This window comes from Cnephaeus nilssonii, assembly GCF_951640355.1.
Source record: "Cnephaeus nilssonii genome assembly, chromosome: 6".
Classification (NCBI taxonomy): Eukaryota; Metazoa; Chordata; class Mammalia; order Chiroptera; family Vespertilionidae; genus Cnephaeus; species Cnephaeus nilssonii.
In genome coordinates, this window is record NC_137077.1 from 15,529,824 (window position 1) to 16,564,788 (window position 1,034,965).

Below are 1,034,965 nucleotides of genomic sequence, written 5' to 3' on the forward strand. Positions count from 1 at the left end.
AACTTGCAACCTAGGTATGTGCCTCTGACTGTGAATCAAACCCACAACCTTTAGGTGCATAGGATGATGGTCCAACTAACTGAGGCACACCGGCCAGGGCTGAAGCATTATTTTTATTTAAGGCTTGTTAGTATGGCAGTGTATGATTGCAGGCAAGTATATGTGGGTTTTTATTATAGTTATTATTATTCGATACTTGCCAATACAGGAGTTATAATTTCCTCTTTAACAAGTTTTTATTAACCTCCAGTTTATTCAAAGCATCATCCTATTTCAGTAAATGGCAACACCATCACCCTGGTTCCCAAACTACTAGTAACCTAGAATTCATCTTAGACACTGTCTTTAATTCATTCATTTCTCTCCCTCCCTCTCTCTCTCTTTCTCTCCCTTCCTCCCTCCCTCAATTTATTGCCTGTCATTTTACCTTACAAACATCTCTCAAACTTGTCCACTTGTCTTCACTTCTCACCACGTTTTAAATCTAAGCTACCATCAGCATGTTTGGCCTGCATTACTTGAATTGCCTCCTAACGGGTCTTCCTACAGCTACTCTGAACCTACTGTGATTCATTCTCTATATCCAGGCAGAGTTCTCGTTTTTGAAATCACACAGGATATAAGGCAACCTACTCATTCTTACCCCCAGCTTAAGCCACTTCAATGACTTTTCATTGCTCTTAAGATGAAAATAAAAATATTTTGTGACCTATGAGGTCACATATATTAGGTCTGTCATTTACTTTATAGAGTAACTCTGAGTATTAAAAGAGGTAACGTCTCATAAAATTAAAACAGTGGCTGACACATCACCTAAAAAAGCACTCAGTAGGAGCTAGTTATTGTTACTACTGCTTAGTTAGCCTCATTGTGTACCATGTTTCAGTTACTTTGTGTTCTACTTAACCTTTTGCACTCGGATGTCGAGTGTGACTCGACACGGTTAACATCAAGATTAAAATTACTCTTTGAATGTATCAATCATTTGAAATATAAAAAAATCCAAATAAATAAGTTTGTATGAAAAGAAACTCCAGTTTTTTATTCTACTGCCGCGCTTTGTAAAATCTGGGGTATTTAAAAAATTAAATCCCGAGTAGAATAAAGGAATCGAGAAAAAAGCAAGCGAGTGCAAAGGGTTAAGTATCTGGAATAAGTGAGAATAGAGTACTTCTTCCACATTGGAAACTTTGCTCATGCTATTTCTTTGGCTTGAAATACCTTTCCCTACTCATTGCCTGGTTAATTCATATTTGTCTTTCATACCTCAGCTCATTCCCTAATTTCTATCACAAAGCAAAACTGCTTGGACACATTGTCACATGAACACATACCTCCAGTTAGCATTGAACAGCTTTGTAATTTCACATGTATTTGATTAATGTAGCTCCTCTAGATTGTAAACGCAGTGAGGTCAGGAATTTTTTTGTTGTTGTCATTGTTGAACTTTGTATTCCTTATGCCTCATACAGTGCCTGGCACATCGCAGGTGCTCAATAAATTTATTGAATAAAATGGATGAGGTATCAAGGATGTTTTCAGGTATTGAGTTCTTCCTCTCAGTTGGACTGAGGGGAGATGGAACGTAGGCAGAAAAGTAGGTGGTGGTTATTAAAAGGAACAGTCTCCTTGTGTCCTTGGGGAAAAGGGTGGGCAATGGAGAAATTTGCCATATTGTGTTCTTCAGAATTTTGAATAGCTGAACTTCTAGTTAATTTATCACAAGCCATCACAACGCAAAATTAGCATATCACTTGATAACACTACTACAGAGCCAGAATGTCAGCTGGCTTTGATTGTGGCATATGGTGTTTTGGCTGTCAAGATGTGCCTGTCCCATCAGCTAAACAGAATGGAAAAGAGGCCCAAAGAGTAATGGCTGAAAGTTTTTGATTTTGAGAAATTGACTAATACACAGGATCTGTTGTGTCTAATTCCTTAAAGTGCAAACAATCTCATTTTAGCGTATGCCTAGAGATGCTAAGGAAAGTAGATTTTGAACTTGTTTTAGTTTCCTTTTAGAATATATAAGATATTGAAAGTTGAAATCACACAGGATATAAAAACACTAATATACTAATGCTTTTAAAACACTAATTCATTGAATTATAAATCCTCATAAATGTTTTGCAGTTTTTATTGAGAAATACAAAAATTACGGTAACATGAAGCAAATAAAGTAAGCATGATGGTTTTTATAAACCATTATACATTAACCTAATGGATTATCATAAAGTTGAAGGAAATTCATGTTAATGTTACCATATTGAAATTCAGCATATCTGTTACCAATACTTCCGTGTAGTCTTGGCAGGTTTGAGAATTTGAAACTCTTTTAATAGAAAAATTTTAAGAAAAATATGAAATCAACTTAATGTCTTTTTTTCTATTTATATAATAAATCATGTATGATAATTTTTTGATCTAGAATAAAAAAGGTATCTAAATCACCAAGAAGAGCAATCTGGTTTTAAAACATTTGTGAAAAAATATTTGGACAAAAAAGCAACACTTATAAATTAGATTTTATTTTCAATTTGCATCACTAATCAAAAGTCAATTCATTCTTTACATGTTATACTTAACTGGTTGAATGGTAAGTAAAATTTCTCATTCTTCATTTTATTAATTTTTATGTGAAGAAGTTGATTAGGTGAAGAAATACTTGGTGTATGGTGGTTAGGAGAGTACAATGAGGTGATTAAACTTTTTCTTGTGATCATTGAGCAGAATTGTTTTTGTTGGTATGATAAAAAAGAACTCAAATACTGCATCATTAATGTCATCAAGAATAAATGAGAATATTTTTAAAGACATAGGCATGTGAATAAAGGTCTAAATAAGTAGAGATTAAAATAATCCCTGTAGGATATGGGTGAAATAAATTTATAGGGTATGATCAAAGTCCATCTTTCACAATATTTAAAATCACTCCAATTAAAATAGATGTACAGTAAAATCAGAGCAGGAACATTAAAAAGTAACCACTGAACAGATCTTGTGCAAGGAAATATGTTGAACAAAATTATAATTAAGCACTTGAGAAAGATCTATGATAAAGAATTCACTTCGTGTACCATATGAATTAAAGCCTTAAGCAAAAAATATATACAGACAGAAATTCTCCAATTTAATATGCAAAAAATTGGCACATTCAGAATTTTTATAAATAATGATATGCCCAAAAAGTATATCTGTTGAGTTCTGCCCTTGTGGCTCAATTGGTAGGAGCATGGTCCCAAACACTGCAGAAGTTTTGGGGACAGGACATGTACTAGAGGCAACGAGTCAATGTTTATCAGTCTGTCTCTCTAACTGTCTCCCTTCCCCTCTCTAAAAATCAATGAAAAAGTCCTCTGGTGAAGATTTAAATTTTTTTATTGAAATCTTGATTCCAATTTTGATATTAATAGGACACTCATTGCTATTGGAGACATTTTATTTGTATAAAACTAATGGGCATCTTAGCACTTGTCTGAATTCAGTATACCAGTATTTACTTCATAATTCTTATTAGCATAATTAGCATAGATATGATAATGATTTGGTGCTTTTCTGGTTTACTTTTTACTTTCTCCATTCCTTGCAGTCAAACAAGATTTTTCTTTAGTAAATATTAGAGCTCTGAAGGCAAAAGAGTTTTAAAGAGGGATAAAAAATGAGCAAATAAAGCAACTTTTTAATATCCTATTTCTAAAAATTTCCAGAACTTAAGACATTCCCATATTATTATATCAATATAAAAACATGCAAAAGCCAAGTATATTAAAAATGATAGGGTCTTGCGTTAGCATACATATTTGAGAATTACTGTAATGTATTTAAGCCTTATCTATAATCTTAGTGGGAGTCTAGTTAACACTTTGCCATTTCCCCCTGTATCTATAATAATAAAAGTGTAATATGCTAATTAGACCGGATGACCTTCTGGACAAAGCCAGGGCTGCGAGGGAAGCCTGGGTCCCGGGTGCCAGATGGAAACCCGTGCCGGCAGCTGGGGGAAGGAAGGCCTACTCTCGCACGAATTTTGTGCATCCAGCCTCTAGTCTTTAATAAGTCCCCTTCCTCCCTTTTGCCTTCAGAATTCAGTTTCTTGTTAATATATTGGCTGAATAGGCTTCATCTTTGACTTCCTTTTGATCCACGTTTTTGTGTAGTTCCATTATGTCTGGTGGCCATTATAATGTCACCAATTTTAGAAACTGAAGCACAAATAATATAAAAAGATACACTGCAAAAGTTCCTTTTGTCCTGTAAAACAACATATAACGTGCTGGCAATGGAGGTGGGTACCATTATTCCACTTACCACAACCTTCTTATACTCTTGTTTCCATTTTTATTTCCTTAGTATAATCATTTACATGTTGGATTATTAGGATAGATTCCCAAAAGTAGAATAACTACATCAGAGGCCATGAATTTCTTATGACCGGAACTGCTTTCCAACAGGCTTCAACAAAGTTTGTATCCTCAGAAGCACTGTCACCAGGAGTGAATATCGTAAGAACAAAGTAAACCAAGGTTGAAATGCAAGGACATTAGACAATAACTCAGTCATATGAAGAAGTAAAAATGTCAGATGCATAAGCAGTTACAAAAGGTAATAATGGTTGTATAACCACTTTTTCTACAAGATTTGAGACATTTAAAAAAAAACACTGCTAGCCTGAAAGCTAGTATTGTAACTTTTGTAACGATATATTTTCTATATAATTTAAGAGATTAAGGCATTAAAAATTATGTTTTTGGACAAAACGTATACTAGTAAAGGAGTACTTTGTGTGACATTAACAACTGAAAAGAGTGGGGATGGAGCTATTAAAGGAGGAGAATTGAGAAGTGGTTGGTGCCTAATAAATTTTGAAGGTGCATCTGTTGAGGAATTGGATTGGTTGTGTAAAAGATAAGACTAGGATTGATGTATGTTTCTGACCTGAACAACTGCTGTGATCGCACACCACCTTCAGCAAACATAATCCCTGCAGATAACTTCTTAGACAAAGTTGGGAACCATCTATTGTTACTTGAGCACATCTCTTTTGTGTAACTATGTGTAAGTATGATGGATTCTAGCTCCTTCCCTAAGTAGAATTAGATAAAAAGCAGAAAAGGTTTAGACACACCTCTTTGCCACACCAGTGTTCATAGGTCAGACAGGTGAGGAAGAACCACACCTCTTTGCCACACCAGTGTTCATAGGTCAGACAGGTGAGGAAGAACCAGGATAGGATACCCAGAAGCAGTGACGAGGACAATCAGGACAGTGTGCCCTGAAAGGGAGGTGGGAAAATTGTTTAAAAAGGGGGAATTGATTGGCTATGTTAAATGTTGCTCAAAGGTAAAAAAGATGAGGAGTGAAAGTTGACAATTAGATTTAACAACATGGACATGTTTGGTGAACTTGAAAACAGTTTCAATGCAAATAGGATCAAGACCTGTTTGCAGTGGGGCACAGGAGAGAATAAAAGATGAAAAATTGGAGAGAACGAACATAGACACCACTTTCAAGGAGTTTTATATTAAAAGGTAAGCTAACCACATAATTTACAATCCAAACGAACATGTTTGCAAAGGCCACCATTCATAATTAAGCCAAAATTTAATAATCAAGTATAAATGAACTCACAACAAACAAATGTCATTTTATGAAGGAGAGAGGACTGGCTGGATGTATTGTTTTTTTCTTTTGTTTTTAAGAAGGGAGAAATAATGGGCAATAGGGATGACCTGGAAAAAAGGGAAAGGTTTATGATGGAGGAGAAACATTTCTGTAGCAGTGTCTTTGAGTAACTAAGATGGGATAGTATATGGTGCACAAGTGGAATGGCTGGTTAGCCATGGGCACAGATAGAAGGCAAAAAATATGGGGACAAATGCAGGTAGGGAAAGTGATGTCATGGGAGCTCCTGGAAATTTTCTTAGGGATTTTCTCATTGAAATAGGTAGGTCATTAGCTGAGAGTGAGGATTAGGGAGGAGTTATTGGAGGTTTTAGAAGAGAAGATACGAAATAGTTTTATAGAAGTGAATGGAGTAGAGAAATTCAATATGGCTGCCAAGCACCTTTAGAGTCCAATTTCATTTAGTCATGTGTTCAAGTAAGACCAATGTGGTTGTGTGTTTCTCAAGCCAGGTTTCACTGCAGGTGTAGTCAGAGCTGAACACTGAATTTAATCAGGGTTTACTTAGTACAATGAAGAGAAAGCAAGGGAATTCAGAGTGTATGCAAGGGAATGATTTTATAATTTCACTAATTTTTATATTTGGCCATATGTAATTTAACCTGGTGTATTAGTTTCTTAGGGCTGCTGTAGCAAAGTGCCACAAACTGAGTAGTTTAAAACAATAGAAATTTATTTCACAGTTCTGGAGGCTAGATGTCAGCCATCAAGGTGTTGGCAGGGTCATGCTCCCTCTGAAGCTTAAGGGAAGGATCATTCCTTGCCTCTTCCAGCTTCTAGTAACCCCAAGCATTCGTTCCTTGGCTGTGGTAGCAGAATTCAAATCTCTACCTGTCTATATGGTTGTCCAAATTTTCCTCTTTTTATAAGGATGCCAGTCATATCAAATTAAGGCCCACCCTCATCCTGACTACATCTGCAAAGCTCCTACATTCAAAGAAGGTCGCATTCATAGGTACTAAGGAATACTGGATGCAGGTACAAGGACTTCAACATATATTTTGGGAGGACACAACTCATGACACTTGAATAAAAAGAAGTAAGGATGCCCTGGCCAGTTGTGACTCGGTTGAGCGTCATCCCGTGCACCGAAGGGTTGCTGGTTCGATTCCTGGTCAGGGCACGTACCCAAGTTGTGGGCTCAATCCCCGGTAGGAGTTGTGCAGGAGGCAGCTGATTGATGTTTCTCTCTTCCCTTCTTCTCTCTCTAAAAATGCAATAAAAAGATTTTTTTTAAAGAAGTAAGGACTAGATGGGGATAAGAGATAATGAAATAGTGGTAGAATCAATAGATTATAGACCCTAGTGGTATTGAAGGGTGCTTGGAGTTGGGAATCTAGAAATAAGGTAGAGATTGAAGGATAGGATGTTTGAAATTGAGATTATGTAAGGGTTAATTAATGGTAATTAAAGATCTAGAATGACTTTAGGAGTGAGTAGCTAACAGAGTCCAGGGTGTCGATGGCTTCCACAGTGAGGATCTTGAAGTCCCCAAGAATAATGACAAAAGGAGTATTAGAGTGAAGTGATCCAGAAAGTGAAATGTTCAAGGACCAAAAAGGAGTAAGCTGTGGTGTTGGAAGATAACTTCAACAAGAATGAATAATGGGTGCTGTGATCTGATGGTACAAGATTCAAAGATGACTGTTTTTGAAGAGACCAGGGAGGGAAAATGTTCTTGAAACAATAAAGTGCAAGAAAAACACCTATCCCACCTCAGGCCCTGTGGTATGAATGATGTGGGAGGAAACACTGTCACTCCTTGAGAGAGCTGCAGGAGAAGCAAGGCCCTTAGTGGAGAGACAGGCTTCAGTTAGATAAAGTAGGTAAAAGGAATAAGGGAGACGTTAAGGAAGTTGATTTTGCTGATGACTTGAGTTCTGGAGGGCCTCACAGTGGAAAGGTTTTGAGTATTGGAGAGGGATGAAAGATGGGGTCAGGAAAGGTGATGTGCAATCTTCATCTCCCTCCTATCTTCAACCTATCAGATCATTTATCCGCATTCAAATATATATAATATTTCCCATCTTTTAAAACAAATTTGCCTAGCCAACGTGGCTCTGTGGTTTGAGCATCAACCTATGAACCAGGAGGTCACAGTTCGATTCCCAGTCAGGGCACATGCCCAGGTTTGGGGCTCCATCCCCAGTGTGGGGCATGCAGGAGGCCGCCGATCAATGATTCTCTCTCATCATTGATGTTTCTCTTTTTCTCATATCTCTGAAATCAATTAAAATATAAATTAAAAAAATTTTACTTGAGTTTTCATTTCTATCCAGATATTTCTCCAATCTTCATGGCCAAACTCAGAAGAGTTATCCAAAACAAAGTCTCCATATCTTCACACACTCTTTATTCTCAACTAGAGTCCCAGTGCATGAAATTCGTGCATGGGTAGGATCCCTAGCGGCTGCCAGCTGCTGGCCAGGGTCTCCCTTCCCTTGCTTGCCTGCTGCAGCCAGCAGGCTGGCCCCATCCCCTGGTTGAACTCCCGGTTGAGGGGACAATTTGCATATTAGACTTTTATTATATAGGATTCCACTGCAACCTGAAGTTTCACCTCACCACCACCATTCAACTGAAACTGCTTTTGTACCATCACCCTTTATGTTGCCATATCTAATGAAAATGCTCATGTCCTCACCTTACTAGACTTTTTGGAGTTTTTTTGACACAAATACTCCTTATTCTTGGCTTCCAACACTCTTGGTTTTCCTCTTAATTCATGCCTATTCCTTTTCCATCCCCTTTATTTTCTTCTTCTCTATCCAACCGTTGTATGCTGGGATTCCCTGTCTTCTTTTTTTTTTTAAGTTTAATCTCATTCATTTCCTGTGGTTTCTAAGTATCTTCTATGTGCCAAGACTTCCAAAAATATATTTCCAGCTCAGACCACTGTCAACTCAAACTGCCTCCTTAACATCTTCACTCAGATGTGTTACAGTCTCATACTTAAAATGTTCAAAATAGAGCTCTGATCCCACTTTCCCTTCTCCTCTTCCCATGTTAATATTCAAGATGAGAATTTTTGGGTATTTCTCATTTTAGTAAATGGCACTACCATTCACACAGCCAAAAGCTTGGATCTTTGTTCCTATGATTTCTCTCAACTTTTCCTCATATACATGCAATCCATCAGCTTGTCCTGTTGAGTCTCTACACATATATCAATTGCTCGCCGTTTTCACACTCCTTTCCAGTCCAAGTAACATAATTTCTTACCTTCAATATTGTCTCAACTTCCATCCTTGTTCACCTCCCATCTATCTTTTTAAAGAGAAACCAGAATGATCTTGAAATATAATACAGATACATCACTCCTCTATTCAAAATACAGCATTGATTTTCAATATACTTAAAATAGAACTCCAAATCCCTAACATGTCTCACAAGGCTCAGCAGGATCTGACTTCTGACTAATCTATCTTGTGCTTATCTCCACTCCAGCCTTCAGGAAATGCTCACATGTTGTTCCTTCTGTCTGTAATGCTCTTTTCCCATTTCTTCACCAGTTTACTTCTCAGTTTTCAAGTCCCTACTTAAATGCCATTTAAGTGTTTGGCTTTTAATATAACATGCAGATACACTTATTAAAAACAAGTACCTTTACTTGGTTTTACTGGATTCATTGATTGCTACCAGCTCTTTTATAACATGACTTCCCCTTTTGGAGTTGTTTTGCTTCTCCTTTCAGTCATCTGTAATATTTTCAAGAAAAATTTTCAGGAAGGATAAATGGGTGATATATGTTCATGACTAGCTCTTTTTAAAATACACACACACACACACATATACATATCCTATATAATAAAGAGGTAATATGAAAATTGACCATCACTCCAACACACAAGATGGCTGCCCCATGTGGTCAAAGATGGCCGCCCCCATGTGGACACAAGATGGCCAGCAGGAGAGGGCAGTTGGGAGGGACCAGGCCTGCAAGGGAGGGCAGTTGGGGGCAATCAGGCCAGCAGGGGAGGGCAGTTAGGGGCAATCGGGCCAGCAGGGGAGCAGTTAGGCGTCGATCAGGCTGGCAGGGGAGTGGTTAGGGGTGATCAGGCTGGCAGCAGAAGTGGTTAGGTGCTATCAGGCAGGCAGGCAGGCGAGTGGTTGGGAGCCAGCAGTCCTGGATTGTGAGAGGGCAGTTGGACATCCCTCGAGGGGTCCCAGATTGGAGAGGGTGCAGGCTGGGCTGAGGGACACCCCCGTTCCCATGCACGAATTTCATGCACTGGGCCTCTAGTGTGTGTGTGTGTGTTGATTCCAGAGAGGAAGGGAGAGAAACATCAATGATGAGAATCTTTGATCACATGTCCCACACTGGGGATTGAACCTGCAACCCAGGCATGTGCCCTAACTGGGAATTGAACTGTGGCCTCCTGGTTCATAGATCAATGCTCAAACACTGAGCCACACTGGCCCAGCAGTGATATATTTTTTCTAAACATTTTATGTCCAAGAATGTGTCCTCATTAAAACAACAACAACAAAACAAAACAACAGTTTAGTGGGTTTTTGTTTTCAGGTTATGATATTTATGTCCTGTCATGAAAGCAACACTGTTGGTTGCCTACCCAACAGCCATTTCCCATTCTTATTATGAGAACTCTGGTTTTGTTTGGATAATCCATCCTTCTTTACCCAGCCATGCACTATACTGAGCCAGTTGAAGTGATTGGTTTAAGAATGGGAATGTGACACAAGTCTAGCCAGTGAGATCTTTCTTCTGCTTGATTTTATAATGTCTAGTTGTAATGTCTGGAACTGTGGTACCATCTTATGAATAAAACTGGTGGCCCTGCGCATGAATCCGTGTGCCAGTAGCTCTCCAGTAGCTCGCTGCTGCCCTCCTGTAGCTCCCTCCGCCCCCCCACCCCCTCCCCCATAGCTTGCTGTCCTGCCCTCTCCTGTAGCTCTCCACCTCCCGCTTGTAGCTTGCTGCCCCACCCTCCTGCTGATCCGTGATCCGGTCACTTCATGGCATAACGACCATTTCCATATTATATGTTTATTGTATAGGATAATGAGTAGCTCAGGACAAGACTGGTCCCTGAGCTTGGCAAAGCTGAAGCCCTGGGCTTCTTGAAAGGCCCCCAGACAATGACAGAGCAAGGATATATCCATTTTCATTCAAGATGGGGCTGCTATAATGCAGTCTTGACCCTGGACGTGGGCTGGCATAGATTGTTAGGACAGCATTGCAGAAGTCTACATTGTAATTTGATGGCTCCCCTGACCCAGGTCTTTCCCTTTCACAGGCGTCATTTCCCAGTCATCATTTTAGGCTCCTCACTCCGCCTCAGTGTCTGCTTCTTGGAAAACTTACACACCCTCTGAACCTGAAACACTCTCTAAATTTATTGGCCTAACAATGTCTGTGCCTTGCATAAGTGAAATGTGTGGACTGCTAACTCAGGCCAAATCCTCAATTTGCATGAATACTATTGTTTCTAAATCATTCGAGGCTTTTTCTTCTCTGTTTTCCTCTCCCTCCTACATCAAAAATCTTTTCCTATAGTATTATTTTTACCAGTATACAAACGTGTTGTAAATCTTTCAACCTAAAAATTCAAACAAAAAACTTCCCTTGACCATACATACATTCCCCTTCAGCTATTTTTTTTCCTGCTTCTCTGTAGAGAAAAGCTCTTCAGAGTATTGTGTGCCTCCCTGCCCCTCTCTCTCTTTTGTCCCATTTTATCTTGAACCAACTGCAATCAGGTTTTGTCCCTACTATTCCACTGAAACTGTTCTATCTCCACTTTGCTTCAGGTCTCAGTCCTCATCAATCTGATCTCTCAGAACCAATCAACACAGTTGATCATTTCCTGCTTTTGAAACACTTGCTTCATTTGGTTTTCAGGACTCACTAGCCTGTGTTTTTCCCCTACCTCACTGGTTGCCCTTCTCAATCTTTTTATTGAGTCCTCCTTATATTCCTAAGTGTCCCAAGACTCAGTTTTGGCTCTTCTCTGTCCATACTTATTTCCTAGGAGATCTCTTCCAGTCTTATAGCTTTAAATACCACAGATACATTGACTATTCCCATATTCATATTTTCAGCTCTGACTCATTGCTTGGACTCAAACTCATATACTTGACTTCCACCTGGGTATTTCTCAGTTTATACTCGGTGTCACTAGACTGGCCAAGCACAGAGGAGGGGCATCGATTTTAATCATTTGAGATGAGTCTATTTTATAAATTTTCGATGTTTTATGTGCAGATTATACATGATATTTAAAAAATAATTTTGTTTAGTTTCCTTTGTTTTTTTTACTTCATTTTCTTTATTTATTTCTATTATATTATGTTTCTCAGAGAAAGGTTTGAGGTTGCTTTATTTTAAAAATATTATTCACAGTAAATCAGGATCTATGTTAGTAATTTTCAGGTGTATAATTTAAGTAATTTAGTTTGGTGAAAAAAATCTATCCTCTAGTGATCACCTGAAAATATATTGATAAACTATGTGCTTCATCTGTTCTATAATTTTGCCAGCTTTCAATGTCATGCTTATTAGTATTTAGTTTCTGGAATCTGTTTTTTTATGTTTTGAAAATGTAAACATCTGTGCATCTTCAGTCTTCTGGAACTCTTGTGTTCTTCTCGATTTCTCAAAATTTAGTGACAATTTTTCTATCATTACATCACCTAGTATTACTATATTTTATACTCATGGATGCAAGTCATCTGTGGCTGAAGACTTAACCAGTTTAACAGAACTATGTGTATTCTTACTGTGCTTTAATTGTCTAATAATTATGTTTCTTTAACCCTCTTATTTATTTATTTATTTATTTATTTATTTATTTATTTATTTATTTTTGGTTAATCCTCACCTGCAACCCAGGTATGTGCCTTTGTCAGGGAATTGAACCTGTGACCCTTCAGTGCAAGAGCTGATGTTCTAATCACTGAGCACACTGGCCAGGGCTAACCCTCTTAAATTTGAATGTAATGAGTATAAGCAACACAGTATTTAATAATAGTTTACTATGTCAAGCAATAGGCTTTTCCTTCTAATTTTTTTCAGAACCAGTTAAAAAATGTCTGAAATGATCTAATTATGACTTTTGCTTTAAACTGTGTAGTAAAGAATAAATTTTAAGAAATATTAACCATCCTTGTTTGCCTATTACTGTATTTAAATTTTGATAAATTGTCTGGAAGGCATTGAACATGGTTGTTTTTCTCTAAGTATTATCCTGGGATGCAAGATTAAAATGAAAGGATTTATAAGAATAGACATATAGATCAATGAAACAGAATTAAGAATCCAGAAATGGATCCACACTTATTCGGTGAATTGATTTTCAGTAAAGGTGTCACAGAAATTTAATAGAAAAAGAATTTTTAAAAAAGAACATAGTCTTTACAAGAAATGTTTTTGGGACACCATATATCCACATAGAAAAAAATAAACTTTGATCTTTCTTTATACTATACACTAAAATTAATTCAAAACAATCATAGACCTAAATGTAAGAGCAAAAACACATACCTTCTATGGAACAAAGCATAGAAGAAAAATCCTTGTAACCCTGGGATACGATACGAAAAAGCATGGACCATGAACGGAAAAACTGATAAGAGTTTCAAAAAAATAAAATCTTTTGTTTGTTGAAACCATTAAGAAAATGAAAAGACAAACTTCAGCTTGGGAAAAAAATATTTGCAAAACATATATCTGACAAAAGACATATCCAGATGTGATTAAGAACTTTTGCAACAGCTCTAGCCAGTTTGGCTCAGTGAATAGAGCGTCAGCCCGAGGACTGAAGGGTCCCGGGTTCGATGCCAGTCAAAGGCATGTACCTCAGTTGCAAGCTTGATCCCTGGCCCTGGTTGGGGCATGTGCAGGAGGCAACCAATCGATGTGATGTGTATCTCTCATGCCGATGTTTCTGTCTGTATTCCCCTCCCTTCCACTCTTTCTAAAATCAATGGAAAAATAACTTCGGGTGAGGATTTACAACAACAACAAAAAAAAAAAAACCCTTTTGCAACCTAATAATAAGTCAAAAGGAAGAAACGGAAAAAATATCTGTATTCGTTGGTATTTAACAAAAAAAGCTCAACATCATTGGTTATTAGGAAAATGCATATTAAAACTGCAATGAGATACATACCTATTAGAATAGCTTAGAAAGACTGAAATGCCAAGTGTTGGTAAAGATGTGGCAACCAGCACACTGGCCAGGGCTAACCCTCTTAAATTTGAATGTAATGGTATAAGCAACACAGTATTTAATAATAGTTTACTACCTCAAGCAATAGGCTTTTCCTTCTAATATTTTTCAGAACCAGTTAAAAAAATATCTGAAATGATCTAATTATGACTTTTGCTTTAAACTGTGTAGTAAAGAATAAATTTTAAGAAATATTAATCATCCTTGTTTGCCTATTACTGTATTTAAATTTTGATAAATTGTATGCTTCAATGGAAGGCATTGAACATGGTTGTTTTTCTCTAAGTATTATCCTTAGAGGTAACAATTTGTCAGTGCCTTAAAAATGGAAACAAATCCCTTCTACATGACCCAGCAATGCCACTCCTAGGTGTTTACCCATCAATGAAAACACACGTCCACACAAAGATTTGTACACAAATATCCATAGCAGCAGAAGGGAGGGAAGTTGAGGGGCTGGGTGAAAAAGGTGAAGGGAATAAAAAGTACTAATTGGTAGTTACAAAATAGTCATGGTGATATAAAGCAAAGCATAGGGAATATAGTCAATAATATTGTAATTACTATGTATGTGGTACTTGTAATATTGGAGGGAACACTTTGTCAAGTATATGATTATCTAAAATTTAGTAAATCAAATGCCTTCACTTATTTTTTTTCAATTGTTGACACTATTACAGATGTCCCCATTTCCCCCACCTTTGCCCACCTCCACCCAGCTCCCACCCGCCGCCCCTGGCCTTCACCACACTGTTGTCTGTGTCCGTGGGCTATGCATATATGTTCTTTGGCTAACCTCTTCATGCCTTCACTTCTTTAGTCTCATTTATTGTGATTCTCAAAACATCAATCAACCCTGTTGTTATGAACTGAATTGTATCCTCCCCAAATACATATGTTGAAGTTTATTACCTTTTATTACTAACCCCCAATAGCTAAGAATGTGATTGTATTTGGAGAGTCTTTAAAGAGGCAATTAAGTTAAAACGAGGTCATTAGAATGGGCCTTAATCCAATGTAACCGGTGTCCTAATAAGAAGAGAAAATTAGGACATACACACATAAAGCAAATACTCGGTGAGGGCATCGGGAGAAGATGGCCATCGACAAGCCGAGGAGAGAGGCCTTAACAAACACAACCCTGCGGACACCTTGATGTCAGACTTACAGCCTCCAGAACTGTGAGGAGATACATTTCTGTTGTTTAAGCCACCCAGTCTGTGGTACTGGGTTGCTAATATACTTATAAAGGTGTGTGTGACACTTCCGTGTTGAACCTGATGGCTTCTGGTTTTCTAAGCTAAAACGAGGTCACACCAGGATTGCAAACCAGGTCTTCTGAACACAACGCTAGTGCCTTTCCTTTTACAAAACCGTAATTTATGGCATAATGGAACGAGTGCGTTGGAAAGCATTTAGGTACCAATGTAGAAGATGACACATCCATTTAGACAGATGATGTTAGCTACTGAGTCCAGGAAAAAATATCTCACAATTACTCCCCTTCTGTTCTTGGCTGCAAACCCAGCCCAGCTTGGTCCCCCAGTTGGCAGGCTTGGACCTCAGCTGGGTGACAGGAAGAAGCTGGCCCATGAATATGGAAGGTGGGAGGACTTTGGATTGTGGCAAATAAATAATTAGTTGCACATGTTTCTTTGTTAGCGTAAGAGAATTAAGAAGCATATGTATGCTGGACAGTTATAGTTAGAATTAACGATTTAATTTTTCATATTCAGCTTAGCTTTGTTTTCATGTTGTTTCATGCAACTAATTCCCATTCCTATTCATTGATCCATAAAGTATACCTAGACATGAAAAAAAGGGTGCAGGCCATGGTTTACTTATTTGGGTTTTCTTCATATGAAGAAAGAGGGGAACCTCTTTGAAGGGGGCTAATTCTATTTAAAAATGAATCAGAGGCCATATACAAGTAAAAAAGCAACTTTATCTTTAGAAAAAGCATTTAGATAATACTTTAAAATTTTTGAAATTAAGAACATGCAATAACAACAATAAACTTAAATTCCATAAAAATATAAATGTGAATGGGAGAGGTGAGTGAATTAGACAAAGTAAGAGCAAAGGTAAAGAAAGAGATGGCAGGAGGTGACTTGGGAATTTAGTTCTGAGAGTATAATTCCCGACTGTTCTCTAAAGAGCAAGGTGTAGTGATTCCCAAACAGCTCTCTGCATGGAACATTCTATCTCCACCACCTGCTTCTCTTTGCCATTTATTGCTCAGGTCTCAGGCCTTGTGCTCACCTCTAAGACTTAGATGCCCCTGTTATTCACACCCATCTTCTTTGTAGCACGTGGTGCATTTGTGAATACTTGTTCCTTGTCTCTGCTCTTAAATAGAATGTGAGCTCCATGGCAGTTGTGACTATATTTGCCTTGTTCACTGATGAATCACTAGCACCTAGTGAGCTTCCTGGCATATCACAGACAATGAGTGAATGAAAAGATGAGAAATGTATACTTTATGTATATCCTTAAGGCCAAAATAAACTTGTTTCTTATAAAGTTTTTGAAGGAGAAGCAATCTCTAAGATATTCCCTATTGCCTGCTTTCATGTGAGAATAAGTGAAAGAATTACCAAAAAAAGAAAAAGAAAAAAGAAAGAGAACAGGGTACTTTTCCTTAATTTCTGGCATTTTTTATTACTTTCAATGGAATCTTCATGAGGAATGAGAGTATGTTTGTTTTTACTCATTATTCTATTACTTAGACTGGTAGATGGCATATAGCAAATTCAATAATACAGATGCAAGTTCAATAATACAGATGCATACATATCTCATAACAAAAACATATTGAATAAAATACAACTGAATATTAATAAAAACCAAGGCAAAAATAGGTAAAGAGTAATGACTAAGATGCAAAAAGATCACAAATATGTCAAACTTTAAATTTGGCTTAGTTACCTGAGAGCTAATGTGGAAAGTGATAGTCAATTTATTAGTTAAGATGATCAGAAAATTAATTCCTTAGGGGGAGCAAACATTCCTGTATAGTTTAATGTAAGTGTGGGGTTCAGTATAGAATTCACTAAATAAGTGATGGACAAAACTTCCAAGAACATTCCTACACCCCATGGATAACAGATGCCATATAACTGCTAATAATAGTCAAGGACTTTGCCTTACACTTCAATTCAATGAAAAATTGTGCAAGGGACAGAACTGGCCAAATGTATAGCCAACTGGTTGCCCAAGGTTACCTAATGCAAACCTCCTAAAGTTCTTTCCTGGCAGAACTATGTGGGTAGGGTTACCTTGCTTTCTAGACAAGATTCTGGTTCAACTCTGGCTTTCTTTCTGTCTTGATGTGCCGGTGTTATGAATCACTAAGAAGGGCAATGAGCTTTCTTCCACTTCCTACCCCATGATGGTGGGCATACGTGGGTCAGGACCTGTCTCAGCATGCTTTCCAAAGGCAGCCTTGAAAACACATCATTCTCTTCAGTCCTCTGACAGCCCCTTCTGAGACAGGCTTTAGACTGGTTGGGTGTATCTATATATATAAAAGCCAAGCGACCAGAATGACGGAACAACCGGAACGACTGGTCGCTATGATGGGCACTGCGGCGGCCAACCAGCCCAATCGGCGCCCTGATCGGCCCCTCTCAACTTCCTGCGGCCCTTCCCTCTGGCCAGCCCTCCTCCCAATTGGCCCCCCCCACACCTCCTGTGTCCCCTCCCCCCTGCCAGCCCAGCCCTGATCTGCCTCCATCAGGGCAGGTGGCTGGACCCCACCCATGCACGAATTCGTGCACTGGGCCTCTAGTAAAGTCATATTTGTAGATCCAACTTTCTCCATTGGTAGGTCTCAGGGTGCACATTTACAGAGAGGTAGGCCCCAGTCTCATTTTCAGTCTCATTTTAGGGATCTAGGGATCCCTACATTGTGTGGGATATTAGATACTTACCTGACCTGGTAATAAAAATGATGCTCTAATGAGATGCTCATTTGGTTCCTTGTGTCTATTCTCAGTTGGTTAGAACCTAGAGAACATGGGTGATTGACATTCTATGGCCTTCAACACTCATGACCATAAATTCAGAAAGACTGCAAACATCATGATATGCTTGCTGCCTGGGTTTCCTCAGGAAGACGATGAGAGGCAGAGTTTGTGCCAAGCAGGTATAAGGAGACAAACAAATGAAATGCAGAAGGTGAAAACTTGGTCTTCTTTTTAGATATCTAGTATCTTCATATTCTGTAACCTGAAGCTGTTGACTTCTATCCCACAGCCTATCAGCCCCAGTAACTGCAGAGCTCGACATAAAGAAAGTAGGTATTTTCCAAACCCACTCCCTAAATCACAGGGTTATCCTCTCTTAGCTCAGCTGATAACTTGATGCTGTAAAACATCATCATTTCCTCTTCCTCACTGAAAACAGACTTTGGTATATAATTCTAAGATTGATCAAGATCCATGTTCCTCCCATTTATGTTTCCAAAGGCTTTTTTTTTTAATGGGTGTGAAAACACTTCTATACTTGTTTTGTCTTTTGCTTTATCTCCTTTTTCTAGCCTCAATCCCTAGTACCTCTTTTTATTAATCCAAGAGGAGTGACTAGCAATATGTGTATATTGGAGTAATAATTCTCAAATTGCCAAAAATATACACAATTAAATCTGTACTAGTATATATCAGCTTTAGAATAAGGGATTCAGAGGTTCTTCAGGAATTATAATATCTACCTCATAGAGTAGATATCATATGGTTATATATAATATACATTATGTGTACATAAATATAGTAAAACTTGAGGCCTGGTACATGAAATTCGTTCCTAAGTTCCTAGGCCTGGCTGGTGATCAGGGCCGATCTGTGGGGCAACCGGTGGGGCAATCGGGGGGACCCTGCTCACACCCGCCTTGACTGGACTAGGGCCTGCGGGCTGGGGGCAGCTCCTGCATTGAGTGTCTGCCCCCGATGGTCAGTGCGTGTCATAGTGACTGGTCATTCTGCCGTTTGGTCAATTTTCATACTAGGCTTTTATTATATAGGATTGTGTTATTATGTACTAGGAATGATACTAGATTGTTTACTTTGTCTCATTTAATCCTGACAGGTACAGGTGTGTGTGTGTGTGTGTGTGTGTGTGTGTGTGTGTAATACAATAATATCCTATATAATAAAAGGCTAATATGCAAATAGACCAAATAGCGGAACAACCGGAACTGAACAACCAAACAACTGGTCATTATGATGTGTGCTGACCACCAGGGGGCGTGTGTGGAACATGGCGGGTGTCGGCTGCGGTGGGATGGTGGAGCAGGTGAGTGGGGGTGCCAGACCAAGGCGGGGCACTGGTTGCTGTCATTGGGGCGATCCTCGGGTGGCTACTGAAAATTCTTTGCTCCTGCGCACTGCGGTCCCTCCCAGTGCTCGCACCTGCTGCCGGTGCCAGCCCTGCTTGCTCCCACAGCTGGTGCCAGAGTTGGCACTTGCACCCACTGCTGGTGCCCAGCCCTGGTCCTGATCGCTCGGCGCCATTGGTGGGTGCGAGTGGCGGCTGCCAATCCTGATCACCCCTGAGGGCTTCTCTACCTCCCCCTGCTCCTGAGGGGCAATCGGGGCAATAGCTGCTGCTTGCAGCTGCTGCTGGCGCTGGCCTCAATTGCTCTGTGCTGTCAGCAGGTGCAAGCGAGGCCGGCACCGTCAGTGCGTGGGAGTGGCGGCAGGAGCAGGGCTGCCGGCAGACAGAGGCGGGGGGCGGGGGCCATGGTGGGAGGGGCTGGGTGGGGGCATGGAGGATGGGCCAAGACCAGCCCCTGTGCCTACCGCAGCCTCGTGGCCCACTGTTCCTTTCAAGGTGTATGAATTCGTGCACTGGGCCCCTAGTATACTATGTATACAATTATATATACGGTATATAATGAGAAAAAGAATCTAGTATCATTCCTGGTATATAATATGCATTTACAACTGTTATTAATATTGAGAATAAGGAACATAGATTTTGATAAAAATATTCGATTACAAAAACCTGGAGAATAGATAATATATTTTATTTCTTGTAACTAAAAACAGAATAGAAATTGATTGCAAATCTATCCTATGCTTGATTTACAGCTTCAATTGTGCGTATGACTTAAAGGACTTACACCATATGTCATCATAGGCATAGAATATTAGGGCTGGAAAGGCCAGTGAAGACCATCAGACACAACTTCTTCATTTCACATATTTCACATGCATGCAAACTGAGATCTAATTGGTCCCCAAGACTTTCTGGCTATTTCCACCATATACAGATGCAAAATATCTTAATGAAATCTGATGTTTAAAAAAATCTGAAGGTGTTTTTTGTTTGTTTTTTTGCCTCTTCAGATTTTTGGAAGTATGTTTTCACTTTTAATTTGCATGTTAGTTCCCATGCAGCCACGCCTTTCTCCTTTTCAACAAGAAGCTATGATGTAATTAAAAACAAAGCGTTTGGAGTTGGAAAACTGCTTTGAGTATCAGATACTGCCTGGAACTGTGGAACTGATCCTTAGAGTAAGTCATTACTAATGGTTCCCCATTGGGAGTTGATTCTGATAAGACGACTCAGGAGCCTCCCGATCACTAACTCAGCTGTGATTAAATGTTGCATGTGAAAACTGGGGGTGATTTTTAGCTCTGAGCAGTTGAATACTTATAGTATATTTTGGAAAAAGTGTGATTTGCTTAGGTGACAACATTAGGAAAATGGCAACTTTCAAAATGAATTCAATGGCTTTCTTCTTTAACTGGTCTGGTGGTCCCATGATGTCAAGGATCATGTTATTATCACATATAATATCTTATCATTAAAACAGGTTCTAAAACATAAGGAAACAAGCAAAAAAAAAAAACAACACAAAAAACCACAACTAGTTCAAAATCTACTTCCTTCAGGAAACCTCCCATGAGAAATCATAATTTACCTAATACTTCGAACCTTTCTATTGAAATCACAGAATACTGAATTCCATAAAAAATTTTAAAAATATACTTGTGCTGTTATTTATTACTAAACATCTTTTTTTTAAAAAAATATTTTTATTGATTTCAGAGAGGAAGGAAGAGGGAGAGAGATAGAAACATCAATGATGAGAGAGAATCATTGATCCGCTGCCTCCTGCATGCCCCCCACTGGGGACCAAGCCGGCAACCCAGGCATGTGCCCCTGACCGGAATCGAACCCAGGACCCTTCAGTCCGCAGGCCAACGCTCCATCCACTGAGCCAAACCAGCCAGGGCACAAAACATCTTTTAAGTCTTCCCCAGTTTTTTATTTAAAATCTCCGCCTATAGCAGGCAGCCCTGGGTTTGCACCTTGGCTAACTTTCTAGCTGCATGATCTTGGAATAGTAAGTTTCCTCATCTGTAAAATAGGGGTAAAAATGGTACTCATCTCACGGGATGGCTATGAGGGTTGCGATAACATACGGAAAGCACTTAGCATAGTGTGCGGTACATAGTAACTGCTTATCAAGTGCCTGGGATCATTACTGCCTGTCCATTGTAATTTTTCCTGGAGGCAGGAAGGTGTATTAGGAGGAGCCTGGGCTGTGCAGCGAGTCAGTTCTGGGGTTGCCACCACTTACTGAGAAATCGAATTAACCCCTTGTGCCGCCACTTTCTCATTTCCCAAATGGACATGCTGGTAATACTATCCAGTTCACTGGGTTGCTGAATGCCTATTATGTCCCTTGACTCCCCAGTACACTTGTGAAGTGTATCCCAAGGGCAAGGCACAGCAAGGCAAGGTGTCACCAGAAGTTTCCAAAAGAAAATAAACGCATGTTCTCCGCTACGGGCACGGGGAGCATCTCACACATCCAGGCCAGCCACTCGCAGTGCATTGCGGATGACACATGCAAATGGCAGTGGGTCTCCACCCCAGGCCCCTTCCTATTGCGCCGGGGGTTCAGCGAGAGCCCCTTCTCCCGGTATTTTTCCGAGTCAGCAGCTCCTCCCAGCCCTAGGCAGCTGGAGCCGCCACAAACTGCCCGGTGCCACAGCCGTGGGGGAACGCAAACCTCTCCCTCCTAACCCAGGGCAGCTCTCCGCCGGCTCGGGGAGCTGAGCCTTCGGGCGAGCCCAGCTGCCTGGAGGAGGGTAGGAGCGCGGCCGAGGGCCCCTTTCCAGCATCCCCGGCCTCCCGGGCCCGTCATGGAGGCTTTTCCGCGAGCGTGGCGACCCACCCGAGGCGTGGCGGCGGCCGGGAGACCTCCAGTCCTCACACGGTTAACCTTCTCCCGAGGCGACCGGGGGAGGGAGGGAGGGTCCCCCCGCCCACGAAAAAAAAAACAACAAAAAAACGAGGATCACCTCGGCCCGGGGCCCCGCCCCCATTCCGGGCCCGGCCTCCTCCGGCCCCGGCCCCGCCCCCCTCCCTCCTGGGGACCGACCCGCGGCCGCACCTGCCGCGCGCACACGCCCCCCGCGCGCCGGCCGCCCCGCGCGCCAGGCCTCAGCGCCGCCGCGGCGCCCCCCGCCCGCGCCCCAGCCCGCGCCCCAGTCCGCTCTGTCCTCGGCTCCGCCCGGCCTCGGCGCGGGCCCCGGCCGCCCGAGCCGCAGCCGCCGCGCCCCTCCCCGCCGCCCCACCGCCCAGCCGGCCCGCGCGAGGCTCCGGCGAGGACCAGCCGGGGCGCGAGGCCGCCGCCGCCGCCGCCGCCGCCGCGGCCGTGCACTGCGCTCCGGCTCCTCCTGCTCCGACCTCCTCGGTCCTCACCCTCCGACGCCCGCTCCTCCGAAGCACCCGGGTGGCATTCTCTCCGGGTGGGGCGGCGGGGAGGGCCCTGCATTTTTTTTTGGAGGGGGGGAGTGGGGTGGGCGGGGAGAAGGAGCCGGAGGGGGAAAGGACTCCGCGAGGGAGTCGTGGGGAGAGACTATGGGGAAGGACCAGGAGCTGCTGGAAGCGGCTCGCACGGGCAACGTGGCTCTGGTGGAGAAACTCCTGTCTGGCAGGAAAGGAGGGATCCTGGGCGGTGGATCCGGACCCCTGCCCCTGTCCAATCTGCTCAGGTAAGGACGGGGGGCGACCGCCCCGGGATTGCATCCCTCCGGAGGCATGGTGATGGATACGTGCAGCTCCTGGGGGGGGGGGGGGGGACTGCACCTGCTGGCGGCCAGCGGCTCATTCTTAAATTAGACAGGGAGACAGGGTGTGTGGAGAGGAGGCTGGAGCCTTGGGTTCTTGGAGTAATTTTAAAATAGCCTTCCATCACGGCGTCAGTCGCTACTTTTCCTCAGAGCCGCGGTGCAGAACTTGGACCTGGACTCGTGTGTTGCTGGAAAGGAAATCGGCGTTCCGCCTGCTTCCCATCAGTGTTGATTCTGTCGCTTCAGCCTCGAACCCAGCCTTTTTGTGTGTGTGTGTGCGTGTGTATCTATTTAAATGAGATTGTCAGGGAAGCTCTAGCGTGCATGCCTTTACCCTGCACAAGCCGCAGCCTTTGCTTGCTGCTGCCTTCCCTCGCAGAAGGCATTCGCTCTGTGGTGGGTGAGGAACCCACAGAATGAGAGAGGGAACCTTCGATGCGATGGCATCAGGACAGGGTGTGGGTGAAACTTGAGGAGGCGGCCCAGCAGCACTTTGTTACCTGGAGATAGCCGAGTGGAAACTTGGTTATTTTGTATCTCAGGATTGGGATCCTGTATTTGGAACAGGGTAGAGGCCTTTGAATGTGGAGATGTTTCAGGTGAGGCTGATACTGCTTGGAGAATCTTTCTAGGATGACATTTTTTTTTAAAAAAAATGTCAAGGTCTTTATTCAGCAAGCAGTGCTTTAGAAATAGCAGGGATCATTTACACATTTAAAAAAACTATTAACTTAAAAGTTGAATTGATGGACAAATGAGACCTGTTGGGAGGAAGGACGCCTGAAGAATAGTCACCGGATAAAATTCAAGGAAAGCGCTTTAGTTCCTAAAATCATGGCTTTTCCACGTATCCTGGGTATTTTGGGAGGCATTATTCATATCTTTACCCCATCTCTTAGGCAACTCAGCTGTACTTGTAAAAAAAATTTTTTTTAAAGCCCAAGTGATTTTTATGGTTTTAAAAAGGTGTTCTGTGCTACTCCGAACATGTGCTTAATACAAAACTTTTGGACGATAACAGTGCGTTCTTTACACAGTTCTCATATGTTGTAGTGGTCAGACAATGCAATTAGTTGCAGTCCTGGCTAATAGGGTAAATGAAAACATTTGTGCTGCAGTGAAATGAATTTGGTTGGAAAATAGTTGCTGGGATTCAAAAAAGCTCCATAAGTGATCATCTATACTTGTTGACACTGACATTTTATTGAAATGACAGTTCACTTCAGAACAATGAATGTTTTGGAACATTTTTTTTTCAGTAGGTCTTAGAAGTGATGACTCTTGTGTATACTCCCTTGTTAAATAATTTTCACTTCCATACACGAGTAGATAATGTGTACATATTTTAGATTATAGCTCCAGTAATTGACCCTAGTCACAGATAATTTATACAAAAGCAGTTATCTGGTTACAGTTTTAAGTTGCGGGTAAAATAAATTTATGCCAGGGTGACGTATCAGTTATAAAATATAGCCACATTGATGGCTAGAAACCTATGTGGTTAAAATAGGTTTCTAAAAATAATCAATTCCTTTGGAATAACATTAAAGAGTTCTTTGAGAACAGGAAGAACTCCAGTTAATTTCATTGAGATAGTTAAAAAAGCCTATTTGTGTGATCAGCAGATATCTATGAAATGCTTTCTCAGTTGTGCCATTTTTAAAAAGAATAGATGTCAAGTTTTAGGAATAAAATACCAACTATTTAATGTTAGTAAACATTAAATCTCAAAATTGTGACCCACAATGTACCTCTTGAATGAGAGGTTTTCTATTTTGCTGTTTTTCAGAGGTAGTAGCAGTAACTCTACAACAAGAATGCACGTAGAAAACAATGAAACTAAAAGACATGTTCATTAGAGCAGTGTGAACCAAGTTGTAAAAATCAGAATCAAACCCAGTAACTTTAAAACTTGCATTTTTCTACCTCAGACTGAATAAACGACTAAAACTGTGTCTTCGAAGAAAATGGGAGTTGAAATTGTATTCTTCGGATGATCATTTGAATAAAATGAAATTCCTAAGAGAAGGCACAGTTTATTTAGTTGTCACTTTATTTCATAAATGATTGTCATCAGAAATTTATTTATAGGATAATGGAAAACGTGAACCTTCCTACTTCAAACATGATGACACTTCAAAATTTTAAAATATTTTGGAATTAATTGTGGAATAGGGTTGTCTTCCCCCCCCCATTTATTACTTGTGTTGTGTAATAGTAGTGTGAGATCCTATGTGAAATGCTTACATGTGTTATCTCATTCAATTCTATGTCAACCTTAAGTGGTCGATCCTCATTTCACAGATGAAGGACCAAAGAGAGAGGAAGACCAAGAACTTGCCCAAGGTCCCATAATTAGTACTGGCAAAGATGTGAAGTTATGTGATTCAGATCTGCTCTACTACATCTTATGTGTTATTCATTGAATGTTTTATTTTCAAAAGTTTAAGGTGTATCTGAATATTTTTTGCTATGCATAATTTAATTTAAAAATCCTTAAATTTTTTTCTAATTAAGAAAATCTCATCACTGCCCTTTGAGGGATCACTAGTTAAGAAATTTTGTGAAGATGCTTTTGATTACATATTGCCTACTAAGTGAGCAGTGGCCATTATGATGGGGAATCAGGTATTCTTGGGTGACAACTGAACTTTTCAGCAACAGTAAGAATGACCTTGAATAAATATATAATTGCTCCAAGCCTTACTGTCGTCTTCTATAAAATGGGAATAGCAATAGCACCTACCATACAGGGTTGTTTAAGGGTTAAATGAGATGTTAGGCAATGAATGCAAATCATTTAGCACATTGGTGTTCACCATCAGTGTTATTGTAATTTCTCATGCATCTCTAAAGCACTGGGCTCTATTTCTTAAGACCTTAATGACGATGGATTTGCTTCATATTGGACTGGGAGTAAATTTCTGTAGTAGGTTTTCCATTAGAATCACAGAATCTTCAAATAGAATGGGGCCTTTTAACTCAACCTCTCACTTAGAGGAATTACCTCTAACATCCTTTACCAGTGAGTTACTCCAGCCCTGTGAAGCCCTCCAGTGACTAGATCTGTTCCAATTTTGAAAGCTCTAATTATTTAAAAAATTAATTTTGTTGAGTTGAAATCCACCTCCCTTTAATTTCCAGCGGTTCGTATTAGTTTAATTCATCTGCCAGTACAGTTCTTAAGTTGCATGCATTTAGGTATATTGTTTTCTTATAAAACTTATATATTTTTTCATGGAAGGACCATATTTCCAGCAACCTTTTGTCATGTGGCATTATAGATTAGGTGATCTTAGATTTTCATACTTTTTACTGCTCTATTTTCTTTCTTTGTATATTCTTAAAGTTTGCAATGACTCTCTTGAAGTATAGCGAGCAGAAGTGGAAAAAATGCACTCCCTGTCATTAGACCAGTGTAAAATACATTGGGACTCAATGTACTGTTGAATTAAAAAAGCAAAACCAAAGAAACAGGTGACAAAATAGTATGTGTAGTATGATCCTACTTTTTTAAAAGAAAAAAATAAGCGTGTGTGAACATTTAGAATGTGCATTAAGAAGTCTGGAATGATAAACACCACAATGTAAACTATATTCATTTTTGAGTGGTGGAATTGTGGGTGATTGTTATTTTCTTCTTGCTTACGTGCATTTTCCAGAATTCCACAATGGACACATATTATAAAAATGAAAATAAAACAGCAGCTATGTAAAACATGATACAATGAAATTATCACATTATTATTATTGTTGATTTAAAGCCCACCTTAATACAGGTCAAGTTTTTCTAGGCTGTCTAATGGCATTGGTTCACATTGAGCAGATACTCAAAACTTCTAGGTATTCTTTTTTCCATGACATTTGGAACCATGCTTTCCCTATGTGGTACTTGTAAATGTGTTGCTTGAATTTAAATTATTCCTATTACATCTCATCTTATTTGCTTTAGCCTATATTTATAATCTATCTAGATCTTCATGACTCTTAAGTCTGTCTTCCAACATAGTCACTTCTCTGCATCATCTGTAGATTTAGTAAGCATGTTTTCTATAACTGGAATTCAACACACCATGATGTATCTCTAAAGAACCTCTCTTTGGCTTAGCACAAATGTAAAAGTAGCAGTCTTTGTGGGTGGTATTTCTACCACCATTGAAGCCACTTAACAGAACTGTCAGCTACTTCTTTCCAATATACCTGTGAGAATAATATAGAGGAGTACTTTATCCACTGCCTTTTTAAATTTACACTATATTTGGTTATGGCTTTCCTTTGATCTATCCCTTTAGTGGTAAGTCAACAAATTCCATCCAAATCCGGCTACTTTATTATAGCTTGTTTCCAGTAGTAAACTATTTTTTTTTAAATATATATTTTATTGATTTTTTACAGAGAGGAAGAGAGAGGGATAGAGAGCTAGAAACATCGATGAGAGAGAAACATCGATCAGCTGCCTCCTGCACACTCCCTACTGGGGATGTGCCCGCAACCAAGGTACATGCCCTTGACCGGAATCGAACCTGGGACCTTTCAGTCCGCAGGCCGACGCTCTATCCACTGAGCCAAACTGGTTTCGGCGAGTAAACTATTTTTTTAAAAAAATATTTTTATTGATTTCATAGAGCAGTGATGGGCAACCTTATGAGCTTGGTGTGTCAGATTTCGCCAAAAAACTGAGCATAACTCGGGTAGTGTGTCACTTTGAGGAAAAAACATTATTTTGCAAATATTTCATCCTCAGGAGCAGCAAATGTTTCATCCTCGGTATGCGGCCGCCTCAGTGGCCACGCGTGTCATAGGTTCGCCATCACTGTCATAGAGGAAGGGAGAGAGAGAGAGAGAGAGAGAGAGAAGGGGAGAGAGAGAGAGAGAAAAACATCAATGATGAGAATGATTGATTGGCTGCCTCTCGCACGCCCCCTCCTGGGGATCGAGCCTGCAACCCGGGCATGTGCCCTTGACTGGAATAGAACCCAGGACCCTTCAGTCCACAGGCCGATGCTCTATCCACTGCCCGGGTTGCCAATGAGCCAAACCAGTGAGGGCATTCCATAGTAAACTATTGATGATGCTTAATACTGATGCGTCTCATTCTTCTGGGTCTGGGTACTTACACTCATTTGAAGCAGCTAAGTGTCTCTTAGGATCTCTGTCTATTTGGAACTTCAATAATCTCCTAACATTATTTGTTTATCCTTTCTAGTTTGAAAATTATTTTCACTAGGGAAGATAGAAGCAAACTAGAAGTTGGGAAGAATCGGATTCTTGGCATTGTTCAATGTCATAGGAAATTCTCTTGTGGTCTAAAACCATCCATGATTTTTTTACTGTTCCTCTGTCAGAGCTCAAGGTTACATTACTGCCATAGCAGTGAACTTTTATACCTCCCTTCTGTTTGTCAAACTTAGCTGCAAGAGACATTAGCATTTCCCCAGGACAAGTATATACGTCTGGTTTTGTGTTTGTTTTCAGTTATACTCCTCATCACCCCCTTTCATCCTTGAAGAAACCCGAGCTCATCAGAGCTCATCACAGAAATGAAATTGAGTTGCCTCCCTCCTTTTTCCTCGTCCATAATATATGTGAAATTTCATTGTATTTAACATATCTTTCATGAGACAGCTGCAACGCCTTTTGAAGTCTCTTCCTTTGGTACAACTGCCTTTTAGTCCAAATAGGAATAATTGCCTTTGAAAATATATCTTAAATTATTTCTTTTTTAGTGTGTCTAGATTGAGTTGTATTTTAATAGAGCAATAAAAAGTTTGTGAATGCCTCAGACTTACTTGATTTTATTAATGCCTCAAGGAGCCATTAGTAAAAAGTGTATCTTACTAATATGTGTTCAGTAAATTCTTGTTGAACATAAAGAATCCTGTCCTCAAGATCCCTCTGGGAAAAAATAGCTCAGTAAGTGGAGGGAAAAAAATCTTCTGGCCACCAAACACATACAACCCAGATAGCTTATACATTTTTTTTTTTTTTAGATTCAGGATCCAGTTCATGAAGTTTTTGTTGATGAGTACAAGGAGATAAGAGGCAACTCGGAAGCATTATAATTTCCACAACCATTTGAACAACTGTGGTTATGGGGGCTCTGATACAAGATACTTCCAGGGAAACTGCACCGGTTAAGTGGAATAAATCACAAATAGAGCAGTGGAACGGCATGAAAATGTTGTATCTATAAAAATAGTCAACTTGCAAGTGGGTTATCTATTTTAGATAGTAATGATGTTTGAAGCGGTGATTGCACCATTATGTTCAGGGAGCTGTGTCTGCCAGCGCGAACAGTGCCAGCTGCATGGTGAGGACTGAGAGGAGAGAGAGGGAATTTTGGTATTGACCTCTTTCCCTCCTAAGCAGGGTTTTCAGCTCCCTCTTCAAAACGGCGAGGCCGATGTGTAGCAGGGAATTAGGACAACCAGCCGGTGACTACTACGCACCTTGTCCATTCTTACCTCGCCCAGTACCTCGTGTGGCTCAGTGGTTCCTTACAGTTGACAGAGGGTGGAGCAGGTGTTCACTGAGGTTAATGCAGAAGCTTACAATATTCAGTAGTGCGTCTACCAACTTTAGCCACTTAACCTCTCACGTGACGGTAAACACAATATGATTAGATCAGTTGTAGAATGAAATAGTTTCCTTAATTATGCATTTGGGGTCGTTTTGGAAAATTCTTTCAAGGAGCCTGTTATAGAACATTCTTCCTAAGTATTTAACTAGAAATGGAAGCTGACTATAATTCAAGTCAAAGATTAGAAAAGACTAATTTCAACCTTCAGAACTCGAAGGTATTTAACATTTAATGCTTATTTCATCTGCCTTTGGTTTCCATTTTGAACATATTGCAGCATGGTTTTATTAAAATACAATGAGTTGGTGATTCATCATAGGTTGATATGAGAGAATATTTTGTATCTGAAAAAGCAGGAATTTGCACAGAAGATTCATCTGTGTTCCACTTCGTTCTTATGTACGTGATGACACGGTCATGTGAACCATATGGCGGGCAGAGGCACAATGCCAGGTGAAAACCCAGGGAACTTCCTTGTGTAACACAGACCCCAGGACTCTCTGTAGAGTCCAGTTTTCGTCTTTCGTATGAACAGGACAGCAAGTGATCTGTACATTTGTGTTCAACCTGGGTGAGGATTGAAATTGTGTGATTTATTTATTTTATGTTTTAAAATACATTTTTATTGCTTTTAGAGAGAGGAAGGGAGAAGGATAGAGAGATAGTAACATTGATGAGAGAGAAACATCGATTGGCTGCCTCCTACACACTTCCCACCAGGGACTGAGTCCACAACCCCAGCATGTGCCCTGACCGGGAATGGATCTGTAACCTCCTAGTTCATGTCTGATGCCCCACCACTGAGCAACACCAGCCGGGCGAAATTGTGTGATTTATTTAACAGGATGTCTTCATGAATCTGTCTGAAAATTGAACTTTGCTTCAGTTGTGCTACGGAGTTACTATTTGGGTTCCAGTATGTTGTGAGGGCAGCTTTATTTAAAGTGGTTAATTACTTGTAGTTAAGTGAGCTGAAACAATCGGCCTAGACTTGTCCCCATTCTTTGATCAAATCTTTAGTGATGGATGTGAGCATAAACAGCCAACTGCATTTCTTTCTGCCTGCTTGATATTTCTGTTCCTCGCCCCATATTTCCTGACTCTTCCTGCCCAAATAGTTGTCTAGAAAGAAAGCCCCATCTCCATTCTAATTACTACAGGTTCACCCTGGCTCTAGTTTTTGTGCCAACTGTTCCTCTCCTAAGGGAAAGCAGGTTTTTGTGTGAGGAGTAGAGCAGGAATGGGCTGCATAGTGAGAAGTAAAGAAGAATGGATGTTGAACCCTCAAAATTGAATTTACAGAGTTTGCTTTCATCATCTCTAGCTTCCTGCCTCGCTCAGTGTTAATTTCTAACCTGATGGACTCACTTCCGTGTCCTCACTTCTTTCCAGCTTTACACAACCACCATAATCTATTTGTGGGAGCTGACAGTTAATTCATACTGAAGTGTGATTGATTGATATATGCATTTAGGAAGAGGAAGCTCTTTTAACATTTTCATTTATAGAGGAAACTTAACTTTAGGCTAAACTAGTTAACCTTTGGAGCTCTTGTAGTAAAGTTGAGGGAGTAGATTTTGCCAGATTTTCGAGAAGGGGGTTGGATAAAGGTGGTCATTTATCCTTCCTTCTCATTGGAGACATGAGAAAGGGGATAACATAGGGGCTGGTGCTGGAAAAGCCTTTTTGCTACTTATTTAGTCTTTTTATTGGATATTTGTTATGCTATATACACATCTTGGATATCAGCGAATGGCATGTTGTTTGCCTGTTTGCAGAAGTTATTCCTTAAGTGTATATGTTTATTATATGATCACAGGTGACAAAGATATGGAGTGCAGTTGCACAAGAGCTTTAACACCTAATGTGGTTTGAGATTCAAATTATTTTAAATGCACTTTCTTGCTTTTTAAAAAAAAATTTCATGTTGCAGGTTGACTTCAGTATCTAGGTTATTCCACAAACCTATGTTTCACTTTACAAGGAGGGCATTGGAAGTTCTGACCCCTGGATCCCAGTTACCATTCTTCCACATTAAAGTCTTCTTTCTTCTTTTGTTTGTGCCTTAGTTACTATTTAGCCACTTGGCGTCTCTGTTTAATACCTGTAGTTACTAATCTGCATTTGAAATGTTTATGTATCACAAGTAGGCTAAATATAGGATCTTGTGTTTTGAATATACTGAAACACTGCTATATTTACTTACAGAATTCTCCCTGTGTTGTATAGCTATTTTACTGCTCGTGTGGAGACAGGGGAGTGAGTGGGAGTGTATTGGAGGCGAGCAGCAGGAATGATGCAGACGTTCTTTGGCATGGTAAACGCCAGCAGGGGGCAGTCCAGGACAGAGTTGTTTCCCGGGGGCTTGCTTTGGCTAGTGAACGGAGTGGTCTCTCACTCTGAAGGATGATAGAAACTTTGAGGACCTATCAGAGAACATGAAGAATTAGGAACAATGCTAAAATGATCTCCTGCAAGTTTTTCCAGTGCTGTTTTATGCTGTGTAGTAAGACCAAAATTTATTACTCAATGAACCAACTACTATCCAACTAATCAACGTCAGCCAGGATTTTATAGGAAACTGACCTAAAAACAGTGATAACAAAGAATGATTACTATTTATTTTAACTTGTATTTATTGAGCACCATGTGGATTCTAAAATTGAATCAGATCATCTCTCTCTCCCCTCTAGTACTTGTAGAATAATTGGACAGATATGTCAACAAAGAGTTAAAATACATTGTGATACAGGAAGGAGACTTGACTGGGGGTGGTGATCACACAATTCAATATGCAGATGATCTATTATAGAATTGTACACCTGAAACCTATATAATTTTATTAACTGATGTCATCCCAATAAATTCAATAAAAATAAAAGAATTAAAAAAATATACGTGGTATTTGCTGTAATGCAAGTACCAAACAATGCTACAGGAACATGAGGAGCAAGGAGATACCCTTATTTCTATCTGAGAGGAATAATCAGGGGGAACTTCAGAGAGGAGCTGATTCTTGAATCTTGTTAGATGAATAGGAGTTTACCAGACTGACAGTTTGCGGGAAGGGCATTTCAGCCTAGCTTGGTGGCAAAGCCTGATTGGCGGGTGGAGAGGATTGGTTACCTGTGGCAGGACGTATCAAATAAGTATCTGTACTAACGAGAACAGAACCCAAGTTTCTCACCATTGGAGAAGGAAATTACAAATATAAGAAGGGAGAAACAAAAATAAATCCTGCCTGTGGAGTTGGACAGATCATTGCTTTCAATAAATGTAGATATAAACGTGTATTTGTGTGTGCGAATATATTGTTTTCACTAATAAGCATAACTAGCACCCAAATCTTAGCCTTTAATGACCATTTTTTGGTCAAAGGAACTCTGGTTTCTTGGTGAAATGATTGATCTAGGACTGCAGCAGAGAAAGATGCCAAAAGCATTAAAAAAAAAATGCTCAAAGAATGACTCTATGAAGCCAGCCTGAAGGGGCTTGAACTGGCAAAGTCTGGGACAGTTTAAGTACCAAAATTAATAATGAAGAATGGGATATTCACATAGTTTAAATGTACCTCTCCACAAAATAGCCAGTGCAAAGGGAAAAGAGCAATTGAATATGAAGCCTGATGGACATTATCGTAAACAAGTGATTAAAGTGAACATTATGAGCAGCAAGGACAAGTCTCCTACACAGATACCCTCGCCCTTTTCTGTCTCTGACTCCTTATGCCAGATTATCTCCAGAGGGGCACCCTTTTTATCTTGCTAGGGGTCTAACCCCCTGCACGGGGCCACCTTTGCATGTGGTGCCCTCTTCCCCCTGTTGGGACTCTGACACCCCATGTCTGGATGTTCCCTTCCGCCACCACCACATGGATACTCTTGCCACCCTACGTGAGCTCTGACCCTCTCATATCATGCACACCTCTAAAGGGTGCCCTCTCTACTGTGCTTAAGCTCTGATACCCCCCGCTCAGTTCTCCCAATATGGACATTCTCCGCCCCTGGCTTGGGCTCTGTCACTTCACTCTTGCCTCTAGTATAGACGCCTATCTTTCTCTGCCCTACTTAATGGACTTAGGGATGGAATTGTTCAGGAAGAGGAGGGAAATGAAGAAGGAAAAGAGGAAAAGAGTAGAAGAGGAAGTAGAAGAGGAGAGTAACATAATGCTCTTATTTTTATCTAATGGTGACAATGATGGTGATGGTGATGATGATAAATTTCTCCAAGTCAGCTAAGCCTATACCCTTGTGTTGGGCAATTAAGAATTCTAAATTTGCCCTAACCAGTTTGGCTCAGTGGATAGAGTGTTATGTCGGCCTGTGGACTGAAAGGTCCCAGGTTCGATTCCGGTCAAGGGCATGTACCTTGGTTGCGGGCACATCCCCAGAAGGAGTTTCTCTCTCATTGATGTTTCTAACTCTCTATCCCTTTCTCTTCCTCTCTGTAAAAAAATAAAAATAAAAAATAAAAAAAAATCAATAAAATATGTTAAAAAATTCTAATTTTTTTTAAAAAGTATTTTTTATTGAGTTCAGAGAGTAAGAGAGAGGGAGAGAGAGATAGAAACATTAATATGAGAGAATCATTGATTGGCTGCCTCTTGCACGCCCCCTACTGGGGATCGAGCCCACAACTAGGGCATGTGCCCTTGATTGGAATCGAACCTGGGACCCTTCAGTCCGCAGGCAGACACTCAATCCACTGAGCCAAGTCAGCTAGGGCAAGAATTCTGGATGACAGCCTGCCCTGTGTGGATCAGTGGTTGAGCATCGAACCTATGAACCAGGAGGTCATAGTTCCATTCCCAGTCAGGGTACATGCCCGGGTTACTGACCCAATCCCCAGCAGGGGATGTGCAGGAAGCAGCTGATCAATGATTCTCTCTCATCACTGATGTTTCTATCTCTCTCTCCCTCTCCCTTTCTCTCTGAAATTAATAAAAAATATGTTAAAAAAAATTCTATGTGACATGGAGATTATGACCAAAACTTGGGTCTTATGTGGCAGTTTTTCTGGACACTATTTCTCCTTGCACTTCGGAGGAAAGATGAGATAATTCTTTTTTTTTGTGTGTGTGTGTGTTCTAGTTTATTTTATTTTATTTTAATAAATCTTTATTGTTCAGATTATTACAATTGCTACTCTTTTTTCCCCCCATAGCTCCCCTCCACCCGGTTCCCACCCTACCCTCTGCCCTTACCCCCTGTCCCCACTGTCCTCATCCATAGGTGTACGATTTTTGTCCAGTCTCTTCCCGCATCCCCCACACCCCTTTCCCCCTGAGAGTTGTCAGTCCATTCCCTTTCTATGCCCCTGATCCTATTATATTCATCAGTTTATTCGGTTCATCAGATTTTTTATTCACTTGATTTTTAGATTCACTTGTTGATAGATATGTATTTGTTGTTCATAATTTTTATCTTTACCTTTTTCTTCTTCCTCTTCTTAATGAATACCTTTCAGCATTTCATATAATACTGGTTTGGTGGTGATGAACTCCTTTAGCTTTTTCTTATCTGTGAAGCTCTTTATCTGCCCTTCAATTCTGAGTGATAGCTTTGCTGGGTAGAGTAATCTTGGTTGTAGGTTCTTGCTATTCATCACTTTGAATATTTCTTGCCACTCCCATCTGGCCTGCATACTTTCTGTTGAGAAATCAGCTGACAATCGTATGGGTGCTCCCTTGTAGGTAACTAACTGTTTTTCTCTTGCTGCTTTTAATATTCTCTGTCTTTTGCTCTTGGCATTTTAATTATGATGTGTCTTGGTGTGGTCCTCTTTGGATTCCTTTTGTTTGGAGTTCTGTGCGCCTCCTGGACTTGTAAGTCTATTTCTTTCACCAGGTGGGGGAAGTTTTCTGTCATTATTTCTTCAAATAGGTTCTCTCTTCTTCTGGCATCCCCATAATTTGGATGTTGGTATGCTTGAAGTTGTCCCAGAGGCTCCTTACACTATCTTCATATTTTTGGATTCTTTTTTCTTTTTTCTTTTCCGGTTGGGTGTTTTTTACTTCTTTGTATTTCAAATCTTTGACTTGATTCTTGCGATCCTGTAGTCTGCTGTTGGATCTCTGTATATTATTTTTTTATTTCAGTCAGTATATGCTTAATTTCTGGTTGGTCCTTTTTTATATCCTTGAGGGTCTCACTAAATTTATTGGCCTTTTCTAGAAAATTCTTGAAAAACCTTATAACCTTGGTTTTGAACTCTATATCCAGTCATTTGCTTTCCTCAATTTCTTTCATTTGTGACCTGTTTCTTTGTCTCCGCATTTTGGCTGCTTCCCTGAGTTGACAGAGTGGCTTTGTGTGCTAGGTGTCCTATAGGGCCCAGTGGCTCAGCCTCCCCAGTTACCTGAGGTGGACACTCTTGGTGTACCCCTTTGTAGGATGTGTGCACAGTCTTGTTGTAGTTAAGCCTTGATTGTTGTTAGTATCACTGGGAGGAATTGACCTCCAGGCCATTTGGCTGTGAGGATCAGCTATGTCTACATTGGGAGAACTTCTGTGCTGGAGACCAAGATGTGATCATTTGATAGGCTGGTCAGTATGTTGCATTTTTTATGACCTTTCTCCTCCCGTTACCCCCCCCCCCCCCATGTATATTGTGGATATGTAGTAGGCCTCTAGATTGACTGAGAGACAGAAAATCTTTATGTAATTTTTGCTGTTTAGCTGGAAGTCTTTATCATAATTGTCAGTGAAGTGCCTTCTCAAGAATTTTAGTAAGATGATGATAATGCAAAAGAAGAGTTATAAAAGCACCAAGATAGTAACTGTCATTTACCAAGGAAGTTGAGTTTGCAGAATTTGATAGAGATAAAGATTTCAGCAAGTAGGTATTTCTTGTTATGTGATATTCCCACTATGATTTTTAAAATGTCACAGAAACATTATGTCAGGAAATTGACCAAGTATATTTTAAAGTATGGTCAATCTGCACAGGTCTTATAAAAATCATTATTGGTCTAAAGGAACCAGGGCAATACATAATTTATACCGGGGATTTTCTAGACTTTAAATTATGACCAGGAATCCATAATTTCTAGAAACAAATCTAAGCAAAGTAACTTCCTTGAAGCTCTTTAGTAAGCATTTTGATATAGCTGAAAAATACCCTTCTTATTTGAAAAAACTGGGAAACAGTAGTTTGGGAGCTTTGCAACAGTAATTCATTGCAGTTGTATTCTGTACTTTAAAAGACCATTCGGCGTTTCATGCCAAGTTTAAGAAAAAATAAGCAGCAGGCAGTATTATCAGTTGTGCTGTCCTTTTCTAGGTCTGGGAAAACAAGCTCAATGGAAAGATGACAACATTTTTGGTTTTACTACCTACGAAGGAATGAAACAGGCCTGGATTTAAACAACATACTTAATGGACAAGGTACCATCTAGGGATCTAAAGAGATTATGGTTCCTACTCTTTTCTTACCTTCTTACCTTTTCTTATCATCATCAGCACCTTTAAGAACATATGACCTTTTCATAGTATTTCTTTTTGTATCTTGGCTTTGCAGTTATGGTACTATTTATTCATTAGCAGAACAAGAGACCACACAGAATCTGTCCAATACATTACCTAATCCATTCATTATCTTAACGACACTCTTGAATGTGGAACTGGCAGATACTGTTTTCTCAGAAATGTAATTCAAATGTTGTTTCTCTGATAGAAAGGAGTTGAGGAAAAGAGTACAAGATCCATGTCTACTGTGACCTTCCTTGGAAGTCTTGCTTGCTTGCTCTTTACAAGGAAATGGGTTGTTGTTTTTGAATAATCCTCACCTGATATGTTTTTATTGATTTCAGAGAGAGAGGAAGGGAGAAGAAGAGGGAGGGAGGGAGGGAGGGAGGGAGGGAGAGAGAGAGAGAGAGAGAGAGAGAGAGACATCCATCGATCTGTTGCCTCCTGTACTCACCCCCACTAGAGATAGAACCCGCAATCTGGGTATGTGCCCTCACTGGGACTTGAACCCTCAGCCTTTTGGTGTATGGGACAGTGTGCCAACCAACTGAGCCACAGGGGCCAGGGTGAGAAATATCCCCCCCCCCTCTTTTTCCACCCCATTGCCCCACTCCCTCCGGTTCCTGCCCCAGTCCCAAGCCTTCGCCACCCTATTGTCTTTGTCCACAGGTAATGCATATATGCATATAAGATCTTTGTTTAATCTCTTCCCACCCTCCTTCCCTCTGAGAATCATCAATCTGTTCTATTTTCATGCCTCTGATTCTATTTTATTCACCAGTTTATTCTGTTCATTAAATTTCTTATTCATTTATTTTTGGATTCAATTGTTGATAGGTATATATTTGTTGCCATTCTGTTGTTCATATTTTTGATCTTTTTCCTTTTCTTCTTATTCCTCTTCTTAAAGAATACCTTTCAGCATTTCATATAATACTGGTTTGGTGGTGATGAACTCCTTTAGCTTTTTCTTATCTGTGAAGCTCTTTATCTGCCCTTCAATTCTGAGTGATAGCTTTGCTGGGTAGAGTAATCTTGGTTGTAGGTTCTTGCTATTCATCACTTTGAATATTTCTTGCCACTCTCTTCTGGCCTGCATAGTTTCTGTTGAGAAATCAGCTGACAGTCGTATGGGCATTCCTTTGTAGATAACTAACTGCTTTTCTCTTGCTGCTTTGAAGATTCTTTCTTTGTCTTTTGCCCTTGGCATTTTAATTATGATGTGTCTTGGTGTGGTCCTTTTTTGGTTCCTCTTGTTTGGGACTCTCTGTGCTTCCTGGACTTGTAAGTCTATTTCTTTCACCAGGTGGGGGAAGTTTTCTGTCTTTATTTCTTCAAATAGGTTTTCAATATCTTGCTCTCTCTTCTTCTGATACCCCCATAATTCGGATGTTGGTACGCTTGAAGTTGTCCCAGATGCTTCTTACACTATCTTCATATATTTGGATTCTTTTTTCTTTTTGCTCTTTTGGTTGGGTGTTTTTTGCTTCCTCATATTTCAAATTGTTGATTTGATTCTAAGAATCCTCTACTCTATTGTTGAATCCCTGTATGTTATTCTTTATTTCAGTCAGTGTATGCTTAATTTCTAACTGGTCCTTTTCCATTTTTTTTGGAGGTTTCTATCAAATTCTTGAGTAACCTTATATCCATGGTTTTGAACTCTATATCCAGTAGTTTGTTTTTTTCCATTTCTTTCATTGTGACACATTTCTTTGTCTGCATTTTGGCTGCTTCCCCATGTTTGTTCCTATATTTTGGATAGAGCTGTTATGTCTCCTTGAGTTGGTAGAGTGGCCTTGTGTAATAGGTATTCTATAGGGCCCAGTAGCTCAGCTTCCCCAGTCACCTGAGCTGGGAGCTCTAGGTGCACCCTATTGTGGGCTGTGAGCACAGTCTTATTGTAGTTGAGATTTGATTGCTATTGGTGTCACTGGGAGGAATTGACCTCCAGGCCAATTGGCTGTGAGGACCAGCTCTGACTACAGTGGGAGAGCTGCTGTGCAGTAGACACCCCTAGGGAGCAAGACTTGCTTCAGTGGGGCTTTGATGCTCACTGAGTCTGCCCCTTGAGTGTGTTGCTATGGATGTGTAGAGTTGTAATCTGGTATGGTCTGACACTGACCACTGGGTACACTGGCTCTTGGGTCTCCAGAGAGGTTCAAAGTCAGTGACTGCCTGGGGCCACCCAGCAGGAGCTACAGAGAGATCTGCAGATTCCTACTCTTTGTATTGCGATTGGAAGTGCCCAGATGATGCCCAGCTGTGAAGCAAGGCAGGCTGGTGCTGATGCTAGGTCTTGGGCCTTTTATTGATAGGTTTGGGGCTCCCTGACCCAGCTGCAGCTTGTTTGAGAGATTGTAGCCTGAGCAAGGTCAAATCATTCATATGCAAAAGCTGCTGCAGGCAGCTTGGGTGGGTTTATAAATTGGATGAGGCATAGTCTCAGAGAATCACCAGGGTGGAGCAAACAGAAATGGCTACCAGTTAGCCCTGAGACCAGGGAGGTCCCAGCATAGGAACAATGATTCCTGCAAGCACCTCCATCTGGAAGAAAGCCATCCCTGAGTTCCTGCCCTGATGCCAGACAATCCAGTTCCTCCTCATATGTGTCTGTGTTCCCCAGAGCCTCACCCTGTTGCTGGAGCTCAGAGGAAGCGGGATCTTGTAAGTTCAGTTTGTGGTGCCAGCCTTTTAAGAGAAACAGCTGGGTCTCCAGCAACCTCTGTGTCACTGAGCCCCAATCTGCACTGGTTTTTAGAGCCCATAGTTTTTATTGCTGGTAGGGACTTCTTTTCCCAGTTCTGGGAGCCTGGCCTGGGGGTCTGTGTGTAAGGCTGGGACGCCTTGCTCCTCCAGGTGGCCTCTGCAGAGACGATCTCCCTCCTGATTAAAAAAGCAGCATACGTGGGTGCTGGACCAGCCTATTCTGTGCCTCTGTACCTCCTACCAGTCTAGTGTGCTTTCTTCTTTACTTCTCTAGTTATAGGGCTTCCATTCAGCCAGCTGTCCAAGAGTTCTGGACGATGGTTGTTCTGTATTTTAGTTGTAATTTTGATGTGGTTGTGGGAGGTGGCGAGTACAGGCGTTTACCTACGCCACCATCTTAAAATCTCTGGGGAAATGGGGTTTTATAGGAATATATAGACCTCATAGAATCAAGGAGAAATTGAACTGCCAGGAGTTGGAAAGACCGGGAATAAAGGTAGCAAGGATCAGGGTGACAAAATCATGGAGCATATTAGGGGCTGCTGGTTGCTTTGGGCCCAACCTGATTGTTCAGAGGGGAAAAGGGACAAAATCTCAGAAAAGGGGTATGTGGAAAAATATTTATTACCTTGACGATTTTGTGAACTTCATGAGAAAGCGCCCAAATCATGTCTTTCTTCCCTTTACACTTCCTCTTTGTTATGCTTTCCTTACTTCTTTAAAGAGCCGAAATATTGTGTGATACAACTGAGCGCCTTACTGAGGTGACAGTGGTGTTAGTAGCAATGCTATCATTGTCAGGCGTTTTCAATAGTAAAATCACTCAAAATGAATGCCTGTCCTTGTCTTTTCCCTGGTTATTGGTTGTAAACATTATCCAGACTACTACCATTCTGTGTGTGTGTGTGTGTGTGTGTGTGTGTGTGTTTTAAAGAAATGTGTATTTATTTTAGATCAGTGAGAAACCCATTTAGAAAACCATTCGTGATCCTTACTTGACTATGGGCCCTGATCTGCATTGAGAACATTAATCTAGGGTTACAAGTTTATAAAGATGCAGACGAAGTTCAAGGTTTTTCTGTTTCTTCTCTAGTTAACATTGCTAGGTTCCCTTCCTCTTTCCTCTCTGATGAAAAGTTCAGCTCTTTTCCTTCAGCAACTCAGCTGTGTCAGCTTTTGGTGGTAAACCTTGTGGCCAGGAAACTAGAAAATGCCCTACGGTGAAAGAGGAATAGCATGGTTGGGAAACACAACCAAAAGAAAGTTAAGAGAAAGAGACATGGGTTGACAATGGTTTCCTTAAGGTAATTTATTTGGCTAATTCGGGTAAATATCTATGAGGTCCACCATCGGTCTTCGGAGTGTGAAAGGGAACCTTACCCTGGAGAGATGGTCCCAGCCTTGAAAGAAGAGGGTCAAGTTTATCCCCAGGGATTCCAGGGGCTCTACCTTTGCTTTTAGAGCCTGTTACATGGATGGACTTGTGCTTTTAATCTATGTCTTAGAAAGATTATTTCCAAACATCTGTAAATATTAATCTTAAAAGAATTCTTCACATTCCACAGTTATGCATCACATTTTGCTAATACTTTGAATCTTCTGTTCCTTTTTGCAAATAAAGTGCTCATTTTGGCTGTTTTCCAGATATGACAGTTGGTGGACATGCTTCAGTAGAGAAAAGGAAATTTTCCCTGCTTATCTACTCTCTCCCGTCTGCCCAAGATAGCGTGTCTGTCAATTGTGACCTGATTTTGAAATAATTTATTAAATAGAGGGATGCATGATGTTATTTAAAATTTTGGTATGACATTGACTTTTAGTCCTTTATAATAAGCTCTTGACTAAATTCTCTGAGTGAGGTTTATTGCTCCTGGGATTTTAGAAATTTCTTAACTCCTTCAGTGACTTTGGACTCTGTTCAATGTCAAGTATGAGTAATGTTTACTCAGGAAATTAAACATGCTGTTTATTCAGAAGATGAAGCATACTGTATTTTTTTTTTGGTCATGAAACAGTATTTTGGAAATGTATTATTAGTTAGTAGACTGCTTAAGAAAACTGATAAATAAATGAATATAAAATACTTACCTTTGGTAAAAGTTTATATTTTTTCATTAAACATATTGACATATTTTCTTTCTTATGTTAAAATTTAACAGATATGCAATGAACAATAAATTAAGGTTTTTAATTTGTAATTTTTTCAATTGAAGTTGGGAGAGAAGTCTAAACAAATTACATTTCTTTTTTAAAAAGTATGTTCCTGGGTTTTAAGAAAAGTTATTACTCTTAATATATATCCTAAATATAGATTTCTAATTTAGTCCTCTCTCCTGTACTCTAGACATGCTACTCCCAGTGGCCTATCGAACGTCACCCCCTCAATGGAGATATTAAAGTCGAAACGTTCATTATTTTACACAGTTTGCTCTGATTCTTGTCTGGCTCCTTTGCATTAGTGGGACTACAGTGTGCCGTTCATCAAAGCTAGAAACCCTAGAGCATCCTTCCTTCCCACTTACATCCATTCAGTATCACCACTCCCAATATCAGCCCTCCCAACTCATTCCTTCCTCTGCCGTTAAGGAATTGTTCTAAAACATGTTACTTTCTGACTTAGAAATTTGTGGCTCTCTAGTGCTTAAAGAATAAAGTCCAAAGTCATTGGAGTGTTCTTTGAGGTCTTTTGTGATTTGGCTCCTTCCTTCCTGCCTCATTTCCTGCTAGTCCTCTACAGCGGTGTCCTCCAACCGTAGAACGACTTGGTGTTGTCGGCAGGCATCACAGACTTCCTACTATGGCTCCCCTTGGAATGCCCCTCTTTCCCTCGTGTGCTCAGTGATGCCCTGTTCATCCTTGTAGTCTCATTCCAGCATAGTCATCTCTTTGGGAGGCATTGCCTGCTCTCTGTCTTCTGTGCATTCCTGTATCTTGTACACACCTGTCTTCAGCACTTCAAATACTGCATTGTAATGATTTGTTCGCATGTTTGCCTTCCTACTAGTCCCCGAACTCCTCCAGGCCCGAAACCTTGGCTTAGTTAAATTTTAAAGTCCTGTACAGTGTTATTATTTTATGCCTAGAGCATGTACAGCATTCCAAAAATTATTTGTTGAGTAACTAAATCAATAACCATGGAACAGGGCAGACTTTGGACTTTGTATATCTTTTTGGTACATAGTTTTGGTACATATGTTTTTTGGACTATAGCTTTGAGAGCAATTGTTAGCTGAGAACAGGGGTTTGGTTAGCAACCTTAGTGCTGAGAAATATTAAATCATTTTAGAGCATCTATTATGTGCTAGGCCACTGTGCTCATTGCCATACATGTATTGGTTTACAGGACACTGGGACCCAGAGAAATTTAGTAACTACACCAAGTTAGTAACTTGACTAAGCCGGTAAGGAACATAGGTGGATTTGGAAGCCATGATGCCTGGATCACAAGCCCTTGTTCTTTCCTCAGTGCCAGAAAATGATCAGAAATGGGGGTAGGGGAGAACAATTTAAATCAAAGGCAGATCAGTGTTTTCAGAGTGAAGGCCAATTTGGAACCATGACCTTTACTTTTCACTATGGATTCCAGAGATGTTTGGGTGATGTTGTGGGAGAGGCAGTGGCTTGTGCTCTTTGTAACTGTGAATAAATGAAAGAATGAAGTGTTGGTAGAGTGGAGGGAGTTAAAGAAAATGAAGCAAAAAGAGAGAACAGAGTTAGATAATTTTGCTCAGTAAATTTATTATTATTATTATTTTATTTTTTATTTTTAAAAAATATATTTTATTGATTTTTTACAGAGAGGGATAGAGAGTTAGAAACATCGATGAGGGAGAAACATCGATCAGCTGCCTCCTGCACACCACCTACTGGGGATGTGCCCGCAACCAAGGTACATGCCCTTGACCGGAATCAAACCTGGGACCCTTTAGTCCACAGGCCGACACTCTGTCCACTGAGCCAAACTGGTTAGGGCTCAGTAAATTTATATTAGAACTAGGGGCCCAGTGCACAAATTCGTGCATCTTGAAAAATGGTGGGCTGCGAGGCTGCTGTGGGCACAGAGGCAGGTTTCGGCCCATCCTCTGCACCCCCGCCCGGCCCCTCCAGCCGAGGCCCCTGGTCCCCTGTCTGCCGGCAGCCCCACTCCCGCTGCTGCTCCCACGTGCTGATGGCACTGGCCCCGCTCGCACCTGCTGATGGTGCAGAGCGATTGAGGCCAGCGCCAGCAGTGGGTGTGAGCGGGGCCGCTGCTGGCAGCGGGTGAGAGAGGTGGCTGCTGGCCCCAATCGCGCCTCAGGAGCAGGGGGAGGTGGAGAAGCACTGAGGGGCGATCAGGGCCGGTAGCCGCTGCTTGCAGCCATTGATGACACTGAGTGATTGGGGCCAGCGCTGTGTGCCGGCAGTGGGTGCGAGCGGGGCCGGCACCAGCAGCAGGTACAGGTGCTGGGCGGGACCACGGTGCATGGGAGTTTTCAGTAACTACTAGAGGCTCGCCCTGATAACAGCGACCAGCGCCCCGCCTTGGTCTGGTACCCCCACTCACCTGCTCCACCATCCCACCGTGGCCGATGCCCACCATGTTTCATGCTCTGCCACCTGCTGCCAATGCCCACCATGTTCTGCACGCACCCCTTGCTGGTCAGCACACATCATAGTGACCAGTTGTTCGGTTGTTTGGCTGTTCGGTTGTTCCGCCATTTGGTCTATTTGTATATTAGCCTTTTATTATCTACATATATAAAAGCCAAAGTGACTGTGCGTCCATTCGACCGTTCAACCGGTACCTATGACGTGCACTGACTACCAGGGGGCAGACGCTCAATGCATAGGCATGGAAACATGGAACAGACTGATGAATCTCAGATGGAAGGGGGGAGAGAGAAGGTGGGAAGAGATTAACCAAAGATCTTATGTGCATACTAGAAGCCCAGTGCACGGATTCATGTACTGGTGGAGTCCCTTGGCCTGGCATGCGGAGATTGGGCTGAAACTGGCAGTCCGACATCCCCTGAGGGGTCCTGGATTGTGAGAGGGCACAGGCCAGGCCGAGGGACTCCACTGGTGCACGAATCAGTGCACTGGGCCTCTAGTATAGGATAAAGGGAATGCTAGTATTCATTGAGCACCTAGAATATGCTAGTCTCATAGATTTATCATCTCCTTATCAATTCTCACAGCAAACCTATGAGATGTTATTTTCCATATTTGCATGTGGTTAAAGTCCCATATGCTCTTTGGCCTTAAAATAGCATAAACATCTTAAGGCCATGTAGATAGAACCCAATAGAGCTTGGGTTCCAATCCAGCTCTGTGTCACTCATGTCATGAGGAATGGAGATCATCTCAGTTGCAGCATCAGATATCTCAGTGCAGCTGCAGTATAAATTGTCATGAGTTAAGGTGTTATACAGAGACAAAATCAGTCCAACCGGTGGATTCTTTGTGCTGGCCCAATTGGTAACTGGTATTTTCATACTTTTAGAAGAGGAGGAATGAATATAGTTACGATCTTTTTGCTTCTTTTTTATGTTAATCCTCACCTGACGGTATTTTTTCCCATTGCTCTTTTAGACAGAGTGTAAGGGAGGAACAGAGGGAAGGGAAGAGAGAGAAACATTGATGTGAGAGAGACACATTGGCTTCATCCTGCACACGCCCCGATCAGAGCTGGGGATCAAACCTGCAACCCAGGTTCATGCCCTTGACTGGGAATCGAACCCGTGACCCTTCCTGGCCTGGGCTGATGTTTTTTCTTGAAAACCCTGCCTGTTGCTCTAAAATTGAGAGAATTGCCAATCAAAGATGGCATTAAAACTGTTTAACAACCAATAAGGCACAAACACTGACCAATTTTGTATGCTGGCTGTAAACATAGGGAGGGGCTATACCGGGCATTTTGGGCCAGTATCAGTCTCATCTGTGCAGACTAGTGGGCTAGATCAATTCAGAAGTTCCATTATCTATAAAGCTGAGATACAAAGATTTTAAGCATGGATTGTGTTATAGGATTATTCTACCACCAGATTAATCTGTTATAGATGCTAAACCAATTAGCATTTATAGTGAGAATGACATTTAAGGAAAATGAGAGGAGATGTAGTAGAATAATGAAATTCTCATTTACATGATATACCACCTTGCCTGAGACCCAAAAAAAAGCTTTCCTAGTTTGGTATTTAGTTTCTTATTTCTCCATCTGCTTGTTCATTTGCTCACTCATTCATTCTGTATACTTTATTTTGAGACTGTTATTTCTGTCATTTCTGAGAAAGGATTTTTTCTCTTTTTAAGCTACAGAATAGGGATTATCTGATTATAATTAGTCGAGCTATGAATTATTTATTTACATATCTGACATATATTAAGCTTTAAGCTATTTAAGGGTAGGGATCATGAATTAGTTTTTATTCCTTCACTCTCCAATGCCTAACACAGTACTTTAATAAATATTTTAGTGACTGAATGGAAGAACTCAGAATTCATTCAATCTAGATGTATGTTCTTTATAACTCAAGCCTATGGGTTATTGGCTCATGTATTCCTTCAGTGACCATGTAATGAGCTCTTAAAACCTATAAGTGGCTGTTCTAGGGACAGGCAGCAGCCCCTCAGGTGACTACAGAAAGAAGAGATTAAATGCCAGGACTCCAGAGTTAGACAGGAGAAGACCTTTTAAAGGCTGCTGTGATGTGCAGTGTCAAATCAATATTGTCACCTGGGATGTAGGGAGGTGATTTATTTTAGTTAGGTAGGGTTGGAGACCAGACTGTAGAGATCCAAGTGCAGAAAACCAGGGATTAAAGTCTCTCCATTTTCCATGATGAGAAACAAGTCATTAAGTTTTGGAACTGGACGGGAGGCAACCGTGTCTTATGTGTTAGAAGTTAGGAGGAACACTATACCATAGCATTGCTGGCAAAAAGGCAGTCTCAATGGTCAAGGGAGACACAGGGCCTGGGAACACAGTAGGTCAGGGAGCGATCTAGAGCCTAAAGCACATTTTGCTTGATTGTTGAGCTATTTGTAGGTCTTAGGATAAGGGTGGAGTAGCTTTTAAAAACAATTATATATATTGATATCAGAGAGGAAGGGGGAGGGAGAGAGAGGTAGAAACATCAATGATGACAGAGAATCATTGATCATCTGCCTCCTGCACGCCCCACCCTGGGGACCCAGCCTACAACCTGGGCATGTGCCCTGACCAGGAATTGAACCATGACTTCAAGATTCACCTACTGAGCCATGCCAGCCGGGCAAGAGTGAAGTAGCTTTTGAGCAGGATTTCTCAACTTTGGGACAATTGACATTTGGGGCCAGATAATTCTTTGCTGGGGGTGGGGAAGGGTTGTCCTTTGCACTGTAGGATTGCTATACACACTTGGCTCTGTGATGAAGAATATTTATGTAGTTATAATGATGTTTTAAACACTGACTACTGATTTAAATAGGTATTTATATATTGGGAGAGAAAAGTATGTGTGTGTGTGGCGGGGGAGCAGGGGACTGGGAAGGAAGGCTGATGGTGTAAGAGAGCCAAATTCTCAATTACTATAATAGAAATTAAAATGATAATCTTGGAAACTGATCAATCAATAAATATTCATATAAGCTTCATATTTATTTTTTAGTGTTATGCTATAATTTCTTTTATTTTACTGTTTACATCCAATATTATTTTGTATTAGTTTCAGGTGTACAGCATAGTGGTTAGACAATCATATACTTTGCAAAGTGTTTCTCATGATATTTCTAGTACCCAACTGGCACCATACATAGTTATTACAATATTATTGTCGATATTAGAGGCCTGGTGCACGAAAATTCGTGCACTCGGGGGCATCCCTCAGCCCAGCCTGCACCCTCTCGCAGTCCAGGACACCTCGGGGGATGTCCGCCTGCCAGCTTAGGCCTGCTTTCCACAGGGAGTGGTCCTAAATCAGCAGTCAGACATCCCTGTCACAGTCTGGGAGCCCTTGCTCCTTACTGCCTGCCTGCTCGCTGCTCCTTACCGCTCTACTTGCTGCTCCTTAGCGCTGCCACAGAGGCGGGAGGGGCTCTTGCCACCACCGCTGTGCTCGCCTGGCTTCTGGCTGAGCGATGCTCCCCCTGTGGGAGTGCACTGACCACCAGGGGGCAGCTCCTGCATTGAGCATCTGCCTCCTAGTGGTCAGTGCACGTCATAGCGACCGGTCGTTCCGCTGTTCGGACGATTTGCATATTACCCTTTTATTATATAGGATTCCCTATGCTGTACTTTACATCCCTATGACTATTTTGTAACTGCCAATCTGTACTTCTCAATCCCTTCACATTTTTTACCCAGTACTCCAACCTCTCAGCCCTCTAGCATCCATTAGTTTGTTTTCTGTATCTTAAGCTTTATATTTAGACCGGAGCAAACTACTCAAAGAATTGGAACAGTGGTTTACAAGGTGTGGGACTAGATCAAATGTCCACAATTTTTTTTTCTGTTAAGGTTTAGAAAGTAAATATTTTAGGTTTCATGGGCCATATGTTATTTTACTGTTATAGGGTAAAAGTGGTCATTGACAATTCATGAATGACTGGACATGGCTGTGTTCCAATAGAAATTTACCAACAAAAACAGATGGAGTGCTGAGTTTGGCCTGTGGGCCATAGTTTGCTAACCTTTTGACTATAAGGCAAAGGGAGGTGGGACAAGGATAATTTTCCCTTCCTAACTCAAGCTCATTTTTTGGACACCACTTCCTTTCTTCCTTAAATATAGAGTAAATATAGAGTAATTTCACATTGTCCCTCACATCATTCCCTCTTCTTCTTTATATCTGCTGAGATCCTAGTTTAGACTCTTGCCTCGACTAATGCACTAATCTCTTACCCCCGATATTGGCCCCTAAAATGTGAGTCCAATTTAATATTTATTTGTAAAGAGTTTGTGCTGTAGATGATCTGAACTACTTACTATTCTGCAAATGTTGACGGGAATTTCTTCTTGCTTTATGCTGTTTCCCCTGAAATTGTTCCCCTTCCTTAACATCTCAGCTTTTCAAAATTGTATATATCTTTCCAAATTCTACCTGAAATAACTGCCTCTAAGGTTTCTGTCCACTAGCCTCTAAACTCTTATTCAACTAGCCAACCTGAAATGATTATTTCTCCTTTGGGGGAGATTGAGTTTTGGGTCAGTCAGTCCTAAATTTGAATCTATATCCAAGCACATTCTTGCTAACATGACCTGAAAAAAAAAATGTTTTTAACCCATCTGAGCCTTTTGTTTTTCTTGTCTGTAAATACTTCATGTGGTTCTTATAGAGTTAAAAGTAATTTAATATTGAATTCTTTCCTTCACTTTTCACTAACGTCATTCAGCCTCACACAACCTCACATTATAATCATTTGTGTATTTTACTTATCCCCTAACCCTTAATGATCTGAGCTCAGCTTTTGTCTTTCTCACCTTAGATATCCTGAAGCCGTGTCCAGTAAGCATTGATTTGATTGACGTGAATAAAAAAAAGAACTATCTCAGTGTTGATCTTCAGCTGAAGAATTCTGATTTTATCACAAAATTACAGAAATTTTGTATTCTACACTTTGTCTATTCCCTAATCTTTGTTACATGGTCTATTTTTCTTCGTTCACTTATGTTTTCTCCCATATTGCAAAGGAGGTGCGATGTTGGAGAGGGGAATACAGTGACTTGGTTTTTCCTTTGATGGGAAACTAAGCCATATGTTTGTCTTGAGTCAGCTACTCCAGACTCTGAATTCTCAGTCAGATGGTCAGCAGTGTTTAATTGAATTCCCAATATGCGCAAGGCTACACTGGGTGTTGTCACTCTATGGAGGCGTAACCACCTGGAAGAACTTTTTCAAAGGACCCAGAATATGAGAATATGTCTCCTTGTATCTAAATTAAAATGATACTGATTTTGATGAAATAAATAGCTGGCATAAATGCTGTCTTTTGCTTCCCCTCTCTTCCCTTTTATCATTTTTTTCTTCCAGTCTTCAAGAAAAGGCATCCTTCTTGTTTGCTATGGCTAAGACGGTGTACTTTTTCCTTGATTTCTTTCCTTCCTAATTATTGGTAATTTGTGTGATATAAGATTCTGATGCTGAAAATCTTCTTCAAGGTCTTCTAGCTTTTGGATCCTTTTTCTAACTTTAGATATGTATATGTGAAAGGCAGAATCCTAAAATGCCCCCAAAGATTTCCTGCCATAATCCCTAGGACTGTGAATATGATGATATTACCCCCTTGATTATGTTAGGTTACATAGCAAAAGGGGGTTTGAGATACAATTAAAGTTACTCATCAATTGACTTTAATATAGGAAGATTATCTAGATAGGCCTAATATAGTCACACGGGCCCTTTTATTTTTAAAAATATATTTTATTGATTTTTTACAGAGAGGAAGGGAGAGGGATAGAGAGTTAGAAACATCGATCAGCTGCCTCTTGCACACCTCCTACTGGGGATGTGCCCGCAACCAAGGTACATGCCCTTGACCGGAATTGAACCTGGGACCCGTGAGTCTGCAGGCTGACACTCTATCCACTGAGCCAAACCAGTCAGGGCCTCATGGGCCCTTTAGAAGCAGAGTTTTCTCCAGCCGGTAGTAGAAGGGGAAGCCACAGAGCCAAAACATGAGAAGGATCCACCGCAGTGTGGCTGGCATGAGGACACAGGGGAATACCTGGGAGAATGGGAGAGCAGCCACTAGGACTTGAGAGCAACCTCCAGCCAATAGCCAACATGGACATGGGACCTCACTTCTGTAGCTGCAGGGAACTGAATTCTGCCTGCAACTCAAATTAGCAAGAAAGTGGATCCTTCCCCAGCGCCTCCAGATAGGAGCCCAGCCTGCTGGGCTCCTGGATTTTGTCCTTGTGAGACTCTAAGCAGAGAACTCAGCTAAACCCACGAGGACCTCTGACCTACAAAATGGAGATAATAGGTTTGTGGTAATTTGTTACATAGCAATAGAAAACTACTACAACATAGGTCTTTCTTGTTAAGAAATGAGTCCCACTTCCTGCCTCACTAGTTGTTGCCCTATTTCTCCTTTCCATTGTTAAGCTTTTAAACAAAATGATCTAAACTCACTATCTGTTTACATGCAACTTACTCTTTTCTGAATTCCGTGCTTCTGTCTCTCTAGTGTCCAAAAATGACTCTGATGAACTAGCAACCTCTTCTTTACCAAACCAAGTATTTCTCCATTCTCATTTTCTCTGATGTTTTGTATTGCACTTCATTTTGATTTTCTCTATTGAAATTATTTTATTTTTTATAACACTGTATGATACCCGCCCCCCCCCCCCCCCCCCCAATTTCTTCTGTCTCCTCTGTTTTCTTCACAAATCTTGCTGACCAGTATTGGAATTGAATTCAATAGCTATTGCCAGGAACCAAAGAGGTGAATAAAGAAACAGGGATTTGAAGAAAACAGTTGGGGCAGCCCAACTTAATTTTCCTAGACATCTTTGTTAGCATACAGCTCTTTCTAAAGAGCTAGATATGTTCTTTGGCCTGTAGATATTGTATGGGTGTCACATCGTTTACCTATTTTCCACAATAATGCTTTCTGACAAATTGCTTCTAAACTCAGTGACAAAAAGATAATCATCTATTGTCACTCATGCATCTGCTGGGTTCCACAGGGTGGTTTAAGCTTGGTGGCTAGGTGGCTGTGCTTCTCATTGCAGGTGGTTACAGCATGGGTTGGCTGGCTGGTAGTACACCGTGTATTTCTGCCCTCCTTGGTGGAGAGGTCTAGCCATAGCATGCTCTTCTCATGGCCATGACAGAGACACAGGAGTGCAAGTGGAAACATCAGGGCTTTTTAAGGCCCGGCCTTGGAACTGGCATACACTGTCACCTCCATCTCATTTATTAGCCAGAGCATGTCACCTGGCCAAACCACAAATGGAAGGGTGGGAGGATGTACACTGCTATGGACTCAATTGTGTCTCTCCCCAATCCCCCTGTTCAAATGTTGAAGTTTTACCCCCACCCCCCTCCATGTGATGGTATTTGGATGTGGGATCCTTTGGGAGATAATTAGGTTTAGACGAGGCCATGAAGGTAGGGCCCTCATGATGGGATTAGTGATTAGTGCTCTTAGAAGAAGAGGTATCAGAGGACCCTCTCCCATCCCTCTCTTTCTGTCTGCTATGTGAGGATACAATGCGAAGGTGGACATCTGCAAGCCAGAAAGAGAGCTCCCACCAGGACCCAACAATGCTGGCACCCTGATCTTGGACTTTCAGCCTCTGGAACTGGGAAAATAATTTTTTTGTTTTGTTTAAGCCACCCAGTCTGTGGTGTTTTGTTATGGTAGCTCAAGTTGACTAACATATACTCAATCCTATTAGGAGGAGGAACGACAAAGTTACATCCTATATAATAAAAGCCTAATATGCTAAGTGTCCAGTTGTCCATTCAACCAATCAAAGCATAATATGCTAATGATATGCTAAGGCCACTCACTATGATATGCACTGACCACCAGGGGCCAGATGCTCAATGCAGGAGCTGCCCCCTGGGGGTCAGTGCGCTCCCACAGGGGGAGTGCCGTTCAGCCAGAAGCCAGGCTCACTGCTGGCGAGTGCAGTGGCGGTGGCGGGAGCCTCTCCTGCCTTTGTGGCAGTGCTAAGGATGTCCGACTGATGGCAGTCAGACATCCCCCAAGGGCTCCCGGACTGCAAGAGGGCCCAGGCCCAGCTGAGGGACCACCCGAGTGCACGAATTTCGTGCACCAGGCCTCTGGTATCTGATAAAGTCATTGATGTAGGGAAAGATAGAGAATTGGGGCAAAAAATGCAGTCCATCCCATTTAGAAAATGTTCCCTTTTCCATTAAACCAAAGCCCCAGGTTTTATTCTGATAGGACCAAGTTGGGTTCTGTGCCCATTCCTGAATCAGACTAATGCTGTTGGTGCTCCATGCCTCTGGAAACAATTCTTTGCTTTGATCCTTCTGCCTCTCTACTCTCTTCTGTATTGTTTCTCTTTGGTGATTTGCTGATCAATCTTTGTCTCCCCCCCCCCCTCTATCTCTTTAAATGTGGATAGTCTCCAAGGTTATACCTATACCATTCTTTCTTATCTTTTATTTTATTTTATAATTCTTTATTGTTGAAAGTATTACATATATCTCCCCCCTCCCCCCCATTGATCCCCTCTAGACTGCGCCCGCCCCAGGCCCTCTCCACCCCATTTGTCTGTCTCCATGGGCCATGCATATATGCATACAAGGTCCTTGGTTGATTACCTCCCACCCACCCACCCTCCCCTGCCTTCCCTCCTAGATTCCGCACTCTGTTCCATACTTCCAGTCTTTGGATCCATTCTGTTCATCACTTTATTCTGTTACTTAGATTCCACATATGAGTGAGATCATGTGATACTTGTCTTTCTTGGACCAACTTACTTCACTTAACATGATACTCTCCAGGTCCCTCCATGCTGTCTCAAAGGGTAAAAGATTCTTCTTTTTTACTGCTGCATAGTATTCCAGGATATAAATGTACCACAACATTTTTATCCACTCATCTATTGATGGGCACTTGGGCTGTTTCCAGATCTTAGCTATTGTAAATAGTGCTTCTATGAACATAGGGGTGCATACATTATTTCTGATTTGTATTTCTGGTTTCTTAGGATATATTCCTAGAAGTGGGATCTCTGGGTCAAATGGCAGTTACATATTTAACTTTTTGAGGAAACTCCATACTGTTTTCCAAAATGGCTACAGCAGTCTGCATTCCCAGTAGCAGTGTACTAGGGTTCCCTTTTCTCCACATCCTCGCCAGCACTTGTCATTTGTTGATTTTTTTTTTCATTTGTTGATTTGTTGATGGTAGCCATTCTGACAGGTGTGAGGTATTACTTCATTGTCGTTTTAATTTGCATCTCTCTGATTATCAGTGTCTTTGAATATTTTTTTCATATGTCTCTTGGCCATCTGTATGTCCTCTTTGGAGAAGTGTCTATTTAGATCCTTTGCCCATTTTTTAATTGGATTGTTTATCTTCCTTCTGTTAAGTTGTATGAGTTCCTTATATATTTTGGATATTAACCATTTATCAGATGTATCATTGCCAAATATGTTCTCCTATATAGTGGGCTCTCTTTTCATTTTGTTGATAGTTTCTTTTGCTGTGCAGAAGATTTTTATTTTGATGTTGTCCCATTTCTTTATTTTCTCCTTAGTTTTCTTTGCCCTAGGAGATGTATCCGTAAAGATATTGCTATGAGAGATGTCTGAGATTTTTCTGCCTATGGTTTCTACTAGGATTTTTATGGTTTCATGACTTACATTTAAGTCTTTTATTCATTTTGAGTTTATTCTTGTATATGGTTTAAGTTGATGGTCTAGTTTCATTTTTTTTGCATGTATCTGTCCAATTTTCCCAACACCAGTTATTGAAGAGACAGTCTTGATTCCATTGTATGCTCTTGCCTTCTTTATCAAATATAAATTGAGCATAATGTCTTGGGTCGATTTCTGGGTTCTCTGTTCTGTTCCATTGATCTATATGCCTGTTCTTGTGCCAGTACCAGGATGTTTTGATTACGGTGGCTTTGTAGTGTAACTTGAAATCTGGTATTGTGATTCCTCTAACTTTGTTCTTCTTTCTCAAAATTGCTGTGGCTATTCAGTGTCTCTTGTGGTTCCATATAAATTTTTGGAGTATTTGTTCTAGATCTGTGAAATATGCTGTTGGTATTTTAATAGGGATTGCACTGAATCTATAGATTGCCTTGGGTAGTATGAACATTTTATTTTATTTTATTTTTTTAAAAATTTCTTTATTGATTAAGGTGTCACATATTTGTCCTCATCCCCCCATTCCCATCCCACACCCCTCCCCACGGATGCCCCAACCCCCTGTTGAACTTAACCATTGGTTAGGCTCATATGCATGCACACAAGTCCTTTGGTTGATCTCTCCCCCCTCCCCCCACCATCCCCTATCCTCCCTCTGAGGCCTGATAGTCCGATCGATGCCTCCTTGTTTCTGGTTCTGTTCTTGTTCATCAGTCTATGTTGTTCATCATTTCCCCTAGATGAGCGAGATCATGTGTCACTAGAGATATACTTATATGAACTGAATGTGAGATGAGCAATAATAGTTATGCTGACAGGCAAATGAATCAGTCTGTAGTGAGTTTCTTTCTGGACCAACAGTTCTTTTGAGACCCAATATCAATGTCCACCAGTTCCTTATGTGTACATGTCGGCATCGACCCCTCAGCTCTGGATGGTGGACAAATGGTGGTAATGCAGGTTCGATTCCCTCTGGTTGGGTCTCAGCCGGACCCAGGGGCACGGCTTCATCCGGACCCAGGGGGTGCGTGGCCTCACCCGGACCCAGGTGCACGCGGCTTCCCCCGGACCCGGGATCCAGCCTCACCCGGACCCAGGGGCACATGGCCTCAACTGGACCCGGGATCTAGCTTCCCCCGGACCCAGGGGCGTGTGGCCTCACCCGGACCCAGGGGCGCGTGGCCTCTCCCAGACTTAGGGTCGCGTGGCCTCACCCGGATCCAGGGGCCCACGGCCTCACCCGGACCCGGGACCCAGCCTCACCCAGATCCAGGGGCACACGGCCTCGCCCAGACCCAGGATTCAGCTTCACCCGGACCCAGGGGCACATGGCCTCACCCGGACCCAGGGGCGCGTGGCCTCTCCCGGAGTATGAACATTTTAATGATGTTGATTCTACCAATCCATGAACACGGAAGAACATATTCTTCCACTTGTTTATATCTTCTTCAATTTCTTTTTTCAACATCCTGTAGTTTTCCGAATATAGGTCTTTTGCCTCCTTGGTCACATTTATTCCTAAGTATTTTACTTTTTTTGTTGTAATGGTAAATGGGATTGCTTGTTTAGTTTCTTTTTCTGAGTATTCATTATTGGTGTCTAAAAAAAAGCATTGATTTTTGGGTGTTGATATTGTATCCTGATACATTGCCAAATTAATTTATTAAATCTAGAAGTTTTTTGGTGGAGTCTTTAGGATTTTCTATGTACAATATCATGTCATCTGTGAATAATGAGAGTTTTACTTCCTCCTTTCCAATTTGGATGCCTTTTATTTCTTCTTCTTGTCTGATCACTGTGGCTAGGACTTCCAGTACTATGTTGAATAAGAGTGGTGAAAATGCACATCCCTGTCTTGAGTCTGTTCTTAGGGGAAATGGTTTTAGTTTTTGACCATTGAGAATGATGTTCGCTATAAGTTTGTCATATATGGCCTTTATCATATTGAGATATGCTCCCTCTATTCCCACTTTGCTGAGAGAGTTTTTTATAAAAAATGTGTGTTGGATTTTGTCGAATGCTTTTTCTGTGTCTATTGATATGATCATGTAATTTTTGTCTTTCAACTTGTTTATGTGATGTATCATGTTTATTGATTTGCCAATATTGTACCAGCCTTGAATCTCTGGAATAAATCCCACTTGGTCATGGTGTATGGTCTTTTTAATATATTGCTGGATGCAATTTGCTAACATTTTGTTGAGGATTTTAGCATCTATGTTCATCAGGGATATTGGCCTATATTTCTCTTTCTTTGTAGTGTCTTTATCTGGTTTTGGAATTAGGGTAATGCTGGCTTGGAAGTGCTCCTAAAAAGAACTTGGAAGTGCTCCTTCCTCTTGGATTTTTTGGAATAGTCTGAGGAGTATAGGTATTAGTTCTTCTTTGAACGTTTGGTAAAACTCCCCTGGGAAGCTGTCTGGATCCAGGCTTTTGTTTGCCAGGAGTTTTTTGATTACTGCTTCAATTTCCGCAGTTGTTATTGGCCTATTCACGTTTTCTGATTGTTCCTGATTCAGTTTTGGGAGATTGTATTTTTTTAGGAATTTGTCCATTTCATCCACATTGTCTAGCTTATTGGCATATAGTTCTTAATAGTATTTCCTTACAATCCTTCATATTTCTGTGGTGTCAGTGGTTACTTCTCTGCTTTTGTTTCTGTTTTTATTTATTTGGGTCCTCTCTCTTTGTTTCTTGATGAGTCTGGCTCATCATTTTTGTTTATCATTTCAAAGAACCAGCTTTTGGTTTCATTGATTTTTTTTTTGTATTTATTTATTTATTTTGTCTCTGTCATTTAGTTCTGCTCTAATCTTTATTATTTCATATTTTTACTTACTCTGGGCTTGTTGTTCTCTTTCTAGCTCTTTAAGTTGTAGGGTTAAATAGTTTATTGTTGATTTTTCTTGTTTTTTTGAGGTATGCCTGTACTGCTATGAACTTCCCTCTCAGGACTGCTTTTGCTGTGTCTCAGAGATTTTGGGTTGTTGTGTGTTCATTTTCATTTGTTTCCAGGAAGTTTTTGATTTCTTTCTTGATCTCATTGGTAACTCATTCATTGTTTAATAACATGCTATTTAGCCTCCAGGTGTTTGAATGTTTTTTGTTGTTTTTACTGTGGTTGATTTCTAATTTCATTCCACTGTGATCTGAGAAGATGCTTGATATGGTTTCAATCTTCTTGAATTTGTAGAGACTTGTTTTCTGTCCTAAAATGTGGTCTATCTTTGTGAATGATCCATGTGCACTTGAGGAGAATGTATATTCTGCAGTTTTGGGGTGAAATGTTCTGTAAATGTCATTTAAATCCATATGATCCAGTGTGTCCTTTAGAGACACTGTTTCCTGGTTAAGTTATTGTCTGGAAGATCTATCCAGTGAAGTCAGGGGGGTGTTCAAGTCCCCTACTATGACTGTATGTTGTCTATCTCTCCCTTAAAGTCCTCTAGAAGTTTTTTTAAAAAATATATTTAGGTGCTCCTATATTGGGTGCATATATCTTTACCAGGGTTATATCCTCTTGTTGTATTGATCCTGTTAGTATTATGTAATGACTTTTTTGTCTTTGTGATGCCCTTCATTTTGAAGTCTATTTTGTCCAATATGAATATTGGTACTTCAGCTGTTTTTCTTTTCCATTGGCATGGAAAATTTTTTTCCCATTCCTTCACTTTCATCCTGTTTGTGTCTTTTGGTCTGAGGTCATCACTTGTAGACAACATATAGTTGGGTCATGTCTTCATATTCATTCAGCTACCCTATGCCTTTTTGATTGGAGCATTTAATCCATTTACATTTAAGGTTATTATCAATAGGTACTTATTTTTGCCATTTTAAATCTGTATGGCTAGGTTTCTCTCTCTATTTCTTCTTCTCATTACAGCAGTCCCTTTAGCATTTCTTGTAATGCTGGCTTGGTGGTGATGTACTCCTTTAGCCTTTTTTTGTCTGGGAAGCTCTTCATTTGACTGTCTATTTTGAATGATAGTCTTGCTGGATATAGTAATCTTGGTTTCAGATCCTTGCTTTCCATTACCGTGAGTACTTCATGCCATTCCCTTATGGCCTGTAGAGTTTCTGATGAGAAATCAGGTGTCAGCCTTATGGGAACTCCTTTGTAGGTAACAATTTGCTTTTGTCTTTCTGCCTTTATGATTCTCTCTTTGTCTTTAATTTTTTAGCATTTTATTTATGATGTGTCTGATAATGGGCCTATTTGGGTTCTTCTTGTTTGGGGTTCTCTGTGCCTCCTGTACTGGTGTGACTTTTTCCTTTACCCAGTTAGGGAAATTTTCTGCTATTATTTCTTCAAACACTTCCTCTATCCCTTCCTCCCTTTCTGCCTCTTCTGGCACACCTCCTATTCGAATATTGTTACGTTTCACATTGTCCCACAGCTCCTTAAGCTGTCCTCCTGTTTTTAATTTTTTTTTTCTTTTTGGTTCTCTGATTGAGTGATATTTTCAACTGTCTTCTAATTCATTGATTTAATCTTCAGTTTTTTAAAAATCTGCTATGTATTCCTTCCAATGTGTTCTTTATTTGTGCTATGTCATTCTTTATTTCTGTTTTCATAGTTACTATATCATTTTTCATGCTATTGAGCATCTTTACCATCATTATTCTGAACTCTTTATCAATCTCTAGTCCAGGACAGTGTCAAACGCTGTTTCTGACTAGTTAGAACAGGTAAAGATTCAAAGCCTCCAGAGACTGCCTCTGGATACAAACTGATAGGATTTTGCCTTGAATTTCTCTCAGGCAATCATCCACAGGTGTGGCAAGAGTTCTTTTCAACAGGTTGGGGCTATTGCTTCTGCCTGGAGACTTATTGTTATTCTCAGCCTCTTAATGGGCTTGAACAACTCCGCTAGTGAGCAAGGTGTTTTCCAATAGAGTGGATCAGCTGTCTTCCCTGCCAGGCAAAGCTGCCTTTTCAGCTAACGCTTGCGTGATGAAGATGGCCTCTCAGCATGAAGAAATGTCTCAGCACAGGAAACCAGGGTGTCTGCCTTCTGAATTCTACCCCCAGAGCTCTTGATCCTGGCTTCTGCTCACTCAGCTCCAGTTCACTCTGCCCTCCCTCTGCAGGAGCACAAGGTGGGTGGCTTGACAGGGAATTTTGTGCATTAGCCCTTTAAGAGGGTGCCTGAATTTCCAGCTTTCTCTCCCTGGCTGACAGCAACATTGCTGCTTTTCAAAGCTAGATGTTATGGGGGTACCCTTCTCAGTTCTGGTGCCCTCTGCTGGGGGGCCCAGCTTGGGGATTAGACTCCCAAGTTCTCAGTGGGAACCCCTCACAGCTACTGTGGGTGGTGCCCGGAACTTCAGCTGCTGTCTGTGGGTGCCCAGCCAGCCCTTTCGCACCTCCACCCCTCCTACCAGTCTCTATGCAGTCTCCACTTTCAGTGCTCAGTTATCAGGGTTCTTTCCAGCGAGTCTTCTGTTGATTATGCAGGAAGTTTTTCTGTATTTTAGTTGTAATTCCAGTTTGGCCCTGGAAGCATGTCCCTGCAGCATCCACTTACTCCGCAGCCATTTTAAATCCTTTCTTTCTTATTTTTTCCAGCTCTCATATGTATGCCAGGCTTTCTTAATCATAAGACCTTACTTCTGTTCTGTTCTCTAGTCTGGAATTTGCAACTGCCATCTGAATGGGTTCCCTTGGTTATTTTACAGAAAGCCAACATGTCAAACTATCAGATCCTCTTCCCTTTCCACTTTCTTCTGATATTGTTTATTCTGAATGGTATTGTCCTTTGCTTAGTCATCTAGACTCAAAACTTAAGAGTCTTTGACTTCTCTCTTTCTTTAGTCATCCTGCCTTCAACCAGTTTTCCCTACTGGGATGACTCAGAGAGATTGTCAGCTTTTCGAGGTAAAGGACTATAGCTTATTTATTTTTTCTGTCTCCAGCCCCTAGCACAGTGTCTGGTAGACACATAGTAGATGCTTAAAAGATGCTGTTTGAATGGATGACTGATTGCCCTATTGATATTATCTGTGTAATATTCCCATGGTTATTTTTTAAAAACTTTTCATTCCACTGTTTTTATTCTAGCTCAGGTTCTTGTCTTTGATCTGGACTCCTATAATGATCTCCTGATTGTCTTCATTGTCTCTCTTTTGGTAATCTACTGTCTGTATTGCTTTGAGATATGTTTTCTAAACACAGTCCCATTTATGTCACTGCACTCCTGAAAAAATTCAGTGACTTCTTGTTACCACCCAAATAAAGTAAAAATTCCTGTTTGATTTTCAAGATCTTCTGTGATTTGGTCCTAAATAATCTTAATGTCCCCTTCTTTATTTTCTAGGCAAATTGTTACTTTCCTGCCTCTGTTTGTTATTCATTTTTTAAACAAATATTTACTGAATGTTTACTATGTAACAGATATCCTGCTAGGTACTGGAGAGACAGTTGAAAAAGTGACAGTCTCAGCTCTCTCAGAAGTCTAGTCAGGAAGAGAGATGTTAAATAAATAATTGCACATAATTCATTGCAGCGATGAAGGCATATGCTGTTGCCTTCTTTGAAATGACGCCTACTGTAACACTACATATTCTAAGGCGTCTTTAAAGCCCTAACCCAAATGCTCCTTCCTGGATGATGTCTTTCCTTATCTCAGCTGGAAGTTATTCTTCAGGCTCTGGTTCCACTTTATCTGTATTTTCTCATGATTCACCTCAGTATTTGCTTTGTATTATGTGTGAATATTCTTTCTCTTATAAGCTTTTTCAATTGTTAGTGTGGAATTTGAACCATTTGCAAGTCAATCTTGAATTTCTCGTTATATTTTTCATTGCAAGTTGATTGCATTAAGTAAGTTGTATTGTGGATCAGTCTTCTCAATTTTTATTCTAAATAGTCCCCGCTCCCCCCCTCTTTTTTGTTGTTGTTGGTCCTTACCCAACGATATTTTCCCATTGATTCTTAGAGAGAGTGGAAGGGAGGGGGAGAGACAGAGAAAGAGTGATATGAGAGAGGCATTGATTGGTTGCCTCCTGCATGTGCTACAACCAAAATTGAACCCAGGAGGATCCCTTCAGTCTGAGGGCCAAACCAGCTAGGACTAAGTAGTCCCCTTTTCAAGGAATTATTAAACTTTTTGGGACAAATCTAATAGTATTAGAACATTTAGATTTCAATTAAGTTTGTCACTAATCATATTATAACTTTAGGGTAATTACTGAATTTTAAGTGAATAATTTTTTTTTAGTTTCTTTTATTTTATTACATGATCTCATTTAATCTCCACAAGAGGCCTCTCAGGTAGATTTGGGAATCTCTATTAATGCAGATTGCTGGAGTGTGGGAAGGCAGAAGAATATGATCTAAATATAAAATATAAAAAGAAAATATGAGTAGTCTTTATTGAGACAAAGTTCTTGAGTTTATCAAGTTGGCCAATTTCTCTGCTAGCTTTTTCCTTCTACATTTTATTGATTGATTTTAGAGAGAGAGAGAGAGAGAGAGAGAGAGAGAGAGAGAGAGAGAGAAACATTGTTTTATTGTTTCACTAATTCATGCATTCATTGGTTGATTCTTGTATGTGTCCTGACTTGGGATCAAACTCTCAATCGTGACGTATCAGGACGATGCAATGAGCTACTTGCCCAGGGCTCCTTCTGTTAGTGTTGTAATTAACTAGTCCTATATAATAATCCTATATAATAAAGAGGTAATATGAAAATTGACCATCACTCCAACAACAAGATGGCCGCCCCCATGTGGATACAAGATGACCACCACAAGATGGCCAGCAGGGGAGGGCAATTGTGGGCGATTAGGCCAGCAGTGAGGGCAGTTGGGGGCAACCAGGCCTGCAGGGGAGGACAGTTCGGGGGACGAGGCCTTCAGAGGAGGACAGTTCAGGGGACCAGGCTTGCAGGGGAGGACAGTTTGGGGGACCAGGCCTGCAGTGGAGGGCAGTTAGGGGTGACCAGGTCTAGATATTTTGCATATCCAATTAAAGTTGGCATGAAAGCACTCATTATCTGGTGCTGATCCCTGCACACCTGGATTTCAGCTGTCATGGCATTTAATATACCCAGAGGTGATAGGAGGGTCAATGGCAATGTTTTCTTGCTCTTATGTAGGTTGTGGTACTTTTGCTCTCTGTATTATATATGTGCCATTAGAATAGTAAACTTTTGCAGGACATTTAAACAATTTTTAATGAGGCATAGCATATTGAAGTATCTAAATCTTATATACAGTTCAGTGAGTCCAGATCAAGATAGAGAACATTTCTAACACCTAAGAAAGCTGCCTTATGCCCTTTCTTAGTTACTGGGCAATCCTCAAAAGGTAACTATTGTTGTGACTTCTATCTTTATATTAGTTTGACTTAGTTTGTTTTTGAAATTCATATATGTGGGATGGAATCACTGTGGGTCAGTTAGTTGCAATCAGTGGTCATTTGAAAACTCAACTGAGTTGGTTGACCAAGATGGCTTACCGACATGGCCCTCAGCAGATGTTGGCAGCTGTGCTCAGCTACTCGTAAGCTGTTGACTGGAATGCGTACATGTGGTCTCTCCAACATGACAATGTTAGAGTACTAGGATTTCCTACGTGGCCCAAGAATGAGCATCTCAAGAGACTCAGAAGTTGAATGGACTCTTCTGATTTGGTCTCAAATCAAACACCGTCACCTCTGCTTTATTCTCATGATTACAAGCTAATCCAGAATCAAGGCGGGGGCACATAGATTCTACCTCTCAATAGGAGGAGTGTCGCAGAATTTGCAGATGTGTTTTAAAACCCCAACAGTCACCATAATTATAATGTACATTTATTGAATGATAGTAATGTAGCAGGTATTTTGATAAGCACTTTATATGAATTCCCTTATTTACTCCTTACCACAACTGATTTTTTTTTCTTTACTATTTTATAAACATTTTGTAGATAAAGAAGTAACACTTGGAGAGATTAAGTAACTTGCCCAGGTTCACACAGCTAATAAGTGGTGGAGTCTAGACTCCCACTGAGTTCTCTTTGACCCTAGAGTCCACAGGCTTAACCATTACTGAACTGGCAACTTATTTTAAGCAGAACAGAATTGTGTTTTTGGTAACTCATTCCTGGAAGCAGGGAGACTAATTAGGAAGCTATTACCACTCTCAGGTGCTGTTTAAAATATATTTTTTACACAAGGTAAGCAATAGAAGGAGTAAAAAAGTAGGAGAGAGAAGGCGTACATATTATGAACTAGTTGCAGAAAAAGTATCACATTTTTAGGTCAGATAGAATTTCTTTGGGTCTAATGATTTTCAATAACTGTTTTTGGTTAAAATTACTGGCCATCTTCACTTTTCACTCTTCATCTACCATAATGTCTTTGTTCATTCAGGGAGTCACACAGATCCCTGGGTCCGCTGTGTAGCTAGTTTGTGCTTTTGGCAATTTTAAGGAAGAATACAAATTATTAGGTTTATTTTCTTCTTTACCAAAGGCATCTTTTTCAACTACTTATTAGAGTTGAAAAGATTTGAGGTATAGGATCCTCTGAGATTCCCTGTTGGGGGTTGGCAAACTATGGGCTGTGGTCCAAATCTAGCCTGTAGCTTGCTCTGTAAATAAAGTTTTGCTGAACCACAGCCATGTCCATTAATTTACACATTCTCTAAGGCTGCTTTCATGCCATGGTGTTGGGCAGTTATAGAGGAGATTATGTGGTCCTCAAAGCCTACAATATTTACCATGTGACACTTTATATAGAAATTCGTGCACTTGGGGGGGGGGTCCCTCAGCCCAGCCTGCACCCTCTAGCAGTCCGGGAGCCCTTGGGAATGTCCGACTGACGGCTTAGGCCCGCTCCCAAGGAGTCCTTAGCACTGCTGCAGAGGTGGGAGAGGCTCCTGCCACCACCGCTCTGCTTGCCAGCCATGAGCCTGGCTTCTGGCTGAGTGGCGCTCCCCCTGTGGGAGCGCACTGACCACCAGTGGCCACTCCTGCACTGAGCGTCTGCCCCCTGGTGGTCAGTGCACATCGACCTGTTGTACCACGGTTCGGTTGATTTGCATACTAGCCTTCTTTCTATAGGATGTGAGACCTATGGCTAGGTGTGTAGTGTATGCCTTAGTGGCAGAAACCAATGATTAAGTCAATCATCAGTGCATATCACAGGTTTAAAAAACCCAGAGGTTCAGAGGCCTCTTAAAGGGATTCCAGCAAATATGGTAGAACAACCATTTTAGGATGAGGTCAGATACTCTACTTGTTTTGTACTGTGGACTGGATGTTCATGGGTTTGGTTTACCAGGTTATTACTAATAACTAGAAATAGCAGGTGAGACACCAGTATGTGATTTTTGCCCTTCACTGAGGCAAGAATAGATATCTATGGGTTATCCTTCATTTACTCTGCCTGTTTTTTTTTTTTTTTTTTTTGTTGGTTATTTTGTTTTTCTTTTCTGAAAAGCCTTAGAAATATTTTTGTTTTGTTTTGTCTTTGGCCTCTGTATGCTGGTTTTTAACATTGTTACCTTTAGTGCCTCATTGTATCTGGGAGACATATTGGTTTACATTACTGTGCATTTCATTTACTCTCATGCCCTATTTAGGGCATTGTTGTTTCAGCCATAGGACTGACCCAGATGTTCACAAACAGGGCATTCAGAGAGATACCTTGAGGCACAGTGGGAGTGTAGATCAAGTTATGCTTTGCACACTCATTTCTGTTAATGTCCTCAAGCTTTATTTAGGGTAAATGTGCATTCTTTCCAATTATGTTGCTTTTATCCCCTGCAATTTTGAAACTGTGATTATGCTTTTAGTAATGCATTTTCTCAGACAACCATAAATTTTGTCAACGAAAGTACTTCTTAACTATTAATGATTTGCAAAAAGGCCTTTTTATTGTGTGTAATTAAAGGAAATTAAAATAACTGTTAAATATGTAATGAAAGTTAATTTTATTAGCTGTCCATTTGGAACTAAGTTATTGATTCACTTTTCCTATGCATAGAAAAATGACATGAAATAATGTAGTGAATCTCCTTTTACAAAGAAGAAAAGTACATTATGTTAGCATATATTTTGTCACAAATTTTGTGTTTGACAAGTAACTGACTTTATTTTTTTAAAATAAAGTGAGCATTAAATAAATACAGTGACAGATGAGTTCTTTTTCTACATCCCACTGTTGAAAAATAAAAAAATCTTGCTAGTTGTTTGTTTTTAGTTAAATTTATGATCTGGATAAAATTATGCTAATATATCACGTCCACTCCTTGTGAAATACAGGGTGTCCCCCCAAAAATGTAATCACACTTTAACAGCTGATAGCTCAGTTTTGAAAAGGAAATGTATTTTAATAAACACTGCCTTTATAATTATTCAAAGTGTGTGTATCATTTTTGGGGACACCCTGTATTGTGAATTATACCTCAATAAAGCTGAAACAAAAAAGGGCTTTTAGATCTGAAAGAAAACAGCTGTATTTTATGAGGAGGTACTCATTTTTACTTTCTTGGAGTTAGTGGGAATGAGATTTCTTCTACACCTTAAGCTTGTCCTCTCTACCAGCCTCTGTGGTGCCCCTTGACCCTTGGGATTTTCTATTTGTACTTAATAGGCCTTATGGCTCATTCTGAGACTTTAGTCAGGAAATGGAAGCTGCTTCCTCTCCAAGAATAAGCAGCTGATCTTAATGTTTGATATGTTAGTCAGTCAACAAGCATGGCCCTTCTGACAATATTGGCAACAAACTGAGCTTACATCTTACAAAAGAGTGTGGAGTGTGTGACTGATTCTGGTATGTTTCATATTGCCAATAGTGTTCTGGTGTTTGGAATACTTAAGTTCACCTCTTATGCTATGTGAGCAACCTGAATGGTATAAGAAGGAAGGTGTATTAGTTACCCTTTTCTCTGTAACAATATTAACATAAACTTAGTGGTTAAAAAGTCATTTATGGTCTCACAGTTACTGTGAGCCATAAGTCTGGGAACAGCCATCTGAGTCCTCTGCTGAAGATCCCCAAAAACTTTAGTCAGGGTGTTTGCTGGGACATAGTCCTCAGCTCAGGCTTGACTGGGAAAGGAGCTGTTTCCAAACTTACTCAGGTTGTTGGCAGAATTTAGTTCCTTGTGGTTGCAGGACTGAAGGTTTTGGTTTCTTGCTGACTGTCAGCTGGGGCCAGCTTCAGCTCCTAGAAGCCTCTTGCAGTTCCTGGTCATGTGGCATTTCCCACTGTGGCCACTTGTTTCCTCAAAGCCAGCAAAGGAGAGAGTCTCCACCAAGATGGGTGCTACAGTCTTGTGTAACATAATCGCATCATTACATATAGGTCAACATGTACTAGTATATCCTATCATCTTTGCTGAGTTCTTCTGGTTAGAAATGCCACAGGCCCTGCCTACACAAGAGGGTCACACAAGGGCAGGAACACTGGAAGTTGGGGATCATGAGTGCCACCTGAAGAATCTGTTTGCCACAGAAGGAAAAGAAAAATTGAGTTGATCCTGCCCTTAGGGTTGTTTTTTTCACTTATAAATAACTTGAGGGCAGGATTCATGTTTGATTCATGAATCTTTTCCTCTCCATTATTACCCACCTACTATACAGTATTTTACACCTAATAGGGACTCAGTTGGTATTTGTTGACTTAATTAACTATTATGCTATAAAACTATCAAGCAAAGCTGAAAATTTTGTTTTGTGCCAGACAGTCAGTTTGCAAATTGAACGCCATTGTTTATAAATCAACTAGAGGCCTGGTGCATGAAATTCGTGCATGGAGGGTGTGTGTCTCTCAGCCCAGCCTGCACCCTCTCCAATCTAGGACCCCTCGAGGGATGTCTGACTGCCCGTTTAGGCCCGATCCCAGTGGGCAGTCAGACATCCCTCTCACAACCCAGGACTGCTGGCTCCCAACCCCTAACTGCCCTCCCCTGCAGGCCTTGTCCCCCCAACTGCCCTCCCCTGCAGGCCTGGCTGCCCTCAACTGCCCTCCCCTGCAGGCCTGGTTGCCCCTAACTGCCCTCCCCTGCTGGCCTGGTCACCCATAACTGCTCTCCCCTGCTGGCCTGATTGCCCCAAACTGCCCTCCCCTGCAGGCCTGGTCTCCCCCAACTGCCTTCCTCTGCAGACCTGGTTGCCCCCAACTGCCCTCCCCTGCTGGCCTGATCGCTCACAACTGCCCTCCCCTGCTGGCCATCTTGTGACGGCCATCTTGTGTCCACATGGGGGTGGACATCTTTAACCACTGGGGGCAGCCATCTTGTGTGTTGGAGTGATGGTGAATTTGCATATTACCTCTTCATTATATAGAATTATTCATAGCAATGCCTATTTTATCTTCTCTACCATCAAACAGTACCTTTTAATGAATATGCCTTTTCTCAGAAGAAGCTATGCTGGTACTCTATTTAAAATTGGAGAATACAGAGCACCTTGTTAAATATGTGTACCCATATGAGGTTATAAATCTTCAAAAATACATCCACTGAGTTAAAGAAGCAGTTGAAAATCTACTCAAATGTTAGATATAATGGGAATATTTTAGTATCTGAAAAATTAAAGCTTGGCTTAAAGCCAGCTCTACCATGGGAGGAAAAGAGTGCCTGATAGGTGACAATTTTATGATTTAACTTTTATAAGGCTTTCAGAAACAAATCTTTTATGTTTTATTGTACTTAATAAGTAAAATCATTTGAAATCATTGATCTTTTTCCTCAATGGGCTGATCAGCCTTACCCTTTCAGGACACTCTTTTGCAAACTTAACCTTGATCCATTAGGCACAAGGGAAATGTTTATAGGGTCCAGCTCTAATATCACAATGTAGGATGAAGAAGGGTAGCTTTAGACCCCAGAACCAGTATTTATTTCAGTTTTTTTGTTTGTTTGAGATTCCTAGACCATATAAGTGGTATACATTTAAAGCCAAAAGATTTGAAGGGAGGTCATAGAGACTTTTTCATATTTTTCAGAGCTGAGGCAAGTTTCTTTTCCATCTTGTTGTATGTCAGTGATACCCAAGCAGATAGCCTTTCAAAGGTTCCAGCTTTCTATAGATACTTGGATCTCATCTGGTCAAAGGCTATAAACACCCAAGCCCACTGGTTACCTAACTACAAAACCTCCCAAGGTGACTACAGGTAAGCTCCCAAGGTGATTGCTTTGGTTAGCAATTACATTTTGTGTTTGGCCTCCCGGGGTTTCAAAGATATTCTTGTGAGCTCCTAGCTCCAGTTTGCTATCCACACAGGGCATCATTTATTTTCTTTGTCCTCTTTCTGTACCAGTATGAGTCTTCCTACAGCCACCTCTCACCCTTTGTCACGACTTTCAGTGGTATTTATTCTAGGTGCTGAGGATACCACCAGGGAAAACAAAACAAAACGGATGAATCCCATTTCTCATGGAGCTCCTGTTTTTCAAAGGGAAAAGAAAAATAATAAACATATACTATACAGGTGATATAAATTCTATGAAGAAGAGTCAGCAGGAATAAAGAAATAATGAGAGTGTGTTTCACATACAGTGGTCAGATTAGGCCTCATTGATAGAGTATTTGGTAGGATAATGTCAAAGATTGCAGGTAGTAATGATACATCTGTGCAATGAGCCGCTCATCTTGATGTCCTAAGTAGTGTGAACTCATAAGCTGAGCCAAGAAGTTGGATATTGCTTCAATATCTCAAATATTAATGAAAGGTTAAAAAGCTAATGAGGACAACTTATTGAGTACTGTCAGTCTTACTATTTCCTATTATAAATGCTGCCAGTATTGAATAATAAATGAATCTATAAGATAATGCACCAAGCAGCACCTCTGACATGCATTATAAACTCATCTTTTTCCAAAGTATGTTGCTGCTGTCTCTGTGAATGGCCCACCACTTTCCATCATGTTGGTTATACCATTTGTTTGCTCTTCCTTCATTCAGTGTACACATAAGTACCTGCTTATGTTAGGCACTGAGAATCAGGGCAGGGACCAGGCTGAGGTAAATGAGGTATGTGCCTTTGGTAAGAGGTGGCAAAACTCAGTAATTGAGGTGAATAATATTTTAAGGCAATATTTTTAAAAATCAGGATATATACAAAAATGTCTATGCTGAATGAAGTATCAAACTTTTAAGTCAAGAAGGGATTCAAATCTGCACTGGCATGAACACCATAAACCCATTGTGGGTGCCTCATTTCCCTCACCTTAGTTCTGGTCCTGATGAAGATAGATGGGGGAAAAGCCAGAATGTCTGCCCATAATGAGTTTTACCAATAGGGGGGAGAGAGACATGTGAATAAATAAGCACAAAAACAAAAGTCCACCAACAAATAAAATAGGGGTTCAAAGGAAATGTTTCTACTAAGGGGACATAAGAAGGAACCTGAGTCATTCTAAATGTCTCTTTCTTTCTTACTTGACCAAGTGTTGACCTCCTTTCAAAATCCCTCTTGGATGTCCCTTCCTAGTCTCTGTCCCCATAATTAATGCTATTTCATTAACTTTGTCTCTCCTGGATTACTCTTAGCTGGCCTAATGTCAGAAAGGCTTTGTTAAGACACAGATATGACCATGACACTCACCTATTTTAAATCCTTACATAATTACCAGTCGCCTTCATTTTAAGTCTTGCATCTAAAGCATTTAATGATCCCACCTTTGCCTTGATCTTGGCATTCTCCCATGGATTTGGACTTATCAAACTCTGCATGGTTCTCCAAATGCTTTTGATATGTCATCTTCTCTTCTTCCCCCCGCTAACTTTTATACATACATTAGCATTCAGAACAGACATTACCTCCCAGGGCGATGGCTTATATGTCTATATCTTTGGTGCCTAATACATACAGGCAATTATTATTTGTAAAATAGCTATATCAGCCTGGCTGGAGTGGCTCAGTGGTTGAGTGTTGACCTTTGAATCAGGAGGTCACAGTTCAATTCCTGGTCAGGGCACATGCCTGGGTTGCAGGCTCAATACCTTGTGTGGGGTGTGCAAGAGGCAGCCAGTCAATGATTCTCTCTCATCATTGATGTTTCTATTTCTCCCTGCCTCTCTGAAATCAATCAAATATATTTAAAAAATAGAGTAGCTAGCCTTGGTGAGAGAGAGTACATGCTTTTGTGCCCATGCATAGTGTCCATCCTTGCCACCACGGCTATTCTGTTCACAAGTTCATTGTAAGCATTGACATGGCCAAGGATAGAGACTGGCTGGCATTCACTGGGTGAGGCACCTTTTCTACCTGGGTGTTGAGTGCTGCTGCTGCTGTAGATGCTCTCTTGGGTATTTACACATTGTGTCCACTTCTATAGTCACCCATATGCCTTTTACTTCAGGTCTCTTTGTGTCTGATCATCCATTATTGTTCCTTACAGCCGCTGATCAGTTAGCAGAGCCATTAGCCATGGCCCAAGAATTCATATATATCCTTACCTCAAACTACTTCTCTCATACAAATTTGATGAAGCTCTGCTTGAGGTAGAATTTCCTTTCACCACTGTCCTTCAGAACAAGACGACTCAAACGGACCACGTGAAGGACCTTTCGTTTGGGTTTTGTGTTCGGTTCATCATGATTGATCCTTTTGTAAAATACAAAACCACACACTCCATTATTTCATCAATGTCAAGTTGCTGTAAATGTTTCCAAATGTGTCCTCTCACTTCTTATATTTGCTTTTATGTCTTGTTGTGGAATGATAGAACACAGTTTGTGAACTGGCTCTAGTCTGTGGACCACCTTTTGGGTAACACTGTGGTAGTTCTCTCCTGCATGGGGCTACCGTGCGATAACAGTGTGCCCTTAAGTACCTGCAGCGGTCGGTGCATCTTGCACCAACATACGGAGCTGACCCATCCATGAGCTCTATGGTTTTTGCAGGAGCCATTCTTTGATAGGTGTACAAATGTTTGTTATTTCAGCTGGTTGTGATGTTCCCTCTGATTTATTATCTGGGCCAGAGGCAAGGAGAAGCTATATCAGGGGCTTCTATTGTCTTTTTCTATCAGAATGACCCTTCTTTCATAGTGTTTGTGTCCTGACTGCTGCTAAGTATATCCACCCCAATTATGTACTCAGAGACAAGGTGCATGACCAGATGGTGAGTCTGCAGACACATTGGGCCAGGCCTCCATTTATTTTCTGCCCTTCATATGCTTATGCTCTAACTGGGAGGCCATAAAGGTATTTTGGGTATTAATGTCAGCTTAGATTCCATATTCAATAGTCCCTGGAAGGGTTAGGTGTTATTCTTTCACCAGTGTTGATTTACTGGAGTGAATGGCTGCACATGCCCTTGGAGGATTGGAGAAATACTGATTTTTTTTGTTTTGCTCGAGGGGACTCAGTCTGCCCTTACATTGGTGGATTCTATGTCTCTTAATTGGCTTACGTCTGGAAACTGCGCATAAATCTTACGTGTTTCAGTTATTGGCCTTTTTTTGGCCATATAAGTCAAGAAATAGCCTCATTCACTACTTGTTATGGGTTGAATTTTGTCCCCCTCCCCAAATTCACATCTTGAAGTACTAAAACCTAGTGCTTCAGAATGTGACCTAATCAGGAAATGAGGTCATCCTATATAATAAAAGGCTAATATGCAAATCGACCAAAAGGCTGAATGGCTGGTTGCTATGACACACACTGACCACCAGGGGGCAGACGCTCAATGCAGGAGCTGCCCCCTGGTGGTCAGTGTGCTCCTATAGGGGGACTACCACTCAGCCAGAAGTGGGCCTAAGCCATTAGTCGGACATCCCCTGAGGGCTCCCGGACTGCAAGAAGGTGCAAGCCGGGCTGAGGGACTTCGCCCCCCCCCCCCCGCCCCCCAATGCACGAATGTTGTGCACTGGGCCTCCAGTTACTGATATAATTAGTTAAGATGAGGCCATATTGGAGTAGGTTGGAACCCTAATCCAGTATGACTGTTGTTCTTAGAAAAAGGAGAAATTTGGACATAAAAAATAGAGGGAGAATGCTATGTGCAGATGAAGACATTGATCAGAATGATGCTTCTATAAGCCAATGACTGCCAAAGCTTGCCAGCAAACCACCAGAAGACAAGGGAGAATCACAGAGCAGCTTCTCGCAGCCCTCAGAGGGAACCAGCCCGGCTGACACCTTGATCTTAGAATTCTAGCCTCCCAAAGTGTGAGACAGTATCTTTTGTCTCTCAGTTTGTGGTACTTCGTTATAGCAGCCCTAGCAAATGAATATACTGTCTGCCTCTTCGCTCCTACAAAACACAATGGCCAATGATTTAGTAGCCATAGCTGCAGATCCTTGCAGATCAAGTTGCTCTGGTCCCTTCTTTGACCTTACTCCATGTTACAGCAGATATACTCACCTCATTTCTAATAGCTAAGTGCTACCTCTGGGGCCTGCTCATTTGAAACACTGTCACTCCCGTTGTCCTCCCATTAGTGTTTTAGGACTTCCTTAACGGTTTCATGCTAGAGGCATAGGAGAGTGGCTCCATACTGATGCACTTTCCTCTCTCTAGCCTTCTTCCGCCTGCCTCAGCGTCACACCCTCAGATCCACTTTCATATGTGTGCCCCCAGTTCTTGATGACACAGCAGATATGCTCAAGCAGCTTTTTTTGGTGCATAAGTTGTTTCTTCTCAGAGCAGAGACTGTACTTCACGATTGGAGAGATTATGAGTAGAATTTGACCCTATTTTTTTTTAATTAAATGTATTTTTGTTGATTTCAGAGAGGAAGAGAAAGATAGAAACATCAGTGATGAAAACTGTGACCTCCTGGTTCCTAGGTTGACGCTCAACCACTGAGCCATGCCGGCGGGGTCCGACCCTAGTTTTTAGTCTGGAGGCCACGAGGGGAGGCAGAGCAGACCTTGAGGAGGACTTCGTCCTCAAGTACGGCCTTTGCTGTCTCCAGGCAACTGGAAGCTGCTTTTATTTATAAGAGGGAAGGGAGTGGATCCTTCCATCCCAGAGGGTCAGCAGAATCTGAGAGGTCAGGTTCTCAAGTGCACCCACCCAAATATCACCTCTCACTTTCCTACTCTTTCCCTGTTAGAACCCTAATTGCCTGGGAGGCCTGCTGGGGCTGTGCTTTCAGTTTTCTTTTGGATTCAGCTACTCAGTTGAATCAGAGACCTGATTTTAACTATTGTCTGCTCTCTGGGGACAGGACATAAGGTTCACTTAAATGCTGACATGGGGTTTCTCTGGTGTCTAGAGTATGACCTGAATGAACACCTGGCTTACCCAAGCCTGCCAGTCCCATACTTCAAAACTTTGAGAGTGGTTAACCAATAGTAACTCCAAAATCTTTATAGCTATGACAAACGTCTGTCTTTCAAGTGTTCGGGCTATTGCATAAGCTTGTGCTTCCTCCTTCCTCCTGCACCACATTCCAGTGCCCCTCGGGTAAAAGTTTGAGTCTTATACTGCTATTAGGTGTTGTGGGGTTTTACTACTCATTATCACTAGAAATGGAATCCTCAGCTGCCCCCTAACCAGCAAGCAACAACATGCCGGAATCCCATGCTGAGGGTCTGTTTTCTGACACCACTTCTATTACAGTCTTAATTAGAGTTTTTCTCCAAAAGCAGGCCCTGAAATAAGGATTTAGATGCAAGTAGTGTATTTGTGATGTAATTGCAGGAAGCCTCAGGAGGAAGTGGGGAAAGAGCTATGGGTCCTTCAGCTGGGAATCTGTCAGCATCAGCATGACTGTCCACAACTGTGGCAAGAGAACTCGGAGGAGTCAAGGGCATCTGGGGTGGACGTTACCAGTCTTCTACGTGGCCCTAATAAGGTTGCTGTAAAGAGTTGTAATGCAAGAACATAGAAACGCGCACACAAAAAGCACTCAGTAAATGTAGCTATTACTTTTTTTTGGTGCTTAAAATTATAATACAAATTGTTTTTCATTTGATTTATTTGCTTTTGCAGTATGAAAGGATTAATTTCAGGATACATTTAATTAGTGGTCTCCTAATGTTTTTGAAATGTGACTTAATTTGTGAATATTTCCAACTTTCCAAAATACTTCTGTTTTGTTAAGTTGAGGTACTCCCATGATCCCTGACTTGTGATTGAACTATAACCGTGGAGTGATGACTAGCCTTTATTTAGTCCAGAATTTTGGTCCTGCAGTGCAGTTATTTTGAAGCTAATCTCTTCACCCCAGCTTTTGCAATCTCTTTCACTTCTTGTTAACTTGATGAAAGACAATGAAAATTTCTATTCTTCTCTATTTCAGGAGAAACTGTTATTTATAGGTCTCGTAGGCCTGGGGAAAATCCTTACTTAAGGTGCAAATGGTAATTACAACTCTTTCTCAGGGGAAATGTATGTTGTATTAGTGAGACAATGGTATAAATTTAGAACACGAAATATAATGTTCCCTATTTTTGAATTTTCGTGCTTCTACTTCTGTTTGATATCACCATTATTTTATCATCCGTTAGATTGAGGAAATGAAATTAATTATTTAAAAAAAAATTTTCAAAGGAACACTTTAAGGTAAAACGTGTAACGTAAAGTACCAACAATTTTATAGTTGAAACTTTGGAAGGAGAGGCCAGTTAAGAAAAGAACGAGAAAGAGTGAGTGTGGCAGGAACAAAATGCTTCTAGAGAGTTATAAAAAATAAGGGTCACAGAATAAAAAAGGTTTATATTAATGCTTCAGTTGGATACTATATGTAATTGGAGAGTAATAATAGCTGGCAAGTTGCTGGGACAATTAATAAGTAGTCATTTGGTGTCACCAAGAGGGAAGTAAATTGAAATGTGGAAGACAGCAAAGGTTAATCACAAACAACTCATGCCAAATGAATTTAATGCCTTTGTGATATCCAGGGAAGCTCACTGAGTACAGAAAGTCTAATCTGCTTAGTGCATATAGAATGTTTAACACTCTTTATGGGATACATTAGAGATAGTGCCATAGGACATTTTATGAATAGAGTAGAGGAAGGTTAATTATAGGAATGACAAATCATCTATAGAAGTAATGGGTTAAAAGAGAAATAATAGTCATAGAAAATTTGAATATACTGATAACTTTAACATTCAAAATAAAATTGTTGAATTAAAATACTTTATTTACTGTCATTTACGTTATAAATTGATGTCCCCAGTTTATTTAAGTCATTATATTAAGATACTATTGTTAATATTGTTAGCGGTGATAATGGTGTTTTAGTTATACTTCATGAAGAAAGAGTCCTGTCTTTTAAACATGCATACTGAAATATTTACAAAAATGTTTCGATATCAGGGATTTCCTTCAAAGTGGGAGGGTATATAGATTAAACAAAATTGCCATGAGTTGGTGATTTTTGAATATGGGTGATGGGCACATGCTATACTATTCTGTTTACTTTCCAATGTTTAACATTTTTTTCATAATAAAAGTTAATAAGTCATGTGGTATGTTGCTAATTTTTAGTACCCAACTTCATAAATAGATTTTAATCATGCTTTCTTTTTCCAGTTAGAGTTAATATGTTCACAACCTAGTAACAGTAATAGTCACAAAGACAGTGAAGGACATAAACAAGTTTTTTTGTCAAGGTTGTGGGCAGAAGACTGAATTTTAAATATTTCATAAACTAAATGGATTTTTAAGCGAATAGTTACCTTGAAAGCTCTCTGGTCCAATTTCTAAATTTGTATTTAAAGGGACTGGAATTTGGCTGGCCTGATTGGTTGGTATCATGGACTCAGACTGGGGTTTGGGTGTCAGCTATTGGCTCTGGGATTTTTCCCTAGATGCCTGTCCACAACAGAAATGTAAGATTCTTTTAGCTCACTGAGACTCAGTTGCCAAAACGGGAATAGCTGAAGTGGCAGCCATCTGCAGTGATCAAAGTTCAAGTCATAGCTCTGCAACTTTCTAGCTGTGAAAACGCATGATTTATTCTCTGACCCCAAATCTCAGTTTTCTCATATGAAACTTGGGAAGAATAATAATTCCTATTGTGAGGATTAAAATAAATAATGTATGTTAACATGAATAGTAATAGAATCTACATTCCAGAGACTTGGTGAGAATTAAATTAAATTTTGTATCATTTAAAAAAAAATATTTTTTATTGATTTCAGAGAGGAAGGGGGAAGAGAGAGAGAGAGAGAGAGAGAGAGAGAGAGAGAGAGAGAGAGAGAGAGAGAGAGATGCATCAATGATGAGAATCATTGATCAGCTGCCTCCTGCACACCCGCTACTGGGGATTGAGCCTGCAACCCAGGCATGTGCCCTTGACCGGAATCGAACCCAGGACCCTTCAATCCACAGGCTGATGTTCTATCCACTGAGCCAAACCAGCTACGACACAAATTTTGTATCTTTAGGAAATAGTTGGCACTCAGTAAATACTTCATAATATTATCATTGTAGTCATTATTATTGCTGCTGTTATTACCATCTTCATACTATACTAGAGGCCCAGTTCATGAATTCATGCACAGGTGGGGGTCCTTTGGGGTAGCCTGCAGAGATCGGGCCCCAGTTTACACCCCCATCTTCACAGCCCCGTAGCCCCCCTGGCACCCTGCCTTGGCCTGGCGCCGCCCCCTCATCTGCTCCACCATCCCACCTGTGGTGCGATCGATTGGGGCTGGGGCCCCCCCACCCGGCTCCCTCAGTGCCTGGGAGCCAGGCGGTAGCCCCACCACCCTGCTGCTGCCTCTGGTCGCCATCTGCAGGGTGATCCATGGGGTGATTGGGCCCTGCTCACACTGCCTTGGCCTGGCACCTCCTGCTCACCTGCTCTACCATCCCGCTGTGGTCCCGCTCTCGCTGGGGCCCATCGGGACTGACAGCACTTCCACTGCCGCCCGCTGCGAGTGCTGCATCACCAATGCCCACCATGTTCTGCGCTGCCCCCTGGTGGTCAGCACATGTCATAGTGAGCAGTTGAACTCCCAGTCCCCTGGTCAAACTCCCAGTCGAATGACCTCCGAGGGGACAATTTGCATATTAGGCTTTTCTTATATAAGATAGGCAGTGAGATGTATCATTGGAGAATACGTCCTTTCATTCAGTTGGTTATCTTCTCATTTTATTGATGGTTTCCTATGCTGTGCAAAAACTTTTCAGTTTGATGTAGTCCTATTTGTTTATTTTTCTCGTTTCCCTTGTCTGAGATTTTACTGCCTAAATTTTCTTCCAGGAGGTTTATGGTTTTGAGCCTTACATTTAAATCTTTAATTTAGTTGGTTTAGTTTCATTTTTTTAGGTATGTGTCCAATTTTCCAAACACCATTTATTGAATCAGCTGTCTTTACCCTATTGTATGTTCTTGCTTCCTTTGTCAAATATTAATTGACCATAAAGGTATAGGTTTTTTTTTTGGCTCTCTATTATTTTCCATTGATCTGTATGTCTGTTTTTAGCCAGTGCCATGCTGTTTTGATTACTATAGCTTTGTAGTATAGTTTTATATCAGGTAGTATGATACCTCCAACTTTGTTCTTTTTCTTTTTTTTTAATCATCATCTGAGGATATTTTTCCATTGATTTTTAGAGAGAGTGGAAGAGAGAGGGAAAGACAGAAAGAAATATTGATGTGAGAGAAACACATTGACTAGTTGCCTCCTGCATGAGCCCCTAACCAGGGCCTGGGCTAGGGAGGAGCCTGCAACTGAGTTACCATTGACCGGAATCAAACCCAGACCCTTCGGTCCGCAGGCCAATCCTCTGTCCACTGAACCAAACTAGCTAGAGCCAACTTTGTTCTTTTTCCTCAAGATTGGCTATTCATGGTCTTCTGTGGTTCCATATATACTTTTTGGGTTATTAGTTCTAGTTCTGTGAAATATGCCAATGGTATTTTGATAGAAATTGCACTGAATCTGTAGATTGCTTTGGGTAGTATGGACATTTTAACAATGTTAATTCTTCCTATCTATGAGCCCAGTATATGCTTCCATTTGTTTGTGTCTTCTTCAATTTCTTTCTTCAGTGTCTTATAATTTTCTGAGTATAGGTCTTTTACCTCCTTGGTTAAATTTATTCCTAGGTATTTCTTTTGGCACAATTGTAAGTGCGATTGTTTTCTTATTTTCTCTTTTTGACAGTTCATTATTGGTGTATAAAAACGCAATGGATTTCTGGATAATTATTTTGTATCCTGCACTTTACTGAATTTATTGATCAGTTTTAATATTTGTTTTTTTTTGTTTTTTTTTGGTGATACCTTTCACCAAAATACAGTATCATGTCATCTGCAAATAATGACAGTTTTACTTCTTCCTTTCCAATTTGGATGCATTTTATTTCTTCTTTTTGTCTGATTGCCGTGTCCAGGACTTCCAGTTCTATGTTGAATAAGAGTGGTGAAAGTGGACATCCTGTCTTATGCCTGATCTTAAGGGAAGTGATTTTAGTTCCCCCCTTTGAGTATGATGTTAGCTGTGGGCTTGTCATGTATAGCCTTTATTATGTAAGAGATAAACCCTCTATTCCCACTTTGCTGATACTTTTTACCATAAGTGGGTGCTGGATTTTGTTGAATGTGTTTTCAGCATTTATTGATAAAATCGTATGACTTTTATCCTTCATTGTGTATATGTGGTGTATCACATTTATTGATTTGTGAATATTGTACCAACCTTGCATCCCCGAAATAAATCCCACTTGCTCATGAGGTATGATCTTTATTATTATTATTGTTATTATTTTTTAATCCTCAACTGAGGATATGTTTTTCATTGATTCTAGAGAGAGGGGAAGGGAGGGAAGAGAGAAAGAGACAGAGAGAAATATCAATGTGAGAGAGAAACATTGATCAGTTGCTTCCTGTATGTGCCCTGACCTGGGATTGAACCCACAACCTGGGTATATGCCCTGACCAGGAATCGGACCCGTGATCTTTTGATGTATGGGAGGATACTCCAACCAACTGAGCCAACTGACCAGGGCTGGAATGATAACTTTAAACAGAATTACCTTTTGAGTCCTTTCAGGTCTAAAATTCTGTGATTTTATTTTATTTTATTATGTTGCTTAACTTGTTACTCTTTTGGGTGAGCTTTCAGGCTAACACCCTATTAACTAAACACCCTACACACACACACACACACACACACACACACACACACACACAAACACATATATACAGTCAGGTTTTTAAAGTTTGATTTTTTTTAAAGAATGTTTATAGAGAAAAGAAAAATTATTTCCAAGGGGCACCAGAAGCAAAAAGGAATGTTTCATTTACCCCCTTGTTGAAAGTAAAGCCTCATTTTAAAAGGAGAGAATCAAAATAAAACAAAAATGGCATTTTAAATGTTATCACTTTCCACCCAAATTCTGCTGGGAAGAGCAAGGGTCCCTCCCTGCAGGTGGTTATGAGGATGTACTAAATGTACAAAGAACAAGTTGAGCTTTTCTTTGAGGCATCTGGAACAGTACGTGAAAAAAATTTAGAGAACAAGAATGGTTCTGTATTTCTTCTCTTTAATGGTTGAAAATTCCACCATAGGGCTGCTCTCACTGGTCTTGCCACACCTTTAGACGTTCAATTCATGCTTTTGACATTAGCAGTCACTGAGAACAAACATGGCATATTTACAGATCAGTAAGCACCTCTGATTACTACAGCACAGGCAGCTTGGGGCTGGGGAGGCAGGGATAGGGGCTTTGGGGAGAGGAATTAGCTGCCCGGGGAGGTGGGAGCAGAAGCAAGCCTAGGGAAACTTTATACCTTGGGGAAGTGACACACAGTACTGATGGTGCTTAAAAACTGTCAGTGACTTCCTGAGAGGTTCAAGTGCTTGTTATGTAGCATAACATTGAAAGCTCACCATAATTCCCACCCTTACGAGCCTTTTGTTACAGCCATTATTGTATGTTCTGTTCCCTAAACATTGCCTTGCATTTTCTTGATTTTGTGCCTGTGTTTACGGTGTATCCTCCCCAGATACTTGACTGTACCCTCCATTCTATATTTGGAAGCTCTGCCTCAGGCAACGTTAGCTTCCTTCTCTGTGCTCCCTAGCACCTTGTGACTATCTTGTTATAATATGGCATAGTCCCTTGTGGTTATTGTTTACACATATATTTTTTATAGACTTTACTTTTTTGAAGGGCAGGGATTATGTCTTATTCATTGCTATATTTTATACTCCTGGCACTGTTTGTGGCCTACAAAAAATATTTGTTGGATGGAAGGCAGTGATAGAATATTCAGTTGCACAAAGGATAAAATGCGAAAATGAAGTCTGTTTTTAAAAACAATTATATCTGATGTTTTGCTGGTTTTTACTTTGAATCCAGTACTGTTTAATAATGAAAAGAAATATAATTCTGCAGGTATCATTAGTGAGCTATAAGACTAGAAATTTATGAAAATGTATATCAGGCTGATTTAAGTAGAGGGAAAGTAGAATATGGTCTTTGAATCCATTGGCAAAAATAAATAAATAAATAAATAAATAAATAAATATCCATCCAGTAGATAATGAGTTATATTAGGTATGAAGCAAATCATCACCATTTGTGATTCAAGCCAACCCTCCCCATTAAAATATATTAACCACAAATTTTTGCTCATTATGCATTACTACTCTGGAAAGGCTTTGTTTGGACAGAAGTCACAAAGAGAGTAATGTGGTAGTAGAGTGAATTTTTTAAATTGATTTTAGGAAAAAGAAGGGAGAGGGAGCGAGTGAGAGAGAAACCTCTATGTGAGAGAAACATGGATCAGTTGTTTCCCTTATATACCCCAGTCAGGAATCGAACCTGCATCCTGGTGTGTGCCCTGACCGGGATCGAATCCATGACCTTTTGGTGTGCAGGCCTATGCTCCAACAGAGTGAGCCACACTGGCCAGGACAGAGTGAATTTTTAATAACAGAAGGATAATGATAAAGAGAATATAGTGACACACGTATCTAGACTATTTGAGTTCTTTCCCCATTCTTTGCCAGTTTTGGTTCTGCCTCATTTCTGGCTCTCTGGGTTGCTGTGCCCTTCAGGATTGAGGCCAGACTCGGTTCATCCCAGGCTGCAACAACTTTAGGGAACTGTTCATTCCAGGTTTCAGTCAATGGTCATTAAACGAGGGTGTATGCCATAATCCCTAAGAAGCCTGATAAAAAAATATGGATGTATGGACTACTCTTAAGAATTTCTGAGTATGGCCAGAACACCCACAAGTTTTAACATACCCCATAATTTGAAACGACTGTTGTGGGTCTTTCATTTTTAGTATATCCCTGAGATCAAATAACTCTATATCACCTCTTCAAGAGTCAGCTAGTCCTGGATTCTAACACCCATCGAAAGGCGGATGGATACCTAGATATTACTTGTTATGAGCAGAATTGTGTTTTCCCCTTAATTTATATGTTGAAGTCCTAATCCTCAGTATCTCAGGATGTGACTAGATTTGGAGATAGACTCTTTTAAAGAGACAATTACATTATAATTTGGTTATTAGGATGGGCCCTAATCTACTATGACTGGACTGGTGTCCTTATAAGAACAGGAAATTAAGACATCAACATACACAGAAGGAAGACCATGTGAAGACACAGAAAGAAGTCAGCCATCTGAAAGCCAAAGATTGAGAGGCCTCAGAAGAAAACCAACTGGCTGCTACCTTGATTTCAGACCTCCAGCCTCCTGAATTGCGAGAAAATAAATTTCTGTTGTTTAAACCACCCAGTGTTTGCCCAGCTGGCATGGCTCAGTGGTTGAGTGTTGACCTATGAACCAGGAGGTCATGGTTCAATTCCTGGTCAGGGCATATGGCTGGGTTGCGGGCTTGATCCCCATTGTGGGGCATGCAGGAGGCAGCTGACCAATGGTTCGCTCTCATCATTGATGTTTTTATCTCTTTCTCCCTCTCCCTTCCTCTCTAAAATCAAGAAAAATATAAAAAAAATAATATTAATAAACCACCCAGTGTTTGATACTAGCAAACTAATACAGTACTAATCATTGTGTGTCTCTTATGTACAAGGCACTGTACAAACACTTTATTGAACCCCCAGAATATTGCCAGCTTTTGTGTGTGTGGAGGAAAAGAAGGAAAGAAGATGTAGGTGAGGAGCCATTCTTGAATGCTATGATATATCCTCCTTCCTATTGCCTGCAGACTTTAGAATGGCTTTTCTTATAGCTTTCATTCAGCAGGAATCAGTTGATATTCTTAATGCTTTATTTTTAACTAGAGACCCGGTGCTTGGATTCATGCACTGGTGGGGTCCCTTGGCCTGGCCTGCGCCCTCTCGCAGTCCAGGACCCCTCGGGGGATGTTAGATAGCTGGTTTCAGCCCAATCCCCGCAGGCCTGATCCAGACAGGAGGGAGCCCGATCCTGTGTGCTGAGTGTCTGTCCCCTGGTGGTCAGTGCGCGTCATAGCCACCGGTTGACCAGTCGTTGGTTTGTTCAGTTGCTTAGGCTTTTATATATATAGATTGTCCAAACTTCTACTTGCTTCTATGGACCCTGGATATGAGTGAAGTCAACACACCAGAATTGTCTAACTATATATTGAAATTCTGGTACCACATGGCATTTAATGTAGTTACAGGGCACTTTCTATGTGACTGTAGTCAAAGGAATTCCAACAATTATTATTTTTTTCAATTCAACTTAGCTGTGTGTTAATTGGAAGTAGGGAGAACAGAAATATCTTATTATCTCCCACCTCTATGGGTGACTATTTTAGATGCCATATTGGAAATATAGTTGTCACATTAAAAGTCTACTTTAAGTTTTTATTGTAAATTAACAAATATTTATTGTATACCTAAAATACACCTATTACTAGGCTGGAAATTAAGTAGACAGAGGTGAATACAGTATGGTTTCTGTTCTAAAGGAGCATACACTTCAATAAGTACAAAATAGGAAATAAGTGTATCAATAGAATAGAGGATAAGTAAGGGGGGATGATATTTCGATTAAGTAAGTAATCCAATTTAGTCGTTCTGAAGCTGGATGGTTGTTAGAATTACTAGGAGAGCATTTTAGTAATAGAGTCCCAGATTCCACCTCAGATCAACTGCTTTAGAGTTTTCTTGCATACATAGGACCATTGATTCTGTGTTTAAAAAGGGTTCCTTCTGGTTGTAGTTTATATTTCTCATGCTCACCATGGCTGGAATACAGAGGTCTAATGGATCTTAACTGTAGTGTGTGTGCAAAGTACAAGTTGACACTCAAGTAGGAAGATGGGTGATAGTCCATGTGCTGAGGATTGCCGAATCAGTTTTCAGAGTACAATGAATTCTGTTACTTAAAAAATATTATTAAGTGTCTCAGGATGTAAATGAAGGAAATGAAATAATGTTTTTAATCAAACTAAGGACTCTTTGAAGTTAGTGATAGAAACCCAACTTAAGTTAGCATAATCCTAGAAGGACATGCATTGGCTCATGGCATGAAAAGTACTCGGGTAGTGCCTTAAAGCAGTGCTATCCAATATGGTAGCCACTAGTCATATATAGCTATTGGTCACTGGATTTTAAAGACTTAAATTTACAAAAAATACACTCTATCTCATTAATTTTTATACTGAATACTTGTTGACATGATACTATTGGGGGTATATGGGGTTAAATTAAAATAATTTTACTTATCTTTAATATGACCACATATGTGGCTCATATTTTGTTTTTGTTGGATAGCACTGCTCTAGGATCTTTGGAAAAAGGGGCTCTATGCCTCTAGGACTCTGTCTTTCATCTTTCTTCACTCTCGGTATCAGCCTCATTCCCTCCAATTACAGAATAGAAAACTGTGTTCCTACTGAAGAGGAAGGGGTACTTCTCTTCCAGATCCCATTTTGAAAATCCTGGGGAAGAATTTCAGTTGGTGCAGCTGAAGTCATGAACCATCACTACGGCTAAAAGAATGGGCTACTATATTTGCCTGCATCTAGGCCAGGGGCCAAGATAAAGTTGTCAATTATTACAAGAACCACACGGGTAAATGACCTGGAGAGTAGTATGCTAAGCGATATAAGCCAGTCAGAGAAAGATAAGTATCATATGATCTCATTTATATGTGGAATCTAATGAACAAAATAAATTGATGAACAAAAAAGATCCAGAGATATTGAAGCATGCAACAGACTGACATAGATCAGAAGGAATGGGGGTTGGGGGGTTGGGAAGAGATTAACCAATGAACTTATATGCATATATGCATAGCCCATGGACAGATAATAGTGCAGTGAAGGCCTGGGGAGGGGACAGGACTGAGATGGAGAGGGTTAATGGGGGGTGGGAGGGGACATCTCAATAATAAAGAAAATTAAAAAAAATTTACCACATGGGTAGTCTAGGAGAAGAAATTCCCTCTACTTTCCCAAATAATAATATTAGCTAACATTTATTGAGTGCTTACTATGTGATACATTGTGTTAAGCTTCTTTACATAGATTATCTCATTTAACCTTTTGCACTCGGATGTCGAGTGTGACTTGACACGGTTAGCATCGGTAGCAGGAATCGAGAAAAAGCAAGCGAGTGCAAAGGGTTAATATATATAACAGCTGTTTTGAGATAGTCTGATAGGCATCTCAGATATAATAAACCTGATCCCCAATCTTCTGATCTTTCCAATCATGATAAATAGATGAACAGTCATTCACATAGTTACTTAAGCACAATAACCCAGGAATCATGCTTGATTCACTACCTTTTCCCCCCTTCCTTTCATTATTTATCTTTCTTAGTTAACTTCTTTTTCATATCCATTCTTACACATAAGCCAGAATAATATTTTAAAAATATAAAGCACAGCCCAGCCAGCATGGCTCAGTGGTTAAGTATTGACCTATGAACCAGAAGGTCACAGTCTGATTCCGGTCAGGGCACATGCCCAGGTTGTGGGCTCAATCTCCAGTAGGGGGTGTGCAGGAGGCAGCTGATCAATGATTCTCATCATTGATGTTTCCATCTCTCTCTCTCTCCTCCTTTCTCTCTAAAATCAATAAAAATCTATTAAAAAACACACAACATAAAGCATAAATGAAGCATTTCAATGAATGAAATCTAAACTTCTTCCCAAACCTGTAAGGCCAGCATGGTGTGTTTAGTTTTCCAACTTCATCTTGTGCTATACCCCTTCTCACTCACTGTGCTTCTCCTTTCATGCCAAGCTCTTTCCTCTCTCTGGCCTTCTCTCTTCCTGGAATGATTTTCTTGTTTTCTGAGTAGCTAGCTCATTATGTCTCAGTTTAAATGTCACCTCCTCAGAGTGGCTTTATCTGAACATCTAGAGAAAGTGGATCTTCAGTTTCTCTTTTACTACTTCACCACACTGTTAGTTTTATAACACTTTTCATGATTTGTACTTCTCTTGTTTATGTATCATCTGATTCCCTTAATGCAATGTATAAACCCCATGATCATATCAGCCTTTTATATCTAACTAGAGACCCGGTGCACAAAACTTGTGCAGTGTTGGGGGGGCGCGGTTGTCCCTCAGCCCAGCCTGCGCCCTCTCCAATCTGGGACTGCTTGGGGGATGTTTGACTGCCGGTTTAAACCAGCAGTCGGACATCCCTCTCACAATCCAGGACTGCTGGCTCCTATTCGCTCACCTGCCTGCCTGCCTGATTGCCCCTAACCGCTTTTGCCTGCCAGCCTGATCGCCCCCTAACTGCTCCCCTGCTGGCCTGATTGACGCCTAACTGTTCCCCTGCCAGCCTGATCGCCTCCAACTGCCCCCCCCCACCCCCCTGCCGGCCTGGTCACCCCACGCAGCCTGCTGTTCAGTCATTTGGTCATCCCTCACTAACCCCCTGCCGGCCTGGTTGCCCCACACAGCCTGCTGTTCAGTCATTTGGTCATCCCTCACTAACCCCCCTGCCGGCCTGATCGCCCCACGCAGCCTGCTGTTCAGTCGTTTGGTCGTCCCTCACTAACCCCCCTGCCGGCCTGATCGCCCCACGCAGCCTGCTGTTCAGTCGTTTGGTCGTCCCTCACTAACCCCCCTGCCGGCCTGGTCGCCCCACGCAGCCTGCTGTTCAGTCGTTTGGTCGTCCCTCACTAACCCCCCTGCCGGCCTGGTCACCCCACGCAGCCTGCTGTTCAGTCGTTTGGTCGTCCCTCACTAACCCCCCTGCTGGCCTTGTCGCCCCAAGCAGCCTGCTGTTTGGTTGTTACTGTTACTGTGACAGCGTCCTGGGCAATTTGCATATTCCTCTATTATTAGTATAGATTTACACTGTTCTAACTCAAGCACCTGTATAGGATCTGGGAACATAGTAAACGTTCAATAAATAGTTGTTGAATATGTGAATGAATCTTTATTTTACAGATGAAGGAACTGAGGCTGAGAGAAGGCAAGTAACTGACTCAAGTTATATAGTATGAAATGATGGGAACAAGTTTCAAACCCACTATTAATTGCCACGTCATAAGAAGGGAATGTGTAATGGGCTGACAAAACAAGAATCGTCTGGTAAACAGCACCATGTACTACAAAGCGCTGGCCTTGGTATCAGAAGTCTTGTATTCATTTCAGGTTCTGTTGACTGGGGTGAGAAGACCCCCTCCAGTCCACATGACTGAGAGTGGAGGAGGGATGTTATCCAAACAGTGCCTGGGCGCTGTACCAGGAGAACTGGAATAAAGCAGGGGAGGGGTGGGGGTAAATAACCAATGTCCACCACAGTATTCTGGTGTGTTCCCACAGGGCATGGAGAGGATGCTTGTACCCCTCCTTTAGAGGCCATTTCCTTTGTCACTGTCTTTTGCAAGTCGCTGGAAGCTATAAAATGTAATAATTTCGAAGGGGTATTAAATTTGGAATGAAATTGTGGGGACAGCTGGCATCAAGATAATTCCTAAATATGAAGTCTGACAGCACAGACTGACAGTTGTGAGAATATGATAATATTTTCTACTTTAATAGATGCAAAATCATGGCTGGACTGGATGTTGGGATTTTTTTTTTCTCCCTTAGTATAATTGAAACTTTTCATTCATTTCCAAAAGTGTATCTAGGATATATAGAAATTGTTCTCTAGCTATACCATAAACTATGGTTACAGATCATAGCATTTGGTTTTCCTGCTATTAAAATGTTTTTAAGAACATACATTTATTTTTTAAATTGTGATTTTTAAAAAATCCTCACCCGAGGGTATGTTTTTATTTATTTGTTGGTTTTAGAGAGAGGGAAAGGAAGATAAAGAGACAGGGAAACATCAGTGTGAGAGAGAGACATTGATTGGTTACCTCCCGTTTGCTCCAAGACTGGGGGATGGAATCCACAACCTTTTGGTGTACAGATGATGCTCCAACTAACTGAGCCACCTGGCCAGGGCTTAACTTGTGATTTATAAAAATAGTTTTTTATTGATCTCAGAGAGGAAGGGAGAGGGAGAGAGAGAGAGATAAAACATCAGTGATGAAAGAGAATCATTGATCAGCTGCATCCTGCATGCCTCACACCGGAGATTGAGCCTGCAACCAGGCATGTGCCCTGACCCGGGAATCAAACCACGACCTCCTGGTTCATAGGTTGACGCTCAACCACTGAGCCATGCCGGCCAGGCACTCTAGCAGTTCTTAATTCAGTTCTGGGGCAATATCTAAGAATTTGCATTTTCATCCTCCTGTTTCTCTTTCATTTATCCCAAAGGCAGTTAGTTATCTCCCAAAAAGGGTGTTATTTACTTTTCCAATTCTCTCTGCCAAATAAAGGACTCAGAAGCATTGTGGACTTCCAAGAAGCTAGGTGAGGCTCCTCTTTTCTCCTGAAAGAAAACAAACAAACAAACAAAAAAGGATTAGACTCACAGTATGATCTTAATTAAATTTTAATTAAATTTTAGATTTCCGTATACTAGATGTTTCCTGCTCGGTTTGTCTCTTTATTCATTGTCCCTAAGACTCTTGAGAAGCTATAGAAATTTGCAGGTGCTACAAAGACAAGTCTCATATCTCCCTTCCCAACCTGCACCTTTTACTTACTTTTCTTGTCCTATTGCATCAGCCAGAGCTTCTAGTACAATGTTGGCAAGGAGTGGTGAGAACGGACACCCTTTCCTTGTACCTGATCTTAGAGGCAAAGCTGAGTTACTGGCCATTAAGTATGATGTTAAGCTGTAGGTTTTTGTTTTTTTTAAATGTATTTTATTGATTTTCCACAGAGAGGAAGGGAGAGGGACAGAGAGTCAGAAACATAGATGAGAGAGAAACATTGATCAGCTGCCTCCTGCACAGCCCTTACTGGGGATGTGCCCACAACCAAGGTACATGCCCTTGGCCGGAATCAAACCTGGGACCCTTCAGTCCGCAGGCCGATGCTCTATCCACTGAGCCAAACCGGTTAGGGCTAAGCTGTAGGTTTTTGGGTAGATTTTTTCCCCCCATCAAGTTGAGAAAATTTCCCTCTATTCCTAGTATACAGAGCATTTTCATCATGCATGGGTGTTGGCTTTTGTCCCAGCAGCTTCTAGGCTCAGCCCAGAGTGCACATTAGAATCATTGGGGGAGATTTTTAAATTATAGAAGATTGGGCGCTATGGTGTGCCAGTTGAGACAGGTGATTCTAATTGGGTTGGGCTAGATAGTCCCTTGCTACTCATGCATCACCTGGAAGCTTGTTATAATGCATTCTCAGTCCCACTGTTATTGGTGGGGTATCCTCTGTGTCCCCAGCTGTTGCTGGTGGAAGTGGAGCTCTTGGGGTGCCGGGGGAACAAGAATTCCCTGAGGCCTCCACAGGAGGATGAGGTATCATGGAAAACTCATTTGATGATGTAACATTAAGGGGGTTCCCCTTCAAGGTCCCATCTCCCTCTGTTCTGCCATGGAACAAGGTCCATTTTGTCTTCAGCAGGGCCAAGATTAAAGCCACTGCTCAGAGTCTTTGCTCCATATCAGCACAGTCCAGTCCAGCATCTGGCTCGCTTTGCGGGGTTCCCAGCTGCCGTCCACTGGGCCTTGCGGCTCCTAGTGTCATATGGCAGGCTGGTGCAGGCCACAGAGCACATGAGTGCAAGGAAGCAGGAGCCCACAAGAGAAACAAGAGAGAGAAAGTTTCTTTGTTTGGGGATTTTAACTAGGAGCTTAACCAATGAATCCTTCAGGATTTCACGTTCTTGCAGAGGCTCCACCCCTCTAGCCAATGATCTTTGTTCCCACGTTAGACTGACAAGCAAGCACCTTCCCTATGTTACCATGACTTCACTGCACATGTGCCCAGCTTTTCTTTGTTTTGACCCCTACCCCAGTGATTAGCAGGGAATGGACTGGTGGTTTCCTGGGGAGTATAAAGTTGCATTGTTGCATCTTCCTGGTGAAGCTGCCCAAATGACCATGCTTATAATATCTGGCCTCCCCTTTGCTCTCTTCCTTTTCTTTTTCATTATTCTTCACCCAAGGATAATTTTCCATTGATTTTTTTTTTTTTTTTAGAGAGAGTGAAAGGGAAGGAGTGAGACAGAGAGAGAAACATCGATGTGAGAGAGACACATCAATTGGTTGCCTCTTGTGTGCACTCTGACTGGGCTGGGGATTGAGCCTGCAACGAAGGTACATACCCTTGACTGGAATCAAACCCATGATCCTTCAGTCTGTGGGCCAACACTATAACCACTGAGCAAAACTGGCTAGGGCTACTCTCTTCCTATTTTAGTATTAGCATGCTAGTTACAATGGTAACACCACCAGAGTAAGATTCTGGAAGAGTTAAAGGTGTGCCACAATTTTGTTCTGATATTTGGGTTCCAGTTTAAATAGGTTTGGCAAGATACTAAAACCTTGTAAAAGGACTGAACTTTGCTTCATTGTAGACTTTTTTTTTTTTTGGCTGCAAAAAGCTTTATTGTTTCATTTGGTCCAATGCATTGGAGAGGGCTTCAGGTTGGTTAAAAGAATGGCTAGTAGTTTCAGAGAGCGGCTCAAGTAAAAGCCAGACCCAGGGGAATGCAGAGGGGCCTCTCAAAGGCCTCTGGGCTCCTAGTCATGCTTGAGGGTGAGCCTTTCGAAGAGATACTCACCCAGCCAGGCTGGGGCCAGCCAGCCTGTGGGTGTTAGTCAGGTAGTCGCCCATCTCCTTGAGTTTCACCTCCTCATCCAGGAAGTGGTTCTCCCGGAAGCCACAGAGATGAGGGTCTGCGCAGGTAGAACCCAGGGCCTGCAGCTCCAAAAGGGCCTGGTTCAGGTTCCTCTCCAAGGCCAGGGCGGCTTCCATGGCCCCGAGTTTTGCCCACTCATCCTGGGAGGCTTCAGCACGTCCTGGAAGAGAATGCGGCCACCACGCTTGTTTTGCATCTTTAAGAGACGCTCAGCGCCCTGGTGCTTCTTCTCCGCCAACTCGCAGAAGAAGTGGCCCACGCCCCCAGAGCCACATCGTCATGGTCGAACTAGAAGCCCAGAGAGAGGTAGGTGTAGGAGGCCCGCAGAGGCAGGTTGGCTAGGCGGTTGACCGCAGCCTGCACCTCGGTGGAATAATTCTGATGAATTTGGGAGCTCATGGTTGTTTGGCAATAAGGAGTTATGGTAGAAAAAAAATCCGGTGTGTTGGCTGGTCCCGGAGGTGGTTCTGAAGGTGGTGACTGGGTAAGATGCAGGAGAGTGGCTGGAGGCTGGGAAAAGGGGTGTCCCCGTGTCTGTTCCATCCAGACACTGTTGAAGCAAGAGACAGATCTGGGACCGCCGAGGGCACTGCCTGATGGCAGACAATAAGTGATTTTATCAATAGGGTTTCCTCTTTTAATATGCCATGACAATATGAAGCAGTGAAAACCAACTTATATTGTCTTGGATTACTTCTGAAAGGGAATATTGTTAGTGTTTTGTTAGTGTTTTGGTAAGCAGTCTGCCTTTAGTGTGCACTTTCTCAGCAAGCAGAGTCATCGTATGGATTTGGGGGAAATGAGCGTTTAAAAAGTTCTTAGACCTTCCTTAGTTGACAGACAATTGTGTTTAGAATTTATAGTGTTAGAAAAAAAATGACTACTGGTTGCTTTGGGATCTTTAAGCAAAGGTCTTTCTTGAAAAAAGAAATATCCCAAGTCAGTGAGACATAGGCAGGAAAGACTCATTTTTCTAAACTTTATTCTCAGAGACATTCATAGTCCTGGAGAGGTAGTGCTCTGGGTCATGATGGATAAAAGTAAGGCTGCCCAAGTCAGATCACATACTTGGACATTTACTTGCCTGGGAATCTCTTGAACAAATAAATTACCTTTCAGATGTTCAGTTTCCTCATTTTAAAGTAGGATCACACAAGCTACCTCACATGATTTTTCATAGGAATGAAAATAATAACCTATGTAAAATGTGTGGTACAGAGAAAGTGCTTACCAATGCCTCTTCTCTAGAATGAACATGGTATGGGGCCAGTGGGAATGTCCATTGGCAGTGATTAAAACCAGCACTGCGTTCTTAGCATAGTGATTCTTGCACATAATTATAAAGCAGATTTACTTTTTAATAAGTAAATACATTTTGGTTTACAAATCAGTCTCTAGAGTATTTTGCCAAGGGGAACCATTTTGCAAGGGCTGGAACTTTAGAGCTAAGAGACCAGATCCTAAACTCCTGCTGAAATCACTGAGATATTTTATCAAAAAAGGTGCAATTTAAAACAAGTAGTTGTGCCCTACTGGGTTTGGCTCAGTGGATGGAGCGTTGACCCTCAGACTGAAGGGTCTTGGGTTTGATTTTGGTCCAGGACATGTACCTCAGTTGCATTGATATTTCTCTTCTCTGTGTCTCTCCCCCTCCCTTCCACTCTCTATAAAAAAAATCAATGGAAAAATATTCTCTGGTGAGGGTCAATAAAAATAAATATTAAATAAGTAAATAAATAATAAAACAAGTAGTTCTTTTTGTCCATTACATAACTACACTTCTGGCCTTTTCAAGCCTGTTTAGTAATACATTACAGTGAGGAACTACCTCCTTCCTTGCCTGAGAATCCCAAGTTATTTTAGTGAGGTCCATAGACTCCCCTGCAGAAAATGGTCTGGAGACTCTGATGCAGTGAATTACATTTGTGTTAGTGAAAAAGTCTTTTGTAAGAACTTATAATCTGTATTTGTAGTTGGCAGACATTTTTTCTTTTTGCCTACATATTTCTATGCAATGGAGGTCAAACACTTAAAAGCATGTTTCTGGTGGTGATTGTTATATAAAAGAATATTTAGGGTCAGTGCCCCTTCCTATTTCCACTTGTCATTTTCTGTTTTGTCTTTACCCGTTTTTGGAAAAGTACTGTACACTTTTAGGAGGAACCTTTTTTCACTTGAGTTATTACCTAAGGCAAGACTTTTATCTTAAAAAAACACACACCCACTATCAGAAAGCCACATTTCTGTGCCTTCCCTTGTGAAATTGTGTTAGCTAAATCATTTTGGTTTCAAGGAACAGGGCCTTAACCCATCCTTCTTAAGGGGAAAAAAGGATTGTGAAGAGAAATGTGCACTGAAACTAGATGCTGCCTGGATCTCATAAAGCTCTGGGAGTTCATTCCTCTCTTAGTGCCTCTCAAAAATAGACATTTTTTGGAATGAATGAATGGTTTTTCTCTTGTTACCTCTGCTCTCTCACCATGTCTGCTTCATTATCCTCTTGTTATTAACTTTGGTCTGTGTCTATTTCTAGGATGAATTCCTTATGGAACAGATATGGTTGATGGAGCAAATTATCATTGATCCACTGTTTGGGCCCATTGTATCATACTATGCATTGGCCAGACTTCAGAGGGGTCATACTGGAGTCAAGTGTCCAACTTGGATTTATCAGTAATCACCAGCCAATATCTGCTCTTCTGGTCATGAGGGTTGTGTTAACCTAGACCAGTGGTCGGCAAACTGCGGCTCACGAGCCACACGCGGCTCGTGAGCCGCGGTTTGCCGCTCTGTTAACTAATGAGTTTGCGGACCACTGCCTTAGGGAAGAACACTTAAAAAACATTTTAATAATGTACTAATGTCTTTAACCTGAAGTCAAAACTTCTGGGTAAGGGTAATGCCTTACGCAGTGGTTGGCAAACTCATTAGTCAACAGAGCTGCAGTTTGCCGACCACTGACCTAGACCAACACATTGGGGGTGATAGGTACCAGGACTTACATGTATGTCTACTACAGAATTTTAACTCCAGTTTAAATTAATAGAGCAGTGGGCTGGGAAAGAGGAGGAGAAGAGACATTTACATTGAGTAGCTGTTAATTGTAGGACACGTTGTTAGACCCTTCATGTGTCATTTAACTTCTTAATAATACTGTATTATCAATTTAGTACTTTAATTTTAAATGCAAGTAAGTTCATTTCAGTAATGTTAAATAATCTTCTGCAGTCACTCTGTAAGTATGTGGTGGAATCTGGATGTATCTCATCTTCTTAAACCATACTGCCCGGGAGTGCTTTGTCCAATGCCAATAGAGATAGAAAGCAAACCATAGAAATAATTTTCAATTTCCAAGTAACTACATTAAAAAAGTGAAAAGAAACAGGTGGAATTAATTTTAATATATTTAAAATATTTCCTTTTTATTGAATTTATTGGGGTGATAATGGTTAATAAAATTATATAAGTTTCAGGGGTACAATTCTATAATACATCACCCAAGTCAAGTTTCCTTCTATCACCATATATCCCCCATTTACCCTCTCTTACCTTCCCCCACCCCCCTTTACCTCAGATAATCACCATAAAACATTTCAACATGGAGTAACTATAAATAATTACTAATGATCTATTGTAATTCTTTATCTTGTATCAAATGTTTGATATCTGCTATGTATTTTACACCTACAGCACCACTTGATTTGGATTAGTCATATTCTAGGTGCTCAGTGGCCATGTGTGGCTAGTGGCTACCATATAGGACAGCATGGCAGTAGAGTATGAATGCCTATCGAACCATTTATTAGTGTTGTGATCTTCATTGAGCCTTTCAGGGTATCAGCTACCAATTTATTAAATGGGGCTATTAATATCTTACATACCTGGAATGTAAGGTTGCTGCATGAGATCATTTATATAGGGCTAAGTTTAAAGATCTAAAATGGCTCTCTGGGGATATATTTTGGGAAACATCCATAATTGAGTTCCAGCTAATTATTAATACTGCTGGCCATTTTAGAATGATTTATCACCATAGTGTATGTAAAGTAATCTACTTTGACTTGAAAGTCTCACTTTTAATATTTTTGACAGCTTCTATAATGAAGAAACAGGTTTGGTTTCCGAGTGCTTGTCTGTGTGTATGTTTGGATGTGTGCCCAGCAATGATGCAAATTAGTATGTGCACCCAGCAATGTGTGCCTGACAATGATCAGATATATACATATCATATACATATGTATCCTTCAAGTACCAACTAATTTGTTAATTTAGCTTATGGATATATAGTAGGTCTATCACATTGTCATTTTTGTCAGTTTCAGTTAATATTAATGATTACAAATGAGGAAAAATGAGTGAAAATGTCAGCCTATGCATAATCAGTGTTATCTTTTGATGGAAATTTACCAAACAAGGAAAATTAGCCAAGCAAGGAACTTTGTTGATGGTGTGTAATACATACCATTATATTTTGGTGTATATATAAATATGTATACACACACATATACACATATGCTTACATACAGATGCACATATATGTATGTATATAGAGTGAGAAAGATAAAACTAAGATATGTGTATATGTAAATATATACATATATAATGAGAAAGATAAAATAGAATAAGAATATAGTAGAAAATGCTGTATGTATTGGTCTTTGCACAGTGGTCTAAAAGTACTTATGGACTCTGGTTGCTTGGATTCTGATAAAAACAATTTAAACAGTACCCTTTCTTATGGAGCTTACCATTTTATGAAAGAGGCATTGACTATGATTATTTAAATATAGATCTGCGGTGTACTTTTATAAGGAAACTAGAGGCCCGGTGCACGAATTCGTGCACAGGTGGGGTCCTGCTGGCCCAGCCCTGATGGAGACCATCAGGGCTGGGCCGGCTGGGGGGAGGGGCCGCAGGAGGTTGAGTGTACAGTTACATGAGTTTGGACAAATGCATGATCATGTAACCATTACCCCAGTCAAAATACAGAAGAGTTCCATCACCCCCCAAAATGCCCTCATTTTGCTCTATTGTTAGACAACCCTGTCCCCAGCCCTAACCCTGGTAACCAGCGATCTTTCTTTGTCCCTGTATTTTTTTCAGAATGCCATATAAATGGAATAATAGAGTATATAATGTTTTGTGTCTGGCATCTTTGATTTCTCATAAGCATTTGTAATTCATTCATGTTGTATCAATAGTTCATTCATTTTTATTGGCAAATGATATTCTTTTGTATAGATGTTACACAATTTGTTTATTTATCAGTTTAAAGACATTTGCCTTTTTGCTTCTGTTCTTGGTGTTTATGAATAAAACTACTATAAATATTCATGCACAGGCTTGTGTGAAAATAATAAATATTTATTTCTTTTGGGTAAATACCTAAAAGTGGTATTACTGGGTCATATGATAAGTATCTGTTTATCATATGGTATGTTTAACTTTATTAGAAACTTCCAAACTGTTTTTTTTTTGTTTTTCTTTATTTATTTTCCTTTTTATTGAGTTTATTTGGGTGCTGGTTAAAAAATTACACAGGTTTCAGGTGCACAATTCAGGTTTCAGGTGCACAATACATCATCTGTATACTGTATTGTGTGTTTACCAACCCAAGTCAAGTCTCCCTCCATCAACATTTATCCCCCCTACACCCTTCTCCATCTCTCCCCTCCAAACCCCACCAAGGGAAAAAAAAGAAAAAATAAAGAAATGGGGCTACATCAAACTAAAAAGTTTTTGCACAGCAAATAAAATTATCAACAAAATGAAAAGACAACTTACTGAATGGGAGACCAACCATATTTGCCGATACATCTGATAAGGGGTTAATATACAAAATCTATACAGATCTTGTAAAAATCCAAACTGTTTTTTAAAGTGGCTGCACTAGTTTGCATTCCCACCAGCACTGTCTGAGAGTTTCAGTTGCTCTGCATCCCTGTTAGCACTCTGAAATGTCAGGTTTTTCCCTCATTCTAATAGATGTGTAATGGCATCTAATTGTGAATTTATTTTCCAAAATGCAAATGCATTTTTTCAATGGTTAATGATGTTGAGCATCTTTTCATGTGCTTATTTAACATCTGTGTATCTTCTTTGGTGAAGTTATTTATCTCTTCAAATCTTTTGTCCATTTTTAAATTAAAGATTTTAGTTTTCTTGTTAAGTTTTGGGAGTTCTTTGTATTCTGGATACAAGTCCTTTGGCTAATATGTGATTTGCAGATTCTTCCCCCCAGTCTATCTATGGCTTATCTCTTCATTGCCTTAATAGTATCTTGGCAGAACAAAAGGTTTTCATTTTGATAAAGTTCAATTTATCAAAAAATATTTATGGACCATGCTTTTGATGTTTTATCTCTAGCAAAACCAATGTTACAAAGATTTTTTTCCAATGTTTTCTCTAAAAACTGTATTTAACAGTTTTATGTTTTACATTCAGGTCAATGGTATATTTTTAGTTATGTTTGGTTTGCTTAGAAATGCCCTTTTTTTTTTTTGTTCCAGCACCTCTTATGAAAAAGACTGTCATTTTTCTATTGATTTACCTTTGCACCTTTGTCAAAAATCAATTGACCATACTGATGTGGATCTATTTTTGGATTCTATTTATGCATTGAAAACTCTATCAGACAATACTATGCATTTTTGCTCTTAACTCTCAAACATTATTTTAAAGAGCTGAAGATGGAAGAAGAGTCTATTATATTTACCCAGAAATTTGCCATTTCTGTTCTTTATTCCTGATGTTCCAAGTTTTCTTTGGATATCATCTCCTCCATCTGAAGAACTTCCTTTTAGCAATTCTTCTAGAGAAGTCCATTTTTAATAGATCATTTTAGTTTCTCTTCTTTAAGAATGTGTATTTTATCTTTATTCCTAAAGAGTATTTTCACTAGGTACAGAATCCTGGTTTAAGTGTTCTTTTCTTTCAGTGCTTTAAAAATGTGTGCCATTTCCTCTGGCCTCTAATAATTCTGATGAAGGATCCTCAGTCTTTGATATCATTTAAATCCTATAAATAACACATCATTTTTCTTTGGGTACTTTTGATATATTTTGCCCTTAATTTTCAGGAGTTTAATGATCACTGTCTAGGCATGGATAATTTGGAGTTTATTTGTGTGTGTTGGGTTCACTGAGCTTGTTGAATCTCTGGGTTTATGTCTTTTGCTAACTTTGATAAATTTTGAGCCATTATTTTTTCACATATTTTTTATGCACTATACTCTTTTTCCTCTCCTTCTGGGGCTAAGATGATATGAATACTAGACATTGTGGTAATGTCCCACAGGTCCTGAAACTGCTTATATACTTAAAATTTTCCTCTCTGTTTAGATTGGATAATTTATATTGATCTGTCTTCAAATTTGCTGACACTTTCCTATGTCATCAGTAGTCTGTTACAGATCCCATCCAGTGAGTTTTAAAATTTTGGTGATTGTATTTTTTAGTTCTGAATTTTACATTTGTTTCCTCTTATGTCTTATGTTTCCTTGCTGAAACTCCCATCTTTATATTCATTTAAAGAGTGTTTTTAATACCTACTTGAATGTTTTGCCCGGTAATTCTAATGTATGTGTTGCCTTGATGTTGATATCTGTAAATTTTCTTTTCCGAGGTAAGCTGGGATGTTCCTGGTTCTTTGTAATGCTGAGTAATTATGTATTGTATTCTGGCCATTTTGAATATGTATTATGAGACCCAGGGTCTTATTTATATCCTTTGGAGAATGTTGATATTTTTATTTTAGCAGGCAATCAACCCAGAGAGTTCAGGTTGCAGGTTCTGGCTAACCCTCCTGTGGTTTGTGGTTTCAATGTCACTTCCATTTTTAAAGCCTTTGTAGTTCTATTTTGATCTGTCCCATGTGTTTGCAACCAAGTGTTGAGCCAGAGAGCTGGACAGTGGTCTATGATTCAGCTCAATTCTCAAATCTTTGTTGTGGTGTTTAGGGTCATCTCCATGCAGCTCAGGATGAGCTCATGTCCCAAGCTTCTCCTTCTCTATAGTAGATACCAAGTGCTTTTTGCCTCCCCCCGCCCCCAAATACATGGGGCTTTAGTTACTCTGTTGTGCCACACACGTGTCATGGCTGTACCTACTTTCAGGGCCAAGAGGTACATAGACAAAGAAAAACAAAGAAAAAAACAGCCGTCTACTCCTCCCTCTTGGACCACAGCTCCTCTGATAGGAAGGGGTTTTTTCTTTTTAATCCTCACCTGAGGATATTTTTGCCATTGCTTTTCAGAGATAGTAGAAGGGAGGAAAGGGGGAAATGGGAGGGGGGAGAGAGAGAGAGAGAGAGAGAGAGAGAGAGAGAGAGAGAGAGAGAGAGAGAGAGAAACATCAATGTGAGACACAATGACTAGTTGCCCCTTGCATGCGCCCATCAGGGGCGGGGAGCAAACCTTCAACTGAGGTACTTGACCAGGAATTGAACCCATTACCCTTTGGGTGCACAGGCTGACACTTTAACCACTGAGCAACACCAGCCAGGGCAGGAAGGGAATTTTTAAAATTCAAGTTTTAGACACCTATGGGTTCCTTCCTGTCACTGTTGCTGCTGCCACTGCCACAGGATTACCTGGAGACTAAGGCATGAGAAAAGAGGGGGAAAACAGTAAAGGAAAAATGGGGATTTCCTCTACACTCTGAGTGTTAGGAATCCTTTTTCTTACAAGTTGAGCCAGACTAGAGGGCTTTTCTGGAACTCTCTCTGTTCACATCTCGCTGTCTACTTTTGGTTTTGGTGAACCTGGAGTCCAGGCTGGGGGTTGCCAAAGGAAAAAGAGGAAACTACTTGTTATTTTGAATTCTGGCCTTTATTATGAATCCACTTGTTATTATTTACTCTTTGGAGCTCCCAAATAGCTGCTCTATGCAATCTGTTCAGGTTTTACAGTTCTGCATTGAGTAGGAGAGATAGGGTGGAATACGCTTTTTCCATCTGACTCAGAACCAGAACCCAAAGGACACATACTATTAAAGTCTAGCTAATGGCTTTAGTGGAAGAAAAACAATCAGAAAATTATGTATGTGTGCTCCATTTTAGCTTTCACTTGTCCTGACTAATTGCTTAGTTAATTAAGAACTTCTGTTTTGATGGGGCTCTTGGTAGAGGAAGGTGAGTTTTCACTTTTATAAATCGTTCAATTCACACAAAGACGATAGACTTAGAAAACACATTTTCATATGATAAGAGAGATAATCACAGTGAGTGATTTGGGAACAATAGGCTTAAAAACTGGATGGTATTTTTATGTTTTGTGTTCTTTACTCATTATGGAAATGAGTATCACATGTGTGCAACCATTCTGGAACACTGCCATTACTTAGAAGGTAGTTTAATGGAGAAATAATTTGGTTTAGATTTTGCAGTGTCATTTTGGAATGTGTCTTTAATTTTGTTTGTTTATGGTACCAAATATAACTTAATTGGCATTCCATAAGAGAACTAAGGAGAACCTGGGGACTCAGATTTGAATGATGCTGTCCTTGGACTGTACAATGTAAGTTGTTAAGATCAAAGTCTCTAGAACCAGTTTACTTGGAATTAAAGTCCAATTATCTAGCTGTGGCTGTATGACCTTTAACAAGTTATTTAACCTATCTGTGCATCATTTTCAACCTTTGTAAAATTGGCCTGGTAATATTACCTATCTTATAGTATTGTTTCCAACATTTGTTCATTTAATACCTATAAAGCACTTTGAAGAGTGCTTGTCACTCTCACCACTTTGGAAAATTGGATCTATTGAAGTTAATAATAACAACTAGTATTCATTGATTATTCATGTGCTGAGTACTTTGTTCATTTAATTCTCACACCACTCCACACTTTTCAGATTAAGAGATTGATGTAAAGAGAATTTGTCCAAGACCATATGGTTAGTAAAATGAAGACAGAATTTAAAGCTAGGCAATTTGACTTCAGAATTCATGCTATTATGTCATATTTCTGAAAAGAAAAATCAACAATGTACTAACCTTTCTAAACTGATGATGTATGATCACCAGTACTATCTGTTAGCAGGTAGAGTTTTGCTGTGGAGCATGTTCTGTTTATATCTACGAATATTTTAAAGTTTTAAATTAATAATTAGAAACTTACCTGTTTAAAAATGGCAGGATAGGCCCTAGCTGGTTTGACTCAGTGGATAGAGCATCGGCCTGCGAACTGAAGGGTCCCGGGTTCGATTCTGGTCAAGGGCACATGCTTGGGTTATGGGCTCGATCTCCAGTAGTGGGGTGGGTGCAGGAGGCAGCCGATCAATGATTCTCTTTCACCATTGATGTTTCTCTCTCTCTCTCTCCCTCTCCCTTCCTCTATGAAATTAATAAAAATATATTACAAAAATAAATAAATAAATAAATAAATAAATAAATAAATAAATAAAAAAAATGGCAGGATAAACTAGACTAAAACGATTGAACCAAAAAAAAAAAAGGGGGGGGGGCAGGAAAAATAATTCTGTCCCTTAGAGAAATGCTTAAAAACAATCAGTAACAATAGATATATACATTTCATCTTTAATAAAACTGGGAAGTATCTCTAATCCCCATTTACAGGATAAGAAGATGGAAAGCAGAATTTGAAAATTATAATTGTTTTTTTATTAATGGTCCTAAACATTGCAACTTAAAAATCTATGTATAAACACTACTTCTGACATTTTTGTCCTTCCTAGCTCTTACTACATATACAGTTTGTAATTATTTTGTGATTTATTTTCTGAATAGACTGTCAGCTTTCAGAAGACAAGGATGTGCCTGTCCTGCCCAGAATTGTTTCCCTGTGGAGAAGCATTTGTTGAATAAATATATCCTGACAGTAATTTTGTGGATATTTCAAAGATCCAGTGGTTTTTCCAGACATTGTTAGAAACAACAACAACAACAACAAACAAAAAAGCACCTTTAAGTCCAATAACTGAGATTTGCATGTGGTCCTTGTCAGCTATTATGTAACATCACTTCGGTCTGTACACTTGGAATGGTTTTCCATTTCCTGTGCATTTGGTGCCATTTTACTCCTTTAATGACCTCTTCAATATTTCTTTCTTTCATGAGGCCTTTCTGAGTTAATCTTCCAAGTCTCAGCAACTTACTGTATGAGAGCTGTGGTTTACATAAGACTTTCTTTTTTTTTCTGAGTTGAACTGTGAATGATTTGGGGCAGAGTTTTTGTGGCTTGATAAAATGCGCTATACATTTTAATGAGTCAAATCTAAATGATTTAAATCTAAAAGCTGGCTTTCTATTCAATACATACAAGTAAAAAAGTCAAGGACTTGGCAAAATTTATTTTAGAATTTGCCAAATCCAACATTTTGAAATGCATTTTAAATATTTAACCAAATTCTAAATGTCACTGCGTTTATTCCTCTCTGGCTAGAAGGTGTAATTAGACAAGAGACTAAATGAAAGCATTTTTCTAAACTATTGGATATCTTCTAAAGAACTTGAAGTCTTTAACAGTAGTCACTGATTCCCCTGGTTGTATGTCTAAATTCCCAAGTATTCATTGTCATTATCCCAAACTTTGTGCAGCAACTTCATATCATTCATCAGCATCTCCTCCTTCCTCCCTCTCTTCCTCCTTCAGTGCCCAGAGTGGCTAAGTGATTTAAGCCAGCAGTCACCGTGGACCACCGGTGGTCCACGAGGTCCGAAAGGTTAGTGACGGCTGAGGCTATCGGCTGATCCAAGGGAATGTGAAGTTGGAAAGTATCTGACTCTTTCTGAGTACTTACTATGTGTTTAAAAGGAGACACATGTCAAATACTTGCTGTGTACTAGGCATTATGACAAGTGCTTTATGTGTATTTTAAACCTCACTGCAATCCTGTGATCTGAGTTTCATTTTCCCCCTTTTACTGAAACGGAAATGGACACTCTTTGAGGAATAAGCAATTTGTCCAGTTAGAGTTTGGAGGTGGTACCTGAAGCCAGGTCTGTCTGGAACAGTGTGCATTCTGCTATCCTGGTATATCCAATGCTCTCTGAGAACTTCAACAGCAGCATATTTATGCCAAAACTATTTGAATTAAGGTTTTGTTTAAGGTTGATGATGTTAGAAATTTCTCTTGATCTCAGCTATGTCTTTTTTAGTTTGATAAAGACTAGTATTTCATTAATCTATCTATCTATCTATCTATCTATCTATCTATCTATCTATCTATCTATCTATGGCCTAAGTGACTGAATGACCGAACGACCAGTTGACCGGTTGCTATGATGCACACTGGCCACCAAGGGGAAGACTCTCAATTCAGCCAACCTCCCGTGGCCAGCCAACCTCCTGTGGTCCCTCCCCCCGGCCAGCTGGCCAGCCTTCTGCAGTCCCTCCCCCGCAGCTGGCCAGCCCTGATCTGCCTCGATCACTGGCCAGGCCGAGGGACCCCACTCATGCATGAATTCGTGCACCGGGCCTCTAGTATAAAGATAAGTGTTTATAAATATATTTAATGAGAGAATAAGGATTCCCAAAGATTTTGACAGCATTCAATGAAAATCTAAACTTCAAAGGATAAAATTTAGTAGGAACAAATGTTAGGTATTGTGTGTAGGCCCCCCAAAATGATTGCACAAATGCAGAATTTGTGAGGTGTGGCTGGCAACAGTTCTATGGAAAGCTTGTGGCATTTTATCTTGGTAAGCTCACTATGAGTAGTGATGCAACTAGGCTGTTCTTTGGCTGCATGAAAGAAACAATAGCAGCTAGAATTAGGGAGGTGAAAAAAATCGCAGTTTTTTCTAGACCGATTGCATTTGAAATAGTGTGGTTTAGGCAGAGTTTAAAGAATTATGCAGACATAATGAAGTGAATTTAGATTGGGAGGTTCACAAAGGTGGGTAGAGTGTCCTACTTATGTTCCTGGAACATAACTGTATAAGTCAACGTTCTCTGGAAAAACAGAACCAACAGGATGTATGTATATATATGGAGAAGTTATTTTAAGGAATTGGTGACTGTGGAGACTTGGCAAGACCAAAATCTTCAGGATAGAGCAGCATGCTGGAGACTCAGAGAAGAGTTGAAGTTCAAGTTCAAAGTTGATTTACTGGAAGAATTCCCACTTCTTCCTGGGAGGTCAGTCTTTTTCTATTTAAGGTCTTCAGTTGATTGGATGAGGCCTTCTCACATTCCAAAGGATAATCTTTATTAAAAGACTCCTGATTTAAATGCTAATCTTATTTAAAAAAATACCTTCACAGAAGCATCTAGAATAATCTTTGACAAAATATTTGAATACCATGGCTTAGTCAAGTTAACATATAGTATTAACTGTCACAACAAATATCACTAAATATTTCTTAAGTGAACAAATTAATTTAAAAAATGAATGAAGGGTATGTAGACAGTTAAAGAAGATAGATATGTCTAGCTGGAGAAGTTAAGATTCACAAAGAGCCCAGTCGGTGTGGCTCAGTGGTTGAGCATCAAGCCACGAACCAGAAAGTCACAGTTCGATTCCTAGTCAGGGCAAATGCCCAGGTTTCGGGCTCGATCCCGTGTGGGTGTCAGCTGATCAATGATTCTCTCTCATCATTGATATTTCTCTCTCTCTCTCTCTTTCTCCCTTCTTCTCTCTGAAATCAATAAAAACATATTTTTTTTAAAAAAAGACTCATAAAGAAAATAATGGCTATTTTTATTTGAAGGGTTGGAGATAGATACCAGATATAGCTGAGGTGAGGGGATAAGACTTGAGGCAGAAAACAAGAGGATAGTTTATCTACAGAACAATTGAACCCCTCTTTTTTCTTCTTTTTTTTTAAATTCCTCACCCAAGGATTTTTTTCCATTGATCTTTTTTCTTTTCTTTTTTTATGAAGAATGAAAGAGAGAAGGAAAGACAAAGAGAAACATCAATCATCAATGTGAGAGAAACACATTGATTGGTTGCCTCCTGCACTGGTTGCCTCCTGCACTGGTTGCCTCCTGCACCTGCCCTGAACAGGGCCCGGGCCAGGGAGGAGCCTGTAACCGAGTTATGTGCCTTTGACCGGAATCCAGCCTGAGACCCTTCGGTACACAGGCCGACACTCTATCCACTGAGCCATACCATCTAGGGCTGAATCCCTCTTTTTTTTTGAACCCCTCTTTTTTTTTTTTGCATAACACCATCAACTAGGCAGCTACTTTTCAGGTAGGAGATTAATATATTCTTATTTGAAAGAATTGAAAACTAAAGAAAAGGCTTTTAGATACTGATATCTGGAAGTCCTTTAATGCAAGATTACCTCTCAACCCAGTCACTCCAAAGAGAAGCCCTTGTGTCATCAGTTTCAGTATGCTCACAAAGCATCTAATCAGCTTTATAGTGTTTCATTTTTAAAAATAAGTAGGTGGACAAAGATAATTTATCTAAGATTTAGACACAACGATAAGTGAGATTTACTTATGTATTGTAATGCTAATGTATTATTGCATTTAATCCTCACAGTAGCCCTATGAAATAGGTGGACCTTTCTTTTCCCAAGTTAGAGGAAAATGAGTTTGTTTTTTGTGAATGTTGAGTTGGATGTGTCAAGGAGATCATGGACAGTGCCTGGAAATGCATGATTAAAGTTTGGAGAGAGGTCAAGGATTGATATATAAATTTGAGAGGCATCCACATAGAAAACCAGCAAAAAGAAAAAAAGAAAAGAAAAAAATGACACCCTAGCCGGTTATGCACAGTGGTTAGAGCGTCATCCCTTGGACTGAAGGGTCCCGGGTGCGATTCCAGTCAAGGTCATTATTTCGGTTGCAGGATCAATCCCTGGCCCTAGTCAGGGTGTGTGTAGAAGGCAACCAATTGAGGCGTTTCTCTCACATCAGTGTTTCTCTTTCTCTGTCTCTCCCCCCTCCCTTCCACTCTCATTAAAAATCAATGGAAAAAATATCCTTCGGTGAGAATTACAAGAAAAAAAGAAAAAAGAAAAAAAAATCACTGCCTAAAGGTCAGCTGATATATGAATGGATGACACAGGCCACATGAAATATGACAATGAATGGATGACACAGGCCAAATGACAATGAAAACACAACAATCCAAAATCTATGGGACACAGCGAAAGCAGTCTTGAGAGGGAAGTTCATAGCTCTACAGGCCTATTGCAAAAAACAAGAAACAATGGTAATAAATTACTTAACCCTACAACTCAAAGAGCTAGAAAAAGAGCAGCAAGAAAAGCCCAGTGTAACCAGAAGGAAGGAAATAACAAAGATCAGAGCGGAGATAAATGACATAGAGACCAAAGAAACAATACACAAGATCAACAAAACCAAGAGCTGGTTCTTTGAAAGGATAAACAAGATTGATGGACCTCTAGCCAGGCTCACCAAGAAGCAAAGAGAGAGGACCCAAATAAACAAAATCAGAAATGAAAGAGGTGAAATAACAACAGACCCCGCTGAGATACAAAGGATTGTTACAAAATACTACGAACAACTCTATTCCAACAAACTGGACAACCTGGAGGAAATGGACATATTCCTAGAAAAATATAACCTTCCAAAAATCAATCAAGAAGAATCTAAACAGCTCAATAGGCCAATAACTATGGACGAAATTGAAGCAGTCATCAAAAAGCTTCCGGCAAACAAAAGCCCAGGGCCTGATGGCTTCACAGGAGAGTTTTACCAAACATTCAAGGAAGAACTAAAACCTATCCTCCTCAGACTATTCCAAAAAATTCAAGTGGAAGGAACACTTCCAAGCTCCTTCTATGAAGCCAGCATCACCCTAATACCAAAACCAGATAAAGACAACACAATGAAAGAGAATTACAGACCAATATCCCTCATGAACATAGATGCCAAAATTCTCAACAAAATTCTAGCAAATCGGCTCCAGCAGTACATCAGAAAGATCATACACCATGACCAAGTAGGATTTATCCCAGGAATGCAAGGATGGTACAATATCCGCAAATCAATAAACGTGATACATCACATAAACAAATTGAAAGATAAAAATCACATAGTCATATCAATTGATGCAGAAAAAGCATTTGACAAAATCCAACACCCTTTCTTGATAAAAGCTCTCAACAAGGTGGGAATAGATGGCTCATACCTCAACATAATAAAAGCTATATATGATAAACCCACAGCAAACATCATACTCAATGGACAAAAACTAAAGACATTTCCCCTAAGAACAGGAACAAGACAGGGATGCCCACTCTCACCACTCCTGTTTGACATAGTACTGGAAGTATTAGCCATTGCAATTAGACAAGAAGAAGAAATAAAAGGCATCCAGATTGGAAAAGAACAAGTAAAGCTGTCTTTATTTGCAGACGACATGATATTGTACATAAAAAATCCGAAAGACTCCGTCAAAAAACTCATAGACTTAATAAATGAATTCGGCAATGTAGCAGGATACAAAATTAACGCCAAGAAATCTATGGCCTTTCTATACACCAATAGTGAACTTACAGACAGAGAGACTAAAAAGGCAATCCCATTTACCATCGCACCAAAAAAATTAAGATACCTAGGAATAAACTTAACTAAGGAGGTAAAAGACCTATACCTACAGGACACTGAAAAAAGAGATAGAGGAAGACGTAAACAGATGGAAGAACATACCATGTTCATGGATTGGTAGAATCAACATCATTAAAATGTCCATACTACCCAAAGCAATCTATAGATTCAATGCACTCCCCATTAAAATACCAACGGCATATTTCACAGACCTTGAAAGAACTCTCCAAAAATTCATCTGGAATAAAAAAAGACCCCGAATAGCCACAGCAATCCTGAGAAAGAAGAATAAAGTAGGAGGGATCTCAATACCAGATTTCAAGCTGTATTACAAAGCCACTGTTCTCAAAACAGCCTGGTACTGGCACAAGAACAGACATATAGATCAATGGAACAGAATAGAGAATCCAGATATTGACCCAAACCACTATGCTCAATTAATATTTGACAAAGGAGGCATGAACATACAATGGAATAAAGACAGTCTCTTCAATAAATGGTGTTGGGAAAATTGGACAGATACATGCAAAAAAATGAAGCTTGATCACCAACTTACGCCATACACAAAAATAAACTCAAAATGGATACAGGACTTAAACATAAGACGGGAAACCATAAAAATACTAGAGCAATCCACAGGCAGCAAAATGTCAGACATATGCCAAAAGAAATTCTTCACTGACACTGCCCCTAGGGCAATGGAAGCTAAAGAGAAAATTAACAAATGGGACTACATCAAAATAAAAAGCTTTTTCACAGTAAAAGAAACCATCAACAAAACAACAAGAAGGCCCACTGCATGGGAGAACATATTTGCAAATGGCATCACTGATAAAGGTTTAATCTCCAACATCTACAGGCAGCTTATACAACTTAATAAAAGGAAGATAAATGATCCAATAAAAAAATGGGCAACAGACCTAAATAGAATATTTTCAAAAGAAGACAGAAGGAAGGCCAAGAGACACGTGAAAACATGCTCAACGTCACTAATTATCCGAGAGATGCAAATCAAAACAACAATGCGGTACCATCTCACACCTGTCAGAATGGCTATCATCAACAAATCAACAAACGACAAGTGTTGGCGAGGATGCGGAGAAAAAGGAACCCTCGTGCACTGCTGGTGGGATTGCAGACTGGTGCAGCCACTGTGGAGAACAGTATGGAGTTTCCTCAAAAAACTGAAAATGGAACTCCCATTTGACCCAGTAATCCCACTCCTGGGAATATATCCGAAGAAACTAGAAACACCAATTAGAAAGGATATATGCACCCCTATGTTCATAGCAGCACAATTCACCATAGCTAAGATTTGGAAACAGCCTAGGTGCCCGTCAGCAGATGACTGGATCAGAAAACTGTGGTACATCTACACAATGGAATACTATGCTGCCATAAAAAAGAAGGAATTCTCATCATTTGCAGCAACCTGGGAGGAATTGGAGAACATTATGTTAAGTGAAATAAGTCAGTCAATGAAAGAAAAATACCACATGATCTCACTCATTTATGGATAATAAAGAACATTATAATCTTGAACAAAAAGATAGATACAGAGACAGTAAAGCATCAAACAGACTGTCAAATTACAAGGGGAAGGTTAGGGACAGGTGGGGGAGATAAGAGATCAATCAAAGGACTTGTATGCATGCATATAAGCATAACCAATGGATGCAAAACTCTGGGGGGTGGGGGCATATATGGGAGTGGGGTGTGGGGAGGGCAATGGTAAGATATGTACACATATAATACCTTAATAAAAAAATTGAAAAAAAAATCACTGCCTAAAGGTCAGCTGATATATGAATGGATGACACAGGCCACATGAAATATGGTGTTAAGTATTAGTTCCTAACAAGAATTGCCTCTCCTTTCCTCGTGACAGCTTCGTCCTAGGGTAGAGAATATTGTGCTACGCTGTCCTTTGCATCTGGTCTAGGAATAGTGGGTGAGCTTTCTGAAGACATTTATTTAGAATTGAAAACTGATGCCAAGGGAGATGAATTCTATTTTTTCTTCTCCACATAGCTTTTCCACCATTACATTGTCTCTCACTCCTTTCCTCCCCTACTGGATTCTGTATTCTCACACTTATTGCTGCAATAAAAATTTTTGGTGCTCTGGCATAAACATAAAATAGAATGGATTGTAGTATTTGGACGTTGAGTGGGAAGATGAAAGAAGTGCATGAAAAGAATGTGTTATTCTGAATGAAAGATTTTAACATTTCCCTCTACTTGAATGGTACTATATATCTTTGGTAACCGAATAGCATTCATTTAGCTGCATTAAGCAAGACATATGAACAACTAGACCAGTCAGCATCACAGAAAACATGAGATGATTTTAAGGACATATTTGCCTAGACATAACAATAGTACCCTTGTTCAGGTGACTGATAGAAATACAAAAATAAAATTATTGTATAGCTTGGTTCTTTAGCTGTATTAAATATACCTTTGTGCTTTTTCTTATTGTTGATATTATGTAAATAACACAGGTGTCTTGCTTTAAATGCTGCCTTTGAAAAAAAACAAAACAAAAAACCCCAGTGCTGATTTTGACTATTGGAGAGCCTGCCATGATTTTCCATTCTGAAACTTGCTCTGTGCTTTCTTTCTTTTTTTATTTTTTAATAATCCCTTTATAAATAAAAGTCTAAACTGCTTTTGTTTCTTTTTTTAAGCACAAGAGCATGCTTGTTGGAAGCATATTGTATGAGAAGATTGTCACTTGTTCAGTTTTTTGCGCTGATGGTGAGCAGAAAATCTTTTTAGCTTCCTTCTTTGTAAAAAAATGATTTATACAACCCCACTCTAAAAATTCAGTGTTAACAGTGAAATTACTTCTTGAGCTATTACAATGAAGAATCAGAGAAAACTTACTATGTTAAAAATGAATAATGCATTTATTTTAATCTTTGGCTTCACTCCCCCACCAGCTTCCTATTTGGCTACTAAAAAGGATGCAGTAAAAATCCCCAAAAGTGTTAATTTTATTTTTTTCTGGAGCTGCTCCAGTAGCACGTCAAAAGAATTTTGAAAAGAACACTCACTTATGTGTAACAGCTTTGGAATACATAATAGGATATATTAGTATGTTTTTAGAAGGAGCAGGGGTAGGTCATGAAGAACATAGAAGAAGTGTGTGAACTCCTTTATTTTTGGTCATGATTAGCCAAAATTGTTTGCATGTGAACAGATTTAATTGTTTACAGAATCTGCATAATACTCTCAACAGAAAGGGATGACGGGGGAGGGAGATGTAGAGGGGTTAGCCTGGTGATGATTCATAGATGTTCCTCTAATAAATAGCTTTCCCTAAGTATAATCTGAAGGACGCATAGCAATAGACTCTATGGAGTCTATATTTTTAATTGCAGGTTAATGGGCTAGGAGGATAACAAGACTTTAGAAGACATGTAAGGTATCTGTAGATTCCTTAGGCGCGTCAGTGGCAGGATAACTAGATTCTCTCTCTCTCTCTCTCTCTCTCTCTCTCTCTCTCTCTCTCTCTCTCTTTTGGTAGGAAATTGCCCTTCTTACCAAGATGAGTTACTAGTCAAAGGATTTATTTTAAACAATGATTTTCTTCTTTTATTTTAAGTGATTATATAGAAGAATAGAAAAGAGTTTTCTTTTTGTGTGTGTATCATGGTACCTCAGCTGCAGAGTTGAGTTTATCATACTTCTCAGTTTAAGTACAATCAACATCATCATTCTCTCTCTCTTTTAAAAAATTTATTTCTTGCCCTGGCCAGTGTGGCTCAGTTGAGCATCGTCCCATGCACCAAAAGGTTGCCTGTTTGATTCCCTGGTCAGGGCACATGCCCAGGTTGTGGGCTCAATCCTGGCTGGGGTGTGTGCAGGAGGGCAACTGATTGATGTTTCTCTCTCCCCTTCCTTTCCTTTCTAAAAATCAATAAAAAATCTTTAAAAAAATTTATTTATTGTTACTCTATCACTTATAACTTAATATCCACTTCTGTCCCCAATTCCTCGTATAGGTTTTCACTTTACAATGTTGGATATGTATGGGTCTTCAACAATATATGGAGTTGTATTGTTTGGGGCTTTGCCTAACCGTTGTGGTAGTCTGATGGCTGTACTAATCTCTAGTCTCACACACTTTGAAACCATTCTCCATGTGTCCTCCAGAGGGATTTTTTCTAAGATAGAAATCTGATCATGTCAGTCAACTGCTTAAGATTCTTAGGCTTTCTCATTCATTAGGAGACTTTCCATAAGTTAAATCCCTTTCTCACTGAATTTTTACTGAACAACCCATGTTTTTTCATGAACCCAGCCTTTGCACAAAGACTTCTCACTGTTTGTGTTGCCTGTTAGCAACTTTATACCTCCCTCTACTGTACCTGGAAAGACAATTCAAGCACTCATCTCCTTTTTTATGAAGTCTCCTCCAGATTTCTTCGGGCTGTCTTTTATGCCTTTGTGTCTTCACTGTACCTTGAATAGAATTTTATCATAACACCTATGATACTTTTTTTTGTTTCCATGTTTTTGTCCCTCTTCTAAGCTCTGAACTCCAAAGAAGAGGGGAAAGTCTCTTAGTCAACTTTTTAACCCCAGTAGTATTTCCAAATCCTCAATAAACATTAATCTTTGGGATTCAGCAATAAGGAATCATAATTCCTAGGAGTTTTTGGGAATTCCTGAAATCATGTTATTCTTAAAAAATACTTCTGACATTTTATATGCCATATTAATTATTGTGAATATCTAAAATTCTGTTTAATACATGAGAAATATTAAGGTTAGTAGTATTTATAAAGAACTGTGGCCTATATGCAAAGATATTTGAATTATATAACCTCCTTGAAAAGCTAACAGCAGCACACAGAATCATGTGTCAGAAATGCCAATGTAAGCAAATATTTTGCTGCCAAAACCTCTTATTTCTTGAAACATCACTCATAGGATTTATGTAAAGTATATTATACATATAATCATATTAATATTTATTTTATTTGCAAGAGTGATTCCCTCTTAGCAGCAGACAGGCCCTGAACACATTTATAACTTGACAACAGCTACAGACAAGAGTGACTGATTAAATTGTGGCCACTTTGCTCCTATGTTCGCCTTCCCTGGTTGCCGGAAATGTTGACCTTCACCTTCCACTCTGCGTTGTGTCAGCACTTCCTGCTCTTGCTTGACATCAGTATATTCCTTTGACCCAGTGATGTCTCCATGTTGTTAAGCTTTAATTCTCACAGAAGAGTTACAATATTTTTCCTATTTCTGACTTTTAAAAAAGTTATTTACTTATTTATTGTCTAAAGTTTTACACATGTCTCCTTTTCCCCCGATTGCTGACTTTCTTTATTGCTTAACTAAGTTTTCTGAGGACTTGGCATTTAGAAAAACAAATTTTCTGAGAAAGGCTGGAAACTAATTCTTGTAGGGAAACAATCCCCAATGCCTAGCATATTAGACATTCAATAAAATATTTTGAAATATATCTTAAGTGAATGTTTCTTTGTAGTCGCAAAGCATCTAAAATAGTGTCTGGTACATAGAGATACTTAAGATACTTTAATTATTGAATCTATGTTTTTTTGTTTTGAACCAGTGTCATGATAAAGTAGGGCATCATAGTTTAGATTTTTGTCATCAACACCACAAATGCCAGGTTAGCTTACATTATTTTGGTGGCTTGGGAGCAGGCAACCTTTATTTAGCTAAAATCTATGAGAATACCCATAAAATGGCTAACACACATGAAAGACTCTATGTTATGTGCTTTCATAGCACTCTGTATCTTTTATAGTGTTTATACCTGTGGACATTAACTAATTACTTGTACGATGTTTTTACTCTTGAGTAAGCTTCCTGAGGGCAAGAATTATTTCTGTTTTCAGAGGTGTGATCCCAGAAGGTGCTAACCACAGTACAAGCATGTAATGGGCAGCTTGCAAAGTATTTATAGTATATATAAGTGAATGAAGGAGATAGCAACCATGGAATGCGAGCCTGCTTTACCTGAGATCTCTGAGAGGTTCTGAAGAACATAGTTTGAAACCACTGCTGGATTCCTTGACACAGACTACATGTTAATTATGTCACATGGTCTTGCAAAAGATTTTCTATCTATATGATTGGTAGTTAAATGTTATTACCCAAACTTTATGCCTGTTAGCCTGCCTGGGTTAGCACCATCATCTTCCATTATAAAAGATTGTACATTATTAATATTGTTATTATTTCTCCCATTATTTACTTCCTTGTGACCTCTTTAGAAGGACATTCCACCCCTTCCAACTTACTAAATATTTTTGCTTGAGTAACTCCCAGGATATCACATGTTCTAAATTCTAAAGATTAAAAAATGTTCCTCAAATATTTAATATCTCCTCCTTGATTAATATGGCTAGATTTTGGATGTTCTACTCATGTCCTAGTTTCATCATGGTGACCAGGTATGGGTAGGGTGAGTGCAGAAGGAAGAGTTGAACTAGAAAGGATGGTGGCTTGGGGCAAAGAGGGCATCTAGTCTTCTGAATAAATATTTTAGGTAAGGATTCCCTGAACATGTTCTGGTTAGGACTTTTCTCAAATCGTTTTCAATATTTCTGCCATAGAAGACCAAGCCAACATAGTAGTTTTCTGTATTTTGATGATTTCCAGGGTTTCAAATGGTCAGGGTCAAATCACCCCAGTGTAGTTCTACACAGAACTGCTTTCTGGAGCTGGAAAATGTGTAGCTGGAGAGTGGCTACCAAGTTAGAATGTTGGTCATTGTCACGTTATAGGGAACTAAAACTTACACTCAGCGTCAAAACACAGATGTTTCCCATTAGTGTAGGCTTTTATGGAAAGTCAAACAAAAAGGAAACAGAAAGGAGGAACATATTATTGAATTTCTCTTGTGCCCTTTATTTCCATTATACTGACTCTTGTACTTTTATCAGGTGTTTTTTTTTAGTTGTGGGAACTTAGACTAGTTTTTATATTTGTGGTTGATTTAGAGTGTATTGAACTAGCTGAGAAAAATTTACCCCATATGTCTTTGTCAAAAGCAAATAAAGCTATCTGTTTTAAACTTGATATTAACAGTCTTCACTGAAGCAATCAAGCAAATTTAATCTGTTCATACAAAATTAACTCTCTCCCTTGAGTCACTTCACATAATTGCGGTATTTCTGCTTGGGATTGTAAAATGCTTCCAACTATTTTGTAGGGATATAAAAGGAAGACAAAAATAGCTATCATATTTATAAAAACCTGGAATTATAGGTGTGTTTTGTGGATTGAAAATTTTAGTTAGATGAATTTAGTTTACTTTGAAGTTAGACAAATGTAATAAAGGCTACAGCGAGGATGGAACTTTCAAATGTCTAGGTAATTTAGCATGTTACAGCAAAGAGTTTATAAAAATAAATAATTCAGAGACCCTGAGTTGAGTGGAAATTTTTGAAAAATAAACTAGTGATTAAAATACAATTAAAACAATGATTTCAGAAGACAGGGAAAAAACTACAGAGAGAGAAAAATGAGAGAGAATAAAAGATGTATATCCAGGGGACTCTAATCTTCTAGTCGTAGATGTTCTAGAAAGAGAAATTAAGTAGATAGAGGAAACGATAACAAAAACAAAATAACATTTCACTGAGATGAAGACAAATTTAAATCTTTCAATTGAAAATGCAGAAAGAAGTAGTAAACACAACTATTGAGGGAATAAAGATCTGCAATTAGATATATCTCAGTGGAATTTCTGAATTCTATGGACAAAGACCATTTTAGAAGACTGTAGACTGAAAAAGCAGGTGCTGTCCCAAAGGAGAGAGAACCAAATTGACATTGGTCGTCTTGTCTTTCGGGATTTTAGGTGATAGTCGGGGAGTGTATTCAGAGTTTCAAAGAGGAAAAATGTCCACTCTGTTCTATGCCTTCAGTTTATAGATGGGTAGCTATTTCTTGTGGTACCAAGATAGGTATTTCCTCAAGGAAGTTCTCTGGCCAAATGAAGTTGAATCATAATATTACAAGTAGAGGAAAGATTAATATAACTGAAATGACTGAAAATTCTTATGTCATGAGGTGTAAACACAAAGCAATTGTTTTCCCAACTTCTACTACCACTATGTTCTATAGAAATTCCCTTTCTTACTGAATAGTGCACTCTGTAATGACATTTAAATCTAATTCCATAACTTTAATTTTCTGTTATTAAGACAGTTATATTTTAGCTATTAAGACTTATTCTTGATAATTTTGTTTTAATAAACCCACATAAATAAGTGTAAAGCACTATGAATTTTCAGTTATTACATCTATTTAGCCAGAATTCAAATTAAGAAATAGAGTATTACTAACACTCCAAAAAACCCAGTTGTGCCCTGTATGTTAGCTTTTTTTCAGAATTTGATGATGAAGTAGATAAACTAAGATGGTATTGTTGGGTAGGAACAAACTTTTCTCTACCCTCAAGGTTCTTTTTCTCCCCTTTATTTTATTTTTTCATCACCATTTATCCCCCCTATACCCTCTTTCAAACCTTAAGGTTCTTATGAAATGGTTTGATAATCACATAGACATGAGTAGATTAGCAAGAGAAAATAACCAAGTTTAATACATACATGTGTCTGGGAACCCCTCATACATGAGAGAGTTGGAGACCCCACATGCACCAGAGATTCAGAGATAGGAAACATAGGAAAAACTAGTGAGAGGTAAGGTGCCTCTTGAAATGGTTATTGCAGGATAAGAACAAATCCTATCTAATAAAAGAGTAATATGCAAATGGACCGCACCTCTGCTATACCCACAAGCCATGCTCACCAGCCAATCAAGAGCGAGTATGCAAATTAACCCAACCAAGATGGCTGCGGCCATGGAGCTGCAGCAAGCAGGAGGCTTTGGTTTCCCCGGTAATGGAGGAAGCAAAGCTTCCATGCTGCCTTGGCCAGCCCAGGCCTACACTCAAGGCTACAAAGTTTCATTTATAGAAGATAAATAAATCCCCAAAAAATGGTGGCAGTCACAGAGCTGGAGAGAGCAGGAGGCTTGAGTTGCCCTCGGCAATGGAGGAAGCCAAGCTTTCCGTAGCCCTGGCCTGCCTTGACCTCCGCTTAAGGCTACAAAGTTTCAATTATAGAAGATAAATAAATCCCAACAAAAATGGCTGCGGCCACGGAGTGAGCAGGAGGCTTGGCTCCGCTCAAGGCTACAAAGTTTCAATTATAGGAGATAAATAAACCCCAGATACCAGGGCCTCTGCTTGGGTTGCCAGGGGGCGTGGCCGGCCTGCAAACCACCACAGGCCCCTCGCCCAGGCTGCCCCACACCCAAAGGGAACCCCCACCCTGATCTGGGACACCCTTCAGGGCAAACCAGCTGGCCCCCACGCCTGCACCAGGCCTCTATCCTATCCAATAAAAGAGTAATATGCAAATTGACCATCACTCCAACACACAAGATGGCTGCCCCCATGTGGACACAAGATGGCCACCACAAGATGGCCAGCAGGGGAGGGCAGTAGGGAGGGACCAGGCCTGCAAGGGAGGGCAGTTGGGGGCGATAAAACCTGCAGGGGAGGGCAGTTAGGGGTGACCAGGCCAGCAGAGGAGGGAATTTGGGGGTGACTGGGCCTGCAGGGAAGGGCAATTGGGGGGGACTCAGGCCTGCAGGGGAGGGCAGTTAGGGGTGACCAGGCCTTCAGGGGAGGGCAGTTAAGGGTGACCAGGCCTGCAGGGGAGGGCAGTTAGGGGCAAACAGGCTGGCAGGGGAGCAGTTAGGCATCAATCAGGCTGGCAGTGGAGTGGTTAGGGGGTGATCAGGCTGGCAGGCAGAAGCGGTTAGGGGCAATCAGGAAGGCAAGCAGGCAAGCATTTGGGAGCCAGCAGTCCTGGATTGTGAGAGGGGTGTCCGACTGCCCATTCAGGCCCGATCCCATCAGGATCGGGCCTAAACGGGCAGTCGGACATCCCTTGAGGTGTCCCAGATTGGAGAGGGTGCAGGCTGAGCTGAGGGACACACCCCCTGTGCACAAATTTTGTGCACCGGGCCTCTAGTCTAGTGTTTAATAAATAGCAGTTTGTCCTGCCTTATAGACAGATCAAAAGAGGGTATCTCTGATCATTGCTTTTTTGAGGCAAGGCCCCTAATTCATGTTCTTCTAGGTAGTTAAGGAAGGGGCAGAAGTTTCTCTTGACCCTGAAGCTAAAATTGACTTGAGCTCAAAACAATCTGCATACCACCGAAGCACGTCTTGGGGAGGCTTGTTCTGAACCCCCACAGTATGAATTATACACTTAATAAACTTGAAAAATATACAGCTCGCCTATAAAAACAGAGGATACACTTTCCATGTTATGAAATATAAGAAAACTATATACTAGTTTTCAAAGAAAATCTAAATAAATCATTTGACGTTGAATAATTATTCTCTGATTATAATGTGGTAAAACTAAAAATGTATTTGTAAGAGACAACGAATGTAATAAGCACTTACAAATTTAAAAATAAGCCTACTATTTAGGGTAAAAAGGAAATAAAAACCGAATAGCAGACTGTATAACAATTGAAATGAAAATATGACTGGCCAATACCTGAGTGATGTGGACAAAATCATACTCAGTAGAGATGTCATATAACCTGTAATGCTCTTACTTTTAAATAAGAAAGAATAGAATTAGTTAAGCATTGAACTCAAAGAGCTAGAAAAAATAATATAATATAAAAAATAGAAACATGATTGAATTTTCATAGTTAAGAACAGAAAGCAGTAAATTAGAAATTAAACAAATAGATGAATAAATGACACATCCAATAAATGTTTGATTATTAAAGTTAAATGAATCTTTGAATATGACAATAAAATAGAACCACTTAGGCAAGCCAAGAAAAGAAAAATCATATGAAACATTATGAATGAAAATGGTGATAGAACTGCAAATACAGAAGGTAATAATAAAACATGTACATTTTTATTCACTAAATTAGAAAATGTAAATGGAAATAATTGACTTCCTAGAAAAACACAAATTACAGAATTGGTGCAAGACAAAGTTGACTGTAGTGATAGATCAGCAACCATAATATAAAATCAAAAAGGAAGTTTTAAGAACTTAACTCCACATAAGTGCTAGTCCTAGATAATTTTACATGTTTGCTTTTTAAAATATTCAAGTAATAGACACTTTATGTGTTAGTTGATTTATTCTGGAGATTAGAAAAAGGCTTAAACTCTTCAGTTTACATAACTCTGATACTAAAAGTGAAATAAAAGAAAACAAAACTGGAGACCAATTTTACATATGAATATGGATGCAAAACTCCAACATAAAATAGTAATTCAGGATTATGTTAAAAAATATACACCATAGATAGACAAATTTACTCCCAGGAGTGTAAAGATGGTTCTCATTGGGAATTAAGTATACTAATGTATAAAAAGGGAAAACCCATATGATCATCCTGAATGGTATCCTCAATAAATTTGTAATAAATTAACAAACCATAAGAGCATTCTGGATTATTCTTCCTATAGAAATAATGACGATACTATATGTCAGGTTCTGTGCTAGCACTTCACATGGACTATCAGATCTTCATAACAATCCTACAAAGTAGCTGTTACTGGTATGTTCCTTTTATAGATGAGGAAAATGAGGTACAATGTAATTTTCCTTCCCAAGGTCATGCAGTTAGAGATGGAACCAGCATTTGAACTTAGGCAGTTTCAATGTGCTTATTCATTCTGCCATTCTGCCTATTTTTGTTGATTACTGAACGAATAAAAGCTTACTTAATATGGTGAAAAGGTAAGATATCTATGAGAATACAACAGCAAACATCATTTGTTCATGCTGGTAGGGTGAACAAACTCTACCAGGTATGTCATAAAATTCATCAAGACAAGAATTGTCCTCTCATTATTTTAGTGGTTCTAGCCAATGCAGGTGTGTAAGAAAAAAAATCCAGGATGAGGTCAGATGATTAGCAATTTAATTCCATCTGCAGCCTTAATACTGCCTTGCTGTGCAACATAACATATCACAGATTCCAGGAATTAGAATGTGACTATCTTTGGGATACCATTATTCTGCCTACCATAGTACCCTTGGAAATGCTATTACCTAAGAAAAGAATATGAGGATTAGAAGAAGGATTGCCACCAAAATCAGTGCTTGCATAATAATGAGAGATTAATCTGCCTTGCATTTTGGTATATTTTCAGGAATTATATCCAGACAGAAAAGATGAGGGCTGGGAGGAATATGTTTTACACTTCTAGCACTAGTGACAAAGTTGAAACTGGGTTGAAATTAGATGCTCTAGATTTCCTCTAACATTTTCTTAACTCCGGGTTCTCTGCACAGTTACAAATTCCTTCTCATATTCTGAAATTCTATCTTGGGGCATATACTACATATATAGTAGAGAGATCATAAATTGTGTGATTTTTAATTCAAGGAGTCTTTTCACAGTTAGCCAATTCTGGTTTGCTGTGTGAATGCATGTTACTGAGGGTTGCATCAAGCAATTCAAGGTGCATATTTGTCATTAGTTAGTATAATTTGGTTAGTATAATTAGTTAGTATAACTGGTTAGTATAATTTTGGCTGTGGTGCTCCGTAACGTGCTCACTTATGTCAAATTGTGCATTTACAGTCTCTGATGTGACTATAATATTAAATCTATTATATATTTTTTTCTCACAATGTAAAAAATTTGTTAAATTTTCTGTGACTCAATCAAATGGGCATTTATTTACTAACGGCCAATGTTTTCAGTTATTTTTAGAAAGCATTTAAAATGATCAGAGTTAAGCTTAAGTGTTCTCTTTTTCCCTGGAATTAATTATCTAGGGCCTTCCCTGTGGAGTAGCCACTGTCCACATGAGGCCTAAAGCCCTTGAAATACGGCTAGTCCTAATTGCGACGTGTAAAATAAAGTGTAAAATTAACACTGGTTTTGAAAACAGTACATAAAGAAATGTAAAAATACCTCAATAATTTTTATATTGATTATGTGTTGAAGTGGTATTTTAGATATACTAGGTTAAATAAAATATATTAAAACGAATTTCCCTCTTTTATCTTTTTAATGTGGCCAATAGAAAATTTAACTTTATATCAATAGCTCACATTATACAGGACCCATTTGACCCATATGAGACATGTTTAGCCCATGATAATAAAATTATATCATCACTATAGAAGATGAGGACTTATGTTATAGAAGAGAAAGAGTTTGTCCACCGGTGCCAGCAGTGACACTAGACACCGAGAATTGTAGTGGAGAAATATTGGCTGTTTTATTATGAATGGCACCATCCAGGACAGTGGGAAGCTAATGCTCAAAAGCTCAACTGCCCAATGGCCTATAGGTTATAGGTTATATAGGGCAAAATCACAAGACACTGTGGGTTTGGGGTTTGGGTCGTTCTGGGAGCTGATTGGTCGGAGATGAGATAAGGGTAATGAATCATTTCTTAAGGTGTTGAGGACAGTTCTGAGATCTGTTCCGAGGTCCCTCTGTCTGGTTTCATGGGAAAGTAGACAGGGGGTCATTCCACCTTAGAGCAGCTGAAACATAACGTAGGTTAAGATGTCTTTAGCCTGCCAGAGGTCTGGATCCTGTGACCATTAGTCAGGTCCAGCTTCTGTCTTCTGCTGCCTCAGGGGCTGCTGATTATGGGGGAAAAGGCTAGATCTCTGATGGACAGACACATATGTGTGTGTGTGTGTGTGAGAGAGAGAGAGAGAGAGAGAGAGAGAGAGAGAGAGAGAGAGAGAGAGATGATTTTTAGAGCTAGGATTTAAAACTAAATTTAATCAAACTCATAAGGATCATCGGTATCACTTACAGTACTCAATAGCTTGTGCACATCTGTCCAATTCTTGCAAACATGGGAGCGGAATATTAAGATACAAGTTGAAAAAAATAAGGACTTGGTTTTGCATGCTTGAAATGATCTGATTTGTCAGAAGACCATTCCTACATACTCTGACCTGGCCTGCGGCACTCCATGCACCTTCTGTATGAGTTTCCGTGTCTGAAGCCCTGGAGTGACCTCAAGTGTCATGAGTCAGATGAGAATTAAGAAGTGCTGAACACTCTAATGTTGCTCCTGATGAATATTTCCCATAGGTTGGTAGAAGGCATAATGACGATCAATTTGTGGAGTAGCTGTGCCTAAATCTTATTTGCTATACATATGAATATTGACCCAACAAACTCAGGTTTTTTATTTATTTAGGAATAATCTTATTTAATATGTGAAAACTCTGATTAATGAATGTATGGTCATTTGAAAGTTCTGTGGAAAACCCATTTTGTTTACATTTGTTTTAAAACATACTAATCCAATATGTTATATTAGTGCAAACAGTATAACAAAGGAAATTGAATCTTTGGTCATTGGGGATTTCTGATGATCTCAAAGCATTCATTCTGGGCAAGATTTCTCACATAAAAAATTTAAAAATATTGACAAGTAGGTATAGGAGATGAGATTGTGTGTATGTTACAATAAGACCGAGGATGCCCGGTAGGTGTGGCTCAGTGGTTGAGCATCTACCTATGAGCCAGGAGGTCATGGTACAATTCCCCAGTCAGGACACATGCTTGGGTTGCAGGCTCGATCCCTGGGGACGGGGTGCGGGGGGGGGGGGCGGGTAGGAGGGGTGCGCAGAAGGCAGCCAGTCAATGATTCCCTATCATCATTGATGTTTCGATCTCTCTCTCCCTCTCCCTTCCTCTCCTGAAATCAAAATTAATAAAAATATATTAAAGACCAAGGATGTATAAATTGCCTTTTTAAAATAAAATGTAATTAATTATTTAAAACTTTTTGAGACATCCCTTAAAGATACTTAGAACTCTTGCATTTTATAGAACAGCCTTAAGTTAACACAGGCCCTCTTTTTAAGTTCGAGGATTATCAAAGAGAAATGAGAGGAGGGCAGTGCAAAAAGCTGGAATGGTATTAGCTCACCGATTGAGCTTTTAAGCATCAAGGTTTATTTAAAGTAAGCCTGTAATTGGAAGTTTTGGGTCTGGCCTATTTATAGTGTTTAAAATGTGTGTGTATGTTCTATGAATATATGGATATGTGCCTAGAGGCTCTGGTAATAGGTGCAGTCAAATATATTTATATACAAATGCTAAATTTCTATTCTAAACCTCCTTGTTGAGAAAAAAAAAGTATATCCACTTCCATTCTGTTTAGGAAATGAGAAATACATTGGAGATATTTTTTCATGCTATTATAATGAATTCCTTGTTTTTCTGGTAATGGGGAACTGAGATGGTATAGGTAAATGAAATCTATCGACCCTGAATCTATTTTAGTTATGAATATCAATATCTTTCCTTCCTAAATATTTATGAGGTCTCATAACATACAGGAAATTTAAAAAATAATTTGAGTTAATTACAGTATTTTCTCATTTTTTTTTTTTCTATCCTGTGCCAGAGGTATTCCTGAGCAACCTAGTGTTCAAGTCCGCTTTAAAGGAAACCTCCCTTTCCCCACAAGACACCGCTGCTCTCACGGAGATATATCGTCATCCATGCATTTCACTTATGGTGGGAGCCTTTGACTCTTAGCCTATCATTTGGATGCCATTCCCCATAGGTTTTATTTTAGACATACCTATTTGAATTTCCCCCTCTTCTTTATCCACCACTGTATCTCCATTCGTCCAAATTTCTTTGTTTCTTCCTGAGACTGTAAAAACAGCCAATGAACCTGACTCCCTGACACCAGTTTGTCCACTGTTTCCCTTCCTGCTGTCACTAGAGCCCTCATGACCTGGTCATGGCAGAAACATGCTTAATATCTCTGTGATAATCCTCTAGCTCCAAGTTGCCTATAGAATCAAGACTAAGCTTCTTGACATGTTATAAGGCTCTTCACAACCTAGAGCAAACCTATGCTTTTCTCCCCTGGTATTTTATTGTCATTTTTGTTTTTCCTTGAAGAGTTACATGATACTTTTGACTGTTCAAACAATTTAGAGGTGATAATGTATTTTTGCATGCATTTTTCTATGTTAATGCAAATCTTTCTCATTTGTACAGTGAGAATAAGAATAGTATCTGTTAAACCTGTAAGTTCATACTGACCAATGTCAACCCAATCAATTTAACTAAAAAAAAAAAAAAGAATAGCATCTGTTTTATAGTTGTACTAGAGGCCTGGTGCACAAAATTGGTGCACGGGGGCGGGGGCGGTGTCTCTTAGCCCAGCCTGCACCCTCTCCAATCTGGGACCCCTTGAGGGATGTCCAGCTGCCCAGTTAGGCCCAACTGGGATTGGGCCTAAACGGGCAGTTGGACATCCCTCTCACAATCCAGGACTGCTGGCTCCCAACTGCTCACTTGCCTCTGCCTGATTGCCCCTAACTGCTTCTGCCTGCCAGCCTGATCACCCCCTAACCTCTCCCCTGCCAGCCTGATAGAACCTAACTGCCCCCCTGCTGGCCTGATTGCCCCTAACTGTCTTCCCCTGCAGGCCTGGTCACCCCCAACTGCCCTCCTCTGCTGGCCTGGACCCCCCCAACTGCCCTTCCCTGCTGTCCTGGTCCCCCCTAACTGCCCTCCCCTGCAGGCCTGGTCCCCCACAACTTCCCTCCTCTGCTGACCTGGTCTCCCCTAACTGCCCTCCTCTGCTGGCCTGATCCCCTAACTGCCCACAACTGCCCTCCCCTGCAGGCCATCTTGTGACAGCCATCTTGTTACCACATGGGGGCAGCCATCTTTGACCACATCGGGAGGCCATCTTGTGTCTTGGAGTGACGGTCAATTTGCATATTACTCTTTTATTAGATAGGATGGATATAAATGAATTCATACATGTATGTAAAACATTTAGGATATTAACATACACAATATTCTGCAATTTGCTTTTTTGGTTTGTTTGTTTTAATCCTTAACTGAGAATATGTTTTAGAGAGAGAGAGGAGAGGAAAACATCGATTGGTTGCCTCCTGTATACACCTCGATTAGGGATCAAATCCTCAACCTACGTATGTACTCAGTGTACCCAGCTACCTGGCCAGGGCTCTGATTCATTTTAAAGTTAATTTTTGTATGTGGCAAGGTATGGATCAAAACTCTTTTTATTTATTTTGGCCTAAGGATATTCATTTGTTCCAGAACAATTTTTTGCTAATTCATTTCTTTAATGAATTGCCATTGTACCTTTGTAAAAAATCAATTGCATATGTGTGTGAAAGTCTAAATTGACTTTCTGTTCCTTCATTCTGTTTTGTTGATCTGTCTTTCCTCCAATACCAAGCTATCTGCCTTGTTTACTAGAGCTTTATTATAGCCTTAAAATCAGGTAGTGTTCATTTGCAACAACATGGATGGACCTAGGGGGTATTATGCTAAGAAAATAAGTCAGACAGAGAAAGGAAAATATCATATATTTTCACTTGTATGTGGGATGTAAAGAACAAAATAAATGAACAAACAAAACAGAAACAGACTCATAGATACAGAGAACAAACTGAGAGTTGCTGGATGGGAGCAGGGGTTGGAGTGCAGTGCCACATGAAAAAGGTGGAGGGATTACGAAGCTGTGAAACAGTCATGGAGCTGTAAAGTACAGCATAGGGAATATGCTCAGTAATATTGTAATAACTACATATGGTGCCAGGTGGGTACTAGACCTTTCAGGAGGATCACTCCGTAAATTATGTAATTGTCTAACCACTCTGCTGTACATCTGAAACAAATACAAAATAATATGGCATGTCAGCTGTAATTGAAAATGAAAAAAATTATCCTTTTAATTAAATTTCGAGTAAGTACATTCTATTCATTTTTATCGTCCCGCCTTAGTTTAACTCAGTTATGATCTCTCATTGGGAACAGCTATTTATTCAGAGAAGCCTGCGTGCTCTCTGGTACTTCAGGTATCTTACTACTTTGTAATTGTGAGTTTATATGTCTAGACCCTGTTCTTGTAAAGAAGGACCTTGAATGATGATTTTCTACTCAGTGCCTAGTTTAATATGTAACGTGCAGTTGGGGTACAACCAATATTTTGCAAGTACATGAATTAACTTGTTATTAGATGTTAGTTAGGATGGCTTTAATATCATCGTGAACATTAGATAAAGTAATTTTTTGGTTTGCTTTTGGAAAAGTGTCTTTCAATGCCTTATTTACTCAATAGCTAAAAATAGTTTCTGTAATTTTAGTGATCAAGGTTACAATGGACTCTTTTATATAGCTACATGTTATCTCTAGGATATTCTTCCCATAATGCAAAAATAATCCTAAAAGTGACATAAATCAGTGCCATCTCAGAATAGTGTGTTAAACGGGAAGAGGCAGGTGTCATAAATCTTTAGTCTTTAGTTTATAATATGGTAGCTGAATGTAAATTGCTTCCAATAGTTGAGTAATGGTATCAAGTAATAGGGAAATGTTGGATCCAGATTTTTAAAAAATATATATTTTTATTGATTTCAGAGAGGAAGGGAGTGGGAGAGAGAGATAGAAACATCAATAATGAGAGAGAATCACTGATCTGCTGCCTCCTGCACGCCCCTAACTGGGGATTGAGCCTGAAACCTGGGCATGTGCCCTTGACCTGAATCGAACCTGGGACCTTTCAGTCCGCAGGCTGACGCTCTGTCCACTGAGCCAAACCGGCTAGGGACGACCCAGATTTTAATATATGGCAGAGGCCTGCATGTGCTAATAATTTCTGGAGGTAGTTATATTCCCTAATAATTTCCTTGAATCAAATAAATGAAGTTATTGCTCGGAGGGGGGTGGGTGTATGAAAGACGGCAGTCATTTTTCACATGACTAGACTTTTCATATGCCACAGGCCGCTGGCTGTGGGACCACCTCTCTGTTTTCTAAAGCACGATTCTGCTTCACCGCTAACTCTGCGCTTGTGCTCTATTTGCAGCATCTGGCGAGGCCCCAATGTGAACTGCACAGACAGTTCGGGTTACACTGCTTTACACCATGCGGCCTTAAATGGACATAAGTAAGTGCCACTTATTTGGACCGGAATCCTTGTGTATTTCGTTACGTGTGATGGAGTTAATGATGTCTGACGATCGCTGTCTCATGTTGCCATGAGCCCCCTGGGCTTACAGAAACGTGGAGAGGCATCAGGTAGCAACACCTACACGTTGAACTTGGTAGGAATGTTGCTGAGGATGATTATGTGCAGAGTGTAAACTTAGAGACCTGCTCTAACCTAGTCAGATGTCACACAGGGAGAATGACAGGACATGCTAGTCATGTGTAGCTTTGGGGAGGGATTGGGATCAAACCCCTTCCACCCTACCTTTTTTGGTGTCTTCCTCTAGCATGGAATTATTCACTAGGAGCAAAATCTCAATAGATTCTTGCTGTTATGAGCCACGGACACTTACACAAACCACTTCAAAATCCTTCAAATTTAGCTAACGTGCCTTTTCTTTGTCATTCATGATGGTCTTTCTGGATTTAAACTTGTGTAACCTATGGAATTATGCTTCAAAGAATGTGATAGTGTACAGTATGAAGAGCAAAAGAATGTGTAACCATAGCAACCATTTCGTTCCCAGTGTTTTAGCTAGGTAACCTCCTGGGTTAGAGACAGTCAGAGTGTGAGGCGTTCTCCGAAAGATTCAGATGAAAAGTGGCACTTTTCACGTGTCTCTTCCTCCTGTCTGTTTTTCCTTTGTTCTGATGATCCAATTTGGTCTTCCCAAGTCTGGATAATTTCATTTCACTTTAGTTTTTTTTAAATATATATACATATATATATATATTTTAAATTGATTTCAGAGAGGAAAGGAGAAGCAGAGAGAGAGATAGAAATATCCATGATGAGAGAATATCATTGATCAGCTGCCTTCTGCACACCCCACGCTGGGGATCGAGCTCACAACCCAGACATGTGCCCTGACCGGGCCATAGGTCAACACTAAACCGCTGAGCCGCGCCAGCCGGGCTCACTTTAGTTTTTTAAAGTTGATAATTACTGCCTTAAAATTCTACTCACTTTTTGTTTTCCCACTTTTTTTTTTTAACTTTGAATTGAGACACAAGGGACTTAGTCATATTTGATCATATTTTATGGCCTTAAAAGTTCTCACACAGGAAACTTACAATTTTTTTAAAAATTATTTTTCACTATACCTTTTATTTATCTTAAAAATTATTGCATAAATCTAACATTATTCTCTTTGGAGAGACATCTGAATTACATAAAATATCACAAACAATGTGTCATCACTTGGATTCTTAGTATTTCCAAATTATATATCTTTTCATCCACTCCCCATTTTATATCAACTTATGTCATCTAACTTAGAATTGTTTTATTTTGCCAGGTCTTTCTCAACTATATTGCTGTCCTTCTGTAGAGTGGAATATGTGTCCAGATCCTTACAATCTGAATCTTTTAAAGGAATTACTATTTATTTTTCTTTGTGCCATATACAATATGGCTCATCAGGAATGAAGCCAGATTTAATCAGCCCAAAGTGCACAATGCCGACGGCCTCTCTGGCCATCTTAGGTTTGGATTTCGAGAAGTTCCAGTTGGGAACACCAGATGACAAATAACTGACCTAAGATCTGAGGCCTGACCATGTGACCTATTCTACTTTTTTTTTTTTTAATCTCAGCTTGCCAGTATAAGCACTTCTCAAAAGAATGTTGTCCCCAAATGGATTAGCATTCACATCCCTCCTTGATTTTCAATGTTTAGTAAATGTTAATGATGTATCCATAATGGCCTATGAAATTCTAATTACTGAGATATATTGCATTGTGGTTCAATGCATAATTTTTAGTTTCTGTTGGCAATGTACAAAGTGAAGCTAATTTAAGTGCATTGAATAACATTTATTAAGATCATCATAAAGAGGTATCTAGATATCTTTTAAGACCTCTCTAATTGCAGATATTATCTGAGAATTATATCTTTGCTTTGCTTATCTGAAGATCTCATTGACCTTTTTAGCATTTTCTAGAAGGATTTTACTCAGTGTCATTCTATAGGCATTGGAAAAAAAGCAGGACATTTCTAATCCTGTCTTCCCATCTCTGTTAGTTATGTGACCTTGAGCCATTTACTTAACCTCTCTAGGCCTCAGTTTAATATACTGGGTATTTTTCCTTGTTTCTCCCAATTATAATATTTTGTGGTATATTGTTTTGGTATTATTTGTGGATCAGTTATGATGCTACAACTCTAAAATTTGGATTTTCATCTAAAGCAGTGGTTCTCAGCCTTTCTAATGCCACGACCCTTTAATACAGTTCGTCATGTTGTGGTGACCCCCAACCACAAAATTATTTTCGTTGCTACTTCATAACTGTAAGTTTGCTACTGTTATGAATCATAATGTAAATATCTGTGTTTTCCGATGATCGCCCCACAGGTTGAGAACCGCTGCTGTAGAGCATAAGACCATCGGAAAACACAGATATTTACATTACGATTCATAACAGTAGCAAACTTACAGTTATGAAGTAGCAACGAAAATAATTTTATGGTTGGGGGTCACCACAACATGAGGAACTGTATTAAAGAGTCGCGGCATTAGAAAGGCTGAGAACCACTGATCTAAAGTATAAGATTGCCCTATTTTAAATTATTTAAATTACCCATGGACTTTTAAAATTGGAGATCATTTATTTCACCTTACCCTCCTCACGTCCCTCATTTATAGATGGAGAAATAAGGCCATTCTGGATAAGTGACTGAGTGGCCACTTAAGATATTAAGGTGGGGTTGTGTTTAGAGTCTAAGCGTTGTAGTTTAAAGTGTATGATTTTACCAACACTCTATATTATCTCCTTTTTTTTTTGTCTACACGCACAATCAGTTTCCTAAACTCTCGCTGGCTTTTCTCTGTCCCATTGTGCATTTCTGGGCTGCCTCCCATTATCATCAACTAGGGTGTTCACATGGAATGCTAATTTTACTATTGTCTTAAGACATTTGAAGGAGAAAAAAATGTCATAGAATATATCTCAGAGCCAGAGAAGAAGGGTTTTCTTTTCTTTGCCTTTGCTATTCTCACTTAGCATAGGTAATGGAATTGTGTTGTATTCTTTCCAAGCAAGCCTTAGCAGTCAGCATGGAAACACATCATTTCCACGTGGGTTGCTATTGTTGTTGTAGCCATCAGCTCTAGATTGTTTCCATAAACACTGTGATTTTTAGGCTGAAGTTTATGAAATCATAGAGCTAGAAATAATGTTACAGGGTCCTGTAGTTATCTTATTTTTGCTTTGAATGCAGGCTTTTTCCTACTCCCAACATATAATCTAAGGACTTCTTACTGCATATTAAGCCCGTTTCCTCTTATTTTGTATGCTTTATTGGTAGCACTTGTTTATCAACAGTAGTTAATCCACAAGTGGAGCAGCATTTTGTACCTGAAGTACATTATTTTATAATGGACAATTCATCTCCACTTAGCCAGATTAGGACACAATAGAAATATACTCTGTTGATGATTTCTTAGGTATTTGTAATTGAAGATTAGAAAATTGTTGCCTTCAAATGATAGAAAAACCATGGTCAGTAAAACAAAATCCAGTAGCAACAATTATAGATAAATTATTTCAATAGATAGGCTATAGACCTATTTATTGCTCTCTCTCTTTAAATATGGAAAATTCATCGTCTCTCTCATGTATTTCTACTACAAATTTGGTTATTTTAATTTAAATAGTAATTAGCCAGTGTGGGGTGGAAGGCATTTTACTCTATCATTCCATATTCTTCTGACTCATCTAGCAATCAAATCAACATAAGACAAATTATTAACAAGAGAAAATATCCAAATGTATTGTACACATATGTATGGGAACCCCATATATGTGGGAGATTCAAAGACAGAAAGTTAAAATGAGGTATATGTGACGTTTGAGCTAAGGATGAGGTAAGGTTCCTGGGCCTGCAGAGGGGAGAAAGGTCACTCACTGTTAGGATGATAGGAAGAGCAGATGTTCAGTAAATAGAAGTTTGTCCTGCCCTATATATAGATAGGTCCTAAGTTATTTCTGGTAATAATTCTTATTACAGGAAAGGTCCCTAATTTTAATTCTTTAAATTTGCCACTTTATTTCCATCAAGGAGAAGTAAAATCTTCAAGAAAGTCTGAAATTAACCGAACCTTCATGAATTTAAGAATTTCATTAGTTTTGTTAATACCATATCCATATGAAGATGATTTGCATTTATTTCAAAGTTCTTTTGACTGCCAATAAGCAAAGGGAGATGGAACAAAATAAATATTTTTGGTTAGCCCTAGCTGGTGTGGCTCAGTTGGTTGGGCATCGTCCCATGCACCAAAAGGTTGCTGGTTCTATTCCTGGTCAGGGTACATGCCCAGGTTGCAGGCTAGATCCCCAGTAGGTGGCATGCAGGAGGCAGCCGATCCATGTTCCGCTCTCATATCGATGTTTCTCGCTCTTTGTCCTTCTCCCTTCCTCTCTCTCTAAAAATCAATAAAAAGAATCCTAAAAGAAAAAAAATCTTTGGTTATGACTTAATTATAGGAAAACTTGCTGTTGAGGTAAAAAAATTTGAATTTTGAACCTTCCCAATTAGTTTAATTTTACTCAGAGCCTAAACTGAAACTTTAAAAAAAAAATTCATATTAATTGGCAGTATATTTATACCTATCAGAAAATGATATAGTAGTGAAAATCAACACTTTTAGATATATTAGCCTCAAGCTGCAAAATGTTGCATTGCATTGCTTTGAATTGGATTATTATTAATTTTATTTGATATGTTGTTTAGCTCCTGGGAAATGGGGTTATTTTTTCTATGATCCCATCAGTCACATTTACTTTAGAATTTTAAATCATTTCTTATTTATTAGATGCTGCATATGAGAAAAAGTGCCATTTTATGTTGAAGTTAAATAGGAATTACTTCTCTGCTTGCTATTCTATAGACTTGTTCATCAATATAACTTTATATTTCATACTAGGTAACCAAGCAGAGTCAACCTATTTATTTGTTGATACCTCTAGAAGTTATAAGGTATAACTGAAAGAGATATTAAGAAAATACTGATTTGATGGGATCCTAGTTTTAACTACTTTTTAAATTTAGGTATTATAGAAAGTACCTGAAATTTAATTTGAATGAGTTTGGATGAAATAGCCTGTGTAGTACATATTACATGTGACATACATGGATACATCAGAAAAAAGATTAATGACAATTTGTTGATTAATATTTTATGATTCAGTAAGGCACTTATTTGATTAGAGATATAACTTTATATTTCACAAACATATTTTCACATTAGAAATCTAAGCCGAGCCAGTTCATTAGCTGATATCTCTGAATAAGATGAAAAGATCAACTTAAATAAAAATTAAAAGTAAATGTAAATTAAAAAATAAACAAATTCAATAAAGTGAATAAAATTTTAAAAACATAAATAAAAATAACAGTATTTAATTAGATCTTATTGTTCACCAAAGGCCGTTGCATAAACATGCATATTACTCTTTTCTGATTTAGATATTGGAAAGTGGTGCAGGGGTGAAAAGCGTTTTCCTTCTTCCCTTTTATAGGTTATTTGGCTGGTCTGATAATTAAGTTGATGTAAGAAAGATTAACAGGCCTTGGTCAGTTTGGCTCAGTGGAAGAGCATTGGCCCACAGACTGAAGGGTTGCAGGTTCAATTCCAGTCAAGGGCACATACCTCGGTTTCAGACTCGATCCCTGGCCCTAGTCGAGGCACATGGGGGAGGCAACCAATCTATGTGTCTCTCTCGCATTGATGTTTCTTTCTCTATCTCCCCCTCCTTTCCACTCTCTCTAAGAATCAATGGAAAAATATCATTGGGTGAGGATTAACAAAAAACAAACAAAAAAAAAAGAGTAACAGGAGGAAAGAAAACAGAAATGTAATAACATGCATACTTCCTATATATATGGTAGGGACCCAGGGAAACTGAGTAACTCCCCCAAAAGCCACCACCTTAAATACCATTTCTAGCTAAAGGCAAAAGATGTTGGGGCAGGGAGTGAGGGAGGAAGCCAGTTATGGGAGAAAAAGCACAGTAAACAAGAGTATGGGGTTGTCTGCAGATTTAAGTTACTGTCTTCTCCATTGATAAGAGTTTATAGAGATTGAGTCAGCTTTTTCCTGCGGGTACACAGAGGGAGATACCCTTACAAATCGAGATTTCCCTGATCAATGTAACCATCTCTTACAACAGAGTAACTTCTCAGCTTTTAGCACTCCCCCATCTTAAAAGTAATCAGCCTAAAATTATCCTTGTGTCAAATAGGCATATTTTGGGGTGGTATATTCTGCTCTCCTCAAGTTCAGGCCACATTCTGGGCAATGTTTTTTTGTTTTGTTTTTTTTTAATGATTTACTGTCATTTTGCATTGTGTCATGTTTATTTATTTATTTTTTTGTGATGTGGGGGAAGAAGAAATTTTTATCTATCCTTATAGGTTCTTTCAGCTGGTCTAATCAAATTGACATGAGGCAGACTATTAACAAGAGAAAAACAACCAAATTTAATTATATACGTATGTACGGGAACCTCACATACATGAGAGTCAGAGACCCCACATACATGAGTTGTTCAGAGGGAGACAGGCAAAATGAGGTACAGAAGGCAGTTAGACACCTGAGCTAAGGAAGGCAGTTAGACACCTGAGGCTTCAGAAGAAGAGAAGGACATTCACAGATCCAATAAAAAACCAGATGTTCAGTAATTAGATGTTTGTCTCACCATACAGATAGGTCAAAAGAGGTTATCTCTGATAATAACTCTTATTATGGGCAAGGCCCCTAATTTCAGTTCTTCTAGGTAGTTGGGGTATGGGGGGCAGACGTTTCTTTTAAAGCCCACAAGATCTCAATTGCCTTTAGTTCAAAAAAAATCCACATACCACAAAGGCACATCTTGGATGACTCATTCTAAACCCCTACAGTGGGCTATCAGAGTTCTAACTCCTATTCAAATTTCCTCCAACTTTTCTCATTTATTTAAAGCCTGGCTTTATGAAATATTTAAATGTAGGTCTTTATATTACATTCATCCTCACAACTGGTGATTTGTTATATATGAGAAACAACTTTAGAATATGTTATAATTGTCTGTCTGCATGTATTTGTTTATCTAGCTAGGATTTCATTTAGCGAATTAATATAATTTGCTTTTTAAATGCATCCAAATTGAAAATATAGTTGGTCAGTTGTTTTTGATTTTTTTGTTGCCAAGTTCAGTGTAATTACACTAATAATTATGAATTAATTCCTCCTGAGGTTGAGTATTGCAATTCAGAAATTTTGCTTTCAAAACCTGGTGGGATTTAGTACAAAATCCTATAGGTAGGATATATTGAGTATGTACTGAAATTGCATCAATGATCGAACTTGTCTCATAAATGAATTTACCTCTTAAAATTATTTCTTAGGTTTGAGAGGACAAAGGTGAATGAGTGCAGAAGTATGAACAATACACATTCAAAGTATATTGTGTGCTATGGCTGAAAATGAATGAAACTTTTTCACCCCAACCTTGGGCTTGTACTGCAGCTAGACCTTAAAAGTCCCTTTCTTATTGTGCTGTCTGCTTTCTCTTGTATATGCATCTTCAGTTACATATTGCAGTTCTCAATAGGAATGATACATAAACTCCCTAAATGTCTGTTGGTAGTATAATAAACTTTTTTAAAAAAGTAAGCAAGGAGTTTGCTTGTACTTAAAGTTTTTCTTTAGGCTAAATCTCAGGTATGGGCTATCTGGAAGGAACTACATTTTTTTTAAAAAATGGGAAGAGGTATGCTTTTAAATTATTTTACTTAATTCATTCGGTTAATAATATTAGATAAATTTTTCCCAAATGACTTCTATTAAGTCGTTTCATTGGTTAGTCAACGCTCTGTGTGAGTATGTGTGGCAGTGGTGGTTTTTCAGGTAAGTACAACAGCCAGATGTTCAATAAGCAGATTCCTAAACCCAATTTTATACTTCAGTACCTTGAATTATTATTCTAAATTGCCACCCAACATCCAGTATACTTTAATAATGATCTATTTAATAAAATCTGTGTTGTTCAGCATATTTTCTTTTCTGTTGTGTGCTTTTCTTCTTCTTCTTCTTTTTCTTCTTAGGGAAATAGTTCTCAAACTACTTCAATATGAGGCATCAACAAATGTAGCAGACAACAAGGGTTATTTTCCTATTCACCTGGCTGCCTGGAAAGGAGATGAGGAAATTGTGAAGATTCTTATTCATCACGGGCCATCGCATTCCCGAGTCAATGAACAGGTGCACTTGTCCAATGTTTGCTCATGCTATACCTTTTCTAGAGTTTTGAGAAGGCAAAGCCACAAGTGAAAATTTAAATTATTTTAAAATGAGATTAAAAAGTGAATGTGAAAAGATTTGATTACTTCTGTCTTTACCCTGCCAAAGACTTTTCCACTACTGAATTTTCTGAAGGGAAATTTGAAAATTTCTTTGGCATTTGTATACAGTACATAGGCACTAATTTGGGCATTTGTTAAGATATTTGTTAACAAGAAAACTCCATTTAAAGGAAGTAGTGGTGATATTTTTGCCTGCCTTATATAAGCATAGATTTTATAGTTCTTGAATATGTAAAGATAGAATGGAATTCACATTTATAATATGAATTAGAGCTTTTCTTAGTACAATTTTAAATGCTAGTGAAATAATGATAGCTATCATTTGTATAGTGCTTTACCATTTACATAGCACTTTCACAATAAATGCCTTTTGCGAATCAAAATACAATGTATAGAGTTGCTAGTCACAAATTAAGTTAAAAATTTTCTGTATATGTAAATATATACATATGCCTAGAGTAAGCTGAGTAAAACACCAATAGCAGTTGATACCACAGGTGAAGTCATAATATTTGCAAGTGCATAATATTCATATTACTCAAAATAGACATATTAAAAGAGGAAGGGCATTGTCAATATTCTAAATAAATAAGACCACAGATTCCAGAAAGCAGAATAAAGGCCCCTAAAACAGTATGATAACAAACATCTTAGCTCTGCATGCCCCCTACTGTTCCCATTTTGTAAAACAATATTTGAAAAACAGCATGCAGTCCAACAATTGAATTTCAGCCATGGCATTAAGCTGCAGGTTGGCAGCTGTCCAATATCAATGCAAGTAGGTTACTCTAGGGCAAGCACATCTAATAAAGTATAATTAGCATATTGTTCAAATAGATACAGACTTTGCAGGCCCTTGGATGAAATTCAGACTGAAGAGTAAAAAGTAACACTAGCACTAGCTATAAACAGCAAAAGGAAGAAAAAAAAATGTTTTTCCAAAATGCAATAGGAAGAACTAATCAAGAAAAATGTTTTATTAATTGGAAATGTCTTAGTAATACTTATCACAATAAAAATGTCTGTGTTTACAGGTTAAAGATGCAGGATATTTTTTATGAGAGTACACACAAAAATCTGATCTTAAAAAAAGGCAGATATGGCTCAGTGTATCATGCTAAAAGGAAATGTCTGAGAATGCTGTTCTGTTCTTCAGAAAACCAGAAGTTAAAAGATCATTTGTGGTATGAGCCATCTGGTGGTTATTCTGAATAACTGTCTGAATGTCCCAAAGCAAAACCTGAAATAAGATGGAAAAATAAACAAGAGGATATTAGTTTTTACAAACAAAATATTTTTTAAATGACATGAAAATAAGAAAAAAACACACACCTAGAATTCATTTATATTTGAAACTTGACAATTTTAAATGGGGTATGACTGCAGTGGTATATTTTAAAGAGAAACACTGGTTTTGTGTGATGTTGAACAGTTCAATTAAAATATATAAAAAAGTCTTTCCCAAGGAGATTCTTTTGTCACTTCTATACTTTGTGTTTTGGCTTCTATTTGGCTTCATATTAGGGCACCCGTATGTCTTCATTCTCTTATAAGGAAAATGAAATGAAACTTAATTTGGGAGACCTCTCTGTAAATCTTTCATTATCAAGAATTTACTGATTAGTGGGGGACGCCAGTCAAGATAGCAGACCAGGTGGCTACTGTGCTCCCCTCCTCCCATGACCACATCCGATTTACAGCTAAATTACAGAACAGTCAACCTGGAGAACCATCTGAGGACTAGCTGAACAGAAGTCCTAAACTAAGCATATAAAGAAGAAGCCACACCTGGCCGGTGTGGCTCAGGAGTTGAGCTTTGACCCATGAACCAGGAGGTCAGGGTTTGATTCCCAGTCAGGGCACATGCCTGGCTTGCAGGCTCCATCCCCAATAGGGGGAATGCAGGAGGCAGCCGATCAATGATTCTCTCTCATCATTGACGTTTCTATCTCGCTCTCCCTCTCCCTTCCTCTCGGAAATCAATAAAAAATAAATAAATATATATATATTTAAAAGAAGTCCCGTTGAGACAGCAACAGTGTACTTAAAAAAAAAATTGATGAACTCATTTGTCTTTTGGAAAGCCAGGCTATTGAAAGTGTGTTATAATTGTTATTAATCTCTCTCATTAACAAATATCATGGAGGCGCGGTGCACAGTGCAGATCACACTGGAACACCGACCATCTGGGCCCAGCAGGGCCACTGACTAACATGGCTAAATCATTTATCACTCTTGGAAATTGGAATAAATAATGTAGGGAAAAGTTAGATTTTTTCCCTATTGAAGTGACAAAAATCAAATGTGATATTTTTGATGCAATCAATGATGCATACTTTTATCAGATATAAAATTCTATTAGGAATACTTACCAAAATAGATAAATCTTAAACGTATTTTCAAAGCATCTGAGGTTTTAGATGATGGAGTTTACCTTTTGATAAGGAATTGAATTTCTGAAAACGTGCGTCTTCTGTGTTGGTGTTAACAGAACAATGAGAATGAAACTGCCCTGCACTGTGCAGCTCAGTACGGACACTCGGAAGTCGTGGCTGTTCTCCTGGATGAGCTCACGGATCCCACCATCAGGAACAGCAAGCTGGAAACACCTTTGGACCTGGCGGCGCTTTACGGACGGCTGAGAGTCGTCAAAATGATCATCAGTGCGCACCCGAACTTAATGAGCTGCAACACTCGCAAGCACACTCCGCTACACCTCGCCGCACGCAATGGCCACAAAGCGGTTGTTCAGGTGCTGTTGGAAGCAGGAATGGATGTGAGCTGTCAGGTGAGTCTTCTGTTCGCTAGGCTTTAAAAGTGATGTTGCTCTTGCGTTGCTTTGAGATGCAGTTGTTAACCCTTTGCACTCGCTTGCTTTTTTCTCGATTCCTTTATTCTAATGCTAACCATGTCGAGTCACACTCGACATCCGAGTGCAAATTAAAAGTTATACATAGAGCGCGGCCAGCGTGGCTCAGTGGTTGAGCATCCACCTATGAACCAGGTGGTCACAGTTCGATTCTGGTCAGGGCACATACCTGGGTTGCTGACTGTATCCCCATTAGGGGGCATGCAGGAGTCAGCCATCAATGGTTCTCTCTCATCATTGATGTTTCTATCTCTCCCTCTCCTTCCTTTATGAAAAAAAAATATACATACACATATAAATATATATATTTAAAAAAGAAAAAAAAACATATGTAGAGATCGTACCATTGTTTGATTAGTCAAATTGTCTGCAAGTATTTTTGTAACTACTAAGTTCAAGGCACCCTGTCACACACTTTTGGGAAATAGTTAGAGATATAAGGCATGATCTCTAACCTCATTCTAATTTGAGGGCTATATAATGAAAAATTATTCTTAGGTGGCAGTTGTGTGCGGTATCCTTAGTAACTGTTTCCTTTATTCTAGTAATTAGCACACACTAGGAATCCATCAAAGTTGAACAAATGAATGAATGAAATGAAATTCACTTGAACATTTTGAGTACGTACTTTGTGTTTAATATGTCAACACATTTAGAATCCGGTTCTCCACAACTGTCCTGAGGGAAATGAGAGCTGTTAAGTTCCAGTTAAGATATGAGCAATCAGATTCAAAGATTTAAGAAATTTGCCAAAGGACACATAGCTGATACACCCAGAATGTGAATTTAGACTTCCTGATTAAAGTCCAGGCCTCTTTCCACAACAATGTGCTGTATGTACATAACTAATGAAGGAAAGACCATTGTACCTAAAGCTATCAGAAAAACAGTTTATTGGAGACGTGGTTTGAGTTGAGCTTTGAAGGATGGATAACATTAGGATAGATTTTGTTTCTCCACAAGGAAACGGTAACCTGCTTTTATTATCTGTTCCAAGTTACCAAAACTTTTAAAAAACAATTTTATTATTTTCTGACTGTTTTTTGGCTCCCAAGTCAGTGGTAGCATTCTTATCTTCCAGAGACTCTTCTGGTTCCTGTCAGGTTGTGATCTTCTCCCCTGTGTATTAGTGAGCTATTGCTGCATAACAAAATATGCCCAAACTGAATGGCTTCACACAATAACTGTATTTAGCTCATAGTTCTGGGGTTGGTAGTTTAGTCTGAACTTACCTGGGTAGTTCTTCCATCTTGGCTGGGTTCTCTCATTTGTCTGCGGTCAGTTGTAAGTCAGTTAAGTGGTTCTGTGTCAGGGACTGACTGGATGTTGCCTGGGATAATAGGTGAGATTGGAATGTCTTCTTTACACTATCTTTCTCTCAAAAAGTGCTGAGCCCAGCCAGCTTGGCTCAGTAGTTGAGTATCAACCAGAAGGTCACAGGTTCGATTCCCCGTCAGGGCACATGCCCGGGTTGTAGGCTCGATCCCCAATACCCCTATTCTATCTCTCTCACCCTCTCCCTTCCTTTCTGAAATCAATAATATATATATAATAAAAGAAAAAAGAGAAGTGCTGATATTACAGAGAATATGTATGAATATATAAAATGATACAATGTTTTTAAAACCTGTAATCATTCTAATGCAACTGTGTTTCTTTTTCTTATTTTTTTTTTTTCCAGACAGAAAAGGGGAGTGCACTTCATGAAGCAGCTTTGTTTGGAAAGGTGGATGTTGTGAGAGTTCTATTAGAAACAGGTAACTATCATGAGACCCCATGGAGCTTATTCTACCAAATACTATTTTTATTTCAGGAGTAAAAGAAAACAATTTATTTATTTTTTTACATAATCACCCTTCTTATCTTCCCTCCAAATTGCAGTTTTATATTCATATCATGCAGAATTGAGCCTCAGTGTTTAGATAAAATTTATATAAATGTGTACCTTTTTTCACTTAGTAGATGTTTTAGTAAAAAGCTCTTGGAAATTAGAATGATGTACATTTAAATCACAGTAAAATGTCCTAGAGCAACTTCCAAAAGGAAAAGGAAATCTCTGCCTTCCACAAGAGGAGCATCCTGTGAAGTTATGACAATTGCTTTGTTTATTAAAGAACAGAACATTTTCCTCACTTTTCATATTGCGAACTGTGGTAAACAGCAGTTAGAGTTCTCTATCCATAAGGCAAATTCTCCTTCTGGTTTTTTCATCAACTGAGTTGCTGTTGTTTGTCAGCTGCAGTGATTTAAAGGGGACCTTAGAGGGAATGCTTTGAAAGAAAAAGTAGGTTTATTTGTCTTCGTGGGCATAGTGCGATTAAAATGAAATAAAATTGGAACAGAGGAGGGATTATTTTTTTCAGGATCAAAAGGCATGAATACCAATTCATACTAGGAAACAATTGATGAGTCTTTTGTGTTATGGGTATATTTTATGCTTTTATTTTCCTCTGTAAAAAAAAATAAAGTGTAAAACATTGGCAGACTATGGAATTTTGATTGTGTTTTTACAAAGTTAAAATTTCATGTATATTGAACTTGACATGTAACACAGTGATATATTAAATGAGTTGAGGCACATTTAGTTAAATGTGTGCTAGTCACACATCCCTATACAACTGAAAAAATAATAAAAACAATACAGACTCTTACTATGATGAACATTTGAGGCCAGATACTGAAAAGTGGCTCTGTTTGTCTTCAGATGTTTGGAAATTTATAAACTTTTTTTAGGGTGGCGAAAGCTATTTGCTACATTAATTTCTTCAGTGCAATATGTATTTTCAGAATTAAAATAATTCCAACCGTTTTTAATTATGCACTTCAGTAAGTTTGCTCACCATGCAGATGATGAGTGTTGCTAACATTGATTATAATGTATGAAATATTTGACTTTGGTATTTGGACAAGAGTTCTAAATAATCATACTCTTTCAACTTTCTTGAATATTCAAGTATTTTAAGACTGTTCTTATATTACCCAATGGTACATTAGTATAATTTAAAAATATTTTTATGACACACAGACTATATAAATCACATGACCATTATACTTTAGGAATTCACATTCTAAATTAATATTTTCAGCTTGTACCATTTAGTTTACAACTTAAAATAGCTATAATCCTAAAAAAAATTAAGAGTTAATTCATTATTAAGATTATTCCTAATATTTGATAGCAGTAGACGCCCACCTTCTGTTGGATGTGTAGGTGTGCACATGTAACTTAATTAAAAAATGACTTTTTAAACATGCTTAGTGTGTATAAGTTTGAAATTAGAGCAGTTATATATTAACAGTATCTTCTGGTCACTCCAATGTTGTATATCTAGTGGATTTTTCTTTTTCTTTCAGGAATTGATGCCAATATAAAGGATAGCTTAGGGAGAACTGTCTTAGACATTCTGAAAGAACATCCATCTCAGAAATCTCTCCAGATTGCAACACTCTTACAAGGTAAACAGTATTGAATGATGGATGAGTGTGCCTTAAAGTTAAGATTCAATTAAAACCCGTCCTAGTTTTCCCTTGGGGTTTGAGGTAATGTTTTCCTTTGAATGAACTTTTTCTTTGCGTTTTTTTCTAGTAGACATTTAAACTAAATAAAATTCTTTGTAATGCTTTATTTTGGTATTTCAACTACTCAGTATTTTAAGAAAAGCTAAGATATGTTTTCATGCACTTGATATTAGTCTCTTTTAAACACAGATATTAAATATGTAGTTATGAACTGGAAGGTATAAGGTTATACAGTGATGATAATTAAGTATTATATTACATTTGAGTAATCCTTAAAGAGTTTTCAGGGATTTCTGTTATTTTGTCTTATTTCTTTAATCTGTGAGGGTAAGTCAGATGTCATTGTTGTGAAGTTCTGAGAGTCTAAGGGACTTGCTCAAACTCGTGTATTCTATTCGGAGTGGTGGAGTTGGTACATAAATGCTGGGTTAACAACAGTAAAATAGTATGTAGATTATTTTCTCCCTAATCCAGTAGTGCCAATAGTTCCATCTTGCCAGCTCTGTTTTTGATAAAGGCCATTTAAATACTTTTGTAGTTAGTTGCAGTCATTAGGTATACTGAAGGTTTGACAACCGTTTAGGTACTGCTTTTTTGTTTGCAGGATTACACACGTCCCCATTTGATTGAAAACTTTTATGAAAAATTTAGACTTAGACCAGCCGGTGTGGCTCGGTGGTTGAGCATCAACTCGTGAACCAGGAGGGCACATGCTAGATCCCCAGTGAGGGGTGTGCAGGAGGCAGGGGATCAATGATGCTCTCTCTGAAGTCAATAAAAAACAACAACATTAAAAGAATTTAGATTTAAATGCTCTCCCTTTCTGCTTGGTGCTAGGCCTGGCATGTAGCATGTTCCCTTAAAAACCCAGAGGTTTGTTCTCTCCATTCCAGTCAGCTCAGACACTATTCAGCTGCGATTAGCCCCTATAATTGTTACGGATTGGCTGCAAATATAATTGAGGCGGGAGGCTGACCGGGTTTCATTTGATTATCAGTTGGGAGGCTGAAAACAGCTTTGTCCTGCAGGGAGATAAGTGAATTACAACCAAGTGAGCAGGAGAAATGTCGGGTCAACAAGGGCCAAAGAGGGGTAAGGAGAATAGATACACTACAGGAGGTCATTATGCTCTCTTCTCTCCAAATTTCCAAAACCTCTCAGGGAAGTTCAGGCCCCTACAATTTTCTTGTCAATAAAGAAGTTAATTTTAAGTCAAGTGCTTATAGAGATAAATCAGAGAAGAGTACAAGAGTGGCACTTCATATCAATTCAAATTAAAATCGAGTCGAATCAAAGCTGAAACATAAAAGTAGTACGCAGCATTTTTATAAGTCTTTCTCCTCTAGGTGATTTGTATTTCATGTTGGATTTTTGACTCTAACTGAGATTTAAAAACAACAACAACAACTTAGGCTTGTGCATAGTGTGTTTTTGGAAAAAGCAAAATAAATATACACTAAAAAGGGAGCATGACAGAATTACAGACATTTTTTATAAGATGCTGCATTAGTTCAACTTAAATAAAATATTATTATAGAGGAATAACTGTGTTCTTTTAAATGATCATGATTTATTAGGTATGCCAATTTGTGATAGGGTACATGGGACACCTTTGAATTTTTAAAATTATTGGAAAACTTTAGAATGTGAACACATTCTATATTCTTTGTATTCCTGGATTTCAAGTCACTGGTGCATCTTTTTTTTTTTTTCCAGAGAGGAAAGGAGAGGGAGAGAGATAGAAACATCAACGATGAGAGAGAATCATTGATCAGCTGCCTTCTGCACACCCCACACTGGGGATTGAGCCCACAACCCAGGCATATGCCCTGACTGAGAATTGAACCGTGACCTCCTGGTTCATAGGTCGACACTCAACCACTGAGCCACACCGGCTGGGCTCACTGGTGCATCTTAAATCTTATGAAAAAGTTTATTATAGCAATAAAGCCAATTGATAGTAGGTAAAATTAATATTTGTGTCCCCAGGAGAAATTCAATTTTCACAATTACTGCATGAGTCAAAACTTTTAAGCATAGAAGCCTATAGGTTGCTTTCTTTTCCTAGTACCGTGGTAGGCAAACTGCGGCTCGTGAGCCACATGCGGCTCTTTGGCCCCTTGAGTGTGGCTCTTCCACAAAATACCATGGCCTGGGTGAGTCTATTTTGAAGAAGTGGCGTTAGAAGAAGTTTAAGTTTAAAGAATTTGCCTCTCAAAAGAAATTTCAATCGTTGTACTGTTGATATTTGGCTCTGTTGACTAATGAGTTTGCCGACCACTGTCCTAGTAGAATGTGCCTAGTAGAATTGCCCTTAGGTAAAAACTATTTGGATGATATGAGGACATAAGTGGCTGGCAGGAGAGCACAAACTTTCTTAACTGGATTTTTTAAAAAAGGTTGCTTCTGAATAAAGAAATGCAAGTAAAAGATCCCCATAATCTATTCATTTAATCCTAACCACAAACTGGAAGCTTCATGCTTGGGAGAGATAGCAGATACATTTTGTTTAGATCACATATTTTTAGCTCACACTGTTGCCATTAAAAAAAAATTGAATTAGCTTTCAACATTTAAAAATCTAGGATTTTAGTTAAAACTCCAGAGTTTTTTTAAAAAAAATTGCAGGTTTTCTTTTTCCTTCATTGCCTAACTTTAGGTGGTGCACCTGCTCTCTAGCTACTCATGGTCCGTATGCTCTCTGCTCTTTCATGACACTGGTGCTGACTATTTGTGGACACTTTCCCTACATTGAGGTGCTGCTTTCTTTATGTTCAAAAGTGAGATGTTTTCTTGTCCTATGTCTTTTTGGCTCTGCCACTTAGCTGTATGAATGAGGCCAAGTTAAAGTCCTTTTCCTTTAGTTGTCATCTTTAAAACTGACATTGTAATTGTGCCCGTGTCGTAGTTTTGTGAGGATTGAGTTAATTTATATTAAATACTTAGAACATTGCTGGGTACATAGTAAGCAAAATTTTCATTTTAGCTGCTGTTACTAACTTCATCAAAGTTAGAAAAATGAGAGAGAGACTGAGTGTGGGACATTGCTCCAAGAATAATGAGAAAGAACATTATTTCTTTGTAGGAATAAAGTTTAATATGCAATTATGCTTATCTTACTATGTGACAACACCATTTTATCATAAACTTATCCCACTTCATTCATTTATGTTACTTGACTGGTTGTTGTATCCAAATGAATTTGACATTCCTGCTTAGGAATCAAGTCTATTCAAAGCATCTTTCAGAATTTTAAATTTTTTGGTAGAATACATTTAAGGAAACCATGGATGTTATTGTGTTTTCAACAGGTGAAGTTATTTCTTTTAAAAAAAAATTATTATTGTTTTCAGAGAGGAAGGGAGAGGGGGAGAGAGAGAGAGAAACATCAATGATGATAGAGAATCATTGATTGGCTGCCTCCTGCATGCCCCCTACTGGGGATCAAGCCCACAACTTGGGCATGTGCCCTTGACTGGAATCGAACCTGGGACCTTTCAGTTCAAAGGCTGATGCTCTATCTATTGAGCCACACTGGCTAGGGAAGGTGAAGTTATTTTTAAGGAAAGAATGGATTAAGTTTAGTTTTCAGAAAAAGGGTTCATAAGTCTCTACCAAAATATCTTTTTTGTTTTCATCAAGAGCTTTAAGTTAATAGCTCACCGTGAAGTTCTTTGGGTTTTTTGGCTTTATGAAGTTCTTATAAAAACTTAGGATGTATTTAGGATATGAGGAAAGACATGGAAAATGATCACCAGAAGTAAAGCATAAAGTTTAGTTAAAGATTTTAAAATAAATGAATTCAAATATGTAATTTTAAAACTTATACACAGATTATTTAGAAGGCACAGGAAGACCAGCAGTCCTGGAAGCACATGTACAAGAATGTACAACACAGGAAACACACCTTTCGTCTCCTCTTGAGTCTCCTTCCCAAAAGACCAAAAGTGAGTAGCTAATTATAAATCCTTGAAATGATACTGGACTTTTAGCTACAACTTTGTCCTATCTATACAAAATTGCTAAGCCTTGTGAAAATTTCATGTTTAGTAAGTTCTACCTTATCTTCCATATTTTATCCATTTATTCAGCCAGCATTTATTGAGCTCCTCCTATTTGTCAGGCCCTACTCGTTGCCCTGAGATACAGAGGTGAGCAAGGTAGAGAGCAATCCCTGCTGCTATGAAGTTTACATGAAGAGGATATTTCATAGTAGGTTATTTTTTCCTAAAATGCATTTTTAATGCAGAATAAAAAATACTGATCTCTGGCTTGCAACTACTGGATATTTTTCCAGAATAAATTATCAGTATAAAGTGCCATTCTTAGAATGATTAGAAAAATGAATATTTGCATGTAACCTACAAATATGCATGTTTTGACAGGTGCTGCATATTATTTACCTGTTTCTTCTGAGTCTTCCCATAATGCCACATATCATAATTCTAATTTATTAATTACTTGTTTTAATACATTTTACTATTTATTTTTTTTATTAAACTTAGGAAGTAGGCTCCTAGTATAATTTTAAATTTGCTAATGAATTGTTGAATGAATTCTGTCAGTGAAGTGTAATGCTGATAAAAGAGTGTGGAAAGTTAAATGCTGTAGTAAATGAAGCTTTAGGAATCATAATTCCAGATATTTTATGTACCATGTATATGTGAACCTTCAATACTTATTTCCATTTTGAAAAATAATTATAGGCAAAATTGGAATTTCTCATTGTCTTCAAATATTCTTGTACTATTTATAGTTTAGTATCTTGTTTTTAGCAGAATAGTTTCTGAGTATTTGATCTTGTTTGCCATATTTTGAGTTCTATTACTATAACAAGTCATATTTCTATTATTTAACATTAAGTTTTATCAGTGGCCTTTCTTGAAACTTTGAAAAAATTTACTGTCCCCTTAACAGGTGAAACTGTGACTGGAGAATTATCAAAACTCTTGGATGAAATAAAACTCTGTCAAGAAAAGGATTATTCTTTTGAAGACTTGTGCCACACAATATCAGACCACTACTTAGATAATTTGAGCAAGATTTCAGAGGAAGAACTTGGGAAAAATGGAAGCCAGAGTGTAGTAAGTAATGGGGGGGACGGGCAAGAAGACAACTCGTCTGTCTTTACCAGTGCAGTGTGTACCGAAGAGGCATGGGCTTTGTGCACTATCCTATCTGCTGACTCGGCCAGTGTCAAATGTCAGGCTACCTATTACTTTTCCCCTCGTGTTCGTTGGTGTTTTATTCTCACTGCATGTGGAGGGGAAGGGATGCTTAGATAAATCACTTGTAGTTTGTGATGATCTCGTTACTGTTAGCCGTTCGTAGTTGCATAGTTCCTTTGGTTATGTTCTTCTAGTTTTATTGGGTGTGATGATACTGGTTTCCTTTTGTCTTTCTTCCCCATGTTGTCTGTGAACTGAGGCTAACTCCATCTTGAAGAAGAGAGACAGAGCCCTGTGTGTAGGGTCACTCCGCATGTCATTGTAGGACAGAGACGTGGTGGGAAGTTCGACCTCCATGTTTTTTATAATCCCAAGGGCTTTGCCTATAACCTACAAGCTCAGAATCTGAATCATGAGTTACAGATGCTTGCTTGTTTGGATTTTTGTATTGGCACAATAGCAAGAAAAACTGTAGAGAATCAAGCAGTTTAAAATTAAGATTTGGATATCTATTTTGTGTCCTATAGAGGAAGGATTTATAGGATGCACTGGTATTAAAGGAAATGTATTATGATGATTCTTTTATAACTCAATTTGTTTTAGAAACATTTTCTTCTAAAGTCAATAGAGTGGATTGTGTTAAAGGGATGCCGTATGATTTATGAAAACAAAAATAAATAGCCAAGTATCGTGACTGGTATGAGGCTATTTATTTCATTTAGTTAGTCAATGTGAGCTGTGACACTTTCCCAGGTAGTAGCTCTTAGTCTGGAAGGTCCACAGCTGGTCTTACCACATAGGCCTGCTTCTGTTTTTGTTTGTTTGTTTGCTGCACTATCTTTTGTAAAACATCACACTGTTGGCTCCAATAGAAGGTCTTTATGAGTGATGATGATTAATTATATAGTATATGCGCAGAAGTAAATACTTGGTTTTACCAAAAGAAAAGAATTTATATTAATGAAATATTTATGATAGTAACCTTAATGTCAGGAGAAAATTCCCTGTTTAAAAATATAAAAAGGTATATATTGTCTCCAAATTACAAAGCAATTACATTTCAATATTTCCTTGAAATTGGTTAGAAATGAGACCACATTTTTTTTCTGCATAAACAATCCATGGTGTTTAGGTTTTTATATCTGTCCCTAAAGATTTCTATAAATTTGCTGTTTCTGACCCTCTATATTTAAACCCACAGACTTTTGGAAAGCCCTTATTTTTTAGACCAGTTCATTTATTAAACTTTTCTTATTGTATGTACCATAGTCGTAAACAGATTTTGAGCAAACATCCCAAATGCATTTATTTATCCTATCTAATAAAGAGGGAATATGCTAATTGACCCTCACACTGTCGCAAAGATGGAGGCACCCACAGCCAATAAGGAGGGAATATGCTAATTGACTGCCCCACCCTCAAAGATGGCGGTGCCCACAGCCACAAGATGGCTGCACCCAGTCCCCTCAGCCCTGCCGGGGTGGCAGGCGCGGCAAGGCCGGGCCTGCCCCCAGGTGGGCCTGGCCACTCCATGCGCCTGCCTCTGGAGTCCCCCAATCCCCTCAGCCCCCCAGCAGCCCAGGGCCAGCCCAAGGCACAGGCTAGCTGCCGATGGTGGCTGCATAGCCGCCCATGGCCGCCCGAGGCTCAGGTAACCAGGGCTGGCTGAGGCTTGCACTGCCGGCAGTGGTAGCAGCAGAGGTGTGATGGGGGCGTCGCCTTCCTCTGATCGCCGGGTCGCCTCCCGCCCCTGAGGGCTTCCGGACTGTGAGAGGGGGCAGGCTGGGCTGAGGGACGCCCCCCTCCAGTGCATGAATTTTTATGCACTGGGCCTCTAGTAAATTATATATATCTATTAGTATTCTAAGAATATATGATATAAATTATGAGTAATATACTACAAAAGAAACTCAAGGGAGGAGGATAAACAATAAGTGTCAATAGAAGCTCTAAATTTTATTCTTTTACTCGGCAGGTAATCTGTGCCCCCTGGGGTCTGTACACTCTCTTTGGAGACTGTGCTCATTCAGATTTGTAACTTTCAGATAGTGATGGAAGGGACATCTGGCATTGCTGGGGTGACATAATTTGAGGAAATGATGGCCAGTTCCCCCCCCCCCCTTGTAAGCCAAAGATTGTATTGTGATAGTAGCATGAGAGAAATTAATGCTCATAAATTGAAATTAAGTTTTTCAAATTCAAGTTCATTCTTTCACATAAGCAATCGCTCTTTGTTTCTGTGACAAACCTTTATATTTTGTTCCTTGAAAATATTGCCATTTTAAATATTAAACTTTACATGAGGCACAAAAGCAGAAGGAACAGATGAGTAAGAGCAAGGAATTCTGTTTATTTGGGATAATAGAGTTTATAAAGGGGGAAGATGGGGAGAAATGGGGGATAAGTATAGAAGGATAGGTAGAGGTCAGGCCATGGATGATTTTGAATGTCATGCTGAGAATTTTGGTATTTATTTCTTAGGGAATGAGGAAAATCTAAAGGATTTTGGGCTGGTAAGACATCAATGGAAGTGGCCTTTCAGAAGATACATGTGATAGAACTTGTTATTGAATGTTGAAAATGTAATCAAATTATTTTTACCCTTGTCTGCAGCCTGTGTTTTATTTGGGTTCATTTCCTGTTTTGTTGAATATTTGTTTCCATTCATCAAAAATGTTTTTACCGAGTGTTGTTGTCAAATTATGCATCAATTTAACCAATTACTTATAGATCACCTATAGGTCATCTACATGTTGTGAGTTATAGAATTTATAACAGCAATAATGAGAGACAGTTCCTGACTTCAAGGAATTAAAAATACTTTTTGCAAGGAGTCTCTAGTCACAGTGTGCAGGCAATGCTAACATATAAAACAACAGCTATATAAGAGCTACATTTGTTAGGTGCTTGCTGTTTGCTATTCTAATGCTTTCTATGATTTACGTCACTTTGATCCTCATAGTAGTCCTAATAAGTGAATGATAGACTTGGGAAATGACTCAGCAAGTGGCAGATTCAGGATTCAAACTCAGAGCCAATGTCTTATATTTCTCATAATAAACTATACTGTGGCCAAAGGATTTTTTTAAGAAGGAAGAGGTTAGTGACGATTTATTGGCATTCATTGAAGACTTCATGGAGGTAGGGAGAAACTAAACTGGGTCCTGGTGGAAGAGGAGATGTGCCATGTACTTATATTAGAATGAATGAATGAATGGGAGAGGATTCCAGCCTGCAAAGGCAGTAGGGAGTGAGACGTAGCATCTAATTTAAGGAGAGTGGTTTACCATGAGCGTTGATTTGAGAAAGTAATGGGAAACAAATTTGCATGAGTTATTTTAATACCTTACACTTAGGGAGCAGTTTATTTATATTAACTGGTTTAATCCTCACAATAATCCTATGAAATAGGTAGACTTATTTCTCCCATTTCACAGATGAGAAAACAGAGGCACAGAGAACTTTTATGATTTTCCCAAGCATACATGGTAAGTACCAGAGCCAGGATTTGAACACACACAGTCTGGGCTGGAGCCATACCCCTTACCAGACAACATTTTGCTAGGGACAGATAATTGTATTGGGAAAGCTAGTCAGAAGTTTAATATTGATGCTGAGGAGAATAAACACTTGAAAAGGAGAGTTCTCTCCTGAAAGTGAGATTTTGGGAAGATGGAAATGGTAACTGAATGTCAGATGTTCTGGGGAGAAGCTCAAACAAGGAATGTCAGCAGTGGTTATACAGTAGGCTTATCTGTTGAAGCTTCAAGAAATACGGAAGCCCTCAGATACCATGTCAGACCAACTAAAGCAGAATATTTGGGGTGGCTCTAAGCATTGTTCTTTTAAGAAGTTTTTTCTAACATGCACACTGTTGGTCTAGAGGACTCAAAATCTGCCAGGTCCCTGCTGAGGTAATTGAGGCCTGAGGTGCTGAGTTTGAGCTGAGGTCTTGGTAACAGCACACAATTATAGACTCTTAGAAGTGGACTAAATCATATAGATTTTCTAGAATCCAGCCCACTTCTACTTCCTAGGGTAAGAGCTCTAAAAATCTCTTGAATTAGGCACATTTTAAAGTTCTCACCAAGCAAATTCCAACTACCGTTCAGTCATAGTCCTAAATTAAAATTATTTCTATTATGTCAGAATGTTAAATGTGGACATTTTTGTTGGTTTATTACTCACATTACTGGCTGAAGGACAGGCATTTAGGTTCAGTTAAAATTTAATTTTAGATGATATGAAACATACTACTTTTCATTGTAATATGACAAATCCAAAAGTAACTTAGAAGGAATTTAAATGTAAGGAAATGTGTTGTGTAGCATTCATATTATTAATAAATGTATTTATCTATTAATGATGTGGCTTGAATTTTGGGACTATTTTAGCTATTCATAGTTCTGTTTAGCTTTTATTGCCTTTTTCTTCCAATAGAGGGCACTCTAATTCAGTAATTTAAAATACAAAATCAGTCATCTTATGTAAGAACTTTATTTTTGAATTGGAGGTTTTTGGTTTTATTAAAATATAAAATTAGCCTTAAGGTTGTAGTTTGAACAGTTTTACTAATATAAGTGAATTAAAATTAAATTCTTATTGTGGTTGAATGTGTTTGATTAAAAATTTTGCATTTAATTTGAAAACCAGCGCAAGTTATAATTACATTTTCTCTTGCATAAATTTTAATTCAAAAGTTAGTCTCTTTTAAAAGCTTTTATAATATGCATGTGGAGCCATTTTCTAAATTGAATTAGGACGTTATATAATCTAGAATGTAAATTTCAAAGAAATATAAATATCTTCACGTTTTTCCCCCCAACATATGAAATTTAGGTTTTGGAAAGAATATAAAATAATCAAAAAAATTTATATTCTCTTCACTTATTTTCCCAACTCATATATTCAGTTTTCCCCTCTGTGTGTATAAATGCTGTGCACAACTCTTAAACGTGAACACACCCTGACATAGATAAATTTGATGATAACATAAAGATTATTAGAGCAGGTTTCAGAATCTAGATTTTAGGAAAACATATTTTTAAGATTTAAAATAGAAACAATAGTGTGGTGAAAACCTGGGAGGGGCAGGTGCCGGGTGGAGGGCATCAATGGGAAAAACCCCCCCACAAAAACAAAGGGGACATCTGTAATTCAATAAAGGTAAATTTTAAAAAAGATTTAAAATAGAAAAAGCATTATTGTCTCATTAGCCTATGTCTCTAAGAAATAAACAGGAAGCTTCAGGGATGAAATGCATTATATATATTTTTTTCTCCTGAGGGGAAAAAAACCTAGAAACAAGCAGCATCTAAGACTTGTTGTTTGAAAGTGGTTGTGCAATTGCAGGTTTTGTGCAATTTTACTCAGCCAGCACACCTCTTTTCTGTTATTTCACTTCCTTTTTCAATGCAGAAATCTTAAATTACATGTAAACCTTCAGAAGTGTGAGGTCTTTTACTTGAGTATTTCAAGATTTCATGGTCTCAGTTTTTATACCAAGCTTCGATAAACTGCTTGAGAATACTCTTGGGAGTTGGGGGGCTGGGAGTGGGAAGTCTCTATAGGAAAATATACTTAATTTGGTACCAGAATTCAAGTCTTAAAGATCAGTAGAATCAAACACCTAAAATTCAAATGGTGTCTCTGAAACAAAGTTTACTTTTAAACCTATTCAACACAATTTCTAGAGCTTAAAATTAAGAGTGCATCAATTTCAGAATTGTGAGAGACTGCTATAGCTTTCCCATCCAATTCCCATAAGATTCAGAACACTTTAGGAATTGGATTTTCTGTAACATAAGCAGAAGGTTCTTCTTACAGGGTTATAACTGAGTCTTCAGTATATATGAGTTTGTTGGTTTTTAAATAGTGGAGCCAAGTCTTAAGCCATGGTAACTATTGTCTTATTGGAAAGATAGTGTTCAGAGAATATTCTAACTTCAGTAATTCATGTCTTATATAGTTGCACACATTTTTTGGAAGTGGTGATTCAAGGCTGCAGTGTACTAAGCCCACTTTTGGATTGTCCTGACAGATTTTTCCACAATTTAGAGAATGTGTAGATTCTGATGACCTGTGTTAATATTTTAGAACAAATACCTTTAACCCTATCTATGTACATGCAAGGAAAAATCCAGAATCTGAATGGTAAAATTCTTGTCCCTTCTCTCACCTGAGAAAAAAACTTTTTGTATCTGTAGTGACTCTAAGAGGATCATTGAGATAAAAAAGAAGTCATTCTTCTGAACTTATAATACAATTGATTTTACTTTCATGACACATGTCTTTGTTCTGCTTTCCCTTGTAGTTATATACATTTTTATATTACTTCTTACAGACTCCTTGATGGTAGAATCTATATTTGATTGATCTCTGTAATCACATCTGCCTACACAGTGCCTTGCATGTAGTGGTCTCTCATGGAAATTCATTGAATGAATAAATGCATAAAAAGACAAACACTGCATGTAAAGGTGCATATAAACCATTGCTGTAAGTACACCATTTTCATGGAAACACACGTTTAATTATTTGGAGATGAATTACAGAGTCCAAGGACAGGTTTTTCTCATTAAGCCTGGAGTCTCAACCATTTTTCTTAGGGAAGAATTTAGTCTAGCAGTTAAGAGTATGAGATTGGAAGTTACACAGGTGGACTTTCAGTAATCACTCAGTGTCTACATGGAAGGGATTTCTCGAGTGAAATGCTAAATACTCTGTTCTTGGATTGGTCTTAATAAATATTTTACTTTGTAAAAGACAATCATATATTCTAATCACGTTTGCCGGATGTTAGGGAGGAATTGCAAACATGGCAAATAACTGAACTTACATGAAAAATATCTCAATAAACTGAGATTCTTGGCTCAAAGTAAAAACACAGAATTCAGTGGGAGTTATAACAAAATCCTGTATTTGGGTTCCTAAAAATTCAGTGGTATAAATATAAGATGGGAGAGATTTAATAGGGGGAGTTGTTCATGCAGAAAGGTCTTCTGAGTGTGGACGTTTTGGACAGGATTAAATATCAAGGACCTTTTGTCATGGACCAGATGTCTCTGTGGACATTGTAGACAGGACCAAATGTCCTGCAATGGTTCACAGAGTTTAATCTATATGTAATTCTTTTCCCTATTGTCTCTACTCTTGAAAACCATTCTTTACAAAACCCTTTTTGATTCATATATATATATATATATATATATATATATATATATATATATATATATATATATAATTGCTTTTAGAGAGGAAGGGAGAGGGAGAGAGAGAAATATCAATAATGAGAGAGAATCATTGATCAGCTGCCTCCTGCACCCCCACTACTGGGGATTGAGCCAGCAAGTTGGGCATGTGCCCTGACTGGGAATCAAATGTGACCTCCTGGTTATAGGTTTATATTCAGCCATGAGCAACACTGGTCAGGCTGGTCTTGCTATTTATTTTATTTATTTTTAAACATATTTTATTGATTTTTTTACAGAGAGGAAGGGAGAGGGATAGAGTCAGAAACATCGATGAGAGAGAAACATCGATCAGCTGCCTCCTGCACACTCCTTACTGGGTATGTGCCCACAACTAAGGTACATGCCCTTGACTGGACTCAAACCTGGGACCCTTGAATCCGCAGGCTGACGCTCTATCCACTGAGCCAAACCGGTTAGGGCTGATCTTCCTATTTAGATCCAACGATTGGGATCAAATATTATCACATTTTACTTAAAAATCATTGCATATTTTCATAGTCTGTCCTGTATTTTTTATGCATGAATTTTTGTTTTTGGTTTTATGGTAAGCTCCTTGATGTCAGGGGATATATTGATTGATCTCTCTGTGTATCCTTAGCATAGTTCCTCACTCGCAAGTTTAATAAACATTTGTTGAATAGGTATGCTAGGCCATGGACATCAAAAGTCTGTTTGGTACCTGAATTTCGATGCAGACCTATTAGATCATTCTAATCTCAGGAGAACAGGTCAAGTTATATCTTTCTTAGGTAGCAATATAGTTCTTTCAGTAATAACAAGGAAATCTTATATTACAAACACTATGTTTGATTCCTGATAACATATATAATGGGAATCTACTGTGAGGATATAGGAACATATGTCTCACATTATTAATTTTCAAATTCTTCAATATTTTGTGATAAATATTTTTAAAATTTATCTGTTATTCTTTCAGTATAAGTTGAGGTTGGCTATCTTGAACCAGGTGTTTTTTCCCCCCAGTTAATCCTAAGAAATGGTCTTAAGCCAGAACCTTATTTTCCCTGATTATTAGTGATTCTTGCTGATTATGATGTGTCCAGCTGATGTACAGTATCATTGTTTGCATGTTCTTAAACTGTGTTTTACACTAAAATGCCTCTCAATATTATGAGCATTCTGTAAGTTATCCAAAGGCAGTAAATTCCCTTTCTAAAAGTGTTTAAACTTTTAAGTATTTGAATTATTTTTGAAGTTTGGGAAGTTATTATTTTATCTACTTTGCAGATATAATGTCACCAGTTTTTGTTTTGATATTTCCCTTCTCTCTGATCTCTCTAAAATCTCTGATTTGAAAATAATCTTCCTAACAGAAGAGCTCAGCTATTATGATGTCCCTGACAAGCTATACTTTATGCTCAGGAGCTAATTAAAAAAAAATACATTTTTATTGATTTCAGAGAGGAAGGGAGAGGGAGAGAGAGAGAGACAGAAACATCAATGATGACAGTCATTGATCGGCTGCCTCCTGCTCACACTCTATTGGGGATCGAGAGCCCACATTCCAGGCATGCGCCCTGACCAGGAATCGAACCATGACCTCTGATTCATAGGTTGGCCCTCAACCACTGAGCCACACTGGCTTGGCAAGAGCTAATTATAATGTTTTTTTTGAAAGTTTAATTATAATTCAACATTATTCTCACCTCACTTTCCAGATAATGATGAAGTTAAATTTTGAAAACACTCAGCTGCATTGTTCATTTGCCAGAAAGCACCTAATTTGTAATTCTGTTTCAAGGTACACATTTGAGAATTCTTGATTCTCTTTTGGAGTAAAGGCCTTGGACAGCCTGCTCTTATAAAAGAATCCCATTTTGCTGCCTAATGCCAAAGGGAATCAGTCTAGGGCCTGAGCTTAGAGGAGCATGTCAGTGGCAATAATCACTTATCTCTGAGTTCAGGGAAATGTTTTTCACCTTGAAGAGCAAATTGATTCTAATGGTAACCCCAAAAAAATTACTGAAATCGCTCATGCTTCCAACACATTTCATCGCGAGATCATTTGGGACTTGACTACTGAATATTGGAATTCATTTAGCCTCTAACAGCTGGAGAATTAGGGCTCTCTGTGATACAAAGTCCATAACAGTAGATGGAAAAGGTATTATGTAGCTTGCTTCAGTTTCAGGCTTAGATTTTTAAATTTTTCTGTTTTTTAAAAATCTATTTTTATTGATTTAAGAGTGGAAGAGAGAGGGAGAGAGAGATAGAAACATCAATGCTGAGAGAGAATCATTTATCGGCTGCCTTCTGCATGCCCTCCAATAGGGATGGAGCCCATAACCCTGGCATGTGCCCTGATTAGGAATCAAACTGTGACCTTCTGGTTCATAGATTGACACTCAACCATTGAGCAACACCGGCCAGGCAATTATTTCTGGTTTTATTTTCATGTTCCTTTGCCAGAATTTTTATTTCAACTATCTATGCTTTTTAAAGGTCAGATATTTGGTGGCTTACAGTTTCACAACAGTTCCATTTAGTTGCTAGCTGTCAGTCTCTGCTAGCAAATAATTAATAATGAGAAACAAAGTCTTAATTTGGAGAAAGAATGAGGTAGTCAAGAATATGAATTTGATGGGGAATGAAAAGCTCTGAAATGAAAAAAGATAATGAACCGGTAAAGTGGAAATAGCTTGTCCCAAAATAAATGAGACAAACATTGCCATGTTACACTTTTTACTATAATCATCCATTCTATGTTGCAGAAATAAATCTATTCCTGCCTTGAAGATGTTTTTTAGCCGTATAATTCTACTCTTTCTTAGCTTTGAGCCTCTTTTCTAAACATTTAAAGTATCTTTATTGTCATAGTCACTATTATCATCCTTACCAACTTACTGATACTCCACCCATTAAAGAATTGCACTAATTTTTTCAAAACATATAGTTGTAACTCGGAGTGACATTATAGAGAATAGGAATTTTAAAGTCAAACAGACTTGTTTGGATCCCAGTTCTCCTTAGATAAATACTACCTTGATCTTTATATTTCTCATCTGAAAAATAGAGTGCCTAAAAAGCCTCACCTTCACCTACGGAACCAGACTAATAAACTCCCTAGGTCATGCTTATGCTTCATAGTTTGTGCACACTGCACTAGACTATTTTAAAAATGTTGATTTCATAGATAGTCAACTACTCAGATCCATTTTCATTTTGCCCGCACAGACCTATTGATCTCAGATTCCAGTGATTTGACCCTAATTTGCCTTTGCCTTTCTTTTGCGGTCCTCTGGATACAAATTTGATGATTCATTAAGGCAAAATAATTTATTTTCTATTTCTGTGAAAATGCTATTGGGATTTGGCTAGGGATTGCATTGAATCTATAGATGGCATTAGGTAGTATGCAACTTTTATTAATTCTTATAATCCATGAACACAAATTGTCCCATTTGTTTGTGCCTTCAATATCTTTCACCAAAGTCTTGTAGTTTTCACTGTACAGATGTTTCACCTCCTTGGTTAAATTTATTCCTAACTATATATTTATTTTTTTATGCTATTGTGAATACGATTATTATCTTTTTCAGGTATTTCATTGTTAATGTATAGAAACACAACTGATTTATGTTGTTGGTTTTGTATCCTGCAACTTTACTGACTTTGTTGATTAGTTCTAACACTTTTTTGGTGGAGTCTTTAGGATTTTCTATATACAGGGATGCAAAAGTAGGTTTACAGTTGTTCATATGAGAAAAGACAAGTTAAATTACCAGCCATCATTACCTAAGAGATAAATCATAAATAAGGATAGGTACAAAATAATAACAATAAGAAGAAAAAGAAAAAGGAGACAATTCCAATAAATAATACAATAATTAATAAGTAAATAATAATATAGGAATAAACTTTTGCATACTCACAACTGTAAACCTACCTTTGCCTATGCCTGTATGAGATCATATCATCTGCAAACAAAGACAATTCTACTTCTTGGATGCATTTCTGATTTGGATACATTTATTTCTTTCTCTTGCCTACTTGTTCTGGCTAGGCCTTCCAGTACTATGTTGACTAGAAGTGGTGAAGGTGGACATCCTTGTCATATTCCTGTTCTTAGAGGAAAAGTTTTCAACCTTTCACTATTGAATATGATGTCAGATGTGGGTTTTTCATATGTGACCTTTATTATATTGAGGTATGTTTCTTCTCTAACCAAGTTGTTGAACATTTTTATCCTGAAAGGATGTATTTGGTCAAATGCTTTTTGTGTATCTATTAAAATGATCATGTGATTTTTATCTGACATTGTATATAATGTACCTTTTAGTAATCTTTATACTTGAAATTAAGTGACAATGATGTTAAAGTACCAAATAAAGTATAAAGTGGTATTCAAAAGAATATATTATCATCCTTATCATTTAATTTTCTGTTCTTCAAACTCATAGTTACATTCACTGCTGCTTGTTTCTTAAAGTTCTACCTTCTTTACAACTCTTCCCTCCTATCCCTGCCTATTTCTCTTTGCTCTCCTCCTCATTTAAATAAAACTCTAATGAAATTGTGAACCCAGGAACAATGCTGTACTTTTAATTGTCTATACTGAGTGCCTATTATCATTCCTAGCATATAATAATGTGCTCAATAAATGTTTGTCACTTAATTAGTCTTTTTAAAATTTTATTTTATTTTAAAATCTTTATTGTTGAGATTATTATGGATGTCCCTCTTTTTTCTCCCCTTTACCCCTCGCCACTGGGCTCCCACCCCAGGCCTTTGCCACCCTATTGTCTATGTCCATAGGTAATGCATATATGCATATAAGATCTTTATTTAATCTCTTCCCACCCTCCCAACCCCCTTCCCTCTGAGAATCATCAGTCTGTTCCATTTCCATGCCTCTGATTCTATTTTATTCACCAGTTTGTTCTGTTCTTCAGATTTTTTTATTCGTTTATTTTGATTTTTAGATTCAGTTGTTGATAGGTATGTATCTGTTGCCATTTTGTTGTTCATATTTTTTATCTTTTTCTTTTTCTTCTTCTTCCTCTTCTTAAAGAATACCCTTCAACGTTTCATATAATACTGGTTTGGTGGTGATGAACTCCTTTAGCTTTTTCTTGTCTGTGATGCTCTTTATCTGACCTTCAATTCTAAATGATAGCTTTGCTGGGTAGAGTAATCTTGGTTGTAGGTCCTTGCTGTTCATCACTTTGAATATTTCTTGCCACTCCCTTCTGGCCTGCATAGTTTCTGTTGAGAAATCAGCTGACAGTCTTATGGGCATCCCCTTGTAGGTAACTAACTGCTTTTCTCTTGCTGCTTGTAAGATTCTCTCTTCGTCTTTAGCCCCTGGCATTTTAATGATGATGTGTCTCGGTGTGATCCTCTGTAAGTTCCTCTTGTTTGGGACTCTCTGTGCTTCCTGGACTTGTAAGTCTATTTCTTACACAGATAGGGGAAGTTTTCTGTCATTATTTCTTCAACTAGGTTTTCATTATCTTGCTTTCTCTCTTCTTCTGGCACTCCTGCAATTTGGATATTGGCACGCTTGAAGTTGTCTCAGAGGTTCCTTACACTGTCTTCATATTTTTGGATTATTTTTTTCTTTTTGCTCTTCTGGTTGGGTGTTTTTTGCTTCCTCATGTTTCAAATTGTTGATTTGATTCTCAGAATCCTCTACTCTACTGTTGAATCCCTGTATATTATTATTTATTTCAGTCAGTGTATGCTTAATTTCTTACCAGTCCTTTTCCATTTTTTGGAGGTTTCTAGAAGATTCTTGAGTAATCTTATAACCATGGTTTTGAACTCTGTATCCAGTAGTTTGCTTTCTTACATTCCTTTCATTTGTGACATGTTTCTTTGTCTGCATTTTGGCTGCTTCCCTATGTTTGTTTATATGTATTGGGTAGAGCTTCTTTGTCTCATTGAGTTGGTAGAATGGCCTTGTGTGTAGGTGTTCTATAGGGCCCAGTGGCTCAGCCTCCCCAGTCACCTGAGCTGGGAGCTCTAGGTGCACCCTATTGTGGGCTGTGAGCACAGTCTTGTTGTAGTTGAGACTTGATTGCTGTTAGTGTCACTGGGAGGAATTGATCTCCAGGCTAATTGGCTGTGAGGACCAGCTCTGACTACAGTGGGAGAGCTGCTGTTCAGGAGACATCCCTGTGGATCAGGCCTTGCTTCAGTGGGGCTTTGGTGCTCACTGAGTCTGCCCCTTGAGTGTGTCATTTATGGATGTGTAGAGTTGACACTGACCACTGGGTACACTGACACTGACCACTGGGTACACTGGTTCCTGGTTCTCCAGGGAGGTACAAAGTCAGCGACTGCCTGGGGCCACCCAGCGGGAGCTACAGAGAGACCTGCGGATTCCTCCTCTTTGTATTGGGTTTGGAAATGCCCAGATGAGGCCAGCTGTGAAGCAAGGCAGGCTGGTGCTGGTGCCAGGTCTTGGGCCTTTTATTGATAGGTTTGGGGCTCCCTGACCCAGCTGCAGCTTGTTTGAGAGATTGGAGCCTGAGCAAGAACAGGCCATTTATAAGCAAAAGCCATTGCACACAGCTTGGGTGAGGTTGTAAATTGAATGAGGCAGGGTCTTAGGGAATCACGAGGGCGGAGCAAACAGAAATGGCTGCCAGTCAGCCCTGCATCCTGGGAGGTCCCAGCATAGGAACAATGATCCTTTAGAGAACCTCTGTCTGGGAGAAAGCCTCCCCTGAATTCCTGCCCCAATGCCAGACAGTCCAATTTCTCCTCCTGTGTGTCTGTGTTCACTGGGGCTTTGCCCTGGTGCTGGAGCTCACAGGAAGTGGGACCTTGTATGATCAGTTCACGGTGCTGGCCTTTTAAGAGGAACAGCTGGGTCTCCAGCAGCCTCTGTGTCACTCTGCCCCAATCTGCACTGGTTTTTACAGCCCACAGTTACGGGGACTTCTTTTCCCAGCTCTGGGACTCTGGTATGAGGCTGGGACCTTGCTCTTCATGGGCAGCCTCTGCAGAGACAGTCTCCCTACCAATTAAAAAAGCGGCACACGGGGGTGCCAGACTGCCAGCCCGTTCTACGCCTCTGTACCTCCTACCAGTCTCATTGTGCTTTCTTCTTTACTTCTCTAGGTGTAGGACTTTCATTCAGCCAGCTTTCCAGTGGTGCTGGATGATGGTTATTCGGTATTTTAGTAGTAATTTTGATGTGGTTGTGGGAGGTGGCGAGTATAGGCATTTACCTACTACACCATCTTCAAATCTAGTCTTTTAAAATTCAACATTACCAGTGTCTTTCTTCTCATTCATCCTATTATATCTAATCAAAAGCTCATTCCATCCCCTCGTAGCTATGACACACCCCTTTACCCCCAAGTTCTGGACAACATAAATAGATGAGGTCATTTTACCAGGATAATCTTAAAAGATTGTACTGACTCAGTAGCATTCCTTATGAGAGTTAAGTGAAGTTCTAGATAAGGCCTCAGGAATGGAGACATTCACAGAGATTGTGTTTCATGTTTATAATTGCTTATTAATTGTCCTACTGCTGTAATTCCCTTTCAAATAGAATGCATAACCAGCATAGCACACAAGACAAAAGTGTGTGTGTGTGTGTGTGAAAGAGTGGCAGAGACAGATCAGTATTAGCAGTAGGAACTTGTATATTTGCCCTTTGATTTAAAAGTTCTATAATTTTATCTTATCCTTTGGAACAAGTGGCATACCAAAGAGTGTCCCTGCTTTAAATACCTAGTTGCAAATAGCAAGTGCTCAATAAATATTTTTTTTGTATGGATGAAAACATGAATTACTCATATCTTTAATAACATTGAGTAAGATTCAAATATAAATTTTTAGAAATTATCTAAATTATGAATATAAAGGTATATTGGGAAAGAGCACTATAGTAGGAAAGTGCTATTTACCAATAAGTTAGTGTAAATATTCTGCAAAAAATAAAAAATACATTTTAATATTTTATATTCTTGAAAAGCCTCATTATACCTTGAAAAAACTAAAATGAGAGCCCCCCCCCTCGCTTTTTTACAGGTGATCCATTTTTCTGCAATACTTCAGTCATCCACTCAGCAAACATTCATTATACCTCTACTATGCACCAGCCACTGTTTTAGGGCAGATAAAACATGAATGAGGCATTTGTCTTGTTCTCAGGAGCTTGGAGTTTGGCAGAGAAAGCAGATACATTGCTAAATAATAGAAATGCAGAGTGATAAATTAGTTTACCAAACAATCCAGTAAATGTTAGTATGAGGTGCTGTGGAAAAAAGAGAAATAATTTAGTATCTTGTCTGACACATGTTAGCTATTCAATAAAAGTATGTTGATCCCTGGCCAGTGTTCTCAGTGGTTAGAGCGTTGTCCCGGGTACCAAAAAGTCTCAGGTTCAATTCCTGGTCAAGGGTACGTACCTGGGTTGTGGGTTTGCTTCCTGTCCCCAGTCTGGGCACATGCAGGAGGCAACCAGTTGATGTGTCTCTCTCACATTGATGTTTCTCTCTCCCCCTCCCTACCTCCCTTCCACTTTCTCTGAAAAGCAATGGATAAAAATATCTTCAGGTGGGGATTAACAAAAACAAACAAACAAGAAACAAAATAAGTATGTTGAAAAAAAGAAAGCTCTGTTTTCATCAGTGAAAATGAAAAGGTGATTCTGTCCCGTTTGAATAGAGTATGGGAGGGATATTAAAAAGTGAGATGACACCGACTATTTGATTATGAAATAAGGATGGCATGTCATGAACTGACTCTAGTATAGTTCTGTTTTCATCTCTCATTACTTTCTTTTCTTTTTTTTTTTTTTTTAAGCATGCTGGAACTCTGGGCACAGCTAAGCCTGAAGTTTCAGCTCTGTTCTTTTTTTTTTTTTTTAATATACTTTATTGATTTTTTTACAGAGAGAAAGGGAGAGGGATAGAGAGCTAGAAACATCGATGAGAGAGACATCGATCAGCCGCCTCCTGCACACCCCCACTGGGGATGTGCCTGAAACCAAGGTACATGCCCTTGACCGGAATCGAACCTGGGACCCTTCAGTCTGCAGGCCGACGCTCTATCCACTGAGCCAAACCGGTTTCGGCTCATCTCTCATTACTTTCCCTACTAACCAGTACTTCTATGAATTTTCCATACTCTTTTTTACCTGTCTTTACATACCTAAAGTTCTGACCCTCTCTTTCACTTCACATCAACTTTATTATTTTTAATTCTCCTCATCCATTGAAGCTTGACTCAGATGTGACTTTCTTCCAATCTTAGCCCATCCTTGAACCCTCTCCTTGGTCTGAAATAGGTGCTGCTCCAGTGCTTCCCCGTGCTCTGTAATAGTACTGATTGTGATTATAGTGAGTAATTACAAATTTCGTTGGTTTCTTATTCTTGAAATTACAAGGCTATGAACTCCTCAAGGGCATTATGTGTATATTTCATCTCTATATGAGCAGATTCTAATATAATGCCTGTAAATAAAAGGAGACCAATTGTCCAGGATGGGTGGCTCAGTTGCTGGAGCATTGTTTTGTACACAAAGGTTTTGCATTCCATGCCTGATCAGGGTATGTATGGGAGCAACCGACCAATGTTTCTCTTTCTTTCTCTCTCTTCTCCTTACACTTTATTTAAAATCAATAGGCATATCCTTGGGTGAGGACTAAAAAAAAAAAAAAAAGGATCAATATACTTTTCATTGATTCAATGAAGAAAAGAATACATGGATGGATGGGTGAATGGATGGATGGATAACTGTGAGGAAGGTGAGAACTAATGCTTGACTGGACATTGAGAAAAACTTCCCTTACTTCAAAATCTTGTCAAGTGGTGTGTGCTTTTCCCCCTCATCTGTTTGTTTTGAATGATTTCACCCTTCTTCTTACTTAATGAGAGCTAGTCTGGTGGGACCATTTTTACTTCTTTTAAAGTTAATCTAAATTTATTTTCTGGTAGTTTTCTATTTTGTTACGTTTTATATGCTTCATGGGAATTTGATAAAATTGGTAAGACTGGTTCTTATTTTTAGTTTTAGTAAAAAAGAGTTTACATTATTTTACTTTTTATAAAAAAGACAAATCTTTAGGTTAAAGATTTAATTGATCACTAAAGCCATTAATATGGTTGATATCTTAATTAAGTGTTAAACGAGTTTAGCATCTACTGGGATTAACCCTTTGCACTTGCTTGCTTTTTTCTCGATTCCTTTATTCTACTCGGTATTTAATTTTTTAAATTCCCCAGATTTTACAAAGCGCGGCAGTAGAATAAAAAACTGGAGTTTCTTTTCATACAAACTTATTTATTTGGATTTTTTTATATTTCAAATTATTGATACATTCAAAGAGTATAAAAAGAGCTGCTACCGATGCTAACCGTGTCGAGTCACACTCGACATCCGAGTGCAAAAGGTTAAGCAAAGAATAAACTTTGAAAAATAATTTTATCTGAAATGTAGACTAAATATGAACATTAAAATATTTCTCAACTGAAGTTAATGTATTTGTATTGAGTTTTGGGGATATTAAAATTTTAAATTAGTAGAGTAATAAATGAATGTTAATGATTATATGTTGACATAATAAGCTATATTTATTAAGGCAATGCTAGCTGTTTTAGAAAAAATTAAGACAAATAATATCCTATAGAATAAAAGCCTAATATGCAAGTTGACCCTCACACCCTTGCACAAGATGGCCACCCCATGTGGTCAAAGATGGCCGCCACAAGATGGCCAGCAGGGGAGGACGGTGGGAGGTGACCGGGACTGCTTGGGAAGGGGGGCAGTTGGGAGGGACCAGGCCTGCAGGGGAGGGCAGTTGGGGGGGGGGGACCAGGCCTGCAGGGGAGGGAAGTTAGGGGCAACCATGCCAGCAGGGGAGGGAAGTTGGGGACGACCAGGCTGGCAGGGGAGGGCAGTTGGGGGCAACTGGGCTGGCAGGGGAGGGCAGTTGGGGGTGACCAGGCCGGCAGGGGAGGGCCGTTGGGGTGATCGGGCCAGCAGGGGAGGGCAGTTGGGGGCAATCGGGCCAGCAGGGGAGCAGCTAGGCATTTATCAGGCTGGCAGGGGAGTGGTTAGGTGGTGATCAGGCTGGTGGGAAGAAGCAGTTAGGGGCAATCAGGCAGGCAGGCAGGCAGGCAGGCAGGCAGGCGGGCGGTTGGGAGCCAGCAGTCCTGGATTGTGAGAGGGATGTCCGAGGGGTCCCAGATTGGAGAGGGTGCAGGCTGGGCTGAGAGACACCCCCCCCCCCGCCCCAGTGCACGAATTTCATGCACTGGGTCTCTAGTAGTAAATAATAGCTCAGATATAATGGAAATTAATTTGTCACTCCTTACAAGTCTATAACAGTTATTCCTGATCAGCAGTTGGCTCTCCTCCAAGTAGGAATTCAGGAACATAGATTCCTTACATCTGGTGGCTCTGCCATCTTGGGCACAGGATCCAAGATCACCTGACTCATCTGTAAAAGGTGGCAAAGGGTAAAGATGATGGGGATACAGGTAGGATGTTAGGGGATGGGTCTGGAAACACCAAAAATCACTTCTACTCATATTTCATTGACTAGTACTCAGTCATATAGTCACATAGCATTTCAGTCTGCACGGGAAGTTAAGAAGTATAGTCTAGCTATGTGCTCAGGAAGTAGAGGAAACAGGCTGGTAATCACCTAACCAGAATTGGCTGCAAAATATGTTTTATAATTTAAATAGTTTTTCTCTATATACATACTTATTTTTATAGTTCTCATTCATCAAAACTTTTTCTATAGTTATTGGTAGTTCCACATTTAAAAATGCATTTATTAATTAAAGTCTTCTCTGTTAAAATTATGGAATATTTTTCTATAACAAGGCCTTTATGCAAGACAATTTTAAGCTTTAATTTCTTCCGAAAGAAAATTATAGTTATCTCTATTCATTGGCTTATTATATATATGAAAGGTCCATTATATATTTATGAACACTTACACATAATTTTTGATGCATTTACTTACATGTATCAAGTTATAAATAACTGCTTCATTCACTAATTCACACATTTAAATAAATAAAATCAGCGATTTTAATATGCTTGAGTGAAAAAGAATCCCAGATCTTGTTTTCCAAAATGCAAATGGAAATGACTTGTTTCTTTTTTACATTAAGAATTTCCTCATTAAAATAGAATGTTAATGATTTTTGAGATGTCTGGTAGGTAAGTCAGTAATTACTTCTAAATACCATAGTTAAAATTTGGATTATATACACCTGGATATGCTATCTTTGGTTACTTTCCTTATAGTGAACTATATTTGCTTTCATTTGATTTGTTTTAGAATTGTTTTTATTCTATATACTGATTCCTCCCCAAAGTAACATTTTTCATCTATGATCTTTCAATCACCAAAGACTCTTTCTGCAACCCTAGTTTCTGATAATCACATATATAGCCTTGGACTTCATTTTGTTTATAGTTGGTAACAAATACTTCATTTTGTTTATTCTTCCTTAAGGAGAATTAGGTATTGTTCCTTTGAAACAGTCCTATGATCACACTCTAGGTTCTGTGGTGAAGCTTGGTCTACTTTTGTCAAAGACGTGTGTCAAGCAGAACACTGTGCATAGGTTTCCAATGCCAGGGGAGGACTCCATGGAGGATAGCAGAGATCATCACTATGACAACCATCAAGAATAGATGTTGGCCCTAGCCAGTCTTGCTCAGTGGATAGAGCATCAGCCTATAGACTGAAGGGTCCCAGGTTCGATTCTGGTCAGCACATCCCCCAAGGGGTCCCAGGTTCTGGGCTCGATCCCCAATGAAGGGCCTGCAGGCGGCAGCCAATCAGTGATTCTCATCATTGATGTTTCTCTCTCTCTCTCCCTCTCCCTTCCTCTCTGAAATCAATTTAAAAAATATATATATATTTAAAAAAAGAATAGATGTCAAACACTTCTGCCCAGTCACCCCGAGTAAACAAATGCACAAGGCTGAGATATGAATTAACACACATGGGAACATTGCCGGCAGTGTTGAAACTGCTGCAGAAAGTCCCACCAGGTGACAACAGAACCAATTACCACTCATGATGTGGTGTGGCTCTTGCATTTAAATACGTAGACTATAGTTGTAGATATGTAATATTTATTTATGTTGGTGAAGTTACTATGGTGTTTTTTTCCAACATATGGCCTATTTGCCAAAATTTGTTAAAAATAACAGTGAATTAATAGCAAAGAAAAAAAATAATAACCTGTCAATTTGATTATAAGAAAATCTTGGCTAAAAGCATTTTATAATTAACAGGGTGTTAATTTTCACATATGGCACATGGACCGGAAATTTTGTCTGTTAAATCTGAAGTCTGTTAAATTGAGGTCTGCAAAATGAAAGGTTCATTATATAACGGGCTTTAGGCTTTAAGGGACACCCCCTTGCCTGAATTAGTCTATTTTATCGATGTCTTACTGTACTGAACACAGAGGACCTGAGCCCAGTAAGAAAGGAACCCTGCAGCTGTAGGTTCTATGTATGATTTCAGAAGGTAATGAGGTTGTAGAGGGATTGGGGAACATAGAGACATAATGAGAACAGTGAGTAGAGTTTGTGCTGTGTCTTGAGGTTGCAGTTGTTAGTGAAACTTTTAATAATGGTCTTTTTTCCCCCCTTAAGTTAGAAACTTCTGTTGATCAAGTCCAGAGTAGTTTTGCCTCATATCAAAGTATATACTATTTACTAGTAGTGTATGTTGAGAAATCTTACACTAAAGATATCATATGATTGACTCTTAGGAGAAATTAATTTATTTATATGAATTTTTAAATGTAAAAATCCATTTAAAACTCTTCACCCCACTCTCTTTCTTCCTTCTTTTTCACCTCCACTGTCTCATTTTACTTTTTCAGATGTTTTAATATTTTCCCGGTATCATCTTTGTCTCATTAGGATTGTTAATGCCATGTCTTGCAGAATCCACACAATGAAAGCTAGGGAAACTATCAAGATTCATGAAGCTTTTCCAAAACTCATTACTTAGAGACCCATCAGTGCCCAGACATAGTTCTTTCTAAGACATAGTTCACTGTGGAGAATTTTAGCTGACATTGACACTGCTTTATTTTCTAACTAGAGGCCCAGTGCACGAAAATTCATGCACTCAGGGTGGGGGTGGGGGGGTCCCTCAGCCTGGCCTGCGCCCTCTTGCAGTCTGGCACCCCTTGGGGGATGTCCACCTGCCAGCTTAGGCCCGCTTCCTGTGGGATCAGGCAGAAGTTTGCAGTCAGACATCCCTCTGGCAGCCTGGGAGCCCTCAGGGGATGTCCACCTGCCAGCTTAGGCCCACTCCCTGGGGAATTGGGCCTAAGCTGGTAGTAAGACATCCCTCTGGCAGCCCAGGAGCCCTTGGGGGATGTCCGACTGTGGCTTAGGCCTGCTCCCCACGCCACAGTCGGACATGCTTAGTGCTGCTGAGGAGGTGGGAGAGGCTCCCACCACTGCCAGTGTGCTCGCAGCCATCAGCCCGGCTTGTGGCTGAGCGGAGTTTCCCCTGCGGGAGGGCACTGACCACCAAGGGGCAGCTCCTGCATTGAGTGTCTGCCCCTTGGTGGTCAGTGTGCATCATAGCGACCAGTCGTTCCACCATAAGGTCAATTTGCATATTACCCTTTTATTATATAGGATGGCTGCCATCTTTGGAAATGGCTACTAAATATGATGCCAGTTTAGTTTTTGTGGTGTTACTATTTTAACCACTTTTTATAGTTGGTGACAAATACTTCAACTGCTGTCACAGTCTCATGGGATAGAAAATTGCAAAATCCTAATATATAAAAACCCTGGGTCTGTCACATCCACAACAACCAGGAGGCTTGACCAACCAGAAGTCAGTCCTGCAGTCAGTGCTGGGTTGCTGTGGCGACCCAGTACTGACTGCTACAGCTGCAGGCATGGTGACCCAGCACTGACTACTGAGGGGGTGGCAGATCAGGCCCAGAGAGAGGCCTGAAGACAGAAGCAGGGTCTGATCCATAGCCTCTGTGGCAGCTGTTGATCAGCACTTGCCTCTCTCTTTCTTTCTGGGCCTGGTCAACAGCCGCGCCTCCCGTTCTCTCCAGACCTCCACTGGGGCTGCTGATCAGCCCCGCCTTTCTGATCAGGTCCTGTTGATAGGCCCAGAGACGCTGACTGGCATAGAAACCGACCAATCAGAACCAAATCTGGGTCAACTGTGAGGAGCCAATGGCTGCTAGGAGGTGGAGCTTTTGACGTGACTGGCATAGAAACCAACCAATCAGAACCAAATTGGCTGGCAGAGGAGGTCAGTTGGGGGCGAGATCAGGCCTGCAGGGGAGGGCAGTTGGGGGTGATCAGGAAGGCAGAGGCAGTTAGGGGCGATCAGGTTGGCAGGGAAGGGCAGTTGGGGGTGAGATCAAGCCGGCAGAGGAGGGCAGTTGGGGGTGATCAGGCCAGCAGGGGAGGGCAGTTGGGGGCGAGATCAGGCTGGCAGGGGAGGGCATTTGGGGATGAGATCAGGCTGGCAGGGGAGGGCAGATGGGGGCGAGATCAGGCCGGCAGGGGAGGGCAGTTGGGAGCGACCAGGCTGGCAGGGGAGGGCAGTCGGGGCTATTGGGCTGGCAGGGGAGCAGTTAGGTATTAATCAGGCCAGCAGGAGAGCAGTTAGGAGGTGATCAGGTTGGCAGGCAGAAGTGGTTAGGGGCAATCAGGCAGGCAGGCAGGCGAGCAGTAAGGAGCCAGCAGTCCCTGATTATGAGAGGGATGTCCGACTGCCAGTTTAGGCTCGATCCCTGTGGGATCGGGCCTAAACCGGCAGTTGAACATCCTGCAAGGAGTCCCAGGTTGGAGAGGGTGCAGGCCAGGCTGAGGGACACCCCCCAACCCCAGTGCATGAATTTCATGCACTGGGCCTCTAGTAAGTTATATAAAACTTTAAAATTATTTAGCACAAATGTACCACTACAGTCACATACAGGTTCCCATTTGTGCCAGAATAAGATTTACTTTATTAATCCTCTTTTCCTCTTTATCAAATAAAAGGTTAAAGTTGTGTTTTGAATTGTATTCTGAGACAAAAGATCACTTGCCTTTCCAAAAAAGGTGATTTTAGAAGTAGACTTATAAAAATATATTCACGGGAGTGTGTGTGTCGCTCAGCCCAGCCTGCACCCTCTCCAAACTGGGATCCCTCTCACAATCCAGGAGTGCTGGCTCCCAACCGCTCGCTTGCCTGCCTGCCTGATTGCCCATAACCACTTCTGCCTGCCAGCCTGATCACCCCTTAACCATTGCCCTGCCAGCCTGATTGACGCCTAACTGCTTCCCTGCCGATCCGATTGTCCCTAACTGCCCTCCCCTGCCAGCCTGGTCGCCCCTAACTGTCCTCCCCTGCAGGCCTGGTCACCCCCAACTGCCCTCCCCTGCCCAGCCCGGTAACCCTTAACTGCCCTCCTTGCCAGCCTGGTTGCCCCTAACTGCCCTCCCCTGCTGGCCTGGTCACCCCAACTGCCCTCCCCTGCAGGCCTGGTTGCCTCTAACTGTCCTTCCCTGCAGGCCTGGTCGCCTCTAACTGTCCTCCCCTGCAGGCCTGGTCCCCCCCAACTGCCCTCCCCTGCTGGCCCGGTCACCCCTAACTGCCCTCCCCTGCCGGCCTGGTCATCCCTAACTGCTCTCCTCTGCTGGCCTGGTTCTCCCCAACTGCCCTCCCCTGCAGGCCTGGTCCCCCCCAACTGCCCTCCCCTGCTGGCCTTATCACCCACAACTGTCCTCCCCTGCTGGCCATCTTGTGGCGACCATTTGTGTCCACATGGGGGCAGCCATCTTTGACCACATGGGGGCGGCCATCCTGTGCATTGGAGTGATGGTCAATTTGCATATTACTCTTTTATTAGCCATCCTGTGCATTTATCCCCCCGAGGACATTTATCCGGCTCGCCGGGTGTTTTTGCTGCTGCTGCCTATCCTGCTTAACAGCCGACTTAGCAGTGTGCATAGGAATTTGTTCATAGTTTTTTTTTAAACTATAGTCTGGCCCTCTAACGGTCTGAGGGACAGTGAACTGGCCCCCTGTTTAAAAAGTTTGAAGAACCCTGCTCTAGTCTATTATTTTAAGTGTACCTCTATATCCTACCTAATAAAATAGTAATATGCAAATTTACCGCACCTTCCTACGCCCAAACCACGCCCACCAGCCAATCAGGGTGAGTATGCAAATTAACCCAACCAAGATGGTGGTTAATTTGCATACGCTGAGGGAGGGAGGAGTTTAGACTGAAGAAAGCGGAAAGCAAGGCGGCTGTGCAGGCGGGGTGGGCAGCGGTGGTGGCTGGTGGGGCGGACGGCTTATGGGGTGGGCGGCTTATGGGGTGGACGGCTGTGGCTGTGGGCGGGCGGCGGCAGCAGGCAGGGTGCACAGCAGCGGCTGAGGCGCGCGTGGCCTTGGCAACCTCGGCAGCGGCGGCAGGTGGGGCAGGGCTGCAGCGGGCGCTGTGCGCAACGGTGGCTGCGCGTGGCAGCAGCGGGCGGGGCGCACAGCAGAGGCTGAGGCGTGCTCGGGTTTGGCAGCCTCGGAGGCAGTGGGCGGCGGTGTCCCCGCCCACCCAGCCTGCCCCGCCCCGCCCACCACCCCCGCTGCCTCCGTGGCTGCCACGGCCCTGCGCGCCACTGCGCACAGCACCCGCTGCCAGCCCTGCGGAAGCCCTGTACTTGCAGGAATCTTCCTGCAATGGGCTCCTTGTTTCATTATAATTGTGACAAAAGTCTTTTCCCATATCTGTAGGCTTACAGTAAGTCCATTTTCTAGAGAGGCTCTGATAATCATCACTTATTATAATTAAGGACCTGCTTAGAAGAGGATGCTTAAGTCAGATACTATCTGAATAATTAAGGTAGCATTTCTACCAGTGAGGCTATAAATTAGGGGGAGCACTTAGAAGATACTGACAGTCTCATGAGGTCAAAGATTTGCTACCAAGGCTTGGCCAGTTTAGACCAAGGAAGACATTCTTTCATACAGTTTCATTGTGATGATTAAATGGGTAGTATATGTAAAGTTTCTAGCTCAGTGCTTATTGTAAATTCTCCACAAATGTTAGCTTTTATGTTAGTCAACTATTGCCACAGTGATGTTGTGTAACAAACCTCCTCCAAGTTCATCCTCATACCAAGGCAAACTGAATTTTTTCTCAAGTGGCTCTGATTTAAGTTGTGGTTCAGTTCCAGGTTTTGAGGCAAGTTCAGATTTATTCCTCATGCCTCATTCTGAAGCCCAATTGAAAGGGATACCTGGGTTGTATTCATATGTTGATGTATGAGTTCAAGAGCAATCCAAATTCTGCAGGCACATTTAAACTATGCAAACATCCTGCTTTATATTCCAGTGTCCAAATGAAATCTGTGGCCAAGCATAAAGGTATGGAGGGTGGGAATTATACTCTATAACTCATGGGGGAGAGGAAGTAAGTGAATATCTGCTGAATAAAACTCAGCTTTGTTAGTTATGACATCTCAATACTTTTTCTTGTAATTAGCAAGGAAAAATAACACCCAGCTGAAATAATCTGATTATTTTTAAACCTAATTTTCACAAATCTTGTTTAAGAGAAATGTTGGTTTATAACTGAAGAAAATGACTGATGAAAGAAAATGTACTTATTTGCTAACATAATTTCAGAATCTCTAGTATGTTAGCTTATTCAGTGTATGGGGACTGAGCATCTCAATCTCGCCGATCTTTTCCTACTAATGAGCTTTTTAACCATTTCTTTCTATTGCTCTTTAAAAAATTCTTTATTGAGATATAGTTTACATACAATAAAATTCATCCACTTTAAGGGTACAGTTAGATGAGTTTGACAGGTAAATAGTAATGTAACCAGAACTACAATAATGATATAGAATATTTCTTTCTTCCTACCAAAGATCCTTTATTCCCTTTTGCTGCCCAAACAGTCCCACCCATTTGCTTTCTATCGTTATAACATTGTCTTTTCTAGAATTTCATATAAATAGAATTGTATACTCCTTTGTGTCTGGCTTCTTTCACTTATACATATTTATTCCTTTTTATTGCTGAGTAGTATTCCATTGTATAGATATACCACAATATGTTTATCCATTCACCTGTTGGTGGACATTTAGCTATAATAGCTATAATAAATAAAGCTATGAACAGTTGCATGCAAGTCTTCCTGTTTTTATTTCTCTTGTAGGAGTGGTAAACATGTAAGAGTTGGATTATTGCATCATATATTACATGTATTTTAACTTTTAAATAACTTTCCAAACTGCTTTCCAAAATGGCTGTGACTTATTAACTTCCTACCAGTAATGTATAAATATTCCAGTTGCTCCCTGTTTTTTCATGAATAATATCACTAATTTTTTTTTACTTGTAGCCATTCTAATTAGTGTATAGAGGTATCTCATTGGGGTGTTAATTTGCATTTTCTGAAGACAATTGATATTTAAGCATCACTTCATTTTCGTGTTTGCCATTTACATATCTTCATTATTGAAATATCTGTTCAAAGTTTGGCCCATTTAAATTATTTATGTTTTTTTATATTGAGTTGAAATAGTTCTTTATATATCTTGAAAACAAGTTGCTGTCTGATTTATGGTTTACAAAGTTATTTCCACAGTGTTTAGCTTGCCTTTTCTTTTTTTCTAACAGTATCTTTTGAAGGACAAACTTTAATAAATTTTGATGAAGGCCAATTTAACAATTTTTTGGTGTATGATTCATGCTTTTTGTGTCCTAGTTAAGAAATCTTTGCTTATCCAAAAGTCACTGTCACAAAGAGTTTTTTTCTATGTTTTATTCTAGAAGTTCTATAGTTTTACATTTTAAGATACAATTTATTTAAAATTATTTTGTATATGGAGTGAGGAAGCATTGAATTTGTCTGGCAGCACTTTTTGAAAAAGACTCTAGTTTTGTAATTACCTCACCACTCTTTTATTTATTTAAAATATATTTTATTGATTTTTTTACAGAGAGGAAGAGAGAGGGATAGAGAGTTAGAAACATCGATGAGAGAGAAACATCGATCAGCTGCCTCCTGCACACCCCCTACTGGGGATGTGCCCACAACCAAGGTACATGCCCTTGACCGGAATCGAACCTGGGACCTTTCAGTCCACAGACCGATGCTCTATCCACTGAGCCAAACCGGTTTTGGCTACCTCACCACTCTTGTTAATCAATTGACCAGAGGCACTTCTGGCATGACTGCCTGAGGAGCTCAGTGGACCTACTCCCCAGAAAAGCTGGTGTAAATCATTTATTTAAAAAACCATCTAATGTCTCTGTAAATGATCCTAAGTATATACAATAAAGGAAGAAACATTTATTTAAGAAAAAAATCTGTAGTTTGGTAAGAACAGTGAGACTCTATGGTATCTGAACTGAGACCCACTTTCTTTCTCCCCCATCCCAACTTGGCAAGATGGAAACTCAACACTGGTGACACCAAAACCAGTGGGCTCCCTCACCCTCTAGCTCCCACTCAGAGGGCTATCTTCTGGCACAGGCAGGACATCACCATTTCTCATCCTTCCCCAGCGACTATTTCTGAGGCTAAATTTGGAGAGTGTGGCCAAGAAGTGTGGCTCTCTTCTTCAACCCAAATCCCACTCATGGGATGAGCTCTCGTCTTGGATATGGCACTACAGTGAATACTGGGGTCCTGGTAACCCTTGCCATGGCCTGTAAGGTGATGAGGCTGCAGTCCACCCTATCCTCTCCCTGTCCCCTCAGAGTGATCAGCTCCTACAGGGAAGTGCCAGTCAGACATGTGTCATTGTCTATATCCCTAGCTTCAGAGGACAGGCTCTGAGATTTTTGCCTGGGAGGAGAAGCATATAATCTGGGAAACAAATAGTTTGGAGGAGCCTTATCATTGTGTCCTCTAATTTAGTCTTTTAAACAAGAGCTTTTTCTATAAAAAGTCTTTATAAAACACATATACTATTGATTTTTTTATTTTATCTGTACCTCTAAGTCTTATATCTTATATTGAGGAAATCAATGAATACTTTTCAAGTAAAGATAAGAATAACATTAGCACAGTACATTCCAGTTTTTAAGATTCTTTCAGTATAATGATGTTAGCTCTTTTCTTGACTTTATTATAGATACAACTTCATCAAGACCTGAGAAACTAGCGTAAGGAAGCTGTATATTCCGTTGACCTCGTCGTTGGTTGTGGGACTTGAAGGAGAGGGACTTTGTTGATGTCTGGATTTTTCAGCCTGGGTGGTTTGAGCAGTGGTAATTTCATTCAAAGAGGAGTTGGGAGGGTATAAAGATAGTAATTAACATAAAGCAAACTGAATTATAATTAAAGGACACAGGAGAAAGATGGTGATTAATCAGTAAATCTCAAATGTATGGGCTTTTGTTGATCCTGATGCACACCTGAGGGATACAGATATGAGTGACATTTCTCTCAGATTACTTTAGGTCTATATGGGTCTAAAGGTGCACATGCAAATAAAGTGAAATACAAAAGGGACTTGGGAAGCAATTCTTCCTCACATTGTGCTTTCAGCTCTATTGAGATGTTGACCGAAAGGGCCAGAGTTGTATTCTTCCTTATGACTATGCAGAATTTTGCTATTGGGGCATTAAAAAGGGAGAAACATTGGTTCCGAGTTCTTGTTTTCATGACATGCTTTACCTAATCCGTTCATAATAACACACACACACACACGCACACACACACACACACAGATCCCTACACTTGAGATCTCAGTCAAGGCTTGACCTGGATTTGCCCCCTGTGTCTGTCTCTTCTACCCGATGAAGTTTAGGTTAGTCAAGCAGGATAAAAATTCAGTCACTTCTTTAATTGTTCTTTGAGGGATTGTCCCTAAAGCTTTGTTTGCACCAAGAAATTAATTATCTGTAGATTGATGGCTTTATCTTCATTTTTTCTTCCAGTAAACAAGTTGCAAATGTCCCATCAAAGAATGCTGGTCTAAAGTCAAAAGGCAGTCTGATCAACTGACAATTATGATGAGGCCTTCTCTTCTTTATGGTGCAATGTCAGCATCCTGAGTAAAATGCTCTCTCATTGTGGTAATGACTCAGATTCCTATAGGATCAAGTTTTTAGCAGTCATCTCTTTAGCAGCCCGTTTTGGAATATTAGATCTCAGTGAAATCAGCTTTAGAAAGTAGATACTACAATAGGGAAAAATGCACAAACCCCACTGTGGAAAATCCATGCAGTTAATCTCAGTTTTGTGCCTAGGTAGGAGAGGGAGGGTCAGAACAGTGAAACTGGAACCCAGAAGTGGGAAACATGCTTTAGAGTTGTATATTGTGATGTCATCAGTACATAGGGTCCAACACATGGATATACAGTCATGAGCTACTGCTACTGTCAAATCATGCAGTGTGTGATAATATTTCTGAAGTTCCCCTTATCTCATCCTTTTTTTGGGGGTAGTGGAGCTCTTTTGAAAGAATCATTATTGTTTTTTTGACTCTTGACTTCTTCTGTATGTTAAAGTATGTGGGAAAAGTCCAGTATGGATTTTTAGATTTCAACAAATGTAGGTTTGAATTTAGGTGTATCATTAGCCAGCTTGACACCTTGAGAAAGTTATCTTATTATTTCTGGGTATTTCTCTTTTTTGAATTCCTACATCATCTGGTATTGTGGGCCTTAATTGATTTAACATTAAAATTTGTAAAGCCTTTAGCTTTGTGCCCGAGACCTAGTGGCCATGTAATAAAAGTTGGTTCCTTCTCCTCTCCACGTCCCACTCACCTTTACACATAGTTCCATCCTTAGGTATCAGAGCAACTGCTTCAAAATCTGTATTTTGGATTAAAATTGCCTGATGCTTTTCAGCACCAACAGTGGTTATTATAGTGTGAATCATTCCAGGCATATAGCCTGCAAGTATCATTGGAATCCTTCAGGGATTCACCTCTAAGATAACACTCACCCATTACATTTGTTCTTGTTTAGTTCTCCACACTGGGCTTACCAAGAGGAATGAATCATAAAAATTTCAGACCAATTTATTAAATAGTTTGGGAGCCTACATAATATTGACTCACAACTTCCAATCAGTTTTCATTTATTGTATTTTGTATATGAGCAATGAGTTACTTTATCATAGACAAGTAACTTCTGATTCAGACATTTATGAGACCAGAACCTTTGGTGGTCTGAATAGTGGCTCTCAAAAGTACCCAGGTCCTAATTCCTAGGAACTGCGAATGTTCCTTTATATGGCAAAAGGGGTTTGCAGATGTGACTTAAATTGAGGGTATTAATAAGTGGCAATTATGCTGGATTTTCTGGCTAGCCCAACATGTAGTCACAATTGTCTTTATAAGACAGAGGCAGAGGGAGAGTAGACCACAGAAGGTAGAACTCTGCGATGATGGGAGAAGATGAAGGATGGAAACATGAGCCATGGACAGATTCTTCCCTGAGTCTCCAGGGGAAGCAGCCCTGCCCGCACCCTGACGTTAGCCCAGGGAAATCCATTTCCGATTTCTGGCCTATAAGAAGAATAAATTTTCTGTTTTAAGCCACCACATTTGTGGTAATTGATTACAGCAGCAAAGTAAAATAATGCAGAATCTAACCAGTACCTGTTGAGAATAATGCAAAATAATGTATTTTTGCCCTCACTACAGAGCTAGATAAGAACAATATGTTTACCTACTTGCTCTTCATGCTTACGACATGAAGTCATCTAAGAGAGACATCCGCACGGATGTAGTCTGTCATTTCCAGCCCCTTGTCACCAACTTGATTATGAAACCATCTAGATAGCAAGGGTGCTGCTGTCGCATTTCAGGTTTCCCTTACGAGTCTCACTCAATTGAATCTGGCTCGCAAGCCTCAGGATGGAGACAGCTTGTGCAACTGTGACAGCTGCCAGAACCTGGGTGCTGACGCATCCGACCCCCACGTTAACCTGTGCGTCCCTTGCAGGAGTTTTGACAAGTGACAGTCTGTCGTGATTGCCCATGCAGCTCATTGTTCCTCAGGCGAGTGATTCACAGCTGTATATGGATTCTCTTCGGAACATTTCCCCACTTACACACATACCTTCTGAGTCAGTGTGCTAAAGGACATTGAAACAGCAGATAACTACAGTTTTTCCCTAACCATGTGGTTACGATAACGCTAAAGCGAGGAAGCCTAGGAGAGCTAGTAGGTGGAGTCAAATGGCTCCTGCTGCCCACCTGGTTGGCACAGCATTTTCTCCTGCTTCTGTAGTTCTGGTTCCCTGCTGCCACTTCTTTCTGTGCAATAATGTACGCTCGGTAAGCTGCACCATTTGCCACCCACACATCACTTTTTATTCTATATTAAAAGCAAAGGAAATTTCATTTCCATTTACCCAGAGACCGGAGCTTGATAAATATTCAATGCGTTAGAATTACAGTGTATAGTTTTGGGGAAGTAAAAAACTTGATTTTTTTTAAATGTTAAATTTTTTAAAATTGATTTTAGAGTGAGGAATGGAGGAAGAAAGAGAGAGAGAGAGAGAGAGAGAGAGAGAGAGAGAGAGAGAGAGAGACAGACATCCTAGGTATGTGCCCTGACTAGGAATCGAACCCATCACCTTTTTATGTACAGGATGACACGCCAGGACACATTTTATTAAATTGAAGATTTCTATTGGTGTGTCACCTCTTAGGGCTTTTTCCTCTAAAATCTTGAAATGACTATTACTTTACCTTTTGGGTGACATTTGACTGACACTGCTAAACAAAGTAATTTGTCTCAGTTCTTTAGTATTTGGGAGATAACTTTATGACTTCGGATGATTAGATGATGTGACCCGAGTGCAGTCAGCTGGGGTGGCCCCGCTGCTCCTTGGCTGCCACAGTGTGAGCTCCTGAGACTGGACGGGGCAGGTGGGTGGAGGTTGGGCCTGCGCAGTCAGGTTCCACACCTCTGTGATGAGCAGAAGTCAGCAACCTCTTTTCTAACATGACAAGCCGATGAGGTGCTGCAGTCACAGTCTCTTCACGTGAGGTCCTTTACTAATCTACCGTTGACAATGTTACCACAAGTTAAGTGGTATCACAGTTTTCGTGTCTCAGGAATCCAACTGGAGGGTCTCTCACAGGCTATAATGAAGGTCCAGCTGGGGCAAGCGTCTCCTCTGTGGTCCAGCAGGGAAGGGTCCAGCTGGGGCATGCATCTCCTCTGTGGTCCAGCTCACAACGCTTATTGGCAGGATTCAGTTTCTGTGGTTTGTCAGCCAAGGTTTGTCTGAGTTCTAGACAAACTCAGGCTGCCCTCTGTTTTTGACTGAAGGGCTCAGTTTATAGCAACGTATGAAATGGAATAATGATGTTAACCATGCCTGATATATCCTAGGGATTCAATGAATATTTGAGCAATAAAACTTATGTTATCCTTGCAAGTCTGTTGATACATTAAGAGCTTTCACTGACATTTTTTTATTTCTTCCTCTGTGAAGGAGGTAAAGCAGGCATTTCTATGTTAGAGAGGTAAACAATCATGGTGACAAAACTAGAACCTGTTACGTAAAGCTGGGATCCAAATGTAGGGCCCTTTCTACCATAATTTTCTGCTTGGATTCTTTGGAGGTGTGACAGGCTGGCATGAATTTCCAGTGGACCTGAGGTAGGCTGGGCTTCTCACGCCCTTTCTGCCACGGCAGCTATAGAGTACTTTTGTCTTTTAGTTTTAGTCGAAATGATGTTTTAAAGGGTATAATTTAAAGTGTCAGATATTTCTATAAAATTTATAATTATTAAAAACAGCAGTCTCCTGTGCATCTTCCTCTCATCTACCTGTCACATTCATCTCTTTTACCTGAATTATCTCAGTATTTATCTTTTATGGTCTAACCGGTTTGTTTTGTTATTAACTTTTTCAGTTTTAGGTATTATCTATTGCCCTCCCACTATAGATTAATCTACCTCCCTACACACCACACAGGCACACATATGTGTGTGCACGCGACCAGTGTTCATTGTATAATTTCATTTCGATCACTTCTCCATTAACTTTCTTATGTTTGTTGACAACATAATAAAATTTACTGATCCATATACTACACTGATTGCTTTTTCTTTACAATGTTTTTGTTTTCCCCAGTTAATAATTGTCTTTATTTTTTTCATTATGTTAAGTTTTACATGCATATACATATAGTCAATATGATTCTGAGCTCATATTGTCTCAAGATATTCTGATCCATCAGGTATTCTGTACATTGGTTATCTTTGAGGAATGTCACCCAAGTCTTTCTATTTGCTCAGACCTGGACTGGTCACCTCCGCTCCTGCACAGGTATCAGACTTGGCGCTCTCTTCAACATCACCTGGGGATTCCTGTTGCCTCGCTCCTATGTTGGATCCCGCTCTCTACATCTTGTGCCTCTTCTTGCTTTGAGGGAGCACATCTCCCAGTAATTTCCTGAAAATACCTCTATTCTATCCTAACCCTTGATTGATAGACTGGATATACAACTTTAGAGTTGGAAATAAGTTTCCTTGAGAAATTTAAGGTGACTACAATACTATCTTCTTGATACTCTTGTCTCTGTGAGCTTTGCTTTAGGTTGGTCCAACGGAGCTGTTTTGTTAGGGAAACTTTGATGTCAATGTCATTAGATGTCTACTCTCGAGCTAGACATATATCCTAGAATTACTCTTTCAAGGTTCTAATGGGATGTTATTGGGGTCAATTAGGGAAAGGGGGGTCGGGGATGTCAGGATTCAGTGTGCCTGTGTTTTCTCAACCACCCTGTCTTCAGTACCCTAAACTTTACCTTACCCTAAACTTTGACTGTTTGAGACAGTTATTTTACTCTTTCCGGAGAATGAACTTTTAGTCTTTTGAAAGATTGAAGAAGAAACAATCATCAGGCAATGAAAGAGTGGGAAAAACATATGGGAATTAGCTGCTGTTTAAATACCCTTTCAAATAGTTCTTCAGTTCTTTGCCCTTCACTTTTGCTTTTAGACAAATCTTCTAGAAATGTCTGTATGAAATTTGTGGGACTTTTGTGCTATCATCAGGTTGATTTTTAGTTTTTCCCATAGCCTCCTTTGAATGTTTCTCATATCAGCTTCAGAATGTCATTACTTCAGATTCCTCTCATTCTGCTTGTCTTTATCTGTTTGTGCCTTTACAAATATGTTTGTGCTATTTTAATGGCATTTGGGGAGCCAGGGAAGGTAGGTGTGTGTGTGTGTGTGTGTGTGTGTGTGTGTGTGTGTGTGTGTGTCTGTCATCCCCCCCCCCCCCCCATCAAGTCCTGGAAGCATCCTCTAATTTGAAGGGCTATCACACATGTATTACGCTTCTAGGGATTTAATTGGAGAACCACCAACAACTTCTTAGCTTCCAGTTTCTTGCCCTGGCTTAGGAATGCCAGTACTAAGCTGGAGAACCTAATTTCCTTATGAGAGGAGGCAAAATTGAGACCCAATTAAGCTTTATTTAGAAATTGGCACAGTTTCCATTGGAAAAATGTATGTGTACATGCACTTAATATTTATATTTACATATTATATATTAGTACCTGTTGTATGCACAGTAACAGGGAAATGGAGTTTAGCAATGTTGGAATGTCTTGTCTTGGGTTAGTTCTCCCTGGGGATACTCATTTCACTCTATTTTTTAATCTAAGCGATAATCTAAGGGAACGGTACTATGCTTGTTCCCCTGGAGCATCCCCATCATCTCTCCTCATTGCATTCTCAGGAGCTATGCAGGGGAAACATGCCTCCATCTGCCTATGGAGAGAGGAAGCCAAATGAACCCTCCCCCGTTAGCCCATAGGGAACTTTCCTTACTGTTTCATGTACCCCTGTCAGAGAATTGGGCTGATTATGTTCAGACTTTCTGTTCTTATTTACACATCTATATTGCTATTATTTAACTCCGATTTGGGAACAAAAACGTTACTTTGGGTTGGCCTACAGTAAAGTAAAGCTTGAAATGAACTGCCTAAAAGGCCCAAATTGCGCTACTGATTTTAGCAATTATTTTTCTTAATTCATTATCCTTTGTAATTTAAATGCTAATACAATTTGCCAAATGTAATGGCTGTTCTACAGAGACTAATCACAGAAACAATCATACACAATAACTTATGCCCAAAATCAAGTTAAAAATATTTCTACTTTAGATTTATTATTCAATTTATCAAACTTTTATGGTGCACTTGTACTGTGCCAGACTCTGTTAGTTACTGGGAATAGAGACGCGGCTTCATGGGCCATACGGGATAGCAAGGTGACACATTTGTAAAGAAATTATTATAAGACAGGATTAATGAGATAAAGATAGAAACATATCCTGGGAATAGAGTACCACACAGGGAATCTCCTAGGAGAGAGCAGGGTTCAGAATGACTGAGCTGAGTTTGTTTGTTTATTTTTCTTTTTTATTGAATTTATTAGGGGCCCAGTGCACAAATTCATGCACCTTGAAAGAAACTGTGGGCCCCGAGGCTGCGGTGGGCACAGGCGTGGCTCTTGGCCCATCCTCCGTACCCCTGCTGGTCCCTCCTGCCCTGGCCCCTGGTCCCCTCTCTTCTGGCAGCCCTGCTCCCGTGTGCTGACAGCATGGAGTGATTGGGGCCAGCATCAGCAGCGGGTGTGAGTGGCGGCTGCTACCGTGATCGCCCCTCAGGAGCAGGGGGAGGTGGAGAAGCCCTGAGGGGCGATCGGGCCCAATAGCCACCACTCAGGGCTGGTGCTGGGTGCCGGCAGTGGGTGCAAGCAGCAGCTCTGGCACCAGCAGTGGGTGCGAGCGCCAGGCGGGACCGCAGCACACGGGAGCAAAGAATTTTCAGTAACCATCAGAGGCTCGCCCCGATGACAGCGACTGGCACGCCGCCTTGGTCTGGCAACCCCTCTCACCTGCTCCACCATCCCACCACAGCCGACGCCCGCCATGTTCTGCACTCTGCCACCTGCTGCCAATGCCTGCCATGTTCCCCTGATGGTCAGCACACATCATAGCGACTGGTTGTTCGGTTGTTCCACCGTACAGTCTATTTGCATATTAGGGTTTTATATATAGGGATTGGGGTGACACTAGTTGACAAAATTCTACAGGCTTCAGGTGCACAGTTCTACAACACATCATATGTACACTGTACTGTGTTCATCACCCCAAGTCAAGTCTCCTTCCATCACTATTTATCCCCCCATGCTCTCCTCCACCTCCCCCCAATCCCCAGCTCCCCTCCCCGAGCTGGGTTTAAATGAAGAGGAGGAATGTAATGTGAGCAAGGGGAGAGGGGTGGGGATAGCATATGTAAAGACATGAAGCATAAACAGGATAATATATTTTGAGCATGCTGAAGCTAAAAGGAAGTAGATAGTAGTCAAAATAGAGAAACATTTTGAGAAGAGCAATGGAGGCCAGTTAGTTAATTGTTCCTTTTTAAAAGATTTTAAGCATTCTGAAAACATTAGACATTATGTTACATTTACTATTGCGAATAATCAACTGCAATCTTACAGCTCAAAGTGTTTGTTAGCTTTTGTTGTGTAGCATACCAACCTAAACTTTGTAGCTTAAAACAACAGCCATTTGCAAACTTACTTTCTTTTTTTTTTATTGTCTAAAGTTTTGCATATGTCTCCTTTTCCCCCAATTGACCCTACCCCTTACCCCCAACCATTGCAAACTTGCTTTCTGCAGTTTGTCCATCTAAACTAAAATAAGCTGGGTGGTTCTGGTGTGGGCTGGCTGAGCAGATCTTGGCTGGCCCCATCTATGTGACTTTAGCCAACTGGTGCATCAGCTGGGGCTGCCAAATCAATGATAGCCTCCGCTGAGTAGGGATGCCCAGGATCACTTTCCTGTGGCTTTGTGCCCGCCAGTAGGCTAACTGGGGGTGGCTAATAGTGCAGTCTTGAAAGAGTGAGGATGTGCCAAAGCTGTCAAGAGGACTGGCTCAGAACTAACACAACCTTGCTTTTGGCCAAAATATGTCCCAAGGCTAACCCACCCTTAAGGGGCAGAGAAATAACTCTACCTCTTAATTATAGTAGATTCAAAGAACCGTGGCCACTTTTGTAATCTACCACAACCCATCAGTATAGCTGCAAATTAGTGGATATCTATGGGCTTGTCTGAACTTCTCACTAGCCTACCTCCCATTCCTTTATAAACAGAAACATCAACCCGAATTTCGATGACAGGATGACCACCCATGTGCCCACCCAAGTTCATCTTTATATCGAGTACTCAGACGAGTAAAGGTTGTAGGTCTCTTGCATTACTCAACATGATGCAAATGAGTGATTCGCACCAGTTGAGCAGATAGAGAATGGAAGAGTGCTCCATTGTCATTAAGGAAATCTCTTTCTGCTTCAAGCCAGTGATCCAAGACTGTCATGGTTAGGTTTTGCTGAACTATAGAAGATAAATTCTCTGGTATACCCTGGAGTTAGTTTCTGATTTAGGAACTGTGGCTCCTAGCAATTAGAACGGAACTATCTTGGAAATACCAGGATTATCAGGGCTTTGGGATCTCCTAAATTCACTCCAAGCACTTTGTTGATGATACCCTGCCTAAGGGTTGCTTCCTTTTGTGAAATGTCCTTCTCAGAGGAGGGATAACACATTAGAAAAATTACAGCACTAAAGACTCAAATGTTACAATATTTTAACACTTTAAAAATTATCATCTGTACAAACTTTGGTAAACTCACAATACATTAAAAATTAAACATGAATTACCTAGTCAGGAGGTGGTGTAGCCCTCTAAGCAGAAAATAATTCTATGACATTAATTTCTTATTTACTAAAGACTTGGGGGGAAAAACTCTTTTAGTTTCATTTTAAGGCAGCTGGATTTATAATTCATATTTAAAAGGTGCTTTCAGGGTTAGAATAATCATATGCAGGAAAATGCAAACAGCTCCTTTTAAATATGCCTGAAGGAGAAGATTTCACTGAATTAAATCTCCAGGTTACATTTATCAGTGCCAGCACCTGTGCGTTGAAATTAAAATGGAATAACTGTATCAAAATTCTTCCATTTTACTGTATTATGTTTTGGTTGCCTGCGTTGATGAATATACATTCTCTCCCCCAAAGTATAAAATCTTGAGCAAGCCTTTTCAATTATTTATTTTGCATCTTATAGCAAGTAAAGGGTTTTGACCAGAAGTTATAGGGTATTTAAAACTACAATACAAGAAGGCCTCCTCCTTCAACATTTGTCAAGGGTATTATTTCCATTCTGTCAGTCAACATCTATTGTGCCACCACTGTGCATAGTGCTGCAATGTTGTCACCAAGTATTGCTGGAAGTCTTCGCAGTGGCTGGACTCAGGCATATTTTTTACTCTCAAGGATTTTATTGTTCAAGAAAGGCAATACTGAGGAGGCAGTGATGAACAATACTAGATGAATGCATGAATTAATTAAGTAATTACAATATTGATCAAAAGAATTGTTCAAGAGTAAGATTCAAGGGTGCTGCAGTTTTAGATAGGAAAAAGCGCATAGGAAAGATGTGCTTTCATTAATTAGAGAAGAATTTATGGAAGGAGTGGAATTTTAAAATGTGTGTATGCATATATTCCATTTATTTGTGTATGTATGTGTAAGCATGTGTGTGTCCATGGTGAATGGGGAATATTGGTGCATTTCCAAGTATAGAATGAAACTTGGGAGAATCACCAGCCCATTGAATGAATTTGAATGAACAAATGAGTGAAAAATAAACTTTGAGGTTGTTAATGTTCTTAATACTATCTTACTTTGATATGAGCACTCAATTTGTGATGCCTCACAACCATCCATTGAGAGGGACATCTAGAATGAAGTTTGACCTCTTACTCTGGCTTTTGTGTTTTTCTGGTTAGCCTAGGGAATCAAATACAGTTTTCTGTCCTTTGAAAAATGTTGTATCTTAAGGAATATATCCCTTGGTGTGAAACACTCTAGCTATTCAGTCTGCATTTCAGTCACTGACCACCCTTTCTAGGGTCAAGCACCATTCATTGCTTTCTACTTCCAGCCATGGCGCATTCTTGGCTCTGTCCTTACTAAAGGTATTGTTTCAGTCTGGATCAGGTAGAAGACAGATGCCACATAGAAATTCAAAAAGGCAAAGCTTAAAATAAGAGATTTAAAAACCATGATAGGAAAGTAATTATAAAGATGTAAAACAAAATATGAAAGTATTCAATGACTGAGGGAGAGCACCCGAGGAAGGTCAAGGCTGTGATTCAGGCCTCGTTGGAGAAGGTATTCATTGCTGCCCACTCTATGGTCCCTCTCTGCTTGGCCTTTCAGTTGTCCTGAGTTGGAAGGAGATGGCTCGACCTCCCTGACCAGTTATTCCATGCAGGCTGCCCCATGAAGAGGCTGTGCCTTGGCAATGACAGGATGGTACTTTCTGGTGATAGAAGAGGCAGATGGAACGGTATGGGGTCAGACCTGTTTAAAGTAGTTTTGTTTGGTTGGAGTTGCGTGTACTTGAAAGGGGTTTTCAGATGATAGAACTCCATAGTTAGGGAGCAAAACAATTCATTTCTTCTAGATGAAATTAGTTTTCCTGTAGGATGATCAAGGTGGAGCTTTGGGGAATGAGTCAGCAGTAGCATCTGGTAAATCAGAGATTGCTGATGCTTTTGATACCTCCCAATTGAGTATCTCAGACAGATGACTAATCCAGCATGGGTTTTATGTCTCGGCGAGACAGGATTGTGGCCCAGGCATTTCAAGTCAGGCATTTGATGTTGGATTTGGGAGAGCTCATTAAATACTGGCAGATGGCAAGAATGTTGCACAGGCTGAGGGGTATGGCCATACTTTTCAACTTGTCTTGGTGTATCTGTTCCTTTCTACTTAAAAAAATTATAAAAGAGAAACCTTTTTAAAAACACCCAGCATTGTTAAGCTGGTTATTAATTAAAGGTAGTTGTTTTTTGGAGAAAACATGATCAATTTTTATTTCCTTTGCTAGTGTAAATTAGCAAAGTATTTCAATCAAAAAGCACTTATTGGTGCTGTTAAGCATATAAAGGAAGCATGTTAAACTTACCTTTGCATACTTACTCTGTGCCACATACTGTGAATATTAGGAATACAGACATAAAAGTCAGATATAGACTTCCTTTACCAGTTCTTACCCCTGAGAAAGAATGCTATTTTAGATAGTATCGTTTATTTACTTTAACTCAGTTCAAAACTGGACCTTGAAGTGAGAAATTAACCTCAAAGACTTGCTTCTGAAGCTTTTATTTAGACCCTTTCTTCTCTTCAGTATGCACACCATCATGTTCACTGCGACAGATAAAACTGATGAAGGATTAGAAATGAACCTAAATCTAAACTTACCTTGCATATAAGTCAAGGATAAACCAAGACCAAAGACCTGAAACATTTCTATCAGGACAAGAACTTCTCTTCACTGGAAAACAAACTCAGCCGGTTTATTTTACACACACAAACAGACAGATACACAAAACAAGCATTAAAAATACCTTCTGTGGAGACATAATTTCTTATATTGCAATGTTGTATGCACTCTAAAAGAAACTTCACATCTTTTCACAAAAGGAGTTCAATTATTTTTAAGTGTTTAAAAATTCCTGAATATGTTTTTGTTGCTAATTTTTGCCTCTTGAGTCATGGTTACCAAAATGTAATCTAGATTCCTGTTCTGTTCACCTCTATGACCTTCATATACCATATTCATACTTCACTCTGTGGACTAGTGTGATCTGGCTTTGTGCATAAACTGGGAGGAATGGAAATCATAGCTATTCTTGAGGAGGCTGTGAGATTTATTTTGTTAATGCTTATAAAACCATTAAGATTCTGTAAATTGTGTGCTGTAAATGGTAAGGGTTTATTTAGACATATGGTTGTTGCGATTCCATTGTGTACAAAGAAAATTTGACTTTTTCTTTCGTAATTTTAATTTTATTAGTTCTTTATGCAAATTGACACATTCATTCTAAAGTTATGTAAGTGAAAGCAATGTTTTTAAAAAAAATCAAAAGTACCATATGAAAGGGCCCCTGCAAAAAAAAAAAAGTGCCATATGAGAGTAACATATCAATATATAGCAGTTAGTAGCACACACATCTCATCAGGGATATTATGATTGTGTTTCATTAGGTTAAAAAATATATTTAGTAATTGTTCATGAAAGTGCTCGTGAATAACAAGCATTTTAAAATTTCTGTTTTAAATTTTATTTTTCAATTACAGTTGACAGTCAATATTATTTTGTATTAGTTTCAGATGTATAACATAGTGGTTAGACCATCATATACTTTACAAGTGTTTCCCTGATATTCCCAGTACCCAGTAGGCACCTTATGTAGTTATTACAATATTATTGACTATATTCTCTATGCTGAATTTTACACCTCCATGACTATTTTGTAGCTACCAACTTGTATTTGTTAATCTGTTCACCTTTTTCACCCAGCCCTCCAAATCCTCTCCCCTCTGGAAGCCATCAGTCTGTTCTTTGTATCTATGAGTTTATTTCTATTTTGTTTGTTATTTATTTTGTTCTTTAGATTCCACATATAAGTGAAGTCATATGGCATTTGTCTTTTGCTGTCTGACTTATTTGACTTAGCACAATACCTTCTAGGTCCTTCCATGCTGTTGTAAATGGTAAGATTTCATTCTTTTTTATGGCCGAGTAATAGTCCATCATATATATATATGCCACTACTTTTTTATCCTCTTGTCTATTGATAGGCACTTGGGTTGCTTCTATATGTTGAATATAGTAAATAACACTGCAATGAACATAGGAGTGCATATAGGGTGGGGCAAAACTATGTTTGGGAAATAATACAATAATTAATAAATAAGAATCCTACCTAATAAAAGAGTAATATGCAATTTAACCATCACTCCGCTACACCCACCAGCCATGCCCACCAGCCAATCAGAGAGAGTATGCAAATAAACCTAACCAAGATGGCTACAGCCACAGAGAGCAGGAAGGAGGCTTGGGTTTCCCAGGCAATGGAGGAAGCCAAGCTTTCCGCCTACCCTTGCCAGCCTAAGCCTCCACTCAAGGCTACAAAGTTTCAATTATAGAAGGTAAACAAATCCAAACAGAAATGGTGGCAGCTATGGAGCTGGAAAGAGCGGGAGGCTAGGGTTGCCCCGGCAATGGAAGAAGCAAAGCTTTCTGCACACCCTGGCCGGCCCAGGCCTCCGCTTAAGGCTACAAAGTTTCAATTATAGAAGATACACAAACCCCAACAGAAATGGCTGCCAGCCACAGAGCGAGCAGGAGGCTTGGCTCTGCTCCAGGCTACAAAGTTTCAATTGTAGAAGGTAAATAAATTCCAGATACTAGGGCCTCTACTTGGGTCACCAGGGGGCGTGGCTGGCCTGCAAATCACCACAGGCCTCTCACTCAGGCCACTCCATGCCCCACGCCCCAAGGGAACCCCCACCCTGATCCTGGACACCCTTCAGGGCAAACCAGCTTGCCCCCACCCATGCACCAGGCCTCTGTCCTATCTAATAAAAGAGTAATATGCAGATTTACCATCACTCCAACACACAATATGGATGCCCCCATGTGGTCAAAGATCCTGCCCCCATATGGACATAAGATGGCCACCACAAGATGGCCAGCAGGGGAGGGCAGTTGTGAGGGACCAGGCCTGCAAGGGAGGGCAGTTGAGAGGGACCAGGCCTGCAAGGGAGGGCAGTTGGAGGCAATCAACCCTGCAGGGGAGGGCAGTTAGGGGTGACCAGGCCGGCAGAGGAGGGAAGTTGAGGGCAAACAGGCTGGCAGGGGAGCAGTTAGGCATCAATCAGGCTGGCAGTGGAGTGGTTAGGGGGTGATCAGGCTGGCAGGCAGAAGTGGTTAGGGGCGATCAGGAAGGCAGGCAGGTGAGCAGTTGGGAGCCAGCAGTCCTGGATTGTGAGAGGGATGTCCGACTGCCCGTTTAGGTCCGACCCCACTGGGATCGGGCCTAAATGGGCAGTCGGACATCCCTCGAGGGGTCCCAGATTGGAGAGGGTGCTGGCTGGGCTGAGGGACACCCCCCGCCCCCATACTCTAATTTCGTGCACCGGGCCTCTAGTATAAGAATAAACTCTGTGTTTTACATACTCACAGTTATAGATCTACTTTTGCCCCACCTTATATATTCTTTCAAAATAGTGTTTTGCATTTCTCTAGATATATACCCAGAAGTGGAATTGCTGGATCATAAAGCAGTTCATTTTTACAATTTTTGAGGTAACTCTATACTGTTTTCATAGTGGTTGCACCAATCTGCATTCCCACCAACAGTGCATGAGGGTTCCCTTTTCTCCACATCCTCACCAGCACTTGTTTGTTGATTTATTGATGATAGCCATTCTGACAGATGTGAGGTGATATCTCCTTATGATTTTAGTTTGCATTTCTCTGATGATTAGTGACATTGAGCATCTTTTCATATGTCTGTTGGCCATCTATATATCCTCTTTGGAGAATTGTCTGTTCAGGTCCTCTGCCCATTTTAAAATTGGATTATTTGTTTTTCTTGTCTGTTGAGTTGTGTGAGTTCTTTATAAATTTTGGATATTAACTCCATATCAGCTGTATCATTGTTGAATATCTTCTTCCATTTAGTAGGGTGTCTTTATGTTTTGTTGATGGTTTCCTTTGCTGTGCAAAATACTTTTTAGTTTGATGTAGTACAATTTATTTATTTTTTTTCTCTTGCCTGAGGAGAAACAGCAGAAATATATTGCTAAGATATTTTGCTGCCTATGTTTTCTTCTAGGTGTCTTTAATCCATTTTGAGTTTATTCTTGCTATGGTATACATTTTTTAATTGGATACATTTAAAAGATTCTGTGTCCATTGTTTTTTTGACCATTTATAGTTTTCCATTGTTATGTTCTCCATGCATTTTTTAACTTACTAGATTTCTTTTCTCAACTTTATCTATGTTAAGAGAATGTTTTGATCTTGGAATAGAATTTGCAAATACTAACCTAACATCTACTGTATTTTAGTCTTACTCTCTGTGGCTTTGTTGTTGTTGTTGTTTTGGTGAACTGAAGCTGATTATATTAGTTCTTTATTTCTATTATCCTTTGAGATTACAAAGTTAAGAATTTATATCCTCCTTCAAACTTGTAATAGAATATATTTTCTCTTTTTTTAAAAAAAATTGAGGACCATTGCTTATTGTGTAGTTTTCTCCATCAAATAATGTGAATCATGGAAGTCACCACAAAGTATCAAATCATTAGTCTGAACCATGTCTTACATCTCTTAGAAGTGTATGTCCTTAACATATACTTGGCTACATTAATATTAATAAGAGTGTGCAAAATCCCCAAGTTCTATTCCCATTTTATTTATTCTACTTTGATTTCATGTCAGTATGACCTAGAGTTAATCAGTTTTCTGCTGATCTAACAGACTTAATGTCTAATTTGTATTCATTTAATTTTTAATATAAAATGCTTCAGTTAAGTTTTGTTACTTTTTGATGGTTTAATTAATATATGTTTCAATCACATTCTTTGCTATTCCAATTTTTTTCATATAACTGAATAATTGCTTCCTCTGGAAATGGAAGAAACTATAATAGAATAGAAATAACCTTGTATATAATATAAATTTGGGCAATGCAAGTAATATGCTGTTATATATTGAAAATGGTAAAATATCATTTAAGAATATAATTTTAATTTTTTGATTGTGGAGTTATTGAAAGTCTTTTTTCACATGTCCTCCTAATCAAACATACCTTTTATTATCTGTTTTTCAGTCCAGTACACACACACACACACACACGCGCGCGCGCGCGCACACACACACACGCACACACACGCGCACACACACACATGTAAGCATATATTTACATACACACTAGCACTGAGGGCCTCTCTGTTTTATAATTGTTGAAGGAGAATATAGAGAATGAGAATGGGCCAGAGTAGTCTAGTCAAAAGTCTATGCATATAATGTGCCTAGAACAGTGCTGGTCATTTTGCAGGTCACACAAATAGAAAATATTGCCCCTAAATCATAAAGATAAAATATACTACAGTGAAAAGTAGCAAATAGTTAAAAATAATAGATTTGAGTTGCCAAGTCCATCTGTATGTACTATCGAAATTCAGAGAAGAGAAATAGTCTCTGAATTCTTTGTACCCAGCTACATACAGGTTTTTAAAAAATTTATAATCATCATAGAATTAACAGTAGAAAGTTAGGCTTTGGCAAATGTGGAACTGGTTTCAAATCAAACATTTTCCACAATAAAGCCCTGATGTATTTCCCTTCCTCACTATGTCCTTCCTGATTTGCCAGATGTGGTAAGCACATTCACATACCAGGATCATACGATGCCTTCACCTCTTTCCATCCCCCTCTTCTCCTCAGAACTTTTATCTCAGGAGGTGCTGTTGCTTAAATGCAGGTGCTTCTCTGCGTTCTCTCCTCTTCACACTCATTTGGAAATAATTGTTCCTTCTTTATGTTCTCCTAACACCTTATTTCTGTATCTCTGTAATGCTCATCATTTGGCCTAGTTTTACTGTCTAATTACTTATCTACACATCTCTTTATGTCTTGAGTTCAGAGTTCATGACATACTTATCATTCCTTTCCCCCACCCTCAAGTTTAGTCTTGTAGACAACAGTTGTTGATCAATAGATAATTAAAACTGTAATGAATTTGTTTGAAATAGTGGACATAAACAATATAATTTTAATTAAATTAATGTAAGAGGTAATTAATTTTCTATTAACTAAAATCTTTCCCACAAAGAAACTTCAAGCCCAGGTGGTTTACTGTTGAAAACCCTTTCTTAAAATAAAGGATGAGGATTGTTCCCAAGTTATTGTATAGGGTCAACATTACTGTAAAAATAAAGACATTAAAAAAATAAACGTTTTTATTGATTTTTAGAGAGTGAAGAAGGCGGGGGGTGGGGGGGAGGGAGAGAACATAGATGTGAGAGAGAAAAACATTCTGCGCACACCATACCAAATGGGTCAAAGACTTTAACAGACACTTCCCCAAAGAAGACATACAGATGGCAAATACCATCTGCAAAGATGCTCCACATCATGTGTCTTGATTGCGGTGGTGATTACATAGGTGTATACATTTATCAAAAAATGCTTAACTGTACATTTAAAGTGGGTGCATATTATGTATTTAAATAAAACCTTTATAATTTTGATCCTAAAGAAGAAACTATTTGAAAAATAGTATTTATTTATATAAAATGACCTGCCATGAAGGATAGTTTAGTTTTCCAAAAGTTAACACATTTTGCCTTTCATACTCAATCTTGCTGAAATTGCAAACTAAACTTGAATAAACTTTATAGAGTAACCTTTAACTTTTTTGAAATTAGCTCCTGTCTCTTGTGCATAAACCTGACATTAGTTTAGACTTTTCTCTAATTTTGGAAGAATAAATAGTATCATTAAGCTAGAGTCTGATAAATGCACAAAAGTTTTAAGAGATAAAAGAATATACAGATGATGTATTTTAAAATTGTACATTTGAAACCTGTATAATTTTATTAGCCAATGTCACCCAAATAAATTTAATAAAAATTTTTAAAAAGAACATGCAAATTGATCGTATTAAAGTAGAGTAGCAAATCAAATGCATTCTTCTTTAAAGTTTCCCAGATGGCTATGAAAGGATATCAACTATATAAACAGGTAGCAGGTGGAGACAAAATGTGTTGGAACTGAGTATCTTAGAGGAATTGTAAGGAATACTCCACGTACTATTAAAAAGAGAACAGCTCTGGCCTGGCCAGTGTGGCTCAGTGGTTGAGCATCAACCTATGAACCAGGAGGTCAGGGCACTTGCTCATGATCAGGTTGTGGGCTAGATACTTAGTGCGTCGTGAAGAAGGCAGCCAATCAATGATTCCCTCTCATCATTGATGTTACTATCTTTCCCTCTTCCCTTCCTGTCTGAAATCAATAAAAATATGTTTAAAAAAAGAGAGAACAGTTCTTCTTAATCTATCTTTCAATATTCCTTGCAACTAAAATATTGCTCTAATAGCAATTCTACCTTTCAATAAATATGAAATACTTTTGATAGTGGCACACCCCAAGTTTAGAATGTCACCATGCACAGTAACATCATTTTGGTGTGTGGATGCTAGGAGGTGGACTTAGTGTACTCATTGCATAAAGATTTGTTTTTTCCCACGCAGCTATAAATGCAATTTAGAATTGATAGCTAATTCCAAATGATTCCAAGCGAAATTTTGTTTTTCAGAAAACTTACACGTTGTAGGGTTGGTGAATTCCAGTAACCTGGAGGAAATGGCTGTGGTGAAAAGATAGCATAGGGTAGCATTGCAGAGCTATTTTCAGAAAATTTTGAACATATGTTTAGTGTGTATAAGCTGATAAAAATATCACATTTGACACTAAGTTGTTTGAGCATGGCTAATGCATTAAACTGTGATCTCTTTCTCAGGACTGAATGTAAGATAAGTGAGTCTGTTCCTCCGGAGTAATAACCATTACTGACCTGTATCTGCTTGATCATTGGCACTGTTATAGTTTTGATATAAATAAACCACCTTAACATCTTTACAATTTTCCTCCTCTCTCAGTGGCCCGGTAGGCTCTTAGAACTCCAGTTTTAAAAAGTATTATAAAAAACAACACGGGTATATCTTCTTTTGGTGTTGCCTTTCAAATTGACAAAAATGAATAATCCTTATGTAAGGTCATCTGTGTAATGGGATTGGCTATGCAAGTTTGGAGATAAGGTGTACACTAGAGTTAACCTGCTCTGCATAATAAAGGTTAGAGGAATTTGAAGAGCAAGTGGAAAAAAACCTGTGGGAGAAAGTAGATACCAAGGAACCTGGGCACTTCTTGGTGGAAGGGGATGTGAAAGCACCCTTCTACCCAACCATCATTCCAAGGAGAAGAATATTTGTTGGGGAGGGGTTCAGTTGTGCAATTTAAAGCCCACTCTCCTTCTCCACTGTAGAGGTTTTGGTAAAATCTAAGTAGCTCACTAATGATTGGTGTGAGTGCTCTCGTTATGAAATAAAGCAGGTGCTGAATTCAACACTAGTTTGAATATGAGATGAACACAGTGAGAGGAAGTGAAATATATATACTATTATAATATGTTAAACTAATTAAATAAAATATTATATATATTCACATAATAACATTTTTATATTACATTCAGATATCACCTCATAAGGAAATCCCATATCTTCAATGTTAGACTAAGGTAGCTATTCTAGAAGTATTTTTCTTTGATTGAGCTTAAATTTGTTTCCCCATAGTATTTATGTATTATGATATTTATTCTTTGAAACAGTATAGAACTGGTCCAATATTTCTTCTGCATAATCTCTATGCATTAACCAATAAATCTAATAGGTTCAAATTTTAGGTAAATTTAGGTTCATATTCTATGGAAGAATTTCCTGACATCTAGAACTTTAGGAACACAGTTGGATGTCCAGTAAAAAGTTTTAGTCATTTGAAATGAAATAAACTTGTGAGTTTATATGTTCATGGGGCATTTCCTCCCACATATAATTGAAGATTGTTTAGTTTGATAAAACCTTTCTTAGCCATCTTTAATTGTAAAGCAGTGAAGTGGAAAATTATGGTTTTAAACAGCTAATTTATATACTGTCTTTAGGGGGCAGTACTAAACCACTGATAAATTTTGTTATTTTTGCTAATGCTATTGGTAATGACCACCATTAAATGAAATTAAAATAACAATAATGAGATTTGGGATGCAATTATGTACACCTCTTAATATTTGAAAAAATTTCTAGGTAGTCAAATGAGAATGATTGTTTGAAATTCAGTCATTTAATAATTCATCCAACAATTATTAAAATCCATTATGTATAACACATGGCAAGAGATACAAGTGTGAATAAGGCAATGTTTGCTTTTAGATAACTTACAATTGAGTAGGATAAGCAAGCCATACTTGTATGTGTCTGCTATGTGTATGTACATAAGATAAAGATAATAATAATATAAATAACAATATTTATTGATAATTGTTTATTTGCCAGTCACTGTCAAGCAATTAATTTTATCCTCATAAACCCCTGTTGAGTAGGAATTATTATAATGCCTACTTTGAAGATAAGAAGTTGAAGATTAATAAGATTATGTGATATAATTGGTGATGTATGAACAGGGTAGATACATAAAGAGTTTTTCTTTGGGAAGGAGAAAGAGACACCGGAAGAAAAGAACTGATGAGCCTATGAAATATTGATAATTCTTATATTTTTAAAAAGAGAGAACAGTTATTCTTAATCTATCTTTAGATTAAGAATGGAATAACTTATAGTGCCATGCCATCTCAACCTTGATGGTCAAACCAATCGTGAGTTGGTGAAGGAGATGCCTATTTGACCATTCTATTCATTTTTGTAGACAGCATTGATCATATTGATGCTCTTGCGATATTAAGGTTTTGGACATCCCCCACTATTTTCACCCAGATGATCTGTAGGACCAAAAATCCCTGTTATAATCATCTTATATTACTAATTTGAGAAATGTGTACTTATGAAAGTATGGGGCTATGTACCAGACTGCAGAAATTTTCACTGCCTGTCACAGATAACAAAATGCTTTGGGGAATATCATTATACAGTAGAAATATATTAGCAAATATGCTTCTTCACTTTAAACTGCTATTGTATCAACTTGGTTGTTCAGTATACTGCCTTTTACAGGTCATTGTGCTGAATGAGAGGCCATGCAACACAAGGTTAAGGGATAAGCTCTAGAGTCAGGCAGTTGGATAGGAATCCTTTTTCTGCCACTTTCCAGCTCTGTGACCTTGGGTTTTACCTGACCTCTCTGTGCCTTAGTTTAGTATTTACCTCAAGGGGTAGTTGTGTAAATTAAAATAATGAATAATATTGCTCAAAAGATTGTAGTTATTTTTATTGCATCTTATAGACAGTAACTTACGATTAGGAGACTAATTTTTCAGTTATTGAAAATTGATAAAGGGAAACTTAAGATGTGAATGCCAAAAATAGTCGTATAAAGCTTTATATCAGATTTTTAAAAGCAACAATGTTTGGAAGGCATGAGGGTGCTATTTGCAAGTCAATATATAAAATATTTTTACTAATTTCAGTAGTCATGATCTATCAGTATTGTGCTGAATGATACTTTCCAAAGATTTTTAGGCAAACTTACTATCTTTCTTTTTTTTCTAAAAAGAAATTCCCCTTGCTGAGCATTTAGCAGGTTCTTTGAATATGGAATTTTTCTTCAGTTCTGACAAAATTTCTTGCCTTACTTCTTTGATAAATTCCTACTGACTCGACATGGATCTCTCAGTTTGACCCCCTAGTTATCTTAGCTTTTAACTTATTTCCTCTTTTGTTCTATCTTCTGGGAAATGTCCTCACACTTATTTTCCAACTTTCCTGTTGGATTTTATGTACCGTATTTTCCGGCGTATAAGATGACTTTTTAACCCAGGAAAATCTTCTATACGCCCAGTTGTCTTATACGCCGGAAAATACGGTATTTGTTTGATAGCATTCTGTTCTTGTTCAGGGATGCAAATATCTTCTATTTCTATAACTTTGTTTCTGTATATTTATTTTGTTCTCTATTAAAGACTTCTTTTAAATTTGCAGTGAGCTTTTGGTTCTTGGTCAAATTTAACTAAAAACTTAGAAACTGTTTATCTGGGTGGAGTTTGTCCAGATGTGGCCTTCATAGCAGGCATTATGGCACAGATCCCCACCATACACTGAGTGGCCAGATTATTATGATTTCTGAATGCATAATAATCGGGCCACTCAGTATATAAGTATATATATTTTAGAGGCCTGGTGCATGAATTTGTGCATGGGTGTGGTCCGGCCAGCCTGGCCAGGGGGAGGGGACATGGGCGGTTGGCTGGCCTGCCTGCTGGTTGAACTCCTGGTCGAGGGGACAATTTGCATATTAACCTTTTATTATATAGGATATACACTGAGTGGCCAGATTATTATGCATTCAGAGATCATAATAATCTGGCCATTCAGTGTATTCCTAGGTACTGATAGGTCTTTTTTCTTAGGAGGTTAATTTTTGTAGAGAGAAATATACTCTACTCTCCTGTCTGGAGGGATATAACCCTAGCTGCCATATTCTCTAAGGTAAATATGGTAGGCACTGGGGTTGGGTGGGATTCCTCATCTATTACATAGATATTCTCTTAATTCCTTTGTTTTTTTGAGAGAGGCCCCTCTGCTCACTGTGCATGGATTCTTAGAATTCATAATCCCTTTGCTTCAACCCCACCAGAAAGTAAATCTCCAATTTCTTGTCAGGTGATAAAGATTTAGTTTCTTGGCTAGGTGAGGGGGTGGGTCTAGGTGGTCTAACTTTTTCTAATATACTAGAGGCCCTATTCATGAAGATTTGTGCAAGAATGGGCCTTCCTTCCCCTGGCTGCCAGCACTGCCTTTGCTCTGGTTGGAGCCACCTTTTCCTTCTGGCCCAGAGCCGCCTTTCCACCTTCCCATGCTGCCCAGAGGCCCGGAGCGGCTGGGGTGTGCTGAACACCTGTGTCGTTGCCATGGCAAGCGTCCCGCCCCACCCCCAGCCACTCGGTGCCAGCCTATGAAAATTAACCTGCCATCTTTCTTGGGTTAATTTGCATACTCACTCCTGATTGGCTGGTGGGCGTCGTGAAGGTACAGTCAATTAGCATGTTACTCTTTTATTAGTGTAGATAGTGTCCATTCTGTTTTAGCCCCATCTGTATCTACACCAGGGGTCCTCAAACTTTTTAAACAGGGGGCCAGTTCACTGTCCCTCAGACCATTGGAGGGCCGGACTATAGTTTTAAAAAACACACAACTATGAACAAATTCCTGTGCACACTGCTAAGTTGGCTGCTAAGCAGGACAGGCAGCGGCAGCAAAAACACCCGGCGGGCCGGATAAATGTCCTCGGCGGGCCGCATGTGGCCCGTGGGCCGTAGTTTGAGGACCCCTGATCTACACCTTCAGAAGTAGTGAATCTCTCCATTCGTTAAGCCCTTTGGAGGGTGCTGAGGCATGAACAGGCCTGCTTCTTATTTTCACCTCTTGCAGGCAATTGGCTTTCAATTTTCTAAATCTCTAATATCTACTCATCTGTTTATTATTATCCAAAACTTTTCTTGATATTGATCATCAGCTTTTAACAGACTCCTTTTGTCCTTGTCCTTATGGTTTAGACCATGTTCAAAATGGAAGTCCTATGATTCGTTTAAAAAGTACTACCCTTCTTTATATGATAATATAACATGTTATGAATAAATTTTTTCAAAAAGGAGACTGTTTTTGGTGACATTGTGAAAAAATGGGATTTTTAAGTAATTTCTCTTTTTAAAAAGTATTTGCATACTATTCTTCTGATTGCATTTAGAAATCATAAGATTTTTCTCATTTGTTGATATTTAGCTATTACTTGGGTCATTTTCGTGTCCTGTTCTTTGTTACAAATTTTGTATCTTATCAGTCTTTCCCACCCAATTTTTTCACTTTCAGCTTAAAATTGAATTAAACATGTTTTTTTTTTGGCTGAGTCAGATGGTGCAGTCACATAACTATGGCTAGAATTAAGCTGACTTGCTTGCTACAATACACCATAAAAATTTAAATTTAATTGATGTTAAGATATCTAAATAACATTGACATAATACATTGGTCTAATATAAATTTAATTTCAGAGAACTTCATCTACAATAAATTTGTCACCAGGAGAAGTGGAAGAAGAAGATGATGATGAAAACACTTGTGGGCCCTCAGGACTCTGGGAAGCGTTGACTCCTTGCAATGGATGTAGAAACCTTGGCTTCCCTATTCTTGCACAGGTAATAGTTTGCTTTTCTTAAGGTATAATTAGACATAAAAACGGTTGCCTATGCTTTTAAGTAAGTCCTTTTTCCCTCTGGAAATCCAGTTAGTATCTTGTTCGCTTTGTAATTTTTCTTCAGTTAAGGTCAGTAATATATTTATATAACTTGCTATACATATATGCATATGCAAACACATATTTTACATAATTTTATGTAGTTGTTTTATTTTGGTCATGATGCTAGTTCCAAAAAAATGGAGTTACTCATGAGATTTTAATATTTATGATCCATAAATATTTATTAAAATGCTATTTGAAATTAAATCATAATTTGTATTAAAATAATAATAAAAATGATTTACAAAGAAACATACTAGGGCTCTATAAGAGCATAGTGATTTTTTTCTTAGCACAATGGAACATTGTAGAATAATGTGTGGCATTATTAGTACAACCCCAAAATGAGAGGTGAACACTAAAACATTGACTACAATTTTGAACCCATTTTGCTCTTCATTAAGTCAATTTTAATTCGATTGTATCACCTTCAAATTCCTATTGTATGCTATGGACTACAAGCCCTTAGGGGAATTTCAGAAAAAGTAAAATAAGCCAAACACAGTTAAGAAATTTGAAACCACAAATGAAATATTTCTACACAAAAATGAAAAAGCATGTTATAAAAAAACAAAACAAAACAACAACAGTGTAATAGCAAAGGTACATCTGTGTACTTACATAAAGCATGGGGAGAAAAATAGTCCAGGACAGGAAATAATTCACAGTAATTGTCCAGAATAGTGTTATATCTCAAAACTATTCTTTCCTATTTTGCAACAAATATGAAGCAATTGTATCTAAGAAACCATAACATTTTTCATGTCTATGTTATGGACAATTTGATGATATCCACTCAAATTCCAATATTAATTTATTGTGGAAAACTAAATAGGATAAGCAAATCAACATATAGTACTTAAAGAATCTCTTCAACTTAATATGAGCTGTTTAGAGGATTTTAAGACAATTTATCCTAACCATTACATAATTATTACCAATATGTGCTGGGCTATGAGTTCCATAAAAGTAAGGAGTATGTATTGCTCACCATCCAAGGTCTAATGCCATCATAGTCCCTGAAATATTGTCAGAATTAAGTAACAAATGTGTATATTATAGGGTTTCATTTCTTCACTTACGGTGTTTACATCCAGATGTCCACCATCACCATTTGGTTGTGCACATTGATCACTTCTCCTCTTTTGTATGAAGTCACTCTCAAACATCGGTGCAGACTTGAATATGGTATACTCCTCTTTGTCCAACTGCCGCTGTGGTTTCCCCACGGGGGTATTCAACATGCCCAACTGCGGGCCTCGTTTGGCTGTGTGATACCGAAACATGGTTGGCTGACCATGGCTCTCTCTTGAGATGGCTTCTCCACACCTTCCTATTGCAGCTCGCAGAGCGTCCCGTTGCCCACTACTCTAGCAGGTGGTCTTCAGCAGGTTTTTTTTTTTTTTTTTGTCTCTGAGTGACCGAGCGGTGGGGGAGCTGATTACTGACTTGGCAGGGTTAGAGATGATTGATCTTGCACCAGACTGCGCCCTGAGGCCATCTGCAGATCTCCAGTCCTCCCACATGTCAGGTTGCGCGGAAGTCCAGGTGTGAGGAATTGGTGTTCACTCGGGGAGGTCTTCCTTTTAAGCCAGACACACTGGTTCGAAAAAAGCTCTGCTCTTTGATTTAGCAACCTCAGCTGCCAATCCCTCTGTTCCTCTTTTCTGGAACCAAATTCTCCACCTACGCTCAAACTACCCCGAGGGTGTGCTTTTAACTCTCCTGCCCCTTGTGACCTGTGCGCATCACATACTACCCTTTTCTCTCTGTTGCCCTGCAGCCCCTCCCTCATCACAGGGACACTGTCCTTTGGACCTCACTGTGCCACCCTGCCCACCACAGCTCAGCAGACCACCTCCTCACACCAGGGTCCCTCGAAGAATCTGAATAAATACTGGCAAATTGCTCTCCACAAGAGTTAGGCAAATTTCTGTTAGGTCTGAGTTTAAAATATCCATAGTCTCTCAGCCAGCACTTCTAATTGTAGACAATTTAATTGTGGAATTTACCTTAAGGAGGGAATTGGGCAAGTTGGTAAACAGGTTAGTACAGGATGTTTTTCAAGGTGTATTGTATCAAAAAAGACAATAACCAAGAATAATATCTTACAGTAGGGATTTGTTAAATAAATTATGGAGCATTCTATGATATAATATTCTATATCCATAAAAATGATTATATAGTTTTGCACTTATTGAAATGAAAAGATGCCCCGGACTTTTAAAGGAGCAGAGTGAATGTATTTCAAACTAGCATTATGTGCATGGTCCAATTTATGTAAAATCATCTGTGTGTGTGTGTGTGTGTTTGGGTTTGAAAGTATTTCAGTAAAATGTTTAAGTGCTTATCTGGATGTTGTGGTTTTGATTTTCTTTTTTCTACTTTCTATTTTTATTAGGATAATTATTTCTGTTAAGAGGGAAAATAAAGCTGTTTTTATAAGCAATGTCTAATTTTTACAGCCATGATAATTTTTATATTTTGACACACCCTCAAATTGCTGATGAGATTTTTTTAACCTTTTCCCTAAACATCTACACTCTGACTATACAGTGAAAAGAGCCTCAAACATTAAGCTATGTTCTAGTCTTCACCAATTGTCAGATTGTATATAAAAATGGTCTGAGGAATTTTGCCAACTATTTTAAATACTGTCAATTTAATAAGATTAAAATATCTTTATTGGCACAACAGTATACCCAACACATACATATATAAAGCAATGGTTTTTAAATTAAATCTATTGGGATAATATTGATTAATAAAATTATCATCTGTTTATTGCATTGTGTGTTTACCATCCAAAATAAATTCTTCCATCACCATGTATTTGACCTGCTTTACCATTTACTACCTCTCTCCCACCCCATTGCCCTCTGGTAACCACCATAATGGTGTCTGTGTTTATGAGTTTTTATTTGTTTGTCTTGCTTGCTCATTTGTTGTTTTCAGTTATATACCCCACATATAAGTGAAATCATATGGGTCTTGACTTTTTCTGTCGGACTCCCGTTGCTTAGCGCAATATTCTCAAGATCTATCCATGTTGTCACAAATGAAAGTATTTCATTTTTTCTTATGGCTGAGTAGTATTCCATTGTGTACATGTACCACATATTCTTATCTAACCATCTATTAAAGGACACTTTGGTGGTTTCCACATCTTGGCTACCATGAATAATGATGCAATGAACATAGGGATATATAGTATACTAGAGGCCCATTGCACGAAGAGATTCGTGCAATAGGCCTTCTTTCCCTTGGCTTCCAGCACCGGTTTTCCTCCAGCACCCAGGAGCCAGGCCTTCGCTCTGGCCAGTCTGCCGTCTTCATCTTCGCTGCTTCGCTGCAGACTCCAGCTGGAGTCTGCCATCTTCATCTTCGCTGCAGACTCCAGCCAGAGTCTGCCATCTTTGCTACAGACTCCGGCCGGAGTCTGCCATCTTTGTCTTCATTGCAGACTCCGCAGTCTGAAGTCTTGTCTTCGCTGCGGCACTCTGCTCCTGTAGATCCCTTCGCCCCCTGCCCTCCCTCTCATAGCAGGCGTCCTGCCCCACTTGGCCACTCTGCGCCTGGAGCAGCTGGGCGGCCGCCATCTTTGGCCTTCTAATTTACATAATCACTCTGATTGGCTGTGGGCGTAGCGAAGGTACAGTCAATTTACATGTTTGTCTATTATTAGGTAAGATTTTTTTTAGTTTTTTTTTTAAAGAGCAGCATTTCTCTATTTAGAAGGTCAAGAGGTCTTTCTTTTGTTTCTCAGTAGGTGGTGCTAAAGCATAACTCTTTTTTGTTTCTCTTGCATTGATCTGGCTTCTCAGATCTCTGCAGGGGCAGTGGAAAATGCTCTGTATTCCCTGGGGAGGTGAGTGTCTCTTCAGTAACCAAGTCACTTCAGGGCACCAACCCCATGGGGAGATGTGGTGGGTGATGAGATGCTAAGCCCAAGAAATCCTAGTCCTACCCCACCAGACACTGCTGGCCCTGCAGCGCCATGGGTGGGGACAGGGTGAGCTGGGAGAGGCCAGCTGGTGCCTTTGTGGCTTTGTTCTCCTCTCAGTAATGGCGACTGCCAGACCTCAGCTGCCTCACCACTGTATCTCCACCCTTGTCGCTGGGATTAGCTGCAGCACGCTTCTGCCTCCCCAGCTCTCCAGGCTACAGATCCTCGGTGTTACGGCTTCTTCTGGGGCCCTCTGCAAGCCAGGAGAGGGCCAGGCCCCATGGCTTTGTTTTTCTGCCTGACCATTGGCAGCCACCAGACAACCGCAGCCACACCTCTGTACTCCATCTCCCAGTTCTCCCCCAGCCTCTCCATCCCCACCCTGTCAGTGGCCTCACCCAAGCACATATAGACCACTCAAGGCAGGATTGCTCCCTGTACCTGTCTGCTCCTCAGGGATTCGTCCCCTCTCTAAAGACTCACAGTGAGCTCTGGGCCGTGTCTGTGACACCCATCTCTGTTCCTCTCCCTTCCCCTCCCCAGTTCATTCTGATTTGCCCACCTTCAGATGTTTCGATGTCCACAGCTCAGCCATGTTGGTGTGTCGAGCAGAGAATCCTTTCTTGAGTTATAGCTGTTCAATTTGTTGCAACTTCGAGGGGGAGAGACCAGGGAAACTCATGCTGCCTTCTTCTGATAGCCCAAAGTTATAGTTTTTGAGTCTTTAGTTTGTTCTATATGTCAAAAAGGACATTTTTCTTCCTTTCAGATTAAAATATCTGGTATTTATGGTAATGTATTTTTCCTTTATTTATTGAAAGGCCTATTCACATATCAGTATCAGTTCTCACTGGCTTGTTCAAAGTCCTTATATCAAGTGGTTCTGGTGTGTGTTGTTTTGAAAGAAATAGGTAGCATTGGGCACAGTATAATTTGGGTGCTATTTAAAAATTAAAATGAAGATATATCAGTTTGCTTAAAAGCACTTATATGCCATGCACTTTTATTACCAGGTATTTATCTTAGGTTTCCATTAAAGCACTGAGTTAATTGCCTTGTATCCAGAGAAACCAGAAACTATTCTGCTTGTAGGGTCCACAGACTTTCAGAATTTTTTCCAATCTAGTCATTAGACCGACAATAGTAGAACCTCTGTTATTTGGCCTGATAACCATCGTGGGTAGCATTCTGGCAAGTATGTCTCTATTTTCATGAATCTGATGAAGTTTTTCTGAAATTCCTCTTGCTATTTAGAAAACTATCTTTTTTTGTATTTGCCTCAATACTTAAGAAGCTCAGGTGGCTAAATAAAAATCGACCTGAGATTAAGAAATTTTTTTTATGTAAATGCAGCAGCTTTCTATATGCTTGCTCTTAGAACAGATTTCCATACAGCTACTCATTGGCTATTCGTAAACTAAATTTGTGTTCCCTCTTCTCTGTGTTAGAGTTTGTCATTGGGTAGATTATTTAACCTCCTTAGGCCTTATTTTCATCATCCTTGAAATGGAGATGATCCTTTAGGTATCTTTCAACTCCAGAATAGTTATGGTTTTGTGACAGGGGTTCCAATACTCCAAACAATAATTATGAGTCAAGGAATTACTCAGCTATCGACAGCTTTGGGAATTGTGATTCAACACATAGTCTTATTTTGTTGCTGATTTTCTTCTTGCTGAAACTTTTAAAAGAACCAACATTTGAAATGTGGAAATGACACAAATGGTAGCTTAGTAAGCTGGCAGTCAGTGGGGGTAGTGCTTGAAACTGTGTAATTGAAAATATGAGTTACATATTTTATTTTATTTATTTTTAAATAAAATTTTAAAATATTTTTATTGATTTCAGAGAGGAAGGAAGCAGGAGACAAAGATAGAAACAGCAATGATGAGACAGAATCATTGATTGGCTGCCTTCTGCCAATCAATTGATTGGCTGCCTTCTGCTGATCCCACACTGGGGATCGGGGCCACAACCTGGGCATGTGCCCTGACCAGGAATTGAACCATGATTCATAGGTCGATGTTCAACCACTGAGCCACACCAGCAGGGCATGGGTTACATATTTTAAACAGAATTTAGTTGATTATGAACATGGCTGTGATAGGCAGATTAATCCTCCCAAAACATGTCCACATCTTCATGTTTACAACCTGTGAATAGGTGACCTTTCACGGCAAAGGGATTTTACAGATGTGATGAAGGTAAGGATCCTGTGAAGGAGAGACATCCTGGATTATCCAGATGGACCCAATGTGGTCATTATGGCCCGCCTGAGAGACAAGCAGGAGGGTCGGAATCAGAGAAGGAGATGTGATGATGAAGCAGAGTTGGAAGTGACATGGTCACGAACCAAGGACTGGGGATGGAGTTGGCTGAAAAACAGGAAATGGCTCCTTCCCTGCGACCTCCTGAAGGAACCAGCCCTGCCAATACCTTGATTTTAGCCCCGTGAGAATAATTTTGAGCTTTCAACATGCAGAACTGTAAAGGAATAAATTTGTGTTGTTTAAAGCGATTAAGTATGTGGTCGTTTGTTACAGCAGCTCTGGGAAACGAATGCAGATTTTGGTACCAGGAAGTGAGATGCTGCTGTAACAAATACATTCAAATGTGCAAGTGGCTTTGTAATTGTGTAGTGGGGAGAGGCCGGAAGAGTTCTGAGTAGCATGGGAGAATAAGACTAGACTGCTTGGGGCAGAAATATGAATCTTAAAGGTCCTGCCAGTGAGGGCTCAGAAGGAAGGGCTAGGTAGAGAAAACCTATGTTGTCTTAGAGAATACCTAAATTGTCATAAATAGAATGTTTTTAAAAACATGGATATTAAAGGCACTACTGGTAAGGCTTAAAAAGTGAGGAGAATGGTAGAGAACCTGTATTATCTTAGAGTAGCAATTTTCAACCCCCCGCCCCCTTTTTTGAAATTTCATGGCACGCATAAACTAATTAGTAAAATTCTGTGACACACGAAAAGAGATATTTTTTTTTGCCAATCTGACAAAAAACACACACACCACAACAACACAGTATAATTTTGATTCATTCACACTGGATGGCTATTGTTGTGTTGGCTGTTGTCATTTTTTTACTTGAAAAGGAATAAAAGAAAAAAGAGGTCAGTGCCCCTGACTAAATAGTCAGGTACTGAAAGTTTTAAAAGTTCTTGCACTCTTAATCGCTGTCTTAAAGAATAGCTAAATCATCATAGAGAGAATGTTGGTAGACATGAATGTTAAAGATAGTTCTGGTAAGGGCTGAAAATTAAATGAGGAACATGTTATTGAAAACTGGAGGAAAGGAGATACTTGTTATATGGTAGCAGAAAGCCTAGCAGAATTGTGTTCCGTAGTTATGTGGAAAGCAGAACTAGTAAGTGATGAACTTGGATATTTGGCTCAGGAGATTTCCAAGCAAAATATTGAAGGTGCGGCCTTATTCTTCTTGTTGGCTATAGCAAAACGTGAGAGGAAAGAGATAAATTGAATGAAGAATTTTTGAGCTAAAAGGGACCAGGACTTGATGGCTTGGGACTTTCTCAGCCTATCCAGATTGAAAAAAGATGCTAAAATTTGTAGATTCACTGTCAAGAAAGTGTGTTCTGGAGAAGAAGAGAAAAGGGTGGCTGGATAACTATTTTTTAGTTCCTCAGTAGCATCAAAATATCAGATTATTCACTCAACACAGAAAGCTCTTTAAAGAGATTAGGTGTGTGCCTCATAGATCTCTTAATTCATTTTAGCACAATTTAGGGATGGGATTAACCAGGCAAGATCTATGGAAGAGTCTCTAGTTTACTGGAATACGTTCCTGTGACATATGTGGGAGACCCACAAGGTTTTTGAATTTAGTGTATCAGCAGAGATACTGCCTGCTTGGACTGAAAGGAACAGGGAAAAACACAAAATAAAAGAGGCTGTTAGATTCCTAAAGGAATGGATTGTTGCAGAAAAGAAATAGTCTTATAAAAACTATTCAACTGCAAATATATATTAACCTTTCTAAAACAGGAAGTAAGACTCAGAGGACAGAGCCAAGGATGTAGAAGACGGAGCTGAGAATTACAAAGGATTATTCCTAGGCCTGAAACCTAATGGGATTTTCCCAGTTCGTTTTCTAAATTTCTTGTGGTTGTTGAGTCCTCTTTTCTCTTTTATTTCTCTGTCTTATAATTGTTATCCTAAGCTTACTTTTGTGTTTAGGGAGCAAATAATTTGTTTTCTAATTTCAAAGATTCACAGATGAAGAAGACTTTTATCTCAGGCTATCTTAGAGTGTCACCCATACCTGATTTAGCTGATGAGACTTTGGACTTTTGAGCTGATGAAATCTAGATGAGAATTTGAGTTTAAGTTGATGTTGTAATCTCAATATGCTCAACACCGGGGGATGTTGACATAGGGTGAATGGATTTTACATGTGGATGGATGTGAATCTTTGGGGAACAGAGAATGGACCATGAGGGACAGAATAAGCGCTCCCTTCCTCCCTCCCTCTTTCCCGTCCTCCTTCCTTCTCTCCCTCCCTCCATAAATCTCTAGTGTTTTAGTATCTAGAACCTGTGAATATGTTGGTAAAAGGGACTTTGCAGATGTGATCAAGATATGGATATTGAAATAGGGAGATCTTCTTGGATTTTGTAGGTGAACACAATATAATCATCAGGGTCCTTAGAATAATGGAACGTGCTATGATGAGGAAAGCAGAGAGGAATATAAAAATGTTATGATGCTAGCTTTGAAGATGGAGGGAGGAGCTATGCACCAAGGAATGCAGGAGGTGTCCTGAAAATGGAAAAGGCAGGACACAGTTTCTCTCCTAGAGCCTCAGGAAGTAACCAGACCTGCTGACACCTTGATTTTAGCCCGAAACTTCTTTTGGACTTCTGATCTCAGTAACTGTCAGAGGATAAATTAATTGTTGTGTTAACTACTGAGTTAATGGTGATTCGTTACAGTGGCTAAAGGAAACTAATTAATGCAATGGCTATGGAAATTAGGCCAGTAGACATTTCATCTATTGCATACTTGTTCAAGGAGCAGATGCCTGTTGCTGTATCTAGGCAGATGCAGACATGTATAAGAGAATGTATTTTTGCTTTACTGTCAAGCATTCATTTTGATCTAGGTTTTTATGCAGTCATTTTTATAACTTTTAAAACAGCAACTAAAACTATCATTGGAAAGGCCGGCAGGGGAGGGGTTAGGCGTCAATCAGGCCAGCAGGGGAGTGGTTAGGGGGCTATCAGGCTGGAAGGCAGAAGAGGTTAGGGGTAATAAGCCAGGCAGGCAGGCAAGTTGTTAGGAGCCAGTCCCGGATTGTGAGAGGGATGTCCGACTGCCGGTTTAAGCCCAATCCCCGGGATCAGGCCTAAACCGGAAGTCGGAAATCCCCTGAGGGGTCCCAGATTGGAGAGGGTGCAGACTGGGCTGAGGGACAACCCCCCCCCCCCCACAAGTGCACGAATTTCATGCACTGGGCCTCTAGTAATAATAATAATGTTAATAGTAATATCTAGCATTTTTTGAGTCCCCAGCATATGCCAGGTACTGTGATAAGCAATTTGCAGTTCTTATCTTCCTTTAATTTCACCACAATCCTATGAAATATTTTCACTTGACCTTGAAAAATTGAGTTTCAAAAGATTAATTTGCTCAGGTTTTCTTATTATTTTGATCCAAAACTCATGTGAATACTTTTCTATGAAATAAAAAATAATTTTTTTTAAGAAGGCCTTCTTTCTCACAGTAAAAAAACTTATGTACTGTCTATTGCCCAGTATTTTTCACTGTAGCATTTCTCTGTTAAAGAGGATATCAGCAATTATTAAAATCACTTTTTAAAAGTATATTTTTACTGATTTCAGAGAGGAAGGGAGAGAGAGATAGAAACATCAATGATGAGAGAGAATCATTGATTGGCCGCCTCCCAAACTCCCCCCACTGGGGATCGAGTCCACAACCTGGGCATGTGCCCTTGACTGGAATCAAACCTGGGACCCTTTAGTCTGCGGGCCAATGCTCTATCCACTGAGCCAAACCAGCTAGGGCTGAAATCACTTTTGTCAAGTGTGCATTCCGTTTGATTTTGCACTTCCAGGGCAGTTGAGCTGCTGAATATATATCTTACAGGTTAAAAAAAAAAAAAAAGGATGGTTTGATAAGAATCTTAGTTCATTTAGAATCCCTCCACATTTCCCTATTTTAAGCATTTACCCACTCAGCTGTACCACAAGTATTTATTGACTATTTGTTATGTGTAGGATATAGCACAGGAAACAATATAAACATTCATCATACCCTCATTTTTCTTATACTATTGTGCCAGGTATTGTGAATGATATAAAATAAGAATTCTACTATATGATGAGCATTACAATTTATTTGAAGTAATTGTCCCAACTAGTATTCATTTTCTGTACAACCTTGGAAGAGAAATTTATCGTCTGCTTCCTATTTTTTAAAAAGAGGAGTCTAGTTACTATTTATAGGATTGTTATGAAGATCTTACAATATAAATGCAAGTTCCTATATAAATTCCTTGTTATACCAATGCAAATTGATCTTTTTTTTAATGTTAGAGTTTGTTGGACTCTGCAAATTTTGGTAGTATTCATATGTTAAAGAATACTATGTATAGTACAAACCAACATCATATAGGTGCATTAAATTACATGTCATGTTTATTTGTGTGTGCTTAGAAGGTCTGCAAATGTATATACTACACTGTTAATAATTGTTGTACCTAAGGCATAATTTTCCAGGGAATTAACTTCCTACTTCACTTATTTTCACATTGTTTGAATTGTATAAACCAAGATTTTATTTTGTAATAAATATTTTATATTGTGTGAAAACAATAAATGTCATGAGTTGTAAAAAATCATGATGACTCATTATGTAGCTATGAGTTTAATTAGTTCCTTATCAGATATATGATTTGTGAATATATTATCCCCATCTATAGGTTGTCTTTTCATGCTGTTGATCGTGTTCCTTGATGCACAGAAACTTTTTATTTTGATTCAGCACAATTTATCTATTTTTATACTTATGCTTGTGTTTTTGGCAAGAAATCATTATCAAATCAAATGCCATGAAGATTTCCCCATATGTTTTCTTCTAAGATTTTTTTTTTATAGGGTTAGACCTTACTTATTGAGCTTTAATAGAACAATGTCAAATTTACAAATCAATTAGGAGAAAATTGTCATTTTTACAATATTGAATCTTCACAGTCAGGAGCATAATATAAATTTCTATGTTTTCAAGTCTCTTTTTATGTTGTTAAGTAGTTATATAGTAATTTAAAATACACAAATATCTACATTTGTTGGTTTTTTTCTGATTATTTCACAATATTTGTTTCTATTGTGTATAGATACTTTTCCCATTGTATTATCTTACTGGTTGTTGCTGGTAGATAGGAAAATTGTTGACTTTTGGATAGGTTCCTTATACTTGGTTACCTTATGAATTACATCGTGGTTTATAAAAATGCTCCAGTTGAATTTTTAGTTAGGCAATTATATCATCTGGAGAGGCTAGTAATCATGTCTCTGACTTTTCAATGTTCATAATCATTTGATTTTTATCTCTTAACCAATTGGTTGGATCTGACATTACAGTGGAATATTGGTAGTGTGGACTCAGCAATCTTAAAACTGGAGACCTCCATACATATATAAATAGTGTCTCTAATATTGCTCTTAAGGTTTCTTCTATCTCTGTTCTTATACATGGGTTTTTGTTTTTAGAACCTAAGTTTTGGAATCCCAATATTTATTCTGTATATGCTCTATATTTCATTTCTATGATAACAAAACCATTTAACATTATTAGTAATTTATCACTTAAATTATGTTAGTTTTCTGGTTATATGACTAAGCATTTTTACATTAAAGCAATGCATTATAGTTGTCTACAAATCTTTGATACCTGTCACAGCACCTGCTTTATAGCAAGCAATCAATAAGTATTGAATGTGTCACACCCCAGAGTGAATCTCAAGTTTATCACATCTCTAAATAACACGTCTCTGAGATTCTTGGTTCATCAACTTTATTTATTTAAAAATTATTTTTTGATTACACTTTACATTCAGTATTATTTTGTGTTAGTTTCAGGTGTACATCACAATGGTTAGACAATCCTATACTTTACAAAGTGGTCCCTCCTGTATTTCAAATACCCACCTGGCATTGTACATAGGTGTATCTTATTTCTCTGAGAATAAGTATTTAATTTACTCACAGTATATTTATCTCCCTTCTCTCCTCCTCTAAACGGGGTTATTTTTTTAAATTGATTTTTAGAGAAAGAGGAAGGGAGAGGGAGAGAGAGAGAAACATTGATGTGCGAGCACAACATCCGTTGGCTGCCTCCTGCACGCCCCCTACTGGGGATGGATCCATGTGGCCTCACTGAGAATAGAACCAGCAACCTTTCAGTGCATGGACTACGCCTAACCAACTGAGCCACACTGGCCAGGGCAAAATGTGGCTATTTTTTATGATAAATTTTACTGGTTAGCTTGGTGGCTTTAAATAATATTATAATTAACTTTAAATCATATTTTTCTGTTATGTTTCATTGATTTAGACAGTATCTCTTGACTTCCTATTTTTAAAAATGAAGATATTATCTCCTGTGCTCTTTCTTTCATTTTTTCAACACCTCTTTATCTGTTATCTTCTTATTTTTTGTTTGTTTGTTTGTTTTTACCTACTGTCTTTTTTTAGCTACACTTCTATTTACATGCTGCCAAGCTAGTAGACATCTATGTTCTATCCTGAGACATTGGCCAAGTTTCCCATGTTTTGTTCATAGGCTGACACTACAAAATATGATCAGTGAGTCACATTTACATGTTTATGTTTATAGATGACATGCTGATATTATTATTTTTTCTATCAAGACCCTAAGCTATTTTGAAGGAGAATGTATCTAAAATTAAAATGAAATAGCTTCTATATTTTTTGCACTCCATTAATTGCTTAATATCTTACCCGCATGTAATTTTCTTTCTATTTGGCTTGTGATATTGGTTAGATTAACCTCATAGGCTCTGTAGCTGTCCTGTTAATCATTTTTTGGCTCTCTACTCTTCTCTGAAGCCTCATGGTTTAGATTTCCCATGCCATGAAGGCAAAGTCGTGTAACTCATATTCTAGAGATACTCTGTAGAAGAGTTTCTTAGATCCTAATTTTCTTTTTTTCCCAGCTTATATTATATTTTATCCTAGAATCTTTTTTTAATTGTTTACATTATTACATATGTCTCCTTTTTCCCTGATTGACCCCCCCGCCACTCCCACCCCTCAAGATAAGACCCCACCACCCCAATGTCCTTGTCCATTGGTTTTGCTACTATGCATGCATACAAGTCCTTTGGTTGATCTCTTACCGCTCTTCCCCTACCTTCTCTCTGAGGTTGGACGGTCTGTTCAGTGTTTCTTTGTCTCTGGATCTATATTTGTTCATCAGTATGTGTTGTTCATTATATCCCACATATGAGTGAGATCATGTGATATTTATCTATCTCCAACTGGCTTATTTTGCTTAGCATAATGCTCTCCAGGCCCATCCATGCTGTTGCAAATGGTAAGAATTCATTCTTTTTTACAGCAACATAGTATTCCATTGTGTAGATGTACCACAATTTTTTAATCCATTTGTCTGCTGATGGGCACTTAGGCTGTTTCTGAATCTTAGCTATTGTAAGTTGTGCTGCTATGAACATAGGGGTGCATATATCCTTTCTGATTGATGTTTCTGTTTTCTTGGGATATATTCCTAGAAGTGGGATAACTGGGTCAAATGGGAGTTCCATTTTCTCTTTTTAATTTCAGCAGCCCTGCACACTGAGATGCATAAGCCACCATTTGTGGTACTAGACATGTGAGCTGAGAGCAGAGCAGGGATGACCTAATGGTTGCCATCAATGGGAGGGGTACTCAGATTATAATAATAATAATATCATTTTATAGAATTTGTTAAAACCCTAAAGATTCTTTGTTTAATACTAATACTCAGATCCCAAGTCCTTCCCTTTTCCTCTAGATTATATACATACATTTTATTATGCCCTTATATGGATACTAGAGGCCTGGTGCACGAATTAGTGCACTGGGGGGGGGAGGGTCCCTCGGCCTGGCCGGCGATAGGGGCTGTCTCTCCCAGTCCCAATTGGGGCCAATGGGAATCGGCTGGCCAGGGAGGGACCATGGAAAGGCTCCAGGGCATGTCCAGGCCCATCTCGCCCAGTCCCCATTGGCCGGAACCCAGCAGCAAGCTAACCTACTGGTCGGAGCATCCACCCTCTGGTGGTCAGTGTGTGTCACAGCAATTGGTCGAGCAGTTGACCAAACAGTCGACCAATCAGTCGGACACTTAACATATTAGGCTTTTATATATATAGATGCCATATGTACTAGATACTTAGGTGGGATATGTTTCCAGGATACTGCTAAAAGATAAGCGTGTGGGAACACACCACCATAATATTTATGTAGTATAAAAACCAGGAAAGTGTGTTGACATGAGGGAGACTGTAATCCTGGTTATGAATTCTACCATATCTTTTCCTAATGTAGCTGTTTTATGTTTAAAGAATGTGTAATGGAGATAATACATTTAAAAGTACATGGGTGGATTGATATCCTTGTTTTGTTTCTTTCATTCTAATCAAACTGCTGGTTTAACATTTTAATGAAGATTTTCAACCTAACAACTTTCTAGTCAGATTTTTTTTTGAGTTTTTCATTGCCTTTCTTTTCCTTGTACAATTTTCCTTTATCATATCCTCATTAAGTTTCTAAATTCTTCCTTACCATCTATTGAGTCTCTCTTTTTTTTCCTGGATATCTCAATACTAAAATTGTCTATTTCTCTGCTTCAGTCTCTACCCTTTGCTTTCTGGGCTTGCTGGAAAAATCTTTCATTATTGTTCTCATGATAGGATCCTTGTTCCTGGCTTCATATCTTGTTCTCACTTTATTTCTTGCCTGTACTTGAGTATCATTAAGTAGCCTCTCAAGGCAGAGCTTTTTAGTCCATGAGTGATGGAAACTTTTATTTTTCTCTCATATTTGATCGTCAGTTTGATTTCTAGGTTAAAATTTATTTTTGCCTCAAAATTGGAACGTTTTGAACAACTTCCTTTTAGTGTCTATTGCTATTATGCCTGTGCTTATGGCTTGTTTTTTTTTTTTCTTCTTCTCTCTTGATGCTTATAAGGTCTGATTTTTACATTTTTGGTGTTCTAGAATTTTATGTCTAGTTGTGGGGTTTTAAAAATGTATCAGTGCATGTGAGTTCTCCCTTTTAATATTAAAATTGTATCTTTCAGCTCTGGGAAAATACTTTTCTACTTTAAAAAGATATTTCTTCCTTTCATTCTCATTCTTTTCTTTTTAGAGTATCTATTAATTAGATGTTAAAGCCCCTACATGCATCTTTTTCATATTTTAATTTCCCCCATATCTTTGTGTTTTTTCCTCTCCAATTTATTTTTCAATACTTTCTTGATTTGTATGTTTTAGCAATCAGCTTTACTTTCTAAGAGTTGTTTTTTGTTTTTTTTTGGTATTCTCTAATAATGTCTTTCTCAAAGCATCCTGTTCTGTACTTTCTGAGTGGATAGCTACTTGTAAGAAGTATTATAAGATTTCTCACCTTCTCCCCCCTCTCTGAAATAAATAAAAGTATATATTAAAAAAAGAAGTATTGTAAGACTCTATTTCAAATCTCATAAAATGAGCCACAGTGCAGAAAGAGATGCTTTCATGTCTACCAGAGAAGGGGAAGACATAAGTGAAGTCAGGAGGATGCTGGTCAATTAGCCTGTAAAGGAAGTAATTCTTTGGCTGTGTTAGAGGTGACAGGTGCATGACCATAGAATATGGGTAGGATACATACTGCAAGTTATGAGTTCTTAGTGATATGCAGGATGTGCTCATCCTATTAGGATCCTAATTCATGAACGTGGTGTTTGAGAGCTGTCTGCAGTCTGACTCCTGTTACTCTCCCCTCTGTCATACTTAAACTAGTGGGATTGCCAAGAAGGGAACACACTTCAACTTTCCAGGTTTTGAGTGTTACCACGAGTCCTTTCCAGTACCCGAAATGCCCTACCTTATTTCAGCATCTATGAACCCACCCATTCATAGCAGGTACATAACAAATATTTCTTCTCAAACCTTTCAAACCAAGGAGACATATGGAGTCTATTTACATAGTGGTAAAGGGAATAAGTGAGAAAATAATATTTTCTCTTGAAGTTCTTTTTTTAGGAAAAATGATTATAACTGAAAGAATAATAATTCTCTGCATTGGATCTGTTCTAGGAAGGCATGCTTGATGCCGCTGTGCCATCTGTCACCAGGAACCTATTAGATGAGGAAACTGAGGTGCAAAGAGGTCTGTTAACTTGTTTATGGTGACAGTTTGAAGTAGCATGGGGGGCTCTAGGCATTAGGTCCAAATAGACCTGTGTTGGAATATTCATTTGAGGTGAATATTCCAACACAGGTCTATTTGGACCTAATGCCTAGAGCCCCTCATGTTTTTCTCTTTATCATTCAACCATGCCTCCTAAAAGAAGAATGTTGTTCACATTTACATCTTCTAAATGTTAATGGATCATTATTTCTATTAGAGAATTAATGAAGGTTTCCAATTATTTTAGTGTCTCCAACAAATTCCATTGTGGCTTATTCTGAGTTTAATCTTAGCTACAATTTGGAATAGACTCTATATTTACATTTAGAAATACATTTGATATTTACCTATTTTTCTTTTTGATATTTTAATTGAATAGTTTATTCTGCCCTGACTGATATTTCATTGTTTAGCTGTTGAATATCTGCTGCTTTCATTTTAAAATGTGGTTCCTTTTCATACACTACAGAAGTACAGCTAAGATTTTTTTTTTTAAAAAAATGAATATAGCTTGATATACTTGAAAGTTAGGTAGACCTAATTTTAATCGTAGCTTTGCAACTTACTAGATATATGCCTTTGGTCAATCAAATAACCTGTCTATACTATTTCACCATTTGTAAAAGAGGGAACTTATACCTACCTTGTAGGGAGATATAAAAATTAGAGAATGTATTTAAAGCCCATAGAACAATGCCAAACCCATAGTCGCTTCTCAATAAATGGTAGCCTTTATTTATTTTTTTGCTTCTTTTTAAAAAATATATTTCATTGATTTTTCACAGAGAGGAAGGGAGAGGGACAGAGAGTTAGAAACATCGATGAGAGAGAAACATCCATCAGCTGCCTCCTGCACACCCCCTACTGGGGATGTGTCCACAACCAAGGTACATGCCCTTGACCAGAATCGTACCTGGGACCCTTCAGTCCGCAGGCCGACGCTCTATCCACTGAGCCAAACCGGTCAGGGCTTTTTTGCTTCTTTTTAAAAGCAGACACCATTATCCAGTTAAGAAGTCATCCAGTCTCTGCTTACATATCACCAGGGGTGAAAGCATGTTCTGTAAAGCCCCAGCTCTAACAAATACAAGTGGTGGGACCTCAGAAATAAATCACTTTGACTCTTTGGAAAATGAGGATGATAACAGTACTTACTCCTTAGAGTTGTAGAGAGGAATAAATGACATATACTGCTTATATTGTGCTTATAATAGTGTCTAACACTCAGTAAATGCTCAATAAATGTTCACTAGCAGTAGAATACTTCCTAAAAATACTACATTTTGTCACCTGTTGTATTTTCACATCAAAAGTTGTTCCAGTTTTTCCTTATGTGTGTTGATTAATTATAATGAAGCATACAGTGCATGGTGAATTAATTCTTAACTTGGTTTAATGAGGCTACTGTCTTTAGCTAGCAACCCACTTTAGCTGCCCACCAGCCACCTACCCTCATAAGCCTTTAAATAAATATTTGCTGAATGAATTGGCTATGGCAGGGGTCTGCAAACTCTCTCTTATAAAATGTCAGATAGTAAATATTTTAGGTTTGATGCCATATGGTCTCTGTCGCAATTACTCAGCGTAGCACAAATGCAGCCATAGACAATATGAGAATGAGTGGGCATGGCTGTGTTCTTATAAATCCGTATTTATGAAAATGGTCATCAGCTTGAATTATTGCTGAAGTTTATTGACCTCAGGTCTACGGAGTAAGAAAATTAGATCCCCAGTACTTAGAATGAAAGCCACATCAATGTGGGTTTAATTGAAAATATTTTGAAATAAGAAAATGTTTTATCCTGTACAGAAAAATAGGAGATTGGAGAAAAGGCAAAAATGCATTCTTCATATATAGCAAGACTCCAAAGTGCCAGTTTTTAAACTTTTAAGCTCAAAGCACAATTTCACAGAAATCATTTTGGATGTTCAGCTCAAACACATTTCTAAGCAACCGAAACCAGATTAGAGTTCATACAGAGCCACTCGGGATTTTGAAAAACTAAATTCTAAATGAGATGAATACGCTCTGTGGTATGTGAGATGGGTACTTCTTATGTGAGATGAGTACTTCTTCCAAATGTTAGTGTGCAACTACTTGGTGCAAAACTATTAACTCTGTAGGATTGAAGGCCCAACTCAAATGCCACTTTCTTCCCAAAATCTTATTCAGTCCTCCCCTGTCAGAAACAATCTCTTTTCTCTTAATAGTCAAATAACTTATTTTTGACATCTGTGGATTTTCCCTTATGTTATAGTTGTGCAGTTATGTAACATCTTTTCTTTGTGCTTGTAAGGTACCTGAGGGCAGTGTCTGTGTCTGACAAATGTTTATGTTCCCTAACACACCCTGTTTTTATGCCTTGTACGCAGGAGGCACTCTGGCTAGGCTTGTTGATTTATGAATTTTTCTTTCACTCTTACCATAGGAAGCAAGCTGGAATGGTGTGAAAAGCCTTTTCTTTGGCAATCTGAGTTCAAATTCTGACTTGATCACTTGCTTACAAACTACTCAACCTATGAATCAGCCTCAGTTTCTTCATCTATAGAATGAGGATTATTCCAACATTGAATTGTTTTCTGAGGATTAAATGAGTTGATATATGTCAAGTGCCTAACAGAAAACCTAACACATAAAACAGTAGCCTTTATTATACCTAAAGGATGTATTCAACTTCTCTGTTTAACCCACTATATGATGGGATTGTTTTAAAAATGACTAATTAGCATGGCCATTGTGGCTCAGTTGGTTGAGCATCGTCCCATATACCAGGAGGTGGCTGGTTTGATTCCTGGTCTGGGCACAGGCCCAGGTTGCAGGCTTGATCCCCAGTAGGGGGCGTGCAGCTGGCAGCTAATTAATGTTTCTATCTCTCCCTCGCCCTTCCTTTCTCTCCCCCCCACAAAAAAAAAATCAATAAAAATTTAAATTAAAAAAATAAAATGACTAATTAGTAGCCCATTCATATGTAAATGTCAACAATATGAAAAAGGCCACTAACATCTCCTTGAGTATGAATTAGTGAAATGTTTTATATATATATATATATATATATATATATATATATATATATATATATATACCAGTATATATTACATTTTTTGTTTAAAGATGAGGTGATCAACCCTGCAGGAGAGGGCAGTTAGGGGTGACCAGGCGGGCAGAGGAGGGAAGTTGGGGGCAAACAGGCTGGCAGGGGAGCAGTTAAGCATCAACCAGGCTGGCAGCGGAGTGGTTAGGGGGTGATCAGGCTGGCAGGCAGAAGCGGTTAAGGGCAATCAGGAAGGCAGGCAGGCAAGCAGTTGGGAGCCAGCAGTGCTGGATTGTGAGAGGGCAGTCGGACATCCCTCCAGGAGTCCCAGATTGGAGAGGGTACAGGCTGGGCTGAGGGACAACCCCCCGCCGTGCACGAATTTCGTGCACCGGGCCTCTAGTTACATATAGTGTTACATATGTTTCCTTTTTCCCCCATTGACCTCTCCCTGGCCATCCCTAACCCCCAGTACATGCCCTCATCCTCCTAGTGTCTATGTCCATTGGCTATGCTTACATGCATGCATACAGGTCCTTTGGTTGATCTCTTACCCCGCACCCCCTTCCCCTGCCGTCCCTCTGAGGTTTGACAGTCTGTTTGATGCTTCTCTGTCTCTGGATCTACTTTTGTTCATCACTTCATGTTGTTCATTATATTCCACAAATGAATGAGATCATGTGATATTTATCTTTCTCTGACTGGCTTATTTCACTTAAGATAATGTTCTCCATGTCCATCCATGCTGTTGCGAATAGTAAGAATTCTTTCTTTTTTTTACAGCAGTGTAGTATTCCATTGTGTAGATGTACCACAGCTTTTTTATCCACTCCTCTGCAGATGGGCACTTAGGCTGCTTCCAAATCTTAGCTATGGTGAATTGTGCTGCTATGAACTAGTGGTGTATATATCCTTTCTGATTGGTTTTTCTAGTTTCTTGGATATATTCCTAGAAGTGGGATCATTGGGTCAAATGGGAGTTCCACTTTTATTTTTTTGAGGAAACTCCATATTGTTCTCCACAGTGGCTGCACCAGTCTGCATTCCCACCAGCAGTGCACAAGGGTTCCTTTTTTTCCGCATCCTCGCCAGCACTTGTCATTTTTTGATTTGTTGATGATAGCCCTTCTGACAGGTGTGAGATGGTACCTCATTGTCATTTTGATTTGCTTCTCTCGGATGATTAGTGACTTTGAGCATGTTTTCATATGTCTCTTGACCTTCTTTATGCCCTCTTTCAAAAAGTATCTATTTAGGTCTGTTGCCCATTTTTTGATTGGATTGTTTATCTTCCTTTTGTTAAGTTGTATGAGTTCCCAGCAAATGTTGGGAGATTAAACCCTTTTTGGTGATAACATTGGCAAATATGTTCTCCCATGCAGTGGGCTTTATTGTTGTTTTGTTGATGGTTTCTTTTGCTGTACAGAAGCTTTTTATTTTGATGTAGTCCCATTTGTTTATTTTCTCTAGTTTTCATTGCCCTAGGAGCTATATCGGTGAAGATATTGCTTCGGCATATGTCTGAGATTTTGCTGCCTGTGGATTCCTCTAATATTTTTATGGTTTCCCATCTTATGTTTAAGCCCTTTATCCATTTTGAGTTTATTTTTGTGTATGGTATAAATAGGTGGCCTAGTTTCATTTTTTTTGCATGTATCTGTCCAATTTTCCCAACACCATTTATTGAAGAGACTGTCTTGACTCCATTGTATGTTCTTGCCTCATTTGTCAAATACTAATTGAGCATAGTGGTTTGGGTCGATTTCTGGGTTCTCCATTCTATTCCATTGATCTAGATATCTGTTCTTGTGCCAGTACCAGTAGTTTTGAAAACAGTGGCTTTGTAATATAGCTTGATATCTGGTATTGTGATCCCTCCAACTTTGTTCTTTTTTAAAAAATATATATTTTTATTGATTTCAGAGAGTAAGGGAGAGGGAAAGAGAGACAGAAGCATCAGTGATAAGAGAGAATCATTGATCGGCTGCCTCCTGCATGTCCCGCACTGGGGATCGAGCCTGCAACCCTGGCATGTGCCCTTGACCAGAATTGAACCTGGGACCCTTCAGTCTGCAGGCTGATGCTCTATCCACTGAGCCAAACCGGCTAGGGCCCAACTTTCTTCTTTCTCAAGATTGCTGTGGTTATTCGGGGTCTTTTTTTATTTCATGTGAATTTTTGTAGAGTTTGTTCTAGGTCTGTGAAATATGCCATTGGTATTTTCACGGGGATTGCATTAAAGATGTACATTGCTTTGGGTAGTATGGACATTTTAATGATGTTGATTATACCAATCCATAAACACGGTTTATTCTTCCATTTGTTTATGTCTTCCTCTATCTCTGAAATGTTATATTGTTTTCTGCATCTGTCAACAAATACTTTATCCATTGTGCTTTTAAAAGTTACTGTAGCAACGAAAATAAAGCTAAATTTAATTTGAATGAACTTCTAGAAGGAGTTCTATTTCTTGCTTTCATTCTCTGGTTCTACTGATTAGGCTCTTCCATTCTGAAAACAGGTAAAATTAACAGGAATTATAACGGAACTTGTTGGAGAAAAGAGAGAATGGTATCTGTGTACTTTTTGCAAACTAATAATGGCCAGTACAAATTTTGTACTGGAAGTAGGAAACGACCATAAAGAGATGAAAGGTATCGCCAACCTTGTTCTTTTTTTTTGTTTCTGCCACGTGTATGTGCCTAGCTATGATAATGCCCCACGACTCTTCTGTGAGCCTCTGCTCTCCAGCACTGCTTGGGCTCGGCCACTGACCTTCCCTCCTCATGTGCCCCTTCCCCCTGTTATCCTGCTCCTCACCAAACCCAGCTTCCTGGGATGGCTTTTCATTCACCTTGGTATGTAGCAGTCAGTCCCTAGGCCTCCTAGCTAGTAGCTTAAGTTCTTAGAAAAGTGAGTTAAAAAATTGCTTCTTGTTGGATATGAGGATAAGGATTTGGGGGTGGTCATAAAAGTGACATGTATAGCTTTCGGGAAAGAACAAATGAAAAGGAAGATGAAAAATAGATGGATAATAATGACAGAGAAATGGTAGGCTAGATGGAGAAGAAAAATAAGAAATGAAAAGGAAGAATGTGGGTTGCATTTGTAATCCTTGGCCACAAGTTGAGATATCAATTTTTCAAACATGTAGTGATGATGGGAATAAAAGGTGGAAACTTGAGCAATTTGTCATTGTCACCTGAATGTAGAGAAGAAATTACAGAATGTTATATACCTTTGGTGAGCCATTTTTCATTGCAACAGTGAATAGCTGGCTACCTAAATTACATAGGAAAAGTACCGATCATTTTATAATAAGTAAGTTTATAATTTACTTGTATATTGTTTTGTACTTTAGCAACATATATTTAGCTTAGAGATAAAATATATATTTCAGTTCTTAATGTAACCTGATTTTCTCAGGTCAGAATATTTGAAAGACAGCTATTTATATAGCTTCTCAGACACAGTAAGGCTGATTTATTTTAATGCCCCAGTTTCTTCATCTATGTACAATAAGATTTATACTTACTCAGTTCTTGTGTATTTAAATTAGCCTCCAAAAGGGCTTGGCATATTAGAGGTGTTTCTGTTGAGGATCATTGTGTTTTGTGTTTCAAAAGAACAGACAGGATATCAAATGACTTGCCAATTTTACCTGTCTTTTAATATAATTCTTTTATTTTATATTAATGTGTAAATATGAATGTTAAAATTTCCTATTTCTAACTTTTTTGTGGTTCCTTTTCCATATTTATAGTTCTTTAAAATATATTCTTATATATTTCATTTTCACTGGATTTTAAAAATGATTTTGTTGTTACTAATTTTAAATACCTCCATGATATCTTGATTTGGGGGCACATGACAAGATTAATTCTGGGGACATTGATCATTGTCCAACTCTTGGGAGGATCCAAGTCTTGTGGACTGTAAGAAATAAGTTACATCATTTTCCATGTTGTTAAATTTAATGACATGTTGTATAGAAGAAAGCAGATCATAATATAATTAATAAAACAGTCTAATAGAATTTAAAGAAGAAGTCCTTTACTTGAGCATCATACATGTCCCAATGTCAGCCATTCCCTGGGAGGTGTCTGAGTAAGCAGCTGCCTCGAGGGTGGCCGTGTGGCCGGCTAGAGCATGGATCCCTCCGCGAGGAGACTCCGGATGAATCTCACTGTGCCTAAACTGCCACTTAGCCAATTATCTCAGGTTACAAGCCTTTGTCCAACTGACATCTCTGATATAAAAAGGTTTAATCTTATAAACTAACTATAGGCCATGTGCATAAAATTTGTGCACTGGGGTGGGGGGGCCCTCAGCCCAGCCTGCACCCTTTTTCAGTCAGGGAGCCCTCAGGGAATGTCCAACTGACGGCTTAGGCCCGCTCTCCTCTGGGGAGCGGGCCTAAGCCGTCAGTGGGTCATCCTTAGTGCTGCCGTGGAAGCAGGAGAGGCTCTCACAACCACCGCTGCACTCACCAGCCATGAGCCCGGCTTCTGGCTGAGTAGAGCTCCCTCTGTGGGAGTGCACTGACCACTGGGGGCAGCTCCTGCATTGAGCGTCTTCCCCCTGGTGGTCAGCGCGTGTTATAGCATCTGGTCGTTCTGCCGTGAGGTTGAAACCGGCTCTCTGATATCCCTGGAGGGGTCCCAGATTGCAAGAGGGTACAGACCAGGCTGAGGGACCCCAATGGTGCACAATCGGGGCCTGGGAGGGACATGGGAGGTTGGCCAGCTGGAGAGGGACTGTGGGAGGGCTCCAGGGCATGTCCGGCCCATCTCACTTAGTCCTGATTGGCCGGACCCCAGCAGCAAGCTAACCTACCGGTCGGAGCATCTACTCCCTGGTGGTCAGTGCATGTCATAAAATTTGACAGATGGAGTAGAGCTATTAAAGGAAATATAGCAAGTAAATCTCATTTATGAAAATAAAACTGTATTTGTAAGAAGGAGGTGGAAATTTGAATTGGAAAAGTTTATACAGAATAAACAATTTGGTAAAAAAATTAAAAGATCGTATTCATAGGCTAGACTAGAAGTCTGTCCTATATTTTGAAATCTGCTTTTAGGTGACCTTTATCATTATCATCTATTGAGACGTACTGGATACTGGTACCACAATATGATCTTATATTCTGACTATCCAAAGGAGTTTTTCATCTAATTAGGCATAGAACAAATCCATAAATGCAGGGCAACATTTGCTAAATTTTAAATTTTACAATTATGGCAAAAATATTGAAGAGGTATTAGAGTTCCAGCAAATTTCCATAAATTAAGTAGAACCCAACCTGCAGACTAAACTTAGAAAGCAGTGAGAAGGGAAGACACTCCAGGTAGAAGTGATTTGAGGAGGTAAGCAGGAATTCTCATGTCTTATAAGAAATGGTTCATAAATTATTGACATTGACACAAAGGATTTGTACCTGAAAAATAAAAGTGATAAAAGTAAGGCCGGAGAATGAGGTAGGGAGTTTGGAAAAATCTTGCTCCTAGTAATAAAGCCACTGTTATATTAGTATGAATAGAGGGCCAGTCTTAATGTATTGTGACATGCTCTACTTATTTACAGAGGCTCTTTGGAAATGTGAACTCATTTTCGGTCCAGTTGAGTGTTAGTTTAAGTAAGTGTACACATTATTTTCTCTATAAAATGTCATAGATACGAGGGTCTATATGCCACTTGAGTGTGGGGAGCAAGACTCACTGGCTGTGACTAGGACTGCCCTGTGTCTCTTTCTCCCTGAAAATCCTAACGTTTGTGCCACCTTTCCCATCTGGGCCTGGAATGGGAAGGCTGAGAATCATTCCTCACCCTTGAGAATGGAGAGAACGATCTTAAAAAGGGATTTATGATCTTACTATTGACCGAAGTGACAGTCCTGAATGTTTTGGAGGCAGGGTACTTCTACTCTCTTAAGAGTTCTCCAGTGTGGAAAAATAATTACTTGTAGGAGCTACTTGTTGTTGGATTGATGAACAATTTTAAGTACTTTGGTGTACTGTGAAAGGAAGGTTTATGTAGAAGAATAGGTTATTATTTTAACCAACACATAACAAGTGTTATTATTATTTTAATAATAACACTTGTTATGTACCGAACATTATAGTCATGGTCATTTTGACCATCTGAATTTCTTTTCATCCTCCATCCTGGAAAGAAATCATCTGTTTCTGAGATTTTAGGACAAACAATAGTATTACTTTTTGTTCCAAGTCAAGTATAAAGTATTTATATCAAGTGAGATGATTTCTTCAACAAAGGTATCTAAAAGGAAATTTAATAATTCTTATTCCTCTGGGACTAGTTCTGCAAAGTCATTGGAACAACAGCCATCGTATAATAAGATCAGAATGATAGGTTTCATGGGTTCAATTCCTATTTATATCCATATGTGCAAATTATTTAACTGACTGCAAGTACATATTTGGTATAGAGCATAGTGCGAGTGCTATGGAAGACACAAAGTAAAGGAAATAAAAAATTATAGTTGACCTGAAAGGACTTAAACTCTGGGAGGAAATACTTAAACTCTAGGAGGAAATTTCTAGAGAAGAACATTAAATTTAGAACAATTTGTTCAGTATTATATGTTTAGTGCAGATACCATTCAAGGTAAGAAAATGAACATAGAATCAAGGTGATCTCCAAGAAGTCAGAGTTTTTTAAAAATACATATATTTTATTGATTTTTTACAGAGAGGAAGGGAGAGGGATAGAGAGTTAGAAACATCGATCAGCTGCCGCCTGCAACCAAGGTACATGCCCTTTACCGGAATCGAACCTGGGATCTTTCAGTACGCAGGCTGTCACTCTATCCACTGAGCCAAACCGGTTAGGGCAGAAGTCAGAGGTTTTAAATCTATTTTGTTCAGAATATTGTTTCTCTGATTACCACAAAAATACATATTCATTGAAGAAAATTTGAAAAGAAAATTGCTTATATGTCTTTACCATGAAATAAGCATTGTTTGCTTCTTAAATTTAGCTTTTCCTTTTACCTGTAGCAATTTTCTATGTGGAACAGTCTTCCCAACCTTTTTTGCTTGGCTAATTCTTATTCATCCTTCAGGGCCTTATTTTATTTTTTTAAAATATATTTTATTGATTTTTTACAGAGAGGAAGGGAGAGGGATAGAAAGCTAGAAACATCGATGAGAGAGAAACATCGATCAGCTGCCTCCTGCACACCCCCTACTGGGGATGTGCCCGCAACCAAGGTACATGCCCTTGACCGGAATCGAACCTGGGACCTTTCAGTCCGCAGGCCGACGCTCTATCCACTGAGCCAAACCAGTTTTGGCATTCAGGGCCTTATTTTAAATGGCACTTGCCTCAAAAAAGTTTTTAAACTTCCTGAATATTTCAGGCCCTCCTGCTAATATGTTCCCGTGTAGTCTGTGGGTTTCCACATGTTTAGCAAATATTTATACTCCTGGACTTGGTGAATGCTGAGAATACAGTGACAAACATGATAAACAGGATCGCTACCATCATGGAGTCAGCAGTTATAGTGGACACATAGGAAACAAACAAATAAAAGAAATGTGTACACACAATTTTGTTGTAATTACTTGTAAGAGTATCTTCCTCCCTAGATAATCATCTCCAAAGGGTAAGGACCATTTCTGTTTTGTTTAGAGAAGTTAGATAGTAAATAAATGTGTACATGTTTTAAATGAAAGAACACTGAAGGAGTGAACAAATAACATTGTACATTTTTTTCATGTTAATTCATGTAGCTAAACATACAATTTTCATATACTATACCTAAAATTGGAATCTTTCTCTATACTTAGTATATTTGTCTCATTTAACATGTCTTGAACGCCTTCCTGTGTGACTAAATATTTTTTAAAATCTTTATTGTTGAAAGTATAACATATGTCCCCTTCCCCCCCCCTCCATTGACCTCTTAAATATTTTAATGGTTGCATAATATTCCATTATAAGAATGTACTGGGGGTAATTATTTAATCATTCCTTATTGCGATTCTTATTTTTACTGACTCAGAACTACACATTCATTTAGATTGTTTCTAGTAGTTTACTGTAATGAATTATGTTCTGGTGAACATCTTTATGCATAATTCCTTATATCTTTGATTACATTTATTCAGAAAAATTGAATCACTGAGCAGAGGTTATTATCTTTTTTAAGGCTTTTGGGTAGATTGCCAAATTGAATTCCAATAAGATAAGTTATATTTCATTAAGGGGCAATTTAGGCAATTTCATTAGGTTTTGAGAAATGCATATGACCTCATCAAAAGAAGGATGGCAGGACCTCGGGCACTGAAGTCAGAAGTTTCAATGATTAAGGAAACAAGCAGTGCATGTTATGTTGTGGAGTGAAGCATTCTCTGATTTGTTTGCTTTTACTATAGTTTTGCATTTTCTAGATTTCCATATTAATAGAATTATATATGCATTCTTTTGTGTCTTGGGTGTATTCGGTTAGCATAATGTTTTGGAAGTCCATCCATATATCCATTGTTTGTTCTTTTTATTGCTCAGTAGCATTGCTTTTTATGGATCTAGTGCAATGTGTTTTTGTGTGGTCAGACATTTCCAACTCCCTTCAGAAATACTAAGGAGCACACTTGCTTGATAATATGGTAAAAATATGTTTAATTTTGAAATAAACTACCAAACTGTCTTCCAAAGTGGCTGTACCATTTTGCATTCCCACCAGCAATGAATGAGAGTTCCTGTTTGTTCCACATCCTCCCCTTCACTTGGTGTTGTCGGTCTTCTGAATTCTAGTAGCTGTGTAGTGGCATCTCATTGTTCATCTTAATGAAGTCAGCTTATCAATTCTTTCTTTGATGGATTCTGCTTTTCATGTTATTTTTTAAAAAGTCGCCACCAAACCCACAGTCATCTGGATGTTATCCTGTTACCTTCTAGGAGTTTTATAGTTTAGTGTTCCATATTTAGGTCTATTATCCATTTTGACTTAATTTTTTTGTGAAGGGTGTTAAGTCTGTGTCTAGATTAACTTTTTTTTTTCATATTGATGTCCAGTTGTTCCAGCACCATTTGTTGAAGAGATTATTTTTGCTCCATTGTATTGCCTTTGCTCCTTTGTCAAGGATCAGTTGACTATATTTATGTGGATTTATTTCTGGATTTTCTCTTCTATTCAGTGATCTATTTGCCTATTTTTAATTATTATTACCATACTGTCTTGATTACTGTAAATTTGTAGTAAATTCTTAAAGCTGGGTAGTGTCAGTCCTCTGGTTTAGTTCTTATCTCAATACTATGTTGAGTATTCTGGGTCTTTTGATTTTCCATATAAACTTACAATCAGCTTATCAACATCCAAAAAATAACTTGCTGGAATTTTGAGTTGGATAGCATTAAATCTATAGATCAAGTTAGGAAGAATTGACATCTTGACAGTATGAAGTCCTTCTATCCATGAACATAATCTCCATTTATTTATTTCTTCTTGATTTCTTTCATCAGTTTTGTATTTTCCCCTATGTAAATCATATATATTTTGTTAGATTTATACCTAAGTATAGTCCTTGCTAATGCAATTAGGCAAAGAAGAATTAAAACTGTCTTTATTTGCAGATGACATATTTGCCATATATACACATACTGTATATATATATATCTTGGATTTTTAGGCTCACCACCTGAATTTTCCAAATTGATGTTGCTTCAAAATTATATGAGTATGAAATTGTATTATTATTTTACTAGCCTGAAGTAGTTGCTTCCCTGTGAATAAGCCCACAAGTACCTAGAATGCAACACTTCAAAACTGTGATTAAAGCTGAAATTTCCAAGTATTAGAGACTGGAACTATAGAATTTAACTTATGATTATACATTACAACTATAAAATTGATTTGAATTATAAAATTGCTGGCTTAGATTTGAATGGTCAAGCTTCTGTAGAGCCAGGTTTGCAGAGCACCGGAATTCCTGGAAGAAGGTCCATCTCATGTTATTTTAGAAAACTTTAGGAAAATGTAGTAAGGGAGACAGAACACATAATATTTGGAAATCTAAACTCTTATATAATTGGTAACATTTATTTTCAACTTTTAGAAAAATTTGATTTTTTATTCTTGTTTAATTTCCATTCAAGATGCTTTTAATACCATTGCTCAACATGTTTATGATTGCTTATTAATATTGAAAGTATAATACTTGATTTGTAAACCTTGGAATATAATAACTGTAAGGGGCCTTCATCTTACAGATAGAGAAATTGAGATACAGTGGGGACAGGGCCCAGGGTCATAGAGCTAGTCAGTGGGAAATCTACTGCAAGAACCTAGTTTCCTGACTGTTTTTCCATCTCATTATATTTTATGACACCAAATTCTTCTCAAATCTGGCATGTTTCTTATAGGACTTGGCTCAGCAGGCATACACTTTATACATATTTAGGCTTTATTTCCTCGTTTGTTTATTTGAGGTAGTCCAGTGAGCCAGGCTAAAATGCTTTGAAGCTCAGCTGGCGTGGCTCAGTGGTTGAGCATTGACCTATGAACCAGGAGGTCACGGTTCGATTCCAGTCAGGGCCCATGCCCGGGTTGTAGGCTTGATCCCCAGGTTGTGGACTAGCTCTTAATTCACAGCATTTATGTATTTGTTTTTAGAATGCTTCATTCCTTCTTTTTATTTCAGGTTCACCAAGCCTTATTTATATAAAGAATACCTGTAAACAACAACAACAACAACAACTTTGGAGCAGAGTAGGGCAGTGGGGCAGACCATGGGTGGAGGCGGTGGGGGGGGGGGGGCGCGGAGTGCAAAGACCAGTGAACCACAAAGCACAGAGCAGACCGTGGAGGAGCAGAGCTCTCTGGCTGGAGAGGGCTGCCTGGCCCCCCATAGTGCTCCATAGCTGTACTGTTTCACAGCCAGGCTGTAGCACTGCACCGAGTAGCTTCCTTCTTATCTGCACCCCAAACTGGGGATTCTTATTGGCATTGACTTGGCACCAACAACCATCGGTTGGCACCATGTTTAGGGAATTATCAGCTCAGGTAGAATCAGTCTGTGTCAGAAAACAAATTTGAAAAGGCAAACATGTTTGATATTTTAAAAGGGAAAAGAGGGCAGAAAGAGAATACAGCATGCTAATAAAAAATGAACACATTTTCAAAGAAGATTTAATTAGGGAATGTAAGCACAGCCAAATTTAAAATATTTCATAAACCTTCTGAATTAGAGGCAGGAAAGGGAGTAGGAGGAGGACCACAAAAATAAAAAGAACATTTTAAAAGGAAATGTAATATGAAAGTAAAATGTAGTTGTAATGATAATAAATGCGGTTGGATTAAAACAGAAGAAAAAAAGCCTGGCCAGTGTGCCCAGTAATTGAGCGTCGACCCATGAACCAGGAGGTCACGGTTCGATTTCCAGTCAGGACACAGGCCCAGCTTGCAGGCTCAATCCCCAGTAGGGGGTGTGCAGGAGGCAGCCGATCAATGATTCTCTCTCATCATTAATGTCTCTCTCCCTCTTTCTTCCTCTCTGAAATCAATGAAAATATATTTAGAAAAAAAAGAAAAGTTCAAACACATGAAGAAGAGAATAGTATAATGAACTTCCATGCATCAGTCACCCTACTTCATTAGTGATCAACATTTTGCCAATCTTGTTTCATTTGTCCTCCCTTTCATTTTCTGGGTTATTTTAAAGCAATATTATTAGTTATTAGTATCAATCACTGCATAAATAATATTAACCTTTTGCACTCGGATGTCGAGTGTGACTCGACACGGTTAGCATTAGAATAAAGGAATTGAGAAAAAAGCAAGCGAGTGCAAAGGGTTAAAATTTTCTCAGTTGTGAGATTAGCAACATTTCTAATGTAACAGGCTGAATCTGTACACAAATTGGTGAGTGAAACATATTCAGAGGAGTAAAGTAGAGCTAGGACAAAGGGTTCATACTTATTCTAGCTTCTTGGTAAACTACAGCAGAAATGATGTTCAAGACTTAAGAAACCTTATTCTGCAATTCCTGTGAGAGCACCCCAGCAGTGCTTGGGTGTGCCATGTGCCCTCGTGCCCTTATGGAGAATGATGATGGTAAGGTCCACATGAGAGGCTGGGCAACAAACCCTGCAAACTTGAACCTGGATGGGGTTCCCTGGGAAACTAACTTCCCACTCTGACTAGGGTATAGGATGCTTATGAGGAGTGCTGTTCAGATCAACACCTATGGAAGGGAAGCAAAAAGAAGGAAGTGAGATGGGACAGAGGGAGGAGTTGAGCTGGTAAGTAGTCTCAGCAGAGATCTCAACCAACTCTTTGGCAAATTCTGATCAGATATGACAGCCCTGTGATCAGTCACTGGGGCCGGTCACCCTGGAAGGGGGTGGACATTGGATGAGGAGTCTCTCTTCAGGTAAGGCGACCCCTACAGGGGCTGACACAGAAGCTTTCCATCAGGACCACTCCTAGCAGTTTGGAGCATAGATCCTTCCTCCCTGAAGTGGAACAGGGGCAGCACATCAGAGCATCCACTCCAAATATTTTTAAGCAGGAAGATCTGTTCCTACATTTTTTGGTTTTTCCTAAGTTGGAAACTTATTAAATGCTTTTGTGTACCAGGTACTTTCCGTACATGATCTTTAATCTTCACAGCAACTCTGTAAAAGAGGTTTATTATTTTCAAGATGAGGAATCTGAGAGGGCAGGCAGCTTGTCCAAGGTTACAGCTGGTATACATGGGAGAATTGAGATTTCAATCAAATTCTGTCCGACTCTCCAGCTCTTTCCACCAGCACAGACTCTCTACACTCAGTGCACCAGTAATTAAAGCTCTCAGACAAGCACAATCATATTCCTTTACTTTTTGTTTTTGTTTACCAGTTAGGTAAGCAATGTCTGTTTTACAAAGTTAAAGCCTTGTGAATTTAAGGCCTTACAAACCTACTTAAAATTCAAGGGAGATGACAGGTTCGAACATGAATTTTCTACATCTTTAGAGCTTTATTGAAACCATGAGGTAAGAAAAACTAACTAAAGGCATATTAATGTATCTGGGGTGATTTTTCTTTTAGATTTGCTGTGCTTTGGAGAAGAGACACTAGATAATCAGTATGAATCAGTGTAACATTATTCCTAACCTTTTAAGCTACTGAATGGGAACAGGGAAAGCTGAGTTCTATTCATAACTCCTCCAGTGTTCCTCCCTAAGTGATCTAAGGAAAGCCACTTAACTCACTGTATGCATTCATTTTCTTACTTGAAAATTACTGTAATGATACCCACCTTTCTCTTACTTTAAATGACAATTATAAGAATAGATGAGCTGCTTTGTGAATGCTTTGAAACAACTACTTGAAAACATCGTGTGTGTTTAACTTTCTTCTAGCTAATCAAATTTGTTGATTATAGTTCCTCTATTAATTTTCTTAGAGAATGTAAAAATTCTATAGAAATATATTGCAAAAACTTAAACAAACTCATTAATACATCACTGGGCACTTTTATGAGCAGCCAAATGAGCTGATTGAATTTGAGTATTAGAAAGGCATTTGATAGGTATGGTACGCAGAATAAATAGCCCTCAAAGATGCCCACATTTTAATTTCCCAAATCTGTGGAATGTGACCTTACATGAACAAAGGGACTTTGAAGATGTGAATAAGCTAAGGATTTTGAGGTGGGAATATTATCCTGGACAATCTAGGTGAACCCAATGTTTTCGCAGATGTTCTTGTAAAATGGTGGTAGGAATATCAGACTAGGAGAGAGATTTTAAGATGGTCTGCTGCGGGCTTTGTAGGCAGAGGAAGGCACCATGAGCCAAAGAGTACAGTTCGCCTCTGGAAGCTGGAAAAATAAAAAAAATAGATCCTCCTAGAGCCCCCAGAAGAAATGGAGTCCTGAGGACACAGTTTTAGTCCAGAGAGAGTTCTGACTTACAAAACTATAAAATAATAAATTTGTGTTTTTAAGCCAATAAATTGTGGTAATTTGTATAGCAGCAATAGGAAACTAATGCTGTCATTTTATTTAACTACCAGATCTTGAAATAATAGATTGTCCTGTTGTCAAGTCTAAGAACCATACCTGGAAGGAGGTGCGAATGTGTCTTAGGATGCTTCTGTGCATCTCCAGATTAAGTGCAATCTTAGTTGACAAACTCTCCCCTAGGTTTGTCTTATTACCACTTCTTGGCTACCAGGTCAGTGTAGGATATGGGCAAATTATGCTCCTCTAAGAATTTCTTAGGAAAGCCTTCCCATTGAGTTTTCAGTTCCACTTAAACTGCAGGATGAGGGGCTGGCCCTGAGTGTCATTGTCTTGGTCCTGATGTTTTTATCTACTCTGAGTGTCTGATAGAGACCTCTCTTCCTCCTTTAAATATCTCTTGCTGCTGCATATTGAAAATCCTATAGGGACTTCTTTATCCTTTTTCTCTAGACTAGTTCTACTACCAACATCTTCTGTTGCTAAACCAAGGCTATTTAGTACCATTGAAGAAAATCATACAACCAAATGGGTGTATTTTAGGAAAACTTTTATGATCTACAGCTAGGTGTGTGTGTATATGTATATATGTGTCATGTTGGGGGAATGAGGAGATAGCAATTTTTTCCTAATGCAAATGGATATATACATTTAAAAAGATTATCAGATGTAATTAAGTTGTCTTTGAGTTAATCAAAGGAGAGGTTTTACAGGATGAACTTGACCTAATCAGGAAGCCCTTTAAAGAGAAATTGTCTCCTTCTGATCTAGAAGAAAGAAATGAGCCAGATTGTAAATTGCCTATGACTAGGAGAAAGGCAGCCTTTAGAAACTAAGAGCCTCAGTCCTACAGCCAAAAGGAACTGAATTCTTCCAATGATCCTAACGAGCTTCAAAGAGAACCCTAATCTCTAGATGAGAATCATAGACCAGTAAGCCCACACTTTGCATGGAGCCTTGGAGTCCCTGAGCCCAGGACTGCTTTAAGTTATGCCCAGACTCCTGAGGCACAAAAACTAGGAGAAAATAACTGGGTATTGTTTTAAGCTGCTAAGTTTATGATAATTTGTTATGCAGTAATAACAAAGTAATACAAAAATAAAGGTAGATAGAAAAGAAAGAAGAAAGGGAGGGACGGAGAAGAGGAGGAGGGGAATGAGTTATGTTCTGCTAACATAATTTGATTGAGCAAATTCTATTGGTTTTCATGAATACCTGTTCATTTACTAAGACCTCAAAATCTATCTGCTTAACCCCAAAATTTTGGCAGGGACTGATCTCAAACTTCCTACTTCTTTTGCCTCAATTTCTATTTTAAAAACTGGAGTGAAAATATGTGCATATCTGGTCTTCTGTCATCCATTACATTCACTGTGATTTTTGAAGAATTACAGAAAATATTCACAACAATCAGTATCTGTAAGTTCTTTTAGTGCCTTGAAGTATGATATACATAAGCCTTGGTCTTGGACTTCATTCACATGGATGGACACTCTCTAATTATTGTATGACCATCTCGAGTTTCAGTTTCTTCTTTATATTAAATGATAGTCTATTTCCAGTTTGAAGATTATTCTTCTTAGAACAGGTAGAAGCAGAATTGAATATGGTTGATTCTGCCTGCTGGCTGTCATTTGTTAAAATCATTTTTTTCTATTTAGTTTGTGTGATGAATATCTGGGAGTAAGAAATTCTGAGTAGATATATGCTAAATTCTTTCTTACTTTAAAGCGTTTTTTTTGAAATATAACATACTGTCATAAATTCACTCATTTAAATATACATTTTATTGAGTTTTCTGAAAACGTGCAGTCGTGTAACCATCACAGCCCCATTGTAGAACAATTCCATCACTGCACAAGATCCCTCACCATTTACTGGATTGGCTGCATTTGACAAAGTCGGTCCCTCCTCTTTGACATGCTTTCATCACTTAGTTTCCAGTTCAATCAACTCTATTCTTTTTATGATTGTTTTGTTGTTATTTTGTGTATTTTTATGACCTCAGTGGCATTTTCTTTTCTGTCTCTATTGCTGATTTCTATTTTTTCCCCCTCAAACTTTTCAGCATTAGTTTTGACCCAGGATATAGTACTTGGACCGCTTTTGTCCTCAGCAAATGAAAACACAATTCTTTTGTTCAAGCAGTTGGCATGGTTAGTGTAAGTCTTTCCTATTCCTGTGGATATAGCCAGGATAACAGTGGCTTTTGTCATTCTTAATATTTTTGCATCCATTATATAAATGACATAGAGGGTTCAAATGCTTGAGGAAAATAATCTAGCTTGGAAGGCAGAGCACAACGATAAACTATGCTTTCAGAACATTTGACTAAACAACCTTAAATTACTTCTATTTCACTTCCTAATAGCTGTTCTATAGTATTTATTAACATATGATTATTGCGCTGTATAAATTGCTGAAAATTTACATGTGGTTTTTCTTAAAGTCATATTTACTATGTAATGATATTTTTTATTTGAACGATTTTTCTAAATAAAAATGTTCCCCTAATATAGCTAGTAAACTGGATTTTTATGTATTTTAAGTTTATTTAAAATTTTATATATTATATCACTTAGTTTGGAAATGGACCTCTTATAACCTATTGTTTGAACTAAAAAATTTAGGTACTATGGGGCAGAAGGAAAAAGAAATAATCGGTTGGTGCTGGAGGGCATTTTAAGCAAGGATTGAAAGGATAATTTGATAGATGTGACACAGCTATGAACAATAACTGGTAAAAAAGACATGGGTGAATTGTTACCTATGAATGGTCTCTAAGCTCCACCTCACCTCCGCTTTCCCACTATTACATCTCTTCATTACATGTTCCCATGGCGGTCCCTATTATGCATAGCACACTTGGAATTATTTATGTAGTGTTCACAATTCTGACTAGACAATATTGTTCCCTACACTGTTGCACCTGGCATATAATGGGAACCCAATGATATTTGTAGAATGAATGTTTTTCCAACTTCTAATAATCAGATATCTATGTTCCTCATATGTATAGGAGCTACTTGTTGAATGACCTGTCAAAGGAATGAATGTGTTTAGCAAGAACAAAGGCAAAGATTACTGTCTTTCCCAGAGTACTCCTCTTCTGTATTACTTTTTCTTTTCACACGTCTGCATCCCATCTCTTGTTCTGGCTCCTAAATTTCCTTTCTGGAGAGTACTGACGAGTGAAGTGCTTTACTAATGTTGACCCTCCAAGAATAATTATGTCTTTAAAGTAATTATTGCCAGAAAGATGGTATATCTATATTATAAAAACCCAGTGGCCCTAACACCATAACGACCAAAGACCGGCATGGGTGGGCAGGGCGCACGCGGGTGGGCGGGGCCGTGCAATTTCATGCACTGGGCTTCTAGTCATTGGATAAAATTCCATATACTTATCAGGGATGGAAAAGGTATTTTGTGGAATGGAGGGGGGATTCCTACATTACCTGAAAAACACATTTGTAGTTCTGCCTCTCCCTCTCTTCCTTCTTTATTTACACAGATGTTTTTCTGAGCATTTAATGTGCTGAACTGTTGGGGGTTAGAAAGCAAAAGGCCTTGAAGGAAAGGGCCACCTCGTGGAGGACCTTCCAAGACAGGGCAGAGGAGTTTGGATTGGGTATTCCATGCCAAGGAGCTACTGCCCTCTTCACTGCTGGAGTGTGATAGCAACATTAACAGAAGTTATTTAGGCCAAATCAGCAGAACAAGTTCTGACAATTCGCTTTTATATATTTGGTGCTTACCTTTTAGAAGATAAAACAAAAGTTAGAGAAAGATAGACCAATTATTTTAGCTAAGCAACAGAAAATTCAGTATTGTTCTGCACTATCAGTCTGATATTTTTATTTGATTATTGAAGGCATTTTTGTTGCTGTTACAGATTCATAGTTCATATAATTTAACTATAATTTTTGTTTTAACTCTTTGGAGTATAGGAAAACATCACACAAGAGATTAAGATTATAAATAAAAAACAAAACAAAACTCTCCTACAAACATTTTTGCAATTTTTAATTCCGTATTTATTTTGGATGAACATATCCACTGTAATAAATGTAGAAGAACCTCCTCTGCCTCCTACTTTGAAGGCCTGCTTCTGGAATGTGATTCTGAGAGACAGAAATGTTAGGGTAATGAGAAAGTACTGATCTTTCAGAATATTTGAACAATGTATTTCTAGTAGATTTTTTTTTTATGTACATAGAACTTGAGGATTATTCATTTACTCAACACTTGGTTCAGTTCCACTTAAGACTGAAGTGTTGGAATGTCGAACACGAAAGGCTCTCTCCCAGGGAAACGCTTTCACAGTCACCCAGTAGCCCATGTAGAGTCTCTGAGGAAATTAGAAGATGGCACTCCACTTTGCATGGAGTCAGCCTCTGGCCAGATCCTTACTTGGCTGTGGAGTTAGGGCTACAATTTCAGCTCCCAATTGCCTTTTAGGCCTGGTGCCTCACAATCATACACAGCCCCTTGGCATGTTTAAGTTCCCACGTTCTCCGTTTCTTTTTTTATGAACTGGGAGTTGGGTTATCTCCACTGGGCAGAAAGATAAGCTTTGTAAAGGGAAGACCTTGCATTTTATCCTATACTAATGGCCCAGCACGCGATACCGTGCGCAGTAGGCCGCCTGCTGCTTCACCAACGTGAGCCGTGCTGCTTCCGCGGGAGCTGGCGGGAGGGAGCCACGCTGCTTCAGGAGGGAGGCTGGAGGGAGCCGCCATCCGTGGGAGTGGGGGTGGGTGGGGGGACCTAGAGATGTTCCATGTGCACACAGCCTGTTGAATGGTCATTACTGTGATGCTGTAACGGGCAATTTCCATATTACCTCTTTATATATCTTACCTAATAATAGACAAATATGTAAATTGACCATACCTCCACTATGCCACCAGCAAATCAGGAGTGATATGCAAATGCACCCAACAAAGATGGCGGTTAATTTGCATACACAGGCGCTGAGTGACAAGGGGCAGGCGGGACGCTTATGTTGTCGCCATGATGATGATGCAGGTGTTCCGCCCCACCCCCCGGTCTCTCAGGGCCTCTGTGCAGTGTGGGAAGGCGGGGCGATCGGAAAGAGGTGGCTTTGGGGCTGGGCCAGAGTGGAAAGGCGGTGCTGGCAGCCAGGGAAAGGAAGGCCCATTCTAGCACGAATCTTCGTGCATTGGGCTTCTAGTATAGATAATAAAAGGCTAATATGCAAATTGACAGCAGAATGTTGGTCACTGTGATGCGCACTGACCACCAGGGGGCAGATGCTCAATGCAGGAGCTGCCCCTTGGTGGTCAGCGCACTCCCACAGGGGGAGCGCCGCTCAGCCAGAAGCCAGGCTCACAGCTGGTGAGTGCAGCAGCGGTGGTGGGAGCCTCTCCTGCCTCTGCAGCAGCACTAAGGATGTCCAACTGATGGCTTAGGCCTGCTCCCCTAAGCCTTCAGTCAGACATCCCCTGAGGGCTCCCAGAATGCAAGAGGGCACAGGCTGGGCTGAGGGACTCCCCTGAGTGCAAGAATTTTGTGCACCGGATCTCTATTATAAAAATAAAAGAAAAGGAAAAGTAGAATGAACGATTGAACAGTGCCAGGCATTTTTCATGTGTTAGCTTATATAACCTCACAAGAGTCCTTTGATGTAAATGTTATTTATTATACAAGGGTAATGATTAAGAAAATGATGTTCACATGCAGCTTGCATGGCTCAGTGGTTGAGCATGGAAATATGAACCAGGAGGTCATGGTTTGATTCCCAGTCAGGGGGGCACATGCCTGGGTTGTGGGCTTGATCCCCAGTATGGGGTGTGCAAGAGGCAGCCGATCAATGATTTGCTCTCATCATTGATGTTTCTTTCTCTCCCTTTCCCTTCCTCTCTGAAATAAAATCCTATCTAATAAAAGAGTAATATGCAAATTAACCATCACTCCACTACAAATATGGCGGCTGCAGAGGGAGGAAAGGCTGCCAACAGAACACTGGGCTGCTGGGCCGGGCATGCCCCTGGCCCAGCGGACAGAAGCCCAGTGGAGGGAAGCCCAGCGGAGGGAAGCCAAGTGGACAGAAGCCCAGCTGACAGAAAGCGGGTGCTGGGCTGGGGGTGAGCTCAGAGCTGCCGCCTCGCGGCTCCGGGTATGCCCCCGGCCCAGCGGACCAAAGCTCAGCTGACAGAAAGCAGGTGCTGGGCCAGGGGTGAGCTCAGAGCTGCCGCTGCGCGGCTCTGGGCACCCCCCCCCCCCCCCCGGTCCAGCGGACACAGAAAGTGAGCTCTGAGCTGGGGGGTGAGCTCAGAGCTGCTGCTGCACGGCTCCAGGCACGCCCCCGGCCCAGCAGACAGAAGCCCAGCTGACTGAAAGTGGGCCGGGGGCGTGCTCAGAGCCGCCGCAGGGAGGCTCAGGCAGGCTCCCGGCCCAGTGGATAGAAGCCCTGCGGACACAATGCAGGGGGTCCTCTGTGCATGAGCTGCAGAGGAAACACCTTTTCTGAAGGCTCATTGGCTAAGCTCCCTGTAAGCTGCCTCTCACAGTGTTCTTGGTAACTTGAGTTATAAGAATCCAAGAAGGTGATCTAGGGTTTTTCCACTACACTCCTGGAGGAAAAACTAAGGTCTGCTGCTGGAGAGCTAAGAAATGTCATATCCTGCCCTAGCCAGTTTGGCTCAGTGGATAGAGCCTCAGCCTGCCGATCGCAGGGTCTGGGTTCGATTCTGATCAAGGGCATGTACCTAGGTTGCAGGCTCCTCCCTGGCTGGGGCCCAGGTCAGGGCTCATGCAGGAGGCAACCAATCGAAGTGTCCCTCTCACATTTATGTTTCTCTCTGTCTTTCCCTCTCTTCCAAGCTCTCTAAAAATCAATGGAATCATATCCTCAGGTGAGGATAAAAAAGAAAGAAAAGTAAAGTCATATCCTATGAAAGACACATCTTGAAAATGCCTAAAGAAAGCTGTCATTTTTTCATGGTGAAGGGACTGGAGTCCGTGTTGGTGAAAACACCTTGGCGGCTGTGACAGTGGCAGCAGCAGCGGGGTGATGGGGCTGGTGCCTTCCCCTGATCAGCCCAGTCACCTCCCACAGAGGAAGGCCAGACTGTGGCTTAGGCCCGCTCCCCATCAGTAGGACATCTCCTGAGGGCTCCCAGTCTGTGAGAGGGGGCAGGCTTGGCTGAGGGACTCCCCCCACCCAGTGCACGAATTTTGTGCACAGGGCCTTTTGTCCTATATAATAAAAGCCTAATATGCAAATAGACCGAACAGCCAAAAGATCAGTGGAATGACTAGTGGAACGACAGTTTGCTATGACATGCACTGACCACCAGAGGGCAGATGCTTAATTTAGGAGCTGCCCCTTGCCCGCAGGTCCTAGGCCAGCCAAGGCAGGTGCCAGTGGGGGCCCCCCTGATCAGCCCACCGGTCAACCCGCAGAGGGAGGTGACAGGCGGCTGCAGCAGGGGGCAGGGCCGGCTGGCAAGTGGGCGGTGCTGGGGGGCTGGGCTGGCGGATGAGTGGGCCAGCGTTGCCCCCAATCACCCTGCTGGTCGTCTCCCAGCAGTGGCGGCAGGGGGCAGGGCCGGCGCCAGGCTGGCCAATGGGGGGGCCCTCCGATTGCCCCAACCGGCCACCCCACAGATCGGCCTTGATCGCCGGCCAGGCCTAGGGACTCTACATATGCACGAATTTCGTGCATCGGGCCTCTAGTATATATATAATGATGTTCAGTGTTTAGGTGACTTGCTTCAAGTAAAAAAGCTAGAAAGCAAATGGACAAATGCAGATGCAAGAGTGCCTGCCTGAGGTTTAGTTCTGTTATCAAACAGCCAACAAGCTTTCACAGCCCACTTATCCCTCTGCCTGAGAATAGCACATCACACAAAAAGAACGCAAACCCATCCAGCCTCACAAGGTGCCCACCGAGGAGCATGGTGAGGGAAAGGCTGGAGGTTGGTTTTTTTGAATAATTTAAGGGAATGTTTTCTGTGTTTTGTTTCCCTTTCTGTTGTTTATCTCCTGAGGGGAAACATTCAAGAAATAAAAGACAGGGAACGTTCTGGGCTTCCTTTAGCCCCTCATGGAATGAAGAAATCAATCAATGTTGGTTGAATGTTGAATACATTTGCTGTACTCCATCAGGACCAAGCGTGTGATATTAACACCTTTACTGGGAAAGAGCACAGAAAAGCAAGTCCAGTGGCTTTTTCAGATGTGGAAATGAGGCCGGCCCACGGTGCCTAGAGTGACCTGTTTCTGTCCTTTCAAGAACACAGGATCCAATAATTAAAATGTCCTGTGCATTAACAGTATCGTCGGAGAACATCAATAACTCTAACGACTACAGTAACCTTCTCTCTCACTTCCAGTAAGTTCACCCGATGATAAATGGAGCCACTTATCCGCAGAGACAGTCAGATAATTTAGCTAAGGCTCAAAGGGGAGCTACAGGAATAAACACACGGAACGTGTTTTGCAGAGGAAGGGTTAACATAGCAGGGCTTTTTTCAGCCCCAGGAAGAGAAGAAAACACAGAGGACTTTGTAAAGAGTATTTTTGAAAACTAGAGAAGACTTTTATGCAGGAGAAAGGGTAGCAGCACGGGCCCAGAGTGCATCAAAATCAGATGTGCAGCTTTCCAAAAATACAGATGCTCAGGTCCCACCTCCCCCCAGAGCTCCCAAATTAGAACTTCAGTGGGGGCAGAAGGTGGGTGCGGCTCAGACTAGATAGGCTTTTTTTAAAAACGTCCCTGATGTTCCAGACTCACAGCTAGGGTGGGGAACAATTGCTCTTGTCACTTAGCCTCCCATCACGACCGACTGAATAGGTGGGTGTTTCTGACTCCTTATATTCCTGGGTCGCTTGTCATGATGCGTGCAGCTCCTCGGCAGTGGTAATGAAGCTCGCCTAAAGGCAGGCTCATACGGTGTTCCAGGACGGGAGTTAGAGCTTTCACACGGGATAGTTCACGCCGTCCTCAAAGCAGCCTTTTGAGAACGATCTGATCACCTCCACGCTACACATGAGGCAGAGGCGCTCGCAGGGCTTCAGTGCCTTGCCACACATAACAAAGCACAGTCATGAGCATTTTAGATCCGGGACGGCTGGACTTTGAAACCTGCTCCAGAAAATGAATGTGAAAAAAAATCTAAGGCAGATTGGAATTTTCAAAAAATCTACCAGATTGAGTGTGACTGATATTAGAATTGAGAGGGGAGGATGGAAAGAATTGATAACCGGCGAAATGGACCGATTTCAGTACCTTTTCCATGGCCACAAGCTATACGCTCATTTACATATCATCCACATTTATTTGGATGTTGCTATGCAGTAGGTGGCACAATCCAAATACGAAGCAGTTTAGGGGAAGAATTTGCTTTCTTTTCTGTTTTTCACTAACACTTTAAATTTCATAGTCACTGTGCACACACAACACACACACTCACACACACACACACACACACACACACACACACACACAGAGTGACAGCATCTTCCATTTCAACTGCCAATCTTCATCCCCAGAGAAGTTCTGATTTTACTTTTTTTTAAATGTCATTTGACCTTGGTCTTACTAATGCTACAGGTTCCTACTGTGCTTACTAACTGATAATTTAATTTTACTATTGCTTGTTAGCTTGGGTGGCCCATAAGTGGTCTTTTTTTTTTTTCCCACCAAAAGGTTAGCCTAGGCCTTTAGATTGTTGGGGAAAAAAGTGAGTTCATGTCCAGAGACTTTTTTTTTTAAACCTGATTTCTATGTCTTCTGCAGTTCCCACCAACCATTGTGTTTTTTTTATTACTCACATATACGTCTACAGAAATATACTGAGGAATAATCACTTTATATATAATGCTTTTGATGAACTAACTCTATCTTTTGAAATTTTCCTGGGACTGAGACCTAAATGATCAATTTGTCCTATCAGTGCCATGTTTTGTTAAAAAAGGGTATGCTGGCATTATTGCCTTTTATATTCTTATCTGTTAGTGAATTATTGAGGACTGTGCTGTTTAGGTGGGGGTATTTGACAATAAGTTTAGTTCTTGTTACCAATGACAGAATTTAACTTTGTGACTATTGCACTGTAGGTTTATATCCTACTCCTATGTTCTTTTAGTTTTTGACAGTTTTACCACTTTAATTTTTAATATTCAGCCTTCAGCAACATAATATAGATTTTTGGAGAAATCCATCTATAAAACCTGGGCTATGCCTAAGGAGTTATTTTACACAGATTCTTTACTGACATTTTAAGTATCTTTTTTTTCCCTCATAAGTCAAAACTGAGGTCAGTAATCACTTGCACAGCTCAATTGTCCAAGAGTAGCTTTGAAAATGAATGTCTCTGTGTTCACAAATCTTGGATGGAAGAGTTGTAAGTTGCTGGAAAAAATGTCTGTTATAGACTTTAACAGAGGTAGCTGTTGATTTTTTTCCCCTGACTGAAATATACCTTCAGAAAGGAAAATGTATATTTCAGGATAGTATAATCCTGGTGATTCTGTGCATACATGAGTGAGACTCAGGTCACTATTCTACAGACAATAAAAACAACTCAGGGACTCCAGATATTGTGAGAGAAAAGTTAATTCTTTCACAAAACTGCATGGGAGTTCCAAAAGTATTCTCTTTAATAAATTATATGATTTTTATAGGAAGATTCTGTTTTCTGATATGAATACAGAATAATTCTTAAGGTCTAAAGCTTAATAGTTTCTTGTTTCATAATTTGGGCAAGAAAAGCACACTTTGCTTGTATCAAACATATATTGCCCTGGCCAGTGTGGCTCAGTTGGTTGGAGCCTTGTCCAGAACACCAAAAGGTGGCAGGTTTGATTTCTGGTCAGGGCACATAGCCAGGTTGTAGTTTCGATCCATGTTGGGGCATGTGAAGGAGGTAACTGATTAATATTTCTCTCTCACATCAATGTTTCTGTTCTTTCCTTCTCCCTCTCATCAATTAAAAAAATATGTGTAATACATTAGATTTCAAGTTATGCCAATCTATTCTATTAGTTTTTTTCTTTTTTACATCCCATATATAAGTGCGATCATATAGTATTGATCTTTCTCTAACTTACTTCATTTAGCATAAGGTTCCATGTTGTTGCAAATGGTGATATTTCATTTTTTTTTTATGGCGGCGGTAATATACAGGGTAGGGCAAAAATAGGTTTATAATAATTTGTATGGAAAAGAATACAATAACAAATAATACAAGAATAAACTCTGCTTTGCATACTCACAACTGTAAACCTACTTTTGTTCCATCTTGTATATATATGTATATAATTTAAATTAAGCAAGGAGGTTATTAGACTGGCAGCCTACATAAGAAAACCAAAATCTAAGCCTGTAAATGCCTCAAGGTTATGAAGTTGAAAACTAAGGACAACTAATAGCAAAAAGCCAACAAGGCTTGTTGCTATAGCCAATTAATAATTTCATTATTCCTGTAGGTCTTTTTTTCTTTAGTGTTTCTTTTAGGACAAGTCTAGTAGCAATAAATTCTCTCAATTTTTGTTTATCTGGGAATGCCTTAATTTATTCTTTATTTCTGAAGAATAGTTTTGCTGAATATAGAATTCTTGGTTCACATTATTTTTCTTTTAGCATTTTGAATATTTCAACCAACTGCCTTCTGGACTCCATGAGTGCTGAAAAGTTAACTATTATTAATATTTCTCTTGCTGCTGTCTTTATCTTTGTTATTTAACAGTCTGCGTGTGGATTTCTTTGAATTTATCCTACATTGAGTTTGTTGAGCTTTTTTTGGTGTGTGGAGTAATGGTTTTTTTCATCAAATTTGGGGAGTTTCTGGCCATTATTTCTACAGATACTACTTTTCTCTTTTTCTGTCTTCCCTTCTGAGACTCCCAGAATGCAGGTTGGTGTACTTGTAGATGCAGAACAGTTTGCTAATACTCTGTTATTTGTATTTTTTTCTTTCTGTTTATTAGATTGGAAAATTTCAATTGACCTATCTTCAGGTTTGCTGATTCATTTTTCTCACAGTTCAAATCTACCTTTGAGTCCTTCTAGCAAATGTTATAATTAACATTTAATAATTATATAATTAACATAATTTACAATGCAGAATTATTTTGTTCCATTTTAAAAAAATATATTTTATTGATTTTTTACAGAGAGGAAGGGAGAGGGATAGAGAGTTAGAAACATCGATGAGAGAGCAACATCGATCAGCTGCCTCCTACACACCCCCCACTGGGGATGTGACCGCAACCAAGGTACATGCCCTTAACCGGAATCGAACCAGGGACCCTTCCACAGTGGATAGTCCGCAGGCCGACGCTCTATCCACTGAGCTAAACCGGTTTCGGCTATTTTGTTCCATTTTTATAATTTATATCTTTATTTATATTGGTATTCTCTATTTCACTTTAATATCCACTCTCTTACTTTTAATTTTTACACATGGCTCAACTAGGTATTTGAACATACTTATAACATATGACTTAAAGGCTTTATCTAGTAAGTACAAAATCTTTATTTCTTGAGGGAAAGTTTCTATTGACTGTATTTTCCCCCCTGCCCCCCCCTATATGGGTCATAGTTTTCTGTTTCTTTGTATGTCTTGTAATTTTTGTTGAAAATTGGGCTTTTGAAATAATATAAAAAGTCAACTCTGGAAATCAGATTCTACTCTTCCCAGGGTGTGTGTGTGTGTGTGTTGTTGCTGTTTGTTTGGTTAGTGACTCTCCTGGCAAGTCTGAATTGTGGCTACTTAAGTATCTGCTTGGTTATCTTAGTGGTTACCTTATGACTTGACAGAGATTTCCTTAAATATCTTGAAACAATAAGTCTCCCTGTGCCATGGACTCTGTGTGTTGAGACATGTCTTCAAGTTTTGACAGTTTACATATTTGCCTTAGCCTTCATTTCTTACAGAGCTTCAAGTTCACCCACAAACGAGAGATTAGAATCTTTCCTGGGTATGCACACATGCATGTGGTCTTTTTGGTCCATAGAAATATGTTGAAACTTTTCAGAGACCAATATGGATATATCATTTCCCAGATTTTTTTTGAAAGCTTCTTGAACAGCCTTTTGTTTGCTGCTGCTATTATCACTGACTTGGGCTGCTGTGGTGTTAAACAGCCACCACATTAAGCAGTTACTACTGATTCATTTTAACAAACATCCAGAGGATGAGGCCTTTCCCACTGAGTGAGCTCTGCATCAGGTAAAATAAAAACAAGCCCTGTAAATGAGCCTTTTCCAGGGGGCTGCTGACCATGTTAATTCATGAGAATTCTCTGTGGGTGTGAAGATGTTTTTAGTGCTCCAAACCCACTCCCCCCGACCCCCACCCACCCCAGTGGCTTCTAGGCTGCTATCTTTAAGATTCACTCTTATTGTGAGACCGTTAAGTTTTCTCCCTGTGGAATTGGAGAGTGGGAATGGGAGATGGGAGAAGTTAAAGTGCCACAATGCTTACTGTTTGAACAAAGATTCTGCTGACTTTTCTGGAATAAATTCTACACAGATTGTTGCAAACCACTGGTTAATTTTTAGAGTTCTGAAAAAGTTGACTTTGATCCTTTTTTGTGAATGTTCTTGTTGCTCTTATGGAGGAGTGGATTTTCAGTGATACAATTTTCAGAAGTACTTCTTCACCATCCTCTAAAGAGGTGGAGAGTATGTCATGTTCAAATTCAGTGTTAAGTTGAACCAATAAGCAGATGAATTCAGATGAAGCAGGTTACTGGCATAGAGTTGACTGAAAAGTAACACGAAGTAGTTTTGAATGAGAAGTATTTAGAAGGTACTTGAGTTCTTGGACCATGGATAATGGGAGGATAATGTTTGAAGATTATTCAGATGGTTGTGATAGGATGAAATAAAGCTGTATGAGAAGGGAGATGAGTTCAGAGGCAGTGGCAAAAATATATATATATGTGATGCTGAGGTCTAGCTTTTAACATGGCAGCTGTGGATATAGAAATGTAAGGGGGAATCAATCATGGGATTTGGTGATAGACTGGATCTGGGGAATAAGGGAATAGAGGAGTTTCAAAAGATAAAAATGTTGCTGTTCTGCTTTGCAAAAATGATGGTAGAGTAATGATAATGAAGACAATGGAAGGCATGTGGCAAATTTTTATTTTGATATCTTAGAGATTCCTTTATTTAACTAAGTCTCTTCTTAAGCTCTTCGCAGACATGTCAATAAGATTCATAAAGATCAAATGAATAGGTGTTGGTTATTAAAACGAGGGTTTTATGCTATCAAAAGCTAAATATCATCAAGCGGCCTCTTAAATTACATTAATTTAGAAAAAGAAAAAGAAAAGGCAAGGTTTCTTTAAAATCTAAAGATATTATAAAATGTTAATCATGTTAACTTTCTAACATGCAATTCTCTGGAAAGGCAGACGTCAGAATGTTAAAATTTTATATTAATGGGATTTAATTAATGTGTATAGTAGTGGTAGGTTCACAGCTTTGAATGTGCATTAATAGAATGTATATTAATAATGATTCTGTTATAAATAAGAGTCCTGTGTTCAAGCACTGCTTGTTGCTTAGAACACAATGTTCTGTCAGCATGCGGATTCATCATTATTTTTCAAATCATTTCCCTCCTTTTTTTTTCATAGTCCTCAAGGAGAGAAAGCAATAAATGAAAAATGTGGTGATTATCAATGAGATGACCACTTTAATCCATATAATTAAGAAATGTTCATTCTTATGTGGGATCAGAGTCATATTTCTGGACTCTTCTTAACCTGTGAACATTTCTCATTCAATTTTTTACTTCTGTGTGTAAGTCTAACAAGGCTGAAACTGGAGATAACAGTGCGTATTTCCATATTACCATTGCATCATCATCTTCAATATTTTAATTATATTATTTATCAATGTTTGTGTTCTTCCCGATTTGTTTAAAGCATTAAATCACAGATTTGTATCCTTTACTTTTATTTAGAAGCTGAAAGAGCAACGCTCAATTCTGGTATTGATATCAGATGAAGTGGGGGTTCCTCTTCCCCACTGGGTGTTGCTGGGGGTGGACTTCTTAGGCTATTCCGAGGAAAGGAATTTTCTGAGACTTGCATGGGAGAATGAGTGATCTTTATTTTTGAGGAATTAAATCCCTGTGTTTCTCAAGTCCCATTTCCTTGAGTCCAGTCATAGAAAAAGTATAACTGGAGTTTCAGCAAAGCTAGAAGCAAAGCTAGTGTCCAGAGTTTCCTTTCCATGTTGGAGCCTGTTCCAGGTCAGCATGAGGCTGGTTACAGTCCATTAGTCCATTGTGTGTGGGGTCTGCATGGTGTGGGCCACACGGGAGAATGCCAGGAGCCAAGCATGCCAAGAGGAATGATGAGCACAAGAGCATAAGAGCACCAAGAGAGCAAGTTTCTTCGTTCAGGGAATTAAGTATCCCAAATCCTCATGGGCTTGCAGTGGCCACACACATTCTGGCCAACTATCTCTGTCCCCAAGTGTGACTGACAGAAGGCACCTTTGCTAGCCCCCCCCCCCCCAACTTTACTGGGCATGCACCTATCTCCCCTTTGACCAGTCTCCTTCCCCCAGTGTTTTGCAGGGAACTTGCTTATAATGTCTGGCCTTCCCTTTGCTTTTTTCCCCCAATTTATTAGCTAATTACAACAGTATCATTATTATCTTACTTGTTTTAATCTTGGTTATTTATTTAGTCATCCTTTTAACTAATTAATTCAACCCGTTAATACTATATTGAGTTCTATGACACATACAAAGAGGTACTATATGGAGCACTTGTTTTCTGAGAAGACAGAATTTAGAAGTAGCTAACAATAAAAATATTAAGCATTAATATAGGATCTGAAAAATCTAGTGTGTCATGAGATACTGAATTATCAATACAGAATATTACTGTTGTTTTTAGATTCAGAGAAGAAAGCAAGCCATGCAGGCAAGAGTGCTCATTAAATGCTTCATCGATTATGCAGAATTTATGATTGGTTGTGAAAGAAAAGGAGAATTTTGATAGGCCTAGAAGAGCCCCCTGATGCTCAGAGGGATGGAGACAGCATAAGCAAAAGGACATTCAGGAATGGGCCTACTGGGTGCATCAGCCTATGGGAGCAGAGTGTTAAAGGGTATTCTTGGGGCAGCATCAGAAGTTTGAAAAAATAGGATAATTATAAAAAGTTCATATTTTCATTGAACAAATATTTATTGAATGATTATTATTGTCCTCTGATAATGCTATAATCCAAGGCTATAATACATACTTTTTGGGAATGGTAGGAAGCTGTAGCTCTGAAACTGGACCACTCTGTGGAGGGGAGGGACTGTAAAGGGCAGGCAGTTTCATATGGGCACCACACCTAGTCAGTAGATTACATAAATAATATCCTTATCCATACCCATATTTATTATTTTCAAATGTGCATACGTTTTGCTATGATTAATAAAATAGAATTTTGTTGTTGCTTTTTTTGCTCACGTATTTTTTTCAAGCAACAATTCCAAAAACTGTAACTTACCTATCGGAGTTTGGTAGAGAATGAGGGTTCTTTCTCTCTGTGTCATATTTTCATGTGGAGCGACATTTGATTAGTTTAACTGAGCTTCTCTGCTCCTACTCACTCTTCAGGGGAGTTAATTGATTTGTAAATTTGGAAGCAGGAATTGAGCATGTGTCACTAATACTCTGTTATCTTCTCACCTGCAGAGAGAATGATCCGTTAAATTTAGCAGGGAAGAACCTGCTCAGGCTTGCGAGACCTGATGCTAGAATTCTCTAATCCTGGAATATAGTAGCAGGAAGCCTATGTGACCTTGCACCTAAACTACATTCTCTAGGATCTGCTCTATCACTAACCTAATTGGCATTTTAATTTATTTGCCTAAACCTTTTGTTTTATTCATGGGTTGGCTAACATCTGTCTCTGGGCCAAATCTGACTTATTGCAGGCCAAATCTGGCCACACTTTTCCATTTACATGTTGTGTGTATCTTTATTGCTATAATAGCAGATTGAGTAGTTGCAACAGAGATCTGAAAAGCCTAAAATATTTACTATCTGGCCATTTACAGAAAAGATCCATCAACCCCTGGACTCTCATTTATAATTTGGGCAGGGAAGTCATTTATTGTACTCCCTGAATTCCTAAACTAATCTCAGCATTATCCTGTAGGGATATGTGAAAATTTTTACTTTGAAAACATGTTTTATTATTCAAAATAGTATAAATCCTTGGTGTAAAAATGAAGTGGAGTCAGGGATGGGAGCTCAGAGGCTATTCAAGTAATGTAGGTATGAGCCAGTGAGGTTTGAACTAGTTTGGTGATTATGGAAATAGAAAAGTAATACAAGGTTTAGGAGTTATTATGAAGTGCAAATTTTATGAAAATTGATGCCTACTTCTTCACAGTAGCAGTAAGCAAGGTGGATAGGAAAAAAGCAAATGTCTCCAAGAATTCAAGCCTAGGTGACTGGGTTAATATCCTGGGAGCTCTTATAATGTATTTGTTACTCTACCTATCTGGCTTGCCTCTGGCCCTTTAAGTCCCACATTCACCAACATCAGATATAAAGGCTCCAAGCCTAGTAACATCAGTCACGCAGGACCCCTCACTATTATTAGACCTACCAACACTGAGCATTTGTGTGTGGAACTTCAGCATCTATTCAGCATTTTGTTCTAATGAACTTGCCAATGCCTTTTGTCTTCCCAATACTTAAATTAAATCTCAGTATTTTTCTAATAGACACCTGGTTTATCTCCTGGCTCCCTTATTTGTTCAGTATTAATCAATTTTTTTTCATAATTTGTTCTCTGTCTCTTTCCAGTAAAGAGTGTGAGGTGTTGGACTACTCACCTTGTAAAGAAATCCTTTAATATAAACAATCTTGGCTTCTTCTGATTTCTTTTCTTCTCTTTTTCACTATCACGAATGCTTTCCAGACAATACACTTCTTAGTCTTTTAGTCTCAAGGTTGTTTTACATGATGCAGTTTTCCTTTTTGTCATCTTGTTATTGGTGAATTACATTTTATTTCTTTTGACTTCTTATGGAGATTACCTTGGTCTTTTCTTGTGGATTTTGTACTGAGCTGATTCCTATTTAGCTTCACTTGGCGTTTGGCATATTTTCAGTTGCATTTGTGTGACTTATTAAGGAGATTATTTCTGGGATTTCACCATCTTCAGTTTCACCTGGGGTATGCACATATCTACACAATAGTATCAGAAATAAAAATCAAAGTTCATTTATATTTGAAATGGTATCATCACCTTCCTCAGGTGGTATTTAGACTTGTGGGTATATTTTTTTCTGAAAATAATGTGTATATATAGTTTAAAAAAACACACACAGATATGATAAGCCAGGCTGGCTTGGCTCAGTGGTTGAGTATCGACCGATCAACCAGGAGGTCACAGTTTAATTCTTGGTCTGGGCACATGCCTAGGTTGCGGGCTCGATCCCCAGAAGGGGGTGTGCAGGAGGCAGCCGATCAATGATTCTCTCTCATCCTTCATGTTTCTATCTCTCTCTCCCTCTCCCTTCCTCTCTGAAATCAATAAAAATAAATTAAAAAAAAGACCAAATAAAACAAAACAGAATATTGTCTCATTCCCCAATGTTGATCACCAAATTTTTCATCATTCCTTCCAGAAATAGTCCATGCATATATTATACATGTACATATTTGATATTTACACAGACATGGACATACATTACATATTGTTCTTGCCTTTATTTGTTTTATCTTACCATATCAGTACCTACACATGTATCTCATTTTGAAGAATGACTGAATAGTAATAATGGCTACGTTTATTGAGTATTTAGAAACTAAGCACTACATTATACTCTTTATAAATTTCATTTCACTTTATTTCAGATTTATTTCATTGATTTTGTTATGTCATTCACACCAACAACAACCCTATGAAATAGATAGTATTAGTATTCTATTTTGGCAAATGAGGATACTGAGACTTTGCCAAGGTAACTTTGCCAAAAATGGCTGAGCTGGGGTTTTAAATCCACACTCTTTAACTATTATATTCTTTAAGTGTATTTTACTAACCATTTCCATCAATATGACTTGGGATACTAGTAAAACATAGATCTCTAGGTTTGCTCTCAGAGATTCTGATTTAGTAAATATTTGGGGGAAAGTCAAAAATTTTAATTATTAACAAGTGATCCAAGTAGATTTTGTGTAGTGTAAAAATCTGTGCACCTCTACATTATGTTACATTACCTCCTTGTATGAATTATAGTTATTTATTACACAGTCTCCTAATAAGAAATCTAAAAAAATAATTTATAGTCCTTTACTATTATAATCAATGTCCAATACACATTCTTACATGTACATTTTTATTTTTATTTGTGGGTAATTGCAGGAAAGATTTCTGGAAGTAGTATTCCTGGGTAAAAGAGTATGTGCACTTAAAATTTTGATACACTTCTGGGAATTTTATCAAGAACAGAGATAGCCCTCTTTTCCTTGCTAGCTCCTGGTTAATTACTAGTTATTTTCTAAGGAGTAAAGATTTTGAACATTAGAAAGAGATTAGTCAAAAGAACTTTTCAGCCAGTTCCTTTGATTTATTAGTATTATTTTATTAAGCTGCTTTAATAAAGTACCACCAACTGGGTGGCTTAAACAACACAAATTTATTGTCTCAACATTGCTGGAGGCTTGAAGTCCAAAATCAAAGTATGTGTAGAGTTGATTCTTTCTAAAGACTGTGAGAGAGAATTTGTTCTATGCCTTTATCTCAACTTCTCCTGGTTTGCTGGCAATCTTTGGCATTCCTTAGTTTGTGGTGGCATAACTCTGATCTTCACTATCCTAATATATAAAAACCCAGGGTCTGTAACAACTGACCGAAGGCTCAACCGAATGTCAGAAGTCAGTCCTGTAGTCAGTGCTGGGTTGCCATGGCGACCCAGCACTGACTGCCGCCGCTGCGGGTGCAGCTACCTAGCACTGACTGCCGAGGGGGCTGCGGATCAGGCCCGGAGAGAGGCCTGGACAGAGAAGCAGGGTCTGATCCGTAGCCTCCGTGGCAGCTGTTGATCAGCCCTTGCCTCTCTCTTTCTCTCCAGGCCTGGCCAGCAGCCGCATCTCTCTTTCTCTCCGGGCCTCCACGGGGGCTGCTGATGAGCACCACCTCTCTGATCAGGCCCAGAGATAGGCCTGGAGATGCTGACTGGCATAGAAACTGACCAATTAGAACCAAATATGGGTGAACTGTGAGGAGCCAATGGCTGCCTAGGAGGTGGAGCTTTTGATGCTGACTGGCTTAGAAACTGATCAATCAGGACCAAATCTGGGTGAACTGCAAAGGCAAAACCTAAGGTGGGGGCTGAGGAGGAGTTTTAAGGGCAATAGCTGTTTGGTATAAGGTGTAAGAAAGTGGTTCAATTTTTTAATGACTTGTTTGGCAGCATAGTACATATGGCTGGCTATCAGTCCAGATATAGGGATTATGTATTTTTGTCTGCCAGAGCAACTCCTCCTGCTGAAAAAGGCTTCTCCCACCCCATTTAAGCAATTCTATCCTATATAATCTATCTATACTAATAAAAGGGTAATATGCTAATTAGACCGGGTTGATTGGCCATCTTCCAGACGTTCGACTTCCTTCCAAAGTTATGGTGGTGGGGGCCGAGGCAGAGAGGGCAGTTGGGGACGAGATCAGGCCGGCAGGGGAGGGCCATTGGGGGTGAGATCAGGCTGGCAGGAGAGGGCAGTTGGGGGCGAGATCAGGCCTGCAGGGAAAGGCAGTTGGTGGTGAGATCAGGCCAGCAGGGGAGGGCAGTTAGGGGTGATCAGGCAGGCAAAGGCAGTTAGGGGCCTATCAGGTCGGCAGAGGAGAGCAGTTTGGGGTGAGATCAGGCTGGCAGGGGAGGGCTGTTGGGGGTGAGATCAGGCCAGCAGGGGAGGGCAGTTGGGGGCGAGATCAGGCCAGCAGGGGAGGGCAGTTAGGGGTGATCAGGCAGGCAGAGGCAGTTAGGGGCGATCAGGCCGGCAGGGGAGAGCAGTTGGGGGCAACATCAGGCCAGCAGGGGAGGGCAGTTAGGGGCGATCAGGCAGGCAGGCAGAGGCAGTTAGGGATGATTAGGCCTGCAGGCAGGCAGGCAGAGAGGTTAGGGGAGATCAGGCAGGCAGGCAGAGGGGTTAGGGGCAATCAGGCAGGCAGGCAGAGGCAGTTAGGGGCAATCAGGCAGGCAGGCAGGTGAGCGGTTAGGAGCCAGTGGTCCCAGATTGCGAGAGGGATGTCCAACTGTCGGTGTGGGATCAGGCCTAAACTGGCAGTCAGACATCCCCCAAGGGGTCCCTGATTGGAGAGGGGAGTGTGCAGGCTGGGCTGAGGGAACCCCACCCCCATGCATGAATATCATGCACCAGGCCACTAGTATATACGTATCTGTGTATATTTTAAATTTTAAATTTCCCCTCTTTATCGACTTCATCTTAATTTAGCTAATTATATATGCAACAACAATATTTCCAAGTAAGATCACATTCTGAGGTAATGAGGATAGGACTCTGACACATGAATTTTGGGAGACACAACTCAATCCATAACACACTCAAAGTAATGTTTGTTAGTAGTACTTACATTCGTTTCTCACCGCTTTGCTGGTGAGATTTCTGTTGTGATTTCAAATGTTTAATTGACACCTCCAAATTTGAAGTGGCTGATCAAGAGCGGTTTAACTAATAATCAAGCTCCACAGACATTAATTGGTAATATTTTCTGGAGGGGAAAATATCCTGACACTCATTTAGAACTCAGATGATTGGTATTGGTAAGACCTGGTTACAACTTTTCTCATTCATGACACTAAGAGGCAAGCTTCCCTTCTCTTACCCTCCCTCCATTTCATTATTTAATAGAAGATTTAAAAGATCTTAGAATATTATGCTAAGCAAAATAAATCAGATGGAAAACGTCAAGAACCATACGCTTTCACTCATATGTGGGATAGAAAACTGAAAGCAACAAATGAACAAACAAAGCAAATAAACAAGTGAAAACTCATAGAAACAGATAATATTATGTGATTACCAGAGGGGAAGGGGGGTATAAGGAGGTAGTAAAGGGTAAAGGGGGTCAAATATATGGTGACAGATGGAAATTTATGTGGGTGATAAACACATAATGCAATATGCAAATGATGTATTATAGAACTGTACCCTTGAGACCTATATAATTTTATTAACCAATGTCACTCCAGTAAATTTAATAAAAATATTTTAAAAGTAGCAAGTGCACATAATTTTCTAGGAAGTAAGAGTGATAATTATGGAGTGCATATAAATAGTGCCTTGCAGTACCATGTTCTAGGAATAATGATGGCGCTTTATCCATACCATCTGTTTCCAGGTGAAGGAAGAACATTTCCATCATGGCAAAGCTCTAAAAGTTGTTGCTATCTAAAGATCTGCTTCCTAAAGGTCTCCTGTAACAATTGACAAGTTAGCCTAATGGTACCCATTTTTCCAACTTCTCATTAACACCATCTGTTATCTACAGCAACTTGGTCAAGAATGGTGTATCATGTGTTACTTTAATTTATTTACATCTCTCTATATAAAAGCCTAAGTGACCGTCCTACCATCTGACCGGTAGCTATGATGATGTACAATGACCATCAGGGGGCAGCTGCTCTGACTGGTAGTTAGGACGTGCACTGACCACCAGGGGGCAGATGGTCAACGCAGGAGCTGCCGAGCTGCAGTGATGTGGCAGCTGCAGTTCTCGGGTGACGCACCCGGAACCAGAGAGGAGGGAGCCCGATTCCAGGGTGCGTCACCCGAGAACTTCCCTCTCGCAATCCGGGACCCCTCGGGGATGTCGGAGAGCCGATTTCAGCCCAATCCCCACAGGCCAGGCTGAGGGACCCCACCAGTGCACGAATGTGTGTACCGGGCCTCTAGTCCTCTATAATAAAATGGTAATATGCAAATTAACCATCACTCTGCTACATAAGCCATGCCCACCAGCCAAGCCACGCCCATCAGCCAATCAGGGCGACTATGCAAATTAACCCCAATCCAAGATGGCTACAGCCACAGAGAGCAAGGTTTCCCAGGTAACAGAGCAAGCCAAGCTTTCCATAGCCATTGCAGGCCTAAGCCTCCACTCAAGCTACAAAGTTTCAATTATAGAAGGTAAACAAATTCAAACAAATGGCGGCAGAATGGAGCTTGAGAGAGCAGACCAGGGTTGCCGGCGGCAACAGGGGAAGCAAAGCTTTCTGCACACCCTGGCTGGGCTCACCCGCTTAAGGCTACAAAGTTTCAATTGTAGAAGGTGAATTAACTGCCACAGAAATGGCTGCCGCCCCAGGCTACAAAGTTTCAATTGTAGAAGGAAAATAAATTCCAGATACCAGGGCCTCCCCTTGGGTTGCCAGGAGGTGTGGCCGGCCTGCAAACTACCACAGGCCCCTCGCTCAGGCCGCCCCACACCCCAAGGGAACCCCCACCCTTATCTGTGACACCCTTCAGGGCAAACCAGCTGGCCCCCACCCGTGCACCAGGCCTCTATCCTATCTAATAAAAGAGTAATATACAGATTGATCATCACTGCAACACACAATATAGATGCCCCCATGTGGTCAAAGATCCTGCCCCCATGTGGACACAAGATGGCCGCCACAAGATGGCCAGCAGGAGAGGGCAGTTGGGAGGCACCCGGCCTGCAAGGGAGGGCAGTTGTGAGGGATCAGGCCTGCAAGGGAGGGTAGTTGAGAGGGACCAGGCTTGCAAGGGAGGGCAGTTGGAGGTGATCAACCCTGCAGGAGAGGGCAGTTAGGGGTGACCAGGCTGGCAGAGGAGGGAAGTTGGGGGCAAACAGGCTGGCAGGGGAGCAGTTAAGCATCAACCAGGCTGGCAGTGGAGTGGTTAGGGGGTGATCAGGCTGGCAGGCAGAAGCGGTTAGGGGCAATCAGGAAGGCAGGCAGGCAAGCAGTTGGGAGCCAGCAGTCCTGAATTGTGAGAGGGATGTCCGACTGCCCGTTTAGGCCCGATCCCCTGGTGGGATCGGGCCTAAACGGGCAGTCGGACATCCCTTGAGGGGTCCCAGATTGGAGAGGGTACAGGCTGGGCTGAGGGACAACCCCCCGCCGTGCACGAATTTCGTGCACCGGGCTTCTAGTTTAATTATAAATGAGATCAAGCATCTGTTCATATAAGAAAATGAATTGCTCCTATCCTTTGCCCACCTTTTCCCTTAAGTTAATGGTCTCTTTCATCTCAATTGTTAATTCTCTTGATATAATACAGATATTTATCCTTTGTCAGAATTTCCCCAAATCTGTCAGTTGTCTCAATATTTGGTATCTTAGTGGCTTTATAGAAATATTTACATGTACTCAAATCCATCAATTTTTTTTTCTTTACAGTTCTGGTTATGCATCTGGTTATCCCTTCTGGTCAAAGGTCATTCCTATTTTGAGATTATTATTACAAGTTTATTTATTTGTTATTTAAATAATTTCTGGAATTTATTTTCATATAAGAAATGAAGTATTAATCCAGCTTTATTCTTTCTTTCCAAATGACTACTCAGTTATCTATCTCACTGGCAACTATTACATAATCTATTGTTTCTCTACTGATTTGAAATAGCACCTTCATAATATAATAAATTTCCACAAACATTGAGCTTTGCTTTTTTAAATTCTCTCTTCTATTCTATTGCTGTTTGATTGTTATACCATAGCCATTTATAATTTATTTAAGTGTCTGGTAAAGGCTGATCTATATCCCCCCCCCATTAATTTTCTCTCTTCAGATTGATAACCTGGCTCTTTTGCACATTTATTTTTCCAAATTCACTTCAGAATTACTTGTCAAGATCCAAGATAGAGTGGGAGGGAAACTCTGTTACAGTAGTACTGAATTACATTTAAGACTAAGTGAAAGTGAAAAAAATCACTATCTTTAAAAAATATTGAATCATATCATAATATAACAAATTTTCCATTGGACTTCAATTTTCATGTCCCCCACTCAGCCTTTAGTAGTTTCTGTTGCCTCCCTATGTGGTACCTTCTGCTGGTATTACCCTGTCAGTTTTCTATTGCTGCAGTAACTAATTATCACACACTTAGTGGCTTAAAAAAACATAACTTTATATTTTAACTTAAGTACAGGATGGGTCCCACTAAGCTAAATTCATGGTGTGTATAGGGCTGTTTGTGGGGCTGCATTTTTTTCTGGAGACTCTAGGGAAGAATTTATTTTCTTGCCTTTTCTAGCTTCTATGAGCTGTACTCCTTCCATCCTCAAAGCCAGCCACGGCCAGTCAAATCTCTCATGTCTTATCACTCTGACACTGACTCTCCTTTTCTCATTCACTTATAAGTGGATAATCCAGGATGATCTCTTCCCACCCACTTAAAGACTCTCCTTATAATTTCCTTATTTTTCTTAGTATTTCACATTTATGGTATAGTCTTCCTATTTTAATGTCATTGTAAGTCTTCAGGGTATAATTTCTTGATATTGAAGGACATGTCAGAGCATTAAGACCACTTCCAAAAGCTTTCACCTGTTTTGAGTCATTTGAAATTGTGAGTCATCACTAACTTCGAGAGAGTCATAAACCCATACTTCCTTGTGTTCGTATTACTTTTCTCATTATCAGAAAAAGAATTCAGGAAGCAGCAAAAGTATACAGGTAGCTTTTAGCTTATGCTGACACATACTTCTACTTCCATCTTCTTATTTAATTACCATCTTAAAGCTCATTTCAGTCAAACCACCATCTTCTGTTCTCAGGAGATGTCTTGTGTTGATCACATTGGGCTTGAAGACTTCCAGTGGCAGGGAACTTGCTATCTGCTAAGCAGCCAGTTTCGCACCTGGAAGCTCTAATTTTTAGAAAGCTCATCTTGAGCTGAAATCTGTCTCCTTGTTACCATCTCTCCATCTGCACATTTATACCCCCTTAGAGATCAATTGGCATCACCCTTCTGCTTTCCAAGTACTTGTGATACATGTATTTGTGCACCCTTTCTTCAATCTTTTCTCACATGACATGGGTTTGACACTCAACACTTTCCTTATCCATGTCCAGTGAAAATAGTCCACTTGGTCTTTGCACCTCCTGAAATGTGGGCCCCAGTACCTGCCAGTTGAGTGCCCAGGTCTGGTCTCCCTGCTGTGTAGGTTTAGCGGCTTCGGTTTCCTCCGTGTGGTTAAGAATAGAGCTGCGTTAGAGACAAGTTCTTGGAGATGCCTTGTCAAAGTCGTCTAGAAAAGCCTCCACATCACCTTATTTCTGACAAAAAGCTGCACCATTGGTACTTTTGAGAAACTGCATCCATACCTGGGACCCTGGTTGTTGCCAAGGTTTTTCATAAGTCAGAGGGCCAATATAATACTGCTAATCTATCTTTTATGAAGTTACTAAATCAGATCATTCCCAATTCGAATTAGCACAGAGGAAGGGAGGGCTGTTACTTTCTCTAGTCCAAATATCATACTTGTATTAAATCAGCCAATGTCACATTATGTCTTTAACTGGTGTATTACACTCTGACTCATTCTGTGAGCTGTAACTACTAAATTTTTTCATAGTATTGCTAATCTATATTTATACCCCCTTAGAGAACAATTGAATTTTTATAACTCATTTCTGAATTTTTGTAACTCTTTTCTGTACCGGATGATATGACCTTATTTTAGTCACTAAGAAACTTTGATTTGTTAGATTTGGTCTACCACTGATGATTTTAAACTTTTATAGGAACACAGTTTAAACAACCTATGAAAATATACTTTGTAGACTTTTAAATGCTAATTGTTTATTTTTTTCTTGGGGGAACATAATGTTCTTTTAGTTCACTTCGTGTTTTCAGAATGTGTCTTTTTGAAGAAGTACTATTTGATCCACACATTGTGCAATCAACTGTAGCAGGTAGGATAAAGCCAGCTAAGTAAGTCTAGGCATTATAGATTCACACTCAGTCAGGAGCTGTGAAGTAAGGAATTCAGTGCCTTAGGGACCTGGTTAGGATTCAGGGAAAGGATTCTTTGTCCCTCAGAAGAGAGCTGGCAAACACCAGACAGAGAACACAGTCTTAGGCATGCTGCTATTAAAACAAAGCAAGCACAGAAACACATTTGGGATCTTGGAACTGGGCATTAGAATAAAGATGGAGTCTAACTACCAAGGAGAAAGCAAACTGCTCTCTAGATTAGAGCCCACTTTTGCTAGATGAGGTACCATGGACCCTTGAAGGTAAGTCATAAATTGTTGAGCCAGTTATTTTAATTCTTCTGGTCTGTTACCAGGATTTACCATCAAGAGTACCTGGGCACTTAACCTGTAAATAAAAATCCAAGTTTAAATTTTAACAACAATCCAGGACATTACAAACAAGTTCAGAACAGGATTTAGCGTTGGTTGGGGAGGGTTGGGTGGGGTGGAAAGGGGGATGGGGGAAGGGGGAGAGTTCCGATGGTAATATTCTCTCTCTTAAACGGAGTAGTGGCCACATGCGATTTTAATCATCTCACATATCCATCCTCTGTTGGGAGATACTTGTCAGGTATTTTGTTGAATGCCCTTCTTTCCTGACAATATGATTACAAAAGCATAAGTTTCCCTATTTTTGTTTTACCATCTCCTTCCTTAGGGCTCTCACTTTCCACAAGGAAATCGTGTACTTCAGACGTTTATTCCACTGAGAAATGATGGTCCTTCCTTAGGAAGCACTTTGTTATTGTTTAAAATATTTGTTCCCTCTTTTGCACACACCCGCATGCTTACACACACATTTACAGAGGGAAGCAGTCAGAATGCATCACCACCAAAATGTTACTGTTAATTATCTGAGCATGCTGGGTACAATGTAATTTTTTTCCCTCTTCTTTATGGTTTTTAATATTTCTCTAATAAGTGTATATCCTTTCTCTTTGAGAGGAAAGCAAATGAACTCATTCCATTGGGTTAGATTTCAGAGTATTTTTCAAGGCTTTTAAAATGCTCATAATTCTTTATACTAGTAAACACAGCATTCCAACTTAACCAAAAGATAAGCAATATTATCAACTCATAGAAAATTCCTTTTTGTCTTGACCCAAATTTGCCCTCCTTGACTTGTAAATATCCATCTTTGTTCTGCCTTTAAAAATATTGGTTTTATTCAGAGAGAGGAGGGGGAGGGAGAGAGAGATAGAGACATCAATGATGAGAGAGAATCATCTCGTGGCTGCCTGCCCCCTACTGGGGATCGAGCCTATAACCCAGGTGTATGCCCTGATCTGGAATCGAACTCTGACCTCCTGGTTCATTGGTCGACTCTCAACCACTGAGCCACACCGGCCAGGCTATTCTGCCTTTAAGAATGTTAGAATAAGTCTACCACAGCAACCTGTCCCCTTCCCCACTTTGTGGGATAGTTCTTGAGGGGCAGCCTTTCAGACATGCTGAGAGCACTGTCGCCCTGCTGTCAGGCTCCTCTGGCTTGGAACGCTGCAGCCCTTTCATCATATCTTCTGTGACATGGTTTTTAAATCATATGCCATCCTGATTGCTTTCCTCTGGACGCTTTCTGTTTTGTCACCCTTTGTTGTTAAAAATAAATTACTCCCAATTTCCTGCTTTCAATAGAGTAGAGTGAACATAATTGACTCTTTGATGTGTGAGGGTCTGGTATGGTCCGAAAGCAATTGCACTGACCTTGACAACTTACTCTCTGTACTGTAAATATTAGAGGGGAAAAATAGGAGCTGGTGCTACATCTTTACCAACCCTTGGATATGCCTTGGAAATTTTTTTTGAAATTAGTTTATTTATTTTTTTCTTATATGTCTTTTTCTTTTGGTAGTGAATTATACTATATAAAGGTAACAGATATCAAAAACAAAACATGGTTAATTGTTAAATTCACAATGCAGATAATCTGGTTTTATTTTCCTCTAGTAAACTTTGACCTTTCTGAGGGCAAGGATTATTTCTTATTAGTATTAAAAAATCTTCAGTGAATAGCATAGTCCTAGCTATATGTGATGATGCCCAATAAATATTTGTTGCTCAGTTAATGCCTATACAAGAAACTAAGATCTTGTAAAATGAAATAAATTCTAATTTTTAGAATATAGTGAAGAATCAATAATATAGAATTGGACCTTAATTTCATTCTAACTTGCAAGGAGTGACCTTAGCATATTAGTTAACATTATTCACAAAGAAAAATACTAGTGTGTTATGTGGGAATACTTTTACCTCGATATGGCAGAAAACCCAAATTGCAATGGCTCAAGTATTAGGAACTTCAGAAGCCTGGGGAACCTGGCCCTGGGGCTACCTGAGTAGCTCTATGAGGTCATTAAGGTCCCAAACTCTTTTTATCCTTCTGTTGCTGTTCTTGACCTGTTACCTTTTGACTTTAGGCTTATTGCTTTATGGTTACAATGTCCCTGCCCTAGCACCAGGCATCAAAACTGCATCCAGAAGGAGGAACCTGAGGGCCGAGGCTCTGAAGCAGCCTCCTTGCATTTCTTTTCTCTGGGGAAGATAGTTTTTCAGAACCCTTCCAGCAAACTTCCCCTTATATCCAACTGACCAAAACAGAGTCTCATGCCTATCTCGAGGAAGCAGGCAAAGGAGCAGAGTCTTGGGAATGACTGTTCATTAAACAACAGTTTAGGCCACAGCTAGAAAATAGACATCCTTCATAATAAAAAGGCAATATGCAAATAACCATCACTCCGCTACGCCCACGATTGGGCGGTGGGAGGCTGGGGGGCGGGACTCGGGGTGGCATATCCGGCCATTGAGAGGCGCGGGACTCCCGCCCCCCCCCCCCCCCCCCCCCCCCGCCTCTCAACGGCTGGATTGGCGGCCGCTGAGGGGGGCTGCCTCGGACACCCTGGACACCCAGCTCCGCTGCCATCGGAGGCGGGGAGCCGGTTGTCCACACCCGGATCCCCTGCCGTGCTCCCCTTCGTCAGCGCCTCAAGCCCCAGCAGCAGCGGCAGCGGCTGGGGATGAGCTGGTGATCCCAACAGCCTGGTAGCTCAGTGGCGGCGGCGGAGGCAGCGTTGGGCCTGGGGACTGGCGAACAGGCAGAAGATGGCCCTGATCGCAGGAGGCTAGGCCTAGGGACCCTACCCGCACGATTGAATCGTGCGCTGGGCCTCTAGTATATTATAAAGAGAGATCATGACAAGAGATTCTGAACTCGACTAGTTCAGTGATAAATTCAGGGGAACCAAATTGCAAAGACCCTTCTAAAAAGATGGCTGATAATACTGGAGTAACATGATTGCATAACTGATTCAAACAGGTGAATCATCCCCTGTCAATCACTTTTGGGAGAACTGATGAGCCCGATTATCTTCCCTAGCTTTGTACATTAAACAGGCTGTGTCTTTATCACAAAGCTATTTTTATTTTTTCTCCTTCCTTTCAGGAATCCTATCCAAAGAAGAGGAATTACACTATGGAAACTGTACCATCTGCTTCTCTGGATACGTTTCCTTCAGAAAACGAAAACTTTCTCTGTGATCTCACGGACACAGCAGTTACCAAGAAACCCTGCTCCTTAGAAATTGCAAGAGCCCCTTCCCCAAGAACTGGTAACGTGTCTTACTCACAGTTCGATCTGCGTGCTTGTGTATGTGAAGATAATGTCATTCATATTTTGATTTCCCACAATATTTTCAACATGGAAATTCCCCAATAGAATCATGATAATCTGTTTCTTTTTTGTTTTGTTTTGTTTTGTTTGCATTTTGAAGTAAGTTCTGGTAAGTCAGAGGGATTTGACGTGAAGTCTCTTAACTTCCTGTCAAGAGGTCTCATAGGAATGACACTGCCTAGGTGCATGACTCTCCGTGGTACTGTTCTTACGGTGCAGGTCCTTGATTACTTTTGCTCTTGGCAGTGATGACCTGTGAACTAGAGACAATTTATCAGTCTCCTCTCCTACACACCCCACTTATAATAGTGGAGTAAGCGCACGAAGGCCTCAATTGACATTCCTATTCAGACACAGGGAAAACAGGGCCCACAGCAGTCACAGTCTGCGGCTATTATGAAGCTAATCAGACACAGTTCCTTGATTAAGGGTCAATCCTATGCATAGGAATTGTTCTCTGGGGCTCTAGGTTCCAGCCTCTGAGTCATTCTTCCTTTTCCATAAAAAGCAACCCATATTTACAGCTGAGTGTCTTTCTCACCTGTTTCTTGCCTTTAAAATTTGAGCAGTCAAAAGACCTCTTTTCATTGTGTACTATCTCTGTTCCTTCCAGGTCAAGCTGATATAATTTCTTTCAAAACTTTGTAGACTTTTTGTGTTTCAATTTATATTACACCCCATTAGACAAAAGCTTATATTCCAGATAAGCTCTTCTGAATATTGGGTGACTTCTGTGAGACAATGTCCTTGAGAGTCTTAGAAGTCCTATTGGTGAACCGAGAGGATCTATGAAGTATGCCCTTAAAAATCCTTAAAGGGCCTTTCTGTTTGGCTTAAAGTTTCTATGTGGCTCTTCCTGAGATCTTGCTTAGATGTTAAGGAATGATTATTTTGTAGTCCCATGCAGATTTGATCATTGGCCTTCTTAATTTGAGATACTATTATTATTAATTATTATTTTGCCATGTGGAGCTGCTGGAAATCAGAAACCAATTTTGTTTTTATACCCAGAAATTCCTGGCTCCTTTGACTTTAGCAGGCCACTCTGCAGTTCTCTGAATTTTATCACAGGCAGCCAGAAGAAGCTAAGTTCTACTTTAAATATTCTGCCTGGAAATCTCCTTAGCTAGATCATAGAGTTCATGCGGTTCAGTTGCTATTTTCCATGCTACCGCAGATGTCAATGTTGCCAAACTTTCTACTATGACATGACACATGAATCCTTGCCTTGAGCTTCCAATTGCATTTTCTGTCCTTTGAGCTTTACCAACAGCTTCCTCAGAGTGCTTTGGGCTTCCAGGAATCCTCTCCCAAAGGCCATTTAGCCTTTCACAGTCACTCACTGGGAGGCCCTTCCAGCTTGTCCTGCTGCCCCATCACCAAGTGAATGCCACTCAAATTTTTTGATACAGAACCACCCCATTTCCAAATACCGCAATATGTTCTTATTATTGATTGCTGCATAATAAGCCACCTCAACACTTAGTTAAAACAACAGTCATTTATTTTTCTTATAAATCTGCAATTTGGATAGGGCCCGTCAGGGGTAACTTATTTCTGCTCCAAGTGATATCAACTGGGGCAACGTTGCTAGGGTCAGGAGCTTCCAGTCGCAAGGTCAATCCTTATTCATACAGCTGACATGGCCAGCTTGGACTTCCTCCTGGTATGTGATGGGATTCTAAGAGCAAGCATCCTTAGAGAATGAGGCAGAGCTCTAGGTACTACATTTTATGACTTAGCCTCAGAAGACAACATCAATTTCATTGTAGTTAAGAGGCTGCCTTTATTTAAGTGGTGAGAATTTAATCTTCCCCAACCCTTTAAGGAAATGTGTTACTAAAGTTACATTATAAGAGCATGGCCAGTGTAGCTCAGTGGTTGAACGTCGACCTATGAACCAGGAGGTCACAGTTCGATTCCCAGTCAGGGCACATGCCTTGGTTGCGGGCTCGATCCCCAGTAGAGGGATTGCAGGAGGCAGTTGATCAATGATTCTCTCTCATTGATGTTTCTCGCTCTCTCCCTCTCCCTTCATCTCTGAAATCAATAAAATAATATATTAAAAAATAAAGTTGTATTATAAGAATATGTTCTTGTAGCCACATTTGGAGAATACAAATCTCACAGTAACTGAGTGGGATAAGAATTAATTTGCATGAATATGATTTTCCTCAATTGTGTTCAATCATCTGGATTCAGGATAAAAGAAGTCAGTTTGCTCATCTGACCCAGGCTTAATTCATAATTATTGGTCACAGTCCAGTGGCTTTTTCAGATGTTGAAATGAGGCTGGCCCACGGTGCCTAGAGTGACCTTTGGGTTGTGACTATGAATTCTAGGGGTGAGGGAATCCAGTATTAGAATGGAAGAAATTTTCTTTTTAATGTTAGGAATAGGGATGAATACGAGTCAGAGCAGTTTCTGTTCCAATTATAGATGGAACCTTATCTGGAAATCTACAGAATTTGCCTCCATGAGCACCATAGCAGGGTGAAGAGAGCATTGGCATAACTGTCTTCTGGCTGGGTGGGAAAACAGGTTGTGTCACCTTCCTCTTTGATTCCATTAACCTGTAGCTTAGGTTTTGCATGGATCCAGTTACTTCCAAGTCTCTCACTCTGCTCTGCCTCTTCCTTAGTTTTTCCTTGTACCCTCAGGGCCAACTAACCAAGCTGATGAACTCAGGGAAGTTCGGACCTATTAGGGAATTACTGACTTCTCAAAGAGTTATGAAAGTTATTCCTTTGTTACTAAGTCCTTTATTGACTGAAAGTAGGACTTTTGGATGTGGAGACACCTCTTGATGCACCTGAGTCTTTCAAAGGCACGCAAATTGAACTGGGTGGGCAACTACCAGTTCAGGTAACTACCCTGCAGTTCCTCATCCACTCAACATGCATTTATCGAGTGCCTCTCGTGTTCTAGACATTGCGCTACATGTTGCAGAGGAAACAGAGTGAAAGGTACAAATCTTGATCTTTAGGACTTAGAATGTGTTAAAATTATGGGTAAGAAGTGCAATGAGAGAGGCGGACATGAGGTTTTCATAGGAGGGTAGGAGAGCGTGAGTGAGTGGAAGCTTATTGAGGGGGCTGCTGCCTGATCTGAGCCTCAAAGAAGAGTTGGGTGGATGAGCGGGACTTGTACAGCCCCCAGGCTAGGGAATGCTCTTTGGGAAAATGCATAACAACAAGGGTGGCATGCAGAAGTTTGGGTTTTACCTCACAGCAGGAGCAAATCACTGACAGACTGTAAGTGGGGATGTGACCTGATAGGTTTTTGTTTTAAAATGACTCTCTGGAAGCAATGTGGAGAATAGATTGGACAGAGTTGAGGCTAGAGGCAAGAGGATTAATGAGGAGACCAACGTGCAGTCTCAGCAAGAAATGATGGAGTCCAGGACAGACGCAGTGGCAGCCCTGAGGGAAGGGGGACAACGCTGAGAGTGAAGCTCATCCCTTCCTGCCTTAGGGATTCCGACATCTGTGAAATAAGTAGCCAAGGGAACTAAAATGTTACATGTTAGGGAATGTGTTTTATAGTTCTTGGTTAGTTGTGTTGGATAAAATGGCATAGGCTTACAGAGAAAATGGGGATTTCTACATACACAGGAACTGGATTCTGAAGGAGAGACAGAGAGAGAGAAAGAGAGAGAGGGAGGGAGGGAGGGAGGAGGAAGGGAGGGGAGAGATTTCAGGCACCTAGCCTCCAGAACTGTGAGATAATACATTTCTGTTAAGATACCTAGTTGGGAGTACTCTGTTACAGGAGCTCAAGGGAACAAATATGCGGACCAAAACTGAGCACACAACACAGAAGGAAGGGGTGAATGAGGATGCCTGGGATGTGAGGGCAGACTCTGCCTGGCCTGCTTATCTCAGAGGCTAAGCAGCTTGAGGGTATTGGCTGTGACTGGCAGGGTCATTCATAGATATAGAATATGTAGTTTCTTAGAAAATCACAGTTAAGTGTGCATGTTAGTTACCTTTCTGAGGGCTGTCCCATGTATTAACTAGGATGAGCTAGTACAAAATATATCTCATCCTGACCACAAGGAAAAAAATTCAGCATTTCCACTGGTTTAATTTAAATATGAAGCACCTTATTAGTGAGGCTATAGTCAACAAAATTTTGCAGTCCAACTAGAAAATGAGGGATGCTCTTCCCAAGGAGCATCTTAACTAATGCCTCAATGACTACAGAGTTTACACAGAGTAAGGCATGCTATTGCTCTAGTACTAGGCTCATTAAAATAAAGAATAAAAGAAGTCCAGTACCTCCTTGGTAATTTACTGTCTGAGACTCATGTTTATGCAGTCAATATTGAATCATATTTTTCCCTTATTGTATCAGGAAAAAAGAACCGCATATAATCACAGCGGTGACTCAGTTGCACAAATAAATGAATAATCAAATGAGTGAATGAATGAATGACCATTATCTTTAAAAGAAAATGGCTGTAATGGCAGAAAAAGCCCTTATGAAATAGTCAGATGCCATCAAAGATAATGTTTTCTTATCTGCTTTTCATTTAATTTTAACCTTCACAGGGGAATATTTCTATTTTATGGTAACTAGGCAACCTGTTATTTTGAATCACTTAGTACAGGCTTTGCACACTATGGATGCTCAATAAATCCATTTTGATTAATGAGCAATTTGCAGCAACACTGTTTCCAGTCTTGTTGGAAGAGAATAGATGATCTCTGATAAAAAAAGAACACAATCATAGGTGCATGCCAGGATAATGTGCGTCTTGGTCACCTCTATGCAATTTGCTAATGTGCTTACTGGCTGTGGTCACCCTGAAATGCAAAGGTCATCTGGTGAACAATCCTCCCCTCCCCCACTACACTTCCACCGGTACCCTGAAATCGATCATTTCGATGGTGATTCTGTAACTTTTGTATACCAAAATATTTTTTTTTAAATGAATGGTGAAGCTTTTTGAATTTTAGTGCCAAAATTTTGAAACTAAAAGAATTCCAACTGGACCAGGACTAATGTTTATCTCTGCTTAGCAAGTGAGTAATGTCAACATAATTTCTGTGGGTATGTTTAACTCATTTAAGAGAGCAAATGTTTTTAAGCCCCTTGGAATCATTCTTTTACATATAAATACTGGCCTTGCTGATAAGAGCCATTTTTATCAAACAGCAATTATTTATTTGGCATTTGTAACGCTGTCTTAGCCATTTAGTAAAGCAGACTGGTACTCGCTACATTTTTAACCCAATGTTAGTTTACAGAGGGGTGAAGAGAGGAGACTAGGGCCGCAGTACCTGCAGGGAAATCCCGGTAAGTTTATTCTTTCACCCATAGGAACAGTTGACCAATTTGAAAATGTAATCATCTCAGTTTGCTTAAATTGGTGGAATTTGGCTATATGTGGAAAATAATACCTTAAACAAAAAGCAAATTATACTCCTTTCCCCTCAGATTAATTTTACTTATACAATATATGAATAACATGAATTGCAGAATAATATTTCTAAAAATACAACAAATTCTTTAAAGTGATTATGTTAGGAAAATAAGCTTTTTATCATGTCACTTATGGTACCCTCTGAAACAGAGTTTCTCCTACAATGTCAGACTGTGTATAATTATGAAATTAATATTCATTAATTCATAAATTCATGCTCACCAAATTCAAGCTGGACCTCCACTCTTTCTCTCCTTTACTCTTCTCAACCCTCTGATACTTTTTCCTACCTTGTCTCTCACTCACAGCATATATTCTCATATTTTAATAATAAAGAAAATTGAAGCCATCAGATGAAACTTTGTTAACATCCTCCATGACAGCTGACATTTTTCTGAAAGTTCTAAAAGCTGGAAGTTCCTTAAGGCTCAGACAAAGTCCTCCCTATTCATTTTACTTTTCTCTCTTCTTAAGTGATCTCATCCACAGTGTGGCTTCTGTTATAATCAACTTGCTAAGGACTGCCAAATACTGCTCCCCAGGCCACCCCACTTCTGTCAACTCCAGGGTAATCTAGTCTTCTTCTTATCCATCTATCTATTCACTTATCCATCCATCCATCCATCCATCCATCCATCCATCCATCCATCCATCCCCTGTCTACTGAATATCTTCACCAGCATCAATCCTAACATATCTAAAACTAAGCTCATATCTTTCCCCTCAAACTTATTCTTCATGCATGGTTTCTTTATCTCAATAAATGATTTATTTAATCACTCATCTGACTTCAGAAACCTGGGTGTCCTTGCCATCACCATCTCCATGAACTCTGGTATCAAATCAATCACCAGTTCTTAACTGTCATAAGTAGGAGGTGAGGGTAATTCTATAACTTATTATATATCCCCAACTATCCCTCAAATCTATCTTCTCTTAATCTTTACCTTCACTAACCACTCTTCTGGATTATTTTAATAATAAAATATTAATTGTCCTATTTTCCTTCCTTGAATTTATGGTTTATGTTACAGCCAAAGTCATCTTAAAAATCACAAATCTGAATGCATCACTCCTCTGATTAAAAACTTTTAGTGACTTATTATTTTGTCATTGTTCTTAGAAAAATGACCCAAATCTGTAATAAGGTTCAAAAAGCCCTGAATGATGTGCTGGTTTTTCTTTTTCTTTTTTTTCCTTTTTTTTTAAAAAAAATATTTAGTCTCATCTCTTATCAGTCCCCACCTTCCCAACTGGGTAGATAAAGAAGAAATGAGGACAATGATGTGAACACAGAATTTATCTCTAGAATAGGGAAAAAATGGAAATCTTTGCTCCCAGTTAAGTATTATTCCTGCTGTGAGTATAAAAGAGGAGAGATGAGTTAGGATTAAATAATACTTGGGAGGGGGGGTTCCCATTTACTTTCTGGGAATCCTGAGACATTTCAATCTGATTTATGAAAGCATATGGAATGCAATCTAACTTTTCCCAAAGTTCCTCTAAACAAATAGCAATTGGATACAATATATTTTTCTTACAGTATGTGAAGTCTGTCATCATGAGTATTCACATAACTTGAAGAGTATAATAGCATATCAAAGGAAATATAAATTTAGATGTTAATAATAGAGTAAGACTAATCTGTGGCTGCATTTTATGCCCAAATACCAGATCACCAAAGTAAATATGGGTTCCTGACTAGTGTAGATTTCAAACAAAACTCTATATAGGTGGTGATTTCCATCCAGTTTTCCTAGAATTTATTGACAGTTTGAGTAAAAACCACTAATTTTATGAAATACACAAATCTATTTTCAGAACTATATTGTATGTGTGCACACAGGGCAAATTACTCTAAAACATGTGTCCAAAACCAACAAATATTTATTATTCCAGAGTTTTTGTGGGTCAGGAATCCAGGAGGGCTTAGAGGGCAGTGGTTCTGGTTTCAGACTCTCTGTGAAATGGTCATTTCTAGGCCTGACTGGGCAGCAAGGATCCAATTCCAAGCTGACTCATGTGGTTGTTGACAAATTGTGGATCCAAATGGGCTATCGAACTGAGGGTTTCAGTTCCTTGCCATGCGATGGGGGCCTCTCCAAGTGGCTGTTGATAGTGTGGTTACTTGCTTTTCTCAGTGTAAGATATCTAGAGAGGGGGACCACTAGATGACACACCCAAGCCTGTTTGTAACTTAACCCTAGAAGTGACATCTCATCACTTCTGTATTTGTTTGTTGGAAGTTCATCAACAAGTTCAACTCGCACGCTAGGGGTGTGAAATGAACGAAAGCATGAATGCCATGAGGCAGGGAGAATCAATCAGGCCCATCTTAGAAGCTGCCCACCATGCATTTTATCTGGTCAAGTAAGTGCTTGGTCAAGACTATGGAATATGTACAGCTGTTGTTGGGGATAATAATGAAGGTTCAAGTGTTTCAGTTTTCAATAGATTTTAAAGAATTGTTAATTCTTAAAAAACCATCGCTAGGAGAAAGTAAAAATGTAATAACTATTTGGAATATTAAATAATGCTCTAAAACAATTATTAAATATTAACTTCCTCAACTAGTACATAGCGGGCTCTTCTCACTGGAAATATTGAAACAGAAGATATTTGGACTACTTTACTTACGATTTTTATACAGCCTGTCTCAGAAATGATGGTCATGTCCCATTACTAAAACAAAGTTACTTCATTTTTATTTTAATCCCCACCCGAGGATATTTTTCCATTGATTTTTTGAGAGAGTGAAAGAGAAAGAGAAAGATAGAGATAAATATTGATGTGAGAAAAAATTGGTTGCCTCCTGCACAAGCCCTGACCAGGGCCTGGGCCAGGGAGGAGCTTGCAACTGAGGTATGTACCCTTTTCCGGAATCGATCCCGGGACCCTTCAGTCCACAGGTCAACGCTCTGTCCACTGAGCCAAACCAGCTAGGGCAAAACAAAGTTACTTTAAAATACAAAGATTCAATTGGTTATTCACTTTTTATTTATCCATCCAATGAGCATGTATTGAACACTTATTGTGGACAAGGCATAGCCCTTGTGTTAGATATAGTTATTTTTTGTTTAAATAATAAGTACATTTCTACTTTTATAATGAAAATCTTAGTTTTAAATTAAATAGTGAGGAGAATATTCATATTTAATATGAATATGGAAAAGTAAATGTATAATATACCATTCTTCTAGGTTTGTCCATAAGAGGAAAAACATTTCCGTGGGAAGTACTATGACAGGGGTCTACAAACTATCTGGTCCACACTTGTTTTTATAAATAAAGCTTTCTTGGAACATAGCCACATCCATTTGCTTACATATTGTCTGTGGCTGCTTTTGTGCTACAACAGCAGGTGAGTAGTTATGAAAGAGACCATAAAACCTACAGAGCTTAAAATACTATCTGCCCTTGCAAAATAAGTTTGCTAATTCCTGACTTAAGGCCAACAATTAAAACTTGTACTTCATGAATTGCTAGACTAATAATTATTAAATACTTTCATGATGATTACTTAGTGTTACATTCAAGACTTCCCACCTGTCTACTTATATTTATTATAAGCATCCCAACATACATTCTAATACCATATGCTGATAATAATAGCTATTGCTATTATTATCATATATATGTATATATATGATAATAATAGCAATAGCTACATTTATTTGAGCACCTACTATGTGCCAGGTAATATGTTAAACACACATACATACACAGATACCCCATTTATACTTACAAAACTATGAGAAAACACTGTTTCATAGGAAACTGAGATTAAATATGCCAGGATTGCAGCTTAGGTTTGTCCGGTTCCAAAGCCCAAATTTGTACTATATGGCTCCTCCATTTCTTAGTATTACTTTCCATGAATATTATATTTTATTCAAAATGAACTCTCTCTTATTCTACCAATGTGTGTAGCTCTTTCCAATCACTCTGCTTTTTTCTCATCCTACTTCCAACCTTACCACATTTGTTTATATCTAAATTGTACTAATCGGTCAGAGACCTCCTTTATCACCACCTGTTCCATGACACCTTTCCCGAATCTCCAGCTAGAAGCCATCTCAGTCCTATTTGTCAGCTACACAGCAGCTAACAAGGTCTCTGGTGTCCTCTAACTGCTCCACACATACTAAAGAATGATGTTAAAATTCTGTAACACTGCCCATGCGTTATTTTGTATTCACAGAATGCTTTCCTCTAAAAGCTCAAGTAAACTAGAAGGTTCCTGCTAAGCTTATTATTGTAGAGGAAACTGACAATCATAATGCATAATCTAATGCATAGTAAGGGAATCTGACTAAAAGATGTTTCTTATTTCAATCTAAGATTGCAGTACATTCAATAATTTTCTCTAAGCAGTTTTTATACACCTCATTTCATTTTCATCAGCAATGTTTTGTAGCTGCAGGTGTGAGATGTGGGTTGATGATGTATATCTTTGACATAGGCTGCCATTTTATAAAGTCCACTGGATAATTGGTATTTTTTTTTATAAGTAGTATAATAAAGGCTATTTTAAGGCATAAATCTGTTTCCGAACACTCTTATGTATGTTCTATGCTTTTCATTTGAATTTTCTCTAAAAGGAATTATAAAAGCCAGATCACCTTTCCTCATGTCACCATGGGCATTGTGATGGTTGCCAGTGACACACAAGTTTTGCTTTATTTGATTTATTTCACTTAGTACTTTTAAAGGATTGCATTGAGCTAAGAGCTATGGAGGGTATAATGGAAATATAAGTCTCTGAGATAATATAGTCGAGTCTAGAAGAGATAATGAATAGTGCACGGTAGTATAAAATCAAATTATCGGTATAATGGCAGAGATCATGGATTCAGGAGATAGAGACACTTATAGTCTTTTCTACAGAATTTAGTACTTCATTACCCACTGTCTTGTGCTGTGTGTTAAATTACTTGTAAGAAACATTCATAAGCTTTTGCTTTATAGTCTGCTTAGAGTACCCAGCAGTTTTTCTGTCTTTGATCCAAAGGCACTCAACAGGGCCAGTCCTTGCAGTAAATCATTCCTCAATGGGTCATCCCTTATTCCTGGAATTCAATTCTGTTCCTACCAATTTGTATTAATAGCTTAAAGGTACTGGCCTCAAATCCTACCCAATTACTCACAGTCGTTACTCTAGATGTAATAGTATTAGCTAAAACACATTAGTAATTTTCTTGCTTCTCCCTCTGGATTTTCTTTCCACTTCCATATTTTATTTTAATTCTGATGATATTTGGTTTGATAGGGGAAAACAAAACTCAAATTTATTAAACCTATACGATACTCAAATTTATTAAACCTCATAACATGCTAGTTATTTTTCATGTGTGTTCTCTCATTTTATATGCACACATAAACCCAAGAAGATACTTATTAATCATTTTCATTTTTAAAGTTCAGGAAACTGACATCCTGAGAGGTTAAATAAATTATCTAACACTGAACAGGTAAGTTTTCTACAGACTTCAGCATATGGTATTAGAATGTATGTTGGGATGCTTCTTTGAATTAACATTTACTAAAAGACAAAATCATTATATTTAATGTTGGATATCTTATTCTATAAAAAAGTTGAGTGACACATAATAAAGAGTTAAAGATGAGATAGATAATAGAACAGTGTATAGAGAAACAGGTCTACGGAGAATTCAGATATTGGAATTATTGGACTCAGATGCTACAAAAAAACACAGCAAAAGCAAATGTTCTTGGCATTTCCTAATAAATAAAGGGAAGCATGAAAAAGTTAGGGAACTGAAAAATGTCAAATGGTGACAGTATATTTGAAAAAGAAACAAGTAGAAATTTTAGAATTGAAAAATAGAATTGAAATTAAGAAAATGGTTTGATAGCAGAGCTGAAGAAAGAACCAATAAACTGGAAAATAAATATAAGCTAGGCAGATGATGTTTTGTTGATTTGTACAATTGAAACCTGTATGGCTTTGGGAACCAATGTCACCCCAATAAATTCAATAAAAAAGAAACTATTCAGAATACAATACAGAGAGACAACAATGAAAAGTACAAAAGAGAGAATCAATGATAAATGATAAGGAAAATAAACTCTAACATCATTTCATTGTAGTCCAATAAACTTTAGCTATTATTACTAGTAGGTCACTCACTCCCTACTTAAATATCTTCAATATTTCTTATTGCCTACAGAATTAAGTGTAAACTTTTATACTAAAAAACTTCCTCTAACTCATTTAAACTCATCTCCAACTTCTCTCTAACATAAAATAGCTTATCTATGCTCGTTTTACCTTTGTGCTGTTATGATTTATGTTCTACTCCAGCTTTCTTGCCTGAAAACTGAAGTATTTTACAACCACCTTCTTCTCCAGCAACAGTCCTCCCCTGCTTTTTCATCGTGCTTCATTGATCTGTTATCAATTTTCAAGTTATATTGCATTATAAATTGCATCTCTGATGCCACATGTGATTGTATACTTGTCAAGGGCAGATATATATATATTTTTAATCCTCACCCGAGGATATTTTTCCATTTATTTTTAGAGAGTGGAAGAGAGAGGGAAAGACAGAGAGAAATATCAATGTGAGAGAAACACATCGATTGGTTGCCTCCTGCATGAGCCCCAAGCAGGTCCCCAGCTGGGGAGGAGCCTACAACCGAGGTCAAACCTGGGACCCTTCAGTCCGCAGGCCAATGTTCTATCCACTGATACAAATCTGCTATGGCAAGGGCAGAGATTTTTTTAAAAAATATTTTAAGGCATTATTTTTAGAGCAGTTTTAGATTCACAGCAAAATTTAGTAGAAATACAGAGTTCTCATTTACACTCTGCCTCTACATGGACACAGCCTCCCCCACCAATCAACCCCCCCCACCAGAGAGGGGGTACATTTGCTACAATCAACAACCCTACATGGAAACATCATTATCACCAAAATCCATAGTTTACATTGGGGTTCACTCTTCGTGGTGTATAGTCTAATGGGTTTAGACAAAATGTCAGGCACCCACCATTATAGAATCATACAGAGCAGTTTTACTGTCCTAAAAATCCTCTCTGCTCCACCTGTTTATCCCTCCCTACCTACTACCCCTGACTAGAGATTTATCCTTAGAAGGAACATAATAACTGATATTCTTGCCCCCAAATAAATGTTTTTGGATGTATGGTTGAATGAATGAAAGAAGGAAGGACAAATTGGAGAGAAGCAGGGCATCTTTGTCATCCTCTTGCTGATTGATGTTTTGTCTCTTTCAATATTGACTCATACTATTCTGTTCTACTCAGAAGACCACCCACACAAACCTGCCTGTTCTTGAGATGCTAATTCCCACCTGATCCATTAAACTGAAGTCAAGAGAGAGAGCTCTGGACATTTTAAAGGCATAATTAGTGATGGATCTGTTTAATTCAATTTGCCACACTTGTATTTTTCATAAACCTATGTCTAGATTCACCAGAAGACTGAATTACATTTTTATGTGGGGGGTAGAGTTTTTATAATCTCACTTATTATGAGCAAGAGATGCCTTCATAAATTATTGCTTTTCAGTTGGGATTGCAGACAGTAGCTGTGGAACAGAGAGATTTGCTGGTCTATAAACAATTCACAGTCTCAGTCTCTTTTGCATCAATTCAGCTAGCTGTCTAGGACAGAACATTATTGGAAACTAATTAAAATTATAACAGGGAAGTATTTTTTTTTTGCAGATTTGAACTTGCAATCGTTTCCATAAAAAGCCATAGAGGATTGCCAAATTGTTGTTAAAATAATATAACTTCTCTTTGTGCTAGCAGAAGTTATTTATAAAACATTTGTCATCCTTTCCCAAGTATTTTAAACATTCCAAATGGCATCGTTGATGTTATTTTGTTTTTATATAAACTTAAGAAGAAAATGTTTCATGTGCTGCTGATTTTGAAGACATTACTTTCTTTATCCTTCCACCCCACCCCCCAAACAGTTACCATAAGGGAAGACTTATTTAGATGTTTGATATTTCATTCATTTAGTTTTGACCATATAGGAGGATATATTTATCTGTGGGATAATAGTTTTTATTATAAAACTGTTTTGTACAAATGTTAGTTTCTTATCCAGGTTAATTCACTGGGGCATTTTTCTATAGCTTGAAGGATTTCTGAGAGAAATGCTTTGGGGAGGTTTGAATTGGGGTTTTATGAATTGGAGCTATGAAACATCTACTTTAATAAAGATCAATACCCCTTTGAAAGATTATGAAGAAAACTTAGGCCCATCATATATTAAAAAGATCATGTTCTTTTTTTAAAGTTAAGGTACAGTTTTAGTCATTCATATAATCGTGGTAGTCTTCACAGCTATGCTGGGTAATCTATCATTATTAACTGAATAATAATACTCTTCTTTCTTGGGATAATACCACAGGGGGTGATATTATTCTAAAAGAGAACAACGCATTCAACAAACATTATCTTTAAAACGTGCTGCTGAGCATATTCCTCAGTATGATCCTGTAATTGATAGTTTTAAGTTGAAATCTCAATTCCTGTTCATTAAACTAATTTGCAGTCTCAAAAGGTAAACTGAGTGATTAGGTTCATGGAAGTTCTATTTTTATTCACAGATAATGCCTCTGAGGTAGCAATTACTGCTCCAGGAACTAGTAACCATAGAAACAGCTCTACAGGCCCAACACCTGACTGCTCACCTCCATCCCCCGACACTGCCCTCAAAAATATTGTAAAAGTTATTCGACCCCAGGTAAGTGCCCAGAATGACATTATCTGCACCATAATGTATGTTGTTTCTGAATCAGTGCATGCAAAACTGACATTGCAATGCCTGGCCTATGTTATGATATATGCATTGATTTTTAGATTAAAAGAAGGGACTTGGAATAGGATGTTTTCTTCCCTTGGAGTTGATGGTAGACAGCTTTTAGAAAAAAGAATTTGTATATTTGAGAGAAAAAAAACCAACAACTGAAGCTTAGGAAACATGCCATTTCACATCATCTTCCTTTCATAGCATTTTAATAATTATCGTCCAATTATTAAGTTGTTACTTTTTTTCCCCCTTGGGTGTCTCCTGCTCGTTTTGTCTTCATTTCTCTGAACATGCTGCTTTACTTGCAATCACTTCCCTATCCGCCAGCCCCGGTTGTTTCTATATATTTTCTTTACATTCTCTATTCCGTATGGTCTCTAATTTTGCCTGTGTTTCATATTGTACATCTCATTGCTCCTTACTTCCCTTCAGTGTTCGCTTTCGCCGAGCTGGTCTCCCTTTACCCTTTGTTCTTTTCCCTCACGCCTGCCATTTGTCTGTGCGGCTTTCTTTCGCTTCCCTCTTTCTTCTCTTTCAGTTGGGTTTCCCAGTAGGCGGTTTGCAGGCAAGCTTTAGAAATATCACTGGGACAAGCTGTTCTGTGATATTTCATTGAAAATAGCACTTATAAAGCTGTTAGCATTATATTTTTGCCAACAGAAGAACTCAGAACGTGGACTTGGTCTTGTTCTCAACCTGGCTCGTTCTGAATGGGCCTCATAAAATCCAAGGGAGGGGGACTGTGGATCCAATCAATGCCATTCACCATCTACTTAAGTACATAGTATGAACAAGTCCTTTGAGCTAATTTGTAAGACAGATGTGCCTTTTAAGACTGTTTTGCTGTGAATGAGCCATGATTTCCTTAATATCTTATCTTCTTTCATATAATTTGTTTAGGATGATTCTTATCATAATCATCATCCTCATTAATAAAATGGAATTATTTATTTACCTGGAATTAGCCTTTTACTCTCAATATTATGTTATGAATATTCACCCACATTTATGTGCAGTTTAGTTCATTAATTTTCTTTGTAAAATTTTTAAAATTTTATTTTTCCCATCACCTTTTATCCCCTCTATGCCCTTTACCACCTCCATTTATTTCCCCTCCACCCCCGCAATCCCCACACTGTAGTCCATGTCCATGAGTTCTCTCTCTTTTATTTTTTGCTCATTCCCCCCTCCTCACACTCCCATCCTTGAGCTGTCTGCCTGCTCTCTATCTATGAGTCTATCTCTATTTTGCTTGGTAGTTCAGTTTGTTCATTAAATTCCATATGTAAGTGAAACCATATGGTACTTGTCTTTCTCTGACTGGCTTATTTCACTTAGCATAATGTTCTCCAGGTCATCCATACTGTCGCAAAGGCTAAAATTTTCTTAAAATGGCATTTAAACCTTACATATCCACCTCATTGTATAGAACATTTATTTTTTCTTACTTTTTTTTGTGACACTTTCATATAAATTGTTTCCTTTAACCTTCATTAACTCCAAGAGAATGGATATTATGGTGTTTTGGGTAAGGATGTTGGCACTCCAAAGGGACTAAGTTGTGCAACTAATTTGTAGTTCTTTTCCTTTCTTTCATATAATAGTTGTCTCTTATGGGCCTGTTCAGAGGTTAGAAAAATCCTCACGAGGTTGTACAACATGACATCTCTATGAGGAACTTACAGGTTCGGGGTCAGTTAGGCACAGTCACATTTTACACAGAGTCCCAATATGCAGAGGAGAAAAATGTCTTCAAAAACCCTTTCTTCCTCTTCAGGGAAATGTCATCTAGTTCATTTGCTTCAAGAAATAACCTCATTAACCCCTATTTAGATGCTAAATGCCACATTAACTATCATCGGTTCTCTCATTATATGAAGCTGTTTCTGGTGTTACTGTGAAGCCATAACATTTCCAGAATTTTTACAGTTACTTAGGTAGGAGATTGTCCTATATGTAAGTTAATAAGATCCATTAATAAACATATTTACTTTTATACCAACGTAAATTCTCTAATGTAAATGCATGTGGTCATTCAATGAATGAAAAACAGATTTCTTTCTACATATCTGAAGTCAATGCAACCCTAAGGAAACTTAATCCATAAATCCTTCCTTACATATTCTATTTTATTTTAGCTGTGTTTATTTTGGTAAACTTTGAAGAAAATGAGAGGTAGTGTTAAAGCCAGAAATTCCAACTTGACTCTATTCCTCGGTTCATTATTACTAGTAAATGTCTATGAAGCTAACTAACTCCAGCTTCCTTTCTTAGCTGTCATAGTGATGATTTAAGGAGGAAAGAAATGAAGTAAGAAAGTCAGGAAACTAAGGATTATGCTATTTAACTTAGAACCAATGCAGCCTAGAAGTATGTATGTAATAGAACAAGATTGCTAAGGTGTGTAATTGGGAAAGAATATAACATCAATGTTCTTTCTACCGCAGAGACTTTGGGGATTGCTTATTTCTCCTCATGATGTCTGATCTCCTGGGGCTCCTCATTCACTGTAGAGAGCAGGGAATAGAAAATTTTAGTGGAAATAATTATGAGGGAGAACCAGGGTAGGACACATGATTTCAGGAAAGGGTTTGGAGGCTAGGGAGTGTGGGTGGGGGACTCCCGGATGTGTTCTGACAAGTCACAGGTGTGTGAGGGATGGAGAATGGTTGAGATCTAACTGTTCTAAAGAAAAGATAATTGTTGTTAGATTATATAAGAGCCTATATTTTGATCACAAGTTTAATCCTCTAAAATGTTTGCTAATTCTGGCTTTCTGGCTGGAAATGCAAGAAATGTGAAGTTAGATTGACTTGTGGGTATTAAAACACTTTTAAAATTTACTAATTAGAAATTAATAACATGGTTGAAAAGATCATTTCACTCTTAAAACTACCTGTGTTCATGAATTTGCATTTCTTTGACTGGGCATTGGCACATGTGTTCATTTTTATTGTGAGAATGATATAGAATTGATGAGTGATAAAAACAATTTTCATTGCATTTGCTGCAAATATATACTACTTAGATAGAGCAAGTTTAGTTACTTCCCCTTCTCTTTTTGTATGCCTTTATCTAGTCTACTTTCCTTAACTTTACCTATACATGAGAAGATCCATCCTACCTAATAAAACAGTAATATGCTAATTGACCGTACCTTTGCTATGCCCACAGCCAATCAGGGTGCTATGCAAATTAACCCAGTAAAGATGGCGGCCCCCACGTGCTGCCCCGCCCCCCATCGCTGTGGGAACCGGGGCCTGTGGGAGGCGCTGGGGACTCCCGCCGCTCCGATTGCTGAGCGGCTGAGGGAACTGGGGCCGGCGGGAGGCGCCGGGGCCTCCCCCCGCTCCCATCGCCACTGCCACCCGGGGCCAAGCCCTGACCCTGAAAGAAGGCAGAAGGCGGTGGCCAGAGCCAAGGTCTGGGTCCCCGGTGCCGGCGGAAAACTGGTGCAGGCAGCCAGGTGAATGAAGGTCTATTGCATGAATGTTCGTGCAACGGGCTTCTAGTTGTAAATAAGGACTCATTGCATTCAATTTGTGGTAGGGCTGATTATACATTGCATGTTTGGATAATTATTTAGAAGCCACAGATTTTGCAGTGTTTTGTTGTTTGATTTTATTTGGAATACTTATTTATTTTTTAAATGTGTTTTTATTGATTTCAGAGAGGAAGGAAGGGAGATATATAAACATCAATGATGAGAATCATTGACTGGATGCCTCATGCACTCCCCCTACTGGGGATCAAGCCTGCAACCCAGCCATGTACCCTGACTGGGAATCAAACCATGACCACCTGGTTCATGGGTCGACCTCAACCACTGAGTCACACTGGCCAGGCGTGGCATATTTACTAGCTCACTAAGTCACAGCTGTTAGTTCTGAATCCCATGTTTGACCTTTTTACCTTTGCTTCTTTGGACTCGTTCATGTCATAAAATTTTTCAGATTGTGAAACATTCTATTTTCAACTCATAGAGACGGAAATATTTATATACTACTGGTTTCTCTTTGTTTTCTTCCAGTGTATTAACCTACTAGGCTGAGCTTCTCTATCAGGATGATTTACCCACATTTTTAAAATGATGACTTTTGATGAATAGAATATTTTAATATTGGTGAGATCCAGTTTATCAATTTTTTCTTTCATGGTTAGTGCGTTTTGTTTAGGTTGTGAATATATGCTCTCATATTTTTTCTAGATGCTTTCTGGTTCTGGCTTTTATATTTAGTTTTATGATCTATCTCAAATTGTTTTTGTAGGTTGCGAGGTAAGAGTTGAGATTCATTTTTTTTTTTTCCTACATGGAAAAAGAGTTTTCTCATTGAGTTGACTTAGTGCTTTAGTATTGTTTATTACTTTCACTTTCCAATTGTTCATTGTTGGTATATAGAAATGCTGTTGAGTTTTCCATTATCCTGTGTCCTGCCACCTGGATAAACTTACGGGAACGTTATAGTAGTTCCTTTTAAAAATAATTTTTATTGGTTTATTTCTGTCCTCTGAGAATAATGATGGTTTTATTTCTTCTTTTTCTAGTCTTTATGTCTATTATTATTATTAATAATATAATACTACTCTGGCTGCAGGCAATTGTGCATGGAACTGATAAAATCAAAAATCCTTTCCTTGTTTGTTATCTTTAAGGGAAAGCATTCAGTATTTAAGCATTAAATATAATACAACCTATGTTTATTATATATACTCTTCTACTAATTTGCTGGGTGTTTTTAGAATAAAAGGGTGTTGACATTTCTCATTTTTTTCTATATATATTTAGATGATCATATAATTTTTTCTCCTTTGTTCTGTTGATGTGATAAATTATATTGTTTTATTTTTGATATTTTAATTGTTTTTTAATCCTCTCCTGAGGATATGTTTCCATTGATTTTTAGAAAAAGAGGGAGAGAGAGAGAGAGAGAGAGAGAGAGAGAGAGAGAGAGAGAGAGAAAGAGAAAGAGAAAGAGAGCACGCGCGCAAGAGAGAAACATTGATTGGTTACCTTCTGTGCACACCTCGACTGGGGATAGAACCCTTGACCTAGGTATGTGCCCTGACTGGGAATCGAACCCTCAGCCTTTTGGTGTATGGGACGACACTCAACTAACTGAGCCATCGGGTTAGGGCTACATTGTTTTATTTTTTAATGTTAATCCAACTTTGCATTTCTGGGATAAGTTGACTTGGTTATGATGTTCAAGAGACACTTTAGATAAAGCATTAGTATGTAAAGAGATGGATTAAATCTAAGGGAGTCAAAGATGACTAATGATCTGGTCCTGGTTGGCTGGGATTTTGAAATGATCTTAATAAAAATAGGAAAGACCTGAGCAGAATTTATTTTGATGAGGAAGATGGTGGCATGATAAATTTTGTTTTGTAAACTTATTGAGTGTGTGGCATGATATTACAAATTAGAAATATTGATGTGGAGCTCTGGTGAGAGGTAAAAGCTTAAGGAAAAGATTTTACAGTCATTTATAGAATTAGATGGTGAAGGGAGATAGTATCAAAGACAGAATGCTGGAAATGTTCACTCTTAAGAGTATAATTAATATTTGTTAAATATAAAATACAATTTAATTTTCCTGGTTGTTTTTGGAATGGATATTATCTTCATTTTATAGATGAGGAAATTGGAAATCAGTATATTTAAGTAATTTCTTTACATATACTTTAGAAAGAAGGCCTTAGCAAATGGAGAGAGAGAAGGAGCATTGAGAGATAAAAAGCAAGAAAGATAAAATAATATCCTAAATATGAACAGAGAAAAAAATTGAAGAAGAGATTAGTTAACGTTATCAAAACTTGTTGGGATGCAAAGCAGAAGGAAGCTCAAAATGTCACCTTGTTTGGTGATTATGAGGACAAACACCTTCAAGAAAGCAATTTAATTAAAGTGGAGAAGATAGAAACTAAATTGCAGAGTTGAAGAGTTGAAGAATAGCAATGCACTGGTTGTAGATTAAGCTTTTGAATAATTTGGTGGTAAAAGGAAAGTATGACGGGTGTTGAAGGAATTTAAGAAACCATTTTTTGTGTGTGTGTTAATGTCAGGATGCACGAAATTAAATCTGGTTGTAAAGAATGGGAAAGAGGAGATTAAAAGTTGATGGGAGAGACATGAATGATGAGGACTGAAATGTTAAATTTATAATAGGAGGAGTGACTAAATCTAATTAGCTCCAAAGTTCAAACACTGGCATTACTGGAGTGTTTGGATAAGGAATTGGCTATTGAAGCATTGGATTTTGGGGCTGCACACTTGGTGGTTGTTTTAACTGGATGGATTGTTCTACTCTTCCTTTTTCACGACATGGGGATGTTTGAGAAGTGACCCAAGGTGGAGGCAGAAAAAAAAAAAGACAATTTTGGCACAATATCACAGATGAATCATCCTATTAGGTGCTTAATATTGAACTTTATAATAACATTTTAATGAACATAGGTGGATATTAACAGAAAGTCAACCTGGAAAATTTGGAAATTCTGATTATCTTGAGGCTGTTCCTGGTACAGATCCCACCACATACTTTAAACCCCATCCATAGTAGAATCTGACACAATGAAGTGAGAAGGCTATACTTTTTCACACCTATGGAGGGATCTTACAAAAAGAAGCACACAGAGGCCATAGGGGTAAGGAAAGAAAGAAAAGTCAAGGGCCCAGGTCTCTCAAGAGACTAAGGCAGATAATTTGAAGAAAGATGAGCTGCTCCTGAATTCCTACCCACGATGGATTCTGTTTAAATCAGGTGGCAACCTGAAGGAAATCAATATTTTAGATATTCTTCTCGACTTTTTTGGGTGCTTAATGAGCTAATAATAAGGTAATCCTCTCTAATAAAATGGTAATTTGCAAATTAACCATCACTCCGCTACATAAGCCACGCCCACCAGCCAAGCCACGCCCACCAGCCAATCAGGGCGAGTATGCAAATTAACCCCAATCCAAGATGGCTACAGCCACAGAGAGCAAGGTTTCCCAGGTAACAGAGGAAGCCAAGCTTTCCATAGCCGTTGCAGGCCTAAGCCTCCACACTTAAGCTACAAAGTTTCAATTATAGAAGGTAAACAAATTCAAACAAATGGCGGCAGAATGGAGCTTGAGAGAGCAGGCCAGGGTTGCCGGCGGCAACAGGGGAAGCAAAGCTTTCCGCACACCCTGGCCGGGCTCACCCGCTTAAGGCTACAAAGTTTCAATTGTAGAAGGTGAATTAACTGCCACAGAGATGGCTGCCGCCCCGGAGGGAGCAGCAGGCTTGGCTCCGCTCCAGGCTACAAAGTTTCAATTGTAGAAGGAAAATAAATCCCAGATACCAGGGCCTCTGCTTGGGTTGCCAGGGGGCGTGGCCGGCCTGCAAACCACCACAGGCCCCTCGCTCAGGCCGCCCCACGCCCCAAGGGAACCCCCACCTGATCCGGGACACCCTTCAGGGCAAACCAGCTGGCCCCCACCCCTGTACCAGGCCTCTATCCTATCTAATAAAAGAGTAATATGCAGATTGATCATCACTGCAACACACAATATAGCTGCCCCCATGTGGTCAAAGATCCTGCCCCCATGTGGACACAAGATGGCCACCACAAGATGGCCAGCAGGGGAGGGCAGTTGGGAGGCACCTGGCCTGCAAGGGAGGGCAGTTGAGAGGGACCAGGCTTGCAAGGGAGGGCAGTTGGAGGTGATCAACCCTGCAGGAGAGGGCAGTTAGGGGTGACCAGGCCGGCAGAGGAGGGCAGTTGGAGGTGATCAACCCTGCAGGAGAGGGCAGTTAGGGGTGACCAGGCTGGCAGAGGAGGGAAGTTGGGGGCAAACAGGCTGGCAGGGGAGCAGTTAAGCATCACCCAGGCTGGCAGCGGAGTGGTTAGGGGGTGATCAGGCTGGCAGGCAGAAGCGGTTAGGGGCAATCAGGAAGGCAGGCAGGCAAGCAGTTGGGAGCCAGCAGTCCTGGATTGTGAGATGGATGTCCGACTGCCCGTTTAGGCCCGATCCCACCAGTATCGGGCCTAAACGGGCAGTCGGACATCCCTCCAGGAGTCCCAGATTGGAGAGGGTACAGGCTGGGCTGAGGGACAACCCCCCGCCGTGCACGAATTTCATGCACCGGGCTTCTAGTTTAATAATAATCCATACCATCTCTCCCTTCCATTATTAAGAGTTTAGAACTTGTGGTATATAAAATTCTTGCCAAACCTAGAATACTATTTTACTGGGCACTGTGGGGTTATAGAATATATACGCTAAATTTTAAAATTAGAAATGAATGTGGGTAAAAAACAGAGTCATATAACTCAGAGTACAGAATATTGTATTGGGTTGAAGCAAAAAATAGGTAAGAAATAAAAAGACCTTTTAAAAGATAATCTTTAAAAAATATTTTTCTTTTAGTGTATTGAGCCATTTATTTCTATTATTGAGCATGTGTTTCATTTATTTCTTTTTTGCTTTTATTTATCTTTATTGTTGAAAGTATTACAGTTGTCCCCCCCTGCCCCGCTTTTCCCCCATTGACCCCTTCCACTCCACTCCTGCCCTTTAAAAAACCCTACAAGGTATTTATTTTTTCTTTATTTTAATGATTGGGTTTGAGACTTAAAGAGGTTGAATAATTTTCCCAGTCTTACAGAGCCACTGACTGGAAGAACTCTGGTCTCCTAACTCCAGTAATCTGTTCATGTTAATTAGCTCCTCGGGGAGAAAATCATTAAGATGGAACATTGTATTCCAAAGGGATGATGAAGTTTGAGAGGAGAATAATAAGTTGGAAAAAGGAAAAAGAGCAGAAACTTAGATGGCTATAGTTTGTAACCTAACGGAGGAAACCAAAGAAGACTCTGTTCCGTAATGTGGAATCCTCCAACCAAAGCCAAGTGAGAAGTGAAAGCTAAAAACAGAAAGATAATAAAATAATAGAAAATAATCTTAGGTGAAACAAAGAACAATTGGAAAAGAAAAAAGATATTAAGAAGTCAGTGGTCCCAACAATTAATCAGTAGTCCTCAACAAATTAGAATTTCCTGGGAAGATTAAAAAAAAAAATGCCTGGGCCCTACCCCAGACTAATTAAATCAGTATCTCTGAAGACAAGTATTTTTTTTTTAAATCCTTATAGCTGCTTTTTCTAGGAATTCATCTCTAATCATGCTTGTCATCCTCTGTGTAACCTTCCTGACCCTTCAACTTGTCAGCAACGTGAGGATGGTATTTGCCTTGCCTCCTTCTTAGGGATGCAGTAAAGCTCGGATCAGATAAAATGTGCGTGGTGCTGTGTAAATTGTAAGGCCCTGTAGCAGCCCTACTTGCTGTTACAGTGATTTAAAAGTGGTGTTTGCCCACATTTGAAATAAGACCTTTGAGAGACACTCCTCTCACTCTTGCTGTCTCATCCACAGTGGCTCTGATGATACCAACTTCAGCTTTTAGGAAATGTGTTTGGGAGCCTTTTAAGTTCCTTAAGTCATTCAAATCTACCCAGAATGCTTCTGGCTAACTAGGAGGTAATCCCAACCTCCAGCATTTCATCCCATAGAGGTGTCTGCATACGAGAGCCGTGGAGATATGAACTGAAATTTGGGATGTGAGAGAAGCCAATAAAGATGAAGGACACAGAATTGAGTCAGGCTGAAGGGAAAATCCAGAATCTAAAAAGCACCCACTACAAGCTGTATATTCCATTAATGAATAAAATCACCATCATTCTTTATAGATGCCATGTCAATCATATGCCAGTAGAATATTATTCATCCTCTTTTTTTTTTATGAAACTTTGGCTGGATTTATCCACGATGAAAATGGTGAATGATTTATTACTGACCCTCTCTACATGTAAAAAAAATTCATCTCCTTTTCTAAGCATAAAATCTGATTCTCTGAATTTTGTTCCCACATTGCTATTAACAGCAGCAGACTTTATTAAATGGGTGTTTTTTCTTTTGTGTGGTTACTCAGGTTTTTTTCTTCCGCATTCATAAAAATCTCAGCGGGTGCCATTCTTTGGCATGTCTTTCTCCCAAGAGCATTTCTAGGCAATCTGAATAAGAATGCATAGATGGAAATTTCTCTGGGAAAAATTTCCTTAAAAAATAAAATGTCTAGAAAGTAGAGTTGGCATTATTGTTTTAAATGTCTTCAGTGGGAACTAGAATTTGAAACCTAATCTCATCCCTTGTTATTGACTTGCCCTGGGTAAAGTTAAAGGCCTGCAGTACCTCTGCCTCTCAATTCATGGGAACCTGTTTGACCGAGTGATGAATAGTAGACCTAATGTATGAATCTGAAGTTGATCACTTCAACTTCCTACTCTTGCCTGTTCTAAAATGATGGAATGTAGCTATGAATGCACCACAGAGCACATTGTTACTTTATTTATTTATTCATTCAGTAAACAGAGTTGAGTGCTTATTGGATGCTGGGCATCATAAAAGAATATTTACATATAAAAATGATCTCAAAGAACCTTTAATCGGCTGAGGGAGACTGTGTTCTAAAGAGATAACATTTAGATTTTCACTGATGGAATTCATTGATTGAATGAATAATCCCAGGGATTATCCTCAGATTTCTCTCAATCTACATTCATTCCCTGTGTATTCGCATCCAGTTCCAGGGCTTTAAATGCTATCTATATGCTGATGACTCCTAAACTTTTATGTCCAGCCCTTTCTTCCTTCAGATCATATTTAGATGCCACTTCCCTGAACTCAGACTCAGATCCAGCCAGCTACCCTAAATCTCAAATAAATGTCTAAAAAGCATTTTAAGCTTAACATGTGTGGCACTAAACTTTGCATTTCAGTTCATGGCAGCACAGGGTAAAGAATTTGATCCCATTCTTGATTCTTTTCTTTTTCTCACACGGTCACATCCGACCCATCAGAAAACCTTCTAGGCCAACAATTCTTAACTATGGTTCAGGACCCCTTGGCAGTCTCAAAGACCCTTTCAGGAGGTCTGTGAGGTCAAAACTGTTCATAATTATACAAACACTAGAGACCCAGTGCACGAAATTCGTGCACTGGGGAGGGTGTCCCTCAGCCCAGCCTGCACCCTCTCCAATATGGGACCCCTCGGGGGATGTCCAACTGCAGGTTTAGGCCTGATCCCTGTGGAATCGGGCCTAAACCTGCAGTTGGACATCCCTCTCACAATCCAGGACCGCTGGCTCCTAACCGCTCACCTGCCTGCCTGATTGCCCCCTAACTGCTCCCTTGCTGGCCTGATTGACACCTAACTGCTCCTCTGCAGGCCTGATTGCCCCCAAATACCCTCCCCTGCTGGCCTGATCACCCCCAAGGCTTTTATTAGTATAGATATTTTTCCCTTCCCACTCTTATTTGTAAAAGCGCTTGATGGAGTTTTCCATTGTTGTACGATGATGTGCAGTGACATCATAGCTCTGATGGCTAATGAAATGTGCATTTGAATTCCTATGTTTTAAAAGTATCTCAGTTTTAATATACTAAATAGTTATAGATATTACCCCCCTGTACGAAAACTCTTTAGGGTTTCCAGTAATTTTTAAGGGTATGAAATGGTCCTGAGATTTTAAAAAAAAAGTTTAAAAATTGTTCCTCTAGTTTTCTTTTCAAAATATATCTTGAATCTGCCACTATTGTATAAACCATTAATACGTTTGCCTGGACTTTTGAAAAAGCTTTTCACTCTGTTTCCTGGCAATGACTGTTGTGCCCTTATTATTCTTTTACCAATTGGCAGGTGGACTTACATAAATCAGATCATGTTATTCATCTGCTAAACTTCCAATGTCTTTCCATCTCACTCAGACTAAAATCATCCATCACCTTATATAATTTGACTCTCTCTTTAACCTCTTAATCGATCTCCTGTCAGTCTCCACCTAGCTCACTTTACTCCAGCCATGCTGTCTTTTCTACACTGCCTCAGATAAGCCAAACAGTTCCTGCCTTATGTTTTTTTATACTCGTCATGGACTTGTCTGGAATGCCCTTCTCCCACTGACTTATGTGGCTCATTATCTTTCTTCCTTCAGATCATATTTAGATGCCACTATGAGGAGGCCTTCTCTGACCACTGAATATAAAGTAGCCTCAACTTCATGTTCTAGCTCCTTTATGCTAGTTTTTCCTTTGTAACATATTTTAAACCTGACTTAGCATTTATGTGTTGGTCAGCGTCTTTCCCACTCGAATGGATTTTTCCATAAGAATAAGAACAATGTACTATTATGATTATTATATGCTCAATCCTAGCACCTATAACAGCACCTAGTACATAATAGGTGCTCAATAAGTATAATTTTAATTAACAGAGTATGGTTGGGTAAAAGCCAGGGAAAGCTATTCTAGGAAGAGGGTACACAAATGTACACAAATGGAGCTTTATATTTGAATAGAAATTAGGTAGATAAAGTGGTATATACACTTCCCAGGGAGCACAATAGAATGAGCAAGGTTTTTATAGTTTTTTCACTTAATGCTGTGCCAAATTCACCATAGGGTATTCTAATAAATCAAGAAGTCCTAACCACATATTCTACCCTCTTCCCCTCAATCAGAATGTCTCAATATCTGTGAAGTACTCATTCTGAGTGATGTTTCTGGAGTAAAAAAATGTTCCAGTGGTCAAATGTATTAGGGAATTACAGGGTTAAACACTTTTCTGCACTGAAGGATTTTTCATAGCCTTTCTCCACTTCCACTCTTGGAAACCCATTATTATTTTTCACAACTAGTGATCCACAACACACAATCTAGGAAACATGATATAGGTCACTTGATATGCTTCTTTATAGATGACCCTAGCAATTCCATTCTGGTTCGGTTTTCCCACTCATTCTGCACTAATTTACACTGTTGAGAAAGGGGACATGATGACTAAGCAATAAATCTGTGTCATTCATTTAGTCTGTTACAGAATGGTATCTATATATTACTTACTTAATTCTCTGAGCAATCATTATCAGATAACAGGGCCATTATAATTTCTGTTTTATGTATGAAGAAAAGTAAAATAAGTATACTGTACCCTGTTGAAAAACAAGTTTTGAATCAATGGTGTTAAATTCCTAAAACTGAAAAACAAGTAATTAGAAGGGCCTATATTTTTCACTATAATACAGTATTATTTAGCATCATTATATTTTACATTGATTGAATTCAATTCAAAGTTTGTTTCAAGCACTATATTAGTCCCTATGAACAATAAAAAAGTTTACATAATTGTTTGAGTTTGTTATACAAATTAGCTACATTGTTTTCTTTCTCTCCTAGATTCAGAACCAGTTGAGAGATATGATATAGAAGTTAGACAAATTAAAATAAAATGTCATAATTTTTATTGTTACTGTAGAACTGATTGGACAATATGATTCTGGATATGTGGCTAAATGTGCTTGCTGTAACTTTGCCCCTGAATTAAACATACATCACAGCCATCTACAAGGTGGTTTTGATACAGAAGATCAGGAATGTGTAGATTATGCTGACATGTTGGCTCTGAAGAGGAGAAACCCAGAAGGAGCAGAGCCTGGAATGCTTAGTTCTTTCCCCAAAGACATTTTGCAGCTGAACAATTCTCACTCCATGGGGAGATATGAGTGAAGCGAGAATAGGCCAAGAATGTTACTCTAATGGAATTACCTTTCTTGTGGAAACATGAGTTCAGAGAGTACAAATTCAGCTTAACATGATAATAAAATACCTCGTATACTTTATTTGGTCAAGTAGCCTAGAGTGTTTGGATAATAAGGCTCATTATACTTATTTGCCATTACATCAGCTTACTTACTCCAAAAACATCTCTGTTTTCCTTATATTAATGGTACTATCATCTAATCGGTTTGCCAAACCAGAAATTTGAGTTGCCCTAGAGCCTTCCCTTTTCTTCTCTCCCTATCTAAATAGCAAACCAAACCATCTCAATTCCGTTTCCTTAATATCTGCCAAAGCTTTCCTCTTTTCTTTGTTCCCACTGCAAATGTCTTAGTTCACCTGCTCTTGACTTGATTATTGAAATAGCTTCCATAATGGCTCCCTTGCTGGCACTCTCATCTGCTTCTAACTTATCTTCTACATTTCTCACAGTAATTTTCAAGTTTTAATATTATTATTTTGAAACAATCAAAAAGTTACAGCAAAATTAGAAAACAATATAAAGACCTTTTTGCCTGGAATTATTTGTAAGTTGCTGATACCATCAGCTCCAAATACTTTGGCATGTTATTTCTTACGAACGTGGACATTTATCCTTAACCAGAAAACAACTATCAACATCAGATATTGAACTTTGACATGTTACTAGCATTGAATCCTATAACCCGATTCAAGTATCACCAGTTGTCATAATGATATGTTTTATGGTAATATGATCCCGTCCAGAACCATATATTGTGTCTAGTTCTCATCTCATTTGACCTGGAACAATTCCTCAGTCTTTTCTAGACTTTAAAACCATGACACATTTGAAGATAACAGGTCAGTTACTTTACAGAATGTCCCTCCATTTGGGTTTGTCTGATATTTCCTCATAATTGGATTCAGGCTATTTTCATCTTTTTCAGAAAGATGTAGAAGATTTTTTTTTTATTGTATCCTTTTTGATTTGTCTTATTCCTGATGATATTCACCTTGATCACTTGATTAAGTTTGTGTCTCCCAGGCTTATCCACTGTAAAGTTACTCTTTCCTTCTGTAAGTTATAAGCACTTGTGGTATGTACTTTGAAACTATATTAACATCCCATTTCTCATAAAACATTACATTTATTTTATTTATTTATATATGTGTATTTGTGCAGACTCATGTTTTCCTATTTTATTCAGTGCGTTATATGCTCCATTACTATCATTTGTTTTGATGCTCAAATGAGTCCTAATGTTGCCAAAGGGAGCCCATCTGTGTCCTTTGACATATCCTCATCATTCTTCAAGTACTTCATCATTCTGGAAGAATAAGATATTCTAGGCTTAGCTCATATACACATTTCCAGTCCCAGATGTGGAACCAGCCATTTCTCCAAGAAGCTCTACTTCCTTTTAGTGGAAAATGGTAGTTAGATGCCAAGATTTGGTCACTACAGTAGTTCCTCAGGTTATGTCAGAGATCCGTTCCTATGGTGCGACGTAACGTGATTTTCGCCGTAAGTGGGAACCCACCTACATAAGCACCTACGTCACTCACATGGAGCACACACACAGCAGTAATGAAGTGAAACAGTAAAAAAAAAATTAGAAGAAAGATAACAATTCCTGACCTTTACTTGTGGTAAATAAATAATAAAAAACATAAAGCACATATGTACACATGTCGAAATGACGGAACTTTTTTTAAAAAATAAATAAATGGGAGAAGGCGACGTAACCACGAAACGATGTATGTCGAGTCCGACGTAACCCGAGGACTGCCTGTAAGTACATTTATTGCCATTGGATGTCACTGTTCCAAGGTCCCCTTAGTGGGCAGAGCTGGGGAGTATTCCTATGTTCCACCTTCCCTTCTTCCTCCCCAGCTTCACAGTCCATTGCCTTGAGCCCTCACTTCTTAAATCAGGATGGGTGGCTGCTTAGGGAGGTTCTACCAGGGTCTTTGGCCCTTATTTCCCACCAGGGCCCCATTGACAGCTTTCTGCTTAATGCAGTCACTACAATTTCCAGGGCAGATGCTTTAAATACTGGAAAAATAAGTCTATGTGCTGTATATTCTTCTAAACCTACTGATTCTCCCTGTTCTTTCAACTCTCACCTTCGCAGATTAGCAGTGGGGCCCTGTCACTGTCTTCTCCATTTAATTTGATGATTCTGCCAGCCAATCGGAGTGCCTTGTTGTGATTTAACGCTTCAGTGTCTGCTTTCAGGCAGGTTACATCTATGCTACATCTTGTACTAAGGGAAGAAAAAACCATCTGTCCTTTACTTGGAAGTAGGCATTATCCTAAGTGATCCATTTACATTATCTCAGTTAATCCAGACAATGATTTTACACAGCAGGTTATATTATTATATTTCAAAACTAAACTGTAAATATGGGCACTGGTATTTGAATCCAATTCTGTCTCACTCCAAATCTCATTCTGTCTTGAATATAGGTGTCAATAACTTTTACCTATGGGACCGAGAAGGAAACATATAGGTGCTTTTGAATTTAGGACACTAATGAATTGAGTGTTCAACCTGCTCATTTTTTAAAAACATGTGTTTTTTTTTTAATTGATTTCAGAGAGAGGAAGGGAGAGAGATGGAAACATCAGTGATGAGAGATAATCATTGATTGGCTGTCTCCTACACGCCTCCCACTGGGGATTGAGACTGCAACCTGGGCATGTGCCCTGACCGGAAATCTAACCATAACTTCCTGGTCCATAGGTTGACACTCAACCATTGAGCCACACCAGCTGTGCTCAGCTTGCTCATTGATGTAAAGATAAAGCAAGGGATTTTAGGCTTATAGACTGTTTCAGCATTTAATGATTTTTTTTCTTTAAGGGCACTCTAAGCAAAGTTTACATATAAGTCGTGCCAATTTTTGATTATCTGGAAACTGATTACTCAATTTATAGGTTTAAAAATACAGATTTGCTTTATATCCCTTCCTATCAATCTTTTGAGTATTCCATCACCAAAGATGGGACAGGGAGAAAATAAAAACTTTTATTAATGTGCATTTTGATATGTGTTTTAGAATAATACTTAGCAGAAGAAAGAGTTGAAAGTGTTTGCTAAAATTATTTTGAATACATATCTTCATTTAAAAAACTCTATCATCATACTATATAATAAAAGCCTAATATGCAAATCGACCGAACAGCAGAACCACCAGTTGCTATGATGTCTACTGACCACCAGGGGGCAGATGCTCAATGCAGGAGCTGCCCCCTGGTGGTCAGTGCGCTCCCACAGGGGGAGTGCCACTCAGCCAGAAACCAGGCTCACAGCTGGTGAGCGCAGCGGCAGTGGCGGGAGCCTCTCCCGCCTCCACTGCAGGCAAGCGATAAGGAGCAAGGAGTCCCAGACTGCAAGAGCCCTGGACATACCCTCGAGGGGTCCTGGACTGCGAGAGGGCGCAGGCCAGGCTGAGGGACCCCTCCCTCCCCGTGCATGAATATCATGCACCGGGCCTCGAGTATGACATAAACTTCCATGACACTGATAGTGTTTTATTACAAAGGAAGTCCTGTGTATTGAACTTATTCTTAAAACTTTATATCATCTTAAATTCATCTATGTAAGTACTTGTACTGTAACATCTTTCTGGTTTGAACCTTAACCTCTTTCTTCTACCTACTATTTATTTACTTCTTGGTGATAACCCTCATCGCAATTGCTTTTACATATACAGGGGTGGCCAAACATAGGTTTACAGTTGTCAATACATGAAACAGAGTTTATTCTTGTATCATTACATATTAATTATTGTATTATTTTCCATATGAACAACTGTAAAACTACTTTTGTCCACCCTGTACTTCGGATAAAATGTTCTTTTAAACTGTAATTTTCTTACTAACCAAACCAAAAAAAGGGGGTGCCATTATTTTATTATATAGGAAGACATTTGGGGTAATTGTAGAGAAAAATAAATATAGCATGGTGCAATGGAAAGTGTATGCATTGCTTTGAAGTGTTGAGAGAGCTGAATTGTAAAACTGTCTTTGAAAGTTACTGAGTATCCTTTGAGAAGTCTCAATTTCCCAATCTGTAAAATGTGATAAATAACATTCACTTTTCACTGGTTGTATTTGCATGAAAAGTATATTGTAGGATGCCCGACACAGCACGTATTTAATGAGAGGTATTATTAGTAATGATGTAAAGTAAGAATTGGAAAGCAGAATGACTTTTGGTGGGTTAAAAAGCAATGCATACTGCACATTTATTTGTAAAAAAATTCTTTGCTCTCATGCACACAGTAGCATATGCTTCCTGTTTTGGCTGCTCAAAACATATCTTCTATAAATCATTATACAATTACCTCCTGCTGTTCTTAAACAGAAATTGAAAAAAGAAACAAAGACACAAATTGCCTATATCAGAAATGAAACAGGAAATATTACTACAGACCTACAGACACTAAAAGGTCAATGAAGGAATATTGCAAACCACTCTACCCACATGCATTTGACAATTTAGCGTAAATGAATAACAAACTAGCACAATTCACCCAATATGAAAAAGGTAACAGGAATAGTCCTGTAGCTATTAAGGAAATTGAATTCATAATTTATAAATCTTACAAGAAAAACATGTTGGTTTTGCTGGAGAATTGTAACGGATAAAGAAGATTTTTTTTTTAATCCTCACCCTAGGAGTGAAGATATTTTTTTTGTTGATTTTTAGGAAGTGGAAGGGATGGGAAAGAGGGGAAGAGAGAAAGAGAGAGAGAGGAGAGAGAGAGACATTGATGTGATTGATTGCCTCCCTGACGCACCTCGATCTATGGTGGTCATTGAACCTGCAACCTTCAAGTGCACAGACCTATGCTCTAACCACTTAGCAACACTGGTCAGGGCTTAAGGATGATTAAGTTCAATTCTAAATATTTTTTTTTCCTGAAACAAGAGAGGAACTTTGCAATTCATTTATGAAGGTAGTATTTCCCTAATACCAAAACCAAACATTACAAAACAAAACAAAAACACTAAAAACGCCCAATAACACAAAAAGTAAATACCACAGAGCAGTATCCCTCATGAATATAGACACAACATTTCTTAACCATCTATTAGTAAGTAGAATTCAGCAAGATATAAAAAGCATTATACTCCATGACCAAGTGGAGTTTATTCCAGGGATATAAGACTGGTTGAAAATTAATGAAGAAGAAAAACCACATGATCGTTGAAGCAGAAAAAGACATCAACAAAATTCAAGATCCATTCATGATTTTTAAATATATTTTTATTGATTTCAGAGATGAAGGAAGAGGGAGAGAGAATCATTGATCAGCTGCCTCCTGCACGCCCCTTACTGGAATCGAACCTGGGACCCTTCAGTCCACAGGCCGATGCTCTATCCACTGAGCAAGACCAGCTAGGGCCATTCATGATTTTTAAAAAAATCTCAGAAAAATAGAAACAACAGAGAACTTCCTCAACTTGATCAAGATCATCTATAAAAATTCTATAGCTAATATTTAAATATTTAATAGTGAAAATTTGAATGCTTCTCCTCAGAATGTGAACAAAATGAATATGTTCACTCACACATCACTGTTATTCAACATAGCACTGAAAGTTCTGGCTGTGCAATTAAAAAAAAAAGGCATAAGGCATGTGGATTGGAAAGGAATAAATAAAACTCTTCCATTTGCAAATGACATAATTGTCTAGGTAGGAAATCCCAATGAATCTACAAAAAAACCCTCCTACTAATAAGTTAATTCAACATGGTTACAGGATGAAAAAAAAATTTAAAAAATCAATTGCGTTTCTATAAACTCTCAAAAATCACATGGACACTGGAATTAAAAATACAATATTATTTATAATCACACAAAGCAAAGAGAAATCTAACAAAACATATATAGGACTTGTGTACAAAATAGTGGTAAAAGATATAAAAAATGCAAATAAGAGTAGAGAGAGTGTTTATGGATTAGAAGACTCAATAGTAAAGATGTAAATTCTCCCCCAATTGATATACAAGTTTAATGTAATTTCTCTCAAAATCCCAGCAAGATTGTTTAAAGATATATACAAGATTATTTTAGAATTTACATAGAAATATAAAGGAATTGGGATAACTAAAACAAATTTGAAATAAACTGGGAGGAACTAGTCTGCCCAATGTTAAGATTTATTTTATAGTTACAGTATTCAAGACTATATTAGCAAAGGGATGGGCACAATGGAACAGAAGCGAGAACCCAGAAATAGACCTACACAAATATGCCCAACTGGTATTTGACAGAGGTGTCAGAGCAATTCAATGGAGAAAAGATAGCCTTTTCAACAAATGGTGTTGGAGCAATTGGGCATCCATAGGCAAACATCTGTCCTAAGTCTCATACCTTAAACAAAAATTAACTTAAATGGATAACAGTCCTAAATGTGAAATGTAGAATTAGAAAACTTTTAGAAAAAAAATTATAGGAGTTACTTTTTTGAATCTAGAGCTAGGTAAAGTGCATTATCCATCAAAGGGAAAATTGACAAATTGTGCTTTCTCAAAATTAAAAATGTTTGCTTCATGAAAAACTGTTAAGTGATGAAAAGACAAGTGGAGACTGGAGGAAACATTTGTACACCACACACCTGCTAAGTAAGAGTTTCTAAAATATATAAAGAATACTCAAAACTAAACAGTCATATAAAAACAAGCAATCCAATTAGAAAATGGGCCAAAGACATGAAGAGACATTTCCCTGTAGAGTATATACAAATGGCAAAGAAGCACATGAAAAGATGTTCAACATCACTAACAATTAGAGAAATGCAAATTAAAACCCCAATGAGCTATCACTACATCTATCAAAATGACTAAAATAAAAAGTAGTGACAACACCAAATGATGGCAAGTATATGGAGAAACACATACATTGCTTGTGGAAAGTAAAATGGTACAGTGACCCTGGAAAAACAGATATTTGAATATTTGAATACCTAGTTCAAAAATATTTTTTGCAAGAAAGTCATGACTATTTTAATGCTGGGAGAAGCTTCTTTGAGAATCAACTTCATGATTTGGAGGTAAAAAACATTCTCCAGGTTTTTAATATCTATATTCAGTCCAGAGCAACAACACTTTTATTGAATAAAACTAGAATAAAACCCAAAACTTCTAATACCCTTTCATGTCTCTCTCTCTCTCTCTCTCTCTCTCTCTCTCTCTCTCTCTCTCTATATATATATATATATATATATATATATATATATAGTATTTCCAATTCAGGTTTGAATAACTTGTATGAAGAAACTCATATGAAGAAACATATATTACATATTTTTCATTTAAAAATTTTACACTCATGTTTATATATGTTAAATACTATGGATGTATTAACAGTTTTATAATTTGTTTCTTTCAATAAAAGATGAGAATATATGTTAATCCATAGCCAAATATCTCTATATAAAATGAAATGAATTAATGGAGAAAAGCATAAAATATAAAGATTTTAAAAATTTGTGCCTTTCAACACTGAATAACTGTAGGGCTTAATACATAGTTGAATTAGATTCCATTTGTTCCTGTGTTGCACCCACTTGTATTTTCTCCAACACCCTTTAAATCAATGATTTAAAAAAATCAATGCTGTCAGTAGACTGGAGAGTAGGAAAATTGCTCGTTGATGTAAATATAGAAACTCAAGAGCTATTAGGCTCTTGCTCTACCTGTACTTTATGTTGCTTCTTTTTGCTTTATCTATAGTGTGGTGTCCTGGCGGGGGGCTGGGGGGAGAAGCAATTTAAAATTCCATATAACTGTGTTTTAATTTCAGCTCTCCCATTTGTTAACTGTGAGACTATCTCTCAATCTCAAGTTCACTGCCAAATAGAACGAGGAATAGCTACTTTCAATACCAATCTTATAGGCTTAAACGAGATAACAAATTTTAAGTTCCTAGAAGCTTGTTACCTCCCCTTGGGTACTTGATATTTGCTCACACCCACTTTTGCCTGTCTATGTTTGTCCATAATATATATAGCAGAGGAATGGTATTTTGCTTACCTGAAGATAAGAAGTTCTATATCTTCAGAATAAGCCTTAATCATATCAACTATTATATTCGTGACCAAAATAAAAACAAACACAAAAAAAACTGTACTCCATATTAAGGCTTTTTTTCCCTTTTACTGAAAAGAAGAAAATATTATTTTCCATTTGTATGACATCTGAATAAAAGTTTAATAATATTTACCCCTACCGAGTTGTTGTCTAGACTCCCTCTCCATACAGGTTTAAAAGTGATCAAGACTGAGACACAGGAGAATTCTAACTCAAGATGGTGAACTGATCCCAACTGTTTACATCTTCTCTCTCCTGAAATGCAATTAGAATGGTAAAATAAGTATACAAATAAGAATAACTCCATAGCAGCAATGAAAAGCAGATAGTGGTATAATCAGAGGCATTTGGGAGCTTCTGAAAGAAGTTCAACTGAAAAGAGAGGAACCAAGCTCAATGAACAAAGTAAATAACCTCTGAGAAGACAGAGTTAATGCAAGAAAAATATTATAATCAGTATCCTCAGGAAGATTTGAGAAGTTCTTGAATTCATAAAATTAAGACAAAGCTATTTTAAAATGGATTTCTTTGAAAATTAAAAATAGGATCATTAGACTAATGATATATTGTCATGGGGATGTAAAGTACAGCATAGGGAATATAATCAATAATGTTGTAATAACTATGTATGAAGTCAGGTGGAGGCTAGACTTATTGGGGGATCACTTTGTAAGTTACACAAAAAAATAAGATTGTTACACCTAAAGTCATAAAAAAATGCCTCAAAATGTCATGCCTTATCTTATTTGTTAACTGAGGTAGCCCCAGAGCCTAGAATAATGTCTGAAACATGGCTGATGGTCACTAGTACTTTTTTGAATAAATTAAGGGGAGTGCTTTAGAACACCAAATTATAGAATACTCCCAAAATATAAAAAAGAGGAAGAATCAAAGAAATCCAGAAGCCATTTACTAAAATTTCTAGAAGTAGGAGAAGTCAAACAGTAATTGAGAGAGTGTGATATTAGCACGGGAATAGACAAGTAGATCAGTGGGAATGTAGTCCAGTCCAGCAATGTAAAGCCAGTCATATTTGGAAATTTAGTGTAATAAAGGTAGCATTTCAAATCAGCAAAGATGTGATGGTATTGGCTAGTAGGCTATCATTTTGGGGGAAAATATTTAGAATTAAATTTTTTGCCATATACCAGATACAAAAAATATTCTAGGTTGATTAAAATTCTAAAAGAAAATACTACTGGTCTAGCTTCCCATTTTTTTACCATGCCACCTCCATCTCAGGTTTGGAAAAAATTTAAGAAAGCATCTAATTTATTACCATTGACTTGACATAATTTATCAATGGTTCGGTGTTTGAATGGAGAGTCTGTCATTTCCACATATGTTTATGGATGTCACTTGCTAATTTTCTGTCTTTCAGCCATCTTCCCTTGGAAGTCATTCTGAACTTGAGATTTGCTTGAATAATTTAATACCACCATTGACTTTTTCTAGCACCACTTTGTCTTTGTACTGACACCAGAATGTCCCTCTAGTCCTACTTGACATTTTATTAGGAGGTTGATGAGGTCCCTTTATAATGAAATTAAGTGAATTCAAATGATTTTAAATCCAAGTAAGTGGATTTTAAAAATGTCCATTAGTTTAAGTAATGTGAAAACAACAGAGGAGGAAACGTAAAGTGCATATTTGAAAGTTACATTCCAATCCAGAAAACACTTGAAAGTAAATGCACACATTGCCTAGCTCTCACCCTAATCAGGAGTTGCGTGTTCTTATTTTACTCAAAAATGAATCGTATCTGTCTGGGTTGCAGAAATGCCATGAAATTATTAAGGTTGTATCAGAATATATTAGTTCATTTACATCTTTACCGAATGTAAAGAGATTCTTATGGTAATTGGTTCTGATTAAGAGAATCCAAAGTAAGGGTAGGAAATGCATGCCATTCTGTATGTGACACCAGTAAATTCGCACATTACTCTTTTTTTAAGGTAATAACCTAAGATGGCACTGGCTTCATGGATGTGGGACCAGTGCAGTCCCAATGGGCGTCACTCTCAGAAGGGCCTCATGCTTGGGGCTTAATGCTCTTGGTCAACTGTCTACATTTCTTAATGATTTTTATCTCTGAACTAGAGGCACGGTGCACAGGATTTGTGCACTGGTAGGGGGGGCGTGGCCTGTGGGGATCGGCCTGTTGTGGGAGCAGCCACTCATCCAGGTCAGCCGAGCAGTGCTCCCACTGTGGGAGTGCACTGACCACCAGGGGGCAGCTCCTGTGTTGAGCACCTGCCTCCTGGTGGTCAGTATGTGTCATATCAACTGGTCGTTCTGATCATTCCGTCGTTCGGTCGCTGGACTTTTATTATATAGGATTTGTTTTCTAAGTGAAGTCTGTGTGAACATGGAGCCTGTGCTGGGACTTGGAGCCTTGGCTCATCTGTGGTTCACCTCCCACCATCTCCCCACCTTATCGGGGGTGTTCTTAGCAGTGAGACCCTGAACATGGGGAGGATAGAGATGAGGTGCACACGCCAAGTGGCAGGACAGAACCTCTGGGTGCCTGTGAGAATCTGCTCTCATCCTGTGAGTGTCCCAGTGCCCAAGGGAATGAGACATTAAGTAGCAACTAACACTACATGACAGACCTAGAAAGAGACCATGGAAGAAAGGAAAGCTTGGTTTCATATCTGCTTTTGGAACAAGGGGCCCCACATCTTCACGTTGCACTGGTTCCAACAACTCTATGGAGCTGGTCCTGAATCACAGTCATTCGTGTATCTGTTCAATTTCAGCTCCTCAGAGACATTTCCTAATCACTCTATCACAGGGGTGACCCACTTTTTCTGTAAAGGACCAGAGAATAAAGTAATTCAGGCTTTGTGGGTCTTAGAGCCTCTGCTGTAACTGCTCAGCTCTGCTGTGATAGTATGAAAGCAGCCATAGGTCATATATAATGAATGGGCATGTATATGTTCCAATAAAATGTTATTTATGGACACTGAAATGTGAATCTCGTGTAATTTTTACCTGCCATTAATATTATTTTTCCTTTGCCCCCCTTCACCCCCCTGTCATTAAAAAATAGTCAGAAGCCTGGATTTGGCCCAAGATCTGTAGTTTGCTGATTCTGAGGTAAATATGTGTGGGAGCAAGTCCTTGGGAAAGTAGGGAGAGACGAGTGCTGGACCACAGGTGAGGGAGGGAGATGTTTTCAAGGAGGAATCACAGTGAACACAAGTGCAACTCATTTTACAAATTGAAACTTGGAAAATTCCATTTGTAATTTCAACATTTTTGTGAAAACACTTTTCTTTCTTACACTGAATGGCTTGGCAGGATTCCATCAGGATAGTGTTTTGTTTTGTTTTTAAGTGGATGTATTAAAGGGAATATTTCAGGCCTATCTCCATTTTTAATAATGCTACTATCTCTTTGTTCTTTCTCTTATTATTATTATTTCATTTCTCCATACAGATATTTCTTTAATCCTGCCCTTGTGCTTTGTGTTTTGAGGCACCATTTGCTTGTGTCTAGATGTGAACACATGGACTTTCCTTCTCTTTGAAGCCCTTCTGCTTGCTACTTATGTGATCTTGAGTAAATAATTTAATCGCTCTGATCCACTGATTCTGTGTTAGTTAGGCTAGGTCAGTGGTCGGCAAACTCATTAGTCAACAGAGCCAGATATCAACAGTACAACGATTGAAATTTCTTTTGAGAGCCAAATTTTTTAAACTTAAACTTCTTCTAACGCCACTTCTTCAAAACAGACTCGCCCAGGCGTGGTATTTTGTGGAAGAGCCACACTCAAGGGGCCAAAGAGCTGCATGTGGCTTGTGAGCCGCAGTTTGCCGACCACGGGGCTAGGTAGTCCTAGCTGACACGACAGACCAACCTAGAATCTCAGTGGTTTAACATAAAGGAGGTTTTACCTCAACTTCTTATAAGGTCCAATGTGGATTGAATGACCCTCCTTCATCTTGGAACTACATCATCTGCAGAGTAAGAGAGAGTTGGAGAAGGCTCACTTCTATAGACAGTCGATTAGTCAGAATTAGTTACCTGTCACCAACCTAAATGCACACAAGGCTTGGAAATAACAGGGAACCTATGCTTATGGTTTTGTTGAGCACTAAAATGATCTCTTAGAACAGGGGTTGACCAATGTTTTCTCTATAGGACCAGGCAGTAAATATTTCAGGTGCTGTGGATAATATGGCTTCTGTCTAAACTTCACTCTGCCATTTAGACACAAAGTAAATGAATGGGCATAGATGTGTTCCAGTAAAACTTTATTTTCAGCAACATGAGGCAGGCCAGATGTGGGCCAGAGGCTGTAGTTTGCTGATCCATAATGATTCTTCCTTTTTATTACCTCAGATGCTCAAAGAGCTTTGGGCAATTACCTCCACTCATTGATCCTCACACTGGGTAATAGCAGATGGACAGTTCTGAAGAGGCAAAAAAGAATGGGGTCAGGTGATCACTGATCAATGGTTCCTTCCCTTCAAATTTCTATTAGCCTAGCTCCCTTTCTCCAGATATCTTACTTGAAGTTATGCTACAGTGAGATCATAGCACTCTGCTCAAAGAAAGAAAGGGAAAATAAAATGTAGATTTGCATGACCATGCATTAGACAGTCTATACTTAGTCCTGAGAGCAAACAAGCATACATCTTTCAAGCTTCTGTGTATACATTTGTATTTCCCATTAAAGAACTTATCTTCTGGTATTTACCCAAGCAAGAAATATGTGAGTCACCCTAGACTCCTCCCTTAAAAATCAACCTTCCCATCCAATAAGATGTCAAGACTAAAAAGCTAACCTCATTAGCATCTCCTAAAACCATCTGCTATCTCTAACCCTGTTGCCATTGCTTTACTTAGGATCTCATTATGTCATGGCTGGAATTCTATAACATCCTCCTAATTAGTTTTCCTTCCTCAAGTCCAACCCTGACCAATCTATTCTCTAAATTGCTAAAGTAAGTTTATTAAAATGCAAACTCAGCTATGAAAACCTTGCTTGAAAATCATTCAGTGGTTTTTTTAAAATGTTCATGTTAAAGACCAAACTCATTGGCATAGCATTTAGAGCCCTTTATGATTTGGCTCCTGCAACTTACAATATCCCACATCTTGAACCCGCCACTCCCTTCACGTACTCTGCACTATAGCCACCCCCACTATTTACAGTTTGTATTCCCTTCTCCCCATCCTCTTTTGTCTGCCTACCACATGCTTCCCACCTCTGCTTCATCAGGATTCAACTCAGCCACCAATCACCTGCTCATGGAGGCATTTCCTGATTCCCTCCCTAAGGTAGAGACCCATCTTTGGGCTCCCTTTATATTCTGTCCCTCCACTTATCATAGTCCTTTTCACTGTACTATATTATACTGAAGCATAATTCTTGGGTGGCTTATCTCTTTCTTCATGCACCATTCTTTTTCCAACAAAAGTTTATCATCACCTGGACCGTAGAGACAATGTCCTATTTATCTGTTCCTACCACAGTGCTTACCTTGGTATCTGCAATTTAGTCACTCAGAAGATATCTGTATAATGAATTCATGTAGCAAAAAAAATATATATATAGCCTGATTGCTTTTATTCTTTTATGCATAACAAATTGTGTTTGTATATAAATAGAACTTTGGGTGGTCCGGGTTCAGAAACATTTATTTAAGAAACATTTACATGTAAAGAAGTCCTATACATCAGTTAACTTGAACTTTATAAAGTTTATGACAAGGAAAATTATAAAAATTTGGTTTATGGCCTGTTTATAAAGTGAAACGAAAACACAACACAGCACAATAAAACAAGACCAAGATAATGGACATGCCTGTATTTTTATTGCAGCTAGTGTCATAGTTCATGACTTTGTTTTCTGTAAGAGAAAGTTTATTTAGAAAGTCACAGAGGCAGAAAAATGAGCTGTAGAGGAAATGGGCCCAGAGCTTAGGAGAAAGAGAAAGGCAGGAAAATGCACCTTGGGGGAAAGGTGTGGGCTGCTCTATTGGGAGAGCCGCCCATAGTTCATGCCATTTAATTGCTGTTATACAGTCTGGAGGAAAGAACATTGAATGTGAAACTGAGATTCAGCAGCTTCAAGGACAGACATTTCATGAGAAAACAAGGCTGACATTGAACCCTGGTCTTTCATACTTCAAAAGCATCTGAGTCCTGTGGGTACTCATTTGAATTCTATTACTGAGTTGATGTGGCATAATAGTAAATGACTTGCAGTTTCTTGTATAACAATATTTATGCCTCTCAGCCTTTTTCATTAAAATATTGCAATGGTGAAAGAATAAAGCATATTGTGATAATTTGTACCCTTTATATAAAAAAATAACCTGTAAAATAAAGATACTGTCGGTATAATTTAGTGTAGATTATAGACTAGATGATATCTACTTTAAAAACCATGATCTGGAAGAGACAGGGCAGCTGAGATATTATGCAGGAAAACAATCTGTGAAGTACAGATTAAATTAACAGATATTTGAGGCCAATGGAAACATTAGTAAACCAAAAGTAATTGTACTTTGGGGAAAGAAACTTATTGTAAAGAGATTGCAGTTAACCTCTTGTTAATTATTGTGAGATTGTTACTATTTCAGTAATATGAATGAGAAGAATAAAAAGTAAAAATACTTGAATTGATTCTTGGGAAATGCACACAATTCTGATAGCCAAAAGGACTGCAATCTTTCTATTTTTTTATTTTTTTGAAGGACTATGTGAGAAGCTCTTGTAGGCAGGGAAAAAGAGTGAACATATTTAAAACTATGTGGAAAAAATAGAAAACTGCTATTGGGAATAATCCATTACTGACGGTGTAGATTATAGGTGTCATTACTCCATGATTTTAACTTTTATTTTTAAGTTGACTTTTCTTGCTATTTGGGGACTAATTAAAACCCTTAAAAAATAAAATCAAAGTTTACCTCAAATACCAAGCAGATCCTGGAAAATGCCCTATATAACTTTAATTAATTCTGATAATAGAATTTCTTGGATCCTGGAAAATGCCCTATATAACTTTAATTAATTCTGATGATAGAATTTCAACATATGGTACTTGGGGACAATATCTAATGCCACCGTTCCTTGGGCTATATAAAGAATAAAAAAAATAGAATTGCCCTAATAATGCTCCAATGTCATGAGATCCCTTTTATTGTTAGATTCTATATCCTCAGGGTCTGGCAAATGCCAGATGTTTCATAAATGTTAGTTGATTGAAAGGTGACTTATAATTGCAACTTTCCAAATTGATCATTAAAAGAAATTCTGCGCACTACATTTTTACATACTTTTGGAGAAACCTAACAAAGAGTCTAAATTATTTAATCAACTATGCCATCATAGTTTTTCATTAAATATTTTTTTCATTATTTAATTTATTAAGGGATTATTTAGTGTCCCTCTGTAAAGCACGGTTATATTTTAAGTATAAATCCAGATAGTTTAACTGGGAAAAAAAATCATCACTTAGATTAAACTGATGTGGAGATGGGGCTAAAGATGAACATGATCATATTAATACTGTCATCATGCTCATTTATTTTAGCCTAAACAACGAACCTCTATTGTGTCTTCTCTGGATTTTCATCGGATGAATCATAACCAAGAATATTTTGAAATCAACACGTCTACAGGGTGTACGAGCTTCCCTTCCAGCCCTCCTGTTAGTCCACCCACCTCTTCTGTGGGAACCGCAGAGGTCAAGACAGAGGGAACTGGCCATCCAGGTAAAGCAGTTCACTTTATGCAGCTATATTTCTCAACTTTTAAAACTAAAGCCTTTATGAGTTGGATTCATTAAGAGGAATCCTTTGTACAAATTGTGCTGGGTTCTTTGATCACCTACATGTGAGGCAATGTAGGGCTTTATGATTTTTGTCAGAGTGTGGGTATAATATTCTTTCTGAATACATTAATGGCCTTGTAGGCATTAGATATTAAAGATGATGATATAATGCTATTATGGTAGTGGGAAAAAACCAGAGACCTAGAAATGTTCTTCTACCACTACTATTTACCCTCTCCACATAGTGGTAGCAACTCATCAATATATGCCATCTAGCTCTGAGGCTAGAGACTTTGGCTCAAGGTTATCGGGGAAGATTAAGTAGGACAGTGTGGTCTAAGTGGGCTATCAATCTACTCAAACCAAAGTGAACTTAGTGAAGATAAGCCAGGAGGTAAAGGGGAGATTAGGAAAGGAACCACACCCAGTAGTCAAACATACCTGGTTCCATCCAATCAGATTTCCAATGCTTCCCTTCTTTGGGGGCTAGGAGCTAATGACTGGTGGACAGAAATATGAGAAGTGGGGCCTAAAGGATATCTTCTGTTTATGTCTAATTTAAAGTAAGTAAACTATTCAACCACTTTTCTTCAAAGAGATATTATTTGAAAACCCTGTATATATAATTAGTATGACTTTTAGAATCATAAATTATTGTTCATGTGTGTATTCCATGTGATTATTGTTCAAAATGAGTGTGTGTATAACTATATGAAAGAATACACATATACTTATTTAAGTCCTTTACAGTGGCTGCACTTTTATGAACATGTTAAAGACTAAAATTATTTCAAAAATTTCGCCAGAGAATTATTTTCCCCTAGGAAAACAACTAAGATTTTTAAAAATAATGATTAATGGAAGTGGTGAGATCGATATTCTGTGGAAGCTATACTTCAATCTTTCCATGGCAACCAGATTGATATTTACAAAATATAAATCAAAGCATGTCATCATCATGCTTAAGATGCTAGATTGCTTCTCACTGAACTTAGAATGAAGTTCAACTCCTTACTGTGGCCACTGAAGTTCATTGTAACCTCGCTCCTAACTAGCTCTTTAACCTAACCTTTTGCAAACTTATTCTGGCCCACACGGGCTGTCTTTGCTAGGCGTTCTGGCTCTGGGGCTTTTGTACTTTGGTTCCTGCTGCCTAAAATCTCTGTCTTCAAATTTTCATGTGACTGAGTGTCACTTGAGTTTTGACTCAAATGTACTTCCTCATAGACGCTGTCCCAGGTTCCTTCAATATAATGATAATTATAGTAACAATGATGCAAAAAGAACGATAGCAATAATATTAATAAGCAATAGTATTTAAGCAAATGTTTAAATATTTTTCATAATGTTTTCAATATTAACTTTAATTTATAATTATTATAAATATTTAATGTCTTGAATTTAATATCTTTAATATTAAGAAGCAATAAGTATTTAAGCAAATACTTAACACTATGCTTCATACACTGTTTTAGGCATTTTATGCATATTAACTCATTTAAACCTCATAACTGTTACATGAATTAGATGTTATTTTTTATAGACAAGGAAACACAGAAAGAAGCTAAATAACTAAATAACAGCCCATAATAACAGAGCTGGGATTCAAACTTGGTGGTAGAGTCCACGTTCTTAAACATTTTTCAACATTGCCTAGTTACTTTGGTCAAATCATCCTGTGTTTTTTTTTCCAGAACATATTTACTAACTAAAATTATATTGTTCACTTGTGTACTTATTTATTGTCTTCTCTCCTCTTTCTAGACTTGTGATTTAGAATGGATGGGTCCCTGATACATGTAGGCTGCCTAAGTTTGTTTACTAACTATGAGACTGAACTTCTTACCTAGCTATGAAACTTAACCTCTTTATGCTATAGATTTTATCTATAGGCTTAAATTAACAATTAATTAATTAGATTAGCTTGCCCTGTAGTGCAGTCATGCATGTAAAGTGATTAGTGCTGTGTCGGGTACATAGTGTTAAATAAATGTTAGTAACTATTAGTAGTAGTCATTATGTTAGTGAAACCTAGTATTAGTCAGTGAGCATGGGCATTTAGTGTATGTCTGCCTTGCACCAGATACAAGTTTCCAGGAGAGGAGAGATGGGACATAATTTGTAAATTAAAGTGGTATGTGAATCCCAGGACGGGTTGTAGGCATATAACTCATACTTAATTAATACTGAGTTGAATTACTCATTCCAGATTTAAAAAGTTAAAATGGGAAAAATGACATTGATACTTGCCTTTTGGAAAATCTCTCTTAGTTTTACTTTTGTGTACTAATTGGTGTGTTTTTTTAATGATTAATTTTGAAAAATTTCAACAATGCTCTGAGATAGATAATATTTATTTATTTATTTATAAATTAAGAGTAAGAGAAGTTATGGGGCTAGTGCCCTCTCTCCACTCTGACCACCAGTGGGAGAGGATAAGAACACATCCTATTGCTGTCTGGATTTCAGTGGCACCATCCAAAATATGTGGAGAAATTATCATTTTCCACACATTTCAAAATTGGTATTTTCAGGCCTGACCTTTGAACAGAACTAAAATCTAACCTTTAACAGTTGAAATAATTTCAAATAGCATGCATGTTACTATGGTTTCCTAATGTAATATGTCACCTCCATGTTACATCAAAAGTTTTAGAGTGGACTGATATTTAGTAATAATGAGTAAGGAAAGATAGTGCTGATGGTTTTACATCAAAAAGTAAAGTTTTTAGGTAGGTATTTATCTACTGGGAAAACTAGCATTTTATTATCTTACACTAGCATTTTATTATCGATGTTTTGCTATCCTTTGCATTTAAGAACCTGCACATGCAGGTGCTACCACATAGGATTTATGGAAAGAGAATGAGTCCCAGTGTCAATTCTGTCACTGATTTCCTAGGTATTTTCCATCAAATCACTTAATTCCCTGAGAGGGGTGTTCCATACAGGATCACTCCCTCATGGTTCTCTTTCTGATCTTGACCACCATGGATCTCCTTCACCATGAACTTCTGAGTGATCTGAGGGTGTAGGTGATAAAGTATTTCAGTCTAGTAGGTACCCCTAATGGTTGCCAATGTGTTCCTTTTCCTTAGGTAACAGTTTTTTAAAATAGAGGTGGTGGAATTCTGGATCTATTTGAAAGGTAGAAGTAACATTTTTTGGATGGGTTGGGTGGTAGGGTATGAGAAAATGAAAGAAACCAAAGATGTGACTCAAGGATTTTTGGCCCTTTTGACTTCTGTAAGGATGGACTTGATATGAGTTGAGATGAAGAAGCTCCGTTTTGGACATTTTAATTTGAAACATTATTGAATAATCAAGTAGATAAGCTGAGTAGATAGTTGAGAGGGATTTTTTTTTTAGTGGGATAAGGAAGGGTGGGATGAAGCTATGTGGTAATTTTATATTTATCAAATTAAAGGGTATCAGTTTTAAAAGACTGAGAATCAGTGCTTTCGCCCACAAGGAGTGACCTGTGAGTTCCGAGTTCCTCAATGAAAATGTCCTGGACAGGTGTGCTGTGAATTGCTGAGGGAAAAGAAGCTGAGAACCACCAGTAATAAAAGATGCTTCCTCCTGATGTAAAGTTGTTTCCAGAAAGCTCTATGAAGAATTTTGTTGACTAGCACTTTTGGACACCTGCTTAGGAATTTAACTACCCTGGATAAATAATTATCTCCAATTTCATTAGTAGTTTCCAATCATCACCTCCTGCTGGAGAAAACTTCTTTCCAAATGATAGAAATAACAAAAACAAAAGCTTTTAAGTGCTTAGCAGCTTCGGATGCTTTTCTGCAAGGGAGAAGAAACATTAGAAAAGAACTAAAATTAGAATGGAGAAGGTGGCGTGGACCTTTCACGCTGCTTGGGGATTGCCAGAAAGCAAATGAAGGCCTCCTTTTTAATTAGTTCACACGGCCTGGAAATAGGCCTCCTGAAGCTGGGGCAGTGTTATTCCGGCAGCCGTTGGACGCAGGCAGCGGAGGGGCTCTCTGGCCTCCAGCCAGCACAAAGGCCAGAGCCGGGTAGCTGAGATGATGTGGAAGCTCCACGCTGAGATTCGGGGTGAGCTGATATGGAGGAAGTGAAGGGTTAGTGGGAATTTTGTGTTAATTATATCTTTGCGGTTTATTTTATTTTAAAAAATGCATTAAATAAATTATCTGGATTATTTATTGTTAAATTGGGTACTTTAAGTTGACTAAGTTTTAGGTAGCCAAAAGGAAGTAATTTTTATATCAAATGTCAAATTTTTATATCAAATACACACACACACACACACACACACACACACCCTATTTCAATTACTTAAAAATATGAAAATATGTTCCATGTTAGATGTTGGAATGATGCGATTTAGTTAGTGCATGCAATTGGGTGGGAACTTGTGATTCCGACTGTAATTAGTTGAAATAAGACTGTTGGTTTATTTGGGCAGCATAAAATAAACATGTTTACTCAGTGTGTGGCATTCTGAGAAAGTCCAGTGGGCTGTGAGAGGACCTAAGAGTGTGATTGACCTCATGTGGGGTCTGCAATGCTTCCAGAGAAGAGACACATTGATTTGTCCAGATATGGCCATTGTGAGGCCACCGAGGGAGTGAGAGTTGTGCAGGGTCTTGGAAGCTGTGTTCAGGATGCTGGTGTGTATCCTAAGATAAAGTCTTAAGAGCAGTGAGAAGTCAATGGCAGGTTTGTAAGCAGAGAGAAATGATATAATTTTTTTTTTCTGTGTGATGTCTCCTATTTTTTTTTTTTTTCTGTGAACTAAAGCAAAGTCTTTCTTGGAGAGTGATCAATGAGGGCAGAGATCAGACAATTAAGGAGAGTGGAGAAAGTTTGAGTTAGCTTTTTGTTTAAACTCCTAGCAAATGGCTAGTATATGGGCCTAAGGTTAGCATGGAAGAAAGGATAGTAGGTAGAGGTGGGTGTGGCTAAGGCCAGCTTTTTGGCTCGTTCACTTAAGGTTATCCCTCAGTGGGAAGGTGGGCCCTCTAAGTCTGCCACTCTGACCTCTGTCCATGCTAGCCTCTCCGGCAGTCACCATAGCAACCTTGCCAAGCTGGCCCTATAGCAGCCTAGGTGACTTTCTGCCCAGATACTTCAGAGGCCCTTCCTGGAGGCCACAGAGACTTCTGGGTCTCATTCGTAATTAAGGTAAATACAAGGAGCTCAGATTTATCCTCAAGACCCCGCTAGTCTATACCGCGTGATACTACCAAGTTTACTCAGAAGTGGCCATGCCCGGAATCTGGATGGGATTGGGAGCCTGGGCCCCTCTCTCCGCATGTTCTCGCATTACCTACTTATTACACTGTAACCTCTCCAGGCCAAAGCCCAGAAGGAAACGTTCAGGACACACATGTGGATCTACTTCCCTACCTTCCCTATTCAATTTTCTCAAAGGCTTGTATCCTTCCTCTTCTGGGAATTAAGTCTCTAGTGTAGACCTGGGGGAAGAGAGGTTTCCAAAGGAATTCAATTTAAGCATGGAAATGTATTAATATCTTCTTTGAAAAATACTATCCCTATGAAATTGATTGAGTGGGTGCCACTAAATTAAAAAAACAACACCTGAACATAACACATGCTTAATTAACGTAGCTTCATAAAGGCTTAATAACTGTGACCATTTTTATTATCAGTATTGGTGTTATTACTGGGCCGCGAGCAGAGCCTAGATGCTAAGAATTCAGTGCGAACACAGAGCGGCCAGGTGCTCGGAGTCCAGCCAGGCAGTCACAATCTTAAATCCACAACAAGCAGGTCAACCCGCAGAGGAGCAGAGCTGGAATTCCCATCTGCTCTTGCCCCAGTTTTTGTGTCCTGGGGTGGAAGGGCCGCAAAACCTGGAAGTTGTGTCCCTGCAGGGAGAGCCAGTTACAGCAAAGGCAAGAGAGAAATGGTCTCAGAGTTTTTGTGTTGAAAATCTTCCCATCCCCACCCCCCATTTAATCTTTTATTAACTCAATTTTCTCCTGCTTTTACCTTCTGTTAATTTGTGTGAAAATATAACTGCTTTGTTAGCTGGAATTTTCTTTGCAACTCAAATTCAGTGCTGCGTAGATCTTCTCTCTAATTATCTTGTCTGCTTGTTTGCTCGATAGTTTTTCTCTCCTGATTTTCTCTATCAGGCCACTTACAGCCCTGGGAAAAGCTCCCTGTTATCACTTATATCTGTATGAAAAATCTGTGATCATTAGAGCGAAATGTAAAACGGTAAAAGGAAAGCTGACTATAAACATAAATGGTGGGAGAAAAAAGCTTGTTATTTCCCGGTCTACGCCACCCTCATTGCAAACAGTTTCTACACTGCCAGACCCTTTTCTCTATTGACATCTTCTATCTCTACAGTCTTCTTTTGGAAGAACATTGCCCCCTGTTTTTACACCTGTCTGTGTTGGGCTGGTGCACTGTGTGCTGTTTACCTGGGCCCTAGCACTTCAATATATATTTTTTAATTGATTTCAGAGAGGAAGGGAGAAGGAGTGAGAGATAGAAACATCAATGATGAAAGGGAATCATTGATTGGCTACCTCCTGCACGCCCCCTACTGGGGATTGAGCCTGCAACCCGGGAATGTGCCCTAGATTGGAATCGAACCCAGGACCCTTCAGTCCGCAGGCCAATGCTCTGTCCACTGAGCTAAACCAGCTAGGGCCCTAGCACTTTAAATACAGGCTTCTCTGTTATGCACCATGCCACAGTGAGCCAACCCAGGACAGAACTGGTTCCAGACATTCCCCCGGTCAACTTCCTACCTACCTGATAAACCACTAGCTCCCTGCCTACCTGGCTCTGGGCTGTAGTGATTTCAACTTTTCTACTTGACTCTTGACATCTGTGATAGGCAGAATTCTAAGATGGATTCATGATTCACGCTCATGTATCCACACCTTTGTGTGATGCCCACCTCCCACCCGCTTTGGGGGCGTGGGGGATCTGTAACTTGCTTCTAGCCAATGGCAAAGGTGATGGGGTATCATTTCCATAGTTATGATACGTTTTATGGCAAAGATGATGGAATTTGGAAGATATAATTAAGGTCTCTAATTACTTTAAGTTACTCAAAATAGAGATTATTTCTGGTAGCTTGAAATAAACAAGTGTTTCCTTTAAATGGGGTCTTGAAGTTAGCAACTTGAAGCAGCCGACTGTCTCCATTGCTGGCTTTGGAGAAGTAATTTATCTATGATTATTAGAGCTAAATGTAATAGTTCTAATAATCATAGATTATTAGAGTGCTAGAGCTGTACCCCAAGGCTCATTGAGGTCACAGCGCTGCCTGATACCTGAATTGCAGCACGTGAGACCCCTCGTGGAGGAGCCAGTGAAGACATGCCCAGACTCCCAACTGTGAGATAATAGAGCATGTTGCTGGAAGCTACTGAGTTTATGGCGATTTGCTATGCAGAGAGAAAGCGAACACAGTGTCTAATGTTCACTTGCTTTGGCAGAAAGGGAGACTGTCTCTCCACCTGCCTTGGCCTGAGACCCTCCCTGATCAGCACAAGTCCTCACTGAGATGATAGACATGATTGAGAGTGAAGAATTTGAAAACGTCTCCTTCACCCCACATCCCCAAGCCCCACTCAGTTAATGCCCTTACACACATCTGTCACACCATTTCCCCCCAAAAGATTAGTTTTTATTTTAATAGGTACCAAGTTGTGAAGCTAAAGCTCTAATAGCAAAATCTGAAGACATAAACCAGGTAGTAGGAAATTGTATTAGGACATACAGACCTGAAATCCTTAAATTATTAATTCTTCCCAACTGCGCCTCCCTCCTCCAGCACTTGGCTTTTATTCAACACTGGGGTTACGTAATTTTTTCAGGCAGATATCTGATCATGCCACTCCACTGTTTAACAACCTCTTGTCTTGTCATTATCTGTATGAGAATGTCCAAATGCCTTAGCATGCCCAATAAGATCCTTGATAATCTGGCTGTAGGTTTCTATTTACTTCTATCCATGTACATTACGTGCTCCTAAGAACACTGTCCTTAGAGTTCATTGTTCTTCTTTTAGAGTATACTCCCATCAGTTTGGACTGCCTTTCCATCTAATTTACCTGGTAAACCTCAGTTATTGTATGGAATTTGGCTAATGATAATCTCATTTGTGAAGTCTTCTGTAGCTCCAAAAATTCTTTCATCCATGTGCCCCCCTTAGCACTCTTAACACACCTTTACTATTAGTTATTTTATATAAATTTTTTTGTGGAGGTTTTTTGTTAATCCTCACTGGAGGATATATTTCCCATTGATTTTTTAGAGGGAGTGGAAGGTAGGGAAGAAGAGAGGGGGAAAAAGGGAGAGTGAAAAAGACATTGCTATGAGAGAGACACATCAATTGGTTGCCTCCTGCACTTGCCCCAACCAGGGCCGGGGATCGAACCTGTAACCCAAGTACATGCTCTTGACTGGGAATTGAACCCATGACCTTTAGGTGCGCGGACTGACGCTCTAACCGTTTAGCACACCTGGGCAGAAAATATTTGTTTCTTTGTCTGTGAGTTCCTTAAATGCAGGGACCATTTCTCAATTAAGATGTACTCCCAGGACATAGCATAATGACTGACTTATAATAGTGGCAATAAGCGGTAAATGATTGAATAACTGAGCATTTGCTTTGTTGGACTTCTGTCCCCTACTATGAGCCTATTTCTATCTATACAGTAAGGCCAGGGCAATTTTCTCTTAACTATGTTGCTTTCTTATGAGCCATAAAGCCTACTTTTCATTGGTTATTTCTTAAAATGCTTCAGAGAGAAATGTCATTTTTAATGTAAATTTTTATTATATATTTGATCTGATTTAACAGATGAAAAGATAGCAGTTATTTAACATTGGGAGGCTATTCAGTTTTCTTAGTTAATTATAATGTAGTTGACCCAACATTGCCAAGATCATTTATATCACTCTAGAAAGCATTATATCTGCAGTGTGCACTAATTTCCAATTTCCTTCCTGTGTTTCTTTTAGTGGACCAATATCCAAAGCTTAATTTTAAAATGAAGGGAAAACTTTAATGATGTCTGTTCTTACACAAGGTCAAAACAAGGAATATTATGACTTTTTTTTCTTTCCCAGAACTGACTTTTTTTCTACCATTGCTTTTGCTAGTTTCTGTATTAGCCATGTGTGAGCTTGAAAATATTGTATTAGGGCCAGGAACCTTGAGGATGAGAAATTATAACATATTAGTAATGATCAAAAAACAATGTGCAGCCCTGGCCAGGTGACCCTATCAGTTGGAGCATCTTCCTGTACACCAAGAGGTTACAGGTTTGATTCCCATTCAGGGCACAAAGCTAGGTTTCAGGTTCGATCCTTGGTCAGGGAGCATACAGGAGGCAACCAATTAATGTTTGTCTCTCACACAGATATCTCTCTCTCTCTCTCTCTCTCTCTCTCTCCCCCTCCCCCTCCCTTTCTTTCTCTCTCTAAAATCAATAAACATATCCTCAGGTGAGGATAAAAATAAAATAAAATAAAATAAAATCCAATGTGCAGAATGAATACTACTCACAGAATTCTAATCTCTGGCCAGCAGTTCACAGGATCTAGAGTGACCTCTTACTTGCATGATATATGAGTTTTCCATGGCATTGTTCTCCTTCCTTAGAAAAACTAATGACATATAGTAGGAAGACAAATATGCTATAAAGAATCAACATTTATTCCAGAGTCAAAGATGTAATTTTTGTATTATCCACCATTTTAGATCTGAAACAAGCCTGTTTTATGTCTATACTCTATTAGCACAGATGCCTGTGTTCTCTTTATTAACACAGATAATCAGAAGTTGACTATGGAAGCTAATAATAGATTTCAGATTTCCTTCTGGAAAGCACATGTGAAAGGAAGCGTTATTAGCTAAACAAATCTCTCAGTTCCTAATAATTAGCATTTTGACAAGCTGTTGTCTTAGATGGAGGATTTAGACCATATATTACATAAGTTCGAAGTATTTCTTTTCTTGATTTGAGTATCAAGTAAATAGTTCTCATTTTCCTTTAAATGTAAAGGAAACTTTTGACTTTATTTTAGTTTTCTAGTCTATTGATGTGCTGTAGGCCATTAATGTGCAACTGGGTTTTCTTTCTACTATTAATTATAAATAATATGTCAAGTTCTCTAGGCTAAGTAGTTTGCTATTTACTAACTATATATTAATTCCTTGAAGTTTCCATATAGAAAATTTAAACTAGTATATCAAATTCAAAATGAGCCAGAACCATTTCCCCATTCCTCATATTTGATATATTCTCTTTTAGGCAATTATTAGATGTTCTTTAAAATTATCTTTAATATATTTATCTAAAACCAGATGTTTATTATTTGACAAATGCTGGTGTCATATGTTCATTATACTATCTTAGCAACCCAATCATATAAACCATTGTGGTTGAGACCCTAATTGTTGGTTGGTTAAAAGTAAATATAGCCATGGTTGGTGTGGCTCATTTCGTTGAGCATCGTCCTGTGTACCTAAAAGTTGCCGGTTCAATTCCTGGTCAGAGCACATGCTCAGGTTATAGGTTTGGTCCCTGGTGGGGGGCATTCAGGAAACAGCCGATTGATGTTTCACTCTCATATCAATGTTTCTCTTTCTCCCGCTCTCTCTAAAAATAAAAAAAATTAAATGTAAAACTATATATCAGTGCTAAACAAAATTAGTTATATTACCAAATTTATTAATAATACTAGGTAAAGTTCATTTATTTATTTAGCAAATACTCAGTGCTTACAAAGTACTAAAACCCAGGCAAGATACTGGGCATATAATAATGAAAAAGACACCGTCCCTTCTCTGAAAAATCTGTGGTAAGCCAATAATTAAAGTCTGCTGCTATTACATTAGTATAATGTGAGCTTAGAGATAAGAGTGTATAAATCTGCCTCGGAGAGTCAGAGATGGTTTCACAGAACAAGTCGTGCTTGTCCTATGACTTGAATAATTAATCAAATGGATATTGACACAATATGGTGAGAAAGGAAAGAAAACGAGAAAAGAAAAGAAAGCAGAGACTTTGGAACCAGAAAAATTTGGACTTAAGTCATTTTTTTGTCACTTACTGTAATATTTAGGTGAATGAAAACCTTTCCGAGACACTTTATTTGTTTTGAAAGAACGTAGATGGCCAAACCTAGCATAAGACTTTGCACATGGTAGGCAATCAATAAATATTGTCCCTTCTCACCTACTTTCAGCCTCAAGACAACCTTGTAGGTAAATAGGACAGATAGCATTATCACCACTTTGAAGATGAGGAAAGTAAGTTCATAGTAGTTAAGGTCACACAACTAGTAAGTTAGTGGTAGAGCTAGGACTAGAACCTACATCTTCTGACAAAACTTTTCCCACTATGCTGCTATAAGGATTCCAGGCTATTTTATGCACTTAGTTATTTATTCAGCCAACACATACTTTTTGAGCACCTACTATGTGTCACACATGTTACTGTACACAGATGATACAGTAGGGAACAAATAAAGTCTGCCCTTATTGAGCTGAGAGTTCATCAGAGAAGGCAGATTTTACACCAGCAATTTCATAATGTCCTAATTAGTGTTAGGCAAGGGCACAGTTCAATGCTCTGAGGTGGGTGTGGCAAGAAAACTTACTCTAATCGAGGAGGTGTGGGAAGTCCTATGAGGCGAAGTGATATTTCTGTCAAGACCTAAAAAGTGAGCAGGAGTTGTCTGGACAGAGAAAAGATTTTCCCAACAGCAGGAGGTTTGGCAAAGATGTGAGTGAGAACACGATATGTTCAAGGAACTGAAACTGATCCAGGACAGCAGGATCAGAAAGTATGAGTGAAAGATTGGCAAGAGGTGACTCTACAGAGACTGGCAGAGACAAGGCTGTAGAGGGTTTACAAGCCGTCTTCAAGAGACTGGGTTTTCTTCTAAGTTTCTGCACTGCATACAAAGCCTGACCAGGGGGGAAATCAGGTCGGAAATCTGACTCATTCATTACTTATCGCAGAGAGGGGATGGTTACTTTTTTCAAATCCCTCACAAAGGCTCAAACAGGCTTGCTGTAGCCCTGGTGGGAAGCCACCTAAGGTTCTAAACAGCGGAATGATATCTGGTTTGCATTTTTCCAAGTTCATTCTAGCCATGCTGTGGCTTCTCTTAGAGACGAGACAGTAGAAGTAAGACTTGGCACAGGGGAGTCAGTGGCAGCTTAGATCAGGGCTGTAGCTCTGGGGAAGAAGAGAAATGAGATATTTGAGATGTAGGATTCACAGGATTTGTGATGACATGGAAGCTGAAGGGAGAGAGGGGATGAGCGGAGACAGGGATGTTCCTCACTTTCCTGGCTTGAGCAGAAAACCATAGGAGCCTTGGGCATAATATCTAAGACTTCAATGTTGAGGAAAAGCTACTGGAGTTATTCCATAGTGGGAAGGTGCCAAAATCAGCTGGAATAGAGGACACAATAAAAGTATTTAAAAGTCCTTGGGGCCAGCAGGCATGACATTAACACTTAAAGTAATGGTTCTGTTTTCTTTTTTCTTCCTTTTTCCTTACTGGAAAAACTGCATCCCTTTGTTGTTTTTTGTTTTACTTCTTAGGCCACTGTATATTTCCATTTAGCTAAATTTGTTCTACAGAGACATTAGTTGTTACCAGACTTTGGTTTTAATTTAAAAGAGGATAAAAACTGAAGTTATAAAGAAGATTGGGCATGTGGGTTCCTGATTCATTTCCCTGAGTGGCACCATGACTCACCTTCATTAAAGTAATTTTGCTTTGACATGACTGATGCCTTATGGGCTTTGAATGTTCTCTGCCCTGTATGTAAACAGTAAGATAAGTTTCCTTCATGGGTCATTCACTGCTCTTCATCTCCACTATGAGTCAGATGTTTGGCATTTCAAGACGTTATCCTACCTACAACTTCCCTCTTTATAAATTATGAAGAAAACTTCTACCAACAACAGATTCTCATTTACTGACTTTTCAGATTTGTATCTGTAAAACATGTTCTAGTTGTCTTGCTATATATACTACTGTTTTATAGCCAACAATAAGGAACTGTTTTATTTATTTTATCTTCATTGCCTACACATCAAGATAAAAAACATAATCATGTGTAAGGGAATTCAAATACTGATGATTAAGTCATACAAAAAGCCCTTCCTGTTAATCCTTTATCTACCTCCAGTTTCAGTAGCTTTCCTCCCTTTCACATTCAACCTCCTAGATTCACTTTTTCATCTGTCGGTCACTCCCCCAAAACGATGCCACTAAATGCCCTGGATTGTCTCTTCCTGGATGTAATGGACAAGGTCTTTATCTTACTTGCTCAAACTGTTTCACTTCAGCCCAAACTAGAGTTTGATATCTCCAAATTAATCTTCCTGTTTTACCTCTCCACTTAGATGTCCCACAGGGGCTTCAAAGTCCACATATCTGTGTTAGTTCCCAAGGGCTGGTGCAAACATGTCCTACAAACTAGGTGTCCTAAAACAACAGAAATCCCACAGTTCTGGATGCTAGGCGTTTGAAATCCAGGTGTGAGCAGGGAGGGCCATTCCACCTCTGGAGGCTTTCAGGAAGAAACCATCCTTGTCTCTTTAGCTTCCAGGTGTTCCTTGGCTTGTGGCAGCATAACTGCAGTGTCTGTTTCCATCTTCTCGTGGCCTTCTCCTCTGTGTCCTTTCCGCTTCTGATAAGAATACCAGTCACTGGACTAGGGGCCTACCCTAACTACCTTTGTTTATTTATTTTGTTTTTTATTGTATCATGAGCTTCATGGTTATAGAGATTATGCCTTTCTACTGGAATCTCTGGCACTAAGTACAGTGTCAGTAAACGAATTGTTGCCTAATATTTATTGAAAAGGAGGATGAAGAAAAGAAGTAAAGCAATTATTCAACAAGAATTAATCTGAAAAAAAAAAAAAAAAACCACACACAAAAAAAACACAAACCAAAATAAGTTGCAGTGTGAATTTGTAAACTTTGGCTAAATGGATTTTTTTCTAGTCAATATATTAACAAAATACATTAAGAATCAGTCAAACCTTATTTTAAGCTCATTCAAAACCTTCTTTTCTATTGTAACAGAAATCCATGGTTCCATAGATGCTGTTATTCACTGGCTATTTCATAATTGGCTCTCTCTACCCCTTTATTAATGAAAAAGTTCCTGCTTCTTTTGATGTTACAGGAGGTGACATTGTTTCCTAATATTTCTTGAACATATCTCAAAAAGGATAAGGTTAAGCAATTAGTTACTAGCATTCTAATTACAAAAAGAAAGAAAGAAAATGAAAAGAAAGGAAACAAACAACACACTATATCCTAAAAAAAATATGTCTTCAGATAGCCTGAAAGAAAGCATCTTTAGTAATTATATCTGCCTACTTTTAAAAAAAATTTTTTATTTCTTGATTTTAGAGAGAGAGACAGAAATATTGGTTTGTTGTTGCACTTATTTATGCATTCATTGGTTGATTTTTGTATGTACACTAACTGGGGATCAAACCCACAACCTTGGTGCATTGGGATGCTGCTCTAACCTACTGAGCTACCCAACCAAGGCTAAATCTGCTTAGTTTTACAAAACATTTAAGCCTTTCTAAGCTGGTGAAAGCTCTGAATGAATATTAAGGCAACCAAGAACTTAAAAAGGATCAGACCTGCTGTATTGTATCTACTTTGCCTACATTAATAAATTTTCTCTTTTCTCCCATGAAAGGATCTGTGGGAGACCCCTGTGCTTGTAATTATTGGAAATGCTCTTGGTTTAGCTAAATCAGACTAGTTCCTATAGATGTCGATGAGAAGAAAAGTAGAACTGCCTCACTTTCTCACAGCATTCATTATGTAGGCTAATAAGGGCTACTCTAGGGAGTTCGTTGAATTCTTTAGAGGAGGGCAAGTCCTCAAAAGAAATTCTAAGTATTAGTATTTTGCTCTACTTTGCTTTAGTGCTACTTTATGGTATTAAATTCACAGAACTTTTAGAACACATAACTTTAATACTCACTAATTAAACAGAAAAAGTCAAGCACATTAGATATAGTTAGGAAAATGTCTTGGCATAACCCAGTGAGTCTGCTTAGAATTATTGTCTCTAAATTATCCTAAGTAGATGCTGGCATTCACAGCTCAGTATTTATTATTCTTCATCTATTTTTAGTTACTTTTGATAAATTCAAGGCAGAAGATTCTAGCTTTACCGTATTGTGTTGTGTGGGGGCCTCTTGGTACTTATGTAACCACTTAAAAAGCTTTGTGTAGCAATTTTCTTCACTCAACAAGATGCACTTCTGAATTTTGAGTAATTTTAGAGTCTTTAAATGCTTTCCTTTATTTCAGCCACGAAAGCTGTCATTTTTAATTAGGCGCATATAGGTAAACCATCTCTATTATTCTTAAGAAATGTTCTACATGTTTTGCATTTATTAACTCTTTAATCCTTACAATAGTACCTAGGTAGGGACAACTCTTACCTATGATTTACAAATGGGGAAGTAAAGTACAGAGTCTTTAACTGACTTGCCCACATACCTATGGTTAGAAGAGAATGGAAATAGGACTTTTTTCTATACATTCTGACTTTGGGTCTGTGCTCTTAACCATCATGTTATTCTGCATCTCAATAATCTTAATATATATATATATATATATATATATATATATATATATATATATATATATATAAAACATGTACCACTTTCACTTATAATTGTTATTAATTCATCTAAACCTGATCCCTTATCTCAGAATTCTTAAGAGTGTAAGTGGATCTAGAGAAGCAGACCTTTTTCTTTCTCAGATTTTCCCCAAATGCTGGCAGTATATTTAGGAAGTATGTTACAGAACTACTTTTTCCTTTATTCAGCCTGGATTTATGGAGCACTTCTTTTCCTTTAGTCACTATTAGTTACTGAGATACAGATGTAAAAGTCTCAGCCCTTACCTAAAAGAAATTCCATGTCCAATAAGTTTTGCTTAAGGCGGGGAGAAGTAAAATAGTGTCTCCAGCTTGGTTGATGTTTTATTTGTTTGTTTTGTTTTTTATAGATGAGTTCAGGTTCATATGTTACTCCATTCGTTCATTCCACAGTGTTTGCTGTGCCTGGCACTGTGCTAGGGGCTGGGCACAGCAGAGAACCAGAGTCTCTAGCCTGTTGCTGACACAGAGAAGGGAAGAAATGTCTGATGGTTTAACAAAAGTGATAAGGTCATAGGCCAGTTCTCTGTTGAAATGCCGTTGCTTCTGTCCATCTTCTCCACTGCATATACCAAACTGATGGCTTGGGATTTTTGCTTGGAAGTATCCCTAATTCAACTTAATCCATGTGCTAATTCTTTCATAGATATTATCACCAATTAAAAGATGGGAAACCAAAAGGATTGAGTAACTTTCAATGGTCCATGGTAATAAGGGATAATAATTTTAAAAAAGATTCAACCCTCTTTTGACCCCATTGCTAGTGTTCCAGATGGAAGGTGGAAGTAGCATTGCCTTTCTGTCTCAGCCTCAGAAATTATACAGCATTACTTCTCACCAAATTCTATTGGTTATAAGTGAGCCACTTATCTATCCAGATTCAATAGAAGAGAAATTAGACTCTACTTCATGATGGGGGAATGGCAAGACTCAGTATGGACATGTGGGTAGGAGATATAGTTGTGGCCATCACTGTAAAATACAGTCTTCCTTTAGCCCAGGGGGTGGCGAACCATTTTTCTGCCAAGGGCCATTTGGACATTTGCAACATCACTAGAGGCCCAGTGCATGGATTCATGCACCGGTGGGGTCCCTTGGCCTGGCCTGCGGGGATCGGGCTGAAACCGGCTCTCCGACATACCCCAAGGGGTCCTGGATTGCGAGAGAGTGGTTCTCGGGTGACACACTGCGGAATTGGGCTCCCTTCTCTCTGGTTCCAGGTATGTCTACCTGAGAACCACAGCTGCCCAGTCACCACAGCTCTGCAGCTCCTGTGTTGACTACCTGCCCCCTGGTGGTCAGTGTGCATCATAGCTACCGGTGGGAGCACCTGCCCCCTGATGGTCATTGTGTCATAGCCTGGCCTGTGTCCTCTTGCAATCCAGGACTTCTCAGGGGATGTCGGAGAGCCAGTTTCAGCCCAATCCCTGCAGGCCAGGACGAGGATTTGTGCACTGGGCCTCTAGTATGCATATAAGATCTTTGGTTAATCTCTTCCTGCCCTCTTCCCTCCCCCCTTTCCTCTGAGATTCATCAGTTTGTTCCATGTTTCCATGCCTGTGGTTTCCACTCCTGTGGTGAGCATTTGCCCCCTGGTGGTCAGTGAGTGTCATAGCTACTGGCCGGTTGGCCGGTCGCTTAGGCTTATATATATATATAGATTCTCAGGCCATACAAAATTATCAATTTAAAAATTAGCCTGCTACTTACCATTTACAGCAGCATGGATGGACCTGGAAAGTATTATGTTAAGTGAAATAAGCCAATCAGAGAAAGACAAGTATCACATAATTTCATTCATATGTGGAATCTAATGAACAAAATAAACTGATGAACAAAATAGATCCAGAGGCATGGAACAGACTGTTGAACCTCAGAAAAAAGGCAAGGGTGAAGGGATGGGGGATGGAGGGAGGGTGGGGAGTAAGAAACCAACCAGAGAACTTGTATGCATTATAGCATGACCCATGGACACAGACAATAGAGTGGTGAGAGCCTGCTACATTTGGTCAAACATTTAATTAACTCACCCCTAATGCCTTGGCAGCGCGGGCCAGATGTCCCCCACCCTTGCTTTAGCCCAACTATTCACATTCCTCCCACAAGTAAAATATGCTCACCTCAGCCCAAGATTCTTTAAAATTTTCATTCCAGTTGTTTTATCATTTAATTAGGTCCAGGTGCAGTTGAGTTTCCTAAGGCAAGGTGCCTTCAGCAAAGCATTTGAGTATCATTCCTCTTGGTTGGAAGTCCTGTGAAAGAGACAGATTATCTGCTACCCACATATTCACCATATAATGATCAGACAAGCATAGATTAGCCAAAATAAAAACTTCCATTAAAAATAGATGGAAAAGTAAAGTCTGGAAATTCTGAATTCTAGCCAGGTATATGTTGTCAGTTCTGTGAGCAGGGCTCCGTTCTGCTCTCTGAGAATTATTCTTCAGGGTTTCTTGGCTCTGCCTTCTGGGGCCTTATCCCCATCTGAGTCATATTCCTTTTTATAATAAGTGACCTATGCTTAAAGCTAAATAATCTCAGTTTGATTCTTGCCCATACTAGTTCTAGCATCCAAAGGCTTCCTCTTATTTTGTACTATTTCTGTTCCTTTTATTTTTAATCTGGCAGTGTTTTTAAAATATATATATACTTTTATTGATTTCAGGGAGAGGGAGAGAGAGATAGAAACATCAGTGATGAGAGAGAATCATTGATCAGCTGCCTCCTGCACACCCCTCACTGGGGATTGAGCCCACAACCTGGGCATGTGCGTTGACTGGGAATCGAATCATGACCTCCTGGTTCATAGGTCAATGCTCAACCACTGAGCCATGCCAGCCAGGCTGGCAGTGTTTTTTTTTTTTTTTGTGTGTGTGTGTGTGTTTACCAATATAATTCTTAGAAACATTGGGGGTTTTCTATGAATCTTATTGGCTGTTATTCTACTAGACAAGACTTATAGTCACAAATCTCTTCAAGATAACCCTTCAGGAACCAAGTGACAGTTATCAGAGAGGAGGGCAGTAGTGGGGCTGGGTGAAAAAGGTGAAGGGATTAAGCAAACAAACAAACAAACAAACAAACCAAAGCCTCGTAGACACAGACAATAGTGTAGTGAAAGAGGGTTGGGGGAGGCAGAAGAGGGTGTAGTGGGGATAAATGGTGGTAGAAGGAGACTTAACTTGAGGTGGTAAACGTACAATACAATATACAGATGATGTATTATAGAATTGTACACCAGAAACCTTTCTAATTGTATTAACTAATGTCACCCCAATAAATTCAATAAAATATTTTTAAAAATGACAATCCTTCTCTACTTTAGGTTCCCTGTGAGTCTGCTGAGGGACTACATCCTTAAGATGCTTAAAAGCTCTATAAAATGTTTAACAGAGAGGACCGATGAGGCATGCCTTTAAGATCCTCAAGAGCCTTTTTTATTTCTTAAATATCCTATGAGGTACAGCCTTAGATCTTTTTGAAATCTTACCAAGCGATCTTACAGTCTTACAGGATTTGATCTTTGGCTTGAGGCTCTCTTAATTAGGGAATTTTTGGACATCTGGAGGGGCTGAGGATGTTCAACTGTACAAATGGAATTTGCACTGCATTTCAGACCTAGCTAGGGAAGTTATAGGTCATTACAAGCAAGCCACAAACTTGTCCAAATTTAAGGGATAGGAAATAGGCTGTATTTCTTAATGGGAAATTTGCAAGATTCTAGAAGAATATGTAGAATGGGTGATATTGTTGGAACCATCTTTGTAAAAATGCAATCTACCTCAAAGAATCGCTACAATATGATGAAGCATTTTAAAACAAGTGGACTATTGCCTAAACATGCAAATGCCTTAAAAGTAGTTACCTTAGGAAGATTTGTGCTTTTTCTTAAAAGTTTGCTTTTTTGTAAATCAGTTTTAGAATTTAGTTTTTGGAGTTACTTTAAAAAAAAACTTGAAAAGGCTTATTATGGCTGAATACTATATACTACTAGCACAATTTGTTGACAAAGAACATTTTTATGATAGTTTCATTTTCCTTGCCCTTGTGTAAGTTTCCAGCCTTTAGAAGTTTCACTGATGATCTTTTTGGACCCCAGGAAATAAAGTCTACAGTGTTTTCCTCAAGTGTTTCTTCAGATACCGCCAGCCATGCAGAAGCCGGAGTATAACAGAAAGCTTATTTTGTTCAAAAATGATATCCTAACCCTAGTCAGTTTGGCTCAGTGGATAGATGGTTGGCCTGCAGACTAAAGGGTCCAGGGTTTGATTCCAGTCAAGGGCATGTATCTTGGTTGCAAGCTCCTCCTCGGCTTGGCCCTAGTCAGGGCACGTACAGAAGGCAACCAATCAATGTGTTTCTCTCATCGATGTTTCTCTGTGTCTTTCCCTCTCTCTTCCACTCTCCCTAAAAATCAATGGAAAAATATCCTCCGATGAGGATTTAAAAATAAATAAATAAACAAACAAACAAATCCTATATAATAAAAGGCTAATATGCAGATTGTCTCCTTGAGAGTTCGACTGACCGGGAGTTCAACCACCCGCTATGACATGCACTGACCACCAGGGAGTGGCATGGAATGAAGGAAGGACCCAGCTGACAGCTGGGGGAGGAATGCCCGGCCAGCAGCCGGCAGCCAGGGGAAGGAAGGCCCTGGCTGGCAGCCGGCAGCTGGGGGAAGGAAGGCCCCAATTGGCCCTGATCAACGGCCAGGCCTAGGGACCCTACCCGTGCACGAATTTCGTGCACCAGGCCTCTAGTAAATAAATAAACAAATAAGAATTATATCCTAAAGAACAATGGCCAGGTGCTTTAACCATGCAACGCTTCAGCTCATTCAAAAGTTAAATAAAGATATGTGTGTGGGTAGCGTATGTTAAGTGAAGGATATCTTAGGTTAAATGAACATGTAAACTTCTCTCATCAAAACAATCAATGTATCCATGATTTAATCATCCAACCCACAACTGGAGTGGGATTCAGGAATGTGTGTCCTGAACAAACTCTGTAATCAACTAGCTGTGGGACTTTTTAAAAGCCTTTGAACTTCATTTTAATTTGCTGAAATAGGGGGAGATGGGACCATCATCAAGAATTATTTGTTGCATATCTTTTATTTAAAAGGCATTCTTATGCAAGTTAGTGATAAAGCAATTTTAGTCATGGCAATGGCTCATTGTAGGAGAGTAGTACTCTGCTTGGACCATGCAATTTACTTTCATAGAGAAGATTTCTAAGATGATTCACTGCAATCTGAACACAGGTGACTGGCTTCTGAGAGGCCCTGTTACTGATATTCTTGCAAGTACAAAGCAATAATCAGAATTCCTCTTCTCAGCAGAATCTCCTTACAAAATAATTTGAGTTTTTCATATCTTACCCCTTCCTCAAACCTCCTCCCCAAATGAAAGCACTATCTGAACATCCCCAGACAAAGTGAACCTGGAATTAAAACAATTATAACTGCCTCCTCAGAACTACCATTTGTTTATGGTTAACAGCTGTCCTCACCTGTGTGTGCACCAGAGTCCAGGGGAAAAGCACATAAAATTCTCAAATGGCTGGGTTTTATGCTAAGGGATTTAAATGAGTATTTTTAAATGTCATTCTACCCATGCAATTTTTTAACAGCTTCAAAGTTTGGCATGAAATTGCTTGTTCATATGCATTAAGTTCTGATGAATGTCTGAGGTCATAATTGAGTCAAGAAAGAAAAGATTTTCTATTAAGCAAAATACTAAAGTTCAGAACATTATTTTTATATAGCAGGTAGTTTTACAATTCATGTATTCATCTGTCATTTCTCTAATTTTGGGGTTGAGAGGATTTTAAATGCACATGTACAATATTCCTTCATTTAAATGTTGTCTTTGGTTGTACTTCTTATGTTACTTTCAAGTGACAATATTCCACATTATAGTTCTTTATTTTCTTGGTGTCTTTCACTGCTAACAACCTGAGGATTTAGAGGAAGAAGGAGGAGGTCAAGTTCTCTTCTTAGGTCTAGAGCTTTCGATATATAACTCTTATTTAGTCTTCTGTCTCCTATCTATACTTTCTGCAGCAGTCATGTGTGAAAAGCAACATTACTCCAGTCATTTATCTGAAAATAGACTGGGTAAAAGAAGGTGAAGAGATTAGCCAAAGAACATGTATGCATAGCCCATGGACAAAATAACAGTGTGGTGAAGCCCAGGGTGGAGTAGGGGCTGGGTAGAGAGGAACAAAGTGGGGAAATGGGGAACATCTGTAATACTGGCAACAATTTTAGAAATTAAAAAAAATTAGTTTCAAGTTCATCTCTGTCCCATTTAGGAGTTACTTGACTTATATTAGAGTTTGTATTTGTTATACCTTTGTTGGAATTGTGATTAGTCATAATTTTGCAGATTTGAGTCAGAGAATTTGCGTGTAGGATTTAGAAACTATGATACTATTGCTATTAATGACAATGACTGCCTTTATTGCATTTTTACTGTGGGTGAATCATCAAGCTAAATGCATTGTCCTATGTCATTCTCATCCAATGATCTAGAAGACAGATGATCCTAAAAGCAATATTTCACAGGTAAGGAAAATGAGTCATTTCCCAGGTCAACTCTGTGAAAGTGATAGACCTGAGAGTTGAACTCAGATGTGTCAGGCCCTAACGTCAGTGCCTTCACCACAATGATATGTACTAGGGGTTCTCAACTGGGAGTGATTTTTCCCTCTCCCCCCAGGGAAACTTTGACAACTGAAGGGGTTGCTACTGGTATTGTATGAGTGCACATCAAGGACGCTGAAAATATATCCTAAAATGCACAGGACAGCCACCAACAGCAAAGAATTATCCAGCTGCAAACGTCCATAGTGCCAAGGCAGAGAAACTCTGATATACCCAAATACTTTCCCTAGTTAATTAATGGATTATCCTGAAACTTTGACTTTGTTTACCATGTAGCCTTCAAGATTAAGCCTACCAAATTTATAGACTCCAGCTGAACTTAAATTCACTGACTCTGGAAATCAGAGTATGTTCCATTTTAAAGTAGCCATCTTTATTGTTTGGCAACATAAAAAATATATTTTTAAAAATTTACAAACACTTGTGAGATGCAATTTAATCAAGGTCAAGAATCCAAGTTAAATTTGTATTAAATTTATATTCATAACCCGTAAGCAACAAAATAGCACATAAAAAAGACAAAAAAAGGTATATGAATTTATCTCTTTTAAGATGCAGTTAAGAAAGTGTCCATTGCTGTAATTTTTTTCAGCTAGGAAAATGACTATATTTGTCATTGATTTATATATTTCACAAGATCCTCTACACTTATGTAGATCATTTGATTAGTTCTACATATTCCAACAAATGTTCTCAATCAACACTATCTTTAGATTAAAACAACCTAGGTTAGATCAGAGTTTCTCTAACAGAACTGGCAGCAGAATGTAAATCCAAACACCTCACTAAGCATACTGGTTAGTGCAGCCTACATTTTCATTGTACGGATTGTATGACTTTATCAACTAAGGAAGCAGTACATTGATTTATATTCTGGCTTAGTGTTCGTATCTCAAGGTAGACCAGAGGCCCAGTCTATTTTGGATCAAAGTCCTTCTCTACTATTTTGCAGAAAGTCTCCATTCTTTAATGCAGTCCACACTTTATCAAAGTCAGAGTTTTCTTTCTTTCTTCTCCAGATCACTAAAGAGACATAACTCCTTGGTCTGGATGTATCAATTAGGGTTGTACTATTACAGGCAATGACATCAGCAGGATCAAAAAACAAGGCTCAAAAGGAAGAGTAACTAGAGCAACTAGGGATATCTAGGGAGCACAGACTGATTAAGAGAGAATCTTCAAAACTAAACTCCATTGTTGAGATAAATCAACTTTAAAAATCTTCTATCTTTGTATCGCTCAATTCACATACCATGGGGTATCTGATTTTCCTTGATTGGGCCAAATCTGTGCTCTTGGCCAGGAAAGGACAGAGAACCATGATTGACACACTCTCCCATCTCATAGGGAAGGGGATGTTTCTCAGAGAAAAATCTTGATGTTGGTAAAGGAGGCTTCTAGTCAAGCAGAAATAGTAGCTTAGCATTGCATTGGCATTCCTTATTTTCTCTCCCAATTATTTTAAAACCTTGAGAAATATATTTTTGCATCTTCCAGTTTTCATACTATGTCTATTGATGCTTCTACTGATTCTTTACTATCACATGCACATAATGGCCTATTCCTGCTCTCTCCTTATGTTACCCCATAACCAACTCCATGAAATCGAAGGATAGGCATTGGGTATAGGTAAAACTTGTATAATGAAGGTAAACCATAGCTGAAATTTAGTAATTGTTTTCCTGGATATTTGAGAAGGTGTTTTTCACACTTCATGATGCTTCAGAATTCCATGCTGTATCTGTAAGGATTATGTTTGTTTGTAACATAGACCCTCGCTGTTATATCCATGACTGATTCCAATATCACTCAAAAATTAGGGAATAGAAACAGGAAAAGAGCGCAGCCCAGCACAATATAGAAGGCGCTCACCATGGGAATGCAGACATTCAAATATTCTAATGAGACATGATTCTTGATTTCAAAATAACCACCAACATGAAACAAATGGAAGGAAATAATTATGCATTGGAACCTCTGGCCATGGTACTAGAGTAGAAATGTAAAAAGCGGAGAAAACCTGGCACACTACTTTTCCAGGAACATCTTATGCGGAACAGAAGCTGTCGCATATAAAAATAATGTGAGTGCTGTGTGTGCATGTTTAGAACTAGGGAAGGATGTGGGGAAGGAAACTAATATGCAGCAGTTTTTCCATGTCTGATAAAAACCTATTTAGCAACCTTGTTTAGAATTTGAAATTTGAAAACATGTCATAAAATACCATTTGCAAAGAAAGGAATTTTCAAAAGCAGAGATAATGAAACATTTTCTTCCTATAAACATCTTATTCTTCCTTGAAATCACAAACAGCTGCAGTATATTCTGACTAATTACAACTGAATCATAAGAAACACAGCATGATAAGAATCCTAAGCGGTATCAGTATGGTGCAAGTTGATTTTAAATGCTCAAGTTCTATATTATTCAGGTGTTACTCACACTTGGGTTATCAATTTTAAAGAAATAAAACTAGCTTTCATTGGGGTTATTTGTTCATGTAGCTGAATGTCTTTATCACGGCAGAATATTTTAATAACTGTAAAAGCCTTATTAGTTCATATGCTGCTTACTAAGAGTTTATGCTTCTTATATACTGGTGGAGTTTACCTTTGCATTATCGGTGCAAAGGGAAAATATATTTTCAGAGAAATGTTTGTTTCCTTAATGATTAGGGCTGACTATTTTCAGACACCAATCTAGCAGCAGAGATCTGTTCTTTGCATATGAAATTACAACACTGAAGTAATCGGGAGGTCCTTATAAATGAAGAAGTATAACCAGAGTATAAATTTACTTATCTGATCAATAGACTAGCAACTAGTTCATCTGATCCTTATGCTTGCATTTGTGAAACATATAATAAGTATTTTAAAATCTCTTCTCATGAATCTTTTTAAAAAATATATTTTTATTGATTCCATAGAGGAAGGAAGAGGGAGAGATAGAAGCATCAATGAGGAGAGAGAATCATTGATCCGCTGCCTCTTTGCATGCCCTCTACTGGGGATCAAGCCTGAAACCCGGGCACGTGTCCTGACCAGGAATAGAACCATGACCTCCTGGTTCATAGGTCAACACTCAACCACTGAGCAACACTGGCTGGGTTCTTCTCATGAATCTTCTCTTTTGCATTGTTCATTGAACAAGCTCGGGGCTAGGAAACATTTCATTCTATTCTCCCTTGTTCATCAAGCTATCACGAAGGGTCCATGAACCCATTCTTGTGATAAATAGGTAGAAAACACACAGTTCCATATGTTACCCTGAGTACCTGTGCTGCTTAGACAAGGACACTAGAGTTAAACCTAGAAAACAATGCAAAACCAACTATAACGAAGAGGTAGATTAGGACAGACAGGGTCTAAATTAGAGTTGGCTAACTTTGAAAAGGAGCAAGGCTAATTTCACAAAGAACAACTTCAGCCACCTTCAGATTTTCCCTGGGATCCAAAACCAGAAACTGGATTGCAAAACATGAAGACAACAGAGAGCTCTTAAGCACAGTTTATCCTTGTCACTTCAACAGAATTCTTCCTTCCCCCCCTAAACTTCAACACATCTAAGTATTTTTAAGTCTCTTATTCAACCTTAGAATTAGTTATATTCCAGTACTTATCTTATTTCAATATACAGTTTCTCCCCAAGATTCTGATAAATTATGGTCATTTTAAGAGGCACTAAAATGCTATGAGACTGTGGTAATTAAATTCCATACCTGGGAACTTTTCAACTAGTCCATTAAAGTAATATTTCCTTTTCACCCTGAAACTAGTGTGCGGTGAGGCCAGCTACTCATTAACAGACCATTATCTTTCACCCAGAGGGCAAATTCACTGTCTGGGCCTGGGAAAGTGAACCACGACTACATAATTTTAAATGATTCCTCCGCTATCTGTTGCCTGTCTTTTAAAGAGATGTTTAAATCTCATCGGGATTCATTGGCCTTCCTAGGTTCCTATCTAGTTCCTTTATACCATTTTGCTTGGATCTCAGCATGAATCCTTCTTGGGAATAGGTTTTCTCAGTGACATTTGCTTCTCCTCTGGATTTCTCCGTATTGTCCCTTTCACCATGTTCCATAAGCCTTAACAATAGTAGCTGAGGTAGATTCTCCCCTGCCAACATCATCTACTACTGCCTGTTTTTGTAAGTCACGACCAAATGCTCCAGATCCATAGGCTTAGTCTAATCAGCTTTATTGTCAGCACCTACATCCGAAACAGCTCACCAGCGCCTTCTGGCTCTAGAAAGTGACTCTGGAAGAGCCATCCTCGCATCTCCATACCATCAGACTGAGCAATTTTTTTGTGCCTCTTTAAATAGTCTAAGGATAGAATATCATGTTCCACTAACCCCCTACACATTCGAGTCTTCTTTATATTCAGTCATATCTCATCCTACATTTGTACAATGTTTTAAACCATGTTTTTATTACAAAAAATTTCAAACATAAAAGTAAAAAAATAGTGTAATGAACATATGCCCACCATCCAATAACCTATAGTTAACAGTTAACATTTGCCATATTTCCTCTATCTATCTATCTATCTTGCTGAATCATTTGAAAATAAATTTCAGAAATAACATTATTCCTAAGTATTTCAGCATACATAGAAAAGGCATTCTTTTGCATAACTATAATACTCTTTAACACATAAGATAATTAGTAACAATTTTTTAATCAACTGGTATCTATCAATTTATCTAATCTACCAATCCATCTAACTTATGCAATTTTCCCCCAAATACTCTTACAGCTGCTTTTTCAAACCAGGGTTCAATCAAAATTCATATATTTCATTGTGTTGCTATATCACTTTTATTTCTTTTACTCTAGAACAATCCCCCTGTGTTATTTTTTTTTCATGATACTGATGTTTTTATGAGATTAAGCCAATTGCCTTGTAAAATATCTGACATTTTATATTTGTATGATTATTTTCTTGCTGGCTTTTGATAATATGTTCCTTTATACCCTGTATTTCTTATACCCTGGAAGTTGGGACTAAAATCTTGGTTATATTCAGGTGAAGGTTTTTGCAAGAAAACTTCATAGGTGATTCTGAGCATCTTACATTGCATCACATCTGGAGGCATATAAATGTCAGGTTTCCCTTCTATTGGCTTTGCAAATGTGATCATTTTAGTAGTTACTGCTAAGTCTCTTCATTATCAAGGTCTGCTTTTCCCTTTGAAATTTGCAAGTAAACTGTGGGATGAATGAACTATTGGGAATGGCACCATGCATTTTCCAATGGCATCTCATATAAGAGTTTATTATTCTTTGGTGATCCTTTGTGGACACTATTGTTTCATTGAGATTGCAAAATTATGATTCTCTCATAATCTCATTTCTGCCACAATTATTGGCAATTAATCTTCTCTAAAGAGTTTTCCACAGTATAGAGGGCATTGGGCAACAGTTTCTTCCAAAAAGGCAGAGAAATTCTGAATTATTTTCTTTTAATTATCAACCTTTAAAGTAAAAAGTTGGAATATTAGTTACCACCACTAATGACAAACAGATTTCCCCTCTACCTTCTCCCAATTGCTGTGCTCTCCCAAGCTTGCTCTCTCTCTCTCTGAGAATCACTGTGGACTTGTGAAGTTTTATATATTTAGTATTTTACAATCAATGATAGTGGATAGTACCAGTAAAATTATTTCTTACTAATTAAAATTAATATTATGGATTTTTTATTTTATATTTGTATCTTTTATAATGAGAATTTTGGTTCCTAAGGTATTTACTTATTTGTTTTATTCTATTATGTAAAATAGGTTCTAAGTTATAATACTGAAAATTACTAATAACAATAAAACTATTGAGTGAAATTTAAGTTACCGGTACTTGAAGTGCTTTCGAGGTTAGGAAATATTTTAAGATGATAGTCTTAAAAATATAATCAGAATGCTATGTCAAAAGTCACTTGAAATTATTTTCTTTCTGAGTTGTATTACTAATTTAAAAGAATTAGGTTTAATTATTTTTGTTTCTTTTTAATGTCATAGTTTAATATTTACCCATTTTTAAAATATTTAATATATATGGTATTTATATAATTTCAAAAGTCAAAATTATCTAAAAAAAGAAAGATATACTCAGGAAATTCTTGCTTCCTTTCATCTACTCTCTACTTTATTCTTCCTATTCATTTACTATAAGTCACCATTTTCTAAAGTTTTCTTTTTGCCACACACACACACACACACACACACACACACACATACATATGCACACACATACACACACACACACACTGTTTTGCACCTTGCATTTTTCACCTATCAATACATTCTGAATATTATTCCATATTGATACATAGAGATATTCTTCATTTCCTTTAAGGTCTGCAGAGTACTTTATTGGGTATGTGTGTCCTAGTTTATTCCACTATCCATAATGATGGACATCTTAATTACTTTAGCCTTCTGCTATTACTCCCCTTCCCTCCAAAGAGCATCAGTAGAATACCTTGTACATATGTCGTTTTATATTTGTGGAACTACCAGTATGTCTCTTTGGAAAGATTCCCGGAAGTAAGGTTTTAGGTCAAAGGAAAACATGAAGATAATTTTGTTAGCTGTTGTTAAATCCGCCTTCAGGATTATGCCATTTTGCACTCCCATCAGTAATGTATTGCCTGGCCGAGTTAATTTAAATGTTTGGATATGTTCCAGTCTTTTAGGTGAGAAATATTTGTGTCATTTTAATTTGGATTTTCCTTATAATGAGTGAGGTTAAGCATCCTTTCGCGTATTCAAGAGCCATTGTCTCTTTTATCAATTGTCCATGTATTTTACCCAATTTTCTATTTGGGTCTTGAACTTTCCCTTCACTATTTTAAGGTCCTCATATATTAGAACAGAGCAATGGTTCTCAACTAGGAATGATTTATAACCTTCCTGCTCCCCTGCCTGGACATTTGGCAATGTCCGGAAGCATTTCTGGTTGTCACACCTGGGGAGGGGGAGCTACCGGTTAGTGCTTAAAGGTCAAAGTTGCTTCTAAACATTCCACAGTGCACAGGACAGCCACCACAACAAAGAATTATCTGGCCTCAGATGTTAATAGTGCTGGGGTTGAGAAACATTGGGTTAGGCCCTTGACTGCAATATAAATTGCAAATATTTTCTCCTGTGTTAATGTACGAAACATTCAAACCTATAAAGAATTTGTGTGAGTTTATTTGAGCCAAACTGTCAACAATTGCCAGGAAGCAGAATATCAAGGGATTGAGATAATGCTCCAGAAAATGTCAGTTTTTCACCTTGTTTTTAATTTTTAACATTACAATCAAAAGAGGGGATGTAAGTGGGTTACATGAACTCCATTGTTGATAGATTAGGGAGGCGGGAGAAAGCAAAACTGGGAAACCTCTGAGATTGGATAAAAAGTAAAATGATAGACACATACTTCTTTTACTTAAATGGGTGCAGGATAGTTAACAGTCAACAATGAACCCAATAACAATGAGGGGATTTGTGGTCTCTGCAGAGCGGTGCCTGTGCTTTGAGGGGTCCGGGAAAGGGGAAAATTATCGTAGATACAAAAAGACAATAGGCTCAATTAAGGTAAAGATTGACCTTTGTCAGGGAAGATACCAGCCTAGGACATGACTACTCACCATAAACTGCTTTTTAATTTAAAAACTTTTAATTTCAGACTACCCTTTGTGGTTACTTTAGGTCTCTGAGTTTGCAAGGCCACAACGCAGGCCTTCCCTGAATCAGGTTAGCCTGTGGCCCCTTTTCGTCCACATCTGATTTGTCCTCTGGTCTTGCTTATAATAGAATACTTTTTCTTTTTTTAAGTAATTTTTAAGTGTGATTTCTCACTCTTTCCTTTTATTGCTACTGTATTTTAAGTCATACTTAGGCTCTGCCAACTCTCAGGTTATAATAGAATTCACTGTGTTTTCTTTTAGAACTTGTGTGGTTTTATGCTTTACATTTATGCAAAATTGATCTTAGAATTAATCTGGAGGTAATGAGCGAGGAAGGATTCCACATTTTGTGTTGTTTTTTTTCTAAATGATTATCAAGCTGTACCAGTACCACTTGTTCTAAAGGTTATCTTCCCCCCCCCCCCAGTGATTTGAGATGCCAACTTTATCATGGACCCAGTTTCCATATATACCTGAGTCTATTTCTAGACGTTCTGATTTTCATTGTCCTTCTGTCTATTCATGGGCCAATACCATACTTTTATTTATAGAAGGTTTACAACAGAGGGAATAGGAAGCAGAGGATTGGTTATGTAGATGATGGAATAGTAGAAAAGCCAAATAGGGAGCAGTGAGGTGACCTAAGGACTAGCAGCGGTAGGAAGCCATTAGCATTGCTGGGCTGAGAGACAAAAGGAGATGGTGGTGTTATGAGAGCCCAGGGACCAATAAAACCCAGGATTTAATAATGGAACCATAGAAAAGACACAGTCACGAATGGAGATAACTCCCAAGGCAGAAAGAGAGGGAGGGAAATACCCCTGGCATCCCCCTACCTAACACTTTCCAGTCTTTCTTAAGAGCTTCTTATTAGCTAATCAAGTCTACCCAGAAACCAGCTGACTTAGAATTTTGGGGAAACAGCCCACGTATTCTCACACACGTCAGACACTAAGTTTCAATGCACCCTTGGGCACGAGCTGTGGGCCTCTGCATCAGCTCTCACTGGTATGTGTTGACCACTGTGCTGCCTCCAGTCTATAGCCCTTGGGAACAGCAGGTACTGCAGGAAGCATCCTTGGCCTTATGCACTCTCAGCCACTTGTACCCAGAATGCCCACCTCAGTCCCGCTGCAGGCTCCATGCCACATGTCAGGGAGTCCTCTGGGGATAGCCATGCTGCTGTCCTCCAAGAACTATGAAGATTCTTGCTCAGCATTGACAATGGGCCCTCTGGGCAATGTTCTCCAGTTGACATGTGATATTGTGCTCCTCAGAGGCAAGTCTAAGCCACACTGAAGGAAAGATAAACATTTCTTTTGCACAAACAGAACTTCTCTTCTCACATTGCCCTTAGGCCCCTTGTGTGTCTTCCCCACAGGTGGCAATTTATGGAAGGTAGGAGCATAGACAGCATCCAAAGCTATCCCATTTTTAAGAATGCAGTGATTTTGGCCTAAATAGTTCAGGGGAAATATAGTTGGAAGCTACGTTGAGTTTGTGCTATCAAATTGAAATCAGTAAATGTAACGTGACCAGAAAACAATCATTCTCATTTTCTGGAATACTTGGGAATGACTTGCATTGGTGGTCATCATTAACAAAGCCTGGGAACAACTCTGAGAGAGTCGTTGCAGTCAGAATCCAGGGATGGCCTAATGAGTGATGCAGTGACATGAGCAACAATGTAACCAGCAATCAGTAAATGGTCTTAGGACTGCAAGTGCAAAAGATATGTGTTGTATAATTATACATAGGTTCCAAAGAGCCATGACAATAACAATAACCATGTTGGCACCTTTTTATCATCCTGGGAGATATGAAATGACTAGGAATGGCACATTTGACAATAAGGAGCATGAAGATATGAATCTGAACAGGTAGAAGTAGTGAGCAGACACTATAAAGAATCTTCATGTGTACTGATTGTACAATAAACAAAAATGTAAGCACCGTTTCTCTACCCATTATTTGATAAGTTACCATCTTTCACATGGGTCCATACTGTTTGTAATACATTTAAATCAAATTCTTTATATACACAGGAGTCCCACAAAAACAAAATAATTTGCCTGGGGCTTTGCCTACCTTATGGTCGGACCTTCTTCTTTTTGGGGAAAATGCTTGTTAATTCCTTGTGTTTTCCTACTATGGGAAACTTGCCTCACTTTCCTCTCGTATCTGCAATTCCCTGTCTCCCACCTTTTTGATTTTAGATTATTATTTTTTCCCCACTTAGAGGTAAGTTGACTCTGTCCAAATTATGCTCTGGCATGAGTCATGAGGATTTTATTTGCTGTCCTTGATTTGATCTAAAAATATTTCTTGAATAAAGATGGAGGGATTCAGTTAGGAAGCTTACATTACCCTATGGGAACTGAAACCTCAGGGTAAATTCAGATTTTGTGGCACTTGGTGTTTATATAATTTTGGAGGCCCTCTTTAAGAAGAAGATTAGGTACAGGGCTCTGGAAGGTTTTGGTAAAGCAGAATTCCTGAAGCTTAAGCAGCATGAGCTTCATGGTAAATCTGCCATTGTTGGAATGACTATTTAAAAAGAGAATTCTCAATGCAAAATATTATCTATCTCTTCTAAATTTTACCTCATTAAATTTCTACCTCAGAGATCCTGTGTTTGTTATATACTAACTATATTATTCATTCCTCTTGCTTTCATGTCATTTGTAAATTAGGAGTTAATTTATGATTTTATTTAAGTCACTGTGAGCAATAATGAATAAGTCAGTTGAAGATTTTACTAAATAGGTTTTATTAAAATATTTGTTACTAAGGGAAATAATCTCTTCTCTCCTTTCCTACCCCACTTCAATTTCTCCTTTAAAGTCAAACATCTTACCATAATACACTCCTCTTTTTTACTAAAAGTGGAAATTGGGAAGTTTGCTAAAGACTTGTTTATAAACTAGGGAAAGGAACTTGTCCTTTACTTCATAGGCCATAAAGAGGTGAGAGGAAAATTCACTTAATCTTTGTAAAATATGTAATGATTTCAGAGAAGATTTAACAGTATCTAATAATTCTTTCAGTTTCTAATAATTCTCAGACATCTTTGAGATGTACAATTTGTCTTTAAGTAGAATACATAATTATTTAATCTAAGATCAACTTACTTTGGGTATGTATCTCACAATTCCCTTAATTTAGTAATCAAATATGAATAAGCCATGGCTGGTGTGGCTCAGTTGGTTGGGTGTTGTCCTGTGCACCAAAAGGTTGCTCATTAGATTTCTGGTCAGTCCACATGCCCAGGTTGCCAGCTCAATCTCCAGTAGAGGGTGTGCAGGAGATAGCCAACTAATGTTTCACTCAAATGGATGTTTCTTTCCCTCCCTCTCTTTTCCTCTCACACTCTAAAAAAAATCAATTAAAAATTAGAAAAAATATGAATAATATAACAAAGATATCTTAGGAATTAATTATTTTCATCCTCCTAGACCCCTACTGGGATAAAATGTATCTTTTAGAGGTTATTGAACTCTTCAGGGGAGAAAATGTAGAAATTAGCAGATTAATTGATTCTATTAAGGTATGTGACTATAAAAATTATACTGAGGCTTGGTAGAAAAAATACATATTTAGAAATAAACCTTCAAGAACTTAATAGAAATTGTTTTTTTAAATATGTGGTATAGCCCTGGCCAGTATATTCAATGGTTAGAACATCATCTCATGTACTGAAGGGTTGTGGGTTCAATTCCCGGTCAAGGGCACATACCTGGGTTGCAGGTGCGATTCCCAGCCCAGATTGGGGCAACCAATCAATGTGTCTCTCTTACATTGATGTTTCTCTCCCTCTCTCCCCCTTCTTCCCACCTTCTTTCTCTTCCTTCCACCCTATCTAAAATCAATGGAAAAAATATCCTTGGGTGGGGAATAACAAAAATAAAATATGTGATATAATATATTAGAAGACCATGCTAAAGAAAAACTCATGTTCTTGTTTAACTTCTGCTTCTAATTAGCTGTGTAACTTTGGATATGATAGTTAGTATTTTTAAATCTTAGACTATGACCCAAAAGGACATTTCAATTTCTTTCATTCATTAGAAAATGCTTTAACATGAAGAGTTTGAATTCTGAAATCATATTTCCTGACCTTCAGCCACTACCTTGGGCAAAGAATTTTATGTCTCCAAGCCTCAGTTGTCTTTGATTTTTTTTTTTTTTTTTATAGAGAGGAAGGGAGAGGGATAGAGAGTTAGAAACGCCTCAGTTGTCTTATCTGTAAAGACTGTCATGTTATTGAAGCTTACCCATTGTTGGTGGTTATAAGGTTTTATCGTGCCAAGTTATTTCTAGGCATAGATAAAATTTCTAAGGATGCAGCTGCCATACCTTCTTTTGAACATGCCAGTAGATTTCAGCAATGGGCCATTTTATTTCACTGAGTTACACAGCCAATATTCTTGTGATGCTTTAGGATATTGTCTACAGTGATGCTGGGTCTTAGGATTTCTTCATAAATATTCCAGATTTATAACGTTCTTAGAAAATGCCTAATTATTAGATTTATTAGATAATATATGTTTTGCTTTGACTTTTTCCCTGGCATTTGGAATTTACATAGAAGCTTTTATGTACTGACATAGATACTTAGATAATCATCTTCTTGATTTCATAAGTTGCTATACAGGAAATGTGATGATTAAATTTAAAAGGCAGAATTTAAAATTAAATTTTCTTTTGAAATTAGAGTCAAATGCTTAACATTTCCTCCACTTCCAATGTTGTTATAAAGTATAAATCACCAGTTATCCCAAAGATTATGTAATTTAGAGGTTTTTAAATAATGAAATTAATTGGAAAATACCATACAGATATTCAAATTTGACCATTCAACAAACACAGTTCACTATATCCTATTAAAGCTCATTTATTGACCAAGACATATTGACCATATATTGACAAGTGCTAGATGAATGACCCCCAAATTTTAATTTGTTTGGACCATTCACATTTACATTCTTTAACATTTAATTCTGTGAAATAGCTTCAGATGATCTATTAACTCCCTACAGACATACCTTTCCTCCCCCTTTCCCCCGTGTTTTATTTAAGCTGATCCAGAACAATACCAAGCCTACAGAGGGAACAAAGGCCCTGGCAATAAGGAGTTAGTTGCTTAATAAAGTGTTTGGAATGAGGCTTTCAAAATCTTTTTGTTACATTAACAGAAACTATACCTAGTACTTGATTAGTCAGTTATTGCTGTGACATCAAACCAAAAAATTTTAACAACTTACAACAATGAAGATTTATTTCTTGCTCACAGGGTTGCAGGTTGGCTGGACTGTACTGGGCAAGAATGGCTCAGCTGGGTTTAGGATAGTCGTTCTACTCCATGTGTCCTTTCACTCAGGGACCTGAACTCAAGAAGCAACTGCTATTTGGGGCACGCTGTGCTTACAGCAGAGAGATCATCTTAAGAGAGTGAGAAGAGGCATGTAGTGCCTCCTAAAGCCTCTCCTTGAATCACCACAGAGGCCCTTTCATTATATTTCAAGGTCAAAGCATGTCACATAGCCAAACTCAAGGTCAATGGGACAGGGATTATACTACATCCACAGGGAAGCTATCCTGAAGGAGGAGGTGAATAATAGTGAAGAAATAATGCAACCTTTTATAGTGCTTGTGTTATTTAGTATAAGAAATTTGACCTTCAGAAACCCCTACATTCATACATGAATCATTAAGTCTTTTTATGTACAAGGTAGAGTCGGAGAATTTTAGCATTTTAGAGGTGACGGAATTTTGAAGAGTCGGTAATCCCATTGCTTCATTATAGAGATAAAACAGTGTAATGTTAAGTGACTCTTGCCCATGATTAGATTCTGTAGGTGGTGAAGATGGATGTGAAATCTAACTTATCATTTTTCACTATCAAAGCACTATGCTGCCAGTTGGCTAATTATTTCATCTAGACTAGGCACTCTCTGAGAAGTGGAAAAGAAAGAAAATTCCAATTCAGAGTAGACAAACTAAAAGTTCACCATAGCTCTGTTCTCTGCATGGAGAAATTTAATAATTTAATTTCAGTTCTACTAAAATTAGTTGACATCTTATAGTGAAGAGTTCATAGAATTAGTAGGAAAAAACACCTATGTGTCACTAGAAAATTGGGTCAATAAAATAGACTATTTGAAGAATATATTCAATTGGATGAACGTGTTACACCTCATTAATAATTAAATACAAATTAAAACAACAATAGAGTATAACATATTATTAAAAATTAGAAAAAAAATAAAAATTATAATACTTGATAAGAGTTGGCTAGAAAGGCATTCTTACCATGTACTATGCTTAGAGTAGGAATCTCTACTTTTCTGGAATAATGTAATTTAGTAAGTATCAAGATTCTTAAAAAATGTTCATACTCTAAACTAGCAAATCCACTTACAGGAATTCATCCTATCTTAACCACAGATCTTGTTTATAAATGAGGGTTTTTTCATGTAATTTATTAAATAAATATTTATTAAATTCCAACTATGAATGAGACAGTGTGTCAGATGTAAGGGATATAATGGTAAGCCAAACAAGGTACTTGCATCTCTAGGGAACATACAGACACATAAACAGATGAAAAGTATCATAGCCAATATTTAAATGGGTTACATTTTCAAGCACTTTTCTGGGTGCTTTCCATATATTAACTCTTTTATCCTCCCAACAACCTAAGAAAGTATCATTGCAGTCTTACTGAAGACAGATTAAGTGATTTTTCTCAAGGTCACACAAGCCCATGCTGGAGATGGGATTTAAACTCAGGAACATAGTTACATTCACATGGTTAACCACTATGTAGGGGTGGATATAAGGCAGAGTACATTACTTATAATGCTAAAAAGTTGTCCACCATTAGAAAAAATGTTATAGAAATTAAACTACATTTAAATGATAGAATTTTATTCAGCCATGAAAAAAAAATGACACATTTCAAAAACTTATAGGGACATTGGAAATATTTATAATATAATATCAAATAAAGATAAATACAAAAAAATAAAGAAGAATACAAATCAGCATACATATAATGAATCAAATTTTATTATTAAAAAGTGTTACACATATGCACATATACTATACATATCTACACTAATAAAAGAGAAAGATGCAAATTGACCATACCTTGCGACGCCCTTCAGCCAGTCAGGAATGAGTATGCAAATTAACCCAACAAAGATGGCAGGTTATATTGCATACACAGGCGCCGAGCGGCCAGAGGTGGGATGCTTGCCCCAGCCGCTCCGGGCCCCTGGGCAGTGTGGGAAGGCAGAAAGGCAGCTCTGGGCCGGAGCCAAGGCAGAAAGGCAGCTCTGGCCGAAGCGAAGGTGGTGCTGGCAGCCAGGGGAAGGAAGGCCCATTCTTGCACGAATCTTCGTGCATCGGGCCTCTAGTTTATGTATATAGAAATACATTTATATACACATATTCATTTAACATTTGTTTCATTCATTAGATTCTGATGAGGTAGTGCTTGGTTGGTTTGACAGCTGTATACCTAACAATTACCTGTGCCTGGACCTAATAAATACTAAATAAGTTTAATTAAATGATTGGCCAAAAAAAGTCTAGAATAATATGCACCAAAATGCTAGCAGTAGTTTTCCCTTAATTCTGGAATGGTGGGTTATTTTACTTTTCTTTGTTATACTTTTAGTTATTTCCAAAGTTCTCTCTAGTGAACATGTGTAGACTTACCAGACTTAGTTTTTTAGAGTGGAGCAGGTTGTAAAGGGAACTTGTGTTTGGCAGAATTAACAACCCCTGTCTTAGATGGCTTAGATATCCATCTGCTGGAAGACAGGAAGTTGAACTAGATGGTCCCCAGGGATTCCTGTGAGATACAGGTTAGCTGGCCTGTTAGAAGTTACCTGGTGTGCCAGGCATTGATTTGCTGTCTCTCAGCTGCAAATTTATACTCCGTTGCCTGTTCTGCAATAATAGAGGTGAGCCCTCGACATATTTTCCCTTTGCTAGCCTGCACCACGTTAAGCTTTGTCAGTTCAGGGCACTGGAGACACATAATAGGAGAAAGGGGGTTCTCTTTCCTGGTTCTGGTGAGGGTACTCAGCAGGCTTTGCCATGCATAGTGGTCAGCAGCACCCACCAGCCTGCAGTTTACCCAAGCACCCACCTTGGGCAGGTGCGTAATGGAGTGACTCCAGCAGGACACCTCCCAGTGAACAGTTTGCGCCAGCATTCTAGAGAGCAAGTTTCCTGCAAGTCCTGGAGGCCAGATCCTCATCAACTTACTCTGGCATGGCACCTTCCTCAGCGCCGGCAATGCAGTGAGCCATGGCTGTGCCCTCCAGAGAGGTCTGGATCAGCCGTGGGGGACAGGTTAATTTCCTCAGAACACCATCTACCTCAGCGTAGGGGAGTGGCTGCTCCTTGGGTCCGTGATTCCTCTACTCTGTGGAGTTCCTTTCACTGCTTACCAGCCAGTCCCTCACTATGCCAACCCCCTGTAAATAGTTCTTTATATATTAAACTCTTCCTGTTCAGTTTACTCTGTGGTTTCTGTCTCCCAGGTGGACCCTGATTGATACACCTGGGTTTGTGAGTTTCAATAATTTTATTATAATTTCCATCCTCCTCTCTTCACTAAAAAAGGTAAAGGATATAACTAAAATATGGCAAGGGTTATGTTTATTATTGAAGTCAAGAACCATACTTGCTCAAATATGAAAAAGGAGATATAAAGAAAGTTTCCTCAAAGCATATAAAACTCCAAATGAGCAGGTGCGTGGTGTAAACTGGGTAAATAGCTCTTAAGCAGAAAAGGAGGAAACGTAAGGTGTTAAAAAGAAATATCCTGCCCTGGCCTGTATGACTCAGTTGGTTGGAGTGTTGTCTCATATAGCAAAAGGGTGCAGGTTTGATTCCCAGTCAGAGCACATGCCCAGGTGAAGGGTTCAATCTCCGGCCCTGGTCAGGGTACATGTGGGAAGCAACAGATCGATGTTGCTCACATTGATGTTTCTCTCTCTCTCCCCCTCTCTCTCCCTCTATTTTCCTCCTACTCCCTCTCCCTCCCTACCCCCCCCTTCTAAAAATCAATGAAAATGTCCTTGGATTATAAAATAGAATAAAGAGAAATATCCCCTTCTGCAAATGGTAAACAGCATGAAAGCAGAGCTATTAGCAAAAAGGAATTATAGGAGGAAAACTATCAGAAGACAAAATTATATATGCAAATAAGAAATTAATTTGAATCTCCATATAGAGGCCACCAAGCCAGAAAGCCAGGCAAACAGAAGTGAGCTCCTTTATTTCAGGGCACTGGTGCTTGTCTAATTCTGAAAATTGTGATTCTTTCAAATTAGCATTACTCACCTTTTATTCAAAGGACAATGAAAAAAAGCTATAAAAGGGATAGAATGAGAACCCAAACTTGTGTTAAGGAATAAATTTGTCACAGAAAAAAATAAGTAGGATTTTGCAAATGCAGATCTGAAGTAATTATTAAAATGAGTTACACAAAGAAATTTGCATTGAAACTAAGGAAATAATTCTAGCACATTTTAATCTGTTTGTTTGTTTTTACCAACTATGAAAACTGAAAAGCACATTTACCTTATTTCATGGGAATTATTGAGAGGATGTAGAAATTCCACTGGCTTAAGTCTTGAATGACCTGGGTTTAAAATTGGGAAGTCAAAGAAATGGTTATTTACAAAGATATTGAGGTGAAAACTTTATCAGTTAAAATATTAAATGTAAAACATTTAGCATATTATATTGCATGTGATAAGCACATGATAATATTAGATATTACACCATTATTGATGTTAATACAGCCAAAGATCATATTGCCCTTTTATTGGCATCACATATTATTATTTATTTGTTCAAAATGCCTTTGAGATGTGTTTTTTCTATGAAGAAATTACTCTACTAGGAATGGTGGAAGATATATAAGATGGTTGGATTTGCTAGTACCCCCCCTAACTTCCTAAGTCCCTGTTCCTAAGATTGTTTAAATCAGACACTTGTCTTTTACTCAACTTGAAGTCAACAAAAATTTGAGTGTTTTTTTGTCTGTCAACTGTTCTTATCTCATAGGACCCCTACTCTTTACTTAAGCCATTGATTTTGCAACCTACGTCCACTGTCTAATCTTAGCTGTGTTAACATTGTGGGTGTCTGGCCCAATGATCCAGGACTCAAGGTCGTTTTGACATTTGTTGTATTAGCTCTCTTTCCCAATGTGTGGCAACCACAGATTTCATAAGCATTTCTTTTGGGGAGTCATCCAAATTAGAGATAAGTGGCCCCTATTTAATGAGTGCCTGTTATATGCCAGACACTATACATACATATGTCACCTTGCTTAATGTTCACCATGAAGAAATATTGAGTCTCAGAGAGGTCCAAGATCACACACAAAGAAAGAAATAGAGACAAACTTTGAATCTAGATCTTTGATTTTGAAGTACATGCTTTTGCCATTATTCTTATGGTGCATGAGAAATCACATGAGAAACAATTATGTATTTCCTAGGCTTTTTCCAGGAGTGTCTCATTCTTTAGGTCTGGAGTAGAAGCCAGGAATCTGTATTCAAGAATAGCTACACTACACCACGGTGTCCCTAATGAACAGGACAGGGTCTATGGCTCATATCAGATTCCTGTGGCATATTACTAAAGATCTCCTTCCTGGTTAATAGACCCATTCATTAATATGCTCTGGAAAAAAATACATCACACTGTGCTATTATTTAATTTATATGTGCTATTTAGTTCATAAGATTTTTGTGATACTTCTTTTATCTTGCATGAAGCAGAAGAGAACCCAGTGTGCCAGTAAGAAACTTAGCTGAAATCAAGATAATCTGCACAAACATAAATTCATCTTTTCTTGTGACTTCAAAGGAAAAGAAAATTAGTTTAGTATTTAATAGTGTTCTCCATTACAGTATAAAGTGTATGCCTGAAGTGGTAGAGCTATACAGAAAGAAGAGTAGGCTCGGATAGAGAAAAGGGAGTACATTACAAGCAAATTCCATCCTTTTCCCAGTTCCTCTGAGAGCTGGCATTAGGATCTAGAGAAGAAAGCAAAAGGCTAGATTCTTCAAGGGAATCTTTTGAAGAGAAAATGGATGGGGCATGAGCTGAAACCTTAAGGAATGGGCAGGCCCTGGCATAAGGATAGAGGACATAGCAAGCAAAAGAAAAGAACAAGGACAACATCCAGGAATTGGCATGTTGAGTGAAAGAGGTCAAAAGGAAATTAGACTGACCTGAGTTACGGTTTATAACCTGGGATCCTGGGAGAGGATTTGAAATTGGACCAGAATAGAGAAAGCATTAAAAGCACAATGGGAAAATATTACATTTAGCTTGATATGGCCAGAGGGACTCATTCTAGGTTTTTTAGAATGGGAATATGGGAAGTAATATGTTAGAAGATGATTATAGTTAACAGTTAGTACTATTTATTTTGTGCCTACTGCATGCCAGGATTTTTATAGACAATATGTGCATTTACTCTCCTCCATAAATTATGAGATCAATATTCTCAGTTTTTCAGATAAGGAAACTAAGACTTAAGAGAGAGAAAAGACTCACCCAAGAGTTCATAATAGAATGGAGTGAAGCCCACATTTCACCCATATACAGGGTATACCAAAAACGTCTACACATACACTGAATAATTATAAAGACAGTGTTTATTAAAATACATTTCATTTTCAGAATTGAGCTATCAGCTGTTAAAGTGTGTATACATTTTTGGGAGACACCCTGTATATCTGAATCTAAAGATCACATTATCCTGTGCCTCCTTGTGTAAGATGGGTCTGGAGTCCTTGTAAGACTTTATTGGCAATAATCCAAGATTCCACTTAGGAGAAAGGTAACCTGGGCTTGAGTACCGTGGTTCAGTTGTGTTTGCATTGGACCTCAGGGGTTATATTAGATCCATGTTTGGGAGTGGGAGTTGATTTACAATTTGAATTACAATACGAAGAAATTACGAAGTCACACCTACCCTTCATTTGAATGTATTATGAAGTAATATTTAAGAATTATGGAGGATCTTTAGCTATAGCTATAATAAACTCTGTAACTGGAATATTTAGAAAAAAAGTCTAGATTCTTAAGAAAACTAGCTTTCATTTGCCTCAGGAAACATTTAGGGAACCAATATCCAAAAAAATAAAATTTCCAGTGGGGGTTGAGGAACTCAAATAATCTCTGGATGCTTATTCTTTTGAGTGAATAATTAATGGACTTGTGAGATCTCTTTAAGGTTTTTATAAGTGGTGTGATTTTTATCTAAAGATGAATCTTTTGCCTAATGGGAGTGGCCTCTCAAGATATCTTGATTTCTTGATAACCTCTCCTTTTATTTTTTTAAAATATATTTTTATTTCAGTGAGGCAGGGAAAGGGAAAGAGAGATAGAAATATCAATGATGAGAGAGAATCATTGATCGGTTGCCTCCTACACACCCCCCATTGGGGACTGAGCCTGCAAACTGGGCATGTACCCTAACCGGGACTTGAACTGTGACTTCCTGGTTCATAGGTCGATGCTCAACCGCTGAGTCACATGGGCCGGGTGATAATCTCTCCTTTTAGATTACATGTAACACAAATGACAAGAGATAATGGAAATAAGAAAGCAGGTTATAGTATAACTATAGGCCCGGTGCACGAATTCATGCACGGGTGGGGTCTGGCTGGCTCACCTGGGCCAGCCAGGGGGAGAGGATGCAGGAGGTTGGCTGGCTGGCCTCGCCCCCTGGTTGAACTCCCAGTTGAACTCCTGGTTGCGGGGACAATTTGCACATTAGCCTTTTATTATATAGGATTCCATCATTTTCATTAAAGACGAAGCAGGATTTTTGGTGGCTGCAGGAAGGTATTTATGGCAGGACTCAAGTCTGCTTCTGAAGTGTTTCCGTGTTTCTCTGTCTGAGTAAGCGGCTCTGGAGCTCAGGTTCTCTCCTTCCAGATATTCACCAGAATGCTTACGCCTTTCTTATTTATGCTTTTGTTTTAAGCACTACTTCTCAATAACATGATGAGTCCATACACATTCATTGAAATGAAATTATATACCACGAGGCAACAAAATCAGTAGCAGTAAAATGTTTTCCAAGCCAAGTCAGGTAGAATGATCCCAAAAATAATGACCAGTTCTACAAACCCTGTGTAGCTCTTAGGCCATTCCCACCCAGGTGCGATGGAGACGGGCGTGAAGTAATTTAAAAGCGAGCGTGAACTAATTTTATAAAGGTTATCCATACACAGAAAAGAAAATTTACAAAGCACAGTTTTCTGGCCTATCCTGGGCATCAACCATAGCATTTGGCTCCGCTCTGCAGGTGTTTTTCTTAAAAGGTCTGCATACCATTTTAAAGGATTTGCGTTTCTGGATCAGAATGAAAAGAGACCCATTTCCTTTCTTCCCTTCTGTATTCGTCCCCATCCCCACCATAGGAACTCACAGACACTATTTTCACTAACTCTCTGTGCAACCTGGGTCAAGTGATTTAACCTTTTTAAAGGTCGGTTTCCTTCCCTTTAAAATGAAAGGGTTGAGTTATAACGGTGCCTCTCTAAAGTCCTTTATACTCTTCAAGTTCCATGATTCCTTCTGACACAATTTAGAATCTTTATATTCTTCTGTCCTCTTTATATATATTTAACATTTGAGCCTCTACCTCATAAACTATATTAACATCACTTTCCATTGCTCCTCTAAACTATCTCTTGAGTTATGACCCACTTTCTAAACTATTTTGTCTTTCTTCCAATTAATATGACCTTGCCTAAAAGAAGTGTCCTACATTCCCTCCTGTTTAAATCAAGTGCCCAACTTAGGGCTGGAGAGAAAGAAAGGAGTTATTCCTCAGGGTCATGGATCTTGCCTATCTGACTCTTCAGATTATTTTATTGAGCCATTGGCACAGTAACAATTTGACTATACCCCAACCAATGTCACTGGCCAATATCTTTGAGAAAAGATGAATTAGGATCATCTTATATGATATCTAAAAGTGGTTCTATTTTTAAATCACTCCTAAAGTTATTAAAATTGTTTGTTCTAAACACAGACATTTCCAGGTTGTCTTTTGGAATTGAAAAGGACATGGTCCATAGCCGACAAATGTCAAAATAAGCAGTTTCATCTGTTCTAAGAATTAGCTTAAATGCTTTGCTTCTTTTTAATCCATTGGAAAACAGTAGTGATCACGATGAGAAAAATGCTGCCTGTTTAAGAGGTGATTATAAGGATATGAAATTGACAACAAAATTAGTGTTCCTAGTTGTTGTTTTTAAAATCATATTAGCACTTCCACAGCAGACTGGATAAATCTCTTTCCTATTGCTTATAGCTAATTAAAATATACATTTGGAATACAAAGAAGGTGACTGATCTCATACAGATATTCTTTGCAAGAGCCAAATTTATTGTGCATAGAAAAGCACCTCTAAGAAAATTAGATACAGGGATTTGTTTAATTCATGTAGTTGTTGCCCAAAGTAATCTTTAAAACCAGTGGTAGGTAAGAGTTTATTTTTTAGAAAGTTATAAATTTTTAATAGCTAGGATTTAACTACAGGAAAACAAAATATAAAACCATGAATCTGTTCTTTTTTTGCCAGAATCTAATGTTCTTATAGATTTTCATTTAAGGGACCAGTGTTTATCATTTCAACCTGATTTCACACAGCATACATGCAGTTCTTAAAATTCATGTATTCCGTGAACCTAAGATCTTGTCATGCGGCAGATATAATGCTAGGCATTGGCACTGCTACTGCAAATACACGGTGTTTACCCCAAAACACTCAGCTGGGGACAAAAAAATACCCGATACAATATCATGAGTACTGCAATAGAGGGGTGTCTTAGTCAGCTCAGACTCAGGCTGGTATGAAAACACCATAAACTGGAGGACTTATAAACAGATTTATTTCTCACAACTCTGGAGGCTGGGAAGTACAGGATCAAGGTGCCTGCAGATTCAGTATCTGGTGAGAGCCCACTTCCTAGTTCGTAGACAGACATCTTTCACAGTGTTCTCCTATGGCAGAACGGCCAGGAGCTCTCTGGGGTCTCTATTATAAGGGCACAAATTCCACTCATGAGGACTTTGCCCTCTTTACCTAATCACCCCCCAATGACCTCATCTCCACATACCATCATATTGGGGTAATGGTTTCCAACATAAGAATTTGGGGGATACAAACATTCAGTCCATAGCCGGGGATATATGGGGTGCAATGGGAGTAACTATGCTTGTCAGTAACAGGGAAACTTTCTCAGAGGCGGTGAGGCTAAAAAAATGAATGTGTCAACAAATAATAGGAAGAAAGGAATTAAGAATGGCAAGGGCAATAGCACACACAGTTACATACACACACACACAATTTGCAAAATATTTTGTATAGCTAGGCTATACAGTTCACATGGATAAAGAGGATGTTGAGGCTAATCAAGGAGACCAGGTAAGGAATGACTAATTAGCCAAGGTAAAAATGCTGGGTGCTATAACACTCCATAAGCCCCAGTGGCTTAATGCAAATAGCACACTTTCATTTCTTGCACACGTAATAGTTCAGTTAAGTGCAAGGCAGATATTTTCCATGTGGTGATTCTGGGAAACTGGCTTATTTCTCCTCGTGATGCCAGGAGATTCAAGAAGTATCTGGTTAATATCAAATGCTGCTGAGAGGTCAACCCAAAATGACCTGAAAAGTGCCCATTGAGTATGGCATTGAAGAGGTCGCTCGCGGGTGCGGCTCTCAGAAGCAGTTTCCTTGGAGTGTAGCTGCCGAAGCCAGACCACAGTTGAAAGGTGAAAGAAGGGTGAAAAAGAGGAGGCGATGAATACCAACTTACTCTTTAAAAATATTGGATGTGAAGAAAACGAGAAAACAAGGGTTATAGATCAAGGGAGACATATTTGAGGGCTTGTTGTGTTATTTGTTTTTGTGTCTTTTTACCACAAAGGAGAATTGAGCATGATGATCTGCTGAGGGGAAAGAACTAGTTTAGAGGAAAAGGTGGTTCTTGCTGAGAAGAAAGTGGAGTCCCAGCATAGGCAGGAGGCAATGAGATTCAGAGGACAGATAAAGGGAATAGCCTTACACTGGAGTCCCTGTGCTTGTCCATGAACCTGGGAGAGAAGCAGATAAGAAAAAGAAAAGAAACTCTAAGGCTGTTTTATGAATGTCTAAGGAGAGTGTTGGAGGCTCAAATATATGCCTATGATAACATACTTCAAATAATAGAGAAATAAACCATCTATTTTAGAACAATTGCAGATTCGTGGGATATTGGATCTATTCTTGAGCCCATAAAACTACTAAATTTTCTTCATTGAACATGAATTCTGCTCATTGAATGTGTTTGAACAGCCAGATGTTTCTTTTATAGACTTAAAAGATATACATGTCAATGAATATATGATTTTAACCATTACTTTGGGTTACATAATAATGTAAATCTTTGAGAAGTTTGAAAATTGTATTAGATATTGATGGAGTAGTTTCTCGAGGATTCTTCTTACATACAGAAATGAAATATAATTGCATTTTTCATTTGACAGATATAGGGCAATTTGATTTTTATTTGATTCAAAATATGTTGAGGAACAAATCATAGTATTCTGAATGTAAGGATTGTGTGCATTTTCACTGTTTGCAAAGGAGCTTTAGGAAAAGTTCTAAAGATTGGTGTTTATTCATCAAGACAAAATGTTATCTCAATGGCAATTTAAATGTTATCTCAAAGGCTAAATTAACCATCTGCTTAATTTTAAACTATACTAAGTGATTCTTTTAGTTTACTTTCAGGTGTTAGATAATTGTGTCCATTCTACTTTTCTCCTTGTAGAATCCACAGCATCCACAAAATTTAAAGTGTTAAGGTAGACTGTCAAGATATTCTAATAAGTTAGGGCAGTTTATCATTCTGGCCTCACTTTTTCTTTTAAAAATATGCATCAATTTACTGGCTTTTTTTTTGTAATCATAGGACCGCAGTGTAAAAGGAAGCTTAGAAGGCTTCATGGCTGCCCCTCACTGGTGCGCACATTGATTCAGTGACCATTGATGAGGTCCCACTCTTTGGTCTTATCCCTAGTCATTTTCTTCCTGGTTGCCTGTACTCCAGCCACACTAGCCTTCTTTGTATTCCCTAACTTCCTTTCATCCTCTAGGCCTTCTCACACTCTATGTTTTACAGGTGTCTACAATACTCCCTGCTCAGAACCTATCCCTTACTCATTTTACAAGTCTAATTCAAGTTACTAACCCAGGGAAAACTTGCCCGTCCTCCAAAATTAGCTGAAAGCCTCCATTTATATGCTGTCTTATTTTTCATGTATATTTCTGTCATGTCACATGTAATAAAAGTTGAGTTTAATTAATGTGCAATTTTTTAAAATCTAATGACAGCCACTAAACACTAAGCCTCACATGATTAAGAACTATACCTATTTTGTTCACCTCCATATTCCTAGGTCCCTGGAAGAGCACCTGGCACATAGTAAATATTCAATAAGAAGTTGTTGAGTGAAGGAATAATGGCACCCAGTGTTTTATAGTGAAATATACTTACCGAATCAGAAAGATTCTTGTTCCTCAGAAATTCATACTCTATTAGGAGAGAAGTAATGTAAACAAGCAACTATTAATATTACAATGGCTAAGAAGGTAACAGTTGGATTGGAATGCCGGGGTTGAAATCCTGGCTTCCTCCTATACTAACTGTTTACCATTTAGCAAAGAACATAATTTACCTGAGACTCAGTTTCCTCATCTATGAAATGGGAAAAATTATAGTACCAACCTGTAGCAGATAATACAGATTGCCTTACTCATGTCCATCCCAGTTCCTTGTATCTCCCCTTTTTACCACAGAGTCTCAAACAAACAAACACTTTATTTCTAGATTCCCTTGAAGCTAAGTTTCTACTTAGAACTTGTTTCTACTGAGCAAACAGAAAGCTGAGAAGACAGCAGCCACATGTGACAATCATGGTGGTAGTGATGTCCAGTGGAATGTCTTAAATCTAGGCTTGGGTGCTGATTCTCATGGGTGATACCAATGAATAGATCTTCTAGAATGGTCAGAAAGTGTGAGTTGTGGGTATTTCTTTTGTTGCTTTATTTCTGGATGCTTTGTTTCTGATTGTGAAACTTTAAGTTTGGTTCTCTAGCCTCCCAAAGATTCTGTGAGCTACTTAATACCTTGTATAAATTCATTTTTGTTCCAGACAGCTAAAGGGGATTCTGTAGTCTACAACAATTAAATCTGGATAATCTATTCACTAATAGTTTGTTGAAAAAGTTAAATCTAAATGGAAGCTTTGTCCTTGAGATCTGAACACAAAGACTGTAGCAAATCAGATTAAGACAACCAATACTACATTTGTGAAACAACCTAATATTACTTTCTCTGATTTTAAATCAATATCCTTTCACAAAATTCCTTGAAGAGTCCATTTTTTTATTGATTACATGTATAGGTAGGTTTTGGTAAAGTTTTAACAAGTGTTCAATTAAGTTGCTGAGAGAGAGGGGGTGGGAAGGGAGAGAGAAGGGGAGATCTTGAAAAATACACTGCTTAATTATATTACAAGTTATTTTTTTCTTTCTACTTATCTGTAATTTATTATTTCTCAGAAATAAACACATTACTTATATATATTTTAAAAGACAAGTCTTTTAGATAAAAAACACTCCACATTTGTATTGTCCTTTTATTTTTTTTTAAGTTTTCAGATGCACTAATCTCATGACAACCCTGAAAGCTATTTAGTAATATTGCCATTATACAATATGCAAACTCAAGTCAAGAGAGAGTAGGTGACAGGGTCAAAACATGAATGCAAGTCTTTGGACTCTAAGTCATGGGCTTTCTTGCTTTACCACAGTTGATTAGCAGTTCATTGAGAGCAGCTCTCTGTAAAATGAAATAAATTTTTATTATCAGAAAAATTTTTATTATATGAAAGAGGTAGGAATCTTGGGCTTCTAGGTTTTCAAATGTGAAGAATCCATGTTCCCTAGCAACACTATATGGATCCATATAAAGGAACTTTCTAATACTATTTATAGTAATTCCTCCCCCCCCACCCCGTGCCCCACTACATTGCCACTTCACTATGAAGTCATGATTACTAGAGAGAAAATGAGCTTTAAAGATTTTAAGTAATGTTTCTAAGAGGACACCATGGTGTTCAGCCAAATGAATGTTGTTCATAACATGCTTAGGCTTATTTAAAATTCTGTAGAGCCTCACTTTATTTTTTTCTCACTGCTACACTGATTATAAAATATGGTTATTATAAATGGTTATTAGAATTCAGTGTTACTAGCAATGAGAAGTTTAGCAATTGTCCTGAAAGAAAATAGACACCATATTTTTATATTCTCTTCTACATGTGTGTATAAATATGTATGTATATATTTGTTTATTTGTGAGTAGCTCTATGTGTAAATTTGTGTGTATACCTTTGCACACACACCTATATATTGTGATGTACCACTTGATCCCTAGTGGCAAGATATTGTGCATTCTACTTTGAAAATTCTTTTCCCAAACAAGACTTTCAGCTGATAATATCAGAATTCATAGGGCTATAAAAATTAACTGGTCATTATCATAGGAATACAAGAATGTTTCAACATATGGAAAATTATTAATGTCAACAGATTAAAGCAGAAAAACATATAATTATTCCCAGTAAGGATGATAAGATGCATTTGATAAAATTCCATACTCATAAAATTAAAAAATAGGTTTAACAAGCTATGAATAGAAGGTAATATCTTTAAACTGATAAAAATTATCTATCTAGAACATACAGAAAAATATATTACTGCTTATATTCAAATATACTGGAGTCATGACCAATGCAATAAGAAGAGCAATATGAAACATAACAATTGTAAAGGAATACTCATACTGAAATTACATGTGGTTTATATAGTTGTATCCATAGAATGTTCAAAGAAAACTACAAACTATTATGGAGTTCAGCAAAATTGCTAGATGTAAGATTGATATACAAAAACCAATGGCTTTCCTATATACCATCTCATTATATGAAATACCCTCCCCTTGCAATAACGACAAATCTAAAAATACCTAGGCATAAAAGTTGTACAAGATCTTTGTGAAAAAGTCTATGGAACATTTGTGAAAGATATGAAAGATGTGAACAAATGAAGCAATGGACCATATTCAAAATGGGCTAACTCAATAGGATAGAAATAGAATTAAATTTAAACTTTTTAAAAAAATTAAGCTTTAAAGCCATCATAATATTTTCACAGAATCTTTTGTGGGAGTTGACAAGCATATACTAAATTTAATGAGAAAAATAAAAGAGCCAAAATAAGTCAAAATTATTTTGAAATATATACTGAGGATTTGTCTTACCAGATACCAAATCTTATCATGAAACTATAGTAATAAATATCATGTGAAATTGATACAAAAATAGACAAAGTGATGATTACCTAAAAAAGGGAGCTTAGGAATAAAACCTGGGCATAAATGGAAATTTAAGATCAAACACTTGTGTAGCTCCTACTTGGAATAGTCAAACCTATCTATAATAATAAAGGTATAATATGCTAATTAGACTGGACAGCCGAATGACCTTCTGGATGTCATTCTGGATGTCCTTCTGGATGAAGCCACAGCAGCAGGGGACAAGGCAGAGTGGTTAGGGGCAATCAGGCAGGCAGGTGAGCAGTTAGGGGCAATCAGGCAGGCAGGCGAGTGGTTAGGGGAGATCAGGCAGGCAGAGGTGTTAGGGGCGATCAGGCAGGCAGGCAGAGTGGTTAGGGGTGATCAGGCTGGCAGACAGGTGAGCAGTTAGGAGCCAGCAGTCCCGGATTGTGAGAGGGGTGTCTGTCTGCCAGTTTAGGTCTAAACTGGCAGGCGGACATCCCCTGAGGGGTCTGGGATTGTGAGAGGATGCAGGCTGGGCTGAGGGACCCTCTCCTCCCATGTCCCCCCCCCCCCTCGCCCCTGTGGACGAATTTTGTGCACTGAGCCTCTAGTTTTATAATATTTGCTTAATTAAAAAAATAAAACTCTTTGCCAATTCAGTCCATGGAAAATGATTGACAAGAAATTTAGGGATGGAGATAGGGAAAATAGATTAGAAAGTGATGCACAGGAAGCTATAAAAGTGTGTCTAACATATTATGTCTTAATAATCATAAATCTCTCTACTTTTCTATAGAATTATAATATTTAAATATTTTTGTCAAATGTTAATGGAAAAACAAATTAAATAGTTAACTTTAGGTCCAGATATAGTAAAACAAGCCAGAAATGATTCATTTGGTCATTCAATCATTGGTTTAACAAGCTGCCAGCAAAAGGTGAGCTAGGTTGATGGAGGGCAAGGCTTAGTTGATGCTAAGCTGTTTGAACTGCTGGTCTTGTGATTCCTCCATAGGAACGGATGCTGAACCGGTGATTGAGAAACATGGATTCTCTCGTCTCACCTCTGACATAAATGGGCTATATGACTGCCTTTTGGCATGAATTAGCCTCTTGAGAACTCACCTTCCGCTAGAGTTAAATAAAAAGGTCAGGCTAGATCACCTTTGAGGCAGTAACCCCCGTGTGCACCTCATGAGGCTGTTGAGGGCACAGTACACAAGAAACAATAACAGGATGGAAATAACCACTTGTTTAACAGCTCCACATGAATACCCAATAACTGTGGGTGAAGAATTTCAAGAAATTCTGGATTAGAGCACAAACTAAAGCCTCTTGCTCTCCATACCTTGCCCTCACAACACCCTCCAAATGTCTAAATTACAGGTCTAAAATCTAAATTATGAATCCAGCAAATGCTTGTTTGTAGTTAAAATGTAACATGAAAGTAAAAAGAGTCCCTCAAAGTGTGGTTCAATTTCTGTTATGGAAATAGAAGTTAAAGAGAAGTAGATTTCCACTCAACATGGGAGGATATCTCACCAGTTATATAGGCTTCCATTAAAAGAATTCACTGCTTCAGGAAGAAATGAGTTCTCCATCACCGGAGTCTGAATGTTATGGCAGGGAAGTGGTTCCAATCTTAAATGGAGAGTTGGACTAGTTGATTTTTAAGTTCCTTCCCCACACCAGGCTTCTTTGAATCTAGGAAAATTTATTGATTTTTCAAGCTTTCTTGAGTACTGATGCATGTAGAGAGAATGTTCTAAGAGAGAGAATTGGACTTTATTTATCTTATCTAATAAAGAGGGAATATGCTAATTGACTCTCACGCCATTGCAAAGATGGTGGCGCCCACAGCCAGTAAGGAGGGAATATGCTAATTGACTGCCCCACCCTCAAAGATGGTGGTGCCCACAGCCAATAGGAGGGAATATGCTAATTAACCGCCCGGCCCTCAAAGATGGCGGCGCCCACAGCAACAAGATGGTGTCGCCCAGTCCCCTCAGCCCCCCAGGTGCCCAGGGCTGGCCCGAGGTACAGGCAAGTCTCGGATGGCGGCTGCCCAGCACCCAGGGCTGGCCGAGGCTCAGGTGACCAGGGCTGGCCAAGGCTTGTGCTGCTGGCAGGGGCAGCAGCAGAGGTGTGATGGGGGCATTGCCTTCCCCTGATCACCGGGTTGCTTCCCACCCCTGAGGACTCCTGGACTGTGAGAGGGGGCAGGCCGGGCTGAGGAACCCCCCTCCAGTGCATCAATTTTCAACCAGGCCTCTAGTTTATTTATAAAATTGAATTTATTAGGGTGACATTGGTTAATAAAACTCTATAGGTTTCAGGTGTACAATTCTATAATACTGTACATCATCCATATATTGTATTGTGTATTCACCACCCCAAGTCAAATATCCTTCCATCACCATTTATCCCCCCTTTACCCTTTTCCATCTCCCCCCACCTCTTCCCCTCTGGTAATCACCATGCTGTTATCTGTGTCTATGAGGTTTTTGTGGGTTCCTTCCCCCCGTTAATCCCTTCACCTTTTTCACCCAGCCCCACAACCTCGCTCCCCTCTGATAGCTGTCATATAGAGAACTGAATTCTGATTTTAGCTGTAGAATATTACTTTACTTCCCAAGAAGAATTTCAATGAAATAAGAATTCCTGTTGTGTCTATATTTTCAAGGACTAAGAATCTAAATTGCCATATTCCTTCTCTTTCTCTTTAGAAATATTGAGAGTTTTTTTCTACCCTTGTAACTTCAATGAACTGCTTCTTTCTGATATAAAATATTCCCAGACCTTCATCCTATTTCTAGTAGGCATCATAATTCCTGGTAAACAGTGCTTTGCAACCGTTACAGTGTCCAAAGCTTTTGCCATCAATTTAGTGATAGTCCTTGGTACAAGTCAAAGAAATTAGGGCACAATTTAATTTTATTAAATTGAAAATATACAAACAATATTTACAGAAAGACATACTCAGAAAATGTACAAAATGTAAAATTCATTAACCTTTTTTATGAATTCAAGGGAATCTCAAAGTACAAATTCATTGCTAAAGATTCAAGATTACTTCCTAGCAAATTTAGAAATGAACAAATTAAAACAATCTACTAAACTATAATATTTAATGTATTATAAATGACCAGTGCCAGGCATATTCCCAGAATCTAGATAGGCTGAGGTCGTTCAGAAAACCAGGCAACTCTCAATTATCCATTGATATATGAGCCCAGGGTGTCATAAAAGAAGTATTGTTAGAATCCAAGAATATCTCATTTTATCCATTATTGTCAGCATCCTTTGAACCAAATTTCTCTGTAGAACTATCAGCAAGAACAACATTGTCACATATTATTTCCACCTCCTAACTCACTCTTCCTGAGAGGCAAAAACTAGGTAAAATTAAATAGTGGGAGGGAGAGAGCAGAGCCAAGAATCAGCACTGCACAGGAAGTGCTCAGTCTACAGAAAAAAATTACAGCTTTAGGAGAGCAAAAAAGAACCCTCTGCTCAAGAAGGCCTTCCCTGACCCCTTAATTTAAAATAGTCTTTGCTCCTCCTACTCTGCATTATTTCTCAACATACAACTTATCAATATTGAAATTGTTTGCTTAATGTTTCATTGTCTTTTTTTTTTCTGTGGAATGAGTATAGGCACCTTGTGTAGTCACTACTGAAACTGCAGGGTTTAGAACAACACCAGTATGTACTATATCCTCAATTAATATTTGTTTTAGATGGATAGATGCAGATATAGAAATGATGGATGGATGGATGGGTGGATGGATGGATGGATGGATGGATGGATGGATGGATGGATGGATGGATGGATGGGTGACTAGAGCCCCAAATAGGAGTTGATTAAGAAAATAGAGTAGATTTCTTCCTTTTTAAAATATGCTTTTACTGATTTCATAGAGGAAAGCAGAGGGAGAGAGAAATAGAAACATCAATGATGAGAGGGAATCATTGATTGGCTGCCTCCTGCATGTCCCACACTGAGAAAGGACCCTGCAATCCAGGCATGTGCCTTGAGCGGGAATTGAACCGTGACCTCCTGGTTCATAGGTTGACACGCAACCACTGAGTCATGCTGGTCGGGTGAATAGATTTCTTCTTGAAACAGAATTCTAATCAAGGATAAATGGCCAAGTGACTGACAGAACCCACATTTCATCTATGATGGGTTTTCTAAATTTTCTGTGTAAAATGTTTTAGATCAGAAATAACTGAAGCATACATTTCCTATGATATGACTCTCTCAGAGGCTGCTTTATTGCTACATAAAAATATTATGCGAATTTTATTCAAACATGACCATTCATACCAGCATGTGCATTTGCTAAGATTACTTAATAATCAGGTGGCCCTTCTGTATATTTCACAGAGGCAAATATTTGAATCTAGTTAGCCTGAAGAACATGAAAACTAATCTCTAGGCCTCTTGAGGCACAAGATTTTTGAGCCCTTATGAAATTTAGAATTATAGGTAGCTTTTAATGTCATCTCCACTTTTAGCATGCTTTGTATTCTATGAAATGTATTCTATTAATTAGATGAGTGACAAGAAGCAAGTCTAAACTAAATTAGTTTGTACTCATAATTTTCTGTTTCATTATGTAAGCGGAGAAAAGCCAAATCTATATTGCCAAATTTGATTCTTTGGGTTACTTAACAATTGGTGTTTTTTTGTTTGAAATATTTGATAGGTGACACCGGAGAAGTGACATTGAATGAAAGAAAATTGGAAAGATGTTTAGATGAAATTTTCTCCCAAGCCATGATAATAATTTATATACCCGGCACATCATTGAAAAACAGTGTTATGCTTGCCATGCATTCATTCCCTCTCTAAAATTCTATATAACATACCCTGCAATGACCTCTGAAAAGTGTTTTCAAGGGGAATCATGAAAACATACTTTAATAGAGCCGTCTTGATGTTAATAGCCAAATAAAATGAAATGGTAGAGCTGCTGTTTTTTTATGGAAAGGCAGATGGATACATTCTTTTGTACAATACATGTGTTCCCAGGAGGAGAAGATATAAAGCACATTTTATAAAATAGCTTTATGTTTTTAATATGTAAAGGAATTTTGCTATTTAAATAACAATGCTGTGGCAAAAAAATTCTTTGTAAATAAAATAATTCTTTTGTCATGCAAATAGCCAACACCTCATTTGTTCTGAAAAATCTGATGAAATCTCCTCCCAGTGGAATAAATCTTCACTGTTGTCCCATTGGCACCAGAACCTCTACATTGATGAACACCATGTGACTCTCTTCTTTGTTTGGAAACTGATACAGAGTGAAGAACTCAGTGCATTCTCCACACCCTTGCTCTGCATGTCAGCTAAGGAAACTTTCACTTAAATGTGTTTCTCCTACCTGTTTGGCCTGTCTGATGTGCCCTTCCCACTCCACTTGAACAAATTCTGCCTTTTTCCTCTTTATAAATGCAAGTTCCTACTTGGCTTCCTCAACTAACTTTTTTTGACCCTGGTCACATTCACACCTTTTTTTTTTTTTTTTACACAACATTGAACACTTCTTTATACAGGTATTATTGAACAGTTTTCGTGAATTTTGTTGTTTCCTTTTTACTGTAATGGTTATGTTTTCTTTTTGTGTTTGTTTGTTTTTTAATCCTCACCCACGGGGGAAGAGAGAGAGAGAGAGAGAGAGAGAGAGAGAGAGAGAGAGAGAGAGAGAGAGAGAGAGAGAAGGAATAGAGAAACATTGATCAGTTGCCTTCTATATGTGCCCTGACCGGTGATTGAACCCTCAACCCAGTTATGTGCCCTGACAGGATCGAACCCAGAACCTTTCCATGCACAGGATGATGGTCAACTGAGCCACTACGACCAAGCTTGTGTTTATTTTTCCCAAGAGTTTTTCTTCTTCTCTATCTGACTTGAAAACTTCATCAGGGTGAAACCAAGTCTATTTGGATCACCCACAGTGCCTGGTTCATAGTATATACTCAATGTTTTTGAGCAATACAATGAGTAAGTATATTATGTACATTTATAATACATGCAGTTTATTATAATACATGGTAGCATCCTTTTTATCACAGGCTTTCCCATCATTTCCTTTCCATAATCCTAAAATAGTATGCCAAATGCATTGTAATACATAATTCCTATTAAGTATTCCTTTGTTTCCTTATTAAGAGAGCTCATTTTTTCACAGATTTTTTTGAGCCTTTATATCCATATCAAACTCTCAACAAAACTATACAACCAAACTATGCTTTTAAATTTTCACATTGCACACCAAACCAGACCTGGACTCACTCACAGACAGAAGAAGCATAAGTGAAGTTATGTACATTTTATCTCCCACTTACACCTACTGGGTTTTGAACACAATGTTTTACTTCCTAAAATTCTCCAGAACAGGTGGACATGAGCCTTTTTACTTCTCTCTAGCTTTCTTTTATTAGGAAAGTAATTTCTAAATATGTAAATAAAACAAAATAAAAATGTAGATGTTCCATGGAGTTTTATATAATAGGCTTTGATCTGTGTTTTGTGTTTTTTGTGTTTGGTTTTTTTTTTTTGAAAGACTGAACTTCAGTGATGGTCTACTGTCAGTAGATGTTCAATAAATGGGAGAAATCAAAAGCCCACTATAATGTGTCATCCACATTACATTTTGTGTTGGAATGATAGTTTATTTATCTTTAATTCATGTCCTAAAATTAAAATAAGCTGCATTTGTCATTGTGAGCAACCACTCATTAGATGGATCATAGGTCTGTATGAGAAATCATTTAGTCATCTTTTGGGAACCCTTTCCATAGGCCTAGTTCTTTTGTGATTTTACCACTCTTGATTAGATTTTTAATTTTACTCTTTCAATGGAGAGTTTTTCCCTTCTAGTAAATTAATTAAGACATTTTTATTTTCCTAACACATACCAATTGTCAGGCTGTTGCATAGTTTCCATCATCTGTTAGGCTGAACCATTTACATCAAACTTTTAGCATTCAGTGTGACTTGTCTCAGAATTGATTTGATTACAGCCATCCCTATTGACCATAAAGGCAAACTCAATAAACAGATGGAAGGAACTATGATTTTCCCACCAAGAACTGAACAGCAGTAGATTCAGATCATTTATTGCCCCTTCCTAGGAGAAGCAAGAAATCAATAAAGCAAGTGCTCAACACTGTAACTGCATAGCTGGCAGGATGTCAGCCTCTAATATCAAAAAGGAAACACAATGTGCCTAACCAAAAAAAGCAAAAATATATTTTTTAAAACTACTTATTAGAAAAACTTGTTTGTTTGTTTTTTTTAGTTGATTAACCTTCCCCCCCCCCCCCCCCGAATATGGGCTTGCATACAGATATGTCCTAAATCCATTGTCAGAATATGATCTTTGGAAAATTGGGCAACTGCTAATTCTGAAAGGTAGATAACTTAAAGATAAGTTTATACAGTAATAATAATGGTCACATACAAACAAACATTCAAAAGTAATAGAATAGAAGCTTAAGACCAAGAAAAAGTGAAAAGTAATTATAGTTTTCATTTTTATTAGAGTTTGAAAAAAAAAGAGTGAAATAATTTATAGAAAGGTTTGCTATGAAAATTATACATTTATTCATAGGATATTGACATTTTTATGTTTTATATGAACTCACTAGAGCCCCGATGCATGAAATTCATGCATGGGTAGGGTCCCTAGGCCTGGCCAGCAATCAGGGCTGATCTGTAGGGTGACCAGCGGGGCAACCAGGGGCCCCTGCTGGCACCCACTTTGGTCAGCCTGGCGCCGCCCGCTCACTGGCCCTGCTCCCTAGTGAGGCCACTGGGGAGTGGCACCAGCCTGCTTGCCGGCTGGCCCCGCCCCTTGATAGCTCTGCAGCTGCCGCCGGTCACCTCCCTCTGTGGGGTGACCAGCTGCTGACACCCGCTATGGCTGGCCTGGGGCCTGCGGGCTGGGGGTAGCTTCTGCGTTGAGTGTCTGCCTCCTGGTGGTCAGTGCCCATCATAGCAACCAGTTGTTCCATTGGTCATTCTGCCATTTGGTTGATTTGCATATTAGGCTTTTATTATATAGGACTAGAGGCCCAGTGCATGACTGAATCATGCACTTGTAGGGTCCCCTACATGCTTTCGCTTTGATCACGGGGGAGCTGGGTACCTGTCCGCTGGTGCACCAGGCCTTTCAGAAGCCTCCGGCGTGGCGGAGGCTTCTGAAAGGCCTGGTGCCTGAGCGGACAGGCACCCAGCTCCCCCGCTTTTGATGGTCCGTGGTGGGACGTGAGCTCGCTGCCCCAGAGGCCCCTTCTGTGCAGCAGCACAGCCATGGTGCAGACGCTGAGCTCGAGCCGCTCAATCGGCCACCCCGGCCACCCCGAGTCCTGCCCCCCCGTGCCTCCTGGCCAATCACGGGCATAGTGAAGGTACGGTCAATTTGCATATTTGTCTATTATTAGGTAGGATAAGTTCTCCCTCTCACTCTGCAGAAGCTGTAAACATGAAATAGAATAAGTGGCCTATGGTCAGAACGTCACTGAAAGGTCAGCTGGAGCCCTGGGTTTCCAGATCCACTGAGGCAGAAATGTTACACTAACAGCTTGTTTTTTTTTTTAAAAAAAAAAAAAACCAGAATGTCTATAAAGGCATTAAATGGATGGGTTCAGTTTCATTGCCCTGGTTACTAAAAGCCTGGAAAATGGAGTTGCAAAGGGTTTAGAAACCATTCTTATTTTTAATATTAGGTGTTTTCTAACTTTAAAGTATATGTTTCATGCTAAAATAGTGACTCAGGAAGTAGCCTAAAGACTAGACAGGCAGGGTTAAGTTAAAATCCTATTCTCGTCACTTGCTAATGTACTGTAGGTCAAATTATTCATCCTATCTGAGCATGTTTGATAAAATTTAGGAATAAGACTCCCCATGTCAGAGGATTAATGCAAAGATAAAATGAGAGCAGGCCTGTCGCCCAGTGCCTGGTCCATAAGAAACATTCAATAAATGTTAGCTGCTATAATTATACAAATCGTGAGTTAGGAGTTGTTATACAAGCATCCTATTAGCTCTCATCCTGACATCTTTCATTCTAGAGCCTCTGGACAGTGCAGGGGAAGGAGGAAGGCTGCCTACAGGAGCCTAAGGCCTTTATTCAGAGTCTCTATTTAGTACTGAAACATAAAAGGACACGCACACCTTACATGGTGAAGTCGCCAAAGATCATAGAAATGTGGATTAATTAAAAAAGAAAAGCAGAGTCTCTAAGCCACAGGGAAACTTGGTGAAAAAATCTGGAGATTTAGATTGATCATGGGGAGCTATATTTAAACTTGATTACCATGTTGCCAGTGGGAATCGCTTCTTAGAATAATCAGATTTGAGAAGGCTAATAATAGAGCACTAGATCGTACTTGCCTCTCAGTCACTTGGCTGAGGAAGGGGAAAGCTAAGCCCACCACCAGGCATAAGTATTCAATGAAAGCCACCTAAAAACCATGTTGGGAAGAAATCACCAGTTTCATGATGTCAGTTCTTTCAATTGTGGTTTTTCCTTCAGTCAATGAAATGATGAAATCTGTGACTTCTTCAAGGAACGGGGCTATGTTTCATTCATTTCTTATCCCTATTGCCTAGCATGGATCCCAGCACATGGTGGGTGCTCAGGACACGTTTAGTGGGTTAAATGAATGAAGGTTCTGAGAGAGGAAACTAGCACAATGAGGAAAATTCTATGTTTTTGCTACCGGAAGAGATCTTGAGCCAGCCTTAGGTTTTATACTTGTGTGGCATGAGATCCTTAAGGATAGAATTCTGTTCATACATTTGAAACATGGATAGGGCTCAGTAAATTGATTTTGTTCTCATTTGTTACTTCAAACCACTGAGCACCTTAATAAAATTCTTTCTAAATGTTGCCCCCATTGTGTAAAAATTATGGTTCATTTCTTTTCTTTTAAAAATCAAATACTATTTTGAAAATGCCTATAATTTCTCAAGGACCTGAAACTTTCTACTTTTATCTGTAACATTTTGGAAAGATTTTATTTTGTCCAGTTTATTCATTTTCCTAAAGTCATATGCATTTTATCTCCCTCTTACGTGAGATCTCTTTTAAACTCTAATAACAAAGCGAATGAGCCAAATTGAAGATGTGTGGGTTTAAAAAACAAAACAAAACTATACTTTGGAAATGCCATCATCTAGCCCAACAAACACAATTGGCAACCTTAGGGAATGGCAGCTTTACGTGACATGCACATCCCACAGTATGCCCAGAGAAATATTTCATACTAAGTTATATGTGCTAGTTAATATTATGATATTTCCATTCCAGTTGAATATTTCTTAGAGGCACAGTTGTCAAATAGTCATTCATTTGACAAATAGTGTCTGCCTGTCAAAGGCACCTTTGGGTTTTAGGGATACAAACTAAATAAGACCAGCAGGGTCTCACTGACATTCTAAAGTTGGATAGTCAGCTAATAAGCAACTAAATAAACAAATGGACAAGATTAATTTCAGATGCTAATTAATGTTGGGAAGTCAGTGAAACAGACTGTTTTGATAGAGAGAAAATGAGGGGTGTTAATTTAAATTGGGTAGTCATGGAGTTATTTTGAGGCTATTATATTTGAGCTGAAATCTGAATGGTGCAAAGGACCCAGTCATGGGGAAATCTGTGGAAAGAGAAAACAGCCAAAGAAGTAAAGGTCTTAAAATGATAATAAACTTTTAATTTTCTTAAAATAAAATAAAAAACAAAACAGAAAACTGTCACCCTAATCAAAACCCAAAACCCCAGCAGGTTCCCCTCCCGTCCTCCCCCCCCCCGCCCCGCCCCACTTGGCTAAATGGGCAGATCTTCAAATTCATATGTAAGAATAAAGGATACAGAATAGTCCAAAACAACTTAAAGTCAAACTTACCAACTTACACTAACCAACTTCAAGGCTTATTATTAAGTCACAATGTCTAATATTGGTCAGTATAAAGATAAATAGATTCATGGAACAGAATACAGAGTCCAGAAATAGATTCATATTTACATGGCCAACTGATATTTAGCAAAGATGCAATTCAGTGAAGAAAGGAAAGTCTTTTCTTTTTTTAAATCTTTTTTTATTGTTTAAAGTATTACATATAGAAGTACATATATCTCCTTTCTTTTTCCCCATTGACCTTCCCCCAGCCTCCCCCATCCTCTATCGCATGCCCTCATCCCCCCCACCCCCAGTGTCTTGTGTCCTTGGCCATGCTTATATGCATACATACAAGTCCTTTGGTTGATCTCTTTCCCCCCCTCCCTAACGCTCCCCAGCCTTCCTGCTGTAATTTGACAGTCTGTTTGGTGCTTTACTGCCTCTCTATCTATCTTTTTGTTCATCAGGTTATTAAGGAAAGTCTTTTCAACAGATGTTCTTGTTAACATTGGATATCATTTTTAAAAAACACACACAGGCCTGGCCTGCGTGGCTCAATGGTTGAGCATCAACCTATGAACCGGGAGGTCACTGTCCAGGTCAGGGTACATTCCCGTTTTTCAGGCTCCATCCCCAGTGCAGAGTGTGCAAAAGGCAGCCAATCAATGATTCCCTCTCATCATTGATGTTTCTATCTCCCTCTCTCTCTCCCTTCCTCTCTGAAATCAATAAAAATATATTTTTTAAAAACCACACAGTATTGATCCATCCACATCTCACACCATATAAAAATTAACTCAAATGGGTTATAGACATAAATGCAAAACCAATAACTATATTTCTAGAAGAAAACATAGGAGAAAATTTTTATGACCTTGTATTAGGCAAAGATGTGTCCAAAAAGGAGACCAAAAGTATAATCCAAAAAAGAAAAGTTGATAAATTTGGACTTGATACAATTTAAGAATTTCTGCATTCAGAAAGACATTGTTAAGAGAATGATAAGACAAACCATAGACTGGGAGAATACATTTTCAAATATCATGTATGAGAAAGGACTTATCCAGAATATATAAAGAATTCTCAAGTCCAATTTAATAAAATGAGCAGAAGATTTTTGCCCAGTTGGTGTGGCTCAGTGGTTGAGCATTGACACATGAACCAGGAGATCATGGTCCAATTCCTGGTCAGGGCATATGGCGGGGTTGTGGGCTTGAGACCCTGGTGTTTATCTCTTTTAATGAAAGGTATCTCTACTTGCTGGGGCTGACCAGCAGACCCTGAGCGATGGATGAATGATTACTCTGACACAATGTTTGCTGTGAAAGAGAGGGCTAAGGGACTGCCTGGCTAAAGGAACCAGACAGCCTGATCACCTGCCTCATTAGGCTTTTATTGTAACAGCAGTTTGAGATAAAGTTTATCTTTTAGATATAATCAGTAGGATAAGTAATCTTGGGAAGATAGGTGTTTGCAGTGTCATTTAAGCAGGGACACCTAAAGATTAAGCATAAGGATTTCAGTAAACACCCAGGGGTCTGCATGTGCACAGACTTATTTGAAAAGGTCAAGGAATAATTAGGGGCAGCTGCATTCAGCACTCCCCTAAGTTGGAATTCCAATAAACAGGGCTGGCCACCTTCAGCACACTTCCTTTTTCTCAGAATGTCCCTCTTACAAACTTTCCAACCAAGTCTCGTGTGCTCCCCAATATCTACTTAGTGCAGTGATGGCGAACCTATGACACGCGTGTCAGCACTGACACGCGTAGCCATTTCTGATGACACGCGGCCGCATGCCGAGGATGAAACATTTGCTGCTCCTGAGGATGAAACATTTGCGACTAGAGTCTTGGAGTTAGTTTTTTCCTTAAAGTGACACAGTACTACCCGAGTTATGCTCAGTTTTTTGGCGAAGTTTGACACACCAAGCTCAAAAGGTTGCCCATCACTGACTTAGTGATTCTTATGGTAAAGGACAGACCCCAGCCTAATCCAGAACTTATCCAAAATTATTTTGGAGGATTCTGACTAAGGAAAAACAGAAAATCGTTTCATATATGAATTAATTCATTCACTTAATTTTTCCATTCATTCTTTCAATAAGCATTTCATGGTATATGTTGAAAACAGAGAAATGAAATAAAAGCAAGTGATTGTGGCTGAGTATTATTTCAGGTACTCCTCATTTATTCAGTAAACACTTTCTCTATCAGTCCTAAGTAAAGCTGCTTTTTTTTCATAGCTAAAGGAACCCACATTTGCATCAAAAAAAGCATAGACTTTCTCCAAGGACAGATGATCTTGAATCACTACAAGGTGTCTAGCTACAACAATAGGTTTCAACAGCTGCAGTGAAAGGTCTACTTAACTCAGCTATTTATATACAGATAGCTCTTCCGCAGCACTGAAAAAAGCTTCTGAAATTCAGTTATTTGGTGAGCAGTGAAATGTTGAAGTAATGGCACCCTAATACCAGCTGATAAATAACCCATCACCAAGCCCCATCCCCCCAAACCCACTTCATCCCCAGTCTAGTGATTACTCCACCTCTAACCCTGAGTCCACTTCAAAACAAAGGAAGAGAGGGAGGAGCAAAGACAAGTACCTAATAATAGTGAGCTTTGAAATTGAAAGTGTATAACTAATAAGCAAGAAAAATAGAGGCTCTTGTTTCCACAGCCAACACTGTGAAACTGTCCTATATAATAAAAGCCTAATATGCTAAGTGTCTGGTCATCTGGTCATCCGGTCAACCAATCAAAGCCCAATATGCTAATGATATGCTAAGACCGCTCAACCACTCACTATGATGTGCACTGACCACTAGGGGGCAGACAGTCGACCAGTCAATATGATGTGCACTGACCACTAGGGGGCAGATGCTCAATGCAGGAGCCAAGCTCATGGCTGGCAAGCGCTAAGGATGTCCAACTGACAGCTTAGGCCCGCTCCCCTGGGACTCCTGGACTGCAAGAGGGCGCAGGCTGGGCTGAGGGACACCCCCTCCCCCGCCCCAGTGCAAGAATTTTGTGCACCGGGCCTCTAGTAGGATTCATATTTGAGAATCTTACTGAGAGACAAAAAGTGAAGGGAAGCATAAGAAATCTGACATTTATCCAGAATTTTACCAATTCTATTCAATTAATAGGTTCTTAATAAATGCTTATTTAATCAGTGAATAAATTAAACCTAGGATGGCCTAATTCCAAAGCTCATGTTCTGCTTAGCATATAATTCTGCTTCTCTGTTAAGGAAGTTGCTTTCTGACAAGACATTTCCTACTTTTCAGAAGCTCTTTCTTGTGTTCAAGGTCATGAAGTTTGGTACATTAGTTACTGGCATTTGTATAGCTAGAAAAAAATAATAATAAAAGTATTTTTGTGCTTGCTAAAGTGCTATGACATTACCTACCAACAGATAGGGCCTGTTCTTTGTCTCTTAAGAAAAGCCAGACTGGATGAGTCAGATCTGAACTCTAAACTCACTCAGCTACCTGAGCTATACCCACAGCCTCCATGTGACCTAGGAGCTGGCTGTGTAAGAGCACTCCTCCACTAGCAGCTTATGACTCATTTTTCTCTTGGGGTAAGTTTTAAAATTCACAAGCGAAAGGATATCATTTGACTGAGATAGTTAATTTTTAGCTACATTTTGACTTGGAATGGGTTTGCCTTCAGTTCCACGAAAATCCAGCATACAGTATGTGTAAATAACGCTCCTAGAACAGGTAAACCCCCCAATCTCAGGGGTCAACACGACAGATGTTTATTTCTCATTCATGGTGCAATACAAGGAAAGCAGACTGGCTGGCTCTCTTCTCATTCTTTATTCAGGGACCCAGATACCTTCCCTTTGTTCCTTAGAATCCTTTCCATTCATTCAGGAGATGAGGGAAGAGAGCAAGATCCTCTGTGGAAGGGTTTATGTTCTGGGCCCATGCATTAGTCAGTTTTCAGAGAAACAGAACCATTACACCAGTGGTATGTACTTCTAGTCTGAAAGCTGGTGGGCTCAAGATCTGGCATTTGTATAGCTGATCTTTTCTGTTCTTGTATGAAGGCCATGTTTCAGTTTAAGCCTGAAGGCAGGAAAAACCCCAGTGTTACAGCTCAAGGCAGTCAGTAAGGAGGAGTTCCCTCTTACTCAGCCTTTTTGCTCTATTAGGGCCTTCAACTGATTGGATGAGGACCACCCACATTAGGAAGGACAACCTGTTTTACTCAGTCTGCTGATTAAAATGTTCATCTTATTCAGAAACAGCCTCACAGACACACCCAAAATAATGCTTGACCAAAGATCTGGGCACTCCATGACCCAGTCAAATTGATATGCAAAATTAACCAAATCACTATAAGAGGCCCAGGAAAGAGTCCAACTGTGTGTCCAGAAGGACAAAGAGAGGACATATACTGGCGAGTACTAGCAGACTCTGCCAAAGAGCATCGCTGGTTATTTACTTGCTAGTGTTCCTCAATGTTAGTGCTTGTTATAACATTTTGCAAGATTGGTCTGCAAAAAAATGAAGGGAATTTAGTAGCATTTGGAGAAAATATCAATTTTAGAATTATTGGTAATAAAATTTCAACTGCTGGCTCCTTTCACTGTTATTTCTAAGCAATTTAGCCAGTTATAGGAAACCCCATCCTGTTTCTTTTTTGTGTGAATCTTAAGAACATATTTTATATATTCAACTGCATGTTAAAATGGTATCAACAGTTTTCAAGAGAAAACTTAATTTTAAAAACCACCACAGATTGCCTGATTCTGTTTATAGGAGATGTCCAGAAAAGGCAAATATATAGAAAGTAGATTAGTGGTTGCTTAGGGGTAGAGGTGGGAAGAAGTGAATGAGGAGTAATTGCTACAAGGTTTCATTTTTGGATGGTGGACATGTTCTAAAATTAGTTGACTGGAATGGTTGCACAATTCTTTAAACATACTAAACATCATTGATTTGCACACTTTAAACATGAATTTTATGGTATGTAGATTATATCTTAGTAGCTTTTTCTTATAATGGAGCTAGTTTAACTTTTCTTATTGATGAAAGCTTTTCGATGACCTCTTAAACTATAGCAGTCAGCCAGTCACCAAGTCATCACGCCAGTCAATAGACATCTGTGGGGGCTACACTACTAGTATCTCAGGCACCGTGCCAGGATCTGGAAACAGAGACATAAATAAAACCATGGCCTCTGTGCTCAAGGTCACACTCTAGTGAAGGAGTTGAACTGTGTGGAGTACAATGTGCTATACTTTTGGTGCTATAATTTAAGTGCTATAATTTAGGTTGATATTAGGTAATATAGGGCCAGATAAATGATTTATAATATATAGGTAATATTTAGGGCATTGCTGGGAAAAAAGTAATTCCTGGATGGGCAGCTCCTTCCTAGCAACACAACCACTCTATTCCACGGAAGAACACATAAATCTTTGGTGGACAGCTCACTGGAATAGTTTATCTTTTATGTCACAAAGTGTAGAATACATTTACAGATTATTATCACTGTCACAACTACGCTTGGGAATCACATGACTCTGTTGAGAATGATCACAGAGCATGTTCAGGTTATCTATGGAGAAGGAAAGACAAATGTCCATTGTGCAGGCTACCAGAGGAGATGTGTTTAGGAATAGTTTGTAGAGCAAAATTTCATAATGATCTGTTCCATCCTATGAAATGTGTATTCAGTCTCACTGTGAGCTATAATTCACTTCTTTGTTCATCTGAGTTCAAACAAGACCTAACACTAATGAATTACACATACCAATTTGAAGGCACTTAGCACCCTGAACAAGACCCTGAGTGCCTTGGGTCAAATTTTGCATCTGAAAGTTTTGAACAATACTGAGAACTCGGGTATCTTCTGTATAACCTGGTGCCCTCAAAGTAAAGGGAAGAACTCTTTACTGAGCCATAGGCGCATCTTTGGTTCCATCTCCCAAGTTCCATGTATATATGTAGCCAAAGACCCTCCCTACCATTTATTACCTTAGATTTCTCTTAGAAAAACAATTCCTACTGCTTGTAAAATTAATATTTCCTTGGCTTCTCAGCTGCCATTTTTCTCTGTGGCATCAAAATTGCTTTGATAATGTGATTCTTATGTGGTCTCTGAAGGAATCCAATGATTCCATTTTCATTTTTGCTTTCGCTTTTAATTCGGGTCATAGTAAGGATAAGTAGGAATGAGCTTTCTTTCATTGGGTGCTCTTGTAGGAACTAAACAGACTTAAACTGTAAGATAAGACTTTGCCAGTTACTGAGAACTGCATGGCAGACAGGAATGAAGGAGGAGGAATGCTCGAAGCATGGAGACCATCACACCTAGTTTCTTAACACATCAGAATTATAGGTTCGCTTTTATGTGTGAATACATCACATGACCCTTCTCAAGAACTGCCTTGTGGTCATCAAGGGAGGGAGGCATGGCAGGTGAGGGAGAAGGGATCTAGTAATATTCATCAAGGAACAGAAACATAAGGAGACAACTTCAAAAAGATATCAGGGTTATACTCTGGTTTTTCTTCAGATCGCATAAATCTTTTGCCTTTTACTAAAAATATGTTAGTGTTTATTCATAAATATTAAGGAACTATAGTGAGATCTCATAAATTATCCAAAGAAGCAAAACATTGAAAAACTATAAAAGGATCTCAGTATTTGTTGATATTTCAACTTTATTTCTCTGATTACAGATATAAAGTATGATCTTATCTCAGAGGGGATGATTTCTTCATCTGGTCGCTATAGAATGCCAAGCACTGTTTGATGTTTTATAAATGTCTGATTCAATAGTCCGATCATCCCGATGAAGGAAATAGGTGTTATCTTCTATTATCCTCACTAGAAGATGTATTGGTTTGCTAGGGCTGTCATAACAAAATGCCACAGACTGGGTGCTTTACTGGTAAGCTTAACCAGAAATTAAGAAGCAGGAATTCCCAGATCAACGTGTTGGCAGAGTTGCTTTCTTCTAAGGCCCCTGTCCTTGGCTTGCAGACAGCCACCCTCCAGCTGCCTCTTCACCTGGTCATCCCTCCATACATGTGCACCCCTGGTGTCACTTAGTGTGTCTCAGTTTACTTTTCTTGTAAGAACAGCAATCATATCGAATTAATGGAGTGATACGATTAGACTGCATTATAGAAAACAACCCAGCATTAGTGAAGGAAATGGATTTCAGAAAGAGGAGTCTGATATCAAGGAGACCAGTTAGGGAACTCTTATAGTTACCTAGGCAAGATCTTATAAGGGTCTGAATTAGGACAGTGGATTATTCAGGTATTATTTCAAGTTCTTACCAGATACCCTCCCTCCCATTTATTACCTTAGAGTTGATGTACTAGGGACTCAGTAGTTATCACTGCTGACCACGTTGCTTCCCCCATTAAGCTACATTCTATTTGGGGCACAGGGAGGAAACAGACAATAAGCAAGAAAACAAAGGTTACTAATCTTGAGTAAGTAAGAAGAGCATGCATTAGAGAGTAACTGACCAGAGAAGTAGGAGGCAGTAAGGGGTAGGTGGGGTGAGAGCTGGCTGGAGAGTTTGATTACTACAGACTAGGGATCAGAGTAGGCCTTGCTGAACAGGTAACATTTAAGCTGAGACCTCAATAATAAGGAACTAATCATGAGTAGGAGAGTGGGATCATTGGAGTTTAGAAATATTTAGTAGGTAAGATACTGACTAAGTAAGAGAGAAGGAGAAGTTAAAAATTACCTAATTTTAAAGTTATATTTTAAATTGAAATTGATCAACATAACTGGGCTTTTTTCAAGTTCTATCTAGCTTTATCTCGCTTTTACTGCAATTCTCTATTAATTGGAGAACTTGATTATCTGTTACACATTTGAATATTGAAGCTATGTCTTCTGAAAATTTTACTATGTATTACCCTTTGATTTAATGCCACAAAGTTCTCATCTGAAATGTCTCCCTATTTCTCTTTCAAATGAAACAATGGCCTATCAGGTTATCAAGTCCACCCTGGTATAGACCATGTAAAATATGATTTTAAAAGTCATGACCAAAGCTTTTGAATTGGTGAATTTAAAAGAAAACTTTTGACAAGATAATATCTGCTGATTTCATCCCAAATAAGTTAATAAAATCCCTAAGGGTTTGTTGAATGCAATTTTATGCTAAATATATTAAATATTTTGTTGGAGTGATAGATTTCTTTAGCAGTGTTGGAGACTGCATACCAAAAGCATTTAATTATGAATGCCATAATTTGCTCAATTGATGCTTCTCTTTTATCTCCAAACCGTAGATAATTTCCCCTAAATGAATTCAGCCATGAAAATAATATTTAAAACAGGAAAATGAATTTGCTTGATATCAACCAAACACTGCATAGTCATAATTAACTGCCCCAGTGGCAAATAAACATCTCATAAATTCAAATTACGAAGGTATTATCTGTACATTGGAAGTTATTTTTCAGACAAGAACTATAGGATTTGTTTTTATAAACAACTGGGGGATTTTATTTTTAATCTGAAGCTGATTTTAAAGTAATATTAAAATTCTACTCATTTGTGTATTTTTAATACTTTTCAGCAAGCCATTACATAACAACCAACGACACCTGATTTTATGCACAATGAATTCGTAATGTGTACAAATTTCATTCTCCTCCCCAAGCTAGATTTTATTCCTAAAACAGAGCTTATTGTTTCAAAAGAAGTTTCCCAATGGAGAAGATAATTAAAATACAAAATATTTGGATATTTCAGCATCCTTTCTTTTTGTCTTGAATGAATCCATGCATGCCCTTGACTCTCATAATTGTTGAAGTTTGCACTTCTAAACCAAGTCAAGTTTTTTTTTTAACATATCACCATACCTATTGTTCAGTTTTATTGAGCTATACTAGGTTAGTAAGTTTGAAAGAGAATACCAGGGAGGTGCTGGATGCTGATAGAAAGAGCTCCAACCTCAGAGTAAGAGAACCTGGGTTTGCATTCTACACCCACTGATTACTTTAGTTAGATTACTTAAACCCCTAAACATTATAACTTACCTTTGTAGCTACTCAGTTTTCCAGTGACATCTGGACTTTCCTTTCTCTATGTCTTTGCTTATATTTTCTCTGCTTGCAACATCTGTCACTCATTTCTACATATCTAAGTCCTGCCCATCCTCCAAGGCTCAATCTTTTTTCAGAGTTTATTCTTCCTCTGAAGCCCACTAAACTTTTTTAGTGGTGCACATGTTACAATATATTGCATGTTTCCTGGCTATAATCTCCTCAATAGGGTGGACCTTATTTGATTAATTTTTGTTACTGCAGTGCCTTGGTATGATACATGTATTTGTTGAAAGATTGGATGGATGGATGGATGGATGGATGGATGGATGGATGGATGGATGAATGAACAGCCAAAATAATCTTCATTTTCATTTTGATAAATGGGTGAAAGAGTATCTACAGCACAGATTGTACTGAATATTACATTTAATTAGATGTTATAAATTAATACCCTATTTTTTCTATTCTGTAGAAAAAATTTCTACAAAAATGTAAGGTATTTGAATACTATCTTATGAGAGGAATTAAAGTAGAACTGACTGATCCTGACAGAGTCAAGGGAGAAAATAAATATTGGGGATAAACGTGTTCCTCTGTGTAATGAGGCGGGCTTCAGTGAGTATCCCTTTGATGGTGACTGTGGAAAAGTGCACCATATGGGAAATTCATAGTTTGGTCAGTTGTAAGCAGTTATTTTACCTCTGAATCATTCCTGTCAAACTGGTGTGGACAGTAAGGGTTGACACTTGTCCTCCATAGATGTACATGTCTGAATGTCAGCAATTTGAAGATGGAGTTTTCTGTTTTAAATTTGCAGCTTCGTAGCCACAGAGTTCTTCATAGGTGACCTCAAACTGCCTATTTGTTGCAAATACTTTTTGATGATACTTTCTTTAAAGTGCTAGTGACATTTTGAATGAGTCCGTCAATAGTAATGGTGACATAGGCAGATGAGCAGGAGAGTTTAGCATTAGTCAGACCACTCCCAAGCCTCTTGTCAGGGTTATTACTCTGCAATCTAGCAAACATTGGGAATACAGCACCCAGCGTAGTGGCTAACATGCAACCAATTATGCAATACATAATTAGAACGAATGGAAGGTGGAAGTCAGGACTTGCATTGTTTTAAGGATTCTAGACAGAATAACAGAAAATAAGCAAAAGATTACGACAGATTAATGTGTTTCTCTAAATTAGTAACCACATAACTCTGAACTTGGTTGTCATATAGAAAATAAATAATAAAATAGCCCACTGTGTGACAAATGATGAGATATGAAGAAACCCTCTGATTACTCTCCAGGATAAGAAACGAGTATAGTATAGTCAGTAAGAGCACAAGCTGTAAAGTCAGATGGACCAGGCCTGAAAGTTGGCAGTTTTACTGACTGGTTGTATAAGTTGAACAAGTTATTCAACCTCTCCAGGTTTGCCTATCATCTATAGAGAGAAATAATGATAGCACAGATCTCATAAGGTTGTCATAAGGTTGAACAATATAATAGATATGAAGCACTTAATATAATGCAGGGCCCATAATAAAAATCCAGTAAGTATTAACCATCACTTTCTGCATATGAGGAACCCTTGCAAAGCAGAGATTCTATTCATTTCTATTGTCTAGATAATTTAAACCATCAAAGCCTCTGTCTCCTTATCTGTAAAATGGGAATAATAAAACCACATCAGAGGAACATTTGGGAGATTAAATGAGATGGTACATTTGAAAGAGCACTATAGAATTATATGAAAAAGTAAGATAATACGAGGGATACAAAGGATTTTGGGGGGGGGGCAGGGGAAGCAAGAATGCATTTCTCTGGTTCATCTCATTCTGTGTCATTTCAGAAATGACCAACAGATTTAAAATAAGGAAGAATAGACCTATATCAGCATGGCAAATTAATCATGTGTGACACCTAAATGCCAGTAATTCAAGAGTTTGTGCAAAATAAAAAGGAAAGTGAATAAGATAGAAGACATATGAGATACATGATTTCCCATATGAGAAGCAACAACTCACTAAGGTAGTAAAATGAAGAAGATTTAGAAAGTCCAGGGCAAGAATCAAAAACATCCATGGATGCAGTGAGGAGGTATTTTTGGATTCTACCAAGTGCCACAGAGAAGCAAGGATCAGGTAGGTAACAGGCTCACTCCTGACTTACGCTTAGGGGACACATTGTCACAGTTAGTTCCTAATGAGGACAACTGTGACAGGTAAAGAATGAGGACACTGTCCTAGTTAACTCCTGGCTGCTAACCTCAGATACAGGAAAGAAACATTGGGACAGAGAGAAAACTCCCTCTTGCGACTGCTGTTAGTTCTGATCCTCTCCTAACTTGTGATCAATAGGTCATTGGTTTCCAGTTCTTATCCCAGAATCACATGGTGGGTTTGTTCAAACATAGATGGTAGGCCTCACCCCCAGATGCTCTAGGGCAGAGCCTGGGAATGTGCATTTCTAACAAGCTGCCTGGAGATGCTGATGCTGCTGGTCTAGGAACCACACTTTGAAAACCACTGCTCTAGAGTTGTTCTGCCCTACCCAATAGCCACCATCTCATGAGATGATTTAAAATTAATAAAATCAAATGAAATTGGAAATTTAATTCTTGATTTGCACCAGCTACACCTCAAATGCATAATAGCCGTACGTGGCTACTAGCAGCTACCATATCGGATGGGGCACAGATAGAGAACATTTCTGTCATCACAGGAAATTCTATCAGACAGCCCTGCTCTAGATTAAAAAATAAAACTTCAGTGCACAGGGCACCATGCACAACTGCAGGAGGCACGTTTGTGCTATGGGAATGAAGGCCCCTGGAACTGTGCAGGATGGCAGACCCGGCAGTTCACCTAAGCTTTCCCACCCTCCCTCTCCGTTTACCTATCCATCTCTCTCTCCCTCTCCTTCTGGCTAGCAGCTACCATATTGGACAGCATAGATATAAAACACTTTTTAGAACCTAAAGCTAGAAAGAAGGACTCCCTCAATCTCTGATAGAACTCATCTCAATTCTCCAAAGTAAACAAGCCAAATCTTCCTCTGCAAGAGTGAGCAAGTAGCAAAATAATGAGATATATTAAATGACACCTCAAAATAAGAAGCTTATTTTGGCCTAGCCAGTGTGGCTCAGTGGTTGAGCATCGACCTATGAACCAGGAGATCATGGTTCAATTCCAGGTCGGGGCACATGCCCGGGTTGCGGCCTTAATCCCCAGAAGGGGGCATGCAGGAGGCAGCTGATCATGATTCTTTTTGACCATTGCCATTGATGTTTCTATCTCTCTCGCTCCCTTCCTCTCTGAAATCAATAAAAATATATTTTAAAAAGAAGCTTCCTCTGAAGAATCAAAACAGTGCCATCTTATGAAATAAAATTACTCTTAAGAAAAAGGAGTTTTTTAAACTACTAACATCAAAATAGATCTCAACAGTATTCAGCAGACTAATGCTGTGTGAAGGCAGAAGAAGCAGTTATTAAGAGTCAAAGTTATAGAATCATAAAGGCTTCAGCTGAATAATATTCACGTCAAATTCAAAACTATAATGGAGGTAAAAATGCATGGGTCATGAGAATCCCAAGTTAATGAAGTAAAAGATAACTCAACACATTCAGTAGACAGAAGACATGTATAGAAGAAGAAAAATTATTATATAAAACATAGAGGAAAACTCTAAGAAATCCAATATGCATAGGGTATAGGAATGTCAGAAGTAAGAGCATAACAATTTTTAAAAGGCATCAATAAAAGAGAAAATTGAAGAAAAATTTCCTGAGCTAGAGTCTTGAATAATAAATCACAGACGATTTGCTGAATATAGGTAAAATTTCTAAAATAAGCAAAGTTATACTTGAAAATGTGAAATTTCATTAATTTCAAGGATAAGAAAAAATCCTGTAAGGATCTAGATAGACATGACCAAACCAAAACAAGTTACCTACAAAGGAATAAAACTTAATCTAATGTCAGACACTCCTCAACTCAAAGCACCCGGAAAACAGTGGAGAAGAGTCTAAGCATTTTTAGAGAAATGGGTTAGGACTCCAGATTCAAGAATTATATGCCCAGCCAAGGTATGCAAGATCATAGGAAGTAAGTCATTATCAGATATGTCCAGTAGAAAACAACCAACCCTTTTGAAAGAATTGCTCAAAGATACACTTCAATTGATTAAGGGATGAATAATAAAAATCTCAAGAATGGGCAAGGAAAATACCAGTATAAATGATTATGGAGTGTAAAATGAAACTTGTAATAAGTAGAACATATTTTCAAATAGTTATTCTCAATATGGTTTTAAATGAATGTAAATGTTAACATTTTTGAAAAGAAAAATACAGTATAGACTTTATCTAAAACCCCAGATTATTTTAATATAAATTGGGAAGGGCGGGAGAGTTTGGGGAAGTGAGATGAGTATGCTAATTTTCTCATTTTAGGAATGCAAAATAGTTTAGCAGTCAAGAGCATCATTGCCTGGTTCATATGCTGCCCCACCAATTAGTGGCTGTGTAACCTTGGGGAGTCACTTAACATTTTCAGGATTCGCTATGAAATGGGAATACCATAATACCCCAGAGTTGTGTGGGAGTGAAACCAGATACTGCATGTAAATACTTAGCACCTATAAGCACTCAGTAAATATAAACTATTAACTTATAAAGAGAGAAATCAAAGATACTCTTAATAAAAGGAGGAAATTGATCTTAGGGTGAGTTTTGTAACATAAAAGTAATGAATAATAGGACACATACATACACCCTCCAAATCATGTAAAAGACCAAAATTACCCTAAAAAAAGAAATAAGATAAAATATATTAGTAATTTGAATATGTCAAAGATTAATACTCTAGAGCCATTAAAATAAACATGTTCTCATTGTTTAGGTGATATTTAATTTTAAAATTTTCAAAAAATACATACAGCAATTACATTTTTGTTGGGGGAATTTATATGTGCAAAGAAAAAAGACAATAGCCCAGCCAGCATGGCTCAGTGGTTGAGCGTTGACCTATGAACCAGGAGGTCATGGTTCGATTCCCGGTCAGGGCATATGCTCGGGTTGCAGTCTTGATCTGCTGTGTGGGGCATGCAGGAGGTAGCCAATCAATGATTGTCTCTCATCATCGGTGTTTCTATCACTCTTTCTTCCTCTCCCTTCCTCTCTGAAATCAATAAAAATGTATTTTTTAAAAAGAAAAAAGATATATATACACATATACATACATGTTAATCATCATTGCTAGGTTGGAATTATGGGTATCTTTCTCTTCTCTATTTTCACTAATATCTATAATGAATATACATCATTTTTACAGAGTAAGTATTATTTTCTTTCTAAATAGCTTTACTGTTAACCACTGTTAACATTTAAGTGAATATTACTCTAGAATTTTTCTTTATGTGCCAATGTTTATTTCATTCAGAGAATACTTATTGATTGCCTATTATGTTCCAGGCTTTGTTCTAATCTCTGGATATAGCAGTAAAAAAAAAAAAATCTCCACTTTCCTGGAATGTAGTTGGGGGAGAGAGAACAGCATTAATAGGTGAAATATACATTTTTAATATTTCTAGGTAGATGCAGAAAATATAAAGCAGGGGAGGGGGATAAGACTAGTGGTTGCCATTTTAAATCGGGTGATCTGTGGAGGCCTCATTGAGAAGACAATGAAATAAGGTCTCACTAGTGACAGATAGTTAAAGGGGGTACCAGAGGGGGCAGCCATGTGACTTCTTAGGGGAAGACAGTCCCAGGAGAGGGAACTACAAGTACAGAGGTAGCCATGCAGAAGAATGCCTGATGCGCTGGAGAAATAGCCCGGAAGCAAGGTGGCTTGCTGTAAGTAAAAAGGAGAGGTCTGGGAGCTTAGGTTACAGAACTGGGGGAGAGCGTGCATAGCGCCCAGATCATGTATGGGCTCATAGACAATTGTAAGGATATTAGATTCAACTCAGCGTGAATTGAGGTTCCAGTGGAGAGTTATGAGCAGAGGGGTGATACCATTTGACTCAGTTTTACTAGGATTGCTCTGGCTTCCGCATTGAGAATCATATGAGGAGGTGCAAGGGTAGAATCTGGGAGACCATTGTAGTGACCCAGGGGAAAGACAGTGGGAGAGAAACAGACAGGTTGTAGGTATATTTTAAAGATAAAGCCACCAGAAGTCACTGCATGATTGGATATGAGGTGTGAGATGACTCTAAGGCATCTGGATATGCAAGTCTGGAGTTCAGGGGAGAAGTCAGATTGAAAACAGAAATGTGGGTTCTGTCATTGTTTAGGTGATATGGTGAGCCCTGAGACTGAAGGAACCCAGCCTTCAGTCTGGAGGGGAGAGGTCCCACTGTGCCACACCTGGGGCACTTAAAAATGAGGCAGTGGGAGGTGAGAGGAAGGGGGAGATGAGAGGAAGAAGCCAAGGAGAGTGAGAGGTAGGATGAGTGAGCACCTGAAGAGTGTGGTATCTTGGGAGCTCAAAGAAAGTGTTTCATACAGGGGGGGATGATAACCCGTATTAATTGTATAGCTGGAAGAGATCAAGTAGGATAGGGATTAAGGAATGTTTATTTCAGCCATGTGGAGATTTTGCTGACATTGATAAGGGACATTTCAGTGGAGGAATATGGAACAAGAAGCCCATTCGGAGTGGATTGAAGAGCCTAGGAGGAGAGAAATGAGCACTAGCTCCTCTTCTGCAGAGGCAGAAGGAACACTGTTGTCCACTTACCTTTAAGTTACATTTTCTTTTTCTGCGTTAGAGTGGTAGAAATCGCACTTTGATTGCATTTCATTTTTTTCCTATCCATGGAAAATGACACGGTGCCCCCCTGACCTGAAAAATGCTGGGAGGCATTTCGTTCAGTGAACATGCCATTTCCCCAACATGTAGCTAAAGCGGTTTTCTCCTGCTGCCATAGCCTGGAGAAACCCAGACACACAGACCCTTTGCTTAGGCTACCTGGCTTCTATTTCTGCAGTGTCTTCTTTAACCAGTCCAGGGATTGTGTGAAAGATAGCAATAAGTGATGGATTTTCTAGGTCATTTTACATACATTAAAAGCACATCTTGTTCCTCTGTCTGGATCCGATGGAAACACTAGCAGAGTTGAGCAGTACTAGAATCATCACCTCATCGTTGCCATGGCTATAGCACTAAACCCTTATAGGGGATTTTTATTTTACATGACATATTTCTTACCATAGCAACAGCATGTTGATTTGAAACATAACTCACCAGATATAATATATCTTTTACATTTCTGTATATTTTCTTGTTAATAGGATCATGCTTTTGATGACTCTCCTGTTCTTTTGAAATGAAACATCTCTTGGGATGCATGTGACAAAAATCTGGGCGGCTTGTTACTTAGAGGAATAGAAAATTTACAGGATACATCTGAATGCATTACATTCCCAGAGCTTTTATTGAGGATGTTTGGGTGACTTTGAGCTCACATTTAGAATAGATCTTTTCAAAATTGAATCACGGTGATTATTCATATTAAAGTAATTAAACATAATTTTCATCCTTTTTATATTGTAAAATTACTTTTTTTTGAAGAGTATAGATTACATATACTATTCAAATAAAACCACCCAGTGTATGTGTGTGTGTGTGTGTGTGTGTGTGTGTGTGTGTGTGTGTGTTTTCAAGTACCAGCAGTGACCTTGGGGTATTTTGTGTTTGTTTGTTCCATTTCTCCAGAGCAGTTCTTCATTTCACTTTCCTAATCAGTTGGGAGAATATAAAAACAGAAGGTGTTTTAAAAATGTTAAAAACCAAAAGACCAACACACTTGAAAACAATAGACTTGAGTTAAAGGGGATCTTTCCTCTCTTCCCCCAATACAGAATCTTCTGTTTGGGAAAATACATGGATACAGTGACCACACTATTACAAAGAAATACATTTTGGGAAGAGAGAAACAAAACCTCTTGGTTCCCAATGTAGTTATTCACTATAGGCCATTTATTCGTCTGGCTCTAGGCTATGGGAATTACTCCTAGCACAGAACTCTCTTTGAAATCCCTAGCTCCCTAGGGGTTCAGAGATAGATGAGAAACTGCCCCTATGAACTTGGCTTCTACACGGGAAACAAAGAAGCTAGTGGTTGAGGGTAACAGAGGAAAGGCGTGTGGGAAGAGTGAATGTCGCTTAGCTTCCTTTGCTTGCAACAGGAGCCCCTTTCAATACGAAGCCCATGCCAAGACAGATCAGGCACTCGACCAAAAAGATACAATAATTTAGTAATACAGTCTGCCCAGGCAGTTCAGCAGCTGGAAACGAGGGAGCTTTGGGATTTGCTATAAATGGTGGGGAAATTGGCCCATAGCCCCTCTCCCATGTTGAGTAAAGGGAGCAAGAGAAAAGATTATAAATGTGTGAAATCAGAGCCAAACAGCATGGTCTGTTCTGGTCCCGGAGCTGCCAGAACTCCAGCATCCTCTGGCTTCGGCATTAAATGCTGAGCTTGGCAGAGTATAGGGCTAATAGGGCAGAAAACAACAGACTTCACCTGGATGCATTTTCTGAAAGACAGCTGCTGATCTTAAATTGTTTAGGGGAGGGAATTTTATTACTTGCTGCATCCAATGTCATACAGCATCCAAGCATAGCAACGACCTTTGGGCTAATTGTACAATAAGAAAAATTACCCCAAGGTCACTGCTGGTACCTGAAAAAGAACACACTGGGTGATTTTCAAACTCCGGTAATACTCAGATAGCACAGCTCAGGGTACAGCATGTTGGGCTGATGCCATAGAAAATTCTGTAGTAAGCCATAAGCACAAAGCCTTGAATGGAACAGAAAAAAGCAGGCTTTGGACTGGCCACATTTGTGTCCCATAGTGGCTCCTGTATCTACTAGTATTAGCTATGTGATTCCTTTTCCTTTTAAAGGTCATAATACAGTAGTCCCCGATGATTCATAGGGGACGTGTTGCAAGACCGCCAATGGAAACCTAAAACCACACATAGTGCCAATACTATGTTTTCTTCTATACAAACATACCTATGATAGAGTTTAATTTATAAATTATGCAATTTCGCAGATAAATGATTCATTCTTACTCTAGATCTTAGCAATCTCAGCTTACGTTTTTTTTCCTTTCCTTATTAAGTCAAGAACGTATACCTTTTCACTTAAAGGAAGCACTTTATGGCTTGTCTTTGGCATATGTCCAGCATCACTACTCTTGTGCTTTGGGGTCATCATTAAGTAATATAAGAGTAACTTCAGTACAAGCACTGAGGTCCCTGATAGTTAATCTGATAACCAAGATGGTGTCTAAGAGATTAAAGGGTGGGTAGTTTATACAATATTGATAGACTGGACAGTGGGGTGATCCACAACCTGGGTGGGATGGAATAGGGTGGCCCAAAATTTCATCAAGCCGCTCAGAGCAGTACACAACTTAAAATTAAGAATTGTTTATTTCTGGAATTCTCCAGATCATGGAAAGTGAACCCACAGATAAGGGAGAGACTTATATAAGGATTAAATGTGATAGAATGACATGGAACATAGAAGGCACACAATAAATGTTCCTTCTCTTTCTTCACCTAGTATGGAATCTTAGCCTTTGTAATTTTTGAAGTAAAAATCTTTTCCAGGGAGTTTGCATTTACTTGAATTCACTTTATGTGTTTTTAGAAACTTTCATTAATTTTTTACCTTGGGGAAATAAGGTAATATAAATTCTATATAGTTGCCTCTGTGACTAACATTATCTGTTTGACTCTCACTTCTATATCAATGTGTAGGTGAGCTGGAAAGACATTCTTAATATTTGGATGTAAATGGACATACTATCCAGAGCTCATGAGCTCCATGACTATGAAAACAAGGCAGATAAGTAGACTACAATAAGTTCATATAATTTACATTATAAGTGAAAAAAGTAGCATTTCTCCCAAATTTTTCTGATAATACTCAGCACTTCTTTAAAAGCCTGTTGAAACATGTTGACAGTATATGTTCTGAAAATTTAGCTCCTTCTTCTCTTTAGTTGATCTAGAATTAAATACAAAATATACTTTATGATTAATTTGCATATTACCTTTTTCCTGAATCCTATCTGATAAAAGAGTAATATGCAAATTGACTGTACCTTTGCCACACCCACAAGCCACACCCACAAGCTAATCAGGAGCAAATATGCAAATAAACCCAACCAAGATGGCTGTGGCCACAGAGAGCAAGAGGGAGGCTTGGGTTTCCCCGGCAATGGAGGAAGCCAAGCTTTTCGCCTGCCCTTGCCAGCCTAGGCCTCCACTCAATGCTACAAAGTTTCAATTATAGAAGGTAAATAAATCCAAACAGAAATGGTGGCAGCCACGGAGCTGGAAAGAACAGGAGACTAGGGTTGCCCCTGGCAATGGAGGAAGCCAAGCTTCTGAAGCCCTGGCCGGCCTAGGACTCCACTCCAGGCTACAAAGTTTCAATTATAGAAGATACATAAATCCCAACAGAAATGGCTGCCACCAACGGAGCAAGCAGAAGGCTTAGCTCCACTCCAGGCTACAAAGTTTCAATTGTAGAAAATAAATAAACCCCAGATACCAGGGCCTCCGCTTGGGTCCATGTTGCACCGAGTACAGATGTCAGTAATAGCAGTGCTATTGAGACACTGTACCTTGGTTAAGTGGAAAGGTTGGAAGGCTGCATCAAGACTCTTCAGGGAATATAAATATAAATCTTCTGTGGAAGAAACCTTCTCTGCTCAGACTGACAAGCTTCCATACATTAAGATCAACTAATGGGGTGACAATGAATCATTCCTAATCACCTTGGAAAGCAAACCACTATAAGTATCAGCAAAACTAACAAAGGCATATATAGTCCCCAGTGACTATAGATATTGTTAGTGGAAATAGAAAATAAAGTGTTTAAGGAGATAAAGAGATGAGTAAAAACAAGGACTGTCAGTAATAGGCACGTTTGAAAAATAAATGTCATTTCTAGTTGTGAAAGATATAATGCTTGAAATTATTTTTGAAGTTCTAAATAAACAGATAAACAGCAGATTGGGCAGAGTTGAAAAGAGAATTGGGGAACTGAAAAATTAATTTGAAAAAATTATCTAACATATAGCCCACAGGGCCAACGAAGCAAAAACTATGGAAGACATGAAGAGGTCTGAAGGATGGAATAAGAAGGTTAATCCACATCTAATCAGAGACTCAGGATGAAATCATAAGGAATATATAGAAGAAATTCCCCATTCCTAATGGGCTCATGTTTTCCTATTTTATTCAATGAGTTATAGTCTACTACAGTTATTTATTTTGTTCCTACAGTTGTCCTCAATTTAACCAGTGGAGCCAATTCAAGCTGGCTACTCTACTGGCTACTCTATTCTCCTGACGTGCCTCATCATTCTTTGAGCTCTGCCTTGTTTTCTGGCACAAGGTGTTCCAGGCTCACCTTGCACTTGCCCCACCCTGGCCCTGATATTAGTCATTTCCCAATGGATCTCTGTTTCTTTTAGTGAAAATTATATTTAGAAACCAAAATCTGGGCTTTACTTATTGCTATTGGGGTGTCAATTTCCCAGGTCCTTCTTAGGAGACAGAGTTAGGTAATACACACACATACACACATACACATATTAACACACGTAAATACATATTCACATCTATATATGTCTACCTCTATCTCTATCTTGATATCTCCCATTCCAATCTAATATCACAAAGTTCACTCTATAATGCTGATGTGTGTTTCTCGGCATCTTGAAGGGTTCAGAAATCTGGAGAAGGCGCTGTGTGTAAATTAAGAGTCCAGAGACGAAACATAATTTTGAAAGACATTTGGGGGCCCAAAAGAGCTTGGCTAAAGAAACCAAGTTCTCCCTTGTCTCAGGACCCCTTGCTTTTAACACAAATTGTCCTAAGGCAAGGTAGATATACACATCAAAGGGCAGGGTTTAGTATACAGAATCCATTGTCAGATTGGAGGAATTGCTTTCGGCTGTTCAAGTGTTTGGCCAGTAGGAGGCAAAAACATGTAGACTGAAATGCCCTCAAGCTGTCTGGCAGCAAGCAATCATTTATACATCCTTTTCAGGTTTGGGGAAATGCCCTCAGCCATCTCCAGATGATTCAGCCCTGCTGACGTGCTGGAATTGGCTTCTGGCAACTCTAGTTTTCTCCCTCCTCATATTTATAAAAATTCCTCTTCAGCAGTGAGAAATCTGGCTCCTCTGAACCTTAATGTAATTGCTTATTTGATCAACCCTTGTGTAAGTAACATATTTCCCATATCCACGGCCACCTCCTTCCCACTCAGACATCTTTCTCACCCTGAGATTTGATGCCTCAGGCCAGTTTATCTCTCTGTGCCAACATCCTACTCATCTCCTGAGACTCTGCACCTTCTGGGAGGCCATCCCCACACATGGTCACCCTCCTTTCTCCTATTGGGCTCTGACAGCTCATGTCAAGCTACCCAAGGCAAGAACACTTTCCTGCTGGATATGAACACCTTCCTCACCCTGTTTGGGTTTTGACATCCCTGACTAGGCTGCGCCTCTGCAGGGATACCCTCTCGCTTTGCTTAGTTTCTGACTCCTTTTTCACTAGGCCACTCCCTGTTCTTGGATTCCTCTTCAACCTTCCTAGGCCCTGACTCACCACACTGGGCTACTGCCCCCTTCATCCTGCTTGGGTTCAAACATGAGTACTACCATTACCCTGCTTGGGTGCCAGTACCCTACTCTGGGCCACTGCATACCCCCCTCTCCACGGAAGATGCCGTTGTCATCTCACTCTTCTCTCTCTAATGATGTTAAGACTGAGCTGCTCATGGAGTGAAAGGGGAAGAGCAAAGAGAACGACCAGCCGCTTCTCTTTTTTTTTAATTTAAATTCTTTATTGTTTAAAATATTACATAAGTCTCCTTTTTTCCCCATTGACCTCTCCCTGGCTGCACTCCCCCTCCAAGCCCCCCATTTGTGTCCATTGGTTATGCTCATGTGCATGCATACAAGTCCTTTGGTTGATCTCTTACCCCCTCACCCCCTGCCTTCCCTCATAGGTTGGACAGTGTGTTCAATGCTTCTATGACTCTGGTTCTATTTTTGTTCATCAGTTTATGTTGTTCATTATATTCCACAAATGAGTGAGATCATGTGATATTTATCTTTCTCTGACTGGCTTATTTCACTTAGCATAATGCTCTCCAGTTCCATTCATGCTGCTGCAAATGGTAAGAATTCCTTCTTTTTTATAGCAGCGTAGTATTCCATTGTGTAGATGTACCATAGTTTTCTAATCCACTCATCTGCTGGTGGGCACTTAGGCTGTTTCCAAATCTTAGCTATTGTAAATTGTGCTGCTATGAATATAGGGGTGCATATATCCTTTCTGATTGGTGTTTCTGATTTACTGGGATATATTCCTAGAAGTGGGATTACTGGGTCAAATGGAAGTTCCATTTTTAATTTTTTGAGGAAACTCCATACTGTTTTCCACAGTAGCTGCACCAGTCTGCATTCCCACCAGCAGTGCAAGAGGATTCCTTTTTCTCCACATCCTTTCCAGCGCTTGTCCTTTGTCGATTTGTTGATGATAGCCATTCTGACAGGTGTGAGATGGTACCTCATTGTTGTTTTGGTTTGCATCTCTCAGATGATTAGTGACTTTGAGCATGTTTTCATATGTCTCTCGGCCTTCTGTATGTCTTCTTTCGAAAAGTGTCTATTTAGGTATTTTGCCCATTTTTTGATTGGATTGTTTATCTTCCTTTTGTTAAGTTGTATGAGTTCCCTATAAATTTTGGAGATTAAGCCCTTATCGGAGATAACATTGGCAAATATGTTCTCACAAAGCCACTGTTCTCAAAACTGCCTGGTACTGGCACAAGAACAGACATATAGATCAATGGAACAGAACAGAGAACCCAGAGATCGACCCAAGCCATTATGCTCAATTAATGTTTGACAAAGGAGGCAAGAGCATACAATGGAGTCAAGACAGTCTCTTCAATAAATGGTGTTGGGGAAATTGGACGGATACATGCAAAAAAATGAAACTAGACCACCAACTTACACCATACACGAAAATAAACTCAAAATGGCTAAAGGGCTTACACGTAAGACAGGAAATCATAAAAATCCTAGAAGAAGCCTCAGGCAGCAAAATAGCAGATATTTGTCGTAGCAATATCTTACCGATACAGCTCCTAGGGCAATGGAAACTAAGGAGAAAATAAACAAATGGGACTACATAAAAATAAAAAGCTTCTGCACAGGAAAAGAAACCATCAACAAAACAACAAGAAAGACCAGCTGCCTCTTTTCTGAGCTCTTCTACTTATAGTTTAGACTGTTCTTCCAGAACTTTGGCCATTTTAAAAATTTCTTTTATATAATTTTGAATTTTAGGTTACAGCTTTTGGTTGCTCTGGGGCTACATTTTTTGTTTGTTTCATTAGCTGTTAGACATTCATTTCATTTCTTTCTCTTGCAATGTCTTTAAATAGGATTCCATAAAAAAAATTATTTTTCTCCATATTTCATGAGAAGAGATGTCGTGGACTATTCAGAAGAGGTTTCCGTGGGAGAGCAGGCATGCACCTCAGCAGCTGTCCCCAACTTCACAGCTCAAGGACTTTCTCCTTTGTTATTACCGTGAAGTGTTAAGAAGTATGGGTACTTCTCTGCTTAATTCAGAAAGGCTTCCTGTCATTAACCTCAGCATTCTCCAGAGTTCCATGAACCTTGCCTTCCAAAGCAGTGCTCTCACAAGTGAACACTGTATTTTGCTATTATTACATTCAAGGTCCCCCACCTCTGGACCTCTGCCTTCCCTTCCACTCCCGCCTCCTCATTATAGGAAACATTTTACTCCCTGAGAGCTCTGGTGGTTTGCACCCTGTTCAATTTGGATTCTGCTCCTGAAAGTTTTTCTTCGGCGTGAGTCTCTAGCCTACCAAAAGCATGGATTTATTGGATATTTCTGAGATCTTCCATAGCTTATGCTTTCCATTGTCCTTTTGCAGGATTTTTTCAAGTGTTGCTGGTTGTTCTCTGGTATCCTGCTGAGTGCCAGGCCCTCTCCTTTTTGGAATCAATCTAATCGCAATTTCTGGGTCCTATGGTTTGCAGGCTCCATAAAATTTTTTTTACTATTGCAGCTCACAACTGCTCGTCCAGTTCTGGACCCAACCATCATCACGTGATTTGGCTATACCCACCCATTGTCCAGGACCATGGGGATTCCTTGATCCCGGCCTTATTGAGGATATACTCGCACTTGGCTTGTGGGGTTGTGTTGTTGCTGTGTGCTACCATGTGCTGACATTTTATTCTTCTACTTTCATATATATTGTTTTTATGAGGGGACAAGGGAAGATTCATTTCTTAGAATACTACATTATTGCCATATTCTGGCCATCAGAAATAGCAAGTGATCTTTTAAAAGTGTAAATCAGACCATGTAAATCCTACTCCTACCTTTATCTCTGACCTTATCTTCAACCCTTCTACCCATCTGTGGTGGTTTATTTTATGTGTCAACTTCACTGGGCCATGAAGTGCCAAGATGTTTGGTCAGACATTATTCTAGGTATTTCTATGAGAGTGTTTTTGGATGAGATTTAAATGGGTAAACTGAGTAAATCCAGGTGACCTCCCTAATATGGGTGGGCCTCATCCAATCAGTTGAAGGCCTGAATACAACGAAAAGGCTGGCCCCCAGTCTGAACAAGGGAGAACTCTTACTGCCTGACACTCTTTTTAAGTAGTGCATCAACTTTTTTCCTGCCTGGACTCAGCCTGAAACATGGCTCTTCAGAATAGAACTACAAACACCACCAATTCTGGTTCTCAGGCCATTGGCTCCAGACTGCAACTATTCTCTCTCTCCCTTTCTCTGAAGACTGCTGGCTCATACACCACCTTCTCACCACTTTTTGTGTGGCTATACTGGCCTTCAGAATAGCCTCGGACGATTTCCATACCTTCTTTCTTGGGCTGGCAATAAAATTCCTATCTCATTAGTTTGCTTTATTCTCTGTATAGAACCTACCATCATCAGAAATTTGATTCTTTTGATTTGCCTGCAATTGTTTCCTTCATTGAAATGTCATCACCTTGAGGGCACGGCATTGTTCTGCCACTGCTGAAAAGTTGACACACAGGACAGTGCCTGGTACACAGAAGGCATTTATGCATATTTGTTAAATGAATTTAGAATTTCTATAATATCAACATCAGCACTAGAATCTGAAAATGAAGACATTTTTATTTTCTAAAGAGGAATGCAATGACCCAATACTCGGAAGGTATGGTCTCTAATAGAAGAAGAAATCACTTGTTTTCTATAATTTGTTTTTATCTTAACATGACATTTTTGGTTTTATTGTTATTCACATATTTGTATGGGTGATAAAGATCAAGGGCAAAGATGGATAAAGGGAGACTGAACTGCTTACTACTGGATACTTGCTCTGACTTTTCTTTGAAATGCTAATGGTGCTTTGAATAACTTTCAGATTGGAATTCACACATATTTAGTTCTGTACCTTGGCATGAAATACCCACTTATCAAAAGAGAAGTGTGAAATTAAATGAGACAAGTTATAAAAACAGTTTAATCTGTACACTTTTCCTCAGTTTCATCTAAAGAAATAGTAAGAAAATGTAAATATTATTTCCAAAATACAGTATACTTTTTAAAACTAGACAAGCAGAAACAAAGGAGTAAATCCCATGTTTACCATGTCAAAATACCAATCTGTACTGAGTGCCTGATACAGTTAATTACTACTGCATTTCTTTGTAAAAATGAAACCCTGTAGGTTAAAAAATTATTGTTATAATAACAGGAACATATGCTTAATGTGTTCTGTGCCACAGGCTTGTTCTTAACTACTTTACTTCTATTCTTTCACTCGGTCTTCACAACACTGATAGGTTTTTGGAAAATGTATTAATTCTTCTTTAAAAGTTGGCATACAGGCGGAATCAGTTATGTACTGCTATATATCAAACTGACCCAAAACTTAATGGCTTAAAATGATAGCCATTTGTTTAGGTCATGATTCTGGTGGGTGTTCTGGTTTGGGTCAGCTTCAACTGATCTTGGCTGGGCTCATGCATGCCATTTGTGGTTCATAGGCTGGCTGGCCTGGGGCTGGTCAGTTTTGGATGGCCTCACTCGCATATTTGGAAGCATGTCCTATAGTTTTGCGGTAAACATCTTTGCTGTAAGACAATTCGTGGTAAAAGATAAAAGAACAAAAAATGAAAGAGGAATATTAAAGGACATAATGAAACATTTAAAAATTAATAACAAAATTTAAAACTGCTTGCTGAGAAAAATGAAAATACATTGTTTTTGAAAGTTTTTGTTCATTATATTATGTTTTTCTTTCTTCCTTTTTTTTTTTTGCTTATGGATTTGTCTTCTCTTTTGGCATTGCACTTTTTTCTTTATTAAAAGCCGTATCAGCCTTGGCCAGGTAACTCAGTTGTTTAGAGAGTTGTCCCAATAGGCCAAGGTTGCGGTTTGATTCCCAGTCAGGGCACATACAAGAATCAACCCATGAATGCATAAATAAGTGGAACAACAACATTGATGTTTCTCTCTCTCCTCCTCTCCTTCCTCTCTTTCAAAGTCAATAAATAAATAAAAAATGTAAAGTGGTATGTTTCCAACTAAAGAATTGGTAATTAATGCTCTGGAAGACTTGTGAATTAGCTGCCTGTTTTATATTTGCATACATAGCTCGGTAAACTTTTGACAGGTGCGAGGGATGACTGTGCTCACCAAAGGCTTTACAAAAACTGATATACTATCATTTTCTACTATGGTATGTTATCTAGCTGTACACATAGCTTTGCAATCTGGCTTTATACGTAGTTATTGTCAGCCAGTATTTTAAGACTACCATGTCTACTCGTCACCGTATAGACCGTTATGAGGGCTAAAATTTATATAAAATACAAATGGGAGTACTGAGAGAACGTCATCAATGGAGAATGAAACCGAACTGACAAAGTACATGAAGTCTGCCAAATGTAAACCAAACTGTCAGCCAGTTATTTTACCTTTTATGGCAAAATTGCCTTATGGCCAATGTTTGCAACAAAAAATGTTTGCAGCAAACATACTTGTTGGCAAAAATGTTTATGGCGAAACTACCTAGACCCAACGGGAATTTCGCTGACTATGGACCGAGGTAAGGGAGGGTGGCTGGGATATTAAGGTGCCTTTTTATTTGTCTTGTTTTGTTTGATGCGTTGACATCTTTGGACCTAGTTGACTCTGGAGGGGTGGCCCCTCCCAGGGCTAGCAAATTCTCAGGGATAGAAAACTCACCTACATACATGCCTTTCATATGCAAACCAGCCAATCCAGAGCCATATCCCAAAGGCACCCTTTCTCAGGTTCTCACAGGGAGCCACCATCCACCTGCCCTAATCACACCAACACCACACACCAGACCACTAGGGACAGTGCCTATGCCCGGGGGTCAAAATAGCCAATCCTAAAACTGCTTATGGTTTCCCATAGGCACCACAATAAAGGCTCTTCCCACCTTTTCCTTCACTCATTCTGCCTCGTGCCCAATCCTGGTGCCTCCCTGTTCACCCCCTGGTGGCAATGGCATGCTCCCTCCTCTTGGGATCTGAGTATAACAATCTGTCCTTTCCAAGTGGCAACTCCTAGTCTGTAAGCCTCTTTATAACTTGAAAAAGTAATAACACCTACAACTTTAAACAGCTGGGTCACGTATCCTTTCCTCATCCAGCAGGCCAGCCTGGCCTTGCTCACATGCTGCAAGGTTCCAAGAGCAGCAAGAGAACAAGGCCCACCGCACAAGTGCTTTTCAAGGCTCTCTGTTCCTATCACATTTGCTTGCTATTGTCTCATTGACCAAAGCAAGGTGCCTGGCCACACCCAGAGCCATGTGGGAGGAATGGCTGCAGGGAGCCAGGGCAGATGGGGGTCATGGCTGTAATCAGTCTACCAAACAGGTGTTTCAGAAGGTTTCAGATCAACTTCTCTTTGCCTTTGACAGTCATCCTTAGAGTTTGGCCACTGAAATAAACACATAATATTTGTAAAAATGTTACCAACTGTCATGATGCTAAGAACTGTGATTCAAAAGCCTGATCTTCTAAGCTGACTAAATTCTCTTTTACTTGGGGAAGTGACTGCTGGTGACCTGAGGACTTGGACAATATAAAGCATTTTGGGATGGTGATTGGAGTCATTTTTGTCAAACCGCAGAGGGGATTGTTACATAACAATAATTACCACAGGAAACTTGAGTATTGTGCCCCTAACACTCTCTTTGCCATGAACATGGAAACCTTTTGACTGAGATTTACAGAATCTTTTTCTTGCAGCAGGCTGATTCTTTTCAGGTTTCCTTTCAAACTCTAACTATTGGGCCTTCTTCAGCAACTTTCAAACATTCTGAACTTTTCAAATTCCTCCTCCCCTTTACAATTACTCACCCATTATTGTCATCCCACACCAACCTGCTTATGTTGTAAAGCGCTATGGGGAGCCAAGTAGCCAAGGAAGAAAAAGAGAAAATAAATTGGAACAGAATGTCAAGTTGTATTTCCTCTGAGCAACAGTTACTTCCATGAAGCAGGAAATGTCTATTGTGGTTGCTGATTTGTGTGAATTCAGTATTCTGGCCATATCTCTTTCTATCAGAAAGTCATGATATTTATTAATCATTTCACAGGATTAATTTGAGTTTAAATGAGATGATGTCAATATAATCCCTCATTCAGTACCTACTAAATAGATATACCTACTCAATGTTACTTGTTAATTTCTAAAAAATGTAGGTATTTGGGGTTTGTAATAATAACTAACTTCTTTAAAGTGCAAGTCAGCACGTGAGCTTTGGATTTGTGGTTATTATCTACCACATTGGCTATATAGTGTTTTATTCACAAGATTGGGTTATGGGCTTATTGGATAATTTTGTAGCAAATATTTAGCTAAATGAATTAAAATGACCAGTCAAAAAAGTAAACTGACGTTCTTTGTTAAGTTCTTTGGTCAAGATTTTGATGCAGTATCTTTAAAACACAAATTAGGTCATAAAAAAAGCATGCTAATTTTTAAATTTCAGAGGACATTTATGATTTATCTTAGAAAAAATATAAAGTGATAAAAATTAGCATTTTTTCTTTGGTCTCTTGAATTCATTACATTTTCAAAGACCTGAAGAAATTCAAAGGTAACTAATGTTATTTCAGAGAAGAAAGGAAAAGAGAGTTTTGTGTTAATAGCTCGACATCAATTTCTTGTAAAAGAGTCTCTCACTTTTTTAGTGATATAGATCACATTGTTGGCCTATGTTAAGCTTGTACAAATCCTTTTTATCTAAATTATATAATTTATATAGAATCATTCTTAATTTTATATTTAAAGTAACAATAAAACAATAAAAAATAAAGTAATAATATTAGGATTATTAACTTTAAATTATGTTTAATAATACTTCTTTTCAAGATTTTGTTTCTGGATTTATTTGCTGGGAGAAGGGCAGAGGGATGTCATTGTGCATGACCTTGATTTACATGCCTAATGTCCACCTGAACAGTGAATCATTTATTGCTGGGTTAGGATGTGGGTGTTTCATGTTAAGAAAACCCAATTTTGTTATTTAATATAAAACATACACCCTGGGGATAAGAGAGAGGGATATGCAATTACTCAGTTAATACCCAATTCATACCTTTGAAATGCTCCCTAAGGTATATCAGGAAGATTTGGTACACACACACACACACACACACACACACACACACACATTTTATAGGCAGCACAGTATAGTCATGATTGTTTCATGAAGTGGGATATCATTGTGTAGCAATAAATCAAATGCCTGGATATAGCACAAGTTCAAAAGGGCACTGCTATTGTATCAGGGCTTTCAGGTTCTTTTATAAACAAATATCCTGACCTCTTTATTTTCTTTTGCAGATGAACTCTCTCAACAGGAGGACAATGATCCCCCAAAGGAATATGATCCTGGGCAATTTGCAGGCCTTCTCCATGGATCCTCTCCAGCTTGTGAGTCCCCTGAAAACCCATTTCATCTCTACAGGAAAAGAGATGAACATGAAGAAGGACAAGATGAAATCATTTTGGCCAAGAGTCCTCTGTCTTTCAAGCAGTCTCCAATAGAAAATAACTCAGAACCTTTGGTAAAGAAAATTAAACCCAAGGTGGTCAGTAGAACAATTTTTCACAAAAAACCCAACCAAGTTGAAAACCATACTATTGTTGGTACAAGAACAACTAGGAGTGGATCCCGGAATGGGGACCAATGGATTGTGAACACGGGGGGATTTGTGGAGAGAGCCTGCACCCTGGGGAGAATCAGGTCATTGCCAAAAGCCCTGATTGACATGCATTTATCCAAAAATGTGTCTAAGTCGGATTCTGATCTCATTGCCTACCCTTCAACTGAGAAACCATCGAGAGTTAACTGGAGTGAATCTTCCACTACTGAACAGAGCTCGAAAGGGAATTCTGAAAGAACACCATCCTTCACCTCAGAATGGGAAGAAGTAAGCATTGTTCTTCTTTATATGAGTGCTTTGGAATCGAGGAAGGTTTGCGGGGGAGGATTTTCAGCTTTAAGTCTTTCAGAGGCAAATAGAAAAAAAATTAACAACGCATACAGCTACGAGTGGAAGGGAAAATTCTAGAGGCAGCACATGATAATTTAAAAACAAATAGAGTTCCACACATGCAGGGAAATCTATTGTTTCCATAGAAATTGATATCAAGCAGAAGTAATAACTAGCTATGAGGTGCAAGAGAATGTTCACCTTATGTCTTCCCAAGCACTGCAGCTGACAAATTGAGAAAAATCTTCTTGTTTTTGCTGCCCTATATCATTTTGTTTACTTACTAAACTCTTTGTTAGCTCGTCTCCCTTCTTTAAAGAATCTTAGATATTCAGAGGGTCTCCATATAATCTTACAAATTACTTAATATTTCCCTTTTACAATGATCAGAGTGACTTTAAAGAAAAAATGTGTTGAGGTCACGTTTCAGCAATTTAAGCTCTCCCTAAAGAAAAATTATTTAATTTCATAGAATTACTCAGAATGCAAGGGCCCTTGTAGGATTATGAAATATCATCCTTTGTCCCTAAAGAGGACTACATCATGAAATAATAACATTTCTTGCTTTTTTCTTGAATTTCTTCAAAGATTGGACCACACTCTCCTTTGACATTTTATTCAAACATGACACATTTTATCTCTCAAAAGACTGTGCCAGTTGGATTGGGCTTTGAAACACTGTAGGTCACTATAGTATTCTGAGAACTAGAAATTGAAATGGTTCAGATATTGACATTCTGAATTGAGCTGTTTGGGAAAAATCACTCAATCTCCCTGCATCTCTTTCAGGGTGAACAAAATGAGACATTGAAGTAATGCTTCTTGTCCCTTCTGGAACCTGCTGCCTTACTAGGGAGGCTAGAATGACAAGGAGGGAGATTCAGCCATTAAAGGGCTAAAGCTTTTTATAAAGTCACTTCTTCCTATATATTTCATACTACTAGATAGATAGTTTGTTTGAGTCTACCCATTACTTATATTTATTAACTCTGTAACATCTGAAATTCTTTTTGGAACGAGGCAGGATTAATTAACATTTAACTTACCTCTTAGAATTAAGTTGTTTCCATGCCTTGATTCTTGTGATTACATGCCACAAGTCAGCTTGTGGCTGGTCAGACCATTTAGTGAGACCTTGGTTCCGATGGCCATGCCTACAAACTGAAACCCACCCATCAGCAGTCAGAGGAGACACGTGCCCCAGAGGATAGACATCCTCACATGACTTATTCTCAGCCCTTGCCCTTCTGACTCTAAAGAATGCACAATTCCTAATGTACTGACCCAAGTAGTTCCAAACAAAGTTCATTTTAGGAGATACAAAGAAAAGTCAAGTTGATTTTGAAAGCTTAAGAAAGGGAAACATAATTTATATTTTTAAAAGCAATTCACAAGATGTCTGTTTCCCTTTAAGCCTTTGTCTCTTAATTGTGATATTGCAGTGGTAATAACATCAGGAATACATGGTGGAGCAAAAGTGGGTTTATAGTTATGCTTATGGACAGTGATACAAAAATTAATAAATAATAATACAAGAATAAACTCTGTGTTTTACCGTACTCACCACTGTAAACCTACTTTTGCCCCATCCTGTGTATGCTTGTGGCATTTGAACATTATTTTAAAATGCAATGCTAAAGGTGAATATAATCATTCACTTATATGCTTTTTGTTTCTTGCAGATTGACAAAATAATGAATTCCATAGATGTTGGAATTAACAGTGAACTTGAAGAAATGAATGGTGAGGCCACAAGTAAGGAAATCTCTCCTATATAAGTGAATAAATGTGCACAGTACCTAGCTAGAAAATGATAGGCGTCTTTAGATAATTTTGGTTTATCATGACAACAGCAGCTATAAGTTATTTCCTTTTATTCATATCAAACAACCATGACCTCTAAACAGTATCAATTATAAGTATATTGATTTAGCACACTGAGATATTTTTTCCCATATACTGTTTTACTATGCCAGTTAACAGTAATGGAGTTTCAACTTTAGGAACAGTCAATTATGAAGCACTTCAAGGTGTTGTAGAATCTGATGACTTACTATACTACTGTTGCTCATTCATTGAAATGTCCCATTTTTCCTGGCCAAAATGATTAGCAACATCTAAGTTGTCAACTCCAGTATGGCAAGAACTGTGTTTTACTCATCTTCATGTATTCCAGAATATCTACCAGGGTGTCTCACAAATAATCAGTTTTGCAATCTCTATTTAACCTATTACCCGTATGAAATATTGTTTCCTTCCCTACAATTAAGGCTCAGAGTAAAAGGCAATTTGAAACTTCCTTTGAAGATTTTTTGCTTAATACTGAAGGATGGTGTCAATTACCAGATAGCTACACCTAAAAATGGCTGTAATAGGCCTACTAAAGAAACTACTGTTCTGGAAAGAGTCAAAGGATCTGGCTCCAGCTCTGCCCTGCCACTAAGTAGAGGTGTAACTGTAGATTAAATAGATCTATAGAATTTGGAGTTAAGACGGGTGATATCTAAGCTCCCGGAACAACTCGTGTTAAGTTAGTGGTAACGGTTGATGTTTCTACAGAGATAATGCAATCAAGACTTGTGTAAGAGAAGCCTAAATATATATCATTGGGAAAACAATTACGGGATTTTGTGGCCCTTTAACTAGTTACGAGGGCCCTTTAAACAGCATTCCAAGTGATTCTTAAGCACAGGTAAGTTGGAAAATGGTTCTGTTGTGAGGCACTGGGCCTGGGGGGATAAGCAGTGACATTGAAATCAGGTTGCCCTCACTGGAGACCCTTGTAGGAGTATCTCACTCATGTCTCCAGTGTGGGATAAGTAAGAACTTAAATTATTCTAACATGATTGGTCTCCATGTTAATTAAGTGATAATTTTTAAAAATATATTTCTTTATTGATTTCAGAGAGGAAGGGAGAAGGAGAGAGAGAGAGATAGAAACATCAATGATGTGAGAGAATCATTGATTGGCTGCCTCCTGCACGCCCCCTACTGGGGATCAAGCCCGCAACCCAGGCATGTGCCCTTGGCCAGAATTGAACCTGGGACCCTTTGGTCCACAGGCTGACGCTCTGTCCACTGAGCCAAGCCGGCTAGGGCATTAAGTGATAATTTTTAGAAAGCTTAAACAATTTTTTATGAAATGCATATTCGTTTTAGATTTTGAAAACGGAAACATTATGGAAAAGCACCAAAATTGTGTATATATGTTTAGTGACACAAGTATATTAGCTCAGTGACAGCATGTGTGGCCAGGTCTCCCATCCAGAAATGCTGACAGACCTTAAAGACTTTTCTAAGTGTCCACAGAACTGGTCTAGGAATGTATGTTGCCACACAGTTCTTTCGGACGTGCTTATAGAATAATTTCAAGTTAGCTGTAGGAATACAGAGTCTTGGTTGAGATAAAGGTAAGGCTTTATTTTCTTATACATAGTGAATTCCCTGACACTGAGAATTCCAATCAGAGCCCTGGTACTTTTCTGGTGGAAGACTTAGGTGCTATTGAACATTCATGTTCTAAAATTCTTCAAACACACAGTACCATAAAATTGTAAAAGAATGTTACAAACATGATTATAATGAAAATAAGGGTAAATGTTAAAAATGCCACTCAGGCAAAGCTGCCTCTGCAGGGCGTTCTAGCCGTGAACAAATCCATTTTCCCTTAGGTCTCCTCCTCCCACCTCTCATGCTCCATCCTACCTGCTGCCCTTCTTTACTATTTACTACAATGGGAATGAAAATGAAAGTAGACACTCAGTCCCCAAGACTGAGTACTGTATGCATCTTAATTGTCACTTCTTAATTACACACTAATTATGTGACTGACCATAACAATTGGCATTCCAACTGGCCATGAGGCCATTTGTGGGTTACAGCCTTACTGGGCTGCAGGCTTTTGCCTTTGGAGGCTGGATAGCACTAGAGAGGCGATAACCCCATGAAGGTGACCTTCCACAAGTATTGTATCAGGCGTGAGTATGGTGGGAGAATCACATGGTGAAATTAAGAAGTCAGACTGACATGAATTCAAATCTCAGCGCTGCTGTTTACTAGCTCATGATTGTAGGCAACTCACTCAGTTTCCCCAATGACAGAAATATGGATATTGATATCGAATAATGCTAGAGAGGTGCAATGGAATATTTGTAGAGTCTGACACCTGTAGATATGTATTCTATTTCATCTCCCCCCTTGCCCTACCAGGAGGGAGATGTTGGCTTTGATACTGTGGACACATCAAGATAAACACATATCAGCCCTTTCTTGAAGAGCTAATGATGGCAGCTAGTCTCATGGTCTTCACGTTAAATTTGCTGTATTTCCCGAAATTGTAGTATGTCGATTGTAATACAGCTGGAAGCCCAGAGTCAAGTGGTACCAAAGAAGAGTCCTTACTAAAAGAGAGCATAAAACTAAAGGGGACCCTCGAAAAGAAAAGAGAAAACTTTAGAATGTAGTGATTTAAATGGTCTAAAGTATTTTTTCTGAAGTCTGAGTATCCTCTTTTTGCCTGACAATGGGGAGGAGCTGTGCAATGAAATTAACAACAGGTAAATTTGGAATGAGCTAGAGGAAATACCACTGTTGTCAGTGTCTAGAATTTTGTGTTGGAAGGCCACTGAGCCAAGAACTGTGCCTGGCTTTAACAGAGCTGCATAATTTTATGAGCATGTATGGTGTTTGTTGCTACAAACCTCAGAAGATGATAGAATAAAATCTTAAGCAGTGGAAATACATGAAGAATCAAGGATCACCATTTAATTGTCCATGCCCTTACCCATTTTGTTTCAGTATTTTTGTTATCCCTATCCTATCCCTCAACCTGCACATTTGCAATTCAGGTATTTTGTAAACAGAATACTCATTGGACCAGGAAGGGATTTGAAACACTCTCATTTTCACTCTTGTTAACCAGTCTCTATGAATCATATAACTAATTCCACTCATAAAAACCTCTTTCTTCTTTAAAAAAAACTCCTCAGCAATTAATAGTTTGAAACTTACCCAGTAACCTCAACTGTCCAGTACTAAGATAGAAATAAAAGTAAATAAAATTTACTGAATTTATTTTTGGCCAGTCCCTTAGGGTTCTGACTCAGAGTAATACTAATTCAAAATTTCCACAAATATAATTTCTGGTTTCCCACTTGAAATCAGATTTAAGTGCCCAACCAACCAGCATTGGCAGCAGGATTCAATTATATTGAATATCTCATATGATGTAGGACATCCTATTTTGAGATGATGCTGTGACAAGTTAGTACATTCTGCAGAATCATGAAATCCCATGTATAGGATTTTTTTCAGAGAACAAGTCTTTAAGTTATATGGACTTGGATTGAGACCCTAGCTTTGCTTTGTGATCTTTGTTATCAACTTCATCACCTATAAATTCAGATTTTTTTTTACAATCATATCATCAGAATGCTGCAAGATGAAATCACACAGTTGTACTACTGTAGCCTAAAATGTACCAGGTGATCAATAAATATAAATTCTCTTGCTTCTGATCCCAGTATGCTTGGCTAAATTTTCCAATTACAGTGTACACCAGAAAGGAAGATACTTGGGAAATTTTGCTTATCTTTTTGATCAGTGAGGATTATAGTTAAGAGAGAACTACTTATATTCTAAGTTGCTTTCATGTGGAGTCTTTTCTGAATTTTTATTTCTTTTTTAAAATATATTTTTATTGATTTCAGAAAGGAAGGGAGAGGGAGAGAGAAATAGAAACATCAATGATGAGAGAGCATCATTGATTGGCTGCCTCCTGCATGCCCCCCACTGGGGATCAAGCCCACAATCCAGGCATGTGCCCTGACCAGGAATGGAACTGTGACCTCCTGGTTCATAGGTTGACATTCAACCACTGAGCCACGCCAGCCGGGTTGAAGTTTGATTTCTTAACCATTGTCCTTGTATCACAAGGAAGCACTTTCAAGGTAGAAAATCTATTGAAAGTACTACTTCAAATTGTCACACTTTCTAAGAGTCAGTTTGATGATCTTCTTGATGAGATTGAAGATCACTTAAGTAAAGAGGAGCTATAATTGGCTCCAGAGCAAGCAAGTGCCCAGACTTTCTAATACAGGGGTGGCAGGTAACCTTAGAAACACCGTCCTTGAATAATGGGCTTGAATAATATCCTGTTACACTAAACAGACTTCAGGTCTCTGGACTGTATTAGATTGAACTCAAATACATGAATGTGAAAGATAGTATTTAGTTCACAGGTACTTTTTTTTAAGACTGGGATTTTTTTCTTATATTTAAGGTTAAATTGTATTCAAAGAGAAGTATTCCCCAGTCTTACTTTAAAAAAACCTACTTTTGCCAATACATGAATTCCATCTAAATTTCAATTATCAATGAAAGCTATTAAAATGAATTTATAAAGGATTTTATCATAGGCTACACTGTCTATATCGGGTAAAACATAATCCTTAAGCTGGAAAACACATAGCTCTAAAAACAGTAGCTAACATTAGTCCCACAACCTGACTTTCTAAGCTTTTGCTGCTCTTCCTCCAAGAGTCTGAGGGCCAGGTTAGAGTCCCTCATCCTCCATGAAGAGTTTCTAGGAACTGAGGAATGCTCTAAAGCATAGGCCATGTTCTGTCTTCTCATGGTCTAAGTCTCACCTTCTCCTTGGTCTGCAGGAATAGAGGGAGTTCACATGGCTCTTTCCCCAAAGAAGGGCTGGTAAGGGCTGGAAGCTGCTCCTCCCTCACATCTTGGCTGCCTCCAGGCCTCTGAGTTTTGCCCATGGAGCTCTAGATCTGCCTCAGGAGGTACCTTGCCACCAGGGCAGCTGATAGCCGTCCTCCCCCTGGGACTGCTGATGGGAATATCATTTCTCAAACTCTAGGAGAATGCTTTTAAAGATGCATTTACAGTTTTCCAGAGTTGCTCTATTAGAGAAATGACAGAGGAAAGAAGCTAAAATGGATTCTATTCTTACTGTGTGTCAGATGCTGTGCAGTTTACTCCTGTGGCCGTTTTTTGCATTTAATTCTCAAAACAACTCAGTGGGATGTTATTATACCCACTTTATAGATGAAGAAAGGCTCACAAATGTAAGTAACTTATCAAGTCAGCTGCTTCAAATGTAGTTTTTCTTCTTCCTGAAGTCCATACACCTTTTGATAAAATATGCTGCCTACTCGGGATAACAGAAGCCAGCTCTTTGCCGCTTTCTCTTTAGTTCAAACCATACTCAGGAACTAAGGGGAGCCATCTGAGGGTGTTTAGATGTAGAACCAATCACTTCCTTTTAGCAAAGCTACTGGCATGGAAGGCTTTAGCTCAGACCCCAAAGTACAGGCCACCTGGTCATATATTTAAATGGATCACAGCCCTGAATATCTTCTACCTCCCAAAGTGAATGCATAAATCCTAAGAAAGACCCAAGTTTCACTTATTTTTCAGAGGAAGAATGTTCCTTGCCTTCAGTAATATTCTTTTTTTCATGAACTGTTAAATTACACATAAAAGCCTTTCTGTGAAATGCTTTGCAGCGGGCATAATTTATTTTGATTTTTACTTCTTTTTACAGCACTATTTTTAATAGAACCAACTGGGGGAGGTGGATAGTAGAATATGTTAGCATGCAAGCATACTATTTTGTCTAAATCACCCTATTTTGTTATCAAATTATATAATACTACACTGAGTGACTTAGTTATATTTTAGATAGATTAAATCTAAGAAATCCCTTAATAATAGAATAGAGATATAGAAATGTGAACTATAGTAATCATTAGGCTGGCGTGAGTTAACTAATCTTTATTAAGAGATAATGTTTAATCAACCAAACAATTGTGCTTTTAGCACAAGAGACACTAAAATTTATTTAACACCATCATTCCAAATACATCACCATTAAAAACTAAAATAACCTATGTAATATAGATTTTTTTTATTAGAATATGGCTTAGATTCTCTGGTTTTGAATGTACAAGTAATATTCATATGTGAAATTAGGTTTCACTTAAGTTTGAAGAAGTAGAGTATCATTCTGTGGCCTACTATTAATACTTACAACTTGGTACATTGTTTTCAGTTTAACAAAATATTTAACCTTCTAGATGAGGCCTAGAGAAATGATCAAGTACAGTCTTCCCATAACATCTTTCATGTATGATCCACCAACATCAACAACACCTGCTTCCATATTTTCCATGATGATACACTTACTACTTTCACAGACAAAATATCTTATCACTGGGAAGCTCAAATTGTTAAGACACTTATTTTTTGAGGCAAAATATGTTACCTACATAGACAAAGTTTTGAATACCCACTCTTAACAATTACTAACAATGGGACCTTGGGGAATTTATTTCATCAACTCGCACCTTACTTCTTCATACAAAAAGCAGCTATAACAAATAATACCTACTTCTCCCCAATATCAATGGGTAGATCTAGTGAATTACTATATGAAAAAGTAGTTAGCTACATTCTTAGTACATAGTAGACCATAAGAGTTGACATCTCCCTTCTTTGATTTCTTTTTTCTTTTTTTTTTTGCTTTTAAAGTAACATTTATTTTTTTAAAGTTAACATGTGCATATATAGGAAACTGAAAAACACAAGCAAAGAACAAAGCCATCCCTAATCACAAGCAGTTTACAGTCTGATGTGTTCTTCTAAGTCCTGTGTATCTACACAACTAAGCTTTCATTTTTATGTAATTAAGATGGTACAGTTATGTATCATGCTTTCTCACACATCATGAATATTTACCATTTCAACGTCCCAAAGCTATGAGTATTTTGATAACCAAGAATACCCTACATCAACTCAATCTGGAAGAAAATGTAATCCTGCCTTACTTGGTGACAAAAATTTCATAAAGGACAAAAATAGCAACAGACCTCTAGATAAGATATTCACAAAGTTACAATTAAAATACTGCATTCCCTTAATGTTCCATTAAAAATGAGACCCAAAGCAAGTGTACACAAAGTATAATGCTTCTGAGAGAATTATGATTTATACTTTAAAATATTAGCAAGGTGGCAAGTTTTGACTGAAGTAATTAACAACATATTCCTACAGCACAGTCTAAAGAGATGCATGCACATCAGTGGTTATCACCACAATGTGAATATGAACACATCCACACACATCCCTCGCATGAACAAGTCCTGATGTCCATTTCTCAGATGGTTCAACAACTCCATGTCCAAGATGCCTCTTTTCTAACAATTATAACAAAAAGATATTTACAAATTGGTTAATTCACTAGCTCTGCTTTTTATCAGACATTGTCACCTCAGGACGTCTAAAAAGCTCCAATGTTGTAAAACAAAGAACCTTGTCCACAATAAACATAGGAACTTTACAAAAATGCATATAGACTTATAGTTATAACCTAAAACTTTCTTCTAGGTATGGAGATATTAGCAAAGAGTCCTTCCCTTCACCCTTCCTCTTCTCCCTCCTCCACCATGTCAGTGACTAAATACAGAACACCTGGCTCCAAGAGGTGGATTAACAAAGACATTCCCAGAGACAGTCCTTCCTAAAAACTAACAAGAGGGCTTTTATAAAGGGATTATTTTACTACCTCTACTTTTAATATACTTCGGGCATTATCCTTGAATACACAGCAATATTAACTAATATGCACATATTTAACAATGGTTAGATAATTTTAATTTCTCTAAAGACTCATGGGCACAGAACCCTTTTTTCTGTACTTCCTTCCCTCCCCCTTCCCTTGTGAACCGTAAGCATACTCTCCAAGACATCAAATTTAACAATTCCATTCCTCAAATACTACCATTCCTATAAATTAACAACAAAAAAATACTTAATGGGTGTCATTTTAACTCTTTTAACATATGTTGTGCACTTTCAAACATCTAGAAAGACTAGCCATCTCAAATAAGGATTTGTTTGATTAAACTGCACATAGAGGCTATAATCTGAAAGTGTCTTCTGAATAAGAAGGAACTTTCTGGCCTAAAACCCTTCCCCTTTTCATCTCTATCAACACAGTGGACAGTACAATAAGCATCTGTAATGCTTAGAGAGGATTTTAACAATTTTACTTCTCATGTTTTCCGAACAGTTCTTCTTAGGAATCTAACACAAACTGTACACCATGTATTTGTTTACTAACTATTTCTGTCATACACTGGCAACCTCTGTAACATCTAGAAAGGCTAGATGTTGTAAATTAGAACAGTTTGTCCTTCACATATGTTAAAGAGGTTGCCAGAATATGACAAAGTAGTTAGTAAAATGATCATATTTTGTACACTTTGTGTTGAAATTCATAGGAAAGCTTGTCTTGTGTAAATGACTTTTGGATATGAATTTGTTCCACCATCTTTAAATATTACACACACCTGTACTTGTCCACTGGATTGGTGGTGAAGAGAAGGGAGTGAGAGGGAATGGTTCAGGCCAACATGATCATATTTAGTAGATGTGTCGGATTATAACCATTGTTAGTATGTGCAATTTTAATAGTGTTGTGCACATATTGGGCAAGTAAGTTCTTATATGAAATATCTAGTCTTTCTAGACATTTAGAAGTGCTTGATGTACTTAAAAGAAGTAGTAGAATAATGCTTCATGTAAACAGCTTTTAAAACCTGATAGAAAATATTGTCTTTAGAAATGGAATTGTTAAACCACCTCTCCGAGTAGTGTACTCTGTGTACTTGTTCACTACGAGGTTGAGGGAAGTGGGAGGGAAGAAATTGCAAAATGATGTTTTGCTAGTGTGTGATAGAAAATTTTAGCGTATCCTTTGCCGCCCTATATGTTACATGCATTTCATTTAACTTTACTGTATATATTGTGAATATACTGGACAAATAGGTCCTAATTTTATAATATATAGTCTCTAGATATTAAAGAGGTTGCCAATGTGTGACAAAAGTAGAGTTAGTAAACTAACACATTCTGTACACTTTGTGTTAAAATTCATCAAAAGGCTGTCTTCTGAAAAGGACTTTGGAAATCAAATTGTGAAATCTACCTATAAATGATATATGTGCCTGCTCAACCCATTGAGTTGATGGTGGTGAAGAGGAAATGAAGGGTTCCAGACTAGAATGTTCTTATATGGAAGACACTTTCAGATATAACCATTGTTACATGTGTGTAGTTTATTCAACACTACTGTGTATATAGTGGACAAACTTTAAGTCCTTATTTGAAATATCTAGTCTTTCTAGATGTTTAGAAGTGCACAAACTATGTTAAAAGTAGAGGTAGTAAAATAACACATTTTGTATATATCCTTTTGTTAAAATTCATTTCAAATACTATGTTTTGGAAATGGGATGATCAAACCACGCCTCTGAGCAGTACACATTATTATATTTGTACTGGTTCAGGGAGGAAGGAGAAGAAATTGCAAAGGGCTTTATACCAATATGTTTATAGTTAGGCACGATTAACTATCTTCCCTTGTGCTTGTGCATTGTGTTTTACTTAGCTGTGTATATATTGTATGATTTATTTTTTCTTATCTATTCATTTTTCTCTTTAAAAAATGTCCTAAGAAACAAAAAAATGGATAGTAGCTCATTATTTCAAATATATGGATATATTTATATATGCCTAAGCGACCGTTATGACCAGTTGACTGAACAACTGGTCGACTGGTCACTATGATGTGCATTGATCACCAGGGGGCAGATCCTCAACACAGTTGAATGCACCCCCCTGATGGTCAGTGCACTCCTACAGCCAACCTCCCACAGCTGGCCAACCTTCCACGGTCCCTCCCCACAGCCAGCCAACCTCCTGCAGTCCCTCCCCCCACACTCCTGTCTAGCAGATCCCGATCGGCCCCAATTGGGGCCAGCCAGCCAACCTCTTGCTGTCCCTTCCCCCTGCCGGCTGGCCCCGATTGGCCCCAATCAGGACTGAGTGATATGGCCCTGATCAGCCCCGATTGCTGGCCATGCCAGGGACCCCACCCAAGCACGAATCCGTGCACTGGGCCTCTACTAGTATATAAGTATCTTCAGTATATGGGGGATATTTTTGATAGAGAATACCCCTTGCACATTCAACATAAAGTTAAAAACAGTTGCAAAGAGTGTTCTTTATAGACACTTTAAAAATAGTTGAATAACTACTATATAAATGTCAGTGCATTTTTACAAGGGCCACCGTTAATGATCTCATACCCGTAAGAGAGTAGGACCTAAAAATAATTGGGAATAACTTGAAATATAGATAATAGAACTTCATTAGTAATGGATAATCACAGTGATTGCTTTTAGATACAATTTTGTTTTCCCCAAATATAATGAAGAATTAAGTGATAAATATGGGTCACTTATCCATGAGAAAAACTATAGCTTGTACTGGTTGTACCTATGATACACTGTCCTGGTAACAAAAGGCTTCTCATCTACTAATATTTTTGATACTCAAGTATAAACTTCTAGAGTTAGGAAGTACCCAACAATATTGCTCATAGGAATGTTTCTTAAGGAAGCAATAGGACCAGAGCAAAAAATGTGTATGTAAAGATGGCCATTTCAGCATTATGATCATTTAAAAAATAAAATCAAACCAAATGGCCATTAATAGAAAATTTGTAAAATGAATTACTATGATTTCCTATGATGAAATGCCAACTATCTAATGTAAAGTTATGCATTTATTATCCTGGAAATATAGCCATGATATATTAACTAAGTGAAAAAGTAGATAAAGTAAATTATAATCCCATTTTTGAGTACACATGCATAAAAAGATCTGAAAAGACAGATGCAAAAAGATTAACTGTGGATATCTCTAGATAAGATTATCATTGATTTTTACTTTATGCTCTCCTAAATTTTCTGTAATTTTATAGTGAGTATATGCATTACTTTTATTTTCATTGTCCACAGCATTCAATAAAAAAGTATATGCCCATTTAATAAACAAATACATATTTATATAGAGACCTATATACAAACACATATATGTAAACATTTGTATGTGAAACATAAAATGTTATAGCTATCAATGCTGATAATGAAAGGTTTTCCCAATGAATACTGTGAATGAATACATGATTAAGTCTTTTTTTTTTATCAGATTTGAGTTAAAATAAGTGTGTTTCAGAGGTTTTGGGAAAGGGATTTATTTGACTTGTATTGCTTATATTTTTATTTCTCTGCAAACACTATTTAAAAATAACTACACAATTTAAAGAATATCCATAACCCAATTCCTGATCAAAATGACACTTTCCTTTGTCCATGTACTGGTCTGCATGCATATTCTAGTGACTTTATAGTCATTGTCTTTGTTCACATTTAATTTCTATGCATTAATAGTAATCTTATAGATAGAATTTCACAATCTTTATTTTCACATGCCACTTCAAAAACTGCTATTTTATTACATTTTTCTTACCCTATTGCTTTATCCCTCCTGTGAATAGCCATTGTTAGCCTGGTATAGATACTTCTACTCTTTTCTCCAGTTTCATATGAACACAGATAGGAGGTAGATGATATATGGATAGATAGATAAATGATGATAGATAGATAGATAGATAGATAGATAGATAGATGTTATGTTTTAAAAACATGAAATCACACTATATACATTTCTCTCCAATTTGTTCTTCCCATTTAACGGTGTGTCAAAGCTTCGCCTGCTTTTATAATCAGTAAAGTAAATAACCTATGAAACAAAATTTCACTCGTGAAGTTCACCCTCCGAGAGGAAAAGAACACTGACCTGATTGCTCCTCTGACCTCTGTACTAACTTGCTGTGTGACTTGGAAAATAACAGCTCACAATGAGCCTCAGTTTCTTTATTTGAAGATGAAATGGTGATGCTAGATCCTCCCCAACTCTATAATTCTATGATTCATACTTTTATCTTTCATTTCATGGGTTACACTTTGGCAGGAGGTCCTTCTTTAAAGCTTTCCACTTCTTAATTTCTTAAGGACAAATGACTAATAAATCTCAAGGACGCTTAATTCAACCAGGTTCTTCTAGGAATGTTGCCAGTTTCTCATTTTAAAATGCTTTTTAGATATGTTAATACAATAAGTGCATAATTTAGTGGATATATGAATGTAAGATAAGTTTTTTTGTTTTTATATGCAAACTATCTCCTAAGATGTCTTAATAAATCTTATCTTATGCTGATTTGTCAAAGACTTAAATGATTAACTGAAATCATGTGCATTTTAGTGATGTGAATGGAAATAAATGCAGAATTTCTGACATAGTAGTCCCTTCCCTTATCCACAGGAGATACCTTCCAAGACCCCCCAGTGAATGCCTGAAACCTTGGATAGTACAGAATATAAATATACTGTTATATTCTATACAAACCTATGATAAATAATTATAGTAATATACTGCAATAAAAGTTATGAGAAGGTGGTCACTCATTTCAGAGGGCCCCTTGCTGAAGTCTTTGTATAGGCTCAGTGCTTTCTGGTGCAGCACGTTCGATCAATTGGAACACATTTTCTGTTCATGTCTTCCACCCACAAATTTAATGTATTTTCCAGATTAACTAAGCACTTACCACACACTGTGACCATAACTTTTGCAGCTTGAGGGGCAGTAGCAAAATTAGCAAGAATTTCTTTTTTCCTTCTTTACAATTTTGCAGACAGAATATTTGTTCTTATTTGATCTTGCAACCTCAGCATACAGTTATTTTTCTTTCCTTATTAAGTAGAGAACTTTTACCTTTTCATAAAGGAAGCACTTTATTGTTTGGGATATCCAAATTGCCAACATCACTACTCTTGTGCTTTGAGGCCATTATTAATTAAGATAAAGGTGACTTGAACTCAATAGTCAATCTGATAACTGACGGTTACTGAGTGAGTAACAGCTTATACAGCATGGAGACACTGGATAAAGGGATGATTCACATCCTGGGTGGGATGAAGCAGGAGGACATGAGATTTCATCATGCTACTCAGAACAGTGTGCAATTTAAAATGTATGAACTGTTTATTTCTGGAATTTTCCATTTAATATTTTTGGATCACAGGTAATTGAACTGGAGAAAGCAAAATCGTGGATAAGGCAGGACTACTGTAGTATACTTTGCCTGCTTCTTGAATCCACTAGACTCTTTATGAGAATTTTTATGGCAGAGAAATGTGATTAAGGGCGATCAGGCAGGCAGGCAAGTGGTAAGGGGCTATCAGACAGGCAGGCAAGTGATTAGGGGCAATCAGGCAGGCAGGCAGAGTGGTTGGGGTGATCAGGCAGGCAGGTGAGTGGTAAGAGGTGATCAGGCAGGCAGGCAAGTGATTAGGGGTGATCAGGCAGGCAGGCAAGTGTTTAGGGGTGATCAGGCAGGCAGGTAGAGGTGGTTAGGGGAAATCAGGCAGGCAGGCAGAGTGGTTGAGGTGATCAGGCAAGCAGGCGAGTGGTTAGGGGTGATCAGGCAGGCAGGCGAGTGGTAAGGGGCAGTCAGGCAGACAGGCAAGTGATTAGGGGCAATCAGGCAGGCAGGCGAGTATTTAGGGGTGATCAGGCAGTCAGGTAGAGGCGGTTAGGGGCGATGAGGCAGGCAGGCAGGCAGAGTGGTTATGGGTGAACAGGCAGGCAGGCAGTCCAGCAGTTAGGATCCAGTAGTCCCAGATTGTGAGAGGGATGTCCAATCGGGCCTAAACTGGCAGTTGGACATCCCCCGAGGGGTGCCAGGTTGGGAGAGGGTGCAGGCTGGGCTGAGGGACACCCACTCTGTGCACGAATTTTGTGCACCAGGCCTCTAGTTTTTAAATAAAAGTGTATTATGCAATACCAAATACTTCATTACCTGCTGTTGCTGACACATAAATGCTTCATAAGAGACACTGAGCCTTTAGTATAAAAATAAAGGAACAATTTTCTCTTTAAAGCTGAATAATATTCCATTATATGGGTATAGCATATTTTCTTTATTCATTGATCCATCGATGGACATTTGTTTCTATATCTTGGCTATTGTGAATAATGTGGCATTGAACATAGGAGTGCAGGTATCTCTTCAAGATCCCAATTTTAGTTCTTTTGCATAAATATCCATATATGAGATTACTAGATCATATAGTAGTTCTGTTTTTAATTTTTTGAGGAACCTTTGTACTGTTTTCCATAGCAGCTGCATCATTGTATATTCCCACCAACAGTATGTATGCAAGAAATTGGTTCTAATTTCTCTACATACTTGTCAACATTTGTTATCTTTTTTAATATGTGTAAGAGCCGTCCTAACTGGTGTGAGGTAATAAAGCTATTGTGGTTTCAATTTGCATTTCCCTGATGATAGATTACATGGAGCATCTTTTCATGTACCTGTTGGCCTGGAGGGCATTATGCTTAGTGAAATAAGTAATCACAGAAGGACAAAAACTTCATAATTCCATTTAAGGCTTAGTCTATTCAGGCTTCTCTAACAGAATGCCACAGAATGTATATTAATAAAAAGCAGTTATGTATTTATCACAGTTCTACAGGCTGAGCAGTCCAAAATCAAGGCACCAGCAGATTTGGTGTCTGATAAGGACTCACTTCCTAGTTCATGGTCTTCCACTGTGTCCTCTCATGGCAGAAGGGGACAAGGAACCTCTCTGTTTTTGTTTTTGTTTTTAATTAGGGCACTAATCCCATTCGTGAGGGTTTGCCCTCATGAGCTAATCGTCTCCCAAAAGTTCCACCTCCAAAACCCATTATACTGGTGGATTAGATTTCAACAGATAAATATTGGAGGGTCACTAACATTCAGCCTATAGCATATGAGGCATCTAAAATAGTCACAATTATAGAAACAGAGAGTAGAATGGTGGTTGCCAAGGGCTGGGAGGAGGGAGAAAAGAAGAGTTGCTATTCAAGAGTACAAAATTTTGGTTATACCAGATGAATAAATTCCAGAGATCTGTAGTTACAATACTGTATTGTGCACTTAAAAAATTCAATAAAAAGGGAGTATCTCATGTCAAGTGTTCTTACAACAATAAAAACAAAAACAAAGACACAGAAACAAGGAATAAAGAAAACAAAATGGAACTCCATTACCCTGTGCATTCACAACAAAAATTTCTTCCAGTGAGCTTTTCAAGTATTTAAATAAACTATTTGCATATGGTATATTCTTACTATTTTTTCAGAGGAGTAAGTGCTCATATTCTTACTAGAGTTACTTAGAGTGGGACTCTGTATATTTATACTCTGCCTATCTTCAAAAAAGGATTTAGAAGGCTTGTAATAAAAGATATAATTACAGTAAAATAAAACCCCATTAAAATGGTAGTAAAAGATCTTGTCACTCACTTGAGGCAGACCCTAAATGGGGCCCCTAAGCACTCCAGGATCTGTACGTTCTTGACTTTGCACAGGAAAGAATTCAAGAGCAAGTTCCAGTAAAACCAAAAGCAAGATTTATTTAGGTTGAGAGAAAGAAAGAGGTGAGGCCACAGGTTCCTGGAAATAGGATCAGGGGTTTAGCCACCTGCTATTCCCCTGGTTGTAAATCTCACAGGGCACCGCTGTGAAAGAAGCAAAAGTACAGTAAAATCTTGATAGAATGGATTAATTCAGGCAAGGGGGGGGGGGGGTCCGTTAAAGCTGCAAGTCCATCCTATATAATAAAAGAGTAATATGCTAATTGACTGTCACTCCAAGACACAAGATGGCCGCCCCCATGTGGTCAAAGATGGCTGCCCCTATGTGGACACAAGATGGCCACCATAAGATGGCTGGCAGGGGAGGGCAGTTGTGGGCAGTTGGGGGTGACCAGGCTGGCAGAGGAGGGCAGTTGGGGGAGACCAGGCCAGCAAGGGAGGGCAGTTGGGGGGGTCCCCAGTCCTGCAGGGGAGGACAGTTGGGGGGAACCCAGGCCTGCAGGGGAGGGCAGTTGGGGGGACCAGGTCAGCAGGGGAGGGCAGTTGGGGGGGGGAACAGGACTGCAGGGGAGGGCAGTTGGGGGGGCCAGGCCTGCAGAGGGGAGCAGTAGGGGGTGATCAGGCAAGCAGAGAGGGTAGTTAGGGGTGACCGGGCCAGCAGGGCAGGACAGTAGGGGGGGACCCAGGCCTGCAGGGGAAGGCAGTTGCGGGGGAACAGGACTGCAGGGGAGAGTAGTAGGGTGCGATCAGGCAAGCAGGGAAGGCAGTTAGGGGTGACCGGGCCAGCAGAGGAGGGCAGTTGGGGGGGACCCAGGCCTGCAGGGGAGGACAGTAGGGGGGGACCCAGGCCTGCAGGGGAGGACAGTTGGGGGTGACCAGGCCTTCAGGGGAAGACAGTTGGGGAGGGGACCCAGGCCTGCAGGGGAGGGCAGTTGGGGGGGGGGGGCAGGCCTGCAGGGGAGGGCAGTTAGGGTGACCAGGCCAACAGAGGAGGGTAGTTGGGGGCGACCAGGCCTGCAGGGGAGGACAGTTAGGGGTGACCAGAATGGCAGGGGAGAGCAGTTAGGGGCAATCGGGCTGGCCGAGGAGCAGTTAGGCGTCGATCAGGCAGGCAGTGGAGTGGTTAGGGAGTGATCAGGCTGGCAGACAGAAGTGGTTAGGGGCAATCAGGCAGAGGCAGGCGAGCGGTTGGGAGCCAGCAGTTCTGAATTGTGAGAGGGATGTCAGACTGCCCGTTTAGGCCTGATCCCAGTGGGATTGGGCCTAAATAGGCGGTTGGACATCCCTCAAGGGGTCCCAGGTTGGAGAGGGTGCAGGCCTGGCTGAGGGACATCCTCCCCACCCCCACCCCCATGCACGAATTTCATGCACTGGGCCTCTAGTTGTATAATAATGTAGATTTTCCAAACGTGTAAGTTAAAAAATTGACAAATTAGTTAGTTTACCTATTTTTACTTATGTAGACACATTTGTGTAATTAAAATTGTGTATGAAAAGTTTAATTTCATAGAAAAGTGTTCTATATGTATTACTGTCATTTTAAATTTATACTGAATTGGTCTAGTAAATGCGTCCATTCACCAGTCACCCCAGTTAACAAATGCGTGCGGCTGGAGCATGGCTTAGAGCACATTGGGACATTGGCCAGCAAGTGTTAAAACTGCTGCAGAAAGTCATGCCACTTGACAATAGGACCAGTTACCGCTCATGATTCAGTATGATCATGTGCTAGTCTTATGCTGAACACATTGTTTAGGAGTAGTGTCTCTTGCATTTAAATATGTAGACTATAGTTGTAGATATATAATATTTATTTATGTCAATAAAATTACTAGTGTTGTTTTTAACATATGGCCTATTTGCTAAAATTTGTTAAAAATAACAGTGAATTTGCCCTAACCGGTTTGGCTCAGTGGATAGAGCATCAGCCTGCGGACTCAAGGGTCCTGGGTTCGATTCCGGTCAAGGGCATGTACCTTGGTTGCAGGCACATAACCAGTAGGGAGTGTGCAGGAGGCAGCTGATTGATGTTTCTCGCTCATCGATGTTTCTAACTCTCTATCCCTCTCCCTTCCTCTCTGTAAAAAATCAATAAAATATATTTTAGAGAAAAAAAATAAACAGTGAATTAATTTAAAAAAAGGACCGTTAATGTAATTATAAGCAAATCTTGGTTAAAAGCATTTAAAAATGAACAGGATCTTAATTTTCACATATGACGTACAGACCAGAAATTTTGTCCATTAAATCTGAAGTCCATTAAATCGAGGTCCACAAAATCGAGGGTTTACTGTACACATCAGAGTGGGTGTGGGCGAAATCGCAACTGAGTTGCTTTCCATGCTGCAGTCAGTTTGGGGATTTTATGTGTTTCCAAGGGTGAGTTGTTCCTAAACTTTGTGGCGCCAGATTCTGTCTCTGCCTTCTGGTTGGGAGGGGGTCTTGTTCCTAATATGGTCTGTTCCCGAGTGTTATGGAGTTTATACCCCTTGGCGCCCCTTCTACTTATGGCATCTATTTTCGCTACAATGATGGTGTATGAGCTTTGGGGTCATTTTTCAGTCAATTTTTCCTCTATCTTGGGTTGATCTGGTTTTAGTCAATTCTTGTTGTTGACCTCTGTGACCACTATAGGGGTTTCCTGCCATAAATTATTTCCCTTTGATCATGCGTGGAGGTGCAGCTCTGGTGAGAGGACCTCATGGTGTATCCTTCTGTGGTTTCTGTTCCTACTTCCTCATCCCACTTTCCGGGAGCTTTCCCTAATTTTTCTCTATCCTGCCTCCATATGAAACAGATTGTTTAAAAGAGAAAATAATTAAAAGGGACAAAAAGGAAAAGATTCCAGAAAGACCTGAACTAAGGGAAATGACTGCAACTGAGCAAATGACTTGGCTCTGAGCTTCCTGGCAACCAGGTCAGAAGTGCACTACAGATCTGTCTCAGGGAACTATTATGGAGGCAGGCAGAGAAAGGAACTCTGCCCAGGCTTGAAATGCTAGAAGGACTTTTCCTCATGGGCTATCTTATACAAGATATATAACTAGACTAAGAGCAGCGCTTTCATTAGAATGCAGGAGAAAGGGGGAGTATTCTCCCTATACGTATACCGAGCCAGGTGTACAGTGATAAGGTAGTGCCTCTCTAAGGACCTTCAAACTGTGACTTCTAGCTTTCTCCATGACATAAACAACACTGCCTCTAAAGGATCAATTTTTGTTCCTTATGCTTTCAAAAAAAAAAAAAAAAAAGGCGCTCTTTACTTAACCTGTTTTGTGTGTCAGTGATTTGAGTACCATCATTTCAGGGGTACTTAATGGAATTTTACATGACAGTGAGATTGGGGTGCTATACCGCATCAGAAAATGTAAATAGTGTCCCAGTTCCATCTCTTACTTGCTGAGCAACCTTGGATGAGTTACTTCATCATTCTGAGCTTTCATTTCCTTATTCTTTAAAATGAGAATAATAATACATTTCTTCTTATTATAATTAAATGAGATAATTTATATGAAAGCACTTGTAACCGGGAAGGGTCTGTCAGTGATCATGATGTTGCCTTCCCAGAAAGCTCTTTACTTTTAAATTAGAGGTCATTGTGTTCATTTTTCTCTCAGGCAATTGAATGCAGTTTATAAGCACTCAGTGATGTAGCTGCTTTATATGCACACATAGACCCTCTGGAAATTCTCTAAAAATAATTTTGGTTTAAATTAGACTTTTCTCCTTGAAGTAGTGATCAGTGAATCAGGTTTTCTACTTCATTTCTATATATTAAAGAAAAGTTTGTTTACTTTATGAATATAATAAATAAGGCAATTTTCCATACTAATAAAAATAGGAACATGTGTGAGTACAGTATAATTGTTATTCAATGTACAATCAAACTCTCTTCAAAAATTTTGATAAAGTAGGTGGTAAATTATTTAAAAAATGATGATGCCAACAACTGAGTACATACTATGGAGCTTAGAGACCTGAAGGCAGATGTGCTGCTGCCTCAGTCATCTGGACCCCCAAAAAACTTCACAACCCAGACTTTAGTAGCCATATAAAAAAGGGAAAGCAGTACCTGTGAGAGATAATGACTATTATCTATTGAAAAATGCTGGTAGACAAAGAAAATGTAAGCATTAATGAAGAATTAGCAATTTTAAGATTTCCTAAACTCCTGAGAGTACTCCAGATTTTGGATTTCCGGAATTGAATGTCTTCATACCCACAATCACTGCTACACACATCACTCAAGTCTTCAGAGAAAGCTATAGAGCCTGTGTTCCATTTGGGAAGATCTTATTTTTCCAGATGACTACTCAATTGCCCCCACATCCTTTAATTCATTAATAGTCCATATCGTCCTCACTGATCTGAGATACACATTTATTATATACTTGATGACCAATGATATTTTGTTTTTACTCACTTCCTATGTGTTCCCCTTATGTGTCTGTATCTTTCCACATGTCAACACCACATTGTTTTAATTACTTATACTTTATAATATGTCTTAATATCCATCTTCAGAGTTCATGTTTTCTTACACAGTAAGTTACTACTTTAATACTTTAGAAAATGTTTGACCACCACCCACTATCACTCTGGTTCATCAAGGTTCAGAGACACCTAATTTATTATTGTAGGGCATGTGAATGACCCCAGTCCTACAGACTCAGCCATCAGCCAGAATCTTCTTCCTAGTTGATAGCTGTGCTCAAAGACTGGCTTCTTAGAGAGAGGCTTTCTAAGTGGATGGTCCTTGCACATTCCTGGAGCCTTTAGTGACTGAATTGCTGGTCTTCACATGGAACTGTATGGAACTGAGGCAACCCCTGGAGAGCTGAGTTCACTGTCATTGTGGGAGCAATCTATTTGCCCATTTTTTCACAAGGTCTGTAACTTTGAGCCTTTTTCCAGTCTTCTCAAAGCCCAGCCAACTTCTAAGAAATGAACATATATTGTAACTTCTTGGTAATGGCTATAATTGATCTTCTGCTTGAATCTGAGCTACTCACAGCACACCTTACAGTTCCCTTCCTTCCTTCCTACTCTGCTCCAAAGCATAGTCTTGTTTGTTGGTTTTGTTTGTTTGTTGGCAGATAGCTGGGGGAGGGAGAAGAAGGGGCTTCTTTTACTCTTCATTTCCATTTTTATATCATCATCATTCCTTCTTCCTAGAAACATTTGTTTCACAGTTGTATTGTACCTGTCGATTGTAGTGTCAAAGAAAAATTGCACTAGATGCAGCTAAAGAGTCAAGAGAGACTTACGCAAGACTATTGCACTAGAGAGAGATTGAAGGTGGGAGAGATTTTAAGTGCTTGTCGTGAGCTAGTGGAAAAGTACTGAAGGACAGTTATGTGGGAAGATTGGTCAATGGAATTAGACCATCTGTGTGGACTAATTGATACTTATTGAAATTAGACTCCTACCTTCCCACAGAGCCTTGAGAGATTGGGGAAATAGCTCCTTTGATTGCTACATTTCAAAAGGATGGCTTCCAGGTCCTTGGAAAAGACATTCCTGGATTGTAAAACCAGCAAGAGACCAGGAGATTTCCATGTCTGAAAGGCAGAGAAAGAATTTACAATTGTAAGTTTTCTAAAGCAAATGCTCTAACAAAAGAAAAGTGAGGAAGAAAACAATCTAAATTTCAGTCAAACTAAGGGGAACATTAGCCCACAGTGAATCTATTCACTGGTAACTCTTTCTGTAACTCATCCATGAACTCATTCTGCCTTAACTACCAAATCTCTAATGGGGATTCTCTTCCTTGAGAGAATCGTCTGATCTCTCAGGACATTGCCACGTGGTGTGCTATATTCCTCAACCAAGCTGAGTTAGAGGAGTCACACTACCAAGTACAATGGTTTCATGTGATTTTATGTTTCTGAGTGTTTGCATACATAGGTGAGAAAATGCCTGTGAGGTGCAGGCACCTACAGAAACTTTCACATACCATGGTCTTTTGTACCAGGTTTCACAGGACTCTCACTAACTCTTAATTATAAGAGAAATAATTGTTAACTTTTCAAGAAGGCACTTATTATGAGCCAGGCACTGTTCTAAGCACCTTACTTATATTAATTCGTGTATTCCTCACAAATACTCTGTGAGATCATTATTCTCCCACTTTACAGACTATAAAACAAAGGAATAGAGAGAATAAGGTCATTTACACAGAAGCAATGGAATATAAACCCAGTCTGATTCCAGAACCCAAGATCTTAACTTCTATGTTAAAATGTCTTGCCAGAGGGCTGGGACAGTATTTTATTAGGAATTGTCAGGGGCTGATAGAATAGGGTAAACTGCATAAGTCTGGAGTTCAGCTGGCCTCCTTAGTGCTGAGCCTGTGGGCAGCGGCTCAGAACCAGGGACTCCAGAGGCTCACTGGCCTGAATACTACTGAGGCAGCCACTTAGCAGAGAATCTCATAGTAGTCTGTTCTATGAATTAGCAATCAGATATTTTCCATAAAATACTATGAAAGGACTCAATAAAGACACCCAGGGAAATTAGAATAAGCCATATTACTCCATAATAATTCAGAGGACATTGATTTGTCATGGTCAAGGATAAATAGAAGACTCCTGGGGGAGGAAAGGTGAGAAAAATCATTTTTGAAAAAAATCCCAAAAAGCAAGTTAGAAGGAAAGCATCCTTTTTTTCTGAGTAGCTTTGAAATGCTAAATTTAGCATCCTTAGCATTCTAGAGCAGGATGCTAAGTAGTCCTTTTACCTCTTTGGAGTCTGTACCCATGCCAGGATATGATCACTAAAGATTCTTTCTTCTTTCCAATTGAGTCCTCATCTTTGGACCCTTGTCTTGCCACTGGGCTTGGGTGATAATATGGATAGAGGGCCCTGGCCTGTGTAGTTCAGTGATTAGAGCGTCAGCCCATGCACCGAAGGAACACAAGTTCGATTAACGGTCAAGAGCATGTACCTGGGTTGCAGGTTCAATCTCCAGCATTGGTCAGGGCTCATGTGGGAGGCAACCAATTGATGTGTCTCTTTCACATCAATGTTTATCTCTTTCCCTCTTCTTCCTTCCCTCCCTCCCACTCTCTCTAAAAAAGCAATGGAAAAAATATCCTCCAGGGAGGATTGAAAAAAAAAATATGGATAGAGGGAAAATTATAGATTGTTTTAAATTGAAGATTCATTACTTATTAGATGAGGCATCTTGGGCAAGGCATTTACCCACTCTGAACCTCAGTGTTCTCATCTGTGTAGTAGGGGTAACTTTTTTTTGAGTTGTTATGAAGATTAGAGATAATGTAGAAAAAAATTCTCACTTACACAATAGTCCCTCAACATTATGAGTATTGTTATGCTTTCACAAGCTTCTTTCTTTCATGTTCAGCTGAAGAGCTCAGAGCAAAGCAAGGAAGACATTTGAACCACAGACCAGTTCTATTTTGGGAGCTAGAGAAACAGCTGTCTGTGGACTCCATGGTGGTAGGTGATGAACAAAAGGATCACATAGGCAAGGCAAGGAAAAGACAACCTAAGGTTACAGTCAGTATCCAGTCCAACCTAAGGAAGTTGAGGATCTTAAGCAGAGACAGGCAACATAACAGGATTCAGGTAGTCCAATGAATATGAACCAGAAACAATTTCCGTAAGTATTGGGGCCCAGCTTAAGGGTAGGCCTCCATTCATCAGGGAGGAGGTCTAGTAGTAACCAGATTTCAAGAAAATTGAGCAGGATCTCAGATTTAGAGCTCAGAGAAGCCCTTTCTGAGACTGGTACACATGAGTAGACTGAGTCATGGAGAGGAGAGAGAAAAGGAGAGGGAGAGAGGGACAGGACCTCGAAAGTGGAGCAGCTAACATAATGCTTTTGTAACAGAAAGATTCAAAATAATAGTGGCTTTTATAAGATAAAAATGTACTTATCTCGCACATTGTTCTGGGTCAGTGGTCAAAGGTGATATAGCAAAAATCATCATGGCTTGTGTTCCGTCTTATTGTTCTGCCACTTTGACCCAAGATCATGTCTCCAGCTTTCCCCATGTCATCCAAATCCCAAACAATGGCAGGGAAGGAGGATGCATCTTCATTTAAAGGGCATATCCCAAAGTTGCATACCTCTCATCTCTTCGTATACCATTTGCCAGAACTTAGTTACATGGCCACACCAAGCTGCAAAGGAAGCTAGATGTAGTCCTTGGCTGGGCAGCCATAAGTCCACCAAAAATTCCGTTGCTATTAATTAAAATTATTAAAATAGTAGTCTATACCATGGCTACCAAAAAAGGCCAGTCATGAAATCCCAGCACCATGATGCTGTATCAAGCAATGCCTTCTTAAAGGGAATAAGTCAGGGCCTTGTCAGATACTATATTTCCACTAGTGTTTAGAGGAAACCTACCAATCTCCTCAAAGATATTGGACTCCACCCAATCTCCTGGACTATTGTTTTATTTCTACTCTTTTAAGTGACAGCAAAGCTTATTTGTAAAATAAGTGATACTTTATTGAAACTACAAAATCAACCAGCAAAGAAAGCTATAGATTTTTTTAAAGAAATGTATATTTTAACTTTCTAGTAAAGAAAACAGTAAAACTGTTTACAAAGCCGTATCAAAAGCAATGATTTAATAAATCATTAAATACTTGCATAATACCAGTTATTAGCCACATTTTATACATTTTACTCTGTCAGTGACATTTAGTAACATGCCCAGAGTCCCAGCACTAGTTAGGGGTAAAACCAGAATTTAAACTCAAGCTTATCTGAGGCAAAAGTACTAGTTACTTTCCATGTATACTTAAATATTTTTATAAACTATATCAGAGAAAAATATCAATTTGGCTATGACATACTGTTTTATCACTTAAAATTTTTATTTCATATTTATTAAAAGTGCTCTAAAATACTTAGACATTTTAAAAAATCATATACTATTCTTGGGCATACATTAAAAGAAAAATATAAGCAAAATAAATTGGTTCAGATTGGTTCAGCGATTTCTAAAACTTTCTCAGGGTCTAAATATGACTCTTTTGAGTAGATTCAGGTTTGTTTGTTTATGTGTATTTTTTTAGTAGAGTCAGTTTTGACTTAGTCATTGAGGTCCAAGTTCTTCTACACAATATTATCCTCTTGGCCACCAAGAGTACTGGTGATAAAACATTTCCTAAAGAAAACTGTAAAAGAACTAAAATCTTGGGCTTTTAAGTTGGTTTTGCAATTATGTAGAGCTAGTCTACTTTTTCAATCTGTTCTGCTAATTTTGATGCTGGTAAATCTGATGATTACACATCTAAAAGCAATAAATGACAACTATGATGACTACTGTTTGGCCAACAATGGTTATGCAACTATCAATTAATTGTAAACTGCATTCTAATTACAGGGATGTTCACATGTTTAAAAAAATACATTTTAGAATTGATGAAATAATATTTCTACTTGGTTCATTAACTGTATTTAAGGAGACGTTTTGATGCTTGCAAATTGATCTGCTCTCACAATTTAGAATTCCTCTCCCACTCTCTTCACACACATCTCTATCGTTAGTCTCCTCAAGGCTCAGTAAACTATTTCTTCATAGTTGTTCAGATGTAATCTCCATTAGATGAGTCTCGGTGGAATTTTCCCCACATCCCAATTAGTAAGTCTGACACTTAAGGTTTCTGCTCTTCCCTGATGCTGCCTTGAGTTGCCACAGTGTGACTTGCAGACCTCTGAGATGGATTGAAGGGCAGGCGAAAGTGGGAGTCAGGGCAGGTGAGTGATGTATCACAGCTAGGTCTGAAATGAGCAGTTTGGGCTGACAGGACGTCAGAAACAAGTGGCTGAGATGACCCGCTGCCAGGCTACCAGTGCCTCCTGGGAGCCTGTTCTGGGGAGAGAGAAGCAGACCATGCAAAGGCTGCAATGGTGCCACGGCCGTCGGAAATCCTATTAGAGGAAGCAGGTCACTGGCGGGCTTAATTGCCTTTTGTGAAGCTGCGGGAGTGGGAAGTGAACCTCAGAAAAGTGACAGAGAAATAGCAGAAATGTCCATAGAACCTGCTGTGAAGTTCAAAGAGGGCACATAGGATGGTAGGGTGGAAAGCTGGATTTGAAGCCAAACAGACCAAAGTGTGAATCCCGGCTCAGACACGCACTCTCAGTGAGACTGGGAGCAAGGACATTGATCTTTCAGCATTCATTTGTCTTCTCTAAAAATCAGATAAGGCATCATCAATCGGTATGTCACCAGGAGCACTCGGGAGTCTGAATGTGCTGTGAATTAGCACACAGTAGGCACTCAGGACACCTTGCACATTAACATTATTCAGTGTCATCACCTGTAATAGGGAAGTCTCAGGTGCCCTAGTACAGACTTAGGTCCTGAAAGCTTGGAGGAGATCCAGAGCCCTCAGTTCTTGAAAAGTTGAATTACCTTTGACAATGATGAGTTTATGTAAATTTATATTTGGTTTCCAAAGAGACCATCAATACAAAAGCCACTTAAGTAAAAATCAATATTTGCTCAACAAACATTTATTGAATGCCTCTTACACAAGCATGAGCCAGACAAGAAAAAAATATAAATGCCACAAGAAAACCATTGTTAGCAGAGGAGGTGACATTTCTGCCAACAGGCACAGTCAGAGTTGGTTTGTATAGGAGGGCAAGTTAGCTGCTGGAATTTGAAGCATAGCCAGGCTTTTGACTTCCAAGTGAAGAAAACCCACACATAGAAAGTATAGGATAAATATAGGAGATTGTTGGTTAGAATTCGAAAGAATAGGAACAAAAGATGAAAATGTGATAGACAGTTAGACAGACATGAGCAAAGCAAAGACTATAGGCCAGGTATAGATGTCACCAGGGCAGAACGCCCCACGTGCCTAGCAATAGGCAACCTTGGAGAAACAAGGACCTTACCCCCAAGGTGACCTTTCCTCCCTTAGCATAGCAATGGTCATGCAGTTTAAACCTCCTGACCTTTCCTTTCTAGAGATAACGTCTAGGCCTCCTGCAAGAAAGAGACAAAAACCCTTAAGACAAAGGACCCAGAGCATGCTTTCCCTCTGGGAAGAATACTTGTGCCATTCCCTTCCCCATCTTCTTCCCCTACTTCTTTCTCCTTAGGCACACATCTCCTAAACACTAAGGGACCCCATGAGACTTGCAACCGGAGGAGCGATGGGCAGTGACAGCTCATCCCAAACTAACTGCTGAGTCTGTCTCTAAGGTATCCTTTTCTCTGACTTCCAGTGAGCTTAAGTAGCCCAGATGAGCTCTCCTGTTGTTTCTTTTATGCTAAGCCGTTCCTTTTTTCACTATCTCCAGCTTTAATAAACGTACCTCATAGTCACCTGGACTCATGTTGTGAAACAAGAACCCCCATGCTACCGGCAGGCCCTAGGCAGATCTGCTCATGGCCAGGTCCTCTGTCTGGTAACAAACATGTACGTTGGAGGCAAACTGGCCAGCCTTTCATCAGGCTGCCTTTTTCAGGAGGTGGAGCTAATGCAGGTTCCATCCTCAGAGCAGTGTTTGCGAGGAATAAATCTGGCAGCAGCATGGAAGAACTGTGGCCGCCCTTGTACAAATGCCACATCAGACAAAATCAGTATGCAGAATGGACTTTGTTCTTTTCTGTTCACTTGTTCTTCCCTTGATTGTATGATGCCCTGAATTGTACTTTATGGCAGATTGGATTGCCTGGGAATGATGAAGAAAGCCAGCACTCCGCTGTAGGCCTCCTTGGGAAGATGCACACAGGGTGAATGTTTCTTGTCCCTTCACCAAGAGGATTGGGTTTGCCTCGCAGAAAGAAACTATCTGCCTGGGTCACTAATCCTCCAGGAAACAAGGAATAACAAGGCAGAAGAGTCTGGTCTGCTCTGACTCAAGGCAGTAATTCTGCCTCATTACCACTTCAATGGGCCAGCCAACAGAAATTAGCATGGCTTGCCCTCCCCTGCATGTCATCTGTTCTGTTTGTTCTTGGTTTCACACTCCTAGACAATCTGAAAGTGAGAATGATCAACCAACAGGCAGACTAAGGAGTCCTTCCTGGTTACAATAAGATAATGTCTTTCCTTTGAGGTGAATTTAATCCAGAAGGGGCCTCAAATATAAGTACTCACTGTATGCAGAGAATCTTGAAGGGTGGAAGGAATCTAAGAGAACTTTTTAATCCTTAGGAAGATTAAGGCTCAATTTAGGGAAATGACGTGTACTCACATAACACTGAGACAAGACAGAGTTTGACAAATTCCCATGGGTTACACTGGTAAAAAAATTAATATAATCAGAGCCACTTCAAAATATAGTCAGAGTTGCCATCCCAGAGGAACTGCCTGAAGCCTTGGGAATATTAAAACTGGGCAAAATAACCTTTGGACTGGGCTGATAGCAGCACTGTATATTAAACAACTTTGCAAAGCTAACATGAAACAGACATAATGACTACAGGATTGAAAATTGAAGACATTCTTTAGAATTAACATCTCTCTATTAGCTTATCTGCACCTATAGAAATTCCTTCCTTAGCTTATTAACACCTATAGAAATTCCTTACTTCTATTTGAGACTGGAGTGTGAGCTGTTGAGTTCCTTGTCTTGATGGACAAGGGAGTGGTAAGCAAAAGGGAAGCGAAGTTTATTACTGCAAAAGTAACAAAGCCAAAGCTCTCTGCACAGGAGAGGGGTCCTAAAAAAGGGTTGTAGAAGCTCACTGGCCTAGGAGTTTATATTTATTGCTCTTGCCCTCTATTGGCTCTTTCAAAAAACACCAGCTCATCTCCTTTTGCCCTCATCTTCCCACTTTTAGTTCCTGCCCTTGGGTTCAGGGGGAAGGGCCCCTCTGCAGTTGACCAGTACATTCTGCCTATCTTGCTCACATCCTAACCATCTGGTTCATCTCCTCTTTATCTACCATTTTACCTCCCTGCAGCTCTTACGCTAAACTGCCTGATCCCATCTAACTCCTCATATTCAAGTAATTATTCTCTTTCCCTTTTTTCATAAATACTCCTTGCCTTCACTTCCTAATCAGAACACATTATTTATATTTCTGCCTGAATCAGTGCTTCCCAAAGAGCTATTCTTCTGAAATCTCAAATAAATACTTGTTGTCTCTTACTTTGGCCTGTTATTTTTAGATTAGCACTCAAAATGGGACTTTAGGAGCTCAGAGGAGGAAGACTTCACTTATTGATGATGCTCAGTAAAGAAGGAGGAAGTTTTATCAGAGAAACGCATGGATGGTCTTTCTCTGTTGCTAGTAAGAGTGGGGTCCTTAGGATATCTTGAGAAAAAGAATTTTCTGAGACTCACATAGGATGATGAGTGATTTTTACTTGTGTGGAATTACGTCTTTGGGTTTGCAAAGTCCTATTTCTCTGAACGGGAATTCACTAGAGCTAAAAGCAAAGCCAGTGTCCAAAGTTTCCATTCCATTCCGGAGCTGGCTTTGGTTTAGCATTAGGTTAATTGCAGTCCATTAGTCCATTGTGTGTGGGATCCACATGGCCCTGAGCCATGTGAGCAAATGCAGGAGCATGAGAGTCCCACAAGCCAGGAACCCAAGAGGCAAAAGCGTAAGCTGGTAACAGAGAGCAAGAGAGTAAACTCCTTTGTTTAGGAACTTAAATATCTCAGATCTTCCCATGTTTGCAGAGTGGCCATGCCTACTCGGGCCAATGACCTGTTCCTAGGTGTGACTGATGGACAAGTACCTTCCCTATTTCACCCAGACTTTACCAGGCTTACGTCTAAATTGCAGCTTCCTGGCTAAGCTACACAAATGAATGCTCATAATATTTGGCCTCCCCCTTGCTCCTTTCCAGTTATTAATAACTAGGTTAAATTACAATGGTATCAGAAGAATATGGAAGAGGTAGAATTTTAGACTGAATGCAGTCAGAATGACCCAGATACAGCTTTGCTGTTAACATTGCTACTAGCATTTAATTTCTCTGGCCTTCTATAAAATGGGGATAGCACCCACCAACTTCATAGGATCCATGTGAGGATTCAAAGAAATGTGCTTACTTAATAAAGTGCTTGGCCCATAGTAAATTTAAGTTAACATTAATGGCTGTGGTTTTATATTGTTGTTAGATAAAATTTCACAAGAGCAATTTATTCTAGAAACTGGAAATCTTGGACATGATGTTGCTAGTAGAAATGGGGTCCTTTCACAGAGTCACAAGAAAAGCACTTCTGGGAATCCACGCATGGGAGGTTGAGGTGTTGTGGTAAGATTTATCAGGATAGAAATGGAAGGCTGTCCCCAGGTTCCCACTGTCTCATCGCAGTCTGTCCCACTGTGAAAAAAGTCCAGGCTTGTCTTCATCAAGCCCAGAAGACAGGCCAAGGTCCGGAGATTCTCTGCCATTGGTTCAGTCCATATTAAAGTTTAGTCCAGTTCAGCCTTTGTCCCTGTCTGGCTAGCGTAGTCTCTGTTCCTGGATGTGCTCTGACTGGTGCTTCCCTACTGTCTCCAGGCTTACGCTGGGAGCTTGCATTTGGAGCCCATGTGACTGCCGGACCCCATGCTGCTGCTAGGCCCCGCTAGGGGGATTGAATGCAGAAATGCATGGGGTGAGCACGAGTTACTAGAGAGAGTGAGAGAACCCTTTGTTAAGCTTGGATTATATTACCTCAGGTTTAGGAAGGACCAAGGATTTTTCCAAACTAACTGATCAATTTCCTAATCCTCCACAGGCTTGTGGTTGGGTCCTTCCCATAACCAATTCATTCCCTAGATCTTCCATGGTTCTTTGTCCCTTACCCAAACCGATTCTTTTCCTAGGCTAGGCTCCACCCCTTATGGTTACCATCTTAGTTCTTACTGTGCATGTGCTTACCTCCCTTGCACCATCTGAGCTTCTATTGGGCATGGGCCTAGCAGAGGAATGTCCCCTTTATTGCTTTATCTTTCCCTCTGTAATCTGGGATAGTGGCCGATAGAGGGAAGGAGGTGTGTTAATCCCTTTGCGGGGACAATGATGTGATCCCCTGGGGAGTATGTGAAGCTATAGCTTCCTAGTGAAGCAGGCTTATTACCCAATTCAGCTTCCTAGCAGATTAGGCTTCTTAATGTCTGATTCTCTTTGCTCTATTACTTTATTAATAGCTAGCTGTCTACATTAACAATATCAAGTACTTAAGTGGCCCTTGGGAGTCTTGGGGGACCCAGATGGTCATGGGGGACCCAGATGCTGATGGATCCCTGAGACAAACAGGATCTAAAGTTTTGATGTTATCCTCTGCCTTTTAGAAGGTTCCACCACTAAACAGCTGTGTAGTCTCCGACATCTCTCTCTCTCTCTCTCTCTCTCTCTCTCTCTCTCTCTCTCTCTCTGGACTTCATCTCAAAAGGAGGGGGAATAGGCACTAAGACTTATTGGGAAGATTGTTTTAGCTGAAAGAACTTCTAATTATCACACCAAACCCTTTTATTTGATAGATGAGGAAACTAAAAAGCAGATAATTTAAACAATCAGTCTATGCCCTCCTGACCCCTAATCAGTTTTGTGTACAATAGCATCAGGTGCCCAGATTGAGGGGCTGGGCCTCATAGACAAAGTTGTTACCAAAGTGAAGTCTGTGTGCTCCATGCTTCAAAATACCAAAGTTCAAAATGTCAGGATTTGGAGTAAGAAACCGTTTATTGATTGAGAAGGTGCCAACTGAGAAGATGGGAGACTTAGTGGTGCCTCATATTCATCTTGCTCACTGGACCAGGCCAAGGGCTTTTAAGGGGATGAGGGAACAGGTATGCAGACGTGCTGGTGGGGCAAGTTTTTATTGGAGGACCTTGGAACGGGGCCATTTATGGTAAAGAGCTGTCTACACAGGATCTTCTTAGACAACAGATCCTTGGCTTCTGAAAGGGTTCTGGTGTTAAATTCATTTATGTCCTCATCTTTTGGTTCTGTGTGGGGAGAGCTGGGGAGATGAGAATTTGGTTCCAAGTGCAGCTGGAAGCCAAAGTTCTCTCCTCTGTGCATGCTGTGGATGTATGATTTGTGGTCTTTTATCTCTGAAAAACAACTCAGTACTTTACCAAACAGGATAGAACCAGTTTAAGCTGGTTCTGCAGCTACAAAGGTAGCAGCAAGAAACTCTTAGTAGCCCAGGTTGTGAACATTATTTTAAACTAGAGGCCTGGTGCACAACATTCGTGCACTGGATGGAGGGAGGTCCCTCAGCCCAGCCTGCACCCTCTCTCAGACCGGGACCCCTCGGGGGATGTCCAACTGCTGGCTTAGGCCCGCTCCCTGCAGTCAAACATCCCCAAAAGGTCCTTAGCACTGCTGCGGAGGCAGGAGAGGCCACCACCGCTGCGCTCGCCAGCTGTGAACCTGGCTTCTGGCTGAGCAGCGCTCCCCCTGTGGGAGCACACTGACCACCAGGGGGCATCTCCTGCATTGGGCGTCTGCCCCCTGGTGGTCAATGTGTGTCATAGCAACCAGTCATTCGGCCGTTTGGTTGATTTGCATATTAGGGTTTTATTATATAGGATAATAAAGGTTAACAATCGATCCAAATTTCTAAAAGGTACTAGGGCCTTAGATCATAGAAAGTCAAATATCCTTAGAGGAAAAAACAGCAGACATCTATGAGATTTTTCCCCCCCTCTCTGGGAAGGAATCTTATAAACCCATAGAAGTCAGATGCCTAGTTTAGAATCATAGGACTAAGGAGTTGCAGAGCCATACTTAGAACCCAACTTTTCTGCCTCCTAATCAAGAGTTTTTGATACTATATCCCTTTCTCTTAGAACAATAGATTCTGAAAACAGGAAAAAATGGTAGCTGGAGAATATGTTTATGATGTTTCATTGCCTTGGCAACGGTATATCAAATCCAAGCACTGTGAGTCACCTGGTAACCCAAACCCCTGCAGCATCTCTGCTTTTAGGTTTTACAGGGGGAATTGTCAAGTACAGGCACACAGCTCACCACAGAGTACTCAAAAGGAAGAGAGGCCAGTAAATATAGGCATGTGCTTGAATGGTACCCTGCTGCTGTCGCATTTATTTGGGGCTTTCAGGTGGCTGAATTCATTGTGTAGAACTCATTTCCCAGATAGCATAAAACTTGATCCATGCGAATGCGGTATAGTACTAGGAAGAAGACTGGATTTCACTCACCTCAAAATAACTCCCGGTGTCCACTTCGGAGACCCATTGATTTATGTTACCTCTTGCTCTGGAGCAGTCACACTTAGCAACGTAATTTGGTTTCCTACAGGTTTTATTCTGTTTTGTAAAAGCAGGAGAACAGTTTTGTGCTTAGTGGCACGAATACGTGCCCTCAGAACTTTAGCTCGCATCTTCAGAAGGATATGGATTTATTTTTAGCCCTATGCTCCCACCTGAAAGGTTTATGCTGTTAAACATTGCTATTTCTTGAAAAGTTATGCCTAAGGCATATTGCTTCTTCCTTCCAAGCTAAGAATTGAAATTTTTATGAAGCTTACTGAAAATTTACCAGGTCACTGAAATCAGAGTTTATGTCTCTTACATAGCAACTAAGAGAAAGAGATTTATCAATTAGCCATTCATATTTATTAAACCACTAATATGCACATTGTAGGATTCTGTATAATTTGGTGATGTTGGTACACAAGATGCACTCCTGTGGTTCCAATCCTGTTTTAACATATGGTTAAAATCAGTAATCACAGTAAGACTCAGCCCCTGCCTTTAGGTTATTTATAGTCTATCTGGGGAAACAAGCTCATGAAACAAATTCCCAGACATTTAATACAATATGGCAAGTTCTGCAGAAGCGAGGCTAGAAACTCAGAAGCAAGGACCTAACAGAACCAGAGAGCATCAGTCAAGGTGCCCTGAAGAAGGTAATGCCTGAACTGGAATTTGCAGTAGAGACTTTGCCAGATGTCAATAGGGAGGGGAGAACTCTCCCAGGCAAAGGGACCAGGATGATTAGCGGAAATATGACTTCCAGAAGTTGTGTTGTTGGAACCATGAAGTGCAAAACAGGTAGTACGAGGACTAGTACCCCTTTGCCTTCCTAAGTAGCTCACTCCTACCATCCTATAGTTCTCTTTGAACCTGAGTATGTAGCACAGGGTTACAGACACTTCAGTTCAAGGTAGTTGAAAAGGTTACATTAGAGGTATCCAATAAACCATGCCTCTGAGTATTTGTACCCCTGTGTGGTCCCCTACTTAGAATCTTGTTGGCCCCATGACTCTCTTTCACTCATAATAGAATGTAGTGGAAGTGATGTGTTTTAGCTCTAAGGCTAAGCCTTCATAAGCCATGGGACTCTTGAGGGCTCTGAACTGCTGTGTGAAGAAAGCCATCCAACCTGCAGTGAGACAGTGCAGAGAGGATACAGCATGCATGGAGAGAAAGAAGCCTGAGGCTACATGAAGACAGAGGGGAGCACAGCTGTCTCAGAGTCCCACAGCAGCAGCACCAGCTGAATACATCCATACTAGTCACCTCCAGTAGGAGAACTGCTTGGCAAAGCCCAGCCCATATTGCAATATCATGATAAAATAAAATGTCTGTTGTTTTAATTCTCTAATATTTGGGGTTGTTACATAGCAATAGATAACTGAAACCTAAATATAAAAAAATTCATATGAATACTAGAGACAGTGGTATGAGAGACGTCTGTGAGCCAGAGAAATTATTGTGCTCTCATTCCCATCTTAATCTTTCAGTGTGCTAACAAGATAAGAACTTTGTGCAGTTGGGGGATTGGGATGGAGTGGAATGCTTCCAAATTGCAAAGCACGAGTAAACTAATTGCCTGATGTCTAAGTACTGAAGTGAGAACCAATCATTATTTCAGTCACATACACTTTCTCTATTAACAGAGATAAGGCTTTCCATGAAGTAGACCACCTGTGCACACATCCAAGGAACCAAAGAGGGATTATGGATGGTAAATCACTGAAGGAGGTCTACAGCACCTCAGAGGGCGAGGACCAGGGGACAAGGCGGAAATCTAAACTGACCATGAGAATTAGGCATTTGTCCAGTTGCATTCTCATCTGTGGGTCCAGTCATGCTGATAGTCCTGTTTATTATAAACAAAGTCAGGGCAGAGAGGGAGGAAGTCAATCCAAAGAGATTAACAACCCATTGCCAGTTGTCATAACTATGAACAAATATGCTAACCCTATTTTCATTTAGAATGAGAAGAAGCCACTGTTACTCTGTTGAGTTCTTACTAGACGAGTGGCTCTGTTGACTAATGAGTTTGCCGACCACTGTACTAGACTATTAATTATTTTTAGTTAAAATTAAAACTTTTTCTTCCATTTTTGGCCCCTAGCTTCATACCTAGTACTTGGTACATGGTACATGCATGATAGATATTAGTTGATTTGAATATATGAGTGAAAAATGAATGAATGAATAAATGAGGTTCCAAATTTTCAACCTTCCTATGCCACTTGGCAATGTTCATTTTACCTAATAACCCTTCATAAGTATCTGTTTATTACGTAATTGGAAATAGCTAGCCAAGTTATTTCCTCCAGATAAAAAATTTTGGCGTAAACTGTAGATAAAGTCTTTCTATCATCCTCTCCTTATCAATGATCTCATGTGATTTGGCTATTGTAAATATTTGTGTTCCTTTGTTAAGCCTTTTATTGAGGAAGAATACTTATTACTTGGCTTCTTTTTACAGCAAAGGAAAGAGGAAATATATACATGCAAAATTTATTAGGCAAATTCCCTGCATACCTAAAAGATCAAATAAGTGAAAATCCCTAAGTATTGGCATAACACTAACTCTCTTTCTAAGGACTATGTCTCTGTAAAATGTAATAAATTTATTCAACTTCTCAAAAATAGGAAGCTTTCTTTAAAGAACTAAATCAGTACCCATTATGCTAGCTTAAATAATAACACAGTATGTTCCTTACTAATCATTTCAAACACATTTACCTACTAGTGAATTAAGAGCATTTATTCAGTGCTCATGGGATACTTGACTGTATCTTCAGAATTCCAAGTATTTTTCTACCCAGAAAATAACATATTTCAAAGACAGCCTGTCACTCTCATGGATTGTGAATGCTTATTCTGGTTCCCTGACCATGTTCTTTAATAAATAACATCTTAGCATGTTCAGAAAATGGTAAAATTCATATAATGACCTAGAAGACCCTACATGATCTGACTCCCAGCTATTTCTCTGACCCATTTCCTACCACTCACCCTTTCTTTACTCTGCCTCACAACACGCCAAGTTCACCACCTCACCAGGCCCTTAAGATGCTGTTCCACTGCCTACACCACTCTTCCTCCAGGCAACCCCATAGCTCACCTGCCTTTCAGATGTCTTCTCAAATGTCATGTCCAGAGAGACTGTCCCCTTACATATTTCTCTGTTGAGCAATAACTCTTAACTTCTTAAAATATATATAATTTCAGAGAGGAAGGGAGAGGAAGAGATAGAAACATCAATGATAAGAGAAAATCATTGATCAGCTTCCTCCTGCAAGCCCCTCTCCCCCTCCCCCCCCCCCAATGGAGATCGAGCCTGTAACCTGGGCATGTGCCCTGACTGGGACTTAAACCGTGACTTTCTGGTTCATAGGTGAGGCTCAACCACTGAGCAACACCATCCAAGCAGCTCTTTACTTTTTATAAGTCACAGATTCTTTTGAGAATCTGACGAAGCTCAGAAAATGTGTGATTGCACACAAAGTTTTACATATCATTTTGGGGTCTTTACTGACCCCCTGAAGCCTTTCCATCTACCTCTTTGGAGTCTATAGATCCAAAAATAAAACCCAAATCTAGAGGTGATACGCATTAAGTGTTTTGTTGCTACACCGTTCAGAACCCAGCCCAGGACAGGAGCCACGGAACAATTCCCCGATCTGTTGAGAGTCCCTGACTTCCATAGGTGCCACTTCTTCATGTGACTATTTTCTTCTGAGCATTCCCTAGCACCTTCCAACCTTCAAGAAATGCTTATCCAAGGCACACGTGCTTGTGTTTGATCAGGAAAGAAAAAGAGCAAAGGTGTCTGCCCTTGTGAAACTTACATTTAGTCCCTGATCCTAAGAACTGCCTAGGATCTTCACTCTATTGTAGTAAGATTGTACCTTTTTATTCTCCAGTGACTTCCTTGAAATTAGATAAGCTAAGAAGATGACACCAGGTCTTGGCTATACCCCATTAACTCCTGCTATCATGCTGCCAAGGTCACTAGCTTTCCCACAGTGCACAGAACAAGGGGGGGGGAATGACTTCTGCAGTCTGATAAATAGATACTTATAAAACTGAAATACTAATGACATGCTAGCAGTCATATAATGACAAAAATAATCATTTGAAACCACTTTGCCGTTCCTGCTTAGAAAGTCTGAAATCTGCTACACAGCTCTCCTAGTAAATTTCAGGATACTAAAGACAACCATCTAGCTATTCTATCTAAATTGAAGCAATTTTCTAGCAAGGCTGCAAAGATGCTCTAATTTCCTTGTGAACAATGGTGACAGTAAACCTAAGGCTTGATATTTATAGATTCATGTGAAAAAGTTTATCAGAGTCATAAATATTTATCTGATTCAAAATTGACCATATGAATAGGAAGCATTTCGACTGTAATGTGTTACTTTCTCAGGATTGAATAAGTTAAACTAGAATGCAAGCTTTTTTTTCTATTTGTGCCCCATCTTGCCCTTTTACAGAAACCACATTCTTTAGAACCAAACTGTTTCATTTAATTCATCTTTTCTTAGGGCATTAACTAGAGTGTCTCTGTATTAACTCAATAGCCAAGGAGTAATTCTGGTCTGTGCCTGAACCAGTTCATTGCTTTCTGTTTCCACACAGTTCAGCTAGAGCTGTTCTTCCTTTGCCCTTCATCAATCTCTTCCTCTTACCCATCCCCGTCTCTGTGCCTAAAACACCCTCTCTGCTTTTGATGTGATTACATTAAGGCATTGCTCTGTTCTGTGATGGTCACACATGGAACAGCCATCATAGAAGCACACTGAGTATGTGTCCATTCACAGGCTCCCTAAAATGGGAAAAATACAACAAGCCACAAGAATATCAGACCTGAAAGATGGCAAGTAGTTTTTATACCTTCTCAGTTTCTTTCTTTAAGGAAAATAGAGAAGCTTAAAGGTTCTATTTTTCCCCCTGAGCTCTGCCAAGTGGAAGACTTACAATGTGTCATATCTTTCTGATTGCATGAAGTCACATTGAGAATCATACCAGAGTTATCCAGAAAAATAGAAACAATTATAATAAAAGAGAAACATGTAAATTAACCATCACTCCGCTACACCCACAGCCAATCAGGAGCGAGTATGCAAATTAGCCCAACCAAGATGGTGGTGGCCATGGAGCTGGAGCAAGCAGGAGGCTTGAGTTGCCCTTGGCAATGGAGGAAGCCAAGCTTCCCGCCTGACCTGGCTGGCCCTGGCCTCCACTCAAGGCTACAAAGTTTAAATTGTAGAAGATAAATAAATCCCAGTTACCTGCTTCCAGCCGACCCTGGCCTCCGCTCAAGGAGGCACTGAAAAAAAAGAAAGAAAAGAAAAAAAGGAGGGGCTGGGAGCCTGGATCACCGGGGGGCGTGGCCAGCCTGAAAACAGCCCTCAGCTCCTCACCCAGGCTGGCCACACTGCCATGAGGTGAGGGTCCCTGCTGGGGGGCTTGGCCAGCCTGAAAACAGCCATCAGCCCCTCACCCAGGCTGACCAGGCATCCCAGTGGGGACCCCCACCCTGAAGGCAGTGTGGCCAGTCTGAAAACAGCCCTCAGTCCCTCACCCCATCAGTGGGGGTCAGTTGGAGGTGATCAGGACAGCAGGGGGGGTGGCAGTTTGGGGTGAGCAGGCCAGCAGAGGGGCAGTTGGGGGGTGAGCAGGCTGGCAGGGGAGGCAGTTGGGGGTGAGCACACTGGCACGGGGGGCAGTTGGGGGTGATCAGGCTGGCGGGGGGGCATTTGGGGACGAGCAGGCCAGTGGCAGGAGGGCAGTTGGGGGCGAGCAGGCCAGCAGGCAGAGTGTTTAGGGGCAATCAGGCAGGCAGGCAGGTGAGCGGTTAGGAGCCAGCAGTCCCAGATTGTGAGAGGGATGTCCGACTGCCAGTTTAGGCTTAATCCCTACTGCTGTAAACCAGCAGTAGGATATCCTTCGAGGGGTCCCAGATTGGAGAGGGTGCAGGCCGGGCTGAGGGACACGCCCCCCCATGTACAAATTTCATGCACTGGGCCTCTAGTGTGTGTGTGTGTGTGTGTGTGTGTGTGTGTGTGTGTGTGTATGTATATATATAATGATCTATCTATGTATGAAGAGATTTATTATAAAGAATTGGCTCACATAATTATGGAGGCTTGAGAAGTTCCAGAATCTTCAGTGGGCCAGCTGGAGACCCAGGAGAGCTGAGTGGAGTTCCAGTCCAAGTCTGCAAGTCAGAGGCTCAAGACCCCAGTAGAGCTGATGCTTCAGTGCCTGAAGGTCAGGAAAGATTAATGTTCCAGTACAAACTGTCAGGCAGGAGAAGTTCCTTCTTACTTAGCCTCTTTATTCTATTCAGGTCTTCAATTAATTGGATGATGCCCACCCACACTAGGAAGGGAAATGTGCCTTATTTTATCTATTGATTCAAATATTAATCTCACCCACAATACCCTCAGAGACATACCCACAGAATAATGTTTTGTCTGGACAATGTCTGGGTACCTCATAGATAAGTCAAGTTGACACATAAAATTAACCATCATATCATCCAATTTACCATCCTCAAATGGCAGAAAAGAATCTAGAGACAAGGGAGGAGCTGACCAGGCTTCATCACTAATCACTGATTACTGAGGACTGGCAGTGGTGTATCAAGAATGGCACTTCTCCTCCTCCTCCTCTTCTTCCTCCTCCCCTTCCTCCTCCTCCTCCTCCCCCTCCCCCTCCCCCTTCCCCTTATTCTTCTGTTTAGTATGAAATTTAAAAGAAATAGAGGTGCCCTGAGATTATCTTCCTTCTGTGCTAAGACTGGTAAATACCTTTTTTTATTTTTCAATCCATAGCTAACAACACAAGGAAGTGCTTTATGGTGACTTTTGTCTATGTGTTCTAGTGTACAGGTTATAGTTCACATAGATAGTAGTTATCTATTGCTGTATAACAAACTACCCCAAACATAATGGCTTAAAACAATAGACTTTTATTATCTCTCACAGCTACTGTAGGTGAGGAATTTGAGAGCGGCTCAGCTGAGTAATTATTGTTCAGAATCTCTCATGAGGTTGCAGTCAAGAAATTGGCCAGGGATGTGGTCATCAGAGAGTTTAACCAGGCTTAGAGGATCTGCTTCCAAAGTGGCCTCACTAAACAGCTGGCAGATGATAGACCTCAGTTCTTCTCAAATTGGCTCTTCTAAAGACTGCATGAATGGTCTTACAACATGGGGCCATTTCCCCCCAGAATGAGCAAGTCAAGAGGATGAGGTAGAAGCAGCCATGGTATTTATGATCTAGTCTCAGAATTTATATATTGCCACTTTTTAAAAGTCTCATTCGTCATATAGGTTAGCTCTATTCAACATGGGAGGGAACTACCCAAGAGAGTGAATTTTAGGAGTCAAGAATCATTTGGAGGCCATCTTGCAGGCTGGCTCAACATAAATGTATTGGCCCAATGCTACATGATAACATCAGATATTATTAACTAACTAGAGGCCCTTGTAGCCGCGGCAGCTTGACTTGTCTGGTAGGTCATCCAGAAGGATGTCCGGAAGATCGTTTGGCTGTCTGGTCTAATTAGCATATTATGCTTTTATTACTACAGATGTCATTAGAGAAATGATTACATGTTCCAACACATTGATGTACAGGATTCAATCCAAAAACTATGACATCAAGAAAGATTGATTATAACCCATTCCTACTCCCAAATTTATCAGTTCAGGTATGACATAGAGGAAGATTCGATTAAATAATTAAGACAAGATTTTCTTATAATAAATATGTGCCTGCTATCCTCAAGGTATTTGAAAATTGACCTACCATTGATTGATTTCCAGCATTCATATGGCAGTAAAAGTTGAATTGATAATGCTATGTTTATTTTATCTTTTTACAATATGGACATTTTTCAGTTTCCAACTCTTTCTCATTCCTGTGTAAATTTCCCAGTGTGTGATCAGTGCAATGACTTTTTATGCATTCACCAGCAGTCATTAAAATTTACTATGAGCCCAGCCTTGCTTGACCTGTGCTATACATTGGGGAATAGGATATAATCTCTGGCCTAAAAGGCATTTGCAATACCATGGGAGAGATATACCTGTTCTGAGACTATTTGAATACTTTATGTTAAATACTAGAGCAGAAGTATGCATTGAGTGCCTTGTGGCCACAGGTCAGAAGTCCTAGGACAGTGATGGGCAACCTTTTGAGCTTGGTGTGTCAAACTTAGCCAAAAAACTGAGCATAACTCGGGTAGTGTGTCACTTTGAGGAAAAAACATTATTTCGCAAATGTTTTATCCTCAGGAGCAGCAAATGTTTCATCCTCGGCATGCAGCCGCCTCAGCGGCCGCGTGTCATCAGAAATGGCTATGCGTGTCAGTGCTGACACGCGTGTCATAGGTTCGCCATCGCTGTCCTAGGGGATGATACTAAGGAAGGAAGGCTTCAGAGAGGGGATAACACCTGAGTATATTTGAACAATAGTAGGAGTTCAACAAATGGACTGGGATTGAGTGGGGCGGGTCAGTATGGAAGGCATTTTACATGAAATGACAAAACTGTGCAAAAACAAGAAAATGATGAGGTTCAGAACATGCTACCCCAAAATATGGCACTTGGCACATTGAATATGTTAAGCTGAAGAAATTTGAGAAAACAGCAGAAAAAGGCAGGTTACTCTAACCTCCTCCCTCCTCCCTCTTTTTCTCTGAAGCAGGTCATAGAACCCTTCTGTGAGAGGTGTCCTCCCTATACCCAAAGACAAAGCGCCTCCTAGAAGAATCCAAGCAAATAGGCCTTCCTAAGTTTCTCCCAGCTTACTGCAGTAACCTCATACTTCTTCACCTGTCATATTTCTCCATAACTGTGCATAATATAGACAAGTCATAATATATGACGTGTCTTTGGGTCTTCACTTCCTTGTGAAGGCTTCTGTATCATGTTAAGTAAATGTGTATGCTTTCCTCCTGTTCATTTGTCTTTGCCAGTTTAATTTTCAGATCCAGCCACAGACCGTAAGAGGGTCAAGGAACATTTTTCCTCCCCTACAGAAGCATGAAATAGCATGGCCTATGCATTACTTTCCTATTACTGCTGTAACAGATCACCGCAGAGGTGGTGGCTTAAACAATACAAGTCTGTTATCTTTCAGTTCTGTAACAGTTGCGAAGTCTTACACAGATTTCACTGGATAAAATCAAAAATCGCAGCAGGGCTGTAGGAGGCTCTAGAGGAGAACCCATTCCCTTGCCTTTTCTAGCTTCTAGAGGCCGCACACACTTCCGGTTTGGGCCCCAAGTCAGCACTGGTGGGACCAGTCCTTCTCAAATTGCCAGCTGTCTGGTTCTCTGAATCCGGGAAATGTTCTTTAGTCTTTGGGGCTCATATGATTAGATTGGGTCAACAGGGATAATTCAGGATAATGTCCCCATTTCAAGGTCCTTAACCTTAATCACGTCCATGGTTTTGGTCAGCTAATCATGGTACAGTTATTACTCCCCATCCACAGGATTGGACCTGTGACTCAGGCCTGCCCTCTTGGCCTTTGTAATTAGTCCAAAGGATGGATATATTATTTAACCAGAGTCTCTGCCTTGGATTTAATACACACATACTGGCAGAGAAAGTGTCTCTTGGCTTTGAGATTGCTAGCTGGGATGATATAAGCCTCGAATTATCTGTGGTTCTGCTCTCAAATCCCAATTGCTGCAAGGAAGCTTCTTAGAGATGCAACTTCCTAAGAGAGAGGAGAAACAAGAAATAGAGATCTGAGGGAGGATTTAAATCCCTGGACCTGAAACTCTCCTTTTCTTTTTAGAGGGTGACTGGCAACTGAAAGAGTCCTAAATAACGTACCTTATGTGCTATGAGAAGTCTTTCAAGGATGAAAGCAATGGAGTGATGTGGTCAGGTTTGCCCTGGTGGCAATGTGCTGAATGGCTTTTAGTAAAGACAGATAGCCATTGCGGTCTTCCAGGTGACAGCTGATGTGTGATTCAATTAAAATAGCCAAGCCAAGGGAACACCGAATTTTAGCATAGAGTGGCCAACAATGTCAAAGTTTGCAGAGAACCAGAGAATAAAAGCAAAAAGCATCCATCTGATTTGTTGGTAACCTTAACAACAGTTATTTAAATGGGCTAGTAGGAGTTGAACTATAGGAGATTGAGGAGTTGGTACTTTAAACAATAGTTTTATTGTTATGTCTGGTTATAAAAGTAATTCTCATTGCAGTTTATCGAACAAAAGTATAAATAGATGAAGAAAATTAAAATCACCAATAACCTCCTCAGTATTAACTACTCTTGATGATTTACTCTTTCCCTTCCAGACAATAATATTATTCCGCATTTGTCACTTAATATAATATTACTAACAATTCCTCTTATCATAAAGTATCCTTAAAAATGTGACTTTTATTGGCTGCATAATATTTCATCATATGTTAATTATTTAGATAGCTTTGGACATCAATTATAAGATCATATTAGAATAACTTTAAAAATAATTTTCCTTTTTGTGGCTTAAATTGGAACCTCTCAATCAACAACACTAGTAATTCTGCTCCGAGTTCATCTTTATTTTAAGGAGAATTTTAACAAATTACCAATTGCATATGCATTTTTACTATGAACCATTGGCTTTCCCCTCCTCTCTATAGAAGGAGCAAAATGTGTCATTTAGCTTTCTTTTGTTCCTGAAATAGTAAAAGAATTCTTTTTTTCTCTTTTCTTTTATGTCTCTTAGATGTGGTCTCCTGTTTCCTACTGAGCTTTTCTGACCCTACTCCTACAAACTTCTGCTATTTCTCTGTGATCTCCTCAGGAATTTGCCCTACATTCCACTTTATGTGGCATTTCCATTTGTGCTTCATCTCCTTGTGAAGTTCTTTCTTAAGTAACTTTTATATTCCTTGCCAATTTTTTCTTATTGCAAATATAACAGATTGTGCTGCTGCTACTGCACTTTGGAAAGTGTTTTGCTTGAACCAGTCAAAAGCAGCATTTTTGACCAAATCAACATCTGACACTATGACATTCAGTTACTAGCAGTTCATATCCAAAATCACCAATAAGGTAGATACTCAGAAGAGATTTATCTATACAAGGGAACTAACATTTTTATTATGTTATTGGAGTTCTAGAACTTGTCAAACTAAGTACTGTATCTGTGAGGAATATATAATCAATAAAGGTATTAAAATCTTGTCAAGATCATGGTTCTGTTATCTGTGTCCCTACCTATTGTTGCTGGTGGAAGTGGAATTCTTGTAATGTCTTGAGGAAAGAAATTTCCCGAGACTCGCACAGGAGGGTGAGTGATATTTATTTCCGTGGAATTAAACCTGTGGGTTTCCAAGGTCCCATTTCCCTCGATCTTGCCATGGAAAATATCCAGTCTTGTCTTCAGCTGCTGCTCCATATTCAAGTCCAGTTCAGTCCAGTAACTGGCTAGGTTAGCTCGTGTTCCCAGCTGCAGTCCATTGTGTGAGGGGTACACATGGCCATGGACCATGTGGCTGCTTAAGGCCACATGGCAGGTGAGTGTGGGCCACAGAGCAAGAGCATGCAAGAGGAACAAGGGCAAGCAAGAGAACCAGAGACAGAGCATTCTTTGTCTGGGGATTACAACTAGGAGCTTAGCCAATTAGCTCTTCAGATTTCATAGGTTTGCCGTGGCTCCAGCCCCCTAGCCAATCCTCTTTTTCCCAGGTTAGACTGACAGGCAAGCAACATCCCTACATCACTCCGACTTCACTGTACATGTGCCCATCACCCCTGTTGTTGGACCCCTTCCCCCAATGATTTGCAGGAAATGGACCTATGGTTCCCTGGGTAGCATGAAGTGTAGCTTCCTGGTGAATCTACCCAGAGGACCATGTGTATAAAATCTGGCCTTCCCTCTGCTCTCTTTCAGTTATTAATATGAGCTAGCTAATTATGACAGTGATAATCCCACCATTTAATACGTTGACTTAGCCAACTGGGAATTCAGTAACTTATATAGTAAAACTATTTAAATAAAATTCATCAATTAAAGCACTTAGGGAGCAAAGTATGACAGCATTTTATTTTGTGCCACTTTTTTCTTGAAAGGTCAAAAATGGAATGTGTTCAGCATTTCTCCTATAGTTTTACCAACATGACCTTAAAAAAACCCCGTTCCATTGAGGAAAAATTTAACATATACAAAAATAAAGAGAATAGTATTAGAAACACTCAGACCTGTCATCTAGCTTCAAAACCTATCAACACATGACCAATATTGTCTTATGCTATACCAACTATTCATTCCCTATACACACCCAGGGTCATTTTGAAGAAAATCTCAGACATTACATCATGTCATCTGTTAATATTTTGTGTAAAACTCTAAAAGATACAGACTTAAGAATATAACCCAAATGCCACTACCACATCTAAAGAAAAATCAAACTGTAATTTCTTAATGTCACTCAAGGTCCACTTGGTTTTTAAATGTCCCAATTGTCTCATAATTTATTTTTGAACCTTTGGTTTGTTTGAATCAGGTTGCTATTAAGTATATTATGGTTGGTTGATAGGTCTCTTAAGACTCTTATATAAGTTCACACTCTTTTTTATCTTATTCCTTAAAACTTATTTATTGATGAAGTCATGCCAAAATGTTTTAAAGCTTTCTTTTATGAATTCAGTAATCTGTTATTTAAAACTTGGCTTCTCTCAAAATATGAAAATCTATTTTAAAAGTAATTAGATCCCTTTTTAAATTAAAGGCAGTACCATAGCAGTAAGACACTGAAATCCTAGCACCTAGTACATAGCACACTGATGATGAGCCCCTTGAAGTCATCAGGAAATGGTCTAAACTCATTTATGTTGATTATAATGTTCACTTATTCCTTCATTAAATAAATACTTATTGAGAACTTGCTTTATGTTTATGCAATATAGACATCAATTTCAAATGTAGCTGTCTTCAAATAGGCATAAATAAGAAATATTTCCATGAACAGATGTATTCTAATTAAACTTATGTTTTATTATTCTATCACATATAGAGCCCGACATAAATAATAAATGGGAAATCTGTCTTCTTACACTGGTTCCCCAGAGAATCAATGGTTGAAAGAGAGACCAAGAAGAAAGTTGAATGAGTAATTAATTCACCTACCATGTATTGAGCATCTACAACTACTATGTACAAGGGTTAATCATATTAAGATACTTATAATTTATTACAGGTATAATGAAAATGAGAACCAAAGGAAAAATCAAATCTGAGGAACTAGGAAGCCATGTCAGAATTTGGTGACAGACTTGCTAAGACATGAAAATAGGAAAGAGTAAGGGTTAATTCCAAATATTTTAGTTTTCAATATCAGAAGAGTGGAGTAGTACTATATGCAATTATTTTGTAAAGTAGCATATAAAAACTTCCAAAATATCACACCCAAATTCTATTATTACATTACATTTGAAAAACAAGGACAACAAATGTTTTAATGATTTAAAAATTTATTTATTAGAATAATTTGGTAATTTTTTGCATAATAGTCACTATAATATGTAGCCACAGAATTTAAGCAGATACAATTTTATATTATACACAGATGGTTTATGTCACACTTTACTTTGGGTAAAATATATTTAAATACATTTCCCAATTATTTAAAATGTGATATTATGAGTACTTCTTTCTAGCATGCCTTATGCAGTGGTTAATCTTTTGTTATTGGAAATGAGCCCATTTATATTTGTAAAATGCTAAAGAAAAAAATAATTTTGCACCCAACTAAGGGTTTTAGGAGCAGATAACATAATTTTAATAACATATTGAATAGGACTGAACATATCTTTTAGATCGGGGTTGAGGAACATCCAGCCCATGGGCCTCTAAGGCCTGTGAAATCATTTGGTCGGGCCCTGCCAAGGCATTAAGGATGAGGTAATTAAATGTTTGACCAAATATAGCAAGCTAATTTTAAAGTTGATAATTTTGTATGTCCTGCAAATGATGTTATAAATATACAAATGGCAATTGGCAGAAAAAAGGTTCCCCACCCCTGTTTAGATAATACAAATTTGGTCATCTGAACAAGTCATAAACAACTCAATTAGCTGCTAACATCTAATGGTCTGAAGAAACAAATAGATTCTCAATAGATAATCTACTTATCTTATTGACTTATTGAGGCCCCCTCAAAATACTTCAAAAATAATAGAGAGAACATAGAAAGAAATTTCTTTTTATTTAAACATTTTTTTCATTGTTTTAGAGAGAGAGAGGAAGAGAGAGAAGGGGGGAAAGAAACAAGGATTTGTTGTTCCACTTATTTATGCATTCATTGGTTGATTCTTGCATGTGCACTGACCTTGGCATATTGGGACAACATTCTAACCAACTGAGTTAACCCACCAAGGCATAGAAGGAAAATTTCAAACCAAGTTAGCATTTTAACCATAAAATTTCTATTAAAGTCAATGGATGTTCCTTAGAATCACTGAGTACCACCTCAAACATCTTTTGTTATGATCTTATAGCATTCTCTTTGGCTCCCAATAGAAGTCAAACCAATTTACAAATGTGTAAAACAATTAACATTATCACCACTGAGCTATATTATCACCACTAAGCTATACCACCATCTTTGTCAAAGTTTCAGTTTATTATATTCATTTATTTGAGGCTTAGCATACACCAGAGAGCCTTATATATATTATTTTTGAACTCTGATTGTATTTCACATATTTTTAAATGGCATAATAATCTAGGGCCCTCATGAAAAATTAAAGTCAAAGACATGATTCTTTCTAAACTCACAGTCTTAGTAATGCTATTGGATGCATTGTGTGTCACTCATCCATTCTGCATAGCTGTTGGCCCAAAAGCAGCAGATCACAACTACATGTTAGACACTGTATTACAACTTCTCTTCCATTAGATGGTTTTTATATAAACACAATCACTGTACTTCATATTTGCTGAGTACTCATCAGTTGTCCAATTTGTAAAATGTATGTTTTGAAAAGTAAGTACCAACTGCTATGCTAAGCACTTTCTATGAGTTCTTTTTTTTTTAAATTATGGTTGGGATTTTGTTTTTAAATGTGTTTTTATTGATTTCAGAAAGAGGAAGGGAGAAGGAGAGAGAGAGAAATGTCAGTGATGAGAAAGAAACATCCATCAGTGCCTCCTGCACACCTCCTACTGGGGATAGAGCCCACAACTTGGGCATGTGCTCTGCCTGGGAATCCAACTGTGACCTTCTGGTTCATAGGTCGACGCCCAACTACTGAGCCACACAGGCTGGGCTATGAGTAATTTCCATTTACTCACAGAACAATACTGTGATAAGGCATAATTTACTCACAGAACAATACTGTGATAAAGCATAATTTTTAACCCTCATTTTAAAGAACTTAAGATTCAGCATGGCTCAGTAATTTGGCTAAGATCACTCAGCTACTACCTGGCAAAAGAGATTCAAGTCTGTCTAACTTCATTCTTCCAGTCACTCTTTCATGAAAAAAAAAATGTTTATTGTATGGCAATGCTTTGCACTAGATCTTGATAGAATTAGAAATATGAATAGCTTGGAACCCTGAATCTTAACACCATTGCTGTGCAGTGTACTGGTGTTCCTCCTAACAATATTTTAAGGTAGACATAACAGGCATTATTCTCCATCATCTGTAGAAAGAAAGCTGAAACATGTCACATAGCAAGTGACTTTCAGAACTCAGTTTAGAATCCAAATCTCTAACTCTGGGTTCAGGAAACTTTTCTACCATGAAGTTGGGGTATAGAAGCTCTTCTTTATTCTGGACATATTCTATGCTTGAGCCCAAATTAGAGCTAAATTATAAATATTATCTAGTCTGGGCTAACTGAAGACTTATATCCTCCATAAAACATTCTCCTCTCTCCCATATTGACCTTCCACTTCTTTAATCAATGATGGTTTGATAAAGTATTGGTAAATTCTTGACATATTTTTGACTGTTTTGCAATCTAAATGTGAAGATATACTGTCTTTTATTTATCATGATATTAAAAACAGTGTTTTTCTTAAATAAGGTGAAAACAGAATACTTGTTTAATGAATGACCACACTTTAATCAACAGATGAATATATACCCATCTGTTGATCTAGAACTATTTCCTATTCTTTAGAAACCCCATTTAAGATGGTAAGGCCCAATTTATTTCAGGACTATGCCTTTTGGATTTGATATTATAAATAAAATGTGTTTATAGGCACTGCATTTGACATATTCGATTTCCCATTGAATGTTGCCATTAACTTTCTTTAGGTAATATTAGGGATAAATTTTCCAAAGTGTGCTTTATAGATTATTAGTCCCTCAAGGTGTTCCGATAAAAATGTGGAGAGGTACCTGTGGACATATAAAGTCAGGAACCATCAATACTATATGCCCCTTCCTGTGGATTCATGAAACAAATCAGTATTTCAAAGTTTTTTAGAAAATCTATATAAAAGAAGCCTGCTTTACTTATTTTATCCTTGTATTTCCCAAACTTACTTGACCACTAGATCCTTATTTTACATTATTCCTTTTATTGTTGCATAGAATTTTTAAAACTTTGGAAAATCTTGTGTTAGCCCCAATCCAGTTGTTGAATATTACCTACAATGGTTTCTTTTATGCATCCAACAATATCTAGATCACCTGTAGCAACAGTAGTAAATGAAGTTCATCATGCCATCATTGTCCCTAAATCCTTCAATTTTCGATTCAACTATTTTTTATTCTTTTCAAATATTCATGAAATTAATAACTAAAACTTTCTCTTGAGAAAGTCTCTTTCTTTTCCTCGGTAGAAAAATTAATTTTGTTTGGATTTCCAACTTTCAAATATATAAATATTATTTTGAAAAGTAATATTTCCTTTTGTGAAGTCACCTTGATTTTTTAGTACATATAAGGTAAAATCCAAGGAAAATACCCTTTTTCATTAACCTGCTGTTTATAATCTTTCCCTTTGAGGCTGTAAAGCCAGTTTCCTTTTATCATTGTGCAAATGAAAGCTAACATTTCCTAGAACAATAAGCCTGCAGAAACAAATCATACATTTCAAGTTCAGTGGGTGGTTGGAGTTGTGGTAGGATGACATACCAGCCTGAAAAATGATAAAGTTTTGCTCCAAGAGCAGGGCATTGGGAAGCAAAAAATACAAGGTTTCTTTCAACTCAGAAATTCCTATTCTACATTTTTTAAAACTCCATTCAAATAAAGAAGCATTCACTGTTCCTAAGGGATAGAAAGATGGGTTGAAAATTCCCTTGCCCTCAAGGAACTTCCCTTAGTTTCAGATTACAGGCCCAAGCTTGAGAAAATCAAAGGAATCCAGTGACCAGCTTTGGATATCTAAGAAATAAACCTCCAGCAATCAGTCCCTACTCAGCTATTTAGAAAAGTAAGTGCTGCATAGGCCTGTTGCTTAGAAAGTTTTTCTAATGAAGCTGAAGTTTATATCTGATTCCTATAAACACTTTTTCATCCATTCAAAAATGTTTGAGTAAAACAATGAGAAAAATATAGCTTTGTGCAAGACATTCTACTAGGTACTGTTTGAACAAGAGGTGATTAAGACATGGCTTCCTTCATTTAGGTGTTTAAAGTCTGGTGAAAGATAGAAGATATATACCTAAATATTACACAGTATCAAAAGTGAAAAGTGCCAAGTAAGAGGCACAAATATAATGTGTTGTGGGGGTTTATAGGAAGAAGAAATTATTCCTCTGGGAGTATTCTGCAGTCTTATGGAAGACATGGAAGGACCTTAAAGAACCAATAGAATAAAGCCATTAGGAAATTGGAAATGAGGGTGGGAGTGACCACAGGTATGAAAGGTAGAGAGGGTAGCATGAACAAAAACCAGGGGGCAAGAAGGCATGATGCAGGTAATGAGTACAAAAAGGCATTTACTTAAACATGTAGGGAAGGGCATATGAATGAATTTGGGGTAGAGTAAACCCAAATAATGGAGACCCTTGAAAGCTATGTAATGATGATGATGCTAATAATAAATAACAATAGTCATAGTAGTAATGTAGTAGTATAATGGAAGTTAACACTTATTGTGGATTTATCATATGCCAAGTATTGTTCTAAGGAGTATCTCATTTAATTTCCCAACAACCCTATAAGGTAAAAACTCTCATTATACAGATTCTCCTAATTTTATAGATAAAAACATGGCTTCAGAGAGAAGTTTGTAAAGTCCATGATTACATAGGACTTTACTCTTTGCTTCTTTAACTTAGAAAAGTTGCTAGAACTCATAGCTAGGTCAGCTGTTACATGGTCCTAAACCACCCCCTAATCACAAAATGCTATTGAAATCTAGGATAGGAGGAAAGAGATTGCAGGATTCTATTCTAGAGTATGTGTCAAGTTAAAATAGACAACCCTACCGAGAGTAAGCATATATTTGCACTAAACCTATTTCTTATGATCATAGTTAGTTAATCCATAATGTGTATTTGACTTAGAGGATCGCCGTGGTTCTACAACCTAAGGTTATGGTATTATTACTAACCTTTTTTGCTACATTGTCTTTAAGTTCAGTATTCCTTTGTAATGCGAAAGCATTATTTTTATTATCCTGGTATGAGGTTAGTCATTGATAGTTCAAAGGATTGAGAATGAGTTGAAGAGCTGGTTTTGGATCTACAATTGAACCAGCTCTTGACCTTGACAGAATAAATTGTTTGTTTCTTCCATCTAAAACTATAAAAATGTTATTGTTGTTCTGTTACTTGATTACATAGATGGTCCTAAATTACTTACCTGTCACCCAATAGATGAACTGTGGGTACAAAGTTATTTTCCATTAAACCATGTTTGATATAACCCACAGCAGAAGCCCACTTTTGTCAAAACCAAAAGAAAGTCAAGATAAAATACTATAGTATATTCATGAAAGAAACGAAAATCCATTAACAACACATACTTATTAATATTGAAAACATAGGTACAATTTATGTAAAAATTTTAGGATCTAATCATATATATAGGATGGATATTTTTACATATTCAACTACAGTAGAACCTGGGCAAACTTTGCTAAATGTCCACGGGAACTTAAAGATGTTATTTGACTGCTGGAAGAATTCAACATAGAACAAAATGTTTTGTGGACACAGTAGAAAGCAAGATATTAGAAATGTAATTGTGGGCACACAAAAAAAGAAATTTAATTGTTATATTTGAAAACAAAAGTACATACTGATTATAGAATTCAAAGCAAGATCAGTCTTGTTCTTTCTAATATCAGCTAGTTACATACATGCTACTGAGTTGGTCTTCAGTATTTTATTTTTTTAAATTTATCTTAGAACTAGAAGTACTGAAGAAGAGATTTCCTTTATTCACCACCAATTTTCTTAGATATATCAACAATGAATCACTGTTTTATACAGAGAGTAAAATATTGTTTACAAAGCCAAAAACAAGGAAAGAAATGAAATTATTTTATGAAGTATCTTGGGTCTTAGCAATCAAATTGAATCAAGCAAAATGGTATTTTTCTAAAACATGAAACATATTTTTAATATTTGCAAAATATAAAATGAATATGTCAAAAAATCCAAGGAAATTTTAAGTTTCAAGTACTGCTTGATCCTGAGTTCTCAAAAGAGGCCATTAAGACACAGACTCTTTCCATTTCTCTCCTGTATTCTCTATGTTGGTTTTATTCTCAGGTTCCAAAGTGGTGTGAGTAAGACTGACAATACTCCCAAGCCTATGTCTTCACAATATTGTGCCCTGTGTGTATGGCAGGGGGAAGGGTGATTAACAGAATTCTTTTGCTTTGAGTCTAATTTTTATTGACTTGAATTTGGTCAGATGCTCAATCATGAGAGAAATACTCTGGCCAGAGGAACATAAATAGCCAGGTGTATTAGTAATAATAGTATTAGGTATTTATTAATACATAGCAAATTACCACCAAATTTAGCAACTTAATAGACACTTAAAAAAAATCTCAGTTTCTGTGGTCAGGAATCTGGGCATGGTTTAACTGGGTCCTTGCTTCAGGCTTTCCCACCAAGCTGCAGTCTATGTGTTGGCCAAGGCCTGGGCTCACTCATATGATCCTTAGCAGTATTCATTTCCTTTGGGCTGTTGGACTGAGGGCCTCTTTTCCTCTCTGGCCAGTTGTTTTCCTTAGTTCCTTAACATGGGACTATACATAGCAACTTGCTTCGTCAAAGCCAAGCAGGGAAAGAGTCTCCTAGTAAGAAGAAGTCTGAACTTTTGTAATCTGATCTGGGACGTGACATAGTCACAATGGTGAGGTATTCTGTTGGTTAGAATCAGGATACTCAAGGATTTGTATAACAGATTTGAGTTATATGTCCATCCCTGAAGATGGGGTGCAAGACACTCTTTCCAAAGCACAGGAACTGTGAGTGAGTGAAGGGTTCACACCCCCTAAGGAAAATAGAAAATTGGATCATTATCAGAAGAGAAGAATGGATGTTGCGTGGTGAAACAACTGTTCATGATGTATTACCAGGTTTGGGTCTTTAGAAAATAAGAGAAAACTCTTTTTCTATCCCCATGATTTTGAATCATTATGAACCTCAATGCTTATTTTAAATTACCTAATTATATGTTTATATTATGGGATGAAGCTGTTTTGGTCTGTTTATTCAACATTTCTAAGCCAGCTCTATTTCTTTTGTATTTTGGGTTTCTATTCTAATTTTCAGCCAACACCTCTTTCTGAAATAGATTAAAATTTCTATTTGTTAAGTTGTTGAGTTTGTCTTGCGTGGAGGATTACATGCAAGCTTGAGGTTCAAATTCTCTCAAAACTCATCCTACTTTATCAAAAGAAACATTTTATGGTAACAGAAAATCAAGCAAAACCAAGTCTTTAGCACTGACTTTTCAAGCTTTAGTAGAAAATGGAAATAAGCATTAACCTTGAGGTTAAAATATTCTGAAGGAGCTTCTGTTTTATAGAAATCATAGATTTTACTAGTTGACTTTCTCAAGAAAGTAAACATGTCTCCATCACAGTGGGTATATATTGTACCCATGAGATTTCATAACAGTTAAAGTTGTCAGGCTAAGATGATGAAATGAATTCAGTGTCTTATCTGCTTTCATACTTAATCACAATGCATCTGTTAGAGTGATGGGTGATAAATCTGACCCAGAGTTTCTCGGTGAGTTCTTTCAAAATCATAAATTTCATGGATTTTAAACAGTGCTTGACTGACTCAGCAAGTTGATCTTTTGAAATTTGCTTATGGCTCATGAGCCAATTAATATTAATAACGTTATTATATGTATTGCTTGTTATAAATAAGTACCATTATAGCTAATCATAACTAATATGTATTATTATAATAAATGTTTTTATTTTTTCACTAATATTTGCTCAGTGCATGATTTATGCCAAGTACTAATCTAAGCACTTTTCAGAGTAATCAATTCTTTTGATTTTCACAGCAATCATCTTTTTGGAAAATATCGTGTAATCATTTCCTTTTTACCACTTAGTATTACATGCACAGAACACTTGGAATTTTGGTGCCCTTCAGTCCACAGTGTTCATTTACCATGACTATCAAGCTAAGTTTGAGCCAATTACATGAGGTCTCCATGGGGAGAATCAACGCCATGTCTGACTTCTGTAGTTGAGGCACAGCTAGCTAAGTTCCTTTCATGGGAAATTCAGTCAGCCATTGAATCAGGGCTTACTTTGGAAGGTTCTAAGAGACAGAGAATATTTGGAATTTCCTCTCCTGAGAGACTATCTCCTAAAATATTTAGTTGTGTCATTTAGTCTGTTTGCTTTACAAGAGAGAGAACCTTGCAGGCTTCCCATATCTCCCTACTCCCAGTTTCTTCCCTGCATTATTCTCTCTCACGTCCTCCCAGCTATTGTTTGTGCCACAAGACTGTGATTGTATCTTTCTGTTCTTGAGAAAGAAAATACTGACTTACTTGGCATACAAGTGTCTTGATTATCTGTCTCCTGCCTACATATCTTGCCCCATTCCCTGTGGCACTCCCCTCCTTAGACATGCACATATAATTGAATTCTGGCAGTAATCATTTGAATCATTTTTTACTCAAATATACCCTTCCCTCATGTTACTCCCTCTGCCTGGAACACCATTGTATTAGGATTCTCCAGAGACATGTAACCAATAGGATATAGATAGATAACATAAGAGGAGATTTATTAGAGGAATTGGCCCACAGGATTGTGGAGACTGAGAAGGTTTACACTCTGCCATCTGCAAGCCAGAGGACCAGGGAAGCTGGTGGTGTAATTCAGTCCAAGCCCAAAGGACTGAGAGTCTCAGATGCTGATTGTGGAAGTCCGGGTCCTAGTGTGAAGGCCAAGAACCAGGAGTGCCAATGTCGGAGTGCAGGAGACAGTGAATGGCTCTTCCTGTGACTTTTCGTTCTAATAGGCCCTCAGCAGATTGGATGATGCCCACCCACATTGTGAGGGCGATCTTTACTCAGTCTACAGGTTCAAATGTGAGTCTCCTCTGGAAACAACCTCACAGACACACCAGAAATCATCCTGGTACCAGCCCTCTGAGCATCCCTTAACCCAGTCAAGTTGACACATAAAATTAACCATTATAACCATCTTCCTTTTATTTGCCCCACAAACTCTTCCTGAATCTTTAAGCCACAGATCAAATGAACTCTTCTGTAAACTCTCTTAAGCGCTCTACCTAAGCCAAAGTAAAGGTGCTTTCCTTTTCTCTACATTTTGCGTATTTTGTATACATCTCCATTACAGCATTCATCATCCTCCTGGTAGTTTTCTCTCCACGAGACTATAAGACCCTTGAGGGCAGGACAAGCTCCCTCCCCCCCTGGGCCTCATAGGATGACTGGCACACAGGAGGCCTCAGAGACTTGTAATCAGCTTCTTCTCAAAGAAGATTCAGACATTTGCCAAAAAGCCTAAAGAGAAGGAGAAATAAGAATTAAATAAGTGGAATTACTATTTTTTAAAAATCAGGTATGCCCTGATTAAATAAATATATTGTATATAAATAAATATAAATATAGGGGCCCAGTGCACGAATTTGTGCACCTTGAAAGGAACTGTGGGCCAAAAGGCTGCAATGGGCACAGGGGCAGATCTCAGCCCATCTTCCGCGCCCCTGCCCGGCCCCTCCCACTGTGGCCCCTAGTCCACTGTCTGCGAGCAGTCCCACTCCTGCCGCCGCCACTCCCATGCACTGATGGCACCGGCCCCACTCGCACCCACTGACAGTGTGGAGCGATTGGGGCAGGTGCCAACAGCGGGTGCAAGCTGCAGCTGCTGTCCCAATCGCCTCTCAGGAGCAGGGGGAGGTGGAGAAGCCCTCAGGGGCAATCGGCGCCAGCAGCTGCTGCTCACACCTGCTGACAGCGCCCAGCAGTCTTGGCTGGCACCGGGTGCTGGCAGTAGTTGCGAGCGCTGGGCAGGACCGCAGCATGTGGGAGCAAAGAATTTTCAGTAACCACCAGAGGCTCGCCCCGATGACAGCGACTGGCACCTCACCTTGGTCTGGCGCCCCCATCCCACCGCGGCCGATGTCCGCCATGTTCCATGCGCCCCCTGGTGGTCAGTGCACATCATAGTGACTGGTTGTTCGGTTGTTCTCTCATTTTGTCTATTTGCATATTAGCTTTTATTATATAGGATATATATAGTTGGTTGTCTGCCAGTAGATTTTAGCATTTTAAACTTAAATTCCATTTTCTATTTTAGACCATATCCCAGTGCATAAGTTGTCAGATCTGGTTTGTAAAGGCTGGTATTTCTTAAGTGTTTCATAGAGTATTTAGTTCAAAATAAAATTCAAGGCCTTAGGGAAAATTGAATCTGAGCTCCTGACTTGCCTTAGCATTTAAACACCAAAGCATAATCTTGGAACATTTTCCTCCTTAAATCTTGGCTTGGTGATCCAGGTCTCTGTTGACCCACAACATTCCACAGTTCCTGGAATGACTCATCTCTTTCCCTTGTCCTTGTCTTTCACCCGAGCTTTGCATTTCTGTCTGTATTTCCGAATGGCTGTCCTTTCATCGGGGGAAGAAGCATGTTCTTCATTGCATTGTCTCTCTCTTCTTGCTCATTTTCATGGTCAGATTTTTCTCCATAAGGAAAACAGATAGGTTGTTTGTGTTTCTCAGCTCAGAGGACTTGTAGGGTTGGAAAAATGAGATACCGGTACTTTCTAGTTAAAAATAGAATTGTAAGGATCTTTCTTACACTACTCTACAGAAACGAACACTGTTCACTCCTAGCTCCTACACCTGTATTTCAGGCTTGAAAAGAGAGGAAAGGAGGCTCACAGAGAGGCCATCCCTATTGTTACTTATTGAATGTTCAATTTCTCTCCAAATATATGGGCCTACCTTTTAATTTCAGTGGGCTCTTCTACCAGTCTCTTCAAAAATGACCAGTCTTTATTTGAAATGTCTTGGACCAAGTAACCAACAGTCCCTTTTTTCCATTTTGAAGCTGGGAATAGGGACCATTCTTTCCTGCCATTGGTGCCCCTTTCTTCTCTTTCCACCCTCAGATGGATGGGGAGACCAGGCTGCTTTGTGCTGAGACCTGGTTATTGGTGCATCAGATAAGACAAAGCCCCCAATGACATCACTGGCTTTGGGATTCTGATCACTTCACAGCACAATTAGCTCTCCTCTGTTATTTGGCCAGACTGCTCACCCCATTCATTTTTGTCTGTTTGAAACAAAGAAAACTGGGCAAGGAAAAGCACTGGTGGCTCAGGGCCAATCCCTTCGATCCAGGGACTGAATGAACAACACGAGTATATACTTTACTGACAGTAAAGATAATGAGTGTCTCTAGCATTTGGACAGCGCTTTGTAAGTTATAGCGATACTTCCACACGTGTTATTTCAGTTTAGCTTCACACAGAACCATAAGGTAGGTGGGGCTAGGTGTCACCCTCACTTTACTGACAAAGAATGAAGCCACGGAAACTTGCCCAAGCAGAAAGGTACTCCTTCTATCCCTCCATGCAATAGAATCAAAACAGCAAATATAGAGAGAGAGTGGAGAACAGCCAAAATTCAGACCCATTGCCGACTGACTCTAGGGTCTGGGCTCTTTACCATCAGGCGATGCTAGGCCAGCTCTCGCTGAGTCACGCAGCCCAGGCATCCGTGCATTGCAGACCTGAGAGGCTGAGCACCTGTGGAAATGGAAGGTGCTATCTTTTAGAATCACAGAAAAGCCCTTTGCTGGGTGGAATCAAAATATCCGAGTGATAGGTTTTAACCTTCTCCCACCTCTCATGACTCCCCCTGCTTTTTCCCGTTGCTTTGCTCTTTAGAAGCCAAGAATAATGAATGTAAGATGAAGGGTGGGAAGAAGATTACACAGAAAAACTGGGAAGTGCTTTGAAAGCAAGCCTGTAGGCAGATGGATGGGTGCACATTCTCCCTCCTGCGAAAGGGCCCGTTTCCCACCCTATGCACCGGGAACAGAGGCGCAGTACAGAGTCCTGGCTGAAAGCTTTGCTCCAGAACCAGGCTACTAGGGCTCTTGTCTAACTGGGTGGCTTCATGGGTTCCACAGATCTTATTTTCCTCCCCTGTGAAAGGAGAGGATAACAGTAATACTTCACAAGGCTGTCATGAAAGTAATATGAGCTAATGCCTGCAGAGCCTTTGGAACCTGACCAGAGTAAATGCATGTTTTCTGTTATCTATAATAATAAAAGCATAATATGCTAATTAGACTGGATGTCCTTCCGGACGTCCTTCCAGACAAAGCCGGGGCTGTAGCCGCGGTATGGAGGCAGCTGCCGAGGCTGCGAGGGACGGATCCAGGCGGCCGCCGCAGCTGCGAAGGCCTACTCTTGCACAAATTTCATGCATCAGGCCTCTAGTTTTACATAATGAGGTAACATTTAAAAGGCCAGACGCATAGTAGATGCTCAATAAATACAAGCTCCCTTTCTTCAGATAGGGTTTAGATCACTGGGAAGACCCACATTCATTGAAGAGTATGTGTCTTTTATCAGTTACCTTGGAGCTACAATAAACAAGTATTTATTACATTCTTTAGGAGTTAGCCAGTTTCTTGTTCTTTAAAACTCTTTTTCAGAGGCTTGTCTTTATCCCTTCCCTAATGCCATTTTCCCACCTAACCAATTTGATAACTGCCATGTCTGCCACATCAGTTTACCCATGTTAACCGTTTCATCTAGTAGCACCTGTTGAAACAGTATATTAGGTTTCTCTTCTGCTCATGGAACCTGGAGTCACTTAAGCAGTTTTCTCTAACTCACTTCTCCTCTCTGTATGGTCGCAATAAAAATTCATTATTTTAAGTTTTAATTCCTCTAATCTCAAATGACATTTTCTAAGTGGTAAACCAGTTTTCTCCACTAGCCTATAAATTACATATGTGCAAGGATGTTCAAAGCTATATCCCCACCTCCTAGCGAAATGAGCGGAACAAGAGGTACTTTATACGTATTTGCTGAAAATATCAGTCAATGCTAAAGGAATGAATCCTATATAATAAAAGCGTAATATGCTAAGTGTCTGACCGACCGCTTGACCAGTCACTATGACGTGCACTGACCACCAGGGGGCAGATACTCTGACCGGTAGGTTAGCTTGCTGCTGGGGTCTAGCTGATCGGGACTGAGTGAGAGGGCCAGACACACCCTGGAGCCCTTCTGCAGTCCCTCCCCGGCCAGCCGGCCCCCATCTGCCCCAATCAAGATTGGACAAGAAAGCCCCAATCAGCCTGATCACTGGCCAGGCAGAGGTACCCCACCTGTGCACAAAATCGTGCACCGGGTCTCTAGTAAAATATAAAAAGAAGTATCCTCCCCCCATTAACTAGAATTTTTAAACCTCACATGCATGACAAACATTGGTCTATAGTTTTCTTTTCTGATAATGTCTTTATCTGATTTTGGTATCAGAGTAATGCTGACTTCATGTCTTGAATTAGAAAGTTATTCTTTTTAATTTTCTGGAAGAATTTATGTAACATTGGTATTATTTCTTCCTTATATGTTTGCTAGAATTCAACACTGAAGTCATTAATGAGGTCTAAAGTTTTCATTGTGAAAATTTTTAAGTAGGAATGCAATTACTTTAATAGATACTCAATTAGGAAATTCTTCATGAGTGAGCTTTGATAGTTGTATATTTCAATAAATTTGTCCATTTTACTTAAGTTGTTGAATTTAATGGTATAAAATTACTCATAATATTCTTAACTTTCCTTCTTAATATCTGTAGTCTGTAGGCTACCACTTCTCCCATTCTTGATACTGGTAAATCATTTATTCTCCTTTTTTTTTTTTTTCAATCCTGCTTAGCCTGACTAGTGCTTAATCAATTTTATAGATTCTCTCAAATAACAGCCATTGATTTTTTTTCCTATTGATTTTTCTTTTTCCTATTTCACTTATTTATCTTTAATTTTTCTTTTCTTATTTCTGCTTATTTTTAGGCCTTTTTGTTTTTCTCATTTCTTAAGCTGGATGATAAAATTATTGATTTTAAATTTTCTGTATTTCTAATATATATACTTAATGCTGTAAATTTCTCTTTAAGTACTACTTTAGCTACATTCACAAATTTTTATATGCTGTGCTTTTATTTTCACTCAGTTCAAAATAGTTTTTTAGTCTAAGATAAAGTTTTTAACAAAACCACAGATGAAAGCAGAAATATCAAGATGGAGAAGGTTATGAAGAAAAAAACAACAGTGATCAAATAATCTTTATAATAATTAAATACAAATAGATGATAAGCATATTGGGAGACTTCAACATAAATATTAAGTAAGAGTTCATTAAATAGAAGGAATATACTATAAGTAAAATTCTAATAATAGACTAGAATAAAAATTTTTAAATGATTATCAGCAAAACCTAAGAATAGGTTTGGAAAAGGGCAGAATGGTAAAGAAAAAGCATTTTGGAAATTATAGCACATGGTTGTAGGAAAGGGAGAATAGAGAAGAAAAAAATATTCTGAAGGTCTAATTGTACTGGAATAGGAGGGAAACAGAGTGTCTTGAAGGGGGGAAGAATTGGTATCTTATTTTCAAATAATTTTAGAAAAGTATATCTGCTTTGCAGAGCAGGGAAAGTAAAGTAATCGTGAATGGAGTGGAGAAGTATCACAAAATCTCAAAGTTCAAAAGGGAAAAAATGTAATGAGTAGGAATGTCACCAGAACAACAAAACTGGAGAAAAGGAAAATAAGGAAACAAACTTTTAAATAAATATAAACATAAAATAAGATGAAATGTTAAAATCAAGCATGACTGTCATCACCCTAAACTGTATTTGTCCATTAAAATGTAAACCACCAGACTATAGTTTTTTTTTTTACTTTCCATATTAAAAAATAATTAGTTATAGGCTATTTAATACAGGTATCATTTTTTTAAATGATCATTTTTAAAAGTTAAAAATAACAGGGAAAACACCGAAAACATGATCATCAAAGAAAAAAAATTGATCAATTGACTTCATCAAAATATAAAACTAGCTCTGCAGGGAATTATGAAGAGGATCAGGACTGACTACAGACTGGGAGCAAATATTTGCAAATTAAAAATCCACAAATACCATGTATCTAGAATCTATAAAGAATCCTCAAAATTCAACAATGCAAAAACCAAACAATCCAATTAGAAAATAGGCAAAAGACATGAACAGACATTTTACCAAAAAGCATATGCAGATGGCAAATAAATACACAAAAATATGTTCAACATCATTAGCCATGAGGGAAATGCAAATTAAAACCACAATGAAAAATTACCACACACCTATCAGAATAGCTAAAAAAAAAAAAAAAAAATCTTTTAAATAGTGGTTACACCAAAGTCTGGTGAAGATGCAAAGAAACTTTATCTCTCATGCATTTCTGGATGGAATGTAAAATGTTACAACCAATCTGGAAATAATATGACAATTTATTATAAAATGAAATGTGTACTTACTGTATGACCCAGGAATTGCACTCTTGGACATTTATCCTACAGAATGGAAACATACTAGTATGTTCACAGGAAAACATGTATACCAATGATCATAATAGCTTTATTCATAATAGCTAAAATCTGGAAACAACCCAAATGTCTTTCAATGGGTGAATAATTAATCAAACTGTGGTACATCCATACCGTGGAATACTACTCAGCAATAAAAAGAAATGAGCTGTTGATACATGGAATAAGTTACATGGATTTCAAGAGAATTGTGCTGAATGAGAAAAGCCCATCCCAAAGCTTACATACTGTATAATTCCATGCAGCTAACATTCTTGAAATGACAAAATGATAGAGGTGGAGAACAGATTAGTAGTTGCTAGTTAGAGAAAGGGGGAGATGGCCATGTCTATAAAAGAATACCAAGAGGATTCTTGTGATGGTACTATCTTTATCTTGACCATGGTGATGGTTACACAGTCCACATGTGATAAAATTGCAAAGGACTAAACACATACGTGCACACACACACAAATGAGCACATGTAAAACTGGTGAAATCTGAATAAGATCAATGGATTTTTATCTACACCAATTACCTGACTGTGATAGCATACTATAGGTAGATGTTTACCATTGGGGAAAACTGGGTAAAGTCTATACAGAATTTCTCTCCTATTATCCTATACTAGGGGCCCGTTGCAGGAAGATTTCCTGCAAGACTTCCTGTGGGCTTCCCTCCTGCCACCGCCACCTCTCCCACCCGCCACCTCTCCCACTGTGGCGGGTGGGGTGGGGCGGGGTGGGTGGGGCATGCAGCGCACCCCACCCCACCCACCCACCCTGCCGCGCCCGATCCCGTGGCCACTGCCACCGCCACATCCGCAGCTGCACGCACCGTTGCCGCTGCTGCGTACCCTGCCGCCCCGCCCGCTGTTGCCCACCGCTGCGGCCGCACGTGCTTTCCCTCCAGCAGCCGCCTTGCTTTCCACTTTCCCTTCTATACTGTCTTCAGTCTTCACTCCTCCCTCCCTCAGTGTATGCAAATTAACCGCCATCTTTGTTGGGTTAATTTGCATACACGCTCTGATTGGCTGTGGGCGTAGCAAAGGTACAGTCAATTAGCATTTTTGTCTTTTATTAGTGTAGCTAATAAAAGGCTAATATGCAAATGACCAAATGGTGGAATGACTGGTCACTATGATGCGCACTGACCATCAGAAGGCAGACACTCAATGCAAGAACTGCCCTCCGGTGGTCAGTGTGCTCCCACAGGGGGAGCGCCGCTCAGCCAGAAGCCAGGCTCACGGCTGGCAAGCGCAGCAGCAGTGGTGGGAGCCTCTCCTGCCTCCATGGCAGTGCTAAGGATGTCCGACTGACGGCTTAGGCCCACTAAGCTGTCAGTCGGACATCCCCCGAGGGCTCCCGTACTGCAAGAGGGCCCAGGCCAGGCTGAGGGACGCCCCCTCCACCCCCAAGTGCACGAATTTCGTGCACTGGGCCTCTAGTTTCTTATAACTGCATAGGAATTTACAATTAACTCAAAATAAAAAGTTTTTAAAAAGAAAATGAAGGGGTGGACCTGGAGATAGAATAATGAATAGCATATAGTCAATAAAAATAATAGTCAATATTGCGGACTATTATACAGTTATTTCAAAGAATAAATCATAGTTTGTCATTTAATTGGTTGAATTTCCATAAGGCTTTGTTGAATTAGAAAAGTAAGGTTCAGAAAAGTGAGTGTGATATGATTCTATTTTTTAAGAACAACTTCCAAAAGTACCCCCATTTATACATATCATACACACATGCATATATATTTATACATATCTGTGTGTGTTTGAGGAAGAGATTTGGCAATGGGTAAATGTGCATGGAAGATACTAGTTTGTTAACCTGAACCACCTTGAAGAGAGGATGGATGATATAGGTAGTATGGAAGAAGAAGTAAACCAAAAGAAGAAAAAAAGGAAAATGAAAATAAACAGAGAGCACTAAAAACAACGATATACATATAAACAAAACAATGTACACATATGTAGTTGTATTTTTTCATATAAGTTTAAAGAAACTTTAAGAATTATTATTTTATTACTATTTAATCATTGTAATTTTGAGATATAATTTATATACCATTCAATTCATCCATTTGAGGCATATAAATTCAGTGGTTTTTAGTATATGCACAGAGTTGTGCAACTGTCACCACAATTTTAAAACATTTTTGTCACCCTAAAAAAGAAACCCCATGTCTATTAACAATCACTCACTATTTACCCCCAAGACTCTCTCCCTCCCCCTAAGCAACCACTAATCTACATTCTGTTCCTATAGATTGGCCTATTCCGGATATTTCATATAAATGGCCTACCACTTAGCTTGTCCTAATGGAGCTACTAGCCTCCTTTTATTTGCTTATCATAAAAAAAAAAAAATCTCCATTGTTTTCCATATCCCACTTAGGCTTGAACTTCCTCAGACACTATTTCAAATAAAATCAATTTCTTGGGGTAGAGCTTTAGAGCTCTCTGTACGTAAGAACTGACTCTCCCTTTTGGCAAGGACTTTGAACCATTGGGCAAGGATGGTAGCCTCATCCCTGGTCTTATCATCTCAGCTTGCTTTCTGGGCACAGACCCTCAGCCCTATAGTTAAGTTGGATGAGGGCAGCCAGGGCCTCGCTGTTGCTAGCCGGCCACAGTGGGATAGAGCCTCCACTTTATGAATGGGGGCTGGATGGACAAAGGGAACCCCTGACATCTCAGCCACACACCCACCAGAAATTTAACCGCTGCACCTTAGCGTTAGAAGGAATCAGAAATCTTACTGGCCCGCCCCTTTAGGTAAGTTACTATATCCCATGACGGGAGCTGGGAGCTGGGAGAGACGGAGTTCCATCCTCTGGGGCACACCCACCTAGAGTGCAGTTTCTTTCCAGCTGAGCTGGGGAGGAAAGGGAGGGAGGAACATGTCATGGCTCCAGGGCCCTAGATTCTCTCTGTTGTTACATGTTTTCATACATTTTCTTTAATAAATATTTCTTCATCTTCTTGTGTGTTTTTGAAACAATTTCCAGAGACTCTAAATGGTTGTCATATGTGTGTGTGTGTGTGTGTGTGTGTGTGTGTGTGTGTGTGTGTGTGTGTGTGTTTGGCTTGGGATAGGGTCCATGGAGCATCTTTACATTGTCATTCTGGAAGTGGATCCCCAAGGATTATTTTTTAAAAGACTGTGTCAAAGAAAACTCCCAGCTTCATCACACACCCTGAGCTTCAATTCCCTTATCTATAAATGGGGATCATAATCCACGCCATGCTGCTCAGGACAGAGTAACACAGAATAACTGTTAGTTTTTCTCCTTTCCCTCCTCTTATATCACTTTTGGGACTTGGAGAAGTTCTAGTTGAATAAAGGTGTCTGCCCAATAATGCGTTGATATGCTTTAATAATTTTAAGACTCCAAGAAAGTGTTTCAAGTGAAGTGAGAAATATACTTAGACACTATTTTAAAAAATGATCTTTAGACCCAGACCAGGGTTCTTTAGAGGTTTGGCTCAAGGTCCTTTCTTCTTCTTTCCCTCCCTCTTTTCCTCATTCTCTCCTAACTCACTTCCCTCCTGCATTATAATCTTTTAGCAACATGAGAATCACTGAGTAGAAAATGAATGATTAAACAGAATAAAATTCAATCGGTGTGTATAATGATTTTCAAAGACTGGGCAGTATTCTCTCTGAACTATGTGTTTATACAACAGTCTGGCCCATGAAAAAAAAAAACCCCACCTAGATAGATAGATAGATAGATAGATAGATAGATAGATAGATAGATAGATAGATAGATAATAGATAGATAAATAGACTCTATTTTCTTTTCATGAAAGTCATTTCCACTGTCACTCATTCATTCATTTAACAAAGATGATTTAATGCCTATAATGTATGTGGCATTCTTCCCTGTATTTTAGCCCTGGCACACATCTTAAGAGATGAGAGCCCTAGCTGGTTTGGCTCAGTGGATAGAGCGTTGGCCTGCAGACTGAAGGGTCCCAGATTTGATTCCCGTCAAGGGCACATGCCTGGGTTGTAAGCTCAATCCCCAGTAGGCAGCAGATCGGAGGCAGCCAATTAATGATTCTCTCTCATCATTGATGTTTCTGCCTCTCTCTCCCTTTCCCTTCCTCTCTGAAATCAATAAAAATATTTTTTTAAAAAGAGAGATGAGATAGGATTTGAGGACCTGGTCAGTCAGCATATGTCTTACCAAACTAAAACAATATTTCAGTGTTTTCTCACTCTTTGTGTAGCTTATTGACCTACTAATAGTTTAAATAATCAGGAGGAACAATAGGGATGTGACCCTAGGAAAAATGGCAATTAATACCCAATTTTACTCTACCTCATACCAGCTTTAGAGCTGTCCAAGGACAAAGAGTATTTTGTTTTTAAGTTCTCATACAATTAATGTTGAGCAACCAGAATCTCTTATAATTCATTTCTAGACTGCTACAAACTTTTTGACCTTCTTAAAAGGTCTAGAACCAATCAGAGATAAATTCTAATAGAGTAAAAGAGAGGATGAGGATGATAAATATTCACCTGAAAATTCTATTTAGAAACCCAACTATCTTCTTTTATAAAGAATTCAGACACTTGGAAAAGATTTCAAAATGAAAATACAATTTTAAATCAAAACTAGGAGGATTTTATGTGACATGAGAGTTACATTATTTGGTTTAGTAGATGCATACTGATTTCTTACCATGTGCAATACTAGGAAGAACATTCCTACATTCAAGAAACAAGTCTTGTATGCTAATAACTATACTGTTAGACAGACAGAAAATATTTGTTATAATAGAGAGCCTAAAAAATGCCACTTAAGACAGATAAGGAAGAGATTCATTCCTGTTAGGGGGATTAGAAAAGATTTCACAAGGGAAGTGCCATCTGATTCAAAACCACGAAGGGACAGAAATGTGGGGACAGAATAAAACCAACCGGAGTATGTTGCAGGCTGCCTTCAGAGACCAGCCAGTAATCTCACCTGACTGGAACCCCAGGGAAAAGGAAATCAAGGTGGGTTATTTGTAATCAATCATAAAGATGCCCCAAAATGTTATCAAAGAAGTTGAGAGTATATTTTGAAGCCAACTGAAAACCAGGGAAGAGTTTTGGGAAAGGAAGTAATCATCAAACCAGTATCTTAGAGAACTTATTCTGACACCCACACATAAAATAGATTTTTAAAATATTAGAGGTAGGAAGACCCCTGTAGAAGCCACTGTTGCATGGGACAGGTGGCCTGAACTAAGATCACAGAATTAAAGTCAATCAAAGTTCCATACACATGGGACAGGAAATAGAATCAATGGAGCAGAGGCCAGAGACACTGTGGTGAGGGACGGTGGGAACTTGGGGACTGGTGTCCGCAGTGAAAGAGAAAGTGTGCTAGGTGCTTTGAGGTTTAATGTCTGTGTGTCAGGGAGGTTGACAATGTTCTTAAAAAGGGAAAGGAAACAGAGAAAGATAAAGTTTGGGGAAAGAAGGAAAATGATATTTCATTTATTCAGTAAATATTTATTGAGCACCTACTATGTGCCGGGCACTGTCCTGGGTCGGGGGAGGGGAGGGGAGAGTTACCTTTAATTTTTAAAACACACTGTTCCCAATCTGTGGGGACTCCAAAGGCAGAGCTGGAGCCAGTGGGTAGAGTCAGGTAGGAAGTAAAATAGCTTTCTAATAAATGGAGTCTTCTTGATAAGTAGTGAGGGCTCCGTTACAGGCAGTATTCAAGCATAAATTAGATGATGGTCTCCCAGGAAGATTGTGACAAGGGGTTCCTGTGGTAAGGGGGAGGTGAGACTAGCCTTTCTGCAAGTCCTTTCCCAGTCTTAAGTAAGAGTCTGTTCTTTCTGATGACCTAGTCCTCTGGGTTCTATTATTAATCTCTCATTTCTCTCAGTTATTAAATAAATTACTCAATCTGTCTGCCATTCAGTAAAACTCACACATTTACATCTGTTATTCTTGAATTATTTTTGGTGAGGGCTCCTCTTCTTTATTAAACATTTCTACCCAGTAATATTACCTTTACAGCACATTTAGGATGGTAACCCTGGTTGGCTGGCTTATAAATATCAGAGGGGAAAGGGATTTCTTATGCCTAATAATATTTTTGTTTAGAAGGAGCCATGCAAATGAGAAAGGAATTATCTTGACTTGTAGATTGCGATGCAGTTTCTGTATGTTCCAGTAATTCAAAATGAAAAAGGAATCTCAGAGAGGTTCCTTTATATATATATATAGCCTGCGAAAGAAAGAGAATAATTATTCTCCAAACATTGTAAAGCTTTAGATCAGAAACATTTATCTCTGCTGCATTTTTAAAAAGAAGAAGAAAGGGAAGGGAAGAAAAGGAGAAAGGGAACCTGTAGTGAGCTCTGCTAAAAGCTATGGTTAGAGCTTTGCATTTCCTGGTGTCTTTTGAAACGTAAAATTCCACAACAAATAGCTCTGTAATGTATAACCGGTATGAAGATTCAATTCAGATTTAAGCACTTTGGTTTGCTTTTGAATCTTGCTATTTTCTGCATTTGTTTTGACTGCTCTCATCATTCAAGATTGACGCTTGGATGGGTGTGTAGGAGGAAGCAGCTTACAGCTTGCAGACAAAAAAAAAAAAAAATCTGCCTTATCTGATGGCTATTATTGAAAATGCGAGGTGTAGCCTGGGCTGGGTAATGAAGGGGAGCGAGCGAGGGGGAGCAGGGAGCATGGAGCTGCATACTGATGAGTGTAGGAGTACTTGATAAAGAGAATTCTGGCTGCTGGCCGTGCACTGCTCATTGTGGAGTACTCCAACAATCACATAGCACGCAGACCAGCCTCGGCCGACAGCTTGCTATGCCTTCTCCTGCTGCCTGGTTCTGGGGGCTGTATGACGTCCTGGCCGGTAGTAAAGATTAATATGTGAGAAATGTGGAGCTAGGATCAAGTCAGACTCCACAGCCTGCCTGGCAAACTATGTGTTACTTCTGACTCTGCTCTCTCGCGCCGGGAACGCTAATCTGTCAAGCTGGCGGGCTCCTTTGATAGCAACTTTCCCAGGAGCATGATGTGGCAATGCCACCTCTCAGCCCAGGACTACCGCTATTACCCCGTGGACGGCTACTCCCTGCTTAAACGCTTCCCTCTTCATCCTCTTACAGGACCCAGATGCCCTGTGCAAACAGTGGGACAATGGTTGGAAAGCATTGGGCTACCTCAGTACGAGAACCACCTGATGGCTAATGGATTTGACAATGTGCAGTTTATGGTAAGACGCTCTCTGTGTCCACAGAGCTGCCTTTTGTCTGTCTTTGCTTCTCATGTGTCTGACATGGCTCAGAAGCAGCCCGATTCGCACCAAAACCGGTCAGTTTTATGTCTGTAACGGCATCGGGAAAGGGGATGCCCTCAGGGCTGAACTTACTGTGTACATAGAGACACTTGCTGAGAAATGAGATCTAGAGGCGTCCATGTGCGTGCGTCTGATGTGAATGAACCGGTGAGAGGACTATTTATAGGCAGTGAGAGGAGATGAACATTTGTGTCCTCCCTTCCATTCTTTGTGTGATTTTTATAAATTTGCAGCCTCTGAATTCCCTGGGTCGATCAGTGCCCTCTTCAGTGGATTCTGGGTGCCTAAAAACATAGGATTTCATGTGAGCATCAGCAGTTAGGGGTTCAGTAGACAACGTGTTATGTTGACAGTGTGAAGATCATTTGTTTCCTGATCATTGTTCCACAGGCAGTTTAAGTTGTGTTATCGAACGACCTTTAGTTCCTTAGCAAACTGTTTCAGACGGTCCATTAAGGAGAGCATTCACTTACTTACACATGCTGATGGAGGAGCATGGAAGTATTGTATGTTACTTTAGGGAAAAACAAACACTTCCATCAGTTAGCTGTCAATATTCAGAAGGAGAGGCTAATGGACTGAGCACATTCATGTACGTCTGAATACTGGTCTGCATGCAGTCTAAACCCGGTGTGGTGTGTGCGAACTTCTCACAGCGGTGAATATAGGTGAGGAAGGAGGACTGGGAGAGGTGCAGACAGGCGATCCAGCTTTCTAATCATTTACACGCCTCCCTCGGTGCTCATCACTCTCCCTTGTTAAGCTACGTCACCGTCCTTATTACCTTACCTTGCTTTTAAGGTCCCATCACACTCATTGCCTATCCCTAAATTCAGAGAGAGCGCTTCATAACATAGGCATGTAGCACGCAAATGTAGAACTAATGAATAGCTATTTCTAAATAAATTGCCGGAGCCGACACCTGAGGCTTATTAACACCAGAATTGATAACAAAACACGGAGAGCTAGTTATGTCTTTTTATCTCCATTGGAGATTCTTTTTCTCCAAGCCTGACTTGACTGTTATTACAGATTTGAAAATCATTCAAATTGTCCAACTTCTGCCTCTTCTCCAAAAAAGGTGTATGCCCCGTGAGCTTTTTAAAAAAGCTATTAAATGCATCAAGACATATGAGCTCTAAGTAATTGTATACATTGAACTCTTTATGAACCTTTTTTTTTTTTGCAATGAGATGTGCAGCTACTGTATTTTTTCTCATGTTTAAGAATCCCATCACTAATTAGACAGGAACGATATTGTGGGTATTGAAATATGAAAAAAAAATTTCTTCAATTGCTGTGAGAGTCTTAGGATACTGAGCAGATTTAGGATACTACACAGATGACACCAGGAATTAGAGGAACTATCAAACAGAATGAAAATCTTTGCGTCGATACTTATGTTTACTGCACATTTTGATAAGTATGCTTTCTCCCTGTCTCTACTTGAGATAAGACTTTCTCATTCCTACTCCTCAAACTCTCGTCCAAATTTATTCTGGTCCCATGAAAAGTGAGGTAGGTTTTTGGGTTCTCTGGAATATTTGGCTGCTTTGAAAGATTTTAATTCAGCATAATTTTCCCCTGAATTTTAAACACTTTTCAGTAAATATAATCCCCCTTTGAAAGCCTGGAACTGAAAGGTTAATCAAACAGGTTTCAAATAAGCATTTGGAGATCGTAAAAACATTCATGAATGGAATATGTATGAGCACTCCAAAATGCATCTGGGAGGCAAAAATCCTGTACCTACATAACAAAACCAAGGTCTGATCTCCTCCATAGATTATTGTCTTTATTTTTTCAATTCGAAGTATTCCCAGGATTGTGTATAATTTTCCAGAAATCAAGAAAACATGGTTAATTCAGATAAGTCAGTCAAATACTTTCTTCATGGGACAGGATCAATTTTAAAAGCTTTGAATTGTCATTTAGAGGAATTAGTTATGAAAAGGAAGCAAATCATAAAATGGTTGTCATCAATTATTGCTTAGTATGCTGCTATCATTTATTTGCTACCACTATCATAAAAAATCAATTTCTGCCTTTATAAAAATTATTTCTTGATCTCCATAATCTAATTTATTTCATTATGAACTTAGTTAAAGTACACTGATATGCTCAGGCCATTTTAAGAAACAGATTTCATTAATGTGGGGGAAAATCTGTTAGATCTGCTCAGTCTCTACTCGGTATCATAGTCTAGCTTTTGTTTTTCTTGAAGCACATTCTGACCTGCATTTATTCATCCTGTTGCCTAAGCAACAAGCACCACACTTCTATTAACTATGATGTAGTGCAGGTCTTATTAGCTTTTTAGAGCCACACAGTGCAGACATCAAAAGGATATAATTAACATTCGTTAAAGCATCATAGTTATAGATCCATGCATAGAGATATACTTTACTTAGGAAACATTCTCAAGAGTTAAATTTTTTATTTAATTAGTATCCCATTAATGAATGGGAGTTTTAAAGAATCCATGTAACTTTCAAAGTATTTCTTGAAAGCTTTAACAAAATGTTTTGCTCATTCTTTTCTACATACTCTCACACATAAACACATAGTTTCTCTACATTGCTATAATTAACTTTAACAAAGATTTCTTACATCCATTCCTAGACATGGTTAGAAAAGAAGGATCCCCATTTATTTTTAAATATCTGTCAATTATGGCTTCTCCTGTGGTCTCTTGTCCTTGTCCTTGATTTTATTGATGTGTGAATCTGAAAGGCAAAATTCTAAAGTTTGTCTTTAAGTATCTGGTTCTGGTTTGCAGAACAGGTGTGCACGCAGCCTTGACCCTTCTGTATCCTTAAATATATAAGATAAATGAAAATTGATGTAATCAATGAATAGCTACAAAAGTGCATCAGGTCACGTAAGACTTTGGGAAAGTCAAATCTGTGTTGCAATCATAAACCCCTTCCACACAGCATCCTTCATCGAAAGACTTATGCAGGCCCCCACTCTGCCTGTGCATCCCCTTTGAATGGTACATCAGCTCCCTTCCAGTTAGGCATGTGTGCCTGCTACTTGCTAGCCTCTGGGACTGCAGCCTCCTGGTCCTCTGACATCCCACCTATTTTGCCCACGTTTGCAACATATAGAATGTATCTAAGTTTCAAAGTTACTTTTTTTTTTTCACCAAGGAGTTTAGGTATGAAATGATTATCATACAAAATGCACATACTTAGCTACTTCCTTATTCTATATGTTTCTGTCATCATCTCTATTTTTTCAAGTCTGATGACTGCTTCCTTAATTTTAAGTCTCAAACTATCTATTCTTATCTTGATGAGTGTTCATTTGTCCTCTCCAGCCTTCCCCCTCCAGACTGCAATTTCCTTCCCTTCCCCTCTTTTATCCCCAAAGGTCTAACTCAATCCCTGCCTTATTTATATAGTTTTTCCATAATGGCTCCAGTCCTCAGCAGCCCCCCTCTTCTCTGAAATCATGTAGTGGTTGTATTTGGTATGAAAAATTACCTTTGGCATGCCATTATTCACTCTAGGATTAGGAGTTAACTTTTCACTTGTATATATCTTGTCTCCTCAACTAGACCGGACGCTTCAAGTCCACGTTCTGTGTATTCAATTTTCTGTATTATTTTTTTCTGAAAGATTTGTCAGTCTTATTTTTTTCCTTTTAATTTTATTTTGCATTGGTTTCAGGTGTACAGCTTAGTGGTTAGACAATCATATACTTTACATAGTGTTCCCTCGATATTTCTAGTACCCCAACTGGCACCCTACAGAGTTATTGCAATTTTATGAACTATATTCCCTATTCTTTACTTTACATCCTTGGGACTGTTTTGTAGCTACCAATTTGTACTTCTTAATCCCTTCACCTCTTTCATCCAGGCCTCCAGCCCCGCTCCCTGTATTCAATTTCCTTGCCTCTCTCACAACTCCTAGCATGATGCTGTGTACATAGAAATCTCGCATACACACTGAATGCATAGCAGATTGTTGTAGATGGACCTTCCAACCTCATTTTTAATCCGGAAGCCTTGTTTTGACAGTGGGAACATGGAGCACTAGTATTCTTCATTTATTAATGCAGCAAATGCTGCTTAAATATTTTCTATGTTCTAGGGACAGTGTTAAATACTAGTGGTGTAACAATGAACATACACGATCCTTGACCTCCAGCAGGTTACAGGATTGCCCTCAGACCTGTCATATTATTTGCACACACATTCTTTTATTTGCTCATACACACACTACATCATGGGGATCTTACCCCCATCCTTTCAGATAATCACCATCTTTCAGCATATTACTTACTAGCAACTGCTTTTCCAGCAACAAATTACAGTAGGCAATGAAAAGATAAAATCTATGATAGTGTATAGCAAAGGAAGATAAAGATACTGATAACGTCAAAACACTGGTAGTGTTACTGTAGATTTATAGACCAAAGACTGAATTAGGAAGTTTATATTACTTGGAGGAGGACTGACTCATAGCCTCACCAGAGTAACTAGCTGACAGTTATATTTGTAAACTCTAATCAAAAGGGGGAAAGCCTTGGTCAGGTGGCTCAGTTGGTTGGAGTGCCATCCTGTACATCAAAAGGCTGCGGGTTCAATTCCCTGTCAGGGCACATACCTAGGTTGTGGGTTTGATCCCCAGTTGGGGCATGTGTGGATATCTCTCTCTCTCTCTCTCTCTCTCTCTCTCTCTCTCTCTCTCTCTCTCTCTCCCTATCTCTCTCTCTCTATCTCCTTAAAATCCTTGGGTGAGGATAAAAAGGGGGAAGGGTGAAATTATACCAAATTATCTTTTTTAGCATCTACTGTGTTCCTACTAATTGCCCTCTAGGTTGACTAGGAATGCTTTGACCATTATTAAAATGTTCAAAATGCAGCCTTTACAGAGTAAGAAATAAAAGTAACACCAGGAGCCTTATGTGAATTGGCATTTTTGTACACTTGGTGGGTAGCATTCATACAAAAAAATATGCCAAAGGTTAGAGAGGGTACTGCATATTAGGCTCTGAAGTGGTGCCACAGAGCTCTTAGAAAAGTCATCCATTTTAACAAAAGATTTGAGCAAGATTCATCTGACCAGTATGTAACTGAAAAATTTTACCATTTTTATGGTGCATTTTACATGCTAATGGACTCACTTCTCTTTTCATCTTTCACATAACTTTTATGTAATAAGAGCACCATTTATGGTTGACCTGATAAAATGACCTTTTAAGTATCTTAGCATCAAATCATGATCCAAGGAAGAAGTTAAACTTGTGAAGCAGAAAAATTAATTATCCCCTACAGGGTAAGACTAATAGTCCCCATGATGATTTCTTGTTTCAAATATTGTTTAAGAAAATGTTATAAAGTTACTGTGTTTTAAAGGCACAAGAGGAAATAAATACCTTCCACGCTCTCCACATCTTCCTGTTTCTGATATAGGTGAGGCTCTGGGTTGAGTGGGTTGCTTTATATTGAAAGTTCAGCTATAATTCTTCAAACTCATTTAGGCCAGTAGTTACACACCCACTTTTGCAAAACATAAAAGACATTGTGTTTTTCAACTGCAGGCATTTAATGTCTCTTGGTATCCAAAGGGGAGTATAAGTGGTGATGGAAGGAGACTTGACTGTGAGTGGTGAACACACAATACAATATACAGATGACGTATTATAGAATTGTACACCTAAAACCTATCTAATTTTATTAACCAGTGTCACCCCAGTAACAATTTTCAAAAAGTCTGTTGGTATCCAAGAGTCAAAGCCAGGAGGGAGTTATTCTTTTTCCGGACAACAGCTTAATCACAAATGTGATAGGCAACAGCCTTGTCGTGGTGTGAGAGAGAACTAAGGACTTCTCATTTCCTCTGTCTTGCTTCTCTATGATTCGGTTTACTCATCTGTAAAATCAATCTAATGAGGATCTGGGAGCAAGGTTCTTTGGGCTTGTTATTTAATATTTTGAGCTCTTTAAAGATGCAGGGTACAACTCTGGTGCTGGCAGAGCGATTAGTTCTTCGTGTAGATCTCATTAGCCCGAGAAAGACGCTGATTGCTTGTGCAGTAGAAAGTCAGACAGGAGGGCATGTTCAGGGATGACCACCTTCGGAGAGTAGCTTTCGGAAATGACATTGGCCACAATCATCTCTGGTGATACCACGGAGAGCCTTTTCGTCCACGTGGAAGTTCCTCCGATCACACGTTTAAGCACTACAATGCGCTGCCCCATTTTCTGATAATGCAGTACCACAACTCCCATGACTAAGGCTGACATGCATTGTCTTTTAATTTAGTCATCCGGCATGGCTGCATAATTGGATCTTCACTGTTGCTTCCAATGACCAGGTATTTGGGATGAGTAATTTACTTGATGAATCAGAAAATGTATTAAAACTGCTGAATTACAGCCTCGTTAAGAAATCCAGCCACAGTCACATTTCTTTGCTTCTTTAAAAGGACAGTCTCTCAAACAAGCGTTCAGTGGCAGCGATCTTCACTGTCTCACTTCTGGTCAGCTCCGAAACCCTTATAATCCTGCCTCCTTCCCAACGCTTCTGCTGAAATTGTCCTCTTTTAAGTCAGCTGTGACCTGCTTTTCGTCAAACCCCAACCCTCTTCCCCCCCTCACTTCATTTCTCTTTGCCTTCTTTACAATGTCTGGTTTTTACTATCCACTCCTTATTAACATGTACTCCCTTACTCATTTTTATTGGGGTTCTGTGACATTTTACTGCCTTTCCCAATCATTTCTATTCTCCTCCTCCTCCTCCTGCCTCTACATGTGTGTGATGCTCTGCCTGTCCATCCGGTAGGGAGATCATTGGTTCTCATAGATCCAAAGCTGTCCCTCCTCTTCACCTCTTTCTGCCTGGCTTCCAGTTGCTGTCCAAGCTACTTAGTAAGCATTTCCATATACATGTGTGCATTTAGCACAGAGCTGTCAGAGAATAAATTCCCAACAAATGTTAAGTATTATACAGCCAGAGTGATCTTTCTTAAGCACACATTTGCTTTAGCACTGCCCTGTTTACAGTAATTCATTGATTCTCGGCTCCGTATGGGACATTATATTTCCAAAAATCCTTCAGATGACTCACATGCAGATACCTTATGACCTGCCTGAGCCCAACGTATTTTCCAGCCTCATCTGCTACCATTTCCTCTCCCAACTGCACATTTTTCTTGCTTGGCCTTTGCATGTGCTGCTCTCTCTGCCGGGAACGACCTTGCTTCCCCTCTTCACTCCTTGTTATCTTTTAGTTCTTAGCCTAGTTGTCCCTTCTTCTAGCTGTCACTTCTCCCCAACCCTCCTTCTGTCGTTCCCTGTCTTGCCACTGATCTCACTATAGTATCTATTTCCTTGTCCACCACCTCGGCCACACACAAACACTGGAACCGGGGTTGGCAGACTTGTTCGGTAAAAAGCCAGGTAGTAAACATTTTAGGCTTTTGAAGCCACGTGGTCCCTGTTGCAACTATTCAGCTCTGCTCTTGTAGCATGAAAGCTGCCGTAGACGATCCGTAAGCGATGGGCATGGCTGTGTTCCAACACTTTATTTACAAAAACAGGCAGATTTGGTCAATGGGTCACAGTTCACTGCCCTCCTCTCCCCCTACTGATGTTTAACTCCTTGAGAATTAGAAATTATGCTTTGATCCTCTATATCCCCATGGCTTACGTATGTAGACACGGTAACCACTTGATGAAAGGAGGAAGGAAGAACAAATAAGGATGGGGGAAAGGAAAGAAAGAAATTGGAAGGAGAAAGGGAGTGAGGGAATCAGGCAGGTGGCCACAGCAAGGTTCCTGCAGGCCTGTTAGTTTAAGGAGAATGCAGATAATAGCTGAGGATATTTAGACTTGAAGTCCAGCTTTCGGGAGTCTGACAAGAGTGAGAGAGCGTGTTTTTGTTCTAACCAATCAGCCTGGAGTATATTTTCAGCAAAGGAACTGCATGGGCATAGGAACTAGGAAAACACAGCTGCAGAGGAAGCCCGCTGGTCCCTCTGGTTGGAATTCCTTTCTCTTCCTCTTCACCTAATTGTGTGGTATTGTTCAGGATTCAGCTTAAACATCACTTCCTCTAGGAAGCATTTCCTAATACCATCCTGTTATCTGGCTGGCAAAACTGACCCATTCCCATGCACTCCTGTCCCTATACTGGTCCTTCTTATACTGCATTGCAATTTCATGATCTGTTCAGATGTCTGCCTCCCACCCTATAAAGTGTCCTTAGAGGCAGAGATAGGGGTCTTGTTTATCTTTGTATTTCTATGCCGTGGTACCTGGCATATAGTAGCATCTCAATAAATATTGATTGGATGGAATTCTTAAGTTCCATTTAAATTAGCCCCTGAAATTCTTATTATATCCTCATCACTAAGTATTGCTATCTTCATATTTATAAACTAGTGGCCCAGTGCACAAAATTTGTGCACATTAAAAGGGAATTAATTAGAGGAAATATTTTAATATTGCTATTTGTCCTTTCTCTATAATAGAAGTGTCAGAGATGAAAGAAAATTAGTAAAATGTATATGAAAATCTTCCTCCTGTCAGAGTCTGGGGCGTGCCGTGGGACCCAGAGTCAAGTCCCCGCCCACCTGCATGTTCCTCAAAATCGTGCAAGATCAGACCCGGCCGGCCCCACCCCCACTGGGCGAGATCCAGACCTGGCCTGCCCCACCCCCATCAAGCCCTGCCAGGTGGGGGTGCAGCCTCAGGTCCCCAGCCCGGTGCAGGGCGGGGGGGTGGGAGCGCAGCCTCAGGTCCCCCGTCCAACCCCGCTGGGTGGAGGGCACACCCTCAGGTCCCCCAGCCTGGCACCAGGGCGGGGGCCATGGCCTGAGGTCCCTAGTCAAACCCCGCTGGGTGGGGGGTTCGGCCTGAGGTCCCCTGACCCGGTGCCAAGGTGGGGGGGCGTGGCCTGAGGTTCTCCAGCCCAGGCTGGGGCAGGGGGTGCGCCTTGAGGTCCCCCATCAAGCCCTGCCCAGTGGGGAACACTGTCTGAGATTCCCTATCAAGCCCCGCTGGGTGGGAGGGTGCGGTATGAGATCCTCTGTCAAGCCCTGCTGGGTGGGGGGTGCAGGCTCAGGTCCCCCGGCCTGGTGCCAGGAGGGGGACGCAGCCTCATGTCCCCCAGTGCCGGGGCTGGGGGAGCAGCCTGAGGTCCCCTGCCCTGGCCCAGCACCACGCAGCCTCAGGTCCCTGCTGATTGCTCGTTAAGGCTCATTACGGGAACACAGCCTCTGCTGTGGGTGCAGCCATCTTGTGTTACAGAAACCCTGCCTCCGCTCTGGCTGCCGCCATCTTTGTGATGGTGTGACGGTCAATTTTCATATTCCCTCTTTATTAGATAAGATGAAGAAATCCTCATATTTATAAATGAAGAAAGGGTGACACAAAAAGTTTAGAAAAGCCCTGCACACCCAAATTTTGAAACCAAACCAAAAAAGGACTTAAAAGTCCCTGCTCAATTCACTAAGACCACATTGTGTCATCCTTCCACCCCTTCATTCATTCAGCAAATGTTTGTAGAGCACCTGCTAGATTGTAGACACTGAACAGGACACTGGTCCTGCCCTTGAAGCACTCCTGGTTTCTCATACTTCCTGTCCTTTAAGCGACTTATTTATCTTACATCTCCTTACCTTTTCACCTCATCCCCACTGCTTCTCGAGAGAGCCTCTACTTTAACCAGATCAGAACCCTCACTGCCAAACAAATATAAACCTTCACTTTTGTTCATGGTTTCCCTCCGACCTAACATAGCCTATATTATATCCTCCAAATTGCTTATTCAAGAAAGACCCATTCCTCAAGGCCTTGGTCCCTCCTCCTGCTCTGTGGAGCCTTTCACTGCTGACCTGGACCCTGCCCCCCTCTCCAGCTTCACCTCTTACCCTGGTAAGCTCTGGCCATGTTGAATGTATGCCACACTTGCTTACGGATCCATGTCTCTGCACACATTGTATCTGGTGTATGCTGTTCTCTGTCCAGGACACTGCCTTCCTATACTCATTCTGACCCTGGGAAACTCTTACTTAAAAATCCCAGCTCAGAGGTTCCTTCTGGGGAGGCTTGTAGTGAATTATTTGGTATTGCTCAACTATCCTTCAGTGGCCTCCCATGACACCCTGTACCATGTACCTGCTCCTACCTAACATAGCCTATAGCCTACAAATATATGTCTATTGGAGCAGGCTTCTCATACAGGGCTGAATTATCTGCTTCTTTACTCAACTCCTTCTTGGCTTGTGTTATTTTCCCAGTCAGTAGCACACAATATGTCCTTGTATAGTTTGCTAGGGCTGCCATAACAAAGTGCAACAAACTGGGTGGCATGAACTACAGATCCTCTTTTTATAAGGTAGCAGTCATATTGGATTAGAGTTCACCCTAGTGACCTTATTTTAACTTGATTACCTCTGTAATGACCTTATCTCCAAATATGGTCACATTCTGGGGTATTGAGCATTAGGACTTCAACATAAAAATGTGGGGGGAACACAGTTCAGCCCATAACAGTCCTCCATAAATGAGTATGTACATGCATCCTTTGTCTATTATCTCTCACGTTGCCAAGTACAGTCTGTATGGTCATGCAATAAACACTTGACCTAATTAGGATTTACATGAGATTTAAAATGTTCAAAAAATCTTATGCTGCTCTTTCATTAATGATAAATGCAATCTTCCTGATAACTTATAGTTTTGTATGTATGGGTAATCATACTGTTAATATTAACTAGTTAATTAACTGCTAGTTAATATGAGAACCAGCAAGGCCAGAACTGAGAACTTCTTACCTCTCTAGCCCAATGCTCTTTTCAATTTACTTTGCAGCCCTGCTGGTTTCTAAATAAATCACATTTACAAGAACTATTAATTTGTTTGCCATCCTTATGATTGGTAACTATCTGATAGAAGACTCCCAAGGGAATAGGTGATTAGATCAGTAGTGTGTTATAGGAAAGAAAGGAAATGTAACCAACTTAATAAGATAACTACTATTTATCAAAACTTGTCTAATACTTTTTTACATACATTATATTTACCTCTCCCACACATGTTACAAAGTATGTGATGTTATTCCAGTTTTTCAAATGACAAAACTTAGAGACTAAATGACTGGCCCAAAGCACTCAAGCTTCAAACCCAAGTCAGTCTGAGTCCAAAGGGAAACACTATTTTATTGACTACTAGAGGCCCAGTGCATGATTGAATCATGCACGTGTAGGGTCCCCTACACGCTTTTGCTTTCGATCATGGGGGAGCTGGGTGCCTGTCCGCTGGTGCACCAGGCCTTTCAGAAGCCTCCGGCGCGGCGGAGGCTTCTGAAAGGCCTGGTGCCTGAGCGGACAGGCACCCAGCTCCCCCGCTTTTGATGGTCCACGGTGGGACGTGAGCTCGCTGCCCCAGAGGCCCCTTCTGTGCCGCAGCACAGCCATGGCGCAGACGCTGAGCTCGAGCCACCGCTGGCGATGCAAGCTCAGCATCCCACAGGCCCAATCGGCCACCCCGGCCACTCCGAGTCCCGTCCCCCGCCCCCCGCGCCTCCTGGCCAATCACGGGCATAGCAAAGGTAGGGTCAATTTGCATATTTGTCTATTATTAGGTAGGATGTTGCTGGGGCAACATAATTTAGGTGAGCTGAGAAAGGCATGTGTTCCGGAAGAACAAAAGTTTCATTTCTTTTCCTTGGAGGGATGATGATTCAGAGGAGAACCAAAAGGAGAGGTGAGAGAGAAGAACCTTGTGTCATACAGAGATTAGGCAGATCAGACTAAGAAAACTTCCATCCACACCCAGGGTTATAAACATACAGCTGCACCTCAATGTCAGGTCTGTCTTCAGACATGAGACCTCTGAGTAGTAGTCATTCTGTTATACAGGAGACACTGCATCAAACAGGACAGATGTTCAAGGAAGACATGCTTTGCCTTCTTCAGTCTAATCCTTTCTAAGGTATAACGAGTAGTCATTATGAATTGCTACAAATTTTTATCCATGAAAAAACTCAAGCTAGAGAGACATGCAAACAATATCCTACAGCTCATTGCATACATCCCTGACGTCACCCCAGGCTTCCTAAACTGGTCTGTGTGTACCATGCACATCATAAACATTGGGAGTGAACATTCATTTAAGAGCATATGAGCTAAAAGAGTATTGAGAAAGAAGAGCCCTGATGTCTGTACTTATAAATCATAGAGGTATATTAGGAGAAGAAACTACAGTGAATAGTTAATAGAGGTTTCTTAATATCAGGTCATGGATTTCTGCCCCTTGAGTCCACAAAATTACATTTCAGATGGCTAAACTTTTACCTTCTGTCAAATTGAGCAAAGATGATTAGGATTCATATCCAAAGCCTTGTGGAACATCTTGGTTGTATAAGCCAGTGTCTGTTTAGATGGCTGGCAAGAAGAATTAGGTTTGTCCTTCCAGAGTTTTGAAGGAGATCTTGGAATAAGAGGCCTAGAATCTAAAGTATCTCAAGTTTATTTGACAGGATTTATACATCCTTTTATCAGAAAGGAGTAATGCTGTAAAGAAGGAGCTGAGCACTTAGTATTCATCAGGTCTATGTAATTATATAGCCTGTCTAGCTGTCTGCCAGCTCAGAACAACTGAACAGAAACAGACAGGCTGGCCAACATCTACTCCGGAAATCCCTCACTCTTTCCAAAGAAGCAAGCAAAACATCATTCATAACAATTTAATCATCTACAAACTGCAAAATAGATAACAATGAGGTTCTTTGCTGGGGGGAGGAGGGGATTGGATGAAGGCTATATTCTACAGACAAAAAAAATGTAATTTTCCCTGGTACATAATTATTCTTTGTGGAAAGAATATCATATTAAAATCCCATTGCACTTTATAATCTTTAAAACTCTTACACATATATTATCTCAATTACTTCAGGTCACAAAATAAATGAGTTCTATTTTCAGTTCTAATATAAGTGCTATGACATTAGGTAAACAAACCTTCTTCTTTGCAATCTCTGAACAAGCCAGATATAACCTGATTTTTTTATTTTTTTTTGCAACTCTCTGCCACAATCCTGTGTCGGCACTAGATGCTACCTGGTCATTCTTCTTCCCTTCACAACCGAGCGTCTCAAATGTCTACACTTGCTGGTTTGCCCTTCAATTCAATACAGCCAGGCCTCAGTACAATTAGCCTATGTCAGCATCCTGAAATTACTTATAAATGGTGACTAATGAACTCCTAATTCCCAAATACAATATACCCTTTCTAGTCCTTACATGTTTCATCTTTCTGAGGTCTGGTTTCTATTGACCCCTCTCTTCTGCCTCAGCTTCTCTGTCCTTAGCATCTCCTGCCCCAGTAGCCACCACTTCCCTGCCTCTGCCTGTCCCCTAGGATTCAGCCCTTTCCCTCTTCTCACTCCACACATTCACCCTAGGTGACTTCATTTACACTCAACAAAGGCAACAGTCCTTTACTTCCTAGATTGTACAGACTCCTCAAACTTCAAGGGTCTAAAAGTGGAAAGATCTTTCCCCCAAAACTTGTTTTGTGAGAAAGCGATCGAGAGGGTAAAATGATTATGAGAGGTCAAGTGCGCTGAGACTGGAGCATCTGGATTTGGCAACTTAGAGGCTACTAGAGAATTTGACAAGAGCACATTCAGTGGAGTGAGAGGTACAGAAACCATATTGCATTGGGTTGAAGATGTAGTAGAGTAGACAACCCTTGAAAGAAGTTTTGCTGAGAATAGGAACACAGAAATAAACAAGTAGCTAAAGGGTGATTTGAAGGTCAGAGTGAAGATTTTTGAAACAGGAGGGATTGAGGCATGTTTGGCTCTGAAAAGGAATAATCAGAAAGGGAAGTATTGATATTGGAAAAGAAAGAGGTACTGGCTGAATAAATAGAGTTTGGGATCCAAAGACAAGTAACAGGAGGGAATACAGAAGGAATGAGTACCATATGATTTTTATATAGGGTGATGAGAATATGGAGGTACGTTTCCTCTAATAGTTTCTATTTTCTAGCAAATTAGAAGACAAGGGTGTGGAAGATTTGAAGATATAGAAGATATTAAACAGACATTTCAAAAGTGGGAGACAGAATTTTCTAGGAAAAGGGAGTAGAATGACATGGCCCTGTTGAGAGCTTATTTGCGATTTGTAACCATTACCATCCATAGGAATTGAAAAGATGATTGCACTCTGAACTGCTTTCATAGTCTTGCTCCTTCTCCTACTTGGGCTGGTCACTTAACCTCCATGTACATTAGTTTCCCAAGTGCAAACAGGACATAACACCACGTGGTTCACAGAGTTCTGGTGAGAATTAGATTAAGGCTAGCTGTGTGCTTTCAGTGGGCAATGAATCATGACGGTGACAAGATTGCTTGTGCCATTTAGCTGGCAAAGCCACTTTGCAATTACTGACAGCACAATGATACACAGAAATTGCTACAAGGCGTCACTGCTCTTGCCCTCACAATACATTTAATACAAGGAAAATGCTTACATGATGTATGCTATGAACACTGAAATACCCCAAACCCACCTATCTCAGTGACCTTCTATCAAATAAATAAAGGATGCTGCCAAGTTATGTCACTTCATTTACTCTTCTCACCACAGACCTTGATTAATTGACTGCGTGCACACTACAAGTGCTGGACCGTTCAGGCTTAGTGGCCATGCAGTAGTGCAATGCTGTTGGCAGGACACTGTGGGACTTCCAAGGAACTGGATGGCATTTAGTGCTTCCCCTAAGAAACACCCAAGGACACCCACCTGCTCCAGCAATAAAATGCTCCCTTAGCTATGGTTGATAAAATTGCGATAATTAATTTTATGAGAATATTTTAATACCCAAGGATCTAGTAGTTTTGTCCCCAAGTATAACTAGTAAACTTGCATCCATACTGTAAAGTATATTAACAAACACAGATGGCAAAAACTGCAGCATTTTAAAACATAAATCTGTATGTTTCAAATCTGCATCTTTTATTCTTTAATATGTATGGACAATCTAAAGTAGAAAATAGACAGGCATTTGTGAAGGGGCTCCCAGAAAAAGCTTTTTGAATGGGTTCCTGGGAGAGTCATCCATTCTTTTCTAAGGAAACAACCTATTGAGTACCTACTATACTCATCAAACTGCACCAGTTGTGGTGGAGACTAGAGAGAGATAATACAGGCTCCTATTAAAGACCCTGCAGTCCACTCAGGGAGCTAAGACTAGCATACCTAACAGCGAAAGAGCAAATCACGTTCACATTGCAATCAAGGACAATAGTGTAAATGTTTTCATGGCGTAGAATATAACTGTGGGAAAAATCAGTGTTAGGATTCATGAATCCTGAAAAGGAAGAGATGTTTGTGAGCTGGATTGATTATGGAGGCCTCTCTGAAGGAAGTGGGCTTGTGTGGGTTTTGTGTAAACGGTGAAGAACAGGAACAATGATATAAGATTAAATGGAATCATGAACAAAGATGGAGAGATTGAAAAGTGCATGTGATGTTTGAAGAACAAAAGAGATACTGGCCTGACAACCATCCTAGCAATCATGCGATGCCTCTGTGAATGAAAGTGTTGCCTACATGTGAAATCACGGTTCAGACGCTATGCATGCACCATATGGAAAGACAGATTCATGATCCATCACTGTGCCCAGATAGGCTCACCCAAATGGCAGCACGCACATGCACATCACACATACAGACAGCAAGGGAGGATAGGCATGGAAACATCTGTCTCACTGAGTGGCCTTCTTTTTCTAGATAATCTTGAAGAAAATGAAGTTACTTGAATGACACTAGGTGTTTCTCCAAACAAGCCCATCTTTCTGAGGGCTAGTGTATTGTCTCAAAGCCAACAACAAATCTGCTTTCAATACTTTCATATTATCTAAACTTCCCTCCTACCCTCACGAACTAAATTTATCCACCTGTTAGATTCTTTGCTTCTTCAAAGATACTCACTGCTCTCAATTACCAATATCTAAAGACACTGTTGTCACTTTCACCTTGGAACCGTGACTACTGTCAACCTCCTCATCTTTAAAACTCAGCTTGTTTGAAATGTTCAAAAAAATACAAAATGAAGAAAGATTTGCTTAGCTGCCACTTGCATGTGCCAGACATCATGTGAGGTATCTAAATACAAAGATTTGCCAGCTGGTGTGGCTCAATGGTTTAACATCAACCTAGGAACCAAGAGATCATGGTTTGATTCCCATTCAGGGCACATGCCTGGATTGCAGGCTTGATCCCCAGTAGGGGACATGCAGGAGGCAGCCGATCAGTGATTCTCATCATTGATGTTTCTATCTCTCTATCCCTCTCCCTTCCTCTGTCTCTCTAAAAATCAATAAGAACATATTTAAAAAATGCAAAGATGGATGATGATGATGATGATGATGATGATAAAACTTGTATAGTGCTTATATTCCAGGTGCTGGTCTAAGTGTTTTATATATATTAACTTTTTTAATTATTTTGGAATGAATAATATACTCAGTCCTTCCTCTCATGAAGCTTACAATGTACTGGAGAAATAACCATGAGAACAGTCAAATTCCTTCAGCACTGTAACTGATCGGAACTATAATTTAGTGTAGAGTGGAGGCATCCAAAACTAGCAACTCAGGCAAAGTTCCCTAGAAGAGGTCAGGTTTACGCTAACTCTTGATGGATTGGGGAAATTCACAGCCTCACAAGGGCTGAGTGACAGGGCAGCTTTTCAGGCAAATGGAACAGCGTGTAATTATCATAGAGAGATCTCATAGAGTGTCTGGGTCCAGTTGGGGGACAGAGGGCAAAAACAAGAAGAGGCAATACCTAAAACCAGGGAAGCCATCATGGGCCATCAGAGAGAGTCCATGTTTATTCTAATCCAACTTGGATCTCCAGGGCCCTCTCTATTGCAACTGAGAATGATCTGTTTATTATTTGTCTTAGGATCGGTGTGAATCTCTGTGGTTCTTCCCCTTCTGCACCCTCAGCCCCTTTTAATTGGAAGTGCCTTGAGGAAAGGTCATTCCAAGGTCTTCTCTTCCCTTGCTACCCCCACGGCACTTCATAGTGAGTACTCAGTGTCAGCTGACTGACTAATCATCAGCCTGTGGTCCTAGGTGATTATCTGTGCTGCCTGGCAAAGCCAAGTCCAGAGGTGGTAATTACATTGGCGTCAATGGTGACTTCCGGTGTCAGAGAATCCATTAGAGAGCATTTTATTGATATGAGTTCAGAAGACCCTTATCAGCTCAGGGAAACGGGTGCACTTTAAAAAGCTGTAATCAGAGCTTGCCATTTCAATGGCAGTCTTCAGGGCCAGAGTCTAGCTGCTAACAATTAAGGCTCTTCTGCTTCCTGCTACCCCGCACGCAACCAAGACAATGATGGCACTGGTGCTCCACGCCTGGAAATGAGAAGGAGGAAGAGGTTCCGCCAGTGGAGGAGTGGATGCCCATGACTGCTTAATTATTCAATTTATGAACTCACCCTCTTCTAAGGTGGTTTATTGCAAACACGAGGACAATTTAAACCACTACACTAGATAGAGCAAAGGAATTTGGACAGTAGGATTGACAGGAGGATTTTGGACAGTAGGATTGACAAATATATATATATATATATTTGAAACATCAAAACAAATGTACAAATAAAACTTAAATGCAAACAATTTTTTCACTATTCTCCCCATCCCCAGCCCCATTCTCCAAAAGCAAATACTTTAAACAGTTCCATAATGAGTGCTTCTAGAGGTTATGCCCATATGATATGCATATATCCTTAGTTCTCACTCTGTCAACTTTATATATCATTTACTGACATCTTGATGGGAGCGATGAAGATTTACCTTATTTATATCATCTTTTCTCTCTCCTACCTGTCTCCATCCCCAATGGGCTAAGATTCAGTCTGCAACTGAAATATCACTTCTTAGTGTCTTAAATCAGCTTAGTTTTGACTCTATACCAGAGCTAGCATGAAATTCCACTGCAACCAGTATTGGCTTCTATTGCCACCCCATAAGACCAGAAACCCGAAAGTTGCCAGGCAAAAAGGGGAGCCCTTGCTTTGTGGTGGTCCCTGCTGACATCCTCATTGTCCAACCTTGCAGTGGTACCTTGATATCCAGTGTTTCTCTGCCTCCGTGCCACTCATGGGGTGTGGGAGCATTTATCAAGGGTGAAAACCCTATTCCTGGGCTGCTGCTCCCACCCTGATGAGGCTGAGCCTCAACGATGATGGCCATACACCATTCACGCAGTTACTAAGCTACAAGCGTGAGAGTTATCCTACTCATTTTTACTAATTGTTTTCTTTTTCCTGTCATTTCCAATTATTTTCCTTTCTCTGACATTTCTGCCTTTTTTTTTGTCCTTAGGTTTTCTACAGTCTCCATCATACTATTTTTCTGCCCACTTTTTCCCAGAGACCCCTGCCAAGGCACGCTTGTTCTTTGGGACTGCCTCACACTAGTCATTCTGAGACTCTGCTTTGCATTCCTGGCTGAATCCACTGTTTCTTGGATGTTTTCCTCTCTCTTGATTTGATTTCTCATATTGTTGGAGCACACACTCAACTAGCTCTTTTAAAAAGAAAAGGCTAAGAAATACATGAGAGGTGAATTTCTAAGTCCTTGTGAATCTAAAAATGCCTGTATTCTGCCCCCACAGCTGATTAATCTTGTATTTTAGGATGTAGTTCTAGGCTGAATCTAAATTTTCTCAGAGCTTGGCACATATTACTCCATTGTTTTTATAGCATCGGACGTGGTTGTTGAGAAGTCTGGCCTTGGTTTCCTTACAGTTGGCCTTCCCCTCTACCCCTCTCTGGAAGTTTTCAGGATCTCCTCTTTATTCTTGGTGTCCTGATGTGTCACTAACAAGTGACTACGTGAGCATCTTGTTCATCCTGTTTCATTCTTGTTAAGCATTTTAAATATAAAGATACATTCTGGGACAGTCTCTTTTATTATTTATTTGATCATTTCCATCCCTTCATGTTTTTCTGTTGCCTTTTTGTAAACTCCTATTAGACAGACATTGGAGTTGGACTTTCTCAATCATTCCTTAATATCACTTGTCCTTTCATATTTACTATCTCTTTCTATTTTTATTTTATACTCTAAGAAGTTGAGTTCAATCTTTAAATTGATTGTTTTTAATTTGGGCAATGATATGTTTAATTTCACAAAGCCCTTTCTTCTTTTCTGTTTCCTTTTCATGACACTCTTTTCTTTTTCCTTCTATGTGACATTCCTCTGGCTTTGTCAGGGGATACTACTTGTTTTTATTTTGAAATTCTCTTTGTGGAATTATCTCTAGAGTTAATTTTTCTCTGTGCTTTGTTTTCACTTGATCCTTCTCGGCCATACCACAGGCTGAAATAACTGGCAGCTTGTGGTTTTCTGTCCAGATTTCAGGAAGAGACCATAGAAGGCTGACTGGAAGCTCTGTGTACATGGGCACATTGATTTTTACTTTCAGGCTTTCTTTACTTTGTAGTGAACAGTGTGTCCCTATAATGAGCAAGGTGTCCCAAATACCACCATACTAACTGATCTAATTATCCCCAGGAAGGATTTTATAAATGTCTTTAGAGAATAAGCATCTATTTTCTTTTTGGCCTATGGAGAGAGAGAAATGCATGGTGTGTGTGTGTGTGTGTGTGTGTGTGTGTGTGAGAGAGAGAGAGAGAGAGAGAGAGAGAATGCTTGGGCAAGGAGGCAACAGTTCCATACATAATAGACCTTCAATTTGTCCCCATTTTCTGTCCACTTCTCAATCTCTTCCTTCTCTCAGGCTGAAACCTCTGGGGTTTATTCCAATGGGCAACTTGGCTTCTTAATTTGATCAGGAAACACCCCAAACTAACGCTACCTCCACCTCACTGCACCATTCAATGCTTTTCCATGCTCTTTCCAACTTCTGGAGACTTATTGAAACCTCTCATACTCATGAAGTTATCTCCAGTTATCTTTGTTACTGTGATATCATGAGATTTTATTCCTTTTCCAAATATTTACTGGGATCTAAGAGGGAAACGCATCAAGCAGGAGACTCAGTGCACATCTTGAAATAGAAGCCAAGAGCACAGCCACACATTCCTGCTATATACATGCAGTGATACCAAGTGAGGAAAAAATAGTTCTCTCTAAAAATCACTGAGCCACAATTCCTAAAAGAGCCCAGATATTCCTTCCATAGAGAAGCAGATCGCCTCTGCCTAGATCCAAACCGCAGACCTGGGAGTTACAAGCTCTATCACCGTGGGGAAATTTCTTAATGTCTCTGCACTTCGGTTTCCACATGTGGAAGCAGGTACAGTGATAACTGTGTCCTCATCCCATTGGGCTCAGGTGAGGGTTATGAGTCCATTCACGTGAAGCACTGGAACAGCAAAGTCAATGCTAGCCATCATCATTGCTGTTATTGTCCCAATGCCAGGACAGGGAGGCCTGGAGAAGAAGGGTCCGCAGTAATTTCATGTCATTCTTCTAAGACAGCAAGGACAGCCCAGAGTAAATGGACTTTTAGGCAACTCTGGTTAAGCCACTACTTTTCTAGCTTCTTGCCCTGGAGTCCTGAAGGAAGTGATAGCAAAGACCTTCATGTGAAAAATACTGATGGGGTCCTATCGACATGCCTGTGAACAGGGAGTGTTGTTTTTGCAGCAACCTCTTGAGCTAAGAGGAGAGAAGAGAAATGAGAGGTGATGAGATCAATAGCATTCTGACTCTATAAGAGAGGAAATGAGCAAATATTATAGGAGATTTTTGGAAAGCACAGATAGAAAGCTATTTGAAAGAAAAGAATGGCTCCCTTCCTGTGATGACAGGGCTAGACCTAAATATTGGCACCATTTAGTCAGGTACATATGATGCGGATGCCATCTACTCAGGACATATGGAACATTGAAATCAATACAAATAACAATGCACAGTTTCCAGTGAATTTTAACTTAAATGTCTGGCCCACGCCCCTTTGAAATACTATTCTTCAACCTCAAACACTGATTTTTAAAAAAATAGCTACTTTACCTGCTATTATAAGTGGCCACTTCATGTGCTTTTAGTTCACTTGATTCACAACAGCTCTTTGAGGTAGGTATTAATCACTCTATTTTAGTGGATGAGCAAACAAAGGAGCAACCAAAGACTCACAGAAGATGAGTAACATATGACTATTAAGTAGAGCTGCCAATTACAAGCCCAGTTACATTAACCTTACTTTTATTTCTTAGATATTATCATTAAGCTCTCAAGCCCTTATTTTTTTTTTGCCACCACACTATTGCCTTCCACTACTCACCTTTGAAATAAAAACCACCTATTCCCAGCTTAACGCCTAACATGACCCTTCCATCAAGCACTATATATAGGATTCTCCGTTACTTTGAGTCCTTCCTCCTATTTCTTCCTCCTATCTTACTTTTCTAACCAAAGTGATTTCCGCTTGCCAATGCACCTTTCCCCAGAGCCTCCCTGCCCTTCTCTCTTCGGAGGGCCCCTCACCTGGCCTCATCCTCCCCTGCTTTCACCCGAGTGCTCCCCTCACCTCATTCTGCAGCCTCCAGAGAGGCCCACATTTCACCTCCTCCTCCCAGCCCCAACACGAGTTGCAGTTCAGCATTTTTGCTTCCCACCAACATTTTCTGTTGCTATGGAAACCGAGAGGCAGTTCTGGAAGGAGGGGGAGTCTTGGAGCACAGTCACTGCTGGCCTTGGTGTAGGAGGGAGATGGTAGGCAGCTGGGGTAGGGGGAGGAGGAGGAGAGTCTGGAGAACTCTGATCGGAACCCAAGCAGTTCCCAGGGGAGCAAGGGACTTCTCCACGCCCCCTGTGAGGCAGAGAGGCAGAGGGAGAGCAGCCCAGTGCCGGGCTGGCTTAGCAGCTGCATCTTTCGGATGGCTGAACAGAAGGAGGCTGAGTGGGCGGCCCCCTGTGGTAACGGAGCCTGATTCCCAGGCTGCTTGTAATCTGTCCTTAATTTGCCACCGAGGAAGTTAACTTTATGTAGCTAAGAAAAAGGAAGGCTCCTGGGAGCCATCATCACACAAAATAAGCATGTTCCCATTATAAATAAAGTAGCAGGATAATTTACAGCCTCAGAAGATGATGAGACAGGAAGAAATGGCCTGTGTCTAATGAAAAGTTGAAGCTAAAAATTAGGAAAAGGACCTTTACAGGAATGGTTGTTCTACAAACACAACTAAGACAGAGTACACAGCATTTTCACTGGCAGATAACGTAGTCCGTGCCTTCAATAAATGAATTGTTTGTGCTGGGCAAAGGAGCTGGGACCCTCAAACTTTCTCATCTAATCTGAAGAGGAAGACTTCAGCAAATACTGCACAATCGGTTTTGTGTCAAGAGGAAGAAATGACTGAGAACTGGAATCAAAAGAGTTGGTAAGGTAGACCTGGCAGTGAATTTACCTTAATAAGCACTAAGCAAGTAAAGAAAGCAGAGCTGAAGGGACTCATGAAATCCCATTCACTCTAATCATTCATTCTTTAACCAACAAGTGTTGTGTGTCCTAGACGATACTATACCCTGGAGGCCAGGAGAGCAGGTGGGGAGGCAGGAGGAAGAAAAAAGCAAAGAGAAGAGAGCAATAACAGCCCCCAGTTTTCTGGAGCTCTCAGCCGAATGGAAGAGATAGATGAATAAACGCAATGTAGCTAGTTCTCAGCACAGATGCGCTCCACATGCTGTGAGCATCACAGAGGTCTTACTTCACTCTGACTGTGGGAATTAGGGGCCATTTCACAGCCTCGGGTTTTGAATCAGCCCTTAAAGGATGAGTTGAAGGGGTCAATAGGTACAGAAACCCAAGAAGAATTTCTGGGCAGAGGAAACAGCAAGAGGCACAAGGATGTGACAGTGCAGAGGGTGTTCAGAAAATAGAGGGATGTTGTTGGAGGCTCCATGTGTGCATCAGGAATAGGAGAGACAGGAATCGAGGTTAAAAAGGTAAATTAGGACCAGATCACCAACCCCTCAGGTTTGGACTAGCACAGAGTCATGATAAGATTTGTGTATTTGACTTTGGAGGCAATATGAAAGATGGAGGGAGGGAGAAGAAGAAGGGTCTGTTAGATGATGTGAGGAAATCACTGGCTATAGTCAGGGGCAGAAGGAGGCAAATTCAGAGAGATATTGTGGCAGAAAAATGGATGGGACAAGGTAAGATTTGGCTTTAGGAGTGAGCAAAACAGTGATTGAGGCTTACAAGTATGAATTGAGCCTAAACAAGTAAAGGTTCCTTTCACAAAAATATGAAGGTTGGCACCGAATCTGGGTTCACGTCCTATTTCTTCAAGAGCTTCGGGGGGGGGGGGGGGGGGAGGGAAATCAATTAAGTTTTATTCTATCGGCTTCCCTACCAAACAGCTCATAGATATAATATCAATCTTTTGTATTTCACAAATAAAACCACATGTTAAGATCTGAAAGAGGAACAAATGGCTGAAGATCGTTTTTAAAGTTAACAAGCAAGTGGCAACCCCTGTGTATCTTGCACTGAAACACATCATGCTGTGTCATGTGGCAGAGGTCATACAATCTCGAGGTAAAACTAGAAAATGAGTTGGCAAGATTGATGTCACTGGCCAGAAGATAAAGATAAGGGTTATCACGCCCCTCTAAAATGAACCATGCCTAAAATTTCAAATTAGATCAGAGGCTATTATTGTTATTTACTCAAAGAGTAAACACAGGAGTAAATCCTGGACAAGCCTTCATCCTGTTCGTGTGCATTTGTAAGTATAAGAGTTTTCACATTTTTCATTTTCGTTGCAGTCATCATTTAAAACCCAAATGTTATACTGAACATCTTTTTAGGTGTTGAGGGGTTGAATGATGATGGATAGTCTTCGGGGGGGGACGATCAATACCATTTTGATAGCTTCTTCCCCTGTTTAACCAGGCAGTGGTACCTTGTTTATCTCTATATCCAAGTTGGGCAGATTCACTTAAAAGTTTTAAACCAGTTTTTGAGTCTCCATCCAGATTGACAGCAAGGTGGAGCATGAGGAGGTGAGAGAACCACCTTCCAGCATCTCTGCTCCCCATTTGAATTCTGAATTTGAGCACACCTCCTCCTTGCCACAGTGGGATCACCCCCTCTCCACCTCAAGACTGAGCCTTGCTCCCACACTCTCAAGGTCAAGACGTCCCTAAAGTGGCAGATATTTGAATTCTAACCTACTTTCTGTGACTGCACGTCAAACAGGTCTTGCTGCCCTGTTGCCCAGTCCCGGTTCTGATCACTCTAGTGGGCCCTGTTTCATTCCCGAGGCTCACTCCACCCCCCTGTCACATGGCCCATTTCTTCTTACCAAAGGCTTTAGCCAATGGTTTGCTCTGGGATAAGTAACTGAGGCCCTGCTACCCACTCACAGACTTGTTCCCTTCTGCTTGGAACTGTGAGTGTGACCCAACCCAGAATCTCCCATGCCACTGGGAAGGAAGCACCACCCGCACACATGTACTTGAATGCTCCTTTGTCTGGGACCATCTATCAGAACAACCTTCTGGAACTGTGCTCTGCTACTGTTGTGCCCTCCCTGCACACCATGCTCTACCCTCAGCCTGGACCTCCTCTAGCCACAGCTACAACCAAATCAGTTCCTGAGCCCTTGTTCTGTCGCCGTAGGAGGAAGGCCCCCTTTCCTGGCCCTGAAACAGCCCCATCTGCCGCACCCTGCTGCACTACCTGATCATGTCCAGAGGAATCCAGACACGGGGCATTCTACTCTTTCACCATCCTCCACGCTCCAGCCTAAGAGCAGCTCTGTTCTCTGGGACAATTCGATCTTTTTACTTTTTCTGTCACCTCCAACTCTATTTCTCCAGATTGCTACTACATGATGCCGCTTCTCCTGAGCCTCCAAACTTACCTTGTTCTCTTGGATCCTGTCTCTATACTATCTCTTCCTTCTACCAAAAACAGTGGCAGGATTGGATTACTTTCACCCAACAGACTGGAACATTTTTCATAAAGCCAGACTGCATGCTGGTGCTGAGTGGCTGAGAATCAGGTCATAAAACCAAGTGTTGAGGATTTATTTCCACCAATTTGAATGTCAGGCCAGTTCCTGTTTATTGACTGGAATCCCTGCAGTTAGTCTAACAGGTTCAAATTAGCCATCAGTGTGGCTAAGGGCTCTACCCCAATTCTAAGCATACACAACAGCATTCCAGTAAAAAAATAATGAGCACTCAGATAAAGACTTCCTTCCCTGTTGCTTGGTCATCTGAATCAGAGGCCTGGCCAATCCATTCATGGTCTGTGTCCTAATTTCACCAAGAATTGCAGCTGAGACAGGACACTAATGATGCATCTCTTCAAATGGCAAACCACGGTGCTATTTATAGTGTTAGCGTTTGAACAAGGCTTTTTTGGAATCCAGTACAGTATGCAGCGACTGCGTGGTTTTTAACTAATTAGTACCATGAAGCAAGAAAGTATTATGCACACTTTATAGGTGAAGAAATAGACTCAGAGAGGTTAAACTATTTGCCCAAGGTCATTCAACCAACTGGTAGATGTTAATGATGTTAGTTTTTAGTTTTCAATGTGTGGTTTACATTTATCATTTTTTATTATACATTTTATGTGTCTTTTTAAATAAATCATGTTCATCCTTGTCTTGGGAAAAGAGGATTAAGTTTTATAGAAGCATGTTCTGTGGAGGGGAATGGCCGTCGTAGTCAAAAGAGAAAGCCTTCTCAACCCTCTGCTGACACAAATATGGCATAGCCCAGGAGACCTAGGAGGCACACAAACATCCATGTAAAGGATCATCGGGCCTTCAAAGTTTCTAGAGAGAATGGAATAGTTCTAAGATCACATGACCCTTTGTATAGTGAGGTTTATCCACTGGGCATTGCTGATGAATTCCCTTCAAAGACAAGAGCAATTCCTTGTGGGAGGCAACCCCTCCTGCATGATGTGATGTTACATTTATACTATACTAGTGGCCTGGTGCACGCATTCGTGCACCAGTGGGGTCCCTCAGCCTGGCCTGCTGGATCGGGCCATAACTGGCTCTCTGACATCCCCCGAGGGGTCCTGGATTGCGAGAGGGCGCAGGCCAGGCTGAGGGACCCCACCAGTGCACTATCAGGGCTGGGAAGGGACGTGGGAGGTTGGCCAACCAGGGAGGGCTCCAGGGTGTGCCCGGCCCATCTTGCTCAGTTCCAATCGGCCGGACCCCAGCAGCAAGCTAACCCACTGATTGCAGTTCTGCCCCTGGTGGTCAGTGCACATCATAGTGAGCAGTTGAGCGGCCTTATCATATCATTAGTATATTATGCTTTGATTGGCTGAACGGACGACCAGATGACCGGACACTTAGCATATTAGGCTTGTAATTAGATAGGATTATACCATACTATCATAAGCCTTTGCTGGATCAAGCAGCAGGTACCTTTTGCTTGTCTGGTTCTAGGATTTTGCCCCCTAGACATTCATAGATAATTGTTTTCTCCTTTGTGAATGATGAAAATGTAATTGGATCATTGTTATTATCCCAGAATATGGAAGCATCAGCATTATTGGTGTCAGACTTAAAAAAAAAAAAAAAGGTAAATAAGAAAAGTACTTGAGAATGGGATGGTGCTAGGTAGAGGTCTATACTAAGATTTCAGATTGCCTCTGCCATTTCCATGCCATCTAAGTGCAGGCCCTCTCCTCCATGAACCTTTCTCTAGCATATTCCGCATGCAGATTTCAATGTGATATTTTACAGGCAAATTATTCAGTCTTCTGAGGTGGGAGTTTGCCTGTGGGCTTGCTGAAAGTGCCTTGGAGGATTGATATCTTTTCAGCAGAAAGTTGCAATTCTACTTCTTGAGAAATAACCTCTTTTTATAACACATGTCAAGTATATGGATTCTGTGCTATAATCATCTCCCAAGGTTAGGGTTGTTTTGGGTTTTTGTTTTCAAAGTTTTCATTATGACTCAAGCCTTAGCTGAATGTTCATTTTTTCCTAAAATGTTCACTGGATCTACTAATATATATTTGATGCCACCATACACTAACCCCGTCTATATTTTGTTTGGACCACGAGGGACTAGATTCTAGTCTGTTAGAAGGAAATTTATAGATCACATAAAATGATCCCCTTATTTCTTTATATAAGTAAACCACAGTACAGAGTATTTGTGATTTTCCAAAAGCTACTCCAAACTCCTGTTGGAAATAAATAGGGTAGAAATAAAATTTAAAATAAATGTAGACCTAGGATAGAAGAGCCCAGGTCTCCTGAAACTTGGTGTTCTTTCCCTTTCCCCTGGGCTTCTCAACATGTCCAGGGGAGAGTGGCAGGACACAGGGATGTGATCAGAATCATTAGCTAAATCATGACAAATCTTTCCAATGCATCTGTTTTACCCAGTGATTTGAGGCAGGTTAAGGTGGCAAAAGGAGTAGAATCTATTATTTTTTTATGAAAGAAAATGGATATTTTATGGAACTGAATATAAAATGTTAAAATTAAAATGCCACACTTCAAACAAATGTCATGTATGCAACTGGTTGCTTCAGGTTATACCCTCAGACACCCCCTTTCCTCATCCACCATCCAAAGATACAAGTTCTCATTCCCCTGGCAGTGAGAGGGCTTGAGTGGGCACTGAGGTATAAAAAGCAGTGTAGCCCTAGCCAGTTTGGCTCAGTGGATAGAGCGTCGGCCCTCAGACTGAAGGGTCCCAGGTTCGATTCTGGTCAAGGGCATATGCCTGGGTTGTGGGCTCTATCCCTGGTAGGGGGCGTACAGGAGGCAGCCAATCAATGATTTTCTCTCATCATTGATGTTTCTATAATCTCTCTCCCTCTCGCTTCCTCTCTGAAATCAAATTTTTTTTTTAAAAAAAAGCAGTGTATGGCACCATGAGATTTCCTACTTGGAGGAGTTCAGCTGAGAGAAGGCCCCTGGGTCAGTAATGTTCTCTTCTCCCCAAACTCTAGGACTACTCACAATTTTCATAGGGCCCATCCAGTCTGGGGTCACTGTGAACTGCAACTATATGTTTCAATTAACTTTCATTGAATTTCTCAAGCTATTCTATGGGGGTGGGGGAAGACAGCAATCCAGGAACTCTGGGTTTGGGTTTGTTGATTTTTTTGAGTCTCTTATGTAGTGTTAAAAAGTACTTTAGAATCTCTCCTGTCTTACTTTCCTTTTGTGTTTGTGACATTGCAGAAAGAGCATGTCTATTTTTTTCTCTTTTTGTAGACAGAAATATCTAGCTCCTTTTGAAGCTCTTTGCAAATGTCAAGTAGATTTTAATTTTTGTTTAAATGAAAGGTCTTCTCATCCATCCATGCTGCCTGACTGTTAGCAATTGGTTTCTCAGCTGCCACACCCCCAGGATCCTGGCTGTGAGAAACCTGGCAGGTATCCTAGACCCTCCCTCTAGTTTATCTTACCCCAGATCAGCCAGTCACCAAGTATTATTGATTTTCTTCCTAAACATTTCTTAAATCTGTCACCTCAAATTGATGTGTGCAACACAGCATTCATTCGCACTCAGATCTCTTGCCTCAATTAGTCCAATCAGTAGTGGAATCCTGAGCATGCCCATGCATTACAGAAACAAAGACCTTGACTTTTGGCTTACTAGGTGTACCAGTTAATAATGCAGATATTTTTCAATACATATGTTGATATATATGCGATTTGATATGTTGTATTGACAGCAAGCTCAAAACTTCATATGTCAAATTTGCTGAAGTTGTTAACATCATAGATATTTTTACGCTTAAAAATGTCGAATTTCATGCCAAGATATAGAGCATTTGCGGGAAGTTTTAATTCATTACTTTATTTTGAAGAAAAAGTTATCGTATACTTCGGGAAGCTTATGATGAACATGCTCCACCTAGAGATACTTGTGAATGCTGGTTTAAATGCTTTAAAAGTGATTATTTTTATGTGAAAGACAAAGAACATCCAGGTCAACCTGAAAAAGTTTGAAGACCAACAATTACAAGCATTATTGGATGAAGATGCCTGTCAAACTCAAAAACAACTTGCAGAAAGAGTAACGTTGCTCAACAAACAATTTCCAATCGTTTAAAAGCAATGGGAAAGATTTTAAAGGAAGGAAAATGGGTGCCACATTAACTGAATGAAAGACAAATGGAAAACCGAAAAGTCATCAGTAAAATGTTGCTTCAACGGCATGAAAGAAAGTCAAGAAAGTCTTTTTTGCATCGAATTGTGACTGGCGATGAAAAGTGGATTTATTTTGGGAATCCCAAATGCACAAAATTATGAGTTGATACAGGTCAACCATCAACATCGACTGCAAGGCCAAATTGCTTCGGAAAGAAGACAATGCTCTGCGTTTGGTGGGATCAGGAAGGTGTGCTGTGTTATGAGCTTCTAAAACAAGGTGAAACTGTTAATACTGATTGCTACCGATAACAAATACTCAATTTGAACCATGCTTTGTTCGTGAAATGACCAGAATGTGCCAGAAGACACAGCAAAGTAATTTTGCTTCATGATAACGCACCATCACACACTTCAAAACCAGTTAAAAACATGTTAAAAGATCTTGCCTGGGCAGTATTAACCCACCCACTATATTCACCAGACATTGCTCCTTCAGATTACCACTTGTTCCGATCAATGGCACATGCACTTTCTGAGCAGCACTTCAAAACATACGAAGAAGTGGAAAATTGGGTCTCTGAATGGTTTGCCTCAAAACAAGAAAAGTTCTATTGGGACAGTATCCACAAATTATTTGAAAGATGGGGGAAATGTGTAGCTAGCAATGGACATTACTTTGAATAAAGCACTTTTGATGTTTCTCTTGAAATTATCATGCTTCCTTTAATTACAAAATCCCCCATTATTAACCGGTACACCTAGTATAGTGACATGATAGATCAAGAATCGACAGGCCAAGATGAAAAGCACCCAGACAGAGCCCTGGGTACATTTCTCGGACATTACCATTGCTACATTGAATAAGAATTATTGCTTTATAAAAATCCTTCTTCCCCCTTTCCAGAAAATGTGCTCTTTGATAACAGGAACCACATTTTATTCATTTCTGTGTCCCAGTACTTAGCTGTATATCTGGTACATGATAGATGCCTATTTAATTTTTTTAAACTGATGAATGAAACCCATCACATATAAATGATGTGGTCCCTCTTGGCCACTATCCCCTCTCTGCTCCACCTCATCAATTTCCCCCTCTTTGTTGATTATCCCTATCAGTATGGAAACATGTCATAATAGATCCTAACTTGAATTTAACAACTCTCTTTACCCTACATTGCCTCAGTTAGTGCTCCATGCTTCAGCTCCCTTTTTAGCAAAATCCCTCAAAAGATCTGTCAGGAAACATTATCTCCCCTTCTGTTTTCTCTTGAAAAATAGTTGTTTCTCCCCATCACTATCAAAACTGCTCTAAAACATTACCCAATGACTTCTTCATTGCCAAGTCTAATGGTCAATTCTCAGTTCTTATTTTATATGGGAAGCATTGACTCAGCTAATGAGTTCCTTCGTCTTAAAATAACTTTCTTCCAATAGTCCATTATCTCTTGGTTCTTCTACTTTGCTGGGCATTTCTCCCCTTTCTCTCTTGCTGGACACTCCTCATCCTTCCCACCTCTAGCATTGGAGTGGTCTTGGTCTGAGTCTCAGTCTCTTGTCTTCTTTCCTCTATCCATGTTCATTCACTCCCTCGGTGATCTCTTTCAGCCACATGGCTCTACTAGTATATTCCATCTATACAGCAATAACTGTCAAAATTATACTTTCAGCCCAGTCCTCTCTTCTGAACTCTGAAATCTATAAAGGAATTTTATTTTTTATATTGTATTGCCTACTTGATGGATTTAATTCGATGTCTCACAGAAATCTTAAAATTAACATGCCCAGAACTAGGTTTTATTTCACACACACACACACACACTTTTATCTGTCTTCCCCTGAAGAAAAATACTATCTTCAGTTTTCCACTGCTCAAGATATAAATATTGGAGTCATCTTTGAATTCACTCTTTCTCTCCTACTTCATAAGTGTTCCATCAGCAATTCCCAGTGGCTCTACCTCCAAAGTACATCAAAAGCCTGATGACTTTTCACCATTTGCCACCTGCTTTAAGCCATCATCACCTCTCCCCTGTATTACTGCAATGGCTTCCTAATTGGTCTCCCTCCTATTTTGACCCCCTGCAGTCTCTTCTTCCCACAGAAGCTAAAGTGACCTTTCCCAAAACCTAGATCAGATCATGTTACTCCTCTACTCATAATCTTACATTGATTCCCCATTTCACTCATAATAGAATCTAAGATTTTTACAGTGGCTTCCAAGACCCTGGGTGAACAGATTCTGTCTTCATCTCTCAGTTCACCACTTACCTTATCTACTATCTTCCCCAGAGCACTCTGCTGCCATCCCCCAGGCCCCTTGCTGGTCTGGATACAACCAAGCACACTCCCAATGGAGGGTCTGTGCACTTGCTCTCCTTCTATTGAAATGGTCTTCTACAAGTTATCTACAACTTTTCTTACTCTATCCAAATCTGCTCAGATATCGCCACATCAAGAGGCCTAACGTAGCACTTCTCCCTTTCTCTGCCTTCTTTGCTTGCACTGTACACATGACTCTATGTATATCCCTCTACATATATTTATTGTTGCTTATTTAGTGTGGGTCTCCCTGTTACTCACACCTGACTGTAAGCATCACACAAGCACTTTTCATTGTTTTTTTGTTTTTTTGGTTTATTGTGTTTTACTGTTTTGTTCCTAACACTTAGAACAGTCTGGCCTATGGCAGGCATTTGATAAATATTTTGATTGAATGAATTGAATGAATTAACAAGTTTGCCTTGGAAGAGGGTCTATAAATAGAATTTTGTTGCTAATGTATACGTTTAAATCCCCAACCTTGGCTTTATTAGTACCAGGCCTTAAAAGATTGACCTAATGGGCCCAGAAATGATAATAATATTTCTTAGTTAAAAAAATCTAAGAATTCAGAGTGCCAAGACTGCTGAGAGGATTGATGGTTGTTATAGCAACTCTTCAAGTCAGGCAAGTTGGCAGGCAGTATGCATTTATGAAAACATGTTTATGGAGCCTCCTAAACATTTTTATAAATTAATTAGACAGACACTTTGTTTGTTGTCTCATATTAGGAGTTATTTACCTAGCATACACAGTAAGTCAAAGTACCCTGCAATATTCCCTAGGAAAGTATTTCATTAGTTATTCTAAATACCTACATCTCTGCATCACCCAACCAAAAATTGAATGGAAGTTAGGAGAAAGACTGCTGATTAGAAATCTTTCATAATTCATGTAAATAAGAAAATGTCTCCAGAGTTGTAACAAACCAAATTGAATAACCCTCCACAAAATCTTAGATTTTGTTTCTAAAGGAATTTCCTTCCATTATCCCTGGATTGATTTCCTTCTCCAAAGTGTTCAATTCAATGTATTCTCAATGAATATTTTGATGTGACCTCAAATATGTAAGGGAGCTAACATTTATTATATATATATTAATTTTTTAATAGATTATATCTATTAAATTAATTTTCTTAAATTTAAAGATATATATTATTAAATTTTAGTACTTTTTAAAATTTCACATAATTTGTTATTATCCCCTTTGTCTAAGATTTAAGGAGACTCAATAATTTTCTCCTGATCACAAAATAATAGGAATGGAACTCAAACCCTGGGTTGTCTCACTCCAAATAGTATTATTTCCACTGTTTCACAATGCCTCACAATTTTTTTAAATATTTCAGAAATCATCCCAGTTACCTACAGAACTACTTGGAGTGCCTTTCCTAGGATATTCCTAAGACCCCACGAACTCTTGGCCACGTCTGAAAATGATATTAAGAACTCCAAGATCAAAGGAGCCATGCCCATCACTCACATCAGCTCAGCAATGACCCCAGGGAGCAAAACATCAAGTAAAGCTGTTGCCCTCAGACTTTGCACTTCATTTGTCAGCATCTCCAAAAGGGGAATGAAGGGATAACTCTTTTCATTCACTTCTTGTGGCCCTTAGCAACACGCTCAGTGAGTGGCCACCGTCTATCCTGTGGAAATGGTTATTTTTAACTTTCAACTGCCAAGAGACAGCACTGCATGTCCCACTGATCCTGCTTCCACAAAGTTCTCAGTAAATAAACTGGGTCAGGCCATGCACCGAATTTTCCTCATGACATACGACTTTCCTCTCTTTCTACTTTTTAATACAAAATGCAATACCTTTAACACAGACATAACTACTCAGAGGTGTGCCTTTGAGACCAAGTTTCTTTAGTATATTTGGAACTTCTTCCAGGACCTTGCCACCTGTTATCCTAGATTTCCACATTAACCTTTCAACTAAGCTCCTCACCCTCAGCCTTTTCTTTGCGATGTCCATCCTCACTCTCCCCCGGGTTCACCTTATGAAGCACAGCTGTAATCAGATCAGGCCCCTAAACAAAACATTTAACTATTACTTATGGGGGGAAAAAATCTAAATGTTGACCTGGCATTTAAAGCCACCCTCATTGGATAGACTTTTTCAGTTGATGTCCTATCAGACCCCTTTAAATCTCAGATTGATTTAGTCATCATTCTCTTGACATGCCATGTGCTTTATGAGCCCTGAACTTTTTCCTCAGGTCTCTCTTCTCCCTGAGACAATAATATAATACATAATATCCAGAGACAATCACTTCCATTCCTAGGACTTTAATTACCACCAATGTCCAGATAATTCCCAAACCTACACCTTCATCCTAGATCTGTCTTTGTAAAGCCAGACCCATTTTTCCATGTGGATGCTCCACATGTACCTGAAACTCATAACCCTTCCCAGATCCACTTCTTCTCCCACAGTTTTCATGTCAGTTTCCATACTGCTATTTTTTCAGTCATACAAGCAAGAAACCCGGATGTCAACCTCGTCTCCATTCTCTCCTTACTGTATTTCCATACCTTGCTTTTCACAATTTGTGAGTTGATATTGTGGTTGTTGTTGTGTGTTTTTTTATCTCAATAAGAATTTAAGTGAGGTCAGAAAATACGTCATATATATCATTAAATCTCTACTGCCAAAATCAATGCCCTACACAGTTTCTTAACATTTGTTGGCAAAAAAGAAAAAAAAAAGGTAAATCTATTTCTTATGCATTATAGTCACAGATATTGTTCTTTTTCATTATTAATAGACTCAACTGTTTAAATAAATGAGGTTAAATAGGAAACATTGAAATAATAGCATTTGTAGTGCTTGTTTAAGAAAACCCATTTAGGGAAAAACAAGGCATGTACTGACTCACTGTACCTATGTGTCAATTTCAACTGATAAGTGGGTGGGGCTGACAATGGAAGAGATTTTACCGAAATGTCAGCAAGTGATGTTTAACGTTGGAAGAATGCTCTAATAGCTCTCTTCTTACCACCAGCAGCCCCCACAGAACCAGGAAATCAAGAATTTTGGAGTCTGTGAAAGAATATCAGCACTATTCTGATATTTGTTCTATGATTAGATGATTAAAGTTTCTATTAAGTTCTTGTGGCTGCTGTGGCAAATTACCACAAATTGGGCGGCTTAAAACAGAAACAATGTATTCGCTCACAGTGCTGTAGTCAGGAGTCTGAAATCAGTATCACTGGGCCAAAATCAAGGTGTGGACAGGGCCTCTCTATTTCCAGAGGCTCCAGATGAAAACCTGCTCCTCACCCCCTCTAGCTTCTGGCGCCTGCCGGCATTCCTTGACTTGTGGCTGCATCACTCTGTTTTCTGTCTCCAGGGTCATATTGCTTTCCTGTCTGTCAAATATCCCTTGGCCTCTATTTTATAAGGATACAGGAGATTGTATTTAGGGCCCACCCAGATTATCCAGGGTAATCTCCCCATGGGAAGATCCTTAATTTGATCTCATCTGCAAAAAAACTTTTTTCAAATAAAGTAATATTTCCAGGTTCCAGGGATTCAAACCTGATACCTTTGAGGGCCATATTCAACCTATTGGAGAAGCTGAAGTCTTATAAGTGAATGCTCAGTAAATGGTGGTTGCTGGTTTTGTTTTGTGGTGGCTACTGTTGTTAACCTGAGACCAAAAACTTTGATCCAGGACTTCTGAAAAGCCCCAGAAATTCTTCACTCCTGCCAGCCCTTGAGGCTAATAGTAAAAGATGAGTGAATTCCAAATTAAATATTTGTCAAAAATGTCTGATCTGGTATTGTATTGTTAAAGTTGCCTACAATCATTTTGAGCTGCTCATTCATTTTTTCCCATCCTTTCTTTGTGTGTATGTGCGGTTGCTTTTGATAGTGAACCAGAACTATGCAGAGTACTTAATTCGAGCATGTGAATAGCAGCTCATCTGCCATCTGATGGGTGGGTGGGCACACAACATCGCAACACATAATGTTATATTTTAATTTGCTAAGTAGAATATTAACTTCATTCCTAAAACCTCTTTATGAAAGTGAAAATATCTGAGTTAGCTACTGAATTTAGCACTAGACACTGTATAGACACTTTCAGGGAAGGGTGCTATATAAAGCTGCATAATAAAAAAAATTTACTGCATTAAATTGTTCTCATATGCAGCATGACCAACTCCATTCCTTACTGAGATATTCCAGCTTACAGAAGAAAATTCTCAAACCTTTTAGTGTTACAAAGTTATTATATATATATATATATATATATATATATATATATATATATATTCAAACCTTTTAGTGTTACAAAGTTATTATATATATACCTATAGGTGATATATGTGTGTGTATACACACACATATATCACCTATAGGTATATATACTTGCTTTCTTTTCAGACAAGAAAATAGAGTTTTTTAAATCTGAACTAATTTATCATATGTTGCATTTGTATTTCCAGACAACCACTAAGTCTATATTACATAATAATTAGAATAGATATTTTAAAAGATAGATTTCTCTGGAATGTGAAGCTTTTGTACTAGTATTTGAAATCTAGTATGTATCAACATAGAATTTGGGATTTTCTTTATAAAGCTTAAGTTACATCTTTCCACTTAAATCATGTTTATTTAAAAATCCCTTGCATCTAAAAGTTTCTTTTTTTAAAAAAAAATCTGTGTAGGAAGAATAAGGATAAGAGTAAAGATAACAAAAAAGACAGACTCCAACCATAAGAAATTCAAAATAGCCCTAACCAGTTTGGTTCAACAGATAGAGCGTCGGCCTGCACACTGAAGGGTCCTGTGTTCACTTCCAGTCAAGGGCACATGCCTGGGTTGTGGACTCGATCCCCAACAGGGGATATGCAGGAGCCAGCCGATCAAAATGATTCTCTCTCATCATTGATGTTTCTATCTCTCTCTCCCTCTCCTTTTCTCTCTGAAATCAATAAAAATATATTTTTAAAAAGAAATTCAAAATACCATGGGTGAAACATTTCTATGAGCAATAGTAATAGTAGTAAGAGTAGTGTTTACTCTGTGCCAAGCACTAAGTACTTATGTGTTCTACAATAAACAATATAATCACCACAACCCTATAACATAAATACTATTTTTATCCTGGTGTTCCCAGATGTTAAACCAAGGCTCAGAAAAATTGAGTGACCAGTCCTAATAAGGATTAGATGTAAATGTTCTGAGTCTATCCTGAGCCAACACCTTAAAGCAGCTATAGTGTCCACTATATAGAAGATAGAAACAAAGTGTTACAGGGGCACCTGTGGGGAGGCAATTAATTCTGCTGCTTGAGATCAGGGAGTACTACAAAGAAGAAATGTTTATGATATATTGTTGAGGCTCCCAACAACAACATTTGGGAGCATTTAGAAGTATTTACTTATGTGTCAGATAATATTCTAAAACTTTATTTGTACATAATAAACTCACTCTACTCTTAGAGTAATCCTGTGCGGTAGAGACTACTGGCATCCCACTGTAATGATGAGGACATTGAGATCAAATAACGTATGAAGACCACACAGCTAGGAAAGAGTAGCGCCAGGGTTCCTACCAAGGCAGTATGGCTTCAGGGCCATTATTTTTGGCTTCTGTGCTGAAGAGCTGAGCAGATGTTGAGCATTAATATTTTGAAGTCACTGTTGTTATTATTTTAAAAATATATATATATGTGTATTTTAAATATATTTTATTGATTTTTGACAGAGGAAGGGAGAGGGATAGAGGGCTAGAAACATCGATGAGAGAGAAACATCAACCAGCTGCCTCCTGCACACCCCCCACCGGGGATGTGCCCGCAACCAATGTACATGCCCTTGACCGGAATCGAACCTGGGACCTTTCAGTCCGCAGACCGACGCTCTATCCACTGAGCCAAACTGGTTTTGGCTAAAAATATATTTTATTGATTTTTTTACAGAGAGGAGGGGAGAGGGATAGAGAGTTAGAAACATCGATGAGAGAGAAACATTGATCAGCTGCCTCCAGCACAGTCCCTACTGGGGAAGTGCCCGCAACCAAGGTACATGCCCTTGACCGGAATTGAACCCGGGACCCTTCAGTCCGCAGGCTGCCGGTCTATCCACTGAGCCAAACCGGTTCGGGCTTTTAAATATTTTGATTTATTCTATGGTTCCACAATCATCCCAGCCAGAATTTTGCAGCATCATTCTCAGAAAGGTTATGATGAACAGAATCATTCAACCTCTCTGATTTTCAATTTCCTAATCAGTGAATGAAATGCTATCTTGTCTGCCTGCCACAGAGTTTTTGTGAAGTTTCAATATATATGCATGTGAATTCTTTATAAATTGCAAAGTGTGTGTGAGGTATTACAGAGCTGTTATCATTCCACTAACTAGGCATAGACAAAAACTTTAAAGTTCAAAAGCGTATTTAGGGAATTGGAAAGCTAAGACTTAGATTGAGTGGAGAGGTGTTGATTATAAATGGAATCGAAGGTTTCCATTTGAAGGATTGCAATTACCATGCTAAAAATTTTCTTAATTAGAATATGAGAATAAACACAACATTTTTTTACCAGAACAGACATATGATCTTATTTATGCTTTAAAAATAACAGTTTGGGCAATAATTTGGAATGGGAAAGCATGGAAGAGAGGAACTTCAGACTAGAACCTCCTATAACAGTCTAGTTGAGAAATGGTGGGGGCTGGGCAGAGGCATAGCATTGGATGGGAAGAAAGCAACCAATCCAAGGCTTTGCAGAGGTAAAATAAACTGGACTGCATGGTGTGGAGATTAGGGAAGAGACATAAAGATACTTAAAAATTTTTTCTTGGCAATCCAGTATGTTTCAGGAAATGGATCTAATCATAATTTATTTAGGACATTCATTTAGTTAACGCATGTTTATTGAGTATCTCCTAATGCTAGCCCTGTTCCAGGTATCACTATTAAGTGTTACCATTTTAATCCTCATTGAAAAATTTTTCATTAATCCAGCAAGTATTTTGAGCACTGTGTTTTGAGCTGGGTGGAAATTAGAAATGAAGAAACACCGATAGAGTCTAAGTAACAGACCCAAGGTAACAATCAAATGGAGTCAGGACAGTACGGAGTCTAAACTTACTCATGTGCCTCTTTCTACTACATCCCATTTGTGTGGGGCAGGTACTCAGCTTTATTTCAGACATGTTAAGTTTGGGGATTCTGTGAGAAGTTGGGAATGCTGATTTCACATCAAGAAAAAAAAGTCAAGTCATAGGATTAGTATTTGGTTTTGTATTGGTGATGGTTCAAGGTTTGTCTTGTTCTAAAATCTTGCATTAAAGGGTGGAATTGAAATATATTCTGAAGATACTGTCTTAAACAGCGAACTAAATTGTGAAATAATCTGATGCATACTTAGGGTTCCATATAAGCTTTTATCTTACCTACTTGTCAAGGTAGACATGATCTGCAATATCTGTGAGTCCTGTGATGGTGAGGACAGTGTCTTACTCATCTTTGTATCTCAGCACCTATAATAGTGCTTGGTATATAAGGTGCAACCAACAAATGTTTAATGAGTGAGTGAGTGAATGAATGAATGAATGAAGAAATAAATGAAGGAATAAAGCAAACTGGATGATGAGGAAAGAGCATGGCTGGGTTGGGAGAATTGAATTCCCTATGATTATGTACTCGATCCCTATTTACTCTTCTTAAAGTGGTGGATCATAATGCCCACTGTACCTACCTCTTGAAGTTGTGTGAGACTCAGACGAGTCAATTTTAACAAGCAACAAGCATTTATGGTGTATCTACTATGTACCAGGTACTGTGCCAGGAATGGAGATCTAAGATGAGTAATATGATTCCTGCCTTCAAGAAACTCACAGTGGAAAAATAAATGCAACTAATAATAATTTTTTAAAAGCAAGGCAACAGTCGATAGGCAGAGGGAAGGAGAGGCATATCTATTTATTATATGGAAAAGGAAAGCCTTAAGAGAGGAGGTTGCATGGGATATGTAAAAAGTAGGAAGCATCACCCAAATGTAAAGTAGTTGTATTTTCTTTTCTTTGTGTGTTTTTTTTTTTGTACTTTCAATCTACTAGTTGTTAGCATTGCATACATTTTAATTCGTTTCATTTAAACATTTCACCTCTGATCTGTGCACCTAAGAACATTTTACTAATACCCAGCAATTCTCAACCCAGGCAAAAGGAAAGGGTTGTGATACTAATTGACAGAAGCCCCAAGTTGAAGTTTCAGATGCAGCGTGGCTTTGCTGCTTTACACAAGCATGCTGCATGAGCCTTTATTTCTTCTCCTATAAAAAGGGGTTAATAATGTCTTTCCTGCCTAATGAACATTAAAGTCTATACATTATATAAAAGTCCTTTAGATATTTTAGAATACCATATAAGATGTCATGCAGGGAAGAACGCTAACCTTTGTGAACATGCTTTCTATGAGCAGGTTAGGGCTATAATTGTTCAATGTTTCCAGTAAATCAATCAGATGCCAATAAATCCAAATCTATAACTGGAACTTATTGTCAAAATTATCCTCAAGAATGATGATCTATGCTGTTGACACAAGGCACATGAGATCATATTACTGCCACCATCATCTTGTTGCCATGGTAACCATAGCAGGCTGGCAAGAAAGCTGCCTGACAGTTGAATTGGAAAGAACAAGAAAAGTCAGCCCACTTCCTGCATTAAATGAATTACAAGTATGTGAAAGAAAGAAAAGAAAATTGCTAACCCTTAATCAACTGCTTTTATTTTTTTAAATATACTTACAAGGAACACAGAGCAAGTAGGGGACCTCATTTTCCCACACACTGGGTCTCAGCACTTTCATAAGATTGAAAGGTAACACGTAGGTAATAGCTATGAAAAAAAAAACCGCCTTAAAATACACATTAGCTTATATAATAGTCTTCTCTCTCAGGCTTGTGCAGTATTAAGCTGAGTCAAACCTCTTTCATGTCTCTGGATTCAGAGCCAAAATAGAAAGCTATAAGGGCACTAGCAAAAGTATCCTTCCGGCCTGAGAAATAGAAATGATGCTGTAAAGAAATACCTTTTAATATTACATAAGCCAATTAGTGCAGACCTGGAAAATAAGACTCACTTTTTCTTTCATTTGCAAGTTTTGATATCATTAGAAAATCATGTTTTTAATACACTTGATACCCTCGAAATAGTGACCTTCATGTGATCGGCGGGAGCATTTCCACAGTCGGATTATTTTAAAACTTAGTGCTGTTCCTTAAACATTTTCCGAGCCCGGGCTCTAAGCCGGGTGCTGAGGACACCAGGTGAGTCTGAAACGTGGTCCTTGCCCTGATCATCTTCCGAGGGCACAGATGTGCAGGCAGGGAGCTCCCACACAGTGTGCTGAGGGCAGTGATGGGTGGTGGTTTGTGCAGAGTGCTCCTGGAGCCCAGAGGAAGGGTGTCTGCATTCAGATGAAGAGTCACAAAAGGCCTCCTGCAGAAGGAGGTGCCTGGATCAAGTCTAAAGGCAAGCATAGCCCGACTGGCATGGCTCAGTTGTTGAGCCTTGACCTATGAGCTAAAAGGTAACGGTTCAATTCCCAGTCAGGGCACATGCCTGGGTTGTGGGCTCAATTCCCAGTGGGTGCGTGCAAGAGGCAGTCAATCAGTGATTCTCTCTCATCATTGATGTTTCTATGTCTCTCCCTCTCTTTTCCTCTCTGAAATAAATAAAAATATATTTTTAAAAAAGCATAATGGGTTATCATCAATGCAGTGAAACAATGGCAATTTTCATTGTTTTTCTCATTTCCCCCCTTTTGAAATATTTAAATTGCAGGAAGCTGCCCCCCCACAAAAGTAAAAATTCATAGCCTACTGAGATAAATCCAGCATCCCCAATAAACACCAAAAGTCATATTTCTGAAAGAACATTTTAGTGTTTAATATTTCTTGAAATGCGATTATTTTTCAAACCCAAGAACAGAGAAGCTTTCTGCTGTATATTAATGTATAAAAATAAAAATGAAATTCTATTCTTTGCTTTTAAGCTCAGCCCAGTGGCACAAAAGAAATGAGCTTAGATTAAGGGGTAAGTGAAGAAATGACCTGGAATGACAATAAATATTTTAGAACTCTCCGTAAGATAAATCGCCAATCAGGGCTTCTACTTCTGTCTGTACAAGCAGAAAAGTCAGTCTTCATCCAAGAAACTCCTGGCATGGTTTCTTGGCTGCCTTTGATACCAGGCAGGATGTATTTCTATGATAGAATTTATTCCCAACTGCAGGAGGCTTATCTGATTTTATAGTGGCAATTTTGCACCTTCTTAAAAATCTAAATTGTTTTACCCTGAGCTGATAGCACCACTCAGTAGGAGATAATTAACCAGTACCCCTGCGGTAAGGAGTTCAAATCTACTCATAAACTCATGCCTTCACTTTCTATTCCTCATCTGTCTGATGATGTCTAGCCAGATCTCAGCTTTGCTAGCAGAGAACTTTAAAAGCAGTGCAAACAGATCACCTAGATAAATAGTAATGATGTGGGCACCTTCCCTGGACCCAGGGCTGGCTCTCTGTCTTATATTATTTATGGTTATAAATCTTGCATGCGATTTCAAGTTATGCTGCTAATTAGTTATTTGAGTTTGGGCCAGTGAGGTACCTGCTCTGGGCTTTAGTTTCCTCACCTTCAAGTAGGGATAATAGTGCTGTTCAAGGTTGCTGTGAGGGTTAAATGAGATCGGTGAGCATCAAAGTGTCCCACCAATGTAAGGGGCTAACCCAGTAGTCATGGTGATGGTAGATAGAGGCATCTGTTCACCTAGATGATTTTGTGTATTTGTTAGGGATATGGAAACACCTGCCTGGACTTAAATGTTGGCTCTGGGACTTTCCAATTGTGTGGCCTTAGTCATGCCACCTTGCCTCTCTGTGCCTCAGCTTTCCCTTTTTCAAAGGGGGTAAATTCACAAATAAATGAATAAATAGTAAATAGCATTATTATCATTTATACCTGTTTGGAATCCTAAAGACAACCCTGCAGCATAGGTAACATTATGTCTGTTTCATAGAGGAGGAAATGAAGGATGAAGAATCATTTCCTTACAGATAAAGAATTGGATAAAGAGCCGAAACCGGTTTGGCTCAGTGGATAGAGCGTCGGCCTGCGGACTCAAGGGTCCCAGGTTCGATTCCGGTCAAGGGCATGTACCTTAGTTGCGGGCACATCCCCAGTAGGGGGTGTGCAGGAGGCAGCTGATTGATGTTTCTCTCTCATTGATGTTTCTAACTCTCTATCCCTCTCTCTTCCTCTCTGTAAAAAATCAATAAAATATATTTTAAAAAAAAAGAATTGGATAAAGAATCCAAAGAAGACACCTTCCCCAGGTCCATAGGTAGGAAATGGTGGGATGCATCTCTGCCTTTGTTTGCTGTCTCCAAAGCCCATAAGCTTCCCCACTGTACTCTGCTTTATCTAGCTCAGGGCTTGACACACGGAATTCCATCCATTCATTATCTTGATGTTAATTGCATTGCCTTTAAATGTGATAGGCAAGGTAACCATTAGCTAGCTAAGCCTGCAATAGGAATTACTTTACTTGAACCAGTTAGCTTTCTTTGGTTTTTGTTTGTTTGGTAGAAACATGTGTCCTGAGAGAATAAAGTAGAGTCTGGGCAAGTGCTGATGGTTGAAAAACTGTAGGGATAGACCCACAGCTTGGGAAAGTATTACAGCCCAGTCTGTCCCCTGGCCAGCCAAGGAGCAGCCCTAAGAGCAGGTATCAAAGTGGGAGGAGGAAGAAGCTGAAGACAGACCACCAGTTCACAGCTGGGTCTTGATTTCTACCTGCATGTAAGGAGGAATGTCCTGCTTGATGACAGAAATGACCCATTTTCTTCCCTTCCTCTTTCTCTAAGAGTGAGCAGTGCCTCTATATCACACCCACTTCTCTTTTGTCTGTTCCATGACTCCAGTTTCTCCCCTTTGCTCTCAGCTTCTGAAAGTCTGTAGGAAAGAACCATATTATGCCCACAGAATGTCCTATGGAAAGGTTAGTCTTTTCTCTTTTCTCCTTTCCCTGTTGAATGCCTTTCCAGTTCCCTCTTTCTCCTCCTGTGTTCCAAATCTGCTTTCTGTTTTTCTCACCAACCATTTCTACAGTCACCTCCCTTCTTATCTGTTCTATTTATAGCTCAAATTCTACTACAGTATTCATAATGGGTCCATTTTAAAAGCAAAAGCAAACAAAACAAACACTACCTTCTTTTTCTAATTATAATCTCTCTACTGTTTCCAATCTGTTTTCCCCTGTATCAGTACCCAACTCAAAGATTATGACCACTCTACATTATTCTATATTCTTTTGCATACACCCACTCTCTCTCTCAGAGTTCCAATTCTTGAAGGTAATTTTTCCAGATTATATCATGTTTTCAGTCATGGATTTATTCATTCTTCAAATGTTTATTGAGTTTCTACTATGTTAGTTACTGTGCTGGGATATTAGATAGACGCCAACAGTTTTTATCCTCAAGGCACACAGCCTGCTTGGAGAGATGGAGACCTGGACCTTTGGCTAAAATCCACTGTGATCAGTGCATGTAATTTTGCACAGAGAGCATTTTCTGTCATAATGGGTTATCTTCACGAACTGAAGCTACTGTAGCTATTCCAGAATTATCATACCATGATGGTGCAATGGCAAAAATGTCAGTGTATAAGTTAGGGGTTATAACTGCTGCTCTTGCAGTTATTTGCTTTATTATCAGGATAAGGTCGTTTGACCTTGCTGAACCTCACATCTCATTTATAAGGGACTGGACTTACTCTTCTTTTCTTTATATTCTTCCTGGAAGGCCTGGGGAAAGTTTTAATGAGAAAGGAGAGAGGTGTTCTTGATCTTAAAGGATGAGTTCAGTTAATGTCTCTACAGTTTTAAAATATTTTTTAATCATTGTGTGTTTTTAGTTCTTTCTTCCTCTAGCTCCTATTCTCTGGCAATCTGTGTTGTTTATCTACTCAGACATCCCTGTGCCTTTCTGGGAGTACTTTCTTGCAGGAATTCATCTTTTCATTGTAGCTTCAAATGGGAAGAAACTGAGTCCCAAGAAGATTGTGGCTAACTTACAAGTGAGCCTGTGTTCAAACTCACTCAAGTGTTCCAGTGTGCAACCTGGGCCTGGCAATTCCTGGCAGGCTCAGTCTTGATGCAAGGCTAATCTTATTTAGTTACTAGCTTCCACTAAGCCCTCTGTGTATAAAAATTATTAATATTACATAAGGCATTTTTGTTGTCGTTATTCCATACTTTGGTCTAATGTTACAAAAAGAAATGCCAGATGTTCTATCTATAGAAATAAATATCTCCCAAGACAGTCCTTGGGAAGTTATGGGATGTCAGGTACATCTAGCTAAACATTTTAATTTGTGCTTTGTTTATAAGTCTGGAGCAACATGGTCAAGCTTCCTGATTTATCACCTGGTATTCCATCTGTCTCCTCTGTGCAGGTTTGTGCCAGTTGCCCATCTCATCATTTTCCAGGGTATCATTGTTCAAACAGGGTATAACTGGTCCCCTTCAAAAAGAAGAAATGGCTCCTGAGAAATAAGTGTAAAAGTGGGCTGATGAGCTTACTGTCCATATTTTTCAATTTGTTAATTTGTTTTAATATCCTGAGTTTATTGTAATTTTTTGGCACTGGCATCCTTCACTATCATGTAGTGGAGGTAGAGGAGAAACTACAGTAAGAGCAGATATCTGGATTCTTGTTCTTTGTTATTATCAAGATAGTCAGAGCCAAGCCAGCTAACCTATCAGCCCTTGCTATCCAATGAAATAATATAACTGAAAGCTGAATTGACAAATGCTCTACAGAATACACATTATGATTCTGTTATTACCAATGAGCCATTAAATTTTAACAATCAAAAACACCTTTGGAAACAGGCAACAACTTTAAAGGCACTCCTTGCCCAGCCCTACCACCCATACTGTTTCTGTTGTTTCATTGCATTGGATCCGCACTTTAAAAGTATTATCTGTTAAGGTGTCATCCAAAATGTGATTTAGAAGCTTATATTGCGTTAGGCCACTCAAATGTAGGAGATGAGTCTCCTCTGAACCTTGTCTTAATCTTAGACTTTAACAATGAACTCTAGCCTCTCAGTCACTTTCCAACTTAGCTTTTGGAGCACATAGTGGCATCAAAGCTGTGAGTATTTCTAATCCAGGCCTTTTGGGCTATTCCAGGATTTTCTTTTCCATTACACCATGATGGTGGCTGGTGATGTTAAAGAAAACACACTAGACTTCGGCTCTGGAGATACTAGAATAATGGGATAACTTCTTTATCTTGAAAATAAAAGCTGCCAGTAGTAATTGATCCTCATGTAGTGCCTGTTGGGAAAATCACCCACAGATGGTAACATGGAGCATCTGTACTGGAGAAGAGACCGGAGCCCCTGCAGAGACACCTAGCAAAAGGTCTGTTGGGGATAATTCCTCACCCCAAGTCACAGCCTATCTCAGGGATATGAATTGGTTTGTGCAGAGCTATATCCCAAGAAACCACTTATCTTCTTGGGGACCAATTCCAAAACTGGGTCTTGATCTGAATCAACCTCCTAAAAATCAGTACACCCACCCCCCAAGCCTTTTATCCCTTGACACTGAGTTCCATCAGAACAAGGTTCATGCCTGATTTTCTTAACACCTCTGTTTCTAAGACCTGACATGGTACCAGGCAGTAGTAAGTAAAAGTGTGTTGTTCGACTGAATAAACTAAATGCGCAGAGCAGAGGACCATGCTGACTATGATCTTGTATTATCTACAGAACACTAAAGCTAGATTTCCGAAGACTTTCTACTGGTAAAATGGAATCTGGCTTTCTGATTTCTTTGCATTTTTGCTGTCACATTTGTTTTCTAATTCTGAGATGCTTACTGTTCCGACCTTACAGAAACTTACACACTGAACATGATAGTGAGTACACCTGAGAAAATGGCAACCAAGCAGATACTTGCATGCTCCTGGGGATGGGTAGAGTGGTGGTGCTTGAGCCATCTCAGTGTTTCTCAGAATTTTAATTGCATATAAGTCCTCAAAAGTATAACAGCTACTTCAGTTTCCACTAACTTAATTAGTAGCTTTTTTAGATGGTCTCCCATCACTGTTTTGCACTGGATGAATCTAGGGCTCTGTGTCCAGCCATTTGGAGATTCAAATTTAAAAATGTTCAGATTTACAAATAAAACCATGTTCGTTTAATAAATATTTACTGAGCAACCACTGTATGGCAGGCGCTGTGCTCAGAATGGGGATAAAACAGTGAGCAAATTACCAAAAAGCTCTCTGCCTTTGGGGCAAACAGAGAAACAAATACTAAGTAGCAAAAATACTATTTAGCAAACATATTTAACCCAGTGTAGGCAAATCAATCAAGAAATCTTGGAGGAAGTGAAGAAAAAACAAGCTAGGCAAAGCTAGGTATAAAGATAGTAGAGGGAGAGAGGAGAGAGAGGAAAGTATTCCAGGTATAGAGAACAGCATTGCAGAGGCCAAGGGCATACAACGTTCAGGAAACCCCAAGTAATACCATTCAATTCAAAATAAAGATATTTTTTTGGTATCCAGTACGTGGCTAACCCTCTGCCAAGTATCATGAAAAGTATAAAAGATGCATACTAATGTATATGCAGGAGCTCATAGGGTGCTCAAAACTTAAGACCTGAATAAATAAGAAAAGAACGTTTGATCATTTAGGACAAAGTGCCAAAATCAGGCCCAGAAGGTAATTAAGTGGTAAAGAAAAAGAGGTGCCAATATTGCCTGGGGCTGATTCTAGAGAAATGTGTTATAGTGTATATAATAAACTAGAGGCTCGATGCATGAAATTCATGCATGGGCATTTAGTTTATTCAGTCGAACAACACACTTTTACTTACTACTGCCTGGTACCATGTCAGGTCTTAGAAACAGAGGTGTTAAGAAAATCAGGCACGAACCTTGTTCTGATGGAACTCAGTGTCAAGGGATAAAAGGCTTGAGGGGTGAGTGAAATTCAAGCCGGTGATCAGGGCCAATCTGTGGGGTGACCAGCAGGACAATGGGGCGGGGGGGTCCCTGCTGGCACCTGCCTTGGCCGGCCTGGCGCCACCTGCTCACTGCCCCCCCCCCCCCCCCGCCACCACAGGTCGCCTCCCTCTGCCGGGCAATCAGTGGGGTGATCGGGGGCCCCCACTGGCACCCACCTTGGCTGGCCTGGGGCCTGCAGGCTGGAGGCAGCTCCTGCATTGAGTGTTTGCCCCCTGGTGGTCAGTGCATATCATAGCAAACGGTCGTTCCACCGGTTGTTCTGCCATTTGGTCAATTTGCATATTAGGCTTTTATTATATAGGATTATAGTCATTATTGTATTTGTCATTTAATATCTTAAAAAGTAAGATCAATATATAACTTCTGGGCACTTAGTTAACCTTGTATACCATCTCCCCCGTGTTCTCTCTCTCTCTCTCTCTCTCTCTCTCTCTCTCTCTCTCTCTCTCTCTCTCTCTCTCTCTTTCTCCTGTCTGTCTCATATCTAATCTGTAACCAAGTTGCTCTTGCTTGACTTGGATCATCTCTCACCTAAACTATAACAAACCTCCAGTTATACAATAAGGAAGTCATAGGGACGTAATGTACAGCATGGTGACAACAGTTAGCAATACTGCATTGCATATTTGAAGTTAGCTAAGAGAGTTGATCTTAAAAGTTCTTATCACAGAAACCATGTGTGGTGACTGATATTACCTAGAATTATTTTGGTGATCATTTTGCAATATATACAAATACCAAATCATTAAGTTGTGTACCTGAAACTATATTATATCTCAATTATATCTCAAGAAAAAAAAAGAAGAAGCCCTCTCATAGATCTGCCTACTTTGAATCTAATTCTTTTCCAATTCTCCATCCATTCTGCTGTCAGTTATCTTTTAAAAACACATGTTTGATCATGTTCTCTGCCTAAGACCTTTGAGGGCACCCAGATTCCTGACCTATGAAGTGCAGCTTCACCGGCATGCCTGTTCAGTTCTCTCAGCCTCTGGTTCCAAATTGTATGTCCAGCTCCTTCCTCTCACCCTGCCCTCCAGCCATGGGCTTTCACAGATTTGGCTTTTCCTCACTGTGCCTGTGAAAGTCCTATTCACACTAAATGCTCATAATATTTATGCACTGGTGTTACATACAGATTAGAATACCCTACTGGATTTTGCACCCTTAAGAAACAGACACTGTGTTTTGTTTTGTTTTATCCAGGTATACCCCTAATTGCTAACAAGTGTGTAATAAGTATTGTATTAAATTGATGTACTTTACAGAATATGCATATGCATACGTGCATCTATTGATATGTCTGTCTGTCTCATCCATCTATCTTCTGGGAACTTACAATCCATTAACTGTAGTAGGTGGCTATTATTTACAATGCATTGTTACTGCTAGAATGGGTAAAAAAATAATTTACCTGCCTTTAAGGGACTTGATAGTTTAGTAGAGAAATGATATGTAAGAGTGAGTCAAAGAGATAAAGGAGATGAAGGCAAGATTATTTGAAAGGCATCAGGGCAATTGGTTGGTTTATTGAATCCCTTTTTTGTTCTACAAGTATTTAAAATAGCTTATCTATACATGTAAAAGGCTAAGCGACCATCCAACCATCCGACCAGCCGGTAGGAATGACATGCACTGACCACTAGGGGGCAGACACTCAATGCAGGAGCTGCACACCCTGGAACCAGAAAGGAGGGAGCCCCATTCCTCGTGGGGCCGCACAATTCCACCTTCGGCCGTGGGTTATGTTGTTGCTGGGGCACTGTCGGCCCCTAATCTGGTTTACTGCACACTTGCATTTGTGTTCCACACCCTGTACAACAGCAACTTTGCAGAGAGCCCTCTCACACTCTGGAACCCCTCGGGGGATGTCGGAGAGCTGGTTTGGGCCAATCCCCACAGGCCAGGCCAAGGGACCCCACCTGCTGGAGGAACCCTGCTTGCTCTGCAGACACCCTTCGAGCCATGGTGCCGCCCCAGGTGCAGCTGTCCCAGGAGGGATCATGGGAGGTTGGCTCCAGGGTGTGTCTGGCCCATCTCGCCCAGTCCCACCCCGTCGGCCACCTTCTAATTAATTTCCTTTCAATGTGCATGAATCCGTGCACCGGGCCACTAGTAAAATATAAAAGACATCAAATAACTTGAAATGTATATGTAAGATGAAAGCAAAACAGAGATAAGGGACATCATTTGAGATGGACTCTGAAAGATCAATAGAATTTTAAATATTTCAAGAAATAAGACTGAGATGAAGGTGAGGACATAAGAAGTTGAAATAGAAAGGAGAGATGCTGAAGGGGTTCATGATGGATAACCTCGAATCACTCAAAATAGGAGGGGAGCTTGTAAGATTGAGGGATCTAAAGATAAGATTAGAGACTTGGAGAATTGTTATCTGGGACTTTTCTAGGAATCCCCCCACAAAAGACTTGCCATGATGTGCAGTCTATTAGCAGTTTAGTAATGTGAATCTGTAGAGAACTCACTCAGCACAGTTGCCTGGCGTTTTCCAGCAGTTTGCCAGCTCAGTTTCAGAACTAGAGACAGTCTGAAGACTTGGCATGTGCCAGTGGTGTTAGAAGTGACAGCAGGAAGGACCCAGGATTACAGGGTCTGCATCCTCAGCCATCCTCACGTCTGCTCCTCCTAGCCCACAGGAGGCGCTGTCTTCTTCCAAGCCTGCCCCACCTACCTCCACCAATTTTCTTCCTCTCTCCTGCATCTCAGACTCTCCCTCTGTGGTATTTTCCTTTCTTCTGCCTATAAACTAGCTTAAGTGTCTCCTATTCTAAAGAGAGAAAAAGAAAGAAGAAAATAAAGCACCTCTCCCTTGACCCTGTTCCTTCTCCAGCTGTGCTCCAAATTTTCTCCCCTCTTACTCTTTCTAATGTCTCAAAAAGTCATCTGTATTCACAATCCCCACTCCTTTTACTTCACAATCCTCCTAGATCTGGCTTTTGTCCCCACAGTTCTCCTAAAAAGACTCCCCTGTGATCCCTCATGAACTGCTCTGTATTACCAAATCAAAGAACCTCTTCCACTTTTAGGATCTCTCTGCCAGGCTTAACAGCTGGTTCCTGTCCTCAGGTAGAAACTCTTTACCCTCTCAGCTTCTGTGACAACATACTCACTCTTTTCCTCATGACCTTGCTCTTTTCCTTCCCTCTTTTGTGATGCCCCTGTGGGTGCTTTCATCTATCTCACACTTACATCTACCACTCAGATCCTGATCACCCCCAAATGGACACCTCCAGCCCAAACCTCTCCCCAAATGTCAGCCTCCTCTGCCTGCCGACATGTCCACCTGCCCTTTCCATAGGCCCCTGACCACATCCAAAACAGCCCACACCGTTCTTCCCCTCTGCACCTCCCAAATCCCTACCTCCTCCTGAGTCTATTTCTCCCCTGACCCCTTCACCCTCAGTCACCCAAACAAGGCACATGGCAGTCATTCCCTTCCTCTCACTCCATTTATTCAATAATAAGTCCAGCCAGTTTTAACTCTTTAGCATTTTTTAATACAGAACCTCCCTTGCTACAACTTCCCTAGTTCAGAGAGTCACTGTCTTGTATTAAATGCTATCAGAGCTTCTGAAACAGGCTCCCGCTTCTAGCCTCCAGTTTTATCCCTTCAAATCCACACTTCAAGTAGCCACTAGAGTGGGCTCTCTAAATAATAACTCCAACTATCTCCCTTCCGGGCACAAAACCATTCATTCACCTGCTGCCCAGAGCGACAGGATGAAGCCCCTTAGGAACTCAGTGATGTGAGGTTTGCAAGGCTCGCTCCTGGATGTTTCCCTCCCTAGTTCTCCTGCCTGATTAACAGGGAACTGCCTACTGGTTTTCACTCTCACTGCACTGGTTCTCGTCTCCGTGCCTTTGTTTATGCTATAAGCAACCCATGCAATGCCCTTTCCTCCCTGCTCTGCCATTTTCCATGCCCTGGCTAACTTTTACTCATCACTCAACACACGTCACCCTCCCCCAAATGTCTTTCCTGATCCATGCCTATGTACTTTGGGAACCTTTTCTCTGTATAGCCAAAAGTATTGCACTTACTGTCATGAAAAATGATTACCTATTTATGTGCCTTCTTCCTTTCCGCCTCCACCCTCACTGGCTTTGAGCTCCTTCAGGTCAGAGAATGTCTTCAGCACTTTTGAATTCTTGATGTTTAACAAAATGTGTGCAGCATGGTCCATATTGCAAAGTGACAGTGAAAGTGAATGAGAGAATGAGTGACAGGCTGAATGAATAAATAAATAACGGAGCCCCGGAAAACCAGGCAAGTTTCAGTATCTCTCTTTATCCTCACGATTTTAAGCCAACCCCCAGGCCTGCAAATGGAAATTATATCTAGTTGACGTCTAGGGAAGCACCACTCTTCTTGGGTTAAATGACCTGAAGCGTTTCCAAGGGAATGGCCCTCATTTCTCCTCTTGGAAAGGTGCAGATAGAACTAGAGATAATTGGATAGGGATGAGCTGTTCATGGGTCAGTCCAGCCGTGCTTCTCACTGAGCTCCCGGACCTGGTGCAGGTTCACCTGTGGAGTGAGGCAGGGACCAGGTGATTGTGCAAAGCTGCCATGCTAGGAGCATGCCCAGCTACTAAACTTGTGGCACCCAGTTTGAAATAAAAATACGGTGCCCTTTATTCAAAAAGCAAGGGTCGAAGTACCACGAACATTATATATAAAGCTTTTCCTTTTCTTCATCCATCTTTCTCTGGACTTGCCATGGTGTTTTTTAATTTACTATTACTCTTCTGAGTAAAAGGAAAAAGTATTTTATTAGCATAAATGTTGCCATTTTTTATATTGTGCATTGCTAGTTTTTAATGCAAATATTACAGCATCTTACTCATATACAGAATCACCAAAATGACACAATTCCTATTTCATGGCATCCAAAGGGTGCCGTGAGCAGGCCAAAAGAGACAAAGGAAAGCCAAACTGAAAAAGGTTAAAGGTTGGAAGGAGAAGGGAGGAAGCCCTCAGGCATAGCAGCAGCCACGGGAGCACTCCCAGGCTCAGACACCTGCAGGGAGAGCGCAGACCCTCACAGACACCTGGGACCATGCCTCCTAAGGCAGACACAGGTGCCTCACTGCAGATCCTGACCCCTGCTGAGCCTCCCTCCCACCAGCCCCTGACCAATGAGCAGCCCTTGACCTGTGCAGGGTCTGGGGAAGCCTTTCCCAAGGCCCTGTCACTCCAACCCATGGGAGACTTTTGAAATCTCTGTGTCTGTGTCAGGACATGCTTGGTGCCCAGATCAAGGGTAAACGTGGACCCACTTCCCAAGGGATGTGCCAGAGTCCTGCCCATGCCCACAAAGCTAAGTAAATGGCAGAGCTAGGACTGAAACCTACATTTCTTTCCACCACACATGCTGCCACTTTCAGAATAGACTATTTCTCTCAAAAACAACATGAAACTAGAAGATTTACCGCTCAGTGTTCTTAATGGGAAAAAAAGAAGTAGTTCCTAGCAGGCATGCTTCATTTTTAGCAATTTTACTTTTTAGTTCATAAAGCAATTTCATAAGCATTATGCACCACATCCCCAAGGCTAAGTGTCATTGTTATCCCCGTTTTACAGATGAAGACAGGAAGCTTAGTTCCCAGAGTCACTCTGCTATTAAAGAACAAGACAGGAGCTACAATTTCCATCTTCTTTTTCCTAATCTCCATGCCTTCGGAGAGACTGTAGGGAAGGGGTTAATGCAGACCACTGGACTAGTAGGGAGAGACTCCATCCATCTACATCCACTTCCATGTGGAAGACAGTTGTCTAGATGATGGGATGCAGGGGCATCCGACTCTCTGCTTTCATTTTCTTCTTTGTTGTTGCCACAGCAGCTCTACCACTTACTGTGTGATCTCCGTCAAGTTCCTAGTTATCGCTAAGCTTCAGTTTTCTCATGTGTAGAGGGGAGATATTAATAGTAATATTTATGTCATAGAATGTTTAAAGCAGTGCCCAGCCCACAGTCAACACTCAATAAATATTAACAGCTGTTATTATTATTGTTATTATTAATTCAGTTGGTGCAGTTGTCTGAGCCTAAATCCTTGTCCTCTCTCATCATTATACAAACTAGTGACCCGGTGCATGAAATTCGTGCACATTAAAAGGGGATTAATTAGAGGAAATAATTTAATATTTCTATTTGCCCTTTCTCTATAATACAAGTGTCAGAGATGAAAGAAAATTAGTAAAATGTATATGAAAACCTTCCTCCTGTCAGAGTCTGGGGCTCACCATGGGACCCAGAGTCAAGTCCCCACCCACCCACATGCACCTCAAAATCACGTGAGACCCAGACCCGGCCACCCCCCCCCCCCCCATTGGGCTAGATCCAGACCCGGCCAGTCACACCCTTGTCAAGCCCTGCCAGGCAGGGGTGTAGCCTCAGGTCCCCTGGCCTGGCACCAGGATGGGAGGCATGGCCTGAGGTCCCCCAGCCCAGACCGGGTTGGGGGGTGTGCCTTGAGTCCTCCGTCAAGCCCCACCAGGTGGGGGACATGGCCTGAGATCCCCTGTCAAGCCCTACTGGGTGGGGGGCATGACCTGAGGTCCCCCATCAAGCCCTGCCAGGCAGGGGGGCACAGCCTCAGGTCCCCTGTCAAGCCCCGCTGGGCAGGGGCTTGGCCTGAGTTCCCCTGACCCAGCACTGGGGGTGCACTTTGAGGTCCCCCGTCAAGCCCCGCTGGGTGGGGGGCATGGCCTGAGGTCTCCTGTTAAGCCCAGCCAGGCAGGGTGGCACAACCTCAGGTCCCCTGGCCCGGTGCTGGGGCCGGGGTGCGGTCTAAGGTCCCCCAGCCTGGTGCCAGGGTGGGAGCATGGCATGAAGTCCCCTGTCAAGCCCCACCTTGTGGGGGGTGCGGCCTGAGGTCCCCCGGCCTGGTGCTGGGGCGGGGGGAGCAGCCTGAGGTCCCCTAGCCCAGCACTAGGACATGAAGCGCACCTTGAAGTCCCCTGTCAAGCCCTGCCGGGTTGGGGGGTGAGGCCTGAGGTCCCTTGTCAAGCCCTGCCGGGTGGGGGGGGGGTGAGGCCTGAGGTCCCTTGTCAAGCCCTGCCGGGTGGGGGGGTGAGGCCTGAGGTCCCCTGTCAAGCCCCAAGGGGGCAGGGAAGGGAGTAGCCTCAGGTCCCTGCTGATTGCTCTTTAAGGCTCCTTATGGGAACTTGGCCTCAGCTGTGAGTGCATCCATCTTTGTGATGGTCAATTAGCATATTCCCTTTTTATTAGATAGGATGTGTCTCTGAGCACTCATTTAAAGAAAATACTTTCCCCCAAACAAGGAGACTTATTCTTCAGACAATATGAGTAGATGAGTAGAGTTACTTTGTGCTAGAACCTCCAGAACAAATGCTATGTTACAAGGGAACATCCAGTCCAACTTTATCATTGTTCAGTTGAGAAAATTAAGTTCCAAGGAAGTTAAATGACTCTTCCAGGTTTGCACAATTAGTGATAAGCCAGGACTTCTAAATTCCAATGAGTGTTGCTTCTGTAAGAGAAAATGTAGCTGCACTGGTATCGTGGCTTTGAAATAGACCTCATATTTCATTACGTAGCATGATTATGAGAACTGTATATTCTTATTTTGTTCATTGTAATTGATCTTTATGGTCATTATAATGATTATGATGCCATAAATAATGATTTAAATTCATTCGTGCTTCTTGTGCTCATAAATTGAAGGCTATACCAGTATTATTTTCACAGTAAGTTCTCTTTCTCACTGCCGGATAGGAAATATTTTTGAGCCATATGGGATCCTAATTCTCTGAATGCTTTTAGATGATCAGATGTCTCAACTGACAGTCCTGGATGAAACTCAAATCATAAGAATTTGCAAAACTGAAAAAAATTAAGAACATTTTGGTGTTATTGTGTACCGGAAATTCCATCTTTATATTTCCTTCAATTAAGGGGGAGAAATTTGACTTTCTAAATATTAGAATTTTCAGCTCAAATTTTTAAATTCATTTTCCACAAACTTGCTTAGTGATCTCTGGACTGATGTTTTTATAAATCTATGCTTCACATTTTTACTTATGTATTCATTCTTTCAAGTTTTTAATTTAGTCAAAGTTTAGCAAATGGGTGATAAGGCAGATGCAAAAATGCTTAAGGCATGATCACTTCTCCCAAAAAGTTTGCTATTCAATGAAGAATACAGGACATATAACACCAAATAGAAAGAAATAAGAGACTCTGCGGCCTATTTAGCATCAGCTTTAACCTAGAGAAGATGTGTTCACCTTTAATAATGCTTAACTTAATTTGAAAGACTTCATGTTGCTTTTGGTACCAGTTGAATATTTTATAAGTAAAAGCCAAGAACTTCTCTCTTTAATTAGCAAAATTAGGCAAGCAAACATTTAGTATTCATTAGAAGAAAGTATTCTTTCTCTCATCTCTTGTTCTGGTTGGGTAGTATTATTTAGTGAAGAAAACCATGGGAGAAAATGAGGTGAGTATCCTTCATGGTATAGATGCTATACAATGGAAAGGGTATTTGTGTGTCTTGCACAAATTTTCCCTTTGTATTCAACCCAAGGCCAAATGGTGGAGCCAGACAGCTCCACAAAGGTTCAAAGGACTCTTCTTAGTTGTAATTTTGCTCAGCTTTCCATTTAACCCCTTGGTTAGATTTGCTTCCTGCCTGTCTAACCCACAGTGACCATGTCCTCACAATTAATTCCAGTGCTGTTCTATGTCTTAATCCATTTGGGGTTGCTATAACAAAATACTGTAGGTGGGGCGGCTTATAAACAGAAATCTGTCACTGTTCTGGAGACTAGAAGTCCAAGATCAAGGCACTGGCAGATTAGGCAAATGATGACAGCCCACTTCCTAGTTCATAGATGGCCATCTTTTCTCCATGTCCTCACATGGTGGAAGGGGCTAAGGGACTCTCTGGAACCTCTTTTATAAGTCTCTAATACCATTCAACAGAACTTGGCCCTCAAGACCTAAGTACCTCCCAAAGGCTCCACCTCCAAATACTGTCACATTGGGGATTAGGTTTTAACACCTGAATTGGGGCGGGGGTGGGAGGGTGGTGGGGGGAACAGTTAGGGGAGAAGGAGGACACAAACATTCAATCTATACTATGGTGCAAGTGAGTTTCCCCACCACCAAACTTTAACAATGAAGCAAACCAAAGCAAAGTGTTCATGGGGGAAAATATGTTTTTCTACTGAAAATATTTCAAGAAAAATATCTTCAAAACCAAAATTAAATGTGGAGAAAAGTCAGGAATCTTCTGGTCCCCTGTTTCAATAGGCATTCTGAGTGACCAAGGACCTGGTCACAAACTGGACATTTCAAGAGTTCAGCCACACGCTGAGGCCAACCTAACATCCCCCGAAGTTCTCATTGTTTCTGCTCTGTTAAGATTATGTGTTCACGTTTCAAGTGTAAAATTATTTCCTATAAAAAAAAAATCAAACTTATGTAGAAAAAAAAAATCCTTCCCATAGGACTATAAGGACTCTAATCAATCTCTGGATTGCTGTCATCTTCAGTCAGAAGCGGAAAGCCACTCCCAGACTTAAAATCTTTCAATCCCATGAACACTTTAGTGATTCCACATCCAGTTCCACATCCAGTGAGTGAATCAAACAGAAACCAAAATCCATAGGAAATAAATTCCTTCAAGTAATAATTTTGTGAGATTTCATAATTTTAAGTCAAAACGAGAAGACACAATTTTATAGATTGACACACCCTGCTGCCCAAATTGGTTCTGATACGTTTTATTCTTTCTAATATCCCTTCTCTGTTCTTGGTGGTTATGACACCCAGGTCTGTCTAAGGTAAATTTTAAATACACCGCCGCCTCCATTATGACTCTATTATGTGCCATAGTTCACATCCTCATCAATATTTTCACCGACAGGTCAACACTGGTCAGAGCAACTTGGATGCAAAAGATGGAGAGAGCTTTAAATGAGCTTTCTTATTCAGGGACTAACTCTCTTATAGCCAATGCTTCCCTGCTTACAGGTATCCAATGGGGTTATTTATTTCTGATGGTCAACTGACTGTGAACCCATCTCTGTTACTTTGTATAAACAATTGGACCCACTCAACGTGAGAGAAGTCCACTGCCACTTTCTTATGGACACGGGAGGGTACCAGGTGAATTTTTCTCTTTTAATCAGAAAAAAACACAAAACTTTTCCAGATGTTTTCCAGTGGGCAAATGCTGCCACGTGTTCAATCATAGCCTCAAGGCAGGCCGGGGCCATTTAGTTGTTCAGCCTCCATAGTAGGGGTAGCTAGGGAGAAGGGCGTCAGCCTGCCAACAGTGTCTGCCACAACCTAGAAATAGAATTGCTGAGTCCCTGGAGTATGGATGTTTGCTTTTTCAAAGGTGTTACTCTACTCAATCTCTGTCTATAGTGGTATCCATTTAGACACTATATCAAAGACCACCTGACTTTTATCTTTGCCATCTGCCTTTCTTTTTAATTCAAATGAAAAATTATATTTGGCTTGGAAACTTGACTCCCCATTCTCATGGTTCTCCAGTAGGTCATCTTTCATCACATTTCCCTCAGATTTTGATGTTTCTGCACTGTCATTTCAATTTTGGTTGTTGAACTCAATATCACTCAATTCCTCCATCCATTCTTCACACCATAGCCAGGTATAAGTGTAAGTCAGTTTATGTCCCCCAGTGTTTTTCATTGCACTTAGAATAAAATCAAAGTCCTTATCAGGATATTCAAGGCACTGCATTATCTATGCTTTGTTTTCCCCTCCAAGGTTCTCGTGCCCCTTAGTCACCAAATTCAAGTCTTAAGAGCTTTCTGTCTGTTCCTAGACTATGCCTGGCTCTTTTCTCACCTCACTGCTTTTGCACAAGCTGTTCCTTCTGCCCTGAATCTTCTTCTAATGGCTCTTCTCATGGTTGGGTTGTTCCTTCTGATTCCTCACATCTCAACTTACATGTCACTTTCTCAGAGAGGCTTTTCTGACTAGTCTTTCTAACATAGATCTCCCTTGTAATTTTTTTCTTTTTACTACAGCACTGCTAGAGCAGTTTTTTCTAGCTATGTGACCTTGGGCAAATTATTAGCTTCTCTATGTCTTTAATTCTTCATTTGTAAATAAGGGTAATAACTGTACCAACCTTGGGGGTTGTTGTGAAATGTAAACAATGTAAAACACTTCATAGTACCTGGCATATATAAAACTTTGCTAAATGATCATTGTTTGTATATTATTTTCTATTTGGTTATTTTCCTGTTTTCTCCACTAGACTGTAAACTCTAAAAGTAAGGGACCTTTTCTGTCCTGTTATCAGCGTGTCCTGTGACCTAGCCCAGAGCCTGCACATAGTAAGTGATCACAAACTGTTATTTGTAACAAATAACAAATATATTTGTTAGTTGAACAAATATATTTAAATAAATGAAGCAAGGCAGCTCATTTCCAGCATTCAATGGCCTCTTCTCTAAGGCTCTAGATTAAGCAAATAAAAATACACAATCCCAGATAAATTGAAATTTCTGTCTTTTGTCTGGCAGCCCTACTTCCCTCATAACCACCTTCATCCTTAATAAGCAACAGTTTCTCTCTCTCCTTCCCTACCTCCTTCCTCTTCCTCTTTGCTCCTCTCCTGTTACGTTTATTTGGTTATCGCTGAATCTAGTTCTTGGTGTCAGGACACCCCGTCATCCTTAAATCTCAGGGTGTCTGCTTCTCAAGGACAACCATTTTTTTGATGGACTAATGAGTCAACTTTATCATGGTCTACCAGTTCCCAGAGGACTAACCGATCCACCTGCACCATCACAGGCTCCTTCAGCTTCCATAGCCTTCTCAGAGACTGCAATTGACTGTCTTTTCTTTGGATTCAGAACATGTTAAGTTAGGGACACAAATGTCCTTATTTTATTTCCAGACATCTTCTATCTTATTTATTCATTTTCACAAATCCCCCATCCTAAATCCTGGCTTTGAAAAAGACCTAAAGGAAAGACACCCAAACATGGCTCTGACCCTGAGAACTCCCCTTTCCCAGTTGGTCCTCCAAATAGTTGGACAAGGCTCTACAGAAGAGCTGAGAAGTGCCAGCTCAATGCCATGCTGTCATTCCCTACCTCCCAACATAATCCTGGCTCAGAACATGGCCAATTGCTTGATGCTGTAGCCAGAAATGTCCTGGGTCACTTATCCTTACAGGTTTGGCTCTAGATGACACTAATGTCATTGGAAGAACTAACTGCTGAATGTTTTCAGAAGGTAATTTATCCTATCTAATAAAAGAGTAATATACAAATTGACCGTACCTCTGCTACATCCACAAGCCACACCCACCAGTCAATCAGGAGCGAGTATGCAAATTGACTCAACCAAGATGGCTGTGGCCACAGAGAGAGCAGGAGGCTTGGATTTCCCTGGCAATGGAGGAAGCCAAGCTTTCCGCACACCCTGGTGGGCCCAGGCCTCCACTCAAGGCTACAAAGTTTCAATTATAGAAGATAAATAAATCCCAACAAAAATGGCGGCAGCCACGGAGCTGGAGAGAGCAGGAGGCTTGGGTTGCCCCTGGCAATGGAGGAAGCCAAGTTTCCACAGCCCTGGCCTACTTTGGCCTCCGTTTAAGGCTACAAAGTTTTGATTATAGAAGATAAATAAATCCCAACAAAAATGGCTGCAGCCAGGGAGCAAGCAGGAGGCTTGGCTCCACTCAAGGCTACAAAGTTTCAATTATAGAAGATAAATAAATCCCAGATACCAGGGCCTCCACTTGGGTCGCCGGGGGGCGTGGCTGGCCTGCAAACCACCACAGGCCCCTCACCCAGGCCGCCCCCCTGCCCCAAGGGAACCCCCACCCTGATCCAGTACACCCTTCAGGGCAAACCAGCTGGCCCCCACCCATGCACCAGGCCTCTATCCTATCTAATCCTATCTAATAAAAAAGTAATATGCAAATTGACTATCACTCCAACACACAAGATGGCTGCCCCCATTGGTCAAAGATGACTGCCCCCATGTGGACACAAGATGACCACCACAAGATGTCCAGCAGGGGAGGGCAGTTGGGAGGGACTAGGCCTGCAAGGGAGGGCAGGTGGGGGCAATCAAGCCTGCAGGGTAGGGCAGTTAGGGGTGACCAGGCCGGCAGAGGAGGGAAGTTGGGGGCAACCAGGCCTTCAGAGAAGGGCAGTTGGGGGGACTCAGGCCTGCAGGGGAGAGCAGTTGGGGGGGACCAGGCCTGCAGGGGAGGGCAGTTAGGGGTAACCAGGCCTGCAGGGGTGGGCAGTTAGGGGTGACCAGGCCTGCAGGGGAGGGCACTTAGGGGCAAACAGGCTGGCAGGAGAGCAGTTAGGCATTAATCAGGCTGGCAGGGGAGTGGTTAGGGGGTGATCAGGCTGGCAGGCAGAAGTGGTTAGGGGCAATCAGGAAGGCAGGCAGGCGAGAAGTTGGGAGCCAGCAGTCCTGGATTGTAAGAGGGATGTCCGACTGCCCAGTAGGATCAGGCCTAAACGGGCAGTCGGACATCCCTTGAGGGGTCCCAGATTGGAGAGGGTGCAGGCTGGGCTGAGGGACACCCCCCCCCCGTGCACGAATTTCGTGCACCAGGCCTCTAGTTTGAAATAAACTGTGTTAGAGAAACTGTGGCCTGTTACCCTCAATGGTTTGTCAATCCATATGCCAGGCTGTGTGTGAAAATAGGATCATAGGAGTTACTTCTTGGCAGTGTTACACATCTATTGACTCCATCCAGAAAGTGCCTGCCCTGAACACTGGTTCTCCTTCTGTAGTGAAGGAGGCATAAGCATCAGCGTCTGACAGGAGAAGACACTGACCACAGGTCCATCATTTCTCAGCTCAGAGACTTGGTTTCCTTGTCTACAAAATGAAGATGCCATTACTTATCTTACGAGATCATAGTAAGGCTTATGAATAAGATGAACAAAGTGCCTGGTACTCAGTACAGGCCTAATGGCTGGTAGTTCATCATGGTAGGCTCTCTTTCCCACTTCATGGTATGTGTTGGTCATACCCAGGAGCGAGTTCTTTCGGCTTCTCCCAAGAGGAGCCCTTCCTTTTGGAGATCTGTATCACCTGTGAGAGGTCACGTGCAAGAGGAGCCTGTTGAAAACACAAAGATGCCATGCTCCTCTTCCATTAAGAGCAGGTGTCACATAAACATGGACAACACTGTGGTGATAGCCAGAGGGAAAGGTGTGGGGGGTTGGAAGTGGGAAAAGGGGAGATAAATAGGGATGGAAAGAGACTTAACGATGCAGTGTGCAGATGATGTTTTATTGAGTTGTGCACTCGAAATATGTGTTTTTATTAACCAATACCACCCCAATCAATGTCATTTTTATTTTAAAAAATATTTTTATTTATTTCAGAGAGAAAGGGAGAGGGAGAGAGACAGAAACATCAATGATGAGAGAGAATCATTAATCGGCTGACTCTTGCACACTCCACATTGGGATAGAGCCCACAATCCTCGCATGTGCCCTGACTGGGAATAGAACCATGACCTCCTGGTTCATAGGTCAATGCTCAACCACTGAGCCATGCTGGCTGGGTAAATTTCATTTTTTAAAAAGAGCAGGGTGTCCAAACTAACCTAATCGCTGCTCACTTCTCTCTTGTGAGACCTGAGCCATGTGCAGTATATTAGATGGAAGAACAAGATCGGACACCTGCCAAGATTACGGACAGCCTACCCAAGGAAAATTCCTTTTCAGAACTTCACAGCTTGTGATTGGAAAAGGACACAGGACAGCTGCTCACTGTTTTTCTTTCATCTCCACTTTTGGCATATTCTTCTAATAGCTCTCCTGTCCCACTCAGTATGTAGCACAGTGGGAGCTAAAAGAGTGGGACTGAGGTGTCCCCATCCTGTCCCCACCCCCTGCTCAGACTCAGTTGCTGGGAAAGACCATGTCAAGCATTTCCTATCCATCCTACCCCTTTGGGAATAGTGCAACCCAGGCTAGACAGCATGCTTCAAAGGAGAGGGAAGTTAAAGCTTTGTGGTTAGTTAGGGACCGTTTAGACTAGAAAAGCCCCACAGGTTCCTGCCAGCCCCGATTCCATGATTCAGTGAACAGAAAGGACTGTTGCAGAGAAGGGAAGAATGGGTCTGACAGCTTTCCAAATTCTCTTCTATACAGAGGGAGTCATTGTTGCTTCAACGCTGTGAAATCAAACGTAAAAGAAGTGGGAAAACTATCTTTCAAATGTGGATTTCATATGGCTCTAAAGTAAAATGCAGATGATGTAGGTCTAGCCACATTTTCTTACTCAAACTTTTCTCTCCTGCACTAACTACACTAGATGCTATATCAGTTAAGAGTTATGAGAAAGACTCTATGGTAGCAAGTTACTTAAGTACCTAGCTCATGGAGTTGTTATAAGAATTAAAAAAACTTGTATTTCTGATGCACCTAGAACAGTGCCTGGCACAGAATGAGAACTCACTAAGTGTGCAAATCACTTTATGCTAACTTACACCAACTGCTCTAAGTGTGAAAATTGAAAGAAGACAATAGGTGTTCTTAAGCTTTATACTTTCATATGCATGCATCTGGAGAAAAATAAGATCATACAAGTAAGTTTTGTTGCCATCTGCTTTTCTTCTTGTAGGACTTGTGGGTTAGCATCCTTAATTAAAAGTGAACAGGTTTCCTCTCTTGCAGCTATGAAATTTTTAACCAAGACAGTACGAGTTAGTGTATAAATGACTTTGCAGTCTTTTATAAGTATACATCTATTAAAATCTGCATGAATACATGTCTCAAGGGAATCATAGTTGTAACTTATTATATCACCAAACCTTGCTTAATACTTTTCAACAAATAAGTACCTGATTACTTAAACCACCAATCCCCCCAACCCCAGCTTTAGAACAGATAGTTCAAAGGGGAAAAAGACTTGAAAAATAATGAGGGGAATAAATGAAAGTATAACATTGTAATCATGTTAGCTGTTAAATGCTAATCTTTTTTTTAAAGGCTAGGCAAGCCCTAGTAAGTTTGGGTTCAATGGATAGAGTGTCAGCCTGCAGACTGAAAGATCCTGGGTCCAATTCTGGTCAAGGGCACGTACCTCTGTTGAAGGCTCGGTGCCTGGCGTGTCAGGAGGCAACCAGTTGATGTGATGTTTCTGTTTCTCCCCTTCCCTTCCACTCTCTCTAAACATCAATAGGAAAATATCCTCAGGCGAGAAGTAACAACACAAAAGTCTAAGATAAACTCATTCATTAAGATATATAACTTACATATATAAGATTTCTCTAACTTCTTGTTTAAATGTGACATTTCCTTGAAGCAATATTCTGTGTAGTCCAAAGAAACTGAAAAGCTTTCTTCTTAAGCTAAAATCATGAAAATTTAGTTATGAATAAGAAATTCCATTGCAGTAGACAGAATATGTTCAATTAGAGGGCAAAGGTAGAGAGGTGAAATATATATGTGATGAATTTTCTTCCACTGCCATTTCATTAGTGTGACAGAAGGAGTCAAAATTAGAAGAAGCACATTATCTAATACCTGATTACTTGTGGTAATCCATGTTGCTGTGTGATAAACTAAGTAAAGCTTTGTTCCAACTGGCAAAGGCATTATAAATCTGTTTTTTACACAATAACAGTTATCATAATCATGCAATAAAGACATGCATTGGGTACTTGTAAGTTGATGGCAAATTGACTCAAAGCCTTAAAGAAGCTAAGAAGTAGCATTGTTACTGCAAGAAAATTGTATATGTGGGATTCCATATACAATTGTAACTGCTATCCAAAAGGAGAGTGTGCCTATAAAACATTTAGCAATTATCGTTAATTTATATGGGAAATTTTTTTAGCATTCCCTGACCCAGAATTCAATGCATGCATAATGTCTTTATTTTGTTTGCCATGATTGAAATGCTTTATTATGTCCAGTTTTACACTAAGTATAACACCCTTATGAGCTCTCTTCAGCTTTCTGATACCGACAAATCTTGCCAACAGATGCATAAAATACTTGAGATAAAGCCCTGGCTGGATGGCTCAGCTGGTTGGGGCATCATCCGATACACCAAAACGTTGCAGGTTCGATTCCGGTAAGGGTACATGCCTAGGTTGTGGCTAGATCCCCAGTTGGGGCACTTACAAGAAGCAACTGATCAATGTTTCTCTCTCACATCAATGTTTCTCTCTCACATCAATGTTTCTCTCTCTCTCTCTCTCTCTCTCTCTCTCTCTCTCTCTCTCTCTCTCTTTCTCTCAAATAAATAAAAACAGATATTCAGTTAGGATTAAAAAGACAAATATCCCTAGCCAGTGTAGCTCAGTTGGTTGAGTGTTGTCCTGTGCATGGAAAGGTCACCGGTTTGATTCTCGGTCAAGGCACATAACCAGGTTGCGGGTTTGGTCCCTGGTCAGGGTGTGTGCAGGAGACAACCAATCAATGTTTCTCTCTCACATTCATGTTTCTCTCTCTCTCTTCCTCTCCCTCCCTTCCCCCTCCTTTCCTTTCTCTCTAAAAAAATAAAATAAAAAATAAAATTTGTTTAAAAGACAAATAAGATCCGTGAGATAAAGTCCAGATGTGCAGATTTCAAAACTGTGGTGCATTGATGCTGAGATGCTGAGTGTGGTTCTAGGGGAAGAAGCTTGGGGGGCCATGCTTGGATGCTGGGGCGCAGCTGCCTCTATAATGGTTCCGTGCAAAACCAACACTGAATGCTATTTTCACTTTTCGCCCTTTTTCTTAAAAGCAAAAGTCCTCTTCAGATTTTTTTCCTTTGGTTAGTGAAAACAGGTACTAATGTACGTCTTTTATAAAATTAAAGTGGTATAAAGTGAACTTTCGAAAGGCAAGGGATGCCTGTAGTTTTATGCAACCATATCATTTATGCTGTGAAAACTTGTATTAAAAATAAATGAAAATATGCATTTTTCCAGGTGTGAGTTTGAAAGATCTTGGTGTCATTTGATTATACAAATATTCTATTTTAAATATTTAAGGTCACACAAACTGTGGAGAAGAATCTAATTTAGTTCATTATAGAGCAAAAGAATTTTCTCCAGTAACAGCATCCTATTGACTTTTTTTCATTCTTGGCCTAAAAAGAGAGAATAAATAACATCCTACTCCAGCTTATATTAAGAAGAAAACAGTTCTCCATGGTCCTTAAATATGTTTCCCTAGCATTTTATGTAATACTAGAGGCCTGGTGCACAGATTAGTGCACCAGTGGGGTCCCTCAGCCTGGCCTGCAGGGATCGGGCTGAAACCAGCCCAGTGCATGGATTCGTCCAGGGCATGTCTGGCCTGTCTTGCCCAGTCCTGATCAGGGCCGACTGCCAGAGGTTGGCCGGCTGGGGAGAGACTGCAAGAGGGCTCCAGGGAATATCTGGCCCCTCTCATCCAGTCCCGCTCAGCTGGACCCCAGCAGCAAGCTAACCTACTGGTTGGAGCATCTGCCCCCTGGTGGTCAGTGCACGTCATAGCGACTGGTCGAACAGTCGAACAAATGGTTGGAAACTTAGCATATTAGGCTTTTATTATATAGGATGCAATGTGAAGGGAAGGTTTCTAAATGAGTATGATATGTATGTACTAAAGTTGTTGAAATAGGAGAAGTGTTCAAGCTGGAGTTCTATGAGACAGAAGAAATCAGCACAGATATTATTGAGAGATGATTTCAGTAAATAGCTGTTCTATTTCTAATGGATCACTAAGATCAAAGCATTCCTTTTCATTTTATTTGGTCATCTTGTTAGTTTATCATGGCTGAAAAAAAAATAATACATAAGTACTCTCCCCATGATCAGAGAAGAAACTTTCAGCTCTCAGTACACATATATTAGATTATGTTTATTTACTCCATAATTTAAGAAAGCAATATAGGTCCCCTGGATTAGATCTTTCTTGTCAGTAAAGGAACACCTGTTCTAAAAACACTGCCTTAGGCCCTTGATGCTTCTAGTAAGTCATTAACTAAACAACTTAACCTACTGGTTATTATTCCCTAAACACCCTGTGCAATGTGCCAGGTAGTGTACTAAGAAAATAAATCATTTCTCAATTGGACTTGTCATTTCAATAGCATAGATTTCTAACCCCATAATAAAACAACACTAATGAAAGTAGAATCAGTTTCTAATTTGTTTTAATGACTGAAAAGTTAGAAGAGCATCTGCTGGAGATCCTAAATTTAATGTCCATGAACTTTGACTGAGAGGCACATCAATTATACCCTGGGAACAATGACTGAGTGTTTTTGACTTCCTGTGTCTGATTCCCTGTAACATCACCACCTTTGCTCTATCTGTGGGATTCAGCCAGTTTCAATGTCTTCAACTGTAGAGAAGCACAGCTGGATAGAAATTGTTGTGATGATGGAAATGTCCTCTATGTGCATGTCCAATATAGTTGCCAGCAACCACATATGGCCAATGAATCCCTGAAATCAGAATGGAAAAGAATGAACTAGACATGGCAATTGAGAGGTCATTCTTAACATTGGGCAGGGAAATTCTATGGAGTTAATGGGGGGTAAATGCTTATTATAGTGGGTTAAGGAGCAAATGGGAGATGAGGAAGTAGAGCCAGCACGTGTACTGGCGAGATGAGGTAGAGAGTGCAGTGGAGTAGAAGATGGACATACCGGAGCTCTATTCCAAAAACCATTGTTCTGGCAGCCATGTGAAAAATGGATGGAGGAGGGGGAAACTAGGGTTTATGTTTAGTTTTTCTTGAGGAAAAAAAAATGAGTTAAGCTGAGGTTTTCTAACATTTAGTGAAGGCATGTGGTACTATAAGAATAAATTCCAGGATCCTAGGAAAAAATGGAAACATTTTATTGTCTTTGATGGTGTGACTATTACCCAAGAATAAACAAAATAGTTAGTTGTAAGACTTGAAACATTTCATTTTCCTCTGAAATTCTGTAAGAATCCATGACATTACAAAAATAAGGTATTCTAGCATTTCTTTTCATAAGAAACTTTGTAAGTTCCTAGTACTAAGATGAATTTATCAAAAAAAAAACACACACACATGCATTCTTGCACTTTTCTATAATTCTTAAAGGTAACTGTAAGTTATAAACTCTGAAACAATAAAAATGTAATTTCAAATTATACAATCTATACTTATATATAATGATACTAATCAAAAGTTGGACTTGACTGAAATCATAGCATTTTAGAAATGAATGGATGTTTGTTAAAGTGCTTCATTTAAATGGGTAAGGACCAGAGACCTGGAAATAATATATGACTTAGTCAAGTTTACCCAGACAAGACTCAAACCCACATCTTTATACTCCAACCCTGGTGCTGTTTTGAAAAAAAAAAAAAGATTGGCTAGATGATGCACCAAGATATTTTTGTACTCTGTGTATTACAATAAGAGAGAAAATAGAAAATTCCTAACTGTATGCGTCACTGGGGACAATGAATCTTTTTCTTCACCTTTCTACAATTAGTACCATTTCCCCCTGGACACATTCTTACCATTTGCACTGTGCTCCCCATAATTTTCACTCATTTTTCAAAAATACTTAGTCATTATCCTGCATGCTAGGAAATTTGGCCCAATGAGAAGTCTAACTTTCTTTCAATTCTCCCGAAAGTTTCTTTCCTTACTGAAAATAGGAAGATGAACCCTAGCCGGTTTGGCTCAGTGGATATAGTGTTGTTTCATGGACTAAAGCAGTGGTTCTCAACCATTCTAATGCCGCGACCCTTTAATACAGTTCCTCATGTTGTGGTGACCCCCAACCATAAAATTATTTTCGTTGCTACTTCATAACTGTAATTTTGCTACTATTATGAATCGTAATGTAAATATCTGTGTTTTCCGATGGTCTTAGGTGACCCTGCTAGCAGTTCTCAACCTGTGGGTCGCGACCCATAAGTTGAGAACCGCTGCTGGAGAGCCTAAGACCATCGGAAAACACAGATATTTACATTACGATTCATAATAGTAGCAAAATTACAGTTATGAAGTAGCAACGAAAATAATTTTATGGTTGGGGGTCACCACAACATGAGGAACTGTATTAAAGGGTTGCGGCATTAGAAAGGTTGAGAACCACTGGACTAAAGGGTCTCCAGTAGATTCCCAGTCAAGGGTATGTACCTTGTGGTTGCAGGCTCAATCTTCAGGGCACATGTGGGAGGCAACCAATCGATGTGTCTCTTTTATGTTGATGTTTCTCTCTCTGTCTCTGCCCCCTCCCTATCACTCTCTCTAAAAATCAATGGAAAAATATCCTCGGGTGAGGATTAACAAAAAAAAAGAAAATAGGGAAGATGGTATATTGGTAGGTTAGAGGAAGAAAAGTGGTCTTTCAAGTTTCAATTCTTCAAAGCATTTCAGTATTCAAACACTGAAATCAAGTTTTCAGGATTACATATAGATAGTAGCTAATTCAGATTATGAGATCCTAGTGTGTTCCGTGTTTGTACAAAGAAACTAGGTTCTATATTTTCTGAGCTGAAGTTGTAGGCTGGTAATTTAGTCCATGAAAAACCTGGTAATGGTCTAAAACATAGAAGGCCAACTGTGTGTGTGTGTGTGTGTGTGTGTGTCTGTGTGTGTGTGTGTCTGTGTGTGTGTGTGTGTGTGTGTGTTTAAGGGCTAAGGAACTCCTTTTGGAAAATCCCTCAAAGAGTAAAAGTCAAATGTGAATGGTATCATACATCCAGCTTGTGACACACTAGTCCATTTCTAAAAATAATAACACTTTTTCAAAATGAAGTCATTTATATTCTTAGCCATCCTCTGTTGTGTGCACTGAGTAATTTCTTGAGAGCAATGTTTCCTATGGCACATTGCCAAGACTGGCTTTATTTGTTTTTCATTAGGCTTTTCATTATCAGACCTGGATCATTCTGCCTCATCCAAGAGCATCAGAGTAGCTCAAGCATAGGGATGGTACTAAGAGTAGGTAGAATGTTTTTGTCCATTGAATGCCGGTTTTAAATCCCTAGCTATGGCACCATTCTAATGGCTTTCATCTTTCTAAGACCAGTCATTTCTCCATTTATAATGTAGTCTGATATGAAATGGTTTACATCAATCTATGCTGTCCCTGTCCAGGGAAAGACATTAGTCTCACTTTGCACACACTGGACTGGCCCCTTCTCCTTTATTATCTCGAGGAAAGGCATCATGAATCATGCCTCTTGCCCAAGCCTGGAACCAGTGTGTATTCTGCATTTCTCCATCATTCCATGCATTCACTTGCCAAGTCAAATTTCTTGATAGTTTTCAAGTCCCCTTCCTTCTTTCTATGTCCCATGACCACTACCATAGTCTAATCCCAATCTCTAGAACAACTGCAGTGGCCTCCTTCTGGGTTGCCCTTTCCAATTCATCCTCTTTTGCTTTCATTGTTCATCAATACCCATGGCTCTCCATAAATGGGTATTCTGTAACTTCTATTCATAGGTTTTGTGTTACACATGAAGAGGACAGAGTTTGATTTGTCCAGAAATGTAGCAATCTGAATTCTTGAACTCTCCTATAGACTCCTCAATTTTGCTTACAAACCCCCAAAAAACAAATGTGTATATATTAATTAGAGGTTTAAAACATAATTGAAATCAAAGAACTTCAGGACTGGATCGGCCCTTGAAGGCCGTGGAACTCAACTTCATCATTTTATAGGAAAGGAAACAGAGGCCCAGCCACAAAAAACCAAATTGATCTTTCTAAGTTTGGGATCACATCATGTAACTCCTTAAAATTTTGCCCAGGGATCCCCGTTATGGGCAAGATGAAGTCTGAATTCCACCGCGTGCCATGCTGTGTCTGTACGTCTGGCCTCTGCTTGCCTTTGCAGTCTTACCTTTTGCTCCTCTCTTCAACTTACCCCAGAACTCAGTGCTTCCAAGGACATTATTCTTTTTAGCCACAGGACATTGCTCATTATTCTTTTAGCCATTAGACAGCATTTCCTCTGAAAACATACCCCTGATCCCCTCTGGGCTCCCCAGAACATGTCACCATCAGCACATTTACATCACTCTGACTGCCTTTGAACAGTCTGTTTCCATCACTGCACTAGAAGGAATAATGACAATTGTGGGCAGGGACCTGCGTCTTACTCATTGTTCTAGCCCCACATCTTGACCAGGTGGCTGGTAGTCACTATTTTAAGATTAACTCTCACTTTTAACCTCATCTATGCAATTTTGCCATCAGCCCTCCTCACAAAATCTGTTTTCCTGGGGGGAAAAAAACAAAACTGATTCATTCACATCAAGGTATAAGTCATGGATGGTTCTAAATGGCACTGCTCCCTAGAAGCATTTACATTGTAGGGGGGGGGGGCAAAGTTTTAAGTCACAGGAATGAATCCTCAGTGCAGATAATCCAACCAGAAATAGTAAATCATGAGAGTATTGGTGAGGGGAAGGAAGTTTTCCCAGAACTTTCAACGTGGGTGACCCCCTCTAATCCTACCCTCACAGAAACATGACGTTTTTGTCTATAAAATTCAGGTCATATGTTGGTTATTTGTCTCTGTATTAAATAAATCATTATTTACCCATAATAAAAATTCCTGACTTAAATTACAACACTTCTGGTTTTGTTTCAGGGAAGCAATGTTATGGAAGATCAGGATTTATTGGAAATTGGGATCCTTAATTCTGGGCACAGACAGAGAATTCTACAGGCAATCCAGCTCCTCCCAAAGGTAAGCCATGCTTTGTTCCCCTCACTCTAAGTACAGTCCCAGTGGTTTAAGTCCAGATGTGCAAGGGGTGTCAGTAATTAGGACATTTCCACAGATTGATGCAACTCCCCAAAGCAGGTCTTTAGACTTACCTACAAGGATGCAATACAGGAAACACCACTGGCTAACAGGTAGCATCAGAGTTTCTCTTCAGTGAGAGTCCTTATATCAGTACAAACATCCGCCCAGGCCCCTCAAGTACAAGAAGATAAGATCAATATTGGATGGATACAGGGATGTTCCTGGATTAGAAGCCTCATGCCCCAGAAGAGGCAGTATCTCCTATAATAGCTCCAGAGGCTTAGCCTCCAGGGATAAGGGACCTGCCTAATTACAAGAGTCATCACTTGGCAAAGTCCAAAGCATCGCATCCCCATCAGGTATGTATAATTCATGTATAAATCTTCCCAGTCCAGATGCATTTTGTAAGTAGTATGTTACCTAGCAACAGAGTTGACCTTCTGTGTCCAGATAAGGTTTCATAGGAGCCTAAAGGAAGAGGTAGGATCTGAGCGTTGGTCTTCAAGATAGATAGTATGTTCATTGCTAATGAAAGGAAAAGGCATTTCAGGAGCCAAAGGAACCCAGGTATGGTCCAGGCAACAAACTTCCGGAGTGTTAGGGGAATAGTGATACTGTATGACTTAAAATCCAATGGGATTTGCACAGCAATGTGAATGTACTTAATGCCCCTAAACTATACACTAAAAAAAATTCGTTAAGGTGGTTAATTTTGTTATTTGAACAAAGTTTTGTTATTTCTTTTCAGCACAAGTAGAACAATATTTTTTTTAAAAAAAGAAAAAATTCAATGTGATTAAAACAATAGGAGAGTGGAGTAGAGATAAAGCAGAAAACGTAGTTGGGTCAGTTGGTGCAGGCTAAGAAATTTGGAATTTATTCTGTAAGCTCTGGGGAACAGACATGACTAGAATGCTCTAGGTCAGCTCATTCTGGAGGAGTACACGGTAGGAACTAGAAGGAGGGGAAGTTGAAGTTGAGTCATCCAGCTGGGAAAAAATTGTGGGTGGGATGGGGGAATTTGAGGCAGGGTAGCAGGATGGGAAAGATATATATTAACCATTGTTTCTAAGGAAGGGATCTGATAATATTTGCCAACTGATAATAAACTGAGTTGCTACTGATAGAAACTTAACACTTTTGCAAATTCAAGGAGAGTCAAGTATACAAAGAAGGTTAATCACACAATTTTCTCCACTAAAAGGAAAAAATAAAATAAAGCATCCTTAGAACTAATTCTAGAAGTAATTATTTGCGTGTATTGTTCACCTCACTACTTTTAAATCTTAAAATATTACTCAGCAAGTTTTCTCCTTATTGTCAGCAAGAGCTTCTGCACTGCTATGCCCACAACACCTAGACCAGTGCCCAGCCCATGGTAGGCACTCAGTAAATTAGTGAATGACTCTCCCCTTGTCATAGTGCTGCCCATCATTTGAAGTTCAGCTCACATTGTTCCATATCACTTCCTTTGTGAAACTTCCCCTAAAGTGGAGTCACTTATCTCCACCTTGGTAATTGTCACCCTAGTTCAGTGGTCAGCAAACTCATTAGTCAACAGAGCGGCAAACCGCGGCTCAAGAGCTGCATGTGGCTCGCGTGCTGCAGTTTGCCGACCACTGCCCTAGTTCAAACCAATCACCTCTGACTGGACTATACTAGATTCTAATCTGTCATCTCTAGGTTAGACTAGTTGAGTCCATTTCTCCTTGGTCCTCTCTCTAGACTGGGCAATTCATATATGCCGAATCTCTGCCCTAGATACTTTTTTACCAATTTACAATTAAATTTACACACAGCATTAAGAACAACCCTTCTAAAACGTATATCATACCATGCCACATGCCATGACCTGCTTAAAATCTCCAACGGCCAGCCCTGGCTTGTGTGGTTCAGTTGGTTGAGCATCATGCCATGCACCAAGAGATCACTGGTTGGATTCACAGTCAGGGCACATGCCCAGTTGTAGGCTTGATCCCCAGTGAGGATGTATAGGAGGCAGCTAATCAATATTTCAGTCTCTCATCAATGCTTCTCTCTCTCTCCATCTCCATTCCTCTCTCTAAAGTCAATAAAAACATATTTTAAAAATCTCCAATGGCCTACAAAAGTCAATAGAGTCTGGCCCCTTCTCACATCTCTGACCTCAACCCTCACTCTCCCCTTCTCCTGTACTCTCATCAAATGATTTATTTTTGTTCAAAAACTTGCCAAGCTCATTTTTGCCTCAAGGTCTTTCCATATTGGATTCTGCCTAGAAAGTCTTTTCTTCAGATCTTTAGTCACTTGCTTCTATACATTATCGAATCTCTACTCAGCCATCACCTCCTCTCAGGGGCCTTCATGATCTCAAAGTCACACTCCTCGCTCATTTACACTGCCCTTTGTATTGTCCTACTTTAGTTTTTTCTTCATAGTACTTATGGCTACCCCAAGTTATATTATTAGTTCATTTTTCTTTCTTATTTTCCACTTCTCCCTGAGGATGCAGGTTCCCAAGATCAGGGACCATGACTGCCTTATTCCCTTCTATGTATACATTCCCTAGAACAGTGCCTGACACATAGTAGGTGGCCAAAATATTTGTGGAATGAAGGAATATACTGCTCTCTTTTTCCTCTGAGATTTGATAGTTCTATGCTTGTTCTCCTTGAAGGCACTGATAATACTATTACAAACATCCTTAAGGCACAAACAATGTCACATCCATCCTTGAATTTTCCACTGTTCTTACACATCCTATATAATAAAGAGCTAATATGCTAATTAGACTGAACAGCAGAACAACTGTCCAGACGACCTTCCGGATGAAGCCAGGGCTGCGAGGGCTGGCCAAGCCCCTTGCATAAATTTTGTGCATTGGGCCTCTAGTTAAAATAATAAAAGAATAGCCAGTTGGTATGGATCAGTCAATATATGAACCAGGAGGTCACAGTTCGATTCCTAGTCAGGGCACATGCTGGGATTGTGGTCTTGATCACCAATAGGGGATATGCAGGAGGCAGCCCATCAATGATTCTTGCTCACCATTGATATTTATATCTCTCTTCCTCTCTGAAATCAATAAAAATATTTTTAAAAGAATCAGTGATTGAATGAATGAATATTTTCCTCACATGTTATTCAAATATAATTTTTTAAATCTAAGAGTACCTCAGTTTTAAAATATATCTGTAAGCTTATCCATGACATTTAATAATGAGAAACAAAACCACTTGAACTCAAAATTATTTGGAGAATAAATGAAGTGTTTACTTTTAAGACAGAATATCATTCCCATTAGACAAAACAATATAATAGAAACAATACAAAATTAAACTTCTATCAAGAGACTGATGCAAAGTGCTTACTAGGCACCCAAATGAACAGATAATATATAAAAACATCCAAACATGTGTTCAGCAGCACAAACAGAATGTTATAATGCTACAAATTGATGCTTTGCTTTCTTAGGTAATGAGCCCAATCTTCAGATGGTTAATAGTGTAATTTTACTGCCAGCACATTCATTTGCATTCACTCTAGCTTTGCACTGCCAGAAAATGGACAAAATGTCTCTTCGTTGTGTTTATGCAATTTGGGTCTTCAGAATATTTGTGTTCTTCATCTGTCAGGAAAAATATTCCGTGATTGCTACCTGAGATCCTTTAATTAACATACTGTGTTTTGGAACAAGCGAGATTGTTCCTAAACAGAGAAAAGGTGGTTTTCTAAGTGTGATCTTGACCTGTTAGCACACTTCAAGCCATGTTCTTCATGCTTTACTTGTGGTTGATGTTTCAAGTTTCAAAGACAAAAGCTTATTCCCTTGGTAAGATTGGTTTTTCTAGAATATGCCCTTTTTGTATTGAAATGTTCACCACCACATGTTCTCAAGTACACTTGATACATTGGGCACAAAGAATACATTCGATAGATTCTAAGCACAGACATATTTAGAACAGTAATCACATTAATTCTCCCTCCACCCATTCTTTCACTCAGTCTTTTGCAATGCTTAACCTCTCATAGCAGCGCTTAATATCAATGTTCATCCAGCATCCACTTCCTTCACCAACCCCAACCCAGTATTTAGGTCTACACGTTTCCCTGAACTTTTGAAGATCAAATTTCACCCTTCTCACTTTTAAGAAAAGAAACATACCAAAAGTTCTATGAGAAGATGACCTTTGTTACTCTCTTAGAAACTGTAAGCATAACGGGCTTTTTCTGTTCCTTTGACACAGAGAAATTATCTGATTACTTATTTGCAATGTAGAATTTATCTTTTACCAGATAAGAATTCTCTGTGTCAAGGTCTTTGGATAATCCTCTAATATCCTTTTAAAATGACATAATCTCTTTTGTCCTTTGACAATATAACAACTGGAAGTCAGGAATTCAAAGGATATTTATTTTAAAGGTTTGTAGGACTTCATGTCAAGGCCCAGATGTATTTGTTCTCTTAAGATTTCTCATCCTGAATTGAGAATATATTTCAGCATACTAGCAACTTTGAGATCACATGCTCACTTTACTTTTCAATATTTCCTTTTCTAATATTCTCCTGTTTCATGATATCTTTTGGAATTATTTAGTAGTTATCTGAATACTTCTTAGCAAGTGGTTGTCTCCTTGCTATCCCCCTTTCCCTTGTTTCCACTCGTCTTTCCTTCCACTTAGATCTACTAGTTCCTTTGCTGCCACAGCACACAACCAGCACTAAGGTCACCAGTGGCCAGCAGAGCAGACAGTCATAAGCCCCTTTTCACCTTCACTTGACTCTGGCTTTCGTAGATTCTGATACTCTTAATTGTCTTCTTTTGGCTTCCCCGATACCTGATTACCGTTCTTTCCGGCGTATAAGACGACTGGGTATATAAGGTTTTCCTGGGTTAAAAAGTCATCTTATACACCGGAAAATACGGTATACACACACACACACACACACACACACACACACACACACACACACACATTTATATATATATATATATATATATATATATATATATATATATATATATACACACACACACATACATACATACCATATTTTCCGGCGTATAAGACGACTTTTTAACCCAGGAAAATCTTATATGCCCAGTCGTCTTATACGCCGGAAAATACGGTATCTTCCTGCTTCTCTGATAGCCTCTCTCCTTGCCTGTTCATTCTCCTCAGTGAAATGTTGCTCAAACTCAAAAATATCTGATGGCTACTGAATGTTGTTATCACAGGATTCTTGATCATTGTACAGTTTCTGGTATTCATTGATTTGTTCATTGCTACTCTACTTCTACTTTATTGCATAATGAACACCTGCATTTTAGCTGCCTTTATTTCTAAGTTCAGTTCAATTTAACCAACTTATGTTGAGCTACGTAGTTCTTTGTTCTTTAATATATTTTTATTGAGGAAGGGAGAAGAATCGAGAGATAGAAACATCAATGATTACAGAGAATCATTGATCAGCTGCCTCCTGCACAGCCCACACTAGGGAACAAGCCCACAACCTGGGCATGTGCCCTGACAGGGAATCGAACTGTGACCTCCTGGTTCATAGGTCAATGCTCAACCACTAAGCCATGCTGGTCGGGCTGCGCTACATTGTCCTAATTATTTTTTTCACTGAATGGCACTGAATATCTCTGATTGTATTAAAGTATCCCCATTCCCATCCTCAATTTGAGATTGGTTAAAAATAATAATAAAGGAATTATCAGTTAATCCAAAAGAAAAACAAAATTCTGTGTTAGTTGTCTAAAGCTATATAACAAATTACCCCCAAATCTTTTTTTTCCCCACGTTGCAGTGAGAATAACATTTATTGAGAATGGCTCATTATAGACAAAATATATTTATGTATAAAATCTCTGCAATGTAAAAGATCCTTTTTGTCCCCATGTGGCTGGAGTAGACAGAGCCAACTGTCCACATGGCTCTGGGGGCTGTGCTGGACCCCAGCTAGTGGACAGGGGGTCAGTCTGTAGGCAGACGGGCCTTTTCTCGGCCCCATCTTCATGATTTCTCATTGCACAATGACGCTTGGTTCTCATCCTCCCCCCTGACCCTCCCTGGAAGACAGCGCCTCAGGGGCAGACAGCTCTCCTGTCAATCTCCCAGACAGGTGACTCCTACCTTGTGGAGCCCAGGGACAGAGCACTTTTAAGTGTCACATGATAGACGGAGGCACTGTGCCCACTCTCACGGAGGCTGCTCTCCATGCCGGCCCCACCAGCACATGTCAGCCTCCCTCCCTCAGCCACCCTGAGAGCTGCACTTCCCATTTTCCATGATACATCTGTCCTCACCAGTTTACCCAGACCTTCCTGAGGATGCCCACCCCACGCTGTCACACGTGGTGCTCCTGGGCATGGAGTCAGGCTCCCGGGATCCCGGGCCATGCAGCGTTAAGGCAACAGAGATGAGACCAGTCTGAAGACCACACTAGCCATACCCCAGGGTGGCACCTCTCTCTCGGCCAAGGCTACGACTAGTGCTGAGGAGCACAGCTGGGTGAGGTCTGCCAGCTCTTCTTATAGCAGAGCCCACCCAACCCCACCAAGCAGCCAGTGGGGAGGGGACAGCTGGCGGGTGGGAGCAGATGCTGAGCATGGTTTGCCGTCCAGGGAAGGGGAGCAGCCTTGGGCACTGGAAGACATAGGCGCAGGGGTGCATAGTGGGTCTGTAGGCACCCCTGCCCCTTCACCAGAGGCAGCCCCTGAGGGGTGGGTGTATCCCCAGCCTCTGTGGGAAGGATCCACTTCCCTTATTTCTTAGGTGCAGACCTGGGTTCAAGACCCAGCTCACCAGTCAATGTCTTGGGCAAACTCCCCAGGCCAAGCCGGGTTCTGTCTGCCGGCTAGGGACCCTGGCATCACCCCCCAGTTGGGGGTCTCTTCTCTGAGAGAGAGGGAACCTGAACTGGCTCATCTGCCCATGAAGAGGTATCCGTGGTTCCAAAGCACCCCCAAATCTTAGTGGTATATAACAACTACATTTGTTATCTCTGATTGTCTGTGCGTCAAGACTCCAGATGCAACTTAGCTGGGTTCTCAAGCTCTGGGTCAAGACTCCAGGTGCAGCTTAGCTGGGTTCTCAAGCTCTGAGCTACAGTCATCTCAAGACTCAACTGGGAAGGAACCACTTACTAGGTCACATGTGGATGTAGGCAGGATTCTGTTCCTTGGGCGACTTTGGACTGAGGCCTCAATATTTCAGAAGCTGTTAGCTGAAGGCCTCCCTTAGTTCATTGTCACATGGGCCTTCATAAAGCATCTCACAGCAGGCATCTGGCTTCAACAGCAGGAGCATGTGAGAGGACAAGAAAGTGCCAGCTTTTACAATGCCCCAGCCTTTCTTTTATTATTTTTTCCAGTTTTATTGAAAAATAATGTACATACATCACTATATAAGTTTAAGGTGTACAGCATGATGATTTCATTTACATATGTTGTGAAATGATTACCACAGTAGGTTCGGCTAACATCCATCTTCTCATGTAGATACAATTCAAAAGAAGAAAGAAAAAAGGAAGACCATTTTCTCCCTGTGATGAGAACGTCCCATCCTTTGTCATATTCTGTTTATTAGACTCAAGTCACTAGACCCAGCCCCCACCCAATAGGAGGGGTTTGCACAGGGATATGAATCCCAGGAGATAGGGTCATTGGGGACAACTCAGAGGTTTACCACTATACAATCTACTTCCCATGTCAACATTTGTGATTAAAATGGAATATCCCATTAACAACAGCAACAACAAAAGCATCTTTTATTTCTATGGGCCATCTTCATGAGACTATGGTATTCGCACTTAGATAAATTAGGAGCCACATTTTACATCACTCAGAAAAGAGGTACATGCATCTGATCTGTAGAGTGATATGCAGGGTGTCCCAATAAGAAGAATACACATTTTGGATAATTATTAATTCCAATGGGTTAAATCTGAAAAGAAAAAACATCCATTGAGCTCTCAGCTTCAAAGTGTGTATACATGTTTTGGGACACCTTATATAATGTAGCTTGATATAATACAATCATACAGAATTTAGACATATTAGAGATTTGTCAATTGCACAAAAAGTCTTCATGCTCTGAACACCACTAGTCTAAGTAATTCACACAAGTAATCCCATAAAACACTACAAATTTTAAAAGCATGTTTATTCTTTCTTGGTGACTCATTGCTAAAAATAGAGTATTTACATCTATAATAGGGAAGTAAATTAGTCAAAGTATATTGGATAAGGCTTTAAGGATATTAGCAAAGAAAACACATTTTAAAAAGCTAATAAAGTGAGACAGTTAAAGGGACTATTTAACTTTAGGTCTGATCAAAGCAAATAAATAAAGACAACAGTTGACCAAAAAAAAAAGTTTGTGAGCAAGGATATAGAGATGCATTGGCAGGGATTGAAAACTCGAATATTAATAAAGGCATGACAACATGGAGTGGTGGGAACTGGTAAGCTGGAGAGCACAAACCCCATCCTCAAAAAAAATATCGGCTTTATTTCCAAACTTTATTAGTAAAGCAAAGTATTGGGGACCAGATTTGGCAATAGGTGTGTCACAGGGCAAGATAATATCTCCAGAAATGAAAGTCTTAATACAATGGGATCACAAATTATTTCAGAGTATAAAAGGAGTATTATGAAAGTGACATTATCTCAATCTGCTTCCTGTTCAGGACTATGTTCTTAAAGATTCTAGTTCTTCCAAGGTCCTTAAAATTCAGATGTTAATTCTAGTCTTGATGGTTGGTGAAGAAGTGTGCAAGCTTTAGGGCAGTGGTTGGCAAACTCATTAGTCAACAGAGCCAAATATCAACAGTACAACGATTGAAATTTCTTTTGAGAGCCAAATTTTTTAAACTTAAACTTCTTCTAATGCCACTTTTTCAAAATAGACTGCCCAGGCCATGGTATTTTATAGAAGAGCCACACTCAAGGGGCCAAAGAGCTGCATGTGGCTCACAAGCCGCGGTTTGCCAACCACTGCTTTAGGGGATAGGAGTACAACCAACGTAATTTCCTTAAGAGTCTAGAAAGGAAGGTTCAATCTTATCTCCCTGTCACTTAGAAAAATGATAGAAACTTATTCCTATTTCTTCTGCTATTTCTCAAAAGGGCAATGACAAAATGTTGGCTACAGGCACAGATGCTCTCAGGGTAGTTTCTGACAGGGTAACTTTGCATTCTCCCATGCCATCACTCACTCTCCACCTACCCTCATTGCTTCTGCTTGCATTTCTTTCTTTTCAACACCTGGTATCTTCAACTTCGTGCCACCCAATGTAGACCTACTACCCTGTGGACATCTAGTTAAAGATATACTCACAAACAAAAATCTCACACACATACGTGCACCATGAACATGGGGAATCTAACCTAAAGTTAATACATGATTGGACCTATAGTCTAACTGAAGGCATAGGATGTTCTACTTCCTTTAGGTCTAGTTTTGGTGAGAGAGTCTGCAGTGTTCCTAGAATCCTCTCAAGCTCCGTTCTGTTCTGTAAGTATCTCATGGTTCTGGGACAAGTAGATATCCTCACTTACATCACTGTAAAAGATGACTAATTTTTTTCAGGAGAAACGGTGCCATTAGAGAATAGGGAAGGGCAAAAGAGTAATTGACCTTAAGGTGAAAAACTTAAGTAATTTGGAGTATATAAATTCTGAAGTGACAAGTTATTCAGATCTTATCAATTGTCCTCAGTCTCACACACCCTACAGGAAATGAACTCTAGCTGCTATAACAAACAACTACAAAATTTCAGTGTCTTAACACTATTAAATTTTGTTCTCACTCACATTGAGTCCAGTGGGGGTCAGGAAACTCTTCTCCAACCAGTGACTCAGGGATCCAGGCTTCTTCGTTAATGTGGCTCTCCCATCTCAGAGTTCTCTGAGGGCTGCCATAGGGCAGGATAAAGAGGAGCTGAGAACACAGGATGTTGTATTGCCAAGCTTGGAAGTGCATCACTTACCTTAGACTACATTTGATTCACTAGGACTCAGTTATATGATCCTCACTAAACTGCAAGGTAAGCCAAGACATATAGTCTCCCTTCCCAGGAAGAGGTAACAGAATTCCTGAGAATTTAGCCATTCTGTGCCAGAAACACTTTCTCCTTTCTGTGCCTCAACTGCTGCCTTTCTTCAGATCGGTAACTCCAAAAAACTGCTAAGTGTGAGAGTGACGCAGTCCCCTTGTACTTACTGTATTTTCCGGTGTATAAAACGACTGGGCGTATAAGATTTTCCTGGGTTAAAAAGTCATCTTATATGCCGGAAAATATGGTAATAGTAAATAGGCTTTTTGCCCAAGTCTCTCTCATGAATAGAGTGTCAGGTACCATATTTTCCGGCATATAAGACAACTTTTTAACCCAGGAAAATCTTATAGCCCAGTCGTCTTATACGCCAGAAAATATGGTATCAATCCTCTGGTCCAAGGTTTTATGCAGCTTCTGAAAGCAAGATGACTGCTGCATTCTTCCTAAATGAAAGAGGGATGATTTTTAGTGTTTTATTTTAAATGAATTTATTTTGTATTATTATTAGTAGTAGTTTATTATGAAGACAAAGAGCTGAAATACTAGATTTACTCATTGTCTCCCCTGAATATTTACAGGGAAGTAGGGGAGAAATCCTACCAGTAACTAGGTTCTGACCTATGGCCAACCCCAACATCTATCATCCTTCAACTTTGAGAAGCTCACCCTCATTTAGTAAAGATCAGTGGCTCCCTTGGAGTGGCACTGCGATCAGTAGGAATAGTAAAGAAATCTAGAAATCTTTTTCTCTTCTTTATGTAATTTAAGAACATCACAATTTAGAGCTGGAAAGGGCCTTGAAATACCGGCTCAGCCTCTGACTTGAGTCATTTCACGGATGAGGAAACCAAGTCCTGATCATATTGCATGACTTGCCCCCAGGCAGATTGTTCCTTAGTGACAGAGCTGGGATGAAATCTCAGGTGTCTGTGCTCATGACAGTTGCCTCCTGGGTAGATACTGTGCTATATCGGAGATACAAGGCTCTGAGGATGCTTGTGTTTTTGTGAGAAAAACTGTAAATGGGCAGAAAAGCGCCAAATGACTAAATGCAAGAAAGGGAATTGCTTATAAAATTGGATTTCCTTTTAAATTTCAGGCTTTAAAGGCAGATGTTGCAACTTCCATAGACCACTAAACTCTCTTTTCAAGGCTGGAAGGGAAGGGCTGTGGCAGGGATCCCAAAGCCCTAGAGAAGCAGGAAGGAGACAAATATGAGAAAGAAAAAAGGTAGACATAGACCATGTCTATTATCCAGTGACCCATGGGGATCAAACCATTTGTTTATCCTTGAAGGTGGCCTAAAAAAAAACTTCACTAACAGTAGGCATTGCTGTTCCAAAGAAGGAAAGGCATAATGGAATGAAATAAAACAACTTTCTTTTCTTTTTAACTCCTCACCAAAGGATATGTTTTCATTGATTTTAGAGAGAGAAGAAGGTAGAGGGAGAGAGAGAGAAACATCAGTCAGTTGCCTCCCATATGCTCCCTGTTGAAGAATCAAACCCACAACCTGGGTATGTGCCCTGACCAGGAATCAAACCTGTGACTTTTTGATGTACGGGACAACGCTCCAGCGAACTGAGCCACAACATCCAAGGTTTATTTCCTTATTTAATCTGGGTAGAGAGGAAGGAAAAATGGGGAAGATGGAAGGGCATTCTATAGGAGAGAATGAAGACACAACTTTTGAGAATTAAACTCCATGGAGATGACATTTTTTATGGAATTTAACCAGGAAGCAGCATGGTGTAATGGTTGGGAACATGACCAGACTCCCTGAGCTTGATTTTACCTACCCCATAGGTAGTTGTAAGAATGAATAAGTCAATAGATGTAAAGGACTTAAAACAGAGCTCAGAACATTGTGTGTTCTATTGTAGTGTGACTTACATAAAAATTTTACAGAAGACTGAAGGTGAACCAAGAAAAAAGTGAAGCTCCTTCAGTCCATTAAGTATACCTAAAGATTATTACTTTGGGCCCTAGCCGGTTTGGCTCAGTGGATAGAGCGTCAGCCTGAAGACTGAAGGGTCCCAGGTTTGATTCTGGTCAAGGGCACATGCCTCAGTTGCAGGATCCCAGGACTGAGGGCATGCGGGATGCAACCAATCAATGTGTCTCTCTCACATCAGTGTTTCTCTCTTTCTCCCTTTTCCTTCCACTCTCTAAAAATAAATGGAAAAAATATCCTCAGGTGAGGATTAAATGTGAAAATTACTACTTCAGGCATAAACAATAAGCAAAATGCATCTTTTTTTATTCACTCACTCAACAGATATTTTATGAAATACCTACTGTATAACAGTTACTGTTCTAGATGCTGAGGATTCTTTGTTAAAAAACAAGATATACATAGTCACTGTCCTCAGGCAGTGGATTCCTGTGGGGGATGCAGACAAAAAGAAGTAAAAATATGTAATGTCAGGTAAATAAGTGCTATGGAGAAAGAGGAAGCAAGGGAATAGACGAAGTATCAAGGATGGATGACTGCTGTTGTAGATGAAGACACTAGGATTCACACAGGCAGGTTAACTGAGGTTCTCAGCCACCTCTCTGTGTTGTCTAAACACTGTACTTGGAACCTGAGAAGGATAGTAAGGAGATCTTCAGATGAGTGAGCTGAATAATCCACTTCAGGCACCTTTAAGGAATTTGCAGGGGCTCAAAAAATGAATTCTTAAGAGCTTTTAGTTAATTTAATTAATCTTAGGTTAGCCACCTACTACTTGTATTACTGTGGGCAAGTCATTGGAATTCTCTATTCCTGTTTCCTCATATGTAAAATGGAAATAATAGTGGAATTTACCACATTAGATTATTGTAAACTATAAATTTATAATGCATATCAAGTGACTGGCACTTAGGACTAAATTAATATTAATTATAACCAGTTGCTTTTGTTCAATAAATGCTCACTAAATTAACAAAGCTCCATGAATTTTTAAATATATTTTTATTGATTTCAGAGAGGAAGGGAGAGGGAGAGAGATAGAAACATCAATGATGAGAGAGAATTATTTATTAACTGACTCCTGCATACCCCACACTGGGGATCGAGCCCGCAACCTGGGCATGTGCCCTGACCGGGAATCGAACTGTGACTTCCTGGTTCATAGGCCCATGCTAAACCACTGAGCCACACTGGCCAGGCGAATCAATGAATTTTTGACATTTCTCTTGCCTGGGCCAGAAAATAACAAAAAGAGCCTCGGTGACTGATATAAAAGCCTATAACTAAAAGTACCCGTGACCGCATTGCCCAGTGAGCTTTCCATTCTCTACAAGTGGATTACTCACAGAGTATTCCTTTTCCAGATTAAAAAAGGGGCAAAATTTTAAAATCTGATCATCAGCCACTAAATTATTTTTAAAATATTTGGGATTATAGTTATCCCACTAGACATTAGAAGAGAAGTTGTATGAAATCATAACTAGGGTCTTCTTATGTAAGAGATTAAATGAATAAGCATAATGCTGAGAGGGCTTCCTGTCTGTATCTCTTGGAAGAAACCTAATTAATTCCCAACCCAAAGTGGAAGTGAGAGAAGAGTGGAAATGAAGAGAGTACTTAAAGTACAAGGGCTCAATAAATGTTTGTGGGATAGAATGCAATGGAAGTGAGCTGAGAAGTTGAGGGGTCAGATCTTGACCACGCAGTTCCATTAAATTCCTAAAGGCATTGTGTTTCCATAGAAAAGCAGAATATGTAGACTTACACAAGAGTGCTAAAACATCTCCACCATTTTGAATGAGCCAATGTTCCCTCCCCTTGCAATACAGTTGAATTAGGTTATAATTTAATAGTTGAATCTAAGTTGGCTATATTTCTTTTTTTTATTGATTTTTTACAGAGAGGAAGAGAGAGGGATAGAGAGTTAGAAACATCGATGATAAACATCGATCAGCTGCCTCTTGCACAACCCCTACTGGAGATGTGCCCACAACCAAGGTACATGCCCTTGACCGGAATCGAACCTGGGACCTTTCAGTCCGCAGGCCGACGCTCTATCCACTGAGCCAAACCGGTTTCGGCTATATTTCTTATTTTTTATAGAAAGCACTCAAGTTAGAAGCCTGTTCAGTTTGTTTACAAATGCATTGAACATCTACTTACGTCTCAGACATCATGAAAGGAGAAAAAGGGTAAAAGTACACAGTATCTGCCTTCAAAGAGATTACAGTCTAGCAAAGAAAGTTGGACCAATATTCCAGTGATTTTAATACAAAGCAAAGCATAAAAGAACTATAATAGAGGTAAAAATATAAGCTTTGCAAGTTAAATGGAAAGGAAGGTCTCTTTCGTTCAGGGAAGGGTTTCTGGAGGAGGAGGCAGGTAAATCAAAAGCCATGCTTATGCACCTTCAAAACTCCTTTTTGTGGGGAGTTTTAAGGTAGCTCATGACGCTCCAAGCAAAAAAATGACCCAGAGCATTTGCTTAGCTTATTCAGGCACATGGACATGCTGCTTTTCTCCTTTGTAATACCCATCCTCTGAAATACAGCTACGGATTTCAGCCATCAATCCAGCTACGAATTTCATCCATCACTTTGCCCTTCAAGCTATAATGAGTCAAATACTTCAAGTCCAAGCAGATACCTGTAGTCAGCTTCAATGGGACAGGCTAAATAAGGGGCTGAGTTAATGAATTCATGACAGTGTAAGTGCTAACTAGATACATTTTAAATGATTTTTAGGTTATGATTTATGAATCATAGAATCCCAACTGGTTAAAGCTTTTTCTTCAATGCATCATTAGTTTTAACCCTCAATTCTGTCTCTACTTAGTGTCCACTGCTTGATGGGAAAGGGTTATATTTACAATTTTCTAATACTATGAAATATAGATGCTTTCAAATGTGAAATTTTATATACAAATGTACAAGAGATTATTACTGTAAGTGTAGAGAAGATTGATTTCCCTGCCTCTCACCTCTGGGACTCAATTACATCCTCCTGTATTAATATTTCTGGTGTTCACTTTCGACAGAACACTTTTCTAAGTGCTACTGATGTAGACACGGAATAACATCTGACCTTACATCCCGAGACCTTAGCATCCCTGGTAGGATTGGAGCCAGGAGAAAGAGAGCTAGCACAACTCCAGATGCATAATGTCTGCAACACCCACGTGCCACATATTCACCGGTGAATCTCTGGTTCATTTATCCATTCAGTCAGTCCATTCACTTTGGCCCTATGCTAGGTTCAGAGATGGGGATGCAAAAATGTACAAGACTTGGTCCCTGAATCAAGGAGTTCTACCTACATTTTAGACAGAGACAGATAATGTCAAAAACTAAACCACTGTGAAAAAAAAGCTACAAAAGTAGGAAGAGCATGGGGGTCAGGGAAGGTTTTCTGAATAGGTAGATGATGCTTGAACTGAATCTCAAAGAATTAATACATATTTTTAGCCAAACAGGGCATTTAGGAAGTGACTTCAGACAGAAGGTACTGCCCATGTTCCTACAGATCTAGAGATAGTAAGAAGTGGATGCCTTTTCATTCATTCTCTCTCTCTCTCTCTCTCTCTCTCTCTCTCTCTCTCTCTCTCTCTCTCATGCATGCTTATTTCCCAATATATTAACCCCAAGAGAAACTGTAAAAGAAACTTTTCTCAAATTTCTCCAACCCACTCAGTTTCTTTTCTTTTGTAGGACTTATAAAAACATTGGCACTTAATAACTTTCTTATATGTGTATGTATTTCAAATGTATGCTCAAGGAAATTACATATTCCTGGAAGGAAGGGACCTTAGACCCTTTTACATTTTACAATACAAGAGGCTGATGTTTAATATACTAGTATCATTTGTGCTTAAAAATACTTGTTGAATTAAATTAGTAATAACTACCAAAATGATTGTTAGAGCTGACTCTCTACTGGGGATTCACATAAGTAGAGATAAAAATGCTAATTACTTTGCTCTAGCCTGTTTGTCTCAATAATTGGAACGTCGGCCTGCGGACTGAAAAGTCTCTAGTTCAATTCTGATCAAGGGCATGTACCTCAGTTACATGCAGGCTTGATCCCGAGCTCTGGTCAGGGCACATCCAGTTGATGTGTCTCTCTCACATTGATGTTTCCCTCTCTCTGTCTCTTTCCCTCCCTTCCATTCTCTCTAAAAAAATCAATGGAAACAATTTCCTCAAGTGAGGACTAAATAAATAAATAAAAATTCTTAGTCACTTTGATGTTTAAGGTAATTAAAAAATCTGAACTGGAAAAAAAATACAGAAATAAACAAACATAAAAAACCACCACCAAACTATGAGGCTAGAAACATTTACCTAAAGGCAAACCTATTATTTATTGTGACTGCTGTTCTCTCCCCCTCACCCCCCAATGTTGGTGAAATAGTTCGTGGATCATTCCCTTACTGTATATATAAAAGGGGTTCTGTAGAATTCTAGCAGAGCTTCAAAATGGGGTTACACTTACCTGTGTATTCCAGACCTTATGGAAATGCCTTCTAAAGTTTTCCTGGGTGTCCCAGGTCACACATGTGCTGTTAACCAGACCATTCGCTGACCGTGTGACATCTGCCCTTTCCTGCCTCTCTTGCTTGAGTTTATGTGGTTGATGGCTCCTGTCACCAAAGCTTGAAACAATGTCACCAGAACTGACCCAACGTGTTCTCAGTCCTGCTAACACACACCGAGGGAACCAAGTCTGTTACTGAGGATCGCCAAAGGCCGCTTCAGAGCAAGGGCACTGATGCCTGTGCTACTTGCTCCTGGCTGCTGGCTGCAATGCCCAGTATCTTCCCATCAGGGGCAGCTTAGCCAGTGCCAAGTGAGTGTTCTGCCATTGTCACTGAAGCCTGCCAACGTGTGCACCACCGCCAACTGCAGGTGCCCAATGTCGGGAGCACCCATGTCTGCAATATGGCACCATCTCCGCTCGCTGATGAAGTTGCTGGTGCCAATTCTGCTGACTCCTTTGTTTCCAATGGCCCAGAAATGCTTCATGATACGGCTCTTTTACTAAAGCTTTTTCTTCTTCGGCCATGGCTCCTTGGAGCTGGGCCAAAGGCCAGTCAAAGCGCCAGATCCTAAAATCCGTTCACAATCATCCTTCCCCTCTCACCCTTGTCTATTGTTCCTTGAATCAAATACCTATGCCTTGACCACCTTCTTTGAGCAGAAGAAGAGTCTCCTGTGGCCCAGGATTCCTCACTGAATACAGACCCATGCAAGCCCAATCCTGCCAGTCATCCAAATATTCCCGCACAGGACAGCTGAGCACAGTTCTGTTCGAACTGAGATCCATGCCACACAGCTGCAGCTGTCAGCTCACGATTCCCACTCTGTGTTAGAGAGCAGGAACATTCTATTTAATTTTTTTAAATATATATTTTTTCAGTGATTTCAGAGAGGAAGGGAGAGAGATAGAAACATCAATGATGAGAGATAATCATTAATTGGCTGCCTCCTGCATGCCCCCTACTGGGGATCGAGCCCAAAACCCAGGCATGTGCCCTGACCAGGAATTGAACTGTGACCTCCTGGTTCATAGGTCAACACTCAACCACTGAACCATGCCGGCCGACCGGGAGAGAACAGGAACATTTTATTTCGTGTCTCAAGAAAGCATGCAAAATCTGATCGCTCCTCACCACCTCTGCGCTCGCACCCTGTGCAAGCCGTGTCCTCTTTCTCCAGGATTACTTCCACAGTCTCTGAACTGGCCTTCCTGCTCCTACCCTTACCTCCCTGTGAACTGTTCTCAACACAGCAGCTGGAGTGATTTTGCTAAAATGTAAGCCAGATCATGTCACACCTCTACTCAAATTCTTGCATTGACTCCCATTTCCCTCAAAGTCAAAATCTTTACAAGGCTTTCAGAACTTTACCTTATCTGACCCCCCGATTACGTCTCTGACCTGCTGCCCACTCCTCTCTGCCTGCACAAGCTGCTCCAACCACATTGATGTCCTTGTTATTCCTTGAACTTACAACAGGCTCACTCCATCCCGAGATCCTTTGCTCTACACGGTTCCTCCACTTGGAATTGTCTCCCCTTAGTTGCCAACAGAGCCAATTCACCATCTTCATATTTTTGTTCAAATCTTGCCTTCTGGATGAAGCTTCTCCTAAGCCCCTATGAATACTGCACCTTCCTGCCTCCATACACACTCTCCAGCACCTCCAACCCTCCTGCTGGATTCTTGACCCACTTATCACCTTTGGACGTAATTTCCTTATTTATGATGCGTGTTAATTATCTGTCTCCCCCACTAGAATGTAAGCTCCACAAGGACTGGCACCTGTATATGTTTTGTTCACTGATGCATCCAGGACAGCATTATAATATAGTAGACATGCTATAAGTATTTGTTGAATGGGATGAGTGGATGAATGAATTCATGAATGAATGAACAGATGAACAGATTAAGTGGATGGAAGAATGGAAAGGGGTGGCGGTTTCTCATTTTTGTACCTCCTTTACTAATTTTAGGCCATCATGTAAATATCTTTTATACTGCCCTCCCCATTCAGGACATAAGTTATTCATCTGTAACCTGCTTACATTGGCTTTATGGCAGATTTATCTGTTTGAAGTGCTTCAGTGGGTGATGTTATTATGCACATGCCTGGAGGCTCTGAGAAAGGACATGGTTTTTAAATATCAAATAAATAGAATTGACATTCAGAGCATTCATTACTTCTGAAGACTCAGGAGTGAGGAGATTTTTTTTTCAGTTGTGACTAAAAACTGGCAAACAATTTTCCTGATTGATAATAGCATTTAAAGTTTCTGTGTTAAGAGCAAAGCAGTGTGCTGCTCAGCCCCTGAAGAGCTACATGAATATCAGAAAACATGTACTGTCGGAGGGAAAACGAGACCCTGTGTCATTTTCTAAATATAGTTCACATCACCAGTGAAGCTTGAGAAATGGGGATGATGGGGAGCAACTTATTCAGTTGCAAAAAGTCCTCTTCATCTTCAGTCTGAGCCCTCATTTCATAGAAGAGCTTTACAACAAGGAAATGAATCAAAACAAACAGTGGTATTTAACAAAGGGCTTTCAGGTCGACATTATCTCAATAAGGATTTTAGAAATAAAAATTAAAAGGCACCCCAAGTCGATTGAGGCTCAGTTGGTGATGGTAAAAACAACAACAAAACAAAACACATGTCCTTTTAAAAGTACCCCTTTACCAAAAGCTTCAGGGGAAAGTACAGTAAAATCCTTTAATAAAATCATTTAAGCCCAAGAGCCATGCGTATGTGTCTTTTCATCCACATCTCACTTGACAGATAACTGCCAGGTTCTCAGGTGATGCTGTGGGCCGCAGTTACTGCCAGGTTCTCAGGTGATGCTGTGGGCCGCAGTTAGCCTCTGTGCACAGGTGAAGCTGCAAAGACCAGTGCCTGGCTAGCCGTCTGCTCACCGAGCTTGCAAAGCCATAAAGAGATTGTTTTGGAGTTGCTGTTGTTGATGTCATTTTTTTTTTCTACCATGATTTATAGAACGTGTTTGTTTGGGAAGCTTCACTCCTTTAACTTGTGGTGAGCCTGGAGCCTTTGCTCGAAGAGGGCCCCCCTTCCCTGATGACGGGAGGCCAGGTTAGTCTGGCCAGCGTCTGTTTTGCTCACTACCTGACTATCCTGTGCTGCTGGAAGCTGATCGCCATGTCTCTTGAGAACATTTCTTATCTATGCATTGTTGGTTGTTCGCTGCTTCCTTTCAGTTTACTCCGTGATATAAGACTTGCAAAAATGAAGAAAGGCTCAGGTACTCTCTGAGATAGACCTTCATTTGTTTCCTTTATTTCTAAAATAGAAATCATGGGGTATTAAGAGACAGTGCCCAGTCCAAAGCGCTTTACTTTCCCTTTATTCCCCAAAATGTAGTGCCAAGTAATATCCAGGTACTACCTCTTCACTGTTCCTGCCCTGTGCCTAAAGCTGGGAGTTTTCTTTTTGTATTTGTTTAAAATACGTTTTTATTGATTTCAGAGAGAGAAAGGGAGAGGGAGAGAGAGAGATAGAAACATCAATAATGAGAGAGAATCATTGATCAGTACAGGGGATCGACCCCACAACCACGATTTCTGACCTGGAATCGAACCGTGACCTCCTGTTCATAGATTGACGCTCAACCACTGAACCACACTGGCCAGGCATGAAAGTTTTCAATTGTCTGGACCTGTAGGCACCCTAAGTGAGGCTCAGTTCATGGTGGGGAAGAACAGAGAGGTTACTTCTCTCTGCAATTATAAGTCCATAGCAACACCCAAACACAATTAACTTACCTCGGACGGTTTAGGTTTCCTCCCTATTCTTTCATAGAAATCGTATCCATGACAGAGTCTGATTCTAAACAAAGGGGCTTCAAGAAGCAGATTTGTAAATGTTACTTGTCTCCCTCCCTTGCTGCAGAGACCCAACACAGAGACCTTATCACACCTTGCTTGTCAACAATAGTCACGTTGTACTAATCCATTCAATTCCCTCAGAAAGGATATCATTACATGGACTAGCCAGGGTCTCAGACTTCATAAAGGACATTTTCCCCAAGATCACCTGAAACCCCTCACAAGTGAGATGATGTATGCGAAAACGCTTTGGGGTCTTTAAAGTCTCCTATGGTTATTAAGTGATGTTCTTATCACTAATAGTCCTATCCCTTTTGCAGACACGTCTCTCCCAGCAAAGTTGCACGGCACTAACACTTAGCTGGTGATGGATAGACTTCTTTCTGGGGCCCCGTGGTCAGTGGATTTGCCTTCCCTTTTATGTTCAATCCGTCTTTTAAGAGCCACTGCTGAAATAGCACAGCGATGTCTAAGCCCAGGTCTCAAAGCCTGTATGAGATTTGATCCTCGCACGACTGGATAGACCTGCATTTGGACTCGGCAGCACACTGGCTGCTAGCACTGCTTGGCCTGGTTTATTTTCAGGGCTACTGTTAGTCCAAGTCTTGGGTAGCAGCAGGAGAGAGCAGCAAAGGCTAGAACAAGGAGCAGGAATAGAGGGAGGTACTCGACATTATCAGCTGTCTGTTATCACAAAAGTCACATCAGGGAGTCTGAGAGTGTGAAATACATCCAGAGTATAAAGAGAAGCCACGTTACTGCAGCTTTCTAGGCAAGTTTAAGGAGCTGAGCCTGTACACCAGGGCTGTTGCACAGGTTTACATAAATGATAGGTTTGTGTGTTTATATCTAGGGGTGGCATGCCACATGGATGGCTGTCCTTGCCCACATAAGGACCTCTGCCTGGTCCCATAAAAGGATCCAGCTATCACCAAGTCCCAGCTAGGCAGCTTCTAGACCCTCACAACTGTTTTCACAGAAAGATTACTCACCCCAAAGTTAGTGCCAACGATGCCTCTTGCATTATATTTCCAAGAAAGACAAGCAAAAAGCCCTCCACCCCAATCTCCATTCCATTCTTAGGTTCCTATTCCTTTATATCTCTGACCTTCTTCAAGCCTGAGTCCTCATTTCTCACCCCTTCCATGCCTTTACCATGTACCTTCTAACATCTTCCCCTTTCTCTTCCTCTTCCCATATGAATGAACTAAAGAGAATAGTTTAGAGAACACTTGCTACTTCCCCATCTCTAACTCCCACCTAAATCCAGCACAGCCTAGCTTCTGGGCTCTTCCCAGTTTGGTCCTAGTAATTAATTTGCCAGATCCTGAAAACACTTCTCCTTCCTCATCTCATTATCCTCTCTGCAGCATTTCCTCATGGCTCACCATACCCTCTTTGAAACTCTCTTTCCTCCCCTTCTCATCTTGATCATGCCTTTTCTTGGCCTGCTGAGTATAATTCTTATCTTTTGCTTATTCATTGACAGTGTTGGTTCACCCTAAGGCCATTTATCCTCTCATACTATATAATTACCCTCTGCAGCCTCATTCATGATTTCAGTTCCCACTTATGATAAAATAAGTTAAAAACTGAGATGTATTGAGTGCTTCTCTGTGCCGTGTACTCTGCTAAACTCTCATTATTTCATTGATTACCCATGACAACACTCAGAGGTAAATATAATTTTTGTCTCTCACATTACTATTCAGAAAATAGATGCTTAGGATAGTTGAATAATTTACCCAATGTCACACAGCTAATGAGTGGAGGAGCCAAGTCTCCCACTTGTACTGCTGATGATCCCCAAAGTTGCATGTCTCCTCAGACTTTCCGCCAAATATAACATGATATTCCACAGCATCATTAATTTCACATGTCTCAAAATTATTATTGCCATCTCAGTCCATGCTCTTTTCTTTATCAGCTGGTAATACCACCATGTCCCCAGGTGTACAAGTTTGAATGTTGATGTTTTCCTACACTTTTCCCTCTTATCCTTTGTTTAGTTGTCACAAAGGGATGATGACATGGTTAACAGAAAGATGCCAACACACACAGTTAAAAAAAAAAGAAGTTTCTTTACCAGCAATGGATGTGAAAACTTGTGGCTACACAAAGCAAGAGACAATGCAATGTACTGTCAAATAGAAGTGTGGTCTTCCTTTAAATATTCTATTTAAAATTACCTTGTTTTCAATTCTGTTTGTGTTAAAGGAAAGACTAAGCTGCTGAAACACAGACTTCTTTAATATAGTGGTTTAAAGAATAGAGCATTTTCATTCTACCAAGCATTCAAAGAAGATTTAATACCTAACCTTCTCAAACTCTTCCAAAAAATTGAAGAGGAGGGAATACTTCCTAACTCATTTTGAGAGGCCAACATTTCCATGATACCAAAACCAAACAAGGACAACACAAAGAAGAAAATTACAGGCCAGTATCACTGATGAACATAGATGCAAAAATCCTCAACAAAATATTAGTAAACTGAAAACAACAATACATTAAAAGAATCACATACCAAGATCAAATGGGATGTATTCCAGGATACATGGATGGTTCAATATCTGCATATCAATCAATGTGATATACCATGTTAACGAAATGAAGGATAAAAAGTATACAATAATTTCAATAGATGCAGACAAAGCATTTGACAGTATTCAATATCCATTTATGATAAATAAAAACTCTCAATAAAATCACTATAGAAGGAAAGTACCTCAACACAATAAATGCTATATAGGACAAACAATTTGTTGTTCCACACAACTAAAATACTCAATGATGCCGAAACCGGTTTGGCTCAGTGGATAGAGCGTCGGCTTGCAGACTGAAGGGTCCCAGGTTCGATTCCGGTCAAGGGCATGTACCTTGGTTGCGGGCACAGCCCCATTGCGGGATGTGCAGGAGGCAACTGATCAATGTTTCTCTCTCATCGATGTTTCTGGCTCTCTATCCCTCTCTCTTCCTCTCTGTAGAAAATCAATAAAATATATTTTTTTTAAAAAAACTCAATGATGAAAAACTGAAAGCTTTTCCTCTAAGATCAGGATGCCCACTCTTCCCATTTTTATTCAACATAGTATTGGAAGTCCTAACCAAAGTAATTAGATAAGAGAAAAAAATAAAAGACATCCAAATTGGCAAATAAGAAGTAAAACGGTCAATACTTGTGGATGGCATGACTTTATATATACAAAACGCTAGACTCCACCCAAAAAAAATATTAGAAATAATAAACAAATACAATAAAGTTGCATGGTACAAAACAATATAAAAAAACTCTTGTTTCTATACATTAACTATAAAAAGAAATTAAGAAAGCAATTCCATTTACAATCACAACAAAAAGAATAAAATCCCTAGGAATAAATTTAACCAAGGATTGAAAAATCTGTTCAGTGAAAACTGTAAGACATTGTTGAAAGAAAGTGAAGATGACACAAAGAAATAGAAAGACATTTCCTGCCTGATCTTTATTGAACTAGGGTAGACTCCAAGCTTTGGATTAGATTTAGGATTGTCCCGTAAATCTTCGTCTTTCTCCTGGGCCTGCAGTTAAGCAACTACTCAGCACTTGTTATTCTTGTGGAAGAGCCTAAGAATACAAAAGGATGAGTAGATCAGAGGAGCACAGAGGCCTGATGTATAACTGCCACATTGACACTTCCACTTATTCCATTGTCCAAGCAAGTACATGGCCAACATCAATGGGATAGAGAATTTACTCCAGCCACCAGCCGGCTACAATGCAGAAACCTTGGCAAAGAGCACAGGGGCATAGTTCTAACACAGGAAGAAAGCAGAGCATTGAGAACAAAAATTCAATCTACTTGAGTGACCTTGTAAGAAATATTTCTGAACAATAACTGTTATCTGGGAGAAGGGGGAGTATAAAGAGGTGAGTAGACATAAACACTTTCTAAAACAAAATGAAAAAGGAAAGGAGTGAGGGAAGGAGAAATGGATGGGAGAGGAAAGAAGAGTTCTAATTGAAAGTTGAAAAGATTAGCAGCCAACAGACTCAGTATTATTTCAAAATAAACATGGGTCTAATTTAAGGCAGTGGAGAGGGAAGAGAACTAAGAGTAACTGAAGACCTGTTATATTCAAAACACTCTGCTAGGCAATATCTGTACCCTATACCATATAATTCTCACAACAACTCTTGGGGTAGGCACTACTGTCAGAAATCCAAAGTCCATTTTAGAATGAGAGGATTGAACTGAGAAACATTTTAGAAATCAAATTTGTAAAACTTGTTGGCCTAACTAAATAAGATGGTAAGTAAAACAGAATGAGGAAAGATGCCTCCTAAGCATCGACATGTCAATGGTGTGATGGTTCTCTGTTAACTGAGATAGGAAACACAGAGGGAGGGCCAGTCTGTGAGCTGAAGGAGATAAATTTGTTTTTTACTTGTGTTGGTGATAGCTATAGGACACCTATGTGAGATAGCCTACAAACAAATAATTGCAAATTTGTGTCTTAGAGCACAAGAAGGAAAGCCAGTCCCGGAGAAACATCCCAGAAATAAAGACAAAAGCATTCCAAGCATGGAAAATGAGATTAGCAAAGATATGAATGTGTCTTGCACAGTTCATGTTCATGGGACAGTAGCAAGTTAACATATTGTTTAGACATACACACATGTCTAATCATATGTATTAGGCTGCACATAGCAGAGTAGTGTGTGATTCATTTGAAAAGATAAGTTTGTACCTGAGCACAGCTGTCCTAGAATGTTGGAATAAGACATTTGGGCTTTTATCAAGGAGGAACCACTATAGGTTTGTGTGCAAAGGTTGACTTAAGAGCCTGGGTTTTTGAAAGAGTGATGGAGCAGCAGGTTACAAGATGGAGCAAAGGTGGGGGGCCAAGTGAAAGCTATTGCATTAGTTTTTGTAAATGCTAATGAGAACCTAAACAGGGTAGTGACAGTAGGAACAGAAATGAAGGAACAGATGGGAGAATTGCTTTGAAAGAAATTGTGGTGCACAGTAACCATTCTGCATATCATTAAATACGTGTCAAGTTAATTTTGTAACTTCGTATGGCTCTAAAGGTTTCCTCTCTTCAGGTACACAGAGACTTTATAATTTACTAGAGGCCCGGTGCATGAAATTCATGCAGGGGGTAGGGGGTCCCCTCAGCTCAGCCTACATCCTCTCCAATCCAGGACCCCTCTGGGGATGGCCAACTGCCGGTTTAGGCACAATCCCAGGGATCGGACCTAAACCGGCAGTCGGACATCCCTCTCACAATCCAGGACTGCTGGCTCCTAATTGCTCACCTGCCTTCCTGCCTGATCGTCCCTAACTGCCCCCCTGCTGATTACCCTTAACTGCCTCTGCCTGCCAGCCTGGTTGCCCCTAATTTCCCCCATGCCGACCTGGTCACCCCTTACTGCCCTCCCTGCTGGCCTGGTCACCCCTAACTGCCCCCCCTCCAGCCTGGTCATCCCTTACTGCCCCCCCTGCCAGCCTGGTCACCCCTAACTACCCCCCGCCGACCTGGTTGCCCCTAACTGCCTCCCCCCTGTCGGCCTGGTCGCCTCCAACTGACCCCTTGCCTGTCTGGTTGCCCCTTATTTCCCCCCATGCTGGCCTGGTCACCCCTAACTGCCCCCCCCATCAACCTGGTTGCCCCCAACTGTCCCCCTCTGCCAGCCTGGTCACCCCCAACTGCCCCCCTCTTCTGGCCTGGTTGCCTCTAACTGCCCCCCCCACCCCGGCCAGACTGGTTGTCCCTTACTGCCCGCCCCTGCTGGCCTGGTCGCCCCCAACTGTCCCCCATTGCCAGCCTGGTCACCTCCAACTGCCCACCCCCCCCACCCCCCGCCGGCCTGGTCACCCCATGCAGCCTGTTCAGTCATCTGTCTGGTTGTTTTGGTCATGACAGCCCCTGGCTTTTTATATATATTAGGATTGGTCATCTGTTTGTATGTTTTTTAATTTTTTTATTGATTGCTTTCAGAGAGAAGGGGGAAGAGAAAGAAATAAACATTGATTTGTTCCACTTATCTATGCATTCATTGGTTGCTTCCTGTATGTGCCCTGATGGAGATCGAACCTGCAACCTTGGCATATCAGGACAATGTTCTAATCAACTGAGCTACCTGGCCAGGGCCTGTTCATATATTTTTTAATTAAGAGTTATAATTTCCATGAGGGAGACACTATAACTGCTTTCTTCTCTACTGTTTTCACAGCATTCATCAGAATAGGCACTGACTAAATACTTTTCAAATGAGCACATGAATGAATGCTGCCCCTGCACACATTAACGTAGCCATTTCCAGGTCCTCTTCCCTCTTGCTCTCTACCCTGCCCATCTCTCACAATCCCAGCAAATACTTCCCTCCTGCTCACCTCCTTAAGGATGGGCTTAGAGAACCTGCCTCATGTGAGTAACCAGATTAATGAGCAGTCAGTCTGCATTCCATGAGATACTGATGTGATTTTTTTTTCTAATCCTGCCTTCAACTAAACTCAATTGATTCTCTCTTTATTAATTTTTAATGTTATCTCAAACATATCTAATAACTTTCCACTCATGTAAAATATTGAAAATTCAGTGCCAAACCATTGAAACCTCATTTTATTTTCTTTGCCCTTCACTCCCTACTTTAGGCTTTCCCCAGGATAGTGGCACCTGTCTCTTTTCTTATTCTAAATTCCCTGGCACTGGGCAAGAAGGAGGGATTGTGGGAAAGGCAAACATTTTTATACTTATATAGGTTTGTTTTGCAGAGATATGGTGGGTATCTCTGCCACTGCTCGTTGGCTAACAGACCGTCAAGAACCTCTGTGTGGCAGGTGGACATTGCTCTCTCAAAGAAGTGGTGTGTCACTTGGGGTGATCTATGCGAACTCCACTGCACAGCCTCTGGTATGAGATATCTGACTCTGCCACAGCTGGATTCATCAGGACTCCCTAAGCTTGTACCCAGTATCCACCACCGGGGTGGTCAGTTTTATGAATGGCTGACAACAATACCTCCCTGCCAGGCTGTTAATTTCAATTCCATTGAGTTTTCTTTCCTTCTTTCCTTTTCTCTAGTTATTTCCTCATGTCAACTAGGACAGCCAGGGAGTTTCTGGGGCTGGGGTGTTGGTTCAAGTTAGCAGAGTTGGTTCCACCACCTCTTGGTCCTGGAGAATACACTTAGCCCAATAGTTTTGTAGCTCTCTCCAGAATATGAACGTACTTCATACTTTTGAGCCTCTGCTTTGGGTCCTAGTCTCCAATTTTACACATACATAACCTGAGCAGTTATTCACATTTGTAGCTACTTTGGAATAAACACTGAGCTAAGTGTTACCCAAACATACATTTAATGAGTAGCTACAACCGGTTAGTCCATGTAAAAGTGATATACAAAAGCCAGATGCGGTTCAGACGCATGCAAATAATAAATTACACTGTGACTTTAAAATAGAGGACATTTAAACCTCAAAATTGAAAATAGACTGGGGAGGGAAACAGGAAAGGAGGAAAAGTAACTTTAAAATGAAGGAGTAAGGAGCATCTTAAAAATGAGAACACCGCATAGTGACAGAAAGCCTAACATGTTTAAGATTAAAATCTGAAACCCTGACGCCCAGGCTAATCTTTTCTCTGCTCACAAATCAGTCATATAGATTTCCATTAATATTTATCTCCTTGAGTCTGAAGGAAGAGGAAAATCTATTTTGTATGCTTCCCTGTTTTGCTGCTCCCGTCACAAATTCACTGAAGGATCACAGCAGGTTGATGAGGTACCAACTGTCCTTCGTAGCGGAAGTATCAGATATATACAGTGTGGCCTGCGAAGCAACACACGTCTCGGAAGTGAGTTCCTTCAAGAACCACAAATTCAACTAAAATTCCAGATGACAGCTAAAAGGACTGGAATAATCCATACAGAATTTTAAACCCAGAAGTTTCTCTTGCTGAAATTATTTTCGCACTCTAATTTAAACTCGGAAACGTTATGCTGTTGTCACGCTTCTTTGTTCTCCTAAAGTAAAAAAATAAATTAATTAAATTAAATCTGTATATAGCTGATGAAAAATAGAAACCTGTCTGCCAGCAAGTTCTCTGTTCATGTCTGACATACTGTGGAGTCAACGTAGAACACGTGGTCTTTAAACACTGAAAAGCCTTTCTTTGCCGGCTTAGCACAGCAGTGTTTTCCTCCAGTACGTTTGCAATGCCTACCACACATGTCTTGCATACGGATAAATTCCTTTGGTTGTTTAAGGCAAGTCATACCGTATTTTCACATGCTTTGATGTTGTGCATATGAGAAGTATCGTCTACACTTTGGGAATGCGACCCCTTTTGCCTTCAGCATTGCATTTAATGTTGCATGACTGACATCATTTGAAATTCCATCCGACAAAATGCCAATAACGTCTATAACAGAAGTTCGACATATTTAGTTCACTCAAATATGGAGGTGATGCAGCAGCTAAATTGGAAAGTTTGGGGTGCATTTTTTAAAATGAATTCAGTGTGAAGATTATTAGTGAATTAGAATTGTGCATAAAATATTTCGGTTTTCTTCATTTCCTTACCCAGAAAAATCACTTGCTTCCTATCAGATAAATTTCCAAGTGGCAAGAGGCATCCTGTTTTGGGGACACAAAGTATACAGATTAAATTAATCTTAATTCACGTTTCTTAATTACAGATGAGACCCATTGGCCATGACGGCTACCATCCCACCTCTGTCGCCGAGTGGCTGGATTCCATCGAACTAGGTGACTACACCAAAGCCTTTCTAATCAATGGCTACACATCGATGGACCTGTTGAAAAAAATCTGGGAGGTTGAGCTTATTAATGTAAGTTGGTCTCTTAAAGATGCCTTATCATTCAACCCTTGATAAATGAAGTTCTTATTGTACACGAGTAATTTTTTTTCTTTCTTTATAAATGTTCGGACATCCAAGGATTTACAGACATGCCTTCTGGTTTTAAATATACATCTCTCCTGGCTCCAGTCAAGCTCCACAGTCATGGTCTTTTGCAGTTTTGAGGTGGGAACTAAAAGGACTCTCAGGGTGTTTTGCATTATCTAAAAAAACTCTCGAAGCACTTTTGGATTTTCCAATTTAGGAAATTTTGTCAGTTTAGGGTATGGATGTGATAACGAATAGGCTCCTATTTTGATCTTTGCTCAAATTTATTGCTAAAGAGGAAAGTTATAATTTTTAGTTGAATATTGTGATTCTTTGACTCTACTACTTAATTGCATTATAAGAGACTGCTTTTGTTCTTACTAAGTAGGCTACTGTAATATCAAAATTTTATTTTCCACAGCTTATATCTAATCCTGTCTTTGTCTTATTCAGACACATGGCATAAGGTTTCTATAAAAATTGGCCAACATATGTTGCCATGTATTTGAGTCCAAAGAGATCGACTGAATGTGCACAGATATTTTTGTTACTGACACTTCTCTCATTTTTTTTTACTACTGTTTCATTTCTAATAGCATAAAGGGATGACAGAGATAAAAAGATACTGTATAATGATCATGTCTTTGCATTACATTTGGAATCACAAACATTTCTTCTTAAAAGTGAATGTGAAATCGTTTAATCTTTTAAAGGATTTATTAAATTTAAGTTCTATAGTCTAATAACTAAAAGCGTATTCAGAAGCTGAGAAGTAAAGCAGGTGAATTTCTGCTGGTTCAAAAGTGCTCTGTTCTACTCTCTATGCCACTTTGTCTCCAAAAGTCCGGTCTCTACATAATACACATCACTAACTATGTTAAATGATGGCCATTAGTAGTGACTGATTATTCTTTGCTTTTAAATGTCTGTCCTAAAAATAATATCTTTTCTGGAACATCTCATAAAAACTGTTCTTTAATCTAAAAAAACAACAACAACAAAAAACGCTTTCAATGGACAAATTCTTGGCTCCTTCTAATTTGCCTTCTTCTCCTCTTAGCTTTCTGTGCTCAACCCTCACAAAAGCGATCATTATTTCAGAAGAAACTTACTGACTAAAAGCCTCTGATTAATTTTGCTCTTAGTCTGTATGGCAGTGTAACTAGCTGAAACTGTGCTGCTTTTTGGTTGCATCAAGCAGGTTTCAGTTCTCCACTGAGAACTCAATACTCATCTTACAGCTACTCTTAGCCATTTGTTAAAGGGGTACCTTCCATAGATCAAACAAGCGTGCTCCCAATTAAGTTGCATTCTAGCCAACAATATAATTGACAAATATCTCTATGTGGCATCTTCTGAATAATGCTGCTCCCCACTGAAGAACAGACATGATAGATAGCACAGGAGTCACTCACCTAACAGGCTTTAGTAGCAATCCCTCATTGAAAAAAAAAAATGGATTCCAATAGGACTTGACTATAAAATGTGTGAAGCAAGTATCATTGAAGCAAGATTATACTCTCTCAAAATCCAAATGCTGGGACTAGTGTTTTGGACCCACACCTTCCTCAATGCTGGAGACACCAGTGGCCCAGAGATCCCTGGTCAGTCCCTGTGGCCAGGCATTATGGACAGCTACAATGACTGGAGGGTCAGTGGTGCCAGAAGGCTTACCACCAGGGTCAGGGACTGATCCACCACCACCCACAGGGCCAGCCAGCCCTGAGTTGGGACTGTCTCTTTAAGGGTTTTCCCTTTAGCTGCATTTTCTGTAACGCAATCTGACTTTGATCTGGAGATCAGAAGTGCCCATCACAAGCATTGTAGCAGAATCGGAAAACATAGTCACTGTGGTTGAGACCTTGAGGCTGAATCTCTCCGGCCTGGAGTATAGCATCTGCATTTAACACCAACCTTTCTCCTTGTTTCATTTAAATTAATTTATTGTCCTTAAAATAAATTGGTAAAACTTAAAGTTCCTTGTGACATCTTTGCAGGCAAGTTTGCACTCTTGATGAGGAGGCTTTGCAAGTCATTTCTCTCAGGAGACATACTGATCATGGGCAAACGCTGTTCCGTACTTTCATGCTTGGAAATCAGAGAACAAAATGTTTGTGTCCATGAGAGCTGCTGTAAGAGTCGTTCTTTGGGTGGTTTAGGGTGATTGGCTTACAAAGCTTTTAACTGGTCTCAGAGTCAAGACTTTTATTTATCCCAACTAATGAGGGAAGGCATCCAAATATAAGAAAGCATCTTATATAATATATGGGCCTTGTAATTCTATATTAAGTACCCATCATTTGTTGTGTTTTAGGGTGAAGGGAAATTACAGTCACCTTGAATTAGAGCAAAGCTAATTTGGGAAGTTCACATCTTGAATTTGGTGCTGACTGGCTAGTTTGAAGGAAACCAAGTGACTCCAATAACTGTTGTTCTGTGTAAACAGAAGAGAGAAGTGCGAGTGTAGACTGGCTTTGATACAGAGGTCTGCTGGTGGAGGGGAGGAGGATGAAGGATGAGGAGGATGGCTGCTGACATGATTGCAAGTAACTGCAGCATCACTACATAGTATTGATTAAGCTTCCAATTTCACATGGTATTATGCTTGATAGTGAATAATACCGTCTCAGTGGCATAATAAGCTTATTCAAAGTATTTTCAGGATGAAATGAAAACTATACAAAGTTGTGACTTAACAAGCACAAATATGTTTGAAATTGTAATCTTTCAAAAAAGTGTCCAAAGATCTTTTTTCTTGGTGGAGTACATTATTGCCTTTGAAAAACAAGATTATTTGAGTAACCTAATAAGGGACACAAAGCTACCCAAGTATAAGGGTTAGGGAGAGTATTAGAAATCTCATGTCTTAAAACCACCATTGTCATCAGGGGAAATAAAGCACAGAGAAACTTTTAAGACATCAGGTATTGTCAATTTTACAGGCCCCTATGTATCTAGACCTAGAGAATGTCCTTTATGCCAATAATTGTTCCCTTTGTTCCCTAATCCATGCTTTATATTCAGAAACTGATGTTTTTATCAATATCTCTGTTTTGCCCCTGTGTCTGCCACTATCATTAATAACATCATTAACATGGCTTTTGCATGATATTTTATTGTTAAACTATTAATATGTTGGGGGAGATTGTCAGGCAAATTGTTCCCTTTGCAGATGCTAGCTGGTGAAACTCTAGCTTGAATTATAGTCCTCAGCAAAGGCTTGCTAAGAGAATGAAAGGCAAGTTAACAGTGCGTAAGTACATCAATATTTTTAAATCGGATTTTTCTGACCTTGCCTCCGGTATTACCAAGTTTTCACAGCAGTTTCTACTGTTGACAACCTCAACAGCCCTGCATGGGGGAAATTTTAGATAAAAAGGTTACATATTACCTGTATGAAATATGTATGGATAATTATTAAATCCCCATGAAATTATCCATTTTCTAGATTAAAAACATATTGCAATTATGAAAAACAATGCTAGTTTACTTTACCACTGTGTACCTACTAAGGGAATTTTGGTAAGACCAAGTACATTGGAACAGTGTCCAATTTGTTAATTTGTGAATCTCAGTGTACATATCATTAATTTCTCCCCAGTGGATTTACCAAGGAAACAATTCTAGATTAGGCTTATGATATTCTACGGCATTGATCATGATAAATGTACACATTGAACAAACAAAATAAAATGCAGGCCTCACTGTGTTCCTAAATCCCTGCTCCTAAGAACAAAAATAGCTTTGAAAATCTAACTGTGGTGATTGGCTATGTTTTAAATACCTTTGGGTAGAAACAAAATAACTACAGCAGTGATATCCATGCGTCCCATGAAAATCATTTGGACTTATTTTGCAACAGTAAATTGATTAGAAGATCATTTGCTTCCTGCCTAATAGCTGCCGAAACCGTATCTGCGTCACTCTTCTGTTTAGGACTGTCAGGGGTTTATTCTCTTTTGCAATATTGTTGATTTAATTTCTACCTTTCCAGGGGAAATATTGTGATAAGATAATCACTTGAAGATGCACTAAGAAATTTTCAAAGGAAACATTCTAATTTTAATTTTGTGTTAAATCTGTAATTGTGTAACTTTATTTGCTTAAATGCTGTAGAAATATGGGCCCATCAGTACCAAATTTAGACTCACTACTTGGCTTTGCTATTTTTACCTTATGATCAGCATCATAAACTCACACTCCTATCCACTCTTCCCTCATTGCTATAATGGCAATAAAATTTACTTTCTATAAGTCTTTTTTTGCATTGTGTGTGTGTGTGTGTGTGTGTGTGTGTGTGTGTGTGTGTGTGTCCATCTGTCTGTCTCTGTGTGTGTGTGTGTGTGTGTGTCCATCTGTCTGTCTCTCTGTGTGTGTGTACATATTGGATAAAAACAAATGGTAACTTATGCTGACAACCCAGAAGAATAATCCGCAAATCCACAAATTGCAGGGGGAGAATGAATGTTATAATTCCATCTCCAAACCAATTATTTTAAGTAAAAGGTTATGCCTTCACTATAGGACATTAATAAATGAGAAAAATATTCATTTTTCCTCACCAGGGAAGCTACATCAGTCAATACTTCAAATGTTAAAAACTTTAATCAAAGCCAAAGGCTTTAACTAAATGACTGGATATGAGTATTCGAGTGTAAAGCAAACTTCATAGATTACCTTTGTATTTAAGCATTTCATTTATACCTTCACACAGTGCAGCCAGCTCTCCGGCAGCCTTCAGGACAGCTAGACACGATGTCTGAGTCTCAGACATTCCCAGGCCTGTGTCAGGTGAAACTCCGGGACCCCACCACCCGCTCAGTGCATCTCCATTGCAAACTCTTCCAATCATTCTCTTGAAGCTTCCCAAAGTTGGCTTATGTTTTTTTGGGGGAAAAACATCCTTTTTCCTTCCTAATATAAGATGGACAATCTTCTTCCAAGGACTCCCTCTTCAGTGTTATTTTTAGCCCTTTCACATAGAGCCTGGAGGTTGGTGATGGTCTAGGACAGGGATTCTTGATGCCACTCTCTGTCAGCATATGGGTACTAGTATATCTGCACCTGTTATGTTGCTCTCAACTTTGGAGCCTTGACCTAAACTGAAATAGAATTACACCACAATAAAATGCACTTAAACACTAAATCTTCATTGGAAGGAATAAGCTTTTTTATTTTTTAACTTTTTTGGCTGGTAAAAAGACTTTATTTTGCCTTAATTTTTGGAATGTATTTTTGCTGGGTATAGAATTCTAGGGTAACAGTTTTTTTATCAACATTGATCCACCATCCTCTCTTCTGCATTATTTCTGACAAGAAATCTCCTATTATCCTTTCTTTTTTGTTGTTGTTTTAGCCAGTGTTGTTTTCCCTCTGGCTGCACTTGTCTTTATCACTGCTTTTGAGAAAGATTATGATGTACATTGATACAGTTTTCTTCTTGTTTCTTGTGTCTGAAGATTTTTGTGCTTCTTATGAAGTTATAGTTTTCATCAACTAGGGGGAAATTTTGGTTATTATTTCTTTTTTTGTTTGTTTGTTTTCCATGATGTAGTTATATTTCTTGTTTTCTCTTCCATGTTTCAAAACTTTTATTTAGAATTACAATATACATTAAAAGCTCCATAGCCTATATTATAAAAGCCTAATATGCTAAGTGTCCGGTTGTCTGGTCGGCTGTTCAACCAATCAAAGCATAATATGCTAATGATATGTTAAGGCAGCTCAACCGCTCGCTATGACCACCAGGGGGCAGAGAGTCGACTGGTCAACCAGTCGCTATGATGTGCACTGACCACCAGGGAGCAGACTCTCCAACCAGTAGGTTAGCTTGCTGCTGGGGTCTGGCCTATTGGGACTGAGCAAGATGGGCCAGGACACTCCCTGGAGCCCTCTCACAGTCCCTCCCCAGCCTTGATCATGCACTGTTGGGGTCCCTTGCCCAGGCCTGCGCCCTCTTGCAATCTGGGACCTCTCAGAGAATGTTGGAGAGCTGGTTTCAGCCCAACAGTAAAATGACTGGTCGCTATGATGCACACTGACCACTAGGGGACAGATGCTCAACACAGGAGCTGTCCCCTGGTGGTCAGTGCGCTCCCACAGGAGGAGCACCGCTCAGCCAGAAGCCGGGCTCATGGCTGGCGAGCACAGCAGCGGTAGCCTGAGCCTTTCCCACCTCCGCTGCAGCGCTAAGGATGTCCAACTGACGGCTCCCAGACTGAGAGAGTGCGCAGGCCGGGCTGAGGGACCCCCCTGCCTGAGTGCACAAATTTCGTACACAGGGACTCTAGTATATTATAAGTGTACAGCCTAATGATTTTACATAAAAAGACCACACACATTTAACTAGCACCCAAACAAGAAATAAAAATTTACCAGCACCCCAAAGGTCACTCTTGGCCCCTTCCAGTGACTAGTTTACCCATGACCCCAAGGCAGCTATAATCCTTACTTCTAACAGCAATGCTCAATTTGCTTGTTTTGTACAGAATGCTCTTGCATCTAGCTTCTTTCATTTATATCACATTGCATGTATTTGAAGGACTGGTCATTCTCTCATTGCTATGTGCTATCCTGAACTTGTTTTTACAGTGTTATTGAGGTCTAATTCATATATTATACAATTCACCCACTTATAGTATACAATTCAATCATTTTAGTATATTCACAGTTATACAGTCATCACCAAAATTATTTTTATTGTACTCAGAAAGATGTAACATAAATTTGCCATGCTAACCAATTTAACTATACTGTACAGTAGTGTTAAATAACTTTATTGCGCAACAGATCTCTAGAACTTTTCCATCTTGCAATACTGAAATTCTATATCCATTTAACAGCAACCTCTCTTTTACCCCTCATCCAGCCCTTGGCACCCACCATTCTACTTTCTGTTTCTAAAAAATTTGTTTTAAACACCTCACATAAGTAGAATTGTGCAATATTTGTCTTTTTTGTGACTGGCTTATTTCACTGAGCATAATGTCCTCAAAGGCATTCGTGTTGTGTAGCATATGACAGGATTCTCCTTTTTTAAGGCTGAATAATATTCCATTGTGTGTAACACCACATTTGTTTTATCCATTCACCCATCAATAGACATCTGGGTTGCTTTCATCTCTTGCCTGTTATGAGTAACACTGCAATGAACATGGATGTGTAAAGATCACCTTAAGATTTTGTTTTCAATTATTTTGACTATATACCTAGAAATGGGATTGCTGGATCATATAGTAATTCTATTTTTAAAAATGTTAGGAACCTCTATCATGGCCACCCCATGGTCATTATTTCTTAAAATATTGGTTTTTGTCATCTTTCTCCTCTCCATTGGAAACTCCAATAACATGTGCATTAAGCCATTTGAAGTTGGACCAGAGCTCACCAATGCTCTATTCATTTTTTCAACACTTTTTCTCTGTGTGAGTCATTTGGATCATTCTCCTAGTATTTCTGTCTTCAAGTTCACTAACATTTTCTTCTTATAATGTCTAATCTGCCATTATTACCATCCAGCATGTTTTTCATCTCCAGTGGTTAGACTTGGGTCCTTTTTACATTATCTATGTCTCTAACTGCTCAATCTTTTCTCTAACTTGTTGAACATATGGAATGCAGTTGTAATAACTTTTAATGCCTTTATATTCTAGTTTTGGGTTGGTCCTCTAACTTGCTAAAAATGTGGAATGTGGTTATAAATAACTATTTTTAATGCCCTCATCTTCTAACTTTTCCACCATTATGTCAGTTTGTGGTTAGTTTTGATTGAGAGATTTTTCTCCTTATTGTTCATGGCATGCCTGGTAATTTTCATTGCATGCCAGACATTATGAATTTTACCTCACTGGGTGCTGGATTTTTTTTCTGTACTCCTATAAATATTCTTGAACTTTATTCTGGGACACAGAGAAGCTCCTTGTAGATACTTTGATCCTTTCAGGTTTTGTTTTCCATGTCTTGATTTGTTAGGCAAGACCAGAGCATCATTTAAGTCTGTGGCTAACACTTCCAGACTACTGAGGCAAGATGTTCCTGAGTATCCCAAGTAGCCCAGTCTGAATAGTGCAAACTGTCACCAACCCTGTTTGAATTCTGAGTGCTATTCCCATTAGTATTTTCAGGTGGTCTTTTTGATCTGGCCTTAGATAGTTTCCTTATATGCATATGCTGATTTTGTACTCTCTCCTGTCTAGTACTCTACCCAGAAAACTCTAGCCATGTAATCGCCGTAGAGTCTCACACCATCTTCTCAATTCAAAGTATCTTCCAGGCTCCCTGGGAATTCTCTCAAGGTGACAAACTAGGGAAACTGTAGGACTGACTTTGCTTTTTTCTCATCTGTCAGGGATTAATGCCCTTTATTGCCTCATGTTAATGTTTTGAAAACCCGTGTTTTATTTATTTTGTCTAGATTTTTTTCATTGTGTCAAGTCGGAGGGTTTATCCAATCCATGTTACTTCATCTTGACCAGAAGCCCAAGTCCATGCAACTTCTTATTAATCCCACACCTGAACAATTGAATCAAAATCTTTGGGGTGGCATCTGGGCATTGAGAGGTTTTTTTCGAAGCGCCCCAGATGATTTTAATGTGCAGCCTGGATTTTAAAATGCTGCTGTAATCAGTAGGGGTCCATTAAAAGGATTTTAATCAGGGGAATGACATGATCAGAAGCAGTAGGCAGGGGCAGAAACCGACATACTGAATAAGGTAGAGCTGAGTGTGAAAGAAGAAGCAGCTGAGTCAGCGATTCTGCTCTACAGCTATTTTTAGCCATGAACGTGTTAGGCATGACAGCAATAAAATCTGTATACCTCGTTAGAAACTGAGGGTATCCCTGAATTGGAAGTTCATATATATTGAGTCAAGTTTCAACATCTTAACCCCATGTATCAAGAAGGCAAAATACAGTCAGTATTGAAGGACAAGTATAATACATTTCAGAAATGCTTTTCAATAATGGCTAAAATTGTTTCCGTTCGGTCCTTAAAAGGCTAAGTCTTGGTTCTATGAAAAAGTTACTTCCTGTTTATAGCATAAAGAGTAGGGCATATGGTGTGTATGAGTGCTCCCAATGCACCCTCTCTTCTTTAGTCTTTTTCTTGGAATCAGGTCACTTGATTTTGAGTCTTATATCTGCCGCTCAGTATGTGGCCTTTAAGAAATCACTTACCGACTGTGGGCCCCAGTTTCTCATTTGTAAGTAGAGGATAATAACATCTGCCCTGTTGGTTTCCTGTGAGACTTAAAATCACCTGAGAGCTTTTAATGATCCATACCTTTCTCTTCTCTCCTTCCTTGATTTTGATAGTGCCTCATCCTTTTCTTTATCTTTTCCCCAGATCCCTCTCCCAGAGTTAGGCTAGGGGCTGGCCCACTCCTCTGGAGCAGGCTTTCACTACTCAGTTGCCCTTTGCTTCTCCCTCTCTGTTCTCACCGGTTAGAACACAGCTCTGTTTATTGTGCAGCCTCCAGGAATCACCACTCAGCTTCTCTTCCTCATTTCCAGCTCCTACGTCTTTCTCCTACCTTGGCTCTCCCATCTTGCCCAACAGATACATCTTTTCCTACCAACTCTGTCAAAACCCTTACTGCTTAGTGCTGTTCAGAGCCCTCCCACCCCTGAAGTAGGCAAATGTGAGAGGGAATGATGATCAGTTTTGTGTAACAACATTCAGGATAAAACTGTGAAGGGTCCCCCCCCACCCCACCATGACTTGTTTTTCTGACTATGCTTAGTTACAGAATTGCTAGTATCTTTCCCCGCCCCCACCCCCACCCCAACTACATAGCATTAACCTTTGACTCTCAGTCACCCAGTCCTTTTTATTCTTGAAGCAAAAGACCTTGGGGCAGAGCAGGGTAGTCGCTGAGAGGTTAGGGATATACTCATTCTTAACTTATTTACCATAAACTTAAGCCTTTCTAGAATTTGTTCCAAAGTTTCAGCTTGATGACCCATAGGAATAAGAACTTCTGGTAGCTTTTTGAAGTAGCTCTGTGTTCCCTTTTTATTGAAATTGCTTTTTAAAAATATATAGTATCATTCATTATAATGAAGTCTGTTCATTTTTTATTCTGTATTTTACTCAGATTTCTTACATGGCATGGAGACTTTTGTTTCTTTAAGAACTCTGTTCTGGAAATATTTAAGACAGAGCCTGTTGCTACAGAGATCCATTGTCATTGCAGTTAAATAGGTAATGCAGTAAACTGGCTTTATGCTTTGAGAAGGGAAAATTCCAGTGGATTATTCTATAGTGTAAGAAATAAAAATAAAAATGCAATATACTTTTCATGCTATTCTGGTGCAGAAATGCTTTGGGTCTTCCTTGGGAGATCTGATATCATACTGAAAAGATCTAAACCTCATGAAATGGAAGCCAGAGAGGTTTTTGGTTAGAAAAAAAAAAACTATTAAGACTTTTGACACCTGACATATGAGCTGCCATGGAAGACATTGACGATAAATAAAGACTCCTTAAATCATAACAGTTAACATCATCACCCAAATGAATATGTAAGATTAATGTTAAAATCAGCCCATTATGAAAATAATTCAAAGCTGGAGAGGAGAGAGATGAGGCAGTTGATTTTGTAGTTTAGGATTTATATCTTCTTGAAAGATGGTTAAGGTTGATTTAGAGTTTTAAGTTTAGCTATTTTACTAAACAGATGTAGTATGATAAATTAAATATCTGTGGTCACAAATTACTTCAGAACTCAAGAAAAGAGCTATTACTTGAAACCACAGAAAGCACCTCAATTCCTTACTGTGTAGATCTTATGTCTGGCATCCTGTCGCCACCTGGTGGCAGCATACCTAAAGCACAATAACTAAATCATAAAACTCTCAAATGCAGAAATTAGCTGCCAAATAGAAATTATTCCATCCTAGTTTTATATAAATCCCTGTTTTTAATATTATACTAATAAAGTGTGATTCAGGAGAGTTCTAATTTTTAGACATGAAAATCAAACACTATATACCTAAAACTGTTTACAAAAATGGGGAAAAAAAACTTTACTATGCATTCTACCAAGTAAATCAATATGGGATAGCAGTACCCTTTAAATAGATGTATGTTTAAATATATAATCTATAGTAAATTTTTTCTTTCTTTTGCATAAGTTGCTTTTTTGGGGATAATTACATTTCCTTAAACTTGAATAGGATCACTGCCTTTTAAAAAATTCTATTTCATAGTTGCTAGGGGGTGGGGGGATTACAATAAGTATTTATAGTCCTTATCCTCAGAAGAACTTCCAGACTTATGGGGAAGATGGCTGTTGACAGTAGCTGTAACAAGAGTTGTTTTAAGGGGACCTGAGTATAAAAGTGGTGTCTGAATCCATGGGCCGGAGAAAAGATGTGGTGGAGGAACCAGTAAATAGCAACATCGGTGGTGAAGGTGCAGAAGTTCTAAAAGCAGTCTTTCAGGGTTTGGCTCCCAACTCTATTTCTTATCATTTTACTAACTTGGGCAAGTCACTTCACCTTCTCTAAGCGTCCATTTCCTTGCCTCTAAATTTTGGATAATCACTTTATCTGTCTTCTAGATAATATTGTTGTCAGGGTTAAATAAAATCATCTAGAAAAGCATTTTGCACAATGCTTTGCTAATAGAAGGCACTCCATTTTTGATTAATAGAAGCCAAATGGAGGGACAGCTTCCAAGTTCGAAAGACTTAAGGGAAGCATTATCGGTTATCTATGGTCACAGCACTGCTGTGCATCAAACTGTCTGAAAAGGCAGTGGCTTTAAGCAACAAGCGTTTGTTTAGCTCATGAGTCTGCGGGTCAGTAATTCAGGCAGCGCTTGACTAGAAATTTCTTCTGCTCTCAGCTGGCTCCCTCACATCTGACAGCTGGCTCTAGATGGTTGGGGTATGACAGTCAGCTGAACTGGGATGGTCTCAGCTCAGACAACTTAGGGCAACTTGGCTCTGCTCCCATCCCATAACGTGCTCTCCCAGGCACGTCCTGTGGCAAAGACAGAGAAATGAAAATGTGCCGGCACTTTTCCAAGCCTCTGTTTGCTAGCATATCTGCTAACAATTGCCCAAAGGAAGCTACATGAGCAACTGAAAATCAAGTTGAGAGGGAAGGATATGTTTCACCTCTTGATAGGAGGAGCTGAAAATTCACGTGTAAATGGCTTAGATGCAGGTTGGGATAAAGAATTGGGGCCATGAATACAATCAGTCCATCACAAAAGAGAAGTTTGATTAGAGAATATTTAAACATTGGATGGTCTTATCATTGTTTCTAAGCTTCCAATCAGAATATGTGAAATCAAAAACATCTCATAAAAATGAAAACGATTCATGATGCTAAAGTGTGGGGGCCTACAGGATGGAAAAAAGTCTTGGATAAGGCCCTATACTAGGAGGGCTTAAATGTAAATGTATGGAGCCTGGCCGGTGTGGCTCAGTGGTTGAACGTTGACCTGTGAACCAGGAGGTCGTGGTTCATTTCCCAGGTAGGGCACATGCGTGGGTTTCGGGCTTGATCCCCTGTGTGTGTGGCCGGGGGAAGGGGGGAATGCGTGCAACAGACAGCCAATCAATGATTCTCTCTCATCATTGATGTTTCCATCTCTCTCTCCCTCTCCCTTCCTCTCTGAAATCAATAAAATAAAGTATAATAAGTAAATGTATGGAAATTTTAGGGGCAGGAAGCTTCAACCAATGCTGTATGGTAATGGACTTGCTAGATCTATAAAAAGATGAACATTTGTTTGTTGAATTCATTGGCCATCAAACTAATTTATTTTAGGAAAGTAAATGCTAGAGTATCTGTGTAATAGAGAATCGTTTTCATGCCTTTCTCAAATATTTGCTGCATACTCACCCTTGCTCTGAGTGGGTATGCAGCAAAAAATATATATTTTTTAATTGAATGTGGTTCCTTAGGTTAGTTAACTATTCTAGACAGGCACAGGGAATATACTAAAAAGAAATGTACCAAATTTACAAATACAGGGAAGCAGGCTTGGGGGGCAGAGTGGAAAAGAAGCTGGACTTGGAGTTAATGAGCCAAATTCAGGTTCTGGTTTCTTACATCCTCTGGAGCAAGATACTTAACTTTTACAACAGCCCTTATATTTATTTTGGTTCATCCCTATTACCCGGAACCCTGCCAATCACCAAATTTCTTGAGGACCTGACCTCAGAAAGCTCAGCTGTATATCCACCCCCAATGCCCTTAGCAAAGGAGCTCCTTAAAAATATTCCCTGACTGAATGCTGCCAGGGGAGGAGTGGGGAGAGGAAGGAACAGAGGAGCCACGGGAAGCAAGGCTGTCAGAGACGCATTTCACCTACTTGGCAAGTGGAGGGCCCAGGAGAGGCAACCACTCATGTGTCCTGCACCCATCTCAGTGCCACCACCAGATGCTGCCATCAGCTGGGGATGCCAGGCATCTTGGGTAAAAATGCTTCAGTTGAAAGGCAGACCACACTAGATCAGTTTTTGCAGGGCCTCAATGTGTCTAGAATGTGTATAACTGGGGATCTGACGTATGAAGAAGTATATGCAGTATTTATGTTGATGAGAAATAGTTCTTTTTTTAATATATTTTATTAATTTTTACAGAGAGAAAGAGAGAGGGATAGAGAGTTAGAAACATCAATGAGAGAGAAACATCAATCAGCTGCCTCCTGCACACTCCCTACTGGGTATGTGCCCGCAACCAAGGTACATGCCCTTGACTAGAATCGAACCTGGTACCCTTGAGTCTGCAGGCCGACGCTCTATCCACTGAACCAAACCGGCTAGGGTGAGAAATATTTCTTGAACAACTGCTATATGCCAGGCACTGTTCTAGGCTCTAGAAACACAGTGGGAAACAGTACAGGCGACAGAGCCCCTTCTGTCATGGAGTTTACATTCTGGAGAGCGAGACAGACACTAACAGGTAACAGTTAAGTCTATGGTATGACAGCAGATAGTGGCACATGAAGAAACATAAAGCAGGGTAAGAGGACAGCAAATGACTAGATCTTAAGGAGGGTGGTCAGAAATGACTTCTTTGAGGAGGTTCCATGTGGGCAGAGATCAGAATGAAATGTGGGAATAAGCCATGCAAGGATCAGCATTCCAGGCAGAGGGAATAGCCAATGCAAATATCCTGAGGCAGGACCATGATATAATAGCATGAGCAAGAGGAAAGGCCTGTGAAAATGCTGTCAAAGAGATAGCCAAGGACCAGGTAGTGAGGGTCATGAGAGGGATCAAATTGAATTCCTGTGGGGGTGGGAGCTATGGAGGCGTTTTGAGTAAGAGAGTGTGACATTGTCTGATTTATGTATGTGTTAAAAGCTCACTTTTACTGATGTGGGAGGAACAAGTAGGGGGAGAGGTGACAGGGATGGGGAGAGTAAACATCTAGCTAGGAGTCTCTCCCAATAGTCAACACAAGCGATGATGGTGCCACCCAGCCAGCATCGACCTATGAACCAGGAGGTCACCGGTTCCATGCCCAGGTTGCAGGCTGGATCCCCAGGAGGGTGGAGGGGTCATTTAGGAAGCAGCCAACAGATGATTCTCTCTCATCATGATGTTTCTATCTCTCTCTTCTTCTTCCTTCCTCTCTCTGAAATCAGTAAAAACATGTTTAAAAAAAAAATTTTAAAGAGATGATGGTGCCTCATGTTAGTTTAATTGTGAGGAAGAAGATGAATCAAAATATACAATGAAGACAGATCTGATGACTGAGACACTGAGTGTAAGAGGAATGAGTAGTTGAGGATGAGTCAATGGTTTGGGGTCTGAGCTATTTCTTGGGATTGGGGCTATTTGGGAGGAAAATGGGGGGGGGGGGATGAAGAGTTCTGCTGAACATGGTAAGTTTGAAGTACCTATCACACATTCCAAGTAGCAATGTCTGGTAGCAATTATAGATACAGCATTTCAGCTCTTCTTTGCATTTGAAATAAATATTTATGATCGGTGCCTGAGAAAAACCACAGTGTGGCCTAAAAACATTTCTGCACTCGGCACCCTCCACAAAGCTACCCTTTTTTGCAGACGCCTTTTCTCTTTAGAACCTGCTGCTACAGCAAACACCCAGCCTGGGGCTTGGGGCAGGGAAGCGGCACCCTTTCTCCACCTCCACACACCAGGCAGCGTGCCCTTGGCTCTTGACCTGCTATTTGTCAAAGCAGTTGACTAAATCTTTAGGGCAGTATCTTTGAGTAGAAATAGAAGAATAACTTTGGCTCTGACAAAAATATCAGGGCAGGATTCACACACCGTGATTGACAGCCGGCCCACAGCAGGACTGTGAATTATTCCATAGCTTCCCAGCTGACACTCCCCGGTCTGCCTTTTCACACGGATCTGAGAGCGCCCTAACACAAAAAAAGCCTCAGAGCCCTGAGTCCTGACTTTTCAGAATCAGACATGAAAACACAGTGACCTTCTAAAATTGAATTTTAAATAACAGCCTCAGCAAAATTATCTGATTTTTCATTGAAGCCATTTATTTCACAATCAGCTGCCGATGCTTCATATTTATCCAAGTACTTAGAGGCTTTTGACTATATTCAGCTCACTCACCGAGGGTATTAAGTTGTCCTAAGAATGTTTTGTTCAGTCTGCAGAGGTGTGAGTTACAAGGTTTCAAGTGGACAGTCGCTGGTAATGTGTGAATGGGCCTGCGTGAGACGCTCCGAATGCAGTGGGATAAATGGGATCTAGTAGTTGCATAGCCCTAGTCATCTGAAGACAAAACATCTGCTCTGTTCTCCTGTGTTTCATCGAGTCTGAAATGCCATCTATTATAAGTTGCACCATTATTTTCTATATCCTTAAGGACAAAAAAAATTAAATGATAACACAGTGCCTGATGGTGATTCTGTCCAACATATAAGCCCATCACAACAGCCTCGCATAGCTTCGACGTGCCTTTCATTTAGGAGGCTTTGTCCATTTCTCCTGACTTTGTTGAGTTCCTAGGCATGTAATATGTCATTTTTCTCAGGTAGCACAGTAACAAAACATAATGTGACTCGGGTATTTATGGATACCTTCCTTTCTTCAGTCCCATAAAGCACATGATTGCTGCTTTTAAAGAAACTATGCAATTGCATTCTCTTCCCCAATGAAGATATGTCACAAATAGCAAAGTACCCTTTCTTCTCTATTTATACCTGAGCACCAAATAACTCCATATTGATACCGAAATATAGTGTAATCTTTTAAAACACAGTTTAAGTGACAGTTATACTCACCACGTGTAATATCGGCAGTACCCATGGGCTGAATTGACAATGTGAACAGCTGTGACCAGATGTGCGTGCACAGGTGGGTGCCAGGCGGGTCACAGCAATCGTGAGACACCATTTCTTATAAGATGCATTACCAGTTCAGAGATGGTAAAATGAAGGTAAAGTGTGTGTCTTGAAATCAATGAGATATGGTACCAGCACGGTATTCTGGGAGAGTGTGTAACCAACCAACGGGTTCGTGCTGCCTGTCACTACTTGAACCAATTCATCAGAGACAAGGTTGAATCATATATGAGCATCAATTCCAATACTGCCGGCAATAGGGGAGAGCGGCAGCTCATCCACAAAAATCTGCTCTGCAACCCCACCCTAAGCCAGCCGCTTACATTGGGTAGAAGGACAAAGATTACATGGGGAAGTAAAACATAATGTGACGCGGGTATTTATGGATACCTTCCTTTCTTCAGCCCCATAAAGCACATGATTGCTGCTTTTAAAGCAAATATGCAATTGCATTCTCTTCCCCAATGAAGATATATCACAAATAGCAAAGTACCCTTTCTTCTCTATTTATACCTGAGCACCAAATAACTCCATATTGATACCGAAATATAGTGTAATCTTTTAAAACACAGTTTAAATGACAGTTATACTCATCACGTGTAATATCAGCAATAGGACAAGTGAGCGGTTTACAGGTATGCAAAAGGGCTGGGGTCTTCAAAGGGCTGGTGATCCTGGTTTCTGCAATAAGGTTGTTACTCTTTGCATGATGGGGAGCATGGGCTGCATTTCCAGGTGAGCTCCCAGCTCCCAGGTTAGAATGTGCCTTCTTTAATCAAAACAAAACAATCACGGTTAACAGAGCATGATTAATATTTCTTTCAATTACAGTTGGTCCCCAATATTCTACGTCTTCCCTTATCCAGTGCACAATGAATAAAACAGAATTTAGGTCTTGAGTTAATATTTTCCTTTTGCTTAGGGGGGAAAAAAAGCCCCATTCTTTTCATTTCCATAGCCATGAGGTGATATTGGGTTCCAAGAGAGACCTCAGATTCTGTCAGGACGCGGCAGTGTAAATGAAGTCACTCAGGTTTCTGACTTTTTCGGTCATGACAGTTGTCAGGGGTTGACATCACCGACGTATGCTGCCACCGTTGCTGATGTAGCTCCCGCGTTAAAATCACTGTGCATGTAGCAAAACGATCAAAACCACCCCCGGGGAATGGAGGGGCGCCCTGTGTTATTGGAACTGCAGCGCCAACATGGTGCCTCATTACAGCTGGGAGGATAGGACTGCGGCTGACAGCGTGACAGGTTGTCAGTATCGGTGCGGCCCCGAGCCACGCACCCAGAGGGACCTCGGTTCCTGTCAGACCAGAACAAAAGGACCTCAACCTGACCTTTCCGGGAGCTCAGCCATTCGCTCCTCATCACACTCAGTTGCCTTTTCCACTTCTTCCTGACATGCCCAGTCTGGAAATTGTCGGATTCTTTGCAAGCTCCAAATGCGTTCCCACCTCAGGGCCATTACGGTTGCTGTTCCCTCAGCCCGGACCACTTCATGCACATCTTACCATTCTCCTTCTTCTTCATCTCAGCTCAGGCATCACCTTCTGAGGCCAAGGCCTCCTTGGACCGCCCAACCTAACGTAGTGTTTCTCCATTCTCCATCAGTTTGCATCACATTACTTGGAATGCATGTTTGTTTGTTTTCATAGCCCTGAAAGTCCTCACTTATCCATCTGCTGGTCTGTTTCCCTCACCGGAACGTGTGCTCACCTCTGTATCCCCAACACTGGGAACACATAGTAGATATTTGATCAATGTAGACTGAATAAACTCAGCTTGATTCCTATCTCATCAGTCATTTTTGCATATTTGGCTTCATATCGTGTTGTCCAGTTCCCTCCTTCTTCCTGTCCGTCTCAGAAAACAGCAGATGCCCTGGAGAGGCCTCAGGCTGTTTTTAATACTATGCAATTGAATGAAAAATTCTCAAACCTTGGATTCCTGGGTATATGATGTATAACTAAAGAAGAAAAAAAACCAAGTTTCTTTCATCAATTTGCCTTGGGATATTTCTAGAAGTTATAGAATGATTTCCAAACTTTCCCTATAACCTATCAAGTTTACAATTATCCAAGTCTTTTATCCACATAGAGACTGGCAGGCATTTTAAATTAAGAACACCAGAAAAAGAGTAACATCATTAAATTCCTTTTGACAGTCATAGCAGAAGCTCAATGAAAAGAGAAAGAAGACATAGGTAGCTTTGTGACTGACTGCTTTACCTTTGCCCCTGAGGTTGTTCTCTCCTTGGCCCTTCACATAGAAGGTCACCGACAGAGGCAAGCCTCAGGGATGGAGAGAGGTGCATATCTGTATTACACTGTGGCCTCAAATGACCCTTCCTTTGCATAAGTTTAACTGTAAGTCAGTGGGAGTTTGTGGAGAGGAGGGGGTCTAGTCACTTCAGTGCAGTAATCATTTACCCGCTACCTACTGTGTGCGAAGTACTGGGCTGGATGCTGGAGAGACTGCTGAGTAAGACTCGTGTCTTCCCTTGGAAGAGCTCACATTCCGGTAGGGAGGTGAAGAGTGACAGTTACAGTGCAGGATGGCAAGTGCCACGTTTAAGGTTTGCATAGGGGCATGTCTAGCTGAGACCTTAAAGCAAGCCTAGGGCAGGGACGGATCAGGAATGTCTTTCTTGGGGGAGAGGGGCACACAGAACAAAGAGGAGCGGGGGAGCATTTTGCTTGGTTGGGAGGAAGCGGGATTGGATGCCGAGAGAGGAATGTAACTCCTTTAGGAGAAGAGAGGACAGGAGAAGGAAAGGAGCTGGGAGAAGGCACTGGGGTTGATAGAGGAGAAGGGGGTGGGGGGGGGCTGTTGACCCCACACACAACTACAAGGACCCAGAAATGGAGCGTCAGAAGCAGGACCTGCAGGTCAGCTTCCCCCACCATCATCATGGACAGAGCAGCTTGAGGCAACAGCCGGGCAGCCTAGGAGGCCGCCTGCAGGGTGACTGCAGCCACAGGGACCATTATAGGAGCGTTCTTCACAGCGTGCCCAAACCGAGGACCAGTCATCCTGCCTGGCACGGCAGGCGTGAGCCAGTGAACGTGAGATCCAGGAGAAAAGCCCCTCCACTGGAGGGAAGATGCAAGGACTGACACCAGCTTACCGTTAGCTCCCTGTTTCCCGAGGCAGGTGTCAGGGGTAAACTCCTGTTCCTTTCCGGAGGCATTTTAATAGTGCTTTATACTTGCCAAAGCTTTCACCTACCTCAGAAGGCTCTTTCCTCAGAGCAGCTCAGGAAGAGGGGGTATCATCCCCATTTTACTGCAGAGCAGGGGAGGTGCAGGGGGCACCAGCGAGCAGGTGCACGGTCCCACATGTAGGATGGAGCTCATGCCCGGTCTATCTGAACCCAAGTCTCTTTCCAGAGAGACACCGGCGTCCCTGGAATGAATATTCTTTTCCACTTCACTACATCGTATTTAAAGCTGCCTTCTTCCAGAATGTCTGTTAGATACAAGTGCGCCTCACGCTTCTGGGTTTCTTGCCAAAGGCTGAAAGAAGCTCCTCCTTATGCATGGCTGGGTTTCTGCTGGGAAGCCTTCCTCCCCTCCTGTTTTCATGATCTACCAGCTGCAGCCGATACCCGCCTTTCCCACCCCTCACCCCGACATGGACTTCCCTGGAGGCTGTGCATGGGAGAAAGGAACCTGGTCCCAAAGCATGAGCCATACCTTCCTACCTCCGCCACCTCCTGAAGCTGCCATCCAGCGCCGGGCCTGACAACTTCCCCGGCATGGCCACCGCCCCCTCTTCTCCTCGGGGATCCAGTGGGTGGGAACGCCCTTCCCCAGGGGAAACGGAGCCCCATATTTTATTGCATGGACAGCCTGTGGCTCGGTGGGGGGGGGGGGGGGGGGGGGAGCAAAGGGAAAGGAAAGGTGGCGTTGTCGGCTATTTCCCGTGTCAACAATGGCCCTGTGTCTTGTACAGTCTGTGCCTGGCTAGGGAAGTGGGGATTTTCTTTTCCAATTTGGATAATCCAACCTCAGAAGAGAAGCAGCGTGAGTCAGTACACAGCTGCCTACTTTCATGTCAGTTTTCACATAATTGCCTACCATTGGCTAAGCCGGCAAAGTGCTTAATTTCTTTTCTTATTAAAAAAAAATAATTGTGCATATTTGCAAGTAGACTTGATGTATTGAGCACAGACAATAATTACAACCCCCGTTTTTTTATTTTCTCTGGTTAACTCATATTTCTTTTTCTGGCTGCTGCATGAAAATTTTTATTTTAATGAACGTGGTTGCAATTGCCAGCACACAGAGTGCCTTTTTAAAATAAAATACCTTTCAGTGTCTAAGGAGTTATCAGAATCCCATGGCGGCACCTCTTCTAACTGTTCTCTCTTTAAAAGTCATTTAATATTCCCATTGAAACACATGTACAACCTACAGGAGAAGCTGTCCTGACCCTGAAAATGGAGCCCTTTACCAACTTGCATGATGCCTCCCACCATGAGGAATTTAGAGAAGTTACCGCAATGAGATAACTTCTTGTACATTATTTAAATTCTGTTTTCCTTTTGTACAGATAATGTTATTATCCTCCTTATCTGACAATTCTTTTTATTGAAGTAGGATAACCTTCCTAGATGGCCCTATTCTGAAATTCCAGAAGGAAATAATTCAATAGGAAAAGGCTTCTTTGTAATTCCTAATTTAGCAGCAAAATGTTCTCTCTAACCTTTGGTTTCATCATTTCCTTGACATCTGGACCCATAAACAGAATAAGGCACAGAGGCTGTCTCGGGACTTTTATAACAGAAGCTCAATGAGAATAAGTGTATAGTAAATACATACGTGCATTTAAAAAACACACTGTCCTGAGAGAATCTATAGTTGTTGGAAATAATGCTTCCAACATACCTAGTAAAAGCGATTGCTTGAATTGTCAGTCACCCGCCATCTTTGTCATTTCAAATAATAGAAAATGACATTCAGTATAGACAGTTAAGTTCAGATTTCACAATCGAGGGAAGAATAGGAAAGTATGAGGACATAATAACAACAATAACAAATGTTTACCAAACTTCTGTTGTGTGCAAATTGCTGTTCTAATTGCTTTAAATATATTCATCATTTTAATTACTTAAGTAATCCACTTAGATATGTACAGCAAATGACATTGGACACAATTCTGAATCATAAAAAACATTTTTTTATAAAGGTTGAGTCAAATGTCTCTTTATTGCTTCTGTGAAGAAGATTAGCAATGTACTCCGTGACTATTCTGCAAAATATTTGTGAAGTCCATAAACCTTCAGATGTAGGCATATTCTAGAACAGCGATAGCGATAATGATAACGGTTCACATGTGAAAGCCCTTGGAGATTGGACAGTAAAGTATATCTCATATAATCATATTCATTTCGAACAATATGCTTTCAGGAAGGCAAGATGAGCATAAGTATTCTGCTTTGCAAATGGGGAGACTGTGGCTTAGACCACGTTAAATAAATTTCCCAAGGCCACAGCAAGATGTGCGCAGACACCAGCCTGTCCGAGTACAGCTCTCGGTGCTGTGCACTGGGCCACGTCTCTGCCTACACCCTCTAGGGGTGAGTCATGGTTCTTTGGCATAAATTTTTCATGTGTGGAGTTGAAAACCTCTTTAATTTAATGAAATATCTCACTTTAGTGAAGAAAGCAATATAGTGTGCTGGAGAGAGCCCTGGACCTACAGTCCCCTAAGCGGCCATGAAACCATTTAATAAGTCATTTGACCTCATAGTTTGCTCATCTGGATAGATGATGTCCCAGGATATCCAACTGAGCAGCACAGGGAAGCCCTCAGACCATTCTTCAGTAGATTTCACTGTATTGTTTGTGACTTCTTCCTTACTGCCGTACCTCCTAGCCTACCAATAATAAAGCTGAGAAAGGAAGGAACTGAAACTGGAGAGATGTCCAAACTGGTTTTGAAGGTCAAACTGGAGTCAAGGTGAACAAGGAAGGGAAGAGTGGTCCAGAAGACTACTGTGCATACCTGGGACACAACTGAGGCCATCGCTAAAGTGTGAAGTGCAGGGGGGCTGGCCGGATCCCAGTGCTGAGGGGGAAGGAAAGAGGGGAGATCCCAACCACACTCCGTGCCCCTGACTGGAGGCTCCCCCCTTGCAAAGAGGGTCCAGGTGGAAAGGGGAGAAGCCTCAAGTTTAAATCAAGATTGGAGTTTTTCACTGTGACCCTGGAGGAACATTGGTGATTACTAACTTGAGATGGTGTTTTCCTACCACAGTGATTTCTCTTAACCTGAGAGTGAGTAAGACTGCCCACGTTTTTTATTCAGCAGCAGGGAAGCACCAGCCACACTGAAAAAATTTAAGGTAGTCATTGGGGAGAACAGTTGCCTTGTGATTAAAACCATGAATCACTCCTGTTCAATGTACTAGTTTTATGTCCATATGGATGAGCCAACCACCCAATGATAAGTACAGAGTAAAACAAAATTAAATATTTTTTATTTATATCTGATGGAACTGTAGTTATTTATAACTCAGGTCACTGACCTGTGGCACTGTCTCTGTCTAGTGCAGGAGTTTGGGACATATGGAACCTCCCTTCAGATCATGCTTAAAAACAAATTTTAGACTAAATGTCTAATATAAACTTTTTAAGGGATTTTTCTCCTTTTTAATAAAAGAATTCAGTTCTGCAACTCTGTCCATCATTTCCCTTCAGTGCCAGTTAGTTGAGAATTCTGATTAAGTGGGTTTGAGTTATTGAGGTTCGACTAGATTAGTGATTCTTAACTCTGGCTGCACATTAGAATCCCAGTGCCAGGCTGCACCCCACAACAATTAAATCAAAATCTCTAAGTATGAGCCAGTGTTTTTTAAAGTTCCCCTGGCGATTCCAGTGTACAGCCACACTTGAGAACCAGAGCTATTTTTTAATCCAGAAAAGCATTAGTATAAAACTAGCAGTTCATTTTCCTTGGAACTTATACACTACTCTATTAAAATATCTAATGATTATCAAACTAAAACTCTTTGAAGACAGTGAGAGGAGCTTGGCAATCATCATACTCAATTTAGATGAAAGTAGAAAGTAATTCCATTCTATTCAGCATTTATAGTGCTGTTATTTCCAATAAGTAGCAAAGGAAATCCATGTTCATGCAACATAGTAACAGTTTAGTACAGTGATTATTAATTCAGTAAATGATGTTGAACACAGTGAATTAACTTATTATTTCTGATTAAGATTATTTTTACTATGTGCTTAAATAAATATACAAAAAAAATCAATCAATGTGTGGGAAATATGTCTTCAACATATTTCTAATAACAAGACCCATGGGAAATTGTATAGAAATGCACATATTAAACATTGGAAGTACCTTCTGATTCCATTCTTTAAATATGCACATTGTTTTGATTATTTGATGTTAATATAAAAAACACAGAATTAAACCTGGACTCTATGTAAATGACTTTTTTGAGATCTCTATTATTTGAAGCCAGATGTAAAAACCCAGATACACAAAGACCCAAACTTCCAAACTTGTAAATTAGAGAGTGATCATTCACAGAACAAAAAAGGACTTTCTGCTTTACAAAAGGATTCATCCTAGCACTTCTATGTCTACGAGCCAAATAGCTTTGCACAATACACAGCCTCCTAGATGCTCTAAGTACACTGTGAGATCCTGGCTATTTTAGTAGTCTGCTGGTGAATCTTTTTGTTATGCAAATTCATCCCTCTAATTGATCTGTTTTGTAGATTTGTACTTTTTTTTTTCTCTTTTCAGTAAGTCTGAAGTTGCTTAAATCATCCCTTTGCTTGTAGAAAAGGTCTGCTTTTAAGTTCTTGTTTGCAAAAACAATGGATTTTTCTGTTCAAGTGACATGGCAAATAGTTAACCTGCAAAGGTCTATCACCCATGATTGGTCTATTTTGCATAAGAAACTCATCTGTTCACTTGAGAAGGAAACACAATGGCATGGCCATATTACGGATGTCATGGGCCCTAGTACAGAATTTTCTCAAGGATCCTTCATAGCAAATGCCTAGCAAAGTAATATATTGCCTCTAGTTTTACAGATGTAATCCCCTTGCTCCTAGGAACTGATACTACCCTTCTACTTAACTGGGCCTCCACATTCTGAAATGAGGTCTTAAATTATAAAATGAATTTGTGCAAGAGGTATCTTTGAGGTTGTTATTTTTTTCATAAATTAACAAATACAATGATATGATCAATACAGACATAGCCAATAGTTCAAAAATACTGGTACAATCAAATTGCAGGGGGAAAATTAGATTGAAATTAAGAAAAGGTTAGAGTAAAGACTTTGAAATCCTTTTGAGTTACATCATGGTCATATGAAATAATTAATAAAATTTTAAATCTCTTGAAATAACAGTCTTATTTACATTTTCATTAACAGAAATGGAATTTTGTCTTTTGGAGGAACTCTCCATGGCTGGGAGCATATTACCTTCTGGGTCAAGCTACCTCTAAGAGATAAAAGAAATGTCTAATTGAAAATATAAAGTCCTGCCCTAACCGGTTTGGCTCAGGGGATAGAGCGTCGGCCTACCGACTGAGGGGTCCCAGGTTCGATTCCGGTCAAATGCATGTACTTTGGTTGCGGGCACATTCCCGGTATGTGCAGGAGGCAGCTGATGGATGTTTCTCTCTCATCAATGTTTCTAACTCTCTATCCCTCTCCCTTCCTCTCTGTAAAAAATCAATAAAATATATTTTTTAAAAAGCAAGAAAATATAAAGTCCTAAAATTTGGGTACTGTAACTGTGACATCATGCAGATTCCAAATATGCCGGCCTGGCGTAGACCCAGGGATGGGCACAGAATCTGGCTGGACTGCATACTAGCCCTTTTCCTCATCTGCAGCCCAATGTCTTCATCTCTGTTACCTCCCTGCTTCTTGCTATTATTTTAAGATTCAAATAAAAGAATGTACCGTCAGTTCTGCTCTAAGACTTGTTTTGAAGACAGAAGTTTTCCCAAAATGATTAATATATTATTAGAGAACAATTTGGGTGTCATATGAATTTCAGTTCAATTTTGCACTATTATTAGTCCACGAGAGACACCACATGAACACAGGCAATTGCACCCAGCTGAACCCAGCCACCTATGAGTATAAAAGACAGACTGTCACACACCCCCAACATTTACCACCCACCTCAGTTCACCCCCGGTGTTAAAGGCCACACCCATGAACATCTGGGGATACAACATTCCCTCTAATTTCAGATCATCTCTCTTCCACTACTTCACAAAAACTCACACGCGGCAACTCTCCTGAATCCCGCTTGCACAGGCAAACTTGTGGTCTTTTTCTAAGGAAAGGGCAGCATATGTATATCCTGTGTTTTTTGCTTTATTTCTCATAACACAGTGACTTTTTGAAATATATGTATGTTGCTTAATAACAGAAATATGTGTATGAAAGTGCTTTGTATTTTGTAACATGATCTTTTTGGCAATTAATACTACAATGAATAGTGTCTATTATTTCAAGAGAAAGAAAAATACTACTTTCTTTATAGCCAGAGTTTCAGCTTTTCCGGCACATATAGGAAATAAGTGTTGAGACTTTAGAATCAATTGTGATAGCCATAATCTTAGCACTCCTTCAGTTATCAAGTATTTGAGTAATGAATGGACCTCCCAAATAGCGACTCTGAGATTATTTCAATCACACTTAATTCTTCACTGAAAACTCGAAATCTTTCAACTCAAATACACATTTATTCTTTCACTTATGCAAGCAGTTTTTAATAATTCAGGATTATTTAATAATTAATTCAGGATCTGAATACTGAATGCATTAGTCCTCTGGTGAATCTGTTTGTTATGCAAATTTATCCCTCTAATTTATTTGTGTTTTAGGTTTTATTGCTGTGTAACAAATTACTAAAATTGAGGATCTTAAGACAACATAAATTTATTCTTCATAGTTTGTGTGGGTCCATGTGTTCTGTGAGTCTGGGCCCATCTTAGCTGGGTCCTCTGCTCAGGGCCTCATGGACTATAACTACGGTGTGTGCTGTGGCTGAGATATCATCCAAGGCTCAGAGATTTTTTCCAGGCTCTAATGAATGTTGGCAGAATTCAATTCCTCGTGGTTGTAAGACTGAGGTCTTCAGCTACTAGAGGCCACTCCTCTCCGTAGACAGTTTACAACATAGATGTTCATTTCTTCTTCCAGACCAGCAGAATAATCTCACTGATGCCTCCTGTTCTTTTATCTATCTATATATATCAAAGCCTAAGTGACTGAATGACCAGTTGACCAAACGACTGGTTGACTGGTTGCTATGACACGCACTGACCACCAGGGGGCAGATGCTCAGCGCAGGAGCTGCCCCTGGTGGTCAGTGTGCTCCCACAGCCAACCTCCCGTGGCTTCTCCCCCCGACCAGCCAACCTCCACGGTCCCTCCCCCCAACTGGCCCCCCAAATCAGCCCCGATCACTTGCCAGGTCGAGGAACCCCACCCCTGCACGAATTCGTGCAAGAGTAGGCCCTCGCAGCCCTGGCTGCCTCGCGGCCCCGCCCCACACCCACTGGTTGTTAAAGAAGGTCATTCTGCCATCCGGTCTAATTAGCATATTAGCTCTTTATTATATAGGATATAGATTAGATATAGATATAGATATAGATATAGATATAGATATAATTTTATTTTAGAGAGGGAGAGAAAGAAACATCAATGATGAGAGAGAATCATTGAGTGGCTGCCTCCTGCACAGCCCCCACCAGAGATTGAACCCACAACCCAGGCATGTGCTCTTGACCAGATTCAAATCCAGACCCTTTAGTCCACAGGCTGATGCTTTATCCACTGAGCCAAACTAGCTAGGGCTGCCTCCTATTCTTTTAAATGGCTCACCTGATTGGGTCAGGCCCACCCAGGATCATCTTCCTTTTGGTTAACTCAAAGTCAACTGATTCAGGACCTTAATTACTTCTGCAAAGCCTCTTCTCTGTGTCATGTAACCTCACCAAAAGCGAAACGATCCCATCATAGTCACAGATCCTGCCCACACTCAAGGAGAGGTGAGTATGCAGGTGTGTAAACCAGAGCAAGGACCTTGGAGGCTACCTTAGAATTCTGCTGGGCACAGTAATTACATTATCCAGGCTCTTTGCTTCTCCTCCAAATTTTCCATGGATATTTATTCTTGTTGGCAACCATGACACTAAAGATACAGTGAGGAAACACATCCATCAATTTCTCAAACCTTGGTTCTGGTAGAAGTTTTAACTGGTGATTTTCCAGCACCCTTCAATTCTCTTCACTCATTTCAGGTTCTCTTCCCCCCAATTTGTGGATGACAACTCCCTTTCCCCCACCCCCTGCTCCATGGACAGAGAGCTTTCTGCAGGACTAGGAGCCAAGGAAAGAAATCCTTAGCCCCTAACCATAGAAGACACTGGGCTGCAGAACTACATAAAGCCAAAAATATGCCTCCCCTCCCTAGAACAGGGGTCCAATGAATAAGGAAGAGTCACAAGTGGGTGCTAAATCAGGGGTGGGGATGACCATAATTGAGGGAGGAAGTTTGTGGGAACTAGGAGTTGAGAATTAGTTCCCCACACAGACCCTCTTCTTATGAACTGCAGACTCATTCATATGTCCAGTCACTTCTCTCTGCTTGCTCATCCTTACAGAGATTCCAGGATTTGCAATTGATTCTACTGGGACATTGTGTTCAAAACTTCAGGTTGTTGGGGAGGGAAATTTTTCCTCCCACCCTTCTTAGTTCTTCTTGTGGTTCTAAACAAATAAATTAACACAAGACAGGAGAAAAATTAATTCAGACATACAAAGATCTCACAAAAATGGGACAGCAAGCAGCTTTTATATGTTAGATAATGAAGCCATAAATTTTGGAAGAACTGCCACTAGGACCTTCTGACACTGCTTCGTCTTGTCAGTTCTCCAAAAATTCACGACTTCTAGCATGTGAACAACACCCTTCCCTAGTTTCTTTAATCTTTTTCTTTGATATTTTTGGAGCATTTCAATAGCAATTTGTAAGGAGGCTGATGTGAGTTCAGCATGTCAACTCAAATTACACTGTTAGACCAGTAATCAAGCATTCAGAACTGGAAAGCTCCAATCCAAATCAAAGCGGGTTGAACTCACAGTACAAGAAAGTCCTAGTGGCTGATGGCAATGTCAGCCTAATGGTAGGAGGCATCCAGGAGTAGAAAAGTACCGTCCAAGGTTGGAGCAGGTAGAGCTGTCACCAAAATTATCTGGAACCTAAGATTATTTCCTGTCTTCTTGTAGTTCAAATTCCTCTGCTCTGTTAAAGTTCTCTTATTGACATAAGATAATACTGATTTTCTAGGCTTCTTTATTCCTCATATTTTTGTTTGTATGGTTGTTTGGAAGAAAGAGGGAAGGAAGGAAGGATGAGAGGGAGGGAATGAGAAACAACTTGATGCTTTCTTATTAAAGCTTTGATCAAAGTTTATTATTACAGCCTGGCCGGTGTGCCTCAGTGGTTGAGCATCAACCTATAAACCAGGAGGTCATGGTTCATGGTTCGATTCCTACTCAAGGCACATGCCCGGGTTGTGGGCTTAATCCCCAGTAGAGGGTGTGCAGGAGGCAGCTGATCAATGATTCTCTCTCATCATTGATGTTTATATCTTTTTCTCCCTCTCCCTTCCTCTCTCTGAAATCAATTAAAAAAACATATTTAGAGAAAAAAGTTTATTATTATCATAGGATGTAAAGGAGAATTATTTTATCTGAGAACTGGTGCCTAGAATTATTTTGTCTGAGAACTTAGTGAGCCCCAAAACTAGGGAAAAGGGTGGTACCTCACATCACAAACCGAGCACCACCAAATACCTTCTTTGGGGCTCACTAAGAAGTAGCTAAACTCTCCCTACTATATCAGGACTCGTGCTTCAACCACCCAACCCACATGGTATAAGGCACCTACCTACCAGGTGGGAAAATGCAGGCAGTGCAGGTACAGCTGATAAGGTGGTGAAGTAGCTGATGGGGCTGAATGCATTTGAGGCAGAGCCATATATCTCATGTGAAGGACCCCAAAGTACCCACACATGTCCCTGAGAGAGCTAACACCTGGCACATGCCCCAGAGTCTCAATGGTTACCTGTGTGACTGCAGAGAAGCAGCAAAACCAATGGGAAGAGCAAAGAACTGTTAACTCTTCTCATCCTCTCTCCTGATCTCCAAAACAAGAGGAATTGTTTTGGAGATCAGGAGATCAATTGTTTTGGTCTTTGGTTCTTGACTACCCCCCAAGGGGGGTAGTCAAGAACCAAAGCAGTTCCATACTGCACACCAAAGTGGACAAGTTGCCCCAAAACACCCCATCAGGCCTTTGAATCACAAGTCTAGCCATCTGTGGAGCAGTGGGAAATCTTTAACTGGATGTGAGGTCAAAGAACTGGACTAGACAGAACTTTCAATTCACCATGGGTGCCCTCCCAAAAAACATCATGAAAAGTGGGTTGTCCAGAAGAGATGGGAGATTTGACATAGTGGATTTAGGAGCAGTGACTAGAGAGAGAAATGTGTTTCTAGCTAGCCCCTCACCACGGTCAGACTCCTCAATAACAAGCAATAAAACTGCTGTCTTCATGAAAAGTCTTGTGGACCTAATAATCTCTTGAGTCTTCATATCTGTTTCCATAGAGACATCACTTCTGCCTCTGTATTTTCTAACTCATGGGTCTATGGTTCATAGGTACTGTATTAAACAATACATTTCTTTCATAACTAGTTCCTGATCCGTTTCCTTTAAAAACAGCTGGTGGGTAGGTAGACAGCTCCAGCTCCCACATCACCTCCTTAAGGTAACTGTGCATTTTTTTTTAAATGGGGCTGATTTGGGGAAAATCAAAAACAGTTGAGCAAAAGCAAGAGAAAAATCCCTAACTTATTTTTTATGCTTTCTTATATCACCTCAGTGTGTTCTTTTATTTGTTATGTTTTTATTGACTTCAGAGAGAGGAAGAGAGAGGGAGAGAAACATCAATGATAAGAGAGAATCATCAATCAACTGCCTCCTACATGTCTCCTACTGGCGATCGAACCCACAACCTGACCTGGAATCGAACTGTGACCTCCTGGCTCATGGGTCAAGGTGCAACCACTGAGCAACACCAGCCTGGTTCACTTCAATGCTTTGAATTTTAATTGTAGAACCTCTCAGTTTCCTATAGTTTTGGGGCAGTAGTGATGGAGAAGTGCCTAGCTTAATCATTAAGAATGAGTGTGGCCTCTGGAGTTAGCTTGCCTGATAGATGAACAGTTAAAAGTGAATAGTTTTAACTCAGTGCCTTAGTTTTGTTGTATGACTAATGGGGAATAGTAGTGTTTATACTAAATAACAGAGGAGTGAGTGAAATGAGACAAAAAGTGCTTAACACAGCGCCTGGTACATAAGAACAAATATTAGCTTTATTGTATTAACTAATATCAACATCATCATCATTATGATCTGTATTAACTAATATCACCATCATCATAATAATCTACAGGCAGATCTCAAAGCATATTTGAGATGCTTAGCCTCCAGTCATTTCTGGGATTTCAAAAGCAGTTTGGGGGCTGAGCCCACATGTGGCAACAGTCGCAACAGGAGCGAGAAGGCCTGTTTCTGATCCTGAGTCCTGCGCTATTGAATAGGACTGTTGCCCTTTAACTTGCTTTGCCCCCTTGGCACTGCCCCCAGGACAGCCCACAGACAAATGCCCCCGGGTAAATGTTTACGGGAGTGAGGAGAAGGCAACAGGAATAAACCTCTTGGACATGCCCACTTGTGGGCCTTGACTGTTACTCTAATATGGAATCAAGTCTGAATTACTTTACCCAGGGTAGTGTTCTGGTGAACTGTGCACGCCTCACAGGCAGGCACTCAGTAAATATTTGTGGGATGAATGAACCAGTTAAGTTCTCAAAGTGCTGGTGCTTTAGGACGGAGTAAGCTACAGGTAGAGGAGATGAGCTTCCGCCAGCATAGACTTCCATTAAGGAGATGAAGCTCTGCTCACAGCTCCCTGCTTTTGAAGGTTTGTGCTCCCTCTTTCCCCAAAGCCCCCATGTAGTCTGTCTGACATGTTTCTGAGTTGTGATGGGACCCCAATTATAGGATCTGACCTAGAAGGCGACATGACCCTTTAATTTAGAAGACCCTAGTTTTATAAGCCTCAACCATGGGGCCTTGTTGGACAGGGTAGAAGAGATGCTGATTTATTTATTCAGTGGTTGGAAGAAGACTGTTGGCATCATTCTTTATCCCGGCACTCTGTTTATTCCCATGAAGAGTTACTGTCGCAGACCCATCAGCTGTCCGGAGTGGGCTCACTGCTCAGAATGCCATCAGCAGATCAAGTGTATCAGCATGTTTTCAACTCACATGAGCTTTGAGTGGTGTGTATGAGTGAGTGTGTGTGTGTGTATGTGTGTGTGTGTGTGTGTGTGTGTGTGTGTGTGTGTGAAAGAGAGAGAGAGAGAGAGAGAGAGAGAGAGAGAGAGAGAGAGAGAGAGTGTTTCCCATCTGTATTAAGGTTTTATTTTATGGGTCTCCTCCTTATAGAACCCACGAGCAAATCTGCTTCCCTAAACAGCAATGCAAGTCCATTCACTATTCAAGTGGGATCTTGCTTTCTGTTACTTACCACCAATGCATGCAAAATTCAAGCCAAAGTTATCCGGAGGGAGGAGGAGAGACGGGGAAAGAGGTTAGAGAGGAAAAGAGAGCTAGATTTGAGGCATTCGTGTTAAGCTGTGTTGCAAATAATGTTCAGAAACATGGCCATCGGCTTGCTCCTTCACATGGAGGCACCCACTCAATAATCCCGTGACTAAGCCCTTTATTATGGTTCAAATTTGCCTTGCTTTCTGCACATGTTTTAGGAAGGATTAGAAGTGCACTGAGCCTCCACAGAGCAGCTGCAAAGGAGCTGTGCGTGCAGGGGGATTCGGACATGACCGCCAGGCTGTCACCCGGGCCCACGGCAGGAAAAGCGAGGCTCTTGCACGCTCTCTCCAGCCCCAGCGCTGGGGTCTGGAACAGCTGGCTGGTCAGAGCCCCACCTCGGCCTTGGCCCCTGGTGTGAATGAACAGTCAGCTCCCGGTGGGAAACCTTGGAGATATGTGCCGGTGAGGGGGTGTCTGCTTGTCATCTATAGATTCTCCTTCTCCTGTTCTCGTTTGTTACGGCAAAGGGCTCGGATGACAACAGGACACTTTACTCTGTGGGCAACCTGTTCCTTTTGCTGCTTCTGCCCCCACCGGATGTTCTTATCTGCTCCTTGCGAGGGCACCGGCAATTACAGAGCAATACATCTTCACCCACATCCTTTCAGGCAGATATTGGGAGAGGCGGGCAGATGGCGCTGGAGAAAAACCTTCTGCTGCTTCTGTGGCTTTAGTTTCAAGGAAGAGAGAGCAATTTCTTTTTTAGTAAAGCCCCTAATGGTTCATTCATCTATTCAGCAAGCCAACAGATGTTTATTCAGCGTCTACTTGATGCTGGTGTGCGTGGGCCCTCCATTTATACTTAGCACCAACACACCCATCACCCACCAGGGAGATTGGTCCTGGCCCATCTCAACCTACACAGCACCCTCCTGGCTCCTCTTGAGCCCCCGTCATTTCCACCCTTCCTCTCAGCCCTCCCCCTTTTCTTATTTTTCTCAAGCAGAACAATTGAGTTGTTCTGTGGCTGCTTGGTTCAAGCCATACCCTTTGGATCTGACCTTCTACTCCACTTATTCGCTCATTCAACCAAGATTTATTAAGAGCCCATCATCAAAATAGTTATAAAACTATTCCTCTCTATGTAGTACTTCCTTCGTGCTCTCTCTGTATATAAATTATCTCCCTTAATCTTTGCAACCATCCTATATGGAAGCTATTGCTACCACCCTCATTTCCAAATGAGGACGGTGCAACAGAGTCAAGTAACTTGCTCACAAGATCAGTGACTGAGCAAATTGGCATTTATTTCTCTCACGTAACAATAAGCTAGGAGATCGTTGGTTCCCAAGCTCAACAATGTCAGGGCTGGCATCTCCGAGGGCTGGCTCGCCTCTGCCCTTGCGAGCACACAACCGCTGCCTGGGCCCAACCATCACATCCAGGCTCATGTTAAGAAGAAGAGAGAAAGGGTAGTGTTACCTGCTTCTGTCCTTGTCAAAGCCTTTCCAGTCCCTCTCCGCTTTCTACTCAGCTCTAATTGGCCATGTCTGTGTCATGTGGCCACCACCCCTAGCAGCAAGCGAGGCTGCGAAAGTGAAATTCAAGTGTTTTCTCTTTTTCTCTTTCTTTTCCTTTTTCAAGCCTGTGTAATGGAAGGCAGGAAGGAAAGGGATCTGGGTGTGTGTTAGGTCAGCCAGTGGGCAGTACACATGCCATGGGGAGTACCAGTAAGTGGCTGAAGCGACCTGGGAGCCCAGGGCCTGTGCTGGTCACTCCACGGTGAGTAAAAGAGACACGGTCCTGCCTTCGTGGAGCCATAGAATTAAGAAGCACACGAATAAATTTATAATTGCAAATACCTGTGAGTAGTAAGAGATAGAATAATAGGCTTTGCACAATATTAAGAACTGCTCACAATTAAGCTCCCGTTGTTATGTTCATTGACCGGGAGAAGTCCAGTGGCCCATCTTAGAAGCCCTTCACCTTGACCTGTCTGAAGTTTTAGCCTTCCCTCTCTCTGCACTCTATTCTATTGGGGTTATTGCTATGAGCATCATCTTTCCATGCCTTTCCAATGTCCTTTTTCATCTTGTGCTCGCCTCTCTGTTCCCCCTTTTGCTTTTCTCTTCTTCTACTCATGCATTTCTGAGCATTTTACTGGGTGCTCCATCCAACAAGAAGTAGAACTGGGTTTTATTTCAGGGACCTGGAGTTGTTCCTGTCTTAGCTTCTAAAGAATGAGGAGGAGATCAGCACGCTTGTGAAAATCACAGTTTGAAATTCAGTCTTGGGAGAGTGTCCACCTCGCCTCCTTCACGCGGCAGGAGGAAGACAATCAAATGGGAATTGTTCATAGAGCAGGAGAGCAGCCGATTCAGACACTGCAAATGTCTTCTGGTGGCAGCCAGCCCCAGCGGTGCCACCCACAGGCCCTTCACACACAGTACCGGCTGGAAAGCACCCGCCTCGTAGCCCAACGCCTACTGTCTGCTTAACAGTTAAACTACCCGCTCACAGGCTAGCATAGCATCAACGTTCCTATATCCCTTAGATCCCAGTGATTTTTTCTTCTGATGCCTAAGTAAGCCATGATATTTCATTGACCTTTGGTTCAGCATCAGAATTTACTAAAATTTGACACTTCATAACCTTTTGCATTTCACCCAAGTGTCTTCTTCCAGAATGTTTGTTATTTCTCAGACCCATCATCCCAAATTCCAAAATCGTATATGAAACATCTGTCACCACCACCAAGATGCGGCGGGCCAGCTGGCTCAGCCGTGGGCTGCCGAATGGCCAGGGCACACATAGGGGCTCCTTTGCTCCCAAAACGAAATTGATTCTACACTCCAGTGTGTGCAGCCACAGATTTGTGCAAAGGTCAGCTGCTGGTGTAACCCCTCGACTGTGCTCTGTAGAGTTCTCTCTTCTCGCTCAGCGAAAGGAGGACTCGGCCAGGAATGCAGATGGGTTTCCGCGGCTTACCTTGCTTGTCGACTTTCATGGAAAATTTGGAGCTTCATCTACCTCTGCCTATCCCAGCAGTCAGTGTTTAACTCTGCGCTTTCACATGCAGCAGTGTGCTCATTGGTGAGTGTGTGATGGTCAGGGACTTCTCTTCAGATATTCGGGACAAATATACATAGTATATTTCCATTATTTTTATTTATTTTCTAATTTATTGTTGACAGTATTACAGATGTCCCTTATCTTCCCCTCCATTATACAGGCTTCAAAAGAAAAAGAGAAACCACTTGAATTTCACTTTCCCAGTAATTGTTGAAGATTAACAATGACTATTTCTGTTCTGAAGCCACGAAGAGATCATAACCACTGATTTCATTTTAAGACTCACCTCGGTGATTTCAATTGAGCACTACTAGAGCATAAGAGCTGTGCAGTAAGTAAAACAATCCACGAGGTGGCTCTGCTGTTCTTCTAACCAGAAGCAAGTGGTGCTAAATCTCTTACGCCATCACTTTATATTCCAAAGGCAGAGCAAAATGTAAACGTGAACATGCTTGGCTGTTGTTATTCACTTCACTATTTGTTCTAGGTTACCTGTGAACAAATTGGTCTCTGTACTGGTTGATCAAAGACTGGGCTTCTTAAAGTGTTGGGACTTTTTTTTTCTGTCTCTTTTACACAGACATGCGGAGGCTACCTTTCAATCTTGTAACTTTATTTTTATGGTTAATGAAACCTATTCATGTATGTACCTATGCTCTCATGACATATATATCACCATTTCCTCACCACTCGTTTGGCACTCTCTCATAAAAGGATCCACACTTTCAAAAGATGCAATGTGTCATCCTATGGGCCACTCTTCTTCAATTCAAAGCAAACCATTCTCATTTTAACATTCTCCGTGATTGTTTTGTTATTATTTTCAGTAACCTTATCTAAGCATGACCCAGGTTTACAAGTTCCTTTTAGCATCTTTATTAGAAGATCTTCTCTTATGTTTTAGAATGTAATCTATAATAATAAAAGCATAATATGCTAATTAGACCAGACGTCCTTCCAGACGACCTTCCGGACAAAGGTGGGGCTGCGAGGGAAGCTCGGGTCCCAGGTCCCAGGTCCCTGCCAGGTGCCAGAGGAAAGCCTGGGTTCCAGGTGCCAGAGGGAAGCCAGTGCCGGCAGCCGGGGAAAGGAAGGCCTATTCTTACACAAATTTCGTGCATCGGGCCTCTAGTGTTAAATAAAGCTGACTTTAAAAATACATTCAAATCATCCTGTCTCCCCATATCATCTCAGATTCTCAATTCTCTCTCAGATTCCCCTTTAATTCTACCAGTTCCAGTGTCTTCCCAATTTACAGTTATGATTATCATGAAGTGTCAGATGTCTGCCCCCAAAGCAGTGTGGGTAAATTCCCACAGTGCCAGACTCTAGGCTGAATTCCCAGAAGGACAGATGACAGCTGTTCCTTCCCCATCACACCGAAAAGTGGCACAAAAACAGGTTGCACACGGAACACCAGACAAATGTACCTTTGCCCTTGAGAAGGTGCCAAACCAGAAGACAGAACAAGGCAGTGTGCATGAACGTTATCAGAGGTAGCTAAAATAACTGACCTTTTCATTTTAAAAGGAAAAAAAAAGTGGCCAAATATAAAATGAATGCAAACTCCAAAGAACTTTGAAATGCACCTTTTTAACAAAAGAAATTAGGAAAATTTCCATAATAATTATATCAATACCTTGAAATGCATTTAAATATCAAAAGATTGAACCAGAATGGAGTTGTCTAAGATAGTAGGAATAACAAACACTAGCATATTCTAAGTGTCTGTTGGTTACTTATTATGCTAGTTAAATGTTTTCAAATCATGACTAATAGGAAGAGTGTAATCCTTAATATCTGGTTTTATTTTCAATGATAAATAATATTAATTTTGATTCAATTAATTCAAACAACACAGAAATATATAGAATACAAGGTGAAAGAATCTCCTTGCCATTTTCTCCCTCCCCAGAGAAAGAGGTAACTGCTATAAAAAAAATAAACAAACAAACAAAAAAACAAACAAAACAGAAAGTCACGGTTCTATTCCCAATCAGGGATGTGCCCTGGGTTGTGGGCTCGGTCCCCGTGTGGTGCATGCAGGAAGCAACCTATCGATGATTCTCTTATCATTGATGTTTCTATCTCTCTCTCCCTCTCCCTTCCTCTCTGAAGTAAATTAAAAATATTTTTAAAAATAGTTTGGAATATAGCCCTATAATAATTTTAAATGGCTATTAGCATATAATGATATGTGGTGCATTTTTGGCATAGTGGTTATATTTTGGGGTACATTTTTAGCATGTTTTAGGTCAGATCTCAGAGGAGTGGGGGTAGAGAGGATGGGAAGAGATTAATCAAAGAACATATATGCATAACCCATGGACACAGACAACAGTGTTTGATTTTTAGTGTTTTCTACATATAAGATCATGTCTTCAAACTCAGGTAATTTTACTTCATTTTTTTGCAATTTGGATGCCTTTTATTTCTTTTTTCTTGCTCCATTACTAGCTAAAACTTCAATGCTATGTTGAATAGAAGTGGCAAAAGGGGGCACCCTTGCCTTTTTCCAGATCTTAGAGGAAAAGCTTTCCTTTTGTATCATTGTTACCTGTGAGCTTTTATATATGGCTTTTATTGTGTTGAGGTAAATCCCTTTTATACTAACTTGTTGAGAGTTGTTATCATGAAATGGTGTTGAATTTTGTCAATTGCTTTTTCTGCATCTATTGAGATGATTGGAAGATTTTTATCCTTCATTCTGTTAATGTGGTGTATCACATTAATTGATTTGTGGCTGTTAAATCATTCTTAAATCCCAAAGATACATCCACTTGGTCATGGTATATGATCCTTTTAATTTGCTGTTGAATTTGGTTTACTAATATTTTTTGAAGACTTTTGTATCTATGTTCATCAAGGATTTTGGCCTATAGTGTTCTTTTCCTGTGGTGTCTTTATCTGGCTTTGGTATCAGGGATGCTGGCCTCATATAATGAGTTTGGAAGTGGTCCCTCTTCTATTTTCTGAAAGAGTTGAAGAAGGATGAGTAGTCACTCTTCTTTCAATGTTTGGTAAAGTTTATACACTTAATTTTTTATAAACATCTGTCCAGTCAGTAAAACTATAACCGTGTTAAAGTTATGACCAAAGTTATCTACTCTTAAAGTAGTATAATAGGCAAACAAATAGTGCATAGCAACTAAACAGTAATACCAAAATTTCTCAAGATCTTTACTTCAGTTGTCAAACACTTAGAAGGGTATTAACACCCCCTTTCTGGACCAGTCGGGAGAACCTCTTTGAAGACCTGGGAATGGAAAGAAACTATAACTAAGTTGGCAGACTCTTTAGTGGGTTCAATAAGAAAGATTGGGAACACTCAGACCCTAATATTTTTTGTCCTGTCACATATATGGGATTTGAAATTTTAATCTTTACATTAAAAGAAAATCCTTTTATCTTACCATGGTCAGAGATACTAAAAGTTCTTGCATAACCTCCTGAACACATCCTGAGTTCCTTCAGGGTTTTGACAATAAGTCATAAATATTTCTTCCATTTGACTTCAGTTTTCTAAAGCTTCCTTAGATCATTCCCATTCTATAAGATTGAAAAAGTTCAGGTCCTAATGTCTGATTTTTACCTTTAAAAAGCTTCTCCTTGTGTCAATTTTGAAATAACAGTAATAACAGTAATTAGTTTTATATAAAAAGTACTTAATTAAAAGCCAATATTATTTCAATATAATAATTTACCAGTTCAAATAGCATTCCTATGAATAGAGCTAAAATGATTATGCTATACATCCATTATGAAGATTAAATATCATTTTGTATATAATTAGTAATGCATTTATTTCACAGGGAAAATTAATGAAGTAAAATTAATGTTAATCAGATTTTTAAACAGAATGAGAAGTATTCTGTAATTCACAGCTCTATCATGTCCAATATTCATCACTGTACTTTGCAGCAATTAGCCAAAGAAATGACTCTTTAATTATGAACATATATCATAAATGAAGAATAAAATCTTTCCTATAGCTCATTGTTTCCTTGGAGTATTTTAGAAAGCCACTTGTGTTGATTTTTTTATAAGAAACAAGAAAATCCTTCGATTAAGTTCCAAGCAACAAGAAAAGCCTATGATGGCCAATAAGAATTTGGAAAGGAGAATGAAATGAAAGAGCCACCCACATGACCTATAAAGTAAGGGGTCATTTCAAAAGAAGCCAATTTTTTTTGAAATGACCCACAAAGTCTATACCAATGCACAGCATAATCAATTCACTAAAAGATTTAAAAGCATCCAGAGGGGAAAAAATAATTACATATAGAGGAACAAAGATAAAATATTCTGCAGGCTTCTTGTCAGAAACTATACAAACCTTAAGACTATGGAATGAGCATTTTAAAATTCTGAATGAAAAAAACTGTCAACTTAAATGCTATATCCAATTAACATATTATTCAAAAATTAGAGTGAAATAAAACGTTTTTAGGCAAACAAAATCTGAGATAATTCATTTCCAGCAAGCCTACACTATTAGAAATATTAAAAGTTCTTCGGTTAGAAAGAAAATGATACCAGATAGACAAATCTACACAAAGAAAAGTGTTAAAAATAGTAAACATATGGGTAAATATAAAATAATTTTTTCTCATTTCAAAATTTTGCTAGATAGATACTTAAGTGTGTAAATAAAAAATAATGTATCATGATTTTAACATATATTAGAAGTAAATGTATGATAATATCATGAAGGATGGAGGAATGTTATTATAACTGTTGTAAGGGTCAGGTTATACATTAAGTGACCTATTTTTTGAAGATAGACTACAAGAAGCTGAAAATGCATATTGTAATCTTCAAGGTGAGACCTAAAAATAAATAAATAAAACAAAGTGGTATCCTACCTAATAATAGAGTAATATCAAATTGACCGTACCTTTGCTACACCCACAAGCCACGCCCACCAGCCACGCCCACCAGGAAACCGTCACAGACAACTGGGGGTCGGCTCCTGCGATCCGTCGCTGGGACACTGATGTGCGGCCGAGCCCAAGGCCAGGAAAGCCTCTGGCGGAGGCTTTTCCGGCCTTGGGCACCAGCGGGGAGCCTGCGATGGATTGCAGGCAACTGGGGGTCCGCTCTTGCAATGGGGTCTGCTCCTGTGGTGGATTGCAGGGAGCTGGGTCCCCTGCCCAATGGGCAGTGTCTGCAATCACAGGGAGCTGGAGGTCCCCTTCCCAGGCCTAAAGCTTTGGCCAGAGGCTTTAGGCCTGGGCAGGGCACAGCCAGTGATTGGTGTGAACTATAGAGGAAATACCTTTTCTGACTGCACATTGGCTAAGCTTCCTGTATGCCACTGGTAATATTCTCAGTAACTTGGGTAATAAGAATTTAAAAAGGTGATCTAGGGTTTTTCCACCACACTTCTGGAGAAAAAGACGAAGGTCCGCTGCTGGAGGGCTAAGAAATGTCATATTTTGCCCTAGCCGGTTTGACTCAGTGGATAGAGCCTGGGCCTGCCCACAGCTGGGTCTGGGTTGATTCTGATCAAGGGCATGTACCTAGGTTGCAGGCTCCTCCCTGGCCGGGGCCCAGATCAGGGCTCATGCAGGAGGCAACCAATCAAAGTGTTCCTCTCACTTTGATGTTTCTCTCTGTCTTTCCCTTTCTCTTCCACATTCTCTAAAAGTCAATAGAAACATATCCTTAGACGAGGATAAAAAAAAGAAAAAAAAGAAATGCATATCCTATGAAAGACACATCTTGAAAATGCCTAAAGAAAGTTGTCATTTTTTCTTGGTGAAGGGACTGGGGTCGTGTTGATGAAAACACCTTGGTCACTGTGGTGACTGGCAGTGGCTGCAGCAGCAAGGTGATGGGGCTGGTGCCTTCCCCTGACCAGCCCGGTTGCCTCCCACAAAGGGAGGCCAGACTGCGGCTTAGGCCCGCTTCCCGTGGGGATCGGGCCTAAGCCATCAGTAGGACATCCCCTGAGGGCTCCCAGTATGTGATAGGGGGCATGTTGGGCTGAGGGACCCCTCACCCCCAGTGCATGAATTTCATGCACCGGGCCCCTAGTATCTAATAAGCCAATAGTGGAGATAAAGTGGAATATTAAATAAAATACTCCATGAATCCAAAATAAAACAGAAACTAAGTGGGAACAGAATAAGAATAGAAGAAATAAATAGAAATCAAATAGCAAGATAATAGACGTAAATTAAATTCAACTATATCAATAACTACATTATATGTAAATTAAACGGCAAAAATTGGATTTAATTTTTAAGAACAAAACCCAACTATTTATTTTCTATGAAAATATTTATTTTAAATATCTATAATAATAAAAGGGTAATATGCTAATTAGACTGGACGTCAGACGTCCTTCCTGACAAAGCTGGGGCTGGAGGGAAGCCAGCCTGGGTCTCAGGTGCCTGTGGGCAGCCCATGGGAAGGCAGCCCAGGTCTCGGGTGCCTGTGGGCAGCCCAGGGGAATCCAGCCTGGGTCCCTGGTGCCAGAGGGAAGCCGGTGCCAGCAGCCGGGGGAAGGAAGGCCTACTCTTGCATGAATTTTCATGCATCGGGCCTCTAGTAAAGGCATAAATAGATTAAACCAAATTGGTCTATGTTTTTCCTGGTATGGGAATTTAAGTTCTTTATAGATATTTGATTTTTCCCTCATATACCATAAAGTACCCTAGTTTGATGAGTTCATCAATTATAACTGTATCTTGAATTGAATCTACATCAATCTCTCAATTATTAGTCATCAAGTTCTTTCTTAAGCTACTAATAATGTGTGTGTGTGTGTGTGTGTGTGTGTGTGTGTGTGTGTATGCACACACTATGTGTCTATAAAGTAGAAATTGCTATTTCTAGTATTGGAATTTTAGAGTGATATAAATACTTTATTCCTCTACTTAGATTCTCCAAACTTTACTGACCTCAGTATCCATCAAGAATAGTATCTTAACCAAGAGGTCATGGTTTGATTCCGGGTTGGGGGCTTGATCCCCAGTAGTGGGTGTGCAAGAGACAGCCAATCGATTTTTTCTCTTCATTGATGTTTCTCTCTCTCACACACTCTCCCTTCCTCTCTCTGAAATCAATAAACTAAAATGAAGACAAAATAAGAATGGTATCTGACTTTCCTCAAAGCATAAGAGATTTTTGTTCTTTTATGATAGCCATTATTTTGGTATCAGATCTGACTGTTTCACTAACTGTAGGCCAGCCTCTTTATAAATCTGATTTTTAACTGTGAAACCAGATTTGGTGATCATATCTTGTAGAGTTCCCATTATAATATGCAGCATTTAAACACCCTGAAAGTGAAGCTTGCATTTTTATGTTTCTATATGAATGGATAAATGCTTTCAGTTTTTCAAAACTAAATTTAAACTTTCTGGAATCTTTTCCTTTAGAATGTGCTAATCATATACCACAAAACAGCACTGACTTCCACAGAAAATAACTCAGCCAAGGATGCTGTGTTCCATCTTTGCAGTGAAATGCAAATTTCTCAAGAGATTAAACAAGATTTTCTTAATAAAATAATTTTAAGTTTTACATTTAGGGCATAGGAAGCATATTGAAAATGTTCTCTGAGCTGCTGGAATTTTCAAGTATTAGAACTTATAGTTTTCATTCATTTTACACCTTTGCCTCTCCAAATTTTATTGTACAACAGTGAATACGTACTGTGAATAGCTATCTCTTTTGCTTACATTATTTATTCTATTGTGTTATCACCAGTTAAAGATACTCTTACATTTTCATTGATCGATTGAAAAATGTCAATTTTCCATTCAACTTCTTGTATGTTTCATTACTACCCAACTTTGACTTGTCTTTGAAGCCATTGTATACCTGACCTGAAAAGATAATACCTTAGTAGTAATTAAAGCTAATTACTTTAAGGCAAAGCTATCCTATATAATAAAAGGCTAATCCTATATAATAAAAGGCTAATATGCAAATAATAGACCAAACGGCAGAACAACGGGTCACTATGATGCGCACTGACCACCAGGGGGCAGACGCTCAATGCAGGAGCTGCCCCCTGGTGGCCAGGGCACTCCCACAGGGGGAGTGCCACTCAGCCAGAAGCCAGGCTCACAGCAGCGCTATGGAAGCCATCAGTTGGACATCCCCCGAGGGCTCCTGGACTGCAATAGGGTGCAGGCCGGGCTGAGGGACACACCTGAGTGCATGAATTTCATGCACCAGGCCTCTAGTAAATGAATACATGCAAAGCCTTTAAATCCCAAACCAGAAAAGAACAATTGAGACCTTTTATCAATTCAGATTCTGCTATTAATTACCAAAATGAATATGAGTTAGTATAAGCCTTTCTATGCTTCCATTTTCCTGGGCAGTATATATTTTTTTACTAGTTAAATTTGTGGCATTTATATAAATCACATTCTCCAGTCTTTATTCATCAGAAATGTGTCTGTTAGACTCTGAGGGTTTGGGGGAATGTTTGTTGGTTTAATATAAGCCTTTGTCACAGTGGCCTCTCCTCACCCAACACCTACAGTTTGGTGAGTAGGGAAACTACTCCATGATTCTCTTAAAGAAAAGTTTGCCTTTTATACTATTTATACTATTTCTCCATCAATTCAACCGCTCCAGAGCTACTACACTAGGCTTGGGCCTTGGGAGACAAGGTGTGAATAATACTAGCTAACACTTACTGAGTATTTATCCTCGGGAAGCACTAATCTAAGCACTTTGTAAGTATTAACTCAAATAATCAACCCTCTGAAGTACTATTATCTTCATATTACAGTGGAGTAGACTGAGATCCAAAGAGGTTGGGTAACTTTCCCCAATCATCCTGCCAGAATTTGAACACAAATAATGTCGTGCTAAGGCCCCTGTTCTTAACAATTAAACATATGATGTAACAAACACCACTGAGCTGGGATTTTAGAAGACATAGATGCTTATCTATGTGACCTTAGACAGTTTACTTTTCTGAGTTAAGAACTCAGTTCATGTATACACTCCTCACCTGTAAAATTAAAAGATGGGACTACATACTATATAAATGCTCTCCAACTCTGACATTCTGTAATTACCTTCCCCAAGAAAGGTATAGGTGGTAATACTCTAGAACAGTGGTTCTCAACCTTTCTAATGCCCCGACCCTTTAATACAGTTCCTCATGTTGTGGTGACCCCCAACTGTATTAAAGGGTCGGGGCATTAGAAAGGTTGAGAACCACTGCTCTAGAAGGTCATCCCTGTGTACATTCTACACTGTTCATATCACCTGCTGTGGCTCCTATCATCTGATATGGCAACATCACAGAAGGAAAAGAATGTGATCTGGGTTCAAATCCTAGCTTTGCCATATCTCAACTATGCAATGTTGGATAACTTACTTGACCCCCCTGAATGTTTGGTTTATTTGTTTTCTTTTTTATTTTATCTAGAAATATAATACTACTCAACTTACAGGATTTTCCCAATGAATTAAAAAGATAAAGTATGTAAACATGACTGGTAAATCTTAGATACCCAATAAAAATTAATGTCCCTCTCGCTTTTGCTCTCTACAATCTTGGGTGTTTTACACAGATGTCCATGTTACCAAACAAAAACAAAAAAGTGAATGCCAAGAAATTTTGAAGTCTGTTTTAAACTTTTATTTGTGACCATCATTTGCTTATAAAATAAAACAAATAAATTCCATAATTTTGAAACAGTATTGAACACACACAATTTCCACCTGCTCTCTGAAAATCTTTAAAATGACCTGCACTTCATTAGAATCACCGCAGGAGATCACAAAAAAGCATCTAGGCTGCATTTTAGGAGCAGATGATATTAAGAGACACCCACATCTATCTAATACCAGCCTTCCTATTACATAGCATTGAAGGCATTTCTTGGCAAGTCCAGACTTCCAGCTGCCAGAAAAATATGGTGGGGGGTGAGGGGGGAATAAAGAAAGAAATGATGGAAATTGTATGAAGAAATGAAAAAGTATATATAATATATATCGAAAAGAGTTGTTACTCATCTTGAAAGCAAAACACCATTAAAGAAACAGAGGGTGGTAATCGACCATAACAGCAACTGGATTGAACAGAGTAGGTAATGAAAAGTACCAGAAAAAGCAAGAGATGTAAGATCAGGTGGTCAGCATGCCAATTTCAAATGGCTAGTTATGTGTCTGTGTAAATGACTCCTTGCTTCTCATTTTCTTTCCCCAAATCTCAGATTTTGTAAATCCCAGAAAAGCTGGCTATCTAGTCAGATAGAAAGAGCCAGGGTCACTGAATAGCCTCAGTTTCATAACAGGAGACCAGCGATGTCCAACTTGTAAGGTAATGGAAGCGTGTCTCTGTACTGTAATTTCCAGAAATGCATTTCACAGCCTGTATTCGAATGAAATTAATAGGTAATTTACAGCCCCAGAAAGTTTACCAGGCACTCTCTCTAAATGCAATTTGTGTTTAAAATAACAATATCCCAGGTGGTATGTTTTCTCACAAACTGAACTTCAAAGTAAGCAAAAAGAGAAAAGAAAAAAAGATATTTCTGTTCCACAAAAATCAATTATCTGCTATTTGGTTGAGGTTCTTTACTTATTTATATATGATTCATCTCTAGTGGTTCATTTGGTTTACTTTAATTATCGGTTGGTAGAGGCAGTATTTTTGCAGAGTGCATGAGTATGAGGGGGAAAAAAAGATAATTAAAATAAACAACAAAAAATGCATTTCAAGTGTTTGGCCCACATTTGATATCAGCATTGCAGCTTCAGTTTCATTAGGTCTGCTTGCCAGGAGTCTGTGCAGTTTTTTTCTGTCCTGCATGGCTGGGACACCTGGCCCTCTTCCCAGTTCTGTGCAGGTCACATTAACATTTCAGTTCATCCGGGCGGTTTCTGTCATTTTCTACTTGAGGAAACTCAAGTCCAGAGAAGCTGTTACTTCCCTATGTTCCTGTCTAAATCAGCAACAGAGCCAGGTTGCAAGTCCCAAGCTCATCCTTCCCCATCCAGGTGGCGGCAGCTCAGACTGTCAGCTTTGTTCCTGGTTGTCCAGGACAGGAGCGTGTGGGCGCCTGGAGAACGCTCTGGGGGCTGGATGTTACTGTGAGAAGAGCAGCGCATCATCAGAACATGTTCTTACGCGTTCTCATCTCCCACTGAAAACTTAGTGCAAGGGACGCTCCTCAGCTTTATTAGCATATCAGTGCTGTGCCCCCAGAAACAATCACATTGCTCTCATGAAACCAAAGGAAAAGTAAAGCCAAGTTTGTTCTTAATGACTTTCTTTTCTTATTATTTTTAGGTTATTCTTTCCTGGTCCAAAAGCCCTTACCTTCTGCACTCACCTCCTTCCTTCCCTCCTAGGTTAAGGGCCAGCTGTCTTTTCCGGGGGATAGACAGCCTTCCATTATTAGTCTCTGCGTTTTATTTAAGATCACATGACCCAGTCAGACCCCAGAGGTCTGTGGCTCCTTCTTAAGAGCTTTGAGGGTCATAAAGCAAAGTTCAATTCTCCTCTCCTCTCCAAGGCTGTGTGGGAATGAGAACGTGTGTTTTTCATTCTTTTCTGTAATGGAAAAATCATTGCACAGTGGACTTCCACCCTGAGCCATTTCAGCCTCACTGCCCTTCTGATTTTCCCGTGTGACGTGACTTGTCCAGGACATTGGTCCTCAAACTTGAGTGAGCACCCAAGTCACCTGGAAGGTTTGTTGAAACACGGGTCACTGAGTCCCACCCCCAGAGTTTCTGAGTCATAGGTTTGGGCTGCGGCCTAAGAACTTGCAGTTCTACAAGTGCCCAGGTGATAGTAGTCTAGGGACTATACTTTGAGAACTACTAGCCTAACACAGTGGGGTGTGTGTGTGTGTGTGTGTGTGTGTGTGTGTGTGTGTTTTACCTCTGGGGGAGCTTTTTTTTTTAATATATTTTTATTGATTTCAGAGAGGAAGGGAGAGGGAGAGAGAGATAGAAACATCAATGATGACAAAGAATCATTGATCAGCTGCCTCCTGCACACCTCACACTGATGATCGAGCCCACAACCCAGGCATGTGCCCTGACCTGGAATCAAACCAGGACCTCCTGGTTCATAGGTCAATGCTCAACCACTGAGCCATAGCAGCCGGGCTTTTTTAAAAAGACCAATGCTGGATTTCAGACCCAGAGATACTCATTAGTTGGTCTTTGGGTAAAGGATGGACAATGGCATTTTTAAAACTTTTCCAGGTGATTCTTCCAACTGTGCCCAAACCCTCTGAGACATGTTCCGTGTCAGGATCCCGTGTTGAATCAGCTTCTCTTCTTGTTGATTGCCTCTGTAGTGCAGTTTCAACGCGCACTTTCTGTGTCTTCCACCAGAAGCTCTCTGGCGCCACCTTCTGTTTTCCCCAAAATATCCTCTTCAACAGCTTCTAGTCCCTAGGGAATAGAATGTGGTGAAGCCCTTGCCTGCTTTCAGATGAGGCCCAGCTACCAACATAGAAAAACAAATCAGCCCTCCCTGGGATGGCGTGGTTTGTGGTACTAACCAATCACCAGCCTGAACAGGTCCCAGGCATTTTGATAAAACAGTATATGATTTACGTGATCAATTTAAGGCCTTCATTTCAACACTTGAAAGTGCCTCATGGTTTTTGATCCAACTAACTCCATTATTAAGGATCATCATGCAATTCGATAGTTAATGAGATTTTTACAACCAAACAGATTCTTATTTCTTTTCCTCAATTTCTTTCAAGGACAAGATTCTAACAAAAGGACAATTCTACTCTTTAAACTTCTTTGGGCCAAGGCCTTTAATGATGCTGCTTTAGCATTTAAACTAAATATTATCTTGAAGGGGTTTTTTTTCTTTCCATTTTTGTCTTATGCAATGTGTACACAGCTCTTAGAAAAATCATCTTATAGTTTTACTCTCGGTGCATGAAGGGAAAGGAGCTTGGATATTCATTCCACGTGTGTTACCTGAAGGGCAAACCCTTATTAGGAAGATGGTAATGATATGCCCATTGCCGCATGGTCATTACTGCATTGTAAATGCTGCTCAGACTAGACTCAAAAGCAAAGAGAGTCAGAGTCACTTCAGCTAATAGATTACATTCATGGTAGAAATATAGCCTGCATCTGACTTTTGCTCAACAATAAAAAGCACTGACCTTTACAATGCGCTGGGCACAACGTTGGGTGTTTTATATACATTGCCTCCGTTAATCCTTCCAGCAGACAGGAGTCTGGTACAAGTTAGGAGATTGAAGTTCAGAGAGTAAAACATCTTGCCCAAGGTTAAAAGGGGGAGCCAGGATTTGAACCAAAGCAATCATTGCAATGGAAGTTCCTGAAGTCAGGATCACTGTTGTATTTCCAGACCCCCCTTCCCGCCCTGCTGAACGATGCCTGGCATTTAGGCACTCAGTAAGCACCTTTTGAGTGACAGGATGAATGAATGAATCTGACTCCTATTATCCACCAGGTGTGCCTGCCCAAATGACCGGCCTTGGAGCAGATGTCTAAATCTTGGCTAAGGGGCTATGGGGAGAGGCACAGGTCACCAGCCTCTGCCAGAGAAGAGACAGACACCCTAGCTTGAGCTTGGCATGTGTCTGAGACACATACAGAAGTCTGTGGCTTGACTTCCTGAGCAGAGATGGAGTGGAGGCAGGGAAGAACCTTGCAATCTCAGTACTAGGTCCAAGTCATCGGTGCTGGGCTCTGGCTGTGCCCCTACCCCGGCATTTACTCTGTCTCTAGTAAAGTCACTAACCTGCAGTAATAGAGACTGACCTCCATGAAAATATGTACAGCAAGGAAATTTTATACATCAAATCAATAGGAATATAACTTAATGCTTCAGGATCGACAACTTTTTCTTGTCTGTTCACTACATACCATCCCTTCCCATGCCATGAAATGTGCAATTTTATTATACTATAACCACAGGAGTCATTAAACCGTTATAATTATTATACAAGACACTCATAATCACCACCTAATCATAAGCCTTCAGAATCAGCATAGTCCTCTTACTTTGATAGCATTTTAATTTATAAAATGCCTCATTGATATATCTAAATGTTGTGGCAAATTAATAAATAATCAGCTACACGTAGATGTAACTATATTTTAAGTAATAACAGAGCAGGCATCTCTGTGAATAAATTAAACCTATTAACAGTGGCTGTGCTAGCTCTCCTATGCAGCAAGTTGTGTCCTTCATAAATTATTGAAAGTATTTACAGCTTATAAACATATTCATGGTTTTATAATTCTGATTGACAATCACTGATGAAATATGTGTTCAAATGCTCAATACAACACAAAAGGAAAAGATGAATGTGATTATAATGTTAGATATGTGTGTTTGTATGTGCATGTATGTAATCAGACATGTGTTAGCAGGTATTGTGGAAAGTTCACCCTACTGTACCATGTTGGGGACTGTGACTTTTATTGTAGCCAGAGTGACACTCTGCTAGTCTTTTTTTTAAATATATTTTTATTGATTTTGGAGAGGAAGGGAGAGGGAGAGAGAGATAGAAACATCAGTGATGAGAGAGAATCATTGATCAGCTGCCTCCTACACACCCCCCATGGGGGATCTAGCCTGCAACCTGGGCATGTGCCCTGACCAGGAATCAAACAGTGACCTTCTGGTTCATAGGTTGACATTCAACCACTGAGCCATGCTGGCTGGGCTCTGCTAGTCCTTAAAATGCTTCTATGGTGATAATCAGATTGTTGACTGCCTAATCACACCAGACATGAGGAGAAAAAATATCAGACGTTCATTTTTATGGCTTCATTATAAGATACACTGACACCTGCAGCCTGTAAGTAAGTCAGAGGGAGAGAACCAAGAGGTGGAGGGGTTTTAGGCTTTTGTTACTAGAATACTTGGTTTTAGTGCTGCTGCATATTGATAAAATATAGCTATTCCCCAAGGAGTTTTCTAAGATCATCTAAACGTATACATGTGTGAATATCCAGAGAGTGCGGTTGGGGAGGTATAGAGACAGAGGAAAAGAAAGGGAAGAGAGAAGAGATGTAGATAGAAGTTGGGACCAGAGTTTCTAGGATTTCTCAGCCTGAGCAAAAGGCTCGCTCATATACTGAAACATCCCTTAGGTCATTGGTACTTTTCTTGATACTCATACTTATTAACCCCCAAAGCTCCCATCAGACTACATGTGTTGAATCCACATGTATTTTCTTTTCCAAACTATATATCTCCTCTAGGAACTGCAAACAAGGGTATATCAGGAGTATGGACAGGTGTGCATAAAGCAATCATTTTCTGTACAGTGGTAGCACTAAGGTTTGGCTTAAAAGGGAGTCTTTAACCCCCATCTTTATTAGTCCTCCCTATATGTTAATCTAAGTAAAAATTGTGAGCTTGCTATGCAAACTCAGCTTTAAGGCAAGTTTCCCAGCATCCCTACTCTCCAATCAGATCACCACCCCTACAGAATGGTGGTATATATAATCCAGTGTATTGTAATATACTCTGTAGCAGGTTAACAGTTATCCCATTTGTGGAGCCTAAAGACAGGGGGACAAAGACAGGGAAAGGAGGCTTTTCTACCTCCTGGGATCAAAAAGAAAACCTTATTCCTTGAGCTATAATCTCTTATATAATATACAATATTCTGAACTGAAGCTGTAGCGAGTTTAGAGATATCCTCACTTCTAGAGTTGCTAACTTACCAGTATTCAGTAATAATGCCTTTTGAGGGAGGAAACATTTTTAGGAGACAGAAGGAGATTGAGAAAAGTGCTACTACAAGGAAATGACATGCACTGAATCTTGAAAGGTGAGTTGATTGGTGTTGTCTAAGTGGCGGTGGGGTGGAGAGCGGGGAAAGGGGTGGTAAGTTCAAAGCAGAAGGATCAAAGAGGAAAGGCAAGGAAATCGAGAAAGTGGGGTTCCTCCAGAGCCTCATCCAGCATTGCATCCCCAAAGCTTAGCCTAAGAAGCACTTCATTTATATTTTAAATTTTGAGTGAATAAATCAATCAACTACGGTGTTACAATGTGGTGAATGGATGGAAGTGATGGGTGCATGTGTGGAGCAGTAAGTCTGAGAGATAAGCAGGGCCATATCATGAGGATCCTTGAAGGCCAAGATCCAGATTGGAGGCTTTGTAGATAGAAGGAAGCCTTTGAGAAAATGTTAAGCAAACTAGTAATATGGCCACAATTGCATTTTAGAAATCATTCTGGGAGCTATATGATTAGAAACTGGGAAACCAAGTAGGAGAAGATTGACGTATAGCGGGGTGAAAGATGATGAGAACACAATCACCAAGAAAAGTAGCAGTGAGGATCGAGGGGAGAGATGAATTCTAGAGATGGCTTGGAGGAGGTGCTGGTAAGATTTGGTGACCAGAAGACAGGCATGAGGAAATGGAAGGAATCTAGTGTGACTCTCACTTGCATGCCTGCCTGGTGGTACCATTCTTCCCATTCACAAAGGATACCAGGTTTACGAGAGAATGAGTTCCATTTTAGATATGTTGAGGGTCTAGGGAACATTCAAGGGGAGACCATCAGATCTCCAGGTCTGGAATTCAGAGAGGTCTGGTCTTGGTAAAAAGGGTCTAACTTCCAATGTCATTCCCCTTCCCCAGAATGTTTTACATTACAAGAAAATAGAGGAATATATTGATTTATGTTTCTTTTTTTTTTTTTTTTCCAATTTTTTTATTAAGGTATTATATGTGTACATATCTTACCATTGCCCTCCCCACATCCCACTCCCATATATGCCCCCACCCCCCAGAGTTTTGCATCCATTGGTTATGCTTATATGCATGCATACAAGTCCTTTGATTGATCTCATATCTCCCCCACCTCTCCCTAACCTTCCCCTTGTAATTTGACAGTCTGTTTGATGCTTTACTGTCTCTGTATCTATCTTTTTGTTCAAGTTTATAATGTTCTTTATTATCCATAAATGAGTGAGATCATGTGGTATTTTTCTTTCATTGACTGACTTATTTCACTTAACATAATGTTTTCCAATTCCTCCCAGGTTGCTGCAAATGATGAGAATTCCTTCTTTTTTATGGCAGCATAGTATTCCATTGTGTAGATGTACCACAGTTTTCTGATCCAGTCATCTGCTGACGGGCACCTAGGCTGTTTCCAAATCTTAGCTATGGTGAATTGCGCTGCTATGAACATAGGGGTGCATATATCCTTTCTAATTGGTGTTTCTAGTTTCTTCGGATATATTCCCAGGAGTGGGATTACTGGGTCAAATGGGAGTTCCATTTTCAGTTTTTTGAGGAAACTCCATACTGTTCTCCACAGTGGCTGCACCAGTCTGCAATCCCACCAGCAGTGCACGAGGGTTCCTTTTTCTCCGCATCCTCGCCAACACTTGTCGTTTGTTGATTTGTTGATGATAGCCATTCTGACAGGTGTGAGATGGTACCGCATTGTTGTTTTGATTTGCATCTCTCGGATAATTAGTGACGTTGAGCATGTTTTCATGTGTCTCTTGGCCTTCCTTCTGTCTTCTTTTGAAAAGATTCTATTTAGGTCTGTTGCCCATTTTTTTATTGGATCATTTATCTTCCTTTTATTAAGTTGTATAAGCTGCCTGTAGATGTTGGAGATTAAACCTTTATCAGTGATGCCATTTGCAAATATGTTCTCCCATGCAGTGGGCCTTCTTGTTGTTTTGTTGATGGTTTCTTTTGCTGTGAAAAAGCTTTTTATTTTGATGTAGTCCCATTTGTTAATTTTCTCTTTAGCTTCCATTGCCCTAGGGGCAGTGTCAGTGAAGAATTTCTTTTGGCATATGTCTGACATTTTGCTGCCTGTGGATTGCTCTAGTATTTTTATGGTTTCCCGTCTTATGTTTAAGTCCTGTATCCATTTTGAGTTTATTTTTGTGTATGGCGTAAGTTGGTGATCAAGCTTCATTTTTTTGCATGTATCTGTCCAATTTTCCCAACACCATTTATTGAAGAGACTGTCTTTATTCCATTGTATGTTCATGCCTCCTTTGTCAAATATTAATTGAGCATAGTGGTTTGGGTCAATATCTGGATTCTCTATTCTGTTCCATTGATCTATATGTCTGTTCTTGTGCCAGTACCAGGCTGTTTTGAGAACAGTGGCTTTGTAATACAGCTTGAAATCTGGTATTGAGATCCCTCCTACTTTATTCTTCTTTCTCAGGATTGCTGTGGCTATTCGGGGTCTTTTTTTATTCCAGATGAATTTTTGGAGAGTTCTTTCAAGGTCTGTGAAATATGCCGTTGGTATTTTAATGGGGAGTGCATTGAATCTATAGATTGCTTTGGGTAGTATGGACATTTTAATGATGTTGATTCTACCAATCCATGAACATGGTATGTTCTTCCATCTGTTTACGTCTTCCTCTATCTCTTTTTTCAGTGTCCTGTAGTTTTCCGTGTATAGGTCTTTTACCTCCTTAGTTAAGTTTATTCCTAGGTATCTTAATTTTTTTGGTGCGATGGTAAATGGGATTGCCTTTTTAGTCTCTCTGTCTGTAAGTTCACTATTGGTGTATAGAAAGGCCATAGATTTCTTGGCGTTAATTTTGTATCCTGCTACATTGCCAAATTCATTTATTAAGTCTATGAGTTTTTTGACGGAGTCTTTCGGATTTTTTATGTACAATATCATGTCGTCTGCAAATAAAGACAGCTTTACTTGTTCTTTTCCAATCTGGATGCCTTTTATTTCTTCTTCTTGTCTAATTGCAATGGCTAATACTTCCAGTACTATGTCAAACAGGAGTGGTGAGAGTGGGCATCCCTGTCTTGTTCCTGTTCTTAGGGGAAATGTCTTTAGTTTTTGTCCATTGAGTATGATGTTTGCTGTGGGTTTATCATATATAGCTTTTATTATGTTGAGGTATGAGCCATCTATTCCCACCTTGTTGAGAGCTTTTATCAAGAAAGGGTGTTGGATTTTGTCAAATGCTTTTTCTGCATCAATTGATATGACTATGTGATTTTTATCTTTCAATTTGTTTATGTGATGTATCACGTTTATTGATTTGCGGATATTGTACCATCCTTGCATTCCTGGGATAAATCCTACTTGGTCATGGTGTATGATCTTTCTGATGTACTGCTGGAGCCGATTTGCTAGAATTTTGTTGAGGATTTTGGCATCTATGTTCATGAGGGATATTGGTCTGTAATTCTCTTTCATTGTGTTGTCTTTATCTGGTTTTGGTATTAGGGTGATGCTGGCTTCATAGAAGGAGCTTGGAAGTGTTCCTTCCACTTGAATTTTTTGGAATAGTCTGAGGAGGATAGGTTTTAGTTCTTCCTTGAATGTTTGGTAAAACTCTCCTGTGAAGCCATCAGGCCCCGGGCTTTTGTTTGCTGGAAGCTTTTTGATGACTGCTTCAATTTTGTCCATAGTTATTGGCCTATTGAGCTGTTTAGATTCTTCTTGATTGATTTTTGGAAGGTTATATTTTTCTAGGAATATGTCCATTTCCTCCAGATTGTCCAGTTTGTTGGAATAGAGTTGTTCGTAGTATTTTGTAACAATCCTTTGTATCTCAGCGGGGTCTGTTGTTATTTCACCTCTTTCATTTCTGATTTTGTTTATTTGGGTCCTCTCTCTTTGCTTCTTGGTGAGCCTGGCTAGAGGTCCATCAATCTTGTTTATCCTTTCAAAGAACCAGCTCTTGGTTTTGTTGATCTTATGTATTGTTTCTTTGGTCTCTATGTCATTTATCTCCGCTCTGATCTTTGTTATTTCCTTCCTTCTGGTTACACTGGGCTTTTCTTGCTGCTCTTTTTCTAGCTCTTTGAGTTGTAGGGTTAAGTAATTTATTACCATTGTTTCTTGTTTTTTGCAATAGGCCTGTAGAGCTATGAACTTCCCTCTCAAGACTGCTTTCGCTGTGTCCCATAGATTTTGGATTGTTGTGTTTTCATTGTCATTTGTTGCCATGATGTTTTTTATTTCTTCCTTGATCTCTCTGGTGACCCAGTCCTTGTTTAATAGCATGCTGTTTAGTCTCCATGTGTTTGATTTCTTTGGATTGTTTTTATTGTAGTTGATTTCCAGTTTTATGCCACTGTGATCTGAGAAGATGCTTGATATAATTTCTATCTTCTTGAATTTGAAGAGACTTTGCCTGTGACCCAGCATATGGTCTATCTTTGAAAATGACCCATGTGCACTTGAGAAGAATGTATATTCTGTGGCTTTGGGGTGAAATGTTCGGAAGATGTCAATTAATTCCATCTGGTCTAGTGAGTCATTTAGGATTGCTGTTTCTTTGCTGATTTTTTGTTTAGAGGATTTGTCCAGTGGTGATAGTGGGGTATTAAAGTCTCCTACTATGATTGTGTTGCTATTAATCTCTCCCTTGATATCCTCCAGGAGTTTTTTTATGTATTTGGGTGCTCCTATATTGGGAGCGTATATGTTTACCAGAATTATTTCTTCTTGTTGGATTTCTCCCTTTAGTATTATGAAGTGGCCTTCCTTATCTCTTGTTATGGCATTTACTTTGAGGTCTATTTTGTCAGATATAAGTATTGCTACCCCAGCTTTTTTTTCATTTCCATTTGCCTGAAAGATATTTTTCCATCCCTTCACTTTCAATCTGTGTGAGTCTCTTGTTCTGAGGTGGGTCTCTTGTAGACAGCATATATATGGGTCGTGTTTTTTTATCCATTCAGCTACTCGATGTCTTTTGATTGGAGCATTTAGTCCGTTTACATTTAAAGTTATTACTGAAAGGTATTTGTTTGCAGTCATATCTATTTTTGTGTCTGTATTCCTTCTTACCTGTTTATTTCTTCTTTTTACAGTATTCCCTTTAGCAATTCTTGCATTGCTGGTTTGGTGGTGATAAACTCCCTGAGGCTTTTTTTGTCTGCAAAGCTCCTGATTTCCCCTTCAATTTTGATTGATAGTCTTGCTGGATATAGTATTCTTGGATTCAGTCCTTTGCTTTGCAACACTTTGTATACCTCCTTCCATTCACTTCTAGCTTGTTGTGTTTCTGATGAGTAATCATTTGACAATCTGATGGGTGTTCCTTTGTAGGTAACTCTCTGTCTCTCTCTTGCCGCCTTTAGGATTCTCTCTTTATCATTTATATTTGCCATTGAAATTATGACATGTCTTGGTGTGGGTCTTTTGGGGTTGATCCTGCTTGGGACTCTCTTTACTTGCGTAACTTTCATCTTTCCCATATCCGGGAAGTTTTCTGTCATTATTTCTTCAAATAGATTTTCTAATCCCTGCTGCTCTTCTTGTCCTTCTGGCAGCCCTATTATACGCATGTTACTTCGTTTCATGTTGTCCCGAAGCTCCCTTAGGCTTTCCTCCTGCTTTTTAATTTTTTTCTCCAATTGCTGTTCAGCTTGAGCTTGTTTCTGTACCTGATCTTCTAACTCACTAATTCGGTCCTCTGCTTCTTGTAATCTACTGTTGAAACTTTCCATGGTGTTTTTGATTGTAGCTATATCACTTTTCATTTCTTCCTGATTCTTGCATAAGTTGTTGATTTTCTCATCCATCCGATGTATAAATTCCATGACCATTACTCTGAACTCCTTTTCGGTCATGTTGCAAGCTTCATTTTCACTAATTTCCTTTCTTGGCGACTCCACATTTTCTTTCCTCTGTGAGTTATTTCGTTTCCCCATTCTGGCTATTACCAGAAAGCTCAAGCTTCTGTTTGCGTGGACCTGGGTCGTGTGCTGTGGGGACTTCGCTCCACCCTAGTTTCACTGAAGTGCTCTGACACTAGGACGTGTGACTGTCTTTGGTTGGTGGGAACCAAACTTGCCCAGGATCAGTGTCCCCAGTGTTCCGTGTGGTCTCGTGTGCACATTTAGAATCAGGGGCCCTGTCTGCACCACACTGTTGGTATGTGCCGAGAATGAGATCCTTAGCATGTGCCAGGAGTCAGAGTTTCCCTGTGTCTGCACCAAGACTCGAGTGTCAAAGTCTCTGTTGCCTTGTGCGGTTTCTCGTTGAGAATCAGGGTCCCTGTGTGTGCACGCACCAACAATTGGGGTCGCTGGCTCTTAGTGTGAATGCGCTGTGAGTCAGGGATCCCAGGCAGCTGTGTCCGGCGTGCCAAATTCCCTGAAGTGGGGCTGCGTCCTGTGTGTGCTCTCTCTACTGAGCCAAACCGGCTAGAGCGCACATTCTTAAAAACCTGAAGGTGAGCCGGCTCAGTGCACTCTCCCAAAGTCCCAGAAGGGGGGCGGAGTCCGTCCTGCGCGCCAAATTCCCCAAAGGGAAGCCCCTCTGTGCACGCTTTTAAGAATCTCCGAAGGGGGAGCTGTGCCCCGCGAGCCAAATTCCCCCAAATTCCCCGAAGGGGAGCCCTCTGTGCGCACTGACAGATTTCCCCGACGGGGAGCTGCTTCTGTCCCGTGCGCGAGCGCGCGCCAAATTCCCTAAGAGGGAGCGCGTCCCTGCGCAAAGCTTGGCAGCTTGGGCCAGGGGCGGGTCTATCAGTTACTATGACGCTGTCTGTGCGCGCGCCTGTGAGCAGCTTGGGCGAGGGGCGCGTCTATCAGTTACTATGGCGCTTTCCACACGCCTGTGGGCGCTCAGCAGCTTGGGGGAGGGGCGCGTCTATCAGTTACTATGGCGCTTTCCGCACGCCTGTGGGCGCTCAGCAGCTTGGGGGAGGGGCGCGTCTATCAGTTACTATGGCGCTATCAGCGCCTGCGAGGAGGGGGATAGGCTCTTTGACTCACGGAAATCTGCCGGGAAGTCTGGATTCTTGTTTGTTTGTCTGAAGCTGTGATAGCAGTTCTCTGTCCCCAGTGGCTGCAGGGTCCTGGTTTGTGTCAGAAGCCAGGATCCGAGTCTCGGGCAGCTCTGTTTCCCAAGATGGCGTGGTCTCCGCGTCCGCACCAGCCGCCGAGAAGTGTCCGCTTTGTGCGCGGGGCTCCGCCGTCTAGGGCTGCCCTGTTCGGGAGCCCCTTGGAAGACCTGCAGAATCTAACTGACCCTATCTCATACACACACACACACCACACACATCTACACTCTCCTCTATGGGTTCCTCACTCACACCCTCTCTCTCCCTACCTTCCTGCCGGTCGCCATCTTTTTTTTTCTGATTTATGTTTCAAAGTATTAAATATTTTATTAAGATCCTGCTCATTCATTCATTCCACAAATATCCAACTGCCTCCCCAACATTTTCACTTGTCTAAAAGATATGTCAAACTCAACATGGCTATCACTAAGTTTCTAATCGTCCCTGAAAACTTCTCCACCTGCAGCCTTTCCCCCATCTCATTTGATGGCAACTACATCTTTCTAGTTGCTCAGGCAAAAAAGCTTGAGTGTCTGGGTCCTCCCTGTCTCTCATACTCCAAATCCAATCCTGCTGGCTCTACCCTCAAAATATACTCAGAGTCTGACCGCTTCTTACCTCTTCCACTGCTGCCTCTCTGATCCAAGCCACCATCATCTCTTGTCTGTATCACTGCAATGGCCTCCTACCTCCACCCTTATCCCTCTTCAGGCTTTTCTCAATAAAGTGGCCAGCAAGATCTGATCTCAACTCTCCTATTTTTCTCCACCAAGCCCCTTGTTTGTATTCCAAACCCAGGAACCCTTTCTTGCTGTTCCGTGTTCATTCCAGCACACACCTACCTTATAGCCCTTGCACTTGCTATTCCACTGTCTGGGATGCTGTTCCACCGGGTAGCTACATAATTCACCTTCTTCAGGTCCTTTCATAAATCTCACCTTCCTGAAGGGGGTCTTCTCTGACACCTTATTTAAAAGTATACTTTCCAAAAACAAAAAAAGTATACTTTCCCAACTCTTTAACATCCTTCCCTAATGTATTTTCTACAGTGCATATTGAGATCTAACTATATATTTTACTTATTTTATTTATCGTCTTTTTTTGCTTCCTAGAATGCAAGTTCCATGAAGAGAAAGATTTTTGGTTTTATGGATCATTTCTGTGGATATATATATATTCTGTATATATATATTCTGTGTGTGTGTATGTATGTGTGTATATATATATATATATATATATATATATATATATATATATATATTCTGTTTTATAGATAGACTATCTCAATTGCTCAATAAATACAGGAAGGAAGGAAGGAAGGAAGGAAGGAAGGAAGGAAGGAAGGAAGGAAGGAAGGAAGGAAGGAAGGAAGGGAAATGAAGGGGAGATGGAGCTGAAGTCCTATGTGCTGAGCATTGTCAATATGTACAGAATTAGAAAGTACATGTGCCTGTCCTCCTTACAGTCTGTTGACAGAAATAAAACACATTCCTGTGAAGAAAGTTAAGTAACAATACATTTGCATGCTGGTTTCATATATAGCACTGTTGTATTCTTTGAGCTTTTCTGAGCCTAGGCTAGTGGAAGAATACAGTGACACTAACTGTTCTCAGATTTCCCTTTGCTTCACTGATGGGCAACATTTGCCACAAAGCACACATGTCTCTACTAAGCTTAGCAAAACCTCATCTATTTTCCAGACACAAAATGAAATTGTAAGCCAGCATGTACTGTCAAGCTTCATAAACACCACTTTGTTCTACAGTCATTTACCTCATCACTCCTTTTTGTTTGATGAACTTGTTAGAGGAGAACACTTTGTAATGTGACTATTGAGACATTTATCATTGAAAAAGTTCTTTCCATTTGAGGCTTCCTTTAAGTCATTGCCATTTGAATGTAATACACTCTTCTCCTAAGATTCTTTCATTTCTTTCCTGTTTCTACTTTCAACCTTCGTATTTCTCATCTTCAGCCGTTAAAAATTGAAATACAGTGTCAATGGAGCAGATTTCTGGTTTAGGAAAGCTTGTCAGTTTAACGATTGTGTAGAGCAGTGATTTTCAACCTTTGTCATCTCATGGCACATAAACTAATTACTAAAATTCTACAACACACCAAAAAAATGTATATTTTGTGAATCTGACCAAAAGACTAGGTATAATTTTGATTCATTCACACTAGAAGGCTATTGTTGTGTTGGCTGTTGTCATTTTTTTATTTGACAATCAAAGGAAAAGAGATCAGTGCCCCCAACTAAATAGTCAGGTATTGCATGTTTTAAAAATCCATGCAGTTTATATGAAGTTTGCAAGCTATTGTCCAATTATTGACCAAAAGACAGTTATTTTTCTAGGTTAAGGTAGTCATATCTAGGTTTTTTTAATGTTTTCAACAGGTTTTAGTAAGGACTTGTGGTATGCTCAGCACTGTGACACCACACACCAGATGCAGAGTTAGAATCAATATGGGCCCTGCTATGAAAGGACTTAGAATATAGTAAGGAAGAAGAGAAACACAAGTCATGAATAATAAAATGTGAATCGATATGTAATAAATGCCATGAGGCTCATACGAACCAAATACGATTGATGTTCAGAGAAGAGGAAATTTCTGGCTGAAGGATAGATAGAAGGAAGGCCTTGAATCAGGGTAAAGCTGTGACAGATGGAGAGGACAGGGATGGCATCCCACATAGGCCCAGAGGGAAAAGGGCACAGACAGGGCTTGGGCAGTGGCAGGGAACACAATCAGCTTGGAATGTGGAACAATTAGGGGAGCAGCAGGCGATAGTCCGATTGTAAAGGGCACAGATGCCAGGCCCAGGAATCTTGACTTTGTTCTCTGGACAGTGGAACACAATGAGGGCAACAAGGGACCCAGAAAAGCAAAGTAGCACCATTGGGGCTGTGCTTAAGATAGGTCAGCAAAGGGGTAGGCTTCAAGGGGCAAATGGGGGCAGTAGAATTTTGATGACATGGATGAATTTTTTTTTAAGTTGCTCATTAAAATGGGACAGCAGTATTCTATGAAAACTAACACAGGCATGTCCTTCCAAAGAAAATTAATTTCAGTAGAAACATGGAAGTTCACTTCTGTTCTTTTCCAATCCTCCTGTGTTTCATAGTTGAATGCAAAGTTCCAAAATAGAAGAAAATGTACTGAAGCCAGGAAGAATGGCCTGGGCAGAAAGCAAGGTGCCAGCACCCCTGGGTCAGGACAGAAAGGAGATGGGTTCAACAGCTGAAGTGGTGGTTCTAAGTCCTTTGGGGACAATAGATTCCTTTGAGACTGCACACAGCTCATATATATGTGGAATTCTGCATATAATTTCAGGGGGTTCATGGACTTCCTGAGCCCTATCCACTGAGCCCCAGAAATTCAGATTCAGAATCTCTGAGCTGGAAAAGACCGAATTAAGGATGCTCCAAAAGCACCATAAGTAGCAGCATATAGAAACCCACAATTACAGAAGATCAGGTTACCCACCCCGGATGTTTCCAATGAGAATCCTTACCAGAATTACCTGAGGGTTATTCCCATGGGTGAGTCAGACTTTTTGGAGGCAGAACTAAACTATGACTTTTTAATTAATCAAGGTCATTGTGATAAGAAAGCAGGTTTTGAAACCTCTAATCTCATTTCTTTGGGACCCCAGCTCTACCCTTTCCTAGGCAGATGTGACACTCTGCTGTTTCTGAAGATCTTAGTAGAGATCCTTCAATACGTCATTATGGGGCTGAACTCTTAGAGAGTTTCTACTTAAACCTTACCTCCAGGTCTTCATGCATCTTCAATTGCTATTTTAACTTCATCCCTCACTCGACATGGTCACCGTGCCCTCTTGAAAGACAACCATTCCCTCCTTCAGCCTTTCACAATCTCAACCCGTCCCACTGTGCTTGTACATATAGTTTCTAGTTCCATCATCACTGTTATGGCTCTTGACCTTTCATGGCTTAGTGCTAATTCCAGTGTTCTAGAAGCTATCTCTCAAAAGTGAAGCATACTGGATGACCTTCTGCAATTCAAGGGTGACTCATTCAGATAACCCAACAGAGCAAACAATCAGTAGATTCCCTTGACCTCTGTACTACTTCCTAACCTTAATTCTCTGGCCATCTCTCTGTTTCTGCAGCAGCAATGGAAATAGCTAAAATTAAAGGACTACATGTCTCCGATGTCCAGTGTTTCTGGTTATTTCAGGAAAAGAGCCTATGGTAGAGTCAAGCTCTCTTATTTGCAGGCAGGCGAGCTCAGGCAGCGTCCTTTTCTATAGAGATGTAGACAGTATCTTTTTTCCCCCCAGTTCCTTTCTCCTCTAACTCTCCACCAACCCCACCAGCCAAATTGAGCCACTTTGGAACACTATGCACCAATGAGGCACAACACAACCTCAAAAAGTTAAAGTTAAAAATTCGTGTATTAAGCAAATACTCTGGCTTCCTACGTGCTAGTTTTTGAGTTTCCTTTTTAACAGTTGGGTGGCATTGCTTAGCCAGGTATGGTTTGCTCAGGAAAAAATAATGGAAGCTGCTGCACAGACCCAAGGAAATGGCAACTATTGTGAGGCACAGTCTCTAACACCATCTTCACATTTTCCCAAACATTTTAAGTTCCCAGGTCTCCCTAAAAGTAGCCCATGCTTACACCTTACTCTTTAAAAGTAGCTCATGCTACCTTGGCTGGTGTTTCTCAGTGGTTAGAGTGTCGGTCTGTGCACTGGAGAGTCAAGAGTTTGATTCCTGGTCAAGAGCATGTGCAGGTTCAATCCCTCACCCCAGCTGAGACATGTGTGGGAGGCAACCAATCAATGTGTCTCTCTCACACTGATGTTTCTCTCTCTCCCTTTCTCTCAGTCTTCCTCTCTCTTTCTCTCTCCCTCCTCCCACCCTCCCTTCCACTCTCTCTTAAAAAAAAAAGATAAATGGAAAAAAATATCCTCCATTGAATATTAACAACAACAAAAAAGTAGCTCATGCTGCTCTCATGGCAACAGTTCAGAATATCATCTATTTTTCTATTCCTAATTAGTAGAAAAAGAAAGGGTGGGAAGTTAAGTCGATCAGGTTACTATCTGTAAGCTCTTGAACCTGTTACTTAATCTTCCAAGAGCCTCATTTTTTTTTTCCCCATTGCAATAGTCATAGTGATTCCTGTCTCATTGGGTTATTGTGGATATGAATGTGGTCCATGATACAAAGCGCCTAGCACAATGTGTGGCTTAGAAGAAGCATACAGGATCACTTCCCTTCCCACCCAGCTCTGTCACCCAGATCATTGGTTAACCAGTTTCAACTGCAAGTTGCTAAAATTTCAAATATCCCTGATTATATCTATACCTGCTACTCCAGAGCATAACTCAACAATGAGAAACTAGGTAACCATGAGCAAATTCACTCAACCTCTCAGAACCTCCGTTTCTACATCCTTAAAATCTCCAAAGTTGCCTCTGGCTCTTCCTCTAACTGGTCTACCCCAGAGATGAACCAGCCCTCCCTCTCGAGTTATCATAAGGCAACAAGTGTTGCCACAGCTGTTTCCTAGGTTGCAAACACAGAAAATAGCCCAGTAGGATTCAGAACAGAGGGGAAAAATATTTAAGGATAAACAGCAGGAAACCTAACCATTACAACTAGGTAGAAAGAGAGAGAGAAACAATAATGTTAAATTACAATTGAAGTGCAGGTGGAGATTAAAGGAACAAAAGCAACACCCTTACGAGAAGCTAACAGCAAGTTCTGCGATGTGAGACGAAATGTCATTTCCCAAGGTTTTTAATAATTGTGCTTCTGCTGGAAGATTTGTAATTATAAACGTGAATAATCCTTGGCATAGATCATTCCTAAAGATAGAGACTGTAATTCTGTTCCAGATGAAGAGGCAAAGACTGTCTCACACCAGTTGGTAAGCGACAAGGCAGTAACAACCAGACAATTAAGATGATGCATCAGCAAAATTGCAGTGGAAACATCCCATACACGGAGGCTGAGTCCACCAACGAGGAACAGGAAGGGAAATGGCACCGCACAAAGATAAATGACAAGGACATTACTGCCCAGGGTAGAAACGTCATCACTTGGGTCCTACCTGAGGAATGAGGATAAGTTTATTTTTACAAGGCAGCCGAGAAAAAGATGTTTTCCATGGGGGAGAGAACAGATAGAAATTGGAAAGCCCTCAATATCGAATGAATGGTTTGGGTGTGGCTGTGTCTGGTTGGACTTTTCCATGATTTGTAACACACATTGTTTATAAGTCGATGATAGGCAAGCCAGGTAAACATGAATGAATTAGTTAGGCTGCTTTCACTGCAGTCATCCTTAATACCTTTCTTTCTCTCATATCCCACATGTATCCTGTCAGAATATCCTGTTGGCTCGGCCAACCAAACGTATCCAGAATCAAAACCACTCATCATCACCTCATCACTACCACCTGGAGGTGGACTATGGCCTCCCAGGTGGGCTTCCTGCACCTTCCCTCTCCCCTTCGAAGTCTTTCCCAAGGGGGTGGTTGTCACTCCTCTGCTCCCCGTTTCACTGAGTAAAAGCCCAAATCCTTCTTCATTGGCCTCTAAGGCCCGTAGGCTCGCCATTAACCTCTGCCCTCCTTTCCTTCATTTCCACCACCCCAGTCCTTTCTCTCTCACTCCAGGTAAGCTCCCAACTTAGAGCATTCGCTTTGGCTACTGCCTCTGCCAAGAAGGTTCTTCCCTAAATGTCCACACCTGCTCATTTCATCCGAGAAACTACAGTCAGCTACTCCTATCTGTCACCCTATGCTCCTTTCATTGCCTCGTTCCTTCACTGGCTCTACTTAGTGCCTTTTAGTGCAGCGGTCACCAACTTTTCGGACCTCACAGACCACCAGTGGTCCACAGACCACCGGTTGGTGACCGCTGTGAGCTGTGAGTTTCCTGATTTGTTCTATTATTTTCTTACTAGAGGCCCAATGCTAAGGTGACCAGACGTCCCCCTTTTGGCGGGACAGTCCCGATTTTTAACAATTTGTCCCGCCTCCCGCGGCGTTTTAAAAAAGTCCCGATTTTTGAAAAGAATGCACGACAAGCTAGGGAACGGCGGGAGAACGGGAAGGGAATATACGGTTTTCGGCAGCCATGTGGCTATTTAGCCAGGATATGAGTTTTATATTATTTTTGTTAATTTTATAATGTTAAACTTTAATAATAACAAATAATTGTTGAGAACTGATTATCGAGAACTGCTTATCAAAGTTGGCATTGTTGATCAGTTGTTAGAATTCGACCACCGTTGTTTGGACTTAATGAACAATGGCATTTTTTGGGATTGGCAACGACGAAAACATTTTGTAACTGTCTCTCAGACGATACACATCGTACTGCATGCTAGTAAGCTAGTTAAACAAGTGATGTCATTACAAATCAGCTATTCAGATAATTTAGGTAAGTAATTTATTTATTTATTTCATAAATACATAAATTTTCTTGAATTTAGCAGAGAGTACTCGTATTATTTATATTTTATAGTAGCGGCAAAAAGTCTAGTGCCGGCCTTGAAAGTGACACGACTTACATTACGGCAAATTCAGAGGAAAAATAATACAAGTTAGTATTTTTATTATTTAGAAAGAAATATAGGATTAAAATTAAAATAATTTTTAAAATATAGTTACTTTATAACAATCAAATTAATTTAATTTATAAACTAACAATAAAATATGTTCATGTAATTATGTACCTACTTACTGTGTTTTTAAGCAATATGTATATAATAATTTATAATATAATTTTAAATTATTTTTTTTTAGATTTTTAACATAATGAGTAAGAAAAGAGGATGCAAATTCAACGGTGATCTAAGAAGTGAATTTCCTTTTATTAAAAAAAACCAAAAGCGATTACAATATAGACCAAATTTTTAATCAAGAATTCCCCCCCCCCCGCCCCCCATCAATGGTGTCCCGCTTTACCAATGTTAAAATCTGGTCACCTTACCCAATGCATGAAATTCACACACGGGTAGGGTTCCTAGGCCTGGCGGCGATCAGGGCCAATCTGTGGGGTGACTGGCAGAGCTATTGGCGGGGGGGGGGGGGGGGGGCGGGGGGGGGCGCTGGCACCCGCCTTGCCAGCCTGGGGCCTGCAGGCTGGGGAAAGCTCCTGCATTGAGCATCTGCCCCCTGGTGGTCAGTGTGCATCATAGCAACTGGTCATTTCACCGTTCGGTCTATTTGCATATTAGGCTTTTATTATACAGGATTTATCTCCTCATACTAGAGGACAGGGACCTTTGTTTTGTCCTCTGGTGTAACCCAAATGCCTAGAAGAGTGCCTAGTACACAGTAGACATTTGTAATTGTTTGTGAAATGAATGAGTAAATGTAATGCACAATCCATCTCAAACTGACTGAAACAAAAAGGAAACACTGTCCCATGTATCTGGAAGTTCAGAGGTGTGTGTGGGATTCAGGAGGGCGTCTACTTCCCTGTCATTCTTCCAGGTGAGTTACTTAGTCAGGCTGATGCTGAAAAGCTTCCAGGATCCATGTGGGGTGGAGAAGGGTGACTCTTTGAAACTCTAAGCAGGAGGGCACTTTAATTAGGAACCCCAGCAAACTTCTGCTAACATTTAATTGGCCCAGATTGAGCCTGATCTTGTTGCCAGGGAAATGATAGGCAATGCTTTGCCTCACAGAGAAGAGAGATGGAAAAAGCATGATGGACTTAGTGAAGATTAAACAAAATTCACCCCAAGCACATGATCACCTCACAACCCCTTATGCTAAGGAAGAAACCTTAGGGAGGAGTGAGGTGGATGGAGAGGAGGGAAACCCAGTATCCACTCCTCAGAGTTAGCCAGGTGAAACAGACAGGCAGACAGAGGGGTCGGGAAAGGGATTTGCTCACGAAAGAGAAGCTAGAAAACTGATTATTCTGAAGGCACCTCGGTTGATTTTGCAGGAGCTGCTCTGAATTCAGTAGCACATGAGCTTTATAAAGTATTGGCCCTGCTCGGGTGCCTGGGAAGTATGGATGTGGGCTGCACGGGAGCCCTGCTCGCGTGGGGCAGTCTCACACCATGCCTGGCAATTCATACTCACACAGCAAATATATTTAGGAATGCATAGTTAGGAAACAAATTTGTTATCGATTCTGATTTCACTCAAAACCAAATACAACCAATGTCTCATACTCTTACAGTTTGTAGACGGGGCTAGAATGTGGAATTCTGTGAGTTCTGTTGCTTCTAATGTGTTTGTAGACGGGGCTAGAATGTGGAATTCTGTGAGTTCTGTTGCTTCTAGTGTGTGATGTGGGGGAGGAAGGGGACATGTGGGGCATGGAATTTGCAGTGTGTGCCTTCTGCGTAAACCACACAGAAAAGCTCATCAGTCCCGCTGATTTCTGGTCACTGGTCATTCTTCCTGGGACTGGCCAGAGTCTGACTCTGTGCTCCCTGTTGAAAAAAAGCAGTTGGGGGTAGGGGTGGCGGGGGAGCCTTATCTAATCAAATTAGGAAGAGAAACAAAATTCCTAAGTGAGGAATGATTAAGAAGAAAGGTTTTAGACACAATTTGTATGCACGATTTTGGGCAAACAGTGGGCAGATAGTAACAGGATCATATACGTTCTTACTATGAGCAGGGATTCATGGAAATAACTCCTGAGAGTTAGATTCCTACACATACACTCCCACACAAGTGATACTGTGGAGCTTAATCTCCTAAATCCATGCAACAAAAGCAGAACTTGACCTTTTTCTTTTTCTGGGGGAGGGAGATTGGGAGGGAGGGAGGGAGCAGAGTTGGAATGGAGACACAGTTTTTAAAATGACTTACTATATTTCTTAGATTGTGTGTCTATATAATTGCATGCATGCATAGTTGTAGTAGGCCGAATAATGGCCCCAAATATGTCCATGTTTAAATCCCCCAACCTTTGAGTATGTTAAGTAACGTGGCAAAGATAAATTGTTTGCAGATGGAATTAAGGTTGCTAAACCGTTGGCTTTAAAATACAAAGATTATTCTGGGTTATAATAATGGGCCCAATGTAATCACAGGGTCCTTGAGAATGGAAGAGAGTTTTGGGAGAGGGAACAGAGAGATGACAGCCTGAGAACTCAGCCTGGAGTTGGTGGCTTTGAAGATGAAAGAGGTTGGGCATGAGCCAAGGAAATCAGGCGGCCTCAAATGATGGAAAATGCAAGGAAATGGCTCCTCCCCTGGAGCATCTAGAATAGAATGCACCTTGCTGACACCTTTCTTGATCTTTGCCCAATATAAGACTTCTGAGCTACATAAATGTAAGATAATAAATTTGTGTTAAGCCATTAATTTTGTAGTAACCTGTATAGCAGCCAAAGAAAACTAATATAGCGATCATTTTGTAAAATCACACATGGCAAATAGAAAGCTACTGAAATATCCTTGCATTTGGAACACTGTCGGATGCCTAAGGAAATAGACTAAAGGCTGAACAGGATCCAGCCCAACCCGCCTTGTCCCACAAGGAGCGCACATCAGAGATTAGGCTCTGCTATCTGTGTTTATGGACACGCCCCAGTAATCGCACACCAGAATGCTGCTGAACAGAATGTACTGTTGTAAGGATGTAAAAGGAAACAAGAACTTGATTTGCTTTTCATACAAAGGCAGATTCTGATTTTCATGCTCTCTATTTGTCTGAATATAATACATCTTGTCCATTTTATAAGTCTGAAATTTTCTCATTTGAATTGTTCAACATCTTTGGATGAGGTTTTGGTGTTTCGGATGTAAAGGTGACAACTAACAGGAGTCACTGCCTATGGGGGCTCTTGATGCATGATCATCCCATCTATACTGGACACATATTTATTGCCCCTCCCTGCGCATGAAACACTGTGCTACCTGGTGGGGTGCATAATGAAGAAGCTGTCCTCAGCCCTTGCTTCTCAGAGCTTAAAGGCTAGCGGTCACGTACAAAGGCCATTACCACACAGCATGGGGAGGGCCATCGTCGAAAAAGGGACACTCTGCCGAGAGGTGCCTAACCCAGACTTGGCTAAGTGTGGGGATGAGTAGCTGAAGGCTTTCTAGAGAAAGCAGATCCTTTTGCATTGCCTTAGTCAGATGGCTGTGTGCTGTTTGGAGAGCTGGATCTTATTCTTTCTCTTTCTTTTGGTCAGTTTGAAGCTCTGTTCTTGGTTATAGAAGAACACATTGGCCATTCAAAACATCATGTCAGGGGGATGCAACACGTTCTCTAAAATTATGGCTCAGTATGCTTTTTTTAGAGGGAAATAAATAGGAACATCAATGATCAGAGATAATCATTGATTGCTGCTTCCCACATGCTCCCTACTGGGGACCGAGCCCATAACCGGGGCACGTGCCCTGACCAAGAATTGAACCAGTGACCTCTTGGTTCATGGGTCAACGCTCATGCAACAGCTATGCAACAACTGCCCAAATAACCTTTTGCTAAGCTTTCTATATATCCTGCCCATTACATTTTGCTCATTCTTAATATAAGAAACATAATGTTTCCTTTTCTAGCTATAAAATAATACATTTATATTTGAAATTTGGAAAATTGTGGGAACGCATTAAAAAAAAGTGTTTCTCACCATAATCCTACTACCCTGGGGGCATCTTTGCCCTCAGTTTTGTTTTGTTTTTTAAGTGTATACAGTTAACCTTCATTATTACAGATTCTGAATTCACCTACACACTAAAGCTTGATTGTAGCCCCAGCATCATTGCTCAGCATGCTCTCCTGGCCACTGTGGACATGCACGGAGCAGCAAAACATCTGAGTCACCCACACACGTGCTGTAAACAGTGTCCTTTTCACCGTCTACTCAGGCACATTGTCCTCATTTGTGTGCTTTTTTTTGGTGATTTCATTGTTTAAAATGACCCCCAATTACAGGACTGGAGTGCTGCCCCATGTTTCTAAGCTCAAGGTTGGGATGTGCTTACTGAGAAATAAATGCCTGAGCGAGATAAGCTTCATGCAGATATGAGTTAGAGTGCCGTTGGCTGTGCATTCAGTATTGATGAAATAACAACATAGGTTAAGTAAGGTGCTTTCAAACAGAAACACACATTAGTTATAAATTATTCAGTTGACAAATATGTGACCAAAGGCTGTATTTCACCTCGGAGCAATGAGTCAGTATTTGGTAATGCAGGGTTCCTGGTGGCCTTATAGAACATAACTACCACGAATTGTAAGAATCTACTGTATTCTTACATGACAAAAAGTAATTGTGCCATATGTTAACTTATGTATCCTACTTTTTTTTTCACTTAACCTTATAATATGAACACTTCTCAATGTAATTAAGTTTTTTTAAAATATGTTCTTAATGATGTGTTCGACCAAGTGGATCTACATGATTTATTTATTTTTCTTCCTAAATGTTAGGATACAGTATTTCAAAGATCATATATATATACATATATACATATATACATATATACATATATACATATATATGTGTGTGTGTGTATATATATATATATATATATATATATATATATATTGCTTTTCATTAATTCATTCAAGAAATATTCAGCCCTAGCTGGTTTGGCTCAGTTGATAGAGCATCAGCCTGAGGACTGAAGGGTCCCAGGTTCAATTCTGGTCAGGGGCACATGCCTGGGTTTCGAGCTCAATCCCCAGTAGAGGGCATGCAGTTGGCAGCCAATCAATGGCTCTCATTATTGATGTTTCTATCTCTCTCCCTCTCCCTTTCTCTCTGAAATCAATAAAAATATATTTTAAAAAAAGAAAGAAATATTTATTGCGTATCAGCTATATTTCAGGCCTCCTGCATAAAGGCTATAAAAATAAAATAAGACAGACACCAGTCTCTTCCCTCCTGAAGTTTATAATCAACTGAGAGGGACAGATAAGAAGCAAATACTTACACAAATAATTTATTATACTAGTAACTAGAGGCCCAATGCACAAAGATTCGTGCAGGAATGGGCCTTCCTTCCCCTGGCTGCCAGCACCGCCTTCACTCCAGCCGCCTTTCCGCCTTCCCATGCTGCCCAGAGGCCCGGAGCAGCTGCATCGTCGCCAAGCATCCCACCCCGCCCCCAGCCTCTCGGCGCCTGTGTATGCAAATTAACCCACCATCCCTCTAAAAGAATTTTCTGAGACTCGCACCGGAGAACAAGTGATTTTTATTTCTGTGAAATTATATCCTTGAATTTCCAAGGGACCTTCTCTTTCCTTCCTGCCATAAAAGTGTAGTTGTGGCTTCAATAGGCTAGAATCAAAGTCAGTGCCCAGAGTTTCTGCTCCATATTGGAGCAGTGTCCAATCCAGCATCAAGCTAGCTTAGCTGTGTTCCCTACTGCAGTCCATCAGTCCATCACATGGGGGAGGTGGAGGGGGGCGGAGAAGCAGGGCCACATGACTATGGAGGAAACACAGGTGAATGCAAGGAAATAGGAATGAGAGAGCCCCACGAGCTAAGAAACAAGAGAGAATCAAGAGAGAGAGTTCCTTTGTTTAGGGGATTATGTATTCTCAAATTTTCATGGGCTTTCAGTGGCCACACCCATTCTGGCCAATGATCTCTGTTCTCAGGTGTGACTGACAAGCACCTTCCCTAGTCATCCCAACTTCACTGCACATGCATCTTATCTCCCCTTTGTTGGCCCCCTTACCCCAGTGATCTGTGGGGAATGGGCCAGTGGTTCCCTGGGGAGTGCATAGTTGCAGCTTCCTGGTGAAGCTGCCCAGGTGGCCATGCTTATAATGTCTGGCTTCCCTTTGCTCCTTTCCAATTATTAGTAACTAGTTAATTACCACAGTATCACCACCACAGAGGGAACAAAGACAGGAGTAGAGAGGCCATTAGGCTAGGCTAAGGACACCTGTCTGGATGGAATGCAGCACATATCAGCCAGGGGACCCCACAGGACCCGGATGACAGAAGAGAGGGGTCAGATGTAACTACAGGCTTCCCACAGTGGGGCCTGGGCTCCCCTATGGGATGAACCTCAAATACAGTCAAACCCCCCTTTCCCATCTCCTTTCCCCCAATGGAGCCGCTGCTCAAAACCATCTATGGCTGTTCTTTCAAAGATCGAATTCAGAATAGAAATGCCTATTTAGGGATATCAGTGTGCAATCTGAGAACAAGTCAGTAATACACATTAGAGCCAGGAACCAATGAAATACATTAGTTGACCTTGTTCCATGCCTTAAGGGCAGCATTACTTGAAAAGGTCCAAGTGTCTATTTTGCCAGGGACTCTTTGAAACCATTTGCTTTGGAAAGACTCCTCCAAGAAATTTGTACACAGAACTTGATACAATTTGAACATCTAGGAATTGGAACATGCAAAGCTTTATTTGGAGGTTTTTAGGGGGATGTTAGTCTGAATTATATCAAGCAGAATGTAAAAGAAATACTATTTCTAAATTCCTTCTTAAATGTTAACACCAATCTAACTGCTAACTAGCCGCTGCCACCAGAGGTCCCGCCTGTCCAACTTCAATGAGCAGAAAAGACTCTTTTGTAGCTAGTCCGGGTGGTGTGATTCCTAACACATGTCACTTAAGTGCTTGTAAAATACTAAGTTTTCTTTAAAATATTAACTGCAGTGACCTTTGGCAGACCATGACTTGCTTAGCAAATTCTTTCTTAACTCAAACTTCAGCTGGTTATAGGCTAAATTATTTTCTGATGTAAAGCAGCAATGCCCAAATTAGTATACAATGCAAAAGTTAATTTCTATCCAGAAGGCCTTGATGTCCAGGACGCAAATTAAAAATGGCTTATTTACCAGATAACCATTGTGATTCTCTAAAAAATACAATATCGACCACATATACATCAAGCCTCGTAAGATTTCTCAAAAATATCCTTATAGAAACTTCTGGGCTAATATTAGTTGATGCTCACCTAAAGTTGTCACCGAGATGAAGTTTGAAGCTAATCTGACACCTCACTCACTTTTCCTACAATCCCGGGGTGAAAAAGAGAGGGAGGGAAAAACGTGTTAATTGCAAAATCAGTATCAGATTTAACAAACATTTGCCTTTTTGTTTTCTCTGTAGTCTGAGATACTCTTTTTCCCAGAGAGTATTTTAGACAGAGCCCACCCACTCTGACTATAATATTTTCAAAAAGCCCAGCTGGTGTGGTTCAGTGGTTGACCTTCAACACCTATGAACCAAGAAGTTGTAGTTGGGGCACATACCCAGGTTGCAGGCCCAATGCCCAGTAGGGGACGTGCAGGCAGCAGCAGATCCATGATTCTCTCTTATCATTGATGTTTCTATCTCTCTCTCCCTCTCCTTTCCTCTCTGAAATCAATAAAAATATATTTCAATAATAATAATAATAATAATAAATAACTCCTTACAGATGTGTCATCCTTTACAGTTCTCAGAATGGTTTTCTATAAGTTGTCTTATTAAAACTCAAAACAGCCCCATGCCAGAGCAAGCTGCAGCCTTGAACCATTGCCCGGCCTCTGCTCATAGGCTGCAGGCACTGAAGCAGGTTGCACAGTGGGGAAAAAAAAAAAAAACTCAAAACAACGTATTACCATTAACTTCCACCACCTTCTCACCAAGGCCTTTTTTTATTTCATGACAATCAGCAAGTACGTTTTTACCTGTAGCAACCCTCATGCTCCATGAGGGACCTCACAAAAAGTGTATCTTCTGCTCAGCCTTTGTCAATATCTTTAGCCATTCCTTTCAAGAATTTGTTTCAATTTCTATGACATGATCTATTCTTAGTGAAACCATGCTAGGGAGTCTTAAACTCGAACATTTTCATCCAAGTGACACGGTAGTTTGCTCTCAATAAATAACTGCGATTTGTGTGTCTCACCTCCCCCAAGGAGGGATTCTAACCTTACAAAAGTAGGGTACTAAGGACTTTCACAACCGCAGTTGCCTTTTTAGGAGACACACTCAACTCTGTCTCAGGTTTACCCAAGTCCCTTTCTTTGTTTACCCATGCTACTTACAGCAGTGGCCTCAGCCCTGGCTGCGCATGCAAACCAACTGAGGAGCTTTTAAAAAGCATAACAGGTGTCTGGACCTCATCTCCTACCAATTGAATCAAAACTCCTGTGAGCAGGGCCTGGGCACTGGGATTTTGGGTAGTTCCGTGGTGAAATGTGCAGCCATGGCTGAGAGCCATTGCCTACAAGTGTCAGTTAGAATTGTTTTGCTCCCATCACCTGAGCAAAATGTTTCAGCAATATATTAGTACACTGAAATCCATCAGAATTTAACAAATGTTACTAAGAATGATTTTGCATTTTTAGTGCCTGCAGATTTTAAACTTTATAATACTACTCTCATGACTCATTTGCTATTTGCATAATTAATCAATATTTTTTAAACACTAATCACGAGGCATACTAGGTGCCAAAACAAAAAAGATGAAGACAATAGGGCCCTTGCCCTTCAGAGACATACAAACTAGTAAATGAAGCCAAACAAATACGCTTCCAGACAAGTTGCAGGCTCCATGTCTAAAGTCCAATGGAAGTTCAAGGCAGAGTCACCTGGTGTACCTGGGAGGTTTAGGAAAGAACTTATCCAGGAAGCAACTCCTTTGTAGTCTTGAAGATGAGTAGGAGGTTTCCACGTGGAAGGTGTGGGCTGAGAGAGGTTTCAGGACTTTCAGGCAGAGGGAACAGTATAAGCAAAGACAACAAAGCTGTGAAACATGCTGGTGTGTTTGGTTACTAGGTAGGAGAGGCAGGCAGAAGAAATGAGGCTAGAGTTCACAAAGAATTTGCGCTTTATCCTAGAGGCCACTGGGCCTCCAGAATTTTTTATTACTCACACCTATTAATGAAAAACTTGAGCATAACTTCCAACATTTGCCTGTTTGTTTATAATTTACCTTAATATAATGCTATGCTATATTACAAAACATATGCAAAAGAGAATTTTTTAAAGGACAAGATTAAAAATTACTATAGATGGAAATTCTGATATCGTCCTCCTTCACTTCAATGAATCGTCGTGCACATTCTGGAGTATGTACTACTATACCCCACTTTGGGACAACTACAACAGACATGGAGAAGGCAGTGAAGGACTTAATTCATACTTCACAGAAGTAAGTAGGGCCAAAGTAGGAAAACTGAGCCCCAGAGATACAGAATGACTTGTCAAGGTCATGCAACTAATTATAGCCTAGGGAGGACGGGGACTCACACCTAAGACCCAGGTAATGTTTTGCCTACTACCTCCTATCACCTCCCCTGACCTGTACTCCTTATCACCATTTCCTGTGAAGTCAGGAGGCTTTGGACAAGATATAGCTGGGTGTTCAGTAATATGACCCTTCCTTATTTTAACATTACATGAGAGAAATTTAGACCAAGGGGTCATAAAGTATCATTGGGATGATATTGAAATAGGATCATCATATTGAAATCTAGGAGGGTAGCGATTTCTCTGGAATGAGGAATAAGTTGGTCTTGGTTAACAGAGAGCTACCATGTACATATGAGAATGAATTATCAATTCTTAAAGAAGGCTTTAGGGCATAGGCAATGGAGAGAATGCTGGCTTTGGAGACAGGGGACTGAGTTTGGATCCTAACTCTGCCACTTAATATGCTCCGTATACGCTTGAGCAACTCACTTAAGCTTACTCATCAGTGTAGTGGGGCTGGTTCATTTCTACACCATAAAAGTGATGTGAATATGAAGTAAATTCTCAATAGATGTTCTTTTCCCGCCCATCCTCAACAAATAGAATATCATAAATTGTACTAATCGCTAAAATTGGACATAAAATTAAATATAATTCCATCCTTCTTGCATCATACAGAAGCTATTTTAGAAACTTCTATTAAATTATCATTGTAAATTAAAGAAATGCTTGCTTCTTGTTGGAAAAAGTTTGACAACTCGTTTTTTCTATACATAGTAACAGCTCCCATTTATTTAAAGCCTACTCGGTGCTTGGGATTTTATTAGCTAGTATGCATATAATATTTCATTTAATTTCCCCAACATCATTTGCAGCAAGTATTCTTATCTTTCTTTTATAAATGAAGTTAATTGACAGAGGGCCCACAACTAGAATCTAATCCTATTTATCCAAAATCTTCTCCCTTAATTATTATATCAGGTTAAAGGGTATGAATCTAAAACCTCATTTCACAAACTCTTTCACAGAACACTAGCTCCTTTAAGGGTAAGTATTCATTCCAGAGACAAAGCTGTTTACCCAAGCTGCATCTGAGACCTTAAACACACACACACACACACACACACACACACACACACACACACACACACACACAAAACAAAAACATTAGTATTATTGAAGAGTCTGTGAAGCTCTTCAGGAAGGAAATCAGATTATTTTCTTTTAACCCAAATTTTTCAAATGCATTTGACTATGGAAACCTTTCTGGTTCCCAAGAATAAATATCACATCCCCCAGGAACAGCTATTCAATAACCACAAGTTTGGGAAATGCTTATCTGGAGAAACTGTAAGACTCCTTCCATGTGCTATGCTATTTGGTATTATCAGAAAGCCGACGACAGATGAAATATTGTTTTTCTAACCCTTTGGAAGATTTAGTAGGTACAGAAGGGGGAAAATATATGGTTCTTTTCTATAGCAACAATTTCACACAGATAAGCCTTTAGCCTTCAGTGCCTGCCACTCATCAAACTCAGTCCCTTTCACAAACATGAAATTTGCTTTGGAAACACAAAGCTAAAGGTATTATGGTTCTGAACATCCTGGGATTGTACCCTCCTATTCAGGATGAGCTTTTCAGAACAGAAGGAATGACTGTGCTGCATAGCAAACAGCTCAGGAGAGGGAACATCTCTTCTTATGCAAGGGGCTATGACTAAGGAAAGCTTGCTCCTGGGGAAGAATTCTCCGTGGTGGAGCTGCAGGGCGGATTGATGAGTGCTGCCTCCCAGAGTAGAGAAATTACCAAGAGATGCTGCACACAAAACCAGGAGGAGTGTACGGTGCTAATCCCAACTTCCCCCTGGTCCCCTGCCTGGGCTGGAGGCGGTAGGAGGGGACGTGACAATGGGAGAAGGCAGAGAGCAGTAGGCAGGAATTTAAGCCAGGGAACAGAGGGAGAGCTGGGGTTGGTGCATTTTCCACTCTCGGACTGAGCTCTGCCAGGCAACGCTGAAGAACACTATGTAGATCTAGAGCTTATTAAAATCAGATGCACAGGTGTGTCCATTGCAGGACTCCACAGAAGGCTTTGAGAACGTATAGTCAGAGACACCAATGTCTTTCCGGGGAAAGTGCTTCCTTAGGTTTCCCTTAAAGAAGTAGAATTTTGGTGTGGACTATTGAGAAGCCAATCAGGAAATAGAGAGGTGAAGCTTAAGGGGGCAAGTGCAGTGATGAAGGGCAGTATTCATGGAGAAAGCAGCTGTGAATGACTTTTCCTTCCTATCACATACAAAAGCGGCTAGGAAGTATTTGGCAGCATAATGAGCTGAGTTTGGGTCCTTTCCCTCCCCCTTTTCCCCACTCCCAGAGGCAAAACACACACACACACACACACACACACACACACACACACACACACAGGGTTGTAACAGGATATCGATATAAATTTTAAAACAGCAGAATAGGTGCTCTATCTCAGATTTTAAAGAGTGACCCTATCTTTGAAGTATACAGAGCCACTATTTGAAGATGTAGTATCCCCAAATATCATCCTAATAGAAAAAAAGGAGGAAGCAGAAATTGTTGCTTTGTATTACCCAGAAACTCTGATTTAGTTACTTTGCCGCTCCCTTGTTTTCATCTAAAGAAGTCGTTTTCTTTTGATACTAAATACATCTCCAGGTCATTAAAAAAAAAAGATGATTTTTCCCTCTTTGGCCAGTGACCAGAGGGCCTCAAGTTTCTTTTAATGTTCAAGTTCTACTTTATTAATGTTCAAAATAACCTGCGTTTGAGATATATTGTTAATTGGACTCTCTATTTAAAGTATAACAGGGGATGTGAAACTTTACAGAATATGCATCAACAACTCAAGCCAGCAGTGTCCGTGATGGACAGAATCAGGTTGATTTTACTTCCCAGGGTAGCAGAGTAGCCTAACAACTCTGGTTATCCTCAGGCTATTGCTCCTGGTGCCTTAAAAGGCATTTCTGAAATGTCATTTGTTGTCATCGTCATTTTCTACCAGAGATGCCAGCATGGTAACTTCTGAATTGCCCCACTATTATTATTATTAACAATAATAATAAGAAGAAATATAAAAACTAAAAGTGCCCAGATTTTATTATGGCTTTATTGAGATAAAATTCACATAGCATTAAATTCATTTTTAAGAGGTACAATTCAGTGGTTTTTAGTGTATTCACGGAACTGTGCAACCATCACCACTGTTAATTTTAGAACATTTCATCATCCCAAAAAAGGAACTCTGAACCCAATAATAGTCACTCCCCATTCTTCTTTCTCCCCATCCCCTATACTAGGCATTTCTTATAAATAGAATCATACAATGTCTAGTTTTTGTATTGGTTTTTTCCTTAGCACAATGTTTTCAAGGTTCACCCAAGTTGTAGCAACTGTAAGTATTTACTTCATTCTTTTTACTGATGAATTTTTATTCAGTTGTATGACACACATTTTATTTATCCATTCATCAGTTGAAAAACATGTAGGTTATTTTCACTTTTTGGCTATTATGAATATTGCTGCTAGAAATCATATGTAAATTTTGTATAGATATATGTTTTTAATTCTCTTGAGTGTATATCTAGGAGTGGAACTGATGGGTTATATGGTAAATCTAAGTTTAACCTTTTGAGAAACTGCCAAACTATTTTCCACAAAGGCTGTGCCATTTTACAGTCCCACTAGTAATATCCAAGGGTTACAATTTCTCTACATTTTTGTCAGCACTTATCTTGTCTGTCTTTTTTATTTTAGTCATCTTAATAAATGCAAAGTGGTATTTCATTGTGGTTTTGATTTCCATTTCTCTATAACCAGCGAGATTGAGCATCTCTTATATGTTCATTGGCCATTTGTATATCTTCTTTAGAGAAATGCTTATTCAAATTATCTGCTCATTTTAATTGTCTCTTTATTATTAGTATTTTATGATTGAGTTCTAATTGTTAATTATATATTCTGAATATAGTCTCTTATCAGATATATAATTTGAAAATACTTTCTCCATTTCTATAGATTTTTTTACTTTCTTAATGATATCCTTTGAAGCAAAAAGGTTTTTGATAAAGTCCAATTTATTTATTTTTTCTCTTGTCATTCATGTTTTCAATCATATCTAAGAAGTCATTACCTAATTTGAGGTCATAAGGATCTTTTTCTATGTTTTGTTTTAAGCATTTTAAAGCATTAGCCCTTTTATTTAAGCCTGTGGCTTGTTTTGGGTTAATTTTTGCATATTGTGTGAGATAGGGGTCCAACTTTATTCTTTTGAGTATGGATATCCAGATGTCCCAGAGCCATTTGTCGAAGACTTTTACCCTTGATTAGATTGTCTTGGCACATTGTCAAAAATCAATTGACCATGTAAGAGTTTATTTCTGGGCTCTCTATCTATTCCATTGATCTAGATTTCTATTCTTATGCCAGTACAACACTGTCTTGTTCACTGTAGCTTTGTAATAAGTTTTGAAAATAGGAAATGTAAATTCCTCCAACTTTGTTCTTCTTATACAAGATTTTTTAACTTTTCCTGGTCCTTTCCATTTTCATGTGAATTTTAGGACCAGTTAGTCAATTTCTACAGATAAAAGCAGCTGAAATTTTGATAGGGAGTAAATTGAATCCTGTTGATCAATTAGGAAAGTATTGCCATCTTAACAATATTGAGTTTTCTGACACATGAACATGAGTTGTCTTTCCATTTCTTTAGGTCCTTCCTTCAATGATGTTTTGCAGTTTTCATTCTACAAGTATTTCATTTCATTTTTTATCTAATACTTTAAATTAAGTTTATTGGGATGACATTGGTTAATAAAATTATATAGGTTTTAAGTGCACAATTCTATAATACATCATCTATATATTACATTGTATATACTTCTTTTAAAATTTTATTTCTAAGTATTCTATTCTCAATGCTGTTGTATAAAGAATTTTTTTCTTAATTTTATTTCCGAAATGGTCATTTTTAATATGTAAAAATACAACTAGTGTTTGTATATTTATCCTATATCAGGCCATCTTGCTAAACTTATTGATTAGTTCTAATAATGTGTGTGTGTATTCCTTAGGATTTTCCATGTACAAGATAATGTGATTTGCAAAGAGATTGTTTACTTCTTCCTTTTCAATCTGGATACAGTTTATTTCTTTTTCTTGCTTAATTACCTTGTTTAGAATGTCCAGTACAATGTTGAATAGAAGTGACAAGAGGTAGCATTCTTGTCTCATTCTTGATCTTAGGGGGATAGTATACAACCTTTCACCATTAAGTATGATTTTAGCTGTGTAGTTTTTGTATATGGCTGGGCTTTATCAGTTTGAGGAATTATCCTTTTTTTTCTAGTTTGCTGAATAATTTTGCCATGAAAGAGTATTGGACTGTGCCAAATACTTTTCCTGCATCTATTGAGTTAATCATGTCACTTTTGTCCTTTAATCTAAATCCTATATAATAAAAGAATGATATGCAAATTGACCATCACTCCAACACACAAGATGGCCGCCCCCATGTGGTCAAAGATGGCTGCCCCCAAGTGGACACAAGATGGCCACCACAAGATGGCCGGCAGGGGAGGGCAGTTAGAGGCGACCAGGCTGGCAGGGGAGGGCAGTTAGGGGCAATCCGGCTGGCATGGGAGCAGTTAGGCCGTCGATCAGGCTGGCAAGGGAATGGTTAGGGGGTGATCAGGCTGGCAGGCAGAAGCAGTTAGGGGCAATCAGGCAGGCAGGCAAACAGTTGGGAGCCAGCAGTCCTGGATTGTGAGAGGGATGTCCGACTGCCCGTTTAGGCCCGATCCCATCAGGATCAGGCCAAATGAGCAGTCAGACATCTCCTGAGGAGTCCCAGATTGGAGAGGGTGCAGGCTGGGCTGAGGAACACCCTCCCCCCCGGATGAATTTCATGCACCAGGCCTCTAGTATAATATAATATAATATAATATAATATAATATAATATAAGTTATATAATATTAGTATAATATAGTATAATCTATACTAATAAAAGGATAATATTCTAATTAGACTGGGAGACCTTCTGGACATCCTTCCGGACAAAGCCATAGTGGCAGGGACAAGGCAGAGGTGGTTAGGGGTGATCAGACCAGGAGGGGAGGGCAGTTGGGGGTAATCAGGCTGGCAGGGGGCCAGTTGGGGGCAAGCAGACCAGCAGTGGGGGGCAGTTGGGGGTGATCAGGCCAGCGGGGGTGGGGCAGTTGGGGGTGAGAGGCCGGCAGGCAGAGTGGTTAAGGGCGATCAGGCAGGCAGGCAGGTGAGCAGTTAGGAGCCAGTGCCCGGATTGCGAGAGAGATCCCGGATTGAAGAGGGTGCAGGCCGGGCTGAGGGACACCCCACTGCCCCCCCTCCATGTACGAATTTTTTGCATCGAGCCACTAGTGTAATATAATATAGTATTACATTGATTGATGTTTGTGTATTGAAAAATCTTGCATTCTTAGGATATATTCTTCTTGTTCATCATGTAGAATCCTCTTAATATGATGCTGGATTCAGTCTGCTAGCATTTTGTTTGTTTGTTTGTTTGTTTGTTTGTTTGTTTGTTTTTGAAAAGTTTTGCCTCTATATTTGTAAGAGATAATGGTCTGTAGTTTTCTTGTGATGTCTTTGTCTCATTTTTTGTTACAGGGTAATATTGGCCTCATAGAAATAGTCCAGAAGTACTCCCTCCTCTTCTATTTTTTGGAAGGGCTTATGAGGATTGGTGTTAATTCTCTTTTTAGTACTTGGTAGAATTCACCAGTGAAGTCATTTTGACCCGGGCTTTTCTTTGTGGGAAGTTTTATTATTATTACAAACATAGTCTCTAAACTTTTGTATTCAAATGTTTAATCTTTCTTGAGTCCATTTTGATAGTTTATGCCTTTCTAAGAATTTTCCCATTTCATCTAGATTATCTAATCTGTTGGCATACAGTGTTTATAGAATTTGCTTATAATGGTTTTTATTTATCTACTAGGGGCCCAGTGCACAAATTCATGCACCTTGAAAGGAATTGTGGGCCACGAGGCTGCAGTGGGCACAGGGGCAGGTCTCGGCCCATCCTCCACGTGCCCACCCAGCCCCTCCCGTCATGGCTCCCAGTCCCCTGTCTGCCTGCAGCCCCGCTCCCACCACTGCCGCTCCCACGAGCTGACCACGGAGCGATTGGGGCCAGTGCCAGCAACAGGTGCGAGCGGGGCTGGCGTCATCAGCAGGTGCAAGCGGCACTAGCAAAATGAATCCAGCATCGTATTAAGAGGATTCTACACGATGAACAAGAATATATCCTAAAAATGCAATATATCCTAAGAATGCAGATCACCCCTCAGGAGCAGGGGAAGGTAGAGAAGCCCTCAGGAGTGATTGGGCCAGCAGCCACTGCTCGCACCCACTGATGGCACTGAGTGATCAAAACCAGCACAGGGCTCTGGCAGCAGGTGTGAGCAGCGGCTCCAGTTCCAGCAGCAGGTGCGAGCACTGGGCAGGGGCACAGTGTGCAGGAGCAAAGAATTTTCAGTAACCACCAGAGGCTCACCCCATGACAGCGACCGGCGCTCTGCCTTGGTCTGGTACCCCCGCTCACCTACTCCACCATCCCACCGTGGCTGATGCCTGCTATGTTCCACACTCTGCCGCCTGCTGCCAATGCCCGCCATGTTCTGCATGTGCCCCCTGGTGGTCAGTGCACGTCATAACAACCATTTGTTCTGTTGTTCTGCCACTTGGTCTATTTGCATATTAGGGTTTGATAGGTAGATAGATAGATAGATAGATAGATAGATAGATAGATGATCATTGTCCCCTCTTATATTCATAGTTTGGTAATTTCAGTCTTCTCTCTTTTTTCTTGGTCAGTGTTGATAGATATTTGTCAATTTTCTTGAAATGTTTAAAGACTATACTTTGAATTTTATATTCTCTATTGTTTTGCTATTCTTTGTATTATCTATTTCTACTCTAACATTCATTATTTCCTTTCTTCTTCTTACTTGGGGTTCAGTTTGCTCTTCTTTTTAAATGTATACTGAATTCATTGGGATAACATTAGTTAATAAAGTTATATAGGTTTCAAGTGTACAGTTCCATAATACATTATCTGTGTGTTCACACCCCAAAGTCAAATCTCCTACATCATTTTTATCCCCCCTTCTACCTCACCTCATCCCCTTTTTCCCTCTTCTAGTAATGACCATACTGTTGTCTATGTTTATGAGTTTGTTTGGGAGTTTTTTGCTTAATTTTTCACCTTTTTCATTCAGTTCCTCTAACCCCCACCCCTCTGACAGCTGTCAGTCTGTTTCTGAATCTATGAGTCTGTTTCTATTTTGTTTGTTTTTGTTCATGAGATTCCACATATAAATGAAATCATATGGTATTTGTCTTTCTCTGCTTTTTTCAGTGTCTCATGATAGAAGTTTAGGTTATTAATTTCATAGTTTTCTTCTTTTTTGATATAGATATTTATAGCCATGAATTTCCCATTAACCGCTGTTTTAGCTATATCCCATAAGGTTTGGTATGATGTATCTTCACTTTCATTGCCTCTGCTTGTACAGAGGTGAGAGATTAGGGTCTTCTCAGGTCTTTCCTGTGTATATACACAGCCCTGCACATATGCATGGACTTCTAGATTACCAAGAATGGGCTGGAGCTCTTCAAAGCCCCCTATGGACATATCATTCTCTACTTTTTCTATAAAGTTTTTGGTCATCCTCTATTTAGCTCTAATTAGTATCACTGCTCTGGCAGCTGTGATATTAAACAGTTGCTGCTGATTATTTAAACAAATTCCCCAGGACTGTAGTATTTATTATAATGAATATAGTAAGAAATTGATGGGAGGAATCAATTTAATGCAAAGAGTCTGAGAAGGAAATGATCTAAGAGCTGAGCATGACTGATGAGCTATAATTTGCCACACAGAGAAGGAGGGCAGACATCCAGAAAAAGAAGACATCCTTAGAGCCCATAAAGTTTTGGGAACTGATAGTACAAGGTGACTAATGCCCAGGGAGAAGTTGTGGCTGGAAAGGGAGCAAGAAGTAAGACAGCGAGGGAATTTAGCTAAGGAAGGCCTTGACTAAGGAAGACTAAGAAGTTTAAACTTTAATTCTTTAAGTAAGGTAAGTCATAGAAAGTTCTTAAGTAGAGGCATAAATCATTCATTTATTCAACATATTTATTGAGTATTCTATTCATTGGGGATGCAGCAGTGAACCACACAATAGCCCTGACCTCACAGAGCTTATATTCTTGGGTGGGGAAATATTGAATGCATACTATAGATTTAGGTTGGGGTAAGTACTATGAATGAAAGCAAGAGAAGGTGATGGAGGATTAAAGAGAGCTTTGAAGCCAGCAGGGGAAGGCGGCTGTGTAGAGGTAGTCAAGGGAAGCCATCTCCGAGGAGAGCACAGTCACTGAAATAAGAGCAAGGCATCCAAAGATCTGAGGAGCAGCAGATCCAGAGAGGAGCCATGGCAAGTTTGAATACCCTGAGGCAAGAATGGGTTTCTCAATGAAACACAAGAAAGCTTGGGAGTAAAATATGGCAGAGAGTGATGAGAGATGAGGTCTGACAAAGAAGCCTGGGTCACATAATGGCCGTGTAGACAAGGGTACGGAGTCTTAATTTTACTGTAAGGGTAAGGAAAGCCACTGGAGGAATTTAAGCAGGCAAGTGCCATGATCGGATTTACATTTTCAAAAGATCACAGATTGCCTCTGTGGAAATGGGCAGTGGAGGGACAAGTGTAGAAGAAAGGAGACTGACTTGTTTGAGAGATTACAGTGGCCTGAATGAGATGGTGCTAGTGGAGCTGATGAAATGCACTTGGATTTAAGATATATTTTAAAGGTGAAGCAACAGAACTTGCTGATGGTATGTTGGGCGAAGGGGAAAAAAAAATTAAGGGTGATTCCTATGTTGTTAGCTTAAGCAACTGAGTGAGTGGTGGTGCCAATGATGGAGAAGGAAAGAGGAGCAGAGGGGAATATCAGGGGTTTGATCTGGGACATGTTACATTTGAGGTGTCTTAGCTCTATTAATGCCAATAGCAAGTGAGCGGTTGGAAATGTGAATCTAGTGCTTATGAGAGAATTCAGAACTGGGTATAAAAATTTGAGTCACCAGCTTAGAGATGAGATTTGATGAGTCACCTAGGGAATGTTCACTACAGTGAACAAATCTGTCCTTTATGAATAAAATATCAAGATTAAGTTATGTTTTAAGTATCACTTTTATGTAGCCTGAATATAGATTTTTATTTCTCCCTTTGTATATCCCAATCTTACCGTCAGTATTTTCTGCTGCTTCATTATAAACCAATTAGCTTTATATTGTAACTATTAACAGTAATTGCCATTAAGTGCCTCCTCAAGGCAAGCAGTAGACCCAGAACTGTTTAAGGAATGTTCTTTTTCTGTTCTTATGCAGAAAGCTTATCAGATGTGGAGCTCTACATTATGCCATTCTGCTGCAGTTCATTATTCTTAACAAAGAAAGTGTCAGTTGCACATAATGGAATTGTATTTTGTGTGCTATAGGTCACTTTGGTTTGGAAAATTGTTAAGCAATCGCTTTTTTGTCTCTTGTCCCTTCTGGACTATGAATATTAAATTTGTTGGAACAGCCTCAGCATTTGCATTATCAAATAGTGTATGCTGCCTTCCTACTCGCTGAACTATGGAAATTAGTCTGCACTATTATTTGATAATCTGTTTCAAAATCCGGTCTCAGTTGTGGGGGATAATTTCCCTATGTGATGGGAGCTATTTAATGAATTGATTAAGAAGCAAAAGGAACCAGCTTCCAGTATGAATTCCTTCCCAGAAGTTCTGAAAGCCTCATAAAGAAGGAAATTTTCTTCCAACACCATTAGACATCCTAAGATTTAGCAGAGGAATTGCATGACCTCAAAATAAAACTAACTACACCAATCCCACAGTGGTGTCCCTAAGGCAATGTCTTGGGGTTGGAGGTGTATGAGAACAAGGTAAAACTGGGCTATGGGGAACAAAATAGAAAGGAGAAAGAGAATGGCTTGGGAGAGGCTCCTTGGGTTTCCTAAGGTCAAATTCACACAAAACACTTGGAGCTAGCATGTATGTTCAAAAGCAAATGCAGTCTTTTTGTAGCGAGAGAAAGAGAAGTCCCATGAGGGGGGAAGAAAGTTATACTTAAAACCTGTATTATCTATCTTATTGAGCAGAGAAATAAATGACAATGAAAAATGCCACTTGTTTTAGACACTGGAAGTTCACTGTTCAGTAATGCATGGAAATAGCAATGTGGAGGGGATATTGGTGCATTTAATCTTGGAATTACATCGCGGGCCTTTGTGGGCAGGGGAGTCCATGCTTTAAGGAGCAAGCGCACCACTGCCTCTCCTCCAGTCCTGAGCAGTGGGGAGAGTTCAGTGTAAACAGCAGCGTTGGAGTCCGGGGGCCACTGTGTCCAGCCCTCCACTTGCTTCCACGTTTGCGTCTTACTTGCACTCCAAGTGGGAATAGAACAAGAAGGCAAAGCATGGAACCATTTTTAATGAATGCAGAAGTAAATGCCTCCTTTAGTGTCCCCCAGAGATATTAAGAGCAAAAAAAGGACAAGGAGAATGGAGGCATTAAAAGAAAATAAATGGCTCTGATAAAAGTAGGGAAGATAAAAAATGAGCAGCAGCTATTGTTTAGGGACTCAGCGGTAACCCTACTAGCTCTGCTTCCTCTTGATGCCAATACAAAGTCCCACTTCTCCCCTGGTGGCCCAGAGCAGTGAGGAAGGGATCAGGGACCATCTTATCAGTTACCCAAAAAGGGATTCCTACCTATGCACTCTGCATGAAAGTGTGCCTACTCTATTCAAGCAGAAAATGTTTTTTGCATTTGTCTGTGAATTACAGACCAAAAGGCATTGGAAGCTAAATCTTCCAGAAATGTTGGGTTTGGGCTCAAATTGGTTTGTAGCAGGCAAACCAAAGCCTCTCTCTCTTCCTTCATCAGTAGGTCATCCTCTGGTATTGAAGTTCCTCTTTGACTCTGAGGAGGGAACGCTCAGGGAATCCGCTATTAGGCACAATGAGAACCGCCATGGTTTTCCAGGTATTTGTAAGAAAATGTCATCTTCACACAAAAGCCCACAAATAAATCAGAAGTGTGCATGCAACATTCATGTGAAGATCTCAAGAGAGAGTTACATCAATTAATTTCTTTTTAATATGTTTTTGATTTATTTTTAGAGAGAGAGAGAGGAAGGAAGAGGGATATAGAGATAGAAACATCAATGAGAGAGAAATATCATTGATTAGCTGCCCCCTGCACACACCCCACCAGGGATCGAACCCACAATCTGGGTATGTGCCCTGACTGGGAATGGAACCATGACCTCTTGGTTCCTGGTCAACACTCACCACACCATCTGGGCTCATTCCTTTTTTTTATGCAATGACAAAGGTAACTACCTTTCCAACAAAGTCATTAGAATCAATGTACAGGGAGCAGGAATTTATGTTGCAAAGGAAAGCCTGCAGTGAATATGAGTGATGAACCAGGGATCAAGAAATCCTCACTAAAAATGCATATAGATTCCATTACATTCAGAGTGCTGGAGGAATAAAAGGTTAAAGTTATTTTTTATAAAAAAAGAAAGGGCAATATGTGTATATTTTAAAGTTGCACAAGGGTGTCTCTCAGGGTCTGATATTATTAAATGTTAACATCATGAAATAAAATTACAGAACATTCTAAATAATCAGAACTATAGTTCCCCAGTAGAGGTGCCACTTGGGGGTAGATGCTCCAGCACCAAGACATTGCAGAATGATTCTGAGTGTGCAAAATAAAGGCACTAACTACATCACTGTTTCCTTGTCCATATCCTGAAATAATTTTAAAAAAAAATTGCCAGAGCAGACAGCCCTCACATTTGCTGAGGTTATTAGAAGAAAATATTTTTTGCTCTCTCTTTAAAATCCATTCTGAAAATTAGAGAAATTTGGTTCAGACTGTGGAATTTCTTAAAATTCAGGACTTTAAGCTCGGTAAAAGAAAGGTTTTATACTCAATGTCAAAAAAATCCCTTCAGATTAATCCTTATAGGTACCACCTTTATAGATGGAAATACTCTTCATTAATAATCACTTTCTTTCAATTAATTTCCAAATTAAATAGACTCAACCAAGGCAGACAAACATGGCACAGCAATGGCTCCCTGGTAGCCTTTTGAGTCACCCCCCACCTCCCTGCTTCTTGTGTCGGAGGGTGGGCATGCTACTATGGGAGGCGGGTGATATTCCTTGTGTAATGAAAAGGCCCCAAACATCAAACATTTGCTTTAGAACCTTGTTAGAACAGCAATAATTGGCAGAGTCTATGGAAAACAGACTGAACTACTTTAAGGAACAGTATAACACATTCCTATGACTATTGAGATGGCTTTCAGGTGGGAAAACAGTGGCAAAGGCAAAGAGGAACATCATGGAATGCATTCAAGAGATGTGGGAGGACTCCTTTGATCCATTCTCATAGAAGAATCACTCCCGGCCTCCCCCATCAGTTCACTGTGCAGTTGTTGAGGGCAGGAACTATGTTATCTCAGTATTTGGGGTGATTGATGGCCTGTGGTCTACACAATGGAATACTATGCTGCTATAAAAAAGAAAGAACTCTTACCATTCACAACAGCATGGATGGACATGGCGAGCATTATGCTAAGCAAAATAAACCAGTCAGAGAAAGATAAATATCACATGATCTCACTCATTTGTGGAATATAATGAACAACATAAATTGATGAGCAAAAATAAATCCAGAGACAGAGTAGCATCGAACAGACAGTCAAACCTCAGAGGGGAGGCAAGGGAAGTGGGGAAGGTAAGAGATCAACCAAAGGACTTGTATGCATGCATGTAAGCATAACCAATGGACACAGACACTAGGGGGGTGAGGGTATGTGCTCGGGGATTGGAGTGGCCGGTGAGAGGTGAATGGGGGGAAAAGAAGACTTTAAACAATAAAGAATTTTAAAATATATATATATAATCTTTGAATTCACTCATTTAATACCTATTATCTGCACATATTTAGAGAGAAGCTCACTACGTACACTTCACAAAAACAAGGACTTGGTTTTGACCAAGTATCCTCAGTGCTTAGACCCATGTTTGGCACACGGAGAGACCTCACAAAGCATTGTTGAATAATAATATGTAATACTAGAGGCCCAGTGCATGATTGAATCATGCACGTGTAGGGTCCCCTACACGCTTTCGCTTTCGATCACGGGGAGCTGGGTGCCTGTCCGCTGGTGCACCAGGCGCCAGAGGCTTCTGAAAGGCTTGGTGCCTGAGCGGAAAGGCATCCAGCTCCCACGCTTTTGCTTTCGATCACTGGTGCACCAGGCCTTTCAGAAGCCTCAGGCGTGGCGGAGGCTTCTGAAAGGCCTGCTGCCTGAGCGGACAGGCACCCAGCTCCCACACTTTTGCTTTCCATTGCGGGGGAGCTGAGTGCCTGTCCGCTCAGGCACCCAGCTCCCCCGCTTTTGATGGTCTGCACGGCGGGACGTGAGCTCGCTGCCCCAGAGGCCCCTTCTGTGCCGCAGCACAGCCATGGCGCAGACGCTGAGCTCGTGCCGCTGCTGGCGACGCAGCTCAGCGTCCCGCCGGCCCAATCAGCTACCCCAGCCACCCCGAGTCCCGCCCCCCCCGCGCCTCCTGGCCAATCATGGGCATAGCAAAGGTACGGTCAATTTGCATATTTGTCTATTATTAGGTAGGACTAGTAGCCCATTTGCACGAAGATTCGTGCAATAGACCTTCATTCACCTGGCTGCCTGCACCAGTTTTCTGCCGGCACTGGGGACCCAGGCCTTGGCTGTGGCCACTGCCTTCTGCCTTCTTTCAGGGTCGGGGCTTGGCCCCGGGCGGTGGCCTTGGGCTCGGCTGCACCCAACATCCCTGCTAAGGATCGCAGGAGCCGACCCCCAGTGGTTTCCTGTGATCCGTGCAGGCTCCCCGCTGGTGCCCAAGGCCGGGAAAGCCTCCACCCGAGGCTTTCCCGGCCTTGGGCTCCGCCACACCCCAACGTCCCTGCAACGGTTTCCTGGTGGGCGTGGTTGGTGGGCATGGCTTGGTTGGTGGGCGTGGCTTGGGTGTAGCGAAGGTGCGGTCAATTTGCATATTTGTCTATTATAAGGTAAGATAGTGGGGGGGGGAGGCTTCCTGGGTTTAAAATCCAGCTCCTCCTTCTAGCTGAATGAACTAAGGGGCAACTGACTCCACCTCTCTGTGCCACAGTTGTCTCATCTGTGAAATGGGACACTGGTGATGGAATCTACTTCTTTGGGTCATTTGAGGATTAAATAAAATACCACATATGAACTACCTAGAACAGTTTGGCACTGTGCTCAAAGATGCCAGTTGCTTTTAAAATTATGGCTTATTAATTAATAATTTATTAATTATTACTCATTATTAATTGATTAATAATTGTTGTCATTATCCAGCTACTAGACTGGGGATATAAAAATAAAAAAGACATGGCTCCCATCCTCAATGAGTTTTACTGGAGGATCCAACGAGTAAGCAAAACTGTCCATTATAATACAGATGCAATATCAGTGCAGCTACTGGTGGCTGTGGAAGTAAAAGCAGGTACTTCTGCATACAACTTGGGGGATCAGTCAGTAGTCCCTAGAGAAGCTGGCATATGTGTCCTAAATCACTAAAACTAACCCCTTCCCACCTAATAGAAAAGAAACCTACTTGCAAGCCATCAGACATCATTGCTAGACTTTCCAGGTGAATCACAGGACCTGTGTACCAATACTGTTCCCTTTCTCTCCCTTAATGTCACCTGCTGCGATTCTTACTTTATGATAGAAGGTAGAGTGTGGAAGACCTGCTTCTTCGTTCCTCTCTAGACCAAGCTCTAACACGGTGGTTCTCAAATTGTGTTCCAGGGAGCCCTGGGGTTCTGCAGACGTCCCTTGGGCACAACCTCCTCTAAGTCACAGGAAACCCTAAGAAAGGATGTTCAGGACCTCTACCCTGCACTAACCATAAATATGAGAATTTGTGTGTAATTTCTCTGGGGAAAAAAGAGCACTCCCATATAAAAGTTAATAATAATTTTTAACAGTTCAAAATCCACTGCCTTAAAGATTCTTCTAAGAAGCATCTTATCAGAAAGAACCAGATTCTCTGCTCCCAGGAAAGACAAATGCTTGGCAAAAAGAGATTTTTGACAGGCTTCTAAACAAGGAGTTTTCTCCCTGGCATATTTCCCAGCTTAGCATGGAGAATCAAGGAAGATATTTCTTGTTAATGCAATATTGGGGGAAACATGGTCCAGTGGATAAAACCTGAAACTTAGTGAATGGTGAAATGTTACAAATCCTCTTGAATTGATTCATGATTTTTTACAAAGTGGATCACATATTCCAAAGAGTAAACGTAAGTTCACATAAACAAATCAAGGTCATGCTTCTATGAACCAAGGAATGCCAAAGATGGCCAGCAAACCACCAGAAGGGATTTTCTCTCACAGCCCTCACAACTCTGATTACATATCTTCATCTTGGATTCGTAACCTCCGGAACTGTGAGACAATAAATTTATGTTGCTTCAGCCACCCAGATCCTGGTTCTTTGTTACAGCAGCCCTACCAAACTCATACATTTACTTTAAAGAGAATTGGGTGTTGAGTTACTGGGCTTTTCCCAATTCCTGAAGTTTTCTATTGTTGAAATGGGAAGTCTAGAGTGTTGTCATTCTTTAGAAAGTTCCCCTGTTTTCTACTCCCCTGGGGACATTGCTGTTTGTTATATACACTCATATTTGCACACTTTTAGAAATATAGCCAACTAATGTTTGCCCAATTATCACACTTTAAAAAAGACCCTATGAAAATATGGGTTGAAGTTGCCCTGGACACTAAGTAAATACAAGCTAAACAATAAAAGAAAAAAAATTTCTCCCAAATAGAAAAGTGTGTGTGTGTGTTTTTGAGACATCTAATTTGATGTCTCTTTTGAAAGACATGCAATTGGAAAGTGGGTGTTGGGGTCCAGGAAGTACAGTGTGTTTGTCCCATTGTAAATCAGTCCAGACCCAGGTAAAGAGTTGAGGGTTTCTGACACTTTGTATGAGTCAGAGTAGGTTGACTTATTCCAGTTCATCAATTCATCAAGCCAGTTTACCCCCTTCTCTGGGAAGAGAGCAGGAGGGCAGCAAGGAGGAGCAGTGGTAGCATCCCCTTGTTCAGAACCCAGCTGCCCTCTCCCAGGAAGAGTCCTTTAGGAGGAGACTGTGAACACGTTGGTACCATCTTGGCCTGTCTCCCATAGTTCCACTGGCTGTGTATACTCACATCAAAATATTGCCACAATGAACTCAAGTAGCTGTTCTGCTTGTTTTCTTTCTTCATTTTACATAGGAGGGCAGGGACCATGATGTGTTTAATTTGGTAACCCCAACACCTATTATGATGCCTGCCATTCAGTGAGTGTGTGCTGAATGACTGAATTGCTATAAGAATACATGGAAATAATGAGGGTCAAGCACCTAGTGTGATGCCTGGCATGAGGTAGCTACTCAACAAAAACTCATTCTCCCCCTCCTCCCCTCCTCATTCTCCCAAATCCCATTCCTCCTTTGTTCATGCAGATTAGCTTCACTAAGTGGTCCCTAGACAAGAGCTACTCACTTAGCTCAAAGCTGTAAGACATTTATGTTATCATGAGATTCATTAACTGCGATAAATAACTCTTCAACCCTGAATGCTTAGAGTGGTTCAGCTGATACTAATTTTTTTAAAGACTTCCAAACTTTGATCTTGCCTTTATATTAATTTGACTGTTTGGGAGGAGGGGTTTTTTTTGTTCTCTCTCTCTCTCTCTCTCTCTCTCTCTCTCTCTCTCTCTCTCTCTCTGTATACGGAGCTGAGCAGATTGAGCCCCTGAGTTCCAGACTACCTATTCCAAAGACTCACTCTTGCCACTTGTTAGCAATGTGACAAGAAAGTTGCTTAACTTCTCTGTACATCAGTTTCTCCATCTGTAAAATAGTGATAACAATTGCTGAATCTTAAGGTTGTTGTAAAGGTTAAGTAAATTAGCATTTGCCAATGCCTGGTATATAATAACATATTATTGAGGGACTGATATATACATAGCAGTCACAAACATGCTCTCTTAATCTTCCTAAAAATACTGAGAATTAGAAAGTGGCATCTCACCCTCCAAAGAAACTAGACCAGGGTCACAGAGGTTAAGAAACTCTTGAGTGAGTTTCACCAAAGACCATGCTCAACGACCAGGTCCTGATGAGGCTTTGCTAGCGGTTGATGGCCTATGCTGTCGACATTTCGTTAAATATTTTAAATATTACCCCTGATGGCCCTCATCAATTTTTCATGCCCGATGTCACACCATAATTCCATTCTAAAAAGAAAACACTGTTCCCCAGCCTGTTTGGGAAGTGCCCAAACATGTTTGACTTCTTTCAGAATGTTTCTCTGTGACTGATGTTCATTTGCTTTGTAGCAGTTTGGAATCATTTCTTCCTCCATGGAGTGTGTTGGCTAGATTGCTGCCTCCCACCACCTCTTATTGCCTTTCCTTGAATGTGGCTGTCAGCAGGGAGAGCTGCTCTTCCCAGATGTGGAGGAGTGCTCGGCAGCAGGCTGACTTAATTGTGATGTTCTTCTGGATCAGCCCACTGAGGCAGTTGTATGTTCCGCTGTGACATCATCGTGACTTCTCTTAGCTGATTGTCTACTCGAGACCTTGGATTGCTCCCCATGGCTCAGTGGCTCAGCAGTGAATCATTTCCCCCTCTATATTATGACTATAACTTCTGTTACTTCCTGGATAACGGAAGAGTCACACGCAGGGCTCTCCTCTGAGAGGAGAGCAGACCACTTTGCAAACACATCAATCCTTGTCCAGCCAGGAGAGGGGGTGTTAAGTAGGAAAGCAGAAAATAGGAGACCTGAGACCTGGTGAGACAGCTCTAGAGATCTCCTTTGCCCGCAGCACAGTACCTTTCAGTGTGTGCCAGACAGACCTAGGTTGCCTCAAGAGGTGGTAGCTGAGAGCTCGATGGGGAAGTAAGGAAGTTGGGTTTTGGTCCTGCTGGTTCACCCCTATGTGTTTCTTTCTTAAGTTACTTAACCTCGCTGGGCTTCGGTTGTTTCATTGGAAAAGTTTATTTATTTATCCATACATTTTTCTTGAGTATTTGTTTGAAGACTATATTAGTTTGCCAGGGCTGCCGTAACAAAGTACCACCAACTGGGAGTGCTTTAAAAACAGAAACCTATTGTCTCACAGCTCTGGAGGCTAGAAGTCCTAAGTCAAGGTGTCAGGAAGGTAAGTTCCTTCTGAGGGCTGAGAGGGAAGGGTCTGCTCCAGACCTCTCTCCTTGACTTAGAGATGGCCATCTTCTCCCTGTGACTCTTTACATTGTCTTCCTTCTAGGCTTATGTCTTTCTCTTCACATAGCATTCTTTTTACAAGGACACCAATCATATTGGATTAGTGGCACACCCTACTCCAACTCATCTTAAATAACTACGTCTGAAATGACCCTCTTTTCAAAGGTCACATTTGGAAGTACCGGGGGTTGGGACTTCAAGATATGAATGGGGGCGGGGGGTCACACAATTCAATCCATTCAAGTCCTGATTACTATTCTGTTGCTGAGGACATGCAGTGACAAGAAAGACAAAATGCCTGCCCTCATTGAGCTTACATTCAAGTAGGGAAAGACAAACAAAATAGGTAAATACATAAATTATACAGCATGTTAAAGGGTGACAAAATGCTTTAGAGAAAAGTAGAGCAGAAGGGGTTGGAGGGCAAAGAATTCTGGGGTCAGGGAGTCCATTTTAAATAGGGTGGGTCCAGGAAAGGCTCAATAAGAAGACTTATTTCTGTAGTCATGAAGGGAGTGAGGGCACAACCCATGGAGACATCTGGGGAATGGAAGAAGGTTGGACTGGGCATGTTCCGGGCAGAGGAAACAAAAAGTGCAAAGACCTGGAGGTGGGGGTAGCCCTGAGTGTTCAATGAACATCAGGGAGGCCAATGTGGCTGCAGCTGGTCAGTAAGGGGGATAGTGGTAGGAAAAGGGGACAGATAAATCAAGGTGGGGGATAAGGATGGTGATAGAACATCAAGGCTCCTGCACATCAAAACAAAGACTTTCTTTGGCTTTTGATCTGGAAGAACTGGGGGCATTGATTGCCAAGGATTCAGATGTGGCAAATAATAGAGAGGGGCAAGGAGGGATAACCTCATGGATTTTGACCTGAGCAACTGGTAAGATGGATATACCCTTAACTGCTCTAAGAAGAGCAGATTTGGGGGTGGAATTCAAGAGTTTGTTTGAGTTTGTTTTTAAGTTGCACAGGCCCATTAGACAACCATGATTCCCATTGAGGAAGTGCCAGTACATTAACAGTATAAGGCCATGAGCCTCCATAAGATCACCAAGGGAATGAGAGTAGGTTGAGAAAGGAAGCAGGCCAAGGGCTGCACCTCAGGGCATCCGATTTTTGGAGGTCAAGCATATGAGGAGGAATCAGCAAAGGAGACAGAGAAGGAGAGGCCAGAGAAGTGGGAGGAAAACCAGGAGAGTATGGTTCTGAAAATCAAGGAGGAGGATCTCAGGTCAGAGCTGGGGACTGGACTTCCCAAGATGGACGTCATTGGTCATTTGGACACATCAGTAGAGGGTGGAATGAACACACCTGCTTGGAATGAGTTCATGAGATAATTGAAGACCATAGGTACAGACTTGAAGAGTTTGGCTATCAAAGGGGGCCGAAAATGGGCTGGACTAAAATCTGGTATTTCATATCAAGTGCCTTAAAGGGCCAGGAAGATGATATAAATAAGTGAAGTGGTATTTTATGATGGGTATGGTACAGAGTGTGGAGAAATAAAGAGTAAATGACCTGCTTATCGGTGTCCTAATAAAAATAGAAACAAACAATAAGGTGTCAAATAAAACGTATCTCAAAGCCACCAGTTTGTAATGCCTGCACTAAATGATCTCCAAGGGCCCTTCCAGTCTACAGTTCTACAAATCTAAGCCGTGAGGAAAAATTACATTCAGGTCATGTAATGTTGAGCCCCTGAGCTATAAAAAGTCTTGTTTCTTTCTGAACTGGAGTTAAGCATTTGTCATTATTCTCCTAGGATTTGTGATAGAATCCCTTTTGTTCTTCATGTGCTTGCAAACCCTGGACACCAGAGTTGCAAAATAAAGATGTCCTTCATCGAGCAGAAAAATATGTATTAGCAACAGTTCTATGTTCCAGGCCCTGTGTGGGTTACCATAACATTTGAGACCATCCCTGGATGGATTGATGGGGGAGACAGAGAGGTAAACAGACACATGGTGTTTGGGCTCTAGCACGTGAGCCGTGGAGGATCCACCACACCCAGGCTTGGGGAGTAAGAGCAGGAAGGGTTAAGGAAAAAAGAAAGTGATGCTTGGGCTGAATGGTGAGTGATTCATTGGCGCTAGCACAGAAAGAGGGGAGGGGAGGAAATACAACTACCGTGCCAGGCACCTCGTGTGTGCTCATGCTGCTATGGCAAGCTGTAGGGATCACTGTGCTGAGAGCAGTGGTGAAGAACAGACATTCTGGAGCCTTACCGCCTCCATTCATAATCTCAGCTCTGCCCCTTACCTGTAACCTTGAATACATTTCTTAACCTTGCTGCCTTTGAGTTTCCATATCTCTAACATGGATGTTATAATGGTACCTACTTCATAGGGCTCAACGTGTAGCTGGTACCGATTAAGTGCTACGTGTTTGCTGTTGTGATCAGGGAAAGCTCTCAAGAGGAGGTAACGCGTAAAGGAGGAACAGTGTTCCAGGCAGTGAACTGGTGGAAGGATGTTCAAGGTCAAGAGAGTCCTACAGGCAAAGGCACTGAGTCATGGCATCCTTGCAGGTGCATCAAAGGATTCAAGGGAAGAGAGGCCAGAGTTGAGGCTAGAGAGGAAGAAAAAGTCGGGAGCATATGCCTCTTGCTTCCTTTGCTAGTAAGACATGACTTAGGCAGGAAGAAATTAAGAGGTAGCTCTAACCAAACCACTGTTTGTGGGGGTGGATGGGAAGTAGGGGAGTTGCTTTTCTAGGACAGTAACCAGAACCAATATTCCTGGAGGCCATAGAATAAATAGACTTGTGACCTCATCTATTCACACACATAAGACTGTAAGAAGCATTATGGAGAATTATCATTTGGCATGAATCCAATGTCTCCCTGACCCTGGATAAACTCTTCTCTTCTGTTTAAAGTACTGCAATCCTGAAATTGATTCTAGTCCAGGGTAGCGCATTAGTTTCTTACAGCAAAAGTAATCCAACCCATGCACCTGCTCCTCCTAAGGAAATTCTCTGTTTTTCCTCACTCTGAATATTTGTGGAAAGATTTGAACTCATAATGTCAACATGTAGCGTTGTTTCTTGGGGCAGTACAGTTTTCATCCTAGCCAGTACATCCCAAGCTCCTCTGGCTGTGCAATGCTTTCTTTAGGTCCCTGAAGACTCTGGAATATTAATCCGTTTCAGCACCTTGATTCTTTGGTTCTACAAATACAATGACAGCTGTTCCTCACAGAGCCATAAATCTGTTTTATAACCCCAGAATCAAGCAGTAAGCAGTTTTGCAGTATGCAGTCCAAGGGAGACTCTGGCTAGGATCTTGTCATTAATATAAAGTTCATCAGTAAGATATCACAGATAAAAGAAACTGTACCGCGGGGTTCTCATCTCCAGATGGTGGTGACGGGGTGTCACTGAAACCCCATAGCCCTTCCTCAATTCTCCATATGTTGGGAAGGAGCTCGTGCAGACATCTCCATAAATGTTACCTCTGTGCTTTAAGACGTCTGCCAGGATTCTGCCTTCCCATCCTCTCTGATTTCCAGATTTGGCTTTTCCAGGGGCTAGAATGCCTCTTTGGGATACCTCCAGATCACATATTGGCACTGTTCCACTGGAGATTACTGGATCCATGGAAAACCAAACCACACTAAAGTCGGGAATGTTGGGGAAATTGGCTGCGGAATGCTTCTCTTGTGTCCAGGAAGACATTTGGAATGGTGTTGGCTTCTATGTGATTGTTGATTCTATTTTACTGTTTGATCACCACATTCGAACTGACTTTAATCGCACTATTTCAAACAAGTTTCTGCAAATTTATTAAGATCCACTGGACTCTTCCCTCTGCTGATTTACACATTGGTTTTTAAGCCTGGTGATTCGCAGTAACACTGTTTCTGATGTCTTCCATCTCCTAATTAAAGTGGGTTTTCCACTTTTTCTGAACTCTCAACATGTTCTCTGTATTTCCCATCAAAGCCAATTCTGTTTCTTCTGCTCTTTTTTGGATCCTGATGGTTAAATGCATCTGAGGTGCCAACAAGCCATATCTCTTGTTCTTTTGTAATTCTGTTCTATTTCGTCCTTTTGTCTATTATTTTTGGATTCCATTCTGTGCTGATGATATGCTAAGTAAAACGAAGGTACATAGAATGGGAAAAAGCACTATTTGTACACTATATGGGTGTGTCCAAGTTCACTTTGGTTTCTCAGTCTCTCTTATTTAAAGCAAGCCTACATTTCCATTTAGCCTCCCTCCTTTTGAATTCTAAATGCTTTTGGGGGGGCGGGTATGGTTTTTCTGATAGAATACTGATCACAGAGCACAGATAGGCAAGAGTCTATCAAGAAAAGAGTTAAAAACCTCTACCTTCCCAGCTAACTGTGGCCCACAGGCTGCTAATTAGCTTGATGGATCAGCACCTGGTCTGGTTATGAATGTTCAGAAGCCCATTGGTTGCTGGCAGCTGATTCCTGACTCCCTGAGGTTTGGAGATGTATCAACCTGAGCAGGGAGAGCTGGCAGTGGCTTAAAGGGTAGCTGCAGCCAATTATTCATGCGCTCCTTTGGACTTGACTTGGCTGAAGGGAGAACTATGCTTTTAGACACATTTGAGTCAGCCTTTTCTTGCACAATAGGTTGCATCTTCCAGGCACATTTTTCCCCTTTGGTTTCATTATAGTACAATGACTAATATTGGTACAATCCTACAATTATTTAAGAGATGACTGAGTTATGCTATATGTTTTTCTTATGCTCTTTCTCCACCCATTTAAAAAGAAGACGTTTTATTCTCTAGGAGTGTTTTTAAAATCGATTTGTCTTATTCTTCTGATTTCATTGGGGTTTTAGATTATACATATATGAGTAATGCTTGGCTTATATGACACTGAAACTCTAGATAGTGGAGTAAAGTTACATTGATCAAGGAGGCATTAAGTAATGGGCATAGATTTGTATCTCTGCTTTGTCATTAGTAGTTGTGTGACCCCAGGTATCTTGGCCTCTCTGAGCCTCAGATGTAAACTGGATAGACTAATACCTATGTCAAAGAGTCATTGAAATGATTATGCAAAATATGATTATACATTGAAATGATTATACAAAGTCATATCTGTTTCCTTTCCTTAGTAGCTACTACTCACATTGGTTAGCCCTCTACATTTGCGTATCCACTGTGTGCAGAGCCTGGTGGTGAGGCTTGTGGGAAAATACAAACTAAACAGAATATACATAGCTGCTGTCATATCCCTCAAAATACCTGACCTGAACAAAAAGTGCGATCACTCGGAGGAAACCATCAAAGAATAATGTCGTAGCCCAGCATCAACTCTACACTCATCTTCTGGCACGCGCGTCCACCCATGCTGCCTCCTTTCGTATGTGCCAACATGAATGTGAACCTCAATACCTCTTGGAGACTCCCTTCCCCCCATTAATCTAATCACAGTTATTTCATCTTTACTGAAGATTTTGTGAAGATGGGGCGGTGGGGGGGTTTACAGCATATACCCAACACCAACGATTTCTTAAAAGCCCCATTCAGTATTTCTATCCTCTGAGGGGCAGATGGCCACTTGTGTTCTCTTTCCCCCTAAGCTTTTGCCCCAGTGACTCTTCTTTCTTTCCCACCTTCCTCCGGGGAACAATGCAAACTCCTCTCCTTGTCATACGTGCAAAAGTTAAGCTACCTTCTTGAGTTACTTGAGTATGTGGGGGGGCCGAGGGGGATCCTCACACTTCTCCTCATGCAGCTTATTAAAATATTTCTTCCAAACAAACCCAGTGCTAGAGTAATGCAGGTGAATAAAATTCCTTCATCCTTTTATACACACACCATCTTAATTCTCAAAATATCCTTGTGAAGGGGGCATTATTATGCCAGTTTCACAGATGAGAAACAAACTCAAAGAAGTTAGGGAACTACCCCATGGACAAGCCCTATCTTGTATAGTGGTTGTGAGGACTGAATAGGATGACACTGCTAAGGGCTTACTCCAGTGCAAGCCACCGAGAAGGTAGTGGTGGCCTCCACTAGCAGGAGCAATAACAGCAGAAGATGTAATAGTCGTGACACCCTTGTCCTATCATAATGAGTGTCAACGACGGGGCCGGCTACACAGTTTGCAGGACCCAGTACAAAATGAAAATGTGGGATCTGGCCAGGGGCAGGGAAGTCAATATCCCCCTCCCATAGACCCACCACCCGACATACAGCAGACAAGTGACCACCCTCACCGAGGGACAAATCTCTAAGCCAGAATGTGCTGTGAGTGAGAGGCTTTTGCAGAGTCACCCCACCACGTTGCCCATGAGTTGCAGTTTAGGGAAAGAATGGCTGTTGCCCCCAAAGCCACAAGGTGATGGCCCTCCATGTCAAGACCCATCACCACCACTAGCAGAGGAAGAAGGACAAGGGCTGAAGGAAGGGCAGCCCCCCCCCACCCTGTCAATGCCACCTGATTGCTACCCCAAGCAAAGGGCAGCAGTGGTTGTGGGGGAAGCCCAGAGTGGGGGTGCAGGCAGGGCCCTGGGCAGCAGGAGATAGGGAGTAGACAGCCAAAACCTCCTCCCAGGAAAGCAGAACCTCAAGTGAGCTGAGGGTCGAAGCTCCAGCACATGCTCCGTAGTCCCATCAGATACAAATTCAAACTTACAATTATTTAGATGTACAAGTCTGCAGCTGCAGAGCATTGAACCAAGCATGGGGCCCTTCTGAGAGCCAGACCCTGTGGGAGAGCACTGGTCACATGTCCATGAAGCCAGCCCAGATCAACAATGAATATGCAAATGCTCCATAGATGTGAAGCTTGTTGCTGCAATCACAGTGATCACACTCCCTAGCCACTCTATTGGGCATTAACTTAGTAACCCCAGATTTGCAAGAGCAAAGGAAACTTCTCACACTTTCGCTTTTGCCCCAGGGAGGAAAAATGTTCCCAGCTCCTTCAGCTGTCAGTGTTCATGCGTTCTGAGTGATTGGTAAAAACAGCATTTTGAGGGAACATCCTTGCCCTTCCCAGAAATCTCCCATGAAACAGTATGCCAGAGCAGAGACCCTGAGTCCTCCTCAGATCAGAACTGTGGATCCTCTCTTCTAAGCGAGAGAAAGGAACTCCTACCCTGGAACTTCCCACCACATCTGCTCCCCCCACCCGCCACTCCAGGCCCCCAGGAACATGGGGTTCTCCATCACACATCTTCCATTAACTCGTAACTTAGAAACCAGGGATGTCCCAGTGCCTTGGGTCAGTCTTTGGTCCTATGGGTGCTGGGCTGCAGCTCCCAGCCCCTCACACCTTACACATAGATTTGAGTCCACACATTTCAATATAACACATCTGCAGGGGTACTTTTTTTAAATCCTCACCCAAGGATATGTTTTTATTCACTTTAGAGAGAGAGGAAGGGAGAACAAGAGTGAGTGAGAGAGAAAGGGAGAGGGAGAGGGAGAGGGAGAGAGAAAGGGCGAGAGGGAGGGAGAGAGAGAGAGAGAGAGAGAGAGAGAGAGAGAGAGAAACATCAACATGATCGGTTACCTCCTGTCCACACCCCGAACCAGCAACCTAGGTATGTGCCCTGACCCCACGACCTTTGGATGCACCATACGATGCTCCAAACAATTGAACCACAATGGTCAGGGCTGCAGGGGCACTTTTCATCTCTATAAGAGCATCAAGTGATTCAGAATAAAGCAGTTATTACACAGCTTCTTGGTCTACATCATAATTAGACAAAGCAGCTGAGAGAAAGGGAAGAAAACACAAATTAGAATATTCTCACATTCCAGACCCACTAGGGACCCATTTAGAGCAAAGTAGTAATTTATTAAATAACCAAATGGCCTGAAAGAGTTAATGTGGCTTTCTACTTTATTTCTACCCAGGGAGTCATTTCATCCTATCCTAGGACCTGACAGTGTGTAGAACCAGCAGGAGGATTTCCACAGCACCGCACTATAGACCTCGCCCTAGTGTTCCACACAAAGGGAATGGGCTAAAAATTCTTGAGGAGCATCCCATACCCTGCCCCACCCTCTACCCCTGCCAGAAACTCCAGGGAGCCTACATTCCTCTTTTTCCTGGGGTCTTTCTCTCGTGAGCCATTGAGGGTGAGAGCAGGCACTACCACCAAGCGTCAGGCTGGGCATTGCTCTGCCAGGGAGGGGATGTTTGAGAGCAATGCTGTTCTCACTGTCTGACAAAGCCCTGCTTCACAGCAGCTTGCCCAGGACAGGAGCTGCAGTGTCATTGGAAAAGACATGAGACTTGGAGTTAGGAATTTTGAATTCCAGCCGTAGTTCTCCTACTTACTAGCTGTGTGACCTTGAGCAAGTCCGTGAACATCTCAGGGACTCAGTTTCCTTGCCCATAAAACAGGGACCATATTGGCAATACCAACCTTTAAGTTGTTGTTTTGGGATTAATTGAGATAGTATTTGAATATATTTTGTCAATGAGGCAATATGCAATCATTTCAGGCAAACCTGGATGCAGAGCCTCAAAAGCTATCACTGGAGCCAGCCAGCATGACTCAGTGGTTGAGCATCTACCTATGAACCAGAAGGTCACAGTTTGATTCCCAGTCAGGGACATGCCCAGGTTGCAAGCTTGGTCCCCTTGGTCCCCAGTGTGGGGTGTGCAGGAGTCATCAGATCAATGATTCTCTCTTATCATATCTCTCTCTCTGTCTCTCTCTCTCTCTCTCTCTCTCTCTCTCTCTCTCTCTCTGGCTCCACTCTGCTTCCTCTGCACTGCCTTCACCCTTGGAGACCATCCACACAGGACGGCCCTAGGCAGTCCCAGGCATTAAGCTCAGCACTCTGTAAACTCAGAAACCTCAGTGAAGACAGAGCTCCTCTTTCCCAACATTTCCAACGGAGTCCTGGTCCTCACCCTCTCTGGATGAACCACTGTGACTGAGCAATGGAAAGCTCTCATTGGCCAGTGGATCACAGGTCCACTCCATGGTCAGATGTTCTAGAATTTTCTAGGATTTCATGGCAGAGGGCTGGAGAGGTATGTCCCCAATGAAAAAAATCAGACTATTGCTAACAGAAGTAGAGGACCTGGGTGTTGAGCAGGAGCAAAACAGTGGCTATCAACCACACCTTCCTATCCTAAGGTTCAATTATTCCAACCCAAAATTATTTTTAACGTTTATTAGGTGATTCTTTCTCCCTTTGTCCCTCTGGTATTTTCAACACCCTTGATGTGTATTGCTGGAGAATTTGTATAATGATATATGTACATAATCCCCATCAAATGTTAGGCTATCTTGTCCTCCACAAAATCCTGTGGAGAAAATATATATATATAAACCTTTTTTATGAGTCTATACCATAAAATGTTACTTCCAATTCCAGGGTACATGGGCCTTTCCTCACTTACACAGCTGACAAGAACACTAGAAGGTACTATGGGAAGGAACTTAGTCATTTAATTCAGTTGATAAGATAGTGTAGCCTATTGCTTCTAACGGCTTATGAATTAAAACTAGGGTGCACTTAATTCTCTTGTTGAATAATTATTGTGCTCCAGGTATGAAGAATATTTTTACATGGGTGCACCCATTCAATCCTTAAGGAACAATTATCCCTATTTTACTGATGCAGAATGGGGTGCAGCAAGGTTAAGCAACTCACTCAGGGTCTACAACTAGTAACTGATAGAGTCAGGCATGAACCCAGGTTTTCTATACATTTTACTACCTCCTTGAAGACTCAAAGTATGAGTCCTTAAAATGCTAGAGACCATATTTTTCAAACTCAAATCAGATCTCGTGCCCTAGCTTATTCAAAGAGGGCCAACCTGGGACATCTGGAATGGATGGGGATGTAGTGAAACAGGTGCTCAGATCAGGTTACTGGAGCCTTCTCCTCTCATGGCTAACCTTGAAAGTTGCTGCAAGTGTTGAGCACACTGCTCCGTTGCTTAAAGGTGTTAGAAGGACGAGGTACTTAACACCTGTGCTATGAAGCTAACATGGATTCTCAGGAGCTGGTTGTAAGCAAAAGCTGCCAGCTAACATCTTCACTATGGTTCACTGGGGCTGAATGTGGCTCAGGACTTGAAGACAGTGAACATCTAAAAGAAGTCTCTAGGTCTTAATTCAGAAGACTGGGCCAGAACATTCCTGGCAGATGGGCCTCGGTGTTTACATTCATTCCCCCTGGATTCCAAGCCTGCTTGCCTTCAGGAAAAAGTGAATGTCCCTTCTGCTCACTCTGGATTGTGTTAGTTTGGTAGTTAGATCTGTAAATATGCTCATGGTTAATAGGCACTCGATGAGTTGTTTTAAATTTGCTATTCAAATAAAGACATTTTTCCACAGGAAAAGTATGATCATACAATAAAAAAAATAATAGAAATCTGTAAATGTTGGAAGCTGGCCTATGTCTTACTTATCTCATTAATGACAGCCAATCCCTGAATATAGAAAACCATACTGTTTCTATGGCGGACATACACCCAATAGCCACACAAGCCTGTTCACCACGCAGAGCCTTTCTTGATGCCTAACTCTTACGGAGTACCTTCCTTCTGTTGCTGCACCATTACACAGACTCTCTTTCTCTCTGGCTTGTGTCCTATTCCTTCCTCCTTTTTTTTCTTTTCTTTTTTTTTTTTGCAAAATTCAAAGCCCTGCTTTCTATATTATTGGAAGGTAAAATTCCACAATATCATGAACAGAAATTCACATTCAGAGTGCACCTATCTCTGCAATAGGTTAGTTATGAAATACCTGCTCATTAGAAACTTGTTCACGTGGTTGAAAAGATTTATTTGGCGATGGTTTTTTCCCCACACTGTTCTATCCTAACCAGTGGGCCAGGTATCATCAATCCCACAGCGTAAAATTGGAAATGTGGGCGCTGTCCAGGGTTCTGACCTCACTGTAAAATTGGCGGTGTGGGCGCTGTCCTGCGTCTGACCTCAGTTAATTAAGATTGGTGTTGTGGGCACTGTCCAGGGTACTGACTTCAAACCTCTTCTAGTTGATGACAGTTCACTCCCAAGCCTTCCAACTACAAGGAATAAGCTGGTTGCAAATCCGTATCTCTTGCCCTCACCTGAGCTCCAGATTTATATTCTGTCTGCTTTCTGCAGGTATCTATTTGGAGAGCAACTGAAATCCAACATGCCCCAAGCTTTCATTCACTTGTTCAATAAATGTTTGCCTAATGCCTATTGGAAGTCAGAAGCTGAACATGAAAGGAGCATTACATAAACAGGGTCCCTGACCTCAATCAGTCATATGGGGAGGTCCATAACTAAACAATAAATTACAAAAAAGTGATAAATACTATATTAGAAGAAGCAGAGTTACTGAGGCCAGTGCAGGGCGAGGGATGTATAAAAACTTTACTGGAGTAAATAAATGTTAGTTAAAATCCATAGGATAAACTGAAGCTACCCAGAGAAAGACTTTTCCAAAGCAAGAGTCCATCTCTAATCTACCTTCCTCTCCCTTGGCACGAAGCTCAGTGTTTGAACTCATAGGCATTCAATAAATCTTGGCATAATGGATGGAAGTATTTTTATATCACTACCTTTTTAAAATCACTAACATGGTATTAAGGATTATAGGATAGCTTTTTCTAGCAAATACGCACTCATGTACATATACAGATACACAATCTAAAACATGTAGTCTCTAAGATCGACTCTAAGTGATCAGAGCTTTAATTAATATAAGGTCAAAATTTTTTTCCTCTCTTTTATTTCCTTATCACTGTTCAATCCTATTTATATCTGAAACTACCTCACTGGACTTGGTTTGCTGCTGTGAGATATTTTGAGCAGTTATAACCCTAAAGGCAGAGACAACTTCTATACTAGTGAGTAGATACGTGCCATGCCTGCTTTTTAATGGTATTTTTAAAAATATTTTCTTTGCTTAAAAGTGCTCAAATGTAGAATACTGAGATAAGCTAACATTGGGATAAGTAAGATCTTTTACTTTAATGTTCTTAAATATAAAAGTATTTCTTCTTCTAAGACTCTCAAAGCAGTTCTCTTAAGTACATAATTCTAGTTGGCTTAAGGCCAACAGTCTTAGATGAATTTATATTACATCATGGAATTCATCTGAACTATTTAATGTTTTACTCCAGCCAGTAGGAGATGGCACTGATAAGACCTTTGTGTTTTAACTCTCATACCTTTAAGTTATTGCCAAATTTCGTTAGTGCTATACTGAAGTTAATTTCCAAGTCTGTAGTAATTTTTTTTTTAATCCTCACCCGAGGACATGCTTAGAGAGAGAGGGAGAGACAGAGAAACCGATGTGAGAGAGAAGCATGGAACAATTGCCTTCCATACATGCCCCAATCGGGGCTCAAACCCAAAAGTCAGTTATAAATGGGACTCGAACTGGCAACCTTTTGGTGCACAGGACAATGTGGGCAGTATTCAGTATTTAATGTGTGAGCTGATTATGCTGACTTGGAGAATAAGTAACAGCCACCATGGACAGAGACTTTCCATCCTGGCTCTCTCAAGGAATTTTCACTAGGCAAGCACAAAAGCCTAGGTTTCCGTCATTCTCTAGGGGTGGTACAGACACAAATGGCTATAGACCCGAAATGACTCTAGAGTGGGCAGGACCCAACACCACACAAAAATGATAGCACCCCTCCTTTCCAGAGAGCCTGTAGTTCCGTCCTAACAAATGACATCTCTCTGAAGTAACCCAATATTTGTCACCAGAGAACACTATCCAGAAGAGAGTAATGCCCTTCAGTCATTCATGGGATTGGAAAAGCAAGAAAACACCTATTCTGCCTCAAGTCACATATGTTTGAACTGCAAAGTGAGAAGTAAAACTAAATGGCCAGACTTCCAAACTCATCTCTGATCACACACAACAACCAACAACCCAGAGATATCCAATCATGCTCCAGGCAAGAAGGCAGGTCATGTCCAATCTTGTTTCTCTTTCTATACATGTAAGATGTAAAATCAAAAAGCTTCATGAAGTCCTCATGTGAATGAGAAATACTGGTAGCTTGTATATGGTTAAAGGCTCATATTCTAGAGCCTGACAGGCCTGGGTTTATGCCCTGGTCCTGCCCCTTGCTAGCAGGTGGCTTCACAGAACACTGTTAACCTGCACTTCACAAAAGCAGACAATGATATGAGGGTGGACAAAACGGTGCGCATTTAGTGTTTCTTGTTTAAGGAAGTGAACGTTGTCCCATAAGTACTAAATGCAGATCTAAGCTTTTTTCTTCTTTTGAAAAGTGAGGATAAAAATAAAACCTGCCTCATAGAACTGTGAGAATTAAGTAATTCACAGATGCCTGACACACCTTAGGTGCTCAGTAAAGGTTACCTACTATACAAGAATTGGTTCACACTTCTATTTTAGTGCCTGGTGTTTTGCCATTGATCAACATTTTTGTTTTAGTTGGTTTTAAGGCATTGAATATGTAGCAGGTCCTCAAATAATGTCCTTTTGTTGTAATGTTGATAAGCTGCCGTAGAAATCAAACTGTTGCTTATATCAATTAGCCTATGGGAAAATGGGTTGTTATACGTCCCTTCACTGCAGTTCCAAGAACCTATCCACACGTTAAGTGAGGACTTACTGTATACTCTTAAAGTTTAGAAAGTGAAAGCACCCTAAACAATGGGTTATTAATACTGTTTGGAGTTCATCGTATTATACATTTCCTTAAGTACTTTTACTTAAAGTACCTTCATTCCAACCTTTTTTTTTTTTTTCACAGACTCTTTGGGTGCTGTTGAGTTATCCTCTGTGGAATGTAGAATACTAAGATAAGCTAACATTGAGATAAGAAAGATGTTTTACTTTAATATTCTTAAATATAAAAGTATTTCTTCCTGTAAGAAGCTCAAAGCATTTCTCTTAAGTATATAATTCTAGTTGGCTTAAGACCAACAGTCTTAGATGAATTTGTATTACATCATGGAATTATTCTGTTTGGAGTTCATCGTATTATACCTTTCCTTAAATACTTTTACTTAAAGTACCTTCATTCCCAACTCTTTTTCCCCCACAGACTCTTTGGGGGCTGTTGCCTTGTTTTCAGATGTTGGGTTAATCCTCTGTGAAAGTCTGTGGTTCTTATCTCAGACTAAGGGGAAACTCGCACTTCTGGATGGAATGGTGAAACACCAAACAACTGAAATGCGTGGGTTGCTAGATGTGTTCATTCAAATGTTATTGTATTAAGCAAAATGGGAGCCACACATTATTTTTATTTGTTTATAGCAAGGAAACCCATTGGGGGGGGGGGGTTAAAAGGGGAAGGGGAGTTTGGTCATTTAAGGTCAGATTTACTTCACTTAATTGGCTTGATTTTGAAGTAAATGTCTACATCTGGGGCTGGGATGAGGGGTGTTGGAACCGTATCAGAATGTGACTCCCCATGTTAACCCTGATCCTCCAAGTCTGTTGGGGGCCGACCACCCCCCTCTGAGAACAACTGGAACGCCAGTCGCTGGGGGTGGTGCCGCCGGTCCCTGTGTGGAGGAGCATTGCCGCGGCTTCTCTTCCGTGGAGAATTCCAAGCAGCTTGGTCACTGGGTGGAAACTCGCAGTGGCCTGGGGGTAGACCAGGACCAGCCTTTTCCCCTCTTCCTACTCCTCCTCTCCTCGGCGGCGGCGAAGGCGGAGACGGCGGCGGTGGCGGCTGCTGCCACCGCTGCTGCGAGCTGGTCACCTGGGCGCCTGCGGAGCAGCCGGGCGGCCGCCTCTGCGGCGGGCGGCCTCTCGGAGTGCGAGGAGGGGGCGGCGAGAAGCGAGATATCCATAGTAACACAGGATGCGCCCGGCGCCGGGCGGGAGCGAGTGCGGGAGGAGGAAGTCCCCGCGCGCCCTCAGCCCGCGGTGCTAGGCGCCCCGCAGCCCCCGCGCGCCGCGCCCGGGTCCGCGTCGCTCTCTCTGCCAGGGTCCGACTGAGTGGTAAGCCCTCCCCGGCAACGGTGCCGACACCTCCCCCCCTCCCCGGCCGCCCACCCCCGGGAAGCAGCTGCGGAACAATGGAGAGCGCCGCCAGCAGCCCTGGAGACGGCGCTCGGGGGAGGACGCGCCGCTGCCGCTGCCGCCGGGGCTGGCGCGCGCTGCGTGGGGCCGGACGCGGGAGGGCGCGCGGCGGGGGCGGGGGCGGGGGCGCGCGCGGGAGCGCGGGGAGCTCGCGGGGAGAGCCCGGCGCTCGGCGCGGCGCGGCGAAGCTCGGCGCCTCTCCCACCCTCCGCGGCGCGCCCGCCCTCGCCTCGTCGCTCGCCTTCGCTGGGGGCCCCAGAAAGATGCTCAGAGGCCACGGCTAGGGGAGAGCAGGTTCCAGACACATGTCCGCGGCCGGAGCCCGTCTGTCCCCGCCGATCCCGGCTCGCCGCCAGCCCGCGGCCGCTGCCGTCGCTAGTGCCCAGCGGCTCGGGTGAGTAGCGGCGCGGCCGCGGGCGGCGTGGGGCACGGCTGCCCCCGCGGTCCACGGCCCCCGCTCGCGAGTTGCGGTGGCGGGAAGGGGTGCTGTAGCTGGGACGGAGGAAAAAAGAGGGAGCCGGTCGGAAAATCCGGGGAGGCTGCGGAAAGGGTTTGTCGGGGCATTTTGTTGCAGCCTCGGCTTTTTGGTCTCTCGCGTGTGGGCTGATTCTTTTTTTTTTTTTTTTTTAAACAACAACGTGGTTTGGATATTGGTTTCCCCCCCTCGGGTCGGGTGCATTTTCCATCTCTTTTCCTTCCTCTTTGGGGCTGCGAGGAGTTTGAAGCAATCAATTGCCGGATCTTTCCAAACGGTTTGACTTTCATGAGTTATGTATTTTTCCAAAGGTCATTTGTCTTCGGCGTGAGAAAGCCGCGCCATCCCGTGTCATTTCCACGCGCGCTCTGCATCACCTTTCAGGAGCCCAGGCAGCATGGGCGCTGGAAGGGTTGGTGTTGAGCGAGTCCTCTCTCCTCGTATTTTTTTTTTTTTTTTTTTTTTACGCATTGATTAATCGGAGGGAGCAGTGGGCAGAGACTTCCCGGCGCTACGCCTGGAACGGTCACAGAGACTGCAATTCGCTGCTTTCCTGAAGGTCGGGTCCGCATTTCCACCGAAATCCCAGTTTCCGTGGTTGTAACTTGGAGGTAATTTTACTCCAGGCTAAAACTTGCCAAAGCCAGACGAGGACTGGCTTTTATAAGGAGGCTGCCATCGCCGCGGGGTGATTTTTTTAATTTATTTATTTATTTTGGTTTGTTTTCCTCCAAGAAAGCTAGCCCTCCGTAAACATGAGCCCCTAAAACAAATGGACAGTTCCCCCCAAGGCTTTGCCTTTTCAGAGACTGGCCGGGAAGGCTAGTCCTCGCTGCTGTTACCCTTTCTCCTCGATGAGCGACTCTGATGTTAGTTTTTAGAAGACTGGAAAATTCAACCCCCTTGCTGCATATATGCACAGAACGTATTGTATTGGTAGATTGGAGGCATATGAACTTTGGGATCCATAAGGATGCTTAGACGCTTATTCGATTCACACGCTGGCTATGGGGACTCTTGCATCTGGAAAGACAGAATGAGAGGAAACTGTTGGAATTTAGGCACACCTGAAGACTTTTCTGAACATTGACACGTTACCAAGGGAGACTGTCATCTTCCTCTCTGGGAGTCTTTAAGATTCATGTTGAAGTTCAGAGCTGATTCGGAGCTGGAAGGAAGAGAGGCAAGACTAGAAAACCTCTCTGAGGTTCCCCCCCAAACCTGTGTTCTTTGTACTCAGCCACTGTGCTTGGGCAAGGCGATGCTGGTGGTGTCTGGGTTATTTGAGTCCATAGTGTTCATGGCTCTGTGACAACACAGAGTAGTGGAATGACTGGTGCTGGTGTTACACCACCAGAAGGCTTCTCTTCAGGTGTGTTCTGTTCTATTGTTCTGTCTGTCCTGGGAGTGCTTGGTGCGATGGCGGTGACCCTCCTGGACTCAGAGGGAGGAGAGAGGAGTAAATGGTACAAATGAAGGGAAAACAGATACACACTACCTGGGATGCTTGTGACAGGGTCACACAGAAACATTGTTGCAAAGGCTTTCTTTTTTTTTTTTAACTTCAGAAGGCAGGGGAAATGTGATGTTGGAAAAAGCAGCGACCAGTCAGTGCTCTGTCCAGAGATGGGAACTTTGTCCCGCAGTTGCTAACTGCCAAAACCTGATTTACTGCTTCTGGAGTTACTTTGCTTAATGGACTTTGACACTTGTAGTTTTGAAGCATTTTTTTTTTTTCTTCATCAGGGACAGTAGAGTGACAATATATCCATGTACCAGGAATGAGAAACCCTGTATTGTTACATTTCTGCACAGAGACAACAAAGTGTCTTGCCTCTACTTGAAGATGAAATCTCCAGTAAAATAATTTTGAAGTATAGATACAGCATGCTATATAGTCTTTGTAAGATATTTGGGGGTACTAGTTCTTAACAAAATGGTGTAAGTGCATTTATTTGTCAGCAATTTAAACTGATAATCACTGAACAGTTATTAACGATCTAAAAGTTTTCAGATTAATCAAATTTGTATACATGTATTGAATTCTAATACGGTACAGTCAAATGAAATGTTAAGGAATTGCTTTCTTTAAAATAGTAGTATTTGTTTAAAGTTATTCTACATATTCTAAATAGGGAGTAAATCAGCAGACAATACGTTGTACAGGAAAAGGCATTCCAATAATCATTTCTGATGTTATTATCCTCTTTTAAATGTGGGCAAACAGATGTTTTCCAATTGATTATCAAGTCATTCCCATCACATCATTCAGTGAATAGGCGTCTTTGAGCACCCTGTCTTTCAAAGCAGGTCTATTCTTTCTCTAAATGGAGTCAGACATGTTCTCTAAATATTATATTGAAATAAATGCTTTGACATCGTCAATGTTTATTGCATTGGCAGAGTCTGTAGACACACCGGATAGAGTTTATTGATGTCCCTGTTTCTGGCCAGATGCTCGTGTCAACATATAGTATGTTCCAGTAATCGCCATCAAGCCAGTTAATGTCCCAGGAGGAATGAACAATTAGCAAAATTAATTAGGAGTTCTGCTTGATTAAGCTCATTAATAACCACGAGTAAAGTATTTGTATTTCCATAGATATGTTTGATTTTTTTACACATTTTGTATTTGTAGCAGTAACTCAGACTTGGTTACCATTTACAAGTACCAATCCCAGTAATTGAAGTCCAGGGTCTTCTGTAGGCCACCGATAATTAAAACAAGTGAGGACAGAATCCAAATTTATCAATTGGTTACCTTTTTTTTCCTTCCAGGGACAAAAACTAGTAACAAAGCATAAATGTTTTTGCCACTGAATTTAATAACAGATTATATCAATAAGCCATAGAAAAATTGTTGTAGGCATATTTCTTTGAGTGAAAGATTCAATTACTTATGATGGTTTTACTTTTGTACTAATATTTGTTTTCTTTAAAATGATTATTTTCCAAATGCAGTACTGTCAATATATTTAATAATTTGCTTGAGAAAGAACATTTACGTGAGTGCATTTGTCTTCCCACGTAACTGTCAATAATGCATTGTTCCAGAATTCTATTTTTATGTAGATGTGGTTTTCATGTAAAAATGAACCTTTCTTACAAATCTTGCAGGAGATGAAAACCATTCTCGTTCACCTGATTTCTGCTTTCTCTTCCTAGAATCATGAGGTACTTATTTTACAAATCAAAATATGGTTAAGCTGAGTCATTTTTTTTTTAATTGTGAGACTATATTAGCTTGTTTAGATGAAAACCCAAGATAAATTTCCTTTAAAAAAATTATCGTTTGCCAGTATCTCTCAATTCCGGTATTTACAGAGCAAACACTTACTAGTATTCCTAGTAGTTTTCTCATATGGCAATAGGAAATGCAGAGATCAAAATAAGACTCGAGCTGGAAGAAGCAAAAATGCATGTTCTGGTCCCCTCTGTTATGAAACACTTGATAGTGTGCTTTTACGTAAATCTCAAAACAGAGTTGTTCTATAAATGGACTTTTGTGGATACATCTCTTTGGGGTTTGGATTGCATGTAACTAAACTGAAATGAGAAAGTTCACAGGACTAAGCACAAGGACTTGCTCTGGAAAATCAATGTATTGAGATGTTTACCATGTGTTAGCACCTCCGTCACTACAGACAGCACCTTTGAAGTGCACGGGAAGACTTTGTTGGAATCAGTGAGCACCCCCAGCACAATCTCAGCGCTGCGTGACCATACCGTTACATGGTACTCCACTCCGCAGCTCGAGTAAGATTGGCCAGGGCTCGATTTTGTGGCCGTTTTTAAACCAAGACACTTGGCAAAAGAAAATTATATTTTAAGACTACTTGAGCATCCTGTCATTTTAGCGCGTTTCCATTAGAATAATGTTTTGGTAACTATAAGTTTTATGGTCTGCTTTTTGGTTTTAAGGCTTGAGAGTGACTTGCACATATTTGTAACGGCAACAGGTGGTATGTTTTGTGTTGCGTAACGTTCATAAAAGTCTCATTTCCCTGTGTTTAGAAACCATGACCATGTTGTAGTTATTTTTCTAGAAATGTAAAATGTAACTGTAAAAAGAAGTGGCTTCTCTTTATCTCCATGATTCATTTCTCCAGAAAAGACTTGCAGACCATATGCAGTATCTCTTGGCTCTTAATACATTTTTTTTCTGTCTTAACTGTCAACTTAGTGTAAAAATAATTGGCTCAAATTGTTTTCTTGTAGTATAGCTTTCCCTCCGGAATGGAAGGTCTGGCATAGCCTCCTGAATACCTCCCGAGGGTTGGTTCATATTCCTGATATGAATGATGCTATTTATTTCACCCTACTGGTGGATTCGTCATAAAAAACTCGTGGCAAACCAAATTTGGGACAAAGCTTCAAATTAGGAAGATACAGTCCCTTTCAAGTTTCAACATTTGCACATTGGCTCTCCCTCCTTTTATCCACTCAGAACCACTCCAGTCTGGAACCAAGCTGACTTAGAAGATGAAATTCCCTCCTACTACTAATAAAAAAAATTTTTAATAAAAAAAAGAAATTCTTCCTAGCAAGCTTGGCTCAGTGGATAGAGCATCAACCTGCGGACTGAAGGGTCCCAGGTTCGATTCCGGCCAAGGGCACATGCCTGGGTTGCGGGGCTTGATCCCCACTGTGGGGCATGCAGGAGGCAGCCCATTAATGGTTCTCTCTCATCATTGATGTTTCTATCTCTCTCTCCTTCTCCCTTCCTCTCTGAAATCAATAAAGAAATATTTTTAAAAAAATTCCCTACTAACTAGCAAGAGAAACTCTTCTTTCCCATCTTCTCCCAACCACTCAGCACTGACTTCTCTCCTCTCCTGCACTGCTCTGAACTCGGGTATCTCTCAAATCACACATCCTCGTTAACCCTTTTCTTCATCTCCTCTCCTGCCTCCAGAAATAATTGTGCTCTTCTCTTCTATATTTTTTAAGATATTTTTTATTGATTTCAGAGAGGAAAGGAGAGGGGAGGAGATAGAAACATCAATGATGAGAGAGAATCATTGATCGGCTGCCTCCTGCACGCCCTACACTGGGGATCAACCCCGAAACCAGGGCATGAGCCCCTACGGGGAATCGAACCAGGGACCTCCTGGTTCATAGGTCGATGCTCAACCACTGAGCAATGCTGGCCGGGCTCCTGTTTTATGTTTTTGATACACTGTCCCAAGTCATGACTGATAAGGATCCAGGGTGGTATTAGGGATATGTCTGTTGTCAAAGGAGCAGAAAGCCATCATCCATCTTAAAGTGATGTTTTATGTAATAAAAAACCAGGACCAGAAAGCTCTACCGTCCTTATAAATGCTTAGAGTCCCCTTCAGAACACCAACAAGTATTCCCACCAATATGAAAGCTAAATAATAGTTGTAATTTGTCTATATTTGAATAAATTAAAAGTATTCTTTTAACTGCTATATAGTATGCCATTGATCATTCCTCATGTGATTTTCTAGTATTTTTTTGGGGGGGGAGGGGGGGTGGCACAGATACAGAATCCTAGCCTCTTATGGGTCCAGTAGACTTTCATGGGCCAACCTTGATATTTAATTACTAGAGACCCGGTGCACGAATTTGTGCACGAGGGGGTTGGGGGGGGGGGGGACGTGGGAGGTTGGCCGGTGCGGGGGAGGGACTGCAGGTTGTTTGCTGGCCCCAAGGAGGGAGCTGGCCCTTGCCCCCCACTGGGAAAGGGGCCATGTCCACCACCACCCACCCCAGTTCCTTAGCCCAGCCCAGGCCCAAAGGCCCCAGCGGGGTCGGGAGAGGAGGCGACGGTTGCCAGGCCGCGCACAGAAGGTTCCCCGCCTCCCCTCCTCCTTCCCTTGCCACCGTGCTGCCACCACGGTGGGCGGGCGGCCCCCGGGGAAGGGGGAGGATGGGATCGAGACAAACCCTTGTGTTGAGGGCTGACTTTCTATAGATCACAGTGAGGGAGCTGCTCTGCTACATAGGAAACCCCGACCCAGAAGCAGGTCGTCTACTAATGGTTTAGCACCAGGGGCCAATGGGAGCCGGCCAGGGGGAACAGCCAGGAGGTTGGCTTTGGGAGCACACTGACCACCAGGGGACAGCTCCTGTGTTGCGCGTCTGCCCCCTGGTGGTCAGTGTGCGTCATAGCGACTGGTCGACCTGTCATTTCGGTTGTTTGGTTGTAACGCTCGCTTAGGCTTTTATATATATATATAGATTATATATACTGAGGCTTATTTGAAGGACTATGCATTCTGAATTCTAAACCACTGGCTGAACAGACAGCTTTGCAAACACAACCCTTCTTTTTTAAGCTGCGAAACAATCTCCATGTGTATTCATTCCCTTGGAACATAGTCAGTGTCTGCTATCTTCTAGGCACTCTTCTTAGGGCGGGAGATATAACCGTGAACAAAATAGACAAGATCCCTGTTTTCTAGAGCAGATACTTAGTAGGGGGGAGGGGAGGGCACAAAGCCAGTAAGTAAATAAATGGAGAAGACAACTTCCGATAGTGGTAAGTGCTATGAGGGTGACGTGCTTGAGAATGTTCTGAAGGGAGGGATGCTATTTTTATTTATTTTAAAAGATATATTTTTATTGATTTCAGAGAGAAAGGGAGAGGGAGAGGGAGAGAACAAGAGAAACATCAATGATGAGAGAGAATCACTGATTGTCTGTCTCCTGCACGCGCCACACTGAGGATGGAGCCTACAACCCAGGCATAGGCCCAGACGAATCTAAATGTGAACTTCTGGTTCATAGGTCGATGCTCAACCACTGAGCCATGCAGGCCAGACAAGGATGCTACTTTTAAAAAAGTTGTTCAGAGGAGGTGTCCCTGAGAAGGTGCCCCTCACACAGACCTGAATGGTGAGCTGTAGCCAGCCAGGCAGAGATGGCGGGGAAAGCGCTCTCCAGGCACAGGGTAAGCGCGATGCGTTTGCGCAACAGCAAGCAGCAGGCCAGTGGGACTGCGTCCTGGCCAACTCAGGTCAGCCTTGCCGGTCATGGCAAAGGGTTTTAGTCTAAAAACAGTGTGGAGCAGTGTGAGAGCAGGTGTATGATAGTTCTACCTTTGCCAAGAATACCCTGGCCTCTGTGTGAAGACTGGATATTACTAGGGTGAGAATGGAACCGAGAGAGACCACGTAGAAGCAGTCCAGCTGAGGAGTGGTAGTGATTTGGACAAGAGCAATGACAGACAGTACACAAAGAAGAGTGAGAATGTCAACGTGCAAACAACTTTTTGGAAATTTCACAAAGGTAGGAAAATACAAAGAAGAAAATCACAATTCTCCCTAGTTCTGACCATCCAGAGTAATATCTGTTAATATCTTGGCATTGTTAAGCACCATTAATCGCTGTGTTATTTTTTATATTTGTTATGTGATCATATCATTCAGGCAATGCACACAATACAAGTATTAAATTTTTTAAATTATTCTAAATTCCACCACCCAGAAATAACCATCTTTAACAATAGGCTAATATCATTTAAAGCATCTTCCTATACATATATATGCACAGGGGTTGACCAATGAATGCATGAATAGAAAGAAATGCTTGTATAACAGTGGCAACAATGGAATCCTACTGGAGATGCTATTTTTACATAAAAAGCATTAAAATGTGTTTTCACGTATTTAGCAGCAGGAAAAGTGGAAGTAAGAAGAGCTAAGGAATTGTTGAACTTCTAAGGAATGTCTCCTTACTACAAGTTAGTTCCTAAAAGAGCTCCCCTCATGGTTAAGAGAAATGGTTATGAAACACGTGAAGATGTTTCAGCAGGAATGGATTGAGATGTTGTGGGAAGATTATACAATTTGGGACTCCTTTGGAACAAAATGGCATGTATTTTACAAATTTTGCCAACACATGCTCATGTGAATGCTTTGCTGTGACACCTCCCACAGCCTGGGGGAAAGCAAGTCTCCCATGGCGTTGAGGTGGCTTGAAACTGGAGCTTCCGTAGCTTCCCTCAAATCTACCTCAGGTTTGGAATCGTCGTGTGTTTTTTAAAAACTACATATTCCTATTTCCAATACATCAGATCGATTCTGCGCTATAAAAAAGTTGTGTTGTCACTTGATTGCTCATCACCTCTTCTCAGCGAATACTTCTGATTAATTTATATAGATCATCTTTATAACACACTTTCTATTCTGTAAGCATAATCAATCACTAAGCTTACATAGTAAAAGTTCTTCTATTAAAATAGACCCCGTGGTTTTCAGGCCTTTAGAATAGCTTCTCCAATTCTGGCTGAGTCCTTTGATTCATCCCTTGATTGCCTCCTTTTCACTGTCAATTGCTTTTTTGTTCTCATTTCCAGAAAGAGTCATTCATGACTACTGCATTTCTCACGGCATATATATATTTGAGGATGCCTTCCTGATAGTTTAAAATGGAACACTGTCGTGGCTGAGTATACTATACTTGTGCTATGCTTTCTTTCCCTTATAATTTTGCAGCCATTACTCCATTGTTTACTGTCATTCACTATTGCTGTGCAAATCAGAGGCCACCCTTTATAGATCATTTGTTTTTCTGCCTGGATCCCAAAGAATTCTTTCTTTTTATCCTCATGACTCAGTAGCATAGCTAGGTTTAAGTCTAGGTGTTGAATGCTCTGTGCCAAAATTTTCCGCAGTACAATCAATGGGCTCTTTAAGTCTGATAATATCGTATCATACCTTTAAAGATACCTTTTATTCCATGTGTATTGTTCCCCACATGGGGACATCAATTATTCTTCTTTTGGATCAGCTTTGTCTCTCTGTCGTATCTATTAGTTTCTTTATAATTTAATCTTTTTGTCATTTTCATCTGTATTCACAGCGAGTATGCCAATTCTTTCTTCTGTGCCAGTAATTCAATTTTAGAAGTGTCTGCTCTGTTTCTGGATGTTTCTAATTTATTGATTGATTCTAAAATGATGTCTTTGGTCCTTAATTTGTTTCCTTAGGTCCACAGTCTCTCTTTTCATCTCGTTCAATTGTTTCATTATTCTGCCATTAAGCTTCAGTTTTTACTGAAACCATTCTTGCATAGTAGAAAGTGTGTGAGGATTTTCTTCTCTTTTTTTTGAATAAAGTTCTTCTCGACTTAGTTCCTTATGTTGTGACCCTTGCATTTTGTTTCTTTCCTTCCCTCTCTTCTTCTCTGCCTCCCTGTCCTTCCTTTCCTCCTTCCTCCCTTGCTTGCATATCTTCCATGCTATTTTTTTTTCATCTTGCTGGTACTTGGGCAGCTTTGCCCAGACCTACTGTAACTTCTTAAATCACTTCCCACCTTTTTGGAGGGATCAGTTTGCTTTCTTCTTTGAGCTATTTTATTGCCTAAATCTATTCACTTTTCCTGCAGTCTGAAGAAACTGCAGAAGGAGGCAGAAATTGTCCAGAGAGGTAGCTCAAGCTGTTTGTTTGTAGTCTTGGTTAGATTTTCTGGGCGGTGCTTTCTCGGATATTTTGTGGAACATCCCTATCCTCAGCATTCATTTCACCAGCTGGGGAGGGGGAGAGGGAGAGGCCAAGGACAGCCTTTTTATAATTAACTGAAGCGTTTCCGATGCACTTGTAGCTGCGCTGGAGGTAACCTAGAACTTCAAGGGATTCCCATTACAGTGGGGCCCCGGAGTCTTCAGTTACGTGGAGTCAGCCCTTTGCTCCCTTTCTCCCACGTTACCATTGGTCCCGTGTTTCCATTGCTGCTTAGTAGAGGGAGGAAGCAGATAAGAACATTCAATGAGTGTGCTTTTCTCCAAATTCTGGGTTATTGGTGAGAATGCTCACAATTTTATTGACTCACCTCTCAGGGGAGTGAGAACAGGATGAAGACCCCAGCAAGCAACATTGCGCCTCTTTACCCGGCTCCCGAGTCTGCTGTTTTCTTTCCTGGGCTGTCAGTTTTGAAGTTTATTTATGTTTGTCTATGTTCCTTTCCTTGATTTGTTACTAATGTTTACTTTTTTTTTTTTTTTTTTTTTACATTTTGTTAGGTACTTAGGAAGGGATGTTCTATGAGGCAGTTAAAATTGACCAGTTTGAATCAGACTCCGGGATTTATCTGGAGATAGATGTCTTGCTAATGAATTTGAAAGATGAAGGACAGAGAGGAGTTAGGGGTGATTCCTAGAGGTTTAGCCTTAGCCACTGGGTGGATGACGAACAGATTGGGTTAGTGGTGGGAGAAGGAATGAGGAGTTCCGTTTTGGCGTTTTAAGTTTGAGGAACTTGACATCCACATGGCAATGCGGAGCAGGTGGTTGGATTTCCGAGTCTGAAACTCCTGGGAAAGATGTAGGTGGTATCTAAAGCCATGTGCCTGGAGGAGAGCGCCTAGAGAGAGGGAGGTAAGCAGGGAGGTGCAGAACGAGTATTGGAGATGTGGATGTGTACAAACTCTCTGGGCTCCGCGTAAACTGTTCTTAATCTAACGGACGTCTGACATCTTTCAGGGTAAACGCATCAGGTTAATGACCGGTATGAATCAGTGAGAAATGTGGAGCAGTGAACATTTTTAAAGATGGGGCATTTTACATTTCTACTTCTCCACAGTAACACTAGGAAAGGGTACCCCTTTGGAGATCATTTAGACTTGCTTTTCGCTATTTACACATCAGTGATGTACAGTTGAAGATGACACAGATTTGACTTTAAATAAATAGTGGTAAGTTATTAGTTACGAAGACTCAATGTTTTCTGTTTTCAAAATGAGGTCATACATACATTTTTATTGAATACGTACTTTTACAGTTAAATGCAGCTTTTGCTCATAGAAGATGGACATTATCCATTTTAAAGCACAACTGTATTCTGAGGGAATGTGCTTCCTGAGAAGAACACCGTTCCAGAAATTAAGAAACAGATTCTAGATCCAACTCTGCCAGTAATAATGGCAGTAATCAAAGGTAACAATATCAAACACTCACCATCCTGTCGGTGTGACAGGCACCATTCTAAGCCCTGCACATAGATCTACACCTTCAAGAAGTTGTGTAGTTACACAGTTTCCAGCTACTTAATCTCCCTGGATTTTCAGCTTTTCATTTGTAAAGCCAGTCTTCCCTCTGGCTCTGAAATCCAGCATAATTTATCTTAAATTGCACAGTTTTATCAAGAAATGTGAAAATGTTTTAATGATCTTCTTAACCAAAGCAAATGGAAATAGATCCTTTTGTAGTTAGGGGGGAGATGAACCGTTACGTAACAAAGGTTAACCAGAAGAAGAAGGACATTAGGGAGAGTTTGGTTGACTAGGACTGTGTCACAAATGGATCTTTCCTCACGCTTTTGCTCATGCTGTTTCAGATCCTAGCCTGTGTTCCAGGTCACGCCGGTCATGTCCTCCTTGCAGTCCTTCAGTTAGCAATAACCAGCCCTCACCTGAACTCCCAGTTTTCTGTGCCTAACATTTGGGTGTGTGCATACATTGTAATATTCTCGGTGAGACTCTAAGCTACTTGAGGGCAGGGACGATAACCCTTATAACCTCGTTCATCACTTTTTAAATTCAGTTGTCTATACACTGAGTGGAGAGATTATTATGATCTCTGAACGCATAATAATCTGGCCACTCAGTGTATATCCTATATAATAAAAGGCTAATATGCAAATTGTCCCCTCAACCAGGAGTTCGACCAGCAGGCAGGCTGGCCAACTGCCCATGTCCCCTCCCCCTGGCCAGGCTGACCAGACACCACCCATGCACAAATTCATGCACTGGGCCTCTAATATATATATACACACACTGAGTGGCCAGATTATTATGCGTTCAGAGATCATAATAATTTGGCCACTCAGTGTATGTGTATAGAGTGCATATAGCAATTGAAAGGCAGGCTTCTCTCTACAAAGTGAAACAATTTTACTCAAAAGCATAACATTGTCTGAAAGATCTTGAGTCCCAGCTCTGCTGCTGACCTGCTTGTGTGGCCTTCAGTGGGCCAGTCTCTTAGCTTCAGTTCCCCATCAGTCAGATGGCTGTATCAATATGTGTATTCCCGGGGTTACAAGGCTGTGGGCATTGAATGAGATCGTGGATGTGAAGGTCTTGAAGAAAAACAGTGCATAGCCATTCCTCTGAAGCCAGATGTGGGGCACAAGACCAGTCACCTTCAACCAGTTCTCAGAAACATTGGGGTTTGTGAACCACTGCCTCCTCCCAAAACCCACACCCCAAACTCAAACGGATTGATTTCTAGCCTCCTATTGATTCTGTGTAAATACGATTTATTTAGCAGATTACATTTAAAGCGGATTACTTGTGAAATCAAAGAAGACTGGTTTGGTAGTAATGTGAGAATGAGTAGAAGCCAATGGATACGAGGTGGTGGGTCCCACAGCCAAACACTTAATTTGCAGCTTCATCCTTCCTTAATTATGCTTCTGTGTATTAATTCCATGTTAATCGCTTGAAGAGCTCTTGTGAATTGTGTCTCTCTCTATACAAGTACGAGTGGAAGCGTCCCACGTTGCACCAGCACGGGAGTGCCGTGTCAGCAGCGCGTCTGCGGTGCTGTGAGGACCTTGGCCGTCACAGCTGTCTCTGCCGGGGACAACCTCTGCCTGTTGCAGGGGCTCACGGTGTTCTCACGGCCGTGTGACCATCATCCTACGGCCACGGCCGGTCAGCCTGCACCGCACACCAGAAGACACTGCTTTCATGCGGGGTCTTGACGGCCTCCACATGCGGATTCTGTAGACTTCAGAAGACAATCATGTAATTGTCTCAAATACCTATTGCTCTTGCCGTGAGGTTTCAGGCACACACAGTCCTGGAATCCAGATTTTTAATTTAAAGCAAAATTGAGATGAGCTGGCAAGTCAGACTCCCCCAAATGATATCAATCTAATGCCTTAAGCTGTTCCATGAAGTGTAAGAAATAATTGGGATCCCTGACAGTGCACTAATTAGAACAGTTTTATTGTGTTTTGAACAAGTCAGCATCACCCTTTCAATAAATACAAATCAGTACATAAGATCTTGCTGGGATTCCTTTGTCTATGAAATAATACAAATAAAAATTGGTAATGTATGGTGGTTCTTAAAAAAAACACACAAAACTGTGCAGTGTCTTACTGTATGTGACCAGCTCATATAATAGATCTAAATATTGACTGTTTTGATATTGTGTGGCATTTCCAAACATAAATCAGAAATATCCCTAAAATAGTTTGCAATTTTACCTTACTGTATATTTTGGCTTTCTTAACATCTTAACGTGGAGTCTTATGAACATTCTCTCTACCTAAAAAATAAGGATTTTTTTTTCTTTTTTTGCAGTATGGCAGTTACTTGCCCAGTTGCTAGGTAACAGGCCAGATATCTATAGCTTTATCTGAACACACAACAGATTATTCTTTAGCGACAATTATTTATATCCATTATAGTAAAGTATGCAGTATTGGTGATTAGACAAACTGTTGATTTACTTACTGTGTATTTGCAGGAAGGCATGCAGTGATTCGAAAAGCTAGGTTCTAATCTTTTTCAAAAGCGATTATTAATATTCACCACTAAGAAGGATCAGTTTATTAGTGAAGCAGCAATAGCTAGATTGTTTATTTGATAATCCTTCCAACTGGCTGATCAAAACCATCGGCACACCTTTCCAGCTAATTATATTGCACACCATCTGAGAAGGGATATTTTGTTCATCCATGGTATCCATTCAAATGTTATAAAGTTTGAATTTTGTGAGAATTGATACTACTCTTTATATCATTTGTCATTTCTCATATTATAATTATTCAGGACATCTAGCACTATACTGGGAAGTCCCAATTGATTAGGGATATATTCTTATTTAAAAACATTACAATGTATTGGGTGATTTTTGTTAAATCTTTTGGTACAGAGCTAAGAAATCACAGCAGCTTATCATCAGTGTTACATAATCAGCAATGGTGTCTTGTTAGAGATCTTTTAACAAAAGTTACCATTAAAGAAAAGATCTGCAACTTAAGTATTACAACCAGTGAATTTCAGTAGTAACGAAGGAAGATAATCTTTCCACTGTTCCTGGATTTTGTCTATAATATTTGCCTTTAATCAAGTGGATTCGTTTGCTTGAATGCTTCTTCAAGTATACCAGGAACCGTGTGAAGTACACAACCATTCCAGGTTCATTTTCCTCCTGTCATTTATATTGGTAAATTTAGATCATTATTAGATAGAATTTATGCATTGAATCATTTGTCGCAGTCTTTTTTTTTTAATCCTCACCTGAGGATATGTTATTGATTTTAAAGAGAAAGATAGAGAGGAGAGAGAGAAAAATCGACATGAAAGAGAGACATCCATCAGTTGCCTCCCATACACACCCTGATCAGGAATGGAACCTGAAACCTTTCCGTGTACATGACAACGTTCCAACCAATTGAGCCACCCAGGGCTGTCATTGTCTTTTTAAAATAAAATTCAAAATGGTGTTTTATCCAGTATTGGGAAAAAAGGTATTTGTCAAACATGCACTTTTGTGGTGGAATGGCTGTAATTAGTCCATCAACCATGGGATAATGATGATACAGTTTTCTTTATAGCCAAAGAAATGTCACAATACACAATATATAATGTTAGTATGCAGGTTAGTCTTTAAAAATATCGTGTATAGGACAGTAACACAAGAAAAATATTTGTTCAGAGACTATTTTTTTTACAGCCAAAGGAATGCCTTCTGTAGAATCAGAAAACACAGACAAAAATGAGGCATTACCTGTCTGTTGTGTGAACTCAAGATAACCTTGTCTTTACAAGTCAGCATACCAGGAAGCTAGTTTATATAGAAAATAGTTTAATACGGAAAATTGCACTTTAATAATACCACTAATTAAATGCCTGCATTCAGTGACATACAGCTCTCGATGCTCAGAAAGCTGTAAAAGCCACCTGGAATGATTGATCACTCTGAATGTCTGCAGTCTTGGATAAACCACAGCCAATGCGTATATTTTATTGACTATGGACCGAAGGCCTGAGCAATTTACAAGACAATTGAAAATAATTTATTTGATTCTACACTACCGTGTTCTGTTATCCCTCTGGCATTTAAATACCAAAAGTAAAATGGAAATCACCCCTCTGGTTTTTTTCTCCATTTTCCATATTCACAGCGACGTACTGGTTTGCTGCGGTTTTAGAAAACATGCTGTTATACAAATCGTCACTTATTATAAAATTTAAAAAATCTTTTCCGGCAGGGAATCAAAGCAGATGTCTGTCTGCCATAGAACAACATTCCTCTGTTATGGAGAAATTTACTGCAAGATTGTATTATGTGTTTCTCTCTCTCTTATATTTACTAGAAAAAAAAAACTGTATTTATGCAGAACTTCTGAGGAACCTATCTGTCTTGTGAAGCTAAGCATACCTGTGAATTCCAGTTCATGTTGATTTCGTTTATGTTCATGTTTCCAATTGGCATATTGTTACCAAAGCCCAGCCCCTGAGAATGCCACCTTCCTTGGTGTCTTGTTTTAGATGCTTGTCGTTTTAATGCATTTCCACCATCGTGTCTGTCTTTTGTGGTGCTTGTTGCAAAATTATTTTAAATGATTTTCACGGAAATCTTTTTTTTTCCCTCTCGACACCTGAGCCTCTCTTCTGTAGAGAAACTAGGTAATCCTAAATATGAGCTGTTATTGTCTCACGTTGAGGCTTTACTTGTTTTTTAAAAAAGAGGGAGCACTGTAGCCACAGGAAATAAAACTCACAGATTTGTCAGGAGGTCGGCATCCCAGGATATCCAGGCTCCATTCTGAAAAGCGTCGGAGATGCTTCTGTTGTGTATTGTTAACACGTATTTTATACTTTTCATCAATATGTGTAACACTATGCACACACCCACAAAAAGAAAAAAAACTGAAAAATCTCAGTATTTAGCCCCCTTTTGATTTATCAGGCATTGTGGAACTCCTGACTGAGGGTGAGATTAATGTGAATAATCATTTCAAAAGGAATTGTCCTTTCTGATTGAAAACAAATGATTCGGATCGTGAGTGCATACGTGCGTGTGTGTGTGTGTGTGTGTGTGTGTGTGTGAGAATATGAAAATTCCAAGAGAATTATTTTCCAATATTCAAGGTGCCTGAAAGCCTACATATGTTTATCCATGCTATGCAGATTAAATATTATTTTTAAGGATTTAAAGATTATTTTATGGCACTTTTTCTCAGAAGACCTGCAGACACTGTTTAAAGAATCTAAAACTAAGGTTTATCAAATGCCACAAAAACATAAGAAAGAACAGGAATTGAAATGGGGTTAGGGGGTTGGACAAGAAGCAGGAAGAATATGCACAGTAAAATGAGGAAGAAAAGAAGGTTAAATTTATGACATGTCAGTAGAAACCCTGGTATAAGTTGCTGCATTTCTTCAGGGGAATGGCGAGGAAGAATGAGCTTGGCATTGCTCGGCAGACCTTGGATTATATCCTAGCTCCCCCACTAATTAGCTGGGTGTGCCTTTGGAAGAATTGCCTAACCTTTCTGAGCCTTATTTTCCTCATCTGTAAAATAATGACATGTCTAGCCTGCATGGTTATTCTGAGGACTAACAGATAGACCGGTAGATGGATAGCCCTCTGATGCACAGTGGGTGCTAAATAAACCCTAGCTGCTATTTTGTGAAGGTTCCTATATTCCTTACAGACATTAGCCTTCATCCTTAGCCTGCCAATCTCAATACATCATCAAAGTTAGGACCCCAATCAATCAATATCCTCAAACCATATGGACCTGAGAAACCAGAGCCAGGACGAGAACTTGGGAACCCAAGCAAACCTAGAGTGGCTGACTATGGCCTCACACACACAGGTGGTCCTCTGTGCGCCGCCAGGGGGCGCCACTCACACAGACAGTATGCACAGTGTGATGCCTGGTTCATTAGATCTGCTTTGTTCGTCTCTGCCTTTGAAAAAGCATAAAAATCAAGGCATGAAGAATAATTTTTTCGGTTTTACAACAACTTGGATTTTTAAAATCTCTTGTATAAAAGGTGGGGCGTGGGGGGGGGGGGGGGCGGAAACAGCCTGCTCCCAGATGTCATGTATACTGACATCGCTCAAGGGGGCGCTCTTGCCAACAGGGGAGTTGATTGAACAGTAAAACATACTGGTCATCATATCAATTATGTCATCTACATGCCTACAGTGTATTTAATTGACTTCGTTTCACCAAAATGATTACATTAACTACTTGTTTCCATTAGACCCTCCGGTTTTTTCCCCTCTCTTCCTCCTCTCCTGTTATCAGCCTTCTTCCCCATGGATTTATCATGTGCCTGTAATGGGCCTCAATCTATATTAGGCATTATTAGCTCTAACAGCAGAGACAGACTCCTGGCCCTCACAGGGAGAGGCAGACAAGTAAACCAGAAATTATTATAGATTTTGTCATCAACAAAACTCTGTTGGCTTTTCCAGAGTTTAGGCAGTGAGACTCTGTAAGTATTCAAAAGTTAGACAAGATATAAGGCTACCTAGAATGGCATTTTTTTTCATCTTTTATAAAATAACTTTTTTCACCCTTTTATGCAAGTAATATATCCTCATTATAGAAAAATGTTAGAAAATATAGAGAAGCACACAAAAAATAAAATAATTTGCTTTACCTCTACATTTTAGTATGTATCCTTCCATAATTTTATATATACAATTCTAATTAAAACATTACAATGTATGTATACACTCAAGCCATTTCGAAGTAGAAAACAAAGATTGGGTGACAGATTTGGTTCCTCCGGTAGACTGTAAGCAGTTTAAAGGCAGGTACTAACCCTCCACACCCTCATGTGCCCACTGAAGCCTCCTGTATTTATGTTCAGTAAATATATGTTGGAGGTTGATGGGTGGGTTTGTGAATACATGGCTAGATTGCTTTATTTCTCACTTAAAATTAAGATTAAAGCATTTTATATGACATTTGCTAGATTCTTCTTGCTGAAGATAATTTCTTAAAGGATGCCTTCTGTTTCTAGCTTGAATCCTTTCAAAACTAGAAAGCTTCCCTGGCCCATGTGGCTCCATTGGTTAAGTGTCGTCCTGTGCACCAAAAGGTCACTGGTTCGATTCCTGGTCAGGGCACATGCCTTGATTGCAGGTTCCATCCCAGTAGCGGGCGTGTAGGAAGCAGCCATCAATGTTTCTCTCTCTCTCTCTCTCTCTCTCTCTCTCTCTCTCTCTCTCTCTCCCCCCCTCTTTCTCTCTCCCTCTCCCTCTCCTTCCCCTCCCCTCCCCACCTCTCCCACCTCTCTCCCTAAACTCAATAAAAACATTTTTTTAAAAAAAAACTGGAATGCTTCCATATTTTAAGCAAGCAAACATAACCAAAATCACCCTCAAAAACAAAACACAACAACAATAAAACCTTTGTTATTACAAAAAACATAACATTTCTTTTTTATGGCTTTATTAATTCACTCATGCTTGACACATATGAATTATTGAAGAAGGAGGAAGAAAGCTAATTTCCACTTCCTCTAACACTAGTTTTCACTTACTGGATATTCAACCGGTTGTGTACTGCCCGAGTGATGATGGGTCAGGAAGTGTTTCTTCAAAATAAGCTTTGATGAATGTTGTTCTCTTCTTATTTCTAGTAATGGAAAGTCAACCTGGTCACGTTGACAGCAGTATGTCTGTAGAGATTTCCTGACTCATTAGAAGTTGTATGTAGTAAGAATCAAAATGGCACCTCAGCTCCTTCTTGGGCAGAATGTTCAGTGAGACGGCCCACCTCTAAGCTTTCTCTTTCTGTTTTCTCTTTAGTTACAGGAGGGATTGATCGGTTAGGCTGTAGGTAGATGGCAATCCAGTGTTCTTGTAGGTGCCAGTATACTTAACTACATAACGTTTTTATGAGTCACTCAGACCCAAACTGGCCCCATTAGAATGGCTCTGTTGCTATTCCAGTTAATTACAGTGATCTAATTGCATAATGTAGCTATATCTGCATAGTAACCTGAAGGCCAAGTGCTTTACTTTATTGTACAATTATGCTGAATAAACTCACAGTGAAAATAGAATCGAAATACCTGTTGTAAAACACCACTCTTAAAAAGCTGGTTTGGGGCTTTTCACAATGCTTTGATGCGTTATTAAAAAAAGCAGTCTAAAAATATCATGTGATATCTACCTGTACTCTAAAGCCATTACATTTTATTTTCTGTGATGGCCCTTGTCTTCAGTTTATTTAACTAAAGGGTTTCATATCCCCATAGTTTCTGATTGTGAAGATCTTTTTGCAAATTCTTGATCATTGTAGTTCATTTTGATGATGTTCCCTATTGTCAAATGAAACAAAAGATTAACCACTGTTCAGGCTTTAAATAAGTATTCTCTTCCATGGAATTCAATGAAGTAAATTAAACACATAATTTATTGAGTTCTTAATCTGGGTAGGGCATTATGCTAGAATCCTGGAATACAAACATGTGTATGTAATGTCTGCCATGTGAGGGAGGAGCAAGCACGTAAACAGACAGTCTGTCCAATTACATCGGTAGATTACAAGGTGCATTTGAGGCAGCAAGGAGGCACGCTTAGCGTTGGAGGCGTCTCAGAGGAGGTGATGTTGAGATGAGTCTTCCAGGATGATCAGGAATTCATCAGGAAAACCGGAAAAGATGAGGGAAAGAGTCCCTTAGGTAAAGAAACAGCACGTGCTAGTGATGAAAGGAATCACTAGTAATGTAGTATGGGTGGATATGAGGAAGAGGAGGAGAAATGAGGCTGTGAGACTTCAGCCTTCCAGCAATAGAAGGGCATTGAGGAGACCTTAGGCAGAGATGTGGTGTGGTTAGATTTGTAGGTGGGAGAGTCACTTTGGTGCATTCTGCATTCCTGGTCCTCTGCTATGTTGTTTGTATTTAAAGACCAGCCCCTCCTTCCATTTTTATTATAGTTCCTGCAGGGCTTGACCTAAATTCTAGCATGTTCTAAGCCACATGAACTGAGGAAGGCTGAACTTAAGGGCCACAGGCCAACAGGTTGCCTACTTCAGTTATCCGCTGACTTGTTATACCAACGTTTAGGTTGTGTCATCGCTATCGTCCTTTTGTGGGCCATTTCTGCCTCCTGTGCACTGCTCACAAAACCAATGCGCTTTTGATTACAAGCCCTGACTCGCCTTGATGTTGGATGCAGTCCCTGAGTCTGCTGATCATCTGGGTCCATTCACTCAGCATATACCGGGAGGCCTGCTATGTGTCCTGGGCTGGCAACCTAGAGGAATGAAAAGGTTCCTGCCTTCTGCCATTTGCAAACAGGTAAACAATTCCCATAGAAAACAGTGAATGTCGTAGTAGAGGAACTGAAGGAACAGAAAGGAGGGGGAGAGAACCAGGAAGGCTTCCTGCAGGTGGCGTCTACATCTTCTGAAGGAGGAAGCAAAGAGGGGTGGCAGGAATGTCCAAGTGCAAGGCAGACAGACAAAAGGAGCTGTTGAGAACTGGAAGCTCCTCAGGCCAGCTTGTGGAGGAGGAGAGGAGGGAGGTGATTAGAGAAGGCGCCAGAGAGGTCAGAGGGGACCAGAGCTTCCAGGGGTGGTATGCCAGGGGGTTCTAAACAGGGAGAATGAACAGTCAGCTCTGCAGAAAGATTGTTCTGAGAGCGAGGAGAGCAGATTTGAGAGGAACAAGCTGGAGACAGGAAACCCTCTGTTACTCAGCTCTGAGAGTGATTCTGGTAAGAAATAATGAGAGCTATGACCAAGTTAGTATCTGTGGAACAGAGAGACAAAGATGGGTCTAAAGGAGAGGCAAGGAGGTGGAATTGCCAGGGGTTGTGGATCATGGGTGTAGAGATGAATAAGAGGGTGAAGTCAAGGATGGAAAAGGAGGCTCACAGTCTACAGACGGCACAGTTTCCCGATGGATGCCATTGCTGTGACATAAGTTACACTTCTGTGCGGATCTGAGAGCCACACTATAGTCACATACCCTTACTATGCCTTCTCCTCCTTGGTTCATTTTTATAATGTCCAAAATAAAACTCCTTTCATAAGCCTTATGTAGCCCTGCACATTGTTTCCACCTTTTACATGATTTTACTTCAGAACCACTGAGGAAGGTTAGGCAGTGGCAATGCCCTCCTGTGTAGATGCACATCCATCGTGCACAGAAGCACACGGCCCAGGTGGCAGAGGAAGACCGGAATCCTCGCCCTGCTCCTTCATTCTAAACTGCATTGTGTGCTTTGAAGATAAATCACTAGATTATGTAATCCTGACAAAATGGAATTCAGTTTTTGTTTTTTCAGCAAATAGTCATTGTTGAGCTTCCAGAGTTGAATATAAAGTTTTTCTCTGAAGCTTATCTCTTTTCAATTTGTTATCTGCTCACAGTGAGTCTGTTTTGGAATAGCTCAGGCCTCTAGAGGGCTCACTGTGTGCTTTGCCTAGTATTAATCTTTTGCACTTGGATGTCGAGTGTGACTCAACACGGTTAGCATTAGAATAAAGGAATCGAGAAAAAAGCAAGCGAGTGCAAAGGGTTAATTCATTGAAGCACTTAATCCGGTGAGGTAGATATTGATGGCCCTTCCCTTTTGTGTGTGTGTGTGTGTTAATCCTCACGTGAGGATATTTTTTCCACTGATTTTTAGAGAGAGAGGAAGGAGAGGAAGGGAAGGAGAGAGAGAGAGAGAGAGAGAGAGAGAGAGAGAGAGAGAGAGAGAGGTTGCCTCCCACATGTGCCCGGACCAGGGATCAAACCTGCAACCCAGGTACGTGCCCTTGACTGGGATTAAATCCACCACCTTTCAGTGCGTGGGCCGACGCTCTAACCACTGAGCTCCCGGCCAGGGCAATGTGGTCCCCCTTTTAGATGGGGAAACTAAGGCACTGAAATGGGAAGTAACTTGTCCAAGGTCCCCAAGCCACAGGCAGCTGAGCCAGGCATTGAACCCAGACATAAAGGCTTTGGAGCTCCTCACTTGGCTGATAACGAACACACGAGCTTAAGAGTGGACAAGTCCAGGCCATAATCATGAGTTCTCAAACCCTGCTCAGGAGCATTTGTGTGAGAGATTTTCTTTAACTTTGAAAAGAAGTTTCTGAAAGCAGCAGCAGCAGCAAACCTTCACAGCGGTGCTCAGAATCCTTTTAGAACGGGTCAGGCCTGCCCTGGAGAAGGTTCGTTTGTCCAGAAATAGTCTCGGCTGAGCTGGGCCTCACTGAGGATCAGATCAAAAGCAAGGCAGCATCTCCGAGGGAGATAGGATGAGTTGTCCCCGCCCCAGAATGGCTCATTTCATCTGTTTTAATCATTTTATTGCTAAACTTGACGGTTAAAATTCACGGTAAAATCCAAAGATGAGGGGGGAAATCAGCTCTTTTGCCCCCAAAAAAATTACTTTGGGGCAAGATACAAAATGTGCTTTCATTGTGACATGGTGTGAGTCAGTAAAATCTGTTTTGTATCTGTGTTACAATTCAAGTTTTTAGCAAAGAGGTTTTCCTTAGGCAGTTTTCCGTGTTATTAATTTCTGGTTTCTTTCTCCTTGTGTGTGTGTGCATTTTTGCAAATATTTTTCCAGTGTATTTACTTTTCTAAATGTCTTTGTGAGCTTTCCTTTTTTCTATATTCAGATGATTTTTAACCAAGTTTCTAAGCCCTTTGTTCAATAAATCTCCACCTTTCTTGTCTTCCACTCTCACCCTTCTGTTTTTATAGATCATTTAAAAGCATGTTCTGTGCACCCTAAACAGTGGGAGCCCTGTGCCACCTCTTAGACACCTTCCTCCCAGGGAAACTGATTGGTCTCCTGAATTCATGTTCAAGCCCAAGCTACCTAGTTTTGTGAAGGAAATTGTGTGTGATGTTCTTCCAGATGTTCTAATAAAACTCAAATATATCCCATCTGCTCCATTCCCTTAAACTCGTACTCTCTTAATTCCATCAGCAAAAGCAATCAAAGTTGGCATGCCTTTTTTAAAAATGTGTTTCCTTCCTGACGTTCAGCTTCTTATTACTTTGGAGTTGATTCCATCTAGGTGTTAAAAAGATTTTTTTTCTTGCTCTCTCAATATTGCAAACTTGCCAAATTACGATTGCCTGGGTCACTTTCATTGTTTGGAAAATCGGGGCTCTCTTTTTCTTTTGCCTCATTTTGTAGCGCCTACGTCTTTGGATTCCTGTTGATTCTGCGCCTTACGTTGACCAGGTCCATTATTTATAGGGGATGGCAGTGACAGCGAGGAGAGGCAGGCAGACAGTCTCCCTAGGGCTCTGTACCTGTGGCTCTCTACTCGCGCCATGCCGTCGCCGTCCTGACTGACTCCATCACCTCCTTCTTACCCGCCAGCAGGCCTCTGCCCCACCCCAGGTGCTGTAATGTGTAACCTCCTTGCCCCCTTACAGGATCCGTTAGCATCAGTTCATCTGCTTTTGCTGCCCTTTAGACGAGAACTCGCAAGTAGTTGATTTTTTATCTGCATGTTCCCTAGTCTCTCATGATTCTGTTTATTAGAGAGTTAAAGGCATTTTTACCTCCAGGACTATGACTGTCCTTTTCAGCTGCACATGGAGTATTCTTTGAATCTTCGCTTCTTGAACTTCATGATGAGGACATTGAACTTCATGATGAGGGGTGCTGTAGGGCCTGGTTCAGAACAACCGCCCCTGTGATTCCTTTCTTCAAGTCCAACCAAGTCTGCACCCAAGTGCTGCCCTGTTAGGTTGTATTGTTCTGTCCCAAGGTCTTTGCTTCTACCTTTTTCATGACCGCATCCTCAATTAGAGTTGACCCTTGAACAACGTGGGTTTGAACTGGGTCCATTTAAATGTGGATTTTTTTTTTCAGTTGACCACAGTTCAGTTGACCCACACAATTCAAGCCCTCGTTGTTTTAACGTCACCTGGCAGTTGGGAACCCGCATAATGGGGAGGTGGGTGATGACTTATATTTTATACCCAGATTTTGAACTGCACAGGTGGCCAGTGCCCCTAACTCTCCATTGTTCAAGGGTCAGTTGTACTTTCTGTTAAACGCATCAATAGGTACTTTCTTTCTATAGATTTTACTTCTTTTTTTTTTAAGCTTTGTATCACTTTATACTTTTCTGAACAAATCAGTTCAGCTATATTTCAAATTGTGTGGGGGACTGAATTATTCCAGGCTTATTTCAGGAGGAGTGGAAATGTTTTTATTTCATGTATTCGTTCATCAAGCTGATATTCAACGATTACCTTCTAGGTGTCAGATACTGGGCTACAAAGACGAGCCCCTCCTTTTGAAGCCCCAGGTGGGAAAGGAATCAGCCTTGGAAACAGCTCCAAGCGGGTGAGATACGTGTTATGACAGGTTTACAAAGTGTAGCAGGGGCACTGCCCTGAGGAGATGAAGGCTCTGAAGAAGAATCTAACTGTAACTCGGGGGGAATTGGGATGAGTTTTCTAGGCAGACAAGGGGGATGGCTTTTCGTGGAGTCTTACAAGATGGGTACTCTCCACTTGTCCTGATTCCTCCTTCCAGACCTGCCCATCTTTGTATTATTGGCAGAAAGGAGAAAGCAGAAAGCTACAGGAAATACAGGCACAGAGGCTGGAGTGAGAATATAAGTATTAGTGTTGTGTGTTAGTTTGCAAGGGCTGCTGCCAACAAAATTCCACAGACCGGGTGGCTTCAGCAACAGAAATGGACTTTCTCACAGTGCTGGAGGGTCGAGATCAAAGTCTCAGAAAGTGTGGTTTCTCCTGAGGCTCTCTCCTTGGTGTGTAGACGGCCACCTTGTCGCTGTGGCCTAACACGGCCATCCCTCTTTCTGGAATGTCTGTTTCCTAATCTCCTCCTCTTACAAGAACATCAGTCCTATGGGATGAGGCTCGCCCTAACTACCTCCTTGTAATTAAATTGCCTCTTTAAAAGCTGTATCTCCAAGTAGAATTACATTCAGAGGGGCTGGGGCTTAGGGCTTCAGCATAGGAATTGGTGGAGGGCACACAATTCAGCCCATAGGAGTTTGTATTTAGTCTTTGGTAGCGTTGAACCTTTGGCATAACTGGACTTCGGAATCACTTGGCTTCCTTAAAGGACACACGATGAGCTGTATCTGCTGAGCAAAGCTATTTCAATGTTTTACACTTACACTAAACGTTACTATAAATGTCCTAGATTCCCCAGGTAGCTCTGTTTAGAATTAAAATATCATTTATAGAAGTCACACCTCATTAAATACGGAACCTTGTCCCTAAAGACCCAGGACACGTGACAGTGTCTGAACCCTTTCAATGCTGCAGCGGAAGCCACATCACATTCATTTCCATGGACAAAATGATTAGGCTTTAAATGGCTTAATTTCCAGTAATCTGTTCCCACTGTAGAGATAAATTAATTTATCTTGATTTAGGTGGATCCCAGTATAGAATTACAATAGAGATAAGAATTTAGTTTTTTTTTTTTAAAAAAAAAAAAAACAACAACACACAACTCCTCAACAAAATGACCTGTTTCCTTGGATCTCCTTTATGGGGGCGAGGGGGGGGAGAATATGTATGTTGTTGAATGTGAGTTTGCCATATCAGACATTCAGAGTTTTCCTAGTGTAGCTTTCTGTGGTCTCGCACAAAAAGCTGCGCAATGGTCAGAAGCTGTCCGTTCTGATTCCAGAGGCCCCCTCACTCCGTGGCTTGTGTAAAGCTTTCACTTTTCCAGCGCTTTCGCTCCTCCTTGGTCCAGTGCAGATGGTGATTATTTCCATAAAGCTTGTTTAATATTTTATATTCTTGTGCATTTTCCAGTGTAAGTTACTTGATTAATATGTAAGACGGCATTTAGATTTTTCAAATACCAGAACTTATTTTTTAAATATAAACCACGCTTTGTGGTGGAAGAGAGAAAATTGGGGATGATAGTATTTATAAGGACAGAAAGTAATGATGCCTTGCCAAGGGGGGAACTGGTTTAGAACAAACTTTGAAGCTCAAAAGGTCTAAGATATAAGAAACCTCAGAGGTCACGTCTATTACATGAAGAAAGAGTTTTTTAAAAAATTAGACCATTAGAGTCGTTCTTAAGGTACAATGAAAAAGATGTCTCCATTTTTAAAAGGGAAGAAGACCTGGGTCCAGTGCAAAGAGGGGAGAGGAAATTGTGTTAGTTGAGAAAGGAAGAAATGGAATGGAGACACCTTGCCTGCCCCTCTCCCAAGTCTGAATAATCAGAGGGATGGCACAGAGGTGCACAGAGTGAGTCTCCTCTTGTAAAATCTCCCCTAAGGAACCATTGTTGTTTTTGTCATGTAAAAGCATTTTGTAAGTGCCTCCAGGGCCTGGCACAGCGCTGGGCATGGCACCTCGGCCGTTGTGGTCCTGGGTGCCAGTGAGCTTGCCCGGAGGTGTGGTGGACATCCGGGCTGCTGGATGCTGACAGCTGGGTGTTTACATGTGTTGTGCAAGCTTTGTTTAGGAGCAGGAAGTGGGACTCCGCCAGGGGATCACCCCTCACTGCCAGTTAATTGGGAAGATGGAGTGGCTGGGGTGGAACAGCAGGGGCTGAGCCCCGTTTCCTCATCATCTCACAGCTGGACTCCCAGCCGCCCTGCCATCTCCCCCAGGCAGTCCTGAATTCTATGGCTTATTTAAATAGGAGAGAAGAAGAAAAAAACAGAAGGAAGGGAGAAAAGGTGGAAGGGAAGGAGAGAGGAAAAGGAAATACATATCTCCCCAAAAGCTCTTCTATTGGGTTCCTCTCTGTCTGGTAAAGTGACTTCTGCGACGACCACCTTTTGGGGTTGTGGGCCTGGATCTGCCCACCCTTCACCCCGGCCAGTTCCTGAGGACAGCCGCCCACAGTTCCTTCTACTGCTCAGGAAGCTCGTAACTGGCCGGGTTCGACATTTGTACACTGATTCTGGACGCAGAGTAATAGCCATAGTCTAGCATTTCTGACGTGCTGGGCCTCTGGAAGTGCTGTAGGTGTGTATCTCACTGATCTCCCTGATGGCGCTAGAGCTGGGTACACGATCACCCCTCAGTTACATTAGACAAATGGAAGCCCAGGTCTCCCAAACCCCCTGGAGAGCGTGGGAGGCTGAGCCAGGGCTGGGGCCCAGGCGGTTCATCTTAACTACTTACTACGCCCAGAGTGGAAGAGGTAAGCAGACTCCCACTGTGGTTGTCAGGACATGCTACCATATTCCAGCATGTACTTTTTATATGCAGCAGCAGGGGTTTTTTTAAACTTCATTTTATAGAAAGAAGTGAGGCTTAAAGGGATTCAATGACAGTGAGTGGCTGAATAGCCAAATTATTAGGAAAGTATAATGGACATGGTTTCTTTTTGTTTTAAACTTGAATTTCCCACATAAGACAAAGGTTGGCATATATATGTATATATATACACACACACACACACATGCACACACACATATGTATGTATGTGTGTGTGTATGTGTGCACGCGCACATTTTATTTTGTGCTATTGTAGCTCAAAATCAAAATATTGCAAAACTGAAATTAGATGGTTAGTGTTAAACCCATTAAAGATGGTTGCCACAATTCTGGGAACCTTTAGAGTTCTGGAATTTTAGTTATTTCAATTGTCATCCAAACTGGGAATTAAACAACAAAAGATGGACTCCCAGACATATTTTTAGGATGTAACTCCATCCAGGGCATCCAGGTTTCTTTGTCATCTGGATTGACACAAGCCTCTTCCTGAGTCAGGAGTCCCACAACGACCCCAGTAAAGCCCTGCTGGCATGGCTCAGTGGTTGAGCATCAACCTATGAACCAGGAGGTCACAGTTCAATTCGCAGTCAGGGCACATGCCCAGATTACAGGCTCTATCCCCAGTGGGGGAGGTGCAGGAGGCAGCCAATCAATGATTCTCTCTCATCACTGATGTTTCTCTCTCTCTCTCTCTCTCCTGTCCTCCCTAAAATCAATAAAAATATATTTTTTAAAAAATAGTTAAAACTTCCTCCTGGGAATGTTCGGGTTCTTGCCAGCCCTCCTAAGGGAAGATCTCATGCCACATGCATGGAAGACGGTGCTGGAGGCAGACAGCTCTTCTCCAGGCCTTGGGTCTGTTCATTTCTCAATAAATATCTGTTGAGCACCAAGTACGTAGCAAGCACTGTGGATGTAACTAATGATGAACAAAAACATAAAAAGTCCTGTTCTCCTGGAGCTTACTCTCTGAGTGTCTTTGGGTAAACACCATAGGAGCAGGGACGGGTACGAGGGTTGCTCTGTGGGAAAACAAGCCACTCCGACCACATCGAGTGCGGCCCGAGACTGACTCTGGAGTCCAGCATGCCTGTCCATGTCTTCACTCTCTGCCAACCACCTTTGTGCACTTGGACACGCTTAACAGCTACAGAGCCTTCACGAATTTCTTCTATAAAATGTGTGCATGGTGTCGGAAAGGGCTGTGTGGAAAATACAGTGAAAGCAGCACATTGAGCTGCCAACAGTGCCTGAGACACAAGATACCAAGCAAAAGCTTAGTTCTCTGGCTCCAAGTCCCCGCCCCTTCTTTTGTTCCAGTGCAGATGCCTTTCCTGTGTTGGTGCTCAGCTGGTAAGAGATGGATAAACAGTAACCCTATCTAATAAAAGAGTAATATGCAAATTGGCCATCACTCCAACACACAAGATGGCTGCCCCCATATGGTCAAAGATGGCTGCCCCCATGTGGACACAAGATGGCTGCCACAAGATGGCCATCAGGGGAGGGCAGTTGGAAGGGACCAGGCCTGCAAGGGAGGGCAGTTGTGGGCGATCAGGCCAGCACGGGAGGACAGTTGGGAGGGACCAGGCCTGCAAGGGAGGGCAGGTGGGGGCAATCAAGCCCGCAGGGGAGGGCAGTTAGGGGTGACCAGGCTGGCAGAGGAGGGAAGTTGGGGGCGACCGGGCCTGCAGGGAAGGGCAGTTAGGGGGGACCCAGGCCTGCAGGGGAGAGCAGTTGGGGGGGACCAGGCCTGCAGGGGAGGGCAGTTGGGAGGGACCAGGCCTGCAGGGGAGGGCAGTTGGGGGTTACCAGGCCTTCAGGGGAGGGCAGTTAGGGGTGACCAGGCCTGCAGGGGAGCGCAGTTAGGGGCAATCGGGCTGGCAGGGGAACAGTTAGGGGATGATCAGGCTGGCAGGCAGAAGCGGTTAGGGGCAATCAGGAAAGCAGGCAGTCCTGGATTGTGACAGGGATGTCGGATATCCCTCGAGGGGTCCCAGATTGGAGAGGGTGCAGGCTGGGCTGAGGGACACACACCCCCATGCACGAATTTCGTGCACCAGGCCTCTAGTAAATTATAACCATAATCCCCCCCTTATTGGGCTTGCATCCTACAGGGCCGGGTCTCGGGCTGCGCCATTTTGTTTTGTAGATCTACTCTGGGTGATTTCAAGTCTGCTCAGGTTTTTCTCTTCCAGCCCAAAAATGAACAGTACATTTAGGGCCGTCTGTCTTTCATGGTTTTGGTCTTTTTTTCCAAGGAACAATTAGTCATCCCATCAGCATTTGAAATAATTTGGGAAACACCTTGTCCACACAGCCAAAGGTTAATTAATATTTGAATGCTCTGTGCTCCTTTAAAGCCATTAGAGGGGTTTGTTTGTTTGTTTGTTCGTTTGTTTGTTTGTTAAGGATGTCTTTCCTGACGTGTGCACCCTGCAAAAGAATTTGAAACTATATCTGCGCAGTACGCAGCAACCATGGAACCTCCACCTCCAGACAGCTGGATGCCTGGTCTGGAACATGAGGCGAGCCACTCCTGAGAGTTCCAAGCAGCCCACACCTAACACCAGTGTTCCGTTCTCTGCTCCATGCACAGCCCACACTTGGCACCTGTCCTCGCCCCCCTCAGGCCCCGGTGCACTCTGCCTTGAATTGTAGATTTATACATCTGAATCTAGACCTTTTCCACTGTAGACTCAGAGCACCCAGAGCTGCTGACGCATGTTTATTAATCAATGCAGACTGTGTTTCAACCAGTGGTTCCATAGGAGACAAAAGGAGAAGACTGTCAGACCTGGAGGAGTTTGGGGAAGATGCTGTGCGAAGAGAGGGTGGACTCTAATGAATAAACACCTCCGTGGGATTCAGAGGCAACGTCTCACTTGGGGAATGTAGAAAATGCTTCACCTCCCACAGATGGCAGAAGCATTAAGAAGTCATATCCAGAAAGAAAACTGACTTAAAGTCTAGAAGATAAAATTTGCTTTAAGAAATTTATGCAAAAAGAAAATTAAAAACACAACCTCATAGACAAACAACAGGATGGTGATTACCAGGGGAGAAGGAGGGTCGGGGAGGTAGAAAAGGGTGAAGGGGGGATAAATGGTGATGGAAGGAGACTTGACTTGGGGTGGTGAACACACAGAGCAATATACAGATGATGTACTATAGAACTGTACCCCTGAAATCTATATAATTTTATTAATTAGTGTCACCTTAATAAATTCAATTAAAAAGGGAATACAAACCAAAAAAGACGTTGGTGAAAGGAGTGAAGACAGAGCTGCCTTGTTCCTCCTGGTAGTTGCTGATTGCCTTTGGCTCTGTTTCCTCTTGATTAAGCTCCTTCCTGTCTCTATGATATCACCATTACATTTTTATGCCATTTTAGATTTTCTTTCGTTGTCACATGTAGGGAATGGATTATTTCTTGTCTGTGAAACCAGAGGCAGGGTTTGTTTGGAGATGGCCTCACACAGTGTGGACTAAAGAGATCAGATGCTGGCACAGCCTCTGTTTGAGACGAGGCTCATTGTAATTGCTCTGAAGAGGGATCAGGGTAATCCATTTGACCCGAAAGCTCATGCTCACCCACAGTGACAGAAGCAGCTCGGATCACTTCTCCGTTCCTCTAGGTGGCTGCCCAGGGTTACAGATTCCGCTTCTCTAGCAAATTCCTTTTTAGAGGAGGCTATACATTTATTTTTTCCCTATCTTATCCACATGGGGATTATTCATGGATTTATTCATTAATTCAACAAACGTTTATGTAACACCTCTTATGTGTCAAGCCAGGTGCTAGGTGCTGGGCTATTTAAAAAAGCATCATCCCCACCCTTGCTTAAAATCTAGTGGGGAGACCAAGAGAAAAGGAGATTGTGGAGATAAGTCATAGCTTTCGGGGAAGCACAGTGAAGGGGACCAGAGAGAGAGGAAGGTCAGGAGAAACTTCCTGCAGGAAGTGATGTTATAAGAAGAAAGAAGCCCAGACGACATGCCTCAGTGGTTGAGCATCAACCTATGAACCAGGAGGTCACAGTTCAATTCCCGGTCAGGGTCCATGCCCAGGTCTTTGGCTCCATCCCCAGTAGAAGGTGTGCAGGACGCAGCCAGTCGACGATTCTCTCTCATCCTTGATGTTTCTGTATCTCTCTCTCTCTAAAATCAATAAAAATATATTTTGAAAAGAAAAAAAGGAGCTGAGACTGAGCTGACCAGACCACACTTCTCAACATGAGGAGAGTTGCAATAACTAGTGAAGAGGGTTGGGGGAGATATTTCAGGAAGAGGAAACAGCAGCCACAAAGGCGTGGGGCCAGAGAGAACATGGCATGTTCTGAGTATCTCTTGTAGGGTCCTGTGGCCAAGTGTCGAGGGTGGGACGACATGGCAAGAGATGACATTGGAGCAGTGGGTGGAGCCAGGTGGAAGAGGGTCTCTAAGCCCTGCTTCAGGACTGCGCAGATAGCCCCTAGGCCGTGGGGGGCCATGAAAGAATTCTGAGCAGGTGACATCTGTATTTTTGGAAGCTCATTCTGGCTTCAGTGTAGGAAATAGATGGAGGTTTGGGACAAGACTGGACATGAGAAACCCACCAAGAAAATCAGCGTATTGATGTAAGTGAGAAAGGACAGGGCCTGGACTGAGGTAGCAGACGTCCCTGTCTTGTTCCTGATCTTAAGGGAAATGCTTTTAGTTTTTGCCCATTGAGTATAACGTTAGCTGTGGCTTTGTCATATATGGCCTTTATTATGGTGAGGAATGTTCCCTCTATCCCCACGTTGCTGAGAGTTTTTATTCTAAATGGGTGCTGGATTTTTTTCAAATGCTTTTTCTGCATCTAATGATATGATCATGTGACTTTTATTTTTCATTGTGTTAGAGTATCACATTTATTGATTGGCAGATATTGTATCAACCTTGCATCCCCAGAATAAATCCTACTTGATCATGTGTATGATCTTTTTAATGTATAGTAAGATATGGTTTGCTCATATTTTGTTGAGTATTTTAGCATCTATGTTCATCAGGAATATCTACACTAATAAAAGAGTAAGATGTAAATTGACTGTACCTTCATGACACCCACCAGCCAATCAGGAGTGAGTATGCAAATTAACCCAACAAAAAATGACGGGTTTAATTTGCATACGCAGGCGCTGCTCCGGGCCTCTGGGCAGCGTGGGAAGGCGGAAAGGCGGCTCCAGGCCCAAGGGAAAAGGCAGCTCTGGCCAGAGCGAAGGCGGTGCCGGCAGTCAGGGGAAGGAAGGCCCATTCTTGCACGAATCTTCATGCATCGGGCCTCTAGTTGGCCTATAATTTTCTTTCTTTGTAGTATCTTTATTTGGTTTTGAAATTAGGATAATGCTGGCCTTGTAAAATGAGCGTGGGAGTCTTTCCTCCTCTCAAATTTTTTGTAATAGTTTGAGAAAGATAGGTATTAATTCTTCTCTGAATATTTGGTATAATTCACTTGTGAAGCCATTTGCTCCAGAACTTTTGTTTGTTGGGAGTTTTTTTATGATTATTATTACTGTTTCAATTTCACTAGTTGTAATCTGACTATTCAGATTCTCTGATTCTTCCTGATTCAATTTTGGAAGAATTTTATGTTTCTAGGAATTTATCAGTTTCTTCCAGATTGTCCAATCTGTTAGCATATAGTTGTTCATAATATTTTCTTACAATCCTTTGTATTTCTTTGGTATTAGTTGTTACTTCTCTCATTTCTGATTTTATTTCTTTGAGTCCTCTCTCATTTTTTTCTTGATGAGTCTAGTTAAAAATTTTCAATCTTGTTTGTCTTTTCAAAGAATCAGTTCTTGGTTGGGGAAATTTTCAGTCTTTTTTTTTTTTTTTTTTTAAGTAAGTTCTTGATCCCTTGCTCTCTCTTTTCCTTCTGGTACTCCGATGATGCTGATGTTATGCTTCATGTTGTCCCAAAGGCCCCTTAAACTATCCTCATTTTTTTAAAATTCTTTTTTCATTTTGCTGCTCTGATTGGGTGTTTTCTGCTACCTTGTCTTCCAAATCACTGATTCACTCCTCTACTTCATCCAAGTTCATTCCTTCTAGTATATTCTTCACTTCAAGTATCGTATTCTTCATTTCTGAGTGGCTCTTTTTTATTGTTTCTGTGTCATTTTTCATGCTGTTGTAGTTCTCACTATGTTCCTTGAGCATCCTTATAACCATTTTTTTAACTCCATATCTGATAAATTGCTTGCCTCATTTCATTTAGCTCTTTTTCTAGGGATTTCTCCTGTCCTTTCATTTGGGACATGTTTCTTTGTCTCCCCATTTTGACTGCCTATTTGTGTTTGTTTCTATGTATAGATAGATCTGGCATGACTCCCACTCCTGGGAGGGTGGTCTTATGTAGTGAGTGTCCTGTGGGACACAGTGGCGAAGTCTCCTTGATCACCTGAGCTGGGTGCTCCAGGGATGTTGTCAATGGCCCATAGTTGATATGAGAAAACAACATCTTTTGTTGGTCAACCAACTTGATGTGCAGACTAACAAATTTTAAGAATGCCTTCTTTCTCTCCTCTCCTTAATAGTGAACCTACACAACCAACACACTTTATTCAATCCTTCCTTTAGAAAAGAGGTTAACAAATTATTTCCATGCATCCCATAAGGGATTAAAAGTTTGTTGCCATAATCAGACTAACCAGGGTCCCCACCTAACCAGGTACAGGGCATAGAAATGCCTCCTTTGGCTCATATTCAGGGCCATTTGGGTTTTGCAGCCTGTAATGAACATCAGGACTCTAATTTGCATGGCTGGCACCTCCTGTCCATTGCCTGTGGAGAGCCTGTTAGCAGCAGAGGTCACAGAGGCTGGGGTCCCATAGAGCTGCAGGGTGAGAGAGGGTACAACCTCTTTAGTATTTGTCATTATGGTTAGTCAACATTTACTAATAGGATGAGTAGGTGAAGTCCACTTACTGAGCCTTAAAAAAAGTTATTTTGCAGCTTAAGACTGCAGTTGCTTATATCCCTGAAAGTATCTAAAAAAGCTTATCTTTGGGAAGAGAGACTTCCGGTCACAGATAAATCAAGGACCTAAGAGTTGGTGAAAACCCCAATGACATGAATGGGTTTTAGATTGCGTGGCATATTGCCAGTGTATTGGAGGTCATGTTCAATGATTTGTCACAGGCACTATTGGACCATTAAATGCAAATGTCTGTGGTAGAGATTTATTATTTGCTACTGGGACCCAAAATAATTCTTTGGGCATGTATCCCTACAAAGTGCTCACTCTGCACATCACATTTGAGAACTCTAAATGATTCTTGAATGTGTATTAATGTGTATAATATGTAAAGCAAGGTTGTCCTAAATAGTGTTTTGTGGGGGTTTTTGGTGGTAGTGGGGGAAGGGGGAAAGGGATGTTGCATTATTGATCCAATTTCCCCAATCTCTAAAACCCAGTCATTGTTAAATTACATTATTTGGGCAAAAGATTTTGTGTCAAAATGTCTATTCAGATGTAATTATAAAATTTCATATCCTTCACATAGTGTGTTGTGAAGCTGAGTTCCCAATATTCATATGAGTAACAATTACATAAAATAATTTCTGGTTTTTGTTTTCTTATAATAATAGTAGCTATTAACTGTATTGAGTGCTTACTAGTACTATGTGCTAGTCACTGTTTCCACACTGTGTATCAGCTCATTTGATTCTCACCCACAACAACCCTTTGAGAAAGAACTTACTATACTCCCATTTTACAGAGGAGAAAACTGAAATACAGACAAGTTTAAGTAACTCCCCCATGGCTGGGAAGTGGTAGGATGGGGTCTGATCTCAGCCAGAGCAACCCCAGAGCCTATGCTCTTAGACCATCTCAAGGTCATTAGTTTATACTTTAAGAAATAGGACCTTTAATGTCAGCATAATCACACCACAATCCTATTACACTGAGGGATGATTAAAACAATAAAAGGCTAATATGCAAATCCACCGAACGGCAGAACAACCAGTCACTATGATGCACACTGACCACCAGGGGGCAGACGCTCAATGCAGGAGCTGCCCCCTGGTAGTCACTGCGCTCCCACAGGGGGAGCGCTGCTCTGCCAGAAGCCCTAAGCAGGGCTCATGGCTGGCTAGTGCAGCAGCGGTGGCAGGAGCTTCTCCCAAGGGGAGCAGGCCTAAGCTGTCAGTCAGACATCCCCTGAGGGCTCCCAGACTGCCAGAGGGCACAGGCCGGGCTGAGGGACCTGCCCGAGTGCACAAATTTCTTGCACCGGGCCTCTAGTTTAAAATAAAAGAGAACTGACATAAATTCTTAACCTTTAGAAATTGATATAGCAAATTTATCTTTCAAAAATCACTAATGAATTTAAAGAAGAACAAACAAAAATGAAATTTGAAATATTAATAGCATTTCAAACATGTTGAAACAGGAAGGCCAAGATTTTTCTTTTAAATCATCCGTCACCAGAAAAGCTAACTGCAAAATGACAGTGTTCCTCTATGTCATTCTTTTTCAACGTGTGAATCTCAAAAGCTGTGATTTGCAGTAGAAAAGCAGCATATCGGAACCCAGGAGCCCCAAGACTTTCTCCTGGCTCTTCTGTTAACTCTGGGTGACCTTAAACACGGCACCCTCTGAGTCTGTTTCCACAGCCTTAAAATCCTCTTCAGCAATCACCAGAGTTTGTGCCAGTTCTATCTTGTGAATACCTTCAGACTAGAAATTTGTTTGCAACTTTTGCCATCTCAGAATGAGAACTAAACTCTTTTCTAACATGATTATTGTGCAGGGTGAGGGGGCGTGGGGGGGCGGTTCCTGATGAGATCCATAGCTGGGCAAACAATTTTTTTCAAACATTGTTAATTGATCACATTAAATCCACCATCACAATGGACCTTTGGTCATTTGCTAAAACTGATGAAATCTTCTATTTCTCCCCAAGAAGGCACTGTAATAGCTTCTCCACACAGTACAAAGCCATATGGAGCCATTAGAACAACAAGCAACAAGGATGATCTATTAAATAAGCAACACTCTCTTCCCTCTCTTCCTTCCTCCTCCCGCTCTTCCTTTTCCTCCTCTTCCTTCTTTCTCTCCTCTTCCTCACTTCCCTCCTCCTCCTCCTTCTTCCTTCCCTCCTTCCCCCCACAAAGAGACACTAAATCAGTTTTCTTTACATCAGAAATAAGGCTGCAAGAAAATCCTCCCCAAAAAATGATGAGGAATGCTAAAATCTAGACAAAAGCCTGAGCCATCTATATGAACAACACCTCCATTCAGAGCTGGAAATGGTGGAATAATAGAATAAACTCTGAAGGGAATCAGTCAAAATTTTACTGTAAGAGGATCTAGTATAAAATTTACGCTCCTTGCCCAGCCGGTATGGTTCAGTGGTTGAGCGTCGACTTCATGAACAAAGAGACCACAGGTTCAATTCCCAGTCAGGATTGCAGGCATATGCCGGGATTGCAGACTTGATCCCCAGCAGTGGGCATGCGGGAGGCAGCCAATCGATGTTTCTCTTTCATGGATGTTTTTATCTCCCTTCCTCTCTTTCTAAAAAAAAGTAATAAAAACATTTTTTTAAAGAAAATTTACGATCCTTTCCACCTGCCCTAACCCCAGAGAGGAGTGGGGGCTGGGAATGGATGAACGGAGAAGCTTTGAGATTGTCACAGATCTACCAACAATCCTTTTCGGACTTAAAACCACTCTGTTCTTGTTGCTCTTTTCCCTCTAAAAATATATATAAGTAACCTTTCTTTAAAAACGCATGTCAATGAAGGGGACGTGAGAGCGGTTTGCGTTTTGGGGCCGTGAGTGGAAAAGCAGCCTGAGGAAGTCTTGTCAATGCACCATTGACAGTTGGCTGTCCTCTTCCTTTGCTGGGCCCTCTGCATCCTCCTGCTCTTTTTACCCCTAATTTTGTGCACATTTTCAGTGAGAGCTGTAGTGTGCTCCTCTGTCAAGCTTTAATTAAGACATTAGCATCCATTCAGCAAGCACAAGGCAGGCTTGCTTCTCTGAGGAGCAGAATAGACAACCAGTCAAACGCACGGAAATAAAAGTACGAGTGTGGCATGTACGTGACGAGCTGACGCAGGACAGCTTTAGCATGCGGTGAGAAGATCATGGTCCCTCTCAGATTCCTTTGTTCGTAGAATCTAGTTCTGTATCTGTGTTCAGCTTCCAGGTGCGAAAACGTTGTATTAGGCCCTGGCTGGTTTGGCTCAGTGGATAGAGCGTCGGCCTGGGAACTGAGGGATCCTGGGTTCAATTCCAGTCGGGGGCACATGCCTGGGTTGCGGGCTTGATCCCCAGTGGGGGACATGCAGGAGGCAGCCCATCAATGATTCTCTCTCATCGCTGATGTTTCTGTCTCTCTTTCCCTCTCCCTTCCTCTCTGAAATCAATAAAGATATATTTAAAAAATTTTTAAAGAAAACATTGTATTAGGATCGTCAGGACTGCGAAACTCATAGGTTTTTAAATCTTTAAGCTTGCAGAAGTGGCACACATACATTAACAGCACAGGTGTTTAAAGGGTCCTGGAATGAGGAGCGCGTGAGTAGCCTACATGAAACATATGGTAAGAACTGTTCACTCCATTTGCGTTTGTTTCTAGAGCTGTACTTATGGCAGCTTATAAAATCCATTCCACGTAGCTGCTGTTTCTCTGTGCAATAAAGCTACTCTGTGTAATACAGAAAACCTGAGCCCAAAATATGGGTGGGGAGATGGTTTTTGTCACACATCAAGATGTCAATATCTTGACCTAAATGTAACCAAGGCTGACAAGCCTGCCTCCTGAAAAGCCACACTATCAGGGTGCTTTCCCCATTTTTCTTATAATGATCTTATGAAAAATTGAATCTATAGATGCGAAGATCACACAAGCCTATACTTTTACATCTCCTTGGGCTGTATTGAAGTGACTGTTGTCTCAGACGTTATCCATTGGAATCAGACCAACTAAAACACATTGCACGAAAGATCACTTATTTTCCCTGTTGTTACCAGTGAAAACATTGAATCAGTACCCAAGTTACACTTTTCTGATGAAATTCTTAATCTAACGAGTCTTCTCTGTTTGTTGTCATTCTGAGCTTTACTTCTGATTCATTATTAATCACAGCTCATGTGTTCAATCATTATCAACTGCTCCTAATGGCTTATTTGTAGCTCTTGGGTTTCCTTTAATCTCCCCACAGTGAATTACAGTAGAACTCAATTTATTTGTTGGCATTATTAAATGCTTGATTAATGCCCAGGTTTTAAATGGTTAGTCTTTTCTTATTTTTATAAAGAACTGAAAAAGGCAGGATTTGCTGCTCTTGGCAGAAACCAGGGAGAATTTGCAAAATATTTCTCTTTGAAGGCTTGTGCTCAGATACCCTCACACATGTGACTGTTCTGTTGAAGTCCTTTTGGGTAGCTTGAGCTTCCCAAACTATCTGTTCTTCCTTGTAGGGTTAGACATGCTGGTATGAGACCCAAAAGCTCTTCTAGAACCCAGCCCTTGTTTTTCTCAGGAACCAAATTAGTTCAGGGCCATGAGGATGTCTTGGGCAAAATGTATCACAACAAACTAGACACGACATTCTTTAGCAAATAGAAATTCCATGAAAAATCAGCATTTTGCTCACTTGCCTGAGACCCCCGAAAGAGACAATAACCGTAAGAGCAGCCGGAAGTCTACTTAATATAATTGGATAATCTATGCTTCTCTCTCTTCCCACGGGAAACAGATGGCTCTCAAGACTCGCTTCCTCAAGGGAAATTGGGACAAGTGCTAAGGTTGTGTTTAGTTAGAGCTATCAGAGAGCCTGGGTCAGACATCACAATTCCCAGCAGCGCAGGAGAAACGTCCCAGCCCTGCCCCCTGGCTCCTACTGCCCATGAGTGAGGGTCAGATTCTCTACAAAGCTGTAAGATGTAAAGTCTAACCCCAGTTCTTCCTGCCTCTCTCTTCTTCTCTGAACTATGTTTTTTCATTGATTCAAGAGCTTTCTTTTTCAGGATCTTCTCAGTAAAATACTCACTAATCACCCCATTTGTTTATGGGGAGCACTATAGTATAGTAGGTCCCAAACTGTGGCCTGAAGACCCCAGGAATGGAGGGTCGGGGCACAGGGAGTAAGTGGAGAAGCCACTGAATTCCTGAAACTGCCCAATTCTGTCTTTGCACAAAACGTTGTTAGGAACCTGAATACAACTAAAGTATAACTACTGGCACATAGGTGAACTATATTTTTAACATTAAGAAGGGAACACAGAGCCCCCCAAATTAGGATGCACCATAATGTAGTATACAAGATGTAGCTACAATCTTTTTTCTTAAGCAATTCATAAACATACTTTTCCCTGTGAACACTCTTAATATATGAACCATTTATTTCACTTCCTCTGCTTTGAAACTACGTATAATGTCCTTACATATGTTTCTTCAACTTATTTCAAATACCTGACGTCAGAAGCCATGCTTTCATTAATTTCGTGTTTACTGATCCCCATAAATAGCTTTTTATTTTATGTTTCTTAAGCTTCTACCCTAGCCAATTTCATTCATTCATTCATTCATTCATTCATTCAACAACATTGCCTCTCACCACACCAAAACCATGAATGTAACTGAGAATTTACAGCCAGAGAGTGGGAGGAAACTTTTGGAGGTGATGGATATGTTCATGGCATAGAGTGTGATGATGGTTTCATGGGTGTATACTCATTAAGTTGTATACCTTAAATATGAAAAGCATTTTAATATGTCAGTCATACCTCAATAAAATAGAACAGAAGAAGAAAAATCCCACTGCCTCTCCATCTCTAAACTTACCCAAGTAACACCCAGACTCACCTGTTCCATCTCTCCAAAGCTAAGCATTCTATCTGTGTTCCAGGTCCATCCCACACTCCTTCTCCAAATTCCCTCACTTCTTTTCTTCTTCTGCCTCAAGGCTCCCTGCAATGTCACCCCAACACCCTACTGCTGAGGTCAGTGTGCTGCTGCAGTAGCAGAATATCTGTGACTCTCTGCGTACCGCTCACACCGGACCCCATTCCTAACTCATGTACATCCCCCTTCGCTGTGAACATCCTGTTGCTCCTCCAAAACCTAGCCTGAAATATCCCCCATCTTCTTAGAAATGCCCTTGGTCCTCTCAGGTCCTCCCGTGGCACAGTCTTAATACAGGAACAATCACAGGCTGGCGGGGTAGTTTCTCATGTCTATTCAAGCTTCCCCTAATTAGATGGAGAACTCATTGCATGATGGGTTATGTCTTAGGAATCAATGTCTCTTCCTTGCATGGCTTTCTCACATAGTTGATATTTTATCCAATGCTTGTAGAATAATTTATCTTCCCTCTTACCAGGTAGTACTTAATAAAAGTAAATACATATCATATCATGCCATTTATGTTCTCAAGTAGAAACTTTCTTCTGTCCTTTTTTTAAAATCCTCACCTGAGGATATGTTTTCCATTGATTTTTAGAGAGAGTGGAAGGAAGGGAGGGAGAGGAAGAGAGAAAAACATCGATGTGAGAGAGACACATCAATCATCTGCCTCCCCCATGTGCCCCAACCAGGGTCAGGAATTGAACCTGCAACTCAGGTATGTGCCCTTGACTGGGAATCAAACCCACAACCCCTTGGTACATGGGCCAGCACTCTAACCACTGAGCAACATAGGACAGGGACCCCCCCCCTTTTTTTTTTAAGCCTCACCTGAAGATATCTTTATTGATTTTAGAGAGGAATGGAAGGAGGGAGGGAGGGAGGGAGGGAGGGAGGGAGGGAGGGAGGGAGAGAGAGAGAGAGAGAGAGAGAGAGAGAGAGAGAGAGAGAGAGGAAGAGGAAAGAAAAACATAGATTGAAAAAACATAGTTCCCTACAACTCCAACCAGGGATTGAACCCGCAACCTAGGTATCTGCTCTGACTGAAAATTGAACCTGCAACCTTTTGGTGTGTGGGTCTATGCTCCAACCAACTGAGCCACCCAGCCAGAGCTTGGCTTTTCCTCTTTTGTCCCTAGCTAGTTGCAACCGTCTGTCCTCAGAGGCTCTCAAAGATTATTTAGGATCTGCCTGTGGCCACACTCACCTTTATCCGACTCAACCCTATCTAACCTCTAGAAGAAAGAGGCAATTGATAGCACTGACCAGTGTCCTCATAATCATATTAAAAAATAATGCATAAGAGAAGGGCAGTGTTTTTAATCCTGCACCAAACACATACACACATGCATACACACACACACACACACACACACACACACACACACACACACACTCACACAAAGTCATCTCATTTTATTAACATCAATTTATATACATACTAGAGGCCTGGTGCACAAATTTGTGCACGGGTGGGGTCCCTCAGCCTGGCCAGTGATCGAGGCTAATCAGGGGGCCAGCCTGCCAGGGGAAAGGACCACAGGAGGTTGGCTGGTCAACCCCGCCCCCCATAGGATGATCAGGGGGGCCTGCCAGCCAGGGGAAGGGACCGCGGGAGGTTGGCCCCAGCAGCAAGCTAACCAACAGCCGATTCCACAAGGAATCGAGCTCCCTCCTCCCTCCTGTCTGGGCCCGGGGTGCGGGTGAACCAGATTGGGGGCTGTCAGGGGCCCAGCAGCAAGGTCTGTGTCAGTGTGCATCATAGCTACCAGCCGGTTGTCTGGTCATTCCAGTCGTTTGGTCATAATGGTTGCTTAGGATTTTATATATATAGATAATCAACACATGAAATGCTTTCAGGAATCTGTGCAGGAGGTACAAAGATTAAATCTAGGAAAGGTGAGATCAGCCTGTAAATATTAGAGGCAGGAATCATATCCAGGTCTGCTTTACGTCAAAGCCAGTGCACGTCCTGGTACTCGTAGCGCCTCAGAGATAGGGAGAATTGATTAACCTTAATGACTGTATAACGTGTACGCATGACTGTGGTCGATTATTTACGGCTGCACTGTATGCATCATAAAAACATAAATTATTTACTAAACCATGATGTATCAGGCTCAGATATGTTCTTAAGTGCTGATATCTGCACCTCACGGGACATCTTTCATTGAGGAATGACTTATATTTATAACTTTTATTTGAAACAGAGGACTCTCCAAGATTCAGACAAGGAAATCAAGGCCCAGAGAAGAGCAGACCCTTCCTGAAAGTCAGCATAGAGTCCCAGAGCATCACCCCATCCTGGACTTCACAGTATCGGTCTGCCTGCCCGGGCTTTTGAGAAACACTGTGCATCTCAGGGAGCAGAGTTGACACTCCCCATACGTAAGGATCCCAGACCACAGACTAACGTGGAAGGATGCAAAGATCATGTGACAATGCCAGATGCAAAGAGGGGATGGGAAGGGCAGCCAAGGCATTTTCAGTTGAGAAATATTTGAAGACCTTGTTCTTTTACAAATCACTGGCCAAGAGCCAGTTGTGAATTCTGCATCCCCCTTCCCCAAACTTTTCACGCTGATTATATATTTATATAGGCAGTCCCAGCTCTTCTGCCAATGCAATCCAAGAAATTATATAAGGATAGAATTATTTTTTAAAGACTGTGTTAGCCTCCGTTTATTTTCTTCATTTAGTCATACTATACTTACTGGGCACCTGCCCTATGCCATGTACTCCATATAGTTTGGCTGAAGACCAGAAGTGATCATTTTCAACATCAGAAAATTAAATGTGCTTCTATTTTCAAAAATTGGTGAATAAGCAGCAATAAATGTCGTGCGGGGATATTTAAGGCACCAGAGCCCTTCAGGATGAGCAGGTCAGCAAAATGCAACATCAGAAGAACAGGTTTGGGTACTATAAATATGGCTACTGCATATTTCATATAGCTTGACAACTCTAGCTTGGATGTAGAATTCATATACCTTAAGAATTGTCAGAGAAGATATTTACTAAAAAATATAAGTATTTTGCAAGGAGAGAGTTTATAAGGATATAGTTTCTAAAAAGGAAAAGAACTGTTTAGAAGGGTTAAAATCATTCAGTGGGGAATAGATGAAATCCTCAATGACTGCCCTTTTAATGAACAATGAGGAAGGAAAATCGTCATTCCCCTAGTTGTGTTTCCCAGTGGGAAATGCATCCCATCTCTTGGAAGCCACCATGTTTGCAATGCATATATTCCTGGTATCTAGCCCTGGCCGGGTGGCTCAGTTGGTTGGAGCATCATCCCATACACCAAAGGTGGCAAGGTTCCAACAGGGCACATACCTAGATTGCAGTTCAATCCCCAGTCAGGGTGTGTACGGGAGGCAACAGATCAATCTCTCTCTCTCTCTCTCTCTCTCTCTCTCTCTCTCTCTCTCTCTCCCTCCCTCCCTCCCTCCCTCCCTCCCCTTCCTGTCTTTCTTAAAATCAATAAAAGCATTTCCTCAGAATATATATATATATATATTCCTGCTATCTAAAAGGTATGTAAGAAATGTGCAAGATGCCTGGCTGGTGTGGCTCGGTTGTTAAGCATCAACCTATGAACCAGGAGGTTGTGGTTCAATTCCCAGTCAGGGCACATGCCCAGCTTCCAGCTTAATCCCCAGTGTGGGGAGTGCAGGAGGCAGCTGATCAAGGAGTCTCTCTCATCACTGATGTTTCTATCTCTCTCCCTTCCTCTCTGAAATCAATAAAAAATATATTTTTAAAAAAAAAGAAATGTGTAAGAAATGACACTGCAATATGTAGAACTATATCCTAAGCAGTTATCTGGCTTTGGCTCCAGGGTAAAAGAAGTGCAAATGTTGAAACCAAAAAGACTTCGTTGCTTGGAACCTGTTTCCTCATTTGTAACATAGGAGGTGCTATTACTTTCAGTACAGGTTGTAAGGAGCTGATGTGGTAAATTATGCATAAAGACTCGCCTGTCAACTAGTCCTGTGTGGCTTTCCAGCCCTATCACTGCATATCATCTGCTCATTTCGGGTCTTACCCATTTATTTCGGTGGTGGAAATGCAGGGGAACAAACGCTGTTCCAGAACCTCCCGTGCTGTAAAATGTGTCAGTTGTCTCCTGCGGTACCATTTCCTGGAGTAGTCTCTGTTCCCACCCCTGGCACATTCCTGACTTCCCTGGCGGTCTCACCGCCCACTGACTGGTTCAGACACTTCCCTGGACTACTGTGAGCAGCAGCGAGCCCTTCTGTCTGCACAGTTATTTTTATAAACCATGCATGCTGAAGGAGGAGAGCAAGAAAACTACTCCAAGGTTGAGGAATAGTGATGCGCATGTGCTCCTCCTTGTGGGGGCTTGTGTGGGGGCCAGTTGCTTCATGTGCTTGGCCTGTCTTGCTGATGAGACCGGAGAGGTGGCCTCAGTCCACACATGAGCCAATCCACTGTTCCATTTCCGGTCCCAGATCATAACTAAGCCCAACTATGGGACCAGCTCCCCCAGGGGCTGAGTGGCCCTCTGCTTTGCTAACACTTGTCTCACCATCTCAGGGTAACATTTGTTCATTAAAACAACCAGTAGATTCCAATATCCTACAGCATGCCAGGCCCAGGCTAGGTGCTGGGCTGAACCACCTAGGCATGCTCCCTGCCCTCAGGGGGCCTACCTACTCGTTTGAGAGGGAGGCAGCAGATGAGCCAACAAGCGGATGTGTGATCAGAAATTCTAAACAGAACCAGGTGAGAAATGAACAGAGTGCAGTGAGAGTCACGGGAAGGACCCGATGGCACACAGTGATGCCATTGAAAGCCAGGCGCTACGGCTACCACAGAAGGTGGGTGCAGCCTCTGCTCAGTCTGCTCACGGGGTGATGGGACCGAGAGACAGATCAGCGCCCTCTGCAAGGCCCCCCCGTGATGTTCACAGGCTTTGCCCAGCGCCAGGAGGAAGCACATCCCACCCAGTGGCCACGGCTCCCCACCAGCGCCCACCCCGCCCCGTCCCAGAGGGAATTTCGCAGACATGCGTGGTATGAGTTTGGGCTTATTCAGAACCAAGCCTCCTGGGAAACAGTCGAGTAATAAACCCTCTGACTGTGGAAGGCAATATTCATTCTTTTCCCACACCTCCAACTCAGACGTTCATGTTCCAGGAAAATAGACTCATAAAGGCAGCAAAACAACTTAACCCGTTCTCTGAACCGTGGTTGGAAAAGGTGCCTTTGCCATCGCACGACCCCAGTACCCTACCCGGCTCCCATCACCTTCTGCGCTTCTCTAGAACTCCTTAACAAGAATCCGAGCATTTTCCTCATTTTTTATGTCACCTTGTTCTTATAGAAGGCTTTCTATATTTCAAAAGATTTTCACATCTTGTTTGGTTCCTTATGACTCTGTGAATAGGGAAGACACGTTTGGCCTATTAATGAAGCCAAACAGAAGTTAACGGAAGTTACGTTTTGGTTTCTTTGCAAAGTATCTCCTCTCTCCAGCCACAAACTTTCTTTTTTAAACAAAGTACTTTATTTTTTTAAATTTTTATTGTTGAGAGTATTACAGATGCCTCCTCCCACCCCCCGTTTTTCCCCCTTGCCTCCCACCACTGGTTCCAGCCCCAGGCCTTTACCACACTACTGTCCTTGTCCATAGGTAATGCATACATTCATATAAGTTCTTTGGTTAATCTCTTTCATCCCCCCTCCCCGCCCCTTCCCTCTGAGACTCGTCAGTCTGTTAGTCTGTTCCATGCAGCCACAAGCTTTCTGAATTTGGAATATACCTCATTCCAAATGCTCCTTTTAACGGGAGAGGCCTTATGGTTGAGTGGTAAAAGCAGAGGCTTTGTGGCAGGAAGTATGTGTGTGTGTGTGTGGTTAATCTGGGCTCCGCCATCTAATGAATATGTTATCTTAAGCCTTTGGCTCCCCACCTGTAAACAAGGATCACAAGACTAAATTCAGAGACAGTGCGTGGGGATTAAATGGGGTGACGGGAAAGCACCCAGCTCAGTGCCTGTGTGAGGGGCCTCACGCGCCCGCCCCCGCCTCCCCAGCCCTGGCTGCTTTTTCTCAACACTCAAGAGAGGATGAGCCCCAGGCAGTTGCATGGAAAGTAGTCATCACAGAGCCTTGTCTCACACACACACACACACACACCGCATCCCAAACCTGTCCCCCCTCCTTTCTGCAACGCCATTCTCCCAAGCCCAATTTCCTGGAGTCATCCTTAAATATCCCCTTCCCTTGACCACCGACACACAGTACTCACCATCCCTGCCCTTTCTGCCACCTGGCTGTTTCTCAGATCTGCTCCTTCCTCTCCTTGCCATTCACTTATTTATCCAATGACTATGTATTGAGTACCTACTATGTGCAGCCACTACATTGGACTCTGGCAAGACAGGAGTGAACAAGACTTCATTCCTGGCTGTCATCCTCCCTCACTTGAATTATTTTAATTTACTGATCCGTGGATAGAACCTCCTTACTCCAATTCATTCTCAAGAGTGACGTCAAAATTATTGTGATAAGCAATCCTGACCTCTGATCTCATCAGCTCGTTTCCCTTCCTTAAAACTTGGGAGGCTTCCCAAAGATCTCAACATAATAAAAACAAGCCACATTTTCTGAGTATGCACGAAATGCCAAGTATTATTGGGAGCACTTCACATGTGGTATCTAATTTAATTAAGTTGGGATCAGATTCCTTCAGAATGCCCTTAAATCTGGCCATAACCCACCTTCACAGCCTCCGGTCCTGCCATTCACACATACAGTTCTTACTTGCCAACACTAAATAGGAACATGAATAAAAATTTTAAACCATAAATAGGACAGGTCATGTTCTCATGTTCTTGCCCACCTCTGTCTGTGCTTTTGAACATGATATCTCCTCTGCCTGGAATTCCCTTCCCTTAGGTCTGTACCTGGAAAACACCTACTCATTCCTCGAAGCCGGTCTCCTACCCATGAGGCATCTGCAATTCCCCTCACCCTGCACTTTCATTACATTGAATGTACTCCCTTGGAGTAGCTGTCAGTGCCTAGTACTAGTAATTCCACGTCTTCCGGATGCTCCTTACGAGAGTAATCACATCCCGTTCATTTCTGTATGCCCCTAACAACCTAGCATCACCAATATAGTCAATCTGGAGGCGTATTTGCTGATGAATAACTGGGTACTCAGGCCGCATTCTGGGGGTCCTCCACCAAGGAGCCACTTTCAAAATAAAAAGTTCCAATGAGGATCTAGAACTCGGGGCTGTAACAATTTTGTTAAGGACACAGTGACCAGGTGTTATAAGCTTTCTTCCTAGTAATTTGCACTTTAAGTAACAAGAGTAATTGAACTCCGTACTCGGTTAAAGCATGTACCCTTGTTCAGTGTCCGGTTAGGTCTTGGAGGGCCTGGGTGCTGTGCAGATTTTCAAAGTATTGGCAGGAATTGGAGAGAATCTTTTTTCCCCCTTTAATGTTGTCTCTATGGTCTCCATTACCTACATTATGTGGAAAATAGCCTCCTAAGGAAGCATTTAGCTTAAATTTTAATCAAAGACCAACTGAACACTTGGAAAAGGAGTATTTGCTAAAAAAAAGACCAGGTACTTACAATTTCTGATATTTTACACCCAGATTATCCATCTGCCCCAAAATCCCCAGCTGTGGGGGGGAATCTGATAATAGATCAGAAAGTATAGGGGGGAATCTGATAATAGATCAGAAAGTATAGCAACCAGAAACCCTTCCACTCCCTGAGAGGCAATTCAGCAATGACATAAGCAGCAAAACATGCTTAATGCTGAGTTTTGGAAAACTGTTTGTTTGGTTTTTATTTAACTGAGATAGGATTCTAAATAGTCAGTCTGTCATGAGGGCGTCTGTCTGTCTCATTTGGAAGCCAAGTGAATTTTCTGCATGCATGATGATTTAATCATCAAGTAAACTGAACTAACCAGACAAAGCCCATTTGTTCTGTTGTTTGAATGATCAATTCAAATCCTCCAGCTTCCATAATAAATTGCTTGGTGGATATACATCTATTAGACCTTGCATACAGACAACACATTAGCCATGAGGCCATTCCAAGGAATAAATTCAAAGTTTAAACACTCTTGAGTATATGCCCTTTTACATTAAGATGAATGGTTTATAAAACCTTTCTCCCAGCAAAACTCCTCATAAATGAGTGCAGTATTGCTATTTTAAAATATTAAAATCATCTTTTTTAACATCATGACTAGAGACTTTGCAAATAGCCATGTAAAGATTATAAAATAGGGGGAAATGTTTGAAAAGGTGCATGTTATTAAATTCCTGGCTAGATGCAAATTTTTTTCTCTCAAAGTCACAATTTACTCAGTTTTAAATGGGAGATATTTATAATACTGTCAACAATTAAATTATATATCTAATAAATATGTAAATTACTCAATTTTTGGTTTGCCCTAATGCCATCTTTTTTTATGAAACAAAAAATAAGCCATACTTATATAAGATCCACGTGCTTCATAAAACCACCATGTTAATAGCACCTGTTTTTTAAATGTTGCATTTGGCAAGGTAGCATCTCTTTTCTCCCAGGCTCCTTAATTAGCATCTCTCAGGTGCAACATTTCTCTAAGGGACCCTGTAGTTAAGAAGCTAAGGATTCTGCGATGATTTTTACCTCTGCTCGTGGTTTTTCCGCAGGGAGCCTTCAACACATTCTTTCAATGTTCAGGAGATATAAATATCATTTTCCATGAAGCTTGATGAAAGAAGAGATTAAACCTAAATAAAAACAAGAACTGCTGAGGAAAGGGAAGCCACTGTCATCTCAAGGAATTGAAATACGAGATTTCAACATTTGAGGCCTGAAATAATATCAGTAAATTCCTTAAAGAGTTGAGATTGAAATACTTCTAATTGGCAAACAATCACTTTTTCATAAATAGGAAGTAAGCTTTGGTATTTCAATTCTTCATCTTTTTTACTTCTTTATAAATTACTTGAATCCCACAAAGATGAAACCAGAAATTTCAGGAAGATTTCATTTAAGCATGTGTGAAAAAAAACTTGATGTAATCAGTAGTATGACATTAACACTGTGGCATTTTCATCATTAATTATGCATTTCAGGGATATCAAGTGCCTGCTATGTGAATAACATTATATTAATTAAGTAATGACATGCCACATATTATCAGCATTCTAGGGCAATATATATATATATATGTGTATATATATATATATATATATATATATATATATATATATATATGCCTAACCGACTGTCCAACTGGTAGCTATGAAGTGCAATGACCACCAGGGGGCAAACCTCAACACAGAAGCTGCCAAGCTATAGTGACTTGGCAGCGGCGGTTCTTGGGTGACACACCTGGAACCAGAGAAGAGGGAACCCGATTCTGGGGTTCATCACCCAAGAACTGCCTTCTCACAATCCGGGACCCCCTCAGGGGATGTCGGAGAGCTGGTTTCGGCCCCATCCCTGCAGGCAAGGCCAAGGGACCCCTCCTGCCAGAGGGACCCCGCTCATTCCGCAGACAACCTTTGACCCGTGGCGGCACCCCAGGTGCAGCTGGCCAGGGAGGGACCACGGGAGGTTGGCTCCAGGGTCTTTCCTGCCCATCTCACCCAGTCCTGCCCCGCTGGCCACCTTCTAATTAATTTTCTTTCCATGTGCACGAATCCATGCACTGGGGCACTAGTCCTATATAATAAAAGCCCAGTGACTGAACAGCAGAATGACCAGAATGACTAGTCAACCAGTCGCTATGACATGCACTGACCACCAGGGGGCAGACGCTCAACACAGGAGCTTCCCCCTGGTGGTCACTGTGCTCCCACAGTGGGAGCGCTGTTCTGCTGACTGGGATGAGCAGTGCTCCCACAGCAGGCCGATCCCCACAGGCTATGCCCCCCGACTAGTGCACAAATCCCGTGCACTGGGCCTCTAGCATAAGAATAAATTACCAAAAAAAGAAAAAAGAAAAGAATAAATTACCAAATTTTCATCATGTGTTTTTCTGTCCAGCTTAGTATTACAATTATCTTGAAGTAAAAATGAATAATTTCTCACTGTACAAATGACATTACATGTAGGTAATGAGTTTGGAGACAATTTCATATTAAGCCCCATTTTCTACCAAATACTAAAACATTGTCTATTGCTTGGTTTTCATTGGAGCCCTGTAGATTCTATTCAATTACATTGGCAAGTAGGGAAAATTACTTTTCTGTGTGATGGTTCAGCATCTACTTTGAAAGCATTGACCATCACTTCACTTTTTTTGTTGTTGTTTTGAGCCCATAAATTTGATCAACAAGCTTGCAAACCTCACACAAAATAAACGTCTTTCATGTTTTCATACAGTGTGCTGAGTAGATTTTGTTGTTGTTGTTGGAGCATGGCTAATTTGATACTGTCATTCAAAAGGTCGTTGCGCTTATTTTTTGGAGATTTCTTTGTTTTGGTCTGCTTGGGGGTAGTTTTGAGCCACCTTTAATATACTGCATGCTAGTAATAGAAAGAAATAAGGCTAGTTTTTCACATGTTTGCACGAACTTTGGTCAGTAGAAGGCAACATGTGAACACTTGGCTTTGGCACAGTGTGGTAGGTGGTGGAACGGGTGGCAAGGGTGCTGGTAGAAGTTTCATCTTTCACAAATATAGTTATTGAACTTGGTCTTGACTTACTGAAAAATGAGTAGGGTTCACCTAATAGTGAAGAGATGAGGGCATTCCAAAAACAAGACAAAGCTCATGTACCTTGAAAACCTGAAGGGAGTGTCCCACTTTACCTCTGGCTCCTGAAGAATCCTCCATCCCTGGAAACATCACTTCTTTCCATATCTGTGTGAGACAGGTTGCAGCAGAGGTTCTCAGCTCGTCCACTGCACAGGGCAACCTGGTCACTCACCGGGCCATCCCTGTCCATGCCAGGGTGTGGGGAGGACAGGACCGGCACCTTCAGTAGCAAATGACTCCATATTTTGTTGTTGTTGTTGTTGTTAATCCTCACCAAGGATATTTTTCCAGGCTTTTTAGAGAGAGTAGAAGAGAGGGAGAGAGAGAAACATCAATGTGAGAGACACATCAATTGGTTGCCTTCTGCATGCAACCTAACTGGGGCCAAGGGTTGAGCCTGCAACCGAAGTACATGCCCTTGACCAGAATCAAACCCTCAACCCTTCAGTCAATGGGCCGGCACTCTGTCCACTGAGCCAAACTGGCTTCATCTTTTAAATGACTCCATTCTCCAGCCTTGTGAATCATGACTAGCTTAGGTAAAGAGAAGAAAAGAGAAAATTAAAAGGAGCTCAGTGTCTCCCCCCAAAAAAAAGAATTGCTATGTTTTTACAGTAAACTCTTCATTAACTGGAACTTTCACATAGCTAATGTTGTCAGCCCTTGCTTTTAATGCAAGAGACAATGACAAACAGCTGCTCCTAAGCATTTATTAAAAAGAGCCAAACCTTCTGGGACGCTGCTGGGGCCACTGTGCCTTCCTCGGCCACCTTCAGCAGCAGCACCATGACCAGTGACCCATGGGCTGCACAGAGCATGGCTCAGATACTGGCAGTATTCCCAAGTTCCAGGAAAGAAGTAAGGACCATCGATAAACTGCACTTAGGCAGGGGAGGGGGAAAATGTGTTTATGTGTATATATTAGGTATGTAGAGATTATAATATATACTAGGGGCCCAGCGCACAAATTCGTGCACCTTGAAAGGAACTGTGGGCCGCGAGGCTGCGGTAGGCACAGGGGCGGGTCTCAGCCCATCCTCCGTGCCCCCGCCTGGCCCCTCCCACAACGGCCCCCTGGTCCCCTGTCTGCCGACAGCCCCACTCCCCGCTGCTGCCACTCCCACGCACTGACGACACCGGCCACGCTTGCACCCGCTGACAGCGTGGAGCGATTGGGGCTGGTGCCAGCAGCGGGTGCAAGTGGCAGCTGCCAGCCCCGATCGCCCCTCAGGAGCAGAGGGAGGTAGAGAAGCCCTCAGGGGCAATCGGGGCTGGCAGCCACCGCTTGCACCCACTGATGGTACCAAGTGATCGGCATAAGCACCGGGCACTGGCAGCGGGTGTGAACAGCGGAGTCGGCTGCGGGTGCGAGTGGGGCCATTGCTGGCAGTGGGTGCGAGCAATGGCTCCAGCACCAGCAGCGGATGCAAACAGGGCCATCGCTGGCAGCAGGTGCGAGCGGGGCCTTCACCGGAAGTGAGTGGGAAAGGCGACTGCCAGCCCCAATCTTCCCTCAGGAGCAGGGGGAGGTGGAGAAGCCCTGAGGGGTGATCGGCCCGGCAGCTGCCCCTTGCACCGCTGATGGCGCCCAGTGATCAGAGGCAGCGCTGGGCACCAGCAGCAGGTGCGAGCACCGGGCGGGACCATGGCATGTGGGAAGCGAAGAATTTTCAGTAACCTCCAGAGGCTCACACCCCAATGACAGTGATTGGCACCCCGCCTTGGTCTGGCACCCCCGCTCACCTGCTCCACCATCCCGCCGTGGCTGATGCCCGCAGTTTCTCTGCACACCCTTTGGTGGTCAGCCCACGTCATAAGGAACGGTTGTTCGATTGTTCCGCTGTTCGGTCTACTTGCATATTAGGGTTTTATATAGATTATATATAATATTTATAATTCTTCCTAAATATTCATATATTTATATTAACTATATAGATTATAGATCTAGGAAGAATATATATTATGTACTATAAAACATTTGGAATTCTTCCTAAATATATATACTTTTATATATATTTCTAAATACATATTTCTAAATATATACATATTTAGGAAGAATTCCAAATGTTATATAATACCTATGAACATATTTTATATGTAACATATATACATATGTTTTGGAAGAAGTCAAATAACGACTCTAACAAAAACAGAGGGAAAAGGGTTTAACCATAAAATACACTAATTAAATCATTGAATTTTGTACATTCTACATGCATATCATTATACTAAGGAGATATGCACCACCTCATTATCTAAAGGTAATTGAGGTTTTTTTCATGTAAATATGCAACATTAAACCACTAATGCAGCCCTTGAAAATTACCTTAATTTAAGAAAAAGTTTTCATTATCCAGGAATCATTACTGACTGAGATTTCAGATTGCCCCCAAATTTCCCACATCCTTTTTCCTGGTTGGAGCTTCCTCTTCTAGAATTAAGCTTTTAGGAATAATGGTGAAAGAGTAACAGGAGTATAGAAAAATTGATAGAATCATTTCTAGTAGTTGTATTAATGGATAAACTTGAAAAGAGAATGAACTGCAGGTCTCCTAATATCTATATATATAAAAAACCAGTGACCGGAACACCAGAACAACCAGAATGACTGGTTGCTATGATGCTCACTGCGCTCACTGTGGCTGGCCAACCGGCCAGATCCGGGGCAGGGCTAGCTGGCCAACCACCTGCAGCCCCTCCCCCCAGCCGGCCCCACCCCTGATCGGCCCCCCAACCCCGGGGACGGGGGATGGCTGACCTCCCACAGCCCCTCCCACCCTCCCGCCAGCCCGGCCTGATAGGCCCCCATTGGGGCAGGCCCACCGGACCCCACCCATGCACAAATTTGTGCACCAGGCCTCTAGTAATAAATAAAGTACCAGTCATTTAGATATAATCACACAGCCTTACAGCTACAGGAGTCCCAGGGAATAGATAAACCACTTTTGAATAGGGGATGTGTGCCAGGTACCGTGCTAGACTCCTCCATTAAAATTGTCTCACTGGAGCCTCACAGCAGCTCTGGGCACAATGAATATAAAGAACATGATTTTGGAAGTCAAATCCTGGCTTTGTCATCTATTTTGGCAAGTTTCTAAAATTCCTGAGCCTTGGTTTATTCATTTCTAAAATAGAGATGATTACCAATCTTTAAGACTGAATGGTAAGGGAAATGAGATTGTTTGTTTTGAAAATTCATTTTAAATGTGTGTGTTCCCTTCCCTTCTGACCTTTAATCTTGTATTCTTTTCTTTTAACATTTTTTTAATTGATTTCAGAGAGGAAGGGAGAGAGAGATAGGAACATCGGTGATGAGAGAGAAATCACTGATCGGCTGCCTCCTGCACGCCCCACACTGGGGATCAAGCCCACAACCCAGGCATGTGCCCTGACCAGAATCGAACCGTGACCTCCTGGTTCATAGGTTGATGCTCAATCACTGAGCGACGCCGGCAGGGCTTGCGTTCTCTCCACTAAACCTCTTCTCATGTCCAACTAGAAACTCAGATATCTCTTTGAACTGTGTGTGGCAAAGCCATATCTTCTCCCTTGAACTTGAACAATTGATTTCTTTTGGAACTTTAATGTAGGACATTACCTTTCTCCCTCTTAAATTTCATCACTTCGGTGTCAGCGTGGCCTTTAAACCTGTAGAGGAAATTTTCAATTTTTGCATTGGCCTATTACCATATTAAATAGCCTTCACAGCTTTATGCCATTGAAAAATCTGATCAACGTTCCTCTTATGTCTACTTTGATGCCATTAATAAAAATATCAAAAAGAGCAGAATCCAGGGCCAGAGCCCTGTGGCATTCAATCAGTGGTCCCCCTACAGGCTGCAACAGTGTCATTCATCAAGCCTCTTGGTGTAGATGGACAACCAGCTGTGATTCCACTTAATTTTTCCCTCTTAGTGCCCCCCATCTTATAGATAATGAAAAAACTCATCAACTGCTTTATTGGAATCAAAGACTGTGTCTGTGGCATTCTCCTGGTCTGTCAATCTCATACTAATAACCCTGTCAGAGAAAGGAAATGAATATAGTCCAGCAAAAACAACTTATTTTTAATGAGACCACTGAAGTTGAGAAAGAAGAGTGGCTGATGACACAGAGGTTGCTGCCAGAGAAAAGGCTTCTGGCCAGTTACTGACGTGTTTCAGATTGTGGCATTGATGTGACCTTGATGAGCTGACCAAGGTCTAGCCGTGGGCTCAGCCCTTCCAGTGCAGAAAACGGGACTCAAAAAACTGAATGAGTTTCCATTTATTGAGACTCATTTTATGCCAGGCACTGTGCTAAGTACACTTCATATATCTCATTTAATCCCAGCACTCCAGTACTATAGGCACTATTTTTAATCCCATTATTTTGGAGGAGTTAGGTGAAGCTTAGAGAGGTTAAATAATTGACCCGGAGTCATATATAGTGTCAGAGTCAAGGCTCACACCAAGTGCCCCTGAGACTGAACCCTGCTCTTACCATTGTGCCTGCGGAGAAGATTCTACTGCCTTAGTGGTGCTGAATTAATTGAAGAGAGAAGGAAGCAGATAGCCAATGAGGGTGGAGGGAACAATGGAAGAAAAAGGGGGAAAGAATGGGGAACAATGGAATAAAAATCTGTCTGCCACTGTCACCCTGCTTCCTCATCTTGAGCCTGTCCTTGGGACTAACAGCAACATCTGCTTTCCTTAGAAATACTTTCATAAGCCCTTCACATCCTTTCTCCCTCTACACACGGGCCGAAATACGCTAACGCCCAATTCTAAAGAGCAGTAGTAGCTTGCTAGGCTAAGTCAAATCCACAGGTGTGTTTTTTAAACCTTAATGTTAGCTAGTTTTAGATAGATTTTTACCTCCTCCCATACCACATTCATTTATCAGAGCCACTGCAAGGGAAAAACAAAACAAAACAGAATTGACTTGTTTTAATTCATTGGCTTTCTCCTTCTTCTACACTCTGATGGAAGGTATTATGAGCCTTTAAGTAGTGAAACAGCAAGAAGGATGCAGCCAAAGAGCAGAAAAGGAGACCGTTTATGATCCAAACATTGAATATTCAGGCCCTCGCTTGCCTAGGATTGTCTCCTGAGATTCAGTTTATCTTAAAACTTCTCCTTACGAATATGTGTATTTTATGTATTTTGCATCTTTCAGTTGCATTTATAATATATGGATATGTGTTAATGAATTTTGTTAAATATAATTTAATTACATTACTAAGAGCATCAGTCATCCTATATAGTAAAGAGGTAATATTCAAATTGACCATCACTCCAACACACAAGATGACCACCCCCATGTGCACACAAAATGGCCACCACAAGATGGCCAGCAGGGGAGGGCAGTTGGGAGGGACCAGGCCTGCAAGGGAGGGTAGTTGGGGGTGATCAGGCCTGCAGGGGAGGGCAGTTGGGGGTGACCAGGCCTGCAGGGGAAGGCAGTTGGGGGCGACCAGGCTGGCAGAGGAGGGCAGTTAGGGGCAACCAGGCCAGCAGGGGAGGGCAGTTAAGGGGCAATCGGGCCGGCAGGGGAGCAGTTAGGTATCAATCAAGCTGGTAGGGGAATGGTTAAGGGGTGATCAGGCTGGCAGGCAGAAGCGGTTAGGGGCAATCAGGCAGGCAGGCAGGCAGGCAAGCAGTTGGGAGCCAGCAGTCCTGGATTGTGAGAGGGATGTCTGACTGCCCACCAATATCGGGCCTAAACAGGCAGTCGGACATTCCTCAAGGGGTCCAAGATTGGAGAGGGTGCAGGCTGAGCTGAGGGACACACACACCCCCATGCACGAATTTTGTGCACCAGGCCTCTAGTACAAAATAATAGATCCTAAGTTTTATTATCTCAAAAACCGAAAGGAAATAAGTTGAAAAGTACCCTCAATAGCCATAAATGTCTTGCATGGTTAGCAAAATATAAGCAACACTGAGGCCTCTTCACTTTTTAAGCTGCAGAGAATTTTTTATAATATCTTTTTTCATATATTTTTATTGATTTCAGAGAGGAAGGGAGAGGGAGAGAGAAATAGAAACATCAGTGATGAGAGACAGTCATTAATCAGCTGCCTCCTGCACACCCCACACTGGGGATCGAGCCCGCAACCCGGACATGTGCCCTGCCCAGGAATCAAACCATGACTCCTGGTTCATAGGTCGATGCTCAACCACTGAGCCACGCTGGCCGGGAGATGCAGAGCATTTTTAGGTATTAATAATACTGCAAAGAGATTTTCAGATTTCAAATGCTATTAGACCATCATCACGTCTGCAAGAATAACTTCAGGTGTGGGATGTAGCACATATTTCCCATTTTCTTTAGCAACAAAATTTTCCTTCAGTAATTCCAACTATTGGGTTATTGAGCAATGCAAACCAAATTTTTCCTATGAAAACCGAATTTGCAGCAAGCTGTACTTAAAAGTAACTTACAGGGAAATTGGTTAAGAACTGATTGGTTGGTTTGTTTGTATTTGTTTTAATCTTCTGGAGTAATGTTTATGTGAAAATATAATCAGAAAATTAGTACCTTCATCAAGAGGTAATTCAGAGAGCTTTACAAGTAAACTGATGATTCTCCTTGATTACAAAAGAAGGCTTTTCTACCTCCAGCACCCTTAAGTGCTCAGAGGCAATTATACCAGTAAGGTCTCTCTTTCCATGTAAAGATTTTCTCATTTCCTCATAATTAGTATTTCCTGTTCATTGAAACAGACTATACTCAGAAACACATCCCCTGGCCCCTCCCTCACTCATTCCCACTGTCCTTTGCTCTCTCTAGAGCTGTGTAACTTGGAACCTCTGGTCCTTCCCATAGGTTAACACAGTTGCATTTTGATGGCATCTATCATACAAATTATTATTTAGTAGCAGTTTCTTTGAAAAGTAATAGCAGCCCAGCTGGTGTGGCTTAGTGGTTGAGTATTGACCCATGAACCAAGAGGTCACTGGTTCAATTCCCGGTCAGAGCACATGCCTAGGTTTCATGTTCAATCCCCATTTGGGGGACGGGGGTGCAGGAGGCAGCCGATCAGTGATTCTCTTTCATCATTGATGTTTCTATCTCTCTTTCCCTCTCCCTTCCTTTCTGAAATCAATAAAAATAAAGAAAAACATATAAAAAAGGAAAAGTAATAGCAGAAGAGAAAAAATAGGGAAGATCTAGTCAGAGTGATTTTTTTTTCTTAGATGAAGCATTCGAGATAAAGGGAAAAGGTGGGAGGTAAGGAAGTCTTACATCACCCACGGCAAGACTATGTCAAGGAAGCAAGGCACCGAAGCTCAGAAGGAATAGAAAGCTGTTGAGTCAAAAGGGAAAGAACTAGGATACGATGTTCTTTTCCTTTCCACTCTGCCTTTCAGAATCGTCTTCCTACTTCATTTGTTGTCTACACATAAGGGGTGAAATCTGAGATTCAGGGATGCCCCTTGATGGTGTACTTGTGTGCTGGGTGCTATGAGGGACCCTACGATGCAGTGACCGTGTATCTCACCCTCTGGAGCTTACAGTCTTGTTGGATTCTAGAGAAATTCAGAGAAGGAGGTTGCTGGGATCCAAGGTGAGCAAGGAAGGCTTTGAGATGGGTCTTGATTTCATGCTTGCAAGAGCCTAAATGAAAAGGAGGCACAGACATTCTAGAGTGTACAGAGGTGTTATATATGTGGGCCAAAGGGATGTATGTGGCGCAGTCGGAGACATGGAGGAGATTGGCTGGAGTAAACACAGTTTAGATAATAGGAGAAAGGGCTGGTTCTTGATCTAAAATCTACCCAGAGATATCTATAAAATAGCATATTTAAATAACAAAGATACTATTCAAAATTTTGCAGTTAGGGTTATTCAAGGATAGAGTAAGAAAGTTTTTTACGTTTCTATTATACTTAAGAGAGAAATAATGCCTTAGTTGACAGAAATCTCTTTTAATCTGTGTAGCTGAGTAGACATATATATTTGGATAGATGGATGGATGTTAGGTAGGTAGGTGGATGGGTGGATGGATGGATGGACGGACACATAATAGATAGAAATACATAAACAAATTTAAAAAATATTTTTCCAACTACTAGATGGAGAGCCCTAGAGGACTGAATATTTTTTCCTTTGTGGCTCACAGATTGTGTAGCACGGTGGTCATATGTGAAAGATATTCAATAAATGTTTGTTGAATGAGATTATCATTGACCCTTGAACAGCACAACGCAAAGGTGTTAAAGATCACTTCCCTAGAAGAAGAGTGAAAGAAGAAAAAAAACCCAACATCCTGACCTTCTGCCTCCGAGGTCCTTCCCTCCACCATAGCAGTGCCGGCATGCATTATTACTTTCCAAGAAATAAGAGAGAAAATGTCACAGTCGGAAATCAAATGCCATTTCCAACGAGGGTTTCTGGAATTGTGGGAATGGAAATCCGATGGCACACTGGCACTGTTGCCTGGATGCTCTCAGGTGGAAAGTGTTTGGAAATAATAACCAGGGAGGGGGGACTCCTTCCCATTTAATTGCAATTTTAGTTCTGCAGATGAGAACAAAGCAGATAAACTTCCACCTCGACTTCCGGTCTGGGCATCCCAGACCACCAGGAATCCGCAGAACACTTGCAGGTTTGTGCAGATCTCCGTACGTTGAATATGAACAAGTAGGAAGCTGCTCTGGGAATTATAAAGCCCTGAACTAAGGCATTATTTCTCTCTTAAGTATAACAGAAACTTAAAACAGAAACTTTCTTACTCCATCCTTGAATAACCCTAACAGAAAAATTTTGAATAGTATCTTTGTTATTTAATGTGCTGTTTTATACATATCTCTGGGTAGATTTTTAGATCAAGAGGCTGCTCTGAAGCCAGACAAGCTCTCAAGATTTGCTTGGGAGCTGCTGTCCTTAGTGGGCAAATATCTAGAAAGGGGAGAGGGGAACAGTCTACCCCCTTAAAATGGAAGGGGGATTTGGAATGCAGATGAAGCCGTTTCATTCTAAAGACCATTTAAATAAAAACAAAGTAAAAATCTCTCCCTGCACAAAAACACAGAAATGAGAAGGCACCATGATAACTAGAATGGCTCGTGTGCTCAGCGATGCTGCATGTGTCATCTCTGGGGGATTCCAGCTACATGTGTTATTTCACGTCTGCCCGCTAAATCTGAACCCCAAAGCATAACAAATGCACAATGTGACACTGAGGAAGATAATGTGGACTTGCCATTGTCCCTGGAGGGACTTGGCCCAGCCGGTAATAAATGGGTTGCGATTTCATGCGGAACATGGAGACAGACTGTCGCTACATGACTTTTCTGCACGATGTGTACGTACTTGCAGTTTTCATTGGTGTTTTTCGTATCGTGTCTATGCAAACATGGCAATGAAAATGGAAATTGAAGGACAGGATATTTCTAAGGACGTGGAATGTTTGATATCCAGAAAGGAATCACAAACTATATCTCCAACAATAAAGGGAGTGGTTAGTGAATTATGACATGCTTCTCTAAAGCAATAATATGGTAATATGGAGTTGCTTAAAACGTCTACTGAGAGTTGAATATGTAGGAAAGTTCTTTAGCTTTCGCATCGGGCGAAAAAATTAAGGTGAAAATTGTACTTACATTATGGCCACTACAAAACATAATCGTGGGGACAAAATGAAAGGAAATATGCCTCAATGCAAATAGCCTATGGATACCTTGTTCTCATTTATTTTTCTGTCTCTACCATGGGAAAGCAGTATTGTTATTATAATCAAAACATTGTTTAATTTTTTAAAAGCAGGTGGGGGGGAAAAAGCATGCTTCGTGTGCATCACCTTAAATTTAACATGTTTAATTTGTGGCACATTACATTTTAAAAGGAATAAAAAAGAAGTTCAGCTGTACTGACTTTCAGTATTGCCTGGACATATATTCTGATGTGAGCTGTTCAGTGCAGGGGGAGGGTCATAATATTGTCTAGCAGAATTCCCGCAGCTAAGCCCAGAAACATAAATGAAAGTGGCATAATAGTATGGCATTGTCACTCAGCACAGTTATTCTCCTCTTGCTGGGATTTGCAGTGTTATTTCTGAATGTCTCCTGTTTAACTGACAGTGAAGAAAATTTCTAGAGGTAGCTACTCCTTTGATGAGTGGATACCAGTATTCAGCAGACCTGTATTGTTTCAATATTTCTTGCCTTTGACCCACATTTCTTGTGAGAGTTGTAGTAAAAACCCACTAAGGAAACATGTCATAACTTTTATTTCTTATCTATTGGAACTGGGCACATTCTTATGCTCATGTGTATGGTAATTTTTCCTTAGCTAATGGTTTGACACTGTAGTTATTTGTGCCCAATCTCTCCACGTTTTCCCTTTGAATTCTCCAAATAATTGGTGGCAGAAAGTTAATATTGTTTTTTAGTTTAACTGAATTGTGTTAATAACTTAGAAAAACTAAATCCCCTATATATTGCCATTACTTTACCTTTTACTCCCATTGGGTCCTTGTACATGCAGGTAACTTTCACCAAACAGTAATGAAAACCATACAGAATTTTTCTCTACCACAGTAACTGTTGCTCTGGCTTTTTGAAAACTATTTGTAAACTGACTGGACATTTGTCATGGTGCCTGGAGTGGTAGGATTTCTACTTCCCTATCGCTTACAATGATGATCAGATGTTAAGCTGATCTCACTCAAGGCAAACCCAATGGCCTTTGGACTTGACTTTCCCATAAGGACTGTCTTTCTTTGGAACACTCTCTGTTGTTGTCTTGCTGATTGGGTTTCATATCGTTGACTTGGAAGTTTTGAAGCCAAATGTCACCCTCCCTACCACTCTACTATTAGTCAACTTGGATTGAATTTTGGGTTGATGAGGATGCTCTGGTCTTTGTCTATACAGATTTCCCCCACTATCAGAAAGTAGAGCATTCCTATGAGACCTTTCTTAAGCCTTAAGTGGCTTAAAGCAAAGAAGAAATTACCTTAGGACACATCTGGCTAACAGATGCACAAAATTAACGGAGATAAAGCCCAGATGCGCACAGACAGCTCAAAGCTGTGGCGGTTGATGCTGAGATGCTGAGTGTGGTTCCCACGGAAGGAGCTTGGGGGCCACTCTCGCTGCTCAGGGTGCAGCTGCCTCCATAATGCAAAACAAACACTGAATGCTATTTCCCATTTTCACCTTTTTACGTAAAAGTAAACATCCTCTTCAGATTTCTTTCACTTAGCAACAACAGGAACTAATGTAGGTCTGTTGAAAGACAAGTGGCGTAGGGCGAATTTTCAAAAATCAGGGGACACCTGTCTAGGCATTCACAGGGAACTCTGTAGGGTATCTGCCTGGGCTCCTTGGGCCTAGCTTTAACACTGCTGTAAGCCTCGTCCAAGACTAAAGCTGTATAATTTTAATGTTTTCCAGATGGTCAAGACCCAGTGTAAATGTTTTGAACTTGACAACCCAAAGCAAAAAGCACCATCTCAAGACATGGTATAAAACAATAGTGTAGCTAAGGCATAGAGGTTAATATCTAGGAGAAGAGCATGGTGAGTGGGGAAGAGAAGGCTGGGTCAGGTGCAAATCCTAGCCATGGTGCCATTAGCAGCGTGACCACAGACAAGGTGCTCAGTGTCCGTGGGTCTCAGGTTTTGCATCTCTAAAATGAGAATGATAATATGTGTTTTTTAAAGATTGAGAAGTTTATACACATATATAGCGCACTTGGCACAGTTTCTAGCACAATTAGAACATAGAACTAGAACATAGCAAATGTTCAGAGGATAATAGTTATCATTATCATCTGTGATATGGGATTATTTCTAATAAATAAGGAAAGTTACTCAAATGTTCTTGATATGAATTATCACTATCACTGTACATTTTTTTATTCTATCCGTTCATCCATCCATCCATCCTCTTCTGGGTAGTTCTGTGGAGGAGACAGCAATGGAGCTCCAGTGAGTGGCTCAGAGTACCTCCTGTCGGAGAGTAAATGGTGTGTGTAGAAGAATAGCATGCATTCTTTTAGATTAGGTCCAGAATTAAACTAAGAGCTAGAAACTAGATCCATTCCTATCACTACATATCACTTCAGTGAGGGCTTTTCCAAGGTTAGCCACATCTCTTCATGCAAAGCACCAGCGAATTTGTTTGACATGACTATGAAAATGGCCAAGTCTCTGTTTTCTGGGTGAGGATTTCTGTGCATCCTTGGGGTCCATTAGCTAGGATAAGCACACCAGGAAGGCTGCATCTTCTCTATGCCAGGCACTGTGTTGGTTATGCTCACAATTTCATCTTCCCAACAACACTTGAGATTGGCATGAACTTTCTCGCTTTACAGGTGAGAGAACAGAGACGGCAGGAGTCAGGTCACTTGCCCACAATTGAGTTGAGAGAGTAAACTAGAAGCAGCAAAGGTGGTTGCACCAGCTTGGTTTTGCCAGTTTTTTGTTGTTTAGTGTCGGTTACTTGTCAAAATAATTTTGAACATCTGTATTACTATGAAAAGTGTTTCTTAGCAGGACTCAGGAGCTCGGGGTAGCACCATCAGCATCGGATCCAATTTCCTACTGGGAGAAAGGCAGTGGGAATTTGATGGAAGGAATTTATATCCAATAGAAGTCTTTGGCAAAGTAACGGAAAATAAGAATAAAAGGGAATAAGAAAATGTAGTGTTTTAGATTTACAAAATACATTTGAAAAGAGTTTCTGAAATTGGGAAATTCTTTGATCTTGATGCTTAAAAAAAAAAAAAGACACAATGCAAGAATATTTTAAAGGCATTTCCCTGGATCGTATAAACAGTGTTGCCTACAAGTAAGCAGCATTGGGGCCACACTGAGCATCTTTATAAATCATCTGAAAGAAGGAGTTTATGGTCAAATTCCAGATTTGCAGAAACTGCCAAGCTCCTCCAGGTAGCGAAATGCCAGGCTGACTAATATGAATGCAGGAGGAGTACACAGGGCTTTGTGAGTGGGCAGAGCATGGCAGATGGGCTTGTGCATGGACAACTGTAAGATAAGGAATTTAGGGAGAAATAATTCAAACCATCTTTCCAAGATCAAAGAGCTTTGAACTATCAGCTATAACAAAATTAAGAGGTTTTACAGCCAGTGTATGGTTTTGTCCCTACTTATCCCTACCTCAGATGCGATTTAAAGGGGGATTAAAGCAGAAAATTGTATCCTGCTCAAATGGAAAGCCATGGTTCACTTATACCTGGAATATCGTGAGCAATTTTTGTTTGTTTGTTTGTTTGTATTGTGAGCAGTTTTTTCAACACCCCTTCAGCAGTTGTGCTGGAGGAGGAGATGGTGCAGAGAAAGTGGACCAAAGTGATCTCTGGGAGGAGGACCTGCTTTAGGCAAACAAACAGCAAAGAGCAGGACTCGTCAGCCTGGGAGGTTTATAAAATCAGTGGGATGTGTGTGCATGTGGACATTCGAATTTAAGTGCTAATGTAAAATCTAAATAGATGTAGGCAGAAAAGCCAATAAGCGAAGTGACAAAGAGGCAAATACAAATTCAAGGTTAGCATAGGATGAAATGCCCAAAGACATGCTCACCCCTCCCCCCTTAAAACTTGAAAAGAGAGGGGAAAAAATGTTAAGAAACTAGTTACTTTGGGAACTAGTTACCAAAAATGAGTTGTTATATCCTGGAACATCACGTGGGCAGGGACAGGGTAAATACATTTTTTGTGAATGCATCTACATGTTGTATTAATGTTTGGAGATATGCCCAAACTCGGCAATTTACAAGCTTTGGAATCAGCAAACCTGATTCAAATCCCAGAGCCACCTCACACTTGCTCTTGGATAGGCAACTCTGAGCCACTTTGAACCTCGGTCTCCTCGTCTGTAAAGCAAGAAGAAGCCCTTCCGGATAGGAGTGTTGGGAGGATAGAAAGGGCAGCATGTGCAAAGCTGCAGGAAGGGTAGGGACTGAGACTTTTCAAATCTTGGTTTCCCGTGTCAGCTCTTCTTTAAAGTGCCCTTTGCAGCTCTGTCAGACTTAAAGTCCTATCCGGGGGACACCGTGAGTCCCCCAAGCCACAGTGCTTGATTGTAACCCTACGTTACAACTTTTATCTAAATTAACATCCATTCTCTTCTATTCAGGGAGCCCCTATTATTTCAGGCATTGCTTTAGGAGTTTGGGAAATAAGCCATAAAGACACACCCTGAACCTGCTCTCACTCAGGAGGCTTACCTGGGGGAGAGGGGCACACAAACACTAACCCTGGAAATGAAGTTATTTCAGAAAATGATCAAAAGGGGACACAGCCCAGCCGATGTGGCTCAGTGGTTGAGTGTCGACCTATGAACCAGGAGGTCATGGTCTGATTCCCAGTCAGGGAACATGCCCAAGTTGCCGGCCCAATTCCCAGTTGGGGGTGTGCAGGAGGCAGCCAGCCGATGATTCTCTCTCATCATTGATGTTTTTATCTGTCTTTCCCTCACCTTTCCTCTCTTTGAAATCAATGAAAACATATTAAAAGGGGGGCGGGGAGACCCAGGGTAGAAGAGAGTGTGGTGGGGCTGAGGTCACAGTGCTTTAGTGAGGAGGTAGGGTGGGGGGGGGGGCGCCTCTCTGAGGAGACCCACACTTGAGCAGTGTCCAGAGGGGTGAGAGGCGTCATGTGACCTCTCAAGGGCCTTGTAGGCAGATGGACAAACGGGGTAGGGGCCCCAAGGCAAGGATGTGTATCGGATGTTCAAGGAACAGAGAAACCGGTGTGACTGAGCATCCTGAATGGAAGAGAGAGAGGCAGGGACACAGACACGGGCAGTGGGCAGCCAGCCCTGTTGGGCCTGGAAGCCAGTCAGGACTGAGCTTTTATTCTAAGAGCAACAGCAAGCAATCGGAGAGTCCAGCTGGTTGGGGAGACGACTTGGCTTGCCTTTTGAAAGGTCTTGCGGCTGCTGAGTAGAGGCTGGGACTGGGGCAGCCTGAGCGGAGGGGTACCGTCTCCGCTTTCTCCTCCTCCCCCCACCACTGTGCCATGGCACTTCTACCTTCCTGGACTCGAAGGCTCACACTGATTTCACATCTGTCCCGGGGCAGAGGTAGCTTTGTACAAATCTCGTTTCGTTCCTTCATCTCTTAGAACGTACAGAAATCATTTTTCTCAAATGAAATAACCCAAATGTGTGTCGTTTCAGGTTTTAAAAATCAGTTTGATTGGCCACAGGAAACGTATTTTGGCGTCGCTGGGAGACAGGCTGCACGAGGACCCGCCCCAGAAGCCCCCTCGCTCCATCACCCTCAGGGTAAGTGCTCAGAATATTCCTGTTTTCTCCACTCCTAGCCCCCAAAGTTAATGTGGGGCAAGAACGTGAAATAACTGAAGCAATGAGTCAGGAAGTACGGGCTGTGTGCCACACAGCTTACCTTACCCATCTGAAAAACAATCTCTCTTCTGATTGTGTTTCGTAAGACAAGATTTGTTTTCCTCGATTGGTTAAATATATATTTTTGAGATTTAGATACACATCGGACAAACCCCCACCTTTAAAGAACCCCCCCCACTACTGCCATCCCACACTCCCATCTACACCAAGAGAGAGGAAGTGAGATTTCTGTCAGACTCCTCAAACCCACTGAAAGAAAATCGATCAGAGGCCACAGCTAAGTGAAGGTCAATTTGCAATTAACCTTAGGGTCTTCGGTCTTTTATGAAGTAAATATTGCCCAGCCTTACCCACTTCAAAAATTAAGGTTAGAGAAGATAGAACTAAATATTTAATAAACTATTTCAGCTATAGTTTAGAATTATGGGGCAGCACAACTAGAGAGAAACCCCACAGGGGGCAGAGAGGAATCTAGTGGAAAGGGAAGGGAGGCAAGGAGGAAAAGGCCGAGAGGAAGAGAATGGCCGAGAGGACTGCCCGGCGAAATGGAGCGGGGAGGGGCAGCCCGTATTCACCGGGTATCAGGCCTCCAGGAACTTTTCTAAATTCATCAAAAAGCTGGGCTGTCCATGAGCAGTTGGGGAGTGCCAAGTCCGTGCTCTTTTATCTGGTCCTGCACTTGCGTGCCTCTGACTCCCTTTCTGCAAGCGTCAGAAAAGGGAGCGATAATAACCGATGCACACAGTGTGCACTTCAGCAGAACGGCCAGCGATGCGATGCAGCAGAATGCCTCTTATCGGGGAATTTCGGCAAACAGCATAACCAGCGTCGGCCAGGCAGAGGGTCGGGCAGGAGAGGAGCTGTTAAGATTTAAGATGGGGAGGAGGGGGGACAGTTAATCGGGGAAAAAAGGAGAGATGTAATACTTTAAACAATAAAAGCTGTTGGATTTTGGTTTAAAAAAAAAAAAGAAAAGATTTGAGTCTGATTCCGTTTTAAAGAAGAAAATGCACAAAGATTTCGGGAAATGAAAGAGAATTGGCTCCAGGAGGGAGCCCTTCGGAAAAGTGATTATTGGGGCAATTGGGAGACGCTGGGACATTCAGAGGCTAGTTGAGGGCTTTGGGAGCAGTGAACGTAGAATTAGGACCTATTTTTCTCCCTCAATAAGAGGCGCTTCAAATAAATGGGGAGAAAAATGAGGCTAGAGAGAGATGATTGTCTTACCCTCATTTTGCTACACAAAAGGGGAGAAGGGTGTAGGCACCGTCAGTATAGCCCTCCTGGAATGACGGTTTAGAGGAGGCATTCCCTGCTGCTTACTCGACTCTCTTTCCTCCCCCTTCTGCACCTGTCCCTCTGACTCCCTGGAAGCGATTTAGGAGAATAGAGATCCCCAAGAAAAAGTGCAGCACCTTAATTTGTCAAAGGAGGTCCAGAACCTTTGGGGAGCCAGGGAATCAGCACCCTCCAATCCTCCTTTTCCTTGCAAACACTGGAGCCCAGCTGTCTGCTGCCTGTTATCTTACTTCCCACCAGTTTTCCCCAGCTTAAGTCACCTTTGCCTTTGAAAGTCATTCTATGCACTGCCCTGCCGTCTGCACGTGTGACAGGCTCTGTTTCCGTACTGTGTCCTCTTCCTCGCCTGGCTGCCAGACCACCGTTTGATGGAGGATCAAGCCCCGGTGGTTCCCATTTACCTTCCTCGTCATGGCATCTACCATGGTGAGGACACTGTCCACCGGAGGATGCAGCTCCTGCCCTTGTACACACACGTGGTCATGTCAAGGTTGCCTGACATCTGCATCCTCTGCCCTGAGATCACCCACTGTGCTGGCTGAAGAAAACAGCCTGACTCTTTGTACTCTAACCCTTTGGCCTGAAATACTTCGGGGTTGGGGGGAAGTATTGACTAGATCATGCCATTCACAAGACGGTGGGATGCCATCCACACCTTGGCAGTTGATTCAAAAATGAGTTCCCACCCCCACAGTGTGTCTTGTCGGTATTTCACAATTTTGCAACCAAAGGTTAGCCGCCAAAACGTGGTATTTACTTCATGATGTATTTCCATTCAGGAACCCAGTGGTAATCACACTCCTCCTCAGTTGTCTCCATCACTTAGCCAAAGCACTTACACCACTGGTGGCTCCCTAGACGTTCCTCACATTATCATGCAGGGCGATGCAAGGAGGAGAAGAAATGAAAACTACTTTGATGATATTCCCCGATCAAAACTGGAGAGGCAGATGGCCCAGGTAAGGTGTTATTAAATGCCTCGGTAATGTTCTTTTGCCTTTCACCCATATCACAAAATGTATTCTAACACTGAGCGATAGCTAACGATGCCTATTGTCCACACCAATGGGAATTTGACCATTGTATGCCATTGCTTTCATTCCCTGCTCACTTGACCTAGATTGAAATAGACCTTTCTGGGAATGGGAGGTATACAGAGATGCTTGGTTTTTATCCTTACTGAAGAAATTATGTCCCCTCTCATTGGATCCAGAAAGTCTTTGCCCTAAAGGGAATAATTACTGGGCAAGAATGAAATCATAATGAAATGAATAATCAAAGTCTAGATTAGAACATGTAAATGGGATGGATGACAGAGCAGAAATCAGGGGAAAGTGTTAACTCCGATAATGTTGTTAACTTCCTCCCAAGTTTACACATCTGCATAGAAGTGTACTATTGGGACTAGTTGCATCATCTCACGTTGTGAAGTTGAGTAGCTAAAAATGACAATGCTGCCCGACACTCATTACTGAAAAGAGATCTGTCACATTCAGACCTTTCCCTGTTTTGGTGTAGATGTCCAGGTCTGACCTGTCCTCAGATGGCCGCTCTGAGACGCGAGTCAGCCGTAGCCATACAGTGGTGCTATTCTTAAACGCACATTCACGTGGACAGCTCGCCCTGCCGTGTAGCCCTGAGTTTCAGAGAGATGGATTTGTTGACAACGATTGGCAGATTCGACCCTTTTCATCCTCATTCTAGATTCAGACTGATGTGTTGAAAAGCTTCTCTCTGCCTCTCACACCTAAGATGAAAATTTCGAGGTGAAAATTTGACTATAATTGCTTTGCCTTGGTTGTTAAATATTTTTCTCAACTGTTTGGTGAGATTCCGTTTTTAAAAGCCTTTGGCAAACATTCTATGCTGCTACTCACAAAAGAAAAATGTGAAGAGAATGTTCTGGAAACTATGGCTATTCTGCCTGCTAATGCCCCAGGAAGAAAGGGCCTGATATATTGCGTCTCCTTTTAGCTCTCTCAATTCTGTGAATTGTTCTCAGAGTTCTTTATGCAAGGAATGACAACGTTGGGATTGTGGAAAATCCTTTATTGAAGGAAGATGGAAGATGTAGGAGAGACAAGAAAAGAATAATTTCCCTTTCCCTCTTATTACGTGTTGTCTTTTCATCCTTATTACTGTTTTCACTGATGTTCTTTTAAATAACGAGTCTGAGAGTTTTTTTCCGAAAGCTGTTCATATATTTCCTGCTACTTGTTAGAATTTGTGGATCACGTCGGTGGTTAAATCTCTCTAAAGACAGCATTTCAGAGACATGGTACGTTTTGACCTTGAACCATGTAGTCTTTATGTATTAATGCAAACGGGGTGTTTTCCAAACCCTTCTCTCTGCTGGGTAAGGGAGGGTCGTGTGTTGATGAACATTAGCTCTTATTGACTGTGTCAACTTCAGGAATAGAATCACCCATCTCAGCTGCTCACATAATTGATGAAATTTCTCCACATGGTACAGCTTTTCCAAAGACGAAATTAATTACTCTTCCTCCTATGTATGAACCCTCGGGGTGCTCTAGCAAAATCTCTCCCTTACTTTCTTTATGAGAGTCACAAGCTGGGCCAGTAGTACCTTTTGAATAGCTTAGATCCGTGGTCGGCAAACTGCGGCTCTCGAGCCACGTGCGGCTCTTTGGCCCCTTGAGTGTGGCTCTTCCACAAAATACCACAGCCTGGGCGAGTCTATTTTGAAAAAGTGGCGTTAGAAGTTTAAGTTTAAAAAATTTGGCTCTCAAAAGAAATTTCAGTCATTGTACTGTTGATATTTGGCTCTGTTGACTAATGAGTTTGCCGACCACTGGCCTAGATGGTTTTCTTGTCACTCCAATCTGAATGCATCGTTTTCAGGAATTGTCTTGCCCTTGAGAAGATTAAATGAACTTGTATCTGGCTGGGTGAGAAAGGGCCAAAACCAGCAAGAGGAGGTAGACAAGCAGGTGGGTGGGATGTGGTGAGCCATGGAGGGACTGTGTGCAGGTGCTCATTCACCTCACGTGTGCTGCTCACAATGCTCAAATGACTGGTTGTAGACACAGGCCTCCATCAGCAAGCCGGAGCTTGTTACAAACTTTCTAAAATCCTGCTGTTCGATACGGCACTTTTGCTGCCGAGGAAATAGGAGGTGGCACTATAGGAATCTGATCGATAAGAAAAGGCATCCCGGGATTGCAGCTCCTCGGGTTGTGTTCATTGCAGCCTTTTATTTGTTTGCTTTAAGAGTGTTTCCTCATCTGGAAATGCCAAAAAATCATGAAGAAATGAACACATAGGTACCTCTTTAAAGTAGTGCCGTTTCAGTGCGTTAACCTAACTACATATTAAATACTCGATAATTTTGTTGTCGAACAGTTTTATGATTGTGGCTTTTCCACCATTCAACTACTGAGGTTGATTTTTTTTTCTTTTTTTAGGGTCATTTGCTATCATAATTTCAAAAATTCACTTGCTTTTTAAAAACATATTATACTCTCTCTAGACTACATTTTTTTCTCCAAGTTATGTGCTTAGCCAATGAAGTCGAGTCTTCCCGAAGACTTGTATTAGCCGTTAAAATCCCAGTGAGCAAGCAGCAGTCACACCGCCTTTCCACCAGGAGCCCAGGCCCAGCGGGTCTTCCCCCAGAGGTTTCTCCCCAGAGGCTTGCTGTAGTTTGGTCACTACATGCCTAGCCAGTCTGTTCCTAAGTCGCTGAAGTCCATCTTCAGGGTTTCTTTCCTGTTGCTAACGGACAGGGAAACGCAGTTAAAGAGAATCACCAAGACAGATCCATGTTTTCAGGAAACACTCTACTGCAAGCATGTCACACTCACCGGCCGTGAGTGTGACCTGCTTGCAGTGCCTCAGGTTTATCTGAGCCCCCACTGGAGTGATCTGGATGATCTAGAGTGATCTGGATGATCTGGAATTCCAGCTGTAGGCGAGAAGCCTGTGCTCTCGGTGGCTGCAGTCATTCATGGGAGTTTTGCCTTCTTAAGGGCTGCTGACCAGATGTTTGGAAATGCTTTGCTTCACTTGGAAACACAATGCTGACGGTTAAATTAAGACAAAGTTGATGTCCATTCCACCTATTAAGTCCCTTTGTTGGCAAATATTTTTTAAAAGGTAACACTGGAGTGGCGTTTAATTACTTGTTTTCCATTTAAACCAATATGAAAAATAGCTGTTTGGGAATACAAGGGCTTTGCAAATGTTGTGGCTGTTGTTTGCTTTTATTCTGATAAAAGCAGTATTCTGCCTCAAATTATCTTAGATGAATATGTGAGCAGCAAAATTGAATTTAGTACTATTAGCATTTTTTAAACCACTGAGAGTAATGATATAAACACATCTAAACAGTGGGTTTCCTACTATGCTAAAACATAGCTTTTCAAGCCTGTAATTCTAAATGGGACACATTAGCTCAGAAGTTCTGAAATGTTCCCCCATTTCCGTACACCTAATAAATAAATGTTGCACTCACGGTTATATAATAATACCTAAAGCTTTTAAACTTTCAAAATACTTTCACATCTGTTATCTCATTTTAGCACAAACGAGGTATATCCCGCACAACCATTGATGTGCGTGTAGCACGTGGCAGATCAGCTTTTAAGTCGAGTGCTGTGAGGATGAGATAGTAAATGAAAATATGGGGGAAATATCAGAAGGAGGAAAAATACTTCCAGTTCTTACCGCCTAATCTCAATCTTTAGAAATATTCTTGAATGATATTTAGGAGAAGTCAAAGCACTCTTAAAATGGATACTAATGTGGGGGGAGGAATGAATACTAAAGAAGAGTAATGGAATTAATAAAGTTTCGAGACCACATTTTCAAACTTAAGAAAATGGTGCAAACCATTTGTAGAAGGCCTCTGTTTATAGAAAATATTTATGGAAAATGAAATAATGCCTCTGTTTTTACAAAATAAAAGAAAAGACTTCTAAAGGGAAGAGAAATGCATATTTTCGCACAACCTTTGGCTTAATATTCATGAGGAAAATTCATAATGTAAAGGTCCTTGTGCTTTGAACACTCTCATCTAAATGAAAATATTAATATCGCCTGGGGCCGTGGCCCTATCTGATGAGCACAACCCTGAAAGCAGGCATGAGCCACATTTGAAAGGCAAGGAGATTGAGAAACTCCCTGACTTGGTCCAGGTAGCAGAGCCCATAAGAAACCAAATTAGAACTTGCTGGGAGCCGTATGTGAGGCTCTACAAAGGCTTTGTCTTCTAAATCATAGAAAGTTGATTCAGTTCAAAGTCTAGTATTTTCTCATCCAAACAGTACAACTTAATAAGTATGACTAGATCAATTCCTCCTTTATTTGAAAGCATTTTACATATTAAATTAGTTCTACAAATATTCATTCTTTTTTAAAATATATATACTTTTATTGTTTCAGGAGCAAGGGAGAGGGAGAGAGAGAGAGAAACATCAATGATGAGAATCATTGATCGGCTGCCTCCTGCATGCCCCACACTGGGGATCAAGCCTGCAACCCAGTCATCTGCCGCAACCAAGATTGAACTGTGACCTGGTTATAGGTCGACACTCAACCACTGAGCCACGCCGCCGGCTGGGCCAAATATTCACTCTTTTGATATTGTTAAAGGAAGAGAAATGGAAACAGCCATATAGAAGTCCTGCCCTGGCCAGGTCCGTGCCTGGGGTTCCAAGTGCGGTGTTTTAGTTAATCCTCACAGCAGCTCGTTCTGTAGTGGAGGAAGCCCAGGTGGGTGAGTGCTTGGCCTCACCACCGGTACACGGCAGAGCCAGCACTCCAGCCCTGCTCTGCCGGGTCAGACCCTGCTGCCTCCATGGTCCTGATGCCCTGTGGGCTGCCTCTGTTTACAATGATATAAAATGTTTACTAACAGTTCAACAAACACTAATTTCCCACATGTTTTAATAGATCACACTTAGGTAGGCACAGCAAGCAGATTGAGCACAAAATCACTAGTCGTGGAAACTTACTGAATCAGCTCATGGTTAATCACCACAAAACCCAGAACTACAGTGGTTATTTGTTGATCCTTTCAGTGGCAACCCATCCTGCACCTCCTGGTAGAACCTCTGCCCTTCTCCTGTGTTTGTGAAGAACTTTGCACGTAGGTCTGGGGTTGCTGCATTTACAGAGAAGTTCTTGCTTGTGGGATTCTCCAAACAATGGATGCTGTATCTTTAGTGGCTTCTTCAGTTGGTGTTCTGATTTGGTTTCTCTCTGGCTCTGTGACCTGTACCAAGTCATGTGGTTTCTCTGGACTTCCGTTTCCTTGACTTTAAAATGTAGGTAATGCCTGCCTCTCAGATTTGAGTGTGTCAGATAAGATGATGCATGTGAAAGTATATTTCAAACCATAAATCACTACATGTTTAGATGATATGACTAGCATATATGACTCTCAGCCCCTAATTCAAAGGTCCTGATCCATCATAGGGCCAGCTAATGCCAAAACTATCAGATGGCTATCTGTTCTATAAACACAATCATTTTTGTTCTGGTGTTATCTGGGCTTTGAATGTATATTGAAAATGGAATTGGAATTTTCCTCTTTATATTTTAACTAGGGGCCCGGTGCATGAAATTCGTGAACAGGAGAGGGTGGGTCCCACAGCCCGACCTGCACCTTCTCCAATCTGGGAGCCCTCAGGGGATGTCCTACTGATGGCTTAGGCCTGCTCCTTATGGTTCTCTGCTCTCTGTGGACCTGTCTGCTTAACGCCACTGCAGGCCCTGGTGTCTGCTCTCTGTGGGGGCCTGCTTGCCCTTAGCCGCTGGGGCCAGGGGCAAGCAGGGCCCTGCTGTCTGCTCACTCATTGTGTGAGACGTTCCAGCCCTGCTCATGGCCACTTGCGTGTGCGCCGGCTCGAAGTGCCTGGGTCCCGGGGATGTTCCTGCCCTGCCCCTGGCTGCTCCGCGCCTGCGTGCATAGGCCTGGAGTGGCTGGTAGGTCATTCCGGGACCCCAGCTGCTCCAGGCCTATGTGCAGGCCTACATGCTCAGAGCAGCCTGGCTCCCGAGAATGCCTATCCCCAGGATGCAGGCCACTTAGCACCGGCACGCGCATAAGCGGCTACGAGGCAGGAACATCCCTGCCCCTGGCTGCTCTGCGCCTACGCGTGGGCCTACAGGCTCCGAGCGGCCTGGGTTCCAAGGATGCCTGTCCCCAGGATGCAGGCCACTTGATGCCTGCACACGCGCAAGCGGCCGCCCCGCCCCCAACGGCTCTGTGCCTGCATATGCAAATTAACCTGCCATCTTTGTTGGGTTAATGTGCATACTCACTTCTGATTGGCTGGTGAGCGTAGCAGAGGTATGGTCAATTTGCATATTTCTCTTTTATTAGTGTAGATTGTATGAATATGAAGGCTGCCAAGGAGCATCTGCCATGATGGCAATGGGATCTGTGCAGAATGATCATCAGAGCCAGAGAAAGGAGAGGAGAGATGGAATAGTCCCCTGCAAATACAGGTTACCAAAGTGTGCGGCAAAGGACACCCCATAGTATTAGCATGTTATCACTGTAACAGGGTAAGATAAACCACTTAGAAAGAAACTTAGAACTTGTTTGAAATACACAGTACACAAAATTGTTAGCTGGAGAAGCATGGGTAGCTCAGCAAGCCACAAGGCAAATGCTTGGCCATCTCTGGATAAGAAGGAAGATCATAATTTATGCTTTGATTCTTTCCCTGGGAGGGAAAGCCTGTTGCTCCTAGGACTTCTTCCCACTGTCTGACATTATGGGGATTTACAGGCTCAGCCTGCAGAAAATAGCCCAACTGTGTTAAGAGCAACAGCATTTTAAGTGATTGTCCCCCCACAAACTACACAAGGTTTCTTATTCCTTTGTTATATCAGATTATTTTTAATGCCCATAAGTTAATGGCTATTTTTTAATTTAGATTTTCATCACCTATCCACTACTCAGAAAGGCTTAGCCTGTCCATGACTTTAACATTTTCTTCTATGAAGGTGTAAAGACCAACTTGTGATACCTAGCACAGACAGATAATATATAACCAAAAAAAAAAGAAGGTTAAAAGAATAAGCTCAGTAAGCTCTTCCATCAGGAACTCCCAATTTGACATCCTGTCACATTGACAAGCTGACACGCCAGCTTCAGAGGTACCTTGGGATGTTGATGATATCTGTGCCCGGTTCCTGGCCAGGAACTAGACCACCAGCCATGTACTCCTAAAGGCATCTCCCAGGCAAAAGTGGAAAACTTTGCTCTCATACTTGAAACAAACCTGATGGTTGTACACCTTGTTTATTAATGTGGACAATTAATTGCCTTTTCTCAACATATACGTTGCTCTCCCTGTGACAACCTGGGGTTGGAAATTCCAATATGATGAGTGTCCTTCAGGCCACATTGGCATGTTCATTGGTCTTTAAAAAATAATGGGAAGAAGTAGGAGCTTTTTAAGGTTTTGATATTGATCTTAAAAATCTTGGTTCTTTTATTCTCTATCAAACCCATCAGTGAGGCAAATGAGGTGGCCAGCAGCTTGCTCAGACTGATGCTGGGCAGACTGTAACACCACCGGTCATTTCGCTAGGGAAGCTCTGATGTCTCTCCTTCCCTCTATGCGCTGGGCCTTCGCCAAGGTGAATGTTTCCAATTAAAACCAGACCATGGATTTTTTTTCTTTAATCAGTAGAAAAGATCCTATTTTCAACGGAATAAATAAGAAATCTGACAGTCTTTAAAAAACCCTGTTTCAGCGGCATTGACCTTGTGATATTTCACGGTGCCTTAGGCTTCTTCACAAAGAGGCACACCAGGCTATTTTTCCACTTGTTAACTTTTCGGAATGTTTCTCATTATATTCAGTCCAGTTTTGGGGGTTCACAGGGCAGAGCTTTGGCTGGTATAATCTGACCTTGCTAAATTTTCAAGGGTAGGAAAATTCTCTTATTCTCCTTCTCCCTCTTCCTTTTCTTTTCTTGGTGTTAAAAAAAAAAAAAAAAAGCGAGGGTTGTTGTTTTTTTCATGTCTAGAGGAAACAGGGCCAATTATGCAGTGCTGTCTGAGTTAATTCCGTTTATATATGACTAAGGTAACATATTAGTAGGGACTCTTTTGGGTGCTTGCAAGTAACGAGAAACCCACTCAAAATGTTAAAGCATAAAAGGGCATGTATTTGAGTCACTTCACTGCAGAGTCCACACAGTCCTGATCCCAGTATGCCTTGCCCTCGGGCTCTGCTCTCTTCTGGGCTAGCTCCTTACCCAAACTGGCTTTCTCTACATGAGAGGAGTGTCGAGTTCAAGTCCTGCTAAACTTGAACCTATAAGAGAGAGGGCTTATCTTTCTAAGAGTTCCCCCAACAGTCCCAGGATTGAGTCCCATTGGTTCAGATCAGCCTGGTTTGGATCACTTATCTGCCCAGAGCTAATCACAAAGACGGGAGGGGGTGATTAACCAGGCCTTGGTCACATGCCTGGAGGGGGTTTTAACTCCACCTGAACCACATGGACTGAAAGGGGTGGGAAGGGGGCTCCTCCCATGGACAGTCAAAGGGCCATGGCCAGAAGTGGGTATGGTTTCCAGCAGGCTCACTGGTGGGTACTGGAATAAACCCATGTTGACTTTTGAATGAGAATGTCTGATGGAAAACTATTACATCGTTGCAGGTATTGACTTCATTTTTTCATACTTAATTTGATGAGTTTTTTTGAAGTAATGAGATCAGGGTTAAAAATTCCATCTCTGGTGTCTGTTACCTCTGTAATCTGGAACAGGCCTCTTAGCTACTCAGAGCCTTTGTTTTCTCTTCCTACAGGGAGATTAATGCCCACCTTACAGCATGGTTTTGAGACACAAGTAAAGTAATATTTGTCAAGGTATTTTACAAACTACAAAGCTGTAAGTTTGGGTTGTTCTAGATATTATTATTATTTGAGATAGCTTCTAGTTTTCTACATTATGCTTTTTCAACTGCAACTGGGAATAAATGTCTTTTAAAGTGAAGCTCATACTATTTGGCTGTGTTCTACAAAACCATTTCTGTTTTCCAGCTTGTAAGACCAGACTAATACTTGTGCACTGATACGGAAACAGTCGTTCTTAGGAATGCAAACACGGTACAGGTTCTTATCGTGTCATAACCTAATTAGCATTGGAGCTCTTTGGAAAGAATTTGGGGATGATATCCCATACTTAAATACTTCTAAGTACTCTATGAGTTGGCATATATCAAAATATATCATACTTTATGTTAAAATATTTTATTTCTCTTAAAATGTTGGCTATGTAAGGACAAGGCCCGACTGACCCTTCCTGGGTCACTTGTTAATTCCCTATAATAAGCACTCCATAAATACTTGTTGATCGGATTACTTTACACAAGGTTATAGGCACCGAAAAACCACATGTTTCTAGGACTGCAGACTGGACATAAATTGGGATGGTCTCAAATTTTTTAGAGAAATAAACTACCTAGAACTGCAGTGTGTCACCTACCTGGCTTGATCTGGTAGTTCATTGTCCTCATTGTCAGAGCCCGCACTGATTAATACAAGTTTATAATGAGGAAACTGGGACACAGAGAGTTTATGTTGCTCATTCCAGACCACACAGGTCATGAGCAGAGCCAGGATTCACTCCCAGGCCTTAACCACTATGTGATGAACACCCGTGTTGTCTCTACAAACTGGTCCATGACACCCTCTAGAAACTCTAGAACCCCAGAGGGCTCCAGTGCCATGTTTTGAGTCCTTCAACAAATTATGTTAATAATATCTAATCCCTGATGTAAATGTGAGGTTAGTAGAGAATTGAACCTCTAGGGGAGCATTGGATAAATGTTGTATTTGAAGACAATCCTTTGCTCTGGACATCCCATTTTTCATCCTTTCCAAATCAGGGATAGCAAACAATTGCTTCATGTCAACAGCTGTGAAATGAGGTGACCCCCTTTCTGTGTGGGTCTCTATGTTAATGAGGTTTGAATGTAGCATCACACAGGTGTATGTGCATTAATACCCAGAAGATTCTCCTGTTAAAGGAAAACGGGATTTTCGTGTGGGAAGGGGCCAGAAAATGCCTCTAGTCCTGCCTCATGATGCATCACCCTCTCTAATGCATGCTTAACAGACAGCCACAATCTTCTGCTTAAACTTCTCCCTGGAAAGGTGGCCCCCACTTTGTGAGGCAACTCCACCACTGGAAAAGTTCTAATTGGTGGAACTTTCATCCTGTATGAAACTGAAATAAGCCTTCCTAGAATTCCTATGTAGTTGATGCTGTCTTCTGAAACAACGAAGAAACCTGCTCCTTCTTGCTGAGAACAGTTCTTTAAGACTGAAGACAACTTGCTGTCCTCCCCCCACTATATTAACCATAGCTAGCTGCTTGCCAATATCATTCTGATAAGTGGGATGTGGGCTACACAGCATCCTGATTCCCCAGTTTGGAAGTTTTCCAGCCTTTGTTAATGGCCATGAGTCATGGTGCCCTACTCAGCCCTCAGCAGTGGTGTGTGTGTATGTGTTTAACCTTAATGCAGGATTTTACATTAGCATTATTACTTTCCAGCTCAAATGTTTTTTCAAGTTTACCCGATAACCCTTCTACCAATGGCTTTTTAAAACTGGTCCAATACTCTGTGTATCAGTGATCCTTCCTGACTATGTAATGTGCTCATTTTAAAAGCTTACCTCAAAAAAGCACGTCTTTCAAGTAACCCTACAACATATCGATTTCAGTGCTAAGTGGACAGAACTGAGGGGGGAAACTGTAACCTTCTACCAGAGACCTCTTAGGTTGGCATCATTCAAGTTAATAGTTCAGCTAGACCTTTTCTTAAATGTTTTCCACAAGGATAAAATGAGGAAGTAAGGGGATCTTGATAAACATCATTGAATGAATGGCTTCGTCCAATACCTCTCTTTTTACCAGAGGCAGGAAGCGGTGTTGAGCCTATAGTTAATAAATGGATTTAAATAAAGAAAATGACAGCCTCAGCTTGCAAGAAAGGAACATAATGTATATTTTAAAGAGATGTTACAGGCAAAGAACAGCATTACTTTGCAAAATCGAGTTTCTTTGCAGCAATTCATGTTTTGATAAAAAGCTGATCACTGCTTTTCTGAGTGAGTTATTAATATTTCTGCTTTTTAGTGGTCCTGAAAAATGTATGTGATGGCATCCAAACTTTGAGGTAGAACAAGTAAAATAGCCCATATTGCAATAAATAGCATGATCCCAATTGACTTAGATTCCCTGCAACACCCAGAGAACCTGGGGAGCTGCCCAGCAGAATCTGGAGTCAGTGTTCCATTTTCCTTTCTCTGCTCTATTTTTTCATAAATAATTCTGTCATTTAGGTTCACAACTGTCATATTAGGAATGCAGGTTATATATTATCTCTACAAATGAATAACAGGAATCACATAGCCTATAGTTCTCTCCTACTTTGGCAGCTGAGGGCTTATTTTATGTGCTATCAGTTCCAGAATCGGAGTTGGAAGGAAGAAAGGGAGGGAAGAGTGGAGGGAAGGAGGGAGGAAGGGAGGGAGGGAGGAAGGGAGGGAGGGAGGGATGGAGGGAGGGAGGGAGGGAGGGAGGCAGGGAGGAAGGAAGGAAGGAAGGACAACTGTAAACTTGGGCAGGCTACAGGTAATATCAGGATATACATATGATGCCAGTGTACTTGTGATGGGACCAAGTGTGGTGTTTATTACTTCCTCCCACCTTTGCTAGATCGATTAATGCTGACACCAGCAATAGTGGGTCACACATGGAGAAACGACTGTTTGCCTGGCTTTTCACATCCAGCAGGTGATTACCGATCTGTCCAAGAATTTCCCTGTAGACATGGGGGGAAGGTCACAATCACAAAGGTTTGCAAGGACTGCTCTTAAGAAAGATGGAGAAATGACAGGAAGCAGCATTTTCTTGAGTCCAGCATTCCCTGCAAATAAAATAGTTCATCTGAATCCTTTGATTAAAAGGGTCAGTAGGGTATGGTGCCAGGTGGGTACTAGACTTGTTGGTGGAATCACTTCGTAAGTTATATAAATGTCTAACACTATGCCATAAACCTGAAACTAATGTGATACTGAACGTCAGCTGTACTTGAAAGATTTTTTTTTAATTTTTATTATCACAATAAAAAATAATTAATTAATTAATTAAAAGGTCACTGATAAGAAACCCTGAACTTGAGTCGTTCACAGTACAGTTGAGAAGAATCACATACAGTTGGTTCAGGTCCTTGTACATATCGCACAACTCACCTGAGAGGAGAGGAGGAGGATGAGTCCTGTACCTGTAACAGAAGAGGTGATAAGATGCTGGCCTGCGGGGAACTGGGGGGAGACAAGAGGTTGCGGTTTTCTGGTTTCCTGACCAGGTTCACTTAGTGCCCCTGGAAGAAGAGGCTGAGGCCGAGGGGCCTGTTCCTGCGGAAACAAAGATGCACCCGAGGTGTTTGAACTGGATTTGTTCGACTCCATCCTCTGACAGAGCTCATCTCGTTTCAGTCCCAGCTCCAGGAGCCATGGAGTCTGCTGGCTCTTGGATGCGGGCGGAGGCCTCCTTGGTTGGGGTGCCCTTTTTTCTTTTGCCTTTGAAGCTGTTTTGTTCACTCTTCAAGTTTGTTTTTGTTTTATTATAGAAGCGCTGTCATCCAAGAGAAGGAATTGACTTTATTGTTCCTTTGGCTTTTGCTCGGAACCTTTCCTATTTCTTGTTGGATTCTTTCTGGTAAATTTCTGAACACCCTGTACTGTGAAAGAATTAAGGCCAAAAAAAGAGAAGAAACAGGAAAAGTCAATTTTTTTTTCAGGGCTAGAACAAAGCAAAAAATTCCTCTCTGATAGAATCTGACCAGAGGGCTCTATTCATACAGGTTTCTTTATTAAAATAGTGATGCAGCATCGGCCAACTCCCGGAAGATCTTCAGAGCCTAATTGGAGTTGTTGAGCTGATGGAGGTATCGGTAGCTTGCTCCATTCCAAGACCCACCGTCGGCCTCTGAATCCCAGTTTACTACTGGTCCTGACAATAGAAAAAGGGTGGTGTCCATAGCAATTTCCATCCCACAGTCATCCACTAAAAGCCAGGTGGATGCCTACTCACTTTGCAACCCAAGCCTTGCACCCAGTGGATGAGCAGTAACTATTTTTTAATGAATGTCCAGGTGCCAGGGAGACAGGTTCTTGTGCTCTGAAGTTTTTTCAGATTTTCCATTTCTGCTTGAAAGAGAAATCCCTTTGCAGTGTGGTCAGCATAGACTCAATCTACACTAATAAAAGAGAAATATGCAAATTGACCATCACTTCTTGGTGCCCACCAGCCAATCAGGAGTGGGTATGCAAATTAACCTGACAAAGCTGGCAGCGGCCCCGCCCCCCAGCTGCTCCAGGCCTCTGGGCAGCACGCATGCAGGTGTGGAGTGGCTGGGCGGGGTGGGACGCCTACTATGAGGAGCAGGGTGGGGGGCGGAGGGAACTACAGGAGCGGTGCTCCGGCCGGAGCAAAAATGGAAGGCCGTGGCCAGAGCGAAGGCCTGGGTCCCGGGTGCTGGAGGAAAACCAGTGCCGGCAGCCAGGGAAGGAAGGCCTATTGCACGAATCTTCGTGCAACGGGCCTCTAGTTTGGATATAAAATGCTGAGTGCTCAGGGAAGGCTTCTCTGAGAAAGGGGCATTGAAGGAAGTGAGGGCTGGCCCTGCAGTCTGTGAAGGAAGGACATTACTGGCAGAGGGGAAAACACATGCAGAGGCTTTGAAGCAAGAATATGCTTTGCTGTTCAGAACCAAGTGGGCAAGAGGAAGAGTAGTAGGGAGGAGGGTGGAGAGGGAAGGCAGGGATGGTGCCAGAGGATGGAGATTCTTGCAGGCCATTGTTAGGATTCTGAATTTTCTTCTGAGTTAAATAGGGCAAAGTGGCATGACCTGGATGGATCATTCTGGCTATTGTGTGGAGAATAAGGACTAAGGGGGCAAGGATGAAAGTAGTGAGACCAGTTTGGAGGCTAATGAAATAATCCAAGTAAGAAAAGGTAGTGGCTTGGACCAGGTAGGTGATAGGAGGGTGAGAAGATTTTAGGGGATTCAATGGGAGTTCCTGCTAGGTTGAGTGCAAAATGGGAGTAGAAGGATATTTACAACTGGAAGAAGGGGGTTGGCATTTACTAAGAAAGCTTAAAGCGGAGGTGAGATAACCAGGAGCTTGGCTTCAGGCATTTAATTTTAAGATTACGATGCCTATTCATCATCAAAGTAGAGCGATCAAGAAGGCAACTGGATATCTGAGTCTGGAGTTAGCAGAGAGGTCTGGGCTGGAGATACAAGTGTGAGAGTTGGGACTGGATGAGATCACCTCGTATAGCCAGAGAGGGAAACCAAACTGATGGGATCCGAGGACGATCAGATCCTGGGAACCAGCAAAGGAGGCTGAGAAATGGAAGGAGTGATCCACGGTGTCAGATGGGTCAGGGCAAATGAACAGGTGGGTTTGGCAGAGTGACGGGTGCTGTGAAGAGCAGTTTCAGTAGAGTGGGCTTGGGTGCAACAGGAAAGGGGAAAGTGGAGACTGTGTGGATACCTTTGGGGGAGTTCGCTTCTTAGAGAAGAGCAGAAATTGAGCAGGATCTCAAGGAGGATGTTGGGTCAAGGGAAGAAGTCTGTTTACTTGGAGTGGAAGATGTTACAGCACTTTTTGAGAATCTTCCAGTAAAGGGGGGGAAATGGATGATGAAAGAGAGATAGCTTATTATAAACTACCTGATTGCTACCAGTTGAGCAGAAAAGAAGGCCACCTTTAGGAGGAAAACCTTGGAGATAAGTAAAATGCTTTCATTTTATCCTTAGGTTTTAATGCAAATATGTTGTATTTTCTGAACTGAATTCATGATAACCTGAGAGACAGATGGTAACAAGAGCAAGATGTATGTTGTATTTTAAGAAAATGTTTCCAGAGTCAGGAGGCAGGTCTGAACTAAAGATAAAATTAGGCACCTTCAAATTTCTGTTGACTTCATCATCAAAGAAGTAAACATTAAAGTATTAATTGTATATCAGTTACAAGGCTACTATATTTTTACTTAACCCCCATTTATTTGGATATCATGATGATTCGGGTTCAGATAAACTCCATTAGCCTTTCCAATATATGTGGAAAAAGGATTGAGAGAAAATTAATAAGCAAATGAAATTGCAAAGGGGTGTTTAATATCCTTTTATAGAATTATTTCCAAGTAGCCCTGTAACATGCAGGCATGATAATTACAAATGTTCCTACTCTTGTCAACCAAGTTGGCCACACTTTTTCAGCTCTTGTCAGGAAAAATGAGACCATTTCTAACAAGAAGTCTGCAGAGTTGGTTTCTGGTGCATTTTACCAGAAATGTGTCTGCAGTGACTAGTTGAAAGGCACAAGTGCCAACAACCACCTGGACCAGCTACAGATGGGAATGAATGTTCCTGAAGTGCTTTACCACTAACCAGGACATCTTTGAACACATCCTATGATTCCATTCTTCGGTCAACATGCTTGACACCCTTCTGTGTTCCAAACGTCCTAGGAATTTAGGTCCTAGAAATTGTGCAAAGGTATCTTTCTCATGAAGCTTACCATGAGCTGCACAACAACCTAGTGAGATATGTAGGTCAAGTACTATTATTATTCGTCTTTTCAGATGAAGACATTCTAAGGCTTAATTAAAACTCAGATTTAAATCACTACTGTTCTAGGAATTGGAGCCTCGGGTGAAATTTTATTACTTACTAGAGTCCCGGTGCATGAAAATTCATGCACTCGGGGGCAAGAGGGTTCCTCAGCCTGGCCTGCACCCTCTCATAGTCTGAGAGCACTTGGGGGATGTCCACCTGCCATCTTAGGCCCGCTCCCCAGGGGATCAGGCCTAAACTGGCAGTCAGACATCCCTCTTGCAACCTGGGAGCCCTCGGGGGATATCTGCCTAAGCCACAGTCAGATAGCCTTAGCACTGCTGAGGAGGCAGGGGAGGCTCCCGCCACCGCAGCTGCGCTGGTAGCCCAGCTTGTAGCTAAGTGGAGCTCCCCCTGTGGGAGTGCACTAACCACCAGGGGGCAGCTCCTGCATTGAGTGTCTGCGCCTAGTGGTCAATGCGTGTCATAGCGACCAGTTGTTCCCCGTCATTCTGCCGTTAGGGTCAATTTGCATATTGCCCTTTTATTATATAGGATATTTTCTTTCTCAAAACTTTTCAAAACTCAGTGTTTTAATACATGGTATACCCTGAAATATTATCTTTATAAATATGAATTTCACAGCAGAAACTTTTGTATTTAAAACATTTATTCCAGCACTCAGTCTAATAACCATGTGCTAGAAGAGCCATTTCATATGATAAAGTCACAGCTGGTCCACCTTAAGTTACTGCTCTGTGAGCCTGATGAATCCTTTCCTGCCAACAGAATTCCTGTGATATCTGAAATGTATCAGCTTTTTACAAAACAACCTTCATAACTAAAATATAATTTACTGCCTCTATTTTAAAATATGACATTTTACCATTTGCACTGAGTCACAGAATTATTGAAAATGAGGGAGGTTTTACTTTTTCTAAGTTTAAAACATAGCTTGTAAGTGGAAAATAGTTCTTATTACTTTAAAAGATATGTAAGCCACATATGAACTCTCTCTTCATTGTATATGACTAGAGGTGGGGGTTTTTCTTCACTGTGAAAAATTTTTATATGAATGTAAAAATATACAACTATGGCATGAGACCCTCTTTTTCCTCCTTAACTCTCTGGTAACTTTTAGGGACTGTTGGAAGATATATTCGTGTAACAGGATGCTTAGTGGGAATTTTCCTGTAAATACCGCACATTCTAGAGAGAAAGATGCACCCTGTCCGGGGCTTACCAAGGGGTGGTGAGCCTGCCCTCAGCTACCAGTCATGGAGCAGAAGATCAGTGCTGGGAAGGGCAGAGAATGGTCTGAGCCACTGCGGAAAGAGATGAGGCTTTCCTCCCTTCGGGGGAGAGGCAAGAGAATGTGTCCCCATGCTCTCCAAGCCTGGTGAGAGGGCCCCATGAGGCTCCTTACCAGAGTTGGGGAGCCTGCAAGAAGGGGGAGCACATCTCTTCCCACAGTTGGACTTCTGGCAGGCAGATCACGTAGCACCAACCTGAGCTGAAAACTAGAGAATTGGAGAGAGATGTCCTGGCAGAGCGAGGAGTGGTCACCGATCAGCCTGCCCTGCATGAAAGCGTTGTGTCCACGTGATGGGACCGGGTGTGCAGAGGGAGCTGGGCTTACGCCCTCTCCCGGCATCCCACCCAAGGTGCATGCATGTGTTCGCGGAGGGCTGAGTGGAGGAAGCCAAGCTGGGGCCAGATCTCACAGGAACTATGCAGTGGGGACCACACCCTCTCCTGAAGAGCCCTCCAAGAACGCATGTACATACAGTACAACCCGACAGGGCTGTGCCTTCAAGAGGGCGTCAGAAGCCATGTTAGTGTTCCCCTGACAGCCACAGAGACAACCCAGCCTCCGCCAGATAAGAAAGCCCAAGCCCTTCTGTACCCTCCTCCCCAACTGAGCACAGGAGGGAGGCAGGGCTTGGGGCTGGGGGCGGCCAAGGTTGACCACCACCCCCAGGTTTGGTAAGCCCCCAAGACTGGCCTGTGGTGAGGGAGAGCAGCGTTTGAATCAGATAGGACGTTGGAGTTTTATACAAAATGGATTCTTCAAGGCTCAAAGGGACCGGGAAGGCATGCACTGTTCCCGAAATGTCACTTGGCCTGTTGCCCATCTGGAAGGAGGGACTGGGCATGGCCCATGTGGGAGCAATGAGGAGAAAACAATAAAACATTCAGGCGTTTGAACCCCAGAGGAGTTGAGAGAGTTGAGACTGTTCCATGAACGAGTCCCATGTATATATAGGATGTCCCCCAGAAATGTACATGCACACTTTGAATAATTATAAAGGCAGTGTTTATTAAACTACAGTTCACTTTCAAAGTTGAGCTATCAGCTGTTAAGGTGTGTATACATTTTGGGGGACACCCTGTTATATTTGTTTCAGGATCAGCGAAACAAGTTCCGTGTAACCAGGGTCCCTCTGCCTTCCGGTGAAGTCGGTCCCAGGCCTTGCTCCCTATCCCGTCAGGCTGACATGCATGACACTCCCGTGTGACCTGAGCAGGCCACTTGACCTCTGGGAATGTTGGTGTCTTCATCTGCAGATGACGAGGCGTCCCTGAGCTACTGCTAGCCCGTCTGTGAACATGGTGGGAGATGTGGTTTACGTGGTGGGAGATGTGATTTACAGAAAAGGATTAGCTCAGCCCTGGGGGGTGAGAGTGCAGCACGGCCATGGGGATCCTGGGAGGGAGTCTGTACCTGTTAGGATGGTAATCCCACGGAGGCAAGGAGTGAATACATTCAAATCAAATGGCGGCTATTGGAGATGAGGCTGCGGGGGATGAGGGGCCCAAGACTTAAACCGCTAGGGATTCCCTGTTTGAACAGTAGGAAGAGGAAGATGCCCCTGTGGAGAATATGACGTGAAGTTTAAGAGGGAGCTGAGAAGAGCAGAGCTGGTGTAAGTGGAAGGGGGTTGGAAGTGCCTTTTGGTTGGATCCTGGGGGGTCTTTCTTGCTTAATAGAATGCCAGTTACCCGGCACTCTGTCCCCAGCAAGCCATCAGATGACAGGAGGGATGGAAAGCAAAGACATACGTATGTGTAGATGTAGCTGGAGAAAAAGGCGTTAAATTTCTGGTGAGCATTTCTGGGAGGGTTGAGGTGGGAGAAACGTTTAGCCGGGAGAAGCGTTCTTTCCCTTGAGCCCCTGGCCGGTGACGTTGTTCTTTACTAGGTTTCCGAACCATATCGCGGGTACGTCTTTATCTCCTTCTTGCACTGATCTCTGTACCTCTCTCTACTCGTGAATTCTCAGGGTGTCCACAGTGCTGGCTGAGTTAAGGTTAGGCGCTCTGCTCTGAGATTCCATTTCAGGGCGTCTTTTAGACAGTGATGGAATTCACTCCTTTTCAGGAAAAGACCTGCAAAGGTCAGCCAGGCGCCTAGTCACTTTGTTTGGTGGTTTCTACTCTAACTCCTGCGAGGGGCTGTTGGTTAGTTTGGTCCTAAGCAGACCTCGTTGCCTCCTAATAATGGCTAGTTATTAGATTGGCAGTGGTATGGTGGAGAGAGCGAATTACAGAGCTGATCCATTCCGTGCACAAATGCTGTTCCCCAAAGTTTCTGCTTGAATTACAGAACTGAGCTTCCCCACCCCCAGCCTCCTTCCCGCCACCTCTGCCACCACACACTCCCAGTGCCGGGCGGCAGGCTGGCACTTGGCCTCTTGTTAACCACAGAGATCTGCCCTTGAGAACTCCAGAGGGAAAAATATCGCCTCGGTTTATCGAATGGAGAAGCAGTGACTAAATCACGAAAGTCATTTTACTGCATTGTTTGCTCGTGGTCATTTGAAGATAAGAAAATGAAGATGTTTGACGTGTGTTAAAGGTTTTCTCCCATCCTTCTTGAAACTATTGATCCTCTGAAATGATGTGAAGAGGGAAACTATTTCTGTTCTCTTTGGCAAAAGTAAACCACAGCTGGCTTTTCCCAGCGTGATTGGTCACTTCCCATGATATAAAGCTAACACCTAAATGCTCTTTTTTCTTTCTTTCTTTTTCCTAGCCAACACAAAATGTTTTTAAGCAAAAGAATGGCTTAGAAGTAAATGATTAACCCTTGGGCATTTTTTTTTTTTGAGCTTTTTTCTTTCTTTTCTTTTCTTTTTTTTTTTTTTTTAAGAAATGTGATTCTTTGCTTTTTATTATTTTCCTCTCTCCCTTCCTTGATGCTACCTCGGTAGCTGCTGTGTTTTAAATATTGACAAGATGAGATAGTTTTCTGTTTATATCAGCAGTCGTCTGTCTGTGAGATATGGACGAATCAGAACGCTGGATTCCCTTTCTCAGCCATCCATCAGGTCCATAATGTAAGGTTACAAACGGTTATATTCTTGTCCTGAACCTGCGCTGTGTGATGTGTTGCAAAGTGTTGTCAGTGGCCGCAGGGACCATGTCCTGGCAATGCAGAAATTGCGTGATGTCTAATGACTCCTGAGATTTTTATTTTTGTCTATGATACTTCATCCGCTGTGCCTTGTGACCAGTTGACGTGCAAACATTGTCCTAAAATGAGAAACATACTTGGTTTTGAAGTCTACGGTTAAAATCTGTCTCGTGTGAGTTTTGGCTTTCCTATCAGGTGTCTGTGTAACTTGCTTTTACAGGAAGAAGGAAAAGGGTAAATAGAGATATATATACACATGTATATATATCGGTGTTTTTCTGCCCCATTTTGTACTTCCCCATGTCCATGGGCTAGTCAACCCATTGTGTCTAACAGTTCTCAAAGGTCCATGCGCTTTACTAGTGAGAAATATTGGAGTGTGAGTTGCATGATCTTCCGTATCCGTTTTATGCAAATGTGGGAGGAGGCGAGCCAGGGGAGGCACTGTTACAGCTAAAAGTGGTTCTCAGCCTTTTGCATCTGACAGCACTGAATTGATCTCTGGAATGTGGACTCATGACCCATTTTACTCTGAGCTGCTGAATAGTACTCAAATGTTCACATTTCACCAAAATTCATTTGTGTTTGGAAAGGAACCATTTTAATGTTTGGGTTTTTTTCCATTTTGTCGTTTAAACTACAGCCCCGTTTTCACGTCCTGTTAAATTATTCCCATTGACTAGCCTACCCTACCGTCTGAGAGGCTGTGACATTTGGTTGAGAATCACAAAGCAGAGCTCGTGGGGTGGCATGCGAGGGGCCTCTCTCGGGGTGCCATGCCAGCGCACCCCTCCTCCTGTGCATGGGACTTCTGGCTCTTGGGGACCAGGGGGTGTAGACGTTGCCTGGTGCTGGCGCTCTGAGGTCCAGCAGTTCCTCCTGAACCTGCAAATGCTGAAACGTGCTTTTCGTGTTCAGAAGTGGCCATCTCTGCTCTGTATCATCAAAAGGAACAAACTCGTTATAACCAACTGCATTGGACCAAACGAGCATTCTTTATTCTTGAAGGTTTTTTGTTGTTTTTTTTAAAAGAACTACAACAGCATCCTGCTTTTGTGTGTGTGTGAACGTTTGGAGGAGGCTTTTTCTTACATTCACATCCAAATAGCCGTATACATATTTATAAGCAGAGAGCTATATGTAGCATTCTGCAAAGCCTTTGAGATAGCAGAAGGTAAAGGTAATCACAGAAATCTTATGTCTGATGTTTGGGGAGCCCGTCTCTGACATTTGTCAGAATTATTGAAAGTGAAACCTTAAAATAGCAGTTGTCCTTTAAAATCATTTTAGTTTTCCGTTAAGTGTTTTTGAAGAAGTAGGATATAATGTTTGTTAATATTCAAATCTAAATTTACAAGCAGGTAGGTGGGAGCAGTTCCTAGTAGAAAAGATTTAAAAGCCTCAGTTTTTAAAAAGCCAATTAAATTCTAATTTAAAAAATAAATTTTAAAAGAATAAGAGAGGGCTTGGATGATACCATGCCTTCCTGTCGTGTTAGAAAGCTATGTCATAGCCATGGCTTTTACTTACTGGCATCCTTAGGAAGTAAATAAATTTTCTCAAGAAGAAAATAAGAATACAGATAATGCTTCCCCCTTTGTATTCTCAGAGCATCTAGAATATGTAGTATCTTCAGTTTCCTTTTCTGGGAGGAGGAAGCTATACGATAAAACATTTCAACATCTGCCTTAGGCATTTGGTGTATTTGTACTAAAACCATGCAGCTTTGCCACCTTTTGAAATAATTCAAAGTTTAAAAGCTGCTTTGGATTCTGCCATGCAATCAAAACCTTATCTGTAGACTTCTGTGAATTATTTTCCTGTGTTATAACTAAATTCAGCTCCTAGTTTTCTCTTTTTCAGCTGGGGGTCTGAGACACTTAATTTAATGGCATCGTACTAAGTACGACCCAATTATGATCCTTCAGATTCAGCCCGACTATGGATTTCTAGTTGGCGGTTGGTAAATACCTGTTACACAGAATCAGTTCTCCATTTAAAATTCTAATCTCAAATTATGCTTTTTCTTACTGGGGACTGAGCCCACCACCCAGGCATGTGCCCTGACCGGGAATGGAACCGCGACCCAGTGGTTCACCGGTCAGCACTCAACCACTGAGTCATATCGGCTGGGCAAATTATACTTTTTCTTTCTATTAGAAGGTTAATTTTTATTTGAGTTTGAAGGCATAGTTAATAAAGTACATTTTCCTCTGTGTAATTGATATATCCTAAAGGAAGTAAGTAAGTAAGTAAATAAATAAATAAATAAATAAATAAATACCAAGGAAATTATGTTTTAAGCCATTGCCCAATTATTGAAATATTAAGATCATTCAATACAAGAGCCTAAAGAAAAGTTTTTCTTTAAGTATTTTAAGTTCTAAAGAGATAGCCTGAACACATTTAGGAAGAGTGGCTTGAATTATTTCCATTATTCTTATGTAATTACTTAAGCTTCTTAAAGAGTACTGCCAGTCAGTGGTAGTTTAAAATATGACAGAATTTACCCCAGACATTTCCTACTTCATTTTTTTATTCTAATTAAATATTATTGCTTCATTGTACCCATGTTTAGATCTACTTTTCATTGAAGATAAAGTTTTATTGTAAATCATTATTTGAGGCCAAAGACCTTTTAGGTCTGTTTGATTTTTATTTCATATTTAGGAAACATTTTTAACTGAAAGATTATTACCATATTTTCCGGCATATAAGACGACTGGGCGTATAGAAGATTTTCCTGGGTTAAAAAGTCATCTTATACGCCGGAAAATACGGTAGTTCTTTCAATTTACCTGAAAAATAGAGGTATTATCTAGGTACCAATGCACTATTTAATAGATGCTAATAGTTTGAATTTATTTTACATATAAGGCCAAACCCCAGATAGTCAGTACTCTGCCCACCTCCTCCTAGCTCATTCCTGCTGTAATTCAACCTCCAGGAGGGCTGAGACCTAAAGCACCCTTGTTCTCTGAACTCTTTCGTTCCTACCGCCAATCAACCAGGGGACGCTGAATCCCACCCGAGGGCTAAGGCCACATGTGCCCTTCACCACAGTGTGATGCCAAGTCCACCCGTTCCTGTTAAATTAATTCCAGAGGGAAAACACGACACCTGAGCTGAGTCTTCTAAATATTCTTAGCTCTAAGGTTTAAAACAAACAAGTTCATGAATATCCAGGAAGAAAAGAAATTTATTTTCTTACCAATTCAATATTAAGAACACTTTACCCTCAGTTTGAAAATGAATTTCTGGAAATAGCACTAAGTATAACAAAACTCAATTTCTATTTCCAGAAAGGTAGATTCAGCCACGTAGAGAATTTTAAAATATTTGGACTCGAGCAATGTTTCAAGGCCAGAAAGAAAGTAAAGTAAGGATTATATTTCTCTTCTCTATAATTATCTCCCCCAACCACAAGGGGGAGGTCCCATCTGATCACTCTGGATTCAAAGCAGGTGGTTTGTGATTTCTGGACAAAGTAGAACCCTGAGAGAGCAGAGGATGCTGTTGCCAAACAAAGTTAAATGGATGTGCCACTAATTTCTTCAAGTGGTTATCTCATAAGAGATCAGGGTAATTTCCAGATGGAGGTGGTATGTGCTGGGGCCTGTTATTCCCAAAATGGCTGCTACAGTGTATGCTGGATGATGTAAATATTTGGATCAGCATTTGGCTGTAGTTCTGCTTTAAGTGTATGGAACTCACATTGAAGTTCAATTATAAAAGTGCCTGAGTCAATGAAACAATTAGAGAATGAGTTTGCATATGATTTGCATGCTTAATATACTAACACCTGAAATGTCCCCATAACTCCAGCTTCGCCCCACCCACCCTCTCCTCCTGCAACCCATCGTGCCCCCAGCCCCCAGCTCCTGCCGTGTCTGTGTAGGCTGTTGTGAAACTGCCTGCTGAGCTCGGCCAAGGTTCCTCAGCTACACTGTGACAGGGCTAATGTGAAGATCTGATGCTTGGTTTGAGCTGTCACTTCAGCAGATGCTGGATCGAAGGATCTTATGATGCCAACCAGCTCCTTTTGTACCATTCCACGGAGTTGTGTGCAAACTTCTCTTGTTCCGTTGACAGTGTTACCTGTGACTTAAATGTACAACACCTGTTTGCTATGTTGTTGTTGCTTTATGGGGAGGGGGAGGGAAAGGGGGGAAAGTTAATGGGGAAGATTAGAGGATGAACTGCTGTAGGTGTTGGGAGAGCTTTTAATTAAGTACACATGGCTGCATGTTTCCAGAAAGAGATTGTCATTTAGAAGTTATTACATTCAGTCTCAAAATAATATTGAAATCTACATAGCCTACATTTTTTAAATTTTATACTGGATTTTTTTAGACGAAATCACAGCCAGTTGCAATGAAGACTGGAGAAATAATAAAGAGCCAGATGTTTGAGAAAGAAGGAAAAGAAACAATCAAAATAGGAAGTCAGGGGAAAACTTAATGCTAAACTTAATTGCAGTCAGTTATGGTTCTTACATAATAAACATTCATATCGCTATAAAGAAAAAACTCAAGAATGAATCAGGGATGGATCATAAAACAGACAAAAATGCTAAAATAGATATCCCAGGTGAAGTCCTAACAGTATCCACAGATGGGAAGATAGAAGAACCACGCCATCTGCATGTAAACCAGCAGCTAGAAGAAGACGAACTCACAGAGTAGCTCTGATTAGAACATGAGAGAGGAGTGAGAGGGGTTCTGACTGGTCACACGCTCCAGCGAGAAGCATGGGAAAGAGCGTGATACTGAGTGAGACTGGGGTGACCCATCTTAAAGAGAAAAGCATCAAGCTCTCTCCCTCTATGAAAAGGTCTACGCATTCCAAAGGGACTCTAGAATTTTCTTCTGGATTTCCAAAGACAGTTAGAAACTTCCAGAAGGCAAAGCCTATGCCTAACATGTTCCAGCATTGGCAACCACCTTACAGGCAACTTATTGGAAGTCCAAAGTGCACAGGAAAAATTGGAATGCTGGTCCTCTTCCCCAAAACACACATCCTGGAGAATTGTGGTTATTAGTCTTTGGGAATCTCTGTATTCTTTCAGAGAATTTAATGAAAGCTATGGACTTTCTCCTCCAAAACACCTACATCCAAAATGCTGCATTGTTATCCTAAACTCCTTGAAAATCCTACATTGTCAACCCATATGCTAGTACATCTATGGAACGTGGTCTCTAGCCAAGGTTTTGCTTGGTTTGGGAGCTCATGAGACCATTTTATATTCTTTCATCTCCTAAGAAAGGTAATTTCTCATAATTCTATAAGACCAGCCAAATCCAGGTTAGGAAAGAGTGGCTTTGGAAATCTGCCTACTGTCTAGTTTTAATTATGTCTATTCGAGAAGAAAGAACAGAGTTTTGAAAAATCAGAATTTTGGCCAGGGGACAGGGTAAGAAATCTCCCATGTGTAATATCTAAATCAGCCTAGAGCCCACAAAAGACCTGCCAACACAGGCCTTTGACTTTATAGATCTCACACTAAACCGTATTCAGGCAGACTGGGTTTTATTGCGCTTCGCTTCATTGAGCTTCATGGATGTTGTATTTTTTTCAAATGGAAGGCAAAAAGATTACGACTAAAATAAAAAATAAAGATTACGACGGTCTTTATTGTAATACTCACCTGATTGCGGTGGTCTGGGATCAAACCTGCAATATCTCCGAGGTATGCCAAAGCAATAAAACAGGTTGAGGCTAACCTCGTGAAAAATGCTAAGTCCAATGATGGGTCCGCCCTAGTGGGCATATGTGTTATGTGATATCCCAGCATATGCCTATATGCTTGTATTTGTGAGCCAGGATCCTCAGTTACATGCATATACACATATGACCAAACATGGCATTGTAATGCCCAAAACAATCACAGTGGCATTATGTCAATGCAAATGAAGTCAGGAGGGAAACTAGTTGTCATCCATTAGTAAATCTTTCTTCTAAAATGTTGTTTAGTATCACATAGAACCTTTCCTCCAGAGATAAAATTATTCAAAGGACATGGTACCTGTCATCCTTGGAACCTGATATTTATGGAACTGAGTATTCTGCACATAAAAGCAATTCAAACTAAAAATGTCAAGCAGTCAGGTTTAAAAACAGAAAACTCTTCCAAAGATTAGGCGTTCTTTCCCCTCTAACAGGAAAGTATGAATTAGCAAACCACTTACGAACATCTTAAAGGCCTTTAATTTTAAATTATTTAGCTTACAGTATCATTCTAACAGTAGAATAACTCAACTTCTTTCACACCTCAGAAATTAGCTCAGCTTTGGGAAGTATGCTAATACATATAAAACCGTAATAAACAGCGGAAGGATTTATAGACATACTAGTATAAGACACGCAAATTTATTTGCACATGTGCAGCACCTGGGTATACGATGAACTCGGGCTAGCCACAGGGAATGAACTTTGCCGACTGCTCATATTACCTCTGGAATAAATGTGATTTTCAGACAGGAGACTGGGGAGAACCTTCCATTACCTTGCGCCCTCCAAATGAAGCTACGGCCTCAACTCCAGTTCAGTACTGGCAGCACCACCCAGAAAAGCTCATCTTCCAGTCGTGTGATTACAAAGCTTTTGTAAGTTACCTTGAATTCGGTATTTAGGTCTGAGTAGGGATAGAGGGTGTATTTCTAGCTTCTTTATTTTATCTTGAAAATATACCAAAATGCCCATCTTCCTAAAATGGTCTCCCCAAATACATAGAACGTTATAACCCTTTTAATCATAGAAGCTTAAGATCTGTTTTCCCTTCTTATATAATTTATATTTTAAATGAAATGTTGTACACTGAAATCTTAAAATGGAAATGAGTATCGATATAGCACATATAGACATCTCCATTCACCAGTGGTCTCAAAACATTGGGTCTACCGCCTTATAAAAATTCCAACCTCTCCTCATTGTTATCAGTAGGATTATATTACTAAGGATTTTTTTAATAGGAGAGGGAATCAAGCTTAGCTGAGAATTGTGAGTAATCTGAACCAGTAATTGATCAAAAGATACCATAGGTTTGGGGGCAGGTGGTTGTCATGACTACAGCAGGAAAAGTAGCTGAACCCTCGGCAGCGCATTGAAACTGCCTGGCAAGTGTTTCAATTAGGACAAACTTTCCTGATACCTTAAAAGATAAGGATTTCACCAAGATCATTTTCCTTAATTAAGATGTGGGCGTGCTGGTTATCTCGAGCAGTTTAGCCTTTTTTTTTTTTCCCCACTTTGTGTTATCGGCACCTCTTTTCCTGCTTGCTTATCTTGAAACACGGGATTTATTTCAATAGTCATTTCCCAAAATCTGTAGGAGTGAAAAATGCCCCCTTCTTCCTCCAAATTCCGGAGGCTTTCTGAGCATGCCTTCCTTTAGCGCCTTTGACCACGCTGTGCCCCTGCCCAGCCTCTGCCAGTCGGGACTTCCCAGGCTACAGGACTGGTTGCCAATCCTGTTTTTACAGCGTGCCAGGGTCTCCTCAGTCATATCAGGAAAATAATTACCTTAATTCACGTAAAACAAAACACACCTAGAGCTCTTTTTTTTTTTTTCTGAAGGAAATTAGAGCAGGAAAAATGACAGATGGAAAACCTACTGAAGCTTCAAAAAGTTGAGTGCCCTAGTTGGTTTAGCTCAGTGGATAGAACATTGGCTTGCAGACTGAAGGGTCCCGGGTTCAATCCCATTCAAGGGCATGTTCTTCAGTTGCAGGCTCCATCCCCATCCCTGGTTGGGGCATGTGCGGGAGGCAACCAATCGATGTATCTCTCTCACATCGATGCTTCTCTCTCTGTGTCTCTCCCCCTCCCTTCCACTCTCTAAATATCAATGGAAAAATATCCTCAGGTGAGGATTAACCCTTTGCACTTGCTTGCTTTTTTCTGGATTCCTTTATTCTAATGCTAACCATGTCGAGTCACACTCGACATCCGAGTGCAAAAGGTTAACAACCACAAAGGAGTCCCTTGATAGCCAGGTGAAATAAACATTTTGCTAAAATAGACATGTTTGCTCCAGCTAGAACCTGGAGCGTGGTGGTGTTTCGTACTAAGGCAGTATGGGATCCCATCACCTAAGATCTGAGTGGTTGGTGATTCCAGGAAGAGAGCTTCCCAGCCTTCTTGTACCCCATTCAGCCCTCCACTGTTCATCTGCACCAGGGCCCCCTCCGTGGTTGAACAACCGAGGTGACATTGTCCCTCCCCACAGGCTCCCATCCCCTTCTCAGGTGGGTCAACCGTCAGAGGCCACACAGCTGTGAAGGAAAAGGCTCCAAAATAGGCCTCTCTGCCTTGGAACAGCCTAACGTTAATTACCTAAGCAGCCGACTAAGCCCAAATGGGGCGCCTGTGGCTCAGCTCCTCAGCTGTCTCATACAACCCTGTAATTACATAGACGGCAGCATGATTTATTTTTGCGGATATTGCTGCTTCAAAAAAAACACAGGGAAAACATTTTTAGATGCCCCCATTTTGCAGTTAAATATGATGTGAAAGATGGTGTCTTTAGAGAATGCTGCAGTTTTATTATAAAGAGCAATTTACAGCTTTCGGAACTGTGGTTAACTCGCTGTGTCCTCTCTACCGAAGTCCTGATTCATTAGGATTAGTTACTGTCCCCTCTTACAAGTTGTGCACCAACTCACAGCCAGGAGAGCTAGCCAATGGTACTTTCACAGTGTGTTTTTAAATCGCTGCTCGTATTTGTACTTATAAGTCATTGGATTTTTGTGTGTGTGTTTTAGTATTTAGGTTCTATGCTGATTAAAGAGCTCAGGGGGACAGAATCAACCCAAGATGCTTGTGCAAAAATGCGGGTAAGTTGTCCAAACAATTTTATTTCTAATCGCTGAAATACTAAATACTGGGTATGGATGCAAATTGCCACTTTTCACATTACTGTTTTCTTCATCTGTTGGTCTGCTGAGTCACACTGGTGTTACATGAGAAGGTGTTCAGGCCTTGTTCATGTTTATACTTGAGCTCATCTCGTAGTTTGAGTTGATGTCTTTTTGATATATTTATATGTATAACATTTACACTTATTTTTAAAGATCTAAAACAAATTATATATACATGGATCATTGTCCAGATTAGGAGGGAAAAAATGTACTTTGGTTTATTACAAGAAAATGTTTTCAGCACCCACTTGACAATCGTACTGATTTTCTGAAAAGGCTGCCAATAAACTAAAATTTATCAAACTCAGAAGTACTGGGAACATGTTGTATAAAGCTAATATTCTTTATGAGGCTTCATTATTCTTTTTTAAGTATAAGAAACACATTCAACTCTGCATTAAATCATATAACAACAGTGAATGTTGACAGAACTGGCCATTCCAGACATCTGTGATTGGTGGCTGCAGGATTCCTTGGAGTCTGTACCAGCCAATCCAGCTCTCACACTGCAGAACCACGCTAGCTCTTTCTTCCATGAGTCCCTTAGTCTTGCTTCCTCTATAGCAGATGGATAGGGGTTAGAGCAATATCTGATTGACAGTACAAATTAAGAATATTGGACTTATTCCACATAGCAACTAACCGGCGTCAGATTTAACGTCATTATTGAGTGAACCCTAGCTTTTATTTTCGGCCAGATACCTTGTCATTTATTTTATATGAACAGCTTTTGGTGGGAGTTATTTAAAAACATATAATTGAACTAAAACAGTTTTTAAGGTAAATGTGTAATACCCATTGCTCATGTAAAGCTAAATGTGTATGAGTCTTCATGAAATTGAGACCTCAGCATGTGATTGCTGATCTAATACTTTGACCAATTCAGTAGCAGATAGCCTGAAACAGTTTTCTTTCTATTTGATGCAGAAGTTATATGTAAATTGTCAGCGTCAGTGAGCCTTTATTACAGGGACTGTGTTGTGATAAAAGCTCTGGTATGTTCTAGATCAGTGATGGCGAACCTATGACACGCGTGTCAGCACTGACACGCGTAGCCATTTCTGATGACACGCGGCCGCATGCCGAGGATGAAACATTTGCTGCTCCTGAGGATGAAACATTTGCGAAATAATGTTTTTTTCCTCAAAGTGACACACTACCCGAGTTATGCTCAGTTTTTTGGCGAAGTTTAACACACCAAGCTCAAAAGGTTGCCCATCACTGTTCTAGGAACTCGTATAAGTCTAGTTTGGTTGCTGCTGACCTGGCTCATGAGCCACTTTTTAGTCATTATCATAACTGCTAACATTTACTGAGAAGTTACAATGTGCCCATCTTTGTGCTGAGTCCTGTGCATGTTCATCTTATTTCATCTTTATCACACCCCTATAAGTTTAGTACGACTATTATCCCCATTATATAGGTGAAGAAACTGAGGCTTAGAGCAAGCATGTCAAACTCAAAGGCTAACACGGGCCAAATAAACAAGGTTTAAGTTTATGTGGGCCGCAAGAAAACAAAAGCTTCAATCTTCATAGAAACGAAGTTTTATTTCGATAGAGACATGCTGAATACAAAGGGATGAAATAAATGAGTCATCGTTAACATAAAATAATAGAACATTTTAATAAAAATTAATATTTTTTTCTTGAACATTAACTTACCAGACACTGAATAACTGCACAAATGAATAAGTATAACACAAATAAACCTATTTTTCTTGTTCTCCGAAAGCAAAATATTTCCTGTTGCGCACACCAAACAAGTCAGTACAAGACTAATGACGCGGCAATTGGCTGCTAAAATATTCGCTGCTAGTATTAGTGGAGAGAAATGGTGCGCCTGCGCATAAGGCGTGTAAGGGAAATGAATGCAACACGATGATAGTAATCAGCCATTAGCAAATGTTGTAGTTCATTATTAATAATTACGTATACAGGATATTGTAAAAGTTAAATTATGAAATTTTTATTAAAACATTTCTTACATACCGTTATATTGGCTGGGCCACAAAAATATTCATTGTGGGCCGGGCCGCGAGTTTGACATGCTTGGCTGATAGAGTTAAATAACTGACCCCAGGTCACACAGTGAAGAATTTGCCCATCTGGAACTGGGACTCAGATCCCTCTGGCCCCAGAGCCCAAGCGATTATTATGTTCTCCGACTTCTCCTGGGCCTCGTTTTCCTACTGAGAAAATGAGAACATTGGACAAGAACCCCTTCAGGGTTCCTCCTGGTTTTATAATTCTGGAAAACCTGTACGTATTCTAAATATATATCATCTAAATGATGTCACCAATGCACAAAAAGAAAATGGGAATGTTTTTCAATCATCAAGCCCTGTAATGATGTTAGCGCTCTTCGTGAACATACCTAAGAAATTAACTTGGCATTTCTGATTTCATACTCTTAACTCAATTATCTGAGTCCAGCTACTTCAATGCTATAATCAGCATAAATAGTGGGTAGAGCTCATAGCACCGTTTAACGTACACCCGATCTGTGATTTGAATTTCAGTCAATTTCTTGAAATTAAGTGGGTCTGAAATTTCATTCCGCTAGCAATGGCAAAGCCATTTTAATAGTCTCAGTGGAGAATCATTTCGTTAAATACTTGTCTGTTGCTTAAAATGAAGCTGAAAAGGCTGCCGATTCACAGGCCATTCTTCTTTAGGGCGTTCTTCTGGTTTGCTGCTCTAGGTGGTTATTTTGAGTGGTTTACATGAAAATGGGAGCTTTATTGCTTCTTAGAATACTTCAAACTCTTATTTCCCATCTTGATTGAATAAGTATCAGCCTTTGATACGGGAGCTAAAGTTGCACTCACTGGATTCACCAGAGCCTTTCAAAACCAGAAGCGTGGATTTGATGCTATCGGGGACTGCTGGGTCGTGAATTAGAACTCTCGCCAACTAAAAACGGTGTGGATCTCAACATGCAGTTAATTTTCAGGTTGGACCTCAAGTTGCTGTTTTCTCTGTTTTCTGGCCATTCAGCTCAAAGTCCCAGTATAATCAGTCTCCCCAGGGGAAATACTTTAGGACACAGATGATGTACAGTAAGATCTTTAGACCAAAGTATTGTAGATTCAAACTTTACCTGGCTTACTCTCTAAATTGAAAAAAAATAAGTTTTCAGTTCAGCAGTAGGCATTGTAGCTGAAATTGAAATTTCTTTCCCAGGAAGAAGTAAATCACTGTGGGTCCTTGTTCTGAGAAATGTTTCCTTATATGCAGTTTGATAAAGATAACTAAGATTTGGCTCCTGCTCTCACTGGACCCAGTGGTACCATTTAATTACCCCAAAGTAGCAGAAGTATTACCATAGACGTATCTTCATGTTGCCACTGGCCTGATGGATTGTCATAGATGATCCCAAAAATGACATACAGGAGTGGTCTCCTAAAATCAGTTTATAAGGACTAATAACAGTTAATACTTGAGAGCTGTATGTCAGTCCCTACCCAAATGATTATGTGCATTCATTCATTTCATCATGAGGTAAGTATTGCTATTGTCCCCACTTCACATATGGGGAAACAGAGGCCAAGGAAAGTTAAGTACCTTACCCAGGGTCACCCAGCCAACAAGTGGTTGAACCAGGACTTGAACCTAGGCAGTCGAACTCTACCATGCACACTCCGGACCCCAGACTGTACCAGCTCTCTAATGAGCCAGTACAACACTTATTGCCGAGTTTTTAAATAGTTGAAAAGATGGATCATTTTTATTGATAAAGAAATAGCTTTCCCTGGTTGCTGTGGCTCAGTTGGTTGAGCATCTTCCTCTACACTGAAAGGTCGCTTGTTCGATTCCCAGTCAGGGCACATAACGAGATTGTGGGTTTGAACCCCATCAAGATGCATATGGGAGGCAAACGGTCGATGTTTCTCCCCCTCTCCTTCTCCCTCTCCCTCTCCCTCTCCCTCTTTCTCTAAAATCAACAAAAACATATTTTTAAAAAGAAATCGCTTTAGAAATCCTCAAAGAACCTATAAGATTAGAAACTGGCTAAATTAAACCATTTAGGTACAGACATATGTAGTAAGTTGGGCTATATTCTAATGTGTTAACATATATAAAAATTTCAGGAGAGTTTTTATTGCATCCATAGAGACTGGAAAATGTTTTTTCCACAACACTTACTTTAACACATTCACTTTGCCCCAGCAGAAACAAAACAGTTTTCTCAGAGTCATTTGGAATGTTTGATAGTCACAGTTGGTTCATTTCTAAGTTTATCTAAACCTGTTTATTCATCCTTAGGGTCCCTTCCAATTCTAAAATAAAGATAATTCTACACTAATCTTCCTGGTGTTTTATTATACACATATTATTTCAATTAAAGATATGCTGTAATACACTAACATGTGTGAGATAATAGTAATTCACTTTATTCTATAATATGGAATCACTTCTCCGTTCAAGTTAACCAGTCTTTTTCCTCTTCAGACCATCTTGAGATTTTTTTAATAAACTTTATTTTTTATATATCAGTTTTAGGTTAACTAAGAAAATTTGAGCATAAAGCACAGAGCGTTATCATATATACACTCCTTCTACACCCCTCCCCCCCAGTTGCTCTCATTACTGATGTCTTGCATTGGTGTGGTGCATTTGTCACAATTATGAACCAATATTGATATGTTATTATTAACTAAAGTGTGGTTTACATTCGAGTTCACTCTTCATGTTACACAGTGTTTGGGTATTTCATACATGTATAATGTCATGTATCCAACATCATATCATACAGAAAATTTCACATCCTACAAATCCCCTATGCTCCTGCTGTCCATCTCTTTTCTCCTCTGCCTCCCTAACCACTGACCTTTGTACTGTCTCTGTAGTTTTGCCTTTTCCAGAATCTCATAGTTGAAATCATACTGGCTTCTTTCACTTAGCAATACGCTTTTAAGGTTCCTCCATGTCTTTTGTGACTTGATAGCTCATTTTTACTTTATCACTGAATAATATTCATTGTATGGACATACCGCCATTTGTTTACCCAATAACTTATTGAAGGCCATCTTGGTGACATCCAGGTTTTGGCAATTATGAATAGAACTGCTATAAACATGTGTATGCAGGTTTTCATCTTAAGATTATTTTTATTCAAACTCTAACGCTCCTCTTAAAATTATCTTCTGAATTGTGTCTTGCGAAGAAGAGTCAATAGGAACTTGCATTAACACCTGATCATTTTTTAAGTAAAATTACAATCTTTGCCTTCCCTTTTAGAGTTTTCTTTAATAAAAGCCTGAGATTGGCTATGCCTTGATATTGAGGCATACTTTTAAGAAGAATGGTTTCTATGAATTATATATTTGACTCCTTAATTGTACAACTGGCTGCTTCTTTCTTTTACCATGACAGCTTTGGAGACATTTACATGTAAAATTAAAATCTAAAAACATTAAGATACTTATTTTAATCTGAACATAGTTGTTTAGTGATGCCTTTTTTGTTACTGGTTGGGTTTTCCAGCTCAATTGGTGCTCAGAGTCAGTCTTCATTTCTGAAAGGATTTCTGAGAGGAAGCGTCAGCTCTGGGACCCTGAATACCATGCCCCCTAATGTGTTCCCTAGATCACGGGACCTTCCCTCTGTCACACCTCACCACCTCACACCATATAAGGAGACCTTGTTTTATTGCACTTCACAGATGTTGCTTGATTTTTTTTTTTGTTTGTTTGTTTGTTTGTTTTTACAAATTGAAGGCAAGACCCTCTACCAACAAAAAGATCAGGATTCACTTTATTGTGGTGATCTGGAACTGAACCCGAAGTATCTCCAAGGTCTGCCTGTACAATATAAGGTTACTCATGCCCGTTCCCCTTAGAAGGCAGGAACTGTGGATATTGCATCCCCTGGGCCTGCTGTACAATAACTATCTTATGAGGTGGTTGTGATGGTTCAATAAAGGAATGCCTGTAAGGGGTCTCAGAACACGTTGATCTCTTCCACCAAATGTTTGAGGAACAAGTACGTTGATGGGTAGATTTCCTTTGGATTACTTCATTTGTTTTTCTCCAACTATAATGCCAGTGTCCCAGTCATTACCTTGGTTTTCTTTGTAAGGAACATGTAAGGGAGTATTCAAAACTTATTTCCAGTTGTTAGAGGCCATTGCCAAAAGGGAAAAAAGTTTGAAGAGAAACTGTAGATAAGATAGTCTATGTAATTTTGCCGTTCTATACTTTGAGGTGGTAATTTGTCCTTAAATCAATTGGGAGTTGCCTCTTTTAAATAATGTGTCCACAGAACTGAACTTTACAAAGCAATTAGTTCATTGCTTTGGCCTTTCAGCACCTCTTTGGTATGAGTAGCTCCCACTTCTAAGATTCTAGGAGGCACAATGTTCAGTGAAAGGAGGGATTTGCTGTGGCCAGAGGACACATTATTCCATTTTGCCTCCTGAGACTTCCACATACCCCAGCCCCTAGACCTGAATTTTGCCCCAGGGCTTAATTGTCACTAATATATAGGACTCTGTCACTTCCCTAATTAAATATATTATTAGGAAACATCTGCTTCTGTAAGAGGTAGGCCATGGTAGTTCATGTAATACTCTCTGAAACATGACATTCTCTAATCCCATAGTTGATGGTTTGTGTTGTTCACAGGTATTTGTACTCACGGAAATTTATCTTTTAAAAAAGAAAGAAAAAGAAATACCTATTTTTAATGCAATAAAGCAGAAATCTGCCTTCCTGGTGTAAGAAAGGAAATATTTTAAAAATATTTTGAAGTCAGGAATAAGCAAATCTTCCAGTGGATTTTGGTTTTAAAAACATTATTTCCCAAAGGGCTTAGTTTTACCATAGTTCAGACTTCTTGTTGACTACATTCCCCTTAACTTGTATGATTTTTAAACTTTCTGGAAGCAATTCTAAAGTTGAATTTTCCAATATATAGATTTCCAAATAACTGTCTGTGCTGTGGTTGAAGGCTGAAGACTCTTTTCTTTTTTAAGACTTTTTTTCTATGCTTATAAGGAAACAAATTAATAGTGGAGAATGGATTGGAAAGCTTGAAAAAAAGTTGTATTTTAGAATTAGATGAAATGTTAAAGTAAGACCCCTTTTTCTCTCCTTAGAAGAGACTCAAATTAAAGTCATGTCCAGTTCTTCTGTCCTTATACAAACCCCTCAAATCCCTTCTATGAAGAATTGACATTTTTAGAAATAATCTCAGGGACTACTTAGGAACCAGGCTGGGAAAAACTCATAAACAATGTTTTTTAAAGTCTCTGTTGCCCAAGTTTCAAGGAAGAATCAAATATTTTATCTTTCACTCTCTCCCAAGTACTACACAAGCCAGGTGAATACAGGTCTAAGCCCACAGATGTGTGTGTGTGTGTGTGTGTGTGTGTGTGTGTGTGTGTGTATACATTAAAATAACACTACACATAAAGACACATCCACACTTCTAACTCTTCATTGCTGAGCTTTGGGTATATGTACTTTTTGCTCTTCATATCCTAGTTCTCTTTCTTTTTTGTTTTTGTTTTTATTGCTCTTATTAATGACTTTTCTCCCATATAACACCCACTCCTGTTTTTAATTCCCACTTGTCTTAAACTCTCTTTCTGGATGTGTTTGAGTCCGTTGTCATTGGTCCAGGTACATTGCTCTGCTGAATGTTCATTGTTGCAACCACCACTTCCCTGCCACCCTAGCTTGCAGCACAGAGATTATTCAGTTACACTCACAGATTTTTATTTAACTTCTGTTCTCTTTCACCAGTGGGGTGCTGTGCTTTAGAAAGCTACGTGAAAGCGTTCATTCTCAGAGTGACCGTGGTAGCTAAAATCTGTTGATGTTCACTCATGCCAGGCACTGAATTATGTAATCCTCACAACAGCTCTACAAAGTAGATGCTCTATTAACATACCCATTTTGCAGACGAAGTAACTAAGACAGAGAGGTTACATACGTAGCCACACAGCTCAGAAGGGGTGGGGCTCAGACAGGAATCCAAACATGTCCTCCTCCGATTCACTGCACTACAGTACCTCCTGGAGGAAGGAGTTTATCAGTGGGTCCCTTCTTAAATTCAAGATGATCGAACACACACACACACACACACACACACACACACACACACATTCTTTAGTTGTACTTACAAGTGATGGGTTGAAAAGTCAGTGGGGTTTTTCCCCCCACATATGTACAATTGGCTTCTTTAACTTTAAAAAATCATAAATTTCTAAAACTTTACATTTTCTAGTTACAAAAGCAATACATGGTCACTATTATCCAATTTTAAAATAGAGATACAGAAAGGAGAAGTAAAAACCACTGTAAATTTACTACCAAGAGGTGGTGAACACCTTGAGCACATGTAAATCCCCAGACCGATTATTTATGCATTTGTAGGCATCACTTTTCTACAAAAAAAAATTAAAATAGAAATACTCTGTGTGGGTCATTTTATAATCTATTTTTAAACACAACAATATAATTTGAAATATTTTTATTTTAATAAATTTTCATCCCCAATATTATTTGTGGTGGCTGGTCAGTATTCCAGTTTATCACTGAACCAAACTTATTTAACCAGTTCTTCTCGTTGGTCATTAGGTCATTTCCAATTTTTCCAAAATTGTAGCCAATACTGTGAGTAATGTCCCCATACCTAACTCTTTCAAACTGGTCTGATTGTTTCCTTAGAATAAGCCACTAAATGTAGAATGGCTGGGTCTGAGGGAATACACATCCTGAAACTGGGTAAGAATTGCCAGGTTACCTTCCAAAAAGCTTGTCCCAGTTCAGACCCCCAGAAGCAGGACATGGGAACGTGTTGACGTTTGCTTGTCACATGTCTCAGGGGCAATCACTTATTATCTCAATGTGCTCCTAGTGAGGGAGAGTGGGGGAACTTTCATGAGAAAACTGTATGCCTTCAGCATGACCCCTGGGCTTATGGGTTCTGTCTGACCGACATCTATTCTAGACATAACTCTACAGTCTGTCTTTATGAAGAACATTTTATATTTTCACAGCCCCTGAGAGATTTTGGAAGAATTCAATAACTCTTAATTGCTCTGAAGACCAAGAGCTGCAGTTGAGTGCTAACTAAGGGTTTTTGGAAATCATTTGTCAAGTGGAGAATAGTGTGTTTTGGTAAATTAACTTCTCTCTGACTTAATGTAGGACGCAGTTTACCTGCACAGCAGCACAGAGCGGTTCTGACAGTGACTTCCCATCAAACTCATCAACTGCATTTTTAGGCCAGAAGTTCTCAAAGTGTGGTCCCCAGACTAACAGCATCTGGAAATGCGTTAGAAATATAGAATCTGCTCGGCTGGTGTGGCTCAGTTGGTTGAGAGTTGTCCCATGCACCAGGAGGTTGCTGGTTCCATTCCCGGTCAGGGTTGGATTCCTGGTCAGGGCACATGCCCGGGTCGATGGCTTGATCCCCAGTAGGGGCCTTGCAGGGCACAGCCGATCGATGTTTTCATCTCTCTCTCCCTCTCTGAAATCAATAAAAACTTATTTTTAGCCCTAACTAGTTTGCCTCAGTGGGTAGAGTGTCAGCCTGTGGACTGACGGGTCTCAGGTTTTATTCTGGTCAAGGGCACATACCTTGGTTGCAGGCCATAGGAACCCTGATACAAAGGCTGGGCGAACACGGCCCCGGTCAGGGCACATGTAGGAGGCAACCAATCGATGTGTCTCTCTCACATCAATGTTTGTGTCTCTCCCCCTCTCTTCTACTCTCTCTAAAATTCAATGGAAAAATATTCTCGGGTGAGTATCAACAAAAAAACCCACCATCCTATATAATAAAAAGCTAATATGCAAATCAACCGAACGGCGGAATGACCAGTCACTATGATGCGCACTGACTACCAGGGGGCAGATGCTCATTGCAGGAGCTGCCCCCTGGTGGTCAGTGCACTCCCACAGGGGGAGCGCCGCTTAGCCAGAAGCCCGGCTCACAGCTGGTGAGTGCAATGGTGGTGGCAGGAGCCTCTCCCGCCTCCGCTGCAGGCGGGCGGTAAGGAGTGAGGGGTCCCGGACTGAGAGAGGGATGTCCGACTGCCGGCTTAGGCCTGATCCCTGGGGGAATCAGGCCTAAGTCAGCAGGCAGACATCCCCCGAGGGGTCCCAGACTGCGAGAAGGTGCAGACCAGGCTGAGGGCCTCCCCCCAAGTGCACGAATTTCGTGCACTGGGCCTCTAGTATTTTTATAAATAGACTAGAGGCCTGGTGCATGAAATTCATGCACAGGTAGGGTCTCTAGGCTTGGCAGGCAATCAGGGCCGATCAGAGCCTTCCTTCCCCGGCTGCCAGTTGCTGGCTGGGGCCTCCCTTCCTTCTGCGCCACCCCCTGGTGGTCAGCACACATCATAGCGAGTGGTCGAACTCTTGGTCAGCCGAACTCCCAAGGGGACAATTTATATATTAGCCTTTTATTATATAGGATAGATAAATAGATAGACGATGGGAAGGAAGGAAGGAAGGAAGGAAGGAAGGAAGGAAGGAAGGAAGGAAGGAAGGAAGGAAGGAAGGAAGGAAGGAAGGAAGGAAGGAAGGAAAGAGAGAGGGAGGGAGGGAGGGAGGGAGGGAGGGAAGGAGGGAGGGAGGGAGGAAATGCAGACTCTTAGGCCTTACCTCAGACTTACCGTCTTTGTTCGTTCGGGCTGCTGTAACAAAAATACCATACACGGGGTCAGGGAGCTGGCAGATCAATGTCTGGTGAGAGCTCTCTTCCTGCTTCGTAGAGAGCCGTCTTTTCACTGCATCCTCAAATGGCAGGAGCAGCAGGGGAGCTCCGTGGGGTCTCTTTCATAAGCACAGTGAATCATGAGGGCCCACCCGCATGTCTCATCACCTCCCCAAGGCCCCACCTCCCAAGACTATCACATTGGGTGTTAGAATTCCACATGAATTTTGATGAGACAACTCTTCAGTCCATAGTCTGTTATTTACCGAGCCCTCCACGGGATTCAAAGGCACTGGAGAGATTGAGCTCCATGGCCTTGGTCCACTGGGCACCCAGTGAGGCTGCTGGTATAGACAGGCTGCCCAGGGAGGATCCCTCTGCCATGGTGTCTGCAAACCAGCTGCAGGAAAGGAGACAGAGGGCATGGCTCTGCGCTGTGCCAGATTTGTCCCGGGTGTGAGTTCCCCTGGGGGACAGCAGCCGTGTCTAAGGCCGGAGGAGCAGTTCACATGGCTGCTTGCCCACGGTCTGTTCGTGTCACATGGTCTCCCACAGGCTCTGCGTTCGCCCAGCCTGTGTATCAGAGTTCCTATGGCCAGAAAAGCCCTTGAGAGGTCATGTAGCCCGGTTTCCCAGCCAAAGGAGACTTACCCCGAGTCATGAGTGACAGGTAAATGTCCAAACTATGTCTAAGACAGCGGTTGCCAACCAGTGGTCCGTGGACCACTGGTGGTCCTTGAGGTCCGAAAGGTTGGCGATCACTGCTCTAAATCATCCTGAGGGAGAAGCTTCCCAGCTGCCCTCTCAGGAAGTCTTTCCTCATCTCAGCGCTCGCCATCGGAGCTGGGTTTCTGTTGCAGAAATGAAGGCTTCTCTCCCGGAGGCTGGAAAATCACAAGATCTGTGGAGCGTTTGCCACCCCATAGGAATCTCCTGGTGTATCTTTAATCACATCTGTGGTTCTCCAAGTTCCTTCAAGGCCTCCATGCCTGGCTCCGGGCACTGAGGTTCTCTAAGCGTTTGCTGAGCTCTGTGTGTGGAGGAGCTGGCGCTGTGGAAACGCCAGCGTCATGCTCATTACCATACATGAACTCATTTGCTCATTCATTTAACTGTCACAGATTTGAGCAGCTGGTACATGGAACCCTAGGAAATGGCTCATAGTTAGCCATTTTGGACCCTTAAGTATGGCAATTTTGCCTGGCCGGTATGGATCAGTGGGTTGAGTGTCATCCCATTCACCAAGAGGTCACCGGTTCAATTCACTTTACACAAATAAATAAGGCTTGACCCTAGCCAGTTTGGCTCAGTGGATAGAGTATTGGCCTATGGACCGAAGGGTCCCGGGTTCGATTCCAGTCAAGGGTATATACCTTGGTTGCAGGCTTCTCCCTGGCCTGGGCCCTGGTCAGGGCTCGTGCAGGAGGCAACCAATCGATGTGTTTCTCTCACATTGATGTTTCTGTCTGTCTTTCCTTCTTCCACTCTTTCTAAAAATCAATGGAAAAATATCCATTGGGTGAGGATTAACCAAAAGCAAACAAACAACAACAACAAAAACACACAAATAAATAAGGCTTGGATTCTTAACATACACAGATGGGAGTGTGATCTCCCCAGCAAAGCTGCAGATAGATAGGCCCTAGAAACCAGTGTTGCCTGGCCGTGCATGCTGTAACGTGAGCAGTGACTAGAATGCGTGGCCACCCCCAGCACTGTCTGTCCTTCACACAGGCCTGTCACAGCCTGCATCATCGGCCCCCCAGCCCGCACCAGTGAGGAGACAGGGATTCTTGGCACCCTCGAAAGAAAAAGAAATGGCCATCCTATATCTTTTCTTCTTTGTTCAGCGCGGCTGAGCAGACTACGTGGAATCTTTGTATCAGGACAGAAATCCCCACTGACGCCTTCATTTCAGCCTGAGCGTGTGTCCTGACCCACTGACTGCCCCATCTCTCCACTCCTTTTCACGGACATTCACTGTGTTCTTTTCTTTGTCTGCTGCCACCGTTCTGAAGCGGCTCTTAATAAACTCAGCAACAAATTTTCTAGCTGCTAACGCCAGAGATTTCACCCAGGAGACTCTATAGAAGTAGCAGCTCCTCCGCGTGCCAGCCACTTAAGCCAGGCACAGATTTCTCGGCCTCTTCAGTCCTCAGGGCATCAGGCACTGTTCCCACCTCCGGAGGAATCTTCTTCTGGACTTCCAGCTCTCAGGCTGCTTCTAGCTCTGTTTCAGGTTCTTTCCTGGACTCCTCTTCCTGCTGCAGCTGGTAAATATTCTCTTTCCTCAGGGGTGGTTCTTAGACCTCCTTTTGCTCACTCCCTCTGCTACCATCTCTTCAGCCATATCCTCTGTGGGGGTGGATTTCCAGATCTAATTCTTTATATATATATATACTAGAGGCCCGGTGCACGACATTTGTGCACTCGGCAGGGGGGTGGGGGTGTTTCTATTGACTTTACAGAGAGAGGAAGAGAGAGAGAGAGAAAGAGAAAGAGAGAGAGCAGTTGCCTTTCACACACACCCCAACAAAGGATCAAACCTGCAACCTTAGTAAGATACATGCCCTGACTGGGAATCGGACCGGCAACCTTTCGGTGCATGGGACGACACTCAACCAACTGAGCCACATGGGCCAGGGTTCCAGATCTGGTTCTTGTTTCTGATTTCCTACTGATGATCAAACTAAGCGCATTCAAAAGGATGGTGTGCAAAAGCGTGCTCCCCCTCAGTGTTCCTTACCTCAGCGAATGGCCTCTTTACCCGTGACATCCTCTCACTCATCTCCGGGCAGATCAGTTAGCAGATCCTCTTGATGCCTCCTCATCGGAACCGTGGCTCCCTGGTGCACTCTCCAGCGCCTCTACCTCACCCCGGGTGCTTAGGCTCTCTCCCTGGATTTGTACCAGAGCTTCCGGCCTCCCTGCACCCAGCCTCTCCTTGCTCCTGTCCATCCAACCATCAGAGCCATCTCTCTGCAGCACAGATTGGACTGTCTCACTCCCTCCTTAAAAGCTGCCAGTGGATCCTAGCTTAGCACAGCAAGTCACAGTCTTCCAAACCTACTGTACCAGCCTCATCTCCCACCAGTTGCCCACACCCACCACATTCTTCCTTAGTTCCAGGCATGTGTGTATGTGTATGTTGATTCTGCCGCTAAAAAGCCTCTTTTGTCCTCTTTTGCCACTTGGAAATTCCTATTTGTCATATGTAATTGATTTTAGAGAGGAAGAGAAAGGGGGAGAGAGGTAGAAACATCAACGATGAGGGAGGATCGTTGATTGGATGCCTCCTGCACTCCCCCTACTGGAGATGGAGCCCACAATCCCAGACACGCGCCCTGACCTAGAATTGAACCTTGACCTGCTGATTCATAGATTTATGCTCAACCCCTGAGCCACGCCAGCCCAGCTCCTATTTGTCTTTTAAGAGCCAGCTGGCAGGCAATTAGTGTTTGTTGGATGGATGGATGAATGAATGAATGAATTGCCCCACTCTCTCATGCAAAATGAGGCTCTCCCTGCTCAGTACTCTGGAGACACTCTGTTCATATCTCTGTCACATTAGTCGATACTTGTATTGTAGCTGTTCACTAGCCAGGAATGTGCTGCTCTGCCCCTCCCTCTCCCTCTCCCTCTCCCAGGGCAACATCATCCCCAGCCCTCTTTCCCACGAGCCCAGACACAGGCTCAGAATCCTTCTCAACACAGCCCTTCAGACAGCCCTTTTCAGCCGACTGCAGCTAGCACACAATTTGAGGTCTGTTTCACGTCCCCTGAAATAGATTCTGAGTTTTTCCAGAGCCCAGTGAGCTGCCTAATATAACCACTCAACTGCTAAAATTAATGATAAATGGGTTTTTCTTGTTTTGATTTTTAATTTGGGAGGGGGGTTCTTAATTACTAAATAAATGTTGATATTTTAACCTTATGTTAGTTAAATATTGTTTCATGTTACCAATAGATCTGTTCAGGAGACTATATTCTTGGCAAGAGATGGGCGAGGTGTTTCGTTGCAAACCATTGTTACTCTTTGCAAAGAATTCTTTACAAACTGCACATTCAGCCCACCAAGCCCCTCCCCGTGCCTGCCATAGCCCTCTCTCTTTCCAGAGTTCAGCCCACCGCTTTGCCTTAAAATCAGCACACTGCACATCATTTCTCCTAGCCTGGCCTGTGATTTATCTTGCACATGCTTAAGAGTTGGTTGGATAAAGCATTAAAAAGGTAAAAATATCTAACCTTACATCCCAATTTCATAGTATCTTTTCTTGGCAATCACAAAAGACAATTGGTGAGTCTGGGTAATTTTAAAACTAGTTAAAAAGCCCTTCAAGCCCTGGCCTGTGTTGCTCAGTAGTTAAAGCACTGGAGGGTCTCGGGTTCCATTCCTGGTCAAGGACATGTACCTGGGTTGCAGGTTTGGTCCCCAGCCCCAGTCGGAGTATGTGAGGGAGGCATCCAATCCATGTGTCTCTCTCACACAGATGTTTCTCTCTCTCTCTCTCTCTCTCTCTCTCTCTCTCTCTCTCTCTCTCTCCCTCCCTCCCTCCCTCCCTCCCTCCCTCCCTTCCTCCCTCCCTCCCTCCCTCCCTTCTCCTTGTCTTCCTTCTTCTTCCCTCCCTTCCACTCTCTCTAAAAACTCTAAAAATCAATGGAAAGAAATTTCTCAGTTGAGGATTAACAACAACAAAAAAAGCCCTTCAAAAGAGCTGCTTTTTTATACTGTATGGAACACCTAATAAATACTAAGTAGCAATCCTCTTAGCAATCCATTATCTTTATCTTTGAAATGGGTATAGTAACTATCAAAAAGATGTGTCAAAATAACCAGGACAAAATCACCTTTTGGGTGGCTGAAATGAGAGAGGCAGTATAATTATCATTATTGAGTTCAATGGCTATCATTCACACTATCCAACTAAAAGCTTCCTTTCATTCTGGTCCCATGTCAAATTCAAAAAACAGAAAATTGGAAAGTACATGTAAATGAAGAAATCAAAAAAGTTCCTATTGTCTCCCAACTCCCTTAATATACACAAGACGGCTGGTAGTGGACCGCTCACGGCGGAAGGTTCCTGCATGTCAGTCATAAGACTGTGCAGTGCAGTAAACAGAATGATGAGCAAACAGAAGACACGGAGAGACGGGTCTGTAAAGCCTGCAGCGTTTCTAAAATAGCGGTTTCGCTGCATCCACAGAGAGCCATCAAGCCCCTTCTGTTTGCTTTTTAATGAATGTGTGCGGTTGGCGGGTTACTGAAATGGTTTCCACTCACCTTTTTATCTGTTTTCTTTCCTGTTATGTTCCCACCTGTCTCGTCTGGAAAACGCATCAGGCTAACTGTCAGGTAGGTCCTTCTGGATGTGGGATGTGATTGTTAGGGGAGTATCCATAGCAGGGAAGAAGTAAACAGACTGCCGGTGACCTGTGATGAGTGGTACAACCAAACGGAAGAGGCACATACTAAATTGCGCAGAAACTTCTTGCAGATGCATGAAGCTGTAAGCTGCACACTCTCAGTGCGCTAAGCCAGTGTGAGCATCTACCGTGAGAACTTGGCCTAAGAGAACGGAGCAGCGCTAAATGGCAAAGTGGGTTGCCTGGACCGGCCGGTGTTGCTGCGGCTCGGAGCACAGGCTGCACCCAGACGGCTTAGTTGTCCCAGGCGGCATTACCTCCTGTGTGGCCTCGGTGATTCTGCCATAAATATACTATCAGCTGTCGCAGATCTGGCCAGGGTCAACAAAAATGCATAGCGATGTATTTTAAATCCCTTTTTTACGTATTTAGACAGACCTTGTGCGCTGAAGAAAGAGAGTGACTAGGAAAAAAGGAGAGGTGGTGTATATTTTATTAATGCTAACCTCACCCTTGGAGTTAAACTTGACATGGTCTAATTCGAGTCGGAAGAATCGTTGCTTGTGATCACCGTGGGAGGCAGTGCCATGCGTTTCTCCTTTGGGGGGGGCGGGAGTGAGTGTCCCTTCATCCACGTGATGCAGCAGAGCAAGCTCCTTCCAGAGCCTCAGTGCAAGACAGACTCTGTATAAGCCCAAACCATAGCTGAGCCCAGGAGAAGGGAGACATAACATTTAAATGAGAGTGCGTTTGGTGCATGCGTGCGAGTGTGTGTGTGTGTGTGTGTGTGTGTGTGTGTGTGTGTGTGTGTAGAGCTCGTTTTTATCTTTTTCAAGAGAAAAAATTATGTGCTTCAGTTGCCATGCAACGCAAACTGCTCTAACAGCTTTCTAATTTTAATTTCAGAAGTCCACCGAGCAAATGAAGAAGGTCCCTACTATTATTCTTTCAGTCTCATATAAAGGAGTCAAATTTATTGATGCCACAAATAAGGTGGGTACTGCACCTCTCCGTGGCTTAGATAGCAGATACAGTCCTGAGTATGTGATCTAACATCCTTCGCTTCCCATCGTGACCAACATGCCCCATGTTAGTCACTCCCCACTCCCTGAACTTCATGCTCCCTAACCACAACTGCAGACACACTCACACATGTATAACAGAAGGGCACATGTCATTCTGGGGATTTGACCTAGGATTCCTATACATACTCTGCTTTCACGTGTCTATGGAGCTTTCTCTAATAGATCGTGGCCACTTACTATCTGGCTTGTCCCTTTGGATCCAGAGAACATTAGAATAGAAAAAAAAATGTATATAAAATGAAAATAAAGCAATGTCATCCTGTTAGACATTTGACTTTCCATTTCTCTAGAGGTATATGCCCTCTCATTTATACATGTAATGAAAACCTCACCAAGGAACACATTTTCTGACGTTGATATTTTATAAGTGCATTTAATTCTCAGCTACTGAGATAGAAAAGAGAATTACACAGCTGTATTGTTTTCTTTATTTAATACTGTTATTTTTTATTTCAGTGAGGAAGGGAGAGGGAGAGAAACATCAATGGTGAGAGAATCATTGATCGGCTGCCTCCTACAGGCCCCACACTGTGGAGACTTAATTGGAAATCTGGGAATTGAACCATGACCTCCTGGTTCATAGTTCGACGCCCAACAATTGAGCCACGCCGGCTGGGCTGTGTTATTTTCTTAAGAGACACAATCAGAAAAGAAAGCCAAACTGTGCTGGGCTCTGCTGGGACTTTGTACGCCCAGTGGGAAGAGTTGAGGGCCTTAGTTCTGAGTGTGGACAACTGGGTTGCATTTTACTTAAAAGGTGTTCTCAGTTCGTTTCTTGGTGAAGATGACAGTGCCAGAAAGCTTGGGTATGACACGGTCATTCTCCCTAAATGCAAAGCTGACTGGCTCCTTCTCACAAGACCCCCAATGTCCATGTGCTTCATTTCTACACCTTCCAACTGACGAAGTATAGAAGGAGGGGAATGAGGTGATCACCACTGGTGAATACCATTTGTTTTCTGGACTTCCCCACCCAGACCTCCCCGCTGGGAGCTGAAAGTCATGGAACAGGTGAACGTAAGGGCAGGGCAGGGCAGCCAGATTCAGATACCATGGGAAGTCCCATGGGCAGTGACCCTTGGGTGTCTACACTAAACCTAAGCATCTGAATCAACCAATTCGCAGTTTTCTTGATTTTTTTCTGTAATGAAGGAGATTGCCACACCAGCAGTCAGATATGCCCAAGCCCCCCAAATCTACTTAAGGAAACAACCTCCCAGGTTTAGAAACAGTTCTGAAAACCAAGCAGAAAGCTTATAACCCGGCACGATCATGCTGGCTGACAATATCAAAGTCAATATGTGCAACGTTAGTTTCAACTCTGCAATGGGTTGGTGACAGTTACTGTTGGTCAATTGTGGAGACTTAATCAGAAAAATCCCAATTGATTTGCTTTTTTATTTCTGGGAAACATTTTTATTGGAGCATAAACTTGCGTTATCCTTAAATGATAGTCAGTTGATTTTAAAAGTTCCCAAACTCACTGAAGATATCATTGCCACCACTGTGTCTACATTTCAAGAACGGCTTTGGCACATGGAGTTTTTTCTAACCTGGAGCAACTGTCTCCGCCCCATTTGCATTTGAAAACCATGAATAGCAATATATTTTCAGTGTGTGAGTTTGACACTCACTTAGATGAACAACCTTAGCAAGCTTCAACCGCCAATAATTAGATAGATCTCTGCTCACAGATGACTACTCTTTGGAAGTACTATATGTACCAAAAAAAGAAAGTACTATATACTACTGTTAAAAAAAAAAGTATAAGCACCAAAATATATGCAAAAGGTAATTTGGGGTGAATAAAGACACTAAATAAAGAAGGCCAGCATATCTTTTAAGTCCTCATAGTGGTCCTCTGCATATTTTCAAATCTAGAGCAAAGGCAAGGTGTATATGTCGGTGATAGGTGGAGCCAGCCTCTTTATGACTATATGACTATGTGCCTGGATTTTTTATATATTTTTTTTCTTTATTCATTTTTACAGAGAGAGAGGAAGGGACAGGGAGAGAGAAAAAGAAACATCAATGTGATAGCAGAATATTGATAGGCTGCCTCTTACATGCCCCCTACTGGGGATCGAGCCCACAACCCAGGCATATGCCCTGACCAGGAATCGAACCTTTTGCTGCTAGGGGCTGACACCCAACCAACTGAGCTACACAGGCCAGGGCTGTGCCTGGATTCTTCAGTAATGTGGGGACATTGACCTCAACTGGCTATCCAGGGTCCCCATCCCAGTGTCCTGCAATGTAGCTGATCTGCCCCAATCTGACAGCAGATTGGGAGAGAGCAAGGGACTCAGGACAGTAGTCTAGGAGTTGCTGTGTGAGGACTAAAGTAGACAGGCAGTATTTGGAAGAGTAGAAAAAAGCAATGGTGCAACGCCACACCGGTGGGGTTTGACTATAGAAGGCTGAGCAACACTACCACCAACCAGGGTTGCAGGACTGGTTTCAGAAGTCATGGAGGACCCACAATTGAAGGACCCTGACCCCTCAGGTTGTGGCATGGAAGGAACTGTGCTCAGACACCTAGATGCTAGCAGTGTTTGCAGAGGCATCTTTGTATGACACTCTGTTCTGTAGCAAAGACTGACCTTTAATGCCCACAGCCGGAAAGGAGCAGGTACATAAACTCCAGAGTCCTGCTGTTGGTCTGTACCAGAGATTTCTCCCCTGGTAAGTGTTATCTTGGTGAGCACTTTGATTTGAAGAGAAGAACGTGGGACATGTAGACATATTGGAAGACTTGGCACCTTTAGTTACTAGTGACCACTAGGCCTGTAATTAGGCTCAACCCAGTCACACCTTAACATTTATATTTGACTAGAGGCCCCGTTGCACGAAGATTCGTGCAGTAGGCCTTCCTTCCCCTGGCTGCTGGCACCAGTTTTCCTCCGGCACCCAGGACCCGGGCCACAGTGGAGCCAGGTCTTCAGCCTTCAGGCTTGGCTCCGGCCACAGCGGAGCCTTCAGTCTTCAATCTTCAGTCTTCAGTCTTTGCTCGGGCAGAGCCTTCAGTCTTCGCTCCGTGCCTGTGTATGCAAATTAACCCGCCATTTTGGGTTAATTTGCACTCACTCCTGATTGGCTGGTAGGCATCGTGGAGGTACAGTCAATTTGCATCTTTCTCTTTTATTAGTGTAGATGTTTTCATTGCGCTTTCTTCATAAACAGCCCTCTTCTAACCACTACATCTCTTTAACCCTGCCCTGGTACAATCGAGGGGTTGGTTCAACCTGACCTGGACAAGTAGAGTGGTTAAGGGACTGCCCCGCAGTCACACAGCCAATTGGTCTTGGAGAAGGACTAAAACTTGACTTTCCCACCTCCTAGCCAAGTGGTCGGCAAACCGCGGGTCACGAGCCACATGCGGCTCTTTGGCCCCTTGAGTGTGGCTCTACCACAAAATACCACGTGCGGGTGTGCACGTACAGCGCGATTGAAACTTCGTGGCCCATGTGCAGAAGTCGGTTTTCGGCCTGGGCGAGTCTATTTTGAAGAAGTGGCGTTAAAACACTCAAGGGGCCAGAGAGCCGCATGTGGCTCGTGAGCCACGGTTTGCCGACCACTGCCCTAGCCTAACACTTTTTCTGTTACTCCACAGCTGCCTTCCACCAACTAGTTTGAAGTATAACAGATGATTGTGTTAATTACTCTTCCATTCCTCTGGGCCCCCATTAGATATGAGAAAGCTAAACCCTCCCGAAAAGCATTCTTTCCCTTTTACTCTAGTAAGTAAGTGGCTTTGGCTGAGTTCAAGAGGAAGGGTTAGCTACCTAGTTGTAAACTCCAATTTATTGCCTGATAACTTAGGAAACAAATCATGAATCCTGCTATTTGAAGGAAGAGTGGAAAATGATCTTAAGTTAAAAATGGAACTTCGCCCTGACTTGTTTGGCTCAGTGGACAGAGCGTCGGCCTGCGGACTGAAAGGTCCCAAGTTCGATTCCGGTCAAGGGCATGTACCCTGATTGTGGGCACATTCCCATTAGGGGGTGTGCGGGAGGCAGCTGATCGATGTTTCTCTCTCTTTGATGTTTCTAACTCTCTATCCCTCTCCCTTCCTCTCTGTAAAACAAAAATCAATAATTTTTTTTTAAATGGAACTTGGCCTTAGCCAGTTTGGCTCAGTGGATAGAGCATTGGCCTGTGGACTGAAGGATCCTGGGTTTGATTCCAGTCAAGGGCACATGCCCGGGTTTCATGCTTGCTCCCCAGTGGGGCGCGCAGGAGGCAGCCCATCAGTGATTCTCTCATCATTGATCTCTCTCTCTCTCTCTCTCTCCCCCCCCTTCCTCTCTGAAATCAACAAATATATATATATATATTTTTTTTTTTAATTTAAAAATGGAACTTGGAATTGATTTAGTACCAAAATGTTGTAGATGAAGCACATCATGTAGCTCCGTAGCTCAGAGGCAGCTCTGGCGTAGCATTCGGCCCAGAGGACTGTGACCGTTTAGGCAGCAGGGTCTCCCAGAGGTGACACATCCCCATGTCCAGAGCTTGGATGAGGGTGGGCTGTATCTGGCCTCCTGCCCGGCCCCCTCCTCAATCTTCGCACCTGGCTAAATTAGGAACGGCCCGCGCCAGGGTTTGGGTTTTGTTTGTTTGCTTGTTTTGAATGCCAAGTTCAAACAGGGCGTAGCCTATTTTTTTTAGGCACAAAATAGAATATTTGCCTAAACAAGTGCCTGTTGTTTTTTGAAGTCCGATTAAGAGCCCATGGAGCATGTGTGCTGTTCTCATTAGCATCACCTACTCTGCAGGTGTCTCAAGTTAGCCCTGGGCTGGGGCTGCTAGGTCTACTTGGGGGGCCCTACCTGTTGGAGCCCAGAGCGAGGAAAGCAGGTAGAGACCAATGTAGGCTCCATCACTTCGTTATCACACATCCTTCTCTGAACCTCTCTATTAATTGTCTGGACCAAAACTTCTGCTCTACACCTGCCGGCGAGGCACCTCTTCAGCTGTTCTTCAACACGATGAAAGGCAACAGATGGCCACACAGTCTCTCCTTGTTGAAGGAGGTAGTTGTTGCCCAACTTTCTATCCCAAAGACAGGGCAGAGTGAGCCCCTCTCTGTCCTTCTCTTGAGCCTTTTTAAACCTCTAGGCTCCTTAGAACATGCATAAGTGTGGGGGCTGAGCAATGTAGGAGTTCATTTTAAACTGAGGTGTGTTACCTGTCCCTCATGATGATGTCAGTTTTTCAGTAGTGAGATCCCAGGTCCTCACCACATTTTGGCACTGTGGATATATCAAGTTTTGCTAAAAAAAAAAAAAAAAAAAAAAAAAAAACCTCCCTAGCCCAGCTGGCATGGCTTAGTGGTTGAGTGTCGACCTATGAACCAGGAGGTCAGGGTTCAATTCCGGTCAAGGGCACAAGCCTGGGTTGTAGGCTCAATCCCCAGTAGGGAACATGCAGGAGGCAGCCTATCAATGATTCCCTCTCATCATTGATGTTTCTATCTCTCTCTCTCCCTCTCCCTTCCTCTCTGAAATCAATTTAAAAATTAAAAAAAAAACAACCTCCCTACACAGGCCCAGGGCCACAATGCTATCATACACCATTGAAAATCATCAAGTATGACATCTTATCATTTGGCAAGATTCAGGAAATTTAGTGCAATAAAAACCATGGGGCACTTTTCACTGTAATGCTTTCCCAAGAAGTTGATCCACTTTATGCTGGTAAATGATCTCAAGAACACGAAATGGCCCTAGCCGGTTTGGCTCAGACTGAAGGGTTGCAGGTTCGATTCTGATCAAGGGCATGTACCTCAGTTGCAGGCTCAATCCCCAACCCAATCACTGGCTGGGTTGGGGTGCAAGGGGGAGGCAACAATCGATGTGTGTCTCACATCAGTGTTTCTCTCTCTGTGTCTCTCCCCCTCCCTTCCACTCTCTCTAAAAATCAATGGGAAAAATGTCCTTGGGTGAGGATTAACACACACACAAAAAAAAGAACAGAACACAAAATGCCAATTTAGTTAACAGTTGGAGCCAAAGTTCTGTTTCTGGTAATAGTGAATCCTGGACAGGTGAGACCAGATCCACCCAGACAGACTTCCCGAGGTACTGACAGCCCCCCCCCCCCCCCCCCGCAATTAAAATGATGGTAGAGGCTCTTAGCACCTGCCTCTACCGTACCTGTAAAGACTTTGTAGATCTTGTTATTTTTAAATTCATTTTAAGACTCACTTATTCCTAATTTATATTTCTACTCAAAGAAATGCTATCTGAATGCCAGAAGAGGCTCATGACCTTCTGTTTCGAAACCATGTATCTTGCAATAGAATGTTACTTGTTTATGGGATTCCAGTTTCAATTTGAGTTATAGTTGACAGAGCGCTGCATGTAATGTCAACAGACATGGCCCCGGTGAAGGATGTCTTAATTTAATTTTCTTTTATGTGTTAATTCTGTAATTGCTTCCCAGCCACACAGCTCAGGAGAGTGAGGGACATGAAGTCCTCGCTGGGGCTGCTGGCAGGGAAGGACATTTTGTACGTCTTTGTAGACATTGATGGGTATACATGGAACATTATATTGCCGACAGGTTATTTAAGACTGTGCAATTAAAACCCAATTAGGCTAACTAAAGTATTGAGGGTTTTAGATCTATGACAACTGCAGAAAACATAAATGAGATACTATAAGATAAAAAATGATTGCATGATTATGTGAAAATTTTTTGCTTTTTAAATACATCTATGTGTCAAAAGAAGTTTCTAGCAGAGATCTGCAGCCAACGATGCTCCTTAGTCATCTTGTGCTTCAGGATAATGGTTCTTACACCGTTCCTCACTCACCTCCCACCAGTGATCCTCAGAGGCAGGTTGGGGTGAGGGTGCTGGCAGAGGGATGGCATAAAGAAATGCTACAGAGAGAAAAATGAAATTATGTTAAACCAGTGAGAGCTGGGTAGGGATGAGGGGCATCAAAATTATTTGAAAGAGCCCGGCCAGTGTGGCTCAGTGGTTGAATGCCGACCTATGAACCAGGAGGTCACAGTTCAATTCCCAATCAGGACACATGCCCAGGTTGCGGGCTTGATCCCCAGTGTGGGGCATGCAAGAGGCAGCTGATCAAAGATTCTCTCTCATCATTGATGTTTCTTTTTTTTTTTTATTGATGTTTCTATCTCTCTTTCCCTTCCCCTCTGAAATCAATAAAAATATATTTTTAAAAAATTATTTGAAAGAGCCTGAACTCTACAGTCAGGCAACCCCACATTGCAATCCCAGCTCTACCATATTTATGCCTTGCGTAAAGCACTTGCAGGTTCTGGGTACCATTTCCTCACCTGTAAGTTGATGATAACCCCAGTACCACTCAAAGTTGTACACAGTGTTACCCCCAAGACCCCACCTCAAACAAGGCATCCAAGGCCCAAATAGTGCAGTGTGGCCTTTCCCTCAGCCCACCCCTACACCTTAGCCTGCACGGAGTCAAGAGACAGCACCTTTCCCTAGCTGGTTTGGCTCAGTGGATAGAGCGTCAACCTGCGGACTAAAGGGTCCCATGTTCGATTCTGGTCAAGGGCACATGCCCAGGTTGCAGGCTCGATCCCCAGTAGGGGGCATGCAGGAAGCAGCCAATCAATGATGCTCTCTCATCATTGATGTTTCTATCTCTTTCTCCCTCTCCCTTCCTCTCTGAAATCAATAAAAATATATTTTAAAAGAGACAGACAGACAGCACTTCGATGCTTCTGCCTGCCTGCTGCCTTCTTCTGCACCGACCTTGGCTCTGGGGCAGGAGGGGCAGGGAGCAGACAGTGGGTGGGATGATGGTGCGGATCCTCCTCCTTGGGGCAGAGTTCCTCCCAGTGTGCAGACCGTGGCAGGAGGAGGCTGCCCTGCCGATCCACAGGTGCCCGTGGGGAATGGAGACAGGGAAGTGATTAGCAGTTACTCTTTATAAAGAAGTGGCTGCCACGCCGACTGCTTCTGTGCGCGGCAACTGGTGAGCACCGCGCTCCAGGATGTGACTATTTTAGGTTGTTTTTAATTAAACGAAGACATGCCTTCCAGACCTGGCATACACCTACCCATGGAGAGTGTGTTGGATCATTTTGAATGTTTCTGGTCTAGAACATTCTAGAAAGGGAGAAAGCAGCTGCTTCTCTGTTCATTTGCCTTGGTGCTAAAATATGCTGGTTTGTGCCCTGGCTGGTTTGGCTCAGTGGACAGAGCATCGGCCTGCGGACTGAAGGGTCCCGAGTTCGATTCCGGTCAAGGGCACCTTCCTCAGTTGCAGGCTCCCAGCGCTGGTCGAGGGCATGTGGGAAACAACCAATCGATGTGTCTCTCTCCCATCGGTGTTTCTCTCTGTCTCTCCCTCTCCTTTCCACTCTCTAAAATTCAATGGAAAAAATATCCTCGAGTGAGGATTTAAAAAAATAATAATAAAATAAAATATGCTGGTTTGCAAAGGAAAGCAATGGTCATTCATGTCATTTCTTCCAGAACATAATTGCCGAGCATGAAATTCGTAACATCTCCTGTGCCGCCCAGGACCCAGAAGACCTCTCCACGTTTGCTTACATCACAAAGGATTTGAAGTCCAATCACCACTACTGTCACGTGTTTACTGCCTTCGATGTGGTGAGTAGCCGCCCCCTAGGGACAGTTTAAATGTTTTCCCAAATGTTCCTGGAATGTATTGAAAGCCCAACTTGCCATTAAGCTACTTGGCATGTTTACCAAAAACGAAGGTATACCTAGTATAAGGTCTTGTGCAGACTCAGTTTTCCTGAGTTTTTTCTATATCACTCCACTTCTGCCTAGTATCGAAAATGTCATTGCTCAACTACTAACTTCGCTTTTCAGATTTGGCGAACCCCTTTCTTTCTCTCGTATCAAAATATAGGAAATGTCTTCCAGCCTCCTTGTTCCTTCACTGGGCCTGTCGGTTTCTCTGGTGGCTGTTTCTAAATAGTAGGACATAATAGTCTGGGTTTGTTTGGACGAAAAATAAATGTCAGTGCCTCATACAGTATTTGTGGTTTTCTATTTTGAATAGCAGTCAAATTTATACCATATGCCTTGTGTAAAGCACTTGCAGGCTCTGGGTACCATTTCCTCACCTGTAAGTTGATGATAACCCCAGTACCACTCAAAGTTGTACATAGTGTCACCCCCAAGACCCTACCTCAAACAAGGCATCCAAGGCCCAAATAGTGCAGTGTGGCCTTTCCCTCAGCCCACCCCTACACCTTAGCCTGCACGGAGTCAAGAGACAGCACCTTGCCCTAGCTGGTTTGGCTCAGTGGATAGAGCATCAACCTGCGGACTAAAGGGTCCCATGTTCAATTCTGGTCAAGGGCACATGCCTGGGTTGTGGGCACGATCCCCAGTGGGGAGCATGCAGGAGGCAGCCAATCAATGATTCTCTCTCATCATTGATGTTTCTATCTCTCTCCCCCTCTCCTTTCCTCTCTGAAATCAATAAAAATATATTTTAAAAGAGAGACAGACAGACAGCACTTTGATATAACGCCTACAAAAATAATTGGGAACACCAACGTTTGGCCCATTGGCTTAGTCGGAAGTTAGTCTTACAATGATGTCCTCGTGGTGTTATACCTCTTAGAGTCCTATTTGTCATTAGGTCTAAAAACTAGCCCATATATTACAAACGTGGAAAATGAAAGCAATTCTAGAAAACAAAGTGTTCCCATAATACACACACACATCTTCAAGATGGTACAAATTGAATGGCACTCTGCATTTGAAGCAGATAAGACAGATATGGCTGTAACCAAGAAATCATTTGTAATCAGAATTCTAAAATGTCACTTTAATTTGACAGCTCTTCTCTGTTCATTGTGTTTGAAATATACATAAAGAATTATATCAGCCCTAACCCGTTTGGCTCAGTGGATAGAGCGTCAGCCTGCAGACTGAAGGGTCCCAGGTGCAATTCCGGTCAAGGGCATGTGCCCAGGTTGCGGGCTCAATCCTCAGTAGGGAGTGTGCAGGAGGAAGCCGATCAGTGATTCTCTCTCATCATTGATGTTTCTATCTCTCTCTCCCTCTCCCTTCCTCTCTGAAGTCAATAAGAATATATTTTTAAATGGTTTCTTACCCCATACGAAAGAATTACATCGATACTGCAGTGTAGCATATTCTTGGGAGTTCAATGTCTTGGATAAGACTTCTTGAAACAGTCTGTTTGAGTTCTGACAAACATGCATGGACCACAGACCACCACAATGCAAAACTTACACCATTCTAAGGTATGTCAGACTCAGGCCCAGAGCGTGGATCATTCCTTTCAGTTTTTGAGGCTTGAAAACAGGAAAGAATGTTCATGTGCCATCAGACAGTTCCTTCTATTTTAGGAGGCCTGGGGAGACTAATATCGAAGTTACATGTGGTAACAGGAAGGGCCGCAAAGCAAAGCCCTCAAAGGCGGCTCCTAATATCTCTGGTTGTATTTCTTTGCATGGGATCAACCGGGTTGATTAAAGTCATTTCAGGTGTAGGTTTCTGGTGACATAAGCATATTCTTGTGAAATGCGGTTGTCTCTTTAAGCAGCAAAATTCCATTCTACCCACCTACATTTTGGTTTGCATGAAACCCCTTTCCCTGTGGCAGTTGGACTGCTGTCGTGGGAGGAACAGGCAGGTCAGAGTTCACACCCCATGCAGCTCCCCGCTCCCTGGTCTTAGACAAGCTGTGGGACTTTCCTGAGTTGATATCCTTTGTATATAAAACGGGTCCAAGGATTTACACCTCACAGGTTTTCATCGGGATAGAACTGAAGGAACATATGTGGAGTGCCTCATAAATAATAGGTGTGGACATGAGCTCCATCTCCACCTGTCCGCTCTCCTCGCCTGCTGACATTACCATTGACAGACAGCCTGGCCCCTTTTTCTGCTCAGAGACATAAGATAGAGTTGCCGGAAGTGTATTTATGGTCCAAAGTTTTCCCATTGCCCATGTAAAAGAAGTGAAAGAGTACGAAGCAATACATAAATAAAATAGAAGTCATAGCAAACATCGACTCTGCAGGCCTCATATTGGCGTATTGCCTCCATTTGTTTTCATTGAATGTCAGCATGAATATTCCGGTACTTTTAGGGTGAAGTCCAGCCTTTCCTTGAGTATTGTAGCATTTCTTTCTAAATTAAAAATATTTAATTTGCCTTCATAAGAGTATCCAAACATTATTCTACATTCGGACTAAAAATGACACCCATGGACCATCTGCCCCCTTGAGGTTTTTAGCCATATATGTACACGACTCAAGGATACTGGGATGAAACATGGGGGAAAAGTAGTTGAGACCAACGTGCTATCCCCGATCCATTTGGAAATCATGTGGAGAATGGCTTCGTCTTCCGAGTCTTCATCCAGATGTTTGACTTCATGTAGACATTCACTAGCTTAGGATTCCGGTATCAGCTCCAAACGATTTTCACCTCCCACCACAAAGCCACCGTTTCAGTCCTCTCTAGGTGAACAGTTTGTCTGACTTCAAAAATAGTAACGAAGGCCACCAGCCTTGACCTGGGCCTTTGAGCGATTCTGAGATGCAACAAGCTTTGCTGGCGCTAAAATAAGCCTCTTTGAGCATGGATTTTGTATCTTTATGTAGGGCAGCTCCATATTCAGTCCAGTCTTGAAGCCTTAAAATTCTTTTGATTCAAGTCAGTCCCCTGGGATGCCCAAATGGCAAAGTAGGGAGGGAGGGATGAAGAGAGAAAGGGGGGGAGGAGGTAGAGAAAGAGAGGGGGGAGGAGGAGAAAGAAGGAAAGAAAGAAAAGGAAAGGAAAAGAAAAAGAAAAGAAAGAGGCAGGGATGGAGAGAGAGGGAAGCAGGAGAGGAAAGGAAATACCTTGCGTATACATTTAATCTTTTAGCTGACATGTATGAATACATATACATTTTTTATTGCAAAGTTATTGCCACTTGGACCTTGTAGACGTTTTATGGGTCACACGATGTTTTTGAGTGTCTGCTACCGTCAAGAAAACTTGGTGGCCTCCAGGATGCTTCCAGTTCGTGGAGAGTTAGATTTGAAATTCAGAGCATTTTCCCACAGAGATCCTGTGGCCCTGGAAGGGAGGCCCAAGCCCCCGACAGAAGCCAGCATGTGAGCTGAACATACTTCACTCGCTCTGGGGCATGGCCGGGCGCCGTGTGCTCAGACTCCAGGAGGGTGCAGTGTGCCGCTCCCCGAGTGCGTTAGGCAGCCTCTTGGGGAGAGCACCTGCAGGGGGGTGGCCTGCAGCACACGCCTCAGGAAGTGTTCTACCTAGTGATCTCTAAGCCTGTTCCCCTTTCTTAGAATCTGCGCTCCATTCAGCTTGTGGTGTTTTCAGCTTTAGACGGCAGGTGGGTGAAAAGATTAGAGCGACGATGGAATTGGGGTTCCCAAGACAGAAAGCCAGTGCCTCCCCACAGGCACACGCCAGGCCTGCTTTGCCTTCTAGACCCGCAGTCTTGTGGCAGCTGATTTCTGGTCACATGTCTAACCTGCTGGGCCCGCAACAGACCTCATAGAACAAAAGGCTTCCCAGACCCCACCTTCCCGGCAGGGGAAATTTTAGGGGAAGAGGGAGCAGTAGGATTGGGTAGAAACAAAGGATGTGTTATGAGACTAGACGTTGTGGGGTTCAAAACATGGATTCAGCAATGCTCTCCACCGCTCTCATCTCAAACTAGGGAAGGGGTGTTCCCTGCTTGCTAGGATTACAGGGGGGTGGGGGGCTGAGTATTTCAGTGGCACCAGATCCCAAGGCTGCAGTGATCATCCTTCGAAGGCCACGATAGGTAAGGGACATATATGTATATGTTATATATGTATATTACTCACTCGGTTAGTCCAATTTCTAAGTCATAGAATCGAGGTAGATAGATCAGGGAGACTTTGATGCATTCTCTGTGGGAGTATTGGGTCTATTTTTAAAAACTGGGAAGGACCTCATTCAATCGTTTTATTTTTTTATTTTTTTTTTAAATATATTTTATCGATGTTTCACAGAGAGAAAGGGAGGGGGATAGAGAGCCAGAAACATCGATGAGAGAGATACATCGACCAGCTGCCTCCTGCACACCCCCCACCGGGGACGTGCCCGCAACCAGTGTACGTGCCCTTGACCGGAATTGAACCCGGGACCCCTCAGTCCGCAGACCGACGCTCTATCCACTGAGCCAAACCGGTTTCGGCATCATTCAATCGTTTTAAAACAAGCAAGGTTGTTTTTTAAAATTTGTTCGTAGCAAGCATTAAAGCCGTGATTGTTGCTAGACCCTTGCTAATTCTCACTTCTCTATAAAGAGAATGTTCGCAGTCTTTCATATTTTAACCATGATGCTCGTTTTTCTCCCACTTGCAACTCCCAAACTCTGTAACCTTCAGTCTGCAGCACGCGGTCGGCCAAACAAATGGCCAGCCCACTGGTGCGTGGAGGTGAGCCAGGGTAACACCTGCAAACAGTACCCAGCCCTCCCTGCCAAAGAACGAGGGGGACTGAACCCCCAGGTGACCGGTAAAGAACAAGTAAGATGCTTTTGAGCTAGATTTTTCTCACGCTTTTAATTACCAAAATGGAAAGGCTTATCCTTATGATTATAACATTACTCATCTTCATTTGAATAAAGTTCAAAACATACAAAGAAGGAAATTCACCCACAGTCCCAACACGCAGTGGTGACCACAGGTAACACTTGGATACATCGTATCTGTTTTCCACGCACAAGGACAGATGCCACCCAGTTTTGTAGGTATACATATATTTTTACTTACAGTCTTTTCTCCAGTTTTTTTAAATGACTCAGTTTTCATTTTAAAGGGTTGCCCCGTGTTCCACTCCGAGGCTTTATGCAGAGTACTTAATCAGACCCCTATTAATGAAAAAACGTTAAACACTATAGTGAATGTTCTTGCAAATATGCCGTTGAACCCTTGAGCCAAAAAGATTTTCAAACCAGGAGTTCCCAACACAGACCAATCCTAGTGGTGCCCCAGTTAATACAAATTACTTATCTGGTGGTCAGAGCGTGTCCTGGGGGACAGATTTCCCACGGTCTCTGCTGCGGTTTTTCTTTTCTTTTTTTTCTTTTTTAATTTTTTTTCTTTACTGATTAAGGACACTGTGGCGGGCTGGCACGGCCATGGCATACTCAGCCCCAGGGCGCCTTATGTGCCGCGCCAGCTCAGCCAGGTTCAGTGACCCTGAGTGGGGGCGGCTGAAAGGCTGAGAGAAGACAGACAAGAGAATGAAAGCTGGGTCTCGGTGGGACGCTGCTCCCTCACGGAGAGACAGCGCTGACGCCCATAAGCCGTGTCTTTATTTTATAGCCGATGCCACGAGGCAAAGTCAGGGCGTGGTCAAGATGTTTACAACATTCACGAGAGTGTCGATCCTACTCAATTACATGCACCTGATCAAGCTTTGTTTACTTGCAGCCTATATCACTTAGGCCCGTGGTCGGCAAACTGAGGCTCTGCCCTCCAAGCTGGGACTTGCACGTGGCCACGAGAGGACTGTGCCCTCTCATCAGTCCGAGGCTTGAACCTGTCCAAACACTGTAGCCACGCCCCCACAGGACACATATGTGTCCTTATCCCCCATTGCCCGCCTCCCCTCATGCCCTCACCCCCCTGGTGTCTGTGTCCATTGGTCAGGCTTATATGCATGCATACAAGTCCTTTGGTTGATCTCTCCCCCTTACCCCCACCCTCCCCTACCTTCCCTCCGAGGTTTGACGGTCTGTCTCTGGATCTGTTTTTGCTGTCTGCTGCGATTTTTCTAACTCAGCCTCGGTACTTGGGTTCTCACTGGGAAAGAATTCAGAGCATGACCCAGACTGTAAGAAGACACTTATTTGGTAAATGACAAAGGTAGAAGAAGTAATGCCTAGAAGAAATGGGCTTCGGAAACAAGTGATGGAAGTAAAAGAACGGCCCTTGGAGCTTGGGAGTGAGGAAGCTAATGGTGAAGTGCCTGGGGCTGGAGGGGGAGGAAAAGGGAAAGGCCTGGCCGTGGTCCCGGAGGGAGAGCTCGGGTCCTCCATCCTAAGGGCTTTAAGGGCGGAGATTTTTAGGGGGGAAGGTCCCAGGGAAAGCTCTCCATAGGATATTCAGCAGTTTTCCAGGTGTGTCCTGGCAGGGTGGTGGCCTCCCCTGTATTGATTGGCCGGCACCAGGGCAGGGGGGTCGCTATTCCATGCAGCTGGTCCTGACCTCAGCCTTGGCTGGTTTCGTTGCTTATCTCGGCCTGGAGCTGAAATACAGCTTGAAGCCTACGTGTTATCTCTAGGGAGGAAAGGCCAGGGGGTCCAAACCACATGCCCAGCAATCTGCTAGGGGAGGAAAAGTCACCCTGGGGGCGAGGCCTCACCTTACAATTGATCTTCCATTGCTAGGCACCCCGCCGGGGCTTTTCACCCTGGTGACCTTCTGTACCTGGCCCATTGTCCTTGCTCTGCTCACGTCTGTCCAACTGCCTACAGCAGGTACAGCCTGCGACTAGGACGACTAGGACGCAGGAGGACAAAGTGGGGGGGATCTCTCTGTCTCTCTATAAGCCTCTTCTGCCCCCGCATCACTCAGCAAGCACCTCCTGGGCCCTCACTGCAGGCCAGGCTGCAGGGACTGAGCCCTGACATAGGGAAGCAGCTCAGCCCGCAGCCATGGGGATGTTCAACGGCAGTCCTGGCTGCCTTAAGGGCCCTCGGCAAACACAAGCAGCCCACACAGTCTCCAGTTTGCAAATCAAAAACAAGGTTGCATTCGTGGATTATAATCAGGATCTATCCTTAAAGTAGGATGGCTCCTCAGCTTCCTCTACTGTAGCAATTCTTCATCCACCGATTCAAGTGCCTGGTTGGGGGAGGGAAGGTCAGCGCTTCGGGGGGCAATTGTCCCCATTAAATCGTGTCTCCCTGCCTCCATCCTACATAGCCTCTGCTGGACACAGTGCTGCCTCAGGTAGGGCCTGCAGGGTGAGAATCCCTGTGCTGGTGTCTCATGTCCAGTCACCCCTTTGCTGTTGGCTGCCTCTCCACTGGTCCTGACGTGAGACCCAGGCAACTCGCATACCCTACCCCAACCCAGATGCATCGATCTCCTGGAGCTTCTGGGTGTAATGTTTTCAAGTGGTCTTTTTTTTTTTTTTAACCGATTGCAGAAGTCTTTCAGCTTAAGTATGGTTCTAAGCTGTAGTGGCCAAGAGCAGGGCCTGTCAGAACTCCTGGACTCCAACCCCAGCTCGGCCAGGTGCTTCATGAGCAAGTTATTTCACCTTCCTAAGCTTAATTATCCCACTGGCAAAACAGGAGCAATAATAGCCCATGGCACCGAGCTGTCGGGATTCAATGAGAGTCCGTGAAGAGCACAGTCAATAATGAAGCTTGTCTGGTATTGTCATTAGGTAACTGTTGCCCTGAGTGATTCTCAGAACAATCCAGTGAGGTAGGCACTGCATATGTCATGATCCCCGTTTGAAGATAAGGAAACTGAGGCTCAGCGCCTGCTCTTCCCAGTCATCACCGCCCACACCTACACCAAACACCCACGAACCAAACACACACACTCCTGGGCCGCCTTCTTTCCTTGGTGGTCCATGTAAGGTAGAAAATACTCAAGGCCAATTGCCAGAGTAAGTGTGAATCTAGAAAGAGACTCGCTGGAAATGCCAACGCAGGAATTTTCCAATAAGCGAGGAGGGGCAGAGGGAGCCGTGGCCGGAGACAGCCGAGCCTCAGCATTTGAGAGAGGGGAGGTTAGTGAGTTCGCATTTATGCCCAAGGGAGGGAGGTAGTAACTAGACATGAGAGGGCAACTGTGCCACCTAAAGGGCCCTGCTCCGGCTCTGTGGCTTGTGGCCTGTGGGAAGGGACACCTGAGTGTTTGCTGGGCCCTGTGACCAGGATGGGTGGAGGCGTCAGCCACTTCCCTGCAGCCAGGGCTGGAGCCGAGTCTCAGGATTGGCCTCCTGTGGCCGCACACAGTTCACCCCAGCTCTGAGACTGAGGCGCCTCCTCCCGCTGCCTGGACGAGGGTCCCACACGCCTTCTTCAGGACTGCGTGGTGCTCCAGTGACCCGTGGGTGCTTACACACCACCCCAAAAGTTGATGGCATAAAACAACACCCTTTCAAAAAATATATATTTGTATGGATTTCAGAGAGCAAGAGAGAAGGAGAGAGAAATATCAATGATGAGAGAGGATCATTGACCAGCTGCCCCTTGCACGCCCCCTGCTGGGGATCAAGCCCGCCACCTGGGCATGTGTCCTGGCCAGGAATCCAATCATGATCTCCTGATTCATACATAGGTCGATGCTCAACCAATGAGCCACACTAGCCAGGCTTCAACACCCATTTTATTATGTTTACAATTCCGTGGGTCGGGAATCTGGGCAGAACACGGCAGTTCTGCTCTGCTCTGCTCTGCCCGAAAATACCAGGGGCCTCCGCGGGGGTGGCTCAGGTGGCGGCAGGTGCTGGGGCAGCTCAGTGGGGGGCATCTGTCTGAGCCTGAGGTCCTCCCCATGTGGCGTCTCCTGCAGCTCCCGTGTCCAGGGTGACTCCCCTCAGTGTGTGGAGCCTGGGCCGGGATGGCTGCTGTTGCTCCCCAGGCAGCCTCCCCGCGGCCAGCTCGGACATCCTCGCAGCGTTGCAGTCTCAGGCGTTCAGACCTCTTACCTGCGGCTGGTTGCCCTCAGAGCGAGTGTTCCCAGAGGCCCACGTGGAAGCTGCCAGGCGCCCTACAATCTAATCTTAAAGGCCCAGCGTGTCATTCCTGCTGCATTCTGCTATGTGGGAGTCAGTAAAGCCCATTCAGATTCTAGGAGGCGGAGGAGCAGCTGCGCCCTCAGCGGGGAATGTGGCAGCCGGCCTGGAGGCCAGTGACCACCCAGAGAGGGCTAAGAACACGGGCTCTGAGTCACAAACATCGGTTCATACCACAGCTCGGTAGCCTTCTAGCTGTGTGATGTCAGGCAAGTCACTTAACCTCTCTGAGCTTCAATTTTTTTTATCTATAAAATAAGGATAAGGGTATTCTACCACAGATGCTTATGGTAAGACTTAAATGAGATCATTGTAGTGCTCTGCACCGTGCCTGACACCGAGTTCTCCCTGCGTAGTAGGTACACTACGTACAGGAACAACTTCGTAGTGTTATTCTGCCATTCTGGTTTGTCATTCTGCCATTCCTTCATTCTGTAGGCATCTGCTAGGTGCTGCAGGGTGCCAGGCACAGTCTCGGGCTCTGGCCTCCGCACAGGGGCAAGGACGGCATGTTGCAAGCACAGACCAGTTGGGCTTTCGGGTTTTTAATGAGTTCCTGGTGTTGGAAAGCAGTGTCAGTGGGCTAGTCAGTGCCAGCAGGCATCGGTGGGGAAGCCAGGGCGTGTCACCTACGCCTCTCGGATATTTCAACATCATCTTTGGCCTCGTCCCAGTAGAGTCTCCTGCTCTCTTCCCTTTTTAACTGGTGGGGCTGTTACTAAGGAGAAGCAGGAGAAATGAGTCTGCCTCCCCGGGTCGGAGTGTGTCCGCTCAGGGCCCTGGCGTGTTGGTGGCACAGCACCCAGCATGCCGCCCGCTGCTCCTTGCACCGCGCACCCGTGGGCCCTCCCTGACCTCCGGAATCTATACCTCACACGTGGAGGTGAGGAAGTATAGGAAAGGGAACAATATCCTGTACCCGGTACATCATCATGAAAGAAGAACTCTGCACAGCATTCTGAAGTAAAGCAGAAAGCAAGACGTCAGGGACAACGCAGGCCAAACCAGGAGAGGCCATTTGGCAGGCAACCTCCGCCCCACGGTCTGGTCTCTGTGCCTTTATTTGAGCAGCTTTCTAACACCAGGAACTAATTAAAAACGAAGGGGCAGAGCTTCTGACCCAGCACTTTTCACAACCTTCACACGCCCCGTGATAGGCCTGTGAAAAATCGCACTTGCTCAGATGAGCATCTTGGGCTTCCAAGTGAAGACACCAGAGCTTTCAGGAACGCCCACTTGGAGGAACTTGCGTTTCGGTTAGTGATAAAGGAGTTCACACTCACTGAGCTCGCTGTCCCAGCATCTGAAAGCTGATGGTGTACAATCCCCTGAATCGCCGGCTTCCCCTCAGTTGCTGACCCAGAGCACAGACGTCTGCTACGTGTCCCTGGCAGCTGGACCTCCACCCTCTCCATGGCAGACGACCAAGTGCAAGAGCCCACGACTTCCTGCGGAGACGACAGAAGTCAGCAGCCCCAGGCCGCCTTGCAGAGCCCAGGCGTGTAGGCAGTGGGAGGGCTCAGCCCTCCTCCGCTATCATTTGTGGGCGCCTTACTAATTTTCCAGTCTGACTCATCCTTGGAGGCAAACGGGCTCGGCGTTCGTTGCAGGAAGTGCCCGGCTGGCTGCGTGAGGTGCACTGTCTCCAAGAAGCCCACACCTGTCATGTGGGGCCAGCGTTTCCCAACAGGTAGCTCAAAGGAGAAGACGTTCTCTGTCAAATGAACTCTCACGCTCAAAGGCGTTTTTCCCGTTCGGGTCTAAGACCGAGTCAGTCTGGCGTTGGTCGGAAATCTGGTCGATCCAGAAACCCACGGCCCTTCCACGTGGCTTCTGAAAGCCATCCGGCATGGCCCACTACGTCTCCATCAAGTGGGATCAGCACCTAACAGTCCTGAGACTCAGGGGAACTAAGTTATTCTGTGCGCTCAATTGGGGGGAACGGGGGAGGAGGGGGAGGGGGAGGGGGGAGTAGATCGCATAAGCAGAACGCTCTTTCTGTGGTTTTGCAAAACCATGGACAGATGTCCAGGGACATTCATCAGGATGAAAACTTGGTACAGACAGACTGCTCTCTGTGACCAGTGGACACCTACTTTGAATGGGCTGTGGCCTCAGGGGGTGTAGTCCAGACCCTGCCTCTTTGGGGTCCGACCGTGTCCTGTTTCCTCAGTGAGACAAGGCGGGGTGGAGCTGTTCTCAGAAGAGAAGGCAGAAATCAAAGATTCAGAGAGAAAGGGGAGCTGGAAGTCGCCTGGAGGGGGTGATTGAAGGTCTGAAGGAAAGAGCCTTCCTCCCGGCCAGGCTTGGCGCGGAGCTGGGGCCTAACAGAATCTCCTGTCTCTTGCTGATTTGATGATAAAATATGGAGTGGACCCCCGCAGGAGAGCAAACGCCTGGAGAAGTAGATGGATAATTGGCTCCGCTGGCAAGCTCGCTGCTGGGACTGTGAGCCGCCCGCCAGCATGACTAACGCCTCTCCCTCCGCCTAAATTAGATTCTGATTGTGTTTCCGAGATGTTCACTGAATCGCAGATGTTGGAGGTAAAAAGACCCAAACTTCTGAGGAACACCTCCCGTGGAGCGTGTGGGGTTGTCACAGGCACGGCTGGGCACTCTCGGGCATCTGGCCAGGGGAGCCCCTGCCCTTCCCCGGCCTGGGGAGCAAGCCAGCTGCCCACGGGGGCTCAGAATGGAGTGGGCTCCGGGCCAGGGGGAGGGGGCGGGGGCAGGGGCCTGCTCCCGGCGGGGAGAAGTGTAAAGTAGGCTCCTTAGCTCAGCTGTAAGCAAGTGCCTGGCATCAGGGACTAAATCCTGGTGTAGACCCTAAGTCGGACCCGGAGTGTCCCCTCGTCCACACATTTGCATCCTCACTGCCACAGCAGCTGGAGTAGTTCAAGGTCCCCGCTGGCTCACCCCCACAGGCTCCCCAGCCACTGGACTTCTCCAGTCTGCAGGGCGCCACCGTGAACGCGTTCTGGTTTCTCTTGCAGAATTTAGCCTACGAAATCATCCTGACGCTGGGACAGGCGTTTGAAGTGGCTTACCAGCTCGCCCTGCAGGCCAGGAAAGGGGGCCATTCCTCCACGCTCCCAGAAAGCTTTGAAAACAAACCCTCCAAGCCCATCCCCAAGCCCCGCGTCAGCATCCGCAAGTCCGTGGTAAGTAGAAAGGATGCAGATGCTGGGAAGACCTGGACCAGAGGGCGAGGGGCTGCTCCCTGGGCGCCTGCAGGAAGGGGTGCCGGTTAGACTCGGGGCCTGCCTTTCTTCACCTTTTCCGTGGCCTCCTCCCGGCACGTGTCTGCCATCCTCCCGGCCCCGTTCCTGGAAAGCAGGGGGGACCATCTGCCTGGACCTGCGGGCTCCCGAGAAAACGCCACCCCCTCTGTCTCCTCCGGCAGCCAGGAGGGGCTGGGCCCTGCCGCTGTCCTTGAGAATCTTTCCTGAAGGTCCCAGGTGGGAACAATGTTCCCTGAGCCTCCGGGTGGGAGCCTCCGCGAGCCCCTGGCCTGTAGGGAGGTTGGCAGAGGTTCGGGGTGAAGGTGACTCTGCCCAGAGGAAGCTGGATGCACAGGCTGTGGGCAGTCAGAGCAGAGCTGCACCGACTTTTGAGTTTGGGGTTTGGGGAAGTCTAGATGGCTGGCCCCTGGCCCCGCCTCCTCGTCCTCTGCCTTCCTCCAGGAACTTCCTCCCTGCCCTCCCAGGAGCTCCACAGACACCCTGTCTTACAGACTTGCTGCCTCCAGAGCGCCCTCCTCTGGTAGTAGCAACACCCAGGAGCTGGAATGTTCCCCGCCGGCTTCTGCTCCGTCTGGCCTCCTGGAAAGGCAGGGACCCTGCAGGCCTGTCCTTCCATCTGTAACTCTCTCCCCTCCCACCAACCCCGGGCCCCAGGGTGCCGGGGGAGGTGCAGGATTTCTGATGTTTGTGGGGAGGCACCTCTCTTTGTGACCTTGTGATAACCTTTGTGACCTTGTGGGTTCTTGTTGGCAATCTCTTTGGTCTCTGCTCCTGTCAATTCTTGGCAACGTCAATGTCCCCGGGGCGGTCCTGCCCGGGGCCTCTGTCTGTGTTCCTTGCCAGCTCACTCTGGGACCTTACCTCCACCCCCCTCAGCCATCGCTCCGTGCTCAGCCCGCCTCGCTGATCATCACCAGGGACTGGGCGCCTCTGAAAACCTGTCCTTCACGCCCTGCCCCCTGATGCCCTGGTCCTCCCTCCACAGCCCCTCCTCCCCTTCCCGGCCGGTCCTGACACACTCCCAGAACTCAGAACGGCAGACTCGCAGGGTCAGGTTTCTTCAGCATTTTACAGACACCTGAAACGTGGTATGTCCAGGACAGGATTGTGGGTTTCCCCTCGCGGTTGTTTATGATCTTTCCCAGCTCAATAAACAACACAACCATTCCCCAGGGTGCTTCTAGTAAATCTAGACATCACCCTGGACTCCCGGCTTCCCCTAGGCCTGCGTCCAGCCCATGAGCAGCTTCCGTCCACTCAGCCTCTAAAACGTGTCTCGGATCTGCCCACTCCTCTCCTTTCCTGTCACCCTTCTCACCCCGGGAGGGTCCAGCACCGCTCCTCCCCAAAACTACGGGAGTACACCTCCTAGCAGACCCCCGGCCACCACACGGCACCTAGGGTCATCTTCTCAAATCATAGATCAGAGCCCGGCAGGTGTGGCTCAGTGGATTGAGCGTCACCCCATTTACCAAGAGGTCACCGGTTGGATTCCCGGTCAGGGCACATGCCTGGGTTGCAAGCAGGCTTGATCCCCAGGGGGCGTGCAAGAGGCAGCTGGTCAATGTTCCTCTCTTATCCATGTTCCTCTCTCTCCCTCTCCCTTCCTCTCTCTCTACAATCTTCTTAAAATATTAAAAATAACAAACCCATCGATCAGATCATGGCACCACTGCCCAGCTCCCTAAATCCTGACTTCCCACAGTCCTCCTCTCTGACGCTCAGGCCTTTCTGGTCCTGGGAGGCAAAGCTCAGTCCTACCCAAGGCCTCTGTCCCACCTGGCCGCGTGCCCCCCTGACTTCCCCGTGGCTGACTCTGTCATTCAGATCTCAGCTACATGAGGGGGCTTTTCCTGGGGCAGGCTCGCCACACTCACGCTTATCACCGGCTCTTAACTCTGTGTAGCATTTATAAGTGGAGATTTATTGTCTCTCTTCCCCTACAAAAAACATGAGTGACATATCCAGGAATCTTTAGGACCCTTTTGTGGTTTCTCTTAGAGTAGTCTATGCATTCTCGTGGGGGCTGTAAATCAGTTCTGGGCAGGCGCCCCTGGTCCCCATAGACTCTGCCGGAAGAGCACTGGGCGCTCTGTGGGCTCGTGGAATCCGTCTGGGGGCGTCCCTGAGCAATCTGAAAACACACCGTGACAGCACTGGTGTGCTTTAACGGCCTCAGGGCCCCCACCTGCACCTGGTGTCCGTGTTCCATGTCCCTCGGCCCCAGTCGTTTATTGTGAGAAATCATCCGAGATTCCTGAGAATAGGTGACCTGCTCCCACAGCCTAGTGGAGATGCAACCAAATCACGTGGGAAGGTAAGCGATGGGCATGGATCTCAACCTCCGCAGCATTTTAATAAACCCAACCAGTGACCTCTTGGTAAATGGGGTGACGCTCGGCGTCCAAAGCTCACTGTGCAAGGGAAAGGGGAGAGGCCTCCCCGCGGCGCCCTTGCCCAGGTTGCTGAGCAGAGCCAGGGGCCAGAGCCAGGGGCCGGAGCCAGGGGCCAGAGCCAGGGGCAGACAGGGAAACACCCTTTTGTGTTTGGTGAAGAACTCGCCCCAGGCCCTCCTGAGAGCTCATGGCTTTGCATGCACAGGGCGAGGCCGGCTTTAACCATTCTCCAGCTCAGCCTGACCTGGCGCTGCTCACCTCCCCCTGCAGGTGTCTCATCTCCTCCGCTGTGAACTGACTACAAGCCCCAAACGGGCCACGTTCCCTTCCCTCGGGGACTTTGCCCATGCTGTTCCCTCTCCCCTACCTTGGCCAGACCTACGCTTGCTTTCCTTCAGCTCTCCATTTAGACGTTATCTCATCCTTTTCATGTTCCTGTTCAGCAAGTATGTGTGATGTGCCTACTGCTAACTGGGTTGCCGGGAGCTTTTCTAAGTAGTGAACAGAAGAGGCAAAAACCCCGTCTTCATGACAAATAAATAGATGCGATAGGATGTGTGTAGTGAAGGATTACACAGAATAGTAAGAGGAGAGGCAGCAAGCTGGGGCACTGTTCTGGACGGGCCCATGGTGAGGAGGTGATGTTCGAGCCGCCACCGGAATGACGTTAGGACGTAAAGCAGGCAGGGGTCTGGAGAGGAGCATCCCTCAGAGCAGATGGAGGCCCCTGGCGAGGGCTTAGTGCTGGGGGAGCAGCAGGGGGGCAGGTGTGGCTGGAGCCAAGCACGGGAGGCAGGCAGGGCCACCTGCAGGTCACCTTGAGGACTTGGGGTTTATTCTGGGATGGAAACCATTGGAGGCTTGAGAATCAGGGTGGGTGTGGCGTCACCGCCTCCTGGAAGTCCCCCTGGCTCCCTGACGCGGGGTCCGTGCCTTTCCTGCGGGCCCACAGAGCACCCTCCCCCCTCCCGTCTCACTCCTCAGTGTTGAGTGTAGCCCTGTCCGCTCCCCAACCGTGTGCCTTCAAGAACAAGGCCCGCATCTCATTCCCCGTCCCTTCTCCGGTGCCTTTTTGCACACGGTCCATATGCAATAAATGTGGTCGAAAGAGCGATAACTGATTCTCACAGACAGCAGCCCTCGGGGACTGCGGGGGGGGGGGGGGGGGGGGCGGTGTTGGCCTCTGAGTAGCGGTAGGTTGCGTGCTCGCACCCCGTACAGGTACCGCATAACAGGCATCAGCCTTTCTCTCTCAAAGCAGATCGACCCCTCTGAGCAAAAGACTCTGGCCAATCTGCCGTGGATTGTGGAGCCGGGACAGGAAGCCAAGAGGGGGATTAATACCAAGTATGAGACCACGATTTTCTGATACTCACCGTCCTCCCGCCCTCGTGGTGCCTTGCACGCCGAGCAGCCCGGAGCAGGCTTCCCTTCCCGCCTCCGTTCCCACCCGGCCCGGAGGAAGACTGCTCGGTTTGTGTGGCCTTGTCACAGGCGCAGGGCCGCTGGCCATTCTGGGGACGTTCTTTCTGCACCAGGGACAGAAAGCGCAACCGAAACCCTGAGGGGCACGAGCTGAGATTTTCGCGGGCTCCCGACTCCCCTCGCTGTCACCACCCAAGGTATTTCTAATGACTTGACCCCCCCACTTGCTTTGATGTCGTTGGGGATAAACATCTTTGAAAAAAAAAAAAGTGCAGGGGATCTCTAATACTGCCTAAAAGTATAAACACCTTGGGTTTTTCACTGTCCGCAGTTTTAAAGGTAGAATCAGAACAGCCCCCACAAAGCATCTGTAAAATCCTATCACTGAGCATCATTTCATGCAACAAAAACCACCCTCCATAGTGGCCAGGAAATCCTGCCTCCCAATTTCTATATCTGTGGTTTTTTATGTCATCAACGATGTCGGCTAAAGGAAACCTTCACATCTCCGGACTGATTCAAAACTTACGAATGATTTAAAGCAGAGAAATTTATTATGCACAGGAAAATGTGTCTTGTATTCAATATTTTTACTAAAAAGATGTTTCATTAATGCATTGATAAGCAGACGAGGTTAGCTGTGAGGGATGTTTCCGGTTTCATGTCAAGTAACTAAATTTCTACTGCTTACGACCAAGAGGGCAGGCTGAGCGTGGGAAGGCCCTGGCGACTCTCCCCAGGGCAGGAGATTCGGGCAAGCAGACGGGGGTCCCCCCGCAAAGCGCTGACGCAGCCATAAGCCTGCAGAGATTGCTTTTCTAAATCTTCACAGTGTTTTAAAGAACATGATAAAAAAAAAAATCTAGGGCTCCTGCTGTCAAGATTTCTGTCATGGAAAACTTGTTTGAGAAAGGTGTTAATAAAATTCTATTGCAAAAATTTGTTTTCTAGAAAAAATAAATACAAAAAAAAAAAGAAGAGATTCCAAAGTAATAAAACTCTTTTCTTGAAACAGAAAAAATAAATAATGTTTGCTTACTATTTGATTAAATAAAATTTACTTACATTTCATTAAGCTATTTTACTTTTTTTAATGTCTCTGTGGAGTATTTGTATGATAAATACCATAATGTATATTTATGTAGAATCAAATTATATACAGTACCAATATCATTATAGAAAAAAATAACGTTTTAATGTATATTGTTCTAACTGATCATATTGTGAATCATTTTGAAGTTCATTATAGAGATATTGATAAATTGTGGGACTGTCTTAATGTTGCTTTTTTTAAAAATTAACCAATATGATTTTAAACCTGAGAATATCAGTTACATTCATCAGTTGGTGAGTTTTGGAAGATAACTACATTTTATTTCAAACTGACAAATGTATATGGTTTCAGTTCAGTGTGGAAGAATTTTAATACAATATTAAATTACTTGAACTGAACAGTTCCTTGTACATATTTTGCCTATTCACTGTCGATATGTATGTAGCAAATGGAAAGTAAAATAACACATCTATGGTACCAAAAGGAAACTGTATAGGAGCAAAGTGAATAGTAGCTTTGCCAAAACAGAAACATACGTGTAAATATGCTTGGGCTTCCAGTTATAAATTTTGTAATTTTTGTCATTATTTATATCCTATAAAAAAGCACACAGAATAAAAAGGAGATTGTACAGCCGCCGGTGCCTGGCATCATTCTGTGAGCACTCCCTGCTTCCATTTAGGAAGGGAACCGAGGGGCCAGCCCTCTCGGCGTGCAGAGCCAAAGGGATCTTTACACTGGCAAAATAATGGAGAAAATCTGCTCATCTCCAAGTTCAACCCGTCTGAAAAGACACAGTGGCCTTCACAGCTGAATTTCAGCCAAAAAGCCCCCATTGTCTTTGTTGAAATATTAAAGTGGGCTGTGAGGAGAAATTGCCAAAACAGGAATTTCTAAAGGAGGAAGTGACCACGAACTGGGTCACTTTTATAGGATCACATAGATGGCAGGTTGGCTAAAGCATCTGCGTGTTTGTCTTAGCTCAGGCTACCATCATGAAATATCATAGTCTGATGGGCTTAACCAACACATTTAATTTCTTACAGTTTGGAAGGCTGGAAAGTCCAAAGTCAAGTCCAAGCCCGCACAGTGGTTTTCATAGGAGGCACTTTATCTTGGCTTGTAGGCGACCACCATCATGCTGTTTGCTCACATGACCTGTGTGTGTGTGAGCCCAGGTGGGGAGTAGCAAGCTTGCTGGTGTCTCTTCTTACAAGGGCACTAATGCCATCATGAGGGCCCCACCCTTATGACCCCATCTAACCCTAATTATTTTCCAAAGGCCCATCTTCAAATACCATCACATTGGAGGATTAGGGCTTCAACATGTGAATTTTGAGGGGACACCAACATTCCATAGCAACATTCATCAATCCTTTCATTTTTCCTAAAACGCATGTGCCAGCTGTGAATTGAGTGGTAATAGGGCCATGTTAGAGAGACACTGGGAAGATCAATGGTTCGCATTCCATACCTTGTGGCTTTCAGATCTCTCCACTGCTGGATCCAAGTCTGTTACTCTGCCAAATACATGCCAAATCAATCTTGGGGCACTACCACCCTGACATGCAGAGGCCCAGGGCTTTGAATCCCAGAGTAAAACCATCCTGCGATGGGGTGGCATTCACAGAGGCAGAAGGGCAGGTTTCCTGAAGGAAGGTTTGGGCTGTAAATTTAGATGGTAATGCTTCAACTGGGCTACTTTGGCCCTTTATCTTTGCTAATCAAAGGTCAGTATTGCTTTTATTTGTTGTCTCCATGGATCAAATGCTTATTTGCATCAGTTATGGCCCCAGCACAAAGCAGATGGCACACTCCAATTAGGATCATTTAAGAGTTTAATAAATAAAATACTTACATAGGTGTTGGTAGCCTGTAGGGTAACAGAGGGGGTAGAGCAGTGTCCCTGAGCTGGTGATGGCCTGAGAGGGAATGGGAGAGGAGGGGGCTGTATACAGGTTGAGGAACGTGGCCTGGTGCAGGGGCCCTCAGCAAGAGAGCCGGGATTAAAATACTCTAATCTCAGCCCTGGCCGGTGTGGCTCTCAGTTGGTTGAGTGTTGTCCTATGTACTGAAAGGTTACTGGATCAATTCCCTGTCAGGGCACGTGCCTGGGTTGCGGGTTCCATCCCTGAACTGGGTACGTATGGAAGGCAATCAATGTATGTTTCTCACATTGATGTTTCTCTCTCTCTCTCTAAGCGGGTGAGGATTAATATATGTATATCCCTGACCGAGTTGGCTCAGTGGATAGAACGTCAGCCTGTAGACTGAAGGGTCCCAGGTTTGATTCCAGTCAAGGGCACATGCCCGGGTTGCGGCTCAATCCCCAGTTGCAGGCGTGCAGGAGGCAGCCAATCAATGATGCTCTCTCCCCCTCTCCCTTCCTCTCTGAAATCAATAAAAATATATATGTATCCTGATCTCTCTCTCTACCTCCCATTCTGCATTACCTGAACCCACAGGTGCCAGAGGGTGGAGGCCCACTGGTATGGTCTACACAGGGCAGCCTCGAGCCACCAATCAGGACCGGGAACAGGGAGGAGTGGATCTGAGTGGCAAACAGAGAGCGAGCCCCCACGTATTAAAGAAGGGATTTGAGCTAATTGTCTTGAAGGGGAAATCTGACAAGTTAGCAATTGTCATGTCCATGGGCGTGGGGATCCTTGAATGCTATTATTATTCCAAAAAGGACTTCAATTCAATCACTCCATTAATTTTTTCTTTTTAAATTATATTCTATGACAAATTTGGGTAAATGAACCCTATGAAAATTATTCCTGGTTAGTTCATTAGTAAGTCATGGAAGTGATTTTTCTCAAGACACCAGATTTTTGTTGGAATACTTGGGAATATTGCTGGTGCATAGCACGTCTGGATGTGATGGGGCGGGAGACAGGCTTAGATAAAGAACACCTGGCCAAATCCCCCAAAATCAATACAAATTCACACTTGGACCAAATAACATTGCGTCTAAGCTATTTCTGAAAAGAAATGAAAATTTGATAAGTGGGTGAGCCTCCAGGGTTCTTGCTTCTTCACTGAATTGGAATATAATGACCGTGTTCAGAAGGCTATATGGAATAAAGCCTTTTTTTTAAAACATTAAGTTTTTCAGTTCTCTTTTTACACAAGCTCTTCACTGAGTATGTTTCTTGTGAAAATTAAGCGATCTGACTGTTATAACACATTTTTTAAATTAAATCTTTATTGTTGAAAGTATTAATATGTCCCCTTTTTTTCCCCCATTGACTCCTTCTAGCCTGCCCCTGCTTTCCCCCACCCAGGCCTTCACCACCTTATTGTCTGTGTCCATGGGTTATGCATATATGCATACAAGGTCTTTGATTTCTTCCTACTACCCTCCCCCGCCTCCCCTCTGAGATTCCGCAGTCTGTTCTATGCTTCTATGTCTCTGGATCTATTTTGTTTATCAGTTTATTTTGTTCATTAGATTCCACATATAAGTGAGATCATATGCTGGCTTATTTCCCTTAGCATAATACTCTCCAGGTCCCTCCATGCTGTCTCGAAGTATAACACATTTTCTTAACATAAGATTGGGTAAGCGCCCAGTACAGGCCAGCAGAGTGGCGCTGCACCACGGTGCTCCATCAGGTACCCTCCCCCCTGGGCCCCACATCCATTTACTGCTGTTGGAGCACACAGGTGAACCCAGGCATCGGCCTGCCCCGGTGACAGAGTCCTGCTTCCCACAAAAACCAGCTCCGAATAGGCAGAGAATGGCCTTAGCCCTGTCGAATAACGACCATCGTGTGCACTGTGAGCTTCCCTTGGTACCCGCAAATCAGAACTTTCTTTTTTTGTTGTTGTTAATCCTCACCCGAGGATATTTTTCCCATTGATTTTTAGAGAGAGTGGAAGGGCAGAGGGGGGGAGGGAAGGAGAGAGAGAGAGAGAGAGAGAGAGAGAGAGAGAGCGCGAGCGCCATCGATATGAGAGAGAAACATCAATTGGTTGCTTCCTGCATGTGCCCCCGGATGGAACCTACAATCCAGGTATGTGCACTTGACCGGGAGCAAACCTGTGACCCTTCTTTGCTAGGGCCAATGCTCTAACCACTAGCAACACCAGCCAGGGCAACCAGAACTTACTTATGGTGGTGGGATTAATCCTAAGACTTTGGTGCTGACCTGGGGAACACCAATTCTACTGTTTCCTGTTTTCATCTCAAGCCAATGTACTCACTCAAAACTCACTCTGAGCTCAGGGTGGCGCCACTGTACTCAGAGCCAATCATTCCCACCCAGCATACTGCACTCTGTGTGTAACTCCTAACAAATCACAGCTACAAATTACCACCAACACAATGTTTGTTTTCCTCTCCAAAACCCCAGAGACCTATATAGTAAAAGCTGCACAGGCATTCCAAGAGTAATGACCAGCGATGCAAAGACTTACACATACATCAGACTGAAATCAAGATTCTCCAGGGGGGGTCACCCAGCTGAAGGTGGCAGCTGAGGTTTTTTTAAATATATTTTTATTTATTTCAGAGAGAGGAAGGGAGAGGGAGAGAGAGAGAGAAACATCAATGATGAGAGAGAATCATTGATTGGCTGCCTCCTGCACGTCCCACACTGGGATCGAGCCTGCAACCTGGGCACATACTCTGACCGGGAATCGAACTGTGACCTCCTGGTTCATAGGTCGACGCTCAACCACTGAGCCACACCGGCTGGGCAAGCAGCTGAGGCTGACCCATTGCTTGGCTCAGACGGCTGAGGAGCAGGCGAGTTGCACACCAGACTCCATGAGCACAGCGGAGCTAACGTGCACCTTCCAAGTCCTGCCATTTAGGAGACCTGAGTCATCTCAGCGCCACAGTGAGAGTGAGCGGAGATGGGTCGCGCTCACAGCCCGTCAGCTCTCGGCCTGGGATGAGAGCTGGGCAGAGCAGTCCCATCCGTGCTCCACTGAGCTGGCCTCAAGTCTGTGGCCTCCATCGAGCACCCCTACAGCTGCTCCTGCAGCTCCCCTCTTACTGCCTCTCGTCAATAAGACACCTGAGGAGGGAAGTCAAGATGCCTCCACGTAAGAACAACCAGCTGATTTCTGACATTGGAGAAGCTGGTTTCTCACCACGTCTCAAACCTGCATGCTCAGTTTTCCGAGACAAAATAAAAAACAACACAAAAAAACCTAATGTGCTAGGAGATGACTCGGGGAGACTGGGAAAGAAGGCAGGCACAGGAAATTCAGCAATCCCATTTCAGCAGGCCATTTCTGGGGAGGTGGGCTGCGAGGAGGGGCGAGGTGGTAAATGTGGACGGCTTCAGGGCCACCCAGGCAACAGGAGTGGAGGGAGGGCTATGGCGACCCACAGAGCACCTGCCTCATCTCAGGGGGGGGGGGGGGGGGGCGGGGGCGGCTACTCAGTTCCTGCTGATTCTTGCCAGGCAGAAAGGAAGGCTCTGGGTCAACAGACTGTCTGATAAATGAGATTCTTATGCGAAATCGCCAGATTTTCAAATGCTGGCAACAAATGCAGAGTTTTAAAAAGTGTGGCCCAAACAAAACTCATCTGTGGGCTGGGCGTGGTCCATGCATCACTTGTGTGAGATTTTCTGAGAAATCCACCCAGTTTCAACGGCCTCGCGGCTGGATGTCCAGTTACTTATCAGAAGAGGAACAGTGTGTCTGGATGAGGGGAGGGGGTGGAGGAGAGAGGAATGCAGGCTCACTGACATTTGCTGAACTGGTCTTACACGCCACATTAGTTTACGGGAGTACCAGGAACTAAACATCAGAATTAATGGTCTCTTAAAAAGGAAGAGGCTTTTTTCTAATGTAACAGCAACTTCAGAGATGGTACAGGGCTGGAATGGTAGCGCCATCGCATCAAAATCCCAAGTTCCTTCAATATTTCTACTATGCCGTCCTTCACATGTAGCATCCAGCTGCAAGGTCACCTCATGAACACAGAATGGCTGCTGGAGCATCATCCAACACACACACATTCCTGGCAGGAGAAAGGATGGTCAGAACCAAAGGGCTCCTGCCACCCGAACAAAATATAAAAAAGCTTTCCTGGAAGCTTCACCACGAATTTCCACTTCCATCTCACTGGCCAACCCTAGATAGGGGGTAAAAATTAAACGCGTGGAAGCCCAGCCGTGGTGGCTCAGTGGTTGAGCATTGACCTATGAATCAGGAGTTCGCAGTTCAATTCCCGATCAGGGCACATGCCCAGGTTTTGGCCTCGATCCCAAGTAGGAGGCATGCAGAAGGCAGCCAATCAATGATTCTCTCTCTTCATTGACGTTTCTATCTCGCTCTCTCCCTCTCCCTTCCTCTCTGAAATCAATAAAAAATATTAAAATGTTTTAAATGTGTGAAAGTGTCCAATACAGGGCCTGACACATAAAAGGCCTGTAAAAAGTAGTAGCCCCTCCTTCCTTACTCCTAAAAATGAATTATTGTCTCAGAAAGTTACTTGACAGAGTGGGGCATGTCGACATAAGAAACGTCCAAACCTGTAGAGAATTTTCCTGTGAGTTTCTCTGAGCCACACTGACAACATATGCTGGGGAGCAAGGCCTCAAATGCTCCAGAGAATAACTATTTTGCAGCTTGCATTTGAAATTAAGGAGGGAACATAAGGAAGAGTACATGAGAGTGGGAGAAAGCAAGATGGGGACTGGATTACAAGATAGTTAAGATCATGTGCTCTCTTGAAACCTAGGTGCACAGAAGCAATGGAGAGGGCTTGCTTACGGCAAAAATAAACCTTTTGCTAAAAAGCTATATGCCTGTGGCATGACTGCCCACCAGACCTGCCCAGTTAGGAATTTATAATCAGATCACCCTGTGAGGTTACTTTCCCTAGAACTTTTTTTCATCCACAGGCAAATAAACCCAAGGTGAAGGGTTTAGAAGCACTGCTAACTGAAGATGAATCCAAGATGAGAAGGAGGTCTCCAATGCATTCTCCAGCTAACCCCTACACAGGTGTCCATGACCCCAAGAGGATTCCACTTCCAATTGCAACGGACACTCAACCTGTAGCCCCGTGGTCTGGGTCTTTCTATAACGAACAAATCCTCTCTCTCTCTCCTACTAGTAAGCTCTATGGGCCTCTGTAACTTGTTTCCTGAGCCCACGCACCCAGCTGGCTCACTTTTTCTACCTCTGTGACTTTCTAAATAAACTTGCACTTGTATTTGAAAAAAGAAAAAAAATCAGATTTGTATTCTGGCCCTGGCTTTGACACTGATTAACTGCCTGGGGTGTGGTTCTTCCTCTATAAACTGCAACTGCATAGTCTGCAGATCCACTCGTAACCACTGTGAAGGTAAAATAAGGGCCGGGTCCAGCCAGTGTGGCTCAATGGTAGAGCATCTACCTATGAACTAGGAGGTCACCGTTCAGTCCCCAGTCAGCACACATGCTCGGGTTCCAGGCTCAATCCCCAGTGAGGGGTGTGCAGGAGGCAGCCGATCAATGATTCTCTCTCATCTTTGATGTTTCTATCTTTCTCTCCCTCTCCTTCCTCTCTGAAATCAATACAAATGTATTTTTTTAAAAATAAAATGAGGGCTGGGCAGTGCCCTGAGTGGGGAGGTGATGAAGATTTGCATGGATGAATGTGAACATTGCTCCAGCTCTGAGCAGCCACCTGGGTCCTAAGCAGGCGTCTTCACTCACCTGCTGGGTGTTTCCCAGTTTGATCTGTTGCTCAGAACCACCGGGCTTGGAATGCTCTCTCTGGTTTCTTATTCTAGCCCTGGGTGATGGCAAATCGCAGAGGCAGGTTTTTCTCTCCACTTCTGTGGGATAAGCAGTATTCCCTGTTCTGAGAGCCTGACCTCAGGAGTGAATTTACAATGAATAACAGCAACTCATTTTCCTGAATCATAATTGAAATGAAAATGTCCTAACTTTCGGTCTCCTCACAACATCATCTGATTCAGAAGTCAGTCACTGTTGATTCCAAATGACTTCAAAGGCCCGGTCTCTGAGGAGTCCCAGGTTTGATGCAAATCCTTCTGCCCCTTCTATGCACGTGCACACAAATACACAACAATTCTGTGGTTAAACTCACAGCCCAACAGCAGCTGATTTCCTAAGGCGGGAATGTTAATAACCATACATCTGTAGTCTTAAGGAGAGGGTCTATGGGCAAGAAAATCTATTCATGTGACTATCCTCGGAGATTAAGAATTGTAAGAAAACCATTTTCTCCTTTTCTAAAGGTCAGTAAGTAAATTATGGTAACATAGAGCATTTGCTGAGTCATAGATTGCCATACTTGCCAACCTAAACACTCTGGGGATACGTTTATTCATTTCATATAATTTGGAAGCAAATCTTTTCTATCCAAAAAATGTTTTACTTTTCCCCTAATGCTGCTTCCCAATAAAATGTCAAACTAACCCGGGAAAGTGAAGAAAATGCTGGTGACGTGCTGCATCTTAATCTGACAGCCCCGTGGTACCCTAGTGCAGAGAGAACACAGCACGTGCTCTGGGCGGGCGGGCCAGCAGGGGCTTCCATCATTCAGATACTTATGGAGGCTCCGATGGGAGCCAGGATTGTGTGAGACTCTGGTATAAAAGACAGAGACCTGCCCTAACTGGTTTGGCTCAGTGGATAGAGCATCGGCCTGCGGACTGAAGGGTCCCAGGTTCGATTCCAGTCAAGGGCATGTACCTTGGTTGCTGGCACATCCCCAGTAGGGAGTGTGCAGGAGGCAGCTGACCGATGTTTCTCTCTCATCGATGTTTCTAACTCTCTATCCCTCTCCCTTCCTCTCTGTAAAAAATCAATAAAATATATTTTAAAATAAATAAATAAAATGAAATAAAAAAATAAAAGACAGAGACCTGGCTTTCGCGGAGCTTCCGACCTAAAGGAAGACTCCAATAAGTAAGCAACACGGGGCAACAGAAGTCATGTAAGAGAAAAGAGGGCGCTACAAAGGTAATCTCAAAGAATGTATGAAGAATAAGAAGGAATTAGAAGAAAAAAATAGGGGGAAGCGGGGCAGTATGGAAGAGAGGGCAATGTATACAAAGCCACGGAAACAAGAGAGCACACAATAGGCCCAGGGTTTTAAAGAGGTAAAAATCACGCAGGGGGCAGGACTGATGCATAGGTGGCAGTTGGGGACCTGTTGCCAGGCAGATAATGGGACCCAAATAATGGCAAGCATTGTTCACTGGTCCAAGCTCCGAGATATATACTTCATGAGCATTACCTTACTAAATCCTTACAACAACCCTGAGAGGCATTTTACAGGTAAGACAGCTGCTGATATCTTCTTGTTTTCTTATTATCTACTAGAGGCCTGGTGCACGAGATTCATGCACTGGAGGGGGGTGTCCCTCAGCCTGGCCTGCACCCTCTTGCAGTCTGGGACCCCTCGCTTCTTACTGCCCACCTGCAGCGGAGGCAGGAGAGGCTCCCATTACCACCACTGAGCTTGCCAGCCATGAGCCCGGCTTCTGCTGAGCGGCATTCCCCCTATGGGAGCACACTGACCACCAGGGGCAGCTCCTGTGTTGAGCATCTGCCCCCTGGTGGTCAGTGCACGTCATAGCAACCAGTCGTTCCTCCTTTCGGTCAATTTGCATATTACGCTTTTATTATATAGGATTATACCTAATCTCCCCCCAACAACTAAAATGTATTTATTTATTCCCTTGGCTGCTGCTTAAAATAGTGCTTGGCACACGGTAGACCCTCAAGGCATATAGGATAGATAGGTGGCTGAATGAACAAACTAATAAAGGAATTTTGCTCAAGGTTCCTTCACCCACACCCACTGTATTCACTACACTTACCACACTAACTTGCAATGTTTAGTCTTTGCTGGTCCTTCTCAGCCCCTGTGCTGGTCCCACAACTCACCAACCTGGACTTAGTCCCCGGCCTCCTTGACACCCATTTCGCTGCTGATCTCTTTTGGTTTTGTGGTTTCAAGTGTCACGAGTCACGATGTCTCTCGTGGTTTCTATCTCCAGCATAGATTTTTCTCATGAGCGCCAGACCCTTTTATCCAACCAGCTACTCAACATCTCCACTTGAATGCCGAATGGCCACTTCAAATGTACTATGTCCGAAAACCCACTCCTTTCATTGTCTTCTTCATCTCAGTTGCTCAAGCTGCACAAGCCCAAACTTGGTGTCATTCTGGAATTGTCTTTCTCACAACCTTTATCTAATCCATTAACTCTGGTCTTCAAACTATATCCAGAATCTAATTTATCACAACCTCTACTGCTGCTGCTCTAGACTGGCCACCTTCATTTTGCCCAGATTATTGCAAAAGCTTCTCATTGGTCTTCTTGCTTCCGCCCTTGCCTGTCAGCTGGTTCCCACTGCCAGAGTGATCAAGTTAAAGCTTCAGGCAGATGCTGCACAGCTCAACCGCTCCTCGAGCCCCTGGAGCCCTCCGCAGTACAGTCCTATTATACTCCCCTCACCCGGTCTCCTCCGGCCACACTGACCTCCTCCTGGTTCTGGAACAGACCAACCCACCCCACTTTCAGGCCTTTGCTTTCTCTCCAGACACCTGCACGGCTCAGCCCCTCACCTTTCAGGTCTGTACTCATGTCATCTTCTCAATAAGCAACTCCATCTAAAACGGTAACCCTCCCCCTACCCATGTACACCCAGTATTACAACTAATACACTATAGCTTTTACTTATTTACTTTTCGTCCACCTCTCCCTAGCCCCCAACTGAAGTAAGGCAAGGACTTTGTTTTGCTCACTGCTATCTCCCTACAAATATGCCAGGTACACATGGTAGATCTCAATACATATTTACTGAATGAAAGAATGAATAGATGAATTCTATCCTTTAAAGGAGCTTCTCCAGACCAGCTACACCAAGCAGTGATCACACAGACTGAGGAGACAGAAATTTTGGTAGAAGTGAATTACACAGAGCTGATAACGCTTCATCAAAAGGTTGTTGGATTTGGTTTGAAGAATCCTTCACATTTGTTTTCTAATCAACAAAGGACAAGCAAGGAGTATGAAACAATCTGAAAATGTTTTCCAAAAATATTTTTTGGAATTTTATTTTTATAAAAAATTTTCTATTTCATGTATTAAAATATATACCAAGGACAAAAAACATCATGTAAACTGTATCATAGATACAAAACATACAAGACACATACAATGTAAAAAAAAATCTTTATATATATAAAATGCAATGTAATTTCCAATACAAAAAAAATGAAATAAAAAAGCAGGGCAAAATGCGTATCTGCAAGAACAAAGCAACATCCTCCCCTTGAATGACCACCTGAGCTGCCATGAAACCTGCAGCTGCATCCTCCTAGCTTCTCCTCATCCCTCATATTACCTAGTCTTTCTTCCATTTTCCTTTTTAATTTATTTTTAAGACAAAGGCCATCAAGGCCTTTTAAGAGCTGATGTTGGTTGTTATACTTTAACAGTGAAGTGAGTTCAATTCCAAAAGTTAATACTTTACACTCTGAGCTACAAACGAGTTCCTAAACACTGCATGCAGATAAAATTCTGATGAGGATACTCTAAGCAGAACATGCTATTTACATAAATTTCTTTTATAAAATTAAGACGGCACATCACATTTGCTTAAATCACAGTAAGTCTATAACAAGTTCCTTAATCTATAAAAAAAAAAAAAAACCTCCTTAACAATGTAAAAGATTTTATTCACTCTATTTATGGTTCTCTGAAAAGCTAAATAGAAATATCTAATCTAAAATATACCTGGAGTGGTCTAGTCCTCCTGCCCACCCTATTATGTGATAACAATAAAAACTGGCTCATGGCATACCTGCCACTGACACTAATACCCATTTGATTTAGTCCCTGTTACAGCAATAAATTTTTAAGTCTTGGTTATTTTTTATGTAGCAACCACATCTATCATTAATTTATCAGCATATCCCTTAACAATATATTTCTGGGAAAATGTTTAGATTTAAGTTGCAATTAAGGTTCCTAATTAAGAGGTCAAAAAAGCTAATTATTGATGCTGATGTGCTTTTTCCCTGTCAGAATCTACCTTTTCAGATTAACCTTCCAGGGAGGAAAGGAAGCAGGTAAGGAGAGAAGGGAAGGGAGACAGACTGGTTGGAGTGTCAAAGGGAACACCGTCCAGAGTCCCGATGACTCTGGTTCTGAGAATTCTCCTAAATTCACTAAGAGAACAGCACTGACATTGCCATTCATTTAAAAGTAAATGGAATTAGAAGAAAATGATTTTCTACTATTCTATATTTCTTAGGAAAATTATGTTATTAAAATTGGCTCCTCCGCAATCAATCTGATTTACTAATATCTAACTATAGAGCAACTGCTTTAAAACACACACACACACACACACACACACACACACACACACACACACACACAGAGAGAGAGAGAGAGAGAAAAACAGTGAAGATTAAGGAAGGTCTGGTACGTACCAGTAAAAAAAAAACAGAGAGCAGGACAGTGCCCAGCTCAGAGGCTGACCACGGAGTCCGTTAGGGCACGGACTGTCCTCAACTAGTGAGGAAAGGTAGACCAATAAAATCGACTCTGCAACACATAATTTTCACTCCACAGAAAGAATTTTGAAATCCAAGACTCACTTATGTAGTGAATTAAAGGAAATATTGCAAATTGTGCTCACAGACACAATATTTTTAAAGCTAATTTAAGGAGTGCAAATAAGCTCCAAGGTTGTATTTGGGAAACTACGCCCCGGTGGGGTAATGTGGCTCAGAAAGCAGGCACTGCTACTCTGAGGCACAACTCGCATAATGACAGTATTAAAATACATATTTCCTTCCAGTTATCCTAATTATGTCAACCAATTTGAATGTATCAAGAGAGAATTTTACCAACAGTATATAACAAGGTACGTATTTACATTTTCATTTGCATCTTAAAGACAAATTGTTAAAAATAATGATGATTATGAAAAACAAGACTAAAGGTGTGTTCACTGGGGGAAAAGCTACATTAGTATCATTCTTCAAACCATAAACAATTCTGTAATGAATGCAATACTGTAAAAACAATTCACAGCTTTATAAAAAGTTGAAATACAGAGTTCATCACAATTTTTTCCAATTCAAAATTTAAGAGTTCGACTTATATTAATGCTTAACAATTTTACTCTAAAGTCTGTAAAATATATAAAATACCAAGATTATCAACAGTCACATATGTCTTGAAGTCAGGGGACACATGTATTTTCATCAGATTGGTTCCATTTGTGTAGAAGGTCTGTGAGGATTCCCCAGTGATGACATTCCACCACTGTTCAGAGAAAAATAAAATTCCTATTAGAATGGTAATTACACTGTATGACAATCTGTAGTGCAAGCCAGACCCTTCACCCTATCACACCCCCCACGCCCACACTCCAAGCAAACAGCAGGAAAGAAGTCCACAGTTAACGCTGAATACATTCATCAACCAGGTCAGCCTCTCCTGACCAACCCTGGTGACTGCCTCACAGGGACCCTACACCTCCCTCCACTGGGAGAAGCGTGCAGCCTGTCGAGAGCAGCAGACACAAGGCCACTCGATGTCCACTATGGCCATAGTTGGCTGTCTGCACGTCCTTCTCAGTAGAATGGGCAGAAGAATGCCCTCTCTCCTCTAAAAATGCCCCTTTGCAGACACAAACTGGCAGACACCAAGGCTACTCATAATATGGCTACAGGATAGAATGTCCTCTCTACTGAATCTTCCCTTTCACCAGGAGTGATTCAAGAGCCAATGACCAAGTTTCTTTATAAACTCTTATCATTCATACATGGATTTGCTAAATAAATACTGAACATCTCAAATGTAGTATGTGCTCTGGCCAGGTCCCTCCCTTCTCCTCCCAATCACTGAACTCACTAAGATTTTAACAATATTTATATTCACTTACCAAATGGAGGTCATAAAGTTTACCCATATATCTCACGGCTAAAACGAGGGCAAAAGAGACGCTGTGCATGAGCCTCTTTTGAAAAGGGCTCAGGTACATCAAGATCCTGAGTGTTATGAACACAATAATGATGTCACTCACTTTTGCATCCGTGGCAGAACCTGGCCTTCTGCCTTGCGCGTGTGACTGGGTCAATTTTTCATGTTCACTATCAGTAATAATAACTGGTACAAGTACACCCCATGGACTTTATAAACCTCACTGAAGCAACATGCACTAAATGTGACATTTTCCAGAACTGACAATTTTGCTCTGTAAAACAGCAATGTAAGCAAGATGGAAGAGAACACATTCCTGTTTTGAGTTGCTAGGGGCAAATGATAGAGGTAGCAGCCCCTTAGAGGTCACCCAGGAACTGCCTCACCTTACACAGAAGGAAACCAAGGTTCTGAGAGAAGAGAGGCCCCGTCACCCAAGACCACCCAGCTGGCAGAAGCACAACAGTTTCCGGCTTCCTCGTCCAGTGCTCCCACCGCCACCTTCCCTCTATTAAAACAGACCACTCTACTTGGAAACACCACACTAGTCACTAATTTGAGTATGGACTGAAAAGCAGTATTAGAGTGGTAGCTAATACAGGGGATTTCTTGGGCAGTGAAGCTATTCTGTATGATACCGCAATGGTGGACACATGTCACTTGTCAAAATTCACACAACAAACAACACCAAGAGTGAACCCTGATGTAAACTATGGACCTTGGGTAATAAGGATGTGTCAATGAATTCTCATCAATAGAATTAGGTACCACTCTGACGGTGGGCCATTGATAGTGGGGGAGACGGAGTGTATTGGGACTCTGTACATGCTGCTCAATTTTTCTGTGAACTTAAAACTGCTCTAAGTAATAAAGTGAATTTTTTTCTTAAAAAATTGCAGCTAATGTTTACTCAGGGTACACTATGTGCTATTATATATAAACTAGTAGCCCTGCGCATGAATCCATGCGCCAGTAGGTCGCTGCCGCCTCCTGTAGCTCTCCACCCACTGCCCACCCTCCTGTAGCTACCCCTGCACCCCCCCCCTCATAGCTTGCTGTCTTGCCCCCTACTGTAGCTCTCCACCGCCCGCTTGTAGTTCGCTGCCCCACCCCCTCCTGCAGATCTGTGATCCGGTCATTATGTGGTCGGTTGTTACGCCTCACGGCATAATGGATAATTAGCATATTCCTCTCTTATTACATAGGATGCTTTACATGTATTAATTCCTTTAATGCTCCCAACCCTGAGGTCGAAATTATTGTGCCCATTTTACAGATGAGAAAACAGAGGCACAGAGAGTTTAATAATCCTGTGATTAATAAGATTATTAACTTAACAAAGCTAATGAGTAGCAGAGCCGGGCTTTGAACTCAGGCAATCTGCCCCAAGGCGCCCTCTCCTGACCATCACACTCTGCTGCCTCTAAGCAACAGCAAACCTACATTTACCTCCCTGTATTCTATATTTCAAACCAGCTTTTCTCCTCATGAGTATGAATTAATGCAGACTTCTTGTCATTCTAACAGTATACATGCCCTGTGGCATAACACAGGTAGACAGCTCAATTATATCATTTTTAACTTAGAAATAGGAACAATTTGGAAAGTTAAGAGCATTTTAGCTACTGGATACCTACTTTATCTTATTGACATTCAATTTATGCAACTTGGATTCTAGAGTAAACAGACTCAAAAGGCCCATTTTCTTGGACACTACAGCAGCTGCTCCTTTTTACTTTTAATTTGCTCTGTGCTTTGGAGAGTCTCATTACCAAGCTGGGTAGATGCAGGCTGGGCTGCAACATAATCAACTTAACCAGAGGGAAGATCAGCCTGATTGTCACCTAAATAACAGAGACTGAATATACAGGCTAAAGGTTCTCCCAACCATGAGGCATAACCCCTACAGCACAGCTATCTATGCTGTGGCTTTGTTTCAAAGTTCCCCAAGAACTCTGGAGACCTGGTCATTGACCTCTATCCCATCTTGTAAGCCAGGCTCACGAACATGGATGAGCCTTCGAGGGCGCCCAGAGCATCAAGTGACATGGTCTCTAGAAGCTCAGTGCCAAAGCAGCTTTTAGCAGTTAATAAAGATCAAGATTCCCAGCTCCCAACACAAATAGCAATGCCGCTCTTCTCAGAATCATCCTCAGAGCAGTAAAGGGGAAACAAGTGGTAACAGCCTCACAATCCCTAATAACTAAATAAAGGCAAGCCCCAAAAAAGTATAAGTTAATGCAACATCTTGCAAATAGCATGGTATTTTTTTTTATCCTTTTTATTGATTTCAGAGAGGAAGGGAGAGGGAGAAATAGAACATCAATGATGAGAGAGAATCATTGATTGGCTGCCTCCGGCACGCCCCCTACTGGGGATCGAGCCTGCAACCTGGGCATGTGCCCTTGACCAGAATCGAACCCGGGACCCTTCAGTACACAGGCCGACACTCTATCCACTGAGCCAAACCGGCTAGGGCAACAGCATGCTATTTTAAATGTACACTTGTAAAGGGACCATATGTACATTCTCTCATAGAACTAAAAACTGCCCTCTTATTTACCTTTTTTATAAACTAGGTTTTTATGTTGAGTAAAATTACAATTACATGATGGGTCCCGTGTAACCAAAAACTTCATTAGTGCCAATATTTTTTAACATCTACATTGTGTTAGACAGAATCATCTCCTACACTTGAATGTCTTCAGTCAGAGATAACAGTATCATAATATCTAATTTACTAGGGAGCTATTGTAAGTGGTCGGTACGCTACTCAGTATCACCTTCATTTTCTAAGTAAACCACTATTCAGAAGCCTCCCCTCAGCATCCCCCTCCACAGAAAGCCTCTGCTAACTCCCAAAGGTAGAACTGTCCTCGCCTCTCCTCTGGGCTCCACTGTCCATATGCAAACATGTCAGAACACCTCTTACACTTCAGAGATTTTGTTTGTTTACTGTCTGCTCCCCCCATAGACTGTATGCCACCAAAGGCAGGAACCACATAGCAGTGTCTCAGCACACAGTGGCATTTAACACATCCTTATTGAGGGGACAGATAAACAGATGCAAGCACCAAAAAATGACCCTGAGGCACCACAACACACAGCCTTGGCCACAGCGGTCACTCATAGTAAGTTTGTATACACCAACTTACTAACTGCACAATTTTGGGGAAGACACAACTCTCCATGAACATCAGTTTCCTCACCATACACCAAATATAATAAAATTCAGGCCTCACAAAACTGGCTGAGGAGATGATGTAAGTAAAGCATTTTATAAACTATAAAATAACTAGAGCCCTGACTGGTTTGGCTCAGTGGATAGAGCGTCGGCCTGCAGACTGAGGGGTCCCAGGTTCGATTCCGGTCAAGGACATGTACCTTGGTTGCGGGCATATCCCTAGTGGGGAGTGTGCAGGAGGCAGCTGATCGATGTTTCTCTCTCAACGATGTTTCTAGTTCTCTGTCCCTCTCCTTCCTCTCTGTGAAAAATCAATAAAATATATTTAAAAATAAAATAAAATAAAATAAAACAACTAGAGGCCCAGTGCACGAATTAGTGCACAGGTGGGGTCTGGCTGGCCTGCCCCAATGGGGGCCCATGGGCCAGGCTGGGGGGGAGGGGCCGGCAGGCTATTTGGCCGACAGGCCCCACCCCTGATCAGGGTGTAGAGGGCCGAATGGGGGCTGGGCTGGGCAGTCGGACATCCCTCTCACAATCCAGGACTGCTGGCTCCCAACCGCTCACCTGTCTGCCTGCCTGATTGCCCCTAACCGCTTCTGCCTGCCAGCCTGATCACCCCCTAACCACTCCCCTGCAGGCCTGTTTGCCTCTAACTGCCCTCCCCTGCCGACCCAGTCACCCCTAACTGCCCTCCCCTGCTGGCCTGGTAACCCCTAAATGCTCTCCCATGCTGGCCTGGTCCCCACCCCCAGCTGCCCTCCCCTGCAGGCCTGGTCACCCCCAATTGTCCTCCCCTGCAGGCCTTGTCCCCCCCAACTGCCCTCCCCTGCAGGCTTGGGTCCCCCCCAACTGTCCTCCCCTGCAGGCCCAATCACCCCCAACTGCCCTCCCCTGCAGGCCTGGTCCCTCCCAACTGTCCTCCCCTGTTGGGCTGATCGCCCACAACTGCCCTCCCCTGCCGGCCATCTTGTGGTGGCCCATCTTGTGTCCACATGGGGCAGCCATCTTTGACCACATGGGGACGGCCATCTTGTGTGTTGGAGTGATGGTCAATTTGCATATTACCTCTTTATTATATAGGATACTACTACCATTACTACTAATACTTAAGAAAATTTCAGAAATGTGTTTAAAGACTTTCAACCAAAATAGTTAATAATTGTGAAGTAGAAAATAAAAGTAAGTTAAACACCCTACTCTCTAGTTATTGTGATCATCTAAGACTTTGTACAGGGCAGTGTGAGCTCTGGACCAAGAACATCCCCCATACTGCCACCAGAACTTCCAACAGATTTGAGGAAGGTGGCCTTGCACCTCTCAGCCTCATCACCGCAAAACAGGATAATAGGAATCGCCCTTCCACTCTGCCGGGTTGTATGAGGACACACTGAGAAACAGGAAGAGAAAACAGCTTGCACAGTAGGATACAGGCTGTTCTTTTCTTTCAGTCTTTAATGAACTCTTACCTTAAGGTAGCCTCCAGCAGAGACCAGCATTTTGCTATCTGGAGAAAAGCAGAGGTCGGTCACCCAGCCCCCATGGGTAGCAGCTCCCTCTTCTACGGAAATCGGAGCACACAAATGTAGAAGCGCACCGCTTGAGACATTCCATATCTACATAAACATGATACAATTCATTAACAGGGCTGCCCAGAAATTCTTTATAAATAGCTATCTCATCTGAAACATATTTGAAAATCTTTCTTAAAAATGTAATTACAATTCAATGATACCTTTGGGATTTTTTTAGATTGAGTTCTCTCTTGTTCAAATTTTTTAAAAACACTAATTATAACACAAATGTATTGCTTACAATATTTATCATTAACTATACTCCCAAAGGGTAAAACAAAAGGACTCAGAGTGATTGATTAGAATACTGTGACTCTCTTCATTTAATAAAAAGAGAATAATGGGAGAAAAAAGGAATAAACAAAAAAGACCTAGCATATGAACTACCTCAAAATAAAAACAACAACAAAGAAATGTCACCCCAACAAATTATTTTAAAAAAAGAATTCTAGCCCTAGCTGGTTTAGCTCAGTGGATAGAGCGTCGGCCTGCTGACTCAAGGGTCCCAGGTTCGATTCTGGCCAAGGGCACATGCCCAGGTTGCGGGCTCGATCCCCAGTGGGGGGCGTGCAGGAGGCACCTGATCAATGATTCTCTCTCATCATTGATGTTTCTATCTCTCTCTCACTCCCCCTTCCTCTGTGAAATCAATAAAGGAATATATTTTAAAGAAGGAAGGAAGGAAGGAAGGAAGGAAGGAAGGAAGGAAGGAAGGAAGGAAGGAAGGAAGGAAGGAAGGAAAGAAGGAAGGAAGGAAGGAAGGAAGGAGAGAGAGAGAGAGAGAGAGAGAGAGAGAGAGAAAGAATTCTACTCTAAGATTAACCACTAAGAATGTTGACAGATGTCATTCAAATATGTAAAGCATATATATTTTAAACACGAAGTCGAAAAAATCTAGAAGTCCCAATAAGGTTCTAAATATACATGATTATTTTACTAGACTCTTAATAAACAGCCCAATTACTTACAGATGTTAATATTCTCATTTATTTCCAGTGACACTTAATATATAAGCAGTACTCTAATTTTTCAAAGAAATGCATATCAGATTTTTTTTTAAAGCCCAACTAAAATGGCTCAGTTGATTATCAGTTCAAGTCCTGGTCAGGGAACATACCTGGGTTATAGGTTTCATCCCCAGTCAGGGAGCATATGCAACCGATTGATGCTTCTTTTTCACATCTCTTCCTCTCTCTCTCTCTTCCTCTCTCTCTCTTTCTTCCTCTCTCTCTCTCTCTCATTCCCTTCCTCCCTCTTTCTAAGCATGTCCTCAGGTTGAGGATTTAAAAAGAAAAGATTGTACAGAGAATAAAGTTTAAATTTTAAAAAATAGAGGCACTGCCTGGCCAGTGTGGCTCAGTGGTTGAGCACTGACCTATGACCTAGGAGGTCATGGTTTGATTCCCAGTCAGGGCATATGCCTGGGTTATGGGCTTGACTACCAGTAGGGACATGCAGGAGGCAGATGACTGATGATTCTCTCTCATCACTGATGTTTCTATCTCTATCTCCCTCTCTTTGAAATCTAAAAAATTTAAAAGTTAAAAAAATAGAGGCATAAAAAAATCAAAAATAATTATATGGAATCTAAAATAGTCAAACTCACAGAAACAGAGAATAAAATGATGATTGTCAGGGGTTAAGAGGAAGAGAAAATGGGGAGGTTATGGTCAAAGGTTACAAAGTTTGTTATACAAGATATACATACTGTATTGGGTATTTAAAATGTGCTCAGAAGAGGGTAGACCTTATGTTAAGTGTTATTACCACTCACAAAGAAAATAATAATAATAAAGAGGTTGGGAGGGAACTTTGGGATGTGATGAATATGTCTAGGGCCTGATGGTGGTGATGATTTCAAGGGTGTATATATATCCCCAAACTCACTGAATTGTTTACAATAACTATGTACAGCCTTTTACATGCTAAGCATACCTCAATAAAGTAATATTAATGAATGAATGATAAATAAATAAATAAGGCCCTAAAAGTACCCAAAAAAAGAATCAAATGGAAAAGCTCATTAGAAAGAATTCCGTAAGATATACTATAGAGAGGCAATTTTTCCTTCAGGGTTTCTGAAAAATGAAACACTGCCTCATAACCAGTAAAGGAGCCCTTTCATCCAAGATGAGAACTTAGAACAAAATGAATGTCCCACACAGCCACTTCAGCTGGCGTGGCATTTATGAGAACGGTGTAGAGAAGACTGGTTACTTAGTGCTCAAGCAGGAGAATCTCCTTGTTCCTGGAAAGCCTATCTGGTAACGCCTGCATTCTTGCCAACTGCAGATTCTCTCATTCTTCTGCATTATATACCTACTCCTTGAATTTTAAATTCTTTTTTTATAAAAAAGAAAAAAACAAGACTCTCCTCAAATATACTGGTTACCATAGCAGCCATCCCCAGTGCCCAAACCTTTCCCATCAAGTGCCCACTCCTTCTAACAACCAGAGGCAGGCAGCACCATGAGGCCTGCATTAGGCCACACTGTAAAACTTAACTATCTAATGGGTATGATGCTAAAGAGATGTTTTCTTTCAGTGCTGAAAACAGCTAAATATGCAATTCATTTATAATCTAGACAATGATTTACAAAATTATTTTCCCCAAGTTCTGCCACTAAAAACAACCTTTGGTTCAGGTCCAAGAATTAAGATGACTCATTCTCAAGATAACAGCAGAGAACCAACTGCAAATAACTAGGGCATCTGCCTCCTCACATACATAGGAAATGCTTCGCTCTAAAATGAATTCTTTCTGCAGTAGAGTGCAGCTGTGAACACAACGTGCACAGAAAAAAACAAAGAACCCATCCATCCAGAACCCATTGCTTCCCGGTCGCATTAACAAAGGTCCCCAGTGTGGTGCAGGGGGCTTGGCCCAAGCTACACGAGGAGCAGTGCTTCACATCGCAAACACCCTACCCTGATTTCCCCATTGTCATCTCCAGTCGCCAACAGGGTGCTGTCCACAGAGAAGGCAGAGCAGCGCACACAGCCTTTGTGGCCCTTCAATTCATGAAGAGGGGAAAGGAGTTCAAAACTCCAAATCTGGAAGGCAATTAGGATTGTTTAGGAACAGTAAATACATTCAAAATAAGCATCTGCAAACCCTGCCTTGAGTGTTAGTTAACCACAAACTTGATCATATGGAAGTTCATAAACCTTCTTGAGAAGTTCCCACTTGTAACCTTGTTCCTTGTTGAGTTTCTCTTTAATTATTCAAATTAACTCAGCTCAAGGATCAAAGTCCTTAACTTTAGATTTAGAAGAAAGAACAGTAAATGAGTAAAGATCAGTCTGTGCGTTCTGGCTCCACTATTTACTAGTTCCTTGTGGCCTACGACAATCCACATAAGTTGCTGTTGCTTTAATTTCTGCATCTGGAAAATGGGGACCAAAATACTGATGATGTGGAGATTAAATGAGGTAATAGAGTGAAATTCCTAGCACAGGGCCTAATATATGACAAGAGTTCTTTAAAGGTTAGTCACTATACTATCCTACAATCCTGGCAGTCAAATAGAGTTCTTTTCTTTCCAATATTCTCCCTTATGATCCTGTCATCACCATTCAACAAGCATAGACTGAAAACTACCATCTTCCAAGCACTGTGAGCTAAGATCTGGTGATACAAAGATGAAATGGATATAGCCCCTATCCTAGAAAAGTTTGTAATTTAATCAGAACGCTGGCTTATGAATGGCTAAGTGAACAGCTGTATGAAGTAAATGCTCTAATAAATGTGAAAACATGGAATGGGCACACTGACGGTGAAACAGCTAACCTTGCCTGAGGGCAAGGAAAGGACTCACTGAAGAGCTGGCACCAAATCTAGGTATGGAAGAATGAGTCAAAATGCTTCGGGGTAAAAGGAATAGAAGGTCGTGTCAAGCTACAGTTATAGCATGCACAAAAAGTCGGAGGGAGAAGCAGCCTGGACAGAGGGAACAATGGTGGTAAGGGCCTGGGCTGGGGGGCAGGGGCGGGCTAGAAGGGGTCAGTGGAAGGGGGGACATTCATAATACTTTTAACAACAAAGATTTTAAAAATAAATAAAAATAAAATAACAAAACAAAACAAAAAAAAGAAAGAGATGGTGATGAGCTAAGGAATCTGGCTTACAAACCATCAGGTCAGAGAGGTGTTTTAGCAGGGACTCAGACCGCAGTAGGGAAGATAAACTGGAGGAGGCACAGACCAGAGGCAGGCCCACCAATGAAGGAAGAGAGCCTGGTCTTAAGGGTGGGGGCAAGGAGGGGAAGAAGGATCCAAGAGATATCAAGAAGTAATCAACAGAGCACAAAAGTCAGGGTAGAGTCCCAGGCAATTCCAAGGTTTATAGTTTGGAAAGATAGGTAGATAATGCTATTAACAAGATGGATAAAAAAGAAGAAAATGGAGTATTTAATGTCCCCAAATAGGCAGCACCATTTCACTGAAATGTGATTTTCAGAAACACCAACTTATATCAATTATATAAAAATCTTACTGTGGGTGTGCAATTAAATGTAAACCTTTTTCAATGTTTTTTATTGCCTATAATATGCAGCAGAGATTGCATTTGCTTAGTAATGACAAAAGTGACCAGTAAGGAAGAAATCAAAAGTCCTTAATGTTATTCATTTAATCTATCTGACACCAACTAAAGGTCAATGGGAATCCTCCAAAAACTCACACAATAAGACAGACATGCAGACAGAAACATATTATTCCACTTTACACATTATTTGGACTCATAATACATAGGACTGATAATACATAACTGATACCAAAGTTTTATGCATGCACATTTCAGCTGACCCACCTACCTTTGCAGTGTTGTCAGCAGAGGTAGATGAAAACTTGGTGGCATCGGGAGAAACATCACAAGAAAGGACTGTATCCTGGTGACAGACAAAGTCTTTTTCTATTCGTCCAGTGGTGATATTCCATACCTTCAAAGAAAAACTCAGAAGTTGACACTTTTAAGACCATTCTGTGTTTCTCAACATAATCAGCTAGAAGTCAGGCCTATACATTAAGAGCACTAGCACACTGGTTGTTCTGACCCCTTTACGTGCCCTTTAGTACAAATGTTCATAAACACAGAGCACACGTAGGTGACTGCAGTCAACTGACAACAACATGAGAACACAAGTTTGAAAATTAAGTAGTTACTTATCAATCATCAGCTTCTGGCTGTCACAGTATCATCACTGCAACATTAGAATACTTTTTTTTAAAAATCTGTGTTTCAAATTACCTTCACCGTTCCATCAAATGACCAGGAAAGCAGTCTTGAATTTTTCAAGAGCCTGAAGTCTTTCACTGTTTCCTGATGGGCTTGCAGAAAGAAATATTCCTCTGATTGCCAATTCCATACCTGAATATTAAAAAAATGTGTTATAACATTCTCCCCAGAATATCCCATTGGAGGGGTGGGGAAGAATGTGATCCCCTAGAAAGAATATGGTGCCCCATTTTATAGACAGAGAAAACTTGAGGTTAAATAACTTGACTAGGAGTAAAATAAAATATGTTTCCTCCTAAATAAAATTTGTTTTCTTCAGTTGCTGGAGAGCAGTTAATTACACCAGAAGATAGAGAAAAGCCACCACATGCTAGTGAGCTCACCATCTGATTAAATTTTCCAGAGAAAATTATCCTAATTACAGATTTCTGACCTCATAAGCCAGACTAGTCTGGAGAGTCTAGCTCTACTAATGCTACTGAATCCTCCTGGATGCTGCCTGGCAAGGTCAATTGACCAGAGCAGCTTCAGACAAGGTCACAGAATTTCCAAGATCCAGATATCTTAGCTATAACCTAATGCAATCCTCAAAAATGACAAAGGAAGTAATATATACATTATTTTTCATTTTTTACATGGAGCTCCAAGAAAAGTCCTCAGGAAAAAGGGAAGAAGAAACTGAAATAAGTAACTGGCACAAAATAAGCCATACAAACATATGTTTGTATGTATACATAGTAAACATATGTATATCTGACATCTACCTATATACTCTTATTAACCAATGTCACCCCAATAAATCCAATTTTTTAAAATGTGTGGACATATAGTAAAAAAAATATAAGGCACATAGGTGAGCAAAACTTTTACTTCTATGTCATGTCCATGTACAGAACCCTTAATTACTAAATCAAAGCAACTATGTTTATAGTCTTATTAATTCTAGACTTGAAATTAATTTAACAAATATTTACTTAGCACCTATATGTCAGGCAAATATGAATGAAACAAGAATGTAGCATTAAGAAATCTAAGGGTCTAGCAAAGAAAATGAGACGTCCCAAAAGCAAACAAACAATAGAAGCGCTATTGATACAGATAAAAGTTCTGTGGAACTAGCCCTAGTTGTTTTGGCTCAGTGGATAGAGCATCGGCCTGCGGACTGAAGGGTCCCAGGCTCGATTCTGGTTAAGGACACATGCCCAGGTTGCGGGTTTGATCCCCAGTAGGGGCATGCAGGAGGCAGTTGATCAATAATTCTCTCTCATCGTTGATGTTTCTCTCTCTCTCTCTCTCTCTCTCTCTCTCTCTCTCTCTCTCTCTCTCTCTCCCCCTCTCCCTTCCTTTCTGAAATCAATAAAAATAAATTAAAAAATAAAGTTCTGTGGAACTCAAAAAAGCGATTCCTCAGGGACTTGTTGGAGGGAATACATTCAAAGTAGACTTCAGGCATGGTTTGAAATAATGATTCACAAACTGTGGAGGGCAGTTCAAACAAAGGACATGAGTGCCAGCAGGAAAACATGGACAGATTATAAGGACCTGCTCATAGTCCACAATCTGGCTGGAGTACAGGACATGCAGAGGAACAGCAGGAAAAAAAGGCTGGGAAAATATTTGACAAAACAGCCCAGAGCTTGATATCTGAGCTGTGAACAAGCAGGCAGCTTTCCACAGAATTTTCTTCTATTTTTAAAAATCAGCCCCCACTACAGGTATGTATATTAGTAATATTCTGGATCTGGTTTTGACTGGTGAAGGTTAGGAAGCAGAAATGTCTTTAAGGTTTTTCCTATCGGACTTAGGTAAAATAGTAAAAGAAACGCCATCTCCCTTATCACCCCTTTCTTTACTCCTTTCTCCTCCACATTTAGCAGCCACCCTCCCCACTGAGCCCTAGATTTCAGATTCTCTCCATCTCTTCTGCTCATTCACAGAAACAGGACAGCAGGGGCAAGGTATCTTCTACGAGAGTAAGAGAAGCTGGAAGTGAGAATAACTTAAAGAAAATGAATTAGGAATTTCAGCATTTTAAGAACCCAGTGATATGTCGGGGCCTTTTCTGGCTCCCCAAATCATATCAGAAAGGAAAGGCACCTGTGCAATTAAACATAAAATATCCTACACCATTCTCACCAGACTTTCTGGGCTTTACTGGACTAGAGGATCAGTGGCTACTATTAATAGCTCTTCCTGGTTGACCGGCACTGCCATTCCCAGCTGTGTCTGACTCCATGTTCATTCCTGCCTTATGTTCTTTATATATAAATACTAGAGGCTCAGTGCACCCTCTCCAATCTGGGATTCCTCTCGCAATCTGGAACCACTGGCTCCTAACCGCTTACCTGCCTGCCTGCCTGAGGCTCCTAACTGCTCCCCTGCCGGCCTGATGGCCCTAACTGCTCTCCCCTCCTGGCCTGACCCCCCTAACTGCCTAACTGCTCTCCCCTGCCGGCCTGATCCCCCTAACTGCTCTCCCCTCCTGGCCTGATCCCCCTAACTGCCTATCTGCGCTCCCCTCATGGCCTGATCGCCCTAACTGCCTATCTGCTCTCCCTTCCTCTCCACGTCCTTCGGGCCCCTGGTGCAGGTGTGCTGAGAGGCCCCGACCCCATTCTGATTGGTTGTTATGTGATGGCATCCTGGACAATTTGCATATTCCTCTATTATTAGTATAGATTTGTTTATTTATTGATTGATTTCAGATAGAAAGGGAGAGGGAGAGAGATAGAAACATCAATGATGAGCTGAAACCAGTTTGGCTCAGTGGATAGAGTGTCAGCCGGCGGACTGAAGGGACCCAGGTTCGATTCCGGTCAAGGGCATGTATCTTGGTTGCGGGCACATCCCCAGTGGGGGGTGTGCAGGAGGCAACTGATAGATGATTCTCTCATCGATGTTTCTAACTCTCTATCTCTCTCCCTTCCTCTCTGTAAAAAATTAATAAAATATATTTTAAAAAAAAAAAAAAGAAAAGAAAAGAAACATCAATGATGAGAGAATCATTGATCGGCTGCCTCCTGCACACCCCCTACTGGGGATCCAGCCTGTAAACCCAGGCATGTGCTTAGGTCAATGCTCAACCACATTGTATGTCTTACACATGTACAGTTTTGTCAATTATAGTACACCTCAATAAAGGTGGGGGGGGGGGGACAAACTTCCAATTAATTATATTAAAACACCAAAAACTCAACCAGTCTATTCTTGGAAATACCTACCAAGAGTTTTGTTACATAAATGTATACTCATAAAACATTTTAAATGTAAAAAGTATTCCTAGTAGAGCAGAAAAAGAGGATGAAATACAACTTAACTCATGTTTCTAAAAATAATCTAACTCCAATACCAAAGATATTCCTAGAAAACATTTCTCCCTCTGGCTGAAAATATCTGATCTTTAAGCAGGACATAAAACCCCTGAATTGAGCTTTTGACAGAAAGGCTATATAGTATACAATGTCTCAACAGAATTGCATCAGATGTAGTTTAGTTTTACCCATTTCAAAGCCATCTGGAAAGGAAGAAGGATGAATATTTCACTGAGTTTCACAGCTAATACACCAGTACCATGGGAGCCTATAATAAGTTTCTGTACTGAAATAGGACTCCCAAAGAAATAACATTAAAATTTTCCAAAATAGCCTGACTGGTGTGGCTCAGTGGTTGAGCATCAACCTATGAACCAGGAGGTCATGGTTTGATTCCCGGTCAGGGCACATGCCCAGGTTGCGGGCTCAATCTCCAGTGTGGGGCATGCAGGAGGCAGCTGATTGAGATTCTCTCTCATCATTGATGTTTCTATCTCTCCCTTCCTCTCTGAAATCAATAAAAATATATTTTTTAATTTTTTTTTCAAAAATAGCTTTGAATAGTGTAAATTATTCTTCTGATTAAATTATTAATAGCAATGTTTTAGGGTAAAATAATTTCCAGCTACATCTACTCAAAGGCAGAACTTTCCTAAATTGCATTAAGGAAAGACATTCATAATACACTTAGTCTACTTAGTCATAATAACATCACTAATGACCTAAACAAAATTTTGTTATATAGAAATAGTGAGGATTGATAAAAGGGTATATGTCTAAATCATAGATAGGGTAAGTGGCAGAAGGAAAAAAAAAAGCCAAATTTTCATATAAGGAGGTCAGTAGATCAATCCTCAAAATAAAAATCAAGAATTAGCATTATAAGCGTGCAACATGGAACATGAAGATAAATATCAAAAGAAAAAGCTAACAGTGGTGCTTCTGGAGAATGAGAAATGGGAGAGTCTGTTTTTCATAATAAGCCTTATAATACTACTACTTGAGTCTTAAAAGTATGTGCATTGAAATTTGATAAAAATAAATTTTAAAAGAACATATAGGAGGCTTAAGGTCTTTATAGCCACAATCATTCATTGTGGTGAACTATTCTTTTTTCTTTTTTTTTAAAATATATTTTATTGATTTTTTACAGAGAGGAAGAGAGAAGGATAGAGAGTTAGAAACATCGATGAGAGAGAAACATCGATCAGCTGCCTCTTGCACACCCCCTACTGGGGATGTGCCCGCAACCAAGGTACATGCCCTTGACCGGAATCGAACCTGGGACCCTTGAGTCCGCAGGCCGACACTCTATCCACTGAGCCAAACCGGTTTTGGCGAACTATTCTTTTTTCAAAAGATTCATCCCTATAATAAACATCTTTCCCTTAAAAGAGAGATTGAAATTATTTCAATGAGATTTTATTGCTATAAAGAAAAATAAAGAGACATTACATAAATGTGGCAAAAAGTATTTATTGATACAAATCCAAATACCAAAGCAGATGGGAGAATTCAAATGAATCCTTGATTTAAAAATAAACAACCTTCCAATAGAGAATTCTAAGTTAAATTGCCTGCCTCACCCACAGAAAAATTTGAAACATAAATGGGTTTCATCTAAAACAATGGGCAAAGTCTGAATGTATGCCCACAGTAATATGATGTTAAATAAATGTTTAAAATTCACACCAGATGTGAGCTATAATCAAAGTGTTCCTTTGATAGAGGCAGAGTTATGTGTTAGGAGTTTATCCTCCTCCTCACCTGAATTGTAGAATCATCAGAGCTTGAAATGAGAGTCTTCCCATCAGCTGTGAACTGGATGTGCCGTACAGTGTTCTTGTGCCCATTCCTGGATTGGAAGATTCTGTTGTTTAGGAGTTCTAAAATCTTCAAAGTAGAAAAACCACAGAAAATTAATGCAAAGAAACTCAGCAAGACCCAAGCTTATCACCCCAAAGTTATTAAATCAACTACAGAAGGGTATAGAACTTCCATCTCATAGTACTTTCAATTTAACTAAAGCCACAAATGAATGGTACACATCCATATATGCACACCAATGCGCTTGCACACGCACGCACACACACACACCCTAAGTTAAAACACTCACTGGATGAGACACATGTGTGTTTTGTGAGTTTTTTGCTTAAACTACTTGTAAGACTCACTGGAATGAACACATGGCAGTAGAAACCAGTGGTCCTTCTCAGTATTCAACTACCCAATTCATCAAACAAGTGATAGTCTGGGCTCAACATCCAAAAAGAAAATGACATTTAAGATGGATGAGAGACAAGGCAAGGTCTTTATAAAACAACACAGAGATAAGGTAAGATAAAGGATAATGAGGGAGACAGGTAAGGAAAAGGATGTGAGTGGGCTGGAAGGCATTGTACTGAGAAGCCTTAAAAGGGCTAAAGATTAATATGCCAGATGCAGAGATTAAGAAAGTGGTAACATATAAAATCAAAAGAAAAAAAAGTGTTAAAAGAACTTAAAAAATGAACTCACCCCTCCCGAAAAAGTAAATATGGTTTCTTTGCACAATTTAAAATGTACTCAAGGAAGCTTAAGGAAAATACAGATGATGCTAAAATAGGAGACTGTAGCCCTAACCAGTTTGGCTCAGTGGATAGAGCATCAGCAATCAGACCCCTGTGGACTCAAGGGTCCCAGGTTCGATTCCGGTCAAGGGCATGTATCTTGGTTGCGGGCACATCCCCAGTAGGGGGTGTGCAGGAGGCAGCTGATCGATGTTTCTCTCTCATCGATGTTTCTCACTCTCTATCCCTCTCCCTTCCTCTCTGTAAAAATATCAATAAAATATATTTTTAAAAATAATAATAAAGGAGAAGATCCAAGATGGCGGCGTAGGTAAACATTTTAACTGCTGCTGTCCACAACAATTTCAAAACTACAACTAAGAGACAAAACGTTTATCACCCAGAACCACGGGAAGGCTGGCTGACTGGAGGCTCTACAACTAGACAGAAAGAGAAAGGAGCATTCAGGGCACAAACACTGAAAAACTGAGGTACGGGGGTGCGTGCGGGATACGAGCTGGTGGGGGAGCCTGGTTGGCAGCGGGCATTGCTTTCTTCGGCCCGAAGAGAGACAAGCTCCCAATCTCTCTGAAATCCAGTTTCTGGGGAGAAACTGGGCTGTCTGCCATCGGGTTGGAAAGTGAGGGTGGCTTGCTTGCAGAGCTGCACGCAAGAATAACGGTTTTCTGTGCCGGAGCGGGGACACGGTCAAGACGGCTCACGGCCAGCCATCGCTGTTTGTCACGCCCTAGCCTACTGATGCCCTGAGACTCCGCCCCGCACAATCTACCAACAATACCCAAGCTCCAAGCAGCAGCTTTTGCATATGAATGGCCTTCTCTATTGCAGTTTAACCTAGTAAACTTGCAACCCGATACTCGGGTCGGAAAGTGAGGGTGACCTGCTTTCAGAGCTGCGCGCAAGAATAACCATTTGCTGTGCCGGGGCGCGAGACGTGGGGACGGTCAAGACAGCTCACTGCCAACCATCGCTGTTTGCCACGCCCTAGCCTAGTGACGCCCTGAGACTCTGCCCTGCACAATCTACAAACACACCCAAGCTCCAAGCAGCGGCTTTTGCATATGAATGGCCTTCTCTATTGCAGTTTAACCCTAGTAAACTTGCAACCCGGTACAGACAGCGCCAAAGCCTCCAAGCTCCAAGCAGGGAGGAGAGGACTGTGGTTCTCACTGTAGCACCTGCAGGGCAGCCTCAGACAGTAGCTGACCTACACCCCATTGGAGATCCAGAAGCCAATGCACCTAGTGGTCAGTGTGAGTCGACAGATTTCAACTCCTCACATCCATAAGTGACACACTCTGGAGGTGGACTCAGTGAGCACCAAAGCCCCACTGAAACAAGCCCTGCACCATAAGTGTGTCTCCAGCGCAGCAGTTCTCCCATTATAGACACAGCGGGTCCTCACAGCCAATTGGCCTGGAGGTCAATTCCTCCCAGTGTACCAACAGCAATCAAGATTTAACTACACCAAGACTTTGCACTCAGCCCACAAAGGGGTGTACTAAGAGCGACCACCTTGGGTGATTGGGGAAGCTGAGCTACTGGCCCCTATAGGTCACCAACCACACCAAGCCACTCCATCAACACAGGGAGGCAGCCAAAATGCGGAGACACAGAAGCATGTCACAAATGGGAGACATGGAGGAAAGTAAACTACTGGACGACACAGTGTTCAGAACCACATTTATAAGGTTACTCAAGAATCTTCTAAAAACCGCTGAGAAACTTGAAGAGACCTCCGAGGAACTTAATGAGACCTTCAAGGACCTTAATGAGAATACCAAAAAAATGGAAAAGGACCAGTCAGAAATTAAGTATACACTGTCTGAAATAAAGAATATACAGAAACTCAACTGTAGATCAACGTACCCCAAGAGTCAAACCAAAGATCTGGAATATAAGGAATCAAAGAACACCCAACCAGAGAGGCAGAAAGAAAGAAGAATCCAAAAGTGTGAGGATATTGTAAGGAGCCTCTGGGACGGCTTTAAACATACCAACATCCAAAATTTGGGGTGCCAGAAGAAGAGAGAGAGCAGGATATTGAAGGCCTATTGGAAGAAATAATGTCAGAAAACTTTCCCTACCTGATGAAAGAAATAGACTTACAAGTTCAGGAAGCGCACAGAACCCCAAACAAGAGGACCACACCAAGACACATCATAATTAAAATGCCAAGGGCAAAAGAAAAAGAGAGAATCTTGAAAGCAGCAAGAGAAAAACAGTTAGTTACCTACAAGGGAGTACCCATACGACTGTCAGCTGATTTCTCAACAGAAATCAGTTAGTTACCTACAAGGGAGTACCCATATGACTGTCAGCTGATTTCTCAACAAAAACTATGCAGGCCAGAAGGGAGTGGCAAGAAATATTCAAAGTGATGAACAGCAAGAACCTACAACCAAGATTACTCTACCCAGCAAAGCTATCATTCAGAATTGAAGGTCAGACAAAGAGCTTCACAGACAAGAAAAAGCTAAAGAAGTTTATCACCACCAAACCAGGATTACATGAAACGCTGAAGGGTATTCTTTAAGAAGAGGAAGAAGAAAAAAGTAAAGGTAAAAATTATGAACAACAAAAAGACATCAAATACATACGTACCAACAAGTGAATCTAAAAATCAAGTGAATAAAAATTCTGAAGAACAGAATGGACTGGTGAATATAATAGAATCAGGGACATAGAAAGGGAGTGGACTGACAATTCTCAGGGGGAAGGGGGTCTGAGGGGTGCGGGAAGAGAGTGGACAAAAATCTTACACCTATGGATGAAGACAGTGGCGGGGGGTAAGGGCATGGGGTGGGGAGGGGAATCAGGTGGAGGGGAGCTATGAGGGGGGGAAAAAAGAGAAACACCTGTAATAATCTGAACAATAAAGATTTATTATAAAATAATAATAATAATAATAATAAAATAGGAGACTGTAGAAATTCAAACCTAACCTGCATGTCTGAAATAAGGTCCCATAGAAAGCAAAGGGGGTTGTGGGAATGAAAACCTTCCTGAATGAGGATAGAGGATTTCATAATTCCCCTGGGGGGAGGGCCTAATAGTTGAGCACATTAGCTCAGGGTTTAAATCTTAGCTCTGCCACTTAACTGATTTTATAAAGTTGTGGAAACTAGGAGTTCAGAGATCTATCTGTAAAACAAGAATAATAACTAACATACAATGAGAGCATGTGACACAGTCAAAACCTAATACATAGTAGCTGTTATTATTTGATGTTACTAGGCTGAATCACATAAAATTGTCATTTCATAGGTTAAAAAGAGTTAAGTAGCAGTAATTTTACATGATTCACTTATGTTATTTATATTATTTGATGACTTTGAGGGGGATAAGGATAAGATTAGATAGTAAAAACAAAAAGAATGTAGTGCTGGCAACAAGCTAAAAAAGAAAAGGGGAGCCAAAGATCCTTTAGGAATAAATCATAATACCTGTGTATAAATTTGAGAGATGAGACTGGGAGAGAAGAGCAAGGTTCACCTATAAATGTACAACCGTTCCTTGCTTAACAAACATCCACAATACACTTTTTCGGAGTAGCAGCCATCTTCACAATTAATAAATAAATTTTCAGGATAATGAAAAGAAAACCCAAAGCCTTAGCTCTGAATCCATGCCACAACAGACAAGGCTAACGTTCCATAACACTGACATCAATTCCCAAAAGCTTTCTTTTTCACTTTGTGTATAAACATATAGTCTCCCCTTTGTGGGTCAATATGAACAGGAGAATATTTTGTGTAATTCCTCATCAAAGTGAATAAAAAGTACCGTATTTTCCGGCAAATAAGACGACTGGGCATATAAGATTTACCTGGGTTAAAAAGTTGTCTTATACACCAGAAAATAGGGTACCTGACACTATTCATGAGAGACTTGGGCAAAAAGCCTATTTACTATTACCGTATTTTCCGGCATATAAGACGACTTTTTAACCCAGGAAAATCTTATACGCCCAGTTGTCTTAAACACCGGAAAATACAGTAACATAAATATAGCTATTAATATATTAATAATTAATTAATACATTAAGAACTAATTCCAAAAAGCTTGCGTGAGAAAAAGTTGAAGAAGCCAATGTTCTTTGAAAAACTATTATATAACTAGAGAAATATGCATTTGTGATGAAATTCATCTGTGAGAAAATCATTTTTATCCAAAATGATTTTTGTTACACTATCTTTTTGTCATTTAACCTGCTTTTATTATTTATTTGGTCTTGTTTGGTAAGTTAAGAATTTCAGGTGGTGAACAGGTGTACAGAAGTAGAACAGCAAGGGGTGGTGAAACAGGTAAGCACAGGCAACCCTGCACTGCTATTCCCAATGAATCTTATCAGTACCAAAATGGAAACAACTTATCCCTAAACGGCTGAACTTCTAAGAGAAAAAAATGCTCTTTGCATAGTAACAGAAGCTCTGATAGTATGAGATATACTTTGAAAACAGCAAAACAGCTAAGTAGAGAATAAAGAACACAAAAAGACAAAAAGCATGAGAAACAGTAGTAAAGGCGATCTGAAAATATAAAACCAACAGGATTGTAAAGTATCTTTGGTCTAACAGAAGAATGACTAATAGATCACATATTTATATAGTACATGTCCACAAGCCAGACCCATGATTAATTTTAAATAAATAACTATATTGCACAGATTGACTGGAGTTGAGAACTGAATACCTTAATGGCTCCATCATGGCCTCCAAATGCAACGTACTGAAGATGCGGACTTAAGCAACAGCAACTAACTTGAGCTTCAGTCAGATAATCAATCTGGCCTGTTTTTCCATTAATGAGCTAATGAAAAATAAGACACAATCAATTATTAGTCTGAAAGAGCAGTTTTTGTTTCTTAGAACAGAGACTTTAATTGAAAAATAATAAAACAGAGAAAATAACCAACAAGTGTGCCCAAGGGAACAACAAAGCCCTTTCCTAGTCTCAGCAGCTGCATTTAGCACTTCATGCTGTCCTTTCATTTCACCTTTGCAGTTCAAATACATTTTCCTAAGATAAAATGAGCTTTAAAAGGTTTAAAAAGCAGCTGCTGTGCCCGCCACCTCAGACACAGCTGTCTGATTTCTAAACCCACAGCTAGCTCCACACCGTTTTCCACTTCTTCGCAGAGCCCATTTTAATAAGGCTATCGTTTGTAAAAAGACACTTTTCTTATATTATTCAAGGGGGTTGGTGAAAACAAGACTGAGACAGACATTACATAAAAAGACAAATTAAAATTAAAATGGGTTTTATAATCTCCAAATCACAAGACAATATAAATTATTTTTTCCCGTTTTTTGGGGGGAAGATGGAACATTGGAGAAGAACCCATGAGCATAATTTGGGTGGCTGGACTTGTAAACTGAAACTAAAAGTACCCAATTTCATAACATGTACCAATGCTAATTATTATTTTTTTAAATCCCCTAATAAAGATAGCTTATCACACAACTAAAACATGTGACCTAGGAAAATATTTTTCAAGCTTAAATCAATTTTCAGATACCTCTCTCTGACTGTTACAACCTCAATGGCTTGAATTACTTTTCAATCTATAATAATCTTACCTAATAATAGACAAACATGTAAATTGACCGTACCTCCGCTATGCCACCAGCCAATCAGGAGTGATATGCAAATTAACCCAACAAAGATGGCGGTTAATTTGCATACACAGGCCCCTAGTGACGGGGGTGGGACACTTGCCCCACCTCAGGTCTCTCAGGGCCTCTGGGCAGCGTGGGAAGGCAGGGCCGGAGCAGAAAGAGGCGGCTCCGGGGCCTGAGCAGAAAGGGGCTGGGCCGGAGTGGAAAGGCGGTGCCGGCAGTCAGGGAAAGGAAAGCCCATTCTAGCACGAATATTCGTGCATCGGGCTTCTAGTCTATAATAATAAAAGCATAATATGCAAATCGACCGAACGACAGACCGAATGGCCGACCGAATGGCCGCCCGGACGTCCTTCCAGATGACCTTTCAGATGAAGCCGGGGCTGCAGCCATGGGATCGAGGCAGCCGTCACAGCTGCAAGGAAGGGAGGGATCAAGGCAGCCACCACAGCTGCGAAGGCCTACTCTTGCATGAATTTCCTGCATTGGGCCTCTAGTATGAAATAAGCAGTAATCTTTATTTCAAATACAAGATTATAGGGTCAATCAATCAAGGTAGCTTTTTCTTTACAATATTTTACCCAGCATGTCCTGATCTAGTAGACGTTCAAAATAAAAATGGAATTTCTAAACGTTTCTTATCTTCTCTCAAAAATCGATTTCCATATTTTTTAAAGAAGTGACTAAAAAATGTTTTGTTCACTTAAAGCAACTATTATTTGTCCCTAAACAGCTGAGCTTCTAAGAAGAGAAAAAAACTATCCTCAAAAGTCTCCCACAACCATTGCCATAGAATAAAATAGTCAGATTAGAGGCCCGGTGCATGAATTTGTGCACATGTGGGTTCCTCAGCCTGGCTGGGAATCAGGGCTGATCAGAGCTGTCTCACCCAGGCCTGATCGGGGCAAATGGGGGCCGGCCAGCTGGGGAGAGGGACTGCGGGAGGTTGGCCAGCTGCGGGAGGTTGGCTGAGGGAGCGCAATGACCACCAGGGGGCAGCTCCTGCATTGAGCGCCTGCCCCCTGGTGGTCAGTGCACATCATAGTGACCAGTCGACCAGTCGTTCGGTTGACCAGTCGTGAGGGTCGCTTAGGCTTTTATATATATAAATAACTTTTTTTAAGTCTCACAGTTAAAGAAAGGTTGCACAAGTTTAATGAAGAAAACAGAAGCATGAGGACACTGAAGACAAGAAAACTGCACTGAAAAATCTCCCAAGTGGAAGAACCAGTTTGCTAAATTAGTGAGGAATTCACATTCAATCCACATCCCAATTCATCCCAGAAATACAGGGCATCAGGTGATCCACATAAGCATATTAAGGACAAACGTAACATTTGTAAAATATAGAACAAGCCATATGTAGGGGTGTCTCACAGCTTGACTGACCTCTACAGTAGACAAGGAAAAACTACCACATGCCATAGGCAATTTACTCCCAGGTACTTGTCTCCACCTTGACCGTATAACCAGCTCACAGACTTCTGAAGAAAGTGAGACTCGGAGAAGGGATGCAGTTTACTCCACATCACAGAACTAGCTGATGATAATATAGCCGGGACTTGAACCTGGGTCTCGTGAGTGAAGTCACTGTTCTCTCCACTACATCAAGCTGAGCTTTGCAGCACTAGAACATGTTCAGCTCTGGCCTACTCTCGGCTGGTCTCTGTCTAAAACCCTTGCTATTTCTCTTTCCTCTTTTCTATTGTTTCTCTCTTCCTTCTAGCTCCGCTTCACCATCTCATTGCATTCGCTCACGTTTCTTGCTACCTATCTTAAGCCCAATGATCCTGAAGACATCTGCTCTCAATTACCAACACTCAAAACTCCTATCAATCCTCTGCTCACGGACCCGACTCTGGGGCTCCTTTTCTCGTCAGCAAGTCAAGAAATGCCTTCCTCACCCTAACCTCAGACATTGATGTTTCTAACTCTCTATCCCTCTCCCTTCTATAAAAAAAATCAATAAAATATATATTATAAAAAAAGAAAGAAATGCCTTCCTCTTATGTGTCCCACTCATTGAGGAGCAAGATCTAGGGTACATCTGTTTGGATCCCTAAATGATAGAGTCTTTTCAATTTTGCTTTAAAAACCTTTTCCTGCCCGGACAACATGGCTCAGTGGTTGAGCGTCGACCAATGAACCAGGAGGTCACAGTTTGATTCCCAGGTCAGGGCACATGCTCGGGTTGTGGGCTCAGTCGCCAGTGTGGGGCATGCAGGAGGCAGCTGATCAATGATTCTCTCTCATCAATGATGTTTCTATCTCTCTCTCCCTCTCCCTTCCTCTCTGAAATCAATAAAAATATATTTTAAAAAAAACTTTTCAGAGAACATAAGAAGCATTCAAGAAATATTTTTTGAGCAAATGTGTGAGTAAATGAGTGAATAAACAGGTGTATTTCAGTATGTGAAGCCCAGCTCCTTCCAGCTTAGTTCCAATGGGTCAGATTCCTTCCTCACTTGATGTGATTTTGTTCTTTCAAAGACCATGTTATCATTTCGCTGCAATAACACTCCCATTGGTATGCCCATCCCCCTTGCATACTCCAACCGACATGTCTAAATCACTGCTGTGGACAAGTTCAAGTTTGTCCTCATGATATCCTAGACTCCATGCAAATCAAGGCATGTGACCACTGATACCAACAGAAGAGGAATGAGGTGTTTCCAAATACTATCTGAGCCTCAGCTCAAGACCTATATACTTAGTCAACTGATTCCTGAGCATCTGATGGATACTAGACAACTGTGCCTTAGCCCAAGCCCAAAAGCAAACAAGAAAAATTGTGAATTGTGAGTTCAACCAAGAACCTTGCATGCATATATGCATGGCCCATGGCCACAGACAATGGGGTGGTGAGGGGCTGGGGTGGGGAGACTCAGGGGAGGGCAGGAGGGGGTCAATGAGGGGAAAAAGGGGGGACATATGTAATACTTTCAACAATAAAGACTTATTTTTTAAAAAAATTTAAATTTTTCCAATTGTTTTCTAAAAAATACTCACTTGCAGACGTCTTATATTGTCAACTGCCAGAACCATCACTTCATTTTCTTGAAATACAACATCTATTTCTTGCTTTAACACTATAGCAGAGTTCTCACAAACTTTCTTTGTCTCCCAGAGCTGATTAAAAGATTTTAAAAAACAAAATAAGATTACTGTATCCTCGAAATCTTAATAAAGACAAGCCCTTGCAAAATACAAAACAAGCGTCACACTCAAAATGCCAATCATGCTAAAAAATATTCAACCATTAGATTATAATTCAACAATAAACATTTATTAATTACAGTAGGTCCTCGGGTTACATCGGAGATCCGTTCCTCAGGCACAACGTAACGCGATTTTCGCCGTAAGTCGGAACCCACCTACATAAGCACCTACGTCACTCACATGGAGCACATACACAGCAGCAATGAAGTGAAACAGTAAAAAAATTTTAAAAGATAACAATTCCTGACCTTTACTTGTGATAAATAAATAATAAAAACATAAAGCACATATGTACATACATCGAAATGACGGAACTTTTGTTTTTATAAATAAATGGGAGATGGCGATGTAACCACAAAATGACGTAACCCGAGGACTGCCTGTACATGCTATAGTAAGAAGGAGTTAGTATTAAAGTAATGGGTGCTAGAGCCCAAATGCCTTAGTGTAAATTCTAGTTCTACCTGTAACTTTGGGCAGATTACGTAAACCCAGTGCTATTCAAAGATAAGAACCTTCTACTGGTTCTCAAACTGTTTGATACCAAGATAAGGGGCTTGTACCAGAATGTAAATCCACTCTATTACACTACACACTGTTAACAGTGTACTTAGTGATTTTTTTAAACAAGACTCCTTGGTGATAGAAGCAGTGCATGGATTATCCTTCTGGCTCAAGCTTATTGAGACTGGCACTTTGCGTAGCACTGACTTAACCTTTTTGTGTCTGTTTCCTCAGCTGCACAAAAGACTATTGTGAGGATTAGCAAACTCATGTACAGCACTTTGCATGACATCAGGCATACAGTAAGTACTACATGAATTTCAGTTACAATTTGTACAAAACACTGTATTAGATGCTACAGAGACAAACCAGAGTCCCTGGCCTCAGCAAGTTTATCATTTAAAATGTGTGCACAAATCAGAGGAGCAACAGAGTATTAGAGGCGAGGAATAAATCAAATCTATACTGAAGTCCAAGGCAGGATTTGGTGAGTACCATAAGAAAATGACTTAGAGTTACAGGGCATTCCAAGGAGAGACAGTCCCCCAAATGGAACACTACGAAAGGCTTCAGAGGAGTCTTGGGGCTTGTAGGACCGTTAGGATTTTAATAAGGAGAGGTACGGAGTGGTCGGGTATTCCAAACACAAGAAACCACATAAGCAAAAGTAAAGAGGCAGGGAACTACAAGATGTTTGGGGAAATGTGAGTTTAGTGTAGGTCACCTATAGAAATAAACTAGAAGACGGACTGCAGCAGAATGAGGCCATACTGTAGAAAAATTTGATGGGAGATTTAGGAGTACACATTTACTTTGGCATGCAAGGGAGCCACTATCTGGTTGTTGTTGTTGTTGTTGTTGTTGTTGTTGTTTAGCAAAAACGACATGGCTATATGCACATGAAGAAAATATCTTGGAAGCAGCAAGTAGAAAACCAAGGCAGAATCTAATACAAGAGAGGTAACAGGTAATGAGTACCTAAACTTGAAATGGAAAAGTAGAAATAAATTATAGAAAATGGAAAGGTAGAATCCATCGGATTTGGCAAGAAACTAGATGTGGGAATTCAAGGTAGAGGAAATAGTCAATACTACTCTGAGGAATCAAATGTAATATATTTAAATTAACCAAAATACAGTTTAATCATTGAACTCCTCCAGCACCTGGCCCATGGTAATACTCAATGAACATGTCCTAAATGAATGAAACTGTGATGTCCATATAATAGCACTTTTCAAGGATAAATCTAAATGTACTGGTTTCCTATTTCACTTCCCCCGATACTGCCCATCAATTTCTTAGTTTGTAGGAGGTTTAGCTTACCATCAATAAATGTCTAAAACGAAAATGTCAGTATTTCTCACCCTGATTGTTTGGTCATCAGAAGATGTCAAAAATGATGATCCATCAGGAGAAAACATCACACAATGAACCCAACTTAAATGTCCTCTGCAATCAGCCACTTTTAAACAGGAGTCCACATTCCACAACTACAGAATAAACACAGCATACAGGAAGTCACACTCATAAGCATTTTACATATGTACTAGAGGCCCGGTGCATGAAATTCGTTCAAGGGGCTCGGCCCTCGCAGCCCCGGCTTCGTCCAGAAGGACGTCTGAAAGGTCGGTCGGCTGTCCACTCTAATTAGCATATTACACTTTTATTATTATAGATACTAAACGACTTGTGCAGACTATTCATTGATTTCATTTAATTAATTAATTAATTAATTTAATCCTCACCCTAGGATATGTTTATTGATTTGAGAGAGAGGAAGGGGGGGCAGAGAGAGAGAGAAAGAAACATTGATTATTGCCTCTGTACAATAACTGGGGATAGGACCCACAGCCTAGGTGTATGCCCTGACTAGAATCAAACCCATAACCTTTTGGTGCATGGGACAACACTCCAACCAACTGAGCCATCTGGCCAGAGCATTTTATTATTTTTTATAGCAAAAAACTGAAAACAACCCAAATGACCCACAGGACCAACTGAATAAACTACATGTATTACCCGTTTAATGGAATACTATGAGGCCAAAAAAAGTAATGAGAAAAGCATCCTGATAATGACTAGTTTCTGGGCAATGCTGTTTACAAAAACAAAGCAGAGTATATATATATTTCTGCAGAAGAATATATACAGATATGTATATATATACACTATGCAATACAAAATAAGAAACATGTAAATATATAAATGGATACAAAAACAGTACTTATAAATACTTGCTTATATATGCAAAAAGAAACATTGGAATGTTAAACAAAAACCAAAATGGTTATCTATGGGCAGGGGTGGAAAAGAGTGGAGGGGAAGGGACAGTGATGAAAGCAAGACTTCTCTGAATATAACTTATTATAAAGCTTTGGTTTAGAATCATGCAAACATTTTATGTGTTTTTTTAAAAATCAATTTAAAAAATAGATGAACACAAGAAGCTTCTATGTTCAGACTATTTTCCACTGTCATCTAATCCTCATTTCAACTGATTGCAAAATCCTATAACAAATGAAGGTACTAATTGTACATGTACACATTTCTCCTGTTATTCATGCTTGTTACAAATTGTCAGTGTCTACCATCAGCCCGGCTGTATTCTGTCCTCAGTACTGCTGTAAATGACTCAAATATATTCCAGTCTAATGAAGTACCATATGTGCCCGAGTTCCTCTCATTACACTCTGAATTACAGACCTACTTTATGATTTCAGAATAGCACGGACAAACAAATGCTTCATCACATGCCCAGTGGTTTTCAATCAGTGAGTTCTATGGCTACAAATTAAGTACATGAAATTTTCTCTGCCTTACCTCTAGAGTCCAAGGTGGGACATAGAGATGAAAGTGGTTATACTACTGAAAAATCTCCCTTGAAATCCTTCCCTCTCTTCCCTTCTAGTTCCCCGCCCCCCCCCCCCATCATTTCTTTGTTACCCAGAGCCTCCCAAACCTCATCCCTGTATTTCAAAACAAGATAATGTCCCCAGGAGCTTTCTAAGAATAGGATAAAGATTTTAGAAGTGACAGGAAAAGCAGAAAGACGGGTTGCATCTCCAAACCTCCTAAAAATCCTGACAAAACCCAGAGAAGGCCCTAGCCAGGTGACTGGTTGGTTGGTGCATTGTCCCATATACCAAAAAGGTTGCAGGTTCAATCCCTACTGAGAGCACTTAAGAGAGGCAACGGACCGATGTTTCTCTCTCACATTGATGTTTCTTTCTCTCCCTTTCTCACTCTCCAAAATCAATAATAATAATGATTAATATATATATATCCTCAGGTGAGGATTAAAAAAAACATCCAGAAAGGGGAAATTTCCAACCACACCTACCTTGAGGATCTACAGGTAAAGTGCAAGATTCCTAGCAGATCTGAATCTTTCAATCCAAGGCCTCTACCAAGAGAACACTGCCCACAGCACCCTACTTCCCACTGTTCCAAACAGGACTGGAGTTTGTTCACACTCACTGCCTCTGCCTCCCAATGCAACGATTCTTGGCAGGGAAATTCTTCAGTGTTAGTTGCACTGCTGAACTTAGAATTAGGAGGAGCTTACAGAACTCATCCATTCACTCTCATTTCATCTGTATCTCCATACTGAACGCCTATAGCTCAGCAGCTCTCTCTCTCTCTCTCTCTCTCTCTCTCTCTCTCACACACACACACACACACACACACACACACACACACACACCTTCAGAGTATGGGGCAAGGTTGGCAAACTCACTAAAAATTGCTGAAATAAGCACAGAACACTGAAGAAGTGCTTGCAGTAGTCAAGCTTCCTTTGAAGAGGACCTGTGTACCAAATAATTTTCCAGATAAAGGCCCATCCTCATTTTCTTGGGCTGTAATCAGAAAGGACTTCAAATTATCTGGTAGCAAGAACCACTTAAGAAATGAGTAGTAACAAAGAATGGAAAAACAAATCTATCTTTGGAGGAAAAATATAAGGGAATTCATTGCTTTTTAAAAAAATATAGCAATTCACTGGGTGGGATTCTTCCAGGGCCAGAGGCACAGACTCTGAATATAAACCTATCAGGTAAGTGCTAAATTACAAATACAAAGTCATTTTATTCATTAGTGCTTAGCAATGAACATCCTACGTTAAACAATTATAAATTTATCTTCCATCTTATCCTTCTCAGTGATCTGAGAAATCTGAACTGGACTCATCTCTCATCATCACTTTTACAAAAGAGCCTATGCCTATTGTTGAAGAGATGCTTTGTTTCTGCTTCAAAAACCAGTGGTCAGTCCATAGCACATACTACCCATCCAACAAATACTTGGTGAATAATACTGTCATTCCCAGTATGATTTGTCATACAGTCAAGTCTTTAACCTACTAAAGTAATAAAGATGGCCATACAATTTAAAGCTATAAGTCATTATCCCATGAAGAAAATACAACTTCCCAAGCAAACATCCTCAGCAGTTAATGGTTTAAACAGCCCATTCTTCATCATCCTTGTACCACTGGAGACCCAGACTTCACAGCGTAAATTCAACTACTCACCTCCACACAGTACTGGGACAAAGCCACCACTGCCAAATGGTTATGGGGGGAGAAGTCACAGTACCGGATGGTGCTATTATGGCCTATATGGATTTCTGCCAATAGGCCACTGGTATTAATGTCAAAAAGCTGTCAACATAAAAAAGAGAGAAGCTATGAAAGTAAAATATTTTTAAAAATAAGCTATACCCAAACTGAATCGAAATTTATTTCTAAAAGAATATCCTCCCATTTCAAATATAAAGTATAAATCCTGAAAATACACTATAATTACTGATAATTAGCATATTATTAACAGTCATAAGTAATATAAATCAATATACACATACTCTTAAATTATCACTCATCTTGAAACATGTTTCCTATAAAGGAAAATTAATCACAGATGATCTCTCTGGCCTAGAGAGAAACAGAACCCCTGTGAAAAAAATGGAGTAGCCAAATTAACATACAGAGCAGTTCTTCCTAATGCTTGTTTATTCAAAAGAGAAAATAGATAATCAGAAATGAAGATGATCAAAATAATATATAGCAGAGGCTTGCTAAAATGAAATTAGCTCAATCATTTCTAGTTCTCTTCAGAGCTACCAAATTACTCCATTACAATCAATCATTTTCCCATTTTTTAACCAAAGAAGAGCTACTTTTGAGTAAATCAAACTTCATTTCAATTTTTGAAATATTTTTAAGTGCTAAGTATACCCTTCAAAAATTTTTCCAAATGAAACAAACAATTATACCAATATATATACAGTATAACAATGTAAGGGCAAGGCAGTCTTGCAAAGGGAAATAAGCTTCAGTGGAAGCCATGAAAATGTCCCGGAATGCACCATGCACAGATGGTAAGCAGCACAGCATCAGGGGCCAACTACAAAGGACAGGGAATCATACTTAAAATGCCTTCCAGGACAGGTCATTTTTAAAAATTAATGGCTGAGAGCGAGAGAGGAAACTTGGCAAATATGAAATAGGCAGCTGTTTCGATTATTGAATAGCAAAAACAAGATACCTAACAATAGGTGTGAACTAACAACACAAAAGAGTTGGAAAGAAATAAGAGGGAAATGGAGAGACCAAAAGTAAGAAATTGGGATCTACATGTAGTTAAGGGCGATCTTAGGGTAGCTTTATTTTAGCAGGTAAAATAAGAAGCTGGTCTAGATTTTTAAACTAAGAAGGCATTTCATGCAATATAAAACTATTTTCCTCTCTCACTGTAACGTATCTTTTAAAATGTTCAAATTCTGCTCAACACCGTTAGTCACTAGGGAAATGCAAATCAAGCTACAATGGGATACCACTTCATGTAATAGGGTGATTATAATACAATAAAGGAAAATAAGTGTTGACAAGGATGTGGAGAATTGGAACTCTTGTACATCGCTAGTGGGGATATAAAATGGTGCAGATGCTATGGAAAAATGTGGTGGTTCCTCAAAAAGCTAAGGGTTATAGCTAATAAATCGATAATAATAACACAAACAGTCCCTCAGTGGGTTTTTATATAACCATATGGTATATTTCAATGTGTTCTTTAAAATGTAATATCTGAAATGAGGGGAAAAGGGAGAGGTTAGTAAAAGAATACAGACTTTCAGTTATAAGATGAATAAGGTCTGAGGATCTAATGTATAACATGGTGACTATAGTAAAGAACACTATTGCATAACTGAAATTTGTGAAGAGAATAGAACTTAAATGTTCTCATCAAAAAAAAGGTAAACATGTGCCGAAACCGGTTTGGCTCAGTGGATAGAGTGTCGGCCTGCAGACTGAAAGGTCCCAGGTTCGATTCCGGTCAAGGGCACGTACCTTGGTTGTGGACACATCCCCAGTAGTGGGTGTGCAGGAGGCAGCTGATCGATGTTTCTCTCTCATCGATGTTTCTGACTCTCTATCCCTCTCCCTTTCTCTCTGTGAAAAATCAATAAAATATTAAAAAAAAAAAAAAAGGTAAACATGTGAGATAACAGTTGTATTATTTTGATTGGGGGAATCCTTTCATAGTGTATAGTGACATATCAAATCATCACATTATACACTTCAAATATCTTACATTTTATTTGTCAATTATACCTCAATAAAGCTAAAAATAAAATTGTAATATCTCTTATTCAAGTCTTCTAAAATTACTGTTAGAATGGAATGTTGCTGAGCCATAAAACCTGGCTCTCCAAGTTATGATGTAACTTTGAACAAATTCCTTGGCTGTTCTAAACCTCATTTGTCGCCCTAACTGGTTTGGCTCAATGGATAGAGCATTGGCCTGCGGACTCAAGGGTCCCAGGTTCGATTCTGGTCAAGGGCATGTACCTTGGTTGCGGGCACATCCCCAGTAGGGGGTGTACAGGAGACAGCTGATTAATATTTCTCTCTCATCGATGTTTCTAACTCTCTCTCCCTCTCCCTTCTTCTCTGTAAAAAATCAATAAAATATATTTAAAAAGTAAATAAAATAAACCTCATTTGTCTCATTATTATCATTGGGCAATTGTAATCTGCTTGTCCCTTGGGTATTTATATGAAAAGAAATTACAAATATAAGCTATTATTAGATTTGAAAGAGGAGGAAGGCATTTCCTTGTCTTTTACTTTTTTGCATAGCTTCCTCATTTACTTCATAGAAATCTCACAATTGTCTTCAGGCATTGATGAGTATTTTTTGCTTATCAGTCACAAAATCACAAAATTTTAGGGGTAAGAAAGCACTTTGGAAACCACCTAAACCCTGGCCAGGTGGTTGGGGCGTCGTTCTGTACACCGAAGGGTTGCAGGTTCGATTCCTGGTCAGGGCATGTACCCAAGTTGTGAGTTTGATCCCTAGTTTGGGTGCTTACGGGAGGAAGCCGATTGAGGTTTCTCTCTCTCTCTTTCTCTCACTCTCTCCCTTCCTCTCGCTCCAAGATCAATGAAAACATGTCCTCAGGTGAGGATTTAAAAAAAAGTTTTAATCACCTGAACCAACATATTCAAAATTGTAAACAACAACAACAAAAAGTGATGCAGAAAGTATTCTATGCTCTTAATAAATCTGAGGAACACCGGATTAAACAACACAAATTGTTTCTGTATTGTAGAACTTCTTGAAGCCTTAAATAGGTTAGTACACACTAATTACTTATAAGAGGGAAGCAATACATACCATTCCTAAACCTGTATGACCATGGAGATCTTTTCTCACAAGGCCTATCGACATCCCCTAGAGCACAGAGCCAAATCATGTAGCTATACTTTTTTTATTTCAATAAACAATGTAAAAATGCAAAAATCAACAGAAGTTTTAATTTTCTTTAATTTTGGCTTGTTAAAATATTGGTACTTACAAAGATTTTATTTTTTGCTGCCACCATTATCTTAGAACCGTCAGAAGACCACGAACAACATTTCACGATCACTTCCACATCCTCTTGAGGCTCCTCTGAACTTAGGAAGAACTGCTTCACATTAATGCTTTTCCTCTCATTTGCTGATTTCACATCCCAAAGCTTTAATTAAAAACATAACCAAAACATTTTAAGTTTATTTTAATCTCAAATCACACTTCTAGAATGCCATCAGGATTAAATATCCCGCAAATTACTCACTTTACCTAGTGATTATTTTTACTTACTATTTTTATAAAACTTTTAAATTAAGAACTCCAGTTTTATTCAGTATATTCCTAAAAAGAAAACAATTTGAAGCACTGCCTGAAATGCAGAATGGAAAACTAAATAAAATGTTCAAAGAGCCTTGCATGTGTGGAGAAGGCTGTGTGGACAGTAAGAATGAGCTTGGAAGAAAAGTGAGATGAAGACGAACAACTTGCCACTGCTGCCCCCTGCTGTGCCACGTGTGAAGTGCACTTCACGTCTACTGCATGGACAGCATGCAGTAGATGTGAACACAGGACCCAGTCCAAGCCGAGTTATAATCTAGCATCCAGAGACACCATTGTGCAAACAGGGAAATTAGAAGATATGCTGAAAGCTCTGCCTAGAAATCTTCTTAGAACTTGTCAGCCAGACATACTCTACAGGTAGAAGACTGAAGATTTTTCTCTGAATACCCCATCAGATCAACACAAAAGATCTAAAGAGTATGACATCAGGAGTTCAACATTAAAAATGACAGCCAGTCCGGCTGGCATGGATCAGTGGTTGAGTGTCGACCTATGAACCAGAAGGTCATGGTTCAATTCCCGGTCAGGGCACATGCCTGGGTTGTGGGGATGTGCAGGAGGCAGCCGATCAATGATTCTCTCTCATCATTGATGTTTCTCTCTCTCTCTCCCTCTCCCTTCCTTTCTGAAATCAATAAAAATATTTATTTTATTTTATTAAAATTAATAAAGATTCAACCAGAGGATCAGTATCAAGAGAATTTACCTTACTATAATTTAGGAGTCACCTAGTAGCTTTAACATATCTCCTTTTCTAGAGATTCTAACAAAAAAAGTACCCAAAGGGGTTCAAGTATTTCCTTGGAAGAGGTATATGCCAATAAAATGTATTGTTTGCATTAAGTTTAACTGTGTTCTGCCGAAACCGGTTTGGCTCAGTGGATAGAGCGTCGGCCTGCGGACTCAAGGGTCCCAGGTTCGATTCCGGTCAAGGGCATGTACCTTGGTTGCGGGCACATCCCCATTAGGGGGTGTGCAAGAGGCAGCTGATCGATGTTTCTCTCTCATCGATGTTTCTAACTCTCTATCCCTCTCTCTTCCTCTCTGTAAAAAATCAATAAAATATATTTTTTTTAAAAAAGTTTAACTGTGTTCTACAAACATCAAAGAGATACAACAAGAAGATGACAAGGTCTCTGCCAATCATAAACCTATATTCAACCTTACCAGAGAAATACAAGATACATGAAAATGACTGAACTAAACAGAAAACATTTACAAGTAGAAATTGGAAGACAGAAACCGGTTTGGCTCAGTGGATAGAGCGTCGGCCTGAGGACTCAAGGGTCCCAGGTTCGATTCCGGTCAAGGGCATGTACCTTGGTTGCAGGCACATCCCCAGTAGGGAGTGTGCAAGAGGCAGCTGATCGATGTTTCTAACTCTCTATCCCTCTCTCTTCCTCTCTGTAAAAAAAAATTGGAAGACAAACCAAGCAGTTTCCTTCCTTCCTTCTTTTCTTTTTTCTTTTTTCTTTTCTTTTCTTTTTCCTTTCCTTTTCCTTTCTTTCTGTCTTTCTTTCTTCCTCTCTTTTCTTTCTTTCTTCCTCTTTCTTTCTCTCTCTCTTTTCTTCCTTCCTTCCTTCCTTTTTCTTTCTTTCATTTATCTATCTATCTATCTATCTATCTATCTATCTATCTATCTATCTATCTATCTATCTATTTATCTACCTATCAAGCAACATAGGTATACAGATAGATACGTACATATATACTCAGAACCAGATGGATGTTATAAAAGAATACTTTCTGAAGAAGGCTTTGCATAGTTTTAAAGGTCATTACAAACTATGGACAAGTGAACTGCAAGCAAAAAAACAAAACACAAAAAAACACTAAGAACAACTAATGAAACATATATAGAAACACTAGCTGAAATAAGCCCCCAAAATTACCCTGCCTAGAAGTGACAATTAGTGTTTAATATATTGGAGGGAGAATAAAAAAATTTGATAGGAACAGAGGCAGCAGAATGACGGAAGGTGAAGAGCCTTCGAATTAATACCTGATGAACCTGGGTTTATCACAATTTATAACATGGCACCTTTTCGCCCCAGCTAAAAGTGGCAAGATGAAAATAGAGGTAGGGAGGATTCTAGCAGCTCTGCACTGGGCTAAGGAGGAATGAAGAGTGCATCTTAGAAAGCTGCTATTAGACATGAGAGATGACTGCATGAACCACAGCAAACACTACAGAATGGAAGGGGAAAGGTAGACCAAAAGACAAGGAAGTCAAAGGTGGATTGGACTTAAGAACAAAGGAAGAAAGGAGAATCAATAAACAGACTAGAATGATTGTAGAGACAAGAAAAAAAAAGAGAATGAGATTATTGGAGAAGTTAGGTGAAGACTTAAGGAGGAAGAATTTGGGTTTTTGAGGAAAACCAAGATGGTGACATAAGGTATACACCTGTATGTGCTGCCTCTCACAACCACACCAAAACTACAACTAAAAGACAAAACGACTATCACCCAGAACCACGGGAAAGCTGGCGGAGTAGAAGTTCTACAACTAGAAGGAAAGAAAGAAGCTCATTGAGACTGTGTAGGAGGTGCAGAGGCACAGAAAAGCAGAGGTACGGAAGCGCGCACGAATCGGGCTAGTGACTGGGTGCGCTGTTTTTTTTTCAATTGGAGGGGAGATACAAGCTCCCAACTGCTCTGAACTCATTTCCGGCGAGACTCTGGGGACCCAGACTCCTACGGGGAGAAACTGGACTGTCTGGCATCGGGTCGGAAAGTGAGGGTGGCTTTCTCGCAGAGGTGCACGCAGGAATCATTGTTTACTGCGCTGAGGCGCGGGACGTGGGGACGCAGAAACTCGGAGACGCAGAGACTGCTGACTGGCAGACATCGCTATTTGCCACGCCCTAGTGATTCCCTGAGACCCCGCCCCACCCAATTTACAAACCCACCTGAGCTGTGCGCAGCGGCTTTTGCATATGAATGGCCTGCCCTTTCGCAGCTTAACCTAACAAATTGCAGCAGGGTCAGAGAGCTCCAAAATTTCCAAACCCCAAACAAAGAGGAGAAATCTGCAGATCTCGCTGTAGCTCCTGCTGGGTGGCCTCAAACAGTAGCTGACTTGCACCTCCTTGGAGATCCAGGAGCCAGTGTACCTAGTGGTCAGTGTGAGATGACACCAGATTTCAACTCCTCACATACATAAGTGACAAACTCAAGAGGCAGACTCAGTGAGCACCAAAGCCCCACTGAAGCAAGTCCTGCCCCATAAGAGTGTCTCCAGCACAGCAGTTCTTCCATTATAGACACAGCTGATCCTCACAGCCAATTGGCCTGGAGGTCAATTTCTCCCAGTGTACCAACAGCAACCAAGGCTTAACTACAACAAGACTGTGCACCCAGCCCACAAAGGGGTGCACCAAGAGTGTCCACCTCAGGTGATTGGGGAGGCCGAGCCACTGGGCCCTATAGGTCACCTACCACACAAAGCCACTCTATCAACATAGGGAAGCAGCCAAAATACGAAGACAAAGAAACATGTCACGAATGAAAGAAATGGAGGAAAGCAAATTACTGGATATAGAGTTCAAAACCACAGTTATAAGGTTACTCAAGCATCTTCTAGAAACCACCGAGAAACTTAGTGAGACCTCTGAGTAACTTAGTGAGACCTTCAAGGATCTTAATGAGAATGCCAAAAAAATGGAAAAGGACCAGTCAGAAATTAAGCATACACTGTTTGAAATAAAGAATAATATACAACAGTAGACTAGAGGACCCCAAGAATCAAACCAAAGATTTGAAATATGAGGAAGCAAAAAACACCCAACCGAAAAAACAAACAAACAAAAAGAATCCAAAAATATGAAGATAGCGTAAGGAGCCTCTGGGACAACTTCAAAATTATGGGGGTGCCAGAAGAAGAGAGAGAGCAAAATATTGAAAACCTATTAGAAGAAATAATGACTGACAACTTCCCCCACCTGGTGAAACAAATAGACTTACAAGTCCAGGAAGCGCAGAGAACCCCAAACAAAAGGAATCCAAAGAGGACCACCCCAAGACACATCATAATTAAAATGCCAAGGGCAAAAGACAAAGAGAGAATTCTGAAAGCAGCAAGAGAAAAACAGTTAATTACCTACAAGGAGTACCCATACGACTGTCAGCTGATTTATCAACAGAAACTATGCAGGCCAGAAGGGAGTGGCAAGAAATATTGAAAGTGATGAACAGCAAGAGCCTACAACCAAGATTACTCTACCCTGCAAAGTTATCATTCAGAATTGAAGGTCAGATAAAAAGCTTCACAGACAAGAAAAAGCTAAAGTTCATCACCACCAAACCAGGATTATATGAAATGCTGAAGGGTATTCTTTAAGAAGAGGAAGAAGAAGAAAAAGGTAAAGATAAAAATTATGAACAACAAAGTGACAACAAATACATATCTATCAACAAGTGAATCTAAAAATCAAGTCAATAAAAAATCTGATGAACAGAATAAACTGGTGAATATAATAGAATCAGGGACATAGAAAGGGAGTGGACTGACAATTCTTGGAGTGAAAGGGGCGTGAGGGGTGCAGGAAGAGATTGGACAAAAATCTTATACCTATGGATGAGGACAGTGGCGGGGGGTAAGGGCATGGGGTGGGTGGGGGAATCAGGTGGAGAGGAGCTATGGGGGGGAAAAAGAGGAACATCTGTAATAATCTGAACAATAAAGATTTATTTTAAAAAAATCATTTATTTAAAGAATGTGTCTAAAACCTACAAAAAAAAGAATTTGGGTTTTTTAGAACTATAATTTAGGGCAGCGGTTGCCAACCTTTCGGACCTCACGGACCACCTGTTAGTGACCACTGACTTAGGGGACTGAACTAAACTTTTTTCCTTAGCTCTGAGTTTTCCCCCAGTGAGACTTCTTAAAAACAGGAATAACATTAAAGGCAAGATAAATAAATGATAAATAAAAGCAGGTCCTTTACAAATTTGACCCCATAGATCTCAAAAGATTTTATGAAGTCATAAAATGAAATATATCTTAAAAATTAAGAAATCAAATTTATGAACTTTAAAGCATAAGGTAGTAATCCATGAATAAACAATCATTATGACAAGTAATTACAGTTACATTAAATAAGGTCCTGGAAGTTGAAGCTGTTTCTGCAGAAATGTGAAACAGAAGCCTAATTCCATAACCCAATTCTAAGGCCATAAAATTACAACCCATTTTAATGATAAACAAAAACATACCTTTAATGTTCCATCAGCTGAACAACTAGCCAAAAACTTATCATCTGGTGAAAATCTGCAGTGATTAACTGAATTGGTATGGCCAAACATGGTATTTCGACATTGTTTTTGATCCAAATCCCAGAGCTATTTGAGAAAGATAAAAATATAACTAAAAAACTAATACTGAATTGGGGAAAGTTAGAAATCATGTCAAGTTCTTTCTTCCATTTCAATTAAGCTTTTTCAGTTACAGGCAGATGTTCAATTCACAGTAACACAAAGGTGTGAAACACAAAGGTGAACTTGTGATTAACAAGTAATGGGGCAACCCTTAGGTCAGCACCTAAATCCACTCAGGGACTCAAAGGCTCGCCTGGACTATTAGTCTGAGCACTAAGTAACTGAACAATTACTGCTTATTTTAACAAGGTGGTTTGGAGTCATTATTATTCTACTCAGCTCTGTAATAAGTAATATGCAAAATAAATCACCCCAAATTCTTTTAGATGCTAGATTATCCAACTCAAAAAGTGATCATTTCTAAGATTTCCCAATGCAAAGCTTGAGTGTGCTAACTAAGCTAAAATCTATTAATGCTCTAAAAAATCACTCAAAAATACAAGGATAGCAAAGATAGATATACTATTAATTATATGACAGGAAATATAAGGGGTTAGAAGAGCAAATTAAACAATACCTTCAGGAATTGATCAACCAAATATAGCATGTGAAACATTCCACAGGACAAATGACTCAATTTCTCTCTAACCAATCAATGGCATAAAAAATAGAGGCAGAGGGAAAGGAGAACTTTTATAGAATAAACAAGACTTAAGAGGCATAATAACAATCAAATGCCACCTCAACTTCAGATTCTGACCCCAATCAACCCATGGTATAAAGATATGTTTTGAGACTAATGGGGAAATGTGTACATGAAGTATTTTGGGGTATTATGAGATGATATCTAGGATTTGCTAAAAATGCTCTAGTCGAAAAAAATTGGGGTTTGTGGGAAAATAAAATAAGATTGGGAAAATGTTGATAATTGTTGGAGCTAGATGGTGGATAGCAGAGGAGTTCATGACTATCTCCTCTCCTTTTGGGTATGGTTGAAAAGTATTTAAAAATGCAAATAAAGGGGACAATAGTAATCTCTGGTGATTTATGCTAACCAGACTAAACACAAAAGAGTAAATCAAGTATCCCCCACAATTAATTTAAATCCTTAGGGAATGATTAGTAAGTGAAGTAAGTCCTGCTCTTCATGGTCATCTCCATGCTTGGTTCCTTTATCCCAACCAGTACCAGGTAAACCCAGTTCCTCAGAGGAGCGAGTTACATGGGGGCAGCTTTAGACTTACATATTTTCATTGGCTTCTCTCAGTTCAAGAATCACAAGAAGTGAGTTCTAATAGCCCTCAGGATAATGCAGGTGTGGTATGACAGGTCTTACAGTAAAACTTGTTCATAATTAAAACTTTTTACTAACAAATAACCCCTTCCTACATCTTAGAGATTTTTGTCTACACTTAACAGAAGGAAATATATTGCCCGGGCCGGTGTGGCTCAGTTGGTTGTCTCATGCACTAAGAGGTCACCGATTCGATTTTGGTCAAGGCACATACCCAGATTACGAGCTTGATCTCCAGTAGGGGGCATGCAGGAGGAAGCTAATCAATGATTCTCTCACATCATTGATATTTCTCTCTATCCCTCTCCCTTCCTCTCTCTAAAATCAATTAAATCATATTTTTTTAAAAATAATAAATAGCCCAGCCAGTGTGGCTCAATGGTTGAGCGTTGACCTATGAAACAGGAGGTCACGGTTCGATTCCCAGTGAAGGCACATGCCCGGGTTGCAGGCTTGACCCCTAGTGGGGGACATGCAGGAGGCAGCCGATCAATGATTCTTTGTCATCATGGATGTTTCTCTCTCTCCCTCTCCCTTCCTCTCAGAAATCAATAAAAATATATTTAAAATAATAATAATAAATAAATGGAGGAAATATAAACTTCCTCACCCTACAAAATGTTAACAGTAACATCAAAATTAGTCACATATACTACAAAAGTCATCTAGTTTTAGAAGTGGGTTCATTCAAATAGAGCAGAGCTTTTCTGAAATGGTACAACAGTCTTATTTTTAATGGTAGTTTACTCAATAGGATAAACTTTACTGAGTAAAAGTGATCTATAATTGTAAGATAATTTCATGCTACTATATTATTTTGATCCAATCTGGTGTTTTCAAATTTTGTTTGCAGGGCCCAGGGACTCCAGAAACATGTCTGAAAAGGCACTAAGGGGGGGCGGAGAGTAAGAGAGGGAACAAGAGAGACTAGAAATGCAGGCCCATACCCTACCTCAACACAAGAAAAGTGGGTTTTATCTCTTCTACACACTGAGCTTCTATATAAAAGTTCTCTTTGGGCCCTTGCTGGTTTGGCTCAGTGGATAGAACGTCGGCCTGCGGACTGAAGGGTCCCAGGTTCGATTCTGGTCCAGGACACATGCCCAGGTTGCAGGCTCAATCCCCAGTAGGGGGCGTGCAGGAGGCAGCCAATCAATGATTCTCTCTCATCATTGATGTTTCTATCTCTCAGTCCCTCTCTCTTCCTCTCTGAAATCAATAAAATATATACTCTTTAAAAATTATATCTTTTTTTTTTTAAGTTCTCTTTGGAAGGAAAAAAAAGAAAAAGGTTCAACTTCCTGAAAAGGGGAGGGGGCAGTTTTCAACAAGTGTTTCCATATTTTCATAATTTTTTTTAAAATAGCTTATTTAAATGTCAAAACACAGAGACTATGAGGTTTTCCAAACTGAAATGTTTTACCCACTTCACCAAAAAATGCAATGTCCCAATGCAAAAATGGTGTGACATTTACAAAGAAAGGGCATAAACCAAACCAAAAACGAGTCCAAAAGAAGTTAGCAGACATTTCTGGGATCCAAGAAAATTTAATCTAGCTATCTTTAGTATGCCACTTAAGTGGGGAAAAAGATAAGACTCTTTTATAATTTGTAATTATAAACATTAGCAAACATGTGAAATGAATATATAAGTTTGGTTTTAGAGGGTTGTTGTTTGTTGCTTTTTTTTTTCCTACTGGCACCTTTCCCCCCCTTCTTCTGACAACAAAACCTCTCTTTTGACTCAAACCCCACTTATAACTCAAGTGGAGCTGACTTTACCTCATCTGTCCAATTTCTACATGACTAAACTTGTGACCCTTGGTCAATCTAAGGATTCCATCCTACCGGCTAGTAGGGTTATTTAGCAATGAGTATGTAACCGGAACCAGGTCAACTACAGCTTTCTCTAAAATTAAATATGCAGAATCTGGGAAAGAGCAAGTTTCTCTTCCTCTGTGATTATGAGCTGTAAGACCTATATAAGCCGAGCTGAGAATAGCTCTATTTCCTGTCACACAGAGATACCATGCCTGAACCAACAAAGAGGGAAGCCGAGTCTAGAGATGGACAGGGAGTTAGAGCCTGAGGATGTAGTTTAGGCATCTGGAATCAGCTCTGCCTGAAGCCATGCTCCCTCTAGCCTTTCCAGTTACATGAGCCAATAATATCTTCTTTGTTGCTGTTGAGTGAGCTAATATGAAAGTCTGTGTCACTGCAACCAAAAGAGCCCTGATTAACACAATGTACAAGAAAGTCAAAGGCGATGTCCTGATGGGTCTACGAATTTATCTACATAATTCTCATTATCCACACTTACTTTGAGGAAGCAGTCACTTGACCCGGTGGCTAAGAGAAGGTGATGTCTGCTGTGAGTAAAGTGGCAGCAGTTGACTTGCTCTGAGTGCTCATCATAGCTTTGTACCAGTTGCCCAGTCACAGAATTCCAAATCTAAAGAAAATTTTCAAAATAAAATTTACCACTACCTCTTATTTTGAAATAAAGCAAATAAAATATGAACTGCTTTATGGATGCTATCCATTCTGTCTGTCAGATTTTCTCAGGCATAGATGATGCTAATAAATACCTCCCACTTCCCTAAAACATGTCAAATAGCTTTTTTTAAAAAAGCTTACTTTGAAAGTCTATACATGTGTCTTTCTATAGCATAACTGGAATCTCCTCAAAACATTACAGTCTTCAAGGGCAAGATTTCAGATGTTCATATGAATGAAAGCAGGCAGAGAAGTGCTATTTGAGAACGGAATAATGGACTTCGCTGGGAATGATGAAACCCAAGACCTGGCTATGCCACTTTTAATTTAAGTGTCCCTGGGCAAGTCCTTAATTTTCCTGTACCTCAGTTCCCTCTTAAGGAATACGTATACCTGTCCCACAAGAATGGTATCAAATGGGAAAAAGGATATGATAAGTGAGTATAGGCAGATGGCTCAGTGAAAAAAATAGACTGTATATTCTGAGGGAAACCTAGCTTTCAACCCTGGCTCCATGAGTTTGGGCAAATAATTTCCCTCTGAACCTATTTCCTCATCTGAAAAATAGGATCAATACTTACTTTGCAAATTGTAGAGTGAAACTGATCATTTAAGAAAATGTATAGTATAAAGCTTCATGCAGTGTTGAGTTCACAATAAAAAAAAAATCATCATTCTAATTACTATGTAAGATGACTAACTAAGCATGTCTACTCCATCTAACAATAAACAAATGAAATAAATTACCTAATCACTCTTCACTGGGCTTTGGACTTCTCAGAGGTACTAATGTCCCTCTCATAGCATTTTCTTTTTATCTCATCAAAGCACTCCCCAGAGGTCCAGAGAGTTTCCTTTATTTTGAAGTTCTTTTAATTTCTGTCTCTTGCTTTAAATTTTGAATTCTTAGAAAAGAGAAACTTGGTATTATTTCCTTTTACTCCTTATAACTTTGACTTTGGAACTGCTCAGAGTGGCCAACTGCAAGTCTGACTCAGAGTAAAGGTTACAGAGTAAATTAACTAGTTGGTTGTAAAGTCACCTAAGAGAGTCCAATATATCAAGAAATAGATTTCTCCTAGATCTCAATTTAGTCTGGACACTCCAGAGCCTTCTTCAAGTGGACAGAAACTCCAGGAAAACTCCTTAGCCAATTATATTGTTCTCAGGTCCACTAAGGTCCACCTCACCTAGCCAAATTCAGCACTCCACAACCCTTTGAAAAAAGCCTGAAGTGAAATTCCCCCTCCACTTATCATGTAAAACATTCCCTTGGACTTCAATTTATCTTATATTCTGCATAAATGCTCTAGCTAAAAGCCAAATTTATGGACAAGAGACAAGAAAGAAAAATTAACAAAGATAAAAATTACCCAACAGTAGATCAACAGGCAAGAAGGAGTCCTTTAACCCTTCTTATCCTAGTCCTTCTATTATGGAAAAAGAAAATGAATTCTGTGGTGATTACAACTGAAGAGGAAAATGTTTCCTTACCTTCACTTTTTTATCCACTGAGCAGGTTGCTATAAATTTGTCATCTGTTGAGAAAGCACAGCAAAGCACTTCATCTTCATGAGCCTTGATTTCTAGAAGTTTCTCTCCTGTTTCAGCTTTGAACACCTGTACAAGCAACAACAAAATCTTTTTACTATGTATCACTTAACCATGAACCATTATTTAATAAAAATATTTCCTTAAAAGATCCTAATCATTGTTATTTTGCAACAAAAATGAACCTTGGCAAAATCACTCCAAAAATCAGAATTTGTGTCGGAATCTGTATGCTCTAAAATAGAGAACTATCCATTGTTAAATGTTTGTAATATTAATATAAAGAACTAGCAGAGTATAGCTTCAGTTCTTGAGAACAGTCTCACAAATTCTTAACAAGCAAATATAAAATATTTCATGCAATATAATTTCTTTCCGGTGCTCAAAAGACAAAATTAACAAAATTAGTAATAAAGCACACACAGGAATAGGAATAAGGGTTATAGTCATGATCTTGCAAAGACTAAAGCTACCATAATTATAAAATTTTAACTAATTTGATCCTGATTCCTTCAAAATCCGAAAGTTAGAGCACAAGTTTAAAGTAAAGCACTCATTCATATTTTCTGAAAACAAATGAGAACTTAAAGGAAATTCCTTCAGTCACCTTAGGAAACAACCTAGCCCAATTCCATTTATCGCCAGAAATCTATGCCTGAGCTGGTGATAAAACAGGTATTTTACTTAATCATTGTTTTTCAGTCAGAGCCCTGCTCACTCTGCTAGAAAGTCGAATGTCTTTCAACAATTATCAATTCCTCATTATCTTTAGCTGGCACATGGGTGATGACAACTGACGGGCAGGGTAAAAGGCACCTCTATGTCACTTGGCAAGTTTAGGATTACGGGAAGAAAAAAAAACCAACACACTAACATATCTTTAAAATCGCTAGAGATAAAGCTTTTATAAAATGTTCAAGAGATTTGGTTTCTCTATTTCTATGTGCAATTTACTTGACTTTTAGGATTTAAATATATTTAATACACACAGTATTGGGTACATGCCCTTTTCAATTTTTCTCAAGAGACATATTTTACCTGTAAGGTTTTATCAGCTCCACAAGAAGCTATTCTGTGACCATCCTCAGAAAAGCAAGCATGGTAAACAGCATCTGTATGGGGGCGGACAACTAAGCGAGAGAGATTCTTGATGTTCTTTTTGTTTCTAAATACAAGAAAAAAGGAACAGAAACCCAACAAGTGAGTATAAACTTCAGTAATAAACTGTCTTTTAGCTTAGTTATAGTCCCCAAAATACAAAATTCTTAAAATTAAATTGCCAACATGTAAATGTAGAAGATCACCTGAAGGAAAAAAACATAATATAACAAACTTGGCATTTTAAGAGAAGTGCCACCGTATATCAAGCAACCTGTCATGTGTTACAAATGTCACTGAGTTGGAAGAAATCTAGTTAATCAATACACATCACCTTCTATTTTCCTTGGATGCTTTAATAATAATAACATGTGCAGAGAAAAAAATTATGTAAGGATACCCTGTTTTTTAAAAGGAAAGAAGATGGCAAAATGAAGCTCATTTCCTAACTAAAGCATGACACTATACCTGCCATTATGATGAAGTACTCTAAAACCACTCTTCTCTAAGTACAATTATTCAGATATAGAGAAAAAGTAAATAAAGCAATGTTACTTTCTATGTATCTTAATCTACTGAATACTAGCTATCCCACAGGTATAAATATTATATTATTTTTCATGGGCTAAAGGGTAAAGGAACAAAAAAATAAAAATAAAGAACAAAAGGGTAAAGGAATATAACGTATACTTAAAATGAGGAAAGTATCAGAACAGTCAGGATTTCTGTGTCAGTCACTTTGAGTACAAGAATATATGTTAAATGGTTTCGTGCTTAATTTAAGAGTCAAAGTTTGGCCCTAGCCAGTGTGGCTCAATGGATAGAGGGTCGGCCCAAGGATTGAAGGGTCCCTGGTTCAATTTCGGTCAAGGGCATGTACTTCAGTTGCAGGCTCAATCCCTGGCCCTGGTTGGGGCTCATGTGGGAGGCAACCAATTGATGTGTCTCTCTTTCACATCAATGTTTCTGTCTTTCACATCAATGTCTCTCTGTCTCTCTCTCCCCGCCCCCCGCCCCGTCACCCCCCTGCAAGCCACACAAGCCTAATCAAGTCTCAACCTCTCTGTGCCTCAGTTTTCTCATTTGTAAAATAGGGCAAATAATACTTACTAGTACCTTATAAGGTTGTTCTGAAGATAAAATGAATAAGATGTGAGCCTATGTATATTACAGGCATGAAAAAGATGATAGTTTAGCTTTCCTTTTACTAATTGATAAGATTAAGGTTACTAATTGATAAGAGCAAAACTGAATGGCCTCTTTCAGAAGTTAGAAGAATCATGATTCAGGGAAAGTTTAATAAGGACTAAGTGCAAGACAAAGTGCTAATCATTTAATATCCAATATCTCATTTAATCTTCACAAAAATAGTACTTACCTCAAAGCACTGTTATCTCTGTTTTACTTATGAGAAAGGAGAGGAAGCTATAACTTGTTCAAACATCACAAAACTGTGATTTTAGAAATGAGACTCACAAGAGGTTTGTGGCTTCAAAGCCCATGTTCTTCACTACTTACTAAATAAAGCATTTGGTGTTAATATTTAGAATGACTTGTCAAACTGCCATACAGGCAAACATCTATTTCTATGGACTCTTTGAACATGTATATTTCTCCTATGCTTACTTCTCTAAAACTTTTCAATAAGTAAGAACGCTTATTAAAAGTTCCAGCCTTTTCCCAAGAACTGTAGTTAAATCTTCCTGGAGTGAACTTATTCACTACCTGAAAAAATAAGGACATAATTAGCACGCTGCTCCCTTTGGTCTCTCCTAACCTACTTACATCCACTCCAGGTAAAGCACTCCGTTATCGACCTCCTGCTTGGCCTGCAGCTTAGCTTGCTGATAAACTTCTGAAGTTTCCGGCTCACAGAGACCCAGCTGTACAATACTAGGAAATGGTTGTCGTCCAAGAAGATGTCCATTTAAAGATAAAAACTCCTGGAAATTTTCACAGACTGCATAATCCTATGAACAAACTGAAATCTCTTAGAAACATAACCACAGCCAACATTTTTCTGTTTCTGTGATCTCATCACTTTAAAGGCTTAAATGACATATTCTCTGTGTGAGCTAAAATTGAATAACCAACCACTTAGGTAACAAATATAGACTTTTAAACATAGGATAAACTTTTAAACATAGGATAAAAATCTCATTATCAAACTACTACTTTCTTAATACATTCTTTAAAAACAACAAAAAAAAAAACACTGAACACTTTACTTCTTCAAATTTCAAAACTCAATCCTATTCACATTCCCAATAGGCTAAGAAGCAAAATAATTAGAATAATCAAAGGTCAAAATAAGAAAATTATCTTTCTTCGTCCCTTTCTATTCTGCTCGTCCCTATTATTAAACCCTAGAATTAAATGTCAGAAAAAGCATGTCCTTTCAGGACTTATTTTTTTGAATGAATATATACCTTTTCATCCAGTATATCCCTGTATTCCACAAATTCATGAATCAGATGAGCAGGGCCTACAAGTTCCGTTTTTGCTTTAATCCAATCCAGGGAAAACATTAAAGCACAAAGTTCCTTTTAAAAAATAAATAAATAATAAGATCAGGAGCCCTGTTAAATCAGAGAATTTTAAGTCTACCATCATTATCCTAACACTACTGAGAGAAACCTAGCAGACACTCAAATTTAAGGACAAAAAGGAAACTATTGAAAAGGAACACATAAATAGTTCCTAAGAAACATAAAATGAACCTCACACCTTAACTCAAAATAAATTTTAGTTGGATTAAAGACTTAAATATAAAATAAAAAACTTCAGAAAATACTAGAACAAACAGGTAAATATTTCTATAAGCCTTCGGTAAAGGAAATGTTTGCAGGCATGACACCAAAGTAAACTACAAAAAAGAAAAATGGTGCATTTAATAACATAAAAACTCAAATCTTCAATATAGTAGAAAACGATATAAATAAATTTGAAGACAAAAAATAAACCAGGAAAAACAATTTTATAACAGGTATGATAGATGATAGTATTAATAGAATAAAAATGACTACTCATTCAGTTTTATAGAAAATTCTTTAAAAATAAGAAAAAGATAGCCCTAACCGGTTTGGCTCAGTGGATAAAGCATCGGCCTGCGGACTGAAAGGTCCCAGGTTCGATTCCAGTCAAGGGCATGTACCTTGGTTGCAAGCACATCCCCAGTAGGAGGTGTGCAGGAGGCAGCTGATCGATGTTTCTCTCTCATCGATGTTTCTAACTCTCTATCCCTCTCCCTTCCTCTGTATAAAACATCAATAAACTATATTTAAAAAGAAAAGAAAAGATAAACACCCCAATATAAAAAATAGGTAAAGGCAATGGATGAGAAGCAATTCACAAAATAAAAAGCACTAATTTTTTTTCCTCCACCACAAGGCTGGAACCTTAATTTCTTCATTTTGTAAATGGAGATACTGGTAGCTCTATCTCACAAGGTGTGATAAAACTTTAAATGAGTTAGTATGTGTAAAATGCTTGGAACAAGTCCTGGTGCACAGTAAATACTTAGTAAATTTTAGCTGTTATTATTATAACAATCCTATCTCCGTATTTAACCATTACCATTGCCTCCGTGGAATATAATTTATCTCAAGCAGTAGCTAATTCCATTTACCTTTCATGGCTCATAGGCAGTTATTTACATGAGCAAGGATAAAGGCTAGGACAAATTCAACCTAAAGTATTTCGATGAGAAAATAACATGTTATCTAAACTCTCTGTGCACATACTTAATTACAAAGTCATTACTTAATCCTCTACCTCTAAACTCACTTTAATCTTGGATGGGAACATTTTAAAAGATAAATAAAAACTTTTTAAAGAATTCTTTTTCATTGTGTTTTCTTAGAAAAATCGTTGAAACAGGATCTAACTTGGTGAACACTTCAGTGTTGGGCTGCCTGTGTAAGACTTACCCATCACAAACTATTTTTTAATATCAGATTTCTAAAGACTAACAGAAATGATAAGAATATCAGCTGTAATCAGAGGAAATAAACACTGTCTTACACTACTGGTAGTGATGTAAGTCAAAGCAACCCTTCTCTAGAGGACAGTTTGGCAATCTGTATTAAAATTGAAACTGACCCACAAATTACACTTATAAATATGTGTGCTAAGACAATAATCAGATGAGTATGCTTACACAAGCTAATTGATCAACTGGTTAATCATAATGTAGCTACACAATGAAATAGTATGCAGCTTTAAAAATTATGTTGCTCTATATAAATTGACATAAAAAGATGGCCACATAATATAATTAAGTAGAAAATAAAACACAAGAGAGCCCGGCCGATGGTTGAGCATTGACCTATGAACCAGTGACCTCCGGTCAGGGCACATGTCTGGGTTGTGGGCTTAATCACCAGTGGGGGTTGTGCAGAATGCAGCCAATGGATAATTCTCTCTCATCATTGATTTTTCTCTCTCTCTCTCTCCCTCTCTCTTCCTCTCTGAAATCAATAAAAAAAAAATTTGAAGTGGATTTTTTTTATATACCTGGACCTATTAATTCCACTTCAAAGAATTTTCAAAGGAAATAATATAGGTGCAAAGACAGAATATTCATTACAGCATCATAAAGGCAAAAAAAACTAAAAACAACCTAAATGTTTAACAATTACAGTTTGGTTAAGTAAATTAGGCCATTGATATTTATTGGAATACCTTAAAAAAAACAAAAACAAAAAAAAACAACACTATGCCCCAGCTGGTTTGGCTCAGAGAACAGAGCATTGGCCCATGGACTGAAGGATCCTGGGTTCGATTCCAGTCAAGGGCATGTACCTTGGTTGCAGGCTCGATCCCAGGCCTTGGTCAGGGAGTGTGTGGGAGGCAACCAATCGATGTGTCTCTCTTATATCGATGTCTCTCTCTCTTTCTCTCTCTCTCTCTCTCTCTCTCTCTCTCTCCCTCCCTCCCTCCCTCCCTCTCTCTCTAAAAATCAATGGAAAAATATACTCAGGTGAGGATTAATAAACAAAAAAATGAAAGAAAGAAAAGAAAAATTATTCAAAGTTTTCCAAAATGTTAACATTTTTAATAGTTAGCTGGTAACTGACTTCAAATATCATCTATGTGTTAATGGTTCCCAAATGTTATCTTTAGTCCATAATCTTCCCCAGAAACCTAGATTCATACATCCAACTACATGCTTAATATTTCCAGTTAGATGTCTTAATATGAGTATCAGACTTAATATACTCAAAATGAGTTCTTAACCTTCACCCCACCCCCAAAAATACTTGTTCAACCCACAGGCATCACCATCTCAGTTCATGGCAACTCTAATCCTTCCACTGCACAAACTTGGAGTCATCTTTGACTCTTCTCTTCTCTTACAATGCCTATCAAATCCATCAGCAAATGATGAAGATTCTACCCTTACATCATCACTTTCTTTCTCCTTCATGCTTTTTTCTTCTTCTGAGCACTTACTGCCCCCTGACATAGTATACATTTATTTGTCCACTGTCAGTCTCCCCAAGTATGTAAGCTCAATGACAGGAGGGACTCTGTAGCATAGCCTCACAGTCAATAACAATAACAGTATATAGCAGGCATTTAATAAATATTTTTTAATGTTTTTATTGATTTCAGAGAGGAAGGGAGAGGGAGAAAGAGATAGAAACATCAATGATGAGAGAGAATCATCGACACCCTACACGTCCCCTACTTGGGGATAGAGCCTGCAACCCAGGCATGTGCCCTGACCAGGAATTGAACTGTTACCTCCTGGTTCATAGATTGAAGCTCAACAACCAAGCCACACCAACTGGGCTAATAAATATTTTCTGAATGAATGAATATACTTCGCCACCCTCCGTTCCCTCTCAAAACTTAAAAACAAATTCATACTGCCTATAAAGACAAGCTACTGGTAAGAAGAAAGTGAATTTTCAGGTGGTTCATTTACTGCACTTACTAAGGTACCTTTTAAAAAAAAATCACTGCAAGTAAAAATAGTAGCAAAAACAAAAATACTTACATAGTCTATAATCCTATTTTTATAAATTAAAAAATTCTAAACACAGGACTAAATAAAAGTGAGATGAAAGAAAATTATTTTTAAGTGGGTCCTCTTACTTTGTGCATTTTGGCACTGGCCATATGATAGGCCAGGAAATTGAACCAGTACATGCAGTCCTCCTGATCTGGTGAAAGAGCGTGTAGCTGGTGATGTCTCTGGAACTGCGTGATTATCTTCTTATGTAGATCCTGAAACACAAAGGAAACATTTCAGAGGACAGAAGCAATTTCATAACCTAAACATTACAGTAACATCAGCTTCCAAAGCTATTTAAGAAAAGACAGAAAATATTTCCATAAGATACTTATTAATTACAAAAAGAAAAAATAGCAACTTTAACAGTGGAGATACTGGTGGATACTAGTTTAATGAAGTGATCAATGGTAACATCACCGATAATAAGATGTATCAACACCCTGATATGATTCACCGAGAAGGACACAATCCTATCTAATAAAGAGGGAATATGCTAATTGACCCTCACGTCATCACAAATATGGCAGCGCCCATAACCAATGAGTAGGGAATATGCTAATTGACTGCCCCGCCCCCAAAGATGGCAGCACCCACAGCCACAAGATGGCAGCGCCCAGTCCCCTCAGCTCCACCAGGGCAGCAGGCACGCGGCAAGGCCAGGCCTACCCCCAGGCAGGCCCGGCCACTCCACGTGCCTTGCTCCGGAGTTCCCCAATCCCTTCAGCCCCCCAGCCGCCCAGGGCCTCCCGTGGCTCAGGTAACCAGGGCCGGCGGAGGCTTGCACTGCCAGTAGTGGCAGCAGCAGAGGTGTGATGGGCGTCACCTTTCCCTGATCGCCAGGTCGCCTCCCGCTCCTGAGGGCTCCCAGACTGTGAGAGGGGGCAGGCCGGGCTGAGGGACCCTCCACCTCCAGTGCATGAATTTTCATGCACCAGGCCTCTATTATGCAAAATAACTATCTAGGTATGGTGAAGGCTTGGGAAGAGTAGAAGCAGGGGCGGGAGATGTCAATGGGGGATAAAAAGGGGACATCTGTAATACTTTCAACAATACTAGTAAAGATAAATTTTTTTAAAAACTAGCTAGACTCCTCAAAAGTGATCATGAAGGATAAAGCTGAAGAATTTTCATAGATTTGAGGAAACTAAGGCAACATGACAATTTAATGCAATATGGGATCCTGAATTGGATTTGGACCACAAAAAAGACATTAGTGGGAAAGCTGGCAAAAGTCAAAGTCTGTGAATTAGTAACATTATAGTTACATAAAGGTATTAATTTTGGGAGAAAATAGGTGAAGGGTATATGCACAAAATCTCTGTACTATTTTGTAACTTTTCTGTGTCTACAATTACTTCAAAATATTCAACAATAAAGAATTATTTTAAAAAATAAAAAACAAACAAAAAATATTTCAAAATTAAAAATTAAAAAAAGAGCATACAGAGGTACAAGTACCTGAAGCTGGCTGCGGTTCTGCTCTGTAAGGAAATCTACCTGAAGATCATGCAAATAGTAACAAAATGATTTGCCATTCCGATCACAGAATAATAGAGACTTATTAACAAACTCTTGCAGTATGTCTTCAACTTCTTCAGTCTCCATGTCCCAGAGAACACATAGCACCTAGGAATCAAAATACAATGAGCAGGACTGTAGATAAGGTGTAAACACACACAAAAATCACATCTCAAAGCCTGAAGAAGAATCTATTTCATAAGAAGCTCAACCATTCCTCAAGATAGAAAAGAGAAAGAAGCCGGCTGCTTCTCCAGCTTCACTAGAACCACTGAAAATTAGGTAACCCGTCCCAGTTCAACATATAGCCCTTGATGGAGACTGAACCTTCCAACCCACCACCTCCGTCATGCGGGTCTTATCTTTCCAGTAGCCTCTGTAACAATATCCTTGGTACTGTATCCAAGGTTGCATGCCATAAATACCCAGTGATGCGGATTCTTGATCCTTTTATTACCTTTGTAGGCACCTTAACATCCTTCTGAAAGATGGAAAGATCTGTGTAATAACTTTTGATGTCTTCTCTGAGCATGTCAACACTTATAGACATGGCTTCATCCAGAGCCTCATAATCATAAGATGAAGACTTCCTTATCCTCTTAAATTGCTTATTCTGAAGTTGCCTGAGGTAGTACTCCCAGCGTTTGGGAAAATCACGTAAAAGTGCACCAATTAAAGACACTACAAGAGGAGAACCTAAAAAAAAAAGTCACTGTGTTAATACCATCTCATTTCAGAATCAACACTAAGTTAATCAATTTATTGCTGCATGTTATCCAAAGCCTTAAAGTATTTTTAACTCTTGGATTCATTTTAGGTATTTGTTGTAAGGAAGTTATTAGAAATAATAAATATTTCATTTAAGCGTATTCATCACAGAATTACTTAAGATAATGAAAAATCATAATAACAGAAGTGACTGAATTAAAGCATATGTCACTAGTAAATTTTTTTTCAAAAGAGATTTAATGGCATTGTAAAATGCTCAAGATTTGTTATATAAAAAGGACAAGATTTTAAATGATGTATATACCACATCATAATCTTGACATTTTTTTCCAAAGTTGTATGTCCTAAAAGACTGGAAAAAATACTCTCATTACACTAATAATTATCAGATTATTAATAGTTTCTATTTTTCTTTATAGAGTCACACAAAGTGAATTTGCATCAGCTTTATAATTATAAAAATTAAGTACTTTTTCTAAGTTTAAGATTTTTTAAAAAGTCAATTAACTCAAAACCAAGTCTCTATTTAATGACAGAAAGAAAAATAAGAAAGTATTTCTATGCATTAACAACAATGGAAAAAGTAATCTTCAATGCTGATAGATTTGACTACATAAAAGTTTCAATTTCTGGCCCTAGCCGGGTGGCTCAATTGGCTGGAGCATCATATTGTACACCAAAAGATTGTGGATTTGATTCCCAGTCAGGGCACATACCAGTCAGGGTGCATGCCGGAGCAACTAATCAATGTTTCTTTCTCTCTCTCTCTCTCTCTCTCAAATCCATAAAACATATCCTAGGATAAGGATTTTTTTTTTAAGTTTAAATTTCTGTATTTGAAAAAGACTACAAATGAGATTAAAAGGTAGATAAAAAACTAGGGAAAATATTTTTTTTTTGCGGGGGAGGAGAACATGAAAAAAGGCTAATAGCTTCAACAGAGTACCTAAAAGTCAATAAAAAATACTCATATCACAAAAGAAAAGTGAGTCAAGAATAATTTATTAAAATGCAAAAATTCAATAGATAAGTAAAAAAGTTAACTTCCCTACTAAAAAATGTAAATTAAGAAGACAAAACCAGTTTTTACTTTCAAATTAGAATACTATTTTTATAAAATCCCAACCAAAAGAATTTTAAGCTCTCACTATATTTTTGTTCTTTGACAGCAGAGGTCACGTCTTTATGCTAAGACTAGAGGCCCGATGCACGAAATTCATGCACTAGTAGGCCTTTCTTCCCCCAGCTGCCAGCACTGGCCTCCCTCTAGCACCCAGGACCCAGGCTTCCCTTGATACCCGGGACCCGGGCTTTCCTCTGGCCACCAGCAGGCACCCAGGACTCGGGCTTCCCTCTGACACCTGGGACCCGGGCTTCCCTCTGGCCACCAATAGGCACCCAGGACTCGGGCTTCCCTCTGGCCACCAGCAGGCACCCAGGACTCGGGCTTCCCTCTGACACCTGGGACCCGGGCTTCCCTCTGGCCACCAATAGGCACCCGGGGCTCGGGCTTCCCTCTGGCCACCAGCAGGCACCCAGGACTCGGGCTTCCCTCTGACACCCGGGACCCAGGCTTCCCTCTGGCCACCAGCAGGCACCCAGGACTCGGGCTTCCCTCACAGCCCCAGCTTCGACCGGAAGGACGTCCAGTCTAATTAGCATATTACACTTTTATTATTATAGATGCTGCAAGTGTTCACTTAATATTATTTTAATGAATGAATAAATGAATGAATACCAAAATATCATGACATTTAGGGTATCAGAGAAGAACCTAAAATACCAAATATTCTAGTCAAGTTTCTGGACGTTCCTGTGCTAAACTGTCATATTCATTACCTTAATTTAAACAGGGTAAATTAAGATCTCTATAACCCCCTCATATACAAAATAAATACCTTTACATTCTTTTATAATACTATGGGCTTCTTCTGGCAAATCTGCTTTCTTCATATTAACAAAAAGAGATAAAATTTCAAGTCCTTTTTCTTTTCCTAAGCCACTCTCCACAGAGACTACATATTTAGGACCTGCAAAATCACAAGGTATAGTAAGTAATTTGTGTGTCACATATTTAAATGTAATTGAATTAAAACATAAAGGTAGTAAAAACTAAATTAATAATCCTTACCCATTACTGAATCTGTAACACTCTTGTCTCTGGTTGTAAGAAGAATCTGACACTGATTGTCAAAAGCTTTCAATACCCAAGGATCCCAAACATCATCCAAGATCAACAGAGACCTAATTAAAAGAACTGTATTGAGTCACTAATGACATTTATTTTAAGCTTCCTTTAAAAGAAGAGAATGCCACTACTGCCATATCCCTTTCACAATACAGGGAAAGGCCAAAAGTAGGTTTACAGTTGTGAGAACATCTATTCTTGTATTACTATTTATTAATTATTGTATTACTTTCCATACGAAAATAAACCAATACTGGGTGGGGGGGTAATGGTAAGATATGTACACATATAATACCTCAATAAAAAAAAAAAAAAGAAAATAAACCAATACTTTTGCCCATCCATGTATTGATTCAAATAAGGGAAAAAATTTTTGAACCTGCCCCTTCCTCCCACCTTCAAGGCATATTAAAGTTAAGGGACCTCTAAAAAGCGGGCTGTAAGTATTAGAAATCAGCAACCTAGTGCCTAAAAAGAATGGGATGCTTCCAATTCAGTCTTTAAGCACCAAAACCAAATGGCAACTGGGCTCAGGTTAGCACTAGAATTAATCATAGAACAATGATGACTTTTAATCTTTTTTTTTTTTTACCTACAAAACCAGCAATTTCACATGTTCCAACCTAATAGAATACACTAGCGAGATTATTTTTCATTTGGTTCACTAGTGGGGTGTTTTCCATCCAAGAAATCAGTTCATAATGACAAAGAACCTCTGTGTCAATTCCTGACTGGTCTCTCCAAAAACTTTTTTAAACTCACCAGAACAAATGAGAAAAAAATACAACTAAAACCTGATAGCATAATTACACACTAACATTTTTATCTGAATGGCACACTACTTCTGAACACTACAAAAAAAAGTACATACACAGGTTGGAAAATTACAGAAGCATAAACCAAAATAATGCTGAGAGAAAAACAAAATGACTGGCGTTATAAGCCATGTCTGATACATCTGACAGTAATTATAATGTTTTCCTAAACACAAATCACTTTCATTTTGCAAAGGGAAATGGGATTAGGAAGAAGTTACTGAGCAAGAAAAAGGGAAATGGTTAGTGGTCTCAATTCTATTTTCTCCAGAAGAATAGATACCAGTGACTATTAAGGGGAAGGGGAGATGATAGAGGGAACTGGAGGAGAAAAATCCAGAGAAAAGGAAGCTTCCCTCTAATGAGTAGCCATCATAATCATCTAGAAACTTTTTCCAAAAATTAATCCTCTCACCTGATATCCTGATATTAATCCCCTTACCAATTTGAGAATCACTGCCATACTCAGCAACTGTTACATATGACAGTGTATGTACTACATCAAGTGCATCCGTGCCATCACTTAATTCTCACCCAATTTACTGTTACACTCCCAAGGGATGCTTTACTCATCTCTGTTCTTGCAGCACTGACCCAGGCACAACACTCAATGCTACTTAAATGAGCAAATGAAAGGAATGCCACTAGATCATGGAAATTAAACTATTGACTGAATCTCCGGCTATCCCCTCCACACAAACAGCAACTAAGCTGCTATCTCCCTTTTGGCTTAGTGAAAACTGTGAAGTAGCTAGTAACAGTGCCTAGCACATAATTATATTAGTACTAGAGGCCCGGTGCACAAATTCATGCATCAGTGGGGTCCCCCAGCCTGGCCTGCAGGATCAGGCCAAAACCTGCTCTCCAACATCCCTCGAGGGGTCCCACGTTGTGAGAGGGCACAGGCCAGGCCAAGGGACCCTACTGGTGCACAATCACGGTACACAATCAGGGTGCACGATCAGGGCCGGGGAGGGATGCGGGAGGTTGGCCAGCCAGAGAGGGACTGTGGGAGGGCTCCAGGGCTTGTCTGGCCTGTCTCACTCAGTCCTGATTGGTCAGACCCCAGCAGCAAGCTAACCTACTGACCTGAGCGTCTGCCCCCTGGTTGTCAGTGCACTTCATAGCAACTGGTCAGTCAGTCAACTGTCTGCCCCTGGTGGTCAGTGCACATCATAGCTAGCAGTTGAGCATCCTTAGCATATCATTAGCATATTACGCTTTGATTGATTGAACGGACGGCCAGACACTTAGCATATTAGGCTTTATTATGTAGGAGGATCTGTTGAATTAATTAATGAATTATTAAAATAAACAAATAAAATAAACTCAAAGTACATGGAAACAGACGAATTACATGTATACCCAAAAACTAATTCAACACAACAATAGAAGGATCCCAATTAAATAAAAAATCCTTCCTCAGTTGCTTAAACTTATTCTGTCTCTTGTTCTAGATTTATTGTGTCTCTTGTTAACCCATTAGAAACAATGGTCAGAGTAACAAGCTTGCATTTTCTAGCAAAGACCACTCACCTACTTAAGAAATATTTCTTGAGAGCCAACAAGGTACATAAGAGATGATGTGGTAGATAGGAGACAAAGAAAAGTAGCAGTTTTAGGCCAGGGGAAGCCATTTTTTATTTATTTTTAACACAAGAGAGAAAAGAGCAGGAAAGCAATGGTTCTTTCTTAGATCCTCTACCAAACAGCGAGGAAAGGGTACGATGCTCTCAAGATGTCAGTAGTTAAGTCTCATTGGTACTTCATACGCCAACTAAATTTGACCATCTGTACCTTGGGTGTTTGCGCAGCATCAGAATGCGGAGACGGTCTTTAGCCTCTTCAATATTAAGTGGGAGCCTCTGGGAGAAACTCTCATCCTGATCCAACCGTGTACAAAGATTCTGCAGTTTCATCAGAAGCCCAGATTTGTCTTGTTTCCCAACTGAAACCCAATGCACACCCCCTGGGAAGCAACCTGTTGAGGAAAAGATGAATAAACTTAGGCCTTTGGTCATGAGTCCTTTTTTCAAAGATGTTACTGATAAGCAGCAGATTTGTTTCAATCTTCAATCTCATCACATCTTCAACTTCTTTTGATTAAGGGTATAAATTTTACTTGTAGGTATTACTGAGTTTTATAGACTGAATCTAAGAAAAGTTCAAAATACAGAGAAATTTAAGTTTGAAGTAAATCTGCTTTATATATATATACACACACACACATACATACATACATACTAGAGGCCCAGTGCATGAAATTTGTGCACGGGGGGGGGGGTGTCCCTCAGCGCAGCCTGCACCCTCTCCAATCTGGGACCCCTCAAGGGATGTTCGACTGCCCATTTAGGCTCCGATCCTGATGGGATCAGGCCTAAACAGGCAGTCGGACATCTCTCTCACAACCCATGACTGCTGGCTCCCAACCACTCGCCTGTTTGCCTGCCTGATTGCCCCTAACTGCTTCTGCCTGCCAGCCTGATCACCCCCTAAGCACTCCCCTGCCAGCCTGATCAATGCCTAACTGCTCCCCTGCTGGCCCAATTGCCCCTAACTGTCCTCCCCTGTCAGTGTGGTCACCCCAACTGTCCTCCCCTGCAGGCCTGGTTACCCCCAACTGGCCTCCCCTGCAGGCCTTGTCCCTCTGAACTGCCCTCCCCTGCAGGACTGGGTCCCCCAAACTGCCCTCCCCTGCAGGCTTGGTTGCCCCCAACTGCCCTCTGCTGGCCCGGTAACCCCCAACTTCCCTCTCCTGCAGGCCTGCTCCCCCCAACTGCCCTTCCCTGTAGGCCTGGTCCCCCCTAACTGCCCTTCTCTGCCGGCCTGATCACCCCTAACTGCAAGCCTGGGTCCCTCCCAACTGCCCTCCCCTGCAGGCCTGGTTCTTCCCAACTATCCTCCCCTGCTGACCTGATCACCCAAAACTGCCCTCCCCTGCAGGCCTGGTTGCCCTCCACTGCCCTCCCCTGCAGGCCTGGGTTCCCCCCAACTGCCCTCTCCTGCTGGCCTGATCACCAACAACTGCCCTCCCCTGCTGGCCATCTTGTGGTGGCCATCTGTGTCCACATGGGGGTGGCCATCTTGTGTGTTGGGGTGATGGTCAATTTGCATATTACTCTTTTATTAGATAGGAGGATATTTTATTTCAGAGAGGAAAGGAGAGGGAGAGAAAGATAGAAACATCAATGATGAGAATCACTGATCGGCTGCCTCCTACACGCCCCCTACTGGGGATCAAGCCTGCAACCCGGGCATGTGCCCTTGACTGGAATCGAACTTGGAACCCTTCAGTCCACAGGCTGATGCTCTATCCACTGACCAAAACAAGCTATGGCTAAAGCTGCTTTTTATCAGTAAAATCTTACCAAACAAAATTTCACAATCTTTTCCCTATGCCAGCAATCATCACTGTACAGCAGTTTCTCAACCTAAGGCCTCTAGACATTCTGGACCAGACAATTCATTGCTGTGAAAGACTGTCCCATGCATTGCAAGATTTTTAACAGCCTCATGGATTCTATCCAGTAGATGCTAGGAGCATTCCTCCTCCCTAGTTACGACAACCAAAAGTGTCTCCAAACATTGCCAAATGTCAGTTGAGGGTTGAGGGGCAAATTCACCTCTGACTGAGAACCACTGATGGCTAGAAATGGGTAACTCACTCATTATGGTTCTCATATAGAGACTTAAAGAAGTTAGATTCAAGTACGGCTCTAATGCTTACTAGCTATGCAATCTCTGGCAAATCACTTAACCTTAGTCTCATTCATTATACTGAAATAAGACTGTTTACCCTACCTATTGCAGAGTTCTCTGAGAAATTAATGGTATAAAATATGTGAATTTGCTGTGTTAACTGTAAAGGGCTATAACAGACTTTCTTAGTGATACAGATCTGAGAGCACCTTACACATAGTAAGCTGTGAACTAGTAAGCACTCTAGAAGAGTGGACATTATTATTACTGTTCTGTCGACTGTTATCATCATCATTATTGTCAATTAAAGCACAGCATTTCTTAAAGTATATATTTTTACTTGGATATTATTCGGGGTCAAAAACCTTAATCCTTCATAGACTATACTTAATCAGTTCCCCATAAATAAAAAAAAATGTAAAATACGGGGAACAGTAGCATTAGATCATACCAGTGGCAAGATCAGAATTTGGCAATGTACTGAGAATCTAAAAGAGAACAAGTGACCAGGAGACAAAGAACTCCGTAATAACTGCGGTAAAGATGGCTCCATGAAGCATGGTCTGATGATCAGTGCCAGTGTCTTAGAAGAAGGTGGACAAGTCCTATGCTTTACTCCTGAAAGCTTCCTGAGTTCCCTTATGCTTCCTTCAGAGTAAGGCAACAGTTACAAAGCAGTAAATCCCTGATTTGTTTCACTTTCTGGCTCCACCTAGTGTTGTAGCTGTGTTCTGTGAGTGTATATATTTGTAAATGCACAGGAAAAAGTTTGAAAGAATTTACTGTAAATTGTTAACCATTACTATCCCTGGTGAAGAATTTAGGAGAAAGGGGAGAAAGTGAAAAAAATTTTATCTTCTTTTTAAATGAAAATATTACCACTATAATAGTTATTTTTAATGTATCTTTATTGTTGAAAGTATTACAGATGTCCCCTTTGTTTGTCTCTTGTTTTTCCATTAACCCCTCCACCCTATACCCACGCCCTCCCCTAGTCCTTCACCACTCTATTGTCTGTGTCCATGAGCTTTGCATATATACTACTGCAATATTTAAAACGTTTTAAACTACCTGTTGCTCCTATAGTTCTTTTATTCTTAAATCTGTGTTTTCTATTTTAAAAAAATTTTTTTTCATTATCCTAGGAATAAAGACAAGGCAAAAAAAGTAACCTTTCTTTGATATAGCTAGCTAGTAAACTCTTTCGATTTAAATTTAACTACCTATTACACCAAAGGTCTTTCTCTCCTAAATTTAAAGCTAATAAATGAGGTCATTATAAACATATGCAAGAAAAAATAAAACACTACTAGCTTTAAAAATATAGATCAAATGACCTACTGATCTGAAAAACTCCTACCATCACAAAATGACAAATACTGAAGTATTAATTCCACATTTTGGAAAGAATCTAAACATCTTGACTATGGGCACAAGAGGGAGCAATTTAGCCTTGTATGATTTCTATGATTCACTCAGAGAAACTTCATCAGAGAAAAAAATGCCTTTATCCAGAGAAAATTAACTCCATCCTACTTTCCACACAAGGTTTATCCTGGTAGCAATTAATAACATAATAGCATCAAGGAACTCTTGGAAGGACAGAAGCAAATAGGTAGGCAGCCTCTGGAAAAAGCTTCCATTCTTTAAAAATTCAGGGGGAGAGAGGCTGGAGAATGAGTTCAATCCCCAATAACCAGTGATTTAATCAAGCATGGCTATTAATGAAGCCTTCAAAAAAACCCAAAAGGGTGAGGTTCAGAAAGTTTCTGGCTTTGTGGACACAAGGAGGTGTAGGGAGAATAGCAGACGGAAGCTCCACACCCTTCCCACATATTTTGTCCTTTTGCATCTCTTCCCACTGGCTGTTCCTGAGTTATATCCTTTTATAATAACCCAGTGATCTGGTGAGTAAAATGTTCTGTGAGCAGCTCTAGCAAATTTATCAAACCAAGGAGAGGGAGCCTCTGGTCAGAAGCATAGGTAACAATCTGGAATTGTGATTGGCATATAAAGGCGGGAAAGGGGGGAGAAACAGTCTTGTGGGACTGAACCTTTAACCAGTGGGATCAGACGCTATCTCCAGACAGACAGTGTCAGAATGGAATTTAAATCATAGGATATCCAGCTGGTGCTGAAGAATTGCTGGCTGTGTGGAAAACTCACATGTGGTGTCAGAAATTAAGTAGTGTTGTAGTTGTGTAGATGCGACACCTGGAGGAGTGTGTTTTCCCTTAGAAGAGGGGAACGGAAATGAGAATGGGAAATTTTAAAAAGGAAATACACACAGCAAGAAACTACAGACCTAATATTATAAAGACTGTGAAGTAACCCGGCCAGTGTGGCTCAATGGTTGAGCATCCACCTATGAACCAGTAGGTCACTGTTCAATTCCCTGTCAGGGCAAATGCCAGGGTTGCAGGCTCAATCCCCAGTGGGGAGCAAGCAGAAGGCAGCCTATTAATGATACTCTCTCATCATTAATGTTTCTCTCTCTCTCTCTCCCTCTCCCTTCCTCTCTGAAAGCAATAAAAATATATTAAAAAAAAAAAAAAAGACTGTGAACTAAAAAATATGATTAATTCAATCCTCTGTACTTGAAATCGCACAAGAGCATATAAAGACTATGAATTAAGCTCATTATACACGGGAAAATTGCAACTGTCGCTAACATTTTTCTTTAAACAAAATATTTAAAATCTATTCCAACAGTGCAATTTATACAATATGATTCCTGGGCAATTAATATCATAAGTTGTTAGTCAATTTTAATTGCTAAAATTGAAAATTCACCCTAATAATTGAGTGATTTCAACTGAGTTGAGGGTACACTTTTAACCCTATAAATTAGTACATTATAAATGTATATTTTATAGGAAATTCAGCATAATATTGAAAGAAAAACCCATTTCTTTTTTTTTTAATTTAATAAGTCTTTATTGTTCAGATTATACAGTTGTTCCTCTTTCTTCCCCCCATAGCTCCCCTCCACCTGGTTCCCATCCCACCCTCTTCCCTTACCTCCTCCGCACTGTCCTCATCCATAGGTGTACGATTTTTGTCCAGTCTCTTCCCGCACCCCTCACACCCCTTTACCCCTGAGAGTTGTCAGTCCACTCCCTTTCTATGCCCCTGATTCTATTATATTCACCAGTTTATTCTGTACATCATATTTTTAATTCACTTGGTTTTTAGATTCACTTGTTGATAGATATGTATTTGTTGTTCATAATTTTTATCTTTACCTTTTTATTCTTCTTTCTCTTCTTAGAGAATACCTTTCAGCATTTCATATAATACTGGTTTGGCGGTGATGAACTCCTTTAGCTTTTTCTTATCTGTGAAGCTCTTTAGCTGCCCTTCAATTCTGAATGTCAGCTTGGCTGGGTAGAGTACTCTTGGTTGTAGGTTCTTGCTATTCATCACTTTGACTATTTCTTGCCACTCCTGTCTGGCCTGCATAGTTTCTGTTGAGAAATCAGCTGACAATCATATGGGTGCACCCTTGTAGGTAATTAACTGTTTTTCTCTTGCTGCTTTTAATATTCTCTCTTTGTCTTTTGCTCTTGGCATTTTAATTATGATGTGTCTTGGTGTGGTCCTCTTTGGATTCCTCTTGTTTGGGGTTCTGTGCGCTTCCTGGACTTGTAAGTCTATTTCTTTCACCAGGTGGGGGAAGTTTTCAGTCATTATTTCTTCAAATAGGTTTTTCAGTATCTTGCTCTCTCTCTTCTTCTGGCACCCCCATAATTCTGATGTTGGTACACTTGATGTTGGCTTCTTACACTATCTTCAAATTTTTGGATTCTTTTTTTTTCTTTTAGCTTTTCCAGTTGAGTGATTTTTGCTTCTTTGTATTTCAAATCTTTGACTTGATTCTTGCATTCCTCTGGTTTGCTGTTGGGTGTCTGTATAATATTTTTTATTTCAGTCAGTGTATGTTTAATTTCTAGTTGGTCCTTTTCCATATCCTCAAGGGTCTCTCACATATCCTTGAGGGTCTCGCTAAATTTATCGGCCTTTTCTAGGAAATTCTTGAAAAACCTTATAACCGTGGTTTTGAACTCTATATCCAGTCATTTGTTTTCCTCCATTTCTTTGGTTTGTGATCTATTTCTTTGTCTCCCCATTTTCTCTGCTTCCCTGAGATGGTAGAGTAGCTTTGTGTGCTAGTTGTCCTATATGGGCCAGTGGCTTGGCCTCCCCGGTTACCTGAGGTAGACACTCTTGGTGCACCCCTTTTTGGACTGTGTGTACAGCCTTGTTGTAGTTAAGTCTTGATTGTTGTTGGTATCAGTGGGAGGAGTTGACCTCCAGGCCAATTGGCTGTGAGGATCAGCTGTGTCTATGCCGGGAGACAGCCTTCTTCGACTAGACTTGCAAAATTATAAAAGCCTCTGTGCTCAGCTTGGATGGGCGGAGTTTCAGGGTGGAGCCTACAGCCTTGGCTCCCCGTTGGCCCCACCCTATGAGGTTCCTGAGTCTCAGTGTCCCTCGGTACTCGCTGCAAGCATCTCTGAGAGAAAGGCGCCCTCGAGTTTCACCCACTGCCAAACAGTCTAGTCTCTCCCCCAATGAATCTGGATTCCCAGATTCTTGCCCAAAACTGGGGTTCAGTGCAGTCGGAACTGGGGTTTAGCGCAGTCTGGAGCTTTTGTCTCCTTCCCGCTAGAGCAATCCTGCAGCACACTCAACAGTCCGTCCTCTGCGCGCATTCACATGCGCGCCTCCGGAGCTCTGCCTTTTGCCGCTCTCCTGAGTTTCCGCCTTACAGTCCAGATTCCCTAAGTATGAGGCTGGGTCCCCAGGAGCTCGCCCGGTACTGGGGTTCAGTGCAGTCAGAGTTGGGGTTCAGCGCAGTCTGGAGCTTTTATCTCCTTCCTGCTAAAGAACGCCAGCCAGGCACTCAGCCGCCCGTCCTCTCTGGCTCCATCCTCTCCGCACGCGCACGCCCATGTCTCCGTACCTCAGTCTTTTACAGCTCCTCTGATTTTCCTTAAGGTTTTCTCTTTCCTTCTAGTTGTAGAACTTCCACTCAGCCAGCTTTCCTGTGGTTCTGGATGATGTCCGTTTTGTCTTTTAGTTGTATTTTTGAAATTGTTGTGCGAGGCTGCAGTTTAGGTGTTTACCTATGCTGCCATCTTGGTTTCTCCAGAAAAAAAACATTTCTTCACACTAAAGAAACTTAATCTAATTTCATCCTGAAATACCCTTGGTGATCAATTTTGTAGAAGATAGATAGATAGATAGATAGATAGATAGATAAACAATTTACATAGAGCTAAGTCCCAGGAAACTTCTCTATAATGACAAAGAAGTAGGAATTGGGCATACTTTCAACAAGAGTAAGACCAACACTGCTGACAAAGGCTTGAAGTATAAATAAAGCCATGTGTATACAACAGGTGTGCCCTAGCCTTCACATTTCTAAATCTCTTAGAAGTTTAATATTTATTCCATTCATTCTACCATCTCATCATAAAGGATCTTAATGGCTAATTATGTATTAAAAATAAAAAAGTTGCCCTAGCTGGTATGGCTCAATGGATAGTGTCTGCCTGCGGACTGAAAGGTCCCAGGTTCAATTCTGGTCAAGGGCAAATGCCTGGGTTGCAGGCTCGATCCCCGGTAGGGGGCATACAGGAGGCAGCCGGTCAATGATTATCTCTCATCATGGATGTTTCTATCTCTCTCTCCCTCACCTTTCCTCTCTGAAATCAATAAAAATATATTTTAAAAAATAAAAAAGTTACTAACAACCAGAAGTCAGGAACTGTCCTTCACTTCTCCTAGAACTCACTAATAGAGGCAAGCAATGAGGGAGCTGTATAACTATTCCAGACAAAACCCTGAGAACCTATCAGACTCATTAATATCAGGAGTACAGCCTGACTGGTCTGGCTCAGTGGATAGAGCGTCAGCCTGTGGACTGAAGGGTCCCAGGTTCTATTCTGGTCAAGAGCATGTACCTTGATTGCAGGCACATCCCCAATAGGGGGTGTGCAGGAGGCAGCTGATCGATGTTTCTCTCTCATCGATGTTTCTAACTCTCTGTCCCTCTCCCTTCCTCTCTTTAAAAATATCAATAAAATATATTTTATAAAATATGTATTATATATAAATATATATATAATATATATTTAAAAAGAATTCTCCCTAGATCCTCAGAAAGAACTCAGTCCTGCTGTCACCTTGATTTTAGCCCAGTGAGACTTATTTTGGACTTCTGACCTCCAGAACTGTAAAGATAATAAATGTGTGTTATTTTAAACCACCAAAGTTCTGGTAATTTGTTACAGCAACAACAGGAAACTAATACGATGCCTAAAGAATATCTGCTTTGCCAGCAACACATGGTAATCAAAACTTACTTTCTAAGAGGACATGATCGCGAACAGCTTCTGCAGCTAATACAGTCTTCCCACAACCTGCCATTCCATATACAGTGACCCATCCCGGTTCACCATTCAGTTTGAAGAGCTTCTGTTGAATTGCATTCACCAGCTTCTTCCTAGTAACAAAAACAACTGGCCTCTGTGGTACTCCTCCTTCACACAGGACTGTTCTTACTGAAATCCAAAACAAAGCAAGCATGAATAGAACTTCGAAATGACTACTCAAATAATATCATAACAACCAAAGAGTATAAAGCTGAGGCCTTAGCTTCAGAATTTCCAAGAGAAGAAAATGTGGCTAGCATATTAACTTCAACTTTCTGATTTCTCAGAAAACCCAGAACAAAAGCAAACATATACCGTTCAAGCTGACTACAGACAATGGAAATCTCCATCTATATCTGCCCTTACCCTATTTCTCTCTGACTCTCCAATCTCTCTCTCTGATTAGACTGGGAAGGAGATTGTAAAGGGATGAATATGGAATTCCTTTCAAGAACTTAGATTTCTACTAAGTCTTATTCTTTCCTATGCATGAACTTGATAAACACAGAACTGGAAAAGAACTTAAATAAAGGCCTATAAATTATCTTATTGTCTCTAAAAATTAGGATATATCTGTCTTACCTCAGAGCAGTAGATAGCTGAGCAAAAAGAAAATGTGAGTTAATATAGATGCAAATAAAAATATTTAGGTTGGAAAATAATTTTTTCACACACATTTTTCAGTGAACTGATTAGTCTCTTCAGCAGACTCCATCTACAATAAGATAAAACTGCAGCAATGTAGCCACTATGATAGCAATGTGATAGAAGGTGCAAGTGTTATGCATACAAACCATAAGAAGTTATTCCACCAACTGAATCTTTGCCATTGGAAGAAGAGATGACAGGAAGGCCACCGTGGAGAAGGACAGCAAGATCTTTGTATCCTTCATGTAGTAAAGCATTGTAGAATGATATGTAGGAATAATTATCTTTTTTAAGTATCATTTTAATTAGCATAGCTGCTCGATGCTGTTGAGTGGGCTAAAAAAAAAAGTAGTTTAGTGTACTATAAAGAATATGTTTGCAACAAATCAGTGGAGAACAGTGCAAGTTCTGAAATAAATTCTAAAAAATTTTTTAAAAATTTATCTTTATTGCTGAAAAGTATTACAGATGTCCCCTTTTTTTCCCATTGACCCCCTCCACCCCATCCCCACCTCCCCCAAGGCCTTCACAACACTATTGTATGTGTTCATAGATTATGCATATATGCATATAAGATCTAATTTTAAAGAAAGTATAGACTGCCTCAGAGGACTTTACCTCATTTTTTACTTTTTCCTCCTCCGATGGTGTTAAAACTCCATCACTAATCATGTGATCCATTATGTAGGATGTCTTGATGTCCTTTTCCAGGGCTTCTCTATGTTGAAGCAAACAATTTCGAGCTTTTGCATCCATTCTCCCTCAAATTTTTCTCTCTCTGAGCTGTTAACCATGAGCTACAGGCAAACATCAAAATATATGTCAGGGCAGTAAATATATGAAAGATGTGTAATCAAGATATTTAAAGAAAATAAGATTTCATTTTTTGTGAAGATTTTTTTAAATGGACAAAATCCAATGCTTTCAAACATGTGAGAAAATGAGTATTCTTATGCATTACTTGAGGTGAGCACAAAATGAATGCAACTTTCCGGGAAGGCAATCTAGGATACAAAAGTGTTTAAAGTAAGCATTCTCTTTAACCCAGAAATGTCACTTCTAGGAATTTATCCCAAGGAGACATTCATATATGTACGCAAAAATATCCACAAAAAGAGTTAACAGAGAGTGCTCAACTGAGAAAGAAAAGATGAAAACAACCAAAATGCCCACCAATCTGAGTATGGATTTTAAAAATTAGGGTATGTATATAAGATAGAATATTACATACCAATTTAAAATAAAACACAGCTCCATGTACTGACATGGCAAGATGCTAATGACACATTGCTGGTTGAAAAAATTAGAAATATGATACCATGTATAGCACAAAATATGTGTTAGAAATATGATCCCATGTACAGCATAAAATATGTATCATGTAAATATATAGGAGATGTTTCAAAGTTTGTTCAACAAAATGTTTGGTTACTTCCAAGTAGCAAGACTTTGGGGTTCCCTACTTTCTTCTTCCCCCCACCCCATCTTTCTTTTGTACTGTTCTGTATTGTCTTAATTTTTTTTCAATACACATTATCACTTTTACAATAAAAAAAACTTCCTTTTTAAGTTAAAATTTTATAAACAATAATCATACTGAAGTCCTCGTGTTTAAAATCCTTTTCTTTTTTTTTTTATTGATTTCAGAGAGGAAGGAGAGAGAGAGAAACATCAATGATGAGAATCGCTGGTTGGCTGCCTCCTGCACGCCCACCACTGGGGATTGAGCCCGCAACCCAGGCATGTGCCCTTGACCGGAATCAAACCCGGGACCCTTCAGTCCCCACGCTCTCTCTATCCACTGAACCAAACCAGCCAGGACTGTTTAAAAACTTTTTGTTTCCGCCCTAGCTGGTTTGGGTCAGTGGATAGAGCGTCAGCCTACAGACTGAAGGGTCCGGTCCCGGGTTCGATTCCAGTCAAAGCACATGCTTGGGTTGCAGGCTCCATCCCCAGTAGGGGGCATGCAGGAGGTAGCCAATCAATGATTCTCTCTCCTCATTGATGTTTCTATCTCTCCCTCTCCCTTCCTCTCTGAAATCAATAAAAATATACTTAAAAATAAAATAAATAAAACCTTTTTGTTTTCTTTATTCAACATAAGACTAATTAGAACATTGTTGGTATTGCATAATAATTCTCACACAAGGTGTAGGTCAGCTCTCTGTCTTCAATGATAAACACAGTTCTCATATGCTCACTCCACTGATGTTTCTGCTGAGTATGACCAAGCAACAGGAAATACACTCTGATGTCATTTCTTGGGTTAAGAGACCACAAAGAAAGAATAATATTCTTTACTTAAGTTTCTACCAACTTTATTTCAAATATAATGCAAACTATTCCATGGGTATAAAACCCAGATCAGAATGTATGCATGCAAGTTTTAAAACAATAACAGAACTCCATCCAATGTATTACAGTGAGTGTCTAAATGTGTACATTAATTTATTCATTCAATAAACATTTGAGCCTCTTCTGTGCCAAGCCCTACATTTACAGAGAAGGTTAAATCATATCCCTGAAGAAGTTCTAGTGGGAATTAAAATAAAGAGATAATTAGAATGTTATGTCTAAGAGCAAAAACAGATAAACCCAAGTAACAGGAGCACTAACCAGTAAGCTTCAATTATCCTATCCTATATAATAAAAGCATATTATGCAAATCGACCAAACAGCTAATAGCGGAACCACCATCTGGACAACCATCCATCTGGACAACCATCCATCTGGACGCCCATCCCAGACCACACTATGACACCCACAGGTGCCAGGCCAGCCAAGGTGGGTGCAATGCAATTGGTCGGGCCCAGCCATCGCCCCACAGAGGGAGGCCCAGGCCACTGACCAGCAGGCTGCAGCGGGTGGACAGACCTCCCTCTGCAAGGGAAGCCCAGGTCCCAAGAGAGGGAAGCTGGTCCAGTCCCCGGTGCCGCAGGGAAGCGGGTGCCGGCAGCCGGGGGAAGGAAGGCCTACAAATTTCACGCATCGAGCCTCTAGTTACTATGTTTTTAATGGGCCACCAAGTGTGGCACTTGTAAATATAGGGAAGTAGAACATTTGCCTATGCTCGTCAAGGTTCATAAAATGTCCAGGCCTGGAATGAAATGGCTAAAGAAAAAGTTATGATTGGAATCACGACTATCAGATTTTTTCAATGTTAATAACGTTTTTATGATCTCAATTTAAACGTAAAACATCCCTTAATTGTAAGCAATAAAACTCGATTTGACAAAACAAAAATGAATTTTTAAAATTATGTTCAATTGCCTAGCACAGAGGTCGGCAAACTCATTAGTCAACAGAGCCAAATATCAACAGTACAATGATTGAAATTTCTTTTCAGAGCCAAATTTTTTAAACTTAAACTTCTTCTAACGCCACTTCTTCAAAATAGACTGCCCAGGCCATGGTATTTTGTGGAAGAGCCACACCAAGGGGCCAAAGAGCCGCATGTGGCTCTCGAATCGCAGTTTGCCGACCACTGGCCTACTAAATAGACATTCTGTCAATCTGAAACTAATTTCCAACTAATTTCTAATTACCTAGAGACTTATTAAAAATAAGTACAATTTAGCCCTAGCTGGTTTGGCTCAGTGGATAGAGCATCGGCCTGCGGACTGAAGGGTCCCGGGTTCGATTCCGGTCAAGGGCACATGCCCGGGTTGCGGGCTTGATCCCCAGTAGGGGGCGTGCAGGAGGCAGCCGATCAATGAATCTCTCATCATTGATGTTTCTATCTCTCTCTCTCCCTCTCCCTTCCTCTCTGAAATCAATAAAAATATATTTAAAAAATAATAAGTAAAATTTAAAGTGCACAAATTGAAATATCCTGAGTAAATTCTCAGTGCCCCATCTTTTGTAGCCACATCAAGATGAAAAGTCAAAAGTCTTCATAGATGTAAAATCTCTTACTCTTTCTAAAGGAGGGCAATTTCATCCAGGAAACCCGTTAATAGTTGACTACTTCCTCTTTAGATAATTTCTCTTCCTGGTAGAGCAAGTACCTTGTCCCAGGATTCTGAGTCCCTGAAATGGGTACTGAGCCTCCAAAGAACCGGCTTGGGGAGAAAAACGAGGCGCAAACTTACCCAAACCTTCCCACCGAGATCTTATTGGGAAGAGCAGCCCTGCGGGGACAGAGTTGGGAATCAAATTTAGGGGGGGTGGAAACCAAATTTAGGGGGGGCGGGGGGGTGTCGGTAACGGGGACTTCCGAAAGGGAAAGCCGGACTCGGGGCGAGGCCCGGACAAGTCCGGGTCTGCCAGGTGCCTCACCTGGGCTTCCGCGGTCCGGGGCGCCGAACACCTCCGGGGACCTCCGACCGGCGGAGATGTAGGCGCCACCTCCCCAGGCAGGTAGCACAGTCCCGGGGCACGAGGTGAGGCCCGGCCCTAGGCCCGCCCCGTCGGTGGACCCCACCCCAGACACAAAGGAAGGAGGGCCACCGTCGCTCCTTCCCTCGGACGGCAGCTGCACCCGGGGGCCCCCGCCCGGTGCCACTCGGGACGCTGCCGTGGCTACTTCACGTCCTCGCGGGGAGCTGACGGCCCAGACTGCCCCCTCACCTCCGGCTCCCTCACCCCTGCGGTGCAGGAACCGGGCATCCGCGTCCACTGGACACCGCCTCTTTACCTTAGGACCGCGGAGCAGTCAAAACCCGCGGAGCCCGCCCAGCCGAACGGCGCGCGCCCGCGCATGCCAATAAACACACCCCGAGCCCCAAGGCGGGCGGCCGCCGGCGTGCGCGCTCCCGCTCCGGCTGAAGCCCGCGCACGCACAAGAGAGCGCCTGCGCCCCGCCCCACGGCGGGGGCGTGGCTCGGCCGCGGGGGCGCGCCGCGTTCCCGTGAGGGGAGGCCCCGGGCGGCGGCGCGCTGGACTTGGCGCGCATTGCCCCGCCCCGCCCCGCCTCCGGCGTCCCCGCGGCCCGCCAGCGCCCCGAATCGACGACTTCCTGGGGTTCGCAGCATTCAATGCTGAGGCGGCGGGTCGTGGGGTGGCCGCCTGACTCAGCTGGAGGAACTAGGGGACGGGAGGAGGCCGCGAAGCAGCGAGGATGGCCGAGGGAGGGCGGGGCCTGGTTCGTGGGCGGAGCTCAGTCTGGGCGGGGGCGCGGTCCCCGCCGTGGCTTCCCGCGGAGGCTGAGGCGGCCACGTCCCGCTCCCGCTGGGTGTAGGGGCCGCCCGGAGTCAGCTGTCCTCTCAGGACCTGCAGACATGTCCGAGGTGAAGAGCCGGAAGAAGTCGGGGCCCAAGGGAGCCCCCGCGGATCCCGGGAAGCGGAGCGAGGGCGGCAAGAGCGCCGAGGCGCGGGACGGTGGAAGCGGGGGCTGGGGGGACCCCCGGACCGGCGTGAGCCTGCTGTCGCTGGGCATGTGCCTGGGCCTGGCCTGGTAAGTGGACGCGAGGCCGCACCGGCCCCCCCAAGTCCGGCCTCCGGTGGTCGCCCCGCTCCTGTCGGAATCCCGCCCGGGCCCCACCCGGCTCGGCATCCTCCCGTCTCCAAACCTCCCAGTTTGGCGGCTGCTGTTCCTCTGCCTCGACCTCAAACGAGGGCCAACCCAGCTGCTTTCTTTCGCTCTTTCCCTGTAACCCGTTTTATAAACTTTGCGCTGGGATCGTGCCCCGATCGCTCAACTGCAGTGGAGGGGAGGGTTTGGAACGAGTCAGCCATTTCTTAAGAGAGAACAGATTCGGCCAAACTTTTATCCAGTGCCTGCTACACTGCAGAAGCTTGACCGTTTTTTATGAACACGTTATTCCGGTCCGCTATGCATTTGTCCGGGACAGATTTGCCCCGCCCTATAAATGCCTGATGGAAACGTTTGCAACCTTGAAAGAGTTCATTAGGATCTCAAAGCAACAAACGTTAATGATTCTAAGTTTGGAGGATTTCTCATATTCTGATCAGTGTGCATATGCGTTGTGAATTTAAAGTCTATTCCTAAGCTGCAGATGGAATTTTGGTGCTGGAAAGCTACAAAGGTATGTAGCGCTGGTGACAAGACACACTTTACATTAGACTTTCCCTCCATTTTTCAGTGATTTTTAAGGTATTTCGAAGATAGCTATTCATCTTCAAAAGTAATCAAATTCTAGGAGGGGTCCTGGACATCCTGTAGTCTAGAACATTTTTCATGCTAGTAAGTTTGGAATTGTACTTTAGGGGTGACTCATCCTAAGTCGATCTTAATAAAAGATTTGGCCCTGACCGGTTTGGCTCAGTGGATAGAGCGTCGGCCTGCCGACGCAAGAGTCCTGGGTTCGATTCTGGTCAAGGGCATGTACCTTGGTTGCAGGCATATTCCCGGTGGGGGGTGTGCAGGAGGCAGCTGATCGATGTTTCTCTCTCATCGATGTTTCTAACTCTCTATCCCTCTTCCTTCCTCTCTGTAAAAAGTCAATAAAATATATATTTAAGAAAAAAAAAAGATTTGTCACAGTAATGTGAAATGTTGATTATTAAATGTTCTCTTGCTATACTGTCATTTTACTAATGTTATTTTTGTTTATGGAATACTTTATTTTGATCTTCAAGGAATAAATGTACTGAATTTACTGTTTTGAAAACTGCTCTTATATCTTAAAATGCATGGCCTTTAGGTAAGTTAAGCCCTTTTTGTATTGGGAAGGTTATTCAGTAATAGAATTTAGTTTGCTCAAAGATATATGTTGCTTTTCTCTGGAACCTGATACAACTGGTTTTACTTACTGAATTTATTTATCTGAAGGTACATATGCATGGGAGCTAAATTATATCACCAATTGTTCACTTTTTCAAAAATTTAGTTCCTATCCTGGGGAAAAACACTAATAGTGATCTGTTGGCATAAGAAATGTCCAAAACTAGAGAATTTTTATTAATAGTTTATTTGAGCCAGAATTAGTGACAGTTGCTGGGAAGCAAGATCTAAAATGCTCCAGAGAATAACAGTTTCGCAGTTTCTTTTATGCCTTCGAAATTAAGGAGAGAACTTAAGGAAGAATATATAAAGGTGGGAAAAAGCAAGATGGGGATTTGATTATAGGATAGTTAACAAGATTAATTCTCTTGAGGGTGGTTATTATAATTTATTTCAAAGTTGTGCTAACAATGGACAGGGCTTGCTTACGGCAAAGGCAAACCTTTACTAAAAAAGTTATATGCCTGGGATGTGACTACCCACCATGACCTGCCCAGTTAGGAATATATGATCAAATTACCCTGTGAGGTTACTTTCCACAGAATTTGTTAGTGCCTATGGTAAAGGCCCAAAGAAATTACATTCAGTAGGAAGATTTTATTTGAACTGTCTTTGCAAAATGATAAAACAATATCTAAAGCTTTTTTCTTAAACAGGCAGATTCTATGATAGATATTAAAATAGTTGACTGTTAATTGCTCTTGTGAAATCTTTTGCCACAAGAGTTGGAAGTAGAAATACTTCAGTCACTGTTTATAGCAAATATTTACTCATGGTAATTTCGGGAATAAAAAATTATTCTGGCAAGACATTTGCAAGTATTTTCCAATTAAACATTTGGCATCTCAAAATACTAGAATTACAACAAAGCCATTGAGATTTTTTAACTCTAGAACACATGCTTCAGCATCTACAGTCCAGTTTGTCAGCTATTTAATGCTTATTGTACTGACACTGTCCTGATGGTTAAACTACAACACTGAATATATGTGCCTGTCAATACAGTTTATCCATCCTCTTACACTTAGATTAAATTGAGAGGGGAAGTTTAAACCCTACTGCCTAAGGAGGATTTCAAGACATCTCTACTTCAGTGTCTTCCGGCCTTTAGGCTTGGAATTCTTGTTTAGAAAGTAAATAGATAAAGTGTAACAGATAAAGTCCTGACTTGTCAGTTTAACAATAAGATGTTGGAGATAACAGTTACCCAAAACTATATGGCTTTGAGTGTTAGCTTGAATACTGTTTGTAAACTCTTAAGAACGTTTTTTGAAGAAATTCTGCTTTCAAAAAGTTTAAAAGTTGGGTATGTAGTTACTAAATAAGACACAAATGATACTTTACAAGCTTATTTAATTATGTAAATTAAAAACCAGAAGTTCCAGTGTAAAAAAAAAAAGTATTCTTGGAAGTTTCAACAGATTTCTAAATTTCCTTTATAAAATTTTTTCAACACATTTGTGATAATTATGTATAAGAAGTCAAAAGCTCTTTAAACAACCAGCTAACTCTGGGTTTTTTTTGTCTATCATCTAACACACTATAAGTCATATACAGCAAAATCATGGCTAACGCCATTTTTCAGCTTTTTGTTGTTAATGAAGTTTTATCTAAAAGATAGTTTATTCTTGCCCCGCTGGTCTGGCTGAGTGGTTATGCGTCGACCTATGAACCTGGAGGTCAGGGTTTGATTCTTGGTCAGGGCACATGCACGGGTTGTGGGCTCGATCCCGAGTGTGGGGCGTGCAAGAGGCAGCCAATCAATGATTCTCTCTCATCATTGATGTTTCTATCTCCCTCGCCCTCTTTGAAATCAATTTTTTAAAATTTTTTAATGGAATATAATCAATGTTTTTCTGGCCATTCAGTATTATGCTAAAAATGAAACAGGACTAAGGTGGTGCTGGCCCTAGCAGTAGCCCTGGAACTTCCTTTCTTGCTGAAGGTCCATAATAACAGCTGCCTTTGGTTATTTGCCTCTTTCTCATTAAGTTGAAACGGCCAGGGAAACTTCTATAATATATTAGTCCTCAATCAGCTGTCTGCCACCATCAGTCTTAAAGGTGCTGTGCAGAGGCAACACAACGTGGAAATGCAGTTTAATACTATAGGCCCTGGATCTGTATGAAGTCTCAATGGATTATGGCAGTGGTTCTCAACCTTTCTAATGCCATGACCCTTTAATACAGTTCCTCTTGTTGTGGTGACCCCCAACCATAAAATTATTTTCGTTGCTACTTCATAACTAATTTTGCTGCTGTTATGAATTGTAATGTAAATATCTGTGTTTTCCGATGGTCTTAGGCGACCCTGCTAGCAGTTCTCAACCTGTGGGTCGCGACCCACAGGTTGAGAACCGCTGCTGTAGAGCCTAAGACTCAACAGAGCCTAAGACTCTACAGTAGAGCCTAAGACTCAACAGAGCCTAAGACTCTACAGTAGAGCCTAAGACTCAACAGAGCCTTTGCTGCTCTGTTGACTAATGAGTTTGCCAACCACTGGTCTAGGAGCTTTGTAAATAACCTATTTAATCTGTACAACCCTATGAACTCAGTAGTAGTATCCCCTCTTGACAGATGAGGAAACTAGCAAAGATAACTTCAGTAGCTTGCCCAGAGAGGTTATACAGCTAGTAAATGGCAGAGCCACAGTTGCCCAACTCCACACTCAACCACTATTATTAATAAAAAGCAAGGGCCCTAACTGGTTTGACTCAGTGGATAGAGCGTCGGCCTGCGGACTGAAGGGCCCCGGGTTCGATTCCAGTCAAGGGCATGTACCTTGGTTGTGAGCACATCCCCAGTAGGGGGTGTGCAGGAGACAGCTCATCAGTGATTCTAACTCTCTATCCCTCTCTGTAAAAAATCAATAAAATATATTTTTAAATAAATAAATAGTCAAGGCCCTAGAGATAGAAATCTTTACTCCAGAACTACTTATAGTTCTTTTTTTTTCTTCAACTACAAGCTGTAGCCCTAATCAGACCCTAATTGTTTACCTCATCTAAACTAGGGAATATGGGTGTAAAAAGGCTTTGAACTGCTCCTGTTAAAAAGCCTGTTTTAAAAATTAGTTTTTCAGAATTAAAGTCACCTTCTCTAAGCATACAGTTTTGACTTCTAGAAAGTCATCATCTTAATGTTCAAGAGTTAATATTTATAAAGCACTTAGAATAGTGTCTGGCACATCTAAGTGAAAAATACTCCAGCATACAAACCACTTTTCATTTTTTCATTACTAACCGTAAGTCAACTTTATGCTTGCACTACTCGTATGTAGCAATGGTGAATCTTATCTCTTTTTTTTATTTTGGTGAGCAGCTAACCATGAAAAAAAAACAAAACACCTACAAATTGTCATCAGAGATGATATTTCCACTAACACGGCAGTTTTCTTCAAGCTTTTGCTTAATATTGAAGAGAAGTGCAGAGATAAACAACGTTAAAAAATATTTAATAAAATGGAAAATCCTAATGTATTATTGTAGTGGATCAACCTTCACAAAAAGTCCTTTTTATCATAATGAGTTTATTCTGAATGAACACACTGATGTACAGCATAAATCTATGAGGTAACACTGGAGTGATGAATGATAAAACTAGTCCTTGAAATTAGATGTATTTCTTTAGAATAGTCTCTATCCTTGGTCTGCTGGTGCCAGATAAGCCTATATTCTGAAAAGAACCTCTTAAAAGCCAAGAATGAAACAGCCAATCAAAAGAGAATTATGTCTACATATCCATCTTTAAAAATTAGGATAATGGCGTTTTCTAATAATCAGAAGTTTTGTTTAAAAGTTCATATTAGCACATTCAGTGTTATAGAATGGATGGGAGCCATCACTAAAATAAATTTATTTCACCCTAACTGGTTTGGCTCAGTGGATAGAGCATCGGCCTGCGGACTCAAGGGTCCCAGGTTCGATTCCGGTCAAGGGCATCTACCTTGGTTGCAGGCACATCCCCAGTAGGGGGTGTATAGGAGGCAGCTGATTAATGTTTCTCTCTCATTGATGTTTCTAACTCTCCCTCTCCCTTCCTCTCTGTAAAAAATCAATAAAATATATTTTAAATAAATAAATAAATGTATTTCATCTGACATTATAAACATTTGTTTAAAAAGTCTGGGAGAGCTGAAGATGGTGGCATAGGTAAACACCTGAACTTGCTGCCTTGCACAACCATATCAAAACTACAACTACCAGAGATGGAAGACGCTGATGATGCCTTGCCATACTAGCAGTCAGCAGATATGCGTCACTGCAGATTGCCCAGGACCAAACCAGAGAGGGTCGGACCTGCATTACCACCATTTGTCCACCATCCAGAACTGAAATATCATTGCTGTTATGAACACATAAACAACTGTTGGACATAGAAACCGGGACTCAAAAGAACTGTTGGCCCAGAAAGAAACTCACTATAGACTGATTCATTTGCCTCTCAGCATAACTATTATTGCTTGTCTCATTTTCGGTTCCTATAAGTATATTCCTAGTATCACATGAGCTCACTCATCTAGGGGAAAAGATGAACAACATAGACTGAAGAACAAGAACAGCATTGATCAGACTCAGACCTCAGAGGGAAGGTAGGGGAGGATGGGGACAAGGGAGATAGATCAACCAAAGGACTTGTGTGCTTGCATATGAGCCTAACCAGTGATCACGGACAACAGGGGGAGGGGCGCATGCATGTGGGGGGGTTTGGGAAGGGAACGGGGGGAGGGGGTTGATGACAAATATGTGATACCTTAATCAATAAAGTAATTAAAAAAAGAAAACAGGAAAAAAATAATAAAAAAATAAAAACTACAACTAAAAGACAAAACAGATATCATCCAGAACCATGGATAAGGCTGGCTGAGTGGAAGTTATACAACTAGAAGGAAAGAGAAAAGCACACTGAGACTGGGAGGAGGTGCAGAGGTGCAAAAGTGCGGAGGTACAGAGGCACACGCAAAGCGAGCTGGCAACTAGGTATGCTGTTGTCTTTTTCAATCGGGAGGGTGATACAAGCTCCCGACTGCTCTGAACTCCAGTTCCGGGTGAGACTCTGGGGACTCAGACTCATATGGGGAGAAACTGGACTGTCTGACATCGGGCCAGAACACGAGGGCAGCTTTCTCTCAGAGTTGCTTGCAGTGATCATTGTTCCTGCACGGCACCACGGGATACAGGGACCCAGGGACCTCTTAGGGGCAGGGCTGATGGTCAGCCATTGCTGTTTGCTCCCCCATAGTGATTCCCTGAGACCCGCCCCACCCAATTTACAACCCCACCCAAGCTGTGCGCAGAGGCTTTTACATATGAATGGCCTGGCCTTTTTCAATCTAAAAACCTAACAAACTGCAGCTGGGTCAGAGAGCTTCTAAGAGAAGGCCCAAGACTTGACAGCAGCTTGCATTGCTTCACAGCTGGGCCTCATCTGGGCACCTCCAAACCCCAAACAAAGAGGAGGAATCTGCAGATCTCGCTGTAGCTCCTGCTGGGTGGCCTCAGGCAGTGGCTGACTTTGCACCTCCTTGGAGATCCAAGAGCCAGTGTACCCAGTGGTCAGAGTGGGACCATCCAGATTACAACTCTTAACATCCATAAGAGACACACTTGGGGCAGACTCAGTGAGCACCAAAGCCCCACTGAAGCAAGTCCTTCCCCATAAGGGTGTCTCCAGCACAGAAGTTCTCCCATTGTAGACACAACTGGTCCTCACAGCCAATTGGCCTGGAGGTCAATTCCTCCCAGTGATACCAACAGCAATCAAGGCTTAACTACAACAAGACTGTGCACACAGCCCACAAAGGGGTGCACCAAGAGTGTCCACCTCAGGTAATTAGGGATGCTAAGTCACTGGGCCCTATAGGACACCTAGCACACAAAGCCACTCTATCAACACAGGGAAGCAGCCAAAATGCAGAGACAAAGAAACAGGTCACAAATGACAGAAATGGAGGAAAGCAAACTGGATATAGAGTTCAAAACCACAGTTATAAGGTTGCTCAAGAATCTTCTAGAAACCTCTGAGAAATTTAGTGAGACCCTCAAGGATATGAAAAAGGACCAATTAGAAATTAAGCATACACTGACCGAAACAATAATATACAGAGATCCAACAGCAGACTATAGGATCCCAAGAATCAAGTCAAAGATTTGAAATATGAAGAAGCAAAAAACACCCAACTGGAAAAGAAAAAAGAACCCAGAAATATGAAGATAGTGTAAGGAGCCTCAGGGACAACTTCAAACGTACCAACATCCGAATTATGGCAGTGCCAGAAGAAGAGAGAGAGCAAGATATTAAAAACCTATTAGAAGAAATAATGACAGAAAATTTCCCCTACCTCGTGAAAGAAATAACTTACAAGTCCAGAAAGTGCAGAGAATCCTAAACAAAAGGAATCCAAAGAGGACCACACTAAGACACATCATAATTAAAATGCCAAGGCAAAAGACAAAGAGAGAATATTAAAAGCAGCAAGAGAAAAACAGTTACCTACAAGGGAGTACCCATACAACTGTCAACTGATTTCTCAACAGAAACTATGCAGGCCAGAAAGGAGTGGCAAAAAAATATTCAAAGTGATGAATAACAAGGACCTACAACCAAGATTACTCTACCCAGCAAAGCTATCATTTAGAATTGAAGGTCAGATAAAGAGCTTCACAGATAAGAAAAAGCTAAAGGAGTTCATCACCGCCAAACCAGTATTATATGAAATGCTGAAGGGTATTCTTTAAGAAGAGGAGGAAGAAGAAAAAGGTAAAGATAAAAATGCACAGATATGTATGTTACTTTGTATGAACAACAAAGTAACATACATATCTATCAACAAGTGAATCTAAAAATCAAGTCAATAAAAAAATCTGATGAACAGAATAAACTGGTGAATATAATAGAATCAGGGGCATAGAAAGTGAGTGGACTGACAATTCTCAGGGGGAAGGGGGTGTGGGGGGGTGTGGGAAGAGACTGGACAAAAATCTTACACCTATGGATGAGGATGGGGGTAGGGGGGTAGGGTGGGAACCGGGTGGAGGAAAGCTATGGGGGGAAAAGAGAGGAACAACTGTAATAATCTGAACAATAAAGATTTATTATTTTAAAAAAGAATTTAATATGATAGAATAACTTGATTGAAAAATGGCTGGCTGTGTCATGCTATTTTTCTTTTTATTGTTGACAGCATTACAGATGACCCATTTTCTCCCTTTTTGGCCCCCTCCTTCCAACCCTCCACTGCTTTTTGATGCCTCAAACAAAGAATTTCAACTGCTGCTCTTTCGGATCCCAAAGAATTTAGTCAAAGTAGATGGACCAGAATAGTACTAGATTCGAAGCATGTCTTTTGTGCTTGCTCATTTCAAGTTCTAAACACACAACAGTCCATTTATAGTTTTTAAGACTGGGATAACTTTTTCATGCTTCTGCCCTGTACTATCTGCCAGATGGAAAAACACTCCAATTTTAGGACATCCAAAGTACATCGATATGACGTGTATTTCTTATTATAAACAATTGTATATGTGTTTGTGTTCTATTGTCACTTTAACAGTGACTCCTGTGTTCATCCATTTTGAGTCCGGTTATTTTGCAACTTCTAATCACCATCATGTCCTCTTCCTTCCACTTCACTGCTTGCTTTTTTTTCTCTTCTACATTTTAATTTAAAAATGCTTTTTTTTTTACATAGTCAAAATAGTAGAGATCACATATTTTTTTCTAAATAATTCATTATTTCTTCCTTCAAAATATTCTGCATACATGTATTACAACTGTCACACCGTCTTGCTCACTGAGCCAGCTGTGAACTTGAAGAGGGGCAGTTTCACTCATCTTTGCATGAGTAGTACCATTAAACTACTACCTACCTAGATGTTTATTGAAATAAACTAATAAAAGCTGCCACTACCCATACTAGAATTTGTCATCCTTACCAGAAGTGGGTATAAAATACTCCTTTAAAATTCAGACTTAAATAGATACGAATTAGGTGAGAGAGTGATTTTTTTTTTTCTTTTCCAGGTTTGTATTTCAACAATCGGAAAAGTTTGCAAAGGTGGAAAACCAATACCAGTTACTGAAAATAGAAAACAACGAATTCCAAGGGCTGCAAAGTAAAATCAGTTTAATTTCAGAAAAGGTAATTATTAATTGGCTTATTTGGGAAGATTTTTTCCATTTTCCTTCCTCCTATCATCATTCTACCCCAGTTCATAAATTCTTTTTTCCTGCCTTTTAAACAATGCTATTTTAACTCTCACAGGTTAAAATACCTCTTTACATTCTCCCTTCAATCCAATTTAGACTTAAATTACATTTAGAAAGGTAAATATTTTTTTATAATACAACTACTGTTATTGTTTGAAAAGACTAACATGCTCATATTGAGGTGACCTCAGTTTTCTATTTAAATATCAAGTGTATATACTTGATATTTTGATATAAAATTAGAATAGGAAAAGCATTTGTTGGGCAAAGTTTCATCGGTGTTTTATTCTTTACTTTCTGATTGGTAAACATATATATATGTACATATAAGACTGATTAACCTAAACATAAATATTGATTGTGGAGCCATATGAAAATTGAAATCCAGATCTTTGTTGTGTTTCTTCAAGCTGCAGATGCAGATGCATTATTTCTGTGATTCTTAGAAATGTGCAACAGATTTAAAAAATGTTAACTACTACACTTCTCAGGAGAGGGTCTGCTATAATCAATGAGGCATTTGTGGGCCTTGCCTGGCTACTGGAGACCAAGGTATCATTGGGAAACTTACCTTGTTTGTTCATTTCTTCATGTGCTAAATCTTTACTTAAGTCATAAGGTAAACAGGACTTGTGCCTGTCACCAGGGTGAGCAAGAATGTTATAAAAATAAACAGGAAAAAAAATAGAGGGTCTAAGTTCCTGCAGCTTCATGCACAAAATGGGCATATATTCCCTCAGAAGGTAAAAGCCATGGATGAAAATCACACATCCCCTCGAACATGCCAGGGGATCGAATGTGAGCTTAGGGGCCTCTGGGAAGAAGATGCAAGAGCTGGTATTTTGATGTAGAGCTCAAGTTAGAATCTGGTTATAATTGTTGGAGGCTCTCTCATCAGGGGGAAGATGATAGAAAAAAAAAATGGCAGGAAACAGAAACTGAATGTGCTTAAAAGCTATGGAAAGCAAATTTTGAAGAAAGATTTCCTTTTTAAATGAAAAATTTGGTAGCAAATAAAATGCTTTTTAAAGAAGATTTTTTAAATATTAAAATATATTCATATATATAAAAGCCTAATATGTTAAGTGTCCAACCTATTGGTCGACTGCTCGACCAGTCACTATGACGTGCACTGACCACCACGGGGGCAGATGCTCCATCCAGCAGGTTAACTTGCTGCTGGGGTCCGGCCAATCGGGACTGGGCGAGATGGGCTGGGCACACCCTGGAACCCTCCCAGGATCCCTCCCCGGCCAGCCGGCCTCCATCAGCCCCGATCAGGACTGGACGAGACGGCCCCAATCGGCCTTGATTGCCGGCCAGGCTGAGGGACCCCACCCGTGCACAAATTCATGCACCAGGCCCCTAGTATTATCATAGGATCCAAAAACTATTCAGCCTTTGTATAGCTCTTTCTCTCCCAGTCTGCCTAGGAGTAGTTTAACAACAGCTGCCTTCTCACAAAGCTGATCCTCATGGCTAGTGTAATGCAGTAGGAGGAAAAACCAACTAGATCTGGACTCCCATCACAATTACATCACCTCAGAAAAAAATCACCTTAATTCCTCTTGGCCTCCGTTTCCTCGTTTATTAAATGAGAATAACAAATGTTTTATAAGGATTAGATGAGATACAATGCATATGTAAACTCTTTGAAAACTTTCAAGCAGTGATAAATTTAAGGTATTAGCTCTCTTAAAAAAAACGAAAAACTATTAGAATATATTGGCAGCCCATAAATGATAGCTGTTGTGGTATACTAGTCACTATATATGTGTTTGCAGATTAAATCTTGAGACCCTGTTATCCTTTTGAACTTTTGGGGACTCTTGAGATATACGCCTCAGGGTATAGTGATGCTCTGATGAACAGTCCAGGTAGGAAATTACCTTTGGGTAATTGCTGCTAACAAGACAACTAAACCTAGCAGCATTACCAATGTACAAGTATTTCTCAAAATTGGCTTTTAAAGGAACTTGTATTATGGCTACATGTGTGCACTGAAGATAATTTGTAAACAAGGTTTCGAAGCGGTCCTATTGTATTATTCCGTGGGGTTGCACATTGTTCCCCGCTGTCACCTGGAACTGCTTCAGGTATGATGGGGGTGGGCCCAGAAGGTTTATGGCCATTCTTCTTTCTTTTTCTTTCTTTTTTTAAAATAAATTTTTATTGATTTCAGAGAGGAAGAGAGAGACAGAAGCATCAATGATGAGAGAGAATCATCCATCAGCTGCCTCCTGCACGCCCCCCACTGGGGATCGAGCCCGCAACCTGGGCATGTGCCCTGACTGGGAATCAAACCGTGACCTCTTAGTTCATAGGTCGACCGACGCTCAGCCCCTGAGCCATGCCGGCTGGGCACAATTCTTCTTCCTAAATATCAGCAAACATGTTCTTTATACCTCAAGATACGGGGACTACAAAAAATGTACAAGATGGCCGAGGCCGGTTTGGCTTAGTGGATGGAACATCGGTCTGCGGACTGGAAGGTCCCAGGTTCGATTCCGGTCAAGGGCATGTACATTGGTTTGCGGGCACATCCCCCAGTGGGGGGTGTGCAGGAGGCAGCTCGTCGATGTCTCTCTCTCATCGATGTTTCTAGCTCTCTATCCCTCTCCCTTCCTCTCTGTGAAAAATCAATAAAATATATATATATTTTTTTAAATGTACAAGATGTGCTCTCTTCGCCTAAGGAATTTAGAAGCTGTCCTGTCTTCACTGTCTCATTCATCAGTCTGTTAAGGGGTCAGATTTCCAAGTCACTTCCTAAGCCTTTCCTCATTGAGATCCAGACTTCTATCCTCTCCTTAAGCACCCATTCTCCTGTGCTAATTCTGTCATAACACAAATCATAATCTATTGTGATTTTGTTGTTGTTAACTGACTCCTTTACTGATCTTTAGGCTAATCACAGTGTCTTGTATCTCTGTATCCCTATATCTCTGTATAATAATGGAACAGAGGACACTCAATAAGTCTTATTGGAACTTTAGAATATACGTCATAAAAGATCCAAAACTCTCTCTCCCCTGCCAAGGACTATACTATATCTATAATTTTATGTCCAGTGTCTAGCACAGGTCTGGCACAGAGTGAACACTCAAAAATTCTTGAATCATATGTGCTGAGTGCCAAATAGGTGGCAAATACATAATACAGTATGTGCTGCTGTACCGAGGTTCAGGCTTGTCAGACTAGGGTTATGGGAAAATGCTGCACTGAAGAGCTGAGATCTGGTCGGAGCCTTGAAGGAAGGGCAGAACTCAGCTAAGCAAAGAGGAGGGAAGACAAGCATAGAGAGAGGTTATAGAATCTGGGACTTGATCCTAGAAAACATCATATTGTACCAATATTTTAGGAAACATATTGTACCATGATATACATAGCAGTTTCTAAAAGCTTAATCTTACTGTAGTGTGTAGGATGATTTAGAGAGGAAGTAATTAGAAGCAGATACTAGATAATGCTTCTAGAATACTTTCCTTGATCATCGAAGTCTCCTTTGGGTGCCCCATGTAACTGCTTCCACAGTTCTTCCCCTATCACAGCGTATATAGACTTGGCTTTCACCCCAATTACACTAAGCTGCTCAAGGGCAGAACTGTGTCTTGAACAGCATTAAGTCTTCAACACAAGGCTGCAAACATTTGATAAATTAACATTCATTTCTACTCCTTCCTGTGTCTCGAAGGCTATCTTTGTGAGTGTAGACTAAGGCGCACAACCTGGTCTATCTATGTTCCGGACACATATGAGGACATGCCAGGAGCTTACCATAATTTACAGATATTTAGGACACTTTACTCTTTGACATAGTTGTCTCACTAAACTGGTTTTTTCTTCATTTTGCCTTTGGGATATTTGTAAGATCTGATTCTGGTACCTTCTCCACAAAGGTTAGTCAACCAATTTTTTTTTTTCAGGCAGAAACTCTTCCAGAATCATTGGATTTAGAAAAGTGAACAAATTTTATAACTAACTTACAGTTTCTTAAACATCCAAATAACCATAGAAATAACAAAGTTGTTTTCCATTGGAGTAAAAAAAAAAGAAAGAAAAGTGCTATACTTCAGACTCCCTTTAGCATTATCTTTCAGTTGAATATCCCTCCATGAAAATGTGCGAATATTTAGGATTATAAGTTCAGGTATATTTCTCTGCCATAGTGCTAATCTATTAAATTCAAATATGTTAAAACAACGTTAAATTAATAAGTGTTTTTGCCAATATGGCTCTAATATACTTGGTATTTTAGACATCTTCAGAATTTGAAATTGGCGCATGACTGTTAAAGTATGTTTCCCTAATATAAAAGTTATTAAGTAGCCTTGGGAATTGTTTTGTGTTATAAATGCAGCTTGAGTCTACTGAAAGTATCCTGCAAGAAGCTACATCATCCATGTCTTTGGTGACCCAGGTTGAGCAGGAAGTATCCAACCTCCAGCATATCATGCATGACATTCAAGTTAGTGAAGAGATGCTCGCTCAAAAGATGCAAAGCCTTAATGAGAAGTTCCAAAATGTCACAAATTTCTGGGAGAGAAGCCTGGAAGAAATGAATGCTAATACAGACACTTTCAAATCAGAATCAAAGCATATGCATTCGCAAGTGACTGTTCAGATTAACTCAGCTGAACAAGGAATAAAGTTGCTCACGGAAAGGCTAAAAGATCTGGAAGACAGCACACTCAGAAATATCAGAACAGTGAAAAGACAAGAAGAAGAGGATCTTCTGCGAGTCGAGGAGCAGCTGGGCTCTGATGCAAAAGCAGTTGAAAAGTTAGAAGAGGAACAGCATGCTCTCTTGGCCAGAGATGAAGACCTGACTAATAAGCTTTCCAACTACGAACCCAAAGTTGAGGAATGCAAGACACATTTGCCAACCATTGAAAGTGCAATTCGCTCTGTTCTCAGAGTCTCTCAGGATCTGATGGGGACAGAAAAGAAAATGGAAGATTTAACTCTGCAGATGTTTAATATGGAAGATGATATGCTGAAAGCAGTATCTGAGATCATGGAAATGCAGAAAACTCTTGAAGGACTTCAGTACGACAACAGCATATTAAAGATGCAAAATGAACTGGACGTTCTGAAAGGAAAAGTTCATGACTTTATAGTATATTCAAGTGCAGGAGAAAAGGGAACTTTAAAAGAACCTAATCTAGAAAATAAAGGAATTGATAGTGACCTTTAAATGCACTACATTTATTCTGATGAACCATATTATTATACATCAGTTTATTAGTTCCATGCTTTTGTGTTATTTTGATATGTCTCACTCACCCTACATTATTGGAAAAGAAGTAAGATGTCCACAGAAATGTATTATCCAGACAATCAAAGCTTATCTCTAAGCAATACAACTTATTCCATTTTAATCATTTTAAATAGAAATAATTCTAAAATATATACATATATCTCTACTTTTTAAAAAGCAATATCCTTAATATTTTTTCATGTTTTTCTAATTAATGGTCATTATTATGAATTTCACCCATTGGACCCAAATATATTAATATCTCTAGTAGCTAATGAGGGGTGTTTACCTCCTCACTAAGTGACCCCAGTTTGCTATTTTTCAAACCTTATGTCTACTTCTTATATCTCTTCTGTCACCTGGAAAGGTGACCCACTGATCTGTTACTGTAATTTCCTTTGTAATTTACTACAGGCTAAGAATCCAGACCACAGAGTTCATAGGAATTTTGTTTATTAAAAAAATAACATGCCCAAGGGCAAGATTGGGGTACTTTGCTATGCATTAATATGCACTTTTTGAAAACTGTGGAGCCTTGGAAATGTTTTTACTTTTTGTTAAGATTCTGTGTTATAGATACTTGTAAGAATCTTTAAATAAGAGTAATATACATTGAGGCAAAAGTAGGTTTACAGTTGTGAGTAAGCAAAAGTTTATTCTTGTATTATTATTTATTCATTATTGTATTATTTTCCATACAAACAACTGTAAGCCTACTTTTGCCCCAACCATATCATTGGTTTTTTTGTTTTTTGTTTTTTTGTTTTTTAAGGTTTTTCCTAGGAATGCCGTGTGTATGCTTTGAAGTATGGACTTTTGGAATATCTCTGTATAGCTGGGCTTTTTATTTAAAAAAAAAAAAAAAGGTTCTGACTGTGCTACAGACTCCTGAGTTTGCTAGATAAAGGATCTCTAGGTAAATTACTCGATCTAGAACATACACCATAAGCCTGTGGCCTGTTTTAAAGAGTAAAAAGCAGAAATGAGAGCCAGCCTGCCACCTCCTTAACTCTCCCGCCTCACCACTTTCCACTCCTTCCCTCTCTCCCTGCTCACACCTTTACACTAATTTTTCACCTAGAATGCTCCCTCCTCTCCTTGAGGATTTTTCTCTCTCTTGTTTTTTTTTAAGCAGCTATGGAAAGTTTTTTATATATTTTTTAAATTAATTTCAGAGAGGAAGGGAGAGGGGGAGAGAGATAGAAATATCAATGATGAGAGGAAACCATCGATCAGCTGCCTCCCGCATACCCGCTACAGGGTGAGGGGGATTGGCCGCAACCCGGCATGTGCCCTTGACTGGAATTGAACCCGCAACTCTTCAGTCTGCAGGCCGACACTCTATCCACTGAGCCACGCCGGCTAGGGCTTGAGGGTCTTTCTTAACCCTCCACTGCCCCTCCTGTGTAAAACTGTAAACTTCCAACTCCCTGTCCCCCTAAGAAACTTTCTATGTAACTTATTTTAACGATTGTCCCCAATGTGAGTTCTAGGAATGCAAGGATTTATCTGTTTTGTTCACTGATACATCTCCAAGGACCAGAACAGGCCGAGTTACCTGACAAGAGTGGAGTAAATATTTGTGAATGAATGCTATTCACTTCAGAGATGTTTGCTGGGCAGCTGGCCCATGCCAAGTTTGTTAAAGCCAAGATAAGTAAGACACTGTACTGGCCTTGAATGCACCAGATGGAGAACTGACCACGAACAAAAATGTGCATCACAGGACTGCAAACTAAGGCCACAGGCAGACGTGCCAAATGCTCCGAGGAGGAGGCCTCCGCTTCCCCTTTCTGGGGACCAGTTCAGCTTCCCACCATCTCGCAGCTCTCCAGGCATCCCCTCCACTCGCCTTCCCCAAGCCTGAGCTGTTACTTTCTCATCCAGAGGTGCAACCTTTGGCCTCTTCACACAGGCACAGGATTTGATGAAACAGATTTAAAAGGTTCTGCTTGCCCAGATGGTATGGCTGAACCTATGCACCAAGAAGTCACCCATCGATTCCCAGGTGGTCAGGGCACATGCCCGGGTTGTGTGCTCCATCCCCAGTAGGGGACTTGCAGGAGGCAGCTGATCAATGTTTCTCTCTCTCCCTTTCCTCTCCTCTCTCTAAAAATCAATAAAAACATTTTTTTAAAAAAATAAAAGTCTCTGCTCTTCAGGCTCCACCCTCTCTCCTTTGCCTCAGGGCCACTCCCCACAGTGAGCCAAGTACACAAAAAATAAAAATTTAAAAAAGAGAGAAATGATGACAATTAGGGAAATTAAAAGTATGTCATTATTATAGTTCTTCGGAAAGTAATGTCACAGGCTGAAAAAAAAAAAAAGTATGTCATTATTTTAAAGAGTCCCCCAAATAATTACCCAACCAGATTTGTTTCACATAGTGGTTTATTTTACTCAAAATTACATAATAGGGTCACAAGGAATAAGACAGGCATACTAAGGTGATTAAGCAGAGACCTAGCTGTAGTTTTCTAATAACGACAATCAGAAATGTGCAGGATTGGGGGAGCACATGAGACTTTTATTGGTAAACTGATACATTAAGAGTGTCCAAACTTGGTGTTGAAAACTGAGACAACTGTATATGGAAGTACTATTCTTGTTGATTCTTGCCAATAACCACTGTAGTCCCTTGTTGTAATGCAGTTTCAGTGGAATTAAGCACAAACAACTTGAAAGCAGTCAGTTACAAAAGGTAGTTGTGGTCAGGTAGTTGTACTATGTAAATTTGCACATTTTGGGGAAAATCCCAAATAAGTTCTACTACGGTGGATAGCTGTGGGTCATAAAAATGTAAGAGTCTTTCTATTAAAAATCACAGCATTAATTTCTGGAATCTTAACATTAAATTCCTCGAGTTCTGAATGTCTAAGTTCTTGTCTGTGTGCACTGACAAAATTGTATTTGTTTTTTTTATTTTCATACTAATAAAATAGATTATAAAGTTAGCTGGAGTTTGTTCTTTCAACCTCCATCCTGTCAGAGAGATGTGATCTCTTGTATTCTTCATTTCTATTTACTTAATTTTTTGGCCTATCACCATATTTGATACATCATCATGATTTTTTAAAATATATTTTTGTTGATATCAGAGAGGAAGTGGGCGGGAGAGAGATAGAAACATCAATGATGCGAGAGAATCCTTGATCAGCTGCCTCCTGCACACCCCAGTGCCCTGACGGGGAATGGAACCATGACCTCCTGGTTCTTAGGTCAACGCTCAACTGCTGAGCCACGTCAGCCAGGCACTTTGCAGGTCTTTTTTCTTTTTCTTTTTTTAATTGAGTTTATTGGGGTGACATTGGTTAATAAAATTATATAAGTTCCAGGAGTACAATTCTATAATACATCATCTATATATTGTGTGTTCACCACCCCAAGTCAACTCTCCTTCCATCACCATTTATCCTCCACTTATCCTCTCCTACCTGCTCCCACCCCCTTTTTCCCCGGTAATCACCATACTGTTGTCTGTGTCTATGAGTTTTTGGTGGTGGTGTTTTTGCTTAATCCATTCACCTGTTTCACCCAGCCCCCCTAACTCCTCCCCTCTGACAGCTGTCAGTCTGTTCTCTGTATCTATGAGTTCGTTTCTATTTTTTTGTTGTTGTTGTTAGTTGATTTTGTTCATTAGCATTCTCACCACAGCTTTGCTAACTATGACCCATTTTACAAATGAGGACATAGAAAATCAGCAAGATTAGGAATCTTGCAAACAAGCTTTTGGGTCTGTCCAACTCCAGAGGCCACTGTCCTCACACTATTCGATGCAACCCGCTGCTGTTCAACCAGGGGAGGAAAAAAATCACGAGGAACCTGTCAGTAGAACTACCCTGAGGATTCAAAAAGCTGTAATTCAGCCAAACTTGTTGGTAGCCAAATAACGACTACCGTGTCGCTATTAAACTAGACTGTGAGTCACTCAAAAGTTGTAACTGTGACCTAAAATTGTTTGGGCCTTGGGCATAAGAAGGAATTAAACAATGTTTAGGGAGGAGTGGGAAAGCAGCGGAGGAGAAAGAACCTTAGATGGGAATCCTCTGACCTAGGCTTTGCCACCAAGTGTGTGTTCTTGAGCACTTGATTTTGAGGTTGTTTTTAATTTGTAAAATGAGGGAATTGTACCAAGTGATTTGATTCCTTCTGGCTTAAAGTGGGAACCAGTCGATGGTTCCCACTTTAAATTTTAGAGACATTTTCCAGGTCGTTTAGTGCAGTTCAAAGATCCTTTAGCAAAGTTTTTGGAAAGCCAATTGGACCCAGAAATCATTCCCTGGAACCATGTTGTTATGTTTGTATATCCAGACAATATTTATCACTGTAGGACAATCTAGCTTAGTACTTTGCATCCTATATAATAAAGAGCTAAGTGCAAATGGTCGTCAGGAGCTGGGGGGCCTGAGGCTGCACCGGGGGACCTGAGGCCACGCCCCCCACCTGGCACCGGGCTGGGGGGACTGAGACTGCACCCCACTCCTGGCGAGGCTTGACAGGGGTGGGGCCAGCCGGGTCTGGGTCTCGCGCAATTTCAAGGTGTGCGCGGGTGGGCGGGGACTTGACTCTGGGTCCCGCAGTGTGCACCAGACTCTGACAGGAGGGAGATTTTCATATGCATTTTACTAATATTCTTTCATCTCTGACACTTCTATTATAGGGAAAGGGCAAATAGCAATATTAAAATATTTCCTCTAATTAATTCCCTTTTAATGTGCACAAATTTCATGCACCAGGCCACTAGTCTATATAATAAAAGCCTAAGCGACGGTTAAGGCGGAATGACCAGAACGACTGGTCACTATGATGTACACTAACCACCAGCGGGCAGACGCTCAACGCAGTACCTGCCCCCTGGTGGTCAGTGTGCTCCCACAGGGGGAGCGCTGCTCAGACAGAAGCCAGGCTCATAGCTGGCGAGTGCAATGGCGGTGGTGGGAGCCTCTCTCACCTCCGTGGCAACACTAAGGAGCAGCAAGCCAAGCGGTAAGGAGCAGCGAGCAGGCAAGCGGTAAGGAGCAAGGGGTCCAGGACTGTGAAAGGGATATTCCCCAAGGGCTCCCAGACTATGAGAGGGCACAGGCCAGGCTGAGGGACCCCCCTCCCTGCCCCGTGCATGAATTTTGTGCACCGGGCCTCTAGTATATATATAACTTGGTAAATATTCAAATCATTGGCTGAATCTTTTGAGCTGCAACTGATAGACTCTCCCTGTCTTCTGTACATCCTAAGTAGCTTAAGCAAGCCATAAGTAATTTTTAAAAATAATTCAGTAAAACCATTAGTAGACAATTCCTACAGTGTATCGAGTTTATATTTTAGTAAAGGTCAGTGGAAGTTCTTGATAGATTGCTTTTGTAAGCTACCAAGTAAAACAAAGAGGCTTACTAACAGCTTCTTAATGACCTGATCCTTTAAGAATAAACTTAGCTCTTTCTGAGGTGTCTGCATTATATGCTATCAAACAACATTTACAGAGTAGATACATTAATAAATGATAACCTAGTAATGAAATAAATGAAAATAAGCCATCTCTTTTCACCCTTGGGGATCTTCTGTTTCAGTGAATACACTTGATTGCAAAACTTTCCCCTTCAAAATAAAACGCGGTTTTGCAATCACTACTCGATTTCCTTCCCATTTGTGGCTGCCCCTTATTGCCACAGTTGCAATGACATTTTCACAATCTTAACTTCTCTATAAAAAGGGGGGGGGGCGGGAGGGGCACCTCCCGCACCAATAATTAAAGAAGCATAAACCTGTTGAGGAAAAAAATTCTAAAATATACAAACATATATGATGGGGCAATTGGGTTGCTGCTTTGAATTAGTTAACTGTTCTACTGCCCCGTTTCAGCCTTCTGTTTCTTTGCAACTACATAGCTGCTCCTTTGTCTTCTTTCTTTTTTAATTCTCACCTAAGGATATTTTTTCCATTGCTTTTGAGAGAAAGTGGAAGGGCAGCCTCAAGGGAGGGAGCGAATTATTGATGTGGGAGAGACACATCGACTGGTTGCCTCCTGCACACACCACCGCCAACAACAATAACAACATGAAATTGTTCATCAGCTAATGTGTCCAAGTTAAACCAAAACGACAGTTCAGAGATATCAGTATACAGTGGATGGTGGGGAAGGACAATGGCATTGAAACATACAAGAACTAAGAACCACTTGTATTTGGAATCATGGAATTTTAGAACTGTGGAGACAGCTTTTGTTTATTTGTTGTTTTGTTTTTCACATGTATGTCTTCTCTACTAAACCAGTAAACTGAATTGGGGCCACAGCCTAAGCTGTACTCATCTTTATGTCTCTCACACCTGCCATGCCTAATAACATACTAGGAACTTAAGAATTAGTTAAATTGAATTATTTAAGATAGTTAGATACCCCAGAAAATTATTCATAAAAGTAATAGGACGATAAGTGTATTTAAAGTGCCCCTAACCCAGTGGTCGGCAAACTCATTAGTCAACAGAGCCAAATATCAACATTACAATGATTGAAATTTCTTTTGAGAGCCAAATTTTTTAAACTTAAACTTCTTCTAACGCCACTTCTTTAAAATAGACTCGCCCAGGCCGTGGTATTTTGTGGAAGAGCCACACTCAAGGGACCAAAGAGCCACATGTGGCTCGTGAGCCGCAGTTTGCCGACCACGGCCCAACCGGTTTGGCTCGGTGGATAGAGCGTCGGCCTGTGGACTAAAAGGTCCCAGGTTCAATTCCAGTCAAGGGCATGTACCTTGGTTGCGGATACATCCCTAGTAGGGAGTGTGCAGGAGGCAGCTAATTGATGTTTCTCTCTCATCAATGTTTCTAACTCTCTATCCCTCTCCCTTCCTCTCTGTTAAACAACAATAAAATATATATATATTTTTAAATAAAATAAAGTGTCTTGGACATTCATTCTGGCACTTGTTATAACTACACACAACTTACATCTCAGAAGTTATAGTGCCTTGTTTGACTGCCCCTCCACCCCCCAATTCTACCAGTGCTCATCTAGAAGGTTCTTCCCTTCTCCAGCAATGGAAAAATAAGTCACTATCATTTAGCTCATTTTGTCACTGTACAGAGGATTGATAGTACAAAAATAATAACTAAAAATGTCATTCTCAGTAACAGTTTATATTTCCTTAATTGTTTTCCTTCTTATTCATTAGTAATATACTTAATACATCGTTTACCAAATGCTTTTCAGAGGAGCAGTGAAATTATGGTTAAAACTAACATAAAATTTAAGTTGAGCCCTTGCCGGTTTGGCTCAGTGGATAGAGCGTCAGCGTTCAATTCTGGTCAAGGGCAGGTACCTTGGTTGCAGGCTTCTCTCCTGGTTGAGGCTCGTGCAGGAGGCAACCAATCGATGTGTTTCTCTCACTTCGATGTTTCTCTCCGTCTTTCCCTCTCTCTTACACTCTCCCTAAAAATCAATGGGAAAATATCCTTGGGTGAGGATTAACAAAATTTAAGTTAAATTTTAACTGTTGAGATCTTAATCAACTTAGTTACTATGGTATTATATTTTCTTATAGTGTCAGAAGTCTGAAGCTATCATGGAACAATGGAAGTCTTTTCAAATAATTGCTCATCTAAAGCATCTCCAGGAGGAAATTTATGAGTTGAAAACTTGGTCCAACAGGATAACTGAAAAACAGGGCACATTGAACAACAATTTGACAACTCTTTCACAAGATGTTACAAAAGTAGACCAAAGTACAACTTCCATGGCAAAAGATGTTGGTCTCAAGATTACAACTATAAAGACAGATATACGCCGTATTTCTGGTTTAGTAACTGATATAACATCATTGACAGACTCTGTGCAAGAACTGGAAAGTAAAATAGAAAAAGCAGAAAAAAATACAGTAAAAAACATAGGCGATCTTCTTTCCAGCAGCATTGACCGAACAGCAATGCTCCGAAAGACAGCATCTGAAAATTCACAGAGAATTAACTCTGTTAAGAAGATGCTCTCGGAGCTAAAGAGTGACTTCAACAAGCACACAGACAGGTTGTTAAGCTTAGAAAGTGACAGAGCTAAAGTTCTGAAGACAGTGACTTTTGCAAATGATCTAAAGCCAAAGGTGTATAATTTAAAGAAGGACTTTTCCCGTTTGGAACCATTGGTAAATGATTTAACACTACGCATTGGGAGACTGGTTGCTGACTTACTACAAAGAGAGAAAGAAATTGCTTTCTTACATGAAAAAATATCTAATTTAACAATAGTCCAAGCTGAGATTAAGGATATAAAAGATGAAATAACACACATTTCAGGTACAGATTAGTTTGAAATTATTTAGGTTAGATTGAAGTAAGTTGGTTTTTAAATGGGACCTCTGTCATGTTATGAAGAGATTGACAAGTTAGAAATAATGAAATTCTGGAGTAAATACCATTTTGTACATGATTCAATTTTATACAGTAAAAATAAAATATTGAAAAGGGTTGATCACTTGGTTTTTCAAAATAAGTATGCTAAAACATGTAGTTGAAACTTTCTTTAGCAAGAACCTTATACATCCTCCTCACACACACACACACACACACACACACACACACACACAAGTGGGGAGAAGCAGGATCTGCCAGTCTAGCACTGGGAAACTAGATGGGGCAGGATCTGAATCCCCACTTGTCCTCACTGACTGCCAGGTAGCATAGTCTGTGTGTCTGGGGTCCTAACTGGATCCTGCCATTAAAATCAGGGTTGTTACATTCATTACTCATTTAAGGAAGAGATTGTTTTTAGTGGGTTTTTAAAAATATATTTTTATTGATTTCAGAGAGGAAGGGAGAGATAGAAACATCAATGATGAGAGAAAATCATTGATCAGCTGCCTCCTGCATGCCCCCTACTGGGGATCAAGCCCACAACCCAGGCATGTGCCCTTGAGGGGAATCGAACCCAAGACCCTTCAGTCCACAGGTTGATGCTCTATCCACTGAACCAAATCAGCTAGGGCAAAAGAGGTAGTTTTGCCCTTAGTTGTTTAATTCATTTGTTTGAAAATATTTATGGAGTGCTTAATGTGTGCCAAGCACATGTGTAGGTGTCTCAGGGGCTACATAGCTGGTTAACAAGTATCCCCTGATCTTACAGAACTTAGAGTTGGCTATGAGGGGGTTTACTAGTAATCAGGGCTCTGGTTGCAAGAAACAGTAATCCAAGTTATCTCAAGTTGGGGAGGGGAAGATGGTTTCATCTATTAATTTCATGAGTATCCCAAGGAAAGAATTGTGCTATAACCAGAGTTCCTGGGATCTGGAACCACAAGGCCACTACCAATAGAGACAGAGCTCTCTCTCCTTCGAAGAGACCAGAGCATCAACCTCACCTAGGCCCTTGTTAGAAATACAGAATGTCAGGCTCCACCTCAGAGCTGCTGAATCAGAACCTGCATTTGTAATAAAATCCTGAGGAAATTCATGTGGATATTGAAGTTTGAGGATTGCCTAAGAGAAACTTGAGGGAGGCTGACCTGATCAGAGACTGCAGCGCCTTGGGTGGAGGTGTGAAGTTTTGCCCGCATCTCCACAGTTCTTCAAGGCTTAACAGTTTTCCTCAGTCAACACTATTCATTTTTTACTATATGTCCTTGCAAGTTTTCCTATGAACATACTTTTTTTTAAAATATATTTTTATTGATTTCAGAGAGGAGGGAGAGGGAAACATCAATGATGAGAATCATTGATCGGCTGCCTCCTGCACACCCCTTACTAGGGATTGAGTCCACAACCCAGCAGGTGCCCTTGACTAGAATTGAACCCGGGACCCTTCAGTCTGCAGTTCGCAGGTTGACGCTCTATCCACTGAGCCAAACCAGGTAGGGCCATACTTATTTTTTAAAAGACTAGGTCTAGTATTACATGTTAGCTACTACAATTAGTATTAAAATTGATTCACATAATTCCAAATTGAGCCCAAAGAAACATTCTTTCTGCTTCTTTGATTCCATATTATTCTCTCCTCTTTCCTGAACTGCTGTTCCTCTTAAAGTTTCACTCACAATTTTATTGCTTACATTTTGCTTAAGCACTGGGTGCCCATCATATTTTCAAATGGTTTCATGGGTTTCTGGAACTAGATTTTGAGTTTCTTCTTGTTTGGGGTATTTGAGTTCTCTTGTTCGAAATTATAATAATTGTTATGATAGATTTTCCATAATTACAGTGGCAAAGCCAGGCTTGTTGAAGACTGATTCATTCTGTTTTAACATAGTAGAAACAAGGGACTTTGAAATCAGAGATATCTGGGTTCCAAATCTGGCTCTCCCACCACTTAGTTCTTGGCCTCAGAAAAATTTAGTATCTGTGAACCTTAATTTTTTTCATCTATATATAAAAATATCTACCTTACAAGGCTGCTGTGAATACTAGCATTAACATGTCTAAACTGCCTGGCACATCTAGTAAAGGGCAAAGCCATTAAGTGATATAACAAAAAGTTATATAGTATGGGACTGTTTTTGTAAACAGCTCTATGTCACAAAGGGAGATTGTCATTGTAGTCCATCCTAAGCAGTATTTGTTCATAATGATAATACCAAATGAATGTAAATTATGTTCCATGAAATCATCATAAGATACAATAATGCATTTTAGACACAAAAAAACAATTTTTTACATTAAAAAATACAAATTTATCTGAAAATTCATTTATGAAGAATGTTTTGTTTCTATCAGTGCCAAACAAGGCACTCATCTTATTTGGTGCTAGTTCTACTCACTGAAATAATGACTCACAAATCTGTCAGTAATTTGATAGCCATGCTGAGGACCTAAAATCTGAATGTCACTAAGCTCATGGTCTTGATTTTGTCTTCAAGTCAGATAGCTTCCGTGGCAAATACAGGATGAAAAACTTTATCTGTTCCCTAACAGTAGACAATGTAAAATTATTTCAATAATATATATGGTCTCTTATGAGGGAGTCATCCTCAGCTGTGAAAATTCCCTGCACTAATATCAGTGAAAGTTTCAATTGTCAATAAAATCAGTAAATCAGTTTATCCCTAAGTAAAAGTGGGTCACATCATATTTTCATGTTAATGATGTTTTAAGTTTTAACCTTGCTTAATACAACCCCCTGGGGTTGATTCATGGGTCTTGAAATAATATTGTCCTTCACATGAATTATCCTCCATTTTCCAATCTCGCATATACCACATTCCCCAAAGAAAGCCAGCAGACTTGTACATCAAATCCCAGTATTAGGTAAGAATTACAGTATGTCTTGTGTTTTCATTCAGCATAGCCAGCATTTATTGACAGTTGCATGCATGGCACATTAGTCCATAGAAGCTCATGAAAACTTTGGAATTGTTGCTTTCTAGGTAACTCCAAGTCACATTGTAATAACCCAAAGATTCATAAACTCTATCAATGATGAAGGTAACACCTCATGGACTCCTATGACCATTGCTAAAAATGTGAAGGCAGGGCTGCCTTTTAAGAGATAAATGATTCAGTAATATCTGAGGTAAGAATTGTAGGAGGAGCCGACTTATTAAGCTACCACATTATTATTTATCAGTAGAGGCATAGCACTTTTGAGCTACAGATTCCTTGAAGTTTGGAATCAGTTTGTTCCTTAACCATGTGGTATCTGAAATTTTTAACAATTATTTTGTGATTTATCTCATAAATAAAAATTACATGAACAATTATATAACCTTATGCTAAAGAAACAGTGTATAACTCTAATTTAGCAGTAAGACTGCCATGCACCAAACTTCATGGACATATGGACACTTCAATCCCAAAAATAGTTATCATGGAAATGTTAAACTCACTTTAAAATATGCTCAAAACACTTCATGAAGTTCTCACAAAATGGAGATTTAAGCTGTTCTTTTTCAGTCCAATTTTATCTTATGTTACTACATATGCATAATTTATCAAAACAGGGTATTTTCTTTGACTTTTAAAGAGAGAAACATCAATTTGTTGGTCCACTTATTTATGCACTCATTGGCTGTCTTGTATGTGGCCTGACTGGGGATTGAATCCGCAACCTTGGTGTATCTGGACAATGCTCTAACCAACTGAGCTACCCAGCCAGGGCAATTATTTTTATGATTTCAGAGAGGGAGGGAAAGATAGAAACATCAGTGATGAGAATCATTGATCGGCTGCCTCCTGTATGCCCCCTACTGGGATTCAAGCCCACAACCCAGGCATGTGCCCTTGACCAGAATAGAACCCGCGACCCTTCAGTCCGCAGGCCAATGCTCTATCCACTGAGAAAAACCAGCTAGCTAGTCATAAGGATTTTAAAGAGCACAGTACACAATGCAAAAATTCAATTATATGCCAAAATCAACTTCTCAAAATATAACATTTATCAATATTTAAATTGAACAATCAAATTTTTGAAAATTTAGGATGTTTCCTAAAAATACAGGAACTCTCTTGAGTGACACAACTTGAGACATGACAATTTATGAGTAGGGATCAGAGGATTGAACCAACAGTGGTTAGTTTGCATTTTCTCTGGAGGTTTTATACTAGTTCTTTCCATTTTAGGATTAAATCTTTAAAAACTAGTTTTAAAAATAATTATCAAGTCACAGACAAATCATGACCAGTTGGATTTATTTCAACAGCAAATTTGCAACTCCTGCCTTAAGCAAGAGTACTACAGTAATTATATCAGGAATAGACGATTTCCTACACTGTCAAATATATAAAAGTTCCTTTAGCACTTCCGTCAACACTGACCAAAAGCAGATTCAGTCCATATGTGCATCGATCTATCTACTCAGTTAACCCAAGCTTCTTCTTCAGAGACTCTGGCATCTCAGGTGGAGGAGGGCGAGGGAGCCTGAAGTAGACCTTCACGGAGTCATAGATGAACCACTGTAGTGCAGTCAGAGTGCCGATCATGATGATACGGGCAAAGAGTCCCTTCCACACACCTGGTTAAAATATGAAATATGAGTGAAAAATGGAATATACCCCAAAGTGCTATTCTTTCTTTAGAAGAAGAACAATCCTACCTTTAAATCCAAGTCTCTGGAGGACCTGAGTAGCAGTGCTACCCTTCTCTTTATTCAACACAGACACCACAGAATCAGCAGGGTGAGAAACAATTGCACAGAAGACTCCAGCTGATAAAAGTCAAGAAATATGATTCAATATGGGGTCAGTTAAGAAAAAAACCCACATCACAGCCAACAATCTTGACATGACTAAGTAATAAAATTTTGTAGTTCTTACAACAAATCAGAATTAGAGTAAGACTGACAAGAAAGGTTATAAAGCGATCTACCCAATCTTTCAAAAGTTTTTATATTCAGCTTTTAATCAACACTCTCTTGTATTTTTAAAATTGTTCTAAACAAAACAAACAAACAAACAAAAAAACAAATAGGAGAGCAGTCAAATCAATGTATTCACAAGCTTAACCATGCAAACCATGAATCCTGAAGGTCATATGAAATGCTATGGGAAGGTAACTTCTTTAGAATATTTTTTCTTCACAAAAGAGGTCAGTAATGAAAATAACTTTGTCTTTCATTTCAGACAAGCATGATCTAAGTAATTCATACCTATGTAACCTGCCACAAATGTTACAATCAGCTGCTCTCCCTTGGTACATTCACTTCGGGGTTTAGGAACCACAAACTTGTACAATGCTTCAACAGTACGTTCAAAGCAGGCGAACTTCATCATCGTGTATGGTATCTGTCTCATCCACAGAGGAGCAACCCCCTTGTAGAATCTAGGAAATCACAGAACTTATTTTACTCAGTTGCATACATTTATCTAGCAGAATTTCCATCATTAACAGAAGTGTCCGCACACCAGTCAAGTCCTGATAGTACAAAAATGGCAGCACAATTGCATGTCATTTCTATCAGAACCTAAGACTAACATGCAGGTATATTTATCTCACATGCCAATGACTCAAGCACCTTTGACTGTACAACCAGAAAGTTGCTGGATGTTTCTTGACTGGAACTACAAGAAACAGTAAGTTTACAGGTAGAACTCAGTTCAAGATTGGCATCCACAAAGGTGGATCTAAGGAAGCATGTTGTGGCCTGACCATATGCCAATTCTTAACTGTGAACACAGATGACATGAATTCTAATAGTCTCCCCAAAAGTTAATGTTTAGGTCAAATATCAAGTCACTTGTAAACTAACAAATGGTCCTTCCCTCCCTACTTTAGAAAAAATCCTTCATTCAGGGCTCAAACCATGTTATGAACTTATTCTTGCCCCTGGAGTTTATGTTCTATGTAAAGGGGTTGAGGGGATGGACATTAAACAAAAAATTTTTAAAGTCTGGTAGGCTTAATGCTAACAAATGCAGTTCCCTCAAATGAGTACCTTATACTACAAACTTAGGCAAATGTTTACTTACGCATTTAAGCCTTCTTCCTTATACATTTTGGGAGCTGCATCCCTTAGAGTGTTGGCATAACCTGGTTGGGTTTGAATTCGAACCTTAGCAGCTTCCATAGGAGCCAGGGCAATGTCAGCAAAGAATTCAGCACTGGCAGAGGCGGCCAAATACAGTGATGTGCGCCAGAGATAGGTGTTTTCCTAATTGAAAAACACGAGGGTCGTGAATTGGCTGTTTTCAATTTTACTTTGAGGGACAGTTCTAGGAAACAAGTTAAATTTCAGACATTTTAAGTGTTTCTCTATCATACTGTCCATGGATAACACACACGATATGGGACTGAATGTTTATCTCTCCTAACTTCATCAACCACAGTGCAATGTGAATAGCTTTAACATCTAGGTACCAAGAATGGCTGATCCCTGAACTACACTACAGAATCTGTGGAGGAGAGACTGTGCCATGAGTGACCACTGCTGGAACCTCATGCTAGATCCAGAACAGAGATTGCTTCCTGAAAATTCACCCAGAGACTGCCTGATGGACCCGTCCCCTACACCCCAGTGTGTGTGTTCCGTTGCCCTGCCACAAGGCAAGCATGTAAGGCATTTTCCCGTTATCTGGGGCAGGTCATATGCAAGTCTCCCAACCATCTCTCCCAATCCTAAATACCTCCTTAGTGCCTACCATGTGTTATGGAGGACATTCATGCCTCATCTTGCTGCCACCCAAGACATGCTTCATGTGTAAGTTCCCTTAATACTCTTTTTTTTTTTTTAATAAACTCTTGATATAAACTCAAAATCCAACTTTTTGGAAAGCAGCAGTGTATAATAAAAAGAGCACTAAAATATAATGATATACTTTTTTTTTTCATCTTGTCATTGCTAGAATAGACTTATGATTCAGAACATGCTGCTTACCATTTCTGAGACCATTTCCTCAGTTCTAAAATGAGGTGGGTCAGACAAAAATCTAAGATCCCTTTTGGTTTTAAACTTTAAGTTAAAAGCTCAGGACTTTCAATTGCAAAGTTAACTTACATACCTCTCCAAGCATGTTGCTATAAAAGACTTTGAAGACTTCATAAAAGCCAAATTTGCAGAGCCCCTGCATAGAGTAGCCAATGAAAGTTGGAGCCCATCCTTTAGCCAAGCCACGAACACCATCCTCTTTAAGTGTAACTGAGAATCCATTAAATATGCCTTTATACTTCTGGGGGTCCACCTATATTTAAAACAAAAAAAATAAATATATAAAATGTACCAAAGAGCTAACATTTCTCATAAATATTTCATTTTCTTATTAGTTTTTCTTCCCGTTTGGTTCTAAAATAAACTTCAGCAACTACACAAAAGGTAGAATACAAGCTCACCACATGCTAACAGCTTATTATCTGTAATTATCTTTGTAACAATGTGTACATCAAGCATGTCAAACTCGTGGCCCACAAGCCACGAATTTGACATGCTTGGTGTACATTAAGGTTTATCTTTCTTTCAGTTAGATTTGTCTTGGAGGGTTAGTTCAGAGGGTAAAATGTCTACAATACAAAAATACATAACAAAACTGACTCTAAAAGAGTTTTCACCACCCAACTCTACCACTTTTAAAGATTTAGTTTCAAAACTACTGTCTAAATAACAGGTAAGTCTACAGGCATGCCTTAGAGATATTGCAGGTTCAGTTCCAGACCACTGCAATAAATACCACAAATAAAGCAAGTCGCACACATTTCTTGGTTTCCCAGTGCATAGGAGTTATGTTTACACTATACTGTTGTCTATTTAGTGTGCAATAGCATTGTCTAAAAAGACAATGTACACACCTTAAATAAAAAATACTTTATTGCTAAAAATGCTAACCACCACCTGAGCTTTTCAGCAAATCATAATCTTTTTGCTCCTGAAGGGTCTTGCCTGTATGCCTGTATATCTCTGATATAGGCTAGCCCATTAAATACATTACACTATAAAATCAAGTTTTGTGAACTTAATACAATCAAACTAAATACAAGTTAAAAAGGTACATCAACATAATGAGTATCTGTCTTCTGACCTCAACTCATTTCAAGAGACATGCATAAAAAGTTTTAAAGAGGGTATATTTCATATCCATTCTATTAACTAAATGGGGGGAAAATCTTATCTCACTATTTCTGCCAGTACTACAAGGGCCGGTATACATCACCTTCCTCTCCCTGCTAATATTTCACTTCCTTTCTCTTTTAGGTAAGTAGACTTCTAATCCTGTTTGGAACAAATAAATTTTTAAGGTTTGATTATTTTTGCTTCAATAATCCTAATCAAGATATTCTAATTATTTAAAAACCTTTATGTAAGTGAATATATAAAAAGCTACACCCACAAAATTTAGTATTAAGATACACTTTTAAATCTATATAGCACTGTCTCCCTTAATCTTATCAATTGATGTAAAGTTACTTCAAATAATACACAAAGAATGATTACCCAGTCGGACATGTAACTGCTTATAAAATGACTACTTGGAACATAAAGAACCAGGAGGCCTTGAAGAGGCACTCTAGCCAGAATTGAGCCCAACAGCAAAAAAAAACATTTATAGCCAGAGTCTGAGATCCACAATCTACCCACATTCTTATTTTAAAAGAGGCATTTCTTGGATTTAAAACACTAATTAAAACAAAGATGTTCAAGTTTGGTTTCCTACTCAAGTTTCTAGCAGTTCTTCTGTATTCAAATTCTTCTCATTTGTGAAGTCCTTTAAGATTATTTGGAATTAAGTCCCACATGAAAACTTTTAACATTGTTATCCCAATACAAACCTGCATACGGCATTTCACTAAATCCAGAGGAACGACGGCGGTGTGTGTGATACCACAACTTAAGACCCCACCAAAGCCACACAGTGCATAAAACTTCATGGAGCCATATTCACAACTGTACTCTGTAATAAGACAAGACACACCATGCATTTTAGTATAAAACTCATGTTATTGTTGGTTCTCAACTTACCTCCTGGATAGTTAGGTTTCCACACAGCTTGTTAGTAGATGACTACATCTTACAACTTAGCCATGCTTTATTCAGTCCCACATGCAAAACAAACCTGCATTCTGCATTTAACCAGATCTAGAGGAACCAATGCTGTATGTGTTGTGCCACAGCTAATAATTCCTCCAATTCCACAAAGGATAAAGAATCTGCCAGATCCATAGTCACAGCTATACTCCTCTGATTGGAAAAAAAAAAAAAATCAAGTAAGTATTTCTTCAGATGACGAGGGCCATGGGAATGAAGAGAACTATTTCCCTGTGAAATAATTGTACTATCACAACAGAATAGCTCTGGCCACCTGTTTACAATTAAGTTGAAAGATGAGTTTCCACCTCGTTCGAGTAACAAGAAATTCACTGTCACAATTAAAACAATCACTAAAAGATTATGAAGATTCTATCTGTGAGAAAAAAAGTTTTCTACATTAATTATTAAAATCAAACTTCAAATCATTAATCGCTAAGAACACACTTCAGAGTACAAATCAAACTACGAAGGAGCACTCAGCTTGCAAAATTCTAGGTTTACCCCAGCCACTAACCAGTACCATCCCCACTTATGGATTTCTATAGCATAAAACTAGAGAAACATAAATTCCTGCACTCAAATACATTTACTCCACAAATGGGGTTAGCTTTAACTTTCAAAATGGAAGGACGGAATGCTAGTGAAAGGGGTTTGTACCCACACTAAAGGCTTAACAGAAACACATACCTAATTTAAGAAAAACATTAGATTCCACAGGTACAATGGAACCGTGCTGGAGTTACAATTTCGTTTTCAGGTTTCTCTCTACATCCGCGCCAGTGGGATTTGATTTACAGCACCCACAATTCCTTTAAATGGGGTCTAACCACCAAGAATCCCAGGAAGTAAGACCAAAGGGATCCTGCCAAGTATGTCCTTTCTATGGCCCACCTGAGGCTGCACCTCGCTGCCTCCACAGGTCGTTATTAAAAGAAACCCCGTTATCTCATATATCCTGGGCCAACTAATATTAGGCTTCGGAAATACCTAACGGAGGAGGGAGTACTTTTAAGAAGAAAATTCAAGCCACAGCCAAGAACAGATAATACAGTTAGACCCGCAGGTGGCCAGGGGTTAGGAAGGAGACTTTACCCAATGCTGACCGAGCGGACTTACGGCGGAGATAAGGAGCTAGTCAAGGCCTCTCTGCCTCCGCTCCCTCGAGGACGTGGAGGTCACGGAGCGCGCGGTGCCGAGGCCTCCCACGCCCTTGAGGGAGGAGGGCCAAGGCTCCGACACCCGGCCTGGGAAGAGTGGGCTGACATCTCCCCGGGCGCCGACCTGCGGGGCGGCGGGCTGGGCACGTCCTTCCCTGCCCTCCAGGCCCCGCGGACCCCGAGTGGGCAGAACGAGCGTACCGGGGCGGGGCAGGGTCTGAGCTCACCTTCCACAGCGGCGGCTGCCAGGTTGCGGGAGCGGCGGGGCGGGCCCGGGGGCCCGGCGGGGCTGCTGGAGGGGCCCGCGAGGCCATCGTACACTAGCTGCAGGTGTGGCGCGTTGAAGGGGTTCGCCCGCGCCAGGTGCGCCACAGACGAGAACATCTTCCTAGGGGAGGCGGAGGGAGATCAGAGGGAAGGCCAGGGGCGCCGTCAGGCCGACCCAACGCCCCGGCAGCCCGGGTCCCCGATCGGGGCCTTCGTTTTCCCGCCTCCGCGCCCTTGAGGGGTCACGGCCGCCTCCCCAAAAGAGGAGGCCGGCCGGGCCTACCGCCAAAGCATCATCCCCCAGGGGCTCCTCTCCCCGCTCCCCGCTCCCCGCCCCTGCCGCGCGGAAGGCCGGACCCAACTCACTCCTTAAGATGGCGAACACACCGGCGCTCCGCGGAAACGCAGCGGCTCACAGAGGCCGAACGTCCTCCGAGCCCTTAGATGAGTGTCCTTCGCGCACCGTCAGCGTGACGTACGCAGCCAGTCACTGCGGTCAGGCGACACCCATTGGGGGAGAAGAGCGCCGCGGCCGCGACGTCATCGCGTTCTCCTAGCAACCCTATCCCCGCCCCGCCGGCCCCAGCCCTTCCGGTCCGGCTTCTGCGCAACAGGATTCGTTCTGCGCAGGCGCGCGAGCGGGGCCGGCTTTTCGAGCGGTGTGGGAGTTGTGCTCGTGACCTCCTCTTTTTGTCCCTTCACCTTGAAGAGTCTCTCCTTGACGCCGGCGCTTCCGTTCTTTTCCATTTAAGTGAGTTCCAGTATAATAGTCGCTTAAAAAACAAACAAACACGGAATGCCTGATGAGAATCATTTCGGGTGTTGCGGTTAGAATGTCACCGCAGTATTCGGTGTCACTTGCATTGACATGTAGACATGTCTGCCAGACTTTAGGAGAGGATTTTAAAAGGAAATGTGCAGCACGAATTCTAAAGGTAGACAGAACAACTTGCTGCTTCATCACAGTATTTTATGTAACATTAAGACATTCGACAAATGCCTTGTAAGCCCTGGGGGTCCAGAGATGAACTAGAGTGCATATGGCTGGCAGCAGATTTTTGTGTGTTGAATAAATTTAGAAAATCTTCATTAGATTCAGTTTAACAGAGAAGGGCCTACTTTAATTAAGGAAGAGTTTAGCAGAGGTCAAACCTCTTGAGGAAAGAGTGAAAACAAGGAATATATAAAACAGAGTCACTTTAAGCCGCTAAAAGTAAAATTATGAAGGTTGAGAGGCATGAGAAACCAATTCAATTCTTGTTCCAACTAGCCTGGGAACTTAAACTTTTAAACTTTACAGTCCTGTGTCCAGATATATGTATCTGGACATAACCAGACCTCTGATTACCCCCTGAAAAGGACTCGGGGTCCAGGACCTGACATCCGCCTGACAGCCATCATCCAGACTGCCTGACATCTGACTGATAATCATCCTAGACTAATCCTAGGGCCATGAATGCAGGACTGATACTGTAATTCTCTAGAATGTACATCTTATATAATAAAGAGGTGATATGCAAATTGACCATCAAGCCTTCACAAGATGACTGCCTATGACCAGACTGGCAGGGGGGGCAGTTGGGGGCGACCAGGTCAGCAGGGGGGGCAGTAAGAGGTGACCAGGCCAGTGGGGGCAGGGGTGCAGTTGTGGGTGACCAGGCCGGCAGCGGGGACAGTGAGGAGTGACCAGGCAGGCAGGCAGGTGAGCAATTAGGAGCCAGCGGTCCAGGATTGTGAGAGGGATGTCCAACTGCCGGTTTAGGCCTGATCCCGGGATCTGGCCTAAACTGGTAGTCGGACATCCCCTGATGGGTCCCAGATTGGAGAGGGTGCAGGCTGGGCTGAGGGAACCCCCCCCCCCATGCACGAATTAAGTGCACCGGGCCTCTAGTTGTACTTAAAACTCTAACTTTTCTTTGTTCTTTGGAAGGAACACTTATGAGGGTTTTGCCTAGCTGTGTTTCAAGTTTGCAAACTCTAAGACTCTTAAATAAATCTTTATCATTTCTTTCTAGTCAGTCTCCAGATTCTTTTTGGAGTCTTTCCACACCTCTGTTAGCATTCTGGCTCTGACATTTTCCCAGCTCTTGATAAAGTAACCTTGGGAGTTTACTTGATCTCTATGAACCTGTTTCTTAAATGTAAGATGGAAGCAGTGCCAGCCTCATGGGTTTGCCACCTTATACAGTTTACACAGGACCCTGTGCTTGGTTTAATGCCATGTTGTCACCATTTGAAACTCTTAATAATTTGTGAACATGTTAAAAAAAAAACCACAAGCCCTAACTGGTTTGGCTCAGTGGATAGAGCGTCAGCCTGCGGACTGAAGGGTCCTGGGTTCGATTCCAGTCAAGGGCATGTACCTTGGTTGCAGGCACATCCCCAGTGGGAGGTGTGCAGGAGGCAGCTGATCGATGTTTCTCTCTCATCAATGTTTCTAGCTCGCTATCCCTCTCTCTTCCTCTCTGTAAAAAATCAATAAAATATATTAAAAGAAAAGATTTAAAAAAAAAAACACAAAATGCAACCAAGTAAATTTGAAGATCTGATTGGCTTTATTAAGAGATTCATGAGATTGATGATTCGGGCAAAATCCCATCTAGCAACTAGAAGAATGCCCTGAAGGGCAATACAACATGGAAGGTTTGTATAGGAAGAAGGATGAGCAAGGGAACTATCAACAAAAGAAAAGAAATAATTCTTTTTAATAGGGGAATAAGGACATATATGTAACACCTTAATCAATAAAGAAATAAAAAAAAAAGAATTCTTTTTAGACCCAGATATCTTCTTTTGGGATAAAGGAAAAGGCCAGGGTTTTTAATCAGCTGATTGCCTCTTCTTTCTATGGGGGTGGGAGTGGGGGTGGGGATGTCAGAAATACCTTACTGTTGATTAACCAGTAAGTCCAGACTGGTTGATTAAGATTACAGTTAAATCAGGCATTAAGTCTAGGTCTGATACATTGGGCTTTTAGCATGAGTGGTGCCATTTTGGGCCCGTGGTTTTCTCTTTAGCAAACAAGAGATCCTGCATTTTTGGAATGGGCCCTGCAGATTATGTAGCTGGAGCTGGATGGGAATAATGCCTATCTTGCAGAGTTCATGAGAACTCAGTAAGATGATTTCTAAAAGTGAGTATTTTTAGCTAAGGAGCCAGATTGGGGAGGGGGTCAGTGGATGAGAAGTTACTAAGAGAGAGGGGTAGGGTAATTCTTGCTAAATTGGTCTAACAGGATTCTTGCTGAAGGCAAGCCAAGGTAATCAGATACCACTTGGGGGTGAAGGATTTTATCAGTTATCAGCTAAACTGACTTGACAGAATTCTTGTTACACTTGGGATCTTGAAGGACATGCCCAATGGCAGGCCTAGTGGAAAAAGGGCTCAGAAGAGCCTAACTAAAGTTTGTTCAAGGAGAGAGTCTTCTTACCTTCTAGGATCTCCTGCCATGGGTACTAGAAGCAATGGGAGGTGTAGACAATTAATTGGGCTTGAGGAGGATTGGCAGACTCTGCAAGGCAACCAAATCAGGGGAGGCCATTACAGATTTTATAGGTAAGGAGAGTCTAGGCTCCTCAGCAAGGGAGGAAGGGTTATTTCTACTGGCAAAGGAGGCTCAGCAGAATTGAGGGATTTGTGATACCAGTATCATCTGAATCTGATCATATGTTCCCATTCCGATGTTCAGAGACTCACTGCTCCTCAAAAAATAAAATAAAATAAATTCTCTACCTTTAACATGAGACCTGCAGGATTGGGAATTCAGTTGCATTCAGGATTAGATTTGGGGTTTGGTTTTTAGAAATTACAGCCTTGCAGATACTGGAAGACAGTCATATAAACTTTCTGGTCCTTTATCTCATCTTGAACTGAGACTTTAAAGCCCTAAGCTTATCATTCCCTTTACCCCAGTTAGGCATAATTAGGAGAAACCAACCAACTCCACTGTATGTCTTACTTTCACTTAAATATTCTATGGAAGCAGAATATTTTGATGACTTAGTCATCAAAAACCTTGATTCTTTAGCTGTCGATTACAGGTGTCCACAAATGAGATATTGAGAAACTGTTTTGGCTGATTCGTGCCATGGACAACCAGTGTCACATTGACAGCTGGTCATCAACGCCTTTAAATCAAATCAAATTCAGAGAACCCATTATTAATATTTGGCTCTCCTGGAATTATTTCTGTTTTAGAGTTTAACCAGAGAAAAGCAAAACCAGTCTGAGTCATATGCAATAAGAGATTTATTTTAGGGATTAGACCTTATGAAATTGTGGGAGCTAGCAAAGTTGCCTCTGTGCCTGGGGTTGGACCTAAAATTGCTGTAATTGATAGGGCTTACAGTCAGGGCAGGAAAGCTGGACATGAAGTGGGGACGAGCAGGGACAAAATGGAACCCACTAAGACAAACTGGATCCCCGGAGCATAAACTACACTGTGCCATCTGTCTCTTACCACCTACACTGATGATGCAGGAGGCCTGGTGCTGCACAGGCATCTGGCCCAAGACTCAGAGACACTGAAGAAGAAGGTCCAGCAGTTGCTGAAAGAGCTCCACACCTGGCCACTGCCCCACTCGAAGGTGAGCCAGCCGATTAGCAACGATGTGCATGAGCTGCCTTAGCACCTCATGTCATACTAACCTTTATTTTAATTTAATTTATTTTAATTTAATTTTATTTTATTTTCAGTGAAGTCCTAACAAGATTTCTTTTAATATATTTTATTGATTTTACAGAGAGGAAGGGAGCAGGATAGATAGAAAATGGATGAGAGAGAAACACTGATTAGTTAGCTGCCTTCTGCATGCCCTGGGGATCAAGCCCACAACCAAGGTACGTGCCCTTGACCAGAATGGAATCTGGGACCCTTCAGTCTGCAGACCAATCAATGCTCTGTCCACTGAGCCAAACTGGTTGGGGCCTATACTAACCTTTATAATGTAATACTTGCTGCTTCACTTCTGCCTTTGAAATCTTACACAAATTTCCCCTATGGCCAATCCTCACCTGGAACTGTATTGGGGAGATAAACAGAATTTGAGATGCTAGAAAGATAGAACATCCAAGTGGAACTTTCCAACAAGCATTTGTAAACTTAGAACTAGAGGTCAAGTTTGCATTTAGGATTATCCCTTTCATGGAGAATCACAAGAAAATCTTTTTTTTTTTTACAAGAAAATCTTTAAATAATTCCTACCACAGCTATGTAATAGAGGGATATAATAAATTATGGAAAGGAGACTAAAGTCCCTTTTCATACCTGCCCTCAATAAAAAAAGAATAACGTCCACTTAGTTGTTGTCTTTTCTTCTAATATATTGATTTCAGAGAGGAAGGAAGAGAGAGAGAGAGAGAGAGAGACACCCCAGAGAAGCATCAATGATGAGAGAGAATCATTGATGGGGATCAAGCCCACAACCCAGGCCTGTGCCCTTGACCGGAATTGAACCTGGGACTCTTCAGTCCACAGGCACAACTCTAGCCACTGACCCAAACCAGCCAGGGCTTGTTTACCTTTTTTTGCATGTCTCAATAAATAGAGTAAGGAGAAATTTGTCTCTTTGTATCTAAAATAGATAAAATGGACTTCACCTTGGGGCCATAATTTTATTGTGGAAAGCTTTACAAGGTCAAACCAACCCCATTTTCTTTGGAAGAATATCCTAGGTTGAGCCTAGAGTACATTGGCTGTAAGATTAGGGGCAACCCCTTTACCAAAGTGCATCCCAATAAGCAGACCCAGCTCTGAGGCTCGCATTCAGACTCCCAAAGTCACCCATCTTTGTGCAGGGGATTGAAACTCTGAAAGTTACACATGAATATTCAGGAACATCGTATTTTATAGGAAACTAGAGGCCTGGTGCACCAGCAGTGAGCCTGGCTTCTGGCTGAGTGGTGCTACCCCTGTGGGAGAGCACTGACCACCAGGGGCAGCTCCTGAGCATCGTGCACGGTGGGGGGTGTCCCTCAGCCTGGCCTGCACCCTCTCCAATCTGGGACCCCTCGAAGGATGTCCTACTGCCGATTTACAGGGATTGGGCCTAAACTGGCAGTCGAACATCCCTCTCGCAATCCAGGACTGCTGGATCCTAACCACTCACCTGCCTGCCTGCCTGATTGCTCCTAACCACTCTGCCTCTCGGCCTGCTCACCCCCAACTGCCCCCCACTGCCAGCCTGATCACCCCAACTGCCCCCCTGTGCCAGTATGCTCTCCCCCAACTGCCCCCCCTGCTGGCCTGCTCGCCCCCACCTGCACTCCCCATTGGCCTGCTTGCCCCCAACTACCCACCCCCGCCGGCCTGATCACCCCCAATGGCCCCCCCACCGGCCTGATAACCCACAGCTGCCATCCCATCCTGGCCTGATCACCCACAACTGCCCTCCCCTCAGCCTCTAACCACCTCTACTTCGGCCCCGCCACATGGCTTTGTCTAGAAGAATGTCCAGAAGATCTCCTGGAAGGTCTCCCAGTCTAATCAGCATATTACCCTTTTATTAATATAGAGGCCTGGTGCACGGGTTGAGGTCGGCTGGTTTGCCCTGAAGGGTGTCCCGGATCAGGGTGGGGGTTCCCTTGGGGTGTGGGGCAGCCTGGGCGAGGGGCCTGTGGTGGTTTGCAGGCTGGCCACGCCCTCATGGGGTGAAGGTCCCCCCTGGGGGTGTGTGGCCATCCTGGGTGAGGGGCTGAGGGCTGTTTTCAAGCTGGCCACACCCCCTTCAGGGTGGGGGGGTCCTGCTGGGGTGCCTGGCCAGCCTGGGTAAGGGGCTGATGGCTGTTTGCAGGCTGGCCATGCCCCCCAGCGGGGACCCTCACCCCATGGGGGTGTGGCCAGCCTGGGTGAGGGACTGAGGGCTGTTTTTAGGCTGGCCACACCCCCTTCATGGTGGGGGTCCCTACCTACTGGGGTGCCTGGCCAGCCTGGGTGAGGGGCTGAGGGCCATTTTCAGGCTGGCCATGACCCCCAGCGACCTAGGCACCCAGTCCCTCCTTGAATGGAGGCCAGGGTGGGCATAAGCTTGGCTTCCTCCATCACCGGGGGCAACCCAAGCCTCCTGCTCCCTCCAGCTCCATGGCCGCCACCATCTTTGTTGGGTTAATTTGCATACTCATTCCTGATTGCTGGTGGGCATAGCAGAGTGATGGTCAATATGCACGTTTCTCTTTTATTAGTGTAGATTAATGAAAGCCTCTGTGGTTGTGACGCCCTCATGCCGTAATGAGCGATCACTAGGAGGCTGCGTGCACAGCGGGCGCACGCAGGTGGGCGGGGGCTTGACGCTGCTTGCGTGGTGTGGAGGCGGGTCCCGTGGCTCTGCATGGTGAGGCCGGGGGTCCTGCTGCTCCCTGCGGCCCGGAGGCGGGTCCCGCGGCTCTGGCCTAGCTCTTTGGGGCAATCCATCGAGGAGCCCCAGATGGATGGGCGGGGCCTACCTCTTTGGGGTGATTGATCGTGGGGCTCCCACACTGTGAGAGTGCACAAGCCAGGCTAGGGGACCCCCCCCCCCCGTCTAGTGCACAAATTTCGTGCACCGGGCCTCTAGTCTAGGATAAATGGCGAATTATTTTACCCAGTCTTTCTTCACATCTAGAAATTTCCTTCTTTCTTCAATTAAAATAAAATCTGGTTTGGCCCAGAGAGGAGTGGCTACCTAGATGTGACAGACCCTAAAACAGTCCACATTGAAGGTACACATACGTGTGGCAACTTTAGTCACTCAATGGCTACAGTCCATCACTCTGACAGCTTTTAAATGAGGCTTGTTCATCACAGATTAAAGGCTCCCAAATCTGGTTTCTCATAAAAGCACTGGGGAATTTTTAAAACACAGATGTTCTCAGGCTTCAAAAGATTATACTTACTAAGTCCGATGAGGAGTCCTGGAATCTGCCATTTTTTAAAGATCCCCAGGTTATTCTTATATACAGCCAAGTTTAGGAACTAATGCTCTAGGGCAGTGGTCGGCAAACCGCAGCTTGCGAGCCACATGTGGCTCTTTGGCCCCGTAAGTGTGGCTCTTGCACAAAATACCATGTGCGGGCACGCACGTACAGTGCGATTGAAACTTCGTGGCCCATGCGCAGAAATCGGTTTTCAGCCTGGGTGAGTCTATTTTGAAGATGTGGCGTTAGAACACTTGAGCCACATGTGGCAAACTCAATAGTCAACAGAGCCAAATATCAACAGTACAATGATTGAAATTTCTTTTGAGAGCCGAATTTTTTAAACTTAAACTTCTTCTAACGCCACTTCTTCAAAATAGACTCACCCAGGCCGTGGTACTTTGTGGAAGAGCCACACTCAAGGGGCCAAAGAGCCGCATGTGGCTCGCGAGTCGCAGTTTGCCAACCACGGCTCTAGGGAATTCAAAGATAAACATGAGCCGGTGGAATGAGCCTGCTACGAGTTTCCTATCTGTAAACTGAGACAGTATCCTGAATTACCTGGTTTGCCATTGATACAAAGTGCTTAGTTACTAGAAAGGATCCTTGCTGATGTGGTTTGAGCAAGTGCAAGAGCAAGGTGCTAGGCTGTGGTGTACACCAAGAGTGGAACATACAGGAACTTCGCTTTTTTGTTATTATTGTTTATTTATTTTGAGAGTACATTTATTAAAGCTGAGGACAGTGAAACAAGGAAGGGCTTAGGACAGAAGAAGCAACAAGGAGAGAGACTAGGCAGGGCTGCTTTGGCTCTAGAAATGTTATAGAAAAGAAGTGAGCCCAGGAGGGGCCCATACTGGACATTTTAGGAAGAAATGAAATGAAAATAAAATAAAGGAATTAAGTTTTCTTTTTAAAAATATTTTATTGATTTTTACAGAGAGGAAGGGAGAGGGATAGAGAGTTAGAAACATTGATGAGATGAGAGAGAAACATCGATCAGCTGCCTCCTGCACCACAACCAAGGTACATGCCGTTGACTGGAATCAAACCCAGGACCCATGAGTCCACAGGCAGATGCGCTATCCACTGAGCCAAACCAGTCAGGGCAATTAAGTCTTCTTAAAAGGAGTAGAAGTAGTTCCGTCCATCCTTAGAGACATAGGACAGAAGATACCTAACACGTAAGTTTCTGTTTATGTCCTGGATTTTGTAAGTTTCTGTTTATGTCCCTGAAATGTACTGTAGTTTTGTCGTAGTTCAAACTCATACCATTTGTGTGATATTTTTGCCGTAGGTATTAAGGGGCCTTCTCACAAATGAGCACAATTTAGGGCAATTGCAGTCAGCCCTAAATGAAATTAAAATTTGCAAACATAATGGAACCTCAGGAAAATATTTGTGTTCTGCTATGATATCTCTAAACTTGAAAGGTAGCCCATTGCAAAGGACCATCTGTAGGGAATCAAACATATGCTTTAGAGAGCAATCACTTCAAATGGTAGTGACATTGACGGACTTGATTCTTCTGAGAAACTACACATTGCTGTTACACAATTACAATTAACCTACATAACCCTAGCAGTCACTTAAATTTTCTATAATTTCTGCTGACTTGAATCATTGTGGAAAAGAAACAGCATTTTTCCTATTTTGATTTTAAGAATGCCAACTTTGAAAAATATTTAAATAATCCCTCATTTAAATGATAGAGTAGGAGAAAATAAAAATTAGAATTTTGTCAACAACCTAATTTATTTATCTAGGGCAGTTTATGGGTCAGCATAACTTGTTCCTGGGTGTTTGTTTTTTTTTTTTTTTAAATATATTTTATTGATTTATTACAGTGAGGAAGAGAGAGGGATAGAGAGTTAGAAACATCGATGAGAGAGAAACATCGACCAGCTGCCTCTTGCACACCCCCTACTGGGGATGTGCCCGCAACCAAGGTACATGCCCTTGACCGGAATCGAACCTGGGACCTTTCAGTCCGCAGGCTGACGCTCTATCCACTGAGCCAAACCGGTTTCGGCATTCCTGGGTGTTTGAATGATCAGATTTGATGTCTGAATTAAATGAAAAAGATTATTACTGTTATTCATTTCATTGTTAAGTGGTATGGGTTGAAGCTTAGGAACTAATTTTCTATTTTTAAAAAAATATATTTTATTGATTTTTTGCAGAGAGGAAGGGAGAGGGATAGAGAGCTAGAAACATCGATGAGAGAGAAACATCAGCTGCCTCCTGCACACTCCCTACTGGGGATGTGCCCGCAACCAAGGTACATGCCCTTGACCGGAATCGAACCCGGGACCCTTCAGTCCACAGGTCGACGCTCTATCCACTGAGCCACACCGGTCAGGGCTATTTTTAAAAAAACATGATAAACACCTAAAGTCTGTGTAAATGGAAATGTAATTACTCTTAGAACTAAGTTGCTATATGTTCTTCATACATTGGCGGACACTGGGATTCCTTATACTGTGTTTTTTGCACATGAACAGTATGTGTCCAGTATTACTACTGTCCTTCAAACAAATTGTACTTAACCTGACTTTTTTAAATGTATTCCTGTTTTCATAACATTCATTACATGAATTAATCTCTTTCTGAGTTATGTGGAAAAGCTTCAGTCTTAAACATTAAGAACTTCTTATATCTTATTTTGCCATGACCTAGTCCTATTGGCTTCTTGTAGTCATTGTTTTTCTAAGACAATCTCTCAATTAGGTCCAATCTTTCAGAAAATATCGAAGCATCCTTCCTAATTGCCTATTTGTCAATATATGTATATTAAAACTGCTCTATGTAATAGGAATCCAGACCATAGATTTTCAACCTTTTTCATCTCGTGACACACATAAACTAATTACTAAAAATTCTGTGGAACATCAAAAAATAGATTTTTTTTAACTCATTCACATCAGACAGCTATTGTTGTGTTGGCTGTTGTCATTATTTGACAATCTAAGGGAAAAGAGGTCAGTGCCCCTGACTAGTCAGGTATTGCATGTTTTAAAAATTCTTTGCAGCACACCAGTGTGCCACAGCACAGTTTGAAAATGGTTGATCTAGACAACTTAAAAATTTTTGGAATACCATTCACTCTAAGAAATATTATTTAAAAAAAATAAGAACGCCCTAACCAGTTTGGCTCAGTGGATAGAGCATCGGCCTGCGGACTGAAGAGTCCCAGTTTTGATTCCAGTCAAGGGCATGTACCTTGGTTGCGGGCATATCCCCAGTAGGGAGTGTGCAAGAGGCAGCCGATCAATGATTCTCTCTCACTGATGTTTCTAACTCTCTATCCCTCTCGCTTCCTCTCTGTAAAAATCAATAAAATATATTTTAAAAAATAAAAAAATAAGAACAAGGCAACATCACATTTTAAAAAAATTGTTGAAACATTTGAGATATTGCCTTAACACAATGGATTCAAGGGTAATTGAAAAAAATCATAGGCATGTTTCAACTGTTAAAACATCTAATGTAATATGATTGTGTGAATATGTGTAGGAAAAATGAGTGTCTATTTTAGTATAATAATCTTAAAAGTAATATAGTAGCTAGGTTATCTGTTTTTAAATTATTTATCTTGGACACCTAGTTTAGGGTACTGTGGCTATTTCCAAAGTTCTGTCTTTGGCCTCCCTTCATTCTCTTCCCAGGAGTCTCCTTTACTCCCATGGAAATTAGCTTTTATCTTTGTGGGAAATTTTTCAGTATTTTATTTCTTATGTTTCTGGTATTATTTACTTTTTAAAAATCTGAAGTAATTTTACATTTACAGAAAAGATGCAAGAATAGTGCACAGAATGTCTATAGACCCTTCAGATTCCTTGATTGTTAACACTTTGCCACATGTGCTTCATCATTCTGTCTCCCATCAGTTTTCATAGACACACATATAGACATGCGCATATACAATATACTTATATTATGGACAGATTACACATACACACATATATACCCTTGTATGCACATACACATATTTTTCCTGAATCTACAGGATGCCTAGTTACTCCTACACACTTAAGTGTGTATTTCCTAAAAGACAGAGCACAACCAACAAAATCTGGATGTGAACATTGATATATCAAAAAAGAACAAATCAAAACAGAATTACTTTTAAAAACAAATAAAAAAGAATTATTTTTCTTCTAGTCCAGTATCCAGACAGAAGCACATTGCATTTAATATTCATGTCTCTTTAAGCTTCTTCAGTCTGGAACAGTTCTATCTTTCTTTGTCATTCATGGCCTTCACATTTTTGAAGACAGATATGTTAGAGAATGTTACACAATTTGAATTTGTCTGATGTTTTCTCATGATTAGATTTAATCATTTAGGGCAGGAATATCACAGAAGTGATTCTTTGTTCTTTTCAGAGTATCCTATCAGAAGGCATGTGGCCCTAACTGGTTTGGCTCAGTGGATAGAGCATCGGCCTGCAAACTCAAGGGTCTCAGGTTAAATTCCGGTCAAGGGCTGTACCTTAGTTGAGGGCACATCCCCAGTAGGGAGTGTGCAGGAGGCAGCTGATTGATGTTTCTCTTTCATCGATGTTTCCAGCTCTCTATCCCTCTCCCTTCCTCTCTGAAAAAAATCAATAAAATATATTTTTAAAAAAATAAAGGCATGTGATGTTGACTTGTCCTATAACTGGTGAGCTGGACTTGGATCACTTAATCAAGGTAGGGTTTGTCAGGTTTCCTCATTGTAACTTACTGTTTCTCAAAGAATTTGTGGGGAGATGCTTTGGGACTACAACAAACTTTCACCAACTAATTTTCATATCTATCAATTATTGCCCTAATCTATTGTGATAATTGCCAAATGGTCATTTTCTAACTCTACCAGTTCTACATTACTGTTGTACTGTAAGGAAGTGCTTTCCTCTCTCCTTATTTAGTTCATTCTTCATTTATTTTATTTTTTTTAAGTATATTTTTATTGATTTCAGAGAGGAAGGGTGAAGGAGAAACATCAGTGATCAGCTGCCTCTTGCACATCCCACACTGGGGATCAACACCGCAACCCGGGCACGTGCCCTGACAGGAATCGAACCATGACCTCCTGGTTCATTGGTCAACACTCAACCACTGAGCCACGCCAGCCGGGTGCCTTTTTCCAGATTTATGACTACCTTCTCTGACAGATAAAATTGCTGTTCATTATTTTCAATACATTGTCTCTTATTTTCTTTAATCCTCACCTGAGGATATTTTTTCCATTAATTTTTAGAGTGGGAAGGAGGGGGGGAGAGATAAACAGGGACATGAGAGACACATCGATATGTTGCCTCATGCACACACCCCTTTTGTGCATGGGCTAATGCTCTAACCACTGAGCAACCAGTTGGGGCCCGCCTCAGGTTTCTGACCCCCTTCACCTGTGATCACACTTTGTGGTGTAGGCTCCTCGGCTTGAAGTAATAGCAATAGAAAACCGGTATCACTCCCTAATCACATAACCTAAGCCTGTTTTCTTCATGGCTCCCAGTGTCTTCTGAAATAAAAGTGTTGTTCTTGTTCACCTGTGTCCTAGCCCCTGAAAGGTAATGTAGGAAAGCCCCGCCCCCAAGACCCAGGTCCAGCAAGTGCCACAGAGGAACGACAGCACACGTGTTGAACGAGTTCCCAAGTGAAGAGCTTTTTTCTGATTTCTCAAAATTTTATTTTTGTAATAGAACTGATTCACATAAAAATACATTATGATTTCTTAAACCTCTTTAGGACATCCCAAATACATTCACAAATAAAAAAACTATTTTTGTCAAAACCTTTATCTTAATCTTTGGTTCAGAAATGCAAATGCCACTTTGTGAGCTGCCTCGTGGAGCTAAAGGGTCCTCACTGCAGACCAGTCTCACACTAGGATTGCCTCCTGTCCTTGGTCCCCCACTAGCCAAACCTTTGGCCTCTGGTGGCCAGTTGACCTGCGGTGCTTTACACCTCATCTCGTTCACCTGCCTGGTGGTACTTCTGGTGAGGCAGGGGTACTCCCATCCCAAGGCTGTAATGGCCCTGGTAATCTTAGCTCCAGCTCCTTGAGTTCACTTCTTAATTGGGGACCAGGAATTGCAACCATTGGAATTGGGGGCAACTTGGATGCTGTTTGCTCATGGCTACAGGCCTGGAAGGGAAGCAGGCGGTGTAGGATGGCTCCTCCTGGTGCCCCCACACTAGCTCTAGCTGACCCCATGCCGCCCCCATCCACAGCTTTACTCCTGATTCCCTTTGCGGTTCCTAGGAAGTCTCCCTGGGGTTAAGAAAGTAGATGCTTTGCCTTAGCCAGCTTTGCTCATTGGGTAGCATCAGCCACAGAATGGTCTTGTTCTATGCACTTGATATGTATTGACTTGCTTAATCCTCAAGATAATCCTATGAAGCAGGTATTTTCTTTATTTTTAAGTATATTTGTATTGTTTTCAGAGAGGAAGGGAGATAGAAACATCAATGATGAGAATCATTGATCAGCTGCCTCATGCATCCAAGTTACCCCCAATTCCAATGGTTGGGATCAAGTCTGCAACTCAGGCATGTGCCCGACTGGAATTGAACCCAGGACCCTTCAGTCCACAGGCCGACGCTCTATCCACTAAGCTAAACCAGCTAGGGCTGACGTAGGTATTTTCTTATTACAAATGAGGAGAGAATGATGCTCTGAGGGGTTAAGAAACTTGCCCAAGTTTGCACAGCTGGGAAATAAGGGGATCTAAAAGACCATGCTGTCCATGTTCATTCATTTTCTACCCCAGTTCTATTTAGCCTTGTTCTTTGTATGACTTCGGTGGTCCTTCTAAGTTCCAAACCTCTAGGGATTTTTAAAGTTTACTTCTAATTTTAAGCCTTTGATGCTGTTTTCTTTCTAATTATAGTATATATATTACTATGAGAATTGACAATTTAAATAAAATCACCTTTGGGGAACACATGAATGAAGAAGATACAGGCACTTTGATCCTTGTGAACACAGCTCCATGATAAATATACCATAACATCTTTGCTTAGTCTCAAAGCAAGACTAACTGTCATGAGTGCTTCAGAAAAGTACTAAGACAATAAAGCTGGGAAAGGGTGGGGGAAGATGACTGAAAAGTAGTAGTTTCTACATTGTAGAGAGAGAGGTGCCTCTGTAAGCTTCCCTGTCTTCCTCCAAGTACACATAATGGCTACACACTACTTACCTATGAATAAATAAGGATCCGATTACTACGATTAGAACAAAACATAAAGGAGCTTACTGAAAATGAGAACTAAAATGCAACAATCCATAAATATCACGTAAGAAATGTTATCAGGACATTTTGCAATTTGTGCAATCTAAAAAGCATTTATTGCAATGACAAAACTAGAGGTTAACTATTTTTTTATTGTTGAATTATATTGTAAAGTCTACATCTACAGTTTAATCGGGAAGAAATGCTTTGCATTTACATCAAGAACACATTAATTCTAGTGGAGTAAAACAGACACACACAAAAGACCAAATACACATTGGGGCGGGGGGGGGACTTTTACCTGGTCCTACTTTTGCTATTTTGGACCACACCTTTCCTATTAGAAAATTGACCTTACATACATATTAAGTCTGATTTATCATCCCACATTTTTAAACAGTAAATGCAGCTCCTCACAATTTCTAATTATAAACAAAAGATTGAAAACAAAATGGGAAAGTTTAAAAACAAAGAAAGTGAAAGTAGACTGCTGTTACCTTACACAGAAAAGCTGAGTAAAACGTGCCCCCTGTGTGGCTCATCTCTAAGGAACACTTTTACTCAAAGAGGCAAGCATTTCTGACCTGTATGTTTCTCACTCCCTCAGGCCTATAAATGTTCCTGATAAACTGCCAAGTGAAAAATGTCTACAAAATATCTAAAAGCTAAATATCAGGAAAAGGGCTAATTCAAATAAAAATTGTTTGCTGGTCTAAATATACACCTTCAGCATTTTCCCTTTTGCAAAAGTATTTTATATTTATTTCAGATGGCATTTAAAAATAACTTACATTTTTAGTGTGCTTATGGTCAAAGATTGTAAAATTAGTAACTCAAATGAGTAAGTTTAAGATTTTTGTTTTACTTGATTCTGTTGAAATTTCAATTAACCAAGTTATACATGAGGTAAGTTTTAGCTAAAAAAAATACATCAACCACAAAGATAAAGTTAACCACTTCAAGAGTACACAAAAATCATAATGCCCACCTCATATTCAGAGTTCACAAATTCATGTATTGTAACTACTATGTATCTAAGAAAAGTTTATGTAATTTTGAAAGCTAATACTTTCTGCACTTTAAAATCAAATTATGTTGGGAAACGGCAAAAAAAAACTTGGCAAAATTTGTTTTTAGTAACAGAAGACAATGCAATAAGGAATTCAAATGGAAACAAAGACCAGTGTGTAAAGTTTCCAACTTATAAACAGACACACACTTATTTATCTAAAAAATATTTGGTAGCAAACTGGATTGACAATATTTTTAGCTGTAAATAAAAAATACAGGTTCCCAATTATAGCCTTCTAGCTAGCTAAACAGCTTTTAAAAACATGGATAGCCAGTTAAGTTTTCTAAAACATATACATATAAGAATCTTTAGCACTAAAAGATTACTGCTAAAATTCAACTGTATTTAAATGGGTCTTACTGAAGTAGGACATTCATGATACTAGAAATTTTTTAAAAAGTGAGTACAACAGGGCTACACTAATAGCATTACTAGTAATAAAAGTTACAGAAGAGATTATTGCTGTACTTTTCCCCATAAACACCATTAAACTTTGTTGCTGTTACAAAAAGTACAACTCCAAGTTACTTTTTCTCTTACCAAATTTCATGTTTCACATATCTCTAAAGTTTTTATTCAGTAGAGAATAATTCTTAAATCTTTTCTGTAAGAATTCAAAGTATTTAAATGTGTAGCTTCACATTATACATTTCGCCCTTCTTGAAACACAGAAACAATGTACATTTTTCTCAAAAATGAAATAAGATGCCCACATTAAAAAAATAAAGTCTACAAAAAAGTTCCAGAGCTAAAAAAGATTATTTGTATGGCACAAAGTGATCTCCTACTAGTCCAAAGTCCAAAACATTTAAATGAAGTCCATTTATATATTGCTTACTTTTCAATGGAATACTATATTTATTGGGGTGAAATCACATTATATTTAGCTCTTGCGTCAGGAAGTATACACAAATGTTTTTTTATACAGTTAATAAAAATAGGAGACCAAGATGGGTGTGCCAAAGAGATATCATTCACTTGAGACTTTTAGAGTTGCTAAGATAAAAACCAGAGAATGGATTTACTTGGTTGGTTTCCATCGCTTGATAGACCAAAAACAAAAAAACAGCCACAACAACAAATAGCAAAATTTTTATCCACATGGGAATGGAGTGTCCTTTTTTTGTCTTTTCTGGCTTGACATCTGCCAAAGGAATATACTTAGGAATATATTTTGATGAAAAAGATTCCTCCATCCTGAAATCACTGAATTCTAATGGCCGCCCTGCAGCCCCTTTGATTGGTCTGCGACAACTAGCACTGTTGGGAATAAAAGGACAAAGAAAAAAATAGATTTTAGATAAAGTCATGAGTTACATAATATATAATATCATGACCACTCCTTATTCCAAACACATTCCTTGAGTTAACAGTAGGTAACTGTCACATAAAAACAGCGAGGTCAAGCTACTTAAAACTTCTATACATTTTCCATTTTAAAAATTGCATTATCTTTTATTAAAAAATAATATTCAGAACATTGATAAATATTCACTAAACTTGCCTTCTTAAAGTCTTTTCAGAGCAAATATATTTAGGAGATAACAGGAAAGAAAGAACGTAGTAGTTTGGTTGTGATTCCTTCAGTCAGGAAACAATTCAACAGATATCTAAATATAATCTTTTCGATCAGAAAACAGAATCTCTCAGTGAAAACAATGATTTCCTTCTTACTAGGTTTCCATTTGAATTTAAAAATAGAAATTAAATAGTAGGTAAATTATTTCTTTACAATCCTTCAGTTTAACAAAGTTAATTTTGAAACGGACTCAATTTTCCAGAATATGAACTGATAGCTTAGAGAATTAAACTGCTCCCAAAAGAACAGTTTAATTCTGAGAACACAAGTATAGTTAACTTTTTGTGAAGAATGAAAAATTAAAATTCTTATTTATGTGTATTAAATAATTATGTTGTATACCCTAAATATATAATTTTATGTGTCCATTATATCTAAATAAACGTGGGGATAAATAAGTGAATAAATAAAAACACCCCCAAAGAACCCACTAGTAGTTGTTTCAATATATCTGAATACCTAATTCCTGTTGGTGTAGATGCTTCAAAGGGAAACATTTCCTTAAGAATATCCCTTTCTATTCTTCTTTCCTCTGTTTTTTCTCCCACCTAATAAGAAACAAACAACCAAAGTTAAAAATTAGTGTAAACGTGCAACAATGAAAATATATTTTAAATCGAAGTTTCAGAGAAGAGAATGCATTTAAATCTATCCTAGCTTTTAACTGCCATTTCTAAATTCATTATCACCTAAGTATCCACACATTTCCAAATTTCTTCAAATTTAAGATGTTAATGTGATAATTTGGGGGGGGGGGGGGAGAGGAATAGCCATACATTAAAAATTAAAGTAAAATAAACAAAAATTCAGTGCAGCTAATATGGCAGTGTAAGTTCCCCCACTGGATTTCCCATGCTTTTCATTAACATTGTTTTTTCCTCCATTAAAAACTTTGTAATAAACCTGACTGGAGTGGCTCAGTTGGTTGAGCGTAGTCCAATGAACCTAGAGGTTGCCAGTTTGATTCCTGGTCAGGGCACATGCCAGGGTTTTGAGGCTCAATCCCCAGTAGGGCCCCTGTAGGAGGCAGCTAATCAATGTTTCTTTCTCATCAATGTTTGTCTCTCCCTTCCTCGTTCTTAAAAAAAAAAATACAAAAAAAAAAAAACATATTTAAAGAAATACTTGGTAATAAAATAAATGATCAAACATAGAAGAAATCAAATTAATATGGACCTTAAACAAATTTTAGTATGTGTTTTAAAGCAGTCAACCTAATCTTCCTAACTTAAAAAAAAGTAAGATATATATATATATTTAACAGCCTGATTGTTTCGTTTGCCTTTATGCCCCAATCAAAATAACCTTTGGCAAAAATTCATTAAACCTATAATGCATCATGCAGTTAGCACTTTAAAGCTTAATTATACAGAAGTTAATCAAATGAAGCATCATACAAAATCATTTTAAAGTCCCATTATTTGACCTTTAAGTGAAAAGATAGTATAGCCTCCCCTACTGCCCAGTTATACTTTCAACTCTCATCCATAACAAAGAGAACATGTTATAAGCAGCACACAAATGACCACTCCTTTGAAAACTGGAACTTAAGAGGCACACAGTAGTAGCAAGAGGATAGTATTAGCACATCATATTACATTGGTTACTTTTTATTGTCACTAGCCGAAGTATGTCTTTAAAATATATGTGCGCGCATGCGCGCGCGCACACACACACACTCACACTCACACAATCCCACCCAATAAAGCTCTGCTCCCTCCCACTTCAAAAAACAAATATAAGTATTTCCTCTTTAAAAGATCAATGATAACATCTATCTAAATTTTATTCATTTACTTCAGCTCTTGTCAATGGTTTCTTTGGTGTTCTTCTGGGTATGTCTGAGAATTCAGTGATTGGCAGAATAGGAGCTGCATGCTTGAAATTTCCAGTCACCCTATTGACAACCTGCCAAGATTCAAATTATTCAGACTCAGAATTATCCAAACATAACAAAGACATGTGAAAAAAAGAAAAAGATATTTTATTTCTATATTATTTGAACTTTCCCTTAATAAAAATTTAGGCAAAAGGACCCAGAAATGAACATATTCAGTGGTTCTCACATATGAAGCCTTATCATGCTTTAAATATTTTAGCAAAAGTATCCTTTTAATTCTTTGGATTCTTGCTCAATGAATTAAATTTATACATATGTAAATTGGCTATATGGAAAAAATTTTAAATTTAGAATTATGTGGGGAATAAGTTTAACTTATGTTTAATAACATGTAAGTTTGATAGTTGCCAAAATTCACCACCTCCCCAATTCTAATTAAAGGGTAATTTACAAAGAATACAACTTGTATAGTTTATGAAACATATTTACTAAGGTTTCGTTGCTTGAAGCCATTATAGTTTCAGCTATGGGAGTACTCTCTGAAATTATTGCACCATCTATACGAAAATGTTCTGAAGTATCCACCTGTTAGTTTGAAAACAAAACAAAAACAATAAATATAAAATAATCACTAAAACCCTACCAATCTGAAAACACAATTCTAAGCAATAAGCCTTGCATCACCCTTTTCCTCGGAGTTCTTCTCGACCCTCTTGTGGATTCCCTAGTTAATGCCTGCAGAGGTCCGCCTTTTGAAGATCCACTTGTCCATTCAGTCTCAGTTATTCCAGCTTGAGAATAGCTCTAATCAACATCGACACATTAAAAAGTCATATTCTAACATCAAACACCTTAATAATGGCCATATTAGCACAGACAAGCCATGAAAACTCTCCAAATGCCAGCATTTGCAAACAATGCTATGCCCTCAATATATTTCTGTATGTATTGACTGAACTGATATGTAGGTATCAGAAAACACTTAACATATGGTAAAATAACATTCAAGAGTCCAACTACAGAAGCTCACAAATTGTAATAGAAACAAGGGGAGAAAAAGTGCATCAATTCATCACTGACTCCTTTTGTGACTGCTGTGTGCTATTTGCCTCTAGCATTGCAGCTGCATCTCTGACCGTCTAATCAACAAACAGGCTGAGCATGAAAGACTTTCTTTGCCTTATAAAAAAGTAATTTGTTACAAGTAAGAATCCTTTTAAAACAAAACACAAATTTTATAATTGTTAAACATTATTCGTTTCCTGTGGTTAGGACTATTAAACTATTAAATAGAATCAGCTTAAATTATAATCCATACACAGCTATCTGAACTTAAAAATGCCCAGGTGTCAAACTCTTCTTAAAGACATTAAAATTAAATAGCAACGAAAACTTGGTGTCATCTCTTTCATGAATATGCACACCTAACCTGTCACAGCCAAAACCTCCTTCAGTGCTATCCACTCCTCAATACAGAAAGATAACAGTGACACACTATTGTTTTACCTTCCAATCCATGATTCATTTCTTCCTTGAAAAGCTGAGTAATTTTCCCTCATTTAAAAAATAAGTTATCAGTCCTTATAAAATAGCTTGAAAGCCATTAGACTAGTGCTTCTCAAACTGTACTGTGTGTTTCAACCAACTGAAACTTTTGTTAAAATGCAGATTCTGATGCAGCAGCCCAGGTATGGGACTTGAGATTCTGCACTCAAGCATCAAGCTATTCAATGTTAAAGCCACTGTAACCAGATGATCCTTTAAAATTCTTTTAACTAGAAAATAGCCATCCATGATTAGCATATTAGAGTGCGCATATATGGTCACTTTTGCTTTCAAGCTAACATTTTATCTAGATAAAGGGTGTTTTTTTTATATTTGAGTCAATGTCGGTTAATTTTAAAGGTGAATACATTTTAAAAAATATATATATTTTATTGATTTTTTACACAGAGGAAGAGAGAGGGATAGAGAGTTAGAAACATCGATCAGCTGCCTCTTGCACACTCCCTACTGGGGATGTGCCTGCAACCAAGGTACATGCCCTTGACCGGAATCGAACCTGGGACCCTTGAGTCCGCAGGCCGACGCTCTATCCACTGAGCCAAACTGGTTTCGGCAAAGGTGAATACATTTTACTCTTATCCTGGGACAAGGATAAATACGCTTATTTGGTTGGAAGTATTAGTACCAAACCCCACAAGATATTGACAATCTCATTGGATTTTGTAGTTTCCCTTTGACTCACAATCTGAACCTCTGAGTCCTTTTTCCTGCTCTCAATTAGGAAATTTTTGCTGAATGCAAACTTTTTTTTTTTTAACAGAGCAGTCTGCCACCTCCTCCTCTCCATATTTCTTTCTTTTTTTTTTAAGTCCATTTTATTTTTTTAATATATTTTATTGATTTTTTTTACAGAGAGGAAGGGAGAGGGATAGAGAGCGAGAAACATCGATCAGCTGCCTCCTGCACACCCCCTACTGGGGATGTGTCCACAACCAAGGTACATGCCCTTGAACGGAATCAAACCTGGGACCCTTCAGTCCGCAGGCCGACGCTCTATCCACTGAGCAAAACTGGTCAGGGCTGAATGCAAACTTAATGTTAGTTAAAAGAAAAATCTGTGAACAAATTACATATACATATAATAAATGCTTACTAATAGTTAAGTTCCTGATTATTTGAATAGAAGGAAACAATAGTTTCAATCCTTGCAGCACAGTATCATCTGGGAGCTTTTTAAAAAACATCCTATATAATAAAAGCCTAATATGCAAATCGACTAAACAGCAAAATGACCAGTGGAATGACCATCAGGGGGCAGACGCTCAATGCAGGAGCTGCTCCCAGCCCACAGGCCCAAGGCCAGCCAAGATGGGTGCCAGTGCCCAACCCCCCCATCACCCCGTGGCAGGACTTAGGGACCCTACCTGTGCACGAATTTCATGCACTGGGCCTCTAGTATCCATATAAAAAAACTACCCTAACCAACCCTACCTTAGACCAATCAAGTCAGAATTAGAAGGGCCTATACATACTAAATTTTTATAACTCCTAAAGGGATTCTAATGTGCAGCCAGAGATAAGAACTTGTTTAAGATAATATAACTGATTTATGATGCACCTCATTGCTTCCTCTTTAATAATCAATGCCAGCCCTAACCGGTTTGGCTCCATGGAAAGAGCATTGGCCTGCAGACTGAAAGGTCCCAGCTTCGATTCCGATCAAGGGCATGTACCTTGGTTGCGGGCACATCCCCAATAGGGGGTGTGCAGGAAGCAGATGATCAATGTTTCTCTCTCATCCATGTTTCTAACTCTCTACCCCTCTCCCTTCCTCTCTGTAAAAAATCAATGAAGTATATTTTTTTAAAAAAACACAACGAATTAAAAAAATGGTTAAGACTGTAAATTTAAAAAAAAAATCAATGTCAATATAAACAATTAGAAGTATTTTAAAAATATTTTAGTTTAAAACTAGTAGCCCATTTGCAGGAAGAATCCTGCAAGCGGCCGCTGCGGCCGCGTGCGCTGCTACTGCCGCGCCTGCACCCGCGCACCGCTGCCACCCGCCTCGCTCCGCCCCACCTGGGCTTTCCCTCTGGCAGCCACCTTGCTTTCAGCTTTTCCTCCCTCTTCCTTCTAAGTTGTCTTCAGTCTTCACTCCTCCCTCCCTCAGCGTATGCAAATTAACCACCATCTTTGTTGGGTATTTTGCATACTCACCCTGATTGGCCGGTGGGCGTGGCTTTGGCTGGTGGGTGTGGCTTGACATAGCGAAGGTGCGGTCAATTTGCATATTACTATTTTATTAGGTAGGATAGTCTAGGTAAAATAGTCTATCTGGTATTATCAAACTCAGTATTTTAAAATTCTTCAATGAATATAAAACTACATTGCTTGAAAGGTGTGATATTTACCATTTATGCAACTGATACAATATAAAGATCAAACATTTTACCTATATCCATGAAGGCAGGGGGCTTGGGGAGACAATGTCTTTTTCCTTAAAATTAGTTAGCTACCAAATTCCAGGACTTCCCATGTTATGTTTTATTTTTAATAAATAACTAAAATAATCCCTTCATCAAAAATTCTTATAAAACATCTATTAAAACTATTATGGTTAATAAAAAGGGGCCAAGTACCATTTAACGATTATTTTCTTCTATGAAAGGAAACACATGAAACATATTTGTTATCTGTGGGAATAGCTGGGAAAAGGGGTGGGATGGATACTTTTCTCTATAAATTATTTACACTTTCCTTTGTTCAGGTTTATTAAAATCTTTGTTTGAGGACTATTAATCAGTTTTATTCTTGACTATCATTATCTAATTTAGAACCAGTCATCTTCACAGAAAACTAATACAACCAGAAAAGATATTCTGAAAATTAAAAAGAATTTTTCTACCAGAATCCACTATACACAAGTGACTTTGAGAAAATAGAATTTAAAAAATTATAAAATTATAATTCAGTGTTATAACTATTTAGGAAGATGGACTAAGTAATATTAATTAAAAAGAAACTCACTGCTATGTAAAATTAGTAGTTAATGTGATTGTTACAGCATGCAGATTGTAAGTAGTCTCCAAATAATATTTTCTATGAAAAAGATTAGAGTTCTTTAAAAAAATGGCTGATATGATAAGAGGCAGGAAACATATATGAGCATGGGTCATCTTACTGTGCCAGAAAACAAGAAAATATCAAAGACAAACAAGGTCAATAAAAAGAAACAGGCCCTAACGGGTTTGGCTCATTGGATAGAGCGTCGGCCTGTGGACTGAAGGGTCCCGGGTTCGATTCGGGTCAAGGGCATGTGCCTTGGTTGTGGGCACATCCCCAGTAGGAGGTGTGCAGGAGGCAGCTGATTGATGTTTCTAACTTTCTATCCCTCTCCCTTCCTCTCTGTAAAAAAGCAATAAAATACATAACAAACAAACAAACAAAAAACAGGATCCAACTTAGTAATCCCCAATAGCTAAAGATGGCACAATTTGAACATGAAAAAAGAATGACTGCAATTGATCATAAAATATATAAAACCATACTATTGTCCAGGCCAGTGTGGCTCGGTTGTTTGAGTGTTGTCCCATTCATCGAGAGGGTAATCAGTTCGATTCCTGGGTGGGGCTCAATCCCCGTAAGGGGTGTTCGGAGGCAGCTGATTGATATTTCTCTCTCCCAAATCAATAAAAACATATTTAAAAAAATACCATACTATTAAAAGATACCTATTGATCACTTTTCAAAGTAACTAGGGCACTTTGATTTGAAAAGTAGAAAATAAAAGACAAGAATTAAACATTTATTCTGGCACTCCTATATGAGTTTTATTTTAAGATAAGTAAGCAGTTCATCAGGGAAGAAAATTCTTTATAAAAATTCCAGTTATAGAGGTAAAGGAATGAGAGAATGAGAGAAACCATCTTACAACCGCAAATGAAATAATGGATCTGGGCAATAATCATAAGTGGCTGTCAAAACCATTAAATAAAAGGGTGATACAAAACTTTATAATGAATGGATTAGGCTTTTAACATTTGAACCCATTACTAATTTTAGCATAACCAAAGGACATCATGTGAAACGATGGAATATGAAGGCTACAACACCATTTATGAAATGTTCTTGTCAAAGAAACTGAACCTGAATCTAATCAACTCTATAATCTGTGCTGTCCAATACATCAGTTACTAACCACATGTGGCAATTTAAATTTAAGTTTATAAAGTAGTTTCTCAGCCACATTAGTCACATTCCAAGTATTCAATACCTACATATGGCTCAGGGCTACCATAATGGACAGCAGATACAAAACATTTCTGTCATCACAGAAAGGTCAATTGCATTGCTCCACTATAAATCTCTAACTCCCAGACTACAGGAAATACAGAGTACAGAAGAACAAATTAAATGACACTTGAAGAAACAATTGCCAAATCCAGAATATGAGGAATTTTGTATAGCAAACCAACGTGGTTTCTTAACCAAATAAATGGAGGGAGGGGAAGTAGCCACAGATGTGAGATTAAAAAAAACCCACAAATAATATGTGGAATTTGTTTGGATCCTGATTTGAATAATCATGAGACATTTCTGAAACGGAAAGAATTTGAACAGAGTAGATATGAAAAATAATTTTTAGGTGTGATAATGGCATTGTGTGTGTATAAAAACAGCTATGTTTGAGACATATACCAAAATTTTAATGTGTGAAATGATATGTCAGAGATTTGCTTTCATGTACTCCAGTGAAAAGCAAAATAAAACCAAAGAATTAAGCTAGATCACATGTGAAAATGAAATAAAACTGATAAAATGTTGACAACTGGCCAAAACCAGTTTGGCTCAATGGATAGAGCGTCGGCCTGTGGACTAAAGGGTCCCAGGTTCGATTCCGGTCAAGGGCATGTACCTTGGTTGTGAGCACATCCCCAGTAGGAGGTGTGCAGGAGGCAGCTGATCGATGTTTCTCTCTCATTGATATTTCTAACTCTCTATCCCTCTCCCTTCCTCTCTGTAAAAAAATCAATAAAATATATTTAAAAAAATGTTGACAACTGTTGAGGCTCTGTGACTGAAGTCATTAAACTCTTCCCTCTTCTACATTTTAAATTTTGTTATTTAAGGCCACTGTCTAATTCTGCCTGTCGTCTCCTAAATCTTCTCTCCTTTATTTATCCTGTCCTTCAGTTTAGCTTCCCCAACAGAAACAATTACCCTTTAAACCATCTTTAATATCATCCTTCCCCCTTCCTTTTTCCTTGTTATCTGACCAGTCACACATTCTTGCTAGCTCTATATACTCTGGGTCAAAATTATCCATGCTTGTCTATTTCAGTGTCCTTCACCAGATTTTCCTAGTTTCTACACTAAGTGCATCTTGCCTCACCAACAATAAAAAAGGTAAATTTTCATCTAAAACAAGAAAAGTGTGGTCTTAGGACCAGACTAAGTTCAGAGTTGAAGGAAAAGCCACAGAAGACAGGCAAAAGTAAAAGCAAAGCCAGAAATCTAGACACAGCCCAGCCAGCGTGGCTCAGTGGTTGAATGTAGACCTGTGAACCAGGAGGTTACGGTTCGATTCCTGGTCAGGGCATATGCCCAAGTTGCAGGCTTGATCCCATTGGGGGTTGTGCAGGAGGCACCCAATCAATGACTCTCACCATTTATGTTTCTCTCTCCCTCTCCCTTCCTCTCTGAAATCAATTTAAAGAAATCTAGAGACAAAGACACAAATATAAAACCATTCCCCTGCCTTTTAAAGAAATATCAGAATTACTTAGGCATGTCCACCTTCTTTTATTTTATTTTGTTTAAATATATTTATATTGATTTCAGGGAGGAAGGGAGAGGGAGAGAGAGATGGAAACATCAATGATGAGAGAGAATCATTGACTGGCTGCCTCCTGCATGCCAGGTTACTGGGGATTGAGCCCGCAACCCAGGCATGTGCCCTTGATCAGAATCGAACCCAGGACCTTTCAGTCCACAGGCCAATGCTCTATCCACTGAGCCAAACCAGCTAGGGCATGTCCACCTTCTTTTAGACAAATACCATATAATTTCACTTACAGGTGGAACCTAAAAAACAAAAGACAAAACAGAATCAGACTCACAGATGCAGAGAACTGATGGATGCCAGATGAGAGAGAGCTTGAGGGACCGGGTGAAAGAGTTCAGGGGATTAAGAAGTACAAACTGGTAGTTACAAAATAGTCACAGGGATGTAAAGTGCAGCATAGGTAGGCAATTATAGTTGATAATATTATAACTATGTATGGTGCCAGGTGGGTACTAGACTTATTGAAAGGATCACTTTGTAAATTACATAAATGTTTAACCACTATGCTGCACACAGGAAACTAATATAATATTGAATGCCAACTGTAATTGAAAAATAAAAAGTTAAAAAGATACGGCAATAACTAAAAAAAAAATTTTTTTCAAAAGCAATATGACTGGCTTTGAACCATGCTTAGCACAGAATCAAACACAAATGAGACATTAAACACACTTTTGCAGTAAACACAGGTACACTACTGACAAAACAAAATTTAGATTTCTGATACCATTTAATGAACAATGAATGAACAATATTTAGTGTGATGGAATATGGGTGTCAACTATTAACCAAAGACTAGGACACAGGCCTGGAAACTACTTATACCTGAATACAGTGATCACAAAACTAAAGATACCTGATTGTGCTCAACTCTTCTTTGCTTGAGTATTACTGGAGTCTTTGCTCTGCCCTTTAGTGGTTCTCTCTTCTCAAGCTTGAGCTCTATTTTAGAGTCTGGAAATAACATTGGAGAAACCATTACTTTCTGAAACATACAATAAACGAAACCATCTTAACATTAGTTTGGAATGCTAGTTTTAGGCACACTAATATATAAAATAAGTCATCTACAGGTATTACCTCAACAAACCAAAACTGTTTAACTGCAATTTTTGTCTTTTTCTTTTCCATTATTGTTTTACTCCATTTCTGTTTATCTCCCCCATCCTTAATCTAATGACAACTTCCTATTCTCCTTCCCTTTTTCTGGGACTAACAGCCTGAAACAAAATGAATTCAAACTGCTCCCATAGAGGCTTTTCACTAAAAACAATTTAGAGGTGCCCTAGCTGGTTTGGCTCAGTGGATAGAGTGTTGGATTGCGGACTGGAAGGTCTCAGGTTCAATTCCGGTCAAGGGCACATGCTTGGGTTGCGGGCTCGATCCCCAGTGGGGGGCGTGCAGGAGGCAGCCTATCAATGATTCTCTCTCATCATTGATGTTTCTATCTCTCTCTCCCTCTTCCTTCCTCTCTGAAATCAATAAATATATATTAAAAAAACAAAACAAAAACTATTTAGAGGTGGGAAAAGAACATTAAAATATATAGTTGTTGCCATTCTTTTGTCCATACATTGTTAATGTTTGTTATTAAATTAAAAATTGAAATACGTAAAGGAAAAAGCTATAGGGAATTCTAAGAATGAAAAACAAAACCTAATTATACAGTACCAAGCTTCTAATAACATTAAGTGCAACAATGTTAATACATAAGTGCAACTTAAGTCTCTCCTCCTTTCTTTTTTGATGTGATTATAGGAAACCTAAGTACAGCCCTAGCTGGTTTGACTCAGTGGATAGAGAGCATAGGCCCGGGGACTGAAGGGTTCTGGGTTCGATCCCCAGTAAGGGGCGTGCAGGCAGCAGCTGATCAATGATTCTCTCTCATCATTGATGTTTCTATCTCTTCCTCTTTGAAATCAATAAAACTATATTTAAAAAAAACAACAACAAAAACCTAAGTACAACTGAGGAGAGGTAAGGAGAAATCTTGTTGGCAGAAAAGTCCAACCAATCACAGGCCACTTCTTCACCTCCTCCCAATACAATATAACATTTCTTTAAAGAGAAGCTAGTGCATATGTATTACTTAGCATACCACCATAATAGTTATTAACAACCCAAATAAATATGTATGTCTTTTTATAGGCTTTTAATATTCCATTCCTCCATCACTTAAAGAGCTAGATTTATTAAAAGACTGATATAAATTTAACTTCCACATTTTGTGACCGTTTATCATCACATAGCAAAATGTCAGTTGTTACCTCTAAAACTTGTTACCAAAAACTTTAGATTACTTTCGTACCAAAGAAAAAATGGAGTCCATTAGCTTCGCATGAACTCAATGCAGTTGTACTAAAAGTAGTCAAGGAAGCCATGTGTCTTGCTAGCTAGTCTAGCACTAGTCAGTCCAAATGTCTACTAGCAAATTTCCCAAAAATGAGCAGTGATTTTTATTTTCAGCATGTTAGCTCAAATAGTTCAATCTTTATTTAGGATTTAAGTATCAACTCTATCCCCTACATCCCAAAGCTCCTATTAATAGATCTATTATATATCTGTATTTGGAACAATCATTAGCTTTATAAAATCTTAAGCTTTGTTAACTCAGATTCTAAGAATTAGAAAACATCCGAAGAACCCAATAGTAGTTGAGCAGAAACTGATTTAAAATAAGGTATCTGGTTACAGATTAATTTCTCTTACAAATTTTAAATTCCAACAGCCAATAAAAACATGGTCCTCAAATATAATAAAACTATATTTAGAGTATTTTCAACTATACCACTATAATGTCAATTGAGTTTCAATGATGAAATGATAAAGGGATGTTCATTTGCAAATATCTAACTTATTTTAACTCCAAGAATAAAACACACATACAACATGTTGCTGGAGACCACACAAAACTGTTCAAATTTAACAACTTTATTGAATTTGCAGAAGCATTCTACAGTAATACATTTTTAAAGTCACACAACACTTAGTAGGTACATGTATACATGTACATTTCAGAAGACAAACAACAAATAAATTATTCCCAGAAAGCTGCAAAGATGGGCATTTATAGTCTAAGAATCTGGCTATGAGTACCCAAGGGACCATATTTTGCTTACACTTAATACTATTATTTTCATAAAAGTACAAAGAAGTTCGATTATCAAATGCCTCTACAGTTAGACTCTCATCTTACAATCATAGAAATGAAAACACAAGGTAATATACTGTTTTATATAGACACAAAGATACTGGGGTATAGTATGATTTCTTATGATTTAAAAAATCACCACCCAACTAACTTAAATTTGCTTTTAGAATTTAGATTAAACCTATGAACTGCAACATACCTTGAAAGTGTTTTTTTAAATTCCCATCTTTCCAGTATCGAGTTCATCTAATAAACTACAGTGATAGTGAGAATGCACTATCCTAGAGTATCATGGTTTAGAGCATATCTCAGTGTGGTCCACAAAGTGTTTGCCACCAGCCCATGAAGAAATGAGGCACTTACAACAGAATGTAGGTCATCACACTGTTTTCTCTATCAGTAAAATTTTACCAAGAAAATAAACCCTGTCATTAATCTGAAAGTGTTCCTAGATTCAAATTATTTTGCATGCTTATCTGTGGATCAGTAACAGTTTGAAGACTGGCACACTGAGATGCAATAATCTAGAATATTATGAATGATACTGTAGACATAAGTAAAAAACAAACAAAAGTGAGAAAAAGAAAAAAATGTAGAAAAGCTGTAGAAAATAAAAAGATAGTAAGACCAGCGAAGACTACTTATATTCTAATTAATAGAATTTTCTTAGTTTTGAATAGTTGTAAAATCTTATGGAAAAGAGTGAACGATTTGAGATAAAAATGTGACCTACAAAGCTTTAAATTGTATCAGGTTTTCTATCTGTGCAACTTTTTTTAAAATGCAGTTCTATGTAGGCAATTACTTTTAAACTATAATTTGATGGGTTGAAACTTGACACTTTAAAATTAGCCCCATCTGGAAACTAAAAACACCTTAAAATTTTTTATTTAAAAGTACTTAAAATCCCTAGAAAATCTGCTAATTTCCCCATATCAAAGTTAAGATGGATGTCTTTATTTTTAACTTTATTAGTGTTTATTTCCACGCTTTTTAACTACTTTGTATACTTCTCCTCCAAATAATGTTCCACCTTTAAAGGGAGTAACAGCCAGCTTATTCTTAGAAGCTGGATTAATTTTGCAATCCTTCAACCAGAGATAACGGCGACCTAAAGTGGAAGATCCCATGGTACGGGCAGCCATCTTTATTTCATCAAATGCAGCTTCACAAAGAAATGAGGCTGCATCATATGTTTTGCTCAGAATCCCAAGTGCCTGGTGGCTATGACCAGGATCTGAGCTAAGAATTTGTGCAGCCTGACTAATGTCAGCCTGCATAGCCCGAACTACAAAGGCGGTATGGGTTGCAACCTGCAATGCTGATGCTGCAGCTTCATATACTCTACAAAGTGCTGAGTCCAACTGTTTATCAGTTGAAGCTACCTGAGTACCTGCTGGTGGAGTGGCTTCAGAAATAACCTCCAGGATTTCATCATCTACTTTTGGAACTGATAATATCTGTGTTGCCTCTTTGGAAGATATTGGATACTTGCATGCCAATGAAGGCAGCTGCCTGTCAATTTGCTGCCACTCCTCTTCAATTACTTTTAAAATAGATTCGTGGAAAGGAAAAGATAGTTCTGAGGCATCTACTTTATCATGCTGTGATTGCTTAGACATCTCTATGCCTAAGGTAGCAAGTGAGCGAGAGACAACACTTGTAGCAAAAGAAGACATGGATTCAGATCCACGTATATTTTGAAATGCCACAAAGGAACCTGAATCCTTTTCCTCTCCTGACTTTTTGCTCAGTCTAGGCAATTTTCGTGGAGGAGAGAGAGATTCAGTTTCTTGAAAATTAGATTGATCAATTCTCTTCCATATGTTTTCTATATCCAGTGAGGGTGTAGTGTTAGATGTTCCAGGCAAACTACCTACCCCACTCTGGACCAACAGAGAATTGACATAATCTCTGATTGCCTGAGCAAGTGGTGGAGAAATTACTTGTGATCTCTCAGACTCTTCTAGTGTTTTCCTTTCACTGGACAGAATCGACTGACTTGAACCATGGGATCTCTCAGTATATAATGGTTGAATTCCACTTTTCTCTCCACAGTAAATATTTCCTATTTTGTCTTTATAGCAAGTAGTGGTGGTTTCTTTAATCAGTGAAGGAGAAGCTGCAGCAGAGACCAACATGGCAGCGAGTTCATGCTGAGATGTCGAAGAACTGTTCTCTAAACATCTATCATGGCTAGAACTGGAGGAAATAAACAAATTCCCTCCAGAGGCTAACTTGTGCAACTGTTCCCTGCCAGGCAAGGTTGTGGCAATAAGAGGTTCCCTAGGTGGGTCCCCCTTAGAGGTATGCACTCTCTTAGCTGCCTGTAGTTCAGTCCTGCCCAAAGGAGGACGGGGGGAGATTTCAGGAAAAGAAATACCCTGAAAAAATCCACCAGAGGGAGTAGTTGGAAGTTCAGAAAAAGGAACAAAATCCCTAGTGGACTTCACTTTCTTGTGTTCTTTCTTCTTTCCTGTAGAGGCAAAAGAGGCAGGAAGTTTAAGCATTACTTGTGTTTAAGCTGATTTTATTCTTTGCCTCCTTGCTAACATAGTGCTGTTGAAGAAAAAGGCTCTATATTTCATATTCTGAACAACCAATTTGACAGACTATGCCCTGGCAGGCAATGCTTAAGAGATATAAATAATTTGGGTCAAATTAAGTAATCATGAAATTATAAAACAAGTCATATAAATGAAATGAATATTTATAAATATAAACTTGTTCTTATAATAAATTTTAAAAGGTCATTTATTTCTTGTACTATTTTCAAAAATATTTAAATATTTGGTCAAATTTTCTTAAAATAGTCCACTAAAATATCTGCTCTGAAGTTGCCTTGAAATCAGATTATCTAGCAAAAACTGTCAATTTAAATGCTTATAAATGGAGAACAGAGAAAACATACCATATGTAAACACTTCTGCTATATATTAATTACAAGGAATAAAACAGACAAGTAGTAAGTGAGATCTTGGCAGTATAACAGAATAAAGAAAAGTGACAAAGATTTAGCATGATATTATTAATACAGATCTTTTAAAGTACAAAGTAATACCATGTATTAGATTGATGCATATAAAAAAATTTAAAAATGGGCTGGAAAGATAAGCATAAAACTAATGTCAGTGATTATTTCTATGTAGACGATACTTGGAAAGGGATAAGTGGGGCAACTTTGTCTTTATTTGTAATATTTTGTTCTCTTAGAAAAATGAGATTTGAAGCAAAAAAGACACAGGTTCTTAGGTAATTTTAGGTGACAGAAAATTAGACACTTGTACTTTTCTGTTTCTTAGAGTTTTCAACAAAAGCTATTTAAATCCAATTACTTGAAAAATTAATGATAACAGTATGAACAAAAATTACATGTCTTGGTAATATTGTCTTAAATTTTATCTTCTACATGGTTACTGTATCTTATGAGTCTGAAAAAAAAAATCACATATATTTGATTAACATTATTTAAAACTTTACCTTCTTCGTTGTCACTGTATCTGTCAGAATCATTACTTCCATTCTGTCTTGTATTTTCTGCCGAAGAAGAAATTGTTGGCAAAGGAGTAGAAGATCTTGAGTCTGTTCCTTGTTCCCTCAATTTCAACAGCTTTTTCTCATATAGTTTCCTGGTTGTTCCTGTATTAAGGCAGAACTCGCTTTAGTACTTATATTGTCTTACTTAAGATAAGCTCAGACATTATCTTTAGCAACATTAAAATATTACTTTCATTCTTTGCTTTGTAATTATTTAAGTGCATAAAAATGAAAAATGAAATTTTTAAATATATTTTATTGATTTTTAACAGAGAGGAAGAGAGAGGGATAGAGAGTTAGAAACATCGATGAGAGAGAAACATCGATCAGCTGCCTCTTGCACACCCCCTACTGGGGATGTGCCCGCAACCAAGGTACATGCCCTTGACCGGAATCGAACCTGGGACCCTAGAGTCCGCAGGCCGATGCTCTATCCACTGAGCCAAACCAGTTTCGGCAGAAAAATGAATTTTTTAATAAAATTTTTTAACCTTTGCCTGAGGATGTTTTTATTGTTTTAGAGAAAGGGGAGGAGAGAAAAAGAGAGAAAGGGGAGGAAGAGGAACATCAATTGGTTGCCTCCCATATGCATCCTACCTGGGAATCAAACCCTCAACCTTTTGGTGTACAGACTCCAGCCAACTGAGTCATCTGGTCAGAATTGTATAATGAATTGTTTTATAAAAAGGTATTTTTATAGTATTTTAACACATAATTACAACAATGTTTCTTTTATAGCATGGAATACATAGATTGATACAGGTCTTTTTAGATAACCTACTGAAGAACCAGATAGGACTGAGTATTTTTTTAAAAATATATTTTATTGATTTTTCACAGAGAGGAAGGAAGAGGGATAGAGAGCTAGAAACATCGTTGAGAGAGAGACATCGACCAGTTGCCTCCTGCACACCCCCCACCGGGGGATGTGCCCGCAACCAATGTACATGCCCTTGACCGGAATCGAACCTGGGACCTTCCAGTCCGCAGACCGATGCTCCATCCACTGAGCCAAACCGGCTTCGGCAGGACTGAGTATTTTTGCCCCAAAAGTTTTAGAATTTGTATATTTTTTCCAGTACTACATAATAGTACTTGCCTTTGTAGAAAATGTATTTTTATTAACTGATTGTACTCATCTAAATTACTGTGATTAGAACCCACAACTTGCCCAGCCAGAGTGGCTTAGTGGTTGAGCACTAACCCATGAGCCAAGAAGTCCTCCAGTTCAATTCCCCGGTCAGGGCACATGCCTAGGGTTGGAGGCTTGTTACCCCATTGGGGGTGTGCAGAAGACTGCCAAGCGATGTTTCTCTCTCATTGATGTTTCTATCTCTCTATCCCTCTCCCTTCCTCTCTTTCTAAAAAGTCAATAAAAACATATTACACAACAACAAAAACCCTCTAAGAGATTAATATGAACATAAGTAGCCATCCAGTTATAGGAAAAGTACTATAAATCACATTTTTAAAAATGTAAATGTGTTTGGCATAATGTTGGTTGGAAGATACAAAACTTCAGTTATGCAAGATGAGTACGTCTGGAAATACGTAATTGTGTAAATTTAGTGTTGAACCACCGATTGGGGGTGAGACTAGCTGTGGGGAAGGGCCATGGGTGGTTGGCCGGCTGGCCCTGCCCCTGATGGGGGCTAGGGGAGGCCTGCTGATGGGGCAGAGCTGGCTGGGAGGAGGGGCCACCGGCTGATCAGGGTGGTGGGGGCCCATCGGGGGCAGGGCCAGCTGGGGGAAAGGGCGGCAGGCGGTTGGCCGGCCAACCCTGCCCCTGATTGGGGTGTGGGAGCCCATCTGGGGTGGGACTGGGCGGAGGAGGGGCTGCAAGAGGTTGGCCAATGGCCCCGCCCCTTATTGGGGTAGGGGCGGTGATCAGGGGCAGGACTGGCGGGGGGGGGCGGGGGGGGGGGAAGGACCATGGTGGGGTGTTTTTTTTTTGGCCGGCTACAGTGGGCGTCACAGCGACCCATAATTCTGGTTGTTACAGCGTTCTGGTCGCGGGCTTTTTATATATATAGATAATAATACACATTTTTCAACATCTCCCTTTTGCATTTTAAATAAAATTTTACAAGGGTACCAAATGTCTGCTGATTATTATATTAATAGGCAAATATTATCTACTTAAATACAGTTATTAAATAAAACAAAAGGTGCATCCAAAATCCTTGTTTGCTCCTATGCCTACAGGAGAAAACAAACCCACAAAATCTCCAGTGTTCAAACTTTTACATAACTTAGAGGATCAAAATATATAGAACTTCCTCACCCTGAGATTATATATTGCCAAGATCTTCTAAAATTAAGGCATACTCAGCCTTGCAAAAGTAACCAAATGATGGCAATTCAGTGTATTTAGTTCTAAGTTTTCTCTTTTTAGTTTGCTCTTCAGGGTATCATTCTTAAATTCCAACCAAAACAAGATTTTTAATGATTCTTCCATGTGCACATATTAAATTGGTTTTTCTCCCGTTAAAAATAAAAAGAGAAAACAAGGTCCTTTTAATAACAGAAAATGCTAGGTATTGATTAATTTGAGTTATATTAACAAGCCTATTACTAAATCACTATTTAAATGACTTTGGCCAGTCATGTTACCTTAGATTTTCCTCAACTGACATATAAGACATATTACCATGTGTTTCACCAGGTAATATGAGCATATATGAAACAATCTTGACCACAGAGGTAAAGTGATCTTGGAGATTGTCTAGTTCAATTCCCTCATTTATAGTAAAAAAAAAAAAAAAAAAAAAAAAAAAAGTAAGGTCCTGGTCATATAAATGATTGACAGAGTGGCCCTTAGAACCCAAACTTAACTGCTAGGTAAAAGGGAAAAACAATTTGGGGTACCACTTCACAGAAAAGATATTTGAAATTTTGTCAACTTACCCACAATAGGGCCAGGATTCACCCCATATTTCACAAGCTGATCCAGAAGATCTTCATTAGTGAGTTCGGTTACATCTAAATCATCTTTATCTTCTAGTCTGGGTTTATCAGTTTTTTTTGTGGCTTTCTGTAAACAAAGTCCAGTTATCATTTCAATATGAATTTTAAAATATTCATTTACTATATAAATAACATTATATACAATAAACATGGAAATTCACCCTCAAGTTGATTTATAGTTATATTAAGCCTTAGCTATTTGACTAAATTAAAAGTAACTCCTTGTTTGGAGATATTTTCTAAGTTTGGTTATAATTACACAAACCTAGAAGCCAATCAAGTAACTCAATTTTACAGACATTATTATTATTTTATTTATTTATTTTTTCAAATGGAATGCTTTAATATGGTATATAAAAAGAATTATACTCCATAACCAAGTGGGTTTATTCCAAGAATGCAAGGCTGGTTCAATATTCAATACTTAGTGCAATACCGTAGTATCAACAGAGTATGGAGGGAAAAAATCAGATGATCATATCAATTGATATAGACAAAGCACTTGACAAAATCCAATACCTATTTATAATAACAAAAATTTCAGCAAATTTAGAGGGAAACTTTACAAATTTAATAAGAAAACTATGAAAACAACTTAGTTAATATGGTACTTAATGACAAAAAACTGAATGTTCCCTCCACTAGGTATAATGAACCAGTCAAGGATGTCCTTCCTTACTATACTATTCCTATTCAACATCATACTGAAGTCATAGCCAGTGCAATAAGAAAAGGAAATAACAGAATAACAGGTATACAAATTGGGAAGGAAAAAACAAAAACAACTAGTTGCAGTTGACATTTCTAGATAGAGAACCCCAAGGATTCTATCCAAAGAAATCGCTAATAAGTGAGTTTAGCAAGGTATTTTATTTTTATTGATTCAGAGAATAAAAAGGGAGAGACAGAAACATCAATGATGAGAGAGAATCATTGATCAGCTGCCTCCTACAAGCCCCGCACTGGGGAGCAAGCCCACAACCCAGGCATATGCCCTTGACCGGAATTGAACCTTTAGTTCGCAGGCCAACACTCGATCCACTGGGCCAAACCGGCTAGGGCCAGACATTATTGTTAAAACAGTCAACATGGGCTAACCTGTCTAAAGAGGAGGTGATGTCATGAAAAATTCAAACCAGTAAATGAACCGGATTTAAATATTTTCATCGAGAGAACTGTAAATACAATTCACTACTGGCCTCTTTTATAATATTTAAATGTTTAAGTTAATCTACGAGTTTAAGACTTTACCATAAAAAATGTATAAAAATGATTCCTTTAAACAAGCACACCAGAACTTACAAAGCCCAAGTGAAGATTCTTCTCGTAATATAGTGACTTTAATAGCCAGTTTTTGACCCATGAAGGAAGTCAGACACATCACTTCTGACAAAGCTTTTTGCCATACTTAGTTCTATATGACCATTTCATTAAGACTACAGTAGTCTGCCCTTATTCAAGGGATATATTCCAAGATCCCAGATCTATATGACCATTTCATTAAGAATACACAGTCTGGCCCTAGCCGGTTTGCTCAGTGGATAGAGCGTTGGCCTGAGGACTGAAGGGTCCCAGGTTCGATTATGGCCAAGGGAATATGCCTGGGTTGTGGGCTCGATCCCCAGTAGGGGGCATGCAGGAGGCAGATGATCAATGATTCTCTCTAATCATGGATGTTTCTTTATCTCTCTAAAATAAATAAATAATAAAAAAAAGAATACAACAGTCTGGCCCTGGCTGGTGTGGTTCAGTTGGTTGGGTGTCATCCCATGCACTGAAAAGTTGCCAGTTCAATTCCTGGTCAGGGTAAATGCCCAGGATGCAGGCTCAATGCCTGGTAGGGTGTGTGCAAGAGGCAGCTGAATGACACTCATGTTGATGTTTTCCTCCCGCTCCCTTAAAAGTCCGCCCTTATCCACTGGGTGCCTGACCCTGCACATAGCACTGAACCCTATATATATACCATATTTTATCTATCTATCTATCTATCTGTCTGTCTGTCTGTCTGTCTGTCTGCCTGCCTGCCTGCCTGCCTGCCTGCCTAGAGACCGAATCACGGAATGACCAGTCGCTACGACGCACTGTGGCGGACAAACGGTCCAATCATGGCCCTGATCACCACCCCCCAACCTCCCACGGCCCCTCCGCTCGGCCAGCTAAGCCCCCGATTGACCCCACCCAACCCCAATTGGGGGTGAAGCTGGCTGGCCAATCACCTGTGGCCCCTCCCCCTGCTGGCCCAGCCTTGATCGGCCCCCATCGGGACGGGCCAGCCAGACCCCACCTGTGCACAAATTTGTGCACTGGGCCTCTAGTCCTATATAATAAAAGGGTAATATGCAAATCGATTGAACGGCAGAATGACTGGTCACTATGACTTGCACTGCCACTAGGGGCAGATGCTCAATGCAGGAGCCGCCAAGCTCAGGTGACTTAGCAGTGGCAGTTCTTGGATGACGCACCCTGGTACCAGAGAGAAGGGAGCCTGATTCCAGGGTATGTCGTCGGAGAACCGCCCTCTTGCAATCCGGGACCCCTCAGGGGATGTCGGAGAGCCAGTTTTGGGCCTATCCCCACAGGACAGGGCGAGGGACCCCACCTGCCAGAGGGACCCGCTCACTCCGCAGATGCCCTTCAAGCCAAGGTGGTGCCCCAGGTGCGGCCAGCAGGAGAGAGATCGCGGGAGGCTGGCTCCAGTCCTGCCGGCCACCTTCTAATTAATTTCCTTTCAATGTGCACAAATCCGGGGCACTAGTACATATATACCTATGATAAAGTTTAATTTATAAATTAGGCACAGTAAGAGATTAGCAATAACTAAGAATAAAATAGAACAATTATAACTACAGCATAATGAAAGTATATAAATTTGACCTCTTAAAATATCTTAGTGTATTATTATATGTACAGCATGGATACATTGGACAAAGGAATGATTCATGTCCCGGGTGGGACAGAGCTAGACAATGCAAGATTTCAGTCAGCATGCTACTTAAAACGGTGCAAAATTTAAAGCTTATGTGTGAACTGTTTATTTCTGGAATTTTCATTTAATATATTTAGACTGGCTAATCAAGGGTAACTGAAACCATGGATAAGGGGGACACTACTATAGTTGAAAGAACATGGAACAAGCTTTGAGAGAAACTGCAAAGGAATTTTTAAGAATAATTTAAGCAATAGCAGTATCTACTGGAAAAACTATGTAAACTTCCAATCACTATTTAAATAATGGCCATAAATGTCAAAGTCAATGTAGGTCCTGATATTTAAGCAGAACAGTGAACACAAGAAATATTTTATGCAAAAGGGCAAAAATCATAAAGTTGTATAAACTGTTTTCTTTCCAATGCTGTCGGGGGATGGAAAGGGGAGATCACATTATTTGGCCATAGATTAGTTTACTCTTGTATTATTATTTATTACTTATTGAATTACTTGAATTACAATTTTAAACCTACTGTTGCCCACCCCTGTACATACTGCACTTATCTAGAATCATTAGGCTCAAATCTTAAAGCAACCCACACCTTGATATCAAAATAGTTGCACAGAGCCTAAGAGTTCTATATATCAAAGCCCTGAAGTCTCTTTAGAGAAAAGACTTTTAATCAAACAGACCTAATCCCGTGTTGATGATCTACTTGAATTTTCCAAAATGTGTGGCTAGACTAGAAAAAAACTCCATTGTATAACATAAATGCCTTAAAGAAAGCCAATAGGGTACAGATTACTTGTAGATAATCCCTCCCATCATAAGAATGTTCAAACTCTACTATCATCAAAACATCCAGGATGTTTTACAGGTTCAATCTGCAGTGTGGGGCAAGCAGGAGGCAGCCAATCAATGACTCTCATCATTGATGTTTCTCTATCTCCTTCTCTGAAATCAATAAAAATATATATGTTTTTAAGTCTTACCCTAGTATGAGTCCTAATCTTGGGCCTGATAATCTGTATTTCAATTAGTATCTCAGGTGATTTTGGATGCAGCATTTAACAATGTAGCAGAAAGCAAGAGTCTTGTCATACTTATGTCTCCCAAACATCTAAAATAAAAAGAGTGCCTGAGCCCTAGCTGGTTTGGCTCAGTGGATAGAGAATCAGCCTGCAGACTGAATGATCCCAGGTTTGATTCTGGTCAATGGCACATGCCTGGGTTGTGGTCTCGATCCTCAGTAGGGGATGTGCAGGAGGCAGTCCATCAATGATCCTCGCTCATCCTTGATGTTTCTCTCTCTCTCTCCCTCTCCTTTCCTCTCTGAAATCAAAGAAAAAGTGCCTGACACAGGAACAAGTACTTGATAAGATGTTTTGTTGAATGTATGAAAGTGCCACCTGGGGAGAAAAAAAAGTCACGTATTTTTAAAAATCCATTAAAAAAAAATTTTTTTATTGTTGAAAGTGTTACCTTTACCTATGCCTTCTTTTCCGTCAATGAACTCTCCCCGCCCGCCCCCATCCCAAAATCCATTTAGGCTTATCAAAAAGTAATAAGGCTTATCAAATCGAAGTAGGAAACCAGCTTAAATTTTCTTAAAATAATGAAAAAACTACAGCTGTACAAAGAAATATTAGAGGTTAATTTATTGGAATAAGGTAAGTTAAATTGAGCAAGGGTTCATAACAGGCTGCTTGCTTTTTATTTTTAATTTGTAGGAAAATTTCAGAAAAGTAATGTCATTTTATGAAATGTCAAATTTAATAAGAATAAAAATTGGGAGATAGGTAGTGTGACATACATAATTATCAAGCCAGCAGTTTAGTGAGGAAGGAACCATTAGTTGTACTGATTCCTGTCTTCAGAAAGCTTTGTTACTTTTAAGTAAATCATGTTAATCTCTTAAGTTTCATTCAGTCAAAAATACTTAGTACCTAGTATGTGCCAGGCACTGTTCTCCAGTTTCTTCCCAACTACCAGGTAATCTCTAATATCTTTTTCAACTTTAAAACCAAACAGTTGGGGTGGGGGGAGAAGGGTGTCCTAATATAAGGTGATAGGAGATGTGACTTTAGGTGGTGGGCACAGAGTGTAATATACACATCTTCTAACATAGAAACCCATACCTGAAACCTGTATGTTCATGTTGACTAATGTCACCCCAATCAATTCAATAAATATTTTTTTAAAATAAAATAAGCCCTAGCCGGTTTGGCTCAGTGGATAGAGCATCAGCCTGTGGACTGAGGGGTCCTAGGTTCGATTCTGGTCAAGGGCACATGCCCGGGTTGCAGGCTCAATCCCCAGTAGGGGGCGTGCAGAAGGCAGCTGATCAATGATTCTCATCATTGATGTTTCTATCTCTGAAATCAATAAAAATATACTTAAAATAATCTATATATATAAAAGCCCAGCAACCAGAATGGTGAAACGACCAGAACCAGTAGCTATGACATGCACTGTGGCAGCCAACCAGCCTGAACTGGGCCCCAATCAGCCCCCCTGCCTGGCCAGCCCTGCCCCCCATAGTCCCTGAACATCCTGATTGGGAGTGGGGCTGGCCGGGGGCCAATCAGGGGTGGGGCCGACCGGGCCAACTGCCCGCGGCCCCTCCCTCCCACTGGCTCAGCCCAGTGGGCTCCCATCGGGGCAGGACAGCCAGACCCAATGTGCACAATTTGTGCACTGGGCCTCTAGTAATAATTTTACCTAATAATAGACAAACATGTAAAATGACCATACCTCTGCTATGCCCACAGTCAATAAGAGTATGCAAAGTAACCCAACAAAGATGGCGGGTTAATTTGCGTATGGAGGAGTGGAACAGCCAGGAGGGGCGGGAAGCCTGCTATGAGGGGAGGGGGGCATGGGGTGGTGGAGGGAGCTACAGGAGCAGTGCTACAGACAGAAGCGAGGACTTGCCAGCTCCCAGGCGGGCCAGGAGCAGGGACTTAAGCCAGGGGAAGGAAGGCCTATTCTTGCACAAATATCGTGCAACGGGCCTCTAGTAATAATAATAAAATAAAATCCAACAGTTGTATAGTATCACCTATGAGTTCCTTATTTTAAAATCACTACCATTAGTAGTAAAGATGCTGAAGTATAATAATTATTATGAAACAGATTTTAGTGAATACTTATTATGTACCAAGCTGTTTTCTAAGTAACTTGTATGTATTAAATTAATGAATAAAAATTCTATGCGACAGATAATAATATTCCCATTTTAAAGAGAAAACTTAAGCACACTTTTGCATGGGTAACTCAGACATTCTGCATAATATGCTGTATAGTAATGTTTGAATAGACTATGCATACATCACTTTCACAAACTTACCTCACCCAATTCTGAAAAATATATTATGGTAACACTGCATTGTTCTGGCATTAAATAAAAACAAAAAAGTTTAGAAATCACATGTTACCCTATATAATAAAAGCCTAATATGCTAAGTGCCCGACCGTTCGCTCGACCAGTTGCTATGACGTGCACTGATCACCAGGGGTAGATGCTCCGACCGGTAGGTTAGCTTGCTGCTGGAGTTCGGCCAATAAGGACCGGGCGAGATGGGCCGTGCATACCCTGGAGCCCTCCCACTGGTCTCTCCCTAGCCCCAATCATGCACCGGTGGGGTCCCTCAGCCTGGTCTACTCCCTCTTGCAATCCAGGACCTCTAGGGGGATGTTGGAGAGCCGGTTTTGGCCCGATCCCCACAGGCCAGGCTGAGGGACCCCACCAGTATACGAATCCGTGCACCAGGCCTCTAGTAGTAGTAGTAGTAGTAGTAGTAATAGTAGTAGTAGTATAAATTGCTGAGCACTAGACACTTTCAGAAATGCAACCTACTGTAAGCCTCAACCTAATTAAGTAGCTATTAGATTATTTCTATTTTCCAAATGAAAACTGAGCATCTAATGGACAATGTTCATTATTAAAAGTCATCTAGCCAAAACCGGTTTGGCTCAGTGGATGGAGCGTCAGCCTGCGGACTGAAGGGTCCCAGGTTCGATTCCGGTCAAGGGCATGTACCTTGGTTGCAGGCACGTCCCCGGTGGGGGTGTGCAGGAGGCAGCTGATTGATGGTTCTCTCTCATCGATGTTTCTAGCTCTCTATCCCTCTCCCTTCCTCTCTGTAAAAAAATCAATAAAACATATTTAAAAAAATAAAATAAAAAAGTCATCTAAATAAGCAGCTCACCCAGAATTTAAATCTATAACCCTGATTCAGAAGCCTGTACACTTAACACCTTATTGTAGAGTCTGATGGCAATTTATGATTTAATTAATATTTACCTTCATTAGCATACTTTTGTTGCTGTTGTTAATCCTCACCGGTGGATTTTTTCCCACAGATTTTTAGAGAGTGGAAGGGAGGAGAAGAGACACAGAGAAAAATCACTGCCTCCCACCTGGGGGATTTGAGCCTGCAACCATTGTACATACCCTTGACCGGAATCGAATCTGGGACCCTTCAGTCAGAGGGCTGATGCTCTATCCACTAAGCCAAAATGGCCAGGGCACATTAGCACACTTTTTAATGTTTTGTTCCATGTCTTCAAATATTTCCTGGTAAGAATTCATAATCCTGACCAGAGCAAGATCATTCAAGAAAGTTATACTCCACTGGATTCAAAATTGCTACAATACTTTGCATCTTGGCAGTAACAGGCAGACTGCCAACTCCGTAAATGTTTATTTTTTTTACAACAATCTAGATCATCTCAACACCTAAAAATACTGCTATCACCAAAATGCATAAAATAAAAGCCTTAGAAATAGAAAACTAAAACCCAAAACAAATTTCGGACATGCAAACATTTTTGTCATGTTATATCAAATGAATCTGAGAGACCACAGCGATGACAGAAATAAAACAATTGCTCAGTAGTTGAGTGTTGTCCCTTGCACAAAAAGCTGCTGGTTTGATTCCCCATCAGGGCCACATACCTAGGTTGTGGGTTCTATCCTTGGTCTGGGTGCATATGGGAGGCAACCGATGGATGTTTCTCTCTCTTCTGTCATCTCTCTAAAATCAGTTAAGAACATTCTTTTTAAAAATATTCCTCATAAACCCATGTTTAAATGCTATGCCTTTGGCCAAATCCAGTTTGACTTATTTTAAAGTGTTAAAAATTCACCACCTAAAAAATTAGCCTTTTCTGTAACTCTCAAACATAATTTGGCTTTCTCACAGATTGCAAATATTCTTTAAGAAATGTGAGTTTAGCCCAGCTGGTGTGGCTCAGTGATTGAGCATCGACCTATGGACCAGGAGGTCATGGTTTGATTACCCATCAGGGCACATGCCTGGGTTGCAGGCTAGATCCCCAGGAGGGGCCCTGCTGGAGGCAGCCGATCAATGATTCTCTCATCACTGATGTTTCTTTCTCCCTCTCCCTTCCTCTCTAAAATCAATAACAATAAAAGAAGTTAATTCTTCCCACGTTCCCATTTAAAAAAAAAAAAGTGAGTCTATATTGTTACTACAAACGGGGCTAACAATGACTAGAACATGAAATGTTGTACACATAAAAGGAATGTTCAAAAGAGAATAATTTCACTATTATAAATGCCAAGATGCTTTTCCTATATATTCAATATTTTCCCTATACCTGCTAAGTTATAACCATTTACTTAATGTGCTTTAGACTCCTAAGTTATAACCATTAGACTCCTAAGTTATAACCATTTACTTAATGTGCTTTAAAACAGATGATTTTAAATTTCTGCTTTTTATGATGTTATTGACCAACTACCACTATTAATTTTTTCTTTTTTTAAGAGACTATTTTTTTAAATATTTTTTATTGACTTCAGAGAAGAAGGGAGAGGTTGATAAAAACATCAACGATGAGCGAGAATCATTGATCAGCTGCCTCCTGCACACCCCTTATTGGAGATTGAGTCCACAATTCCAGCATATGCCCTTGACCACATTCAAACCTGGGACCCTTCAGTCTGCAGGCCGACGCTCTACCCATTGAGCCAAACCAGCTAGGGACCACTATTAACTTCTTCAAGTTGTTCACACTATTAAGCCTAGCCAAGAATACATATTTTTTTGAGTTTTAAATACAAGTAGAGAGGTCCTAACTTTATGGCCGTGAAATAGTTTTTCTCTATACGTATCAAAACATAAAATGACATATAAAAGGCTTAGCATACCACTGAACATACTAGGGTCTCTTAAAATGTTAATTCCTTTCACGCAGAGTTTATTTGCATAGTGCTAAACAACTTGGATAATATGGGAAATGTGAGATTACAAAAATAATAAACATGATGATTATCATACAAAAAATAAAAAAATAATAAATTAAGGTGGTGGGCAGGGTCAGCAGAAATCCATTTCCAGTACTTAAGAGCATAAGACAGGAACTAAAAAAATGGTGGGTGATTAAAATGAAATTTAGAACACAGGGTAGGTTGGGGCATACTCTTCTAAAAACTAATTGAAGAACAAACATCAAAACCAAGATGGCTGTTTTTGTAGAAAATGAATCATCAAAGTAAGAACAGTAATCCTATCCTTCCTATCCTATATAATAAAAGCTTTATATGCAAATCAATGGAAGGGCAAAATGACAGGTCACTATGATGCGCTCTGACCACCAGGGGGAGTGCTGCTCAGCCAGAGCCGGACTCAAGGCAGTGCTAAGGAGCAGTGAGCAGGTGGGCAGTAAGCAGCAGAGTCCCTGACTGTGAGAGGGTGCAGACCAGGCTGAGGGACCCCGCTTTCCCATTGCACAAATTTTGTGCACCCGGCCTCTAGTCCTATTATAAAACATACAACCAAATACTTCTATAGTTCAAGAATGTCTGTGCCCTGGCCAGTGTTGCTCAGTAGTTAGAGCATCAGCCTGTGAACATAAGGGTCTCAAGTTTGATTCCTAGACATGGGCATATACCTGGTTTGCAGGTTGTACCGGCTCCTGCAGGAGGCAACCAATCCATATGCCCCTCTGACGACCACACCACGATGTTGCCAACCACTAACTCTTTCCCAGCCTCCTTCCCTCCTTTCCACTCTCTAAAAATCAACAACAAAATATCCTTGGTTAAGAATTAACAACAAAAAAGAATGTTTGCATAGACCAAGATAGGGTTCTATAGAAGACCTGTTCCAATCAATGATTCTCTCATCATTGATGTTTCTATCTCTTTATCCCTTTCCCTTCCTCTCTGAAATCAATAAAAATATATTTTAAAAAATTCATTTCAGCCAAATCTTTACTGAAATAGTTTGAGCATTACTTTCTTTTTCAGAGGGACTGGAGAAAAACAGATGAGGGATATGCTCTACTTCAAATATAAATCTGTTTTTTTAATGGAAGAGTCAACTGGCTTTTTTTTTTTAAATATATTTTATTGATTTTTTACAGAGAAGAAGGGAGAGGGATAGAGAGTTAGAAACATCGATGAGAGAGAAACATCGATCAGCTGCTTCCTGCACACCTTCCACTGGGGATGTGCCCGCAACCAAGGTACATGCCCTTGACCGGAATCGAACCTGGGACCCTTCAGTCCACAGGCCAAAGCTCTATCCACTGAGCCAAGCCGGTTAGGGCAACTGGCTTTCTTTAAATCCACAAAAACAAGACATCAGAAACAATAAGGTCAGTCTTTTATTTGCTTATTATTTTTAAAAAATATATATTTATTTCAGAGAGGAAGGGAAAGGGAGAGAGAGAGAAAAAACCATCAATGATGAGAATCATTGACTGCCTCTGCTACCGATCGATCTGCAACCCGGGCAAATGCCCTGACCTGGAATCCAACGTGACCTCTGGTTCATAGGTCAATGCTCAACCACTGAGCCATTCCGGCCCGGCAGTCTTTTATTTATTGAACAAATACAGACCTGGTACTACTATTTTCCAGGCACTGGCTTAAGTTATAAGATTTTCAATTCTTGAAAGCCCAGGCTAACATTTTCAATTAAATTTACATGTATTTATTACATCTTTCTTTCATTTCTATATGGGTAGTCCAGAAAGCACATCAGATAGATTTTTTAAAACAAGTTAAACAACATAACTTCGAAACAAGTACTTTTGAATTATACCAATAATTAGTAGCAACAGCTCCAAGCTCAATATTCTAAGTCCTTACAAAGCATTGTCGCTTACATCAATCACTACTTCGAACTACATTCTGTTAGGATTTGAAGTCTGGTAACTTTATAGATTCTTCCCAGCAAAACAACCTATAGAAACCTACCGAACAAAACCCGCAAACTGTTCTCAAACAAAATATCCATTTGCTGGAGCCAATGTGAGATTTACCCGCGATTAGATATTCCAGATTGTGACACTGACATCCCAGAATGTCATGAAATAAACGTGTCTCATGATTCCGAAGTCTTTGCTTTCCTCCTACAAAACTGACCAAAAAAATCCAAAAACCCAAGCCCTTAATAACCAGAATTTTAAAATGTTTGAGTGTCTAAGATAACCGCTTAATGGCGTATTTTTAAATGCTCATTTTAAGGTCCCCCGCCAAAAGATGGCCTTGTTACTGGAAAAGAATAACACAAACAAGAAAAACATAAACGGTTCAAAAAGCCCTCCAGATTAAAAAAAAACAACAACATAAAAAGGCGGGAATTTATTTCAAATTTTGGTTAGAAATTAGTATGCACCAATTGCCCTCCAGGGAGCGCTCCGAGACTCGGTTACCAGTCACTGCAGTTCAGAAAGCGGGAAAACGCTCCAAGGTAACCCGGAGCAGTTTCGGGCTGACCCCTCCTGAGCGCTGTCGAAAAGGGCACGGTAGTCCCTGTCCGAATACCGAACCGGCGGCGCGTCCAGCGACACCGAGCCCCCCGCCGCCCACGCGCAACCTCCGCGCACACGCGAACTTCACGCCTCCCAGGCACACGCAGCCAAAACGCCAGCCCTGTGGCCCCAACTCCGGGACTCTCCTCTCCAGCGCCCTCCCCTCCCACGGCCGGCAAGCCCGCCCCGCCGCCGAGGAGGCCCGAGGGGGCGCCGAGGAGGGAGGACCGCGAGCGCGCGGGGAGCGACAACCGTCCAACGGCCGCCTTTGTGGCCCGGGCCGGGCGCCCTTACCCTGCCGGCGGCGGCGCGGCTGCGGCCCGCGGCGGCGAGGACCGGGGTGGGCTCGCGCTCCTCGTCGCTGGAGAAGTCCGGGGGCCCTTTGCTGTTGGCGCCGGCGGCGAGCGGCGGCCGGTTGCGTGCCGTGAGGTGCTGCAGGTAGAGCTGCACGTACACGTCTTTGCGCTGCTCCCCCGCCGGGAGCGTCACGTTGTTGGCCACCAACTCACTCTTCAACTTCTCCTTCGTCAGGACCGAGGGGTCTTCCAGGAACTCCGGCATCTCGGCGGCGAACCCCCTTCCCCGCAGCCGTCACTTGGGTGCTCACGCTGGCGCGCTCGCTCCTCGCCTGGGGTGAGGGCTGCTGCCTCCGAGCCTCACGGCTTCCGCTGGGGAGCAGCGCGTGGAGAAAACAAAAAACAAACAAAAAATAAACGCTCACAGAAAGCAAAGCCAAAGGCGGACACAAAAGCCCCCGGAGCAGAACTGCGGACCAAGTGCAGCCCAGCCAGGCGTCCGCACCAACCCCAGCCCACACACACGACAGCCAAGGAAAGCAGCCTGCTTCGCCCACGCCCCAAGAACGCGCGCCGCCATTGGCCGGAGGCCGGAGGAAGCGCGGCGCTGATTGGCCCGACGCGTCGCGCGGGTTCCATTAGCCGCGGCGCCCTGCGAGAGGCTGTGGAAACGCAGTTTAAAAGCCGCTCGGGCGGGAGCGCCGCGCCGGCCCGTTTCTGTTTCCCCTTTCTCCGCCCTTCCCCTGGACGCTGATAAGGAACCAGTCGGGCTGCTTTTGTGCGCCGTTTCCTCCCCGCTCCCGGCTGGAGAAGAAGCCTTCCTCCCCGGGGTCGGGCGCCCCGAGCTGAGTTGCGAGGACCGCGGCTGGGCCTTTCTCACTCTCGGGACGGGACCCGCCGAAGAAGAGGCCCTCCTTCCCCAGCCGCTAGCCCCGAGAGGAAGGAGAAGCAGCGAGGCGTGTGTGCGGACACTCCTCGTCCTTGATTTGATTTACTTTCGAGTAAAAAGAAAACAAACGCCTGCACGTCTCGGCTTGGGAATGCTTCTTTTGTTCCCGAAACTCGGGAGAAGCCGGACCTCGACTACAGGGAACTTGAAATTGCCCCTGAATTTGTGATAAAATTGTATTGTTAAGTATTCCATTTGCTTCTTACCCTGAAGGTTGGGGCATTAATCATTACAGGCGAACAGTTAGTTGGGGCTCAAACTGTCTTTGTTGGGAGCCGTCTCTGAGTTACCCTCCACCTGTACCTGACCATAATTTAAACCTAACGTTTAATAATTCAACAAAACAAAAGGAGACATTTAGGAATGCCTGAATGGGCAACTTCAGATACCTGAGGTGGATACATACTCGATTTTAATCATGCCTAGTGATTTATGGTTAGGCCGGGAAGCCCTAACCACATTACTGAATCAAATTAAAACCTGGTGAAGCTTCAGACATTTGTTACAATTCAAATATCCTCAGAAATGCCATGGACGGCAAATATCTGTATTTCTTAGGAACTTAGATACTTCACGATGCTTTCTTCCAAGAAAGGAAAGAAGCTGAGATTGGATCTAGCGAGTCTTGATCATTTACCCAGATTCTGATCTCCAAACTAGTTTATAAGCTGCTTTAAAATGATTTTTAAACGTTTATCTGATTTCTGCATGGTTAAGTTCGAGTAATTTTAAACCCTTTCACTAAAAATGTTTCCTGTGGATTAAAGTCATTTTATTTTGTTCAAGTGGAGGAGACATTTCTTTTAATGACAGGTTATTTTCCTAGAGGCAATTTTATATTTTAATTTTTTTCTACAAACCTCAGTATTTACATAAATTTAAGCAATAGCATTAAACTTAGTAATATTAATTAAATATTGTATTTTGATTAGCAAGCTTCACTGAATACATAGGCAAAGGAGGGGAAACGGAGCTGAGTGGCAAAGGACCAAGCTTTCGCAGTACTGGTAACCTCACAAACGGAATTAATGCATATAGGACGGTCCCAATGTGCACTGTGCCTGCCGCAGTTCAGTTACTTCTTCCAGTCTAGTCTCAAATTGTAATGGGCAGAGCAACAAAGTACTGAGCATAATCTCTGCAGGTTGTCCTGCTAAATCGTTACCCTGCAAAGTTTGGCTCTGGCTCAACTGTACTAATAGTTTTTAAGAGGTAGGTTTTGCTATTCTCACTGAAATGTGTCCGCATTACCAGGGCTAGATTTGATCTGACTGGAATGGTCTCCAAGCTGCTATGGTTTGATAATACCTGGGCAGCTGGTTGCTGAAGTGGATCCTCAGAGGTGGTGGCATTACTGACACTTAAGGATAATCTTCTCCCTTAATATAATGTGGGCAGAGTACAATGCGGGAGTCACAGAGCCACCTGAGAGAATCACCCGAGGATACTACACTGGAACTCTGTTTTCATAGGGCCTTTGCACCAGAAATTTTCCAGATGGTGTAATCTTTAGACGCAGTAATTCATCCTATTTTTACCACAAGCAAAAAAATAAAATAAAAATTAAAACATCACCTGTTGCACCTGAAAGTTGTTTTAAATAGACAGCACTGCCAAAACCGGTTTGGCTCAGTGGATAGAGCGTCGGCCTGCGGACTTAAGGGTCCCAGGTTTGATTCCGGTCAAGGGCATGTACCTTGGTTGCGGGCATGTCCCCAGTGGGGGGTGTGCAAGAGGCAGTTGAGTGATGTTTCTAACTCTCTGTCCCTCTCTCTTCCTCTCTGTAAAAAAAAAAAAAAATCAATTAAATATATTTTTTAAAAAAATAGACTTAGCACTATGCCTACCGGCCAATAGTAAAGATAACTCACAAAGAAGTACATTCTAGATACCTGAAACGTTCCCTGAGCAAAAGCATCATTTTCTTCCCCTTTTATTAATCATCTCACCTTTTCTTTTTTGGGGACACTTATCAACAGGTTACTTGTGGACTCGACGTTTCTCAGGAGACATAGTTGATGTCATGTGCTATCAGACAGTGAGACTGCCTTTCTATATCATCCACAAACTTGAGTTATCAAATTCAGACTTGGTATCATCCTAGGTGCATCAGTATATCCTTTGCACTACTTTTTTTAGTGATGAACCCAGGACCCTTGTCCACGGGTTGACGCTCTAGCCACATAGGCACAAAGGCCATGGCCCATCTACCATCTTTACTGCTATCATTTATCAACCTCTTGGCCACTCTACCTCAGAAATTACAGGCTGTTGCTCCTTGCTCTAGGTTTTCCTCACCTTCTCCTTTGTCTGCATTGTGTGTGAATTCAACATTCTTACAGATGACGCATGCAACACCAACACTTGGCCTCTTGGATGCTTGATCTCTCCATCTCCAAAAACTTGTTCCTCTAGTCCCGTGGTCGGCAAACTGCGGCTCGCGAGCCACATGCGGCTCTTTGGCCCCTTGAGTGTGGCTCTTCCACAAAATACCACTGCCTGGGCGAGTCTATTTTGAAGAAGTGGCGTTAGGAGAAGTTTAAGTTTAAAAAATTTGGCTCTCAAAAGAAATTTCAATCGTTGTACTGTTGATATTGGGCTCTGTTGACTAATGAGTTTGCCGACCACTGCTCTAGTCTATTCCATCACATCCATTCACTCCAGTGGTAAGAATCTGAACCTTGTCATCAATAACTGTTTTACCTTCTATATCTCAATTTCAGGCATCCCAGTTGTCAATTGCTATCCTTCTCCCTGTGGCTCATTTATTGTACTCTCATTGACCTGAGACTTCCAATCCATTAACTCGAACACTTTCAAAAAATCTATTATCCTGCTTCTGCAACCATATACAGTAATCATCTCCCAACTCATCTGATTTAGATTCCCTGATCAATTCTTGTAATCAGTCTTTTACAAATGTTTTTTTAAAATCAGTCTTTTAAAAATGCTCAAAAATAACTCTTACCCCAGTGTTTCTTATTTGGAAGAACCTCAACCTTGCTTGGACTGAACCCTGCTGAACAAACTTTCTCATTGCTTACAACCAAGTAACAAATATTACTGGAGAAACATCATACAACAGGGCTGGCTGGTTTTAATTTACGATGTCAGATCTCATAGGAGCACTCAACACTGGCTGGAAAAGCTAGTCACCTGGATTAATCATTCACACCTTCACTTCTCTCCCACAAAACACTCACATGCCTTTCCCGACCTCTCCCCATTTTCAGCTGGTGACCTTGCCTCATACTTGAGGACACAGAAAACATCTATAGGGAAAGATGGCTTCAACTTCAGATGGTTAAACCTGCAGTCATTTTCTCTTGCATCTTTCTTGTTTCAATGGAAGAGTTGGCCCTCTATCAGAGTGAATTCCACCACTTCAACTCTGGATCTCAGACTTCTTTCTCAAGAATTTTATTCTTTCAGTCATCTGCTGTGACATTTCTGAATTAAAAAGAAAAAGATTGGCATTTTATTTTTTGTTACATTCATCCAATATAAATAAAAATTTTAAATTATCTTTTATGTTAATACTGGCATAGGTGTTGTTTTTTTAATCTTTAAATGTTATAGCATTGATACCTAAAATCTTTAAAACAGTGGAAAGATATGTCTATGTGAAGCCACAGCTTTTAAAAAAAGTTGAAACCCTGGCTGGTAGTTCAGTTATTAGAGCACCATCCCAACACAACAAAGTTGCTTGGTTTCATCCCAGATGTTTCTTGCTCTCTCCTAAATCAATTTAAAAAATTTTTAATTGATGTACTTTGTGAGAAAATTCTTCCAAAACTTTTGTTTTCTAAATCACTTGATAACTGTTTCCATTTTCCTTTTTGAAGTTCTTAATGTTATTAAATGTACTGCAGACTTTTTTGTTTTTTTATTATCAAAACATTCCATCTAAAAATAACATTTTTGTTTTGCATAGGACTCAGTTGTGAATTTAAGGGTGTCACCTCAAACAGAGCAGATGACGAAACACTACAAGGTCATAAAAGTCATCTTCTTAAATATTTTTTAATATGAAAGAATGTTCACAATACAGCAATCAGTAAAAAAGAAACAAACAAAAAAATAGAGAACCAATTAGGGTAAGATCTCAGTTCTATAACAAACTAAAGTATGTATGGGTATGTGTATATTTAAAATGTATTTAAAAAAAAAAAAGACTAAACAAATATAGACCAAAATATTCCTAGTAATTTCCTCTAGGTGTTGGGGCACAAGTGATTTTTATTTTTTTCCTTACATATTTATACATTTTCCAAGATTTTTAAAATGAATACATGATTTTGTAACCTTAACTACTTTTATTTTTGAAACAGTGTGAGAAATCAGGGAATCACTTGGTTTTTCAAAATTCAGTCTGTCAGTTTTGCATTTTCCAAACGCTCCATTTTCAGTTCATCCAGAGTATATCAGTCTTAGGTAACTGATTAAAAATAACCTCCAAAGAGAAAGCTGGCTTATTAAACAGGTGAAATAAATGCTCAAAGCATTCTGTACCCAGTGACTAAATCCACTTGGAAGACTAAATGACTGGAAATTTTTTGTGTGAAATAAAATCACATAGCTATTGTCAGGAGTTGGTAATTCAAACATGGATCTGTCTATTCCACAGCCACTTTCCTCACATCATTTCTATATAATGATTGCAGACGTTTAAGTGAAAATGAAGTGTTGGGTTTTAGGTTGTTTCAAAGTTATAGCAAGTCAGCAAATCAGCCATTCTAAGAAACTACAGACATCCCAGTTTTAGAATCATAGCAGTATTAGTAATGATATGTATATACACTGATTTACAAGTTAGTCTTTTAATTGTTCTCTTAGCAACTCTAAGTAGGACCTCCAGTCTGGCCTTGCTGTATAGGCCAGTGTTTCTCAAACATTAGCTTCCATCAGAATCACCTGGAAGGTCTGGTTAAAACTCAGGTTGCTAGCCCCATCGCCAGCAGGTCTAGGGTAGAGCCTGAAAAATTGCATTCCTTACTCTTCCCCAGGATGCAGGTCTGGAAACATCAACTCGAGGTTTTTTTACATTCTTTGTAAAGCCGCAGCCAACCATTCCACATTCTTGAATAATAGCTCAGCATTGCCCTCAGAGTAAAATCTAAATTAGGATGGTACACAATGAGTGATCTGAACTGTTTACCTCTGCAGCTTTCTATCTTCCTCTCTAGCCATAATGGAGAACTAGCAGTTCTCCAACAAAGCTGTTTTAGTTTTCCAGGACTGCCATGACAAAATGATTAACAACGTAATACAACCTGCTGGGACTACCTCACAAGAGTATGATTTTGTACAAATTAGATAACATGCTCTGTTCAAACTAAGATCAAGTATTGTTGCATGTAGATAATATGCTATATATGCAAAGGTTGCTAGGGGGAGAAAGAACGTAAGTTTTGTTACAGACTAAGTTGTGTCCCCCCTAAAATCCATAGGTTGAAGCCCTAACCCCCAGTACCTCAACATGGGGCTGGAAATGAGGCCTTTTTAAGAGGTGATTAAGTTAAAATGAGGCAATTAGAGTGGGTCCTAATCCAATCTGACTGGTGTCCTTATAAAAGGATGACGTAGTACAGGGAAAGACCGTGTGAGGATACAGTGAAAAGGTGGCCATCTATAAGTCAAAAACAGGTTTCAGAAGAATCCAACCCTGCTGTCACCTTGATCTTGGACTTCTAGCCTCCAGAACTGTGAGATAATAAATTTCTATTGTTTAAGCCATCCATTCTGCGGTATTTTGCTATAGCAGCCCTAGCAAACTAATTTCAACCTCTATTTTTGTAGTTGAAGAAATCAGATCCCAGGAACATTAAGCGACAAGAGCTTGACTCAAGAAGGCATTCAAATATGTCCATTGGGTAAATAAATGCCTTAAAAATCACATAGCAAACTTTTCATTATTTTTCAAGATCTTCCATTATAAGGCCTTCTTGACCTACCCATGGCAGAGATAATGTCTCTATTTTAGCACCATCACACCACTCTTTATGCTACTTTCATGGCACTTATCCCAAAGTATTTATGGTATTTGGTTACTTAACATATTTGTCTACTGCTGCTCAAAAAAACCCACACAAACCCATTTTTACTCAGTGTATCCTTTTCCTCAGTGCTTTAGCACAGTATCAGGCTCATCATACTTGGTGGTCCATAAATATCTGTTGAAATGGATGATCTAATCTCAATCCAACCAAATAGGGGAAGGAAGAACTAACTACATAAAGTGAAAATACAGGGTTCAGCTCTACTGCTATATTAGGTTGAATCCTAAGAAATTAATATTTGGTATTTTCAAAACATTGAACAAAAAAAACTCAGGGAGTTTTATGGATCATATTAAATAAAAATCTAAAAATATTCATTTCTCATAGCCTTGCTATTTGTTTTTTATACAACAAATATTTGACACATGCCTGTAAGGAACTATGTAGTACTAAAAGTTCTGAAGCTTACAAAAGTGAATGAGTAATACAGTAGTTGAAAGCGGCTGACATGGCACCACTCATATGAAAATATGGTGCACTGATGTATCACTTAAATTCAACTGTTTATTTCCACCTTTATTATAAACATTTAGTGAGGAGGGGGATCTGGAGTCAAGTCACCTGGCTTGTTATCTTGGGTGAACCCTGTTAGGTCGCTCACTATTTCTGTGTCACAGTTTCATCTATAAAAGTGGGATATTAATCGCATGTTGTAAGTTTACAGTGCCTGGCACTCGGACTAAACCATGTAAACGATTATAATACTAAAAGCTAGGAATTATACTCTTTTTTTTCTTGCTTTCAAATAGGCAAGAAAAGCGGGTCTAAACCCAGCTTTGGAAAACCATCTGGCACAGTATATTGTACCGTGGACTGATATGCCCACTACAACACCCTTATTTTTACACATTATGCATGTGAAATGACAGAAAACTCACTTTCGAAGGCGAAACAGTACAAGAATCATGAGCCTTAAGGCTCTACGTTATATACTGAGTCTTGTCTCTTTGCAGAGTAAGGATTACTAGGATACCATTTGAACGAGGAAGATTTAATTCTAAAAGGTAACGGCATTTTCAAAAAAAGGCGGGAAGACATCTAGGTTTGTAAGAGGCCCGTGGTTGAGGCGGCACAAAATAAAAGTGCCATGACCCCGACGTGATTCGAACACGCAGCCTTCTGATCTGGAGTCAGACGCGCTACCGTTGCGCCACGAGGTCCTGCTGGGCTGTGGCTCGCGCAGTTTCTTAGGACTCCGGTAACATGGCGTCTCCTTTGTACAGCCCCGGCGGCTCCTTCCGTTTTTCCCCCTGCCCCTCCGTTAGGTTGAGGTCGAAGCACAAGTCGGGGGTGGAGACTGATACCTTTACCACCAAGAGCTTCCTAACAGCTATCCCTCTACCGAGGCGGGGACGGAACTCGCGGAGACCGGAGAAAGGAGTTTCCGTTTAGTCCAGTCCCCACGTTCAGAGGAAACCCGTCCTTCCTCTTCAGTAAGCCATTTCCGTTCTTACCCGCCCGGTTAGGGGCGGAGACTCCGCCCTCTCTCTGCCTCTCCCCTCCCCCTACGGGGTCCGCGAGCCGAGGTCGTGACCTTCCTCCGTAGTAATTTGGCGGGGCTCCACTGCGCACGCGCACGCCTTTGCCAGCCCGCGGCTGGGAGCGAGCCCAGAGGCCCGCCCGAGCGTCTTCTTCCCTCTCTTCCTTTGCCAACAATATAAAGCGTTTGCTCTCAGTGTAGTAACTTATTTCATGGTGAGAATTGAGCTTAAAAGTCATCATTTAGAGAAGACACACAAAGAAATTAACAAGAAATTAGTATGTTGTATTTGTCAGCAATGTCGCGCACTTGAATTACAAGGAAAATAGGGATCGGAAGGGATAGAAATCATCGTTTAGAAAAGAAACACCAAAAAAAAAGAAACACCCATTTGCATGCTGTTGAATTACAAGGAAAATAGAGAGGGGAGATAAGGGAATTAGTAAAAAAGCTCCAACCTCCCCGTCGGGGAATTGAACCCCGGTCTCCCGCGTGACAGGCGGGGATACTAACCACTATACTAACGAGGAGCTGTTGCTGTTGGCCCTCTCAGGTCCCTCTTTAAAGCTTGTAAAGATTGTTTTTCCCCGCCCTCTTCTCGTTTATCTCCCCTTTCCGCCCATAACCCGGAAGTGTCAAAACGCAATTACTCCTCTGCCAATTATTCTTTCTCAGTACTTTGGACTCTTCGGGAGAGAAAAGAGTTAATAAATGGGCGCGAATAAATGAAACAAAATGCGCTTCCAATTTCAGGGGTGGTGTATTGTTGAAAGTAGTTTTCCGGGTTCTTAATGTTCTCCGGATAATTTAGGCTGCAGGCAGGAGGTTTTTATTTGTTTTAAGGAGTGAACAAGAGTATGTGAACTGAAGCAGAGCTTTACTTTCACACATTTACATTCTCATTCTGAAGTCGAAGTTCAAGGACACCATATGGTTGTCAAATGTCCGGGTTGTCCCACAGTCCAATGCCTCTTCAGTTTGTAAGCTTTTGTGACACAAAAGGGCTCACGCATTTCACCAGCTGAAGCCAAAGGACATTTTATTAGCCGATTTTCCCTGTATTTTGGGCTCTTTCCCTAGGCGTCTACAGTTATTTGAAAATGATAAATAAACATGTAAATTGTTAAATAATAGATTTAAATAATTCACAAGAATATACCATTGATTAAATACAGGGTTAGGAGAATGCGTTAATAGAATAATTGGTATCATCCTGAGCCTGTTCATCAACAGTATTAAGCCTCTTCCCAGGAGGACCAGGAGGGCCTCGCGTACATATAAAGATTTCACATTATCTCTAAATAAGCGAATTCAAAGTTACAAGCTGAGATAGTTGAAAGTTTTCATTATGGAAAAACTTTCGTGTCCTAAGTAAGTCATTCCTTGTAGTGTGCTATGAACTAATACAGCTTTAGAGACCATAGGTTACCTGCTATTTTCCATCAAATGAATGAGACTGTTTGCTGCAGACAGTGAAATAGGGAACATTTTGAGGCCACTTCGACATTATTTTTCACTCTTAAAATTAAATACACCAAAAGCCTCGATAAAACTCAGTGTCTTGGAGTTTTCTTCTGTTTCTGATCCTCCCATAACTTGTGAGTTCCAAAGGCACTGTAATAACTATGATGATGTTCTCCTCCTGGTAAGATGGAAGAGACTTGAAGGGACTTGCCCCAGGTTTCTCAGTTGTCAGAGCCACAGGGGAGTGGGAACCTAGGCTTCCTGAACTGCCTGTGTGTCCGTGTCCCCCCAAACCCCCCTTCCAAGTGCCTCGCTTTGGTAGAGGAGGCTTAGGCTTATTTTTTTTTTCCCCCTTCAGAAGCGATTCCACCCTTTCCACCTAAGCTCTGGCGAAGCTATGTCAGTGTTCCTGCATGTGTTGTTCCTCGCTCGGGAAATGAAGAAGCAGCCTGAGTCAGCAGAAATCCTGGAGCAGGGAACTCAGCACCTGCTGTCCATTTTCCTAAAATGGAAAGGAAAAGAGAGTAATTAACCCGAACAGGGTAAGGGAGCTGAGAGATTCCTCGCTGTCAGCTCTGGGAGAGAGTCAAGGTTAAAATCTGACTGGCAGTACAGAAAGCAGAGAACTCCCTTTGGAAGTAAATAGCATGGTGGCAATTGATGTTGTTGAAAGTTTCAAATCTTCCCTAACTGTATGGCTTATATCACAGCTTGCAAAACCATTCACATTCATTTCATTTTCTCAACAACCAGTTAAACCTGAAAAGGAGTGAAAATTAAGTGCGGTCAATCTGGCTTCACCCATTATTTCAAACCAGTTAAACCTGAAAGTGAGGATAAGCGTTTCATTTCTATTTTACAGGTGGATAAAGAGAATCTTGTGTAGATTCCTACAGGTAGGAAGTGGAGAGAGGCCAGGAACCACTCAAACCATATACATACGGGATGTCCCCCAAAGTTAAAATAGTGTATACAAAATCTGAATGATTATAAAGCCAGTGTTTATTAACATACCATTCATTTTCAAAATTTGAAAGAATCTACAGAAATGAATAAACTTTGTTGTTGTTGTTGTTAATGCCTGTTTTCAAACTGATGGCTGTTCTGGTCCCGGCAGTTATCACTCGAAGCAATGGAATAGCAAACACCAAGAATCATTTCATTTGGTATTTGTGTGCCTTCAATTCATCGACAGTTGCTGGTTTTGTACTGTAAAGTTTATCTTTTATGTATCCCCCTAAAAAAGTCTAGTGGTGCTTTAGGATAAATTTTCTGTGTTCAAAGATTAATCTGGCTTCACCCATTATTTCAAACCAGTTAAACCTGAAAAGGAGTGAAAATTAAATGAGTTATCAGCTGCTAAAGTGTGTATACATTTTTTGGGATACTTTATATATATATATATATATATATATATATATATATATATATGTAAATAAATATATATATATATTAAGAAGTAAATATGTGCTATGGAGAGAAAAAATTTATTAGTTGTGTCAACATATGTCATACTTTTTCCTGTATTAATATTTTTCTTTTTTAAAAAATATACTTTTATTGATTTCAGGAGGAAGGGAGAGGGAGAGAGAGATAGAAACATCAATAATGAGAGAGAATCATTGATCGGCTGCCTCTGCATGCCCCACACTGGGGACCGAGCCCGAAATCCAGACAGGTGCTCTGACTGGAAAACAAACCATGTCCTCCTGGTTCATAGGTTTACCCTCAATCACTGAGCCACACCAGCCGTATTAATATTTATTAATCTCTAATATATAGCAGGCACTGTATATTTTTAAAAATATAATTTATTGAGTTCTTTTACAGAGAGAAAGGAAGAGGGATAAAGAGTTAGAAACATTGACAAGAGAGAAACATCAATCAGCTGCCTCCTGCACACCTCCTACTGGGGATGTGCCCACAACCAAGGTACATGCCCTGGACTGGAATCAAACCTGGGACCCTTCAGTCTGTAGGCTGATGCTCTATCCACTGAGCCAAACCAGTTAGGGGACAAACACTGTTGTTATTCATTCACTATTGAACCTACAATATGCCAGATACTGTTTTAGATGTATGGGAGGTTTTTTTGTTTTTGTTTTTTTAAAAAATATATTTTATTGATTTTTTACAGAGAGGAAGGGAGAGGAAGAGAGAGTTAGAAACATTGATGAAAGAGAAACATCAATCAGCTGCCTCCTGCACACCCCCTACTGTGAATGTGCCTGCAACCAAGGTACATGCCCTTGACCTGAATTGAACCTGGGACCCTTGAGTCAGCAGGCTGACGCTCTATCCACTGAGCCAAATTGGTTAGGGCTATATGGGAGGTTTTAATGTATAAATTTTGTTCTTGTGGAGTTTATATTCTAACAGAAGGAAGATAGACACTAACCAATAGATATAATAAATAAATATGTTAGATGGAGACAAGAGTGGAAGTAGAAAAAAATAGCATTGTAAAGGGATTTGGAAAGTGGCAAGTTAAATAGAATGGTCAAAGTAGGATCATTTTAAGAAGGTAACTTTTGAACAGACTTGAAGGAAGGAAGTGATGTGGTCATAAAACTATCTGGGAGGCTTGTAGGACCTTAGAGGCTACTGTAAAGACGTTGGCTTTTATTCTCAGGGGGATTAGGAAGCTACTCTAAGGTTTTGAACAAAGAAGTGACAGGGTCTGATTTATGTTTTGAAGGGTTTGGGGCTGTGCTGGAGGCTAAGACCAGCAGTAGGTAATATATCAATGGGAGAAGTCTGATAGGAGGCTAATGAACTTTGATATTCAGCAAGGGCTGAGAATGCTAACTGAATGGCTGAAGGCAGTCCCCTAGTCTGATAATCCTTTATTGTTTACCAAACCTTACCATTGATGTCTGTTTGCTTTGCTAACAGGCAAATGTGTATTCTAGTAAATAAAAAGCTATGGGTCTGGAGATTCGGGGAACCTCTCTACTTGAGAGTAAGGTCTCCACCTGGCTCCTCCCATGCCTTCTAAATTTATATTTCTTTTTTAAAAAATATATTTTATTGGGCAGCTGATTGATGTTTCTCTCTCATCGATGTTTCTCTTTATCCCTCTCTCTTCCTCTCTGTAAAAAAAATCAATAAAATATATTTAAAAATACACTTTATTGATTTTAGAGAGGAAGGGAGAGCTAGAAACATCATGATGAGAGAGAATCATTGATTGGCTGCCTCCTGCATGCCTCCCTCTGGGGATTGGGCCTACAACCCAGGCATGTGCCCTTGGCCAGAATTGAACCTGCGACCCTTCAGTCCTTAGGCTGATGCTCTATCCATTGAGCCAAACCAGTCAGGGCTAAATTTATATTTCTTGCCTAATATATCCGTTTGTGCGTCAGCCCCTTCTCCAGACCTTGAACCCTAGCCATGCCGGTCGTGGCTTCACAGGGCTGCTTGTTTGAGAGTAGACATAGGGAACAAGAGCAGAAAAAAGGAGACTAAAGAGATGTACTGCAATAATCTACATGGGAGATGATGGTGGTTCAGGCTACAGTGGGAGTGGTGGAGAATGTGAGAGGTGATGATGATATATTTTGAAGGTAGACCTAATAGAATTTCCTGATAGAGTGAATGTGAGGTATGAGAGTAAAAGAAGAATCAAAGGTGCTTCTAAAAATTTTGACCTGAGCCACTGGAGGGATAGAGTTGCCATCAACTGAAGTAGAGAAGAATAACACACAAGTTCAGAGGACACCATCCAAACTGATAGTCCACATCCAAACTGGGGAGGAAGCAGGGCACCACTCACAGAGTGCTCTGTGGATGCTCCTCCTTGGAATTGTGCATCATGGCAGCTCTGCATGTAGAGCAGTGTTTCCAGGGGTAATCAGCACTTCAGTTTGGGATGTTAAATTTAAGACATTGAGTAAGCAGTTGAATGTAATGGTTGAATACTCATTGTGTAGGGTAAGTATAGTGCTGAGAGCTGGAGAGACAGTGATGAGCAAAGACCGACCCTGATCTCAAGGAGCTTTCATTTTAGTGGAGGAGACACATGTCACTAATCAAAGGAAAACAGCAACAACAAAAAGGCAAAACTACAGCTGTGACAGTTACTAAGAAGAAGATGAGGAAAGAACTTTCTGGGTAGATGGAACTGGATGAGCAATGGTTACAGGAACTGAGGAATCATGTGAGTAGAAGGGTTGAAAGGAGACTGAAGTGGCTAGGGAGAGTGAGGAGTATCATGGGAGAGATGAGGCTGAAGGCTAGTGGCGTGGGACAATACAGGGCCTCTCAGGCTGTGTTAAGAACTTTTTTTTTTTTTTTGCCTCTTACTCATTACTATGAATGAATGAATGAATGAATGAATGAATGAATTATTTTCAAGGTTTATTGAGGTACTAGAGGCCCAGTGCACAAAATTTGTGCACGGGGTGGTGGGGGGAATCCCCCTCAGCCCAGCCTGCACCCTCTCCAATCGAGGACCCCTTGGGGGAGGTCCGACTGCCAGTTTAGGCCCCATTCACAGGGCAGCAACAGTTAGACATCCCTGACTGCTGGCTCCTAACTGCTTGCCTGCCTGCTGGCCTAATTGCTATCTAACTGCTCCCCTGATGGCCCCCAATTGTCCTGCCCTGCTGGCCTGATGGCCCCCAACTGCCCTCCCCTGCCCACCTGATTGCCCCTAACCACCTCTGCCTCAGCCCCCACCACCGTGGCTTTGGAAGGAAGGAAGTTGGATGTCCAGAAGATGTCCGGTCACCTAGTCTAATTAGCATATTACCCTTTTATTAGTATGGATGGTTACTGAGCAGTCCATTCTGGGGAACATGGGGAAGCGGCCTTATGACTCAGAGACCAGGGACTTGACAGGAAGCTGGGAGGTCTGGTCTCACTCAGCAGAGGATGGGCCTGGGATCATGGGTGAGGCCTGGACTGTGTTTAGCTCCAAGGAGCCTCCCTTCTCCAGGCACCACTTGCTCAGTGGCCTCCCACACACACCCCGACATGGGTTCAAACATGCAACCTTTCAATGTACAGGACGAAGCTCCAACCAATGAAGCCACCTGGCCAGGGCAGTTATTCTTAGCTTTTATTTTATTTTTATTTTTTACTCTTTTTTATTAGATCTTTATTGTTGAAAGGTTTACATAGGTCCCTTTTCCCCCCATTAATCTTTTCCAGCCTACAACCCCCCCCCCCCCTAGGCCCTCACCACCCCATTGTCTGTGTCCAGGGATGATGCATATATGTACACAGACCATTGGTTGATCTCTTCCCACCCACCCACCTTCCCCCGCCTTCCCTCTGAGGTTCCACAGTCTATTCATGCATCTGTGTCTCTTTTTGTTCATCAGTGTATTTGGCTCATTAGGTGTTAAAAGTGCTCTGGTTGTGATCACTTGGGTTTTCTAAAGATGCAGTCATATCATGTACAAATCTTTTTTCTTTTTCCAAATTTCCTTGTAGACACATTGGGAATATAGATTCCAGAAATAGAAGTCTGTGAATAAGTTGGGAATAAGATGCTTTTTCTTTTGCTACGTTGTGTATGTGATCCTGTGCTCCCACCGTGTTGAGAACACTGAGTACTCTGGCTGCAGGGAAGCTCTCATTGGCAACTCATCCACATAGAGCCATAGCCTCCCTCTCCATCAGCCGCAGCTCCCAGGACAGACGCATGCACCCCTCAGCAGAGGTGGGGGCACTTGGCCACCTCCCGCAGGCTTGCCCCCTATCATCACCCGGTTGGGGCCCACCTTCTGCATATCACCTTCTTGTTCCTACTCCCAGGCCAGTCCATGCACTTCCTTTCAACCAGCCCCCTCTCTCCTCCCATAATGTCCGGAGCCCCAGGTGCTGTCCCTGCGAGGTCTGTGACACTCCCTACCGGACCATTTTATCTCATTCTTTCATGGTGTCCAGTGTTTTTTCTGCCTTGTTAACTTGGTTTGAATCTGAACGGAAATGGCTCCATCTTCTATTCCATTTGTGTCCTTTCCACCCCTAAGTTAATGCCGTGTTCTTAGTATGTGGCTATGAGATGTCTCTATGACTGAGCTAGGAAATCTTTCATGTTTCTCTTTCCTTTTCTTTCATCTCAGGATAACTGAGCTCTGTGGTTTGTGTGGGACCAAAGGCTCTGGGAATTCATTGCTGAGCCCTCTGAACTAATTTTATTCTTTATTGTATTATTTAATTCCTGGGATTGAATTAAACATGAAAATAGAAGAAAATATACCCTTAGATATACAATCTGAGTTATTACCAGGAGATTTCTGCGGGAGCTGACACTGAGTTATGAGACCCATGTGTTTATTGGTCAGTTTCCTCACCTATGGAACGAAGGTTGAACCTGCCCCTCGGGTCCTTTGGAGGTTGGATATGATGCATCCAGAGGGATTAACTGGCGGCTCGGAGAGTAAGATCAGAAGTCAACAGACACTTGTTTCCTTTACCTGGACAGAGTTAGAAAAACACAACTCTTTATCATAACACCTGGAAGGGCTATGCCTGTGGGAGGAGGTGCAGGGAACCGGGGCTTCCCCCTTGCTCCTGCCCTGCCCTCCCTCCCTCCATCCCTGCACTGGCCCAGCCGCCATCAGGGAACCGCCCATCTCTCAGGAAGGAGCATGCGCAGTTTCTTGCAGACACTGAAGCAGCTGGGGAGTAGGGAGGTGGTGGTTCCCCCCCCCCCCTGAGGAGGCGCTGAAGTCCTTGTTGAAGTCTCTGCTCTGGAGCCTCTCACAGCTCTGAGTCTTCGTCCAGGAAGGCTGTGCAGTGGAGGCTCCACGTGCCTTTCAGAAGAATGTCAGCTGGGGGAGGGAGCAGGAGGTCTGCCTTGCGACCGCTCGCCAATCCCCAGTCCCGCTTCGCTGCCACCCAGCCTGGTTCCCTATGGCTCTCCATTGGCCATCCAGCCTGATGGGAGCCTGTGGGCCAGGGGTGGGGGAAGTGGAGGGGAGGGACCAAGAGGTGCTCCATGCACTTCCTGGTTACCGGTAGGCCTTTCTGGTCGTGATGACCCTAGGCTTTTGGCCTCCGATGGCAGGGTAGCCAGGTGTCCACGGCAGCCCCCCTCAGTGGCCGTTGAGAGGCGCAGGGGGAGGGAGTCCCGCCTGCGCCTCTCAACAGCAGGGTAGCCCCCATCAGTGGCCGCGGATCCGTGCCTCTCAATGGCCGGATAGGCCACCCCGAGTCCCGCCCCCCAGCCTCCCGCCGCCCAATCGTGGGCGTAGCAGAGTGATGGTAATTTACATGTTACTCTATTATTAGATAGGATAATTTATGTTCAGCAAGACTCACTTTTTTTAGGTGTACTGTTATATGAATTTTGATTTTCTAGACTATTTTTATGATAGCCATCACTTTTTCTTTTTCTTTTTTCAGGCCTACCCTAAAGGCCTCATTCTAACTTAATTTCCTTCTTAAAGAGCTTATTTCATCTACATATAACTACAATTTGACATACTGGGAGTTAGGCTTCCATATATGAATTTTGTGGAATTCATACCAGATATGAGTACATCTTTTTTGGGGATCACCATTCAGCCCAATATAAATATGTAATTTTCAATTGAAGTCATAAAAAAAAGGTTAAATATGATCTACCATGCTCTATTTACCAATGTAGGCAAGTGTAATACATTTAAGAGGTAGTTTCATCAATATAGTTAAAATTTCAGAGAAAAGGAGTTGCTGAAAATTAGCTAGAAAAATCACTTACATGGAATAGTCATTGTTAGCATATTAAAAAATCTCATGCTGATATTTATTTGGGAGCAATTTTAAAAAACTGTCCTTTTCATTTATGGATCTATAGCCAGACGTGTGAAGATAACAATAGAGAAGAATTCTCCTTCAATTAAAGGAAAACATGTAATTTAAGCAGAGGCATAATTTATCCTATACACTGCAATTGCCTGACTTTAATGAGAAAATAAAGTAACTTCCAATATACTTTCCTGGGAACCATGCCAGCTCTCAATAACTTGCTGCAGTGGGGAGCCAGGAAGTGACTGTTCATAGAGAGATGGCCAAAAGTCCACATCTAAAAACACAAATAGGTTGCTTTCTTGGTAGTGTTGTCTTTAATTAAAAAGAAAGTGAACTAATCTACATATATAGATGTATATAAAATAGAGAAATATGCTAATTAACCGGGGCACCGTAACGGGTGGACTGGAGAGGAGGAGGTTGTGTGCACAGCGTTGGGCAGGGGCCTCCTTTCGCCTGGGCTGGGTGAGGGCCTGATCAGCAGCGGCTGCTTCAAGGGCCGGAGAGGGAGGCAGGGCCGGACCAGCAACTCGAGGGTGGGTGGCGCCGTGCAATTTCGAATCACGCGCTGGGCTCCTAGTGTTAATATATAAACAGTAGTTGCAGAGATATATCATGCACCTACCATGTTCATGGTACCAGGACACGTGAGACCATAAAAGTTACACATGTTAAAGAAAATCACACCAATTTTATAAAACATCCCTTGTCTTGTCCTTTGCTTCAGAAAAATCTAAACTCTTTTTATATTTATTCCTTCTCCAGACCACGAGCTCTTCTGCATTGCCCGTATACAGTACTCCCACTTCCCCTTTCATTTCCAATCTGCGTGGTTCTTCCTTTTACCTTCAGAATTATGGGCATAGGGTTGGGCTTCAGGCAAAACAGAAACTCATTCAGTTCACAGAGTTTCAGAATTCATGATAATTTGACCAAGCACCTGGTTGAATAATATCTCCCCTCCCCAAAGCACGTCCAATTGGAACCTCAGATTGTAACTTATTTTGGAAGTAAAGTCTTTGCAGACGTAATTAGTTAAATTGCAATGCAGTCATACTGGATTAGGGTGAGTTCAAATCCAATGCCTAAGGTCTTTATAAGAAGAGTAGATAGGGACATAGACACACACAGGAGAGAGTGCCATGTTAAGGCTGAGGCAGATACTGGAGTGATGCAGCTACAAGCCTAGGAATACTAAGGATTAGCAACCGGAAGTTAGGACTCACTTTTTTTAGGTGTAGTGTTATATGAATTTTGATTGTTCTAGACTATTTCCATCATCCCCATCACTTTTATCACAATGTTTCCTTTTGCCCCTCCCGCCAGCCCCAGGCAACCACTGATCTGATTTCCATGTCCAGAATGTCATATTAATAGCCTTTTGAATATTGTTTCTTTCAATTAGCCTAATGCTTTTGAGAGTCATCCACATTGTTGTATGTGTCACTAGTTATTTTTTTAAAATATATTTTTATTGATTTCAGAGAGAGAGAGAGAGAGAGAGAGAGAGAGAGAGAGAGAGAAACATCGATGATGAGAGAGAAACACTGATTGGCTGCCTCCTGCATGCCCCCTACTGGGGATTAAGCCTGCAACCTGGGCATGTGCCCTTGACCAGAATTGAACCCAGGACCCTTCAGTTTGCAGGCCAATGCTCTATCCACTGAGCCAAACTGGCTAGGGCCACTAGTTTTTTTTTTTTTTTTCTTTTAAATTGCTCATTGGTATTTTATTTAAAAAATATTTTTTTTCATTAATTTCAGAGAAGGGAGAGGGAGAGAGAGATAGAAACATAAATGATGAGAATCATTGATTGGCTGCCTCCTTCATGTCTGCTACTAGGGATCGAGCCCCGAAACCCAGGGCATGTAACCTCTTGGTTTATGCGTAGAGGCTCAACCTCTAAGTCACAAGTGGCTGGCCATTACTATTCTATTGTATAGATATTTGTTTATCCATTCAGTAGCTGATGGACATTTGGGTTGTTTCCAGTTTTTAACTATTGTAAATAGAGCTGTTATAAACATTAGTGTATATGTTTTTGTGTAGACATATATCTTCATTTCTGTTGGGTCAATACCTAGGAATGGAACTGCTAGGGTCTTAGGGTAAGTGTATGTTTACTTTATAAAAAACTGCCAAACTTTTCCTAAGTGGCTGTAACATTACATGTTGTTCCAGATCTTTAATAGCACTTGGTATTGTGCTGTACATTTTTTTAAAATATATTTTATTGATTTTTTACAGAGAGGAAGGGAGAGGGACAGAAAGCTAGAAACATCGATGAGAGAGAAACATCGACCAGCTGCCTCCTGCACACCCCCTACCGGGGATGTGCCCGCAACCAAGGTACATGCCCTTGACCGGAATCAAACCTGGGACCCTTGAGTCCGCAGGCCGACACTCTATCCACTGAGCCAAACCGGTTTCGGCCATTTTTTTTTTTTTTTTAATTCAAGCCTTTCTAATAGATGTGTAGCGAGATCTCACTGTGGTTTTAACATGTATTTCCCTAATGGTTAATGATGTTGAGCATCATTTCATGGATTTATTTAAGCATCCAGATCTTTTGCCCAATTTAAAATTGAGTTGTTTTCTTATTATTGAGTTTTGAAAGTTCTTTGTATATTCTAATTACTAGTCTTTTTAAAAAATCAGATATGTGTTCCAAACCATATCTGAGATATATCTTGCAATATTTCATCACATCTATATCTTGGGAGATGTATGTTCTTCTGAGCTGTGTTTTGTCTTTTCACTCTCTTAAAGAACTTGTGTTTTTTAATTAGACCATACATGACCTGATTTCTTGTGTTTCTTCCCTTTTTTCTCTATTATTTTCACTTCCTCAACCCAACCTTTGAACATAATGTAAACATGAACTTGGGCCAGCTCACTACACAACCTCCCTACTTCCCTCCTCTCCTGCCCCATAATTAAAGAAGAGCCTAAATTGTTCCCAGGCAGTTTTGGATTCTATAATCATTCATTCACAGAAACATTACTTACATTTATTAAAGTGCAAAACACCCCATGCAAATAGGGAAACTAAACCTCCACAAACATTAATATTCAAAGTTGAATGTTTACGATATGGGCCTGGAAGACAGACTTAGATGGGTACATGTTTGTATTATTAAGGGGGAAAAAAAATCTATGAGGATGCTTATACGTCACTATTTCCTTTCTTAATTTATTTAAAGAGTAACCCAAAGTTAAAATTGAGAGACTAAAGTCTATCCCCCTCCACTTCAATCAACACTTTAACAATTTACTCTTTTCTTTTTCTTCTCATTAAAAAAAAAACAAAAAAGCAACACACCCCCAAATCTTTTTTGATTTATTCTTTGTGCCAGGCATGGAGCTAGGCATTGGTGACAGAGATATAAGTAAGGCTCTCTTCCTGCCCTCCAGGAACATAGATTTCACGGGGGAGGTGGACCCTTTAACTGATAGTTTTAATACAGTTTGAGTGCCATGGTGAAGGTATAGCCCATGCTTTTGGAGAGCCTACTGCACGTAGACTCTGTTGTAAGTGCTTTACATATGTAATCCTTATTACAATCCTATGGATTTGATAATAGTACTTTCCCCCCATTTACAGGTGATGACACTGAGGGACAGGAAGGTTGAAGTCACACAGGTAGAAAATGGTGGAAGTATGTGCAAAATACTATTGGACTTCGGAGAAGGGAGGACTAGTTCTGCTAGGGGTTGAAAAAGGCCTACTTTCAGCTGGGCCTTCAAAAGGTGATGAAGAGCTTTGAAAGAGGCGGGGGAAGGTTTCCCAGCACCTCTAGAAGAGGAAGCCAAGGCTCAGAAAGCATCTGTGGAGATTTGGAAATACCAAGTAGCCGGGCTGCTGCACGTGGATTGCAGGAAATGTCTTCACCATTCATTATCATGCACATTTGGGGACAGTGAAAAATCACAGATTAAGCAACCGCAGGAGACTTCCAAGATCTTTCAGACCCCTTCATTGTACAGATAAGGAAACGGAGGCCCAGAGAGCTCCAGTGATTTCTCCACCACTCTTCCTTTTATTGGGTGCAGTAATTCCCGGCAGCAGGTTCAGTGATTAGGTGTCCCGGGTTGCCTCCAGGACATCAGATTTTGCAATCACCTTCCCTGTTGTAATCTGCCTCTGGGCTAGTCTCAGCTTCTCTTTGAGAAAAATCGCCTGTGACAATTGGCCCCTAGCCTCAAACTCAGTGACTTTCCTGTTGCTGACTTTTTTAAATGTCTTGTTGACCACCTTGCTGGCCTGCCCGTGTTAGTAACTGTGTAGATTGGTCTGTAATGGCACTGGTTTCAGTGGGAGGACCACACGCTCTCTGCTCTTGGGGTCAGTCCTCAGGCTCCCGCAAAGGACACATTCATTCCGCTTATTTGGGGCCTGGTGACATAGTTTCTTCTTTAGTCTTTACTTGTTTTATCTAAATGCAAAGCAACAGAAACATTCCTGCTTCAAGTACATGCCCCGGAGCTGACAACTTGCTGCAATCTTAGGAAAAAAGCTGCCTGTAGCACATTTGAAATCTCTTGCTTCTACCAGGGATTCATTCACTCATGTGTTTAGCAAGGTTATGTTATGAGCGTTTGTTGATAAAAATGAAGATGATGCAATAAATGAGAAGAAAACCAGCGCGGAATAGCATGCGAGTCCCATTTTTTTTCCCCATGCACTTAGAAATACTGAAACAAGTCTGGAAGGAAATACGGGACGATCTGGGTTCGAGTATGTCTGTTCTTTTTGCTTTTCTGTATTTTCTAAGTTTTCTACTTATGTGCCTAGATTATTCTTAAACTCAGAAAAAGAAACAATAAAAAATATTTTTAAGGTTACTAACGTCAGGCCAGCAAATTGCTCAAATGTACACCTGTGATATCTTCCCCTAAACCTATGGGGACTACTGTACTAAGTAATCTATTCGACTCTGATTTTGTTTGTTACTCGAAGATTTCATTATTTTGTGGCTGAAGTTGTTTGTTTCTAGTTCCTAAAGGCGCGGAGATGGGCGTGGGATGAGGAAGCAATCTCACTCCAGTGGAACAGGGCGTGCAGCCTTTTTCTCCAAGTCTCTTTGTCTCCCGGGCCCCAGCGGTCCCAGTCTTTTGTCTTTCTCAGCGCGGACTTGGATTCTGGATTTAAAGAAAAACAAGCGCCGGCCCGCCTCGCGCCCTCTGGTGCCCTAGGGAGGTATCGCCAGGCATAACCCACAAAGATCGCTTTCATTTCCACACCGCGCTCTCCCCTCGGTGAGGCCTGGAGACAAGAATGTCTGGAATTTTAGGGGAAGGAATCACACACAAAATCTTGGCAGGTTTCCTCTTCGAAACTATAGAGGTGTGGACACTGATTTTTTGAAAAAAAAATTTAGAAGCAAAGTCAATTCTCAAAGCCTTTGGCACGTGTTTCTGGGTTCAAAATCTATGGTCAAATTTTGTCCTACAGTTTCAACATAAATCAATACTGTGGACTAATTGCAGATAAATTAGGTGAAGGGGGCTGGTTACATAAACTTTAGCTTGTTTGCTGATAACAATTTCTGCCACTTTGAGCTTTATCCGTGTAATGTGAGAATTGATACTGAAGGTTCTTTATGTCTGTAATTTACTTCTATCAAACTACATGTTTTTTGAGATTATATTTTGTTGTTGTTGTTAATCCTCACCCGAGATATTTTTTTTTTCCATTTCAGAGAGAGTGGAAGGGAGGGGGAGAGACAGAGAGAAGGAAACATGGATGTGAGAGAGACACATTGATTGGTTGCCTCCTTATGCGCCCTGACCAGTTCAGGGATTGAGCCTGCAATTGAGGTACGCTGCCCTTGACCGGAATCGAACCGGGACCCTTCAGTCCACAGGCTGATGATCTATCCACTGAGCCAAACCAGCAAGGGCTGAAATTATATTTTTACTAAAAAAAGAAAAATACCCCCTCCCCCCCCCAAAAAAAAAAACCCCAAAAAAACACACAACAAACCCTACCCTAATATAGACAAAAAAAAAATATTTTTGGTTTAAATGTTTAAGGATTGATAGGATCCCAGGCATTACAGTCTTATTTGAATAAGTGTTGGAAAGGCAAAACTTTATCTATTTAGGGTCTCCTACTGGGACAGAGGGTTAAATTGACATAGACAAATTAACAGGAGAAAAGCATACAGATTTTTATATGTACATGGGAGCTCCCATATGAAAATGAAGACCCAAAGAAGTGGCAATATCTAAATGCTTTTTTATATTAAGTTGAACAAAGAGGCAATTGTGGGAAAGTAACCAAAATATATGGGGAGGATAAAGGAAGAGAAGAGTTATTTTAACAAGGTCTGTGTGTACAGAATTCTCTTGGCCTTGATGCTTCGTCTCTGATAATAAGAATGTCTCGTTCCTCCTGGCATAGGCAGGGCACCTTTTACAATTCTGTCAGATTGGTCCAGCAGCTCCCCAAAGTCATCAAGAGCTCTGGGTTCTTTCTTCTCTGCAAACCTTAGCAAACTAACTTTGAAATATATATATATATATATATATATTGATGTCAGAGAGAGAGAGGGAGAGAGAGAAACATCAACGATGAGAGAGAGAGAAGCATTGATCAGCTGCTTCCTGCACACCCCCTACTGGGGATTGAGCCCGAAACCCAAGCATATGTCCTCAACCAGAACTGAACCTGGGACCCTTCAGTCCCCAGGCCAATCCTCTATCCACTGAGCCAAAACAGCTAGGGTACCCCATGTTTCCTTAGCCACTATTGGTTCACAAGGAGGCTGGTAAAGTGACTGTCTGGCAAAAGGGAATGGGTAGTGATTATGCTATTGGTTTTCAGTATTCTAGTGTTCTGTGTTGTTTTTAAAAACTGAAATCTGGTTAGTATAATACTGTTTTTCCTTAATTTAACAATAATGTTTTATTTTTATTTTATTTATTTATTTAAAAAAAACATTTTATTGATTTTTACAGAGAGGAAGAGAGAGGGATAGAGAGTTAGAAACATCGATGAGAGAGAAACATCGATCAGCTGCCTCTTGCACACCCCCCACTGGGGATGTGCCCGCAACCAAGGTACATGCCCTTGACCGGAATCAAACCTGGGACCCTTGAGCCCGCAGGCCGATGCTCTATCCACTGAGCCAAACCAGTTTTGGCTAACAATAATGTTTTAATCAGTTTTATGTCTAGAGATATGCCCAGAAAATTATATATTGCATTAAAATGTCACATCAAAGGTAACACATGTTTTGAAAGTATTCTGACCACATCCTTTCTTTATTTTTAAAATTTAATTTTAATTTTCCTCATTATAAGGAGGATGAGTATCTTTTCATATTTATCTGTCTGTTATTTGTGCTTTCTCCAGAGCTAGTTTGATTCTAACCCTCCCCCCCCCCCCCCCCCCCACGTGGACCGGAAGACTCCTAGACTCCTGGTGGAATCACTGTAGAATGGAAGGGCATTGTTTAGAACAGCAACTGAGCCTATGGTGCTGTCATCATTGTCTCCAGATTACTAGGGGCGACCATATTTCTTAGTTTGCTTGAGACCAGCCCAGTTAGCACCTGTGGTCCTGGTGTATTTTATTAATAGCAGTCCATTCACTCTGATTAAGTGTCTCATTTTTTACGAAAATTATATGGTCATCTATTGTTTGAAACATATATCAAAATATTTCAGTTGTTATTTGGCTCTGGAATCTCAATCAGTTGGTGCATAATTATCATGAAGACTGGGGTTTGGTCTTCTTCCTTCACTGTTGTATCCCCAGTGCCTAGAACAGTGCTTGGTACACAGTAAATGCTTATTAAATACGAATGAATCCATAAATAAACTCATTGCTTAGAGTTGGGCATGCTGCCACCTGAGCAACTGTTAGCAAGGAATAGGGAGGAATGATTTGAGGTACATAACTAATGGTGCCTGCCAGAATATGCATTTTAGGTTTTTGATAGATAATGTCAAATTGATTTCCACAGACGCTGAGACAGTTTACCCCAACCAGCAATATGGGAGCGCATCTGTTTCTCTAACCTTCATCCACATCGTGTTATCAAAATTTGTATCCGCCAAGATGATAGTTTTAATTTGCGTTTTTCTTATTATGTAGAAGATTGATTATCTTTTCATATGTTTAAAAGCCATTTGAAATTCTTTCCTGGAAACTGTCTGCTCATATTATTTGCTTATTTCCAATCAAATTATTGGTCTTTTTCTTATTGACTTTTATGAATGCAAATACTTGCTCCCAGGTTTTTTTGCCTTTTGAGTTTGTATATTTAGGTTCTTTCCTTTGATAGCATCCATGTTTTGTATCATGCTCACAAAAGTTTCTGCTGGAGGCAAAGACCAACAAATAGTTAACATATAAATGCAAGAAGTCTGTCAGAAGGCTGATGGACTTTGATATTCAGCAAGGGCTGAGAATCAGCATTATATTACCCTGCTGATGGCTGAATGGCTGAAGGCAATCCCCTAACCTGATAATCCTTTATTGTTTACCAAACCATATCATTGATGTTTGTTTGCTTTGCTAACGGGCAAATGTATATTCTAGTAAATAAAAACCTATGGGTCCAGAGATTCCGGGAGCCACTCCACTAGAGAGTAGGTCTCTGCTTGGCTCCCCCCAATAATTTATAAATTTATATTTCTTGCCTAGTATATCCATTTGTGCTTGGCCCCTTCTCCAGATCCTGAATCCTCTATGCAAAAGGTTGCAGCAGGTTTCCTCTACTCCCAGGTTATAAAATAATTCTCCCATATTTTCTTCTTTTACTTTCAGGTTTTCAATTTTTCACATAGAAATCTTGATCCATCTGGAATCTATTTTGGTGTAATGTTTGGGGCATGAATTCCATCTAGTATTGTTTATTGAATATTCCACCTTTTCCCCACTAATGGAAACTCTAAAGTGTTCCCAATTTTTAGGGACTCCATTTCCCAGTACTTAAAAAAATTACTTTATTGTTGAAAGTATTACATATGTCCCACTCTTTCCCCCATTGACCCCTCCAGCCTGCTTCTGCCCCCTGCCCTGCCCTGCTCCCCCCGCCTCCCCCCACAAGCCTTCAGCACCCTATTATCTGTGTCCATCGGTTTTGCTTATATGTATACAAAGTCTTTGGTTGATTACCTCCCACCCACCCACCCCATTTCCCAGTACTTTTAACACTCTAGTTAAAGTTCTAAGGAAAGGAACTCAAGGGCAAAGCAGTCAGGATGAAAACTTAATTTGTAGTTTTATGTCTAACACTACCTGTACTAAGCACTTGTGTGTGAAGTATAACACACACAGAAGGTTGTATAAGACATATATGCAGAGTTTAAAGAGCAATGGTAAAATGACACCTGTGTACCTGTTACCCAGGTTAACAAGCAAAACATTGCCAGGAACTTGGAATTCCTCTGTGTATTCTGCTTCATTCACATTCTCCACCCTCTTCCTCAAGAGGTAACCACTCTATTTTTTTTTTGGTAATTATTCCTTGCTTTGCTTTATACTTTTACCACCTTCATGCACCTTTACATAATACATTATGTTTTTGACAATTGAGTGGCAAGCACAGCCATTGTTGCAAAGCTCTCAAAAGATAAGCCAAACAGATTTCTGAGTCATGTTCAGCTTCTGTGTTCCTGAGGGTTCCAGGATCTCCTTCTGGGAAGTATGGCATCTGGATGGAGAGTGAGTTCTGGGGAACGTAGGATATTACCATAGTTAGGACATCTGGTTGAGCCGTAGATAATGGATATCTGCTGAAATACAGCCAAGGAGTGGGTGGCTCTCTACCTGCTAGTTTCTCCTTCTGAATGGCTGGAGTGGAGTCAACCTTAAAGGTTGAACTTGGTTGCCATATATTGAAGACTAGAGGCCTGGTGCACGAAGTGCATGGGTAGGGTCCCTAGACCTGGCTGGCCGGGGCCAGGGCCTCCCTTCCCTGGCTGCCGGCTGGGGCTTTAGGTATGAGTCCATCACTTAACCCATTAACTGTGTCTAGAGAGGTAGAATCGTGTAAAAACATATTATACACTACAGCTTGATGAGGGTTAAATGACAAGCCAAAAGGACTGATAGCAAGTGCTTTACTATTCCCCGTACTAGTTATCTATCACTGCACAACAAGTTACCCCCAAACTTAGTGACTTAACAAGAAAATTTGTGCTCTCAATAGTCTCTGTGGTTTGAACTTCAGGGCTGGCTTAGCTGGGAGGTTCTGGCTCAGGGTGTCTCCTGAGGTTGCAGTCACGATGTCAACTGGGCCTGGAGTCCTCTGACTGGGCTGCAGGATTAGTTTCTACATCGGCTCATCCACGCGGTGCCCAGTTCCTCCGCATGCAGGCTGCCCCACAGGCAGCTTGAGTGCCCTCTAGGACAGGGTGGCTGGCTTTTCCCAGGCGAGCATCCAGGAGTACAAAGGGAAAGTCACAGTGTTTTAATGGCCCAGCCTCAGAAGTCACACTGGATCGTGTTTGCGATATCATTTTCATTATACAAATCAGCTCTATTAAATGTGGGAGGGGACTGCACAGGGTGGGAATCCCAGGAGGTGAGAATCACTGGGGGCCACCTCAGAGCCCCCAAAACACATCCCCCAAAACACATCCCGGAGAATTGATATTGTTATATGAAGAAGGGGATTTACAGTCAAGACAGTTTGGGAAAGGATATGTTAAACCAGGTTAAACAGGTTTCTTTCCTGCAGTGTCTCCATAAAGCTCTTAGTACGTTGACACCTGCTTTGAGTTTCTGAAAGGGGAGTGGAATAAGTAACACCACGGTTTCGTTCTCATTTTCCAACTTTTCCTCCAGTGGGCCCTTCCCCTCCATCCCCACTTCCTTCCTTCTAAAAGCATGTGGGAAAGCTGCCTGTCTCCTCTTAAAAATGTGTGTTTCTGGCAAAGCAATACATTTCATCTGGTGTTGCTCATCCTTGACCCTCCAAAGCCTTGCTATCCATTCAGGCAATGCACATCATGAAAACCTAATAGTGGTTAAAACGTAAAAGAACAAAAAGAGAATAAGCTCATGGCGATGGACAACAGAGTGGTGATTGTGAGGGTGGGGGATGGGGAGGGGTGGAAAAGGGCATAGAGGGGATAAATGGTGATGGAAAAAGTAAAACAAAATAAAGAATAAAAAATAGGTAAAGGAACACATTTTCTGGTCAGCCTCTGAAGAGATTCTGCAGAGAAATTTTACAAGCATCTGTATGTCGGTATTGGGGGATGTTGAGTCATATAATGACAAATACTGTTGAAGTGGGGGCTGGGTGAAAGAGGTGAAGGGATTAAGAAGTACAAATTGGTGGTCACAAAATAATCATGGGGATGTAAAGTACAGCGAAGGGAATATAGTCAACAATATTTCAATAACTACATACATTGCCAAGTGGGTACTTACAATACTGAGGGAACCACTTTATAAAGTATATGATTGTCTAACCACTATGCTATACACCTGAAACTAAAACAATATAATATTGAGTGTAAACTGTAATTGAAAAATAAGATAAAAAAATACTGTTTGAAGGCCAACAATCATTCATACATGCAAGTTTGGGTCTTTTCTTTAAGCTATATTTGTTGGTAGAAACATGAGGTACTGGTTAATGACATCGTGTGCTTTGATTTTTTTCCAAAAAATACTAAACATTTTATTTTTTAATATTATTTCTTTTTATTGATTTTTTTTTTTTTTTTTTTTTTTTTACAGAGAGGAAGGGAGAGGGATAGAGAGCTAGAAACATCGATGAGAGAGAAACATAGATCATCTGCCTCCTGCACACCCCCTATTGGGGATGTGCCCGCAACCAAGGTACATGCCCTTGATCGGAATTGAACCTGGGACCTTTCAGTCTGCAGGCCGACGCTCTATCCACTGAGCCAAACCGGTCAGGGCAAACATTTTATTTTTGAGACCTTCCCCACCTCCTCTGTCTAAATGGTTGTTTTTGTTGTCGTCATTTCTTTTGCTTAGGTTATTTGTCATAGCAATGGTCCCATTTACTTAAAGTGTTTTTCATGCTGGTTACACCATCTTGAATTATTTACCTCAGTACAAACACTGAGGTATGGATGTGAAAGCTCCTGCACCATATGTGTTTATGGAAATGTGCTTATTGAGATGTTTCCAAGCACAGCATCTGCTCTTATGCATCTTTTATAATATTTTGCATCAAGCCCGTGTGATAATTGATTTTTACCATCTGATAATTCTTCACTTATGACAGTTTCCCCTTATGTTTTTGATAAATTGTAATTTTTAATATTTTGGAGCAAAAAAGCATCTAAATAAAAAAAAAATCAATAAAAATGTCTTCCCTGAGATCTTTAGTTTCCATTATCCAGTTTATACTTTTTAGAAAAAGCTCAAGTCTGTGCATTTAGAAGAGTAAGGTCTTCTGAATATTATCTCAAATGGAAAAACTCAGGTTTATATAACTGTAACCGGACAACCAAGGGATCCGGGCTGCCTGTCACTACTTGAGCCAATTAAGCAGAGACAGGGTTGAATCATGTATGAGTGTTTATTCCAATAATGCCGGTAGTAAGGGAGAGCAGCAGGTCATCCACTAAAATCTGCTCTCCAGTCCCCCATAAGCCAGCTGCTTAAATTGTGTAGAAGGACAAAGATTACGTGGGAAAGTGGGAATTACAGGTATGGGAAAGTGGGCATGGGATAATCATCACAGGTTACAAGTCATGCGGGCTGGGGGTGAGGGTCACAGAGGGCGGGCGCATCCAGGCACCCCAGGACCAGATTACAGGTAATAGGGGCTGGGAGTTGTACAGATCAGGTGCCTCTGGGACTAGATTGTTCCAGCCAGGAGGCTGGGACAGGAAGATGGACAGCATTCCGATGTTAGCTCTCATGTCCCAGGGTGTACAACTCCCAGCCAGGTGAAAACGTGCTTTCTCTAATGAGAACAGAACCGTCATGGTTAACAGAGCATGATTACTATTTCTTACAATTGTAGCTGGTCCCCGATATTCTATTTCTGCCCCTACACAACCTGCATTCACATGGAAGTCTAGGCCACAGAAAGGCTGCTGAGAATAATTTTCTCCTTTCCTTTCTTCTCTGGATTGAAATGTTGGCTTACTCTGGGCTCCCTTTATAGTGCTCTCTGGAATCCCGCCTTTGTGCTCAAAATGGAGTTTCACAATGTCCACTGTTATCGAATGACTTGTTTTAAATTGCAAATCCACCTTATGATCTTTTGGTTTTCTCTATGGAGATAAGACAATAAATCCCCAAACACAACCCTGCTGAGACCAGTACTTACACAGCTACTGATTTCAGGAAACAAGGAATCATGAAATAAGCTTGGACTCCTCTATCTTCTTCTTCTTCTTCTTTTTTTTTTTTTTTAATAGTTGAGGAGTTTATTAGGGAAATATCAGAGGCAAACACACCAAATGACAGAAAGAAAAATTTAAAAATGTCCCTTCAAGCCAAGTGGGGACCTGGCCTTGACCTCCCAAGAAGGCCAAAAAACTGGTGGATTAGCAACAACATTCTCTGGCAGCCACCTTGCCAGGGCATGAGTCTCTCAGCCAGGACTGTCTGCTACCTCCCAACAAAGGTAGGGAGGAGAAAAGACTGTTTATAGAATCAAGGCAGAGGCAATGAGAACTGTAAGGAAAATCTGAGAGAGAGAGAGAGAGAGAGAGAGAGAGAGAGAGAGAGAGAGAGAGAGAGAGAGGTGGAAAGGACCTTAATAAAAAGTCCCAGGCTTTTGGCTCTGAGTGCTTCAAATACATTGACAAGTAGTTTTACAAAATGTTACTGAAAAGGTAAAATGCCTAATGTTTTCAAGAGTTCCCTTGGACTTCTCCCCACATGCCATATCACACTGCCAGATGAACATGGCAGAGCCCAAAAGGCACATTTTTGAAGAAAGAAAAACAAGAATAAGCCCTGTTGCTCTTTAAGGAGAGAGAAGGAGTGGAAGGCTGCTGGGACCTTTCCCACGTAGGCCTGTGTTCTGTAAAGCAACTTCCCAGCAGCAGTCTGGCACAGTTCTAGGTGAGGGTCTCACCTTTTGTCACCTTTGCTTCAATGTACTCTATTCTCCGTTCAAGGGCTGTCAATTTCTCATTTAGTGTTGCGAGTCTTGAACGACAAGACATATCGGACGAGTTGAGAAAGTCCGCGATTTTCTTGATGCTGCTGGTGATGATTTCAATGTACTCCCGGTTCGCCCAGTCCTGGTGAATTTCCCGCTGCACAGGATCCTCTTGTCCCGCCATGGCCGCCGCCTAAGGAAGTCTCTATCTTCTTGAAATAGCCCTTGAAACAATATATTTTCTAAATTCTCAAAACCAGAGAATTGTCTCCGTCTAGGGGACCAGCTTCTTGGTTAACTAAAACATGTTGATTCAAATGCAGTAATCCTATATAATAAAGAGGTAATATGTAAATTGACCCTCACACACTCACAAGATGGCTGCCTATGACCAGGCCAGCAGGGGGGTTAGTGAGGGATGATCAAATGACTGAACAGCAGGCTGCGTGGGGCGACCAGGCCAGCAGTGGGGCCATGAAAGGCGACCAGGCTGGCAGGGAGGGGTGCAGTTGGTGGTGACCAGGCTGGCAGGGGGGGCAGTTGGGGGTGATTAGGCTGGCAAGAGGGGCAGTGAGGGGCGACTAGGCTGGTGGGAGTGGCAGTTAGGGGCAACCAGGCCAGCAGAGGGGGGCAGTTGGGGGTGACCAGGCAGGTAGGCAGGTGAGCGATTAGGAGCCCGCGGTCCAGGATTGTGACAGGGATGTCCGACTGCCGGTTTAAGCCTGATCCCCAGGATCAGGCCTAAACAGGCAGTCAGACATCCCCCAAGGGGTACTGGATTGGAGAGGGTGCAGGCTGGGCTGAGGGGACCCCCCGCCCCCCGTGCACGAATTTCATGCACTGGGCCTCTAGTGGAAGTATAACCTTGACTATAAAATCTGCTACTTTCAAAACTAGGAGAGATGCCCCAAGGCCTCCAGATGTGTACACCAGGGTCTCCCTAGTGTGGTTTGCAAATCACGTGGATGCAAGATGATTTTAGGTGGTGCATGGATAAACTTTAAAAAATACTGTAATCACGTCCTAGCTGGTTTGGCTCAGAGGATAGAATGTCGGCGTGTGGACGGAGGGGTCCCGGGTTCGATTCCGATTAGGGACACATGCCTGGGTTGCAGGCTCGATCCTCAGTAGGGAGTATGCAGGAGGTAGTCAATCAATGATTCTCTCTCATTATTGATGTTTCTATTTCTCCCTCTCCCTTCTCTAAAATCAATAAAAAATATAAAAAATACTGTAATCACTATTTACTTGTTGTGTAACTGGGCAACCAAGGGGTCTGGGCTGCCTATCACCACTTGAGCCAATTAAGCAGAAACAGGGTTGAGTCATATATGAGCGTTTATTCCAATAATGCTGGGAGTATGGGAGAGCAGTCAGTCACCCACAAAAATCTGCTCTGACTCCCCTTGCCAGCTGGCTTGTTATATACACACCTGAGGGAGAAGATAGGTATGAGCAGCTGTGAGCTACAAATGTAACATGGAAAGGGGAGGGTGGAGTCTGAAGTCGGCTTTCAGAAGCTCAAAGTCTGATAACAAGGTGGCTAATCTATGATGTTACAAACAGCTCAGCCCGTTCCTGGTACTGGAGAATGGTCAGTGTTCCTGAGAAAAACTCCCAGTGGGGGTCAGGGTCCAGGTGCAGCAAGCAAATCAAAGTATGTCCTGTCTTTGGTCTGTTCTCAAATTGTGTTTCTTTTCTGAGTAATGGACCCATCTGGTGTCTTATCTTTTTTTTTAAAATATTTTATTGATTTTTCACAGAGAGGAAGAGAGAGGGATAGAGAGTTAGAAACATCGTTGATAGAGAAACATCAATCAGCTACCTCTTGCACACCCCCCAATGGGGATGTGCCCAGAACCAAGGTATATGCCCTTGACAGGAATCGAACCTGGGACCTTTCAGTCCGCAGGCCGACGCTCTATCCACTGAGCCAAACCGGTTTCGGCTGATGGCTTATCTTTTACAGGCCTGTTTCACCCTCCAGTTTCTCAGGTCTGTAAGAAAACTTCTTATTTATAGTTAGTAAGGTGAATAATCTATACATATAAAGAGGTAATATGCTAATTGTCCGTTACGGTGTCCCAGTAATGGCCAATTTGCATATTGACAGACCAGCAGGAGGCTCTGAGTGCAGCAGGGGGTGGGCATCCGGAGCCAAGTTCCCGGGGGTCTGAGGAGAGTGCCTGACAGGAGCCCGGACTGCAAAGAAGGAAGAGGAAGCGGCCACGGGGAGCTCTTCCAATCCCCCTGCACGGACACCCTACCCCAGCCCCCACACCCTTGGGGGGACGGGGAGGCTGACCAGACGGGGAGAAGACCCAGCCTGAGGGGTAGCTGCAGCCCGCACCTCCGACTCCCGATCTCTTCCCCTGCCATCCCCATCAGGGGCGCCCACAACAATAGCATGCCGGTGACCACCTGTCAGTGCCCCTGAGGCACCCAGGGCCTGCAGCTCGCTGCTGCCGGGCCCCCTCCGCTGGGGCTGGGCATGCCTCTCCTCCCTACAACTCCAGACCGGGGTGGAGGCAGGCCTGATTGGCCCCCAGGGTCAGACCCTTCTCCCCCCCACCTCCCCAACAGCGGCAGCGCCGTCTCTGCAGCAGAAGCATGCTGAACCTCACTGGGGGCGTGGCTAAACCCACCCTCCTAGCCCACCTGGCTCTGCCCTGGCCTGGCCCCCACCCCACTCCAGGAGATTGGAGCCCTGCCCTGAGCAGGTACAGCTGGGAAACAGCCACGTACAATTTAAAGAATGGCGCCAAGCAGGAAGGTTTGACAGTTACTCCCCCTTTGGCCTCGCTGTCTCCCTAGCGCCCCCCCTAATGCCCCGCCTGCCGCCAGCGCCTCCAGGGCCGACCACCGCTACAGGGGCTGCTGGCCAGAGCCCGCCCCTCTGAGGCCTGCAGAACCCTCTGCAAAGCTTCCATAGCTACAGTCCCAGGAAACAATCATGCCCTCCTCCCCTAATCAGCACCTGCTACCTGTGAGGGTGCCCGTGAGCTTAAAAATAACAACCCCTTCCCATTTAGACATCACTTACTTGATGAAACATTTCTAGCTTTATTAGCTCAGAACCTCCTCATGACAACCCAGTGAGGTAGGTAGAGAAGAGATTATAATTTCCATGGTATATGTGTATGTATTCAGAAATGAAGCTCAGAGAGGAAAAGTGTCAAGCCCAGTGGTTGCCAAGGTGCAGCACATGCCCCACAGGGGGGGCAATTTGATTTTAAGTGGGGGCAATTTGAGAATGAGTTAACAGTGAATTTTTTGCATTTCTTATGGTTCTAGGGGGCCTCATCTACAGCGTATCCTACATAATAAAAGGCTAACATGCAAATGACCGAATGGTGGAATGACTGGTCACTATGATGCGTGCTGACCACCAGGGGGCAGACACTCAATGCAGGAGCTGCCCCCTGGTGGTCAGTGTGCTCCCACAGGGGGAGCACCGCTCAGCCAGAAGCCGGGCTCATGGCTGGCAAGCACAGCGGCAGTGGTGGGAGCCTCTCCCACCTCTGTGGCAATGCTAAGGATGTCCGACTGATGGCTTAGGCCCACTAAGCCATCAGTCGGACATCCCCCCAGGGCTCCCGGACTGCAAGAGGGCACAGGCGAGGCTGAGGGCCCCCCAAGTGCACGAATTTCGTGCACCAGGCCTCTAGTGATTAGATAACGGTGGCTCTATTCTCATTACATGTCCTTCCCCACTCTCAGTTGCAGAAAGTTGAATAGTGACCCTCTCAAAATTCATGTCCACACAAATACACTCAGAATGTGACCTCATTTCAAAATAGGGTCTTTACAGATGTAATTAGTTAAAGATCTCAAGGTGAAATAATCTTAGATTTAGGTGGGCCTTGAATCCAACGACTAGTGTCTTCATAAGAGAAAGGAGATTCAGAAAAAAATGGTCATGTGAATATGGAGGTAGAGATTGGAACGATGTGGGTAGAAACCAAGGAACATCAAGAAGCTAGGAGAGGGGTGTGGAGCAGTTTTTCCTCCAAAAGGAACCAACCCTTCTGATATGTTTATTTTGAACTTCTGGTCTCCTGAACTGTGAGAGAATTAATTTCTGTTGTTTTGACCTACCCATTTTATAGTTTTTTATTTTTATTTTTTATGCCAGCTTTTTGGAAATGAATACACTTAAAAATGTATTCTACAAAAAATACATGGTGTACAGAATGTGATTTCACAACTGTTGCTACTTAGACTGGTATTTCCTAATTATTTAGTTAGCAGAAAGTGCATTGACTTATAAAAAGTAAGTAAATAATCCCACAGGAGGAAGAAAGATGTTGCAAAACTGCCATGGGTGGCATGTGAATTGGGGACCAGCTTGGGAGCATTGTGTTTGCGATGGGCTCCTTCCACCGGGAGAAGCATTGTGGGTGATCTGGGCCAACTCTTATCTCCACCCCTATCAACTCTGTGACTTTGAAATATTTTTATTGATTTCAGAAAGGAAGGGAGAGGGAGAGAGAGAGAGAAACATCAATGATGAGAGAGAATCATTGATCAGCTGCCTCCTGCACGCCCCCAACTGGGGACTGAGCCTGCAACCTGGGCAATGTGAGGGAATGGAACGGTGACCTCCTGGTTCATAGGTTGCCACTCAACCACTGAGCCACTCTGTGACTTTGGGTAAAATACAAATAATGGCCTTGAGAAGCACATCTTCCTCAGCAGTAAGATAGGGACAGAAATAAATATCTCACAGAACCCATGTGGTACAATGAGTTCCTTTTCCCTCGGTGTTGCAATACCGAAACCTTAGTTATCTGAACCCATGCCAGGTTGGTGAATGTGGGGGTGAGGGGGCTGGTGACGGCTAGCAATGTACAAAAGGACATTTTGTAATCGGAGCCCTCAAATGTGAGTTGTGGTTGAAAAATATATAGGGCTGAGCAATAAGGGGAGTGAGTTGTGGTAATGCAGTAGGAACTGGTACAAATGGCCCTGCATGAGTCACAGCTGAGTCAACTTTCTATTCTCTCTGCGTCTTATTATGTATTTTATGAGTTATGATGGCCTTTATTTCTCCCTCTTTTCAACCCTATTATTTCGGAGTTTATAAAAGTGAGGAAAGCAACACTAGACACTGTCAGAAAGCATGTATTTAAGAAATTTTGTAATTTGATGTGGATCCCTGGAAGTACCCTAGGATGGTGTCCTAAGCAGACTTGGCTGGTACCAGCAAGGTGTCCTGGAGTGGGAACAATGCAGCGAACATGTATTGTGTACTAGCCAATGGGTAGGCGCTGTGTTAAATGCTATCTCATTTAATCAGTCCTGAAATTTCTGAGGTAGTTGTTACTATCACGTTTCTTATTTTACAGAGGGGGAAACTGAGGCTTGGAGAAGGTAAGTAACTTGTCCCAGATCATATAAGCAGAGGTTAGGTAACTTGTTTCCTTTCACCAAACAAGGCAGTCTGCCCCTAGAGCTTGCATCCCTTATCTGCTTATTATGCTGTGTAATGGCTTAAAAAAAATGTAGAAATACAGGAAGGGGAAGAATGCCTCTGAATGGTGCAAGACAAAGAACTTGGTCTTTGAAGTCAGGGGTGTCTATTACAACCCTGGCTCTGCCACTATGTGACCTCAGGCAAGGTACTTAAATTCTATGAACCTCTCATTTCCCATCTGTAAACTGGATGCAGTAATGCATGTGTCTTAGCATTCCAGTGAGTGTTAAGTAAGATGTATCCAGTACAATGTGAGGTGCATAGGAAATAGTACATTTTGATATCTGGTAAAGTAAGGTTCTTTTTTTGGTTGTTCTTTTTTGAAAAAAAATCTTGATTATTTTTGGGCACATCTCATAGATGAACTTTAGAATTAGCTTGCCAATTCTATAAAATATCCTGCTGGGATTTTGATTAAAATTGCATTGCATTTATTATTTAATTTGGGGATCATTAGTATCAGTATGATATTGAATCTTTTTATCTAGGAACACATTTTATGGCCATTAAAATTATATGGTTATCTTCAATAAAGTTCATACTTTTACATTTAAAAAAATATTTTTATTGAATTTTAGAGAAAGAGAGGAAGGGAGAGGGAGAGAGAGAAACATTGATCAGGGAGGCAGCCCACTACCTCTGCCTCCTGCACACCTCCTACTGGGGCTAGAGCCTGCAACCTGGGCATGTGCCCTGACCAGGAATCAAATAAGCAACCTTTTGGTGTATGGGACAATGGGCAACCAATGGAACCAAACCAGCCAGCTCCTTTTTAGTTTTTTTCTTAAGTAATTCAAGGTTTCAGTGGAATTGAATATAGCTTTCTTCTCTACTACATTTTCAAATTAATTTGTGATGATTATAGAGAAGCTGTAGACTTTTATGTTAATCTTGTTTCTACCTTTCTGAAATTTTTAGTTAATCCATATAGATATTATGTGATTGCCTTGGATTTTCTATGTATACTAGAAGCCCGTTGCACGAAATTTGTGCACGGCGGGGGGTTGTCCCTCAGCCCAGCCTGTACCCTCTCCAATCTGGGATTCCTAGAGGGATGTCCGACTGCCCGTTTAGGCCCGATCCTGGTAGGATCGGGCCTAAACGGGCAGTCGGACATCCCTCTCACAATCCAGGACTGCTGGCTCCCAACTGCTTGCCTGCCTGCCTTCCTGATTGCCCCTAACTGCTTCTGCCTGCCAGCCTGATCACCCCCTAACCACTCCGCTGCCAGCCTGGTTGATGCTTAACTGCTCCCCTGCCAGCCTGTTTGCCCCCAACTTCCCTCCTCTGCCAGCCTGGTCACCCCTAACTGCCCTCTCCTGCAGGGTTGATCACCTCCAACTGCCCTCCCTTGCAAGCCTGGTCCCTCTCAACTGCCCTCCCTTGCAGGCCGGGTGCCTCCCAACTGCCCTCTCCTGCTGGCCATCTTGTGGTGGCCATCTTGTGTCCACATGGGGGCAGGATCTTTGACCACATGGAGGCAGCTATATTGTGTGTTGCAGTGATGATCAATCTGTATATTACTCTTTTATTAGATAGGATAGAGGCCTGGTGCACGGGTGGGGGCCAGCTGGTTTGCCCTGAAGGGTGTCACAGATAAGGGTGGGGGTTCCCTTGGGGTGTGGGGCGGCCTGAGCGAGGGGCCTGTGGTGGTTTGTAGGCCGGCCACACCCCCTGGCAACCCAAGGGGAGGCCCTGGTATCTGGAATTTATTTTCCTTCTACAATTGAAACTTTGTAGCCTGGGGCGGAGCCAAGCCTGCTGCTCCCTCCGGGGTGGCAGCCATTTATGTGGCAGTTAATTCACCTTCTACAATTGAAACTTTGTAGCCTTAAGTGGGTGAGCCCGGCCAGGGTGTGCAGAAAGCTTTGCTTCCCCTGTTGCCGCCGGCAACCCTGGCTTGCTCTCTCAAGCTCCATTCTGCCGCCATTTGTTTGAATTTGTTTACCTTCTATAATTGAAACTTTGTAGCTTGAGTGGAGGCTTAGGCCTGCAACGGCTATGGAAAGCTTGGCTTCCTCTGTTACCTAGGAAACCTTGCTCTCTGTGGCTGTAGCCATCTTGGATTGGGGTTAATTTGCATACTCGCCCTGATTGGCTGGTGGGCGTGGCTTGGCTGGTGGACGTGGCTTATGTAGCGGAGTGATGGTTAATTTGCATATTACCATTTTATTAGAGAGGATGTCCACTTTGCCAATATTCATATATTTTTTATTTTTTCTGATCTTTTTTGTATTGACCAGTAACTCTAGAACAAGATTATTGACCATAAAAGTAGGCATCATTATATCTTGTTCCCAACTTTAATGATGATGTGGTCTAATATTTTACTCTTCAGAATGATATTTGGAAATTGGCAAAATGTTGATAATTGTTGAAGATGAGTGGCAGGTATATAGAGCTCATTAATCTATTTTCTCTGTGTTTGTGTATGTTTTAAAACTTCTATTATTAACAGTTTAATGAAAAAAAAATAGAGTCAAATGAAAAGAAAGAACAAATTACAAAATAATCATGGGGATGTAAAGTACAGCAAAGGGAATATAGTCAACAATATTATAATAACTATGTATGGTGCAAGTGGGTAGTAGGCTTATCAAGGTGACCACTTTGTAAATTAAATAAATATCTAATCACTATGCTGTACACCTGTAACATAATATTGCATGTCAACTGTAATTGAAAAATAAAAAAGAACAAGACTTGTTTTAAGTTTTTGGTAGTAACCCCTTTTCAAATGAAGGAAGTATCGTTTCCCGCCTCTAGCTTATTGTAAATTTTTTATTTGGGATGGGTATAAAATTAAATGTGTCCTCAAAAAAGTATTTTGAAAGAAAAACTTCAACAAAAAGATATTTTGAAAGAAAAACATTTCCATCTCAAACGACCAAAAGAAAAAGTATGAGAATCGCAATATAAAGAACTGAGAATTCATTCATCAAATATTTAGATCGGCTTCTTCTCTCTTTTCATCAAGCGTCAGTTTTCAATAAGAGTGGAAGTGCCTCTAGGGCCTGGCACATGCTGAAAACACAGAAGGGACTGAATTAATAATGTATCATTGCTAGAATGTTTTTTTGGGGAGAAAGATGTTGGTCGTGGCGGCTGTATTGCACAGCTGAGATCCCCTCTTCCAGGACGGACGGATTTATCCCCCAGCTGCTGGGGTTAGAGTTGGCTCACACTTTCCAGCTCCAATCCGTTCCAGGAGCTTCCCATGGCTGAAGAGAATCACCTTGCTCAAGTTTCTATCCTCGTCCCTGGAGCACCTGCACCCACAGACTGGCCTGCGCGGGGCTGTAAGATCCCAGCACCCTTGCCCAGCTCAGGACAGGTGTTGGCAGGGCTGGTTCCTCCTGAGGGCTGCGAGGGAAGGAGCTGTTCCAGGCCTCTCTCCTTGGTTTGTAGATTCCCATCTTCTCCCTGTGTCTCTTCACATCAACTTCTCTCTACGTGTGTTTGCGTCTGTGTCCAAATGAGACACTAGTCTTTAGGATTAAGGGACACCCTATTCCTGTATGACCTCATTTTAATTTAACAAATTACATTTGTATGCATCCTATTTCCAAATAATGTGACGTGCTGGGGTACTGGGTGTTAGGACTTCAATATATGAATTTTTTTTTTTTGGGGGGGGAGACACAATTTTACTGGTAACAAAGCATCATGTCAAGCTTTCCTCTGATATCTTGGTCCTTCCTTTATAAGGTTTCTTTGCACCCCAGATATCCTCTTTCTTCTGACCTCTCTCTTCACATTATCTTCTGACCTTATCCTCTCTCTCTCTCTCTCTCTCTCTCTCTCTCTCTCTCTCTCTCCTCTCTCTCTCTCTCTCTCTCTCTCTCTCTCTCTCTCTCTCTCTCTCTCTATATATATATATATATATATATATATATATATATATAGAAATATGCTAATTAACCGGGACACCATAATGGGTCGACTGGACAGGAGGAGGTTGCGCACGCAGCGTCGGGGGCAGGGCGGCAGGGGCCTGCGCTGGGGAGGGCCTGGTCAGCAGCGGCCGAGGCTGCTTCAAGGGCCGGAGAGGGAGGCAGGGCTGGACCCGCAGCAGCCACGGCTGCTGCAGGGCCCAGGGAGCAAGGCAGGGCCAGACTGGCGACTCCAGGGTGGGCGGCGCAGCCAGACCCGCCCCCACGTGGGTCCGGCCCCACAGCTTGACAGCAGACAGCAGGGCCTGCTTGGCCGTAGCCATGGCGACCTGGGAGCAGGCAAGCATGGCCCGCAGGCAGCACCCAGCAGGGCCTGCTTGACCATTGCCATGGTGTGGAGCAGGCAGGCCCCGCAGAGAGCAGAGAACTACGGGGAACGGGCCTAAGCCGTCAGTAGGGCATCCCCTGAGGGCTCCCAGATTGGAGAGGGTGCAGGTTGGGCTGAGGGACCCCCCCATGCACGAATTTTGTGCACCGGGCCTCTAGTCTATATTATAAAAAGCCAGTGACCGTAACGCTGTAACTCCGTAAATGACCAAACGACCGGTCACCAGGAGGTGCATTAATGGGTCCCGCAGTGTGGTGGGTCTGGGTCCCCACGGCACGGCGGGTATGGGTCTCATGCAATTTAGTGCACTGGGTCTCTAGTTGTATAATATTTGTAGATATATATGTATATATATATTCCAGTTAAATTATATATTCCAGTTATATATATATATATATATATATATATATATATATATATATATATATATATATATTTTTTTTTTTTTTTTTCCCCCTTCTCTTTTGGTGGTTTAACCTGGCTTTGATTTCTTGTTTTCTTTTTATATTGATTTAGAAGATTTCTTGTTTTCTTTTTATATTGATTTAGCTTTTTCTCTAGGGCCTTATCCTTTCTCCTAAGGGATTCTCTCTCTTCCTCTGGAGTCTAACCTATTCAAACAGTGTTCTTTTATTTTTTGTTTTATCCTCTGTTCTCACTCCTCTAATAAAACTTAAGCATATCTTTAAAAATCAATGCATTTCTTTCCTTATTTCCTGAGCAAAACTGATTCCCAGAGGCACTGTGTTAGACAGAGGCCTTTTACATTATTCTTTAATTTTAATTTTAAAACTTAAAACATTTTTGAAAAATTGTGGTAAAATAAACATAACATAAAATTTACTATCAGCCATTTTAAGTGTACAGTTTAATAGTGTTAAGTATATTCACATTGTTGTGTTTAAATTGTTCTTAACCACTGGTTTACAGTAATTTCATTGGGTCATTTCCATTCCTCAAGCCAGGAAGACAAGATGCCCCCTATAAAATCAATACTATTTTCTTCTTTTCTATTATGAAAATTTTTAGCTATAAGGAAAAGTTGAAAGAAAAGTACAATAAGCACTTCTATACCTACATTCAGCAATATTATTTAACCTATTTGCTTTGTCTACCCATATATATATATATTTATATGCATATATACATGTATATATTTACATGTATATATATGTGTGCTCATAAATTCACAAGCTTATGAATTCATGATATCATTATCACACCAAAGAAAATGAATAAAATTCCTAATATAATCTAATATTCAGTCCATATTCAAATTTCCCCTATCTTCTCCAAAATGTCATTTAATGCCTTTTTAAAAAAAATATTTTTTTTTTATTGATTTCAGAGAAGAAGGGAGAGGGAGAGAGAGATGGAAACATCAATGATGAGAGAGAATCATTGATCAGCTACCTCCTGCATGCCTCCTATGGGGGTTAGAGCCTGCAACCTGGGCAATGTGCCCTGACCAGGAATCAAACCAGGGACTTCTCAGTGCATAGGATTACAGTCAACCAACTGTACCACACTGGCCAGGGCTATGTTCCACATCTTTATTCAATTATCTATCACTCAGGTTGCTTCTATATCTTGGCAATGCCCTTCCTTTCCTATTTTGTCCAAGTATTGCTACCCCCTTTTTAAATTTCCATTTGCCTGAAATATCTTTTTCCATCTCTTTACTTTAAATCTGTGTGTGTCTTTCGATCTAGGTTGGTCGCTTGTAGGCAGCATATGTATGGGTCGTGTTTTCTTCTCCATTCAGCCACCCTATGTCTTTTGATTGGAGCATTCAAGCCATTTACATTTAAAGTAATTATTAATAGGTACGTGTAGTCATTTTATTATTCATATTTTTAAATCTTTTTTTTCTCTTCTTAAAGAATACCCTTTAATATTTCTTGCAATACTGGTTTGGTGGTGATGAACTAACTCCTTTAGCTTTATCTTATCTTGGAAAAATTTATCATTTTCAATGTGTAGTTGGATGAGTTGTGACAAATATATAGGATCATGTAACCACCATCACAATCACTATATAGAACATTCCCATCACGCCAGGAGGCTCCCTCCTATGCCTTTGCAGTCAATCTCCTCTCCTTTCACTCTTGCCTCCAGACCCTGGCAATCCTGATCAGATTTCTGTCCCTCATTTTGCTTCTAGATTGCTATGTAAATGGAATTGTGCAGTATGTAACATCATGGTGTTGCATGTATCAGTAGTTTGTTTTCTTCTTATTGCTGAATTGTATTCCATTACATGGATATATCACAGTTTGTTTATCTGTCCACCAGTTGCTGGACCTTTGAGTTGATTTCAGTTTTTGGCTTATTATGAATAAAGCTTCTACTAACATTTGCCTACAAGTATTTGTGTGGACTTAGGTTTTCCCTTGAAAAAATTCCTAGGAATGTGATTGTTGTGTCATATGGTAATCTACTTTGGGAAGAAATGGTATACTGCTTTTTAAGACATTAATTCCACCCAATGGAAGAACATGAACCAATGCATACTATACTTCAAACACTCACAAGCCAGGTAAATTTCTCACTTGGGTGAGTGAGGGTTGGGGAGAGAGGATTATAATATGACTTTATTGTAGTGACTCACAGTCCTGGATAATCATTAGAATCTCATAAGAAGCTTTTATAAAGTTTGATGCTAGTTCCCAACCTCCCTTTCAGAATTAATAAGTTTTGGTGAAACCTTATATATTTGAAAGAGCCTCAGATGATCCCAATTATAGCAAAGATTGAGGACTTCTCTAGTGGAAGTTCTCTCATGGGAAATGGTGCCTGTGAAATAGAGATGAGGCTTTTTTAATAACCAGGAGGCCATTTCCTTGATGAAAGTGAATCAATAATATGGGTAAAATTGGTGCTAACTTTGATGGTATTATATGAAATGGTATGAAAACAATAACATTTTTGGGCTGTAAATATATTTAAAAAGTGTTATGTCTTGCATGAGTTTTTAAAAATGTATGTAAGAGAACTGTAATTCTGAACTACTTAGGACACTTTAAAATCTAATTTAAAATGTTTTTATGTTCTCATATAAAAACCTCAGCTCTACTGCACTTTTTCAATATCAAAATATATAAGGAGACTTGCAAAGTTTTTGTTGTTGTTGTTAACTCTGACAAAAATTGTTGCCTCTCCTGATCAGTTGAATATCTTCCATAGTATAAAGATGATTCAGTTTTAAATAGCATAATTTCTTTGAGAAAATCTAAGCCAATTTTGGGCTATGATTTACAAAACAAACTACTGTTTAGCATTTTTCGATTTGATTAGAAAGAAATACCTTTTAAAGCAGTTTTGCATATTATTGGACCCCATTGGAGAAACTTCTTACCTGTATCATATTCTTTGGGCTTGGTTCTTTAGCTCAGAATGTCAACTTCACTCTAAAAAGTGATGAGTTGGCCCTAACCGGTTTGGCTCAGTGGATAGAGCGTCGGCCTGCGGACTGAAAAGGTGCCAGGTTCGATTCCGGTCAAGGGCATGTACCTTGGTTGTGGGAACATCCCAGTAGGGGGCGTGCAGGAGGCAGGCTGATCGATGTTTCTCTCTCATTGATGTTTCTAACTCTCTATCCCTCTCCCTTCCTCTCTGTAAAAATCAATAAAATATATTTAAAAAAATAAAAAAATAAAAAGTGATGAGTTGTCTGGATAAAGTGTTAATGATTCAAGAAAACATCTCTGCTTTTCACAGATGGCTTTCTCATTGTATTTAGAAGTAAAATACAGACAGGCTCCTTCAAGGTCACAGCATGGGAAAGGGCTCCAGGGTGGTTAAAAGGATGCCTCCTGGTTTTAGGGAGAGGCTTAGGCAAAAACCAGACACCAGGGGAATGCAGAGGGGCCCCTCAAAGGCTCCTGGGCTCCAAAGGCTCCTAGTCGTGCTTGAGGATGAGCCTTTTGAAGAGATACCTCACCCAGCCCAGCCTGGGGGCCAGCCAGCCTGCAGGAGGTGAGTTAGGTGGTTGCCCATCTTCTTGATGAGTTTCACCTGCTCACCTAGGAAGTCGTTCTCCAGGAAGTCACAGAGCTGAGGGTCTGAGGGGGTAGAACCCAGGGCATGCAGCTCCAAAAGGGCCTGGTTCAGGTTCCTCTCCAAGGCTCTGGCGGCTTCCATGGTGACCTGAGTGTCACCCTACTCATCCTGGGAGGCTTCAGCACGTCCTGGAGAGAATGCGGCCCACTGCGCTGGTTTTGCATCTTTAGGAGATGCTCAGCGCCCTTGCGCTTCTTCTCCGCCAACTCTGGGAAGAAGTGGCCCACGCCCTGCAGAGCCACATCCTAGAGGTGGAAACCGAAGCCCAGAGAGAGGTAGGTGCAGGAGGCCCACAAGATGTCGGGTGACCAGGCGGGTGATGGCAGCCTCTATCTCAGTGGAATAATTCGGACGAATTTGGGAGTTCACGGTT

General features: G+C 40.7%; 6 protein-coding genes across 24 annotated transcripts; 2 read left to right on the forward strand and 4 right to left on the reverse strand.

Annotated features, from left to right (window-relative positions):
- Window positions 1-22,734: 22,734 nt before the first annotated feature.
- On the forward strand, window positions 22,735-819,977 carry ANKS1B (ankyrin repeat and sterile alpha motif domain containing 1B; the record flags this gene model as incomplete). 9 transcript variants are annotated; one of them, XM_079773890.1, is made up of 27 exons in its annotated part: window positions 22,735-22,885; window positions 125,435-125,515; window positions 133,643-133,799; window positions 136,392-136,688; window positions 138,451-138,526; window positions 140,124-140,225; window positions 144,122-144,235; window positions 145,206-145,372; window positions 198,377-198,520; window positions 262,428-262,593; window positions 276,694-276,830; window positions 306,156-306,336; window positions 397,841-398,430; window positions 400,176-400,248; window positions 469,204-469,310; window positions 540,515-540,613; window positions 569,734-569,886; window positions 745,766-745,873; window positions 748,033-748,212; window positions 768,146-768,220; window positions 774,774-774,902; window positions 777,060-777,131; window positions 793,233-793,244; window positions 794,162-794,248; window positions 802,820-802,957; window positions 815,098-815,265; window positions 819,001-819,977. In XM_079773890.1, the coding sequence occupies 27 exons, from the start codon at window positions 22,752-22,754 to the stop codon at window positions 819,109-819,111; spliced, it is 3,858 nt and encodes a 1,285-aa protein (XP_079630016.1). In that variant the 3' UTR covers window positions 819,112-819,977. The 9 variants fall into 9 exon arrangements, with proteins under 9 accessions (XP_079630016.1, XP_079630014.1, XP_079630017.1 ...); XM_079773888.1 differs by having other exon boundaries at window positions 819,004-819,977; XM_079773891.1 differs by having other exon boundaries at window positions 768,149-768,220.
- A 5,976-nt stretch (window positions 819,978-825,953) lies between these two features.
- APAF1 (apoptotic peptidase activating factor 1) lies at window positions 825,954-906,131 on the reverse strand. 5 transcript variants are annotated; one of them, XM_079773898.1, is made up of 28 exons: window positions 905,665-906,131; window positions 905,478-905,516; window positions 902,005-902,183; window positions 901,533-901,722; window positions 900,670-900,867; window positions 892,397-892,580; window positions 889,728-889,840; window positions 889,495-889,626; window positions 887,325-887,563; window positions 886,808-886,975; window positions 885,430-885,561; window positions 881,757-881,870; window positions 881,113-881,297; window positions 879,268-879,394; window positions 878,173-878,298; window positions 876,503-876,634; window positions 872,787-872,912; window positions 867,232-867,393; window positions 863,906-864,034; window positions 860,739-860,864; window positions 858,661-858,780; window positions 854,726-854,842; window positions 849,228-849,353; window positions 844,162-844,281; window positions 843,728-843,853; window positions 841,842-841,967; window positions 838,809-838,955; window positions 831,100-833,495 (listed from the first exon to the last, which is right to left on the reverse strand). In XM_079773898.1, the coding sequence occupies exons 3-28, from the start codon at window positions 902,140-902,142 to the stop codon at window positions 833,349-833,351; spliced, it is 3,750 nt and encodes a 1,249-aa protein (XP_079630024.1). In that variant the 5' UTR covers window positions 902,143-902,183; window positions 905,478-905,516; window positions 905,665-906,131; the 3' UTR covers window positions 831,100-833,348. The 5 variants fall into 5 exon arrangements, with proteins under 5 accessions (XP_079630027.1, XP_079630024.1, XP_079630026.1 ...); XM_079773901.1 differs by lacking the exons at window positions 831,100-833,495; window positions 905,478-905,516 and adding an exon at window positions 825,954-826,204; XM_079773900.1 differs by lacking the exon at window positions 905,478-905,516 and having other exon boundaries at window positions 905,971-906,131.
- Window positions 906,132-906,372: 241 nt separating this feature from the next.
- Window positions 906,373-933,977, forward strand: IKBIP (IKBKB interacting protein). 2 transcript variants are annotated; one of them, XM_079774027.1, is made up of 3 exons: window positions 906,373-906,781; window positions 916,093-916,210; window positions 929,074-933,977. In XM_079774027.1, exons 1-3 carry the CDS (start codon window positions 906,606-906,608, stop codon window positions 929,827-929,829), a joined length of 1,050 nt encoding a protein of 349 aa, XP_079630153.1. In that variant the 5' UTR covers window positions 906,373-906,605; the 3' UTR covers window positions 929,830-933,977. The 2 variants fall into 2 exon arrangements, with proteins under 2 accessions (XP_079630153.1, XP_079630152.1); XM_079774026.1 differs by lacking the exon at window positions 929,074-933,977 and adding an exon at window positions 920,639-926,862 and having other exon boundaries at window positions 906,386-906,781.
- Window positions 933,978-934,121: 144 nt separating this feature from the next.
- SLC25A3 (solute carrier family 25 member 3) lies at window positions 934,122-940,887 on the reverse strand. Of its 3 annotated transcripts, none has more exons than XM_079774028.1 (8): window positions 940,752-940,887; window positions 940,346-940,506; window positions 938,703-938,824; window positions 936,944-937,123; window positions 935,915-936,096; window positions 935,095-935,267; window positions 934,543-934,653; window positions 934,122-934,461 (listed from the first exon to the last, which is right to left on the reverse strand). In XM_079774028.1, the coding sequence occupies exons 2-8, from the start codon at window positions 940,500-940,502 to the stop codon at window positions 934,301-934,303; spliced, it is 1,086 nt and encodes a 361-aa protein (XP_079630154.1). In that variant the 5' UTR covers window positions 940,503-940,506; window positions 940,752-940,887; the 3' UTR covers window positions 934,122-934,300. The 3 variants fall into 3 exon arrangements, with proteins under 3 accessions (XP_079630154.1, XP_079630155.1, XP_079630156.1); XM_079774029.1 differs by having other exon boundaries at window positions 940,346-940,502; window positions 940,752-940,854; XM_079774030.1 differs by lacking the exons at window positions 938,703-938,824; window positions 940,752-940,887 and adding an exon at window positions 938,987-939,111.
- A 14,744-nt stretch (window positions 940,888-955,631) lies between these two features.
- Window positions 955,632-990,609, reverse strand: TMPO (thymopoietin). 4 transcript variants are annotated; one of them, XM_079773394.1, is made up of 9 exons: window positions 989,011-990,516; window positions 976,938-977,064; window positions 973,974-974,132; window positions 968,199-968,296; window positions 960,673-960,792; window positions 960,478-960,573; window positions 959,946-960,056; window positions 958,608-958,696; window positions 955,632-957,829 (listed from the first exon to the last, which is right to left on the reverse strand). In XM_079773394.1, the coding sequence occupies exons 1-9, from the start codon at window positions 989,275-989,277 to the stop codon at window positions 957,544-957,546; spliced, it is 1,353 nt and encodes a 450-aa protein (XP_079629520.1). In that variant the 5' UTR covers window positions 989,278-990,516; the 3' UTR covers window positions 955,632-957,543. The 4 variants fall into 4 exon arrangements, with proteins under 4 accessions (XP_079629520.1, XP_079629521.1, XP_079629522.1 ...); XM_079773395.1 differs by lacking the exons at window positions 960,478-960,573; window positions 960,673-960,792 and having other exon boundaries at window positions 989,011-990,581; XM_079773396.1 differs by lacking the exons at window positions 959,946-960,056; window positions 960,478-960,573; window positions 960,673-960,792 and having other exon boundaries at window positions 989,011-990,581.
- Window positions 990,610-1,020,661: 30,052 nt separating this feature from the next.
- On the reverse strand, window positions 1,020,662-1,020,957 carry LOC307101930 (protein BRICK1-like; the record flags this gene model as incomplete). The annotated part of the gene is made up of 1 exon (XM_079775439.1): window positions 1,020,662-1,020,957. The coding sequence occupies one exon, from the start codon at window positions 1,020,955-1,020,957 to the stop codon at window positions 1,020,730-1,020,732; it is 228 nt and encodes a 75-aa protein (XP_079631565.1). The 3' UTR covers window positions 1,020,662-1,020,729.
- Window positions 1,020,958-1,034,965: the final 14,008 nt, after the last annotated feature.

What these genes read in the sequence shown, in the direction of transcription:
- SLC25A3 (XM_079774030.1), bottom strand. Translation starts at nt 940,502, where the DNA reads ATGTTCTCGTCTGTGGCGCACCTGGCGCGGGCGAACCCCTTCAACGCG. An exon ending in ATAGCAACATGCTTGGAGAG is followed by an intron (nt 936,097 to 936,943) that starts GTATGTAAGTTA and finishes TTTTTCAATTAG; the next exon opens with GAAAACACCTATCTCTGGCG. An exon ending in CCAGAGACTTGGATTTAAAG is followed by an intron (nt 934,462 to 934,542) that starts GTAGGATTGTTC and finishes TATTTTAACCAG; the next exon opens with GTGTGTGGAAGGGACTCTTT.
- IKBIP (XM_079774026.1), top strand. Translation starts at nt 906,606, where the DNA reads ATGTCCGAGGTGAAGAGCCGGAAGAAGTCGGGGCCCAAGGGAGCCCCC. An exon ending in ATGTGCCTGGGCCTGGCCTG is followed by an intron (nt 906,782 to 916,092) that starts GTAAGTGGACGC and finishes TTTCTTTTCCAG; the next exon opens with GTTTGTATTTCAACAATCGG. An exon ending in TCAGTTTAATTTCAGAAAAG is followed by an intron (nt 916,211 to 920,638) that starts GTAATTATTAAT and finishes TTATAAATGCAG; the next exon opens with CTTGAGTCTACTGAAAGTAT.
- APAF1 (XM_079773900.1), bottom strand. Translation starts at nt 902,142, where the DNA reads ATGGATGCAAAAGCTCGAAATTGTTTGCTTCAACATAGAGAAGCCCTG. An exon ending in AGGAAAAAGTAAAAAATGAG is followed by an intron (nt 901,723 to 902,004) that starts GTAAAGTCCTCT and finishes TTTTTTTTTTAG; the next exon opens with CCCACTCAACAGCATCGAGC. An exon ending in ATGTTAAGGTGCCTACAAAG is followed by an intron (nt 886,976 to 887,324) that starts GTAATAAAAGGA and finishes TTTGATTCCTAG; the next exon opens with GTGCTATGTGTTCTCTGGGA.
- TMPO (XM_079773393.1), bottom strand. Translation starts at nt 989,277, where the DNA reads ATGCCGGAGTTCCTGGAAGACCCCTCGGTCCTGACGAAGGAGAAGTTG. An exon ending in GAATCCTGGCCCTATTGTGG is followed by an intron (nt 974,133 to 976,937) that starts GTAAGTTGACAA and finishes GCCTTAATACAG; the next exon opens with GAACAACCAGGAAACTATAT. An exon ending in ATACAGTGACAACGAAGAAG is followed by an intron (nt 972,970 to 973,973) that starts GTAAAGTTTTAA and finishes TTGCCTCTACAG; the next exon opens with GAAAGAAGAAAGAACACAAG.